This window comes from Prionailurus viverrinus, unplaced genomic scaffold, assembly GCF_022837055.1.
Source record: "Prionailurus viverrinus isolate Anna unplaced genomic scaffold, UM_Priviv_1.0 scaffold_39, whole genome shotgun sequence".
In the NCBI taxonomy this organism is placed as follows: Eukaryota; Metazoa; Chordata; class Mammalia; order Carnivora; family Felidae; genus Prionailurus; species Prionailurus viverrinus.
The window spans coordinates 3925037-5033853 of NW_025927607.1; the positions used below are offsets into that span (position 1 = coordinate 3925037).

Genomic DNA, 1108817 nt, shown 5'->3' on the forward strand with positions numbered 1-1108817 from the left:
CTGTGACTGATATGGACCAAACTCCCCACATGTAAACATTTCATTTATTTCCAAATTAGGATAATATATATATATATGTACATAAAATATGAAGACTGGGGATGCTGGGCAGCTCAGTCGGTCAAGCGTCCAACTTGGGCTCAGGTCACGATCTCTCGATTCGTGAGGTCGAGCCCCGCGTCGGGCTCTGTGCTGACAGCTCAGGGCCTGGAGCTGCTTGGGATTCTGTGTCTCCCTCTCTCCCTGCCCCTCCCCTGCTCACATTCTGCCTCTGTCTCTCTCTTTCGGAGATAAATAAACAGTGAAATATGAAGACTGAATTTTGGTTACAGAACAGGATGTAAGCACTTTACGCCCCAATGACGGGAAAGTAAACCAGGGCCGTAGGAGGAGGTCAGGGGACAGAGCCGTGCAGGGCGAGACAGTGCTGTGACTGCCGTATCGAGGGCAAAGAAATAAAAACGTCGTGCAAAGGGCTCGTGCTGTAACCGCTCCTTGTCACGAGGGTAAAAGGGGTGAGAACATATATAATCTCACTGGAGGGACGGAGCGGCAGGGAGCGAGGCCAGAGCGAGCTGATCAGAGCAAGACCGCACGCAGGACCGCCGTCACCGACGGGCTCCCTGGAGGGGGCTCCCTGGAGGCGGAAGCCCAGTGGACATTTCTGGACTCGTGGGGAGCGCCCTCGAGGACCACGTCTGCCCCCAGACCCCCTCCTGGCCTGTTGGTCTCCTGCTCGAAGGGACCGGGTGGAGGTTACGTCTCTGGGTGTAATGAGACTCCCCCGGAACCAAGCCCGGCAGACGACAAACCCAGCGTTGTGGGGACAGGGCATCACGCAGCCGGCCGCCGAGCAGGTGTTCTGGGTGCTGGGCGAGGCGGCCGGGCCCTGCAGCGCTCCGTCCCTCGCCGGCGGAGAGGACCAATGCTCACTGCCCGGGGCTGGCGGACCGGAGACCCCGGGGGGCCTTGCTGGCCGTAACCATGAGGGAAGGGTGTCCCCCCGCATTGTTCTGTGGGGTTGGGGGCCAAGGAACACTCTTCTGTCTCCCCTCCCCTGGTCTCCACCAGCCTGTGTCTGGGCGCCTCTCTGCCTCCAGCCCACACCCCGCGTCACCAGCGCGGCTCCCGCTCCTGGCAGCCACGGGTCACCTCCCCACCACACCCTTCGGCCGCGTCTTCACCTCTGACGGCCACGCTGCCTTTGTCAACCGCCTTCAAAGCTGCCCAGTGCTCCGTCCGCCCCGCCAAGCGCTCCCAGGGCTGCAGGGAACCGGGCAGGGGCCCCAGGCAGAGCCGGGCTTCCACGCGTGTGCGGAGGAAAGCACGGCTGAAAGCCAAACCCCGGGAGCCCGGGTGGGGGTGCCCTCCGCCCTCCCATTCACAGAGCTGGCAGGGGCCATCCGTCACACGCCAGCTGTGCCCACATTCTCTCCTCACCCACAGGGATCCCGGACTCGTGGACCTGCCCGTGTGCCCGCGTGGAGGGCCGCCTCAGGTGGGAGGCTGACCCGTGTGCGGGCACAGCACTGGCGAGGCCCCTGCCGGGGCCCTGGGCACCCCGCACGCCCCGGGACAGCCTCACCCCGCCACCCCAGGCCCCCCGGGCCCCCTCCCCGTCCGGTGCCCTGCTCCCCAGCAGCGGCCACACCTGAGGCAGACGCTCACTACACACGCATCAGGTGCCCACGGCTCTAAAGGCACCGGGGTCCCCGTGGAAATCGTTGTACGTGTTTAGAGCATGTCAGTGGAACCTGGTGTGGAAGGAGGGCCCTGCACGGCCTGCAGGGTCCCGGTCATCTGTGTCACAAAGCTCCTGCTCGGGGCTCAGAAACTGAAGCCACTTGACGTCACGGGCAGGTGCCATGAGGCGTGACAGCTGGGAGGCGGGGACCACCTGCGGGACGGGACCTGTGAATCGGTGGCCCCGAACAGCGGGAGCCGATCACGTTCCAACACCTTCATCCTGTGATGATGTTCTCAAGAACGTGACACTTCTTGGGGTGCCTGGAGGCTCAGTCAGTTAAGCATCTGACTTCGGCTCAGGTCACCATCTCACGGCTCCTGAGTTCGAGCCCCGCGTCGGGCTCCGTGCTGACAGCTCGGAGCCTGGAGCCTGTTTCGGATTCTGTGTCTCCTTCTCTCTCTGCCCCTCCCCTGCTCACACTGTCTCTCTCTCTCTCAAAAATAAAGAAACATTAAAAATTAAAAAAAAAAAAGAATGTGACACTTTTTTTCGTTTAGAAGAGGAAAGCAAAGTCGGGTAGAAGCTGAACATTATCAAGGCCTGGGAGGGGAGGCGGCAGGGCGCGCGCCGGCTGGTGTTTAACAAAAGAATTAGCGGGGAACTTGGGCCACGGAAGGGAAAGCACAGTTGGCCTCCTGAGTCCCTCTGTCACGGAAGGAGGACACTGAGGGCAGGACCCTGGACGCAGAGGAAACCAAGCTGGCGGCACATTCACAGTTTGCTTTTCCGTTCACGAGTGACAGCAACTGCTCTTTTCACGTGAAAAGATCTCATGTGCTTCACCAAAGAAGGTCACGAAGCGTCACCAGGCCAGGTGCGTCTTCCCTCTGGCCACCGACCTGCCGTCCGGGGTCCCCGTCCCCACCTGGACACGGAATGCTTCCATGAGGATCTCCGGAAGTGCGTGGGAAGGAACCTGCCGCCCGGGGCTCGCGCACCCCACGGGGGTCGGGGGGGGTGAAGGGGGCCGGGCGTCAGCGCTCGCGGGAGGGGGAAGCGGGGTGGCAACGACCCCCCACCGCGTCTGCACAGCTCTCCAGCAGCACAGGGTCTCGAGCGAGCGATGTGAAGAAAAATGATCACTCTCCCCTTTTAATGCTTTTGTGCTACTTTGGTAGCATCTTCCCCTGATTCCGAAAAGTGTTGACATCTTACTCGGGGTGTCTTGGGTTCCTGGGGCTGCCCTGACAAATTACCGCAGATTAGGTGGCTTCAAACAACAGAAACGTACTCTCTCACAGACTAAAGCTTTCCCCCCACAGAGGGGCATCGGCCTGGCACCCGTGAGACCCCCCCCCCCAGCATCGCTGCAAATGGTCTCGGCGCATCAGGAATCTGCACACGGGGTCCCCTGCTTCCCCCGAATTCACGGGAACGTCTGAGGCCCCACTCACGACATGTCACGTCTCTGCTAATCGGGCTTTCTGCGAACGTGGCAACGAGGAGCCTGACGGACGGCGTGGCAAGTGCGGAGTCTGGTCCGCCCGGAGCGCCGTTCTCCGCAGGACGGGCACGCAGAGGTCCATGATCCAGAACTGGGTCCCGGAGGGGCCGTGGCGGGTCAGGATCGGCAGCCCCACCCGCGCCCGGAGCTGCTCCGAGGGGTCACCCCCGTGCCCTGCGGGCTCCCCTGACCCAGGCCCTTCCTCGAAGGGGCGCCTGGGGTGCCTCACCTGGCCCACCGCCACGGGCGCTCCTGAGGGGGGCAGGGTCTGTGCCCCCGGCCCGTCCTCCGGTCTCGGGGCCTCCGTGAGGCCCCACGGTTCTGCGAATCCCGTTTTGAAAACCTTCATGTTTGCTCATCGTGGACTTTTTGCACTCAGTTTTTTAAAATACCGCGTTAAAATAGCGTTTCCCTTGGATCCCGAGGTTTTTGCTGACCCGTCATTGCTGCACTCGAGGTCGGCCCCTTACGCCTCCAGCCGTGGCTGTAACCGTGGCCCAGACGCTGCCTTACACCGAAAACCACGGCAACGAGGACGCGACAGATGGCACCAGGGTGCCGTTTCGCCACACGGAGGAGGGCGTGCGCGTGCGGGAAGACCTAGGCTTGGCCACGCTCGGTGGGTCCTCAGCTGTGACCTGCCCCTGGGGAGGCCGGACCTGCACGCGGCCAGGCGGGCGGAGGGCAGAGGGTCCCCCCTGCGCACTCAGGTGTGTGGACATGGGGCTCCCCAACGCGGCGGCGGCTCAGGGAGCACGAGGCCAGGGAGGGAGGGCAGGGCCGCGCCGGCTGGAGCGGCTGGATCCAGCTGTCAGGGGCCAGCTGTGAGAACCTCTCCCCAGCTCCGCTCTCGTGACCTCCCGGCGGAGCTCGAATCGGCCGTGACGGCACAGCGGGAGGACCGGACGTGGCCCTGGAGAGTGCCGCCAATCGGGGCCCGGGGGGACTGCTTCAGGGAGCACAGGGCTGGCCTCCCCCCGAGAGCCCTGGCCGCGGACACCCAGGTCGGGCACTCCGGAAGGGGGTGCAGGGGCAGGCCGGCAGGGAGGCGGCCGGGGAGGTCCGGTGGGGCCTCCTCCGAGGCGGGGAACAGTGACCTCACCAGGCGGCAGGCCAGGCAGACCCAGGACGCATAGGGTCGCCCGTCTCACCCGGGGGTGCCACCGTCAACAGCTCACAGGGCGGGGCTGAGCAGCCTGCCCAGGGCGACGTTCGCGGGTGGCCGAGGTGAACGTCTACACGGCAGGCGGAGAGGAAACTTCCAGACGCGTTCAGAGAGTAGCCCCCTCAGCCAGCTGAGAAGTCAGACTGGCACCAGACTTCTCATCGGCAACCCCGGATTCCAGAAGACAACGGACTAACTACCACCTGCCAAGTGCTGGAGGAAAATCATTCTGAACCTGGGGTTCCGAGTCCAGCCCAGCCAGCACACCGCACACATCGCATGAAAACTCTCCGCCTGGACGTGGGTTTTCTGCAAGATAAGGCCACCCGGGGGCCCATTTTCTATCATTTTAAAAGAGAGAATCATAATGCAGTACATAGCAACCCAGACCCCCACTAATTTCCCGAAATGAAATAAAACACGACAGAACCCCTAAGCTAGTGACAAATTATGTTTGAGTATAAAATGTTAGACGCACGTCCGCACCGTAAGCTCTCAGCCTGCCGGCGACACGTCGTTGCCAAGCCAACTGGGACGTACTCGGGTGCCAGCGACGTCCCCCTTATCCCTGTGCTGACGTTTGACACTCTGCCCAGTGTGGGCAATGTGACTCAAGTCTCTTGCCGCACATCTTTTGCTAAGACGTCATAATGCATTTTGAAGGTGGCACAGAAGCTTTCTCCCATATAAACAAGCATCAGCAGAAAACCGTGTTTTGGAAGACATGCGCGTTCTGTCACCTGGTGCTGAACTCCAAGCCGCGTCTGCCGGGAAACGCTGGCCAGAGAGAGAGTCTGGGAGGCACATCCTGGGTGGCAATCAAACAAGACGGACGACAAAGACATTTTTAGGAACGTGAGTTCTCAGAGAGTTTCTCCCCACGAACCGCACAGGGATGTGTTTTTATTATTACCAAGATCATTTACGTACCATAAACCCCCACGTCAACGCGCACAGTTTTCAAGGTCACACCCCCATCATCGCCCTAATTCCAGAATCTATTCGTCACCCGCAGCTGAAGCCCCACACCCGACAGCTGTCACTCACCAGGCCGTTCCCCCGGCCCCTGACAACCCCTGAACTGCTTTCCGTTTCTGCGGATTCCTCTTTTCTGGACATTTCGGATAAATGGAATCATACAAAGGTAGCCTCTTCTTCTTCCCTCAACATAACGTTTTCAACTGTCATCCGTGTTGGAGCGAACATCAGTGCCTTGTCCCTTTCCGTGGCTGAGGAATGGTCCATTGCACGGATATACATCTGCTGCTGGACAATGGGCTGTTCCTGGTTTCCACTTAGGGGTTTTTAGGGTCATGCTGCTGGGAACACTCCTGTGCACGCTCTGTGTGGTTGTATATGTCCAATTGTCCCAGCTATGTATCCAAGAATAGAATTTCTGGGTCATACGGTTTCTGAGGAGCTACCAGACTGTCTTCCAAAGGCGTTGCACCATTTTGTGTCCCTGCAGTGTGGACAAGGTTCCCAGTTTTTCCACATCCCCGACCACACGTAGTAGCTGACGTTTTGGCTCTCACCGTCCCGGTGGATGTGAAGTGGCATCTCGCTGTGTGGGTTTAATTTGCTTTCCTCAAACGACCGAAGAAGCTGAGACACTTCCCAGGCGCTCGGTGCCCATCCACACATCCTCCTTGCCGAAATGTCTATTCAGAGGCTTTGCCATTTCTAATTATGTTGCTGGTCTTTTGGTTGTTGAGCTGTGAGTGTGCCTAGTATATCCTAGACACTAGGCCCTTATCGGATATGTGATGTGCAAATATTTTCTCCCACTCTGTGGGTTGTCTTTTCACTTCCGTGACGGTGTCCTTTGACACATGTAAGTTTTTCACTGTGATGAAGTCTGATTTTTTTTTCTTTGCTTGTGCTAAGATTGTGTTCTCGAAAAATGACAGAGTCGAGTGCAACCACGAGGGATGAGATCCATGGCACAACAGGTGCCACCCGAGGGAGAGGAGGGGAAGGAGGGGAAGACGCCAAGACTGTAGCTGTGCGGCCATCCAGCAAGCGGCACTCGGGGCTGCAGGGAGCAGACACGGGCTCCAGGGGGAAGCATCATGGAGCAGGAGGGATTTCCAAGATTGGGTACCATCCTCGAAATTCTTAACTCACTGAATGTTTGGGGTTTGTTTTTTTTTTTTAGTGTATTTATTTATTTTGAGAGACAGACTGCAAGGGGGGAGGAGCAGAGAGAGGGAGATACAGAATCCAAAGCTGCTCCAGGCTCTGAGCTGTCAGCACAGAGCCCGACACGGGGCTTGAACTCATGAACTGTGAGACCGTGACCCGAGCCAAAGTCGGACACTTAACCGACTGAGCCACCCAGGCACCCCTACAAATCACTGAGTGTTAAGGACAGTGTGAGGGGAAAAAAGGCAACTAATAATTCTAGGAAAGCCAAAAAGCTAGACCAAGAGGGGAAATGATATCTTAACTCTGAAATAAAGACTTTTGGGCCTTAAGATAAACATCTACATAATCACAGTGAAGTAAACTGTATTGGTTTTTAAATTTTAGATTTTAAGCTTTTGGGTCAAGTAGAGAAGACTTAATTATGATTTCAGAACGGAATGCAAATGCCATCCACCTTGACAAGGTGTCATCTGTCAGACGACAGAGGCTGGGAGTGGGAAGGAGTGGGAAGAGCTGAAGTGCAGGGCAGGGGAGCTAAGATCGGCATCGTACGAAGTGAGAACTTGAGAAAAGGCCAGTGACGACTGGAGAAAAGATGGCCAATGAAAGAGCTGAGCACCAGGACATAAGGACACTGCCATCAGAGGGCACGAGGAGCTGAATTCTCTGCCGCCATCACACGGAGACAGCGGAAGATGGCAAATAAGACAACAGTGTGAGTCTATCATTCCCAATTCCAGGCATGTCATGGGGAAATCCAGGGCCAATCGCCAGGCAGACCAGAACCAGGAGTTCCAAGAGGAACAGTTGTCATCTGAGTGAATCACTGAATTCTACTCCTGAAACTAATATTACGCTGTATGTTAACTAACTGGAACGTAAGTAGAAACTTGAAACAAAAATGAACAAACAAACAAAAAGCTGTCCTCTCGGGAGCACAGCGAGGGGACATGTGATAAGGTGGTCCACTCTGCCCCCTGATACATCGTAACTATCACAATATGTCGGTTTGAGATGCGATTGTTACTTTTTCACAACACTAGGACTTTAACAGAAAAAAGCGGACGAAGAAAACAGAAAACTCGCAATGAAAGACACGCAAATTGGCATTAGACTGAGTTCTAAAGTCTCTTTAAATTCAGTATTAGTCAACGAATACAAACAGAAGAGCAAAATAGCATGTTTCGCCTGTCAGATCTGCCAAGACTTTTAGAAATGATAGCACTGGTGAGCTCGGGGTGAGACACGAACTCATATTTTGCCAACGAGGGGACAAATCAACACAGCATTTCTAAAAAGCAAGTTGGCAAGTGTATATGAAGAACCTTAAATGGCTTATATACTCTCCCAGAAATTCCATTTCCAGGAATTAATTTAAATAAATAAGGAGTTCAAAGATGTATGCACAAAGGTAATCGTCACATCACTGTATAAAATAACAAAATTCTATTACGATCTATCTGTGTATCATCAGCGTGAGTTAGACAACCGGGACGTATCTGGGAACTAACGTGTCTTCAAGCCACTAAATGGTACCAAAATGTGAATCAACGGAGGATGCTGAAGTAATTGTCTGGACAAGCACGATTCTGAATTATCTGTCATTTACGCTCCCAACTCCGTAAATGCGCTAACGCACACGCTCCTAGACATTCACAGAAATACCGTATCGTGGGTCACGGACCAGCCTTGGAAGCGGAGTTAAGCCTCCGTAGCACATGACATCTAGATCCCAGCAGCTTGCGACAGCCAAGAGTCATTTCTCAGTCGTGCCACGGGCCCAGCGTGGGTCAGCAGAGGGTCTGGTCTGCATCGCCGTCCTTGGCACCCAGCTCTGGAAAGCTCTCTCGTTCAGGAACGTGGCTAGTCTCGGAGCCCTGGGTTCTGACTTGTAAACATCTCTCAGAAGTGAACACCTTCCTTCTGCCCGTGTTCTGTTGACCAAGGAAGTCACGAGGCACGCTTTAATGGTGCCCTCAGTCTTCACATGGTCTCCTGCGATGCGGGATGTGCGGCCTGCAGGTGACAGAGATCACTGGGTGTGCCTGACGTGCGTTCTCCTCTTCTCCCTTGGTAACTAAGTGCCATCACCTAGCCCGTGGCCGCCCAGAATGAATACTAGGCTTCCCAGCTCCCTTGCGGCTGGCGTGGCCGTGTGACTGCGTTCTGTCCCAGGAGATGTGAGCACAAATGGGTGTGAATCGCCCAGAACATACCCTCCCAGACAAGGCGCGCCGTCCTGTCCCTCTCTCTCCTTCCTGCCTCTGAGCAAATGTGGCACTCACGTGAGCCTCAGACCACGCAGGTGGGGGGCAAGACGGAACCGGCTTAGCCCTGTCGCTGAGGAGTGGCCGTGTCCACACGGGGCCGCCCACCCGGAGGTGAGCCTCTGTCCTCTCTGGCGCCCTGCAACTTGCGGTCTTTGTTAGGGCCGCTAAATGTAAATTGGAATGACTTAAAATGGATGCATCAGGGGTCGTCTGATTCTTGGGCTTCTGCCCCAGGTTGGTTACACACCGGAACCTCAGCTGGCCCAGCACCGACCACTTGAGCCACTCCCAGAGCGAGCTTTTAAGACTGTCCTGTTTTTTTAGGACAAGCAGACTGACGGCAGGGGGCAAAGGGAGGGCTGGCCCCCAAGGGCGCCGGAGGCTGGACGAGCCCAGCGGGGTCCCTCTCCAACATCCGGCGTTGGCTGGGGGCAGGGAGCTCATCCTTCGTCAGGTGAGATAAGAAATTTTACCCACATGTTTACTCCAAGTCTTAGCAGACTTTGAGGGGATCTGTCACACGGCGCAGATAAGTTTTCAAGCCAATATAAAGAACCCGCGGATTTGAACGTATGTTACAGGTTTCCATCTACTGGGTTTCCCACGCTCACTGAAGCCCAGCCAGTTCCACGCTTGGCTGTGGGAGGTTCTTCGGGTGAGCGCCGGGCCCTCCTGACGCGAGCAGGTGTCCCGATGGCTTCTTCGCCGTCCCGCGACTAGGCGCCCCAGGCCCGCGCTGTGTAGAAGTAACTGTACTTCTCCAAAGTGTGCTAGTTCTGTTGTGTGGGAAATAATATCGGGGTGCCGTCACACAGCCCCTGTGGCGATGACAGCACCCCACTACCCTGGCGGCGGCGACTGCCCGCGACCGCTCCAAGCGTGTGCCCCACCCCCGGTCTCCACGCCTTCTCAGCATCCTTACCTACGCACTCAGCCTGCCCGCAGTGACCTGCCGGCTCCCTCTCAAACCGCACTCACTTCTTTCTTTAAAAAAAAATTTTTTTTTTAGGGGCGCCTGGGTGGCGCAGTCGGTTAAGCGTCCGACTTCAGCCAGGTCACGATCTCGCGGTCCGTGAGTTCGAGCCCCGCGTCGGGCTCTGGGCTGACGGCTCAGAGCCTGGAGCCTGTTTCCGATTCTGTGTCTCCCTCTCTCTCTGTCCCTCCCCCGTTCATGCTCTGTCTCTCTCTGTCCCAAAAATAAATAAACGTTGAAAAAAAAAATTTTTTTTTAATGTTTTACTTATTTTTGAGACAGAGAGAGACAGAGCGTGAGCAGGGGAGGGGCAGAGAGAGAGGGAGACACAGAATCCGAATTAGGCTCCGGGCTCCGAGCTTCGGCACAGAGCCCGACACGGGGCTCGAACCCATGAACTGTGAGATCATGACCTGAGCCGAAGTCGGACGCTCAACCGACTGAGTCCCCCAGGCGCCCCTGTTTCTTTAAATTTTAAATTTCGTCTTACTTTTCCCTTTTGTTTTTCCGAAGGCATCGTTTGCTGTGTTTATCACTCTCCTTTTTCTTCCAGTTGGGGCTTCGCCTCTGGGTGATTTTTTTCACCTTATTCCTAATTATCTCTTGAACTGTGTCACCCGGTTTCTGGGTGTTTCTCGCTGTGATGTATGTTGACCTTGTGTGTTCTGTCATCCTCCTAAAGTCCTCACGTGCATTTTTAAGCAATAGGCTGCAATTTGTATCTGTCTCATGGGAACGCCTCTCCGTGGGGTTTTCATTACCCGTGGGGTTATTATTCTCCTCTTTGTTAGAGTCACTTTCTCCTCTTGCTTTCTGACAGTGTTCACGGTGTGGTGGCCCCGCTCCGTCCTGCTCAGGGAGCCGTGCTGCCCGCCCGGAGGGCTGCTCTCAGAGCCCCTGGGGGCCACACCGCCCCAGGGTCTCAAGCCTTACCCTGGACCCCGTATACTTTCCCAGTGCAAGTGGGTCTGTGGGGGTCATGGTTGCAGGGGGTTGAACTGAGGCCCCCAAAATACACGAGCAGGTGCTCACTGCCAGAACCCAAGAGTGTGACCTCATTTGGAAAACGGATGTTTACAGACGTGATCAACCTAAGGGTCTAGAGACGAAATCATCTTGGATTTGGGGGGATGACAGGGGCCCTTGCAAGAGAAGCAGAGGGAGACCTGAGACACAGACACACACGGGGAGAGGCCACTCGAGGCCAGAGCCGGAGATCCACGGAAGCCATCACAACCCAGGGACGCCCGGGGCCACCTCACGACCCAGAGCCTCGGTTTCCCCATCTGCTAACTGAGAAAATGGAGAGCTTTAGTTTCACGAGAGTCTATAAGAATTAAAAGCGCGGGCAAGCGGAGGGCAAGGCACCTCCCGCCTGGCCGAGGCTCAAGTGACTTGGCTGTCACAGGCCAGCACGTTCCTGGCCCTGGGCCACAGAGGCAGGGGAAGGACCAGGGGCGCCCCAGGTGGCCTCGGAGGGGACAAGTGGCCCCAGCACTGTCACAGTCAAGCCGACAGACATCGAGATACCTGCGGCCTCACCCTTCCCTCCAGGGTGACCAGGGTCAGAATGGACGGCTGAGCCCCCCGGGCCGGTGCGGAGCCCTCAGTCTGAGAGCGGTGACCGGTGAGCCCTCCCCCAGGGAGGAGGCCGCCCTCCGTCGCCAGTGCGTCTGTGCACGTGCACGCGCGGGCGGCAGCTCACGCGGGTGGCCTGCGTGTCGGTGTTTACGGGCTGAACTCAACCGTCCGTCCTGGATGCATTGGGACGCGGCCAAGGGCGGCCCCTCGGTGAGACACAGCCCCTTCTCACCGCGTCACAGCCGAGGTGAAGATGGCCGTCGTAGCCCGGGGAGGGGGGGGAGCGTGAAATCCGTATACAGTCACCTGCCCTCAGGTCGTGCTCAGCACGGCCCTGGAGCCTGTGCCCACTCAGCAGTGACGGGTCATCCCCAGAGCGGGCATGGCGGGCCCAGTCTCTGGAAGAGGTCTCAGGCCGGGAGCTTGGGACCCCAGGTGGGGAGGGGCCCCTGGGCGGCCCTGGGACGCCGGGGTCCTCGGGAGCGGTCAGTGCCGCCTCTGGGCGGGGGCCTTCCGACTCGGCCGGATGCCGGCCCTGTCCCCTCGGCCTTTCCCCTCTGGCCCGCACCGCTCCCTGTGCCAGGGGCAGGGCCATGCCTGAGGAGGGTGCCGGCCCCGCAGAGTCAGGGCCATGCACAGGGCGAGTGGGACTGTGTGTGTGCAGGGTGGGGACCCACGCTCAAAGGCAGGAGTGACCTTTCAGCGCGGCCCGGCCCCAGCACGGAGGAGCCCTTCCCCCAGGGCGAGACCGGTGCCGGGGCAGCGGCACGACAGAGGGTGGGGCGCGGGATGTGGCGCCTCCGGGGACAGGGCAAGCACCCCCTTCGCAAGCCAGCCCCGGAAGGAGGGGGCCGAGCCCGAGAGCAGGTCCCCACCCCAGGCCGCCGCCCAGCCTGCCACAAGGGCCGAGCACGGGGCACAGCGGGCGGCGGCCCTGGGAGGGCCGCTGAGCCGGGTTAGAGACCAGGGACAGAAAATCGGGAGGAAGCCTGGGGAGGCCCGGCCTGGGCTTTGGGGGCCAGAGTTCCGTGACCCTGAGCCACACCCCAAGATCCTTGCAGGGTCCTATGAGGCCCAGCTCCTGCTGTCCCGGGTGACAGAGACACGGGGACGTGGACCAGGGCAAGAGCCTGCCAGCCCGTGCCAGCTGCCCCCCCCCCCATCGCGACACATCACCCCTCACGTCTGATTATTAACAACTCCGGACCCTGGGTTTGAAATTCACAGTCACGCTCACGGAACCTCCCCAAACACCCCTGAGGGGCACAGGCTTCTCCGGGAGCCGGGGCTGGGGTCTCCCACACAGGAGCTGAGTGAGGGTCCTGTCCTTGCCGGGCTCTGGGGAGACCTGGCAGGGTCCCTCCATCAGTCAGAATGTTCCAGGCTCTGGATCCACAGACCTTCTCTCCTCCCGGATGCAGCCCCCCAGCCCCGGGCCCCCCGGGCCGCCCAGGCCGGCGGTGCTCTGACCCTGGGACCCCGCCCCCACCCCCCATCCCGTGTGAGGCTGGATTCCGCATCGAGCTCCTGGTTCTGCAACGTGTGTCGAGGGTCAGCATTGCGGATGGGCACCCAGGGCCCGTGGAGAACTCGGAGCCGGGGTCAGGGTCCAGGACATCCCGGCGGGGGAGGGCGAGGTGATTCTTCAGCGAGAGGGGGGCATTAGGGGTGAGCAAACCAGGAACAAGCAGGTGGACCCTCCCTCTGTCTCGGCCGCCACCAGGAGGACATTCTTGTCACCTCTGCCTCTGGTCAACCCCACAGGCCCCCTTTCTGACTGGGGATGCTGTCACCTCCCCTGCACACGTGTCTTTATCGGTGCCAGGAAGACAGAGGGCGGAGAGTCAACATCCCCATGGGGACAGGGAGCTCCTTCTGCCGAGGAGAGGGCTCAGGACCTTGCGAGCGAGCGAGCCCTGGCTCCAGAACAGAGAGGACGCCAGTCTGGACAGAGGGGCGGGGAGGGCACCCGGTCCTCCCACAACCCTGCCCCCAGAGAGGGCTGGCCAGAAACCACCTTTACCCCAAACCCAGCTGGTGACAGGTGACCACAGGCCGGGCCCTGGTGCCGCTGAGCACGCCTCAGCCTCAGTCCCGGGGGGTCCCTGAAAGGTCCTGGCCCAGGGGAAGCTCAGTTTCCTGAGCTAGGGGGTGGCCTCGAGGTCTCCTTTCCCCCTGAGCTGACTCATCCCCAGTCCCAGCCCCCGCCCCACCTCATCACCCCATCACCCCGAGCAAGGGGTCTGGTCTTGTCTAGACCCCCGCCCTTGTCTAGACTCTGGTCTATAGACTCTGTCTATTTCTGGTCTCTCTGTGTTCTATTGCACTGGGCTATATTCTGTCTTTATGCCAATAGCACACCGTTTCAGTACAAACAAGTGTGAGTCTTCCAGATTCCTTCTTCTTTTTCAACATTGTTTTGGTTCTTCTAGGTCCCTTGAGATTCCACAAGAATTTTCTATTTCTGTGAAGAAGTCACTGTGATTTTGACAGAGGTCGCGTTAAACCTGAGGGCCGCTCGGGTTGTCCTGGCATTTCTACTATTTCCAGCCTTTCAGTCCATGGACGCGGCGTGGGTTCCCATTTATTTATGTCTTTGAAAAATGTCTTCCTGAAATGTGTTATAGTTTGTATCACACAAGTCTATCATTTTCTTGGTTGAGTTAATTTCTAAGTATGTGATTCTTTTTGATGCTATTATAAATGGAATCATTTCTGTGATTTCCTTTTCAGACTGTTCATTATGAGCATATAGAAATGATTTCCGTGCATTGACTGAGCATCAGTGTTACTTAGCTGAATTCGCTTATTGGCTCTAACAGGCGTTTTGTGGAGTCTTTTTGGGTTTTCTACAAGTAAAACCACTTCAACTGGGAAGAGAGATCTTTTTTCCTCTTCCTTTTCCATCTGGGTGCCTTTTATTCCTCACTCTTCTTGCCTACTTGCCAAAAGTAAACCTTTCAGCACTCTGTTAAACAGAAGTGGCAAAGATGGGCGTCTTTGACCTGCTCCTGATCTTAAGGGAAAAGCTTTCAGGTTTTCACCGTGGAGTGTGCTGTCTGGCGTGGGTTTCTCACACGTGGCTCTACCAAGTGGAGGCAGTTCCCTCCTACTCCTAGCTTGCTGACTGTCACATCATGAAAGGATGTTGAATTCTGTCGACTGCTTTTTCTGCATCAATGAAGATGAGTGTGTGACTTTTTCCTCTCCATCCCGTTAAGGTCGTGTATTGACTGACGACGTTTTGTATGCTGAACCATCCTTGCATTCCAGGAAATAAAACCTGCTTGGTTGTGGTATGTAGTCCTACCAACATGCCGTGGAATTCAGTTTGCTAGTGCTTTGTTGGGGGGTGTTTGCGTCAGTGTTCATACAGATATCGGGCTGTAGATTTCCTCTTTTGCGGTCTGTCTGCCTGGCTTTGGTATCAGGGTAACACTGGCCTCTCGTACAACAAGGATGTATTTATTCCCTCCTCTTCAGCTTTTTGGAAAAATTTAGGAAGGATTGATATTATTTCTTCTCTAAATGTTTGGCAGGAATCACCTGTGAAGCCACCAGGTTCAAGGCTTTTCTCTGTTGGGAGATTTTTTAATACTTATTCAATCTCCTCACTAGTTATAGGTCTACTTGGATTTTCTGTTTCTTCGTGATTTAGTTTTGATAGGTTTTGTGTTTCTAGGAATTTGTTATCCAATCTTCTGGTGTAGAGTTTTTCAGAGCACTCCTTCATAATCCCTTTTTCTTAAATTTTTTTAAACGTTTATTTATTTTTGAAGGAGAGAGAGACAGAGTGTGAGTGGGGGAAGGACAGAGAGAGAGGGAGACATAGAGTCCGAAGCAGGCTCCAGGCTCTGAGCTATCAGCACGGAGCCCGACGTGGGGCTCGAGCTCACAAACCACGAGAGCATGACCTGAGCCGAAGTCGGACGCTTCACCGACTGAGCCACCCAGGCGCCCCTCATAATCCCTTTTACTTCTGTGGAATCAGTAGTGGTTTCCCCATTTTCATTTTTGATTCAAGTCGTTGCCTTTTTCTTTTAGTCCATCTACCTAAAGTCCGGTTAACTTTTTTAATCTTTCCAAAACCCTAAGTTTTGATGTTCTCTATTTCCTCTATAATGTTTCTGTTCTCTATTTCACTTATCTCTGCCATAATCTTTATCACCTCCTTCCTTCTATTAGCTTTGGGGTTAGTTTGTTCTTCATTTCCTAGTCCCTTAAATTGTAAAGTTAGGTTGTTGATTTGAGATCTTTCTTGGTTTGTTTCCAGTTCTATTGAGATATAATTGGCACATAACATTATATTTTTAGTTTTACAAGATAATGATGGTATATATATAATTGTGTAACTAAACTGATTGTGGTTTATATATATATATGTATAAATATATATGTATGTATTTATATATATATATATATATATATTCAAATATAACCATATGATATTGTTAACTACAGTCACCGTGCTATACATAACATCCCCAGGACTTATTTATCTTATAAACTAGAAGTTTTTACTTTTTGACCACCGTCACCATTTTACCCACCCTCCACCTCCTGCCTCCGACAATAATCCATCTGTGCTCTGATTCTATAAATTCAGTTTTTTAGATTCTACATATAAGCGAGATCATACAGTATTCATCTATCTCTGTCTGACTTTCTACATTTGGCATAATGGCCTCGCGGTCCATCCATGGTTTAACAAATGGCAAGATTTTCTCCTTATTATTTCTTCTTCCTTATTTATTTTCTTCTGTTTATGGTTGAATGATATCTCAGCGCATGTGCATGTGTGCGTGGGGGGGTGACATTTTCTTTTTTCGTTCATCCATCGATAGACGGATGGTCTCCATATCTTGGCTATTGTAAAGAATGCTGAAATGAACACAGGGGTGGACATATCTCTTCAAGACGGAGATTTTGTTTCCTTCAGGTGTATACTGAGAAGTGGGATCGCTGGATCATGTGGCACTTCTATTTTTAATTGTTTGGGGAACCTGCAGACCGCTTTCCGTAGCGGCTGCACCGACTGACCTTCCTATCCTCAGTGCACAACACCTGGGTGCATTTGAGGATCAGGGGACCTCGCGGTGCCAAGATGCCCACAGCATCCTGCAACCCCCAAGCTACAAAGACGAGAATGCAGTGCATCCACTGCCCATACCTATCACGGCTGGCACAATAAGAGCTTCTATGAAGACGGACACACGTTAATCTCCAGAACCTATGAATGTGTGACTTCATATGGCAAAGGACTTTGCAGGTGTGACTAAGGTAAGGTTCTTGAGACGGGGAGATTATCCTGGGTTATCTGGGTGGGCCCAATGTCATCCCATGGTCCTTATTAGGGAGAGAGGGAGGTGGGAGGGTCAGAGTCAGAGAAACAGGCGTGAAAATGGAAGCAGAGGTGACAGAGAAGACGGAGGAAGGGCCACGAGCCACGGAACGTGGGCAGCCCCCCCGAGCCAGAAAAGGCAAGGACACAGACTCACCCTTAGAAACTTCCGAAGGAACACAGCCCTGGGACACCTTAATTTTAGGACTTCTGACCTCCAAACTGATAATACACGTGTGCTGTTTCAAGCCACCACCTTTTGGGCATTCAGACAGGACAGCAACAGGACGGTGACACGTGGTAGGTTTGCACGCAGGACACCTAAAGGTTGTGGCGGTGGTGGCGGTGAAAACGGGCGCAGGTGACGGTCGTGGTAACGGCTGGGGTTGGAACTGCACACTGTCTGTTGACTGCATTTCACAGAAGCAGGAGGCAGCCCGAGCTGGATGGCGCCGGAACCTTCCACATGCTTCCACATCAGAATGTGCAAACATTCTCACGGGCTCCCGGCGCTGACACATTTGTTTTAAATTATTTCTGTGAAAAGAACGTGGGGGCCGTGGCACGTTAATAGCAGCTTGCGACTGAGATCGTTTTAGTCAGTGCAGCCCCTTTGGGAAAAATGACTGTCAGCGGCACGAGGATGGCTCACAGAAGGCCTGAGCACACCCAGCTCCCCGCCCGCCGGTCTGTAGACAGGCCTTGTCATCGCCAGCCACCATTTGCAAGACACTATGTCAAGCGCCTCTCGTCGACGGTCGTGTGCGAACTGTTTGCATCTTGTTAGGATCTGATCCCGGGCTGGAGTTCTTTCTCCAGAGCCCTTGATGAAGACAAGCCACGTCTGTTCGACGTCAGTTGCTGTCTCTGCTGAAATCTGCTCATTCTGCGCCGAGCTGTCTCTCCCGCCACACGTCCGCCCGCCGCGGCTGCTCCTTTGTGGGCTGAGCGCCGGCGGGTCGCCAAGCGTGCTGGCGAGCCCGTCGCTCCGGGATGGGAAGCCAGAGGCTGGGAGGCTTCCCTGTGGCTCTGGGTGGTGAACGGGCCTGGCAGGGGAGACGCAGTTCCTCTGGGGCCGCGATGAGAAGCAGCTGAGGAGGTGCCCTCGCCGCCTTCGGTCGGCGCGGATGGTGGCGGCTAATCGTAGCCACCCGGGGGCGCCTGGGGGGCCCCAGTCGGGGAAGCGCCCGGCTCTCGATCTCGATCTCACCGTTGGCGAGTTCGAGCCCCGCGTCGGGCTCTGTGCTGACAGCGCGGCTCCTGCTTGGGATGCTGTCTCTCTCTCTCTCTCTCTCTCTCTCTGCCCCTCCCCCACTTGCACTCTCTCGCTTTCTCAAAAACACATAAATAAACTTAAAGAAAATGCGCCGATGAAAGACCTGTTTGGGGGGTTGGCCATCAGGCACCCCCAGCTCTTTACAGCAACGCTTTCTGTTCCTTGGGCCCTTCCCCCTCTGTACCTCTTTAAGAAGGACGCACAAATTGTGCCGGAAGCTGGTTTCCAGATGACTCCATGGGAGCAGACCGCACCCCTCAGGCAGGACTGTGGGCTGGGCTCCTTGGGGCCAATATCAGGAGCACCACCTGTAACGGACCCGTCCAAGGTGAGGTAGTGAGTCTGCCGACAAGGGAGGTGGGCAAGCAGAGGCCAGCTGCCCTCTCGGATCCTGGCGGGGGGGAGGGGGGCGGGGGGAGAGGTCAGCCAGCAGGACCCTTCAGCCCCTGTCCTGGGGTGGATGCATGCCACCCCTCCCCCCACCAGGGCCGAGGACCTCAGGCGTCGTCACGTTCACGACAGACGGCCGGTTGCCCAGACCCGACCGCACGAATCCTCCCCTGTCTGTGCCGCCGTTCGCCTACCGAGGCACGCGGACAGCATGGCTATCCAACCGGTCATTTTAATTCAGAACCTCACCTCTCTTGGGAGACTCACAGAAAAGACAGCAAAAACAGAAATGTTTGTCTTTTAAATCAAATATGTGTCCTTGCCTTATGACAGCTGACACAATTTGTAACCATTCTCGCAGTCCCCCAGCGTCCCAGCTCTCCCAGCCTCCTCCTCGGTGGCCGCTGGTGTGGCTGCACCTGACCCCCCCACCGCCCCGCCCCACCCAACCTTCCCGAGGCACCAGCAGCCCCGGGGCCCTGGTCGGCCTCCACTGTGGTCTGCGTGTTGCTAGAAGCGCTCCCACGTCCCGAGAAAACGGGGCTCCCAGAGCACCCCATCTTCCCCGGGGAGCCCGCAGGGCCTCGGCACAGGTCGGAGGTCACTGGAACCCCCGTGCGGCTCCGTGGGAGCTCGGAGGTCACTGAGCCTTGGAGCCGATCGGAATCTCCCTCCTGAGACATTTGGGAAGGTGGGGGGATGTCAGCATAAGACAGCCCAGTGTGGTGGGAGCCCAGATTTAAGGGGGTTTTGTAACTCAGCACCCCACATCCTGGGCCACACCTACGGGGGACAAGAAGCCCATCCTCCGAGCCACTGCGGTGGGTCCAAAATTGGGGGGCTGGAACTTTCCGTGCTGACTCAGAGGTCAAAGGTGACAAGGTTGGAAGAACTTCGAGGGAGCCAGCGGGAAGCTTGGCACTGAGGGCTGTGGAGAGACGCCAACAGTCGTCCTTGGACCTACTTTTGAATTCGACCTTAGGAAGGTTTCCCTCCCAGGGTGGGGGGTCCACTTTGGGGGAGGGTGCTGTATACACTGGGCAGATCTGACAGCCTCGATGGGCCGGCCTGGCTGGCCGTGCCCTCCATGGCCCCCCAATGCCATCGGCAGCGAGAAGACCCTGCCCGTGTTACCAGGTCTGCCTGCCCAGCCCCCGGGGAGAGAGCAGGCCGTTCCCCTCCCAGCCCGGAGAAGGGTCCTGTGGGTCTGCAGATTCCCACGCCCTCCCAGCCAGCCCTGCCTCCCTCCTGGGCCTCACCCTCCTGCGACCGGCTGGCAAATGCCTCCAGTCGATGTCAAAAGCCACCCCCTGCCCCCTTTCCCCAAACCTATCACACGTCTGTCAAATGCTCCGAGAGCTCAGAAGTGCTGAGCCCTAGGGACAGGCAGCACCGTCACGGAGGGGCAGCACCCGCTGGCCACCGGAGGCAGGGAGTGATGACAGCCAGGCTCTGGGGACACGGCAGCCCAGGGTAAGGGGGTGAGGTCCGGCCAGGCACAGCCAGCAACTCGCCCCCTCGGCACGCCTCCCTCTCGGGCTGCAGCCCACTCTTGGGTGCTCATTTCCAGCCTCGGAGCTGATGCCCACCTCCACCCCACCCCCACTCTCCTATCACCCCCACCACCCCCACCCACCCCCACCACACCCACGGGAGTGTCAATGCAGGGGGAGAGATGAAGCCCAGGAAAGCCCACCCCACGGATAACTCTCCACCAGGCGATCTGGAATTGACGGGCGAGGCAGGGCGGGGACAGAAAGGGGGCTTAATAACACTGTCCCAGGGAGCAGGGGGCGCTGGGGGGGTGCAGAGCAGGAATGGCGGACACGCCAGGTCGGGAACACACAGCAGCTGGGACGGCGGACTTGACGGATAGGCTTAATAACGGCAGGAATACGTCCGGTGAGGCGGGAGTTCGGGGCAAGCGGTGCCCCCCAGCGCGTCAGGGAGAGGGCTGGGGAAGGGACAGAGAAGGTCCGCGTCTGCAGAACAGGAGTCACAGAGGCAGAGAGAGAGAGAAACAGGAGTAAATATTTCAAGAGCTAGATGATGAGAATTCCTTCGTCTTCAGGAAGACGAGGTGTCAGATTCAAAGGGCAGGCAGAGGACCAGCTCGCTCGCGCTAAAAAGAAATGTAAGAACGTCAAGGACAAAGAAAGTTCTAGATGTTCTCAGAAAAGGTGGTTGACCTCCGAGAGGGCCGGTACCAGGTTATCAGGTTGCTCGACAAAACCCTGAGAACCAGAAACAACAAAGAGATGTTTTCAGAGGACTGAAGAAAATCAGCTTCGAACGTAGAATTTCAAGTTCAGCCAAACTTGTGGGTAACCTGCGGGGAAGCGACTTCCCAGACCCACGGAGCCCCAGGCTGACCCCACGCCTGCTCTGAGCGCCGTGCGGAAAGTGCTGACGAGGGAAGGGAATCGCACGGACACACAGACGGGCGGACGTTCTCGTGGGCGAATCCCCACGCAGCGCCCTGCGGTCCCGGCCCCGAGGACCACAAGACAGGGTGCCCACGGCAAGCTGGGATGACAGCTGCGGAGATGACGGGCCTCCGGCATTCCCGGGAAGACAGGACCCGTGAGAAGGCGAAAAGACTCCGACTATACCCAGGCAGTGTGAGACGCGCCAGAAATTTCTGGAAGGACGCTTAACCTCTCCAGCAAATTTAAAGATTAAATTACAGTGCCAGGGCATGCCCCCTGTTTACCAACACTGGGGACAGGTGAATACGGGTTTGAAGGCCAGCGTGGGGGAGGTGGGGGGTTGGAGGGCATGAGGTTTAATTAGTCCGCGGGGAGGGAGGGCGCTTTGGCCATAACATTAAGGTCTTTAAAGGGCACGTGCCCTTTACCCATCAACTCCAGTGTTAGGAACTTGTTATAAGCCATAACCCTACGGGTGGCCGGTCCTCTGCCCCGTTCGTGACATGAGCTCCCGGAAATGGCCGAGCCCCAGCAGGCGCCTTGTGGCCACCAACAGAGTGATGTTGGCGGAGAGCAGGCCGCAGGCAGCGTGTGCCGCAGTCCGTCCGCGTGCGTGCGCCTCTGGACGCGGTGAGCATGGAAGGTGGAGAGGGACACCCGGAGCCTCCGAGTGGGGGCGGCGACCGCATCAGGCCCGCAGCTGTGTCTGCCCCCTGTGCTCCTGTGTTCTCCGGGTGCTGTGAGCAAGTAGGACATTTGTAAGTGGGGGGACACGCCCTTCCTGTTAGAGGGAGATCTTCGCGGTGGCCTGGGGGCTGTCCCTGGCGGTCCCGGCAACGTTACAAGACCTCGCCACCCCCCAGGTCTGGGTTCCGTGCACGAGCACAGAACTTTCATCAGCACCATCCGAAGATGGCGAAGCGGGGCACAGAGGCGCCAGGTGACTTCCCAAAGCCACATAAAGTTAAGGACAAATCTGATGTCAAGCTTTCACACTCCCAGGTGGAGGCAAAGTCGTCTCCTCGGGTGAAGGACTTGGGGGGCCCCCAGGTAAAAGGTTTGTATCCAAAAATCAACCCCAAGTAGCTGGGAAGCCCTGTGTGGGAGGTCGGCCGGACGAAGCGCAGAACCCAGGTGAGCAGAGGGGGCCCCAGCCGGGTCCCGCCTCCCACCCCTTCCACCTCCCCCACCCGGCCTGCCCTCCCTGCCCGTCCCCAAAGCCCCACCACCTCCAAAGAACGGGAGCCTCTCCTCCAGGGCTCTGGGGGCCTTCGGAGACCCCACCCCCATCTTACAGCTTGTGGAGAGCCTGGGCCTGGCTGGGTGTGAAGCACCTGCTGAGTTGAGAACTTAGTCCCTTTGATCACCGGGGAGGGGGGTGCAAATAATGAGAAGCCAGGAGTCAACGTCTCCCCTGAGATCTGCCGGAGGAGGGGCCGTCCCGTCCACCTGTCCTCCTGGGAGGACCAGGGGGTCGCAGCCCCAGGCCTGTGGGTCTGGGTTTAATGTCCGAGCCACCGATGCCACCCTCTCTAGCCCTTCGAGGGGCCAGTGGCCTGGGGCAGTCACAGGGACAGGAGCAGCTGTCCCTCCAGCCCCCCCACTCCCAGCCTGTCACCGCCATCTGTCCCAGCAGCTGGGGGGCCACACCCCTGGCTATCCTGGGGGCAGGACCCTCATCTCTGGCACGACATTCAGGGATTGACCCTGATGGGGGACCCTGGCGTGACCTCGGGCCAACTCGGAGGTCCCGCCACGAATCTCCTGCTCAGGACTGCGTCGTCGGCCGTGCCCCACCCCGTGTCCCGCAGCCTGGGGGTCCTTGAGACCCCAGCCCCTCCCAGGTTCCCGAGGACAGCCCTGGACCTATCACGTAGCACATGCCCTGGATCGGATCCGGGTTCAGAGGTTTCCCCCAAGACAAGGCCGGGAAGGGGGACCCCGGAGACATCCAGGGTCCAGGTGGCAGCCCAGGGGACCAGTGAGCATGCCATTCTCAGGGGCTTCCAAGTGAAGTAACTCCTTCTTTTAAAACGCTGATTAGTAAGTGTTCACAGAGCCCTGCAGAGAGGGTCAAAAGGTGGGGTCCCCAGGACACCATGGGGTGTGCATGCTTAGGGTGCGCATGACTGTGTCGGGGGGGGGGGATGCTTGCCATTTTGAGGTTGGGCACGCCCTAGAACCCTCTGGCCTCTTGTGGAAAGTGAGACCTTATACTGCACTCCCCAGGGTGGCCTGGGTGGGGCCCCTTCGAGCCCCTCTGTCTCGTGCAAATTCGGCTGGGACCCTGCCCAGTGCGGGCCAGGCCCCAGTGTGGGGGGCGGGAGTGGGGCAAGGGGAGGGGGGGCATAGGCTAGAGGGGACTACCTTCCCCTGCCCCAGAGGGAATCACAGAAAACAGGCTGATTCCCCATATGTGTGGGGGGGATGGGAGACCTCCCTGGGCGGGGGTGGGGGGTCTGACCTGGGGTCCTTCATGCATCCATCCATCCATTTCCCCCCGTGTTTCCCAGAGCCTCAGCTGCACCTGGTTCTGTGTGGGGTGTAGGGGGTCTGGAGGTCACAGGGCAGGCGACAGAGAGAAGGCCGCTGGGTGAGAGCAGGTGGGTGATGGTGGGGCACTGAGCTCGCAGAGGCAGGCCGAGCGGAGCCCACTGGGGCCCTGGCCGGGGGGCGGGGCGGGGTCACGGCAGAGGCCCGAGGGGGAGCGACTCCAGGCGGGGCGCTGGGCAACAGGGTGACAGCTGGCTGAGGCCGGTGGGGGACGGGGCGGGTGGACGGCCTTCCGCAGTGTCCGGGGGAGGCCAGGGTGCTGGGGGAGGCGCTGGGAGCTCAGAGAAGTTCCCACGTCCCCACTCACGGGAGATGTCCCCAAGCCACGCTGTCACCAGTTTCAGTGGAAACGCGGAGGCGCCCCGTCCCAGAGAACGCCAGGTTTGCACAGGCTCGTGGTGCCGCCATTCAGCTCCATCAGGCGACTCAAAAGCGAGCACAGTCCCTGCCTTCGGGAGAGGTGACAGCCTGCCTCACAGGGCGGGAGAGGCTCCTGGGTGTATGTCGCTGTGGCCGGTTCCACGCCAACGGTGACTAGAAGTAAGACTCACCCCAGGATTAAAGGGAAGACCACACCCACCCGTGAAACTGGCTGACGGAGGCGTGGGGTGGAATTGGGGCTCCCGCCCCCCACGCCCCACCCACGTCCCGCGCTCACCCCTGCGTGTTGTCCAAGCGCGTGCACTTGTCCAAGCGTGTGCCCGGGCCCCTCCCACTTCACCACCCCCCCCCCCGGCCCGAGAAGGCCCCCCCGTCCCTTCCCAGCAGGGCTCACCCCCTGGCACCTGCTAACCAGAGGCTGTGGCCACTGCACAAGGTCAGGCAGGCAGGACCCCCGTTCCCTTTGCTCCAAATTATGACGGAAGTGCTTCCCCGCAGGACACAGCAGAGACAGCTACTTGCAAAACCTGGGAGAGCAGGGGAGGCGAGGACGAGCGGGGTCCCAGCCGGCGGCCTGCGGCCCCTGTTCCCTGGGGATTTACTTGCTGACTGGGGACCCAGCGGGGCCCCCAGGAGGGATTACGCCGGCAGACGGGGGGCGGGGGGGACAGCAAGGCCGCCCGCACTCACACGAGGCTGGTCCGATGGAGGAAACTTGAAGAAACCCCAGCACCACGGTTCCCCAACGAACGTGCCGATTTCTGAGGCCAACGGAGAGGTGTTTCTCCCAAGAACAGCCGTGCTTTGAGCTCAGACCGTGTCAGGAGTCACACAGCCGTCATGGCCAGCAACCGAGATCCCGCCACGCCGGGCACACGGCCACCTGACCGCTGGCTGTTTGAGGGGCAGCGGAGGCCTCGGTCCCCTCTCCCCCTGCCTGCCCCCCCAGTCTGGGCGTCCCCCACATGCCAAACGAAGCACTGTGGTCGGGGGCGGGGGGTGGGACAAGGGGGCAGTGGCGACCCGGCAGGTGTGGACGCCATGGCATGTGGGGGAGGGGTGCCCTGTCCAAGGTCACAGGGAAGGGGGGGCGGCACCTGGGAGCCGTGCTTCCAGCCCCCGAGACGCTGCTCTCCGGGCTTATCTTTCCGTGTAACCTTGGGGCTTAGAAGTAATTGGAAATTGATTTTCTTTTAGTTCGTGGTACTTAGATTTCAAAACGTTTGTTCTCAGGGTACAGCTGGGTCCTCCCAGCCAACCCCCCTCCAAGCCCCATCCCCAATCCCTGGCCAAAAGCGGATGCACAGTATGTCCTTGCTGGCAGCCATTAAATTCAGTTTCCAGACCCCGTGTCCCTGGTGAATGCTCATCGTGAAAAGCCCTGGCCAGCTCCCTCTGCTTTCAGAAAAAGCACCACAATCACGAATATCTGAGACGCAGCCCCGTGCCGTCCACACCGTTTACTAATTCAGGTACGTGCCCGGGGGTGGGGGGGGGGGGGTCAGATAGTGAGCTCTCGGTGCTTGGAGCTGTCAGCACCGTTGATGGTCCTTTTGTTGGACCCCCTCCTTCTGTCCGCGGCCAAACCCTCACTCTTCCCCTAGGGCAGCCCGGCTCCTGCCACCCGGGTGCCCTGTCTTTATCATCCCCTGGCCTGGCCGGGAGAGGCCACCACGGGGAGACGCATCACGCCGAGCGCGGCGGCGGCTCACGGGCCCCGCGGTGGGGACTCACCCGGACAGGCTGGCACGGCTGGCAGGTGGGGGGAGCAGCACCCCGCCCTGGGCCGCCTGCTCCCAGAGGCCTTGCCAGTAACCTTGGCTGGACCGGAGTCTCCGGCCGCGGCCATCCCTGCCCAGGCCAGCCCAGCCTCAGGACCCCAAGCTCCCTTGCCACCCCAAGACCACGTGTCCCCTCTCCTGCGCTCCGTGCCCACGAGGTCCTGGCAGGGGACACTGTTGGTAGATCCAGAGAACAGGGCTGATGTCACACTCCCGAGGCTCCGCGGGGCCCCTCCCTCCAACTTGCAGAGCAGGGCCAGGATCTCTAGCGAGCTGGCCCAGGGTTGGAACAGAAAGGCTTGGGCGGCCCTCCCGAGGCTCTGAGGTCCCCCAGCCTGCAACTGGCAGGACGTGGCTCCCGGGGAGGCTGCGAGGCGCCACTGTGGCCCCAATGCCCACCAGAATGTGCCCACTCTTCCGAGGATCAAGGGAACGGCAGTCCAGTTCGGAAAGTCACCAAGGCCACCGGCCCTCGCCCGGCCCTTGCCTCCGTTCTCCTGGGGAACTGGACAGAGCCTACTTGGAAAATCAGAGGAAGGGGACCCGGGCCCCCCAAGAAGGCCACTCCCCAGGCTCCTGCTTGCGTGCAGGGACGAAGGGCAGGGACGCGGAGACCGTGGGTCCACACAGCCGGTCCGGGGCCCAGCCGGAAAGGACCTCGGGGCCCTGCTGCCCCTCCCCCCATGGCTGTGGGCACACACTGCACCACGGGCGGCCTCCGTGACAACCGTCGGCCGTCTGGGCAGGGCAGGGGCCGGGGGAGGCCCCGAGCCTGGCGTCTCTGGGCAGCAATCCACAGCTTCACCGTATTATTTCGGGTCTGCGGGTTCGGGTTGGGCCGGAGCATAAAGGAGACTTTCTTGGCTGCGCTCTGGCTTCTGCTGGCTTCTCCTCCCCACCCTGTGGCTTGGACGGGCCCAGGACGGCACGGCTTCAGCGTAGCCCTGCCGAGGCTCCCCCTCGTCCTGCCAGGCCTGGGAGCGAGTCGGGCCCGGGGAGGCCTCGGGCGCCGCAGAGAGGGGCCTCCCCTCCCGGGGCCTCACCCTCCTTTGCTCAGCTTCCGGAGGCCACGCTGCGCTGCGAGGCTGCTTCGGCCTCTTAAAGGCTTATTCAAACCCTGAACGAGGAACTCAGGACCTGCTTGCGCCCGACACGACCCTCCAGACACAGAACCAGGCAGCGCTGACCCCAGGCCCAAGGACAGGCCTGTCGGCTCTGACCACGGCCGTCCTGAGGGCCAAGGCCTGGGACCACCCTGCCAGGAGAGCAGATCGGGCCCCCCCCCCCTGCCGATCTGAGCTCATTAGCCCCTCTCACTGCCCACTGCCACCCGGAACCCTGCTCCCCGCGAGCTGGCCACCCAGCCAGACTCTGGAGCCTTTACCACACGCCCCCGACGAGGTCCAGACGGGGATGGAGGACAGCCAGGACGCCCCCAGCGTGCCCAGCCAGGCAAACACAGCCACCTCGGCTGCCGAGGTCCTGGGAGGACGGTCAGGGTCCTTCGGCCTGAGCTCGGGGTCTCCTAAAGCAGAACCCAAGAAGCTCCTGAAATCCTGCGCCCCACAGAGGCGAGACCCCTCAGCGCCGGACATCGCCTCCCAGCCCCCACCCCTGGGCTTGCGCACAGGAACCAAACGCAGACGCTACCCCTCCTCCCCCGTCCTCAGGATGGGAGGAAAGTCTGGCGGCCCTGGCCTCGGGGAGAGATGGTCTTCACGTCTCTGTGGTGGAGGGGCTGCTTCCTCGCCCACGCCTCCCCAAGGCCACGGGGGTCCTCGAGGGTCTCCGAGCCTGCTTCGTGCACACTGGAGCCCCTGTGAGAAGCGTCCGGCCACCCGGCCACCCCAGCTTGGAGGCAGGACGTCCTGGGAGTCAGGCCTCGCTCGTGCGGGCCTGGGGGCCCCTGACGAAGGCCGCCCTGGCGCTCAGGCCCCGCAGGCTCACACAGCCCCCTGGGGGCTGCAGGCGGGGCCAGGAAGGGCCTTGGCCCGCAGGAAGGAGGGGCAGGACGGGCTGTGTGGAGACGGCCACTTGGTGAGTGCACACTGCACCTCAGAAGGAAGGGCTGGAGCCACGGACCCCTGTGGGGTCGTCCCTGAGAGGAGACCGGGGAGGGAACGGAAAACCGCTGCTGCTCACGTCCCAGAAGCAGCGGAGTCCAGAGGGGCGGAGTCTGTAGGGGGCAGGGGAGGGGCGTCTCGGGGCCGGAAACCGCCCCCAACACGCCCACGCACAGGCACGCACACCTAGGAGCACGCGGCGTGCCCCTACCTGCTCCCAGGCACGCGTGTGCGTGCACACACAGACGCATTCGCACGCGTGCGCGCATGCAGTGCAAACAGCTTGTTAAACTCTCTGGACGTTAAGTCACCAAGAAGACCCCGCAGCTGTGGCCTCTTCCAGGGCCGTCTTCTAGGCCGGGGGAGGGAGCTTCGGGAGCACAGGGCGAAGGGCCGTCAGCAGACATTTCATTTCCGCCCCGAGTCTGGCTCCTCAGTGCACCTCGTGCCCTCGGGCCTTGGGGGACCCCACGCCGCGGCAACGGGAGCCGTGGGCCCTGACGAAGGGGCACCTCCTGGGTTTGCCCCAGCTCCCAGCACCTCAACTCTGCTCGGAGCGCCATTGAGCCCTAACGGGAGTCTCGGGGAGCCCCTCAGCCACACCCTCCCTGGGCCCGGGACCGCCCCCCTGAGGGCACCGGGGAGGGGGGGAGGGGTGCATCCCAGCAGGAGACGCCCAGAGGCCTTGTGCTGTTTTCCACCCTCCGGAGCCCAGGTAGCCTGTCTCTGCCCTCTCCGGAGGGTCCTGCCTGCCTGGGACCTGGGTGGTTGGCTGCCACGGCGGGAACCCAGAGGAGGCAGGGTGGGCCGAGGGATGCCCACGAGTACGGGGCCGGCGTGCCCGGGGGGGGGGGGGGTGGGGGGGGTGGGGCTGGGCTTTGAGGCCTGGCCCCACCGTCCTCCGTAAGGCCGCACGCCCAGGGGTCCCCAGCCAGCTGGCTCCCCCTAGTCCCCTGCCTGAGGCATCCCGTGGTCACCCTGGGCCACAGTGGGCCCAGGCCCCTCGCTTTGGTGTGACCTTGCGGGTCTGTCCAGACAAGGTCTGAACACAGGAGTCTGATCTCTGTGTAACGAAGGGATGAATTAACGAGCAGTTCTCAGTTCTTTGTAGTGACCCCGGGTGTGTAAGGCAGGACGAGGGAGACAGGACTGGCTTTCCAGGGTCATCGACCCTGACCTCCTCCCCACAGGGACAGACAGAGAGTGGGAGAAGCTTCCACGACCCTCCCTGCCAGAAGGGCGTGGGCCCCGCTCCGGAGCATCCTGGGGAATGGGCTACGGGCTCCAAGCAGCCGGATGTGGCCCTCTGGGGGACCCAGCACGGGGCCAGTCGCCTCCACGCCGGGCACCTGGGCCCTCTGGGCACCTGGGCACCAGGCCCGCCTGGGCCGGGACCAGCCTCTCCTGAGACGGGACAGATGTGGGACCGGGGGGCTACCGTCCACACTCCCGAGCGGACTTCCAGGAGCTCCGGAGAAGGAGCACCAAGGCCAGGCTCCGCGCTCCCAGAATAGCCCCGGGCGCGGCCAGCGGCCAGGGATGGGCCGCTGACCTCAGCGCACAAGCATCCGTGCGAGCCCAGCTGTCTGCACGGCCACACCTGCTGGGCCTCGGTGGACGGCAAGAACAGCAGCTGGGCCACCCACCCACCGCAGAGGCAGCCGGCCGCGCCGAGCCCAGCTCTCCCCGGGTCCCAGCAAGGGCCCTCACCCTGCCTGCCCTACACTGCCCTTGGGCTGGACCTGGGCTACTCATCTGTAAGCCAGTTAGGCCTCAGATCGTCTGTCCCCCCATGAGGAGGGGTCTCCCCCCGAGAAGGGCTGTCCCCTCCTCCCTAGGAGGACTGTCACTCCCAAGGAGGGTTATCCCTCTGGGGAAGGGCTGTCCCCCGACCCCGGGAAGGGCTGTGCCCCTGAGGAGGGCCCACGGTCACGGAGGGAGTGGCCCTGCCCCCAGAGACAGAGAACCACCTTGTGTCCTTCCAGCTGGGGTCTCTGTGGGCTCAGGGGGATTTACCAAGCCTAAGTTCACAAAGCAAGTAAAGAATCTTCACGTCATTTCTATCCGCGATCGTGTTTTCCCCACAGTCTCGCCATGTACCTCGTGTGTGAAAGCAGGGGGCTCCGGGGACGGCTGGGAGTCCTGGCCCACTGCACCCCACACACGGAGCCCTCAGCTCTTGGGACACAGCCGCGCGGCCCGCCCTGCTTCCTTTGGGGTGACACCTGGGGGGGTGTCAATAGCCCAAAGAACAAGGGTGTCTGTTACCTGCGGCCTTCAAGTCCAGCCGAGGTCAGCCCTGGCACCGTCGGGCTGAGCAGGGGTGAGGCTCGGCTGTGGACAAGCGTCTTCTGGGACGCACGCCACCAACTGGGCAGACACCAGTCCCGCTCTCAGGGGCCTACACGGGCCGGGTGAACAGACAACAGAGCCCTGGAGCTCTGCTAAATGCAGGTGGGGTGTGACTGAGGGAACAACATTAGAGCAGAGACAAGAAGCAGGCAGAGGGTGTGTGTGTGTGTGTGCCAGGGAAGAAGCTCCTGACAGATGAACAGCTGTGCAAAGGCCCTGGGGCAGCATCATGCTTGGAGCATTCAAAGTCAGCAAAGACGTCAGCGTGGCCACAGATGAGAAAACCAGGCCACTGAAGGTGGGTGACGGCTGGGAGACATGGGGGGGGGGTGTGGACTGTGCTTCTCATTCTGATGGTAAAGCTGCTGGGGGTACCTACTGAGAAGCAGTCAAGCCAAGGACACATGCCAAAGACAAATGGCAGATTGCTGAAGCCAATGTGGGCGGGGGGGGGGGGAGCAAGGTCGACCCCAGGTTGGGCTGAGCGTTTCCTGGTTGGCGAACCGTCCTAATGACACCTGTCCAGAGAGCTGGCCTCGATCCTCCCACTGGCCTGGACCTCTGATCCTGGACTGTCCTCTGCCTGTAAGCTGTTTCTGGGCTAAGGCTGTCCCCACTTCTCTGGCTCTTTAGCAGGTAGTCTCTGCAGAAACTTCTGGAACCTACAGAAGCTGCCATCGGAGGAATTAGAAGGGTCTCCCTTCTCTGCCTGTCACCCCCATGAATCCTGGCCCAGAGGCAGCCGGAGGGTGTCCTGGGCAGGTCAGACTCACAGGCTCCGAGTGAGGCCGGGGACTGGCCCAGGCGGTGGTGCTGGGGGTCCCCTGGGCTAGCGACCCCAAGGGTTTCCTGTTGACTGCAGTGTGGAGGGGGGCAGGAAGGGCCTGGGGCAGGGAAACAAGGAACCTCTGTGCTCAGGACCAGGGAGAGTGGTTTGGGAGCCTCCTTGGGCCTTTGAAGTCCTGGGCGCACTCCCCCAGAGGTGGGGGACGGGCCCTGGGCAGGGGCAGCGGGGCAGGAGACGGGGGTGGGGGGGGAGAGTGGCGGAGCAGGAGGGCTGGAGGGGCCCCACAGAGCTGCCCCCAGCTCTGGACTCCCGGCAGGGACGCTGAGGCCTCCTCTTGGACGGATCCCCCCTCCTCTCGAACTGGGTCTCCTGCTCACTGGGCCTCGGGGGTCTGCACGCACTTCTCACAGCCAGCCCTCCACACACAAGCTTGCTCGCTCTCTCCCTGTCTCTCTCTCTCTCTCCTCTCTCTCTCTCTCTCTCTCTCTCAGCTCCTCAGCCAAAACTGCCCAGCCCAGCCCAGCGGGCATGTGCCCAGGGGCCGTGGGGACCCAGCCCAGACATCAGAGCTGCAGGGGGGCCCTCTGACCCACATTCCGTCACTCCCATCACTAGCTTCCCTTTTCTTATGTCGCCCCTCACCCCACACCGCTGCATATCCACACCGTGTCCTGGGCCAGCGTATCTCGTGTCTCACGGCGCAGCGAGGCACGAAGGACAGAGGCCTTGGAACAGGCGGGCCTGAGGGCACCCCCCCAGCCCAGGAAAGGAACATCCACATCCACCTGGGAAGTGGTGAGGTGGTGTGTTCGGCACCCGGGGACACAGGCACCTTTCACTCGCGTTGGAAACGCCCGACCTTGTCCCCTTGTAAACAAAGTATTCTAGTCCGTATATTCTCACGTTAGCGTTAGATGCATCATATGTCGAAAAGAACTCGTGGAACACATGTGTACATTTTAACAAAACAATAAACACCTGCCATGTGGCTTGAGAAATAGGACGGCTTAGCCGAAGGAGGCAGGAAGACATTTGCGGAGGTCCTTACACTCGGGGGGAAAGTTGCATGCTTATTTTTGCCAACCCCCGCCCCCGGGCCCTCCTGAGAGGGGCGAAGGCTGAGGGCCCCCTACACTCACCCCCACACACCCAGCTGCGCACACACTCACGCACACACTCGCACACACTCTGCCTGGGTGGTCAGAGCGGCCGGTGGCGTCCCGGGTGTAGACCCCACCGTCCTGTGGGAGCCTCGCTTGGCTCCCACCTCCAAGGCCTCGCGGCAAAGACACCCTGCGCCCCAGCTCCTGCCTCCAGGCCGCAACCACGGCCGCGCCTGGGGCAGCCCCCGCCCCCCATCCCCGGCCCCTGCAGGCTCCACGCCCTGGCCAGCCTGTCCGTGCCAGCCCGGGCTGCCCTGGCCCTCCTCCCTGGAGTGACTCTGGGCCCGAGGCTCCCGGCTGACGGCAAACCCAAGGCCATCGATGGCCCCACACCGTCCAGCGGTCTTCTGGAGACGGCCCGGCCCTGAGTGATGCCACACAGAAGCCGCTCCCCACAGTCCAGTAACCCTGTGCTCAGGCGTCTTTGGGAGAGCAGAGCCCCGGCCCGTCCCTGGAGCCGGAGAAGGAGGAGGGAGAGGAGGCCTGGCCCGGAGGGTCCCCTGGTGCCGGCCCAGCAGCGAGGCCAGCGGGGCCAGCACAGGCCGAGTCGCATTCCTGAGCAATGAGGCAGCGGCCTGGTTGTCGAAGGCTGTCATTGGGGGAGCCCACACTGGCGGCCGGCCAGCCCAGATGCAGGCATTCCTCCGGCTGAGCTGCCCTCGGGCACTCACACAGCCCCGCACCGGGCCCCTAAGGACTCAAGGACTCGGGGGGGGGGGGGGGGGGGGCCAGGGGCCCAGGGGGCCAGGACAAGAAACACCAGGCCCCTGGACATTGGGCACCGAGGAAGGTCTGGTGGTGGCCGTGAGCACGCAGCCTCACGCCCGACTGACTCAGTGGCCCGAGGAGGTCACAGCCAGGTCCCTCCTCCTCCTCCTCGGCCCCCAGGACCCCGAGATCCCCAGCTTTCTAGGTATGTGCTTCCCCTCCCCCATGACCCCAGCCCTGCCCAGAGACAACCCCCCGAACGGCTCTCCGAGGCTCCTTTCAAGGCAAAATACAATCCCTCCTGCTCTAGAGTGGACTTAAATCGCTTTATTCTATCGAAACATATTTAAATTCCCCATGAGACGTTGGCCAGCTCGGTGCCAGCACGCCACAGTGTGGCTGACGACACCGTCTGGGAAGTTCCCGTCCCGGGATCTGGGAATCCGACGTGCCCGTGCTGTCCCCTGCCCAGGAATGACGGCTCAGTGTCCCCCGCTCTCCTTGCGTCCCGTCCCGGAGACGCTGCGGTGGCCTCAGGCAGGGCGGGGCCGCGGGAGGCCGCGGGAGGCCTGCCATCTCAGCCACCTGGGGCGCGTCAGGGCCCGCGCACTCCGACCGGTCCTGGCTCCTCTGCACCCCGCTCTTCTGCCAGCCCGCGTCTCCGTTCCCTGGGGGCCGTGAGGGTCGTTTCCGCTTCCAGCTGTGAGGAACGAGGTGGCCACGCACGCACCCCGATCTCTGCAGGGTCAAGCTGGGAGCAAAGACGCCCGGTCAAGGGCCCCCGCCCTCCAGGGGACACAGCGTCACACCATCTCCCAAACCGTCACCCGTTTGCACCCGGTTGTGCAGGTCCCCGTGGCTTCCCTGTGCGGTCCCCACGGTCTCTTTACCCGCCTGGGGGCTGTCCCCTCCCTGATCTCGACGGGGCTGGGCTCGTCTTCACGAGGTCTGTGCCCTTCGGGCTTCCTCTGCGTGAGGTGCCTGTCCAGCCCCCCCTGGTTTCCTCCCTGCTATTTTGTAACTGCCTCGGGGGAGCTCCGTTTCCGTGTTGCAAATCTCTCTTCCCAGCCTCTGGCTTTTCCTCTTCGGGACCTGGGGTTTTCCTTCCCTGACTCACCAACTCCTTAGCGAGCCTTGGGGCCAGGTGGTAACTGGGACAGAACAGGGCATCCCCGCCCTCTGGGATCCACAAGGCGCGATGGGGCCAACCGGGTGCAGCTGCGAGGGGCCGTCCACCCACCTGCTGGGGCTCCACCTGCACTTGGGGGGGCAGGGGCGTCAGGCAGAGGAGGGGGCTGGTCAGCGATGTGCGCTCACCACCAGCACCGCTTCCAGGAAGGAGGAGAAACGCTTCCTTCCTTCCACTTGGGCCGCTCCTTCCTATCCTGTCCTCGGGGCGCAGAAGGAAGGAAGGCCTGCGAGGTGAGGGCTCTTGGAGGGCGCTTTGGGCCACACAGCTGGCCGCTGAGTCCTCGGCTGCCCGTGAAGCTCCTTAGGCCGGCAGCCGTCGGTGAGCAGCGCCCAGGCGGGTGGGGACGGCGGCATGGGCCCCGGAGGGGAAGGAAGCCCTCTCCCCAGACCACGCCGGGGCCCCGGCGGGCACAGTGCAGGCCCCTCTGCCCGACGGGAGGGCAGTGAGACGCGTTGATGACCGTGGCCTGCTCATTTCTACGCCTGGACAGAGAGCCCCAGGTCCCGACACCACCAACCGGCGGCCTCTCCCGGCCACGTACTCGGCTGCCCTCGAGGACGAGAACGCCAAGTCCCCTTCTCTGGAAGACAAAGACAGGCAGACAACAGGGACGGAGTCTGGGAGGAGGGATACCCCGGGGAGCGGATGGGGCAGAAGGAACCCCTGCCCAGCCCTGCGCACCCTGCTCCAGAAGCCCCTGCCCGGCCCCCCTGGCACACCCGGCCCGTGAGTGGACACTGAGGGGCCGGAGGGCCGTGTGGACGGCACAGCCTGGGAGGAGCCACCAGGGAGCACGGCCCCTCTGGGGGAGCTTAGCCTTTGTCAAAAGCCCCGGCCAGGGAGCCGAGCATCTCAACCCCGATTCAGCCCCGTGGTCCCTCAACGTCCCTGGCGTGACAGCAGGTTCCTGCCGGCTGGACACAGGGGTCCTGGCAGAGGTGCACCCCGGGCAGGGGTCATGGCGACGCCCCAGGGAGCTGAGCTGGCCCACAGCCGTGGGGGGAGATCCTGGGCCTCTCCTGGAGCACATGCAGATGCCCAGGCCCAGCGCCCCCGGACTCACGTGTGGACACAGGGACTGCCACCCGTGCTGCAGACACAGCAGAGGCTCTGGGTGGGGAGGGGCCTTCAGGAGGCAGAGTTCCGCCCGGCAACTACAGGTGATTGAAACAAAACAAGAGACTCCCTTGCGCTTGAATTTTGTCCAGAAAAACCCTTTGGGCACACAAAAATGTTAAAGATTTCACTAACGGTATTTAATGTAACTGAAAACACGCGTGCAAGCACATGAAACTTTACAATGTTACGAATGTTTTCACCTGTACAGTGTCTTTCTGCTCCGGTGGATACACGGTCCTCTCCAGCACCCACATGCTGTGTAAATAGAATCACACGGGGCGCCTGGGTGGCTCTGTCGGGTAAGCGTCCGACTTCAGCTCAGGTCATGATCTCACGATCTGTGGGTTCGAGCCCCGCGTCGGGCCGACTTCAACTCAGGTCATGATCTCACGATCTGTGGGTTCGAGCCCCGCGTCGGGCTCTGGGCTGACAGCTCGAGGCCTGGAGCCTGCTTCGGGTTCTGTGTGTCTCTCTCTCTCTGCCCTTTCCCTGCTCGTGCTCTGTCTCTCTCTGTCTCTCTCTCTCTCTCTCAAAAATAAACATTAAAAAAATTGAAACACAATTGCGTATCAGACCACAGCGAACATCTCGATAAGTTCTATAAAGTAATTGTCTATAAATGAAATCATATGAATGCATTATTTTGTTTCTCGCTTCTTCTCTATATGTCGTATTTTTGATTAACAGACTTTATTTTGTGAGCAGCCTTAGGTTCACAGCGAAACTGAACAGAATGTGCAGAGATTTCCCAGATGGCCCCCTGCCCCCCCCACACACAACGCTGGTCCCTTACCGACCTCGCACCACAGTGGGACACTGGCCACGATCCATGAACCTGCACTGACACGTCACAATCGCCCAAAGCCCGTCACTGACACGAGGGCTCACTCCGGCTGTTGGGCACTCTGTGGGTTCGGGCACAGGTGTAATGATGTGCATCCATCAGTGTGGCATCACTCAGGGTGGCCTCGCTGCCCTGGGAACCCTCCGGGCTCCGCCCGTTCATCCCTCCTCCTCCCTCCGCCCCTCATAAGCACTGATCACTGTACCATCTCTGCAATTCTGCCTTTTCCAGAAGGTCCCAGTTGGGATCACACAGCGTGTAGCCTTTTTGGGTTTACTTCTGTCACCGAGTAATCTGCATTCAAGTTCCCCGCCCCCGCCCCCCGTGTCTTCACGGTCTCTTTCTAGGGCCACGTAACCGCCATCCAGCTGCGCCCCCGTCCATTTACCTGTCCACCTGCTTCAGGACATCTTCGTTGCTCCACAGCCCGGGCAACGGTGGAGGAAGCCGCTGTCCTCGGTGCGCAGGGACGACTCGGTTTCCTAACGGGCGAAAGACGTGCAAAGGACCCCACCACGTGGTAAGTGAACACGTGAAGAACGCATCATCAGTCACGGTGGAAACGCACGCTTAAAACCACGATGGTGGCCAGGACGGTGAGACTAAAAGGGCTGACAGAATCAAGGGTTCCGGTCGATGCAGAGAGAGGGAGATTCCGCACAACTTTAGAAATCTGTCTGGCACTATCTTCCCAAGTTGGAATCCACGCAGCTCCTCTCCTAGAAACGCCTGGGCGTGTTCACCAGGAGACAAGCGCACGCGTGCAGGGGGCAGCGGCATCCATCTGGGCCGTGAGCTGGAAACACAAGCGTCCGAGCACAGTCGTACAGAGAAATAGTCCCAATGAGTCACGCGCAGAACACGGCAACAAAAACAGCACGCGCTTCTGCCGGTAATAACCGGGGTGAACTTCACAAAGACACTGTGCGCTGAGGAAGCCAGACACAAAGGGGGGTCGACGCTGTGTGTTTCCGCTGATGTAAAGTCCACACCCAGACAAAACTCCCTGATGGTAGTGGAAGGCAGAGGAGGGGCTCCCCTTGAGAGAGAGGGTCGCTGACGGAGGGGAGGAGAGGCCGGCCGATGTTCTGCGTCTTCGTCTGGATGGTGGTTTCGTGGGCGGGGCCCCTCCTCTAAATGCACCAAGCTGTACATTTACGATTGGCGAACTCTTCGGTGCCCACGTTCCTCTGCAGTGAAAAGGTTACTAAGAAGAAAACACCATGCCCATGAAAAGGTGCGCGCAGGCTTCGAAGTTGAGGGATAACCTGGTCCCTGCAGGCCCCGCTGCGTCCCACGAAGAGGTGCTTTGCTGCTGGGAGAGACGGGCTCTCAAGACACCCGCAGGACCCCACCCGCGGGGTCGCTGTGCACCTCCACGTCCAGTGCTCGCCGGCGTCCCTGGCCCTTTCCTCGGAGACACGACAGAGACGTGCGAGATTTCTCACGTGCTTCTCTGGGCTCTTAGAATCCAGAGTTCATATCCCCCGTCCAGCTAGACAGTGAAAGCCGACTTTGCCCTCTGAGGGGAGCCCGTCTCCAGCCCCAGGCGCTGGCGGACCCCGAGGTGAAGCCGCATGTGGTGGCTGCCAGCCCTTAGCACCTGCTGTCACAGCCCGGGGCCGCCCCCCACCCCCGCACTGCCCCGGCTGCCGCAGAGGACAAGGCCTCGGGCTGGGGCAAGGGCTGGGGAGCGGCCCGAAGGAGGTGGCCCAGGGCAGCCAGACTTCCTTCTCGGCCCGAGTGTCCCCAGGCCCGCCAAGCAGCAGGGGACAGTGCAGCCGGCCAGCGAGCCGGGGTCGGGAGAGGCTTGGTGGCCAGGAATGGGACTCCCTCAGAAAGTGTAAGTCGGGGAGCCTTGAAGGCAAGATGGCGGGAATGCCCACGGTCCCAGGAGAAGGCCCTGGAAATTCAGACAAGGCCCCTCCCCTGCCCCAGCAGGTTGCGCTAAACGCACTGTCTTTTTGTTCATTCTTTTTTCTTTCTCGTGTATCTGTCTCCTGTTAACTAGGAGTTCCTGTGGACAGAGATTGTCCAGTCACCATGGGCCCCACCAGCCGTGTTCCCTGGGGAGAGTCAGGGCACAAACGAGCCGCTGAACCTGCACGCTTAGCTTCAGCCCACACCTACATCACACCAGAGGCAGGGACGTGTCCTGAGAGCCCCCGGATGTGCCAGCTGGGTGGGCAGCCCCGTCCCGCCCCACACTGTCCACCCCCCCCCCACCCCCACACACACCACAGGACTGCAGCGCCAGAGGGGCGAGGCAGAACCGAATCTACCGTAACGTCTAGTAAATCAGCGAACTCGGTGGTCTGGTAAACGCTCAACAGCAGATACTCGGAAGGGCCAGGGCTGAACTGTAGCATTTGCTAACTTCCGTGATGCAAACGCAGCTGATTTCAGACCACTACCTGCGTTAGGTCACAAGGTAGGGGTGGGGGTGGGAGGGGAGGCCTCTCCAGCCCAAGCTGGCTCCACACCCTGGAGGTCTCGTGCCGGTTTGGGTGGTCTGCGACCCGCGAAGATATCATTTGTGGCACGTCCCTCCACTGGTCTTGACCCCCACCCCCCCTGGCTCCACCATGGGGAGGGGCTGGTTGAATCGACTCAACACCCGAGTCCCACCTTCCACAGACTCACACCTTCCACAGCTGCGTGGCCCTGAAGGTCCTCTGCCCTCTGCCCTCCTGTCCAACATCGCTTCCCCAAATCCACAGGCTCCAACCCACAAGCACACCCTGCTTTAGGAGGCATCCAGGACCTGGGCTGGGCTGGGCTGGGCCGGGCTGGGCTGGGCCGGGCTGGACTGGGCTGGACTGGGCTGAATTGGGCAGAGCTGGGCTGGGCTGGGCAAGGGTGGGCTAGACTGGGCTAAGATGGGCTGGGCTGGGCATGGCTAGCTAGAGCCGGGCAGGACTGGGCAGGACTGGGTTATGCTATGCTGTGCTGGACTGGGCTGGACTGGGCTGGATTGGGCATAGCTGGGCTGGGCTGGACTGGGCAGAGCTGGGCAGGGCTGGGCAAGGGCGGGCTAGACTGGGCTAAGCTGGGCTGGGCCGGGCATGGCTAGCTAGAGCCGGGCAGGACTGGGCAGGACTGGGCTGTGCTGGGCTGGGCTGGACTGGGCCAGGCTGGGCTGGACTGGGTTGGACTGGGCTGGGCTGGGCAGGGCTGGGTCCTGCCTCTGTACTCTGCTTGAGCTTCTGGGCTGGTAAGTTTGAAGGACGAGGCCAGCCTAGAGGACACCGCTGGCCATGCCCCTCCTTCCCTTCCTCTTGCTCTGAGGGCTGCCACGGTCTGTTCCCTGGGGCCCAGTGGTGGTGATGGGGCTGGGGGGGGAGGGACGCCACACTGCTCCCACCAGGTGCTGTGGGTGACGGGGCCAGCCCCGAGCCAAGAGGAGCAGGAAGTAGCCCCCAGGCCTGGTGGGAGAAGCAACAGAGGAGCTCTAGGAAGAGCAGGGGTGGGGGCATTTCTGGAAACAACTGCTGTGTGGTCCACACGTTCCCTAAGAGAAGCCAGAGGCGTGGTCCACACGTTGAATGATCGCATTTCTGTGAAATGTCCAGGGGAGACGTACAGAGACAGCGGACTGGTGCCTCCGAGCGGGGGAGGGGGTTGGGGGGGCGGGGGCAGGGCGGGACTGCCATCAGTTAGGGGGGTTTGTCTTTGGGCGGCAAAGATGTTCTGGAATCACACAGCGGTGAAGGTTGCACAGCTCTGAATACATTGAAAAGTCACTGAGTGGTACGCTTCACGCGAGCGAATTCCACCTCGGTAATGCTATCTTCTAGAATCCAAAACAACCAAATGTATGAGACGCTGCCCCAAAGCCGGACTCGCCACCTCGCGGGGTGCCGTCCAGCCGCCCCCGGGCTCGCTTCTGTCAGCGTCGCCCCGCTGGGGGAGCTGGGAGATGCGCGTGTTTGAAAAGAAAAATCAGGGAGTTCATCCTGATGTTTACAGTTCAGGGTCAACAGCACAGGGCTGTTAATTAACTTCTCTCCTGCCTGCGTCTTGTCTTTTGCACAAAACATCTTGGTTCCTAATCACCCAATTACCTCCTCCTCCGAGTGCTGCAGCAGAAACACAAATACCTGCACACCCATGATAGCTTCGGCGACAACATGGTACTTGTAACGGTTAAACTGCCCGCAGATTTCTGCGCAGCTCCGTTTTCCTTAGAATCACCAAAAGGTTAAAATCACAGGGGACTGTCATCCTGGCATTTCAATCAGAACAGTCCAGTTTCAATCGTATAGGAAACACGATAACGACCGTGATGGAACGACACCTGAATGTCACCTGCTTGTACATTTTGAGACCGGTGAATCACACACAGGACTTTAAAACAGTCGAGCCATGCTATCTCAGATGGCTGAATCGCAACTCTGGCCATCTCTGAGTCACCTTCAAGTGCTGAATCACGGCGTCCCCAGTCCCAGAGCCCCAGAAGTCTTCTCCACCGGAGAAAGCTCGTCCAGAGAACTCTGACCTGAGGCCACCCCACGCTCCTGCTGGCCGTGGCCCATCCACCCAGAAGGAGAGCCCTGAGGGACACCTCTTGACAAACGGTCATCCGGGTTCTTCTGCAGCTGCCGGGCCCCGGGCGCTGTGCCCACTCTGAACACAGGAGTCTTCATGGGGCCCAGGGGAGGATGGGGGAGGGCGTGTGCCCAGGAAGGCCTATGGCCTACGGGACTCAGGCCCCTTCCAGCAGGGCTCTGGCTGCTGCTGGCCAACCTCACCTCGACACCCTCACCCGGCCTGCTAACACGTCCTCCCCGGGAGGGAAGCAGCGTCCAAAGGCAGTCAGACCTACAGACCTTCCACAGACCAAGCCCCAGAGCGGCCAGCACCCCGTGCCCCGGACAACACCCAAGGACACGAGGGCCCCGGCCCCATCGACACGCGCACAGGAGCAAGGAGGCTGGCAGAGGGAATACCGCTGAGGATTTCAGAGCCAGGACTCGGAAGCCAGTGTCCCACGGGCCAGCTCAGCCCTGAGCAAGGCACCCAGAAGGATAGCCCCAGTGACCAAGCCTCCAACGAGGAATGTGGGTGTTCACCAAGCCTTGGGCAGGGGAAAAGCAGGACCCCCGGGGTCCTGGGTGGTCGGGGGGTGATCAGGAGGCCAGGCCACGCTGGACTCTATCCTGAGGGAGGCCCAGGTGCAGGGCTGACCACACTGGCATCTGGGGGGACCCGACTGGCTGCCACATGGAGGGAACCCCGGGGCAGGGACCAGCCTGGGGGCCGGGCAGTAAGTGGACAGAGATGACCAGGCCTTGAGGTAGGAGCTAGGTCTGGATGGGAGGAGGGCTTCACTGGGTCCGGGACCGGGAACAGCGTCTGGGGAGAGATCCCAGAAGCCACCAGACAGATGTGTGGGCAGGAGTGACTTGGGGGTCCTCGGTGTCAGGCTGTGCTAGAGGCCACGGGGGAGGGGTGGGCCCGCCCAGGAGAGGGGACCCCAAGGGACCAAGTGTGTCCTAGGGGTACCAGGGAGAGGTCCTCAGAGAATCCCCCACCTGCCAAGCGTGTGGGCCTCCGGGGTCCGCACTGCACATGTGACCGGCTTTGGGACTCCAGAGTTTCTGGTTTGCTCTAGAATCCACAGTGAGAAACCAAAGGCAGCTGAGGCAGGGCTGAGCTTCGGCCACAGACACTGGCTTCCACAGCCCCGGCGACTGGGAGCTTCACGCTGAGGGACCCCAACCCGGGTGTGCGGTCTTCTGACCCTCAGCACCACTTTGGGGACCCGTCACAGTGACCGGGACAGTTCACCGATGGGATCGTGCCATCCATCCCACAAGTTTCGCACATGGTGGTCAAGGGGACCCAGCGCCCGAGCCCCCCGGGGACTTGGGCAGCGGGCACATGGCTAAGGTGTCTGGTCAAGTGTCCCAGAGCAGCCGACCCCACGGTAGCCCTTGAAGGCAGGCTAAGTGAGGGTCCCGGTGGGGATACTGTGGGCTCGGTCCAGTCTCCCCTCCAGGACCAGGGGGCAGGACGGGGTTTCAGCAGGCAGTTCCTCCCAGCAGGGTGGTCTCCGTGTAAGAAGCCCTTCCCCAGCAGAGGCCACAATTGTTCCCTGCAGCCCTGTCCTCACCGGCCCATCTCTGCCCTGGAGACCAAGGAACCACAGAGGGACCAGGCTGCTCCCCCCACACACCTGTCCCTTCCCCTCCCCTCCCCTGCTCCCCTCCCAATGCGCCCTCCTCCCCTCACCCCAGCTCCCTCCAGTCGAGGCCCTGGATTCCAACACCTTGACCTCATCTGCTCCAGGGGGGGACTCACCCCCATCAAAGCAGGATTCCAGGTGAGGGTGTGGACTCCCAGCTACCCTGGTCCCAGGGGCCGGGGACCCAGAAAGTACCTGCATCTCGGGCCCCCCCTCAAGTACACGGGGGTGAGGGTGATGGGCTGTCCTCACAGAAAGGAACGTTCAAACACTGTGACGCAGGGGCGCCCAGACCCCGGAGCCCGGGAGGGGTGGCTGCAAAGTCCTTCAGGGGCAGGAGCCGAATGCAAGGTGACCCAGGCCCCCGGTTTCTGGCACGGCGGCTGTGGAGACGGGCGGTGCCAGCACGCCCCTCTGTCCTGCCCGCACAGTCCGGGGCTCTGGGCCTCTCTGCTCAGGCCCCTCCCCTCCCCCCCCAACCAGCCCCACCTGCTCCCTGCAGGGCCACTCAGCACTGGTCCTGGGCCCTTTCACCCCGGCCCCCCACCCCTCTGCCACTCTGACAGCCTCTCCCTGTTCCTGGCTTCACACCGAGGCTCCCACAACCCAGGCGCTGAGCTGGGGATTCCAGCCGGAGGACCTGTGTGCCCCATTTGAAGCCCTCACCCAGTGAGGAGGATTCCAGGGGAAGGCGTGGACTCTTTGAGCTTCCCTCCCGTGGCCCTGGCGCTGCCCCCAAATGCCCTGAGGTCACACAGCTACCAGGGGTTGGGGAGCAGGGCCCGCGGGTCACCCAGGCGGGCAGTGACAGTAAATTCTCAATCTGTGAGCTGGATTTCTGTCATTCCAGCAAGATCCTTTGTCCTGACCACTACAGAGGCTAACCGGGCACCGGCGAATATGCGAACACAGGGTTGTGCAGGACAGGGCCCCCCACCCCTGCTCCGGCCCACGCTCCCAGGCAAGCTGGGGGGGTTCCACGGCCTTAGCCAGGCCCCAGGTCAAATGTGCCGTGGCTCCCGACAGGGGGTTTGGGGTGAGTTTATAAAAGTGAAGATTTGGAGGGGGAGAAGTCTGGATTTCATCCAGGAGCAGCAGAGGGCATGGAGGGGTCTTCAGTGGGCTCAGACAATCGAGCCTGGGGCGCTGACACGTGGTCAGAGACAGTTCACAGACACTTCCTGCCCTGGGCGACAGACGGCACCAACGCAGCCAGCCTGGGATCTGGGGTCCTCGGACTTGCTGCCTCTGTCCCCAGGACTGAGGACCCCTGACCTTCCCCACCGTAGAGGAATGAGCTGAGCAAACCCCACCCAGCTGAACAGTGGGGGCCTCTCCCCGGGCTCAAGGGGGGGGGGCCCACCCCCTAGGATCAAAAGCGGGGTGGGGCCTCTGGCCTGTGGACACCACCTGCTCAGCCTTGTGGCCCAGGGCCTCACAAGACCTCAGGGGAGAGAGGGCTTGGGTCCCAGCCCCCCAGGCCTGGTGGGCCGAGCCCCAGGCAGGAGGCTCTGCCCCCTCCCCCAAGCTCCGTGGCTCCAGAGGCAGGGGCCGCCCCGGGAACAGCACACCCAGGGCCCAGCGAGGGAGGGCGGGGGGCCGGGGCAACAGCGATGCTACCTGGGCAGCTTCCTCCTAGGCTGGACCCTCCCTGCCCCCGCCCGGGCTGTCCCCCGCTTCCAGAACAGGCGCCCTCACTCCTCAGGCGCCCCTGCCCCGGCGCAGCGCGGCCCCTCCAGGAAACACAGGACCGGCCGGCCTCGACCTGGCCCCCAAGCACGGACTGGCGGGCAGATTTCACGAAGAAATTGGTTTGTCCTCTGATTCCTCTTTCTGCCCTACCTTCTGCCCGCAGTGAGCAAGCAGGCGGCCAGGGGGCTGAGACCTTTTACCCAGTCCTCACTGGCTGCGAGACCTGCTTTTTCCCACGCTCCAGCGGTCAGGCAGGAGGAGAAGAACGGGGCGGGGCCAGGACATGGGCGGGGCCAGATCGGGGTGGGGTCAGGGGTGGGCGGGGCCAGGGAGAAGCCTGGGGGGCCCGGGGCCAGGTGTCACAGACCCAGCCAGTGAGAAAGGGCCCCGCCCCCTGCCCTGCCCTGTGCCCGCGTCCAGACCGGCAGTCCAGGTGACAATACTTCCTACAGCCCCTCCCTGCCCAGCGGGTTCACAGGCCTGGGTCCTGCCCCGGGGGGGTACCCCGCCCTTGAGAGGTGCATCAGCTCAGGGTGGTCGGCAGAGCCCAGCACAAGGGCAGGTTGCTCAGCTGAGGCAGGACTGGGGGCACCCACTGGGAGGCCTGGGGGAGGGCTCGCGCCTGCCGGGCAGCCCCCTCCCCACCTGGGCATCCGGAAAGGTGACTCATCAGACCCCCGGGGAGGACTCAGCCAGTACCAGAGGGCCAGCAGAACCTCCCCCACCTACACCAGGGAAGGGACAGACGCCTGGGGAGACAAGCCACCCCCGCCTGAGGCCCAGGGGCCGCCCAAGTGGGGGCTCCCAGCACACAGGGGCCCTGCAGGGCAGCCGCGCCTCCGCGGGCTCCCGAGGAGGCCCGTCCCTGGTGAGAGCCCCTCGCTCGCCCTGCCCGTCCGGTCGGCAGTGACCAGAGAGGCTCAGCCCCCCTGCCCTCGGCCCGTGCCGTTTTCACTTCTTCCGAGTGAGCCCAGGAAATGCCTCCCAGCGTCCCTCCCTAACCCTTCTCTGCACATTTTGATGCACTTGGAGGACTCCAGCCTGCTGGCCTACATTCACTCCCTGAAGCCCCAGCTCCTGAGCAGCGTCTAAAAATAGGGTGTGACCAGCTGGATGCGGATGGGGCCTTGGCTCTGTCCGGCCAGCGCTCAGGCAGGAGGCCTCAGGGCTGCGGCTCGTCATCTGCCACCCGCAGAAGCAGAACAGAAGCGCCTCGTCAGGGTGAGGACTAGCAGGAAACACCCCCAAATACCCACACCACTTGTGTTCCCCGGCCTTGTTTCCAGATGTCTCACAGCGAGTCTGAATCACTGTCGTGATAGGCTGAACGTTGGGGACACAAAGACTGCCCGCCTTGCAAGGGCGCCTGCAGTGGCCCAGGGCGGAGTGGGGCCGAGCGGGGGGCGCCTGGCAGGGCTCGGTGCCCAGGGGGTTGTGTGGGGGGGGCCGCTCAGGGCGGGGAGCCAGCCCTGCCGAGGCAGACAGACGTCGCAGAACCCCCTGGGGCAGCTCCACAGGCACCCTGTGACACCTGGGGCAGGCAGGCCAGGTGGGCACCACCCCTCCCGTGTCCAAGTCCTCCTGCCAGGCCCTCCAGCCCAGGCCAGCACGTCTTCCTCAGTCCCCAGGGGACTCAGGCACCATTGATGGGGCCTCCGGAGGCCGTGAGCTGGGGAGGGTGCTGATCCGGGGGGGGGGGGGAGGGGGTCCGCGTAGGCCGTGGGAGAGAGCCATGCTGATGCCCGGGCCCAGAGTAGCCGCCTCCTTCCGATGCCCACCCTGTACAAGGCAGGGCAGCGGGAGGCCGAGCCCTGGCTGGAGCGGGGGTGGGGAGGCAGTCTTGCCCAGTGGCCCCTCGGGGCCTCCAGAGCCTCGGGAACGCTCTGGGCTGGGGACTTGGCCGAGAGGCCTTCTCCAGAGCCACAGTCAGCTGTGGGCAGAGGGGGCAGGCAGGGGCCGTAAGGAGAGCTGGGTTTGGTGTCAGGCCAGCTGGGGCGATGCCAGCTCATCACTTACCAGCTGAGTCACTCGGGGCAAGCACTCAACCTCTCTGAACCTCATCTGTGGGATGCGGCTGACATGCCTGCCCGCTTCCAGGATCTCATAGGGGCTGAAGGAGCCGCTTTGTGCAAAGCCCCACCCCCATAGCCACCAGGACTCCCCGGTGCCCTTCCCAGGCTGCGGCCACCCATCCCTGGGGTTCTGACTGCCCCCCCACACACCCAGCGCTGTGCGGGCACTTCCTGGGTGGTAACAGCAGCAATGGCATGCACTGTCACCGTGCCTCCGCCTACAGCACAGAACTCTGTCTGGAACAGCAAAGACTTTGCCCAGCCTCCCTGAGCTCCAGGGCCCCACGGGATGAAAGCAGAAGGTGCCCCGTAGGGCTTCCAAGAGAGCTCCTGGGGGAAGGCCAAGTCTGCTCAGAGAGTCCCCGCTGCCCTGGGCCTGTCCCTTTCCTCCCACCTGGAATACAGACGTGAAGGAGGGAGCCGCAGCGACCATTTTCACCCATGAGGCAGCCGTGGGTGTGGACGCTCCATGCTGAGCTTGGTGGAAGAGCAAGGAGAGAGCCTGGGCCCCTGATCTTGCAGGCGCCGTGTGGGCCCCCAACTTTGCTGAAGAAAACCAGCCCCGAAATGTCTTCAAGCCACGGCAGTCAGAGCTCTGTTACTGGCGACCACGGGCGGTGTCCAATGGAGGCGTCTGCTGAGAAGCCCTAACCCAAGGCACTGAACCCACCTCACTTGTGCACGTCAACCGCCACCCTAGAAGGTGGCTGTTACCAACCTCTTGGTCCAAGGAGGAGAGCGAAGTCAAAGAGGTCAGCCACCTCCCCGGGCACAGGAGAGGTGGCCAGAGCCTCAGACGCCCCGTCGCTCCACACGACGAGGCTGGGGGCCAGGCTGAGGAATGTGTGCCGCGTAGACAAGGGGACGACGGCGGGGTTCGCCTCTGGAGAGCCGGGGGCGACTCTAGGCCTGTGCCCGTGGGACCCCGACCGGAAGGTGTCCCCCCAGGAGACACCCTGGCTCTCGAAGCCCCATCAGCACGTGTGACCACACCTCGCACGCAGGCAGGGTGGCCCACGTGCTCCCCGGCCCCGTGGGGCACGGCTTCAGGCTGACGTGGGCGAGACGGGCGGGCGTGCCCGGCCAGGTGGGCGTCCTACCTCCTTCCTCTGATTGTAAAGAAGATACAGGACGTTTAGAAATGACAAAAAAGTCTCATCCCAGAGATCGCCATCAGTTCAGACGGAATATCCACGATGTTTCTAATTCAAAGCGACGCCGTGGTACGTTCCAGGCCGAAGGCCGGGCATCCCTGCCCGCGTGGTCTCCGCCCGTGGCCGCTCCCGTTGGCGACGTGAGGGTAAATCACCTGGGGAGAGTACGACCTTCCCGCAGGTGGCCGTGGGCGCTCCCCACGTCCCAGCGTCCCGCTGACGCGCTTGCTGGAACGCGGGCCTGTGTCACGTGGGGGTCCTCAAACCCAGCGTCTGGGTGTCCACCCCTCACTTTCACGCAGTGCTTTCGAAGTCCTTCTGGAAGTTCACAGGTGTTAGTTCACAAGTGACCACAAACACACGTGTGGAGACCTGGGGGCCGGGAAAGGAAAGGAGACGGACCCACCTCCCAGCCCTGAGACTCGGGGCGCGACGGGGGGGCGACACGGGGCATGATGGGGGGTGACATGGGGCATAGTGGGGGGGGCGACACAGGGCACAATGGGGGCTGACACGGGGCATAGTGGGGGGCGACACAGGAACCAACAGAGGGGGTGACACGGGGCACGATGGGAGGTGACATGGGGCGTGGTGGGGGGGTGACACGGGACACACGGGGGGGTGACACAGGGCACGATGGGGGGACACGGGGCACAGTGGGGGGTGACACAGGGCATGATGGGGGTGACACGGGACACAGTGAGGGTGACACGGGGCACGATGGGGGGGTGACATAGGGCACAATGGGAGGTGACATGGGGCACATTGGGGCGACATGGGGCACAGTGGGGGGTGACATGGGATACAGTGGGGGGTGACACGGGGCACGATGGGAGATGACATGGGGCGTGGTGGGGGGGGTGATATGGGACACAGCGGGGGGTGACACAGGGCACGATGGGGGGGACACGGGGCATGATGGGGGGTAACACGGGACACAGTAAGGGTGACACGGGGCACGATGGGGGGTGACATGGGGCATGATGGGAGGTGACATGGGGCATGGTGAGGGTGACACGGGACACAGTGGGGGGTGACATGGGGCACAATGGGAGGACACAGGGCATGATGGGAGGTGACATGGGGCGTGGTGAGGGTGACACGGGGCCCAGCAGGGGTGACATGGGGCACGATGGGGGGGTGACACGGGGCACGACGGGAGGTGACATGGGACGTGGTGAGGGGGTGACACGGGACACAGCGGGGGGTGACACAGGGCACGACAGGGGGGACACGGGGCCCAGCAGGGGTGACACGGGGCACGACGGGAGGTGACATGGGGCATGGTGGGGGGGTGACACAGGACACAGTGGGGGGTGACACAGGGTACAATGGGGGGGACATGGGGCACAGCGGGGGTGACACGGGGCACGATGGGGGGTGACATGAGGCACAGCAGGGGTGACAGCGGCCCCTCGCTCACACCCTGTGAAACACCCCACCCCAGCCAAGTGGATGAGGGTCAAGCCGGCTTCCTGCCTCACCAGGGGTCCTGGCCGCTGCACAGCCGAGGGGCGCAAGCCAACCACGTGGCCGCAGGGTCTTTCTCGGGGAAGGGGCTTCAAGAGCAGTCTCGGTCCCCAGAAGCCGGTCCAGAAGGCGAGGGGTGACCAGGCCGGCTCGGACAGCGACACCGGTGCCCACCAGCCGCTCGGGGGACAGTCCCTCCCAGCATCTGCTCGGAGGTGGAGTCCTTGACCCGGAGCCCGCGCCCGGGGTCTTCTCTGGGTCCCTGGGACACGTCAGGCTGTGTGGCCACCGAGACGGCTGGCCTCGTGGACTCGGAAGGAAGAGAAGGTCTAAGGGAAGCACCGGGGGCTCTGTCCCTTCAGGCAAGGCCAGGAGGGCACCCCAGCAGGAGCCGGAGACCCCCGACCCCAGGCCCCCCTCCCTGCCCACAGTCCACACGAGGCTTCCCTCCTCTGGCCCAGTTTCTCTCTCTGAGGACTGAGGGTGGTGGGTGGAGGGGTCGAGATCAAAGAAGAAAAGCGTGTGATCTGGAAGAGGGTCCCTTGCAGCGGCTGCACCCACGCCCCTGCCCTCAGGGCCCCACGGCCCGGGGGTGGGGCTGTCGTGCCTGCCCAGACAGGGCCCGGCCCAGCCAGGACCCAGGACGCAGACATCAAAGGAGCCAGGTTGTGGGCAAAGGGAGTCAGGCTGGAGCTTGAGGCCCTGCTTCTTTGCAAAGTTTGCCTGCTGCCAGCGACAGCGGCCGCCTCCGAGGAGGGGGGTGACCCTGCCCCAGGGAGCCAGCCCCCCAAGCACCACGCCCTCGTCCGAGCCCCTGTCCGGGCCCAGACGAGGCACACAGACCCTCTCCCGGGGTAGGGGCAGTATGTCACGCTCTCTCAGGAGCACGCGAGGGCTCAAAACCACGTGCTTTGGGGAGCGGCCAGGGAGACGGGGTGCCCGCCCGGGGGTGCCCCGGGGGTGCAGATGGGGGCGGTGTGTGCAGTCACACACACATGGCCTGTGCTCCAAGGGCCTTTGACAGCCCCGCCCACGGCCCCTCCCTGTGTAGACAGGACTTGAGACTGGGCCAGGGTCTCTGGGTGGGTGAGTCCCTTGGCCTTTGGCTGACTGCCCAGGACAGGGTCGCCCCTGCAATCGGGACGTCCTGTCTCATGCCTGGAGGGCAGGCCGGAGGCTCACACAGGTCCCTAGAGGCGCTGGGAGACTGGGGACCCCAGAGGGGCAGGGCACGGGGCAGCACCTCTGAGCCCCCGAGAGGCCCGGGTCGGGAGGCTGAACGTACGCCGACCTGCGGTCCGGCAATGTCACCCCCAGAGTGTCCCCTGCAGTGATGCTGGTGACGGTCTCTGAGGGTGACAGAATCACACCCCTGAGACAACCACATCCGAAGCCCCAGAACCTACAGCAAAGTCCCCTTAATGCAGAAAGGGCCTCTGCAGGCGGGGTCACCCTGCGTGTCCTGGGGGCCCAGCGTCATCACATGGGCCAGCGAAGGAGACGGGTCAACGGAAGCAGAGGTGGTGCAATGGGGCGACGCGCCACAGGGCGCGGGCGCCTCCAGAAGCTGGAGGCCCGGGGAGGGATTGTCCTCCAGAGTCTCTGGCCAGAGCCAGCCCTGCTGACACCTTCATTTTCGACCTCTGCCCTCCAGAGCTGTAAGAATAAAACTTCGTTGTTTCGAGCCATCGACTCAGGGCTGACCTGCCAGTGCAGCCACAGGAAACTCCAGGGGCCCGGACCCCAGACCCTTCTTACTCCACACCCCCCTGGCCCCCACCAACCGAGACCCTCCCCCCTTCTGGAACCTTCACACCCACCCGAGCCCACCCGAGCCCTCTCCTTTGTGACCTGTCCTCCTGCCCACCCTGGAGCCTCCTCACAGCCTCCCTGCGGGCCTCCCTGTTCACACAGCTGCCCCCAGGGTGGTCCACTGCCCTGTGTCGGCTCAGGATCCGGTCTCCGCCATGCCCTCCGCCAGCTCCCGGGAGAGGAGGAGGAGGGGGAGCCCCCCCCAGCCCCTGGTCCCCTCCGGACACCTGTTCTTACCCAGTGCACATGTCCCAGGGGGAGGGGAGGAGCCCAGGGGCAAATCCTCCCAGGGCAGAGCTTGGAGGGGCCCGGGGGCGGGGGGTCAGGGACACAGCCCCGGGAAGGTGCAATGACAGGCTGGGAGTGGCCTCTGAGCGTCTGGAGCAGAAGCACAGAGCAGATGAGTCCTCCATGATTTCCTCTGCTTCGTCATGAAATCCTTCCTCCAACGTGGAGCCTTGTGCGGCGCATCCTGGGCGCAGGAGCCGGGCTCTGACCTGAGATGATCTCTCCAGCCCCGTCTCAGAACTTTTCCCAACACACGCAGTCACAGAAAGCCTGAGTAACGGAATCGTGCGAGATGCCAAAACAATCCGACAGAGCCGAGACCCCGGCCTTCAGGAAAAGATTCCCGAAAGGTCGCCTTACTCTCCGATGCGATGGTTGGCCGTGAAACTGCTCTTTTCTGTCAGATCCTGTGGTTTGCGTCTCGAACAAGGTAACCTAGATCGCCACTGGCCACGCGCGCTAACGTTGGCTGTCCTGGCCACAGAACGGCCTGACGACCTGAGCACTCCTGAGACGCGTGGGCGACATGACCAGCGTGCACCGTTAACGTTCGGCCAGCCGCGCGAGACATTCCCCTCCTCCACATGGGACACGCTCCTTGCAAACAGGACCGCGCAGGAGTGTGGCGCACCCGGGAGCCGGGCCGCGGTCCCAGCCAGGGGACAGTGCCCCCCCACAGCTTGCTGGGACTCGTTAATGGCCGCCTTATTCGACCCGATGCGAATAAATGTGGAAAACTGGATAAAACGTGAAGTCTTTGGTCTTGTATGAAGCCAACATGATACTGATGGCAAAATTCAACAAATGTCATAGATAAAGATCGATTTCTTCTACGAAGATCCAGGCAAAAATCCCAAACGAAATACTAGCTAACCATAATTTTGCATCATGACCAAATACAAAATAATACATAGAAATCTATAGCTTTTATAAGTCGTAACAAATGGTGCAAGGACAAGCCATCATTCCACACAAGAAAGTGCCATCATTTAACACAGGAACAAAACTGAGAAAATCCCACGGGGCACCTGGGGGGCTCAGTCGGTTAAGCGTCCGGCTTCCGCTCAGGTCACGGTCTCACGGTTGGTGAGTTCCAGCCCCGCGTCGGGCTCTGTGCTGACGGCTCAGAGCCCGGAGCCTGCCTCGGATTCTGTGTCTCCCTCTCTCTGCCCCTCCCCTGCTCATACACTCTCTCTCTCTCTCACAAATAAATAAACATTATATATATATAAAAAAAAAGATTAGTTTGGACAAACGCACTGTGGTTATGTAACATGTTAGCACTGGAGGAAGGCAGGCGAAGGGTCTACAGAAACTCACCTCTCAGGCTCCAATTATTTCCAAATAAAGAGTCTTAAAAACCCAACAGAGGTGAGGGGTGGCTTATCTGGCTGTGTCCTTTCCGCATACTCCAGCACTGGGGTGGCGGGGGGTTGGTGCGGGGTGAGGCGGGGGGACTACGACACTAACCCTGCTGCCCCACCCACAGGAGACGACCCCCTGTGGCAGCGGTCGGCCTCCCCACATCTCCCGGTGTATGTATACGTGTCCTCTCGACGCCACCCCTCCGAGCCCCAGGGGACACAGTGGGCTGGGAGGGCGGAGCCTGGGGACCCCTTCCTTCTCCAGCCCAAGGACCCTCAGGCCCGTCCGTTTTGTAGATCAAGGTGGAGGTCTGTGTAAGTCACTCTTTTAATTGAGCATTTCCTGCTAAAAATAAAGCTTGCAAACCACTGACGGAGCCAGGCCTCGTCGACGCCCAGAAGGAGGCCCCACGGCCGAGGCAGGAAGAGTCCCAGCTGGTGGAGGACGAAGCCAGGGGAAGCCCAGGCGCTGCACAAGGCCCCCCTCCCACGCGGCTGCGGCTCCCGTCCTGCCCACCACGTGGGGACGGAGATGGCCTGTGCCGCAGGAGGGCTGGGACAGGGACTTGGCAGGGAGCCAAGCGTCCATCCCTGGCAGGCGGCCCCAGCTCTGTCATCAATCACCCAGGGTGGATGGAGCCTCACTGCTGAAAGATTCCAGAATGATCTGCCTCCACTGTTCCCTCAAGAAGGGAGGTGCCGGGCTCAGGGAGCCGGGGGCCTCCTCTTTCTCTGACCTGCAGCGATTCGGGTGGGTCTTTTCCCTGAGGCTGAGCTCCACACTCGCCCCCAGCTGTGCACCTGGGACCTCAGGAGGAGGGTTGGCTGGGGTGACCGCGGGGACGTGGGGGATGCTGTCTGCCTGCCGGCCGCAGTGGTGCAGAATTGGGCACTCGGCGGGCAGAGCTGGAAGACAGGCCGAGCCCACGCCAGGCAGGGGTGCAGGCGTGGAGCCCCCGGCACGCGTGCCCCCAGGGGTCTGCCCTCTCTTCCAGGGACCCCCGTGGAAGGTGGCCCTCAGAACTGGCCTCGGTGACGGCGGGCGAGCCTGCGCAGCGAGGAATTTGGCCTGGCCCTAACCAAGGTCTGCCCTCGGCGTCTGGGAGGTCCTCCCTCAAGCCTTGGGACATTCGGGCTGGTAGGGGCCCCAGGCACACCAAATCGTGACAGTGCGGGGGTCTTTGGGTCATGTGGTGTCAGTTAACTTCAGAAGAGGGCTGGAGACTGAGGTCAGCGACTTGGACAATCAGACTGAAGGATCAATTGTGCCTCCGCAATGGAGCCCCAGTACAGACTCGGGACGGGGGGCCCGGCGGCCACGCTCTGTGTACATGGGCCCACGTGGATGCCAGGAGGGCACCGCTGTGCTGACCCACGAGAGGGACGGGGAAGCGTCCTGTTCAGAGTTTGTGCTGGGCTCTGCCCTGCAGCCGTCCCCGCGGCTGCCCCGAAACCGTGAGAGTGACAGCTTGGGTGAGGTGTGTGCGTCTTCCTAGGGAGTCACAGGACTCGCGGGTGGTCTCGCGGGCCACAGATGTGTCACGGGTGTCAGAGTGAGGGGGTCTTGTGTGGACTGTCCCTTCCAGCTTGTATCAGGTGAACCCTGGGCAAGCCCCCGTCTTCACCGTCGCCTCCCAGAGCGGCTAGGGGAGCCCCAGACATCCGGGGGGCCGGGACCCTCGACTTGCTACCCTGGATGCAGAGGCCCGTGTTCCTGGGGGGGGGGGGCGGGGGAAGAAGAGGGCACTTGGGAGGACCTAAATGAGTGCTGGCCACAGCCCTCAGGGAATGGACTTTCTTGGCCGGAGCCAGGCGCGGGGCGGGCGGGCGCTGGGGTGGAGTCCGACCTGGGCCACCTCCCAGGGCCACGCTGCGGTCACCCTGGGGGCCCGGGCCACCGCTCCACCCCACCCAGCGGCCATCTGCACAGACCTCGAATTTCCAGCAGAACCAAAGGCTTTTTAGAGTTTGGGCAAAAATCTTGTGATTTTTTTTTTTTTTCCAAATAGTTTGGGCCTGGCAAGTCGCAAGCTGTGCTGTGCCAAGACTCCTTCCTCCTATAATTTAAAGAAGAAAAAACAACAAAAAACAAAACCGCTGTGCATTTCAAGGGGAACGTGGTCTGCGTGCCTCTGGTTCTACCACAGTCGTCAAACTCACGGTTTGGAGAGTCTATTCCGTGTCGAAATAGCCTCGCGGAGCCTCTTCCCCGGCTTTGCAATTTCCTATTTTATTTTACGGTCATCTGTCAACGAGGAGCTGCCCCCGCCAGCCCAGGCCGCAGGTGGCTGGGGGCCCTGCCAAGGACCCCTCCCCCGGGGCCGGACCCCAGCCTGCCAGGGGCTTCCGTGCTCAGAGGCCTGTCCGCCGCCCCGCCATCCTCCCCAGAGGTCAGGAATCCAGCGGCCGCTTGCCCGAGCCCCTCGGTGCCGCGACGGACACGGACCAGCGACACCACCCACGTACGTGAAGGCCTAAGGGGTCTCAGCTCAGTGTTTCGGGGGCACTTAGGGGAAGGGCTGCTCTGCCGTGGGGGGGGCTGAGGAGGCAGCATGAAGAAAGCCTCGGGGTCACGGCCAGTGCCCAACCTGAGTCCTGCCTCACGAGAAGTCCCCCGGAAAATGGGGTGAAGGGCGAAGGATAGACGACGGTCTCCTGCCTGAGCAGGTGCCGGGCAGGGGGCATCTGGAGGGGCCAAGAGCCCCGGCTGGGCTGTCGGGACAGGCGGGCTGGGGCCCCAAGATGCAGACCCCAGGTCGTGAGCTTCCAGGGCCCCTCCCTGAGCTCCCCCATCCCGCATTAGGGCATTTTCTGGGCCCACAGTGGAGGATGTGGCTGGCTCTTACAGGGCCAGTCTGCTGAGGGGCCCCACGCCCATGTCACGACAGGCCCTCAAGGCCTATTTCCGGGACCGGGAGCCAAGTATCCACAACTCTGAACAACGGTTTCTTCCTGGACTAAGGGTGAGCGTCCTTATATCCTCCGTGTGCCCCCCCCCCCCACCGTGGGTCTCCCCCCGCAGCAGAAGCCCGCCGGGCACACCGAGCCCCCAGAAGCTGTGCCTAAAGCAGCGCCCAGGTCTCAGGAGGGGTGGCCCTCTGTGTCCTCCAGCCGTGGGTGGCACTTAGATCCCCCCAGTACAATCTCCCAATGACCAACTATACGGAGACGCGGGAGGAGACACCACAGGCCCCGTGCATGACTTCCTCCCAAGAAGGTGGAGACCACCCCGCCCATTCCCCCACCAGGCCCCCCGAGGCAGGGTGGTGCTGTCCCGAGCTTGGGCGGTGCTTACTGAGCAGGTCACAGAGAGCCCAGAGGGAGGTCGGGAGGCTGCCGGCTCTAGAGAGAACTTGCTAGAATGTGGGACACACAACACCGGAAGCTGGCTACGGTAGGCCAGGCCGACAGGCGCCGTCGGTCACCCCCCGGTGGAACAGCAGCCGGAGCAAGACAGGGGACGGTGCCACTGATGCCCACGGGGTCCCTCCCACCCACGGACACCGTGACGGACACTTGCCCTGAGCCCGGGGCAGACCATCCACACAGCAGTCGGCCAGACCATCAGGACTGAAGGGCTCAGAGGCTGACCCTAGCAAACGACAGCCAGGATGGTGTCGAAGATGCTCGCGTTCCAAGTCAGGTAAATCCTGGAATGTGAGGGTAGCTCGGCGTCAGAGGACCTATGACTATCATTGACGGCAGTGAGAAGCCAGAAGGGACAAACGGCCCGCTCCTCACAACAGGTGTGGGAGAATCCCACCTCTTTCCCCGCTAAAACGTTCAAAGGAAACCTCTTAGCAAGGAAAGGAGAGTTCCCCAACTTGACGAGGATTTCTTCTAGAAACCTTCAGCCAACACCACGGTTAATGCCGAAGCTTCAAAAGGAAGGAAAAACAAGTATCTTCATGATGGTCAATGTTTAAAAATATTTCATCGTCTACCAACATTCTACTGGAGATGCCAGTCAAGATAATGATGTAGTTAAAAAGAAATAAAAGACATAAATATTTGGAAATTGAAAGATTAAGTTGTGGCTAATAGATAGTCAACTGAGATCCTGTTAGAATTCGTGAGATAAGTGGGGTGCCACGCTGGCTCGGTCCATAGAGCATGTAAGTCTTGATCTCAGGGTCGTGAGTTTGAGCCCCACAGTGGCACAGAGCCTACCTGGGGGGAAAAAAAGGAAAAAAAGAATCTAATCAGATTGTGAGGGAAAAAAATCAATCTTCAATAGTCACTAACTGTCCTGCACACAGCAACAACCAATGGAAATATATTGTCAAAAATACTGTTCCTAGCAGCCCAAAACTTCTAAAAATAAACCCAATAACTTAAAAGCCTAGACAATGAAAACTGGGGCGCCTGGGGGCTGAGTCAGTTAAGCATCCGACTTCGGCTCAGGTCATGATCTCACGGTTCGTGGGTTGGAGCCCCACGTCGGGCTCTGGGCTGACAGCTCAGCCCTGGAACCTGCTTCGGATTCTGTGTCTCCCTCTCTCTGCCGCCCCCCCACCTTGCTTGCGCTGTCTCTCTGCCTCTCAAAAATAAATAAACATTAAAAAATAAATAAATAAGAGCCTAGATGATGAAAATTATAAAACTTTACTGAAAAGCAATAAAAAATGAATAAAGGGAGAAATGTGAAATACAAAGAATTCTCAACTTTGAGGGGAAAGAAAGCAGTTCTAGAACTTTTCTACAGAATCAGGGCAATTCTCTTCTGCTGTTTATGGGATCTGACAGGCTGAACCCAACGTTCTTAGGATGGAGAACATTTGAATGAAGAGAGCCAAGAAACGTTCAGAACTAAGCAATACACGTCCTGTAAAACTAGCATTCACATCAGTGTGGTCTCAGCCCAGACAGAAACATACAAAGAAATCCAAGGATAAGGGCCCAGAAATAGACGCGCGTGTGTTGGATTGTGTATTTACTGGCATTTCATCAGCGGGGGAGGGGGAGGGAGAGCTTCAACCCAGATTTCCAGGCAAGAGCCTGATCTTTAATCCATAAAGAGCTCCTCAAAAATCAATACGAAAACAGCGAAGGTGAAAAATGGTGACGTGCCTGAATGCACGGGCCACCGGGAAACACAACAGAGGCCGTGAGTCTGTGAGAACACGCCTCGGGAAGCACACGCGCCCTCCCGAGACAGCACCTCTCGTCTCCAGGTAGCAAAGAACCACCACATCTGTGAACAGGTGCTGCCCTGACCCGGCGCCCTTGGAGGACAGCGTGGCCGCATCCGTGGAAACTATTGAAGCCCCCGTCCCACGTCTCAGCAAGACGTGTCTCTGAGCGTCTCTCCTATAGAACCTGTCACGTGTGCTCACACAAAGCCCTGGTGCGGTTTTAATGTCATTTTGTTTGAAACAACCACACTCTTGAGCAGAGGCGTGGTTCCACAGACGGAAAATGCAGCCGCTTTGCAGAAGACAGGCACTAGATTGAAAGTAACACAGGGGATCTTGTTACAGACGTGGAAAGACCGCTGGGACTTACAGTTCGGTTTACAAAAAGAAAGAAAGCTGCACAACAATGTACTCAATCAACCCGAACAGATGTGCCCACATAAGAACCCAGAGACGGTTCTAGACGGGCACGCCTGCAGTGTTAGCCTCCATCATTCTGGATGGAGGGTGTGATTTGAGAGTGTATACAGGGACTTTATTATTATTATTATTATTATTATTTTTCATATACTTCTGAACGTGGAGTTTCGTTTTAACGTCACATATACGTGAGTTACTAGGGTTTTGGGGTTTGGGTACCTTTAAGTTTCTGGGAAACTTCTGGTTTGTTGGTCACACAAACCAGATCTTGCCTGAGGGCAGCCGTCTTCAGCCACTTCGGCCTCCTCCTTCCCCAGCACCTCCACCGTCTCTGACAGGGGCTGCGGCGCATGGTCCCCCACCCCAAGGCGCGGCGAGCTGAGCCTCCTGACTGGACGGCCCCCTCGTGGGCTCAGATCAAGCGTGTTGACATGTAAGCCCCAGGGCTACAAGCCCTCCCACTAGCCCGTCCGCGTCCTGTCACCCCAGGGCCCGGGTCCACTCGGCACAGCAACTGCGCCTCGCTCTGGATGTTTCGAACCCCGGGAGCGGGACGTGGCCGGCATGGGAAGTCTCTGCGTGTTTTCCACACCGCAATTAAATTGCGATGCCCGATTCCTGACGGCTTGAAGGCGCAGCTGTAGAGTTGGCCATTCGTCCAGAATAGCTCCTTCTGGAAAATGTGCAGGCAGGGTGGGAAGGAGCCTGAGGCCAGACGAAGTGGCCCCCCGGGGGCTGGGGGGGGTCTTCCTGAGGCACCGAGAGGGGTCAGAAAACACACCGGCTGGTGACCCACTCTTCTGTTAGAGGCGGGACACGTTGTCTGAGTCCCACTAGAGCCTGGTTCTGAACCCGGCCCCGAGGGGCGCGTCCTGCCCGCACAGGAGAGGCTCCGGGACACCAGCCAACTGCGGTCTCCGTGGTAGGAACAAATCCTGGGGCAGGTCCGTCGGCCTGGACCGGGGCATATGGCAAATGTCCAGGTATGGTCACTCGGGTGCTAAGGTGGGGCTGAGTCAAGCCTGGGAGAAGGTGACTGTCCCCCCTGCCCCCTCCCCCGCTGACAGTTCCCGAGCCCAGGAGCCAGAGGTGGGGTCAGGGATAGGGGCTGGATGGACCGCAGCCACACACACACGTGGCCCTCCCCGTGCTGGTGGGCGACGCACTGAGTCGGTACGTGGAAGCTTCCACAGCAATTTGACGTCGTGAGGTTGTGGCTCTTGCACACCACAAAAGTGGCAATCCAGGGGTCGTGGATGGGACACTAAACACACAGCCCCTGGCCCTCGTCTCTGAGTTGGAGAAGCTCCACTTCCCCGGGGGGAACTTCCTCCCCCGACTCCGCCCCTCCCCTGGGGACCCTCTAGAGAGGCTCCTGCTCTCACTGCAGCCCCAGGCTTCCCAGGGACAAACTCCAGCGTCACCGTGACAAGTGTGGTCTGATCCGGGCCTGAAGTTAAAGTGAGGACACCCTAAGGCTGCTCCTTCCCCTGACTCTGGCGCCCCAGGCTGTGGGCCTTCTGGACGGCACTCGTCCGACCACAGCGAGAACGTCAGGGCCCCACAGGGCGTCAACATTTTAATCCAGTCGAGGGGCGCCTGGGTGGCTCTGTCGGTTAAGCGTCTGACTCTCGATTGCAGCTCAGGTCATGATCTCACGATTCGGGAGTTCAAGCCCCGAGTCAGGCTCCATGCTTGGGATTCTCTCTCTCTCTTTCTCTCTCTCTCTGCCCCTCCCCTGCTCGCTCTCTCCTCTCTCTCAAAATAAATAAATAAACTGGAAAGAAAAAAGAATTAATCCAATTTACACTTCCAAACAACCTGGTTTTCTTTTGCTCTGTTTTGTTATTGAGGTAAAATCCACAGAACATAAAACGAACCATTTGAAAACGTACCATTCAGCGCATTTAGCGCGTTCACAGTGTTGTGCCATCGACACCTCTGTCCGGCTGTGAACCATTTTCATCCCCCAAAAAGAAAGCCCTCGCCCATTAGCGGTTGCTCCTTGCTTCTCCCTCCCCCTCGCTCCTGGCCTCACTGATCTGCCTGTCTCCGTGGATTGCCTGTTCCGGACTTTTCCTGTAAGTGGAATCACACAATGCGGCTTTTGTGTCTGGTTTCTTTCATTGAGCATAACAATCTCAAGGTTCACCCCTGCCGCGGAGAGCGTCAGAACATCATTCCTTTTAGTGGCTGAATAATACTCCATTGTGGGGACGGACCCCACTTCACTTACCTTTGCTTTAGGCGACGGGCACTTGGGTCCTTTCCTCTTTGCGACCGCTGTGAATAAAGCTGCCGTGAACATTTGTGTACAAGTGTTTGTCTGGAGCCCTGGTTTCGGTTCTCTGGGTGTGTACGTAGGGGTGGAGAAGCTTCATCAAATGAGCATTCGACGTTTTACTCTTCAGGATCCACCAAACCGTTTTCCAGAGTGGCCGTCCCGTCCCGTCCCGTGCTCCCGCCAGCAGTGCCCAGGCGTTCCACGTTGTCCACATCCTGGCCAGCACTCGCTAGCTTCCCCCCCATTCTAGGCATCCTCGCGGGCATCTCAGCGTGGTTTTAAGTTGCGTTTCCCTCTTTTCACGTGCTTGTTGGCCATTTGCACGTTTTCTTGGGAAAAGTTCCTGTTCGGGTCCTCCGTCCATTCTTGACCTTTTGTTGCTGAGCTGTGAGAGTTCATTATATATCCTGACACGAGGTCTCTATCAGGGATATAATCCGCAGACGGCCTCTCCCGAGCGTGGGCCGTCTATACACTCTCTCGATGCCCGGAAGTTTTTAATGTCGACACAGTCCAATTTATCCAGTTTTTTCTTGACTGCCTGTGCCTTGGTGTCGTAGCCAAGAACCTCTCACCAAGTCCAAGGCGGTGAGGAGCCCCCCCAGCGTTTTCTTCTGAGACTTTCATAGTTTTGACTCCTTCCATGTGGGTCTTTGATCCACTCTGAGTTCATTTTTGTGTGCGGTGTGAGGTAGGGGCCCAGCACCATCTGTTGAAGGGCTTTTTGTCATTGAACGGTCTGGGCTCCCTTACTGGGAATCAGTTGGCCACCGACGTATTAGGGTTTATTTCCATCTTCCTGTGGGTCTGTAAACCTACAGACCAAGGTAAACCTTAGGCCAGCATCGTGCCGTTTTGACTTGTTGTGTAGCTACGCAGTAAGTTCTTAAATTGGGGAGTGTGAGTCCCTCAGTTCTCTTTGTTTGTATAAGATTATTTGGCTAATCAGGGAACAACCTTGTCTTCTGCCCATTTTCCCTGTAAGAAAATGGAGGCAGAGGCAGCAGGAGGCAGAGTGGCCTGCCAGGGTGGCCCAGCCGATCGCCAGCAGTCAGGCAGCAGCAAGGCGGGAGGGCAGGCAGGCCATGGGCCCTAAGGCGGGGAGGGGCACCGAATATGTAGGGTCAGGAGCACCTGCACGCATGGCCTCAGCCTGGTTCCACCCTCACTGGCTGACCCCGCCCCCGCTCCATGTGCCTCCTTGGAAGGCCCTCCACCTGCCACTGAGCCACCTGATCTGCCTGCAAGGCCAGCCCCCTGAGAGGTTCCCGGGCCGAGGCTTCGGGCACAGCGGGCCGGCACCCCCAGCTCCCTCCTCCGGCTCTGTCTCTCCCTGGCCAGACCAGGCTGAGGCCTCGCCTCAGGGGGCCCTCAAGAGGGGTGAGCTGCCCGTCTCTCCCCTTCCAGGGAACACCATTTCCAGACCCTCACGGAAGGGTGGGTGCTCAGACCCTCACGGAAGGGTGGGTGCCTCTAGGGAGGGGCCGCTCCACTTCCAGGGCCTGTCCCTCTCCAGCAAGGACCGGCCACGGCCCTGTCCTGCTCCCCTAGAACTGACCCAATGGACTGTGGTCACCAGCCTCTCCTCTGTCACTCAGTCCCTCAGCTCTGTGCCTCCTTCATCGTTGGCGATGTTCTTGCTGTGCTGTGGGGATGCACAGCTGCCCACGAGCAGTGCCAGGGACCTGAACCTTCCCTCGCCTTCGGCTGCACCCACCCGGCCAGCCCGTCCCCACGCCCTCCCCTGCCTCTGAGACCAGCAGCCAGCCCCCCCGTCTCGAGAAGACCAGCCCCTCCTCCTGCAGGCCTCCGGGGTCCCACTCCCCAGCTCAGCCCTGTTTCCCTGGGGTGGGGTCGCTGTTGTGGGCCATCAGATGTCCTCTCCCACGCAGCAGGATTTTGCTGCCGCACAGAGAAACACACAGGAGGACCTGGTGCTTCCCCTCAGCTGCCAGATCAGCCCCACCTGTCGGTGCCTGCCCCCCACGGCCCGCGTTGGGATCTGTCCCCATCTGCCAAGGTGGCGAGACCCTGCCCCTTGGACTCTGGCGGGTCCCCCCTGAGCAGAAGTGTCTTCCTTGCAGCCCCTGATTTCCTCCCCACACCCCAGCCCTGCTCTGCCCCAGCCAGCCTCATACAGTCCGGGCGGGTCTGAGTACCACGTGTCCGCACCGGGTCCGGACCGGACCCCGGACCCTGACCCAAGACGGGCCTGGAGCCTCCTTGGCCGGGTGCACAGACCCCCGCCCCTGCTCAGGAGCTGCCAACCAAGGCAGGATTTGTTTCTTCTTTAAAATGACAAGCGGAAACCAGGTTTCCAGCCTCGCGGTGGACCCCTGGTCACCACGGTGCCGGGGGGACAGGGCCCAGTGCGTGGGCAGCACCTGTCGTCAACCAGCTCATCCAGAAGTAAGTCCTGCACCGGGCACCTCGAGCTCATCTGCGCCCCGGAAACTGCTCTGTGTCTTGGGCACTGAGCACGCCCTGGGGACGGGCCGGTCCACACCTTGGGAAGGGCGACAGAGGGACAGTGGAAGGCCTCACCCAGCAGAGTGACTTCCCCGGGAGGTCTCAGGAGTCACATCTGCGTGCACACAAAGCCCTCAGCTCCGAGCCTCTTGAACTGGTAGGAACCTCTCAGGCCTGCCCTAAGATTAGAGGAAGGTTCTGGGGGTAGGCCGGCGACGTCCTGGGAGGGGGAAGAGTTTGGGTTAGTTTATTGGACGGGTCAGTTCAGCCGGGGGGGCAGGGAGTGGGCCAGGCCCGGACGCACAGCGGCTAAGGGCCCTCCTGCTCTGTCTGCTCCGCGGGCCAAGTCGCTGCGGCTTTTGACTGAAGTTGGCGTTGGAGCAGCCGGCCTGGCCACACAGACTGGAGAGGGAAAAGACTGAGAAGCCCAGGAGGGCAGGGGGGCAGGGAGGGGGGCAGGCCGAAGCCACGAGAGGGAGAGCAGGCAGCCGAGCAGGAACGCACCGAGCTCGCGGGGCTCCGGCGCCCAAGGGGGCTGCGCACGCGTTTCCGCGCACCGGGCCCCGGGAGCGCTTGGTCCCGACATGTCAGACTGTGCCTGGTGCTCTGTCTGGGCTTCCCCTTCCTCCAGGAGCCGGGCCAAGGAGCCAGAGAGAGCAAGGCAGCCCAGGGGAAACCACTCCCGGCCCCAGGCCAGAGCTGAGTGTGTGGGCCCCGTCCTCCAGCTGGGTGTGTGCTCAGACCTGGGAAAGCGCCCCCAGCAGCATCTCCTGGAGGTGCGGCCCGCAGCCCCGAGTGGGTGACCGAGCCTCGCACGGCTGCCCCGCCCCTGGCCTCGGATAAGAGAGGCATGCCCAGACCTCTGGCTGATCAAAGGGCTTGCTGAGCCGAGCACACTGCCAAGGAGCTTCTCCTTGAAGTCCACTGCCCCCAGCAGGGGTTTGGGGAGAGGCGGGGCTGGGCACGGCTGGGACCACCTTTGCAGAATAATGGCACCCACGTTTTCTGTGTCCTGCTAACTCCACCCGGCTCCGGCCCCGAGGGGCAGCCTGCCAGGCGTGGGGAGCAAGGGCGCCCTGTAGCTGAGACTCAGAGCCCAGCTGCTCTGGATTGGGAACCAGGCCTAGGCTGGTGGGGGGGAAGCTTCCAGAATCCCACTGAGCGTGCCGCAGAGCCAGACCGAGGCTGCGTTTCAGACACTCCATACTAGAGCAATCCCCGGGGGTGGTCTTGGGCCCAGGTTCTTTGTAGGACGAGAGAACAAACAGCTTATTGAGCTGACGTGAGAGACTCAAAGCGACTTCCCCAAGTGTCGCCATCAAGAGGCGGGGAGCCATTGTAAGTGGGTGCATCCTCAAGGCAGCAAAGGTCAGAGGGCAGCTCCCTTCCTGTCTCCATGGTTCTGCACAGCCACTCAGAGTCCACCAGCCGAGCTGCTGTCCATCGGAGACCCCGACTGCCGCTGCAGAGAGCCCAGCCTCGCTAAGCCCCTGCCTGGCCCGTGTCACACCCTCTCCGTCAGCCACGCCCTGTGGTGCCCACTTCCTCCACCTGGCTGCTGCCCAGGGGTCCCTAGCGCCCTCTGCTCTGCCCAGGGGTCCCTAGCGCCCTCTGCTCTCCCCGGGGCATCGTGACACTTCCCAGGGTCCCAGTAGGTCAGGGTGTCACAGCCCAGCCATCCCCGCCCAGTGGTCTCTGACTGCCAGCAGGACTGAGCCCTTATCGGGGGACACAGCTGGCGGTGACATTCTGAGCAGGCACACGTGAATGGAAGTGACTTTAATTGTTCAGTCTACTTGGAAACTCGCTTTTGGGGGTTGTCAAAAGTCATCACGAGATCCAACAGAAAAAGACCCCCGTTGCTCCCCGGTAGCCGGGGAGCTTCCATCTCTCCGGAGGAAGTGCAGGCCAGCAGCCCGTGGCCCTGAGTCCGAGGTCTGTCCTCTTCTGGGCCATCAGGGCCCCACATGCCGGGACTCCTCCTGGCCAGGGGCGGGAGGCGGGGGGCAGTGGGAGCCCGAGAAGCAGTGCCCTCCAGGACTCAGGTCTCTCTTCAAGAAGAGGAAACGGGGGGGGGGGCCCATGCGCTCCCCCCCAGCTGACTCTAAATGGTCCCTTTCTTCCCAGCTCCTCACTTGGTGCCCGGTGACTGTCACACACCCTGGCTCAGGACCATTTCCCTTCCCATGAGCACATGAACACCTTCTTCACTCCTGCCTTCCTCCCTGCCGTCATGCTTGTGGCCGGGCCAGCTCCCCAAGTCAGGAAAAGGGCCGGTCCCATCCCAGGGGCTGGGACAAGGGGCACAAACGGAGGACTCTGTCAGCCCCACACCCTCACCCCCGGAGCGCCCTGCGACGACCCCACCCGGCCCCCCTGCTGCTCCCACGCGACCGATGGCTGTCCCACGCGTGGGTGACAGCACGTAGGGGCGCGCAGGGTGAGGCTGGCCTGGCAGGCTCACGTGGTCCTCCCCAGCGTAACCCGGCCCTGCTCCTGCCCCTCCAGGCTGCTGGTGCCACGCCGTGCCCTGTCCTGGCCAACCGGCGTCCCTCATCCTGGGCTGTCCAGGCCCACGGCGGAGAGCAGGGCGGGCTCAGCAGAGGCAGCCTGTGTCTCAGGAGCAGGAGGTGTCGGCCGGCACCTGGAGCAGCTGCTCTGGGGCCTATGGCCCGGGTCGGAGTGCTCGTCCACACCCAGTACCCGTGTACACAGCCTGTAAAACGTAAGCACGCCCCGTGGCTGGGGGAGCAAGGAAGGCCCCGGGAACCGGACGACGCGAGAGAGAAGACGGAAAGGGAGGTGCAGCTGGCCCCCACATCTGGCAGCCTTCAGCAGAGCCACCTCCAGCGGCCACCATCTAGCCGTCCCAGGTCTGCTGCTGCCTCGCCAGCTGCCCTCTGCACGTGCCCTCCCGGCCCCTCGTCATCAAGGCTCTCCGGCAGGTACAGCCCCATCCAGAGGCACGAGGACCATCCCACTTGCTGACCCCCCGCCCTTGGCCATGTGCCGACCCCAAGGAGGGGCCCTCATCACAGCTCTTCTTGCCCCTGCGGGATGCTGGGGTGATTCGTTGACCTTGCAGGTGGGGGGACTGACCTTGCAGGTGGTGGGAAGGATTTCCCTATGGGATGGAGGAGCCCGGGCAGGGCGGCCCTGGAGACCTGAGCTGTGCACGCGGTGCGCGGACATTCCGGCCACACTGTTGTCTGAAGGCCCGGAAATGCACTGGACACTGACCCCACCCTGAGGAATTTCCCAGCGGTCGGATTAAGAGGTGGCAACAGCGATCACCATAACAACAAGACAGAGAGAGAGCCTCGGCGAGTTTAGGCCCGGGTCCAGGCTCTTGCCTGACCTGGAGACCAGAGGTGAGCTCCTACAGTGCCCAGTGCCCGGGCCGGTGTTCCTAACCCTATCGGGGGCTGCCTGCCAAGCCGGGCGGGCATGTGGTGTGGAGGGGGAGGTGTCCGGGCAGCTGTGCCAGGGGGAGACAAGAAGGAACAGGCCCGTGTGTCTGTGTGTGCCGTGCGGGGGTCCGTGAGTCACCGACATGATGAGGCAGCAGGTGCGTGGGGAGGGCAGGAGGTCTGCACACTCGGGTTGGGTCCCCGAAGCCTCCCTCTGGTACAATGACTCAGTGTCTCCGGGTGAAGGGAGCAGCCTTCTCTGGGAGGCAGGGCAGGAGACCCCAGGCCCCTTCTGGGGCTGCAGAGCCAACTGCTCCCGAGAGTCCCAAGGGAGGGAGGGCCCCCCACCCCCGCTCACAGCCCACACGGCTGACACCCTGCACACGCAGGCTACCGTTCCCTGCAGTGACGGGAGGCCACAGCCCTGAGGCTCTTGTTGCCACGTGGCAGTTACCTCGGGGCCTCTGCCAAGGGTACCGACTCGGTTGCCGTCCTCCCACTTCTCCCTGTTAGGTATGTGGGTTCATGGCCTGGGGGCCTGGGGGCCTTGGTGGTCTTTGAGGCCTTTGCCCCAGGGCAGCGGGGAGAGTGGAGGCCAGGGGAGGGGCGCAGCAGCTGGGTCGGAAAGGAACCGGAAGGCCTCCAGATACCAGCGCCCTCAGCTTCCTACCTCCCCTAACACTGACCCTCATCCCCACTCCCCTCTGCAGCTAGGGGCACTGCCGGCCCACCCACTCTGACCACCTCGCGTGCTGCCCCACCGGCCTCTCCCATCAAGCTCTCTGGCCTGCACGGCCCTGCTCACCCCCCAGCTACCTGACCTGTCGTTGGCCCCGAACTCATCCCTGCTCCGAGGTTACCCGCCACCGCCCAGTGACCCCAGCCTACAGAGACGTTCTGCTTGGGTCACATTGGATTCTCCAGGACCCACGCGGAGGAGACCAAAACCCGGCTGAGCATGTCCAATAACTAAGTCGTTGGCTGCCTCTCTACAGGGCTGAGAAAGGGTGGGGTCGGGCGTCCCAGCTAGTTTCCGGCGTACAGCCCCCCGCCCCGACCCTCCCCACCAAAATCTCAGGTGTGAGCCGGAGCCGTGGGACAGGCCACTGAGGTGGACGTGGGGGGGCGAGGGGCCGGGACGGCGGTGCAGGCCAGGAGGGGGACGGCGCGCAGAGGGGAAGGCGGCGCTGCGGGAGCGGACACGCGGGCGCGCCGCCAGGGTGCAGGGAGGCAGGGCGGGAGCGAGGGAGGCGAAGGTGGGAGGGATGCCGATTTCGGCTGGGGGGCGGGGAAGCCCCTGATAGGCGCACGGGAGGCGTGACGTCACGTCCGGCGGGGGAAGCCCTGCCTCAGCACCCCCGCCCCCGCCCCCACAGGTGGTGCCGCCGCGGCCGCCGCCGCCCCGGGCGCTGGGCGTGGGGGACCCGCCCTCGGGGACCCCGACGCGGCCCCGGCGCTCCCCGGTAGCCCCGCCCTCCCCACCCCCCCCTCCCCGCGAGCGCCCCGCAGCGCGGCGCGAGCCGGCGGCCCCAGGCCTCGGGAAGCCGGAGGAGCGCCCGGTGCGCCCCGCGCCGCGCCGCTCCCCGCCCCTGCTCGCCCCGCCCGCCCCGCGCGCCCCGCCCCTGCTCGCCCCGCCCCGCCCCCGCCCCGGCAGCCGAGGGGCCGGGCCGCCGGCAGGGGAGGCGCCGAGCCCGGACTGCGCGCTCGCCCGCCGCGCTCTGTGCCGCCCGACCGAGCGGCCGGACCTCGCGCCCCGCGCGCCCCGCGCCGCCGGCTTTTGTTGTCGCCGCCTTCTCGGCCGCCGCTGCCTGCGGACCGCGAGCCGCACGCGCCGGGACCTTGGCTCTGCCCTTCGCGGGTGGGGGCTGCGCGGCCCAGGCCGGGATCCGAGAGAGGCGCGGGCGGGCGGCCGGGCGGGCGGCCGGGGCGCCCCGGCCCCGCCATGGAGCTGCGGGCCCGAGGCTGGTGGCTGCTTTGCGCGGCCGCCGCGCTGGCCGCCTGCGCCCGCGGGGACCCTGCCAGCAAGAGCCGGAGCTGCAGCGAAGTCCGCCAGATCTACGGGGCCAAGGGCTTCAGCCTCAGCGACGTGCCCCAGGCGGAGATCTCGGGTAAGTGAGGGCGCGGCACCCGGGGCCCCGGACCCCGGCGCGCCCGGGTCCCTACTGCGCGCTCCTGCTCTCCCCTGCGTGCCCTGAGCCCGGAGCCGGCCGCCTGCGCCCCCGCCCGTCTGCACCCCCTCGGGCCCTCGCCCCCGAGTGCCGCCCGGGTCTCGTGCGCTCCTCTCGGCCGCCCCCCAGCCGCGAGCACGCACGCCGGCCCCTTCCCCGCGGAGCTGTGCTCGTGGGGCTGTGGCCCGGGCCGTCCCCGGCGGGGAGTCCTGCAGGGCCAGAGCTAGGACTGGGCGTCTTCGGCCATCGGCTCGGCCCAGCGCGGTGGCGGGGCGGGGGGTCCGAGCCCGGGGGCGCGCAGGGCTGACTGCGGGGCCGGCTGTCGGGGCGCAGCTGACGGCGGCCGCCGGCAAGGGACTCCCATTTGTCTGGTCGGGCCTCTCCGGGAGGCGCCGCGGGTCGGGCCTGGGGATTCCTTTGGGGTCCCCAGCAGCGGCAGCCTGGGTGGGTTCAATTACAAGTCCCCCATTCTTGGCGGGAGTGGGCCCCCGCGAGGTAGGGAGTCAGCCGTGCGCCTGGGGGTGGGGGCGAGGCGCTGACCTCTGCCACCTGGAGCCCGAAGCAAGGGCTCCTGCCTGGCGAACTTGGACTCGTGGCTCGCCGGCCTGGCACTCGGGGCCGCCTCTGGCGGGGAGTCGAGCTGCAGGTGGTCGGCGCTTTGGATCCCGCCCAGGGGCCGTTTCTTTTCTTTGTAAGAGCATCGACCCTCCCAGGCATCCTCAGCCCTGCAGCTGCCTGCAGTCCTGCCCACCCCCTCCCTGCCGGCCTCTGAGGAGCTTTGGAGGGTGGGGGGTGGAGTACAATGTCCTAAGGACCACCCAGACCCCCAGGCTCTTCACACTGCAACTGTGTGGGGAACCACACTAGGTCTGTGCAGGGCGCCTGGGACGCGGTGGGCAAGCTCAGAGCGGACTAGTTTCTTTTAGGGAAGGGATTTCTCCCAAACTAGGCGGAGAGCTGTTTGTAAGGGTTGTGCTCAGACGGTGACATGGGGGACAGGGAATGACCACAAATACAGGAATTCTGAGTGACAGAGGAGTGTATCCGTGTGCAGTCCATGGCCCTGCCTTGCTGGGGACTGGGAGGGAGGCAGCCGGGTTCTGGCCCCCTGGGCCCCGGGACGGTCAGACACACACAGGGCTGCCTTGAGAGACCCTTGGACGTACCTGCCCACCCGGCCACCAAGGCTCTGGAGAGGCCCCCTCTCAATACCCCAGAGCGGGCCTTCTGGCATCTCCCTCGGCTGAGAGTTCCTGTCTGTGTCAGGCCTGCCTCTCCGGCGGGCCGGGTTGGCGGGGCTCCCTGGCTGCACAGGGCCCTCTGCAGTTGGGCTCACCCTCTGCTCCACCACTGCCCCTCCTCCCACACAAACAGGAGAACTTTGGCCTGGGTGTCCCCAGCCTTCCCTCTGGATCCCACCCCAGACGCCCCCACTCAGCCCCCCGATGTCGGCTGGAAGCCTGTGCCTGTGCCTCTTCTCCGTGTACCCACTCCCGCTCGGCCACTGTGTCCTTAGGGGCCATCCTAAACTTGCTCAAACCCACAGGCCTCTGTCTTGGTGAGGCCAAGAGGCCAGGAGGCCGAGTTTGGGCAGTTGCCAAGGGGTGGGAGAGAATGGGGCAAACTGGGGAAGCTGGGGAAGGGCGGAGGCTGGGCTGGGGCCCAGCTCCTGTTCCCCTCGGGTTGGGGGAGGCAGTCGATCAGGGGCCCCGGACGATCAAAGTGCCTTGCAGTCTCTGTGTGTGATGGGTGGAGACGGGGTGCTGGCTGTCCGGCTGGGGCACAGTGGCTACCCAGCAGCTGTCCCAGCGTCGTGCTGGCCAGGGCTTGGGTGCCGCCCTCCTCCGGGCCTGGAATGCCAGGGGCCGCGCTCTCTGCCGGCGCCCCCTCTGCGGGCGCCCCTCAGCTCCTCCGTCCTAGCGCGAGGGCTTCTTCAGAGGGGCCACCTCCCTTCAGCCTGTGGCTGAAGCCCCCATGAGCGCTGGGACGTCGGAGGGCCCTGCAGGGCCCAGGCGCCCAGACGGTGCCAGCGCCACGTGGAGCAGAGGATACAGGGTGACCTCCCAGGGCAGCGGCGGGCCCGTCCCCTCCTGTTGCCGCGGGGCCTGGCCTCCGTGGACCAGGCGCCCCCTGGCGGCCTCACACGGCACGTGCCTCTGGGGAAACCCTGTCTGCTTCTCTCCTGCAGGCCTGGCGGCCAGACTTCTCTAGCGTGGGGACCTGGGGTCCCCGCCTGTGGAGAGCCTCCCCCCACCCCACTCAGCCGGCCCTGACCGGGTGGGGTGGTTGGAAAGCAGGGAGGTGTTTACGGCCTCTGCCCAAGGGACCTTAGAAATGACGGTGAGCTCGTGAGAGTGGGGAGCGTCAGGCCACATGAGGTTCCGGTTCGTGACTTCGTGTGATTCTTTTGGATGGCCGTGCCCGGCAGTTGGTGATGACTGTTGTCATTTTACAGGTGAGGAAGCGGGCCTGGGGAGGCAGCAGCCGGGTAAGGCCGTGGGGGCCACAAAGCCCAGGGAACCCTCCCGAAGGCCAGAAGGCCAGGGAAAGTGAGGGATCCCTCTGCCGGGAGCCAGTGCCGGGGACGTGCAGTGCCCCGTGCTGAATCACACATGCCCGCTGGAGCCCGCAGGCTTTCTGCCTCTGCCTGCGAGGTCGCTCCTGGCCCCCAGCTGTCTTCCCAGCACCTGCCTGGCTTCCTGGCACTCCAGTGACATGCCTTGTACTGCTCTGACCCTTCGCTGGGGTGCTGGGGACAGGGGCCACTCCTGTCACATCCGTGTTGTAGCCACAGAAGCTGGCCCCGTTCCCGGCACCAAGTAGGTCCTCGGTCCACATTGCTGGGGACGCACCTGTGTCCTGCTCCGTGCCAGGCCATGGAGGGTGGGCAGGGAGAGACAAAGGGCCTGGGCAGAGGAGGAGGGGTCTAGAGGTCCAGCGCTGGGGGTTGGAGGTCAGAGGGGGCCGTCAGTGCGGTGAGAACCGGTTGATGTCCCCTCTGGCCTGGGGTTGAGCCTACCTGCCGGCAAGGGGGGGGACAGCGTACCCTGGAGCTCACACCAAGGACCACCCCCCGGGCCCATCGGCAGAAACCGTTGCTTCCGTGTGCCGGCTCTGACCCCCGACGCCTGTTGGGTGGTGAGAGACTCTGGGGGAGGGTCCTCAGAAGCCCGCATCCCAGAAAGGGCTGTCCTGGCTGGACCCAGTATCTGTCCGTCACCTGTGGCCTGTAGGGCTCTCACAGGCCACAGGGCACACGGCCTGGCCCCAGACCACGGGGTTCTGTGTACCCTGCCCTGTTCAGAAGGCCAAAACACCCCGTGTGCCTGGCCCAGGTCCCCAAGTGGTCCTCAGCCCCTGGTTGTGCTGCGGCTCCGTCCCTCTGCCATTTGAGGACCTAGGGTTTCATCATCCCCAGCCTGAGACGACGGGGGGGGGGGGGGGGGGGAGGCGTGTGACCCGAGGGAGCCAGGACTCAACCGGGCCACCTGCATGATGCAACGGCCTGAGCCCCCTGCTGGACACGCTGAGGTGTTCCTGCGAGAGGAGCAACATCCTCCCTGGGCCTTACTTCAAATGTCAGTCCTGCTGCGCAAGCCTCCCGTGCCACGCGGCCCCTGGTTTTCACACACAACACTGGGAATGGTCACGACTGCCCCTGAAGGTGCCCGGGAAGGGATGTGCTGGCACCGTGACCGTGTGGCCGGCCCCGGCCCACGTTCTCCCCCTGCCCCTGCCCTGGGGTCTTTGCAGGCCCACGCAGACCCCTCGGGCAGTAGCGCCTTGAGAGCCCTTAACGTGACCCCGACTCGGTGCACATCTTTTCACGTTACTGTCTGTTTGATGCCTCGGGTGAGGAAGGGTTTTTGTAGACCTGCTTCACAGATGAGTAAACCGAGGCCCAGGGGAGCCACGTAACTTTGCTCAGCACGTGTAGCCCACGTGCAGCTCAAGCCGTGGACCCCAAAGCCTATGGCATTCGCTGCTGCCCAGTCCTGGGCTCCGAGTTTTCTGGAAGGCTTGGAGCCATCGCGGCCTGGAGGCCTGAGATAGGAACCCGAGGCCCAGGCCCTGGTGGTCCCCCCCGCCCCCACCTCCGCCGCCTTCTCCTGTGGGCTCTCCTGCGCCTGGCTTCCTTTCTAGGCCGGCTTAGAACATCTCTTAATTGGAACTCTTCCCGAGCCTTTGACCTGGCCTCCCTCCCTCCGTTGGGACAGGGCCGTGTATACACTGGCCTTCCTCATAGCTGGGCCTTGCCCTCTGCCTGCCCGCCCCCCCCCCCCCCATACCTATCTGGTGGCGGCCAGCTCTTCCACAGGCCTTGAGGGCTGTTGCTCCTGCCCGAGGAGGGCTGTTCCCAGGCACCAGGGGCATGAATCAGATGAGCCCCGGGTATACGCAGGATGGCCTGGCTGTGTGTTCCTGGCCATTGCAAGAAACCCCCGGCGTGTCCCCAGCACCGTGCTGGGCCAAGTCCCCCAGGACTCACGGACAAATGGTCCTCCAGGGGTGAGAGCCTAGGGGATGAGGCAGGTCGGCCTGGCTCTGTGCAGGCACTAATTAAGTCTGAGGTTGACAGACGGTGGCCCAGCCTCTTGGGAGAGGGACTGGGGACACATCGGCCAGGCAGCAGGCTGGGTTCGGAACCGGGAGGAGAGCCCGGTTGTGTGGGGGTGCCCATGCTCGTGTCAGGCCATCCACACCCACAGGCACGGGTGTCAGCCTGGCTGGCCCTGGACAGGAGAGGGCCTGCCCCGAGGCCGTTGGGAGTCGGGTCGGGCATGGGACCGGCCTCTGCCGTGCCCAGGCCTGGACGTGCCCAGGCAGCAGGAGCACCTCCCTTGTAAGCCAGACTCTTCTTTCCAAGACCTGCTTAGTTCAGGGTGATTTCAGACCAAGGCTCAGGGCCCCTGTCAGGCGCCTGGAGGACACTGGGCCCCGCTGTCCAGTGCAGCCCCTGCCTATCCAGCGTCTCTGCTGGGGGCCATCCCCGATCACATCTGACCATTAGCAGAGCCCTGTGGGCCCAGGTCACTGCCCACACTGGGGAGAAGACGAGAAGACTCCAGAGCGTGAGGCCTCCAGCCGGAGGCCACCCACCCCGGAGCCCGGCTCCTCGCTGCTAGGGCGGCTGGCAGTCTTTCTTGCTGGCGTTTGTCTAGGAACAGGCCCGGGCAGGTGCCCCTCGCTGCTGGAAGTCTCCTGGGGGCGGGGGTGGCACGGATGGGGATGCTTCCTCCCGCCCCAGGCCTCTCCCCACCTTCCCAGGTCGGGGCACATGGCGGCCAGGTGTGAGGTGAGGGCAGGCGTGGCCTCCCTGCTGGGGGGCAGGACCCAGGCCAAGCCTCCTCGACTGGCTTCAGACACTGACTTCAGACGGGCTGTGGATGCCGGGGAGGCTCTGGGTGGGGGGAGTGCAGGGGGAGTGCACACCTGCTCTCCCAGCAGGAGCCCTAGAATCCTGGGTGGGTTTAGGAGCCGCTGGGGTGGGGGGGGGGGGGGGCGGGCAGGCCGGCCTCGTCCCGTGCCCTCCTCTGCCTGTGGCCTCAGCGTCCTCTCCCGCCAGCTCCTAGCCGGGTCGTCTTCTGGTACACACACCCCCTCCTGCCAGGTGGGTCCTCCCCGTGCCCGCCCCTGGCACACGGCTGGCACCGGCCTGGCCGGGCGTCCCCCAAGCACCCACGCTCTGGGGCTTGCCCTGCTTCCCAGGGTTCTCCCCAAGTCTGGGCGGGCCTCGGCAGTAAATACTCCAAGCACCTCCCGTGTGCCAGGCCTGGGCCGGGTGCCGGGGGCGTGTCAGACGCACCCGCTGGGCAGCTTATGCAACAGAAGGTTACCGTGTGGCAGTTCTAAGGCCGAAAGTTCGGGATCAAGGTGTGCGGGGCTGGCTCCCTTGGGATCTGGGGGGCAGGACCCGTTCCAGGCCCTGCCGGCTTCCGGCAGCCGCTGGGGGTCCTTGGCCTTTTGGGCCTGAATGTCTCTGGCTTCATGTGGGTTGTCCACATGGGCTCATCTGCCTCCAGGTTTCACCTTAAAAAAGTAAGGACACCTATCAGATTAGGGGCCACCCAACTCCCGTGTGACCTCACCTTCACAGACCCCCTTCTCCAGTAAGGGCACCTCTGACCTCCTGGGGCCAGGACTGCAGCGTATGAATCAGGTGGCCCAGCCCATCTGCTCCCTGAGATGCTTTCCGTCTGGCCGCGGTGGTCCCGAGCCCTGCTGTTTCGCGACCGTGGCTCCTCGGGACAGGGTCATGCCTCCGCGTGTCCGCCACAGGCTCAGGAGCCCGGCACAGATGCGTACCGAGGCCCTGGTGACAGTGTGGAGGGGTCAGGCCCCTTCCCACCCACAAGCTTCTCCGGGCACGGCCCTGGTGTGGGTGGGCTCAGAGGTCGAGGCCCTGACCCCCGCCGGGTCCTTGAGTAGTCTCCAGGCCCCGGTGAGCCTCAACTTCCCCATCCCTGTCAGGGTGGGAGGGTCAGGGGCCACTCCTTCAGCGTTCGGGGCCTGCTGACTGCTGACCCGCCAACACATCCGGCTTGTGTCACGTCCCAGAAGCGGGGCGGGCGGTGAGGCGGCCTTAAGTCCTTCGTGGGGTTGGGGGGCACCTGGCTGGGATGGTACTCAGTGACACCAGTGTTCTTTCGACAGGCTCAAGGTCCCCACCTGAGGGGAGGGGGCCCAGCATTCGGGGCAGGTGCTGGAATATGCCTGGGGGAGGGAGGGGGGCCCAGAGGCCAGGAGGGGGCACGTGGTTTGGAGACGGGGAGGCAGAAGGTGGCAGACGGGCCACCGTGTGGCAGCTGTCCCCTGGTACGGTGGCCCAGCTGAGGAAGCTTGCTGCTCACTTGTGCTAAGTGCTCCCTGGGTCCTGGAGGCTTGGCTGGGTGACAGGGCAGCCCCGAGGGGCTCCATCAATCCCGCTCCCTTGCCATCTGTCCTGACCTCAGCCCCCGGAGGCCCAGGGCCCCGCCCACCGCCCCTGCTGCGTCTCACAGGGGAGACTGGCCGGTCCGAGCTGGGGACTGGCCCTGTCGGGTGGTGCTGGGTGAGGGCCAGCAGAGCACAGCACGGGGGCCTGCGCCGTGAGCCCCAGGGCCCCGCAGTGGACGCGAGGACCAGAAGAGAGGAGGAGAGCTGGCCGGCAGGGGGGCCTGCGGGAACCCCGCTCTGGGCCTCTCCCCGCCCCCCACTAGCACCTGCTGGGGACCGAGGCCCTGCTTCCTTTAGCCCCTCGCCCCGGCTGCCTCCAGTCTCTGGCTTGGAGGTGCTTCCATGGGTGTCTGCAGGGTGGGTCCGGCCACGTAGCGTGTGGATGAGGAAGCCGGGTCCCAGAAAGGGGTCCCCCGTGCTCAGAGGCCTGTCCCTTGAGGGGTTTCTCCAAATTGCCTCATTGCCTCGGTGTCCGGTGTGGGTACTGGGTAACAGTGCCCACCCTGGGAGGGGGCACTAGGGGGACGTTGTGTGTCCCTGTCCCATAGGCGCTGGGCATGTGGTCCAGAGTGCAAGGGGGAGGTCGGCGGTAGGACGGAGAGCTGGGGCTCGAGGCCCCGGAGCACCCACAGGCACGAGGAGAGCGGGGCCCGGGAAGGGGCCAGGAAACTCTCAGGCCCATGTGAGGCCCAGTTGAGGCCCTCGTGACACTCGACTGCAGGAGCGCCTGGCCAGCCGCCCCCGGGAGGGCCTCCTGAGGTCAGAGCCGGTGCTCCTGACGGCAGCAGATGTCCGAGCCCCACCGCCCTGCCCCTTGTGATGAGGAAGGGCTGGCCAGGCCGGGGCGAGGGTCTCCACCTCTCATCCACTGTGTGCTCACCCTCTGCCAGTTTCTGGAACACAGAGGTGAAAAGCCACGGTCTCCGTCTCCCAGAAGATCAAGGTCTAGTGAGGAACTCCCTTGGGGCCTTCAGACCGTCCTGGACTCAGCGGGCCAGAGCCTGCCTACACTGACTGTCCAAGCCTCGTCTGCACCCCAGCTGGTCGGTCCTAGGACAGTGGCAGTGCCACCAACACCTGGAGGGTGGACAGCCAGGCCCTGGACAGGTGCACCTGTCCTCTCTGGGGCTCCCTCCCCATCGGCACTGGAATCAGGGGGTTGGTGGCCCGTGCATACCTTCAGACAGTATCCCCAACACCGAGGACCCACTTTCTGAGCCTGCGAGCCCCATCCAGGCCCATCCCTGTGTCTAACGGCATCCTGCGTGCCTGGTGCCACATCGAACCATGTGGGCCCCCGTGGTGAGCCACGGGTGACAGCTGAGTGTGTCCTTAGGCTCCGGGGCCCCCGACTGCCTGTCCCTGGCTCTGGGGGCCAAGGGAGTATATCCCACCCACCTGTGACCATCTCCAGGCCCTGGGGACAGAGATGATGCCACCCACTGCCTGGGTTGGCTCATGATCACTCACATCTCGTTGTCATGGAGTGTGGGACACAGTGGACCGACAGAGTTATTTTAAAAGGATGAGGCTCTTAATTCCGCTCCGCCGTCCTGACCTCCTCCCCCGGCGTGGCACGGGCTGCCCGCACCACGGAGAGTCCTGGCATCTTGGCATCCTGCCCTCAAGTGACCCAGGGACTGGCACGTCCCCATCACTGCACATTTGGGGGGTTGGGGGACAGGTCAGACACACACAGCTAAAGCCCCATCCCCAGGGTCCGGTGTGGTTCCCAAGTAGGAGCTGTGCGCTGGGGGCATTTTCGGTCAGGGCCAGGGACCCTGTGAACTGCTGGGCACTCTTGAACAGCCAGGAGGTGGCTTCCAGAAATGCCGGTAGCGCCTCATGCGAAGCACCTTGAACCAAAGCTCTGGGCGGGGTGGGACCAGCGGCCGGGAGCACGGGGGAGGGGCCCCCTTCTGCGTTGGGGCCAGGATGGCCTCGCAGGGGTGGGTGGCGGAGTCGTCTCTGGAGGAGGGCGAACTGTGGCGGACCGACAGGTGTGAAGGCAGGGCGCGGGAGGCCGGGGTCCTCAGCTGGGGTGCATGGCGAGGCCCGGGGAAGGAATTCGGGCAATTGGCGAGCACGGCCGAGGAAGAAATCGCGTTTCTGTTTTTGCTAACCTCTAAGCGGACTTGAGCGTCTCCTGTTACTACGAACGAGGCAGCGGTGGCGTATCTGGGGCGTGGTTGCCGTGGACGCCGCCCGTGCACTCTGTCCCCTTTCGTTTGCAGCGGGTGGCCGGCAGTCCCTCTCACACTCTCCACGACCTTGACGTCTGGGCTGGTTCTAGACCTGCCGTCAGCTCACGCAGAGCGCGCTCCTAGGAGAGCGGGCGAGGCACCACGTCGCGCGTTCGCTGTGTGGGTTTCTGAGGACCGTTGCGCCTCGCCTGGCGTCCTTCGTGGTCCTCCGCGTGATTCCTCGACTCGTCAGCGCCCCGGGAAGGGGTCAGCGGGCCTCAGCAGACGGTCCAGTGGGGCCAGTGCTCCGGCCAGTGTGTGCACCCAGGAGGGCCTGCAGGGGCTGGGGGTGGGGCCGGGCCGCGGAGCAGGTGTGTCTACGGGCACCCGGAGGTGACGGGGACATTCAGAGGTGACAGTCTCTCCGCATCACTCAGTGGGTGTTACCTGAGCTCCTCCCGCCTGCTGGGGCTGTTCTCACGCTGAAACGCAGCCACCAGCGGAGCCAGTGGCACGAGGACAGGACGAGCGTCGGTCGTGTCCTGTGAGCTGTGGCTCTGCTGGCCACGGTGACCACGTGTTATGTAGGAAGTCGGAAGTAAAGAGAGCTAACACGTGAATCCAGACATGCGCGTGTTGAAGTGAGGTTTGCAGTCACACCGCCGCCCCCTCCCCCCCCCCCCCCCCCCCCCACCGCCAGGGCTGTAGAGCAAAGACCCTTCCCGACTGGGGTTCAAGTGCCAGCTCCACATTCACTCGCTGTGTGACCTTGGGCCAATTACTGAACCTCTCTGAGCCTCAGAGGGCTGTTCCATTAAATGGGGGTGGTAGCAGTGCCTGCTGCATGGAGTGTCCGTGGTCATCAGTGGGCCCGTGTGCACAGCCAGAGTCCATGCCGCGGGGCCTGCTGGGGACACGGGCCCTCCGTCTCCAGGTCCTGCCTTCCGGAGGCGCCGTGGGGGAGGGCCCCTGGTGGGAGGCCGAGCAGCCACACGGCCGGGGGTCAGAGATCTAGGCTGGAGGGGAGGATTCTCCCCTTGGTCAGTCACCCACTTCTGCTTACCGGCCAGTGCTGGGTGTGGCCTCCATGCTCCCGCCCGCTGGCCCTGGTCTCTGGTAGTTGAGCACTGCGGGAAGAGCTGGTCCGGGAGGACAGCCCTCGATGAGGGAGCACTCCCCCAGCGCTGCGGGAAGGTCTGGTCCTGGAGGACAGCCCTCGGTGAGGGAGCACTGCCCCAGCGCTGCGGGAAGAGCTGGTCCGGGAGGACAGCCCTGAAGAGGGAGCACTCCCCCAGCGCTGCGGGAAGAGCTGGTCCTGGAGGACAGCCCTCGGTGAGGGAGCACTGCCCCAGCCCTGCGGGAAGAGCTGGTCCTGGAGGACAGCCCTCGGTGAGGGAGCACTTCCCCAGCGCTGTGGGAAGAGCTGGTCCTGGAGGACAGCCCATGACGAGGGAGCACTCCCCTAGCACTGCGGGAAGAGCTGGTCCTGGAGGACAGCCCTCGGTGAGGGAGCACTGCCCCAGCGCTGCGGGAAGAGCTGGTCCTGGAGGACAGCCCTCGGTGAGGGAGCACTCCCTCAGCGCTGCGGGAAGAGCTGGTCCTGGAGGACCGCCCTCGGTGAGGGAGCACTCCCCCAGCGCTGCGGGAAGAGCTGGTCCTGGAGGACCGCCCTCGGTGAGGGAGCACTCCCCCAGCGCTGTGGGAAGAGCTGGCTCAGGCAGGCCCATCCGGGAGGACAGCCCTCGGTGAGGGAGCACTCCCCCAGCGCTGCGGGAAGAGCTGGTCCTGGAGGACAGCTCTCGGTGAGGGAGCACTGCCCCAGCATAGGGCCATGCCCACACCTAGGAAGGACTCCGTGTGGCCTTGGAGGGTGGCAGCTGGTGTTTACAAGACAGCCACAGATGGAGGCTCCAGGAGTAACCACAGATCCCGTGTAGAGGTTGGAGGGGGACAGGAGATGGTGCCGGAAGGACCCCCACACACCCTCAATCCGTAGCCGGGCCTGGGGTCTGGCAGCCTGCATCGGGGGGGGGGGGCCTCTCCTCGCCCGGGTCACGTGGGGCCTTATCAGCGTCCCCGTGGCCCCTCTCTGGGGACGGGGCTGGTTCCGTCCCCTTGACCATCTGCTCCAGGATTTCCCTGAGCGGGACCATGCCACCCCCCATCCAGAGCTGTGTGCCTGTGTGCCCTTCTGCCTGCTGGGCATGGCTGGACAAGGCCGGGGTCGAGACACTGGGTGCCTAGGGGAGCAGAATTCCCCACCTCCTGAGGGGCCTGGCCCTTCCCTGACCTGCTCCAGCTTCACCGGACCCTGAGAAACTGATCTGGAGAAGCCAGGGAATAGGATGGTCCCCAACATCCCCACCTGCTCCGCGAACCCAAACAAGATCAGGGCTCCACCTCTGGGGAGCCGGGCAGGCGGGCAAACGCTGAGCTCACGTGACCCTCTGTGTGCCCAGCGGGGCCTGGTGGGCGCTGCCTCCGGTGGAGGGTTGGCTGCTGGCAGGAGCGTCTAGGCAGGTGTCCCACCCCCCAGGTGGAGGTGGCCTGCTGGCCCTGGGGCTCCTGGCCACGGAGAGGATGGCGCAGGCCAACGGAAGTGGCCAGGCCTGGCTCAGCTTCCAGGAGAGGGGTCTCCTCTCCATACGCGGGACTTCCAAGCGGCTGGTGGGCCCCAGGTGCCACCGTGCTCTTATTTCCTCCCCTTCAGCGAAGACAGGGAGGCACACAAGCCAGTGGCGTTGGGCAGCAGACCTGAGACATTGAGCGAGTCACGGAAAGTCTCCCAGCCTCAGTCTGCCCGTCTGTAAGATGGGTACGATTCTATGTTCCTGTTACTCAGCCTGCTCTGAGGGGGTTGGGGCTGTGGGTCTGAGGACCTCAGCTGGGGTTGTGCCTCAGTGTTGCAGGGAGGGAGCTTGTGTGACTTCATTCAGGCTTCTGTCCACACCCCACGAAGGGCTGGAAATAAAACCGCAGTATATCTTCTTAAATTGGTAATCCAGATGGCGAAAAAGTTTGTAGTTTAGGTATGTCCTGAATATTTTAATTTAAAGTAAACCGGTGTAAGTTTTTGGTGAAAGTACGTGCTAGATGTTTAGCGTACGTACGTTGCAGATAGTGGGGGGCGGGGGGTCTTGCTTTTTTGGTGATAAAATACACATAAAAAGATTTAGCATTTTAGCCATTTTTGTGTACAGGTCAGGGTCATTAAGCACATACGCACCGTCCACACCATCCGTCTCCAGAATTTTCTCATCTTCCCCCACTGGACCTCTCTCCCCAGCGGACACGGACTCCCCAGCCCCGCCCTGGCCCCGGCGCCCACCTTCCGCTCTGTCACTGTGACTCTGACGACCGTGGGGGCCTCCGCGTACAGGGAGTCACACGGTATTTGTTGCTTCAAGTCTGGTTTCTTTCACTCCGCACGGCGTTGGCAAGGTCGGGTGCCTCCGCGTCGTAGCAGGTGTCGCACTTCGTTACTGGTTGAGGCTGCATAATATTCCGTCGTGTGGCTCTGCCACGTTTTGTGACCCACTTCTCGGTGGACGGACACGGGTGGTTTTCACCTTCGGCTGTTGTGAGGCAGCCGCTGTGCACAGGGGCGTGCGAGATTCTGTTCCAGTCCTTGCTTTCATTTCAGTTCCTTTGGGCCGGATACTCTTACGCTAAGAAATAATGCCGTTTTGCGGTCACTCACGGTGAGCTGTGTCCCGTCCAGATCTGCAGCCCCCTCCCCAGCTGTGCCTGCCAGCTGGGCTGGCGAGCCGGGTGGAGGTGCCTGGGCGGTAGGCGGCCCCTGAGTCAGCCGGTGGGGGGCGGGGGGCGGGGGGGGGGGGACCGTCCTCCCCAGGCAGCGGGCCGGCCGTCTGCAGCTTGCTGGGCGGCTGGGCGTGCCTGCCCCTGCCCTTGCTTCCGCGTCCCCGTCCTGCTCAGGACGCCCCCACCCCCACCCCGGGGCTGCCGTGGGGGGAGGTCTCGCAGTGGGAGAGGCGGGGGGAGCGGGAGGCCAGCACTGCTCAGCCACTTCCCGCCGAGTGACCGCGGGCGTTCATGTCAGCGCCTACACCGCCCGCCGCGGTGAGGGAAAGAGGGGCTGCTGTGCAGGTCGCGTCTAACACCTTGCACAGCGAGCAGCGAGTACTCCCATCTCCCGCGGAGGCCGCCGGGCCTCTGTGAGAACAAGGGCGCCCTTGTGGGGAGCAGACTCGCCCCGAAAACCCCCTCGTGGACGCTGCCCGCTGTCCTGCTGCCTGTGGGAGGGGTCGGGTCAGGAAGGTCTGAGGCCGCCACTCTGGGGCCGTGATGGCACGAAGCTGCGTTTCCTTGAATGCCGACACCAGACAAAGAGTCTCTCTGTGCGGTGTCTTCAGGCATATTTGTTTACTGACCCGGGTCCGGCTTGGGTGCTGGGCAGGGAGACAAGAGAAGGGAAGTGGAGTCCCCACCAGCAGGCAGAGTGGCCTTCCTGCTGCCAGGGAGGGTGGGCTGCCTGTGCTGAGTGGGTGTTGTGCCCCGGGGGGGGGGGGGGGCCTGGGAACGCTTCCTGGAGGGAGGCCTGAGTTGGCCTTGAAAGAGGGTGGGGCCAGGGGGAAGGGCGCTGGGACCCAGAGTTACTGCAAGTGGCAGGCCACAAGCTGGAGGGGGACTGAGGAGCTGGGATGCCAGGCCGATGGCGCCCGTGACTTTGGACATGGCTACCAGGCGTGGCGGGAAGTGGCTGGGTCAGGGGGGCGTCAGCCGAGCCCTCTGCCCCTTCCCATTCTGTCTTTTCAGCCCCAGGATTTATGGGGCCTGAGCTGAGACTGGGCCCGGGTCACCGTGAGCCCCCGTGGGCTCCCTCAGTTGGAGGGTCCTGCCCGATGTTCCAGCCCAGCTAGGAGTTGGTGCCCCCTTTGCCTGTGGGGGGGTCCCAGGGGGGAGGATGGGCAGACCTGAGGCGTGTCTTTGCGGGGAACACAGCAGAGAGGGTCCCTGAGCTGTACCCCCTCCTGCTGTTCCAGGTCGTTCCCTGTGGACACTGGAGAGGCCCCCTCAGCTGCCCCAGGCCCCAGGGGAGGGTGGATGGGAGGGCTGTGCAGAGCCTCAGGCATTCACGCCCCACCGATGCCCAGCCGGCTGGCATGCAGATGAGCCCAAGGGGGTGCTCTCCTCAGCTCAGCTTGGGCCAAGCTCGGCCTGATGGGAGAGATTCTGGGGAGCACTTACCCCTGGGCCCCAAGAGAGTGCTCCCTGCCCTGCAGCCGAGACCTGAGGTCTCAGGTGCAGCAGGCACAAACCCAGGGTCCTCTTTATCCCTGACTTGTTCTGAGGTCATGGAGTGAGCTGTGAACCCTGAAGCAACCCAGGGGAGGCCCATTGGAGAGGGCTCGGTCTCTTGGCCGGAGCTGTGGCCAGACTGATGAGGCCAGGCCCACTGCCTCACCGAGGCGCCCCCAAACCTGGTGCTCACTGGCAGGGTGGCCTGCCCAGGAGGTCCCGAGCAGGAACAGGGCGGCACAGAGAGCAGCCTTGTGGTTACCTGGTGAAACCCCCTTCTTCAGGAGTCTTAGGTGTTGTGGCCTTGGTGAGGGGTCTTTGATCAAGCGCTGCCTGCCAGGTAGGTCTCTCCAAGTGCAGGCTGGCCGCGAGGAGGGTGGCCTGAGTGGGTGGTTTTCTCCTGTGGGGTGGCAGCCAGGTGAGGCCAGGGCCAGGGCTCCAGGGAGTACAAGGTATTGGTGAGGGCTGTCCTGGTGTCCTGGGAGGGAAGGGAGAGACACCAGTGTGGGAGGGTGCCCGGGGAGCCTGTGGCCAGGTGGGGTTGGCCGATTCCCAGGGGAAGGAGATCAGCAGTTGGCACGCAGGCCCAGGTCGCCTAGCTGAGAGGCTGGAGGCCTGGAGGGGACAGGTAGCGGCTGTGGTGGCTTTGAGGGCCCCAGACAGCAGTGGGGGTCTGGTCGTCGTCAGCAGGAGAGGGGGTTCCCAGGTGGGGAGCTGCCGTTCCCCGTCCCCAGGAGAAACCCGACACCCCTATCCCCTCCCTGCCACCCCCGCCCCCCCAGCCTCAGGTCAGCATCCGGGATGGGCCCCCGCCCCCGGCTCCCGAGCGCGCTCCGGGCCTGCGCCTCGGGGCTGTGCTGCGGGGGGAGAGCGGAGGAGGGCCTGGGTCCCCGCCGGGAGAGGGGCCGGGCCGGAGGGGGCGCGGGGAGGCCGCCCGCGGGTTCCTGGGAGACGGGGCGGTGCCAGCGCGGCGGGGCGGGGGCTGCGGGAGGAGGCGCGTCCCCGCTGCCGGGAGCCGCGCCCTCGCCGTGCGCGCCAGTGCGGCCGCGGGGCTGCCGGGGCGGCGGTGGCCGCTGCTCCTCCCCGGCTCCTGGCCGCCTGCGCCGCCTCCGAGCCCTCCGGCCCCGTCCTGCTCCTCCGCCGGCCCCCGGCCGGGTCCCCAGGCGCCCCCCCTCCCACGCGCCCGCAGCCGGAGTCGCGCGCCACCCGGAGCGTCACCGCCACCGCAGCCTGGGACGCCGCCGCTGGAGCCGCCGCCGCCGCCGCGCAGGGTTCTCGGGGCCACGGCGCGGGTGGCGTCTGCGGGGCCGGGATCCAAGCTGGGCGACCCCGCCTGGGATCCAGCCAGCCGTCCACCCCAAGCCATCTCCATCTCCCCGGTCCCCCAGAGCCCCCGTCCCCAGGCTTGCCACCCCTCCCTTCACTCCCTCCGCCTCGCCTCCTCATCCCCACCCCTGTCCCCCCGTCACCTCCGCCTCGGCCCCATGTTCTGTCCGCCCTGCCTTGCGCTGCCCTCGCCCCCCACAGGCGCATCTTTGCTCCGCTTCTGCACCGCTTCGCAGCAGGTGCCCCAGCGTCCACCCCGTGGATCGTGGGTCCCCGTTCCCGCCGCACCCCATCGCCACCCCACCCCGTCCCCTCCTGCCGTTCCCCACCTCTCCCCTTCCCCGGGCCCCTCTCCGCCGGCAATCCCGCAGCGTCCAGCCACCCTCCCCACCCCCCACCCCCACCCCCACCCCCACCCCCTTCAGTGCCTCCCACCGCCTGCCGCAGCCCCCTTCCTGCAGCGAGCCCCCCTTCCTCTTCCGTCAGACCCGTCCCCTCCCCTTCGCCTGCCGCAGCCCCCGCGAGTCCCCGCTGCTGCCACCCCCTCCCCATGCCTGCCGCGCCCACTGCGGCAAGCCCCTTCCCCGCCAATCGCGTGGCCCTCCTCCCCCACGCCCGCCCCGCCTGCCGCAGCCCCCCGCGCGGCCCCCCTGCTCGCCGCCTCCCCGCCCGCCTGCCGCAGCCCCCGCAGCCCCTGGGCGCCCGCCGCGCCCACTGCACCAGCGCCCGGTCCCCTCCGCGCCAGGAGCACCGCCGCCGCATCTCCAGACCGCGCGCTGGCTCCCCGGCTCCCGCCCCGCGGCGCGCGTCCTGGCCCGCAGCGACTGGCGAGGGCACCGGGGCGCCCAGCCTTTGTTCCGCGGCCCCGGCGACGCAGCCCCTCACAGGCCTGGGGGGCCCACCCCTCCCACCCACCGAGCGAGGAGTTGTCCGCACCGATGCCCCTCGGTTTCGGGTCCCAGTGCCCGGCGGAGGCTCTGCGGCAGCACTGGCAGAGGGCCGCTTGGTGACGCTGTCATTTGCCTGAAACGGTGGGGGTGGGGTGGGAGGGGGCTTTGGGTGGTCGGTGAGGGGTAGGGAAGCAGGTTGGGTCGGAGGCAGGAGGGGTTATGGGTGGTGTTGGTGTGTACGGGGGAGTAGGAGGTCGTGGTTGAAATGTCCTTTGCAAGGTGCATCCGAGGCCACCCTTCCGGACGGACTCTAGGTGATCAAGTGTGACCCTCCAACAGGGGCTAGTCAGGGGCAGATGCTTCTGGGGGATGGGGGGCTGTTGAGAAAGGAAGGTCTGGAGCTCCGCTGTGGCCAGTGGCCAGGGAAGCTCCCTCTGTTGGCTCTGTGTCTCCCACCCCCAGTCGGCTGGTAGACTGGAGCTACAGAGGGTCCAGGAGCAGGAGTGGGTGGGGGCACTTGTCCAGGGGAAGGCCTTGGACAGCCGCTCACCCCCAGTCTGCCGGCAAAGCCCCGGGTGGGGTCCAGAATTGAGTAAAGGAGAGGGGTGGGGAAGCCGCCCCCTTCCTGCCCTTCCAGACCCGGGCCTCTCCCTTGCTGGGTTTTGGTGCCTGGAGCTGGGCACACGGCCCCACTTCAGCCCATCCAGGGAGGCTAGCGCAGGCTGATTGTCGACAGTGACTTAGAGTGATCTAGGGGTCGCTGGGCCAGGTGGTGCAGAGCATCGGGGCTGTTGCTTTAAAGACAGGTCAGGCAGATAGTCTGCATACTCCCGTGTGAGCACTAGAAGCTTCTGGAGACGTGGGCTTGGCATGGCGCCATCTTCCCTCTGCAGTCTCCTTGGGAGGGCTCTAGCGCCACCAGACACAGGTGGCTGCTGGGCTGGGCCTGGACACATGAGGTCCGTGTCCGGCATTGGAGCCGGTGACCACTGTTGGGAAGGGGGTCTTGGGCTAAAGCATCTGGGTGATAGTGCTGGTGGGGGTGGCTGCTGGGTGGGGAACACCATCCGGAGGCTGCTAAGACGGGATAGCTGGGACCAGCGCTCAGCAGGTGGCAAAAGGGTGTGAGCCTTAAAGATGTTGAAGTCGTAGACTGGTACGGGCTCAGTGAAGAGAAACCGGGGGTCTGGGGTGACCCCGAGAGATCTGAATCTGGAGGGAAAAGGTGGACCTCTGGTCTGCCACCCAGAAAGAGAAGCAGCTGCTGATGGGGTGAGGGGAGTGGGTGCAGTACTTTAACCTGAGGAGCAGGAAGGGAGGGAATCTGGGAATTCGGGGGCGGGGCCTAAGGGAAGGAGCCGCAGGGATGCAGGATGGGCGTACATCCCACCGTGAATCGGTGAACCGGACCTCCCTCCCGTTTCCCCAGAACCCCCGGGGATCGCCACAGGGAGGAAGTGTCCCACAGGCCAAGGGAAGTCCTGGATGTGGCCGGCCCGCTGTTGCAAAAACCGCAAAGGGACCGAGGGAGGAAGGAGGGACGGTCACCAGCCGGCCGGTGGAAGCGTCCTTGGGAAGAGGGGCCGGCGCCTGCCGGCGCGGGCGAGTCTTCGTTTCTCGGCAGGTGTTGAGGGGTGGGGGGGGTTCAGGGCCGGAGAGGTTCGAAGCGACAGGGTGCGATTCCATCAGTCTGACGTGCACACTGCCCGGGGTGGGGGGTCCCCTTCTCTCCCGCAGACCCCCGCCCGGCGCTTTGGCTCCGACCGGGAGGGGCAGGCCCGCTCTCCCGGAGGCGCGGGGGTGCGCTGCTGAGCCCGCCTCCGGCCGGCCGGCGTCCAGGGCCGTCGGACGATGTGCGGACCGGGCCGGGCCGGGCCAGGGTGGGCGGAGGGCGAGCGCCAGGCGCTGCAGCCCCTGCGTCTGCCCCGCGGCCGGCTCGCGGCTGCCTCGGCCCAGCCTGCCCGGGGCCTCAGGCCGGCGCCCGGGCTCTGGCTCCGTGTCTTCACTCCCGTGTGTCCGCGGAGGGAGGGAGGGCCGGGGGCTGTGCCGGGGCAGCCGGAACAGCGCAGGCCACCGGGCGGCTGGACGAGGTGGCCGGGCAGGGCTGGGGAGGCTGTGGGGACAGTGCCAGGGAGCCCACACAGCAGCTGCCCACCGCGGAGCTCCCTGCATCTCTCGGCGTCCCCCTCCTCTGCCCAGCCTCTCTGCTGTCTGCGTGAATGGCAGGCTCGGGGAGGGGGTCTGGGCCACCGGGAGACCGGGAGGGTTCAGGAGGGAGGGCAGCCGGCCAGGGATGCCGTCCACCCCCGCAGCCTGCAGATACTCAGGATTGGGAGGCCCCAGGCCCACCTGAAGCCCGGCTGGCACCTGCCCCCTGCCCCAGGCCACACCCCCGGTTCGCCCTCCCCACCCCCACCCCCCAGCACCACTGGGACCCCGGTGTGCAGAGGGCGCTTTCCGGGCCCCCACTGAGGAGGGGAACTCAGGTTTCTCCTGGTTGGGGCCCGGGGACCCCATGGAGAGGACCCTCATGTTGCTCAGCGTCCTGCCTCCTGCTGGCAAAGGCACCCGAGAGGGAAGCATGGTAGCTGTTGTCTGGCCCAGCCCTCCCTGCCTGGAGGCACCTGGGCATGCCACCCCTCAGGAGAAGGGGCACAGGGATGTTGGCGGGTGCCCCTCCCCCCCCCCAGGCCCGGGCTCCGACACTCAGCCCCAGCTGGTCCCCACAAGGCCCGGAAAGGTCTGGCTCACCCAGAGGGTCAGGCCTCAGGTCCCCAACGGCCACACACCCCCGCAGACCTGGGGCTCGCCTGGGGGTGGTCACAAGTGGTCCCCAGATCCAGTCTGTTACCCCGAGGTCAGCCCTGCCCCAAGATGGGGGCCCCAGCCCCCCTCAGACGGACATGCTAGCATCACCTCCAGGCCCTGGGAGAAGGGGCGGCGGTCCTCCAGGCATGCAGCCCCTGGGGGGAGCAGGTGTCTGAGACCAGACACTGTGTCTGAGTGCCCCCCCCCCCCCAGGCACCTGCGGCCCCTCCCACCGCACCTGCAGGCCTCGGCGGCGCCTGTCCTGCCAATGGGCACGGAGGCCAGACACGGCAGCAGATAAACACAGTCCAACATGGTGTGACCCGGTGGTCCCCAGAGGCAATTCGGGGCAATTCAGCCTCAGGATAATAACTTCTCTCTCCCCTCCACCCGAGGCCTCTACTAGAGGCTGCCTGCACCCAGGGCTGCTGATTCTCCCCCGCGGGTCACCTTGGAGCCACCCCCCAGCCCTCGGGACCCAGAGAACTCTGCCCAGGCCGCCACACCCCCACCCCACAACTGTGCACAGGATGACCCCGCCCCCACACAGCCCCACACAGCCCCTGCCCCCCTCCCCTGTCAGACCCTTGCTGCCCAGGGGGCCCCAGGAGGGACCGCTCCCACAGCTTAGAGGCACGAGGTATGGCCTGCAGGGTGGGGTAGGGATGGGTGGGGAGGGCGGGGAGGTGGCCCGGTGGGTGTGGAGGCCTGAAAGTGGGTAGCCTTGGCTTCTCACTGTGCAGCATGGACTGGACGGGAAACTAGTCTCTTTGAGCTCGGTGTCTCTGGTCTGTAAGGTGGGGTCACGGCACCCACCTCCGAACTGCTGTGATCGTAATACTGGGACCTGCGGCCAGCGCAGTATGCACAGCGGTATAACCACAGGGCTGTGTGACTTAGCACCTGTCCTTGACCCCAAGGTGGGAACACGGATAGTGGTGCTGCCCTGGAGCCAAGGGCCAAGGCCGTGGCATGAGGAGTGATGGGGGCTTTGGGGACGCAGCGGAAGGGACATCCGGAGACACCCGTGTGTCCTCTTGCCCCGCCCGCCCCCGGCAGATCTGTGTCCAGGCCGTGTCCTGGCTGGGTTAGGCTGCCCCCCACGTGCTCTGGCATGGTGCGGGGGTGGGGGGGGCGGGGGGGTAAGGAGGCTCTGGTTGTCGGGTCCTGCCCGTCAGCGACCCCTTCCTCCCTGCCCCTTCTCAGCCAGAGCCCAGGCAGGGGGCACCATGCAGGCCTGGAGGCTTACCCTGGGGAGCCTTGAGTCTGGGAGCCCACCCCTCCGCGCATACACAGGGCCCTGAGGCAGTTCCTTGCTGGGTCACATTTGTGACCTGAGCTGCTCCAGAGCCCCTGGGATGGCCCTCCTCACCTGCATGGTGGCAGCAGGGGGACTGAGGGGCCGGGGGGAACTCCGACATCCCTGCACCCTCACTTTATGACCAGCCCGGCTGCGTTTGTCCCAGACGGCCTGGAGGGTGGCCTGCAGAGGAAGCCCTGCTCCTGTGTCCCACGCTGGGGACTGCACCGCCTACCCCGGGACCCCCACTGGAGCTGTGCCCCTCCCAGGGTCCGCTGTTCATGCCCACCCTGCCCAGGAGACCCCGCCAAGCCCCAGGGCCAGTTCTCCTGGTCCCCAAAGCTGTGCCTGCCCCCGGACCCATGCTCCAGCAGCCTCCCCGCCCCTCCTCCCCTCACGCCGGCCCCTCCCCACAGGTGAGCACCTGCGGATCTGCCCCCAGGGCTACACCTGCTGCACCAGCCACATGGAGGAGAACCTGGCCAACCGCAGCCGGGCTGAACTGGAGACAGCCCTCCTGGACAGCGGCCGCGCCCTGCAGGCCACACTCACCACCCAGCTGCAGAACTTTGATGGTGAGCAGGCCACTGGGGTTTGGGGACCACCAGACGCTGACACGGTGGGGAGCTGGGCACGAGGGCACCTCTGCTGGTGAGGCAGGGTCACAGGATGGGTGGGGTTATTAGCGCTCTGAGGCTGGGAGCTGAGATTTGGGGTGTCCCGGTAGCAGAAAGCTGCCCACATGCAGGGGCCCAAGCAGGGGACCCGTGAGCGTGGGGTGGTCTGCAGGCGACTTTGTCCACCCCGTGGTGTGCACGGCAATACACGTGCACGTTTGGGGAGATCAGGCCCATCCCTCTGTCGGCCCTTCAGAGGGTCCCTCTTGCTCTCAAGGTGGCTCCTTATCACTAGAGGCAGGAACAGGCCTTGCACTGGCCACCAGGTGGCCCGGAGCCAGGAACCGCAGCGTGAGGGCCGAGCTCGGGGCGGGGCACTGAGGATGGGGCTTCGGAGGGCCGGGTCTGCGCTGCTGCGGGGGCAGGAGGAGTTTGGGGCCCCGGGCGTGGCCCTCACATCTCCGGGGCAGCTGCTGTGTGTGGCATTCATGGGTCTCACACCGGGAGTCTCACGCCATGTCTGGGCAGAGAGCGAATGCCCTGGACAGTGAAGAGTGGGCTGGCGTGACGTCGTCCACGGTGGCCACCCCAGGGGGACGGTGTGGGCGCTGGGGTGGGGGGCCCCCAGGAAGTGACCTCTGAGCTGAGATTGAAGCCTGAGGTCTGACTGGAGGGAGGAGGTGCCCCGGCAGAGCCCGAGCTGAGACAGGAGGGAGAGTGTGAGCCTGCAGCTGGCAGACAGCCCTGAGTGGCTTTGGGGCCCAGCCTGGAAACACCTGCAGCAGTGGCTGTCCTTGGGGGCCTGTGACCTCAGCCCCCCGCCTCCTTCCCACCATCCGACAGCCTGGCCAGGAGCTGCCCGGCTCCCACCTGGGGTGCTGCACAGGGTGTCCTGAGCTCTACAGCCCAGGGCCTTGGGTGGGGTAGATGTGGAGGAGTCTGAAAACCCCTGGGGGCCCAGGGTCCAGGGGCCTGTGCGGGGAGGGTGGCCACGGCTCTGGGGGCCGAGTCCGAGTGCAGGGGCCGTGTGGTTACAGACTGCACTCTTGCTGCTAAAGGGGGTGGGTGCTGTCCGGGACCCCGTTCTGGGCATACGGGGTGCAGGGTATCTCCCCCGAACCACGCCCACGCCCTGCCTCCCGGAAGGCTGCAGCACATCTGTCTGGGGCTCTGGGCAGGTCCCAAGGGCTACAGGAGATCCAACCCGGACCCTCAGGCAGGCCAGCTTCTGGCAGGCATGAGAGGGAGGGCCGGACACGGGGCTGGGGGGTGGGGGGGGGGGGTGGGGGCAACGCAGGGAGGAAAGAGCAGGAAGGGGGCGGCCCCACCTCCTGACTCAGAGGACCCTCCTGCCCCCCTTGCAGGTGATCCCAATGAGTCCCTGAGGGCACCCTGAGCCTGCCCCCAGCTCAGAAGTGTCCATTGGAGGCCCTGAGACCCGAGAGGGGACCCCCACCCAGGCTTTTGCACCCCAGGCCACGGGGGTGGGGGGGGAGGTCTTAGAAGTCCTAGGGGCATCGGGGGTCTGGGCCAGAGCCCCCTGAATCCCGGCCTGGCCTCCACAGCGAAGGGGGTGTGCGGGGGTGGGGTGGGGACAGGAGGCCCCGGGAGGCCTCACCACCCCCCCACCCCCAGGAGGCCTCACCGCACCCCCCCCCCCCCCCCCCACTGGCCCAGATCACTTCCAGCACCTGCTGAACGAGTCGGAGCGGGCGCTGCAGGACACCTTCCCCGGCGCCTTCGGGGAGCTGTACACGCAGAGCGCCAGGGCCTTCCGGGACCTGTACTCGGAGCTGCGCCTCTACTACCGCGGCGCAAACCTGCACCTGGAGGAGACGCTGGCCGAGTTCTGGGCCCGCCTGCTGGAGCGCCTCTTCAGGCAGCTGCACCCGCAGCTGCTGCTGCCCGACGACTACCTGGACTGTCTGGGCAAGCAGGCCGAGGCGCTGCGGCCCTTCGGGGAGGCCCCGCGCGAGCTGCGCCTGCGCGCCACCCGCGCCTTCGTGGCAGCTCGCGCCTTCGTGCAGGGCCTGGGCGTGGCCAGTGACGTGGTCCGGAAGGTGGCCCAGGTGCGCTTGGCGGCCCCCCCCCCTTCGGCCCCGCCCCCCGCTGCTTTGCATCTCGGCCCCGCCCCGTGCCCCCGGGGTCTCCTGGCCCGGCTCCCTGCCCCGCCTACAGCACGTCCCAATGTCCCGCGACTGAGATCCTGAGCTCCGGTGGGGGCAGCCGGGCGGTCCCATCCTCAGCCAGCCTGGGTCCCATGCGGGACCAGAAGGGAGAAGGTGTGGGGCTAGATGCCGAGTCGACGGCGGGGTCAGGGGCCGGGAGTCGAAAGGGCAACTGGCTCGGAGGCCAGAGCAGGCCGGGGCCTGAGGCCTCGAGGGCCAGCAGGCCCGGCCCCAAAGAGGCAGCTGGAGTCAGACCCCCTGGTGGCAAACCGGGGAGGGGGAGGGCATCGGCCTCCGAGCCACACAGCCCTGGGTGTGAGCCGCCTCTCTGCCTCCAGCTGGCGTCCTTTAGCGGGTCCTCCTCCCAGCCCTGAGCCTCAGTCCCCTCGTGCGCGTGGCACACAGACCTATTCACGCTCCCCCGTGAGGCTTGGTGACGGCAGTGTTCCAGGGAGTCGCTCACTAGGACGGTAGCAGTCATTAGGATGAGTGGTCCCACGACCCGTGGCCTGCTTGATCATCTGAGAAGAGAGGGGCTCCCCAAGAAGGGCCGGGGCCAGGCGGAGGTCCCACTGTGGGTGGGGCAGAACTGAGGCCTCCTGACTTCTGTCCAGAGCCTTCCAGCCCGGGGCCCCTTGGGGGGCTGGGCACGCCCAGCTGCGGGGCTGGGCTCAGGCTGCCTTGGCTCCGCAGGTGCCCCTGGGCCCGGAGTGCTCGAGGGCCGTCATGAAGCTGGTCTACTGCGCGCACTGCCTGGGGGTCCCCGGCGCCCGGCCCTGCCCTGATTACTGCCGCAATGTGCTCAAAGGCTGCCTGGCCAACCAGGCCGACCTCGACGCCGAGTGGAGGAACCTTCTGGGTGAGCCCTCGCTGCCACCACACGCCAGAGCAGAGCAGGGACAAAGCCAGTCCTGTCCTCGGGAGTGCCTGGCCAGAGGCCCTGGGAGGAGGGTGACCCGGGGTCAAGAGACAGGGAGGCCATTCTGAGTGCAGGCTGCTGCCTGGGATGGAGCCCTGCGGGGTCCTAGTTCCTCGCCCTTCCCCGCTGAGCAAGGGCCCCTTCACGCATACGTGCCCACATGAACGTGACCTAAGGCGGGCCACCGCATGCTGTGGGCCAGCCGGCCTGTGCACGTGCCGACACGTGGGGGCCCACACGCATCCACATCAATACATGTGAGCTGACGCTGCTGACGTCAGGTGGGCCAGCGTGCCCGCGCTCCGGCACCGGTAAGTCCTAACTGTGCTGACCCCGCAGGCTGACCCGTGTACACGCTCACATGTGCTGATGCGTGAGACTCACCCACACGTGTGAACTAGCACCCGCCCACGGTGGGCCAGTTCAGTATGTGCCAGCACACGTGAGCTTCCACACGCGTGTGCCCAACACGCGTGCATGCCGACACACAGGAACTAACACGTTCACCCACGGACCCCTGGCCGGCCGGCACGCGTGCGTATCAGCACACGCGTGAGCTCACGTGTGGACACGGCCTGGCTGGCGTGCATACTTACCAAATGCCCTCTGTGCGTGTGCCCACGCCTGTCCCAGACTCCATGGTGCTCATCACTGACAAGTTCTGGGGCCCGTCGGGTGCGGAAAGCGTCATCGGCAGTGTGCATTTGTGGCTCGCAGAAGCCATCAACGCCCTCCAGGACAACAGGGATACGCTCACAGCCAAGGTGCGGGCAGGAGGGTGCGGTGGGCGTGGAGTGGCATCCCGGATGTGGCCTCGTGCCCCCGCAGGACCCCTACGGTCTTCCCCCAGGTCATCCAGGGCTGTGGGAACCCCAAGGTGAACCCCCAGAGCTCTGGGCCTGAGCAGAAGCAGCGCCGGGGCAAGCTGGTGCTACAGGAGAGGCCCCCCACGGGCTCACTGGAGAAGCTGGTGAGCGGTCCTCAGCCCGCCGGGCCCTGGGTGGACAGGGGAGGGGAGGGGAGGGCAGGCCGAGCAGGGCGCCCCATGGCCTGACTCCCGCCCTGCAGGTCTCCGAGGCCAAGGCACAGCTCCGAGATGCCCAGGACTTCTGGATCAGCCTCCCGGGGATGCTGTGCAGCGAGAAGATGGCCATGAGCACCGCCAGTGACGACCGCTGCTGGAATGGCATGGCCAAGGGCCGGTAGGTGCTGCCGCCTGGCTGGCCACAGGCCGGCCCCCCTTCGCGCTCTCACCTGGGCCTGTGTGGCCTGCGGCACCAAGTGCTGTGTGCGCAGGGCCGTGCCCGACCCCAGACACACAGTAGGACACAGGAAACCCTCACCCGGGCCAGCTCCCGGCAGCGTGTACCGTGCTCTGTGTGCCCGCGCCCCGCGACTGTGGGCTCCCATCGGCCCCTGAAAGGCCACTGGGGGTCTCGAGCTTGCCAGCACCTGGACAGGAGAAGAGGGGTGTGGGAGGGCGTGCCAGGGTATTGCCCCTTGGCAGGGACCAGGCCGTGACCCAGGGCCTGCCCTTGGCCCGCAGGTACCTCCCGGAAGTGATGGGTGATGGCCTGGCCAATCAGATCAACAACCCTGAGGTGGAGGTGGACATCACCAAGCCCGACATGACGGTCCGCCAACAGATCATGCAGCTGAAGGTCATGACCAACCGGCTTCGCAGCGCCTACAACGGCAACGACGTGGACTTCCAGGACGCCAGTGCGGGCGGGGCCTTGGGGGCGGGGCTGGGGACGGGGGCGGGGCCCTGGGGGCGGGGCGGGGGGCGGGGCCGGGCCAGGGTGCCCTGGAGAGACCCTTCCAGCCCCCAGGCCCCCACGGTGGCAGGGAGATGCTGCTGCTGTCTGGACACAGACACCAAGCAGGCCCCACCCGTGTGTCCCCAAGCACAGCTGGGCCTGGCCAGGATGTCCATACGGACCCGGCAGGCCCCGGGCAGGTCGGGGAGCTCAGGGCGGAGCTGGCACTGGCACAGCCGACCGCGGGAGGCCCGTGTGGACGGTTGCTGTGCCCGGGGTCCCCTCACGGTGGGGCGGGCCTGCTGGAGCCTCCTCTCCTCCCCAGGTGACGACAGCAGTGGCTCGGGCAGCGGGGATAGCTGCCCCGACGACCTCTGTGGCCGGAGAGTCAGCAAGAAAAGCTCCAGCCCACGGACGACCCTGACCCACGCCCTCCCGGGCCTGTCAGAGCGGGAGGGCCAGAAGACCTCCGCCTCCGGCTGCCCCCGGCCCTGCGTGTCCCTAATGCTGCTCCTCTCCCTGGTCCTCTCGGCCGTCAGGCCCACGTGGCGGTAACCGCCGCAGGCCCCAGGGACCGAGGCCAAGAACTGACTTTGCCAAAACGCAAAACAGACGATATTTAATTCTGCTGGGCCTAGAGGCCCGGGGGCAGGACAGGGAGGGACAGTGAGGGGCCCCGGCTCTGGGACTGTGCTGGGGTGGGGCAGGGGGCCCTGGTCCTGCCGGCCACCCTGGCTTTTAATTTTGTATGAGGGCCTCAGGTCAGCCGGGAACAATGTCCCCAAAAGCCATGTATTTCAGGGACCTGGGGGATGCCGGTGGCCACCTCCCGCCTGCCTGCCCGCACCTCTCCCCCAGCTCCCCGAGCAGCGTCCCGCTGGAGAGTGCGAGCCTGTGCCTTCCTCTCCTGCCTCCTCCTGCCCAGAACTTCCGGGCTCCGTGTGTCAGAAAGCAAAGCCCACCCCTGGATGCCTAAGAATCCCTGGGAGGGCATCAGGGTTTCTGCCCTCCGGGGTCTAGCAGGGGCTTTGAGATTATGCATGAACCCTTCTGACTCAGCCAGGCCCCCGTGATGCCGTGCCCCCCCCCCCAACCCCGCCTCCCGAGGCCCTCAGCGTCAGGGCGACTTCTGACTGGGAAGGCACCCTTGCCGATGAGTCTGTCTGGACAAGGACTGGCTACGAGGGTCTGGGGCACACAGGTGGGCCTTATGGGCACGGCCTCGCCACTTCCAGGCCCCGCCCTTGGTTGACCTTCACGTGAGGCTGGGGGTGCCGGTCCTGGCCATCCCGGGAGAGCAGGCTGGGTGCCCCCTTCAAACACGGGCCCCACGCCTGCACGGGGACTTGTGGCCGCGTGCAGGAGCTGCCTGCCCGTGCTCTGCCTCTCACCGCCCCCAGGCCTGCGGCCCCCAGCTCGAGGTGGGGCAGGCAGGGCTGGAGGGGACACATGGCCACAGGATGCAGGGAGGCCAGTGAAACTTGAGCCCGGCCAGGAGGCCTGGCCCTTCCTGACCCCACCAGCTGCAGGGGGCCCGGGAGGGGGCTTTGACAGTTAAGGGCTTTTCCAAACTTACATACATTCACAGACGCTTTCCACCTGTTCACTCAGAGCTGCTTTTCAGCTACTCCCAGAGCTTGGAGGCACCTGGGCTTCCCGGACCTGGGCGCACCCCTGCTCACTCAGGCTGTCCGGGCCCCGGCCCCTGCCATCCTCCCTCCCTCCTGGGCCCTAGCTGCTGTGGGTCCTGGGGAGGGGGCTGGACCCTGCCAGAGAGGGGCTCAGGCAAGGGGACCCTCACGGGTCTGTCGGATGCTGAGCCCCGTGGCCGGGCACAGCAGTCCTAGCCAGCACCGGGACCCGACAAGGCCATTTCGAGCTGCTTTGCCTTGCGTCCTGCGCTGGTCAGGGCCCCCAGCCTGTGCCCCGCCGGGCAGCGCTCCCCCACGGGCACCCCCACCTCGTGATAACTCTGCTCCTGCCACCCCAGAGGGCTGGGCTTGGGGCCTCCTTCCCAGCAGGCAAAGGCCAGCTGGACTCTCGGGGGCTCTGGGGCAGCGGCCGCCCACGTGCCCGTATGGCAGCCTTGGCCGCGCGTGGGCGTCCCCACCCTGTGTGCCTCTCTGGAGGGGGCGGCCCCAGCACAGTTGCTGGCCAGGCCGTAGCCAGGCCTGCTGTGTCCCCCTGCACGGTGTCACCTGGCGTCACATGCTCTTGAGTCCTTGTACGAATAAAAGGTTGGAGAGCTCGTGTGGCTGTGGTGGCCCCATCCTGCCCAGCTCGGGGGTGAGCATGTGTCCATGGGCTGTGCACAGCAGACGTGACTCGGGGCGGCGTCTTGGGGGGTGGGGGAGGGCTTGGACACAGACCGCGCCGGGCGGCATAGCCCCCAGGCTGCAGGGTCCGCGTCTCGGCGGCCCGCCCTGTGCCCGCTCAGTGCCAGCCAGACGGAAGAGGCCTGGACCCACCTGCTGTCTGCTCCTTCCCTGCCCTGGACACGCATCCTGATGCGTGTCCCAGGAAGGTTCCAGCTCCCGCCAAGTGGGGACCAACTCTGTGAGGCCGGGCCTGGCTGGACATCCTGACGGTCCAGTCTGTTGCCACCTCACCAGACCGCACCAAGCGGAGTCCTGCATCATCGCTGGGGCACAGCTGCCGGGCCCCATCACCACCCCCACGGGGTGCCCTGCGACCCGGTACCACAGGCAGCGCGGGACCTCGTGACCAGCTCCTCGGCCAGAGCCTGGAGGCCAACACGGAAGCTGGAGCTGCCTTAAAGGGCCACTTTATTTGGGAACTGCGGCCACACTGGTGGGCCTGGCAGGCATTCAGCGCAGCCTCTCTGCCCCACGGGCCTGGAGTGCTGAGGAACCAGCGGCCCCCCCGGCCCAGGACTCTTAGCCGGGCAGTGCGTCCTGGGAGGGAAGACGCGGCCCCGGCGCGGAGTGGGGGGGGGGGGGGGGCCTCTCCAGGGCCTGCGGCTCCTCCATGGCCCCTGGGCCATACGCCGGCCTCCCCTACAGAGCAGAGGCTGTGGGCTCAGTCGCCGGCCTCCCAGGGGTCCCGGGGTGGCCCCTGGTCTAGCTCCTCCCAGGAGGTGAGGGTGGGGGCGAAGGCCTCCCTCCCTGAGGGGGCAGATGGGTCTCTCTAGACAGTCATTCGTGGCTGTACGTGGAATAGAAGCCTTTTAACCGGCGTGGTGGCTTCGGAGCCTCCGGCTTCTGGCTCGCCTCCTTGCCCAGATGCTTCGAGGTCTTCTGGAAGTTGGGTGTGCGCCCAGCCGGATGCGTTTTCCTTGCTGGGGAGAGAGGACCCAAGTGAGGTGGACGTCAGCACAGGACAGCTGACGGCGGGGGGGCAGGTGGGGAGGGTCCACCCCGCCCACAGCCGGCCAGGTGATGGTTGAGGAGAGGCCCCTCCCTGGCTCTTGGTCCCAATTCATTCCTCTGGGGAATCCAGGAAGCCACCGGCATCCGGACCAACCCCCACCCCCACCGCTGGCAGAGAGCGGCCAGCTGCTGCGTAGCCCCTCGTGGCGGCCCAGGCAGGCCAGAGTGGGGCTCTGCAGGGGACACACGGGGCACACGCTCTGCTCCCGTCCAGGTGACACCAGCCTTCCTTCACCTGGAGACAGAAGTCACATTTATAATCAAAGTGCTAGCTCTCTCGTTCAGAATAGAGAACAGATTCTCTCACCCCATACCCTAGTGAAAGTGGAAAGACAAACCAGGGGCTAGGTTCCTTCTGGAAACAAGCCAGGTGGCAAGTCACAAGTCGGAGCCGTCGAGAGTGCGGGCCGAGGCCAGGGCAGGTGCCGCGGCCTGTGAAGGGCGGCAGTGGTGGCTCTAAGCACATCCCTCCACCCCTCACGCGGCCCTGAGGCTGGGAGACATTTCTAGCTTACTCGCACTGCAGGGCCCCACCTGGGAAAGCAGAGAAACCAGCCAGCCAGGACCCTCTCGGGAACCTCAAAATACACAGCCACGTCGACCACTGTCCCAAGCGGGAGAAAATACTGGGAAATGTCTGGCGTTGAAATGTCACAGCCGCACGGTGGCTGGACTGCAATGACCCCCCCCACCCCCACCCCCCACTCCGCAGACACCTCAGGATGCTGGACGAGTCAAGGACATTTACAGAGTCAGGAGCCGTCTGAGGTCACCTGAGTGAGGGTCCCTGTAGGCCACACGGAGTGTGGGGGTGGGGCAGACACACAAATGCCCCTGGGGGGTGGGGGGGGGGGTGCTGGAGCCAACCCAGGGCAGCCTGGACACAGGAGCAGCAGCTCTCTGCTGGCCAGACGGGCCGAGAGAGCTGTGTTGCCAGGGCTCCGCCCAGAAACGGGGCTCCCTCTGATCACGGGAGAGGGAGTGACAAATGCCCCGTGATGGGAACTCAAATGAAAAACTGCAACATGCCAAGAACACCCAGCGCCCAGAGCCATAGCCTGAGAACACGGGTAAGAGGACAATTCGGTGTTGTGTGGCATCCCAGAGAAAGAGATGGAAATCGTCAGGTTAGAACACGTCCGTTGTTTAAAAGAAAACAAAAGACGGGAAAGCACCAACAGAAGCTGAGGTGGGGACCCCCCACAGCAGGCAGGACCCCACAGGAGGCTAGGGACCCCCCACAGGACCCCTGCGAAAGCAGGGAACCACCCACAAGAGGTAGGGACGCCCACAGGAGGTGAGGACCCCCCCCCCAGAAGGCAAGACTCTACAGGAGGCTAGGAACCCCCTACAGGAGGTAGAGACCTCCCCACAGGAGGCGGGCACCCCCCAGGAGGTGGGTTGGCAGTAATTCCAGGCCTCCAGGTGTGGGGGGGGGCTGAGCCCCCCCCCACCATAGAGATAAAGCCCCACTGCACCGGTCCCCTGGCTGTCAGCCTGAATGCAGCCCCCAGGCTACGGAAGACCTTGCGGTTTGAGTCCCTCAGGATGAAATTGTGGAAAAGGCGAGTCTGTAGGGAGGGAGCACACGAGCAGCTGCCAGGGGCTGGGGGAGAAGAGGGCACGAAATAAATGGTGCTGGGCCATGGACCAGCCACAAGGGGAAAGAGAAAACAGGGCCCCTACGTCACACTGGCAACAACAAATCTATCGGGAAGGAACACGGACAAAAATGTGGAAAGCGACGCTTCGGAACACGGGCAAGACAACAGGACAGCGTGAGCTAAGGGTGAAGCGACCTTTCCCAGACACGCAAAGATGAGGTGGCCGGCCGCGACCGGGTCAGCCTTCGGTCCTGCGCCAGAAAGACCAGACGCGGAAATGCAGGCCGTGGAATATGTAAGAAGCTTCTACCATCAAGGGAAAAGGCAATCGCGTAGAAAACGGTGGGCAAAGATACACACACACACACACACACACACAGAGCTAAATCACAGACAGGGGACTCCAAATGGCCAATAAATAATTGATAAATTGATAATAATAATAAATAAATAAAATAAAATAATTTAATAAATAAAATAAAATAAAATAATTCAATAAATAAAAATTGAATACATGTGAAAAGTCTCACAGTGGAAAGCAATCCCATGAGTCTGTTAGGGACGCAGGAATGAAAAGAGAACCTCACGAGGGAGAAGACGGAAGGCCTCACTGCACCTCGGCTCCCTTCTGGAAAAACCAGCCATCAGAGGAGCAGAGCTCCGTGTGGACGTCTGGGCCGGGGGGGGGGGGGGGGGGGGTGTCAGGGGCTCCTCTTGTTATTTTGTTGATTTTTTAAGATGTGCAGTGTTGAGCCAGGTCAGAGCCAGGTTTTGCAGAGCCTTGACACTTTGGGAAGGAGGGGCGGCTCTTTAAAATAAAAGGGCCCAAACCACAAACAAAACGAAGCTGGCCACCCTGGCCTGTGGTCAGTCTGCGGACACAGCCAGAGGAAGGGGACAGGAGCAGGTGCTGGTTTGCCAGGCTCCAAGGGACGGGGGGAGCGGTGCCTCCGCTCTGTGGCTGGGAAGGAACCCAGGCTCCCGGCCCTGGGTTTTCGGTGTCCTTCCCAGGATGCACCTGGCCACCCCAACACCATCTCTGCAGCAGTCACAGAACGCTGGATTCCGGGCGGAACCCTGACAAACACGGGTTCCAGGCCTTCTGTGTCCATCGCCTACATTCCGGACCGACCGTCCCTCTCCGTCCCGAGCTCATCTCTGGCCGCTCCCCTCTCAGGCTCCCCGAACCACCCCCGTTCCCGGCTTCCTGGGGGTCTCCTCCCAAGGCTCCCTTGACCTTACCCGGCCGCCCCTCGGGGCTCTGCTCACTCTCCCAAGAGCCCAGGTATGGAAGGCCTGGGGAGGGGGCGGTGGCGACGGGGCTGGTCCCTCCACCTCCCCAGCACTGGCCCTCCCACTGCACCTCTGCCCCTCCCCGCACCCTGAAGACCATCATCTTTGCCCGGCTCCATCGGCTCCCTTGATAAGTGAGGCCCAGCACCCCCCTGCACCCGTCCCCTGGTGCAGGGTCCCCTCCTGGACCCTACCTCCCCCAGAGCGCACCTGCTGCAGCCACCGTTTGCCCCCTGTCCTGCTGGCCAGCTCCCCAGCCTGAGCCTCCCTCCCTCACCCACTGTCCTCCTGACCGTCTCTTAAACCTGATCTGGGCTCTGCCACAGCCCAACTCCGTCTAGAGCCACAGGCGCCTCCAAGCTCGCCCTGAGGCCGCCATCTGGTCACCCTGTGACAACCCGCACCTCTGCTGTCCTGCCCCCACCTGCCCCACCTCGACTCCCAGTGCGGCCCGCCGGGGCTGGGGCAGGCCACCTGTTTCCCAGCCTGCGAGAGGACCCCAAGGGCCCAGGGGGGTGGCTGAGTAGAGCCTGGAGGGGCGGGAAGACGGAAGCAAGGGGCGGGGACGGGTGAGCACACACAAGCTGGAGGACCGGAGGGCGGGGCAGGTGGGCTAGCCCCGGACCGCTCTCAGCAAACTGGCCCCTCGAGAGCTGCCTGAGTCAGCTGCCTGTCAAGTCCAGCACTCTGCCTACTCAGCAAGCAGCCGTCTACGCACATCCACGCACAGAGACACGCACCCTCCACGGTCCAGCAGGGCAGGAGAAAGTCCCACGCTCCGGGCTCCCCCTCCCCAGTCCTGGGGGCAAGCCCTCTTCCCACGGCAGAGCCCTGAGACCACTCCCCGCCCCCAGCGCAAGCTCGTGTCCCGGTGATCGTCCATCACGGGCCACGTCCACCCCAAGGGCTCTGACACATCTCCCGTGAGCCACCGTGGGCACTCTCTGTGGCCCGGTTCCCACGGGTGCCCCCCACGTGCCGGGCATTTCTGTGCCGAGCTCTGCCCGTCCCACCAGGCCCTTCCCCTGAGCACCCGTCCCTCCCACGCCCACCGCCCGCTGGCCTCCACTCCTGCCCTCACGGCCCTGACGCTCAGCGGAGCCCCCAGACGGACTCCAGCCGGGCCTTCCAAGGCCGCCTCCTCCACGGTGTCTAGGTCCTCACGAGTCACCAGGCCCCGCACGCTGTCCCCGCTGACCGCACACCCCCACCACGTTCCTCCCACGCCCAGCAGCGCCCTGAAGCACAGAAGACCTGAGTGTTCCTCCCCTGTGTGACTTGGGCACGTGCACCTCTTCTCCGCCTTGAGCATGTGACTGACAGTCCCAGGGGTGCCAGACCCCCAATGACAAGAGGAGCCCACAAAGCAGGGGCCTCAAAGGTCCTCGGGCGCAGGCCAGCAGGGAGACAGGTGGTGGCTCGGCGCAGGGCCTGGCCTGGGTACAGGCCTCCTCCTCATCCTGGGACGTGCACGCTGCAGCAGGGCCTGAGTGACCAGAACTCCCACGTTCGCAGAGAGCCAAAGGGCGTGCACACTGCAGCCAGAGGAGAGGGGAGGCGGGTCCACCCACGGCAGCTGGGCCTCCGGGGCACCTCGTGCTCAGAGGGAAGCAGGTAGAGGGGCTCAGCGACATCACAGAACCTTCTGAGGAGGGAGCTGAACTCTGCAGGACCCCCCAGGACAGGCAACCAGGGGGGCCCCCTCCTCGCTCCACACTCTGGCAGTGTCCAGCTTCTACTTGAGGTGGAGCAGAAACAGCTCGGCCGCTGGTGGGGAAAGCCGACCGCAGGGACAGCGAAGGTCCGAGCTGTCCCTGAGAGTCAGAAGACCAGCCCGGCGGCCCCCGGCACTCAGGACGTGACGGGCGGCTGCTGGCTGGGACGCACCTGCTCTGGGAGGGGTCAGAGGACGCACTGCATGTCCACCGGGGCCAGCGTCTCCACAGCCCCCGCACGGAACTGGTACAGAGCCGGGGCCGAGCAGGCATGCCCCCGCCCCGCCCCGCCCATGCCTCGGTGCCCAGCAAAGAAGGGCGAGGTGAGAGGCGGCTGCTTCAGCATTTTCTGAAGACGGAAGGCACCGGATTCCTGATGAGCAGGATGTCTGGGTGACAGAGGCAGGCCTGAGCGTCGCCGGCGGTGGGGAGACTGGGCGAGGCGGGGGCGCCTCACACATACGTGAAAACACACACAGGCAGCACGGGGACTGGACAGACAGATGAATGGGTTAAGTGACATCCGGAGGCAAAGACTCAAGCTGGAGTGACTAACTTCAGTGTACCTTTCCGTAAGACGCATCTCCATCCTTTTAAGAAACTGGTGGTGGCAAACCTTTCCCGTCGACACAAGGCCGCCACGCTGCCAGCTCACGTGGGCCCCGGAGGGGATAAAGAGCGAGCCGCGGACACGAGAAAGGAACGAGATCCCCCGCTGGACCCTCCATTGGCACCCGCAGACCCTGCCACCAGCCCAGAGGCTGTTCCCGACAGGACGGGAAGCGGGAAAGCCCCAGTGCCAAGGGAGGTGGGCCTGTGCAGCGGCCGGCTGGGCCCGCCATCAGTGCGGCCGGGGTCCCCACCGGCTGGTGGCCTCACAGCGGCTGAGGTTCTCCCGGGAACACCGTTCCTGTCCCGGGGTCTGGCAGACACGGCGTATCTCCCACACGAGAGCTCTCCCTTTTAGAACAGACTCCCGGGGGCCAGGGATCCGGTTATCTTGTCCCCTACGATATTGAGGTGCCCATGGCCATCAGAGAGGAAGTGCTCAAGGCACAAGTCGACCCAGAAGAAGAGAGGACTCCACTGGGCAGCTGTCTGAGAACGGGAAAGGAGGAGCCACAGGGATGCTTGAAAGAGGGCAGGGCACTGGCAGGGGCGGGGAGGGGTCTCCGGAGCAGCCGTAAGGGGGACTGTGAGCGACGGGCGCAGGGAGCAAGCCAAGCAAAGGACTCTGACAGACGCCAAGTGGATGCGGGAGCAAGGCGGGGGGCCCTGTGGCTGCGCGGAGCCTCGGTGGCTGCAGGGACAGAGAGGAGGGAAGGGTCAGTGGGGGCAGGAGGTTCCGGAAGTGGCCTGATTGGGGCCAACTTTGAAGGCAGAGCTGAGCAGACTTGCCACAGGAGTGGGTGGGGAGAGAAAGGTCCGAGAGCAGCCGGGGTGACTCCTCTGCACAGGAAACTATGAAGCTGGGCCCGGAGGGCACATCCCCGCCTGGAGGCCCCCCCAGCACAGACGCCGCGCCTCCCAGTCACACCGGACCACCAGAACAGTTACACGAGGACAACAAGGCGCCTTCTGACCCGGCAGACCCCGTCCGCGTGCAGTTACGGCCGGCACCCGTCACAGGTAAACAGAAATGCCGCAGGGGCCTCAGCCTGGACAGTCCGGGACTCAGGCACCCTGGGCACGCAGGCTGGCAAGCAAAGGGTTCCCGGGGTCCCGTCATCACTCGGCCTCCGGGACAGTTCTTGCCGGGCGGCTCGCAGATCTTACACGACAATTCACTCTCGGCTGACTGGAAAATTACAGGTGAAACAGTAACGCGTGAAGATCGCTTGTCAAATCTGGGCCCTGTAACCTCTCCGTGTGGGGACGGCTTCCTAGACCTGCCACCAAACCCGACCCGGAAGGACCGGATTTGATGACAGAGTGAGAAACCCCGTGCAGCTAAACTCGAACTGGGAGAAGGTCGTCCGCACAAGAGGCCTCTCCCGAGGCAGGAAGGGCGAGCATCTCCAGTAACACGAGGAAAAGCCCAAACACAGGATCACGTGTGCAGAGGACTTCCCCGCGTACACGCGCTCCCTGGGAGGTGGGACATCGAACTTGCTGCCGACGCTTGCTAGGCACCGGGCGACCGGGCGTAGACTCGCTCACCAGCCTCAAAGCAGGCTAAGAGGAGGAGGCGCAAGACGAGAGCACTCCGAAAACCCGAAAACACCACCTCTGTGAACCGAGGCGGAGGGTGTGCGCGCAGCATTGCGCCACCGCTGAGCCCTGAAGCCCCGGGCGCCACAACTGCCTCCGCTCCCTCGCCGAAATGGTGCGACGCGCCTGGCGCATCAGAAAGGCAGGTCGAGGTCACAAAATGGGCCGTTTAATTAAAAACAAATGGAAGGACGCGTGAAAAAACCCGTGTGCGCACACGCGCAATGACAGATTAGAATACCAGGGTATCCTCGAGTAGTAAGACCAGGACGATTTCCAACGGTTTATTTTACTGTCGTTTCACGTTTGTTTTGTATTTGCTCCCTAAGGGGCAGAGAGAGAGGGAGACCGAATCCGAAGCAGGCTCCGGGCTCAAGCCGTCAGCACAGAGCCCCACGCAGGGCTCGAACTCAGGAGCCGTGAGATCAAGACCTGAGCGGAAGTCGGAAGCTTAACCGACTGAGCCCCCCAAGCGCCCCTGTTGCGTTCTTTTTTAAACAATAGGTGTATAAACACATGTATCATCACAATAAAAATCATCTTCATTTGGGGAAAATTATGTTGCAGAAAAACTTTTAATAGCTTAGAAAGATGTCTGTGGCTACATTTAGAACCTATCGACCGAGCCCCCACTTTCAGATACGTGGGGGGGGGGGGGTTGTGTGCCTCTCCGGCCCTTTCTCCTCCTGCCCAGGCGCCTTCCTCACCCCCTTACGGGAGCATCGCCTGGGAGCCCCCCGGCCAGCTTGCCACCAAGGAGCCCCAGCTCTGACAAGAGACCAAGGAAATCAGGCAAAACAACAGCCCCAGGCAGGGCTGCCTTGACCAGCCAAAAGCCGGCCTTGTTGGGGCCCCCACGCGGGCTCAGTGCCCCCCCTTTCCCAACCATTCCTCCCACCTGCCCGCCCCCTGCACACACCCACCTCCTAGTGCTCTGAGCAGTCACCCCCCAGTCCTCAGACCTCACTGCCCCTTTCCTCCCACCCCTCCAGGAAAGCAGACCCACCACCCACGGCCGAGCATCGCTGCAACCACGCCGACGACCCACAGGCACCCCCACGGTCACCTCCATCTCAGTCACAGGTGAATTCCACATGCACCGTGCCCTCTAGAGCGTGCCTGACCCACACAGACACTCAGCAAATGCACATGGAAGAAATGAACGCCCCGGACACCAGTAGGGAGCAGGGAGCCTGGAGTCTCTGAGCGGGAACCGAACCGATGGAGACCCAGGGCTGGGAGCCCCTGGAAAGGGGCCCCAAACATCCCCCTGGGCGCAGGAGCGACCTCCCCACAGTCATGTCTGGACTGCGCTCCAGCTGTGACCCTCATCCACCCAGCGTGCCCGTCTCCTGACAGACGCCGGGCAGGAACGGCCAGGGAGACCCTAGGGTAGGGGCGGAGCAAAGCAGAAGGGGTTAAAAACATCCCCAGTGGGGCCACTTTATTGCGAGGCCAGGAGGGACACATTGCCACGCACAGCCCCATGGGTGCAGACCGCCTGCGCCCCCCCCCCCCCCCCGCCAGCCACCGCACAGGGCTCTCCCGGGCCTTGGGCATCACGCCATTACTGAGATTCTTCTAGCAGGTGCGGTTCCTCCAGGTGGGCCTCTGGACCGGGAACTGGCAGGGAGCACGGATGTGAGGGCCCGGGCTGCCCCCGGGAGGCAGGGGCGCAGAAGGGCCACCCCCGGTGGGCCCTGCCAGCTGGCTATACCACCTGCGACACGGCGCTCCCCGCCGCACACGGGGTGACGAGAGCCCCCCCACCCCACCGTGCCACGCCTGGCTTCACGCTCACACACGTGTGGCACCCGTGGCAAGGACTGAGCGTGAGCCGTGATAGCTCTTCAGAGCGGGGCTTCCCAGCCCGGAGTCTGCACGCTTTGCCCAATCCAGGCGCACCCCACGGGAGCCCGCCAGTAAAATCCCCACTCTACCGCGGGTGAACGTGGAGGACGGAGAGTCAGAGCTCAGAGAGCCACGGACCCAAGGGTGGGGATCAGCCCGGCCTCTCTGTCCGACCACACCAAAGACAGGCTCCGAGAAAGGGCAGCCAACACCTGGCCCTCCCTCCGCCTGGTCAAGTGCCAGGGGACAACTCTGCACACAGCCGTGCTCGGCACTGGCACCCTCGGGGCCGTGGAGCCCCGGTGTGGCGTCGCCACCCACGAGCCCGTAGCTCCTCCTCAGGTCATCCCAAAGGAGGGGAGGCGGGGAGGGTGGGCTAGCAGGAAGCTTCCAGAAGCAGCGCCAAGGCCAAGTGCCCTGTGATCCAGGGAAACCAGTGCCCACCAGGGCCCCCACGTGTCCAGTGGAGCCCCCGTGTGGCCGGCAGAGCCCCCCGTGTGTCCAGAAGGATCCCCCCGCCGTCCACAAGAGCCCTCACGTGTCCAGCGGAGCCCCCACGTGCCCAGCAGAGCCCCACGCATCCAGCAACGCCCCTCACGTGTCCCATGGAGCCCCCGGATCACGTGCCAGTTCTGTGGCGCCCAGGCCACGCCCACCTCCGGGGAGCCACGGTCACATGACGCCCGGAGAAGGACCAGGTAGGCTCAATGTGTACACAACAGGCCCGTCTGGGAATCGTGGGAAGTGGCTTGAATCTGAGAGATTTCAGGGAATGACTGACCCCCTCGCTCAGCCACCCCACGGGCCGGTGCCCGTGTCCTCACACACGGCTGGCCCCATGCAGCCTGCCCGGCGGCCGGACTCACCGATGGCCAACAGGCTGCCACAGTCCCTCTTGTGGAAGTCACCCCAGGCCCTGGTCTTACAGGCCTTGCTACAGGTCAGGATCCCGTAGCAGCGGGTGCAGGGCACGAGGCGCACCCCGACGGAGCGGCCGCACTGGTGGCAGAACTTGAAGAAGGGGATCCTGCAAAGGAGCCACACGGGCAGTGGGGCAGGGCCCGCCGTCCGCGCCCGCCCGAGCCCGAGCCCCGGGACCTTCCCAGCCGTCCCCGCCGGAGCTGCCGTCCCCCTCACGGGATGGCCGCTCACATGCGGTCGGAAGACCCAAAGTCCCCGTCCAGGGATGGGGCCTGTCAGAGCGGGAAACACACCCTGCCGCCGGAAAGCCCGCCTCCAGGGCCCGGAGGAGACGATGCCGTGGCGTCAGAGACCCTGACGCGCCACAGCACGAGGGAAGCACACTCCCGCGGGCACCCCGTGCGACTGTGAGTGAGCCTGGCACCCCCACGCCGTCTGCCTCGGGAGCAAGGCCAGCCCCGGGGTGGACGCACCCCCGGCCTGTCCCCGCTCCTCATCCCCACCTCACCCAGCAGGCTTCACTGGGCAGGCACCTTCCAGGACGCCCACAGGGGTACGTCTATAAAGAGATCGTTCTGGAAAGGCCGGGTGGTTGCAGAGCCATGACCTCGAGGAGGAGCGGGTGGGGGAGGGGCTGGGAGGGACGCAGGGCGCAGGGCAGCACCAGCAGAGATGTCTCTGAGAAGCGGAGCCCAGGCTCAGACCCCCCACCGGGCCGCTCCAGGAGGGCACCCGTGACTCCAGCCACGGCCCGTGTTGCCCAGGGCTCAGACGCAGCAACGCCGTCCTGGGCAGGGGGTCAGGCCGGTCACACCGTCCGGCCCACCGCCACCCTCGGCCACTTACGGCTCCTGCTCCTCCAACTGGAGCTCCTTGGACAGGCTGGTGCTTTTCTGCTTCAGCCTGCGGTAGGGGGTCAGCTCCGCTGCACGGACAGAGAACCGTGTCAGTCCCCGCGGGCCCGCCTAGTCGCGCCGTGGTGCCCTCGGGTGTGAGGAGCTCTGAGCTGCCCACCTCAACCACCCTCCTGCCGGGAGACCACGCCCGGCACTGCAGGGAACTGGCTGGGGGACCCTAAGCCTTTCACAGCCCAAGGCAAGTCTGAGGAGACAGGGCGGAGCCTGGGGCCGTTGAGGAGTCCACGACCTCTGGGGAGGGGGGCTTCACCCCTCAGCCCCCCTCTGCTCCTGCATCCTTGGCCTCGCACCTGCAGCCTCCTGGCCACCCTGCCCCTCTGCCACCAGGCTCCTTTGCCCTTGGCCAGCCCACGATACTCTCCGGAGCGGACACTCCTGGCTCTGCCGTCTGGCAGCTGGCAACGGGACGCACCTGAGCCGGGGGGCCAGAGGCCGGTGAGCCCCCCTAGTTACTACCGGGGGTCCACTGCACCTCTCCGCCTTCCTCTCCTTACACGGCACATCAGTCCTCCCCAGGAAGGCCGCCTGACCTCTAATTAGGCAGGAACCCCACAGACACCTGCCGGCCACGAGAACAGAGAAGGTGGGGGCCCCCCTTCCTCCCCTGTCCCTCCCGCGCCCACCGGCAGCCAGGGCTGCACCCCAGCCGCTACGGGGGCTAGAGCGTGGGCCCGGGGAGCCAGCTCCATGACCGTGCACAGAGAGTCAAAGCCACTGTGGTGAACACCACGCGGCACCAGGAGAGGTGACGGCAAAGCCGAGCTGGACGCGGGATCTCGTGGTGCCGCAGCATCACGGCCACTCGTTTCAAAGGACACGGGCAGAGAAAAGAGAGCATCTCTTTGGTAGAGTGCTGGGGCTCTTTAACGGCTTCGGGGACATGCCCTCCACATTCCATCCAATTCACGCGTTCAAGTGCACGGTTTAATGGCCCTTAGCACATCCACAGGTGCGCAGCCATCGCCGTGACCAACTGTCCAACGTGCTCATCACTCCAAACTGGAGCCCTGCCCGATAACCACCACGCCGTGATTCTCCGGCCGTCCAGTCCCCGGCGGCCGCCGATCCACTCCGTCTCTGAGCACCTGCCCAGTTTGGACGTTTCACGTGAATGAGCTCATACAGTGTGTGTGTGTGTGGGGGGGGGGGTCTCTGGGGACCAGATTCTTCCGCTGAAAATAACGTTTTTGAGGCGCATACACGTAGCAGCACTTCACTCCTTTTTCCGGGTGAGTCACGTTCCATCATGTGGATGTGCCACAATTTGCTCGTCCATCCGTCAGTTGACGGATATTGGGGTCCTTTCCATCCTCTGACTTGGGTAAATGCTGCTGCTGTAGACAGCGGAGCACAAGTTTTGGGTGGACTCATGTTCTCCTTTCTCTCGCCTTTCTTCCTGGGAGTGGAGTCGCTGGGTCATACGGCGACTCCACGACTAACATTCGAGGGAAGCTGGACTGCTCTCCCAAGAGGCTACACCATGGTACGTTCCCACGAGCCCTGAACGAGGGCTTCCTCCACATCCTCGCCAACACGCGTTGCCTTTTGATTACAGTCCTCCCGGTGGGTGCGAAGGGATTCTCTCCGTGCGGTTTGATTTGTCCGTCACCAATGACTAATGACGTTGAGCATCTTTTCATGTGCCTCATGCCCATTTGTGTATCTTTCTTTGGAGAAATTTCTATTCATACTCTTTGTCCATTTAAAAAAAATTTTTTTTAATGTTTACTTTTGAGAGAGAGACAGAGGACAAGTGGGGGAGGACAGAGAGAGAGGGAGACACAGAATCCGGAGCAGGCTCCAGGCTCTGCGCTGTCCGCACAAAGCCCGACCCAGGGCTCGAACCCATGAACCACGAGATCATGACCTGAGCCAAAGTCGGATGCTTAACCGACTGAGCCACTCAGGTGCCCCATCCACTTCTTAATTCAGTTGTCTTTATTACGGAGATCTAAAATGTTTAAATTTACCCTACATACAAGTATATCTCCCACATTGTTGGTTGTCTTTTCATTTCCTTGATAGTGTCCTTTGAAACACAAAAGTTTTTAATTTTGATGAAATCCAATTTATCCATTTTTTTCTTTCATCACTTATGCTTTTGGTGTCATACCTAGGAATTCATTGCCAAGTCTGAGGATAGGTAGATTTGTCCCTGTGCTTTCTCTCTCTCTTTTTTTAAGTGTTTGTTTATTTTTGAGACACAGAGAGACAGAGCACGAGCAGGGGAGGGGCAGAGAGTGAGGAGACACAGAATCCGAAGCAGGCTCCAGGCTCCGGGCTGTCGGCACAGAGCCCGACGCGGGGTTCAAACTCACAAACCATGAGATCGTGACCTGAGCCGAAGTCGGACGCTTCACCGCCTGAGCCACCCAGGTGCCCCTGTCCCTATGTTTTCTTTGATGAGACTTGCAGTCTAAGCTCTCACATGTAGGTCTTCGATGCAAATTGAATTAAATTTGGTATATGGTGTGAGGTAGGGTCAAACTTCATTCTCTTGTGTCTGGATAACCAGCGGTCCCAGTACTACTTATTAAAAAGTCTGTTCTTACCCTCACTAAAAAGCCTTGGCACCCTTGCTGAAAATTAACGGACATACGCGTGGGCTTCCTTCCGGGATCTGTATCCCATCCATTGTTCCGTGTGTGCTTTGTGCACACTGTTTGTATTGTTTTGCAGTAAGTTTGTCATTTTGAATTTAGGAAGCGTGAGTCCTTCAACTGTGTTCTTTTCTTTCGAGATTGCTATAGCTATTCTGGGACCTTTGGAATTCCGTGTGAGTTTTTAAATTAGCTTCTCGGTTTGTACAAAGTAGACAATGGGATTCTGATACGGAGATGTCTTTCCATTTATCGAGGCCTCCTTTAATTTCAGTAATGTAGTGTTCAGAGTATAAGTTTTGCACTGCTTTTGTTAAGTGTATTAATAAGTATTTTATTCTTACTGATGTCGTAAATGAAACTGTTTTTTAAATCTCAGGCTGCAGGGGTCAGGCAGCCTGCGCACAGAGGTTGGGTGACTGGGACACAGGAGTCAATCTGTGTTGGGCCACAGAGGACAGGCCTTTCTGGGGCACAGAGATCAGGCCTTTCTGGGGCACAGAGGTCAGGCCTTTCTGGGGCACAGAGGTCAGGCCGTGCTGGGGCACAGAGGACAGGCCTTTCTGGGGCACAGAGGTCAGGCCGTGCTGGGGCACAGAGGACAGGCCTTTCTGGGGCACAGAGGTCAGGCCTTTCTGAGGCACAGAGGACAGGCCTTTCTGGGGCACAGAGGTCAGGCCTTTCTGGGGCACAGAGATCAGGCCTTTCTGGGGCACAGAGGTCAGGCCGTGCTGGGGCACAGAGGACAGGCCTTTCTGGGGCACAGAGGACAGGCCGTGCTGGGGCACAGAGGACAGGCCTTTCTGGGGCACAGAGGACAGGCCTTTCTGGGGCACAGAGGTCAGGGCTTTCTGGGGCACAGAGGACAGGCCGTGCTGGGGCACAGAGGACAGGCCTTTCTGGGGCACAGAGGTCAGGCCATGCTGGGGCACAGAGGACAGGCCTTTCTGGGGCACAGAGGACAGGCCTTTCTGAGGCACAGAGGACAGGCCTTTCTGGGGCACAGAGGTCAGGCCTTTCTGGGGCACAGAGGACAGGCCGTGCTGGGCACAGAGGTCAGGCCTTTCTGGGGCACAGAGGTCAGGCCGTGCTGGGGCACAGAGGTCAGGCCTTTCTGAGGCACAGAGGACAGGCCGTGCTGGGGCACAGAGGTCAGGCCTTTCTGGGGCACAGAGGTCAGGCCGTGCTGGGGCACAGAGGTCAGGCCTTTCTGGGGCACAGAGGTCAGGCCGTGCTGGGGCACAGAGGTCAGGCCTTTCTGAGGCACAGAGGACAGGCCTTTCTGGGGCACAGAGGACAGGCCGTGCTGGGCACAGAGGCCTGGTGGCCAGGGCAGCATATGGCCAGCAGCAGCTGCCATCCAGAGGGGAGCATCTCCTACCCAACTGCGGCCAGAGCAGCGACCTGTGCTGCTCCTGGCGGGTCACGACCCCAGCCCCTCGGTGACACGGGTACAAAGGCCACCATCCCGGGTATGTGACTCTATCCTTTCTGGGGACGCTCCGTCGCGCAGAGGAGACGTGGCTGGCCAGCCGGTGAGCTGAGGGGCCGGCCCCGCACTGCTCCCCACGCTCCGGGGAAGCAGGCTCGGCTCTCAGCTGATGGTTCTGCGCCCGCGCGGCCGTGCCCGCCGACACCCACCTCTTTTGCTCAGGTACAGCACCTTCGGGTCCCACTGGCTCTCCTTGGCGAAGACGGCGCGGCGCAGCTGGAAGCCCATGTGTTCCAGGATCTGCTTCCGGGCCAGGAGGACCTCCCGGTCCACCGGCGTCAGCGCGTAGAAAGGAGAGTGGGCGATCTTCCGGTCCTGCAGCCCAGCGCCAGGTTACCGCCCCCCTACCACAAGGCCCCAGCCCCCGCCCTGGCCGGCCACCACAGGAGGGGACACCCGCAGGGCCCCAGCCCCCGCCCTGGCCGGCCACCACGGGGGGGACACTGGCAGAGAGCACACGTCCTAACGGTGGGGGCAAAGCGGAACAGCGCTCAGAACGCTGGCGCACAGGCAGCCACACCAGCGGCCACGCCAGCAGGATGCACTGGGGGAGCCCACGTCTTCCCTTCCGGAAGGCCAGGGGTGGGCTTCCGTCAGGCATGAGGGGCCTGTGGCCCAGCCTTGCCCGAGAGCCTTCGACGGCCCCAGCTCCTCTACCCCTATCGCCAACAGGCGCGTAAAGCCGTACCTGGTAGAATCTGAAGTACCCGTAATCGACAGCCGTGCCCACAGCCACCTTGTCCCCCTGTGTGAGCGTCACAGGGTTCAGGATGTCAGCCCCGTGATCAATGAGCCGGTCAATCTGTGGAGAACAGAGCCTGTGTCACACGGGCACGGACGCCCCAGCCAGCAGAAAGCAGGATTCGGAACCAGGGTGCCCGGTGCTGTGACCCAGGTCACCTGAGGCTTCCGAGGCTCACTCGCTGGACGGCGGGAGGGTGGCCCCGAGGACAGGGTCCCAAGCAGGAGAGCAGGTGCCACCAGCAAGGAGGACTGTCGCTCACATTATCCAGGGGCCACCCTCCCGGGCGTGTGGAGAGTCAGCAGACGGACCGGAGAGACCTGCCGACCTCACGGCTAGGAAGTCAGCGCGGAGCACAGGCTGGGCCACCCCTCGGGGAGCCCCCCGGACACCCCATGTGGAGCCGCCGCAGGTCTGTAACTTGAGTCTGTTACCGTCCCGGTCCCCAGACTGGAAGCGACGGGAGAGCGAACGCCAGGCCGGTGCCGCTCACCACCCCATCCCGACGCGGCCCGGGCACGCAGTGACTGTGGGCGCGTGGGCGCACCTGTGCGAACGCAGTGCGTCCGTTCGTAGGCGTGCGTGAGGGACCTCTGGCGCCCACCACAGCAAGGTCTCAGGCTGGGGGACAGGCCTCCACGTTCCATTCATAGCGAATGGCACCCAACAGAGGTGCCCCCGCTCACGCCGAGGAGGGAGGGGGCGAGTTCTGTGAAGAGGTCTCGTGGCATTACAGTTTTGGCGCGGCATCTTAACAAAACCGCAAAACCACCGGGCCCAGTGCAGCCCAGTATGACCCGATGCGAACCGGGCCGTCATCGGCCGGCACCGCCCGTACCGCATATGGTCCACTTCCTAGCCGAGCGGGGCCGCCGGTCGGAGATGCGCAGCGGTCCCCAAACAGCCAGCAGAGCACAGTGCCGGCGGGTGGGAGGCCCCAAGCCTGCCCTCAAATGTGCTGACCGCATTCGCAGCCAGAACCAGAGGCACCAAAGGACTCTCTTGTTCCAGAGCCCTGACAGCCCCACGTTCCCCCACTGACGCATGCATTTAGCTGCGGACGCTGGGACCGGGGGGTGCCTTTCACTGGGGAAGCACAGAGAGGAAGCCACCCCTCTGCGTCTTCCCTGCTGCACCCGGGCTTTTCACACCTCACAGACACACCTTGTGGTCGCAAGGGCAAGAAGCTGGCTTAAAGGACTTGCTCAGGGGTCGAGGAGGAGGAAATGCAGTGGTTTCTAAAGCCGGCTGCAGACTCGGGTCAGGGCAGGAGAAGGTGAAGGATGCAGTTGCAACGTGGGCTGACCCAGAGGGGAAGGAAGGCCTGCCGATGGCAGTATTAAGTGAATAAATTTTAAGTAATTAAGTCATTGAAAACCCGACTGAGTTGGCTGATTTGGGGCCAGGGGCAAGAACCCACAGGGGTGTTGGGTCCCCTTGAGGCACCAGAGAGCAAGGCAGACATCAGAGGCTGAGGGGACCAGGGGAAGGCTCCGAGGTCAAAGCGGAGACAATTCAAGGGTGAAGAAAGAGAGTCCTTCCACCCGCCAAACAAATCACGGAAGCAGATAGCACAGTTGGGGCCAAGCGGAAATACCCAGCCCCGAATCCGGGACGCAGCACGGAGAGGCCCCAGAAGCACATCTGCAGGCATTTCCAGGTGCTCAGAGGACAATAATCTCGGGACAAAATAGGGTCCTCAAAATGGGATCTGGAAATAGGATCTCAAGAAAAGGAGTCTTACTTTTCCAAAGAAGACAGAGGGCCGACACAAGATGCCCCGCATCACTCATCGTCGGGGAAATACAAATCCAAACACCGGTCAGAGTGGCTAAAAGTAACAACCCAAGAAACAACGGGTGTCGGTAAGGATGCGGAGAGAGGGGAACCTCTTGTACTGTTGGTGGGAATGCAAACTGGTGCAGCCGCTCTGGAGAACGGTGAGGAGGGTCCTCAAGAAACTACCCAGCAATTGCACTAGTAGGTATTTACCCAAAGGATACAAAAATACTGATTCAAAGGGGTACATGCACCCCAGTGTGTACAGCGGCCCTATCAACAAGAGCCAAGCCAGGGAAAGAGCCCAAGTGTCCTTCGGCTAAATGAACAGATAAAGAGGGTGTGGTCGTATGCAACGGAACATTATTACTCGGCCATCAAGAAGGAAATCTTGCCTTTTGCAACAACGTAGACGGAACTGGAGGGTGTTACGCTAAACGACATAAGTCAGAGAAAAATAAACGTATGATTTCACTGATCTGTGGAATTTAAGCAGAATGGCGGGGCATATGGGAAGGGGGGAGAGAGGGAGAAAAACCACCAGAGACTCTCAAGGATAGAGAACGTGGGGTGGGGGCGGGGCCAGATGGGCGAGGGGCGTTGAGGAGGGCGCCTGTTGGAATGAGCCCTGGGCGTCGTATGCAAGGGATGAATCACCGAATTCCCCTCCCGAAGCCAATCTCATGCTGTACGTTAACTAGAATTCAAACGAAAATGTTCCAAAAGAAAGGAGAGGAGTCTTGGTTCTTTTTACATAAAGTTATGCCTCTGTCAAGTGCGACGGCCTCCAGAAAGTCAGGGTCTCGTATTCCGCCTCCGGCTTCCCCCTCTGGCACTCACAGCTCGCAGGGAACCACGCTGCGACCCTCGGTGGAGCTGGGGCAGGGAGGAGCCCACCGAGAGCCGCGCCACGAGGCTGTGGGGAGGGACTTCTCTGGGAAGGGCCGTGGAAGGCCCAGGGAGGGGAGGGGGGAGGCAGCAGGGGACGTGCCTCGGTGCCCGGCAGAACCAGCTGGCAAGGCAGGAAGGGACTCGGAGGGAACAGCGGGGCTTCCGGGACCTACAAAGCACAGAGTGCCTCCTGGTCACACTGAGCCCACCTAGAAGAACAGGGCCGACACCAACAAGCCATGTCCACGGCCCGGACACAGCACCCCGGGTCCCCGCCCAGGACACGGCCCCCCAGATGCCTTTCCGGCAGGTTCCTGACCAGGACCCCCGGCCGGTGCCCGCTCTGCATAGAAAGAAGGTCTACGATCCCGCAGCCCAGCCAGAGTGATGGCCCTCGACTTTCTTGAGTTAAGCCAGAGGACTTCTGTCTGGCCTGCTGAGCGGGTTTGTACTTCACATTTTTTAGGACGAGAGAACACAAAAGGCAAGAACTCTGTACTGTTTCTCAAGGATCTGAACATCACAGAGGAATGAAGGCTAGACCGAGGGTTCTGACACAGCCCCCCGGCCCTACACCCTAGGGCCTGCCGCCCTCCTCGGCCACCCCTACACCATCACGCCTCGCCCCTCACTTCTTACCAGGGCCAGCTTGCTGTCCATGCTCCTCTGGTGCTCATAGGTGAGGTCACAGGCGACACACAAGGCGTTGCCCAAGCCTCTGGTCAGCAGCAGGTTGGGGTCAGCTCCATGGGACAGAAGCTCCTTCACGATCTAGACACAGACAGGCTCGTGAGCCCCCGCCAGGTCCCCTCCCTCACATGTGGAGATCGTCCCGGAGTAAGGCTCCCACAGTTCTGAGCACAGAGACGGCCACACCTGGGCCTCACGAGGGCCCCGCCTGGGCACTTGCTGGGCCTCTCACTGCTGCCCGGCTCAGAGCGCAACGCTAGGGCATGGAGAGGGCATGCGGGGGCCCCCAGGAAGGGCTGCAACACACACCGGGGCAGCCCAGGCCTGGCACTTTCTCTGCACGCTGTCCGCTTGCTCCAAAGTGCTCCTGGCTCGTGTCCTGCTCTCCGGCCCAGGGGCCAGTGTGGCGCCTGGTGCACCTCCCGGAAGCCCTCGTCCCTGAAACCCGTGTGCCTTTGCCCTCCGGGCACTTGAGCCACTGCGCTCACCTGACCAGAGGCAGAGTGGGGCACATCTCACTCGCTCCCTGCCGGGTCCGCAGCCACTGGCCCGAGTGCCACCAGGAAGCCAGGAGTGAGAGCGGCTCGGCTGGACGTGACACACACCGTGGGGCTCTCTCAAGAGCTTCCTTGCCCCAGAGGGCAGCTCTCTACGCTTCCGCGCCCCGCCTACCCACCCAGGCACAGAGCAGGTGCACCAGCCCTCATCAACAACGCCTTCGTCTCCTCCGGGCCTCTGCTGACAGGTCACCTCCCCAGGGAAACCCTTCATCATTCTCTATCCCTTATCCAGCTGTTACTGTCTTCGTAGCGTTCATCACTGCCTGAAATGCTGTGACACACCGGATTGTGGTCTGTCTCCTACAACTAGGATACAGGATCCTTGAGAGCAAAGACCTTGTCATATCTGACACCTGATGCCTAGAATGGTGCCCGCCCGGCACACAGTGGGTGCTCAAAAATAACAGTGAAGTGAAAGGATGAACGGATGGATGGATGGATTATAGATCAAAGGAAGGGAGGGAAGGAAGGAAGGAAAGGAAGGGAGGGAGGGAGGCAAGATGGATGATGGATGCTTGGCGGATGGATGAGTGGGAGAGGGTGAGTAGATGGAGAGATGTGTAGACCAATGGGTGGGGGTAGGTGAATGGACGGACCGACAGGTGGATGGATTAATGGCGAACAGACACATTCTCGGCAGCAGCAGGAGATGGGCATTGGCCAAGGTGTCCTTCCCGGTGCACTGAGGAGTCAATGCCTGGGACACTGGGTCACCTTCCTTCCTATACCCTTCTCTGAGGAGCTCCATCCACTGGAGAGGGGATCCCCCACGCCCCTTACCCCGTGCCGTCTCCAAGCCACCACGACAACAGCAAATCCCAAAGACTGACCAGGGCGGGGGCCGCTGAGCGGCACAAACGTCGCAGGTGAACCGCCAGCGGGTTTGGAACATGCTCACCAGGTCGTTGCCACTGGCGATGGACAAGGAGAGCGGGGAGTGGCCGCTCCACAGCACGTTGGGGTTCGCTCTGTGGGAGAGGAGGAGCCGGACTATGTCCCTGGCACACTGGGTGAGGAGAAAGGCAGGACGGCAGGTCAGAGGTGCCCGGACTCCCAGGAGCACCGGACGTTGAGCATGAACTCAAACGCCACAAAATCAGGTCTGCCGCTTGGTTGCTATCTCCTCCACACCAGCACCTTGCCTCTTCCAAATCTGGGACGGATGAACGGACGGGGGGGTGGATCCTCGAACTGGGAAGGGGCTTTCCAAACACACATCGTTTCTGATGCAAAACTGGAAGGGCACGCGGCGCGCAAATTGCCCTGAAGCTTGTTTTCAGAGGAAGGGGAGAGTCGGGACCGCACGACCGTGGCGGCAGGGCTGGCCCGGCTCCAGGGCTCAGGGACCGCGCAGGGCAGCGCTTGAGAGGAGTGGCCCTTGCAGCTTCAACTCCCGAGTGAGCGCTCTTTAGGGCCCGACTCCCCCTGCAGGTGTGTGGACCCCGTGCACCGGCCGGGCCTCCCTCCAAGCGCACGCCCCTTCCCCCTCCCGCCCTGGCCAGGCCAAGCAGCTGCCAGCCCAAACCTGCTGAGGGGCTCTCCCTCCCCTCCTCCCCCCAGAACACTGCACGGCTGGACGGCGGCAGCCCCCACCTCTCAACAGGGGCGCGAAGCTGCCATCTGCCCTTGGCCTAGCGATGACCCAATGACCCTGGACCTAATGGTGACGGTGCCTCTACTGTCTCCCGGCTTTGTTTCCCCGTAAAGCTTCCAAATCTGTAATCAGTGCAAAGATGCAGGCGTGTGGGGTGGGAAGCTCTGTACTCACAGCCCAGGCCTGGCGCGCGCGGCCCGGGCCCGGGTCAGCCTGCCCTCCCGGGGCCCAGCCGTCTCTGCTCCTAGCGTGGGGTGCGGGCAGCCCTGAAGGCTCTGCTCAGCCCAGTGGCCGGAGCCCGCGGAGCACGGACCAGGGACGCCACGAAGCAGGGGGGGTCTGGGTGCCTCCCACCTCCGCTCCCTCGCCCCCCGCCCACCCTCACGCAGGCCCTCACTCCCTTGCAATAGGCAGCATGACTCATCACCACGCTGGGCGGGGGCAAACCACCCGTGCCACAGACCCGAGAAGCCGGCTGCGATTTTCACCTTGTGGCTGCGTAAACGGAGGCTCAGTTCACTACGTGCTCCGAGGCCTAGCGGCCCGGGCTGCACTGGCCACTACAGCACAGAGTGAGGTGTGGTTCCCGGCTCCCCCCACCCCCAGGCCCACCTCTCGGCCTCCTCTGAGAGGCTCCCGCGCCGGAGGGTCAAAGCCCAGGGCTCCGCAGGACAGGCCCAGCCTTGGGGTCCCGAGTCAGAGACGGTGACTGAGGGGGGCCGTGGGCTCGCTGCCCTGCCCCGCCCCCACCACACACAGACACACGGGCCCGCGTCCCCGAAGCACCACAGGCAGAGCCTGCTCACGCGTGCACACGGAGACACAAGCAGACCGGCCTACGAGGACGAGCTCGCACACGGAACGCACATGCACACGCCCACGTCCACGCACTCGCGCGTGCGCACGTTCAGATGCGCGTGCGCACACACACCACACACGCACGCCGCCCGGCCCCGGCTCACCTTGTAGCTGTCCTCACGCTCACAGGCCACGTGCAGGGCCGTCCTGCCCCCCTCATCCGGCACACACGTAGGCCTGCTGTGGTAGATGCTGGCCGGGCCCGCTTCATTGTTGAGCTTCAGGCTTGAAGGCAACAGGTCTAGCTGTGCAGACAGGGGGGACCAGCGCTGGCCCCGAGCCTCGCCCCCCCAGGGCCCAGACACTCAGCTCCCGCCCGGCCAGGCTGGGCCGGAGACCCGGCGGGTGCAGACTCACACGTAGACGGGTTCCCACAGGCCAGCAAGAGCATCCCTCCCCAGACCGTGGGGCCCAGCACCGTCCCGCGAAACCCTCTCGAGCGCGACAGTGCATCCCCCACGCGCCCCGGAGAGGGTCGGCGGGGCGCACACGCTGGGGCGGGCCCCGCTGGTTTTGGGGCACACGGAGCAGTAGCCAACCCCGTTCAGAGTAAGGCCAATAAAGGTACCACCGTGTGCAGGGGCACCTCCTGGGTCCCGCGGCACCCCCGCCCCCCGCGGCAGGACAGGGCACCTTGCTCGGCTTGTACACGTCATCCTCGTCGGCCACCCTGGCGTCCACGTCGGTGACAGTGTGCAGGAGCAGCTCCGTTATCCTGACGCCCTCCTCTCCGGGAAGGGCGGCTGCGATGTGCAGGGGGGTCAGGGCCCCCAGCTGCAGAGGCCACACGGGCAGGGGTGAGGCCGGGCTCCCAGGCGAGCAAAACCCCCAGGCTGAGAGCCCCGTCCAGGGTGGGAGCGCGGCCGCCCGCGCCACACCTCTCGGAGACCCCACAGCACCATCCGGGCCTCATCGTGACGTTCAGGACATCGAGGCCCGCCTGCACGGGACCACGGACACGCACCCTCCAATTCCATCTACCAGCCCTGCAGACGCAGAGGGGCCCTGGGGGCCAGCCTCACTACAGCCCGGCTGTCCCGCCCTTCCCGCAAGAAAGCCCCACCCTTCCTGCCGGGCCTCCACGGGATGGGTGCCACCGGTGGATGGTCACACGGCTCCTGACTCCGGTCCCCGCCCAGGCCTGTCCTTCTCTGCCCACAGCAACCCTCCAGCCACTCCTGGGAGAGCCACGGGCTGCTGGGCCGTGCTTGGTCGGGGTGGCCACACAGAGGCGCACACCCCGGGCCAGCCTGGAGGGAGCACAGCCGACTGCGGAAGAGAGCCCGGCCAGGAGCACGCAGCACAAGGGGGCGGAGGCACAGGGCCGTCCATGTCCCGCAACCGGAACCCGCAAAGCAGGGTCTCGGGGAAACAGGAGGCGCCCTTGGAGAAGAGTCGGGAGGACATCAGTCCACGGCGCACAGGCGCTCTCCTGGCACAGGCACTCTCCTCCTCCTCCCCCTACCATCCACCCCAACAGTTTACTAAAGCCCAATGCCCCCGAAGGAGGACTGTGTAAGTAACAGGCGCTTGACTGGGAACGAACGAAGGCAAGAATAAGTGAACGGATTCGGAGCCATGTCGAGAGGTTACGACCTTAGTTCCTAAGGCAGAGTTCAATCGGTAAACCTGAAAGATTATCACGAGGTTCCCTGGGTCTCCACGGACATGCCACTGTCCCGCACTCACGCTCCCAGATGCTCAGAAAAGAGGGGGTGCGCGGTCCGGCCGAGGGGCTGGCCACACGAGACCCGCCTGCCCCTGAACAGGGACACCGGGCGGCGGCTGAAGCCAAAAGAACCCGCCAGCCTTGGCCGCGCCGCACCCTCTGACCGCTCGCCTCACGGGCCCCCCGCCAGCCCGGCCCTGCCCCCTGGTCCCCACCCCCAGCCCGCGGGTCCTACCTCAGCCGGGAGCTGGATGTCGGTCCTGGCCCCGTTCTCCAGCAGCAGCCTCACCCCGGCCACGTCCCCAGCCTTCACGGCAAAAAAAAGGGCCTGCATGGGCACGCGGCACAGGTTGGGGTCCGCGCCTCGGTGCAGCAGCAGCTCGATGGTCAGCCACCTGGTTCTGCGTCTGAAAGGACCAGGGTGACACAGTCACAGGCTGGGGACAGGCACGGGACAGCACCCCAGTCCCAGTCGGGACCGACGCTCCCCGGTAAAGGGGGCTCGGGAGGGCGCTGAACGTGTGGCACCTGAGCCCCAGCATTCACGGCCTCTCCCGGAACCGCCCAGGACCCTGCCTCCCCGAGGCCACTGGCCCCCGCCCTGGACCAGGGCTGCTCCCGCCGTCGCCACACCTGAGCCGGCCCCCGCCGGGCTGGAGTCCAGACGCAGCCCCGTCCCACCCCAGTGTCCGGTGCTCACTCGGCCTTGCTCAGGTCATCCGCCACACGGGGCGTGAGGTGGGGACCAGCCCTCCCTCCTGGGGTGGCTGTAAGCGGATGACACAGAGCACCCAGCACACGTAGGGCACAACACTGTACCCAGACACGCAGGCACGCACGCCCACCCACAACACGCACACTGCACAGGGACACAAGTACCACACACACAGCACACACACGTACACACACGCACGTCACACACGACGTGCACGACCACACGTGTGCACACCACACACACGTGTATACATACACACGGGCACGTGCCACACACACAGAGAACACACGTACGCACATATACGCACACAGCACACTCGCACACACACACCCATACATGGCTACCACACGCATCCACATGCACACACGTATACACACACACTGGGCACATACGTGTGCGGGTATATAGGAGTGTACGTGGCTGTGCAGGTGCGGGTTGGGAGAGTGCGTGTCCGCGGGCGTGTGCAGGTGCATGTGAGTGTGTGCAGGTGTTCAGGTGTGTGTGGGGGGCACATGTATATGAGCACCTGCACCTTGAAAGCCACAGGGCACATCTCCTAGCCTCTCACTGCCACCGTTCCCCTAAGGTCACACCCAGGCCCCAACCCTGAGCCATGCACAGAATGCCCACGTTAAGACCCTGGAGGCAGCGCGCAGGACAGGCCCCACGCACCCCTGTAGGCTCGGGGGGTGTGGGACACACACCTCTGGAAACACCTCCTCCTGGTGGCCAGGGAGGTGATGCTGGCCCACCGAGCAGGAGATCCACCCGTAGAAGTGACCCTCGGCCCCGCCGCCCACACCCCGGCGACCTACTCCACCGCGGCCAGCGCCATCTTCCTCACGGTGCCCTTGTCGAAGCCGGTGGCACTGAAGCAGGGGGCCTTCAGCATGCTGCGGGCCTGGGCGCTCCTCTCCAGGAGGTCCCGGGACGGCCCGAAGGAGAAGTTGCGCACACAGACGGCGGACTCGAAGTCCGTCTCCTGGCTGCCCAGCGCGCACCTGTCCAGACTCCTCTCCGTGCCATCCGGACCCTTCTCCAGGTCACTGGAACTGTCCCACGGTGACAAGTCCTGCTTCCGAGGGCTGCTCCCCAGGTCGGGGGACTCCTGGGACAGCCGGGCACCCGGGGAGAGACGGTCCTCCTCGCTGCCCCACACGATGGACATCTGCTCCTGGCTGCCTGGGGTGGGCGCCAGGTCCTTGAAACAGATGGACTCCATGGCCATTTCAGAGAATGAGAAGGCAAGGTTGGGATTCACTGGCATATTTGGAGCTTCCTTTGGAAAGTACCAAAAGAGAGAGGGACAGAGAGAGAGAGAGAGAGAGAGAGAGAGAGAGAAAATTAGAAGAAAGGAAAGAAATCAGAGTGACAATCCTATGTAACCAATGAACCAGCCCTAAAGGCTGGCAGTGACCTTCAAGGCCTCTAGCTGACCATGCTAAAGCACTCTGCAAAAACCGAGAGAGGGAAGCACGCATCTCAGGGGCCTCACACAGAAACCTGAGCCACATGGCAGCCACCAGCCACACGTGGCACCCGAGCTTTCGGCGTGAGGCCCATCCCAAACCGGTGTGTGCGTGGCCAGAGAAAGAATGCAGACTGCCCTCCTGTCTTTACACTAATGACCCAATGAAACGGTAAATTGTGGAGACACCAGTGAAATAAAATGCGTCAAAATTAATTCCACCTGTTCCACCTCTTTTTACTGTGGTTCCTAGAGGCATCTGCGCGACACTCACAACCAGCAGCGCGGCTCACTACGGTCCTGCCCGCGGAGGCCGCCCCGCAAGCCCGATGCACAGCCTCTGCGTCCCCGGTGTGGTCCCGGGACCAGCAGCATCCTCGTGGCCAGGGATGCAGATCCTGGGCCCCGTCCCAGAGCCGGGAGGCAGGATCCCTGGCAGTGGGGCCCTACCCCCTGCGACCCACATCGGTGAAGGGCCAGATGGCAGACGGAGGCGGCTCCGTGGGCCGGGCCCTCTGCCGGGACGGTGCGCACAGGGTGCAGGTGGCGGAGGGGCACGCTGCCCACCCGGAGGCGGCCGGTGAGGCCCGGCACGGGAAAGCCACCCGGTTCCTTGGACTCGGGAAAGGGCGGGGAGCCTGCCCTGGGCTGGAAGAGAGAAATTCTTCTCAACCACGTGCGGTGTGTGAACTTGTTCGGGTCTCGATTCATTTATCCCCAGTCTAAAAGGAAGGTTACGCGGGAACCCGGGAAAATTGCCTGGGTGGGATCCCACAGGACTTAACAAAGTTTTCAGGTGAGATGCTAGTGTCTGCGGTGTGTTGAGAGGGAGACAGAAGAATGTGTCTTCAGCCGACGTCTCTGGCTGAAGCGAGCCGATGGGGAATCCACACTAAGATGAGCACAGCTGGCGGGGGAGGCGGGGGTGTGGACGTGGTGCGTGAGCCGCGTGCTGGCAGCTGCTTAGTCTCGGTGACGGGTCCACGCAAGCTCCCGCACATGCCGCTGTCTTCGCTTATAATGTGTGCGTGCCATGTTTTCCAGAATAAGAAGTTTCAAAGAAGAGGAGAGGAGCGATTTTTACCAGTGTTTTAAGCGTACAAATAAAACCCTTTCTGGGGCTCTCGCTGCCTTCACCAATAATGACTGAGGCTTCCCCTGCGGCCAGGGTCCCCCCGGAGGATGCTCTGGGCTTGGAGAGGCTGTGGCGACAAAGTCAGCCCCCGTCCCCAGAAGCCCCCGGCCGAGGGGCAACACAAGGACCGACACAGTCTCCCCCCGTCCCCGTTCCTATGATCACATTGAAACTGAAAGTTGGTCGTGACTCTGAGTTAACAACCTCTGACCAGGAAGGAGAGGGCACTCACAAGGCACACGTTAACACTGCTACGAAAACAAACCCTCCACCGCAGTCTTCCTGCAGGGATGTCGCCTCCCTCCTCCCAGCGACCACCCGCCCCCCCCGCCCCGCCTCCCGCACACGGGACCATCCAGGGCAGCAGGGCCTCCGGCGGGCTCCCCGCGTGCACCTGCTCACCACACACAATGGGGCCCCGGCCGGTGTGCCCCACCCGCCCTGGACTCTGATGACCTGGTGCGGCCACACGTCAAGAACCACAGGCCGGGGAGAGCCGGGGCCCTGGAGAGGCAGAGGTTCAGGGAGTGTCTGGCAGCTGAGGGAGGCTGTGCACCACGGGCACAGGCCGGGGTGCAGTAAGAGCCTTTCCCCGAGGAAGAGATTCAGGAGCCCGCGATGAGGTGAGGGAAGGACCCCACCAAGGGGACACTGTCCAGTGCCGTCCCCTCACCCACCCGGGAGGGGCCCCGACCACGCTCAGAGAAAGCCCCAGCCCCTCCGAAAGCTTTCTCGGCAGCTGTCAAGGCCGGGCGGCCTCGCGGGGCTGACAGTTAGGGTCCAGGGTCTCCTGAGGGGCGGAAGCGTGCCCCCTGCAGGCACTGCCCCTCAGGCCGGTGCTCAGAAGACAGACACCAGGGTGCCCTGTGCTGTAGGGAGCCAGCCCCTGGGCATCGCCCGCCCCGGGCTGGGAGGCCCCCAGTCCGCACTGGAACCAAGCGCCAAGAGATGCCACCGTGGCGACTGAGTGGTTCCTCAGTGAATGAGACACGGGACCTCCGTGTGATCAGCCATCCTATTGCTGGGCCTACACCCAAAACCACCGGGAGCAGCTCACACCAATGCCTGCCTGGGGAAGCTCCAGGCGACATTATTCACGATGGGCAAAGGCGGGCCTCACTCCTTCCCTCACTCCCCGACCCTGTGATTCCTTCCCTGAAGCCCGCAGGAGGGAGCCCCAACCACTGCGCATGGGGCTCACGTGGGACACACATCCCTAGATGTCATGCCGGCCCCGGCCCCCGCTCCGACTCCCCGCCCGCAGGCCTCAGTGTCTGCTCACCCCATCTGAACCTGACCTGTGCAAGGCGGGGGGAGGCGCACTGCTGGGTGGAGAGACGGACAGGCGGATAGTAGACGGGGCACAGTGCTGGGAGCCGCAGGGCCGCGGGGCTGACGTGGGACTTGGGCGCCATCCTCTCAGCGATGTTGGGCTTAAAGGACGTGGACGGGTAGTAGAGGAGGAAGCACATGCTGAGCGGCGTGAGGCCCTCGTCCGTGTACTTGTTCACGTCGGCCCCGCTGTCCAGCAGAAGGTTGACAATGTCAGTGTGACAGTGAACCTGGAGGGAGAAGGCCAGCCTCACAAGGACGGCAGGCATCCCGGCAAGGCCCCTGCTGGAGGACGGTAGCCCCACTGAGGGGAGGCGACCCGGCACTGGGACTCACGGTGGCCGCAGCGAGCACAGTGTAGCCCTTGGCATCGGCCACATCGGCGCTGGCGAGGTCATCCCTGAGGATCCGGTAGACCCAGTCGTAGTCCCCTTCCTCGGCCCGCAGGATCATCTCCTTGGAAAGCTGCTCCTTGGGCCCATGGTGCGCAAAGCCGCTCCGGTCCCCCTCCAAGATGGCACCCATGTTCCAGCTGGTGTGGGCCTTCTTGTTCCTGGAGACACAGCGGGGACCCTGGGCATCCCTGGTTCATCAGTCTCTCCATTTGTGCTGGGGAAGGGGTTCTCAAGGGAGGACCCTGGGCGGGAAGGAGGCCAGGGATACACATGGGTCCGGCACTCAGCACCAAGCACTCACATCCACTTCTCACTCACTCTGCTATTTGAGTAGAGAGTTTGCAAGTCCCATGGCCCATTCACCACCACGTACTTCAGCCTCCTGTGCACACATAACCTCCTTCATGGTCAAGAACCTATAGATTTATGGCAGCTTCTGTACCCAACACTTATCCACAATTACTGGCTCAGTTGATGTCTGAATGATGGATGGGTGGATGGGTGGATAGATGGAGGGATGGAGGGGTGGAGAGATGGATGGATGGATGGATGGATGGGTGGGTGGGTGGGTGGACAGAGGGGTAGATGGCTGGATGGGTGGATGGGCAGGTGAGTGGATGGATGGGTGGATACAGGGATGGGTGGATGGGTGGATGGGTGGAGGGGTGAAGGGGTGGAGGGAGGGATGAATGGATGGATGGGTGGGTGGGTGGGTGGGTGGATGGGTAGATGGAGGGGTGGGTAGATGGGTAGAGGGGTGAAGGGGTGGAGGGATGGAGGAGTGGATGGGTGGATGGAGCGGTGGGTGGATGGACAGATGGAGGGGTGGATGGGTGGGTGGGCGGGTGGATGGAGGGGCGGTACATGGATGGGTGGGTATATGAATGCATAAGTAACCACTTGTGCTTACAAAACCTGGATTCGAAAATACTCTAGTTATATCTGAGGACAAAGTTTAGTAAATGAAAACATTCTTAAAATTTTTAACTTAAAAAAATCAGTTTTCATCAGGTGGCTGCCTACTTTTCCGGGCTGGACTGGGTTGGTGCTGGGAGACCAACGGAGCACTCCGCGCCTTCCCAGACGTCGGGAAGCCAGAGGCCCAGCCCGCCCCCAGCCCGCCCCCAGCCGGCTCTCCCACCCTCGGCTCTCGGCTCAGACCTGCTCCCATACATCTCTTCGTGTGCACCTCGTGAGCCGACATGACCCACAGAGGCTGGAGCACGGGCTCCGACCTGCACAGAGCAAACACACGCAAGGTCTCAGAGCCAGGATTTGAACTCGGCTCCATCAACCCGGCTGACCCTATTCCACAGCTCCTCCCAAGGCTCTACACTCTTCTAGGGACCGCCCTCACTCCGTGCTCCCCAGCAACCTCCTGACCGCTCCTTCTCCCGAGAGCAGGTGAGCAGGATCCCGGGCCCCTGTGCAGACATCGATGCCCCAGCACCCGCCTGCACCTGCATGCTCGCAACCCCGGGCGTGTGTCCCGGCTCACCGGCCCCGCACGGCTCTCCCTCCCCCTTCGTCGTTGCACTGCCTCAAACAGGAGAAGCACCTTTACGTGAACCCAAGAAATAACCCCGCGAGTCACTCAGCCAGGGGCCAGAGGCCCCCCAGGAGCCCAGCCCCGAGCACGGGCCCGTCATGGGAGGGTAAGAAAGATGGGGCAAGTTACCTGTATTTGTAGGTTTGCTTCTGGATTTTGACCATCAGAGGGGTCTCATTTTTTATAAACCAGGGCTCTTCATCCTCAGCAAATGGAGGAATGTCATTAAGGAAGATTTGGGCGTCCAATTCTTTGCGGAAAGAGCAGGTCATGGGCAGGTGGCTGTTGTCGGTCGAGTAAATGTGCATTTCTGGAGGCAGAGTCAGGTCATCGTTCAGAAGAAACCGCTTATAGTCGTAGAAAAAGGGGTCCTGTCCCTCCGGCTGGTCCCAGTCCACCTTCTCCTCATCCGAGAGGCTGAGTCTAGCAGGAGAGTGAGTGAGGAAGCCCGAGTACTCGGGGTAGTTGTGGATGGAGAAACTGCGGGGAACCTCCGTGCACAGCTTGATGAGGTGCTCCCGGACCCACAGCCCGACGTCCTGCCTGCCGTCCGGGTAGGTCTCCACGCCCGGCCCAAACCGTTGGTCCGCTTTGTACAGCCCCTGCGAAACGAAAGTCACCAGGGCAAGAGACGTCGTTCAGCAGGGCCCTAAGCTTTGCAACCGTTTTCTCAAAATCAAAGAAAAACAAAATTCCAGGAGAAACGTCTTCATTCAGTCAACAAATACTTACGGAGGCCGAGTATGCACCCGGCATGGTGTCCCAGAGCAAACCAGTAAATATGGAATGCATTGGGGGAGAAAGGTGCTTCGGACCCGGGGTGGTCAGCAGTGGCCTTACCGGTAAGGTGGGGACATCACCGGGGGTCTCAAGGCGGAAGCGTGTCAGGGATACCACATGTGGGCTCATTTCAGGGAACCCCTTGTAGCAGTGACACTGTGGGCCCAGCCCAGCCACCCGGGGCAGCAGAGATGCGGGGCCCTGGGTCAGAGAGACTCCGGCAGGTGTGACCTGAGGAGACGGGCGGAGGGAGGGGGGAAAGGGAGCTAACCCCCCCGCTTCCCATGAACCCAGCAGAGTGCAGTGATTTCTGGGCCTCTCGAGGCCCTTCCGCTGGGTGGGGCGGTCTGTGCTGGGTGGGGGATGTGTGGCAAGGGGAGGGCCAAGAGGGCCTTGGATGAAAGGTAATGCTGGGCCCACAAAAAGGGACGGGAAGCTCGGAGAGGGGCCCGGCTTCCCAGGAGAGCTGGCTCTGAAGGGCATCTGGAGGTCACTGGGAGCCGCAGCGGGGCCCTCCGTGTCACTCCCTGGTGCCACGCCCTCGCCTGGGACCCTGGGACAGGGCCCCTATCTCAGAGCCCCGGGCTTGCAGACTTACTTGGGGTGTAAGTCTCTGAGCTACACAGTCCCCCACAAGAAGTTCACAGTCTAGAGCGGAGGAAAGAACATGCGAGGAACAGTAAGACACGCCAAGGAGGACTTCATTGTGCAAAGCAGCTGGGTGGGGACGGCAGAGGCACTTCCGGGAGAATCTGCCGAGTGGCAGCAGGGCACCGAGTGCCACCGCCGTCTGCGAAAGGGTCGGGGGCCGGGGGGAGGCGGTGCGCATTCATCCTGGCAGCGCCGGAGCGTCACCGAGGCGGCGGAAGCCACAGGATGGATGGGCCGAGAAGGAAGACTGCGGACGGGGCAAGGAAAGGGGGTGCAGGGAGGCAGGCGGTCGGAAAGGCAGCTGCTGGGGGTCTGTGCGGAGACCAAAGGCGTTCATGCCCCAAGAGCTGACCCAAGAGCTCCATTTCTAGGATTCTATCATAAGGACATAATCTCCTTAACATCGTAAGGAAACAATCCTAACGTGATCAAAGCTATAGTCACACATACGTTCACAACAGTACGTCTAGCAGCAAGCTCTTAATAACGCTAACGGTTACGTTACTAGTAAAATATAATGGCAGTAACGTCGACGGTTAAAGAAAGGAGAATGTGTCTCCAGGACGCTACACGCCACAGGCTTAAAAAATTGCCTTTGATATCATTTACTTTGTGACCAAACAATCCCCCTCTAGGAACGTATCCCGAAGATCACCGACAAAAGCGTGGAACCATTAACCGGCGAGACCGTCACCACGGCGCCCCTCGGCACCACAAAGGCCGGAGGAAAGTGCGCGTGTGGTTGGCCCTTCCCGAGCAGTGAGGAGGGGGTCTGGGCTGTCGGGAGGAAGGGTAACCACAGGCGGCCCAGGGAAGCGTGCAGGGTGCACGTCCCACTGCCTACGCCGGGAGGAACGTGTGCGCACGTGTGCTCCTGATGTGTAAATGCAAAGAGGAAGCTGTACAAACAATCCCCGGTGACGAGAGAGGTCTCCGGATAGAAACCGTGGAAGCTGGACTCCTGTGGGGGGACCCTGTTTGCTGGATTTGCCTTCAGAAAAATATCCGTTTTTTACTGAATTACCAAAGTAAATTAAAGCAAGATGGTAAAAATCAAATCCTAAACAATGAAAACAACACAAGTGAACCTAGCTCTACCTCCAGGCAGCACGGACGGACGGACAGTAGCTCACGTGACTGGATTCCACCTTCCCGGTGGGATGGGTCCCAGGGACAAAAGGCAGGAAAGGAGCCCTGAGTTGTTTCAGGAGCCACGGCGCTGGAGCTAATGCTACGCCGTCCTTCTGAAACCGTCATACATACTTCACGGGGGGAAATAAATCGGAAATTTGCTAACGTTAGAAACAAAGATTTTGAAGACTAATTGGAAAGACGTGCAAATACGACACCATGGCTGTTGAGTAAAAAGCCCCGTATTCCCAAACTGGAGCTGGAGACGTCCGTATGAACCGACGGTGTCTTTTCTCATTTAGAGAAAAAAAAAGAACAAATCTAGATCTGCTACTGAAAAAGCCTACCAATGAAAACCAGCCAACACGATAGTCATAAGCACCCAAACGGTGGTTTCTCCACACCGCGCCCCATCTAGGCACCAGGCCAGATCAACGGTCAATCCTGGGACCAGGGCAGGAAGTGTAGGGATGAGCTGGGGTCTCCTTGCCCCAACAAAAGGCAAGAAAACCACCAGCACCTGGTGGAGCTATGCCTACGGCAAGAACCAAACTAAAGCAAAAACCAAACTCCCCCGACCAAAGAGTGACAATTTGGGCATCCAAAAGCATAACAACCACAATGTACTGAGATACACCAAATAGACTAAAATCCGTGAGTTTCTACAGATCCGAAAAACAAACAAACAAAAAAAACCCGAGTAAGCTCCACCGATCGCCATTGAAGAGTGTTAGGTAGTCATCCACTTGTTACCCTGACAAGGGGCAAAAAAGGAAAAGATCAAGTGTCATTTCGCCTTCCCCATAAAACTACCTCAAAGTAACCAAACGGTTGATGAAGGCTGTCGTCGACAAAAGAACTCTAGTTAATAAATGAAGGAGGGATCGTAGATTTAGGGTGTCACCAACTTGCGCCCTCTAATGAAATGACGGTCCAGCGATCTTGTCCAAAATCGGTCCAGCGATATTGTCCAAAATCACCACAAGTAAGGTGAGGAGGCCGTCGGAACCGACGGACAAGGACTGCAGACACCGGCACCCACGGATCAGTCCCGACATCACATGAAGAGAGGCGGCCAGACACGTGTCTCCGAGTGTGGTTCTTAACACTCGGAGTGTTAGTGTTAAGTGTACTTAACAAAGGTACGAAAGCAGCAGTAGAGAAATGACAGTCTTCTCGACCGATGGCACCGGATCAGCCGGCCGCCTACAGGTGGAGGCGGGGGAGGGGAGGAGGCCCAGCCAACCGTTGTTTCACGTGCAGTGCAAACATTAACTCAGAACGGATCCCAGACCTAAATGTCAGAGCCAAAACCATGACATGCAGAAGAGAACACAGACGAAAATCTGAGGAAACTTGGATTAAGCTAAAATTGCATAACTAGGACGTAAAAAAGCAAGAACCAGGGAAAGAAAAATCGATAAGCCTACGAGTGGCTAAAATTAATTTTTTTTTCAACGTTTTTTATTTATTTTTGGGACAGAGAGAGACAGAGCATGAACGGGGGAAGGGCAGAGAGAGAGGGAGACACAGAATCAGAAACAGGCTCCAGGCTCCGAGCCATCAGCCCAGAGCCCGACACGGGGCTCGAACTCACGGACCGCGAGATCGTGACCTGGCTGAAGTCGGGCGCTTAACCGACTGCGCCACCCAGGCGCCCCTAAAATTAATTCTTTTAATGTTTATTTATTCTTGAGAGACAGAGATACAGCATGAGCAGAGGGGCAGAAAGAGAGGGAGACAGAATCCAAATCAGGCTTCAGACTGAGCTGTCAGCACAGCCCCGATGTGGGGCTCGAACCCACAAACCAAGAGATCATGACCTGAGCTGAAGTCAGATGCTTACCTGACTGAGCTGCCCAGGCGCCCCACGAGTGGCTGAAATGAAAATAATAGACAACGCCAAGTGCTGACAAAGGTGTGGAGCAACTACTACCTTTGTATTTGGTGGCTGAAATGGAAAACGGCACAACCACTTTGGAAAACCCTTCGGAGGTTTCTTACGAAACTTGCCATACACGTCACCTACGGCCAGCGATCCCAAATGAAAAGACAGTATTTACCCAAATGAAAAGACAGGCGTGTGTGCACATGAAGACTTGGAATCAAACATTTTTAGCAGTTTTACTCAAAATAACCAAAAACTTGAAAGAACTCAGACATGTAGCTATTGGCGAATCAGTAAAACACGTGTCTCGAATCCACACAACGGACTACTACCTCACCGCAAAAGAAACAAATTGCTGCCATATGCAAATACGCACGAATCTCAAAAGAATCACGCCCTAAGCCAGAGAAATCGAACATGCAGGAACACCCATTCCACTGATCTGAAACAACGGAAAAGGGGACGTTGTGATGAAAAGCGGAGCAGCGTCACCGAGAGCTGAGGGGGTGGGGCTGGAGATGGAGTCCAGCATATATTAGGGGCTCGGACGGGGTACAATGCTTGCACACGAACACGCACAGAAAACACCATATGTAAATGTTTACAGCAGCTTGATTCATAATCAACAAAAGCTGGAAACAAGCGTCTGTCAGCCGGGAATGGAGAACGGTGCTGTGCACTCGGAACAGTGCTCAGCGCTAAGGAAGGAGCTGCGGACTCACCACAAGGCAGATGAATCTTCAATACGATCGCTAAGTGAAGGGCACCAGCCTCAAAAGTCTACCTACTGTATCTCACTAGCCTGGTATTCTTGCAAAGGCAAATCATCTGCAAAGCGACTGGCCAGGGCTGGGGTGGGAGGAGAGACCGGTACCAAAGGGGCACCGGCAGGAGCGGAGAAGGAGCCGTCCTGTACATTGACGGCAGTAGTAGTCACTCACACAACTCCAGGCTCGTGAAAACCTTCACAGCTGCACACTCAAGGGGGTGGACTGTACCCTAAGTTACGCCGTCCAGAAATAAAAGGAGGGAAGGCAACTGTTTCTGCAAAACCAGGAATGTCCTCCACAAATAAAGACAAACTTCAAGACAATCTATGTGGAATGATCCAGCTTATGTATAAAAAAGTAAATATTACGGTGCATTTGCAGTTTAATCTAAAGGATACACAACTCCCTGCTCTGGAAAACGGGGTCACGAAGCATCCTGTCTTCTCATTCTTGTTTCTTTTCTTTTCACGAACCTTATTATTGGTACTGTTAACGATCTTTAAAAATAAGGAAGTTACCACTTGTTACACGAATAAACTTCCCCAGGAACTAAGTATCTTTCTGTCCAGTGGCCTGAGCACACAGAGCCCCGCCCGTCATCTGCATCAGGGGCGGCCCCGCCCCCTCCTCTGCACCCGGGGTGACCCTCCCCCCTCACCCCCAACTCCAGGGCGGCCTCACCTGTCACCCACATCTGGGGCAGCCTTGCCCCCTCACACCCCCACACCTCCCCCCACCAGGGGCGCCCCGCCCCCTCACCCTCCTCCACACTCACACACCCCTTGGTGGGGGGCCGCTCCTTCACCCTTCCTCACCCGCCCCCCCCAGGGTCTGCCCCACCTCCTCACCCCCTGGCGGCCCCTCCCCCTCCCCTGGTGGCCCCGCCCCTCACACCCCCGTGGCCCTGCCCCCTCACCTGCACCTGGGGTAGTCCTGCCCCCTCACCCCCACCCCACAGGCGGCCCCGCCCCCTCTCCCCTGTGGCCCCGCCCCCTCACCTGGAAGAGCCTGGTCTTCAGGTACATGGTGCCGTAGCCCTCTCGGTAGCTGAGGTAAAACATGCCAGTGAAGCTGGAGCCGTCGGGCCACTGGTAGGTGCCCAGCCCGTGGCGGTGGTCCCGGTAAAACTGCCCGCAGTACGACTGTGAAGAGCACTCGGTGACAGGCTGTGTCCGAGAAGCTGCTCCTGGCCACCCCCCACCCCGGCCTTCCAGGAAGCCCCCCAGGTGGAGGCAGCCCGCCAGGCTGGCAGTGAGGCGGACCACAGGGGCACCTGGCCACGGGGCCCCTTCAAGTTCGGGGGCCGAACGAGTCTATGGGAGACGTCACCTATGTCACACAGAGCAGGTGCCAGGCGGTCGGGCCCCGGTGGCCCCCGTGTCACCTGCCCTAGCTCCGGTAGGGGAATCTGGAGAGGTGCCAGAACGGCCACCACTGCGGAGCGACGCCTGGGTTTGGGCTGGAGCCCCGACCCGGGCTCAGCTCCACGCCTGCCTGGGTTTATAGGCAGCAGGCTGGCAGGGACGGGGGGGTGGGGGGGGGGGCACCAGCCTCGGGCTCACCCGTGCGGCCCCACGTGTGACCCCAGGGGCAAGCTATGGGCCTGCGCGGGAACACTGGTGCGGCTACACTGAGCCACGGACGCCGGCCTCCGCTCGTGGCCCAAGCCCCACAAATGCCGGTGGCGGGTCTGTGCCGGCCCGCCTCCCTGCTGGGGCCTCAGAGGGGTCAAACAATGTGACGCCCATTGCGAGCTCTTCCCATGCCAGCCAGCCGCAGGCCGGTCCTGCGACACTCAGAGACGGCTCTGTAGGAACGGGACCCCAGGTGTGGCTGCTTTCGTGCCCTCCTCTGTCCTCTGGTAACGGAGAGGACTCCCCGTGGGTCTGGTGGCTGACGGACCAGGCACCAGTGACCAGGTCTGTCCGACCAGACGACTCCCGAACCCCGGCCCCAGCCTCAATTTGGGTTTGGCCATAGGACCCATGCCCGGGGCCAGACCAGTGTCCCCAGGGCCCTTCCTCTCCCCCAGAAGCGTCAGGCGTAGCTCCCACAGGCTCACCAGATGGCGGAAGGTTAGTCTGGGCGCCAACACAGAGACGGGGAGAGAGGGGGCCCGACAAGGTCATCAGAGTCCCCGGACCAGCCAGGCCTCGGGCTGCGGAGCCCCGCTGATGGGCTTTCCCATCGTAAGAGCCAACAAAGGCCCTTTTCAGCGCTGCCTGGGTTGAACGTGGGCTCCGCCAGCGCTTCTGAAGAGAATGTCGAGCACGGGGACACGCGGAGCAGAGGGGCACGAGGCCAGGGGCTGCCTGCTCCTGCCAACACCTGCACCACTTCGTGGGGGAAAACGGGGTCCACCCGCCTCGAAAACAACTGTCTGTGTACGAGTGTCGGTCCGTACGCGGGAGAAGGCTCTCTGCCCCCCCCACCCCGGGAGAAAGCAGCATTGGAGGGAGGCCCTTCCACAGCCACCCCATCCATCCCCACCCCGGCACTCACACCACGAGCTGCGTCTGACCCGCCAGGGCTGATGTGCTCGGGCCATTAACGCGTGTAGGGTCACCGCTGGTGGGTGGCACACCCTCTCATCCCCCTGGCCTCTCCGGCCTGTGAGCTGTCTCGGCTGCACAAGCAGCTGCTCCGCCGACCCGGAGGTCCCGCCACCACACCCGTCCCCCGTGGTCTCCCTCACGGTGGAACCCGGGCTCCGCGGGACAGGCCGGCACGCCCAACCTCCCACAGCCACGAACGAGGGCACGGGACACCACGGCGTTGGGTAAAAGAAAGAAACTAGCCGAGGACTGGTTTCAGTGCCAGTCCCGGAGCCACGGGAGTCAGCGCTTGAACCACCAGTGTCACGGTGGCTTGCACGCAACACAGGCTTCGGCCCCGGCCTCCCGGTCGCCTGAGGTCCGGAGGCTCGTCTGAGCTTGAGGTGCGTTCTGGGAGAGGGATCGGCGGGGGTGCGGGGGAAGGTTCGCCCCTGCCTGCAGCTGCGCCTGCCCCCCCCCGCCCCTGCCGCTCCCAGGCTCCGGCCCGAGACCCCGGTTATCAGGCCGCCCTGCTCTCCTCTGGCAAGCACGCCATCCTCCACGCGCTGACACACCCAGCCCCGGCTGCTCTTCTGAGCCTGGACCCCACTGGGCCTGGATCTGAACGAAAGTACCCTACGGGGCCGTCTCCCCGGCTCGCAGTAGAACCCACGCTCTGGAAATCTCCCCACCGGACAAGCAGGCAGCCGCGGCTACAGGTGTCGGCCACGGTCGTGCCACAGGCCAGGCCGCTGTGCCCTCCCCCAGGCACCTGTGGAGCTCCCACAGGTCTCTGGGAGTCTCCACTGGGGTCCTGGACGCGGCCTACTGCGTGGGCTCTGGAGCCTGCTCCCATCTGATTGCTAAAAAGATCCTTCCCTTCTCTTTAACCCTAAATACGATGCAATTTCACCGACGTACATACAGCTCCATGCAGTAATTTGAAGTGTTTGAACAGTTGCCCAGAATGAGAATTTATCGTAAGTAACCCTTCCCAAGCCGCAGCCCGGGAACGCCCAGGCCAACTGCATGTGTGACCCTGGACATCTGTGAGAATGTTTCTCTCTGGAAGTTTCTGGAAGGTTTCTCTCTGGAAGGTAGAAAAGACACAAGCCCAGCACCCTTCCTGCTGGAGACGGGCAAGTCTGCCTCACACCCCTCTTAGAAGAAAAGAGACAGCCAGGCCCTGGCGGGGGACAGCCGCAGAAGCCACCTACCTCGCCCGTGGGCCAAGAGAATTCACCGTATCCCAGCTTCATGTCCAGCCCGAAGTCCCCTTGGTACACACAGCCGTCCTGCCACTCCTGCACGCCTCGGACCAGCTGGATGTAGGCCTCCTTCAGGTCCTGCTCCCTGGGGGGACCCTCGGACACCTCTTCCTCCTCCGGGGCCTCTAGGATGTCCCTAGGAAGGCGAAGCGAGGGGCGAGGAAGATCAATGCTGGAACCGGCCTGAGGGGGGGGACCACGTGCAGAGAACACACACCGTCTCGTCTCTTCCTCCAACAATCCCGAGGCAGACGCTCTTGCCACTCCCATTTTGCAGAGTGGGAAACTGAGGCACAGGCATGCAGTGACTGCCCAAGGTCACACAGGAAGTGTGCAACCCCGAGTCTCTAACATGGGTAAAGGGCTGCCGGTGTCCTGGAAGCTGATGGGTTCCAGCTCCAGCTGTTTGCGGGGCCAGCCTTGTGTCCACCAGCAGCCCAGAGTGCCGCGGCAGGGTCTTCCCCCCGGGGGCCGGCAGCCTGGCCCACAGCTGGGCAGGAGGCAGACACCTGGCAGGCACGCATGGACCAGTGGGTGGTCTGAACAAGGAGAGGGAGCTTTGGTCCAAGAGCAGCAGCCAGCTGCCCACTAAGAGACCACAGGGATGGGCGGGTGCACAGCAAGGGGCAGAAAATGTTCACGAGGGCGAGCTGGCTTCTTTTCTGCTCTTGCTAAGAGTACAAATCCTGACCTAAAGGGAGACCTACCCCCAGCCCCTGTCACACACACGGCCCCCCTCTCTGCCTCCCTCTCAACTTAAGAGCTCTCTGGGGATGCTGTATCTCGATGTCTCTGGTCTACAGACCTGTGCCACTGTCGGGCTGATGGTCTAGCTGGGCTGCTGAGAGCATGGAAACCCCCGGACCTTGAGCCCCCTCCACCAGCCAGCCCTCAAATGCCAGCCGTGAGTCACAGAGGCTTCACAAAGCTTTGCCCAAAGAAGGGATACAGCTGCTGTGAACACAAAAATCTCCATTTGCCACTTTGTTATGCATTTGAAGAAAGAAGCCAGGAAAAACAGATACACACATGCAACAATGAAAAAATCTGAGGGCTGCGCTTTGGTTTGTTTCTTCTTTGGCTTACCTGTGCTTATGGGTTGAATTGTGTTTCCCCCCAGCCCCCAACACACGAGCGCGCGTGCACACACACACGTACACACACACACACACACACACACACACACACACACACACTCCTACGTTAGAGCCTACATCCCAGGACTTTACCTGGGACTGCATTTACAAGGTAACCAAGTTAAAGGGAGGTCGTCAGTGGGGGCCTAGTCCAATGTGACTGTTGTACTATAACAAGGAAAAGAAGTTTGGACACAGAGGAACACACAGAGAGAAGATGATGTGTGGACACAGGGAGAAGACAGCCGTCTACAAGGCAAGGAGGGAGATCTGGAACAGATTCTCCCTCGCACCCTCGGAAGAAACCACCCTGCGCACACCTTGACCTTGGGCTCCAGCCTCCAGCCTGAAAGACAATACATCTCTATTGTTTAAGGCACCCTGTGGGTGGCACTTGGTCGCAGCCCCAGCAGACTAACATGCCACTTTTCTTGCTTTGCCACAGGGCACACACACTACATGCTTAATTTAAAAATTTAAAAAAAAAAAAACCTGTTTTTGAATTATTAAGAGGAAAAGGTAATGGACTATAAAAACATGAACAAATGGAAAATTTCCTCAAAAAGCCAAAGGAAATGATTTTGAAACAAAGCAAGAAAATTAACAACACAAGCAATCAGCCGTAAAGCCCACTGTTGAGTCATTGGAAACGCCCAGCTGGCTGGCCGGGTGAGCAGGGTGGCCATGTGGCTCTGCCACCAGGCAGGCTCCCTGTCCCCCTTGGGGGCTCAGAGACCTTTCTCCTCTGTAAAACGGGGACTCTATCAGTCCGCTCAGGCTATTGCAAAGTCCCACAGGCAGGGAGCTTGAGCCACAAACATCCATTCTCACGGTTCTGGAGGGGGACACTAGACATCTAAGGGTGCCTGCAGACTCGGTTCCCAGACAAGGCCAGGCTCCTAGTTCATAGATGGCACCTGTGTCCTCAAGTGGCAGAGAAAGAAAGTGTCGGCTTCTTCCTCTTCTTAGAAGGGCGCTAAGGTCATCATGGGGCCCCACGACTCTAAGCCTAATCACTCCCCAAAAGCCCCACCTCCAGGGCTGGGTGTGTCAGTGCGTGGAGGATGGCGTGCTTGCCAGAGAAGAGCAGGGCGGCCTGACAACCGGGGTCTCGGGCTGGAGCCTGGGGAGGGGCAGGGGGGACAGGGGCAGCTGCAGGCAGGGCAGAGCTTCTGAGCCCCCCACCCCTGAGCCAACAGACCTCGCGTGACGGTGACCGGGACAGGGGCCAGGACGGCTAGGGCCCGAGCCTGCGCTGAGCCTGTGGAGGAGCACCAGTCAGCAGGACGTTGGGGGTTAGGGCTTCAACACGAATTTCGGGAGTGTGAGTGGGGGAAGGGAGGCACAGTGCAGAGTCCACAACAGGGACAAGTACAGCGGGACTACAGGGTGGGTTTCACCAGATGCCACGGTTAGGCGGGGAGGGCAGCCTGCCCCTGGCCCAGAGTAGGCCTGGGAGGTGTGGGCTCTCGCTGTTAACACCATAGTGTGAAGCCGCCCAGCTTGGGAACCCTCGGGGCGAGGCTAGGCCAAGGCAGAGTGGCGGAGCTAGAAGGGAGTGCGGACATCTGGCGGCGGGGGAGGGGGGGGGGGGGGGGGATGAGGGGGTGCTCCAGCTACCCCGTGTTGTAATTTTCCTCAGTGGTTGCTGATACGACGCTCAGGTCTTCCTCTCTCTCCAGAGACTACTTTTTGAGGGTTAAAATAACTTTTAGGGGTTTTTAGCACCTGCCCCAACGCTGGATCCCAGCTAAGTCTGGTCCCCAGGGTGGGGCTGGGAACGCCCCCCCTCCCCGTAGGAGGGCCCCCACACCTTTTGGTAGAGAGCATCTCCAGGGTCCCCAGGAAGTCGGTGGCAGCAGGCTGGCCGCCCCTCCCTGCCAGCTGATTTTCAGAGACGTCATCATCTGGGACTTTATAATACAAGGCTGAGGGACACCCACTTTCCATGCCTCTCGCCTTCGAACCTGAAAGCAAAGCCAGGGACCCACATCCGCCCTCAGAGCTCCTGGCGGGCCCCAGGGACGTGCCCACAGCCCCACCCGCCTCAGAGAAACAAAGCCCCCCTCCCCTAACCCGATCGATGCCCCCATCCTGTTGGAAACTCCGCCAGCGTCCCTCCTGTGGGGGCAGGAACCACACATTAAAAGCCATCTGGGCCACCCTCCCACGACCTCCTTAGGGCCCTACGTTGGAGTCAATATTCCTCCCCGAACAGCAGGCGTCCCCTCCCCCCGGGTCTCTGATGCCAGCCCACGAGGGCGGCCGGACCAAGGGCAGGGAGACGGCCCTCACCCGACCTCACACAAGCACGTCGGCTCCCAAGTTTCCTGCCTGTCCCAGACGCGGGAGGACAGAGGGCCGGGCCCAGGGGGCGTCGGGACCACGCGCAGAGCCCCGGGACACGCGCCTTCCCGTCTCACCGCGCTCCCGCCGGGATCCCGACTGCGCCCCTGCCGCGGGCCGCACCGAGGGTCGGAGAGCTCACACCTACCGCACCCGGCCCGCCCAGGGCGGCGGCCAGCGCAGCGCAGCCCCACTCGCAAGTCTCGTCCGGCTCCGCGCAGCGCCGGGAGCCCCAGAGCGTCGGGTTTCCCTGGAGACCTGCCCACCGCCCCAGCGCCGGACGCTCCCTGCCTCCACCAATCCCCGCGCCCGGCCCCTCCCCAGACCACGCCCCGCCCCCGGGCGTCCTTGGCGGAACAGGGGGCGCCCCTCTGTGACCTCACAGGGCCCCCGCCTGCCCGCGGCCGCCGAGCCCCCCACGCCCCGGCGCTAGCGGGCCTTGTGCCTGAGCCCCGCGAGACGCGGGAACCCGGCCGCCTGTGTCCGCTACGGGCGCCGACCTCCACGTCCCGCAGAGGCCGGTGAGCCGGCTCTGGGCCAAGGTCTCAGGGAGAGCGTGGGGAGAGCACTGAGCCCCCTACGCCCCCCCCCCCGCCCCCCGGGAAGAGAGCGTGGTGGGGTGTGCCCGGGAGACACCTGCGGAAACCGAGGGACGATGGGGTTAATCGTCCACCGCCGCGCGCCAGGACGCAGTACAGCCAAGATCTCCTCAGGCTCCGCCGGACTCCAAAGCCGGTTTTTGGCCGTTCCGTGCAAGTTTGTGGAAGGCACGGAGCGGGAGCTCCTGGTCTGGTTCGGGACGAGCCGACAAAGGGGACTGAAGTCACGGAGAGAAAAAGGATTAGCTGTGGGGACCGAGGAGTCTCTAGGGAAGACTATGGAGAGAGGAGACCTGAATAGGGTTTCAGGGGATGCGCAGGAGTTCTCCAAAGAGCACAGAAAGCGCAGCCCAGGGAACTGGGCTAAATGTGCAGAGAGGCACAGTGGTGGGAACAGCACAAGGACTTTCTGCAAAGGAAGCAACTGGGGCCTCTAGGAGAGAGGGCGGGGCTCTCTGCAGGCGCAGGGCCTGGGGTTCAAAACCCAGACTGCCCCTTAGAAAGAGGGGAAAGAGACATGCAAAGAAGCCTAGCCGCCTCCCACACCCGCCCCCAGTGGCTAGATTCAGGCTAAGGCTCTGGGGTGCTTCCCCCACCCCTCTACCTCCCAATTCCCCTTCTCCCTTCATATCCACCTTGGTTCCTGGATCCCCCCTCTCTTTACTTCTTGTCCTTCACCTTCAGGTCCCCTCTCTCTGCCCTGCTCCCTCCAGCTGCAGCCTGGGCATTAGAGCACAAACCAAACTGTCTTTAAAATTCCTGTTATGAAAAGAGAAAGAAGTGATCAACTTCAAAATATCCTACAAACTTATCACACCGTACCATCTGTTGTAAGTTGAATGACATCCCCCCAAAAGATTAAATCCCAACTCCGGGTACAGGTGAATGACCTTATATGGAAATAGGGTCTTTGCAAATAATCGAGAGGTCATACTGGATTAGGGTATTCGCTAAACCAGATGACTAGTGTCCTTATAAGGAGACGGAGGCTTGGAAACCGCAAACCCAGGGAAAAATAAACTTGTTTTAAGCCATCTAGTTTGTGATACTCTGCTATAGATGAACCAAAATTGTGCCATGATTAATAAAACAAACCACAATATCAATGTATGCAGGGCTGCAGGACAGCTCTTCACTGCGGGACAGCTTTTCACCGAAACGGATCCCTGAAACACATCCCTGAATGACACTGGACATCAGAAAAACCTACTGGGGGCGCCTGCGTGGCTCAGTCAGTTAAGTGTCTGACTTTGGCTCAGGTCATGATCTCGAGGCTGGTGGGATAGAGCCCCACGTCAGGCTCTGTGCTGACAGCTCAGCACCTGGAGCTGCTTCGGATTCTGCGTCTCCCTCTCTCTCTGCCCCTACCTTGCTCGCACCCTGTCTCTCAAAAATAAACGTTTGAAACAATTGTTTAAAAAGGGGGAAAAAAACCTACGGAAGAAGTCTTCTTACATAGTAAATGTTGGGCAATAAATGATCTTAGTTTTTCAAAGTTACAGCGGTGAACCAGATGTTACTAAAAATAAAAAATAAATATGGGTGCATGAAGAAATGATGAAAAGGGCAGACAGCTTTATTTCATAGGAACCATGTTTTACAATTAAAGTGAAAGTAAGATACAGAAATTACAAAGAGCAATTAGGAAGCAGGTAAAAAAGGAACATAGAGCTTTCTAAAAGGCACATCAGGCGGCAATGCAATCATGCGTAGTTACTAAGCGTACTCGAAGCCAAGCAGCCTACCAACAAAACGACCGGGCGGCTACCGGACCGGACCCCAGTCCTGCGCACTACAGCACAGCTTGAGGAGAAGCCCACCTCCCGGAGCCCTGCTGCGGCCCTCCGGCCCTGCGGCCCCGGCCCGACCGGACCCGTTCTGGGCAGGTGCCCGCGTCTGTGAACCATACCCCCACCCCTCGCAGGGACAGGCGCCGCAGCGGTCGCAGCGTCGGGCAGTGTCGCAGGCCAGCTGACCGAAAACACCGCCCGCGCGCGAAGGATCGCAGCTCCTGAACCGCCGCGCCCCCCGGGGACCGCCCATTCATCCCAGAGTCCCGCCCCCGCCCACCCCACTGCGGCCAATCCCACTCGTCCTCCCAACCACGAGGCCAGCCAATGGCCGCCATCCCCACCCGCAGCCAATCGGGGAAGGAGCCACGCTCCGGCCGGCCAATAGGGAGGCAGCCAAGGCCCTGCGGGCGGGCCCCCGGGAGCCCTTTAGGACCCGGGGGTGCCCGGCGGTCCGCCCGGCCGCCCAAACTAGATCCGCGGGCCGGGTGCCCGAGCGCCGGTTATGGACCCGGGAGGACCCGTCCGCTGCGGGGCCCCCGGGGCCGCCTCGCCCGCGCCGCCACCGTTCGCGCGCATCGCCCCGTCACTTTTCCTCGGGAGTGCGCGCACCGCGGCCGCGCCAGAGCTGCTGGAGCGCGCGGGCGTCAGCCTGTGCGTCAACGTCTCGCGTCAGCAGCCCGGCCCGAGCGCGCCCGGCGTGGCCGAGCTGCGCGTGCCCGTGTTCGACGACCCGGCCGAGGACCTGCTGACGCACCTGGAGCCCACCTGCGCCGCCATGGAGGCCGCGGTGCGCGCCGGCGGCGCCTGCCTAGTCTACTGCAAGAACGGCCGCAGCCGTTCGGCCGCCGTGTGCACCGCCTACCTCATGCGGCACCGCGGCCTCAGCCTGGCGCAGGCCTTCCAGGTGGGGCGGGGCTCCCAGGAGGGGCCCCGGGTGGGACGGACCTGCCGGGTGGGGCGGGCCTTCCAGGTGGGGCGGGCCTTCCGGGTGGGGCTTCGGGGAGGACGGACTTGCCGGGTGGGGCGGGCCTTCCAGGTGGGGCGGGGCTCCCAGGAGGGGCGCCCGGGTGGGACGGACCTGCCCGGTGGGGCGGGCCTTCCAGGTGGGGCGGGGCTCCCAGGAGGGGCCCCCGGGTGGGACGGACCTGCCCGGTGGGGCGGGCCTTCCAGGTGGGCCGGGCCTTCCAGGTGCGGCGGGCCTCTGGGCGTTAGAGGTGCGGAGCACCTTTGGCGCCGCGTTCAACCTAACCTTCTTGTTCTCAGGCGGTGAAGAGCGCCCGCCCGGTGGCCGAGCCCAACCCGGGTTTTTGGGCTCAGCTTCAGAAGTACGAGGAGGTCCTGCAGTCCCTGTCCCGCCCGCCCGGGGAGCCCTCGGGACCGTGCTCCCGAACGAGAGAAGAGCTCCAGAATGAGCCCTAGTCCTACAACCCTTGGAGATGACCCGGCGCCCAAAGCAGGGCGCATGGACTTGAAGGTAGTTCAAGCGCTGCCTGGAGGATGATCTTCCTCCTCCCTTCCCTTCTTCCTCGTTGTCTACAGAGTTTACATTTCACCTTAAATGCAGATCTTGTGCCCTTTGACGGTACTGCAGGAGCGTATCCACTTAGGAAGGGACTGAGAGCATCCCTTCCTTAGGTTTATCAACAGGGCTTGGTCAGGAAAGTCAATACCACTTGAGGAATTTTAGGCAGGAAGGTATTTAATACAGAGAGCAAGGCCAGGGAGCCAAGGTCAGGAGATGGGAAGTACAGGAGTCCTGGAGACCCAACCCCCCACCCCCGCCCTGACTGCCTGCCACCTGTTAAGGCCACAGGGGCTTTTCCCAAACCTCATGCTGGTCCCATCTTGGAATCCGGCACGGGACCCAGACTTGTAGTTTCTACCATACACAGGCCAGGATGTGAGGCTGCGTGACAGCCCAGCACGGGCACCCTTGGGGCTCTGGGCGCCTGTGCCCACCTCCTGTCTTACAGCCTAACATCCTGCGGCCACCATCATCTCAAAGACGCACTGGCCACCTGTGCATCTGAGTGTGTTGATTTCCTCTTTTGGTTCAGACACCCCTCACCTGGTTCCTATGGCCTAAAGACTGTAGAAAATGAATCACCATAGGGCGCCTGCGTGACTTAGTTAAGCGTCTGACTCGTGGTTTCAGCTGAGGTCATGATCTCACAGCTTGTGAATTTGAGCCCCGTGTCAGGCTCTCTGCTGACAGTGTGGAGTCTGCTTGGGATTCTCTCTCTCCCTCTCTTTCTGCCCCTCCCCTGCTCACTCACTCTTTCTCCTCGCTCAGGATAAATAAACTTAAAAAAAATTAATCACCATCGACACTCCTTAAATAGGAAAGGGAAAGAAGAAAAAGGGGAAACTGGGTTATAACGCGAGTTACAAAGAATACAGTCCCTGGTAAATATACGCTACTGTATACATAATAAGGTAATTAATAAAACATCACAATCAGTTTTTAACTGATTTCCTCTTGCCGCTAGTCATTTCACGTTCCCTTTCTCCTCAGCCAGCACCTCGCTGGTCCTAGTCTTTCCCGGTGAGATGACTCACGCCTTCATTCCGAAGGGCCCTGAGTGGCCCTGCTTGTGTTACTGCTGTGGCAGCCATCACCTACCACACGAGCAGGATTACCGGACGCATCAGGAGAATGTCCTGAGCTCAGTGTCCTCCTCCCGGCAAGACAGGATCAGTGCCTCCACCCAGCAGAGCCACCCCTGATTTGCCCGCTGTGTCAGTGGCCCGGGGAGCCTGGAACAGCCAGCCGGTGTCCCAGCGCACCATCCAGGGGAACGTGCGTGTCCCTGGTGGAAACATGCCACCTGGGAACGGAACCCCTGACTCAGCAGAGCCCAAAGCTGTCCGATGGGAAGCTCACGCCGGGAGGCATGGAGATGGTTGTGAAAGGGGCTCCCTCCCCACCCCGCTTACACCTGCACCTGAGCTCTGACCCCCTGCGTTGGCCCCGGCTCAGCGCGTACACCACACCTGGTAGCTGGCGCCCAGCCCCTCTCCCCGTGGCTCTGCAGCTCCCTGCAGCCAAGCCGCTTTCTACCACCTTTATAAAGGGCTTGCCTGCTGCCGTGACTCCCTCCAAGCGCCTCGCGCCTCGTGTCGCCTTTCCGTCAACCCCTTGCCGTGAGGAAGCTGTGGCCACGTCTCCGCTTGGCAGGTGAGCTGAGCAGTTCGCCAGGACCTGCGCCCGGCTTCTTAGCCACCATGTCCATGGCACTTGTGATGGGACCCCCCCCCCCACGTCCATGTACCTCTCATGGGACACCCCCTGGCGGGCTGCCCTGGCTCCAGGTACCAAAGGTGCAAGAGCTGGGCCAGACTGAAAGACCTCTGTGGGTCCCGTCAGTGTTTTATCCCACCAGCTCTGTTTGAGAACCATCTCACTACGGCTCTTGGCAGAGGTCAGCTCTCCCGAGGACCTCCGCCTGCCTGCACATCCGCCTGGCAGGAGAGGCCGGGGACCTGCTCCCCTCCCTAGCATGCCACACTTGACCGGTGGTGCCCATCCGTGAGCATTAGGCTTGGAAGGCTGGGGCACAGGCAGGGCGTCAACTGCTTCAGCCCACCCAGGCCAGCCAGGACTTGATCAGCAGAAAACTAAAGTATGAAAGTTCCTGTGGGAGAAGCCCCAGCCTCTGGTGGCCCCAACTGGTACCTTCCTCTCCCTGGAGGCAGGGCAAGGAGAGAGAGCGGAGAGCTGCCTCCTGCTGCAGGGGAAGGGAGGGAGGACAGCCAGATGGGCTACAGGGAAGGGCCGTGGGGCCGTGCTGAAGGCTCTGTCCCCTGAAGGGCAGAGACAGGGTGGAGGGTGGGGACAGTGACAGCATCCCCATCTGTGGGCCTCACGGTCAGGAGGGGAACACTACTGCATAACACATGTGTCTGCTCTAAAACTGGCTTGTGTTGGTTCCTGACATAAATAGGGGGTAGCAGGTGCCCCCACTCTCCTCCCTCTCCTCCCTCCTTACCACCTCTCCTCCCTCCACCCTGTGTGCAGAACTCACCTTGGGGAGATGCCCAGGGCCCTCCAGCAGGGAAGGGATGAGATGTAACCGCTGCTCCCCCAAGTCCAGGGGACCAGGAGGGCAAGAAGCCCCTGATGGCTTCTGAGGGCACAGATGGTTGGTCGACCCGCCTGAGGGGGGGCTGGGGCAGGCTAGTGTGGGCACCCATGTGCAGTCCTGATGATGTCCTTCCAGCCCCGACCAACTGGCCTGGGGGAAGGGGCTCTGAGAAGCTCATAAAACTGGGAGTGCCATCTAAAACCCTCCACCCTTGGCACTTCAGGGCCACTGCCACCTGGGCGGGAACTCGGCCACCTGAACTTGGTGAGGACCAATCAGACCCCCGCTCTCCTCTCTCGAGTCTCAGACATAGGACTGACCTCCTCCTTCAGGTGGCTGTGTGAGCCCCGGGGCTCCTGGTGAGTTTGAGCCAGGTGCCCCAACAGGGAGGTTGTGTTACCCCTGCTAAGAGGACACATGGGGACCCGAGGACCCATGGGAAAATTAAAGCAACGTCTCAGTGCACATGCTCCACATCAGCGAACATGGGCCTCCTTCCCAGCCAACCATCCTTCCCCATCCCTCCCCCACCCCCAGGGAGGACGGTGGGCACCATCACATGGGTTACAGATGGGGACAGAGTCCAGAAGGGTTAAATATTACTCGGGGATGATGCCTTGGTCAGGAGCAACTTCCATCCCACACCACAACTGAGCAGAGAAAAGAAGTGTGTGAGGTTCCTGGATGTCCTCCCGGGCCAAAAAGCCCCTTCTCCCCAAAGATCTGAATTCTTACGTTCAGAGGGTGGCCCCTCACATTCCAAGGCTTCAAGATCCACCTGATGTTTGCTCACTGGGCATCTGCACCTCCTCACTGGTCTGCAGCCCTCTCCTCTGGATCCAGGCCGCGGGACAGGACCCTGCAAGGTGGCACGGGGGCAGACCAGATCCCTGTTACCGCCCCAACACCACCTCCTGAACAACAATCTCGTCTCCGGGGCCCTGCCGGCCCTCTAGGCAGCACTGTCCAACAGAACGAACATCTACTCCATCCAGTACGGTTGCCATTAGCCACACGCTACCCTACACACACTGGTTGGAGACCTTGAGCTATGGCTAGTGCCACGGAGGAATAAACTTAACACTTTGGCTAAATCTAAACAGCCACATGCGGCTACTGCTACCTTATATGACAGCACAGTCCTAAGGCCCCCAGGCTCCGCAACACAGACTACTGGCCTCACGATGGAGGGGGCGCGGGGGAGGGGTGTATACACTTCCAGGCTTTGCACCGGCAGAGACCGCACTAAGCAGCCACTACCCCTAGGAACCTGTCTCACGGCAGCCCTGAGAAGCCGCGAGAGAAGCGCACAGGGCTTGGGATGCCGCTTGGGATGCCAAGGGTACACCCAGGCCCCTGTGCGCCCCGGTCCCCCAATGCACAACACCCCCCTCCCCGGCTTGCTGGCCCGCCCCGCACCTAGTACCCATCCCCGCGCACGGTGTCCCCGGGCTCCCCGCATACAGCTCTCCCGGCTCCCCAGCCCCGCCTCGCGCACGGCGTCCCAACCCCTCACGCGTTGCCCCCCGGACCTGCACCCGGCGTCCCCGGCTCCCAGAGCCTCCGGCTCCCCGGCCCGGCCCCCGGAGGAGCGCCCCGGACCTCCGGTCCCCCTCGGCGCCCAGCTTCCTCGGCCGCCCCGCCCCGGTCCCGTGCGCACGGCGTCCCCGGCTCCCCGGGCCCGGCCCCGCGCACAGCGCCCCCGGCGGCGGCCGAGCGGAGCCCGAGCGGGGCGGTGCACGGCACGGGGCCGGGCCGGGCGGCTCCCGGCGCGACTTCCTGTTGTGCCCGCGCCCCGCCGCCACCGCCGCCGCCGCCGCCTCCGCCGCCGCCGCCCGGCGCCCCTCGCCCGCTCCCGGCGGCCCGCCGCGGCCGCCGCCCATGGATTTCACCTAGCGCGGGCGGCTATGGCGGCGCAGTGCTGCTGCTGCAAGGCGCCCGGCGCCGAGGCCGCGCCCGCCCGCCCGCCGCCGGAGCCGCCGCCCGCCCTGGACGTGGCCTCGGCCTCCAGCGCGCAGCTCTTCCGCCTCCGCCACCTGCAGCTGGGCCTGGAGCTGCGGCCCGAGGCGCGCGAGCTGGCCGGCTGCCTGGTGCTCGAGCTGTGCGCGCTGCGGCCCGCGCCCCGCGCGCTCGTGCTCGACGCGCACCCGGCCCTGCGCCTGCACTCGGCCGCCTTCCGCCGCGCCCCCGCCGCCGCCGCCGCCGAGCCGCCCTGCGCCTTCGCCTTCGCCGCAGCCGGGCCCGGGTCCGCGCCGCCGCCCCCGCTGCCCGCCTTCCCCGAGGCGCCCGGCGCCGAGCCCGACTGCTGCCCGCTGGCCTTCAGGGTGGACCCGTTCACCGACTACGGCTCCTCGCTCACCGTCACGCTGCCGCCCGAGCTGCAGGCGCACCAGCCCTTCCAGGTCATCCTGCGCTACACCTCGACCGACGCCCCCGCCGTGAGTCCGCCGGGGCTGTGGGCTGGTCTCAGGGCCGTCTCTGGGCGGCCTCTCCCCGCGCTGCCAGGTTAGAGGGCGTTAACCCGGGCTCTGCGCCTGGGGCACCTGCAGAGAGGGCACCTGCAGGGGTCCGTGGCCTCTGGCCTAGCACTGCTCCCCCTGGCCCTGGGGCCCCGTTCAGGTGCCCTCAGTGATTCCGAGTCTTAGGAGACTTGGGCTGAGCGAGAGTCCTGGTGCCGGCCCGGCGGGGGCAGGGGACTGCATGCCACCAAGGGAGGCCTCTCCCTTCAGTTGTGCAGAGATGGTCCCTGCTTGGGGACGAGGGCCGCCTCTGGTGGGAACAAGCCAAGCCATACATCTGCCGGAGCTTGGCACCAGGGCAGGCCAGTGGGTGGTGTCGGACGTGGAAGGGCCTCCGTGGGACCTGTGTCTTCAGAGGACTCGGGGGCACCTGATGTGTTCTCTGGAGGTGGCATGAGGGACAGGCCTGCCAGAGCGGAGACAGAGAGGGCCGGGTTGGCTCTGGTGCCCTGGGCCCCCCTGCGCGAGGATTGGTGGATGCTGCAGCCGGGTGGCCCCACAGGCACTTACAGAGGCTCTGCCGGGCTCTGGGCCCGGGACGCCCGCCGGCCCGAAGGCTCTGCCGAGAAGCCTGGGTGGCGCAGGTGGGGCGCCGTGTCTGCGGCACCCCTGCTCCGTGGTGAGGCTTCCAGGAAGGAGCAGGTCTTTCGTTCCCGCGGCACGCGGTTGGTTCCCTGGGTCCCCATGTGGACAACACACGCGTGACACCCCGCTCCCCCATGTACACCACACGCACGCGGCTCTGGGAGGCCCCGAGAGGTTCCGTCCGTCACTGCCCGCAGCTTGCAAAGGGACAGGTGGCGTAGCGGCATCAGGCCAGGAGCCACCAAGTTGACGTCAGGATGGGAAGAGCCCGGACCAGAGGCACACCTGCAGGCTTCCTGCCCGATTCCTGGGGGCCCTGAGCAGGCCCCGCCCCCACCTCCTCCCCTGAGCCCCCACCAGTGTGCTGGCCCCCCGCTGCCTGCTCAGCTAGGGTGGGGCTCTGACAGGTGGCAGACACGCTCCCAGCATGCAGTGAGAACGAAGGTGTGCTTCTCCCTGAACTTGTTCTGTGAGCTTGGAACCCTCGTGTCTGGTCCACTCAAGGCCATGAGTAGCAGAATGGTGGGGCCCGGACCCTCAGCAGGCTGCCAGCAAGAGTGGCCGTTGTCCCTGGGCTTTCTATGGGTGCTTGGAGCAGGGAGGGGCGCCATGGTCCCCACACAGACTGCGCAGCTGTGGGTGGGGTGACAGGGGCCTGGCACGTGAGCTGGATCGCTTGCAGAGCACACAGGGTTTGGCGTCTGACCTCAGGCACCCACTGTCCTGCGTGAAGGCCACGGGGCTCGGGGACCGTGCACAGAGTCCCCTTCTTTTCCTGGTTTGTTCTAGGACTCAGGCTTAAATCCCTAAACCCATCCCTGTGCCAGGTGAGGCTGTCGCTTCCTGGGAGGCCCTGTCCGTGGGTCCCCCCACCTCCAGAGTCAGTTTAGGGTGCTGCAGACTCTGGGATGTCTCTTGCGTCCCATTCCTGAATCCCACCCACCCTGTTAAGGACAGCTTTCTTCCTGCACTGTGATGTCTAGAGGCGTCACCAGCCCATCTGCAACTGTGCCTCTGCCCCTTGGACCTGGTGGCTCACCTCTGGGGCAGGGTCCCACCTGTCTGGGGGTCTGCCCCAGCCCCCCACTCCCAGGGAGGACTGTGGACCCCATTGGTCTCTGCTAGGCTAAGGGGAGACCAGTGTGGGGTGCGCCCTCTCTGGCTGGGCCCACGAGTGGACATGAGGAGTGGGAAATGGGGGTGGGGGTGGGGGGCTGAGCTGGGCGGAGCCTGAGGAGGACCACAGGGGAGGGAGGAGTCAGTGGAAGGGGAGGCTGTGGTGGTGGAGTAGGTGTGAGAGGGGAAAGTAAGGTTGAAGGGGGTCTGGGGGACCTTGGGAGCCGTCCCCAGCGTGGGCCAAGGGCCACCGGTCACACCGTCCACTGCAGAGTCTCCTTAATGCAGATTCCTGGGTCCTGGCCCCAGAAGGCTCTGGGGTGGGGCCTGGGAGTCTGCAGTGTTGAACAGGCTCCACAAACAGGCCTTGTGCACGTCGAGGGTCAGCAGAAAAAGAAGATGCCGCCACGGGCTGCCCATAGTGAGGGGACAGAGACAGAGCAGCCAGAGGGAAGTTTTAAAGACACCTGTGAACACTGGCCAGCGTCTGGCCGGGGCCGGGTAGGCGGCCCTGCCGGGTCTAGGGATCCACTTGGGTCTGGGGTCTGTGTGGTCTGCGGGGAAGGGAGGCCCCCCTGGATCTGGTGTCCACTGCTTCTGTGATTTCAGCATGAAACACCGTCAATGGCCGGCCAGCAGCCGCGGTGGCCCGCAGCTGTGGACTCCACCAATCCATCACTTGCAGAGGCTGTGGGGGGTTGGGGTCCTTTCGTAACTGCCCTGGGAGGACCCTTGTGCGCTTGGGCGCTGAAGCGGACGACGAACAACCCAGTTTGCTTCAGTGATCATGTGCTGACAGAGGGGAGCGTGTGAAGAACAGATTCAGGGGCCGCACACGTGCACCAGTGGCCCTCCTCGGGGCCACTCCTGTCCCGCCCGTCCTCTCCTGGCCCGGAGCCCATCCCCCCATGGGGTCCCTCCCGGAGAGGATAACCGCATTCCCAGGGGCGGCCCTGGGCTCAGGAGTTCCCTCCCAGTGTGTGGCTCATCGGGAAGCTCTGGTTTCCCCCCATTTGCACCTTCTTGGCTCCCTTTGCCGGCTGCCGGCCTGTGAGAATCTGGGCGTGCTTCAGACTGGGCGTCAGTTTCCCTCTGGAGGCTGGGAGGAGGAGCAGGGGCCAGGAGGCTCAATTCCCTGGGCTGGCTCCTGGACGCACGGCCTCCTACTGGCTCTGGTGACGTAGTAGAGGCCGCGCTCTGGGTCAGCTGCCCTGCCTGCCGGAGGCGCAGGCAAGCGACAGTGACCAGGAGTGGCTGTTGGCTCTGGAGGAGCCCAATGGGACCATCTCCCCCCAGCCCCCAGGCCCTCACTGTCTTCCTCTCTGGCCGCCGTCCCCAGAGGCCCAGGGCCGAGAAGCCTGAGTGGGACCACTGGTCAAGGGCCACTTCCCCGAGGCCCTGCTCTCCCCAGGAAACCTGCCCAGCTTCCCGGAAATAAGGCGTGGTTGGCAGAGGTGTCCCGGCCACCTGTCCGCATGATGCTTTCCGCGGGACAGGGACCCTCGTGCCTCGCCGGGAAGAGGGGCCGCGGCCCACTGTGACGGGGAGGGTGGCGCTGATGCCCTGCCCGCTGCCCGCCTGCAGATCTGGTGGCTGGACCCCGAGCTGACCTACGGCAACGCCAAGCCCTTCGTCTTCACCCAGGGCCACTCGGTGTGCAACCGCTCCTTCTTCCCCTGCTTCGACACGCCCGCCGTCAAGTGCACCTACTCGGCCGTCGTCAAGGTCAGCGTCCACCAGCCTGGCCCACCTCCTCGCCACCCTCCGAGAGGGAGCCCCAGCGCAGGGCGGCGGTGGGGGGGCAGCCTGACCGGGGTGCCCAGCGTAGCGTGGAGGCTCTCTGGGAGGAGAGGTGCCCGTCGGGGGCGGGGCTCCCCACCCCGGACACGGGATTCCCTGACCCACCTTGTGGACCCGCCATTGAAGACATGGGTTACCCTGACAGGGGGCGTGGGATTTCCCATCACGGACGTGGGGCGCCCTGCGGGGGGATGCGGGGTTCCCCATCAAGGCCATGGGGTGCCCTGATGGGTGGGGCTTCCTCGCACGCAGGCCCCGTCGGGGGTGCAGGTGCTGATGAGTGCCACGCAGAGCACGTACGTGGAGGAGGAGGGCGTCTACCGCTTTCACATGGAGCACCCTGTGCCCGCCTACCTCGTGGCCCTGGTGGCCGGGGACCTCCAGCCGGCAGACATCGGGCCTAGGTAGGGCCACCGCTTCCTGCAGCAGCAGCTGCTGCTGCCTGGGGCCCAGGCTGGGGGGAAATCCCGCCGTGGGCTGGACACGAGGCCCGCGTCCGTGGCTGCCCTGCCGAGGACCCCCACACCGTGGTTCCCACTGCTTCGCACTGCCAGGCTCCTCCTACCCCACCCTCCCCTGGCCCCGGCCAGAAGCCGGGGCTCTTCCCCTCCATAGTGTCCTCCTGCTGGGGCCACACCAGAGCCCGACACACCCTCGAGCCTGGGTGGGTTATCTGTACCCAGCAACAAGGGGAAGCGAGCCACCCCCTTGGCGTGTGGCTCGGCCGCTGCCGCGGGAAGGGCCTGCGTGGCGGCCCTCCCGTGAGGTGGGGTGGCGGGCAGCAGGCTGACTGCTCTTGGAGGCGTGGGTGGTATTTGAGCCCAGAAGGAGAGGGAAGGCCTGCGGGCGAGTGGGGTGGGGGCCGCTCGGCCTCTGCCCACCCTCTCCGCCCTGTATTAGGAGCCGCGTGTGGGCCGAGCCGTGCCTCCTGCCCACGGCTACCAGCAAGCTGTCGGGCGCAGTGGAGCAGTGGCTGAGCGCAGCCGAGCGGCTCTACGGGCCGTACATGTGGGGCAGGTATGTCCCGGGGCGCCCGGGAGCCCGGCGGGCTACACGGCGGGCGGGTCAGAGGGCAAGTCCTGCCTTCCCGAGGGGTGAATGAGGGCCTACGGGGAGGGTCCCCCGTCTGATGTCTGGGGGTAGAAGGCCCTCCGGGCCTCTCACGGTCACTCGCCCGCCCTCCCGCCCGGGGCAGGTACGACATTGTCTTCCTGCCGCCCTCCTTCCCCATCGTGGCCATGGAGAACCCCTGCCTCACCTTCATCATCTCCTCCATCCTGGAGAGTGACGAGTTCCTGGTCATCGACGTCATCCACGAGGTGGCCCACAGCTGGTTCGGCAACGCCGTCACCAACGCCACGTGGGAAGAGATGTGGTTGAGTGAGGGCCTGGCCACCTACGCCCAGCGCCGCATCACCACCGAGACCTACGGTACTGCCGCCGGCTGGCTGCGGGAAGGGTGGGGGGACGGTAGGAGCCCCACACGGCCAGGCCGGGGCCAGGGCCGTCCGGGGTACTGTGCAAGGGGCTGAGAGCCCAGCCCGGCCCCTGGGGTGCGCGGTCCCCTGCCGCGTGCGTGTCCGGCGGGCTGGTCTTGGGTTAGCCCCACGAGGCTCAGGGCGGGGAGCGGCCTCGAACCTGCCCGGGTGCTCAGGCTGGCCCTGCCCCCTCCCACCTCCACTGCCCTCCTGTCCCCGTCCAGGGGCTGCCTTCACCTGTCTGGAGACGGCCTTCCGCCTGGATGCCCTGCACAGGCAGATGAAGCTCCTCGGAGAGGACAGCCCGGTCAGCAAGCTGCAGGTCAAGCTGGAGCCAGGTACCCACTCCCTCCAGGTACCCGCTCCCGCCAGGCCCCGCTCCCGCCAAGTACCCACTTCTGCCAGGTACCCGCTCCCGCCAGGTACTCCCGCCAGGCCCTGCCCTGGGCCCTGCAGACGTCGCCCCGAAGGGCCTCACCACCCCTTGCTTCCTCTGGCTGTGGCGTCTCTGGCTGGATCCCTGCAAAGGCCAGGCTGGGTGCCCCCAGCCCTAGGAAGGCCTCCCCTAGGCTCCCTCAGCCTGCCGCCGCCTCTCACGGGCTCTGAGCGCTGGCCACCATGATGTGCGGGCCCTCGGTTTCCTCCAAGGCCCCGCGGGCAGGGCAGGCCCCATCGGCGAGCGCCCAGGGCTCTGGGGACGTGAGGGACAGGAGCTGTGAGCCCTTCCTGCTCCGCAGCGCCCGACCACCCCGGCCCCCTTTCCCGCCAGACGTAGGAGGGCCGGGACGCCGCCCAGAGCCAGGGCTCTTCCCCTTGCAGGAGTGAATCCCAGCCACCTGATGAACCTGTTTACATACGAGAAGGGCTACTGCTTCGTGTACTACCTGTCCCAGCTGTGTGGAGACCCCCAGCGCTTTGACGACTTTCTCCGAGTGAGCAGCCCTCTCCCCGGGACAGGCCCTGCCCTCCACCCGCCCTGAGCCCCTCCCCAGCTCCCGGGGCCGCTTTCTGTCCTGGAGGGCGGCGTGGAGTCAAGGGGGGGCCTGACGGCAGCGGTGCAGGGCACCGCCTCCTCCCTCCGGCTCCTCCCGGTCTCGGCCACTCGGCAAGGTCCACGTGGCCACACGGGTGCCTCTGCGCCCACCCCTGCGTTGGTGGAGGCTGGCGCGCCCCGCCCGCAGCCTTCCTGAGCCCTGCCCCACCTGCGCAGGCCTACGTGGAGAAGTACAAGTTCACCAGCGTGGTGGCCCAGGACCTGCTGGACTCCTTCCTGAGCTTCTTCCCAGAGCTGAAGGAGCAAAGTGTGGACTGCCGGGCAGGTGAGGCCACCGCCGGCCACATGTCCGCGTCCGGCTGGCCTTCAGCCCACCAGGGGCGCAGCGGGTGTGAGCGGGGGCGGGGGAGGGGAGGCTCTGCTGCAAAGGATGCCGCTCCTGCCTGGAGAAAGGCCCCCCCTGGGGTTCGTCCGCCCCCCCCGTCAGCCAACCCTGGCTGGATGGCACGGTCCTCAGGTTGGGACCCCGTGGCTGCAGAGAGGACAGTGTGTTTCCCAGCTTCGTGGGGCCCAGGAGGCTTCCCTGAGGAGGTAGCCCTTAGGTCAAGCAGGCTGAAAAGCCGGCACCTTGCGCAAAAGGCCTGGGGCATGATTGGCTGCGCAGAGGGAGGTTTGCCTCAGAGCTGCCTGAGGCCAGCTGGCCCACCTGTGCCTTACCCACAGAGGTGTCTCTGGGGCTCCGAGGGCTTGGGGCCAAAGGAGAGACTGGAGGTGTCGGACGTCTAGGGAGAGCCAAGATTTGCTAGAGAGCAATGAAGCGTGGCTGGGAGGCGTGGGCAGCGTGGCTTGGTTTCGGAAGGATTAATAAAAGCACTGAGGGCCTTTGGGGGTGGGGAACAGCAGCACATGTGCCCCCCCCCCAGCTGCCCCAGGCTTTAAAGCAGGTCGCCGCCCCACCCCCTGCTCCTCCGCCCCTCCCTGAGGCCCTTCGGTGCACCCGCCCCCCACCCCCCACACACACACCCCGGGCACTGAGGTTGGGTTTAAAGTGCCTCGCTGCTTTGTACCCATGAGAAGCATGGCGGTGTAGGGGCCCTCAGCCACCAGCTTCAGTCTTCAGGCCTCCCTGCGCTGCTTCACAGAAGCCCTTCCTGCAGCTCCAGGTGGCAGGCGCCAGAGCGGACCCCGGCCTCCCCTAACTGCCCCTGCCCTGGGGCTCCCAGGCCCCGGGACAGTCACACCCGGGGACGCTCTGAGAGTCCAGGGTCGCCGGGGCAAGCTGGCTTTGGGTGGGGACCCCAGGACGGCATCTCTCCGGCAGGGCTGGAGTTCGAGCGCTGGCTCAACGCCACGGGCCCCCCACTGGCCGAGCCGGACCTGTCCCAGGGCTCCAGCCTGACCCGGCCCGTGGAGGCCCTCTTCCAGCTGTGGACCGCGGAGCCTCTGGACCAGGCGGCCGCCTCTGCCAGTGCCATCGACATCTCCAAGTGGAGGACCTTCCAGACAGCGCTCTTCCTGGACCGGCTCCTGGATGGGTCCCCGCTGCCCCAGGGTAGGTCCTGCGGCTGCCAGGGTGGCTGGGGCGGAGTGTGCCTGCCCGGCCCTGACCTGCGTGTGGCCCGGCAGAGGTGGTGATGCGCCTGTCCAAGTGCTACTCGTCCCTGCTGGACTCCATGAACGCCGAGATCCGTATCCGCTGGCTGCAGATCGTCGTCCGCAACGACTACTACCCCGACCTCCACCGGGTCCGGCGGTTCCTCGAGAGCCAGGTATGGCCTCCCGCACCAGGCCCCGCCCCCACGGCTTCACCCAGCAGGCCGGGCATCTGGGAGGATGATGGATGGTGTCCAGGAGGAGGTGGGAGACACACGGCGTCTGGGTTGGCACTGGGGACACACACCAGATGGGAGGGGAGGCCGTGTCCTCCAGAGGTCAAAGCCGGGAGTAGAGTCTGGAGGTCTAGGCATACCGGGTTCTGTGCCCGTGGGCAGTCCAGCCCCCGGACTGTGGCCCCACGGGTATCCGAGGGTCCTGGGCTCCAGCCTCCCCGCCCCGCACACCTGTCCCCCTTCACTGCCCCTGAACCCAAGCTCCCTGGAGACGAGGCCTCTGCGGAAGGCCCGCAGCAGTGGGGGCTGAGAGGCCTCCGGCAGTGTGACCACAGGCCGGGGTGGCTGGGCTGGCAGGCTGGGCCAGGGAAGGCCCGGGGCCACAGTGTGCCGACCTCCCCAGATGTCCCGCATGTACACCATCCCGCTGTACGAGGACCTCTGCACCGGCGCCCTCAAGTCCTTCGCCCTGGAGGTGTTCTACCAGACCCAGGGCCGGCTTCACCCCAACCTGCGCAGGACCATCCAGCAGATCCTGTCCCAGGGCCTGGGCCCTGGCGCCGAGCCCAGCGCGGAACAAGGCGGTGCCGGAGCAGACTCGGAGGTGGACCCAGAAGCACCGGCCCTGCTGCTCGGGGACGAGGCCCCCGGTGCCGCCATTTCTCTCAGGGACGTCAACGTGTCTGCCTAGCCCTGACCTCCCAGACACCACGATTGTGCCTTCTGTAGCCCCGGGCCCGCCGTGACTGTGCCTCGCCTCTGGCCGTGAGCTCCCTCCTGCCGGCTCTGCCAGGGACCTCCTCACGGCCGGCGAGGCCCGTGGACCTGGTCCCCCAGCTCTCTTGCACTGCAGGCCCGGAGAGGCCAGCACACGCCATGCCTGTCTCAACACTGACCGCCGGGCACTGCCCCCGGGGTGACAGCCCCGCAGTCCCACGGCGACTGCCACACTGTGCCTTACGTCCGCCGGGAAGCCCGGGCCGCGCCGTCCTCACGGCGGGCCTCCTGCCCACGGAGTCCCGCACCCCGCTGCTGGGGTCGGCAGCCTCAGCCGGCCCCTGGCAGAGGACAAGGACACAGACATGCCCTTAGTGTAAGGCCAGGGGACACTGAGGAGAGGGTGGACCTCCCTGGGAAGGGGTCCCCAGAAAGCCTTAGCCCCTCAGGGAACACGGGGTCCCGGGCCCCAGGACAGTCTGTCTCGCGGCTGTAACACCCCACAGGGAAGAGGGCAGGTGGTGCTGGTGCTGGTACTCTTTCCCACCGTGAGGGAGAGGCCTGGGGGCCCTGCAGCCGGGTCACCGTGATCGTCCCATTAAACCTCCACTCTGCAAACAGCCCCCCGGCCTGTTCGTCCCAGCTCGTCTTCCGCGTGCACCTGGCCACCCTGGCCTGTGCTCGGGCAGGGGGCTGCTGATGGGGCGGAAGGGGCTTCCTTTGCACTCCAGCCACTCCTGGCTCTGCCCTCAGAGGCCCCGGATCCTGCCCTGCAGCCTGGGGTTCTGAGGACCAGCAGCAGGCCAGCCCCGCCCTCCCCGCCCAGGCCCTCGAACACCAAAGCGGAGGAGGCCGCTTGTCACCACCCTCCCTCTGGGCCTTTCTCAGGGGCGGCCCCCATCCCTAGCTGGAGTAAAGGCAGGGGTGCATGGTGGGGGCAAGTTTGATCTTGGATGGCCAAGGGCCAACAGCCACCGGCACCACCGTGGCAGACGCTACAGGTGCGAGTGGGGCTCAGAGAAGAAGGAGGTCGGGGACTCCACTTGGGTGTCCGCCACGGAGGGCGACTGGCTGAGCGGTGGAAGGGGGGTGTGACGCACCCGCTGAGGCCAAGGGCTGAGCCGGGTTCTGCTTACGATCGCCCACGGGCTCAGTCTCCTGCAGAGCCTCACGCCAGGCCCAGAAAGGACACGTCACCTGGGCCACAGGCCAGCCCCGGGCACAGAGCCGCACTCTGCACAGGGGGCTGGGACTTGAGAGGACTGCAGCGTCTCGCCCAGCCGCCAGGTCACCAGTATCCCGTGGACTTTTCTGCTCTCTAGACCCCTCTGCCCCGGGGGACGGCCCGGTCCCCACGCACCCAGCATCTCGGGTGGTCTCCATGAGCGTGGGTTTGTGCATCAGGGCTGAGTGGGGTTCCACTCAGCCCAGAAACCTGGGAACCGGAAGGCTGGTCACCCACCCTGCGGGGGACGGACAGGGCCACTGCAGCAACGTCCTTGCGGAAGGGAGAACACAGGAGGCGTCCGGCAGCCCCCGCCCCACAGCAATCCTGGTGCCCTGCAAGAGGCCTCGTCCTGGGCTCTCTGTGGCCCCTCAGGAGGATCCGTTCTCTTCCCAAACCAGGTGCCAACGAGAAGCCCTGTTGGGGCTGAGCTGCTCTCTCGGCCTCTTCCCTGCAAGAGGGGAGGTTAATTTCAAGTCTCTAGTCACACCCTTTTCAGTCCCGGGCTCTTGGTCTCATTGGCAGTTCGGCGCTCTCACGATGCCGGTCTTGCCGCGGACTTGCCCGCAGCTCCACGGCCACGGTGCCTTCCCGGATGCTGCCGGGTGCACTTTGCTCCCTGCCTGCCGCTCCACCTGCCCGCTCTCTCCTGACTTTGCAAAGCTCAGAAGCAACTCCCAGCTGTCACAGCTAGCAGGATGACGCCCATCTCCTTGATAATGTCCTTGTCACAGTCCTTGTCACAGTCCTGGCTCTGAGCGACCCTCTGGGGCGAGCCGGAGCACTCCCGGCCCCGTGAGGCCCTGCGTTCCTGGCCTTTCAACATTCCTTTCCCTCCCAGCTCGCAGCCCGGGCAACACTTTCTTGGCCCATCTCCTCCTTGTAGTCTCTTGCCCAACGCTGCCTGTGACCAACACATGCTGCCACTCTCCCACCAGGCTCTCGAGCACATCACACACCACCTGCCTTGTGAGTCACCCCGGCCGGGTGCTGACCGTGTTGTGCCAGCCACCATGGAACCCCACCTGCCAACGCTTCCACTTCCGGAGCGGCCCCGCCGGCCCCACGCCCACGGCACACATGTCCTGTGTTCTGATAGAATGGCACCCTCTTCTAGGGGCTGGTTTCTAGGCCACAAGCTAAGTCACACTCCAGCAACAAACACCCCTGAAATACCAACGTTTTCAACAAGGCGTGTTTCTCATTCAGCTACAGGCTGGCAGTTGGGTGGCCTTCCCGTCACCATCACTCCTCAGGGACCCACCCATGCTGACGAGGGAGAGGACATCTGGAGCACTCCAGGCACCTTGCCAGAGATACGGGAGAGCTGGGGAGGGGCTCACACTGGCCACTGCCACCACGTGCACGGAAGGGGGGGTGGCAAGTGGCAGTAGTGACCACACAGGGCTGGGGGCAGAACGCTGGGCAACAGCTGCATTTTTGGGACAGACAAGGGAGCAGCCAGGCTCCCCAGGTAGGAGGGTGAGGACCCGGGATGCGCAGAACAGCCAGGGCCAGAGGTGGGCTCCCCTCGGAGAACCAGCATCAACTGTGGAAGTGATCATCATGCACATGACCCCTAGGGCCACTGGGAGCAATAGGTTGGGGGGGGGGGGAGGGTCCTATTAGGAGCTTGTACTATTACTTTAGAAATGTTATCTAAAACATCACCTGAAAAGAATCCATCCCTCCGTCGCAGAGAGCGCAGTGGGCAAGGTCGGCCTGGTCTGGGGTGCTGGCGGTGTCCCCACTATAGCAATGCACCCCTGGGCTGTCGCCTCCTCCCTTTGGGATGTGCGAGGACCACGCAAGCTCAACACAGAGTGTCTCAAAGGAGTTGGACCCTTCGAGCTCTTAGAGGCGGAACCCACTCCTCTTGGAGAACTGACCGCGAGCCGGGCAAGGCAGAGCGGCCCTGTTCCAGCCTGGCCTGGGAAGGTTCCTTCCGCTGGAACCTTCGGGCCGGGGAACAGGAGAGACTTGGGCTTCTAGGGGCCGACGCCCACGCCACCCTGGACGTGCCCAAAGAAGCAGCCCGTATTTGTGGCCCCCGCTGACCACCCCCACAGCCCGGGGCCGTGACCCTCACTGACCACCCCCCTTAACCCGGAACCAGCCACACACTTTGCGTTTCCTCACCTAATCCCCACAACCACCCCGGGCCCTCTGTACCACAGGGTTTGTGGCCAAGAGCAGCCAGGAGAATCCTTGCCCAGGTGACTCCAGAGGGGTCCAGGCTCTGGGCCCCTGGACCTGCTGGGATGGTGGCCCGGGCCCCTGCCATCCCGCAGTGTTCTGAGGGCAGTTGGCTCTGGGACAAGCACGGTGGAGGCGGCCCCTGCAGGCTGGGGGACCTCGCCCTACGCCCTCCCTCATTTGGAGACTCCCGGAGAGAAAGACTTGCCCACAGGATCGGGACCTTAGGCCCCTCTCTGGCTGCTGGGGGTGGGAAACAGGGCCCACAGTTCTGTGGGCCAGAAACTGCCCTGCCATTCAGACCCGCCAGTGTAACTGAGAACGTGCCTGGCCCAAGTCCGCGTCAAGGCCGGTCCCTGAACAAAGACTGTTCTTTTGCTGGGAGTTCCAGGAGCTTCCTAAACCGGCAGGGCATGAAGCTAGTCCCTCCGATTCCACAGGGCCCGGGGCACCCTCCCTCTTTCTGACTCATGTGACTAGTCACCGAGCACCTTCAAAGAAACTAAATCTCCTCCATCGCAGGTTCAAACCCTGGGCCTCGGGCTCACTCTCCCACCCTAGCCTCGAGGACCTCCTCCTGAGCCCACTGCACAGGGCACGATCCCTTAAAGTGCCTGTGGACCACGCCAGGGCCCGGGCTCCCCAACTGCTCCTCCGTTTCCCGCACACGCCCCACTCTCATCTCACCCCTCGCCTCGGGGGGCTTAACGCTCGTCCGCACACTCTCTGACACTCCTTCCCTGGTGTATGGGCTGCACCGGGTGACTCGCTCCCAGCGAAAGGAGTGTTGTGGGAGCGATGGAGCAGGACACCTGAGCTGGGTCGTGAAACCCCGCAGCTTCCGCCCTCCTTTCCCTTGGGTCGCTTGCTCTGGGAGAACCCAGCCGCCATGATGTGAGGACACCCAAGTAGCTTCGTGAAGGTCCACACGAGGAACTGAGGCCTCCAGGCCCAGCCAACCTGCAGAGGACTTCGGTTCTGGCCAATATTTTGACCGCTATCTCCTCAGAGACCGTCAGCCAGAACCACCCACGGGAGCGGCTGCCGCATTCCTAATCCACAGAAACCGTGACATAATACATATCGTTTTAAGTTCCTAAGTTTTGGGGGCCATCGGACACACAGCAGTGGATAATTAACAGAGGTCTCTGCACAGGGTCAGTTATGCTTCAACAAAAGATCCGATTCAAAATTTACTCAAACAATAAAACTGCATTTACAACCTAGGACCAGAAATCCCAAAGTGGACCATTCTAGCACCAACAAGTTCAGGAGCTCAGGGACGTCACCAGGTCCTTCATCCTTCTGCTCTGGAGTCTCCGTAACGCTGGTCTTTGTCTTCCGGCTTGTCCCTTGTGGTCACCAGCTGGCCGCAGCAGTTTCTGTTCCCACATTCCCACACTCGGGCATCCAAGGCGGGTTACAGGAGAACATGCCATCGTGTGCCCTTGGGAAGCTTGGAGACAGCTCCAGCGTCCCCCCACAGGGCTGTTCCCCATGTCCCGTCGCCCTGAGTTGGGGCGCACACCCCTTTCTAACTTCTGACCCTGAGCCAGGGAGGGGTCCAGGCTCCCCGGATGACTTCAACAGCAAGTGAGCTGGCCTCCTGCTGGTGAGGCAGGGTCAGCCACACGGTGGATCCTGATGGGATGTGGCGCGTTGCCAGCCCAGGGCTGCAGCCTCGGCCCAGCTGTCACCAGCTGTCCCTTCCCCTGGGACACCTTGGCCTGCCCTCCCCCGCCCTGGGTGAAGTGTGGGCAGGACACTGGTTTTAATCTCTGTGTCCACACGAGAATGCAGTGCCTGGTTGTTGCCCGCTGACCAGAAGAGCTGCGGGGGTTCGAAGAGACAACCCCCAACCCCAGCTGCGAAGCCAGGGAACGTCCCTTGAAAAACAAGGACGGTCATCCAGGCACAAGTGTGAGCAAAGCCACGGAGCACAAACACTCCAGAGCAGTGATAACCCAGGGAGGGTGGAGGGGAGCAGGCAGGTTTCAGGTTCCACAGAACCCGTGAACACCCACAGGCTTGGGAAAGGAAATGGCTAGACGTGCGCCGTCCACGGGCTGGGAGGTGGTCAGCAGGGAGGCTGGTCCTGCCTGACGGCTGGGGGACCTTTACCTTCATTCTCCTGTAACCTCCAAACAGCACTGTGACATAGGGTGGCATTCCCACCTGACAGTGACAACCCCGAGGCCCACACTTCAAATAACTAACTGTCTGTCGTAGGGCCTGTGGTTGTGGGAACTGGGGGTCATGAACTAGCTGCCTCCAGAACACCTTCTTGTCACACCCCTCAGGCTGCCTCCAACTCCTATTAATACTCCAGGAGCCACAGACCCCACCCTGCACAGGGCTGCGGGTGGGCCCAAGCGGCAGAGGGGAACACGGGACACACGGGGTAACGGTGGTGTAGGAGCCGCGGCAGGCAGGCCTCAGACCATCTCAGTACTGGCCACTCACCTGTCACTCCGGGCCTGGGCTAATGCCTACCCAGCACCACCTGTCTCCGGGCCACTTCTCTGGGCACAGGCCCACCCCTGGACGATGACACATCTGTAGGAGGCCGCCTGCTCTCCAGGCCTCACGAGCCAGGGTGAGTGACACAGCAAAGGCCGCTACGTAGAGTCCACATCCTGGGCTGGCCTCGGTTCTGCCGCTAACCACCCCCATGTGTTACCTGGGGAGAGGAGTTGTCCGGCACCCTAGGGCAGGTAGGAACTCTGTCTCTTACTCCTTCAGGATCCCTACAAGAAGCAGAGCCTGGGGCCTTTACGGATTCCCTCCAGCTACGGCAGCCACCAGCCTGCCAAGGAGTCATTAGCATCTTCTGGGGGAGTTACTGCCACAGGGATGCTGAATGGTCATGCCATAGGTCCTAGCATCCCAGAGGCAGGTGTCGGGCTATGTAGTTTTCTTCTAGAACCGCAACAGGAATATCCGAGGCCCCCCCAAATAGCCTGGGGGGTAGGGCTAACACAATGTCACACTACCACCAGCAGCTGCCACTCATGCAGGCCCTTCTTGGTCTCTCAGAGGGAGTTGCTGCAGCTGTCAGAGGAACCTGGGGCAGAGGCTCCGGGACCAGGTTCGGTTTGTTCTCTAGCAGTAGGGACTTTCCAGGTCTGCAGAAGGGCTTCAATCTGACCACCGTTCATGTCCAGGGGGCTGGGTAAAAGTCTGGAATGCAAGATCTGACTAACCCCAGGAGGTGGCACAGAGCTGCCACGAGAAGGGCTCAGGCCGCCTTCTCCTCCCCGGCCCGACCCTCTGTGAAGGCGCCAGGCACAGTGAAGCAGGCTTGGAGGGGCAGGCAGACAACAAGCCTCTGGCCGCTCTCCCTCCTTCCCGGGAATGGGGAAGGACAGGCACCTGCAGCAAAGGTGAATGCTTAGGCAGGTCCCTAAATCGCGTCCTCGCCTCCCCGCAGCACCGAGCGGCCAGGAGCTATAACCGCACGTCCAGCAGGTCACTCACTGTCCAGCCCACCAGGACCAGATGCCCGGTCATCTGCCGCAGTCCCATCCCCTGTCCCGCTCAGGATCCAGCGCGTCCGATCCCAGACGGCCTCGAGACGGCCTCCTAGGCCCGGAGGACCCCCGTCCCCCCGCTCCACGGGCCGGCTCGGCCCCGGGAGCACACCACCACGGCCCACCGCTGCCTTCCCAAGCGAGCCGCGGCGCTCGCTTCCCGGATCCTTCCGCCAACAGGCGGCCCGACCTGCCGCCGAGCGCCGGGACGAGCGGCGCATTCTGGGAGGCGGTGCTGCGTTCTGGGATCTGTAGTCCGCGGCCCGGGCCTCGGCCCAAGAGGCCTCTCCGGTCCCTTAAGCCCCGAACGCCCGCGAGTCCAAGCGGCCCCGACGCCCCAGCCCGAGCTGCACCGGCCAGAGGACACGAAGCCCGTCAGCCTCCCGTGAGTCTCCGCCGGGCGAGTTCGCACACACCTCCCGGGGAAAGAAAAGTGCCGCACGGCGATGGCACGGTCTCGCGAGAGCCGAGCTCGGGAGCCACGCCCCCGAGGGTGGGATACTGGGAATCCGTTTGGACTTCCGCCGCTCGAGTGCGATTGGGCCGCTGTGTCACGTGGCCCGGCGGTTACCGCGGCGACCGGACGGGCGCGCGCCTGGCCTCGCCCACCTTCCGGGCTGTCAATGGGAGCCCCGAGCGCCCAGGATGCGGGCGCCGGCCAGGGAGCTGTTCCGAGACGCCGACTTCCCCGCCTCGGACTCCTCACTGTTTTCCAGCTTCTCCACGCCGCTGGCCCAGTTCCGGGAGGACATCACGTGGAGGAGGCCCCAGGTGCGGCCCCTGGCGCCGCTCTCGAGCCGAGGGCCGGGCCCCGGGCGCTGCCTCCCGCGCCGTGCGCGGCGGGAGGGGTGGCCGCGTCTGCCGCGTCTGTCCCAGAAACGGGGAGGGTGGTCCGTCGGGAGGGAGCCCCTCGTAGCTCCGTGCCAGGCCCGTCCCGTCCCGGCTGTGCGGGAGGACCAGCGCCTGGCCCGCGCCTGTGGGAACTTGGTTCCGGAGGAGGCTCGGGGCCCGGCGACAGGGCCCACAAACCCAGCCCCGCTTCTGCCCCGACGGGCGCCTGACCGCACTTAGCTTCTGGTGTGCACGGCCCTCCTGGCCGCCAGCGGGCCTGCCCCGTTACTTGTGTTTGCTGGTATCTGCTACGCCTGTGGTCTTCTGGAAGGGCCAGACTGAGCCTACGAAGCAAAGTTGTTTAGGGCTTCGTGCACCTGCATTTTCAGACGTAAACGCTTTAAGGTGGCAATTTGCGGGGATGCTCCGGCCCGGTGCTCTGTTGATAATCCTTAGAAACAGTGTATCTGCCCAGTAAGACTTCTCAGGTACGACCCTCCCCCGTCTGCACGGACACAGCCTGCATGGCTAGCAGCCCTCAAAGCCAGAGCAGCTTGGGTCTGGCGACTGAGGCATTTGGGCAACACGGAAAGTGCCCGTTTGGTGTGGAAGGACGGGAGGGCCAAAGCATGAAGAGCCTTACAGGCCATGCCAGTGGAATTCGGGTTAAAAATGGATTCTAGGCACCTTGGAAGGCCATTGGGGTTTTTAGCAGAGGAGCGATTTGAGTGGGTTTATGTTTGAAGAAGCTCACTTTTACTGCTGGCTGGGCGGTGGATTGACCCGGCAAGCAAGCAGGTGGCCATCTGAGTAGTGATGCTCCTGGTAGCATGGCCACCCCTAGGATGGCTTCAGAGTGGGTGGGTTTGAGAAGTACTTTGGAGGGGGATTAACAGGTTTCACTGACCAACCGGAAGTGGAGGGTGAGGATGAAGCCAAGCTCAGGAATGACTTCTAGACTTCGAGACTGAGCACCTGGGTGATGTGCTAGGCGACACGGGGAGGTGGGGGAGAGCTAGGGATGGAACTCTCGGGTTGGGTTTTGCTCTCTCAGGCGCAAACAGAGCTGTCAGAGGCAGGTGGGCATGAGAGTCGGGCACGCAGGAAGTTCTGGGCTAGAGGTTCCCTCCGGGAATGGGCACTGTCCCAGGGCTCAGGGCCCTGAAGAGTGTCTCAGGAGAAAGTGGGGCTGGAGAAGAAGAGAGGGCTTGGAACTGAGCCCTGAGGGACCCTCACACTTCCGAGGGTGTCCAAGCAGGTGCCCTGGCAGGTAGCCGCGAGAAGCAGCCGGCAGTGAGGGAAAAGGACAAGCGGGGACACGTGGAACCCTGGGAGCCAAGAGGGGACTGTGGGGAAGTGCAGGGGCTCAGCCACTGTTCTGATGCCTGCAGGTGCCAGGAAAGATGAGAACAGAGAGATGCCTGCTGGATTTGACCACACAGAGGTGACCGGCTCAGAGGCTAGAGGGGCCTATGCTGAGGGAGGAGGAAGTAATGAGCAGCTGTTTCAAGAAGTCTGCCAGTGAAGGGAAGCCTCAAGGGGAGCTAATGCAGGGGGGATGGTCTGTTAGGATGGGGGTTCTCTCTCTCCGTCTTCTGCTGGTGGGATTCTGCCTGTAGGGGTGAAAGGGGGGGGTCATGGGAGGAACCCAGGCTCCGAGGACAAGAGGGGGTCAGGTCAGGTTGCTTCTGATGAAGCTTCTGGCAAGGTCATCAGCTCAGAGGGGCGCAGGCAAGAGGGGGGCAGTGTAGAAGTGTAGAGAAGAGGGAATAAAGTAGTCCGGGGAGTGGGCAATTAAGCCTTGGAGAGAAGGGTTTCGGTTTCCAGCAGTATGGAGGACCCATTTGCGATCTGCCAGTGTGGACTTAAGTGAAACCATTTTCTAGGCCAACAGTTAGCTGTTTGGAGAAGGGGGACGTGGGATCCATCCCGAGCTGGGGTTTTGCCACTTAACAAAGGTAGACAGAGAAGAGGACCCTAGAACCTAAGCCAGATGGGATGATGTGAAGCCAGGAGGGCTGACAGATGGAGGCCGCGGAGGCCAGCTGCTTCCCCTCCCCTCTTGGGCAATGCGGATGACCAGAAAAGCTCCTCCCCAGCGCCTGTCGCCTAGATCCCGTGTTCTTCGTTTTAAAGACTAGCCTTCAGACGAGGTGAACTCTTTATTTCAGGAGATCTGTGCCACACCCCGGCTGTTTGCAGATAACCCACAGGAAGGACAGGTGAAGCAAGGGCTGCTGGGAGACTGCTGGCTCCTGTGCGCCTGTGCTGCCCTGCAGAAGAGCCGGCGCCTCCTGGACCAGGTACCTGCGTCCGAGCGTGTTTCTCTTCTGCTCTGTCTTCCTGTCTGCTGCGCACAGGAAGGAAGCGGGAGGCAAGGCAGCCGAACCTCCTGTTCTACGGGGCTCTGCTGAGGTCGCCCAGCATGGCTGGTGGAAAGGGAGGGCTCTGCTCACAGGCCCCAGGGGCTCCAAGGCACAGACACCGTGTCCCCCTCTCACCAGGGCTCCCCGGTGCTTTCTGCCCTGCTCTGCCCTCTGACACCCTTGGAGGGATGCACAGATGAGCAGGCCAGCCCAGAGTAGGAATGCCCCGGGTTTGGAGTAAGTTTTCCTAGCTGGTTGTTGTTGTTTTTTAAACAAGCTTTGAATGTAAATTGGCAAAAGGCGATTAAAATGGTGTCCGAGGCTGGGCGGCTAGCACAGGTGTAGGAGGGCTGCTCGGAGTGCTCCCCCAGGAGCACCACAGCTCTTTGTGTGGCTCGTCGCTAGAATGCTACTGATTAATGCAGCAAGGCTGACAGTGGTGACCCATCCAGAGCTCCTCCTGGGTCCCCAGGCCTTGCTAAGCACACCACAGTTGCTGGCATTTGTTCTCCGGGCCTCTCTGGCTTTGACCCCGGTTCATAAGTGAGAGCGCGAAAACCACTGCTTCCATGTTTGTGGCCGCTGAGGGGCAGAGCCAGGACCAGACAAGTGTGTCCGGGGCAAAGCCCACACCTGTGGGGTCCCAGCACCAGAGCCAGCAGTGGACGGGCTGGCCCGGATCCCGAGGCACCAGCCTCCAGCGGGGGGGTTGCTGTGCCCACGGTGACCTGCCGTCTGCCACCGGCTGTACTGAAAATTGGGTCGCTCGTGCCTGTAAAAGTCACGTTTGTTTTGGATTCAGGTCGAGTGCTTATTTGGGACAATAGGACATAATGGTTGGCTTTAAGCTTCTGGAGACACTCGGCTCCCTCAGTGTGGCCCCGAGATACGTACATTGAAAAGTCGGTTAGCTTTCCGTGGGGTGATTAGGTTTCCGCAGCCCGGCAGGGTCCCCTGGAACGGCTCTCATGAAGGTGCTTGGAGGGCGCTGCGTGCGTTGCCTCTCACGGTCTCTTTTTGCCTTTCCCTGTGCACGGTAGGTCATTCCTCCAGGACAGCCGAGCTGGCTCGACCCAACGTACCGCGGCTCCTTTACCTGTCGAGTTTGGCGGTTTGGACGCTGGGTGGAGGTGACCATAGATGACCGTCTGCCTTGTCTTGCAGGGAGACTCTGCTTCTCCCGGTGCCAGAGAGAGGATGTGTTCTGGCTTCCCTTACTGGAGAAGGTCTACGCCAAGTACGCGTGCCAGAGGCTGGAGGGTCGGGGTGGGCAGGGAGCCACAGCGGCCTGATTCCGCCCCCGGGAAGCACGCCCCCTGCTCTCCCTGGGCTGCAGTGTCCTCCTCCGTTCCAGGGACCTGACAGCCAGGCCGGCGTGGGGACTGACTTGTCCAGAGACAGAAACTCTGAGACTCGGCCCGTGGTTTGCCCCATCCCCGGCCCGCTCCCCCTTTCTCCGCACTCATCTCGAAGTCGGGCATGAAGGCATCGCCTCCAGAGGGAGAGGGTGTGCGTTTCCCTCCCCTGGAAATGGTGGGAGGTGGGAGGCCACCCAGGTCGCAATGCTTGTTTAGCCTGGTCCTGCCTGAGACCACGACCCTCACCCGGGGTCTGAATCGAAGAAGCCTCCTCTTAGGATGCACATATCAGCTTGCCCAAAGAGGCTGCACCGATAGGCCTTAGCCGTAAGGGAGCGAGGAAGGCCTGCAGTGATATTGGTGCGAGTGAGTCCCTGCATCCCCTGGCCAGTGTGGGGTTTGATCTCGAGAGGCAAGGAGCGGGTGTTGACAGGCTTGCGCCCCGCACCGCCTCGTGCTGATGTCTGCCCGGGAGGCGGCAGGGCATTGCTGGGCCGCTGCGCGTTGCAGCCTTTGAGGGTCAGGTGATGCCTGGACTTGATGAGAATGAGGCAGGAGTAAAGAGAAGCAATTGAAGTGGTGGGCGAGGTGATCTGGGGGTGTTGGGTGTGGGGATGGGAGGGGCAGGGTACCCGGGCCAGAGGCTCACTGGCTGCGGCTGTCTCCCCAGGGTCTATGGGTCCTATGAGCACCTGTGGGCCGGGCAGGTGGCGGATGCCCTGGTGGACCTCACTGGTGGCCTGGCGGAAAGGTGGAGCTTGAAGGACCTGGCGAGGACCGGCGGCCGACGGGACAGGCCTGGCGGCTCAGAGCACAGGACTTGTCGGCAGCTACTCAGCCTCAAGGACCGGTGCCTGATAAGCTGCTCGGTGCTCAGTCCCAGAGCAGGTGAGACGCAAGCGGGGGGGTGGGGGTGGGGGGCAGCGCGAGAGGCCCGCACACACGTGCGTCTTCTTCTTGCGGCCCCGTCAGGGCCGAGTGGAAAGCAAGACGTTTGTCCTTGAAAGCTGGTGTCTGGTGTGTGACTGTCCCCGCCACCCGTCCTTCTCTGGAGGGAGGTGTCCCTTGCGCCCCGACTCACCGCTAGGGTGAGGCCGGAGCCCTGCGGGCGGCCGCCGTGTGGAGACTTCGTAGGAGATGGGTGGCGGCAGCATCCGGGGCCGGCTGGCGACCTGGCGGAGTCAGCACTGAGGCTTCCGCCTTGGCGGTCCTCGCACTCGTCAGAGAAAGCTTGTTGAAAGGAAAACAACACGCAATCAGAGCTCCTTTGAGTTTTTCGCGGACTTTAGTAGGTCTTTCCCACCAACACGTGTGTGTTTTGCATTTTGCACCGTATGCCATTTTCTCAGGTGCCGTGTAGACTGTCAGTGTCAGTTCCGTTCGCAGATCTGCTGTGGTTTTGTTACTCTTTCCCTTAACGTCAGACCTGTAAGGTCTTTTCGGTTTCTCGCGTTATAGACGGCATTACTGAACGTGTTCGTGTTTGAGAGCGTCCAGGATGAACTTCACTATGAAAATCATAACGACCCCAGAATAGGGACATTGAAATAAATGGACACGTGTGGACAATTCAGTTGCCCGGCCTGTGCGTGAGGGCTGGGTCTGCCCCCCCGTGCGGGAAACGAGGGAAGCCCGCGGAAGCCTGTGCGTGACACAGCGTTAGAACCTTCCCTGAGTCTTGGCATCAGCTGCCCCCAGGGTGGGTGGGGTCAGTTCTTGGCGCTCCAGGCTTTGCAGAAGCCCCTAGGCAAAGAGGGGGCTGCGGGAGGTCATCGGGATCCCCCTGGAGCGTCTCAGGGCTGAGGACTGAGGCAGACCCCGAGAGTGGAGGCTATAATGCCGTCGTAAATAAAGCTTTTCGAGACATTCCTGGGGTTTCTTCTCCTTTCTGGACCGCCACCCCCCTTCCCAGGTTGGAGTCCTTCACTCTTCGGGCCCTCCTTTTGCATGTCTGTTTGTCCCAAGGGCTCTGGGCAGATGGGGTGGTTTCCTCTCTGGAGCCTCCGGTCCCCCCGCCCCACACCACGTGTTTCCTCCAGCAGTACCTGCTGTGCGATGCCGCCCGAGCCAGCCTCGCCGGGAGGTCACAGACCTGCCGCTGACAGTGCTGGTGGCGGCACCAGGGGCCCTGTGCCCCTTGTCAGTCGGCTGGCCGGCCGGCCGGCCATCCTCTCTCGTCCGCCCAGGCAAGGACCGAGCCACCGAGAAGGGAATGAGCTGCCGGGCCTGTGGCCGCGGAGCCAGAGTCCAGACCCGGGTCCTTCGCCGTGGCTCTGCCGTGGCGAAGGCCGCTCCTAAGCTCGCTTGTCCACAGGGTCGGGAAAGGAGCCCCACTGGTCCGTGGGGGATCTGGGTGCTGGTGTGGCCGCAGCAGGGTGGGCTGGAGCAGCCCGCGGGGAAGGAGACAGACCCATGGGTCTGCTCGGCTTGGGGACTCCCTGCCCACATCCCAGCTGTGTCTGTCCCAGGTGCCAGGGAGTTGGGGGAGTTTCATGCCTTCATTGTGTCGGATCTGCGAGAGCTCCGGGGGCGGACTGGCCAGGCCATCCTGCTGCTGCGCATTCAGAACCCCTGGGGCCGGCGGTGCTGGCAGGGGCCCTGGAGAGAGGGGTGAGTATGGGCGAGGCCAGAACTAGACTGCCGTCAGGCAGGCCGGGAGGGTGGGGCCCCGAGTGGCAACTCAGAGCTGTGTGTGTCACAACCGTGTGCGTCCCGGGCTCTGGTGCCGTGGCTCGTGGCAGACCGTTCGTAGCTGGTCAGGACGGTGCATGGTTGGTCTCCAGCAAGGCCCTCCTGGCACCACCTCTGGTCCCCTGAGTCCCCTGAGTGCTCGGCCCCAGACAACCTTAGGAGGCCGGTGTCGTGCATGGTGCCGGGACCAAGGCAACCCTAGACCCTGGGGTCCCGTCTCGAGGGTGCCCACGGAACGGTAGGTGCCCCATCGGGCTGCGGGTGACAGGGACATGTGAGTGCTCAGCTTTCTGACCTTCACTGGTGCTGGGAACCTGGATTGAATGAGGGTGCTGGACCCGCTCCCCATGGCCGGCCGTGGCCGGTCAGCAGATCCGACGCTTGCCCCCGAGCCCAGGCTGGTGGCAGCTCCACCCGAGTCGATCAAGCACATCTCTCGTTCACCTGCTCGAGGACACCGCTCTGGGGAGATGTGTCTAGAGACGGGGGCCCTCGGGGAAGGACAGAGGTGACTGCCTGCGGAAGGGCCAGCGTGGAGCCACCCGAGCTGGCAGGGCACAGGGCTCCTCGGTCAGTGTCGTCCGCTCTCGGATGAGAGGCCCCTCTGAAGTGCAGTGTCTTCCAGGGGCGAAGGGTGGAGCCGGGTGGACCCGGCGGATGAGGCTACACTGCTGTCCCAGCTGCAGGAAGGGGAGTTCTGGGTGGAAGAGGAGGAGTTCCTCCAGGAGTTTGATGAGGTCACCGTGGGCTTCCCGATCACGGAGGCTGGCCACCTACAGAGCCTCTACTCAGGTAAGGGGAGGCCCGCACGCTGGGGGAAGCCCGTACCCTGGGGGAGGCCCGCACGCTCACCCTGGGGGAGGCCTGGTGGGGTGGGGGGGGGGGGGCGGCAAGCCGCATGGGCTCTGCCTTCGGAAGTCAGGGCTGAGCGGAGCCCGCGTCCCTCTGGGGGCCCCTGGGCACCAGCCTGGCTACAGGCCCCAATCTACTTCCTTCAGTGCAGAGAGATGGTTCCACTTCCTCCCGTCCCTGGCAGCTCGAGGTGCTGGGAGACACGGGGCTCCCTCCTATAGGGTGCCGTGGCTGGTGTTGGTGAGAGGGGCAGGAAAGGCGGCGTGGGGGCCCTTTCCTGGAGCTGATGCTTGGTTCTCCGTCTAGAAAAGGAGCTGTGCCACACTCAGGAGCTACCCGGGGCCTGGGTCAAGGGGCAGTCTGCAGGAGGCTGTCGGAACAACAGCGGCTTTCCCAGCAACCCCAAATTCTGGCTGCGGGTCTCGGAACCAAGCGAGGTGTATGTTACCGTCCTGCAGAGACCCAGGGTGCGCACAGCACACTGGGCAGGCCGGGCTCGGGCACCGTTGAGGGACGACCGTGCCTCATGGACCCCGGCCAGCCTCCTGGGCAAGGACTACCAGGCCGTGGGCCTGCATATCTGGAAGGTAATTCTACCTTGGTCCCGGCTCCCTGCGCAGGGCCTAGGGGCGCTGGGACAAGAGTGACACCGGTGACCGCCAGGAGCCTCAGGTGTCCCCCGCCTACCCCAGGGTCATACACCAGCTGGCGCTCCCACAGACCCGGCCCCGCCTAACCCAGCCGGCATCCGTCAGACAAAGGGAAACGAAAAGAAAAGCAGCCGGGGGCGGAACCGGCCGGAGGGACCAGGGCACAGCCCTGTCTCGATCCCCCTCTGCTCTCCCCAGAGCGGGAGGGCTTGGAGGCTCACATCTGGGACAGGGCCACTGACCCCTGGGGCCGAGTGAGAGCCCTGGGTTGGTGGGCGCTTTGAGCCGTCCCCTGCCGTGCTGGGGCGGGGCCCACAGGTCCGGGCGGTTTCTTTGTGCTGGGTGAAGGCGGCAGGCCGGTCTCGGGACGTTGGCACGCGGGCCCCCTCTCTGCAGGTGGAGAAGCGGCGGGTCAGCCTGCCCAGGGTCCTGTCCACGCCCCCCGTGGCTGGCACTGTGTGCCACGCCTACGACCGGGAGGTCCACCTCCGCTGTGAACTCGGCCCCGGCTACTACCTGGCCGTCCCCAGCACCTTCCTGAAGGACGTGCCGGGGCAGTTTCTGCTCCGGGTCTTTTCCAGTGGGAGAGTCTCCCTCAGGTGAGAGGGGCAAGTGGGGTCTCCAGGCCGCGCTCCCTCGAGGGCCTCAGCGGAGGAAGGGGGAGCGGCCCGGGCAGCTTCCTGGCGGTCCGTGTGCGTCTGCGGCCCACGACAGCCGGGTCCTCCTGTGTGTCTCCCCCGGGCAGTGCCATCAAGCCGGCGACCGCGAGCCCTGCCTCTGGGGAGGCCCTGCCCGCAGGGGAGTGGGAGACCGTGCAGCTGCGGGGCTGTTGGAGAATCGGCCAGACGGCGGGGGGCAGCAGGAACTTCGCCTCCTACCCCACCAACCCTTGCTTCCCCCTCTCGGTCCCCGAGGGCGCAGGGCCCCGCTGCATCCGAATCACTCTGCGCCAACACTGCCGTGACAGCGAGTGCCACCCCATCGGCTTCCACGTCTTCCAGGCAAGCCCTTCCTGTCCCTGGGGGTAGGCGGGCACAGGGCGGCCCTCGGCGGGGCTGGTCCACACAGGCGGCCAGGCCGGACAGAGAGGCCCGGACGTGGTCACGTGGGCACAGCCAGGCTGGCTGGTCCCCTACGAGATCCGTTTCTGGGTTTCGTGAAGTCTGTAAATCACTGGGGTCATAGGTCAGCTTAGAACCCTGGCTCAGAACAAGCGTCACGAGGTCAGGTCTGCTCCCTAGAACCGTGCCTCCCGCCCAGGAGACCCGACGGCATGCCCCAGGAAAGGCGGTCCGCCAGGAGCCGTCCCGAAGCCATGACGCAGTTCATGGCACAGGTTCGCGGGGAAGAACAGGAAAGGGAGCCCACCCGCCCACAGAGCCGGCGTGAGGGCCTGGCAGACAGATGCCCCCGATCGCAGTTGCTCAGGTGATTCTCAGAGCAGAGAGCTGTCCCCCCGCGGGAGGAGAGGAGGCTGTGTTGAGGCCGGAGTAGGGCCAGCACGTCACAGACGCCACCCCACACCTCCCTCCGCCTCAGTCTGCCCGCCCTGTGTTGTAACGCAGCCGGGACAAGCCCAGCTGACCTGTAGTTGGAGGAAGGGGGACAAGTGCGGTGCCGGAGGTCAGGGGTCGTAAGCCCAGACTCCACGGGGATGAAGTGGCTCCCGGCTCACATTTGTGCCCCTGCTGGGGGCCCCGCTTCATGCTGGGTGCCGAGGAGGGCATGGGCCAGGAGGGCAGCCTGGAGCCGTGCCCCGGGTGCCGTCGTGGGGTGGGCACACAGAGCCCGGGGTGCAGATGATGTGAAGGAAGGGTGGGAATTTCTCTGGTTGAGAAGCTTCTGTACCCTTGGGAGGACACTGTGCTCCCCAAGAGCTGAGGGCTCATTCTGGAGCTTCGCTGCCCCCGGGCTGCCAGCCGGGGCACCTAGGAGTTTCGATACAAGTGCCAGTGCCAGGAGCCAGTCAGACGACCCTCAGGACAGAGGCCTGGGCAGTGGTGGTCGTGGCGGTCCCCCACGCCTGATGGGGCCGCCCGCCTGACAAGGGCGGTGGGGCCTCGGTGAGTGTGAGCCCAGCTTCTCCAGCTTGGTGGCCCTTCCTCCCTGGAAAAGGGAGTGTGACGTGGGAGACGTCACCGTGAGATCCGGGCAGACTGCACCGGGCGCCTCCCCACCCTGGACACCCCGGCCTCGGAAAGGGAGTGCGGTCCCGAGACTGGGAAGGACTTGGTGGCCGTGGCAGCCCAGCGGACAGCCCCGCCCCCCGACCCCGTCTGAGCCCACGCCTCCGCCAGGTTCCGGTGGATGGCGGGAGCCAGGGCGCGTCCCGCCTGCTGCTCCAGGACCCTCTGCTAAGCTGTGTGCCACACTGCTACGCCCAGGAAGTGAGCCGGCTCTGCCACCTGTCGGCGGGGACCTACAGGATTGTGCCCTCCACCTACCTGCCAGACACAGAAGGGGCCTTCACGGTGACCATCGCCACCAGAATAGACAGGTGGGGCTCCGGGGCTGGGGGTGGCCCTCGGTGTCTTAGTATTCACCTGCCTGTTCTCTCCCGCCTGCCCTGCTTGCCCCAGCGCTTGTCTGTCCCCGCAGAGCAGCAGCGGGCAGGGCGTGAGCCTTGGGACCCCTCCTTGCCTGGGAGTCTGGGGGGGAGCGTGGCTGCTCCCGAGCTGGGGGCCAGGAGGCCGACCGTGTCTTCTCTCCCGCAGGCGCTCCATTCACAGCCAGGAAAGGCTGGGGCAGCTTCTCCAGGAGGTACGTGTGGGGCCTAGGGCAGAGGGCCACCCCATTACTCTGCCTTGGGCCGCCTGGCGCCCTGGGGTCTGAATTACCCCAGCTTCCTCCCAGAGGCCAGGCTGCAGGCCAGGCTGTGCCCGGGGACACCGGCACACCGGTGTGTGAACATGGGGGCCACCAGGCAGAGCCCCTTAGCAACCGAGAGCCCGGGGCTGCAGTCCCAGCCCCTGGCAGTGCTGCTCGGAGGAGGGCGGCCCTGCCCAGACCTCGCCGTCTCTCGTCCTGCAGGCCTCCTTCATGGCAGTTATGAAAACCTAACTGGGTGACCCCCGTGTCGGCTCCGGTGACTGGGGGGTGAGAGGCCCCCTCCCACGGTGCCACCAGCCTCCATGCTGTGGCTCACAGCCCCGAGTCGGACGGCTGCACGTGCCCGCGGGTCCTGCAGGGAGGTGGCCGTGGGGCGAAGCAGGTGCCTCGGAAAAGCAAAAACCGCTGCATCGGGCGTCCTTGTTCCATGGCGCTGAGGCCGGAGAGCCTCCCAGAGACCCTCGGCGGCATCTGTCCCCGGCTCCGGAGAGAGCCTCACAGGGGACAAGAGCGTGTCGGGACAAATCTTGTTTAGAACTAGTTATCACGGCAGACGTTTTGGGGAAGAAACTTTATGAATAAACGTGAGTACTGAGCGGTTTGCGGAGCCTCATCTCGGGGAGCCGCAGGCCGAGTCCGCTCTCCCTGAGGAGCAGGGGAAGGCCCGGGCCCTGCGCTCCCTCGGGGCCCTGCTGGCCTGTGAGGCGGGCAGGCTGCTTGAGGACGCAGTGGGTGGTGGGAGCCTGGAGGGTCGTGGAGGGGCCGTGGGCACCCGCCCCGTGACAGGAGCAGGAGGGAGCAGCCCAGGGCAGCACCTTGGTGCCGGCCACGTCGTCCGCCCTGTCCCTGCTGAGCCTTACCCCGCCTGGGCGTCCGGAGGGACTCTCGGCCTCGGCCTCCCTTCCGTTTGGAGGTGCCAGATGCAGTCGTTTGCTCTTGACGTGGGAGGAGGCGTCCCAGGGGCCCCGGGCCTCTGACCGGTTGGACGCAGTCAGCCCTGGTCTCAGCCGGGCCTCTCTCCCCACCCCCGCTGCTTCCCTGACTGGCCAGCGCCGTGGCGTCGCCGTCCTCACCTTCCAAAGGAGGGCTGGGGGCCGCGACACAGGCCCGAGGAAGACCTCGCTGCCCCACGCCCCTTCACGTGTGAGCAAGACCCCTCGCGGTGACCAGTTCTCTGGGGTCGAGTGGAGGACGGAGGGGCTCCGGGATCTGGAGGTGCCACGGATGGAGAGGCAGCCTGGCAGAGGCGGCCAGACACCAGCCGGGCTTCCAGGACACGGCTGGGCCGGTGGGGCACGGGCCGTGGCCCCCGCACCAGAGGAGGCTCGCGCCCTCCTGGCCACCAGCCCCCTGGGCCTGCGCCAGCTTGTGGTTCCTTCGCATGGTTCCTTCGTGGGAGGCAGAGCTGAAGGAGACCTCGCCCCCAGGGCATCCTCAACAGGCAGGCAGGCCCGGCTGTCCTGGGCGTGGCCACCTCCCTCTGACCGAGTGAGCTCCAGAAGTAGCTTGTGTTCTCTGGGCTTCGATGTCCTTGCTGAACACGTGTCCGAGCCCTGGCCATACTCAGTGTGCCCCCATGTCTGCCCTGGAGTCCTTGGCCTGGAAGGGCCTGTGGGGTGGGCACCAGCGGGGCTCATTCTGCTGAGGACAAGAGTGACCGAAAGAGGGCTCTTACCCGCTCCCACCCCACAGGAGGACACGATGCACGGGCGACTTCCAGTCTCCGTCAGCCACCTGACGTTGGCCCCCCACCCAGCCCGGTGTGAGCTGGGGCTGCAGACCACAGACCCCACGGGGTCCGGGCCGGTGCGCTGCTGTCTCACCCGTCCTCTGTATTGACTTGAGCCCCGCCTCGGACCCGGCCTGTGGCCCCGGGGAGCTGGGCAGCAGCAACCAGCCACGCCCTGGAGGCCCGGTTCTGTGGACGGGCCGGTGGGGGACTACTTGGGTGAAGGGCCTCCCTCCTGCGTCCGGGGGCCCTGGCAGACCCCTGACGGGCAGGTCTGGGTGTGTGCATGTGGGAACGCCACCTTTTCAGGCCTTCCCAGCAGACTTTGCCCCACACCACCTGTTTGGTTTCTCGTTTCCACTTCCTGCTTGGGGCAGGTGGACCGTGCCTTCTCCGTGGGAGCCGTGTCCTACCCAGTCCTGGCCCTGGGTCTGTTCTCGTTGTCCTTGCCTGCCCTCCTTCCCCTGGGCCTGGGTCAGCTTTGGGGGCCGCAGGGGTCCTGGGGTGAGTATCAAGATCCTGGTGTCCTCAGAGCGGTAGTCAGGGAGAGGGCCTGGCTGGGTCTGGGCTTCCGGGGCGAGAGGAAGGACAGAGCTGGAGTGAACGGGACAGGGCCAGCCAGACGGGGCCAAGGTTCTCAGATGCTCCAGCCTCTTTCCTCTCTGTCTCTCTCTCCATTAATAATCATTTTTTTCTCACTCAGTGTCCCATGTCTGCATCATTTGGTTTTACTAGATTTTTTTTTCTCCTGTAATATTTAACAGATTTAAGCTAGATATGCTGCCTTTTGAAATGAATAGAAGAGTCATTTTTTCCTAGGGACACTTTGGGGGCTTTTTGGACCCCAACACAAGGCCTTGGACGTGGCTGCTCCATCAAGGAGAGGGTCGTTGCTGGTTTTGAGGATGAACTTTAAGGGGCAGGCTGGGCCTTCCAGCACCCAGGAGTACTCAACTCAGCGGCTCTGGGGCCCCGTCCCTCCCCAGGGGACCTCAGATGCAGGGCTCTGGCTGGGACCCTCTGGCTGTTCCTCTGGTTCCCAGCAAGCACAGGCTGTTTCTGCACAGACAGGACAGTCTGGCCTGGGAGCCGGCTCACTCAGCGTCCTGGGGAACTCAGACCATGGAGTTTTAGTCAGGACCGTGCTTATGCTTGGTTCCCTAAAGCACCTCCCCTCCAGGGCTGGAGCTCAGGCCATACACATCCTCAGCTGCCTGTCCCTTCACAAATCACCCAAGAGGGGAGGCTGATGGATCAGGAAACAGCTTTGGCTTGGACTGGGCTGGCTGCTCTATCAGGGGCCAGTCCTAGTCCCTTGTGGGTTCCTGGTGCCTGGGCAGGTGTGACGCTGGGGCACCATGACACGTGTGTGTGTGTGTGTGTGTGTGTGTGCGCGCGCGCCCGCGCGCGCGTGCGATCTGACTGATGTGGTCTCATCCCTCATCCCCCAAGGCCTATTGAGAAGACCCACCAGCACCAACACATCCCTCTCCACTACCCTGATCCCCTGTCCCTTCATTCTGAAGTCCCTCTGTGAGTGTGTGTGGGGTGCTATGGATGGGGCTCAGATGCCCAGTACCCTGCCCTTGAGGACTGTCTGCACACAGATCATCTGGACGGTACTGATGATGAGGGATAGATGATGCATTGATGTGTAGGGGTGGCCCTTGATCAGCCTGGGGTCAGCAGTGCAGGGCAAGCAGGGGCTGGCAGAGGAGTTGAGCAGCCTCAGGAAATGGAAAGAAGCTCTCTGTGCCTGCAGTGTGGCAAGTAGGCTGAGCAACTGTGGCAGGAGCTAAGGCTGGAAAAGTAGGTAAGGGTCTTGAGGTCCATTTAAGGAGCTTGGGTCTTACATCTTGGGTGGTAAGGAGCCACTACACAGTTTTTAAGCAGGACCTGATAGGTGTATATGTGACTTCTCTCTCTGGTCGAAGTCTCTAGATGGGGAGGGGACCAAATAGAAGGCTGTTGCAGACATCAAGAGACAGATGATGGTGTCCTGTCCAGAAGGGAGGTAGGAGAGGCAGAGAGAAGAGGTCACTGTTGAGGTACATTTAGAAAGCAAAAGCAGCAGAACATGATGCTTGATGTGTTTAATTAGATTGATCTCCTAGAGCAACATGAAGAGAATTGATACCTTCAAACCCATGAACATGGTATACCTGCCCATTTTTTGAGGTCTTCCTTAATTTCTCTCAGCAATATTGTGTGTCCTGGAGCATAGATATTTTGCACTTATTCTTACCTACTTTGTTTTCCAACACTTGCAAATGATATTGTATGTTAGGTTTCATTTTTCTAATTTTTTTTTTTGCTAGTATATAGGAATACATTTTTTGTACATTATTTTGTGTCCTATAGCCTTGTTAATTCACTTATTCATAGTTTGGGGGTTGGGTTGTTGTTTTTTGTTTGGTTTTGGTTTTGATTTGTAAATGTCTTAGGATTTTCTACATACAGAATTACGTCACATGTGAAAACAGAAAGCTCTGTTTCTTCCTTTCTTACCTGAATTCATTTTTTTTTCTTGCTTTATTTCTGGAGGCTCGGACCTCCAATACCATTTTGAGTAAAAGTGATGAGAGCCACTTTCCTTGTTCCTGATCACAGTAGGAAAGCACTCAGTCTTTCTCCATTAGGTATGATTTTTTTTTTTTTGTAGATGTTCTTTATCAGACTGAGGGAATTTCCCCCTATTCCTAGTTTTTGAGAGTTTCTATCAGAAACAGATGTTGAATTTTATCAAGTGATTTTCTTCCATTATATAAATGCAAGGAAGATCAGAGGAGATGACTATATAAATGTTCCCCTTTATTAATGTAGTCAATTATATTGGTTGGCATTGTGATGTTAAAACAAACCTTATATCCTCAGGATACTTGTGTGCAATGTATTATTTGTTTTATACATTGCTGGATTCAGTTAATATATTTTAAAGAATTTTTATATCTGTGTTCATACATGATATTGCTCTGTATTTTTGTTTTCTTGTAATATCTTTGTTCAGGTTTAGAATGAGGGTATACCTTGCTTTTGAAAATGAGTTTTAAGAAGTGTTCTCCGGGGCGTCTGGGTGGCGCAGTCGGTTAAGCGTCCGACTTCAGCCAGGTCACGATCTCGCGGTCCGTGAGTTCGAGCCCCACGTCGGGCTCTGGGCCGATGGCTGAGAGCCTGGAGCCTGTTTCCGATTCTGTGTCTCCCTCTCTCTGCCCCTCCCCCGTTCATGCTCTGTCTCTCTCTGTCCCAAAAATAAATAAACGTTGGAAAAAAAATTTTTTTTAAAAAAAAGAAGTGTTCTCCTTTATGTTCTGAAAGTGCTAAGGATTGATATTATTTTATTCTTAAATGTTTGGTAGAATTCACCAGTGACACCATCGGGGTTGGGGGTTTCTTTGTGGGAAAGTTTTAGATTATGAATTCAACAACTTTAATAAATATAGACTATTCAAATTTTCTATTTCTTGTACAAGTTTTGACAAGCTGTGACTTTTAAGAAATTTGTGCATTTCAGAGCACCTGAGTGACTCAGTTGATTTCACCTCAGGTCATGATCTCACCGTGAGTGGGACTGAGCCCCACATCAGACTCTGCACTGACAGGAGGGAACCTGCTTAGGATTCTCTCTCTCTCCTCTCGCTGCCCCTCTCCTGCTTTCTCTCTCTCTTAAAATAAATAAATACACTTAAGAAAATACATTTGTGCATTTCAACTGGGTTGTCAAATATATTTGCACGACATTATTAATGACGTTCTTTTATTATTCTAATGTTGGTAGGATCTGAATTGATGCTTTCTCTTTCATTTCTGATATTAGTAATTTGTGGGGTGTTTTTTACCTTGATCAGTGTAGCCCTAGGTTTATCAACTTCATTGATCTTCTCAAGAAAACCAACTTTCAGTTTATTGATTTTATCTGTTATTTTTGTATTATATTAAATTTCTACTTTTTTAATTTCCTTTCTTCTACTCACTTCATTTTAATTTGTTGTTTTTATCCTAGGTTCCCAAAGTGGAATCTTAGATCAATGATTTTAGGCCTTTTCTCTTTTCTAATATAAGCACTCAAAGCTGCACATTTTCCTCTAAACACGGCCTTAGCTTTGTCTCACAAATATTGGTAAATTGTGTTTTCATTGCCATTTAGTTCAACATATTTCCTAGTTTCCCTTTGATTATTTACTTGGCCCTTGAGTTAATTATGTTGTTTAAGTTCCATATATTTGGGCATTCTTCAGATATCCTATATCTTTTTGTTCTTTCTAATTGCATCATATTCAGAGAACATACTCTATATGACTTAATTCCTTTTAATTGTATTGAGACATAAGTTGTGGCCTAGTGTTTGGCCTATTTTAGAGAATGTTCATTGTGCACGTGAAAGGATTACATACTCCTTTTGGGCACACCGTTCTCGAAGTATCAGCTTGGACAAGCTGACTGTCGTTCAAGTCAGCTCTATCCTTATTCGTTTTCTCTCAGTTACGGAGAGAAGAGTGTCAGGATAACCCATTGCAGTTGTGGATTTTTCTATTTATCCTGCTAGTTCTGTTAATTCCCATATGTTGAACCTCCGAAATTAAGTAATACGCCTTTGGAACTGTTAGACATGCTTGATGAGTTGATCGTCTTATTGGTATGAAATGTCCCTTTTAATCTCTGGTAATATTCCCAGTATTGAAGTCAACTTTGATATTAATTTACTCATTCCAGCATTCTTGAGGTTAGCATTGGCGTTTTCTCTCTCCATTCTTTCATTTTACTTTTTTTTTTTTTAACTTTTAACCTAACTTTATATTGAAAGCGTGTGTTCTGGGCACCTGGGTGGCTCAGTCAGTTGAGTGTCTAACTCTTAATTTTGGCTTGGTTCTGATCTCACGGTTCGTGGGATCCAGCCCTGCATCAGATTCTGTGATGACAGCACTGAGTCTGCTTGGGATTCTCTCTCCTTCTCTCTCTGCCCCTCCCCTGCTCACATGTGAGCTGTCTCTCTTGAGCGCTCTCTCTCTGTCTCTTAAAAAAAAAAATAATAAAGTGTCATTCAGACAGTCTATTATCATCTTTTGCTTCTTTCATCCAGTTTGAAAATCTTTACCTTTTAATTGGAACAGCAGACCAATTACATTTAATGTAAGTGTTGATACAGTTGGGTTAAATCTACCCCCTGACATTTGTGTACTATTTATCTCAGCCGTTCTTTGTACCCGTTTCCTCCTTTCTTTGGGATCAAATGTTCTGTTTTGTATTCCATTTATCTCCTCTATTGGCTAATTTATTATAACTTTTTTTTTCAGTGGGTGATATTAGGTTTACAGTATGCATATTTAACTTATTGATGACTGATGGGATATAGAAGGGGGGGGAAGAAGGGAAGGGGAAATTGAGTATCAAGAATGGGAGTCAAATATCTGGCCTGGGAAGCAAGGCGGGGGGATCATTCTCTGAGATGGGGAACTTTGCAGGAAGATAGTGTTAGAGCAGGAGGTGAAGGGGGGTCCTGTCGGTTTTGAACAAGTTGCACTGGAGGTGCTTCCAGGGCATCCAAGGGAAGATGCCTGAGGGGCGGTTCCACGTGTGGTCCAGGAGTCTGGGCTGGAGCTGGCAGCTGGAGTCGGGCATTTGGTAATTGATGAACCAATGGCAGTGGGTGAATCTGCTTATGGAGAGTGCGTGATGGGGCAAGAAAAGGGTCCAGGGCCAAGCCCCATGCACTCCAACCTTGGGACAGAGGCGTGAGGGGAGAGTCCGGAGAGGAAGGAGCAGAGCCATCTAGCGTGCCACCTTGGAACCAAAGAAGGCGGCAGCTCCAGTTGCCCCTGGGGGGGCGCCGTGAGAGGGTTTCAGAGCTGGGGCAGGATGCAGGGGCGCTTGAAGGTCATTGGAAGCTCCGTTTCTTAATTTGTGAACGTGCACGTGGCTGTACATTTAAATCTATTCAATACTTTGTTAAAACACCGAACAATGAAGAACTCTGCCAAATGTCGCTGGGAGTCAAGACGGTGCCCGTGAGGTGCCTGCCGGGGTGCGGACTGCCCACGGTGGGGTCCGGACCCCAGTGTCTGAGCATCGCAGGGGTTTGAGGAGCTAGACTCTGAATGAGGACACCTCCTTCAGGAGGATCTGACCTGCGCCATCACACGGTCCTCCGGCAGGGCTTGGCAGACAGCTGGGACCACGGCGGAGGTCCGGTCTCTCATCTAGACTGCGCCTCTGGCTGCCACACGGGGTGGCTTTCCACAAGCCTGCAACGTGGCTTCCGGGAGTACAAGCCCCACCGTGGCGGGAGCTGGCCTGAAGAGGAGGCCGGACCCCACTCAGCTCAGCACATATGTGCTGGAGGAAGTTAAAGTGGACAGGTGGGCACGGGTGGGGCTGGCAAGGAGCAGCCTGCTATGGGTGGACTTGCAGGATGGGAAGGCAGGGAGGGGAGAGCAGAGGTGGGGTGCTCCAGGTGAGGGTGAGCAGATCTGAGAGCAGGGCCCATGAAACCGTGTGCATGTGCATGTGTGTGTGCGTGTGTGTGTGTGTGTGTGTGTGAGAGAGAGAGAGAGAGAGAGAGAGAGAGGTGCAAAATGAACAAACCTTTTGGAATCTCTAAAAGAAGAGTTTTGCTTGAACCCAAGTTAGAACAACTGCCCAGGAAACATGCCTTCGCAGGGAAGAAAGGCGTCTAGAGAATGAACGGTTTTACAGGGTTACATACTTTTCACATCTTGTAAAAGCTCCAAAGATTGGAGATCAGCTCGTAGCAGGAATCCTGAGTTTTACCATCGAGGGATGCGGGAGGTAGCAGCATCGGTCCATGTGTGAGGGACAAGATGGTTTTCCTGCAGGTACTTGTTCACAAGGCAGGTGCACAACATGGGCCACAAGCCAGGCTTTTTGGTTTGAACCAAAGCTTGATTTCTTTCTAAGAAGAAATCTAAAATGGCTTCGCTTGTATATCAGGCCTTTAAAGAGTTTGTCTCTCATCAAAACACACACATGGGGCACCTGGGTGGTGCAGGCGGTTAAGTGTCCGACTCCTGATCTCAGCCCAAGTCGTGATCTTACGGTCCGTGGGACCCACCCCATGTTGGGCTCTGTGCCGAGCATGGAGTCTGCTTGAGATTCTCTCTTGCCCTCTCTCTCGGCCCCACCCCTGCTCATGCACCCGTGCTCACCGTCTCAAAATAAATGAACATTTAAAAACAAAACAAAAAACCAACACAAAATTCTGGAAAGAGAATCTCGGACTCCAGATTTTTAGAATAAGCGAGTATCAAGTAAAAACTCAAGGCTTACTTCACGACTCCTTAATGCTTGGCTCTAACCCTGCCCTAACACAGTCCTAACCCTGACCCTGACTGCCCTCTGACCTCCCCCTCACTCCGGCCCTAAGCCCAACCTCAACCTTGGAGGGGCCCACTCTCCTCCCTCTCCCCAGTCCCCGTCACCCTCACACCCCGACCGTGCGCCCCCTCCCCACCTCTGTGGCCCTCCCGCCCCCCACGGCCCACCCGTGTCTGAGGGTCAGCTCAGCGCCCTCGCTGCTCCTTCCCTGGCCTTCGCCCCAGGTGCGTGCTGCATCCTCAAGTCTGCGCTGGGCAAGAGCCCGGGCTGGGCGTTCCGGTTCTCTCCTCTGCTCACCCCGGCACCCTCAGGCCAGTCCCTGCCCCACCTGGGCCTCAGTTTCCCACCTGGGCGGTGCAGGTTCGGAGCCGGGGCTGCGGAGGCTGGTGCCCAGGTGGGTGATGGAGGCAGCCCAGCGCCCCTCCGGACTCCCCTCCAGACTCTTGCCTTTGATGCCCTGCCCTGCAGAGCGGCCCCAGACCGGGGTTTGCTGCTTGCACCCCTAGGGCGTCACTTACTGTATCCCACGCCCTCTGTGGCTCTTGTCACAGGTGGCGAGTTCCAGGTGCTCCTTCAAGTTCAGGTGTGATGTTTGTTTTTGGCAAGCTACCCGACACATGAAGTGACAGGTCGTTTGTTTTTAAGTTTAAGTGCAAATTCATGGATTTAAGCGATTTTTTTTGAGTTCCAATTCATGGAAATGATCCTCCTATTGATATTCAGATCATCTTATCTTTGGCCAGTGGGAGCGAACTCGAGGTCACTCCTGAGTCCTCTAGACAGTGGCCAAGAGTCTGGATCTGCTTCGTTCTCTAGGGCGAAACACAATTCCAGGCTCATTTTATACATGTTCTGACCCAGGCCTGAGAGCGTCCGCTGCCTCGGGAGCCCCTCTTTCTCCTCAGGAGAAATGATACCTACAGACCAAAATCTGGATGTTTAGGGTGCTTGCGTTTAGGTCTTGTCAACGGACAGAATTAAGATACTAACTTTTCTTTTTAAGATAGAACACAGTACAAGGATACACTGATAGCTTTCACTCCAATTCAGAGCTACATACTTAAAAACTTCTGTTAACATTTATTTATTTTTGAGAGACGGAGACAGAGCGTGAGCAGGGGAGGGGCAGAGAGAGAGAGAGGGAGACACAGAATCCGAAGCAGGCTCCAGGCCCCGAGCCGTCAGCACAGAGCCCGACGCGGGGCTCAAACTCACAAACCGCGAGATCGTGACCCGAGCCGAAGTCGGACGCTCGACTGACTAAGCCACCCAGGTGCCCCTCGAGGTCTAGCTTCTATTCCTGGCTCCCTTCTCCTCCTCCCCACCTGTTCCTCATAGGTAATGATTTAATTGTAAACAAATTTTTTGGCTTTTCCTTCCATTTGTAAAATATAAGCTGTTGGTGTGCTATAATAAACGCGCATCAACACTATTTTTCGTTCTTCAATCGACCCTGGAGAAAACCACTGAGTAATGGATAGAAATATTTCTCCTTCCTTTTTTACGACTTCCTGGTGCCCCGTGGTGTGGACGGCAAGCATCTCATGCCTCCAGGGCTTGGCGGACAGACGTCCGGGTGGTTTCCAGGCCCCGCTTCACTACAGCACCGTGAGGGTAGACCGTCGAGTATCCTTTTCAGAACCCCACGGCTCTGTCGTGGGACAGATGCCCGGAAGTGTGGTCGCCGGGTCAAAGGGCAGGGCATCTCCAACGTTGCAGGATTGCCAGGCCCTCTCCACGGGGAAGATCAGTGGGCCGTATCTGACGATGTTCCCCGCCTTCAATCGCTGCCAAGTGCTCGGACTTAGCTCATCTGACGGGGGGGAAGCAGAATTGCCGTGCACTTTGAGTTCACGTTTCTCAGTTGATGAGTGCGCGGGCCCCTTTTAGATCTCCAGTGAGTCCTCTGCATCTCACATCTCCTTTTCTGTGAGTCTGTTCCTGTCTCTTGTTGGCATCTTGCCGACCTCCAAAGGCAGAGGTCCTGGGCGGAGACAAGGACAGGGGCTGACACAGAATGCTGGGCAGAGCGCTGCAGGGTGAGGGGGGGCTCCCTGCCCCGGCATCACCTGGCGCTGGTAAAGCGGGCGCTTCTTGGCCCGCCCCAGACAGACTGGCTCAGACGAGCCCAAGCCGGAGGCCATCTGCCCTTGGAGGAGGGGAGGCAGGGAAAAGCCCTCCAGACAAGCCGCTTTCAAGGGAGGTGGCCCTTCCCCGGATCGGCGGCCGGCGCTGCACCTTGACAGCTGACTCTCGGGCAGGGGTGAGCCGCTGCTCTCCGCCCATCTCAATCCTCAGCCTGGGGTCCACAGGCGTGGAGACCCCCCAGCCTCCCACCTGCGCGCCGGCAGCACTGACTGAAAGAGGAGCCATGCCCGGGAGGGTGGCCGCAGGGAGTGGGGAGGACTCCCCAGGCAGGGCAGGGAGCCCAGGGCCCATGTCGGTCGGGGGGGGGGGGGTGCAGGGAGACCGCAGCCCCAGGCGCGGAACCTGGGTGGTGGGGGCAGCCACCAGCCTTGCCTTCGGAGCCGTCTGGGGCTGAGAAAGGGGAAGGTGCCTGGGATGGCAGAGGAGCACATTGGGTCAGCACAAGCAGGAGGAGGCGGAGAGGAACCTGCAGCGTTCCACCACTCACCCCACCCCCGGGTCCCCCAGGGGCTCCTCGAGGAGCCAGCCCAGGAGGAGGGGAGCAAGAGCTGTCGGAGTGAGCAAGCTGTCCCGGGGAAGCTGGAGGCCGGCACCTGCCCAGGTCGCCGCTCTCCCCCATCCCCCACGCCCTGTGCGTGCAGTGGCCGGCCTGCCGATGGGGCACTTTTGTCATCTTCGAGTGTCCAGATGTCCCGAGGCATCTTCCACCTCGGGGCAAAAGATGCAGAGGTGGTGGGAGGTGCCCCGGGTCCCTGGTCCCTGCGTGTCCAAGGGCACAGGTCGGGGGAGGCTGCCCACCACTGCTGTTGAAGGAAGGGGTGGGGTAGGCAGGAGGACGGGCAGGGAGGGCGGCACCCACTGTGCTCCTCGCTGAGCCTGTGCATCTGTGAGGCTGTGGGGTGGGGGTGGGGGCAGGAGAGCAGCCTGCCTCGACCCCTGGGGACCCTGTGCCCATGCTGCCCAGCCAGTGACAGGCCCTAGGATGTCACCGGCGGGAGCAGCCCAGCCAAGGTCAGCAGACCTCAGGACCCCCTCAGGACCCCCCCAGGACTCTCTCAGGATCCCCCCAGGAACCCCTCAGGCCCTCAGGCCCCCCTGAGAACTCTCTCAAGATGCCCTCACATTCCCCAAGTTGCCACAGTGTCCCTTGTGCTGTGGTGCCTTCTCCTGTCTGACAAGGCCCCCTTCCCCTCCTTGCTTGGGCCAAATCTCTGTCCAGGAAGGGCTGTGGACGTGCTGTCTGAGCGCCCGACTTGGCCCTGACCCTCTGTCCCAGGGAGGCCGAGCAGAGGCGCTTCCTGGGCCCAGGGCCAAGGGTTGGGAAAGGGGCTCCAGGGGCAAATGTGGCTGAAGGCAGGGTCTGTCTGGGGCACGGAGGGTTCACAAGGGGACGCCAAGGAGAAACGCAGGGAACAAGACCAGGAGCACCGCGCCGGGCACAGCCAGGGCTGCCCGCCCAGGGCTCCGGGGTGCGCATCCCGGAGGCGGGGCCTCTGTCCGTGGGGTGTCGGCGCGTGCCCACTGGCCATCGGCAGCGCCAGAGGCCGGAGGCCGAGTTGCGTCCTGAGCGCCGGCTGTCCGGCCCAAGGCCCGTAAGGCTGTTCTGCCCCCCCAGATGTGCCTGCGGGTCCCTGGGAACAGGGTGGCCATCCTCTGGTGCCCCCTCACAGCCTGTCCCCGCAGGCCTGGGCCTGGGGTTTTGGCCAGAGGCCGGGGGGGGGGGGGGTGGGAGGCTCTTAACCTTGACCTTCCCTGCACCCCAGCCACTTCCTGTGGTACAGGGTGGATGCCAGAGGGAGCAGAGGGTGGGATGTCAAGGGGGCAGTGTGGCCAGGAAGGTGTCACCGCCCCCCCCCCCCCCACTTCCTCCCCCTGGGGAGTCGAGGCTTGTTTCTGAATGCCAAGGGAAGACCCCGGGCTGAGGACACTGGGAAAGAAGAAGCCCTCTTAATGGGAGACAGTGCCTGGGGGTGACCTAGGGACAGCCCCACGCGGTTCGAGAGTGTTAGCAAGTGACAGGGCCTCATTTTCCCAGGAGGCAGAGGGACCCTGGCTGCCAAGTGGAGGAGGGGCCCGAGGGGCCTGAGGAGGGGACAGGGCTGGAAGGGTCTGTGAAGAAGAGTGGGGGGGGGGGGCCCAAGGCCGGGCCCCCCAGCTGAGGAGGGGAGGGGGACTCGGGTGCGGGGGTGCTGGGGGCAGCTGACCCCTCCCGGGACCCCTCCAGCCCCTTGGCGTCCTCATCTGGCTCTGGGCCAGATGGGGGGAGGGGGAGGAGGTTCCCAGAGACAGTTGCTGGGGACAGGGGAACAGAAAGTGTCAGCGGTGGCAACGGCTTCCGTGCCAGAGGCCCGGCTGGTTCCACCCCCAGGTGCCTGGGGTTAGGCCGGGCAGGGGTGAGGCGCTGGCCTCCGGCACAGCATCCAAGGGGCTGCCGACAACTCGGGCGTGAGGATTAACCATGCTCTGGTGCCACGTTTTCGTACTCGGAGGCTGATGCGCAAACCCACCGAGCAAAGGGTGAGCGCGGCCGGTGAAGGCAGGCTGGGGGGCCTGGCGTGCCTCGGCTTCAGGCTCCAACGTGGGGGGACCGGGAGGTCGTGAAAGACCCACCTGACCCCCAGTGTGGCTCGGAAGGCGGCCCCCTGGCCAGCTTTCGGCTCTGCTTCTCGGGGCTCCGCTCAGGCTCCCCCGCCCCCCCACCCCCAAACCAGAGGAAAGGGCCGTGGCTCCGTGCAGTCAAGCCACGCCCCTGCCCACTGTCCGCCTGAGGCTCCCTTCCTGCTCCTCCTGCAGCTTGCTCCCTCCCTGCCCCTGGCCACCTCCTCCTAGAAGCCTCCGGTCCTGCCCTCTGTGAACCCCCAGGAGTCGGAGGCGATGTGAGTGCAGGGCCCCGCTCCTGGGGCGCCTGCCTCAGCGTTGTGCCCAGCGTGGTGCCCAGGCAGGGCCCAAGCGTGGGTGCAGAGGAGGGAGCAGACCAAGAGTAGACGGTCATTTTAGGTCAGAGTGGACGCACATTTTGGCTCAGGGAGTCGACCCTGGGCGGCCGCGTTGCCCAGTGTCCTCAGGATCCTTTGCCCTCTTCCTAGGTGAGGGTCCCGAATGCCCCCATTCTCAGCACTTGGTTTCCGCGTGACCCAGGTGGGCAGGGGCGCGCTTCCCACCCAAGGAGGGAAGCCCCCCGGAGGCAGGGGTTCAGCGTTTCCTGGGCCCGCCCCTCGGCCCCATCCAGCAGCCTCCTGCGGAGTGACTCAGACTCCCGGGCTCACTTCCCTTGGAGGCTCCCGGCTCTCAGCAGGGCAGTGACGTGTCATCTTGACATCAGCCGAGTGGCCCTTTTCCCTCCAACCCCAACCATTCGGAGGGGCGAGGGCCAGGAGGAAGGGGCAAGAAGGATCCACCACACGAGGATTGCCACGTGGGCTCTGTGCGTGCAAAGCAGGAGCGGGGACTGGGACCCCAGGCAGGGGTGGCGGCCAGGGGGTGCAGGTCCACTGAGCCCCAGTGCCCCGGCTGGTGGAGGCTCTCAGGGGCTCCGCGGTGGGTCTCGGGGCAGCGAGCGGGGCCTCGCAAGTGCTGCTTTGCGGAGGCCCGTCGCTATGGTTCGAGGCCGCCCGGCAGCCAGAGGACGGGCCTGGTCTGGCATCTGGAGCCTGCCCTGCGAGGTCAGGCCTCTTGAACCCGCGGGGTCCAGTGGGGCTTGAGGGGGAAAGGACCCGGCCCCAGCCCCGCACAGGGAGGGAGCTTGGCAGAGGGAAGCTTCCGACGCCCCAGCCCACCCGGGGCAGACGCTTTCTGAGTCGAGGCCACTACTGTTTAGAGGGTGCCCGTGAGCCAAGAATCCGGCTTCTTCCTCGGCATGCGTCGCCGGCTGGATTCTCCCTTCGAGGCCACCGCCGACTGGTTAAAACGCTTTAGGGAGGGGCGCCTGGGTGGGGCAGTCGGTTAAGCGTCCGACTTCAGCCAGGTCACGATCTCGCGGTCCGTGAGTTCGAGCCCCGCGTCGGGCTCTGGGCTGATGGCTCGGAGCCTGGAGCCTGTTTCTGATTCTGTGTCTCCCTCTCTCTCTGCCCCTCCCCCATTCATGCTCTGTCTCTCTCTGTCCCAAAAATAAATAAACGTTGAAAAAAAAAAATTAAAAAAAAAAAAAAAACAAAAAAAAACGCTTTAGGGAGGCCTCACTCCACACCAGGCACTGACGCGGCCGACAGCAGGCGGGTCCCAGCCACAGGCAAGAACTGAGTACACAGAAGAGCCCTTCTAATTCATGAGAAATTCTATAAGGAAAACCAGACGAACGGGGTGCTAGGAAGGGGTGGGGCCCCCAGAGAGGGGCAGAGAGGCGGGGGAGGAGGGGGAGGCAGGCTGGCTCTGGAGGGCTGTGCCTGGGGCTGCTGTGGTGGGGGAGGGGGCCCTGGTCACAGGGCCAGGAGGCCCGGCCCAGCCACTGCCTTCTGGGGGCCTCGGTTGCTGCCTCCGCCAATGAGCAGGGGCGGCGGTGATGGTTCGGCGCAGAGAAGCCGCAACGACGAGGAGTCGGGTCCCTGCCACACTGTGCGCGCCGCGCTGGGCTAAGTGGGAGGAAGACGCGAAGGCTCAAGGCTCGGCGTGAGCTCAGAGTGGGGAGGTCGCCCCAGGAGGCCCCTGGAGCAGGGCCGCCCGTGCGCGCAGAGCCGCAGGAAGTCGCCTGTCTGAGGAGCCTCTGTGCCCACACACGTCGGTGGGTCGCGGCGGGTGTGCCCTGGAGGGTGCCTGCGCGTGTGGCCTTCCCGCCAGGGGATGCTGGCCCTGGGGGCGGGGGACACCGACCTGCAGCCCCGGGGGGGCCCCGCCCCGGGAAAGGTCCCTCACTCTGCAGGGCGGATGGGTAGAGAGGCTGGGGTCAGAGGAGCGGTCTCGCTCTCTCTCGGGTTGTTTCTAGGACGCCCCGTCTCCGCAGACGTGTCTGGGGAGGCCATGCCACTCCCCGCTTCCCTTCCCAGAAACTACCCCGGCAGCCCTGAGCCGGCACAGGTGGTGGTCCCGGCACCTGCGCTCTGTCGTCCGCCAACCCTGCCACCTGCCTGCCTTAAGGTCCGGGGACGGTCGGCCAGGGCTGCCCCCACTTTCCCATCTGGAGCCGGGAAGCTTGGAGGTGAGGGGGTGATGGGGGGGTCTCAGAGGGAGTGAGCGTATGGTGGGGGGAGTCTCAGAGGCGGTGAGGAAATAATGGGGGGGTCTCGGAAGGGGTGGGGGTGTGATGGGGGTCTCTGAGGGGGTGGGGGTGTGATGCGGGTCTCTGAGGGGGTGGGGGTGTGATGCGGGTCTCTGAGGGGGTGGGGTGTGATGGGGTCTCGGAAGGGGTGGGGTGTGATGGGGGGGTCTCAGCGGGTGTGAGGGTATGATGGTCTCAGAGGGGGTGAGGCTGTGGTGGGGTCTCGGAAGGGTGAGGGGGGGAGCTCAGGGGAGCATCCTGCCAGAGGTGCTTTGTGAGGACGATGATCTGGAAAGGAGAGCCGCCCTCCATGCGTGTGGGGGGGCATCCGGCGTGGGCAACAAATGGGAAGCAACTTGGGGTCTCCTCCAGGGCCGGGACTCCCACCTCATTCGAGACCCTGAAACCCACTTCGTGGGCTGGGACCGGCGCTTGAGAAACTAGAACAGAAAATGTTTGCGCGCCGTATTCCCGCCGCGGGGATCTTGGCTCCGCGACGCTTCGGTCACCCACGCGCGTCCGTCCTGGATCCTGGAGTATTTCTTGCGCGGGGCCCCGGCTCCAGAGGCCTCTACGGTGCTCAGGCCCCAGGGTCTGCACCCCAGTCCCTTCCCCAGGTCCCGCTCAAGGCGTCTGTGGGGCCCCGGGGCCGTGGGGTGGGCCGGCCTCCCAGACCCGACCCCAGGCCCCTGTCGGGTCATTACAGAGGAGCCTCAGTGCAGAATCCAGGGCACCTTTCCACTGGCGTGAGGAGGCAGACTGATGGCACCATCAGGAAGGAAGCGGTACCCGGGAGGTGCCGCTCCCCTCCCCCCCCCCCCCCACCCCCCAGCAGGAAGCTCCCAGCCCGTGTCACTCAGCGCTCTGCGCTGGCCGTGCGGCAGTGGGGCCACTAGGACACTAGGACAGCGGGGGCCCTGCCCTGGACACAGGTCCCCACGCCAGGGCCAGACACAGGCAGGATATGCGGTGCCATCGGTGGCTTCCGGACGGCCCCGTGCCGCTTGGGCTGGACCCGCGACCTGACTTCCCCGGGCTTGTACAGGAGGCGCCCCAAGGACACAGATGCGGGCCCCCCGATCTGGCCAAGTGTTCAGGACCCCACCGGGTACCTTCAAAACCATGCCAAGCCCTGTCTGGGACGGTGAGGAGAGCTCGGGCCACACCGAGGCCAGCCTGTGAGTCATACTCCCAGACACCCAACCGCACGCAGCCCCGGGCATCTCATCCTGCCCCCCCCCCCCCCCGCCCAAGGTCAGCCGGAAGGGCAGCGACCGTTCGCCGCTGCTGGACCCGCCTCGGGTGGGGGGGGTCCCACGGCGGCACCGTGACTCTGTGGGGCCTTGAGGTACCTTCTCAGCAGGTTCTGAGGAATCTGGGCTGGTGGGGGGCCTTGACTGAGCCGCCGGGAAGCTCACACATGCTTGGGGGGGGGGGGAGCTGCGGCCGCGAGGGCGGGACAGGCAAGGAGGGAGGATCCCCGTGGTCAGTTCTGGTGGGCTCGGGGCCTGTGGAGCCTGGCTGGCTTGTGGTCTGAGGGGCCTCAGAACCTGGGTGTCACTCACAGAACAGAGAGAAGAGTGAGCAGACTCCTTAAAAACAACAAAAAAAGGAGAGCACCTCGTCAGGGGCGCGGAGAGCGGAAACCATGGTGAAGGCTCATAAAGCTCTGGTTGCTGGCAGGGCCGCCCTTTGCAAATTCCGGAGACAAAATGGGATGATTTGGTGGAATACTTCCGTTCGAGCTGAAATCTGTGCTCCCGCTTCCCTAAAGGACTGTGGTCTGGAGGTTCCCAGGGGGCCGCGGCTGAGGAAACGAGTCGCCCTCCCTCCCACCCGGCTGCAGGCACTAATGAACCTAACGGTTCTAGATATTTCTTCTCTTCCTGTGTGGGGAGGGCTCAAGGCAGTAGAGCTCGCCCAGGACCCGCCCTTCCTTACCACCCCAAGCGCAGGGAGCACCCCTCCCCCCAGGGCCTGGTGCTCCTGGGGGCGGGGAGGCCACGCCCACCCTGCCCCTCCAGGCCCTTCCAGCCGGGGGAAGTGAGGTGGGGGCTTGGTAGTGTGTTCCCTGTGCTAGGCACTGGCACACCGGTCACTCACACAAGTGCTCCATGACCCCACATGTGTGACACCAGAACCCCCTTGTGCTCGGGAGGCCAAGGCTCACCCGGCGCTCGGGTGAGTCCGGAGTCCAATCCCTACATCACAGGCCAGGCCCTGTGTGTCAGACCCGTGACCAGGTCCACCCCGGCCCTGGGGGACCGGTCCCAGCCCTCCTGGGCCCTGTCGTGGAGCTTGTCCAAGGGAGGGAGGGGACAGTATGGGTGGTGGAGGGTGAAGCCTTAACAGTGGCCTTGATGATGATGGAGCAGGGGACGCCCCAGTGCCACCCGGGGGCCTGTTCTGAACCGTGCGTCTGGACCTCTGACCACAGAGGGCTCAAGGGGCCCTTGCAAGTGGACCCCAGGGCACAGCACTGGGGTGGGCGGGCACTCGGAAGGTGGTGGTGCCCGGGGTGGCACGGGAGGGAGGGAGGGAGGGAGGGAGGGGGGACAAGGGTGTTCTGGGGTTTCCTGGGGGGCTGTCCTGAGCCGCAGCCCCGCTGCCTAAACGGCATGTCAGCACCCCTGCAGCCAGAGACTGGGTGGGGGGAGGGGGAGGGGGCAGTGGACGGCCCTCAGGTCTCTCCTTGGAGCCACCTGGAGAGTGGCAAGGGCTGGGGCCAGGCTGGCTGCCCTTCGGGCTCCCTGTCCTGAGAGCTGGCACCGTGGGGGGCCCTCAGGATTTGGGCGCTGGCCAGTGGAGACTGAGCCCCTGAGCCCCTCCCACCTTCCTGGCCATCCAGGAGATCTAGTCCCAGCCCTGGCCTGGCTCGCTGTGTGACCTTGAGCCCCCCTCAGGCCTCTGAAAGCCTCGGTTCCCCCACTCGTCCAGCGGGCAGGGGTGTGGCCTGGAGGGTGCTTCAGAGCCCCTGATGATTTCTAGGATTTTCTTTGGGAAGGTGAGTTTTGGGCTACTGGATGTAGCGGTGCGGGGGGGGGGGGGGGAGGTAGGGGGGGTGGCGCGCTCACCTCCTGCATCCCTGGCCAGAGGTGGGCGGGGCCTCGCTGGCCCCAGGGGCGCCCCTCCCCCCCGCCAGCCCTCCTCATCCCTGCTTCTCTCCTGCAGCTGCAGGACCATGAACGGTACCTGTCACTCCAGTGAGCCCACCTGGCCCTCCTGGGTCAAGAACATCGTGGACGCCTACGTGGGCCTGCTGCTGGCGCTGGGGCTGCTGCTCAACGGCCTGGCGCTGTGGGTGTTCCGCTGCCGCGTGCGGCGGTGGACGGAGACGCACATCTACGTGGCCAGCCTGGCCGTGGCCGACCTCTGCCTGCTCTGCGCCCTGCCCTTCTTCCTGCATTCCCTGAAGCAGAGAACCGAGGACACGCCGTTCTGCCAGCTCTCCCAGGGCGTCTACCCGACGAACGGGTACATGAGCATCAGCCTGGTGACGGCCGTCGCCGCGGACCGCTACGTGGCCCCGCCCTCCGCTCCCCGCGGCAGGCCGTGGCCGTGTGCGCGGCGCTCTGGGCGCTGGTGACGGGCTCGCTGGTGCTCCGGTGGGCCCTGGGGGCGCGGGAGGGCGGCTGCTGCTTCCTGGGCGTCTCCCGGCAGAGTCCAACACCACGGCCCTCTCCCCGCTGGCCGTGCTGCCTCTCTGCCCCCTGCAGGTGGTCGCTGCCCTGGGCCAGGGGCCGGCCGCCCACACGGACCAGGCAGAGGCCACCCGGAGGGCCACCCGCACGGTCTGGGCGAACCTGGTCGTGTTCGTGGCCTGCTTCCTGCCCTTACACGTGGTGCTGGCGGTGCGCGTGGCCGCGAGCCGCAGCGCCCCCACCCCCGCCCTCTGCTACGCCCTCTCCGTCACCAGCAAGCTCTCAGATGCCAACTGCTGCCTGGACGCCATCTGCTACTACTTCACGGCCAAGGAGTTCCAGGAGGAGGAGTCGGCACTGGCCTCCACGCCCACTGCCAAGGCCCACGGGAGCCGGGACTCTTTCTCTGTGACCCTGGCCTAGGACGCAAGTCGCGGGCATGCGGGCCAGGTCCCGGGCTCTCCGGGAGGTGCTGCCTGCTGGGGGCGCCCCGGCTCACCGTGGATGGGGGCAGGCTCCAGGGGGCCTGGCAGGGTGGCGACGACCCAGGCACGGACCCCGCGGTGGTGACGCGCCCATCCCCGGGGTGGAAGAGGGTGGGAGGACTGAGCGAGGCCAACCCCTGGGGCCCTGAGATCGGGCCAACACCTGCAGTGCCCAGGGTGTGGTACCCCGGGGTACTGGGGTGGACGCTTGCTCTGTGCCAGGAGGCCTCAGTGGCCAGCTTTCTGCGGCCAACCTACAGCGGTTGGAATAAAGCTGTTCCCCTGAACTTGTCAGGGCTGTGTGTGCGTGTGTGTGTGCGTGCACGCATGTGTGTGTGCCTTTGGACACGCGTGTGCTGTCCATACTCGGATGGTGGGAGGCAGGAGGGCCGGGGCGTCTTCCTAGACGGCCAGCCACTTGGGGGCTCTCCTTGGGTCCTCCCACCTGCTCCCACCCCGCAGCACGCCCAGCCATCTGGAGGGCCGGGGGCGGCGCTGCTCTCTCCCTTGCCGAGGCAGGGCCAGGGCCCCTCGACCCCTCGTAGGGGCTGCACAGCCAGCCGCAGCAGCCGCACTTGTGCTTCCTTCAGGGAAGCTGGTGGCCCTGCCTGGTGGCCCGGATACCCGCCCAGGCGGAAGTGTGGATGCCCAGCCTGGTGTGCGCTGTGCCCACCTCTCCTCTGCCTCCCTGCGTGGGACCCCGGGCATCCAGCCTCGAGCTGGAGCAGCCAGAGCCTTCCAGAGGCCGCCCAGGGTGCTGGTCTAAGCAGGGCTGGGCTTCAAACCCCACCCCACCTGCATCCCCGGGCACCAAACAGCCTCCCTGTCCTGTTCTTTCTTCCACGTGTGTGATCGGAGCCAGAATGGCAGCCGTGTCCTGGCCCCAGGGGCCTGCGGACTCAGGGGGCCCTGCCTTGCGAGGTTGGTGCTCAGGGAGGCCCCCACTTGGGTGGACCCGTGACCGGGAAGAGCCACACTCAGGGGGGCCCCGTGAAGCTTTACCACAATGCTGCCCGATCCTGCTGTCCGATCCTGGCCCCAGGGGTGCTGATCCTCCCCAGTCTACGGCTTGGAGAGGGGATGTGTGCACAACCTCTCCCTCCGGCCTCTCCTGGCTCCCAGCAAGTGGAGGCAGCTGGACTTTGCACGAAATTCCTGAAAGAACAAGAAATGGGGCAGAAGCAAAATCAGAGAGGTTAAGCATCCCCACAACTGACTTCTGAACCCTAATCACGGCCCACGCGCTCAGTATCCTACACCAGAGTCCAGCCTCTGGGCTGTGCCAGGCCAAGTGGAAGAACCTCTATCATGAATGTATGCACAGACCACCCCCAGCCCTGGCCCAGAGGGCTTAGGGGGCAGTCTGGCCATTGATGAGGATTGGGCTTGCCATTAATTAGCAAACGACCGGCATCTGAAAAAAAGCAGATTCACTCTGAGGCTGCATCATCAGGAGTATAGGGCCCAGAATGTGGGAGGACACAGTTCATTCTCCCTCCACTAGGATTACCCCTGGGGTATTTTATCTGGCCAGGGCACTGTTCTGTACCAGGCCTTGGTCACCCGGGAGAGGGTCTGGAGGGTTCAGGCTGCTGAGGGCTTGGCAACCCAGGCCAGCTGGCCACAGGCAGAGGAAGTATGAGCAGTCAGATAAAGTGAGGTGTGGCCCACGAAGTGGCAGCACCTGCAGTCCCCGAGAGGCAGATGGGTCTGGGTGGCTGCAGAGGACAGATCCCCAACGGGGAGGGACTCAGAGAACCTCCCAGGACTGGGCAGAATCTAAGTGTCCAATAACGTTCTTCTTCTTTTTTTTTTTTTTTAACTTTATTTATGTTGAGAGGAGAGAGAGAGAGAGCAGCGGAGGGGCAGAAAGACAGAGAGAGAATCCCAAGCGGGTTGTGCACTGTCGGCGCAGAGCCTGAGGTGGGGCTCCAACTCACAAACCAGGAGGCCGTGACCCAAGCTGAAACCGAGAGCCGGACACTTAACCGCCTGAGCCACCCAGGTGCCCCAAGTGCCGATAATTATCAGAGAGAAGGTGTCCCGGGAAGTCCATGCCCCTCGCTGGGGGTTCGAGCCCGGCTGCAGCCGGTCTCAGAAGGCAGTTTGGGGGGGCAGGCCGGCCATTAGTGGGTAGAGCCACGCTTTGTGTCCTGTTCTCCGGGGCCCCCTGCTGCTGTGCCTCGGAGGAAACTTTCCTAAGAGTAAGTGTCCGCGGTCAACGGGGCAGCGGGCGTCAACCAGACGCGGGGCCCTGCAGGGTCTGGGGAAGTGGGTGCCGGGCGGGGGGGGGGGGGCTGCCAGCCCCCAGGTCAGCCCCCCCCCGCGGCTGCAGTGCAGGGTTTGGGGCACCGCAGGGACCCCAGGGCTGCCCCTCCCAGCAGGGAGGGGGCGGCAGATCGCAGAGCTGAGCCAATGGGAAGGTCGGTACCGCAGGGAACTGCTGCCCACGAGTGACCTTTCGGACAAAGGCGCCCGGGGCTGGCACCCCGAAGTCCACAGGGGAGCACGCGTCGGCCTCCCCCTCGCGTGGGCACGCTGGCCTGCACCTGCCCCCGGCGGCGAGGTGTCTTTCAGCTCCTGCCACCCGGGAGGGTAAGGAGGAGGGCAGAAGTGACACTGACCACCGCGAGCCCCCCCTCCGGCAGGGGGGGACCTCACCTCGCCCGGCTTTCAGAGCCGCTGCCGTCCGCACGGGGCCGCGCCTGCCCCTGCCTCCTGGTCTGTGTGGCAGGCCGTCCCTCTCAGGGTCCCCTGGGCACCCGCCCCCACGTCACCCACCTCACAGCTTCACAGGGTGCCGTGTGCCCCAGATTCGCGGGAGTACGCGCCCCCTGCTTTCCTGAGCAGGGGGTGGGGGGAGGCAGCTTCCTCTGGCCTCTTTGTTCCTGCAGGCGGCCGGGCCAGGTCCTGGGACAGCAGACCCTGTGCCGGCCCCACCCCCCCACCCCCAAGAGCCCCTCACACCGGCCCTCTGGGGGAGCTGCTGGTGTGGCCAAGGTCGGGGCCGTGCTGGTGCTGGACAGGAATACACCCCTGCCTCAGGGTGGGTTCCAGAAGCCTCTCTGACACGGAGACTGGCACGCAGGGGTTTCTGTGGGAGTGCTCTTGGGAACCCCACCCAAAAAGGAGCTGGCCAAGTGGGATGGACGGAGGGAACAGCTTCCGTGCCCATGGGGAGCTCTGGAGTTGTGACCACACGGCTGACCATACAGGGCTACCGTGGGTGCACGGCCTCTGATGTGTCACTTGCTGAAGGTGATTCCGGAGGGGCCTCCGGCCGGCAAGACGAGCACCATGTGCCTCGGTCGTGACGCTCCCCCCCCCCCCACCAGAGCACCCCACAGCGTCCACTACAGCCTCCCACCCTGTCAGGCCAGGCGCCCGGACCCCTGGGCCGCATGGGTAGGGGCTCCTGGCCAAGGGCCTCTGGGTTCTCCAGCCCCGAACTCTGCAGGCTTCCTGCCCGGGGTCTCCCCACCCGGTGCCAATCATGGACGCACACAGGCAGGGGGCACCACCCTGCCAAAACGGGCCTGCCTGAAGCCCCATGCAGGCCGTCCCCCCGCCCCGTGTGAGAGGCACCCTCGGTCCCCGTCCAGCCCTGAGCTCCAGGCTGCTGCACAGGGGCCCAGAGCTGTGGTCTGGGTGTCACAAACCGCAGGCAGAAGCTGCAGGCCCCAGGCACACATGGACCAGAGAGGGGGCCGCCTACCTGCCAGCTGCACGGAGATGGGACCACACCCACTCGAGAGAGTACAAAAGCGTAACCACAGCCTTGGGGCTGGAGAGCAGTGAGCGGCCCAGCCGGAGTCTCCGAGGCCCCAGCCATCCCAGATGGGTGAGTCCACCCAGGCCCGGAAGCCCCCTGCTGTCCCCTCCGTGAGCCCCGTCCTGCCCTTGCCATGCGGGCCGCCACAAAGGGCTCCCGGGAGCAGGGCCTTGGGCCTCGTGCATCCCACCTGAGGACCACGCCTGGGCTCCAAGCCCAAGCAGGCGTTAGGGCAAGGGCTGAGGGGGCAGTTAGCTTCTGTGGACGGACAGTGAGGGGGGCCGTGGGGGCAGAGGTAGACAGGAGGAGGAGAGAGATAGGAGATGGGGGGGAGTGCAGGGGAAAGCTTTGGGGGGAGGGGAAAAGAGGGCCCCAAGGAGGAAGTGGATAGAGAGGAAGGGCAGAGTGGGGTGGCTGGGGTGAGGGAGACACACACACACAAGTAGGGAGCCTAACAAAGAGAAGAGTGGGGTCAGCCCAGGGCTCCCGATGCTCTCCTGATGGGCTGGGGGTGCTCCCTCTCTGCAGACCAGGACCCCCCGTGGCCCCTGCCAGGGGAGTCTGGGGTCCCGCTCCATGGGTCATGCGTTGAGGGACCTTGGACAGGGCCCCAGGCGGTGGGGGACGGCAACGTGGCAGAGGTCCCCGGCTGAGCTAAAGCCTCTGGTGGAGAAGCCCAGAGAGAAGCCCCCCAGAGTCCCCTTCGTGGCAGGGGCCACCGTCCACACCTAGGAATGCAGACCCTCTGGGCGGGGCAGGGAAGGCGGCCCCAGTGGAGCCCTTTGAGGTCAAGAGAGGGAGCCCCGGGGCTGGCACAGGAAGTAGGGGAAGAGATGAGGAGGGAGGGGGGAGGGGGGCAGCGGGAGGGAGGTGAAGGGGGAGGGGCGAGGCCACAGCAGCCTCTCCCTCCCTGCCCGCAGGTGAAGCTGGGGCGCCCGCCGCCGTCCCCGTCCCCGGGAACGGGAACGGCTCTGAGGGCTGCAGCACGGAGAGGAGCGTCCTGTCCCAGGAGGCCACCAGAGTCTCCATCTATGTCATCTTGGCGCTGGGGCTGCCGCTCAACGGCCTGGGGCTCTGGGTGTTCTGGTGCCGCCTGCGCAGGTGGACCGAGACCCGCGTCTACATGGCCAACCTGGTGGCGGCCGACTGCCTGCTGCTGCTGAGCCTGCCGGGAGTCCTGCACACGCTGGGCCAGGCGGCGGGGGCCCAGGAGGGCGTCCTGTGCAGGGTCGTGCAGAGCTTCTACTACGTCAACACCTACATGAGCATATGCCTCATCACGGCCATCGCCACCGACCGCTACGCCGCCCTGCGCTTCCCGCTGCGGTCTCGCGCCTGGCGCAGCCCCCGCCAGGCCGCCCTCACCTGCCTGGCCCTCTGGCTGCTGGTGTTCGGGGCCGTGGCCCTGCCGGCGTCCTGGCTGCGCGCGGGGGAGAGCTTCTGCTTCGGCCGGGGCCACACCCGGGGCCCCAGGACCCTGGCCTTCTCCCTGCTGCTCTTCCTCCTCCCGCTGCTGGTCCTCAGCTTCTGCTCCTGCCAGGTGCTCCGGCACCTGACCCGCCAGCGCGCGCGGTCACCGCCCCAGGACGCCGCCCACATCCTCAGAGCCCTGCACGTGGTGGCGGCCAACTTGGCCACCTTCCTGCTCTGTTTCCTCCCCCTGCACGTGGCCTTGCTGGCCATGCTGGTGGCCCGGTGGACGGACACGGCCTGCCCCACGCTCCAGGCGGTGGCTGCCTTCGTGCAGGTGACCTCCCGCGTCGCCAACGCCAACTGCTGCCTGGACGCCGTCAGCTACTATTTTGTGGCCAAAGAGTTCCAGGAAGAGGTGGGGGCCGTCCTCAGCACGTCCCGGCCTTTCCGGGGACGGATGCGGGGCGCTCCTACACGCGACCACCCTGACCGGGCCGTCCGGGCGTGGACGGATGAGGACAACAGCGCGGGAGAGGCCCCACGCGTGGCCCTGCAGCGCGTGGCGCGGGGAGCCCCGGGCCCCCCCAAGGCGACTCCTCCCCCCTCCGCGGCGTGCGGCAGAAGTAGCCTCACTGCGCACGTGTGACTTTGGATTTACGGTCCTGGGGACGTGGACTCACCCTCAGCAAATAGAATTTAGCCAAGGCATTAAAAAATTGCCACCCCACGGATCTCTTTTCCCAGACGGATGTCTCTTCCCAGCGCCTGGGCGGCCCCCTCGGCAAGCGCTGGGGAGGGCATTTCTGTCACCTATAGACGGTGATTAGAACCAAAATCTCTCAGAGGCGACCAGGTCTCTCCTCAGGCCGGTGACACCACTGCAGACAGAATCCAAGTACATCCCATGGGCCGCAGGACGTTCACAGAGACACGGCCACTAAACAAGCTTAAAGACACTCCTTTGTAAAAACCGTTCCGTGGGTTCTTACAGAGCATCGAAGAGGTCCCGTCCTGACCTTCGGGGATTCGGGGTGCTTCCCCGAGCCCCCGTTCTTCCGCACCCCTCAGGCCTCCCGGCACCGCTGGGGGCCTCCCACTCTGGGCCGGGCTCGTGGACACCCACAGGCTGAGCTGAGGGTTGGGGGGGTGCCTCTCTCCCCACAACGCTGAGGTTCTCAGGAGGTGTCCACCCTGCCGGGGCCCGAGGGCCCGGCTTGGAATGGACTTATGGGATCGGCACAAACACCTCCACTAGGAAGCCCGGGCAGGACACAGACCTGAGGGGCCCGTGCTGGAGGCTGGGGGCCCCAAACTGGGGCCGAGGAAGCAGAGGTGGGGGCTCCCGACAGCCTCAGGTGACTAGAGGGAGAATGGGAGCCCCGGACCCCTACCCCCGACACCTGCACCCTCAGACCTGTCTGCCTGGCAGGGCCCGCGGCCGCACAGGGGTATCTGTTCCTGCGGAATATGAGAGCAGCTGGGCCTCTGGGCTGGGCCCCAGGCCGGACCTGTCAGCCTGCGGCGCCACCACCTTCGAGCTGAGGCCAGGACCTGCACGGCCACCTGTCGGAGCACACTCAGGGCGGCGGTGAACGGAGGTCCCGGCTCGGCCAGGTGGCCTTCCCCTCCGAGTCCACGGCTGCAGTCCGGCCACCCTCTGCCCAGCGAGCCCACGTCCCACTCTGGGGAGGTGCGCGTGGGGGTCCAGAGAGGTGGGGGCTCTTGCTCGTTGGGGCTCAGGCTGTTGGCAAGCACGCGGGAGGCACGTGGGCTCACCCCCTTCCCCAGCACCCCCTTTAGGGCGCCTCCCCCCCAGGAGGAGTGCCCCGGAGTCAGCTTGCAGGACTGATCCCTTTGAGACCCAGGCCGTCCCAGCCTGGAGGCAGCGTTGGGGCACAGCAGGCTGAAGGGCCGCCACGGGGGACCGGACTCCTGGACACCTTGGGTGCTGCTTTCCGGGCCGAGCTCCGGTGTTGACCATCAGCAGCGTATATCAGGACCCGCCATGCGGCAGACACCCTCTAGGCGCTGAGCCCTGAGACGTGCACACGGGGAGCCTCACAGGCTCACGCGGAGGGGTGGGCAGGGGAAAGGCTGGGCCACGAAGGGCCTGGCAGGGGAGAGGCAGGCCTGGGACGGTGTTCGGGAGGCTTTGCTTCAGACCGGTGCGGCACCTCCTTGTGCTGCAAGTTGGGGGCTGGGCGGCAGGACCAGGACGTCAGTGGGGGCCCGGGAGGGGGGGGGGGGCAACGGTGAATGTTGACCAGGATGGGGGCTGGGACTGTGACGGGGCCAGGCCGTCAAGGGTGAGCTGGGGCGGCAATGGGGGTGCAGCGCTCTCGAGTGGTTTGGCTACGGGGGAAGAGAGCGGGCTGCCAGGAGTTAGGGTGACCCCGGGCAGGTGCGGAGGGGCACGAGGGCCAGGAGGAAGCAGGGGGCAGGCAAAGGCAGGGGACCCAGGCAGCCGGGAGGCAGAGGCGTGACCCTCTGCCCTCAGGTAGGTGCTGTGGGGAGAAGAGGGGGGCCGGGCCGCCCAAGGGGCCAGCTGTGTCCCCACTCACCTCAAGGACACGCCCCGCGCCGCGGGCACTGGCCGTGGCATCTTTTCCTCTCGCTCACCAGGGCCGAGTCCGCATCGTTGCCCCTGGCGCTGCTCCCTGGGCGACCTTGGGGCACCCCGGGCCGCGGGGGCGGAGCCGGAGAGGGGCCTTGCCGCCTGGCCCCGCCCACCCCGCCCCCGCCTCCCTCCCTCCCAGGCTGGTGGGTCGGCCGCGGTCCCTACAAAGGTTGATGCCGGCCGGCTGGTCCAACCCCGTTGTCTCCCTAAAGACGGCTCTGGGTTCCCGAAAAAAAGCAAGGGGCGGCCCCTGGCGCTGGGCACAGGGGGCAAAGATGGGAGAGACCCCCTCTCCCCACCCAGCTGCTCCAGGCAGGATTGAGGTTTTAGGTAATCTAGGGAGGGAATCCCCAATCGACGGGGACGCGCCAAAGTGCAAACAGGCCATGCGTGGTGGGGAGGGCCTGCCAGTTCCCGCGTCAGCACGGGGCAGGGGTCCGGGCGCTTCAGTCCTGTCCTGAGGTCCCCTGACCCTCCGGTGTCTCCTGGCTCCGGGGCTGTTCTTAAATCTGCTCCAGCTGCCGTATGGGAACACCACGGACTGCGCGGTCTTTATTTCTCATGGTTCTGAGGCTGGAAATCAGACATCAGGGGGGCGATAGGGTCGGGGTCCGGGGGAGGGCGTGCTCCCTGCTTCAGACACCTCCCGGGTCCTCACCTGGAGGGGCTAGGTGGCTCTGCGCCGTCTCTCTCCTAATCCCATCACGTCTGTAATTGGGATTTCGACCTATGAATGGGGGGAGGGGAGTGCACGTTCAGCAAGGAGTAAGTGTATCACCTAGACCATGCCTGGCGCGCAGTTGGCATCGCAGAGTGTTGGCACTCGCTTAGGGAATTCCACGCCCTCCCAGACAAGGTCCACTTGGGTAGTGAGGTGCCCGCCCCTGCCATTTCCCGGCGAGAAGCAAAACTGAAACCCAGGGTCCCTGCCCTCTGCCCGATTCCCGCCCAGCACACGCCCGGGAGCGCCGCGCCCCGCTGTTAACGTGAAAACTACAACCGCGGGTATTTTACCAGCCAGAAATGGTTACTTTGGGAAGAGCAGAGAATTGCAACCCAGGACCAGCGAGCTACAGCAAAACCATAGGCAAGTCCAGAAAACCAGCTGCACCCACCGTCCCCCGCCCCCGCAGATCTTTTCTAAGGAAAGCGACTGTTATAAACTAAAAGCCCATTGGAGTAAACTAGGCGCTGGTAGTGGCTTCTTATTGGCTGGGCTGTCTTTGGCTGTGACTGCCTCTCATTGGCTGGGCTGTTGCAGGGGAGGAGAAAACCTTCCTTCCTCCTGTGGACAGAGTAAAGTGGTGGCCAGCCACCTGCAAGGTCCCTCTCTTCCTCTGGCGACAGAAAAACTCTCTCAAGCGCTGCTATATGACGGAAGCCATTTTAGATTTCTTTCTAAGGCAGCATGAATCTATATTAACTTTATGTTTAAACCAAAAGCCCGATTTATGGCCCACCCGCCGTGCATATCTTACCCACCTGCTTTGTAAATGAGTAGCTTAAAGGAAAACCATCTTGTCCTGCACGTATGGATCGATGCTGCTACTCCGTTGCATTAATTATACTCATGACATTAATACTCATGATCCTGCCTACGCGCTAATCTATAATCTTTTTGAACTTTAACAAGAATATACCTCTGACGTATTGATTTGTGGCTCTTTATGCAAAAGGTATAGAACCCTGTAAAAACTGTTCACTCTCTGAAGCACTTTCTTCCCTGCGAAGTTCGTGTTTCCTGGGCAGCTGTCTTAATCTGGGTTTGAACAAAATCCTCTATTTTCCTCTTATATTAGTGTTCTTTCTGGTCAGCTTGCCTAGTCACCGGCTGGGTCTGCAATTGACAAACAGCGCTGGCCACGAGAGCTCCCCCTGCTGGCCTCCAGGCTCCATGCTAAACAAGGTTTCTTTCTACTTCCACACCCATCCCACCTCTTCCCATTTTTACCCCACAGCAGCTCCCTCCTTAGTCCCTCCCCCCCGCCCCCCAGCCTCTGGAACCTGCCTACCACTGCCCTGTTGGGCTCTGCCCAGGAGTCCAGGGTGCTGGGGCCCTCAGACACTGAGCTTGCACAGGACGGCCCATGGTCCAGCAGTTAAGAATATGGTCCTTGAGGGGCGCCTGGGTGGCGCAGTCGGTTAAGCGTCTGACTTCAGCTCAGGTCACGATCTCCCGGTTTGTGGGTTCGAGCCCCGCATCGGGCTCTGTGCCGACAGCTTGGAGCCTGGAGCCTGCTTCGGATTCTGTGTCTCCCTCGTTCTCTGCCCCTCCCCTGCTCACGCTCTGTCTCTCTCTCAAAAATAAACATTAAAAAAAAAAAAAAAAAAAAAGAATGTGGCCCTTGAACCTGGCTGCATGAGTGCAAATGCAGGGGGCATGCTTACCGGCCTGCTGCCCCCCTACCTCGGTGCTCTCCCACGTGGCCTGAGGACCCTCGGATCCAGGGGGTCACCCCTAACATTCGTGAGGTCCGGGACATGACTACAGGTGGAGACCCACATGCTAGTCTAAATATTTAAAGCTTATGTCTGTGCCTTTGGAGCCTGACCTTAGCTCCCGCCTCCGGTGCCCCCACCCCACCCCTGGCTGTAGGTCACAGGGCCGAGGAGCTGCCCTCTCTCCGGCCCGGACCTGGGAACCTGAGCCATAGCACCGTCTGTGGGACCAGGGCAGGACTCCCGGGGTGACTCCCGAGCGAGGGATAATGGAAGGCCTGCACGGGCACTCCCTCAGCCACTGCAGAACCTCTAGGACCGCCCCACACAGCTAGCAAGTGAGCAGATGGTGCTCTGAGAAACAGCCCCGGCCCTTGTTGGGACGCCCTGTGGGTCCGGCCACTGCAGGCTTTGGTCCCACTGTTTGTGCCATCGGGGTCAGTCCAAGAGGCTGGCCAGCTGGTCACCATCTCTCTGCCAAGATGCTGGGGTGGCCCTGCCTCAGACTTGGGGAAGCGTGGTCTGGCCTGGAGAGCCCCGGCGACGGCGCCGGCTTTGGGCTAGAAATGAGAGGCCGAACATGAGGGCGGGACGGCCACCCGTGACACGCAGTCAGGATTCCTTTGGTAACACATCCACCTGTATCAAGGCCGCAGCCAGAGACCAGGAAGATGCCATCAGCATCCCGCGTCGGTTTATCGCTTTCTGCAGTGAGGGCGGGGGGCCGCATCTCCAGAAAACGTGGGGCGAACAGAGGCCTCACGTTTGCGGGAGGATTTGGGCCTGTGGGAGTGACTGGACATCAAGAAGTGGTCCTCCACGGGGGCCGGGCGGGTGATACTGGGTCACGTTCGCAGGGGCCAAATATGCCTTTCTGTCTTGTTTTCAAGACAGAGACCCTTCTCGAATGCCGACCTTCTGTGGGACCACCCGCGGTGGCTGGGGACCACGATGGCTCAGCAGTGAAGCGGCTGCAGGGGAGAGCAGAGGTCTGTGACGTCACAGCTGCCCTTTGTCGGAATCTGCTTTTGCGGGAGGCCGCCCGGAGGCGGCATCCTCAGTGGGCCCAGAGCAGCCACGGCAGAGCCCTTGAACCAGACAGCCGCCCTGCAGGCAGCCGTCAGAAATGAAGCGCCCCTTTGTCCCGGCGTGGGCCGCAAAGCTGGTCCCGACCGGCCGTCAGCGTGCTTCTCTGCAAAGGCTCGGAGAATTGGTATTTTCAGTCTGCTGTGGGGCTCGCCAGCGGTGCCCGCGGGGGAGAGCAGCGCACGACGCCGTGCGGGCGAGGCAAGCAGGCAAGGTCACGTTCCAACAAAACTTTATTTATGAAAAGCGGCAGCAGGCTGCTTTTAGCTGGTTAGCCCGCCCCCGGTGTGCGTGCCCACAACCAGGGCGGTGGGCGTGGGCAGAGACGTGGGCGGCTTCCTCTGTCCCCCGTGCACGGCCGTTCTCCTCGATCTGTGCGCCGTGGGCTCTGCTGTAGCCCGGACCCCCCTGGGCTCACGAAGAAAAGGCAGGGGCTCCGCATTTGCTCAGGCAGCCCTGGAACAGAAGAATCCCGCGGGGCTCAGGTGCCCGGGAGCAGTGGCCCCTGTATGGCAGCACTGTGGGGCACGGAGCCGCGGGTCCCAGGGGCATCGAGGGGCCACCCGCTGGTGCCTGAGGGCGGCAGGTGTCCGGGGCGGGGGGTGGGGGGGGGTTAGTTTTCAGGTCCTGGTCTCAGGTGCCCGTGGTCTCCTACGTGCCGCGCGGTCCCTCCTCTCTCCCACCACAGGGAATATTGTAGCCGAGAGCCCACCGAGGTTCCTTTCCCAATGGGCTGGGTTTGTTGACAGAGTTAGAACCAGCTCAGTAGGAGTTTTTGATTCATTTAAGGTCCAGTTCGGTTTTCCAAAATTGAAGGTTGAGATAAAAACTTGAGGGAAATTTAAGTGTCAAAGGTGACCTTGGGGGGTGGAAATCTACCTTCGGAAGTATTTAAAGGAACAGCTGCTACGTGTAGGTCCGCGGGTTCCAAGCGCAATCACGGGCAGGATGGGTCATGAAGCAGCGGGAAAGACCAGCGTCCAGCTACAGGAAGGTAAGCTGGTCTGCCGTCCCAGGGAGCCGCCCCGGAGGGGGCAGCAGGGGTTGATGGGACGAACTGGGAGGTGGTGAGGGTTTTGTGACCTCTCTGCTTTGCGGGTCGTGGCCTCACACATATTACAGCTACTCCAACCGGGGGAGGAGCTAATAGCTAAGTGCTTGTGAGACCACGGCAGCTGGGAGTTCAGATCTGAGGGTCTGAGTGACACAGAAGCTCTCGCCAGTGGGACCTTACCGTGTCGTTTGTGGCTTAGGAGGTTCGTCTGGCCATACGGCTGTAAGGTGAGACGGGGCAGGCAGGCGGAGCCCGGGGGATGTCCCAAGGTGCCCGGAGGCAGCCGGACACGGGTAGAGTGCGGCCCCAGCGCTGCCGACTTCCAGCTCTGGATTTCAGGCCCAGCACGAGACGCCTGTGCCCCCATCCCCAGGCGACACCCTGGCGCACTTTGGTCATGTGTCGGGCAGGAGAAAAGGAGGAAGCAGGTGCGGGGAGGTGGGGGCAAATGAGTGGCAGCGGGAATAGGACGACCAGAAAGAGCCAGCAGGGACCTCCCCCCAGGTCCGGTGCCGTGGCCTCGGCAGGTGTTGGGAGCGTCCTCCGTGTCCAGATGTCATGGCCTTTTCCAGTGCCTTTTTGTTCCCTGAACACCCAGGCAGCAGCCCACACAGCACACAGGTGGGGGTCCCCGCCTCACAGCGTCTCCCGAGACGGGCACCTCCCGTCACATGACCGATTGCGGTGGGCCTCCTTCCAGGGGACCCGACTGCACAGGAGTTCAGCCTGCTGGGCAGAAACCGGCAGGTGAGTCCAGGTTTCCAAGGGAAATGAAGACTGAGCCTGAACGTAGTCCCCGTCGAGGGCAGGAGGGGCCTCCGCTGGCCCCTGACTGGGCTGCGGTTGAGCTCGGCAGCTGCTCGAGCCCCGAAGTGGCAGGGTGACCACTGCACTCGGGGAGCAAGTGCCCCCGGGTTTGTTCTGGGAGCAGAGGATCCAAGCAAGGCCTTCTCCGCTTCTGGTCACAAGGCCCACTGAGGGCGGGCGGCCACAGGCAGAGCACCACGCATCACAGGCCCGGACGAGTCTGGTTCTGATCAGCCCAACGGGTTCAGCAGAGGGGGCCCTATGGTTCCCGGAGGGGCCAGAGTCATTCCCTGTCACGTGCAGGCTCGAGGCGGGCCTCCGTGTGACACTGCGACCAGGGAGGAGATCGGAGACCCGTCCCCCTCAGGCCCGTCCTGCTCAGCCGACTGGGGCTCTAGCTGGACCATCTCAGGGACCCACATGGGTGGTTCCTGGGCACCGTCCAGGGCTGGACAGAGCTCCGCGCCCTCTGCGTGGACAAGCCCGCTCACCACTTCTGTGGGCCGTGGATTCCAGGTGGACGAAGTCCCCAAAGCCCCCACACGCACCTCATTCAGGGGCAGTCGTCCGTGTAGAGCTGGGAAGGAGGCCCGCCATCCCTCCAGGTGGTGTGGACGTTTGTCCCTGGCAGTGACGTGCTCTGACAGCGCTTTGAGGATTGAAGGACAGCTGGACGCCCACGGCCGGGTCCCACAGCAGCTCTCCCCAGCCTGACCACAGGGTGGTGGGGAGCTGAGGCCAGCACGATTGCCCAAGGCCAACCGTGCTTGTGTCCCCAGGCCCCACCCTGCCGAGTTCTAAACCGACCACATTCTGTTCCAAATGTCACTGGGGGTGGCCAGGCCATGGCTGAGGTCAGAGGGGGCCAGGGAGGGGGCGAAAGTGCCATTTGACCTCTTAGGTCTTTTCCAAACCAAACACCAGACCTGAGAGCAGGGAAGGGGGTCGGGGGTTCCTGGAAAATCCTTGTCACCTTTATAATCTGCCTGGGGCAGGCCCGGCTAAAGGGTGGCAGGTCTGACCTGTGACCTCTGCTCAGGGTCACCTGGGGCACTTGCCCTGGTGAGGTTCGGGCTGTCTCCCTGAAGAAGGCCCGGGGAGGTTGGCTGCAGGAGATCGAGCCCCACCCCGTGCCCTCGGGGTCACTGCTGGGCTCAGGTCCCCATGGGCCCATGGGCCCATCTCGTCTGTGGGAACCCCCAAAGTGAGCTCTGGGGAGCCGGGTCCCGAGACGCTGACCAGGGTCAGAGTGGGGCAGGGGGACCCTGGGTGAGGACGGGTTGCCCGTGGAGGAAAACTCACACGCGAGCAGGAGATCCTTGTCGGGACCTGGTTCCCGGGGCCGAGGTGGGGAGGCAGCCGCGTCCACAGGGCCGGCCTCCCGGAGCCGACACGCTCACACCGTGAGTGTTGAAGGAAACCACGACCTGTCGTAACGGTGTCCCCCAAACTCTTAACGTAAATTTAGTGAGTTGAACCCATCGGTCTCCTAACTAGAGCGAATCCACCTGTCCATCCACACCCAAGTTCCCGTTCGGGGCCCTGAGAGCCGGCCGCACCCCCACCCCGTCCTCCGGTCCAGGACCCGGGAAGGGACAGGGCGCTCGGAAATTCTCTGCCACGGAAGCTCGTGTACACGTCGCTGTCCCAGGGATGTCAGTCCTGTCCAGCGTCAACCTGAGCGATGGTCCCCTAACCACAGCAGTGACACCAAACGAGAGGAAATTGCTTTCTGCGAGAGAGCCCAAACAAATATCGCAGTTTCTGGATCAGTAGAAGAGACGTGTTGAATAGAGTGACGGGAATGTTCGATTTGCTCCGTCTAGAAATCACATGAGATGGGAGCCATTTACTAATAAGATTCACATGTGCGGAACGAACACATAAAACACTACCCTGAAATTATAATCTTATCAGTTCTCCACTTGAGGTGTTGGGTAATCACTTGATAACAACCATGAAACCAGAGAGAAAAAATTGCATTTATTTTAGGAGACCAAATCTGGCCGTGTCTGGGTTATTGCATTCGTTAGCAACAACGAAATACTGTAATGACACTTCCCACAGAGAGAATAACACTGAAGCACTTGTAAGAATTGTCTAAGCCCCCTGAAGCTGTAGAACATCGTCTGAGAATTATGATCTGAGAGGTTCCCACGTGAGCCATGAATGACCACTTAACAGCAGTAAAACCGAAAGAGAAAATCAAAGCTATTTCAGCAAAAAGAAAAGCGTCTGCCCGTAGACCTGCATCCTCAGAAGCAGGCTCACTGGAGGGTGGGGGCGATTCGGAGGGACTCCCTTCGGGCACCCCTTGGCGTGGGAGCCCCGTGCGCCGATTCCAGAACCTCCTGGAAGCAGGCCGGGAAGATCAGGGAGTGCAAGGTGGTTGCCCCATAAGGTGAAGGTTTGGATGGAAACTGGAAAGTGTCCGTGAGGGATTCGCATCTCACACCTGCTGCACCTGACCGTGCTGTGGGGACAGACGCCGTGCTGGCCGAGGGGCTCCTTCCCCATCTGCTGCAGTCAGCCAGAAGGCATGTCAACGCCCCCTTCGGCCGGCATCGAAATGGGGGCCAGTAAGTTGGCCCCAGCCCGAAGCGGCTAATATTTCGAAAGAGGGTGGGACACCCGGTGGGAGAAAGGGAGGGCCGCCGGACGCATGCGCTGTCAGAAGCTGGAGTGCGGGAGGACAGGTGCTCCCTGTGCTATAGCTCTGTGTGGGGCACAGACAATGGCAGAGGCCAGTGAGTGCCCCCCGGGGGCGACCACCGGGATACTGGAGCAGAAAATACCCAATTCGCGGGCTGTTTGGTTTTGACTGACGTCGCTTATGGCCAAAGGACCTGATCCTGAAACCCTAAATACTCGTAGCGTCCTGAGTGATGCCCGAGAAATCCTGCAGTGGGAGTTCGGTGACCAGAAGAGGCCTGGGACAGGGGGACATTTTATTATGTACTTTGCAGGCACACATGCCACTACGGGGGCGCAAAGAGGTACTCACGTCCGTGAGCAGGGAGCCCCCCCCCCCCCCGAGGAGCTGCCAGGGTCCACTGCCGCGTGCACGGTCCCCGACGTGCAGCTCTCGGCTGGCCCACCGAGGGCTGCCTGGCTGGTTGCTGGCTTGTTCCAAGCGGAACGGGCCGCGTCCTAGGCCACCACTCTGATCAAAGGCGGCACAAGTGAATCGGTTAGTGAACGGAACCGCGTGCCGTCGGCCCCTCTGTTGGGTTTTTACTGATGTACGGGTGGTGGCCGACGGGCTGGCCGTGTGATCGGGTGGACGGAAGTTGGAAACCCAGTCTGGGACAGAGATGGCCCCGTGCAAACCCCTGTGCATATTTAAGGGGAGTGTTTGAGCAGGACGTGTTGATTTCACAGGAAGAACTCCCTTCCGGGGTCAGAAGTGACCGGGATTGGCAGGTGAGTGTCTCAGCGCGGCCACCGCGTCCGCGAGATGGGTTGAAGGGGGGCACATGGAGCCGGGCCGGGTCTGCGCGTGCCCCTTCCGGCACCCTGGAGCCAGGCGTGCCCACACGAGCTGCTCCGTCCGCAGGAAGAGCGGGTCCGCACACAGCTGTGGGGCAGGCTCCCTGGCGGTGGCTCCGGAAGTGGGCGCGCAGCCGACAAGCTGGACCGACGCCCGGTGGCCCCAGGGGGCACGGTGGGTCCTGACCGACTGGGCACCGACTCTGGACAGGGCTCTACTTACCTGGTGCCCTGGGGACGCAGTGCTCAGAGCGCCGGGGGACAGGAGCAGAGGGCGTCACCGCCACCGGGATGGTGGAGTTCACCGCTTCAGGCCAAAGAGCGTACTCTTATCTTCCGAGTGGCGGTTTGACAGAGGCCTGGGACGGGCGGCTGAGACCCGGGTGGCGTGCAGTGTGCGAGCGCACACCAGGCCCCACAGGCCGCAGGGACGCTCCGGTTCTCTGGCAGATCGGGAGGAGGCAGAGAAGCGCACACGCGTCCTTCCGCAGGGGGTGGACTCTCGTGTCCCTGGAGGCCTGGTGCGCACGCGCTGGCCTGGTTTTCTTGCCCGGAAGTGTGTATCTGACACTGCGTAGCCGCGCCTCCTTCACCAGGGCCGGTGTTGGCGTGCTGGGTCTCCCCCCGTCCTCTTACCCTCCACCTGCCCGTGCGGTTACAGTTGATCTGAGTTTCTTAAAGACCGTGTGGATTAGAGCCAGGTTTTTATAGCCATTCTGCCAAGATCTTTCCATTGTGTATTTGAGCCACTCACATTTTCTGTAGGTGTTGATGTAATAGGGTTTAATCCTGCCGCATAAAAAACTATTGTTCGTTCTCTCTGGTTTTTGTCTGTCTTTTTTTTCTCCTCACAGATTTTGTTTTTTAGAGTAGTTTTAGGTTTATAGAAAGATCGAGAAGTGCAAATACTCCCCATATACTCCGAATCTACGATCTCCTTTGGCTAACGCCTCACCTCAGTACAGTCCGTTTGTTACAACCCACGAACCCATGTCAATTGTGTTCATTCATATAGTTTAGGTTTCTCTGATGTATGTTTCAGTTTGTATGTGTTTCTCTTCATTTTGCTTTAAGTTTGTTTATTGGAGTGAAAGAGAGAAAGCACGAGCAGGGGATGGGCAGAGAGAGAGAGAGAGAGAGAGAGAGAGAATCCCAAGCAGGCTCTGAGCTGCCAGGGCAGAGCCTGACACAGAACTTGATCCCATAAACTGTGAGATCGTGACCTGAGCTGAAATCCAGGGTCAGGTGCTCAACCGACTGAGCCCCCCAGACCCCAGTATGTGGCTTTTGTCTAATGTACTTTCTCCGTTGCAGTGCACCAGGCCAGAGATGACACTGTGTTTGATTGTCACGACTCCTCGGTCCTCTTGGCTGGACGGCCTCTCAGATTTCCCTTGTTTTTGATGACCTTGACCATTTTGAGGAGGACTGGCCAGGCATTTCGTAGGATGTCCCTCTATTAGAATTTACCTGACGTTTTTCCCTGTTAGATTGTGGGATTGTGGGTTTGGGGAGGAAGGCCAAGAGGTCAAGGCCATTCTCATCACGCCCTACCGAGCACGCATACTGTCGACGTGACGCGTCACAGCTGACGTTGACCTTGGCCACCTGCTGCAGGGGGTGGGTGTCAGGCTTCTCTGCCCCAATCTTCTCCGGTGTCCGTCCTGCCGTCTTCGGAGGGAAGGCGTTATGAGCAACCCACCCTGTGGGAGTGAGGAGATAGGATCCCTCCCAGAGAGCAGAGTATCCACGTCAGATGATGAAAGATCTGGAATTCTGTCTCCTTCTACCTCGTTGATTTGTTTACTCAATAGTTTCTGTATATCGGCACGGATTCAGGGGCACTTGCTTTATAGTTTGGGTCAGTAATTCAATATTATTATTATTTTTTGCTCAGATGGTCTTGGTGATGGGGGGCTCTTTGAGTTGGCCTCTGTATCCCTTTGACACGCTCCCATCCATGTGGGTGTTTGGGGGGCGCTCTCTAACTTCCTGGTGCTACCAGGCGCTCTGGGCTCACTCAGGCATGTCCTGTCCCCGCTCCAGATTCAGCCACGTCTCCACAGAGCCCTGGTCCCATCACTCTACCCCTTATAGGGGGCCCTGAGCAGAGCCCCCACCCCGCAGCTTGCCCCTGGCTGGGGGGCTCCCCCAATAGAAGCAGGGCCCCCCAGCGCCTTCCTCAGCTGCCCATTGGACCCTCTGGTCCACCCCAAATCTCTCTCCCGTGGCCCTGCCTCCCTAGAGGGTCCAAGGCAGAGGCGGGCACCACGTGATCAGAGTCAACGGGCAGTTGGTTCCCACAGGGGCTGTGAGGGCTCAGCCAGGGACGGAGGAAAGGGCCCCCAGCACGTTAGTGGCCTTTTCCCTAAGTGGCCGGCACAGGGACAGGAGCAGGTGCCCAGGCTGCTTCGTTAGAGCCAGTGCCTGCCAGGGGCCAGAGGAGCCCGGGGGCACAGGCCCTGAGGGACTCACCCCACATAGGCCAGCTGCTAGGGGGCCTTCCGGGCCCCTGCCCTGAACGTGCACATTTAAGTGAGCACGTCCACACACACAGACACAAACATGCAGAAACACATACATGTTCCATTTCGCACTCAAGGCGATTTCCTGCAGTGGCCACAGGTGGGGTGGGACACGGGAGCCCCTCCGGGTGAGCCAGCCCAGGCTGGGTGAGAAAACGTTTCACTTAGGAGAGTGTGGTCGGGCGAGGGGCCCCGGGGGATGGTGGGACAGGGACCCGACGCGCTGAGCCCCGCGAAGCGGCTGGCTCTGTGCTGGTCCTGCTGCGGAGGGCCTGGAGGCTCTGCACACGCCTCCAATTTGCAGAAGAGGAAATGAGTCAGCAGGGTGTAGCCAGTGCTCCCCGCGGGCTGACCACACTCAGCTCCCCGGAGTGGCCGTTGGCATTTCTTTTAGTCAAAACGATTGCTATCACTGAAGCTTCACACGAGCAGGCAGGGTCTCCCCTGGGCCTGCTGGACGCATAGCTCAGAAACGCTGGTCCGTGTTGCCAATATTTGCCGGGGTCAGCCACGTGCCTGTGACCTCTTCCTGCTTTTCCACCTCACAGCCTGGGCTGCCGACTTCATGAGCCGGAGGGGCTGCGGGCCTCTGACCGGCACCCTGAGCACTCTTATCCCCCGGGAGGCCAGCCCTGGCCCAGGAGGCACTTGCTCTCCAAATCTCTCTCCGCTCACCCACCGTTCCACCATTCAGGATTCACTCCTTTGACTAGATCACAGTCTCTCCACTGGCTCTAGAAAAGGTTACACTTTCAGGCACTGACACCGGACAGGTGTGGGCCCTGCTGGGAAGGACAGTCTGCTCAGGTGAAGCAGATACGAGGCTCCAGGCTTGGTGCCCGGGCTGAATCTAACCCCCTCGAGTGGGCAACTTCCTTGCCACCTGCAAGGCTGGCATAACAGGTGAGTGGGCTCCCCGGCTCTGTCCCTCTGAGAACCCAGGTTATTTCGGCCACGAGGAGTGATGCCCAGAAGTGGTGAGGAAAGGTCTCAGAGGCAGGGGACTCGGCAGGCACTCAGCACGAGGTGCCAGCTCTGTGGGAGGCCCTCTAGGTGTGACCCTTGGGTACTATGGTGCCCCCAGGCAAGAGCTGGATGCCTGGCTGTCCCCCTGAGCGGTCCGGGGTAGCTCTTCCTCCCCGCACCTCCCCCCACAACGGTGCCCTGCGGGCCCAGCCCAGAGCTGCACGCAGGGCTTGGGGCAGCAGCCGCCTGGGGGCCTGTGTGAAAGTCCCAGCCCTGCAGAGTCCGTGGGAGAGAGCGCAGGCTCTGGGGGGTTGGGGCCCGGACGGTGACCCAGCTGGGGCCAGGAGGAGCTGAGGGCCACCTGGGCTGTGGTTTGTCCCCTTGAAGCATGTGATGGATGCTCAGGAGCCCGCTGGGCCTCCCCCCAGCTGACGGGGACCGGCTTCCACCAGAGGGAGGCGGTCTGTCCCTTCCCTCGACAGCCCAGGCCTGTTCCCGGCCCTGCACTGCGGGAGGCGGGGTCAGGGTGTAGTGTCCTGTCCTAAGGCTCCGGAGTGATGGCCGGGCCGGGAGCAGGGTTTTGTCTGAATTCAGGGGCCCCGTCTTGGGGCCGGGCTCCTGTGGCTCAGCAGGAGCTGCCTGCCCTTCAAGCTCGCGGAGGCCTGGCTTTGTGCAGAGAAGCTGTGGTTTTTTTGGTTTTTTGTGTTTTTTTTTTTACCACTGTGGGGAGGAACACTGTTACCTGATATGGTTTGCGGTCCTCTTATGGGTGCGAGCCTGTTGCTCTGCACCGAGGTCCATTTCTATTCATGGTTTGCTTTTTTTCCCTGTTTTTTGAAAACAATGAAAAAAACATTTTTAATGTTCATTTATTTTTTTAGAGAGACACAGAGACAGAGTGCCAGCAGGGGAGGGGCAGAGAGAGAGGGAGACACAGAATCCCAAGCAGGCTCCAGGCTCCCAGCCGTGCCGGCCCGACACGGGGTCGAACTCACGAACCTCGAGATCGTGACCGACTGAGCCGCCCGGGCACCGCTAAAACTATTTTTTAAAGAGTTCTTTGCACATTAGTCTTCACCCTTTGTGACAAAGGTTGCCAACCCTTTCTCCCTAGTTTGCTATTTGTTATAGGTATCGATGCTCTTTATCGCTTCTGGATTTTCCGTCACGGTCAGAGAGATCTCCCCCGCTCCCAAGTGTAGAAAGAACGTCACCCCTGCTTTCACGTTTTTACAGTTAGGTCTCCGATGGCTTCGAGTCCCTTCTGGGAGTTCACTCCGGTGCGAGGCATAGAGTCAACCCTCCCCCACACGGCCCGGGCACCACTTACCGCGATGTCTGCCTTCTCCCCAGTGACGCTGGGGCCGCGCCCGTCAGATACTGAGTGTCCTTTGTACTTGGGCCTGGTTGTGGACAGTCATCTTTGTCCACTCGCCCGGAGCATGCGCTGTGACTGCGGAGGGTTTGAGCTGTGTTTGGCGACCTGGCCACAGTGCCACCGCCCGCACGTGTCTCCTGCGGCGTTTGCTTGGCTTTCTTGCTGGCTGGTTTTTTTTGTTTTGTTTTTTTTTTCAACGTTTATTTATTTTTGGGACAGAGAGAGACAGAGCATGAACGGGGGAGGGGCAGAGAGAGAGGGAGACACAGAATCGGAAACAGGCTCCAGGCTCTGAGCCATCAGCCCAGAGCCCGACGCGGGGCTCGAACTCCCGGACCGCGAGATCGTGACCTGGCTGAAGTCGGACGCGCAACCGACGGCGCCACCCAGGCGCCCCTCTTGCTGGCTGGTTTCATACTGATCTGGGAATCTGGCATCCAGCCTCAAAGCACTCTGGCGTTATTACTTGTTATTTTTATTACTATTATATATTTACGATTCTATATTATGTAATTTTATGCTAATGACTTTATTATTATTACTGTATCATCAACATGTATGTGTTAACTTGGGGGGAACTGACATCCTTAGGATGTTGGGATATCGTCTCTAAGAGCAAGGAATGACTTTCCGTGTTTTCAAGTCTTTCGGGAATTTAAAAAAATGTTCACTGGAACCAGGATTTACGCATTCCCTGTTAGATTTATTTCTAAGCTCTTTATAGCTTTGCTGTTACTGATATTTTTCTTCTCATTGTATGCTATGTGAAGCCTGTCGGATGCCTATTTTTTTTAAATTTTTTAAATGTTTATTTATTTTTAAGAGAGAGAGAGAGTGTGCATGAGCGGGGGAGGGGCAGGGAGAGAGGAGACACAGAATCCGAAGCAGGTTCCAAACTCTGAGCCATCAGCACAGAGCCCGATGCGGGGCTCGAGCTCGAGAACCGTGAGATCACAACCTGTGCTGAAGTCAGACGCTCAACCGACTGAGCCTCCCGGGCGGCCCTAGTGCCTGTTAATGTGACATTCCGCCACCGTCCTGAGGCTCTCCGTGCTTGTGACTGGTTTTGTGGTGCCTATTTCTTCCAGTGTCACTATCACGCTGTCTGCAGATAGGAATTGGTTTTCCTCTAACTGTTCCCTCCTGTCCGGTTTCATCCGATCGTATCTTAGCGGGAGCCGCGACTCCTCACTGTCTTTCTGACTCGGCCAGACGTGGTCTGTTCCCACCGAGTGGGGCGTCGGGTTGTGAGCGCGCCCTGTGCGCACGTAGGCGTGTACGCATGATTAAGAAATGACCCACCGCTTCCTAATGCGCTAGCATCTTTTAGAACAGGAAACAGATGTTATATTTTCTCAGAGGCCTTTTAAGTGTCGGTGGAGATAATCGTATGATTTTATTCCTAGATTGATTAACGAGGGGGATTATATTAAACAGTGGCCCAGTATGGAACCATTTTTGCATTCTTCGTGTTAAACTCGTCATCAACTTTTTGTAGTAATTTTTAAATTGCCTCCCACGTTAGTAATCAGTTCATCAGAGCTTCGTATGGAAATTATGAAAATTGTGTTCTTTCCATCAAGTGCAGTGTTCCTTAAATTTAAGTTACGCTTCCCAGCATGTGGGTGTTGCTTTATGACGTTGAAGTTTTCCAAAACAAAGACCCTAAACTCCCCAGGGAATTCTGATAATTTGCTGACATTACTTATTACAATGTGCACAGGTTTGCTTTTCCTGTACGAACTCACTGGTTACATTTACTACATGAGTGGGACGCCTGGGTGGTTCAGTCGATCGAGTGTCCCACTCTTGAGCTCATCTCAGGTCTTGATCTCAAGGCTGTGAGTTCAAGCCCCGCATTGGACTCCTTGCCGGATGTGGAACCTACTTAAAAAAAAAAATTTACTAAGTGAGCACCAGAAGCTTCGGTCCTGGAAGTATTTGTGCAGAGGCCACGTTCTATGGGGACAGACGTGCCAGCCAGCCTCTAACGTTGGGCCCCCCGAGGACCCTCTCCTCCTTCCTGGGGCTACAACCTCTGCTATCACCCCCGGCCCCCCGGCCCACAAAGACTCCCTTCAAAGGGAGCTGGACGGCCCCCCATCCTGGCACCAACCCTGTGTGCACCTGGTCCTCCTTCTGGAAGCTTCCATGTAGCCCCATCAAGCCTTCCAGAAGGCACACAGGGCTGGCCTCAGAGACCTGGGCCTGCTCACCCCTCCCGGAGCAGCCCCTCCGAGGAGGGGAGAGGGAGATGGGGCCCAGAGGGAGCAGCCTCACTGCCAGGCCAGGTGGAGAGCGGATGAAAAAGGGGCGAAGGGGCAGCCACGGGAATTGGGGGGGGGGGCGGAATTCTCCTTTCACTCTACCCGGCCACGAGGACCCGGGGGCGTGCCGCCCTGAGGGTCGGATGCTGGCGGATGGTGGGACCCGGACCCTGTGTCCAGCCCGCTCCCCTGCAGCCTCAGGCTCCGGCCGCCTTCCCCCACGTGGCCAGCAGGTCTCAGGGCGAGGAGGCTGCTCGGGCCTCCCGGGCGGTGGGTTCTGGGCAGCCAGGCACCACCTGTGGAATCTCTGCCCCAGCATCTTCTCAGGACCCCGTGACCCACCCTGGACCTCTTGCCTTTCCTCCTCGGTCTTCCCTTTGATCCTAATTCTGTGAAGAGGCAAGAGACGCCCTGTGGGAAGATGGAGGTGACGCAGACCAGCCTCCATGGCGTACGCCCTTCCTTGCCTGCCCTTCCAGAAGCCTCTGTCAGGCCAGGGAGACGGGCAGGTCTTAGGAATGGTTTATTGACGAAAGGTTTGGGGGGAGAAAGGGCTGCGGGTCCGGTCCCCCCTCGGCTCAGGGAGGCCCCAGAGTCCAGCCAGAGCCCCGGCCCTCCCCCCAGACCGTGCTGGCTCAGCAGGAGCCCGGCAGCGGCTGCCCCGCCCCACCCCGCCCAGGCTCCCGGCTTCTGCACCCCTCTGCAGGCGTCTGGGTGTCTCTAGGCCCCGGGGCCGGCTTCCCTCTAGGAGTTCGGTACTTGTTCTTCTGGCTGTACAACAGGTTCCTCTGGAACAGGCGAGGAAGGCGGCCATGATACAGCAGGACGGCCAGGACCATCCCTGCAAGAAACCAGGCGTCAGGCCACAGGGCCCAGTCGGCTCGTTGCAGCATGAGGCAGCCCGGGTGCTCACGCCGGGACCCTCAGTGCGACGGGGGCCCCGCAGGCCTGGGCCTGGGGGAGCCTGCGCACCTGCGTCAGGGAGCCAGCGCCCGGACCCTGGTCTGGCCCTTCCCACACCTCCCTCCCCTCCCCGCCCCCTGCGCCTACCCCTGGGAGACGTGCATGACCCATCGGGAACCGGGCTCACTTCTCGGCCAGGCTCCGGGGACCCGGGCCTGGTGTCGCCGGCACAAATGTCGAAGGCCACGTGCACAGCCTCTTTCTTCCCAGGGCCGCCTCCCAAGTGACCTGTCATCCCTGTGCATGGCTGTGTTGGGCGTGTAGGCAAGAGTGGAGGTGACAGCGAAGGAGGAGACGGGTGTGGGTGGGGCTGGGGCTGGGAAGTGCAGGGTGTGCTGAGGGCAGGGCCTGGCCCCTGGTTCCCAGGTTCTTCCCGGAACTCGTGGAGCAGAGAATCCTAAATTCTCACGTGGCCGCTAGGGTCATTGGGAAGGTAAGTGGGCCACGGCAGGACAGGGGAGCACATTTTCTTCAAGGGTACGTGAATCTTCTAAGGACTTACACAGGGAAGCCCCCTTGAGCCCGAGGACTGTTCTCAGGGGCACACGGCCCGTCCCCTGGGAGGCGGCGGGGGAGGAAGTCACAGGGAGGGCCGAGAGTTAGTGCCCTAACTGAAAACCCAGAAGTGGCTCTGCGAGCCCGTCATGTAGGGAAGGGGGAGGGGATAAGGAGACCCTCGCTGCCTTTGGAGGGGGGCGGGGATGCGGGCAGGGCAGGGACTGCTCCTCTTCCCGGTGCTTTCTGCGGACGGACCACATGCACCCGAGGCCGCGGTCAAGTGGAAAGTGAAGTCGCAAATAGGAACGATGGGAGTTCTCATGGCTCGTACAGCTGCCTGGGAGCCCCGGGGAGGCCGAGGCTGTGCTCCCCGAGAACACGCCCACCGTGTAGACAGAGAGAAGTGGAGGAAGCTTCCAGAGCTCCACTGGACCCCGCTTACCCGCCGGACAAGGTGTGGAGAGTGTGGTGAGGCCGAGGGGCCAAGGCCGGGTGCTGGAGAAGCGGTCCCTGCCTGGGCCCCGGGCTCAGGGTCCGTGAGGGCGCCCTGCAGGCGTGGGTGCGTCCCTCCTGCCCGCCCAGCACCCACGTCCACCACAAATGCTTTGCGTGGCAATCCCCAAGCCACTGTCCAGGCCTGGCCTTGCCTGCTGCCCACGGAGACTCCCAGGTGACCCCTCTGCCCTTACCTGTCAGGGGACCCAGCCAGTACACCTGCATGTACTCCAGCAGGGTGTGGCCCGAGCAGTGGAAGGTGGCCCAGGTGGCCAGGGCCGGGTTGAAGAAGGCGGACGTGAAGGGCCCAGCTGTGGGAGGAGGCACAGACCGTCCCCGTGGGGCCCTGCCTGCAGCCGCCTCTCCGGCCAGGAGAGGAGCCACCCCGGAAATCCCCACCGTGGTTCCCGGCACACAGGCTGGGGCTCAGCCTATCCTCGCCCCCCTGTACTGATGGGGACGTGGGCAGGAGGGCTACTCGGCCAAAGCCAAAGGTCCCGGATCAGGGAGCAGCTGGGACAAGACCTCCCCCACCCGACCCACCGCTCATCTCCCCCAGCTCTCTTCTCCTCTGTCCACCTGGGGGCACTTGTCCTTGAGAGAAAGGGAGACAGAGACAGAGAGATGGAGAGAGAGACAGAGACGGTGAGACAGGGAGACAGGCAGAGACAGAGACAGATGGTGGAGAAGGGTTGAGCCCAGTGAAGAAACAAGAGAAAGGGGAAGGGGCAGGGCAGATGAGGAGGGGCTGGGGAAAAAGCCAGCGTCCTTCAACCCCGGCCACGTCCACCGCTGCCAAAGAGCACCGGCCTCGTCCGGGCAGACCAGAGTGGGAAGCACTCTGCAGACCAGGATCTCCGGGAGGCGCCCTGGGTGGCGGCAGGGCCGACACAGGAGCTCCGGGCATCTCCCCCGGGCGGGACCCCAGGCAGTCCGGACGCACAGCCCTGCTCCTGGCAAGTCTCTGCTCACCCGTGCCTCAGTTTCCCCGCCTGTGCGCGGGCTCTGGCGGCGCCTTCCCGGGCACGTGACGTCTGTTCTGTACCAGACCCTGGATGGCGTCTCAGAAAGTCAGCCCTCTGGTTCTGTCCCTACCGGGCCCCGCCCGCCCCCGAGAGCAGACTTGGGGGAGCTGGGCCCTCAGGCCCTTCCAGGTGTAGCCCTAGCGCCCTGAGCAGGAGTGAGCCGCCGGCCACATGACCTGCACCCCACCCCCACAGCTCTGTTCCCCTGCCCGGGACAGCGGCCCTGTGAGGTCAGCAGTCCGGACATCCCACAGCTGACCTCAGCTCTCTGCTTGCACCACTGGTGGGAAGGGTGGCTGCGTGGGGGCCGGGAGAGGGGGGCGGTGCCAGGGAGCTTGGTCAGGAGGCCCGGGGCCCGAGGCGCGGGCGAGGATGGGAGGGGGGAGGCGCTGCCCTCCCTGGAGACATCTGGGGCTGAGTGGGGAGGGGGAGGGGGCGGGGGCAGACACGGCGGGACCTGGTGCTCTTGGACGGGGCGGCAGAGGACGCGCAGGGGCTTCCAGAGCGGGGCCTGGCCTGGGCCCTGAAGAAACCGCACTGGCTGCCCCTCCCCTCGCCCCAACCTGTCCCGGGAGCCGGCCTCCTGAGATGGCCAGGAGCGGCTGGGATGTGGAAGATCCAGCCAGAACGACGGCCCTGACGGGGGCCCAGGTCCACCCTGCCGCACCGGGTCCTGTCCAGCCGGCCGCCGTGCCACCACTGGGTTCCCGGGAAAGGGCGGTCGGCAGCTTCCGTGGGCCGGCGGCCCCCCTTGGCCGGCGGCCTCGCCCCCGGGTGTCCGCAGGTGCGGGTGGGCGCAGTGGCCACGCGGGTGCAGAGGCTCTGACGTGGCCCAGGGGAGAGGCAGCCCCGTCTCACCTGTGTGGGTCATGACGGTGGCCAGCAGGGCCACGGCCGGCACCCGGTAGGCAGGCAGGCTGTTCCGGAGGCGGAGGAGGGTCAGGTGCAAGAGGAAGGCGCCGGCGCCTTCCACGAGCGCGCCGTGGGACACGGGCGTGCGCAGGGGGGAGCTGCAGTGCGGGTCCAGGAGGTTCTGGAGGACGTGCAGGTCACAGAGCTCCCAGGCCCAGTACAGCCGGGTCAGGGCACAGGCCGCCCGCACACCCAGCCCCTGGGCCGCCAGCTTCAGCAGCGTGCGGGGCCCGGAGGCCTCGGCCAGGAGGAAGTCCTGCAGGGACACGGTGGGGTTGGCCGCGGCGCCGTCGCAGGTCGCCCCGTGAACCAGGAAGAGCAGGGTGAGCAGGGTGAGCAGCAGGTCGGGGCCGAAGCCCCCCGCCCAGGGGCCGAGCTCCGCCAACATCCGCATCTCCAGACAGCAGGCCCCCAGCTGGGCCGCGCCCACCGCCTCCCGGGCGAAGCTGGCGTAGGCGCCCGCCGGGAGCAGGGCCTTGCACGCCCTCCTGGCCGCCTGGCAGAGGACGAAGGTGGCGAAGAAGAAGGAGAGGGACACGTTCAGACCGGCCATCGGCCTGGGGGCCCCTAGAGGAGCAGGCCGAGCGGGGGACCCGAGCTGACGTGTCAGGGCTGGCGCGCCCTGAGCCCTGAGCCCCGAGGACGGGGCCGCTGTGGGAGAGTCCGCCTGGGCGGGCTGTCCCTGCGAACGCCACACCTGTGCCCTCACCTCCTCACCCCTGCCCCCCCCCCCCCCCCCACCTGCCGGCCCGGGAGCAGAACCACAGCGGACGCCCATAGGTCAGGCGTCCTCCCTGGGGCCTGAGGCACGCCTGGCCCCCTGCCCCCACTCGGCCAGCCGCGGGTGCTGGACGCAGCTTCAAAGCCTCCGTCGGAGCTCCGTGACTCACGGCCCGGGCCCTTGGCTCCGTGGGCACGGCCTGGCAGCTCCCTGCCCCTGTGCTGTGTCCCACCTGGGTGAGGGGCCCCGGCTCTGCCTGCACTGTGGGTCCCCTGGCCCCGGGTCCCCCTGCGAAGGCAGCTGCGTGCCGGGCCAGGTGTCCCCACACAAGCGAGGGAGGGAGCCGTGGGCGCTCCGGCCTGGCCGTTCCGGACTCCCCAGGAAGCTGACCCTGCAGAAGTCTGCCCGGCCCAGCATGCACTTTGCTTTTCCTGCCTAGCAGCCCAGACTCATAACGATGCATTTCCAAGAAGCCTGGCTGGCTGAGACGTTCAGGTGCTTCCTTCTGGACCCAAGATCACAATGACCTTGGAAGACTAGACCCGTTCCCCCTCGGTAAGCAGAGACTGCCTGTGAACGGCCCTCCTGGGGACAGGCTGTGGGGCCTGGCTCTCAAGCCCAGAGCAACCGGGGACTTTGGGACACCGGCCAGGCTTCAGAGACACGAGCTCGGAGGTCGTAGTCCCAGGGGCTTGAGGTCACCGACACGTCACAGTGACTGTAGTATGCCATCGACCTTGGGGAAGGGCAGACATTGAGCAGTTGCGTTGGGTCACTGACGGCGGCTGGATTCAGCGGCCAACCCCTGGTGGAGGGGTCATTCCAGGCAGAAGGAGATGGCCTGGCGCAGTGCGGAGACCGCTGGATGGGGAGCTTGCCGGGGGAGGGGTCTGCCAGGCTGGGGAGGGGCCTCTGGCCCTGAGCTCCTCCCTCAGGACTGGGAGGGGAGGGGGACAGAGGCTGGGAGGGGCGTGGCACTGGGGAGGGAGGAGCTTCGGGGGAAGGCCCAGGTCAAGGTCTCCTGGACATACCAGGCCCAAGGCAGTGGGCGCAGTGGGGCGGGGAGATCAGCGGGGCAGGTGGGCCAGTGGGAGATGGGCACCTCGTCCCCTTACCCCATGTCCCAACCCCCGTGCCCCGCAGATGGACAGACAGAGCCATGGAGATGGGCTCTGAGCACAGCAGGTGGGCTTTCCGCAAGGCAAAGGCCCCACCGTCCAGACACCGCTGGGGGTACGGGTGACGCCTCTGCCCCTCCTACCCTCACCCTGTGCCCACCTGGGGGTCCCCAAGGCCTGCAGCAGCACCTGACCCCTCTCTCTCACAAGCCTTCCCTATCCTGCTTCCCCCTGCCCCTCAAGAGAAGGCCGGCCACCGACTTCCTTCCAAGGAGTTCAGCTGAGCAAGACTACTGGAGAAAGGGCTGGGTATGACGTCACCCCCTGAGAGCACCTGACTTCTGGGGGACCGTGACTAAAGTCCTGGACGTGTCCCAAATGGCCCTGTCACCTGCAGCACTGCAGGGTTGCTCAGCAGGGCCCAGCTCTGGACCGCGGCCCCCTCTGGAGCAGGTGCACACATTCACAAGGAGGCCCAGCAGTAGCTCCGCCTCCTTGAGAACCAGCCTTCCTGCGGGGGTTGGGGGGGAGGGGTGCCCTCACCTCTGGCCCAGCCTCTGCCCCCCTGACCCTCCTTTTGTTTGTGTGGCTCCCGTCCAAGGGCTCCCCCCGCCCCCCTGGCAGCCTCCCTTTGCGTGGACGCAGGGGAGACTGACAGCTAGGAGGGGGGTCCAGAGCATGGGCGACAGATGCTGCCTTTCCTCTGGTTGTCCCAGTAGAGGATTTTGAGGTCCAGAACTTTCCTGGAGGTGGGGAAGGGGCCTGGGCCCCAGGGGGCAGGGGTGAGGTTAACCCCACAGGAGCTCTGCCTGCTGCTCCCCCTGGAAGGCAGACAACCGCCCAGACCCCAGCCCCAGGAAGGGGTGTGGGGGGCAAGGGGCCTGTTCTTTCCTTTAAGGTCCCGCCCTGTCAGAGGAGCGGGGAACAGGTGGAGCCCTGGAGTCCGTGAGCGGAGAAGCCGGAGCTCCCTCAGGGATCACGCAGAGACCCCCTTCCACCCTCCAACCCCCTGCTCCAACTGGGGCGGGGGGTGGGCCTGGCCCAGTCAGAACACACAGAAAGTGGTTTCAGACCCAGGAAGCAAGCACATCACCGAGAACACAAGCCTGGCTAATGCTCAGTGGCTATTCATGCTGAGCGATCAGCGGGAGTTCAATCTTTATTTTTGCTTAAGTTTAACTTTTATTTACTTATTTATATTTGTTTTTGAGAGACGGGGAGAGAGAAAAAGCGCGTACACGCATGCTCGCACAAGCACACACGGGAGGGACGGAGAGAGACAGAGAGGGAGAGAGAGAGAAAATCCCAAGCGGGCCCTGCTCTGTCAGCACAGAGCCCGACATGGGGCTCGATCCCAGGAACCGTGAGATCATATGATCATGTGAGCCGAGATGCTTAACCGCCTGAGCCACCCGGGCGCCCCATCATTTTAACGTTTGGATAAAACTTAAATAGAGCAAAGCACACGGTCTTGGGGCCAACTTGCACGCCGTGGGGCAGCGGGGTAAAGCCAGGGGACGGGCGACGATCACAGGTGCTCACTCCTCCGGTGTCAACGCGTTCTCTAGGACCACGGCACGCGACTGCAGCTGTGGTCACACTGCTGAGCCTGGCGGCCTCCCGAGGGGGTGTCGGGGGAGCTCGGGCCCTGTTGTGTCCGAGTCTGCTTCCTTTCAACTGCTGCTGACAGAGGACGTCCTGTCTCGCTCCCGGTCCTGAGGGTTCCCACTCCCATCTGCCCGTAGGGATGGCGTTAGCTGTGGGCTGCTGAGAGACGTGCCTTGTCAGGCTGAGGACGTGACCGTCCACGTAAAGGCTCAGGTAGCAACGGACGTTACGTTTGGTCAAACGCTTTTTCTGTGTCTGTGACTTTTCTAATTTTTCTGATTTTTCTGATTTTCAACCAGATTTTGGTTGGTTTAACGTGGTGAATCACACTGATCGGTCTTTGAGCCAACCCCGCATTCCCGAGGTTCGCCCCGCCCGATCACGAGGGATTATCCTTCTAGTTAGTAGATTCGGTTTGGCAAAACGTTACCGAAGATGCTCGTTTTCTATGTCGCTGAAAGACGCTGGTTTGCATTTCATTTTCTTGCGATATCATCGTGTGGCTTTGGTACCGGGTGAAGCTGACCGTACAGAAAAGCTTTGAGGCTGCCTGGGCACGTGGGTTATGCAGCCAGGTGCGGCCGGGTGCCGAGGCAAGCAGGCGGGTGCCCCCGTGACCATCGCCCCTCACACCCCTCCAGGCTCTCTTCCCCCCTGCCTCGCCGGTGTGGGAAGTGGGTGCTCTCCGGACAGTGCTGGACCTCTGACCCCAGGGGCCATTCTTGGCCGCATCGAACAGACTCAACACACAAGTAAGGCCACAGTGGACACCCGCGGGTCTGATGTTGCATAAGGAGCCACATTTATTTCTTAATTGGACAGATTCTTAAGTGCACACACACAGTACAGGAGCCTAGAGCCTAACACTCAGGTTTAGGACGTCAGGGAACTCGAGTCGTTACGTCGGGATGGTGGTTACAGTGCAGGGGCCAGGGTGTGCCACACAACCACATATGTACAAGCTATGGGGGGACGCGGGGGACGGCCAGCTGCGGGAAGCACCGGCCTGGAAGAAGCCATAGACTCTGTTGATCCCTGGGGGCACTTCCCCGGTCCCCGGGGTAAAAGGAAGGTGCCTTCCGGGGTCCCGCACCGGAGGGGGCGGACGGAGGACCAGCACTGCGATCCGCTGACGCCCGAACCACCAGCGACATTCAGGAACTCTCCCCGAGTGCTTCGCCGCGCCCGCCCGACAGGTGCGGAGGGGGCACCGGGACGGAGGGGGAGGCTGCCTCCCTGCAGCCACCCGGGGCGTGTGTGTGCGTGCGTGTGACCGGTGACCGAAACGTTGGCATCTTAGGGGCGATTACTCGGAACACGGAGGCCTTGGAACTTGGGAACATGTCAACACCCCCGAGGCACCAGCTGGGTCACACTGGAGCCTGGAGCCCAGCGCCCCCCTTCCTGGGACCACAGCGGATCAGCGGGGGGACTCCCCTCTCCCTGGAGGAGACAGAGAGCTTCTCTGGGTGAGGACGGCTATCCCTCAAAGCAAAGCAAGTGCCATCAGGTGTTAAAAAGAAAAACTCCCAGAGAGATGGCTTTCTGGATCTTTCTTCCCTCCCCACTTGGTGAGAAATCACAGCCACAGCCAGGCCTGACCTTCCTCTGGGAAACCGCAGCCTCCCTCGTCACAGATGTGAAGACTGGCCCAGTTTGCTAAGTGCCGTCCTCTCTGACGTGACACGTTGGGCAGCTTCTGGCAGGGCGGACAAGGGACCGGGTGTTCTGACTCGGATCTCTCTCCCCACCAACTCCGAGGGTCTGGCAGGGGACGGGGGGTCCACGTGGCCCACACCTGGCTCGCGGGCACGGGCACCAGGGCCAGAATCAAACGGTCCTGGGGGCACCTCCATGGCTGTGGAGGCTCCCGCGTATGGGGCGCGTCCCCCCTTCCCTCAGCCCCACGAGGCAGGTGCTCTGCAGGCTGGCTGGCCTCAGACCCCTGCGCCCCGGGTGCGGGGGCCTCAGAGCCTTCCCAGGCCGCGGCTCCAGGCTGGCTGACCTGGGTGGCCTGCGGCCCGGGCCCTGCACCTCCAGTCTCCCTGCGGGAAGGGGGGCTGTCGGGAACCAACTCATCTAGGAACCACGTCCTCCTTCCCTGGTCCCCTCCCTGCCCTCAAGGCCATCACAGGAGCCAGAATAAATGCTTGCTCTGGACTGTGCCATACCCCTGCCCTCTGCGTCTTGGCCCGGGAACATCCGGTCTCCGGACGTTTGCTCTCTGTCCAGGATGCGAGCCCTCCTCTGGGGGTCCCCAAAGAAGGCCGCTGGGTCCCCGCGTCCCACAGATGTGGTTTCCTCGGACGCGTTTTCTGCCGATGGAGCGATGCCATCAGTGGTGACTTCCGAGCACCGGGACGAGGGGAGCAGCGGGTGGAAGTGACCGCTGACGCACTGCCCAGACCAGCTACGGGAAAGGCGCGCTCACAGCCTCCAAGCGGCCCGGCGCGGCCGGCGGAACCAGACGCGGCTGCCGACGGCGCTCAGAGGGGGGAGCCCGTCCGCCTGGTCCCACGTCCGGGGCGAAGCTCAAGTTATGGGGGGGATAACTTTCCCAAAGGGAAGCCTCCAACCGAAACCTGGTCGCTTGGTGTGGGAGCCACGCCCACGCACCCCTAGAGGAAAGAGGCCGCGCACACCTCGGGCCTCAGGGCGCGGAACCCGTACAATATCCACAGGCCTCGTCAGTGCCGCTTGGGGACAGCCAGGCTGAGGGGGCCCCAGACCACTGGCCGGGGTGCGACAAGGTGATCTGAACCAAGTGGGAAAGGGGGTGTCACTGGGGTGCCCTGCAGGGTCTGGCGAAGGCAGTGGAAGGCACCAGAGAACGGCATGGACGCCCAGGTTCCGAGCGGAACCTGCTCGTGGCGGGACAGGGGTTTCTGGATCGGTTGCTGTTTTGACTGGAGTTAGAAAGAGGCCACGTGTGGCTGCGGGCAAGGGAACAGGTCACCGAAGACGCCCCCAGACCCCCGGGTTTCTCTGATGTGTTTGTGGCCCGGGTGTGGTGCCCGACCAGACTCCCAGCCCGGGGCAGGCTCTTGCCCCGGCGGCCGGGCCTGGGGCGTGCAGTCCCTGGGGGCACGGATCGGACACTGCAGCAACACAAGGGCAGCGCCCTCAGGTGCAGGAGAGGGGAGCCTCCTTGATGACGGGGGCCCCATTGCCGGCTGCCCTCCCCTGACCCCGTGGAATCTTCTCACTGGGACTCACAGACACTCCTCTCTCGGGGCAAAGGGGGGAAGCCACACACCTTCTTCCCGGGAACCACCTGGAGCTTGAGAAGCTGCACCCCCAGCCCCCCACCGCCCGGACCATCTCTCCCCCCGCCACCTGCACCCTGCCGGCCTGGACACACCACCCCTGCCGTCCCTGCCGGGAGAGCCCCACCGCCCAGGGGCCCATCTGCCTGGTCCCCCGTCGTGCCCACACGCTCCCGGGGAGAAGCTGCCGGCACTGCCCGCGGGGTCGCGTCTCGGCGGCTGCTGTCCGGGTGAGATGCGGATTCTACCTCCGGCTGGGAGGGTGCACACCACCCCCCTCGCGGCCTGGACCTCGGGCGCCGGGTCCCCTGATGCTCACACACACACACACACACACACACGCACCCCGGGTGGAAGGCCTCCCCCACGAGCCTGAGCTCGGGCCTGGGTGGACGTGCCCCCGTGGTGCCAACCAGGTGGTGCCCCGGCCTGCGCAGACGCCTCTTCACCATGGTCTTCCCTACGAGGCTTGGGGATGAGAGAGGGAACAAGCAGGGGACGGGGTCCATCCGAATCCTACGGGTCTATGTGAAGGCATTAGAAATAAATACTTATAAATAGAACACAGTCTTATAGTTAATTTCTGAGTGGCCTGTTTCGGTGTCACTAACTAATGTATATTAATTATAAGTCTGTCTATGCTTAAAAAAATATCAGAACGGCGGCGACGCCCCTGACTTGTGCCCTCCGGCCTCTGGCACCTCCCAGCCGCTCCCACCCGGGGCCCGCTCCGAAAGAAGACAGAACGTGGCCTCTGCTCGGGGCAGGATAGGTGTTGCGGTGCAGGCGCCCGGGCCAGAGGTGGCGCTCTGTGGGGCCCCGCGCAGCGTCCCCAACAGGGGACCGGCTGGCTGGCTGGCTGGTGGGGGCAGGCTGGGCGCGCGTGACATGACGGATGGTGACGAGGACTGGGGGCGGGGCTGGCCTGCTGGCTGTCGTGGGGGCGCGGGGGGCTCCGGCTCAGACCCTCATCTGGGCAGACCGCCGTCTGGACAGCTTGGACCTGCGGGAGGTGGAGACAAGCGGGGGTCGGGATGCTGGCCTCTTGGCGGCGGACGCCCCCTCTGCTTCCCTGCTCACCCGGAGACCCGGGCTCAGGAGTCGCCCACCTGCCTTCTGCAAGTCAGCGGTGCAGGAGGGGCAGGGGTCCCATCGCCAGGGCTCGCTGTGCCCAGGCCTGACCGTGAGTTGTGTTTGCAACCGCGTGAGGGCCTGCCCCCGGAAGCAAGTACATTTTGAACATCTCAGGGGCTCATATGCTTTACCAGCAGCAATGACACAAATTAGGCATTAACGTCCTCAAGAACGCGCCCGGGGGCGGTGCCCTCCCACCACCTGCAGGGGGAGCCGCGTACCGTATGGTCCCGGCCAGGAGGGGGTTGAATGCGTACAGCCAGTCATGCATGTCCTTGTCGCTGTTGGCCTGCAGCAGGATGCCGCGGTGCTCCGTGCACACGGCAAACGTGTTGGGTGTCTGCAAAGGCAGGGCTGCCGTGAGACGCGGCGCGAGGCCTCCGCCAGGTTGGCACGCGGCGGTCACCGTGGGGCACGGGTGGGGGCAGGGGAGGGGCGCCACCGGGACATCCCAGGGGTGAGGGAGCAGGAAAGAAGAACCCGCAGGGGACAACCACAGTGCACACGGCCCGGTCTGACCCACACGGGGGCGGCCCCCTCGCGGAAGGCTCTGCGGTTGGGGACACCCTGTGTCTTCTCCTGCCCCAGGGCTCCCTTGTGGCCTGCTCTGCGTGGTCCCCTGGGATGCGTCTACCCCTCCCGGGCCCAGGTTCCTTCCCCTGCGATTCTGACTCTGCTGCCGTGCCGGCCTCTCCTGCTGAGCCTGAGCCCTGGGTGGGGCAGGTGTGGGCGGCACGCCGAGTTCGTGCCCACCCCCCACCACAGGGCATCAGAAATCGGCCAGTGGGTGCTGTAGGAGTCTGGCAAAGCCAGGGTCACTGCTGGCTCGGAGAGGGGCAGGGCAGAGCCAGGGGACAGGAAGGCCGTGTTCCCAGGCCCACGACATGGCCGGCCCCGTGGGGCTCAGAGCCCCCGGCCCAGGGTGTCCCTGGGGAATGGGTCAGTGCTCGCCCCATCTGTGGACCACAGCCATGGCTGGCCGTCACCAGGACTAGGTGCCCCGTGGGAGGGCCGAGGGGGGACTCTGTGAGAGACGGGACGTGGGGACCTCGGCCTGGCAGCGAGTAGGAAACGGGCCTACGGGGGACGGGGCCCGGGGTCCGGCTCCCACCTCCCGCCGCCCTGCCGGGGGTTCGCCGGGCCTTGGCCAGCCCGGGACCCGCCCATCCCGTTTCCAAGGCTGTACCTTGAGCATGGCCTGCTGGTCCTCGCTGTACTCCACCTGGGCGGTGGACAGGTTGAGCACGAACCTCTCCACAGAGTCCTTGTCGCTGTTGTACATGTAGGCATACGGCCGCCGTACCACCACGAAGCGCTTGGCCCAGCCGGCCGTGTGTGGCTCCAAGAAGTGCAGGTAGCCCTTCTTGGAGACGATGGGGCTGCAGGAGGGACGCCCGCTGGCTCATGTGCTCCTGGCGGTCAGTGGGGGTCTCACGGTGGGGCCCACCACCCTCCACCAGGCCCGTGGCGGTACCGGCCGGGGCTCAGGGGCCATGGGGCACCCGGTAGAGCCCCAACCTGGGAGATCGGAGACCAGAACCGCCAACCTATTTCTGGGCCTCAGTTTCTCCAGCTGTGAGAAGGAGAAACTTTAAAAAAAAAAGCTGCAACCGCCTTCGCTGTCACGTGGGGTTCCGTGACCACAACCTGCGGAGGGTGGCGTTCTTGGGCCACAAGGGCCAGGCAGGCATCTGGCACAGAGGCCAAACTGATAACGCGCAGAGGCATTAAACCGTCTTTCTGCAGAGGTGCCCGCGAGGTCCCCGGCCCCCTCCTGCCCTTTTGCTGTCTGCTCCTTCTCTGCTCCTGCCCCAGGTCAGGGGTGGCCTGCCTGCCTGCCTCCCTAGTGTGGCGCTGTCCTGGGCCTGGGTCAGGGACAGAGCTGGCCGGGAGGTTTTAGAAGAGCCCCGGTTTGGGGCAGGGCACCCCCCACACACCTGACCCGGATCTCCTGGATGTCAGGAACCAGCAGGCGCGGGGGCTCTTTGTCCGCCTCCACGGCCCGAGCAGGGGATGGAAGCTTCTTCGAATCTGCCTCGGGCACAGACTCAGGTTCTGGGCTGGCCGGCCGGGAGCAGGGCTGCGGGGTCCTGGGGAAGCAAAGCGAAGCCTCTGCACCCCCGCAGGGAGAGTCCCCGCTGGGCCGGGGAGCCACGTGGGACCGGGCTTCCCCCCACACCCAGCCGGCCCCATGGGCACCTCCCAGGGTCGGCCCGGCCGCAGCCACAGCTGGAGCTCGGGGAGGGTCCGGCGTGGCCGCAAGACCCACCGCCCTTCTCCTGACACTTTCCGCTCCCCGCCCGTGTGAAAGCGGCCCCCTGTCTCTTCAGCTCCCCAGCTGAGCACAGGCCCGTCTCAGATGAGGCCCGGAGGGCTGGATGCCTTTTTATTTTAAGAAGAAAACGTGGATGCCTTGAGGGATTTAAAGTCTAAGGGACCGGGCGTAAGAGGTGCCGGTAAAGCTGAGCAGACACCAGCCATCAGCACGACGGCAGGCCCGTGGGTCTCCAGGCTACTGTGTTGCCGGCTTTCCTACTGACTATTGTTCGAGCACTTGCCCCCGAAAAGGGTTTGGCTTTTGTGCCGGTTTGACCCGTTCCCGGTTTTCGTCCCCGGTGCATTTTAAATCTACCCTTCAGCAGAAACCGGCCTCGGGAAAGTAACACAACCGGAGATGGGTGGGGGCCGCGCCAGCCAGGGCAGGGCGCGGGGCAGATCCCTTCCAGCTGGCCCTGCCCTAGATGCCTGCGGCCGTCCCTCGTGCCCGGCCACGCGCGTGCCACGTTCCCTGCACTGTGTGCCTGAGTCACGGCCGAGGTCATCGGTCGGTTCTCGGCACTGGAAGCTGCTCCCGGGGCCCGGAGCTCACTCACCTCGGATCGGCTGCTCCGTACCGCCCCTCCACCAGAGAGGGGCAGGTGGAGGAGGGTGTGAGCGTGGCTGCCCCCAGAGGGGACATGGATGGGTCCCGAAGCAGGGTGACAGACATCTCGGAGAGCTGTGGAGGACAGTGGGCCTTTGGCGGGGGGCTTGCAGAGTGGGGACACCCCTGCAGTGGCTAATTCCTATGCCTCTGCTCACCTTTTACCTCCATCTGGGGCACCCCCATTCCAACTGCAGGCCGGACCCTCTACCCAGCCCCCCTCGACCGGCCCCTAGCCCCTACACGCCCCTACACACGTCAAAGGTGACGACCAGCGATGGGCCGCAGACTGAGCAGAGGCTGCGCACGGCAGGTCCTGAATCAAGGGGGGTGGGGCAGCACGGGGACCACACTAGCTCTGGGGACCGGGATCCGTCCCCTGGTAGGGGAAGGATGGCCACAGGGACGGGGCCTGACCAGCCCAGGACAGAGGCAGCTGGGTGAGGGCCAGGCCGGGAGGCCCCTGTGCTCCACAGACCCCAGGCACAGGGAGACGGGGCCCTTGGCAATGACAGTATGTTTCTAAGAAAACCCTTATTTCCTTCTCTGGATACGACTGTGAGTTCTTCTTGGTGACAACAGCCCCGTGATGACCTGGGGGTGGCCCCTCTCTGCCCACCTTGCTCTCGCTGGCGCTGATGCACACGTGGCTGTGGGTGTACTCTCGGTTGAACGTGTGCGTGAGGAGGCGTAAGCACTGTTAGAGGAACAAATGCCCGGAGTCAGGAGGCCCCCGGACCCGGCTCCGCCCCAGGCACGGCCCCTGACGTGGGTGACTGTCCGGGGGCCCAGGCACCTCCACCCTCCGAGGTGACGGCTGAGCCGGGGAAGCCTCTCAGAGCAGGCTGGGGGCCGAGGGCAAAGACGGGGGGTGGGCAGCGCTGCCCACAGTCTAAGAGGCCTTCCCCGCGGCCCGTCAAGCGGCAGAAAGAGCCAGCTCCGGGCAGAGGGGGTAAGCTCCCCGTCAGCATAGGTATTCAAGGAAGCAGGTCACTGCTTGGGGGAGGAAGCTGTAAAAGGCTGACAAATTCCAGTGTGGGTGGGTGAGGGGTAGGCGAGGGGACTCCCGGGACCCCTCGTTCTCCCCGCTCCTGCTCTGACGGGACAGGGCTGAGTCACCCCCAGAGGGGCCGGGGTCACGGCAGCGCTGCCTGAGCCACCTTGACGGCCAGCTCCCGCTGTCTCTCGTTGGGAGCCTCCAGGGGGGACGGCCGGCCCTCGGCCGAGAGTGGGGACGAGGGGCCGGACGGGCCGTGGGAGCCGGAGTCCTCGCTGGAGGCGGGGGACGGCGCCTCGGGGCCAGGCCGCTGCGTGGTCTCCAGCTTCTCCCGCAGCAGCAGGTAGTGCCTGGTCTTCTCCACCTGCACGAGAGCCGGAGCGCAGCTCAGCCCCGGGGGCGCCCGGACCCACGAGCGCCCGCCGTTTCCCTGGGGCGCTGCCGGCACTCGGCCTTGAGCCCCAGCCCCGCAGCCGCCCTTCGAAGCAGCCAGCGAGCTGCCCTCCCCCCGCAGGTGTGCGGCTGCCCCGGGGTCGGCGGGGGGTGGAACTGATGGACACTCGAGCCCCCCCACCCCGCCGCCCGTGCGCCCTGCGGCCCGCAGTCCGCGCCCGATGAGCACAGGCGCACCTCCTGCAGGAGACTCAGCTTCTCCAGCTCCCACTGGTGGTCCAGGATGAGGCTGTCGCTCCGGGGCCTCCAGCCCGCCAGGTTCTCCTCGCCGCGGACGTAGGCCACAGACGTATCGAGCACGCGCCTCCGCCGCCGCTGCATCCCTGGAAAGGGGGCGCCGGTCTGGCCACATCCGCGCCCTGGCGCCAGGCCTTGGGCCCCCCGTGGGGACTTGTCCACGGAGGGAGGCCGGCCCCCCCGGGCAAGCCTCAGCCACAGGAAGTCATCCGGCACAGCGGCCGCTGGGCTCGCCCCCCGCGCTGCCTCTCCCCTCACGGTCCTCCGGCCTCTCAGAACAACTCCCGAAGTGCAAAGGTGAGCACGTGAGTCTCGAAAGTGAGGGCGCCCCAAAACGGCAGCTTAGCTGATGGACCCCGGGGAACCCTGGCTCCTAACCAAGTGCCCCCCCCCCCCCAGGCGCCTACCTGGGCTGCCGGCATCGGCCACATGGCACAGGCTGAGCTCGTACACGCCTGTCACGCGGTTGCTGCGGGGAGAGGGGAGGCGGGTGGCACCGGGCATGGCCAGGGCCGATCAAATGCGAAGCTGGCACCGGTCCTGCTGACAGCCCATGCTGGGTGGCCCTGCGCGGGGCCGCGGGGGCCCTGAGCTGCAGCCACGTGTGGGCGGTCCCCTTCCCAGACCCCTCCGGGCCCCCTCTCGCCAGGGACCACGATTTCGCCAAGTGCGCGCCACGAACCTTTGCACAGGGGGGAGCCAGGCTCGCAGGCGGTATCCCGTGCTCACTAGGTGACCCTGCGTGGCCGGGTTACAGCCAGCCCAAGGCCACTAAGTCCTGAGCCCCAGACTCTGTCCTCCTGGCTGTACCCAGGTGTCCCGCACACTGGGGTCCACGAGACGGTGTGGGGAGCCTCACCGAAGGTGAGCACAGGTGGCCTGCTGGTCTCTCCTCACTGCCGTGACACTCTCGTTCACCACCCCTCCCCGCCCCAGGAATGCAGGGACAGGTCAGAGAGCAAGAAGGGACGGCTGGGCCTGGGCCTGACACTCTCCTCCCTCGGGCACTGCCAGCCTCCAATGGCAAGAGGCCGTGTCCAGAATGCCCTCTCTCCAGTCGCAGCCCCAGGCCTGATGGCACGGCCCTGAGGTCCTACGGGGAAGCAGACCCAGGACCACCCACAGGAGGGCCGAAGGGCCAACCCCCCAGGCCTTCTCCTGCATGCCTGTGGGCAGACTCGGGCTCTCTCACACCCCTCAATGTGCCATCTGTGTCCCATGGCCTCCACTGACCCCAACATCAGGGGCAGGTGAAAGGCTCTGAATGCAGGAGGCTGGCTGGGACAGTGGCCAGTCTGCCTTCTGGTCTGGGCCCCCCTGAAGCCGGCGTGTCACTCGAGCCTCTGCCAGACACGCCAGCCGCTCCCTGTGCAGAGTCCGGTCTGTCCTCACCGGGACCAGAGTGCCGGACAGCAGACCCCCGGGCCGCCCCCCGAGGGCAGGCTCACCTCTCCGAGGCCCGCAGGCTCCCGCTGCCAAACAGGTTGCGGATGGAGCGTGAGGCGGGCAGCTTGGCATCCCGAGAGTAGAAGACCATGCAGAAGTCCTTGGTGATGACGGCTGGCTGGGTGCAGTTCTCCATCTGCAGTGGGGGGCAGGGGGGCTCAGGCGCAGGAGCACCCCGCGGCACCCGGGCCCCAGGCCCCCTTCTAACCTCCCGGGGCGCACAAGCCACTGACCGACAGCCCCAGACCTTCCTGGGTCTCTGCCCTGGCCCCCCACCCAGGTGCGAGCTCCCTGCACCCCTCCCCCCCCAGGAGACTTCCGGGAGAGAGCCAGGGCCCCGCCTCCCTGGGCCGCAGAGGGCTGGCGTTGGGGCCGGGGACCCCGAAGGTCCCAGACACAGGCCTCACCCTGTCAGGCCCCCGCCACCTTGCCACGGGATGGGGCAACACGCTCCCCAAAACACCTGTGAAGATCAAACCAGATCCTGGCTTCCCACCCACATTTTAACTCTAGATGACTTCCCGGGGCCCTGACACGCCGTTTCTCACACCGCTGCTTCTCTTGTTTTCCTGCAGCTCAACGGCAGGTGCCGGCAAGGCCGCTGTGGGCCGGGACTCACGGCGGCAGGGCCCAGCCAGGGCTTCCCCAGCAAACCGCCACCCCGAGAGGCAGTCGGGACGCTCCCTTCCCACAGCCGGAGCAATTGGGCTGGGAGGGGAGGTGGAGTGCCACCGTGCCACCAGCTGCCACCCTCCGGGCTGCCAGGTCCCCGCTGTTGCACCCAGCTGGCAACGCCCATGCTCCGGGCCACCCGCTGTGCTTGGCAGGGAAGGCACAGCGCAAGACCCTGGGGACGGGCTTGGGCAGGCTCTTGGTTCAGGCTGCCCGGAACATGGACGCAGGCCTCCCGCAACCCCGAGGTCAAAGCCACACTGGACATGGTGCTGGGAGGGGGAACGGCGCCATTAGAAGTACGTGGACTGAATAAGAACCTGACAAGTCCTCTGTCCGGGGCTACCCAGGGCCCCCACTGCCCCTTGGCAAGCATCTCAGACTTGGGGGGGCAGCGATTTGGGGGTGCACCCTTGGCACAGATTTCTCACCTCAATGTAAGCCGAGAGGGTCATGTAGATTTTCTCTCGGTACGGGGTGACCCGGTTCAGCAGCAGAGAGTTGTGCATGGAGCTGTCCCACGCGGCCTCAAACTGGTAAAAGGTCCTGGAAGGAAGCAGAGACAAGGTCAAATGTGGCAGCACACGGGCTGCGCTTGTGGGCTGGGGACATGCAGACGGACAGACACAGACAGAGAGACCTATGGGCCACCGGTCAGGAAGCCCGGGCGGCGGGCCGAGGGGAACAGTAGGTTCCTCCTTACTGGGGACCGGGCTGGGTGGGGGACTCCCCTGCGGACGGACAGATGGACGGACGGACGGGGCAGCCGCAGCGCAGACGCTGAGGCGGGGGCAGAGGGGGCAGGGAAGGGAGGGCAGGAGGCAAGCGGGCTGGGACACAGCAACAAAGGGAAAGAGGGAGGGAGAGGAGGGGAGGTGGGGGCAGACAGGGGTGAGAGACGCGGAGAGGGCAGAAGGGGGCCGCCCCTTCCTGCCCCGTCTGAGTAAGGAGGTCCCGACCTGCCCAGGTTTGCCAAAACCTTGTGTGGCCCATCTCCTCCCTTGGGGGAGGACACTTGGAGTGGAAGCGGGGTGGCCCGGGGCAGATGGCCTCGCCCCTGCCCCCCGCGGCCAGGCTCCTCTCGATTTAGCACAGAGCAGGTGGTGGGCCCTGCTCCCTGTCCCCGCCTCGAACCCAGAAAGATTGTGAGCAGAGCCGGAGGCCCGTGGCCCCTCTGAGGGCAGCCTAAGCCGCCCCTGGGAGGCGGGACATCACACTCCTCAGCGGCCTCCGCTCCGGGGCAGGGTTTCCTATTATAGGATAGCTCCTGTTTTCACCCACCCGGCAGAGCTCCTAAACTCTTGTCCGAGGCCGGGTGGGCATTCGAGGATCCTCTCTGAGGTGGTAAATTTGCCTCAGTCCACAGTGTGGCCACTCAGCCCCCAGCCTTGCCCCGTTTCCATCCAAGCATCCTCAAAGACACAGACCGCGGGCAGCGGCTCACGCCCTGGCCCCACCGGGCCCGCCCCCCCCCCCCCCCCCCCCCCCCCCCGCCCCACGAGGAGCCGGCCCGGCCCAGGGGCGCGGAGGGCGGCCAGGAGGAGCAAGGCCACGCCGGGGCGCGGACGGGCTCCCCGTGACACGCTCAGGGGCGTGGGGCAAAGCAGTGGGACGGGGCAGGGCCGCTGTCACACACGCGTCACCGAGGACAAAGACCCAGGGGAAGAGACGTGAGGACAGCGGGGTGACCGGAGAACTGGCAGAGAGCGCAGGGGAGACGTCGCAGGAGACAGGGGACTGAAAAGCGGAAGAGGGACGGACCAAGCCAGCGCGGAAGAGAAAAGTGAGCTGTACCTAGTGTCATTTCCAAACGAAACGCTAAAGGTGGAGGCAGCCAGGACACACACGTACACACAGAAGAGATGGACAAGTCAAAACGAGCACGGTCACACGGCCGGGTACAAGCTAACCGACAGTGAGCGGGTGTGTGTGCTGTCCCGCCGGCCGCCGAAGCGCCTCACGGGGCGGCGGGCGGGGCCCTCTCCGACCCCGGCCCCCCGCGTCTGCACTGAGAGCTTTGGGCCCACCCCAGCAGGACCAGGCGGGTACCCGTGGACCCGTGACCAAGACCTAAAGGGACACCCTCGGTCCCGGGGGCCCCCAGACGCCGCAGGCCCGCAGGCACGGCCCGTGGTCCACGGCAGCCTGGCCCAAACGCCCTCCGGACTGCCGGGCTCCGAATGCTCCCGCACGGCCACTCGACCCCGGGCCTTCGCCAGACATCTCTGTACCCTGCTTCCTGAACGGACCACCGGCAGGCACTGGGGCCCCATGGAGACGTGCTGCGGGCTGAACGAGCCAGGACAAGGTGCCGAGGGCGGGGCCCGGGGGTCATCATCCTTAGTCCTCGCCTCCTAGAGGCCCCGATGACACACCAGGGACGGCTAGCCTGGGGCCCCCACCCAAGTGGGCCAGCCAGCCCCAAACCCTCCAGCTTGGCCCACGGCCTCAGCTCGGTGCGGTCCCCTCTGTCCACCTGCCTCAAAAGTCGCTAAAGAACACCACCGGCTTCCGTTCCGCTGCGAGCGCTCCGGCCGTGTGGACCCAGCCTGCCCCCACCGCTGGCTCGAGATCGGGGACCAGCACGGGGACAGCGTGCACTCTCTGTGTGCCCCTTCCAGGGCAGGCTCCTACTCGGGCATCAGGAGCTGGGTCCCCGCCTCGTCCGGAGCCCCTCAGCCTCGGGCCGGACACTCCAGAGGAGCCAGAGCCAGCCCGGTCTGGCCAGCCAGAGACCCAGGGCTCAGCCAGGGGCCTGGCCCCAGGACCAGGTGGGCCATGCTAGAACTGGCTGGAGCCGCACGGAGAGACGGCACACCTCCAACAAGGCTTACCGAGGCCCCTCGAAGGTGCCCTTGGCCGGGAGGCCCTCCGTCAGGCTTTCGCCCTGATGAGACTCCAGTGACCAAGAATCCCTCCGAAAACCTGAACCTGTGGGTCTCACGTATGAGGTGACGGGGGGTGGGGACCCTCTTGGGCCCACGTCCACAGCCTAGGATGGCACCTTTCACCGCACCGTTCCCCAGGTGCCAAGATGGCCAGGGTCTGACCTGGCATAGCCAAGCTGCTGCCCGTAGCTGGCTCCAAACCACTGGTCAGCCCCCAGCCAGCCGTGGGTGCCAGACCCCGGAGCCCCAGGCAGGAAGGGTCCCCAACAACACTCCCGAGCCCCTGGAGCCTCTGCAGAGGGAGGTCCCGCCCAGATGACGGCAGGTGTGCTTGGGGTGCAGAGGGCGGTGGCCCCCCCGATGTGGGACCTAGACAGCCACGTAGGACACCAAGCCTGCAGGACGCAGCATGGTAACCGCTGATTGGTGCCCCCTTGATCAGGAAGCAGGAAACTAAGACCCGGAGAGCCAGAGAGGGAGCCGTAGTGAGCCAGGATGCCATGGGAGGCCGTGGGTACCATTCCGGACCCCCACTGGTGAACAGGCGCAGGACTCTGGAGATCTCTCTGGGCGTCAGGTCACCCCCAGAAGAGAGCCCCATTCCCCACAGCACCCCTCACTCTGCCCCACCCGACACCCAGCCAGTCCCTCAGATACAACTCCTGGGGGAACCGTGCAGCCCGGACGTGGGGTGTCCGGACCCGAAGCGGCAGCACCACTCGGGACGCTGCGCTGTCAGCAGTGCGGATTCTCAGGCCCCACCCCCAACCCACTGACCCACTGAGGCTGAAACACTGGGATGCGGCCACCTCGGGAGTGGAGCCCCTGAGCCCGCTCTGGCGCCTCCCCTTGGGCTGGGCCCACCCCACCAGCCCGCGGGCCCTCGGGATCCAGCCCGTTTGGGGAAACAGGCCAGAGCACGTGTCCCTCCTCCAGTGAGGTCCCACCCACGGCCCCAGTCCTCAGCCCTTCTCCGGGCCACCCCTGTGTAGAGAGAGCAGCGGGCAGGGCAAGGCTTGGCCCACGGCAGAGCCCTAGGGGTTCCCACGGGGCCCTCCCTCTGGAAGGAAAATGCCGCCCTGCACAGATCCTTCCGCAGCCGACTGCGGGGCTCAGGATCGAGGCGCCCCCTCCTCTGAGACATCCCTGGTCCGGTCCAGCAGCCTCCAGCCCTGTCTCAACACAGGGCAGCTCAAGCCGGGTGGGGCGGGGTCCCAGGCTGGGAGGTCGCTCGGCCGGCTCTCCTCTAGCCACGCACGAGAGTGGGGCCGCAGGGGCCCAGAAACGGGACCACCCCCAACTGAGTGCCGGGACGTGGAGCTTGATGCTCAAACAAGGGAGGACCCATGTGGGGAAAACCAAACACTCGCTTAAAAAGTTTGTGGACAGAGAAAACGTCATACGCTCTACAATGTTTTGTCCGTGTCGACTCTTGCTCAGAAAGTTTCAGCGGCTACACCGGCCAGGACAGGGGCAGGTGTCTCATCTCCCCTCGGATTGTGACACGGGAGCCCCCACGCCTGCCCTGCCCTGCCTAACCCAACGGGCTGTGCGCCCGCGCACGTCCCCGCGGGGCTCAGGTGGGGCCGGACTGCCAGGGTAGGGTAATCGGGAGGTCGGGGCTCCCAGCACACAGGCCTGGGCATTCCCGATGGCACTCTCGCGTGCCGGCTGCACGTGGCCTATTTAGACATCTAGACAACCGTGTTGTGACTTGCACCTGGCGCTTGTGACAAGTGTCTCAGCTGTGGCAGGTTAGTGGGCGGGCCAGGTGGGCATCCTGACGTGAACGGGTTTGTTGAGAATCTGAAAATTAAACCCATGCTCAAAGTTTCAGCAAGAAACTCATAGCGCTCTAGGAAGTCCGTTTCTAGAAGAGAATTACTCTCAAGAGTGGCCCTGGGGACAGCGAACCGACAGGCAGACTTCCAGGACGGAGCCCCCCGGACTGCAGCCGGGACAGCCCTCGTGTCCGGTGAGGAGCGGGACCCCAGCACCGTCACACAGCCAGGAGCAGGGCAACGGGCTTGAACCCCAGCCTCGGGGATTCTGCTGCACCTGACGCGACACATGTAAGGCTCAGCGGCCTCACCCACCGTGCCGTGCGAGGGTCCTTGGACCAGAAGGAAAAGGAGAAATGAGAGGATTAAGGGACTGAGGGGACGAGGAAGTGGGGAGGTGAGGGGGTGAGGGGGTGAGGGGGTGAAAGGATGAAGGCAGGGGGTGAGGGGATGAGGGGTGAGGACATAGGAGAGTGAGGGGCGAGGAAGTGAAGGGAGAAGGGGTGAGAGGATAAATGGTGAGGGGTGAGGGAGGAGGGGATGAGGCAATGAGAGGGTGAAGGGTGAGGAGGTGAGGGAATAAGAGGGTAAGGAGTGAGGAGGATAAGAGGGTGAGGGGCGAGGAGATAAGGCTGAGGGGTGAGGGGATGAGGGGTGAGGGGATAAGAGTGTAGGAGGTGAGGAGGTGAGGGGATAAGTGGTTGGGGGTGAGGCGTGAAGGGCGGGGGGAGAGGAGGTGAGGGGATGAGGGGTGAGGGAGAAGTGGTCAGGGGTGAGGGGTGAGGGGATGAGAGGTGAGGGGATGAGGGGTGAGGGGTAAGTGGCTGGGGGTGAGGGGTGAAGGGTGGGGGGTGAGGAGGTGAGGGGATGAGGGGTGAGGAATAAGTGGTCAGGGGTGAGGGGTGAGGGGATGAGGGGTGAGGGGTGAGGGATAAGTGGTCGGGGGTGAGGGGTGGGGTGGTGAGGGGATGAGAGGTGAGGGGTGAGGGGATGACGGGTGAGGGATAGTGGTCAGGGGTGGGGGGTGTGGGGTGAGGGGGTGAGGGATTGAGAGGTGATGGGAAGACGGGTGAGAGATAAGTGGTCAGGGTTGAGGGGTGAGGGGATGAGAGGTGAGGGGTGAGGGGAAGAGGGGTGAGGGGGAAGTGGTTGGGGATGACGGGTGAGGGGATGAGGGGATGCGGGGTGAGGATAAGTGGGTGGGGTGAGGGGTGAGGGGGTGAGTGGATGAGGGGATGAAGGGTGAGTGTTAGTGGTCAGGGGTGAGGGGTGAGGGGATGACGGGTGAGGGGTGAGTGGATGCGGGGTGAGGATAAGTGGGCGGGGTGAGGGGTGAGGGGGTGAGTGGATGAGGGGATGAAGGGTGAGTGTTAGTGGTCAGGGGTGAGGGGTGAGGGGATGACGGTAGGGGTGAGGGGATGTGGGGTGAGGATAAGTGGGCGGGGTGAGGGGTGAGGGGGTGAGTGGATGAGGGGATGAAGGGTGAGTGTTAGTGGTCAGGGGTGAGGGGTGAGGGGATGAAGGGTGAGTGTTAGTGGTCAGGGGTGAGGGGTGAGGGGATGACGGTGTGGGGTGAGGGGATGCGGGGTGAGGATAAGTGGGCGGCGTGAGGGGTGAGGGGGTGAGTGGATGAGGGGATGAAGGGTGAGTGTTAGTGGTCAGGGGTGAGGGGTGAGGGGATGACGGGTGAGGGGTGAGGGGATGTGGGGTGAGGATAAGTGGGCGGGGTGAGGGGTGAGGGGGTGAGTGGATGAGGGGATGAAGGGTGAGTGTTAGTGGTCAGGGGTGAGGGGTGAGGGGATGACGGGTGAGGGGTGAGTGGATGCGGGGTGAGGATAAGTGGGCAGGGTGAGGGGTGAGGGGGTGAGTGGATGAGGGGATGAAGGGTGAGTGTTAGTGGTCAGGGGTGAGGGGTGAGGGGATGACGGTAGGGGTGAGGGGATGTGGGGTGAGGATAAGTGGGCGGGGTGAGGGGTGAGGGGGTGAGTGGATGAGGGGATGAAGGGTGAGTGTTTTTGGTCAGGGGTGAGGGGTGAGGGGATGAAGGGTGAGTGTTAGTGGTCAGGGGTGAGGGGTGAGGGGATGACGGTGTGGGGTGAGGGGATGCGGGGTGAGGATAAGTGGGCGGCGTGAGGGGTGAGGGGGTGAGTGGATGAGGGGATGAAGGGTGAGTGTTAGTGGTCAGGGGTGAGGGGTGAGGGGATGACGGGTGAGGGGTGAGGGGATGGGGGGTGAGGATAAGTGGGCGGGGTGAGGGGTGAGGGGGTGAGTGGATGAGGGGATGAAGGGTGAGTGTTAGTGGTCAGGGGTGAGGGGTGAGGGGAAGAGGGGTGAGGGGGAAGTGGTTGGGGATGACGGGTGAGGGGATGAGGGGATGAGGGGTGAGGATAGTGGGCGGGGTGAGGGGTGAGGAGGTGAGTGGATGAGGGGATGAAGGGTGAGTGTTAGTGGTCAGGGGTGAGGGGTGAGGGGATGACGGTGAGGGGTGAGGGGATGCGGGGTGAGGATAAGTGGGCGGGGTGAGGGGTTAGGGGGTGAGTGGATGAGGGGATGAAGGGTGAGTGTTAGTGGTCAGGGGTGAGGGGTGAGGGGATGACGGTGAGGGGTGAGGGGATGCGGGGTGAGGATAAGTGGGCGGGGTGAGGGGTGAGGGGGTGAGTGGATGAGGGGATGAAGGGTGAGTGTTAGTGGTCAGGGGTGAGGGGTGAGGGGATGACGGTGTGGGGTGAGTGGATGCGGGGTGAGGATAAGTGGGCGGGGTGAGGGGTGAGGGGGTGAGTGGATGAGGGGATGAAGGGTGAGTGTTAGTGGTCAGGGTTGAGGGGTGAGGGGAAGAGGGGTGAGGGGGAAGTGGTTGGGGATGACGGGTGAGGGGATGAGGGGATGAGGGGTGAGGATAGTGGGCGGGGTGAGGGGTGAGGAGGTGAGTGGATGAGGGGATGAAGGGTGAGTGTTAGTGGTCAGGGGTGAGGGGATGATGGGTGAGGGGTGAGGGGATGCGGGGTGAGGATAAGTGGGCGGGGTGAGGGGTGAGGGGGTGAGTGGATGAGGGGATGAAGGGTAAGTGTTAGTGGTCAGGGGTGAGGGGTGAGGGGATGACGGTAGGGGTGAGGGGATGCGGGTGAGGGCTAAGCGGTCGGGGGTGAGGGATGGGGGACGAGCGTGACAGGTGACGGGTGACAAGCAGGAGACCCACAGGTGCAAAGCTGTGTGCAAGCCGCCCTGCCCAGAGCTTCACGTCGCAGCCCGTGTGTGTCCCGGCCATTCGGGCGGGGGCGAAATTATCCCCTTTCTAAGGGGGAAGGAGAACAAGGTTCCCGAAGGCTCTGCCACCTGTCCACACTCACTCGGCCAGAGGAGGGCACTGCCAGGCTGTCCCGGGTCCCCACCCCACGCCGCACACGTGGGACAAGACCCTCCCTCCGCCACCTCCCACGGTCCCGCCACCACGGTGGCTCCCTGCCCCGTAGAGCCGGGCCCTGCGGGGAAGGCACAAGTCCGAGTCTTGGGGCTCTGACCCCCATTTCGCTCTCAGTGCCCTAGGCCTCCTCTTATAGGCCAAGCCCACTGGGGCCAGTGAGCCCTCTTCTGGAACTGGGGGGACTGTGCTCCCCGCTCAGGTGCAGGGGTGAGGGTCTCATGACGCTGGGGGGCTAGCAAAGAAAGCCCTGCCGGAAAGGAAAACTGGTTCCCTTTCCTGGTGCCACACCTCCCCCTGGCCACGGGGCATTATCTCTCCCCAGAACCTTCTGGAAGGTCTGTGTCTGGGGGGCGGGCTGAGGACCGGCAAGCACCCCTCTATCCTACTGCACTGGCTGTGGCAGCTCAAACATGCACAAAACAGTCACGCCCCCTCGAGCCCTCACACCGACCGGCCTGGAGGTCTCCACTCGTCAAGGAAACAGCCCTTAACTTGGGTCCCGCCCAGGGGAGGAACCGGAGCCAGGGGCTCCCAGCCCAGAGCCTTCTGAGAGCAGCCACACGGCCTTAACCAGCCCGGCTCCCCGCCCGACCTCCTCCAGCGCATGGCCCAGAGAGACAGGTCCCTTCTGGCCGGCATGGCCGTGCCCCCTTTCCTGGGGCAGCCACTGCCACCCTAGTTCTCCCCTGACAGGGTCCCCAGAGGGCCCGCAGAAGGCTCTGGAAAAGATGGGTTCATCCAACAGGTGCGATGTTCGAGTGCGCCCCTAGGGTCACACCGGCGGGACCACAGCCTGCTGCCCTCCCTGGGGCCTAGGCTCCAAGTGCCCGGGTCACACTCACAGTGACCCTCACGGCCATGACTCAGTCCTGCCGTGCCCCCTGCCCCACCCTGGGGCTCCTTCCAGAAGAGGAGCAGGCACCACCCCTACCCGGCTCAAGCTACCATGCAGCCTCAAGGCTCAAACGTTTGCCGGGAGCCTTCCAACCGCTCACTTCGCCTTTCAAAACGGCTGTCCTGGGAGACCGCCACCACGGAGCTCTGACCACAATCCACAGGACCCGGAGGGAGACGACCTTGACCCTCTGCCCAGAACAGACTTGGGTCTCAGGGACAGGTCCTGATTAGGAACTCTGAGGCTGTCCGTGCCCAGGGCCTCACTGACCCTTGCACCCGGTGGGCACTGGCAGGGGCCCCACTCAACTCAGAGAGGGCATCCCCTGCCCGGGAACCCCTGCCTCCGGGGGGTTTGGACCTGGGGCCACCCGGGTGAGTCCCGAGACCTACTGGGCCCTTCCCAACTTCACCGCCCACCTACTTGCAAACGGTGTGTGGTGGCCAGCCTGGCCGGGCAACCGCCCAGCAGCGGAGGGTATGGCGCAGAGGTCCCTTGCAGGGCCGGTACCCGTCTGCCCTCCCGTCCCGGGCCCAGCGCCGGCCCCTCCTCCCCCTTTTCTCTTTCACCTTGCAGGGAGTGGGGCTGGTGCGGCCAGCCTGCATGCAGGGCGGGGGGGGGCACCGGCTCTTGCTCCGGCAGGGGTGGGTCAGCGCGGGGCGGGCAAGGCTCAGGGGTGGGGGGAGCAGGAGGCCAGCCAGTGTCTACGGAGGGGCGGGCGGGAAACTACGGATGCAGCCAAAATCAAGAGTACGGGAAGGAGCTCAGCCAAGAGGGAGGGAGGGGGTGGGAAGAGGAAGCAACAGAGAAAACCAAAAAAGTATTCCGAGGAAAGAAAACGAAAGAAAACGGAGAAACAGGAGGGAAAGGGGAGCGAGTGTAGAAGGGATCAAAAAGCCGAAATTAAAAGTCAGGGCTGTGGGTCTGGGGAAGGAGAGAGGCTGGAATAAAACCAAGGGGGCACAAATGATACCTAGGCATGTCCGAATCAAGAAACTGCCTGCAAAACACAAACAATCACAGGTTAGTGAGGGCGGCGGGGCAGGGCGGCGGGACAGCGGGCAGCGGGGCGGCAGGGCAGCGGCAGCGAGGGGAGGGGCAGCGGGAGAGCAGCCGTCTGCGGCAACAGGCCCACTCTGAGCAAAGCGTGGGGCCTTGCAGCGGAGGAGGCCGAGGTCGTGGCAAAGCATGAGGACAGCCCGAGCCCCTCGGCCCAAGCCAGGCCTGGGGTCTCTGAGCCCCAGCGTCTCCAGGGGGAGCAGGGCGCACCCAAGCGGCCCATCACAGGGCTCTGAGGACATCAGCCAGGGTTGGGGAAGAGGAAGATTCTCGGGAAGGGGCCCGCCGGCTTGGCCAGCGGAGCCTCGGGATGGCACCTGCCTTGGGCCGCCAGGTGAGGAGGGTCCCCAGGACTTTGCTGGGGGCAAAGCTCGGGGGTCAGAGCAGTCCTGGGGCTATACTGGCGTGGGCAGGAGCCAAGCCTGAGGCCCAAGCAGCTCTGGCAAGGTCTATGGTCCTGCCCCGTGGACGGGCCTTCCTCTACCTTTGGACCAGGGCTTTGACCTAAGACACAGGGCCAGTGGACCCCAGAGCTGCCCCGAGGCCAGCCTCACTTGCCACAGCTCCCAGGAGGCAGAACCAAAGCCCCATCAGTGACGGGTCCTCGGGCCTCTAGGGACAGGGGTGGACCTATTTAGCTACAGCCCTGCTGACCCGAGGTCCAGCCGGGAGCCACAGCCTCCTAAGCTACCCCGGGACGTAGCCCAGAGCCAAGGGCCCCTCGGCCAGGCTGGCGGGACGATGGAAAGACCCAGAAGCACGGTCCTCAGTGTAGAGAGACCGCGCAGGGAGGGAGGCCCAGAGGGAACATACCCACCCCCACTCGCTTGGTTTTGCCCCCACTCCATTTCTGCCCCCAAAGCTAGAAGTTGCCTGGGCAAAGGAAGGGTCAGAGGCCAGGCGGATGCTGAGGTCACTCAGCACGGCAGACAGACCCCTCCCCAATGGCACAGGCGGTCCCGGGGCACCCTCCCCTCTGGGGTCCCGGTCCCCACATCCCTGCAGGCGGCCCCGTGTGGCTGGGGATCAGGCCTCCTCTGACACATTCTCACGGCCACAGAGGGGCCCCCCAGCCTGCACATCATGAGAACCCCCTCGGCACTCTGCATCCCACTCCTCCCTCCCCTGGACGTGAGGGCAGTGGAGTTTCTTCTGGGAGGCTCCTGGGCAGGGCTAGAACGAGTCACAGCTGCCCCTCTGGGGGTCTTGGACTCCTAGCCCCCCAACTGCCCACACTGAGGGTGCTTCTCTTACAGCCAACTCCTTGGGGCGTCCATGATGAGCCCAGGCTCCGTCTGGACCCGGGAGTCAGGACAGGACGACTCCCTCAGGTCCTTTTACATTTACGGATCCCAGCCTTCGTTGCAAGCGTGGGGTCCCCTGTCCCCTCCGAGCACACCCAGCCCTCAAAGAAGTTTTTCCTGCAGACACTGTCACAGGAACCCGTGAGGACACCCAGAGTGTGAACTCCAAGGGTCAACTCTCAGCTTCTGCTTCTGGGCCAGGTCTAGCCCTCCGCAGCAGCCATCCAGCACTCTGGAACACCTCATCCTTCCCCCAAGTCCCTAGAAAGCAGCATCTCAGACACAGCCAAGCCCACGTCCCCGCCAACAGGGCAGCTCTCGGCAGTTAGGAGCTGCCCTCCCCCCGCCCCCCGCCCCGTCAGTCCTCAGATACCACCCCTCACCTCCCGCCCCCTCGCCTCCGGCAAGCCTCAACAAGGCTGGCTTGTGGGGGGCTGCTAAGGGTGTCCCTGGGGGCTTGCATACCCCGACCATTGTCCCAGATGTGGCGGGGCTGGGGCTGCCCGGGCTGCTGAGTCTTGGCCATTAACCACAAGCTCGGAAAGGAATAGCCCAGCGACAAGGAGCGCGTGCCAAATGGTGCCTGGCGGATCCAGGACCCCCAGCCCGAGGGACCCCGGCCAGAGCCCCAGACTCACCCACAGCAGTGTGGTCGGGGAGATTCAGGACCGCCTGTCTGCGCACCACCCCGTGTTGCCCCCCCCAAAACTCCTGAGGAGAGAACCCAGCTCACCAACCCCCGAGTCCCGCTGCCCCTCCACCAGGTGACCGAATGGACAGGCCGGACGAATGCGAGAGCCAGTGATGGGACAACGTGTAGACAAACACACCAAAGGACGTGGAGGCCACGAGCCTGCCCGTCCCGTACCTGTTCCGGAGGTGTCGGAAAGGAAGGCCCAAAAGTTTCGGGGCTGGACACGTACCGGACCCTACAAAGCCAGGTCGGCTGAGGGCACGCCCTGGGTCTTGACCTGGACCCTGTCTCCAGGGAGCTGGGAACAGAACCCATTGTCACCCCAAGGGGACTCACCGGTCGTCCTGGGCCGGGTGGATGTAGCCAGAGGAGAGGATGTTGAGAGACAAGATGTTGGGGTCGATCAGGGACTCGTCAGTTTCTGGTGTGTTTCGAATCCGACCTACGGGAAAGGCCATGGGCTCAGTCACCTCTCAGGATAACGGAAGGGGGTGCTGGGTCCCCGCCTGGGCGAGGGCTCTGGAACCGTGACACCGCATCAGGGAGCGGGTTCCCCACGTGCCCACAAGAGCGCCGGACAGGGAGCCCATGGCAAGGTCTGCTACCAGCCGGGGCGTGAGCGCCCTGTGGATCACTCCACCGTCGTTCCTCCCATAATTGGAGTTTTTCAGCTTAGACACTCTCAAGGTCTGTCTCTCTTGCACCCAACTGATAGATTCCAAACACTCGGCCTAGAATGTACAGGCTCTCGTTGGAAAAGAAAATCTTAGCAAGATAAGGAGAGATTTTCCCTTCAAGAAAGAAAGAAAGAGAGAGAAAGAGAGAAAGGAGGAAGGAAGAAAGGAAGGAAGGAAGGGAGGGAGGGAGGGAGGACACTATCTGGGCCACAGATCTCTCCCTGCAGGTCACATTTCCAACAGAAGCCTCTAAGCCGCCCACACTGGGGTGGTGGTCCTATCCGCTGCGAGTCAGGAATCCCGCTGGCGACCCCGTTAGTAATTTCCTGCCCTGGTAGCATTAGGTTGAATACTCTGCTTCTTCAGGGGACACACACGCACTACATTTTCTCCTTAAGCCCTGTGTGCCGCCCCCCACACAGAGGTGAGGCAGAGCCCGGGACCCGGCCCGGATTCTGTGTCTGTACACGCGGCAGCTGCTGGCCCCACTTCCTGGAACCTTCTTGCAACTGTTGGGCTCTGGGAGAAGGCAGGTGTGGGCTCCCCGAGAAGTGCTCTCCAGCATGTGCCCCCGTGGCTGGAGGTGGAGTGCCCCACGGCTCGGCTGCCGGAAGAAAGCTCGCCACAGTGCCAGCCTCATCCCTGCTCGGCCCCTGGAGCGCGTGCTTCTGCAGAGGTTCTCTGCCCCTTCCGAGCGTGGCCAGGTGCTCCGCCTGCAAGAGCGACGCCCCGGAGCCCATTCGCTCCCAGCCCGCTCGCCGGTCCGTGTGGTTTATGAAGCCCAGAGAGGCACAGCCCAAACACCCCAACATGGAGCGGGGGCCTTGGCGTTCACACCAGCATCTCCCCAGATCCTTTCACCAGCTCCCCTTCTCTGCCCACACACGGGACACACACTCCTGCCTGCATCCGGTCCACGCGCTGGCCGGGTGTCTGCTAACTCTTTAAGTCGATTCACTGTCCACGCCGGCCCTAAACGACATCTGAGATGAGGATTGGCTCGCCTGCTCCAGCCTTTCGCCGTGTGAGTGAAAAAAGATACGAGATGTCTAAAACGAAAGCATCTGTCCTGGGCCCCCAGAACCTCCTTGTCCACAGCTCTGTGCTTTCGGGCATAGCACGATGGGTCTCACGGTCATGTCCCCGCTCCTGCACCCTTGGAACCCCCTCTCCAAGCCCCAGGGACGGCACCCTGCAGCTGCTGCCCTTCTGGCCACAGAAATGCCCAGGATGGGGTTTCCAGAGCGATCCATCAATCCAGGAAGGGTAGGGGCGGACAGGTGTCCATGTCCTTGAATGAAAACTGGACAAAGTCTATAGCTCGGCCGAGAAACTCTTCCAGTAGACCAAAGAGTTCACAGCGTGAGGTCATGGAAGAAAACCGTCTAAGAGCCGTGGTGACCGCCAGGAGTTGAACTGTGTCCTCCCCCCAAAACGGTTGTGTTGAAGTCCTAACCTGCAGGACCTCAGAACGTGACTTTATTTCGTGACAGGGTCTCGGCAGGTACGATCAGTTGAGATGGGGTCACAATGGAGTAAGCAGGCCCGAATGTAGCTTCTTCTATAGGAAGAGGCCACGTGAAGTCGAAGCATTAAAGCCGGTGGGTCCCCAAGCCGAAGAGGGACAGACATTCCCCACCAACCTCCAGGAAGGGCTCTCCCCTACGGGCTTCAGAGGGGGCATGGCCACCTGCTGACACCCTCAGACTCAGGCCCCCAGGTCTACGGGAGGATCGTTTTCTGTTGTTTAAGCTGCCAGTCTGTGGTGCTGTGTCACGGCAGCCCTGGTGAGCTGACACGGTGATTGCATAGAAATTTGGAATCATCACCCTAGTCCGAGCTTTCCTTTCCTAGGCTCTTCAGAGAGGCACAGAGAGGTTAAGCGACTTAGCCAGAGTCACACGGCATCAGGGGCAGAGCTGTGGTTAGCAGTCAGCCGCCTGGCCGGGACGGTGGGGGGTGGAGAGGGTGGGGCCCTGTTGCTCCCAGCGGCCCAGCCCCTGCCCCCAAGGCAGCCCCCACCCGCCTCACTCACCCACGACGAGCTCTCGGACTTCCTTCCAGCGGATGTGGCTGCCCGTCTCGTGCAGCAGTGTCACGGTTATCCGTCTCTGGATACCCTGCCAGGCACCAGGAGAGAGGACATGGTCAGATCGTCTGGGGGTCACATGGGGCGGGGCAGGGACACGAGGCGGGCAGGGCCGGGGAGCGCTCCGCACCTGGTGGAGCAGGAAGGTCCCCATGCACGGCATCCCGCCGCGGTGGTCCACCACCGCAGGAATGTAACTAGAAGAGAGAGATGCGTGAGGCAAGGCCCCGCCCCACAGACACACGCAGCCCCCGCCCGAGGAGCCGAAGGGCCATGGCAGGGAAAGCAACCCCGCCTTCTGGCAGAGGTGAGGCGGTCCGGCCCGGAGCCCAGAGTGCCCCCGTGCACCACCTGGAGCCCTGCCGACCCCGGCAGGCGCTGGGACTCACTCGCCGTTGGCCTCCAGCTCACAGATCTCGAAGTAGACCAGCACGTCATACTTGCAGTGACAGGGCCCCGGGCAGGGCCGCGCGAGGGTGCTGAGCTTGGTGGCAGGCACTGGGGGAGGACGGGAGAGAGAGAGGCAGCCACTGATGGGAGACCTGACCTGCCACGTCCTGGGGGCGCACTCAGGAAGGAGGCCCGGGGCGGGGAACGCGTCCAGGGTAGCGTGGGCACCTCCCTCCCCCGGGGGTGGACTCAGGAGGGCTCCGTCTACCTGGCTTGGACAGCGGCATGACCCTCGGGAAATGGCGGCGTGAGGGCCTCAGGGGGCTGTGGAGGAAGAAGAGCCTCTGTGAGGCGGCTGCAGGTGGCGTCTCTGGGACCCTCCGGCTGGAGAGGGAGCCAAGGGCAGGAGGCTGACAGAGGGCGGTCACGGCACGGTCCGCTCCAAGCTTCCGCCTGACCCCTGCCTCCCAGGGCCTAGGAAAGGCCCCGGGCTCAGGCCCTCCAGCAGCCTGGATGGGGAAGGAGGGCCCCTGGGGACCCCAGACCTTGCCTGGGTGGCCCCACGAGTCCAGGAGAACGGGGCGAGAATGCTGGTTCTCCATCCAGGGGCCTCCAGGACAGAGCCTCCCCTGGCCCTCCCGAGGACAGACGAGGCTCCTGGGGCCACCCCCCCGGAACCAGTACCTCTCATGGCTTTTCTCTTCCTCTACCACCCGGGACGCCCCACTTAGCTCCGGGTCCCCCAGGACAGCTGAGAGGGGGGCAGAGGTGGCCAGAGGCTCGCATACCACAGAAGCCATGTGCCGTTCTCCCTGCGCCCAGGTGGGGGGGTGGGGACCACAGAAGGGACACCCTGGCCTACCCTCAGAGTCCCCCAGAGGTCACGTGGAATGAGGGAGACGGAAAGATATTCCCTCACTCAGTCTGGGGGCCAAGGACTCCGGGGGAAGGGACAGCTGGGCGGTGGAGTGGTGAGCAGGCAGCAGGAGCCGTCTCCCCGTGGGCCACCCAGGCTGTCCTCCCGCCCAACGCCCGCTTCCCCGGCCTGGGGACATGGCCCATGCCCGCAGGGGTCTGGGCCCAGACGGCAGTACTCTTTAAGAAACTTGCTTTAAGAAACATCCCTGAAGGGATGTCTCTGACTTGCTCTGGGTCCCGCTGACCTTGGGTAACCAGCCGCCCCATCATCAGGGAAAATGGGCATCTGAGGCCCATGGGTCCTGTAGCCGCCCTACCAGGCCTGTCTGGGGCAAGGCCGGCTTCGCTGGCTGGGAGGTGGAGAGGGCCCACGCCCTGCGGGGGCTGGATGAGGTCTGGGAAGGGGGCGCCTAGCCCCCCCAACGCAGGGCTGCTGACCTGAGCACGTCCTTGCAGAGCGGGGGGAACGGGTGCTGCTGGTAATGGCCGAAGACCTCGAACACGATGGGCTGGCTCTTAATGTACTCGATGAAGGACTTGGTCACCTCCACTGCGATCTGGTGGACGAGGAGAGCAGGCAGGAGGCCGTAGCCACGCCACAGTCAAGAGAGGGAAGGAAGGTTGCAGAGGTAAGCGCTCAGCCTCTGCGGAGAACCAGACTGGACACCGCGGCTGGGCCCGACCTCTGCCCACGAAGGGGCGACACTCCTCACCTGGTCCTTCCTGCCCCGCCTCCCCTCCCATCACACCCCCGAAGGCCGGACCCCCGAGAGTGCCCTTTCAGAACACCGGGCTGGCAAGGGGACGAAGGTCTGTGGCCCGGCCTGAGGCTTCCTGGGCCCTCGCCCACTCCCTGAGAGTTATGTGCCCCCCTCCCCCAATTCCTATGTTGCAGCCTGAATGCCCAGGACCCGTGGCTGGACATAGACTCTTCAGAGAGATAATCCCCAGTTCGAATGAGGGCATCAGGGCGGCCCTAATCCGGTATGCCTGTCCTCATGAAAAGCGGAAATGAGGACACAAAGACAGGCCCGGAGGGAGGGCTGTGTGAGAACACAGACAGAAGACCGCATCTATCCGCCCAGGAGAGGCCCGGCACGGAGTCCCCCTCACGGTCACTGAAGGAATGACCCGACCCACACTTGCATCTCGGGCTTCCGGCCTCCAAGGCCGAGAGGCAGGAACTTGGTTGTCAAGGCCGCCAGGGCGCGGGCTTTGCTCCGGAGCCCAGGAACGGAGGCTGCACACCCTCACCCCTGGCCCGGCCTCCCTGGCCGAGAAATCACTAGCTCCCTGCTGCCTGAGCGTCAGCACAGGCCGGTCCGTGGGGCCCTTCTGAGTGCGGGGCCTGTGACTGCTTGGGCCACACAGCTCGCACCCACAGGCCGCACCGCTCAGGGTCAAATCCACGCTCCTCGGCGGGCACCCGAGGCCTTGCCCCCCGGCGGCACTCATCATGGCCAAGTGGAGCGCATCTCCCCCTGCCACCCGGCTGGCTGGCCACATTCTCCTGCCTCACGGAGCCACTCCAGTCCGAGTCCCGCTCTTCCCCCAGCCAAGCTTGGGATGTGCCCCACCTGCAGCTTCCCTGACCTCTCCGATGCCCTCTGTGCGCCCTGCCTCTCTCTCTTCTTCCCCGGCAGCAGGCCGGCACCACATGGGGCACCCCGGACTCCTTGTGCTCCTATCTGCCCCCCGGCTTGCCCCTACCCCCAGGTAGCAGCCCACCGAGGCCTCGACTGTCTAGCAGCAGGCTCCACGGCCCTGCCTGGCACCAGAGGCCCCGTGCCCTCACACCCGGGCACCGCCAGCTCACGGCTGGGGCTCAGGACAGGGAGACGGTATGACGGAGAGTGACCACAGCTCGGCTCAGCTCTGGGGAGGCCCCGCAAAGCCAGAGACCCGGGAGGGGGGCAGAGGCGGGGGCGCTCAGGACGTACGTTCTGGACGTGGTAGAAGCCCAGCGGGGGGCCCCTCCCCGTGTTCTTGAGGGGCTCCGTGGAGAAGGCCTCGTCGTGGCGATGGATGAAGCTGCAGAGTTAAAGGAGATGCTCGGCGGGGTGCAGGAGACGGGACGGGGACCCATTCCCGGGGATTGGCGGGGGTCACTGGGGTGCTAGGCGCCCGCCCTGGTCCCCAGCCAGCAGGGGGCACGGGGCTCACTTGAACTGGCAGAAGATGTCTGCGTATTCAGCAGAGATGCTGGACGCCTGCAGGACTGTCACACGGAAGGTGAAGGTGCTGCCCAAGCGCAGGTGGTCCAGGGCGGCGTCCAGGGGCCCGTCCAGGGTGGCTTTCTCAGGGCTGTCTAGGAGGAGGCCTTCTGGAGGCATGGCTGCAGGGGGCCAAGGGCACAGCAACGTGGCAGCACCCCAGAGGCCTGGAGCCCAGCGTCAGGCGGGGAGCCCATGCGGTGTCCTCTCGTGGGAAGGTCTCACAGCCTCCCCGGCCACAGCGGGGGGGGGGCCGTGTCCCAGAGCCCCAGGCCCCGGGGCAGGTGCGGCAACCTACCTGAGCAGGTGTTGTTGTTGACCTCATCGGCCGAGGGCCCTGCCTCCGCACCCTGGCCCTGACCTTCCACGATGCGCAGCTCCTCCTGCGAGGTCCCGGAGCGGGACATCCCCACCACGGGGCAGGACTCGGACTGGAACTGAGTGGGTTGGGGGCCAGAGTCAGGGGGAGCCGGCTCCAGGTGAGGCCACTGTGGCCCACTGAGGGCCCCGGAGTCGGGTCAGGGCCTTTGTGGACCCGCGTTGCAGACCTGCCCCCGCCTAGACGGGCGCCCACCTCCCTCGGCCTCTCCTAGGCTGCGGTGGCCTGTGTTGGCTGCAGTGGGAAAGCGGGGGAGCAGTTCAGGCGGGGTGACGGGTGGCCAGGTGGGGGCAGGTTAGGAAAGAGCCAAAGAAGGAGAAGGAAGGAGCCTCCTGGCCTGTGAGCTAAGCCCGGTCTGGGGCCCTGAGCAGGACCCTCCCCCTCCTGCACCCAGGTGGAAAGGACCCTCCCCCTCCTGCACCTTTCCTCTGAGGGAGGACTGGGCGGGGGGCAGCCCGGCACCCGATGTCGAGACAGTGAGGAGGGGCCCTCTAGCTCTCAGTGGGATATTGGCGGAGAGCAAAGATGCTGGTGGAAACAGCATCCAGGAGAGCAAGCCCGAGGAGGGGACAAGGGGGGTGGGGCGGAGGCATCTCGGCGTCTGGGGGTGCACACCTGCTCTGTGTCCCGGCCCGCAGCTGAGGCCCAGGCAGGGAAAGCAGATACAGACCCCGGAGAGGCCGTGGCGAGGACAGAGACAGACCCAGTGGGTCAGGGCAAGTCAGACAGTGAGAGACAGGGGGACATGCCACGAGGCCTGGGGCTTGGAAGGAGAGGAAGGAACACAGGAGGCCCCGGGGCCCGCTGCACAGCTGCCCCCGGCGTTCGTGCTGGGCAGCCGGGCCAAACCCTTCACGGCACCTTTTCGAAATGCTGGTCGTCAAAGGAGATTTTGGCGGTTCCTGACTGTCGGACGCCAGAGCCGTAATCGGGGGCCTCTTCATCAGCTGAAATGGGGACAGAGCAGACAGTCGGGGCCCAGCTTGTCCCCCAGGGGGAAGTGGCAGGGCCAGGCGGGGTCGCCAGGTGGGGGGAAGGCACAGGAGCCGGAACAGACTCTGGCCCACACGGGGGGATCCCCAGTGCCGCCCACCGCAGCCCCAGAACAAGGAGGACGCGTCCCAGGCACACCGGTCACCCGCCTGTGCTGTCCTAGGACCCAGGCGGGGCCACATCCTCAGCACAGCCTCCTCTGATGGGGCCACAGCTCCGTGTTTTCAGAACCAGCCTTATGACCACCTCCTGTCTCCCTGAGTCCTGGCCACCCCCACCCTCCCCCAGACTCTGCTGCACCAGCAGAGCCGTACCGGGCAAGACCCCTCCGTGGGGTCCTCCTGATCTCGACTCCACCGTCATCCACCCAGACCCCAGGCAGCCCCCGCTCAGCTCCCACGCCTGCTCCCCACACGCCCCCCACTTGCCGTCCTTCATGGCGTCCTGTGCCTTCCCACTGTTTCCCAAGGGACACCCCCAGACCTGGCTTCCGTCAGCCTCCCCAACCCCAAATCCAGCCACCCCCCTGGGAGGCCTCCCAGATAATCCAGGGGCCCTGACCTCCTCTTCTGGGGCCCCCAGGGGGGCGGGGCAAAACCCTGCCGTGCTCTCTACCCCAGCTGCCCGAGGGCCCGGGGCCGGCCCCTCCACTCGGTGCTGAGGGGTCCTGCAAGCTGACGCTTGCAGGACAGGTGTGACTTCTGTGACCACCGGAGCTTTTCCAACTGGCACCTTCTCCATTGTAGCCACTAGACAGGGAATGTCAGGTGTGGCCCAAATACACACAGCGTCCGCCTATAAAGCAGGCCACTCTGTGGGACCAGCTGCATCGGGGCTCCCGCTGGTCACAAAGGGCCAAGGGCTCAGGGGGACAGAGCCCCTCCAAGATGACAGGGACAGGGTCCCCCTTGAGGAATGGCTGTGGCACTAGACGTCCCTAGAATCCCCGTCCTCTGTCCTTTCCCCTATTCAGGGTCCCCGGTGGATCTCGGCACCACAGTGACATGACTGGGAAGCGCTGTAAAGAGTATCTGGAAATTACAGGCTAGTGAGAATTTGACAAAAGAATCCTAAAGGTGTAACCAAAACCGCCTGAAGTGGCTCCAAGTGGGGTGGGGTGACTCGAGACCCTTTCAGTGGCTGGAGCATTCTGGAGCAGCCCAGCCCCACCTAGTCTGGGAGTTGCTCAGCGTTTCTGCATATTTTCTGCTTCATCATCTCCCCAGGCTGCGCAGGCTGCCAAGGCAGTGGGAGGAGACAGAAGGAGGCCACGGTGGAGGGGCTGGGGGCCCGAGGGCAGAGAAGGGAGCAACGGCCATTAGAGCACGAACACTAGGCCCTCTCTGGCCTGCAGCTTTCTGGTGGCTAAGCATGCCCACATCTGTGTTCTGGAACAATCTTTCGACACTCCTATTGGGTAGGGAGCTTCAAACGGGATGCCATTTACAGGGAAGCAAACCCAGACTCAAAGGCATTCTGTGGCTCTCCTGTCCCGGGACCCCGGCCGGGGGGGTGAGGGGAGGGCTCAGCGGCAAGAGGGTGTCCACCTCTGCAGGCCCACAGTGAGGGGGGGTGTGCACACCCTCTGGGGAGAAAGGCCAGCTCCAGGGAGGCCACGGGGCCCGCAAGCGGGGCACACCGGGGAGTCTGGAGAGAGGCTCTGAGGGCTGTCGTGGCCCCGGTCCGGGCTGCAGTCTGCACGCCTGTGCTGGGCTCAGAGACCGCCGGGGAGCGGCCGCTCCGCACCAGGCTGGGGTCTGGAGCCGGTCGGTCTCTGGGTCCACCTGGGGCTGTCTAATGGGAGGGAGGAGGGCCCCCGAACCGGAGCGGGTTCGGACAGCCCTGGGCTCGGCCCGCACAGTCTCCTAGGACCCCGGCCGACCTGACCCGGGAGCGTCTGGAAGGCCGGAGCGCAGAGCTGGGTGGCAGAGGCTTCTCCTGGAGCCAGCAGCCCGTGTGCCGGCCGGGAGCCGGAGACACAGAGGCGGCCGGTGGCGCTCCGGCCACTGCGTGGTGCCCACGGGGCCCTCCGCCCGGGCCGCCCCACACGCACCTGAAGTGGCCTGGACGGCCACGCGGAGGAAGCCCTTCACCTCTCCCTTCTCGCTGACGACGGCCACGCGGTGCACCAGGGGCACGGGGTACAGCAGGTTGCTCAGGTACACGAAGGCCCTGGGGGAAGCAGAGGCCAGAGGTCAGGGCCTCTCCGGCGTGCGCGCGGAGCGGCGCTGGCGGCAGCACGGCCCGGGCTCACGACACAACACTGCAAAGCAGAGCGAGGCGCAAGGCAGCCAGGGCAGCGAGCAGGCGGGACGGACACAGGGCTGTGCTGGGCGGGGGCGGGGGGGGGGGGGTCCACGGGCCGCGGAGGACACAGGAGGAGGAGGGCGTGCGCAGGGCGGGCAGAGAGGAAGCGCGGAGCGGGGCTGGCACGGGGCGGAGCCCGCGGGGCCATACCCGCTATCAGAGCTGAGGAGGGAGGTTTCAGCCTGCTTCAAGGAGGAGGAGGACCTGGGGACCCGGCCACGCCGAGCTAGGACCTCACACTGGCACTGATGCCCGGCATCCCCCTGCCTCCCGCCTCTTTCCCAGTGACCCCTGACCTCGGGGCCCCACAGAGGGCTCCTAAGGTGGAACACAACTCTCGGTTCCTTCTCGGACCCTTCGGGGAACATGGCGGGTGGGAGCGCACAGTGGCAGCCGACGGGGCAGCACCCCCGGCCCACAGGGCACCGCCACCCGCAGGCCGCCCAGAGCCCTTCACATCCCGAGCGGCTCTGCCGCGCAGCCAGCGAGTGGCAGGCCAGGCCGGCGAGGGGCCACGTCACCCAGGTGTCCACCGAATTCCCGGAGCTGGCCAATGCGCAGAGGTCGCACGGGCCGCCCGGACAGAGAGGACTCTGGGAAACCCATGCCACGCAGCTAGGTGTGCAGGCTGACGCGGAGCAAAATTCCTCCCTGGTCGGGGGCACCCGTCCCGAGGGGACACCTGACACAGGGAAGGCGGCCCACGTGGCCCATCTGGTGAGAACCCGCAGCTCCGCTCACACATCGGCGCAGGACCTGCCTCCCGCCCGGCCCTCCCCTTCCCTCCCGGCATGACCGGCATTGGGCCCAGCTCGGAGGTGCAGATTTCGATAGCCCCGGGCTTCCAGGGGGGATCTTGGGGCAGTGGGGGATCCCAGGGGAGGGGGAGAGCTTGGGCCAGGATGGGCAGGAGGTGTGGGGGAGCAGGTGTAGAGATGGGGCAAGGGAGTCCCAGGGCTTCAGCCGGGGAGAACACAGTGGGGACAGAAGTGAGAGCAATAGGGGAAGTGGGGGAGGGAGGGAGGGGAGGGAAGGTCACAGTCTGAAGGCCATGTGGGTGCTGGCACCCAGATGCACGGCCCAGGGCTGAGCTGGGAGGAGGAGGAGGGGGAGGAGGAGGAGGAGAGGTATCACCACATCCCCGACCCCTCTTAGCTTGCTTAGAGATCAGACACCACCCAGGCTGAGCCCCTTGGTCTCGCCCCACGCCTCATTTTCTGGAGGAGCCCCTGTGACCACGGGCGTGGGGAAGGGCTGTGCCCCAGGGGCCTGATTCCAGACCCCGGAGCCCCTCTCTTGTGTGGGCTCCAGATCTTGTCCCCCCCCACTCCTGCCGGACCTCTGCCTACAGAAGGTTAGAAACCTGAGCAGCGTCCTGGCTCTGCTCTCAAATGCGTCAGCTCTCCCTCAAACGTAGAGGTCCTCTGCGGAGGACCTGTCACCCAGCTGCTTCCCCCTCGGCCCCCACAGCAGCCAGACGGGGCCTGGGGTTCTGACCAGACTCGCACACACCCTCGATGCCAGCCAAGCTCCCGCCTCACCGTTAGCCCTACCGCCCAGCCACCCCCTCGGTCCCGGGGCAACCCCGGTGCTCTCCGCTCCCTTCACAAGTGAGGCCTGTCCTCCTCTCTGTTCCCAGCCCCCATGTCACATATCTCCTCAGAGCCATCTGTCCCAACCTGCAGGGGGGGCGGTCTCTGCCAAGTGTCTCTTGCTCCCTGGGCACCCCCCAGGCCAAGACAGGCACCAGCTGGAGGAGAGGGCTCACTGCCTCCCAGGGCCCGGACGTCCCGCTGGGGCAGGGGAAGCCCCTGATGGCTTTGTGGAGCCCTTCCCTTCGTCAGCAAGGTGCCCTCTCTGAGAATGCCCCAGGGGAGGGCTGTCCCAGGAGAACTCATCACTGAAAAGCATTTGTGTTGAGGACGGTGCAGGTAGGTCTGCCTGGCTGCGACAGGGGTGGGGGCTCTCCTGCCCCTGGCCACCCAGCAAGACGAGGCACGGAAGCTGTCGGCAAAAGCCAGCCATGGCCCTGGTCACAAAAGGAAACCGAGACTCAGAGAGCAGAAGCCCCTTGCTTCTGACAGGGTCTGGCCGGGGCTGGCTGGTGAGCCTCTCGCAGCACTCACTTCCGGACAGGGACAGTGCTGGGCTGCCCTCCCTGGGCCCCCGGAATCCTGGCCAAGGGCCTTTGCTTGAATTTGAGGGTGTGTGAAGGGGGCGGCCACGAAAAAAAGCAAAGCCTTGAGGTCCAGAGGGGGAAGCAGAGGGAGCCCGGAACTCAGGCTGCGGGAACATGTCCCGACCCTGCTCTGCCCCCTTGACTGGGCCCCCGTCTGGCCAGCCCACCACTCTGGACACAGCTAAGGGGACCAAGCAGGACAGCCCCCAGCTGCAGGGCCCTCAAGTCAGCCCCCACCCCATCTCCCAGCGCAGGGCCCACTGCAGAAAGCCCCGTGCTGGGAGGCAGAGAGGAGGCCCCCAGGGGCCCTGGGCACAGACGCGGGGGCCGCAGCCTGCCCACCCCCATCGATACTTGCCAAGGAACCAACGGGAGGGCCCTCAGAAGCGGAGGAGCACCTCCCACCGCGGGCCTGTGAGGGCACAGTGCCCGGCACCAGGGTCCTCAGCCACCATAGCCTCCGGGAAGGAGAGCTGAAGGCTGTTCCCACCCAGGCCACTTCAAAGCCAGGAGTGCCTTCCTAGAAGGCTCTGGGGACCATTCCACGGGGGCTGGCTCTGGGCTCCGGGGCCACCCAGAGTGCCGCTCACAGCACCCCAGAGGTGATCCCTACCCCCTTCTGAGCTCTCAGGGTCTGTGCCTGTAGCATCGTGCAGATTTGAGGTTTCCCACGCGCCGGCTGGGGCTGGGCCTCTCGTGTGCCCGAGGCCACAATCACCCCGTTGGTGGGTGGAAAAGTCGTGAAGCCATCCTGGGAGCCGTGCCTCCGAGCTCACGAGGGGCCAGCACTGACACAGCGGTGCCTCCACGGCCCCGGGCAGCACGTGGGTCCTCCTCACCCACGACGCGTCTCAGTTCAAGCACCTGCACCTTCCTCGCCTTAGAGCTGTCGGTACCCATCTCCCAGACCCAAAACTGAGGCACGAAGACAGAGGCGGAAGTGCCTCGGGCTGGGAGCTAAGGCCCCAGCTGGGGTTTAAACCCACAGGCTGGCTCCTAGCCCTACTGGGTAGACACCACCGTCCCGCTCACCAGCTCGATCGGTTAATTAAGTAGATCAACTTAGCATTTCCTGTCGGGGGCGAAAAAACATCCAAACACCCGTGGCATCAAAAACTGCCATTTCCAACTTCAAGCCATTAGACAAATGCAGCCTCGATGTGCTCCCCGGAGGCGGGGCTGCCCAGGGGTGGGGGCCTCGAGGTGCCCCCTGGTTGGAGGTGCAGGGCCACACAATGAGGTCGGCCGCGGGGGTCCACGGCCACCCCTCTGCCCCTCTCTGAGCTTCGTAACCCAGCAGTGGCTAAAGCACATGCACACAGTCCCCTGGGGCACCCAGCTGGGACGCTCCCAGAAGGCAAAAGAGCGCACGGTGCCGGCCGCTGGGCCCTCTCTCCTTCCTGCCGCCCCTAATCCCCGAGACCTAATCTTGACATGGTGATGGGCACGTCCGGCCAGAAGGGACCCCTGGGGCCCAGCAGCCACCACCTAGTGGCGGCACAGCCTGGAAGGTCTCCACAAGCCAGGGCTGGAAGAGCCCACGGCCCAGGCAGAGCCCACCCTGGCCGACAGAACCCCGGACGTGAGGGAATAGGACCCCGGTACAGACGCCGGCCTCCCCTCCACAGCCCTACACGCACCAGACGGCCCGACATCAGCGTCCGTCAGCAAAGGGGCCAGAACAGCCTCAGCACCGCCCGGCGGGCCCCGCCAGCCACGGTGCGCCGGCTGCACAGAGGGGCTCACGGCCTTGCTGGCCCGGGACACGGAGGGCCCCCAGCTGGGAGCCGAGGTACTGGCCGTGCCCCCCCAGGTGACACCATGCGGACGCACAGCAAGTCAGCATCCTCCCACGCAGAGCCTGGAACACTCCCCTCGGGCGGTCCCGCCTCACGCCGCCCCTGCCACCCGTCCCCGGGCCCGCCATCCCTGGCTGCCAGCCCCTCGCCCTCCTCTCTGGGGCTCCCTGCCCATCCAGCTACTGAAAGCGACGTTCCGGGCAGGGAGCATTCTTGGGGGAGGGGGGAACCAGAGCCCCCGGGGCCACTTTTGCTGCCTGGGTCAGCCCGTCCCACCTCCCTCCTTCACCTCGCACCCCAGACCACCAGAGGGAGAGGCCACTGGGGGGCTAACCCTGGCCGTGGGTGAGGAGCCCCCCAGGCTGGGGGGGGGGGCCCGTCCACAGGGGTGAGGGCACCTTGAAGCAGGCTGAAACCCGCCCGGAGAGAGAGGAGACGGCAGAGCGGCAGAGCCAGGGCTGAGTGCGGCGGGAGGGGAGGAGGCAGGGCTAAAACCACGAGGTTGGTGAGGTGCAGAGACGCATGCTGGGGCCAGGAAAGCCTTTCCAAAGGGAGACAAGAGTGGGTGCCCCAATTCTGCTTAAGCTTTGGAGAGAGAGAGCCAGCAGCTACCAGAAGGGTAAAAGGAAACCAAAGATGGGGTCCTTCTCAGGGCCTGGGCCTGCACAGCTGCTGCGCGGGAGAAGCCAATTCTTGCCACACCAAAAAGATCGGGACATTTCCAGATGAAGCCCTACACAGACCGCCCGCCGTAGGGGGGGCTGGCCTCTCGCTGACGACTTGGTTTGATTTGGTTGTTTGGTAACATCTCAGATCCACAGAAGGGGGAAAGTGTCGGAAGGACCCAGCTCTTTCTGGCTGAGACTGCAGAGCTCACACCCCGTTTCTCCCGGTGCCCTCGCTCCCCTGCGCCCTGAGCCCACGCCTACCTGACGCCGGAGCCGCCCAGGGCTTTCTAGAGGCCTGCGTGGAGCCGGCCCCGGGGCTACACCCCACTCTCAGCGGAGCGGGAGGCCCAGACCCAGGGCATCTCGGAGGGCGAGAGCCCACGTGTTTATGGAGCAGGCCAGCACGCCACACCCACGGAAAGCTAGTCGAAGGACTCCACGACATGCGCCGTGGGGAGCTGCTTCCTTCCAGGAGAAGCTGGTGGGCCTTCAGTCCCGCGTCTGCGCCCAAGGGCTCCTAGTGTGAACCCGTTATCTGGGGGCCAGCCTCGGCCTTCAGCTTCCAGTACTGGGGCTCCGAGGTCAAAACCTGCAGAAACTCCCATCGGCCTAGCCCACGAAAGCCGTCTCCGACTCAGAAAAGGCTGCTGTTGAAACCCTCTCGTGCTTTTTCTATACGTAAAATCAAAATGAACTGAGTGCCTTACTACAGCAGCTAAGTTTCTAGATCTTTCCTTCCTCTGCTTTGCCTCCATTCCATGGCAGTAAAAAACATGAATGGCAGCTGCATTTGCCCAATCTGCCTGTGGGGTCTGGGCTTCCCCGGGGCCTCCGCTCCACCTCCTGACCTCGGCCTCCCTCTTCCATCCAGAAAGTGTAACAAGCCCTCTCTGCCGAGGGCGCTTCCTCGAGGGCACAGGGCCACGTGTGCCCTCTCTCGCCGTGACAGCCGGGAGGTCAGGAGGAGCGAACCGTCCTTACTCTCAGATGGAGAGAGGCTCGGGGAGAGGCAGGGTCCACCTGGGCCCCGGCTTCAGAGGCAGACCCTCCCCTGCCAGCTCTTCCTCCCCCCCCCCCAACCCCACCCCCTGCCAGGCTGGCCTCCTTCTCCCAGCGGGGAGCTGTTGGTCAATAGCAGGTCAATAGCACCAGGAGGCGGAGGGAAGTGAGGCCGCTGCAGCCAGTGGTGGGTGCACAGACGCAAACCCCCACTCTCCCAAATGCCCCCCAGCGGCCCCGCTCGGGGACTCCTCCCGGGTTCCAGGGCCTGTCTGTAGACACAGCTCCACCACACAGCGCCGGACGGCCGTGCTCCGGGAGCACCACCTCTTCTGACACTGGGGCCCGACTCTCCCTGCTGGGCACACTCCAGGACGGCCAGGAGTCCTCTCGCTCCCTCACACCCTCTGCTCAGGGGTCACGCCCTGACGGCGGTCAAATTGTGCCCGCAGCAGTGCTCCTGCGCAAAAGAGCTGGTTCCTTCCCAGCATGCCGTCCTCGACCTCACCAACCTTCCTACTAAACTGAACAGGGGGGGCCGGTCGTAAAACGGGTCCCGGCCGTCGCACAGCGCGTGCTCCGGAAAGACGTCGTCCTGCAGATCCTCCTCCTCCTCCTCCTCCTCCTCCTCCTCCTCCTCCCCCACGCTCTGCTCCTCGGCAGGCTCGGTGGCGTCGGAGTCGGGGCTCGAGAAGGTGGGGGAGGGGGTGAGAGCAGCCATGCGCTCGCTCATGCATGTGTTGAGAAGAGGGTAGCTGTTGCAGCCAGAGATGACTGAACTGAGGTTAGTGCGACAAGACAGAGAGAAGTTAACACCAGCTACTCGCGGGGACGGACAGGGCGGGGGTGGGGCTTCTGTTTAAAACCAAAACCAAACACACAGACCATCAGGAATGCTGTTTTAAAAGACACGAGAACCAAAAGTGCATCCCGTCCCCAGGCTTGGAAAGAAACCACACGTGTGCTCAGGGGAAGGTCACCGAAAGTTCTGGAAAGTAGCCACTGGCGTGATCCTCGCCAGGTGTGGCTGAGGTCGTGTGAGGACCAGGTCACTCAGCCTGACCAAGCCACACATTCACACGCGGGGACACGTGCAACCCGGCGGCCACAGCCCCGCAGCAGGTGTAGGTGGTGATACTGAGACTCCCTCCCCTCCCCGGTCCCCAAATTACAGGGCCCACTGGTCTGTGGACAGGAGTGGCTGGGGCGGGGTGCCTCGGACCCAGGAAGGACGAGGTCAGGGACGTCAAGGTGGGAAAGGGCCTCTCGATGGCTCCCTCCTCATGTCAGGGCCAGGGCCCAGCCAGGGCGCTCGGCCTTAGGAGGACGCCCACTCCCTGCCCCTACCACCTTCTCTCTCTCTCTCTCTCTCTCTCTCTCTCTCTCAGCCCAGGGAAGGAAGGAGGCGCCCACCTGCCCACCAGCCGGAACCAGGGAAAGCGGTCGTAGAAGGGGTCTCCACCAGTCACCACGTTGTCACAGTCCTCGATGACACTGGAGGGCACCTCCGCGGCCCGGTCGTACATCTCCCGCATCAGGTCCAGGCGCTGCCTGCAGGGGAACAGGGATCACTGTGGGCCTGGGCGAGCGGCCGGCACGGCACACCTCTGCTGCTGGGGACAGCAGGCTCCACCCGGCTCCGGCCGCAGCTCAGCGTCATCCGGGGTTCGGCACGGTTTGCTGACAGGCCCCGCGCGGTCCTCGCAATCTGTCAACCGTGAGCAAGGAGACCTCCAGGCGAGCATGTGCTAAATACTCTCGATGCTGGCCCAGGGACACCACGTGATCTGTGCAGGCAGGATGGGCCGGGAACTGGAGGGGAAACGGAGAGGGCTCCGGCCAGAGCCACGGCGGGGACGCTCGGGGTGGGGGATCCCGTCACAGAGCCCTGAAAGCTCAAGGGAACAGACGGCAAATCGGTGACGGGATACAGAAACATGACACATTTCAAAAAGTATTATCCCCAGGAAAACCACCAAGTTGTGGAAGAATGGGAACGAAATCGTTTCCCGGTAGGGCTCAGCGGCGATAGGAACGGGCTCGTCCCCGCCACAGCGCGGCCCCGGGGAGGGTGGGGGGCCCTGAGCGTGCGCATCTACTCGCATGAATCGTACGAGAGCGCGTGCACCTGTGTGCGCGCGCGTGCGTGCCAGCGTGTGTGTGAGCGTGTGAGCGAGCCATGCGAGAGGAGGTGTGCGGGCGTCTGTGAGTGTGTGAGGGTGTGTGCGGGAGTGTCTGGGTAGGACTGTGTGTTTTTACAGCTTTCCTTCTCTGTATTTTAGGGTGTCGGGACATCTGTGGGGCCTTGCTGGCTGGGCCGGTCAGTTCCTGTAGACAGTGGATAAGTCCTGGGTGAGCCCACCTCTCACAAGGAAACCGAAACCACCCCCCACCCCTGCCACCCACCTGTCTGACTCGCGCCAAGCCAGCACCCCCTGCCTGAAATCACCCTAGAGCCAGGGACTCGGCAGCCAGGGGCAGGCTCTGTGCGCCAAAGCCCTCCAGAGAAATTCAAACCGGACGGTCCCAGCGGTCGGCCCTGCCCTGCCCAGGGCGTGAAGACCCGCACGGAGGCCGCGGACTCGCTTGCTCTGCTCCTGTCTCCCTCCTGTGGCCTGCGCTCCCTCCCGCCCACCCTGGCTCGGCCTACGTGCAGGGGCCTCACGTCTGGGGCACCTCGAGCAGCGCTTGTTCGACTCCCCTTGGACGGCATCGCCTGCGCCTCACTCAGTCCCCTTTCTCAGGTAAGAGCCACACGTGGGGACGAGCACGTGGGGAGGGTGCAGGCGGAACTGGAGGAAAGACGCCTCTCGCAGGACAGCTTCGCCCCCAGCCCAGCCCCCTCAGGCCCTCCCCCGGACCCTCGTCCCTGTCCTCCCCTGGGATCCCTACAGCCCCAGGGCGGAGAGGCTTGCAGCTGCCGAGCTCTTCTGAGGACATGTCCGCCCGGCGTGCCCTGCGGCCCCCCGCCCGCCTTCCTGCAGCACCGTCAACCTCATCCGCCCCTTCCTCCCTGGAAGCGCGGTGCACTTGACCGCTGCATCCGTGGGAGGAGAACGCCGATTCTACGCTAACGCTTTTGCCTTCTGACTGTAAAAGCAGCTCCAGCAGGAGGGAAGCGCAGGGACGCAGGAGCGCCGCGAACCCGCGCCCACCCCTGCCGCCCCCCCCTCGCGGCCTGCCCACCACACCTGAGCTTCTCCAGCGTCCAGTAGTGGGTGGCCCCGTTCTTCTGGTCCTGGACCTCCACGGCCACGATGGTGCGCGGGAAGGGGCGCGTCTCCCGCTCTTTGGCAGCCTCTGGGGGCAGCAGGTCCGGCGGCAGTGGGGAGTACAGCGTGTCCGTGAGGAGGACAAACTGGAACTGGACCTGTGGCGGCAGGAAGCGGCCGCCCGTCAGCCCCCCGGGGGTGTGCGAGCCGGGCCCCACCTCCGGGCTGCACGCCCCACAGGGTTCACCGGAACCTTCCACCGGCAGCCGGAGGGGAAGCTGCACTTGCACCCCGGCTGCTCCCGGAGCAGGGAGGGTGCGCATTCGCCTGGGTCCGTCCCCGGGCCTCCCTCGCTCTGCCCACGGCTGTACGGGGCCCGGGCTGTGGGCGGCGGGGTGGGGGCCCACCTTCTTCTTGAGCTCCACGCTGATGGCATTGGCCTCTTTGAGGAAGATGGCGTTGCCCCACAGCAGGTCCCGCAGAGACGTGAACTGGTACCACTTCCACTTCCGGAAGGCCCACAGCGCCAGCTCACACTCCCTCTCCGTCCACTGGACTGCGGGGACAGGCACGTGCGGTCGTCACGGAAATGCCACCTTACCCCACTCTGGCCCGGGGCCCCCACTTCTGCACTAACTGTCTCGGGCTCTTGGAGGGAAGGAAACCCACAGAAGGATCCGCCCCGGGGGCGGCCTGAAGCCTCCATGTGCCCCAGAGGGGCTGACCAGAACCGGACATTCTGAGAGTCAGAGAAGCCCAGCGGGGCTGGGGGCGGGGGGAGGGAACAGCATTGGGGCCACGTGCTCACAGGACAGGCAAGAGAGCACACTGACCTCCCACCCTGTCCCAGCTCACACACCTTTGTCTACTGTGTCCCCAAGAGAAAGGGAGCAGGGACACCAGGAGGGGCCCGTCCAGGCTCCCAGGCTCCGCCCCTCTCATCCAGGGCTCCTGCCCCGAGGGAAGATGATTCCAGGCAACAGGAGGCCAAGGTCACGTCTACGCAAGGGTGCTGACCAGAGGGGTCAAGCTGGACGCGCATCCTGTGCCTGACTCCACCCCATCTGCCCTGCCTGCGGGCCGCCCTCGTGCCCCACAGCAATGTGAGGTCCTCCCCCTGTCACAGGGGGGCTGCCCAAGCTGATGCTTGGAAAGGGGGTCCTGAGGTGAGGAGCGGTGACCTAGTCCTGGGAAAGAGCACCAGCCTGTGCAGGCAGGACACACGGCAGGGCGGACGAGCAGACACCACACCCTGCCCGCACCGTGCTCCCCACCACCTGGGCCATTCCTGCCATAACCTGCGTGCGCGAGCACACGCCTGTGTGAACACACTGCGCGAGCACACGCCTGCGCTTTCCGGCTGCCGCGCAGCCTCCCCCAAATCCTGCCTCCGTGGGTGCTTCCCGGGGACAAGGAGGCCTCGCTCCCTGAGGGGCGGGCCGGGGACCCCGAGGGCAAAGGTGCCGACCAGGCGCCTGGGGGCTCCTCGTGCCCGAGACCCCACCCAGCCCCGGCCCAGGCGCTGCCCCCCCCCCCCCCCCCCCCGAGCCTCTCACCCTCGTCCTCCGGCTCCTCGTCCTCCTCGTTCGCTTCAGAGAAGCACCTGGAGCCCATCTGCTTCTGCAGGGCCTCCAGCTTGCTCTCGTAGTCCTGGCCACGGAGGGAGGAGTGTGGGCCCACGTGGAGGCCGGGCCCCTTCACGCCCCGCCCCCGGGCCTGACCCCTTCAGGCTCCCCCACCCCCGGCCCGGCCCCTTCATGCACCCCCCTCCCGGCCCCCGCCCAGGCCGGGCCCCGCGGGCGGGCCGCCCTCACCAGCCTCTGCTGCTCCAGCAGGTAGGTGGCCTCCTCTCGCTCACGGCGGTACTGGTCCTCCAGCTCCTGGAGCCTGCGGGAGGGGGAGCGGGAGCGGGCGCCGGTGAGCGGGGGAGTGGGCGCGGCGAGGGGGTGGAAGGGGATGGAGCGCGGCAGGGGAAGAGGGGGCGCGGTGACCCGCAGCCTCGGGCCTCACCTCTGCTCCATCTCCTGCTTCATGTCGATGCCCTGCTTCTCCAGCAGCTCGCGCTGCGCGAAGGCCCAGTCCACGGGCTCAGCGGGCGTCTCTGCGCAGGGCGTGCGCTCGCGCTCCTGCCGTGCCTGCTCGGGGTGGTTGAACCGGAACACGTGGCTCTTCCCCATGATGATGCGGTTTCCTGGGGGACAGAAGCAAGGCCGGCCATCAGGGGGTAGCCCGTGGCCTTGGGGGTGGCCTCAAGGGGTCAGGGCGGGAAGTCGGGAAAAGTGGAGCGCGGGCAGGTCCCCCAGGCTGGCCCGCCCCAGGGAGGGCCACCACGAGCCACCCGGGTCGGCTCCGGACCAGCCAGCCACCTACCCCGTGGCCGGGACCTGACTCTCTCCCCAGACCCACCCCCTCACCACCCCCCCCCCCCCCCCCCCCCCGCCAATATACAGCAGCCAGTGATGTTTGCAAAACAGTCCTGGGGCTTTCTCCAACGTGCGGTCCTGTGCACAGCCCACACGTGTCACCCCCAGGCCAGCCTGGTCTCCTGCCCCCAGGCCCTGGCCCTGGCCACTCCTCCACACCTGTGGGCTGTGTGTGCCCCCACCCCCACCCTGCAGGATGCTGCAGCACGGGCTCACGGGCCCTTCCCCTCAGTACCCGCCTCGATGGAAGCAGGGCAGGGGCCAGGGCCCCCCGTCTGTATGTGCCCAGGGCCAGGGTCCCCCGGTCTGCAGGACCCTCCAGGCAGACACGTCCACCAGGGCTGTAGCACCCACCGTCTTGGACAGTCCTGCCTACAAGGGCTCTTTGGACAGCCTAGTTTCCTTCCGACTTAGGGCCCACGGAGCAGGCTCAGCTCCTCCCACACCAGCCCCTGGGGTGTCCTCCCTAAAGCCTCCCTCAGCTCATCCCCCACCACCTTGGCCAGCCACCCTCATTTAGTCACCCTCACTTGTCCTCCCTGCCCTGGGGCCCAGGTACCAGGAAGGAGACACCGAGCTGAGGCCTATCCTCCTGAGTGCGTGGACCCCAGGCCTAGTCCCGAAACTGCAGGGGAGAAAGAGACACCCGTCTCCGGGCCCTAGCCATACCGGACCGCAGGATGCTGGGCTCCGTGACTTTCTTGCCATTGACGTATGTGTCTGCCCCCTCACAGGGTTCCAAGGTCACCACGGCTACGTGACAGAGATGGGGAGGGCAGAGAGTGAGGGACTGTCATCCCGAGTGGCCATGCCCTCTGTCCGCATGCAGGGCTCGGCTCAACTGGCTACCCAGGTGTGGCCCGCATCGGGCCTCTCTCATCCCTGCTAGCTGCAAAGCCTGATGGCCGCCAGACAATACATCGGGTGGGCCCTGGAGAAGCCAGAGGAGGGCTGCACCCCATACAACAGGTGAGGGTGACGCCCGATGGGGAGGTGCCTCTGCCCCAGTCAGAGAACCAGGTGGGCACGGACGGGAAACAGTGGCTAGTGTGTCCCCAGGGGCCCCAGGGGTCCCAGAGCCCCCTAGAGCTTTGTGCCCATCCCAAAGAGGAGGGCAGGCTTTGGAGACAGAATTCCGTCCCCAACCCTGCTCAAGGCCATCGCCCTGAGGTGACTGGCAGGCAGGCTGGGGACACGGACAGATGGTCGCGCCACAGCCAACAGGAGAGTGCGGTGTAAAAATGGTCCTCCAGCCCGGATGGAGGTTCATTCCTCACGGCTCCCCATTCTCCTGTCCACGGAGACCCCCCGACCACTCGCGGCGTGGGGAGGGAGCTCCCGCGTCCACAGCCAAGCCCTCAGAACGCCGTTGTAATGGAAGGGCTTTGCCGGGACGGACCCAGGAGCGAGGGCTGACCCACGGCCCCGCTCAGGCCTGACGGTCAGTGGCGCCAGAGCAGAGGTGGGGACTGGAGGGCAGAGGTACCTTCGCTGCCGCCCCGGGAGTCGCTCCGGAAGACGCAGTGCTCCTCCTTGATGAAGTGCCCACTCAGGACGATGTCCTGCCGCCTCTCCGCATCCTCCCGGCCCACCCTGGGGAGGGGCGGGGGACGTCAGCACCGGCAGGACCCGGCGCACCCGTGCCGCCACCCGCTGGCCTGCCCGCGCATCCCCACAGGGATGCCCCGAGCGCCGCCCCGCCTGGGAGAGCCGCGCGGCCCCGGGGGGCCTTCGGCGCTGTCTCCAGCAGCCAGCACGGGGGACAGCGCTGCTGCAGCACACCCCAGGCTTGGCGGCCTCTCTGCCAGGGAGCCTGCCCCACCCTGACGCCCCCACCTGGTGGTCCCGTCCTTGATGTAATACAGGAGGCACTCGGACATCAGCGGGTCCTCATTCAGGTTGACGAGATGTGGTGTCTGGGGGGAAAGGAGGGTCACCTCTCCTGGGGAGGCGCCGGGGCCCAGCACCGACGCGCGCCTGACCTGTCCCTCCCCAGGCGCCAGACCGCACCAGCCTAGGCCTGGCCTCCTGGGGACGCAGTGTCCTCCCGGCCTGGCTCCCGTGAGGAGCCCAGGGAGCTCGGCACCAGGCAGTAGGCGCTTAGGGGAGCTGGGAACCTGGGGGTTCCGAGGGCTGTGGCGGGCCCTCAGATGTGCAGGGCGCAGGCCGGGTCCCTGCAGGGCCCACGGCACCAGGCTCTGGGTCTGTTGCTCCACTCTACGAGGGGGCTACAGGCCCTCAGTCCAACGGAAGCGCCCAGGAGCTGAGGTCCCAGTGGATCTGAGAGTCCAGAAGGATCAGGACACTGGCCGGGAGGGATCTGGCCTGGGGGCTTGGAGCACAGCTTGTAAAGGAAGTCCCTGCTGAGCCACCCAGCTCGGACCCGCTCTCCCGTCCACGGGCCTACCAAAGGCGACCAGCACCCGCCAGCTGCCCTGCCCTCCGCAACCTGCCTCCCTCCCAGGGCACCGCGGCCCTAGACATGCTTCCTGAGCTCAGGAACGCCACCCCTGACTGTGTCCCAGGCCAGGGTCCTGCAACATGGTGGAGGCTGGGACAGCTTCCTCGGTTTCCCGCTGGGCACCTTGGAACAAACCGCCTCCACTTTAAGCTATAAATCCCACGACGCACCACCAGCGCTCCTGTGCGGGGCTGTGAAGTCCTGGTCATCAGACACTGGGGACAGCGGTCCCCAACCGCCCCCTCTCCCAAGCAAGGGGAACGGTGCTCGCCCTGCAGGGCTGAGTAGGGGGGTCCAGCTGGCACGGGCACTTCCCCAGAGTCCCAGGAATGCTGCCCTTCTCAGAAGGAGGTGTCCTCGGCGGTCCCTAGGGCCATCCTCCCACTCCTGGGCAGCGCCCAGATCCGGGGCCACCAAGCAAAGGCACCAGGGTGCCAAGTGTCCCAAGAGCACCTGCTCCCACAGCCCCGGGGTACACCCCACCCTCCGGGAAGGGGCGAGTTTCCCCAGGAAAAACTCAAGGCCTCTCCAGAAGGCACATGAAGCAGGGTGTGACCTGCTTCTCAGCCTGCCCCGAGTCCTTGCAAGCACTCCCACCCCCGCCTCTGAGCCTCAGCACTGCTGCCCACCGCCCCCCCCCCCCCCACCAGCCTGGAGCGCACAAAGGCGGAAGAAGCCCGAGGAGCCTGTCCCTGTCCCCAAGGAGCGGACACCTGGCCGATGCACGCATCACACCGGCGTCCACACATCTCTTCCCACAGGGTCCCCGACGGCACCGTGGGGGCTCCATGTGTGTCTGGCTTTGGGCATTGGTGGCACAGAGCACCCGCCGTCCCAGACAGAGCCAGGGTGAGGGGCCAGCCACACAAAGATGCTCCCAGGAAGGCGGGCAGGAGCTTCCTCACTAACAAAGTATCGAGGGCAGGGCCCAGAGAGTCCGGAGCTGTGGTCAGAACACACGGCCACCACCTCCTTGGAGGCTCCCCGGCTTAGAACGTAGCTCCTGAGGGCTCGAGGCTCTGGCACTCTTTGGGGTGGGTGGGGGGCCTGGTCCGAGAATTATCAGAGACAACTTCTCCCCAAACGCTCGTGCTGTGCCCCACCTGAGCTACTGAGGAGGACAGTGCTCTGGAGGCCCCCTTGGTGACGGGGCCAGGTCCTGTGAGCGAGGTGGGCCCGGGCGGGAGAAGACTTGAGTGCCAGCTGGGATAGCCAGACCTGACTTTGGCTGAGCTCCGAGAGGGTGTCTCCCCCCACTGGGGAGGTGCGGCTGTGGGCGAGCGTGGCCCCCGGTGCCCGGACCTGTCCCCTCTCCTCCCAGAGGAGCTGACACCTCACAAAGGGCTGTGGGCCGCCCGGCCCTGTGCCAGTCAGGGCTGCGCGCCTACCTTTTTTGGAGAAAACACGCCCAAGGTGCCGCCGTCCTCCCTCATGGCCACGCCCATCTCGGCCAGCAGCGCTTCCCTGTGGGGACAGTGTCTGGGTCAGCTGGAGCCTCGAGGCCGCAGGGCCTGCCCGGCCCCCAACCGACCAGTCGGCCGTGGGCTCTGGCCACGCGGCCCAAGGCGGAGCCCGGGTGGCGTCCCATCCGGTCAGAGAGTTGAGGTGTCCGGCTGGGGGGACTGGTCTCCTGATCAGGGGTCAGGTCAGCGGGGCCACCGGTGACGGGGCAGGAGTCACCGGGCGGGAGGGCACGGCCCCCCCGGGAGCGGGGGCCCGGGCTGGAGCGCTGGGGCCCTCGGTTTCCCCGCCCCCCACCTCTCCATCCGGATGGCTTCCGTCCGCCGCAGCTTCTCCTCCCAGGTCTCGTTGAGCTCGGCTATGATCTTCTCCGTCTCCTGGGCAGCGGAAAAGAGCACAGGGAGGTGAGGGACCTGCGCCAGCAGCGGAGGCCAGGCGGAAGGGCACCGAGACCCCAATCCCCAGTCTGGTCAGGCGGCACAATGCCCGAAAGGTCAGGGTGAAGGGCCGAGGAGCTAACGTGGCCGAGGACACAAGTCTCTCCCGTGGACACAGCCAGACAGTGGAGGAAACGGCAAAATAAACCTGGAGGGAGAGAAACGCACACAGACGAGGACACTGAGAGACACACGGGGACCCTGGGAGACACACAGGGATACTGGGAGACAAGCAAGGATGCTGAGAGACACGTGGGGACACTGAGAGATACGCGGGGACCCTGAGAGACACCTGGGACATGGGGAAGCACACGGGGACCCTGAGAGACACATGGGGACCCTGAGAGACACGTGGGGACCCTGGGAGACACGTGGGGACCCTGGGAGACACGTGGGGACACTGGGAGACACATGGGGACACTGGGAGACAAGCAGGGATGCTGAGAGACACGTGGGGACACTGAGAGATACGCGGGGACCCTGAGAGACACGTGGGGACCCTGGGAGACACGTGGGGACACTGAGAGACACATGGGGACCCTGGGAGACACGTGGGGACACTGAGAGATACGCGGGGACCCTGAGAGATACCTGGGACATGGGGAAGCACACGGGGACCCTGAGAGACACGTGGGGACCCTGAGAGACACGTGGGGACCCTGAGAGACACGTGGGGACACTGAGAGATACCTGAGACATGGGGAAGCACACGGGGACCCTGAGAGACACGTGGGGACCCTGGGAGAAGAGACACGTGGGGACACTGAGAGACACATGGGGACCCTGAGAGACACGTGGGGACCCTGAGAGACACGTGGGGACCCTGGGAGACACATGGAGACGCTGGGGGACACTGAGAGACACGTGGGGACCCTGGGAGACACGTGGGGACCCTGGGAGACACACGGGGACCCTGGGAGACATGTGGGGACACTGAGAGATACCTGGGACACGGGAGACACACAGGGACCCTGGGAGACACATGGGGACCCTGGGAGACACGTGGGGACACTGAGAGACACATGGGGACCCTGGGAGACACGTGGGGACACTGAGAGACACGTGGGGACCCTGGGAGACACGTGGGGGCACTGAGAGACACAGGGGGACCCTGGGAGACACACGGGGGCACTGGGAGACACGCGGGGGCACTGGGAGACACACGGGGATACTGGGAGACACATGGGGACACTCAGAGACATGTGGGACCCTGGGAGACATGCGGGGACACTCAGAGACATTCAGGGACACTGCGAGACACATGCGGACACTGAGAAACTGATTCCAAGGCACAGGTGACCCTCAGCCGCTGCCAGGACAGGGGACGAGCACTTCCGACATCCGCACCAGCTCCCGGTTACCTTCCCAGCTGCCCCCCCGGTGGGCAGCCTGCCCCACCCGTGCCCCACGCCAGCCACGGTCCAGCCTCTGTCCAGCCTCCGTGCTTCTGTCTCCGAGGCCTGGACCCCCCCAGCCCCACACAGCCCGGCACCCCAGTCATCTGCTGACGGAACACCAATAAACGAAAAGGCAGCCCGCCCGCCGCTGGGCCGCTGCGGGCCAGGGGAACACTCCGAGCAGGTGTGAGCACAGAACCCCCAGGACCCGCGCCTGCCCTGCTCAGCAGGCGGGGACCCCTCGGTGCTGGGCGCCGGTGGGGGCACCGGGGGTGGGGCCCAGACTCCGTCTGCACCCATCCGTGCGGCCGCTCCGCCTCCGAGCCGGCCCACCCCGCGCCGTTAGCACGGCCGTGCCAGCGGGAGAGGTCCCGGGTCCGCCCCCCCCCCCCCCCCCGTCCCCGCCCCCCCGGGGGTGGCGTCCCTGCGGGCCGAGCCCTCACCTTCAGCCTCTCGATGGCCTCCTCGCTGCCTGGGGCGAACAGCATGCGCTCGTGCAGGCTGGACACGGAGGCGGCGCGGCTGGACAGGGCCGAGAGCGAGGACGAGGGGCTCATGCCCACCAGGGTGTTGGTCACTGTGGAGAGATTGTCAGGGGCTGGACTCAACTCCGCCCCGCCACGGTTACGGTTATTGTTCTCAAGGTCGGACACGTCTATGGGAGGAAGGGAAGGAGAGGGCGGGCAGACAGACGGGAGGGAGAGAAAAGAAAGACCAAGTTGGGAAAAAGCAAGAGGCAGGTGAAGAGAGGCAGGAAACAGACACGGCCGGCGGGTGCAGCCTGGGGCCCAGCGCCGCACAAGCCATGCAAGGCTGCCCACCACCTCCCCGCCAGGGCGCAGCCCCCCGGGCCCGCCCACCACCCCGGCACCCGCTTGAGCGCCTCTACCCTCTGCACCTGCCCGGCCCTGAGGCCCGTCTGCTTTCCCTGCGCCTGCTCCCAGGCCGCCCGGCGGCCTCTGTCCGGGAGCGGCCTCCCCGCACCCCCACCCCATCCGCCACCCTGTGCTGTCGCTGCCCTGCGGCCTTCCTACGCCCGGGGCCCCGACACCCGTCCTCATCCTCCCTGCCACGGGCGCCCACCCCTGGCACCCATCACCCGCCTGGTCGGCCATGCACCCCCCAGCTGCGGGGACTGCGCTGTGCTAACTGTCCAGCCCCACCGGGCACAGGAATCTGCCCCGAGAACACCCTGGAGGAGAGGTGAACTGGGAACCCCTAGGGAGCACGTTACTCCTGCACCCCGAAGAGCCTGCTCTGGGACCAGGGTCTCCTGGCACTGGGGTGCCCAGAGAGCCCGAGGCCCGGGATTTGAGCTAGGCCACCCCTGGTATGGGAGATGCCCAGAGCCCTCCTGGCAGAAGCAGACACACAGCAGAGCAGTGGCAAACATAGGACAGCACGGGGCACTGGGGCAACCGAGGGCACCCTGCGGCCCCTGGGTCGGGGAGGCACCAAACCACATGTCCATGCCACAGGGAGCCAGGCCCAAGGCCAGAAGGGCACACGGGCGCTTCCAGGGGAAGGTGTGTGCGGTGTGGTCTGGGGGAGGCCGGAGCTGGGAGCCAGGGGACAGGCCCCGGGCCTCGGCGGGCCCTCCAGCTCTCCCGGCCCTCCGGTGCCAGCTAACATTCCGAGCTTGCCAGGCCTCTGGCACTGCAGGGCGCTCGGACAGGCCGAGTTCAGTCACTTCCGGCCTGGCGGGGCCTCGACTGCACCAGGCCTCCCTGTGGCCTCAGTTTCCCACACAGACACGGGACTGAACCCGGAACGCAGGCTCACAAGGCAGCATGGCCTGCATCCACCTGGAGGGTGTCTGCGAACAAGACGGCTGTTGTCCCCAGCCCCTGAAAGAGGGGAAGGCAGAGGAGGGCTGGGCGGGCCCCTCCCCGCCGTGCTGCCCTACGCCCCGCCGAGCAGGCACAGAAGCGGGGATGCGGAGAGCAGTGAGGGGGATACACACATTTGGGTCCTCCGGGCACAGTGTTGGCTATGGGGAGGGGAGGCGTGGGGGAGGAGGAGAGACAGAGAAACAGAAGAACAGGTTTGTCTCCAGAGGGTCTGAGGCACGCCGGTCGCAGGCCGGGCATCCGACAGGGTGGCGGGGGTCTTCGGGGGACGCACGGAGACCGCTGCAACCCCCCGCGCCCACGGCATGCCCGTGTGGCTTCCGGGAAAAACGTCCGTGGCCTGCCTGGGCCAGCTCCAAACCCAAACCATGCAGTCCACCCGGGTCGAGGACAGAAACCCCAGCCTCCCGCCAGGGGGGCCTCGCACGGGGACTCAGTGCAGGGCTAGGATTCCGGTGGCAAGGCCACAAAGGCCGACTGACCGGTCCCGGCCGGGCCGCAGCCGGCGAGCGGGTGGCCGTCCCCAGGAGGGAGGCCACTCTGGCCTGGCTGCCCTGCCCAGGACAGGCGGGCACAGACACTCACTGTCGGTGATGTCCCCGAGACCCTGGGCGTACAGCAGGTCCCGCAGCCGGGTCACCTCGTCCTTCAGCTCACGGATCAGCTTGTTGTTGGGGTCCTCGTTGATGACGGCGTTACAGCGTATCTGTTTGGCCCGGTCGGCGTACCTGGACGGCCAAGGGAACTGTGGGCTGTGCCCGTGCCGGGCAGGCCCGAGGGCACCCGGAGCCCTGCCGGGGGCAGAGCCGTGGTGGGGAGGGCCTCAGTAGCGGGGACCCAGGGGCTGTGACACAGGGCAGGGGCTCATGCCACTTGGAGTCAGTGGGGCCACTGGCCAGAGACCCACAGGGGGCCTCACCTAACCCTGCCCCCTTTCGGGGGAACTGAGTCCCCAGGAGGAGCAGGGACAGGGTGGTATCTTCTCCCCGTGGCGGGGCCTTCACGTCTGGGCCTGTGGTCCCAGGGACGAGCGAGCAAGTCCCATTGCCGGGGTGGGGTGGGGGGGGGGACGGGGCCCACCTCCCTGGAGGACACACCTCAGCGTGCTCAGAGTCTCGTCGTAGTTGATGTCTGCAGGGCTCAGGGCCGCTACCATCGCGGTCCTGGAGTTCCCGCCTGCGGGAAGAAGGCCAGCTCGCGGGGGCTCCTCCCCCCACCCTCCTGCCCCTCCCCGCCTGCATGTACAGCTGGGGAGGCCAAGGCTCAGAGAGGTAAACTGCGTCACGGGCCAACTGTGGGAACGGGGGGGTCTGACTTCATCACCGCAGGGGGTACCTCGGTCATTTTTCTCCCGCAGAGTGCTTTGCTCGAATTTGGGTTTATTCTCAACCACCAGTCTTCCCTCCCCACACTGAAGAGAGGAGCATTTCCTCTCACGCTCAGGATAATTTCTTGAGAAAGTCAACGTTCATTTCAATTCAACTCCAGGTGCAATGATTTCTTTCACTTCTATCTTCCTCATTTGGAAGATTTTTCTCGGTATTTAAGGTCAGGTTCCCAGCCCGGGGCAGCGCGGAGCCCGGCATCAGGTAACACACTGCGCGAGGAAATGGATGTTCGACTTCAGTTCAGACGCCGAAGGATCACTCGCAGGCTCTGAGCGGAGCGGGGGCTGGGCCGTCGGCGCGGTCGGGTCAGCGGCCCGGGCAGCCCTCGGGACGGCTGCCTGTCCGTGCTCAGGGTTGGGACCGATGGCCCCTCCATTGTGACCTCAGGGACGCGTGTCCCGGGAGTCATGTGCCCAGGGTGTGGCCCCCACACAGACTGTGAGGTGACAGCCTAAAGGGCTCGGGCACCAGGCTGGGCTGTGGGGGGCTCCCCGTGTCCCCACCCTGGGGCCGGCCCCCGCCCTGTGGCAAAGGCCTCCTTCCTGGCCTCGGGTGAAGAAACGCATTCCTGGCACATACCATCCGCTCTCGGTGGGGCTCACCTGCCTCCCGGAGCGCCCAGGTGGCGCCCATCGCTAGTCTGAGCTGAGGAACAGCCAGACTGCTTCCGGGGTGCAGGGTCAGCCAGCCGGGAGGGACCCCCACACCACAGCCGTGAAGCTGAGGAAGGCTGTAGATCCCAGCTGCCTATGTTCACCGGGTCAGCCCGTGACTCAGTTTACCTTCCTGGGTGTCGGCCTCCCGAGCTGTAAACGTAGCCAGGGAGGACCCCCACGGTTGTTTTCGGGTTGAAGGGATCGGGATTGGGAACGTTCCAGTCTCCATCTCCCTCTCTGTCTCTCGGTGGCCCAGAACTCAGGGAGAAGGCGTGACGTGTGGCACCTCCCAAAAGCCCAGCAAGCAAGCAGGGCTCCCCAGAATCGCGGAGTCCCCGCGAGGGCGGGGGGTGGGGGGACGTGGTCCGGGTGTCACAGGCCTAAAGCGGGAGCAGCGGCACAGGCGTGTGTGTCCTGTGGCCCCGCGGGCCATGCTGCGTCCCCGCACTTGCTCCCCTCAGCCCTTCGCTGGCCACCAGCCCGGGCCCTCCGGAAGGACCCCCCAGGTCTGCCTCCACCTCAGCCCAGAAAGGGTGAGGGGCCTCCTGGTGGTTGGACGCCCCTCCCCAGGAGGGAGGGCGGGACGGCGGCCCAGGGTGGAAGTTAGAACCCGGGGGATAGGCGACCCCGAGAGGCCTCACCTAGGTTTTCCCGGAGCAGCCAGGTCAGCACGGAATCTCGGTAGGGAATGAAATCGGTCTTCTTCTTTTTCTTGTTCTGTGGGGGAGGAACATTCGAGGTGAAGCCTGAGCCCGCCAGAAGGGAAGGGAGCTGGCAGGGCAAAGCGCGGGGTCTGTGGGTGGGTCCCCCAAACCGAAGGCTGGTGTGGAAGGCGGGGCCGGGCCGGTTCTCAAGGCCTCTCCCCACCGGAACCCCAGGGTGCTGCCCCCGGGCGCCTGCACTCAGGGCTGGGAGCAGACTTGCCGGCACATCCCTCGGGTTCCTCCCTCGTCTGTCCCGTCGCGCGTCTGGGCCGCACAGCCCGACACGGCCGCGTGTCCTGCCTCTGCTCCGTCAGAAGGGCCGGTCTGAGCCCACCGCCCCCTCCTCGGGCCCCACCGTCAGTCCCGCTGACTAAACAGCAAAGGCCCCGCTGCTTTACGTGACAACGCGGGCCTCTGCCCACGCCCGTCGCTCACGTGTCTCCCTCACTGAACTCACCTTCCCTCCCCTGCCCTGCAGTCCAGGGCACAGGCCCCTTCTTCGGTAGCCGCTCCTGCCCCCGCCCGCCGGCCCCAGGACGAAGCGTCCTCCACACCCTCGCCTACTCCTGTGCCTCTTTCTTCCTCCATTCCGGCAGATAGAGGACATTCAGAAGCCGGACTCCGGCCACGCGACGGCCGCTGGGCACCGCGCCCCGCGGACACTGCTTACGGACTGACCGAGGGAGACCGCTGACCGCTCCCTGGGGACGCCGCTGATGGAACGAGGGAGTCCGCTGACCGAGGGCACCCGGTTACTTTCCACCGTCTCCTCGTTCATGCACACAGTTGCTTAAAAGTATCTGTTGAGCCCCTGCAGAGGCCACCGGACACGGCCCTGTCCCCCAGAGCCCTCCCGGGAGACGCACACGGGCGCCACCACGGGGGCTGTGCCTTTTCTCTAGACGCAGGCTCCTCCGTCGCTGTTCTTCAGGCTGATTTCCAAGAGGCGCTCCCCTAGATCTCAGAGGGCGCCTGGGGCGCCGGGGCGGCTCAGCCGGTTAAGCGTCCGACTTCGGCTCGGGTCACCATCTCACGGCTCCTGAGTTCGAGCCCCGTGTCGGGCTCCGTGCCGACAGCTCGGAGCCTGGAGCTGCTTCGGACTCTGTGTCTCCCTCTCCCTCTGCCCCTCCACCGCTCACGCTCTGTGTCTCTTTCCCTCAAAACCGAATACACATGAAAAAATCGTTTTTCACTGTGAAAGCTCTGGAGGCACGCGATCGGAGCCCGCAGGAAGGCCGCGCCGGCTTCGCGGAGAGCGGGTCTGAGGGCCCATCTCACAGCAGCTCGTCGGCACCCGGGGCCTTCTGTTCTCCTTCGAGACGTGACGGATGAAGACTGTATTTCTACCTCGTTTTTTGCTGATTTAATTCCCGAGGCCGAACCCTCTGCCACATTCGTCGCATTCCTCGTCCCCACGGTCAGCGCCCTCTGGGCACACGGGCCCTTCGGCAAGGACCCCCAGAGTCACCTTCGATTCCGCCGCCGCGCCCTCACCACGGCCCGCTCCGTCCGCCTGCAGCCCCCGATCGCTCCCGCTCCCGCATCTCCCGGAGCCACCCCTGCTCCCCCTTCTCCCCCGCCTTCCCGGCCTCCGTCATCTTGCGCCCGGATGTCCGCCTCGCCGACTTCCGTCCTCCCCGCGGCCGCGCCAGACCGCCCGTCCCCAGTCTCGTCTTCGCGCGGCGGCCTGAGCAGCGCGGGCCGGATTCGATCAGACTTCACGAGCCCCGCTCGAAGCCCGTCCGCTCGCCCCGTCGAGCCGCAGTCAACCGGCGCCTGACACGGACCCCCGGGCCTCACGTCGGACCCCCGCCCTCCGCTGGCTTCCTCGCCTCACGAGGACGTGTCCCCACGCCCCCCCCGCTCCGGGCCCCGGTCCTCAAAAACTTCCTCGCACGGTTCCTGCCCAAGTTTCCACCGCAGCCGCCGGGGTGCCTCGCCGATGACCTCACGGCCCCTCGCTCCTCTCTCCCACGGTGCCCCACGCGCTTGCGCACGACTCATCACACGGCTGGTGACACGGCTCCTCGTGTCGGCCCCTCTCCGCACGCTTCGACACGGTTCCTCGGAGCGCCCGCGTGCCGTTCCCGCTCGGCTCTTTATAGGCCCTAAGAGTGTGCCTCTCGCTCTCTCCCGTAGTTCCCGACGCTTTCTTCACACGGTTCCTCCCGGTTCCTCAGTCTGTCACACGTTTTCTCTCACGGTTCTTCCCAGTGCCCTCAGGTCCCACAGGGTCCCTCGCACAGTTCCGCGCAGTTCTCTCTCACGCGCTTCTCCACTAACGCCTCACAATTCCCCTCCTAAGTCACCACTTTTGCACACGCCATCCACACCACCACTCCCCACACGCTTCCTACGTGGCTCCTCACACGGTTCCTCACAGTCCTTCACACGGTTCCTCACGCTTCCCCACAGTTTCCCACACGGTTCCTCAGAGCTCCTCACGCCTCAGGCTGTCACACACACGCAGTCGCACAGTTGCTCACGTTCTCCACACAGCTCTTGCCCGGTTCCTCACACCATCCACGCAGCTCCTCACGGTTCTTTCACGGCGTTTCCCGCATTACTCCCCACTTCATACGCTTCCTCATGCAGGTTCCCTGGACAACTCCCCACACGGATCCCCAGAGGTTGCTCACGTGGTGCCTCTCACAGACCGCATTCCTCACACAGCCCTCTACGCGGCTCCTCAGAGATCCCTCACACCATCCCCACGCTGTTTCACACAAAGTCCCACGGTGGCTCACGCGGTCCACATACAGCTTCTCACAATTCTTCACATGTATTCACATGCAGTTCCCACAGATTTCCCGACACAGCACGTCCGACTCCCAGCACAATACCTCCCGCGGTTCCTCACGGTTCCTCCCACAGTTCTTCACACAGTTCCTCCCGCGGTTCTTCCCACGGTTCCTCACACGGTTCCTCACGTGGTTCCTCACACAGTTCCTCATGCGGTTCCTCACACAGTTCCTCATGCAGTTCTTCATAGTTCCTCCCGCGGTTCCTCACACGGTTCTTCCCATGGTTCCTCACACGGTTCCTCCCGCGGTTCCTCACACAGTTCCTCATGCGGTTCTTCATAGTTCCTCCGCGGTTCCTCACACGGTTCTTCCCACGGTTCCTCACACGGTTCCTCCCACGGTTCCTCACACGGTTCCTCACACAGTTCTTCACACAGTTCCTCCCACGGTTCCTCACACGGTTCTTCCCACGGTTCCTCACATGGTTCCTCCCGCGGTTCCTCCCGCAGTTCTTCACATGGTTCCTCCCACGGTTCCTCAAATGGTTCCTCACGCAGTTCCTCACGGTTCCTCCCACGGTTCCTCCCACGGTTCCTCCCACGGTTCCTCACGGTTCCTCCCGTGGTTCCTCACAGTTCCTTCTGCAGTTCCTCACACGTTTCCTCACCGTTCCTCACGGGGTTCCTCACGCGGTTCCTCACGTGGTTCCTCACACGGTTCCTCCCGCGGTTCCTCACACAGTTCCTCATGCGGTTCTTCATAGTTCCTCCGCGGTTCCTCACACGGTTCTTCCCACGGTTCCTCACACGGTTCCTCCCACGGTTCCTCACATGGTTCCTCACGCAGTTCTTCACACAGTTCCTCCCACGGTTCCTCACACGGTTCTTCCCACGGTTCCTCACATGGTTCCTCCCGCGGTTCCTCCCGCAGTTCTTCACACGGTTCCTCCCACGGTTCCTCAAATGGTTCCTCACGCAGTTCCTCACGGTTCCTCCCACGGTTCCTCCCATGGTTCTTCCCACGGTTCCTCACGGTTCCTCCCGTGGTTCCTCACAGTTCCTTCTGCAGTTCCTCACAAGTTTCCTCACCGTTCCTCACGGGGTTCCTCACGCGGTTCCTCACGTGGTTCCTCACACGGTTCCTCCCGCGGTTCCTCACACAGTTCCTCATGCGGTTCTTCATAGTTCCTCCGCGGTTCCTCACACGGTTCTTCCCACGGTTCCTCACACGGTTCCTCCCACGGTTCCTCACACGGTTCCTCACGCAGTTCTTCACACAGTTCCTCCCGCGGTTCCTCACACGGTTCTTCCCACAGTTCCTCACACGGTTCCTCACGTGGTTGCTCACGGTTCCTCCCGCGGTTCCTCACACAGTTCCTCATGCGGTTCTTCATAGTTCCTCCGCGGTTCCTCACACGGTTCTTCCCACGGTTCCTCACGGTTCCTCCCGCGGTTCCTCACGGTTCCTTCTGCAGTTCCTCACACGTTTCCTCACCGTTCCTCACGGGGTTCCTCACGCGGTTCCTCACACGGTTCCTCACACAGTTCTTCATGTGGTTCCTCACAGTTCCTCCTGCGGTTCCTCACACAGTTCCTCATGCGGTTCTTCATAGTTCCTCCCGCGGTTCCTCACACGGTTCTTCCCACGGTTCCTCACATGGTTCCTCCCCCGGTTCCTCCCGCAGTTCACACAGTTCCTCCCGTGGTTCCTCACACGGTTCCTCACGCGGTTCCTCACGGTTCCTCCCACGGTTCCTCATACGGTTCTTCCCACGGTTCCTCACGGTTCCTCCCGTGGTTCCTCACGGTTCCTTCTGCAGTTCCTCACATGTTTCCTCCCGGTTCCTCACGGGGTTCCTCACGCAGTTCCTCACACGGTTCCTCACACAGTTCTTCATGTGGTTCCTCACAGTTCTTCCCACGGTTCCTCACACAGTTCTTCCTACGGTTCCTCACACAGTTCCTTCAGCAGTTCCTCCTGCGGTTCCTCACACAGTTCCTCATGTGGTTCCTCACAGTTCCTCCCATGGTTCTTCACACGGTTCTTCCCGTGGTTCCTCACATGCTTCCTCACACAGTTCCTCCCGCGGTTCTTCACACGGTTCCTCCCGCGGTTCTTCACACGGTTCCTCCCATGGTTCCTCACAGTTCCTCTCGCGGTTCCTCACGGTTCCTTCTGCAGTTCCTCACACATTTCCTCACGGTTCCTCACAGGGTTCCTCACGCGTTTCCTCACACGGTTCCTCACGCAGTTCTTCACACGGTTCCTCCCGTGGTTCCTCGCAGTTCCTCCCGCGGTTCCTCGTGGTTCCTCCCACAGTTCTTCACACGGTTCCTCCCGCGGTTCCTCACGGTTCTTCCCGCGGTTCCTCACACAGTTCCTCATGCAGTTCCCCACAGTTCCTCCCACAGTTCCTCCTGCGGTTCCTCACACAGTTCCTCATGCAGTTCTTCATAGTTCCTCCCGCGGTTCCTCACACGGTTCCTCCCGCGGTTCCTCATGGTTCCTCCCGCGGTTCCTCACAGTTCCTCCCACGGTTCCTCCCGCGGTTCCTCATGCAGTTCTTCACACGGTTCCTCACGGTTCCTCGGCGGTTCCTCACACAGTTCCTCATGCAGTTCCTCACAGTTCCTCCCACGGTTCCTCACATGGTTCCTCCCATGGTTCCTCACACGGTTCCTCACGGTTCCTCCTGCAGTTCCTCCCGCGGTTCCTCACGGTTCCTCCCACAGTTCTTCACACGGTTCCTCCCACAGTTCCTCACAGTTCCTCCCGCAGTTCCTCATGGTTCCTTCTGCAGTTCCTCACACATCTCCTCACGGGGTTCCTCACGCGGTTCCTCACACAGTTCCTCACGGTTCCTCCTGCGGTTCCTCACACAGTTCCTCATGCGGTTCCTCACGGTTCCTCCCGCGGTTCTTCACACGGTTCTTCCCACGGTTCCTCACACGGTTCTTCCCACGGTTCCTCACACAGTTCCTTCAGTGGTTCCTCACGCGGTTCCTCACGGTTCCTCCCACGGTTCCTCATACGGTTCTTCCCACGGTTCCTCACATGGTTCCTCCCGCGGGTCTTCACACGGTTCTTCCCATGGTTCCTCACGGTTCCTCCCGCGGTTCCTCACAGTTCCTTCTGCAGTTCCTCACACGTTTCCTCACAGTTCCTCTCGCGGTTCCTCATACGGTTCTTCCCACGGTTCCTCACATGGTTCCTCACACGGTTCTTCCCACGGTTCCTCACACGGTTCTTCCCACGGTTCCTCACACAGTTCCTTCAGTGGTTCCTCACGCGGTTCCTCACGGTTCCTCCCACGGTTCCTCATATGGTTCTTCCCACGGTTCCTCACATGGTTCCTCCCGCGGGTCTTCACACAGTTCTTCACACGGTTCCTCACGGTTCCTCCCGCGGTTCCTCACGGTTCCTTCTGCAGTTCCTCACACGTTTCCTCACAGTTCCTCTCGCGGTTCCTCATACGGTTCTTCCCACGGTTCCTCACATGGTTCCTCCCACGGGTCCTCCCGCAGTTCTTCACACAGTTCTTCACACGGTTCCTCACGGTTCCTCCCGCGGTTCCTCACGGTTCCTTCTGCAGTTCCTCACACGTTTCCTCACAGTTCCTCTCGCGGTTCCTCATACGGTTCTTCCCACGGTTCCTCACATGGTTCCTCCCACGGGTCCTCCCGCAGTTCTTCACACGGTTCTTCCCACGGTTCCTCACGGTTCCTCCCGCGGTTCCTCACGGTTCCTTCTGCAGTTCCTCACACATTTCCTCACGGGGTTCCTCACGCGGTTCTTCACACGGTTCCTCCCGTGGTTCCTCCCGCGGTTCCTCACGCGGTTCCTCACAGTTCCTCACACGATCTTCACGTGGTTCCTCACAGTTTCCACACAGTCCCTCAGTTTCCTCGCATAGATATTGGTCCATTTAGCTCCCCACACCATTCTACACAGCTCTTCACACAGTCCACACATTTACGCATAGTTCTGCACGCAACTTCACACGCATTTTCTCAGCTACAGTTACACGTTTCCACACGATTTCAATTCTCTCCGGTCCCTGACACAGTCCACCACACGGTTCCGTAAGCGCCGTGCTCGTTTCCCACACTTCCTCACAGAGCTCCTCACACAGTCCTCCACACGGTATCTCACAGCTGCCACACAGTTCCTCACAATTCCCTCAGAAGTGCCTTCCTTGCCCCACCCCACCTCACGTACTTCCTCTCACGGTTCACCCTTCCACACACACTTCCCTTACCGTTCCTCACACAATCGTCCACACAGTTCCCCACAAATATTCACGCCGTTTCTGCAGTTAGTTCCTCTCAGATCCTCGCCTAGTTCCTCCCACGTTTCCTCACGGTTCCTACCACATGTCCTCACACAGTTCCTCGTGCTTCCTCACGTTTCCTCACACACGATTCCTACACAAGCCAACATTTTTCCCCTTTAGCACCTCACACTGGGCGTTCCAGCGACACGGCTGGCTCCTCCCCGCTCCTCATGTCTCAGCCTTAAAACTACGCGTAAAGCTTCCTTGGCCACCCCGACTAAAGGCCGTCTCACTTGTGCGTCACTCTCACGGCCCATCTTTTTCCTTTATGAAATGTATACCAATTCGTAATTTTTTTTTTCTGTGTCCACGTCTCTACCTCTCCGTCCCCCATTGTGCTGTGGCCCCGGAAGGGTTGTGTTGTCCTGGCACAGCGCCCAGCTCAGCGCTGGCTCGATGTGTCTGTCTGTGAGGTGCACAAATGAAGGAGCACTCTTACGACCGAGACCTTCACAGGAGAACCGGAGCTAAAGGGGCTCCTTGCTTCCGGCCCCCAGCCCTGCCCTGGAGGGAGATTCCTCCCCCCAGAACTGAAGAAAGCAGCTTACCTTGTTGGGCCCAGAGTCCTGGAAAAGAAAAGACAGAGTCTGAGGACCTGGGGCGAGCCTGGGGACACAAGGTGTGTGGGGAGGAGACTATGGCAGGCTCCAGAGAACAAAGGAGCAGGAGAGGCCTGAGCACGTGCCAGGGGTCCATCCTCCTCACCTGGCCACCGCTGGCCACCTGGGTCCCGACGGGCCAAACGACAGCGCGACCTCTCGGGTTCCTTCACCCCTAACAATCTCAGCAGGGTAGGGCCTCGTAAGATTCGTCCCTCTCTGAACAAAGGCCTGGGTGTCTTGAGTGGCCAATACTGGTAGGGAAACTGAGGTTCTGGGGAGTAACAGGGATCACTACCCCATCTGTAGCCTAGCGACACACACCCCTCACACCTTCGGGCTTTCCCTTGAACCCCGGGTCCTTGCCAGAGACAGGGCCCGGGGCAGGTATGACAGGCCCCCGGCATCCTCCACAGAAGGCAGGACAGGGAGCCACCTCCGCAATCCATCCCATCAGCCTAGTTCTAGAAACCCGAAGCTGGCTCACCATTTCCGCCAGAGCAGAGATGACCTTCCCCAGCGTGGTCAAGGACTTGTTGATGTTGGCTCCCTCCTGCGTGCAGAGAGGACAGGAAGCCTCATGAACCTCTTGCTCCAGCGTGATCCCATGGGGCCTGACCCGCGCGACGTTGGTCTGAGGCCACCGAGCCCTGCCCGTTAATCCCGGGGCTCCTTGGAGCACGGGAGGCTCTGGCGAGAAGCTGCTCAGAGGCCCACCCTGGCCAAGGGGGTGCAGCGCGCCCAGTGTTTGTCCTAGTCCCCCAGGAAGTCCTTAAAACACCTCACACGAGCCCCGCTGGTACAATTTCCAGGGCCCGCTCCCGTCCCCCAGGTAACGGCAGGGACCAAAGGGAGGCTGAAAATGAAAAGTCTCCTCCCCGACACCAAGGACCGCTTTGACCAGAGACTGTCCGCCCCGCAGCCTGGGTTCTGGCAGGAAAGCGCAGACACGGGTGGCCGGGGTCCTGTGAGGGCCCGCACGGGGCCCAGCCTTCCCGCCAGGGCCTCTGTCCTCCTTAACCACTAAGCCAGCGTGCTGGGCGCGGCCCTCTGGCTACTGGCCTCCTCCCACGCCCTCACCCTCGCCCCCTGCCCTCCCTGCCCGGGCTCGCCCCGGGTGGCGGTGCTCCCCAAGAGGGGCCCTCCCGCCCGGCCCACCCTGGAGCAGGCCAGGCTTGGAAGATGGGACCTGCCGGATGAGCGAGGCGTGGAGGGGCCCCGCTGCCGTCCACAGGCATGGTGGCCTGGCCCCTACCTTGAGCCGCGTGCCCTTGGCTCCCGTGGAGTCCGCCCGCTCACTCCCCGCCAGGTCCACCAGGCTGATTTTGCTCACCTGAAACGCAACGTGTCAAATGCAGGAGATGTTCAAGGCCGCTAGGGGGCGCCCTGCCCCCTCCGAGGCCTGAAGTGCACACTTGAGGGGCCGTGGCCAAGCCCTGCCTCGGGGGTCCGCCGGTCTCAGACCCCGCGGTTTCCCTCTATTCACAGCGCACCGGAGGCTCTGCCTGGGGTTCAAAGCCCACCTCCCCAAGAGGCCGCGTGCCCCTCACCCCTAACACTCGCGATGCTGCGGAGACGCTGCCCTCGGTGCGCGGGGCTCTCCACGTGCTCGCACGGAACCCCCACAGAGCTCCCCAGATGTGTCCTGCCCCCCTTTTCCACAGATGGGCTCATCATCCGCGGTGGGATCTGAACCCAGCTCTGGCTCCGTTCTCTCTGCCCACCCAGACCCTGCCGGGCCATCTCTGGGAGGATGGCACCAGGCTGAGAGGACCCTGGCGCGATCGGCGACGAAGTGTGGCAAACTTCCCCGGGACGTGCGGACCCTGGGGGGCTGCCTGCTGCCCGAGAGAGCACTGCCCACCAGGCGGCGGCCGAGGCGCCCCGGGGAGGAGGCCTGGACAGTGGGTCAGGGGAGGTGACGCAGAGAAAACCTGACCCCAAGGGACAGGGCCACCGATGGGCAGGAAGAGGCTCTGAGCCTGCCCTGCGGCCCCTTCCGGGGCATGGAGACCACGTGTCCAGATAAAGGTCCCAGGGGACCGTGCTCCTACCCGGGTTCCCTGAGAACGCCAAGGCGCGTGGGAAAGGCATCCGGAGCCGGGCGGTGGGCGGGGTGGCGCTCAGACCACAGCCTCTCCTTTGTGCTTGTGGATGCCGGGGCCCCCGCTCTCCTGCCAGTCGGTCACCGTCGTGACAGGCACTCACTCCACCCACGGCCCTCTGCTTCCAAGAGCCACCGGTATCCTCAGCGGTGCGGCCATGGGGACGCCCTTCCCCAGCCCCCACGGTCTCCACCAAAACCATCCGGCAGGAGGCAGACCCCGGGTCCACGGCCCCTCCACCGTCAGTCCCTTCTATGCCCAGACGGTGCCAAATACCGAGACGAGGTGGCCCCGCAGGCCGGCCAACTTCTCGGAGGCCCACGCTAAGCAGGGGGTGGTGAGGGCCCGGCGCCCAGGGTGAGGACGCTGTCCGAGCCTCGCGGGCCTCCTCGTCCTGCCCGATGGGACTGACCCGTGCCCCCGCCCAAATGGCCCGCCTCTGCCAAGGCCACGCTCACCTTCTCCGTGGTGATGTTGGTCTCCGCGTCGTGGCGCTTCTGGGTGAAGATGATGTTGAAGACAGCGTGGGAGCGGCTGCTGGTCTCATTCATGTTTGTGGCCGCCACGGTCCTGGGGGAACGGAAGCCACACGTGGTTACCTGTCGTCCTATGGTCGGGCAGGAGAGTCGCTGACGGTGCTAGCCAGCTGGACCAGGTCACGGGGCATCGGCTCTCCCAGGGCTCCCGGGGCTGCCCTACCCAGCCTGGTGGTGACCGCGTGTCCTGTCACAGCGCGAACGGGGCCCACGCCCTCCCGGCCACCAGCTCCAGCCTGGTACTCGGGAGCCGTGACAGGGGTCAGCAGAGCCCAGGAGCACTCACGAAATGGGGAGGGGGCCCTGTCGGGCCGAGATGTGGAAAGGCCCCCCGCCCAGGAGGGAAAGGAGGCGCCCACCTTCTGTCCCTTCGGTCCCCGTCTGGGCAGGGCCGGCAGCAGGCCCCTGGGGGACAGAGCCCAAGGCAACGCGAGGGGAGCTGCAGGGCTGGTCCCAGGGCTGCCGACCTGCCGGGACCTCAGGACGTGTCCCTGGTGGGGATTCGCTGTCTGACAGCCCACAGAAGGGACAGGCCTCACCAGAACCCTGCTCCTGCGGGGCTCTGACCCACGTGAGGTCGTTCACCGTGGGGGCGTCCCTGGGCGGCAGAGAAGGCGACCGTTTCCGTGAGCAGCCAGGCAGACCCCCCCGGGGCAGTGCCACCAGTGCCCGTGGCCAGCAGTGCCTTATGGCTGACCCTGCCCCCAGGCCCCCACCTACGCCCCCTGCAGAGCGGGCAGAACCTGGCCTCACAGCCTCCTGACCACTGGGCCCAACGGGGCAGCTGCCCACAGGGAAGGACCCCGGGGAGCCTCACAGATGATGCCAGTCCCCCCCAGGAGGAGCAGCCCCTGTGGAGGTGACAGGGTGGGGGTCTGGAGGCCCCTCCCAGGCTGGCCCTTCAGTGGCCTCAGGCCCACGGGGTCCACCCTCCACGGGGGTGCTGGACAGACCCCACGGGGAAACCGACAGGTGCCCCAGGAGCAGGCCTTCCTCAGGGAGACTCACAATGGCGGGGGGGGGGGGCGGCGTTTAGGGTAGAGAACTGGGGGAGGGCGAGCCCCCGGCATGCACCTGGCCTTGTTCCCTGAGTCCATGAGGTCCTGGATGTCATTGTAGGAGGTGACGGCCAGCTTGGAGAGGTCCTCCACATACGGCCCCATCAGCGGGTGCTCGCGCACACGCAGGTTGCCCTTGTTCTTGGGATTCAGGAGGTCACGGACGCGTTCACAGTAAATCTCCATGTAGCTGACCTGCAGGGCGGAGATGTACCATCAGGGCCCCCCAAGGTGGGGGTGCAGGGCCGTTACCGGGGACTCTTGGGATAGGGGTGTGGGGGCCACCTGCTGGCAGGGGGAGGCATGTGCGAATGCAGGGGTCAGGTGAGTGCGGTGAGTGCGCAGGAAGTCGGCCCACCTCCTGCTGGTCCCCCCCACCTGCGCTCATCCTGGGGCTCGTCCGACGTGGACACACCGCGGCCATGGCAGAGCCAGGTCCCGCGGCTCTGAGACATCCGTCCCCGCCCCTGGTCCGGAGCAACTACTCAGTGAGACCTGCTGAGCAGAGGACCGCCCCTCGCTCCCGTGCCCGGTGTGGGTGTCACATGCAGGAGGGAGGGACGAGCCAATGGCACAGACCAGTGGTGGGGACTTGCTTTAAAGCAGAAATGCACCGCTGTCCACGCCCGAGCCCCCCGCTGTGCTGGAAGAACGGACGCTCGGGGAGCCCTACCTCCACGGAGTAGGACATGTTGTCGTTGGTCGTGTCGTTGATGCGGGAGAACAGGTCTTCACAGAGCTATAGGGCCGAGGACACACCGTCAGGTGATGGGGACATGGGGCTGTTCCTGGAGCCCTGCCCCCGGGGTGCCGTGGGCAGCCTGAGCCCAGGCCAGTCGCCGCTCTCCGGGCCCCTCTTGCTCATCACAGTCCACCTCAAAGGCACTGAAAAGGCCTGCAGCCAAAGAGCGGCTGTCTTCTGCTTAAGTCATGGAGTCCCCTCGGACCATCTCTGATCCCTTCCTACGCTCTTCGGGCCGTCCTTGTCGCCACCGGGTGGGCTGGGGTCCCCCGTGCTACAGGCTACCCGGTGTTCTCTCCTGCCCTGACCAGGTCAAGCGCTGACCAGCTCAGATCCAGAAGCCTGCCCGGGGTCCCAGCAGCTCTGGGCCCCTGAGTCATCCATGTCTCAGCCTGCAGTTAACCAAAGGCCACCCCTTGTCCCGGGCGTCTCTCCCTGTCCGCCGCCAGCCTCCACAGCTCCCGGGGGAAGGGTCAGCGGGACAATGACTCTCCCGACTGCCCTGTCTTACGGATGTGACCCGGGGGGCACGGCCAGGGCTCTGCCCCTCAGCACCCCCCATCGCAGGGCCTGGGGCTCCAGCCTCTTCAGAGCAGGTCCGCCCCACGCCGCCCCTCCAGCCCTGCCCTCCTGCCTCGCAGTGTCCCTCCCCTCCTGGCCCCCTTCTCTCCAAGGCTGCTCCCCTGGGGCGCCCTGCCCGGCCCTTCCCCGCTGGGCTCCTGCAGCCCTGCCCGAGCTGCCCTCCCCCAGCCTCCCGCCCCAGCCCCGGGGCCCGCGTGCCTGCGGGATGATGCCCTGCTGGTCCTTCTCCTGCTTGCCCATCATGGTGTAGGACTTGCCGGCCCCCGTCTGCCCGTAGGCGAAGATGCACACGTTGTAGCCCTCGAAGGCGTGCTGCAGCATCTCCTCGCCGATGTCCCGGTACACCTGCTTCTGTGACGCGTACTTGATGTCCTCCGGCTGCAAGACAACAGGGAGCGAGGCTGTAGGAGGCCGGGTGCGCCCGAGCCTCAGCCCGCTGTGTTCTCCGAGCACCCGCCTCGCAGCCCGAGGCCTCCCGCTGGGGAGGGACGCCCGCCCCACGCCCCGGCGCGCAGACGCCCCGGAGAGGGGACCTAATCCTGCCTGGCGGGGTGCAGCTTCCTGAGGGAGGGGTTGGGAGGGGCTGGCGGGGCGGAAGGGCATCTCAGCAGAGGGAACTGCCTGTGTGAAGGCTCCGAGGCAGGAACATGGGACATAAGGCTCAAAATCAAGGCTGGGTTGGCAGCCTTGGGAATGAGAAGCGGTGGGGCTGGAGGCCCCGGGAGCCCACAGATCGGTGACGGCGGCCGGATGCTCTCCCAACAGAGGATTATTTAGGCAGGTCCAGGGCGTTACCATAACCATGCCTGTCACTGCTCAGGGTGACCTTTCAAGCACACGGGGACTTGAGGAGGTAGGCCCCTTCCCCGCCCCAGGCAGGTGCCGCTGGCCCCTTCCCCTGTCCCACCCTCATGTCCCAGGTCATGAGCTCAGAGAGGTTAAGGGACTGGTTAAGGCCCACACAGCAAGCATCCACACGACTGCGGCCCACCCCCCTGGATCCCAGCCCTGGGCTTACCGAGGTGTGTGACCAGTAGGAATAGTCGAAGCTGAAGCTTTTGGGTGTCTCCTTGGGCTGTTTGGGGTTAATGATGGCTGCGGAGGGGGCGGGGGGGGGGAACAGGCGTGGCAGTTAATGCTGTGCTGGGGGAGAGACGACCAGTATGTGGTCCATACCCACCAGAGAAGTACCCAGGGCAGGGAGGTGGGGTCCTCGGTGGCCTCTGGCCCCAGACAAGCCCCCCACAGTGGGATGGGGCCAGGGCTCCAATTCCAGGCAGACAAGCCACGTCTGCCCCTTTCCTCTGTCGGGTGGAGCCTGCAGCCCACCCCCACCGCTCGGTCCAGCCTCCCTCGCCGCCCACCCCTCTGGGTCTTACACATCCGCTCCGCGTACACGTGCCCTGGAAGCAGCCAGAAGGCCGGGCAGGCTGGGCAGCCCGGCACGGTCGTGCTCTGCTTCCTCCGGGCCCTGTCGTTCCCATGTGGCTCCCGTGTGCTGTGTGCGGCCCTGGCTGTCCCCGCCGGGGCACCCCATCACAGCCTCCACCGCCTGCTCCTCCCGGCCTGTGCCTGCAGGCTCCCTCCAGGCTCGCGCTCACGGGCCCCCCGGGGGCCGTCCTGTGCGCGCCCCGCCCCCGCAGCGGGCTGACCAGAGGCAGCCCTGGGAACGAGGCCACGAATGCGTGCTGGTGCCGTCACACACCAGCCGGTGCCTGCCACGCATCCCAGCGGCCCCCGGCCCGAGCCTGCTCTGCCCCCGTTGCCCCAGGCCTGCAAGAGGTGACTGCTCTGTGGCCAGGCAGGAGGCACTGAGGCCTCCACCCCCATTGAGCCACCCCGCCCGCTGCCTACCGGAGCACCGTCTGAACCTCTGAGGTCTGCGTTGACCTTGACGGAGGACTCTGGGGCCGGGGGTCTGTGCGGGCAGGCCCCGGGGCCCACTTGCTCTGGCTGACGGGCCTGCTCCCAGCACGGGCATCCCCTGAAGCCCTGTCCCCAGGGCTGACTTGGCCTTGGGACCCAGACCCCAGGTTTGAGGAGTTCCGGGAGATAACCAGCACCTTGGGGAAGCTAGCAGGAAGGAGCAGGTGACTGACCACCCCAGCGCTGTCCTCGGGGCCTCGAGGGGGTCACATCCCTGCTGCCTCCAGGAGCAAGGCCAAGGAGAGCAGGCTGTCCTGCTGTCCACTCCTGCTGGGACCTGGGGACACAGCCACCGGAACCCCGAGCGCAGATAATGCCAGCGCCGTGGAAACAACAATCACGGCACCCCCCCAGGCAAAGTCCGGGCTAGGACTTTTTTTTTTTTTTTTTTTTTTGTTCATCTCTGTTTATTTTTTTCAGAACAAAACTAAAAATCACCACTCAAAATATCTGAGGAGAGTGCTCAGCTCAATCACAGTTAAAAGCTTTATGTAATTTGCAGCCAGAGCATCATGGACTGGAGGTCAGAAAGGAGAGCTTCTGGCATTGCTCGGACAGGGCCTGGCAGCCTGAGACGGCCCTCTCTTGCCCTGTCAGCCCCACTACTGTCCTCTGTATGCTGCCACCCAGGGCGGCAGCCGGCCAGCCCGAGTCTGCTGAGGTGGATGGCATCCACACGTTAGAAGCCAGGGTCCCCTCTGCTCCTCACCTCCCTGCCTTGCAGGCCTGGCCCCCCTACCCTGCTCCCGAAACAGGCCCTGATCCCTATCCCGGGTCCTTGGACAGGCCCGCTCCCCAACCCTGCTCCCTGGGCAGACCCGTCCCCACCGCCTACCCCCTGCATGCCCAGACACAGCCGATTTCGCCGGAGAAACAGCTTCCTTTGCCAGGGTCTCGAGTTTCTCCTTGCCTGGGATTGAGGAGGGAGGAGGGAGGGGGGTCCTCGGGGGCTCGCCGAGCCGGGGACGGGCTCCCACCAAGCCTGGGGGGGCTGGGGCCCCTCCAACGAGCACACAGTACCGGGAGAGCTGCCTGGGGTGCACGCCTGCAAGGGACAGACATGTGTGGGGGGGGGCAGCTGGAACAGGGAAGGGACGGCCGGGAGGAAGCGGCGGAACGGAAGCCGTTCGTCTCCGTCTCAATGTCCCTGCGACCTCAGGCCCCACGAGCCAGCGTGTGCTGCTTGGGCCCCTTCCAGCCAAACACTGAAGACTTTTGTGAGCCTGCTGTCAAACCCTTGTAGCTCAAAACTAGCCGAGGGGAGAGTATTTACACCACGTAAATCAGGCGACAGGTGTGTGTGGGAGAGTGTGAGCGTGTAAGCGCGTGGGGGGGCGTGCAAGTGTGTGCATGTGAGAGCGTGTGAGCACGTGTGAGACGGCGTGTGAGAGTGTAGTGAGAGAGTGTGTGTGTGAGCGTGAGAGCGATGTGCACAAGCGAGCTGCCTTACCAGCAGCCCGCTGCCTCAAATGTGCAGGATTTAGGAGGCGGCCACCCTCACGGAGCGGGACCTCGGCGGGGCCTCGGGGAACAGTGAGTCCCACACCCGGCCGCTGGCATTCCTCGCGCACGGGACAGCCCCCTCCTCACCTTCTCCCGACAGACAAGGAGGCTCCGTGGCCATCTGATCTGGTTCACAGGCCCCTGTGCCCTGGCCAGCCCCGCTGCACCCCAGCCAGCCCCCTGCACCCCGGCCAACCCCCTGCACCCTGGCCAACCCCTGCACCCCGGCCAGCCCTGCTGCACCCCGGCCAACCCTGCTGCACCCGGCCAGCCCTACTGCACCCCGGCCAACCCCCTGCACCCCGGCCAACCCCCTGCACCCCGGCCAGCCCTGCTGCACCCCGGCCAACCCTGCTGCACCCGGCCAGCCCTACTGCACCCCAGCCAGCCCCCCTGCACCCCGGCCAGCCCTGCTGCCCCAGCCAGCCCCCTGCACCCTGGCCAACCCCCTGCACCCCGGCCAGCCCTGCTGCACTCGGCCATCCCCCTGCACCCTGGACAAACCCCTGCATCCCGGCCAGCCCCCTGCACCCTGGCTAGCCCCTCTGCACCCCATCACTGTGCCCTCTTGATTCTGCAAGGCACAGCCCTCATCCACATGTGCAAGGTCCGCCTCCCTGCTGGAACATCACCCCTGAGGGTGGTAAGAGCCTCTGTCCTGCCCCCCTAGGGCTCCGTGGGGAGAGTACTTGTTACTTGTTCCATGTAAATCGCCAGCAGGTAGGTGAGTGTGTATGTGCGTGTGTGACACAGAGAGAGAGAGAGAGAGAGAGAGAGAGAGAGAGAGAGAGGACACATGCCTGGAAGCTCGTGCCCAGCACACGCTTGCTGACAACATGAAGGGGCTCCCTGTCCACTTTCCTGCATGGCCACACGTGATGACAGGCCCTCACACAGACTCGGTTTCCCCGTCTGTGCCTCGGAAACGGTCCTCATCCCCGTGGGGACAGCAAACAAGGTCACCACTGTGACCCTGTGAGCGGAATGGCCATGGTGACCCTATCGGGTGGCAGGCATCCAGGAAAGAAGGCAGCTGTCCCAGGGCTCCTCCCTGACACCGCATCGGCCGTTCCTCCCATGAACAGGCCTGCAGCAGCACCACTGCCTCCTCAGCCACTGCCGAGTTCCCTTCGGTGGCCTTCTGTTTGGAGCCAAGAACATTCTAGAACAGTGATGGCAAATAGGGGCTGACTTAGATGAATTAGGTGTTTGCAACACCTGGGTCTGTGCACAGGGCTGCTGGTTGACAAAGGCCTTTGGGAGAAAGACCACTATGAGCAGAGGAGAAGGGTCCGGAATATTCCAGCGGACCATCCAGAATGGCGGTGCATTGCCTGATGCCCACCAGGACGAGCTCGCCAGCATCCAGGAGGAGGGCTGGAGGCAGGAAGGTCGGGCTGGGTGTGGGCCTGTGGGGCCTGGCAGGGCTGGGGGCAGGCCCTGGATGATCAGCCCTGCCATGGCCTTCTGCTCCAGAGGCAGTGTCCTGGGTGAACAGCGTCTTCCCCAAATTCACATCTACCTGGAACCCCAGAAAGTGACCTTTGGAAAAAAGGTCTTGGCAGATGTAATTAGTTAGATGAGATCATGCAGATTAGGGTGGGCCGTACATTCAGTGACCGGGGTCCTTATAAGAAGGGAAAGCACAGACAGACAAGCAGACACGTAGGGAAAAGGCCACGTGAGGACGGAGGCAAGCCCAGGCCCGCTGGCAGCCCCCACAGGCAGGAGACAGGCCAGGAACGGATGCTCGCAGAGCCTCAGAGGAAGCCGGCCCCATGGACAGCCTGATCTCACACTTCTGGTTTCTGGGAAAATAATTTCCATCCCAGCTTTTTTTTCCTGGGAAAATGAATTTTCCCACTGGTGCTGCAGAGGGTCCAGGAATGAAGGCCAGTCTGAAATGGACACAAGAGACGCTGAGATCCAGGCCCAGCCTCGCTTCGGGGCCCCAGGGGTACAGGGGCAGGGGTGGGGGGCCCCCAATCCTGAGGGTTCCTCTGTATAGCCGGGACTCAGAGAGAAGAGAGCAAACCCTTCCAGAAGTTTCAGTCTGTTCTTATGTAAAGCGGGGATGTGGGGGTACTCACAGGACCTCTGTACCCCTGAGTAACCTACACCAGACCTGCCACGTAGGCACAGAAGCATACGCTGCGTACGATTTGGTTGGCTCACAAAATTACTAGTTTTGGAATGTTCCAGTGAACAGTATTGTTCATCCAGGCAGTGAGTATGGGACGACAAATTAAGTTCGCCTCTAAATGCTTCTAATCTGCGCCTCACGATGGAGGTTCAAGGGGTACATTTAGGGACGTGGCATCTCCTGTGCACACCTAGTCTTGAGGTTCAAGAAATATGTCACATCCCTGACACTCACGGCCTGGCACCGGATGCCGTTGGGCAAATCCACGTACGGAGCTCACCGGATGTATCACTGGGGAGAGTGGCTCCCTGCTCAACACTTCTCTGCTGGCCCTCGAGGCCTCGCACAGCCTTACCCAGCGGAGCATCGTCCCCACACTTTCTCATAGGCCCCACAGACACTGGCAAGGTGGCCGCCCAAACCCCGCCTCCGTGGGTGCCCACCCCCCTGCGCAGCTCTGCCCCGGGGCGGCCGGGAATAAAGCCCGTCCTGCCCTCTGACCCCGCTCCTCAGACACGCTCTTCTGTGCTAAGGGCTGAAGGGCACTCTCCTTGCCTCTGGGTTTCCTCAGCCTTCACCCCCACTTCTGACCTGGCTTCTAGCACTTTCTATCAGTACCATCACTGCTTTGTTTTCTCTGAAAATGAAAATAGCTCCCAAAGCAAGTGTCCTGATTATCCATTCTTCTGACACTCCTCTCCCTCCCTGTCTGTTCTGTCTCTCTCTCTCTCTGTCTCTCAGGCCAGAGGTAGGTCAGAGTTTTCACCCCCCACGGCCCATCATCTCCTCCAGCCATTTGCTTCCGTGACACCCATCCCATCCTGTCCTAGACCACTCCCAAGTTCCAGGGGAGACAGGGGTCCGACTGTGATGTTTTGTTCTTTCTGTTTATTCTGCAGGCTCTTACAGGGTTTGGTTGCCTGTGAACCCCTCGGGCCAAGACCCTCAGCTACTGTCTAAGGTGGCGACTATGCTGGTCAGGCCTGGCCCAGGTGTGAGCAGGGACCCCCATAGTCATTCCCGGTGTCCTGGGTCATCCAACACTGACATGACAGACCCTGTCAGCAACTTGGGCCGGTGTCCACTGCCCACCCAGGGACAGAGCCCCTACTAGAGGTCGCAGTTCCCACCAGAGGCCACCATTCTCACCCAAGAGATCACAGTTCCCACCCAAGAGGTCACCTTCCCACCCTGGGTCATGGTTCTCACCAGGGGTCACGGTTCTCACCAGGGGTCACGGGTCCCACCAGGGGTCACGGTTCCCACCAGGGGTCGGGGTTCCCACCAGGGGTCACGGGTCCCACCAGGGGTCACGGTTCCCACCAGGGGTCACGGTTCCCACCAGGGGTCACGGTTCCCACCAGGGGTCGTGGTTCCCACCAGGGGTCACGGGTCCCACCAGGGGTCACGGTTCCCACCAGGGGTCACGGTTCCCACCAGGGGTCACGGTTCCCACCAGGGGTCGTGGTTCCCACCCAGGGGTCCCAGTTCTTGTGCAGCTCTTGGCTTCCCACCTCTAAGGTGAGAGTCACCCTCCTGAGCACCTTCTCTGGCCGCGAGGAAAGCAGGCCCCTGGACCGACCCTCAGCTCACACTGGGGAGACGCCGGATAGGCAGCCAGCCTCTGGGGACAATGACTCAGAGATGCATTCTCTAGGTCAGGGGGTCCCGGCGACCGGCCCCCGCCGCCTGTGGTGCCCCCTGCCCCCAGGCATCAGCGCCCTCCGCATTTCCACGTTCCCTCCCCACGTGTCCCGGACCACTTCCCCGGTAAACCCTTCCGAATCCTCCCGTCAGGGTCTGCTTCCAGGGACCGAGCGGAGGTGACTCGGTTCCTGAAAGCCGCGACAAAACCCGGGGGCCTCCACAATCTGCCCACACGGACGAAGGGACGTAGGGCACCACCTCCCGGCCCCTCCCCCTCCCACGGAGCCTAACGGGGCCCAGAACATTCCCAGAGACTCCCCAGTCCTCACTCCCTCCACACGCCCTCCACTCGGCCAGCCCCTCCCTCCAACCTGGTGGCTAACAGGCGGGGTAGGGTTACGTGGGGGTGCAGGGCACCCGAGGACGGGCGAGGCCTCCATCCACCCCACGACCTGAGGACGAGGCGCGGAGTGAGCAGCTGGCGTCGAGCACACAGGACAGCTTGTACCCCCGGAGCCCGCGGGTGACAGCTGCCGTAGCCGCTTGAGGGACCCCGGGGGCAAAGCGCCTGGCTGAGCCCTGAATTGTCGTACGTCAGCGGTTGTGGGGACAGGCTATCAGTCAGCGGGAGATATCAGCCAAACACGGCTGCAGTTTCCACGGGACCCTAGACAAGCCCCGCTAACCCACGGGTGGGAAGCAAGGGGCGGGGGGCCTTCCGGGTGGCTGGAGGTGGGGGGGTCTGGCAATGCTCTGCTCAGGCTGTGAGACCTCCGGGCTACGCGCTGTGCTCTGCCTGCAGGCGTCTGCACGCGTGCTGCCACTCAACACGAAAGTGCAAAGCAAAAGAGCAAAGGACAGTCTCAGAGAGAGTGCTCCCCGGACTCGGAGTGAGTGCTCCCCAGACTCGGAGTGAGTGCTCCCCGGACTCGGAGTGAGTGCTCCCCAGACTCGGAGTGAGTGCTCCCCTGGACTCCAGCAGCCTGCGTGTGCCCTAAAGAAACCCTTCGGGGCACATCTGAGCCTGAAACCATCATCTTATCTCTTACTGTCCACGTGTTGACTGCAGCCCTCCTATTTCTCAGGCGGTTTTGAGGCGACTTACAGCCACAAGGCCAAGGGACAGACAGAAATAAAAGAACGTGTCAATGGAGGGCAGCTGAAACATGATGAGAAACCAGTAACCTCGCGTACTGGGTTGGAAAGCGTGCCCCCAAATTCACGTCCACCCTGAGCCTCAGAACATGACCTTATTTGGAAAGAGGGCTGTTGAAGATGTAATTAGTCGTTACCATGAGATCAGACTGGATTAGGGTGGGTCCTAAATCCAGTGATCAGCGGGGTTTTGTCTTGGTCGGGCTTTTAGTTAAAATATAGTGTGATACCGGTTTCGGGAACAGAAATTCAGTGATTCGTCACTCACGTGGGATCCCCAGCGCTCATCCCAACAAGTGTCCTCCTTAATGCCCATCCCCCGCCCACCTCCCAGGCGATCCGTGCTCTCACGTGACGGTCACCTGAAGATGCCGGCTACAGGCCCAGATGGCCAGACCAGCAGAAGCCGCCTCCTCTAGGACCTCAGAGGCAGCACGGCCCTGTCAGTGCCTTGATCTCCGACACTGGCCTTCAGAACCGGGAGAGGACACATCTCTGTCACTTTAGCCTTCCCGCCCCGCTGGTGATTGGCCACTGCTGCCCCCAGGGAGCCAACACACCAGGTGGACAAGGAGGGAGGTGGGGGCCAGGGCGGCTGCTGTGTCTTGGGGGGGAGGCCCAGGACCCTTGGCCCTGAGCGCCCAGCAGCCGACGACAACGCCGTCACGACCCATACTCACTGGTGGTGCTTCCAGACATCTGGATGATGCACTTGGAGTCTCGGCTCATCTCCCTGGAATTGAAGGGGCGGACACGCACCGCCACCTTCACCGAGGCCCCGGCCATCTCTCCGGCCTTCGTTGGTCACCCTCAGCAGCTCTGGGAGCCCTGGTGAGGGCGGAGACACCTTGGGAGAAAGGGAGACACGAATTAGAAGCAATATCCAAAAGGCAGAACAGTGTTTCCAGTTGGGGACTGAACCTTCTCCCTTCCGAAATCCCCCTAAGTACCCACACCACAGGGGCCAGGAACTGGAGAGGGCGGCCACAGAAGCGAAACACCACACATCTTAGACAAGAAAGCAGACAGGATGAGTGGAGCCTGGATTAGCGAGCCTGGGAAATCCAGAGCCCAACAAGAAATAAGCCGATTCACGCGCAGGACCTGGAAAGACTCTAGGTGCCTCCGAAGGCTCGAGTCTGGGTGGGATCAAAGGCGGGTGTTTGTAGAAAATCAGCATTAAACCTGCTATGGGTTGACTTACGTCCCGTCAAAATTCCTGCGTTGAAGTCCTAAACCCCAGGACTTCAGAACGTGGCCTTATCTGGAGACGGGGCCCTTGCAGATGTTACTGGTTAAGATGAGGTCACACTGGAGTCGGATGAGCCCCCGACCCAATACAGAGTCCTTATAAAAAGACACAGAGACACAAGGAGAGCGCCATGTGGAGACAAAGGCAGAGATCGGGGCGATGCCTCCACAGGCTAAGGAACGGCAAAGGTGACAGCAAACACCAGGAGCCGGAAAGCCCAGAACAGTCTCCCTGACGGCCTCAGTAGGAACCAGCCCTGTTCACACCTGATCTCGGGTTTCCGGCCTCAGGACCGGGAGACAGTATGTCTCTGTTCTCTGAGCCACCGGTCTGTGGAACTTTGTTACAGCAGCTCGGGCAGGCCGGTGAGGACCCCTAGCCCCCCACCCTCCCCCTGCGGACATCCAGGACCCCGCCCTCCACCACCACCGGGCAGGAGGTCAGAGGCCCTGCCCGGCCCAGGGCGCCCGAGGGCCGGACGAGGGCAGGTGGGGAGCGCCCACTGGAGAGGGGCTGAACGAAGGCCACGGAAATGCCGGGCGGCGGGAACCCCGTGCAGGGCTCTCGTCTGGGGAAAGCAGCCAGGACCATACCCTCTGGCAAGAAACAGAGGCTAAAACAACCAGACAATGAACGCAACAGCAAGAGACAGTGCAGGGAACAGAAGGAAAGTATTTTCTTAATGCCTTGTAACTAATGTTCTCAGAAAGGAAAGCTACCAGGTCCACGAGCGAGGGGAGGACGCTATTTGTAAGAGGACCATTTAACGAATAAGGCAGTTCTTCGAAATGAAAACAGAAACTTTAAAAGTTGGAATTACCAATTTTCCATGAAAGGGGACGGACAGAATTTGAGGGTCAGTGAAAAGCAGCCACTGAAGAGATAATTCAAGCAAACCTCCCCGGACTGTCAGTCCCGTCTCCGAATTCAAAGGGCCTACCCACCCTGCCGGCCGTAAAACGTCACACACCAGGCAAATCGTGAAATTTCAGAACTTCAGGGTTAAAGGGAAGATTCCATAAGCTTCCAGAGGCACAACAGACCACAGAGGATGGAGAATCAGAGCGGTATCTGTATCTCCTCGGCCACATGGTGATGAAGAGATGCTTCCAAACTGCCGAGGAGAGGTGTCCTGCCACCAGTTCTAAACTCGGCCAACTGCCAGTCGAGTGCGAGAACGAAGACCCGGAAGACTGTGGAACATGCCGGGATCTGTGCTCCGGCAAGTGCGGGAGCGAACAGGGAACGTGAGGAAGACGCGGGTCCAGGCCCAGGGGATGGCGCAGGGGGTCCCAGGAGGACACTGGGGCTGCCTCGGGGGGACACCCCTGATGGGAGGGGACATCGGTGATGCCAGCGGGAGGGAGGCTAGGTCCGAGGCCAGGGAGAAGTGGCCGTCAGAGTGTCACAGGGTTTGACGAGAGCAGAGGAGGCGCGTGCGGAGCAGAGAAGGGTCCTTACTGGTCCTACCGCTGCAAACACAAAGTTCTAACTGAGGAACCGCACAGGAAATGCGGCAGGAAGGCGGGGATGGAGTTGTCGGGCCGGGGTTGGGGGGAGGGTCTCTGCTGGAGCGATGCTATGGGACAGCTGAACCTCCAGAGTAGCTAAACCCAGGGGCGCCCGGGGGGCTCCGTTGGTTAAGCCCCCGACTTCAGCTCAGGTCGTGATCTCACGGTTTTGGGGTTCGCGCCCCGTGTCGGGCTCTGTGCTGACAGCGCAGAGACTGCTTGGGATTCTCTTTCTCTCTCCCTCTCTCTCTGTCCCTCCCACACTCACACACTCTCTCGCGCTCAAAATAAATCAACATTAAAGGCAAAAAAAACAGATTAGCTAAACCCAGAAACCAAAGAAGTGGCCACCTGAGCGGACTTGAGAGACGGGGGAGCACACACCAGAGCCGGGAGCGGGGGGGGGGGGGGGGGCAAGCGGGGCCGTCCCTCTGTCCCTCTGTCCCTCCCGAGGAGCCTCAGCCCCGCTGCCTCGGGTGCCACGTCCACGTGTGCTACTTGGTGAGAAGTTTAGGAACCAACCAAAGGACGACAAGCAGGACAGACACGGTTGCTGGAGCCCCGGCGCCACCAGGCCTGCTCTGTGACGACCTCGGCGAGTGCGAGGCCGACCTTCACGTCCCTTTGGAGGTCAGCCTCACGCTCACGCCAAGGAAGCGGCTCCCCGAGGATGCAGGCCCGGGCTAGGCTCCCGCCAGCTGGACACGACAGTGTCTGGGCGCTGGAACTGGAAGCCCACAGGCCGGGGGCGGGCGAACAGTCTTTGCGGCAAGACCCGGGCGAGACGGGACAGGAGGAAGGAGGCCGAGGACGGGGCCGCAGGGGGAGCAGGCCTGTGCCTGCTGGGGGGCACACGACACCTCATCGTCCCCTGCGGGAGGCGGCCCCTGCGCATCCCCCTGCCCACCCTGCGTGCCCAGACTGAGGCTCCTGGAGGGAGCCCCGGAAGCGGGGCGGGCGCGGGTGGGCAGGACTCACGGCGGAGCACAGGCCGCCAGCCCTCCCTCCAGGCCTCGACGCCAGCGAGGCGCCCGTGAGCTTCCTCCAGACATCGGACTGTGCTCGACTCCCCGCGTGCCAAGGTCAGGGCAGGGGGGCAGAGAAAGAAGCCGCCTGGGGGACCCCGGGGAGGCCGGGGGCGGGGTGGGGGGAGGCACGCACAGGGGTGCGGGGACTGGCACAAGGGGACGATCCCATGATGCCGGGGCACACAGAGCCCCGAACCCCACCCGGTGGGGGGGAAGGGGTGAATATTCACAGGAATCACAAAGGTACAGCTTTGTTTTCCCTAAAGCCACAGCTGCCGGAGACCAGATGACTCACCGGCAAGCCTCCCGAGGCAGAGACAGGGGCCTGTGGAGTCGCACGTGTCCCCTCACGGCCAGTGGGCCCAGGGAAGCTGCCAGGGGGTCCCAGGAACAGAACCACCTTCAAGCATCTGTTTCCACAGAAAATGCTGCCAACCGGGTCTCTGAGGTGCTGTCTCTTGAGTGCCCCCAGCCACGGTCTCCCAGCCACAGTCCCCCAGCCCCGGATGCCAGGACAAGGCAGGGCCCGGAATGAAGAGGGCCGGGCAGCCACAGGCAGCAGCAGACATAGAGCCCCGGTGCCCTCAGACTCACGCTCCTGAGCCCTGGCCTCGCCCATCTGGCCAGGGACCCGGCGGGCACGCGGGCAGCGGGCACAGCCGTCGTGAGACACAGATGCTCTTTGAGCGGGAGCGGGACCCTTGGGTAGTCTGGGCCTTCGAGGCATCGAGGAGGGTCGTCAAGGTGTGCTTCAGAATCGAACAGGGTTCCAGGGTCTCCTCCCACACCCTACACCCTGGGGTTCTCGCTGGCAGCCGCAACCACGAGTATGGCCTCCACACCAGCAGGGAAGGAAACGATTCGCTCGAGAGCAGATCCAAAGGACGGGGCAGGCAGCCCTCGGCAACGAGACGGGGGTCTGCGTGTCGGCGTCATGGGCCACTGCGCACGGCTCGTGCCGAAGGCGCCCGGGGCATTCCCGAAGCCACATCGACGTCTGTTGATGAGGAGCAAATTGCGTCATAGACAATTAGGGGCAAAGCAGGGACCGGAGGACCCGGTCCAGGTCCTGCCTTTATCTCCGCTGCGTGACTTAACCCCTGGGCCTCGGTTTACCCACCTGTGAAACGACAGGCTGAGGCGGGTGGCCCCCAAAGTGAGTCGGAGTCTCGGGTCCCGGGCCCCTGAGGAAAGCTGGCAGAAAACTCCCTGCGGAACTCTGCTGCCGCCGTGGCCACGTGAAAGGCCGTCCCCACAGGGCGCTGCCGGGGCTGCCGGCCCGCGGCTGCGGCGGGCCACCGCAGGGGGGCTGGGGGCCCGAGGGACGGGCCCCTGGGGACACAGAGAGGGACAAGCTCGGGGCAGAGAGCTGGTGTTTACAGGAACGGCCAGAAGCGCCGGGAAACAACTCGGCCCCACCCGAAGAGGCGCTCGGGGCTTCAGCCGTCTGAAATGAACTCACAAGCCCGTTTAGCTGCGAACCCGCCGTCACTGGAGGCATCCAAGTAGAGCCAGGGCTCGGGGACAGGTCTTCAGACTCGCCCACACTGAGGCTCCACGAAATCCGCCCTCCCGGAAGGGGCACCTCCTGCCTCACCCTCCTCACCTGCGACTCCCACCCTCAGGAGAATCTGCCCCAAAGACCCCTTTCCAGCAAGGACCCAACCCCCGCCCGTGAGGACCTCTGGGGACCCAGGACCAAGAGCAGAGGGGGCCTGCGGCGGGTCCCGGGGCCTCTCGGGGGGGTCTCTCGGTGCAGGCGGAGGGGCGCCCCCCGGGGGCGGGGATCGGTGCAGGTTTCAGGCGACAAACTCCCAGGCCCTCTCAGGGCCAGGGCCTCGGCCCCTCGGAACTCCCCGGAACACGGAGCGGAACCCATCCCCTCAGGCAGCCTCAGCTCTTCCACAGGCTGCAGGGAGAGCAGGCAGCCCAGGGCAGCCGACCGCGGAGGGCCAGCAAGCGCAGGACGCGAGCAGGAGCCCAGGCGGACGGGGAGGAGCGGGGGTCTGGGCTCGCCCCGCCACACCCCGGCGCCCCTTACAGCCACAGCGTTTGTCCACACGGCCCGAGCGCCCCCAGTAATTTCCCCTTCCTCCTTCCGCGAGTGACCACCCAGGCAGGGACTGGAGGGACGTGCCTCCCTGACAATCTGCTTCCTCGTGCTGGAAAATCTCCGTGCCCTTGAAACGGGGAAAAGTCTTAGGACATTCCAGCCGGGGTGGGAAGAGCGAGACCAAGGTCACGAATTCCGGGGAGAATGTAAATTGGAACGACATTTCTAGCATTTACCAGCGTGCCTTGTGCCCTAAAAAAGGAGGCTGGGGGCCTGGGTGGCTCAGTCAGTGAAGCGTCCCACTCCTGGTTCGGCTCAGGTCATGATCTCGAGGTCTGTGGGTTTGAGCCCCATCGGGCTCCGCGCTGACAGTGCTTGGGACTCTGTCTCCCCCTCTGTCTCTCAAAATAAATAAATAAACATTAAAAAAGAGGCTATAGGGGCACCTGGGTGGCGCAGTCCGTTAAGCGTCCGACTCCAGCCAGGTCACGATCTCGCGGTCCGTGAGTTCGAGCCCCGCGTCGGGCTCTGGGCTGATGGCTCAGAGCCTGGAGCCTGTTTCCGATTCTGTGTCTCCCTCTCTCTCTGCCCCTCCCCCGTTCATGCTCTGTCTCTCTCTGTCCCAAAAATAAATAAAAGCTGAAAAAAAATTTTTTTTAATAAATAAATAAATAAATAAATAAATAAATAAATAAAAAAGAGGCTATATCTGTAGAGTAAGTAATGTTCTGCACCGATATAGGAAACCATTAGGAATGAGGAAAATATTTATGAGAGCAGATGTTCAATTCAATATTGCAAAATGTTCAGCTCTCCCCAAATTTAGCTACATTATTTCAGTGTGATTCCAATAAGCAAAATACTCCAACAGGATTTTCAGTGGCATGTTGCAAAAGTTCGAAAGACAGCTGTGGAAAATAAGGACAAAGGGCATATCCTACCAGGTATCAGAGTCGCTGTAAAGCTACAAGTTGCGAAGTCCAGTAATGACACAGGCACAGAGATCAACAGAAAAGACTAAGCCTGACCAGAGACAGACGATAAAACAGCATTTCAGGTAACTGGGTGAGGCTGGTATTGGAAGCATTGGCTCCCCCATATTAAAAAATAGAGCTAAAGGGGTGCCTGGGGGGCTCAGTCGGTTGAGCATCTGACTTCGGCTCAGGTCATGATCTCACCCTTCCCGAGCTGGAGCCCCGCGCCGGGCTCTGTGCCGACAGCTGGGAGCCTGGAGCCTGCTTCGGATTCTGTGTCTCCCTCTCTCTGCCCCTCCCCCACTCATGCTCGGTCTCTCTTACTCAAAAATAAATATTTTTAAAAATTAAAAAATAGAGCAAGAACTTTGCTTTTGAAAGCATTGCAAGAACGAAGACCACGCTTGTGGCTCTGGGGTAGAGACCGTGCATTAGCACGAAGCCCGGAAAGCAGAGCAGGCAGCAGAACGGCCGTCGGCACAGCAGTGCCCCTCCCGCCATGCCCAGCTAGAGAAGGTGGGTAAAATCTTACAATCTGTTGGAAGGAATCAAAGAGCTACTGAAACCACGCAGGCGAGGAGGCCAAGATTCCGGAGATGGGGGGCTGCCAGGGCAGGAGACAACATTCCAGCACTCTGCAGCACTTTCTCCTTAAATGCATTTGCATTCTGGGCACGGGGCAAGAGGCTGGGAATCTGGAGTCTTCCCAGGCAGAGGGCCGTTGCCGAGGGATGGAGAAACCCGCTGAGCTTTTGGTCAAAAGAAGCACACTTGAGAGCCCAAAATCCCAGGAGAAAGAAGGAGTGGGGAACTTCGCTTGGCCAGTTCAAGCCTTAAGACATGTGCCGAACTCTGAGGGGTGGAGTTTAAAATCTCAAGCAGAAAGCTTCTAAAAATCCACCAGGAGTGTTTTGCGGTCTCAGGTGTTAAGGAGACAGGGATTAGCATTCAGGATCCTCTTGGTGATCACACCACAGCCTGGTTTGAAAGCCCGGGGAAGCACACAGTCTAAAGGGAGGCCAGAGCCACAGGGAGGATTAACCTTACCCACACTGCAAGGCTTCCCTGACTCCGCTTAGTCTCTGCCTGAATCAGGGATGACTGTCTACTCGGCCCGTCTGGAAGGAAAGGAGCAAACCATCCAGAGCCTCTACAGTGTTTTAACGGGCAAGGTCTGACAATACATCCAAAGTCATAGGACATGAGAAAAGTCAGGACTATAGGATTCAAAACAAATTGGGGGGGGAAAGAAAGAAACATATCTACACATGATCCAGATCTAGGAGTTACCAAACAAGGACTCTAAAATGACCGCAACTTATATATTCAAAATAAAGAGAAAAGTACGGAGAAATTAAGTGGAAAAAAATGAAGAATTTTGCAAGAAGACTTGAGACGATAACAAAGAATTTCTAATGGGAATTCTAGAACTGAAAACACAATAACTGACATTAAGAGGTCAAGAGATTAGACACAGCTGAAGGCAGTGTTCATGAACTGGAGGACATGCCAGCAGAAATTACAGAACAGAGGAAAAAATGAACGGAAAATACAGAAAGTAGAGTCAGAGTGATACCGGACACAGTGAAGCAGCCTAACATGCGTGTAATTGGAATCGAAAAGGAGGAGAAATAGGAGAGAACCAATACTTAAAAAGGTAATGACGATTAACTGTCTAAAATTGCTGAAGCTGGGGTGCCTGGGTGGCTCACTCAGTTAAACACCTGACTACTGATTTTGGCTCAGGTCATGATCTCATGGTTCATGAATTCAAGCCCCACATTGAGCTCTGTCCTGACACCACAAAGCCAGCTTGGGACTCTCTTTCTCCATCTCTCTCTGCCTCTCCCCCCACCTCTCAAAACATAAACTTTAAAAAATATTTTAGGGGTGCCTGGGTGGCTCAGTCGGTTAAGCATCCGACTTCGGCTCAGGTCACGATCTCACGGTTTGTGAGTTCGAGCCCCGTGTCGGGCTCTGTGCTGACAGCTCGGAGCCTGGAGCCTGCTTCGGATTCTGTGTCTCCTCTCTCTGCCCCTCCCCAACGTGTGCTCTGTCTCTCTATGTCTCTCAAAAAATAAATAAATGTAAAAGTTAAAAAAATGTTTTAAAAAATACAAATAAATTGCTGAAGCAAGGGGCGCCCCGGTGGCTCAGTCGGTTGAGCATCTAACTCTTGATTTTGGCTCAGGTCATGATCTCACAGTTTGTGAGATCAAGCCTTGAATCGGGCTCTGTGCTGACAGCATGGAGCCTGCTTAGGATTCTCTCTCTCTCTCTCTCTCTCTCTCTCTCTGCCCCTCCCCTACTCACACACACACACTCTCAAAATAAATAAATAAATAAACAGTTTAAATACATATGTATGTGCATACATACACACAATTGCTGAAACAGATCAACCCACAGATTCAAGCAGCCTTGCAAAGGCAAAGCAGGATAAACACAAAGAAATCTACATGAAGGTGCATCATAATAAAACTGCTGAGTACCAAAAATGAAGAATCCTAAAAACAGCCAGGCAAAAAAAAAGAGACATATAACCTTTAAAGGGACGAAAACAAGCCTGACAAGTGACTTCTCCGCAGCAATGACGGAAGCCACGAGACAGGGCTCAGGCGTCAGCATTATCAGGTAAGCGGAAAAGCAGCAATTTATATTAGATTCTCGAGTATACGTGTTTCAACTGCTAAGGTAGTCATCAAAAGAGCAGAAAAAGAAACAATTTAGCAGCAAGAAAAAAACAGGAAAAAATGTAAATCCTTTTGTTAATCCAATAGAAGGCAACTAAGGAGGAAACACAGAACAACAGCAACAAAAGTTAGGCAAATGGAAAATGAAGACTTAAGACTGCAGACAAAAGCCCCATTAGTATAGACGAGATTTGTATGAAGTAAACACTCCCAGTAAAATGTAATTGTCGAAACAGACCTTTAAAGACTCTATGTTGTTGCCAAGAGACACCTTAAATAAAAAGACACAGAGAGGTTGAAAATAAAACAAAAAAATGTTTTGGTTTGCGTGTTCCATCAGCTACTGAGAAGGAAAAATATATATCGCACACATTCTTTTAAAGTGCATGCAACACGTACTAAAATTAGCTATATGCTAGCCATAAATCAAACTCTAACAGATTTCAGTTTAAAATTAAAATCAAGGGGCCCCTGGGTGGCTCAGTTAAGCATCCTGTTAAGCGTAACTGGGTGGACGGTTAAGCGTCCGACTTCGGCTCAGGTCATGATCTCACGGTCCGTGAGTTCGAGCCCCGCGTCGGGCTCTGTGCCGACAGCCCGGAGCCTGGAGCCTGCTTTGGATTCTGTGTCTCCCTCTCTCTCTGCCCCTCCCCGGCTTGTGCCCTCTCTGTCTCTCTCTCTCTCAAATATAAATAAACATTAAGAAAATAAATAAATAAATAAATAAATAAATAAATAAATAAATAAAATTATACTCACAAGGTGCATAAAACGGAACAAAACAAAACAACTTACAACATCCCCCAACTGCTTGGACGTGAAGCAGTACAATTCTAACTAACCCATGGGACAAACAAACAAACAAAACTCATCAGATATGAGAAACTATTTTGAACCGAACAACAGTGAGGATACAGCATATGAAAACTGTGGGATGCGGCTGAACCACAAGCCTGGGGTGGGGGGGTTCACACCGTCCCGGGGGTGGGGGGGCGCTTCGCTGTTCCCAAGCAGGTTCAGACCCCGGCGTCCCTCAGGGAGCTGCAGGTTTGCCAGGGGGGGACCTTCAGGAGAGTTTTCCTGGAGAAAGGCCCAGGTCTGTGGACCGGCCACGGAGCCTCTGATAGGGCAGGGGGCTGGAGATTCAAGAAAAACTCTACTAGGGAGGGGGCTGGACTCGGTCACTGAATCAGTCACTGGTGAGCACTGACTAAGTCACGGCCGAAGGGTTAGAAAGGTGGAAAGAGACAGAGAAGGAGCAGTGGAGAAGCCTTGGGAATCCAGCTGCCCCTTAAGCAGACTTCGGGCAGGTCCCCTTGAATGTCGCCCTCACTGCCACAGGCAGCTGGGTGCCCAGGTCCTGAGCCTTGTGGGGACACCACGGGTCGCTTCCCGGTTTCCCCTCGGCCTCCTTGGGGTCCAGCTTTCCTGAGTCTGCCGTCAGTCACCACGAGGGTTCGGCTTTTCATTTTCCAAAACGCGGTTACTGTGCCTTCTCTGGTCTTTCTTCCCGCCCGAAGAGTTTAGGTCTTTCTTGAGTTTACCTTTGCCCTTATTTTGGTGGCATTTCAAGAGGGAGAGAAGATAAATGGACGAATCTCACAAACATAACACCGAGAAAAGAGGACTCAAACACAAAAGGTACACACTTTATAATTCCACTTATGCAACTTCCAAACCAGGCAAACACCATTCAGCAGAATAAGCACATTATTTAGCACCGCGGAACGATGGAGCGACTGAGCACGACACAACAGCCGAGAGAGAGAGAGAGAGAGAGAGAGAGAGAGAGAGAGAGCTGATGGGGACAGGACAGAGACGGACACCTGCTGATTCCATAAACAGGTTTGGCGGCTGTATCTGACCCTTCTAGGCTGTGGTCACACTTACAGAATTTGTTTTAATTACCAAATGGCCCAGGCAAATAAGTAGATAAATAAACAGACGTCCTTTTGGTTGACAAACACCGGCATGTGCGAAGACAAAAACAGTTGGCTCATCAAAGTTAGTATTTCTAGGGGCGCCCGAATGGCTCAGTCGGCTGAACAACCGACTCTCCCCTGCTCTCACTCTCTCTCTAGAATAGAATAGAAAATTATAAATAGATAAATGATAGATAGATAGATAGATAGATGAATAAATAAAAGTCGTATTTCTCAATCAACAAGGAAAACAGGTGAATTTTTTCTGGGTTTTGCCTGCTGAATGGAGACTGGAGGGCGTGGCCTCAAACACACACAAAGTTGGAAGTGGAACCAAATCGTGTGACACGGAAGGCTGGGGAAAAGCCACCTGTCATCAAAGGGACCCAGGGGAATTACTGTGACACCTCTCAGCTCCCTGGGGTGGAAAAGCCAGTGTTTCCGAGACTCCGAGGTCACAGAACTGTCCTCGTGCAGGTTTGGGTCTCAGATCTGCGACCCCTGCATGATCAGTGAAACCCAAGTTTGAGAAGTGACCTCAGAGCGGGGCTCAGCCGCTACAGCACATCACAACCACAAGAACAAATCTCCTGAGAAACAGCTTAGCCCTCGGGGCGCCTGGGGCGGGGGGTGCTCAGCTGGTTAAGTGTCTTCGGCTCAGGTCATGATCTCACAGTCGGTGGGTTGAAGTCCTGCATTGGGCTCTGTGCTGACAGTTCGAAAGTCTGCTTCAGATCCTCTCTCTCTGCCCCTCCCCGACACTCACACGCAATCTCTCTCTCCCTCTCTCTCTCTCTCTCTCTCTCTCTCATAAATAAAGACTAAAAAATAATGATGATAAATAAAAGAAACAGCTTCCTCTTCTCGGGTCACCAGGATTCCCACAGATGAAGATCAGTCAAATGGATGCTCACAATTAAATATTACCCAAACGCCAGAGAAGCAATTCACCATGAGCAAGAGTTCTGGTGGGGGGTGGGGGTGGGCTGGGGGGTAGAAAAGGAAACAAAAAAAGAACCAGAATTAGATCTTCATCCTGGACTATCGAAGATTACAGATACTGGAACTGTCAGCCACAGATTATAAAATACGTGTGCCTAAAATGCTTAGAGAAATAAACAGGAATGGGAAATGATGGTGTAAAATATGGGGCCAAAACCGTGCAGAACTTTTAGAAATGAAAATGTAACCATTCAAATTTCAAAACTTAGCAGACATATTAATCAGCAAATTGAATGAAGCTGAGCAGAGAATTAATGAACTGGAAAACATATCAGAAAAAATTACTCAGAACGGTCCCAGAGAGACAACACGATGAAAACATAAAACCAAGGTTAAGAGTCATGCTCCACGAAAGAATTCATTAACTTATCGTGACGGGAATTTTCACGAATCCCTCACTCACCGACGGATCGAGCAGACATAATTAGCAAAGATGTAGAAAACCTGAACGTGATAATCACGAACTGATGAACACAGGTGCTGTCTTCCTCTGGAAAATGAGAGAAACGGTCCCTTTTCTGACACCCATGGAACATTTACAACATTTCACCACGTAGTAGGTCACAAAACAACTCCTAATAAATGTCAAAGACTCTGTGTCAAATGGATCGTGTAATTTGAACACAATTAAAAATCAATAAAAGATCATTAAAGACCTGTGTTTAGAAAACTTCAAAAGAGGGGCACTCAGGGGGCTCAGTCTGTTCATCGACCAACTCCTGATTTTGTCTCAGGTCGTGAGATAACATCCCACGTCTGGCTCTGTGCTAGGTGTGGAGACCGCTTGAGATTCTCTCTCCCTCCTCTTCTGCCCCTCCCCTGCTTGCACACACATCTGCATGCTCACGCTCTCTCTAAAGAAAAGAAAATAAAGTGAAAATAACTTAAAAAAAGAAAATTGAAAAATAAACTTCGGGATGGCTAATACACAAAAGAAGAAACTTCCGGCACTTCCACATCCAGCCACGATGGAAGCTACAAGGGTACCTTTAAACTCTCACTGTAAATAACAACCCAAAAACTGAACAAAATGTATGAAATTAACTGTTTTCAGACATTGTACAGCAGGCAGTGCACGGCTGTGATCACGGAGAGAAGGGAAACAGACAAGAGGAAACCTATAATCACTCCAAATCTGCCCAGAGGCAATTTCCAGATTTCAGGCTTTGGGAGGTAGGACCCAAGCAGCTTTCATGACTTGAGGAGATGGAGGCCAGAGTTTGGGTAGTTTGAAGCGGCTGGACGTCGTGGAGCAGAGTTCTGGAAAGGAAATAGCTGCTGGGTAGCAGAGGTTCCCTTGAGTCTTTGTAGAGAACTAGTCTGTCCCCATGTAGTCCAGGCAAAGAAGACACAGGTTCCCAAAGCTCACATAAAAGAAGGTATCTGTGCATCAACCAGCCAGAAGAGAGTCCTCTCGATCCCTCCCTCCCAGACATTCAGTAGAGACCCCAAAGAAATCATACTTCAGCAGCAGGCTTCACTGTCCCTGGAACGACATCTACTCTAGAGTAACTCTAGGAAAGCTTAAAACCAGGTCTCAAGGATCAAATTATCTCAAGTAATTTGCTGCCTGCCAAACTAAAGCCCAACATGCTTTCTAAGAAGAAGGCATAATTCAGACACTCCACGATGTAGAAATGTCTAGAATCTGATAAAAAAAATTATTATGCATGCCAAGAAGCAGGGAACGATGATCTGTAACCAGGAGAAAAACTACTCAGTGGGAACCTGAATTTTCCTATAACTATTAAAGAAGTTGATTCAATAGTTTAAAAATCTACCTACCAAAAAAACCCAGCAGACACAGACACTTTTTGCAAGTGAACCCCAACACACATTCAAAAACCTAGGTAATTCCAATCGTAATCAAACTCTTCAAGAGAACAGAAAAATGAGAGGCAGACAGAGGAAGGGAGATTATACTCACTCCCAACTCACTCACTGAGGCCAATATGACCTTAGCATCAAATTAGACAAAAGAAATTTGAGAAAAGAAGACCATAGACTGACCTCACTGATGAACATAGATACAAAAGTCTGAAACATTAGCAAGAGGGCCAAGCAGCAAATAAAACGGATAACGCGGTAGGTTTACTCCAAGAATACCGGTACGATAACATATATATGGTTTAACATAAGTACATCTATTAATAGAATTCACCACATAGCAGATTAAAGGAGAAAAAGCCAAATGATACTGAAAAAGCATTCAATAGTTTTCAAAATCTGTTTATGATAAAACTCTTGGCAATACGAGAATAAAAGAAATCTTTAATCTCATGATACGTATCTGCTAAAACCCTACCCAAACATCATACTTAATGCTAAAATATTAGGAACATTTCCTTTACATTCAAAAACAAGTTTGGGACGCCCATCACCTTCTATTTCACATGGAAGTGGTGGTTCTGGCCAGAGCGATAAGACATGAAAAAGAAATAACAATGACAAAATACAGATTGGAAAGAAGAAACCCAAATTGCCATCATTTACAGACCATTTGCTTATCCACACAGAAATCAAGAGGATCCACAGACAAATTATTTGAATTGGGGAAGGTACGGTAAAATTGCTAGAAACCAACCACACTGGAATATACTAGAGGCAAAGAGTTAAAGAGGTGTGTGTGTGTGTGTGTGTGTGTGTGTGTGTGTGTGTGTATCTCTTTTTTGAGAGAGAGAGAGAATCCCAAGTAGGCTCCATGCTTAGCGCAGGGCCCCACGTGGGGCTTGATCTCATGAGCATGAGATCATGACCTGAGCTGAAATCAAGAGTTGGATGCTTAACCGGCTGAGCCACCCTAGTGGCTAAAATATATTTTTAAGGTACCTTTGAAGAATAACCCAATTCCCTGTCTGCCCCTCTCTCTGCCCCTCCCCTGCTTGCTCACTTTCTCTCTCTCTCTCTCAAAATAAATAAACGTTAAAAAATTAAAAATAAAAATTGACCCAAAGCATATAGAACCTTGATAGTAATAAATATCACAAAAGATGTGCATAACTTTTATGAGGACGTTTTTAACCTTCACAAAAATTTTATAGAAAATCTAAATAAATGAAGACCTATAACTTGTTTGTGGAAAATTTTCAGTATCTTTTAAAAAACGTTTATTTTCACCCGAGTGAATCAAAAATTCACTGTAATTTCAAACGAAACCTCAAATACATTTTTTTCTGGAAAGTTGACAGACTCTTTCCAAAAATTTCTACGGAAGAGTGAGGCGCTGTGAATACCGAAAACCGTCTGAAGAAACACAAGAGGGTAGATGAGGACACGCCCTCCTGGTATGAAGATTTAATACAAAGCTATGGTGGTTAAGATGGCGTGGCTGGGACCAGGTGAGTCACCACCAGGGTAACAGAAGAGACCCAGAAACACACGTGCACAGACCCAGCCCTTCGGAGAGCGGACCAAGGGGGCTGTGCAGGTCAGCGGGGAAGGGAGGGATCCGGAAGCTGCATGGCTGACAAAACTGGCTGTGGACTGAACGGCCGTGTCCCCACATTCCTAACCCAAACCCTACCCCACGGGGTGGTATGGGGGAGGCAGTGGGAGGCGGTTAGGGTCAGATGAGTTGGTGAGGGTGGGCCGCACGTATGGGATTAGCGCCCTTATCAAAGTCCCAAGAGAGCCTGCTTCCGCTCTACGATGGGGTTGGCCAACTGCAACCCAGAGCGGGCGCTCGCCAGAACCTGGCCCTGCCGGCACCCTGACCTTGGACGTCCAGCCTCAGAAGTGTGAGAAATCACTGGGGTCTATGAGCCGCCCAGCCTGCCGTGTTCTGTTGCAGCGGCCCGGGGGGATGAAGACAACTGGCTGGCCATATGGAGAAACACAGAATTAGATTCCTTTTTTATACCAAATCCAATTCCACCCAGACTCAAGACCCGAACGTGAACAACAGTTTGGGGAGAAAACGAAGACGGGTGCTATCGCCACGTTCTCCTTTGAGGCTTCAACCCACAGAAGACTCCAGAAGGAAAAGCCCAGACATCGAGATACCATCGTGGGTGCAGAGACGCTCAGGCGCCCGGAGATGTCTTTAGCACATCTAATCACGCGGACTCGTGTGCAGAACATACAGACAACACACAAAAACCAAATAAACAAACAAAAAGGTCGAGAAAATAGCAACGAGATCTGAACAGGTCACTTACAGGACACGACACTCAACCACCACGGTAATCAAGAGCGTGGGCTCCAAACCACACCCCTCGGTCCCAGCGTTAAAGCATGTGGCAACACGAGCTGTTGTAAGGACAGGTCAAAGGGAACAGCACGGTCCTTAGAAACAACACGGGGAGACACATCCAGTACAGTCGCAGACTATGGGACCGGCCGCTCTGTGACCAGACGGGTACCCCAACACTGCAGTGTCTGCAGCAGAAAGGAGAAAGAGGAGGGAAGAGGGAGGGGATGGAGAGACTGGCTGTCCACCGACCGGAGACAGGACAGGTCACACCGCGGCTGTCCAGATGGGACCGAATGAAGCAGAGACACAGTCCCTGGGAATGTCATAAACAGCAAACGTCACTCAGACAGCCCGGCGGGACACGGACGGACGCCTGAGGGGATTCGGCCCATGCAGGGCTGCACACCCACGGGGGAGCCTCGGGGTCCATGACGCCGCTCTGAGCACGCGGAGGGCAGTCTGGGTGATGATGAGCCTTCAGGTCATGCCAGGAGTCTGACCATGGGTGCCGCCGAGGCTTTGATGTGGCCCTCCGGGTGGCGCCCTTTGATGTGGCGGCCGGCCCCAGAGCCCTGGCGAGGGTTGGGGGGCGGTCGCCCTCAGTGCCGGGGAACCGGGGAGCGTGCTGGAAAAGCTTTACCTCTGAAGTTGAGGGTGGACACGTGGCTGTTTGTGGACACGCTCTATATTCTTTTTCGTGAGCCCCATCACATAACAACAGTGTTTAACTTCTTTTTTTTTTTTAATTTTTTTTTCAACGTTTATTTATTTTTGGGACAGAGAGAGACAGAGCATGAACGGGGGAGGGGCAGAGAGAGAGGGAGACACAGAATCAGAAACAGGCTCCAGGCTCTGAGCCATCAGCCCAGAGCCCGACGCGGGGCTCGAACTCACGGACCGCGAGATCGTGACCTGGCTGAAGTCGGCCGCTTAACTGACTGCGCCACCCAGGCGCCCCAACAGTGTTTAACTTCTTTCGAGAAGTCTGGCCACGAAAGGGAGCAGGAAATCAGGGTGATGAGGCAGGGGGAGGAGCCAGCCCGTGACACCTACGGCAGGGGGCGGGGCTGCCGGCGGGGGAGGGGGGAGGGAGGGTGAAGGTGTGGGACTGGGGGGTCACTGCCGCAGACACGCCACAAGCTGGAGAGCAGGAAGAAGGCCAAGCTCCCCTCCCAGCGCCTGGTGAGGCGTCTGAGAGGACAAGGGAAGGCAGAAAGCGCGCCATGGTCCCTTTAGGGGTGGAGGGTCACGTGGCTGCAGGTGCTGCAGAGGGCGGCCGGGAGGGCGTGTGCAGGGGTGATGAGCAGGCCAGCCCGGGCTCAGAGCCGGGAGAACCACGCAGGTGCAAGGAGCATGCCAGAACCCAAGAGGAGCCCGAGGAACTGTTCCAGAGGGCCCCTGAGCCACGAGGGTCTGCCCCGTGGCCCGAAGAGGGCTGCCATCAGGGTCTGAGGGCGACAAGACCTGGGCTGCATCCGTGAGAAGTGGGGCAGAGAAGACAGTCAGCAGGAGAAGGACGAGAGGGGCCAGGCGACAGCAGGCACGCATGTGGACGAGGAAGTGACGATGGTCAGGACCACGGGGGAGGGAGACCCGGAGCCATGGGCCAAGGCCCCCGGGTTAGGAGGGGAGTTGAAATCCGTTCACTTGGTGAAAACACGCGGAGGACCCACCCGCGGACAGGTCACTGCGGACACAGAGGATGGGACCAGCCCCTCGAGGAGCTCACATCTGTTTCTCAGGGCCCTTGGAGTATTTCTCCAAGGAACAGGACAAAGGAACGGAGCAGGGGTGTGGGCAGCATGCGCAAGCAGAGGCCAAACCTCTGTGGAGAAACGGACAAGCAAAGGCTGCCCGAGGCCTGGGGCCGGCTCCTGCACACATCCGCACTGGGCGCCAAGGCCTCCCTGGCCGCTGTCCCCTCAGGCATCAGTCTGCCCACCCCCAGCCCAGCGGCACACCCTAGAGCACCACAGCAACGCAGCACCTCCTCCTGAAACACTGATATTTCCTGAAGAGTTTAAGAAAAGACAAAACTAGCTTTTCTTAGTATTACAACAGATACACATTGCAGTGCATGCCGGCCGGGCCCCTAGACCCCTCAGAAGGGTGAGGAGGACCCCCGGGCTGCACGAGCGCCAGGCATGGCCAGGGGTCACTCTGGAGGCCCCAGAGCACGCCAGTGAGTCACCCCAGTGGTGAAGGGCAGGGGAGAGGCATCACCCATGACCTCAGGCCCTCATACCTTTGTGGGAGGGGGCGGAGCCAGACACGGCCCGGAAGGGACTGGCACACAGCAGGGGCCTCGGGGGTTCTGGGCCCGTGGGCTCAAAGCAGCCAGTGGAGAGCAGGGGCAGGAAGTGAGGCTGGAGAAAGGGTCCTCAGTGTAAGTCTGCCTGTAGAACAGCCACATCAGTAAAACTTTCACCCCCTTCCCTGCCACCCACCCTCACAGAGGGCAGTGGCTGCCAACACTCTCAGGCACACAGCTGACGTTTCTTCTCACAGACATGGAAGGAAATGCCCGGTGAGAGTGAATGCTTCAGTGTGGATGCCAGCGCCCCACACTCCAGTATGAGGGAGCAGGACAGCTTGGATCCAGCTCCTAGCCCTTCAGACCAAAAGCAAAGGCTGCCAGTGGAGCCTCCACAGCCCACACCGAGTGCCAGTCGGAATCCCACTCAGACCTGGGGAAACCAGTGGCAGCACGCTCTACTACCCAGTCGGCTCCCCAACACAAACAGGCCCACGAGGACTTCCATGTACAAGAGAAGAGTAAAAAGTTTCAAAGGTAAAGACCAGAATAAACCAGCAGAAAACAAGAGATAAAGCACAGAATGGAAGCAAAAACAAGCAAATGAAAAAAAAAAAAAACCCTCAATGAATATACTCAGAACGTTTCAAGAAAATAGTACATTTCCAAAACAAGAACAGGATGCTGTGAAACAAGAACAGTTAGTAACAAGAAAGAAGGAGCTCTTAGAGATGGAAAAGGTAGGTGCTGAAATACACAATTTCAAGAACTTGCAAATGAAGTCCAAAACTGCCCAGAAAATAAGACCTAAAAAAGGAGACACGATATATGAAAGAAAAGAAAACAAGACGAGAAGACAATGCATAAAGTGGAGGAATAAAACAGGAAAAGAAAAGGGGTGGATCTTTGCTCGTAAGGAACTGGATGCAGCAGGCCATGAAGCCAATGTCGAGTGCTCTGAGCGGAATGTTTAGGGGAAACAAGTGCCACCAGACAAACCATGTACCCAGCGTGAGGACAGAGCAGAGACGCAGACACATGGCCAAAAACTCATCACCATTTTCAGGAAGTCACACAGGACAGGAAGCCAAAACCAGAGTAGCTCTGGGGTCCGAGAAACAGAGCCACTGACCCAGGGGATGTGGTGAGCAACAGGCAGGCTGGCACGTGGCAGGTTACAGACAGGAGGGAGACAGCAGGGAGGGGGCTCCAGGGGGTGTGGGAGCCAGGAAAGAGGGGACCTGGCAGGACAGAGTATGATTGAGGGCTGGGGAATAAGACGCTAGTGAAGAATGACCTGCCCAAGCATAGACCTCATGCAGAGGAGAGGGAGGCCCTAAGTTTCCTCCTCCACTCTGGGCCTGGCCGCCACATCACTGCTTATCCCGACACCTTTCAGGCACCAGGGCCTGTGTCCGTGCTGCGGCCCAAGCATCAGGAGCAGGCGGACAGTGAGGATCAGATGACACAAAGCAGATGACAACCCCCATGCCCAGCCCCACAGGGGCCCATCAGATGCCTGGTCTTCATGGACCCACAGCCCGTGGGCACTGATGGCCCAGCCCTGCCCCTCACCATCCTGGTGGAGCTGACGACAGCTGGGGAAGAACACTGATGCCCCCCTGAGCACTACTGGCTGGGCTAGACCTGAGAGGGGGGAGAGGACTCCCGACACCCCCCTAGGGCACTCCTGGGCACCAGCAGCCTCACTCTGAAGGCAGGAGAGGGGTCTGCAGGTGCAGTGGGGGCCATCCCCACCCCCTCCCCAGAGCTGCATTTCGGGAGCCTCACAGGACACCCAGAGCAGGGGGGCTCTTTCCTCAGGAAACACGGGGCCCTAAATGGGACCTGTGAAGGCACACAGAAAATCTGCACCTGAACAGGGCGGTGGCTGCCTTCTCTGGGCACACAGGAAATGGACCACTTGCGCTAAAACAACCAGCTCAACAAGAAAATAGCATTTACTGGACGCCTACTGTTTGTGAGGTGGGGTGGGTGGGGCACTGGGACAGAAGAGTGTGGTGGGGATGTGAGGGGACAGGTAGGGGTGGTGGGTGGGATGGTGGGGGTAGAGGATTGGGTTGGGGTTTTGGGGTTGGGGTATGTATGGAGGGGAAAGGTGGGGGTGGGTGGACTGAGGCAGTGGAGTGGGGGGTGGGAGGCGGGCCAGTGGGTGGGGCAGGGGTAGAGGGTTAGGTTGGGGGTGGAGGGGTGAGGTGGGTGGGAGTGAGGCAGTGGGGTGAGGGGTGGGGGGCAGGCTGGTAGGTGGGGTGGGGGTAGAAGGTTGGGGTGGGGGGTGGAGAGGTGGAGGGGTGGGGGGGTGGGAGTGAGGCAGTGGGGTGGGGGGGCAGGCCGGTGGGTGTGGTGGGGATAGAGGGCTGGGTTGGGGGGTGGAGGGGTGGGGTGGGTGGGAGTGAGGCAGTGGGGTGTGGGGGGGCAGGCCGGTGGGTGGGGTGGCTGGGAATGAGGCGGTGGGGTGGGGGGGCAGGCCGGTGGGTGGGGTGGGGGTAGAGGGTTGGGGTGGGGGGTGGAGGGTTGGGGTGGGTCGGAGTGAGGCAGTGGGTTGGGGGGGCAGGCCAGTGGGTGGGGTGGGGGTAGAGGGTTGGGGTGGGGGGTAGAAGGGTGGGGGGTGGGAGTGAGGCAGTGGGGTTGGGGGGGGCCGGTGGGTGGGGTGGGGGTAGAGGGTTGGGGTGGGGGGTGGAGTGGTGGGGGGGTGGAGTGAGGCAGTGGGGTGGGGGGGGCAGGCCGGTGGGTGGGGTGGGGGTAGAGGGCTGGGTTGGGGGGTGGAGGGGTGGGGTGGGTGGGAGTGAGGCATGGGGTGTGGGGGGGCAGGCCGGTGGGTGCGGTGGGTAGGAATGAGGCGGTGGGGTGGGGGGGCAGGCCGGTGGGTGGGGTGGGGGTAGAGGGCTGGGTTGGGGGGTGGAGGGGTGGGGTGGGTGGGAGTGAGGCAGTGGGGTGGGGGGGGCAGGCCGGTGGGTGTGGTGGGGGTAGAGGGCTGGGTTGGGGGGTGGAGGGGTGGGGTGGGTGGGAGTGAGTCAGTGGGGTGGGGGGTGGGGGGCAGGCCAGTGGGTGGGGTGGGGGTAGAGGGTTGGGGTGGGGGGTGGAGGGGTGGGGGGGTGGGAGTGAGGCAGTGGGGTGGGGGGGGCAGGCCGGTCGGTGGGGTGGGGGTAGAGGGCTGGGTTGGGGGGTGGAGTGGTGGGGGGGTGGAGTGAGGCAGTGGGGTGGGGGGGGCAGGCCGGTGGGTGGGGTGGGGGTAGAGGGTTGGGGTGGGGGGTGGAGTGGTGGGGGGGTGGAGTGAGGCAGTGGGGTGGGGGGGGCAGGCCGGTGGGTGGGGTGGGGGTAGAGGGCTGGGTTGGGGGGTGGAGGGGTGGGGTGGGTGGGAGTGAGGCATGGGGTGTGGGGGGGCAGGCCGGTGGGTGCGGTGGGTAGGAATGAGGCGGTGGGGTGGGGGGGCAGGCCGGTGGGTGGGGTGGGGGTAGAGGGTTGGTGTGGGGGGTGGAGGGGGGGGTGGGAGTGAGGCAGTGGGGTGGGGGGGGCAGGCCGGTGGGTGTGGTGGGGGTAGAGGGCTGGGTTGGGGGGTGGAGGGGTGGGGTGGGTGGGAGTGAGTCAGTGGGGTGGGGGGTGGGGGGCAGGCCAGTGGGTGGGGTGGGGGTAGAGGGTTGGGGTGGGGGGTGGAGGGGTGGGGGGGTGGGAGTGAGGCAGTGGGGTGGGGGGGGCAGGCCGGTGGGTGGGGTGGGGGTAGAGGGCTGGGTTGGGGGGTGGAGGGGTGGGGTGGGTGGGAGTGAGGCAGTGGGGTGGGGGGTGGGGGGCAGGCCAGTGGGTGGGGTGGGGGTAGAGGGTTGGGGTGGGGGGTGGAGGGGTGGGGGGTGGGAATGAGGCGGTGGGGTGGGGGGGCAGGCCGGTGGGTGGGGTGGGGGAGAGGGTTGGTGTGGGGGGTGAAGGGGGGGGTGGAAGTGAGGCAGTGGGGTGGGGGGGCAGGCCGGTGGGTGTGGTGGGGGTAGAGGGCTGGGTTGGTGGGTGGAGGGGTGGGGTGGGTGGGAGTGAGGCATGGGGTGTGGGGGGGCAGGCCGGTGGGTGTGGTGGGGGTAGAGGGCTGGGTTGGTGGGTGGAGGGGTGGGGTGGGTGGGAGTGAGGCATGGGGTGTGGGGGGGCAGGCCAGTGGGTGGGGTGGGGGTAGAGGGTTGGGGTGGGGGGTGGAGGGGTGGGGGGGTGGGAGTGAGGCAGTGGGGTGGGGGGGGCAGGCCGGTGGGTGGGGTGGGGGTAGAGGGCTGGGTTGGGGGGTGGAGGGGTGGGGTGGGTGGGAGTGAGGCAGTGGGGTGGGGGGTGGGGGGCAGGCCAGTGGGTGGGGTGGGGGTAGAGGGTTGGGGTGGGGGGTGGAGGGGTGGGGGGTGGGAATGAGGCGGTGGGGTGGGGGGGCAGGCCGGTGGGTGGGGTGGGGGAGAGGGTTGGTGTGGGGGGTGAAGGGGGGGGTGGAAGTGAGGCAGTGGGGTGGGGGGGCAGGCCGGTGGGTGTGGTGGGGGTAGAGGGCTGGGTTGGTGGGTGGAGGGGTGGGGTGGGTGGAAGTGAGGCAGTGGGGTGGGGGGGCAGGCCGGTGGGTGGGGTGGGGGTAGAGGGCTGGGTTGGGGGGTGGAGGGGTGGGGTGGGTGGGAGTGAGGCATGGGGTGTGGGGGGGCAGGCCGGTGGGTGCGGTGGGTAGGAATGAGGCGGTGGGGTGGGGGGGCAGGCCGGTGGGTGGGGTGGGGGTAGAGGGCTGGGTTGGGGGGTGGAGGGGTGGGGTGGGTGGGAGTGAGGCATGGGGTGTGGGGGGGCAGGCCGGTGGGTGCGGTGGGTAGGAATGAGGCGGTGGGGTGGGGGGGCAGGCCGGTGGGTGGGGTGGGGGTAGAGGGTTGGTGTGGGGGGTGGAGGGGGGGGTGGGAGTGAGGCAGTGGGGTGGGGGGGGCAGGCCGGTGGGTGTGGTGGGGGTAGAGGGCTGGGTTGGGGGGTGGAGGGGTGGGGTGGGTGGGAGTGAGTCAGTGGGGTGGGGGGTGGGGGGCAGGCCAGTGGGTGGGGTGGGGGTAGAGGGTTGGGGTGGGGGGTGGAGGGGTGGGGGGGTGGGAGTGAGGCAGTGGGGTGGGGGGGGCAGGCCGGTGGGTGGGGTGGGGGTAGAGGGCTGGGTTGGGGGGTGGAGGGGTGGGGTGGGTGGGAGTGAGGCAGTGGGGTGGGGGGTGGGGGGCAGGCCAGTGGGTGGGGTGGGGGTAGAGGGTTGGGGTGGGGGGTGGAGGGGTGGGGGGTGGGAATGAGGCGGTGGGGTGGGGGGGCAGGCCGGTGGGTGGGGTGGGGGAGAGGGTTGGTGTGGGGGGTGAAGGGGGGGGTGGAAGTGAGGCAGTGGGGTGGGGGGGCAGGCCGGTGGGTGTGGTGGGGGTAGAGGGCTGGGTTGGTGGGTGGAGGGGTGGGGTGGGTGGGAGTGAGGCATGGGGTGTGGGGGGGCAGGCCGGTGGGTGCGGTGGGTGGGAATGAGGCGGTGGGGTGGGGGTCAGGCCGGTGGGTGGGGTGGGCGTAGAGGGTTGGGGTGGGGGGTGGAGGTGTGGGGTGGGTGGGAGTGAGGCAGTGGGGTGGGGGTTGGGGGCAGGCCAGTGGGTGGGGTGGGGGTAGAGGGTTGGGGTGGGGGGTGGAGTGGTGGGGGGGTGGGAGTGAGGCAGTGGGGTGGGGGGGCAGGCCGGTGGGTGTGGTGGGGGTAGAGGGCTGGGTTGGGGGGTGGAGGGGTGGGGTGGGTGGGAGTGAGGCAGTGGGGTGGGGGGTGGGGGGAGGCCAGTGGGTGGGGTGGGGGTAGAGGGTTGGGGTGGGGGGTGGAGGGGTGGGGGGTGGGAGTGAGGCAGTGGGGTTGGGGGGGGCCGGTGGGTGGGGTGGGGGTAGAGGGTTGGGGTGGGGGGTGGAGGGGTGGGGTGGGTGGGAGTGAGGCAGTGGGTTGGGGGGGCAGGCCAGTGGGTGGGGTGGGGGTAGAGGGTTGGGGTGGGGGGTGGAGGAGTGGGGTGGTGGGAGTGAGGCAGTGGGGTGGGGGGTGGGGGTCAGGCCGGTGGGTGGGTGGGGGTAGAGGGTTGGGGTGGGGGGTGGAGGGTGGGGTGGGTCGGAGTGAGGCAGTGGGTTGGGGGGGCAGGCCAGTGGGTGGGGTGGGGGTAGAGGGTTGGGGTGGGGGGTGGAGGGGTGGGGGGTGGGAGTGAGGCAGTGGGGTTGGGGGGGGCCGGTGGGTGTGGTGGGGGTAGAGGGGTGGGGTGGGGGGTGGAGGGGTGGGGTGGGTGGGAGTGAGGCAGTGGGGTTGGGCGTGGGGCCGGTGGGTGTGGTGGGGGTAGAGGGGTGGGGTGGGGGGTGGAGGGGTGGGGTGGGTGGGAGTGAGGCAGTGGGGTTGGTGGGTAGGCCAGTGGGTGGGGTGGGGGTAGAGGGTTGGGGTGGGGGGTTGAGGGGTGTGGTGGTGGGAGTGAGGCAGTGGGGTGGGGGGTGGGGGTCAGGCCGGTGGGTGGGGTGGGGGTAGAGAGTTGGGGTGGGGGTGGAGGGGTGGGGTGGATGGGAGTGAGGCAGTGCGGTTGGGGGGGGCAGGCCGGTGGGTGGGGTGGGGGTAGAGGGTTGGAGTGGGGGGTGGAGGGTTGGGGTGGGGGTGGAGGGGTGGGGTGGGTGGGAGTGAGGCAGTGGGGTTGGGGGGGGGCCGGTGGGTGGGGTGGGCGTAGAGGGTTGGGGTGGGGGGTGGAGGGGTGGGGTGGTGGGAGTGAGGCAGTGGGGTGGGGGGTGGGGGTCAGGCCGGTGGATGGGGTGGGGGTAGAGGGTTGGGGTGGGGGCTGGAGGGGTGGGGGGTGGGAGTGAGGCAGTGGGGTGGGGGGTGGGGGTCAGGCCGGTGGGTGGGGTGGCGTAGAGGGTGGCAAGGAGGGCAGGAAGTCCTAAGAGCAGCCATCTCCGGGGTCAGGGAGCTGGGTGGGCTCTCAGGGCCCCCAGACAAGCCACAGGCCCATCAGGAGCCTTAGTCTCCAGATCTGAGAAACGGGAGAGCACCGCCCGAGTGGCTGGGGGCTAGGGAGCCCCCCATGAGGAGAGGCCCATGAGATGTGCAACGCAGTCTGCACCCACTAAATGCCTACTTCTCTCCCCTGACCCACCACCTACAGTGGGGGCTTGCAGCTGGCTTCAAGGTGGTGGCATGTGAGGGGGTCCAGGGACCTCCCGTGGAGGCTGGGTGGAAGGCTCCAGAGAAGAGAGAGGATTAGGCAGCAACGAAGACAAGCGAGGGCTGTGTGCGTGTGTGCACGTGTGCGCGTGTGAGAGGGGAGTGTGGGGGGGGGGTGAGTGTGCGAGAGTGAGACTGGAAGAGTGTGTGAGGCCGCGTGTGTGAGAGACAGTGAGAGGGTGAGGTTGGGTGTGTAAGTGTGTCTACGGGTGAATGTGAGCGTGCGTGTGTGAATATGTGTATGAGTGCGAGTAAGGCCGAAGCACGAGCGTATGTGAGTGAGTGTGCGTGGGGGTGTGTTGAGACTGAGCGTGTAAGGGACTGTTGTGTGCACAACCAGCCCAAGACCAGTGTGGAGCAGGCTGAGGAGTAAGAAGGAACAGGAGGCGAGGGTCCTGGCCAGCACCCCCACCCCCGACCCAGGGGGCCCTGGAACCCAGCAGGCGGGCAGTGCGGGCACTCTGCACCCCTGGGCTTCTGTCTGCATGGAGGAGGGGGGGGGGGCGGGCAGGGCTCAGGCAGCCAGACTGCGGGACCAGGATTAGCAGATTAAAGCCAGGCGGAGGAGGCTTATGAGAAGGCGACAGCCCCTCCTCTCAGATACCCAGCCACCCAGGCGGCAGGTAAGTCCTGCCCAGTGCCAGGGACGGCGCCCAGTGAGGCCTCACCAGCTAGCAAGGGGCTCCCAGGGGCTCGCATGACAAAGCCAGGGTGGGAGCTGGCCGGGGCGGGGGACGTGACCGTGGAGGCATACAGGAAGGGCTGGAGAGAAACCCAGACGGGTCAGAGGCTCAGCCTCAGCGGACCGTTGACTTGACCGTGCCCTCCACACTTCCAGTGCCCCCCGTGCAATGGCCCCTCACTGAGTTCCTGAGGCACCTGGGGCGGGGTGGGGGGTGGGGGAAGTGCCCAAAGCCAGAATCACGGTCCTGTTGGGAGTTAAACCGCAAACCTGCTAGGTCAGGTGGGGCAGTGAGTCACATGCCCACACCCCCGACCCTTACGCCCTGCCTGCCACCCCGGCCCTGCTGTGGGGTGAGACCCATCAGCTAATGGGACAGAACAGACCCACCTGCCTGGCTCTGCCCCTGAGCACCCCAGCCAAGCTGAGAGGTTTGGGGCAGGGTGTGGTCCAGCCCCAACCAGGCCCTGAGATGCTCCTGGGTCTGGGTGGGGAAAGGGAGGCAGTGGATGTGGGTGGGGATCCACTCCCTTGGGCCCAAGAACCCTAAATGGGGCGGTGCTCTAGGGAGCACTCGGGAGTGGGCAGGAGGACGACCGTGCGCTCATCCTGGGGGTCACTAGCGGCTGAGTGACCACTCTCAGAGGTACGGGGTCTCAGGCATGAAGGGCATGGTTCCCAAAGCTGGTAGTCCCTCCCCCCCCAGTCCCCAGTCCGGTGGTCCCAGGGCCCCATCTCGCTCTCCTTCCAAAGGACATGGTCAGCCCTGGGTCTGCAGTGGTGACTGAAGGGGGTCGAGGCAGAGTGGACGGGCCCCTGTGTCGGGTGGCATAAATTCTAGCTTTGTCCAGTCTCTGGCTGGCTGTGGCTGGCCCAGGGCAAGGCCCCAGGAGGGGCAGTCCGTGGGACACTCCAGTGTGGGAGAGGGGACAGGGCACACAGCAGACGTTCAGCAGGCCCTCGTCGCGCCCCCACCCCACTGGGACTCTTGGGTTCGGGGAGCCCTGACTAACCCAGTCTCTCTGTCCTGTGGACCACACCCCACAGAGGACACCCCTCCTGTCTTCAGATGCCGGCAGAAGGCGGGACAGAGCTGCTCACCGGGTCCCTATCTTGAACCCAGTGCCCTCCGCAGACCTAGCATCCGGGTAGAGGCTGACTCCCCCCGCCCACCCCCTCTGGGTCTCCCAGCCAGCGGCCTCCCTGCAAGCATCAGCCCATCTTGGATCTCGACCCCGGCCAAGAGCAGCCCTGGCGCCTGGCCCTGGCCCTCGCAGCATCCCTCACCCGCCCCTGCAGACGCTGCGCCCCGCTGCCGGCGCCGCGCCTGCCCACCCTCACCCCGCGGCCCCGGCCGAGGCGGGTGGCCAACCACACCTGCAAAATGGCCGCCGCAGGTGCGGTCCCAGCCCCCCCCCCCCCCCCGCCCGGCTCTGGACCCCAGAGCTGGCCTTCAAACCTGCAGCTGCCTTCTCGGGGCCGAGAGGCCAGGCATCCGGGCCAGGCTGCCCCCGGCAGAGCCCCTTTAGGCAGACAGACAGCAGGGCAGGGAGAGCGGGTCGGGTGTGACCGCTCCGCAGGAGCGGGCGCTCTGTCTTGCAGTCCTCCCCCGGGGTTGGGACCGGCCAGCCCTGCGCGGCAGGGACCTCCCCGCACCTCCTCCTCTCCGCAGCCGCAAGGTCCAATTCGATGCCCTAACGGGCCTCTGGTCCCAGCAAAGCGGGCGCGCCTCGGAGGGGGCCGCCTCTTGGGGAGGGGGCCACCGGTCGCTCGGGAAAAGTCCCTATTCCTGGAAACGAGGGCGCGCATCGGGTCCGCGCCGGGGCGACGTCGTGCCCGCGCCCAGCAGGCCCCATGACTTGGCATTCCCTCCCTCCCCTCCCCCCTACTCGGCCCTGCGGCCCGCTGTCCCCCCACCCCCACCCCGCCCACCCAGCGCCCCGGGGACCGCAGACCCTCGCTCGGCCCTGCGATGCCTCCGCCGCCCCTTCCCGAGCACACGGGCTGCGCCCCTGCTTTGCGGTGGGAGGAGGGAGGGGGAGCCGCAGCCTAAACGGGGAGTCCGGGGGTCCTCGCGTCCGCGCTGGTCCCTGTCACACGAGTCGGGCGGCCCCGCAGCCCCCTCCCTGCCCGCCGCCGGGCCACACCTGTTACTGGGGCGCCGGCTGCGTAGATACAGGCCTCATCCGCTGACGGCCCCTCCCAAGCCTTTCTAGAATGGAGCTGGGGTCTCTCCCGAAGAGGATGCGGCGGGGGGAGGATGAAGGGCACTCCCCCCCCCCCCAGGTGCGCACGAAGCGGGCCTCCCGCCGCAGCCCCCGCCCGTCCCGCCCCGCCCCGCCTGGTAGGCTCCGGGCTCCAGCACCCCCTCCCCCACCCCGGGGGCCCGGGCAGCTGCCCCGCGCCCCCGGCCGCGCGCTCTCCGCTTCGCCCCGGCCCGCCCTCCCCCGCGGTCTAGCCCGCGGGCCCCTCTCCAGGGAAGGACTAGGGCGGAAGCGACGGAGGGGGCGTCTCGAGAGGCCACCGGCGGCGCGCGCCCTCCCCTGGAGACCCCCGCCCCTCCCGGCGACGGTCCCGCCCCAGCAGGGGTCGCGGCGACGGGGCCTTTCCCGAGGGTCCGGCCGGGCCGCGACTGAAGGGCGGTCACCCCTGAATTTGCCCCATTGTTCTCCTCGGGGACGGGGAGCGTCGGGGGGAGAGCAGGGGCCGCGCGCGCGGTGCCGGCGGCGACAAGGACGCGGCTCGGGCTGGGGGGGGTGGGGGGGCGCAGCGCAGGCAGGTGCGGGCAGCGGGGCGCAGGGGCGAGGCCAGGCGGGCGGCCGCCTTACCTCTCCGGCGTCACTGGCGGCGGCCCGGCATGGGCGCGGGTCCCCGAGCGCGGAGCTGCTGCCGCTCCTGGGCTGCGCTGGGCGCTGTGACGGCGGCACCGCGTGACGGGCTGCGCGCCCCCGGCCCGGCCCGCCCCGCGCCCCTCCCGCCGCGCTGGTTGGCTGCGCGCGGCGCCCGAGCCCCAGCCGCCAGCTGGTTTGTCGCGCGGGGAGAGGGACGGGCGTCGCGGCCGCCTCGGGGAGGGGGGCTGGGACCGGAGGGGGCGGGGGGCCTGGAGCCGAGCTGTGACATCACCGCCGACACGACACCGCGGTCTGCTCGGTGGGAGACGTGGGGAACCGACCCCGGGCTCGAACGCGGCGCCCCCTCCGCCCGCGCAGTCCCCGCGCGCCACCCCCCCCTCCCCCCGCCGCGGGGGTGAGTGACCGGGCGGCGCCCTGCCCGCCCGCACTTGCCGCGGATCCCGCGCCGGGCCTTCCCCCAAGTGTGACCCCTTTCTAGTGAAATCTCCGCCTGCCCCCAGCCCCCCACCCGCGACGCTGGCAGCACGAGCGCCTGGTCGCAGAGAGAGGGACAAAGACTCGGTGGGGTCCCTGCCGCAGGGAGGGGCGGTGGGGGGCGGGGAGCGGACACCGACTCCGGCGTAACAGGTGAATTTTAATCGCGTCTGCAGGCGCGGTCCGGCACTGGAGGGGACCAGGGCGTCGCGCACAGCTCTTCTCGCAGGGATGATGCAACCGGCCGGCCGCCTCCCGCTTCTCCTCCCATCATGCCTTGGGTGGAGACCCCCACCCGCCGCCCGCCCCACTTCTCCAGGTCATCAGCCCCCACGGTCCTCGCACCCTGCCTCCGCAGCCTAACTTCCGTGGACCAGGTCACACGCTGCTGCCGGGCCACACGGGCAAACCCAGCCTGCGTCAACCCGTCCAGCGGCTTCCCAGGCCACCCAGACCGACTGGCCTCGCTGTTGCCACCGACCTCCACCGGCCACCCTAGGGGGTGGCACCTTTGACGGAGCCTCCAGCCGGCTCACCCACCGGAACTGCGGTGGGCGCGGTGACGTTATGCCTTCGCGGAAGCGGGGTGCTCAGCTCCCTTTCCAGCCCAGCTCCTGCCATCAGCTTTCTCTGCATCCCCGTGGCTCAGCCTCCCCCAGCGCCCAGCAGGTGCAGGACGCTGCCCTGAAGGTTTTAGTTAACCACTGAATCCCCACCCCACTCAGTGAGGGCTGGGGGGCTTCGCCTCGGTTTGCACCATCTGTGTGGCACATTCCTCCAGAGTAACAAGGTGCCCAGGTCCCTTTCCAGCCCAGCTCCTGGAATATGCATCCTGCCAAGGAGGCCACCCTCCCACCCCATCCCCCAAAGCCCCCCCCCCCAACTTTTCTTCTTTTCTTCTTTTATTTCATGGAACCACCTACATAAAAGAGAAATTCTTGTTTTTCCAAACTATCTGGGCGGGGCATGGGGGGGCTTTAGCATTTCCATTTTCATCATATTTATTGATCTGGTCAAGTTCTCTATTTCTTGAGCCAAATTTTACATGTTTCTAGGAATTAATCAATTTCGCTGAGCTTTTAAAATTACCGGCATATACTCATTCTTATGTCAATCGCTTCTCTAGTTATTTCTCCTTTTTAAATTCTGTACTTTGTTTACTTGCGTTTTTCTCTGTTAATATTTTCAAATATTTTCAAGGGACCAACTTTTTGTTTGGGCCGTCTTCTCATCTTTCCTCTTGTTTCACTCATTTCTGCCCTTGTTGATGATTTCCCTCCTTCCTGGTTCTCCGGGTCTGTATGTTGCTTCCGTCTTGAGCTAAGTGCTCAAACTCATTTATTTTTAAACCATCTAATTTTCTGACGGATATATTTAAAACTGCAAACTTCATTCTACAGCACAGCCTTATCAGGGCTCACAAATTTGGACATATGATGTTTCATTATCACTCAGATCTAAATATTTCTCTTTTTATTTTAATGTTTATTTATTTTGAGGGAGAGAGACAGAGCATGAGCAGAGGAGGGGCAGAGAGAGAGGGAGACACAGAATCCAAAGCAGGCTCCAGGCTCCCAGCTGTCAGCACAGAGCCCATCGCTCGGCTTGAACTCACAAACCGCAAGATCGTGACCTGAGCCGAAGTCGGACGCTTAACTGCCTGAGCTACCCGGGCACCGCAGATCTAAATATTTCTAATATCCCTGATGATCTCCTTTTAAACTCGTGGGTTATAAGCCCATGCCTTATTTAATAATGTTATTTACTTTCCAATAGCGTTTCTTGCTCGCTTGCTTCGGTATTTCTTTTATCGTAACTTTTTGTTACCAGTTTCTAATTTAATCGCGTTACCGCCTGAGAACAAAGCCTGTGTTCAGTCAAGATCCTGGCAGGAAGCAGATGGCACACTCCAATTAGGTAATGTGAGGAGTATTTGATAAAGGGACTGTTTACAAAGGTGTAGTTAGGAGAAGGGAAACCCCAGGACTGAGTGACACTGCAGTGACACTGTGGCCGACTGCAAGGGGTGGGAGGGAGGAGAGGGAGCAGCCCTGGCGGGAACAGAGGCCTTAGCTGAGCACTCATCAAGAGGGACCAGAGCAGCCAACCCCTGGCCCTGGACCCCACTCTCCTCCTCTCTGGACCTGGGAGTGCCCCCTCTGCCTGAGTCCAAGGGCAGCTGGAAGGCTGGGGCACCCACTGACGAGCACGGTTTCTTAGGACATGGCGCAGAGGGGACCTCGAAGCACAAGCCAAACATCGCAGCCCGCTGCATGGAATGTTGCCCCAGAAATTTATGGAGGCTTCTTCAGCTCCCAACACATGGTCCTTTTCTATAACTGTTCTACATGTGCTAAAAGGTTGTACTCTCTGTTTGATGGGTATAGACTTCCGTAGATATTTATGATTTTAAGGTTATTAATTATGATGTTCAGGATTTGGAGACGTCTAGTTTTTGTCTGCTTGAGCTATTAAATTTTTTTTTAATTAAAATCTCTAGTGACAATTGTTGAAATACCTATTTCTCCCTGCAGGTCTGGCAGATCTTGCGTGATGTACGTTGAGACTTATTCTCGGGTATTTAAATGATCCTGATGGACGTGCACTATTGTTCTGTGGCCCATTTCATCAGAATGCATGTGGTGTCCCATGTGGGTTTAAAAAAATTTTTTTGTCTTAAACTTGAAAGTCATATCCAGTTTCCTTTGGTTCATATCTGCCTGGCATGTCTTTTGCCAACATTTTATTCTAAGCTATTTGTATCTTTCTCTTTTTTAAAGTTTATTTATCTATTTTGAGAGGGGGGAGGGGAAGGGTCAGAGACAGATGGAGAGAGAGAATCCCACGCAGGCTCCTTGCCGTCCAACCCATGAACTGTGAGATCATGACCTGATCCAAACTCCAGAGTCGGATGCTCAGCCGACTGAGCCACCCATGTGCCCCTTGTATCTTTCTTTTTAAGTGTATCTCCTTTAAGCTACCCATTGTTAGCATTTTTAAATCTAATTAGGTTGTACCTTTTGGGGGGGGTTACCTTTTAATTGGAATTTTATCCACTTACATTTATAGTAATTAACTGTTATACTGAGATTTGGTTTGCCAGCTTATACAAAATTTTATTTATTGTATTTATTTTTTTCTATTTTTCATGGAGTATAGTGAATTTTCTTGTGCTTTATCCTTGGTCTTACTTTTATTCTTATGGCAATTGCCCTAAATTTAACACCATTTTTACTTACCCCATGAACCTCTGTAGTCACATATTGTCCCTAACATTCAAGTACCTCAGCTTGCCAAAGATTCTTTACTCCAGGGCCCTGATTGTCTAGGATTATGGTTCTGAGTTATTGTGGACATACTCTTTTTTTTTTCCTTTGGTCCTCACTTTTGTTTACAATAACTAACACTCATTCCCAGGAATGTGGGCATTGTTATTTTCCATACCTCTGGGAAGCCTCTCCTGCATTTATGTTGTTCATGAAATACACCGTATTTTTAACGTGGGTTTTGGGTGAAAAATATGTTGAAGCTTCAGGTTCCTGAGAAGACTTTTTCATACTTTCAATTGGGCTGGATACAAAACTCTAGGTGCAAAGCTTGTTTCCTTCAATTTGTATTTTTTTTTTAATGTTTATTTATTCTTGAGACAGGGAGACAGAGCGCAAGTGAGGGAAGGACAGAGAGAGAGGGAGACACAAAATCGGAAGCAGGCTCCGGGCTCCGAGCTGTCAGCACAGAGCCCGACGTGGGGCTCAAACTAACAAGCCGTGAGATCATGACCTGAGCCAAAGTCGGACGCTCATCTGATGGAGCCACCCAGGTGCCCTGTTTCCTCCAATTTTTAAAAAATATTCTTTCGTGGTCTCCTTGTATGCAGTTGAGACGTCCCATGTCCCCTGGGTTCTTGTTCCATGTTCTTTCTCTCAGGATGCTTCTAGAACTTCCTAAAGGTGTGGATTTTTCTGTGAGCCCCCCTTTTTAAAATGTATTTGCTTAATGTTTTTATTTTATTTTTTGAGAGAGAGAGCCAGAGCACAAGGCGGGGAGGGACAGAGAGAGAGAGAGAGAGGGAGACACAGAATCCGAAGCGGCCTCCGAGCTGACATGTCAGCACAGAGCCTGACACGGGGCTCGAACCCACGAGCCACGACATCATGACCTGAGCCAAAGTCAGACACTTACCCGACTGAGCCACCCAGGTGCCCCCCTGTGAGCCCTTTCAATCTGAGGTTGTTTATTTTTCTTTCATTCCAGAAAATTAATCTGTATGGTTTTTCAAATATTTTGACCTCTCTTGGTTTTAATATTTTTCTGACTTTGGGACTCCTAGCATCTGCATGCTGGCCCTCGCACCCTTTACATGCCCCTCCCCCCAGCAGCAAGACTGGACTGGCCGGCAGACCCCGCATGACTTAGCCCTGCAACTGCACCCTCCCCTGGGCTCTTTCAACCCACACCCTGATTGCCTTTCGTGGCCATTCTTGTGGGCTTCACTCTCCATCAGCTGTGTGACTCCAGACAAGGTCAGTCACCCCATGTCTGCCACCACTCCTCAAATGGGGTAAGAGTCTCCCAACCTCACAGGTGGGGCTGGGGGTTTGCATGTGAAATGCTGAGAGCAGGGCTGGGCACACAGTGAGCCCTGTGCAGACGACAGCTGTAACGGAGACACAAAAGGACTCCCGTGACAGCAAGGGACTTGCACAGTCCCCTCCACTCCACTCAGAAGTATCAGCCGCTGTAATTGCAAATGAGAGGAAAAAAAGCAAACGTATTAGAAAGGAAGAAACAAAATTATCATTCTTTTCAGATAAGGTGATTGTCGACCTAGAAAACTTTAGGGATGAGCGAAAAGCCACAGGAAACAGTAAGTTGGGGCGAGTAGGAAACATCATCACTGACAGGGCAACAGTTTTCCGAAAAGCAAGTGGGGTCACCAGTATAACCAGTTAGAGCCTGGAATTGAGGAGTCCAATCACAATAGCACTGAGAAATGTAAAACATCCAGAAACAACAAGAAACGTGCCAGTTTCTCATGGGTAAAGAAACTGCGTACAAAAATTAAAAATCCACTGAAAAGAGGTAAATTAATGGCAAAGCACAGCATACCCCCGGAAAGAAAGAGGCAATGTTGTAAAAGGCCCAGTTTTCCCTAGATTAAAAGGACGCATTTGATTCAGTCTTAGTTAAAATAGCGACAAAAATTCACCTGGAAAAAAAGGAACATACAAGACTAATCAGGAAATTTGTTTAAAAGGAGAGGAAGGAAGAGCATCTGCCCTGTTAGACGTTAAAACGGAAAGTTCCAAAATTCTAAATTCTGAAAGATATCAGATCAAAAGTTTAGGATACCCTTTTAAATGATTTGGGGAGAGTAGATGACTTGGTCCCTGGTACCGGCCACTGTGGGAGATCTATAACATTGAATACCGCCTGCCACGACATCAAGAAAAGCTTCTGGCAGAGTAAACATTTGTTGTAAAAAAAATGAAACTTTAGGAAATGAGAATGAAGCAGGATTGGACACATTCAATATCTTGGTGCGGACAAACGAGGACCCATGACTTGAAAGTGCTAGAAACCGACGGACCACGTGAAAACGGAGCGTCTACATGGCCCAAACATCATAAACGAAATTGAAAGACCAGCCCCATACTGAAAAAATACTTCAGAACATATGAAGATGAAGGGAATTTTCTAAAGCTACAAAAAGCCCGTGCGACCTAACAGCACAAAATGTAAACACCGGCAGAGAGATGGCCAGATACTGCGGAGGGACACTTGACAGGAAGACAATGGGTCAATAGCAAAGGTCATCACAGTTAAAGGGATGGAGATCAAAACAGGGAGATATTTTTTGACCTACTGAATTGTCCAAAACGTAAATGTCTGGTGATGTCCAGTGAGCAAGGGTGTGTGGAAAGGAGCCCCTCTACAACATGGTGGTGGCAGTGGCCGGGACAAGTATCATTATTTTTCTTCAGTTTGTCGAATTGTTTCCACGTTTAAAGTGCTCCTATCATTCTTTTTATTTTTGTTTAATTTTTAAAAAATTTTTAATGTTTGTTTATTTTTGAGAGAGAGAGACAGAGCATGAGCAGGGCAGGGGCAGAGAGAGAAGGAGGCACAGAATCCGAAGCAGGCTCCGGGCTCCGAGCTGTCGGCACAGAGCCCGACGCGGGGCTCGAACTCACAAGCCGTGAGATCATGACTTGAGCCGAAGTTGGACGCTTAACCAACTGAGCCACCCGGGGGGCCCCTACCCGCAAGTGGGGCTCAGATTCACCACCCCAAGATCGAGCATTGCATGCTCTACAAACTGAGCCAGGCAGGCGCCCCAAAGGTGCTCCTATCCTTGATTCAGGAAGGCTGTGGCTAGACATTCGCCTGCGGTATCTACGCGCAAAAATTTGCCCCCAAAACTGGAGATAATCTAGGTGTTTCCCGAAGGGGAGTGGTTCGTTGAATTGGGGGTATGTACAGGAGAGATTTTTCTGAAGCTACGAAAAACAATGAGTCCCAAATGATGTGCTGATGTGCAAAGATCACAAGGATGTTTGCTAAATTATTTCAAAGGGGCACAGAAGAGTGTGCATAACATTCACCTCCCTCTCTTGTATTCCTGAACGGAAGCGCCAGAACCGGGAGACGGTATTTGCCACGGCTGGGGCTGCTGCTGGGGAGAGGAGCGGAGAAGGCCTTCGCTTTTAAGCATGTTTATATAGCCTTTCTGTATGTGCAGTTTGAACTTGCTAGTCTTCTCTGGGTATACAGATACATTTTTTATTTCGGCGGCTCTAAGAGTAGAGGTTAAGACCCATTTTCACTTTTACCTTCTCGTTGTACCATTCTGAACTTACAGTAACAAATCCTACATTAGAAATCAGGTTTTTAAAATCCTGTCCGAGCTGTAGACAAAATGCTGTAGAGCTGAACAACCTGGAAAGACCCCCCCCAGTCACTCCAAACGTTAGGTTAACTCGTGACATCCTTCATGTGCAACTATTTTTGACCTACAAAAAAAATGGTCATTTCAAATGGTTTCACTTAATAAAAACGAATTGTGGAAAAATATATCGCAGGACTCAACACACACAAACCAAGCTTGCAAACAGAAAAGATAAACCGCCCAAGTGCCACCAACCCATGGTGTCGGCTCAGCCCGGCGGAGCCCCTCAGGACCAGCAGGGACTGTAATGTCTGCACAGCAGCTCGGAGGGTGCAGAGGGGACCTGAGGGAACAAAGTGGGGATGGGGTGCCGGCTACTTGGGAGAGCTTTGTGAGCACCAGGTCCCACTGGGGTCACCCTGGAGCAAAGTTGGGAAGAAAAGCAAAGCTCGAGGCTCCTGCCTGGCGGGGAAGGGAAGCCTAGGACTGTGGGCCCGCGCGCAACAGAAGCGCCAAGGCAGGGCGGTGGGGTCGGGAGAAATCGGGAAGCCGGGTTGGAGAAGCCTGTCACCTGTGCTTGAGAAAGGGCTCCTGAAATTCCGGAAGGAGGAGTGGAGAGACATGGAAACTATATTTGAAGAAATATTGGCTTCGCATTTTCCAGAACTGCAGATAGACAGAAATGCTCAGCGAGAAATCAACGTGATCCCGAATGAGAAAAATAAAACCAAACCTGCAGAACGCAGGACATCATCATCATCATCATCCAAAATAGAAGTCAGAGTGACAAGTTACCTGAAAAGAAGTGACAATTGGACCGTTTGGGGGAGGGGGGGAGGTGCTGGGACCGCTGTCGTCTGCCCAAATTACGGCGACCTTGGCTCTGGAGGTGGGGGGATGTCTAAGGGGACAGGTGCAATTCGGAAGATGCTGCGAGGCCTCTAACGCCCGCCAGCAGTCCGCAGTGTCCTCCCGGTGGATGGGCGGGGCCAGAACTCCCGACTCCTTTGCCCACTCGGGGACCTCCAGCCCCGGGTCTTTGGCGCCAGGGGCCCCGAGCCCCGCCCCTGGAGGCCCCGCCCAGTGCGGGCCTCGCCCCGAGGCGGCAGCGCCTGGTTGCCTAGGCAACCCCCCCCCCCCCCCCCCCCGCAGCCCGGTGCGGGGCCCTGCGCGCCCCCGGGGGACGCGGCTGCCAAGGCAACGGCGGGGCGTGTCTCCGGGCCAGGGAGCCGAGCGGGGCGCGCATCCCCGTGGACAGCGGCGCGTGTGCGGGGGCTGCTGGCCTTCGTGGGGCTCTCCTGCTGCGGGAGAACAGACCCCGCCCCGAAGGCGGGCCCGGGGCCGCGGGGCGGGGAGCTCTGTGGGCTGGAGCTGCATCGCCGTGGGGTTCCAGATCCAACGCTGGAAGGCGTTAGCTGCATTTTACAGATGAGGAAACTGAGGCCAACACGGGAAACCGAGGGAAGGACTTGCGCGGAGGCACTGCGCTCCTGTCGAGGCAGGACCCGCTGGCCTAGTGGGGACCCTTCTCTTCCCAACTTGCTCAGCGGCTCGGGCTGCGGGGGGGGGGGGGGGGGGGGGGGTTGCCTAGGCAGGTCAAGGCCCCAAGGGGCGCCTGCGTGGGACAGTTTCCCTGACCTGGAGCTTGGATCCTGTGGCCACACAGCTCCTCCACCTGGCGGAAGCCCCTTTGTCCATCTGGTCCTTGCTTATTCCCTCCAGGTGCCTGACCAACTGCCCCACTGCCCACTCCATGGTCACGCCTTCTCTTCAGCTTCTGCGGACTTCCTCTAAAGCTGACAATTCCTATCCTCCAAAGCCCTATTAGGATGCCTCCTCCATGCAGCCTTCCCGCCTCCGACACTGGATGGAACGTTCCCATGCCCCAGTTCTCATTCGTTCCATCCCCTGAGAGTCTGAGGCCCTTGTGTTTAAAGTGGGGATTGTACCCTTGTTTGGGTTTGGAGAAAAGTAAAACAAACGAGCCAACAGGGAGTGTAGTGTGTAAGCTGAGAACCAGGCTGTCTGGGCACGGACTCCCCAGGCTGGCAGGCCAGCACACGGGCAGAGCATTGAGGAACCTCCCAGAGCCGTGGACAGGTTTCCTCACTCTGTGGGGCCGCAGAGATGGGGTGGTGAGTGAACAGGAGCCACTGGTCTGGGTGCAGTGGAAGGAGGCCCGGCAGAGCCCCGGGCACTGGCCCAGCATAGGCAGTGGGGCTGGGGCCCAGGAGCTGAGCACAGACTCGAGTCCTAGGGCTGCGACTGTCCACCAGGCTGGTCTGAGGGCAGCCCGAGGCTGGGCATGTGGGAACGCCGAGGGGCAGCCCCCAGACACCTGTCCCTAATTCTCCCAGCACCTGCATCAGAATTTGCAAAGTGCTGACTTTTGAATAACGAGCTTGGTTTACTCCTGCTGTCTTGCATAGGGAGGCACAGTTGTCAGCCCCATTGTGCCCAGGAGGAAACCAAGGCTGAGAAACTTGAAAAGGCCCCTGAGGGTCGGGGTGCGTGAAGCCAGTGCCAGGCAGGCCCTTGGCTGAAAGCTCATTCCCAGACTCCAGGAGCTTCTCGGGGGCCAGAGCCCCAGGGGTTGAGGCAGCCCTTGGGGGATGGTAGGAAGCAGGTTTCGGGGTACCCAGTCCGGGCCTTAATTAATGGAGGCTCTGGTTCACAGCACCCTCCCAGCCAGCAGGGAGGAATCTGTATTTGGAAGAACACACCTGTCCCTTTGCAATACCTGCTCTCACTTTACTGCTGAATCACCCAGGAGGTAGGACCAACGTTATATTCCATTTTATGAAGGAGTGAGATGGCCTGAAGGAGACGGGCATTGCTGGGTGTCAGACTCGGAAGCCTGGAACCGTGGGTGGGACAGAGCAGAACCGGGTGGAGATTGGCAAGGTCCCAAGTGGACGGGCCCCTGAGCTTCTGGCCCGGGAGGCCCAGAGGGGCCCTGCACCGCGTGTGGACCGCTCTGCTGGGCTCTGTTTGCGGGCCAGATGCTGACTCAGTGTCTGGCTGGCAGCAGCTGGCAGCTGGGCTGAGCCAGAGCCCATTGTGGGGGGACCGTGTCCACAGAACGGCTGCTTCTGGGGGCTCCTCGTGTGACCAGACCAGAAGGAGGTCCCTAAAGGTCAATCGGAGTCCCCACCTGGAGCTCCCCTGTTCCTCCCCTGCACATCCACAAAGACCCTACAAGTTCTGAGCTGTGTCTGGGGCTTGCAGGGGGAGGGAACAGGAAGGGCTGTCCTTCTCTGTGTCCTTAAGATGCCGTCTGTTAGGTGGGGCTACATCAGGACGCCCCACTGCCCGCAAAGAGCTGAGCAGGGTTGGGGGGGGTGGGTGGGGAAGAAAGCAGACTGAGCGCTCCCGGAAAATTCCAGGACGGATTCTGCTGCTGGCAGGGAAAGCCGAGGGGGGGTGGGGAGGGGGTCGGGGGAGCAGCAGCCGGGCACTAGACAGAGCCTGGAGGTCAGAGGTCCCGTATGCAAAGAACATTCAGCACACCACCAGATGCTGCTGAGGGCTTGGGCCTGAGCAGTCTTAGTGAAGACAGGCCCTTCCACAGGAACTTATAGCGAGGCAGGGGACATCCTGTCACGGCCGTGCCTGGGGGTATGGAGGGTGGGGACCCCCTCCAGACCTGGCCCCTGCTTCCCCAGTCAGCCTCTGCCCGCTCTGTCCCCGGGGGCTGACCTCTCTGGGTCCTCTGACCTCCCTGGTTTCAGCCAGTGGAAGGGTCCAGCAGGAGATCAGAAGGCAGGAGGAGAGGGCGGGGGGCAGGTGCAGGGAGGTGTCCCTCGTCTCCGCCTTTTCAGAGCACCCCTAGTGGTTTGCCATGCTCGTTGAGGGCTTTGGACCCCCCACGGCCTACTCCAGGTTCCAGTACGGCCCCCGCCCTGTACCCTCCAGGACCGGCGAGGCTTCTCAGTGCCGCTGACACCTGGGACTCACCCCCAACTCAGGGGGCCCGTAGCCCTGCCCACGGTGACTGAATGCCCTTTGCAGACTCTGCGAGCCCGCTGACAGGACCCTCACCAAAGCCCATGAACACTGACATCATTTCAGTTAGGCCTCGAGCCCCACCCCCCTCAAACGTCAGTAAATTATTCACAGAAGAAGTTGTATAGGTCATCTTTTTCTGAGTCCAAGGTAATAAAAAAGAGAGCAAACCAGAAAAACACAGCCCAAGGAGAAAACATCAAGCACTTTGGAAATGAAAAATGTATTTGGCTAAAGGAGAAGACAGAAGTGAAATGGCACTCCAGGTAGGGGTGAAGGAGGGGGTCCTCATTGGTGTCAGTCCGATGCAGCCCCCGTGTTAAAAGAAGCAAATGAGGGGCGCCTGGGTGGCTCGTGAGTTGAGCGTCTGACTCTTGGTTTCTGCTCAGGTTCTGATCTCACGGTTCGTGAGTTCAAGCCCCATGTCAGGCTCTGCGCTGACAGCACGGAGCCGGCTTGGATTCGCTCTCTCGCCTTCTCTCTGTGCCCCTCCCCTGCTGGCACATGCTCCCTCTCTCTCTCTCCCTCTCTCTCTCTCTCTCTCCCTCTCTCTCCCTCCCTCTTTCTCTCTCTCTAAAGAAATAAACTTAAATAAAGGGACACAAACACAAGCCTTAAATGCTTTGATAAGAACTATTTTTAATGTTTATTTACTTTTGAGAGAGAGAGAATTTGCGCTGGCACGCGCAAGCAGGAAAAGGGGAGAGGGAGGGAGGGAATCCCAAGCAGGCTCCACGAAGCACAGAGCCCTGCTCCAGCTCAACCTCACGGGGCTCGATCCCACGAAGTGTGAAATCATGATCTGAGCAGAAGTCAAGGGTCTGACACTCAACCCACTGAGCCACCCAGGCCCCCCTGATAAGAATTCAAGAAGGACTGAAAATGATTGACTTATATTCAACCCCAGAATTCAGATGGTAAGTAACAACAACAAAGTTCAGCAGAGAGTTTTCAAGAGATAAGGTAAAACCTGGAGTTATGGAGGAGAAAATAAACAAAATCCAGACTCAGGGGGAAAAAAAAAAGGCTTAGTTATTTGAAAAGGAGAAAATGTAACTACACAACAAATGCACTTTAAATCTTTATATAAAAGGTGAAAATCTAAACAAATTGGTAATCTTTTTTTTTTTTTTAACCGCGGGGGAGGGTCGTGGATTTACACTGAAAACAAAGGAATGAACTTTCGTTCTTTTTATTTATTTATTTACTAATTTATCAATTTGGGGAGAGAGAGCACGTGTGTGCAGGGCAAGGACAGAGAGAGAGGGAGTGAGAATCCCAAGCAGACTCCTCACTATCAGCTCAGAGCCTGACTCAGGGCTTGATCCCACGGACCATGAGATCATGACCTGAGCCAAAATCAAGAGTCAGTCATTCAACCAACTGAGCCAACCAGGCGCCCCCCCCCCCCCCCCCCCCCGGCCGCCCAAATTGGTAATTTTCTAAGCAAGTGTTAATTACCAAGACTTTCTCACAGGAGCTAATAGACTGAATGTTTATGTCCTCCCGAAATCTGAATCCCCTGCGGGATGGTATTAGGAAAGGGCTTGGGGCAGGGCACCAGATCGTGAGGGCGGAAAACTGGAGCATAAGGTATCCAGACATCGTGAAGGACCAGCCCAGCAGATGTGGCCACATCAAAATCTGGAACTCGAATGTGACAGAATCAACCAGCAACACTTCAAGGACAAGAAATATCCAAAGTGTAGGAAATGTTTACAACGTCTGCAGAGGTGTTTGGCTTCTATTCCGCGAAGGTGTGAACAACTCCCGTCGTTTTATTAAAAAAAATTTTTTTTTAATGTTTATTTATTTTTGAGACAGAGAGAGACAGAACATGAATGGGGGAGGGGCAGAGAGAGAGGGAGACACAGACTCTGAAGCAGGCTCCAGGTTCTGAACCGTCAGCCCAGAGCCCGACGCGGGGCTCGAACTCACGCGAGATCACGCAAGATCTCGCGCGATCACGCAAGATCTCGCGCGATCACGCAAGATCTCGCGCGATCACGACCTGAGCCGAAGTCGGAAGCTCAACCGACTGAGCCACCCAGGCGCCCCTCCCCTGTCGTTTTAGATCACGAAGCTGCATCAGGCTCGTGTCCGGCTCGTGTCAGGCTCCGTGGCTGCAGCGGCCACCGCATGCACATCCCACAGGAGTCCGGCCGTCCTGCTCCTGTTCACGAGCGCGTGCAGCACCTGCTACTCTCGGGCCGCCAGGAGCCCCTTCCCCTCCCAGGCGCTCCCGTGGCCACGTCCCTGACACAGTTTTCGTACTCAGAGGTCGTTCGTTCACGTCCGTGTGTCTGGCTGTCAGGATCTTCCTGCCTGTGTGGCCCCCAAATCTGTGTTGTTTTGCACGTGATGATGTGCTTGTCGATCATTCGGGACGGACCCCTTCTGCACAGACAAAGCTGTGTGTGAAAGGCCTCCGACGCCCCTCTCCTCGGCACACGGGGCTCCCTCGGAGGGTCTTCTGCTCGCCTCAACCAAGACGACGCGGCGCCCAGGGTGCACAGGGTGTAATTCAGACGCGCGGCTCGGAAGATGACATTGCAGAATTGAAACTGGCAGCAGAAGTGACTGAAATTAAATCTTTTCTTAGATCTTGGCAGAAAGGAGGCTGACCTTGGAGGAAGGAGCTTGAGGATCAATTCCTTTCTCGTTGGTTATTCGAGAGGATGTGTGAAGGAGCCAGGAGGCCAGTCCCGACGACAGTGACGGTGCTGTTTGCTGAGCCTTCTCGGGGAGCTGGTGTGAGCGGACCGCACCCCGCATTGCTTGCCCGGGGATTCAGGCCTCCTTGGAAGTGGCCGGGGGCCCCACTCAGGTGCCTTCGCTGGGGGAACATGGGCAAAACGGTGGGGGCCATGTGGAGGGGCGTCCCGGGCCACGGTGGAGCAGAGACCAGGGTCCCCCCGGGGAGTTCAGGGCCCAGGGCGTGGCCTGTGCAGGCCCTGCTAGAGCAAGCTTCCTCTGCCAGGTATGCATGGGACGAGACCCCAGTGACCTCGGGGTCTGAGCCACATTCTGGGAACAAGGGGGGGAAAGAGGTAAGACCCAGAACACATCTAGAAGTGGTAGGAAGGGTTAGTGGAGCCCTCCCAACAGGGACGTGCTGTGCATGAGCCAGCACTCGGGCCCCGACTGCCTCCGGAGCTGCCTCTGCCTGGCTCCCTCCGCGGAGGCCCAGGGCCCTGGCCCAGCTGGAGCAGACGGGCCCAACTCCTGCGGAGACCCCAGCTGGAGCCCTGATGGCAAGCATGTACCTGAGAGTGGCCCAGAGCTTTCTTCCTCTGCATGGTCACCTGGGGCCGGGGACAAGGAGCCCTGCCGGTCACCACGAATGGAAGCCCACGGCGGCCCAGTGGCCCAGTAAAGCTCAGTCCAGGGGGGTGAACTGCTCCATGCCTCAGTTTCCTCATCTGTAAACAGAATAGCAGCAGACTTTCTTCCAGGGGATTCAAAGATTGGCTGAGTTCAGTTCTGTAAAATATAAGGACAGGACTACCACCCACCCACCGCCCGTGCTTCTAGAACACCCCGGAACCTACTTCCCACCTGGGCTTTTGGTTTCAACCCTTCCCAGATGGATGCAGCAGAAGAGGGGGGCCCGGTTCCCCCCAGAACTCTCTGTGACCCGCGCTTTTGGCCAGGCAGTGAGAACAGCTTCCTGTCAGGGGTCCCAACATCACCCCCACGTCTCCCCAGGCCTTGTCTGCAGCCTTCCTGCTTGCATCAGCGGTCACTGCCGCCGTGAGTCCCCGCAGGCTCCGGCCACAGAAGTCATTGTCTCTTTGCTCACACCCAGAGCACGGCCGGGCTCAAAATTCTTCGTGCAGGAAAGTGAGCATCCAGCTACCACCTGGGACCGACGTGCACCCACGCAGACCTTCCGCCCAGCTGGCACCCGTGCCCGCAGACCCCCAGGCTCGCCTCTGCCCCACCTGCATCAATCCCTCTACGCGGCTTTCTCCAAGCTCCCCGTGGGGCCTCAGTCTGGCCACTGGGTGTCGCTGTTTCCCGCGGGGCCAACGTGTGGTGTTCTCACCTCTGTCCGGTCCCCCAGTGGCTCCCTGGGCAAGGTGGGGTCCAAGCACAGGCTTTTGGAGTTGAATGACCTCTGACCCCAGACATACCCACTGAGAAGCCTGGTCTTCTCGGGCTCCCTGCTGAAATGCGGATTCTCGGGCCTACCCCAGTCTTCCGGAACCAGAAAGTCTGGGCATTCTGATACTCATGTTTGGGACACTGTGCCCTCCAGACACAGGAGGTTGCCCGGGAAGAGGCACCTCCCTTTCCTGGCCGACTCTCGAAGCACTTTCCTTGCTGTGATCTGTGACTGTCATAGGTAAAGTCCGTGATTCCGTGGGGCTCTCCGGAGAAACCACGCAGGGCCTCCCTCTGTTCCTGACTGTGCCCTGCTCCACGGGCCTGGCCCACTCTGCACCCCGCCTTTACAGCCCCGGTTAACCTTTCTCCCTGTCAGATCTTGTCTCAGACGTGCTCCTGCCAGAAAGTTTCCCGGCCGGTCGCTCCCACCCGGAGTGCGTGTGCTCGCTACCCTGGGTACTTCCCTGAGGCCGCAGGCCCTGCACCATCCGGGCTCGCGCCCTGCAGCAGCGAGGCCACTCGGCTCCAGCATCTTGTTCAGAATTGTTCATTCTCGTGTGGTTGACACACAGAAGGCACGTGAATGGTGCTAAATAAACAAAAATACGAACCGATGACGCAAAATCCCAGAACCTCTCCCAGAATGTTTCCGGAAGAAATGAGGCAGACGTCTGTCGCGTGGAGGACAGAAATGTGGGTCTGTTCACACGGTTGTGGGTGCTAAGGGAAAGCATTCAATTTCCCGAGGTTTAAAAAGTCAATTGCACATACTTGTTTGGGTCCCCAAGACCACCTGGCTCAGTGACTCACGGGGGCCCCCCGAGACATAGCACAGGCCGTGCTCCCAGCTGGGATTCACCACACAGAAATGGTAGGGCGCGCAGGAAGGGAGAAGTCGGGGGAGCAGGCCTGAGCTCCCGGGCGCCCTCCCTGTGCACTCACACAGGCCACCACCAGGTGCCTGTGAGAGACGCAGCGCCTGGGGTTTTAATCGGGGGCTGGGCACGGGGCCCCCTGGGCCTGGCGTAGATTCCGGGTGCCCGGGCGGAAGCGGGTGCTCAGCTCGAACCACGCCGCACAGACCGCACAGAAGTCAGGGGGCAGCGAGGTCCTCTCATCCACGAGTTCCAGCCGCGGGCCACCTGGCGGGTGGGCGTTCCCGAGGAGGGCAGCGGGGCCTGCTGGTCAACCCTTTCCTGGACACGATGTGTGGGTGCCCTGGGTCTGCCGTAACGGATGACCTCAAACGGGGAGGCTCAGACATGACAGTTTATTGTCTCTGTCCTGGAGGCCAGTGTAGGAGAGGTTCCTGCCCACGTACATCTTCCAGCGTCTCTGCTGCTGGCAGTCCGTGGCTTGTGGCCCCATCACTCCCATCTCTGCCTCCGTTGTCACATGGCCTCTTCTGTGTCTGTGCCCGAACGTCCCCCTCCTTGTGAGGACAGCAGCCATTGGATTGCAGTCCCCCCTACTCCAGTGTGGCCTCATCTTAACCTGATCACATCTGCAGTGACCCTGTTATAAGTCACATTCACCAGGACTAGCACATATATTTGGGGAGGACCCCATCCAATCTACGACAGCCAGAAACCACTGGGATCTGTTTCCCTGGCACCAGGGCAGAATTTTCCAGCAGTGGGAGTGGCAGCCTTGGTGCGGCACCGGGCAGTGGGGCCAGCCCCAGCGGCGTCCCCCGACTTTGGCCTGGATTCTGCTCATCTCAGACGGGAGAGTGCTGCTGGGTCGTCCTGACGTAGGCATATCTCTCAGGCTCATAGAAGCCTTAAATCCCTAAAAGTCTGAGTCCCGGAGCCAGAAGAGTGTGATGGGGGCCCAGAGGCTCTGTAGTAATTGGCACCCTGGTCTCCCCTGGTCCCTGTGGCCCTTGGTGCCTTCCCTGACTTATGGATGAGGACACTTGACGAGGACACTGATCAGGCTGCAGGTGACTGCAGATACCTGCCCGGGCCCCCCACCTCCAGGGGAGAGGGCCCGGCCCCTCCTCTCTGAGCCCCACCCTGAGCCTGTTCACAGCCCTGTGGCGGGGCCCCCAAGGGTCCTGAGGATGGGGCCGGGAGGCTTCTCTCTCTCAGAACCAGCAGTGGGTCCCCGGAGGGCACAGCTGGGCCCTACCCCTGCTCCCCCAACCTCACCCAGCTCGGTGCAGCCTGGGGAACAGACGAATCCATGAAATTCTAACTCCTGAGCCCTTCCAGAACTTAGAGGCTGTGCCCATACCCTCGGGGCACCCCATGCGTCCCCCTCCTTACCCTGGAAGGGGTGCTTCACCCAGCACGCTCAGGCTGACCAGGGGCAGCACGGAAAGTGGGTGGCGTTTTGGGGGGAAATCAGGGAGAGCCCGGGGTCCAGGGTGGGCAGAGCCTCGGAGGCGCAGAGAGATGGGGACGGGGGCGACCTGGGGAGCCGGAGCTCAGACAAGCGGGCAGCGGTGAGGACGCGGTGGGCTGCCCGGGAGAGGAGCCGCGGCCGCCGAATTTCCCGGCCTTCCCGGGCACAGGGCTGAAGCCCGTGGGCCGTCCCCACGTCTCAGCGCTGCCGCACGGGGCTGGGCTCCCGGGTCTGCCCTGCAGGTGCACGTCCTTCACTCTCGGACCCCTGTGTCCCGCACCCCAGGGCGCCCTGTGCCCCAGGGAGGCAGCTCAGCGGGGCGGCAGGGGGCACCGCCAGCAGACAGTCAAGACGGGCCTGTGGCGCCTCTTGCCACACAACTAAGCCATCACCCAGGGACACAGTGTCTTCTCAGGGGCCTCTCAGTGGGGCAGGCTCTGTATGACACATACTGGGCAGAGACCCCTCCGTCACGGCCCGAACCCCTGGGGCTGGACACTGCTGAGCTGAAAGCCGCACTTCACAGCAGGCGGCCCCTGCTGGGGACAGTCCTGCCCCTCGGGCTGAGACGGAGGTTTCAGGCCAATCCCTGCCCCCTCCTGGGACCCGGCGGGCTGTCTGTGGGAAGGTGAGCACAGGGCCTCTGATGGCCTTCCCTGGCCTGGGGTGTCCCAGCAGGCTGGCTCTAGCCGTAGTTTGAGAAACAGCATCTTGGAGACGCCGGGCAGGAGCGGGCGGCCGGCAGAGGGGAGCGGGCCTGTGTGGCCCACAGACCGGGTCACCATCCACCTCGAGCGCCGGGGGACAGACGGCACTTGCCCTGCCTTCCTCACGCAGCTCGGGGGCACGGCAGGCAGCAGACCCGTAGGCAAAAGCAGTCACCTGCACTTTTCACGTCCACTGTGGAAAAGCGGAGGTGGAAACACAGCATCACGGCGTCACGCTGTATCACGGCGTCAGCCGAGGGGCCCACGGCCGAATGGAGACGCGAGACCGCCTGGGCCGACCGGGAGCTGGCCAGGGAGGACCACCCAGGCGCCGGGGGGAGGACTCCACACCCCACCCAGGCCCTGGCTGACCGGCACACTCTCCGGGGTGGGTGCTGTCCTTGGTCTTGGGTGCCTCGCTTGGTCTGGTGTTGAGCTGAGGTCGAGGCGCACCTGGCCAGGTGGCCCTTATCTCCAGGGCTCCGGAGACAGAGGTCGGTTGCCTGGCCGGCTGCCGGTTGTCGTCACGGGCTCCCTCGGCTCCCAATGGGCTCTTGGCCTGAGGCGACGCCTCTCTGGATTGCAACAGCTCCCCCCTCCGCCCCCGTGTCGCTGGCACAGGGTTCCTTCCTGTTTGGGAACAACGCGCACACCCCCCCTGGCTTCCTGGCCTGTGCCCACCCACCCACCTGCCGGGTCGAACCGGCCAGTCCTCCCAGGCCCAGGCTTCCCCCTGCCTCCCACGTGCCGCACCGCACAAAGCGGGGTCCTTCCCCGGGGTGGGGCGGGCCGGACCGCGTGACCCGGCTGGCATGCGGCACACGGCTCGGTGGAAGGGCGTCCGGGGGACCCCACGCAGCTGAGATGACTCCCTGGACAGGAGGCTTGGCCACAGCCCAAGAGAAGAGCAAGCAGGGCTGAGCAAAGAAAGGGACAAGCATTCCAGGCAGAGGGAACAGCACGTGCCAAGGCACAGAGGCACGTGTTAGACTGGAGCGAAGGGGTGTGTGTGCCTGGAGGACACGGGGGGGGGGGGTGGTGGTGCAGCCCCCCAGCCGGGAGGGAAGGGGGCCCAGAGGAAGGGGTGCAGCCACCAAGGGAAAGAGCCAGGGCAGCTGCTGAGCCGAGGGTGCCCGGCCCCGGGGAGGGCATGCTGTCCTTGTTCTTAGCGGGCAGAAAGGCGCACGGTGCGGTGTGTCCTGTCTGACCAGCTCAGGGCAGAGGAAGGGTTCACCAGGGCCGGGCCGGGCTGACACCGCACCGTGACTCCCGGGGCCCAGGGCTACGCAGGCTCACCAGGCTGTGGTGGGGCAGGTGCCATGGTGGGGCAGGACCTGAGAATGCCGGCTCCATCAGGGGGTCTGCACACGTCCTCCTGACACGGGCCTCCAGCTGCGTAGACCCCCCACCTTTGTCCTTCGGCCCCTGCGTCCTCGCTGCCCTCCTGGCCCTGGGACCGGCACCCTTCCCCATTCTCGAGGCCCCCAGTGCTTCCCACTCCACTTGGCCTTCTCCTGGCAGCCCCCTGGGGTTCTCCCCTCTTCCAGGCTCTCGGCTCCCAGCACCCAGGACTCCTCTAGTCCCCACTCCTCCCCTACCTATTAGGGCTTCTACTTTTCCTCTTGCTGATACTACATCAGCTGGAGCAGCCAGACGGGTCCTGGTGGAGAGTGAGTGCTCTGGGAGAGGGGAAGGAGGGGAGGGAGGGAGGGAGGGAAGGAGGGAAGAGGGGAGGGAGAGGAGGGGAGGGGAGGGAGAGGAGGGAAGGGAGGGGCGAGAGAAGGAGGGAGAGAGAGAAGGAGGCAAAGGGGAGGGAGGGGAGGGAAGGAAGGAGGGAAGGGGAGAGGGAGGGGAGGGAGGGAAGGAGGGGAGGGAGAGAAGGAGGGAAGGGGGAGGGAGGAGGGAAAGAGGGAAGGAAGGAAGGAAGGGGAAGAAGGAGAGGGAGAGGAGAGGAGGGAAGGGGGAGGGAAAGGAGGGGAGGGGAGGGGGCAGGAGGAAAGAAGGAAGGAAGGAATGGAAGGAAGGAAGGAAGGAAGGTGGGAAGGAGGGAGGGAAGGAGAAGGAGAGGAGAGGAGGGGAGGGGGAGGAAAGGGAGAGGAGGGGAGGGGAGGGGAGGGGAGGGGGAGAGGGAGGGCCCACTGAGCTGGAGAAGTCCAGGCCAACTGTCATGGCGGGCATGCCCCGGGCCGGCTGGGACCGCACCTTCCCTGGGGCCACCCGGGCTGCTCTCTGCCCAGGGCGTGGAGCCTGCTCCTGCGCCTGCTTCCTCGCCCGTCGGATGGACAGACCACCATCGCTTCCGAAGGCTGTGGAGGTTCCCGGGTGCTCAGGCCCAGCCTGGCTCCGGCTCTCTGGGTCCCCGGGGCTCCCAGGATGCCAGACAAACCCAGACCCATCCACAAGAGCTGAAGGAAGGGACTTTGCCGGGCCGGGGATCGAGCCGGCACGGGGAGGTCGCGTGCCCGGCCCCAGGGGGAGGGTGCCGCCTCCTCGGTCGCTGTGAAGTCTCCTGCGGAAGCCCCGATGCTTCCGGTCCCCGGCGATCGAGGCCCACGGCGTCAGAGCCCTAAACACGGCAGGAATCCACGTGCTCCCACCAGGCCCCGTCGAAAACTATGCGAGGCATGGGTGCTGCTCAGGGAGCACCAGGTCGGGCTCCGGCCTTTCCTGGCTTCCCAGGGCACCTGGGGCTCCACTGCACGGGTGCCTCTGGCCCGGCTGGCCTGGCTCCCTTTCCCGCAAGTAGTCGAGCGTTGCATTTATTCCAACCACCTGTCGACTTAGCTAGCGGAGGACTCCCAGACAGATGTGCCCTTGGGTACGTGAGTGAACACCAAACGTCAGGGCCGTCGGGAGTGGAGAGGCCGAGGAGACCCTTATTTCTAAAAGGATCAGGAATGACTGTGCCCTCGGTGGGTATATGTGCGTGTGCGTGTGTGTGCGAGAGAGAGAGTGTGTGTGTCTATACAGATGGGGCATATATATTTTCCAAATTAAGCCTGTCCCTTAGGTCAGCAAACTGTGGTCCCTGGGCCAAATCTGGCCCACGATTCGTATTTGTAAATAAAGTTTTATTGGCACACAGCAACACCACTCTAGCCACTTTTGCACGGCCACAGCAGGATTGAGTGGCCGCAACACAGCCTAGAAGGCCTGCCAAGTCTGAAATATCCGCTCTCTGGTCCTTTAAGGAAAACTCGGGGGACCCCTGAGCCCAGCAGGATGCACTCGGCTGGGGCCGGGCATCATCCGACCGCTGAGGAGCTGGGAGGGGCCGGAGGGCAGAGGGCAGCTTGCCAAACTCTGTTTTTCATTGACCGGACTCTGAAGGAACCTCCCCCGACCGAGGGTTCAACACCCTGGCTGTCAGGCCCTGACATGCAGGAGAAGTGTCAATAAAGGGTCAGGTAACAGCGACAAACAACGAAAGGCAGAGAGGGTGCAGCGGGGGAGCCCATCGACCGGCCTCCGGACACCAGCTCGAGGCCAGCTGGGAAATGTTCCGAGCGCTGGCCAGGGCCAGTGCGACCCTGGGGCCCCAGGTGGCCGGTTGGGCACGGACCATGGCCACCGGCCAGCTGCTGGTGGCCCCTCCAGAGGCCCTGCTCAGGCCCCTGTCCATCCCTAACCGGCTGCTGCTGGGGCCGGGCCCTTCTAACCTGGCTCCGCGTGTCCTGGTGGCCGGGGGGAAGCAGATGATTGGGCACATGCACAAAGAGATGTTCCAGGTAGGCCACGTAGGTGGTGGCAGTGGGTGCCCTGAGTGTCCTCCTCAGGGGGGAGAGGTCAGAGGCGTAGGGTCTGACCTGCGTGCCCACGGCCCCCAGATAATGGATGATATCAAGCAAGGCATCCAGTACGTGTTCCAGACCAAGAACCCCCTCACCCTGGCCATCAGTGGCTCGGGGCACTGCGCCCTGGAGGCCGCCCTGTTCAACATCTTGGAACCAGGGGACCCCTTCCTGGTCGGGGTCAACGGCATCTGGGGGCAGCGGGCTGCGGACATCGGGGAGCGCATCGGTAAGAGACGGGGCAGAGGGCGGGGTGTGGGCCCTCGAGCCATCCTTCCTCAAGGCCTCCCACCTGCCTCCTGCCCGGCAGACCCACCGCACACGCCCCAGACGCCAACCGTGGCCCCTCCGCGGGTAAGTGCCCGTCCCCTTCACGCACCCACAGCCGCCAGGCCCGCTGCCGCCTCCTCCAAGTGGGCGCTGGGGTGCTGGAGAGACCCCCGTCTCCCAGTCGCCCAGAGCTTGAGGACAGCTGTTTCCAGAGCATGTGGGCAAGCCTCAGGTTTCCCCACAAACCCGAGACAGCCCCCGCAGCTCCCCAGGGTCCCCGGGCTTCACTTCTGCTCTGTGACAGGACAGGGTTCTGGAGGCTGACACCCCCTCCCAGGGTCTCAGGAACAGCCGCCTCTCAGGAGCGGCCAAGTAAACAGAGGCACCGACGAGGTGTTCACTTCCAGAGTAAAACTTTCTGAAGAGGGACTGAAATCAAGAGCAGGAGTGTGCAGCGGGTTTAATGATTGATCGTGGCCTTTGGAAACATCCTGCACGGTCAGCTCCACACATGGCCGCACTCGGTCCTGGTTAATGGACAGCCCCCCACCCCTCACCCGTCCCCTTCGGTTCACACGCCGGTTTTCAAGGGGAGGCGGCGTCGGGCAGAGGCCAGGGCCCCTAGCGGACCTCACAGGCTCCCCCGTTCCAGAGGCCCCGCCTGACCCCTGCGCACCCCGGGCGAGACCCTTCTTGGCCCCCACCCGCACCCCCGCCTTGGGCTCCCCCCTGAGGCTCGGTGGTCCCACGGCCTCCTTCCTTCTACACCGACTCTGGAGCCGCTGTGCAGGGGGGCGCAGGGGCCCGAGAGGGAGAGCGGGACGAAGGCCTACTTCCCAGAGCCTCACTCGTCCGTCCGTTGCTCCATCAGCCCATCACCGCACGCTGCTGAGGCGCGGCCCACCCACCAGGCCTTGTACAAATGCTTGTCTACTGGCCGAGGGAGGAGCCCGGCTGGGCTCGGGGAGGTTAGCCCGAGGCGGGGGCAGAGGAGCTGAGCCTGGTCGCTCTCATCCCGTGCACCCCCGGAGCCTCAGCTCCCTGAGCACACCCCACTTCCTCTTCCCTGCGGCCGCGGGCCGGGGCGGTCAGCACAGACCCCCGGTCTCCACACCGGGGTGGAGGGTGCTTACCTCTCACGCTGCCCCCGCCCCCAGGAGCCCGCGTGCACCCAATGATCAAGGACCCTGGAAACCACTACACTCTGCAAGAGTTGGAAGAGGTAGGGTGGGGCACGCTGGCCCTAGGGAGGGGAGGAGGCCGGCTGGCCAAGGGGGCTCGGGCTGGGAGACTGGGGCTGACCCTCAGCTCTCCCCGGAGCAGGGGACCGTGCACAGGAGGATCGTTCCAGTACTTAGGGGCTGGCGGGAAGCCTGATAGGGAGGCTGCCTGGCAGGGAAACTGAGTCAGGAGCCCGGTTCTGTGGGCTGGGCGAGAGGGGCTGAAGGCAGGAGGTGGGAGCAGGACGCCCTGACACTCAGGATGCCAGCCCTCCCCGTCGGGAAAGGTCCGTCCCAACCAGCCAAGACCCTGGGGACTCAGCTGACCTCACCGGGCCCCAACAGGACAAGGCAGGAGAGGCTGGGCCCATTCCGGCTCTGTCTCTGGTTGGGGGCGGGGGGAGTCCTTCTCCTCCCAGAACCAGCCCACCTCCCAGAGCCCAGACGCGGGCTCAGCACATGAGGCCCATCCAGTTTCCGCCGCCCAGATCTGTCCCATCCACGGGGAGGAAAGGAGTGTTAGGGGGGCAGATCCTGCCCTGCCCTCGCCAGGGAAAGTCTTTCTGGGAGGGGCTGGGGGGCCCACGGGGAGGCGCCCACCCCCTCTGGCTGTGCCCACAGCTGGCACATCCATCCCACTCAGGCCCTGGCCCAGCACAAGCCGGTGCTGCTGTTCCTGACCCAGGGGGAGTCCTCCAGCGGCGTTCTGCAGCCCCTGGATGGCTGCGGGGAGCTCTGCCACAGGTGAGCCTGGCCCAGGGGGCGGTGCCGGGGGGCGGAGTCAAGCACATCTCAGAGTCCGGCTGGGCGTGGGGGTGCAGGCAGGCCCCTCCGGGCCAGGGGGCAGCAGGGGAGACCCGGCTCCCCTATCTCCGTCACGCACAGTGAGATGCAGTCGGTCCCGGGGTCCTCCTCGCTCCGCACTGCGTCTGGGTGGGCTCCACCCAGCTGAGGGCAGGACCAGGAGTTCCCACCTCCACTACCCTCCTCCAGCCTCCCCACCGCGGCAAGGGGCGGGCCGGACCTCGGGTGTAGTCCAGTGGGATTCAGCTCTGGAGAGCTGACCGCAGGATGGGAGGAGGGAGCTCTCCGCAGCCAGGCAGGCTCACCCTGCCAGGACAGCCCGTCCCCCGGGGTCTTGTCCAGTAAACCAAGCCTGGGCTGGGACCCTCAGGACACCCCCCTGTCCCCTCCATGCCCAGCGTGGGATACTCTTTATGCTTCAAAAGAATTTTTTAAGTCACCTCGGTGCCCAACGTGGGACTCAAACTCATGACCCTGAGATTAAGAGCCACACATCTACTGCCTGGGCCAGCCAGGTGGCCCCATGCCTCTCTCGTTTCCTAAGAAAGTGTGGAGGTGGAAGAGAGTCAAAGTTTCCAGCTCAGCTGTTTCTGGACTCTGTCCCCTCTGGGCTCTGGATACACGGCCAACATGCTGTTGCCAGAGGGACCAGTCCCTGAGCCCTGGGCCCCACGCGGGCCTGTGGGCCTGAGTGCGCAGAGCCCCAGCCGCCCTAGGACCACACGCCGCCGGGGCGGGCCCTCGCGACTCCCAGACCCCCAGGACGGGCTCTGTGTGGGAACCAGGGCGGGCTGAGGGGCGGGTGTCAACGCCCGTCCACAGCAGGTCTCAACCTCCAGGAGGAGGCGCCCTGGGGGAGGCCAAAATTCCTCCACGCTTCCGTGCGGGCTTTCACGGCCCCTCCAGGAAGCCTCTCCTGCCTCACCGTCCTGCCCTGTGCCCCCAGGTACAACTGCCTGCTCCTGGTGGACTCGGTGGCATCCCTGTGCGGGACCCCCATCTACATGGACCAGCAAGGTAAGGCGTGTCCCCTGCACCCGGCCACCCTCCCCACCACTGCCCGGAGGCTGCAGAGGGCCCTGGGGGGGAAGACTCCTGAGGCAGTGCCTACAAGCCCGCGGGCAGCGCACCCGTCGGATTAGGACCCCAGGGGATGCTCGTCTCCTCGCCGAGGCAGGACCTGCCCATGGACTAGTCAATACCCCAGCGTCTCTGCGGACCCGATGCGGGGAGCAGGTGGAGAAGCTCCCCCAGAGTCTGGAGCCGCACTCAGAGCCCCTCAGGGCTGGATGGGAGAAGTGTCAGGGCCCCTGTCAGTCAGGCCGGGCCTCAGGGTCCCCACCGGCCTGTCACACGCAGCAAGCACTGTTTCCAGGGTCGCCTTGCCGGCCAGCCTGGAGAAGCCTTCCGGGCCCAGCATTTCCTCCCAGAAGAAAGTCCCGATCCACAGGGGGTGGGGCCTGGCCACAGCCACGCCTCCCCCGCTCCATCGGGCAAGCTTCTTCCAGAATCTTTTCTTATCAGGGCGCTCTGGGCCGTCAAAAGGGAGATTTCTGGGCTGGCCCTCAGAGCCTTGCTCCGAAAGGAAGGGCTCGGGGAGGGGACAGGGCTGTCCCCGGAATGCCCACACTGCTCCTCCCGGGCTGGCGGTCCCCGTGGTGCCAGGGAGGAGGCTCCAGCCCAGATCCCAGGTGACAGTGCAGCCCCGAGAAGCCAGGGTTGGAACCTGGGACGCCCTCCGCACCGTCCCTGTCCCTGCCTCCCCGTCCTCAGTGGAGGGTGTGGACCTCAGGGAAGTGTCGGCGAACGCCGCTCGCTCGGGGCGTTCGAGGCCCTTACCCGTCAGTTTCAGTTCGCAGGATTGAATTTGCGTGAATACGCCAGGCTCACCCTTTTCCTGTCAGTGGGCCTCTGGGCTCCTTCTGGGTTGACGCTTTCAGGAGTAAACTGCAGAGGGCGCTCCTGCACAGACAAGGCCGCTGGGGACGTGTGCACACAGCTCCCTCAGGCCCCGGCTGCAGGGCCTGCAAGGCGGTCGACGTGAACCCTGTGCTGTGCCAAGACCCTTCACAGCCACCTAGAGCGTAAATCTCAGGTGGTGACCTTGTCGGTTTTCGCGACGGTTCAGCGGCCGCCTGATGTGGCAAGAACACCTGTTTCGTCCTGTGTTCTGCCACACGCTCGCTCACAACACTGACGCCACGCATGGGTTCCTCCACCCGAGCCGACCGTAGGCGGGTGGCCTGCAATTTCACTCCATCTACGTGGAGAGGGCGTCACGTCGCATAGGTCAGGGTCTCACTCCTACAAGACCGTCCAGCCTGCTTCACACAGCACTTGTGCTGCAGGTCCCCAGGTTGCCCAAAACTTCTGTTCGACTTGCTGGGGTCTGGTCTGGGTGGGCACCCTCCCCACCCCCGCGATGATCCCACCCGGGGCGGAGCTTGGCCCCCAGGAGCACACGCCCCTCCTCTCCACAGGCATTGACGTTTTGTACTCTGGCTCCCAGAAGGTCCTGAACTCGCCTCCAGGGACCTCGCTCATCTCCTTCAGTGACAAGGCCAAGTGGGTGACTCCTGGGCCCCTGACCTAAGGTGGATGTGCAGTGAGGCCGGAAGGCCCCTGAAGCGGGAGGTCAGAGCAAGAGAGGGAGGGCTCAGGGGCTGTGCTCAGAGACACCTCTGGCCTGTCCATCACCCACCCTGGACAGGTGCCCACCCTGGACAGATGTGCCCAAGCTCTGAGTTCATAGGGCAGGGGGTAGCCAGGGCACGGTGAGGTCCCGGTGTGAGGCTGGTGGCCTGGCCAGTCTGGCCTCCAGAAGATTCTCCTCATGGAGCCTGGGCTTGTGTGTGAGGGTGCAGGGCCTGGCATTCTGGAAGTCCCCCAGCCTCGAGCCAAGGACTGGGGGTCCAGTGCCTGTCTGCCATGCCTCCACCCTTGGCTCAGCGCCCAGGAGCTGACGCACGAGCTGCTCGACGGGGCGGGTGTGGACCACCTTTGTCCAGCAGCCCCGGTGCCCCCGGTCCCCAGTGTCCAGCCCCTGAGCCAGGCCAGGCCGGGATGGGGGAGGGCCCAGGGATGCGGCACCGAGACAGTCTCGGATGGGGTCAGGGGTCGTCTGTGGCCGCCTGCGGGAAGGTCCAGGAAGCGGCTGGTGGTCTGAGTATGGAGCTCGGGTAGAGGCCCTGTCTGTCACGCCCGTCTGGAGAACAGGTGTATTTAAAGCTTCAAGATCGGCTGCATTCCTGGGGCCTGGGAGGAGAGGAGCCGAGGTCCCCAGCCATGCCTGGCCCCCCGAGGTGCAGCGGCTGGGAAGACACACACCCTACCTGGGCCTGAGCACAAACACAGGGGTCCTGGGGGCACCTGCCCCTCTGGCTCGCTTCCCCGGAGCAGGCTAGCCTGACGAGACCACCCCCAGGCGCTCCAGCCGGACAGGCGGGCACTCACGCAGCTCCTTCCTTCCCAGAAATAAGATTTACACTCGGAAGACGAAGCCCGTCTCCTTCTATCTGGACATGAAGTGGCTGGCCAACATCTGGGGCTGTGACGGCAAGCCCAGGATGTGAGGACCGCAGGGCCGGGGCCAGGGCCATATCTGGTGGCGGGGCGTGGCGGTGACCTCTCTCTACACCCAGCTTCTCGTCAGCTTTACACCCTGGGTTCGGGGCCCACGCCCCAGCTGTAGCCGCAGGACTCACCAGAGTCAGGCCATCGATGCCCCCACTCGGTTCGCCCACCCCTCCCTGGCCTGGGAGCTCAGGTCCAGCAGCAGAGCCCCTACCACCCTTGCCCCGGGCCCCGTCCTCCCAGACCCAGGGAACCTCTGGACGCTCCGGGCCTGGCCCTGAGACACCTTCCCATTCCTGGGCCTCGGCTTACCCGCCTCTCAAAAAGAGGGGCTCAGCCAGGGGCTCCTTGTGAAAAGGCTTTCGCTGTAACCCACACAGGGATTAGGGGACCAGGAAGTGTGCCCTACTCAGTGGGCACAGCAGCTTCTCGGAAAGGACAGGCTGGGTGGGGAGCCAGCCCTAGGCGATCGGGCCAGTGTCCCTGCCCTGAGCCTCGCCCTCCCCAGCCCTAGCTGCCTCTCCAGCTGAGTCCGTACCCCCAAGCCAGACAGCAGCCCCCTGGGAAGTGGCTAGACCCGTTGTCAGGGGGCCTGGCCACCCCCCACCCGGTGACACTGGACCAAGTCCCCTCCTGTCTTCCAGATACCATCACACGACCCCTGTCGTCAGCCTGTACAGCCTGAGAGAGAGTCTGGCCCTCATAGCGGAACAGGTGAGGGGAGTGGGGCGGAGAGCCGCGTGGAGCAGGGACTCGGCAGGTGCAGGACCCCTAGGGAAGCATTCTCAGCTCCCTGGAGTCTCCGTGCCAAGGCTGGTGGCCTCTCAGAGGCCCCTTCTCCTGACTCCCTCAAGCCCTTCTGAGGACACAGATGGGAGGGATTCTAAGTGCCGGGCGGTCTGCCGGGTGGGCCTGGCCTGCACCGAAGGAAGAACGGGTCCACGGAGCAGCAGAGAGAGGGGGCGTTGCAGCAGAGGGTGGGCTGCGTGCAGGAGCGCGGGGAGAGGGGTGGGAGGGCCGGCTGCGGGCAGAGGGGTCCTGGGGGGGGACAGAGCACTTTCCCGCAGCCCCCTCCAGCTCCTGGGGTGGGGCAGGGGCCAAGCGGGGACACGTGGGTGTGACCAGGAGAGTGTCTTTGTCCGGTGCAATGACCACGCTCTCGGGGCACAGAGTGTGTGGGCCCTGCGGGACAGAGGACAGGAGACACTGCCCCCAGCATAGCTGGGGTCATCCCGGTGTCTCCCGGGAAGCCTGCAGCCAGCAGCCCAGAGGCGGGAAGAGCGCCATGAGTGGCCGGCCTCCCCAGGAGGCTGCACGCTGTGTGGGCCTTGTGTGCCCTTCCGTGCCTGCTCATGGAGCCGGCACCCCAGGGCCCGGCCAGCAGGAGCTGAGGAGTCCCGTGAGCTGGGGGGGTCACCGGCACCCAGGCTGGCCGCGCACCATGGGGGCGTGTGGCTGAGAGGGGTGAGGACAGCGGATTGTGGGGTCCGTGCACGGGGAAGACGGGAGACAGGACAGCGTGTGACTCAGAAGCCCCTTTCTCTCCCCTGGCCAGCGTCCCACCTGCAGCAAGGTGATCCCACCTCACACCCTCCGGGGGCCACAAGGCTCCAACCCGTGGCTGGGCCCCCCACTTGCTCCCCCAGGCCCAGACTATTTCCACTGCCCCGAGGTGGCTCCAGGTCTGGCCCCTGGGGCAGAACCGGGGCCCCGAATCTGGGGACTCAGGGGTCTCTATGGGGATCAGAGTCCAGGCTAGGAGAGGAGCCCCTCCGTAGTCTGAAGCTGCCCCCCACTATGGATGAGACACAGTTTCCCCTCTCTCGCCACCGAAGGAGGGACCCCCCCTGCCCTCCCCTGCCCTGCCCACTGGGTGTCCTCTCCCCTCCCAGGGCCTGGAGAATAGCTGGCGGCAGCACCGGGAGGTGACAGCATATCTGCATGGGCGCCTGCAGGGGCTGGGCCTGCAGCTGTTCGTGAAGGATCCAGTAAGGAGGGCAGAGGGCAGGGGGCAGGGGGTGGGGGACAGGGGGTAGGGGGCAGAGGGCGGGGAGCAGGGGGTGGGTGGCAGGGGGCAGAGGGGTGGAGGGCAGAGAGCAGAGGGCAGGGGGCAGGAGGTAGGGGACAAGGGGTGGGGGGCAGGGGGTGGGTGGAAGGGGGTGGGGGCAGGGGGTGGGGGGGCAGGGGGTAGGGGATAGGGGGCAGGGGGGGTGGAAGGCAGAGACCAGGGGGCAGGGGGCGGGGGGCAGAGGGGTGGAGGGCAGAGAGCAGAGGGCAGGGGGCAGGAGGTGGGGGCCAAGGGTGGGGGGCAGGGAGCGGGTGGAAGGGGGTGGGGATGGGGGTGGGGGAACAAGGGGTGGGGGATAGGGGGCAGGGGGTGGAAGGCAGAGAGCAGGGGGCAGGGGGCAGGGGGCCGGGGGTAGAGGGGTGGAGGGCAGAGAGCAGAGGGTAGGGGGCAGGAGGTAGGGGACAAGGGGTGGGGGGCAGGGGGCGGGTGGAAGGGGGTGGGGGCGGGGGGTGGGGGGTAGGGGGTGGGAGATAGTGGGAGAGGGTGGAAGGCAGAGAGCAGAGGGTAGGGGGCAGGGGCAGGGGCAGGGTAGAGAGGGGAGAGGCAGAGGGTGTCGGGGAGGGAAGAGCTCCTACCCAGCCCCCTCTGAACGGACACAGAGTCCTGGGTCACCTGGGTGGTCATTTTCACTGTCACAGTGGCCTGGCCTCTGATCTTAGGATGCTTAGCTCAGTGACCCCACTCTCCCCGACAGCCTCCCCGCCTAAAGTAATGATGGGCGATCTCTGAGCCGGAAGATGCCCATGGCCACCGGAGCCCCGGCAGTCCAGCCAGGCGGGGGTGGAGGGCGGAGGGTCCGCTCGACTAGCCAGCCAGTCCAGGTTTCAGTAGGAAACAGGAGAGATGGTGACCCCCGTGTCTTTGGGCCCCTTCTGCCTCCCTCCGTGCCCTCCCCCATCTCTGCCCGCCCCTCTGGGGCCTGAGACCAGGGCTGGCCGGGCCAGGTCAGGTGGTGCTGGCCGTAGGCTGTCGTGGAGGAGGCTGAGTTGGGCCTGTCCCGCAGGCACTCCGGCTGCCCACTGTCACCACGGTGGCCGTGCCCGCTGGCTACGACTGGAGGGACATCGTCAACTATGTCATGGACCATTTTGACATCGAGATCACCGGCGGCCTTGGGCCCTCGATGGGGAAGGTAAGGGGCCAGCTGTTGCTCTGAGTGGCCAGGGGTGAGGGCTGGCCACGCCTGCCACGGAAGTTACATTCTCCACCCCCACATGGAGCGCCACATGCGCCAGGCCCAGGCCGAGGTCGGCGGTCATCGGTTCCCCAGGACGGCAGGGGCACCCATACGGGAACATCCTTCTCTGAACCCCAGGGGTTTTGCAGGGGGAGCCGGGCGAATGAATTCTCCTGCCCCCTTTCGCCCCCTCACCCTGGTGAGGTTGTGGGGTGTGGCCCCTCCAATTCCACCCAGAATGTCCTTCCCTCTGAGCGGGCAGACCAGGCTGAAGGCGCCAGGCCTGGGTCTGGCTGTGCCCACTGAGTGGGCGATTCTGAGTGACCTGTAACTGACCGTCATCCTGACCTTCCTTCTGGAGCTCTGTGCGTGCAGAGGGAAGAGAGCCACCCCTGCCTGGGTCTGGGAGGGAGGGGGGCTCCCTGTATAACTGGGGGAAGCTCTCGGAGCCGGGGTGGGGGGGGAGGGGACCTGGCTCTGCCTAGACCTCACTCAGGGCGGGGCTCACATCTGCCCCGGACCCTCCCCCACCCCTGCAGGTGCTTCGCATCGGCCTGCTGGGCTGCAACGCCACCCGGGAGAACGTGGACCGAGTGATCCAGGCCCTACAGGAGGCTCTGCAGCGCTGCTCCCGAAACAAGCTGTGACCTGGCTGCCTGTGTCCCGCCCTCCCGGAGGGGCCGCCGGAGGCACCAGGAGCAAACAGACTCTGCTGTCGGTCAGGGCCCCCGGGGGGCAGGAAGGCTGCCGTCCCTGGCCCAGGAAGTCCTTCTCCTTTCGAGCGGCACCTCCTGGAAGCAGACCATGTGGACTCGGGACCCACGGCACCTCCCAAATGAGCTGCAACCCCCACAGGCCCCTGGCAGGTGGAAACTCAATAAAGATCGTTGGTCATCTGTCCTCACTGTGTGTAGGGTGGGCGGCGGAAGAGTCTGGCCCCTGACTGTGCCCTCATGGGGGTTGCTTGGGGGCAGTTCCTTGCCTAGGGCCTCCCCAGGGCTGAAAACAGTGTGTAGGGGCCCTGTCACCATACACCCTGCCCCAGATCTCGCACTGCAAAATACCGCACCCCCACACCGCCAGGGCAACCCCCATGACCCACAGGGCTTATTACTCGTAACTTGTGATCAGAGTCACAGAGATTAAGGCACCAACATGACTGGAGCGCACAGCCAGGGCTTGACCTGGAAGACTGAAGGTCACGACGTAGGCACACGGGCTCCACGTGTGCTGAGAGTCTGGGGGCCTCAGATGCATATCCAAGCGTGGCCTCTGCACCCCGACCCCCTCCTGTTCTTGGCTTGGCCCCCTCTGGCCCTCTGGCCCTTAACTGCCCCCTTACTTGGGTTTTCTGCCCAGGCGCCCTTAGCTTCTCCTAAGACTTCCGGAACATGCAGCCTCGGCTCTACTCGATCACAGCTGCACCCGTGCCTCCACATCCTCACCGGTCCTAAGAGCCCCCGGAGGAGGGCCTCAAGCGGAGGTGGACACCCACAGCCCGTGACCTTGTGTAGGGCAGGGGTCGGCCTGGCTCGCCCCCCGTCACTCACCCAGGTGCCGGCCAGCACGGTTGAGTGCGCTGGGGTCGTGGGGGACGTCTGGAGGCCGCTGGGGTCACGGGGATGACCGGAGGCCGTCGCCCTGTGAGCTCACGGACACCAGGAGAGACGCACACGGGAGCTGAGGGGGCCGAGGGTCTGAATCCAGAAGTGGAAGGTGGGTGGAGGGAGGCTCTTCCAGAGAAGGCTGGACAGGGCCGTGTGGGCACCTTGGAGACGTGGCCTTTGTCCCGACAGCAGCCCTGTCCTGATTGGGTTTTTCCTGCAGCAGACATGGGGATGAGAAAGGAATCCCCATCCGGTGGCAGGTGCCCTGTGCCCCCAGCCGGTCAGTGCCCCCACCGGACTGTCAGCACAGACCAGCTTTGTAGGTGTTTGCGTGACATATTCCCCTATTGTGTCTGCTGCTTTCGTTTAACACTCTTGATGGTCACGCGTGTTGCCCTGGGGACGCGGGGACACTGTCTTCCTTGCTGGTGCTTTTCCCTTGTACGGATAGATCACAATCTATTTATCATCTGCTGTGAAGGGACCTTCCCGTTGGGGACTATTATGAATAAGGCTGTAATAGACTTTCCTACACATGGCCTTGCACAGACACACGTGTTCACTGCTCTTGGGAAGATAACTACGAGGGAATCATGGGGTCCCACCGTAACCCTTCAGCTTTATAAGACGCCACAAAACTCTCTGAAGTGCTCCTAACATTTTACATCTTCACCAGAAGCATCCGAGAGTCCCAGTCCCTCCACAGCCTCACCGATGTCTGGTGTTGTCTTGTCTAGTGGGTGTGACAGCGCACGTGATTTGGTTTTCATTTGCCTTTCGCCGATGACCGATGATATCGAGCATCTTTTCACGTGCAGACTGGCCACGTGTGAGTCTTCTTGTGAGACTTGTCGGCTCAAGCATTTGCTCTATGTCCTTGATTGTCCTCTTTTTATTGTCAATTTATGGTCGTTATTTTATAGATTTGGGATACTGCCGGAAGAGTGGTGAGCATTTTCTCCTTCCCCGCAGCTTACCATTTCATTTTCTTAATCGTGTCTTCCAAAGGGCAGGTCTTTTCCTTTGGTGAGCTCCTGCGGCTTCTCTCGTGGTCCGTGCTGTCGGGAACCTCTCCAGGACACCTTTGCTGACATTGATATCTTCATAGGAAGATTCTTCTGGAAACTTTGCGGTGTCAGCTTTTGTGTGGAGGGGTTCATGGTGGCACTTGATGTTAATTTTGTGCATGGATGGAAAAGAGCCAGGGTTTGCTTTTTTTCCACGCTGACGGCAGTTGTTCAAGCAACGATTGTTAAACAGACTCTCCTTTTCCCACCTGACTGGGCGGCCGCTTTGCCACTGACCATCAGAGCAGACCTGCTTCTGGCCTCTCCCCCGTGTCACGGCCGCCTCCCTGTCGCGTCTTTGCCTTCGGTAACGCAGCTTCGTGAGCCGTCTTGAAACCAATTAGTTCAAGTCTTCCGATCCTGCTCTCTCTTTTGAAAGATTGTTTTTCCTCTCCTAGATCCTTTGAATTTTCGTGTAAATTTGGAATCATCTCGTCTATTTTTTCAGCATAGCTTCCTGGAATTTTGATAGGAATTGCAGTAAATCTATGCATCAAGTTAAAGACAACAGAAATCATCAAAATATGAATTCCTTTCCATGAACATTGATTTGGGTCTTTTAAATTATACTCCGCAATGTTTCAGCGCAAGGGCTTCCATAGCCTTCGTTAGATCTATTCCTGGGTGTGTTAGTTTTGACTACCGTGAATGGTATTTTAAAACTTTTATGTCCAATTGTTTATTCTTAATGTATGCAAGTGCAGTTGATTTTTCTCTATTAAACTGTCTTCTAACCTTGCCAAATTCACAAGGTCTTTTGTGGATTCCTTTGGATTTTCTATGTAGGTGAGCAATGTATCTAGGCAAAAGACAGCTTTACTTCTTTTCCGATATCTGCGCCTTTTACTTCCTTCTCCCGCCTTGCTACATGGTGAGGACCCTGTAACACGTGGCTCGTGGTGGGCGACTCAGGTCCCAGAGTCACCTAGGGTCTCGTGGCCAGTGGCTCATTCTCCACCGGGGGCCCGGCACCGTGACGGACGCTGCGCTCTGAGTGGTTCTGTGCTCCAGATGGCGCACCCTTGCTCCCATGTTAGAGTTCTCAGAGATGCCGTGTGGTGTCCCCTTCTCCCAGGGGTACCCTCAGGGCAGTGGTCATATTGCAGCATGAAGAGCTCACCTGCGCCCCGGCCCCACTAAGAGCCTTCTGCATCACCTGACACAGGGACATTCCAAGTAAGATGCACACAACCTCCAAAATCGGTGAGGCCCACCTGGCATCGTCCTTGCTCATCACAGGAGGTGGGGCAAGGCATCAAAACTTCCGCTACTCCTTAGAGGCAATGTCTTGGCATGCCCAGACCCCCGAACCTCTCAAATCGCCAGCTATGAGACAGACCCTTGAGACTACCATTTCTCTTCCACCCTTTGGCATAAACGCATCTTACGAGGCCTCCAAAGCACTTGCCAGTCAATGCTCCCCAGGTCTTATTAGCATGATGTCATCAAAAGAGTGAGCCAGCAAGATACCCCACAGGCCCAGTCCAGATGACAAAGGTCCATGGGGCCTATATTGTGACACAGAGCAGGGAGGTCCACCTCAGCCTGGGGCAAGACTGGAAACATAACTTCTTGCCTCTTCCAAGTGAACACAATTGTTTCTAACTGCTCCCCCCCCCCCCCCCCCGACGGGGGCTGGAAAGAACTCATTCTACAGATCGGCCACCACGAAGCACATGCCACAGGCTGTGCGGTCCTGTTCTCCTAAATCCGTAACACTCAGCACCCAGCACAGCACCTTGGTTACAGGCTAAAACTTGGTTCAGTTGAAGGGATCTGCTGTTATTCATCATGATCCAACTGAGATAGAACATTCTAAATTCATTTGATTATTTAGACTTTATTTTCAGGGGCAGTTTGTAGACACACAGCAAAATGGAGAGGAAAGTACAGATTTCCCATAACCCCCTGCTCCCACACATGCACAGGCTCCTCGTCCCCAACAGCCCCCACCAGAGGGACCATGTGTTACAGGTGATGAACCCACGCAGACATGTCAACATCACCCAAAGCCCCTTACTCTCATCAGGGCTCACTCCTGGTGTTGTGCACTCTGTGGGTTTGGACAGACGCGTCATGATATGTATTCTTCAGTTTAGTACCACACGGAGTATTTGCACTGCCCTAAGAATCCTCTGTGCCTCACCTGGTCATCCCTCCCCCCTGGCAACCACTGATCTTTCCACTATCTTTTTCAGAACGTCAGAGTTGGAATCATACAGAATGTAGCCTTCTCAAATTAGCTTCTTACGTTTAGTACTAAGCTTTCGTTAAGTAGTAAGCAATAATTTAAGGTGCCCCCCTGACTTTTCATGGGTTGATGGCTCAGTTCTTTTCAGCACTGAGTAATCTCCCCTTGTCTGGACGGACCACTGTTTATCCATCACCTACTGAAGGACACCTGAGTGGCTTCCAAGTGTTGGCAATTACGAATGAAGTCACTGTAAAAATTCGTATGCAGGTTTTTGGGCAAACATGGGTTTTCAGCTCCTTTGGGTAAATACCAAGGAGTGCAATTGCTGGATCGGGCGGTAAAAGAGTGTTTAGTTTTCTAAGAAACCATCAGCCTGCATTCCTCCCGGCTCCTGATGTTCCATGTCCTCGCCAGCGTTCGATGCTGTCAATGTTCCAACGTCGGCACGTGGAGTTTCCTCCCAGTTGTTTTAATTTGCACTCACAGATCGAGTTGAGGAGAACAGACATCTTGACAACCTTGAGTCTTCCTATCCATGAACATGGGACATCCATTTATTTACCTCTTCTTTGATTTTGTTCATCAGAGTTTTGTCGTTTTCCTCATACGGATATTTTGCATATTTTGTTGGATTGATACCTAAGTGTCGCGGTTTTTTTGTTTTTTTGTGTGTGTTTTTTTTTTTTAATTTTTTTTTCAACGTTTTTATTTATTTTTGGGACAGAGAGAGACAGAGCATGAATGGGGGAGGGGCAGAGAGAGAGGGAGACACAGAATTGGAAACAGGCTCCAGGCTCCGAGCCATCAGCCCAGAGCCTGACGCGGGGCTTGAGCTCACGGACCGCGAGATCGTGACCTGGCTGAAGTCGGACGCTTAACCGACTGCGCCACCCAGGCGCCCCAGTGTCGCGGTTTTGATTCATCCGATTTTTGCTAAGGTTATACTGGTGAATTCGGGTCTTTCGGGGTAATGCTACGTTCTGCTATTGCCCCTGGGAGACAGTGTGTTTTGCTAGACTGTTTTGGCCATGAGAATAGATGTGTTTTTGAACTTTTCCCTTTGGCCTTCCCCACTATTGAGGCCCTTAGTTCTTCCAAGTACAGGCGCCCTGAGACACACTCAGACACTGAGGAAATGATCGCAGGGTGGGCCTGGACACTTTGTCCCCACTGTGAATCGGATTGGACCAAGGTCCTGTGTTCTTTTCTTTTTTTTTTTTTTTTCAAATAATTTATCGTCGAATCGGTTTCCATACAACAGCCAGTGCTCATCCCAGCAAGTGCCCTCCTCAGTGCCCATCACCCACTTACCCTTCTCCCCGACCCCCCATCCTCCTTCAGTTTGTTCTCAGTATTTAAGAGTCTCTTATGGTTTGCCTCCCTCCCTCTCTGTAACGTCAAGGTCCTGTGCTCTGACAGCCTCTACTCTCATGGCATTTTGTGTCCCCCTGTATTCGTGTCAGCTCAGGTCCCAAATCACACAGCCTTCAAAGGCCCTGGCATTTCCTCTCCTCTGTGTGTGGCGATTCTGGCACTCGGCGGGGGGCTGCTTTGCAGGAGGTTTGGGGAAAGTGTCGCTACACGCATCGCCGTGGGGTTGCAGGTCCCTCTACAGGAGCCAGGGTACCGGCTGTGGCTCAGACACTGGGGCATAAATAGCACTGAGAGGCAAAGAGGGTGGAGAGTGGACACTGTCTGCTAAGCGAGGGCACACGAAGGTCACGTGAGAGCTCAGCGGGGAAGGGGCTGCAGGTGGCCGTCATGGGCCGATGAGAGGGCGCGGGGTGGGGACACGGAACCCTGAGAACAGAAGGGAGGGTGGCGTCAGACGCCAGGAGATGCTACCTTGAATAAGACGGAAGATGCCCCACCTCGGCGGGACCAGCCCCTGTTGGCAGAGGGAGCCACAGGCGTCCCCTCTGCTGGCTTCAGTTTCCTTCCGTGTCTCCAGGGGAATATTCTCCACATAGATACATGGAAAGCGGCGGCTGCCGTCCCCACCGAGCCTACCCAGCGCGTTAATTTATTCAAGATCAGATATATAGTATTACATCACCATGGAGGAGCATGGGACTCAGGTCGGGACAAGCCCTCGAGCTCCAGGTCTCAGGCAGACGCTTGGCTCTGAGAGTCTGATGACATCACACAGACCCACACGCGTCTTGTGAAATACAAGGCGCCTTCGTCCCAGGCCCTGGGGAGACCAGGCCGCTGCTCCGGGGGACCTGCTGCCCGGCGCTCCCAGAGTCCCGGGAGGCCATCCCCCGGGCAGTCTGAGGTGGACGTCTCTACCCCCATCACCTGCCTCGGGGTGAAGCCCATTCCCTTCCCCAAGTGTCCCGGGTCCTCCACGGGGCCGTGCAGCCCGGCTGTGGGTGGTGAAGACCGAGCAAAGGCAAGGCCGCTCAGCAGTCCTTGCCGTCCAGGGTCTTGGTCTTCCGGAAGATGCTCTGCATGGCCGAGATCCGGTCCTCATCTTGGATGCTGAAGACCTGGAACTGCAGACGGGGCGGGGGACAGAGGGGTCACAGAGGCACCTCGGAGCCCATCGCAGGGTCCTGGACGCGGCGCGGGACAACACGTGCTCCTTGGCCACCAGGACTTCCTGCGTCTGGGTCTCTGCCTGCACGGTCCTCTTGACAGGTGGACCCACACAGGGCCCTCTCGCCCGGGGCTGGCGGGGGGGGGGGGGGGGGGCTCTTCCTCACACACAGGTGTCCCCGGATGGGCCCGACGCAGAGGAGGCCCCAGCAGGTGCTTGTGGAGGACGGGGCACGCACCAGCCCTCCTGCTGCCGTCCCCCGGGGCCCCACGTGTCCTGCAGGGAGACCGGGTTGGCTCTTTGGGGTGAGGGTGGGGGTTGGCCCTGGGGGAGAGGAGCGGGAGCGGGCTCTGCGGGAGCAGGGGAGGGGAGGGCCGAGCGAGCCGGCAGAACCTCGGAGACTCAAGGAGGTGCGGTCGGCAGAACAGCCGGGTGACCCCTGAACACCAGGCCGGACGCAGGATGCAAAGTCGGAGGACACGGCGTGGGCCTCCCGAGTCTCGGGAGGCGGCAGGAAACTGGCCCCGTGAGACCCAGGGACAGCCACACCCCTTCCTGAGGAACGGAGTCCAGCGTAGGCAGGCGGGGTTTGAGCACTTACCGGACGTGGGTTTGGGGGTGGTTCTGGCGGGCGACGGAGGCACATCCGGACACGCTACCCTGGGGCCCTGGGGCACCAGTGGGCAGGGTCGCTAGTGGCCTGTCTGACCTCCGGATGTCACGTCTGCCCCGGCCGGCTCTTGCCGACCGACGACCGGCCCGGCCGGCCTTCCTTCAGCTCCTGCCCGACCCCCCCCCCCCCCCCCCCCCCCCCCCCCCCCGGGGAGCGGGTCCCCCCCACCCCCGCGTGTCACCCCCGGCCATCTGAGACGCCCCTGCCACGCCCACCTTGTCCAGCAGGACATCAAAGTAGGCGGTGGCCCAGTAGGTAGGGTCGCTGGCAGGCAGCTGCAGGAGGGCCTTGACCCCGTTGCCGATGCGCGGCGGGGGGCCGCGGCCCAGGTGGGTCACGTGGAGGCGCAGGGACGCCTCGGGTTGGCTGGCGAAGCGCTCCACGCGCTGGTACAGGGCGTTGAGGTCCAGGCCGGCGTCGCTCAGCAGGTTCCGCTTGGGGTAGACGAAGTGTGGCAGGTTCCCGGTGGCCAGGCAGCAGAGCAGCACCACCAGCAGCCGGTACACGGCGCCCTGCAGCTCCGCCCAGTCCTCGGGCGCCGGGAAGAGCGCGGACGCCCACAGCAGCACCGTCTGCAGCGGGGCGGGGTACGCGGTCGGGCCCAGCCCCGCCCTCCCGGCCTCCCCTCCACCCGCGCCCCCGCCCACCTACTCGTGGCCCTCCCAGCCTCCCCTCCACCCGCGTCCCTGCCCACCTGCGGCCCTCGCGGCCCTCCCTCCACCCCCGCCCCTGCCCACCTACTCGTGGCCCTTCCCGCCTTCCCTCCACCCCCGCCCCCGTCCACCTACTCGTGGCCCTCCCCGCCTTCCCTCCACCCCCGCCCCTGCCCACCTGCGGCCCTCCTGGCCTTCCCTCCACCCCCGCCCCTGCCCACCTACTCGTGGCCCACCCGGCCCTCCCTCCACCCCCGCCCCTGCCCACCTACTCGTGGCCCTCCCAGCCTCCCCTCCACCCGCGTCCCTGCCCACCTGCGGCCCTCCCGGCCTTCCCTCCACCCCCGCCCCTGCCCACCTACTCGTGGCCCTCCGGCCCTCCCTCCACCCCCGCCCCTGCCCACCTACTTGTGGCCCTCCCCGCCTTCCCTCCACCCCCGCCCCTGCCCACCTACTCGTGGCCCTCCCCGCCTTCCCTCCACCCCCACACCTGCCCACCCCCCTGTGACCCACACCACCTTCCCACCACCTCCACTCCTGCCCACCCGCAGCCCATCACCCTTATGGAAGCTGTCCCCTGGTAGTCTCCTGACCCTTGCACCTCTCCCCCACACTCCATACCTCCCCCCAGAGGTCCCAGAGCGAGCCCCAGCCCCTCTCCACTTGTTGTCCCCATCCTGCCACCTCCCCAATTCCCCGAGGCACTGCCACTGAGTCCAGGCTTGGAGGGACCTTGGGGCCCCACCCTGGCTTCCCATCCGTGGTGCCCAGGACCCCTCTCAGGAGATTCTGAGGCTCTGCCCCTCCTCTGGCCCTTCCCATCGTGCCCTGCGCCCTGACTGCACTCTTGCTATACAGACCAGCCTGAGCCTGTGGCATCGTCCTGGCCCAGGTCTGCATCAAAGCCATAAGAGTGGACCTTCCTCCCCCTGTCCCTGAGCCCCCCAGCCAGGGCCCCTCCCCAGCCACAGTTGTGCCCTCCCACCAGCCCCCATCATCCCTGCTCACTATGGGGCTCAGGAGCCACAGTGGGCCAGACGCCAAGGGCCCTCTTAGAAGCTGCCGGCCCCTCGGGGGTGGGATGAGGGCCTGCAAGGGTGGGGAGCGGGTCAGACGGGCTCTCCTGTGCAGGCCAGGCCACCTCTCTGTTAACCCCCAGCTCCCATCACGGAGCAGCACTCGGCAGGCCTCCGCACCCCACCGCGGCTCGCTCCGGGCAGAGACCCCGCCCGCTTCCCCTTCCCGGTCTTGTGCCCCGGCTCTGGCCTTCCTTTGCTCTTCTCAGCCCCTGACGGTCACAGGGGCCGAGGAGGACACGGCTCCAGCCATGTCATAGCAGCCAGTGAGCAGCACAGGGCTCAGAGTGGGGACCCCCGGCCGGTAACATTCACGGCCACGGGGGCCAGTGTGCCCACAAGCCCCCTATGCGCACCTTCAGGTGACTGAAGTTCAGGCCGGGGCTCTGGCCGCCGTCGCGCCAGCTCTCGTGGTTGACCCGGTCCAGGATGGAGAGGCCGTCCAGACGGTGGCCCGGGAGGGAGCCCAGCGCACCGAGCAGCCTGGTGAGCAGGTAGTCAGTGGAGACCCTGGGGGCCGGGACAGCACACATACTCGGTCAGCATCGGGGCTCCGGCCAGCCGTCCAGGGACACGCTGCATCCCCAGAAAGGAAAGCCCCCAGCCGTGGCCTCCCCAGGATCAGGTCTTGAGCCCCACAGGATGGTCCAGGCCACGGCAGGGACTATGCCACTGCACTCGGCCCGGCCCAGCCCCACGAATATCATCCACTTCCAAGGATTAACTGTGAGAGCGACCCCTGCTTACTTCAGCCCCGGGCTGCATTCCCCGGGCGTGGGAGCCAGTGGGGCATCACCCTGGCCAAACCACAGCGGCCTTGCTGTTTAAGTCCTGTCAGAGCTGGATGGGGCTCAGTCCCCAGCCCTTCGTTCGGGGTCTCAAGGGGAGCTCAGCCTCTGCCCCACGTCCCCTACTCTGTCTTTCCTGCTCACGGACACCAACTCGGGGTCTCCCTTTGCCGGCCGGAGAGGGAGGGGAAGGGGCATCCGCACCTCCCCCAGCTCGCAGACTCCTGGGGTGGAGACGGCGGGGGGGGGGGGGGCGGCCACAGGGGCTGCTGGGGCTCTGGGGCCAGGCGGGGGCGGGGACACCACAGGTGGCGGTCTCCTGTCAGGAGGACCTGCCGTCTCCTAATGGGGAAGGGCCACAGGGACAGGAAATGCTAGCAAATTCCCAGTGCGATCGCATCCCCCACCTCACTGTGTGGACACCCGTCCCCACTGTCCCCGGAACCTGCGGGACCCTGGGTGAGTCACCCGGCCTCTGGTGTCCAGAGCCTTCTGCGTTTCTCTGAGTGTCCCCTCACAGCCCGCCCTGGCCCCCGGCTCGGGCGGCAGGGGGCACGGCTCCACCCTCCCCGCAGCTCCAAGAGGGGCAAAGCTGGCGGTGGGCAGTGATGACCCCACGTCCCCCAGAGATCCCAGGGACGTCAGCGCGGCACAGAAGCCTATGGGGCAGAGGCGGGGGGAGGGGGTCCCCGCAGACCTTCCTGCCCGGAGTGGGAAGAACAGTGGGGTGGCAGCCCCCTTCCCACCGGCTCCCCAGGACCCCACAGACCCCAGGACGCGTGTCCGACCTCCAGTGCTGGGCACTGGCTGGCACCAGGGCCGCTTCTTGGCTGATGATCCTTTTCAAGCTGCCTTCAGGGAACCCGCGCATCCACTGGGCCCTCTCCAGGGCGGGCACCCCGAGCTTTCTTCGCACCATGGGCACGATGTTGAACCGGATTGTTCGCCAGCCGCTAGACACGAGCAGGGACAGGTGGGACTCCTTCTCCTCCAGGCTGTCCGCGTTCAGAGAACCTGCAACAGCCCGCCGTGCCCTGGAACCCTCATCTCAGATGGCCCCCCGCGCCTCTGGGAAGGGGCTGGGCAGGTGAAGGACAGGGCCAGACCCGGGACGGCTCGGGGTTAACACACGTGACCCCAGAGGCCTGGTGTCGGGAGATGCGTGCCTGGTGCCCCGCGCCCAGGAGGGCCTGGATCCAAAGGCTGACAGTGGACACGCCTGGCTTCCACTCCACACCCTGGGTCCCCAGAGCCACACGCCAGATGGCGCATTCCAGTAAAGATGCTTCCCACTCCCGTCACCCCTCGGACCCAGCCCAGCACCCACACCCAGAGCCCAGAGCCCCCAGACCACCCAGGAGGGGACATTCCAAGGGTGACAGGGCTGGAGGCTGGCGAGGCGGAGACACTCGGGGATGACCCGGGGCCCTCTGGCCTTCCTCCTCAGCTGTCCCTTCCCCCCCAGTAAACAAATTAATACCACAGAGAGAGGAGGGGAGCTGAGCAGTGTGGGGGACACTCCTGTCACCGGCCCTTACCAACCCCAGCCAACACCAGACTCGGAGACGTCCCTCCTTCCCTCCCCCAGCACTGCCCAGTGAGGGTGCTGGTCAGGGGTCAGGGGACCAACCGTCTGAGAGCCATGTCCCAAAGGGAACCCCCAACGTGTGCCTTGAAAATAGGTCTCTGCAGGGACTGAGCACGGGGGGGGGGGGGGCTCCTCACGTCCTACAGCAGCACGCAGCCCGCCCTGGCCCACCCACGGCGTGGGGGTCTTGTAGGAAGGAGCCTGGGCCCCGTTATGCAGACCCCTCCCCCCAAACCCCTGTGGGGTATTCCAGGTCCTGGCCCTGCCACCGGACCACTCCATCGCCTACATGGGCCTCAGTTTCCCCATCGGTTACAGGAAGGAAGGAGCTCAGTGACCCCTGCCCCTTCCAATTCAGGGTTTGAGGCACTTGTCATCCAAAGCCACTACTGGTGGCTCCATTTCCCTACCTACCATTGGTCACACATTCTGTCCACGGAGGCGGCTTGGAGGGCGGCCAGCCACACCCGCAGCCTGTCCCAGCCACTCCCTGCCTCCGCCCCCAGCCCGGTCTCACCGGTTTGTTCCCAGGTGCGGGCAGCCTGAACCTTGTCACCTGGGGTTGCTCTGCTTCCCTTTTAAGGTAAGTGTCTGGGAACAATGCTTGGAATTTCCCTGCGTGCCCAGCTCGGTCGGCCCCTTGGGCGTGGCTCCCAGCCTCCTCTGCTTTCTCGGCCGGGCCGGGGACGGTGGGGACCTGGGAGTGGCAGCTCAGAGTGTGCCTGAAAGGCCCAGGGCTGGGCCATCCCAGCAGGCGGGGCAGACGGCCTGCAGGTGACAGGGCCAGGTGGGCATGGCCACCGTAGATCATGGAAGAAGACAGCAGTGGCCCTGCCAAGTCACCTGCGGTAATTGAAAGGTTCAGAAGATGACCAGAGAACATGTCCAAGGGGCCTGATGACAGGTTCCGGCTGCCCTGGGAGGGCTCTATCTATCGTCAGCTCTGAGAGGGTGGCCACCCGCCCGGGTCTCCAGGCAGGTCTGGAGAGGGGCCAGGGTTGGACGTCGCCCCTCTTGCTGTCGGGAGACCGTCCAGGAGCCTCTCTGAGCAGCCCGGGGCAGGCCACTGTCCCTGCGACGGGCTGACCGTCCATCCCCGTTCTCTGACGTTATGAAAGACACGAGGACCAGGCGGCTGCCACCACCATGGCCTGTTCCTTCCCAAGGGAAACGGGACTTCTGTTTGCGTCCCCACTTCTCTGCCAGGACAACCCGATGTATTTGCTCTGGCCCCCAGGAGGGTGCTCTGCTGTCCTGGGCCTGCACCCGCTGCACGCACGCACCCACGCAGTCTTCCCGCTCCGTGCACTGTGACCAGATGCCGGGAGCGGGGACGCCCGTCATGCTGAGCTGGAACTGATAACAGAACCACCTGCTCAGAACTATGGCAGGGACCGTCATCAAGCAGGTCAGCCGGAAACCCCGTGCCCCGGACTTAGCTTCTAGCTGTTCGTCAAGTAACATCCATTAACGTGTTACCGCCAAAGTCACCATGTGAAAATCAGGCAACGTGGAAATGGGTGACCCGCGTTCTTAGAAGTGTTTGGAACCAGAAAGGATCTCAGAGCGGGATCCCCCAGCCCGTGTGCCCTGACACCCACTGAGCCATCGCGTGTCTGTGCACACGCACGCAGATGCACACCCCCTGAGCCATCGCGAGTCTGTGCACACGCACGCACACACACACCTCAGCACACGCGTGTGCCCAGTGTCTCCCGCCTGCTACCTGGCGTGACGAGGCCCTGGTGTCTGCAGTGCACCACGGCCGCCACCAGAAGGTCCTTGAGGACGCGCAGGACCTTGCTGGGCGCGATGTGGCCGCGGCACCCGGCGCCACCCTCGGAGGAGACGCTGAGGACGTCATCGGCCATCCGCCGTTCCGGGCGGGCCCCTTCCCTGGAGACACCCAGGCGGCAGGGCGCAGGGCCGTCGCCCGCCTCGGCGGCCCCCACCTCCTCAATCAGCAGGGTGTCCGCGTCCACCCGCAGGGGCACCTCCACGTGCAGGGGCTCCTCCGAGGTGCGCAGGGCAAACTGGAAGGCCTCCAGGTCACGGGAGTAGTCCACGAGGAAGCGGGGGTCCAGGTGGTGCACGTGCTCCAGCACCGTGAGCAGCACGTTCTCCGCGCGCTGGAAGTCCTGCGCCCGCCGTGCCCCCCGCGAGCGGATGGCCTGCAGGTAGTGCTGCCACAGGGGCACCTGCACGGCCATGGCCGGGGCGGGTGTGGACGGGACGGGGGGAGGCACCGGCCGGGCGAGGAGCACTCTTCGGGCGGGCCGGCTTCCCCGAGAAGCAGGATTCCAGAGTGACGGGGGCTGCGGGCCTGACCCAGACCTTTGAAGCGAGGCTGAGTCAGTCACCGACAATTAGGAATGTCACCACCGCAGCCTTGGGCGGGGAGGCGGGGCCTGGTCACCACCCAGCCCCGGGCCTCCCTCCTGTCACGCTGACTCCGCCTCTTGGGCCCAAGGCACCTTCAGGCTGCCGACCGCCCTGGAGAAAAATCAGTCGGCACCGCCACTCGGGGTGTGGCCACCTCCCGCCCTGCTGTCCTGGAGGTGGGGACCCCGTTCCTGGCGCCCCCCACCCTCATGCCAGCAGCCGCAGGGTGTCTGTGGCATGCGGGCCTCCCTGCGAGCCTGGGGGAGGGCCGCGTGGCATCCCATCGCTCCGAAGAGAAAGGTGAGGCCCGGGAGGTGGCCTCCCCAGACCTCCTGCGTGGGAGGCAGCTGGAAATCAGCGCTGGGGCTGTGTTTCCACGGCGACCTGAGCAGCCCCCTCGGGCACCTGTGCCCCCCTGCGAGCTGGCGCCTCAGACGGCAGCCCGGGCCGCAGCCCGCTGTGGATCCTGCCTCCTCTCCCGTCAGGGCCACACGTCCAACCCCCCCGGCCGGCCCGAGGCCCTCAAGCTGCCTGGCCCCCAGCCCGCACCCACCTGGCTCTGCAGCAGGAGCGAGTCTGGCTCCAGGAGCCGTCTCCCGGCCCCTCCTCGCTGGGCGGAAAGCCTCGCCCTGCCGAACCCCTCCGGCGCCGTGCTGGGAGCGCTGCCCGGCCCGGCCCGTCTCCCCACTCGGGGCCGGGCAAGTCCCAACCAGCAGGGGGGGACCGCCCCCGCTGACCCTTGGCCCTGCTGGGCTGGCCCGGGACGCTGGGTGCCCCTGCCGGGGTGTCTGCAAACAGGGAACCTGGACGTAGCCCCCAGCAAGGTATCCTGGAGACGCTGCCCCGCAGCCCTCCAGCGGCGGCCTCGCCCCTACCCACACAGGGGCCTCAGACACCGGGTTGCTGCAGGCAGAGCCTGGAGCCAAGATGCTCACTTCCTGGTGCTCGGAAGCCCCGGTGACTGGCTCTCTCTTTCCGCACCTCCCCGGTCGGGGAGCTCACCACCTCACAGAGCAGCCCGTGGCACGGCCAAACAAGAGACCAATTTCCTGCCTTAAACCTGGCCCCATCCTGTCCTCTGGGGTTGCCCAGAGCACGTCCGTCCCTCTCCCAGGGCAGCTGCTGCCTGTCAAGGACCCAGACTCCCTTGGCCTGCCTCACACCCCACCTATCCCCCGTTCTGTTGCCCCCACACACTCTGCCCTGGCCCCTCCGTCTTCATGGGACTCTGACCTATGGGGCATTGCTGCAGAGGCGCTGGGAACTGCGGTCCTGACCCTGACCCTGGGCCACAGGGTCCTGTCTGTACCCTGGCTCCACCGTCTGTGACCCGATGATCCCATGTCCCTTCAGCTTCTTTTCACGGGAACCTCACGGCAATCCCGAATTCACCCGGGAGACCCTGAGGCCCCGTCTTCCAAAGTGCCCACTCTGGGGACGATGCCGCAGGGACCTTCCCCATCGGGGGCAACCCCCACGTTGTGCCCCCAACCCCCTGTCATCCGGGGAGCTCTCCTCCCTTGCCCCCTGCAGCCCCCTCTTCCGGACAGTGACACAGAAGCGCCCGAGGCCTGCGGCCCACGTTCCCCTCCTCCGCTGGTCAGCTGACCCTCTCTGCGCACCCCCATTCTACAGCCTCCGCACCTGCTCCTCGGTGCCCCACGGCAGCTCCGTGTCTGCCCCCGGACTGCCCACGGGCACCTCGCACCCCGTCCCCTGGGAGGGCAGAGGAGGGCAAAGACGCGGGCGCCACCCCGGCCCGCCGGGCAGAGTCTGACCACAGAAGGACCGGGACCGCCACCCTGCAGAGCCCAGGGCCAGCGTGGCGAGTGACCGGGAGGGCCGCAGACCCAGGCCTGGGCGGCCGGGCCACGGGGGGAGTTTGCCGGCTGGAGGATGTGCGGACCACCAGCACGTGTTTTTGCTTCTACCTCCCCGGAGAGCTCGGCTCAGGGCAAGCTCACAGATCCGTGTCTCGGGAGCTCCCAGAGGCGCTGCAGAAAGGGACCCGCCCCGAGCCCGTGAGGTGGGCCGCACGCTGCCTCGGCGTCGCGGGCTCATCTGGAGAGGTGGTCCCGGGCGGGTGCCACTCAAAGTCCATGCGTCGGTCTCCCGTGGCGGCGGTGACACATCACCACACACCGGGGCGCTGAGAACAACACGAGCCTGTTCTCTCCCGCTTCTGGGGCCAGGGGTCCCAGGTCAAGGTGTCGCCGGCCCCTGCGAGGCTCCCGCCTGCCTCTTCCAGCCCCGCCTGTGCCTGCGCGCCCACGCGGCCCTCTCCGTGTATCTCTGTCATCGCCCTCTGCCTCTGTCCTACAAGGACCCTTGGGAGGGCCGGCCCCGGCCGGCCTCACCGCACAAGCCTCAGCTCTGCTCACCCGGGACCCTCTCTGCCTGATCGTAGCAACGGGTTCCAGGCGCAGGGAAGCGGCCACTCTTCACACGCATCAGACCGTGTCCCGCGACTTCCTCCGGGAAGCCGCCTCGCGTGTCTTGCGCTCACCTGCCCCTCCGCTCAGACTCCCAGGCCCCCGTCCAGACCACGCTTGTCACGTCCCCGCACGCACGGCCCCGGGGGGCCCCCGGGACACACAAGCAGACGCTGCCTGAGCTGCCAGTGTGATCCCCCAAAACGGTCAGTGTTGCCCGTGGGGACCCCTCCCTCCGTGCACGGTGGCGGGCCTTTCCCTCACGGCCTCGTGGTCTGGCTGAGCCCACGTGCCCGGGGCACCCGGGCCAGAAGCCGCTGGCGCTCGGGAGGCACACGGAGCGGTCAGGCCTCAAGAGAGGACACGCTCGGGGGCCATTTGACACTCCGCGTGAGCCGCTGCCGGCCCGGCCTCAAAGCCGTCGCGGGGAGACGAGGAGGCCACACGGATGGGCCCCCGAGACGCCTTCACGCTCTGACGGTGACGGACGGCGACTCGAAACCGGCCACCCCTTCCACACGATGCCAAAACGAGCGGTCTGCACGTGGCTGGCGTCAGAGGGCCCCTCCCACACGTGGCTTCCGTCGGCTTTAGGCCGGAACAAGGCTCGCCAAGCTGGACGAACTGGAGCGCTGGCTCCCACGAGGGTCCCTGCAGCCCCACCGCCGCGGGCAGCCCCACCGTCCCAGGCAGTCCCACCGTCCCAACAAGCCCCACTGTCCCGGGCAGTCCTACTGTCACTGGCCATCCGGTCGTCACGGGCAGCCCCGTCACCGCCTAACTCTGGTATGTGGTGGCCCGAGGACACACAGGACACACAGTCAAGATGGACATAGTCTGACGTGCGTGTCTGACTGGCATTGGACGCGGCCGTGGGTGCTCGTGTGCTGCTTCTGTGGAATATTCGAGTGTGACAGGCCGTGTACGTGCGTCTGCCAAAACTGGCCCCCCTTCTCTCGTTCGCCCCTGGAAGGGTGAAGCAGCAGAGAAATGGGGGCCTTTGAAGAGCCACACTGGCTGCAGTCGCTGGCCCTTCCCAGCCACCTCCAGCCTCCGGTCCAGGGCTCGGCCTAGGCCTCCTCCTCTGCGGGGATTAGAGGCAGAAGGTCTGCAGGAAGCACAGAGGCCGGGAAGGCAGCCGGGGCGGGTCAGGGGAAGAGGGAGAGGAGGGCGGCGGGGCCAGCAGGGGAGAGGCCCTGGTCGCAGGAGGGAGGCCTGGGCTCCAGGGCTGGGGCTGCTCTGAAGCGGCCTCAGGGTGGGGACCGAAGGAGCTGGGTCCTCTGTGCCCGCCGACTGACCTGCCCCGTGGGGCGGCTGCCCCGGGGGAGGGGGAGAGACAAGCGGGAGCCGGCAAATTAAAAGTCACCGTGGGAGGGCGGAACACGTTCCTTCTGGCCGAAACCAGCCCAGGTCGCCGGGCCAGCAGGAGCTGACGAAAGTGTGGGGTCCGAGGGCCACAGAGCAGGAAGGAGGAGGGCTCAGAGAAGGCGCGGCCCCGCGAGCCTCAACATCGGGACCCTTGCCTGGCAGGGGGAGGGCTGGACAGCGGTGACACCCCCCCCAAGTAGGGGGTGCTCGTAAGGGAGGGAGCCAGGCCCCCGATGTGACCACAGCCAGCACCCCTGCCCGGGCTTGCCTCAGAGACTTCGCGGTGGGGGGGTGGGTGGGGTCGGAGTGAGAAGGGAGCTCTGCCCTCGGCTGCCCCTCGGCGCCCACACGACCTGCCGCATCCCTGTCACTGGGCGTCAGACTCCCCGCGGCCCGAGAACCAGCGATGCCTGGGGTTATTCTGCCCTTGTTTTCTGGTGATTCCTCAAAGGCATCGTCTGCTGGGTTGCAGGACGCGGGAGGTACAGAGCACAGGAGTCACATCACTGGCCCTTGTCCCCCCAGGTCCCAGGGGCTCTCCCCACCGACCGCCCCCCGCCCCCGGCACTGCCCAGGGGCCCCGCCCATCCCACCTGTGCCACTCCATCAGGCAGGGGACTGTGGGGCTACATGTGGGAGGTGACGGGGCACCTAACACCAGCAGTAATGGGGGAAGGGGGCGCTGGTCAGGAGGCAGCAGGCCCCCTCGAAGAAGGTGCACGCGGAAGGTGCCCGAGGTGGTGAGCTGGGTTGTGAGGGTTCATCTGTGTGGTGGGGGCTGCCCAGGGGGTGGCCCGAAAGGTGAGCCATCCAGGTGTTTGTGGACACTTGGGGTCACCCGAGGAGAAGCAGCTGTGTGGCCAGCCAGCACCGTCACCCGGAAGGCGGCCCCCCCCGGCCAGTGGCAGAAGCAACGGGGAGCGGACAGCTGAGCCCCGAGGCTTTCCAAGCGAGAAGGAGTCTGGGGGGGTCCACAGCCCAAGATGGGGGCCGGTGGGGGCCCGGCGGGAGAGGAGGGCTCCCAGGGTCTCAGTACAGGGGTGGGGAGAAGGGGTTGTGAGAAAGGAGGACCCCAGGCAGACGATCTCTCAGGCCTGAGGAGCATTGACGTGGGTCCCCTGTGGTCACGCAGGGCCCAGCTCTGTCTGTCCAGGGCCCAGGTGGTCAGCGCAGGGCCGGACGGGACTTCTCCCCGACCCTCCTCTAGACCACGGGCTCCACAGCACGTCTCAGACCAAAGAATCAACTGGATTCCCTTCCAGCTGTGGCAGAAGGGTCGCCCCCGGTGCTGCAGGCAGGGCTGAGTTCGGTTTGATTTGGTTTGATATCTTTCATGGTGATAAAAAGCATAACGTAAAATTTACCTTCCTAACAACTGTAAGTGCGTAACTCAGTGACATTAAGTGCATTTACATTGTTGCTATTGTCATATTGTTGTGCTACCAACGTCGCCCCCCCCCCCGTCTCCAGAACTCCTTCCCAAAGGGAAACTCTGTACTCCTCATCAAAAACTAACTCCCCACTCCCCCGAGCCCCCCGCCCCCCTGTTCTACTTTCTGCCTCTATGATTTTTTTTAAGACTTTAAGGTATCTCTACACCCAACACGGGGCTCGAACTCACAACCCCGAGATCCAGAGTCACAGGCACTCTACCGACTGAGCCCGCCGGGTATCCTTCTGTCTCTATGACCTTGACTGGTCTAGGGACCTCATATAAGTGGAGTTGGCCCTGTTGTGACCGGCTAATTTCACCAAACGTAACGTCCACAAGGTTCGGGTCGGTATTTCACGCCTTGTGGTTGAATAACACTCCGTTGGACGCACAGATCACACTTTGCTGCTCCGTCCATCGTCCGTGCGCACTTGGGCTGCTTCCTCCCGCTGGCTGTTGTGAGCCTGGGTGTCCAAATCTCCCTGGGACAACCCGCTTTCAATTCTTTTGGACACATACCCGCAAGCGGGACTGCTGGGTCCTACGGCAACGCCACGGCCAGCCGCGTGAGGGGCCGCCGAAGCATTCGCCGCAGCGGCCGGGCCCTTCTGCATTTCCACTCAGGGGATGAGCGTCCAGTTTCTCCGCACCCCTGACAACACTTGCCATTTCCTGGGGTCTGTGTTACAGGAGCCCTGATGATGCGTGTGGACCCCGCTGCGGTTTTGATTCGCGTTTCCTTTGCAATTAACGAGCATCTTTTCAGTTATCGGCCGTCCGTGCCTCTTCTTTGGAGAAAGGTCGATTCGGGCCTTTGCCCCCCTGTTGCTCAGCTGTAGGAGTTCTTTACAGATTGTGGACCTTCATTCCGACATCTGATACATGATTCCCAAATACTTCCCCCGACCCGAGGGTCACCTTTTTGCTCTCTCGATAGCTTCCTCTGATGCGCACGAGCGTGTCAGTGATCCGATTCACTTTTCTCCCCCGTGTTCTCCATGCTTTGGTGCGACACCCAAGAAATCGTGGCCACGGCGCTTTTCTCCTGTGCCTTCTCGTCAGGGCTCCGTGGTTGGGTCCTCTGACGAGTCCTCAGCACGACTAAGCCCGGCCGCCCCAGCTCCCAGGTGCGCAGGGCCTGCCCACGGCGGCCTTCTCCGGCAATCGTGTGAACAGACGCCTGCAGGGTGGGTTCCGCCCCAGGGAACCTCTCAAGACTCGCTCCCAGGCTGCCCCTGCCACGGCCAGGGCTGACCGGCGCCCCTGTGGTCCTCTGAGGGTGGACTGGATGCCGAGAGAGGCCCCACGAGCTGGCCCGAGAGGGAAGGATGACGCGTCTCTCCCACAGCACGTGTGCCCGGGGGCCCGCTTGGGGACGCCCAGAGCCTCACCCAGGCGCGGACCCAGATGTGAGCCTCCCGGTGGCCCCTCAGATCCCACCTGTCTGCTACAGGCCTCCACCTCTGTCGCATGGGCAGAGGGGGCAGACGCACAGACAGCGACCGGTCGGCCTCGGCACCAGGCAGCAGCCCCGGGCGGCCCCCGAGCCGGGCCCAGAGCAGGGCCGACGGCCTGCTTTCCTGTCCGCACCTGCAGGGGACACGCCCGCTAGAGGCCTCGAACCCCGGTCAGCTGAGCTGAGCCTGTCAGTGGGAGTGGCTGCTTTCCTGAGCGATCACCCGCCCTCCCGACATGCGGTCACTGAGGACGGTCGGCTCGGCGGGGGGCGGGGGGGGTCACTGAGGAGCACAGATGCAGAGCCAGTCAGGTCCTAGAGCCGGTGGGTGGGACGGAGGCCCCGAGGGGCTGGACGGCGGCACCCCATTCCTTTACGGTCTCCTGCCCTCTTCCCCGGGGTTGCCCTGCGTGTGACCCGCCTCGGGAGGATGTGTCAGGGCCACGTGTCCCATCCACGGCAGGCTCAGCTGACCCGCCCTGGTCCTGTCTGTCACAGCCTGTACAAGAGACGCGGATGAAAGGCAGGCGTGGCCTTGACACCAGGAAGCCAGTACTGTCATGCGAGCTTTGAGGTCCCTTCCCCTCTCGGGAGGGTCTGAATCAGGCGTGGCAAATTCCGGTGCCCCTGGGGCCAGTGGCAGACAGACAGAGGTGAGGCCATCTTCTTGCCCTGGGTCAGGACCAGCCGTGAGCCTCCCTGAGCCCGCCCGGCCCACCTGGCCCACAGAGATGCCGCCTGCATGGTAAGGACCTTACGTCACACCCTCTGTTCATTCCAGAAAATTTTGTGGGGGCCATGCCCAGGTCCAAGGCTGAGCCCCGTCCTGAGGGCTCTCCTTCTTGTCCATCGACGGCCCGGGACCAGGAGCCACAAGCAAGGACACCAGGCAGTGAGGCCTTGGGGTTACGCACGGGGCCTGTGGGAGCCTCAAAGGGGCTGGGCTTCCCCCTGAAGGAAAGGGTACAGGTGTGGGGGTGAAGGCCGGAATGTGCTAAGCTTCTCCACAGGGCCTTAAGGGCTTAAGGGGAGAACAGGCTGAGTGAATGCTGGGGTGGGGTCAGGGCAAGAGGCGCCTGGAAGGATGCCCCACCCACCGGAGGCACCACCTTTCCTGGTTTCTGGCAAGTGATCACAGACGGTGTCGCCGGCCTCCACGGCCTCCTCGCCACCCGGCCGTCACACGGATGCCCCGACGGAGTTCCCCAGGCAGGAGCTCTCACCGGAAGCAGGCCATGCCCTCTGTGCCCCCAGAGCCCATCTGGCTGGGGTCAGATGAGGCCCAGCCCCTGTGCCCCACCAAGGACGCCTGTCTCACACCTCTCTCAAGTCCTGGGGCTCAGACCCCAGGGGTGCTGTAGACGGCCTTGGGTGCCGGGAGGTGCCCAGGCCACAGCACGGGTCCCCTGGGCTCCGAGTCTGTATCTCGGCTTCGTGTTTTCAGTGCACTGACCTGTGCACGGAGCCTCCTGACAGGCCTGGACGCCCAGTGAGGCGATGTCCCGCCTGAGAGCCAGTCCTGTCCCTGCATGGAGCACCCCTCCTGGGGGGGCCAGGACAGAGCACAGGTGTCTCTCAGGGACAGGTGCCTTTGCGCACCAGTGGCCCTGTCTTGAACGTCTATTCTGAGGAGAGAGCCTGGGCCCCTAGCATCCCTCAGCAGTGCTGGTGACAGATACGCTCCCTGACCACCAGGGACTTCTGGCCTTGCCTGGCAGGCTGCCCCAGAGGAGCCCACCCCCGGGGCCCCCACACTGGCCTCCTCTTGTTAGAGGGGCGGTCAGTCCTGGCTGCCAAGCCCACCTCCAGGGACTCCACTGGGAGAGGTCCACTTAGAGCGAGGACTCGGGGGGGGGCGGGGGACGCGGGTGTGACCGGATCCCCAGACCAGACTCAGTCCAGAGGCCCCAGGAGGCCCAGGCTAGATGGGCACAGGTCTGTGTTTGTCCTTCCCCTTGCCTTGCCCCGGGGGCTGGGTCCCACCACCCCAATGGGTGAGCTGCGAGTGTCCTGGTCAGTCCCTTATGTGGCTCTGGGAAGCTTTCAGTGACCGAGGATTGTGCCAACTATGGGAGGAATCCCCGTGGGGCAGATTACCCTAAGAGGGCTCCAGAGGGAGGTCAGATTCTGGAAGGCCAGTCCAGGTACGAGGTAAGGGCGATGGGGGTCTCCTGGGGTCCTTAGACAGGTGGTTTCTCCTCTCCAGCCCTCAGCCTGTCCACCTGCTGGACACGATCCGACTACTGACCTCTACAGTCTTTTCTAGATGTTAGGGAAAAAATGGGGTTTGTTTGTTTATGATTGTCCATCGGGAGGAACCAGTGGCCCACATGCCACCTTCCCCTGACGTGCGGCCCCCAAGTGCACAGCGCCTCCTGCGGAGAAGGCTGGGGCCCTTCCCCGCGGCTGCGGGAGGGGGTCCGGGGCAGAGGCCAGCCCCTGTCCGGGCGTGGTCGCGCAGGTGGACAGCTTCACCCAGGGCGCCTCCAGGTCTCCAGGAAACCGCTTCCAGACAACAGCGTTCTTTAGTCCCCATGGCAACAGGGCCTGCGCTCCTGTTTCCAGGGAAACAAAATCCTCAGCGTCGCGGTTGCCACAGCAACGTCCTCGGGCTTCCTCGGCCACTCGGTCGCCAGCCCAGAGGGGCAGCTGGGCACCTTGGACGGAGGAGCCAGGTGTCGTGCCGGCGTGGGGCTGGTGCACTGACGCAGGTCCTGGCCCGGCCCGGGTCCCGGCCGGAGACTCACCTGGCCGCCAAGCCCCGGCTTTCTCGGAGTCCTGCCCTCCCACTCGAGATGAGCTCTCCCTCCAGCGAGCCTGGCCACGGGGGTGCCACCGCAGAGCGGTCCCCACTGGGGCTGGACACCGTGATCCAGGTCAGTGGGGTGCCCGCCCTCCAGCACCCTCCCGGGAGGAGGCCCTGAGGGCACCTTGGGAGGGTGCACGGAGAGGCCACACCTCCCCCGCTCCCCACTTGAGGGCTCACGTGGTCAGCACGAGCCTGCGTACACACGCGTGCACACGCGTGCACGCACACACACGTGCAGCCGCGGCTCAGGAGAGGAGGCTGGGGGGAGACTGACCTGGGCAGAGGGAGACCCGAGCCCAGCCCCCAGCCTCCCCATCCGTGCCGGCACGAGCTCAGGCCGCCAGCCCTCTTCTCTGAGCCTCAGGCTTGCAGCCTGCACGCTGGGGACGGGGACGGCCAGGGCAACCGTCCACGCTATCGTTCTGGGACCTCGTGCACTGCTTTCTTTGTGGCCAAGTGGGGGATCCGCCACTGGTGGGTGGCTGCGGCCCGTCCCCGGTTCCGGGAGCTCCCCGGGTGCTTTTCACCAGAGCACCACCTGCATACCGGCAGCAGCTATGGTGGCTGAGAGCGTCCCCAGGCCTCTCTCTCCCTCACTCCCTGCCCCCCAGAGCCAAGCCACTGCCTGGCCCCACTAGGTGCCTGCTACTGCCATCACCTGACTCTGGCCACCACAGCCGGGCGGTCCCCACCCTGAGTGAGCCCTGGGGGACCCCAGTGAACCTCGGTGCCCCAGCTGACTCACAGTTGTCTATGAACCCAGTTCTTAGAATCTCAGACTGCGCTGCAGGGGGTTGACACAGCCTGATATAAACAGCACAGGTCGCCGGAGAAGAGTAATCGCCCACAGTTGGTGCCAGGTGGTTAAATATCACGATGGAGGCACCTTACACCCACGCCCACGCGCACACGCGCACACACGGGTGCCCACACGGGACAGGTCAGGATGCGGCAGGAGAGTGAATCAGGTGATGCCAACCACGCAAAACAAGGTGGCCCTGGGTGGGTGACTGTCTCCGTCCAGCTCCCAAAGGGTCTCAGTTCCCTGGATGGAGAGAAGGATAGAGGCAGGAAGGAAAGGCTTGCACGCTACAGTTCTCAAGACCCGTTCATCCAGGCACCCCACAGGATCCCCCTATCAGCCTGGGAGGATTCTATCACCCCCTTTGGATTCCAGGAAAACGGAGGCTTGAGGGTTGAAGCACGTCGCTATGGTTACAGGCAGTTCGAGGGAGAGACGCAGGCTGGTGCCATTGTCTGGCAGCGGGCACAGGTGCTTGGCAGACACGGCTGCCCCCAAACCCCTGCGGGAAACTGTCTTCTGAAAGCCACAAGGAGGCCCAGCCAAGGTCCGCTCTGCCCGCCCGGCCAACACCTGTTATTTGCATCGTGGTGATGGGGATCTTGGTGCCACTGCCCTGGGGGTGAGCAGGCAGGCGGGCGCCAAGAGACGTCCAGATAGGGCTGTCCAGACGGGGAGGCAGGCCGGAAGGATCCTCCAGGCCCTGGCTGCAGACAGGGAAACTGAGGGCCCTGGGAAAGGTGTGGCTGGGGGGTGGGGGCCTCTTGTGACCAGGCCTGAATGTGCTCCCCACACCCCCTGCAGCCTCTGCGGAGCATCCCAGAGCAGCCCGCCCCTGCCCTCCCGCTCAGAGCTGGGCCCCCAGGGGGAGGGTCCAGACCCAGTGCGGATGGAGAGGGGTGGCACGGGAGAGCCTGGGTGGTGGGTGCCAGAGGGCTGTGATCCTAGACTCAGTCCCCTGAAGAGCTACCAGATTGGCCAGACCATGTGCCTTCTGGGTTCAGGATTGTGTTGTGTTGCGTTGCGTTGCGTTGCATTGTGTTGTTGTGCTGTGTTGTTTTCTTTTCTGAGCAGCAGGCAAAACTTTATTAGATGACAGGATCAGAAAGGAAGAACAGTATGGAAGCTCCGTTTGCAGGGGGGGCGGGGCATTCGGAAGTGAATGTCCCAGTTTAGGTTTCGATCAATGGTAGTTTTCCAGGAATTTGTCTGCGGTACCCAGACTTCCAAATTTACTGACAAAAGTCCTTGCGATATCTTCTTGCTGTCATTTTGATGTCTGAGGACGTGAAGTGGGGCGGCCGCCGGCCCCGACGTGGAGGCGTTTGAGGCCAGGGCTTCGTGTGTGACACCCGGGAGGTCCGGACGGGCCACCCTGAAGTGATTCCCCTCCTCCTTTCCGGATCCCAGCCACCTGTCGATCCTTCTTAGGCTGCTTCTGTCTGTTTCATTAACGTCGACATCTGCTGTTCCTTTGCTTTCCAGCTCTTTGGGTTTGTTGCTCAGCTAGTTGTTTGAGATGTGTACTTAGCTCGTGGATTTGCAGCCTTCTGTTGAGTTTTTTTTTTTAACTTTTAAAACAAACGTGTTAAAATAGATACATACATATATACACATAAAGTTTACCATTTTAACCATGTTCAAGTGTGCAGTTCAGTGGCACCGAGCACATTCACCCTGCTGTGCAACCGCCATCTCCAGAACTTTCTCGGCTTCTCAGACTGAACCTCTGTCCCCAGAAACACTGACCCCCAAGCCCTGCCCGTGCCCCTGACGCCCACCCTTCCAGTCTCTGCCTCTGTGACTTGGGCCATTCTCGGGCCCTCACAGAAGTGGAGTCCTACGGCACCCCTCCCTCTGTGCGGGTCTGTTTCACGCACAACGTCCTCCGGGTTCGGCCGTGTTGAAGCCGGTGTCAGAACGGCCTTGCCTTTTAAGGCGGAGTCACCGTCCGCTGTGCGGACGGACCACGTGGTGTTTATCTATTCCTAGGTTCATGGACAGTCAGGTTGTCTCCACCTTTGGGCAGCCGTGAATGCGCTGCCCTGAAGACTGACGTGCGCACCTGTTTCGGTGCCCGCCGTCCCTTCTTGTGGAGATGCGCTCGGAGGAGTTGCTGCTGGGCCGCATGTGACTCCCTGTTTAACGGGAGGAAACACCGTGCTATTCTCCACAGCGGCTGCACCATTTCACATTCCCACTTGCATTTTTTTTAACGTTTTATTTATTTTCAAGAGATAGAGCACCAGCAGGGGAGGGACAGAGAGAGGGGGAGACGCAGAATCTAAAGCAGGCTCCAGGCTCCCAGCTGCCGACGCAGAGCCCAACGCGGGCTCGAACTCGTGAACCACGAGACCACGACCTGAGCCAAAGTCGGACACTTAACCGACTGAGCCACCCAGGTGCCCCTCACGTTCCCACTTTCTTTTTCTTCTTTTTTTAAAGGATGCTTTTCATTCTAAACAATGTGTTAGCGGCATCCCATAAACTTTGGTATAATAGTTTTCACTGTTACCCAGTTCAAGCTGTTTCCTAATTTCCATTGCAATTTCTTATGCTATCCATGGCTTATGTAGAGGTGGAAATACCCTGATTTCCAAATACGTAGAGATTTTCAAATTCTTTTCTGCACCTCCTTTGACTACATTGTGCGCAGAGGTATTGTTTTGAACGTCTTAGCGTGGAGAAGCCTCTCGGCATCCAAGCGGAGATAGTGGGAGCTCAGTGGCCTCGGGGGAGGGCTCCATGCTGGAAATGGACATTCAGAGTTGTTGGCATGCGGGTAACCGGTGAGCGCACACAGAAAAGGAGTTGGAGCACCCCCACACTGAAAGGCCAGAGAGGCAAGAAGGAACCAGCTAAGGAGACCAAGATGGACGGCCCATGAGGCGAGAACAACTGGGAGGAGTGATGTCAGGAGAAGCGTTTCAGGGAGGACATGGTGACCCACATGTTGCCGACAGATCAAGGAACACGGAGACCATGGACCACTGGGTTTAGCAACACGGAGGTCGTGGATGATCTTGGTTGCAAGGGGCACGTAGAAGCAACAGTTTTCTTACAGAGAGGTGTCGATTAAAACAGTTTGTATCAGTAAGAATGGTCTGAGAGAGAGAGAAAAACCACTGATACGTAAGAGAGAAGGAAGGATTGCTGGAGCAGTGTGTTAGGCACGTGTGAGAAGATGGGGGGATGGGTGGGGTTGGCTGGGACCGATGGGCTGGGGAGGGGTGAGGTGGGATGGGGTGAGGACGGGAGGGGTGGGATGGGTGGGGGAAGGGTGGGAGGGGGCAGGAGGGGACGGGGTAAGAGTCGATGGGGCGATGGGGTGGGATCGGGTGGGATATGACGGGACGAGTGGATAGTTGGCCAACTTTTTTCTCCAAAGGGCCAGATAATTAATATTTTAGGCTTTGCAAACCATAAAGTTTCTGTAGCAACTCCTCAGCTCTGTTGTTGGAGCACGAAGGCAGCCACGGACAATATGGAAACGAATGGATTATTCTCCAACAAAACTTTATTTACGAACAAGCGGCAGGCCACGTTTGGCCCACGAGCTACAGCTCGCTGAACTGCGGATTAGAGGATTCGTGGGCCGGTGGGTGGAGGGACTGTTTGAGGCTGGTGGGTGCGTGGCCGTGGGTGGATAGGTGGCAGATTGGAGAATGGCTGGAAGGACATTGCCCACGAAGGGTGGGGAAGACAGTAGATCCCATATTCTAGGAACTGGCCTTTGAGAGGAAAAACATCACAGGATTTGTTTTTCCCCTCGGGACGAGCAATTGCGTGCGTGTAGAAACGCGCAGGCGTCCGTCCTAAGCGTGCGGCTTGACCGAGCCCTCCGCTGGGCTCAGAAGTCCCCCCACCGACACGGGTTAGCCTCGCCTGTTTATACAGGTGGAACCGCGTGTGTTGGTGTGTGTGCTTGTGCACCAGCACACTCTGTGCACCACCATGTCTTCACCCAGAATGCAGCACGCGCTTACAGCTTGCTCCTTCTTTTGTTCCATAGGATCGCATGGTGTGAATATACCGCGCTTTTCTTCCATTCTTTCTCAACGGCCACTTGAGTAGTTTCCGCTTTGGCCTAGTAAGAGCGGCACTGCCGCGAACATTCTGGCACGTATCTTCGGGGCCCTGTGTATACGTTTCCATCCGTGGAAATGCTAGGTCACGGGTTTGCACGTGGTCAGCTTTAGTGGATACCGCCGAATGACTCCAAAGAGGTCGCACCGATTTATCACGTGGCACGTGGGAGGGGCTAGTCGCCATACGTCCTGGCCCACGCCCGGCACTCTTGTCATTCTCCTATTTAGCTGTTACGGTGAAGGTGTAGAGCCACTGCACTGTGCTTTCACTCATCGTTTACCTGGTAACCAGTGAAGCTAAGTACATTTCTGCATATCTAGGGACCCCCTCGATAGCTTCTTTTGTGAGGTGTGTGCTCTAAAAGCTTGCCCATTTTTCCGTTGAGGTACCCTCTCTTTAAGTTATTAAGAAAACCTTTTAATTATTAAAGAGATAATTATCATTAAAATAATTAGTATGAAAATAATTTCATTATTATTAATCGTTGAGAAAGAGCGAGCACGAGAAGGGGGGAGAGGGGCAGAGGGAGGGAGAGAGAGAATATTAAGCAGGCTGCACACTCAGCATGGACCCCAAGGTGGGGCTCGATCCCACGACCCTGGGAGCGTGGCCCGAGCCCAAACGAAGAGCCGGACTTTTAACCGACTGAGCCACCCAGGTGCCCCGCTTTTAATTGTTGATGGGAATTTGTGTAATCTGAAAATGAGTCTCTCTGGAATACATTCAGCGCAAATATCTCCTTTTCACTCTTGTAACGGCATCTCCTAATGAGCAGAAGATCATAATTTCGATATAGCACGATTTTCCAGTTTTTTCTCTTCCGCGTTAGTGCTTCTTGTGTGCTGTTTAAGAAACACACTTTGCCTCCTCCAAAGTCACAAAGATGTCCTTCTCGGCTTTCTTTTCATAGCTTTTTTGTTATACCTTCAGGCTGAAACCTTCAATCGATCTTTGGAACCGATCTTTGCGTACGGTGGGAGCTGGAGATCGGTGCACGTTTCCTTCCACGTGAACACCCGGGGGCCTCCCCCACCCCCATTATTGAAAAGCCCACCGTCTCGCCCCTGCACAGCCTGCGTCACCTTCGTCGCAAACGAGCTGCGGGTGCGTGTCCGTGCGTGTGTCCGTGCGTGTGCGTGGATGTGTGGACGCGCTTTCCGAGTTCATGACCTCTTCCACCGGTCAGTTTGTCCTCATTCCAGCTCCACACTGTCAGAGTCACCGTGGGTTTGTCACGTGTCTTCATTCCGGGGGCACACGCCCTCTCTCTAGTCTCGTTCTCCCCGGCTGCCTTCGTACTTCTGACTCTTCATCTCCAAGTGGATTTTAGAATCAGTGTGTCAGTTTCTACACGATGAAAACTCTGCTGGGACTGGACTCGGGTTCCACTGAACCTACACAGTAATTGGAGGAGAACTGACCTCTTCACAATCTTGAGGCTTCCAGTAAATGAACACCACCCATTTCTTCGTTTAAGTTTTCTTTCTCTTGCTTCTTTTAATTTTCTTTAACGTTTACTTATTTTTTGAGAGACAGAGACAGAGCATGAGCTGGGGAGGGGACAGAGAGAGAGGGGGAGTCACAGATTCCCAAGCAGGCTCCAGGCTCCGAGCTGTCAGCACAGAGCCCGACGCGGGGCTTGAACTCATGAACCACAAGATATGACCTGAGCCGAAGTCGGATGCTTAACCGACTGAGCCACCCAGGCGCCCCTAAGTTTTCTTTTCCAATTTTGCTCAGTGTAGTTGTCGATGAAAAGGTCTCGCACGCGTTTCGTTATTACGTTTACCTGTAGATATTCGACGTGCCGGGATGCTACTGTCGCTGTGCATATGGGAACGGCGGGAGAGGCCCTGTGTCCAAGGCTCCTCAGATCTCCAGCCCACAAAGCCACAAAGAACTCTGTCAGCTCCTCTTCCCCCTGAGACAGCCCTGCCCCCAGCCCAGGAGGACCAGAGCCCACCCCCAGGGGTCTCACCTCCCCCCAACCTCAGCCCACCTCCCTGACCTCCCTGGTTGCTTGCCTCACCCACTGATGCCCCACTGTGGCCGGCTGCCGCCAAGAGGGAGTGCTGGCTCGCGGCACCCCCGCGTCCTTCCCGCAAGGGCAAACTCCGCACCCCTGGATTTTAACTTGTTGAAGATAGTTTCTCCACCCACAGGCTTTGTGGGGCCCCGGGACCCCCCCAGGGCACGGGAAACACTTGTGGCAGAATCTCCCAACAAAGAGCGGAGGGGGCGCGGTGGAGGGAAGGTGCTGTCGGGAGGTCCAGGAAGCGAGGTGGGCACAGCGATGGAGTCGGGCCACAGCCTCCGAGCAGAGGGGGCCAGTGTGGTCTCCTAATTCTGGTGCCGGCTCGGTGTCCTCATCTGTATGATGCGGTGAGACAGACGGTCTCTGGGGCTCCCCGGAACCTGAGAGGGCCCACCCACAGGTCGGGAGCTGGGATGGTTCCAGAGCACCATGGTGTGGCAAGGCCAGTCACTTACCAGGAGCCGAGCCCTGTGCTGTCCCCAAGCAGACCAGGGACAGCGGCACCGGCCCATCTCCAAATCGTCCATCCGTTCGCCCTGACACAGCCAAGGCCACAGCGGGCCTGGTCAGATCAGCCAGCTGGGCCAGTCAGATGGGCCACAGGTCCTCATTCAGAAACACCGCTTTCCCCACCGCCACCCTAGGGGTCAGGGGGACTGTGGCTCCCCATCCCTCAAGGGGGCATTCAAGGCCTTCGTGGCTTCCTCTCCTGCCTTGTTCCCCAGCCCCTCACAGACTCTGAGAAGCCACCCCGCTGCCTCTGCCTGCGCCCTTCCCTCCGCCAGGACACCTGACCCGGGCTCCCTCTGGCTGCTGGACTCTTACTGATTCCCCAAGGTCCAGCTCACCTGCCACCTCCTCCAGAAGTCGGTGTGGGCACGGGGGGCACAGGAACCATAACACCAACAGGCTCCTTGCCCTTCCCAGAGCTCTTTGATATGAGTCATTTTGTCCTTAGTGATTCATACCTTGGGCTGGGCTTTCAGTCATTCCTGTATTGCCCTGTGTCTGGTCGATGCGAAGCATTGATCGCGCTGGGGGCTCGGGGCGGGGGCACGGAGAGGAATGATAGGTCCTGCCCCTCACTCCCAAATGCCTCGTTCAACGCCTGGCCTGGATCTCCCACTTACTATGAGTTGAGGACCAAAGTGCCAGCCATAGGAAGCATGCCCCTGCTCCTGGGGTGACGCCCGGGGCCCTAGAGGGCTCAGACGCACAGACATCTGAACCGAGCGGGGCTAAGACACAGCACGTCAGGGGCCAGGTGTTAGCCCAGACACAGAGAAGCTCTTTTTCCTATGGAAATGGAGCCTGGCAGGCCAGCGCCCTGGCCAGGGCTCCCCCCGCAGCAGGCCAAGCCACGGAAACATGGCAAGCAGACGTCCGGTAGCTGGACTTGGCTGCAGGCTCTGTCCTCAGACGTGTTCTTCAAGCTGTGCCCGCTCCTGGCGAGGGCCAGCGCCCGCCACCTACGGATGCAGGAAGGCCTGTGGGAGTGCCCGGTGCGGAGAGGCTTGGGGCCGCGCGGGCGTTGGGAAGGTGCTGGGACCCACGGGCTCAGGGCCTGAGCGTGAATGACCTTGAGCGGGCCCCCAGCTTCCTCACGTGGTGGAGGCGAGACGCTGGCCTCTCAGGGCACGGTCAGGGGCGCACACACGTCTGCTAGGAAATCCTCAGGGGTGACCGCCCAGCCCCGCCTCACTGGTGCGGGCTCACCGCTGTCACTTACCTCTCCGCGGGTGGGTGCCCGGCCCTGCACCCTTCCCCTCCCCTGCAGCCCAGCCTCCTGCACAGCCCCCCGGCGGCCACACGGCGGCACTGTGGGAGCTCGGCCGCCAGACCCCCGGGGCTGGCCAGTCCACCGTGCACAGGGGCCCGGCCGGCTCCTGCACTCCAGCTGGTCACTCGGCCTGCTCCTGCCCCGGGAGGCTGCGGCCTGAGACCCGGTTGAGTTGGGAGCTTCCACTGGACGCTGTCTCTCCCAGGGTGACGTTAATCCGCGCTTCTGGTGCCACTGGGCTCGTTGAACCCACCCTGGTCCATCCAAGGGTCTCCCTGACTTGGGTCTGGGGGAGCCTCATCTTCTTCCATCTAGAAGACGCCGGGTTCCTCTTGCGAATCCTTCCTTCTCTCCCCCTGGGTGACAGGCTGTCTGTCTGCCCATGCCCCCTAGCAGCCTGGACGTTCAGAGGGAGCCACTCGGGGACTTTCTGATGCTGGTCACCAGCAAGAGGAAGTGATGAAATTGCTGTGTGATTTCCATTTCTGACCTACAACACCCTCTGCCCTCCCCAGCCTCCTCCTGACCCACAGACTCCACACCCCACCCTCACAGAACTGTAGCCCCCCCGGGGCTCTGGGATGCCCCCTCCCATTTCCCAGATGAGGACCCGAGGCCGTTGACGCCCAGGGTCACGCGGTGCACCGGCTGTGGGAGAACAGGGACCCATTCTCCTAACGGGGAGTCCTGCTCTGATCCAGGGGTGGGGGTAGATAGGTGAGCGCACGGTTCCCCCGTCCACACAGCCACAACGGGGAGGGTGACAGTGATGAAGCGGTGACTGCCCACCTTAGGGCCGAGATCTGCTCCCATGGGCGGTGCCATGCAGGGGCTGTGACCTTGCAGCGGCCCTTAGCCAAGGCTGAGCAGAGCAGGGCACTGGAGGCAGGAGGAAAGGACACGGCTGGGTTCAACTACGAGTCTGAGGTCTTCTGTTGACCAGTGTCCAGCCCTCCGACGGGCTGAGAGTCCCGGGGCGGGAGGCAGGCTTCTGGAAGTCTCCCTGTGCACTGGCCGGACACGCGGACGTCCACCCCCACCCCCACCCCAGGGCCCTGCCACAAACGGCCGGCCAGGAAGGAGGGCCCCTCCGGCCCGCAGAGGAGGCCACCCGCGGGGACCTGCAGGGCCGCAGGTGGCGGCCAGGGGCTGCAGACAGGAAGGTCTTGCGGCGGGAAGGGAGGACCTCTCCGGGCCAGACTCAGGCCGGCCGGGAACGGGCAGCGGGCGCCGGTGTCCAGCCCGCGCGTCCCGAGGCCCCGAGAAGCACCCGGGCTGGAGACCAGGCCTCTCCTCCCGGCCCCGCCCCCTCCCCTTCCCCTCCCCTGCCGCGCCCGCCCCCTCCCTGCCTCCCCCCCTTCCCTTCCCCCTGCTGGGCCTGCCCCTTTCCCTCCCTAGGTTTCCACGGGGGCGGGGCTGCCCCCCCACCCCAGGCCCCTCCCCTCCACGCGCCCCCCGCCGCGCCCCCTCCGCTCCAGCTGGGCCTCGGCCCATCGCCGGCACCCGGCCACAGCTGGAACCCATTACGCCCCCAGCGCCTCTCGGGACGTCTCGGCTAATAAGTGACCCTCTGTGAATGTTAGGAATGAGTCAAGTTTATGCCTCGCTGCTGCCTTCCCGTTAGCGGGTGGCGCCTCGGATGCCCGAGGGAGCGGGGGAGGGCGGGGGAGGGCGAAGGGGCAGAGTCGTTCCTGGCCTCGGAGGGAGAGCTTCCTGGAGTTCATGCTCCTTGCGGGGGGGGGGGCGGGGGCGGGTCTCGCTACCCCGCTGAGCCTCAGTTTCCCCGCGTGCAAATAAAGGCTTCAGGGCAGACAACGGCTGAGCCCTTTGGCCGGCCGCCTTTCCTCCCAGGAGGACAGGAGGGGCCGTTGATGGTCTTGGCACCCTTTCCTTGCTTGGCCCGGAACGGGAAGCAGGCACATCGTCCCCTGCCCCCAAGGCAGGCTTCTCACCTCCCACCCAGAGCAATACTGGAGGGGGTCATCTGGAGGCAATGGTGGGTAAGGGGGCCTCCCCCAAGACCCCCCAGCTGACTCAGATTCAAACACCCCTGAGAAGTAAGGCTCCAGCCTGAAGAAGGGCTGGGCCCCGGGTGAACCAGAAGTGGGGCCCTCACTCCAGCCAGAGGGCGTGGAGGTCAGTCCCCGGCATTTGCTCAGTGGCTGCCCAGCAACTGGGCTGCTGTTGGGGATCAGAGCGGGGACTTACCAGGTGTCACTCCGGAGCCCGGGTCTTGGGGTGACTCTTGGCAACCTGGTCTTGATTGAAGAGGCCTCGTGTCTGGGGAGAATTTGAGGTCGTGTGTGCAGAAGAGACCAGACTCTGATCTCAGGAAGAAGAAACGTGAGGGTTGTGGGGGGGAATGTACCAGGGCAGCGGGCTGGGCAGGTCAGGGGTGCACCCAGGAAGCCCTCCAGCCGGGCCCTGAGGTTCAGAGCCAGGTAGACAAGTCTGAACATGCAGAAGGTCTTCAGGGAGAGCTGGGGGGAGCTCAGAGGAGGGAGGGGACAGGCGGAAGGAGGCTGCTTGGTGGTCATTCACCAGGACCCCGGGCTGGGAGGGAGAGCTGGGGAGTCATGGGGCCAGGAGCAGGGGTCCTGGGAAGCTGGAGGAAGGATGAGTCTGGGCACACGGTGATGAGTTCGAGAGGCCTGGGAATGGGGCAGGGAGTGATAGGAGGACCTGGTTGGCAGCCCTGGAGAGTCGTGGGGAGCAGACATCTGTCTCCAGAACTCCTGGGAAGCATCCGGTGACCTTGTCACATCAAGGCCTCTCAGTCCACAGTGAAGTGCTGTTTCACAGGCCCCTGAACATCCTTCCCATGGGCGGTGCCACAATTAGACATGGCAAGAAGGGCACCCCCAGGCCCTCCCGCAGCTCTGCCCACCTCACGATGCAACGAATCCCCAGGGCCGAGGCAGTGTGCCAGCTCAGAGCCCAAGACCTCCCAACACCAGCCTCTGGGCATCCAGGACCCTGGGATTTCCTGCCCACTGCCAGGCCTCTTCAGACCTCTCCCACGGCAGTCAGCGGCTCTGGACTGGCCGGGGGGAAGGCCGTCCTCACTACCCTCCCACAGCCCACCCTGCCCTCTCCCAGGGCCCACCCGCGCCCTTCCCGGTGGGCAGGGTGAAGCCCCAGGCAGCTGGCCATGCCCTAAAGGGAGGTGGGTGGGTGGTCTCAGGTCCTTACCAGTCCTCCCAGCAACCCAGGCCGTGAAGGTGGAGACTGTGTGGGCAGCTGGGTGGGTCGTTGTGTCCCGTGGGCCAGAGCAAGGGCGCCTGCCTGCCAGCGCCCTGCAGAGGCCCACTGGGGACACCCAGCCCTGCCCTCACAGAGGGGGAGCAGGGCCAGAGGGCAGCGCACAGTGGCCACCGAGGCCAGGTGCTGTCCTGGTCACCGGTGCTCAGGGCACTACCAGGACAGGCAGGTGCCCTCCCACCTTACAGGTAGAGAAACCAGGGCGTGTGCTCTGGATGACAGCCTCACCCAGGCCTCTCCGGGGCACTTTGCTGCCGCCCTGGGGGAGCTCTGCGGTAGCCCCCACTAACTCCGCTGGGCGCGTGGGGCTATTTGGCGGCTGTCCAGGAAACTGCCAGCCCCCGGTGTCTCTCTGGACGGCTGTTTTTCAGAGGCTGGAGGACACCGTCTTGAGTCCCATGGCCAGCAGAGAAGACCGGGCACTGACCGTGCGTGGGGAAGGCTGGCCGGCTTTGCCCACCCCTGTGCCCGCCCGAATCCGTGAGATCGTAGCTGGCAGTCTGAGGGACGAACCACACCAAGGTGACGGGAGGTGGTAGGGGTGACGGTGGGGGTGGGGGTGGGCACCGGGGGAGCCACAGAGCCCTGAGCTGGAGGCTGGCTCGGTGTACCGAGCCCCCGCTCAGCTGGCCCCTCCCGGCCTGTCATCATCTTCCAGTGCGATGGGGCACAGAGCCACACCCTCCCACGGGGTCAGCCACGGGGGTCGTGTGTCCCCGCCCACCGTGTGTTTTACGGCTAGCCCGCAAGGACTGTCCGGTGCTGCATGTGTGTTTGTGGCACATTCGCGACCGCCAGTCTGGACCTCGTCCGTATTTGTTCTTCATTAGATGAGTGAAAATCCTGAAGGCTGACACTCGGGAGGCGCAGGTGCTGAGCAGCCCCGCCCCCGACCTCTGCTCACCCAGCCCGAGGGCCCCCTAGGGCCAGCGCTGTGCAGGAACTGGCTCCGGGCTGGGTCCCCGTGTCACGGCCGCCCAACTGGCCAGGCCACTTGGCCCTAGCTAGTGCTTGTGACTCCCTCATGTGTGGGTCCCAAGACCCCTCGCCATTGTGAGGGTCTGTCCTGCCCCCCGAGGGAACCAGTGGTTCACCGGGTATATGTTAAGGAAAAGGGAACTCCACGGTGCACTTAGAAAAGCAACTTCCTACTCGGATGAGATCCGGTTACCCCGGATCAGCAGTTCTCACTGCTTCACAGGGCGTGCGGGGACCCGCTGTGCAGGCCTCGCCCATGCCCTCGCTTTAATTGGTTCGGGGCTGTACTGGGGTCAAAGGTAGGAGGTCAGTAGCACGCCCACCAACAGGAGAGGGAGGGAGGCCTCGAGCATGAAGTCCACGTCCCCCACACCGGGGTCTCCCGGGTCAGAACTGGGACCCCTGCTGGAAGATGGGGGCAGGCCAGCAGTGGGAGCCCAGTGGCCGGCCCACAGCCCCACCGTGGAGACAGTGCGCCGTGGCTGAGCAGGTGGGGGGGCCCCGGTCCGGCCCCCCTGGCTGACCCTGGGGCCGCACCTGCGCAGGGCTGCAGGAGCCGCCGGCCGTGTCAGCAGGGGTGCGGGAGGAGAACGAGCGTCTGCAGGAGGAGCTGTCCAGGCTGGGGGAGCTGCTGGCCCAGGCAGACGCAGAGCAGGACGAACTGGCCGGCAGGTACCACGCGGCCAGTGCGCGGGTAAGTGCGTGGCAGACGGAGGTGGCAGACTGGCCTGTGGTGAGGCGGTCACCTGTCGGGACTGGCGGCCAGACTGGTGGGACACAGTCTCGGGACACAGAAGGACAGTTCGTCGGCCATGGACACAAACGGCAGACGGGAAAACAGGCTGGAGGCGGGAGGGCGAGAATAGGAGGGGCGTCCAGGCCCCGCTGCGCCCGGAAGTCCCCCCTAGATCTCACAGCCCGGCTGAGGACATTGACTCGTGCCCTGGCCACCTGGGAGATTTGTGGGGGCAGCCTGGTCAGTCCTGAGCCCTCAGCCCCGGCACCTCACCTTTGGGGTCTGCTGACGAACTGGCCCCAACGCTCAGACAGAGCTTCTAGAGAATTGGCTCGCCCCCCGCCCCACCTCTGCCTTTTCCTGACAGCCGAGGCCAGCCGAGGTCATACCTGTGACCCCCTGGGTCCTCCACCTTGGTCCCCTGGGCATCCACAATGCCTTCGGCCACAGCAAGAGACCATTTGGTTATAAGGTGTGGAGGTGGGGAGGGCCCCCTATTGTGTGGACGGGGAAACCGAGGCGGCTAGGTGAAGAAACTTGCCAGGCCAGACCCTCCTTCCGGTGTCTGCGGCTTCTGAGGCAGGACTGGGCTAGGGATGCTCCGTGGGGGGGGGCTCAGAGCCCCTGGCATGTCTGGCTCGGCCCCCACCCCTGCAGTTTTCGGAGTCCTCCTTGCCCTATAGATGACCCCACTTTCCAGATGTGGAAACTGAGGCTCAGAGCAGGCCAGAGTTGCCCAGGGCCGTGCTGCCAGTGTTGGAGCTGAGACCTGAACCAGGGTCCCGCCCTTTCTCCAGCACGACCAGTGACCGGTGCCAACTGCCCAAGGGCCCCGGGCTGGCCTCGTGTCCTCCGGGGTGCCCGGGGCTACCAGAAATAGGCAGCATCCGCAGCCCCCGGACTGAACACCTGCTCGCACTGCTGCCCCCACCCCTAGCGAGGCCCTCAGGGCAGGACCACGAGGGCCCCCCTCGCCCCCCATCAGGGCCAGGAGTACATCAGTGAGCTCGCCTGCCCTCCCTGGCGGTCTGTGGCCTCGGCCCAGTCGTGGGGGTGGGGGGCCTTCCTAGCACAGGGTGGGGAGATGTTGGGAACCAGTGGTGGGAATAGAAGCCAGAAGTCCTGCGGACAGATTAGTAAGCCTCATGAGTCAGAACTGAACTCCCAGACCCCGCAGCTCGGCGGACATGTCAGGCTCCCGCAGGCATCTCAGCCTCCCCTTGGGCAGGCGCCAGCAGGGGCCAGGCCCCCCTCCGTGTTACCCCCAAGCAGATGGCGGGGTGGGGTGGGGGTCAGGGGGGAGGTGGGACTGCTTGGTGGGCATCTCCATCCCAGCTGGCATCCCCACAGCCCCTGCCCCGGCCTCGTGGCTCCGCTGGGCTCTCCGGCCCACCCTCCCTCGTCCTACTGGTGGCCTCCAGGCTCTCCCGGCCTTCCCGTAGCTCGGCCCCCCACCAGCCAGCCTGCTCGGCCCGACGGCCCCTCCCCGGACACCCCCAGTGTGCTCCGGGTCAGCACATCTAGGGGCAGCCCCCAGCACCTCCTGTTTCCCTTTGGAGCTCTAGGGTCCCCGTGTGCTCAGGCTCCAGCAGGGAGCCAAGAAGGATGCAGACTCTGGGCAGGCCTGGTCCAGCTTAGAGGACTCCCCTCCCCACCAGGCCGCTCAGGGTGGGCGTGGTCCCTGCCACGTGCCAGAGGAGGCACTGGGAACACATTCCAGCACAGGTGGTGGGCACGGCTGGAGGGGCGGGACCCCACACGCACTCTCTCTTAGGGGGGCGACCCCAGGCCTGCTCTGCAATTCAGCCATGCTGCCTGCCCTTTATGAACCGGGCCCCGAGGCCCCCTCCTCAGCCAGCCACGGGCCCTGGGCACGTGGTCAGGGTGTGAACGCCCGCCCATGGGACCCACTGTGTGGGGGGGCCTGAGCTTCAGCAGACCCAGCCGTACCTGGACCCCAACCCCGCTGGGGCCCGAGGGGAGCCCTCTCTGCCACCTGTGGGAGGGTTCGGTGCCACAGCCGCCCTGCCTGCTGGCGAGGCGGGTCACGATCGCTCTCCAGCTACAGGCCCGTCTAGAGACTACCGAGGCTCGGCTTCGGAGGTCGGAGCTGGAGCATAGCGCGGACCTGGAGGAGGCCCTGGGCCGTCTGGAGGCCGCTGAGCAGAGGTGAGCTGGGTGGATGCGGCAGCCGGGGCCACAGGGAACTCGGCCATCACCCCCAGAGGCGGCAGACCCCGCTGTGCCTTGGGGCTGTTGGCCAGTCTCTTCCCAGAGTGACTCCAGGTCAAATTTGCCCGTGGGAGTTGGCCACAGGCTTGGGGTGGACAGGGCAGGGTGGGCAGAGGACCAGCCTGCCGTGGGCCTCGGGCGTAGGGTGCAGGCCCCCCGGGTCTGAGGGTCCCCCGGCCCTGCTCCCCCACGTCTGCCTCCTCTCGGCCCCGCCGCCTGCCGAGGCTGCCACTCTGGCCAGTACTGCTGACGGGTCCCCTGAGCTGACCATGGCCCGTGGTTGGCACAGCCAGTCCTGGGGTCCCTGGGGGTGCTGCCCTCAACCCCACCCTTCTTCACACTCTGGCCCTGACTCCCAGGCCCCTTAGGTGCCAAGCCACTCTGACGTCATGGTCAGGGGCTCTTCCGTTCACTGTTGGCAAGCATGGGTCATGGCCCAGCACCCCCAGGGGTAACCTCAGCCCTCCAGAGGTGGCCCCCGAACCCCCAGGCTCCAGGACACCATCCCTGGAAAGGGAGAACATGTCTCCACACTGCAGGGAGGGCAGCCAGCGGGGCTGAGCCCCTGAGCACGGCTGCGTCTCCAGACCTGGGGGAGGTTAGGACACGTGTGGACTACTTCCCGTTACTTGCTTTGTCCTCGGGGACTCTGGAAAAAGAAGGAAAGTGCTGGGAAGCATTTGGAAAACCAGTTTTCCAAAAACAGCGGCGGGGGCGGAGGGGGGAGGTAATAACCCAGGAGGAGGGTGATGCCTGAGTTGCAAAGAGGAACAGAGAAGGTCTTTTCTGTGGCCCCGAAGCCTGGCTGGGAGGGCTGGCTCTTGGATACTGGCTCCACCCAGCTCGGCTGCTTTCGGTGGAGAAAGGCCTCCACGGTAACAGGGGGGCTGCCGCCTTCAGGGGATGGGGGGGGGGGCGTGCCTGACTCCCTCTCTGCATTGCCCTGCCCCTCCCCCCCAGGCCCGTCCCTCAGCTCCAGCGCTGCCCCTCTGAGCAGTCTGTCTGAGGGCTCCCCTCGGCACGAGGGACGGAGACGGCCGAGGTGGCACGGTTGTGGACGTGGCCAGGAGAGTCCGTGTTGCGGGGGAGGGAGAGCAGGCATCCCAGAGAAGGAGGAGGGGGCCAGGGTGGCACTCAGAAATTGGCCCCAGTTGGGGGAGCCATCGGGGACTCACTGCAGGTGGCCCGTGCTGCTTGGGAGCGGTTGCGGCCTTCGGGCCTGAGCCGGGTCGGCTGGGTCTCAGGGAGCCTTTCTAGAAGCCCCGGGCCGTGGCCGAGCTGCTGTGGTGTCTGCCCGTCCAGGAGCACGGGGCTCTCCCAGGTGAACACCCTTCTGCGGGAACAGCTGGGGCACATGAAGAAGGCCAACGACAGGCTGGCCGAGGAGCTGGCCAGGACGACGGACGGCGTACTCCATCTTCGGGGCCAGCTGGAGCTGACGGAGGCGCGGCGCCGGGCGGAGACGCAGGTGCTTTGCCCGCTCCTGCCCGTCGGCAGGGGACGCCTGACCTGGTGCTTTGGCTGGCGGTAGGGGGTGGGCAGTGGGGACCGGGACAGGGTGCATTGGCTCCCGCTGTGGTTCCCCTCCCCCCGCCGGGGGCAAGGCCGCTGGCCTCCTGCCGCACCATGTTCGGCCTTCGGCTGGGCCCCCAAGGTCTACTTTGTGGGGGACGCTAGGGTACGGAGACCCTTCCTTGGGAACAGGCGAGCAGGACCCCAAGAGCAGGCTTGGAAAGTAGAACAAGGTCACAGGGCCGCGTCCTGCCCCATTTTTGAGAGAGGCGGTCTCCGTGGCCGACTCCTTGCCGCATCCTGACTGCAAGGGCGGGGGCCACACCGTTGCTCCCAGCCCGTGGCCAGGGCCAGCAGGGCCCCCTGCTGTGACCTTGCCCCCTGTCAGTTTTCTGGATCCCTACGTCCTTCCGGGGGCTCAGGGCATAGTGCTCCAGGCACAGCCTCAGCCGGTGGTCACCAATGGCAAGACCCCTGGCGGGAGCCGGGCAGATGCCTGACACAGATGATGCCCGCCCCCCCAGGTCTCCCCACAATAGGCTGGTGAGCACCGAGTGAAAAGAGGCCTTCGTGCGCTGATGTGTCACCGGACCCGGGCCCTGGAAAGGGGCATGGCCGGGGGCAAGGCAGGCCTCTGTAGCTGCAGCCATCCCTGAAGGGGCGCAGGTGTCCCCACGGCCTTCCGCCTGTCCTCTGCGGGCACCGCTGGCAGGATTCCTCCCAGACGCTGCCTGGAAAACAGCCTCCTCCAGGGAAAGGAGGCCGAGATGGCCCCTGTGGGCCTGGGCCTCAGGCCGACCCTACAGAGACATCCCTCCGCAAGCCCCGCGGTCACTGCACCTCCCACCGGGGAGCAGGTGGGGGGCCCCTGTGCCCAGCCCTCTGTGGCTGCTGTTGCCATCAGAGGCTGGGGGTGCCCCCTGCTGCACACAAGGGGAGGGCGCCAGGCGGGCCGCCCCAGGCGTAACCAAGGGTGTGTGTCACTCAGAGGGCCATGTCCATCATCACATCACAGAGGAGGAGCTGATGGCAGGACCCCCCCCCCCCCGCCCCCGTGAGGCAGGGGGCGTGTTCGAGGCAGCCCCTCCTCCTCTCACTGCGGGCTTGTGACCGCTGAGTGGAAACAAGGCCCCTGGATGCCGGGTCTCAAGTCGGGTTCGTCGAGGGTCTTTATCTCCCCCTCCTCCTCGTCCTTGAAAGGACGTCCCGCTGGTCAGCGGGGGTTTTCTCCCAGTGCTTTAAAGACCCTTTGTCTCTGTCCTCTTCCGTCGCCGCCGCCCAGCGCTCAGCTCCAGGCGCCTGTGACTCCGTTGGACTCCTCGCACAGGCGATCTGTCCTCTCCCCTGGCTGCTGGAAGATCCTGCTCTGACTTTGCTGTTCTGCAGTTTTGACTAGCGTGTGTCTATGTGCAGCTTTCTTTTTGTTTATCCCGCCTCGGATTCACCAGGGTTGTGTCTTCTGTTATTTTTGGAAAGTAGCGCTTCCCCCTCTGAGCCCTGCCTGTGCTCACGCTCTCTCCTCCCCCACTTGGTGGCTCCGCCCGCAGCCATCTGAACCTTCGCGTCTGCTTTATCTGTGTCACCCTGGCTGATATTCTAGATATTTCTTCAGATATACCTACCTGGTCAGTAACTTTGTCTTCGGCGTCCAATTTCTGTTAAACCTGCCTGCTTCGCTTAAATCCCAAATACCGTTTTTCATCTTTAAGGATTCTGGTTGATTCTCTTCCAAATATCTTACACTTAACTCATGGTCAAGCTCCCGGTTTACTTGCTGATGCAAATTAGTTATGTTCCAAGCTGTGCCTGATGTTCTGACGTCCAAGTTCCTTAAGGTTAGTGCTGTTTCCTTGTGTCTTTAGTGATTTAAAAAAAAAATTTCTTAAACCAAAAGCTGCTTATTTTTCTCGCAACTTTGTGAAAGTTCTTCGAAACCTAGAGTGGATGCGGCATCTTCCAGAAAGGATTTCCGTTCACTTCTGACAAGTACCCGGGGCTCTAACAGTCTTTGGACCTGTTAGAATTGAAGCAAATTTTCAACCTGGGTTTTTTTTAAACCGCCCAGGTTATGTGAATTCAGGTGGCATAAAGGCTGATGTGTGTCTTACCATTCAGGCTGCTGTCACAGAACACCACAGACCGGGGGTTGGAGAGGGGTGCTATGTTACGCTAACGTTTATCTCTCACGGTTCTGGAAGCAGGAAGGCCACGATCAAGGTGTGGGACTGTTCAGTGTGTGATGCTCCCCGGGTCGGAGATAGCACCTTCTCCCCATAACCACACACGGTGGAGGGGGCGAGGGAGCGCTCTGGGGCCCTTGTATAAGGGCACTAGCTCCATCATGAGGGTGGAGCCTGAAAGCCCCACCTCCAAATACAGTCCCACCGGGGATCAGGTTTCCACATAGGATTTCAGGGGACGCAAACATTCTGTGTCCCCTGTGCCTTCTCACAGTGCCTTGTGGGCAGGGCTGTGAGCACGCGTGAGTGCGGACGTGTGCACCTGTGTGTCCTGCTCAGTCAGCTCCGGCACACCCTCCAGAGAGATCTCACTCGCGAGTGTGGGCAGACCCCACCCCTGGATGGGCCCCACGCTTTCCTCTGCATCCCGAGCCCCTGTGGTCAAGGAGGCACGTTCCAGTTGCTCGGTTTGGCAAGAGGCTGGCTGCCGATGTTCCTCTCAAGTTCCTGACCTCGCCGGTTTCTGGCCTCAGTGCTCCCTAGCGTGTGGGTCAGGGGTCCCTGCCCGAGTGCTCCCTAGCACGTGGGCCAGCCCAGCCTGCACTCAGGGAGCTGTGAAGCCTGGAATCTGATGTAGCTAATCGCTGTTATTGGACAGGCCCGTCCAGGCATCTGGTACTGCAAGGCATGTCTGATCCCTGCTCTTTGCTGATCACAGTGGGGTTTGGGAGGTGCGGTGCAAGTGCACAGAGGACCCCGGCCCCGGGCACCAAGGGGCTTTCCCTACAGAAGGCATACAGGGCTTGGGGGGGGGGGGACCTCAGCTGTGGGGTCAGGACAGGGGTTGCAGCAGAGGCTCTGTGAAGGTTGGAGAGCGTGTGGGTCTTGAGAGCTGGGAAAGGTGAGGTCGCTCTGTGTCAGGAAGCAGCCGGGCTGCGCTGTGACAGGCAGGGGACAGAGGAGTGTGGGAAAGCACTGGGCATGCGGTGAGCCCTCTGGGGGTCCCGGAAGTCAGCACTCAGGACGCAGCCCAGGGACCAGGGACAGGGAAGGTGGCATGGAGACTCGGGACGCCGGGGCTCCAGCTCAGTTCTCTGAAAGGCTGGTGCCACTGGCCACACATGGCTCTGCCCCGTTCCCGCCTCCACTCTCCCCTCTTCCCCCGCCGCCCCACAGTCCTGCTGTAGCCTCCTGCTCCGCCATGACTCCCCATTCACTCTGCCCCGTCTTAGCGGGCGGCTTCCCCACTGCCTCGCCATGCGCTCTGAGTGGTAGAGGCTTCTGTGTCCCTGGACGTGTTGGGGCCCCCCTAGAGTGACAGCTGCTGTGCTGGTGCTGGAGGAAGGGGGGAAACCTGGCCTCCCCGCCCCCCCCCTCATGCTGGGAGTGGGGTGGCTGCTGAGGGTCGCCAAGTACCTCCCACCCCGGCGGGGAGACCAGGCTGGGTGAGTCCCAGGTCGGGGCAGGAGCTGGATGCGGCCCCCTCCCCAGGTCCACGAGGTGGGGGAGTGAGCACTGTCCCCTGGAGCAGGGGATCTGCACCTTTTGGGAAGACGAGCCCCTGGGAAAAGGGGCTGCAGAGCCACAGGTGACACGGGTGTGCTCCCCACAGAGGATCCGGGAGAGGCGGTGTGGAGAGGCCGGTGGGGTTGCAGGCTGCACTCGCCTCGCACGCCTGAGCAGACTCAGGCCTCTTGCTCGCAGATCCGGCGCACACGCTCGGGGGGGTCCCAGGACTTCCTCCTCCTGTGGAGACAGGTCACCGCACTCCGCGTACAGCTGGCCGAGCTGCGCACAACCGCGGAGAGGTAACGCCATAGGGTCCACCGGGCGGTGGGGGAGATGGGGCGTCCGGACTCGTCTGGACCTCGCACTGGCCCCACAGGTGCGGTGAACAGGCAGGAGGGGCGGGTGGCGGGGGGAGAAGCAAGAATGGGCAGACCGAGATGGACAAGGGTGCAGGGGAGAGAGGACAGCGGGGCAGGCCAGCCGGGGGGCCGCCGCAGAGGGGGGAGCTTCAGGGGCCCTGGGATCCCTCCGGCACCTCACACAGGTCTGACCTGGGAGCCTCGAGGTACAAGACCGCACCCCCATTCGCACAGGGGGAGGCTGAGGGTCAGAGGGCCGGCGTCCTGATGGAGGCGGACAGCCCGCCCGGTCTGGCCTGGCCCGGCCCCTGCTCGCCCTCCCTGGCTGTGACGAGGGGACAGTGCACACCTGGCGGTGGGGGCTTCTCCTGAGGATGGCCGGGGAGGGGGCTGCCGTGGTAGAGGGCGGGCCGATGTGACCGGATCCTGCCCTCCCCCCGGACGGTCCCGAGGCTCAGCAGGGGGTGCTGCTCTGGCCTCCCAGGGCTCTCACCGACATGCGCGCGGAGATGGCCAGGACAGCCGGGCGCCTGCAAACGGCCTGCCTGGCCCTGGGCTCCAGGCTGCGGCTGGCGGCCAGCAGTGCGGCGGGCGCCCTGGAGCAGCGGCTGCGGGACCAGGTGCGGGAGACGCTGCAGCTGCAGGGCCGCTGGGACGCGGAGAAGGTGGCGCTCCAGGCCAGGTGGGTGCTGGGGGCCCGAGGGTGGACGGAGGCGGGGGAAGGGCCGCCCCGCCCTGTCCTGTCTCCCGGGCGGCTGCCGGTTCTGAGACTCAGGCCCGTGGCCCGTGCACAGCTTTGCCTCCTGATCTGCACCCAGCATCCTGCTTCTCCCACCCTGCTGGCAGCCCAGGGACGGTCCCCAGGTCACTGGGCTCACGCGACCCTAACCCACCCCCCCCCCCCCCCCCCGAGGCCAAGGTACAGCTCCCGACATCCGAGGGCTTCCGTGAACACTGCAGCGGGCATGTCTCTGCTGTTCCCAGAAGGGAAACTTTCAGGCCTAAGAGCACCTTCCTGCAAAGGGGGGACGCCTGTTTGAGACAGACCATTTAAGAAGCTGAGGCAGGGGGAGGTGGAGTCTGTGAGGAAGCACAGAAGGTTCTGGACACAGAACCCACGTCTGCAGCTCAGAAATCTCTTGAGAGCAGCTTCAGCAGGAAATGGGGGGGCAGCTCCCTGGGGAGGCCTCACCTACCGGCCCCAGGGCACAGTTCCACAGAACCGAGGGGTCTGGGGCTCCCTTGGCTACAAACACCTGCCAGGCTGAGGGGAAGAAAGCTGTCCCGCCCTCAGGGGGTGAGTTGAGTGAAACGAACCCTAACTAGCCCCAAAGGAGCATGATTGCAGGGCCCGGGGATGCCAGATGGCCCAGCTCAGCCTGCAGGGGCAGCTCCGCCGGGCCTGAGCGGAACACCCCAGGACTACAGGAAGGGAGACCCCGGGGCCACAGGAGGTGAGAGCCAGGGGGCCACAGGAAGGGAGACCCCAGGGCCAAGGCAGTGAGAGCCAGGGGCCACAGGAAGGGAGACCCCAGGGCCACAGGAAGTGAGAGCCATGGGCCACAGGAAGGGAGACCCCGGGGCCACAGGAAAGGAGACTCCGGGGCCACAGGAAGTGAGAGCCAGGGGGCCACAGGAAGTGAGAGCCAGGGGCCACAGGAGGTGAGAGCCAGGGGCCACAAGAGGTGAGAGCCAGGGGGCCACAGGAAGGGAGACCCCGGGGCCACAGGAAGTGAGAGCCAGAGGCCACAGGAAGGGAGACCCCGGGGCCACAGGAAAGGAGACTTCGGGGCCACAGGAAGTGAGAGCCAGGGGCCACAGGAGGTGAGAGCCAGGGGGCCACAGGAAGAGAGACCCCAGGGCCAAGGCAGTGAGAGCCAGGGGCCACAGGAAGGGAGACCCCAGGGCCACAGGAAGTGAGAGCCACGGGCCACAGGGAGACCCCGGGGCCACAGGAAGTGAGAGCCACGGGCCACAGGAGGTGAGAGCCAGGGGGCCACAGGAAGGGAGACTCCGGGGCCACAGGAAGTGAGAGCCAGGGGCCACAGGAAGGGAGACCCCGGGGCCACAGGAAGTGAGAGCCAGGGGGCCACAGGAAGGGAGACTCCGGGGCCACAGGAAGTGAGAGCCAGGGGCCACAGGAGGTGAGAGCCAGGGGCCACAGGAGGTGAGAGCCAGGGGCCACAAGAGGTGAGAGCCAGGGGGCCACAGGAAGGGAGACCCCGGGGCCAAGGAAGTGAGAGCCAGGGGCCACAGGAAGGGAGACCCCGGGGCCACAGGAAAGGAGACTCCGGGGCCACAGGAAGTGAGAGCCAGGGGCCACAGGAGGTGAGAGCCAGGGGGCCACAGGAAGGGAGACCCCAGGGCCAAGGCAGTGAGAGCCAGGGGCCACAGGAAGGGAGACTCCAGGGCCATAGGAAGTGAGAGCCACGGGCCACAGGAAGGGAGACCCCAGGGCCACAGGAAAGGAGACTCCGGGGCCACAGGAAGTGAGAGCCAGGGGCCACAGGAGGTGAGAGCCAGGGGCCACAGGAGGTGAGAGCCAGGGGGCCACAGGAAGGGAGACCCCGGGGCCAAGGAAGTGAGAGCCAGGGGCCACAGGAGGTGAGAGCCAGGGGCCACAGGAAGTGAGACCTCGGGGCCACAGGAAGTGAGACCCCGGGGCCACAGGAAGTGAGAGCCAGGGGCCACAGGGAGACTCCAGGGCCCCAGGAAGTGAGAGCCACGGGCCACAGGAAGGGAGACCCCAGGGCCACAGGAAAGGAGAGCCGGGGGCCACAGCGGGGAGTCCCAGGGGCCACAGAGGGGAGACCCAGGTCTTTGAGAAGAAGGTGGCTCCCGGGAAGGAAGGGACAATAACGTCACCTGCAGTTAGACTTACAGCACTGGACGTGATCCAGGCAGAGGAAGCCGCTGGGCCAAGGGCCCAGAAGTGGCTGCTTGCATCTGTTGTCCCCTATGGACAGGGTCAAGGCCTCAGGAAGCCACTGGCCATGAAGCTGGAGGGCAGAGCCAGGGTCAGGGTGAGGGTCTTGAATGCTGAACTCTCATTCTGCACTTGGCTCCAGAGACAGTGGGGGCCACCGAAGGCTCTAGAGCAGAAGAGAAGCGTCTGATCAGACAAGGGACTAAGGCCCACTCAGACAGAGGCGGCCACAGCACAGGAGGGATCTGGACACCGCCTGGACATCTTCGGGGCCCACGTATGCTCTGGGCTTTGTTCTCTGCTCTGACAACCCCTCCCCCCAACGCCCGACTCTTCTCCAGACTCTCTGAGCAGACGCTGCTGGTGGAGAAGCTCACAGAACAAAACTCGAAGAAGGAGAGAACCATCTCTTCCCTCAAAATGGATGTCCAGAAACTGGTGCGTGGGGCTGAGAAGAGGCAGGTGCAGGGCGGGGGTCCACCTGCCGGCCCCGCTGAGGAGTCTGCTCTGGCCGCAGGACTCCCGGCGCAGCGGAGGCCAGCGGGCAGCGGACACTCTGGAGGACCAAGTTGAAGCCCTACAGCGTGTCTTGAAGAGCATCACAGAGGTGCTGGCCCATCTTGGTCCTTCCCGCGGTAAAGCAGAGCATGAACCGTAGGATCCCGATGGTCCCAGCTGAGCCCTGACGTCCTGATCTGGAAGGTCCCCATGTGGCCACAGCCCTGAGCTCTCTCCCCTCCGTCCCTTCCTCTCTGAACCCTGAAGGTGGCCCAGGAAGATGCAGGGTGCCCGGAGCGGGCGTGCAGCGGCGGTCCCGAAGCTCAGGAGGCACAGGGCCAAGTGCGGAGGCCCGGGAGCTCTGTGTCCCCCCACCGCGGGGTGTCCCCACCGCGGGCCCACGCCCTGGACGCCCTGCACCCCGCACTGCAGGCTGTGCACGCGGCTATCGAGAGGTGGCGGCTGCTGGAGCAGGTGGGCGGCCTCAGTCCACAGGGGCCCCGGAGGCGAAGCAGTGGCCTCGTCTCCACCAGGCGCAGCTTTGAAACCCAGGCCGGAAGTGCCATTACAGGGCCTGCTGGTGGCTCGCCCTGGGGCCACAGGAAGGGGGACCTGGGTGCCCCAGACGGGAGCCAGGGGTCTTTGAGAGGAAGGGTCTCCGCGTGGCCTGCCCCCAAGCCCTACAGTCCCAGGGAGGGGGTCCGCATCTTAAGTGCATCTTTTCTGGGGGAGTCTGTGGTCAAGGACTACGCAGGCCAGAGTGACTCACGCCGCACCCCCTCCTCGGGGCAGGAGCTGCGCCTGCAGCTGGGGTCCTCCCAGGCGGTGGCAGCCAGGCTCCAGGAGCAGCTGTCGGAGGCCCAGCGGGAGCTGCAGGCCGCAAGGAGGCTCCTACAGGAGCGGGCGCAGGAGCAGGTGCGGGAGCCCGAGGACCTCCTGCGTGAGCTGGAGGCGCAGAGCCGCGAGGCACAGCGCTGCAGGGCGTCCAGCGAGCTCTTGCAAAGGTGACCGGAGGGCTGAGCCCTTGTGCGGGGACAAGGCCAGGCCAAGGGAGGTGGCCTTGCCAGGAGCAGTTTCTGTCCTGGGGATGGCACCCTCTTTGTGGCCTGTGGGCAGGCCTTATGGGGGAAGGGACCTCCCCGGGGAGGCCCCTCTCTGCGTGGCCTGACTGCCCTCAGTGCTGAGACAGGAGTTCTGAGGAAAACAGAGCCCCAGCCCTCCTCCAGAGGCGCCCAGGGAAAGACCAGCAGAGGAGCTGGCCTGGTGGGGGCATGGCACCACAGGGGGCTGTGGAGGGCTCCCTGGAGGGTGGACGCCTTCCCAGGGGCAGATGGGAGCAGAGGTGGGATCGCAAAACCACGAGAGCAGGGTGAGGTTGATGTGGGCCATCACTCTGACGAGCAGAGTGCCGTGGGGCCCTGGGGGCGTTTAGCAGGGGCACGGCCTTCTAAACCCATGGCTTGGAAGGGCTGGTCTGGCTGCTGGCGGCCAAGCTGCAGCATCTGGGGACAGGTGGGCAGGCCAGGGTGGGGCCCCCTGTGTAGGGAGGAGGAGGGGCCGGATCCAAGGGGCACTCGGGAAATGGAAGCTTCAGGGGCGAGGGCCCGAGGGGGAGCAACTAAGATTCAGATTCCCGGATGATGGGTGGCAGCGGAGAGGGCTCAGGGATGGGTCAGTCAGCGAGCACAGCTTTGCACAGGTGCTAGATCTCAAGGGCCTGGGGCCCCCGTCAGGGCGAGGTGAACAGGACAAGCCGATGTGGAATTTGGGGAGATACCAGGCAGAGGAGGGGACCCTTCCTTCCAGCTGAGTTCTGCTAGGACTAGCTGAGCTTGGACTGTGGTGGCTGAGGGCTGAGCACAGGACGTACCAGGCAGCAAGACCCCTGATTGCTTTCGGGCCCGCACAACCTCCAGGAGGGGACAGGCCCCTCCAGGAGGGGAAGGCTGGCTGGGGCTGGGGACGCTTGGGTCTCTCTCGCTCCCCACCTCGCTTCCCCAGGCTGCTGCCCTGAGCGGCCCCCGGGGTCAGGTGCCCACCTTGCCCTGTCCGTGCTCCTGGCACCCGGCCAAGGCTTGACTATGCCCAGTGAGGGTCCCTCGGCTCCCCTGCCCTGGACCCATGTCCTGGGGCTGCCCCAACCTCTGCCTCCCCTGCTCCCAGAGAGAAAAGGGCTCTGGAAACGGCGGTGGAGGAGATGAGAGGGAAGGCGGCCTGTGCAGACGCAGAGAAGCAGAGGCTGGAAGCCGAGAACACGGAGCTGCACAGGAGCCTCCTGCTGTGGGCGGAACAGAAGGAAGAGCTGGTGCAGCAGGGCAAGAGGGGCCGCCGGGAGCTGGAGACCAGGTGGGCGGGGCCGCGGAGAGCTGGAGACCAGGTGGGCGGGGCCGCGGGGAGCTGGAGACCAGGTGGGCGGGGCCGCGGAGAGCTGGAGACCAGGTGGGCGGGGCCTCGGGGAGCTGGGGACCAGGTGGGCGGGGCCGCGGAGAGCTGGAGACCAGGTGGGCGGGGCCTCGGGGAGCTGGAGACCAGGTGGGCTGGGGCGGGTGAGGGGGGGCGCATCACGCCCCTCAGCCTCAGTGTCCCCCACCACCAACAGGGCCACCCCTTTCCCAGGCTCATCTACAGGAGAGGGGGTGCCTGATGGGACGGCAGGGGCAAAGTGTTCTCCAGACTCCTCCAGGCTGGGCCATCACCCCACACCCACACACCTGCCCCCATGTCCTGCCCCAGGCGCACTCCCCACCCCTCCGGGGCAGATCTACCACCCTGGGCCCAGCAGAGATGGGTGCCATGAGCCATGCGTGCACACGCACACACACTCCTCACCCTGGGTGTCAGGGTATGGACCAAGAACACCACCGCACCCCCAGCCCTGAAGCAGGACCCACGAACCCCCTGGCCCTGCAGGGGCTCCTGGGCTGCGAGGGAGCTGCAGGTCATCACCCCGCCCATTGCGCCCCCTCCATCTTGCCCTGAAGTGACCTCACACTCTCTGCCCTCTGGTTTCTGGACCTCAGTCAAGGGCGCCTGGAGCAGCTGGAGGAGAAGGTCTCAGGGCTCAAGAAGGAGCTGGTGTCCGCCCAGGAGGCGCTGAACTCGGCCCGGCTGCAGAGGGACGTTCTGGAGAGCGAGAGGGAGGGTCTGCACAGAGCCCTGGCCCGGGTACACTTCCATGCCTGGCCCTCTGCCACCATCCAATGGGGCCCACCTCCCCCCACTCACTTGTCTCCTCCGGCTCCTGCGCCCTCAGTCCATCCCCAGAGTTCCCAAAGCCCCCCGGGGTGGGGGGTGGGGCTCCTGGGCCTCCAGGCAGTGGGCACCGGCCTACCCTCCCTGACCCCTAGCCACACCCGCCTCTCTGTGCCCTCTCCCTTGGTCACCCTGCCACCTCTCCTGGATGCAGCCTGACTACCCAGGGGCCCATCGTGTGTGTCAGAGGCCCCCCCACCCTGCCCCACCCAGAGCTTCGGCTCGCATGCCTCCCTCCACAACGCGGGGCTCGCTCCCTCCCCAGCACCGACAGCTCTGACGTCGTCGGGGTGACAGCCGCCCTCCCCCCCCCCCCGCCCCCCCCCCCCCCCCAACCCCAGGCCGAGTCCAGCAACACTGACCTGGAGCTGCTGGTGACCCGGCTGAAGTCGGAGGGTGTGGAGCAAAGGGACTCCCTGGCCAAGATGGCCGCCCTGACGGAGGGGCTGGCTCGGGACAAAGGCGCCCTGGGCCACCAGGTCCTGCAGGTGAGGCGAGGGGCCCGGGCTGGCCGTGTGGCTGAGCCCAGGTCCCCCTGGCGACCCCGCGTCTCCACTCCTCCATTCCTGCGCGGAGAGCGGGTGTGGGGGAGAGGACCAGGGGCACAGGGGTGCCTGCCAGGCCCGCGGGACGGAGGGTGTGCGTGGCGCGTGGCGCACGGGCCTGGACGCGGACCCCTCCCTGTCCCCACCCGCGGCAGCTGGAGCAGGAGCGGGAGCAGCTGCGGGAGCGGCAGAAGGCTCTGGAGCAGGAGCGGGCGGGTGCCCTGGAGCGGCTGGCGCGGGCGGAGCAGCAGCTGGGGCCGGTGCAGCAGGCCTGCGGGCGCCTGGAGGAGCGGCTGCAGGGGCGGGAGGCCGCCTTAGAGCGCCAGAGGGCCCGGCTGCAGGAGCAGGTGGGCCAGGTGAGGCGTCCGCGGGGCTGCCCCTGCCCCTCTGGGGTGTGGAGGGTCACGGGGCACCTGGGACTTCCGGCTGCAAAGCTAACAGACTTGGCCAGACTCAAAGCCGGCGTGGAAGAGGGCTCCCCGGAGGTGGTGGCAGCGGTGGCGGAAGGGGGGGGGGGGGTTGGTAGAGGGTAGAGACGGGGGATGGGGGGGAGGGGAGCTGCAGAGGACGCTTACATAGGGCCTGCCCTGGCCCCTGGTTTCCACACGCTTGGGGGTCAAGGGCTTCACGGCTTCCCTCTTTGTATCGTTTCTCTCCTCCCGGACCACGTCCCCACTTGCCGTGGGCTCGTTCACCGACGCGGCATTCTCGGACCTTCTGTGGACGCCAGGCTCTGGCCCAGCACGGGCTCCGGGGAGCGCCACTGAGCGGGGTTGCTTTCTTCTAGTCCCAGCGTGTTGCCCCGCGTGGAGCCCTGTGCTGGCAGCCTTGTGCCCCGGCGGCATTCAGACCGCATGTCCCCTGCCTCCCCTGGGACTCGGCTCGGCCTCCCTCAGTGTCTCAGGTTCTGTCCCATCTCTTCCGGTCGGTCGCCGGTTCCCCCTTCTTTCACTGAAGTGTGATTTACACTCAGGGAGCCAGTGCACGGTTCAGCGAGTTGTGACGGTTGTGTGCATCGTGTGGCAAGCCCCCAGGAGACGTGGACGGTCTCCCCTGGCCCTGGGGTCAGCACCGTCCCAGGCAGCCTCTGCTCTGACGTGCCCCCGCCCCCCGCAGCCTCCCACACTGGCTTCACCTGTGGCAGAACCGCAGGTTTTGTGTCCACCTTCTCTCTCAAGGGGATGTCTTTGCAAGTTCTGGCATTGTTAGGTGTATCAAGCTGGGGGGGTGGGGGCGGCTAACAGCACCGTAATATTCCTTTGTACAAATAAACCACATTCACTCACCCATTTACTTGCTGCTGGACATTTGGGTTGTTTCCAGTTTGGGGCTGTAATGGACAAGACTGCTGTGAACATTGGTGCACAAGTTATGTACACACTTGGGAGTGAAATTGTCTGGTGCTAGGTGTGCATTGAACTTAATAAGAAACAGCTGAACAACTTCCAAAGCGATTGTATTACTTTATTCTACTGCCAGCAGCACAGTGTGGGGGGGGGACGAGGGGGTTCCAGGTGCTCCTCAGACTTGTCAACGTTTGGCATCATCAGTTTTTGCTTTTTAGCTATTCTGTGTGTGTGAAGCTAGGTACCGTTGTGGTTTTAATTCTCATTTCCTGGATAACAAATGATGTTGAGCACATTTTCATATGCTTATTGGAAATTTGTATACCTTATTTTGTCAAGTGTCTGTTCGAGTCTTTTGCCCATTTTTTAGTGTGTGTGTGTGTGTGTGTGTGTGTGTGTGTGTGTGTGTTTTGGCTCCGGACATATAGGAAGTCTTCACATATCCTGAACACGAGTACTCTGTCAGATGGATGTACTTAGAAGAGTTTACTCGAGTTCGTGACTTGCCTATGCATTTTCTTAGTGCTGTTTTTGATGGACAGAAAATTTTAACTTTGGCGAAATCCAACTTGCCAAGTTTTAAAAAAATGTATGCCTAGTATTTTCTAGGTGCTGCTGACACATTTCTGTGTAGGACAAGGAGAAGAAAAGACCCTCCGGTGTTTTCACCTGGTTCTTACATGTAGGTCTGTGATCACTTCATGTTGATTTTTCCGTATGGCAGTGGCTCTGAAAGTGTGTTCCCTAGACCAGCGGCATCAGCATCACCCGGGAACTAGATAGAAATGCAGATTCGTAAAATTCCCCACTCAGAACCTACTGAATCAGTCAGTTAAGCGTCCAACTTCAGCTCAGGTCACGATCTCACAGTTTGTGAGTTCAGGCCCCACATCGGCCTGCTTCAGATTCTGTGTTTCCTTTTCTCTCTGCCTCTTCCCTCCTCAAGCTCTGTCTCTCTCTCTCAAAAATAAATAAACATTAAAAAAAATTTTTTTTTAATTTTTTTTTCAACGTTTATTTATTTTTGGGACAGAGAGAGACAGAGCATGAACGGGGGAGGGGCAGAGAGAGAGGGAGACACAGAATCGGAAGCAGGCTCCAGGCTCTGAGCCATCAGCCCAGAGCCCGACGCGGGGCTCGAACTCCCGGACCGCGAGATCGTGACCTGGCTGAAGTCGGACGCGCAACCGACTGCGCCACCCAGGCGCCCCAAAAAAATTTTTTTAAAACCCCAACCGAATCAGAAACGCCAGGATGGGTGGCAGAAATCTGGATTTTCAGAAACCCTCCAGGTGATTCTGATGCATACAAAAGTGTGAGGACCGCAGGTATGTCGTGTGAAGTAGGCATTGAAGTCTGTTATTTTTCAGATGAATATCCAATTGTTCCAGCACCAGTTTTTACAGACTGTCCTTTCTCCCTTCAATTACCTGAGTAATTACCTGACTTGTTGAAAGTAAACCGATCATATATATGTGTGTATGTGCACAGATCAGATTGTCGATCGGTACAAATCAATCTGTTCCTTCTTTCCCCAAAACCACCCTGTCTTGGTTACTGTAGCTTTTCAGTAAGTCTGGAAATTAAGCAGTGTGACTCCTCCAATCTTATTCTTCCTTTTCAAATGGTTTTCACTGCTCTAATTTTTTTACATATCCATACATTTCAGAATCAGCTTGTGAATTTTTGTCCCCCGCAAAACCCTCCTAGGTCCTTGATTGGGATTGTGTTGACTCCATAGGTCAGTTTTAGAAGACTGGACACCTTCACGACATTGAGGTGTCCATCCACGAAAATGTGGAATATCTCTCTTTCTTTACTTAGTTCTCTCAGCTGTGTTTTGTGCTCAGTGTAGGGGGTCTTGCACACATTTGATTACATTAATTCTTGAGCTTGATATTGTGAATTGCCTTGTTGTTTTAATTTTATTTTTCTGGTGTTCATTACTAGTGTATGGGATACAGTCTCATCTAGGAACTTTAAGTCATGCGACCTTGACAAAGTCACTCACGAGTGCCAGGCTGTTACATGCTCATAATCATGGCATTTGTGGATAGCCAAAAAAAGAATAGTTTTACTTTCTTTCTGATCTTGGTGACTTTTATTTCTTTTTCTCTTGATGCACTGACTAAAGAGCCACAGCACAAAGTTGAAAAGAAATGGTGAGAGAGGCCATGTTTTCACCGATCCCAGTCATGGTGAAGGAATTCAGTCTTTCACCATCATGGATGATGTTCTCTGTAGGCTTTTCACGGAGCCCCCTTATTACACTAAGGATGTTCCCTTTCATTTCTAGTGTGATGACAGGATTGTTTTTTTAATCTTAGATGAGTTTTGAATTTTTTTAACATTTTTTTAAAATACTTATTCATTTTTGAGAAAGAGAGAGACAGACAGAGAATCCAAAGCAGACTCCAGACTCTGAGCGGTCAGCACAGAGCCCGACGTGGGGCTCAAGCCCACGAACCATGAGATCATGACCCGAGCTGAAGTTGGAGGCCCAACTGACTGAGCCACCAAGGTGCCCTGAATCTTGAATTCCTTTAACTGCTTTTATTTTATAAAGTGATAATATCATTGTTCTCGTCATTCTGTTAATGTGGTGGATTATAGGGGCTCATGTTTTTAATGTCACAACAACCTTGCATACCTGAGATAAAGGCTACTTGGCCATAAGTTAATAGCCTTTTTATATATTTTTGGATTCAGTTTAATAACATTTTGTGAAGGATTTTTGCATTGATATTCACGAGGACTATTCGTCTGTGATTTTCTTTTCTCATAGTGTTTTTCTCAGTTTTGGAACCAGGGACTCATAAAAGAAGTTGGGAAATTTATTTACCTCTTGAACGTGTTTTGACATTGGTGTTGTTTCTTCCCTAAATGTTAGTAGAATTTGCTAGTGAAGTCATTTCAGTCTGACATTTCCCTTGTGAGAAAAGTTTTGATAAGGAATTCAAGTTCTGAGACAAATGTAGCATTCCTTTGCTCTCCGTACCTTCACTACCGTGCGGTTCAAGCTATCTTCTCATTCCCCGTGTGACTTCTCTTTTGGCCTGTGGCTTATTGATGTACATTGCCTAACTCCCAAACACGGGGATTTTCCTGTGTTTGGAAATACCTACTTGTTACCCATTTCTAATATAATTCCGTTGTGGTCAGAAAACATACTCCATGTTATTTGAATAGATCTAAAGGTACTGAGGCACGTTTTATGGCCCATCGTATCTTGTTGAGCATCCCATGCTCATGTGAGAAGGGTGTGCACCATGCCACTGGTGGATGGAGAGTCTGTGAATATCAGTTAGGTCAAGTATTCTTTAAAACTTCCATGTCCTCACTGTTTTGGGGTTTGTTTGTTTGTCTTATATGTTTTACTTGGCTGGTTGTTTTTGTCCCCTTGTTTTAATCATTAGTGCTGGAAGGGCATTAAAATCTCCATCTATGATTGTAGGATTGTCTATTTCAGGCTTTAGTCCTGTCCATTTTTGCCTCATGTTTTGAATTCCTATTATTAGGTGTATACACATTAAGTAGTTCATGTCTTCATGATGCGTTAACTTTTCATTGTTATAAAACATTCCCTCTTATCTCTTTTTCTAGATACCTACTTTTTGTGATACTGATTTAGCCATACCAGTTTTGTCGTGCTAAGCATTTTCATTGTATATGTTTCCATACGTTTACTTTCAATTTGTCAGTTTCTGTGTATTTAAATTGTCTTTCTTATAAAAAGCATATTATTGGGTCTTGCTTTTATTGTTACTCTGACAGTCTCTACCAATTAGTTGGAGTGATTGTACCATTTACATTTAGTGTAACCATTGATATGTTGGGTTGAAACATCTTTGTATTTGTTTTCTTGGTATTTGTTTTCTATTTGTCTCATTAAAAAAAAAACATTTTACTTTCCTCCCTTCTGGCCTTTTTTGAGTTAGTTACGTATTTATGTAGAATTGCATTTTGTGTTGTCTGTTGATGTTTCTAAGCTATAGTTCTTTTCCTTATTATTTTAGTAATCACTCTAAAATTATGATATGCATTGTTCATATTTAAATAACATTTTACTACTTCAAAAACAATTTAAGACCCTCCCAGCAATGTATTACATTTACCCCTCTCATCCTTTGTGCTCTTCACGCTATGTATTTTGTTTCTACATGTGCTATTGTAAACCCTACCATATATTATTAAATTTTTTGCTTTAAACAGTCACACACACACACACACACAAACATACACACACACACACACACACACACACACGCACTCCAGTTATCTGGCAAAATTCTTTATCTGCATAGGTATATTAAGTGTAATCTTTTTCAAGTCTTTTTCTGATAACTCCATCATCTAGATCCCCTAATGGCTCTCTTTCTATTATCTTTCATCTCTTGGCTTTCAGTCATTTGTCTTGCCTGCTGAGATCCATAATAGAATATATTGAATAAGACTTTATGTTTTTGTAGGGATAACTTGAGGCTCTGAATGATACCAACTTTTTCCAGAGGGAATTTGTTTTGATCTTGGGAAATCAAAGCAGGGGCAGATCAGTTTTATCTAGTCCTGGATCAAGCTGGTTTGTAACTGGGGTTCAGTCTTTTGTGAGGAGCAATCTATTTCCCATGCACCCCAGAGTATAACATAGCTCTCCTGTCTCCTAGCTGGAAGTGTGGGGTGTTGACCAGGGCCTCCATCTTTTGGTGAGCCCTAACTGCAGATTTTGTTTCTCAGTTCTGTAAGACTGCCCGAAGTTCTACCTGACTTCTCAGACTCTCACCTGCCATTTCTCATTCACATTCATGGTCCCTTGACCCTGTACTTCTTGGGAGTTATTTAAAAAAAAAAAGGCAATAAAAAAAACCAATATAGAATCTGAGTCTCCCCTCCTTTCTGATGTTTTCTGTTTTCTCCTTTCAAACCCCAGCTGCTTTGGTAGCTTTGAATGACACGTTAGGTCTCCCTGATCTTATAAGCCCATTGAAACCATAAGCCAAGTTCCCAGACTTTTAGCCAAGGCTTTATGCATGGCTGCTAAGGCTCTGGGCCTTGCACGACTTGGGATCTGGAGAATATCTCAAGGAAGCTATGTGATGAAGCGCTGGGCTCAGCTGGATACATGTCTTCTTGGTTCTTGGCTACTTGGCATCTCTTATGCCCTCAGTTATATTAGACATACATCGTATAGATTTTCTATCTGTTCCAGGTGGGAGGGTGGGTCTTTAACAACCTCCCTCATCATTACAGAAGCAGGAAGTTCTGGTCTTTATGTTTGAAGAATATTTTTACCGGCCATGGAATACTAGGATGGCCATTATTTCCTTCAGCATTTTGATGAATTAATCCACCATCTTCTGACTTTCATTGTTGCTGTTTAGAAGTCAAATGTCAGTCTTACTGTTGCTCATTTTAAGGCAATGTGTGTTTTCCCCTGATTGTAAAAGATATATTTCTTCATCTTTGGTATTCAGAAACTTTAGTATACTCTATGTGCTGTTTTCTTTGTACTTATCCTATTGGAGGATTGTGGCTCATTTTAAATCTGTGGCTTGATGTATTTTATTAGATTTAGGAAATTCTTGTGCAGTGTCTGTTCAAATATTCTCTCTCCTTTCCTTCTGTGACTCTAATTGTACATATGTTGGACCTTTTTACCTTGTCTTATAAGTCTATTACACTCTCTTCTGTGTTCTTCCTCCTTTTTTCTCTTCATGATTCAGTCTGAACACATTCTTTTGTCTATCTTCCAGATTATTAGTTCTCTTTTCCATCTAAGCTGGCATTGAACTCATACATTTATTAATTTTGCTTATTGTATTTTTAAATTATATCGTTTATATTTAGTTTCTAGTTCTGTTGTGAAGTTCTGCATCTTGCCATCCATCATCTTGAACACTTAGTCACAGCTATTTTAAACTCCGTGTCTGACAACTCCAATATCTGGGTACCCAAGGGGTCAGGGAGGCATCCGTGTTTATATTATTACTTTTTTTTACTGCCATATCATCCTATCTCCTGATATGCCTGGTAATGTTGATTAAATGCTAAATATCTTAGGTTAAAAAAAACTGTAGAAATAACTTGGGGATCTTGATGACACTGTCCTTCTTGCTCTGGTCCTGGCAAGAAGTGAAGGTAGATGATCACCATAGTCCCTGGTTGAAGGGATTCAAACCGAGCTTCAGATTTTATGAGAGATGGTCTACTTCCGATTCACCACCACTACCAGGGTGAAGTCCTGCAGCAAATACAACTCAGAGCTGCAGTGTTTGGTAGGGCCCCTCTGCTAGGATGGCTCTGAGCTTGAGTTTTTTGTTCCCCTAAGGCCAGAGTGCTGTCAGAAGCTCTCCTTGGCTTCTCAACTTCTCAGCCAAAACTTTTAAATCAGCAAATTCTGAGCAGAGAAGAGATACCTCGTTCCTCTGTGTCCCTTCCTCTGAGGTCCCAGCTGCCTCGGCAGCTCTCAGAAGCTCTGTGCAGATTCCTGTGTTATGTTCCATCCAGGTTCCTGTGATGCTCTTGATGGAAGTGTCGGTCTGCAGCAACCAGGTCCCCCGCCACTTTCTATGGCCATCAATGTGTGATGTTTCCTGCCCCCTGGACCCTTGTGGGCTGACCCGGGTTGCCATTTAGATTGGCAGCTGGCTCCTCCTTGGGAGTGCTCGGTTCAGGGACGCCTCCATCGTGGCTACAGGCACCGGGGCCCCTCTGCTGTGAACACACACGTACTTCTGAGGTCCAATCTGTCTTATGCCCACCTTCTTCCCCACCCTTCCCTCCTTGCCATTCTGCACAAAATCGCTTCTTTTCCCTGAGAGGGCCCCCCTCACCCTCCCACTCCCTGCTGGACTGTCCCTTCCCCCTCCTCTAGGTCACATGCAAGAAGCAGGCTCTGGAGGAGCAGCTCGCCCAGAGCCTGCAGGACCGGGAGGCCCAGCGGGACACGCTGCAGAGGACCCTGCAGGAGAAGGAGGCTCTGTCTGAGGAGCGGGCCCAGCTGCTGGCCAAGCAGGAGGCCCTGGAGAGGCAGGTCCGGCTCACGGCTGAGGAGGCGGCCGAGCTCAGGTACCTGGGGCCCTACCAGCAGGTTCTGTCCACACGGCCTTGCCCTCGAAGAGCCCGCAGTGCTCTCACTCGCGACTGTAGGGCAGGGCAATGTTATGTCTACATGGGAGAGAGGCTGTGAATGAAGGGCAGACACAGAGCCTGGCTGAGAGGAGCATCTAGAAGAATTGAATCCAGTGAGAGTCCTGGGATGGCCTTCCTGAGAGAGGTGGCCACACTGGCCAGATAGCAAGTGCCAGAAACCCAGTCCAGACCGGCAGAAGGAAGGCATGGGATGCCCTGCTCAAGGAATCTAAGTTCAGGATACACATGGCTTCAGGCAAGGCTGGATCCAGGTGCTCCCACAGTGCTGTCAGAATCCTGCCTCTCCCTGCTCAGTGCTACTTAACTCAGGAGACTTTGTTCTCAGGCAGAGTCAGGGTGCGAGATGGCAAATGGTCAGTGGCCACCCCAGGCTCCCTCCTCCAGCAGACACAGTGTCCTCCTCACCCCAAAAACCCAAAAGCTGCTGCCATTGGCCATATTGAGCCATTTGATATCCCTGAACCGGTCCTGGGAGTCGTAAGGCTCAAACTGGCAGGCTGGGGTCACACGCCCATCCCTGAAGCCAGGCACAGTGTCAACCCCAGGGAACCATGAGGCTGAGGGCAGGGCCAGAGCGAGCTTCAAAAATCAGCAGGGGCCACTTCCAGAAGACGTGAAATAGGCACTTGTAGGTGAGAATGGGGGTGCCCTTCAGGCTGTCACCTGGTAAGCTGAGCTGGTCCCATGGCCTCTGCACCAATCCAAAAGCTGGTTGCTTTCTGTCACCAAACTTGTGGGCTCTCTTGGGAACATCTAAGTATTTTTGTAGAAAAGGTTTCCTCCTGGAACTCCAGAACCTGGGGGTCACCAGAACCCTTGAGTCCCAGGTCCTTGAACATCCTCACAGACAAACCTCTTTTGCAAATGAAAGTTCGCACAGAAACAGGAACAGAAAACCTAACAAAGGCCTGCTCCGGGTCAGCAGGAGCAGAGGGTCCCTGCCTGTCGCCCCCTTCCAGGCCCCACGGGTGCTCAGACAAGCAGGGGTTGGAGGGCCCCTGTCACCTGTCAGTATTTGCTGCCCAGATCACGGGCAGAGGCTGGGCAGAGGCCGTGGCAACCCAGGGTCCTCCCCGTAGGCTCTGCCCCGATCACTGGGCAGCCCTGTGGCCCCAGACAGTCACCTGCTCATTAAACAGCACTTTACAGTGACCGGTCTGAGCTTCCGGTGACGAGGCTGCTGGGGGCTTGTCCTGAAATCACATATGCTGGGACAGGGTGCCGCCTAGCTCCCACGGTAGGTGTCTGGCTGGCTCCGTGGGCCGGAGGGTCTGGCCACTGCGGTTTTAATGAGCTCCCGGGTAACGTTGATAACCACCAGGTGCGAGAAGTCCTGCGGCAGCTCTTTGCCTCTCCGTGGCGGGCTGATGACAGAGGACCCCGGGTTTCAAGCCCCTCCAGCCCCCACACCCAGGCCCTGACCAGGCTGCAGCGCTGGGGACGCATGCCCAGTTGAGGGGTTGCTGGCTCGCTCGGCACCCGGAGAGGTGGATGGAGGGTGTCTGCATCCTGCCTGCGCCCTCGCTGGTCACGCCGGGCCTCTGCTCCAGGAGGCTGAGGTGCTCTCGGGCTCCCAAGGAAGGAGAGATCAGACACACCCTCAGATTCCCAGGCTCTGGGGCGAAAGAACATTCTGGTGTCTGAGCGGCAGAGACTGCCTCTCCCAGAGGGGACCAGGCTGCTGTCTGGGAGGAGGTGGGTTCGAGGTGTCGGGGAGGGCATCCGAGGCAGCCCCCGCTGCCGTCTGTTCACACAGAAGCGGGGAGCAGGGAACGTGGGGTGCTTACTAGGATGGGGACTGGAAGGGGGCACTGGGGACATCGGAGGAGTGAAGTTTCTGGGCTCTGCAGGCAAGAGCGAGCCCTGGACGGTGTCGACACGCCCAGCCCCCCCACCAAGGTGGCAGCAGTGAGCAGGGTCCCCCGGGGCCCACGGCCCTCCCCGACCCATCGATTTGTGTGGGGATGTGTGTCTGCCGTTTGTGTGCTCACGTGAGTATTTTTGTGTGTCTGTGGTGTGTGCACGTGTGCTGTTTGGTTGGCAGGTGTTTTCACCGTAAAACACCTCGCGTGGGGCCAAGCACAGTATCGGTTACAACGTGCTCGCTGGCTGGTCGACGACCGGTGGGCTGATTGGTTGTCTTCTGACAACTCCTTCAAGCCACTTCACCCCCCTCCCCGGGAATGAACGCTGCTCTGAGTTGCAGGTATTTTCCGGACATTTGTGTCTGCGTGCACAGAGACACCGCGGCAGCTTTTGTACGCGGTGGACGCTGGGCGTGCCCTTCCGCTCTGACACGTTGCTTCTCAGAGATCAGAGAAGAGAGTTTCCTCGTCCTCGATAACAACTCACTAGATGCACCGTTATTTCTAGAACATTCTGCCACTTATCAGCATGGAAGCCACGTCCAGTTAGTGCGTGATATAAGACTGCAGTGAGCATCCTTGTACGTGTGTAGTTGGTTCATGTGTATTTCTAAAGAACCGACACTTGGGAGTGGAATCGCTGGCTCAAAGATAGGCACGCTTTAAATCTTGAAGTTCCCTAGCCTCCCCTCCACAAAGAAAATGGTCCTCGCACCCTTGCCAACATTGAATATAAACATTATTTAAAGTTGTGTCAATCTGGTGCGTGGTCAATGACACCACACGGTTGTCATTTGAATCTCCTTGAGTACCAGTAGGGTGAGCAAACTTTATATGTTCATTCCCCCTTTGCGTTTTCTTGTGAATAACAGTCATTTATCTCATTTTTCTGTAGGATCAGCTGACCTTCTGTCATTGATTCGTAGGAGCTCTTTGCATATGATGGATATTAACTCTTTGTCCCTTGTCTTTTAAGTTGGTTTGTGAAATCTTTCTGCATAAGCCCCCAACCCCTTTACGTGTACTCAGATCTGCTGGCCTCTTTATTTTTGTCTTCTCGGTTTTGTGTTTTGCTTACAAACTTTATAAAATACCTTTCTCTATTTTTTCTACAGTTTTTATAGTTCTGAGTTGTTTATTTGTTGTTGTGCTTTGTTTTGTTTTGTTTTTTATTTAGCTTTTTAATCCACCTGAAAGATTATTTTGTGCAGGGCCTAATTTGGTTTTAGAGATTTCAAAGGGATGATGGGCCATGCCTGGCTGGCTCTTGGTAGATCCCACGACTCTTGATCCAAGGGTCGTGAGGTTAAGCCCACATTCAGCGTGGAGCCTACCTAAAAAAAAAAAAGAGTTAAAAAAAAAAAGGAATGAGATGTTCATTCTGTTTATCTTCTGATTGATGAGCCCAGCCTCGGTGGGCACTGTTCCGTTATCTAGCTAAAGGCCTCTGCACCGTCCCTCATCAGCAGGACCGCCTGGGTGACCTGCTCCACTGTCTGATGACTCTGCAGGGCTGAGAGGGACTCTCTGGAGAGAAGCCTCTTTGAGACCCAGCAGCTGGTGATGCAGCTCCAGGCACAGCGGGAGCAGCTGGAGGGACAGGCCCGGAGCATGCGGCTCGCTCGGCAGGCCCTGCAAGGTGCTCCTCGGGCAGGCTCTCTCTGCTCCTCTCTCCCCTCAGTGGAGCTCAGTCCCCAGATGTGCTGCTCACACTCCCCAGCCCCCTGAAGGGGCATGAACACAGGCCTGGAGCTCACGTGGCTGATCGGGTCATGCCACTGTTGTCTAGGAGGGCCGGCCACCTGCACATCCTGCTCTCAGTGCCGGGCCCAGGCGCAGAACTGGGCTGCGGCCACAGGGTCAGCATGGTGGCTCCCTACCCAGCTCCCGTGCTCCCTTCCCAGGCCCCGTGCTCCCTGCCCAGTGCCCCTGCCTTGTGTGGGCCTGGCCAGAGCCAATACAAGGTGACAATTAGGACATACACTGCAGTGGGGCATGGAGTGCATTGTCCCACTGGCTCTGGCAGCCTCCTCAAAGCAGGTGGCTGTCACCCCATGGGGCCATCACTCCACAGGGAGTCTGTGAGGGCCACAGGGGTTCCATGCTGTGGGGGCCCTGTGGCCGGTCCCTGATGCCTCTGTCACTTCACAGTGGAAATGCAGCAGCTGAGAAGTGCCTGGGAGGTCCAGGAGACAAAGCTGCAGTGGGACGTGGGGAGGCTTCAGCGGCAGGTGGCACAGCAGGAGCGGGACTTGCAGCTGGCCCTGGAGAGCCAGGCGCTGGCCCACCACGAGGACCTGGCTCGGCTCCAGAGGGAGAAGGTCTGCTTCTGTTGGGCCGCTGCTGCGTGGTCACTTCCCAGGAGACTGCCATGTCCCAAAAGCCCGCAGACACATGGGGGAGGGAGCTTAGGAGACCAGCCAGGCGAGAGGTGCCCCAGCCATACCGGGGCCGCACCCGGAGGACTCGAATAGTTCACGTGGGTGGTCCAGGGCCTGGAGCATTGTGCAGGGTGGGGGGGGTCTTCTCCCCCACAGAAGGGGCCAGACCTCGGGTTGGCTGGCCTGGCTGCAGTCTGAGGGCCGGTAGCCGGAGGGAGCTCCCTCCTCCCGCTACGCTGTCCCACTGGCCACAGGCCCCTGCGAGGTCTTGTTTAACATGTTACACATCTTCTGAATGTGGGGGCTGGGAGAGGTATATGGGCCACTACATAGGGATGGCAGGTGGTGAGACCCAGCTCTTGCTTTAAAGTCATTGTGTGAGACAAAGGGTGTTTAGCTGACTGGAGTGGCCATTCCTGGGGTCCTGTCCTGTCCTGACGTCCCATGAACCGGGTCTCACTCAGGACTACAGGTACCTGCTGGCCTCACGTGTCCTGACTTACGCAGTCTTCATAGCCTGTTCCTTTGCATTGGCCCAGGAGTCCCTGAGTCTGTCTCTGACAGAGGAGAAGGAAGTGGCAGCTCACCGGTTGGAACAGGAGAAGAAGCTGGTAGCAAAGAATGCGGCCAAGAGGGAGGCTCTGAAGGAGGAAATTCAGAGCCTAAAGCATGAGCGGGATGAGAGTCTCCTCCAATTGGAAAATGAGATGCAAGAGGTGATGGGGGACTGTCAGGCAGTGGGGGACCCTCACATTCCACCTCACCATGCTTTCTCTGACCCACAAAGAGGGCTGACCTTTCCAGATCACTGCTATTGAAGCTTCAGTCTTCACAGCAGTCCCAGTCGACAGACATCCACCCACCTACTTATCCATTCATCCATCCATCCACCCACCAATCCATTTATCCATCCATTCATCCACCAGCCCACCCATTCACCAATCCATCCATCCACCAATCCATCCACCAATCCATCCATCCACTAATCCATCCACCAATCCATCCATCCACCAATCCATCCATCCATTCACCAATCCATCCATCCATCCACCCATCCATCCATCCATCCATCCATCCACCAATCCATCCATCCACCAATCCATCCACCAATCCATCCATCCACTAATCCATCCATCAATCCATCCATCCATCCATCCATCCATCCATCCACCAATCCATCCATCCATCCATCCATCCATCCATCCATCCACCAATCCATCCATCCACTAATCCATCCACCAATCCATCCATCCACCAATCCATCCATCCATTCACAAATCCATCCATCCATCCACCCATCCATCCATCCATCCATCCATCCATCCATCCACCAATCCATCCACCAATCCATCCATCCACTAATCCATCCACCAATCCATCCATCCACCGATCCATCCATCCATCCATCCATCCATCCACCAATCCATCCATCCATCCATCCACCTGTCCATCCATCCATCCACCAATCCATCCATCCATCCATCCATCCATCCATCCATCCACCAATCCATCCACCAATCCATCCACCAATCCATCCATCCACCAATCCATCCACCAATCCATCCATCCATCCATCCATCCATCCACCAATCCATCCATCCACCAATCCATCCATCCATCCATCCCTCCATCCATCCATCCATCCATCCATCCATCCATCTATCCACCAATCCATCCATCCACCAATCCATCCACCAATCCATCCATCCACCAATCCATCCACCAACCCATCCACCCATCCACCCATCCATCCATCCATCCATCCCTCCATGCACTTGACTGTCCCTCCATTTGTCATCATCAATCCATGTATTTGAATATCCATCCTTCTATGTATACACTTAGCTCTCCTCCCACATACATGGCCGTCTATCCACATACCCGATTTCCCATTCACACACCTAACCATACATCTATCCATCAATTTCCTTAAGCATCCATCAATGATCCATGCACTCAACCATTCATGCATTCATATGACCATCCATCTATGCAACCACTCACTTGACCATCTGTCCATCCATTCACTTAAACATCCTTCCCTCCATCCACACACTCAGCTGTCCATCCATATCCACCATCCATCTCTGTGTCTGACCATCCATCCACCTGATCATCCAGCCAGTGTGTAGAGAACTGAGCACGGCCATGGAAGCTGGACCAATGCAGACAGAGTAAAAAGGCCCCACTGACCCGACTTGGAACAAGGGCTGCCTCTGGAGCGATGCCCCTCCCTGAGCAGGGATGTGGAATCAAGAACACAATACGTCCTGGCAGAGGCTTTAGCACCCAGCATTCTGCTGCAGCCTCCCCTTGTGGAGGCCCCCTGACCCTCACAAGCATGCCCCCCCCCCCACCAAATCCTGCCAGGCCCTGTCACTGAAAGAAGAAGAGAGGAGGCTGCTGAGGGAAGAACTCTTCAGAGCCATGCAGGAGCTGGGACAGGTGCGGCAGGAGGCCCAGAGCCAACAAAAGCAAGCCGAGGTGAGCCCTGTGTGCCCAAGCCAGACACTGGGTACCCAGCCTGGCCACCTGCATTGCCCAGCAGGCTCAGGCAGACCCTCAGATGCACCCCCTTCCTTCCTGGTCCCAGGGACACAGCTCTCTCTACCCTCTAGGGAATGTCCAGGTCTCCTGCTGGGAGGGGGCACTGTCTTAATGGCAAGGAAAGGCCCAGTGAACCAAAGCCAGCTGGGGGGTGGGGGCTTCCAAGAGCCAGTCCCTACTCGCCAGCAGTGGGCCTGGCCAGAAAGGGGCCAGAGAGGAGGGCCTGGGGCCGCAGGTGAGCCAGCAGCAGAGGCGGGCAGGACCCAGCCCTGTGCCCCGCCCAGCCCCATGTACATCCAGGCTTGCCTGTCTGTGCACTTGAGATGCACTTGGCAAAACGGAACTGCAGGAAATGTGCGTGAGGCCTCTTGGGGCTGGCTCATTAGAGACGTGCGTCCAAAGGAGAAACCAAACTGGGAAAGGCCAGCACTGTGCCTGAGGCAGACCCTCGCTGGAAAGGACACCACAGAGAGTCTCCAGCTGAGCCAGGAGAAAGGCATCCCCGAGGGACGAGGGACAGGAGAGACCCCCCGTGGGTAGCCGCCCACAGGTACACTGAGGCTGCCTCAGGCAACGAGCTGGGGCGACCTGGGGCTCCAGACTCCATCCGGAGCCCGTGTCCAGGGAACAGGGCAAGCAGCGACCCTGGGGACCCTGTGTCCCCACCCCATGTGTGGAGCTGGGCCCCCACTGCTGTCTCCAGTGGGGGAGGCTCAGCCTATTATGAAATGCAGTGCAGTCCCACCAGTGTAGGCAAGGTGGGGATGACCCCTGCCCCCGCAGGGGGAGGTGGCCAGAGCTAGGTGAAAGGACCACGGTGAGCTCAGGGGAGGGCTGTCTGCAGCAGGGTCAGGACCCCAGGGGCGGGCACTGAGCAGAGGCAGGCAGGGAGCAGCCCAGAGGCCCACGGGGCGTTTCTCGCACCCCGCAGACTGCAGGGGGCCAGCGTGGTCCAGGGCAAGGCCAGGCCAGCACCTTGTCCCTTCTGCCTCCTGCCTGTGTCCTTCCAGCTCCTGTCACCTTCGTTTTTATTCTAGGAGACCCTTTTTCACCCTTGTCCCTGGTGTGTCCCAGCCCCAAGGTCAAAGGGTGAGATGCTCCCCTGGTGCTGAGTGAATGACTCAGCGAGTCAGGGAACGAGCGAGTGGACAGAACACCGGCTGCAGTGCCCGGCCCAGAACTGGTGTCGGAGCAGGAGCCACTGTCTCAGCGTCACTGACTCTGCACCTGCTCGAGCAGCAGCGGGCACTGAGAGGGCTGCCCGGCGGGGGCAGATGCAGAGCCAGCGAGCCAGCGGGGCCTTAGGGAGGCAGGGACACGCAGTCCTGTCCCAGGGGCACAGTCAGCAGGAAAGGGGGCTGCGGTTAGGAGCCGGCTGCCTTCCACCCCCTCCCCCCGCACCACCAGACAGGGTCACTCTGAGCACCGCCACCCGGAGGGGCTCCCGGCACCCAGAAAAGTCTTGTCCAAGAGCCCCTCTCCCTGGAGCCCCCGCCCTGCTCTGTCACGGGCTGGCCGGTGCTTCCGTGGGCACAGCTGGGAGGCGTGGGGTTGCCCACGGGGTGGTGCCCTCCTTCCTCCCATTCCCACCGAGCTGCCCCGCCCATCCCACTCTCGTCAGGGAACCAGGGACCGCCCCCCCCAGACCCTGGGAGCTGACCCCCCAACTCAGAGGGGCTGGTCGGGAGCCTTCCCCCTCTGTGCTGGCTGAGTCTCCACCTGGACTGGGGATAGCCGGCCAGCCAGCGGGTGGGCACTTCAGCGAGCTCGTTAAGGGTCGTTTTGCCCCCTTGGCAAGGAACGTGGAAATTAAAACCCACTGAGGACGGAAGGAGAGGAGAAATGCCTGCCGAGGAAAACCAGTTGTGGGGTGATGTGAGAAAAGCCCCCTGGCAGGTGGAGGGGCTCCTGGGCTGTATCCTGTCACCCACAGCCTCCGCAGGGCCTTCCTAGCCAGGCCGCCACAGCAACGCTGGGTCCGCCCCGAGGGCACGGCCAAACGGGCCACCCAGGGTGATACCTGTCAGTGCAGGAGGACGGGAGGGGCAAGGGGAGGAGGCACCAGTGAGGCTCCTTCACCAAGAGCAGGAGGCCAGGCCTCAGAGGGCCCCAGCCCACTAGCGCCCTGGGGCAGCGGCCTACAGAATCTGGGTGGGCGGGGGTGGGGCTCCAGTGCGGGGGCACCAGCACAGGCACCTGTGCCTCCCTGGGACACGAAGCCGGCTCCACTCCCCCCCTGCCATGGGGGCCTAGACCACCCTGGGGCCAAGGCAGAGGCGAGGGGGAGCGTCCGGGCCGGGAAGCCAGGCGGGCCTCGGGCCCCAGGTGAGCAGGCGGCGTCCTTGTTCGTGGACAAGGAAAGCTTGGGCACTGCTTCCTAGCCTGGGGCCCAGGGGACCCCTCCTCCTCCAAGTGCCCACCGGGTAGTGCTGGAGAGGAGGGTCCGGGAGAGCAGAGCCAGGCCAAGCTGAGTCCGATGAATGTCTGTGCTGCCTGAGTGTCTCTGCAGGGGGGCCTCCATCTGGGGGGGGGGGGGTCTAGGCTGAGCCCCGTGGCCCCGTTCCAGGCATGTCTGTGGGTGCTCGCATGTTTAGGCTGGCAGGGACCGTGGGCATCCCCGAATGCCACCTGCCTATTTGAAAGTTCGGAAACCAAGGGCCAGACTGACTGAGGGGCTCCTGTGTTCGCCTGGACTCGGGGATAGGACTGTCCTGGGACCCACCTCCCCCCTTCCCTGCCACCACCGTGTCTTCTGAGCTGGGGTCCACCTTTCTGGCCCTCCACTGATGGGCAGGGTCCCAGAGAGGGGGACTAGAGGCACGCCTCGGAAGGGTGAGCCCCCCGTGCACTGACCGCAGTGGACGTCCCAGACTATAGGACCGCGGGACCCGGGCTGCCTCTCCCATGCCCACGTCCTGGGCACGAATGCAGAACACACTGCCCAGCTGAGGGGGTCTCGAAGTCAGCCTCCTCTGAGGGCAGGGCCTGTCTCGTTCGCCAAGTGGCTGTTCTTGGCCCCTCAGCTGAACGGCCCAACAGCAACATTTTAGGCTTGAAAGAGGTCAGCGCCTGAGTCCCTGACTGGGTCCCCGCCCCCAAGCTGCCCTGGCCTGGTGGCCTGGAGACCCCAAAGGAAAGGCATGGGGGAAAGGGCCAGCCCCTCCGCGCGGGGAGACCCGCCCCCATCGCCACGTCCCCTCGGGGCCAGCAGCGGTGGCACGGGCAGTGGGCGGCATGGGAAGGCTGGCCCGGGGCTCTGCTCTGCCCGCCTTGTGCGGCCCGAGCGAGCCTCCGCCCGGCTCCGGGACAGCAGATGGCTGCCGCTCAAGCCTCGGGCTGCCCCTGGATGCCGCGGCCAGCTTGCCGCTCTCTCCAGGCCACCGTCAGCGCCACGGCTGCGGAGCTGAAGGCCCTGCAGGCCCAGTTCGAGGACGCCATCTCGGCCCATCAGAGAGAGGCCGCGGCTCTGAGAGACAGTCTCCGGGAGATGGCGGCAGAGAGAAGCAACGCCGGGAGAGAAGTGAGGGGGTGCCAGGGGAGGGGTGCCGGGAGAAGGGGGGAGAGGTGCCGGGGAGGGGGAGGGGTGCCCGGAGACCCATCCATCCCACCAGCCCTGGGCAGAGCCTGCGTGCGGTGGGTCAGGCCAGGCTCTGCCCACATGCAGCACGACGCACGGAGCCCAGGGGACTGGGCACTGGGTGGGGTGGAGCTGCCCTGGGGGTGCCCGGGGTGGGGGGGGAGTAGAGGGGCAGAGGTGTGGGGAGTTTGTGGTGTTTCCGGGGCCGACCGTGCGTGGACCCGGCCGCGGCCTCAAGGCTGCCGCAGGGGCCCCCAGGAGCCACGGGCCGGTGTCCTGCGGTGGGGGAGAGTCTCGGGCAGGGCAGGCCAGGCCAGGCTGCGGCCCAGCAGGCAAGCAAGACTGGGGAGGTGTTCCTGAGGGAGACATGACAGCACCTGGGGAGCCTGGGAGAGGGGAGGGCAGGAGGGCACAGGGATCTGGGCCGGGGGAGGGTGAGCCTGCGCCCAGGTGGGGCCGTGAGGACTGGGGGACCCGTGCCCTCCCCGGGCCAGGCGCCGAGGCCGGCAGGCAGCGCGCTGACCCAGAGCTCCGGGGGGGGGGGGGGGGGCACAAGCAGGCACCGGCTGCTGAGGCAGCAGCAGAGAGAGGGGGGCTCCTCAACCCTCCCCCGGCGCCCCCAGGGGCAGGCCCCGTGCTGGAGGGAGAGGGAGGGAGAGAGCATGATTTAACATGACAAGCTGTTTACTTTGGCCCCCAAAGAGAAAGGTCTCCTTTCAACAGATTTCAAAGTCAGGCCCGGTCAGCGACCACACGGGGAAGTGAAATGAGATTTTAAAACTGGGGGCTGCAGGGGAGGGGCCAGGAGACTGGGGGCACATTTGTTCTGGAGAGGTGAAAGAGGAGAGAGCACAGGCCTCCCGAGGAGCTCAGGTTCCCAGAGAGGGGCCCCCGGAAAGGAGAGGGGGCCCCCGGGAAGGAGAGGGGCCCCAAAAAGGAGAAGGAACCCCAGAAAGGGGAGGGAACCCCCAGAAAGGAGAGGGAACCCCTACAAAGGAAAGGGCCCCAGGAAGGAGAGGGGGGCCCCAGGAAGGAGAGGGGAGTCCTGGAAAGGAGAGGAAACCCCCGGCAAGGAGAGGGGCCCCCAAGAGGAGAGGGAACCCCAGAAAGGGGAGGGAACCCCCAGAAAGGAAAGGGGGCCCCCGGGAAGGAGAGGAAACCCCTAGAAAGGAAAGGGCCCCAGGAAGGAGAGGGGGCCCCCGGGAAGGAGAGGGGAGTCCTGGAAAGGAGAGGAAACCCCCGGCAAGGAGAGGGGCCCCCAAGAGGAGAGGGAACCCCAGAAAGGGGAGGGAACCCCCAGAAAGGAGAGGGGCCCCAGCAAGCAGTGGGGGAGCAGGAGGCTGAGGCAGGGGCAGGAGGAGCAAGCCGGGAACAGCAGCACCGAAGAGCCTCCCAGGCGCCAGGCTGGCCCGGTCGCCATGGAAACCATAACGTTTTCACAGCCTTTAAACTGAAGGAACGTCCAGGCTTCTCTCGGCGCTGCCTGGAGTCCACACGTGTGTGCCTGCACACACACGTGAACCCACTGCACCGTTCACACCCCTGCCCACACGTGCACACGCATGCACACAAGTGACAGCGTACCTGTGCATGCGCCCACACACACCCACCTGCGGACACGACACTCCCAGGGAAACCCGCGGACGCCACAAAGCACGCACAAATGTGCGACAAGTAATGCACACAGCCCTACATGCACTTACACGCACATGCGTCATGCGTGTGTGTGGGCACACGGGCACGCGTGTCCCTGCACGCGCGTGTACAGGTGCACACGCCACACTCACACACGTCGCTTGCAGACACGCACGCTGACCACACATGCGTGTGCTCGCACGCACGGGCGAGAGCCCCTTACGGCCCCTCCCCTGCCTTCCCTCAGGCGGTGCAGAGCCCTGGAACCACCTCCCTGCAGGAGATTTCAAAAGATGCTGTTTATACAATTTCTAGTAAAGAAATAATTATTATAATCACATTAAGTGATTTGGCTGTAAAACTCCTGTAAAGAGGATGGCTGTTCTCATGGGGCAGAGGGAAGCGGGTGGGGGTGCAGGGGTGAGGGGGGCCCTTCTCCAGCTTTGTTGTGCTCGTTTTCATCTCCTCTGCCCTGGGAAATGAAAACAGTTCCTTTCATGATGGATAGGGCCCTTTGCTGGTCCTTGACCTTCTCGGTGGATTTTTGCTGAGCTCGGCGGAAACTGCCCTGCACGGTCGTGGCTCCCATATGTGGGGGGTGGAAGGGGAGTGGGGCGGGGGGGGGGGCTCAGGCCCTTCCCAAAAACTGAACAATAACAGCAGGCGGACACGGGAGCCAGGCTGGCCAGGGGCCTGGACAATGTCCCGCTGAAACGGCCAGCAAAGTGGGGTTTGCTCTTGGCAAACCAGCGCCTTGACATGGCTCAGAGTTTTTGCGGCTTCCCCTCTGTCGGCACGCCGCCGGCCCCCTCCACCTCCTCTCCACCTCCTCCTCGGGACACCCGAGCCTGAACGGAGCCCTCTCTAGAGTGCTCCGGTCAGGGCTGGAGCGCAGGCCTGGGAGGCGGGAGACCAGAGGTCCCGGCCGAGCCTGGAGATCTCCCTCACCAAAGTGCGGGCGCTGGGAGGTGGGCCGCCCCTGCCCTGGGTCTGCACTCGCCTCCAGACCCTCCCTCCAAGGGTCGAGGGGGAGGTGGTGCTGGGGCGAGGAGTGAGGAGGACCCCCGACCCCACCCTGACCCAGCTCTGGCCCCCGCTCAGGCCCTGAGCCTCACACAACCACAGAACCCGCAAGCCCTGCCTGGAAGCCCCCAGAGGGCGTGGGGGTCCCGCTGTAGGGAGGACGGCGTGACGGGTGTCCCATTCTGGGCCTGGAACGCATCTGGTAGGGGCAGGGCACAGGACTCACACCTACAGCCTCTCCCCGTCCTCGGGTCAGCTTTTCAGAGCTCTCAAAGCGGCCGGAGTCCGGGCTGCTGAGCCCTGAGACCAGGGTGGCCCCCACTGGCTCCAGAGCCTGCCCAGCCGGGGGCCTCTGCTGCCCCCCACCCGTTGGGTTTAGGGTGTCCCTGCTTCTGCGGGGCACTCTGTCCAGGGCCCTGGTGACAGTGAGACCTGCCGCCCAAGCAAACTGGACAGCCTGGCCCGAGCTGGCCTTCGTGCTGCCAGAGAATTCTGAGGGCACCATCGCCCAGAGACCCACCCTCCCCTGCCTCCCACGTGATAGGGAGATGAGGGCCGCGGAGCAGGCGTCTCGAGCCAGGGCCACCTGCACGGCTACCCGCCCCAGGGCGGGCAGCGGCCCCAGTGCCACGGCATCACTGAAGGCCAGCCGGCAGCAGCAGGGGCGGGGGGCCGTCAAGCGGAGGCATCTGGACCCGGGAGGGGGCAGTACGGATGTGGGGGCACAGCCAGGCGCCACGCTGTCCCTGCTGTCTGGCAAGCAGCGTCCCCGGGGGCCAGGGAGGGAGCAAGGGCCCAGGGCCAGCAGGGCCAGACCATCACCTCCCCGGTTCCTCCCAGCCCTCGTGAGGCACCCTGCACCCCCAGGTGGGCAGAGCCAGGTTGTCTGCGTTTCTCTCAAGCACCTGGGCACACGGGGCTGGGGGCACCTGGGCGCTGCCGGACCAGAGCCAGAGGCCGATCGGCAGCTCCTACCCGTCCCCCCCCCCACCTGCCCGTGGCGCCCCGGCCCCCAGCGGCCCCGACAGCCTCGTGCCCCTTCCCCAGGCGGAGGGGCTGCGGGCACAGCTGGACGAGGCCCGGGAGGCACTGGCCGTGCTGCGCGGGGAGCTGCAGGGCAGCGAGGAGAGCCGCGAGGGGCTTCGCAGGGAGGCCCAGGAGGCCCGCCGGGCGCTGGGCGAGGAGGCCCGCGAGAAGGCTGTGCTGCAGAGCTCCAACACCGAGCTGCGGGCCGCTCTCCGCAGGGCCGAGCAGGACAAGGCCAGGTATGAGCCCGTGCGGCATCCGTCAGGGGGCCTTCCCGGCCCCGAAATCCACCGGAGGGGCAAAGTGTGCGGGACGCGGGGTGTTCTACTGAGGCGGGCCAGAGGATGGTGGGTGGGCTCACCAAGCTCACGGCGCCAGCTGTCCATCAGAAGGCTCTACGGTGCCCGCACACGAGCGGGGGCCTGTCCCTGCCCTCGGAGCATTCCCGTCCAGCGGGCCACACAAGCCCCAAGTGGTGGGCAAGAGACGGCCAAGGGCTGGGGAGTGGAGGGAGGAAGAGAGGCCTGTTCCAGGACTCTGGGAGGCCCCCTGTGGGAGGGACCGGGAGGCCGGGACCGCAGGCCTCGCAGAGGGGCACTAGAGGTGCGGGCCTGGTGGACGCCGGGTCTCTGGGAGTGTGGCCGGAGCACGGAGTAGGGTGGAGGGAAGGTCTAGAGACGTGGAGAGGGCAGATCCGGCTGGGCACCCGGACCTAGTATGCCCGAGGGGACCGGCCCCAGGCAGCCCCAAGGAGGCTGGGCTCTGGGACACCGGAGAGCCGAGATACGGGGGAGGCATCCGGCCGGAGTGAGGTGGGCGGCGGGAAGGTCTCTGTGGGACCTGCTGGAGCCCCAGCCTGTGACACTCTGCTCAGTTTTCAGAGGTCCAAGGAAGAAAGGGAACAGAAGGTGCTGGTCCTGGAGGAGGCACGAGCAGCGGCCCAGAAGGAGGCCTGTGAGCTGCGGGCCAGCCTACGGGAGGTGCGGCAGGCTCGCGCCGACGCCTGCCGGGAGCTCCAGGAGCTGGGCACACAGGTGAGGGCAGCCGTCCTGGAGCCCCACCCCCGCAGAGATGTCCCCTCCCCGCTCTGTCCGGCTCCCCCAGGTGCCTCCAGGGCACCCACTGGACCGCGGAGCCCGAGCTCCAAGACATGGCCTCGCTGTCTGTGCCTTTGGAACATTCTGTCCCCACACTTGCAGCCTCAGCTGGAGGGCCCTGCTCAGACTCGTGGGGCTCCCGGCTGGGTCTGCCCCATGGGGTACGGATGACAAGCCTCAAGATTAATGGCTGAAAACGACCACTTGGACGCCCGTGGCCCCTGAGATCAGGAATGCGGCGAGGGCACAGAGGGGCGCCTTGGCTCTGCCCGACGGTGCATGCGCCAAGAACTCCACGGCGGGGGGCCTGATGGCAGGGCTGGGCTCACCGGCAGGCGGCCTTGCTCGCGGGGCCGGTGGCCGTACCGGCCGCCGGCTGGGCACCTCCCGGCCCGGCTGCCTCGGGGCTCGGAGACCACCTGCACGGCTTCGTCCATCTGCCTCGGTCTCCAGAGTCAAGGGCCACTCACACCGAGTTCACTCGGTGTCGGGACCGCTCAGAGGAGGGGCCTAGATACCCCTCCAGGCGGGAGGCCGGTCCAAACATCCGCAGCCGTTGTGAGTGGGCCGTGAGTGGGCCTCTGCAGCCTGGGAGTGGGCCGTGAGGTGCACGGGGAAGAGAAACCCGGGGTCCAGTGCTCCCTCCAGGACAGGCGTGTGCTGCACCGCCCTCCCTCCTCCCTCCCCCACCACCGACCCCCCGTGAGGAAGGTCTAGCGCCTTCCTTTTCAGATGAGGACATCGAGGCACAGAGACATGTGGCGGACCAGGGTCCCCGAGGGTGACAGCCAGCGAGGGGCCCAGCCCGCTCCTTGCCCACGGGGTGTCCTGGCCTCAGACAAAAACGGCTTCAGGAGTCCATCAGCTACAAGGGCGTGGTCTCGGAGGGCACCCCCACCACCCACATCCCCCATCGCCCAGAACTGGGCTTGGCCAGAGTGGGGGGCGGCACTGCCCAGGAGGAAGGCTCCCTCCCCAGCACGTGTGAGCAGAGGCAGGGGCCCAGGAGGGGCCCGGCCACCCCCTCGGTGCCACCCCACACTCGCAGGTGAACATGCTGCGGGCTGAGAACCGGAGAAAGAACGTGGGGGCTGGGAGCCACCAGGGCCGAGGGACAGGGGTGCTGACTGAACGAATGCAGGCAAAGCGGGGACCCCCCGCATCTCCGAAGGTTCTCGTGTTTTAGAAAGGGACAGTCTCGCCCAGGGGACGCGAGAGTTCTGAGCCAGGGGACAGGCAAGAGCCCCCAAATGCCCAATCGTCAAAGAGCCTCTGGATTCAGAGTGACACCTACACCCACGCCTGCGCGTGTGTTCCCACAGCCCGGCCCGCGTGGGACCCCCTGGTCCGGACCCAAAATCACGCACACGGCGGCTGCACCGAGCCCCCACCATGCGCAGAGAACGCGGACTCTCTTCCCACGACCTATGTGACCCCTGTGTGACCTCACGGCTCCTCACTTCTACCCGTGAATGGGGTCGTTAACACTGTGGCCGCCCGGAGAGGAAATGGGGTGGGGCCCGGCCCTGCCCCCTGTGCCAGGGCTTACGGTCTGGCAGAGGCTCTGTGGCCTCAAGCCGGGAGCCTGGCTGCCTCCCCCAAGCCTGTCACTGCCCTAGGGGTGACGTGACCCTGTCTATTCCGTCATTCACTCACAGGTATTTAGGGGGCACCTTGTGTGAGCGGAGGCCCCATCCCAGGGGCTAAGGGGCACAGGTCAGGCTGTGACCAGGGTCTGCAGAGGCAGACAAGGTGGCCTCAGTGGAGACGACGGGACGGGTGGCTACAGAGGGGCAGGAGGTCAGGTAGGGTCCCTCCGCACCCAGGCCAGGCCGCCAGAGAAGAGAGGGGCCTGGGACCCAGCAGACACGAGGGGTGAGCGTGGAAGGGTAGAAAGAGTGACCCAGGTACGAGAGGCCCAGGACCGGCCTCCCAGAGGCCAGGCCTCTCCTCTCGGCCCACAGGTGCTGTGTGCCGGGGAGGCTGGTTTACCCCCGTGCCACCCCGCGGAAGCCCGTGGTGTTGCATCAGGCCCCCTGAGGCTCCCCGGCCCTGGTCTCAGGACGATGCTGACCCAGCCTCTGCTACCACAGGCCAAGAGCAGCCACAGACAGGCGTGGGGCTGGCTCGAGGCAGCCGGTCCCCTGCCACAGGAGGGGACAGCCTAGGGCCAACAGCTGGCTGGGGGGTTCACGAGTCTGCCAGGATGCGCTCTGTGGTCCTGAGGTGCCCCTCTCCACCTGGGCTCAGGGGCCCCCACGGCCAAACACGGGCTGGGAGGCAGGTCCGAGGTGCCCCTGGCCGTGACATGCCAAGCAGGGAGTGAGGACAAGAGGCCTGCGGGTGAGGCGCGGAGGGCAGGTGGCTCTGGGACAACGGGCTTCTACGTGAGCCCTCATGACCCTCCCACAGGTCCTGAGGCTGCGGCGGGAGCTGGAAGAGGCGGAGGCTGGGGCTGAGGCCCGAAAGCAGCAGCTGGAGGAGGGCCTCTGCCAGAGCCGGGGGGCCGAGCGGACCCTCCGGGCCGAGCTGCACATGGTCACCGGGAAGCTGCAGCAGGCCGGTAGCGTGGCCGACGGCCTCCAGGCTCGCCTGGACGAGGCCGGCCGCCGGCTCCACGGCCTGGAAGGGGAGCTGGCCCGGGCTGAAGGTGCCAGGCGGCACGCGGAGGCCCAGCTGGGCCGGCTGTGGTCCACCCTGTGCCACGGCCTGGGGCTGTGGGGACGAGGCCCCTCAGGCTCCCCCGAGTGGCCCGGCTTCCCCAGTACAGGTCAGTGTCCTCAGTGGCTTCGGGTAGGCTCCTGTCCCGGCTCTGGCACCCACCCAGGACGCCCCCTCCCCTCCCTGGGCCTCACGACCCACACAGTGAGGGGCCTGGACCCCGTGCCCCTGCAAGCTCCCTGGGGGTGGGGACAAGCAGAGAAAGGGGGGGCAGGGCACCTGCATGCCTGTCACCAAGTCCCCACCACGTCCCCACCACATCCCCTCCGCTGCCACTGTCCTGCAGGCTCAGAGAGCATCCAGAGCGCCGGCCCCCCGACCAGGTCCGGCTCACCACTCCGATGGCCCTCACCGGCACCTGGGGACCCCTGCCCAGATGTGGACGTGGCCTCTGTGCGAGACGCCCTGACGGACTTTGTGCAGAAACTGCGGGTTGCCCAGAGGGAACGGGTAAGGGGGCGGAGAGGACATGCCCCGGGGGCCCCCAGAAACACGGAGATGCTGCCCGTCACTCTGCTGTCCATCTGTCCATCCACCCCAGATCCGCTGAGGCCCTGGCGGGCCCTGGGGTCACCGGGCGCCTCAGCGCTCAGACTGTCCTTTGTTGGGCGTGACAGATAGCAACAAACACCACAGTCCCTCAAAACTCAGCTGCCGCCCCAACGGCTCAGGGCCTCCTCCCTTACTCCCAATTAGCAGCAGAGGCCCTGGCGCCAGGCGCCACTCTGATGCCCACCGGGGTCCAGGTCAGCGTGCCCGAGCCCCTCAAACCTCCAGCCGGACACCTCGGCCCCCACTCACCCACCGGGCTGCCCCCTGACCTGGGTCCTTCCGCCCAGGACGACTGGCACCTCCAGGTGGTGAGCCTGAGCGGCCGGCTGAGCGAGGCAGAGCGCGAGCGTGCCCAAGCCCAGAGCCGCGCGGCACGGCTGCAGGAGGCACTGGCAGAGGCGGAGGAAGGTGACCCCCTTCCCTCGCCCCGTCCCCGAACACCGCTGACAGGGCCACATCGCCACCTCCCGGGCTTCCCCCCAAGCGCCCCACCCTGGCGGCCGGGAGGGTGCAGTCCTGGAAGCTGCTCGGGGGTGGGCCAGCGTGTCCCCCGGGTGTGCCCGGCCCTCTCACAGTAGCTCCCCGTCACCAGGGGGTGCGGTCCAGAGACCTTGCAGGGTCCGCAGACCCTCCTCCCACCACGCTGACCTCCCGGAACCCGATTCCACAGCCATGAGGCCCATCTCTCCGTCAGGTCTCCGACCCCTGTCACCACCGAGAGCGCCCCTGGCCTGCTGGTCGCCCCGTTGCATCACGTGTCCTCCTCCCTCCGTTAGTGGGTCTGCCCAGGAGGTGTCTGGAAGGAGGAAAGAACCTGGGAGAGAAGGAGCAGACAGAGGGAGCCAGGACCCCAGACCCGCCCCCAGGGACCCTCAAGTGGCAGGGAATTGTCAGACGGGCGGTCGGGGGGGGAGGGGGGCTCCAGCCCCCACCGTCTAGCTCCCAGTCACTTAGCCAGCCTGTGAAATGGGCAGGGGCGACCCCCATGTGGCGGCCGCACTGACCTTGGGAGCCAGGCAAGCAAGCACCCTGCTCGCCCCGCAGCCCGGCGCCAGGCGGAGAGTGCGAGGCGCAGGGCCCAGGCAGCGCGCGCCCTGCAGGAGGAGGCGCTCCGGAGCCTGGAGGAGCAGCACCGGGCTGGCAGGCGGGCGGCCAGCTGGGAGAAGCGGAGGCTCCAGGTGGGGCACGCAGCTGGCGGGGACCTGGGGACGGCGGGGGGGGGGGGGGGGCGGGGTGAGGGGGTGGCTTCTGGGGGGGCGGAGGTTTGGGGTCCCCATGGGCAGAAGCACAACTGGGCTGGAGCAGGTGGCCTCGAGGGACGTGGTGGCCCCACAGCGCTCATCGGGGGCACCCCCTGGCAGAGCTGCCTTGGAGGTGGTCCCAGCCCTTATTTGACAGATTAGGAAAACTGAGCCTTAGGGAGCGTCCTGCAAGACAGAGCTGGCGAGGCCCGGAGCCAGGGGCAGACCCCCAGGGCAGGAGGGGCGGGCCGCGCCCATTTGACGTGCGTTCACGTGTGTGTGTTCCGTGCGTGCTTGAAAATAAGGCTTTCCGTTTGCAGGGTACACATTTTGAAAAGAATGTATTAAGTCAACCTTTACAACCATGTCAGTCACATACTCCAGGTTGGATCTGTCTCTCTCGTTTATGAAAACCGGGCGTGAAGTGCTGAATTTTGCCATCAGGGTGGGGGCAGGGAGGGCAATCCCTCCTTTCGTCTGTAAGGGTCTTTGGTTTATACACTTCTAGGACACGTTCTTCACAATTTGAAGCGTCTTGGCCGCTCTGCCTCTTACCAGCCTAGAGCTCCCGGTGCCTGTTCTGTGCCATTTGTCCTGAGTCTGCTGTGCCTGACACGTGCAGTGGCCACCCCCCATCCCCAGGTCCCGGCCCTGCGCTCCGGCTCTGTATGTTTTCGGTCACCATTTATTTCATCCGCCTGGCCTTGGTTTCAAGCCCACCTCGGAGCGTGTGCCTTTTCCAAAGGAATTTATCCCGCTTACAAGTTTTGCAATAATTTATTTGCTCTGGTTTTCTTTGGTTGCTGACAGGATCCTTGCTGATTTAATGCTTCCTCACGACTTCCATGCCAGCCTTTTATTTCAGGGTTATTTGCTCCCCCTGCCCCCTTCCATGGCGGTGGGAGTGTGGCAACAGTGAGCACGGCAGCCGACGTGTCACCGCGCTGTGCACAGGGGACGCCTCTGGCTCCCGCCCCTCCCCCCGCAAGGGCTCTGCACCTGTGTCCAGGGGCTCTCCCCTGGGCCCCTCCCTTGCTCCAGATGGCCCTGCCTCCACCTTTCTTCTGAGTGCCCGGCGGGGGTCTATGAAGCCCCTGCTCCTGAATTGGAACCCCTCCTCCTGTCTGCAGGAGGCTCTGTACTCACAGCAGCCCACACTGTGTTCCTTTCCGACCGCAGCCATTGCCGCAGACTGATGACTGAACCCCAGGCGGCGTGAGCTGCCAGCCCCACGGGGGGGGGGGGGTCCCCGCCTGGCACAGCGGGGGGCTCTTGGCAGGGAGTGGGGAGCTGCTTCCTTACCTGAGGCAGACTCTTCGCAGCCCATTTCCTGGCTGAGGAGCCAGCGGCTTCTGGGGGCTTCTCCGGCTCCCGGCTTGGGCCTTCCCATCGGCTCTCCCGACAGCGCGGCGGCGACGGCAGGACCCCCACACGGCCCCCTTCCCACTCGAACCCCACGGCCGCTGCTCTGCCGCCAGCCCGCCGGGCCCGTGGGAGTCACCAGGCCCACCCGGGTCATCCCCTTTTGGTTAACTCAGAGCCACTGAGGAGCCACCTTAATCACATCTGCAACAGGCCCTAACGTGGTCACAGGGTGACCCTGGGGTAATCCTGAGGCTGCGGGGCACAGGCCAGGTCAGAACTCTGCCCGCCACACCCGGTGTCAGCAGTGGGCCCAGCAGGTCGGTGGGGACGCGGTGAGCGAGGCTCACGACCCATCTCCCCGGGAGGGGCCTGTTTCTACTCGGACTTCTTTTCTTGTTTGCCCCGTGACCCCAGGCTCAGACAGTTCCAGAAAGGTAATGTCTAGGTGGTTTGAATCGTTCCTTCCAGAGAGGAAGCCAGAAGGTCCGTTTATCTTGGAAATTCAAAAACGTTCCCCAAATGTGGACTTGTTCCCTCTGTTATCTTAGCCTGTGCATTATCTCCACTTGCAGAGTCGAATCTGTCTTCGGTCGATGCACGTTATTTCCACCTAAAAACCACCGCTTCTCCCCCACCCTCTTCCCACTCTTTTGTCCTGAAATTCACTGCAGCCCAGCCTTGCTCTCTGGGCCTTTTCCTCCTTGTTCATCTTGAATGTCACCTCTTGTCACTGGCTCCCTGCCACGTCCCAGAGAACTTCGGGTCTTTAGGTTAGTTCATCTGACTGCCGTGGCTAATCTAGTCCGTGTCCTCATGCCTGGATTGGTCCTTGTGGGGTTTGGGGGGGTTTGTTTTGGTTTTTTTGAGAGAGAGTGCTTGCAAGTGCGGGGACGGGGGCAGAGGGGGACAGAGAGAGAGAGAGAGAGAGAGAGAGAGAGAGAGAGAATCCCAAGCAGGCTCCACGACCGGTGCAGAGCCTGATGCAGGGCTGGATCCCACAACCCCGGGATCATGACCTGAGCTGAAATCGGGAGTCGGACACTCACCCGACTGAGCCACCCAGGCACCCCGGTCCTTGTGTTTTTAATCTCGATTGTTCCCACTCTGGCTCCCCTTCATGAGAGCGTCAGTGAACCTTTCCTGACACCTGTTTCCATTTCTTGCAATAACTCTGTTCTCTTTTAACTCAATACCCTCAGATCTGATCCCTCGGACTGACTTTGTCTCTTGAACCACAGTTGATTGCTGCTGTCGAGATTTTCTTCCTCTGCACGTCTTCAAAGAAGGGGGTCTGGTCTTGTTCAAAGTCAGGAGTGGAGAGAAACCCACCTGGGACTTCACATGTCCCTGTCCAGATACTTCAGGCCCAGAGTGAAAGGCAGAGAGAAAGGGGGAGCCATGGGGACCCACGGGGACCTTGGGGGCTGTGGGGAGCGGGCAGGGCAGCAGGGGCAGCATGGGCGGCACCGGGGACAGGGAGGGTGAAGGCCCTGTTCTCAGGGGCACGGCTGGCTGTGGTGGCTGTGGTGGCTGGGGTCCCCTCCTCTCCAGCACTTGCCTGCCAGGGGACTGGGGGCCTTCGGGACCTCGTCCTTATTAGCCTGCCCTCCAGGCCCCAGCCCAGGCCCCGAGTCAGCGTCCCCAAGGTTCTGTGAGGTTTCCACACATGGGTGCAGAAGGCTCTTCTGGATGTTGTTCAAACCTTCTCTACCCCTGTTCGTTTTCCTGCTTGATTAAGAATTTCCTCAACTTTTAGCAAAGTCTACGTGCTAAAATCTATCCGTTGTTCTTAGAACTCTAGCGATTCTCCTATTTTTAGGCCACTTGGTTCTGTGTGCCTCTACCTCGCGGGAACCCCCAAAATCTCTGATCTCCAGGCCTGAGGAAGGTCTTTCCCAATTTTTAAATGTTTACTTATTTATTTTGAAAGAGAGAGTGTGTGAAGGGGGGAGGGGCAGGGAGAGAGGGAGACGGAGGATCCAAAGCAGGCTCTGCACTGTCAGCACAGAGCCCCGACGTGGGGGTCGAATCCAGAAACCGTCATGACCTGACTGAAGTCGATGCTCGACCGACCGAGCCACCCAGGCGCCCCTTACCCAGTGTTTTAACCTGTCGGCCGTTGAGGTGGGCACCCGAGAGGGGGATTCAGATGCACCTAAGGCGCAGAGGCCCCAGGCCCTTTTGACCAACAGCAAATCCCAGCTGCAGCGTTTGCAGCCAGAGGGGCCCGGGTCGCGTGGCCACACTCCCCACCGCCCACGCCCCCACCGTCCGTCACGTGGCCCAGCCGCCAGCCTGTGCTAGAGCGAGGTCTGCGTCTGACACGGCTGCTTTCACTTTCATGGCTGGGTTTTCCCCCCGGTTCACATGAGCCAATGTGTTTGTCAAGAGAAAGTCAATTAAAAACATATTTTCCTAATTAAATGGTAGGCTGTGCTATGCAAACAGTAAGATTCTTGTTTGAGAGCAAATCCCTCCCCGTTTCCAGGGCCACCCTGGGAATTCGAGAGATCAACAGGGCAGAACCGAGCGCAGAGCGCTGGGACACGCGCCCAACACCGCACCCGGGGGTCCTCAGAGCAAGCAGGGGTGCGGGCCCACACACGCCCCCAGGGAGAAGGGGTGTCCCCCCCATCAGAGCCAGGTCACAGCCTGCCAGGCATCCGACCTGCCCCAGCCCCCCAGGGCCCTGCACACGCCCTCTTCTCCTGAGCGCGCTCCTCCGGGCCCCAAACAGCGTCAGTCAGGTTCCAGAAGCAAAGCCGGGAGCCGCTCGGCCTCGTGGACTGGCAGGCCGTGCCGTGCGGGTCGGCGGGCCCACCCAAGCCTGGAGCGGACGCCCGCCGTTAGTGACGACCGTCTGCATCTGTACCCCCTCAGGGCGCCGCACTTGCCAGACTTTGGGCGCAAAGATTCTTTTATCCTCATGCGGTCAATTGGTGAGCTTCCGCCGCCACCTGCGAGACACGGAGCGGCCGAGGTCAGGTTCCCGAGACGCCAGGGACTTGCCCGCAGACGCTCCGCACCTCACTCCATACGCCACCTCACTGCCTCTCCCCTGCTCCTCCCGCGGCGATGCGGGGGCCGCCGGGGGCCGCCTCTCCCCTTGGGGCGGCTGTTGTCGTCTGGACCTCCGTCCACCTTGTATTTTTAAACGCCAAGGACCCGCACACGCTATTTGACATTCTATTACACATGTAGCTAGGTCTCTGGTTGGACCCGTTTTGTACCTGAGGCTCTATCTTATTTATACCTGTGGCTGTGTCTGTTTCTTGGCCTCGAAGCTTTCTAGCTGCTTCTCTTAATCTGACTTGCCAACAGTGCCCCTGTTTGACCGGTCTTTTCAAAAGAACCAACTTGACCTCTTCTCGCATTTTTGCCCACAACGATTCATTCCAGCTCATATTAACATCCTCTCTTGTGTTTTTGTAATTTCCCTCATTTCTTAAGCTGAGTAAGTGATGTATTTATGTCTGAGTTTCCTCCCTCAATAGAGCGTTCCGCGTGATCACAGTTTCCTTCCTTGTGGGCCCGTGTGCACCACGGGTTTCTGACATGAATTCCTTTTCTTTTTACCACTTTTCTAAGAGTTTCAGTTTTTACTTCTCAAAAGAATGATGACACATCTGTCTCTCTTTTGGTTGCCGTGTCCGGTCGCACTGCTGAGGGGGTGAGGCTCAAGGGCCGTTAGGAGCTTTGGATTAGCTTCCGGACAGATCTGCGTTTATGGTCCTGCTTTGTAGGTTGTCGGTTGTTTGCTCTCTTGGTTTGGTTTTGTCTGTTTGTTTATGGTATGTTTGGAGGGAAACTGGGCAACGTTTACAGGGAAGAATGAACGTTTGAGATTTTTAAAGGAAAACAATAGTTGAAAAACAATAGTGAAACTGACGATAAGGCTCGGCCGGTCAGAGCGGAGCGAGAGGCAGGCAGGCAGCGCGGAGTCCAGAGGTGTCTGCCATCGGGCCCTGGGCTCCTGTGCAGGCCGGGTCCCCTCTACGTCTGAGCGCTTCCTGGTGCCGGTGTTTTCCTGGGCCGGGCCCCGGGGGGATCTGGGCTCCGAGGCTCCCAGAGGGCAGGACCGTGTGCCCAGCTTCCTGCAGCTACCTGGACCCTCCAACCGAACCTGGGTTTGCGAGGCTTGCTTGCCCAGCATCAGGACTCGGAACTAACGCGACACCAGAAACGACAATAACCGAGTGGTGCACCGGCTGACCTTCCTAAAGGGTGCACCGTTCATTACGGTTCGTTTGAATTCCAGAAAAGTTGAGTCATTACAAGAGGAGCACAATCCTTCACAGACGTGGTTTGGACCTCTTTAAAATACCGTGAAATATTTAAGCCATATTTGAAGGAAACCTCTGCTTTTCTGCTGGAAACGTGCACAAGCAGAAAACAGTAGGTTTCAAGTGTGCAGGGGAGGGTGAGTCACTGGCTTTAGGCACAGGCGCGGTCCCCACTGTCCGTTTCCCAAGTGCTCGGGCGTCAGACAAAGAGGAGGGTGTCCAGGGTCAGCCCAGCAGCCCCGCCCCCAGGCAGGCACTCCCCTCCCTCCTCTGAATCAGCCTCCGCCACAAGCAGGGCAAGTTCACGCCAGCATTTGTGACAACCGAGTGAGCGAGCGAACCGATGGGAAGGCCTTGCAGACACACACGCGGGACACGGCCGCGTGAGCGCTCCTGGCTGGCCCGGGACCCTGTGGCTGCAGGGCTGGCACCCGCGTGGCTCATCAGGGGGTCCCTGCGCCTTCCGGCCTTCCCTCTCTGGCTCCGTGCCCAGTCTCCCTCTTCCTGAACGAGCACCCCACTCGCCTGTCTGCAGCCCTGTCTCCCCTCCCCCAGCCAGGCTGCTGGGAACAGCTGCCCCCCTCCAACCTCCGCCCCACCTCCCCCCACCTTCACACACGTGCAAAGGTCACAAGCAACATTTGGTCCCATCCAAAGGGTCCCTTATGGGTCTGTGTCTGCCTGACCTCTTGGGACATTCCACACGGGGGACCAGCCTCTCCCTCCCTCTGGTCTCTGCCTCCTCCCCTCTGCTTTCACATCTCCTTGGCCCAGGACCTGTTCCCTCCCCCTCTCCCCTCTCCCCAGGACAGCCCTCCCCTCCCTGGGCCATCAGAGCCCTAGGCCTCCAGAGCCACCTGGTTCTGTGACACTGGCCCCACATCCAGTGACTCCTGGGAGGCTCCTCAAGACTGAACTCTGAACCTTCACCCCCAAAGGCGCCCCCTTCCCATCTTGGTAAGTGGGTCCTGGACCACCCAGCAGTACAGGCCCGGGAGCCCTTGGGACACCAGCGGCTCTTCAGCCCCCACGTGACACCCCCAGCCGTCTCTAGAGTCAAGTCATGTTCTTCAACTTCTCGCCCCCTTGAGTCCAAGTTACCACGGGCTCCCGCGTGGACAACTGTGGGACTCCCAGACTCCCCCAGCGCCACACCTCTGCCTTCCCGCTCAGCCCCCAAAGCACTACAGGTGTGACTCCTGATTTTCTGGAGCCTTCCCGCTCAGCCCCCAAAGCACTACAGGTGTGACTCCTGATTTTCTGGAGTCTGAGGTACCAGAAGGCACAGGCCACCTCCCCCACGGAACACTCAGGAAGATTCAAATGCAGGAGACTGGCCTGGCACGGCGGGCAGGACGGCGGCTTTGCCGGGCAGACTCGAGGAGGCTTGGGTGTGTTTGTTTGCTCACAAGAGCTCTCCAGGCCCTCTGTGTGCCCGCCCTGGGGCCCAAGAGACACAACGGCGTTGTTCTGGGGACGGCTCCGAGCAGGGGGTGACAGGGACGATGGCTAACGGACGGCCAAGCGGTGCTGCAGGGAACCCAGTGCCGCGGGGCCAGGGGGCCACGGGGCCAAGAGGACATCGGGCAGAGCTCAGGCAAGGGGCAGCAAGAGGCTCTCACTCGAGAGTGAGCAGGGTGGGCGGGTTTGACGAGTGGCCATGTTCCCTCCTCAGTTTTCATCCTGAGGGCAGTGGGGAGCCACTGCGGGCTCAGAGCAACCACACGGCCCAACTCAATGTACGGACTGAGACGCGTGGTCGGCCACCCCGTGGAGCATGCCTGGAGACAGCGAAGCGAAGGCGTCACGGGCGCCCAGGCAAACGATGACGGTCCGGGCAGGCTGAAGCCAGAGGGGCCAAGGACTGGGCAGGGTGGGTGAGTGGGTGTCGGGGGAGGGGAAAGGGCCACGTACCGGGGCTCAGTTTGAGCCCGATGTGTCCAGGGTGCCCGTGGGGCAGGGAGTAGTGTCCTAGGACAGATGCTTCTGTGCACATAGCAGGGTCAGAAGTGCTGACGGGGGCGTGGGGGGGGGGGGGCGACGACACACGGGGGCAGATCTCAGAGGCAGAAGGGGGACACACAGGCTGAGCCCACCAGGCTCGGTGAGCTGGGGAGGACTACCGTAGACCGTTACAAGGGCTGGAAGCCCTGGAGGGATGCCACGTATCTTCTGAGGCCACCCCGGCCACGGCAGAGAGCCCGCCCACTGCAGAGGCGCCCTTCCCACCACGGCTCCAAGGGAACTCCAAGCGCACGGGTACTCGACCTGTTCTTGCCTTTTGACAACACAGCGACCCGCAGCACCGTCCAGGCAGATGCCCTGTGCTCCTGCCCCTGGAGCACACCCCAGGCCGTGTTTCCAGGAGACCTCACGATCCTTTCCGCAGGAGCAAGTGGACGCACTGCACGGGGCCCTGGATGAGAGCAGAAGGCACAGCCAGGCCCTGGCCCAGAGGGGGACGCGGCTGGAGGCGCAGGTCGCCTGCCTGGGGCGCAGATGCCAGGAGGCAGAGGGCACGTTGGAGCCCGCGCAGGTGAGGGGCCCCAGAGGGCAGGGCCCCGCATTCCCTTTACAGAATCATCGTCCCCCCCGGCAGGAAAGGAGATGCCGGAGGCGAGCGTTCACACCTGGAGCCCCAGATGCCCAGACACCACAGCGGACAGACGGGGAAACTGAGGCGGGAGGGAGTCAGAGGCCCGAGGCCTCTCCCCGGGTTTCCGGCTGCACAGCACGCGCCCCTAGGACGGAGGGCCGGCCGTGGACGCGCAGCTCAGGGGAAGAGAGCGGGTGAGCCGTGGGCCAGGCGGTGCTCAGCGCTCAGCGGCAACAGCGCAGGGGAGGCGCTTCCCGCGGGAGGAGACGCCGCGCGCCGGCGGGACCGCCTGCAGGGGGAGCTCGCGGCGCTGCGCGCAGGGGTGGTGGGCGGGCCTTGGCCGCAGGGGCCGGCGGTGGGGGCGGGGGTCCGTGGAGGGGCGGGTGGAGGCGGGGAAAAGGGAGCGTCCCGTGGGGGTCCAAGCTGGGCCAGGCTGCCGGAGGCGCCTCTCTGGGTGGGCACCTGTTCTGCACCTGCCCACCCCTCTCCAAGCTCAGGGCCGCCCTGCAGACCTCCGTAACCCCATGCCTGGTGGTGACGCCCCCGCTACTTTTCCTCTCCTCTCGTATGGCACCCCGGGGCCAGAGCAAATCGCCCGGCTTTGTCCCCAGTGTCTGGGCCACAGCCCTGCATGGAGCTGTGTGGCCTGGCACACGGCCTACCCCGGGAGCCCCAGATTCTGCCGTCCACGTTGGAAATGACCCCAGGCCCGGGGTCGTGCCCTACAGACAGGACCAGGGCAACAGCTGGGGAATGCACAGGCCTACACAGTGGGAGACCAGGAAGGCTCAAGGGGAGAAGCCGATCTAGTCAGCCCAGCAGTCTCCACACAGGGCAGGGTGCGCGACAGGGCCCCAACTAAAGCCCTGGAACAAAGGCAGACGGCGACGTCCGGGGCAAGGCAGGGCAGCGAGCCGGCCCCCAGTGTGCACACAGAATGGGGAGGCAGTGAGGCCGAGGGGCCCACTGGCCAGTAATTCTGTGAGTGGATCCAGTCTCCGTGTAAGAAACAGGTCGAAGTGGAGCTATTCGGGTTGAAATTAGGGGTGGGGGTCACCAGAGCATCTTCCTGGGGCCCAGGTTGACTGAGGAGGAGGAAACTGGGGCCCGGAGAAAGGGAACCAGGCGGAACATCACCCAGGCCCCACGCCCACTCGTGGCTCTGTGGGTCCACCCGGCGGGTGCCTGCTGTGGGGGGGGGGTCCTTCCCCCTCACATCACCCGAGACGGACGGGGCTGTGTGGCAGACCCACCCGGCTGCCTGTGACGGAGTTACACCCTCACAGCCCCCTCTGGGGGCAGACAGGATGGGGACTCGAGCAGGGAATACGGAGGAATCAGGCCATAGGGGAGGGTGGGGACAGCCTTTGCCGGGCTGATGACCTGGCGTCTGAGGCACCTGACCCTTCGCGTTCCATGACCCCATCTACAAAGTGAGGAAAGCAAGAGTCCTGGCGTTGACAGGGGTGCCAAGGGCCTCGGCCACGGTCCCCAGGGTAGGGTGGGCTTCCTAAGGCTTCACGGGGATGAGGATACAGAGGTGTCCTGCTGGCCTAATGGCCTGGTTCTCGTGACCGAGAACCTCCATGAGCATGCCTGGGCCCCATCTGGGCAGAAACCCTCGTGGCCTGTCCCCTAGAATAGTGGCCTGAAGCACTCAGTGGGCACAGAGGAGGAGCACGGGGACACGGCCCTGCCGGCTCAAGCCCTTGCCGCTGCAGCGCTGGCCTGGGCAGAGGTGTGGGAGGCGTGTGCCAACGGGGGCTCATCTGCACACGCGGAACAGGGGACCGGGCCCCGAGGGGGGGCATTTGTTATGGCTGCCCGAGGCAGCAGCACCCAGCCAGAGTCTCCCAGGGGACGGTGGGGAGGGTCCATGTTAAACGACATGGCCTCACAGATCTGTAGGGGCCGCCTCAGGTCCAGGAGACCCCTGAGCCGGCCACTGCACACCCCTGCTCACCCAGACCTGCGGACCAGCTTTACGCGGGGCAGGCTGGGCTGGGCGGTGCGGCCCGAGGGCAGAAGGGCCAGGGGACCGTACAGGCCAGGCTTGGCCTCACCGGAACCGAGTCGTTGCCCGTGGAATGGATGACAAGACGGCGGGTGTCCAGAACTCGCAAACTTTGGAGGACAGAGGGGCTGGCGCAGCACATGGGCACCAGCAAGGAGTGGAAGAAAGACAGAGGCCACCAGCCACAGCAGGAGCGGGACAGAGGGTGCGGAGCTGTGCCACAAACCAGGAGCAGCGGGGTCCCTCTGGGAGCGACGTCTGCCTTCGAAGGCCTCCCCGCGCCCAGCTGGCCCCCAGCCTCTCTGACAAGGAGGGCCGGCTGCAGTGCCCGCGGACCGGTAGGCCCGAAGAAGAGCAGTGAGGCCCCACCAGGCGAGGGCGCTGCTGGGCCTGGACCCTCCAGCACAGAGTCTGCCCAAGCACGTGTGAACAGCTGTCCCAGGGCAGGCCCTGGCCACCAGACCACACTGCCCAGCTGACGTGGACTCGGGGACAAGTGGGTTTTCCAGAGGGGAGTGGCCAGGTCAGCGGGGTGGCAGTCAGGGGCAGGGCCCCTGGGAACCGGATGCAGGCACAGGGGCCAGCAGGTCAGGACAGTCACTGAAAGCCACTGGACAGCTTGTCCATGCAGGGCCACCTGCCCTCCCAGGAAGGTGGGTCGGCCCACCCTTACGGTCACGGTCACGGGAGTCCTGCTTCTCCTGAAAGGCGGGCACGACACCGAGCTGCTGAGCGGGGGGAGCCGAGGCCTCTAGGGCCTCTCCCGGCAGCACGGGCCTGGCCGCGGTGGCATTGCCCAGGGCCGCGGAGCCAGTTGTGGGTCCCTGCAGCCCAGGTCGGGGAGGGGAGGAACAGCTAATGAGTTCCAGGAGGTCAGCTGTGAGGGGCCCCCAAAGCCATAAACCCTTTATTGGTGTCTCAGGAGGGGAAACCCGGATGTGGCCGTTTATTTATTTTGGACTTCACTTTTCTCTTCCCTTTTTAACATGCACTTCCAGGAGTGTGACTGGATTTTTAGACAAACAGGACCTTCCTTCTTCAGTGGAAGCGGATCGTTGTTTTCCGCACCCCTGAAGAAGAAAGAAGTCCGTATTTTTGTAAGCCGTTCTCCTGTCACTGACCGAATGACTTTACCAGCAAGACAGAGCCGCCACGTCTCCGGGCCTCTGTGACACCAGCCCCGAGAGGCCTTGGGCACAGGGCAAGAAGACACCGAACGGAGGAGTGGCCAGGGGCCCCATCCGCCCCCCGCTGGGCACAGGGACTGGCTCGGAGCCAGCAGGACCCACCAGGCAGGCGGGCAGAGCAGGGTAGTGGAGGGGGCCCCGTCTGGAGAGCCCCAACTGCTGACAGGCCCCAGCGCCCACCCATGGGCTTCCAGAAGGAGATTGTCCGCATCCAGCACCCACGAGGCATGACCTGGGGTGTCCGTGCCTTCCTCCAAAAGGATCACCCACAAGGGACAAAAGGAGGCCCGCCAGACTTCCCCTTGAAAATGTTTGCTCTCTCAGTCCCCTGCCGTTAGCCCCCTGCTCTGTGACCAGCATGCCGGAGAAGGCCACCAAGAAGGGGGCTCTGTTGGGGGCAGCTTGCAGCCCCCTGAAGACAGATGGTGGGGACATAGGCTTGTTGGGCCTGGGTCACAGTGGGCAGGGCCCTGAGCGCAGGGGGTCGGGGCTCCATGAGGCCAGGGCAATGCTGGGAGGGCCCCTGGGCGGCAGGCCCTGGAGGCCACCCCCGAAGATGGAAGCATCCCCCTCCCCCACTGGCCTGAAGCAGGCTGGCACCGGGAGCCCGTGCTCCTCCTTCAGCCCGCTCCCTGGCCGCGGGGCCCTCCCCCTACCCAGCCTGCTCTCAGGGGACCCAGAGCCCTTTCCAGAACCTCCTTTCCAGAGGGGAAGACTGGCCTGGCCCCGCCTCCCCCCACCCCCACCGCCAGAGGGCCTCTACAGACTCCGACCCCTGGGCTCTTACAGACGGAGCAGGAGGCGCTGAGGACAGAAGGGGACACGGCAAGGAGGGGGGCCCGGGAGGAGCAAGTTGCCCCTGCCCGTGGGCAGCCTGCACCAGGAAGGCGACAGGGCGCCGAGGCACCACCAGCGGCGGCAGGTCAGCTGGGCCAGCCTCGGGGGTGCACCCAGGGGCGGGGAGTGTCCGGTGGGTCTCACGCCGCACAGCCCACGCGGAGGCGCCCACACAGCCGGGAAGGACGGGGTGGACCGCTCCCACACCGACCGACGCGGAGACCCAGCCCCAGACGACAGTGGGGTCTACCAGGCTCACACCGCAAGGGGCAGGCAGAGGTGGAACCAGGGCCCAGGGCTCTGTGGGCCCCTCCTGGTTCCCCTCCCCAGGCCCCGCGGGAGTGGCCACACGGCCGAGGGGGCTTGTGCAGAACAGAGCACGACGGGGAGGAGTGTGGGAGGCGCGGGGTCAGGCAGGCCTGTGGGCAAGTCCAGGGGCCGCTCCTGTGTGTTTGGGGGGCATCTCCCCTCCCACCGCTGGCCAGACCCCTACCTCCACACAAGGACTTGGCAAGAGGGGCAGGGGCGAGAGTGAGTCTGTGACGCCCACGCGAACCCCCCCACCCCCACCCGACGCCTCCCCCAGTCCAGCCAAGCAGAAACTGGGATGCCAGTAAAACAGCTGTGAGGCCTAGCCTGGAGGCCCGTGGGTGGGGCTCCGGGCCAGACAAGGCCCAGGGGCTGAATGTGCTCGAACCCCTGGTCGGCCTGCCAGTCTTGGGCCGGGGCCCGTGCCCAGCAGAGGGCAGAGGAGCCAGCTGGGGGCTGGAGGAAGGAATAGTAGCCCTAGGGGGAGGGCTGGACGCCCTACCCTGGACTCTGTGCAGCTCTCAGGTCGGCGGGCAGCAGGGAGGAGCCCAGGTTCTCACCTCGGGCCCGGAGAGCGGAGCAGTCCCAGGCACAGGCCCAGCGGTCGGGAGCTGGCCACAGGCCCGGCTGCAGGCTGTGCAGGCCCTGGAGAGCCGGCGGCAGAGCCACCGGTAGCGGCGGCGGCCGAAGTTCCCGGAGGAGGAAGTGGGGCCTGGACCTCAGTGCCCCAGGCAGAGGGAGGGGTGGGGAGGGACGGGCACCCTGTAGCAGCACACCGCAGGGGTGCCTGCCTGGCCTCTGCCTGAAATCCTGCAGCAGGGGGCTCCCAGCCACCCCCAGGGGCTCTCACACTCCATCCAACCACCCCCACCACACACCGAGGGGCAGAGCGAGTGTTCTGAGACAGGCCACCAGCCGCTCTGTGCCTCCATCGCTGGGCCCCTAGGAGGAAGGTGAGGACAGTTCTTGGGCCGCAGGTAAAGTGTCCAACTGCACCTAGCACATGGCGGTCGGAGCAGAGGTGACCCCCGCACCTGTCTGTCAGAGTCAGGAAGGGAGAACAGTGGTGTACGTGGGGACAAGGCAGTGACGAAACATGGTGGTGCCCCTCCCCCCCCGGCACCCCCGCCCCCCCCCCCACATGAACGCACACCTGCTGGGGCTCACCCTCGGGCTCCTGGGGGCCATCTGGTCCAAACTCTCATTTTATAGCTGAAACCCAGAAGGGTAAAGTGACCACCCGGTGTCACCCCCAAGTTAGTGTCCCTAACCCACCAAGCCACATTTGCCAAATTTATAAGCCGAGCAGCATGCATTTCCTTATCACTCCGAGTGTGTTCACAGCCTGAATGGAAGGGGGTCCATCCACTGCGGGTGTGCAGTGGCCTCAGTCCATAGGACCCCTGGGATGGGTGTCCCTGAAGAGCATGGCTCCACATACCCCCATGTGACAGCCAGCAAGTCCCCTGCCTGCCTGATGTCTCTCTCCCAGGCACCTGCCTCTCCTCAGGACCCCCAGAGCTCTCCACAACCACGGCCTGGGGGCCCTGGCTACAGGCCCTGCCCGCCCCCCGCCACCGCCCCACCCACCTGAGCTCCTGCCCTGTCCCCAGGTGGCCAGTCTGAAGAAGCAGCCGGACCAGGAAGCACCTCAGCATCAACAGGCCCGCCTCGGCCAGGCCTTGCGGGCCAAGAAGTAAGCCCTGCTTGCCCAAGCCCCCAGGGTGGCCCGACGGCCACAGCGCCGACCCGACAGCGCGTCAGAGCCGCCCCGGGGAAAACGGACGTCTCACGCTGCTCAGAGGACTGTGGTGCCACGGCCCACAGCCCACCACGCCTCCCCCGGGGTCCTATACCAGCAGGCGCCCCGCGTTTCCACAGAGCACCGAGCTCCCCCCCGGCCCTTGGGACCTCCGCCTCTGCGCACCCTGGACCGGCCTCCAGGACACTCCTCGCAGGCGCCGCCCTGCCCCTGGCCCGCACCCGGCCTGGCACTCTGTCTCCACTTGGGACGCACTGATCTGGCCAGACCCTGGTCACCAGGCCCATCAGGCCGGCTCCCGCGGCCACAGGCTGCGTTCCATGCCTTCAGCTCTATAAACATGGGAAACACGTGGAAAATATTTCCACCAACTAGAGCCAAAAACATAATGTCCTGCGAGGCCCAGCACCACTTCCCTACGTCCAGAGGCCGCGGAACCTTCTGTATGCAGGAAGTGCAGGTCCGTCACAGTGGCAGGTGGCTGGAAATGACTCAGAATCAAGTCCCTGTGACTCTCCGGCCACGGGAAGCACTGGCCGTGAGAGCTGAAGCTGTTACAGAATCCCCCACTTTTCCAGCCTATAAACTCTGGGAAAATTCCTGGGGGAACCGGCCCCAGTTGCTAGGGAGACCGAGGTGGCCATCTCGGGCCTCTGTGGGGTTCACCTGTCAGCATTTTTACTCATGTCCCCCATGAACGTCGGCCAGAGTGATTTGTTTTCCTCCCCAAAGGGCCTCCCCTGTTTTGCAAGCGGCACGTTTACGATCCGCGGGGCACCGGCCAGCCCGGTAAATTCCTGCGTGCACAGGTGCTGGCTGCCCTCCAGGACTCCTGGGGGCGGGCAGGGCCGAGAGCACACAGCCCACCTCGCTGCCGTCCCTGCACCTTGCTGCCCGAATGTGCGATCGCCGTATGTCTGTCTCAAGATCGATCCGGGGCTTAAAATAGGCCACCCTGTCAAGACCTTGCTTTCCGCTTGAACTTAGCAATGTGTTCCCACAGACGGGTTTCATTCCGCCCTCAACTCAGCCTGCTCACCGGTGGCTGTGTGGCTCTGAAGCCCAGCCCGGGCTCGGAGGGAAGCGCCGGGTGACCCACTGGCAGTGGCTGCCTTGGGCCCGGGAGGCCGTACTGGTGCTATCTGCGGCCCGATCCGTGCCACCGGTGGAGGCTAGCGGGCAGGTGCACCCCTACTTCAGAAGCGTGCTCTGCCAAATGGGAGAGGCTGGGGCCCTGACAGGGGACGCGTGGCCCTCGGGGCCTGGCTTTTAGTAGACAGACGCCCCCCAGCAGAAGGACCCCAGGGCCGGGCCGGGCGGGGGTGTGAGGAGGGAGGAACAAGCAGCTGGAGACCCGAGTCTGTGCGTGTCTGCGGCACCCGCTGGCGTCGTAGGTGCTCCCAGCACAGAAGAAGCAAGTGCACGCTCACGGGTGCAAGAGGAAAGTGTATCTCAGATGCGGAAGGGGTCGGGTGGCTTCCCATTAGTAAAATGAAAGCCCCCATGTTTTGAGCAACATCCTGGTGACTTGGTGTTTTCCTTGTCCCCGGCTGCACACGCGGGACTTTCACAGCACCTGTGAGACCTCTCGATTTTTGTACGTTAATAGTTCAACCCATGTAGGAGATGCTAGTTTTTACTTACTCAACATAAAGTCACACACTTAGGAAAAAGAGGATTTTTCTAGTGGAAATAAACTGGTGTTTCCTTGAGCATCTCCAGCACAAGGGCCTGTGCGTCTGACAACTACCCCGGAACCTGGAGGAGCCTGGCTCTGTCCTCCCAACAGCGCCCTGGGACACCTGTTGACGGGGGACTTCACGGGGGCTTCCCTGACCGGGCTTCCACGAGGTCTTGCTTCTGGACCAAGGCCACGAGGCAGTCCGCAAGAGGTAAGAGTCAAACCCAGAGGCCAGCGAGGCTGCAGGCACAGCGTCCTGCCGGCTGGAGGACAGAGACGGACTGGGGGCGCTGAGCAGGGTGGGTCCCAGTGCCTGGGGTGCTGGAACCCTGCCGGGCATCCACCTGTCCTCACACGCACCACCCGCCCCACACTCCCGGAGGTGAGGTCAAGGCAGGAGGGCCTGGGGCGGGGCCAGGCCGAGAGTCCAGGCTGTACTGCTGCCCATGCCCTCCCTGTGGCCCGAGGGGAAAGGCTCACGGCTTCTTCCTTGACCACCCCGCACGGAGGCCTCCAGCCTGTAAGAGGCCCAGCAGCCCCCACATCAGTTTGGGACTCGTCAGCCTTGGAGGAATCCTAGCTCCGCCCCTTCCAGCTGTGTGGTTCCGGACAGGCTCTCTAGCCTCAGTTTCCTCATCTGTGAAATGGGCGAGCCCACCCCCGAGGGGCACAGTGAGCCCTCTATGAGGTATCGCCCACACTGACACCGGGCCCATCGTGAACCCTCAGCGACAGGGGTGGGGGCACCATCATCACCCTGTAGCCACTGCAGGTGGGTGTACAAAGGAGGAGAGCAGGGATGCCACAGAGAAAGGGCCCCCCGGGAGCCCAGGGAAGGCCGTGATTCCCACCAGACAGACGAGGCGGCGGAGGGAGAAAGAACACCCTGAGGACACGGGCCCCAGCCCCCTGCAGCACCCCAGCTCTCGAGGGAGGCAGGGGCTTCACCTGGGCCACAGCTGGAGCAGGAAATGGGCCAGCTGGAACCAGGGTCACTGATATTCCGGCTTCTAAAACATTAATTTGTTCAAATAACTGCAAATAAAAACTGTGACGACGAAACCTATGAAAAAGAAACCCGCCACCGCCCGTACTCCGTGACAGCAGATCCTCGGGTAAAATTGGAACATTCCCGATGGTTGGGGGCTGCTGCACGTGCCACGCTGAATACTCTTCTGAAAAACTTTTACTTGACGTTTTATCATGAGGCTTTTCCCCACGTCATGAAAAAATGCCACAGAAGCTTGATTTTATCAGCTGCCAAACCTCTCAGCAAAGGGTCATGCGGGGGCCACCTGAGAGCCCTTCTGTCGCACCTGTCCCTGGCGCTTGTGGAACACTCAGGAAGCCAAGCCGAGTCTCTGCCCTGTGCCCTGGGGGACAGCGGCGGGGCGGGGGCCGGGTGGGGGCGGGGAGGGGCGGGGGGGTGGGGGAGGCTGCCCGTGGACGGCAGAAGGCGTCGTTCCTCACCCAAACCACGGAGAGAGGCCCAACCTGAGCTCACCCGTAACCATCTTTGGCCTCTCCCTGCAGATTCTCCAGCTCGAAGGGTTTCTAATTCCTCTCTAGTTTTTTCAAAGAAGAAAGCAGCAGTGAACTTCCCAGGAAGTAAACGTTGAACCCTATTCTGATCATTTCTCTCCGATAGATAGCAGGACACCCGTCAGGTGTCCACGTGTGGGGGGGCTCCCTGCAGGCTGTGCCCCCTTGCTGCACACTGGGGGGGCGGAGCCGAGTGGGCCCAGGACCCAAGGACCGTCCCTTCCGCTCATCCTGAACCAGGCGTTCCCACCTGTGACAAGACCCCGTCCAGCCTCACAGTGAAACAACCAGGTAGGGTGGGCTTTCGCAAGGGCGCAACCCAGCCTGAGCCTCGGGCCCTGTAACTTCCTAGCCTTGCTCCTGGGGCAGGTGAGGGTTACCTGGGGCAGGGGCTTCTGGCTGCTCTGGGGAGATCTGTGCCCAGCTAGCTGCCTCTGGAGAGAAAGCGGTGGGAGGCACAGCCAGCCGGGCCCTCTAGGGCCCCGGCCGGAGCCCTGCTCAGGGAGCCCCACCCAGCCCTGTAGGGACAAGCCCACCAGGCCAGGTGCGCTGTGGGGAAGGACGCACCACCTTGCCCCAACAGAGCCCCAAGTCCTGGGGTGTCCCGAGGTCGGCTCCAGGGCTCCCCCATCTAAATTGCACACATACTCAGGCCCTAAACTAAATGTCACAGGCCTGTTGGGGAGGCTCAGGTTTCCTGGCCGCAGAACATGAGCTTGCTTGATAAAACGATTTTGGTGTTGATAAATGTGGACTTTCTGTGGCAGAGACAAAGGCGCCCTTGAGTCCAGAGGGGAACCTAAAACGGCACATTGCTGAAAAGTATTTCCTGATAATATTTTTAGCACCTGAAAAAAAAAACACACACTTTTTTCCTCTTTTTTGCTGCCTGTGGAGGTGTGTGTGTGTGTGTGTGTGTGTGTGTGTGTGTTTGAAATGTAATGCCCAGCAGTGGTGGGGCCTCATGTTAACCCCCAGTCTCCCAGACCAGGCTGCAAATAGGCAGCAAGGCCTGGGCCCCAGGTAAGCGTGGCCTCACTGGGGCCGTGACGGAAGAGTCGGCCTGTGGCTGGCTCCAGCCTAGACCCACAAGCACCTGCCATCCAGGGTGGGGCCCAGGCCTGAGCACCTCACAGATCCACCCAGGGGATTCAGTTGAGTGCCCTGGTTGGGACCCCCTGTCTAGGCCAACCACTCCCACCATGTCTAGAGAAACAGCCCTTCTCTGGGGCAGCCCTACTCCCTACAAGCCCCCAGGTGGACCCATAACCTAGCCCAGACATGGGCCTTTACTAGGATCCCTTGGGGCAGAAGGTCAGCAGTGAAGAGGGGCACATAGGAATGTGTGCAGTGTTGTATGTGGGGGCACATGTGACCGAGTGTGGGTGTGGAAGTGTGAGTGTTGTCTCCATGTGTGAGCATGCACATGGAAATGGGAGTGTGTGTGTGAGTGGGGATGTGCATGTGTAAGTGGAGGGGAGCAAGCGGGGACGTGCCCCTCCTCCCCAGGGTCCTGCTGACAACACCGTGAAGATTCTGTTCCCAGCACAGCCCCGTAATTCCATGTCCTCTCTGACCTTTCCTAGAGACGGGAGGCCTTGACCTTTCTTGTCCTTCCCTGGAACCACACGGTTGTCCTGCCATCCAGGGTCCTCTGAGGCAGGAGCCCGGCCCCAGGGCTGGCCTTCTCGCAGTTGAGCACAGGGGAACCAGAGAGAAGTTGAAGGGGAACCTCTCTCGGGCCAGTGCCCCACAGGGGCTGCCTCCTTGAACGACGAGGCCACCAGGATACTGGCCGAACGGGACCTGTGTAAACCTTTGGCCCCCAGAGTCACACTCAGAGGACCTTTCCACTACTTCCTAAAAGTCACATTTACTATTTCTTGCTGACCACAGAGCAACACCTGTTCACTGAAGACGTTTTAGGACACACAGAAAAAACACGGAGCCCAACGTAAAAGCGCCCAGAAACTCAGTGGCAGCTGCTGCTATCGTGCTGGCTGTTTCTGCTGATCTCTGACGGGAACACCGCTGTCTTCAGGGGCTCCGGGCTGGGCCTGCACTCACACATCCCCTAACACCAGGATTCTGAGAGCAAGGGGGGTGGGGGAGGGCCTCAACCCCAGGAGTCAGGCCCTGCACCTGGGGAGGGACCAGGTGTGCGGTCAGTGGTCTCAGAGACGGGAGAAGCGCTGGGATGGCCACAGCTGGGGATACGGAATCTGAATTTGGGCTCTGGAGGCCCTACTGCGGTCCGCCAGGCCCACTAACATCCGTCCACTTGCCCCCCCCCCCCCCCCCCCCAGTCCAAGAGGACCAGCCTTCCCTTAGAGCCCTCCTCACCCTGGAGTCTGCTAGAGACTCTCTTGCTGTGAAGTTCCCTGAGGGTCCTGAACCCATCAGAAAACCTCCCGGGGGATTTCTCCCTGATGGGTCAGTGCAGGATGCAAACACCTGTTTAGTGCCCTGAATTCCCCCAGGCCAAGGGTCCTCACATAAAATCAGACCAGGAGCACCCCCCCCCCAACAAGTGTCCACAGGCTCAGATCTTGGGGAGCAACACGGGGCTGGCCCCTGGCCACTTCCATAAGGGTATCCAAGGCACTGCTAAGCCAGGGTGGCCCCGACCGAGGACACTCTGCGGTAGAGCAGCGACCCAAGCCCAACATCTCAGGCAGGCAGGCCTTAGGGTCTGTCTCAGAACTGCGCCGTGAGCAAGGCGCCTCCTCTGGGCTCGCTCCAGTCTGGCAGCTGGGAGCCCACGGAAGAGGAGGACGGTCCCAGCCGCAGGAGCGCGCCCGCGAAGCGCTCACCTCGCCAAAGCCTGGGCCAGGGAGCTCCTCCCCGCCGTCGCGGGGCGGCCCCAGGCGCGCAGCGAGCGCCCTCGCCCTCCCGCGGGGCCTGGCGCTTTAAGAGCGGCCTTATTTGCATGGCCCCGCCCAGGCCCCGCCCAGGCCCGGGGACCGCCCGGCCGGGTATTTAAGCCGCGGCCCCTGGGGCGGGGCCGGCCCTGAACGCGGTCCCGCCCGGCGCCTTCCTTCGCGGAGCGGCGACCCGAGCGCGGCCCGGCCGAGCGCGCGGGAGCTCCCCGACGGCGCGCCGCGCCTCCCGCACCGCACCCGGCCCCGCCGGCTCCGGCCCCACAGGGACCGCGAGGCCCCTCGGTCCCCGCTCTGTCCCCGCTGCGTCCGGCTCGGTCCCGCTCCGTCCCCGCTGCGCCCCCCCCCCCCCCGCTCTGTCCCCACTGCGCCCCACTCTGCCTCCACTGCGTCCCCGCTCCGTCCCCGCTCGGTTCCGGCAGTGTCCCCGCTCTGTCCCCCGCTCGGTCCCCGCAGTGTCCTGCTGCGTCCCGCCCGCCGATCCCCGGCGATGCTGCGCGGCGCCGCCTGGGCGCTGCTCCTGGCCGCCGCCCTGGGGCTCGGGGTGCGCGGGGTGCGCGGCGCGGTGGCCCTCGCCGACTTCTACCCGTTCGGCACGGAGCGCGGCGACGCTGTCACCCCCAAGCAGGACGACGGCGGCTCGGGGCTGCAGCCGCTCTCCGTGCCCTTCCCGTTCTTCGGCGCCGAGCACTCCGGACTCTACGTGAGTAACCTCGGGCCGCGGGGGCGCCGGGGCGGGCGCTGCGCCCCCGCCGCTGCCCGCCGCCCCGACTCGCGCCGCCGCCGCCAGCAACTTGGCACCGCGGCGGCCAGAGGTGGAATGAGGACAGCGCTTCCTCCCTGCGGCGGCCAAGGCCGGACAGCGGCCCGCGGGAGAGGCGGGCGGGGGTGGGGTTCGAGCTGCGGCCCGGCCACCTGGGCGAGCGGAGCGCGGGCCCGGCCTCACCCGCCCCCGGGACTTGGGCAGCGTCCGCCCAGCCATTGGCCCCCCGCAGAGTCCTGGCCCCGTCCTGGTCCCAGACGTCAGTGTGACGGCAGCCACGTGCTCCCTGGGGCCTCAGTCTCCCGAGCGGGGCACCTGGCCTGTTGAGTTCCGCACCTGGCCAGCCCCGCCCCGCCCTCCTTGACGCCCGAGGCCCACTGGCCGCAGGCTGGGACCCCTGGCCAGGTAGTCAGGGCAGGGCCTGCTTCTGGGCAGAAGCCCCCCTGGGTGTGGCAGCAGCTGGGCGGAGTGTCCCCTCCGAGCCTTTCCCTCCCTTTCTCCCTTCCTCCTGAGTCCAGGAGCCACTCACTCAGGCCAGTGCCTCCCGAACGGGACTCCCAGAGGGAGCTCTGGGGCCAGGCACTCAGGACAGCAGGAGTCCTCAGGGCGAGGGGCAAGGGTGAGGGTTCTGTGTCTGGCGCTCCCGGTGTGGGAGCCATTTGTGGGCCACGGAGGGAATGAAACGTGATGGCTCGTCACCGCATTGCTCTGTGGGTGGGCCACTGGGCACCTGCCGTCCCCTGAATAGAAAAGAGTTAGGCCGGCCGGATGCACTGTTACCTCTACAACCGCCGCCCCAACCACGACCTCAGCCACTTTCAACTCCATCCACTGCCACTTCCACCACCTGTCCTGCCATCGACCCGCCCCAGCACCCCCCGCTGGGCCACCACCTCCCCCTTCACCACTGTCACCCACTCCATCGGCCCCTCCTGACATGACCAGCACCCTCCCCACCACCTTCAAGGCCACCCGCACCACCACTCCCATCTTTTGCACTATTGACACCCTCACCGGGCCCTGTCCGAGCGGCCACCACCAGCCCCTCCACCACCGTGGCCACCGTCATGTGCTCTCTCCCCCGGCGACCACGGCACTCCCCATGCCGATGCGGGAAGCTTCCGCACCTTGGCAGCAGCATTTGGTGACGTGACAGTGGTAGGAGGGGGCCGCCGTCCTCTCTGTAGGCCAGGACTGACTTCCAGAAGTGCGTCGTGGACAGCGCAGAGCTGTGCTCAGGGTCTGCAGGGGCCGGAGCAGCTTGGAAATGGGAAAACTCACGCTGGCACCATTTGAACAGAACACCGTCAAAATGCTCCTAAAGCATCTGGGCCAGGCTCAGCTTTCCCCCTCACAGTCACGGGTGAAAATATTCTGAAGACGGTTGACCTTCTTAATAGCCTCACCAAAAACATCTACTCTTAGCAAAACAACTGGGAGAAATGGTTCTAAAGTGGAAAGATCTACTAGGAAAACAAACAGTTTCATCAGAAATGAACATTATGGCCGCTAACAAAACATATATCTCCGTGAGAGCTTTTTCCGGAAACAAAGATAATACTGGAAAAACAAGTGTCCATGTGGACATAAGTAGCCACGCTGTGCCTTCTCTTCCTTCAGCGAGAAAGACCGTGGGATTCCAGAGGGTGCCATGCCCGGACAGCTTGCCTGATGGCACCGGGAGGGCGCGGGGGTCCCGCACGAGCAGGCCGGTGGGTGGCTCCGATTAAAGCTAAGTGAGAGAAGGGAAGGTGTTTATTCCAAAGCAGGTGATCTGGCCAGTGCCTCCCATGCCTACCTGGTGGCTACGCCTGGATATCAGCGGGCAGATGGGGAAACGGAGGCTCAGAATGCAGATTCAGGGGCCTTTAGACCACCCTGTCCAGCTGCCTCCTTAGCATCCCACCTCAAACTTAGCAGGACCCAGACAGAGGTCCTGCTTCCTCCCTAGGGCCACCGTAGCCTTTTGATGCCTCCTTCCTTTCCCTTGTCCCCTCCTTGTTGGAGACTTAGAAATACATCCCACTCCTCAGCGCCTGCATGGCCACAGCCCTGGGCAGGGCCACCGTTCCCACCCGCCTGGATGCATGTAGGTGCCTCCTCGCTGGCCTTTGTCTCCCGGTCCTGCCCCTCGAGCCTGTGCATCAGGCGGCTGAAGCAGCATGACCAAATGTGAATGAGATCCTGGCTCTCCTTCCAGCCCTTACCTGCTCCTGGCCCTGAGGCTGGGTGGTCTGGCCCCCTTGTCCCCACCACACCCTCCAGCTCTGTCTCCTGTGCTGGCCCCTGACCCCACCTCAGTCGTTGCCATTTGGTGTCCACTTCCTGCGTGTGGACGTGTGCCCTGCGAGCCACGGAGGTATGACCTCACAGTACATATGTCCATATGTCTACGTTTACACCTTATGGCAGCCGGCTGTGGACACAGGCCCTTGCACATGTGTCTATGCACACAGCTCACTCGTTTCCTGGCTCTGTCCACTGAGGGAGAGCGACGCTGCGACACCCCCGTAGTGCCAAGCACTCCTGGTGCTCAGATCCTGCTTGCCAAACACCAGTTCTCCCTGGAAGGAACCAGACTCTCTGGAGATGATGGAGCCCTGGCAGGGAAAGTGCAAAATGCGCCTGGAAATCAGTCACACGCAGGAGGAAGAAGAATGGCTGGGATGTGTCCAGAGGACACAGAGGCCATCAAACAGGCTCCCTGGCCATACGGGGGGGGGGGGGGGGGGGGAGTGGCAATCTGAGCATTAAAATAATGGTAGCAATAGGTTTTAAGCCTTTGGATAAAGGGGGAGCCAGTGAGCTCGCACTGGTAAAAGGAAGTAAACGATTAAGTGTGTAAATGGGAGGAAGTAGTGTGGACGGCCTCACATCAACCTCTAGCTTCCCGACCTGGGTCCTGCGTGTGCGCTTCCAGGAGAGAGCATTCTTGTCTGCCCTTCACTCTCCAACAGCTCAGGAAACATTGCATAGAGACAAACGGACAGAGGGGGGAGAGCGAGTGTACGGGGCAAATCCGAGCAGTGGGAGCGTGTGGATTAAGAGTGGGAGGACATTCCTGGCTGCGACCTTGCAGTAATGCTGTCAGCTTGACTTTACGTCAAAACTGAGCGAATGCCTCCTGGTGAGAACACCCTTGTGTCTGTGCCCAGAGCACCTGGCCACACACCTGGCCAGCCCCACTGGGAGGCAAGCCTGGCCAGCTGGGAATGAGTCCGGGGTCCCCACTCCTTAGCTCTCGGTGACCGTATGAACTTTGGAGCTAGAAGCGACCAGCTCGCCAAGCCCTGTCCTTCCAGACAACTCACCATGGAAACCTCGGGCACTCCTTCGCCAGTGACTTGTTCCCTTGTTCATTTATTCATTCACTCATTCATTCATTCCAAAACCTTGACTGAGCCCTTGCTCGGAATCAAGGAGTCCAGATGCACTAACAGCAGTGTTTTGGTTTTAGTATTACCACCATCCTTGTCTATTTTGTTCACCGCGCTATCTTGGCTTCCGGAAGAGCTAGCTTCTAGAAGCTTCTAGGTCAATGTTGTTGTTCATCTTCTGATCAGTGGGACGGTACAGGCATAATCCCACCATCCAAAAACAACACTTCTAACATTTTGGTGAAATTCTTCTTGATCTGTTTGCAAGCATACCTAGGGTCCCACGAGACAAACCTGGGGCTCCCATTTCGTGCAAGTTTCTATTTTGCATATTTCTTTTGGTACTTTAGGCTGTGAGCATTTTCCATGCCTTAAATTGATAGAAACATGCTTTTAGGCGACAGTGTAATATTCCTTCCTGTGGCTGCATCATAATTATTTAAGTCAACTGCTCTGTTGACTGTTGCCCCTGTGGCTGGTTTCGGTGTCTCCCATGAATTGACGGTGCGCTGGTGCGCGTGCACCCTATACATGCCTTGTTACGGGTCTCTCGTCCTTTCCTCACAATAAATTCCCCCAAGTGGGCTGACTGCGTCCGAAGGAATGTCTCCTTACTGCCCCGGCCATTCAGAAGGGCATCCTCTTCGACACCTTCCTCTGCTGGGTCAGGTGGCCTCCTCACCTGGCCTGGCTCAGCCTGGGGGCAACTGCTCCGCCACCACCACCCCCCCCCCCACCTCCCTCAGCTCCAGCAGCCATGAGGAGCTGTGTGCACCTGCAGGGCACGACCCCAGCATGTGGTGCTGCCGGTCGCCAGGGGGCATGGTAGAAATGTAGATCCCCGGGCCCTCCCAGAGGGTCCGATTCCAGAGGCTTGCATGGGCCCGACTCCACATTTTGACCAGGGGTTCCAGGCCCAGCCTTAGGGCCTCAACATCCAAAAACTGGTTCTTTACAAAGTGGGGCAAGTTGTTCATTAAACACCTACTGTGTGCTTAGCCACTGCCCTGCTCCCCAGGCCCAAGGGGACTCAATAGGTCCAGAAGTCTGAGCCGCACAGGCCGAGTGCGGGAAGGAGGAGTGAGAACAGGACGGGGTCCAGGCTCGGGTCCCTGACCCCAGCCCCTCCACACCGGGGGGCAGCCCAGGACCACACTGTCCCCTGAGCTGGCCTCGGGGTGGACCAAAGCCAAACGCAGTCCCTCGAGCCTTGCTGGCTACTCTGGGCAGAGGGGGCATGGGCAGAGGCAGCTTCAGAAGCTTGCTGGGGATGGGGTCTGGGGTGGAGCTGGGGTCCCGAAGGAGCAACTATTGTCCCTAGAAGTGAGTGTGAGTGGAGGGCAGGGACACACCAGCTGCATCTCCAGCTGTGGTGGCTGCAGGATGACAGTGGACCCCATGGTGGTCACAGAGATGCAGGGTGGCCCAGGGGTGCAGGGTGTCCAAAAGGAGGGCCCCGGTATCTGAGGAGTCGACCAGGCTGAAAGGCAACATGGTCTCCAGAGAGACGGGGAGGCAGCGGCTCAGGCTAGTAATGGATGCCAAGGGAGGGCAAGGGTGCCCAGATGCTGTGGGACTGTATTCCACGGGGAGGCGTGTCCAGGAGCCACTGGGGAGCTGGGCTCTTGCCCTGGGGGGGCACCTGGTCCTGGTGTACCAGAGGAGAGGCGGGGGGAGGCTTTGCCGGGGAGGGGGAGGCGGGAGCTGCCATCTACACAAGGATAAAGGAGGGACAGGTGCTGGGACACCCGGAGAGGCAGCCTCTGTTGGTGGGGGAACAAGGGCCTGGACTGTGGGGTCCCCCAGGAGACCAGAGGGTGGCCACAGGGCGGCCCTGGAGGAGGACAGAGGAAAGGGAGAACACGGCAGGAAGCCCAGTCCCGGGGGCCCGAGATCCAGGCAGGCTGGGCCTGTGGGGGCAGAAGGGACTACTCCTCCAACACCAAACTCTGCTGTCCCAGCCTCGGGGGGGGGACTCCCTCCTGCCCCAGTTCTGGTGGGGGCGCTTCCCCCGGAAGTGGGCCCTGGGGCCGCTCCCTTGAGTCTGCCTGTTTGCCGAGGCTCAGCCCGGGGCGGGCCTCCCCTCCTTCCTGGGTTGGGCGTGCGGCAAGTTCTGGGTCTCCGGGGCTCAGACCTGACCTTGCCCGGGAGCCCCAGGGGCCCTGCCCACTTGCTGCCCTGCAAGCCGGACTCCAGCCCCCAACTGTGCCGTGGGAGGAATCCTAATTACCCAGAAAGCTGCCAGGAAATAAAAAACATGCCTACATTTTTCAAAACAAGCTTATAAAAGGCCTCAGGGGCTTTATTGTTTTATTTTTGGCAGAGAAGTCAAAGCAGGAACCAAGGCCCCGCCCGTTTGGATCTGATGTTTGCAGAGCAGGGGTGCTATGGCCTCGGGGGTCCCTGGCTCCCCTCCAGGCCTGCCTGGCCCGCTCAGAGCAGCCCCTCCACCCAGCAAGGGTGGCACTGGCGAGCCCTGAAACTCCCGGCTCAGGGACCCGCCAAACACACGTCACATACTTTGGGCTGCAGGTCGCCTCCGAGAGGCTCTCCAGGACATTTCCGCTCTTTCCTGGTTTTATCCAAGTCGGAAATGCCACCGGTGCTGTCCTTCTGTGCTTCTCAACAGGCGGCATTGGGGGGGGGGAGGGGGAGAGGGGGCTGGTCCTGCAGAAAAGGCATGGGCGCCCTCTGGCCAGCCCCCACACCGCACTGCACACCCAGGCACACACACACGCTCATGTGCATATACACACTCGTACACACTCATCACCTACACACAGCCACACACTCATGCACGTACACACACATGCTCATATGCATATACACGCTCATACACTCATCACATACACGCTCATATATGTACACACTCATACACACATATGCACACTCATTATATACACACTGTCATCATACACAATCACAATACACACTCATAAATATGCAAACACTCATGCACATGTACAGTCATACACACACTCATCTCATATACATCCTCGTACACACATACACGCTCATTCATACATACACACACTCATACACACATATACACAATTACACACTCATACACATCCATACACACGTACATATTGATACACATGTACACACAGGTACACACTCATATACACAATCACCACACGCCCTCACACACACACTCATACACATACAGACTCATCACATACACATTCATACATATACACACTCATACACACTTGTACACATACACTCACACATACTCATACATGCTCACGTACATGCACACACTCTTGTACATGTATACACATACATATTCATACACACAAGCACATTCTTACACATACATATACTCATATACATACACACTCACACACATCATATATACACACACATACACACTCATCACATACATATGATCACCCATTCACCCTCATAAACGTACACACCCTCATACACACACACTCATACACAATGTACGCAGTCATATGCACGCTCATCACATACACACACACTTATCACATGCACACACACATACACACATTCATCACATACACATTCACACATGTACACATATATACTCATACATACACACTTATACACACACTCATACACACACACACTCACACACACAATACACGCATGCACACAGACACATGCCCTTCCCCCAGGTCAGAGAGGGGCCTCTCCACCCCAGGGCCACCTTGCAGTTCACAGAGTCACTGCAGTTTCCTGTTACATGTGGCTTCGGGGCCTCCCTAAGAGCGACCACCAGCAATTGCTTCCCTAGGACCATCAGCCAGCTCAGAGGGGATTGGAACACCCCCTCCGCTGACTGACCGCAGGCCTCCTGCACCTGCCTGGGACAGGAGAGCGCAGGGGGATGGCGTGGAGGGTGCAACTGCCAGTCACCCACCCCTGCACTCGGTTCTGTGCTCCACGCAGGCCTCACAAGGTAGCCCGTGCGCAAGTCCCACCCAGTGCTGGGACCCCCAGTGGCAGCCTTGTTCTCAGCAGCAGGTGCCTGGACACCAGAGAGACAGCCGCTGTGTGGGAGAGGAGAACTGACCCCAAGGCCTGGCTTAGGGACACCACAGGGTGGCCGCAGGGAGGCCTGGCTGGTGGGGTCTGCAGGGAGGGGCTGGGAGCAACAGGTCCTGCAGACCAGTGCAAGCAGGTCCCCTGTCCCCACTGCTCCTGGGGTCTCCCTGTGTCTCTGTGAGAGTGCCAGTGAGCTGGGCAGTCCCCTCATCTGGCCCCAGATCCTCATGGCCAGCCAGTCGGCGGTGGCCGTTCCAGGCCCCGGGCTCCAGCAAACACTCAGGCCCGTGGCCACGTTTCTGGGGATTCAGTGGCTCGATAGTGCTGGTGGGTCCCCCTTCTCTAAGTCACAGGTGCAGATCAGACCTAAATGATTCATCTAGGACATTCACGTGGTGCCAGGGGGGCATCTGAGGGGGAGTCTGGGCCTAATCCTTTCTCCTCAGTTTCCATGTCTGCATCGCATGTTTCATAAAGTACTACTGCACGTAGAAAAATAATAATAAAATTGGAATTTTGTGGGAAGCGGCATTTGCCCCACCCTGGAGGAGGGGGCGGACCCCGGTGTGGGGTGGAAAGCGGCGGCCACACGGCTCCCCGCACCCCTCAGCTCCCTGCTCCAGTTCCGCCACACCCAGCCCTCTGGTCCAGCTTGCCCACTCCCCAAACCCTCACCGGAAGAGGAGACGCTCTCATCTGGGTAAAGGAAGGCCGACAAGGTTCCTGTCCAGGTGACAGCGCCTGCCAGCAGCCCGCTTGCTCGGCCCCTGGGCCCCCACCGCCCTCTCGGCTGTGGTCCTGGCCCGGCCCTGCCCTGGCAGGGAAACAGGGCCGGCTTGTTCTGCCTCCTTCCTGGACCCCTGGGCTCCAGGCCCACACCCGGGGGGTGGGGGGGAGGCGGGCAGCGTCAGTGTGGGACGGGGGCACACACCACACACACCTGGGGGCTGGACTTGGACTTCAAAGACAGGAGGAAACTCAGTGGTCTGTCTGTAGGAGCCACAGTGGGGAGCAGACCAGCTAAGGGATGCAGGGAGGGAGGTGCAGGCCAGTCCCACCCCGGCAGGTGGCCCATAGCTGCCTGCAGCTCCAACCCGACCCAGGGTCCCCCGTGCCTGCTGCAGTGGCCTCTGTCCCATCCACAGTCACCTTGCCCACCTGTGACTTCTCACCCTTAGCTCTCTTCCTAAACGCGTGTGCCACAAAGGCACAGATGCAGTGCAAGCCCCTAGCCCCGGCCCCTCGGGGCGATGCCCTCACCCTCCTCCCCCCCCCCCACCATGCACCCCTAAGACCGTGTGCAGACTCGGTCTGACGGAGGCACGCGGAGCCCGTTCTCTTGCACCCGTCTCCTTTGCTCCAAACCGTGCGGACGTTCGCCCACCCACGTTTGGCGCGGCGTCTTGGTTTGTCACTGCCGATAATTACGTGAAGAGATCACAAGTGGTTTATCTGCTGCACCGTGGGGGACATTTGGGGTTCCTACTTTTAGACTATTTTTAACAAGGCTGTTTATGAAACTCTGGAACATGTACCCGGGTGTCCGTCCACAAGGGCACGTCTCACACGAGAGCGAGAGCGTTGAGCCGGGGGACGCGCCTGTCTTCAGCTTCATTAGATGTGGCGGCGACAGGCGTCCCCACCGCATGACACCCTAGCCGACGCTTTTACCCATCTGGCAGTCGTGCACTGGTGCGTTAATGCGGTTTGAATTTCCTTTCTCTTCCACGAGGCTGAACGCATCTTGTGCGTGTTCACCGACTGTTGGAGTTCCTCATCTGTAAAGTCCTTCCCCTCTTTTCTACACAGTTGCCTTTTTCCTGTTGATTTGGGGGAGTGCTTGACAAACCCAGGTCCCAAGTATCGTAAATCTCTCCTCCCATTCTGCGCCTTATTTCACCCTCGTTAATGGCGTCTTCGGGTGAGTAGACGTTCTTAATTTTAATGTAATAAAATGTGTCCAGGTTTCTTTTTATGGTTAGAAGTTTTTGTGCCGGATTTTAAAAACCACCCTCAGCAGTCAGGAATATGTTCTCCGACAGTGTTATTGCCGGATTGTTTTGTTGCTCACACGGAGGCGGCTAACGCACCTGGAGCTGGGCTCCGTGTGTGGCACGAGATCGAAGGTACACAGGTTCCCATCTTACAAAAGAGGAACCACCCTGTCCCCCTTCCCAGGGCTCCACCGCGCCCCCTCTGTCCAAACGGATTGTCCTGCGTGTGGGGTTGCCTCCTGGCTCTCTGTCCCTGAGCCAGCATCGCCAGGTTACCGCGGTGTTGTGGGAGACCTCAGTGTCTGTCACAGCAAGCACCTGCCTCGTTCTTGAGAGAGTCATGGTCACTCTTGGCGTCGCATTTTCATTCACAGTTTAGAATTGGCTTATCAAGTCACACGAACACACACATACTCGCTGGGATTTTTTGACACTGCCTTGAGTATATAAATCCGCGTGGGAGAACTGGTATCTTTACGGTATTCAGTCATACGGTTCAGGAACACGGTGTGCTTTTATATTGATTTAGGTTGTCGTGAATGTTTTCAATCCAGTTTTAGAAGCGATTGCGGACAAGTCTTGTGCATCTCCCGTTTAACTTATTCTTAAGCACTTTATATTTTTACTAGTGTCAATGCTGCATTTTCTTTCATTTCTTTTCTGCTTATTGCTGGTATGTAGAACCACAGTTGACTTTTTTACATTTTCTAATTTTATATCTAACAACCGAACCGAGCCTCTTATCAGTTTTACTAAACTATTTGGGGATTCTTTCAGATTTTCTCCAACCATGTTCGTATCCTACACAACTCATAGCAACTGTGTTCCTCCCTGTCTGATCTCTTTACTTTTTGATTCCTTTTTTTTTTTTTTTTTTTTTGCCTTGCTGTGTTGGCTCGGGTCTCCAATGTGGAAATGGTGTTAGAAGGCTCCTTGTCTCGTTCCCAGTCTCAGAAACCAAGTCTGTATGTCACCACTAAACATGATGTTCGTTCTTGTTTATTGTGAAGACACTCTTTATCGGATGAAGGGTGTTCTCTTACGTTCCTCGTGTTCTGAGAAGTTTGATCACAGATGGATGCTGACTTTATTAACTGCCGTCTCTATACCTAGTAAGGTGATTATAGGACTTTCTCCCTTACTCCGCTAAGTGGATCATTTAACTTACTTAAATTAGTTGGTTTTCTAATGTAAAGCCTAGCTTGTACTCCTCACAAAAATCCAACTTGCTAATGATGAACTGTTTATCCTATTCATACATCACTGGATTCAGTTTGCTAATTTATTGAAGATTTTGGCAACGTTTTCGGTGCGTGGAACTGGCCTGGTTGCTGTTCCTGCACGAACTGGCCCTGTTAATCTCAGTGTCATGATCGTGCCCGTTTCATGAAGTGATTCTTCTGTTTAGAAGGGCGGGTGTGTTTCTGGAGTTACCCCCTACATGTCAGCTGGAACTGACTGGGGCTGCCGTCTGGAGCAAGCTTTCCTGGGAGAAAGTTTTGTGCCGATTCAAATTTCTTTAGCGATTATATTTTTAAAAGTTTTCTATTTCTCCTCGCATTCGGTAGGTTGTGTTTTTCTAGGAAAATTTCCATTTTATGTACAATTTCAAGGTTGTTAACGTGAAGTTGTCAAGGCCTAGGATTTGCTGTGCCCTCCTTACTGGCTCATGTTAGCCTGTTTCAGATTGGGGGGTGGGGGGGACGCTGGCAGGACCCTAGACTCCTGGGTCAGAAGCACAGACCCATGGTGCAGCGGGCAGCACAGAGCAGTCATCCGCATCGGGGTCCCTTGCTCCCCGAGTCCCACGGGGCAACACAGGGGTCTAGGTACATGCTCCCCCCACTGTGGGTTTGTGTCACGGCCAAGAAACACTGAGCTTGGGGAAGCCTGCCCTCTGTGCACAAGGGAGACACTTCATCCCTCAAGCTGATCTCTGCAAACACAACCCCGAGCCGCAGCCCGGGGACGGCAGACGGAGCCTCGCGTTCTTGGCATACCCAACAAAAACACGAAGGCGCTGAGGACCCATGGCAGATTGCCTCTCTCCACAGTCCGCCTCCTCGGCCCCACACGTTCTTGGCCCAACTCAGATTTTCACATGAGTCTGCCATTCCAACAGTCAATCTGATCAGTCGGACCACAGAGGCCGGGACCGACTCTGTGTGATTTGCCTCATGACGCATTTCCCGCGGGCTGCCCCCCACGGGGCTCCCAGCAGCAGCGTGAAGCCCTGCGGTGTGGACTGCACCTCGCCGCCGGGTTGCAGGTGCAGCCGGCTGTGCGTGAGTCCCGGAGAGGCTGGCAGTCCCTGGCCTGAGGCCAGGCTACTCCCCCTTACGACCCACACGAGGAGCTCGGACCGCTGACCTCTGGTGCTACCACCATAATTACAGGGGCAGCAAATGGGCCAAATAGGTGATTCCCCTTAGGGCGACCAATCTCATCCTGCTTTACCAGAACCTTCCAGGTCTCGGCACTGGAAGGCCCAGGAACCCCCTCGGTCTCAGGCCGATGGGGCACGGTTGGCCCCCTCATCTCCACCCTTGTGGAGGGACATTCCGTGGCTCACCCTCCCCCGAGGGGCACAGGCCACTATAGTTTGGGATCTGATGCTAACCTGATCTGGATCTCTGCCTGAGGTCTGTGGGCCGTGTCCCCAGGCTCCTGTGGCCTTGCTCGCCACACACGACATAACCCAAGGCCAAGTGTGAACTTGTGTCTGAAGGGCCCAGACGAGGTCGTATGACATGTGTGGTAGCCCGTGAGAGACAGGGGCCCACGTTGGGAGTCAGGCCCAGCAGAATAGTTGTGACTGGCTATGTCCACTGTTTCTGCTGCAAGCAGGGGTGCAAACCCAGCACAGGTCGCGGTGCTCCCTGCCTTGCCAGGTGCCGGATCCAGGGGGAAAGAATCGTCACTGCTTCTGACCCCCGAGCCCCCAGGCCTGAGGTGGCCCCTGCCGGTGCCCAGGTGGGTCTCCGCCTGCACGGTGTGCCCATCTCAGTATCTCGTGCCTTCTCTCCACCCATCGCCTGCTCGCACACAGACCTTCCACCTGCAGGCTTTAGGAGAAAAAAAGCAATGGGGGCATCTGAGTGAAATTTATATAGACTCATCACACCCCTACTTCGGCCCCCGTGGACCACCACAGATGACAGTGAGTGGGTACGCAACCAAGTGACCTGTGTCTCCAGGACCTAGGGACGTGTTGGTCCACCAAGAAAATCCAGGTGGCTGCACCAGAGTTCAGTTTGAACCCCGAGGCCCCTCGCGGCCCCCAGGGGCTGGCCTGGCCTGCTATTGGTAGGGGGAGCTGCACCATCGTGCCCAGGAGCAGTGCGGGCGTAGGCCCCAATTTTCAAAATAGGCCCGCACAACCCCATATCAGTCTCCTCCCTTTTGTCCCGGTCATTACCCAAGGGCAACCAAGAGGAAGCAAATCCTGGCGGGGGACGGCCACATTCAGTGAGCAAGCTGCCCAGACCAGGGCCACGGGGTGTCAGGGGCGGAGGTCTTTGGGGTGGGGTCTGGGGAGGCTGATCCAGAGCTCGGCAAGGCCCGATGCCAGTGGATGGTGGGAAGCATAGAATGGTCCCTGGACAGTTCTGCTGCTCAGTGGCCTGTGACACAGAGGGAGCATCTCTGTCGGGCACAAATGGCCCAGGAAGTTGACAGTGATGTGGCCGGAGCAGGTGGTTGGGCTGCCACAGCAGCATTGTCCCCTAGATGCTGGGCCTGGGGGCCCACGGTCCTTCTCGGCAAGATGGAAAGTGGGCCAGCTTCCGTGGGGACAAACCCGGTGTGTGGGAGGGGCTTCTGCACCAGCAACACAGAGGCCTTTCCTTTCACTGGGTCCCTGCCGTGGCCGTGGTGCCATTTCCGGTATAAGGAGGCATCCCGGGGGCAGTGTCGGCCGGCGAGAGGCCTCCATCGGCAGCTTGGTCCCCATCAGCGCCATCAGAGAACACTCCTCCCTGCGGACCCCTCTGAGAGTGACCCAGACTGAATCCAGTGGCCGCACCGTGCGCGCACGTTAGCAGGCCCCAAAGGTGGGCGTCTTTCGTCTGCCGGGCCGGGCCCTTCCGAGCAGCAGGCCCGATGACAGATGGCAGGCTTTCTCAGCGGAGGGCCACGAGCGAGTATGTGGGGCTTTCGGGCCGAAGGGCTCTGTCTGGACACTGAACTCTGAGCGGCCATAGGCGGAGTGGGGGTGAGCGGCGCCCCGGCGTTCTGGCAGAGCTTTGTTTACAAGACCAGTCTAGGGTCTGCAAAGGGCAGCCTAGGGACTGGCCCATCGTCTGTTTGCGGATGGCCTGTGAGCTAAGAATGCTGTTTATATTTTTAAAGGGCTATAAAAACAAAAGCACAGAACAAAGAAAAATATGTGATAGAGACCGTATGTGGTCCACAAAGCCAAACAACGTTTACTATCTGGCCCTTCGCGGAACAGCGTGCTGACCCCCAGCTAGACCATTTGCAGCAACTCAAAGGTCAGTAAAAATCTGGCGTGCCTGGTCAAGAGTCCCTCCTCAGCCAGGGTGACCGCGTCCGATCCCACCCGAAGCACCGGCCGACCTTCCCACAGGCCGCCCTGCCAGAGCTGGGGCTCCGGGGCGGTTCCCCAGGCTGCTGCCCCCCAGGGGACACCATCGGGCCCCAGCTCGGCCAGAGCAGCGGCAAGCCAGGCAGGCTTTCTGGGGACCCTGGGTGACTCGAGGGCCCACTGAGCCAGCACCTTTGCTTTGGGCACCGGCCTGAAGGACGAGGTCCCCCAGGGGTAGCTGCCATTTTTTCACGTAAAACCGAGATGCCTTAGCCTCTGTGCAATTTCCCCTTGGCCGCCCAGCCCGTCGGGCCCTTCCCGAGCTCGTGGGCACGTTCAGAGTCATGAGCCCCCATGGGTCACCTTGGCTTCTGCAAGCTCCCAGCTGGGCCCTGCCTCGGGCAGGGGGAGCTGCTGCATGGAAGCGCCTCTTGGGCCCGCAATGCCCGGACTCCACCAGTTTCTGCACAAGAGCCTGCAGACAGGGCTCTGCGGTGTCCTCTTATCTCCCAACTACAGTGGCCCCTGAAAGGAGAAGCCCCAACCCTTCCCGGCGGAACGGCAGGCAGCAACTACACACTTAGACACAGAGGCCGTGGGACTTGAATCCCGGCCATGGGGTTCCCTTAAGCTTCCTGTCTCCACTGCAAGTTTGTCTTCCCCTGAGTCAGAGGCCCATGCTCTGCCTCTAGAAGCCCGGTGGGCGGGTGGGGGGTGGGGAGGGGGTGGCGTGCACAGGGGAAGCTGCTCGCTTGTGTGGCCTTTAGCTTCGGGTGATGCCCAAGCCCCAACCCCTGCCCGCCTCCCTCCCTTCCTCCCTCCTTCCTTCCACTTTATTGAGATATACTTCACATACCCTACCTTTCACCCTCTTACAATGCAATGGGTTTTCATAGATTTCAAGTATTTGTTCGTCCATCACCACAATTTTAGAGCATTCTCCTTACCTCCAAAAGAAACCCTGACCCCGCGCTTGTCACTCTCCAGCCCCTCAGTTCTGCCCTGACCTAGGCAATCACAAATCTACTTTCGGTTTCTATTGATTTGCCTCTTCCATACATTTCATAGAAGGGGAATCATACAGTTTAGTTTGTCTGGCTTCTTTCACTTAACATAATGTTGACAAAGTTCATTCGTGTTGTGGCAAGGGTCGGTATTTCATTCCTTTTTATGGCCAAATAATATTCCATTTATCTTTATCCATTCATTAGTTGATGGATACGTGCGTTGGCTCCACTGTTTGGCTATTGTGAATAATGCTGTTACGAACATTTGCGTATAGATTTCTGTGTAGATGTGTTCTCGGTTCTCCTGGATATACATGGATGTATACCTGGCATGGAATTGTTGACGTGCGTAGTTATGTTATGTTTAACCATCTGAGGAACTGCCAGACTCTTCCAAAGTGGCTGTACTATTTTACATTCCACTGACAGTGTATGAGGGTTCCAATTTCTTTACACCCTCACCAACACTTGTTACTGTCTCTTTGTTTTCGTTACGGCCATCCTAGTGGGTGTGCAGTGCTGTCCCATTGTGGTTTTGACTTGCATTTCCCTGATGGTTAATGATGCTGAGCATCTTTCACACTATTTGTGTACCTTCTTTGAAGAAATGCCTATTCACTATTCAAGTCCTTTGCCCATTTTTTATTGTGTTGTCTTTTTTCTAAGACTTTATTTTTTTCAGAAGAATTTGAAATTCACAGCAAAATTGAGAGGAAGATAGAGATTTCCCATATATACTCTGCCTCCACACATGCACAGCCTCCCCATTATTAACATCCCCACCCCAGTGCTAGCTTTGTTATAACTGATGAACCTACACTAATACATCCCAGAGTTGTAAAAGTATAAGTCCTTCCCCTCTCTGAAGTCTCCTGCCATATGTGGCTTTTTCCTTAAAGCAGCTGAAGTCAGGATAGAGGAGGAAGCAAGGATCCAGGGACACAGCAGAAGACAGTGACTCTGCACCAATAAGCAAGGCTTTGCAGTTGTCACTCACGCAGGTCAACCAAATGGACTTCCAATGTTTCGGGTCCCCTCAAAATTCTAAATCCTTAAAAAAAAATTCTCTAAATCCTCATTGTTAAAACCATTTATCTCAGCTTTGGGAATCTTTACTCAGTCATCAGGGCCCTTCTGCTTTTTCATTGGGGCGTTAGAGGGTTGCTACCCCGTTGTCATGGTAACATCCAAAGTTCTGATCGGATGGCTTATTTCAAGCCTAGCTCTCACTGCTCTGCTTTATTACAGGTAAGACAGTGGGCACTCTCACTTTCCACCCCCGACTCACACTACACGTCACTTGTGGAGAACACTATCTGCTGGGATCCTGGGGTATCTTCTCAGTTTCTCTCGTCCCAGTCCACGGAGGCCCTTGTCCACCCTCTTCCAGAAAGTCAGTTCTCTGTTATGCTAACATGCTTCCTCCTTTATTTCTTCTTAACCCAGTTCTTTAGAAATTTTTTTCGTTTCATCTAAAAATTTAAATGTATTGTTATTATAAAGGTATTTACAGTATCTTCTTGTTATCTTTTTTGAGAGTGTCCGAGTATGAAGGCATATTTTCTTTTTCAGTCCTGATACTGGCCATCAGTACCTTTTTTTTTACTTAACCAATTCCAACAGAAGTTTATCTATTTTGCTGGTAGTTGAAACAAACCAAATTTTGGCCTTGTTGGTTCTCTTTTTCAGTGTTTGTTTTCTAGTTTATTAACTTGTGCTCTTAATTGTTTGTTTTTCTCTTCCCCTGTTTTGTTGTTGTTGTCGTTTCTTTCCTGTATGTGGATTATTTACTAAATTTTTGGTTTCTTCACTAAGTATACACACTGAGATAAGCATGCAAGGGTATAAATTCCCCTTTTAAGTTTGCTGGCACCTCACCCTCATGAGCCTTTTTTTTATTTAAAAAAATTTTTTTTAATGTTTATTTATTTTTGAGAGAGAGACAGAGCACGAGCGGGGGAGGAACAAAGAGAGAGGAAGACACAGAATCCGAAACAGGCTCCAGGCTCTGAGCTGTCAGCACAGAGCGCAACGTGGGGCTCGAACTCACAAACCGCGAGATCATGACCTGAGCCAGAGCTGAAGCCGAAGCTCAGCCGACTGAGCCGCCCAGGCGCCCCACACCCTCACGGGTTTTTTCTAAATAGCACTTTTGTTATCTTTTGCTCCCAAGTTATTTATAACTATATTTCTTAATTTCCATACACATAGAAATTTCCTACCTTTTGGGGGTTAATATTTTGAGTGTAATTGCGCTGTGGCCAGAGAACAAACTATTTTTTGCAATCACTTGAAATTTGTTGGCACTTGCTATGTGATCAGTATATAGTAAATTTTTAAAAAGATATTTGTATTATCTATTAGGTCACTTACTATTTTCATTGCTCAAATCTTCCGTATTCTGCCAGATAATTTTGTCTGCCTAGTCCATTTTGCTAAGGAATGTATGTTGAAATGTTCCACAGTGGTTATGAATTGACCTATTTCCTTTTGTCAGTTTTTCACTTATGTGATAACTAACGTTGTTATTAGGCATGTAAAAATGCAAACTTGTTATATCTTCCTTTATTATCAAGAAGTGGCCCTTTTGGTTTCTAGCTATACTTTTTGCCTTATGGTCTATACCAGGTTTCCTTTGGTTAGCATTTGGATAGTATGTATTTTAACCGGAACATCTAATTCATTTTTATTTAAAGTGTTGCTGACGGAGCTGGGTTCAATCTAAGATCTTCTGTGCTGTCTGTCCCACTTGCTTTATATTTCCTTCTCTCTCCTTTCTTGCCATCTTATACATCAAGTATTTTAATCATTCAGTCACATCCCCTCTATCGGTTAGGATGATATACACTGTTTCTATTCTTTTGGTGATTATCCTAGATAGTACCATATTCATTTTTACTTACCAATATTCACTAATAAGTGAATGCCTTTACCCTTCTGGAAAATACAGTGACCTTCAAACACTTACGTATTCTCCCAATTTATAAGCTATTATCATTAATCTTAATTCTACAGATTTTTTTTCACACAACTACACAAAGCTTTATTTATATTATTTCTTTATATGGTCAATGTTCATTTAGATTTATTCTCATGCCTTCTGGTTTAATCTGTTTTGGCTGCTATGATAAAAATGCCACAGACTGGGCAGTTTAAATTCTTTTAAATGTCTTTTTGTGAGAGAGAGCTAGAGCATGAGGAGGGGGAGAGACAGAGAGAGAGGGAGATACAGAATCTGAAGCAGGCTCCAGGCTCCGAGCCGTCAGCACAAAGCCCGACCCGAGGCTTGAACCTGCAGACAGTGAAATCATGACCTGAGCTGAAGTCGGACGCTTAACTGACTGAGCCCCCCCCAGGCGCCCCTAGACTGGGTAGTTTAAACAACAAACACTATTTCTCACAGTTCTGAAGGCTGAGAAGTCAAGATCAAGGGGCTGGAAGATTTAGTGTCTGGTGAGGACCCACTTCCTGGTTAATAGACAGCATCTTCTCATCGTGTCCTCACATGTCAGAAAAACAGAGACAGCTCTTTGGGGTCTCTTTTATAAGGACACTAATCTCCTTCATGGGGGATCCACCCTCATACCTAGTCTCCTCCAACAGGCCTCACCTTCTAACACCATCACAGTGGGGGCCAGGTTTCAACATAAGAATTTGGGGGAGATACAGACATTCAGTTCATAGCACCTTCTTTCACCTTCTTTGCCCTTTTCCCCTCCTTGCATCTCTGACTTTACATTTCCCTTTGACTTGGCTTTGTTTATGTGGGTCTGCTATTTAGTTCCTACTTATTTATTATTTATTTATTTCAATTATCTTTCTTTTGCCTTCAGTAATGAAGGATATTTTATCTGGGTATAAAACTGCAAGCAGATTATTTTCTTCCAGCGTATTCAAGACACAATCCCACCATTTTCTAGTCCCCATTGTTGCTTATGAGAAATCAGCTGCCACTCTATGGGAAAGACCCTTGATGATAATTCACATATTTCTACTTTTATAACTGTCTCCTTATCGTTGATGTGCATTTACAGTAGTCATTTGTTGTTGCTATATTTTAATTCTTCCAGCTAGGGAATCACTGGGATTATTGAATATGTGGCCTGATGTCTTTCATCAGTTCTGGAAATTCTCAGCCATTGCCTTTATATACCTCCTTACCGTCTGGTGCTCCAAAGCATACCTGTATTTGACCATCCTCCTGCTTCACATAAATCTTCTTTTCTTTTCTCTACTCTCCATGTCTTTGTCTCCGTTCTAAATTCCAGATGGTTTCTTCTGACCTGTATTCTAGGTCCAGCTCACTAATTCTTCCTTTAATTGTGCTCTTAAATTATCTATTTAAATCTGCTCTTAAATTATCTACTTAGTTCTTAATTTGTTATTTACTTAGTTTTAGTCCTAGAATTTCTATTTAGTTCTTTAAAATGGTTTATTAAAAAGAGAATTTCCATTCCTGATTATTTTTTTTGTCCCAGACTTTGCTTTAGTCAATTTTTTATATTGTGGACAATACACATAATATAAAACTTAGCATCTTGACCTTTTTTTTTTTAACATTTATTTATTTTTGAGAAGAGAGAGACAGAGCATGAGCAGGGGAGGAAAGAGAAAGATGGAGACACAGAATCTGAAACAGGCTCCAGGCTCTGAGCTGTCAGCACAGAGCCTGACGCGGGGCTCGAACTCATGGACTGCGAGATCATGACCTGAGCTGAAGTCGGATGCTTAACTGACTGAGCCAGCCAGGTGCCCCTACATCTTGACCATTCTTAAGTGTACAGTTCAGTGGTATTAAGGACATGTTGTTCAGTCATCACTACCTTCACCTCCAGACTCTTTTCATTTTATAAAACTGAAATTCTGTCTCCACTAGACACGCCCCCACCCCCGTCTCCTCCAGCCCCTGGACACCCCCATTCTATTTTCTATGAATGTGACTACTCTAGATCCCTCATATAAGTGAAATCACAGCATTTGTCTCTTTGTGACTGGCTTATTTCATTGAGCGTAAGGTCCTCAAAGCTCATCCATTTTGTAGCACATGTCAGAATTTCCTTCCTTTTTAAGACTGAATCATATTCCATCATACGGATGGACCACATTGGCTTATTCATCCATGCATTGGTGAACCTTGGGTTGCTTCCACCTTTGGGCTGTCGTGCAGAATGCTGCTATGAACACGGGTGTACAAAGATCTCCTGAAGACCCTGCTTTCAATTATTTTTGAGTACCGTTGTGGATGAATTGTGTCCCACCCAAAATTCTTATGTTGAATTCCTACCCCCCAAGGTGATTGTACTTGGAGATAGAGCCTTCAGGAAGGTAAATTGAGGTTGTATGGGTAGGGCCCCAATCTGATAATAAGAGGGACAGACACCAGAGAGCTCTCTCCCTTCTCGTGTGCACACAGAGGAAAGGCAGTGTGGAGACACAGTAAGGAGGGAGCCATCTACGAGCCAGGAAGAGGAGCCTCACTAGAAACCAATTCTGATGACACCTTCATCTCGGATGTCTAGCTCCAGAACTACAAGAAAACAAATTTCTGTCGTTCAAGCCACTCAGTCTGGTATTTTGTTATGGCAGCCACAGCCGACTAATACAGATATATACCCAGAAGTAGAATTTCCGGATCATATGGTATATCTATTTGCAATTTTTTGAGAAACTGCCAACTGTTCTCCACAGCGACTGTGCCATTTTACATTTCTGTCAGCAGTGCACAAGGGTTCCAGCTTTTCCGTGTCCCTGACCACACTTGTTCTTTTCTAGGTTTTTTGATGGGAACCATGCTAATGGGTGTGAGGTGTTAGCTCATTGTGGCTTAGGTTTGCATTTCCCTAACGATAGTTATGTTGAGCATCTTTTCATGGGATTATTGGCCATTGGTAGATCTTCTCTGGAGACAGGTTTATTGAAGTCTTATGCCCATTTTTTAATCAGGTTGTTTGCATTTGCTGTTGTTACTGAGTTGTAGGAGCTCTCCATATGTTTAAGATATTAAGCCTTTATTAGATACATGATTCGCAAATATTTTCTCCCATTCTGTGGGTTGCCTTTTCATTCTGCTGATAGAAACAAATATTTTTAATTTTGATGAACTCCAGTTTGTCTGTTTTTTTTTTCTTTTGTGGCCAGTGCCTTTGGTGTCATATCCAAGAAATCATTACCAAAGCCAATGCTGTGATGCTTTTATCCTATGTTTTCTTCTGACCTTTATATGTTTAGCCCTCATGGTTAGGTCTTTGATCCATTTTAAGTTAATTTTTGTATCTGGGGTGAGGTAAGAGTCCAACTTTATTCTTTTGCATGTGGACGTCCAGTAGTCCCAGCTCCATTTGTTGAAAAGACTGCCCTTTCTGTTGCCCCTCTTGATGAAAATCATTTGCCAATATATGTGAGGGCTTATTTCTGGGCTCTATATTTTCTTCTATTTGTCTACATTTCTGTCTTTAAGTCAAGACCTGTTTTGACTGCTACAGCTTTGCAGTCCGTTTTGAAAGCAGAAAGTATAAGTCCTCCAACTTCGTTCTTTTTTCAAGATTGTTTTGGCCATTCTCTTGAAGAAATTTAAAGCTTGCACTTGGAACACAGTAAACTTAGTCACTTTATAGTCTCTGGTCTGATAATTCTGATATCCAATGTTTCTTGCATTTCTGCTGATTCTTGTGAGTGGTACCTTGTTTCCTTATGTGCCCAATTATCTTTGTGACCTGGGTTTTGTACTTGAACAATTATTTACAGGACTAGCTTGAGGCCTAAGGTGATGCCAGCTTCCACCAGAGAGGGTTTTCTTTGCTTCTGGAACCTCAGGATGCTATCCATTGGGAACCAAGAATCTGAGCCTTGATCCGAGTCCCAGTTCGAGGGGCCCTGGATCGCTTGGGTGAGGGGACGGCAGAGCGTGAGGCCGCATGAGGACTGTGTACTTCAAGTTCACCCAGCTTAGTGTGGGGGCTTACCCCCAACCCCGAGTGAGCGCCGAGCTTTGACGCCTCTCTCTCCGTTCCTCCACGAGGCTGCAAAACTTTAGGTCTTGTTTGCAGCCACTGCTCCTCAGTGTGCAGGTGCCCTCACTTGGGCGGGAAGGAGCTTTGAGAGCCGGGCTCGCCTTCGGTCCCTCCCTGTCCTCAATTTGGAATCCAAGCCCTGAAATACTTCACTTGCTCGATCGCTCTCGGTGCCTTTAAGAAGAGAGCTGTGCTTCTCTGGGTTACCGGGCCACCCTCACCTAAAGGGCAAGTCCAGAGTCTTTTCTGAAAGCATAGTTCTGACCACGATCTTCCCAGGAGCAAATCCTGACAGTCTAGGGCCCAGCTCTGTGCTCACTAACTCGTTCCAGGCTGCCAGCATCCCGGGGGCAATAACTAGTGTTATCCCCATGTCACAGGTGAAAACCCAGAGCACAGAGAGGTGAAGGCTGAACTGCCTCCTGGTTGCACAGCTAACTGCACTGGGACCAGTTGCGTCTTACCGCACAGATGCTGCCTGCCGCCCCCCACCCCCCCTTCTACTCAGGAGCCTTCTGCAGCTCCCTACTGTCTGGAGTCCTGAGCACAGACCTTCCCCACCAACCAGACATCCAGGCCTTTCCGGCCTCCCCTCAGCCCACCTCACGTGGCTCCAGCTCACCTGTCCGGACCTGCATCCAAGGCTGGCAGCCTACGGCGCCTCCCAAGGTGCCTGGTTAGAGTGGGACCCAGGACCCTGAGCGCCCCAATTGCCCAAGGCCAGGGCCCACAGCGGGAGCTCCCTGACCCCACAGCAGCAACCCAGGTCTGGGCGCCGTGCGGCGCATCAGGTAGAGCAAACAGGTCAGAGCCTGCGCCTGAACGCGCAGCCTGTCCGCAAGGGGATGGGACGGGCCGAGGGGTCCCATATCAGGGACCAGGAACTGTCAGGCCGTCCTAGGGATGCCCGTTTCAAGGCCGGCTCCCCCTTGGAGGGCGCCTGGCGGGTGAGGCAGGGGAGGCCGCCGGGCCCACCCACCTGTCCCCAGGTGCCCACTGGCCCCCCATCTGGCTTCCTGACAGGTGAACAATAACGGAGTCGTCTCCTTCCTGAAGGAGGTCTCTCAGTTCACCCCCGCGGCCTTCCCCATCGCCAAGGACCGCTGCGTGGTGGCAGCCTTCTGGGCAGACGTGGACAATCGGCGTGCAGGTGACGTGTACTACAGGGAGGCCACGGACCCTGCCACGCTGAGCAGAGCCACAGAGGATGTCAGGCGCTACTTCCCCGAGCTCCAGGACTTCTCCGCCACCTGGGTCTTCATAGCCACCTGGCACCGTGTGACCTTCTTTGGAGGCAGCTCCTCTTCCCCCGTGAGTTTTCTGTCCTGGGGGAGGGAGGACGTCGGTCTGGGGTCCAGGCTCTCCCTCCAGGGACCCTGCCTTGCTGAGGTGGGTCAGATATAATCACTGGTGCACGGCCGAGAGGGGAAAACTGGGCTCAGGGATGGAAGTTACTCTCCCAGGGTCGCAGAGTCAGGTTGGAGGAGGGCAGAGCCCTGACCTTCCCCAGCCCCCAGCCCCCTGGAACCCATCTGCCTCTAGGAAAATGCCAAATGCCCCAATACAGGAGTTCACACGCTAGGGAGATACCGATCATGTGTTAGAAGAGTCTCCTCTTGGAATGGTTTGAAACTCAACAGGTTATGCGGGAAGTTTATTCTGTTTTATCCTTTATTCTGTGATAATGCCAGACGACGAAGGCACTGGGGACCCGTGTCTCCTATGCGGCACATTCTAGACGCCAAGGGCCGAGAAGCACTCAGCCAGCACAGCCCGTGGGACTGCTGTGCCAGGCAGAAGGTGGCAGCTTAGCCACAGGAGGCTCTGGGGCTCGAGGGATGGGAAGGCTCAGAGCAGCCCCGAGGGATAGATGCGTCTGCACAGTGGACCGCAGGGGACAGGCACGGGCACAGCAGTCAAGGGCAGGGCCTGGTTTCCCGTCTCACACACACACACACACACACACACACACACACACACGAGTGGGTGGGCAGAGGGTGGGAACAGGTGAGGTCTTCACTCGGCGTGGCGGTGCGGGGTCCCCAGTAGTGGCGGCTCGGGAACACAGCGCAGGTGGAGAGCGCTGGCCGAGTTCTCCAGCAGCGGGGGGACCGAGCACGCCCGGAGCGAGACAGCCGCTGAGCGACACAGCCGCTGAGCGACTGCGGTGCTCGCTTCTTAAAAGGAGGACAGTCAACAGGGAAAGATGGGCTTTTTCTGTAAATATTACTACGGATGAGCGTTCACGCTGGTGAACTTCATTCATGCGGAGCCCACTCATCTTTCGCTAAGTTTTACTTGTTTTTTCTTATCACCAATTTGTAAGAAAAACATCTGTGTAACAAAAAGAAAAAAAGAACCAGAGATTCCACCACCAAGAGGTAACTCCCAGTAAACACTTCCTACTGTATACTGACACCCACTTGAAGAAATAAATAGAGCCACAGAGAACACGCCGTTTTGTGGTTTTGTTCGCTCAACAGCGTCCGCCTTCCCCACGGCATCGCGGAAACCGTGATGTCACCTGTGCCCTCTGTTTCCTGAGCCCCTCCTGTGTTGCCAGAGGAACCCTTACTGCTCTCCGGTGTCCGGGCCCCGGGGTGCGAATGTCTGGGCAACACAAGAGTTCTTATAAGGGCTCAGAGTTCTGAGTTTGGGCTGGGAGCGGGGCCGGGCGCTGGCGGACCCGGAAAGCCCTCCTCTGGGAACAGGCCGCGTGACAGGAAGGGAGGAAGGGACGTAAGCCCCACGCCCGGCCTCGCTCTCCTTGCACGCCAGCTCGCTTGCTCAGCAGCTCGCGGCGAAGCCCCGCCGCTGGCCTTGCTGGCCCTAGTCTCGCCCTCCGTCCCCCCTCGGCTTTCCCGCCTTCGAGGCCGCGGCGTCCTGGTCGTATTAGCTCCAGGTCTGCCATCCCGAAGGGGAGCACCCGGTCTCCCTCTTGCTCATTCTTACGGAAGTAAGAAGATGGACCATATGATGCCGTGTCGGGCGGCACCTGTGCCCCGAGGCGGGCACCGCGCGGCCCCGCTAGACCGGGGACCGTCTCCCGGCACGAGGCTCCAGCAGGGAGGCCGCTGCCCGCAGAGCTCTGACGCGCCTCTCGGACTCGTGGCCTCAGACAGGCGAGTGAGCCACGTGTGGCCACGCGGTCTCCCCGGGCCCAGCGGGACGCCCGTGGCTCCCCTCCCTCGCCAGCGCCACGGGCAAACGGGGAAGGCCTTTTCCAGGGCTGGCGAATCCGTTCAGTGTGACCGGGCGGTCGCGCTCTGCTGTAACGCATCTGCTCACGCGACCCTTGCCAATCCTGTCACCTTTCTCGTCTTTTTCTTGCTGGCCCGTACAAGTTGTGCTTGAATTAAAGGCACCCACAGTTTCGCCGGCCACCTATGTTGCAGAAACATCTTCCACTTTGCTGTTTGCTATTCAGTGTGATCTTACGGCACTTTTTATACCCAGAAGTTTCTGTAGCCAAACATACAAATCTCCTTTCTGGCTTTCACAGTCGACAGACGTTATGCTTCAAGTCCTTCCCCGACGCAGCTCTGCAGACTCGAGTGCCCATATTTTCCTCTAGGGCTTTGATGGTTCCATCCATGACCTTACTTGACGTGGGCTTTATTAAAGTGACAAAGATGTAAAGCTCTAACTTTATCCTCTTTCAGAGAGTTTCCTACGAGTCCCGAGATGACTTTTTAAACAGCCCCCCTCCCTGCCCGATCTGAGATAGCATCTCCTATACATGCTACTCAAGCATAGTTTCATGGAAGAGAATTCCATGAAAAACAAGAATTACTAAGACCACTTTTTCTTGTTTCCTTTTTTTATCTCCCTCCCGCCCCCCCTTTACGTTTTTTTGTTTCACACAAGGCAGTGGTGCGGATCTGGCCCAGTCAACGCTCACCCTTGTGCCCCAGCCACCACAGGGCGCAGCGTCTGCTCCTGGCGTCCGTGGGCCCTCGTGACCCCTCGGTGTGTCTCACTCACCAGGCGACAGATATTGGGGGTCTGGCCCGTGCCGGGGCCTCAGACGCTGGGGACACGGTGGAGGACGGGGACGAGGCCGTCAGCTTGACGGCAGATGGCTGACCATCCAGTCGGGAACACAGCCGGTGGATGATGACAGTGCGCGAAGGGATGCCGGAGGGGGGCAGGGCCTTGCGGCGTGGACACTGGGGTGCAGAGCCCTGTTCAGACCTCCCTCCTCGGCAGGTCAACACGTTCCAGACTGTGCTCATCACTGACGGCAAGTTCTCCTTCACCATCTTCAACTACGAGTCTATCACGTGGACCACAGGCACACACGCCAGCAGCGGGGGTGACACCACTGGCCTGGGAGGGATCGCGGCCCAGGTAGGGGCCCGGCTCCCCACCGCCACGCCTGTCACAGCTGACAAGGCGGGCGGACCCTCCCTGCACACAGCCAGTACCGTGAAGAGGCCAGTGGTCCTCCGTGCACTGACTGTCCCGGGGGCTGGCCCATGGCCCACAGAACTGTGGCCGGCAGGAAGTCTTAAGTGTGGAGGGCGTGGTCAAGTGCAAGTCCCCAAGGCCAGCCAGTGCTCCTGCACTGTGTGAAGGCCCCCACCTCCTCCCGGGCCACCTACTTTCTCCTGAGCTCACACTTGCCCCTGGCCCCTGGTCCTTATGGGAGCTGAGACTCCAAGGGAGTGAGCCCCGCAGGTGTGTGTGTGGGGAGCACGCCAGTGCTCAAGGTTGGTGGCTGGAGGGACTGTCGGCTGGGGTCAGGATCTGGCTGGGAGGTTGCTGATCGGGACAAGGACAACATGGGGGGTGGCAGGGGTACCCCTAAACCTGTAAAGCTCTAAGGTTACAAAGCTGCCTTCCACGTGATCTGTTTGACCCTGGCCACTGGGGGGGGGGGGGGCGGGAGGTGTTATGTGGGTCTCAGCAGCTTCAGGGGGACCTGGGGACCCAACCGGCGCCTGCCCCCCACTCTCCCCACCCCAGGCTGGCTTCAATGCGGGTGACGGGCGGCGCTACTTCAGCATCCCCGGCTCGCGCACCGCGGACATGGTCGAGGTGGAGACCACCACCAACGTGGGCGTGCCCGGGCGCTGGGCGTTCAGAATCGATGATGCCCAGGTGCGCGTGGGGGGCTGCGGCCATACAAGTAAGAGGATGGAAACAGCGGCTCAGGGCTGTGGGGGCTGGGGTGGCTCGGGGAGTCGGTGGGGGGTGACAGGAGGGGACCGGAGCAGGGAGGAAGGGATTGGGATGCTGGGGACAGGGAGGAGGGGGCAAGAAGAAGGGGGCTGGAGGCTTGACGGAGGAAGGACAGGATGGGAGAGGGGGCGGGGAGGACGAGGCCGGATGAAGGGGGTGCTGGACGCTGGGGACAAGCAGGCAGCTGGAGGGCATGGCTTTGCCCACCCCCTCCCCCAGCCAGGAACCTGGGCTGGTACCGGCTCGCCCCTTGAGCCCCAGCTTTTCCTGGGGAGGCTTTCCTATTCCTGCTCTGGGCGCCGCATGGGGGAATATGCCGGAGACCACGGGGAAGCCGGGGTCGCCCGTCCTGGGTCCAGGAGCTGGCACTCTCCCCTCATTCTCCCCCAGCCTGTGTCCTGGGCTGGGGAGCGGCACCTGTCCCCAGGATCGCCTGGAAGGCAGGCGCCCTTTTCACTCATCTCCCCATGTTTGCCAAGGACTTGATGCTTGGTGGGATTTGCTGCCTGTTTCACACCCCCCCCCACATCTGCCTGACCAGAGGGATCTCCCCGACACCCAGGGGGCCTTCAGGCAATGACCACGCATCAGACGGGGCGGGTGGCGGGTAGGGTCCATCTTAGGGCAGACAGTCGGGACTGGCCGAGGAAGGATTTGTCCCAGCCCCTTCCCCTGTGTGGCGCTGGCCGAGGTGCAGACTTTCCTGGAACGTGCTTAGAAATGGAGAGGGTGTGTAAATGATTGATGTGGCCACTCTGAGGGGAGGACTAACCACAGGCCTGCAAAGGCTGAGGCCACAATGACGCCCACGTGGGGACCGCCTTCGAGGACTCACCTCCCACCCACAAGGAGACCGAGGCCACAGAGAGGACCCTCTTCCCACTTCTCCCAACCCCGTAGCTCGGCGAGCGAACCCAGCGCGGGTGGATCCCACCCAGACCTTCCAGGGCAACAGGCGCGCACTTTGCAGGGACGGGGGCAGGAGCCGGGGAGGGCGGGTGTGCACCCCCGCGGGCAGGAAGACTCACCAAGGCCTGAGGATGGTGCCCCGGTGAGAGATGCCTGGGGAGGCCGAGCCCACCCACTCACTGGAGCACCAAATAGGCCCCAGCCAGAGCCTGAGCTCAGAGGATGGGGAACCCACAGGCCAGGGAGCCCAGGAGCCAATAATTTTGCCCTTTCCCCAAAGAGGCAAGCGGGGCACCCAAGACCGCAAGCCCTCCTGCAGCCCCAGGGCGGGCCAGGCCAAGCCCGCGGCCTGCTCTGCCCATCTGGGCTCTGGGCGGTGGTGTTTCAGGGGTGGGGACACCGCTGCGCCTCTGATGGCAGGGAGGTCTGTTGCTTGTCGCCCGCCAGTAGCCAGGGGCTTAGGCTGTGGTTAGGGATCAAAGTACGGGTGCAGGTGTGGGCTGCCGTGAGCGGTGCGGCGTGGACGCGAGTGTGGGAGCAGGTGTGAGAGCAGGCGTGTGTCTAGCTGTGGCCAGGCCCATGCTCCCCACCAAGGCTGCAGGCTGTGACCCTGAGAAATGATCTTCAGAAGAGGGTCTGGCCAGTCCCTCGGGGATCCTTTTCCCACGGTGACGTGCTTCTCTCCACGATCCCAGGCTCCTGGGGGAGTAGACGGAGGAGGCAGGGCTGGGCCTTCCAAACTAGAGTGCACAGAGGCCCACGGGAGCCCCCTTGCTTCCCCGCGGCCACGCTGCGGGCCCAGGAGAGGGAGCCCGTGCGTGTCAGTCCGGGTTGCCTACACACGGCCGTGCCGGGACGGGAGGGTCAGTTCACACGCGAGAGGCAGCGCCTCCACCGTTGGAAGGCTCACTCCTGAGGAAGGCCGGTCCAGAAACGGCTGGTGGACACAGCCACCACGCAACGGCCGGCAGAGTGACAGCGTGACCGAGTGAACGGAGGAGGGCTACGGGTGGGGGGCGGGGGCCGTCCGAAAGATACCCTCAGCTCTGACGGTGTTCTGGGCCACGAGGTCCTTCCGGGAGTGTCCCCGCTTGCTCTCCTTCATACCACGCCGGATCTCCCGGGGCCCTCCTAGTAACAGGAGATCCGAGACCTGGGGATGCTCTCGTTACCTGCAAGCTGTGCTTCTTCATCGCAGATTTCAGTGGCCCTACTTCTCCAGAGGGGTACGGCCCCCTGAGCTGAGCTCTGTGGGCTGCGCGTCCTGCGAGGCCCAGGCATGGGGTTGGGTGGCCCTCGGGGACCGCTGGAGACCCCCTGGCCAGGAGGCCATGATGTGCGAAACCCTGACTTCAACAGCCCTGAGTGTGGCCCTCCTGTTTCACGCGGGGAGACCCGGAGGGCAGCTGGGCGTGCGTTTCCGTAACTATCAGGGGCGGCCCTGGGAGCAGACTGCATCCCCTCAGAAAGGCCCGAGGGACCCCCGCCCACCGCCTCTGGCTCCCACAGGGGTGGGTCCCCCTCGTCCACACCTGCAGACGTCCTTCTCATCAGGCTCACTCATGCCCGCACACCTTCCTGTGTCGCTAGGCACCCTTGGGTCTTGAACCTTGTTAGTTCCTCAGACAAGTTGATGCATTAAAGACATAGGAAGTGCTGTGGGTTTAAAGGATTCTGGGAAAGCCTGGCCTCCAGGGAAAGCCAGAGTCACAGCGTAGGAATCTAAATGTCAGCAGGACAGACGGCAGGTGCACTGGGCACCCTGGGAGACCTGGGAAGTGAATCGTGGATGCTGGGTGGCCAGCAGACCACCGGCGATCCTTCAGAGACGGGCCCTTTGGGTCAGGGGAGGGAAGGGACGGCTCGGCTCCCTCCTGTGTCCACAGCCTCCGTGTGCCTGGCCCTGCGTCCCTGCCTCAACGGCGGCAAGTGCATTGACGACTGCATCACGGGCAACCCCTCCTACAGCTGCTCCTGCCTCTCAGGCTTCACCGGGAGGCGGTGTCACCTGGGTGAGTTGGCACTGCAGCACAGCCAGGGGCCCCAAGAGCCCAAGGTCAGGGTGTCTGTCCCCACAGTGTGGGCGATGGAGGGGGACCACACAGAGGCTCCCTGACAGAGAGCATGGCAGGCGGGGCGACGGCTGCCCCGTCTGAGCCGACCCCCCCCGCCCCGAAGCGAGGCCGGGAGGGCGTCCGGGCAGAGTCTCCCCAACCCGGCTTCGTCCACTGAGGCCCCAGCCGGCCCTGTTTTTCAGATGTTAACGAATGTGCTTCCCATCCATGTCAGAACGGCGGGACCTGCACACACGGCATCAACAGCTTCAGCTGCCGATGCCCAGCCGGCTTCGGGGGGCCCACCTGTGAGACAGGTGAGAGGAACGCCAGCGGCTGCAGGGCACCCCGAGTGGTCCTGCCCGGCCAGGGACACGTGGTCAGCCCGGCGGGGGCACCGGGTCGGCATCCGCGGAGGGCTCGGCGGTAGACTCGGGCAGCCCCGAGGCTCGTGGGGGCAGGGGCGGAGACTCGAGAGGCAAATCCAGAGCGCCCCCTGGGCCCTGGTGCGCACACCAGGGATGACACGTTGGAGCAGTCGGTGCCCGGTTCCAGCCGGGCCACAGGGCCTGCACGAGGGCCGCCCCAGGTGCTACGGGCCATCACTTGCCTCTCAGCTCTGGACTGGCTTGGGGCGGATGTGGGGGCTCCTGAGGTCGGCCAGGCCAGCTGTGGGGTGCAGAAGGGCACAACCCCCCACCCTCTTCCTCTCTGTACCCCCAGGACCCCAAACGCCAACAGCCCCCAACAGAAGGGGAGGCCCCGGGTCTCACAGGCGAGGGTTGGGGTCCTTCTTGAGACCTCCTGTTGCCGCACCCCACCTGCCTCCCTCCTTCCAAACACCACCCCCTGCCCTTCCTCCGGCACCTCTCTGGGGTCCCTTCACCCTGGCCCTTTGCCTACCTGGTGCCGGAAGGGGGGCCCCCACTTCCACCCCCAGTCTCACTGTGGGAAGCTGCTAGGGGAGCCCAAGAAAAAGAGCCTCTTAAGATCAAAGCACCGTGATCCCTAACGCCCCTGGGCTGGACCACACACCCATTCCCCTATAGAAGAAGACCCATTTTTCAGGGAGACTTATAGCCACAAGGAATGTTTCAAGGTCTGTGACTCCAGTGCACATACACGTGTCTGGGCCCAGGGAGGCCCCTCGGAGGGCCTGGGGCTGGAGCCGGTGGCCCCGTGCCTCAGATTCCTCACGGCCAAGACGGTGACACCGACGAGTCCCAGGTCCCCACCGACGCTCGCTGGTCTCAGGACCCACCTCAGCCACCAGGGCACACGACAGCAGGGACACCCAGCAGCGTCCAGACAGGGACACCTGTGCTGTTCACCATGAGCCTCCCCTCCCCACGGGTGCCCAGCCCTGCTCTCTGGTGGAGTCAGGGTCCGGGAGACGGGGGTCACCTGGTGCCGTCAGCCGGCAGAGCCCCTCCACACCGCCGTCTCCTTCCTCCCACTGTCCCCCACGAGGCCCGGGAGGGCCACGTGCTCCCGATGCGTTTGGCGCCCACACTGAGTCGTTTGGGGAATGCGCTGTCATCAGGACATGTGTCATGGCTGAGGGGAGGCAGTGTCCCCCCACCCCCGGCTCAGCCACCAGAGCTCAGGGGCCAGCAGCCACCAGGGAGTCTGAGAGGCCAGCACGCTGGGTGGAGGTGGCCAGGAACAGGCGCCACCTCGGCTCACCCCCACCTGGTGGGGGCTGACAGCCTCTGCGCCCAGCCCTGCGGCAAGACATGCCTCCCACCACCCCCCCCCCCCACCCCTTCCCCTAAGGGCCGTTCTCCCTGCCCGCTGCACCCCTTCAAGGCTCTGGCCCAGAGGATTCCCTCCAGCCAGTGCCCCAGAATCCCACTCGGTGCTGGCAACTGAGAAGAACAACCGCAGGGAGGGTGGAACCTGGGCCCAGTCACCCCTGCGCCCCCCCACCAGCGCGCACAGCCTCCTTCCACCCCAGATCTGCTGCCACAACCCCGGCGCGGACGAGCTCGAGGCCGATGGGTGGGGACCGTCCGGGCCAGGCCCCCCACAGCCAACACCCTCCAGAGCCGCCTGCAGAGTGGGGCTCCACGGGACTCCCCCCCGCCCCCGCGGCCACAGCGAGGGGTCCGACACCTTCCCCCCTCTGCGCGTGCAGCACTGTCTCCATGTGACACCAGAGAGTGTGAGAACGGCGGCCGGTGCCAGGCGGAGAGCGGCTCGGCGGTGTGCCTGTGCCAGGCCGGCTACACGGGCACGGCCTGCGAGACGGGTGAGTGGCCTGCCCGGGGGAAGGGAGAGGCTCCCGCCCGGCCAGACCAGGTGCCGGGGAGCCAAAGGCTGGCTCGAGCAAGCTCCCACCTCCTCTGCCCGCAGATGTGGACGAATGTGCCTCGGGCCCGTGCCTGAACGGAGGCTCGTGTGTGGACCTCGTGGGGAATTTCACCTGCCTGTGCTCAGAGCCGTTCGAGGGACCTCGCTGCGAGACAGGTAAGGGCACGTGCCCACAGCGCCCGGGCCCCACAGCGACGGCGGTCCAGCGCGGGCACCCGGCCCCTTTACCTCACTGTCCAGATCGGCTCCACTGCGGTCTGGGGTGGGGAGGGTCACCTCCCCAGCCTGCCTGTGCCAGCCTGTCCCCAGAGCTGCCGTTGTGGCCCCGACTCTGCCGCCCACGTGCCGTGCGGGGTCCTCTCCAGTCCCCGTGTCCATCTGTAACATGCAGGGAAAGACGGCCACACCCTCAAGGCCCCTCCTCCAGCTCAGGAGATTCTTGGCTTTTTCACCTCCTTCTTTCCGACTCCAGACCGCTCACCGTGCAAGGGAATGGGCGACGGGAGTCAGAAAGAAAACTGATCTTTACTACATGCGATGAATTTGCTGGTTTCTATTTCCCATTGTTTTAAATGCTGATTACGACTGAGTAGATCAATGTAAAAAACAACCAGATTTCACAACCCACAGAATACATCCAGGCTGTCAGCGTCTGACATTGCTCTGACCTCCAAAGGTCTTGCTCGGCCACTGTGCCAACGAGAGCAGTGTGCACGGCATGGGCAGCTGCTCCCCAGGGGGCCCAAGACAAGCTTGTCAGGTTTCCTTGGAGTCTAAAAACTTAAGAAGGAAATGACATTTTGCCCACAAGTAAGATGTAGGTGGATGCTCTGCCTTCCATCAGTCTTTGGTCAGACGGCCACACATAGGACGGGCCACGTCCTGAGGACAGGGTGAGGCTCTGCAGTGCAGAGGGGAGGAGGGGAGGGCAGCAATCTTATCTGTCTGGTTGCTTAAAATCACTGTGAGGGGTCACAGCTCACCTTGCCCAGATTATTATCTAAACATCTGTGTATCTAACTAAACTCATGTCAGAAAACAGATTAATGATTTTAAAAGATTTCGCAAAGAAACCACATTCGGTATGGGAAGAATAACGCAAATACAAGCAAATAACAAGGAAGGACAGAACCGACACCTCCACCCCTAATGTACGCTCATCAGTCGCGCTGCAAGATGCCAGCCGTGACGTCCTAATCAGATTCAACAGGAAGGTGACCAAAAGGTGGAGGTAATTTTAAAAAACAGTACCCACTCTTCTGCTTCTGGCCAAGGGAATTTCCCTCACCGTCCACGGCTGGAAAACCGGACAAGATACACGAAACAACTATTTTTGGCCTCTGGACAACAGACGTCCTGGGACTGTTCCCCTGCGAGGAGGGACTGAAGTGCAGTACACCCCACGACTGCCCCGAGTCTGCCTGCAGGAAGGGATCCAGGCTCCAGCGGTTCCCGGAGTCTCGGAGTCTCGGAGACTGGGACTCGAGTTTGGTGGTTGCAGTTTGTGGGGAGAATTCCACAAGGGACGGAGCTACTAAGCAGGAGGTTGGAGGAGATGTGAGAAGCAGCTCTGAGGATGAGCAGAGGGGACCCCGACTCTGCTCAGCACAGTCCAGGTGGGGTGAGGTCCACAGGCCGGGAAGGAACCCCCGGAAGTGTGAGTCAGACAATCCTTGGAACTCCACAAGACTCAGAACAACCCGCTTCTCTACAGCCAGGGTGCAGAGGGCTCTTCACAGCCAGGGCCAACGCTAAGGAGGGTCGTCGGTGGGGATCATCTTGCTGGTGTGGATACATAGATGCTAGAGTAAAGGCTAATCTGACCTGTCCTAAGAAACACTGAAAGAAAGTCTGAAAGGCTCAAACCAATCACAAGTAGTTTAACCACATGCCAGAATCAAATCCTATACTCCTTAAAGGAATGTAACAGAATCCAGGACGCCAAGATGCCCAGCCAAAAACTACCAGGCAGACTAAGCATCAAGGATATATGACCCCCAGGCTCAGTCGGTTGAGCCTCTGACTTCGGTTCAGGTCAGGATCTGTCAGCAAAAACAGAGAATTCAGCACCGGCGTATCTGATCTATAAGAAATGGGTTTTTTTTTTAAGTCTATTTATTTATTTTGAAAGAGGTGGGGAGGGGCAGAGAAGGGGAGAGAGGTCCGGGGGAAGAGAGAGAATCCCAAGTGGGCTCTGCGGGGTCAGCATGGAGCCCGACCCAGGGCTCAAACTCATGAACCGCAAGATCATGACCCGAGCCGAAACCAAGAGTCAGATGTTTAAGCGACTGAGCCACGTAGGCACCCTGCCTGACACCCATTTTAAAAAATAAAGTTTTATTGGAACACAGCCATGCCCATTCATTCATGTATGTCTATGGCTGGCTGCTTTTGCATTACACTGGCAAGTTGAGTATCTGTGGTCGCATGGCTCTTAAAGCCAAAAATACTAGTATCTGGTGCTTCACAGGAAAAGCTTGCACACTCTGCCTTAAGCTATTAAGGTCATACATTTATTTCTATAAATGCTACAAAGCCCAAAACATACTTTTATTTTTTGTGTTAAAATTATCTTTGAAGAGATTAAAAAGAAGAGAAGTATTTTACAATTATACCTTGGAGATACTGTGGGTTCAGTTCCAGACCACTATAATAACATGGATATGGCAATAAAGGGAGTCAAATGAATTTTCTGGTTTCCCAGTGCCTATAAAAGTTATGTTAACATTACACTGCAGTCTATTAAGTGTGTAACAGCATCACATCTAAGAAAATATACACACCTTGATTAAAAACTACTTTGCTAGGGGTGCCTGGGGGGTTCAGTCGGTTAAGCATCTGACTTTGGCTCAGGTCACGATCTCGCAGTTTGTGGGTTCGAGCCCCACGTCGGGCTCTGTGCTGACAGCTCAGAGCCTGGAGCCTGCTTCGGATTATTTGTCTCCCCCTCTCTGTCTCTCCCCTGCTCACGCTCTGTCTCTCTCTCTCAAAAATAAACATTAAAAATATTTTTTAAAAAACCTACTTTGCTAAAAAATGGTAACCATCATCTGAGCTTTTAGTGAGTTATAAGCACTGATCACAGATCACCATAACAAATATAATCGCAATTTAAAATTTTGAAATACCGCAAACTTACCAAAACGTGGCACAGAGACGTCAAGTGAACAAATGCGATCAGAAAAATGGCCCCAGGGACTTGCTTGGTGCAGGGTTGCTACAAACCTTCAATTTGTAAAGAACACAGTATCAGCGAAGCCCAGTAAAACGAGGTATGCTTGTACATTTACCCACATAGTTAGCGTTTCCAGATCCCTTCATTCATTTGTGTAGATCCGGATGTTCATCTGGTACCATTTTTCTTTAGTCTAAGGAATTTCCTTTAACATTTCTGCCTGTGCAGACCCTGCTTGGGATTCTCTCTCTCTCCCTCTCTCTCTGCCTCTCCCCCCTCAAAATAAATAAACTTAAAAAAAATAAATAAATAAAACAGTGGTGGAAATAAAACGGAATCCTAAAAATACTCAATCCAGAAGGCAGGAAAAGAAGAAAAAAAAAGGAGTAAGAAATACATGGAACGAGTCACAACCACCAGCACGATGGCAGGTTTGATCATACTGCTAGTCTGTTAACACGTGACATGGGTACACACACCACTTAAAAAGCAGATGTTGTAAAACTGAATCGAAAAGCAAGACCCGACTAGATGCTGTCTACAAGAAACCTACTATAAATATAAAGACACAGATAATTTGAAAGTAGTGGAGTGGGTTTCTGGTTTGGGGTAAGATGGAGTAAGCATGCTGTGCCCTGTTTCTCCCACTGGATGCAGCCATAAATCCTGGACAGAATGCATGGAGTAGCTCTCTGAGGACTCGGAAAAATAAATAGTAGCAGGTGGACTGGGGAAGAGGACCAAGCTTCGAAGCACCACAGAACCAGCGGTGAATTTACCATTTTTTTCCTCTGGTGCCTCCCCTGCCTGGACTCAAAGCATCTCCCAGGCCACAAGTGAGCATCAGATGGACAGAAAGAGCTCCAGGAGTAGCCACTAGTCGGGCACGAGAAGCAGGGCCAACAACGGCAGCAATGGGCGGGGGCGGGGGTCCCTCAGGGGTCCAAACTGACAGGAGGAAACTTCCTCTCCACCTGGAGGTCCTATGACTCCACAAGGATGGGCAACTTCCATTGCTTTTCTTTTTCTCTGTCCACCCACCACTTGGCCCAGACTTGAGAGCGCACTCACAGGATGGAAGTAGCAGAATGGGGTCAGTAAAAGCCCAGATTTCTTGCCAGAGGACTCAGGGGTCGCCCCAGAGCACTGGGAACTATGGGGAGATTGCAGAGAGGGGGATCTGGGTTCAGCAACCCCATAATCACTTCTGAATTCCAGAGCGCCTTAAGTTGGGCAATCCGATCGAAAATGTTAAAAACAATACCATTTATAATAGCTTCTCCCAAATTGAAAGACTTAGGCATAAATCTGACAAAACACGTACAGGACTTGTATGCTGAACACCACAAAATTCTGGTGAGAGAAACTGACGATCTAAGGAAATGGAGGGACATCCCATGTTCATGGATTGGGAGACTCAACATAGTAAATATGTCAGTCCTCCCCAAGGTGATCTATAGATTTAACATGATTCCAACCAAAGTCTCAGCAGAGTTTTGTAGCTATGCATAAGCTGGTCCTAAAATTTATATGAAAAGACAAAGGAATTAAGACAGCCAAAACAATTTTGGAAAAGAATAAATGTTGAAGAATCACACTACCTAGTGTTGAGACTTAACTACAAAGCTACAGTGATTAAGACCCTGTGGTATTGGCAAAGGGATTGACACATACATCCCTGGAATGGAAGACAGGATCCAGAAGAAGACCCACACATATATGGCCAAGTTTTTTAAAAGGTATGAAAGCAATTCAGTGGAGAAAGGATTATCTTTTCAACACACGGTATCGGAACAATTAGACATTCTTGTGCAAAAAATGAACTTCAGCTTCAACCTCACACCTTATACAAGATTAGGTCAGAATGAATCATAGACCTGAATGGAAAACCTGAAACCATTATATTCCTAGAAGAAAACATAGGACAAAAATCTCTGTGACCTAGGGTTAGATGAAGGTTCTTAGGTAAGACAGCAAAAGCGTATCCCAGCAGAGAAAGACAGAAACAGTGGTCTTCATCAGAATGAAACACACTTCTCTGTGAAAGACACGGTCCAGAGAATGAGGAGACAAGCTGCATGCTTCAAGAAGTCCTGTCTGACAAAGGAGTGGTGTCTGGAACACATAAAGAACTCTCCATGCTCAACTGTGACCAAACAGCCAACCAATCACAAAATGGGCAAAAGACCTGAACAAGACATTTAACCATAAAGGATGCCCAGAAGGCAAAGAAGCACATGAACAAACGTGGTGATCTGTCATTATCATTAGCCATTGGCGAATTGCAAATTAAAGCCACGATGAGGTACCACCACAAAGCTATGAGAATGGCTACGAGAAGAAGTGCTGACTGGTGAGGACACAGAACTATAGGAACTCCTGCGTATGTTGGGTGGTGATGCCAAATGGTTTAGCCACTGTGGAAACAGCCTCGCAGTGTTTCATAAAGTTAAACGTGCACTTATAATATGACCCAGCAATCCCATTCCTAGCTATTAACCCTAAAGAAATAACAACTATGTTCACACAAAATACACAAATGTTCATAGCGTGTCTATTTATAATCACAAAAACCTAGGAATCCAAATGTCCTTCCCCGTTCATGGAATACATGATTGCTGATCATACAACTGAGACAGATCTTGGAGGCCTGATGCTGAGTGAAAGATGCCAGTCTCAAAAGATCACATACTGTTCATACGTAATCTTCCACTTCTCTCATTCTTAGACAAAACTGTGGTGATGAACAGATCAGTAGTTGCCAGGGGCTCAGGAAGGGAGGGAGTCTGTGACCCTGAAAAGATAGAACAAGGAAGCACTTGAGATGACGGAGTGCTCAGTGTCCTCATTGTGGTGGGGGCAACACAGATCTGTACGTGTGTTAAAAGTCTACGTCGAGCAAAAGCCAATTGTACCATATGTTACTAAAAAGATAAATTCTGAACCACATGAAGAAATCAAACATCTAAACAACGAAAAGGAACAGGTTGGCAAACACTGATCGAGAGAAGCTGGAGTGGCTATCTTCATATCAAACAGATTAAACTCTAGAGTAAGGAATACTGCCGGAGACAGATGGCTCTTTTATGCCAAAGGTGTCAACCCATCAAAAAGGCAGAGCATCTGTAATGTACTTGCACCCGTGAACGCTGAACACGTATCAGGACAAAGGAAGCGAAAGCAAGGAGAAATAGATCCATAACTACCGGGGTGGCTCCAATACGCCACTCTCAGTGATTCACAGAAATCAGTATGGACCTCAAAGATGTGAATAGCACCGTCGGACCACCTGACCTAAGTGACATTTACAAACCCCCACATCCTTTCCAAGTGCTCATGGAGCACTCACTATGACAGACCATCCCGTAGGACACAAAATAAACCCCACCCCATAATCCAGCAATCGCACTACTACGTATTTGCCCAAAGGATACAAAAATGCTGATTGGAAGGGGCACATGTACCCCAATGTTTATAGCGGCACTATCAACAATATCCAAGCTATGGAGAGAGCCCAAATGTCCATCGACTGATGACTAGGTAAAGAAGATATGGTATATGTAGACAATGGAATATTACTTAGCCATCAAAAAGAAGGAAATCTTGCCATTTGCAAAGACATGGATGGAGCAAGAGTGTATTGCGTTAAGTGAAATAAGTCAATCAGAGAAAGACAAATACCAAGTGATTTCACTCATCTGGAATTTAAGAAACAAAACAGATGAATGTACAGGAAGAGGGGGGGAAGAGAAGAGAGGGAAACAAACCACAACAGACTCTTAACGATAGAGAACAAACTGAGGGCTGATGGAAGGAGATGGGTGGGGAGTGGGCTAGATGGCAGATGGGTACTAAGGAGGGCACTTGAATAAGCACTGGGTGTCGTATGCAAGGGATGAATCACTAGGTTCTACTCCCGAAACAAATATTGCACTGCTTGTCAACTAAAATTGAAACAAAAATTAAAAAAAAATAAAGTTCAGTCAGTTGGAAAGGACTGTGTTCTCTGATTACAGTAGTTAAACTAGAAATCAACAAAAACTGTATGTGGAAAATCCCAACCATGTTACTAGCAGAAATGTGTGATTAGAAACATTTGTTTAGAGCCTCTGGCCTTAGCTGTGCACACCATGGGGCGCTTACTCTTGCTTCCCCTTCTGCTCCCCACAGAGGGGGCTCAGACGGTGACAGGCAGCTAGAAAGCAGTTTCCGGAAAGCGAGCCTCAGACTCAAATCCCACTTGCACTGAGACCTGAGCGCTGTGGGGCCCCAGCAAGGAGGCCCTTGGCCTCACTCCCCACCCCACCCCACCCCGCCCCGTGCTCTCCGTGTGGCCTCTGGTGACCTCTGTCTTTCTTGCAGGAAGCCACCCAGTGCCCGACCCCTGCCTCTCAGCCCCTTGCCAGAACGGGGGCACCTGTGTGGATGCAGAGGAGGGCTACGTGTGCGAATGCCCCCAGGGCTTCACTGGCCTCGACTGCAGGGAGAGTGAGTCTGGGCTGGGGCTGCCGGGGCTGTGGTTCAGGGCAAGGTCCTCCTGTGGTAGTGTATGCAGGGAGTCAGGTAAGTGTGCATGCAAACACCCACGAGGGGGTGGGGGGAGGGAAAGAGAGAGAGGGGGGGAGAGAGAGAGAGAGAGAGAGAGAGAGAGAGAGAGAGAGTACACAGCAGCACTCATGGGAACAGGGGAGGGTCAGGCGTAGGAGGGGGTCAGGAGCAGGAGCGGGTCAGGCGCAGGGGAGGGTCAGGAGCAGGGGGAGTCAAGTGCAGGGGTGGGTCAGGCTTAGGAGAGAGTCAGTTGCCCAGGTGTGTCAGGCGCAGGAGGGAGTTAGGTGCAGGAGAGGGTCAGGCTCAGGGGAGGGTGAGGTGCAGGGGAGGGGGGAGGGTCAAGAGCAGGAGGGAGTCAGGCACAGGGGAGGGTCAGGCTTAGGAGAGAGTCAGGTGCACAGGTGTTGTCAGGTGCAGGGGAGGCTCAGGCGCAGGAGGGAGGCAGGTGCAGGGGAGGCCTCTGCCTTCCTGCACTCCCACATCGGAGGCTTTTCCCTCCCTTCGTCTACGGCAGGAACCCCTGAGCACTGTGGATGCCGCAATGGTGGCAGATGCCTAGAGGCCAACACCACCCTCTGCCAGTGTCCCCCAGGGTTCTTTGGGCTCCTCTGTGAATTTGGTAAGTGCCCAGGGCTGTGGCGGGGGCACCCTTTCCGCCTTGCCCCTAAAAGTCCCCCAAACCGGAGGATAGGTGGTGGCTTGGGTCTGGGCCCACAGCATAGACCCAGACCCTTAACCAGGGGTCCCGTGATCCCCCGCTCCCACCCCAGGGTGTGGGGCTGGCCACCTGCTCCTTCCCGAGGACTCCAAGTCCCCAGGGAAACACACGGGCCTCTTCCTTCCCTGCAGAAGTCACAGCCACGCCCTGCAACATGAACACGCAGTGCCCGGATGGGGGCTACTGCATGGAGTACGGGGGAAGCTACCTCTGCGTCTGCCACACTGACCACAACGTCAGCCACTGTGAGCTGGGGGCGGGGCTAGCGGCACGGGGGGGGGGGGGGGGGGCGGTGTTAGGAGGAGGAGTGGGGGCACAGCAAGCGGAGGCCGGGGCTTCCCTACAGGCCACCAGAGGCCCTGTGTGTGACGCCACCCCCTACCGTGTCACAGCTGGACACAGAAGTTCACAGCTGGAAAGTCATGTCTAGATGCTTGCGAGCTCTTCCCTGAGCCCCTGGCTCGGCTATGAAAATCCTTCACACGAGCCGAAGTCAGTATGTGTGATTAAATACTTACTCCTGTGTATGTGTTGGTATACGGAGAAGTCATGGCTGACGTACGTAACGTATAATTACACGTGATGACGATGGTGGTGCTCGTACAGAAACATCTACGTACCACAACTCTTCCTAGCTCATACAAGAGGTAGGATGAATTCTGGAAAATTTGAGAATAAAAGAATTTCCAGGGAAGGGCCTTAGAGGCTGGTGTAAAGAATTAAGACCCCCCACCCCACAATCCCACAAATTGTGTATTTTAAGTGGCCTCGGTTCCAGCTGGGAAGTCAGGGTGACCACCCTCTGTCCCCCCAGCACTGCCATCACCCTGTGACTCGGACCCCTGCTTCAACGGAGGCTCCTGTGACGCCCACGAGGACTCCTACACTTGCGAGTGCCCCCGAGGGTTCCATGGCAGGCACTGCGAGAAAGGTGGGGAGGGCAGGGATAGGAGGGCAGGGGAGGGGTGGGAGGACAGGAGATAGGTGGGTGGGGGAGGGGCCGGAGGGCAGGGGATAGGAGGGCGGGGGAGGGGCCGGAGGGCAGGGGATAGGAGGGCGGGGGAGGGGCCGGAGGGCAGGACATGGCACAGAGGCCCTGCTCACCCTGAATCATCTTGGTCACTCACGCTCAGTGTTTCATGCCAGCACCATCTCCCCACCCAAGTGTTGCTTATTTGGTTCGTAGTTCTACTCTGTGGCCTGCTGGCCACTCCCTTGGTTTTCCTCGGAATAGGCTTCATTTCCTGCTCAGCATTTTTTGAATGGATTTTAGAATCCTTGATTTTTCAATTTAATTAGGACTTTATTAAATCTAACTGAACCTGGGAAATGTCAACATACAGCCACTTAAGAGCGCATAAGAACACATAAGAGTTGTCTAAGAACGTGGTGGGTGGGACACCTGGGTGGCTCAGTCGGTTGAGTGTGGGACTCTTGATTTCGGCTCAGGCCATGAGATCACGGTTCATGAGTTCAAGCCCCATGTTGGGCTCTGTGCTGGCGGCACGGAGCCTGCTTGGGATCCTCTCTGGCCCTCTCCCCTGCTCGTTCTCTCTCTCCCTCACAATCAACAAACACAAAAGAACGTGGCAGGCATCGCTGTCCTCACCCGTGCCCAACCTGGACCGTCCTTTCCGTGCAGGCAGAAGCCAAGCTCAGGGCTGTACAGCGGCACCCCTCGGTCAGAGCCGGGCCGGCCCGGGGCCTCTGTCCCGGTGCTCAGTGCTTGGGCCACACACAGCCCTCTAGGCCTCCTGCTGCCCTCAACTGTCCGAACAGAGGCCTCGGTGGCTTTACCTGGAAGTCTCTTCCGCTCCCAAGGGGGCCCCGAGGGCAGAGCGCCCTTGCCACTCTGACCCAGGGAGCCCCCACAGCTTTGGCCACCCCGTAGGAGGAGGAGGGAATTTCCAAAGAGAAGCCCCCGGGCTCGGCCCTCTGCACGTGCAGTTGAGGTCCTGTGCCTTTGACAAAGGCGCCCCAAGGTGGGGTTGCGGGGTGGCTGCTCTCAGGGGTGGGTGGCTGGAATCTGGGCATGCAGCCTGTGAGGCCGGGCAAGGTGTGGGGTGGTGGGGAGAGAAGGGCTGAGTGCGGCGGGCAGGCCCCCTTCCTGCTGCACACTTTTCCCAAAAAAGTGAAGGAAGCTGAGGCTCTAACTCCTCCCGGGGCCTGCGAAGGTGCCATTCCTCAGGGTGGAGAGACCGACGTGCCATTCGATTCACATCTATAAATCGTGGACGCCTCGAGCGCAGGCATGGGCACGTGAGCCCCTCGGGGCCCTGGGAAGCTGTTGGGACCCAGAGAACATGCGTCCGTGCCGGAACAGGCACAGAAAACAAAAACCAAAATGGACTGCTGTGATTCAGGCCTATCTCAAGAAGTGAGAAAGGTTCCAAATACGCAAGCAAAACTTACACCTAGAGGAACTAGAAAAGGAGGAGCAAATAAAGCCCACAGCCAGCAGAAGAAGGGAAATACTAAAGATTAGAGCAGAAGTAAACGATATAGAAACAAACAAAACAGTAGAACAGATCAATGAAACCAAGAGCTGGTTCTCTGAAAGAATAAACAAAGTTAATAAACCCCTGTCCAGACTGGACCCAAATAGATAAAATCATGAATGAAAGGGGAGAGATTACAACCAACACCACAGAAATACAAACAATTAGAAAAGAATACTATGAAAAATGATATGCCAACAAACTGGGCAATCTGGAAGAAATGGACAAATTCCTAGAAACTCACAACTACTAAAACTCAAACAAGAAGAAATGGAATATTTGAACAGGCCCATAACCAGCAAAGAAATTGAATCTATAATCAAAAATCTCCAAACAAACAAACAAAAAATCTCCGAACAAACAAAACTCCTGGGCTAGATGGCTTCCCAGGGAATTTTACTGGACATTTAAAGTATTTTAATGTGTATTTATTTTTGAGAGGGAGAAGGAGACACAGAATCTGAAGCAGGCTCCAGGCTCTGAGCTGTCAGCACAGAGCCAGACACGGGCTCAAACCCACAAACCACGAGATCATGACCTGAGCCGAAGTCGGACACTTAACCAACTGACCCACCCAGCCGTCCCACTAACAGACACTTAAAGAAGAATTAATACCTACTCTTCACAAACTGTTCCAAAAAATACAAATGGAAGGAAAGCCTCCAAACTCATTCCACGAAGCCAGTATTACCTTGATTGCAAAACCAAAGACTCCACTAAAAAGGAGAATTATAGGCCAATATTTCTGATGACGATGGATGCAAAAATTCTCAACAAGATACTGGCAAACTGAATTTAACAGTACATTAAAAGAATTATTCACCATGATCAAATGGGATTTATTCCTGGGCTGCAGCGTTGGTGCAATATCTACAAATATCATGTTGGTGCAACATGATACACCACGTTAATAAAAGAAAGGGTAAGAACCCTATGATCCTGTCAATAGATGCAGAAAAAGCATCTGACAAAACAGCCTCCATTCTTGATAAAAACTCTCAACAAAGTAGGGAGAAAAGGAATATACCTCAAACACCATAAAGGCCACATACAAAAGACGCACAGATAATATCATCCTCGGTGGGGAACAACTGAGAGCCTTTCCCCTACCGCCAGGAACAAGACAGGGTTGTCCAGTCTCACCATTACTATTTAACATTGTACTGGAAAGCTTCGCCTCAGCAATCAGACAACAGAAAGAAACAAAAGGCATCCAAATCAGCAAGGAAGAAATCAAACTTTCACTATTTTGCAGATGACATGACACTCTATGTAGAAAACTCGAAAGACTATCAAAAAATTGCTAGAACTAATACATGAATTCAGCAAAGCTGCAGGATATAAAATCGACAGAGATTGGTTGCATTTCTATACACCAATTAGCAAAGCAGCAGAAAAAGAAATCATGAACTTGATCCTATTTATAATTGCACCAAAACCAATTAGACACATAGGAGTAAACCTAACCGAGAAGGTAAAAGATCCATACCCTGAAAACTATAGGACACTTATGAAAGGAATTGAAGAAGACACAAAGAAATGGGAAAGTATTCCATGCTTATGGATTAGAAGAACAAACATTGTTAAAATGTCTATACTACCCAAAGCAATCTACACATTTAATGCAATCCCTGTCAAAATACCCTCAGCATTTTTTGCAGAGCTAGAACAAACAATCCTAAAATTTGCATGGAACCAAAAGAGCCGAATAGGCAAAGCAATTCTGAAAAAGAAAAACAAAACTAGAAGCATTATAATTGCTGTATTACAAAGCTGTAGTCATCAAGACAGTATGGTACTGACATAAAAACAGACACACAGATCAACGGAACAGAGTATGGATCCACAACTGTATGGTTAACTCATCTTCGACAAAGCAGGAAAGAATATCCAATGGGAAAAAGACAGTCTCTTCAACAAATGGTGTTGGGAAAACTGGACAGTGACACACGGAAGAATGAAACCGGACCACTTTTTTACACCATACACAAAAATAAATTCAAAGTGGATGAAAGACCTAAATGTGAGACAGAAAACCATCAAAATCCTAGAGGAGAACACAGGCAGCAACCTCTTTGACCTTGGCCAGAGCAAGTTCTTGCTAGGCACATCACCAGAGGCAAGGGAAACAAAAGGAAACATGAACTGTTGGAACCTGGTCAAGATAAAAAGCTTCTGCACAGCAAAGGAAACACTCAACAAAACTAAAAGGCAGCCTGTGGAATGGGGGAATATATTTACAAATGACATATCTGATAAAGGGTTAATATCCAAAATCTATAAAGAACTTCAAACTCAACACCCAAAAAACAACCCAGTTAAGAAATGGGCAGGGGCGCCTGGGTGGCGCAGTCGGTTAAACGTCCGACTTCAGCCAGGTCACGATCTCTCGGTCCAGGAGTTCGAGCCCCGAGTCAGGCTCTGGGCTGATGGCTCAGAGCCTGGAGCCTGTTTCCGATTCTGTGTCTCCCTCTCTCTCTGCCCCTCCCCCGTTCATGCTCTGTCCCTCTCTGTCCCAAAAATAAATAAACGTTGAAAAAAAAAATGTATAAAAAAAAAAAAAAAAAGAAATGGGCAGAAGACATGAACAGACACTTTCCCAAAGAAGACATCCGGATGGCCAACAGACACGTGAAAAGATGCTCAACATCACTCATCGTCAGGGAAATACAAATCAAAACCACAATGAGATACCACCTCACACCTGTAAGAAGGGCTAAAATTAACAACACAAAAAACAACAGGTGTTGGTGAGGATGCAGCGAAAGGGAAACCCTCTTGCACTGCTGGTGGGAACGCAAACTGGTGCAGCCACTCTGGAAAACAATGTGGAGTTCCTCAAAAAACTAAAACTAGAACTACCCTACAACCTAGCAATTACACTATTAGGTACTTACCCAAAGGATACACGAATACGAATTTGAAGGGGTGCATGCACCCCAGTGTTTTACAGCAGCATTATCAACATTAGCCAATAGAAAGAATCGAACTATAGAAAGAATGCAAATGTCCATTGACAAACGGATGAAGAACATGTGATATATATACACATACACAATAGAACGTTACCCAGCCATCAAAAAGAATGAAATCTTGCCCTTTGCAACAATGTGGATGGATCTAGATGGTATTATGCTAAGTGAAATAAGTCAATCAGAGAAAGACAAATATCATATGCTTTCAATCCTATGTGGAATTTTAGAAACAGATGAACACAGGGGAAGTGGGGGGAAGAGAAAAGAGGGAAATGAACCATAAGAGACCCTTTTTTTTTGCAATATAATTTATTGTCAAATTGGCTAGCATACAGCGTGTAAAGTGTGCTCTTGGTTTTTGGAGTAGATTCCCGTGGTTCATCGCTTACATACAACACCCAGTGCTCATCCCAACAAGTGCCCCCCTCGATGCCCATCACCCATCTCCCCTCTCCCCCACCCCCCCATCCACCCTCAGTCTGTTGTCTGTATTTAAGAGTCAACCATAAGAGACTCTTAACGATAGAGAACAGACTGAGGGTTATGGAGGAGGGGGGTGGGGGGAGGGGCTAGATGGCTGATGGGCATTAGGAGACCACTTGGGATGAGTCCTGGATGTGGTACAAAGGGATGAATCACTGAATTCTCCTCATGAAACCAATATTGCACTGTACCTTAACTAACTAAAATTTAAATTAAAAAAAAAAAGAAATTAAAAAAAAATGGACTGCTGTGGATCCCAGTGTCGTATCAGCTGCAACCGGGCTCCTTGCTGGCTGTCACTCACCTGCCGTGCAGGAAGCAGGGCTGCAGTGTCTGCTGCACTGTGGGGCCAGGTCTCCACCAGGAAGGGCCCAGTGGGCCCCAGAACCTGGGCAGAGAGAGAGGAAGGGTGGGCAGGGGGCCCCCAAGGGCCTGGGCCTTCTGGGCCCCTGGGGCCCGCAGGCCAAGAAGAGGTGAGCAGGGTATCATGGGTGCCGCAGGGCTGGAGGCTGACCCCTGTGCACCCACTTCTGTGTGTGTGTGTGTCTCTCTCTCTCCCCCACCCCACGCAGCCCGGCCACGCCTGTGCAGCTCGGGGCCCTGCCGGAACGGGGGCACGTGCAAGGAGGCAGGCAGCGAATACCACTGCAGCTGCCCCTACCGCTTCACCGGGAGGCACTGCGAGATCGGTGCGCTCCTGCCAGCTGGAGTCAGCCTGGAAGGGCTGGGGGGGCCCAAGGCCCACCAGCTCTGGGGTGTGGGAGGGGCAGGGGAGGGGCGCTGGGCGGTGGGTGCAGGACACCCGACACCCGACTCTGATGGGGCCCCTTTGTTTCCAGGGAAGCCAGACTCATGTGCCTCGGGCCCCTGTCACAATGGCGGCACCTGCTTTCACTACATCGGCAAATACAAGTGCGACTGTCCCCCAGGCTTCTCCGGGCGGCACTGCGAGATAGGTAAGGTGGGTAGAGGCCAGCGGGCCAGGGCACCTGGGGCAGCATGTCCTCCCAGTGGGCAGGGGTGGCCCCGCTCTGGAGGAGTGGGAGGCAGAGCTCCCGTGGAGCCTAGAGGCCGTCGGGGAGGTCCCAGTGATGGTGACCCCTTGTGTCCTTGCAGCCCCGTCCCCCTGCTTCCGGAGCCCCTGCTCGAACGGGGGTACCTGTGAGGACCTAGGCACAGACTTCTCCTGCCGCTGCCGAGCAGGGTACATGGGACGCCGGTGCCAGGCGGGTGAGAGGGCTGGGGGTTGGGGTGGAGGGACGGGATCTCTTCCTAATCCCGAAAGAGCAGAGGAGGGGAGGGGGAAGAAGGAAAATCCGACGGGCAGCCAGCCCTGGAAGTCAAGGCACTTCCACCCGGAAGGGCTGTGCAGGGAGAAGGGTCCTAGGCCCTGTGGCCCAGCGGGGCAGAGGGCAGAGTGGCGGGGCAGAGGGCAGAGGGGAGGGGAGAAGGGTCCCAGGCCCTGAGGCCCGGTGGGGCAGAGGCCAAAGCCGGCGGAGAGGCCTCCGGCAGACGAATCTCAGTGCAGGACAGGGCCGCTGTGTCCTTACAGAGGTGGACTGCGGCCCCCCAGAGGAGGTGAAGCATGCCACGCTGCGTTTTAACGGCACTCGGCTGGGCTCGGTGGCCCTGTACAAGTGTGACCACGGCTACAGCCTGAGCTCCCCCAACCACCTCCGAGTCTGCCAGCCACAGGGCGTCTGGAGCGAACCTCCACAGTGCCACGGTGATCCGCAGGCCCTCCGGGGCAGGGTGGGCGGGTGGGTGGGCTCAACCGGTGAGGTCCACAACCCTCTCATCGGGGCCACCCAGAGGAGCACAGGAGCCACAGCTCTGACCCTGGTCCTCCCCTTCCTCCCTGCAAAGTCAGGTCACGACCCTGGTGGAGGCGCTGATGACTGTTCACTAAGGGCCTCCCTGTCCTCAGAGCGAGGTGTCCAACTCATATGCCTACTGTGCAGATGAAGCAGCTCAGACCAGGAGGTGGCCCCAGGGCAGGGTTCTCAAGGGGCAGATGGGGGATTCAGGGCCTATCTCCTGCCTCTGGCCCTGGCCTCCCCCCTGGAAGCAGACCCTCCTTTGAACAAGGCCCCCAGGACACCCACAGCTGTTGGAGGAGGTCCGCTCCAGACAGCGTCACCTCCAGGCTCCCAGAGTGCGCCAGGTGCATGGCCTGGGGCGGCCCCCGTCTACCTGACGCTCCTGCAGGCATGGGGTCACTTACACAACTGCATGTGTATTCCACTGCATCCCTAACTCCGTCCATCAGAAAATCTGTGTGATGTTAACACATCTTCACAAAGCAAGGAATTTTAAACAAAGTAGCTCAGGGACCATGACAGCACCCAGAGATGGGGCGGGGGGGGGGGGGGGGGGCGGGGGCGGCACACAGTGCCGCTCTCTCCCAGCACTCTGCAAAGCCCATGCCGTGCGACCCCACACAGGTGAAGAATTCTGGAGGATGGATGGGGCTGCCTAGCCCCACGTGTCTATGCTTTCCTCCTATCCTTCCAAGCGCACGGGGCTGGTGGTTACTGTCTGGGAGAACACCCCTCTCCAACAATAACAGCAATAAAGTCCAGACAACAAATATTTAGGAGCAAAAGAAAGAAGGTGGACGAGCATAGAAATAGGCATGGCAGATATACAGAAGAGAACATGGCCACTGGTCGTAAAAAAACAGGGTCGATAAATCATTTTTCACAAAAGAAAGTGGAAAAAAGAAGACTGAAGAACCCTAATAGTTGAAACAACAGTCACAATTTACAAATGGATACAGATGAAGTTAATGAGTTGATAGGTCCATTTGAGGAATTTTCCCCCAGAGGAGCAGGGAGGCGTGTGTAGATCAGAGAGAAAATGCAGGCGCTGTGGAGGGTGGAAGCAGATGTGCCAGCACTGAGGCAGCGGGAGTGCAAGATGAGAGAAAAATAAAAACGCAAGGAAACGTTTGACCAACTGTGGAGCTCAGTTTCCAGAATGACAGGTGAGCCCCACGGCCTGACGGGCCTGGAACATCAAACAGGAGAAAAGAGGAACATTAGCGCATTACAGCCAAATTTAAGATTATCAGAGACAAACAGAAAAAATCCTTAAAATAATGACTACGTGAGCAAGCATGATGGGCTGGCATCAGGGGTCGCAGATGCAGGGCAAGTGCTCGGCACCCGCCAGTTCTCCCCCACGGCACTTTTACGAAGTGCACGGGAAGCCAGGAGCTGGTCTGGAAAGCAAAGAGAGATCTCATACTCTCCCAAGGCTGAGGTCTCCAGTCTAGCCGGAGGGGAGGCCTGTCCCAACCCTCAAGCATCTAAAGCCAATCGGGGACTGGCACTAACGAGCACAGTGCACCAGGCCCAGCCCAGCTCACTTCCTGATGATATCAGAGATCAGCTCCTCAGCCTAGCTGCCCAGCGCAGAGTGGAGCAAGCCCATGCTTGGTACAGGGGTAGGTATTTTCTGCTTCGGGCTCTCTGGTCTTGTACACAGTATGTGTAAGAAGCAAGAGATTATGACATATCATCTCAAGAAGAAACAGGCCTGCGGATGACCCACACGTCTGCGTTAGCAGCAAGGACTTTAAAAAAGCCATTATAAATACGTTCAAGAGAAGCAAAAGAGTGAGAGAACAGCACATTTGAGCAGAATAAAGAAAACTTCTCAAAGTAACAAAATTAAAAGTGCAACATCTAAAGTGAAGACTGATTGGATACGCTCACCCATAGGATGGATACAACGGAAGAAAATCACGGACCTCAAGGACAAGTCAACAAAATGATTAAAACTAAAGATCAGAGGAAAAAATGAACTGTGAATTACTTATGAGTGAATTTTCAGCATTTTTTAATGCTTATCTATTTTTGAGAGAGACAAGAGCACGAGCAGGGGAGGGGCAGAGAGAGGGAGACACGGATTCTGAAGCAGCTCCAGGCTCCAGCTGTCAGCACAGAGCCCGGCGCGGGGCTCGAACTCATGAACCCCACGATCATGACCTGAGCCGAAGTCAGACGCTTAACTGACTGAGCCACCAATAAATGGTGCCCCCAATAAATGAATTTTTAAAAAAACAACAGAGCATAAGAAATCTCTGATTTGGAAATATCGAGCAAACAGGCACACAATTGGGAGTCCCAGAAAGAGAGGGCAGAAGAGGCAAAAGATATATTTGAAGAGAGAATGACTGAGTATTTTCTAAAAATGAAGAAATATGTCGACCCACAAATCCAAGAAGCTCAGCAAATACCACAAGATAAATATTGACATAAATAAACTTAAGACCTAAAAATTTTTATCTAGTCAAATTATTCAAATGTGAGGGCATAATAAAAAATATCCTCTTACAAAAACAGCTTCAGAGGCTGACCAAAAAAGAGTATTGGGGGGTGGGGGGGTAGTTATTCAAATAGTAAGATAAACCTAGAATATTCTGTAAGCAATAGGAGAAGGGAGAATTATCACATACTATAGTAAAGTCTGTCACTATCTAAAAGGAGATAGAAAAAAAAGAAGAAAAAAGTGACAGCTAAGATCATGATAGAAAAAATACAAGTCAATACGAATGAGCTAAATTTGCCATGTAAGAGATTGCCAGATCTTTTACAGAACAAAACGAAACAAGCTATACTTTCGTAGATGAGACACTCCTAAATCAGAAGAACAACAAAAAAGTACAAGTATGGAAAAAATGTCACGTAAATACACATACAGAAATAAAGCTGGTTTAGTTACACTACTATCAGCCACAATAGACTGTCAGACGGAAAGCATCATTAAGAACGAGAGGGTCTCCTCCCATAATTGGTTCAATTCACCAAGAAGATCGTTATAAACATTCCAGCGTCTAATGCAATAGTCTCAATACATACAAAGCAGACATTAACAGACTGCGCGAGGAAACTGACAGATTTACCTCAACACTGGGAAATCTTGAACCACCTCCCTCAATTAGTTCGGGTTAAGAAGCCAAAAAAACAATAAGCAAAAAGAAGATCTGAATAATACAGCTAACAATTTGAACTAATTCATTCCCTGAACACACAGAAAATATTATGTTACTAAGAAGAAGAAGAAGATAAATTTTAAATCTCCATGTTTAGATATTTTTAGAGATACTTTGAACTAACTTATCGGTAGAGGAAATGTGGACAGTTACAAATTTTAAGTGCATATTAACGATCATTTTCTATACAGAAACTTGTGTGATGTAGCAAAAGCAGTGCTTCGGGGGAAATGTACAGCTTTATTTTTTTTAAGATTTTATTTTTAAGTAATCTCTACACCCAGTGTGGGGGCTCAAACCCACAACCCCAAGATCAAGAGGTACACACTCTACTGACTGAGCCAGCCAGGCACCCCTAGAAATTTACAGCTTTAAATCCACAATAAGAAAAGTTCAAAAATTAATGAATTAAATGTCTGAGTTTAGAAGTTAGGAAAAGGACAACAAATGATGCAAACAAAGTAGAAAGAAAAAGGTAACACAAGAGCCATAATTAACGAAACATAAGTCAAAAGTACAGAGAACACCAAAATCAGTTCTTTGAAAAGCCTATGAAAATGGACAAACTTCGATCAACTGATCAAGAAAAACAAAGAGCACAAATAAAAATCCTTATAAATGAAAAAAATTACATAGCCACAGATATAACAGAGATTAAAAAGATAATGAGAATGCTATCAACCAGTCTATACAAATAAATTTGAAACCTTAGCGGAAATGGACATAGTCACAGAAAAATATAACTTACCAAAAAGGACTCAAGGAAATGTAGAAAGCCTACATAATTCTATAAAGGTCTAAAGGTATTGAAGCAGCAGTTAAAGCATTTTCCCACAAAGAAACTCCAGGACCAAACAATGTTATAGGTAAATTCTACCAAATTGCCAACCAACAGATCACTGCATCATTATATAGGCTCTCTGGAGAGTAGAATATAAAGCGTATGTGCCGACCTGTTCTATGAGGCCAGTATAATCTCGTTGCCAACACCAGATATGGACAGTGGGAAAAAGTAAGCCATGAGTCTGTTAAACATATGGACATAGATGCAGAAACTCGATGGTCTATGAAGACTATACATGCCATTATCAAGCTGGGTTGTTGCCATGAATAGTTCGATATTAGGAAAACCTGCTCTATTAGCCAACTGAAGGAGAAAAAGCATGTAAGTATCGAAATAAGTGCATAATAAACATTTGGCAAAATTTATACCCATTCATGAAATAAATTCTTACCAAATAAGGAATCAAAATGTACTTCCTTACCAGATAAAAATAATACACACACACACACACACACACACACACACACACACACACACACACCTGCAGTGCCATGTGGTATAAAATATATAGGATTTACTGGAGGAAAAGCTTAAAAGAGAGAAGGAGCAGAATCCACACAACGCCCAAAGTGTGCATCATCCCACAGAGAGGTGTGCTTAGGCTGGGCACAGCCAGACTGGTCACACTGTGTGTAGCCAAGCTATAAGACTTCACACCTTACAGAGGAAGGACTACAGGTTACATCGAGAGAGCTGTGGAACAATGACTGTCCTGACCCTTGTTATACAGAGGTAGGATCTGGACTTCAAAAGCTGTGCTTCTGGTGATCTGACTCAAACACACTGAGCGGCCAACAGGGGGAAGGAAATTAGCTTCTGAAGCAGTTTTACTATGCTTCTCCTCAAACCCCAAGTAAACATTATCCTAAATAGACATTCCTCTTAAAATTGGGGACAAGGATGCCCACTGTCACTAAGCCTCATCAAAATTATATTTCAAGTATTAGCCAGTGCAATAAAGAAAAAGAAACTAAAGTCATGAGAATACTAAATAGGGAGGTAAAATGTCAGTATTTGTAGCTGATAAGGTTGTCTTTAACCTGCAGGCAAACCACTGAAAATGACAGGAAACGTAGTATGTTTAGTGGATATAGATTATTATAACACAATTACATTTTAATATCTCAACAATCGAAAATGTAATTATAAAAAAACCTACGCAGAGAAAACCAATGAAACTGAAAGGTGGTTCCTTGAAAGGCTCGATAAAATTGACAAACCTCTAGCTATACTGATCAAGAAATAAAAACGAAAAATTAGCAATATCAGAATTAAAGAAGTGTCATCACTTAGGATCCTACCAGCATTTAAAGGACAACAAAGAGATATTGTGAACGACAGTAGGCCAATGTACCTGGCAAGGGAAAGAAAAGGGACTACCTTGAAAGACACAAATTACTAGAAATGACAGAAAAGTAAATTAAAAATACGAATAGCTCTGTATCTACTAAAGAAATTTAATTCATAATTTAAAACCTTTCTGCAAGAAAATGGCAAGACTGGATTGCTTCATAGATGAATTCTAACAAACACTGAAGGAAAGAATAATACTAACCCTACACAAGCTTTTTTAGAAAACACAGGAGAAAGAGTACTTCTCGATTCATTTTGTGAGACCAGTATTGCCTTGATACAAAAGCAGACAGAAAGGTTATTTTAAAAAATGAAATCAGAGACTAATATTCCTTACCAACATGAGCATAAATATCTTAACAAAGTATTACTAAATCAAACCCAGTGTTACATAAAAAGTATGATATATCATGACCAAGTGGGAGTTATCTCAAGAACACAGGTTGGCTTAATACTTGAAAAATGTAATTCACCATATTAGGATAGGAAGAAGAAAACCATATAGTCATTTCAACAGAAGCAGAAAAGTCATTTCAAAATATTCAACTACTGTTTAAGACTCTTACTAAGCTAAGAGCGGAAGGGAAGATCTCTAACCTGATGAGGGCATCCATGAAACACCAACTGCTAACAACGGACTTCACGGTGGGAGACATCTGGCTGCAATCAGTAACAAGGCAACTGTGTCCGTCTCACCAATTCCTTCCAGCATTGCCCAAGAGTTCCCAGACGGTGCCACAGCCAAGGAAAGGAAATAAAAGTCACATCTACTGGAAAGGAAGGGGACATGATCATGCACATAGGAAATCCTAAGAAATTCTACAAAAGAAGCTATAGAACAAATAAGCAAATTCAAGTGGGTCACAGGACACAGGACGACATTACAGAACCTTGATATTTTCATATTCTGGCAGTGAACACTTGGAAAATAAAATAAAATGAACAATATTGTGTGTAACAGCACCAAAAACATGATACATTTTTACATGTGTGAAATGAATTGTAGACATAAATGTAAAAGCTAAAACTATAAACTTCTAAAAGAGCATTGGAGACCGTCTTCTTGACAGCAGGAGTAAAATGGTTATGCGTTTGGAAAAATATTACATTGTCCCCTGCTTTTCACCACACACAAGAATTCATTCCAGATTAAGGACTTAAATGTTTTTCTAAAACTATAAAATTTTATGTGGAAAGTATAGGTATCTTTTGGCCTTGGGATTAGGAAAGTTTTCTTAAGCCACAAAAAAGCACTATCAAAGGGGCACCTGGGTGGCACAGTCAGTTGAGTGTCTGACTTTGACTCAGGTCATGATCTTGCGGTCTGTGAGTTCGAGCCCCGCATTGGGCTCTGTGCTGACAGCTCGGAGCCTGAAGCCTGCTTCGGATTCTGTGTCTCCCTCGCTCTCTCTCTCTCTCTCTCTCTCTCTCTCTCTCTCGCTCTCTGCCCCTCCCCCACTCATGCTCTGTCTCTCTCTCTCTCTCTCTCTCTCTCTCTCTGTCAAAAATAAATAAACATTGAAAAAAAGCACTATCAAAGAAAAAAATGGACAAATTTGACTATATAAATATGAATTTAAAATCATCAGCCCTAAGGAAGAAAGTGAAATATAAGCGACAAAGCGGGAAAAGATGTATTTATATAAAACTGGTTTCAAGAATATATAAAGAACTCTGTGAATGAATAAGAAAAGAATGATCAACCCAATAGGGAAACTGGCAAAACACCCGAGTAAGCCCTTCATGGAAGAGGAGATACTGACAGCCAACAAAAACAAGAAGTATTAGTAATCAGTGAGCGGCACATCAAAAGCTCACGGAGGCAGTTGACAAACCTAAGAAGCCATCTGCTGGTGAAAACGTGGATGGGCAGGATTTCCTAGCAACGGCTGGAGGGAGTGTAAGTCGGGGGAACACTTTGAAAAGGGTCTAACAGTCTGCCTGTCCAGCTGACCATGCGTATAAGCTGTGTGCCCGTGATTCCACCTGTAGGCTTAGCACACTTATACCAGGAGCTAGGAAAGGAAAAAAAAAAAACAGAAGCAGGTTTCTATCATAACAAAAAGTCCACAACCAACCCAAAGGCCCAGCAAACGACACCGGACAAAGTATGGTGTGGTCACACCACGGATCCCACCGCAGCCCCCACGTTCACGCAGCAGAAAGCAGAGACCCCGGAGATGCGGAGGCCCCTCACGCCTTCCAAGAGAAGAGTCCCTATACCCCAGTATCTTATCAGTAAAGTTCATATGTAGCACAAACAAACCATACATGTTTAGGTGATTCACAAAAATCGAAACACGGAAGAGGTAACGAGATCGTGGCCCTGAAAATTCCATCCCCGGGGGTGGGGAGGGGCACGTGCCGGTGAGCCGGTGGACATTGTAGCTCCCAGGAGTCGTTACTTACTCATCTGCACTTTGAGCAGGAACAGTAAACTTTTAGATGTTGAAAATTTTGAATTCGGAAGTACACTTCCCAGTTTAAAAGAAAAAGTGAGCCTGTGGCAAATACTTCAAAGGGAGGGCCCCGTCCCCATCGCGCGGGTTTCATATGGGATTGCTGTGTATCGAATGAACAAGATTGGGCCTGGCCACCCGAGAGCCACTGGGGTGAAGTCCCACACCACCTCTGCGAGCCCTCGGGTCATCATGCGCGCCCGCTGTCCCCGGGGCCTGCTGCCGCTGCTTCCTCTCCAGGGTGTCCCCCCCGCCCTGCCTGGTTTCTGGCCTCTCCGGGCACTGAGAGGTGCTGGAGACTTCTGTCTGTCTCCTCGAACAAAGGATGGATTTATGTCCATCTTATTCGGCTTCAAGCCACTGCCTCCAATCACAACACTGCTTTATTCTTGGGGGTCTCCCCTGGTGCCCGTGCACCTGGGCGCCCCTCCCTCGGAAGCTGGTAGAGCTGCACGGGGGCTCCTGCCAGGTACCTGTGCGTCTGCAGCACAGGGCGCAAAGGAGCCCACTGTGAGCTGAGTAAGACTGCGGGGCACAGCTCCAGCCCCTCCTGCCCAGGCTGCCGGGCCCACCACTGCCGGCCCTCGGACCCCTGCCTCTCCGACTTCTAGAAAGACAGAGGTTTACAAACATCTCTGCCTCCACCTCCCCAGGGAGACGGACAGCGCAGCTGAACAAGCTGACCTTGACCTCCTCTCGCAGCCCCTCCTTCTGCAGCCTCCGCCTCAGGGGTGGAGGAGGTGGGGTGGAGAGAGTCACATCCTGACCACCCCTGGTCCTGTGCTCCAAGCCAGCAGAGGGAGGGGAGAGGCCTTTGGGGTACACTGACGGGCGAGCCCTGTGCCCTCCACACCTAGGTAGGACTCTGACACCGCCCCAGGGAGGGCCGGGCCCAGGATGCCTCCGGGCCCCTGAGAAGCCTGGAAGGGAAATGCTGGAGTGACCTGGGGGTGAGCCTTTGCTGGGCAGACAGCGGAGAGGGTGGGTGTCAGGCTGAAGCCGCAGGGCACACGTGGAACCCTGGGTGTGGTGGAGGCCCGTGTGGAGCCCGTGCAGGGCTGTGTCATCCCGTGCAGGGCCCATGTAGGGCCACGCAGCCTCCTATCCTGTCTCTGCAGAGACAGACAAGTGCCCCTGTCTCTGCAGAGACAGATGAGTGCCAAATGCGGCCTTGCAGAAATGGAGGCTCCTGCAGGGACCTCCCGGGGGCCTTTGTCTGCCAGTGCCCCGCAGGCTTCACTGGAGTCCACTGCGAGACAGGTAGGGGCTGCGCTTGGGTGGGTCCCCTGAGCGGCTGGGCCCTCACCCACGATCGCGATGCCCCGGACACCCCGGGCAAACCTGTTTTCGACAAGCCTAGACCCTGGACCGCTGAGAGGGCAGAGGGAAGGGGCTGGGGCCCATGGCCCAGCTGGACAGGCCCCCTGGTGGGAGGGACCCCAGGGCTGAGGGGGGTTTGCCCAGCCCCCCCACCTGGCATCTCTCCTCCGTTCCCCTTCCCTTCTTCCCGCTGTCCTCTCCTCCCTCCCCCAGACACCCCCTTGCGGCTCTGGCCGACTCTCTGGGTATTCTCCAGAGGTGGATGCCTGCGACTCCAGCCCCTGCCAGCACGGAGGCCGGTGTGAGAACGGTGGCGGGGCCTACCTGTGCGCCTGCCCAGAGGGCTTCTTCGGCTACCACTGCGAGACAGGTAGGGAGGTGGGGGCAGGTCCCTGCTCCCTCTCCAGCGGCCCCAGCTCCCCCCGGGAGGCTCGGGCTGGCCCCTCGTCCAGCCTGGACGGGCGGAGCTCACCACAGCCCCAGAGTCCTCACGGACGGCTCCTTACGGCTGGAGACGCTCCCCACCTTTTCCCCCTTCATAGGACTTGCCACTGTCTGGAGCCGCCTCCTCGATAATAGCCCCAACTTGCTGACCTCAGCTCTCCTCCTGGGATGGGTGTGTCCTGGGGGCACATCCTGGCCTATCCTGTTCTAGGCCCCAAGCCAGGCCCGGCCGGCGGCACCGCACTGTGTAGGGTGCACGCTGCAGGGCAGCGAGGGCTGTGCTGGGGATGAGGTGTGCCATCCACGCACTGCAGGGCGGCGGTGGGGAGGGGGCCCGGGCGGAAGCATGGCGGGACCGTTTGCGGCCAGGGGATCTCACCGCGCAGGCTTGGGGTGGGCAGGGGCACACCCGGAAGAGCAAGGTTAGTGGCTGTGACGGTGATAAGGGGACACGTTGGTTGTTTGCCATTGTTTTCCTGAGGCTCCACTGGGAACCTGCTGACCCCGGCCCTGGCCTGGGAAGCCCAGGTCCGCTCGGTGCCCGAAGCCCTGGCGCAGAGGGAGGCTGCAGAGGGCTGGGGCCCTTGGATGCCCGGCTGCCAGCTGCCCCCCCAGGAGGGGCCAGCACCGCGCTCGCCCCCGAGTCACCGCCTGCCAGCCCACCTTGGCTTGGAGCAGCAGTGGGACAGCCCGGCTCAGGAGGAAAGACACACTTGCCCAGCCCCTCAGTGGGACCTCCAGCAAGCCCCGCAATCCCCATCAGACAATGTCCCCTCCTTCACTTCCTAAATCCCTGCCTGTGATGGTACCAGCCACCTCCACCCCACAAACACACCCACACAGGAAGGACAAGGGTCCCGCTGGCGGAGCTGCTAAAACCCCAGTGTTCACCAATACTTTCCCTCTCCCAGTGAGCGACCCCTGCTTCTCCAGCCCCTGTGGGGGCCGCGGCTACTGCCTGGCCAGCAACGGGTCCCACAGCTGCACCTGCAAAGTGGGCTACACGGGCAAGGATTGCGCCAAAGGTGAGGTGGCAGAGGCACCAGTGTGGGGGGCGGGGCCTCCCTCACCCCTCAGAGGGCACAGGCGCCCCCGGGGACAGGCCACAGTGCTGAGCGGCCCCCCAGAGCAGAGTGTCTAGGCAGCTGCTCACCCGGGCTCTGCCCAAGAAGCAGGGAGGGTTATAAAAATACTCCGGGAGGCAAAAATGCAGTCGCGGGTGCGCACGCACCTGAGACCTGGGAGGCACTGGCCAGAGGCTGAGAGAAGAGGTCCATCGCAGGCGACAGGAGCTGGCTCCCCACCCCCGGCAGCTGCCCCACCTCCACCCCCCAGGGTGGCAGGCCCAAGAGCCACCAGGTGAGGTATCTGACTGGGGGCCAGGGCTTCCGTGGCCGACGGCTGACCACCCCCTTCCCTTGTTCTCCACCGAAACCCTGAAGAGCTCTTCCCGCCAACGGCCCTCAAGGTGGAGCGGGTGGAGGAGAGTGGGGTGTCCATCTCCTGGCGCCCGCCTGAAGGCCAGGCCGCCAGGCAGATGCTTGACGGCTACGCGGTCACCTACGCCTCCTCGGACGGTGCCTACCGCCGCACAGATTTCGTGGACCGGAGCCGCTCCTCGCACCAGCTCCGGGCCCTGGCAGCCGGCAGAGCCTACAACATCTCCGTGTTCTCCGTCAAGCGCAACGCCAACAACAAGAATGACATCAGCAGGCCGGTGCTGCTCCTCACCCGCACACGTGAGTGCCCGCCTGGACGTGCCTGCTGCCACCTGGAGAGGCACACTGGCCAGGCACCCCGAGGCACCACGGGCACCCTTAACCTGTTCCCTGGGCAGTGGCTAACAGAGATAAGAGCCGATGGCTTAGAAGTGAGGCTAGGGGAGAAGTGGGGGTCTCCCTGAGAAGGCACCTGTGACGAGCCAGCGCATGTTGGGGCGTCCGGGAGGCCACCCCAACATGCTGAGGGGGGAGACGGCAGCTCGGAGGGGCCGGGGAGGGAGCCTGCTGGTGGCGGGTCTAGAGAAGGGGGGTGGGGCAGAGAGGGTGCCTCTAGTGCTGTTGCAGAGTAGCTGGAAACCTAGCCCAGGGAGACCTCAGGGCCTTAACTGGCTTGCCTGTTTCTGGGCTCTACGGGGGAGGAGCCAATGGTGGGCAGGGGCCAGGGGACCCTGGGGACTTTGGAAGGGGGTGCTGGAGGCTGGAGGGAGGAGTACGGATCAGGCCGCCACGCCAGGTGCTGGCACAGGTCAAAGCAGGCGGGCGGGGCCAGCCACAGGAGCGCCGTGAGGCCAGACAGCCATGGCCCACCGGCGGGGACTCGGGCTGGGTAAGGAGGGAGGTGAGGACGCTCAGAGGCCTGGAGAGGAACTTAGCGGGAGAAGGGAGGGTGCCCTAACATCACCTGCCAGCCCGAGCCAGACACTAACCCTGAGGACATTGAGGGCGAAGTGAGAGATGAGATAAGAAACTCAGGACAGGTGTGTCGTGGGAAAGCACAGCCAAGAGGCACCTACAGCGAACTTGGGCAGCCGGAGGCCGAGCGAGCTTGCGGGGTGGAGTGGGCTCAGCCTGAGCTTGGCTTCAGGAAGAAGTGGCACCCTCCCCCTCCCCCATCAGAGCGGGGTCTCCCCAGGAGATCACGGTGGGCAGAGCCAGCACTGCCCGCCAGACCGGGCACCGCACCTGCCCAGGGAGCCAAGGGCTCCCCTCCCAGCTCCCGTGCTGAACCCAGACCCTCCCCTGCGGCAGCCCAGAGCTTTCCCGGCTTCTATGCCCGCTGGCCCAAGCGTCACCCAAACGTTCACTGTCAGTGACCAAATCAGACAGACACAGGGGAAGGGGATTCCCAGGGTCCGTGCATGTCCAAACGTGTCTAAATAGGCGAGACTGCAGGCCTCTGGTGGAGCTGACTGCACCGCCCACCCCAGGCTGGAGTCCGGGGCCTGACTTCCCCTAGTCCCACTGTGGCCAAGGGGTGCACTCAGCAAGCCCAGGTGGGCCCGCACCTCACTTGGGCCACCTCTGTGACCCCCAGCACACTTCCTGAGCCTTGTCTCATTGTCTCAAGCCCCTGCCCTCCCCTGGAGACGAGGAGGTGCCAGCATCAGCTGAGGGGCCCATTGCCCCCCAGGACCCCGCCCCGTTGAGGGCCTCGAGGTCACCAACGTGACAGCCAGCACCATCTCAGTGCGGTGGGCTCTGCACAGGATCCGTCACGCAACGGTCAGCGGCGTTCGTGTGTCCATCCGGCATCCCGAGGCCCAGGAGGACCAGTCCACCGATATGGACAAGAGCGTGGACAAGTTCACGTTCGGGTGAGAGTACAGGGCCGGCCTTCCCTTCCCTCGGGGCCCCAGAGCTTCCTCCTCTCTCCCTCTGTGTCCTTACCCTGCCATTCCCCAGCTGCCCAGCCTGCCGTGAGAAGCAGGGATGTGTGTGTGTGCGCTCCCCCCGCCCCGGGTCCCCCAGGCTCCTGCCCGCCCTGCCTCGTCATCACGGGGCTGCAGAGACTCTCGAAAACTCTGGGAGGTGCTGCCTCCCGCACAGGTAAGGAGGGAGACTGGGCCGCCTGGAGGGCAGCACGGCCTGAGTCACACAGGCCCCTCCCCTGAAAGGGAGACGCAGGGCACCCCTGCGGTTGCTTTACATTTTTATGCTGTTTAAACAATATGGTCAAACCTTAAACTGGGCACAGAACCATCTTATGCTGAATGATTACAAATCAGATGCAAACGGAATTACAAACTAGCTCCGAGCGGCTGAGGACTGGAGTGTGCTCGGACAGCCCGCAGCGAAGGCTCACACTCCACGGCCTTAGCCCCCAGCGGCCCCGCGGGCCTTCACCAGCCAGAGGGGCTTCCGAGACCTGCTGGGGATGGTGATGGAAGACAGGAGGGTGGGAAGGAAGACTAGCTGGCGGCGGCCTGGGGTCCCTGTGCCTGCAGCGTGCACACAGCTCTGGTAGAGGACAGGCCCACCTAACTGCCCACACCCGACAGCAGCGGGCCACGTCGCCAGATCAGCAGCATCCTGCCCAGAGCAGCCACAGGCCACGGCCATGGGGAGGGCTGTCCGGAAGGCAGGCGCTGCAGGGGTCGGGGCAGGAGAGCCAGGCACAGCGCTCGGTCCCCTCTGCACCACCGAGCTGTGTTGCTTCTAGTTTGCGGACTTTCCAACACCGTATTTTCCATGCCTGCTATGCCGGAGACAAGACTCTGCTCTCTTTGTCTCTTAAGTGTTGCTGTGACCTTTCTTGATGTACATCCTGCCCACTTCCGAAGAACAGTGTCACAAAAACACACGTGGGGCCCCGGGTGGGCACTTGGTGAGTCAGGGTCCCCAAGACCACCCAGCTCGGTGAGTCACTGGGGGCCCCCCCGAGACTCAGCACAGGCCGCGCTCCTGGCTGGGATTCACCACACAGAAATGGTAGGGTGCGCAGGAAGGGAGAAGTCGGGGGAGCAGGCCTGAGCTCCCGGGCGCCCTCCCTGTGCACTCACACAGGCCACAACCAGGTGCCTGTGAGAGACGCAGCGCCCGGGGTTTTAATCGGGGGCTGGGCACGGGGCCCCCTGGGCCTGGCGTAGATTCCGGGTGCCCGGGCGGAAGCGGGTGCTCAGCTCGAACCACGCCGCACAGACCGCACAGACGTCAGGGGGCAGCGAGGTCCTCTCATCCACGAGTTCCAGCCGCGGGCCACCTGGCGGGCGGGCGTTCCCGAGGAGGGCAGTGGGGCCTGCTGGTCAACCCTTTCTGCACAATGACCTCCAAGGGCCCTCCCTTTTCTGGCCTCTCCTGTCTGAACACCAGCCTGGGCACTACAGCCGCCGCAGGCAGGCGTGGGCTCTTCTCGACCCTTGCCCTGTTCTAGACAGACAGACCAGGGAGGAGCTCCCACCTGAGGAGCACACAGGTCTCAGCCCACAAATCTGGTCCTTGTGGAGGCCCCCCGGGCCACCTGCAGGACCACTCACACCTCTTCCCCCACCTGTGTGGGAGGAGTCACAGTCTGTAATGGAGTCTCTCCCCCTCCCCTCCCCTCCCGCAGGGCCCTGCTGCCAGGAAGGAGATACACCATCCACGTGACTGCCCTCAGTGGGCTCGGGGGACAGGAGCCTCCCACCGAGAGTCTGGCCTCGGCCCCGCTGCACGTGTGGACGCGTGAGTACAGTGGCATGAGCTCAGCTCTTAAGGGAACTTTGCCAGCCATCACCTCCCTCCAGCCCCAGTCCTACCAAAGTGGCCCTGGTGCCCCAGAGGTCTCTTCCCCTCCAGTGCCAGGGAAGGTGGCCTCCCCAGGAAGCCCCCTGCTTGCGCATTCAGCCGGCACCCGGATGCTCCTGGGCTCCTACCGGATGGGAGTCACAAGCCAAAGGCCAGAGGGGCACACCGGTGAATGCACACGCTGTCCACTCCTGATCTCCATGGTGTCTCACGGGCAGGAGACCTGGCCCTCACCAGCCCTCCCAGCCCAACGTGTGGGAGGGGGCTAGAGTGCCGTGCGGTCCACGCACAAGGGGACCAGTGAACACGGGGGATGCCTGGTGAGGACGGAAGGTCTGGGCGGGGCCTTGCCCAGCGAGGAGGCATATGGATGGCCCGTGGGGCAAGGGTGATCACAGGCTCAAGTCCTGGCACTGACCCTGAGGCTGGGACCCTGGCCCATTCCCTGTCTAGCCCAGCCCCTCTTATGTGTCCCAGGAGAAGGTGCATATGGCCAGGCTTAGGGGATCAAAAGGAGGACACGCTGACAGGCTGCGCAGGCATGGGGGCCTCCGTGGGTGCACCGGGCAGCATTCTGGGGTGCATCTCGGGCAGGAGGACATGCTGCTACAGACACCCCTCCACACCATCCTTCAGGACCATAAGGTTGTCCGTAATGACCAGACTTGGCTTCGCACGAGGCTTCGGCAATCCATGTCAGATCTGTAAACGTGGCGGTGGCAGGAGACCCCGCCGGCCCCCGTCACCTCCCTCCCCTGCTCTGTGCCTATCAGGGCCCCTGCCACCAGCAAACCTGACCGCCGCCAGAGTCACGGCCACCTCTGCCCACGTGGTCTGGGACACCCCCACTCCAAGTACCTTGCTGGAGGCATACGTCATCAACGTGACCACCAGCCAGAGCACCAAAAGCCGCTACGTGCCCAACGGAAGGCTGACGTCCTACACGGTGAGGGACCTGCTGCCAGGGCGGCGGTACCAGCTCTCGGTGACAGCCGTGCAGAGTGCAGAGGGCGACCAACTGCACAGTGAGCCTGCTCACCTCTACATCATCACCTGTGAGTGCAGCCCTACCAGGGCTAGGGGGAGGGGACAGCCACACACACAAGGCCCCGTGGTCTGCTCAGGACCCGTGGGGCCATGGTGAGTGCAGCCTGGCCCCTGGTGCTCCCTGTGGGCCACCAGCAGGGCAGCGGCCTGGGCTGCCATCCCTGGGGAGTGGCGTCCTGGCCCAGGAGACGACGGCTCAGCCCCAGGACCCTCTCCCAGCACAGACCACAACTGACCCACGGACATCAGACAGACAACCTCAAAACAGGACTGTGTTAACGCAGGAGAATTGGGGGCGTGAAAATCGGTGGGGGAGGAAGGACTTGTGTGCGGTTGGCACAAGGTCAGTACACTAGGAATTTGGAGACACAAGCATCTTGCTCCTCACCTTGTCCCCGGGGCGTGGCCATGCAGCCAGGCCTCACCCGTGAGGAGCCGATGGACAGAAGCATGGGAGAGAGAGAGGCCCAGGATGGCCACAGGAAGGGGAGCCTAGGGGAGGCCCAGACAGATGGACGGTGGGAAGAGCTCAGGAACGCAGAGTCTCAGAGAGGCCACATGGAGGACGTGGCCCGCAGGTCACCCAGGTCCCTCACAGCCCTGCTCACGTTCTCAAGCTGTAGGAAGACCGTGCATCCGGACAGGTGCTGCAGTGAGGGCAACGAAGGGAGAAGAAAGAACAGTGGGGTGGACGGTGGCTGAGGCAGAACAGAGCCCCAGAGAGCAGACACGCGGGCACCACGCAGGAGGTGGACGCTTGCTCCGAGAGGTTCAGACCCAGCACGGCTGCATGCACCTGCCCAAGGGAGGGCTGAAGGGCACAGTCAGGCGACAAGGACCCACGGAGGCGCCCGGTCCTCCCGCTCTGGGCGTGTGCAGGGTGGGGGGCCTCGCTGAGGTGTCCCGTCAGGTCTGAGTGGCTGGCCGTGCCCTGCAGAGCGAGAGCCTGGGCCCAAGGTGGGCCAGGACAGCTTGTCCCGCGAGCCCTGGGATGGGAAGCGGGTGGAGGCGGGGGTGGGCACGGACAGGGCCCAGGGCTTCTCGGAAAGCCGTGAGCCTGCCGCGAGATCTCGGGCATGCACACGCCCCTCTTCAGTCCTCCCCCTCCGAGGGGCCGGGAGGGTCAGGCTTTGTGCAGCCACCCGCTCCTCCCACCCACCTGCAGCCCCAAGGGACGGCGCTGACAGACGCTGGCACAGGGAGGGACTCCATCCGCGGGTGCTCAGAAACAGACCGCCCCCCGTGCGCCTGCCGGAGCACCTGCTCAGTGACCGTGACGCCCCCGAAGCTCAGACCCCGGCCCCCAGGTGCAACCTCAGCCGCCCCCACCCGGAGCGCGTGGCCCCAGCCACAAGCCCCACAGTGGTGACGCTTGGTGACTCCCTTGGCAGGTTCTCGGAGCTTGTGGACGGCAGAGGGCGAGTGAGTGCCAAGTTTAGTGGCTCGCCTGGCAAATCGGTCACCGTGAGATCACGTGAGTGCCTCAGCCAGCCCCTGTAGCCTCACTGCCACCTCATCCGGCCCTTGTCCCCAGCACCCTGAGAGCTTAAGGACAACCCTCCCCACCCAACCCCCAACCCGGACACCTGACGCCACCTTCAGCAGGGACCTGGCACAAGGCCAGGCCCTCACACCTGCACAGGCTCACAGGAGCCTTCCTGACCCGGAGCCGAAGTGCAGGTTGCTGGCAGGGCTCGGGGGCACAAGTCGGTCTGAGGCACAGAAGCTGGCCTTGCTTCAGGAGTCCCCGCGTGGCTTGCGACACTAAGCAGGAGAGGGCGACGCCATCTAACTCGTTGCTGCTCCCAGCACACCAGCCTCGCCTGGGGGCTTCTAGAAGTGCAGGGCCCCACCCAGAGCTGTGCAGCTGGAGTCTTTTAACAAGGAGCCAGGTGACGGCAGGCACATCAGTCAGCAGACTGCACCTCTCCGCCACAGTAAGAGATCGTGTCCCGTGTTCCAGGCAGAGCCTTGGGTTCAGATCCTGCTCGGCCTGGATGGGTGGGATCACCCGTGGCAGGCCGGCAGGCCTCTCTGTAGGGCCCCAGCAGCACAGGGCATGGGCGAGGGGCCCCGATGGCCTGGCCCCTTCTCACGTGCTTCAGCAGGAGCAGGTGGCCAGGAATCTGTCTGCAACAGGTCCTCCCCAAGACTGTGGCACAGCAGGCCAGGAGCCACACGCCCACTGGCTGCCCTGCCCCGAAGGCCCTCAGGACGCTGTAAACCAGGGCCCGTCCTCATGGATTCCCTAGCAGAGAACCTGATTACCAGCTTAGTGAGGATTTTCAACCAACACAGACATTCCTGGGCCAGGGAACAAAAGGGAGAGTGATGAGCGGATGGTGTCGCAGCCCTGGCGGCCAGCAGAGGAGCAGCCGAACGGCTCGCCGCACACAGCGACCAGGAGCAGGAAGGGCCCGGGCAGGTGTCTGGGCAGCTGCGCAGGCTGGGCTGCGTCTGGACACCCTCCTAAAGCCATTAAGCACACAGGCAGAGACCCCTCAGAAAAGCAGACTTGCACACAGGGGTGGCCACGTACCAGGTCCGCCTGAAGGTGGGTGGGGGTGGAGAAGGCACCACAGCCCTCCAGAAGCAGGGGTGGAGAGAGAAGAGAGCAGAATTTGACCACAGGAAGGACAGCACAGCATCAGCCACCTGGAGGGATGGGGCCACCGGGTTGGATAGGACATTCGGCCCAGCCTCAGGCCACCGGTGACCCTCACCAAAGCAGCTGTGAGGTTCAGCAGGACGGGGAGGAAAGCTCTCCTGATGGAGGGAGTGCAGGGGCCCGTGGGACTCTGCCCAAGTGGGGGAGGGGGCAGCAGGGAAGTGGGCACCGAGCGCTCACCACGGCCATCCCTGCACCCTGAGGGAGAGAAGCAGCTCAAGGACACCCAAGAACAATCCTGGGCACGAGGCAGCAGGCTGTGTGGTCAGCACGCCGGGGCGTTCTCGTTTCTCCTAGAACCCACGGCTCTGGCGCAGCTCGAGAACACGGAGGAGGCCCCCAAGCAGGCGCCTGAGCAGGTCGGCCTGGCCCTCCAGCTCCCTGAACGCAGCAGCGACAAGGACACGGAAAGTAAGTCGGCAGGAGTGGACTTTCAGAGCGGACCACCTTAGGGGGCCTTAGGGCCGGAGGTGAGGAGGGGGCCGCCCACAGGGAAGAAGCGGGAGACACAGAGCTGCCCAAGGAGCAGCCAAACACCCCGTCCTGGAAAGGGTGGGCGAAGCTCACCACACGGGCCGCGGCGCCCACATCTCTGTGTACAGAGAACAGGCTGGGAGCGCACTCACCCAAAGGACCCAGGCCTGCCCTGGAGGGACAGCCCCTTCCCCCACCAACAGAAAGCACAGCCAGCCCTTGCTTCTCCAGAGGACCGTGCTGAGCAGGGTGCAGAAGTCCCGGAGGGGCAGCCGGGACAGCTCCGAGACACACGTCCGTCACCCAAACTCAGACCCCGGCCCCACCCTTCCTCCTTGCTCTAACCCCTGGGGCTGGGTCCCTCTGGGGACCGTTCCTGCAGGACCCAGCGGCCCTTTCTCCCAAGTCACACCACAGGCCCAGGCTGGGCCCTCCCACCAACCAGACCCCAAGGAAGGCGGGAACGGTGAGCCAAGTGCCCGAGGTGCCGCCTCCGAGGGCGCGTCTCGCCTGCAGGCCTGCCCCGGGTGACCCAAGGACACCCGCACACATCAAGGGCATCTGCACCAGAGGGTGTGTGTGCCTGGAGTTGCCCTCAGCCCGAGGAGCCCCGAGAGGGTGGTCTGCATGACCCCATTAGTTGAGGTGGGTGCAGAGTAAAGTAAAAATTATGTTGCTGTTGTTTTGTAAGTGACATAAGCACCCGTGTCATCAGAGGGTCTGTGTTAGTCAGCCCTTTTCAATACGAGGCGCTGCGTTTCATAAAACTCTGGAACCAGAGAGACGTGAATTACCGCTCCTTCTCAAGGCGGGGGTTCAAGCTGGCCCCGGACGTCACTGCAATCTGCAGTGTTTGCTAAGGAGAGCCATGCAGGCAGGCGGGGGAGGGGCAAAAGGAGGTTTCAGGTGATCAACAGGAAAAAAAAGTCATTCACATCCCCGAGGTGTGTGCAAAGTTAATTGTGGCTTTTGGTTCCTGTTACACCTATTTGGGGACCATGACAGCCCCTTTTATTTAGTTTAATAAGTTACCTTTTGCTAAGATAATGAGTGACCTTTAGATGTGGCACCCGACCCGTGAACTAGAACACGAACAGTAACCTGTATCTCGCTGTTGTACTGCCAGCCAACCATGCCCCTGGACTCCGTGTTAAGTCCCTTTGCTCTGCTGCAGGGTGGGCGGTGGGGAGGGGGCCTCACACATACCCACGTTTGCCTCAACAGCTGAGGTTTTTTAGGTACAAGGTGTCTGCCGTGCACATCCTCCCGGACCGTCAGTAAGGTCGGTCAGAGCTGTCGTTCGTGGCCACAGCTCATTCACGCACGAGTGAATTCGCCGCAGCCTTGTGCACTCTTTGCCCAGAGGGCACCTGGGTCGTGTTGGGCTGTCACTGGCAGCGTCACTATCAAGTTCCTACATGTATCCCCTGGCACACGGGCAAGAGTAGAAATGCTGGGCTTGGGATGTGTGAAAGCCCAAGTCACTCAAGAGTGCGAACCTGTTTTCTGAGTGGGGACGTGAGTTCATACTCCCTCCAGCTATGATCAAGAGTGTGGTTAAGCCAGTCTCTCTAAAACTGATCTGGCAGGGTTTCCAGATTCTGCCAGTGGAATGGGGATGAAGCACACCCCTTGGGATCTGGATTTGTGTCTTGAATGCAGATACGGTCAAGCGTCTTTTCATTGGTCTTGACCAAAGGCTCTGGGTCCACTGCTCTGTTCCACTGTTTTGCCTTCCTGAAGCCAACACCACGATTTTAATGGCGCTATCTTTGGTAAGACATGCTATCCCTCAGGGCCCACCCACTCACTCCGACCTTCAGTGTTGGCTGTTCTTGGTCTTCTGTCTTTCTATAAAAGTTTATAACCAGGGGCACTTGGGTGGCTCAGCAGGTTGAGCGCCAGACTTGGGCTCAGGTCATGATCTCATGGTTTGTGGGTTCGAGCCCCGTGTCGGGCTTTGTGCCGAAAGCTCAGGGCCTGGAGCCTGCTTCAGTTTCTATGTCTCCCTCTCTCTCTCTGCCCCTCCCCTGCTCGTGCTCTGTCTCTGTCTCTGTCTCTCTCTCTCTCCAAAATAAATAAACATTAAAAAAAATTTTTTTAAGTTTATAACCATCTTGTGGAGTCCCACAAAGCACTTGGGATTTGGCCCTACATGCCTGAAAATGCTCTTAGTAGCTGTCACATTTGAAAGACAATTTGAGTGGGTATAAAATTCGAGGTTCAAAGGTTGTCTACCTTTCAGTTCTTCAAACATTAGTCCCCTGTCATCTGTCCAGCACTGCTGTCAATGGGTGTCAATCTTATTCCTGTTTCCTTGTAGGGTATCTGCTCATTTTCTCCGGAAGCTCTTAGACTTTTCTTTCTCAAGGAAATGAGGATCCCCAGAGAGCCCTAGACACCCAAAGACTACAATTAACACTCTTGATTGGTGTTTCCTCACCAGGCAGCTCTCTGGGTTAGGGGTGCACCTTTGAGCTCCCAGGGAAAGTTCATGGAGAGGAGGAGGATCCCCAAGATCATAACCTGCCCCTACAGAGGTCTGGAGTGGCCACGGAGGCTAGTCAAATTCTTCCTGTTTCCTCCAAATTCTCACCCCAGCAGGATTTGGGGGTTCTCCCGGTTTTATCCCCTGCATACCAGAGACAGGCAGGCAGTCTCCATCCTCGGGTGACAGCAGCAAGGGCAGAACTTACACCTCTTTACTCTGTGACTTATCATCACGTAGGAGCCTCCCACTGCCACCACCCCGGAGTACAGCCATACCCATTCCCCACCCCGTTCAAAACAGCCACCTCTGTTAAAGGGTGCGTGGGTCACAATAAACTCGGGATTCAGTGGGCTGACTTCACAAGATGAGGCTACAGTGGGCAGTGCCCTGGTGAAAATCCCACTGCTGCATGAACTGCAGGCTTAGGGCCTCAGCTGCCCAAGAGTGGAGCGAACATCAGTCAGTCTCTGCAGCCTGGTGTCCCGATCACAAAGGGTGAGGGTAGCTGGCAGAGGCTCACGGGCTCCGCACGGGCCTGCGCACTGCCATGTCCCGTAAGCTTGCCATAAAATATCTATGGACATGGTGTATAGAGTCTAAATTCCATATGGAATTGGAAGGGACCCGGAATAACAAACGCTATCTTCAAAAAGCAGAAAGACCCATACACCCCGTTGTCAAAACTTACCACAGAGCAACGGTAATAGGTCAGTGTGATACTGGCACAAGGACAGGCTTATAACCAGCAGAACAGAACTGAAAGCCAAGAAAGAAACCCATACGTCTGTGGTCAACTGACTTCAACGGGGAGGCCAAGACCATTCAATGGGGGAAAGAACAGCTCTCGACACGTGGGAGCTGGGAACCCTGGACGTCCACGTGCAGAAGAATGAAGTCAGACCTCAACTTCACACCATACACAAAATTAACCCAACAGACCAACTACTTAAATCTAAGAGCAAAAACTGTAAAACTCTCAGGAAAAAACACAGGGGTAAATCTTCATGACCTTGGATTTGGCAAAAGACTTTAGATAGACACCAACAGCCTGAGCAACAAAAGAAAAAAAGGCAGATTGGACTCATCAAAATATAAAGCTTTTTGTGCTTCAAAGGACGTTATCAGGGAGAAGACAGCCCAGAGAATGAGAGACAGTATCTGCAAACATATACCTGAAAGGCATTTGTATCCAAACTATATAAAGAATAACTTTGCCTGAATAAAGATAACCCTAGTAAGAAACAGACAAAAGGATCTAAACACTTATTTCTAGAAGGAAGATACGCAAATGGCCAAGAAGCCCATGAAAAGATGTTTGGCATCATTAGGCATCAGGGAAACGCTAGTCAAAACCAGTGAGATGCCACCTCACACCTGCAGGATGGCTAGAACGAAAAGATGACAATGAGCACCGGTGAGGATGTGGAGAAACTGCTGGTGGGCACGTAGAGTGGTGCAGCATGACGGGGGAAGGCAGGTGCAGCACGGGGCGGGGTGGGGGGGGAGGGGAGGACAGGTGCAGTGCGTTGGGGGAAGGCAGGGGCAGCAAGTTGAGGGAAGACAGGTGCAGCATGGTGGGGCTGGGGGGAACACAGCCCGGCAGTTCCTCAAAGAGCTGAGCAGAATTATATGACCCAGAAAATTCCACCACTCCTAGGTATGTACCCAAGAGAAATGAAAACAGATGCCCACACAGGGACTTGTGCACGAATGCTCATAAGAACATCATTCACCATCCCCAAAAGATGGAAACAACCTAAATGTCTACCAACTGGCGAACGGATACACGGAATGTGGTCCACACAGTGGAACGTGATTCAGCCATAAAAGGGAATGAAGAAGTACTGGCACAGGCTACGACATAGGTAGACCTTGAAAACATCATACAAGTAAAAGGATGGTGTCACAGCAGACTCTGTATAATATGGTTCCACTCACACGAAAGTCCGGAATAGGGAACTCCACCGTGAAAGCGGAGTCAGTGGCTGCCCGGGACTGGGGGTGCAAGGAGAGGCGAGTAGAGGGGGTGACTGCCTGGGGATACCAGCGTAGCGTGGGGGATGACAGCTAAGGGATGTGGGGTTTCTTTCTGAAATGACAAAAACACTCTAAAATTGACTGTCGTGACGGATGCACCTATCTCTGAATATGCTAAAAACTAATAAACTACACACTTAAAATGGGTGAACCGTAGGGTTTTTAAATTATATCTCAATAAAGCTATTATTAAAACGTAACGTGTAGACCAGTGTGTTCAGTACCTCTTTTGTGTAGAAAAGTGGGGAAGGGATATATGAACACACCCATTTTCTTATATTTAAAAAGAAATAAAGCTAACAAAAATGGCTGTATGAGGAAGGAAAAAAGAACAAGGAAGCAAAGGGATGGTGGTGGATGCAGACTTCCCTGAATGTATCTTTATAGTTTTTATTTTAGAAAGAAGAAAGTGTTTTTTTCCCAAATGACACACAGAAAAAGCAACACCTAAAAACTGAAAACAAACTGAAATAAATAAACCTATTTACCATGTTGATGGCATAACCAGACCGGAAAAAAGTATCATTTCAAGTGATTTTAAAAACAGCCTTCTGACTGTTCATTCCAAGAAGGATATATTTAATAAGAAGAATTCTTATTATGAGAAGAATTGAGAGAAATTTCAAGCTGTACTCAATGATCTCAATGTCAGTAGACACAGTGGTACTATTTAGAATTGTTACACGTACACCGTGGGATAACGAAAATAATTATGTCAATGCCACCAAGATTTGCAGTGTAGACAGATACAATATAAAATCAAAGAAGTAAAATCCCTGTGTTTCCCTTCTTAACTAAATATTGATATAAACTCACAATTTGTTTACTTTTATTTTTAAATCTAAGTTCCTAGTTTCGTCCACTGAAAAGGCCTGAAGCACTGACACCCCAGGAGCAGTGAGCACCTCGGCCGCCCAGACTGTGGGCTCTAGACGCCACCCTCCGATTAAAGGAACCAGGGGTCTTTGGAGAAGCGGCTGATTCCAAGACTGAAGCAGAATATGGACAAAATATACCCAGGACACACTTGTAAAACAAGCAAGCTTTCAAAGACAACTGGGGTTTTATCTCCTGAGCACAAGAACAGACCTGAAAGGCTCCCGCAGGCAGAGGACGGATAACCGGGGCATCTGGATAACCGAAGACTCATGGCAGCTGCAGACTGAGTCCCATCAAATACAGAAGCATCCCTGAGTGGACGACGGCACCGAGAGCAAGCACCATGTGCTGGTCCCTTTTAGAGCCGGCTGGGGACCAATGCTTACTCTGCAAGTGTACAAATAAAGGGCAGGAATGAAGCATCTGTCTGGCCTGGCCTATGTGGACTGTAGTTCAGGGTGACCAGGTAGTGGGCAAGGGAAAGCAGGTCCTCACAGGAGGCCTTCCAGCCAAGGAAGGCCGAAGAGTTACAGTTGGGGTTAGATGCGGCCCTAGTGAGATCACGGAACTGGGACTCGAGATCTCCTGACGCTCAAGCCGTCAGGTGCAGAGCCTATCAGAACTTTCTCCTGGATTAATCAGGCTGCCGATGCTGAAGCAGTGATCAATCCCCACATCGCTAAAACTGGAGACAGAGACATCACACGCCTCCTGGAGTAGCGAAGGGGGAAGGGGGAAGGGGGAAGCAGTCCTGCAAAGACCACTTGAAACCGAACCCTATCAAGCCCTCTCTCTGACGATCAGTTTACAGGAAATGTGGGGATCGGAGATGAGTTCGTGCCACAAGAAAGCAATAAGTAAAGTCCAGGAGGGAGATTCTACGGGACAAATGACCTGGTTTCTTTAATAAATGCAGATGGGGGAAAGACGAAAAGTTACAGATTAAAAGAGAGATACATCAAACTAAGGCAGTGTGTCCTTAGGACTCCTAATTAGATCAGACCAGCTGGAAATGACATTTTTAAGATGATCACGGAAAACCTGAACAAGGACTGCGATTTCTTACAGTACTAAGGAGCTACTGCTGATTTCGCAGAAATAGCGTTGTGCTTACGTAAAAATTTATAAAAATCTGTACCTATCAGACACCTGCTATATTTATAGGTGAAATGGTTTCTGTGAACTGCTTCAAAATTCTTCAGTGAGAAATGGGAATAGATTAAATGAGATGGGCAAGATACCAAAGATCCCTGAAGCTGAGCGATGGCTCATGGGGCTCTTCATACTCGACATTTTATAGATGTCTAAGTTTTCAACAATAAAACTTTCTTGTGAAAGCTGACGGCTCACCTTTAGCTCACCAGGAAAGGCAAGAAGACGAGTCCCGGAGCAGAGTCAGGGGAGGAAGGAGGAAGTGGCGTAGATACAGTGAGGAATGAGAACCGGCCAGCACAGAGCCCCCAAGGGCCAGGAGGGCCCGAGGGAGGTGTGAGGCCTGCGGTCAGCACCCAGCCGCGAGGAGGTCTTGAGAAGGGGGCGTGGGGGGAGATGCAGAGGGGACGGGCCTTCTGCTACTGGAAGTGGTGGTTGTGCACAGTTCTCCCTCTTTCGTGTTCCTCAATTTCTTAAGTTAAAAAGGAAAACGACAGGTATCTTGACAAAGCTAAAGAAAAAGAAAACAAAAGACAGGTCTAAGGGGAAAAGCCGGGCCTGGCCCTCCCGGGCAGCAGCACGGACACCCTCCGCCTCCAGCCGCCAGCAGTGCGGTGAGGATGCAGGGGAAGACACTGGCATGGAGGCCTGCAGAGGGCTGGCTGGGGACTCGGGGACAGGCACTGGAGGACAAGGAGGGGGCTCCAAGTGCAGGGTGGCAGCGGCGGGGACCGCAGGCCGGAGCGGGGCTGGAGTGTCTCTGTACTGCGGGCCCCAGGGTCATCCCCCTCCCTGGAGGTGCAGGGTCAGGGACGAGCACACTGAGGCCAACCTTCCCACCTCTGCTCTCGGACCGCTTGACAGCGGACCACCCCCAGGGCCCAGGAGCGCTGCGGACGGCAGGAGGCAGCCACGGGGCAATGTTGGCAGCCCTTCCTCTGGGGTCCCGGCAACTAACTGCTCATGGCTTGTTCGCAGACACTCCTGGGAACTGTTCAGAAAACCCCTGTCAGAACGGAGGCACCTGCGTGCCAGGTGTGGATACCCACAGCTGTGACTGCAGCCCAGGGTTCAAAGGCAGACGCTGTGAGCTGGGTAAGTCGGGGGCCGCTCCCTCCTGTGGGGACCCAGGCCTCAAATCACCTGTCACAGCCGACTGTGACGGGAACCCTGGGCCCAGGGTGGGCTTGCCACAAGGACCTCCGACCTCCAGGTGCCAGGACGGGGGCCCAGCTTTGGTGCCCCAGACTCCGGTGCCCAGGTAGGGATATTGAGGCGCAGTGAGTTCCGAAGCACCAGGGTGAGGGGTGCTGCCCAGAGAACGGGGGAGGCTGGGGACAGTCAGAAAGCAAGGGACATGGAGCATCCCCAGAGCCAGACATGGTAGCAGGAGGGAGAAGAGCCACAGGCCTCCCCCACTAAGAAGAATCTAGGACTGAAGGTGGGGGGGGGGGGGGGGGGGTGGGGCGTGGACCAAGTCTCCACAGCAGCTGCTCACCCCCGTGGCCGGGCAGAGCCGACAACCTGGGGCTGCCAGGGGCAGGGCAACCCCGCACTTGTGGGAGGGGTGCGACCTCAGTGCCAAGCCTCGGCCCTCTCCCTCCCTCTGCGCCGGCAGCCTGCACCAAGGTGCCGCAGCCCTGCACCAGGCTCTTCTCCGAGACCAAGGCCGTGCCCGTCTGGGAAGGAGGAGCCTGCCACCACGTGTAAGTTTCTCTCCTGCTCTCACCACATTTGTGGAAAGTTCCCGGCTTCCAGAAGTGCTTTCACAAAGCCCAGCTCACCCACCCTTAGAAGCCCCGAGGAGCTCTGGGGGTCGAGGTCACACAGGGGCTTGCACCCATTCCCTCCACGTAACACATCAGGAAGCTGAAGCAGACGGATGAATAGCTTGTCGAGTCCGTGCAGGGAACCCTGGTCCCCTGGCTCCTGACCCCTCGGACCTTCCTCTCCCGCACCCTTGAGTGGCATCACCCCCCCCCCCCCCCCCGCCTCACTGGACGGCAGGGCAACATGTACATCGATGTCAGGAAATGACGTCCCCTCCTCTCTGCCTCCGAGCCCCCAGGAAAGATAAACAACCGCACAGGAGAACGCAGGTCTCCATCCTGCCATTAGGTCATGACGTTCACGCCTTGGCTTCCTCATCTGTAAAATGGGTTGCAGAGGGAGAGCTGGCCTGGCTCATCTCACAGGACCTTTCTTGCTAACACCCTGTGGCCCTTTGGGTCATACTTACAATGCATTTGGTTAACAAACACACTCGGCACATGCCCGTGAGCAGAACTGGCCAAAGTCCTGCCCTCGCGATCCTTCCACTTTCGACGAGACAGGACACCAGCAGCAGGAGCATGTTATGCAGGGCTGGGGAAAAGATGAACAGGTGGGGCCAGGAGAGCCAGGGTTGGGGGACGGGGAGGGGCCGGCTGCAGCATCACACAGGGTGTCAGGGGAAGCCTCGTGGAAACACGACATTGAACAGACACGGAGGGGGTGAGGGATACCTGAGGGGAGAACATTCCAGAAAGTCAAAATATCAGTCGCCAAGGCCCTAAGCCAGGAACATGTCTGCCTGTCTGAGGACCGGCAAGGAGGCCAGTGGGGCTGGAGGGGAGCCAGGGGAAGTGGTGGTCAGGTGGGCCAGCAGGAACCCAGCAGGGTTCTGGAGGCCCTTGGAAGGACACTGGCATGTGTTCGGAAACGGGGAGCTACTGAGGATGCTGAGCAGAGGAGTGACCTGTTTGGTTACGTGTCTAAAGATCGCTCTGGATGGGACGCGGGAAGGCCAGGTAGGTTTGCTCTGAACGTGGACAGGAAGCCAGGCCTCGCACACGGCAGGAGCGTACAGGGGTGCTGAGCTGCACTGGCGCCCGTGGATCCACGTGCGCAGACCGTGTGAGTTTGGTTCTGTGGAGCGGCAGCCCTAACCTGCAGCGTCCCCCACCTTCCAACTGAGCCAGAGACGCCAGTGCCTGCTAGGCCCACCCACCTGTCGACAGCTCTCCGTCCTCTCACCTTAACCACGTGCCTGGACGTGACTGTCTCGTGTTCAGCACGTGGGGGTCTTGCTTTACATCCAGTCTGACGCCTCTGGTTTTTACTGGGGTGTCTGCACCATCTACATGTTGCCGTGATGACCGGCGTGACTGGGTTTAAATCCACCATATTGCTGTGCGTTTTCTATTTGTCCCATCTGATCGCTGTTCCTTCCTCTCTCTTTTCCTGCCTACATTTGGACCAGTTACTTCCTAGGATTCTGTTTTACCACTGCGGTTGGTTTACTGGTAATACTTGTTCGGTCGAATGTTCCGTGGTGACGATGCCTACGGGATCCACAATATGCATTTTCAACTCAGCACAACATACCTTTAACTGCTGCCACACAAGCTCAGTTGATGGAAGGCTCCCGCTACGGCAGGCTCACTTCCCCTCAGGCCGTCAACGACCGTAGCCGGTCGCTTTACTGCCACAGTCTGAACCATACAGTACGGTGTGCCGGCTCTCAAAGGACAGTTACCTTTTTAAAACCTGTTGAGAGTCAAGTCTCTTGTTCTCCCTTCCGTGTTCATCCCCAGCGCCTGGTATTCCTTCCTACAGACCTAAGACGCCCTCGGGCACCGTTTGCCTGAACAACTTCCTGTGGCCCCTCTTACAGTGCAGGTCTGCTGGCGATGAACTGTCTCTGCTTTTGTCTGGAAAGGGTTTACCTCACCTTCGTTTTTGAAGGATGTATTTGCTGAATATCGAATTCCTGGCTGACAGTTGTGTTTTTCCTTCTGGCGCTTTACAGTGGCCCCTCCTTGTCTTGTGACCTGCGTGGTCTCAGGAAGACTGCACTGATTTTTTTTTTTTTAATGCTTATTTATTTTTGAGACAGAGAGACAGAACTCAAGTGGGAGAGGGCACACAAAGAGAGAGAGACAGAGACAGAATCTGAAGCAGCTCCAGGCTCTGGGCTGTCTGCACAGAGCCCAACACGGGGCTCGAACTCACAAACCAGGGGATCGTGACCTGAGCCGAAGTCGGACATTTACCAGACTGAGCCACCCAGGCGCCCCAGGCTGCCCTCACTCTTCTCCCCCAGTGTGACGGGACCCCCCCCCCCCAACCCACCATGGCTGCTCTTATTCTCTTCTACTGTCTCTGGGAAACTTGAGTGTGCTGCATTTGGACGTGCTCGTGTACATGGTTTTGCTCTCAGGAGTTTGTCGGGCTCCTTGGATCTCTGGGGTTCGGGCCCTTATTCTTCAGGTGTTCTTACCGTCCCTCCATTTCTCTCCTGTCCCGTGACTCCAATCGTGCAGGTGTTAGACTGACATAGGCCCTTCAGCTCCCCAAGGTGCTTTTCATCATTCCCAGCCTTTCTTCTAGTTCGCTGTAGATCGATTCCACAGCTGTGCCTTTGAGTTCCATCATCTTTCCTTCTGCACGGTCTCACCTGCCATCAATCGCACTCACTCAGCAAAATCTTCACTTCGTCATCTCTGGAAATGCAATCCAGTCTTTTCACATGTCTTTCCTCTCCATCCTCACTGCCTCTGTTTTCCTTCAGATCACAGAACATATGGGAGCAAATCTGTGACACGTTTTATGGTCCTTGTCTGGTCTTCCTGCCATTGCGCTCCCGTCTGAGTGTCTTTCTATTCAATTATTGTTTGCTGTTCACGGGTCACATTTTCTTGATACTTTGTATGAGTCTTTGACTGTCTTGTAATTTTTTGTTGGATGCTGGACATTGTGAACTTTATGTTACTGAGTGCTAAGTTTTTTGTGTGTGTATTTCCAAGAACCTGTAGTTATGTTCTACAAGGCAGCTGATTTTAGTTTGATCTTTTTGAAGGCTGTTTTAGGGTGATTTGTGTTCATTTTCCCTCCTTCTAAACCATGGTCTTTCTGGAGCTTCTAGTTTATGGATAGAAGATTGCTCTAGCTCAGTTGTTCAGCTTCTCGGTAGTTCCCCCTGCCCAGCCTCAGGGGACTCTACCACACGTGTGCACAGCTTAATTTTCAAAGGGACCCTTCTCCAGGCTTCAGCTCGTCTTCTACATAGCTCCCTCCTCCCCAGTGCTCTGCCCCACAGACCACAGCTGCCTCTACCTCCTCAATTCTCACCTCTGTTCCCTCAACTCAGTGTCAACCACTGCTTGGCTCCCGCGCGCCTCCCTCCCCCCCCAACTGCCACCACCCTGCAGTGCACCACCCCCCCCACCGCCACCCTTCAGTGCAGTCCAAAACATGCCTCCAGACTGAATTCAGGGGTTACAGGGCTCATTTTCATGTGTCCCTTGTCTCAAGGACCACAGTCTTGCACTGTATGTTTTCTAACATCTGAAAACTGCTGCTTACATTTGGTCCAGTTCTCCGGCTGTTCATATTGGGGGGTTCACTCCAGATCTTGTTACTCCCTGATGGCCACAAGTGTGAGACTTAACCAAAGGCTTTAAGTCCCAAGGGCTCTCCTACACTGAACATGAGTTGGAGGTCTGCCCATCACACTCCCTGGATCTCCCTTTCCAACAGCTCTGACATTTGAGAGCTTTAACAACAAACACTTTCCTGTTCATTATTGTCTACCAATCTGTGAGAGGTAACACAAATAATTCCCGTTTCACACAAAACTGAGGCCTAAGTTCCAGACACACACTCCAAGTAGACTAGTTAATAAATGGGAGGCGGGGCCGGAGTCTACACTGTCCGTGACAAGCACCTGCATCTTCAAGGCTCTCAAACTTCTCCAAGAACTGCCCCTAAGACAGAAAAGTCGTACTGTATCAAGGCTTCAGCAAAACACGTGCTTGAAATTTCTCCTCTCATGTCTTAATATCATTATTTTGCCCACATTTCTCAAAATGCACATTTAAAATGGGTGTATCTTATGTAAATTATGCCTCAGGGCAGTCAATTTTTTTTAATTATATGACTTTTATGCTGGACATTTTATTACATCCACGTGGGATAAAGTTTTATTTAGAAAATAATGACCTGTCCCTCGAACACGTTGCACGGTCACTGCGGGCCCGTGAAGCCTGGGTGAGGCAGCTGGGCGACATCCTGCTCTCGTTTCTGGCTTCACAGAACTTTCTTGTGACACAGGTATAAGAGAGTCTACAAGGTGCACCAGGACATCTGCTTCAAAGAGAGCTGTGAAAGCACGAGCGGCAAGAAAACCCCGAACAGGTGCCATCTCAGGGAGGAGGCCCACACAGTGTTCTGCGTATAGTTCGCAGGGTAACGGGGCAAAGGCGGCCCTGGGGACAGAGCGCTGTGGGCTGCCACAGGCCCGTGGGCTGAGCCAGGCTGTCTCGTGTGTTTGTCCAAATGTCCAGCCCCGTATGGACACTCCACTTAGAAACTGTGTGCACATACGTGTGCACCTGAACACGCACAGACTGGTCAAGCCAGGCATGGTGGGTGCGGGGGAGACCACACAGTGGGTGCTGGGGGTCACACGGTGGGTGCTTAGAGGGTCTCTGGTTATGCATGTTCACACAGTACCTGTGGTTCACACAGTACCTGTGAATTGGGAAGCAGGAGACATCACTGACAGGTGCACATATGTAACTGCAAATATAGTAACTCTCTACTTTTTATTTACTCACAGCCAGGTTCTTTCCCCAAAGGGCCCCAGGGACTCACAGGAGTTATTACATAATGTACTGCCCGAGTACATTATATGCTTTCCAAACAGAAGAGTCCTCACCCCAGTCGCTCCGACAGACCAACCAGTAACCACACACCTTAGCTTTTGCATTACTGACTGTCAGGGAAAGACCGCAGTGTGCAATTCGACACCTGCTTGGCCAAATATGTGCCTGTCCCTTCCACTCTCCTCCTCCTCCCCGTGACTCACAGCCGGTCAAGTGGGTGCACAGACACTAAAATGCTAGTCTCTGCATCAGTGCCTCGCTAACGGTGTTCCCCAAAATGGAATATACCTGAGCCAAAGAAGGGACCCCAGCAGGCAGCCTGGGCTCCAGGTACACAGTTTCTTTTCTGTTAAACCGCCTTTTTCTATTTCAGGAAACAAAGTAACAACAGTCCGACACTGAAGAAATCTTAGGTACAGGTATGTTTCCCACCACGGCTGGGTGGCTGGTGGAGCCGCTGGGAGGTCGGAGGGGCTGGCCCGGCAGGCGGGCTCCGGGAGGGCTGCCATCTCCTCGGGGCCCAGCTGTACCCTGTTACAAACCCCCAGACCAGGGGGTTCAGAACTCTCTGAGGGGGCTACAACGGGAGAGAAAAAAACAAATACCCAAGGCCTCCGAATACACATAAACCTGGCAGAGATGCACCTGGGGGTGAGCACGAGTCTCACTCTACCTCAAGCAAATGGAGAAACCCCTCCCAGCCCCCCAGCAGCAGCAGTAGCAGGGGGCAGGACTGACGGGGGCTGCCGTGAGGGGTGGCGGCAGGTGGGGAGCTGGGAAGGGAGGGTGGTCAGAGGGGCCTGGGGAGACGCAGACCCAGGGGCGCAGGGGTTCGAGGGAGGGCTCCCAGACTCCACGAATGGCGATACGTTGAAAGAAAAAATGGGGTGAGGGACCTTGATCACGTAACTTTGGGGAAGTCCTGACGACTCCCTCACTGGGCAATTCCCAATGGACGCAGAAATCCTGAGCATTCGGAATCCTGGAACGAAAGAAACTCTCTAGCCCTATTCTTGTTTGATGTGGCATTTCCCAAACTCCCCTGGAAACTCCACGCCACCCGGCTTACTCACCACCCATAAACTCTGTCCAAGTCTTCCTAACAGGGACATATCGGGTTGAACCACGAAGACCCGTCTACAGCCCAGAATCAGTCCCACGCTGAGCGTCACCGGGAATAAGGTGGCACACCCCCCCCACCCCCACCCCCACCCCCACCCAGGGCAGCTCACTCCTCCTGCTCCATAAATGAGCCTCCCGAGCCCATCCTCCTGGTGTTGAGAGGAAAGTGAGGCACCTCAGGGAACAGGCAGCTTCAGCACAGGCTATACCGTCTTACGGACTAAGGAGATGAAGGAGGAATGTTTCTCAGAGCCTTTCCAAACAAGCAGAAGCAAAAGAGCCTCGCAGGGGAGGCGCCACCACAGGAAGCGTGTCCACCCCAGCCAAGCGGGGAAAGCCGAGGCTGGGGTCCGCACAGCGCGGCCTTGGCAGCCGTCCCCGGGCCGACTTCTCAAAAAGCCTCTGCGTTCAGCTCGTCTACCCAAAGGCATCATTCCCCTCCCATTTCATACCCCACAGACACACAATGCAACACACGCCCCACGGCTCGCGAGCAATTTGCTACCAGGACAAGAACCCACAAGTATAGCTTGGGTCTGAAACCTTTGTATCACAATAAGTCACCTGAAAGAATAATACCTTTCTCTAAAACTCAACAAGTCCATTAGTATAAGAACAAATCAGAAACCCTCAATTAACTCCCAGATCATCAAATACTAGCTTCCAGGACACCCATTCTTCAAACAATGGAGAAAACACCACCAACAGGAGTTCATTTCAATCCAGAGCAACAAGGGACAGCCTGTGTCTTCAGAGCCAAAATCCAAGGGCATCGCCTAACGCCTAACGGAAGGGAGCAGCCGGCGGCCCGCGGTGCCGCCCGAACACCCCTACCGCGGGGTCGTGCAGCCAGAGCTCCTCGGCACACCTGCCCTCCCCCTGCTGAGTGATGGAGAGCTCAGCGAGGCTCTGATGCGACAGGAACACGGGGCCACCTGGGGGCGGGGACCGAGCACCGCTAAGGGAACAGGAAGCTGCGTTTTAAAGAGGTATGGCTATCACTCTCCTCACGCCCCGTTCTCTTTCTCCTTCAAAGGATTCAGGACGTCCTTGTTACACTCCATCAACCTCGCGAGCTTCCAGAGCCCAGAAAGACGGGGCTAAAAGTGGACTGAGACGGGCGCCTGAGACATCAGGTCCTGGCTAGCGCCCGAACCCTCTGCAGCTTCCCTCCCCCGCCCCTACCGAGACAGACGGCCAAGGCCACTCCAGGGACGCCCTCTGGGCTGAGTCACCTCCAGGCTCCGCAACGCTTCTAGCAGGCCGTGCTGTAAGCCCGGCTGCTGTTTCCTACGGGGACAGGCCAGGCATCGGCCCGGGTAAGCGAGGCAGCCAGCCAGGAAGGCTCCTGCGACATCCAGACACCCGCTCTGGGACTCCGAGGTCGGGGGGCAGTTCTCCCCCGGAGACCTCACAGTCACGCTGAGGACGAGCCGCTCTCAAGCCCGCCAGGCAGAGGCGGCGGCGCCAGGAAGGGGCCGCGATGAGGCGCCACCGCGAGGGAAGCCGAGGGCTGGGTGCCCAGCGGACCCTCCTCCACCATCGCCCCCGCTCGTCTGCTGCAGGCGCGACCCGGCACCCGGTCCGGCAGATTGGAAAGAGAAAGTACAATAAATACAAAGATGGGGTTTACACACTTCCAGCCTCCAACCCGTTCCCAAACAGTGACTATTTTTGGCTCCGTGGACCAGACGGTCTCCGCGGCAACGACTCAGCTCCGCGTTCACAGCAGCGCTGCCACAGACGTGTGACCGGACGGGTGTGGCTGTGTTCCGGTAAGACCTCATCTACCCACTTGGCTAAGCCCCGCTCGATCGGGTCACCCAGGCCTCAGCCTCGCGCAGAGAAAGCCATGCCCCGATGACGCACCTCGGCAGCAAAGACCCCGGAGCTGCACGGAAGCCCCGCGCGAGCCCCCCAACTCGGGAAGCCGAGGGGGTACCCACGGCGCACAGCAGGGGCTCCTTCCTCCTCTCAGGGCCGGGTGCCACAGAGACCCGATCACGCCGGAGATGCTCAGCCCGTGCCTTGAGCGACACTGCTGTAGGCAGTCGGCTCGCGGCTGTTCACACACTTCGTCTCTGCAAGCAGGGGGCCGCGCAGCCTCGCCACATATGCCTTCCAGAGTCTTCTACCAGCAGTCTTCTCCCTGGGGAGGCCAAAAGCAAGCAAGCCAACCCACCTCGAGTCGCGTACATTTTAGGAGCAGACCCAACATGAACTCGAGCCCCTGGGCGCCTCCCACACTGCCCCAAGTCAGCATTCCAGCACAGAGAGGGCTCCTTCCCGTCATCTTTTCTAAAAACACTTTTTTGAAGAGTTAGAGTACATTTTAGGCTTTTTGTTTTCATTAAAATTTTGTGTGCATATGTCTGTGTATTATGCGATTTGTCCTTTTCAGAAAGGAAAGACGGTCATTTCAAGAGCGTCCCCAGTGACCCAGGCCCGCCTGGAGAAGACGGGGGAGCTCATTGCGGGCTCCGGCACTGGGGCAGTGAGAGGAGACCACGTACAGACACGCGTACTGCTGACTTCTGCTGCGTCCCTGGGACCTGTCGCTGTGTGCCTACGGAAAGCTACAGCATCACCAGCAAGTGGCGAGATCAAGCGATATCACTGGAAAAGTAGATGAAACTTTCTACTGCGATGCTAATGACCTCAAGCCCCTCAGCCGTGAGGCGAACACTAGCGTGTTTCAGTTTTTAACTCAGAAACGTTGGTTTCTACAAGAAACAGTCTACTGAATCCTGAGCTTGGTGCCGTCTTATGAGGAACTCGTCGTGATGTTTTACAAATCTAGTAAGTCTAGTAAAAACACCTCCTGATGCTAAAGGAACCACAACTCATCCTGGACACATTCTAAATGAGACACTGCTCTTTTCACACAGTGCCTTCCAAAACTGTAGCGTCTTCCTCGAACATACGCTCAAACTCCACCTGAAGAAATGAGGAAATCAGAAAACTATCAGGTGCGTAGAAATGTATTTCTGCATCAAAATGCAAGGAGCAATCATGAACTGCCAGGTTAGCCATTCCAGTCATAGAAATTTGTAATTCTACTTAGTCCCCCGACTGGACACAAGAGCCCATCTGAGGGAGAGTACTGGTCACTCGGACGCCACAAAACAGGAAAGTGACAACGCCAGCAGAGGGAAATGCTCTCGGTTTCACATAACCTTGCCCACGGCCGAGAACCCAGTGAGGACAAACCCTTCCTCCCGCCGCCGCACGTGGGCTGCCACAGAAGCAACCCCTCCGCCATCCTGCTGCTCTCCCTCCGGCAAACCCAGGGCCAGCCACCTCCAGCAGCTGCCTTGGCAGGGACGCTCCCGCCGGCCAGCTACTGCCACGACACTGGCCTCCGACACCACACAGGGACTCACTGAGCTACTTTCCTTCCACCGAACGTGGCTCTGTGTGGTCACGCTCACACGTGAGCCCGGAGAAAACACAAGTACCTTGGTGCCGAGTCCCCACAGCAAACAGAGCTCAGACTACAAGAACATTCCAGTGCACGGGGGAACGGAACGCCAACACGCAGCTACTGACTTTTCTCTTAAATACAAGAAATGTAACAAACATAAGCCTGCTTACAATCCACCGGACCAGGCTTTAGAGCTGCTCCTTGGCCACGACCCCGCTGACACCCCAGCTGGATGGTTCTGCAGTGAGGCCGTCACGGGCCTGGCAGGATGTTGAACAGCAGCGCTCGCCTCCACTAGATCCCAACAGCGCCCTCCCTTGGTCCTAACCACCGAGACGTTCTCAGACGCTGCCAGACGTTCCCTGGGGTTGAGATCGCCACAGGTGGGAACCGCTGCCCCACAGGATTCCTGCACAGTCTCTGCTGGAAAAATGAGGCCGAGCACCAGAACTTTCACATGGTTGTTAAAATGCTGCCAAGACCTGGATTTTGGTTGCATCACCAAAAACGTCTTCTGCGTCACCAACCCCGTGCCGGCTCCCCCGAAGGGAGGGACACCAGGACGTTCTGAGGTGCACCAGCCCTCCCTCGCGGAGCCCAGACCATCAGGGCCGGGCCTCTACCTCAGAGATGACTTCTATCACATTCCGCTCTTTAAATCACCCCTGAGGCCCACCGGGTTCCCCGAGGGGACTCCCAGCACCATGCTGTCGTGGGGCCCCCTGAAGGAGACCAGGTCCCGCCCCGCCAAAGACCCCGTGTGACTCCTCTTCTCCTCTGGTCTCAGGAGCCACTGTGTGAAACGGGCGATAGGGAGATGACATCAGACCGCCCCAGCCCCTTCCCGTTCTGGCGCACTCCAGGCCACATTCCTGTGGCCGCCAGAGCCTTCGGGCCTGGATGTGGCCCACCGGCCGGGAGCTCGGCCTCGCAGGGAAGCCAACTTTCCTGAGAGGTCAGAGCCAGGGCCTCGTCCTCACAGACATAGAGAGCAGCCCCCCAACCCTCCAATGGCATCAAGAAGCTGTGCGAGTTGAAAACACACATCACTAACAACTCCCTTTACGCTGCCGGATGCTGAATGCAGCTAGGAAGCAATATGTGTGGATGGAAAACACAAGTGTTTCCGTGGGAAACCGGCTACTTGTTTTCATAGAATAAAGTGCTGTGATGTACAAAAGCCTCCCTGCCTGCTCATAATTGTATCTTTATCACTGGAAGGAAATATATAATGACTCGAACCAGAGGGAGGAACCCCATTCCCCACAATCATGGAATCATCACCCACGTATGTAACAGAGAAAAAAACAAAACCGGATGTTGAGATACTCAGTCCCCCTGAGTTTAACAGCTCAGAGTAACTCTCATTCAGGATGGAACAGGGCCCTCCCCACAGAGATCCGACGACAGATCAAAGTAATGCAACTCCTTCTTAGTCTGACCTGCTTCTCAGGTGATTTATAACAATGTTTTCACTAGAAGACCAGTTTTAGAAGGAAAAATAACCTGAGAAGATCCAAGTGAAGCTCTCAAGAGCTCTGAGAAAATTAAAACATTCTTGGATATCTATGGGCTCTTCACTCCTGTCCTTCCATCACTCCTCCTCCTCTTCCTCCTCCTCCTCTTCCTCGTCCAGACTTAAGCTTTTATGGTCAGGCATGGGGCTCTCGGACTTCTCTTCCTCCTCCCGAGCAAAGAGCTTCTTAAAAACTTCAAACTCCTCAGCAGAAGAACAGGCTGTCCTGGCCAGAAACTCAGCTTCTGACACTCTGAGGATGTCCTTGAGTAAAGGATTGGGGACCTGGGTCTGGCCCTTCTTATCAGGGGTTTGGTACCGTCCTAGGCGCTCGAGGAACACATGTCTCTGCTTGATCTTGGTGATGGAATACTGCAGCAAGTCGGTCCTCACCACGTCCGCGTGCTTAACCCCCATCCTGAAATAGGCATACTGGAGACACAGACACAGTTAGGAGGCCCAGGCGCAGTGACTTACAACCGGCCCTTCTACGGTCCATAATCGCCTCAAGCTGTCCAAACGCACTCACAGAGGGCCACCCAACTAACAGTGGCAGGACACTCCGTGACACCCGGCAATTGTGTGACGGCTGAGTTTTCAAAACATTTTCAAATTCATATTGAGAAAAATTTAGCAGAAAATAAAGGGACAAGGGAGATAAATTCAGTTCTGTTTTTCTCAGGGAAAAAACCCTGAGTATGGAAAGAACAGGCAAAAAATTCAGAACACATCTAACAATTTGACCTAAGTTGTCATAATTGTTACCCAAAAGTTGGGACAACTGTCACAACTACACTTCTAAAATCAACATGCAGAATAGGTCCTAAAGAAAGGAAGATTTTCAGCTCTTTTTAAATTAGCTATTTCAAGCAGAGGCTCCGTTTGGCCCCAAGAGTGAGACTGGGTGACCCCCCATCAATGGCAGAAAAACTGCAGAACAGGTCCTACATAAAGGGGTGAAAGACCAGAGGCCGATTCTCTCTGGCTCCTGCAAGGAGGATCTAAGCCCCTCACCTCATCCATTCACCCTCAGGGCGCCTGAGGCCTCCCTCGGTGGAGCGGCCCCTCCCTACAGCTGAAGCACTGGCTGTCCCTTCCCGAACCCCCGACCAGGCACCCTCACCTGGAACTTGTACTCCAGTTCACCGGGGTCCTCCTGAAGAACATACGGGCACCTGTGCAAAATCCTGGTCACCTGCTGTACCGTGAAAAGACATTTCTCCTTGAGAACTCCGACAATGCTGTCGATGTCCCTCTGGTGCATGGTGAAGATTTCAGGGCAGCAGAGAAGCACCGTCTTGAGTTTCCCTGCAGAACATAAAAAAGGGCAAGTGCATAATTTCAGGATAGTCCAGAAAACCAAGGGCTCGCTACACCCAAGCCAGCATTCAAAACACGGACCAGGGTGCTCTCCTCCACGAGTGACAGCGTCCGCTGCCTGCCCAGGAGCACCAGAACGACACAGCTCCTCACCGACTCTCTCTCACTTCTGAGACTCACCAACCTTCCCTCCCTGATAGAAAGAGGGGGCCTCTTGCTGGCCTCCCGACTGAAAGCCACTAACCTCACATTCTCGGCTTCCTCCTCTTGCCCCCTTCCTCTGAAGAACTTCACAGTGGGGGAGTGGGGGGTTAGTGTACCTGGGTGGCTCATTTGGCTGAGTGTCTGACTCTTGATTTTGGCTCAGGTCATGATCCTATGAGATACAGCCCCACGTCGGGCTCTGTGCTGAGCGTGGAGCCTGCTTCAGATTCTTTCCCTCTGCCCCTCCCCTGCCCATGCACAATCTCTCTCCAAAATTAAAAGAAAAAAAAAACTTCACAGGGGATTTACGGAAAGATGAGACAGTAAGATGAGACAGTAGTTTTCCCCACACTGGGGCTTTGGATTGATGTTTCCTTCCATAATAAAATAGAAGCACTGACAAGCAACGTTCCTAAGATCTGGGAGCCTAAACTCAATGAAAAGGACTTCCATGATAATAATTAATGTAATAGTAAGAATACTCATGATGTGTAGCCATGAACACTGATGTCCTAGTTAGTGAAGTGACCATATATTATATCCAAATTAGGGCAATTCTGAGTGAAAGAGGCCCTATTAACAAATGCATTAGGGTAACTGGTAACTGAGATCACCCTACGCAAACTGGGGCATATGGTCTTTTTTTTCTTTTCTTTGACGGGGGAGGAGTGGGGAGGGGCAGATAGAGAGGAAGAACATCTTTTTTTTTAATATTTAAAGTTTATTTATTTTGAGAGAGAGAAAGAGAAAAAGGAGGGAGGGGCAGAGAGGGACAGAAAGAGAGAGAGAGAGAGAGAGAGAGAGAGAGAGAGAGAGAGAATCTCAAGCAGGCTCCAAGCTGTCAGCACAGAGCCCGACGTGGGGTTCAAACTCACAAACCACGAGATCATGACCTGAGCTAAAGGTGGACACTTAACCGACTGAACCATCCAGGCACCTCTGAGCTTTGTAATTTATAATCATCACATATAAAGTGTTAAGTTTAGCCTTTTAGATTATACCACAACAGGTAATCCAGTAAGAGAAACAGAGAAGACTACCTTCTTCCTTATCTTCTAGAGGAGGTCCGTAGAGATCCTCTGAAATAGTAGATCCCTAAACCTTCTGTCGCCCTCAACAATATATTACCAGTAACAGTCAAAAATGAAAAAAAAGAACAGTGGCCCTCCGCTGGTCAAAGTAGGTAAAGATCCTTGGAGACGCTCATGGACCCCTAACCCCCTTCTCCTAAAGGCCCATAAAGAGATCCAAGGAAATTCAAGAATCCTTGGGGCACCTGGGTGGCTCAGTCAGTTAAGTGTCCAACCTCAGTTCAGGTCATGGTCTCGAGGTCTGTGACTTCGAGCCCTGTGTCAGGCTCTGTGCTGACAGTTGGGAGCCTAGAGCCTGCTTCCGATTCTGTGTCTTCCTCTTTCTCTGCACCTCCCCTGCTTGCGCTCTGTCTCTTTCTCACTCTCTCTAAAATAAATAAACAAAAAAAAAAAAAAGAGAGAGAGAAAGGAATTCTAGAATCCTTGAGGTGTGAATCCTGTTGGGGACAGGGGAGGGGGTGGGGGACGTGGTGGAGGGAACAGTCACTCCTCAGTTTCCTAGGAGTTTGGGAAGATCTCGTCTTCCACAGCAAATCAAGACACCTTGTTGGAATGCACGTCTTTACCGGGGCCTCTGTAAGCCTTTGGCTCTACGTCATACAGACACAAAGCACTAAGACCACTTCACGTTCAACATCAAAAATGCCGTATACACACATGTATCGGTATCACATACTGACGTCTATCTGCTGGGCGTGAGCATGTAGTACGTGCTCTAGATGCCAGGGGCCCCACAGTGAGCACACCAGACAAGAGTCCTGGCCTGTCCCCCCTTCCCTCCGGCAGTGCCATCCACAGAGGTCACTCCTCTTTCTCACCTCCGAACCAAATCACGTGTTACTCTCAAGGACGTTCCCCAGGAGCCCCCCTAGTCCATCCCACCTGGGCTACTCGTCCCCCAACCCCGAGTCCTCGGCGTCGTCCACGAAATCAGCACTTCCTGTACCTTCTCCAAGCCCAAGCTTCCGCAGGTAACTGGAGCGCTTCCTCATCTGCATTATAGGCAGCTTCAGCAGCTCAGGGCTTTTCTCTAGGGCCACATACACAGGCTCTGGGTTCAAACCCAGGAGTATTAATTCTGAAATGATGTCCAGCAACTGCTGGGGGGGCACACTTGGCCACATACTGAGCAATTCATTAACGTGGAAGTCACTGAAACCCATGTCCAGGAGGGCACTGATGACGTGCTCCCGCTCTAAGAACCCTCCAGCCACAGGAGTCCTCTGCTTCTCAAGGGGGTCCGGGGTGAGATCTGTCCTGCACTCTGGTTCCCGCACATACTTTCTGGGTTCCACGCAGGATACCTTCCGGAGGCCCCCTCCATTGGAGGCTGTGGTCAGTAGACACAGCAACGATGCAGACGTCCTTTTCTGTTCTCCGAGAGGAGTCTGCCTAGCAACATGCGCCCAGATGAGGGGGATCAGGCGGTGCCAGTCAAAGACCTACGAGACAGAGTACCAGTGGGGAATAAATTCGTCACTACCCCAATGTAACAGACATCACAGGGCTCCTGAGCCAGGTTACCTAGTGCCTCGGTCCCACATAAGCACAGCAGCCTTTGTAAGCAATCTGCAGAATCGTATCTGAACCTAAAAAAGCCTGCAGAGAAGGAAGTTCACATACAGAGAGCAGAGTACTGCGAGGGCACAGAGGTCAGAGAGCCAAGCAAGTGTCCGCCGGCTTTTGTCGGCTTTTGTCACTGTAACTGAGGGGGCAGGGAGGAACAGAACTAGAAAGGGTGTCTGTGCGTGGGGTACTTTTGCTCTACCCCTAAGGTTCAGTGCTGGGGGGGGGGGGGGTGTGCAAATTTAACTGAAAACAGACGAACAGGAAGATAAAAACTAAAGTTCATTCCTAGGCATGGAACTGCTCACAGAAGGGGTAGCTTTCTATACGGTAACATTAGGGCCTAACTTAAGGAGGAGGCAGCGTCTATGGGAAGAACAAATGGGGGATAAGCAAGTTTGTAACAATGTTTGCTCACGCAGATGCAAGTGGTCTCTCTTTTTCTTCTTGGCCATAAAACTACCCAGGAGAGAAAAACATGAAGCCTGTGTTACCAGTGAGATGAGGGAATCTCCCAGAAACCCTTCTGCAGCTGCTGTATCCTAAATACAATAGTTGAAAACAACTTCCGTGCCACCCCTGGGGGTCTGAGTTGGCGTCCACACCTCAAAGATGTGGACCTCACACTAGTGTGCAGATTCATCGACCTAAGTCCACTCCGCAGAATCAGCCTGACGGCCAAGGGGCACACACACAACTCCCGCCCGCCTCGAACGGCCCCGCGGTGCGGGCCCACGCGAGGCAGATCCCGCGGTCGCCGCCCGCGCACTCAACACCCTCCCCACCCCGACCCGCAGCGCTCGGCCCCGGATCCCACCCCGCGCGACAGCGCGCCGCGGCCCACGCGGGGCACCGGCCCCCGAGTAAGGCTCCACCCGGCGGCGGCTCGTCTGCGACCGCGCGGGTCCCCGGCACCCGGCGCCACCTCACCTGCCTGCCGAGCGCCGCCATAGCGCCGAGGCGGCAGCGACCCTGGCGCCGGAAACCGGCCCGCACAGGTCCGCGCTTCCGCCCTCGCGAGCCCTCCCTTCCGCCCTCCCCCTGGCAAGCGCGGGCGCGCGAGAGGCGCGTTCCGCCGCCAAGGTCCCCAGTCCCGCGGCCTGCCCTGCTCTAGCGGGGACGCCCGGTCGTGCGGACACGGAGCCCCGGTGTCTTTCAGGGCATCCTCCGCCCTCCCGAGCCCCGAGCCTTCGTTTGTACGAGCTTCCTCTTTTTTTAGCTAGCACTGGCTTCTGGACTGAGAAGGGCTTGGAGCACCTGCTCCGTGCCCGGCACCGGGCTGGGCGCCGCCACAGGTCATGTGACGAAGGACGTTGTCAAAGAGAAGGTTGTAATCTGTGTAGAACCAAAGCATTGGTTGTTTTTCTTGTTTTTTTTTTTTTTTTACTCCAGTTTTCTTGCAAAACTACCCAAGTGTCGGCCTCTCAGGATAAAGTAATGCTTTTACACCCAAAGCCTAAGAAAATCCCCGTGTGCTGCCGCCACTCCCTGGAGGGAATCAGTCAACGAGCCCCGACAGGTAATCCGGCTGGAGAGATAAAGTCGTGGGCGAGATGCAGGCCTCGCTCTAGGAAGCCAACAGCATCTTCAGTCCTCTGAAAATGCCGCTCTCTGGAATCGCACCGGGAACACAGAGAGAAAGATCTGCCAGCCTGTCTCAGCCTCAGCCTCTCTCTGCAAAGAACGCTCTCAAAACGTCGGACCTCCTACTGCCATCCAGAAGGAGGAGTTCTATTTTTCCTCAGAAGTAACAGTCCTTGGAGAGCTAGGACTTTTCCCTCTTAGCCCATTGCACCCGGGTCTGAAAAGAACATTCTGTAACCTCTTACGTGTTGTAAGTATCATGTCTACTACAAGGAAAAACGTGGGGTTTTTTTTCACTTCTGGAAAAGAGTTATCAAGAAACTCATTCGAACTCAGAAGAGTAAACATCACTTTTTATTACACACTTTAAAAAAAATACACACCTAAAAACCAGGCCTTTGTGGTCCTTGATGGGGGAGGGCGTGTCCCCCTCCCCCTGTCAGTCTCTGGTGACAGCAGGGACTCAGGCAGCACTTTGTAAAGGAAGGGGGATAGCAATATCCCATATCCCCACAGTTGAGAACGAACCACTGCTCTCTGGGTGTCCCAAGATACTGGAAGACAGTTGAGTGCTCCCTAATGAGCCCAGGGCTTCACCAGAGCTGTGTGACCCCCGAGCATCTTCCGGAGGGCAAGGCAGAGGAACCGCCAACCTGCAGAAAGGGGTGACGTGCTGGAAGAAGGGGGGGGGGCCGCGGGGCTTTTCGTTTTCTTCTCACCATCTTAGCAAAGAGAAGAATGAAAGAGTTCCCTCTTACTCCCAACCACCCCCTCCCCTCCAACACAGATAAAAAAGAAAGGCTGCTTTTCACGTGCTCCGTGAGCATCTGGATTCCGCTCCGGAGGGGGATGGGTCGGAGCCATCGGAGTGTGTGAGAGACAGCCCGGCCTGTGAACCAGAAGGGAAGTAAGACGGGCTGGACGCCCCGGCCGAGGTGGGGCCTGGGCTGGACGCAGGCTGTCTGGGGAGTGCTGGCAGGGCGTCTGGGTGGACAGCAGGGCCCAGGTGGGCTGCAGTGCTGGGGGGGGGGGGGGGGAGAGGGGAGAAAGAAGTGCTTGAGCATCAGTGCCCACCCGGCCTCCTTAGACTGAGCAAGCTGCAGGGCTCCCGGCTCACCCGGGGGAGGCCCCCCCAAACTGACAGAGGCTGAGCCCCTCTCCAGCTGCAGCAAGTGGGCGTGCACAGACATAAAAATAAGGAAAGGAAACGCTTCCCACACTGGCGTTGTGGAAGAATTCAGACAGTCCAAGTCAGGATAACTGTTTACTACAAAATTGCTTTAATTTGGAAAATGTTCAAGAAAATAAGTTAATGAAATAGTCTGGTCAGTTGCTAACCAGTTCTACAAACTCCACACATCCGATGGGCGCTTGTCCAGTCAGAGGAGACAAAAACACATGTGTATATACAAAAGCAGAAAGACTAAAAACTTTACGCCTTTCCGAAGTCCACAAGTGAAAGCCCTTTAACAGTACAAACTCAACCCGGCACTAGAATGCTTTCCCGAGGTCATGACAAAAGTGAATTCCAAGTCTATTTATAAACCTAAAATCTTACAGCATCACTGGCTTTTGTTCTAGCATTTTTTTAATGCTAGAGAGCTTTTAGCATTTTGCACGTGAGCTTTTAGAACGTGAACTGGGCCTAGTTCTTGAGAGTTTACTTTCTCTGAATGGAAGAGGCCCGAAAACAATTCAGTCCCCCAGAGTGATACAGAGGAGCAGGGAGCTGGTGTCCGCTCAGCAGGGGCCGCCCCTAGGGCCCAAGGCCCCGCATGGCTCTGGGGCCACTTCCCTCGCGCACCTGCTCTCCATCTCCAGACTCAGCGCCGACAGACCTCCACTTTCTGAAGAAAGAAGAAGACATTGTATCATTCACACAAGATTCTAAGACACTTGCTTCTCGCTGGGAGAATCCCTAGCCGCAGAGACATCAGGGGCCTTCAGAACCGGCCTGGCTCTGCCCGAGTCCCGGCCCCTGCCGAGCTGCTGCGCGGATTCTAAGCCGGGGGCCGGCAGCACCAGCTTGGTCCACCCGCTTTGAGCACTGGTGACCAGATGCGCCGGCTGCTGCCCAGCTGTGCAGCCAGAAGCCTTATCTGAAGAGCCAGGGCTCCTGGGTCCCCTCAGAGCATCCCACTCCCACCATCTGCAGCCTTACCCTTTCCTTTAGCTGGCTCAGGCCACCACCAGCCCTTTGCCCCCAATCCTTCTGTGGGCGCCTCCTTGTCAGGGCCTCCCCTGGGTGCTCACCCACCTTCTAAGGCCCCGGTGGTGTTCAGGGGCCTCTGGAACAGAATCAAGCTCCACTTTCTCCGCAGGTGACAAACCAGCTACAAGGCCTGACATTTGTGTCCAGGACAGCGTGGAGGAGGGGTCGTCCTCCTCAGACCCAGGAAGGCAGCCCTGCCTTCCTGGCACAGCGGCCGTGCCTCTCACCTGGCTTGTTCACTCGACACACCTCATCCCAGGTGTAGTCAGCAAGGTTCACAGGCTGTGTCACCCAGGGGTCCGTCACCAGCTTCTCCAAGGTGGTGCGCTGCTCGGGGATAGGCTGCAGCAGCCCAGACACGAGGTGCATGAGATCTGGGGACAGAGAGACCCACCCCACGCGTGTGGGTGGATCCAGGCCGGGCTCAAGTAGAATGTGTCTCAAAACTACAGACAGGGCCTGGCTGTGCCTGCCATGAGCACCTCTGAGCCCCGGAACCTCCACTTCTGACAAGAACCTGGGGTCCCTGGCACACGGGCCCAGCCACGCCCCAGACAGGCTGCAGGAGACGCTTGTCCCTCGGAAATGGAAGCACGGAGCTCAGGGTCCCGCCTCGCTCACCTAACCACTGTGCGGAGCTTCGTAAACTCGACCTGTTCTTGGGGCTCTGGCTGTGCAGAGCTTTGAACGACACAGGGTTTGTGGGATAAGAGGAGAGGGACATGGCCAGAGCAAGCCCTGCGTTGTCCCCCCCCAAAGGAAGCACAGGCTCTGGGAAGAGCCCCAGCCTTGGGTCTGGATTTGGGCCCCATTTCCTGTAAGAACATGGGGTCCCCTCAACCAGGGCTACTCTGAGCCTCACCATCCCAGAGGGTATCCTGAGAACCTGGTGAGTGAGCGTGTGGAATAGGCGTTGTGGGTGGAACAGAATGTGCTGCGAGCGGCGTGGTTCGTGGGAATCCGGGACTTCAGCAGAGCTCTAAAGATCCTCCTCCAGGCTGTTAGGGACTCAGTGTCCCCACACCTCCCCCCCATCCCTGTCCCCCACTGGGACAGTGTCAGGAGGTGGAGCCCTCGGGAGGTGACGGGGGCGGGGGGTGTTAGATGACGTCTTTCATTTGAGTGTGCGGCCCTGTGAGAGGGTCAGTGTCCTCGCAAGAAGAGAGACCGAGCGTGGTGTGTGGGTACTCTCTCTCATCGGGAACCGAACCCGCGGGCACCCTGATCTTGGCCTCTCGGCCTCCAGACAGAAATAGATGTCTGTCTGTCGTGTAAGCCCCAATCCGTGGCGTGTTTTCGTGGCGGTGCTGACACTGGCTTCCAACCCAAGCAGAGTTAGGCTGGACCCCAAGCTGGTTCCAAACGGACTCTGTGCACGAGATGTTCATGCTCGTCACCCCGCCACTTGTAAGGATAAACGAGTGCCGTAGAGTCACAGGATGCCAAGCCTGGAAGGGACCCCGGAGCCCACGGGCCAGCAGTGCCCGTGAAACTCTTACCAGCCCCCTCCCTGGGGCTCCTCCGCTTGGGGTGCCAAAGGGGCCGACTCTAGGCACAGGAAGTCATTTCCAGGCCACTGAGCCCACTGGTCCTTCCCCCAAATGCACACCATCCCCTCTCCCCCCCCGTGGCCCCGACAGGAGCCGGAGGTGCGACAGAAACCCGCAGGCTTCCCAACAGCTGCTAGGGGGCCGAGTCCCACCATTGCCCCCAAGTGATGAATGTCTGACCCCAGTGCTGACCTTACAGTCACTGCCACAGCCAGGTTCCCAGGCTGCTAGCGTCTGTCTCAGAAGCGGGCCCCCCGGGACCCAAGGGGGATTCTCCTGCACATAATGTTATCATGACGGTTTAGTCATGGGTGGTCACGTTACCCTTCTGTCCACACCGGCATTAGAGGCACAGAAAGAGCAATGAGGTCGTCAGCACGGACAAAGGGGCGCTGTGCCCGAGGCAGGGGACTGAGCCGTCTCCGCGGCACCTGCGGCGCAGGCTCACCTTCTGACACCAGGTATGGCGGGTGGATCACGGCCTCCATGGTCTCCTCCAGCTCGCAGAAAGGGTTCTCCTCAAAGATCAGCGTGTACAGCGTGACCCCCAGTGACCACATCTCCAGCTCGGGCCCCTTGTACCTGCAAGGAGGTGGCGGCCACATTCGGGGCACGCCCGGGCTCAGCCCAGAGCCACAGGCCCGCCCCACAGGACGCCCCCGGCGCGTCCTGCAGCCCTCCTCAACTACGCCCTCAACTCTGGCTCCAGCCACGCGCTGAGGAGGGAGAGAAAAGCAAACCTTCGTGCTCAGGCAGCTGAGAGATGCCCACTGCCAAACAGGAGGGTGTGCGGCATGTGAGGGTGGAGCACCTCCTGATGGGAGGGCTTCCTGGAGGAGGTGCAGAGAAGGCACAGCAGAGTAGAGGCTCTAAGCTGCACGGGAGCAGGAGGAGGGCCAAGGTAACAGCAGCGACCCAGAGGAGGGGGCGGGGGGGGGGGGGAGGGGGTGGAACAGGGATAGTGCTTTGTCGCCATGTTTCATCATCGTAAGGACCTAACCTGGCTTCCACTCGTGGGCACCTGTGAGATGCCAACACTCCGCCAGGCATTTTATGGGACCCTGCCCTAAGCCCCACAGCTGGCCCGAGAAGCAGCGCCTCCACGTGACACAGAAGGTGGGGAGCTACCGCTGAGCTGGCCCCAGAGCCACGTGGTCACGGGGGTCTGGCACTCGGGGGCGGTCCGGCCCGGAGAACAGAGACGGAGTCAGTCACACAACGTGGCTGAGAGACACTGGTGAGCGGTAAGAGGGTCCAGGATGTCAGGGCTCAGGAGAGCGAGCTGGGGGGCCCTGGACGCTGACAGGTGCCGGGAGGACAGACCTCAGGCAAGTGCGGGGTGAGAGACTGCACAAGCCAGAGCGAGGAAAGCAGGTTCGACACTTTTTGTTTTGTGTTGTTTTGCAAAGAAAGATTTCAAGAATACTGGAGACTGAAGACAAAAGTCCAACGGGGTACCACAGGTGGCAGCGAACGTTTTCTGTAAAGGGCCAAACACAAACGTTTTCGGCTTGTGGGCCACCCAGCCTCTGTCGCCGGCACGACACTCTGCCACAGCAGCGTGAAAGCTGCCACAGACACTGCATAAGCAATAAAAGTCTACGTATAAAACCCAGTGGCGGGCCGGTTTGGCGGAGAAGGATACAGAGACAATGAGGAAGGAAGCAGAGTTCCTCAGGACGGGATCTAGAATCAGAGCTCAGCAAACCCCTGGTGAGGTGAGATGGGGGAGCACGCAGGAGGGCGCCCGCAGGCCAGAGAGGAGGGCGCAGGGACGGTGCAGGGCCGGGGCTCCCGGAGAAGGCGGGATCGCCCTCGGGCGGGCACTGAGGTGCGGCACCACCCTGCGCTTCCCTGTGGGAGCTTCCCAGCCCGGGTGCAGGGGGTGGGGTGGGGGGCAGACAAACCACAGAGCACATGCCGTGATCCCACGGACAGGACGCGCAGCCCCCCGCTACAACTCTGACGACCTGGTGGCCACCACAGGACAAGACAGCAGCCAAGAGCACGCTTGGGGGCACCAGGTGCTCAAATTACATCCTCAGAGAAACTCCAAGGCCCTCTTAGACTATCCCCCTTCAATCTTCCCTCCCGTCTGGTGGCTCTGAGTGTGCCGGATGACAGGGGAAGGGCTTAGTGAGCACTGGCTGGAGCCCCCTGTGGCCCGCAGGCTCCGGGGCAGGAGCAGGAGGCCTGGCCAGGCCCCAGGCCACTCGGTCCTCTGCACCAGTACGTCCCATTGCTCGATCCCCAACAGTGGTTACTAGAATAGCTGTTATTCCTGTCGTCACAAGGAATAAACCCAACTGAGGAGAGACCCTCTTCATTCTTATGCTTATCTTGATCTTTCGTGTTTTCTAGAACTCCAGACCTACACACAAGTTGAGAAAAGACCACAACAGACCCTGCAGCCACCGCCCAGCATCCCGTAACCAGCCTTACTTTGCCTGCCTGCCCCCCGACCACAAAACGCTCGTAATCAGTCGGCGGCCCTGTCACCAAGAGGCGCAAACTGAAACAGTTTCCCACCTAAACTCCCGCGGGTGGCAGGGCCCCGACGGAAGGCGCGAGGCCGGGCTGCCGCGCAGCACGTACGTACGGGTTTCCCAGGAGCACCTCGGGCGCACAGTACTCGATGGTCCCACAGAACGTGTGAAACAGCCTGCCCTTCTCCAGGTAGGCAGCCGAGCCGAAGTCGATCAGCTTGATGGTAAAGTCCTCCGCGATCACGATGTTCTCGTCCTTGATGTCCCGGTGAATGATGCTCTTGGAGCGCAGGTAGGCCACTGCCGACACCAGCTGCAATCGGGGCCACAGGGACTTTTTAGAAAAGCAAGTCAAGTAAAACATGCATTTAAAATAAGGATTAACCGCAAAGAAAGAAACAGTAACGAAGCTAAGAGCCTATTGTCTGGTTTATCACGCGTGGGTGACAAGAAAGAAGGCTGGATGCTGCAGACGCCGCCCAGCTCAGCATAGGCAAAGCAGGTCCAGGTGGGGTGCTTGGCGTGGCCGGCCTGTCCCACCGCTGGCAGGAGCACCAGCACCTGATTCTTCTTTAAAATTTCGGAGCACCTGGGCGGCTCAGCTGGTTAAGCGTCCGACTTCGGCTCAGGTCATGATCTCACAGTTCATGAGTTCGAGCCCCACGTCGGACTCTGCGCTGACAACTCAGAACCTGGAGCCTGCTTCAGATACTGTGTGTGTGTCTCTCTCTCTCTGCCCCTCCCCCAGTTGTGCTCTGTTCTCTCTCTCTCTCAAAAATAAATGTTAAAAAAAATTAAAAAGCAGGCGCCTGGGTAGCTCAGTCAGTTGAGCATCTGACTTCGGCTCAGGTCATGATCTCACAGCTCATGAGCTCGAGCCCTGCATCGGGCTCTGTGCTGACAGCTCGGAGCCTGGAGCCTGCTTCTGATTCTGTGTCTCCTTCTCTCTCTGCCCCTCCCCCACTCGTGCTCTGTTTCTCAGGCTCTCAAAAATAAAATATAAAAACGTTAAAAAAAGTTAAAAAAAATAAATGAAAAAAATAAAATTTCATTATTATTATTTGTGATAAGGACACTCAACATAAGATCTACACTAAGCCAATTTCTGAGTCTGCACTACAGTATTATTAGCTATGAAACAGGACTTAGTCATCTTGTGTAGCTGACACTTTGTGCCCCCACCAGACAAACACTGATTCTCAAGTTCTCTCCACGCTGAGAAGCCTTCCCAGCAGACATTCACTCACCCCTCAATACACATCGTGACAATCTCAGGAGGAAAGACAGACCACAAGCAGAAGCTACAAAGACGCACGGTGGGCACCTTACTGAGGGTGGTCTGGGCGTTCAACGGGAGGAGGCCCTGGAGAAAGACGGAGTCTGACACCGTCGGTTCACGGGGAAGGAAAGGACCCCGCCCAGAGTTCACGCAGTGCATGGGGGCAGAGCTGGGAGCGGAGGCCAAGTCTCCAAAGTCCTACTTCTGGGCTCTAGCAGCTTCTCAGAGAGCAGCACCGAGCATCAGCCACACTGTGTGGGGCTCTCACGGAGGCAGACGTAAAGTCAGTCCACTGGAAGTGGGCTTCGTTCCAACAGGCCTCATGCAATAGTTCCTGCTCTGAAAGGGTACAGTTGTGACAATATACTGTAGGTCCTCCCTCCCCCTCGCCGCATAGGAGAGCTGGCCGCTGAGTGGGCCCTTGGTGGATTTGGAGCTGAGAAGCAATTCACTGATAACTGGCACTCTACATACATACGCTAATATATAATGGTATTTCTCTATAAAATCATGAATCCATACGCACGTACGTATGTAGCACTTACACATGTAAATTCACAGAAGGGCTATAGATACTTCTTGAAAAATTATAAAGTAGAGGACACTATATTTGCCTATGTCAGTTGCCCCAGAATTAACAGAGAGACACCAGCTATTAACAAGTGACTCCTGTTGTCATAGGGCTGCCTGCCATGAAGATCTCAAAAACAAATCTTCGCTATGCGTTAAGGTAGATGGGTATGTAATCTTGCAAAACAGGAAGAGGGAAAAGGGGGACGACGGTCTTTGAGCGGAATCATGATGCCTGAAATTTATAAGTAGGTGCCTGAGAAAGTTAATTTCAGAAATCCAATAGCTTCTGGGATTTTATAGCTCTGGGTACAAAATGTCAATTTATGGAAGCTGTCGTGAGAAATTAAGTCATCACCAGGAAACAATCAGAGAGCAAACCTGGGACTTGTTCACTCCCCTCTGCCCCCGGCCTTCCAGATTATTTCTCCACTCTTTCCAGGGTGCTTGGAACAGTCTAAAATGAAATCACCACCGTCTCCTCAAAACAAGAATTACTGTCTCCTCTCCACCCCCTCCCCAACCTCTCAATCTCCCAGCATGCCTTTCTATTTCGCTGATCAGTCTCCTGTTCCAATAAAAGAATGAACGGACAAGATCAATACGTAAACAGATATAAAGAGACCAAAACGAACACTGCAAAATGAGATTGCTAGAATCTCAACCTTTACTGATTACTTTAACTGACTGGACAGCTACTATTTACCGAGCATTTACAATGTGCGGGACACCGTGCCGCCCAAGTGCCTTAGAGGCTCTGATCTAACCCTCCTAGCCTTCCCGCGCCAGCACTATCATGATCCCTGCTGCACAGCTTAGCAATGGTTTCCTGCTGGGAGACGAGGATTCATATCAGAGGCACAGGCCTCAAACCTTAATCCAACAGCTTTGCTGGCCAAGTTTTGCAATTGGCGTGGGTACTGTAGGAATATTTCTGGCTAAGTTTGCAATTGGCACGGGTGCTGCAGGAATATAAATAAGCTTCCATCTCCGAACGGTCCAGGACGGCATCTGGCCTCCAATGTATATCTTATTGTGTATCTTACTCCGTCAAATCCAAAACCTAAAGGCTAGACCCCAGCTTGTGAGAGAAGTGCGTGTGAAGCCACATCTGCGCGGCCTCAGAGCCCCGCGCCCAAGCCCGTCACCTCCCCAGCACGGCGCCAGCCTGCTCACCTGTCGGAAGATGTAGCTCGCCAGGGGCTCGTCCAGGCCGGGGTGGCGGTCGATGAACGCAAAGAGGTCCAGGCCGGAGCCGTGCTTCTCCATCACCAGCTGAAAGAACTCTTGGTTTTCAAATACGTCCACCACCTGCAAAAACACAAAGTCAGGTCTGGGCCTGCCGAGACACCTTCAAGACCACGTATTTAAGAGCTTCTCCCACAAGCAACATCGGGACACCGCTAAGTGAGAAACAGCACTCCACCTTGATGATGTTGGCGTGCTCCACCCTGGACAGAATCGCAATCTCCAAAGTAACTTTTCCAAGTTTGGGATCCTCAATCCAACAATCCTCCAACACCTTCTCCTTCTTAATAAACTTCACCACCACCTGCGAGGAAGACAGAGGGGAGAAGTGGCCGCCAGCGTGCCTCCGCGTCCCCTCGGGCCTGGTGCCCACTGCTGCATCGCAGTGCAGGGGAGGGTAACCTCCACGCGTACCTCCCCTGAATCCAGGGACGGGAGAGAGGAACCTAGTAGTGACCCCCGCCCGGCACGAGGAACACACAGGCACACCAGCAGCTGGCCAGCAGGGCTGAGGACACCTGCCCACTCAAAGTGGATGCGAGGGCATGATGGAGGGGCCGGGAGCTGAGGAGCCACAGCCTGGGCCAGAGAACTTGCAGCAGGTGCCCCTCAGAGGCCCCAGCACCCCCATTTCTCAAGTGAGGACGGGTGCCCTGACCCAGGAGACGAACGAGGAGGCCTGAGGACTGGGAACACAAAGGCCACCACTCACATCAGCTGGAGCCCAGTGGAGTCCAGCAAGCCTGACGGACACGGGCCAACACAAGAGAAACAGCATCACTGCCCAGGACGGTGGCAAAGGTCACGGGGAGGAGACGAGCACTGTGCCGGTGAGGGCCGGGCGCGTGGCCGAGGGGCCAAGTGGGGAGCAGAGACGGCCGGCGGGAGACCCCACAAGATGGCCCCCGAGCCCCACCTCACCGGCTCATCGGCTGCGGGGGGCACGGCCAACACACAGCGTGCCCAGTGCGCCGGGCGAGCAGGGAAGCAGGTAGGGAGGCTCCCCGAGAAGGGACAGCTGAGGGGACCCGCCAGAGGGGCAGCGAGCGGGAGGGGAACACGCAGAGGCAGGAGGAACAGCAAGGAGCACGTGGAGCACCCGGTCAGCCCTCACGTGACCTCGAGGAAAAGGTGACGGGTTAGTGCTGGCCATCAATGGTGACAAGTGGTCACATCCTAAGGATCCTGTGGAGAGAGGGCCCCGTGATTCGATAGGCTGGAGGAGACACGCGAGGGAAGGCAAGAAAACGAGGGAAGCAAGGCTGAAGCCCTGTGCACCCAGGGGCACGGCCAGCGGGGGCGGGGGGGCACGCAGAGGCTGTGGCCGGCCCACCACAGGGTTCGAGCACACCAGCAGGAAGCCTGCTGCCACAGGCTGCAACACACGCCTGAGAGGGGGTTCAGGGGAAAGTACAGAGCGAGAAAGAAGGAAAAGAAAGAATTAACAGAACAAAAGAATACATTCTCTTAAGGTAAAGAAAGCTTTAAACGTTTAGATCAAAGCCTCACCAAGCATCAAGCAAGAATAAACAACACACGTGCGCGCGTGCACACGCACACACACACACACACACGCAGAAATACATCCTGGTGAAACGTATGAAGTCCAAAGATTAAAAGAAAAAATTCCGGGGGTGCCTGGGTAGCTCCGTTAAGCATCTGACTCTTGGTTTCAGCTCAGGCCATGATCTAAGTTCAAGCCCCACGTCGGGCTCTGTGCTGTCGGGCTCTGTGCCGACAGGCTCCGGCACGGAGCCTGCTTGGGATTCTCTCTCCCTCCCTCTCTGCCCCTCTCCTGCTCGCTCACGTGCTCTTTCTCTCTCTCTCAAAATAAGTAAACTTCAAAGAGAATTTTTGAGTTAATTTAAAAAATCAGAAAGGAAAAACATCAGATGGCTCTTCAAATAAATGCTAGATGACAGCAGACGTGGGCTCACACGTTCGGAGAGGAATAGGGAGGGCGCATCGCCACTGAAATGGAAGGGAAACAAATCAGAAAACACGTAAGAACTCAAAGAGTCCTTCCTAGGAAATCAGTAACGCACATTCCAGCAAAAGAAAACTAGGCACAAGAAAGAGAAGAGACTGGGGGCGCCTGGGTGGCGCAGTCGGTTGAGCGTCCGACTTCAGCCAGGTCACGATCTCGCGGTCCGGGAGTTCGAGCCCCGCGTCGGGCTCTGGGCTGACGGCTCGGAGCCTGGAGCCTGTTTCGGATTCTGTGTCTCCCTCTCTCTCTGCCCCTCCCCCATTCATGCTCTGTCTCTCTCTGTCCCAAAAATAAATAAATGTTGGAAAAAAAATTAAAAAAAATAAAATAAAATAAAATAAAATAAAAAAGAAAGAGAAGAGACTGGATATAGAAATGACACCAATTTAAGAAAAGGAGGACAGGGTTTGCACACGGAAAACCACGGCCTGCGGCTGAAAGAAACATGCAGGTCTGAACACGCGGAGAGACACTGCGCGTCCTGGGTCGCCAGAGCCACCGTGTCGGGATGGCAGTCCTCCCATCCTGTCCCGTGGACTGAACTGCAGAGCAGCGCTTGGCCCTCGAACGGGCCCCTCACCCGTGCAGGGCTGTTTTCGGATTGGCTGCTTTCCCTCATCGTTTGCCGGCCTAGTAATATTTAGGCTGACATCTGTGTTCTGAAAGGTGAAACTACTCATGTGTTTCTTTTCAAACCAGGAGAAGGACTCTCGGCAGCTTCTTTCCTCTTCCTTTAGGCAGAGCGGTCCAAAGAAAGCCCTGTGGTCTGCCGGGTCACTGACCCAACCAAGAGCGAGACCCGCCTCACAAGGACTAGACGATGAAGCCCCTGCAAACACAGGTGGCAAGAGCGTCCCGCGCCACCACCAACCGCTCTGCAGGGGCCTTGTCACTCAGTAATGGCTCCACGAGACACCTCCAATCCGATAAGCTAGAAATACAGCACAATTAACTCCCAGAAGGTACAAGAAGACAAGTTCAAAGAAAACAAAACAAGTATCTGGTTAACAAAACAGACACCTCTTTGGCGAGTCTCGCAAAGGTGAGAGAGGGCAAACACAAGAACTAGGATGGCCGAGCGAGCAGACGCAGCTGCACGTCACCTGCACACGGATTTGCACACAGAAAACCACGGCCTGCGGCTGAAAGAAACATGCAGGTCTGAACAGGCGGAGAGACACCGTGCCGACACGAAAGCGCTAACTCCACAGGCCTCGCGTCACGCTGATGTCAGAACAGGGATGGAATACAAATGAAAAAGAATCCCAAGTGGCACTATCAGCAAGCCAAATTCAGCCACGCGGTAAGAGAATATTGCAACAGAACCAAGGGCTGATTCTGGAAAACGCAAGCTGATCGGTGTTACTGACCAGAGAAACCAAGGGTGAGATCGTGTCGGCCACTCACTACCAGACAGAACTCAGCAGTCGTTCTTCAAGCCAAGTCTCAGCGAGCTGCAAACAAATGAAACACCCTCCCCAGAAGGATCCATCGAGAAGGGAACGGAGCGGCCGCGATGGCAGGGACGCGGCAAGCGGCAGCCTCTCCTGAGCCGCTCACCTGGAGCTCTGGGGGACCCACGAAAACACGTCAGGACCGCAAGGGCCTCGCACAGACACACGACGTGTCAACCCCAACATGTGCCGGTAACAGCCAACGGGTCAAAGGACCCCGAGTACACGGTCTCCCAGAAACCAGTAGGTGGCACGGGGACACCTGGGCAGTGTCACGGTGTTCACAGGGACAGGCAGGACGGTCACCATGTCGATTCCCTCAAATCACAAAACGCTGGGCAGCTACACCCGCAGTCTCAACAGGATGTGGGAGGAGGGCCAGCGAGGCCTCGGCTCAGGTGGACGAGGAATAAGTAAGAATGGCCACGCCCACTGAGACCACAGAAGGAAGCCTGGCGTGTCCCAACCTGAAAATCAATAGACATCAGCCCCCGAGGGAGAGGCACGTGAGAAGCCCACATGGCCCCGAAGCGGCGGGCAGGATGGCCAAGGGGGGAACGTGTGTGCTGCCTCGGGTGCCCTCCGGGCCAGCCGGCGTGCTCAGTGCTTTCCACGGAGGATGCCTCCTGCCCCGTGCCACATCACTGAGGCCACGGACGCACCGGAGCGGCCCCGTTGCTGCGCACGGCCCAGGAGCCACAGTACCTCCTTATTCTCCTCTCTGTCCACCGCGGTCCACACGAAGCCGAAGGCCCCGCTGCCCAGTGGGCTCAGCGTGCTGTACTTGCGGGAGTACGCGCCCTCGCAGGCGGCCAGCCCCTCCACCTCCAGAGCCGTCGGAGGCTCCTCAAACCAGGGCTTGCTCCTGAGCATCTGTGAATGAAACGGGACGCCCGAGGGGCCACGTGTGACCAGCAGCAGGCAGGCTCACGTCATCTGGTCCCCTGTCCCCCCTCCTCCCGTGTCCTGGGGGTACCTGGCCTGAGAAGTGCCCTCCCGGTTAGCCCAGAGGGGCGCACACACCCGAGCGTGTTTATACCCCGCCCTGCACATGGGGCAAACTCAGGTCTAAGATTCCACGTCTGGCTTCCGACTTACCCACGAACTTAGAAGACAGGCCCAAAAAGGCACAACTGGACCTCCCTCCCGTCGCAGAGGAAGCAGAGAGAAAGAGAGAAAAGCCAGGCAGCACCGGTTCCCACACCACGCGGCGGGCGCAAGGTGGGAGCTGACCGCAGACACCCACCTCCCCTGTGCTGGGTCCAGAAAGCTCGCACATGGAGTGGCTGGAGCTGGGCAGGCTGGCCAGGAGCAGGCGGGTCCGCGCGGCCGAGTCCTCGTGGCTGCGTAGCAGGTCTTTCACGAGCCAGCAGCAGAACAGGGTCGCGGAGCCCTGGAGCTCCACCCGCTTCACCTCAAACTGCACACCTGGAGGGGAGGGAGGGTCACCACGACAGCTCCACCGTGCACCGGGCGGGGCGGGCAGGGGCACCCACACTCGGAGGACGGGGGAAGCCTGGAGACAGCTGCCAGGAATGTGAGCGGCCTCAGTGGAACGCGTACGTGCCTATGGCGGTTCCTGCAACCACACGTGCGCGTACGTACAAAGCCCACATGGTTTGGATACACGTCTGTGCATTTTTACACGGCCTCCAAGGTACACGCCAAAACAAACGGGGTCATCTTGGGGGAGGCACTTACAGGTGGCTTTATTTTCTTTTTGTTTGTGTTTTCTAGTACATCTACAGATAACACGTATCACTCGTAGAACCTTTTTAAGGTTAGGGAAGAAGCCTTAGTAATCGACACTGTGAAGTCAGCAGTAAGGAAACGACTGGTGAAAATGATGTGGATCTGCTAAGAAATCAGGAGATGATGCGCTAAGAAATCACGAACCTAATCGACTCCCAGGGGCAAGCGAAGGGGCCCGACAAGAACATTGCCTCCTAGCCCACAGCGCGTCAGGCGCCAGAGCCCCAGCGGCACACGCGGGGCCGCAGAGCACCTCGCTGCCCAGGGTGACCGTGGGGGTCGGGGCCGGCAGAACCCGTCCCCTGGTGCACGGAGCAGCTCCCAGGGAGGGACCGCAGGCTCCACCCTTCCCTACCACGTGCACCCGTCACCCTACTTTTCAAGAGATAAGCTCTCACTGCAGACCCTTCAGCGCATCATTTCTGCCCAAACTATTCAGGGGGTGCAGCCACGTCGGACTCCGGGACGAGGAAGTCCCTGCACCGGCCATGCTGTGCTCCCACAGCAGCCACCCGCCACATACTCAGCCACGAGCCGTCCCGGTGGTAACAGCTGCCGGAATAGGTGCCCTCCTGGATCTCATGCTGCAGAGGGGCCCCGGGCATCGCCGGGCTGTCCCCTTTCACAGGCGTGGAGGTGACCTGGAAGCTCAGCCTGGGCTCCTCCAACGGGCACACCTCCACGGAGCCAGCTCCCGGCGTGGGAAGGACGCAGGTTGGGTTCTCTCTGCCACTCACTTTGTAGGGTCCTGAGGACACCACACGGGTCTCCGAGGGCTCGGCCGGGCCGCGCCCCAGACAGCTCTCGCGAGGCTGAACTTCACCAAGATGCAAGCAGGTGCCCGTCAGGAGCAACAGCTCTCTGTCGTCCAGAACTTGTGACCCGGGCCCGTGCGGACCACTCAGGTCTGCGTCAGAGCCCGCCAGCGAAGGAGAGGCCATCTCCACAAGCTCCGACGCGGTACAGGAACGGTTCGAGAACGTTCGGTCTGTCCGTTCACCGAAAAAGAGTTCCTTGAGATTCCAGGAAAATGAATTCCCATCGGCCTCCCGGGCCTGCACCGCATCCAGGACCCCGGGGAGGTCTGTGGCCAGTGCGTAGTAAGCCGCGGAGCTGCCCACACGGCTGCGCGGGCCTCCACCTCCCGGGTCACACAGCGACACAGGGGCAGAGAATAGGGGGTGCTCTGTGTAAGAGACGCCCGGTGGCCCCACGACGCTCCACTTGGACAGCTGCTCCTTAATTAGGCAAGTCTGCAGCTCATCTAGGTCACTCTCCCCTGCCCACGGCTCATCTAGCACAGGCTTCCAGAATGAGGGTGGCGCTGCCCTGGGGGGGCTTCCGGGCTGCGTGTTCTGCTCACCCCCATACCTGGGGTAGCACGGCAGGAGGCGCTGTCCCGCCGGCTGGCCTGCAGCATGGGGCACGGGCATGACAGAACCAGCCCGATGGTTTGAACCACTGGCACTGCTCACACCTGCCCCCTCCAGCTCTGCCTCCTGGTGCGGGCCACACACCCCAGGGTTTCTGCTCCCACCCTCTGCTGGAGCCGGGCCTTCAGAGTCTTCACGTGAAGCAAACGTCCACGTGTCCCTGGGGCCAGACCCACTTTTTCCCTCAAGGTCCCGTATGAGGCTCTCTGGGGCTGCACGCTCCTCCTTCTCCAAGACAGTGTCCTGCTGGGCCTCGGGTAAGGACCACTGGCTATGCGCTGGCGGGCATCCTTCTGGGAGGTTCCGCTGGTCCTTGGACAATGAGTATTCCTGGGTTGTCGGGCTCCTTTCCAGGGTGTTCTGCTGGTCCTTGGACAATGACTTTTCTCTGAGGGCTGCCAGGCTTCCTTCTGGAGTGTTCTGCTGCTGGCCCTCAGGAAATAACCACTTACTGAAGGCTAGTGAGCTTCCTTCTGGGATGTTTCGCTGGTCCTCAGGCAAGGACTGTTCCTGGCATGGTGGGCATCCTTCTGGGATGTTCCTCTGGTCCTCAGGCAATGAGTATTCCTGGGATGGTGAGCATCCTTCTGGGATGTTCCGCCGGTCCTCAGGCAGTGACTGTTCCTGGGATGGTGGGCATCCTTCTGGGATGTTCCGCCGGTCCTCAGGCAGTGACTGTTCCTGGGATGGTGGGCATCCTTCTGGGATGTTCTGCTGGTCCTTGGGCGATGACCGTTCCTGGGCTGGCAGGCTTCCTTCTGGGATGCTGTCCCCTCTGAGGATTGTAACACGGATGATGTAATTACTTAAGAGCCACAGAAGAAGCAAAAGTAAAGACCACACGGATCCTCCTCTATTAAAGACAAGTATAATGCAGTCGCCACCATAAGCTATGAGCAGCTCATGTATTCTCTAGATAAATCCTCATTTAACAATGATTTAGCAAAGACAGCCCTGAACACCCAGGACGCTACGTTCAGGGCTCCGGTCAGCATCGTCGCTTCGCGGGGAGGGAGCCTCCCTGTAGCCGGGCAGCCCTGTACGATGTTGACCTGTGATCGGCTACAAATGCTATCAGATGTCACAGCCAAAGACAGACAGCTCTGAGAGGCTGGCACAAGGAGGGGCCGTGAGAGCAGGGCCTCACAGGGGTGGGAAGAGCTGGGACACAAGCCCAGGAACTTCGCACGGAGGCCACCGAGGGAGGGGCCGCCTCCAGGCAGGGGGGCGGTCACAGAGCCAAAGGCCCCAGGTGAGGACCCCCGCCCCCACAGCTGGCCCGGCCACCGTGGCCCCACGTGACAGATGACGCTGAGCTCCTGCCCGGGGCCAGCCGAAGCCTGACGCCAGCACCAAGATGCACAGAAGGTGGCCGTGGCCAGCCTCGCCGGGGCGTGTGCGCCGGTGATCTGGCAAGCATCACCACAGAGGTTTGTAAAGAGGCCCGGGTTAGGAAGGAACCAACACAAGAGGGCAGGTCCCACAGAGGAGGGAACCGTGAGTGGGGTTCTGGGAACAGCAGCAGTTTTCTGGGGAAAACGAGGGCACGGGCAAGGGTGTGTGGAGGCCAGGCAAAAATCATCTGCGTCTCTGGCTGTATCTCTCTATCTCTGTCCATTCACCCAGGTCAAGAGACCAGCCTGCAGCTGGCCCCCAGGAACCGGCACGTCGTCTGCAAGGTCCAAAAAGGAGGCAGACGGTCTCAATCCCCTTTCTAAGCAGTGCGGGCACCCTCGGAGGGCACGCAGGGTCAGGCCCCAGGGCAGGGTAGGGCACCCTCCCGTGTGGGCACGCGGGGCGAGGCCAGGGGCAGCACTGTGCCCGCGTCCCACCACCACAGCTCCCAGCAGCCAGGTTTCATAGTGTCACTGCGTTCCAGCCAGGGTAAACCGAGGAAGTGACAAGGAGGCTTCCGGGGGAGCCTTTAAGTACAGAGAGGCTCCCGTCCCCCTCCCACCTCCCCTCCACCCCGCTGCCCCAGCTGGCACACGGCAGGGCCCGCACCAGTGCCTCCGGGTGGTTCACGCAGGGTCAGAGGCTGGTCTCCAACACAACAATCCACGTGGCTGTGTTAGCAACTGCCTCCGGGGCTCCTGGGAGAGCTGGGAGAATGAGGAGCAGGCACGACCCTCGGTCCCCAGGCACCGAACACTCCCAAAGTCATGCTGCAAACCTGCCCTCCCACTTCCCAGTCTCACCGTGTTTGCTGATTTAGCCCATTTTCTGCTACAAAGTATTTCTTAGGGATGATCCTTAGCATTCCTTTTGCAATGCTTATTTATGGAGTGAGTGATGAGTGACTGAGGGAGCGATGAAGGGGTGAATGACAGAGTGAATGAAGGAGGGAGGGAAGGAAGGAAGGAGAGAAGGAAGGAGGAAGGGAGGGAGGGAGGGAGGAGGGAAGGAGGAAGGGAGGGAGGAAGGATGGAAGGAGGGAGGGAGGGAGAAAGGAGGGAGGAAGGAAGGAGGAAGGGAAGGAGGGAAGGAGGGAGAGAGGAGGGTGGGAGGGAGGGAGGGAGAAAGGAAGGGAGGAAGGAAGGAAGGAGACGAGGGAAGGAAGGAGGGAGTGAGGGAGGGAGGGAGGAAGGAGAGAGGAAGGAAGGAAGGAAGGAGTGAAGAAAGGAGGGAGGGAGAGAGGAAGGAGGGAGGGAAGGAGGGAAGGAGGGAGGGGGAAAAGGGAGGGAGGAAGGAAGGAAGGAGAGAAGGAGGGAAGGAAGGAGGGAGGGAGGGAGGGAGGAAGGAGGGAGGGAGGGAGGAGGGAAGGAGGAAGGGAGGGAGGAAGGATGGAAGGAGGGAGGGAGGGAGAAAGGAGGGAGGAAGGAAGGAGGAAGGGAAGGAGGGAAGGAGGGAGAGAGGAGGGTGGGAGGGAGGGAGGGAGAAAGGAAGGGAGGAAGGAAGGAAGGAGAGGAGGGAAGGAAGGAGGGAGTGAGGGAGGGAGGGAGGAAGGAGAGAGGAAGGGAGGAAGGAAGGAGTGAAGAAAGGAGGGAGGGAGAGAGGAAGGAGGGAGGGAAGGAGGGAAGGAGGGAGGGGGAAAAGGGAGGGAGGAAGGAAGGAAGGAGAGAAGGAGGGAAGGAAGGAGGGAGGGAGGGAGGGAGGAAGGAGGGAGGGAGGGAGGAGGGAAGGAGGAAGGGAGGGAGGAAGGATGGAAGGAGGGAGGGAGGGAGAAAGGAGGGAGGAAGGAAGGAGGAAGGGAAGGAGGGAAGGAGGGAGAGAGGAGGGTGGGAGGGAGGGAGGGAGAAAGGAAGGGAGGAAGGAAGGAAGGAGAGGAGGGAAGGAAGGAGGGAGTGAGGGAGGGAGGGAGGAAGGAGAGAGGAAGGGAGGAAGGAAGGAGTGAAGAAAGGAGGGAGGGAGAGAGGAAGGAGGGAGGGAAGGAGGGAAGGAGGGAGGGGGAAAAGGGAGGGAGGAAGGAAGGAAGGAGAGAAGGAGGGAAGGAAGGAGGGAGGGAGGGAGGAAGGAAGGAGGGAGGGAGGGAGGGAGGAAGGAGAGAGGAAGGGAGGAGGGAAGGAGTGAAGGAAGGAGGGAGGGAGGGAGGAAGGAGGGAGGGAAGGAAGGAAGGAAGGAAGGAAGGAAGGAAGGAAGGAGGGAAGGAAAGAGGGAAGGAAGGAAGGAAGGAGGGAAGGAAGGTGGGAAGGAGGGAGGGAAGGCGGGAAGGAGGGAGGGAAGGAGGGAGGGAGGGAGGAAGGAGGGATGGAAGGAAGGAAGGAAGGGGGGAGGGAAGGAAGGAGGGAGGGAGGGCAGGAGGGAAGGAAGGAAGGGGGGAGGGAAGGAAGGAAGGGGGAGGGAAGGAAGGAAGGAAGGGGGAGGGAGGGAAGGAGGGAGAGAGGGAGAAGGGAGGAAGGGAGGGAGGAAGGAAGGAAGGAAGGAGTGAAGAAAGGAGGGAAGGAGTGAAGGAAGGAGGGAGGGAGGAAGGAGGGAGGGAAGGAGGGAGGAAGGAAGGAGGGAGTGAGGGAGGAAGGAAGGAGTGAAGAAAGGAAGGAAGGAAGAAGGAAGGAGGGAGGGCAGAAGGAGGGTAGGAGGGAGGGAGGGAAGGAGGGAGGGAAGGAGGGAAGGAGGGAGGGAGGAAGGAGGGAGGGAAGGAGGGAAGGAGGGAGGGAGGAAGGAGGAAGGAGGGAGGGAGGAAGGAGAGAGGGAGGAAGGAAGGAGAGAGGGAGGGAGGGAGGAAGGAGGAGGGAGGAAGGAGGGAGGGAGGGAAGGCAGGAGGCAGGGAGGGAGGGAGGAAGGAGGGAGGAAGGAGGGAGGGAAGGCAGGAGGGAAGGAAGGAAGGAGGGAGGGAAGGAAGGAAGGAGGGAGGGAGGGAGGGAAGGAAGGAAGGAAGGAAGGAAGGAAGGAAGGAAGGAAGGAGGAGGGAAGCAAGCAAGCAAGCCAGGGGCAGTGACAAGGACAAGCACACCTACAGGGCCTCTAGGAGGGACGTCGGTCTAGCACTACAACTTGAGCTCAGCACATCCAACCCGAGAGAAGCGTCGGAAGCGGCTCCCTGGCGGGACTTCCTTGTCGCACAACCTCGTCCCAGAAAATGGAGCGTGCGGGGCCCAGACGGGAGCTTGGGGCAGAGCAGATGAGAGCCACCGCCAGGGTCCCCCACCCCGGGACTCGCAGGCCAGGAGCCCAGCGGCTTGTAGCAGCGACCACCCCTGGGGCCAGGGGGTCACGCCTCAGGCGGCCCCGCCGGGGGAGGGTCCCCCCGTCCACAGATGGGCACGTGGCACAGAGACCATCCAAAGCGGACCCCAGAGCGAAGTAGCGGAAAGCCAGGGAATGCAAGCCAACGGCAGGAAAGCAGCGAAACCGCAGAGCTCCACGGGAGGTGACGCGTGGAAAGGGCTCGGACGCACACGTCTCACACACACACGTCCAGCACGACACGCACGGGGTGACCCGGTCTGTGCCACAGGGGCAAGAGCGGCTGCCCACGAGCACCCGCGGACGCGGAGGACACGCTAGGAAGGTGCCCCGCTCCGAGGACGGGGACGTGGCGGGGCAGCCCCAACGGCTGACGGCGGCTCCCGCGGGGAGAAAACTAGTTGAGAAACTCCAAAACGCTGTGTACCGTGGGACCACGATAACTAAGCAGGGATGACCGGTGAGTTTCTCTCTGCCTTTCTACATTTTCCACGTGTTCTAATGTGGACTTGACCACTCTACATACAGTATTTCGTTATTTAAAAGAGAGCAGACGCAAATGGTTTTTTAAATGAGGAAATCCTGCTATGTTAACTCCCCGGAACCCCACCCACACAACGGGGCTGGGTCTCAAGGCCACCACCGGGGACCACGCCGGGGACCACGCCCAACGGCAGACTCCGGTGCTCGAGCAAGCACTCGGTGGCCAGGAGCTAGCGCCACCGCTGCTGCGGGCACCTGTCTCCCCGCAGCAGCACGCTCCTCGACCGCGCCCGCCCAGCGCCACCCCACCCCACCTCCAGGGGACTCACCGCAGAACAGGCGGAGGCGGGAGGGCAGGAGGGAGGTGGCCTCCGGGGTCTGCCTGGCCCCCGGTCCCTGCGAAGGCTTCTCGGCTTCCCGCTACCTCTAGGGTCTCGCCTCGTGGCAGCTCGTGGTCTCCGACAAGCGAGCCGTCAACCCTGGAATCTGGCAGCAACAGAACAGACCGTTTCCCACCTGCTGACCGAGTCTCCCCCCACGGGACTCGTGAGCAGGGGGGGCCCCGACCTGATCTCGGAAGCCGTGGCGAGCCTTCGTCCGCAGCGTGTCCCGGGCCACCCCTTCGCCACTCCGCAGGTGCCCAGTCGGGGCCAGCGGCCCCCACTCTCCCTGCTGCGGTGTCCCAGGCCCTGCCCTCAGCCGGCAGGATCCCACCACCACCACCCCCGGGGCTGCAGCGCGTCCCTCCATCTGCCGAGAGCCCCCCCGAGGGCTCTGCTCTGACTCCAGGTAAAAGCCCAAATCCGTACTGTGACCCCCACGGCCCTGCGGCCCGCCTCCTGACGCTCCGCCCAGGGCCTCTGGCCCCCGTCCCTGGAACGCCACTCCTGCCTCCTTCAGTGCTTCACCAAAAGCCACCATCCCAAGGGTCCCTCCCAGGCTCACGGACCCCGAGACTGTACGTCCTCCCCCTGCCTCGCTCTTCCTCCTGAGGGCTGGTCACCTACGCGTCAAGCCTATACTTGCGTGTCACAGCCTCCCCACCAGCTCCCCGGCCCGGTGCCTGTCCACCCACATAGGGCTGAGCACACAGCAGGGGGGGTGGGAGCAGGCGGGCTGTCCCTGTAAATGGCCGTCTGGTTCGGGGCCGTGGGGAAGAAGCCCGGCCCCCGGCGGTGGAGGTGGACGGGCCGGCCCCGTCTTTCCAGTGGACATTCGGACAACAGCCGGCAAAAGCAAGCATCCCCACGTGCCCAGAAATGCCACTTCCGAGAGTTCATCCTGAGGAGGCACAGGGAGAGGGGCAGAAGCGACCCCCGCCCCCTGACCTTCCACAGAGAACGTGCGTTAGACACACCCACAGGAGAGACGGTGGAATGGTGGGAAAGGGAAGACTCGGAACTAGCGACGGAGAAAAGAAACTGAAAAAGGGCCGTCTGTGTAGACAGAACGCAGATGCGACGGAGGAAGCCGGCGTGGGAACAGTGGAGACCCCAGCAGAGCCAGCAGCCCGACAAAGCACCTCGTGAAACAAAATGCCACGAGGTCACCTCCAGTGCCTGGAAAGCAACCCTCAGGGCACGCACCCCACTCCCAGCCTCGGGTCCGAGCCACGCGCTGCAGAAACCCCCGCTGGGGTTCAGCGCCCAGAACACAGAGCGCTGCCCCACGACACAGCGGCTCCCACGTGGCCCCTCCACTCCCTTGGTGACTGTGTTAAACCCCCGTATGTGAGCGCTCAGACAGCAAGTCGGGCCACAGGCGGCAGCACGGGGACAACGTGTTCCAAGGTACCCTGAGCCTGCCCCGTGCGCACGGCATCACTACCACGCCACCCTCCGAGAGGGCCACGGAGCCCTGGACACATGCGGCCGCCTGACGCCTGCTGCTCCCCAGCAGCCCTCTCGTTTCATTTCCGGTGTCCCCTCCCACGGGACGTCAGAGACCAGGGAACGTGAGGACCGCACCCTGTCAGCGGGCAGTGAGGGAGCGGGTACTTGCAGAGTGGGGCCCTGTGGGCTGGGAGCAGAACGGGCGCAGCTGCTCCTCGCTCCCTGTCAACGGAAAGGTGAGCGCTGAGGAGGCTGCCGGGCGGTCTTGTGCTCTGTGGTCCCTGCTCCTGGTGCCCCGAAGCCAGAGAGGAGCCCTGCCAGGGCGGGAGCCGTGCTCCCAGCCTGTCCTCACACACCACGGCACCTAAGATGTTCACGTCTTGGGGACTTGGGATATTTGCTGAAATAATACTAAACGCTAAACTAAAAGTACAGAGGAGAAACACAATGAGCAAATAGGCCTAGAACTACTTAACTTAGGGGTTAACGCGATAGGCTACGTTAACACTGTCGTAGGCTATGTGAGGCTCCACAGATCTACTCGTAAAACACCACCAACAAGCTACCCCCGGGACCCTCTCTACGCTCACGGCTGTCAGACTCACGACACGTCCCATCCCCTGGGAACACAGAAGGCCCGCGACAGACAGGGTCTCCACGAATGCCACTCGCTTACACTCTCCATCCCGCCCAGCACGCCCGTGCCCCCTCCCTCCGAGGTGTAGAGCTGTGTGTGGCTGGGCAGCCACGGACGCACCTGGGAGGAAGAGGCTGGGCCGACCCTTGGCCTCGCCGGCCGGGTCCCAGCCCTGGTGGGGGTCCACAGCACTCTCCCCAGGCTCACTCTGGTTGCCAACGTCCAAGCAGTTGGTCAGGTTTGGCCGTGGTAAGGAACTGTCATATGCGAGCTCCATGTAGTCGTAGAAACCGGGAATCAGAAAAGTGATATTCTAGAAAAGAAACCATGACATTTCAGATCTGGTGAGGATCCACCCTGACCCACGGGGCCGGCGCACCATCCGGTCTGCAGACAAAATGAACGCGACGCGAGCACATCTCCGGGCAAGGTGAGCAAAGACCCCAGGTCGTATTCCTTTCAACAGACCCACAAAGCCCCTCTGACACTCAACATGGAATTCGTGACTTTTCCTCCCTTTTCTTACGAAAAAACAAAATCAACAACTGAAGCTACCAATACCAACACCTCCATGTCTCCCGGGCAGATGTTTGCCCCATGTTTTCCTTAGGCATGAAAGCCACGTGTGCAAATCTCACGTGTGCAAACGTGGCTCTCGGGGAGCGACGGGTGCCCAGGATAAGACAAAGGACCTGGGGCGCCTCTGCTGTGCTGGCCAGCGCCTCAGCATGAGGGTCCCAGGCCCCGGAGCTGCAAGGACACGTGCCCTCTCTGAACCCGTGTGCGCCCCCTACTCACAGCCGTGTGAATCCGGAACACGGTCTAATCCAGAGGCAGGTCCATCCACCCCACACGCGGTCCCTACAAAGACGGGACGCCCTCGATGTTCCTGCGGGAACCCCTGGTCCAGAACTCACACTGACTGTGTTTTCATTAACTTCAAACTAAGTTTACCTTCGTTTGGCTAAGTTTCAGCTCACTTGCTCCTGATATTTCTAACTAGAAAACAAAGAGGGACCTGTGTTTGGACCTTGTCACTGGGTCTGAGGATGACAAGAGGGAACAACGTTCCCTTCCTCTGCGGCAGCGCCCTCCGTGAAGGGCTGCAGGCACCCAGGGGCTGAGCCGGCCGGGCGCACCGGCACAGTGGCCACTCGACGTCAAAAGCGATGCGCCAGCCGGCAGCCTCTCCCTCCCCCGTGACCCTCCTCCCACTGAGCAGAGGGCCCGTGTCCCCTTTCCAGGACGCAGGAGGACCCTGGGACCACGTGAGGAGCATGCTGTGGCTGCCTGAGATGCTCACCCGCCCTTGGAGCCCGGCCACCACACGACACACAGGGGCTCTCGACACCAGCCCCAGCCACGGACCCGGGCAGCCAGACCCACGGGTAGGCGCGCCTGGGGACGACGCCAGCCCCGGATGGCACTGCATCAAAGAGAACAGGCCATCCCGCCGAGCCCAGCCCAAAGGGCCCATCTGTGACCTAAATATGAGATCGTCATGTTTTAGGCACCAAGCTCACAATGGTTTGCAGCAACAGATACAGACTCTCAGCACGGTCTTAGATAGAAACTGGCAGTTGGCATCCCAGCTGGGCCTGGCTCTTGGTGTGTGGAGATTTCCGCCTCCCCGTGTTCAAGAAATTCAGAGAAAGCTCCATCCAAGGAAGAAGTTCATAAACACTTTCCTCTGACTCTGACCGCACAACAGACCCCCCCAAGATGGCCCCCAAGGCACAGGAGGTGAGACAAGCCCCGAGCTCCACGCGCAGAGAAAATCCCCACAGGTGGGACACACGCTCTGCTCGGGACAGGTCTCAGGGTGACAGCCCCTCCCTCTCCCAGGGCAGCACCTCGAGACAGCCCAGGGGGTCACGGAGGGCTCGGCGCGGGGTCCGGAGAAATGAGTGCAGACAGGGAGCGCGCCGCCCGGCACCCCCCAGGGGCGGCCAGGGGGCCGGCCCAGCAGACAGGGAGGCACGGGGCCTGCGGCAAGCACAGGTCCGCACTGTGCAAATGGGCCGGCCCCCTGCAGGGGCACGCAGGCCGGCCACCCACGCAAGGCCCACCTTGCCCAGGAGCTCCGTCTTCCCGTAACCGAACAGCATCAGGGCAAAGCTGTGGTTGATGCCATAGATGGTCCCGTCGGGCAGGAGGGTGATGAGGCCGCTGATGGTGGAGAACACCCAGACCGACGCCGAGTAACCCCGCTCAGGCGCTGCCCTGCCGTCTTCCACCACCTCGCTTCTGGGCTCGGATTTCAGTTTTAAGCTCAGAGGGAAGGTGGTGCCATCTTTGGCCCTCCCGACAGACCTCTGAATCTTGAGATTCTGGAAGGAACACGCACCACTGAGCTGACAGCAGCATCGCACCCAGCCCCAGCTTTGAGTCTTTGTAGCTTGAGAAGTGAACCCACCCACGTGTGCTGGGGAGCACCCCCAAACATCACACTCCCCACACCGGCCCTCCTTCCCTGAGCTCCCCGCACCCCGCCTTTGCCCCAGGGAAAGCGGAAGCTGGCCAGGAGCTGTGACCGGGGGCGAGGGCACCCCAGCACGGCGGCCGCTCACCACTCCAGAAAGGCCCGAGGGCAGCAGACACCAGGGCAACCAAGACGCGCGCGAGGGCTGGCGTCTGGGAGGGAGGGCCAGCGTTCCTCCCCGCTCTCCGCCTCGGACGCCAGTATCCCCAGGGGGCCCCCTCTGCGGACGGCCCCACCCCTCACTCCGTCCCCCATCCCTCGGCCTGAGGGGCAGTGGCTCCCTGCTGTTGCTGACTACTGGGTGGCCACGCCCCATCTGCCTCGTCGGCACCTCCATCACCCACGAGAGCACATCCTTGCTTTACGTTTCCCTTCTTGAAGACTTGGAATGTATCCAGTTTCAAGTAAACCTCGGCCAAGGCAGCGTCCTCACCAGGGGCTTTGAGACTGTGCACCCTTTCAGGTTTCAAGATGAGGCCCAGGCTTTCGTGCCCACCCCTCGCCCTATCCCGGCCACCCCTTCGAGGGGCCACCTGGGAGCCAGAAGATGTGAAGGGGCCCACGTCGTGGGCACCCCCCTGAACGCAGGAGGGGAGCTTCACTCAGCAGCACTGCACCCTCAACAGGGTCGGGACTCCACACGCCAGGCTCCCTGTGCCAAGGCCGCAGGCCGGGCGCCAGGTCCCAGGGGGCCCCACAAGGAATGAGGGGTGCAGCACCTGTCTCCACTCGCTGCCGGGGAGTCGGGGACTCTAGTTCGAGACTCTTTCAAACGTGCCTTCTAGAACATACTTCTCTTGGATGCGTGCCTGCGTTCAGACTGAGCAGGTGCGGACACGCGAGCTCCCAGCGGGGCTGGGCCAACAGGCGCCCCCCCACCCCCCGGCCTTGGGGCAGGGGAGAGGACACAGAGACAATAAGGACTAGGGATGGGGGCAGGGGGTTCCCATCGAGCTGGAAAGCTGAAAAATAGCCGATGACTGCTCAGGGCGTTCGGCTCGTGGCCTGAGGCCAGCCGGAGAACCAACGAGCGCCTTTGGGTGGCCTGAAACCACCTGCGAGTGCCTTTGGGTGGCCTGAAACCATCTCTGATTTCTTACAGCGGCAGGGGTGACTTTAGGCAAAAATCAACCGTCCAGTCTGATCCTGCGGGTCACTGGGGGTGACATGAGGTGAACTCACTGCAGTGTGGGTCACTGGTGTGGAGGCTGCACACTAGTAGGAAACGGGGCTCCTGGGAACTGGGAGGATTCGGTCGGCATCAGGACCTCCCCCCGACCCCAGACCGCCACTGACCCCAAAGCTGCCGGCCCTCCCCCATCTGACTGCCATCCTGCCTTGAGGGGACACCTGCCATCAGCCCGTTCTCCCTGTCCCTCAAGACCCCAGACCTGTCAGTAAAGAGAGGCAGCAGGCGTTCCCTACCCCAGGCTCCAGGGAGAGGACCGAGGGGACAGGGCAGTCAGTTGGAGAGCCACACGGGCCCTGACCGGGTCAAGGCTTCTGAGCCCAGAGAGCAACAGGGGAACGGGTGCCACTGAGCACAGGTCCCAGCCTGTGTGGCCAGGTCACAGATTCCAGTCCGGGAGATGAACGGTCACCAGTCACTGGATAGACAGACTCCCTGCGGCGGCCAGAGGTCCCCGGGGTCCTACCTGTGGGACGAGCTCGCCGGGCGGAGGCAGCTGCACAGAAGGGATGAGGTCTGCCATGTGCTGCCCGAGCACCTCCTCCCCGGACGCGTACCCGTACAGGAGAGGGAAGAGGCTGTCGCACGACGTTATGGTTCCCTAGGACGAAATACCAGCATTTTTAAACCTTAGGATAAAACTCCTGGCACCTCAGCTTCAAGCTCCACCAAACGCCAAGTCTCGAGCTTGAAAGTTCGCACCGCGCGCGGCAGAAGTGTGTGAGGCGCGCACAAACACTCCTGAGGCCCAAATTCCTGACTTCTCGAGATATTCCGCAGAAGCCGGCACAAACCACACCCACAGCTCACAGCCCAGGGCTGTGTACCACACGCGGTGCGGAAACAGTCCTGTGAGTGGTTCTGATTATATCCCAGTAGTACACATGAGGAAACTGAGGCACAGGGAGATTGGATTCCTTGCCCAAGTGCACACAGTGGGGGTGCAGCGGGGCCTCCCACAAGCCCCAAAGGCACACAGCAGGCCACAAGGTGAGCCGGAGCCCCGGGAGCAGCGCCACAGGGTCAGGTTACGTGCAGCTGAGACGCCGCGGGCACACTCACATCGCTCTGGAAAGCGACCCAGGCCGAGATGCGCTCCACGGGCTCCAGCATGACCACACAGCAGAGGCTGCGTTCCCGCTTCACCTTCTTCATCCACACAGAAACTGGAACCTTCTCCCCACTGCGGCTCACGATGTCCACCTGTGGGGACAGACGGGCCTGCACCTGGCCCTCCCTGGACCCCAGGCCCGTGGACGTCTGCGGCCTCTGCTCACCTGCCCCACATCTCAGAAATGAACCAAAGTATAAACAAGGTTTTGGACACTTAACCTAACAGTCTCTGAGCCAACGTTCTATGGGAAGAGAAGGGTTTTTGGCAGCTTCGTTCAACACCGCAGGGGAAACAGCATCCGTAACTTCTCGAGGAAACAGACACCAATGTGTGGTGAACATGCCAACTTTTTCTTCACGACAGCCAGGTGGCCTTTCAGAAGTAGCGGACCACAACTCACTCCCCTCGGTGCCCGGGGCCAAGGGCTCAGCATCTAACACGCAGTTCAACCCGTCAACCGCCAGCTGATGCACCACACGGGGAGGACCGAAGCCCCCGGGAAACCTTGCCAGCCCCGCCAACGAACACCGACACACAGAGCTGGAGATTTAGGGGTGGGGACCCTGAGACGAGAGCATCCGCACCGCATCCTGCAGGCCCGCAAACCGCTGACTGGCCTCCTCCCCCATCAGGTGGTACCGCCCTCACGCCAGCCCAGCTGTCCCCCGCACCAGCACCGAGCGGGGGACGGCCGGTGACCGGCCGTGTTTGTACGGCCCCGGCGGCACACGCCGGGCACTCACCACCGTGCCAAACACAACAGCAGCGTGGCCGTCAGCCTCCACATGCTCTTCGCTGAGGGCCTTCACCACGTCGGAATCAGGCTTCAGGAAGAACTGCGTGAGCTTCTGGCCGATCAGGTCACGGCTGCTGTACCCCAGGAGCTGGCAAGCCTTGTCGTTGGCGACCAGGATCTGGGGGGTCACGGAGAGGAGAGGGCACGAGCATCACCGGCGGCGCCTCTAACCCCCGGGAACAGCAGACGAGGCGGCATGGTCCAGCGCCCTCCTCCCAGTGTCCTGCCCTGGCAGTTCACAGCAGTGACGCCTTGGTCCTCGGGGGCCTTGGCCACAGAGGGGGACACAAGAAATGGCAGCGCCACGACCGGGCGCCTCACGTCATCAAGACTACGTGGACGGGTGGGGACTTAGGCCATACTCCTGCCCACCGAACGATTTCAGTTCTCTGTGCCCGAGCGCTCTGCTCTCACGCTGGGAATGCGTTCTCGCTCTCGGGCGGCCAGTGCCTTAGACAGCACGAGCGCGCGCCTTGCCCCCTCCCTGGGATCTCCACCTTGGTGAGAGGACTGTTTGGTGTGGCTGAGTCTTGTTTATGTCGCTTCTGCAACTACACAGGTGAAACCCAACGCTTTTCTGATCGCACTGAACGCAAACGCCTCTGTTTGAGGCCACGGGCTGAAGACACGGGCTACACGCTCATGGCAGGGTCACAAACCGAAGCAAATACCTCTGTGGTCTTGGCGTCCATGGTGAAAACAGCCTTGTTCGGGTTGGACACGGGGGCCGGGAGGAGGGGCGTGGACCGCCCCGAAGACAAGCCCCGCAGCAGGGAACAGCAGGACGCGCCCCCCAGGGACCCGGCCGCGTCCGACCGCTCCGGTGCGGCCAGGCAGTGCGGCTTGCTCGCGCACATATTCTGGGCAGCCAGCGAGGACAGACAGTAGGAGCTCCATCTGCCTTCTGGAAACAGAAAGAAAGGAAGCCTTGGACCTGCCAGGAGCGCACTCCTCAAACACACCGCCACACACAGCCCCTGCTCTCAGTTCCTGCCAAAGGCTCCAAGGGCTGGTTTGCACCCCAGGGTGCGTCTCAAACGTCCCCAGAGCCCAACAGAACAACACCTGGGTGTGTCTAGCCATGCGGAGTCGCACCTATGGGGAGCAGGCCCAGCCTCAGTGATTCTGTGTAAACACACTCTGAGGTCCCTTTCCACCCAGCCCCCCAAGGGGTGCCCTCCTGGGTCTGTCCTGACACCCCTCGATCCCAGAAAGTCTCCCAAATCCAAGAGCTGCCTGGCTGTCCCGGCCCCTTCCTCCCTCCCTCATTCATTGGTCAGGTTCACTCACGACCCCTCCAGAAAACCCCCTCCCGGTAACAGGTCCGGTGGCTCCCAAGATGCTCAACCCCGTGGCCAGTTCTCAGGGCTCACCCACCCCCACCATCAGCAGCCCTGGGCCAGGGGGCAGCTCTCCAGCTCTTAAACCTCTGCCCTTGGCAGAGCTCCCTCCCCCCTCCACCTGCCTAAGCTCTCATCACCCTGGAACCCTGGGGATCAAGCTCACCGCCTCCGCTCCCGTCCCAGCCACTCCTTGGTGGCTTTAAATACACTCCACCTAGGAATGGGCTGCGAGGCCCCTGCTTACACCCCTGCCCCGCCTCTCCTTTCCCATCTCAGTAAATGTCAGCTCCATCCTTCAAACGGCTCAAAAACCAGGCGAAGACAAGTCTTCCCCCCTTTCCCCTCCTTAGCTCACGGGCCCACCCCAGACCATTCTAGGAGCCTGGAAACTGCACGGCCCAGAGCCTCGGCCCTCCTCTTCCAGGCTGCCCCAGGCCCGGCCTGACCTCCTTACAGCACCAGACAGGCGCTGTGGCCCCAGCTCCGCCCCCTGCTCCCCAAGCAGACACCCACCCATGCTCCCTCCCGAGGCCGAGGGCGAGGGCGGCTACCTGCCTGCCTCACAGACCTGCCCAGCCCACCCCACAGAACCTCCAGCCCTCACCTGGAGGACCTAGCCTCTGCTCCCCTCTGAACAGCCCCACCCTGTGACTCCAGGCCAGCATGTGAGCCCTCTTCTTGGGCTCCAGCCCTCCTCCTCCGTGGGACTGTTCCTCACCTCCACCTTTCCTCCAGCACCAGCCCTTCTGTCAACCTAACAGGCTCCCCGTGTCCTAGCCCCGGGCTGCAGGCATGCACCTCTGTCTCCCAAAGCACCCCCTCCGACAACGAGCCCCTCGGGGGTGTCTGGGCTCTGGAGGCACCAGTTAACTTGGGGAAACATGAGCGAGTGGGTAGCAGGTGCCTCGACCTCCTGCCCCCTCCCCCCACCACACCGGGCACCACCTTCTGCACTGGAAAGCTAGCTGCCCTCAGGCCTGTGTTACTCGTCTGTACCTGGGAAGAAAGCACGAGCCTGCAGCCCAGCAGCTGGGAAATATTTACCGAACTAAAGCCGCAAAACTGTATCTTACTTGCAAGGCAGCCCAGCCCAGGGTCGCGCTCACACACACTCCGCAGGACAGGCTCATGCCTAAGAATCACGGCGGCGCAGGAGAGGCTTCAGCCAGCACCGCCGCCCGCACACAGAGGGCGTCCTCTCAGCAAGAAGAGAGAGAGTGGCCAGAGCCCAGAGCGCCTCCTCGCCTGCGTTTTCGACACCGCCACCCACGATGCCCAGAAGGGGCGGGTACCGGAGAGGGCCATCCTGCTCTGGCACAGCTTCGCCAGCCCATTCCTTCTGCTCAGGTGTCTGTGCGCCGAGGACGAGGACCTGCGGGGCTCGGAGGTGGTCCGCACGGCAGGGCTCTCGGCGGGGCCTCCGCCATCCATCGGGGAGCTGGCAGGCCAGGAGAACAACTGGAAAACAAAGCGAACGCCATCAGCATCTGCAGCACAAGAACCAAGAGGCAACTGATCCCCCCGCGAGGCTGAGAGCAGCTCTGCCCCACGGCCTCCCCCAGCTTACAACGCGAGCCCAGAAGGACCGAAGTCCTGCTAAGAGAAGACCTTTGGGAGAAACGCGGGGGAAGAGATGGGAAAGAAAGAAGAAAATGAGGAGAGAGCAGAGCAGGCCAGGAGGGACCTCCAAGGAAGGCCCAGGCTGCAGCGGCACACCGACTACAGATGGCCCCAGGCGAAGGGCGTTCCCGACGACAGGAGCACCTGCCAGCGTGTGGGGCTCTGTGTGGCCCCAGCTTTCCCCAAATCCACTGCATCTGACCAGCCACACCCAGAATCATCCATGGGGCTTCCAACAAAATAGCAACGCAAAGCCAACATACAGACTCTGGAGATGGGCCTGGCACCAGACATTTGTGTTGTTAACTTCTTATTTTTAAATACTTGCAAGCAGTTGTAAGGAAAGCAAATACAGAAACATCTCCTGCGTCCTTCACCATTTCCTCCAATGGTGACATCTTGCAGAACCACTGTCTGGAGGTCCAGGCCAGGGTATGTGGAACCTGCTTCCAAGACCCTCGTGGGCCTCTCCCCCCACCAGTGCTCCCTCGTGGGCACACACAGGCCCAAGGACCGGCTGAGGGGCTTCCTTTCCAAGGAAGACCAGGCTTCAATAAGCAGGCGGGGGTGCCCCACAGGATGGACCTGCTATGGAAAGGGAAGGCAGTTGCCCTCCCCCACCACCACATTGCAGCTCCAAACTCCAAGGAGGCCCCGCCCACCTGTTCTATTCTGGCTTGAAGGCCTTCATGAAGATTCACCACCAGGAGAGGAGGGCAGTGACTTTCACAGTTAACGGCTTTGAGCCCAATCTATAATTTTGCATACAGTGGTAACAGCATGGGATCTCCAGTATGTTCACGTTCCAGGCCCCTCAGGTGTTAGGGCCCGGCCAATGCTCACCTCAGCTGCCAGCTCCTGAGCACGGTGGGGCAGGGGCCCCCTAGATAGACAGAAAACTGAAGGCCCTCCTATCACCAGCATGGAAGGCTGCTGACATCAAAACATGCCAGCGAGCCACAGAAATGGAGGTCGGGACAGCAGAGGAACAAAAAAGACTACAAAACAATTTCACAAACAGACCGATGTTGTGATTGATGTCGGCACCCGGTGAAGATCGGTGGGGGGTGAACGCTGCTCCCGGCACAGCCCCCTGGCCTGCCAGCATCAGCCCCTTCTGTGCACAATGTGAGCAACGATAATGCACAACTCTCAGCACGCTTGTGACGACCCAAGGGTCTCAGCTGCTACCGCGAATTAGAAATGCCTAATAGCCTTGAGCTGTCAGTTTGGGAGTTGGCGTAATTAGGGGCAAAGTGGCACCTCTATGACTTGCCGTGTACAAAAACTAGTTCCAGGTGAATTTAAAAACAAAACATAAAAGTTCTAGGGAAAAAAAAAAGATGAAGCATACAGTGGCCTGGGTAACTTGAGCGGGCCCTGTATCCCAGACCAGCTAGAGCTCATTAAGAATATTGGTGCTGCGGCATCTCAGAGCTACCCAGAAAGACACGACCTTTGAAATATGCACATGAGCTGTACAGAACTGTAAGCAGGCCACCCTAATGAGGCAGGGGCTCCCCGAAAGGACGCCAGGGCCCCAACAAGGGACAGTGTGGCCCTAGCTCAGGAGCCTGGGCCCTGGCAAAAGCAATCTTCCTGATTGCTTCCAAGATCAAGAACAAGAAAATACATTCTCTTCCAACAAAAAAGACAGGGAAACAGGTACCTTCGGTGAGAGTCTACAGAAGAATCAAACAGATCCAGACCCACAAGAACATCAGATGTTAGAAGTACCCAGGTATATGTTTAAAACGTAAAAGATGTGAGTCAAAAAGTGAGAACAAGAGTTTCTCAAAAATAACTACATACTGAAAGAATCGATTTCAGCATTATACAAATGAAGATATAATTTAAAAACTTTCCCACAAAGATCTCTAAGCCCAGATGGCTTCACTGGTGAATTCTATCAAACGTTTAAGAAGGAAATAACAATACTATACGAACTCCTCCAGAAATTAAAAACTAGTGGAGCACATCCAGCCCAGTGTTTGAGAGCAGCATTACCCTGATACCAAAACTGGACAAAAACACCGATAGAAAAGGAAACCACAGGGACACCTGGGTGCCTCAGTCGGGTGAGTGTCTGACTTTGGCTCAGGTCATGATCTCACGGTCCATGGGTTCGAGCCCCATGTGGGGCTCTGTGCTGACAGCTCAGAGCCTGCAGCCTGCTTTGGATTCTGTGTCTACTTCTCTCTGTGTCCCTCCCTGGCCTGTGTGTACTCGCACGCTCGCTCTCTCTCTCTCTCTCTCATTCTAAAATAAATAAATATTTAAAAAAAAAAAAAAAAAAAAAAAAGGAAAGGAAACCACAGACCCAAAACTATTGTGAACAAAGATGCAAAAATCCTCAACAAAGTGTTAGCAAATCCACCAGGCAATAAGTAGAAAGGAGAATACGTGACAATCAGGCAGCGTTTATCACAGGAACAAAAGGCCAGTTTAACATTTGGAAATCAGTCAGTGTAATTCATCATATCAACAGGCTAAAAAAAGAAAAAAAAAAAAAAGGAAGAAAAATCACACAATCATATCATATCAACAGATGTTGAAAAAGCATTTGACAAAATCTAACACCCCTTTATGGGAAAAAACACTCAACAGTTAGGAGTTGAGAATGTCCTCTACCTGATCCAGAGCATACATGAAGAACCCATAGCTAGCGATATGCTTGCCTTCCAAGGTCAGGAGCAGGGTAAAAACGTCCATTCTAGCCTCTTCTCCGGCGCTGTCCTGGAGGTCACAGCCAGGACACAATGGCAGAAAAAGAAATAAAAGGCACATATACTGGAAAGCAGAGCATAAAGCTGTCTCGATTCACAGAGGACATGAGAACATACATAGAAAATCCTAAGGATTCATAAAACTAATAACCTGATTATTTTGAAAGAGGGTGGAGGATGTAGGTTTTCAATGGACACTTCACCAAGGGAGGCACATGAATCACAAAGAAGCACATGAGAAAAACATTCACCATCATTAGTTACCAGGGAAATGCAAGTGAAGCCCTTAAGGAGCTACCATACACAAGCACCAGGCACTAGCACAGACAGGCCCCGCCTGTAGGGGCAGCAGACCAAGCAGGGGCTGTGGGGGACCAGGGGTGGGAAGGGCAGGGGTGGACTCAGAGCACAAAGGGGATTCTGAGGGTGACGGAAAGGCCCTCAGACTCAACTGTGGCTGTGACTGTGAGGTTGGGTAAGCCTCCCGACACTCCTGAACTATGTACTTAACGTCAGCACGTTTTATTGTCTGTAAACTATCTCAATAAAGTTAATTTTTAATGTCATTGGAGGAGTAAGACAGGCAGGAGCTGGCCACACGCCAAATGCGCAAAGCGGTGTCCGGGATGTGAAAGACTTAACTTGTCAAAGTCAAAACACTAGGCTTTTAGAAGACAATTAGAAAGACCGTCTGTAAGTTTTGGGCAAGGAGAGTTTTCTTCAACAAGACACAAAAAGCTCTACCTGCAACATAAGATTGAAAATTTAGCATTAAAGTTGAGAATACCTGTTCACATACATACACACACATATAGACACACACACACACACACACACACACACACACACACACCCCCCAAATGATAGAAATAAACCACAGGTTGGGAGAAGATATTTGCCACACATATATCACCAGAAAATATCCAGTATAGTTTAAAAGGTCAATCATTTAAAATTTACAAAATTCTAGGGCACCTGGGTGGCTCAGTCAATTAAGCGTCCGACTTCGGCTCAGGCCATGATCTCATGGTTCGTGAGTTCGAGTCCCAAGTCCGGCTCTGTGCTGACAGCTCAGAGCCTGCTTCAGATTCTGTGTCTCCCTCTCTCTCTGCCCCTCCTCCCCTCCCAAAAATAAACATTTTTTAAAAATTTACAAAATTCTAAAAGACACACCCAGTTCTATAGAAAAATGAAAACAAGGATTTCATTCAACAAGAAGAGGAAGCCCTAATGGCCAATAAACCTATAACAAAAGGTTTAAGCATAATCATGACATTTTATAAGCATAATCATGACAATTGTACACCGACTACATCAGCAAAACGTAATAATTCTAACATAGAGATGCTGTCCTCTGAGAGCACACGACCTGGCTTCATCAACCTTCAAACGCTCCTGTTTTCACAGGTTTAACTCAAATGCCAACCAGAAACACCTGCAAGTCCAGCCCTATGTTTTCAGGATCATTTTTCTGGGTTTTGCTTTGTCCTCTGTACCTGCTCTGAGCAGAAGATACAGGAAGTTGAACCAGAGAGCACCTGACGGTGTCTAAGAGTAATTCCATTGCTGTTGCTAGTTTTGATTTCAGAAGGCGTGAGTGCCCCCCTCCACCCCGGACCCCCGAGACCAAACAGAAGCAAGAAGAGATTTGCAGGGAGCTTCTGGGAAAGTACCCTTTGCTCTTATGGGTGAACCGTTGGAAACAACCATCTTTCTCCCACTAGAACACAAGCTGGGAAGCAAACAGCTCCAACTGATCCCACCACTGCTGTGCAACCAGGTGCAGAACCGGCCTCAGGGAGAAGCCAACATGATGGAGAGCAAAGCAGCGGATGGCAAGGATGGCATTCTGAGCCACTGGATAAATCCACCCTAAAATCCTCCTTCCTCTGGACTTCAGGTTTGGGGCCAATAACTACCCGGAGCCTTTCCAAGACCATCTGTGTCTCTCCCCTGGAGGCATCCTAGAGAATATCTAGGGTGACAGCCGCTGCGATGGCGGGGAGGGAAGCAAAAGGCACTTCCCGGACCTGAAAGGGCAATAAAGGCTTCCTGGAGGAGGCACCAGCAGAGCTGAGCACTGAAAACTGGGATGAAGAAGCCTTCCAGGCAGACAGAGGCACCTTAAGACAAAGATTCCCACAGTACCCCGGGGAGTTTGGGACACAGGAAAGTGGGTGGAGATGGCCTGGAAAAGTCAGGCATAACTCCCAGTGCTTCCTAAGCCTGCCCAAGCAGTCTGGACTTCTTACCAAAGATTGTCTACGCTTGGGAGTAACATGACCAGATTGGCAGTTTACACACATCACTCCAGGAGCAAAGGAGGTGGGGGATGGTGGGGAGGCAAGTAATACAGGCAAGAAATACAAGGTCTTACATTAAAGCAGTGGCAGAAAGAACACAGGAGCCCCCAAATATATAAAACAATTACTCACAAACATAAGCAACCTTATTGATAAGAATGTGGTAATTGCAGGGGATTTTAACACTCCACTTACAAAAATGGATAGATCATCTAGACACACAGTCAATAAAGAAACAAGGGCCCTGAATGATACATTGGATCAGATGGACTTGACAGATATATTTAGAACTCTGCACCCCAAAGCAACAGAATATACCTTCTTCTCGAGTGCACATGGAACATTCTCCAAGATAGATCACATACTGGGTCACAAAACAGCCCTTCATAAGTATACGAGAATTGAAATCATACCATGCATACTTTCAGACCACAATGCTATGAAGCTTGAAATCAACCACAGGAAAAAGTCTGGAAAACCTCCAAAAGCATGGAGGTTAAAGAACACCCTACTAAAGAATGAGTCGGTCAACCAGGCAATTAGAGAAGAAATTAAAAAATATATGGAAACAAACGAAAATGAAAATACAACAATCCAAACGTTTTGGGATGCAGTGAAGGCAGTCCTGAGAGGAAAATACATTGCAATCCAGGCCTATCTCAAGAAACAAGAAAAATCCCAAATACAAAATCTAACAGCACACCTAAAGGAAATAGAAGCAGAACAGCACAGACAGCCCAAACCCAGCAGAAGAAGAGAAATAATAAAGATCAGAGCAGAAATAAACAATATAGAATCTAAAAAAACTGTAGAGCAGATCAACGAAACCAAGAGTTGGTTTTTTGAAAAAATAAACAAAATTGATAAACCTCTAGCCAGGCTTCTCAAAAAGAAAAGGGAGATGACCCAAATAGATAAAATCATGAATGAAAATGGAATCATTACAACCAATCCCTCAGAGATACAAGCAATTATCAGGGAATACTATGAAAAATTATATGCCAACAAACTAGACAACCTGGAAGAAATGGACAAATTCCTAAACAGCCACACGCTTCCAAAACTCAATTAGGAGGAAATAGAAAGCTTGAACAGACCCATAACCAGCAAAGAAATTGAATCAGTCATCAAAAATCTCCCAACAAATAAGAGTCAAGGACCAGATGGCTTCCCAGGGGAGTTCTACCAGACGTTTAAAGCAGAGATAATACCTATCCTTCTCAAGCTATTCCAAAAAATAGAAAGGGAAGGAAAACTTCCAGACTCATTCTATGAAGCCGGTATTACTTTGATTCCTAAACCAGACAGAGACCCATTAAAAAAAGAGAACTACAGGCCAGTATCCCTGATGAATATGGATGCAAAAATTCTCAATAAGATACTAGCAAATCGAATTCAACAACATATAAAAAGAATTATTCACCATGATCAAGTGGGATTCATTCCTGGGATGCAGGGCTGGTTCAACATTAGCAAATCAACCAATGTGATACATCACATTAATAAAAGAAAAGAACCATATGATCCTGTCAATCGATGCAGAAAAGGCCTTTGACAAAATTCAGCAACTTCCTTAAAAAAACCCTCGAGAAAGTCGGGATAGAAGGAACATACTTGAACATCATAAAAGCCATTTATGAAAAGCCCACAGCTAACATCATCCTCAATGGGGAAAAACTGAGAGCTTTTTCCCTGAGATCAGGAACACGACAGGGATGTCCACTCTCACCGCTGTTGTTAAACATAGTCTTGAGAGTTCTAGCATCAGCAATCAGACAACAAAAGGAAATCAAAGGCATCAAAATTGGCAAAGATGAAATCAAGCTTTCACTTTTTGCAGATGACATGATATTATACATGGAAAATCCGATAGACTCCACCAAAAGTCTGCTAGAACTGATACATGAATTTAGCAAAGTTGCAGGATACAAAATCAATGTACAGAAATCAGTTGCATTCTTATACACTAATAATGAAGCAACAGAAAGACAAATAAAGAAACTGATCCCATTCACAATTGCACCAAGAAGCATAAAATACCTAGGGATAAATCTAACCAAAGATGTAAAAGATCTGTATGCTGAAAACTATAGAAAGCCTATGAAGGAAATTGAAGAAGATATAAAGAAATGGAAAAACATTCCATGCTCATGGATTGGAAGAATAAATATTGTCAAAATGTCAATACTACCCAAAGCTATCTACACATTCAATGCAATCCCAATCAAAATTGTACCAGCATTCTTCTCGAAACTAGAACAAGCAATCCTAAAATTCATATGGAACCACAAAAGGCCCCTAATAGCCAAAGTAATTTTGAAGAAGAAGACCAAAGCAGGAGGCATCACAATCGCAGACTTTAGCCTCTACTACAAAGCTGTCATCATCAAGACAGCATGGTATTGGCACCAAAACAGACACATAGACCAATGGAATAGAATAGAAACCCCAGAACTAATACCCACAAATGTATGGCCAACTAATCTTTGACAAAGCAGGAAAGAACATCCAATGGAAAAAAGACAGTCTCTTTAACAAATGGTGCTGAGGGAACTGGACAGCAACATGCAGAAGATTGAAACTAGACCACTTTCTCACACCATTCACAAAAATAAACTCAAAATGGATAAAGGACCTGAATGTGAGACAGGAAACCATCAAAACCCTAGAGGAGAAAGCAGGAAAAGACCTCTCTGACCTCAGCCGTAGCAATTTCTTACTTGACACATCCCCAAAGGCAAGGGAATTAAAAGCAAAAATGAACTACTGGGACCTTATGAAGATAAAAAGCTTCTGCACAGCAAAGGAAACACACAACAAAACTGAAAGGCGACCAACGGAATGGGAAAAGATATTCGCAAATGACATATCGGACAAAGGGCTAGTATCCAAAATCTATAAAGAGCTCACCAAACTCCACACCCGAAAAACAAATAACCCAGTGAAGAAATGGGCAGAAAACAAGAACAGACACTTCTTTAAAGAAGACATCCGGATGGCCAACAGGCACACGAAAAGATGCTCAACGTCGCTCCTCATCAGGGAAATACAAATCAAAACCACACTCAGATATCACCTCACGCCAGTCAGAGTGGCCAAAATGAACAAATCAGGAGACTATAGATGCTGGAGAGGATGTGGAGAAACGGGAACCCTCTTTCACTGTTGGTGGGAATGCAAACTGGTACAGCCACTCTGGAAAACAGTGTGGAGTTTCCTCAAAAAATTAAAAATATACCTACCCTATGACCCAGCAATTGCACTGCTAGGAATTTACCCAAGGGATACAGGAGTGCTGATGCATAGGGGCACTTGTACCCCAATGTTTATAGCAGCACTCTCAACAATAGCCAAATTATGGAAAGAGCCTAAATGTCCATCAACTGATGAATGGATAAAGAAATTGTGGTTTATATACACAATGGAGTACTACGTGGCAATGAGAAAGAATGAAATATGGCCATTTGTAGCAACGTGGATGGAACTGGAGAGTGTTATGCTAAGTGAAATAAGCCATACAGAGAAAGACAGATACCATATGTTTTCACTCTTATGTGGATCCTGAAAAACTTAACAGAAACCCATGGGGGAGGGGAAGGAAAAAAAAAAAAAAAGAGGTTAGAGTGGGAGAGAGCCAAAGCATAAGAGACTCTTAAAAACTGAGAACAAACTGAGGGTTGATGGGGGGTGGAAGGGAGGGGAGGGTGGGTGATGGGTATTGAGGAGGGCACTTTGGGGACGGGCACTGGGTGTTGTATGGAAACCAATTTGACAATAAATTTCATATATTGAAAAAAAAATAAAGCTGCATATGTAAAGTGAAAAAATAAAAAAATTAAAAAAAATAAAATAAAGCAGTGGCAGAAAGATGGAGACAGGAACACACAGACAAAACTTGGCACAGAACTGACCTAGATACACTGGGTGATGAGCACAGAAGGAAAGGCATCAAGACGGCATCCCAAGTTTCCCGCTCAGGCCGCTGCCATGCTCTGGGAAAAGAAAAGCCGGTGAAGACAAGGTTCGGGATAAAGCCAGGTTTGTATGCGACACCCAAATGGAGATGGGGGAAGCAGTGGGCGTTCATGCCACAAATACCCGCTGGCAGGCACTGTTCTCGACGCTGGAGAGCAGCCGAGAGCAGGAGGCGGCCCCTGTTCTCCCGGACTCGCCATCCAGAAGGGGGAACAGGCAACACGAGGTAAACAAAACACTCGCGGCCAACTCCGGGGTGGACGGCGCGCCGGTGGGGTTAGGCCCCGGCCGGGTCCCAGGGCCCTAGGGCCCCAGGGCGCCGCAAACGGCGGCAAGGCGGCAGCGGGCCACCACCAGCCGCAGCCACGCGAAGGGGACGCAGGGCTCGGATGCGGCTCGTCCACGGGCCGCGCCAGGAGCCAGCGGGTCGCGGGCCGGCTCTCTCCAGTGCAGGCATCTCACCTGGGGCCTGCCAGGGTCTCCCAGCCAAGTTCGCTTCACCCGCCGGGAAAGAGCGCATCCTCGCCTCCGGCCCCACCGGCCAATCGCAGAACGACTCGTGCCGATTGACAGGCCCTACGAGCCAACCACGAGTGCTTGTGGGCGGGACTCGGCGGGCTTGCGCGGGGAAGCCGGCGCTAACGGTTGCTAGGGACGCACCGGACTCCCTTTACGGCGCCTCGGAGGAGCCAAAAAAGACGGCGCCTCCGCCCGCGGGGTCTGACCGACACCGTTTCCTCGGGTCTCCGAATCCGGAAGGGTGAGCAGTGCGCAGCTCGCCTCTCTGCGGCCTCGGAGGTGGGGGGCGCGGGTGGGATACCTCACGGGCCACGCACGCCCGAGGGGCCGAGGGACCGAGGGACCGACAGAGGCTGCGTCTCACGGTGGGCTGGGTCGACGTCCTGGACCCCCGAGAGGCTGTCCCCGCACCTGCGGGTGGAGCTGTCCCCCGGTGCTCGGGCCCCGGCCCCTGGCCTCGGCTCCGACTCCGGCACGAGAGCGGGCGCCCTGCGCTGAGCGTTAACTGGAGGCCATCCCTTCACACGGACTAAATCCGCGCGGCGACATCGGGACGAAATTGGCCACTGTACAGACGCAACCTCTGAGCCCCGGAGGGGCCGGCACGCCCTCGACTGGCCCGCACTTTGCAGCCCCACGCAGAGACCCTCGATGAGCCCCAAGCATTTCCCAGATTCTTCTCTCCGCTCGCCTGCAGCCACGGTTCCGTGCATGAGGCCCCGACCGCCCCTGTCTTCTTCCCCGCTCCTCGCCTCCAGAAGCCTCCGGTGCGCTCTCAGATTACCTGTCCCTGGGAGGTGAGGCTGGCTACTCCTGGGGCTGAGGCCCGCATGGCCTCGCGAGTGGACTACAACTCCCATGAGGCGCGGAGGCTGCGCAGGCGCGTCGGAGGTTCAAACCTGGGGTGGGATTCCATTGGCTGAGCAGCACTGAGTCGGGAGCCCTGATTGGCTGCGGGGCCTGAGGCGACAGATTCCGGAAAGGGGAAGAGCAGCCAACATGGCGGCGGAACGCGGCGCGGGCCAGCAACAGTCGCAGGAGATGATGGAGGGTGAGTGGCTGCGTGGGGCGGCGGCCCAAGGGCCCCGCGGGCGGGGAGGCAGCGGCCCGCGCCGGTCCTGCCTGAGAAAAACGGGACTTCCCGCCTCTAGCCGTGGCCTGGGCTCCGCCGCGCGCCCTGACAGCTGCCAGCCGGCTCCGCGGGGCAGGGGCGGCCCGGGACCCCGGGACCCCGGGCCGAGACTGCGGCAGTCAGGAAGGCGCTGGCGGCCAGGAGGCGCCGTACCCACGGCCGGTGGGAGGGGAGAGCGGCGGCGCAGTAGAGTGGGTGGGGACTGACGACACGGTGGTTCGACAGCCCCGGCGTCCACCAGCTGGCGGGAGCCTCGTACCGAACCTCTCTCTGAGCCTGGCCCATGGGGTCGGTCCCTTGGGCAGCTACCTGGAAAAGTAAGGCGCACGGCCCCATGGGACCTGCCCCAGTCGGCTCGTGAGTGAACGTGGTGGAGGTGGAGAAGAGTCCTCTCTTAAGCAAATGTGTTGTGGGGAACGGGTGGCAAGGAGCCGAGAGGTTGAGTTCTGCAGAGGGGATGCCTGGTTTAAAAACTATTCTAGTTCCAAAAAGACTAAATTCAACTCTTTAGCTTTGTTGACAAAAATCACATGCATATTGTGTGTGCATATAGTTGTATACACACAGCAGTTGGAGAGTCAGTCATGTTTTCCTAGTGCTTATATGCTTTGGGCTCTGCTGGTTTGGAGGGGAAGTGGGGATGAGGTCCGAGCTCCAGAAGAGCAGCTACTGTCTGATGTGTAAACTAGTAGGTAAGAAGGGAGGCGGGGTGCGAAGAGGAGCTGGCCTGTTTGGAGTGATGGCTGCCCAGCCAAAGCCACCTCTGAGCTGAGCCTTGACAGATAACTACAAATCACCAGGTTGGGGAAAGATCAAAGATCATTTCAGGAGAGAGAAAGACAAAGGCAAAGAGCTGTGAAAAGAATGCGGTCTGCCTGGAAGAAAATTTGACCAAGAATAACAGTCCTGTTGGAGGAGGGTGGCAAGAGAGGGTCATGGTGGACCTTGGTGAAGGGTCTTGGATCCTTTTAAGCAAGAAAGTGCCTCTTCCTGTCTGCTCTCCTCGACTCCCCGCGTCCCAGTCCACTCCTTCCTCTTCAACTGTTTCCATGTCTTGGTAAAAGGAAAATACAAAACCTAGGTGATCCTCTCTCTCCCACTCCCAGCCATCCAATTAATCAGTTCTGGTGACTCTATATCCTTAGTATCTCTTAAGTCTTCAGTACCTCTTCCGTTCCCTCTGCCAAGACTTTGAACCACCCCATTTCCCAGTGTCCCAAAGTCGCCTTATATTCTGATCTACTGTCCCATGCTCCAGACCCTCTGCTGCCTTCAGGATAGAGTCCCAGGTTTCATTAGCTAGGTCCCTGCCACCCTGGTCTCAGCCACGCCACCCCATCTCCCAGTAGAACTTGCTCTCCCTTCGCCATGACCACAGAGTGCCCTGTGCCTGGTGATCACTAGTTTACTTAGTGTTGACTGCGTGTCACACACATGCTGACTGCTGCTTTTGTGCCTTTTCAACTTTAGCCCTGACAGCGCCTCTGGTAAATGGGTCCTAAACTAGCCTTCTACAGATGAGGAGAGTGAGGCTGGAAAAGGAGAGAGCCTGCCAACGCTATGTCTCTAAGGGCAAATTGAAATCTCAGCTGGAGCCAGAAACATTCCAGAAACTTGGAGTCAAAGATCAGATTTGGATTTTAGAATCAAGTCAGATTCTCTGGCAATGCAGAATGGATTCGAAAGAGCCAGAAAAGCCGCCGAGAGACCAGTCGGGAGGCCTGGCAGTTGCCAGGGTGGGGAAGAAGGAATGGATTTGGAGGTTTGGGAGCTGGATTTCGTAAGGACTTGGTTTTATCCAGCAGTCCTCTCCTGGGTGCTGTTTTCCTAGGCCCAGGAGGAGACAGAAAGGAGAAGTAGAACTCCTGTCCTCAAAGAGCACACCCCTCTGTGGATAAGCCGTAGGCAGGAAAGAAAATGCTTTCAGTATGGTTGATAGCTCCCAGTAATTCATTAGTGTTTCAGCTCTTCCAGATTCCAAGACAGGTCATGGAAAATGTTAGGAGAAAGGAAAATGATGTGACAGCCTCCCCAAAGAATTTTTATCAGTCTGCTATACTTAGTCATTGCCTTATTTATTAATTCAAAAAATATTTATTTACCAGCCTTTCAAAACTCTCGGCTGGTATCACTGTGTGCTGGTGTTTGGCATCAGTGACCTCTATGTGGGGCAGTTGGCACTACTGGCTGTCTTCTCCTTTGTCATTACAGCCCCCCCCCCCCCTCCCGCCCACAGTCTGATTTGAGTTAGTCTTGATTTCTTTCAGAACGTGGGCCTGTGACGGGGCTGGTTTTCTTGGCCAAATGGATAGTGGAGCGTGGATGAAGGTATGTGGTGGGAGGGTCACACGGTCCCCTGTACACGGATGTCCAGGCTGAAAGTGAGCCGCGCAGGAGGTACTTCATTGCGTCGCTGTCAGTACGTTCGGTCACAGATGACCCAGGGCCTTCAGAACACCTGGTAATTCTTGAGTCTTCTCGAGGGCAGGAACAGTATGTTACTCATCTTCGGACCCCTGTGTCCTCCCTGCTCTGCCTTCCCCCACTCAAGTTGTCCCCACCTCTGTGCGCTGCAGGTGGCGCCCAAGAAATGGAATACAGGGGTTTGTCGAACTGAATTCACCGAACGATTCTGAATGAAGTCTTTTTGAGTTACAGCTGGATGTCAGTCTATTCTGTGTTCTTCAGAAAGTCACATAAAGCGGCTGTGAATTCTTACTGATGTGTGTGCATTCAGTTGACAGGCGAGTCGAATCTGAAGAGTCTGGCGATGAAGAGGGGAAGAAGCAGAGCGGCGGTATAGTGGCAGACCTCAGCGAGCACAGCCTGAAGGACGGAGAGGAGCAGGGGGAGGAAGACCCAGAAGGTACCAGGCCGAGTTAAGAGCCTTTCACTCACTAAGGGCGGGAGGCGGGTGGGTGCGGCCATGTTGCACGCGATCCACCCAACACCCACCCCACGGTGGGTGTTGGGGAGGCAAGGGCGGCGGGAGGACTGCTGTGCGAGAGGGGTTCGTTTGGCGAGCTCTCATTCCGCTGATGCGGCGTTGGAGGCCCTCTGGGGGCTGGTGGCCGTGTGCTCTGGGGGCGTGCGCCCTCTGTGGTACTCCCTTAGTGAGCTGACTTGTGGACGGCATCCGCAGGCAGGATGCATCTCTTTGGAATTGCACCGAAGGCAAACACGACTACTAATGTTACTGGTGCCAGCGTGGCATCTGGAGCAGGATCAGAAAATCGCGTTATTAACTGTATATTCGGAAAGCGAGATGTGAAACAAATATTTTGGCTGATGATGCTTTTGTTTCCTATCGTAGTAACATACACTAATTTCAGAATAGCACTCTTAGTATTTTGGAGAAGTCGTTTGAGTCCTGCTTCACCATACTTCCAGGCAGGAATTGACTCCTAAGATACCTAGATGTTTGAAAAATTGTCTTAGGTGGAAACTATCTCCATAGCCTCCTATTGTTTTAGTGATTAACAGCAACAGAATTAACTTACAGATGAGAAAAGTAAATTCTCAGTCCATAATGGGTGGTTTTTCACCCTACCAACCATGATCTTTGGTTAGAAAATAGATTTACATTGAAAAGAAGTGAGACAGGGGCGCCCGGGTGGCTCAGTCGGTTGAGCGTCCAACTTCGGCTCTGGTATGATCTCAGATCGTGAGTTCAAGCCCCGCGTCGGGCTCTGTGCTGACAGCTCAGAGCCCGGAGCCTGCTTCGGATTCTGTGTCTCCCTTGCTCTCTGCCCCTCGCCTGTTCGCACCCTGTCGCTCTCTCCCAAGACTACGTAAGCATTTAAAAAAAAAAAAAAAGAAGAAAAAAAGAAGTGAGACAGAGCATAGGAGCAGACAGAAAGATGTCCAAGGTATGTTATTAGGTGAGAGTAGCAAACTACAAAACAGTATGCACGTTAAAATTTTATTGTTAAGGGGCGCCTGGGTGGCGCAGTCGGTTGAGCGTCCGACTTCAGCCAGGTCACGATCTCGCGGTCCGTGAGTTCGAGCCCCGCATCAGGCTCTGGGCTGATGGCTCAGAGCCTGGAGCCTGTTTCCGATTCTGTGTCTCCCTCTCTCTCTGCCCCTCGCCTGTTCATGCTCTGTCTCTCTCTGTCCCAAAAAATAAACGTTGAAAAAAAAATTAAAAAAAAAAAATTTTATTGTTAAAAATATTAGTAATATGTAAGTTTTAACGTACTTAACAGAGAAAACACATCAAGTTTCAGTTGAGGGTCTCCGAACAGCAGGTGTGAGAGGGTCTTGTACTTTCTGCGTTTTCTAGATTTATATACAACGTGTGGACTTCTAAGGTGTTAATAGTCATGTACTACCCTTATGATAACAAGAAAACACAAATTTATAAGAAAACAAGACTAATTTTTAAAATAACATTGTGCTCTGTGCCAGTGAGGATGATTGGTAACTATGGCAACCTAATTTTAAGGCAAAAGGAGATTACCATGAAAGTATCAGCCACGTTTACTTTGGAATGCCAGAGTCGATATTCTGGAAGTGATGTGGGTGGAATACGTACACGGGAGTGATGGAAGAGAGCTTTCGTTACCGTCTTAACTGAGTCACAGACGACCGAGAGAGTGGGAGCGTCGCCTGCCCTCGGCGTCTGAACACCTGGCGCTCGTGGAGAACCGGAGAGGCGGTGGGGCCCTGTCATGGGGCTCCTCTCCCTGGGTGGTGAGACCTGCTCCCTGTGGCCTGCCCAAGGGCTCATGGTGACAGAGTAGAGGAGCTGGACTTGAGCGCAGCTTGTCAAATCCAGAGTTCCTTCCTCCAGACCGCTGGCTGATTAGAAGCGCTCTGGGAATATACATTTTTATAAGTCCTTAAGAGAAACCAGGACTCACTCCCACTTGTATTTGTCTAAGTGCTAAGTTCAAATAAAACAAATTCAAACATGTCGACTGTTACCTTTCACTTATTTTCCCTAGCTTCTTTTTTTTTTTTTTTTTTTTTTTCAAAAGATCAATAAATACATGGTACATTTGGGAAAACATTCTAGGCTGGCGACTGTTTCAGAGGTTAAGCTGATGTTTTGAGGGGCCTGCCCTATGTGCTGGATGGACAGACAGAAGCACTTTACGCTGTGTGAGCACCTGTCCTGAGGAGAGCCTGGGCCCGGTTTCCACCCACGGGCCCTGCTCCATTGTCTGCACCTGCCCTGGACTCTCCTGGCGCCCTGCCTTGGACACTGGGTGGCCTGGACACCTGCCTTCATTGCAGCCTCCTGAGTTCGTGGACACTGCATTTGTGCTGCCGTGGGCTGAGGGGTAATTTGGCTATTTCTCTTGGTTTTGCCCAACTCCTTTTACTTCGTTCCTAGGTTGGTTGATATCCTCTAAAGTTACAGCAAATGACTCTGGCTCCAGTTGCCCCCTGTGCTGCTGTCTTTTCTCACGTTCTGCTCTGCCACACCCTGCACTGAGGTGACATACGCACCATCTCCCCCAGCAAGCGGGCTCGGCCTGCGGAGGACACCGCGAGGCTCTGCTTCGTCCTGCCCTCGGAGCACGCCACCGCTTTGACCGAGGGGTCTGCGCGGGCTGCGGGCTACGACCTACGACCTGTGCAGTGCCCGTGATTATACAGTACCACCTGTGGAGAAAACCCTTGTGGAAACACTCTTGCTTCCGGGTGCCGTGGAAGGGTAGCTCGCCATTCTGGCTTAGCTGCGAAGCACTTCGTAGATGTAGAAGCTGGCGTCACGGGTGAAGATTGTAGAGGAAACGTGGCTGTTGTATGATTTAATTTTGGCAAAGAAAAGTTCAAAGTCAAAAAGGGTGATTGGATTGCACGGCTCATTTGTGAATGGATTTTTTTATCCAGACATAGAGGAAGTTCAGGTTTTGGATGACTCTGAAAGGAGTTGAAGACGTTTGAGTTCTACTGGGAAGAATTAAAATTTGTGCTAAGAATAGAAAATGAAAAAACATTTTCTTTTTTTACAGAGTTTTTGCTAAAAGTGAAAAAAAAACTCTAGTAAATGACAAACCATACTAAACGACATACTTTTGAACTGGCCGTTGTGGATTGTTGTGGAACAGGCACAGTTAGGAATCTGAACTCAGCCGGTGCCAGCCGGTGCTTACGCTGCTGGGTCCGGTCCGAGTGGCGTGCACCTCTCTGCTGCCTCCAGTCAAGGGGCCAGACTGAGCAGCAGACGGACCTCGGCCTTGGTCCTTGGGAGGCCTGAGGGCTACAGCCGTGAGCCACCACAGAAGCCAGCACAGCTCCCCCGCAGGGCAGAGGCGGCGGTAGGAGCCGGGCAGGACAGCACTGGGAACGACCGATTTGCGGGAGATCTGGGAGAGCGGAGGTTACACACTCCCACAGGAGTGTCACAGCCAGGCGGCCCAGTTTCTTCGACCAAAAATTGCAAGAGCAGAAAGGGACATTAGAGAAATGTCATCCAGTCACAATATATGCCCTTATTCAGATCCTAATAAAAGCAGACGGGGCGGGGGGGAGGGGAATGGGGGGAATCATGAGACAATTGATGAAATCAAAGAACGACTGTTACTTTTTTAAAGCATCGAATCTTTTCAGACACGCATGCTATTGCAGTTCAGAGGAAATGAAGAGGGCTTCTTGGGGCTCTCCTCGGGCACCGGGGTGGGCTGGCCTTCTGCTGGGCCGGGCCCCCAGTGGGGGAAAAGTGTGTTTCCCTTGTTAGGGCTCTCCGGTCCGTCTGTTGAGCTGTGCTCTGTTGTGTTTTCCTCTTGGCAGACAAGCGTTTAGAGATACCAGGCCACTTTCCAAAGCAGTAAAAGGCACATCCTAGCACACCTGACATGCCCAGCATGATCCATATTCAGATGGTCTGACATGTGGCCACAGACGAGAAAGGAAAGGTCAGGGAAGAGCAGGCTGCTGCCAGCTGTGCAGTTCTGGGCAGCCACCACCCCCACCCCCGTCCCCCCGCCACCGTCCTCCCTGCAAGCAGCTTCAGACTACATTTCTTTCCCTGGCAAGTTCACTGGCACAGATGGAAATTTGGAGACTTTTGCCAGTCACCTAATTCAGGAAAGTCAGAATGCTTGAATGGTGACCATTATCGGAACTGGTGTTAAGCCGGCCACACCATCCAGGGCCCCCCGCACCACCCATTGGCGTCTCCTCTGCACTGATTCAGCTCTGTGAGCCAGGCAGCCTGAGTCCCAGCTCCACTGACATTCGGGCTCTGAATGGGCTTTTTTCCTTATTTTTCTAGAAGGACAAGAGCTGCCCGTGGATATGGAAACCATTAACCTGGACAGAGATGCAGAGGTAATGCCACCTGCTGGAGCCAGCCTCAGGGGGCCTGGTGACGGACCACTCTGGCCGTCAGGGTATCTTCTATGGAGGTGCTGGATTAGTAAGTGATTACCCTAGGCGAGGTCGTCTGAGTCCCCTTGGTTGGGTCAGATTCTTTCTGTCCTTGTTTTTAATACCCACGACTGAAACCCATTTCTGTGTGACCAGAGGGCTGGGCAGCAGACAAAACGCCCTTGACTCCTAAATGCCACCAGTGGGTCAGGTGACGACTTCGTAAGTCGTGGGGGTCCTGGCCATCCCGGCATCTGAAACACACTGAGCGTCAACAGCTCAGTGTGCAGGGACCGCCAGGGAGGGCAGACTCATCACAGCTCCTGCCCACGGGTCTGTTGCGGGGTGAGAGAGGGGCTTTGCGTACTGCTCATTGTTTTGTAAAACTGCTGAGGAATGTCTCACGGTGCTCCTGCGTTGGTTGCCGTGGCCGGTCCGCTGCAGGCTCACCAGCCCTTCCTTGCCCGCCCCTCCGCCCGCCAGGCCGGCCTCCTTTGGTCCTAGTCCAGGACACGGGTCTTCAGGCGGCTGAGCCGGATTTCTTCTCCGTTTCAGGACGTTGATCTGAACCACTACCGCATTGGGAAAATCGAGGGATTTGAGGTGCTGAAGAAAGTAAAGGTATGAGGGGCTCTGTCCTTTGTCTCCTGGGGACACACGCACCCGGAGCCTGTCCTACCCGAGGGACACAGGCACGTGCGTCACTGAGACTCGGTTCTGCAGAAGGGCTAGCCTCTGTCCAGAACTGACATCAGCACTTGTATCCTAAGCGTGGCCAGGTTTACAGAGGCCGATGGGCTCTTCCTGATGCCTGGCAGTGGTCCAGGGCAGGGCCTGCCTGCCATTCAGCACACCCCAGCCTGTGTAGTCCTCAGCTCATTTCAGTTAAGTTTGTTCAAATTCAAGCCCTCTAGAGGCTGGCCAATGCAATCCCTGGCCAACGACCCCCTCACCGAGGAGGTGCACTCCATGCGGGGCCTGCCTCCAGCCTCCCTTTGGGTATCTGCCCATCCTCTCCAAGGTGGGCACATTTCTAGAAAACAACAGAAGGATGAAAACCGCATTCCCTGTCCCACGGAAGGTTTGTCCTGTAACACAGTTGGCACTTCCTCGTGACCTCCCTGCTGCCTATGTCACCTGTCCTTTTTCATCCCTCAGAGTCTCTGCCTCCGTCAAAATTTAATTAAATGCATTGAAAATCTGGAGGAGTTACAGAGTCTTCGAGAGCTGGACCTTTATGACAACCAAATCAAGAAGATTGAGAATCTGGAGGCGCTAACACAGTTGGAGTGAGTCATGAGTCCAGGGGACAGCTGAGGGGCCTGTCCAGTCTCCCCAGAACTGCCCTGGGCCCGGCGCTCAGTCCTGGAGGGCCACCTTTGCCACAGGGTCCCACCCAGCGCCTGTCTCCATGGGTGGCGTTGGCTTGCCCACAGTCCCAACCTGCAGGTTAAACCTTTGATTGCGGACTCCAGGCCGGTCCATCTAGGGGCCGGCGCGATTGCTGCCGTCGGGGCGCCTGGAGAGTCGGGGTGGGCCGCTGGGTGGTGCCTGGCCCACCGGGTGGGGCGGTGCCTTTAGGTTGGTTGCATTCAGAGCTCTGTTCCACCTGTTCTTATTAAAAAATTAACGCTTTGCTTGTCCCAGGATTCTAGATATTTCTTTTAATCTGCTGAGGAACATTGAAGGAGTCGACAAGCTGACACGACTGAAGAAGCTCTTCCTGGTTAACAACAAAATCAGTAAAATCGAGAACATAAGCAGCTTACACCAGCTGCAGATGCTGGAGCTGGGGTCCAACCGCATCCGGGTAGGTGTGGGGTGCGGCTGGCGGTGGCAGTTTCGAGATGTGTGTTTGGCTGTGGGTTTCATACCATATGATTTTATTTTCCAGGAGAAAAGTGCCAACTTCAGGTCAGTGTTCACAAGAGCGTGCGCTCACACCACTCGGTCTGGCCCTTCTGTGCGTGTCTCTCACTTGCTCTGCATCCAGGTCACGACCTAACCTTAGCAAAGCGTCCCTGTGACGTTCTGCCCCAGGTGAACGGGTCAGCCCCAAACACTTTGCTTTTGAGTTGCTGAGGCTGTGTTCTTTGGTGGGCCTCTCTGAGGTGACAGTGCCCCAAGCACAGCAGAGTGGTGGCTTGCAGTGACCTGACCTCCACACGGGGGCCGTAGGAGGCACATCGCACCTTCGGGTGCTTGGCCGGCCCATCCTCCCTGGACAGCCGCGTACCAGCGGAGCACGCCCCATGGCAGCCTAACATCGCGCCATTTACCAGGCCCTGACCTCTGGGAGCACTGGGCAGAGCAGGCAGGAGACGCTTTGGGAAAACGGTCTGGGGTGCTATAGGAGCAGTCCTTTACCCACCTGACTCATGGGTGCTGGGCACTGCCCGTGGTGGGAGCCACAGATGGGGTCACAGAAGGAATGACATGGTGGGGGGGGGGGGGCCTGCCAGCAGAGAAGGGGAAGGGTCACCAGGACGTGATGAGGGTACCTGCCAGCCAGAAGACCCCTCAGTGCTCACCCCACATCCCAGTGAAGCCATGCTACCGAGCCCGGGGCTTCCCACTGGCCTTGTTGAGCAACTAAGAGCCGGTGTTTCCAAGCACTTCTTCACCTGCCTCTGTGTTGGGAGTAGCCCTGTGCCTGGCTTTGTGTCTACGGCACACTGTGATCCATCCCACTTGGCCCTGGAGAGCTGGGTAGGATGCAAACCAAGGAGGGCCTCTTGTGACGGTTGTTAGCAGGGACATGGCCCACATATCAGAGCACCATGTTTAAAACTAAAGAGTGGCCCAGACGTCAGCCCTTTATATCAAGTATATCTCTGTAGAATGTTTGTAGGCAGCACGGTGGCCCAGGAGCCAGGAGCAGCTGGCAGGATCCTCCTGCTCTGTGCAGGCAGGAGCAGCTAAGGATCCATCCCCCCTCATAAGCACCCCCTAAGCCCCCCAAGTCCCGCTGTGAGGTGCAAGGGGGGGTGCGGTCTGCACCCACTGCTCATTCAGTGTCTACGGGAAAAGCTGGCAGTGAACTCAGGAGGAGGGAAACTGGTCCAGGCAGTCAGTGCTTGCTAGAATGCCTGCTCTCCGCAGGGCCCTGGAATTTACAGTGAATAGAGGAGCACAGGATGCTGGCAAGGGGGGAGGGTTGTGGAAACTGAGGCAGGGGACAGAAAGCCATGGAACAGAGGCGCCTGCTCTCAGGAATCCTGGGTGGCATCCCAAGGTCAGAGCTGCTTCTGGGGAGACCTAAGCTCTTGGAATGCATCGTAAGGAACCCTACGTGGGATGACAATAACCTATTGACTCAACTTCAGCACTGAGAGGGACTTGAGAAATGTCCTCATCTGTGGGTTTTAAACTATGTCCCCTGACCTTGAGCTCTGGGGGTGGGGGGCACCCAGGAGACAAGGCCTTGGACTAGCCACCTTTTCGCATTCTGTACTTTCAAGTGAGACTTCATGGGAGAATTTCCCGAGTGGATAAGTAAATTGCCCACGTCCCAGGGCTCAAGTCCAGATAGCTGCATCTCCTCTCCCGGCACCTTTCCCTCTCCAGTCTCGCTGGTCAGCCACACAGTGCTAACTGCTTCTCTGTCTTTTTCGTAGGCAATTGAAAATATTGACACGTTAACCAGTTTGGAGAGTTTGTTTTTGGGGAAGAACAAGATCACTAAACTTCAGAACCTGGACGCACTTACCAACCTGACGGTCCTCAGTATGCAGGTACTGACCCACCTTTGCTCCCATCTGGCCAAGCCCCGGCCGGCGCACCGCTGCCGAACAGCCTTCACCTTTGTCTGCCACCACGTCCGGGATCGACACCACTTTTACCACCAGTGAGCAACCGAAATGTTAGGTTTCAGAGACTTAGACGTACGTGTGTGTTATATGCACACACAGCTAAAAGTTCCCTCCCTGGGCGGTCTCTAGCCAAGGGGGCTTCTTGAGAAGGCTGCGTGTGCATGCTCTCAAGCCTCCTGGAGTGTCGGGCTCAGCGGTGGGAGCACTCCTTGCACACCCGCACAGAGAGCACAGCCCTGGGAGGGACTGGCAAGCACGCCCAGGTTCAGGTTCAGGCTGCCTCTTCTGCTGGAAGCGAATGAGTGGAACCGGCCCCTCGAGGTGAGGTGCAGGAGGGCATTCTGGCTGCGGCAGGTCCACCAAAACCACCTGTGCCTTTTGTGAAGCAGACATTCTGCAGGCTCTTAAAAAAGGAGGGCCTGGTACGTGAATTTGAGTTACAGTATGTCCTGAAAGAAATGAAAAGTGATTCATTTTACAGCATTCGGTATATTTGACATTTTTGGATTACTGAATTAACTGGGGTAGGCCTTCCCCGGGCACACCTAAAAGAGTGAATTCCTCGCCTAAAAGCCCCCAGCCTTCACACACGCATTGTAGCCAGTGCAACAGCCTCAAAATTTTGATCTCTCTCTCTATGTGAGTTCCCACCCAGCGCGCTTGAAGTGTCAGCTCCTCAAGAGGAGAGCCCTCCTTTCCTAAAAGCCGTTTTTTCCATACCCTCCGTGCTATCCTGATGGTTGTTGCTCTCCCTGTCACAGAGCAACCGGCTGACCAAGATGGAAGGTCTGCAGAGCCTGGTGAACCTTCGAGAGCTGTACCTGAGCCACAATGGCATCGAGGTCATCGAGGGCCTGGAGAACAATGTAAGACATCCGCTGGTCCGGGGCGGTATGGGCATGGGGACCGGGCAGCCGCCAGCCTAGGCCTGGTCGGAAGAAGACTCGCTGCCTCGAGGGGCTCGTGGTAGAGACCTTCCCAAGTCTGAAAACAGAGAGCTCCGTCTTCACACTAGCACGTGCATAAAACACACACAGTGCTCCCCCTCCCCTTGGGGGAGCACGGAGCTGGTGCTGCATGCCGTGCGCACCATACAGTCACCAGCGGCACCGCAGCCATTTGGGAAGAATTTTGGAACACAGACCCTGCGCGTTCCTAGGTGCCCCGTGCTGCAGAGGGCTGGCAGGTGCTGGCTGCCGTCTCTCCCCCTCCATTCTGGCCGCCATTCTCCGTGGCAGCAGCCTTTCGGCACACGGGGGCCACGGGGGCCTCCAGGTCTCAGCTGCTCTGAGCTGAGCTCCTGCGCGTTTCCTGCTCCTCCCTGCTTTTCACCAGCCCTCGTGAGGGTAGGGAGGGCCTGTCCGCCTCCCACGGACGGCCCCGTTCTCACTCAGCACAGGACAGCCTTAGATGCGCTGAGCGGGGAGGCGGGCCAGCGCTGGCCCTGGCCCTTTTCAGCTGCCTGCGGGCAAGCCTGCTTTTCCTCACTGCGATACTCAAGACAAATAAAATACTTTTTCTCATTCAGTTTTACTGAGCTTTTTTTTTTTTTTCTGTTTTATTTTTAGCAAAGGTAACCATATTGGTCACTTTTGTTACCGTAAACACAGCGTTTCAATCTTAGTAAAGGCTCCGTTGGCCTCAGCCCCTGGGCCTGGTCACTGTTAGTAACATCTTAGAGGGAACGCCACATTCTGAATTTCCTTTTACCAAATTTTAGACAAGGCAGAATGGGCCTCTGGTAAGTTTAGTTGTCTTCCTCCGCCTTGCAGTCAAATTCAGAGTTTACCAACCTGGCGTGTAAACCGGCTGTACGCTCAGGCAGCGCAGGGTGGTAGCTGGAGGCCCGGTTCCGAGACGTGGGACTGTGTGCGGAGGCCATGGCGTCAGAGCTGGCAGGGTGTGCCCACCCCGCACGATGACCAGCCTGCGGGGCCCGCGATCGTGGAGAGCTGGGGGTCTCCCCAACTCCCAGGTCTCCCCAGGGTGGGGGAAGTGTGTCTGCAACAGGGCCGACAGAGTGGCAGGTCCCTGGGCCAGCAGGAGAGGAGCTAGAGCTTAGAATTTTACCAGCAGGAGTGGGCACTGTGGTCAGGGTTGAACTCCAGATCATTCTTGGGCCTCTGCAAGAAAACAGAAAAAAAAAAAAAGGTTGTGGTTTTGAAGGTAATTATGTGATTAGAATATTTATCAAGGTCCAGTGTGACAGTCTGCTCGGGCTTTGTTCAGTTGGAGGTCAAATACTCGTCTATATTTTCTCTCTCAGTTTATCTGGAAGTTATTTTTGTTGTGGGAAGTAAAGAATTGAGTGTATGTTTTTCCCAAATGGCAAATCCCCCGTCCCAGCACCACAGACGCCTTGCCCAGCATTCGGGCGCTCCCCGACCTCTGTGTCTGCTCCTGGGCGCTGGGTTTTCGGGCGCTGGCGACCTCTCACCCGCTGCTCTCTGGCGCCGTGACCGCGGCACTGTGTGTGGCCCCGTGTGCTGTGCTCGCTCCCACCCTGCCCGGTTCCTCTCTTTATTTTTTTATTTTTTTAAGTAGCTCTCACCGGTTTGCTTTTGGATGAGCTTTCAAAACACTGTCCAGCTCCCCAGAAAAAACAAGACAGTGTCGAGCACATAACTGAGTCCCTGCGCCAGTGCTGTGCACCGTGATGCCCCTGGTGCTACGCCCTTGGACGGGGCCCGCGCCGTCATCGGCCTGTCGTGTGTCTCCTCGTGTGCACCCCGTGACACCGAGCACTGCAGGATGGGGTCAGAGGGCCAGAGACCACCGCCGTGGAGGACCCGGCCCTCTTCTGCCGAGTTCTCCTAAGTCCCCGCTTGCTGCGGTCCCACCAACCGCCCCCCGGCTCCCATAGGCAGGAGCCTCCTGGCACACTGCAGTCGCGAGGCAGTCTGAGCACACACGATGTGCCCAACACAAGCTACTCAGAGGAGCTGCTCATCTGCGTGCCCGTGCCCAGCTTGCATGTGACCTGACGTGGCACCACGTAGCTTCCTGGAAACTGACTGGCCAGTGCTCTTACTGGGTGACGTGGGTGCGGGATGGGCGGCGGGCCCTCGAGGAATCCGAGACCAGGACCAGAGCGCTTCTGAGTCAGCACCGCCGCTGGCTGGGGGCTTCTGTGTGTGTTCGTGGATTTCTTTTTATTTTATTGAGACGGTTTTTAACCTTCCCTTAAAACTTGGGAGGACCAGGACTCGGAATCCCATGAATACAGTAGAAAATGTAGGAAGGAATCCACAGTGAGAAATGGGCAGACAAGAAGGGAATGGACTTCTTTGGGCGGCTGTGAACCAACTTCTAAATGTTTCCTTTTTGATTTTAGAAAAACTTCGCCAACTGGTTTGATTCCACATACCTCAGCAAGCGGCGGGAGCTTTAACAGGCTTCGTTTTTACTACAATGTTATTCAACTCTGTTAAATCTTTAAACCCTGAACTTCAAAAAAATATTACTCAGGCTTAGCTCATATGTGTTAGAAAAACCGTATCTGCTGGGCATTCTTAGGATAGAGGATTGTGGGGTACACGCTAAAGCAGATGTTGTTGAAAACAAAAATACCGTTCTGAGGACTCCTTTTGATATATCGTGCGTGTCCTCAACAGAAACTAAATAGATGTTGCTACAGCGGTTACCCCTTCTTCGGGGTCCACACCAGATGCCCCCGTGCAGCCTCCCGGAGCCCCAGGCCTCCCCTGCTTCTAGGGAGGTGTCACTCTGCTCTTCCTAGGACTACACAGCCCACCGGGACACCGATCCTTGTAGACGGGAGTCTGGGAGCCTGTGGCGGAGACTGTCAGATGCCAGTGTTAACGGGGGCTCTGCCGAGGTGGTGGTGAGGGTCTGTGTGCGAGTGGAACGGTTGGGCCGCAGGGAGTGGCAGGTGACCCCATCCTGTTAGCCTGCCCCTGTTCCTCGAGGGTAGGGAGGGCGGCTCGCCCCACGGCCGTGAGCACGGCGCCCGACAGCATGTGTGTGGTCACACGGTCATTATTGAACTGAGGTAATCCAGGAACAATCTTATTTCCTTATTTTAGAACAAACTCACGATGTTGGACATTGCATCAAACAGAATCAAAAAGATTGAAAACGTCAGCCATCTGACGGAGCTGCAGGAATTCTGGGTAAGTGGAACGACCGCCGGGATCGGTTCTGCTTCCGCCGAAGTGGCGCCACCGAGCGTAGCACTGAGTGCGCGCGGAGCGCCAGCCCCGGGCGCCTCCTACGCCGTGAGGTGGGGGGCGCTGTCGCAGAGTTTACTCTTGGCTGTGTGCGCCGGCATCACCCAGGAGCGGAACTCGGGCCCCACGTCCTCCCAGACGCACAGACGCGGGCGTTTTCACAGATTCTGGGGATCGCAGCGCACAAGAAGATGTGAGAGGCCCGGGTCTGTAGGGTGAGAGTGGCCTGTGACCGAGAGCTTTCCAGACCCGTCCCGGGAGCTAGTGCGTTCAGTGCAGATAGACCGCAGCAGCACGGGAGAAGCCGGAAGGCTCTCTGCACTCAGTCCTCCCGGGCTCTGCCTCGTGTTTTCTGAGGCCAACAGGTGTGGGTTGGGGAGTGGTATCCCAGAGCCGGGAGGAAGAAGTAGGAAGGGAAACAGCACGTCGCAGGTCCTAACTTCTTGACTCCTCTAAAGCGTTGCACGACGGTCACCGAGCTGAGGGCCACAGTGTCGGGATTCTGTGGCGTGCTCTCCTGACGTGTGTGCGCTGCCTGTCCCCGGGCTGGGGGCCCGTGCGCGGATCGTGGCACACGTTTCACCCTGAGATCCTTTGAAGCGAGCGTTGTCCTGGGTGTGCTCAGCTGACCAGGCCGTGTGTGCGTGGAGTCTGAGACATGACTCTTCCTTCCATAGCCGTGCTGCTGACCCTGCTTACGTCATCTTAAAAACTCCTCCAAGTTTCCCGACAACACGGGTAGCCTGCTGTGAAAACGACCTTTGCCCCTTACCGATAGCGCTGGGTCTTGGGTCGTGTCAGGTTGTGGTGCCAGAGCAAATCTGGGGAGACCAGAACCAGAAGTAGAAAGGTGGGAAAAGGGTGTCAGGCTGGAGGCACCGGTGAGCTGCCACGAGCCTGGTGGGTGTAGCGTGCAGCCCACCCCCGAAGGAAGGTGAGGCTGCGGATAGGCTGGTTGGATCAGAGCAAAGAGTTCTGGCTCTGGAGAGGCGGGGGAACCACACAGAGAAACCAAACAACCAAATGAGTCCAGTGGCCGGGGACCTGGGTGACAGGGAAAGGGCTCCTGGCAGAACGTTTCAGGAGGTTTGGGAAACCAGCTGATACTGAAGCAGTGTTTCTGAAATGTGCGATTGCTTCTACATGCCCTGCCAAGGGACAAGAGCATGGGACACGGGGTGCTGAGACCACAGGCAGAGGCCAGCTGGGCGCCCTGGCCATCGGGAAGGCAGGCAGGCAGGCTGGCACTTGCTGGAAGGTGGATAGTGCCCTGCCCTGTAACACACAAAGCAGATGAAGACAGTCAAATGAGGCAGAGCCTACAGTGCTTGATGGTGTCCAGACTGCTTCCTCTTCTGATCTGCTGATCATAGCAACCCTGCGAAGCAGGCGGTATTATGCCATTTTACCACTGAGGAGTTGCATTTCAGGAAGGGAGGTTGCAAACTGGGAGCTCTCAAACTCTGCTGTGCTCCTATCACATGTAGGGTTTGCTTAGCTATGAGCTGGTCTCTGAGAGAGAAATAGGAAGCCAGGCTTAATAAAATTTTCATCACCCAAATCCTGTGTTTATTGATGTTCTGCTTGTCCTGCCAGTTACTGAGAGAAAGATGTTGGAATATCCCAAACATAACCGTGGGTTTGCTTTCTCCGTTCGGTTCACCGGCTTTTGCTCCTTGTATCTTTAAGGTTTTTATTGGCTGCATACACATTTAGGGTTATAGTGTCTTCTTGAGGCATTGTCTTTTCATCATATGGAATGTCCCTTTTCCGCGCTGCCCTCTTTGTTCTTGTCCTGAATTCTACCTCCCGTGTTAATCTGGCCGTTCTATCTTTCTCCTGTTACTGTTTCCATGGGTATCTTTCTCCATCCATTTACTCAACCTCTGTCTTCATGATAGGTAAAATACGTCTCTCGTAGACAGCACGTCGGTTTTGCTTTTTTATCCAGTCTGACCATCTCTGCCTTTTAAGGGCAGTATTTACCCTGCTCACGTTTAGTACAATTACATTCACTTACACTTTGTGCAGTGGTTGGGTTTAGGTCTGCCATCTTGCTATTCGGTTTTTATTTGTCCCATGTGTTCTTTGTTCCTTTTTTTCTCTTTTCTTGCCTTCTTTTTGGGTTAGAAAAACATTATTTTTGGTAGTCTATTTTATTTTCACTATTGACGCAATTTGCTTGTATCTGTATGCTGTATTTTAGGAATCACAAAATATATTTTCAGTTTATCACAGTCTGCCTTCGAATGATGTGTCACGTCACAAATAATGTAAGTCCCTTACAGGAGTGTGCTTCCATTCCTCTCCAACAGCTGACATTGCCCTACGTTTTACTTTTCAGAGATGTAAGCCCCGTGACGTGTTGCTGTATCGGTTATCTTTTAAGGAAATTTAACAACAAAATCCACTTATTTTACCATTTCTGGCATTTTTTCGTTATTTTATGTGGTTTCCGTTGTGCCATTTCCCTTCCACCTGAAGAATTTTAATAATTTTTTATCGTGCGGCCTGTTGTAAACCGATTGTTTCAGCTTCGATCTGTCTGGAAAAGTCTCTTTATTTGGTTTCATTTTTGAAGCATGGGATTACAGCTCCACAATTCTAGTTTGCCAGTTTGGGGGGTTTGTCTACAGCACTTCATACGTGTCCCATTGTGCTCCAGCCTGCACCGTTCCTGATGAGAAACTGTTAGTCCTTCTCGCCCCTTCTGTGTGACATGTCTCTCTCCCTCCAGCTGCTTTTTTTTTATATATAATTTTTTTAGTGTTTATTTTTGAGAGAGAGAGACAGACAGCGTGAGTGGGGGAGGGGCGGAGAGAGCGAGGGAGACACGGAATCCGAAGCAGGCTTCAGGCTCCGAGCTGTCGGCACAGAGCCCGACATGGGGCTTGAACCCACGAACCGTGAGATCATAACCTGAGCTGAAGTCGGATGTTCAACCGACTGAGCCCCCCAGGCACCCCTGTCTCCCTCCAGCTGCTTGTTTATGTTCTATCGTCACTTTTGTTTCTTGCAACTTGAAGGTCACGTGCTGTTGAGCTTTGGGGATCTGTGAATTTATAGTTTTCAAAATCAGATGCAGCAAACTTCTGAAAATAATCTCCTCCAAAATTTATTCTGCTCCCCTTCCCCCAGTTTCTTCCTAAAACTCCAATTATGCATATGTTGTCCAGTGCTTGGTCACTGGGTCACTGGCTTTTATGTTGTGTGCTTGCGTTTGTATGATTTCTGTTCCTATGTCTGTAAGGTCATGATCGTCTGCGATGCTCATATGCTGTTAAGCTCTTGGAGTCAGTTTTTTAGCTCAGATGTTATATTTTTCAACTCTAAAAAAAAGTTTGGTTCTCTTTTTATAGATTCCGTTTCTCTCCTTAATGTTTGTGTTTCCCTTGAAGCCTTGCTTTTTCACGTGGCTAGTAATTTTTGTATTAGATGCTGGCCATTAGGATGTTAAGTTATTGGGGCACCTGGCTGGCTCAGTCAGTAGAGCATGCAATTCTTGGTCTCAGGGCTGTGAGTTCAAGCCCCACACTAGGTACAGAGATTACTTAAAAATAAAATCTTTTTTTAAAAAGATGTGAAGTTATTGACTCTGGATTTTTTTTTTTTTTTTTTTTTTTTTTTTTTCTTTCCTTTAAAGCGTATTGGCCTGTATATCTGGCAGACAGTGAACCTGATCCTTTTGAGGCTCACTTTCAGCTTTATCAGCGTGAATCTACGAAGCCTGTCCTCTAAGGCTACTCTGCTCTGTTTCTAGGCTGTGACCCTTCTTGGGTCTCTAGTGAATGCCCTGGGCGTCTAACGAGGTCTCTGCCTCTGGTTGGTGACGGCGCAAACATGTCCTTTCCGTGCATGAGCTCTGGCCTTGCCCAGTTCATTGCTTCTGGCGCCTCGTGGCTTCTATGCTGTGGCCGGTCCTGTAATTTCACGCCACCATCCACACTCAGTTGTCAGTCCAAGATTCAAGGGGACACTGGGTGCCCTTCTGGAGCTTTTTTCCTATACAGCTCGCTCCTCTCCAGAAATCCCAGCTGCCTCTGCCTTCCCAAACCAGATTCACTGTCTCAACTCACTGTGGCCTCCAGGCTCTACTTGGGTTCCCCGGTGGTCCACAGCGTGCCTGCAGACAGAAGGCCAGAGGCACACAGAGCTCACCTCCCTCGTTTCCCTGCTCTCTGGAGTCACTGTCCCGTGTCACCTGTTGTCCAGTGTACGCAAACAGCAGTTTCATGTTACTTGTCCTGTCTTCCAGTGTACGACAGAAAAGTGGAGTCCCGCTCCAGTCCTTCCCTCGCTTGAAGTGGAGGTCCTGTGACTTCATGTAATTTTTCACTTTTCTCTCTCACTCCTCCACGGCACACCGTGAGCTTCGCGGGGCAGAGGAGTCTCTCTGTTTTGCTCAGTGTTGCCTCACCAACCCCTAGAACAGTGCCTGGCACACGCTCGGTTGAATGAGAGGCAGGAATTTAGGAGAGGAAGCTTGGGTAGCTGGGTGGAGACCAGCTGTGGATAACATTGAAAATGACCCCGTGCAGGTACGTGAGCTGAGGGTCACTGTATTAAAAACGGCTCCTAGAGGGGCGCCATTTGAAAACGGGAGGTGGGGAACAGAGCACGAATAGGCATGTCACAGAATAAGAAGTAACAGTTGCTCGTAGGTGCATAAAGCGTTTCCTACTTATTAATTTTTAGAATACACTGAAACAGTGAGATGTGGTGTTTTGATGGTCGGGTTGACAAAGCCTTTGCTAGAATGAGGCGTGCATTGTGGCGAGCACTCCCTTGGGCGCCGGCGGGACTCTGGTTGACACGTGTTCTGTGGGGCATTCAGAGCCTTGGAACTTTCACATCTAAGACCTAACAAAATGATGAGAAAGTCAAAGATTATGTACAAAAATACACAGACATCAGGATTTGGGTTTGTTGGGTTTTTTTTACGTTGGAAATAGCTTTGTTGTACTTTCTAACGATAGAAGTATTTCTGTTCGTTGTAAAAAAGAAAAAGATCAGATTACAAAGAAGAACGAGAAATCTGTTTTTTCCTTGGTTTTCAGCGTTTAGCGTCAGTTTAGAAAAGGTCATAAACCCAAAACTTATAAAAACAATTGTCCAGGGGCGCCTGGGTGGCACAGTCGGTTAAGCGTCCGACTTCAGCCAGGTCACGATCTCGCGGTCCGTGAGTTCGAGCCCCGCGTCGGGCTCTGGGCTGATGGCTCGGAGCCTGGAGCCTGTTTCCGATTCTGTCTCCCTCTCTCTCTCTGCCCCTCCCCCGTTCATGCTCTGTCTCTCTCTGTCCCAAAAATAAATAACAAAAAAAAAAAAAAAAAAATTGTCCAGATTTTCTTCTGAAACTTTAAATTTGTATCATTCATATGTTCTCTCCAACTTAGGGAGTAATAAATTATGATATGGCCACACGATGAAATATGCTACTATAAAGCAAGGCTTTCAAATGACGTTTGTAAAGGGGATTTAATTACAGGAAAATGCTCATAATGTTGATGGGAAAAAAGGAAGGTGCCAAGTATTGGGGGCAGATCCGGGTGTTGGTGAACGCAGTACACGTGGACGCGCGCACACAGAGAAAGGCCAGAGGAACGTGGGCAGAAACGAGAAGCCCTGCTCTCTGGATTGCACACATACAGCGGTTTCCTTTTTCTCTCTCTACTCTGCGGCTCCTCCAAGTTTTCCATGGTGAGCACGTATGTCTCTCGCGATTGAAAACCAAAGCATGGAAAAGTACATTCGAAGAGAAGCAGAGGTGAAGCTGACGCCAGTGCCTCCCGCCAAGATCGGCTCTGCGGCTCCCAGAGAAGGCCGAAGAAGACAGAACAGAACATTAACGGCGGTCATCCTTTTGTGGCGAGACCGCGCATGATTTTTATCTTTTTCTTTTCCTCCCTTGCTGTATTTCCCACTCCTCGGCAATGAACATTTTTATCTCGGGAGGAAAAAGAGAAGGAGGTGTATTTCCACGCATGCCTGTCAGCAGGGGCCGAGCAGGTGAGCCACGTGGCCGCCTTGTGTGCTCCATACTGGTGGGAGTGCAGGGGCCAGTGGAGGCCAGCGGAGGCCGAGACCCTTCTCCTGCTGCCCCACAGGTGACTGAGGCCACGTGAGCAGACCTGGCAGGTCGCGGCGGGGTGAGAAAGAAGGGAGTGAGTTCCAAATGAAACATCGATGGTGAGTCAGCAGAAACTGGTCCCCAGCTGAGGGAAAGGCGAAGGTCACAGGCAGGGAGATGTGTGGGGCCGAGCAAGAAGGCAGCAGTTGAGCTGGGAGCTGTCTAGATAGCCTCCCCTTCACCAGATCATCCCGGCTCCCAGAAGTCGGCGTGGACGAGCCCAGATACGTAGCGTGCTGCGCAGAAGTTAGTGCGTGCGTGTGTAAAGTGTATAAATCAGAGCGGGTATACGTGTCCCTCCTTTCTGCAGAGAGAAACCCCAGAAGCATCAACCTGCAGAAACGGTCGCCCGTGGGGCCCGAGGGGAAGGTGGAGGGTGTAACAGCAGACCGTGTCTTCTCCAAACACATCATTTTGCAGAGTTTTGGTTTTTGAAAATGCTTTATGCATTTTTTTAAACATTTTTAATTTACAATTCTAAGTGGACTGAAACAAACGACTCGATATTTCAAATTCCTACAATAACGACACAGAAGACAGTGACGCAGGAAAGACTTCTCTGACCATACGGCCTTTGGGAGCTGCATCCCAAGCACAGAAAGAACTCCTAAAGGATCTTGAATGTCCCTTGGTGGTTTTATTAGTGATAATATTGGTGTTATGATTTTGAAACTATTTTAAATATGTTACAGGATAAATATACTAATGTGAGTAGGATCCTTCCGAATACTCCACATACAAGAAAATAGGCACAAATACAAAGTCACACTAGTGTGGCCTGTCGTGTTGGATTTGGATCTGGGGCCAGGTTTAGGCATGGAGGAAAGGCCGTCAGTCTTCCCATCTCGCACAAACAGCTATCACATGGGCAGGCATAGGGAGTAGCTGTTTCCAGACCATGGGCTCGGGGCGACCACCGTGTCCACACCGCGGCCCTCAGCCAAGGGTGCTCGCCACACACAGGTGGGCCCAGACACAGAGCTGCGGTTTCCCCAAGCAAAGGAAGCAGAAATCGGAGCTAGGGCTCCCGGGGCTGAAATTTTCAGGGCAGCCTCGCAGCGGGGCGATGGCCACACGGAGACAAAGCCAGAGAAGTCAGCCTGAGGATCCCTCAGCCGAAGAATAAGCTGCACATGGGCAGCAGGCCTGGCAGAGGACAGCTGAGGACGTCAGGCCGGGCGGAGATTCCGGATGCCATGCAGCGTGTGGAGGCACCGCATTCCAACCTGCCAGGGCGGGACGGCTGTGCCCGACACCCCAGAAAGCGCATCGACAGCCCAGCACAGCCACACGTCAGAGGCACATGCAGCACTCTCCCGGAGCCTGCGACCAGGCCTTCACAGGACCAGGAGGCTTCGCAGAACACCGCTCTTTAGAGGAGGACAGCAAAACGCAGGCTGCAAGAAGTGTGGCATCCACAGCAGCCAGTGTGCAGAGAGGCAGGAAAGTGCCACCCAGAACAAGGAGAAAACATCCATAGAAACCACAGGAGATGACCCATGATGTGTCCCCCTCGCTGAGGTCCTGGCATTCGTGCCCATGTGACCCCTGCCCACAAGTGTGTGTGGGCCTTACCAACTCATTTCCAACAAAACATGGCAGAGGCCACAGGAGCCCACCCCTGTGCTTGGGCTATGAAGAGGCTGCCCTCGGGCCCAGGGACTCTGTCTGGCTCTCCCTCTTGAATCCGTACCTGAATACGAAGTAACAGACACCTCTTCTGACGCCAGCAGCACACAAGGCACACGTCCCCTTTCTTGAAATGCCCTGCAGATTGTCCACAAATAGGTGGTTGTGATATTCTACCAGTCACTTACAAGATGCACCTTGAGAATTCTTCCCCACCTCTGTTTTTAAGATGTCACTGAGTTTACGGGAAATTAAATGTAAATCTTCTATATAAATATCAGCCACAAAAAACCATCGTAATGGGAAATACATCCTGTGAAGTTAGGGTCTCAAAAACCACAAGCAGTCTGCTGGGAAGATGTCAAGCAGGGAGACCGTCAAAAGCAGAATTCCAGTCGTGGACTCAGGCCACCTCATCACCGGATGCTAAAATCACTGAAGAGCTGGATGTCTGCCGTGTGCCGCCCCACGTAGAATTTGCTAAATGCAAAGGGCAACTTCATCCATATGACCAAATTTACCATCCCTGACAGCAACAGCCTGATGCTGTGTCCCCCCGCCCCCCATGTGAGTCATCTATAAAACGTACTTGCCAAAAATGTTTATTTGCTCTAACCAAGCATTCAGACCTAACTTTGAGTTTACAGGAAACACGGGGGCTAGGAGAACATGCTAGGTGACACCAAAAGAGAGCCAGAGGGTACATCCGAACGAGGGGCATTCCACAGGAAAGTTAACTGAGTTTCTTCACAAAGTCAATTTCATTTAACAGAAGAAAAAAAAAATGTGAGTTGAAGGTGGGAAATGTTCTAGATTAAGAGACTAGAAGTTGTACCTTCTGGGGAGATATTCTCTAAGGGTCACACCCCACCCTGTTCCTTTACGCCCCGGTTGTAAAGAACGTAACGGGGAACAGGAGGTGCCGTGTTTTCCCTCAGTGAGTATAACATCTTTGCCCCGGCCTGGGCTCAGGAGACTCTGAACTGTGTGTGGAAACAATACAAGGGAATGGTTTTGCGCTCCATTTTGGAAACATGAAGATAAGACTCTAAAAGTTATCTGTATCCAAGACATCATTCCAGTGTTCCAGTGGGGAGGAGTGAAATCTCCAGTTCCGCACTGATGGGATCCTGGAGGAAACTGGCCTGAGGCCGACTGGATCACCCGAAATGCTGAAATCTGGACTTTATAGAGATAGTCTCCCCCCCAGAACTGGCGGCACGCTGGTGTCCGCGGGCACCGTGACGTGCAGGACGGCAAGCGTGCGGTGGGCAGATAGGAGAAAACGTGTTTTGAACCAGAAGAGGACCGGGCGCTGTGCGGCCGCCTGTGCCAGAGCTGACAGCCTGAGTCCACCACTGTGATGTTATGAAAAGGTTTTTAAGCAGACTATGTTGCAAAAAACCTTATTTCTTCTAAAGAATGCTGTACTGCTACTTTTATTTTGCTGTGTTAAGGTCAGAGCGTAGGTACGTGTGTGCACCGTTTCGGTGGCTGTCCACTTTGGCGGTGGATGGACTGCTTCCCCGGCACTTCTAATCGTGCCCACTTTGCATTTGGCCGTGTGAGCGGCTCACGGGTGGGGAGATTTATGCTTCATCGAATAACACTTGAGAATGCGTCCTGAAGGAGCTGTTCTCCAGCGTCCCCTCCAGGGGATGCACCACTCAGGCCGACGGCAGAGCACCTTCTCAGTGTCCGGGGCCTCTTGCAGGTTTCCGTCCCTTCGCGGGGCCGAGACCTGGGTTTTGGAAACCTAGACTTTCCGAAGCAGGTGGCACCCTCGGCCCACAAGAAGTCATGTGAAAAGAGCGTTCCTCGCCCAAGTAGGTCTGGGAGTGCGCGGGCTCACGGGGAATTAGTGCAGACGTTCTGGCCGTGGCTGCCGAGCGGGTAGTGGACTGGCTCCAGCCATGAGCAAGCACAAGATGTGGTTTGGCTCTACTCGGGCGGAGCACGAGGCTGTGGCCCCGGGGAGGCGTGGCAACTGTGGAGCGAAGAACAGGACCCGTGGTCAAAGTTTATGGCAAGACAAGGCATAAGGCACTGCAGAGGGGGTAGCCGTGCAGAGAAGGGGCCCAGCACACCGTGGCCGAGGCCCGAGCCGTCTGGGCCCAAGGCCGCCCCACTCAAGGCTCACGCGGTGGCAAAGCGGGGGTGCAGTGCCCACGTAGAGAGAGCTTGCCAACACCATCAGCATCCGGGCCAGACTCCACAGAGGCCGTTCCTGACAGAAGGACCCCAGGCTCAGATTCGACCTACCGCAGACCCACCCTAAATAAAGCCGAAATCAAGCTCAAACTATCTCCAGAGGTGGTGTTTGGAGGTCAGTCCCCACCGAGTCGGAGGGACCCTGACAAAGAGTGAAACCGGGTTCACGCACGTCATGCTGATCAGCTGGTATTAGAACAAAAAATCCATTCTCTTCAAAGAATCCAGTGTCGATAGCACGTTATCCACAATGTCTAGCGTTTGGTCTAAAATCACAGATCTGTAAATAGGAAAATATGATCTGTGCTTAAAAAGAAGTTGTCACAAGAAACCAAACCCTTGGTGCCAATTAACTCTGGGCCTGGAGGGGGGTTGTGGTGTCTCGTTCTCATGCCCGCCTCCAGACGGTGCTTCCTTCTCCCTAAAGACCTCCCGCCACGCAGCCTGGTGTGCTCACTCCACCCCGGGGGCCTCTCCCCTCCCTTCCTTGAAGATGTCAGGACTCGCCCCCACCCAGCACTGCCCCTGCCACGCGCGGTCCTTGCTGCTCTCCGAGTCCGTGTCGGTGTCCCAGGGGCCTGGCGCCTCCTCACCCCCCCGAAAGTCACGGTTGCTGACACCCCCCCTGACGGACCCCGAGCCCTGTGGCTGCCAGCTCCGCGCAGTCCGCTCCATCCGCCGGCATTCCCATCTGCTTGCTGCCCCATCGAGACCATCACCAGGGACCCTGGCCCCCTCTCCGTCTCTCGCCTTCTTAGGTGCTCACCCCCACACCACTCCTACATCAGGAGGCTGCTATCGTCACCCCCTTCTGCTCGACCGGCTCACCCTGCAGAAGGTGTTAACTTCGCCTCGGCTGGGCCCGCCATGCTCCCCGCAGTGCCTTCCTGCCTTTTGAGCCAAGCTTAGCCCATCTTCTCCGGGTCAGGTTCCTCCGCCCTCACCGGACGTCCTTGCGTGGAGAGAAACTCACTCTCGGCCCCCCATCACGGCAGATGTAGGCGGTTCTCTGCGGCCACCTCCTCTTCGTTCAAGGACACCCACCAGTGACGCCCCTGCCCCAGCCCGTAAAAGCGTTTCCACCCGTGCACAGACAGGCTGCAGCCTCTCCTGTCCTGAAGGCTGCCCTCTCTCCTTGACCATGACCCCCTCCCCCCAACCCACCCCCCTCCGCCATCCCTGCCCTCCTTTGCAGGCAGCCTGCTCGGGAGACCTCTCGTCTGGCTGGCTGTCACTCACCTCCACCCTCCACCCTGGGACTCACTCAGCAGCAAGCTCTCCCCGTGGCCTAGGACGGGCACGCACCCCCCAGCCACGGTGTGGCCCACCAGCCAAGATGGTCTAGCGGTCGGGGCCTGTGCTACACCTGGCGTGTTGGAAGCTTCCCTCCACCAGCAGACATGTGGCTGGATTCAGTGTCCCTCGCACCCCTCACTCTACGCTGGAGTGCCTGCCCGGGGTCCCGTCTTGGGCCTTCTCTCTGCCTAATGAGCCTCTCCAGTCCAAGTACCCCCGTCTGCTCCCAGCACCCATATTTATATTCCCAGCCCGAGTCTGTCCTGGGCTCCGGATTTGCAGCAACAACTGTGTGCCCAGCGCAGGACGTCATTGGCTGACTACCCACCCCCAAACCCAGCAGCACGTCCTGAGCCCGTGAGCCTCCCTCCCCAAGCTGTCCTTCCTCCATTTTGTTCAACAGCCTCCCAGTTCTTCGGGCCAAAAATCTCAGAATCTTCCTTTGTTTCTCCTTTCACACATCACATGCAAGACGACGCCTTCCCTCCCCCTTCCACCCAGAATCCAGCCTCTCTGCACCTCTGCTGTCAACACCGTGCCACAAAGCCACCATCATCCCTGACCGGCACTATTAACACCACTTTCTAATGTGCAGCACTCTCCACACGACCGTGACCAGATTCAAGTCCACAACCCTTCCAGGGCCGCCATCTCAGTCCTTCAAAGTCCCCACCGCCACGCCCATGTCATGTCGCTGCCGAACCCCAGCTCCTAGAACAGAGCCTGGTATGTGAGAGGTTCTCACGCATTCGCCCAGATGCTGAGCCACCGTGTCAGTGTTTCAGACCCAAAGGCCAGGCAGTGTCCCAGAATTCCATGCCGACTAACGTGCTCTTGGCTCGCAGCGCTTGAACTCCCCTGGCGCTCCTGCCGAGGGGCCACAGGTGGGTTCCTGGAAAGGCTCCGCCTCCTTCCCATTGCGTGCGCGTGGGTCGCTCCTCTGTACGCAGAGGTGAAGATGAAAGGGGCCACGCTGTCGCCTCCACCCACCCCGGCTCCCGCTGCAGGTTCACAGAGGACGGACCTGCCCCTGCCCTTCGGGAGGAGCGCACCTGCCCTCGGCCTGTGTGCGCTTGGAACTGGGGGGGTCAGACCAGCAGGCCGTGAGGCTGGTGTGGCACCCCCCTGTTAGTGATGCCTACGCTCCCAGCGGCTTTCCGGCTGGCGCCTCGTTTAAGCTTGGTCATCCGGGCCACCCGGCTGGCTCAGTCGGTGGAGCATGCGACTCTTGATCTCGGGGTCACGAGTGTGAGCCCCACATGGGCTGCAGAGATCACTTAAATAAAAATAAAACTTTACAGTTCCTGTCATCCAAACCCTCCAATGACCTGCTGGAGTCAGGTTGCCCTGCTTGTCAGAGCCAGCTGTGCCTCGCCCCGGCGCCACGGTCTGGGACGTGGCATGGGTAGCGTAAGATCGGCCACGGCGGGGCGTTTACACCACAGAATCTGGCGGACACTACCCATCAGGGCTCTTTGAAATCTCTTGGAGCTGGTTGCTGAGGGCGCCTGCAGGACCGCCCGGCCTCCGCCCTCGCCTCCGCACCCCCCGGGGCGGATGGCTGTATCTAGCCTTCAGAGACTGTCCCGCCATCTGTGTTCACGTGGTCCTCTGCCAGATTCTTGGGGAACTGGCAGAAGCCAGGGTGGCTCACCCTCTGAGCCTCCTGTCTCGCCCCCCACGGAGGAGCCACCACCATCCACAGGACAGGTGTGGACTGAGCGTCATAAGCACGTGCCGTGACGGGCACTCTAAATCCAGAGGCCCACCATGCCCTCGTCTTGACGGTGGCTCAAAGAGCGAATTCTCCCTGGCTCTGGCGGGTCCTGTCCAGGTGGGCCTTGGCAGGATCAGGAGGGTGAAATCTAACCTGCTTTGAGCCTGTAACTCAGACTTCTGAGCCCCTCCTCCAGGTTCATATCCTGGGGCCATCATGTCAGCCATGCAAGGTGAGCGGTGGCCGGGCATTTACGTCACAGACCCCAGCAAGGGGCATCCCAGTGGGACAAGCCAGAGGCAACTTCGGGGACAGATGGACGTTTAGTCAGCGTGGCTGCTGCCCTGCTGACCATGTCACAGGCAGAGCGTGCCGTCAGGCCATGGGGATGACTGAATGGGTCTGAAACAGAAACCGAACCTACTGTGACAGGTTGCCAGGAGATGGGGCGGGGTTGTCCTCGGTGTTGCTCTGATCGTTTCTCCGCTGATGTTAACTTGGATTAGCCCCTTTCGTGGTGATGTGGCCCAAGTCCTGGGCATGAGCAAGGGCATTTCCCTTGGGACACTGCTGGAAGGTGGCCGGGCGGTACCGAGCGGTGACAGGGTTCCATGAGGGCACCAGGAAGACTTAATACCAAGTCACACTGTCTTCAGAGTGGGGAGGACGGGAGCGCGTCTGTGGCCTCGTGCCCAGGTGTGGGGTGGGAGGCTCGGGCCCTTCAGTCCTACAAGCTTTTCTAACGCACGTGTGTGTGTGTGTGTGTGTGTGTGTGTGTGTGTGTCCTCCAGATGAACGACAATCTCCTCGAGAGCTGGAGCGACCTCGACGAGCTGAAGGCAGCCAAGAGCCTGGAGACGGTGTACCTGGAGCGGAACCCCCTGCAGAAGGACCCCCAGTACAGGCGGAAGATCATGCTGGCCCTGCCCACCGTGCGGCAGATCGACGCCACCTTCGTCCGGTTCTGAGTCCTCCCGGCTCCTCGCCTGGGCCCTCTCTTCACAAGAACTTCCCAGCCACGGTTTTTATCTGCCCGTTGCTCCTCGAGCCATCACTCTCAACAGTCACAAACCCAATGGCAATAAAAAGGCACTGAGTGATAACTGCCGTGTGTGACGCCCGCGCCGCTCCGGGATGCCGCCACGCGGTGTTCTAGTTAGACGGTCATGGTCCCACCTGTGGTGTTCCCGCCACATCAGTCTCCTCCTTCCTCTCCGGGAGGTCTCGGCCCTCATGAGAAGGGCGGGCCGGTGGGTATGGGGGCGCTGCCCAGGGTGGGGGCACTCGGTGGCCGGCCTGGCCTCCAAAGCTGTTTGGTCTTAAACACCAGGTGATGCCTCAGTTTTTCTAATTGCATGTATTTAAAAAACAAAACTGGGCACAGGATGGCTCAGCCCTGCGTGCTGCAACCCTCCCGGCTCCTAGATGGTCGCAGCCATGCACCAGGCCCCTGCTGACCGCTGCCCGGGCTTGCCCTGCCGACCCAACCTCAGCTCTTCGGGGCCCGGACCGCCCGCAAGAGGAGACGCTTCCCACACGCACGGCTGCCCGTGCCGCTGGCAGTGCGGACCCGCCCAAGTCTCTGTTCAAGACTTCCTCCAAAGAGCCCACCTCCTGGCAGATTCTGACATCACTTCCCGGTCTTTCCCTGTCATGTTGGCTTGTTTTTTAGAAAATTTACGTCAACACTCATCCAGGGTCTCTCGGGGTCTCAGATTTCCCTTCTGCAGAAAGAGCACTGAATCATGGTCACCATGGTCCCTTCTCCAAGGTTCTAGAGCTGCCCTGTCCGGTATGGGGGCCACTTGCCATCACGTGTGGTTGCTTCAACATAAACTTAAATTTGTTAAAATGAAATAAAGGATTCAGTTCCTCAGTTGCACGTGGCACATTCCAGGTGCTCAGTAGCCACGTCTCACTAGGGGGACCCGTTCCCGTCGTCACAGAGAGTTCTGGAAGGTCCTGCTCTAGATCCTGATGAGTAGCCTGCACAGGCCACTCTTGAGAGCCAGGGAGCAGGTCAGAGGTCTGCGAGCGACCAGGTGACCCCTGCCAACATTTGTGGACCTGCCAGTTGTTGGCCTGAAGTTTAAGGTCACGTCTAGTTCCCAACTCACCTTCACCAGGATGAATCGTGTGGCCTGTCCCTGTGAGTGCCTGCCCACTGGAAGCAAATTTCCGGGAAGGGGTCGGGAGGGCGCGGCCCCAGAAAGGGTCTTCAGATTACAGCCCTAGAAGTAAGAAGAAAGACAGTCTAGACACAAGCATCCGGGACTTGACTGCCACTGCTGGGAGCATTATTCACAGGCATCATCCACCCAAATACAACACCGTCAGATGAACCACAGAACGGTGGAGGTGTCATTCCGGAGCAGCAGGCCACACCCGGCGGGACCTTCATTCATGAGCACACAGCTGACAAAGAGCCCTCTGTGACGCAGAGACCGCATTCTGGCCCGGGCACGAGACGCGCCCCGAAAAGTGGGCCATGTGAACCACGAGGTCACCGCTTTTTAATCTGGGAGCTAGAGCGTCGCGGGTAGCGGCAGACGGCACATGTGTTCACCATGGCGTGGAAGAAAAGGAGCAATCGTTTATAAACACGTGCATGGGGAGCCATGTGGTGAAAGTCGCTGCCAACAGGATAGGTTTGTCCTCATGGGTAGGAAAAGAAACCCAGAGAGCCTCGGGCAAACAGGACAATAAGGAGGTAAGCATTCAGCCTCTGGTGTGGATGAGGTGGGGACACGTGCCCAGAGCCAGTCCCAGTCCCACTAACATCCGGCCTCTGTGCTTTAACAGACCCAGGAAATGTACAGGGGGGAAGCGGGGGAAGGGGGGGAAGGGTGTGCAGAACCGGCAGTCCCAGACCAAGCGCCACTTGAATATTTGAGAAGCTCATTAAACTTAAGATCCACACTGAACCGTGAAACTTTGGACAAGGGTCGAGGGAGGCAGCTTCCTGCCGGATCCTAAAAGCTACAGACCAGGCTGGTGGGGTCCCGGCCCCAGACGGTGCCGAGAAGCATTGCTGTGTACAGGACGCCCCCTGCGTGGCCCGGGGTCAGAAACCTCGGAGTGACCGGGAAAACGGGTGGCGGGACGAAGTGCGGGAACCCCTCTGTGAGCCGCAGTGGAGGGGAGCATTGATGGCCGCAGCGCAGCCACAGACACGGTTTGGATGGGTTCGTCTACGCAAAAATAACATCCCTGTAGAGCACGGAACACCACGGGTAGACCACAGACAGCAGGTGAAGAGACATGCTCCCAGTGTTTACAACTGGCAGAGGCCTGATCAAAGAGCCCACTAGAAACCCGCCGAAGGCGACAGCAGGCAATCCAGGGAAGCCAGAGGGCCCGGCGACCACCCCCGGCGCGCCGGTCTTCGGAGAGGCACACACGGGATGGGCCGCTGCTGTGCCCCTACCCAAAATTAGCCGGGTCGAAAGCTCCCGGCGTGGGGTGTCCAGGAGGGCACCGCACGTGGGCCCCGGGCGCAGTGCCGTCACGGCCCAGGCAGAGGGACCCCAGAGGCACCCTGAACCTCAGAAGCGCACCCAGGCCGGGTCTTTGGCTACGGTAAAGGTTCTTCGGCCGGAACAGCTCGCGGCGCCCGCTGGGCAACCCCGAGGAGGCTGCGGCCCCGGAAACCACGTGTGCGTGAAGGAGCGCCGTGCGGGGGCGCGCGCGCAGGCAGGACGGCCTGCGGGGGCGCACGCGGACTGGAGGGCTCTCAGACGCGGAGGGAAGGGCGGGAACAGCCGGGAATGAGGCGCAGCCGGGGACCCCGCCTCCTCGCGCACGTGGTCCGAAACAACCCCAAGCAAAGACACCTACTAGGAGGCAAGTTTGGAGCGAGAGGGAGGGAGGTGAGGAGACGGCACAGACACCGGCAGACGTGGCCATACTGCTGACCCGACGTGGGGGGGGGGGGGGGGGGGGGAGCGTGGCTGCAGGGAAGAGAGGCGACCGTGCGCGTGCGCACTCGACGCCTCCGCCCCTGTCCGTCGGCCTTCCCTCTTTCAGGTGCTTGGGATCATACAGCGGTGAGCCAGACGACCCTTTGTTTCTTCTCGTAAGATTTTTAAAAACCCGCCCTTGGGAACTTCCCGGGGAGCCGGCGTAGGTTAAACAGCAACCGGAAGACAATTGTAAGGTTAGAAGGTGACTCCACGTTTGGGAGAAACGCGCCTTTGGCCAGGCTCCCTGGTGGCAGGGATGGGGTGACCTCGCTGAGGGGCAGAACCGGGCCAGAGCCACACTGGGGGGTGGGGGGAAGCAGGCCGAGGGGGCAGCAGAGAGGAGGAGGCAGAGCGGAGGGAGGGGAGAGTGAAGCCTCGGGCAGAGCATTCCGGAACCCCAGCCCCCCGGGCTCGGGGTGCTTGGCGGGAAGAGCCTGGATGGGGAGTAAGCTCTGGCAGGACCCCAGCCGGCTGCAAGGGAGAGGCACAGAGGGAGGGGGAAGCAGGGAGGGGCAGGGGAGGTACCCTGAGGTCAGGGAGGGGCAGGGCAGGGGGACGGGCGGACAGACACCCTGGACGCAAGGGTGGCGTCCTACTGCAGCAGGAGGCGAGCAGAGAGGGTGGTGGCCACCTGGGGGAGGGGGTGCTTGCTCCGTGCAGAGGGAATGTTTGGGAGAGAGGTGGAATCCGGGAAGGCTCTTGAGGGGCAGGGATGAGTCCTGGAGGAGACAGAAGGGTCCTGGGGAGCAAGAGAGGGTCCTGGGGGACAGGGGGGGAGTCCTGGGGAGGAGAGAAGGGTTCTGAGGGCAGGGGTGAGTCCTCGGGGGGCCAGGAGAGGGTCCTGGGGGCAGGTATGAGTCCTGGGGGAGGGGGGCAAGAGAGGGTCCTGGGGGTCAAGAGAGGGTCCTGGGGTCAGGAGTGAGTCCTGGGGACAAAAGAGGGTCCTGGGGGACAGGGGGGGAGTCCTGGGGAGGAGAGAAGGGTTCTGGGGGCAGGGGTGAGTCCTCGGGGGGCCAGGAGAGGGTCCTGGGGGCAGGTATGAGTCCTGGGGAGCAAGAGAGGGTCCTGGGGGACAGGGGGGAAGTCCTGGGGAGGAGAGAAGGGTTCTGGGGGCAAGGGTGAGTCCTGGGGGCAAGGATGAGTCCTGGACGGCAGGGGTTGAGTGAGCGGATAACACATAGGATACAGGAAGACTGCGAACCATTCGTGGCCCACCCCTCAGACTGTGTGCAGGACGGGTGACTGAGGACAGAAGAGGCACCCAGCTGGCAGTCACTCCAAGGGCCATCAGCCCAGTGATTTTGTTCAGAGCAGCAGTGTGCCCACCCCAGGGAGGAGGCACATTGGGTTGTAAACCAGCTGTCAGATCTGCTCCCTTTCCAGGCTGCCCCACGGCGGTGGCGGGGGGTGGGGGGGGGTGGAGGGGCTGGGACTCGTGCTTAGCCGGTGGCACCTGCCGTCTGGAGGGGACGGACAGGTGCAGGTGGCACAGGCTGGAGTCTGGGCCTGCAGGTGCCCCACCTCCCTGTTCTTGTGAGGTGACGAAGATCCTTTTTCAGCCACAGTGGGAGGTCTTTTCCCCCTGCTTCCACCGATGTATCTCTAAACGTTCAACAGATGAATATAAAGGTTACAGTCGGAAAAGGCCAGCGTGCAGTGTGGCAGATCTGGGCCCTGGGCTCTTCCTGGCACCTGGGACCCAACAAAACACCTGTGCTCGTTGCTTGCTTGCTTTTTTCTTCTTCTTCTTAATCTTTGAAAACTGCCTGAATAATGCAACTTGGAAAAATGTCAAACCATGAAACGTCGTGTAAAGTAAAAATCTAAGCTTCCCGCTCTTGAAGGTGTCCTGCGTGCATGTGTCCCTCCAGGGCTCCAGCCGTGGGGCGCGGTGGTCCCCCGCGACCTGTCCCCGCTGCCCTCCTCAGGTAGACATCCCTGAGGCCACCAAGAGCAGAGAGCCGGGAGCCCCTGACAGCTGGCCTCCTCCTGGGATGCTCCTCTGCAGTGTCTGGCCGGAGCACAGGGCAAAGTTGTCTCCGGCTGGGAAAACTCTGGGCCACACCAGACAGAGGCCCTGGGGGCTCAAGCCGAGCTCCCCACCCCCCCGGGTGTTCCTCCTGTCTCCGCCTGCCTCACCCCTTTCCTGGGCTCTGGGGCATCCCATCTCGGCGTCTGTGTGGGAAGCGCTTGACCCTCAGGCTCAGGGGGTCCCAGCTGTGGCTGGGCCCTGCCTGTGGGAGCTTGACCTGCTGAGCAGGGTCTCCCTGGGAGCAGAGTGGGGGTCAGAGATGCAGCCAGGACGAGGGTGCGACTCGGGGGTTTCAACAGGTGTCTGGTGAGGAGGGCTGAGCGGGATCCTGGGAGAAAGGCCCAGAGCAGAGAGGACCCAGGGGGGGCCCGGGGCCCTCCTCCCTGCACCAAAGTGGGCCCTGAGCTGACGTGGTAGCCTGAGGCCACACCCAGGAAGTGGCAGAACGGGCTCTACCACCTGGGTCCCCCCATGTCCCACACGGGCACCCTGCCAGGCAGAGACGACAGCCCACATCTGTGGCCACCCCCGCCGGATGCCACCTCTCCCTAATGTCCCACAGCAACGGCCCGACAGCTGACATGGGCCCTGGCGTCCCTGAGTACAAAGGGGAGCACAGTGGCATTTGCATGTGCGCTGGGTGAGGGCCCTAGGAAAATAGGCTGCCTCTGTTTGCAGACTCAGAGCCCCACACCCCCTCTTCAAACAAAGGCAGATCCCATTCCAGGAGCTGGGGGGGGTTGGGGGGGGGAACTTGCCCCAGCCACTCTGCTTCCGGGCCCATTTGCCAGGCGAGGGGAGGACATGTGAGTGGCCATCGCCCACCCCCACGCCGGGCAGGGTCCCTCCCAGTTCTCTGCCTACGGGACTGGCCCGGACTCAGCTGCCCAGACCAGGCTTGTGCTGAAAAGCTGGCCATGACCTCGGAGGCCTCTTCTGGAAGCCGCCGTCCCAGGTGGGAGCCTTTTCTGATGCAAGGGCCATGGGGAGGAGGGGGGAGAGGGACTCCAGGGAGGCTGGGTGAGCACCCCCGGGCCATCAGGGCTCCAAATGCCCTGAACTACGGGTTAAGCTCCAAGGTCCCCCTGCTACCCAGAGGCCTGCCCGGGCCTCGGGGGTGAGAAGAGCCAAGGCTCGGTGTGGCTCTGAGCAGGGCGCCTCCAATCGGAGGGACAGCCAGTGGAGCCACCACGGAGGAGGTCACTGCTGTGGCCTCATCCCCCGTCCTCTCTGCACCGAGCGCTCACCACAGTGGGGAAGGCTTCCAGTTGGCTTAAGATCCCTGAGACTTCTCCTCCAGGAGGGCCTCGTGGCCCACACTGTCACAATGCCAGGCCCTGGCTCAGGGCCGTCTGGCACCTCAAAGACTCCGGGCTGCGGGCTCACACCTCCGCCTCCCCCAGGTTATGTGGCCTAGACGAGCTCTCCCCAAAGCCCCCCGCGGCGTCTCCACCTCAGCCCTCCCCGCCTCCGTGGGCCTGGTGGTGGCCGTCAGTGCCTCACCTGCGCTGGGGCGGATGGCTGGCCCCACTCAAAACCACCCCTTCTGGGCCACAGGGTTCCTCTTGCTCTTTGCCAACCTGTCAACTGGGAGAGTGGCATCTGTCCTCCCCACGGAGGGGTCCTGAGGCCAGGTGGGGAACACACAGGGTCAGCGTGGCCGGGCCAGCCTCCCCAACGGGTCCAGGGCCCTCCCCACCCCACCCCACCCCCGCCACTGGGAGGAGCTGAGGCCTCGAGTCTATTAAAGGGTATCACCCACTCCTCTTGCTGGGGAGCAGCGCTGAGCCCACCCCACTGGGCCTCCACCTGCCCCCACCACCCCGGGCATTGCTGGGAGGGAGGGAGGCACACGCTGGACAGGTGCACAGATGGACAGCTGCTGGGCCAGGCCCCTGCCCCCTCCCTCCTCCTCCCTGGTCGGCCCCTGGGGAACCTGCCTGTGCTCTCAGGAGGGACAGTGCAGCCTGGCGCCGGCCCTGGCTCCTGCCCCAGCCTGTGCCCTTGCCTGTGAAGTGGGTTCACGTGGGCTGCGCAGTGGTATGGGGCCGAGCCTCATGTGCCCGCTCTGCCCCGTCCCCACCCGGTGCTGTGAGGTGCAGGAGTGGGATGCTGCGGAGACAGTCCCCGGAGGAGGACAGTACCGTCCTGATCGACGTGGCCCCCGAGGCCGAGAAGGGCCACACTTACGGGAGCACAGCCCCCACCTCAGAGGTAAACCTCGAGAGGCAGCGTCCTGCGTCCCCTCCCTGGGACCCAGGCCCGCGGTCCGCTGTAGATTTAGGAGGTCTCTCCCTGCCTGGGCCTGAGCCCCCAGCCCCTGGTTGGACTCAAGGACCCTGAAGACAGTGGCTGCAGCCGGAGCCCCGAGCCTGTGGGCAGACGCGGCACCCACAGCCCGCCTCGACGCCCGGACCTCCTGCGCCCTCGAGCTGCCCCAGTGCTCGCGGTCAGGTCACCGGTCCTCGGGGATGTGCAGACGACCCGGGGGACGGGCTGGGTGCAGGCTGGGCTCGGGCTGGACTGGGCCGGGACTCAGCAGCGGGAAGGACAGCGAGAGGGAAGCATCAGGCATCCGCAGGTAAACCAGAGACGCTACTGAAAATGCCGTGGAGTGCGCCCCATCCGCTCGGATGTACACGCAGCGTTGGGGAGCAGCCTGGAAGCAGGCACGCTCCCGACAGCCCTTGCCCCACGGCAGGGTCGAGGACAGCAGCTGTGTCCACGCTGTTTTGTCACCTAAAAATGTAGACTGGGCACATCGAAGGTTATCAGTGCTCGCTCTGGCGGGGGGGGGGGGGGAGTGGCTTGTGGGTGCGTGTGGCAGCACGTCTGCACGTGAGGATGGTCAGAACTCAGAAGTGACCCTGGAGGAGCCACAGCGGCCGAGGGCAGACGCGCTTTAGAGTTCAGGTCGGGTCAGCATTACTGTTAGCGCAGGGTTCAGCGTCAGCGAAGGTTACGTTCTGCTGGATCCCAGGCTAAGGTTAAGCTTGCGGTCAGTCAAGGTCGATGATTAGGGTAGAGGACGGGGTCTCCTGGGGCTAGTGAGTGTAGATGCCTCTTACCAAGGGCTCTGGTCCCCGGCAACTTCGAGAAACCCAAGCTGATTCCACTCTCTGGGTGCCATGACTGCCTCTGGGCGATGCACAGAGCACTTCCAGCCCCCGGAGGCCCTCGGTCACGGGCACCCCTGGGTCGTGCCCAGGTCACCTACAAGCCTGACCGTTGCCCACAGCCCAGCCAGGTGCTTGGAGGCCCGTGTGGTCTGCGGGAGGCTGGAGGGGATGTGGGGCTGGCCTCCCCGGCTGGACGTGCCAGCGCCTGTGAGCCCCTCTGCCCACACTCGGTGGCTGCATTCTCGCTCGTCCTCCTGTGTCCCAGAGGAGGATGGTGCAGGGGGTGGGGGGGTGGCGAAGTGCGGAGCAGTTGTCAGATGCTGCCATCTCTCTTCCTTTCCTTCCAGCCGAGTGGACACCGGGAGGCCGCCGGCAGGGTGGGGAGCCCCTCCAAGCCCCGAGTAGGTGAGCCCCTCCCAGTGTCTGCCAGCTGTGCCCGCGTTGGTCCTGGGGGTGGGGAGGCAGACGGGATGCCCACGGGTGGTGGCAGGTCACCGTCCTCAGCAACCAGGCCGCCCCTCCCTCGCCCGGCACTGTCTCCTGAGCCGACTCAGTGCCAGCCGCCGTGCCGGGGGTGCGGGGAGGGCCTCGTGGTGAGCAGAGCACAGCCAGGGAGATGGTAGGGAAGTGGAGGGAGTCCTCCCTGAAGGGGGGCGGGCTGAGAGGCTCTGGAGGGCCGGGGGGGAGGGGGGCGGCCCGCCTCTCTCCTGCTCTGGCCTCAAGACAAACGCAGACTGTCTCCTGTAGCCCACACCTTTTCTAACCTCAAAGTCCATTAAGCTCCACTTATCCTCACCCCCCGCCCCCACGGTACCACCTGCCCTGGGCCCAGAGTGCCGACCACCCCCTGCCTGGGCTCCTCGCTCTCCCTGCGGCCACCTCGCTCTCCCTGCGGCCCAGAAAGTAGACACCCACCAGGACAGCTATTATTAAAAATAATAAAATAAAACAGAAAATAACCAGCATCGGCAAGGATGTGAGGAGATTGGAACCCAGTGCACAGCTGGAGGGAAGGTGAATGTACAGCCGCCGTGGGAAACGGTGTGGTGGTTCCTAAAAATTAAACCAAGAGATACCATGCGCCTGGGGGCCTCGGTGGGTTGAGCAACTGACTCTTGGTTTCAGCTCAGGTCGTGATCTCACAGCTGGTTGGATCGAGCCCCGTGTCGGGCTCTGTGCTGACGGTGCGGAGCCTGCTTGGGATTCTCTCCCTCCCTCTTGCTCTGCCCCTCCCCCGCTCATTCTCTCTCTTCTCTCTCTCTCTCAAAAGAAATAGATAAACTTTAATAAAAATTGAAAGAAAAAAAGAAATACCATATAATCCAGCAATCCGACTTCTGTGTGTATCCCCGAAAGAATTGATGGCGGGTGTTTTGCTTGTTCTCCCTTAGTGGCTTTTGTGAGGACCACAGCAACAGTGGCCATTCGTGCACAAGGTTTCACGTGGATGTGCTTGATTTTCTTGGCCATGTACACTTGAGCAGAATCACAAAGTCAGATAGTAACTCAACATTAAACTTTTTTTTAGTGTTTATATATTTGAGAGAGAGAGAGAGAGAGAGAGCACATGCACGAGCAGGGGAAGGGGCAGAGAGAGAGGGGGACGCAGAATCGGAAGTAGGCTCTGGGCTCTGAGATGTCAGCACAGAGCCCGACGTGGGGCTCGAACCCACGAACTGCGAGATCATGACCTGAGCTGAAGTCGGACACTCAACCGACTGAGCCACCCAGGCGCTTCAAAGTTGAACATTTTTGGGAAACCACCAAACTATTTTCCAGAGTAACTACCACCTTACAAAGCACAGCAGTTGTGCGACATCCATCCTAACCTGCCTGTTGTCTATCTGTGTGCCGACTGCCCTAGTGAGGATGAAATGGCATCTATCTCGTTGTTTTGACTGGAAAGTCCCTAAGGGCTGATGCTATTGAGCATCACTTCATGGCCTTATTGGCCGTTTACACACCTTCTTTAGAAAAATGTCTATTCAAAACCATTGCCCATTTTTAAATTGGGCTATTTGTCTTTTTAATGTTGAGTTAGAAAAGTTCTCCCTTGCCAGATATATGATTTCTAATATTTTCTCCCATTCTGTGGGGTATTTTTCACTTTCCTGGTGATGCTCCTGAAGCATATGTGTTTTTAATTTTGATGAAGTCCAATTTATTAGTATTCTCTCTTATCGCTATGCTTTTGGTGTCATGTCTAAGACATCGTCACCTAAACCAGGTCATGAAGATGTACCACTGTTTCCTCATCAGGGCTCTATCATTTTGGTTCTTATACTTAGGTCCACCATCTTTCTCTGGTTGTCATAACTGCACCTTGTATATGGTGTGAGGTAAGGGACCAAAATCATTCTTTTCAATCTAGGTATCCACTTGTCCCAGCACCATTTGCGGAAAACACTTTTTTTCCTATTGAATTGTAATGTCCCCTTTGTAAAAAATGGATTGACCATAAATATGTGGGTTTTTCAGAATCTCAAATATACCCATTCATCTATACGTCTGTCCGTATACTGGTACCACACTGTCTTGGTTGTTCTAGCTTCATAGACAGTTTTGAAGTCAAAAAGTGTGAGCCCGACAGCTTTGTTCTTCTTTTTCAACATCGTTTTGTTCATTCGGGGTCTCCTCTTATTTCCAAATAAATTTTAATCTTGTCAATTTCTGCAAGAAAAAAAAACCAATAATAGTAAGCCAGCTAGGATTTTGATAAGGATTGTGTTGACTCTGTAGATTAACTTTGGGAGTGCCGCCATCATGATAATATTAATCTTCTGATTCATGCACATGGACTGTCTTTGCATTTATTTGCTCTTTAATTCGCTTCAACAATATTTGGTGGCTTTCAATGTCTAAATCTCGCACGTCTTTTGTTACATGTGTTTGTAAGTATTTTGTGTTTGGTGCTGTTCTACACGGAAGTGGTCTTCCTCATTTCATTCTTAGCTGGTTTATTGCTAGTGTATTGCAACCCAGTTGATTTCCATGTGTTGATCTTGCATCCTGGAACTTTGCCAAACCTGTTATTAGTTCTACTAGTTTGGGACTTTGGATTTCCTGTATACAAGATTGTGTCGTCTCTACATAGAGACAGTTGCGCGCTCATATTTTCCTGTGTGTTTCCATTTGGGTTCCCTCCCTGCACGTCAGCACTTCCGTCCAAGATGATCTTGTGCAGACGGGAGGATTTCCTTCAGTAATTTAGAGCAGGTGTGCTGGAACTAAGTCTCTGATTTGTGCTGTTGCAGAACGTTTTCAGGAGCCTTCGTTTCTGAAGGACATTTCCGCTGGATCAGGAATTCTGGCGTGTGGCATCTGTCCCTCAGCAGGTCAAAGATGCCATCCCATTGTCTCTTTGTTCCTGTCGAGAGATCGAGTGTATGTATCACTCTTGTCCCCCTGAAAAACAGTGTGTTCTCTTTACTCTTGCTGCTTGTAAGATTCATCTTTATCCTTAGTTTGCAGCAGAGGTACGCTGTATCTTGATTTTCCTAAGCGTAGCTGCTTTATCCTGTTTGGGAATCGCTTTGGAGTCAGTTCTTTCATCAGATCTGGAAATTCTTGACCGTTCTTCTTCGAAGACTGCTGCTCTCCTACCCTCTCCTGGTCCTCGGCTTGCAGCGCATTGGGCCTTTTGACCGGGACCCCACCCTTCAGCTACCATGTTCCATTCTTTCCGTCCTTTTTACTCTGAGTTCAGTTGGGATGTTTTCTGTCCTTGCTGAAGGACCGGTCTGTCCTTCAGTCTGCCAGAGCTGTCTTCCGTTGTGTCAGGTGCTGCGGCATGCTGTCCTCGAACGTCTACTTGATTCCTTTTCACAGATCCGGAGTCCCCCTTGAAGTAATTCCACTCTCCGACCATTGCCCATCCTGGACTCCTTTCTCGGCTTTACCTCCATCCCTGTTCCTCCTCTCGGCCCTGTTCTGCGAGTTCCACCATGTGGCTCATCTCCGGGTCTGTTTTCTGCTGATTTTATCAACTCTGCCCCCCTCCGCTGCGCCCCTTGACTCCTGTGGTGGAGTCCTGGCTCCTGGGGTAGGACCCGGAGTGTCACCTGGAAAGCCAGGGCCCCCACCCGCTGCCCCCATTCTGCCGCTGGAGCCCCAGCGCCGTGCCTCCTCTGGGGTCTCTGTGCACCAGCAGCTCCGGAGCCACAGGGCTCTGTCCTCTCTGTCCTCTCCACGTGACACCCCTCGGGCCCCAGGCCCCCCTCCGCAGCCCCCACTTCTGACCTCCCTCACCGCTCAGCAATGCCTCTTGGGCTCTGTTGCCCCACCCCGCAGTTTCGAAACAGCTCTTAGGGAGAACCCCCAAGTGAGTCTGGGCTCACCCCTGTGCTCCCCTACTCTCAGATCTCAGAGGCCTTAGCCCTGCACCCGCGGCTGTCTGGTGCCAGAAAAGCAGGGGCTTCCCACATCGTGTCCAGCCTTTACAGTCTCTGTGGCCGGGAGGGAATTCTGTGATGGCTTACACGGGAAGTCCTTAAAGCCCCCTGTGGGGGGTTGGGACTTCCCTGCGGGAGTGGGAGCCACACAGGGATCTCAGGGGCAGACCCCAGCCCGTCTCCAGCCCGTCCCACCAGCCGGCGCCCCCAGTGCTCCCAGCCCTGGGCGGGACCAGAGCGAGGGCCCAGAGGGAGACACCCAGGAGCAGGGCGAGTGTCCGAGAGCTCGGGTCCCACTTCCCACTTGGAGCCTGGGTGTTCTGGCCGGAATGCCAGCCCTGCCTCCGTCCCTGTGGTTTCTGGCAGACTTCGTCCTCGTTTGGGAGGAAGACCTGAGGCTGGGTCGGCAGCAGGGTGGCGCCGGCCGGGACGAGACAGACACGCGCGGTGCCTGGAGGGAGACCTTTCTGGATAACCTCCGCGCCGCTGGGCTACACGTGGACCAGGTACTTGGGGTCCGTTCTGGGCACTGCATCCGTTCAGTGATCCACCACCTTCCCGACAAAGCCCGAGGGCGTGGGGTCCAGAGCCCTGGGACGAAGCAAGAGCCCAGTTCCTGCTGGGAGCCCGGCCCCTGTGCCAGCCCCCTGTGCCTATGGGACCCCTAGCACAGGCCGGCCCAGCACCTGCCCCGGTCCCGCCCCACGCTCGCTCGTGAGCCAGAGCCCATCAGACCCACCGGTCTGACCCACCTCCACTGAACCGTCCCGGTGTCACACTTGTGATGATGACTGTGTGTTTCTAGAACTGAGCAGCTTAAAGCAGCCCCTCCCTCACTGTGTCCTCTGTGCCGGTGACCCCACTTAGACCTCCTCCAGCAGTGGCAGGGCACCCTCTCGTCGTCTAGTCCCCGAACCCTGGCTGGGCTCGCTGCACGTGTGTCCTCCTCCCTCTGCCGTCCCCAGGAACGGACTCGGCCATCAGGTGCCCTCTCCCCGCCCAGAGCAAAGCAGCCCTGAATTTTACATTAATCACATTTTCGTGTGTTGCTCATCATGTTAGCTCCAACTTTATGTTGCAAACAGTACGGCTTGGTTTTGTTTGAACTTGATGGAACGGACTCGGGCTTGGTGTAACCCCTCCTGACACCATGCTTGTGAGCTACACCCATGTACTCGCTGTGGGGCTGCTGCCCTTGCCCAGAGAACCCCCGCGTGAATGTGCCCCCACTTACCTCTCCGTTCCTGTGGGAGGACGTGTCGGATTTGCTGACCTTCCCCACCCCTGAGGCCCCTCCAGAGGGCTGTAGCTGTTGGCAAACATACCCACAGCGGGATGGTGGGGGGACAGAAACAACACCCGCTCCCCTTTGAGTTTGGATCCACCTGACAGTCTGGTGAGTGGGGATGAAACGTGTCCCCCCCCCCCCCATCTTGGAGAAAGCTTTGGCTCATGGGTGTGGCCACATGAGATGGCAAAACCTTCACCCAGAATGGGTGGTCTTACCTTCTAGTGGAGGTCACCGGAGGACAGTCGTAGTGGGGATCACAGGAGGACAGCCACAGGGGACAGCAGTGGGCGGCTGCCCCACCACGGTGACTGACGTGCCCCGAGTCTTCAGTCTAAGTGGCAGCTCCCAGAGCACAGCACAGCCAGCCGGTCGCCCGAAGCACCGCCGAGCCCATCCGGCCCCGGGTGTGTCTGCTCCAGTGGGCCCTGGGCGGGGGCTGGCCATTGGCATTCAGGGAACCCTAAAGGCTGTGACGCAGGGTGGGCTGAGAGCACCTGAACTAGGCAAGGTTCTGGAAACCAGGCCCCAGACCGTGTGCACTGGACCGGGGTGCCCCAAGTCCCCTCTCAGAGACCCAAGAGGGCCTGCGACGTGTCTCCACATGTGCGTATGCATATGACAGTCACGCGCACGCACTAAACACGTGTGCACACATGTGCATGCGTAACATAGAGGCCCAGCGGCCCGTCAAAGGACAAGACCATCGTTCAGTCTCTGCAAACCAAAAGCTGACTCTATTGCCTGCTGGCGTCAGGAGAGTGGGGCGGGTCAGCCACAGTCTCTGGACGAGGCAGGCTTTGGGGAAGGGTGTGTTTGGTCCTGCCAGTCCCAGGGGGCGTGGCTGGTGCAGGCTGGGTGCCGTCCCTCCGTGGCCGCTGGGCTGGTTGCTGAATGGGGGCGGTCACTGCCCGGTCAGCTTTCGGAGGCACATTCAACAGGCAAGTTGTCATTTATGGAACAGACTAAAAAACCGGTGCTGGTTACTTGTTACCATGGCTACAGGAGCATCTGTCTTTCCCAGGAGTGTAAGTGGACACACGTGCACGCACTCCAAGCGTGCACACACACGCATAGGTGCACACGCCCCTCAGGCTCTCATGGAGCCCTTGGTCTCCGCAGCGTGCTGTCCAGGGTGAGAACGGAGCAGTGCAGTACATCCTCCTCAGGGCCCCCTGGGCCGTGCTCTGCTACTACGCCGAGGACCTGCGTCTGAAGCTGCCCCTGCAGGTGCCCGGGTGTGCCCGGGGCGGGGGGAGGGGGTCCTCCACAAGTGAAGGTCACTCATGATTGCGCCCTCATACCACGGCCAATACCAACACCCCTGGAGGCTCCTGCTCGGTGTCCGCGAGGGTCCCTCCCACCCCCATCACTGTGCCCCAAGAAGCCTTGGTGGGCAGAGAGGGTCGAGGTACCGGGCTCGGGGGGTAGGGAGTGTGCATAGGAGCCAAGGCTCTGAACTGGCCACCTGGACTCCTCCAGGCCCAGACCCCAGAGCCCCCCCCCCACCAGAAACCACCCACTGGGGGCCAGCCCCAGCCTGGGGGACACGGGGCGAGGGGCAGCACTTTCCAGGTGACCTCCGGATGATATGCCTGGGGGCTGCTCCCGCTGCCCACCATGGCCCAAGGCCCAGAGAGCGCCGGGGGCTGGCCCGGTCAATCCCCGCAGGCTCCAGAGCCAGGGGAGGGCGGGCAGGCTCCCTCTGCCCACTTTCTAAACCCACGCACCCCCACCCCACACGTGGTGCCCGCCTCTGCGTCCGAATCCGCTCAGGAGTGCAACCGTGCCCTCCAGGAGCTGCCCAACCAGGCCTCCAACTGGTCGGCGGGCCTGCTGGCGTGGCTGGGGCTCCCCAACATCCTGCTGGAGGACGTGCCCGACGTGCCCCCTGAGTATTACTCCTGCCCGTTCAAAGTGAGCAAGCTGTCAAGGTGAGACAAACGTCCCCCAAACCCGCTGGGCGCTTAGGTCCGTTTCCCTCTCAGCTATTGGTCTGTGGTGGGTGGGCAGGTCCCTGCTCTGCACGGTCTTCAGGGCTCAGGCTCCTTGCTTCTGAGGCAGAGACAGGAGGCGCTGTCTCGGCTCGGGAGGCGCTGTCCGAATGCATGGGACAGCCAAGCCGCACGACCACCCCAGCCACGGAAGAGGGGAGTGTCCAGGGGCGGTGGGGACCCCTGTCGGTGACCAGCACGGAAGCTTCGCAGGTGGTCTTCCTGCCCGTGCCGAGCTCACCTCCTTTCAGGGGGAAGCCAGCAGTTCTGGGGCTTCCCAGGATTCCGGGGGCCCAGGGAGGGCCCCTGGCCGATCGTCCATCCGCACAGGCCACCACCAGGCACCACCCACGAGGCCATTGACCCCCTGCTTAGAGTCTCAGGGGGAGCGTGGAAGGCTACGGGGCTCCTTGGTGAGCCTGGTGCTCCCACACGGGCTGTCGGGGGGTGCTTCCGTGCTGTCGGGGACCCGGCTGTGACCTCCTGCCCCCAGACTGGAAAAGGCAAAGCAGGAGTCGATTGTGCTCCCAGGTTAGGGGTTGTCTTCCCAGCTGCGGGATGAGGCTGTGCGTGTGCGCCCGTGTGCACCATGTGTACTCGTGTGCGTCCCGTGTCATGTGCCCGTGTGTGCTCTCCTGCATGTGCGCAGGTTCTCGAGTTCTGCCCTTTTCCTGCGCCCTCAGGTTCCTCGGGAGTGACAACCAAGAAAACTTCTTTACCAGCACCGAGCGGCACCAGATTGTGAGTGTATGGCTGTGGGCCTCAGACCTCCCGGCCCCGAGCCGGGAACAGAGGGGAGCCGAGCCGTGGACGCAGGAAGACTGTCCCGTGACCGGGGCTACCCCCCACCTCACGGCACAGCGGGGGCCCCGCTCGGCACCCCTCGGGGCCCCCAGGACCCTGAATGGACGCCACAACTGTGGCTTGCGGGGCAGACGGCCAGAGGCACCAGGCCCGGGGGAGGGGTGGTGGTGGTGTGGGTCCTGCTGGCTGGTGAGGAGGGGCCGAGGGCCAGAGCACCGGCACAGCCACAGCACCCCCGACAGATGCCCTCCAGGAGACCTGTTCCGGTGGCCTGTGGTGGGGAAGACGCCAGGACAGGCCTGCCCCGCGAGTCCCCCGCTGACCACCAAAGAGCAGGAGGCCATGTGGGCTGCCCGGGGGCCAGGGGCGGTGCCCACCCCTGACACAGGCACCCGGGTGGAGGCTGTGACCCTGAGTTGGGGCCTGGGTTCAGATCCAGACTGGACTCCTGTGATTCCAGTGACTGTGGCCAAAGTAAAGTGGGGCGTCGGGGACGGTGGTGTGTGTGAGCCAGCCACGTGCGGAAGAGCTGGACCCACAAAGTCTCGTCACTGCTTGTCGGCAGAGGGCTCGGCCGGGGATCAGCGGGCCGGGATGGTCCTGCCCTGCTGGCACGTGACAGGTAACCGACACTGTTCCCACCACCCCTAGCTGTTTGCGATCCTGGCCAAGACACCATATGGCCACGAGAAGAAAGGCCTGTGCGGGATCGACCAGCTGCTGGCGGAGGGTGTCTTTAGCGCGGCCTTCCCCCTGCATGATGTGAGACCAGGGGCTTGATGGGGTGGGGTGGGGCCCTGGCCTGGGCATTAGGGTGGGTTCCTGGTTGAGGAGGACCGCCGGGTCCTGCCGTCCACCTCCGGGCATGTGGGGCTAGGCAGCTGTGGTCAGACGGGCGGCCCGGGCCACGCTTGCCACGCGACAGGGCCACACGAGGGCCTGTCTGAGGCTGTGGTGGCCGGATGCCACCCTCCTTGCCATGTGACAGGCCCAGTAGCCCTCCCTCCCTGGACAGCTTCGGTCTCGGGGAAGACGGGGAGGTCTTCTGTGCCCCTCTCGAAGCCAGGTAAACTAGGGCGGTACCAGGGAGTGGCACCTGTTGGCCTGACCAGGGTCCTGGCAAAATGTCCACCATGTAGGTCTGGAAGCTGTTGTCTGCCCGGCCCCCTGCGCAGTACCCACCTCGAGTCCTCAGAGCTGCACAAAGAGGGTGGGGCCTGCAGGGCTAGGGCGGGCCGGTACCCACAGCTGTGTGACCGTGGGGACTGTCCCTCCTCCCCAGACGCTGCCTAGGGGTACATAAGGCAACGGGCGGGATGGCGAGTGCCGCCTGGCTCTGGGAGGCACTGCCTTTCCACAGGCACAGCCGGCCCCACTTGCCCCGTGGTTGCTGTGGGCTGCACGTCTCTGGGTGGCAGGAGCCCCTACCCAGACATGCCTCCTGGTGTCTTCCAGACCCTTCCCTGCCCTGGCCCCAGGCCCCAGGCGCCCTGGCTGAGGGGCTCAACGCAGACAGCCCTTCCTCAGAGGCCTTCTTGGCCCCCTGGCCCCCCCCCCACCCCTCTGTCCTTCCTCAGGCAGCCCTCCTGAGCCCCACACCTACGACAGTGCCCGGCCGGCCGGCCTGGGTCTCCCCACCCGACAGCTTCTTGTCCACAGGGCCCGTTCAGGACGCCCCCAGAGGGCCCTCAGGCCCCGGGCCTCACGCAAAGGCAGGTTCTGTTCCGGTACTGGGCTCGCTGGAGCCAGTGGAACAAATACCAGCCTCTGGGCCACGTGCGCAGATACTTCGGGGAGAAGGTGGCCTTCTACTTCGCCTGGCTTGGTGAGTCCTGCCCCCCGGGAGAGCCACGCTGGCGCCTCCTGGGGACACCCTTCCCGACCCCCAGCCTTACCTGCCCCGCGACCACCAGCCCCAGTAATATTCCTGTGGCTCTTCTGGGCCCTGACGCCCCAGCAAGGGACCAGGAACACCCCTCCGCAGGTAGGGCCCTCCTGACTCAGCCCCCAGTGTCCCCAGCCCACCAGATGCGGCCCCCGAGGCCCTGGGCCGCTCCAGGAACTCCCGACCAGCTGAGGTCACCCCTGCCTGGGGTCCAGGGCCAGCCACCCTCTTAACACCTGCAGGCAGACTGGCACCTCTGGGACGACCTTCTCCCCTGGGCAGCCGGGGGTCCTCTGCCCCCTCACAGGCTCACCCCCATGAGCATGGCCCTCTCCCCACTGTTCTGTGCCCCAAAACTTCTGAAGTCCTTTCTCATCCCTAAACACAGTACCCGTGCCCTCCAGCCCCAGGCATGGGCAGCCCTTCAGTCGTGCGTGCATGCGTCTGTTCAGGCCTCAAGCCACGCTGGGGATGCTGTGCAGCACGCAGGGACTCTGCTCTCATGGAAGGCACCAGCCATGGGTGACACAGAAGGAGAGGCCACCCACAGCCTCTGTGGCCCCAGAGAGGGCTGGGAGGGTGGAAGGGCGCGCCAGGCCCAGGCATGCAGCCCAAGGCATAGCATGTGTGCGAGGACCCCGTGGGGGCCGGGGGGAGCGGGGGCCATGGGACAGCAAAGCCAGGTTGGAGGGCCGCAGACGGCATGAAGACAGGGTCTTCATCTGGGTTCCAGACAGGCCGGCCTTCTACGGAAGTCCCTCTGCCCGTGCAGGATGGGGCTGGAGGCAGACCCATGGGAGACAGTGGGGTGACCGCTTGAGGGATTGGGGGTAACAGGAATCTGGCCACGGTGGGTGGGCTGAGGCAGAGGGAGGCATCCAGAACGGACCGCCATCGGCCTCCCAGGGTGGAGCGCAGTGAGCGGTGTGCTTCCCACGATGGGGACGCCCATCCCAGGCATGGTGCTTGGAGACCGATTGGACTCGGGAAAGGGGTGTCCAGGAGGTGTCGCCACACTGGGCTGGGGCTCTGGGGGAGTCAAGTGCCGAGGCCAGGAGCGGGGGGCTCTGCTCAGAGCTGCCGGCAGAAGGTCTGACTCTGCTGGCGGAGCGTGGGTTCCCCAGGGACAAGTGTGGCTGTGCAGACCCCACCCACTGCTTCGCTCTGCGCTGGGTACACGGGCCCACTCGGGGCACCGATGGCGGACTCCCAGGGTCCCTCCGCCCAGTCCCGGAGGGCCAACTCCAGTGTTGCCCCGCAGGGTTCTACACAGGCTGGCTCCTGCCGGCAGCGGCAGTGGGCACTCTGGTGTTCCTGGCGGGCTGTTTCCTGGTGTTCTCAGACATACCCACGTAAGTGTCATCTCCCAGCCCCCGAGCCTTGCCCTGTGTCTCCTGAGGCGGGCGTGTGGTCCAGGGACCCACAGGTGCCAGGCCCTGTGCAGAGCTGGGGATGGAGGTGAGCACTGAGCATAACCATGCCCTCCTGTCGTAGAGGACACCGTGGACCTGGCTGGAAGGCTGACAGGTGCACGGGTGTGCTCCCAGACCGACACAGGTGCACGGGTGTGCTCCTGGATTAATTTTATTGGTACTTACCCTCGCTTCTTATAATAGTATAAGCTTTTCTTATCAATAAATGGCCTTAGGTTTTACTTCATTATGGAGCTAAAATTTCAAAAAGTTATCACAAAAATTATCATTGCATAGGAGCACCTGGATGGCTCAGTTGGTTAAGCATCCAGCTTTGGCTCAGGTCACGATCTCGCAGTTCATGGGTTCAAACCCCGCATCAGGCTCTGTGCTGACAGCTCGGAGCCTGGAGCCTGCTTCGGTTTCTGTGTCTCCCTCGCTCTTTGCCCCTCCCCTGCTTACTCTGTCTCAAAAATAAACGTTAAACATATTTTTAAAAATTTGCATTGCATAGGGGCGCCTGGGTGGCGCAGTCGGTTAAGCGTCCAACTTGAGCCAGGTCACGATCTCGCGGTCCGTGAGTTCGAGCCCCGCGTCAGGCTCTGGGCTGATGGCTCAGAGCCTGGAGCCTGTTTCCGATTCTGTGTCTCCCTCTCGCTCTGCCCCTCCCCCGTTCACGCTCTGTCTCTCTCTGTCCCAAAAATAAATAAACGTTGAAAAAAAATTTTTTTTTTAAATTTGCATTGCATATATCTTAAAGCAATTTTTTATTATTTTTTAATGTTTACTTTTGAGGGGGGATGGGGTAGCGGCACAGAGAGGGGAACCGAGGATCCAAAGGGGGCTCCGTGCTGACAGCACAGAGCTCAACACGGGGCTCAGACCCACGAACCGTGAGATCGTGACCTGAGCCAAAGTGGGACGCTTATCCGACTGAACCACCCAGGCGCCCCTTAAAGCTGCTTTTTAAAGAAACGCTGAGGCCTGGCAAAGGCAGCTGGGGGGAGGCAGAGGGCAAGGGGTGGGGCTGGCGTGAGCCTGCTCCCCTAGGGCTCCTGCAGCCTGTCCTTGTGCCCGGAAGGCAGGAGTTGTGTAGCAGCACCGATCACTTTGAGATGTGCCCGCTCTGCCTGGACTGCCCCTTCTGGCTGCTCTCCAGTGCCTGCACCCTGGTCCAGGTACGAGGGTGACGGGGGAGGGGAGGGTCCCGCCTGTCGGTAACACCAGCTCTGGTACCGTTGAAGGCAGGCCCACTGTGGCAACGCTCCAGCTGGAGCCGTGCCAGCTTTAGCTGCGTTGTGTTGTTGTGCATAAGTAGCCAAGGTCGCCTGGAAGACTCCCCAAGGCAGACAAACCCTGAAACTTTTGGGGCACAGACAGCCCGAGTGGGAGGCGGGAGGAGGGAGGCTCCTTGGGTCCCGGACCCTGTCCGCCCACACGTCAGCACCGCGCACCGCCTGGGCACGTGGGCTTTTCCACGGGGACGGCGGCCCTGTGGCCTTGCCTGCACGCCGCCCACATTGGACCGGGCGCCCTGGTGCCCAGGATGGACCCGCAGACCAGACACACTTTTGGTACACCCCCGGGACCCCGTCGGAATCAGCTTCCTAGGGCTGCTGGCACAGGTGATCATGCTGAGGGGCTTAAAACACCAGAACTGTTTTCTCACAGCTCTGGGGGCCCCAAGTCCGAGACCAGCGGCCGCAGGGTTTGGTTTCTTCTGGGGCGTCTGCTCCACGGCCCTCTCCTAGTGTGTGGGGCTGCAGGAGTCTTCGGTGTTGGTTGGCTTGCGTCCCCCAACCTCTGTCCCCGTCTTTCCTATTTCCCCTTCTTTTCTAAAGCTGTCACTGTCCCGAGTGCTCCCACCCAGAGGTCCTTACCTTAACTATATGCGCGAAGGCCCTCATTCCAAATGAGGTTACGATCCGTGGTTCCAGGGGGACGTCACAGTTCAACCTATCACCATCCGCCCTCTGGCCCCCAAAACTTCACATCCATCCCGTGTGCCAAATACGCTCGCCCCAACCCAACGTCCCCCAAAGTCTCAGCCCGTGGCAGCGTAGAGGCGGAGTGGGACGTCCCGCGTCCCATTCCCTGAATCGCGGCGATCAGGGGCCACCCCGGGGCGACGCCCTCCCCGTCCGTGGGCCTGCGCGCGGAGACAAGCAGGGCGACGGGCAGGCACAGGAGAGGTGTTGCCTTCCAAAAGGGAGCACTCGGCGGGACGCAGGGCCCACGGGTCCCACGCGAGTCACAGCCGCGCCCGCCCGCGCCCGCAGGCCGGCCGGCTCTTCGACCACGGCGGCACCGTGTTCTTCAGCGTGTTCATGGCGCTGTGGGCCGTGCTGCTGCTTGAGCACTGGAAGCGCCAGAGCGCCACGCTGGCCTACCGCTGGGGCTGCTCGGACTACGAGGACATCGAGGTGGGTGCCCGGGACCGGGCCGCGCCTCCCCACGCGCGCGGGCCGCTGCTGAACGCGGGCTCCCTTCCAGGAGAGGCCACGGCCCCAGTTCGCCGCCTCGGCCCCCACGACGGCCCCGAACCCCGTCACCGGGGAGGACGAGCCCTACTTCCCGGAGAGGAGCCGCATACGCCGCGTGCTGGCCGGCTCCACGGTGGTCGTGATGATGGTGAGGGAGCCCCTGCCACCCTGCCCTCCCCTCCCCATCGTGAGCCCTGTGGGGCACCTTTCGTCACTCCTTCTCCCCTTGAGGCTGGGAGCCCGAGGCTTCCTCTGGGACCCACGAGACTCTCACGGCTCCCAGAAGGCCCCAGAAGGCCTTTGTGTGCCCGGGCTCCAGACAGGGGACCACGCCCGGGGCCACGCTCGGGGGTCCAGGCTGTAGGAGGCGGTGTGTGCCAGGTGGGGGCTCTGGGAAGGTTTCCCGTGGACGCGGGCCTGGGGCAGCCTTCAAGCGTGGGGGGAGCATCCAGCACGGGGGGCCCACCCACCCCTGCTCTCCAGCCAGAGGGGCTTCCAGACAGGACCACCTCCCTCTCCCTCCCCTTCCAAGACATTAGCAATCCCCAACGTTCGGTTGCTGAGGGCGCAGGGTGGGGGTAGGAGGGACGGCTCCGTAGCATCGAGGGCCCAGAGCGACGCACGGCGGCCTCTGGCCATCCACGTGGTGCCCACCCTCCATTCTGAATGACCTTCCTCCGCACCCTCCCCCTCTGCCCCCCAACTAGGACGGGCGGGGACCACAGCCAGCTCTAGAGGGCCCTGCAGTGCCAGGCCGCCGCACGGGGGCTCACGCACTTGCCTTGCCCCACAGGTGGCCGTGGTGGTCGTGTGCCTTGTGTCCATCATCCTGTACCGGGCCATCATGGCCATCCTCGTATCCAGGTCCAACAACACCCTCCTCGCAGCCTGGGTGAGCCTCCACCGCCCGCTCCCGCTCGGTGGGGTGGAAGGCTCTGGACCGCCCCTCCCGCGCTCCACTCTGACCCGCCAGCTCCCCTCAGGCCTCGCGCATCGCCAGCTTCACGGGGTCGGTGGTGAACCTGGTCTTCATCCTCGTCCTCTCCAAGATCTACGTGGCCCTGGCCCACATCCTGACGAGATGGGGTGAGTGGCCAAGGACGCCGGGCGCTGACCCTGGGACCCGCCCGGCCCTGCCGGCCAGAACTCGACTTTCTGTCCTACCTATGGGCCCTTCTGTCTGAGCGAGGCACCGACGGGGCATGTGGGACCCTGCCCAGGGGCCTCACACATAGCACTGAGTGGGGCCTCCGTGGGCGGAGAACGGGAGACCCTCACAGCCGAGCTACCCCTCCGGGGCCCGGGACATACCCAGCCCCCTCCACTTTCCTGAGCCCCTTCCCTCTGCTCTGCCCTTCCTGCCACTCTCTCCGTCCCCTCTGCCAGCCTCTCTCCTCCTTTCCCTGACCCCCAGCTCCTCAGGACAAACGCTGATGAACCAGTCTGTCCGTTCCACACAAACTGCTTACCTGTTACCAGCCTGGTCTAAGAGAGGGACAGAGGACTCACCTGGGGACGGTGGTGTGGGGACAGCAGTGGGCAGGTGTCCAAGGAGAGGCTCCAGGTGTGGGGACAGCAGGGACGGGCTCTGTTGCCCCGAGTGTTTCTGCAACAGCAGGCTTCGTGCGTCCCCCTCTTCCAGCCACGGGTGTCCCCCTCGATTAACATTGTGTGTCCCCAGCCCCGGACACCTCCTCCGCCCAGCCCCCAGGCTCTCTTCTGTCGCTCCAACCCCTTGTGCCCACCTGTGCGCACCGTGGTAACTCAGCGTCGGTGCCACCTCCCTTCCCTTCCCCCAGCTCCTCCTCTACCAATGCAATGTTTTTAAGTGACTTTGAAAATAGAAATTTAGGAGTGCCACACTCCACCCCATTCTCGAGTGAGTTTCCTTAAAACATCCGGCAATGCGACCTTCTCCTCCCTCCCTGGCTGGCCTCACGTGGGGGACTGAGCGAGGCCTCCCCCCACTGTGCCGCAGAAATGCACCGCACGCAGACCAAGTTCGAGGACGCCTTCACCCTCAAGGTGTTCATCTTCCAGTTTGTCAACTTCTACTCCTCCCCCATCTACATCGCCTTCTTCAAGGGCAGGTCAGCACCGCTCCCTCCACTCTACCCTCCTGTTCCCCCCGGCGGGCACTGGGACGCTGTCCAGACGCCCAGGGAAGGGGGCTGTTGGCACAGGAGCCGAGGGTGGGACCGGGGCCAGTCCTGGCCTCGGGCCTCTGAGCAGACTCGGCTTCGGGCCCACCTGGTGTTCCTCCTGTCAGGCGGGCGAGGGGGCAGCAGCCCCTCCTCACTCATGGCCTCCGGGCCCCAATTCTCCTCCAGGTTTGTGGGACACCCGGGCAACTATCACACCTTATTCGGGGTCCGCAACGAGGAGGTGAGTGTGTGGGGAGGCCAGCACCCGCCAACGGAGGCGGAGACCCTGGGGCGCGCCTCCTGAGTCTCCAGGGCCTCGGACCTTCCCGCCCCGCACGACCCCGCACCCCTTGCACGCCTAGTCACAGGTCCTGCTCGTGCCTCCTGTTCCCGTGTGGCTCGGTGCACACCTGAGCCGGGTTCCAGCCCTGGTGAAGGACCCGAACCACCGCGGGGGAGCGGGGGTGCAGGGGCTGGACACCCTCAGGGGCTCGGTGCCCGTGGCCAGGGCGGCCCTGGCTTCTCGCCGCGGCCAGCCCCAACCCCATTAGCACAGGCTGCTGCGAGAGCCAGGCGTGAACCTGGTGGACGTGGAAGTGGGTTTGGTGCAGGATGAAGCATCGCTATAGTGTGGGGTCCCCCAAGCAGACCCCAAGATAAAAACTCAGGTGCAAGCAATTGTTGTGGGCGTTACCCCAGCCGGCATGTGAGGGGTGGGGGCGGGGCAGGAGAAGGGAGCGTGCCTGCATTTGAGGGAGGGGTCACTGCTATGAGCCCCCGGGTGCGACTCTGTCCTGGACCTTCTGGGACATTGGAGGAAATCTCCAAATGGTCCTCGTGCATCTGGTTCCTCACCTGGGCAAGGCCAAGCACGCCCGAGCCCAGAGGTTAGGGCAGCATGAGGGGCGTGCCTGGGACGGTCCACAGGTAGCTTCCGAGCTGGGGCAGGGGACACGGGTGGGGGTCTGATAGCTCCTGCGGAGCTCATCACCTAAAAGACCCGCTTCTCCTTTCTGAGAAAAAGAGGGTCTCCTTCCTTCCCCCAGGTTTGGGCTGTGACCCAACCCAAGAGCTGACTGCAAAGTTGCCGCCTCTGAGGGACACCCTCCATTTTCCATGGGATGGGAGGAGCTTCCTAGGGACAGGCAGCGGGGACCCCGACCTGGGGGCACGACTGTGCACGACACGCCCTATCAGTGAAGCAGCATTCAGTTGTCAGTGGGAAAAGTTCCCAACTCAAACTGGCTTAAGCAAAACAGGGAGTGCCACTGGCTCTGGTACCGAACACATTCAGGGCCCCGTGGGCTCAGGTATGGCTGGATCCAGGTGTCTAACCAGTGCCGAGCTGCTTTCCCCATCACTGGTGTGCACTCAGGCAGGTTCTCCTTACCTGGTGGGGGAGACCCTGCAGTTGGCCTGACACCCTCGAGCTCAGTACCCCTGTGCCGCCTCAGGAGCCCCCGTAGGAGCCCCGGCCCAACTCTCACTTGACTCGGGTCACCGATTCGTGGGGCCTACATCTTGAGTCCTCCCTGGAGGCACAGGTTAGGGTCAGCCCCACATAACCCACCTTTGTGTGGGTCCCCAAAGGAAAGCTGGGGTGCTACAGGGCAGCACCCCCATCACCTCTATGCACAGTCTGCCAGCTGGATCTGGGGGAGACTGGGGGGTGGTTGCATGAGGTCGAGGAGAGGGAGGGACAGTCTCTGCAGTCCTGGGTGTGCTGTGGCATGTCTGAAAGGGAGGGGACGGCGTGGGAGGGGACGCCTTCGAGGCACAGAGAAGGGTGGCGGAGATGAGGCCGGTCCCTCCCAGAGCTAACCTGAAGCCTTGCTGCTGTAGTGTGCGGCCGGAGGCTGCCTCATCGAGCTGGCACAGGAGCTCCTGGTCATCATGGTGGGCAAGCAGATCATCAACAACGCGCAGGAGATTCTCGTCCCGTGAGCCATCCCACCCTGCCCTGGGCAGCAGCCAGGGGCCGTGGGATTTGGGAGCGTCTGGGAGAGCAGCCCCTGGCCCAGCCCCAGCCCGGAAGAAGAGGTGGAGAAGGCGGGTCCAGGCCCCGCCGGACCTCGATGCCTCATCTGCAAGGGAGGGGGAGGGTGTGCCCCAGCCACCCGCCCCGTGTGGTGTGTGGTTGCCGGGCAGGCTCACGAAGGCCTCTGGCCCTGGGCCGGCTCTGGGGTGGCGGGGAGGCCTGGGTTCCCCGGCCCTGCCCCACCCGTGCTGGCCCATCAGGTGTGCAGCCCACTCTAGCTGGGCCGGGGCATTCTTGAGCATCCCCAGCCTCAAGGCCAGCACCAGAGGGAGCAGCGAGAGGCCCCAGGCTTCAGGTGCCCTGACCAGGGACGACTGGGGTTCCATCTCCCCGGTGCCACCCCACTGGCACCACCGTGGCCCTCCTCAAGGCAGCGGGGTGCCCCTCCCAGGCTGGAGCCGACCTGGACACCCTCCCGTCGGCCCCTGCACACCTGATCTTCCCCCACTAGCTGACTCCCCTTAGCTGTGGGACCGTGACCAATCCACACCCCCCACACCCCTGGGTGTGGCCTTGCTTCTCTGGGCAGTTGGTGCCCTGAAGCTGAATGTGAGATTACGAGGGCAGCGTGTACCTCGGTGCCTGGCGGGGACAGGAGCTGGACACCTGACAGTGTGGCAAAGCAACAGACACACCCGCCCCCCCTCCCCGAATATGATAGAGCGACGCACACGTTTGCCCCCACTGGCACCGCGGTGTCCTTTGCCCCCTCCCGACCTTGACTTAGCGCTCAGAACCTCTCTGCAGTTCCCCAGGGCGCTGTGGGGTGGGGGGTGGGGGCGGTCGGCGGGGTGGAGGGGGAGATGTAGATGCTCTCAGCCAGTGAGTTCCACAAGATCTTCACCCCTGCCCTCCCTATGGCCCAGGCCCTCCTCCCCCTGCTGCCCCTCACCCACAGAGCAAGTGTGGCCAGGCCTGGGAGAACAAGGGCCATTTTCCTGGATGTCTCCTCCTCTAGGAAGCTACAGGGCTGGTGGCAGAAGTTCCGGCTGCGCTCCAAGAAGAGGAAGGCGGGGGCTTCTGAGGCGGTTGGCCAGGCACCTTGGGAGGCCGACTACGAGCTTCTGCCCTGTGAGGGTCTGTTCGACGAGTACCTCGAAATGGGTAGGAGCCATGTTAGCGGCCACGGCCACGGCCTCGGCCGGCACCGGGGACTTGGGGGGGGGGAGGGGCAGCCATACCCCGAGAGGGGCTCCAGCCTGTGTTCCTCTGGGTACATCTACCTTGAAAGATGATGTGGACGTGGGGACAGAGGGTCCCTGGTGGAGCTGGGCCTGCAAAGGTTCCGGAAGGGAGATCGTGGGGTTTGGAGAGGGGAGATCTTGAAGAAGGATGGCCGAGGGTGGGAAGGGACGGTGCCCTGGGCACGGGGGTTCAGAAGAGGGCCTGGGGGGCAGTGGGTGGGGTGCTCCTCAATCTCCCCCAACCCTGGGAAGCATGGGCCAGGGCACATGGAGGGAGTGAGGAGAGGTGCACAAGAGACCCGGCCCTGGGGGCGGGAGGTGGTGGGCTCGAGGAGTTGATTTTCTCGAGAGCTTCTCGACGCCCACACTCTTCACTGGACCCTCAACTGTGCCCTAGCCAGGTGGTGCCCATGCCTGCGGCTCATTCCCCACGTGGGGTGGAGCGCTTTCGGAGGGCAGGGGCTGTGTCTACTATGGGCAGCGGTCCCCTGCCCGTCCAGGGTCTTACCCAGAGACAAGGGAGGGGAAGCCATCACGGCACACTCCTACTCTAAAGCACTGCATCTGAACCCAACACATTGAGGTCTCCGGAAGCAGTGGTGACGTCGTTCTTTGCATATAAAAGGGAGCAGGACAGTTCTTGGAGAGTCGTGCCTTTTCATAGCACGTGAGTGGGGTCGATGGACCTCATGTGTCCCTATTTCACTGGACAACAGGAAATGGGACCCAATGCTCTCCTTCAGGATTTCACATGAGACCCAGGAACCCCTTTCAGGAAGCTATGGGTGGGGGTGGGGGTTGCACCCGGCTGGCTCAGTCTGTGGACCGGTGACTCTTGATCTTGTGAGTTCGAGCCCCGGGTTGGATGTTGAGATTACTGAAAAATAAAAAACCTAAAAACAACAAAAGCCACTCCCTAAAGCTCCCCCCTCCATAGGGGTGAATGGTGAAGTCGGCTCTGAAATCGGAAATGTTTCTGTTTCCATCGCTGCACGAGCCCCCAGGGTGTCTGAGCACCCAGGTTGGAGAGTTCCAGAGTCCCTGACCTCAGAGAGCCAGGGGAGGCCCAAGCTCGGCCAGAAACGCCTGCAGCGCTGTGGGAGCCGTCAGGGGAGAATTCCCGGGGGCGGGGGCTCTGCCGCTGAGTCTCAGATGAGCCGAGCAAGAACAGCAGGTGTCCCCAGAGCCTCCGGAGAGGAGGGCCTGCGAAGGGCTGGCGGGCGGGCAGGGGCACCCACTGGTGGCAGGCGCGGGTGGCTCTGCTCACCGGCCTCAGCGGGCGGACAGGGCTCACACAGTGCGGGCCGGGGGCCCTCGCCCACAGTGCTGCAGTTCGGCTTCGTCACCATCTTCGTGGCCGCGTGTCCGCTCGCGCCGCTCTTCGCGCTGCTCAACAACTGGGTGGAGATCCGCCTGGACGCGCGCAAGTTCGTCTGCGAGCACCGGCGCCCGGTGGCCGAGCGCGCGCAGGACATCGGCATCTGGTCCCACATCCTGGCTGGCATCGCGCACCTGGCGGTCGTCAGCAACGTGAGCGCGCGGGCGGGGCGGGGCGGGGCGGGGCGGGGGCGCCGGGGCCGCGCGGACGGGCCCGCGCTGACCAGCCGCCCCGCGCCCAGGCCTTCCTGCTGGCCTTCTCGTCCGACTTCCTGCCGCGCGCCTACTACCGGTGGACCCGCGCCCCCGACCTGCGCGGCTTCGTCAACTTCACGCTGGCGCGCGCGCCGCCCGCCTTCGCCTCCGCGCACAACCGCACTTGCAGGTGGGGCCGGGGGCGGGGCCGGGGAGCCGGTGGGGGCGGGGCCCGGAGGCGCAGACCAGCGTCGGGGGGGCGGGGGCGGGGACTGGGGGAGGGGGGAGGAGGGAGGGGTGGGGAGGAGGTGAGAGCGCAGGCCGGCGTCTGGGGACGCGGCGACCCAGGCCGCGGACTTGGTAGGCAACACTGGGCCCCTGGGGAGGCTCCTGTTCCTTCCATTGCCATTCCCTTCATGGGCATAGGTTTAGTTCCCGTCTCTGTTTCTTCTCGGTTTTGGCAATTTCATTTGCAGAAAACTGTATTCCAGCTACTTATTTTATTTTTGTTATTTTTTAAAATGTTTATTATCTCTGAGAGAGAGAGAGGCAGAGCGCGAGCGGGGGAGGGAGGATGCAGAATTCGAATGGGGCTCCAGGCTCTAAGCTGTCCGCACAGAGCCCGATGCCGGGTTGGAACTCATGAACCGCAAGGTCATGACCCGAGGCGAGGTTGGCACTTAACCGTGAGCCACCTAGGGGTCCCTATTCCAACTGCTTTTAAAAACAGAATGACACAAACTTGTTCATAGTATTCTACGATGATTTGCTTAAGCTCTGTTTTGGTAGTTATCTCATTTTCTTTCCAGATAGTTTTCTTTCCTCTTAAAAAGTCAATCTTCTGAACTTGACATCATAGCTCATTTGCTTTCAGTCTTTCATTAAAAAAATTTTTTTAATGTTTATTTATTTTTGAGAGAGAGAGAGACAGAGCATGAGCGGGGGAGGAGCAGAGAGAGGGGGAGACACAGAATCTGAAACAGGCTCCAGGCTCTGAGCGGTCAGCACAGAGCCTGATGCGGGGCTTGAACCCACGAACCGTGAGATCATGACCTGAGCTGAAGTCGGCCGCTTAACCAGCTAAGCCACCCAAGCGCCCTTTTCTGTCTTTCATTTTAATAAACGTATTTATGTCTATAAGTTTACTTGACCCTCCCCCTTAAAAGCCTCATTTCGTTGATAATACCTGTCCCTTCACTTCTGAATCTCTTAACTGCAGTTGTTATCCCCCTACTTATCTATGAATTATTGAGAAAAGTTCTCCAGTGTGGAGGTTTGGTTTTTTTTTTTTTTTTTCCTTCTACTTATAAAAAACCATTCTGGTTTAACTGCTTGGTGATCAGAGAACCTGAAGAGTCCATATGATACAAATCTCTTAACATGTGTTTTCCTTTATGATCTGCTCACTTGATTTTTGCTGGTTCAAGTGAACTTGAATCTTGTATTATCTGTTTTAAAGTAAGACTGTCTATAAACCTCTGAGGTAAGGCTTCTTAACTTTCTTGTTTGGATTTTTTCTGCACCCCCCACCTCGCTGCGTTATCAGATTCTGATACAGGCGAAGTGAAAATCTTTCCAGGAATGTAGAGTTATCAGTTTCTTCATGTGGTTCTGTCACATCTTGCTTCATGTTATCGTGAGGTTCTTAGTTGCAGAAGTTCTTATTTGTGATCTCTTCTTAGTGGATACTTAACTTTTTCCATTCATTTTTTTTTCCCTTTTTCTTCTTCTCTTGCTTTCTGGTGGATGACTAGAATTTTTTTTCTTTATGCTCATTTAGAACTGATGGTGTATATTTTTATTCTTTGAGAGATTATCCTTACATTTTTAGCGTACATTCTTAACTACATAAACTTTCCTATCAGACTAAAGGAATTCACATGCTTTATCGCCTATTTAGCACCCACCACTCCATCTTGTTGTTATACAGAGTTTTAGTAGTAAAAAATAAAAACATTTCTAGTCATTTGTTAATCATGTCTATATGGTACGTTTTGGTAGCTTCTGTGGCTACAGGGGTTTCTTGCGCTTTGCCTTCCCTCTGAATTCACTTTCATTCTTGCAGAAGTACATCCTTGACTAGCGCTTTCAGGAATGGTGTGTAGTTGGCAAACCCTTTTGTATGTTGCCTTTTATATCGGAAAATCTCTCTTTGTCCTTCCAATACCAGGTATACAGTTCTCCATTGAGCTATCTTCCCTTAGCTCTTTGGGACTATTACTCTCTTGTGGAAAGCTCTGGTAAGCATAGAAGGTTTCCCTCATCTTCCTTGACTTGTGTTACTAATAGGTCTCTGCCATCGTAGAGTTTACGTAAAAGTTTCTCACTGGAAATCAGTTACGTGCTTTTGATCTGAAAGGTGATGTCTTTCTTTAGTTCTGGAAACCTCTCCATTTCGGTTTCTTTTTTTTTTTCTTCTTTTAATGTTTATTTTTGAGAGAGAGAAAAGTGTGAGCAGTGGAGGGACAGAGAGAGAGGGAGACACAGGATCCGGAGCAGGCTCCAGGCTCCGAGCTGTCAGCACAGAGCCCAGTGCGGGGTTCAAACTCATGAACCGCGAAACCATGACCTGAGCTGATCAGACATTTAACCGACTGAGCCACCCAGGCGCCCCATGGAAACCTCTCCATTTCATTTTTCAAACAGAGCTGCTCTAACTTTGCATCCATTCTCCGCTTCTGGAACTGCTATGTTGGAGCACCTCTGTTCTCCCTTCACGTCCCAAGGGCACCGATACATTTTGCAATCTTTTGGCTCTCTGTGTTGCGTTCAGGGTGACTTCATATAATCGTCTCCAAGTTCCCAGTCTTTCTTCTGTTGTGTCTAGTTAGGCCACTTATAGTTTATTACATGCATTGAGGATTTTTCCTTCAGTAACTTTTTTTAACGTTCAAGAATTGTTTCTTTTTCTACAAAGTTGGCCCTAATACTGCTTTCCATGGAGGGTAGCATGGCAGTTTATGTCAAAATGGAATGCCGAATCTAACCGGAAATACAGGAAGTTGTCAAAGGATGACAAGACGACAAATTGGAAATAGCAAGCAAAACTTAACATCAGCTTATTCTAGTCAGGGAGAGCCATGCCGGACAGGTGTCTGGGCACAGCTGACTGATCTCCGAATCGCAGGTTTTCACAGTGTTGACGAGGTTGACATCACCGGCGGAAGCAGATTCATCATATTATCACATCCATGACATTGACAGGGCATTTGCCACTCTGGGGCCCGGTGCAGGCTGTAGGGAATGGGACAATCCAGCCCATCCATCCCTTTGGAACCCCGGAACCCCAAGAATTAAAGCCGAAGGCACTGTTTAGTACCGTTTAGGAACATTCCCTCCTCCAGGCACTCTCAGGCAAGCCAGGCCCAGAACTACACGATCAGGGAAGGAAAAAGTAGAGAAGCTAAGAAGGGCCCCTGCCAGCTCCTCAGCTGACCCTCAGCCCCAGCTCCCCACACTGAGTTCCGTGTCTCCTGCAGGTATCAGGCTTTCAGGGAAGATGATGGGCAGTATTCTCCAACGTACTGGAATCTTCTGGCCATCCGCCTGGCCTTCGTCATAGTGTTTGAGGTTAGCCAAGTTCCTAGTTCCCGTTGGCTCCCCCGACTGGCTCTCTTGGCCTTAGCAGGACACCCACCCCTCCCCCAGGATGCTTTGCCTAATCCCACCATGTGGGGGGTGTGTGTGCGTGTGCGTGTGTGTGTCGGTGGGGGTAGGGGTGGGGAGGTGTGCAACCAAGCCACTACCCGGTCACGGGGCCACTCTCCTGTGCACTGTCGTTTCCTCGTCTTGAAAACTTTGTCAACCCCTGCCTGGCCGAGGTTGTGTGGATACTGAACTGCTCTGGGCACTGCTGGGTCCGGGGAGGCTCCACAGGCCGCGAGACCTGGGGCAGGTCTCCGTAGCGGTGGCTTCTGCCTCCAGGGCTTTCCTTTCCTGCACCTGCTCCTCTCCAGCTCAGCTCACACCTGGGGAGCGGGTGTGCGCCCCTGGCCCCATTAAGGCCACTGCGGGCGTCTGTCTTATCGAGGGGTGGGCGCCCTCCCACTGCTCGTACTATGTCCTGCCCCCAGCATGTGGTGTTCTCCATCGGCCGGATCCTCGACCTCCTGGTACCCGACATTCCTGAGTCCGTGGAGGTCAAGGTGAAGCGAGAGTACTACCTCGCCAAGCAGGCGCTGGCTGAGAATGAGGTGAGCCCTGCTGCCCCCCGCTTTACCTTCCCTCATCCACCGGCGGCACGGTGCCCGGCCGAGCACTCTACCCTGGCCTGTGACAGGGCAGCCAGTCCAATCACCCCTCCTGTACCCTTCCCTGGAGACAGGCTCTCTCTGGAACAAACGGAGCAAAGGACAACTACTCCCAGAGCTCAGAGAGGAGTTTGGGCCCACAGCCTACACTGCCAGGAGGTGGCCAGGCCTCACAAGTCCCTTCTCCCTGAGGTCACGGGGGTCACCCCAAGCCAGCAGTCCCACCTGGAGGTGAGGGACTCTGCTGCCCCGGAGATGTCAAAGGCTCACTGCCCTCAGAGGCCACAGCCCACCTTCTGCCCCTTCTTGGCCCAGAGCTGTGGTGCCCTCGGTGACCCTGGGCCTCTGCTCATGAGCCCTAGCCCCTCAGGTGCCGGCTGCCGCCCCCCCAACCCCCTGCCCGCAGCAGCACCTGGAGCTTCCCTGCCACCTCCCTCCCAGCCCCCAGGGCAGGTGGCCCCGCACCAGAGATGCTGGCCCCGACGCTGTGGCTCAGGGCCCTCCCCGCCCCCAGCTCTCTGCACGCGGGGCACAGCTCTATCTCCCATGTGCCACCGGGAGAATCGCACTGGAGACTAGAACTATCTATGGGTCTCTAGTTACCAGTCAAAAGCACGTTGAAGACACCCCTGGTTCCACAGGACCGAGAACCGACATGCCGCGTGATAAAACGAGTTCTAGCACACTACATCTGGTTTTGGGTTTTATTTTAGAATTTATAAAATTCCAGTGTCATCCATATTCATAAGCCTTTACACATGTTTGCATATAATCTCCAGATTCCAAAATTAAGGCCAAGGGACGGATCATAGCTATGGAAACACATAATATGGAAGACATTCAACAAAGGAAATGGACACGCACACCCCACCCTGCCCAGGGCTGCCCCAGCAGCAGGGGCGGCCACAGGAGACCAGGCCTGGGCAGGGCCACCAACAGTCTTTACCAGCAACAACCAAAAACAGAGCACGCCAGATCCCAAACACAGTTCAGGGGGAGGGGGGATTCGGATCTACAACGTTTAGCGATAAATGCAGATGTGCAAAAACTTGTGAAAATTTAAAATTTACGTTTGGGGAAGGGCGGGGGACGTCGAAGGATGCCGTAGAAAGGATGCAGGGCAAAGAGGGCTGGGCAGACGCCGAGGGAGCCAGAGGGGCAGGCAGAGGGAAACAAGACGGCCCACGGGAAAGGCTCCAAACCTCATGCAGGTGGAGAGGCGGAGGGGCCCGCCCTTCCCAATCAGGCTCCCCGAGAGGGGAGGGGGTGCCTCCCCTTCCTCCGTCTCCTCACAGGCCTACTCCGGGGACACCCAGGCCGCCTGCTCAGGTGGGTGCTCCCTCCTACCCCCGTGGCTCGCTCCCACAGACGGGCACGCTGGAGGCCGCCGTGGCAGACGGAAAGCTGGCAGGGGCAGCCGAAGGTACACTTGGGTCGAGCAACCCTCAGTCTACTTAGAATTTCAGAGTCTGGAGATGACCGGGCTTGGGCTACCGAGTGGAGAGTGAAGGACGGGGGTGCAGGGGCGGCGCAGGGTGTGCGCCAGACGCGAGCTGGCCCCCAGGAACTCCAGTATCCCGGGTGGGGTGACCCGACAGGGCCCCATCACCTCCGTGCGGGCAGAGGCAGAGATGGGGAGGCCAGGGGGCCGACACAAAGGGCCATCCTCGTTCCCTCACGATGCGACACGCGGGCGCCTCTGTACCGCCCGGGGCCACCTCTCCTCTCCAGAGCTGACCTTCAACAGTCCGCTGGGGGGCAGGGCGGGTTGTGGTCGGGCCAAGGCCCGTGGTCCGACACCCACAGTCACCCAGCACACACCTGAGAAAGAGCGGACCCTCCCTCACCAGCACCGGGTCCTCCGGTCCAGGCCGAGCGACCACCTCTCTCTGCCCCAGGACCACGATGCCTGCCTCTCTGAGACAGCTCCCGGGGGCTCACACGCAGCATCCCAGCGTGCCTCAGAGGACAGCCCGGCTGAGCCCCGGCACCGGCTTCCCGCCCCCAGGGCTGCAGCAGACACGCCACCACCAGAAACATCTACGCCGAGAGGCTGAGCGCCAGGGTGGCACCACCCTAAGCACGAGAGCAGCCACACTGGCTCTGAGGTAGAAAGGAGGACGCTGCACACCTGGCCTGGGGCGAGGGGGCCACAGAGGAGCGGCTAGTCTCTACTGCCACTCTGCGGCCCGCCCCTCTCCCTGTCCCCACGTCTCTCAGGCCACACCGGGCCACCACGACAGCCACGGCTGGCCCAGACGGAGACGCGCGGCCCTGCCTTTGGGGTCTGCTCACCACGCTTGGGGGCGGAGACGCTTGGGTGCTTTCGGACCCCAACACACGTGAGGCCGAGACAGCCCAAGAACCCAGTCACCCTGCTGCCTCTCGGTCCCCTCTGGCTCCGCCACGGCTCTCCTTTGGGCCCAGGCGCTCCCAGTGTGCAAGCCGGGTCTCCCTCACCACCCTGTCTGTGGTCTGGGCCAAGTGGGCTTTATGGCAGCTGGAAGGCGGACTGCATTCTGGAAGGAGGGTCTGGATGGCAGGCAAAGGGAGGAAAGGAGGTGGGAAAGGAAGAGGGCAAACATTTTGGCTTTTATAAAGTCAAGGAAATTTATTTCCTGAGGTCATGACACAGGAAGTAGACTCCGCCACAGCTGTGGAGCTCTCCTAGCGGAGGCCGGAGCCTTACGGACATGCTGGATGAGCCGGGACGCTGACGGGGAAATGTCCAATTACCTCGGTTAGTGTTCACGACAGTGGAGAGCCGTCCCAGAGCGAAGGTGTCAGGGAGCAGATCCTGAGCGCACGCGGGGTGCTGGCGCGCCTGGCTTCGCTGCGAGACCTCGGGGAGGGGGAAGCGTCAGCAATTTATAGAGGCTCCAGCCGCCGGGTCAGATTGAGACAAACCATGTGTTGGTGGGGTTTGGGTCAGCAGGCTGGAGAGATTTCTGCTTTTCGGTCATTATCGCTTGGGGCCCCATGGCAGGGTCTTGGGGGCCACCTGAGCCCCAAAACTGGGAAATTCTTCCGAGCTGCTCATGTCAGGAGCCTGTAGGGGGGAGAGGGCACAGCCTCAGTAAGAGGTCCCGCGTGAGCCGCTTCCCAGCGAGAGGCGAGTGCCGGGGGCGCCCCCACCTCCAATGGCGGGCCTAGCAGTGTCTGACCTTCTCGCTGCTGCTGGCGGTCCAGGGAGCGTCCCGTACCACAAAGCCCTTGGATGGCGCCCTGGACTCCTCGTGGGCTGGCGGCTTCATGTACACCTGCAACGCCTCGCTGTCGACCACGTCAGCCAGCTGTGGGCACAGGTGGGGGCGTCAGCCTGCAGCAGGCACACACGACGACCACGCTTGCCTGGTCTCAAGTGTTTAGGGCTCGCTTAGGGGGACACCCTGCAACCGGCGTGCCTCTGGGAGCGGACGCACATACATGGCCTGGCTGCTGCCCCAGGCCGGTTAGTGGCAGGCAGGGTGCCCCAGGCACAGGCCTGCTGCCCACCCACGACTCACGTATTCCTCCTCTAGGTTGAGAATGTGGTCGATGGCCTCCTCCACGTTCTCTGGGAGCCCCGTCACAGTGACGCAGTTGGGATCTGGGGCCCCACTCTGCGGGAAACGAATGTCCACCTGGAAAGACAGCACACGCGGCCGCTGAGGTGTCTGAGGACACTCCATCTGGAGTCTCTGGACCAAAGGGTCATGGTCATGTGTGGCTGAGAATGGTGGACCTCTAGGGAAGTCTTCCCAAATTAACCTTGTGTCGGGAGCCAAGGTCCTGTATGTCAGAGCTAACACATCACGACGGTACAGGACCGTGCCGCACCGAGGAAACGCCGTCTCCTCCCGGCCAGTGTGGGACGCTGACCGACGGTGTCGCGCGTACGCAGCTGGGACCTCCACATGACCTCAGCAACTCAGGGACGGGCACCAGAGCGTCAGAAGTCTCCCGTTCCAGACCCCAAGGGCGGTCAGCAGCCGAGGCAGGAGACCCGTGGTCCCAGGCGCTCACTCCCCCGACAGCGTGGGACCACACCCCCCGCTGCACCCACCATGCTTCCAGGACTACACGGCACCCTTCGTGGTGGGGCTGGGGACCCACCTTGAATTCATCCATTATTTTGCGGATGGCTTTTCCACGGGCACCAATGATGCGGGCGTGAACACGGTGGTCCAGCGGGACGTCCTCAGAAACCATCTGTTCAAGCTCACCCACGATTTTCAATATAGCGTCCCGGGCGGCTTCTGTATTCTTTTCATACCCTGTGATGGTTATTTGGTCCTGGGGCTAAGAAAGGAGAGCGCAGTCAGAAGAGGGGATGCCCCTAGAGACCCCAGGCTGGGAGCCTCAAGCCAGCAGATGCGGCTCCACGAGGCGGCAAGAGGCAGTGCTGGCGGAGTGAGGCAGGCCTCAGCTTGAGGGGAAACACTGACCCGCTCAGGAGAGAAAGAAGACGGGGGAGACCGCCAGAAGCTGATTTAAAACAGGTCAATGATGCCCATTAGCTCCTGCACCCCCGCCTCCCCCCAGACGTGTACGGGAAAAGAAAGGACACGCGGCCACAGAGACGGCTGCAGGCGAGGAGGGTGCTGCGTCAGGGACCACACAGGGCACGGGGAAGGTCACCTCGGGCCCTGCACCTGGAGGCGGCTCGCTGGAGACAGACCCGCCTGGAGAGAAGGGGCGGGACACTGCGGCTGCACCGCACAGCCCCAGCACGCCCCTGCGCAGGACTTCCCTCCCACAGCACACGTGGACGGGTGACAGCACCACGCGTGCACAGTGCGAGCAGCGCCAACACAGGACTCAAAGCGAAACGACGACAAAAAAGAAGAAAAAAAATCACACACGTAAGCCGTATTCTTTAAGACAAAGGAAAAGTTACACCCACGAAAGAATGGAACAACAGAAAAGGACCAGAGAACAAAAACACCTGGAAACAAAGGAGCGGACACTTCGAGATCTACCCAGAAGGGAAAGAGGCCAGAATGAGCCAGGCGGAAGCAGAGCAGCAGCAGGCCCCACGGTGGCAGTGGAGGGGTGGGGGGCGGCGGGCTGTGCCTAGAACCCGCCTGGCGGAGTCCAGAACCCGCCAGCAGCCGCGAGCGCTGTGCCGAATGCAGACACAGAACAGACTGCAAACGGAAGCATAATTCTCACAGGAAAATGCTGTGTATCAAAATCACATGGCCACCCAATCCTACTTGGCTCTGAAACACTAGCCCGAGTGGTTTGAACCCTAAACGATGACTAAAAAAGTCACGTTTCCTTGGGAAAATTAAAGAAAATAGAAGGTAGTGAAGGTGCGGAGTTTAAAGGAGCTCAATTCTCAGGATTCAACATCAAAAATTAAAGTTAAAGGGACGCCTGGCTGGCTCGGTCAGCAGAGCAGGCAACTCTTGACCTCAGGGTCATGAGTTCAAGCCCCACGTTGGGCATAGAACTCACTGAAACAGAACAAAAATCACAAGTTAGCGTAAGAAAGATCAGGAGCATAAACATGTTTGTTAGAAACGCAGCGGGAACAGAAGGATGCACCCAGGGAAGGTCAGGACCAGGCAGGAGGCGCAGAGGAGAGGTGGGGGCTCCAGAGGGAGCCCTGCAGGCCCGCCTGCCTTTCTGAACTCAGGTTAAGTGCGTGGCTTATAGACTCGGGCTGAGCAGAGGAGGAAGGTGCAGAAACAGGCAGTCTGCCACAGCACGGGAACACGGGGCTGAAAAGGCCAGAGTCTGCAGAGGCATGTTGGGATTTGCTGACCAGAAGGTTCTAGAGAACCATTTCTGGGTGCCTGGCTGTGTACCATGGCCAGAGACGCAGGCAGAGACCAAGGCTCCCACAGTGGGCAGTGCTATGCTGGAAGGGGGCCCTGATGGGAGCGGAGAGGAAGACGGGCTGGGGTGTGATAGGCAGGGGGAGGGTGCCCTCTGAAGGACCGCACCTGTGGGTACAGATGCGAAGAAGGACTCAGCCGGAGCCAAAGCTTGCCTACCACGAACAACCAGGCGGGCGTGGGAGAAATGTTCCGCACTCACGCGGCAGCCAAGCACAGGGAGACCTCGCCCAGCTGGCACAGACCGAGATGGGGCCCCGACGCCCAAGGCAAACTCAGACCCTCAGAGACCTGCCCCTCTGCGCTCCACCCTCCCCGCCCTCCTGGGCAGGCCCTACGCTTGCCCGCTCACGGCTCCCAGGTCAGGGTGAGGGTACGAGAGTCCACCTGCCCCAAAGCGTTCCAGCCACAGAGTCTGACCCGAGCAGGCATTCTTACCTGGTTCCCGTCATCCTTATCGGGAAACTGGATGTTCACGTCATGTTCCAAGCGGATCTGAGTAATCACTGCCCCTTTCCTCCCAATAATTTTGGGATGGTATTTGGGGTCCACAGTGACGCTCAGCTTAAAGCTCCTTAAAGCCTGCAGGTGAGACAAGGGTGGAGTTCGGGCTTGACCTTCACCACGTGCAGCCACATGTCAACCCCACTCTGTCCTCGACCCCAAAGATCTCCTCAGTGACAAAAACAAGATACACTTTCCCGTTAGCCTCTGTGCACTGCCAGCTGGAGGGCTGACCCGGAACGAGTGTGCACACCCCTCCCAAGAGCATCGTTCAGGCGCTGACAAGACTGGCACCGTGCGTGGTGGGCTCTGAGCTGGCTCTCCAGTGAATTTCATGGGGACGTGATGAGGAAGCATGAACACGTCCTGGGGTCTTTAAAGCCTGGGGTATGAAAGCAGGCCAGAAGGAAGAGGGGGCACGAGAGTGCTGAAGGACGGCCGGCCTGGGACATCTACGGCCAGAGGCTAGACCACAGGAACCAGGCTCCAGAGGTCTGCGGACCCTTCGCATCAAGACTCCAGAAAGTCCTCCTCCTCATGGGAAGCCCGTTCCCTACAGAATCTCTAGCAGGGCTTCAGAGCCTGTAACCCCCAGCCTTGCCGTGGGCTTAGGAAGCCCTTCGAATGCCAGCTCTCCAAAGCCGGGAGATGGGTCCCCAAACCTACTCAAAGCAGGACAGCTCCGGAGAGAAGGTCCGCATGGGCCTGCTGACACCCACCCTGGACCACACCACTCACATTCGGGGTTCTTTTCCAGCAATAGCTCCCAGGCCTCTCCAACCTTATACCTTACCTATCGGGTTGGAGACACCACACGTGGCAGGGTTACTTTGAAAAAAAAAAGTGCTAATTAATGGGAAATCTAACTCTGCCCCTGTTACACTGAAGAGAAAAGTGCCATGCTCATAACGCTGTCTGATGGAAGGCTCCCCGGGTGGCCAGGTCCCCCTGCAGCCATGTGGCTGAACCGCCTGCAGTGTGGCCGGGGACCGTGGCTCTGGAGGACACCCCTGTGGGCCCGGCTGACACCCACTCGGTCCTCCTGCTCAGCCTGCAGCTCCTTCACTCGCTCCAGCAGCCCAGCCTTGGCCCGGTCCAGATTCGCGGCGAGGCCAGTGATGGCGATGACGTCAGACTGTAGTTCTGGTGCCGGCACGTGGATGTTCACCTGCAGGGGACACAGATCTGATACAGGCGGGGGTCCCGCACAAGAACCGGGGACGGAGCACTGCTACGGGGCACGACCAGGATGAGGCGCACTGCCGAGGGGCTGAGCCGCCAGGGGCCCATAGGAGGGGGGCTCGCTCCCAACACTGGCTCCTGGGGAAAGACTGCAAATCCCAGTACCTCAAACTCATCCATCATCTTCCGGATCCCGCTCCCCTTCTGCCCGATGATGTACCGGTGAAGGTCAAAGGGGACCTCCACTTCGATGGTGACGGGAACCAGTGCCTGCAGAGAAGACAGGGTCAGGCCTGAGAGCAGCTGGCAGGGAGCCAGTGACCCTGTGAGAATTACAGGGCGCTTCCTGGAGCCTTCTATGATGTTCTGCCTCAACTGAGAACTTCACCCAGACTTTTAACTCAACAGAAAACACAGGAAGAGAATCCAGAATCCAGTTTTAAGGTTAACGCCACCACAGCAAACTTTCTGGCCCTCACCCCAAGCCTATGCCCTTAACCGTGGCAAACCTCTTACAGAAACAAAACAAATCCAGGAAAAACAGAGCAACTGGAGAGAGACCGGTGGGGCTCAGGGACAGAAGCTGGCCTCACTGACATCAGGAACAGACTGTAGCCAAGCCTGTGTGGGTTGCTGGGTTAACAGCGGGGGACATGGGCTCCCCTGCTCTCTCTCTACGCTAGCCCCTGACCACCTCTCCACAACCCCTTCACTTCCACATTCCACTGTTTTTAAGCACCACCTGACACATGACCTGTTTCTGCTTCTTGTCTGTCCACTCCACCTAAGCACTAATCTGCACACCGTGGAACACAGCATTTAGAGCAGCGCCCAACAGGGAGGTGGCTCTCAGGTAGGTGCCCCCCACACAAAAGACTCCTCCTCACAGACCTGAGATGGCAGTGGTTATCACTAGGCCACAGAGGCTACAGATCACGTTGACCCTGCTGTCACTGAAACCTGCCGGTTCCGCATACTTGCCCAGCCCCCAGTGCCGGGCTCTGTGCCCGGGTCCGGTCCAGCACAGCCCGAGGTGCAAGCCAAGGTGCTTGGGGCAGCCCCACCGGGACGAGGTCCAGTCACACACTGCACAAGGGCACACCCACCTCGAGGGCTTCCTTGGCGGCCTCGCACTTTTCCTTCCGGCCAGAGATGATGATGATGTCACATCTCCTTGGGGAGCCAGGGTCGGCGTCTTTGGTGTCCCTCCCGTCTCCAGCATCGTCACCGTTCTCCTGGACTTGCGGCTCCACGCTGTGAACTGGGGAGAAGGGCAGGACAGCTCAGAGTCCTGGCGGGAGAGGCAGGGCAGACCGGCGCCAGCCTGGCTCGCAGCCTGGCCTGGGTGGCAACAAAGGCCCCACAGTGAGGCCGGGAGTGGAGCGCTCTTCCTCGGAGGCTGGAACGTGATGCCCGGTGAGCCCAAAGGGTACGGAGCCTAGAAACTGAGCCACGATGCTGGGACACGGCAGCGAGAGGGACGAGGGAAGCCTCCAGCGGCCTCGTATGTCAGGAGGCAGGCAAGCCTCAAGAGTGAAGGGACACGAACACAGGAGTGGGCTGGCGGGGGACAAGTGTGGACCCAACACAAAAGCAAGGTTCGCGGAGTGGGATGGAACCCAGGAGTCTGTACGACATGAACGCGAGCAAGCGAGTGAGCATCAGGCAGGGCAGTGCCGCACAGACCAGGGTAAGAGGTGGATGCTGCAGAACTGCCGGCACCGGAAAGATGTGACCATCGACCACGAATTCAGCACCAGTACACGGAACGCCAGCTCCGCGGATTCTGGGGGATGTGCCAGTTATCTCTAATGACGTTAAGAAAACATCCTTATTCTTAGGAAGTAGCCACTACAGACAAAGGACGGGTCTGAAAATTACACTCCAATGTCTCAGAAACAACAACTGTGTGTGCATAGGAGAGGAGGTGCAAAACAAAAGAGACTGAATTTCAATAATGAACATATAAAATACGTCTTTATCAGGTACGATGTTCCTTCAAATATACTCCAAACAGCCCATGTTCTAAGGAAACAAGAGCTTCAATGGCCACGAGAAGCTCCAGAGAGGACAGAGATGGGCGGCAGTGGCGGGGGGGGGGGGGGGGGGGGGGAGGACCCAGGAGGCTGCAGGGTCGGTCATCGACCAGACGAGACCAGAGACAGCACAGTGGGCTGCAACCTAGCTGGGAGCCTGGCGTGACCAAGTGAGGTCTGAGACACAGGCAGGATGCTGCTCCCACTGACCCCACAAGCCAGTCACCTCCTGGCTGCCTAACCACCCTGCCCTGCTCCCGGGACACAGGCAGGACCAAGTGACAAGCAGGACATGGAGCTGGGGGAGGAGTGTCACAGAAGGGCAGCCAGTGGCCACCTTTACTGGAGCCGCCTGCCTCACAAGGGACAAGACCCGCCAGGTAGGGGTGCTTGGGGGAGAGGCAGCTGCAGTGGACAGAGTGGGAGCAGCCCGTCACACACATCACTTGGGAATCTGTAAGTAGCCTCAGAACCAAACCCCTGCATCAGAGGCCGCAGCTGCTTTGCCGTCCCTGGCCTTGTCACCCTGCCCGAAGGCCACCTGGTCACCCTGGGACCCGGGTGTTCCAGCAGCACGCCAGCACTGACACACGAGGCAGCACACGTGATGGCCACCTGACGCCCACCCTCCGTAGGGGAGGTCCATTCACACACCCCCTGGCTCCCCACTCAGCACAGAGCTCACCGCTGAGACCCACCTGGGTTCTCCTCTCTGTCTGGGAATTTAATCTGAACGTTATAGTCCCGAGTAATCTGCTGGATTCTAGAACCTTTGGGGCCCATGACAGATCGATGGAACTTCTGGGGTATGGCACACTCTATGGTCACCTGGGCTTCCTGGGGGGGGGGGGGGGTGGGCAGGGGGACACAGCAAGAAAGAAAAAAATAAAGGCAAAGGTTAACTGCTTAGGCTCGACGCGTATTTTCACCAGCTTCCGCTCAATCCTCTACAGAAACCCCCAAATGCACAGATGCACGCCCCCCCCCCACCCCTTTTCCAAGTGCTCAAAGTCCAACAGGGTGGACAGAGGGAGGGTGGGGGCAGGACTGACAGGGAGGCCTCTTCCTGAGACATCTCCCAGTGACTAAGTACTGATGACCTGTCTGTACAAAACGGCACCAGCACTCACTGCTGCCCAGAGCTCGTGTGACCATCTCCTGTCTCCATGCACAGAGCCCCCGCCCCGAGCACAAAGCACGCGGCACTGTTAGCCACTGTCCCTGTAGGGTGACTGCACTAGCCAGGTGATATTCAAATGCTGTGGCTGTGACTCTGTGAGGAGGCATCAGGTTTAATGGTCAGGACAGTACTTCCAAGGCCCCAGCAGGGGAGGGCTGGGAGGAGCCCTGGAGGGGGGGATGAGGCTCTCTAAGGGCTGGTTGAGAAAACCCCACAAGTTTCCATGTGGATTCGCTGACACGCCCTCCCCTGCCATCTCTTTTCTTCCCGTTGGGAAGGAGAGGCAGAGAGAAGGAAGCCGGTTCCTCATACAGATTTCATTTCATAACGTGTTTTTAAAAGCTGCTGCTCAAGGGCAGTGTCCTGCCAAGAGTAAAGCCAGAGAGGCTGAGAGTCCAAGACTGAGAACCAAAGAGCCCCAGCCTGACTGGAGCCCTGCCACCCTCCCAGGCACCTACCAGGTCCTCGATGATCTCCTGAATGCGCTTCTTGGCCGCCTCCACACAGTCCTTGGCGCCCTTGAGGGTGACCTTATCACTCTGCGTGCCAGAACGTGGGAAGCTAACCATCACCCCACCATACTCTTCAGCAATCTCCCGCAAGACCTGGCCTCGCCGGATGACAAAATGGCGGTGGTGCTTGGGGTCCACCAGCATGCAGTCCTCCACCACGTTATCCTGCAGCATTGGAGGAAAGGAAAGGGACAGGACTCGTGTCAACCACGCCAACAGGATGGACAACCAAGGGGCAGCTCCCACTGGGCCTTACCAGGTTCTGAATAAGGGCCTCCAGCTCCTTCTGTGCCTCCCTGACAGCATCCTCCTTCCCAATGATGGTGATCAGGTCCTGATCCTTGTCCTCAGCCGTAGGGAATATGATACGGGCTCCAGTGTTGTCGCGCACCTTGCGTATTTTGCCACCCCCTTTGCCAATGAGGAACTTGTGGTATTCCGGCTTGGCGCGGATGTCAACAGTGAAACTCTTGGTTTGCTGTGGAAAGCAACCGCAGATACATTGGTCTGACGCTACTTGCCTGGTCCCCTGGGCAAGTGAGAAAGAGGGCCTAGAGAACAACAGCGTGGGGCTAATCGAGCCTCACGGAAACTAATGGATGGACTCCCAGACGGGAAGTACTTACATGCCATCTACCATGGCCACAGACACTCAGATAGCCAAGAGCATGTGGATTGAGAGCCCCAGTCCTGCTGCTTCCCCAAACTGACCGAACCCCCGCCAGTGCTCTCCATCTACAGAGGGGACTTGGTGAGTGTGGCCTCGGGGTGCTAGGCAAGTAGGAGGCAACTGCACAGCAAGTAAGCCCACAGCACTCCCGGTCCTCCCAAGTCGAGCAGAATGCTCCCTGTCTAGGCTTTTACCTGCTCTCGCCACAGGGGAGCCCTTCCCAACAGGAAGGCCCCATCTCAATCTCGGAAAGACCGAAGCCAACCAAGGCCCTAGTCTGACACCAAGAAGCCAGGGCTCAGCAAAAGCCCCGACACGACGACCTTGTTGAGGATTCATCTGGAGCACACACTCTGCCTGGCTGACTCAGACCCATACAATGCTTCCCCCTTCTTCCTTGCATCCTGAAACCTGGCTCACAGGCATGAAGAAACACAAGAGGGGGGAAAAAAAAGAGGGTCTACCAGCATGCTAAACAGAGTAACAAACAAGTGAATTTTGTTATCTTTTAAATGCTGGTTTCACAAAACACCCCTGAGAAAATCTTCTACTCTTCAGACAACGACATTGGCAAATAGCACCATTATTAAAAAACCTATGAGCAGGGGTGCCTGGGTGGCTCCGTCAGTTAAGCATCCAACTCACTGTTCGTGAGTTCAAGCCCCACGTCGTGCTCTGTGCAGACAGCTCAGCTCCTGGAACCTGCTTCAGATTCTGTGTCTCCCCACTCTCTGCCCCTCCTACCTCCACCTGCACTCTGTCTCTCAAAAATAAACCAACGTTCAAAAAAAAAAGCTAATGAGCAGATGAGCCCAGCTTAGCAACATGATAAAAGATGACACACTTAAACCAGTGGGGTCACCCAAAAACACAAGGTCGGTTAAACATTAAAACAAACAAAAAACAACCACTAGGGGCACATGGGTGGCTCAGTGGGTTAAGCATTGACTCTTGATTTTGGCTACAGTAGTGACCTCACAGTTCATGAGCTCAAGCCCTGTGTGGGGCTTTCCACTGACAGTACAAAGCCTGCTTGGGATTCTCTCTCCCTCTCTCACTGTTTCCTCTCCCCCCAAATAAATAAACACTAAAAAAAAAAAAAAAAAAAAAAAAAAAGCAAAAAGCTAACCAAAAAAATCTAATACATATGCTTAAAAAACGAAAAACCATGCTACCATGTCAACAGAGGCAGAAAAATCTTCCTACAAAACCCAACACCTGTTCCCGCAACAACTCTGAGCAAATCGGTAACAGACGGGAACTTCCTCAACCTGATAAAGAGCAACTTTGGAAGACAATGTAACTCCCACTTCATGGTGAAGGACTGAGCACTTTCCCCAAAGGCTGCCAACAAGGCAAGGCTGTCTGCCCTCCCCACTGCTACGCAACGCCATACTGGAGGCCCGCGTGGCGCATAGGACAAGACCTACGGGCGTACAGATCAGAAAGAAACCCAACTGTCTACGCAAAGACAACATGTTCTACACATAAAACTCACAAAAAAAGCTACTAATACTAGTAACTGAACTTTAAAGCAGATGCACAAAACAAAGCCACTACAAAAAAAAAAAAAAACATATTTCAATACATGACACTAGCTGGAATTTGACACTGATTTAATTAACAACAATGCTACAAAGCAAAATAGTGAGGATATGAATTGAACAAAACACGAAGGAGAACCACATGCTGGACATAACAAAACACCAATTAAAAATCAAAGACTTAAAACAGACTGGAAGACTGAATTCCCGGGAGGTCAGTTCTCCCCAATTTGGTCTACAGATTCAACACAGTCTCAGTCAAAATCTAAGCAGGATTTTCCCCTAGAAATTGGTAAGCAGTTTCCAAATGCAGAATGGCAAAGATCTAGAACAGCTAAAGTGGTTCTACAAAAGCACAAAGCTAAAGGGCTCTCCCAGCCCCCCCGACCCTATGGTGTCACTGAGATGCACAGAGTCCAGCAACAGACCCACACGTGGGTTTTGACAAAGGGGCAAAGGTGATTCAATGCAGAGTTTAAGGTGATGGCCAAAACATTTTCACTGCAGTGGTGGTCATGTCAGTGTGTGTATGCTCGTCAAAACTCAGAAAAGTGGATTTTATGGTCTATGAATCCTACTTTAAAAAGCCAATACGCCAAGCCGCAACTTTTCTACATCGTACAGGTAGGCATTCGACCTGCCAAGGCCCTTCGTTCAGCAATGGCAAAATCAGAGACATAAAGGTGTAATGAAGCAGTTTTCTGACCTGCCACAAAAACAGGGCAAGGATTTCTAGCAAGGGACAGACACGGCACCATCACTCCTGGGCGTGGGGCTCACCTTCTCCTCTGCCAGGTGCAGGAGCTGCTTCTTGGCCTTCTCCACATCCGAGGCCGGGCCCCTGATGACAACTGTGTCACTCCCCGAGCCCTCCACAGGGAAGTGGATGTGCACCCCGCCGCACTCCTCCATGATGGAGCGGATCAGGCGGCCCTTCGTGCCGATGAGGGAGTTGTGCAGCCTGGCGGGGATGGAGACCTCCACTTCGGCAATGTTGGCCTGGAATCACACACAGTCCGTGAGGTGTGGGACACAGGACGGCACGCCCGCCGCCCAGGGACCCGGAGCCTGTGTGCATGAGTGGGTACATGAATATGGGTGTGGGATGGGGCGGGGGCAGTGGCTCACACAATGTGGAAGGGAAGCCTCCGGGTTACACCGTCAAAACAGTGCTTTCCTCCTTTGGTTCTCTTGGTGCCCAAGCAGAGATACACCGATATCCCCGCGGGTCAGCACCTATCCTGCCTCTAGTCAAGGTGACACAAGGACCAGGTTTACCTCCCACAAGGACACAATGGTGTTCAAGACACTGGAGACAGGGAGGAAGGAAGGTGAGCCTGCTGACTGCCCCCTGGCCAAGTCCCAGCGTCAAGGACACAGGGTCGACAGGTCAGAGCCTGAGGGGAGGGAGCAGCGTGGAGGCAGAAGCCCCCGTGAACTGGACATTGCTCCCATACTGACGTGCGGAGGGAAATGGCCGAGGCTTGGGAAAGAGCCCCGGATCACTAGAGGGAGCAAACCACAGCACACAGCACTGTCCACATGCCAGGACGTGGGCACAGGAAGGCCTCACTTCAGTAGTGGGAAGTAACGCCCCAGACTAGGCACTGCTGTGACGCCACCTCATGTGTCTCAAGAGCAAGTCCACAAAGGAGCAAAGTATTTCAAAGCGCCTTAACGAAGCTGAAAGACACTTACAGGAATGCAAAACTATCCAGCATCCACCAAAGGAAACCTCCTAACTTCTGGCATCCAATGAAAAAATAGCAGATAAGCAAAGAAACCGGAGAAAACTACCTCACTGAGAAAAGCACAGACAACAGCCCAGAAATGACACAGACACTAGAACCAGTGGGTTGAGGGGCGCCCGGGTGGTTCCGCTGAGCATCCCGCTGTGGATTTCAGCTCAGGTCGTGACTTCACAGTCCTGATATCGAGTCCCACATTGGGCTCCACGCTGGGCAGTGGAGCCTGCCTGGGATTCTCGCTCTCTCCCTCTGCATCCACACCTCAGATTAAAAAAAAAAAACCATAGAAAAAAGAAGAACCAGAGGAGACCGATAACACTACAACAGGCATTTTCACGACCCTGCATATGGTCAAAAAGGCAAAGAAAGACTGAAGGTGTCAATGTAAAACCTCCAATATTCCAACTGAACCCCTACAGGTGAAAATGTCCAAAATGACAAATACACTAGGTGGGATACAGACAGATTACACACTGCAGAAAATTAATAAATTTAAAGAAACTAATGGAGGAAAAAACACCACTTCACCTTTCCACTCAAATAAATAGCGTACCAATGAACCATAGGACAATCTGGCTGCCTATCACCAGGTAACTGGAGTCCCTGAAGGGGAGGACAGAAAAAAAATATTCAGAAATAGTGACCCCAATTTTTCCAAATTTGATGACAATGCTAAACTCACGTATCCAAGAAAGCTCAATGAACTCCAAGACACGCGAGGAAAAGGACCCCCAGACATGTCGTATGTCGCTCAAAGCCTACGAGACACTCCTAAAAACAAGAGTCAAAGAACGTGTGTGGAGGAGCAAAGTAAAGGAGGACCTCAGACGTGTCCTCACAGACACTGTGGGAGGTGCCAAAACAGAGTCAGGTGCAGAAAGAAAACCTCCAAGCCAAGGTTGCAGAGCCCCCGGAGGCCCACCCTGCCACTGGGGCAGCCTCCTGGAAAGACGGGCTGGCACTTTCTTACAAAACTAAACACGTTCTTGCCACATGACCCACGTTAATACTAAGGGAAAGAAGCCAATGTGCAAACAAGAAGGTGCCGCGGGGCCACAACGCAGACCAGGGAGGCCGGGCAGCAGCGCTGGGACGCGGGATTCTCAGCACCTCCAGCGACACTGCCATAGCACGAAGTGACCCGGAGGAAGCGCACGTGGAACGTGTGCCCGGACAACTCTGAAACAACCACTAAAGTAAAAACTATAATATCCAGTAAGCCATAAAGGGAGATCAAAGGAAAAACAAAGTTCTATTAAATCCAAAAGCAGGCAGAAAAAGAGGACAAAGACGGGACACACAGAGAACAAGTTCAAGGCGGTGGACTGAAACGGAACCGCACAGAACAATCACATCAGGGGTGACCAAGGGCTGTGGAGGGCCAAAGGAACTTGTTTATGGGGACAGTTTGTTTGGGAAGATGGAAAGTTCTGGAGACTCATGGTGGTCATGGCTGCACAACAAGTGTGAATGCACTTAATGTCCTGGGGCTGTACACTAAGATGGCAAATCTTGTTTACATGAATTTTAACAGAATTTTAAAATTAAAAAAATTCACATTTCCTCACACTTACTAAAAATATGGATTAAAACATGGATTAAAACAGGATATCTACAATTACTAATGTAATTAGGTACAATTAAAAGGCAGAGATGGTCAAATTGAGTAAAAAAAAAAAAAAAGCAAACTGCTTAAGAGAAACCTACTTTAACGAGAAAAAGATTTCAGAGCAAAGACTACTACCAGGGTAAAGGAAGATGATCCTAGAATGACACAAATTACAGGCATCAGGAATGCAAAAGAGACCACCACAGTGAAAACACACTATGGGAATACTATGCAAAATTCTACACTAAAAAATTTGACGACTTATTAGATAAAAAACCCCTTCAAAGAAAAACTACAGGTCTCAGACCAACAGGAAAATCATCAGTGCATACAATGACAGTATTGCGCGGCCATTAAACAAAACAAGGTGCTGACACAGAGCAACACGGATGCTCGCTCGAGGTGAGAGCAGCTGGAGATGGGGGAGCAGACGCCAGGATTTCTTTTAGACAAAGATGCAGGAAACCCACTCTAATCCCCTGTGGCCGAAAGCAGATCAAGGGGATGGCCAGGCAGAGTAGGGGGCGGGGGCTGGCACGAAAGAGGGAGGGACTGAAAAGGAGCAGGAGGACATTTCTGGGGTGCCGGACACGCTCGGCATCCTGACTACGGAAAGGATTCCATGGATGTACACGTGTCATAACTCACCAAAGCGCACACTTTAAACATGCAGTTTTTTACACGTTAACTTTTCAGAAATTGAAAAAAATTATTGTACTGCCTTCACGACCTGATTTCCAAGCACTCAAGTCCAGTGCTACCGCTCAGACCAGCGGGGCACACCGCCACAGCCAGGCGGCGGGTGGCCGCTCGGAGGCCAGCACTGCTGCGGGGAGGGCCGGCCTGCCTGACCCCGCGTGCCTGAACAGCAGGCTAGCGCCGTGGGGGCTGCTGAGACAGGACCACAGGGAGCCTGGCTAGCGTCCTGTCACAAAACACCCCATTACCAGGTCTTTCTGGATGGACAGGATGCGGCTCCGGGCAGCCTCACAGTTGGCTCGCTTGCCTGTGATGACAATGGTCTCTGAATTGCTATTCTCTGCTGGAAGGTCGATCTTTGTGTTGCTTTCTTCTCGGATCTACAAGCAGATGGGACACCATGAAAAGCGGACGTCCCAGTTGAGACAGCTGGAGCCCAGGGCTGGAAAGGAAGGCTCCCTCCTTCAAAGCTCAGCCGGAATGGCAGAGGGCTCTGGGGGTAGGCTGAGGAGAGCCAAGGTTCAGGGGACAAACTGGCTGGTCACCTTTTTAATGTTTGCGCCTCCTTTCCCAATGATGTTCTTGTGAAATTGTTTGAAGATCGGAACAGAAATTGAGTAACTATTTTCCACCTTAGAGACAAAAGGAGTGGCACAATTAGCCAGCATACTGGAGTGAGGTATCCCATCATCCATGAAAGAGTATGAAATGACAGGTCTCATTATGGGAAAACACACACTTGGATCCTCCTGGTCTCCGGCTATCTGACCTCTGACCTTCAGAGGCTTGTCACAAGAATGGGGGATAACTTACTCAGCAATTAGCTAACTGGGCAAACCACAGTTAACTGATGCAAAGCCACCTTTATAAAAAGTGGCTCGCAATACAACCTGCCATCTGTTCGATGCAAGTTCCACAATCCAGAAGCAACGGAGTGTGCCAAGTGTCCTCAACCGACACTCTGGGTACGAGGGGGTTCTGGCCACCTCCAGGACCAGAGCTGGCCGAGGGCCAGTGGAGACCAGGACACCAGGCTGGGAGAAGTAAGCCCAGAGCACACCTCAAGGTGACACACAGACCCTGCCACTCTTGGGAACCCCACCACTCCAGGGCAGCGTGAATGTGCTCAGGGCTGGGAGAGCCCCCGTCAGTGATTGAGGCAGCTGTCCGCTTGGTCCAAGCCCCGTGAAGGACCACAGAAAGCATGAGCCCACCTGGAGTCCTCCCGTCAATAACGACCCTCGGCACTTTCCAAACTACCTGTTCCCATTCCAGCTCTCAAGAAGGTAACAAATCAGTAACTGACTCCCCACACTATCTGCGTACATCCCGCTCCTTACCAGATGGCACACGTTATCTAGATACCCCAAGACCCCTCCAGGACACAAGGAACCTGGCACCCCACTTTAATTCCACGCAACACTGAGGCCCTAACAATTTCTGCCAGTCTAAGCACACGGGGTTACCAGGGACGGCATCACTATGGAGACGGCAGACCAATCCAGGGTCCAAGTGTGCTCTCCAAGCAGAGGTACTGATGGGACAAGTCCCCCAGGCCTCTCCACCACCGGTAACATTGTATCACAACCAAGGAGGGAAAACACCCCTACCAGGTCTGCCACCATCTTCTGCATGTATTTGGTGCATTTTTCCACCTCATTCTTGGGCCCTCTGAGTTGGACGATATCACTCTTTTGTGCTGGGTCTGGAAAGTTGATGATAACCTGGGACAAATCACCACAAATGCAAGTTCAGTTATTGGTAATGACCGGATTCCACAACAGTGCCAATCAATCCCTCCTAGAGGACTCAAGAATGCCTCTGGGAAACCCTTACCTCTGGGAATTTGTCACGAATTTCACGGATCCGTTCACCCTTCTGGCCAATGATGGTGCGATGGAATCTCTGCTCAATGATCAGATCCTTGGTACGCTCGTTTTCCTAAAAACACGGTTTGAGGAGATGATGTTAACAGCAGGAGGCCCCCCGGGGGCCTGGGGAGCTCCACACAGCCTCGTAGCACCACAGGGAGTCGGCAGCCAGCAGAGTGCCCTGGAGAGGACACCCACTCTCTCTAAAAACATGGGCTGAGTGTCATTTTCCTGAATGAAGTACGATTCCACAGCAGAGTTCAGGATCCCTCAACCAGAAGTGCCAGTGCAGTGGCCTCAATCCATGGGGATGAGAACAAGAGACCATGAGGCACAACGCCCTGCAGGCAGTGATCCTTCCAGAACACAGTGTGGTTCAACCACTGCCACACGTGGATAATTAAGAAAGGTTCAACACCAGGCAATAAACCTGCATGGTTCTGGTTCTCACCTACCCCAGCATCTCACTAAAACACCAAAGAATACAAAAGAATAAACAGAGGTAGGATAAAGAAAAAATACTAGCAGCTAACCATTCAAAATCTTGGGGGAGATTCTGGATCAGACTGGCACCAGGCTGACAGAGAAACACGGGTTCAGTAATCCCACAGAAGTACCAGATACCCCAGACCAAGGGACCCCCCCCCCCCCCCCCACCCCGGGCAACAAGAGAGCTGGCTGAGTAAGGGAAGAGCTGGAACCCTCTGCTGAGCTGTGAGCTCAGGGATGGCCAGAGAATGGCAGGAGGCCGCATGTGTCGGCTTGCAGCTGAGGAAAAGGAAAGGCCTACTGCCCAAAGGGGGCCTTGAGGGCAGGCTCCAGGCCTGGGCACCAGAGCCAGGAAGTGACAGGGTGAAACCGACATGCAGCTCACTCCCTATCCCGATGAGGCACGCACACTGCCCTGCCCGAGGCTTCCTGACGTTCTGCACGTGTTTACGCTGAACCGTAAACTCTCACTCAGCACGTGCCTCCTCTGGATACTGAAAGGCATCCCAGTGACGCTTCTGTGCAGCCCAAACCAACAATCACAGCTGCATGGCTATCTGCCTACGAATCACACAATCAAGATAGACACACCAGCGCTGACAGCTTAGACAGGGGAATGCAGAACTTCAGTCTGGCAGCAGGAACAAGCCCCGCCAACCTTTAGAGTTGCAGATAACCACACAGCAGGAATTTTCAACCTTGGCTGCACATGGGAGTCACCTGGGTGCTTCTAAGAATCCAGAAAATCCATCACAGTCCCTGGAGTCAGTACTCAAAGCATCCCAGACTCCGGGGTTTCCCCAAGGCCAAAAGCCCTGCTGCAGAGCCCCAGTGCCTCCAGCACAGCACCTGGGCCCCTGCAGGTCAGAGCCACTCCTAAATGGAGCGAGTCCCATTCTCCAGGACCACACATGAAAACAGAGGCACAGAGGGTACCCTGCAGAGTCACCCAGCAGGCACAGGCGCACCCCTCCCCAGCAGGGCCTGGTCGTAGGTCTCACCATCCGAGAGGCAAGCTCCAGCAGCTCCCGCTTGGCCTGCTGCACACCCTGCGGGTCCCCCTCGATACGGATCAGGTTGCTCTTCTCACTGTCAGGAGGGATGCGCACGGACACCTTGTACTGGTCTTTGATTCTGTTTACTTAATAATACAACAAGAAACACGTTTTAGACTCAGAATCTATTATGTTCCACTAGTGATTAACCACCTAGCAGAACAGGACTAAAGCCCCCACTCACTGGTCACCCAACAAGTAAAGGGGGTGATTAAGCCTTCAGTGCAAGACTCTCCATTCTCTCAAATGTGTTGGGTATGGTCTTTACCTAGACGGACCATGCAGGTGTCACCCTGAGGATGTCACGTGACGGACAGCTGGGGCCTCTCAGTGGATGAGGTTTCCCTGGCCTGGGCTATGGCTGGGGCTTTAGAATACTTAAAAGATCCCAGGGGTTTCTAAGGTGGAAGCAAGTTTGGGAACCGAACCACTGTGTTCTCACGTCATAAAATTACTCTCAAAAAAACAAAAATAACCGAAGGGCACCTCCCAATGACCACCTGAGGGCTCCACGGAGGTCAGGCTGCTGCCCAGAGAGACCCCACCATCAGCTGGGATCCAAATCAAGACTTCACTTCTTTGCCAAACAAGTTGAGTTGAAAACCCTCTGTCATCTTCTTTGAACAGAGACCCAAGCCCCCACACCCTGGAGAGACCTTATCCCAAGAAACAAGGCCTGCATTTTGCCCAAGCTCCTTAGGGGTCACAGAGGAGGGCTGTGAGCACACACAGAGGCAGCCAGGACATGTGCTATTCCAGGGTGAAACCACGTAGGACAACCAGAGCCAAGGACTCAGAAGCCAGGTGGGAGGTTTCAGATCGTGAAAGAAAAGGAGGGGAGAAACAGAAGCAGAAAGCGAAGAGAATTAACCTGAACCGCACTGGGGGCCCCACACTCCTGGGGAGCAGACACCGGCAATTTGTGTCAGAGCTACGAGTTCTTACGTTAAGACACCCCCGAGTTCATCCACACACACACAAACAAATCGAGTTACAGCGTGCGCGAGGCTTCGGCAGTATGTGCAAGGAAGCTCCATCAGGAGGTGTTCTGTGTCTGTGGACTCTCGCTGGTGTTTAAAATACCCCAGAACACAAGACTGACACCAAACACGGCACAGCTGACGAGCTCACGTTACTATGAACAAAAACTGGACCGTATCAGGCAAAAACCAAAGAGGACACACTCACAGGGCATCCTGTCTACACGGCTGGGGTCCCTACAACCTAGGGATGGACCCAGGCTGGGATGTGTGCTGCCCTCTCACCTCCTACTACAGAGGAAACATAGGGACAAGGAAAGCACTGTAATGTGTTGGGTGGCCTCACACTAAACCAGGCCAAGGAGTGGGTTTTAGAAAACATCCTTCATTTGGGCACAGCCCTCACTCAACACACTTCTGAGGAACCACACTTGCGCTCCTGATCAGACAGAGCTCACCTGGGCTGCCGTGATATCGCTTGCCCAAAAGAACCCCTCCCTGTGCCCGTGAGCCCAGACATTTCCTGCTCCTTGGGGAGCCCTGCTAGGCACCCATTCGGTAGTGACTAGAAAACCAGTGATGTTACCCCATCAGGCTCGGCAGTCCTTCACCGTGACCTCCGACCAGGATGGTCATGGTTACCTCCAGACCAACCACAGCCCGAGGAGAAGAGGAGTTCGAAGCTGTGTGACCCAGCCTCAACCCCAGCACCACCCCCGGCGCCATCAGCCGCACTCACTGTTGGCCCCGCTCTTCCCGATGAGGTGCCTGTGGAACTTGTGGTCCACGTTGATCTCCACATAGTCCATCCGGGTAATCTGCAGGAGGAGCACAGAATGGGTCCGGAGACAAACTCTTGAGGCCACGGGATGAGCCACAGTCTCAGACACCAGCAAGAACCAAAGTCCAAAAGCCGGTAGCTTTTGCCATGTTTTGTCACTCTACTGTCGGGCATTGTTCCAAGACTGTCCTTCCGGCCCACTTTAAAGACCCTTCTTCAAAACAAAGTCTCCTCCATCCATGAACCTCCTGGACTTGGCCAGGTTCTAACCGCTTCAGAACCTGTTACTCGCCCTGGGCTACCCCTGGGTAGCCAGGCCCACCCACGTGATGTCTGACTGGCAAGCGAGGACATTCCAACCACGGCCCTACTTCACCAGCACCCACAATGTGCAGGGGGGCACCTTACCAGGTCTTTGACCATGGCTTCAATCTGTTCCTGGGCCACGTTTACATCCTCTGTGGGGCCTTCCAGAGTGATCTTGTCCTCACCTTCTGTGAACTCGATGTGAACCTACCACATCAAAACGAGGAAAGAGATGGCCAAGACGGCACGGCACAGCGGCAGTGCCCTGAGAACCTGCGAGTGCTTTCCTGAGGCAGCGGCCAACCCCACCTGCTTCATATAAACGCATGTCCAGAGACACCACAGGCGGCTGAAGAGGGCAGCTGGGGGACACCCATTATCTCGGTACTACCGTGATCTAATCATCTTTGCTTCAGTAAATGTGGGAACTGTAAAATCCTCCACAATATGCCTACCACCCAAACCACAGACCTAGAGCCCCTCAACACCACTTTCCCCACTGTTTCGCTGTGGCGCTTTCCCTGTTACAGGCCTACTCCTCTTCGCTTACACAAAGAATGAGACATGAGACAAGTACTGGGGCACCTGGGTGACTCAGTCGGTTGAGTGTCCGACTTCAGCTCAGGTCATGATCTCACGGCTCTTCAGTTCGAGCCCCGCGTGGGGCTCTGTGCTGACAGCTCGGAGCCTGGAACCTGCTTCGGATTCTGGGTCTCCCTCTCTCTCTGCCCCTCGCCCACTACATTCTGTCTGTTTCTCTCTCTCAAAAATAAACATTAAAAACATTTTTTTAAAAAAGTCAAACAATGAGGACAAGCTTTAGGGAGGAAATCTGAGCCCATGGAGAGCTGCCTGAAGGTGGTCCACAGGCAAGGCCAGCCCTGTCCCCGCTTACGACACATCAGGCAAGAAGGCAATGTGTGACAAGGGCGTTAAGGGAGAGTGGCCCCAGGAAGCAGCTGCATTTGTGTGAACCAGGACCCTGAGCCTAAGGGAAACATGAAGAAGTCAACTGGAAACCCGCTGTGAGTCGGAGGGGGGTACGAAGGATGTGCTCCCGCGCAAGTCAGCCGGGGTAAGTCCACGGGGAGCTGTGGTCCCCTCCGGAAGACCAGGAAGACGTCAAGGACGGAAGTGTAAAGCATGAAAAGGCTGTAACACCGCACTTCAAACAAACGGCGCACGTGTGCTCTTCCAAATTTACAGACATAACCACCGTGAAGTTACTACGCCCTAATACATGAGATCTTTCCTAAGGTATCCACGACACCTAACAATACACACAGCTTCTGATTAAAAAGATCAAAAGAATGACAGATACATTAAAAACTTTATTATGTTCTTCCTCAGCCACCCATGTAAACGGACTGTCACAAACAGCAACTGACTTTTAAAAACCGTGCCACAGTCTTCAGAGGCATGCCCAGGATAAACAACAAATGTCAGCAACGGGATGACAAGATCAAAAACTCAGAACGAACACATCCGCAAGGCCCCCTCACCTTAGGCATCTGCTGAGTGATCTTGGCCAGGTTCTGCCCTTTCTTGCCAATGATGAATCGGTGAAGCCAGGAAGGAGCGGAGACGGACGATACCGTAAAACTGTTGGCCTAGGAAACCAGGGGGCAGAGCAGCGGGTTTGCGGGGGCCAGCTCACGCGTGTTCATGCTCGCCAGAGCCAGGCGTGCGCTCCCCCGACGCGGTCCCTGCACCCAGCGCCCAGTGTCGTATGCGGCAGTTACCTTGGCATAGACTTCAGTCAGCGCCTGCCCCAGCTTTTCAGGCTCGCCTCGAAGTATCACAGTCTCGGAGATGCTGTCTGAGGGTGGGATCTCCACAGACACGCCTGTTCTTTCCAGGATCTCCTGTAAGGAATTGCCCTTGGGCCCGATGACATACTTGTGCTGGGACTTCTTTACCTCCACAGCGATGGTTGTGGTCTTCTTTTTCTAAGAGCACCATGAGGGAGTCAGAAGGGAGGACTCAGGAGGAATAGGTGGGAACAGAACACTGTCATCAAAGAAGGGGGGAGCAAGATGCAGAGCCTTACATACTCGTGAGCCCTCTCAAGTGAAGACGGGGACCAGCCAACCCCCAGAACCTCCTCTGATCAAGGGCTGGGTTTCGTCCTCACAAGAATCACCTAAGAATTTAACTACTCAAGCCCAGACTGAAAAGTGCAAGTCCATGAGGTGAGGGCCCCAAGTCCTCCCCCTACCTCAAGGAGTGAGTATGGGGACTCCATGACGGGGACTCACAGCAGACAGCTAGCTCCAACATTTGACTGGATCTGGGTGCTACATCCAGCCCAGACGTCTAGCTCCAAGCTCTGTCTACTCTTTCCCTGCCCAACAGCTCCACCTGCTAACTAACTGGAAACTGAACTCATCTGGGCACAAGAGGGTAAGAGGCAGGGGCTAGACTTCAGCCACACCTCCAGATGACAGTCCCCACACTCTCTGCCCAACCACTACCTTCTCCTCATAAATCTTCTTGATGCGAGCCACAGCCTGGGCCAACTGCTCCTTCTCTCCAGTGAAGACAATTTCTGTCCGGTTGACGCTGGGTGGGGGGATGTTGATGCGCGTCCCTGTCTCCTGCATGATCTCACCAACAAGTCGGTTATAAGGCCCAGCGATGAAGGGGTGGAATGCCTTCTCCACTTCCAGCCTCTCGACAGCACGTTTGTCCTGGAAAGGACAGAACAGAACCATGAAGGCACAGCTCTTGGGCTGAGGCCAATGCACACACACCAAGCCCTCACCTGGCCCCACCTGCTCAGCGGAGATGAGCAAGACTTCATGGCGAGCTTTCTCGATTCCTTCTTTGGTACCGGTGATCCTGATCTGATTGCTGGCGTCATCTGGGCGTGGGATCTGGATTTTGGTTGCAGTTTTGAGCTCTAAGTCTTGCAGTTTCTCTCCATTTTTGCCAATAACAAAGCGATGGTGTTCTTTGGGAATGGCAACAGTTGCTGAGGCCTGTAAGAGGAAGAGAGGCAGAGAAAACAATAGTATTTGTAGGTCCTGAAAAAGCATTATTTCTCCACGATATTCTTTCTCTCCGCCTGAAACGCCATTCTTGTCTGCCAGTGCCAGCCCATCCTTCAGAACACTCCCAGGTTAAATAAACATCATGCTCTTGGGGACGCTTACCCTGACCCCAAGGCTAGGAAAAGTCCAAGTGCAATACACCCCCCCAGGACCCCATGACACATGCTCTGCTGTCATAGTTAGTCAGAGGTACTGATTTGTTCAACAGCTTCTCGACGCAATGAGCCACCACGAGAACAGGAATATTTAAGAATGCTGTCTCGTTCTCCACTTCCATGACTGTCAACACCATCCTGGGACATGGTAGGAAAGCAGGTACATAACTGACTAACCACATTAATTTTTGCTTCTGGAATACTAAGCTATTTTTATTTTCAGACATAAGACCTATATCCCTAATAAACTCTTTTTCCTCTCTTTTACAACCAGTTAAAACAGACGACTTGTCTGAGAAAATAAAATAGAAATAGTCCAAAGCCTTCATCCAATGAGTCCAACTGCTAGAAATCAAGCAGGTTCCTGAAGTCCCAAAGAGCCAGGAGGACACAGGCTCCCAGTCTTTCCAACTCTGTGCAGCAAGTAGGCACTAAGACGACTTAAAAAAGAAAAGTGTTAAAGCTCTCAACACTGGTGTAGCAGAAACTCCCGTATCAGCCACTTTCCCCTTCCCCCAAAATACCGTCTTATAGCAGACTACCTGACGTTCAAAACAAAAACGTCATAGAGACCATATAACAGGACCTCACTTCCCAACCAGCACAGAAAAAGACCACCAGCTTGTTACACGTTCTGATCAGCTCACGTTTGCTCCAAAAATGGATCAATGAGGAAATTACAGTTTATGTATATGTATATTATTATTATTATATTATTATTATTAAATTATTATTAAACTTTTTAAATTTTTTAAAATTTTTAGATGTTTAAATTATTAAACATATTATTATTATACATATATTATATGTATATGTATATATTACAGTTACGTAATATGTAATTAGTTTATGTACAGAATTACAGTTTATGTAATTCATCATACCACTGACGTGTCATGACGTTGACGTAAGAAGAAAAATCAAACGATCACCTCCAGAAAATTTAAATCTATTTATGATTTAAAATGTGCAAGAACATGAACATCAATGGATGTGTTACTCCTGTAACATGACAAAAGGCATGCACCCTACTCAGCCTGTACTTAACGGGAGGTACCCACTGAGGTCTGCCCCCCCTAACCCCCCCTGTGTGCAGGGGGTCACCACAAAAGGAAACCCAAGGAAGCAAAGCAGGCACAAAGATGAGACAGGGAAGAGGCACGGGCCTGTGCCTTCCGGAGCCCCGGGAAACTACGACTTTGTTAAACGTCTAAGGTCTATAACAGGGAGAAGAGCAGCACCAAAGCAGCTTTATCTTATGCTAACAGCAACTGGTTAGAAGACAGAATGCAAAAGAATGGCCATTTCTGACAGGCCAAAAAAAAAAAAAAGACTAAGTAGACACAACCCAACATAAGAGGTGGGGTCCCTGCACTAGAACTCACAGGACGGGGGCGCCCGGGCGGCACAGTCGTTAAGCATCTGACTCAGGCTCAGGTCATGACCTCACGGTTCATGAGTCCGAGTCCCGCGACAGGTGAGCCCCACTTCTCTCTCTCCCTTTCTGCCCCTCCCTCACTTGTGCCCTCTTTCAAAAAAAAAAAAAAAAAAAAAAAAAATCACAAAACACTCCCTTAAAGCTCTAATGCAATCTTGAGCAAAAGGTAGATCATAAAGTTTTGCATGGCAGAACGAAAGAGAAAGGCACAAGGAAAATCCTGAAAGAGGACAGTACGGGAAGGGTACCAGTAACTGTACTGAATATAAATAATATAAAACCGCTACCCTTAAAACAGAATATTAGCACACAGAAAGACAGACCAACAGGTCAGAACTGAAAACCCACAAACGGAAACAAGTTAATACGGAAACGTAGGACTTCATAAAAACAGCCACTCAAATCGCTGGGAAAAAACTCTTTTAAAACTGGTGCCGACAACCTAAGGCCATATGGAGAAGGATGAAACTGGATGTGTCCCTCCCCCTGCTGGTAAGAAATTCCAAACATCCAGAACAAAAAGGGAAGAACACCCTTCCAGGCACCAGGAAAAGAGGAAATTTCTCATAACCAGAAGTGAAACAGTTTCCCAGTGAGGACTCAAAATAACAACAGTAATGAACATGACTACACTTGAATAACCCGTCACACAGCAAAACACACCAAGGTCAAAAAACAAATGGCCAACGAGGAAGCATTATTCATAAGGTGTATTACTGGTGCAGGTTTTTAAATTTTTTTTTTTTAACGTTTATTTATTTTTGAGAGACAGAACATGAGCAGGGAAGGGGCAGAGAGAGAGAGGGAAACACAGAATCCGAAACAGGCTCCAGGCTCTGAGCTGTCAGCACAGAGCCCGACGCCAGGCTCGAACTCATGAAACGAACCATGAGATCACAACCTGAGCCCAAGTCAGACACTCAACCGACTGAGCCACCCAGGTGCCCCTCTGGGGCAGGTTTTAAGAGCCCTAATACACTGAGCAAGGTAGACTCTTTAACTTGACAGTGAAGGCCAAAGAACAAAGAGCACACAGAGCAAATGCAAAGTCTGTATTAAACAGACACTCAATCCTGAGCGCCTGGGTGGCTGAGTTGGTTTAGTGTCAAACTCTTAATTTCGGCTCAGGTCATGATCTCCGGGTCGGTCGTAAGATGGAGCCCCATGTCAGGCTCTGCACTGACAGTGTGGAGGCTGCTTAAGATTCTCTCTCTCCCCTCCCCCACTCACACTTTCTTTCAGAAAAGTAAATAAAACAATTCTGCTCATCTGAAAAATCCAAATTAAAAGTACACTCAGCTACTTTCCAGAATGCCAAAAGCCCAAGCATCTGACAGGCGGGGCAAGCCTGTGGGGGGGGGGCCCCGGGTGCAGCGGGGGGCCAGGGCTTGGCTGCTACAGAGAAATTAAGTATGCACTGCCCTCAGACCAGCCCAGACCAGCCACCTCACTGCTAGGAAACTCATCTTCGGACAGACAGGGTAAAACAGGAAATCCCATATGTACAAGGTCTTTAACCAGACACACTTATAACAGAAGTCAGGGAGGCACCCAAATGCCCATCAACAGGAATGCCTGAACAACTTCCAGCACACGCACAGAGCACCACGCACCCAAGTAAGAAAGGAGAGCCACTGTTTGCTGATACATATACATCTCCAAAAAATACGCAGGAAAAAACAGGATGTAGGGCAAGGTTTATTACAGCAAGTTACCTTCTGCTTCTATTCTCAAACCCAAACAAGGGAAGGATAAATCAAAGACTAAGAATGGTCACCTGGCAGGGGAGGGAGACTGGGGGGGGGGGGGGGGGGCTGCGGAAGCTGTCTCTGACAGAATCTTATCACACAGCTCTGACTCTGTCCCAACCTAACTGTATCTCAGGATGAGAGCATGAACTCCTTCAAGCAATTTTAAGACTCCATCACCTCTCATCTTAATTAGAACTACCAGTTTGCACTCATGCAACTTCCTAATAAAAAGGCACAGAAGGGCACCTGGGTGGCTCAGAGAGTTAATCGTTTGGCATCGCCTCAGGTCAGGATCTCGCGGTTCGTAGGTTTGAGCCCTGCGTCGGACTTTGTGCTGAGAGCTCAGAGCCTGGAGTCTGCTTCGGATTCTGTGTGTCTCTCTCTCTGTCCCTGCCCCCTCATGCTGTCTCTTCCCCTCTCTCAAAAGTAAACTTCAAAAACAATTAAAAAAAAAAAAAAAGGCACAGAGTTCCTGGATGAACAGTTGACTTTACGTCTGTGGCTACAGTTGGCCTGCACGTCTCTGTGTTCGAAATCAGGGCATGATGGACACGAATGATCACTCCAGAAGGCGGCAGGAGGCCAAACCGAAGGGGGTCCCACTGTCCAAAGGTGATGCAAACTTCACCATAAAGGACTAAATCAACACGTCAAAAGTTCATAATGACAGTGAGAAGATTCCCGGGTCCCCTGTGAAGATGCCAGGGTGCCAACGTAGTCTGAACACTGACTCAACGGGTGGCAGAGGAAAGTTCTTCACAAGAAGACCAAGTTAATGGGGAGGGAGTTAGAAAACTGCCATCTGCACTCAACTGAATTTAAGCCGTCTGCAGATGATAACATTACTAAGCAAAAGATCAGGAACTTTATTAATGGATGGATTTGCTGAAAACTGGAGTCTAGTCTTGGAATCAATAACAACCACACAGGACCACCCACAAGTTTCCTTGCCAAACAAGTTGAACATCAAAGTAACCAGCCCCTAGATCTAACCCCCAGTTTACAGGAAGTAACAGTGGACGGTGGGACAAAGCAAACACCTGCTTATCCCAGAAAATCAAAGGCACCAAGAAGAGGAGGGGAGGGCACTACTGAGGAATCAGAGGGCATGAGCACAAGACACCCAGCAGGCAGGCCTGGTGTGGATGCCGATTTGAACTCCAAAGACAACTGGAGATAATTAATGTAAGAAGTCCACAGACTGGGCTTAGTATGTATATATTATGAAATTACTATTACTTTTAGGGGTACCTGAGCAGCTCAGTCCCTCAAGTGTCAGAATCTTGACCTCAGCTCAGGTCACGATCTCAGTTTGTGGGATCAAGCTCCACATCAGGCTCTGCTCCAACAGCACGGAACCTGCTTGGGATTCTCTCTCTCCCTCTCCCACGCACACTCATGCGCTTTCACTCCGTCTCTCAAAATAAGTAACAAACTTAAAAATTACTGTTAACTTTAATGAGTAACAGCCTGGTAAATTATACTTTTAAAAAGGTGGGGGGTAGATTACAGATGAATGTATCTGGGATCCGCTTTAAAGTAAAGAGAGGTGTAGGGGGAGTGGAGTGGGTCAGGTCTTCTCCCGCCCAGTGCTCACTCACAAAATACTCAAATATTCACTGACCAGTAAACAGCAAGTCTGAGAACTGATTACATGTCAGCAGCAAGGTGAAGTGCTGCCTGTGTTTCGGGACTTTGGTCCCTGAAGCTAGTGGAGAGTTAGTGACTTTCCCATGGCCCACAGGACGGGGTGAGTGAGAGTGTGGACAGCACAGGGCAGTTCCCCTCCTCCCTGCTAAGTCCCTGCTCTTGCCCCACAGCCCCTCATCTTTTAGCCACAACATTCTAGAGCCAGCTCCCCCAGGAGTTTGCAGAAGATCAGTGGCAGGTGGGGAGAACCCCCATTTCTTTTTTTCTCTTTAAAGACTATATTTTTAAGTAATCTCTACAACCAATGTGGGGCTCGAAATTATAACCTGAGATCAAGAATTGGATGCTCTTCCAACCGAGCCAGCCAGGTGCTCCAGGCTGCCCCCCCCCCTCAACCCTTTTGTTAGAGTGAGAGACATTGAGAGATTGAAAGAGAGTGAGAGAGAGAGAGAGAGAGAGAGAGACAGACAGACAGACAGTGTGAGCAGGGGGCAGGGGCAGAGGGAGAGAGGGAGAATCCCAAGCAGGCTCCACACTCAGCATAGAGCCTGATGCGGACCTCAATCTCATGAACCTCGAATCATGACCTGAGCCAAAATCATAAGTCAGACGCTCACCGAGCCACCCAGGCAGGCACCAACAGAACCCCCATTTCTTTTTTTTTTTTAATTTTTTTTTAAAGTTTATTTATTTTTGACAGAGACAGAGTGTGAGCATGAGCTGGGGAGAGGCAGAAAGAGAGAGGGAGACACAGAATCTGAAGCAGGCTCCAGGCTGTCAGCACAAAGCCCAACATGGGGCTCGAACTCACGAACTGTGAGATCGTGACCTGGGCTGAAGTCGGACACTTAACCGACTGAGCCACCCAGGAGCCCCTCTTTTTTTTTTTTTTTTTAAAGTTTATTTGTTGTGAGAGAGACAAAGAGAGCATGAGTAGGGGAGTGGTAGAGAGAGAATCCCAAGCAGGCTCCGTGCTGCCTGTGCAGAGTCTGATATGATGTGGGACTTGAACCCACAAAGCTGTGAGATCATGACCTGAGCCAAAACCAAGAGTCGGACGTTTAATAGACTGAGTCACCCAGGTACCCCAGGACCTCCATTTCTAAGTAAACCCACCTAACGCTGTCTCTGTCACAAGACATTTTAATTTTAATAAGATTCTCTGCATTGACCTTCACCTTTAAGTGACACCGCTAATAGAGAAACAAAAGGTATCATAGATTTATTTATTGTAACAGTTCTCCCCAATCAATTCCAAGTAGTGGTATCAGACTACTAAGAACTATGGAACAGGTTCAAAACAACATCCGAACTTGTAACCTCCCAAGTTCAGGACCCAGAAACGTGTATTTAACCAGCAATGCACAGACCCTCGAGCCAGGCCCTGGGAATGAGTGCCCTGTGGTGGTGTCTGCACTACACCATCCAGTGAGCCCAGCTTCTCCAAGTGTCTCCACCCTCGGGACAAGCCTTTACCTTTCAGTCCATTAGGTCAAATAGCAAAAACAGTAGGTGTCCCACTTCTATCCCCGATTTAGTGGTTTTTCAAATAAAAATGCCAGGAGGCTCCACATGTTGCTTCCCCAGTGGGGGAAGGGTCTGACGAAGCCAAAGCCGTATCTGCAGGAGCCAGCGGCACGGTCCAGGGCACACCTGCTCAGGAGAACTCATCTGGGGACCCACCTGAGTCTGCAGTCTAGCAACAATGTCCTTCCGGGCTTTCATGACAGCATCCAGCTTCCCCGACACCATGATGGAGAGACCCTGGTCTTTGGCGAGAGACAGCTCCAGATGGGCGCCGGTCCTCTGCATGATCTCCAAGCAGATTTTTGCTTGTTCACCTTCTCCAAACTGGTTCATGTCCTTGTATTTTCTCTCCTCCAGGGGCACATGGAACACCTGCTCAGGAAAAGACAAAAAAGGGAAGGTAAAGAGATCAGGAGACGGAGAACACTTAGGTGCGTAGGCACCGAATACAGAGTCAAGAGCCTGAGTCCGCAGACTCCTAAGTATCCCGCCTCCTCCCCTCCCTTGCTCTACAGCCAGAGAGGGGGTGCCGCAGAAAGCACCTCAGGGCAGGAGGCCGCCCTCCACTGAAGACAACTATACCCCGATACAAATGGACAGCAAGGAAGCACCAGGTAAGAGCGCAGTGAAGGAAACACACAGGGAGGTAAGAGGGGCTGAGGGACAAGGAGACAGAGAAAAGCCATACTCAGAGGGGAGAGGGAGCAAAAGGGAGAGGGCGATAAAAAGGGGGCACATCAGGGAGCAGCGTGAGCACGAGGGGGTGTTGTCCAAGCAGGAGAAAGGAAGCCACCGGATCCCCCAGCCCACTCTGCAGCAAGATCAGGGCAACGAAGGGTTCGGGCAGAGGTAGGCACGTGGACTGATGACTCAGGACGCTCCGGCTGCTGGACGGAGAAGGCACTGAGCAGAGGCAAGAGTGGAAGTGGAAGGAACCAAAATGACTCTTGGTTTTGGGCCTGAACCCGAGTAAAACATGGTGCATTTAGTAAGATTGGGAAGACTGGGGAGACACCAGGCCTGTGTCAGATAGCTGCCGGAAAGGTGGAAAGACCCAGGATGCAGTCGGTTAGGAGGTTCAGGCTCAGGGGACTTCTTGGCACATGGGTGGCAGGTAATCAACAAGCACGATCCGACAAGAGTTCACATGGGAGACGGGGTTCACCTCACCAATGTCCCAGGTCAGGAGAGCAGAGAGATGGACTAGTGAGATCAAAGAAAGCCACGGAAATGGGTGTCCCGGAGTCAAAAGGAGAAGACTTGCTTTGACATGGGGGGACAGAAGGCAGAACAGACAGACAAGTTCCTGTTGGAGCTGGTGATGTGGAAAGCCACTTTCAGCAGTTAGGAGCAGAGACTGGATTGCAGCAGAGACTGAAGAGCCAAGGGACCCGCTCCTTCTGAGCGCCAGGGCTACGCGGTGGGCGTGAGGACAGCTGCCCCAGCAGTGGGGAATGATCTACCCTGAAAACCGCCCTCCCCCCCCCCCCCCCCCACCGGCATGCCCAAAGCATTCCCATTTCTGTGTGTTCAAAACCCACTCCCTCAGGTGCTACCACTTCCTACCTGGAATGGCAGAGGAAGAAAGAACGGAGTTTCTACCTGAGTGATGACGGAAGCTTTGATGGGCCGGATCTTGTTACTCCAGGCGCCAGCAGGCTCCTGGGCGTTTTCCAAGCAAGCCGATTTCTCAGGGAGTGGAGGGAAGGCATCTTTGTAGGTTGGAGGGTCGCTCTCCTCTTCTGAATTTAAAGTAGCAACTGGACCAGCCGACACAGATTAAAAGGAAGCACACCACTTTCAACATTAGACGAAAAAGACACTTGGAGAGTTTTAATGTCAAAATAAATCAATAAAAGAGAGCAACAAAACATTAATTGTGAGTGACACTCCACCCCCATCTCTTCATTTAGTGACGGTAAAGGGCCCTGTGAGCTCACCAGGCCCAGCACCCTCAGGTTCAGCATGTGGCCTGGAGGGGCCAACCCCGACAGCAGGTGCCTTACTCCTCCCTGAGTGGGGTGAGCCCCGTGAAAACAGGCCTTACCACAAAGAATTTGAGCCCAAGAGTCTTCTAATCCTTGCTTACAGAATCACAACTATGACAACGCCTGGCACATAATCAACCCTTAAATATGCAGAACAGAATAATGTCAGTGCCCACTCAGCACTGCCCTCGAGACCCGCCTCCGCGGCAGACCCCGGCCGATCTCCCACTGTGCTGACAATGACTTGTGCAGGAGCTGCCGTCTCTGACCACCCCCTCCCAACTGCACAGGAGCCAACAAGCCTGGTGGAAACCGGGCCCCGGAGCATTCATCACCTCCATCCCCCACAGAGCCCTAATCATTCACGGTTTTTTTGTCCCATTCACCAGAGCTCCGTGAAAGCAGGAGCGGGGCTGTTCTGGATCCCCCCCGAGTGCCTCGGCAATGGTAGCGCCCCGCAAAAACCACTGTGAATGGATGTGCACACAGAGCAGGGAGATGACCTTTGGAATGAGACAGGCCTACGTGCCACTCCGGGCTCACCACTTCTGGCCACGTGGCTGTGCTATCCCAGGACGCCAAAAAGCCTCCGTGCTGACAAGCAGCCGGGTCCTGTCAGTGCCTGGCGTCCCTCATCTAGAGAGGGAAACAACCCTACGGGGCAGCTGGATGGCGCGTGGCAGTGCTTGGGTCTCCACTGCCCTAGCAATAAATGAGCACTCGAAACACGGCCAGTGGGACTTACAAAGTGAAATTTTAATTAAACTTAAGAACTGATAGTTGATTCAGTTATTAGAAAACGTTGAAAGTTGAGAACAGGCTGGAATAGAAAACCCTACTCTCTCACCTGAAAATTTTATAGAATCTGCATACAGATGAAGGATTATAAACGAGAATTTAGCATTCAAATTAAATTATCCTGTTTATGCAAATACACACCAGATCTTGAAGGATTTTAGCTCAACACAACTGGGAAACAGCAATTCTGAAAAAGAATCCCGTTAATTCCCAGTGACCACAATCACTGGCTTTCCAGAAAGCGGTCCACAGTTTGAGAGTTTCTGTATCCAGAAATACTGGCAGAAAGATCTGACAAAGATGCCGAAGGAGCGACGTCTCAGGGTGAAGGAGAAAGGCACAAAAGGGGCCGTCACCTTTGATCTGCTGAGGAACCAGCCCACTTCGGTGTTCAGCAAAGCTCTCTTGGGTCAAAACTGCAACGGAGCTCATGGTTGATCTCGCGCCCGCGCACAATCCGATGGGTGAGCCACTGAAGCAGGAAGGAGGGAGTCAGAGAGAAGAAAGTCAAGGCACAGCGAGACCGTTAAGCTTCGCGTTTCGGCCAAGGGTTTAATTGTTTCACCGGCAAACCACACCATTCTCCTCACAACCTGTGAGGTACCAGGACACTCAAACTTTCACCAAGTGATGAAAGGCAAAACGCAAGGGAAGGAGGGTCCGTGGACAACTCTCCCCTCCAAGTTTAGCCGCTAAGTGAGGAGGCGGAGGCTCCAACTGAGCGCTCCAGTCCCATGAAGCCCAGGGGCGGCAAAAGCCTACAGACCGACACCTAGACAGCCATCCTAACATCTGCCTCAGATATTCCGGGGGTTGGTTCACCCGCATGCCTCCTAATGCTCAAGAGATCACGTGACAGCTGCTACCAAAAGCCAATCAAACAGCGTCTGCAGGGATCTCAGGCACCACGGGCACTACAGGCAAGGCCCAGGGCACCCTACAGCTCGGCGATGCGGTCTGGTCCACGGTGGGGGATGGGGTGGGGATGGGGAGCAGCTTCTTTCACTGGAACAGCAAGAAGCAGGATGGGCAAGTGCCTCTGACAGGTGGGGGCTGGGGATTCTTTGAAGTCCTGTGTCTCAGGGGTCACAGGGGACCCGCAGGTATAGAGTTCCTCAGTCCAGGGAAAGAACCATGCAGTCTCTGCCTCCAGACCTGCTGCCCGAGCACCCCGTACTCAGCGGGACTCCAGGGCTCTGAAAGCCACAGACCCTTATTTGGAAAAGGGGGCTCTTTCAGCACGGAAGCCGTGGTGTTTGCTTCCCCCTTTCAACTCGAGGCGAGCTCCACGCTGCTGTGAGAATGAAGAACCCACTTTTTTCACACAATTACGCACCTATCTGTATGCACCACTGTGGCAAAAAAGTAGTAAGAGAGCCAACTGATGTAAAAAAGTGAAGTTTTTGTGTCATTCTCACAACTCAGAACTCTTCCTAAATCCAAGAAAATTAAGCTCTACATTCCTAAAGAGAACACAACCCAAATTCAGACGATCCTGACTAAACACAAAACTTGAACACAGTCGTGGAAGCCAGACGACACACCTGCAGGGCACACGTGCATGCCGCCGGAGTCGCGATGTGGAGCCACAAGTCTCTCTGAACCACTAGAAACGTGTGCGCGCGCGGCTCTGGGACGGGAAACCTTTGGAAAAGATGGTCAAACTTACCAGCAAAGCGGTCAGTAGCCAGAGAGTCCGTCCCGAGGCCGCCTCTGTCAGCCTGCCAGTTTTTGCTGGTGTGGGACAGGAAGGGAGCGGGAGCGAGAAGAAAACCAGAGAGAAGTTACTTATCTGTATCCTACAACCCAGATCCTTTTACCTCCTAAACAGAAAAGGGCACGACATCATCTACACTTCGGTATTACTACCAACATTTAGACAAGTTTTTCGGGGAAAAAAGGGGAAGCTCTCTGCCCTTAGGCTATCAGTTTCAAACAAAACCTATTACAGTAAAATGTAAACCATCTAGAACTTTTAGGGGGCAATTTTTCCCTGGACCGGAGTGAGCCCTTAACACCGAAACTTTTCAATTGACCCATTTTGAAGTAAAATCCTTACAAACTTGATGGTCTGTTCTCTTGCGTGGTTGACGAATTTCTCCTGCACCCCTCTTAATCTCTGACTGCTAACCCAGGAGGAAAAACATTCTGTGACACAAAACGGAATGGGGACCTCGGGGGGCTCCTCCTGAGCATCTCGGGGTGAACGAGAGCTGCTGTCTTCATGAGCTCGCTGTGCCTTGTGGTTACTCTGTTCCCGTTGTTATCCTGTAAAAGTCCTTTGGTCCCTTCTAATCCACTGGGGATTTAGAAACCAGGCCATAAAATAGCAGGGTTGGAAGGGACCCTCAAAGGCCATCTGGGGAGGACCGAGAACCACTCTGTGAAGTAAGAGGGTGTGGGTCACCTTGCCTTAGGGACTTTGGGAGAGTGAGGCTGCCAGGTAGGTTACCTGCCACTTTACGCAAACCAGCACACACACAGGGACAAGGTGCGAGAAGGTGGACTTTCCAACAAAGGTTGGGTATGTGTCTGAGATGGGAGAATCGACAGCAATGATAACATCATCCTGCTACCTAACTGTAGAATAACATCCCCAAATTCTTGCCTGTGATACGTTTAATTCAGGAGTTAGGAAGACAATTCATGGCAATCAGGGGTGCACCAACAGACTCAGGTCTCATTGTCCAGCGGCATTTCAGAAATTAAAACAGAAACAAACAAAACAAAACACAAAACAAACAACAACTCTAAATGCAAGGCTTCGGTCACACGGGGCAAGTGCCACAAGCCAGAGGCCAGAGCCTCTCTGGGGCCCCAGTCCCACCAGATCCTGGTGTGCACCCTAAGGCAGAGGGAGAAAAGTGGAGACAAACTGGCCAAGACAATTTTATTTAAGAACCTGTCTCCAATAATTCTAACCCGCAAGTCCTACTGAAGACTAAGGCTCTTCCATTAAATCAAAGTACCAGAGCAGCACGTTCACATGTTGATTTTGACAAGGTGCAGGGAGTGAGCACTCCTTGCAATCGCACATGTCTGGCCAGGGCACACCTAGCTAGTCCAGACACAAGATGGAGGTGCTCGAAGTCAAAGCACCGACAGCGAAGCCAGGACCCAGGCATCCACCCTGCCTTTGTCGCTCAGAACTCCCACGTGGGTTGCACCTGCCCTTTTACCTGCCAACCTTGCATCTCAACAGCCTCCCTCCCACTCCAGGTCACGAGGAGTCCCTGTTACTTCCTAAAACCCTCAGACACCCCCCTAGTAACTCAGGTTCCCCACACGATCGGCTAGACCCACACCCTCTTCTCTGTGCACCTACTGACCGGTCCTCTTGCCTTCCTTGACAGGACAAATCTTCCGTGCCTGGTGAAAGCCACACAGCAACCCTGCAAGGTACAGTCACTGTCCATATCCCCTCCAGGCACAGGTCTGTGACAAGCAATTCCCACTCCGCACCTGGAGTCACGTTAGAGGACGAATTCCTGAAGGTCCCTTCTGAGATAACTCGCACACCTTTCAAAAATCCATTCAAGCTCGCTCTTCCATGGGACCTTGTAGCGCGAGAAACACAAGAAAGGATCGCACACCTACTGACGTGCCAGAGTGAGAGCCTGTCCCAGAGCCTCTGACACCCCCACGTGCACACGGGCCCCCGGGGCAACAGAAGGACAAGTGGATCTCCAGAAAACTCCAGACTTGTTTGACAGGATACACTGGGACTCGTCTCCAGATTTCCAATGGTAGTTTATCACAGCTGGAAATGAATGGATCACAACCAACAACAGAGTTAACATCTGGGGTTTTGATATCCTCAGATAAGATGGCTTTTTTTTTTTTAAATAAACTTCTCAAAACCCTGTCTTAAGGATCCATTTTAAGCACATACCTGATGACCCTTCTCTTAAGGCTCTGCTCTAAGATTTTATAAAAGGCTGATCTCAGCCCTCCTAACGTGCTCTCAGCATGACAGTCTACCTGCCTCCACGTCTACAAATCAGCACCAGAGAGACTGTCCCCCACAGCTCTATGCCCGCCCCAGCCTGCTCCCCGCAAGCCCTCACTCTGCCTTCACGGACAACACACAGCAAGAGGACTCCCACTCCAGAGTCCTTGGACGACCGCACAGTGACCACTGCTATCTTAAGTGCGCAGGAGCCCTGACACAAGCCCCACCATCAAGGAGTACAGGCCAAACACATGCTATCGCAGGTCCTCGACTGATGTACTAACACTACTCAAATCAGGCTTGAAAGGGACCTTCAGCAACCTTTGAATACCACCGGACAGGCCCCCGCACTGCCTTCCAAAGGAGCCTCGCCCCACCTCTACACAGCTATCAGAACAGCGTGCCGTATACAGTGGCAAGATCCACAACTTTATTCCCCCTTCTCGCCACAGAGAACAAGCCCGCTCTTTTCTGCAAGATCGCTTCAGACTCGTGGAGCGGTCTCCTCCGGGTTTTCCCCAGATCGCCCCGGACCCTACATCATTTTGCTTGTTCTCAACTACTTTTCCTGCAGGAAGCATTCAGATCCACTTAACGCAAATCTTCAACTATTCTCACCCTGGACTTTAACTCTTGTTTCCCAGAGTTTAAGTGTCCACAGGGGGGAAAAAGGCACCTCTCAAAATACAACTGTGCAGCAGCAGAGCTAGAACCAAAGGAAAGGGGACAGACAGAAGCAGAGAGAGAGAGAGAGTGTGTCCTCCGTGGCAGGGAGCTGCAAGCACTCCTGACTGCTGCGTGGGAGAAACACAGTCACAACGTCCGTGGTTCACATCTGGAACCCGGTCCTAACAAATACACCACAGAAAGTCTTTAAAGAGAGAATTTTACTTCCTTTGCTTCTGGACAAGTACATGTGCACTCCCTTGTGACCTTGTCAATTACATTTCCCCAGCGAGAAGTCTATGCAGGGAGAACTCCCGAGGAACAGAACAGAGAGGCACGTCCGGGCCACCTAACAAGCTCCTGCTTCACGCGCCAAGACAGGACTGAATGTGCTTGGTACTAAACACCCGCAGTGCAAACTCAGACTTCTTTCCTCTTCTTCCAAGATTAAAACTATTTACTTTTATGCCTACAGTAAGCCTACAAGGAAAACCAATTTTTTCTCCAACATACTTCTCAAGACCCACACGCCGAACTTGAGAACAAAAACGCGCTCCCCACGGGCCAAAAGTTCGAACGAGGGCCAGGTGAGCGGCTCCCCCAAGTTCTGAAGTCGGCACCCGTCCCGCAGGAGGAACTTTCGCAGATGCCACCTCAGCAGGCCCTCCCACAGGCCACGCGAGCCCGCGGGCGGGGACAGGCTTAAAGGGGCAGTAACGCGCTCGGCCTCCCCGCCTTTCATCCAAATTCGGTATTTTTCCGTAATGCACTTTTCGTGCGCCGACCCTGGGGTGCGTCCAAGTTGCACTGCAGCCCCCCAGGGCAGCAGACCCACCCGACCACGTAGGCAGGCAGCAGGTGAAGGTGCGGCTAGGCCTGCACGGGGCCCTACCGCCCTGCTGGCCCCAACCCTGCCCTTCGGGACCCGCGCTGCACCCCCAGCCCGGCAAGCCTCCCCCCAACCCGAGCCGGGGGAGGGGAGCGCGGGGGGTGGTGGGAGGGGTCAACTCAGCGGCCGGACGCCCACGTCAGCGGCCCGGGCCCAGGTCGGCCTCCCCTCCCCCACCCTGGGCTAGGGGGCTGGGGGGGGGGGGAGTGGGCGGCACGGAGAGAGAGGGACTTCGTGGGGGCGGGCGCCGCAGAAGGCGAGGGTTGGGGGTGGGGTGGGCGCGGGCCGGCATCGCGGACTCGGGAAAGTTTCTCACTCTTCCCAAGCCGGCGCTGCGGCCCATGCGCAGTGGTGACACGTAGCCGCCCCCCGGGCCGGGCCGAGCGGCGGAAGGGGAGGGGGCGCCCGGGAAAAGGAGGGGGCGCCCGGTTGGCGGCGGGGGAACGGGGGAGGCGGCCGCGGCCCCTCCCCCGCCCGGCGCTCCACGTCGGCAGCCCGCGCCCCGCCCGCCCCGCGCCCCAACTTCCCCGCGCCGCCGACCCCCACCCCTGCTCGCGCCCGGCCCACCCTCCCCCCGCGCCCCGGCCCGCGCTCACTCCTTGGGGTCGGCCCGTCCGTCCCGCCGTCCGCTCGCCGCCGCCGCCGCCGCCGCCGCCGCGGAGTAGCCGGCCGCGCTCCGAGGCCGGCGCCCGGGCCCCCGCGGCTATATAGGGCGGCGGCTCCAATCCCGCCGAGACACGTCAGGCGGCGGCCGCCCCGCCCCGTCCCGCCCCCCCCGCCGCCGCCGCCGCCGCCGCCGCCGCGCCCACGCCCCGCCCCCGCCGCCCCCCGTGGGGTCCCCACTCGCGGCCCCAGTCCCGCCGCGCAAGGCCGAGCAGCCTGCAGACCGGGCTCAACTCCGAAAGAGCTCTGCGGCCCTTGAGGCGGGGGTGAAAGGGGGTCGGAGAGTTGAGAAATGCATCTGCCCACCCCACCCCCCACGACCGGCCAGCCGAGCCGCTCCAGAAGCGAGGTCACTAGCAATACTGCCTCCCCACCCAAGAATAAAACAAGGGACCTCGAAAGGCACCCCAAGGGAAACTGTTGCCCGCCGCCCCCGCCCCCGCCCCCAGCATTTACAACTCCCCACTCTGTCCTAACCAAACTCCATGCAAACACGGCCGGCCTGGCCCCAAAGTTCGGGCACAAACTTTCCTTCCCTCTCACTGCCAGGTGGTTCAGTTCCTTGCATCCCTACTCTATTCCCTGGCTACCAGTTAAATCCCCTTCACTGAAATTGGTAAGAATGGGTGTGCCTACTATGCGCAACCCTAGATCCAGCAGGAGAGAAGATCCCTGCCCTCAGGCAGACTTCCACCCTAGAGGGGGAGAATGGCAGGTCAGGTTTGCACTGTTTTAAATCAAGGGTACAGGTCTCCTGCAGGAGTTTGTATATATTAGTTTATATCTCTGATGGAAATGTCAGGAACAGATTCCTGCATCAATTATGGAAGCGCACCACAGATACCTGGGGCCACAGGGGGCAAGAGGCAGGGAGGGACATATGAGGGATTGTGGGGACAGCCAGGTGGGCTTAAACAGGAACCAGGTCAGCACAGCCTATAGTTCTGGTACAGGTGTTGCTTAGGTTCCGAGGATGACTTAGAGTTTTGAGTGGCAGGTTTGACCAGATGTACTTTTTGAGTAGAATGCAGTCAAAGTATGTGTTGGGGGGCTGGGCTACTGCAGTGGTTCAGTCTGAAGATGACACCAGCTTTCCACTATGGTTGGCAAGGGTACATGAACTAGGTGGCCAAATTTGGAAGGCAGCACCAAGAAGTCCCTCATTGATTGGAGGCAGAGCACAACAGCGGTTAAGAATGGCAGGGAGGTTCTTGGCTGCCCTCGCAGAGATGAGGAGACTGAAGGAAGACTTGAATGGAGAGGGGGAGTGTGCTGCAAAAACTCACAATGGAGATGTGATGTGTGAGATGCCCACTGGTTGGTCAAGTAGGCAAAACTGTACATACAAGCTGAAGGCTAGGGAAGAAGCCAAGCCCAGCCCAGACACCGGGAACCCTTTAAGACATCACTGGGGGAGAGAAAACCATGGAAGGCAGACAAAAATCCACCACTTGGAGCCAAGGACTCACTGCCAAAGCAGTACCCAAAGTCCCTAGAATAGGACATGGACAGGTGCCATGGCCTTAGACTTGGGAGAAGCTCTTAAGCACCAAGCAATTCTGTAGCGTCCCTTTCTACATTATTAGCGTTTGTAAGGTAGGCCTTCTGTCCAGACCAATCAACCAGCAACTCAGACAAGTGTGTTGTGCTGTTGTTTTGCTTTGAAGTCTCAGGACTGGGTTGGGGGCGGGGGGGGGGGGGGGGTAAAGGGGGAAAACAGGAGGGATTCGTGAGCAGCTGGTAGGTCCACTGTCCAGGAACTGCCAGTGAAGCTTGGAAGTCACCACAGACAGAAGCTCATACAGTAGCTGGTGACTGGAAGGCCTTGAAAGAAGTTTAAAAGCATACAGTTAACAAAAAAATATTACATAATACAATGTTGAATTTGTGCTACAAACCATCCCAGGGTGCTTCTTTGCTGATAATTATGACCAGCTTTTCTTCCCAGCAAGCTTCAGTGTATTGAAACTAAGTTTGTAGAGGCAAATTTTGAGAGGGTTGCGTCCAGCTACAGTCACGCCGGATCATGTGTGAACCCCCTATGGCTACATCAAGAAGTGAACATCAGTCTGTGACATTTGGGTTTTCAGCCCTCAAAGGGACATGGGAGATGTGGGCCAGTTCAAGGTAAAAAGAACAGAACTCTACCCTCCCACCCACTTAGAGCCATGATCCCCAAAAGGACTAACTCTTCAGCAGGAGGTAGGGCATGGGGGTGGGGTGGGGGGGGGGGGGGGACAAGCCCACCAGCACAGATCCTTTCCAATCAGCTTGTATGAGAGGTGGGAACTCCCACTGAGCAGTAGCAACCATGAATAAAAGGCTCAGGGCTCAAATCCTTATAACCCCATTTTTCCAAGACCCCCTAGTCCAAACCTAGAAATCAGCAAATCAGAAACCAGTCTCACTCAGCAGAAAAACCTCATACCAGGCTACAAAGGATATCCACAAATCTACCCACACTGTAGAGAGGCTCTAAGTCCAAAATTCAAAAAGTAATAAGACTGAAATTGGAGTGGACTCAAGAACTTCAGATGACAGAACTATCCGATTGAGACTGTAAAAAAACAAACAAAAAACAACAAAAAACCCTAAAGTGATTAGAGATGTAAGACATAAAGATGGCTTAAAAAAAAATCAAGAAATAGAATAAATGAAGGAGATTAAGAACTGTAGATAAGAGGATGTGGAAGTCCAACATCTGTCCAATAGAAGTTTTTTTTTTTTTTTTTGGATCTTTATTTATTTTTGAGAGAGAGAAAGACAGCGTATGAGCAGGGGAGGAGCAGAGGGAGAGGGAGACTCAGAATCTGAAGCAGGCTCCAGGCTCTGAGCTGTCAGCACAGAGCCAGACGCGGGGCTTGAACTGTGAGATCATGACCTGAGCCGAAGTTGGACACAACTGACTGAGCCACCCAGGTGCCCCATAGAAGTTCTGAAAGAAACAATTATAAAGAACAGGGCAATACTGAAAAAATAGCAGAGAATATTCTAGAATGCAAAGACACCCATCCAACCCCCATGTAAGAGAACAGGTAGCTAGCAGCACCATTTAATCCACACTGAAATGCACTACAGTGAAACCTCAGACCACAAAGACAAGAGTAGAACCTATAAGCAACTAGTGACAAGACAGGTTATCTAGAGGAACACCACAAAAGAGCACACTGCCCACCAGGAGACAATGAAATAAGACCTGAAAACTATGCTGAAGGAGGCACCTTCATTTCATTTCAGGACAAGAATGAAAGAGACACATGTAGACGAAGAGAAAGCCATTACTATTAGTGGATAAAGTGCTGGAATAACGATTTGAGAACATATTCTAGCAAGAAGAGTATGAAAGCAGGAGGGAATGCTGGGAAAGAAACCAGTACCTAGCCAAAGTGAAACAAGCACTGACCATATACTAATAACAACAATACAATGTGGAAGAAATGAAAACACAAAATTCAATTAAAATTGTAAGCAGCAGTAAGACAGGAGGTAGAAGGAGGAAACTGAAGTTGCTGTATTTCAAGATTATTTGAGAAGAGGTCAGAGATACTAATTTTAGCCCTTGTTGAATAAATGATACAAACTTAAAGACAATCTAGTAAATGCACAATTTTTAACTTTCAAACCAAAAACCAAACTCTGATCCAAACAGAAGTTACCGGCAATGTTCTAGACCTTGAATTAGGTGGTAGGTACAGAGGTAGTCATTACAATATACGTGATTGCCAGTTACATACTTTGTATCAATATTATCAACTAAAAGAGAGGAAAAAAGAAAGCAGAATAGGAAGCAGAAGAAGTAAAAGACAAGCAACGAAAAAGCAAGACAAAGGAAGCACAAAATATGATGGAAGAATCGAACCCAAACATGGTAAAAATGTAATATGAATACAAAATCCAGCTATAAGCTACCTAAGCGACCTAAACCATGTGGACCAGAGGCTGAATAAAGGGTGGTTGAATACTCCCAGCAAATTCTAACTTGACGAAACCTGTGCTAGCCATACTAACTAAAATAGGCTGTAGGATAAGAAGCACTATTAAGGTCAGGAATAAAAAATCCCAATCAATTGATTATACATGTATCTAAAAACACAGCTACAAAATATATACAGTAAAAGCAGGAAGGTTACTAGAAGCTGACGTATGGAGGATTTACAGAGGAAGACAGACTCACTCTTTTGGTAATACAGATTATGAAGATTAAAAATGTATAGATAATTACAATAATGCAGTTAATAAACATACTTTATTGGAAAAAATTTCAACAATTTTCCCAATTATTAGAAAGAACATGTTCTTTTCAATCATAATGGAACTTTTATAAAAACTGGCCAGCAGCTAAGGCAAAACAAAAACAAATGGCGAAGAATTAATAGCGCAACCAACATTCTCTGACTACGACGCAATCGATTAGAGACAACTTAAAATTTTAAGAAGCCTAGAAATTTAAAAGCTTTCTTCCAAATAACTCATGGGACAAAGAAGAAATCTGAAAATATTTAGAACTGAACAATAAGCAGTTATATATCCAAACTTGTGGAATCAAGCCAGAGTGTTGCTTGGAGACAAGTTTATAGTCATAAGCCATCATACTAGTGAAGAGAAAAAAGTTAAAATTTAATCATCCTCTCCTGAAATCAGAAGAATAGAAAACCTAAAGAAAGTTGAAATAAATACAGTTAAGAAATTAATGAAATAAAAGACATACAAGGGAGAGAATAAATACAACTTCCAGCTGAGTCTTGAAAAAAAACAGACCAAAAAAAAAAAAAAAAGACATGGAAAAGAATAAGAACAAGTATAAACAGCCAATACTAAGAACTCAAGGAGGCTGAAACTATAGCCACGGCACAGACTCTGAAAAATCACAGAAGAACTCTACAGAAGTCTGCAGAGTTCAAAAACTTGAACACACATGCACACACGTACACCTTGAAAAACAGACTAAACAGGCAACTTCCAGAAAAACAAGTCACCCAAATTGAGTCTGTTAGAAACGGGAAGTTCACACAACCAATTCTCCCCCAATTTTCAAAGAAACAAATATAAAAACCTCAACACAGAGGCAGGCCCAGATGCTTTTTTTTGTAAGGAAACCCTGAGAAATTACCTTCCCAACTCAACTCACAAAGCTAGGGGACTTTAATACTTTCCCAGACAAGGCTAACATGAATGTATGAATTTTGTCTACTTAATAATCTAGCAAATTGATCTAGAAAGTCAAAACAAATAATATATAATGAGAATGTCAATTTTATTCCAATAATGCAAGGTGCTGCAGTATCAAAAAGATGAAGTAATTCACCATGTTATTACACCAGGGCAAGAATGATTTTATCCCCTCAAAACATTCCAATAAAGAATCTGATAGAACTTGCCCATTCCTGATAAAAAGGAGGAATACAAGGGCACTTCCTTAACCAGATGCTAGTTCTGGTGTCTACCAGATGCCCTCATTAGAATCATTCACTTCAGGATCATGACAACAACAGGTTGAAACGGAGCACTTTCTCTGTGCAAATCTACACTTGAGATCCTAGTTAGGGCAGGAAGGCAAGAAAAAGAAACATATGAGAACCGTAAACAACAAACTGCAGTGCTCACAGGCAGTACAACTAAGTACAAGATCCAGGAGGATCTACAGACACACTATTAGAACTAAAAGTTTTCTGGAAATAAGATCAGTACACAAAATCGATTATGCTCCAAAACATCAGCACCAAACATCAGCAATAAGTCTAGTAAGAAAATAGTAAAATTTGTAGACAATATTCTAAAAACCTCTGTCAAAATACAGAAAATACCTAACTAAATGGAGAAATGCCACATTTACCTATGTAGGAAGACTCAGTTGCAAAGACTGTCCTTCTCCCCTAGTCAGACTGGAAACTCAGTGCGAGTGCAACTTGTACCTTAAAAGGGGTGTGCTGTGTGTGTGGAGTTTTGCAACTAGATTGTATGCAATTTTTATTTAGACAACAGTATTTCTACATACCATTTTTATAATACTGTATTTCTGTAAATAATTTTTAAGCTACTTACATATGCAATTGTATTTATGCAACAAATCTTCTACAAAAGATCAAAGGCCACGAACAGCCGATTACTGCTCAGAGATTTGACAGCTACAGTACTTCAGACAGTGTGGTGTTCGTGCAGGGACAGACACAGAGAACAATGACATAGACAAGAGGCACCGAGCCTGGCCACCTTAACAGACAGCCATCACTTTTATCAGAGATGGCCTTGTGGATGAACTGACGATTGATGCCCCTGGGAAAACTGGTTATCTAGATGAGGAAAAAGCATAGGCCCTTACTTTATATACCACTCGCAAGGCCAACTAAGACCAAAGATGCAAATACCATGGGACACAACCCTACTGTCAGACTTCTACTTATGGAAAAAAGCTCTCCCACGTGAGTAAAAGGAAGTGTATGCAAGGATGTTGGTCATCACAGCACACTGTTAGCAACAGCCAACAATTCTGAACGACCTGTCAATGGATAAACACAGATAAACAAACTAAGGTGCATAATGTAGACTACTTACCCTCTTCGCTTTCACTAATTACCTGACAGGACTCAGTGAGGTGGGCCGTGCTGATCAGGGTCAGGAAGAATAGTGGATGTCCTTGGAGTGGACATCTCCAAGGCTGTGGGAGCCGCTCAGGTTTGGTAACTTGTTCAGAGGCCCCGCAGTCCTGTAAGAAGTTGGCACTAAGGGGCGGGAGTGTTCACAGTCTGCTCTCCCATAATGAGTGTGGTAGGTGGGCCAGGGCAAAGAAGAGTATGTTCTCATCCCCCTCGAGAGCTGAAATATACTAAAAAAAATCCTTGTACGATGAAGCTTATTCATGCTCGGCTATAAACTGCAGTGTCAAGTTGACTGTAGCATATTCTAATAACACATCAAAACTAGGTTCCTTTCTTTGGCTCGGAAATAATCTTTATTACGATAAGTACATTCAACTTGGCAGCCTTGTTTCCCTAAAATCAAGTAGTCCAAGTTCAGACGACAGAGAAATACATAGCCACCATCCACGCTTTCCACTGCCCCCCTTCGTTCTCTCCCCACTAAATGCATCGGTGTCCTTTCTTTTCAGGAAGTGACAGAGAGGGTAACAATTGTCTTCAATGACAGTGGCACCAGATTTCATGTATTTCTCTTTAACCTACGTTTTAACTAAGTCATAATGGGCACCCACAGTGCAAACAGACTGTATAAAGAACACCAAGCTTGTTGTCAGGACGGAAGTTCAGCATCTTGCTCAGATCCTATTTGGGTCACCTTGACAAGTTGTTTAAGCTCTCAACATTTGCAAGTTTCCCATTTATAAACCTGAGGCCTTTGTAAATTGCTGAAAAGATCAAGAAAGATAAACTCCCCTACAATAGGTATCTCACTGTATGGGAATATCCGCATTTAATTTCACTAAATGAAATCTACTACATTAATTTTATGAATACTGAAATGATCGGCATTTTTTTAAGTTTGTTTACTTATTTTGACAGAGAGAGCGAGCGTGCACACACAGGGGAGGGACAGAGAGAGAGAGGGAAGGAGAGAGTCCCAAGCAGGTTCTGCGCCCAGCGTGGAGCCCTACGCAGGGCTCGATGTCACAACTGTGAGATCATAACCTAAGCCGAAATCAAGAGTCAGACACTTAACCGACACAGCAACCCAGGTGCCCCACCAGCATATCTTTATACAGATGAGTAAAGAGTAGCACTTATTTAGAGTCTAATTTAAGAACATGTGTCAGATAAGCACACCTTATAACTCTTTAAAAAGCGGATGGGACAGGGGTGCCTGGGTAGCTTAGTCAGTTAAGCATCTGGACTCGATTTCGGCTCAGATCATGGTCTCACGGTTTGGGAGATCAAGCACCACGTCAGGTTCTGTGCTAATAGCACGGAGCTTGCTTGGGATTCTCTCTCAACCTCTCTCTCTCTCTCTCTCTGCCCCTCCCCTGCTCGTGCATGCGCGCACACACACGCTCTCTCTCAGAATAAACAAACATTTAAAAAAAAAGCGGACGGGACAAATGTTAGGTTCAAAAGAGTAAGTTAATGGACTTCCATAGAAATGAAATGAAAACTACTACTCTTTAGAGCCATGCTGGCCAGCATATACCGGTGACACGTGGCTACTGACACTTGAGACGTGGCTAGTTCAAACTGGTAAGCCCTCTACACCTCAAATACACCCTGGATTTGGGAGACTTCGTGTGAAAAACGTAAAACACTTTACTGATAATGTTCTATCGATTACATGAGGAAACAATGTTTTGGAGTGGGTTAAACAAAATACATTATTGACTTGATTTCACTTGTTTCTTTTTTGCATTTTTAAGGTGGACAACAGAAAACTTTAAATCCTACGTGAGACTCTTACTTGAATTACAGTGCTATAGAGCTGGCTTTCCAAACCAAAGCAGAAATGTAATCTGACAAAAAGTTTTTTCTTGTTAATAAACTTTATATCAGCCTTTTTAAAAAAGTCCCTAATCAATTTACTACAAATTTCTTGTTTAAAATAAATAGATGAGGGGAAGGAACACAAAATGGGTACTATGTCGCGTCTCCACGGCCACAAGTGCCCTGGGGTGTGTGGCACAGGGGGCGCTCTCAAGGACTTCCAGGGAAGACGTGACCAAGTTTAGTTCACGGCATCTCTTCTAAGGACTCCAAAAACCCATTAACAACCAAAAAAAGAGCAAAAGATACAACCATCTTTTACAGAAATGCAGAAAACTTTGATTTGCACAAAAGAAAATGCAAGTTCAAAGTAAGAAAAGATGCTACATTACGCCTCTCAGTTTGGCAAAAATGGAGTTTCATGAGTGTCGGAAAAGGTACAGGAAACTGCTATGGCTGGAGGAGTAACTGATGGAATCTCTTTGGAGAGCAATTTGATTATATATTGTAACTTAAAATACGAATATTCTTTGACCCCGCAATTCCTACTTAGAATTTCTCCCACATATGCTCACATACGTGATAAAAAACAAATGTACTATAGCATTTCTGCAGGAGCAAAAGATTGGACATTGGTGTTCTTTCTATTAGCAAGGGGCTGCATAAACAGATGATGGCAGGGCCCAAACTCTACTCTAACTAACCTGCTGAGTGAGCCAGTCCCCACCGACCAGAAGACAGAGGAACGGACCACCCTCCATGCACTGACGGCCTCCAGCATGCCCTGAAATCCAGCCCCCACCTGGGATGGTGTATGCTTGCTCCCAAAGCTGTTTATGCCAGTCTTGACTGTTAACGTACGTAACCACATAATTTAAAAATAATACAATAAGGAAAGAAGAGTGAAATGGTTCTACGGATATTCAACTTATCACACTGAAGTTCTCAATGAGGGCAGGTTGCTTTGAAGAATTATGTCAGTTAGGCGAACAGTTCTTAAAAACCTCAAGGAATGTGATATTCTAATTGCCCTGTGTCTTAAGTTCTTGATCCACTTAAAAGAAACTGATGCTGTATGTCCTAGGTAACACATTGTTTGGTTTTTATAGACAGAGATTATGTAGTATCCAGTCAGCAGACCCTCGGATACTAGGTTGCAGCCCTGCAACCAATGATGGGGGAATGGGGTGGGGGTGGTGGGGAGGGACGCGCCCGGATGGCTCAGTCAGCATCTATGTGACTCTTAATTTCAGCTCCGGTCATGATCTCAGTTCGTGAGTTTGAGCCCCATGTTGGGCTCTGCACAGACAGCTGCAGAGCCTGCTTGGGATTGTCTCCCTCTCTCTCTGCTGTCCCCCAGTCTCTCTCTCTCAAAAATAAATACACATTTAAAAAAACAAAGACTGGTGAATGAATAAGTGTCCTTCCCTCAACCGTAGGACCAGTGTCCGAGTCAACTCCGGAGAAAGGGGTAGCTCTGTATCCTATTGCTACGTAGCCAGCAGTGCCATAGACAGAAACATGCTTGTATGTACATAAAATACCCACGAGCTACTTCTAGGGTAGCCGAGCCACCGAGGAGAACAGGGAGCACAGAGCCAGGCACCAGGACACACGAGCATCAGAGCTGGAAGAGAGGAAGAGGGGACGATACTTACTGACTTGAAAAAGGAGCCATTTTATGAAGTTGGGAGGTGAGCACACGTAAAAAGAGCACATATTTCTTTTAACACTTACCCAAAAAAGGTGCATTTTAAAAGGTTTAGAAATGATGGATGCACATATGCTAAGTGCTCATGTGGATTACCTGCAGGAGAAGCCTAGTTCTGTATCAGATGATGCTCCTTACTTTTTCCACAAAGACACTTCCATTTGGAGAGGGAAATAAAGAGGTATTATTAAGTAGCATTAGCTACCACAAATCAGTGAAAGACAGAGTCACAAGAATTATTTTCTTTGCTGTTTTATTAGACCGTGCTATCAGCAAGAAATCTGAAGTAAGACTTTTCTGTTGTTCACTTCCTTGTGAGGGACTGCTGACTGCAGAGAGAGGAGGCCTTACACGAACTTATTAAAGGCCCCGGCAACTGGAAGATACCCAAGCCGGTCTTTACATATTCGAAGAGCAGGATAGAAGGGGTGAGTTCTGCCCAGCTCCCAGCACACACAGCTAGGAAAAGTGAGGGACAGGGAGAGACTGCAGAGACACGTCTCCCCTGGGCAGACAGAAAACCGCCCCTGAGAGTGAGCACAGTCACTGGAGCAGGCACGCCCGCCATGTGGCAACCGCTTGCTCAGACAGACCCCTCTTGAGGGTCGCCCCCATGTCTAAAACTCTTCGTTTCATTACAGGAACCAAGTACTTCCAGGTGGAAATGCATCCAGTGACCGTTGGGTCATTCGTGTCTCCGAATGCCACAGGTTTCACAGTGGTGACAGACTGGGGACCACGGCAAGCACCTCAAGGTAATGGTGGTTCTGGGAAGAGGACAGTAAGGGCATGACAGCGATGGAATGCCTATAGAGGAGGGCTCTGGCAGTATTCCCCCTCAGTCCTACGATTAAAAAAAATACTTTTGATCTTCTGCCTAGAAAACCCTTAAAACTATAAGAAACAAAATAATTACAATTTGACCAAAGGCAACAATTTATACTTGAAAGACGTTTATTCTTCCTACAATCTACATAGAAAAGGTCTATGAGCGGGGCGCCTGGGTGGCTCAGTCGGTTAAGCGGCTGACTTCGGCTCAGGTCATGATCTCACGGTCCGTGAGTTTGAGCCCCGCGTCGGGCTCTGTGCTGACAGCTCGGAGCCTGGAGCCTGTTTCGGATTCTGTGTCTCCCTCTCTCTGATCCTCCCCCGTTCATGCTCTGTCTCTCTCTGTCTCAAAAATAAATAAACGTTAAAAAAAAAAAGAAAAGGTCTATGAGCTAGAATGAACTTAGGTCATCTCTATACAACACTATGCTAGAGTAGAGATACCAAGTTAGCTAAAGCCATGGGTAAAATACCTAAACTGGAGCCAGTCCTATCCAAATGGAAATGTAATGCTTCTCCACAAGGAAACAAGTATCAGAAAAAGCAAGCTTTTGGATTCTCTCCTGTTTAGGGTATTAAGCCCTGGTGGACACTCAACGTAGACATGTCGCACCTCTTCACTTGGCCTGTTTTCTCACTTGTCAAATGAGGAGGTGGGACTCCATTATCTCTTCCAGTACCGTCTTTCTGAGTCTGCTCTAGGGAGCAAACCTCACTTTTAGATTTAAAGAATTCCTGGCATAGCTGTCGCCCTAAAGAATTCAACGTAAAGGTGCACTAATACAAGTCCAATGCACAGAACAAAGCAGATACATCTTACTCTGTCCTGAGTCAGACACCTGATATCCTGGACTCCGAGCAGGCCACCATACCGTAAGGGCCTCTGGGGAGCAGGAACTGAGACATTTCACCTGTTGAGAAAGAATGGTACGCAGGGCAAGAGCAAACTATTAACCCCGCTACTAGAAAATCAGCACCAACCAAAGAGGGATGTAGGGTAAAGACACAGGGAGTCAAGGGTAAGAAGCAGTAGGGCAGATCAGCATGGTGGCGCCAGACTAGAGAAAACCGAGGCCAACTCCAAGTGGACACTAAGCAGCTATCTGGAATGGACTCTACCTACTGTGTGAAGGAAGGATTACACAGAAGGGCGGCAGCAGAAACAGTAAGAAATAAAAAGGTAACAAAGTCTGGAAATGACCAAAACTTCCATTAAGGAGGAGGCTGACTAAACAAATCATGCTATATCCATGCCATGAAATAACATGCAGCATATAAGGCACGGGAGAGGTTTCCCACACTAGTATACGTGATCTCCAGGGTTTACGGTTAATAACAAAGGCAACAGAGGACAGCAAGCAGGTATAGAGAGTATGCTGCCTTCCTCTAAGAAAGAATCAGAAATACTGCCTCTATACACACACACTTGCGTGTGCGCACACGCACATAGCATATACTTATCTGTTCATGTTTTTAAAAAGAGAGGATGGAAGGAAACAATGTCCATAGAAGGGAGGGGAAAGGGATGGAGGCCGAATTCATCTGAATATAGCACAATTCATAGGTTTTTTTAGTCAGACAAATCAGAGACATACAAACTCTAGAAATAAAGTATGTCCTTCTTGATGCCGGTTACACGGATAGGCTCAGTGAGTAATAATTCATTACGTTCCTCTTCTCTGTCGGACTCGCCTACCCTTTTGCTATAGCTTGCACGTCTGCGATTGTAATTCTGTTATTCTTCAACAAAATCCATTTTTAACATGCTGCTTTATTTTTATGGTTAACACAACACAGTGGCAGTGAGCATCCCTACCTAGCATATGGACTGTGGCATCCAAACACCACATGCCACTAAAAGGAGCCAGGGCTCCTCAGAAAAACCTCAGGTCTGCTAAAGAATATGGACAAGGTGGGACACCTTGCTGTGACAGAAAGGAAGCAGTTACAGACTCACAGGGTCACATCCAAAGAACACAGAGCCAACTTGGGGAAATAACACGAGCTTCAAAAAATGGCTTTAATGGGTTGACACACAACTATATACATACCCATAAGTTTATGAGACTAGAAGAAAAAAAGCCACAAAAATGCTCTGTCACGTTGGAAGGTGCTAGTCCTGGTGCACACTAAACAGCGATAAAGACGAGAAGGAACTGTACTACAGAGTAACCAGAACTGAGATGGGAAACCTTCTTTATAAGAGAATGCTAATAAATGCAGAAATAGAAAAATCTTCATTTTGCACTTGCCAATTATAGGCTAAATCACTGTCCCCCAAGATACCCAAGTCATTACTCCTGAAGCCTGTGAATGTCACAGATGAATTAGGTTAAGAGCACTGAGATGGGGGGTAGGGGGGAGTACCTTGCATTGCACAGGTGGGACCTAAGTGTAATCACAAGCATCCTCAAAATCGTGTACTTTAACCGAGTCTCTCCTACAAGCCTGCAGAAGGAGACCCTGACGACACCACGACTTACCCCAGTGAGACGGACTTCAGCCGAGTCTGTGGTAATTTGTTACAGCAGCAAAAGGAAACTAATACGCCAATGAAATAATAATGGACACAAGCAAAAAGGCAGTTAAGCCCATTAGATCCCTGGTTGGTAAAGAACATAAAGGAATCAGCCTGCTGACACGGTAACCACTGATCAATTTTAACATCACAAATGACCGACGTGATGCCTCCTGGTATAATGCAATATGGTCCACAGCACAGTGTAGGGTATACTCTTGACACCTCTCCTCCCTCCCACTTCACCCCTCCTCCAGGGGGGCATCAAACCCGAAACAAATTAAGCATCTAGACATAGCCACTGGTTTATGGGAAATATGAGGGTCACAGAAACATACCACATACCACGATAGAATCAACCAAATCCAGAATATGGGAAATTCCACAGCACAAATGGCCCTGTTGCTTTTGTAAATAAATGGCGTTAAAAAATATAAGAAAATTGTGATATATTTTAAAAGAGACAAAAGAGGCACCAACGAAATGCAGTGTGTGGAGAGACCTTCTTTAGGTTTTGATTCAAACCAACCCTAATATGACATTTGGAGAAAACCAAACACAATAGATACTGGATGATATTAACAACGTACAGCTAATTTTGCCAGCTATGACTTCTTGAAGCCCTCCTCTACTAAAGATACATGCCAAAGTATTTATTTACAAGTAACACAAAATCTGAGATTTGCTTTAAAATAAAATACTCAAGGGGTGCCTGGGTGGCTCAGCCAGTTAAGCATCCGACTTCAGCTCAGGTCATGATCTTACAGTTCATGAGTTCAAGCCCCATGTCGGGCTCTGTGCTGACAGCACAGAGCCTGGAGCCTGCTTTGGATTCTTCATCTCCCTCTCTCTGTCTCTCTTCTGCTTGCTTTTGTGCGTGTTCTCTTTCTCTCTCTCTCAAAAATGAATAAACATTAAAAAAAAATTTTAATGAAATAAAATACTCAAAACTAAAAATGTTTTGGGGGGCGGGGGCAGAGGAAAACAAACCAAAAATGGCAAAACGTGACAATTGTTAAAGTTGGTTTATAGGTGGGGCGCCTCGGTGGCTCAGTTGGTTCAGTGTCTGACTCTTGGTTTTCAGCTCAGGTCATAATCTTGTGGTTTGTGGGTTCGAGCCCCACATCCAACAGTACAGAGCCTGGTTGGGATTCTCTCTCCCCCTCTCTCTCTGCCCCTCCCCCACTCATGTTTTTTCCCTCCCTCTCTCTCAAAATAAATAAACTTTAAAAAGATGCTGCCAAAGCTGTACTCAGAGGGTGAATCAAACGTATAAGTTTTATTATAAGGAAAAATGAAGATAAATGAGCTAAGTATTCAAGTCAAATGTTAAGAGAAAATCAAAGAAAGTAGAAAAAATAAAAGAAGAACTGGTGAGATAGAAAACAAAAACAAGAAATAACTGACCTGATCAATCAAAACCAAAACCAGTTTTTCTGAAAATAGCAATGAAAGAGCAATTAACTCCTGCTAGTCTTACAAAGAAAAGAACACACAGAGAATACAATGTCACAATGATACAATACTATCCTTGCTTGGTTTTGAAATAAGAACCATTACAAACGGCAGTAATTATGTCTTCTGGTAGCTCCCAAGGAAGTAAGAGCTTCTTTGCCCCATGGGGCCCCAACAAATTTATTTTTGTATCTCACTGGCATTAATTGGGTTCTAAGCCCACCAGGGGACCAATAACCATAGTCAAGGGACCAAGGGGATAGGATATGTCTATTAGCTGTGGCCAATCAGGGTCCACCCACGCAGCTGGGCCCTTTCATCCAAAACACACAGTTTGTACGTGGTGAAAAGGGTGGCCCCCAGAGGCAAATCAAGGCACTGTTTGCTTCCCCAATCAATGAGTGGGTGCTGCAGAGAAAAGATCTTAACTACAAACCAGTTTACAAACATAAAAAGTTGTCAACAAAACACCAAACCAATAAATCCAGCACTTAGTTTATAAAATAAGACATCATGACTAAGTAGGGTCTGTTCTAGGGATTCAGTAAGGATTCAATGTCAGGAAATGTATGCATCTCAAATTTATAGCTAAAAAGAGAACATATATACATGTACGTACACATATACATACATACATACACACACACACACACACACACACACACACATGACCTGATAGAGGGCCATTTAAAAAATGCTCAAAAGAATGTGGAAATTCAGTGTCTGTTCCTTGTTTCCTATTGAATTTAACATCAGCAATAGAAGGAAAAGGCTATATGAAGAATATTTCCAAGAGATAAAATATATCATGTTTGTGTAAAAAGTATCCAAATGGCAAGGATGTCTACTATTGTCACAGAGTGTCAAATATGCAACCTAAGTAGACGTAATTAAGCAGAGACAAATGTCATTATTTGCAGATGACCATCTTAGAAGTCCCCTCTATTATAACAAAAAGCTAGGAAAACTAAAGGAAAGTTTAGTACATCAGCCATACAAAGCACACACAAGCACACACACAACACACGCTAAAGGCCCATATCACGGAGATGATGCCAGGTTTCAGTCCAAGAGACTTCTCACAAAGATGTCTGTCCCCTCCAAGTTCATCTACACCCTCAAGGAGATGCCCAGTAACATCTGTGGTAGGCTGAAAACGGCCCCCCCCAGAGGCACCAGCTCCTAATAGGTGGAACGCAAATGTTAACTTATTTGGAAAAAACAGTCTTTCCAAATTAAGTTAAAGATCTTAAGGAGGCTGCCCTGGATTATCTGGGCAGGTGCTAAATGCCACTGTTAAGTGCCCTTATAAAAGAGCAGCAGAGAGACCCCACACAGAAAAGGGAGCTGTAAGAGGACAGAGGCAGAAACTGGAGTGATGTGGCCATAAGCCAAGGAGTGTAGAGGCAGGCACCAAAAACCACATGAGGCAGAGAACAGCTTCTCCCCCAGAGCCCACAGAGGGTGTGTGCGGCCCTGCCAGATTTCCGATTTCTCACCTCCGTAACTGTGAGAGAGTAAATTTGTGTTGTTTGAAGCTACTAAATTTATGGCAATTTATTAGGGCATCCCTAAGAAACTAACCCAACATCCCAGGAGCTTTTTTTTTTTTTTTTTTTTTTTTACTGTAAAAAAAGTTCCCAAATCCACCTAAAATCTGCCTAGATTATTTGGCCTCAAAAGAAGAAAAAAAAAAAAAAAAAGAGTTGAGATTCAAAGACTAGCAAAACACATGACAAAGCAATAGTAACTAGTACTTGGTGTTGGTTAAGAAAGAGGGAAAAGTATGAATGAAACAGTCTCATGAGTACTATGAGTTTACCACTTGATACAAGTGCCCCTCCAAATTAGTAAGGAAGGATAGCAACAGACAGAAGTGGGCCAATAACAAATTTCCATTTTGGAAAAATATAAAAATTGGTCTCTATCTCATGCTATACACCAAAATAAATTCCAACTGCATTAGAGATCTGAAAGTAAAAAATCAAGCCTTAGGGAGTTAGAAGATTGAGGAGAAAAGCCAGTGGTTTGGGGGCGCAAAAGTCTACCGAGGATACAGACCGTAGACACCATCAAGGAAGGTATTGACTCATTTGACCCTCGTAAGAGGTTAAGAATTTTATATAGCACAGATCATCTACTAGAGAAGTTAGGATACAAGTAAGAGTTCTCTGTTTGGCAAACATCTCAACAAGCTAGGATGTGATCACACAGTTCATAGAAAAGTAATACAAACCACACATAAACAGGAATGGACGTTCATCTTCACTCAGCCCTTTATGAGATCAACAAACATGAATAAAAGTGGTGCAATTTTGGGGGCCGCCTGGTGGCTAAGTCGGTTGAGCATCTGACTCTTGATCTCAGCTCAGGTCTTGATCTCAGGGTCATGAGTTCAAGCCCCCTGCTGGGCTCCACACTAGCCATGAAGCCTACTTAAAAAAAAAAAAAAAAAAAAAAAGTGGTACAATTTTTCAAATGGTGAGGATAAACAGGCTACTTGACTATTGGGGATGTGTAAAACCAGAAGGCAATTTAAAAACACATCATGAAGTAACAGACACACAATCCAATTCAGCAATCACACTTCAAAGAAGCCACTCTCCAGAAGCACCTGCAGAAGAACGCAGAAGGCATAGGTGTAACACACAGAAGAAAACTCACAGAAGCTCCGTCAAAGGCAAAGAACTAGAAAGAACACAAGTTCGCATAGATGAGCAAGTGGTAACTACACGGTGACATGTCCAAACCACAGTAGGCACGGTCTCAAACAATGAAATGACGGTTCAGGTAATGACCTGGAGAGAGCAAAAACAGTATATAGGGCTTTATTTTTTAAAAATAGACTATGGGCTTCCCTGTAAGAGGGTGTCCACATCACTGGTGTTTTCACAGCCCAGGTGAAGTGGCAGGCCACTTCCATGGGGTGGGAACGTTGCAGAGGCTGAGTGAGGTGAAGAGGGCAGAAGACATCCGTGCAGGAGATTGGTTAACACACAGGGTTGACTACTCAAATAAGCAAATACATTAAGGGATACCGGAATCAAGGAGTATCATCGTTGGAAAAGACAGCTACCAATTTAAAAGGGAGAAACTGGAATGAACACCAACATATCTGATCGGAGTTGGAAGTACTGGAATGAACTCATGTGTTTCAACAGAGAGAAAAACTCATGTTTTACAATTGAGAGATAAAAGTAGACATGACTGTGTCATAAACACACACGTGTGCATATGGGTACCTGTGTATACATGTGTGTGTGTGTGCGCGCGCGCACACACACACACACACACACACACATTCTGTGGCTCTCTCCACCGAGAGGACCTGGGCCAGTAATACTTCAACAACCACCTACCTGGTGCCCAGACTCTGCTTCTCTTAGTACCACTTGCCATAAAAGGAGGTGTCTTTGAAGAGAAAGGCTGATTCCAGGTCCAGGGAAGGGAAGGGAAGGTACGTGAAGAGCCCAGAGTGTCTTGCTGTACCAAAAAGTAAGAGTTTCTAAACAAATATGGGGGAAGCTTCAGAAGGACACAGGAGCCAGCTTTAAGGGGGGCACTCTCCAGTCAATATGAACATTACCGTAAGTAAGGATAAAGGTTGATAATGTAAGTAAAATGGGCAACGGTTAGCCTATATCAATACAGACACATGACCTAAATGAAGATTTGACAGGAACGAATATTTAGCTTCGTAAGTAGCTCCCCAGCATGTACTTATTAATGACACAGACTCCACAATGGAGAATCTGGCAGACACCACCTTAATCAGCAATCAAAGTGAGCACCACTGATAATGGGACAAACTGAACCTGTGTGCCATCTGACAGAATGCAGAGAAAACCCAGAATTCCTTCTGTGCTATTCCAGCCAAAATAACAAAGCCTGAATCCAATCAAAATGTAATACACACTGAGGGACATTCTACAAAATAAGTGTCTGTACTCATTAAAGGATGAGACCAAGAAAGCCAAGGCAAGGTGGAATAAATAGTCCTGTTTGTTGGTTTTTGTTTTTTTTATGCTTGTTTTATTTACTTTGAGAGAGAGAGTGCGAGCAGGGGAGGGGCAGGTGGGAGAGAATCCCAAGCAGGCTCCACACTGTCAGCACAGAGCCCCGACCGACGCAGGCTTGATCCCACAAACCGTGAGATCATGACCTGAGCCAAAGTCAAGAGTCGGACGCTTAACTGACAGCCACCCAGGAGCCCCATAAATGTTTCAGTTTGAAGACCACAGAGACCCAGCAATGAAATGTTATTGTGTGCTTCTGAGTGGATTCTTCTGGTGAAATGTGAATGGGTCTGAAGGTAGCAAAGCATTCTTGTTAACATCCTGATTTTGATGGTTGTATTGTGGTTAAGGAGGAAGAGTATCTTATTTGTGGGAAACACCCCAAAATATCCAAGGGTGATGAGGATTCATGTGCCCAATTTACTCTCAAATGGTTAAGAAAGTGTTTTCTACCAGTCTTACAATTCCTCTGTAAGATAGTTAAAAAAAATTAAACATACTTTTTAAATATCTTTTTTAAATTAAATTTTATTTTTTGTGAGAGCACTCACGGGGCCTCGTGGGGGACAGGCAGAGAGAGAGGGAGAGAATCCCAAGCAGGCTCCAACCCACGACCCTGAGAGCATGACCTGAGCCGAAATCAGGAGTCAGATGCTTGACTGAGCCAGTCAGGTGCCCCTAGAACTACTTCTTAATTTAAAAATAAATAAATAGGGGGGCGCCTGGGTGGCTTGGTCGGTTAAGTGTCCGACTTCGGCTCAGGTCATGATCTCACAGTCCGTGAGTTCGAGCCCCACGTCAGGCTCTGTGCTGACAGCTCAGAGCCTGGAGCCTGTTTCAGGTTCTGTGTCTCCCTCTCTCTGACCCTCTCCCATTCATGCTCTGTCTCTCTCTGTCTCAAAAATAAATAAAGGTTAAAAAAAAAAATGATGTAGTCTAGGGGCGCCTGGGTGGCTCAGTCGGTTAAGCGTCAGACTCTTCATTTTGGCTTGGGTCACGATCTCACGGTTCGGGAGTTGGTTTGGGAGTTCGCTGGGCTCTGCGCTGCCAGCGCAGAGCCTGCTTGGGATTCTCTCTCTCCACCCCTACCCCACTCACGCAGGCGCATGCGCTCTCTCTCTCGCTCACTCTCTCAAAATAAATAAGTAAAATGAAAAAAATAAAAAATAAAATTCTTACCAAATAAGGGCTAACCAGGCTACAGCCTTCAATAAAGCCACATGCCCGAATGATAGCAGACAATCACTATACAAGTCAACTCCAGTGACCTCAGATGGAAGGGAAAGACCCACAGACCACACTGAATCCTTCACACGCATTTCCTCCTTGGGGATTTAGTCCTAAAACTACCAGCACAACCTGAAACCAACAAGACTGCACTGGAAAGAAATGGAAAGGCTGGAGGTTTACACACACAGTCGCCGGCTCAGCAGCATCTCCAGCATGAAGCATACCTGAAACCCCAACCACCCCAGAACAAGGTGAGGCTGACCTAGCAAAGGCCACATGTCTTTCACGGATCAAAGGCTTCTACCCACGCTTCTACAAATTGACTGCTGACTCTCCCGGAGCAACACCATCTTTTTCTCTCTGTTCGCCCAAGCTTTCAGAAAAGAATCGCCCTTACCGATCTCAAGGGGACATGGTGATCATCTTCAGCACCTGTATAAACTAAGGAGGGGCCCCGAAAGCCCCGAGCGCGACGGGTCCCTCTGGCTGCAGCTGGCTCTTGTCTGCACGTCCCAGACGCTGCTGCGCTGAGCACCGGGAGCCAAGGGGCCCCGCGCACAGGCAGCCTGGCAGCACTGCTGAGCTCACTGGCGGGCGACAAAGGCAACACAGAACTTTGGTCTCATGGGCTGGCGAGTCAGCGCCGAGCATAAGCAAGTGTATCAAAATAGAAGCCTTGTTTCAAAAGAAAAAAATTGTATTCTTAAAACTGATCTCACAAACACTGCTTTAAGCTGGTACTTCAGGACCACCTAGCTAATATTCTATTTACCAGAAAAAGTCAAAACAGCACACATAATTCAGCAATTCCATTTGAAAGGTAGTTCTAAATGAGCTAAGTAGCAATAAAATCAGAAAGCACGCCACACAAGAGTGTAGAGCAGCACATACTTGTGATTTTGTGCACAACAGCTGGCAAGTGCCCGGAGCCCACACTTGTCCTCACCGGATGCCCGACGTCCAGGAGTCAGTACACTGTCTCCACCAGGAAGAACACAAAGACAAAAGTGAGCGTCAAGTCCCAAGCAGACACGCTCCAGCCCCTTCTCTAAGTCATGGGCACCATCAATAACATGGTTCACAACTGTCAGAACGGCACAACAGAAAGGTGGAAAGGTTCACGCAGGGCTAGCTTTTCCTCTTATGTTATTTTTTAATTATAAAACTAAAGAAAGTTAAACAGAGGGCCAAAAGTTTTCAACCCTAGATACTAAGGAACCAGAAACCGCACATCTGACACTGAGGGGTCGGCCCTGGGAAATGAGAACACTTCTCAGCAAGTCACTCACCTCAACCAGATCTCAAAAACAGCAACAAAAAAAAATGCCAAATACCTGACCCCCTTTCCGAAATGATTTCTTCTAGCTCTCTCCGTCTGGTGTTGTTCCTTTTCCTTCCTACCTTTACTTGTTCCGAGAGGTCTGGTCCTTTCAGGGTGTCGTCTCTAGCCTAGCCACTTCCCCTAAGGCTGTTTGTGGAGGCCAGCTCTCTCTGGAGCCTCCAGATGCAAACCTCCTGGGAGGCCGGGCACGGTTGCCACGCAGGTAGCTGCCATCAAGGCACCTGCACGCAGGCTGCTCCCCCTCTCCCAGGAACCATACGCACCCAGAGGCTTGCAGGGTGCCTCAGAACCAGGGATTAGAGGAACTCGGCCCCCTCGATGGAGTCACTGGCCCACAGCGCCTTCCCTCCCAGCCCCATTTACTGAACTGCAGCCACACAGGGCCAGTGACGCACAAAGGCCTGACACACCATACCACCAGCAAGTTCCCACAGCAGAACCTCCCTTGAAGGGCAAAACCATTTCCACAACACTTTCTGCGTGTGGCAAATGACAATACTTGCTAAATGCACCAGGCTCAAGTTATCTCCCCTCGCCAGAAAGAAACCAAAAGTAGCACTGGTCCAGCCTGCACTGTATCTAGAAGCTTTAAGCACTGCCATCATCAACCTTGCTGGTTGATGGCGCGTCCTGCTCCTGAGTGGGGGGAGAGAGCTGAGCAGTGTTCACAGGGTCCCCTCTCACCCAACACAGCAAGGCCAAGAATTACGGCTCTGCTTCATAAATGTGGTCCCCAGCGCCATCCACATGCCCAAGGTGAGATGCTAGAAGGTTCGCACAAAGAAATGAATGCTGATAAAGACACAGTCTAGAAGACGAGCACAAGGAGACAGCTTTATGCCAGAACACCAGGCCAAGCAGCAGCTGGCCCCTAAACGGTGTGCTACACGGAGAAGGCACATGCTCTGAATGCTCTTGGATCACAACAGTTTGTTAATCCGAGCACATCCAAACCTCAGGAAAAAGTTACTCCACGGTCGGCTGAGGCCACAAATTCAACAGCAGCTTGAAGAACACAAGAGCAACACGATGGGACCTGGCCTTTAGACTGGCTTATTGCTCTGTCCAGCATACCCCTGAGTCTAGAAAGCTATTCTGGAATTCAGCAGCCCACTGTAATTCACCAAAAGTTAGCAAAAGACAAGTGTTCAGCATATTCCCATTTTAGTAATCAACGCTGTCCTGCCTATTCATTCCCTCACAGCACACACAGGTCATCTGCCACAACCCCGTTACTCTGCTGTGTCACAGGGATCCAAAACAAGCAAAAGCCTACCGATGGCTTATCCTATAATGCAGACAGGGATGGGGCAGGTACAACCAAGAGAGGACTTACTCCACGAGGCCTGCACATCCACCAGATGATGTCAGGGAGCCGGTGGTGCTGGGTTGCCGTAACAGGACGGAAACACCAGACCAGAAGGAGTTCAGAGAAGAAAGCGGACCCCGTACAGCGGCCACAATGGACGGACAGCAGCTGTCTACAGGTTACCGCAGAGATGGGCCCTGCACGACTGCGCACTCTAGGAGTGGAACTTCCATTTCCCTCCACTTCCTTACCTGAAACTTGCTGATGGATATGTACTTGGTGAAAAATTAATCTTTGATGATTGAACCAAAGAAAGAGATTCAAAAGTCTAAGGGGTGCAAGACAATTTTAGTATTTATTTCAGAGTAGACCATCTATCTTGCTGCAAAGGCTTGGACGGCCCCACTCTTGGGCTAGAAAAGAGTGTGTGGATAGGATACTGCCTTCTCCACCCCAAGCTTTGGAGGAGCCCTAGAGACAGCAAGGAAACACCAGATAAACAGGTCAAGGCTGAATGTTTACACGTGTCGAACTTCTAAAACTGGCGTCAAAGACAAGGATGGAACAATTACGGATCTTGATTGGGCCCTGTCTCCATTCCTGTAAAAAGGAGCTGCTCTCAATGGTGGTACCACTGTGAGGATTGAGTCAGCCCATACGTAGTGCTCCACCAGAGCGCACACAATAGGCTCCGTGAGGACGGTCTATTACCACCACCCTCTTGGAGATCTGTGATGTGAGGGCTCCAACAGTACGGGCAACGCAGCCTTAAACCAGCCACTCGTGCAAGGAGCTTCGTCCCGGCAGCCTCCACTCTTAACTGGAAAATGGAGCCTATGACAGCTACAGCCCAGAACCCTTCTAAGGACTAACCCTGCAAAGCAGGCCTTCTCAACCTCAGCCCTGCTGACCTCATCCGACAATTCTTTGTCACGGGCTGTCCTAGGCACTGTAGGATGCCTAGCACCTCTGGCCTTTAACCACTAGATGCCAGTAGCACCCGAGTCACGACAACCAAAAGTCTCCAGACACTGCCAGATGTTCTCTGGGGGCCAAAATCACCTGGTTGAACCACTGCTGGAAATAAAGGGCACGGGGCCTGTTGCGTAGGAATCAGCAAATAAAAGCTTTACTAGGCAAAGCTTTTCCTATCACTTGTGCATCCTTGAAATGGATCACAGAATGTGCTACGTGGGTGACTAACAGCTCCAAGTGCCGTCCTTCCAAACTTGAAAACTCAGTTTCTGACAAACTAAGTTAGTTGATCAAGTGTTCTGTGCTATCAGAAGGGTAATAACAACAAAATCTCAGATCCAGCTTTCTTCTCTTTAAAAAGAAGGAGCTAAAGTCCTATAGGTCAAGAAACACCCTGAGTCACAAGGGTGATTAAGAATGGGCCCTAGGGGCACCTGGGTGGCTCAGGTGGTTAGGCGGTTAAGCACCAGACTCTTGGTTTCAGCTCAGGTCATAATCTCAGTTTCACGAGTTCAAGCCCTACGTCTGGCTCTGCGCTGGCAGCACAGAAACTGCTCGGGATTCTGTCTCTCCCTCTCTGCCCCTCTCCTACTTGCTCTCTCAAAATAAGTAAATAAACTTAGGGGCAGCTGGGTGGCTCAGTCGGTTGAGTGTCCGACTTCAGCTCAGGCCATGATCTCATGGTTTGGGAGTTCAAGCACTGCATCAGGCTCTGTGCTGACAGCTCGGAGCCTGGAGCCTGCTTCAAGTTCTGTGCCCCCCTCTCTCTCTGCTCCTTCCTCAGCTTGTGCTCTCTCTCTCTTGAAAATACATGGGGCGCCTGGGTGGCGCAGTTGGTTAAGCGTCCGACTTCAGCCAGGTCACGATCTCGCGGTCCGGGAGTTCGAGCCCCGCGTCGGGCTCTGGGCTGATGGCTCAGAGCCTGGAGCCTGTTTCCGATTCTGTGTCTCCCTCTCTCTCTGCCCCTCCCCTGTTCATGCTCTGTCTCTCTCTGTCCCAAAAATAAATAAACGTTGAAAAAAAAAATTAAAAAAAAAAAAAAAAAAAAGAAAATACAAACATTTTTAAAATTTTTTGAAAAATAAACTTAACAAAAAAAAAGAAAAAAAAGACTGGGCTCCAAACTGAAGTCCAGGCCTCCTGACTCCTAGTCCGGTGAGGACCACCTCCCTCACTTTACAAATGTCTCAACACCGTCCAGTCTGGCAGAAAGAACAAAGGCCTCACAACCTATACTAACGGACAAGCACTGCTGTTACGTCTCACAAGGTCCACCTTCAGCAATGTCTAAAAATATCAATTCATACAAATAAAAGGAAAACCTGAAAGAGTTTTCAGAAAACACTTATTTGTAAAAAAAAATTCATACAGATTGCCGAACGGTACCTGCTAACTAAATACTGGCTCCCTACTCTCCTTGCTCCAGATGAGGCCTGCTATTCCCATAGCAGGTGGGGTCTCAGGGTGCAGCTCAGCCTCCTGAGAAGCTCCTACACCCATGACAGACCCTGGGATAGGGTGGGCAGGGGCCAGAAGGCCACATTAATACTGGTTTTATTACCACTATAGCGAGCCTGCTGCAGTGCTGGTCTACCAAGGAAAAGGACTTTCATCATAAAAAGACTGTAGAACATGGGGGCACCTGGGTGGCTCTGTCAGTTAAGCAATCGACTCTTGACATTGGCTCAAGTCATGATCTCGTGGTCACGGACTGGGCCCCATGTCAGGCCCTGTGCTGAGCGTGGAACCCACTTGGGATTCTCACACTCTCTCTGCCCCCCCCCCCCCTTGCTCGTGCTTTCTTTCTCACTCTCAAATGAAATAAACATTAAAAAAAATTGTAAAACACAACTACAATAAGACAACATAAAAACTGGCAATTTCTCCTGATTCTTGTCTAAGAAATATCTCCAAAATTGTTTTATCTAAGGGTTTTTCTTGGATATGTAATACATGATTTAAATAAAAATATGATCATAGTATACGCATTGTTTTACCACTTGGTACACTTAATTCCATTTAAAATGCATCATGGCTGTCTTTCCAAATTTTACGTGCAAATTTCCCATTTATTAATAACTGCACGTTGAATGAAAACAGAAATTCTCTACTGATACTGCATGCTTTGTGTATGTATCTGATTACAAACACTGCTGGAAAACATATTCTCTGCTCACTAGAGCCAGCAACTCTACACACAGGAAAAATTCACACAAATTCAATGATAAGACTAGAGGGGGGTACATGGATAGTCATTATAGAGGCAAAATTACCCTCCCAATGAGCTAAAGTATTTATACCCCACAACACCTGAGTACACATGCCCCCCTCACACTTGATAACTAAAATGGTCATGTTTACTTCTTCCAACTTCTAGGTGAAATATGCATTCAATGTCAATTCTCTGACATGAGCAAAACTGAAATCTTTCTTTGCTTCCCGGCCATTTCAATTTCTTGACTGTGAAGACTGACCTTTTTCACCTCTTCTTTTCTGCTAGGGCATTTCAGCACACATGTAAGACAAAGGAAAACCCACATGTAGGCTACAAAGGAGTAGTAAAGAACAGAAGAATTACAAATGTAAGTGAAATTCATGTTGTAAGCTAAAAGTAACATTGCTGATGGACACCCAGGAAGAAAAATGATCAGAAAATACTATTTAAAAAGGGCTTTTTTTTTTTTTTTTTTTTTTTTTTTTGCCTTTCACACCCTGGTTAAAGGCTGCGATTTTCCCCTGGAAAGGGAACTAGAATCTTTGGAATGGGGCTACCCGTTACAATGGCAGGTGAGGCACCATTCTGAAGACACAGAAGTTAAGTTCATCTGTAGTTACTGCAAAGATTGTAGTCTTCTCCCAAACTTGGCTCCCTGGACACAGGCGAGAGGCAGGAAGGTATTTTTGTGGAAAATCTGGAGAGACAGAAGGAAGCTCAAAGAGTGCTGCAAGGAAATGGCCCAGCCAGTGCCTCTGCAGTGAATGCCACAGCTGGCAAACCCCACCTACTGCCACATGAGCACAGGGAAAATATCACCAGATACCACGGAAAGGCTTTGATACGAAAACCAAAACCTCAAACAAAAAGCAGCCTGAAGTAAACTGTGACTTCGGCAAAAGAAAACCTTAACTCAGAAATGTCCTCAGAGAGATAAGGGGAGGTACAACAGCTATGAAACAAAACAAGGGTGTCAGAAGACACAGCGAGTAAGAGAACGTTCCTAGAGAAATAAAGTGAGAACTCAACAGCACGTTCAGAATAAAGCTGAGAATATATTCCAGAAAGAAGGTGGACAACCTGAGCAAAACCAGAGTGTCAGTCCAGAAGGTACGATAGTCTAATTCTACAGAGAGAAAGTGAATGGGAACAAATCAAAGCAATAAATCAAGAAAAATGCCCAGAGTTAAAGAACAGGAGTTTCCAAATAAAGGAACCTAAAGTAAGGCAAGACATTAGATGAAAACTGACTCCAAGGGACATTGCTGCACTGGGTGTTTTGAACTTCAGAGAGAAAATCCACTAAGCTTCAGAGAAGAAATAGCCACACATGAAGACCGAGGAATCAGAATGGCTGAAGCCTTCAGTAATAACCCTGGAAGTTAGAAGATGGAGCAAAATGGTGTCCAACTCTCACTCAGATACATGGGTAGAAATAAAGCACTTTTCAAACACACGTGTTCTCAAAACATTCTCTCTCATGCGTCTGTTCCCAGACAACTTCTTGAGGAAGTGCTTCATCAAAATGAGAGAGTAGTAAGTCAAGAGAGATGGAGACATGGGTTCCAGGAAACCAAGGACCCAACGCAAGTGGGTGGTGAGATCTTCAGGAAGATCCCAGCAGATGGGAGCCTGGGGGAGATTTATTCAAAAGGAGATTAATGATATATTGAATTTCACCAGATAAAAAAAGACTCCATTCTTTCTCTTTTTTTTAAATTTTTTAACATTTATTTATTTTTGAGACAGAGCTTGAGCGGGGGAGGGGCAGAGAGAGAGAGAGAGGGAGACACAGAATGCAAAGCAAAGCGGGCTCCAGGCTCTGAGCTGTCAGCACAGAGCCCGAGGTGGGGCTTGAACTTGTGAACCATGAGATGATGACCTGAGCTAAAGTTGGCCACTTAACTAACTGAGCCACCCAGGAGCCCCCAAAAAGACTCCACTTCTTGAAAGAAATTTAGACAACTGTTGAATTTGGGGTTAAATTTTAATAACATACAGAAAACTAAACACACAAAAAACAAGACTCACAAGAACTTCAGGGAAAACAAAACCTGATCCAGGAAAGGAAAAGCAATCCCATCACACCAGTTGCCTAGCTGTGAATGGCACTATGGAGTAAAAACTCAAACACTTAATACTGGACTAACCAAACTAACGGTGCATGTGCTTTAGGCAGCCGTGTATTTACACAGAGAAGGCAGAGCAGTGAAAGAAAGCTAGAAACTTCGTATCCATTGAGTCAAGTAAGGAGACAAGGTGTGCAACAGGAGAGAAGAGAGCAATAATTGAGCAGGCGAACACGTGCTGTTTAGAGTCAGAGGCAAAGACCAAAGAAACCCACCAAGAGATGGACGTGTATGCTCTGCAGGAGAGGAGACACGACTGGGGAAGGAGATTCATAGTGTCTTCGTACAAGCCTTTCTACGTTTATTTCTCCGTTTTTTTTCCCTTAACACTTATTTACTTTGGGGAGAGCAGGTGAGGGGCAGAGATGGGGGACAGAGGATCCAAAGGAGGCTCTGTGCTGACAGGCTGACAGCAGCGAGCCCAATGTGGGGCTTGAACTCACCAACTGCGGGATGATGACCTGGGCTGAAGTCAGACACTCAACCAACTGAGCCACCCAGGGGCCCTATTTCTCCTTCTTGAAACTACTTGAAGGTATAACCTTGATTGAAATAAAATTCATTTTTAACTTTAAAATTCATGAATGCCAATAAAAAGTATCAAGGCGGAGTACACACAATGTATTGTTACCAAATTAATGGCAAGCATCAAAATGACTAACACAACATGATGCCCAGACATGTCTGGAACAACACGTCTGGCTCATCTCTGGCAGTATTCGAGGAACTTTAGTATGCCTGGCAGAACAGCCTACTAGGGCCATTGCTTCTAAAATGTCTCTGATTTTAGCACTATAAAACAACAACAAAAACACACAAAAAACAAACTTACTTTAGCCCAAACTAACTTGTGTCATCAATTTTTAAAATGTCATACCGATGAAAAGAGTTTGGTTTTTTTGGTTTTCAAATGTGAAATGTTGTGGTGTTTTCATAACTTAAGGGAAAAAGCATTTTGACTCACTGATGCTTTCTGGCTGTTTTTCCACTTGGCCAAAAACTTTTCCAATATGCATGCCGGACTTCTTGCTACCGTAATGTGGCAACTGAGAACTCAGCTGTGTGCTGTGTTTCTTCCAGGAGCTTGGTTATTTTTTAATAGGAAAGGGATGAGTCTAGCCCTGTGAGATGGACGTATGCTGAATGGGCCTTATCAAATGTAAGTACCACTTGGTACTTCAAAAAATGTGTTCTCTGCTCAAACCCTTTCGGTAAATAAACAAGTTTCAGATGGGAAGCATTAATGGAGAACCTATCTCATCCACTTGTCACTAAAGCTCATATAAATCATCCAGGTGGACAATGTAATCACTTGAAATCCTGTCCAAGTTACAGTGCCCTAGATTGGGCTGACTGAAGGGCATAAAGTCCTTTACAACAGGCCCTCGGGCAAGCCCTCTACCACTTGAGATGTTATTAGCAGCATGCCAAATTCTCAACCTCTTGCCCATTTGTGCCACCAGCTATGGCTGTCACGCATCCCCTTGGCATAAGCTAGTCTTCCTATTTAGAACACCTCATCTTGGAAAAACTCTCATCCCCTAAACCCAGCTCAAGAACGACATTCTTTGCAAAAAGTTTCCAACAGTAACTACCGCCTCCTCCTTCGCATCTCTGTATCTTATATGTATTTCTACTACTGCACTTAAAACTCTGTAACCTAGTTACTTTACAAGTGAATCCCCCATACTAGACCATAAGCTGCTTAAGGAAAAGAAAAAAAAAGTCTATATCCTCTTTATCTTTATGACCCTAGAACGCTTAAAAGTATCTGGCACACAATTCCCAATAAACGCTTTTGAATTGAAGTGCTGAAGAAGTGAAGTCATGAGGCCGAACCAGTAGCCCTAAACAAGAAAAACAAAGGAAAAGAAACACATAAAACTCGATGACCCAAGTTCTCCCATCAGGCTGCCGAGAGGCGGAGCTTGGCCAATGAGAAAGGGCCCTGTGCAGAGATCCAGCTGGGGTTGGCCCCAGAGGTGCCCAGGAACGTGGGCTGATGGCACCTTAGGAGCGCTCTCCTTAAACTCACTGTACATTTCTCCAAGTGAGGCTAACCTGATTAGAGAAAATCAGGTAAGCCCATCAACAGTGCTTGGCACACAGAATTTCTAATGGAAGTTAGCGTAGGAAAGGAAGTTTAATCCTCGCTGTAAATTATTTATCTGGCTTTTGAATGTTGTCCCTCAAGACTTGAAGGGGTGTGCTCCATTTTTCCCTAGCGTAAAAGTCTCATGATAGGCTGATGGTTGATGTTTCAGACCCAGAGAACTGGGAGTTCAAGCGATGGAAGGCTTTTTTAACCAAATATCTTTTCAACTATTTTAAAACACCGCTTCCAAGTACCTTGATATTAAACGTACTTAACAAGGTTAGCTTGGGGGTGCTTATTTGTATCAAAATCGTTAAACTTGAAGACGAGGTTTCATTCAATGTTTCAATACCCCAGGTTTGGCTCCATCCATGAACGCTACAGTTATTCTGTAGGACAGCACTACCAGCTGCTTCAGACAAAAATCCTACTTGTGACGTGCCCTGTCGTAACAGGACCTCAAAGGGGCACCTGGGTGGCTCAGGCGGTTAAGCGTCCAACTTCGGCCCAACTCATGATCTCACGGTTCGTGAGTTCAAGCCCCGCGTCAGGCTCTGAGTGCTAACAGCTCGGAACCTGGAGCCTGCTTCAGATTCTGTGTCTCCCTCTCTCACTCTGGCCCTCCCCAGCTCATGCTCGCACTCCGTCTCTGTCAAAAATAAGTAAACTTAAAAAAAAAAAAGTCAACAGGGCCGTGAAACCAAAGTCAAAACTGAAGGACAAGTCACCCTGTTCCTGGAGATTCCACTCACCTACATCCCCGCAGAAGTTTCATCTGATCATAAATATTGTTTTGTAAACAATACACGGGGAGGTTTTCTCTTTGGATGCACACGGCGTGCAAACCCTCCTACAAAGTCTGACTCTCTCATTTTCCGAGTCGATGGTAGAGAACACTTAGCAAGTGCCTAACATGCCCTGTCGGTATCCCCCAGCGTCCCCAACACTGTGCCGTAGCCCATCAGAGTGTCAGCAACTGAGCTTGCGTTCGGTCGGGGTCTTGAAGATAGGCGCCCTGTGCGAAGGCACTTGGGTCCGACAGCTGTGGGCCTGCAGGCCGCCGACGGGGAGAAAGGACACCCGGGCCGACGCGGCCCGGGCCGGGCGGGTCGCCCTCCCGTCCCCGAGCCGCGTGGCCGCAGTGGGCTTGGGGACGCGCCCCAGGTCTCACCTCGCGACCAGACAAGTAGACCGCGAGGGGCCGTGCCCGCCCCTCCCTCCCCCCGGGCGCAGGCCCCAGCACGGGCGCACGAAGGCCACGTCCCCGGGGACGGGCGCCCAACTCGATGGTCCGCGCACAGGCCCGCCGGCCCACGTGACCCGCAGCAGCCAATGGAGGCGAGGCCCCGGCACCACCGAGACGACGGCGGCCCGGGGCTAGACCAGCCCCACTCGGCCGCTCTCAGTATCCTCCGCTGTCCCGCTCTGCTGCTCCCAGCTCGGTGCTGCCGCCATCTTCCCGGAGGAGAGGGCCAGAGGCGAAGGCTCCCGCCCCGTGGTCGCTCCGCAGTCTTACTATGACCTGCCCTATCCCCGTCCGCCTCTCTTCTCCTCAGCAGCCACTTAGCTCCTTGTAAAGAGATGCCCTTCACCCCACTCTAGGTACTCACAAGGCAAAGACTCACATTACCTCTTCCACTTTATCAGCGTAAGGAAACCAAGCTCATAAGGTAGGAACTGTGGCGAAACAGGGACAAGCCGCCATCTTGGTAAAGGAGAAGAGGCTACGCTTGACCTCCCCCCCCACCCCCAGCCTCTATATGGCCAACCGCCGTGGGAGGGGCACGGCGCCTGCGCAGAGGCGGAAAACGCGGATGGGCCTGCGCCTGCGCACTCGGAAGCCGGCGAGTGGGGGTGGGGAGGGAGGCCAGGTCGCGCCAGGGCGAGGACAGCGTTGACAAGGGAGCAGGGAGCGGGTCGGCGTGATGACGCCATCCGCGCACGGGGCGGGGAAGGGCGGGGCGCGGGCGGACGTCGGGCACTGGGCGGGTCCGCGGCGCGGTCGGTTACTGCTGTTCTTTGGCTTCTCCGCGGTGAGTGTCTTGCCGTGGGTTCCGCGGTCGCAGGGGCGTGAGCTGTGGGCCGATGCAGAAGCGGTGGGGGTCCGCTCGGGGCGGCGGTCGACCGGCTCCGGGGGCGCTCGGGCGGGCGGCTTTTTGGGTGTGGGGGAGGGGCGGCAGGATCGGTGTGCCTGACCCTCCTCGACGCTCCCGGACTTTCCGCGAGCCCTCCCCGCCCCTTCCTCACCTTCCCCGGTTCTCCTACTCCTCGGGATCCCGGGCCCTCCCCCACCCCGCCCACCCGGGGTCCCCGGCCCTCCCCCACCCTGCCCGCCCCGGGGTCCCCGGCCCTCCCTGGCCCTCCTCGGGCCCTCGCGGCGGGAGGTGTCCGGAAGAACCCGAGCGACCCCTTGCGCATCCTGTGCCGAGTACGTGGACCACGCTGATAATGGGCCTGGGGCGCTGGCGGTCGTGGTTGGGGAGGGAAAGTCCGGGCTGCCGCCTGCGGGGCGGGTTTTGTCGTGCGGCTCTCCCGTTGTCCACCCCGCCGTCCTCTAGCCGAGAGTAAGCCTCAACAAGTCCTCGTTGTCTTGTTAAGTTTCCAGGCTCTTCCTGGCCGCCGATTAGAGCTGGGGCGAGGAGGAGGAGGTCCCGGCCCTGTGCACAGCCAAATCCGGAAGGATGGAGGTGGGGAGGGGCCGCCATTCCCATGAAAGCCTGAGATGCGGCGACCTGTGGCTGCCGTTGCTCTCAGTAAAAGCTCAGCTGGGATGGCCGCAGGACTCACAAGACCTGGCCGCCTTTCTACCTTTCTGGACTCATTTTTATCAGCACCAGCCCCACCTTCTCTGTCCTCCCCCTTCCACAGACGCCTGACCCAGCGCCTTGAACTTTCCGTTCAAACTGTTGGGTCTTTGTCACCTTTGTTCTTGGCCCAAACCCTTCTTTTTGCTTGAAACCCGGTTACCTCCCCACCTTCTGCTCTGTTGTTAGAGATTCGGCCCAGAGTCGATTTCCTCTGGCTGGGTTAGGTTTGCGGCCGTCAGCCTTTACTCTCTGTGGTAGCTTTCTACCGGATTGTTGGTCTTTTGAGGGGCAGGAGATGTGTGAGTCTTGTCACCCTTACCCGTTGTCTAGCACGATGACCAGCACATAGGAAGTTCTCAAGTGTTTCTTGAACGACTCAAATCGTAATATCTCAAAAGAAGTCTAATGTTCTAAAATAGTCTTGCCATCTTAGTGATACGTGATAGCGTAGGGGTCACGAAAGCTGTTTCCCAGGGCTTGTAATTTGAGGTCCCATTGTTTTCGGTTTTGGTAGCTCCCACTCGGACTTTCTTTGTACCAGCCAGTACCCTGACTCACAATGTGCGCTGCTCCGTCACGTCCTGGCAACATACGGCTGTGAAGGTGATCCTGATGTTTTTTCCTGTTTTCCACTTTGATCTCTCGCCCGACACAGAAGCCCAGTGTAAAGAACAAGGGCTTCTCCATCAGATCGTATTTGCATTCTGACTGCTTTTGAGCTAGCGGGGTGACCCAGGGAAATGGCGAGGGAAGGAAGGACCACCCTCTGTTGTCATTCCTAAGTGTGATTCGGGTCTTTTTAAATTTCAAAAGCAGAAAATGCTTTAAAAATTTTTTTTAATGTTTTCCCCCACAGAGATGGGAACGTCATAACTCATTTGGCAGTGCAATTGGGTTGAAGCCATTTTATATTCTGTGTTTGTACCACTTTATGCTAACGGTCATATATGCCACTATAGAAAATACGTTTGACTGTGGAATGTGCTGCCCTAGAGGCCGTTGAGGATGTTGTGTTGTATACTATACAAGTACCTTCCTCCAATCCAAAGAATCTGAATGCCGAACATTCCAAGAGTTCTGGATACGAGATTATGGATATTTGGAGTCCTATACTGCAGGGTCATTTTGTGGATTGGGGTAATGTATGCAAATATAAGAATAACATGTCTGTGGTTGGCAGTTATGGACAGTCCACTAGTACAAATACCACTAGCAAAAAAAAAAAAATGTACGTTTATTGCCAAGAATCCATTTTTATCCGTCTGTTTTTCATCTTTTGTTTTGGAAAAGTTGATTTGTTCTATGTGAATTGGGATGGGAGTATTGTTCTGTGGAAGCCATGTTCAACAACAACAAAAAAAAATGTTTATTAAACAATTGCTAGCCTCTAGAATGAGCACAACCTGAAAGAATAAAATTTTCATTTGACCACATTGAGTTTAGGAGAGCCAATGGCCTGCACTCAGTGTTTAAATTAATCACAGTGGTTGGCATCCCGTGTTCTGGTTCTTCAAAAGTTCAACATTCCTCCGGGCGCCTGGGTGGCGCAGTTGGTTAAGCGTCCGACTTCAGCCAGATCACGATCTCGCGGTCCATGGGTTCGAGCCCCGCATCAGGCTCTGGGCTAATGGCTCAGAGCCTGGAGCCTGTTTCTGATTCTGTGTCTCCCTCTCTCTCTGCCCCTCCCCTGTTCATGCTCTGTCTCTCTCTGTCCCAAAAATAAATAAACGTTGAAAAAAAATTAAAAAAAAAAAAAAGTTCAACATTCCTCTTTCAACTTTCATTTTACATTAGTTAGTTCTAACCTGTATTGTTAGAAGATCACAGTGGATTCAAATTATATTTCAGGGAAAAAAAAAACAATATGGAAGAAATAGGATATGACAAGAAAAACTTGATAAAGAATTCACAGCCTGTTCCAATAATGGTTTTCTCCGTTTCCCAAACTCGTGCATCCATGTAGCTCTTACATACCAGGAAACCGATAGGAGCAGTGAAAGTCCCCCTTTTCTCCTATGGGACATCCTCAGTCCTGCTCCACCGGGTAGCAAGGTAAGGTAAACACAGGTGGGCTCGAGGTACAGCATCTTCAGGGTGCTTGCTGAATGAAGTTGTTGAGAACCCAGGCTTCAGTGAGGTGAAGCGGGTCTGTGGGAGATCAGGGGAGACCTCCGTGATAGTCGTTTGTGCTACTGGGTTGGTTTGAAGTAAGATACATGTGATAGCCTATAAGGCAAGTGCTCACTCTTTTCCACCCTCGGGCACTTATTCTTTTATGTGAACTGAAGCTCATTTTATCCAGTCCTTTAGCGAAAAAGCCACATTAGAATTCCACTTGGGGTTGGACCACATTTATATACTAATTTGGGAGAAATAGAAATGATTTGATTCACATAGGGTCTGTTTTCTTTTTTCTAAGTTTGTTCTTACGTGTTTGGTTGCTTTTTGTTTTAATTCTGTTGTAAATGGCATTTCTCCCCTGTTTCCATTTCTTTATCTTCATAACTAGAATGGAGAGAGATTATTTATTTTATATTTGCCTTATATCTAGCTACCTTACTAAATTGTTATTTTAGAATTTTTGGACCATCTATGTTTTCTGTGTAGTCTTAGCAGTGAAAAAGGTTTTCTCATTTTGTTGTTTCACTGAATTCTCACTAAACTTGTCAAAGTGTAGTAGTATTCAGTAACCGTGGTGAGATTGCAATATGAAGATCTTAACTTGGATCTTAAAGGAACAACCAGAAACTGAGACAATCAGAAATAGGAGTGCTGATTGGATATTATATTCAAAATTTGTTCGTTTTCCTTAATAATATTTGTCATTTTAAAAAGTCCTTATTGTTAGAAATAAGGGATTCATAATCAAGGATGATGACAGTGGCAGAGGGGATATTTGAAACATTGAATTGATCATTGCTGAAGCTGGATGATGGGTGGTACATGGGGATTTTGTTCCGTTGTGTAAGTTTGGAATTTCTAGTAAGTATTTTAAAACAATTATGGTGGTAATGAACATCCCTGCCTAATTAGTGATTGTAATTTAAATAGATTTAGTATTCTGTTGTTGAGAGAATAATATTTGACATTAATGTTTGGAAACACCCTGGATTATATTTAAGCAGTTTCCCTTAGAGTTTTTATTAGAGTTTGTTGCTGAATTTTATCATATGACTTTTCAGCATCTATTCATATGTGATTATCTCCTTTAGTTTGTTGTAACAGCTTTATGTAGGTAGATGCTTTGGGTATATTTCTGGAACCTAATTGCTAGCAAATATTTCATTGAGAATGTTTGCATTTATATTCATGAGTGAGATTGACATACCACTGTCTAGCCAGCTTGCTTTCTTAGGTATCTCTCTGGGTTTGTGGTTGAAGTTGTAGTGTCCTCATAAAATAAATTGGGAGTGCTGTCCCTGTTTCTGTAGTGGCTTAAGTGACATGGGTGTCGGATAGAACTCAGCTCTAATTCTGTCTGGTTTTGGTCCCACCCCCGCCTCCTTTTTTTTCTTTTAATGTTTATTTATTTTAAGAGAGGAGAGAGCGTGTAAGCAGGGGAGATGCAAAGAGAGAATCTCAATCTGACTCCATTGCTGGCACAGAGCCAGAGGCAGGCTCCATCCCACAAACTAGGAGACCATGACCTGAGCTGAGATCAAGAGTCAGATGCTTAACCACCACCCAGGCTCCCTAGCATAGTAAAATTTCTGAGGAAAAAAAGAGACCCAGTCGCTTAACGGACTGAGCTGCCCAGGGGACGCGCTCCCCCTACCCCCCCCCCCCCCCGGTTTTCATTGGTATGTTTTATTCAGCTATTCAATACTATTAGTCAGATTTTCCAGTTCTTGGTTGCGTTTTGGTAATTTATAGTGTCTAGGAAATCATCCATTTCTTTCGGGTTTTCAGATTTGTGACCATCTTTTTTTAAAATTATTATTATTATTTATTTATTTATTTATTTTTGGGAAACAGAGAGAGAGTGGGAGAGGGGCACACAGAGGGAGACACAGAATCTGAAGCAGGCTCCAGGCTCTGAGCTGTCAGCACAGAACCTGACGCGGGACCCGAACCCACGAAGTGCTGGATCATGACCTGAAGTTGGACACTCAACCAACTGAGCCACCCAGGCGCCCCAGATTTGTGACCATCTTGATACATGTCTCCTGAGTCTGTGATTATAGCTGTTTTTCCATATTTGCTTTTCTTTTTTCCTTAATTTTGACTTGTGGGGAATTTATTTCAAAGAACTAGCTTTTGGATCTGTTTATCTTCTATTGAGTTATTTCATTCGTTTCTTCATATTGTGAGAATTGAATTTATTTTCAGTGTTCTTTAATGAAAATATCTGAAACCCAAATTCTCACTTGAACCGGTAGAGCTTTTACTGTGTCCCATAGATCTTGCTTTTGTCTTCCCATTGCTTTCTGGATAGCTTGTGGTTTTGCTTTTGTTACCCTCATTGATCCAAGGGTTATCCAGGATTGTCCCAAATAATTGGGAGTTGTATTTTATCTTTTTTCCCCTAGTTTTAGCAGGTCAGAAGTTGAGAACATAAATTGTAAAAATATTTTTTAAAGTTTAAATTTTCTCTATAGTAACATGATAATTTTTAAATTTTTTCTTTCACTGCTTTTCTTCTATTACCTCAAGATTCTCCATATCAATTCTAATTTATTGGCTGTATTACTCAATCCTCTGCCCTTGCTCATACTATGTTTACTGAATCTGTACCATTCTGAGGGGCGCTATTAAAGTCTCCCACTTGTCTTTTATTTTTACCAAGTCACCTGGTATTTTTCTTAGGCTTTCCTTGTGTGTTTATCTGTTGTAATGATTTGCACGTGCAAGTTTAGGAATGTTGTATTTTCTCCATCCTTTTATGATCATGATTACATTTTAATCTTAAATCTCACCCGGGGTTAATACCAGTAATGTCTGTCCTGCTCTCTGTGTTTGGCTAGGCTGGTATGTTTCAGCCTGTCCCTTTGTTTTCAGCATTTTTGCTACTTTAAGAATGTTCTTCCACTTAATGATTGATTTTATTACTTTTTCTTTTTCCACAATTTTGCTAGCTTGATCAAGTTGCTATTCCATATTTTTCTCTTAATTTGGAAGTTCCACTATAATTTGTCTTTAATGGTTACTTTTTCTTTTATAGTCACTTAATTTCTATATTTGAAAAAAAGACTAAAGCTCCTTCTTCTGCTGGGACCATCTGTATTCCATCTGACCCCTCACTTCCCCTTTGGAATGTTTTACTTCTGTGTTCTCACTCTTGCCCTCAACTCTTAAGTAGTTTCATACTAATTCTATATTATTAATACAATTTTCCTAGGATGTCCCTTTCCATTCAGGACACCTTAATTCATTCCAGATAGTTTGTTAATGTATGGACCCTGCTCTTTGTTCTTCTCAGGAAAATATTCTATTGTTATTCTTTTTCTCCCTCTATTCCTTTTTTACTGACAAGAACTCTTATTGATTGCCAACGGGGCACGTGGGTGGCTCAGTCAGTTAAGCATCCCACTTCGGCTCAGGTCATGATGTCACGGTTCATGGGTTCAGGCCCCACATCAGGCTCTGCAATGACATAGGGGAGCCTGCTTGGGATTCTCTCCCTCTTTCTCTCTGTCCCTCCCCTGCTCACGCTTTCTGTCTCTCTCAAGATACATAAATAAGCTTAAAAAAAAAAAAAGGTTAAAATAAAAACAAGGTGGATTGCCTAGATTGTTTCTCCAAGACTATCTTTTAAATCATGATTTCCTTCTCTGTGTTTTTGCCCTTGCATTAAGTTTTCTAATATTTGATCTTCCAAGGTGAATCGCAGCTGTGACCGTTTGTTCAGTTGACTTACCAAAGTCTGAGTTTGAAAATCATGTTTTAAGTAGTATACTTGCATCTTTATCGTAGCGTTACTGTTTTTTTGGTTCACGTTATTGCCTTCCTCTTCCTGCAGCTTGCCTGTGGAGCTCTTCTCGGAGACAGGGAGTTGGGGTCACTTATCATCTTACTCCTGGGGTCCTCACACTCAGGGACTCTGTTCTCCAAGCTTTTCCAGGATGCACTATATTCGTTTCCTTGCCAGAAGGTTCTTCAGAATTCACTTCCTGCTTTTGTTCTTCCTAACTTTCCTACTTTCCTTTAAGTTTACTTTAACTCCACCACCTAGGCTTGGAGCTATCCACTCCTCCTCAATCACTGCCCTTCCCTTTTAGCCCAGGCCTTACCTCATACTCCCTTCTGAGCCATAGAAGCAACAAGCGGTTTACAGACTGCGTGTGAGTTCCCAACTCTCCTCTGCCTCCGTTCTTGTTCCAGTGGGACACATGAGGGTAAGGCTTCCCATGGGCCACTAAGAACAAGAACGAAGACTGTAAACTTACCTTCTGTGAAATAATACAAATCCTACTGCGGTTGGCCTTTGTTAACCAAACTGTGCATGGGGGTGCAGGAGCCTCACGTCTTCAGAGGTGGTTGGGAACATTTCCATTCAGAAGGGAAACAGTGTGCAGTTTTCAGGAATGTTAAGGTTTGGGGGATGGGGAAGCAAGAACACGAAGGGCATAAGTTTCTAAGCTCCAGAGGGAATCAAATCTGACCTCATTCATATCTTTTGACCTTGCTACCAAAGACTGTTAGCCGACAGACTCCATGTTCCCCAAAATTTCAAGTCTTCTAAAATTCGTATTAAATTCCAACTATCTCTAAAACTATTGTCATGTTCTTCAAACACTCCAATGCCTTCAGCCCTTTTTCCTTTAATTATAAATGTTGCTCTGAGTGCCCCATTGTCTAAAACTAGTTGTCAAGAGCTCAGAGAACCTCCCAGCAGCAGACATCGCTCTATAAGTATGCTTTCCTTGTTGAAAGGTTTCGAAGAGGGAAAGGAAATTATAGAATTCCAGAGGTCATGAGATTTTGTCTTTTTCTCTTGTTGTGTCCCTGGTGCTTAGCATATAATCAGTACTAGAAAAACGTTTAGACTTTGTTGGAAATAAGGAACGTCTATATGTGTACATACGTGTATGTGGTTGACTTAATTGACCTAATTTTTATATCAAAGTTTTAATGAGATGATAATTTTCTCATTTCTGTAATTTGATGCAATTAACAAGTAAAACAGGAACTGTTGATGCTTTAGGTGTTAAGTCTGTGTACATGTCAATTCATACTAAAATGTGTGTGTGTACATGCATATATGTATATGTGGGTTTTTTTCTTAACAGATTGAGAAAACTTCACTGAAGATGTCTAAGGTAAGAGATCACACTTTTTAATTTTTTTTTCATTTTATGTGGTTTTTTCTTTATTTTTTTGGGGGGGGGGGGAAGAGCGCATACACACTAGCTGGGGAGGGTTAGAGAGAGAGCTGTCAGCACACAGCCCCTCGCAGGGCTCAAACTCACAAGCCATGAGATCATGACCTGAACCAAAGTCAGATGCTTAACCAACCGAGCCACCCAGGCACCCCCATGTGACTCATTTTTAATATGACTGATATATTTGATTTGTTGAGCCAGTGTGTAATTTAATTGACATTCTAAAAACTTTGAACTTTATTTTTTTAGATTTCCAATTTGTTTCTCAGTACATCAGTAACAATCCATTTAGCCTCCTTTACATCATTTTCAGCACACCAATCAAATAATAATTTAAAATTCTAATCATATTTCATCATGAAACTTACAGCATTCTTAGACTTGATAAATTGGCTTATATCAGCTCTTGCAGATTAGCCCAGAGCCCTGAAGTAAATTAGTTTTGAAAGACATGCTGAGAAAAGCAGAACTTGTGGTTAAAATTGCAAGATTATTACTTTCCTTTGCCTTTTATTTTTGAATGTTTCAGTGTTTATTACTGATGCATAATTACCTTACTAATTTGTACTTTTTATGCAAGTATGAGTCGGGAACACTGATGAGCAAAAAACCAAATAAAAATTAACCATAATTTCATCACCTAGAAATAACCACTAGTAACATTTTATGAATATTTTTACATCTGCGCACGTGTGCATATGAATATACGTTTCCAAAATCCTAAAGGAAAAATACTATCTTATGTCTTGGCTGTCAAAATTAATAAAGCAGTTGGTGTATCCTTTTTTGATTTCCTCACATTTTTAGTATGCTATGCCTAGATTCTATAGCTTTGATATACTTTATGGCATCTCCGGTTTATTCCACCTGTCCAGGAATATTGATGCCTTGTTGTCCTCAGCTGTGATTCATTTTTCATTCCTAGTCTTCTCTTTGATCTTTGAAGCCCGATGCTCACATCCCACCCCTAAATGGCCTGCCTCACCCTTGATGGCACTGTTGCATAGAGCTGGGAATAAACAGGAGACACGGCTTGTTCCTGAACACTGTTCACAAATGCATCACACCTGATACCTAGAAGGATTGGCTTTTAGAAACTATTCTTCTGCTAAGTTTGTTCTGTGAAACCACTTTCAGTTGTGGCATTACTTTGTAAGTTTGACTGATTTTCCTGCATGTAATAATAGTAGATCGGTTTATCTTTTTAAAAGTGTTAAGTGAATACAATCAGTTTTCTGATACAGGTGATTTTTTTACAAAAATGTGGATTTGTTTGTGTATTTTTTTTAATTTGTGGGAACTAATAATACCTATGTTTGTCACAGGTTTGATTATATCTTAAAAGCAACTAATAAGGTGTTTTTTTGTTTTTTTTGTTTTGTTTTGTTTTGTTTTTGTAAAATCTTATTTTAGCAACAACCAACTCAGTTTATAAATCCAGAAACTCCTGGCTACGTTGGATTTGCAAACCTTCCCAATCAAGTTCACCGAAAATCAGTGAAAAAAGGTTTTGAGTTCACACTAATGGTGGTCGGTAAGAAATTAACCTTTATACCTTTGAGCTTATTAAATATGCAGGTGTTTCCTCTTCTCAACTTTAGGGTATAATTGTGTGACCTATAAAGTCAAAGGGAATATTCCTTTGTTGTCAGAATCAAATAACTGGGGAATTTGAAAAAGATTCTTTAGGAAATTTTTCTGAAGAGTAAAATCTTAATATTTCTGTCGTTTCCTTATTTGTATGTGGTGGAAGTATTCACTCATTATGCCAGTGAGCCTCCAGAATGGCCCCAGTGATCCTTGCCTCCTGGAATTTGTGATACTTTCTAGCCCCTTCCTACATTGAGTAGGACTTAACCCGTGTAGCCAGTAGAACATGGCAGCAATGAAGGTGTGTGACTTTAAGACTGGGTCATAAAAGACATTGCAGCTTGCCCCCTATCTTTTTTTGAGTCACTCTGGGGGATGCCATCCACCATGTTGGAAGGACCCTTCAGCAGCCTTATAGAGAAGTCTCACAAGGCAAGGAGCTGAGGGCCACCAGTCGCTGTGTGTAAGCTGTCCGAGACCTTCCCTAACAAAGTTATAAACAAGCTTTGAAGGATCAAGCTGGGTGAAAAATTAGCTGCTTGTCAGGACAAAACCCATCATTCATTAAAGATGGAAATCAAAATCCAGTGTACAGTGTAATATTTACACTTGCCATCATCCAGTAAAAAGTTGTAAATGCAAAGAAGCAAAACAGTGTGGCACGTAACCAAGAGAAAAATCAGGTAATAGAAACAGATCCAGCAATGATAGAGATGATAGAATTAGCGAACAAGACCTTTTACTATTTTAACTGTGCTCCTGCTACCTAAAGGAGAACATCAATATAAGAAGGAAATAGAAGATAACCAAAAGAACTTACATGGAACTTTCAGAGATTAAATTTTTTTCTGACAGAGCTAACAGCAAAGTATATACTGCCGAAGAGAAAGGGCAATAGAAAGCATCCAGACACCAAGTAGAATAAATAAGAAAAGCACACCAGGGCACACAATAAACAGTTGGTGAAAGCACTGATAAGAAGGAAAATCTTATAAGCAGGTGGGGGGCGGGGAACAAGCACATTACATGCAGAAGGTCAAAGGTGGAAAGGACCACTGACTTATCAGATATGAGCCGTATGCAGTGATAGTTTAAAGTACTGAAAGAATAAAACCATCAGCTTAGAATTCTGAATTAATCAAAAATTACCTCGAAAAATGGAGATTTAGAGAAAGATGAAATATAAACATTTTTAAGTAAAAGCTGAGAATTTGTCACTGTCAGATCTACACCAAAAGAAAGATTAAACTGGGTTCTTCAGGTTGACGGAAAAGGTAGAGCACTGGAAATGGCAAGTGTGTTGGTAAATGTAAAACACTTTTCTTGGTTTTTCATTTCTGTCGAACATAGTTTTAAAGCCAAGTTAACAGTGTTTAACATGGAGTAAGATGAATGAGGGCAGCACAGGACGGGAGGGTGCTGAGCTGATGTTACATAAGGGAGGGCTGCTGCGTTAGTGGTGTGTGTTATCAACTCCAGAGCGGCCACTAGGAAAGTCAAACAAGGGTTTGACTCAAAGCCAATAGTTTTGATAAAATAGAATACAGAACCCTGTTCAATCCAGAAAGCAGCAAAGAAACAAGAGATGAGACAAATGGAAAGAGGGCAACACCCTAGCAGAAGGGGCATAGCCGTGACTGGGACAAGAAGTCAGAGGGAGAGAGTATGAGCCTGAAGGACCAGAATGGAAAATCATCATGCAAAGCCCAACCATAAGAAACCCAAAGCAGCTGTATTGATACGAGACAGAGTAGACTTTGTGTCTACTACCTGGATATTCCCAGAGATAAAGAAGTATGTATCCTAATGATGCAGGGATGAGTTCAAAACAACATCATTTTAAACGTATGTGCACCTAGGGGCGCCTGGGTGGCTCAGTCGGTTGAGCGGCTGACTTCGGCTCGGGTCATGATCTCATGGTCCGTGGGTTCGAGCCCCGTGTCAGGCTCTGTGCTGACAGCTCAAAGCCTGGAGCCTGCTTTGGATTCTGTGTCTCCCTCTCTCTCTGCCCCTCCCCCACTCATGCTCTGTCTCTCTTACTCTCAAAAATGAATAAATGTTAAAAAACAAATTTAAAAAAATAAATGTATGTGCACCTAATGATGGAGCTTCATAATGCACGATGCAGAATCTGCAAGAGAGAGAAATCTGAAGGTTGATCCAACTGATGTCGAGAGCACTGTGCTGAGAAACCCCACGGTATACATTCTTTTCAAGTGCACATGGAGGATTCACCATAGATACTCTTGTGAGAATATTTTAGTAGGCCAACATTACCCTGTAGTCAATGATGAGAAAGTATAGACAATTCATGAGCGTAGACACAGACATCTCAATAAAATTTTAGCAAGTCCAGCAATACATAAAAATGCTTAATACATTAAGTTCTACTATAATGCAGTATACACGTGTTCCTTAAAAATCACCATGCTGTGGGGCACCTGGGTGGCTCAGCCAGTTGAGCGTCCAGCTTTGGCTCAGGTCACGATCTCACAGTTCATGGGTTCGAGCCCCGCCTCAGGCTCTGTGCTGACAGCTCAGAGCCTGGAGCCTGCTTAGGTCTCTGTGTCTCCCTCTCTGTCTGCTCCTCTCCCCACTCATGCTCTGTCTCTCTCCTTCAAAAATAAATAAAAACATTTAAAAAAATATCACCATGCTCTGCAGTAATACACTTGAAGCCATAGGGTTCTGGAGAAAATACAGGCACAAAAGTTCCCTCAGGGACCTATTAGGAAGAAGTGAGGAACATAATAAAAATGGTTTTTACGTGTTAAATGGTTTTACACTTGTTAACTGGTTAAAATAATCATACTATACTGAATACGGGCACTATAGCTTGACCAGTCTCTGAAGTTTGTCAAAGTGGGTGTCGGGAAATGGTGGATGGGAAGCTGTGTCAGGAGAGGTGAGTGGGGATGGTCCACGATAACTGTTGAACAGAGGTCACTGGTGCTGAGGGGTGCACATTATTGAAAATGTTCTTTCATGGCTTGATTCTACTGGATACAGTTTTTGACGTTCACCTAGTTTGTCACCGGTGAAATCACACGAGCAGATACAATGCTTGTATTATGTTGAAGTTGTTTCCTAGTATATCAATTGTGTTGGAACAAATTCTCACCTTCAAGGCATCTGTTAATGGCAAAGCTGTCTATACATCCTAATGAATGGGGTTTACCTCAGGAGCACATGGGTTTTGGGGGGAGGGGCTTTTGTGTTTTTATTTGTTTATTTGTCGAGAGAGCATGGGGGAGCAGGGGAAGAAGCAGAGGGAAAGAGTGAGAGAATCTCCACGACCTTGAGATCACTACCTGAGGCAAAATCAAGAGGCCAAAATCAAGTGACTCTTAACCAACTGAGCCACCCAGGCGCCACCCCTTGGGAGTGCATGATTTAACATTAGAAAATTAATCTGTGTGGTTCTAAAGGGGAAATTTATGCTGTCGTCTAAAACATGCAGTCGCAACAATTCAAACCCATTAAAGATTTTAAAACTTTGTAAACTAAAAAAACAAGGAAATTTTCTAAAACCTTCTTAATTGCAAGTGAAATGATTTGTGTATGTTAAAAATTATAAGGAATCCCAAAACTACTATGTTTAATAAGTAAATTTTATCAAGTTGCAGGTTCTTTTTTTGATGTTTTATTTATTTTTGAGAGAGATAGAGTACAGAATCCAAAGCAGGCTCTAGGCTCTGAGCTGTCAGCACAGAGCCCGACACAGGACTCAAACTCGTGAACCACGAGATCATGGCCTGAGCTGAATTTGGACGCTTAACTGACTGAGCCACCCAGGTGCCTCCACCAACAAATAATTTTAAAATGAACTTGAAAAGACTGTCAAAAACAATGGTAACAAAAAACTTTTATTTAATGTATGTTTGTTTATTTTTGAGACGGAGGGAGACAGAGCATGAGCGGGGGAGGGGCAGAGAGAGAGGGAGACACAGAATCTGAAACAGGCTCCAGGCTCTGAGCTGTCAGCACAGAGCCCGACACAGGGCTCAAACCCACGAACCGTGAGATCATGACCTGAGCCGAAGTCGGACACTTAACCAACTGAGCCACCCAGGCACCCCAACAAGAAACATTTTAAAAGACAGTACCATCCATAGTAATATAAGAAATGCACCATGCTTAGGCTAACTTAGCGGAATGGGTGCAGGACCTTCACTGACACCATGGCAGCACTGCTGAGAGAAAGACAAGCTGTGAGACCTGCCAGTGCTCTGGGTGTGACCGTGCACACCGTGCCCGTGACTCTGCCCCTAGAGTGACCCATCGAGTCAGCACATTGCCAGAGTCACACCAGGCTTTTTAAAATAGAAATGAACAATCTGGTTCTAAAGTGTGAATGTAAGTGCAGAGGGCCTAGAACAGACAGAACCATTTAGAGGGCCTGTACTATCTGATTTCAAGCCTTCCCAATAGGAACCATGACAGCGTGGTGAGGGTGGAACTCCAGATCAACTGAAAATACCAGCCCGAAGACCCGTGTACACATGATCAACTGATTCATGACAAGGGTGCCAAGGTGACACAGAGGGGGAGAGGTTAGCCATTTACAAACAGCGTTGTACCAAGTGCATGGTCGTGTGGTGGGCAGTGAACGTGAACCTTCCTTCACACCGTACAACACACTTAACTCCAAGTGGGTTGTTGGCTTAACTGTAAAGCTGTAAGAAGTCTAGAAGAAAATGAGCAAGAAAATTTTCATGACTTGGAGTAAGCAGATTGCTTAGGACGTGAATAACACTAATCACAAAATAAATGAAAAGTTGCACTTTGTTAAAAATTCTCTTCAGAAAACAACAAGAGAAGGTCATAAACTTGAGAAAGCGTTCACAGCACCACGTGCAACGTAGGACTCCTATCCGGAACATAAACCCGAACAGCTCAGAAAGAAGATAGGCTACCCAGTTACAGAAAGGGCCACGAGATTGGGACAGACATTTCATAGGAGATCCTGAATGGCCAGGACCCATGGGATCCCACCACACGCTCACTGGAATGGCTGAAATTTGCAAAAAGTCCGGTAGTCCAAGTGTTGGCGAGGATGTGGAGACGCACCTCTCCTAGTGGCTAGTGACAGTGTAAAGTGAGAACAACCACTTTGGAAACAGTTCGGTGCTTTCTTAGCTGTTACTCCCTGTGTAACTAGACCGTCCGCTCTTAGGCAGATACACAGGAGAAATGATAGCATGACCACAGAGCCTGCGCCTGGATGTTCACAGCTGCTCTCCCTGCAGTGGCCCAAACCGGATGTAACACAGGTGTAGCCAGCAAGAGGGTGATCAACATGTCATGATGTGTCCACGTGAGAAAAGGAAACGGACTGCTGATGGATGACGTGACGTGGATGAACCTCCAGAGCTAATTGTGCTGAGCCAAAATAGCCAGATAAAAGAAGGCATGTTGTATGATCCCATGTTTGTGAAGTTCTAGAATAATCAAAACCAGTCTGTAGAGACAGAAAGCAGATTGGTGTATGCATATAATGACACGAGAGGGGTAGAGCTGACTCTGACTTAGGCAAAGGAGCTCTCACGGTATGGAGATCCTTTCTATCTTGAGTTTATTTATCTGAGTGTGTACTTGGTCAGACTAATCCGTCAGTACAGTTCAAATGAGTGCACTTAACTGTTGAACTGAGGTGTATGTGAGTTACACCTCAGTAAAGTGGGTTTCAAATAAAGCAAGTAGTAAGGGAATTAAAGGTGAGACGGGTAGTGAATAACACCTAGAAACGTAACCACGAGAACCCTCAACTTTTAAATTGTACCTGTTAGAAGCACGAGAAAAATGATACACAGGTATCCCCTGCTTTCTGAAAGTTCCTGGCACGCCGCTTTTATGAAAGGCCTGTAGTAGTGCCTGTTTTCAGTAATAAAAGACCAGCAAGAGCTCAGCAGGTTTTGCAGCAAGCCATTGCAGAGGCAGCACGCCCACCGAGCCTCCTCCCTCCTCCCGAAGCGTTTCGGTGTCCAGCTGCCAGAGCTGTCTGAGAGCATCTGGACTTTATCTCGACTGATTTTGTGCACCTGTTATGATGTGTTCTAAGGTATCAGAAAGGCTGAGAGGTGAATTTTTTTTTTTTTTTTTTTTTTTTTTAAGCTAGGAGTGTCAAAAAATGTTTCCATCTAAGTGAGTGGTATAATGCTTTTTTGCTTTCTACCATTTGGGCTTAGGAACAGTCTACTTTCGGGTAGAGGGAGAACCTGTATCAGGAAAAGGCCAGTGCACCCACCTTGTAAGTCAGACGCTATTGAAAAAGGTGTTTTCAGAATTGCAGATAACATCTAAGGGAATAAGAAATTTCATAAAATCATATATGCAAGTGAAAAACTACAAATGTTTGGGCAGCAATCTGGAAGAAACTTAAAAATCACAAATAAGTTCTTTAAAGACGTCACAGATCAAAGCCCAGTAGCAGGTTGCTCGTGAGGGAACGTGGTGCCTGTGCTGCTGAAGTCTGGCCAAATGGTGATAGTTGGTGATAGTTCATATCCAGTTTCCAGCCTCCCCACGAGTATTGGGGGTGGTGGGTCTGTTCACAAGAAAAGCAAAATTAAAAATAGAAAGCCTATTGTCAAATACATATATTGCCTGGTAGAAAGTCCGAAGAATGGATAGTGTGACCAAATTCACAAGAGGGTTACAGAATGAACACTTCCGAAGACTTCGGAACTAAGCTAAGAGAACGAATCCTTGTAGGTTCACGCGTCCTGAAAATGCACACTTGTGTCCTGGTGGACTCGTTCATGAGGGCACATGCACCTGGGACCTTGGCCACTCTGAGCCGGGCCTGCTTGCGCATCCTCACCCCGTGAAATGGCTTGGCTCTGGGCAAAAAAGGGATCACTTAGAGTGCTGCCCTTCGGGGCCCTCCCAGGTGGCCCTGGCTGCAGGGTGTTTGAGAAAGCAAGCGCTTTCTTGTGTTGGTTAAAATTGAAAAGTAAATGTGAGGAGGACACCCTCCACCCAGGTTAGGAGCTTTTTGTTTCCTAGCATTCCTGGCTTGGCCTAAGTTTTGTGGGGGGATGGGAGGGTTTGCCTAGGTTTTAATTGGAAGCTTCTGGGATCTCTGGGACCCTGAGCCTGATGGGATTTCAGGATGCTGTAAACCCAAGCTCCCTTTCCTCCTGTGCATATTCTTCATGTGGCGGCGCCCCCTTGTGCCTGGTGCTGTGTATCTCGATTGGTGAGAACGTAAGCCGTTTTGTAAACCCGGAGTACCTCCCATCCCAGTCAGCTTCTGCTGTCGTCACTGGTGCAGGACAACTACATAGGGTTGCTCAGCCCCGTGCATTTTATGCTGTGAGATACGCACTCCAGGGCCTCTTGAGCTCTTGTGTCTCCCATGTATAGGTGCCTGAGAAACGCCTCTGGGACAGAGATAACTGGTGAACGAGAAATCACAAAGCTAGCCACTCCCAGAGATTCGGCCCAACAGCAGTATCATGTTCTGAGTTTATGAGTTAATTACTTGTAGGTGCTGCCTGAAAGCCATTCCAAGGGAAGATGCTTCCACCCTTAAAGTGAAGATTTGTAATTCAGAATCAGACATTGGAATGTTGCGCTTTTTTTTTTTTTCTTTTAAAGAAGGTGTCTCTACTCAGACACCTCTGCTGAGATGTCTTCTGAGCCCCATTCCCTTTCAGCTTCATTACCCACAGCTGTCACCACTTCATTGGTGGCAAAGTAACCTTGCTCGTTTGTCGTCTCCCCCACTGGACTGCCAGTCTGCACGGGAGCAGGAATTTAGCTGTCCAGCACGTGGAGCTGTGCCAGGCACACAAAAAGACTGAGCACTCGCTTACTGGCAAGATCTCTTCGTTTTGTGATAAAGACGTAAACTGCTGGGCAGTTTGTTAAAAGGATAATTTGGTGGCATATTTTTATGCTCTTTTATTTGGACATGTTCAGTGTGTAATTCTGGTTTTGTCCTCTTGGTGGTCCTTTCCACATATGAAAATCGCCATCCAATTAAAGCGCAGTCCTGATTTTATATGTCTACTCATTTCAAATTTACTCTTGTACTTCATTTTACCGGAAATAATTTTCAAAACAGATGTGTGCTCCTTTCACGTGCTGCGCAGGACTTAGCAGAGGGAGGTTCAGACCAAGATGCCCAGGAGATAGTCAGGCACCGAGTTCAGAAGCACTTCTCCACACGGAATGTAGCCTTAGCTGATAACAGCTACAGTGAAATGATGGCGTCTGTGCATGCTTCCTTAAGATGTAATATTTCATTTTGTGTGTGGGGGGGGGAACGCCTGGGTAGCTTAGTAGATTAAGCTCTGACTCGATTTCAGTTCAGGTCATGATCTCACGGATGATCAGATCGAGCCCCGTGTTGGGCTCTGTGCGAATAGCACAGAGCCTGTTTGGGATTCTCTCTCCGTCTGTCTATGAATGACCCTTCCCTGCTCGCACTCTCTTTCTCTCAAAAAAATAATAAACATTTCTAAAAGATATTTCATTTGTGGTGTTTTGCATCCTTGAAGTTAAGTTGCAGATGCTCAGAATACAAACGTTACTTAACTCAAGAGTGTTCAGAATTCAGGTATTACGGTAGTTGAAGAGCATTGTTAACTCATTATATATTTGAATGAGTATGTGTTTCTCTTAATTGGTCATGTCACACTCAACAGTGTTGCATGGGCAGGCTGTCTGACCTGAGGCAGCTGCCGGGCCAGTGTTGGGGCACAGAATGTATGTAAAACAGGAAAGGGAGGAGGTGGTCTGCCCCTGCCTTGGCGACAGGAGGAAGAAATGCAGACTGTGACGCAGCCTTGGGCATGTGTTCTGGTTCAGGTTCCCACAGCTTGGCGAGCCATAGTGCACTTGACATTGGTAGATCGGTTTCCTGAAAATTGGGAACTTTAATAATTACCAAAACTCATTACTGAAAACCTTTGCATTCTATTTATCAAAAAATAAAGACCCGCCTCTAAAAGTCCGTCATATACATTTGTGAAGAACTAAGGGTATGTTTCTGATCTCACCATGTGGGAATTCTGGAGACTCAGAGACCTTGATTCCAATCAAGGCCCTGCTCTGGACAGGTCTCTGAGCAAACGCGACTTAGTAACCTTCGAGCACCCATTTCCCCATCAATGAAGTGGGGAGAGTCGTACCAGATTGGTAGTGGTCACATGGAGTGCAGAGAATGGGGTTTGTGAGGGTTTAACCTAGTGCCAGCCCGCACGTAAACGCAGGAGATGAACCGTGTCTTACAGGTCAAGTCATGACAATGTTTTCATTCTCATCTAAAGGTGAATCGGGTCTAGGAAAATCGACTCTCATAAACAGCCTGTTCCTGACCGATCTCTACCCAGAAAGAATCATACCTGGAGCCGCAGGTACAGAAGCCCCCGCAGGACTGTTAAGTGTCGTGCTACACGAGAGCTGCTGAGAGCACATAATTGGTGTTTTTGCCTCAGCTTGAAACACAAGGACAAGCGTTCTTTCGGTCGGGAAAGGTGCTGACCTGCAGCCCTTGAGTCTTGGTCGTAGACTCGGCATTTGTCCACGGGTCCATCGCCTCCGAGTTTGTTTTCCTTTATGGTAAAGTAGAGGGAATAGTTTCTGCCTGTATTCTGTGTTTGACGGGAGGGCAGGGGGACGGTGTTTCCTCATGTGAGAGTTCTGTAAGTGGCTGACTGCCACGGGTGTAGGCATCTGCCTGCGCCTGCTGTGTGAGCAAAGGTCATAATTTTCAGTGTTGGCATTTTAACTTTTCCGAGCTGCCGTTTCATCTTCGCTTCCAGGTCTCCCTCGCCAACTTGGGGGTTATTTTTACACAGTTCTTGTGTTAGCTCAGAAAACCTTCCTCTAGGAAAGGTATTGAGGTTCATTTGTATTTTAATAAGAAGGTAACAGGTCGTTTCTCCTCTTGTGAACTGGGTCGGTTTTTAGGTACATCCTCTCCTTAAGTTTGTTTCTTTTTTTAGAGAAAATTGAAAGAACTGTCCAGATCGAGGCTTCGACCGTGGAGATTGAAGAGCGAGGGGTCAAGCTGCGCCTGACAGTGGTGGACACACCCGGCTACGGGGACGCCATCAACTGCAGGGATTGGTACGCTCCTCGGGGACACGGGGTCCTGGAGGTGCTATGGTTACTCTAACGTATTCAGGTTTCATAGCGTTAATGAGTGATGACTAGGCTTGAGGTAGCTGTGTGTAATAATACAGTGAAACAGTTTACAAGTGTGCCGATTATAACATTTGAAGTGAGGAATTTCAGAGACAAGGAGTATTTTTTCTGGAAGAGCCAACCATCCATCAAATCCTAGTATAAATGAAACTTCTTGATCTGAATCAACCCTGGCCAGTGGGGAAGATTGTGGTCTAGCCCTTTCCCTTAGCGACTCGGTCCTTGACATCATGAGCAAAACTAAGGAAAGCTACAAGCAGAAGAGCAGTCTGTCCCTGCGCTGCGCAGAGAGCACCACGTTCGTGGTAGAGACTGTAATTTCTTACGTCATCAATGGACAGCATCAACTTGCCAGCGTCTGATGAGGGAAGGGAAGGAAGGGGAAGGGTCTCCCGTCTCCTTTCTTTGGGAGTCGCTCCCTTCTCTCCCTGCTCTTTGGTTCACACTTTCACACGCCTGTCCCCACCGTGTGTTCTGCTGCTGCCCCTCTGCCCTCTGCACAGTTACAGTCCTTGCGAGAGCTGGCGGCCCTCTGTCTACTCAGTCACCTCAGGTGCTTTCATTCACTTTGTGTGTTTGTTTTAAATGTTTATTGAGAGGGTGCGCATACATGCACGCCGGTAGGGGAGGGGCAGAGAGAAAGGGAGAGCGAGAATCCCAAGCAGGCTCCTCGATGTCAGCACAGAGCCCGACACGGGGTTCAGTCTCATGAACTGTGAGGTCATGACCTGAGCCAAGGTCAGGAGTTGGACTCTTGGGGTGCCTAGGTAGTTCAGTCTGTTAGATGTCGAGTTCTTGATTTCGGCTCGGGCCAGACTCCCAATGGAGCCTGCTTGGGATTCTCTCTCTCCTCTCTTTGCCGCTCCCCACCTCCCATTGGGGTGTGCATGTGTGCTCTCTCTCTCTCTCAAAATAGACATTAAAAAAAAAAACAACCGGATGCTTAACTGAGCCACCCAGGCACCCACCTCGGGTGCTTTTACTTATTCCCTTTGGGCCTTTAAGCCCCCCGTGGTTGGGGGAGATTATGCTTGGCACACTTTCCAAAAACATCCATCTTGCCAAACATAGGAGTGAGTTTTCCGTCCCCATCTTATAAGTGATTGTCAAATTGTATTTGGTGTGGAGGCAGGGGACAGAAAAAGCCTGCGTCTTTGAACTTTGGGACTGCCTGCCTTTGGAATCCGATAGTCAGTATTTGTGTTTCTCACAGTTTTAAGACCATCATCGCCTACATCGATGAGCAGTTCGAACGGTACCTGCATGACGAGAGCGGCTTGAACAGGCGGCACATCGTTGACAACAGGGTGCACTGCTGCTTTTACTTCATCTCCCCTTTCGGCCACGGGTATGTGGGCCACTGGCCGCAGAAGCCAAGTGTGCTAGAGTCTCGTCTTTACTCTGTGGGCTGATCGTTGCCCCCAGTTGCACATTTTAGTACAAGAATTGAGATAATTTTGAGAGAACAAAAATGTGTGATCTCCCTGCCCGTCCCCTAAATGCGTGGCACCGTCTCACTCCTCGCAGACTGAAGCCCTTAGATGTTGCATTTATGAAGGCGATACACAACAAGGTGAACATCGTGCCTGTCATTGCCAAAGCCGACACCCTCACGCTGAAGGAGCGGGAGCGCTTGAAGAAAAGGGTGAGTGTATTTTACTCAGGGTAGCTGAAGGCCAGGTGCCTCGGAAAGAGAGTGGAGGGGTGTCCTGAGATGTGGGGGAGCACGTAGGGAGGCTGGTGGTTTTTTGAAAAACACCTAACGGTTGTAGATTTTTAGTATTTTGACGAAGATGTCAAGTTCTTATTCTTTGTAATTCACCTCAGATGAAAATACTGTCCATGAGTAGAAGGGACGCCATGTGTTACGAGAGTGGGATGAGTCTGGAAGTGTGATCATCTCTGTGAAGTTTTGTTATTTTTTCTAAACATTTTATTGCAGCCAATTCATTTAGGAATGTATTTCAGTTGTAATCGTTTGGTACCATAAACGTTTCAAGGGCTTGTGTTTTGGCCATTTAGAGGTTGCCTTGAACTTGTCCATCTTCCAGCCTGTGTGACTCTCACCGCCCAGCAGCCCTATGCTGGTCATTGGTCTCTGGTGTGTCTTTGTTGATTCTTTCGTATATATTTTTTAATTACTTGTCTTTTTATTCAAATGCGCATTAAGAAAGTCCAAGTTTACGAGCGCCCGGGTGGCTTGGTTAAGCCTCCAACTTTAGCTCAGGTCATGATCTCACTGTTCATGGGTTCAAGCCCCAAGGTGGGCCCTGTGCTGACGGCTCTGAGCCTGCAGCCTGCTTCAGATTTCTGTCTCCCTCTCTCTCTGCCCCTCCCACCTTGTGCTCCGTCTCTCTCTCTCTCTCTCTCTCTCTCTCTCTCTGTCTCTGAAAAATACACATTAAAAAAAGTTTCAATTGCTAAAAGAAAGTCCAAGTTCATATGCTAAATTCTATAAATAAAAGTTCTCTGAATTATCCATAAAAGCAGTTGTTGTTTACAGTGACATACCTATTTTTCCAGAACATAGTTTACCTATGTTTTTGTTTTTACAGAATGGGATCATCACGTACATATTATTCTGCCGTTTTCACTTTCTAAGAATACCCAGCACACACAGAAAACACTCCCCCGCATCCTTACTCAGCTTAGAGCAACACACACACACACACACACACACACACACTCTCAGGAGCATTCCCGGCACAAACTCTCTCTTCAGTGTGTTTCTTGGCTTCCCACCCCCACCCCTCTATTCCTGGCGTCAGGGATCTTTGCTTAGCTCACTTGTGTGTTCCAAAAGTTTAGAACAGTAGCTGGCACATTGTAGGCACCTGTCTGTCTTCTGACAATTGTAGAAGTCAGATACATTCTTGGAAAGGAAATCGATTGGCTTTTAAAGCTACAAAAGATAGCTGAATTTCCCTCAAAACAAATGTGTAACGACTCACATTCTCAAAGCAGCATGTGTGCATGCTCCACCCCTGCCAGAACTGTCCTAGATCCGGCACCAGGTTTTCTAAAGTGTCTCCCATCTGAGAAATGGGAAGCGGTGTCTAGTTTCCGCGAGTGTTTTCCACAAGTGTCTGGTTGCTGATGCGAGTATGTATCCTGGTGCCTGATGCCTGTTAGTGTGCTCTCTGAGGTTTTTAGAGCCTGTGTTGCGTTTTTAGTGCCTTTTTATTAATTAACGGATATTCTTGTGTTTTTGGACCTAGTCTGATTTTTGTGTTTTCACATTTTTCTTGATGTCTTCTGTCATGGCAGAATTCTTCAATTGTATGGACTGTGTCAGCCTTTTCCTTCATTGTCTCAGTGCCTGCCAGCCTTTTAGGAAATATCCAGGCCTTTGGAAGAGCCCCTGAAAGCTTAGGCATGCTTTTGCTTGACAGTATGTGTTTTAGTAATGCTCACTTAAGGAAACGCCACCTTTTATAATAGGCGTGTTACATTGGATTTCAGAGAGGTGGGGGAACCAGGGTCAGGGTTAGAATGTTTTGTACACCCATCTCTAATCCTGGGCCCAGAACTCTTAGGGCTTGATTTCCAAGTCTGAAATGAATTGAAACCTTTTTTTGCTCTTTTCTCTTTCATCTTGGGCCTTTGTAATCCCTTCTCTTTATCTGGTTTCTTCCCTGTGCCTCCTGCTGTACTCCCGCTCCCTCATCTAAAAGAGCCTCTGGCAGATCTGCTTTAGTCCTACCCTTCCTTCGTCTCTAACTAGCTCCACTTCATCCAGCAGCAGGTCTCCTGTCTAGGGTCTGGCTGCAGACCCTCCACCAGCCTTGGGCCTCCCCAGTGGGTTGGCCGTGCTCTCGGGAGACTGGGTCTTTCTGCCTGCTTTACCACCTATCTTCCAAGCCACGAATGTCAGCATTGCTTAGTATTGTTTAGATCGTGTCATCTCCTGTGGCTTCTGCTTTTCGTTTCAGAGAATCTTTTTCACATGAACTATGTGTGTAAACAGGAGATAGCCGCGCCACCCCCCACCCCCACCCCACCCCCCCACCCCCCCGCCATCCCGGTCCTGAGCTGGTTACCCAGCTTCCCTGGCTCCACCTGCACCCCCATCTTTGGTGTGGCTGCCCAGACAGGGAAATGTGTGACTGCCTTTGATTCATCACTTTCTTCCTCTTTGCCGGTTGGAAATCGCCCATTGACTGCATTTTGTCAACTCGGTTCTCGTCCTTGTCTCGTAAGCCTTGTCCTGATGGGGCAGCAGGGATGGATGATGGGCAGGAAAGAGGAACAGATGGAGGAGGTTCTTGCTCACTGCTGGGCTTCTCCCACCAGTGAGATGGTTCCTCTGCTTCCTCTAGGAGGGAGGGCTCTGAAAGCACAGATGGTCCAGTTGGAAGGGGAAGGATGTTGGAAGGAGGGAGAAAGACCTCTTTGCGAGGCCTGAATTAGTGCAGACAACACGTTAAGTCCCACGATCTTTGATCCTTTAATCGTAAAGGCCCCAGAGTTCCCGTTAAGAACCACCAATGCCAGAGCAGGGTTCAAAGCAGGGATATTTCTGCCCACTCGGCGGAGGCGAAGCTCCAGCCTGCCCGTATCTGCTGGCGCTCCCTGCACAGAAGGCGCTTGGGGGCTGGGCGCGGGCTGGCCAGCGGGTGCGCAGCTGCTTCCTTCATCTCCAGCCCAGGTTTTCGTGCCCTCTGGGCCACTCTCCCGCTTGCTCAATTGGTTGGAGTGTGTGGTTCTATGGCTGCCACTTTTTGCCTCTTGAAGAAAACCCAGAACCCAGCTTGGCTTCCAGGGAACTCTCCACTTGGTAACTCCAGTTATTCTTCTGTCTTCCCCAACCTGGAAGCTGACTTCCTGGCCACCCTGGGTTTCGTGGTCCCTAGAGGCCCCTCCCTCCCTCCAGCCCTCACACCTGCCGACTCTTCGGGCAATGCTTGTGGCTCTTCTGGGGCCCGCGGCGTCTGGGTGTGCCACTCCCTGGGTACGTGTCATTCCTGAAGCTGGTTGTAGTGTGTTTCCTGTCAGCTGCCGTGCTGGAGTGATTGTCTGCCTGCTGCTCTGTGCCCTGAAAGGAGCGGCATGCTGTTGTTGTCATCCCTGGGCAGAGGGGGTCCCCTCAACATGCAAGCACGAGGCCTTTCTTAACAGGAAATCGCTTGGCAGTCAGTGATCAGCTTGATTCTGTGTTGGCATCTGGATAGTTCTGTTTACTGGGGGGTTTGGGGGGTTTATCTGGTTTGGTTGGTTGGTTTTTTTGAGAGAGAGGAGAACACGAGCAGGGGAAGGGGAAGAGTGGGAGAGAGACTCTCAAGCGGGTTCCGTGCTGTCAGCACAGAGCCCAATGTGGGGCTCAATCCCACGAACCAGGATCATAACCTGAGCTGAAATCCACACTTAACCAACTAAGCCCCCCAGGTGCCCCAGGCACCCCTGTCTTTAATATGAGTTGTTTGGTAAAATTGCTCCTGTCTTTGTCATTTTTCCAGATTCTGGATGAAATTGAGGAACATAATATCAAAATCTATCACTTACCCGATGCAGAATCCGATGAAGATGAGGATTTTAAAGAGCAGACTAGACTTCTCAAGGTAAGAACACCTCTCCAGGTGCCCAACACGAGTCACTCCTGCTCTGTCATGAGCACCCTGGAAGGAGTTGGCAAAGGGCCACATCCAGGATGGCTGACCTTTGAGAGATTCATAGTGTTTTGCTTTAAATATATTTTGATACAGCTGCCACCTGAGGTTTAGAAATCTTATTGCGGGTTTAATATGTTTCCATCTAATTTGTCCCGTGTGGAAAACACCTGTCCTTCTGAGTAAGATGTGCTACACCGTTAGCTCTCCGAGGAGATCTTGCAGTAAGCCGCAGTGTGCTCCGTCTGTGCCCGTGTTCGTGTGCTCACGGCGAGAATTGGGCTTCCCGGTGGGGCCCCGGTCTACCTCATGTGTCTCTCTCTAGGCCAGTATCCCATTCTCCGTGGTCGGGTCCAATCAGTTGATTGAAGCCAAGGGCAAGAAGGTCAGAGGCCGTCTCTACCCGTGGGGCGTTGTGGAGGTGGAGAACCCGGAGCACAATGACTTTCTGAAGCTGCGGACGATGCTCATGTAAGACACCCGTGCGTTCCCGTTGGCAGTGCCTATAGCAGGAAGCAGAGCTTTTTGACCACAGGGTGTGCGTGTGGCCTCGCAGACAGCTGCTGGCGCCACAGGTATTAGGTGGTGGGGCCGCTGCACCTGTTATGGAAGGCCCTCACCGGGAGCTCTCTGTGGTTCTACAGAACCAACCTCTCCCACTCGAGGCCTGTGCCTTAGCACCCTCTCCTTTCTCATCAGCCAGCTCTCTTGACGCTGAAAGCAGACTGGTCCTAAACTGCGGCCTGGCCGCGTCCGAACACCTGCTCTGGGCACAAAGGCTCAGGCGCTGCAGGATGGCAGGCAGCCTCCCTTCCCGCCCTGGGGCCACCGGGAGGGTCCTCAGTGCGCTCTCAGCACCTCCCACAGGCCTGGCTACAGCAACACACGTTTTTCCTCTGAGAAGTAGAGTTCGCATTTAGTGACATACATGCACGTGCTATTGCTCTTGGATCAGGCTCAAAGGAAGAGTGTTCCTAAAATCTAGAATGTCTTTAATTAGAAGAATTCAAAGAACAGATGAGGTACATTTTGAGTAACTAAAAATTGATGTACGTGCTCATCGACGTGTGTCTTGGTTGAGCAATTTTTAATAAACAGAAAAAGCACCAAAACTAGAATTAGAACGACGCCACAAGCTTTCTCAGGCATCATTTAGGTCGCTCAGGATGGGTCCTTGTGGTCATGCTGCTGTTTGCTGGCAGCTTCCTGCGTGCTTCTTAGAGTGACGGAGAGCCCGCCACCCTCTGCTGTCACTGGTCCCCTTCTCTAGACTCTAAGCAGCAGACAAGAATGCCTCATTGTCACTCGTTCCTGGCAGTTTATGTATTTGAAAGAGCCGAGCCAAAAAAATGATGAGTGTTTTCTGAGATGATTAGAAGATGCAAAGTGCTATCTCTAGTTTTTCCAAAATATTAATACTTTGTTTTATGGTCTTGCTGATAGCTCACACTGACCAACTCTTTAAGCTTGAGAAGTCAGGAATAGTCGAAAGAGAGAAAACAAAAAGTACGTTGTGTTTCAGACATTGTTTACCTGAAAGGCTCTGCTAAAATCTCTGCCTCTGTGCACCGGTGACAGTCTCATGCAGAGGTGGGCAGTGCCTGGGGGAGGCATCCCACGGAAGGGCCTCTGTACCTGACCCTGTGCTGTGTGCTTGTGCGCCCTTGCTCGTGGTAGGGAGGAGAGAGAGGCCTCTGTAGCTTCCTTCCTGTATCCAAAGCTCCAGCAACTTCATGTACGATTTAGAAGTAGCAAGTGGGGTTTTAGTTTCTCCGTGCAGATGGCTCCGCACTCAGCCGGCCTTGCTGTGCCCTTTTCTCCTCCAGCACCCACATGCAGGATCTCCAGGAGGTGACCCAGGACCTGCATTATGAAAACTTCCGTTCCGAGAGGCTCAAAAGAGGTGGCAGGTTGTTACCCCCAATTTATACTGTCCTTCTGCCCATACTGCGTCACAGAGTCCCACTGGCCCCCCTTCCACCTGTCCTACTCTGTCTTCCTAACTCTAAGCAACATGATTTGGTTTCCTACTCAGAAGCTCTTTCCAGGTACCCGTTGCTCATGTCACTGTGTCGTGCTTTGTTTAATCTGTCCAAGGTAGCTTTAATCATCTGCATGCAAAGAACAGCTTTAGTTGGAAAGGCCAGCGACTGGTCTCAAGAACATCACTCTGTCAGTGAGGACAGACTTCACGTGATGTTACGAAGCACAGCTCCCCAGGTGGGGTGAGCAGCAGCCCGGCTCCTCAGTGACACAGGCGGCTGCCCTCACCTTTCCTGTTTCACCATCGTAGTGGGTTTTTACTCAAGGTCTGTGTGTTGTGACCTGATTTGTGTCTGGTCACATCACATCTCTGCCCAGTTTAGCTATCAAAGTAGTGACCTTCATCACTTACAAAAAGAGTTTTCTGTACAGTAGTTGCTCCCACATACCTGAGCCACAGGAGCACGTTCCAGTGCCCCCAGCAGATGCCTGGCTGCGGATGGTGCCAAATATTCTACCCATGCACCTGTTTCCTGTATGTACGTGTCTGCGATAAAGTTTAATCTATAAATCGGATGCAGTGAGGGAGTAACAACAACAGTAATACGGTGCCACAGTTACAGCCACGTACTCTAATCAGAGTACACGAACGAGCTTCCTGCCCTGCTCTCACCACGCCCCTTGTGATGCTGTGAGATGCTAGGATGCCCATGTGATGGATGAGGTGAGGTGGGGGGAATACCTGGACGGTGTGTCGGAGCCCTGGGCTGCTGCTGACCTGACGCTTGAGAGGGTCGCCTGCCTTCGGATGACAGCCGACCACGGTCCACTGAAACCGCAGATAAGGGGGAGACTGCCATGTTGTAGTTTATTTTAAAGTACTCACATTCTTGACATCTGGTGGGTTTGTGTGTGTATACAGGGTATATGTTAAGGTCTGCTTTATCATGTTATTTGTTTGGGGACCAGACATAAAGACGGGTTTTAGAAGCCACAAGAACATCCCACTGTGAGTGAGCCAGGCATGAGTTCACGAAGGTCCTCATCGCTCAGAGGGCCTCCCTCACCGGCATCTTCTGTGTGTGTGCTCAGGCCCTGCTCCCTCCCTTTTTTAAGTGAACTTGTTATGGTCTATGTCCGTAAAGAGCTTACCTTAAAAAAGAGTATTCTCCTGATAATGTCTCATATTCCTTGAGTAAGTAAAGACCAGAGTGTCCCAGCCCTGCTTGGAGTTAGGAAAGTTTCTTGAATTTACCATTTCACGATGTGCATTTTTCCAACATTGTCTTCTTACCTGTTTATGTCGTTAATCAGAAAAATAACGCATGTGGGTAATTTTAGATAGATAACATTTCTCAAAAACATAAAGTGAAATTTTACTTTGGACATTTGTCATCAGAAATAACCAGCTAAATTAGTTGCAATGTGATAAATTGTAATTTCGTTCAACTCTTAGAAAAGTGGACAATGAGGACATGAATAAAGACCAGATCCTGCTGGAGAAGGAAGCTGAGGTAAGTAGAAAAGGGTTCCTGTTAAGTCTAAAGGCCTATAGCGTGCATCCGTACATCATTACAGTTTTCTTTCCTTACTCTCTTAAGGGATACATCATAGGTCACTAATTTATTTTATTACATGTACATCGGTATGTGTTGTAGATTAGTGCTTTACACGTGTTACCGTCTGATCTCCAGTAGCAATTTAGTGGGAAAAATTGGGGAATAGTGCGAATTTAGTGACTTTAGTTACTAAGGCTTATTAGCAAATTTGATAATTTAGTAATATTCAAAATTTAGTAGCTTTCCTATACCTGGACAATAACCAGTTGAAAATATAATCAAAGAGACTGCCGTTTACAACCATTAACAAAAACTTAAGAAGAAATACGTAGGACTCCTACAGAAAAGAAACTAGAAAACTCTACCGAGAACAGTTTTCAAAGTGTAAATGGACACAGCTGGAAATAGGTCTGAAATTTAAACAAGTGTCTGTGGTAAAGGTGGGTTCTGTTAGGGCTGTGGAATTCAAGCATATCCAGGAAATCCTCAAACAGGCAAGCCTTTTCGAAACAAAATTAAACTCACTTCTTTGGCTCTAATAATTCAGTATGGATTAAAATACTTAAATGTTAAAAAATGACTACAAGGTACCTGGAGAAAATTTAGGTAGATACTTTATAATGCTTGCCTGGAGGCCTTTCTAAACCAGTGGAGACCGTAATGATGAAATTTGATGAGGGTGGCAGGGAAGGCCCACTCAGCACTGGAACAGCTAGGGCCTTGCTGCCTTCCAGAAGAGCCCAGTCCTACTCCCCACCCTGAAGTGGCAGCCTCTTTCCCACCCTCTAGATTAAAGAATATCTCCTCTTGCCTTTACCGAATTCTCGTGTTTATTGATCGTTTCTGTTTCTTGCTTGAATTGCATATTATCATTTGCTTGGTTTTCTATTGAGTTGTTGGTTCTTTTACTGATCTGTGGGAGTTCTTTGTAAATTCTCTATAATGTTTTGGGAAAGCATGGAGGTTGAAGTTTTAGGAATCACGAGAACCCCTCTAAAGAATGTCCAGGGAGAACGGACCTGGAGAAGCAATAATCTGTCTGCCCATCCTTGCCCACAGCTCCGCCGCATGCAGGAGATGATCGCCAGGATGCAGGCGCAGATGCAAATGCAGCTGCAGGGCGGGGACGGTGACGGTGGGGCCCACGGGCACCACGTGTAAGGTAACAGTGAAGCCTAGAAGACACGTGTGGTTCCAGACACCTCAACCTAAATGTAATGGCAGGCACCTCCTCCTTAAGTCTTTCTAACGTTTTGCGTGTTGAAGCTCTGTCTTTAACTTTATTACCGACCTTAAAGGAGACAGTGTGGCCTCTGAAAGATGGAACCTTCTCCCCTGCCAATGTAGAAAAGATTTTCCATATTTTCTGAGCTGATAAACGTGATTAACGAAAATAAGTTAAATATTTTAAAATAAGCTTTGCAAGGGGGCCCTGGGTGGCTTAGTCAGTTGGGCATCCAGCTTCGGCTCAGGTCATGATCTCACAGTTCATGGATCCAAGCTCCACGTCGGGCTCTGTACTGACAGCTCAGAGCCTGGAGCTGCTTTGCATACTGTGTCTCCCTCTCTCTCTCTGCACCCCCCCCCCCCACTCACACTCAGTGTCAAAAATAAATAAAGCGTTAAAAAAAATTTTTTTAATAACCTTTACTAGTCATACAATTGGAAATTTATTGCAGTTGAAAACATTTCTTCAAAGAGAATTTCAAAGTGTTATTAAAAACAGTTTTTGCAAACCAAAGGTAAAGGTGACGTGAAAAGGTGAATTATACCAGGTAGGCCAGGGGTTCCTTGATCCAGACTGCTGATCCCACCGCAGCCCTGCTCCGCCCCGTGGTAATCAGTGAATCTCGTAGATGTCTAGCCCGGTGTGCGCTCGCCTCCCTGTTTGAAGGGAATCTGCAGACAGCAGGGACCCAGGACCAGGAAAGGGCAAATGTTCCCCTGTATTCTGTGGACAGGTGTCTGTGGAACTGCTGTCATCACCTCCCAGAGGAAGGAGGGAGAGGTTAAGTCAAATACAGGCCCGAGGAGGAAGCAGCTATGTGGGTGTCAGGCAGAGGCTCCATGGAAGAGAGATGCTTAGAGCTGGCACAGGTCTGGGGGTGCTGCAAGTACAGAGTCCATTACAGGTGGGGCCTGATTGCAGAGGCAGGAGAGTGTTGATGACAAGAGGGAGATGATGTGGGGACATAAGTGAGCTGAAGCTTAACTGACATAGGGCAGGATTGATGAGACAGAAAGCGAGGAACCTGGAGGCTGGGAGGAGTCTACCCACTGTCAGGAGTCCACCGTGGCAGTCGCACGCGTGATAGAGGAGGCCCTGCAGCCTCACCCTGGGAGCATTGGCCACCAAAACAAAGCCCTGCCCTTGCGGCTTGTGGGGCAAGGTTTCAGTTGTGAAGCAAACAGATACACCTGTTTGGTGTCCCCGGTTACTGGAACGGGAGTGTCCACATATCCCCACTTGGGGTTGAACGGCAGCCCAGAGTTGGTTGTCGACACCTCCTGGCAGTCGCGAGGCCGTGTGCTGAGTCTGCGCTGCACTGCCGTGGACGCCGATCGCGTGCCAGGGTTTCCAGTGATTTGCCTGTGCGCCTCTCACTGGGGAGATGTCAGCACCGCCCAAGCTTGGGAGGCTGATTGTGCGTGAGCGAGCAGGTTTGGTGCCTGATGGGGAAGTGCTGGGGAATTAGCAGGAAACAGGACTTCTGATGGGGAGGGCTCATTTGAGGCAGGAGGGAGTGACCGATGTTTGCTCATTTTCTCTGATTTTCCTGCTTTTCTTTTAAAAACTTTAATTATGAAATCAGGAAAATTCTACTTTAGGTGTATGCAGCCACTTTATATTTTTGTATACTTTTCAGTTTGGTGGTAACTCCCAAGTTCCCAAGAGCCTCATCAATGCTGTTTTGATTTAGTTAACTCTGGTCACGTGAGCCAGCCTTCTGCTCAATTTGTGCCCTTTGTGATACAGAAAATAATGTGGTTGATGATCCTAGCAGGAGCATCGCACTGCTTCCATCTAAACATGTTGTGTTTTGTTTTTCCAGAAAACACATTGCAAGATGAAGAAAACATTCCGCATGAGTAACACAGCTGCGTGTTTCCTACAGATTATTGGCGGGGTGCCCGTCCACATTTTACAGCACCTGTGCCTGAGAATTTAATTTTTTTTTTAAACTTTTGATGTTTTGTATGAAGTACTTTTAACATTTGTAATTTTGTTGCTCTGTTATACTTCATATTTTGTGAGGTGAACCTTTCATTTTTATCTCTCTTCCACCTTAACTAACCACTAATGTTGGAACTGATTTCCGGGGTCAGTTAGAATGTGTAGTTAACAATGAATTTCTTTGGTTTGGCTGGCCTAACTGACTAATGGTTGAGGAGCACTCTTGATTCATTTCTAGAACATTCAGATCGAGCCAGCAGTGTTCCTGGGTGGTGGCAACGTAGACCCAGCAAGTGATCTGGAAAGATGAGCTGGCCTGCAGTAGGGCATTTACAACACCTAAAAGCAGTGTTGCTGCTGTAATTCGATACTGTTCATTCATCTGCACATTCACCTTTCCACCACTTGAAACAATAGAATTATCGAATGTGACATGTGCATACTCAGCTCCTTTAAAAACAGGCCATTAGGAGCAAATTTTAAGAATTCTCTGGATTCTGATGCTACATTTTTTAAACTGCTCTGCAGAGAACCTGCCACAAGCCACGTTTTGTAGTGTTCTTCACTGATACTGGTTTATACTCTGCTGTGGACAGAAGGTGTCCATGAACTCCAGTTTTCATATTACAGTGATGACTCTTAACGCACACATAGCCAATAAACGATTTTTACTCAACTAACATAAAAAGTTACTTTTTAAGGAAAATTAGTAAGTTGATACATTTAGAAACCAACTTTTTTATATTTTTGTACTGCACTTTAATGTGTTTTCTGTAACTGCAAGTAAGATCTGCCTGAGCAGTGGAAATCGGGGTCCTCTGGTGGGTAGGCCTCTGAACCCCCAGACCTGTCATGGGCCCTGAGGCTCATGGCCCCATGAAGCCTCAGTGCCTACCAGGTTTTCTTGATTTGGCTTTTCTTTTGTTTCCTTGAAGTTTTTTTAATGGTTTTCTGAAAGCCAAATAGCAGATCTTTTTTTTTTTTTTAATGTGCAGACTGTTGTCCATTTTCAGCCACTGTCATTTCCATCATTCTGTGTAATACCAATTTCCCCATGTACCGAGTAAGACTGAAAGACATTTCAGATGTGCACCACGATCTGACTGGTAGATGCCACCAGTCCGGTCCGTTTTCTGTGCTCTGCGGCCTTGGCCCTTCCATTCCCTCCTAGTGTGTCCCCCTGTCATGTGCTCCGAGGGGCGCCGATGCTCCCGGCATGCTGTTTTCAACATTTATACTGACATTGGGAAAGCAGTTCCCAGAAAGAGAGGGTGGAAGGAGACCTGGAGGGGGCAGGTGTGGCTTCAGTGTTTTCATTTTGCTGTAACAACAGGGGTTAAGATGCAGAAATCGCTTCCTCTGAGTAGGAGAAGAGTTTTTGTTTTGGCCAGACACAATATGGTGACATGGTCAAAATATATTCACTCCAAAGGTGTATTATGGAAAATAATCGGGTGTTGTCAACAACTTTGCCTTTTCACTGTCACTTAATGGTGAGTAGCCACAAGCTGTTAGGTTTAGGCACGTTGTACCGAGTTTTTACCAGGGGAAAGTGCTCTAAAGAGCGCTCCGTGCAAGGCCAATTGTTTGGGTTATTTTGGCATGAACTACACTAGTGAAAGCTGTTTAAAGGGTGGAGCTGGGGGCACATGTGCAAGTGGTCAGTGCAAGCCCTGTGTCTGCTTGAGTAAGACTACTAGGGCCAGCTGCCATCCCATAAGGCTTCTGCGGGGGCAGGTGGACCTACATTGTCTCCCCTCTAAATCCCCTTTTGTTGTGCTGCCCAATTCTAAATAAATACTTTCACTATAGATAATTGCTTTTACTAAGAGATAGTCTTTACCTATAGAAGTGTATTTTGAAAACTTATTTTACATAGCAGTTTTGTATCCATTGAAACTAACCTTTTATCAATAAAGCACTATTGTTTGGCTATGAAGTGAATAGTTATTTTTGGTTCTTTATGAAGGTGTAATGTCTTCTGGGAAAGGTTCAAAGCCCTACAAAACATCTGTGTACAAAATCAGGAAGAATTATTTGCACCAGTAATATCAGTACCTACCTTTTGTATTGGCGATCCCAGCCCGAGGGAAAGAGCCATAAAGACTAAGAAGGAAGGAATTATGGGTGACCTGCTCACCTACCTATAGTGAGTGTATGCTAAAAATCAGCACTATTACGGGGTGGCTGGGGGGCTCGATCAGTTCAACATCCAACTTCAGTTCAGGTCATGATCTCACGGTTCATGAGTTCAAGGCCCGCATCAGTTCAAGGCCTGAGTTCATGAGTTCAAGGCCTGGAGCCTGCTTCAGATTCTTGTGTCTCCCTCTCTGCCCCTCCCCCACTCGTGCGCGCTCTCTCTCTCTCTCTCTCTCTCTCTCAAAAATAAATAAATGTTAATAAAAATAAAAGTCAGCACTATTAGGAGTCCAGTGGTGCCTGGACTAGATCTAGGAAATCATTTCTGTTCTAAATATCTGTGAGAAGAGATGGATAAGGAACACACGGCCACTTACAGAGGAAACTTTGAACCTGAACTGCAGGCCTGATCTGGGTGGCTGGATGCTCTTTGCTGCCTCCACCACTGACCACCCAAGGACCTTTAGTGCTTCCTGAACCACCTGCACAGACCCCAGGGTAGAAGATACACCATCTCCACTTCCTTCCCTCAGGTCAGCCTGTACGCTCCTGTTTGGCGCTAGTAGAGGCCCTGCAGCCTCCGGGGAGTCACCCATCCCCCACTTGCCCTGCGGCCAGTCCTGAGACATGTGCCACCCTGGGGGCAGTGAGGACAGTTCTCTGGACTCCAATTTTGGTGCTGGGGGCCGGTTAGAGGAAAGGCCTCAAGGGAGTGGTGGGAGACATGGGGCCAGGAGGTGGAGGGGCCGCTCCCTACAGAGCTGTCTGGATGGCCTGCCAAGCTGGGTCTCTGCGGAGCCTCAGACCCTGAGGCTGCCCTGTGGGGAGCATCAGTTCCTCGAACCTCTAGGAAACCTGAGGGGTCTGGCTAAGCTCAGGAGGTGAAACACTGTGGGGGTGGGGGGTCCCCTTGAGAACGAACCCAAGTTGATCCTACCTTTATCTCCTTGACAGCAGCTGGTGGCACTCCTGGTCTGCCCCAGGAGGGCGGGTGTCAGGACCTGGTGCTGAGGGCAAGTTGGGTAGGGCTTGAAGGATGCGTAGGAGTTCACTGAACCCCTAGAAGAAGGGGTGTGTGCACCTAGTGGTCGCGGGCCTGGGAGACCCAAGACGTACTGTCACATTTCCATTCCCGAGTGGTAGTCGCGAAGCTAAAGGGGGAACCACAAGGCTGAGAGGACGTGGGCCGCCTTCCCTTGCCCACCGCAGCACATCACTGTTCAGCAGTCAGTGCCCTTAGGCCATGGTCCGGGTAGCCCCAGGAGGAATGCAGGCGGGCTGGGCTGGAGCCGGGAGGAGAGGAGCCGCGCCCAGAACCGCCCCCGACCCGGCGAGCCGCCGGGGCCCAGCCGCGGGTTCAGAGCCCCGCCCCAGGCTGAGGCCCGCCTGCCGAGCCGAGCCCGCCCCCCAGGACCGAGCACCGTCCGCCTAGGCGAATCTCCGCTGATTTGCATTCGACTCCGCCTGTCGATTTAGCTCCGCCTCCTCACCGTTCGTTCACCAATCAGAACTCTGTGCCGCACTTCCAGGCCGCGGGCCGTGGAGGCCCCGCCCCAAAGGTCCGCAGCCCAATCGACGGCGCGTCCGCGGAGGCGGGGGCGGGCCCCAGCGGGGCTCGCGGCGCGGGGCGGGGCGTGCGCCGTGGAGGCGGCTGGCTGGCAGTCTGGCGCGGCGGTCGCGAGCGGGCGGAGCTGCCGAGACCTGGAGTCCGCTACGGACGACGGCGCGGGCCGGGCCGGCGGGTGAGGACGCAGGGCCGCGAGCACAAGGGCCCGCGGGCGGGCGGGGCCGCGGTTTCGCGGGCGAGGGCAGGGAGCCGAGGCCGAGCTGGCGCTGAGGCCCGCGGCGGCCCGGCGCCTCAGAGCCGCCTCAGGACGGCGGTCCACCAGCGGAGTCAAGCCCGGGCTCGGGAGGCCTTCCAGGGCGGCGGGCCCCGCGCGAGGAGGCCCCGAGGGTGCGGAGCCTGCCCGCTGGCGGCCTGGACGCGGGAGGCCCGGGGGCGGGCCGCGGAGGTCCCGCGTGGGGGCCCGGGGGCGGGCCGGAGAGGGTTTGCGTAAAGACCCGGGGAAGGTCCCGCGTGGGGACCCAGGGACCCTGGGGAGAGCCTTGCGTGGAGGCCCTGGAGGTGGCCCAGGGAGCGTCTCGCGTGGAGGCCCGCGCAGAGCCACAGGTGGAAGCTCATGCTGGTTGTGACCACACCCTTCTTGGCCTTTAAATGGTATCCTAAAGGTGGTTAACTAGGTGTCGGGTGTTCATGCTTTTAGTCCACTAAGGTTTAGAAACGTTCCCCAAGGCCTTGGGAAGGCATCTAAAGGAAAACTGGGGCCCGGATACGGCCCAGCGTATCGCGCCAGCACTTTTTCCACTTGTGCTGGTGTCCACAGCCTCCAGGGGCCTTTGGTGTGCTGGTCAGGAATGGCTGCGGAGAACAGAAATTTACTCTTGTGCTGAAGGAAATAACGCCAGTACGTCCTATAAAGAGCCGATGGGAAGATTTAAGACCCAGGGCTAAGTCTTTAAAGGGTGGTTTTTCTTTCTTCGTTTGTTTTGTTTCCATGAGATGGGTTTGGTCGGACCCCTGTGGAAACGTTTGATAACCATCTGGTGGCATTGGGTTCGGGTGTTGGTTGTGTGTAGACGAGGTACCAGCAGACAACTCGGATTTTCTCTCTGCCAGAGAGACTGTCGAAGACACTGAGGCAGGCAGACAGGCATGGAGTAACTTTACTCGTAGCTCAAATGTAATTTTAATTTCCCGCATCTGCGGTTTGTTGAGATTCGTGCGAGCCCCTGTGCGCGAAGAGAATTTGGTGCGAAGAGTCGTGAAGTGCTCCGGGCTGGTCGTCGTACTTGGTTCTCTCAAACCCCGAGGTGGAGACGTGGCCAGGTCGCACAGCCCCATCTGGAAGTGGAGAGACCGGTTTAGGATCACACCCTGGCCGTGCGTCTTCCGAGCTTTGTTGCAGCTTCTCTCCTGCGAGTGTGCCCTGAGCCGTTTGGACTAGATGCTGCTGCATGCAGTTCCCTCAACTGGGGAGGTTTGCTGGCTCATTTACATGATGGTCATCCTTTCCTAGGTTTCCAGGGTCCTTCTGCACTAAGTCATTCCCCAGTTTATGTGATCTATTCATTTGTCTTTGCTCCTTATCGATAAAAGGGGGTGAAAACTTAGCTACCCCACATGGTTGTTGTGACACCGAAGTGTCTGTATATACATGGGCCATGTGTGAGATGTCTGGCACACAGCAGGCGCTTAAGTGACGTCAGCCATTATACTATCAGGTGGAAGAATAATCTGAGTAGAGAGTAGAGCGAGGTAGGCAGTATTTTTTTTAATTTTTTGTCAATGTTGTATTTATTATTTTGAGAGATAGGGAGCAAGTGGAGGTGGGGCAGAGAGAGAGAGGGAGACACAGAATCCAAGCAGGCTCCAGGCTCGGAGCTGTCCACGCAGAGCTCAACACGGTGCTCGGACCCATGAACCGTGAGATCGTGACCTGGGCCGAAGTCGGGCACTTATCCCACTGAGCCACCCAGGCGCCCCGAGAAGTAGGCAGTATTTAAGCAGAGTTATACTGCCTTGGGGGGAAAGATAGGAACCGATTGGCAAGGCAAAGATGGACACGTGGGTAATCCCTTCTGTCCACACACTGGCCTCTGGTCACCTTGGCACCCCCTCTGTAGTCAGACAGTAACTTACTGCTGCTTACCTGTTCCGTTTTGTTCCTGTTTTTCCTTCACCCACTTTCTCATCAGCTCACCAGCTGCCCCTTTCACTCGGTGGGTGGCCAGCCTCCTACACGCAGCAGTGGCAGTAGGCATTCAGGGAAGCCCCACTGTAAAGTTGAGTGTTGATCTGAGGGCTCTTGCGTCGTGGTCTGAAATCTGGGTGTCCACAGGGTCACTGGACTATAGTATGTTTGTCCACTCCAGGTTTTACCTTGGCAACAGGGAGTCAAAGAAGTGAGGATTACACAGAACTTAATATGGTAAAGCCCACTCTTGTGGGTTTCTGGGATTGGTTACTTTGGTGGTGATTCTATAAATCGGTTTGATCTTTTTGGGGAGCAGTTAGCGGTATGTGCTAAAGATTTTCATTTTGTGATCCCAGTTCTGAAAACCAACCCTGATACACAAATCCTGCATGTCGGGATGGTACAGTTCTCCACAGCTAGTGAGCTGTGAATCCTGGGAATTGTCTGGGAATCCTGACAAAATGCGAACCTTCTCTCCAGACAAAATGTGAACCTTTGATTTATGGAAATCGGTTCAAAAACATGCCTTCACTAAAAAGGTGGAACCATGGGTACGTAGCAATTATACTGTTGTAAAAATATGTGAAGACGTGGACCAGGATGGAAAGGGATGTTAGGGATCTATGTAGTTTTATTTTAGGGTCATGGGATTATTTCTACCCTGCCAAACTGGTGTTTTAGTTTATAGCCTTTTTAAGAAACAGAAAGGTACTGTAACGTTGTAGGATGCAGTGATGACTCTCCCAGCTGCAGAGCAGAAGGAGACCTAAGATTGCATCCAGACCTCTCGGTAGGCCCACAAGATCCCTCAGGGCCCAGCCCCTTGCGGGCATCCTCAGGACCCCACACCTACCCGCATTGTTCTTTGTCCTGACCCCTGCAGGGCCCCTGCCCTGACTTCTCCCAGGAAGCCTCTCTGAGTCAGGCAAGCACCCTCTTCCTAGGTTTACCTTGTACTTTCTGCTCCTGGTTACTGTTGTGGAGAGGTGGTACTGGCCACTTACAGAGCTTTTATTTTATTTTTTTTTAATGTAAATTAGTGAAGTGATCTACAGTCAACTGGAATATAATCATACCACAATTTATTTACTTATTTTTTTAAAGTGTATTTATTTGGGGGCGCCTGGGTGGCTCAGTCAGTTAAGCATCCGACCTCAGCTTAAGTTATGATCTCGTGGTTTGTGGGTTCGAGCCCCATGTCAGGCTCGATGCTGACAACTCGGAGCCTGGAGCCTGCTTCAGATTCTGTCTCCTTCTCTCTCTGTCCCTCCCCCGCTCGCACTTTGTCCGTCTCCTCTGTCTCTGTCTCTGTCTCTCTCTCTCTCTCTGTTTCAAAAACAAAACATTAACAAATTTTACAAAAATAAAATAAAGCGTAGTTATTCTGTGAGAGTGCGCACATGAGCAGGGGAGGGGCAGAGAGAGGGAGAGAGAGAATTCCAAGCAGGCTTCATGAGATCACGACCTGAGCCAATACCAAGAGTCAGATGCTTAACCAACTGAGCCACCCAGGCGCCCCCAGAGTTCTCTTTCGATCTTGTGGGCCTGTGCTTGGCCTGCAGGGTCACGTAAACCAAGAGGAGATAATCCACTGTGGAATCAGGGTAGGGTTGGTGCCACTTGAGGAACTGAACAACCACCAGCAAGTCACTAACCTTTCTGAGCCTGAGTTCCTCGATCTATGTGATGGGGATTGTGAGGATTAAATAAGATGATGTGGGCCTAGCAGTGGCCATCCCTTGGGACACTGTGGCGTTGGAGTGTGTTCCAGAACCTTCTTTTGGCCTGATGCAGATGCCCTCCTGCGGAGGGCTTCTCCCTCTCTTGCAGACACCAAATTCCTGTCTGCCAGCCTTGCTTTACTTTTTCTGTGGTGCCCACCACCATTTAACACACCATCTTCTCCTGCTGTAATAGGGAGGGGCTGTCTCATAAACTCCCATGTCCTTATAGGGACACCTGGGGGACTCAGTCAGTTGAGTGTCCAACTTCAACTTAGGTCATGATCTTGAGCTCTGAGAGTTTGAGCCCCACATCGGGCTCTGTGCTGATACCTAAGAGCCCGGAGCCTGCTTTGGATTCTGTCTCCTCTGTCTGTGCCCCACACCCACTCACGCTCTGTCTCTCTCTCAAAAATAAATTAACATTAAAAATAAAAAACTTAAAAAAAAACTCCCATGTTCTTACAGACTTAGATTCTCTTGATACTGAGCACGTGCTCAGTACGTTTGAATAAATCAAATTTCAAATTTCATTTGGGGCAAGGGCAGATGCCAAGTTTTATGTGGCCTGAAGCTTATACATACAATTTGGGAGAGGGAGCCTTTCTAAGAAAACGAATACAATGTTGTAAATAATTAATTGGAAAGTGAATATTTATGTAGAATAAGAAAAAGGTACAGATTCAAAAAAGCTGAGAATAACATCACTAAATGGCATATTTGTTCAAAAGTAGCATATGTGTTTTTTAATTGTCTCTTCATGTGATAGAGAATAGAAAGAACTCAATGATCCCTCTCACACAAGTGATCAAAAATATTTATCGATAGGATGCATAAAACATGGTTACACCTATGGACAGTATATGTTTGCTGTTTCTAGTACAGCTATAGGTGTGTGTCTCAGAAAAGCAGGAGTTCTGATAAATTCAATTCTGTACAATTCCATTCAAAAAGTAAAAAAATAGGGGCGCCTGGGTGGCGCAGTCGGTTAAGCGTCCGACTTCAGCCAGGTCACGATCTCGCGGTCCGTGAGTTCGAGCCCCGCGTCAGGCTCTGGGCTGATGGCTCAGAGCCTGGAGCCTGTTTCCGATTCTGTGTCTCCCTCTCTCTCTGCCCCTCCCCCGTTCATGCTCTGTCTCTCTCTGTCCCAAAAATAAATAAACGTTGAAAAAAAAAAAAAAAGTAAAAAAATAATCTGTGCTATGTTGATAGACCTACTACATTAACACTTATTTTTCTGACAAGCAAGAACGTCAGTTTTATCTACTTACAGTTTAACATGTGTGACGATAATTTTCCCACAGGTGAGCATCTGGCTCCCCTTATTTCAAACCTCGTTTCTTTCCCATAGCCCATGCACCGCCAGTGCTGGGCACCATCAGATGTGTACAGATGGCCTCGGGCCCCCAGCCCTGCACCTTTGTCTCATGTGCCCCTGGTGGGCAGGCGTAGTGGGTGACGCCAGTGTTCCCAGAAACCCTACCTGCACTGAGATGGCAGGTGGTAAGTGTACAAGAAGTAACTGCAAACATACACGTATCCCACCAAATCCAAGCTAAATGTGTCTCCAGCTCCTTGTGCCCTGAGCTGCATCCCCAAAATGCCAGCAGCCCCTACTGAGCTGCCTGACGTAAAAGGAACAAGGTTGTAGTGGAAAGCGGCAGCAGCCTAAGTTGATTGCAATCAGAATGTGCTCTGTGAATTTTACAGAAGGCTACAACCATAGGCGCACTTTGCATAGGGCCTGTCCTAGGACCTTGGAAGGGGCCAGTGCATGTGGGGGGGGCCAAACCAGAGGCAGAACAGCTTTAGAGGTATCAGGCTTTTGCAAGGGCAGTTGTGTCCCTGTGCTTGATGCCAGATAACACGATAGAGGCACGAGGGTTGAGGGTGCTCAGCGCACCTTCTAGCACCCAGTGGAAGTGTGTTTGAGAAGGAAGAAGCAACACTAGGGAATTTTACAAGTTGTTTCAATTACTAGGCTTTAGTAACTCTTGCCTCCTTCATAATGAAAGCCCTAAACGCTTTTTTTTTTTTTTTAATTTTTTTTCAACGTTTATTTATTTTTTTGGGACAGAGAGAGACAGAGCATGAACGGGGGAGGGGCAGAGAGAGAGGGAGACACAGAATCGGAAACAGGCTCCAGGCTCTGAGCCATCAGCCCAGAGCCTGACGCGGGGCTCGAACTCACGGACCGCGAGATCGTGACCTGGCTGAAGTCGGACGCTTAACCGACTGCGCCACCCAGGCGCCCCCCTAAATGCTTTTGATAGTAGTTGATAAGATGCATGTTGGGGGAACAAGTCTCAGTACCTGAACAAGAAATCGATTCCAGGGAGTGCTTAAAGATATTTTTATTTCAGGGGCACCTGGGTGGCCCAGTCAGTGAAGCATCCATCCGACTCCTGATTTCAGCTCAGGTCATGATCTCATGATTCATAGGATCAAGCCCCACATCTGGCTCTGCACTGACAGTGCAGAGCCTGCTTGGGATTCTCTCTCTCTCCCCTCTCTCTCTCTCTCTGCCCCCCCTCCCAAAAATAAATAAACTTTATTATTTTTTTTAATTTTACTGAACTGTTTTAGAAGAACAAGTACACTTCCTAGACTAGAGATAATAGCTATTGCATCTTTCTCTTGGAAGGTGAGCAGTGACATACCATAGGTACCCCTACCACTTAAGACTCCTAAAGCAGGTAGTACTTGTGCAGTAATCTGCAGAAAAGCCATCTCATTTAAAAGTAATGTATACATATCACTGGAGGCAATTTGAAAATTTAGAACGTTGGAAAAAGAAATAAAAATCAACCTTATTTCTCTCCCAAAGATAACCACCATAACCATTTTTAAAATGCATGGATATCAAGTCTGGCTCCTGGACAATGGACTAAGCATGCTCCACCCTGGCTCTCCCACTGCCTGTGGCTATAAAGCCTGGACAGCTGCAGGGAACTGGTGTTTGAGGACTCTGACAAGTCAATGGTGACAGGAGGATTGGGAACAAAGGCCAGAATTTGAAGAACTACTGCACCAGTAAAGAGTTTCCTATTTTTCCTCCAGTATTCCGCAGCCTGGTCTCAGAGTATCTGAAACCCAGAGGTGGGCACCAGATGCAAACAGAAAGTGCTGTAGGAGAGAATGGGAGAAAGCTGCTGGTTTCCTCCCCTCTCCCCTGTCCGCCAGTCAGGCTGTGGTTCTGGAACCTGCAGACACCTAAAACTCTGAGGGAGTCCAGAAACCCCCATTGCTGTTTTCTCCCAGGCAAGGGTGCAGGCACAGGAAGTGCACAGCGGAGCCAGTAACTAAAGCCCCAGGTTTCTGGCTGAAGGACTGAGAAGGGGAGCTCCAGGCAGCTGGAAAGTATACCAGGGAGACTTGGGAGAGGGAAGAGTTCAAGAAAGTGACCCCTGAAATTGCTTTGAACTTATGGCCTCAACGCTGAGCTGGGCACGTATGAGTCTGACCCCGAAGAACTTGCCAGAGGCTTTGGGAACTCAACTAAGAGGTAAGCCACGGCCTGGGAACCAAGCTGGCCTCTGGATGATGGTACACAAGGAGGATGGAGCCTCTGAACATGGAACTGACGCTGAGACCACAGCCTGCGGCCTGATCCCAAGCAGACCTGTGTCTACTAAAGCAGAAATACCCCAAGTGCACACAGTATTAAAAATGGCCACAATCCGGGGCTCCAAAAGTCCACAATCCTATCCAAAATTACATAGCATACACAGAATCGGGAAAATATCCCCTCAGAAGACACAAGACAGGCACAAACCAAGGTGATACGAATGTTGCAGGTCTCCGACAGAGACTTTGGCAGAATTTTGGCTCCCGTGACCTTCACCTCCTGATGTTACTTCTAGGAATATGCGATGGTACAGCAGCTCAGTGCCAGCAAGGACAGGGGTCTCAGTTCTCTACCCAGACAGCTGAGCGGGCCTGGAAATGCATTCTTCCGTCTCAGACCCCACACCAGCTGTCCCCTTGTGCAGACCTTGTGAGACCTTCAGCAGAGTGCTCTGCGGGTGTACATTGTACCCAGACTTCAGATCCACAGAGACTGACACAATAAAAGGCTCTTATTTAAGCTGCTCAACTGTTAAAGGCTGCGATAAAAAGCTGAAACGCACTTGAAAACAACTGTTACTAAAATGTCCTGAGAAGCAAGGGTATTCTTGAAACAAATGGAAAGGTAGAAAGTGAACTTAAAAAAAAAGATGTAAAGGAAAAACAAGTAGGAATTTTAGAACTGAAAATACAATAACTGACGTAAAATGGAGTTACAGAGTTAACAAATGACAGTGAACGTATGATGCATGGATGTGCAATATTTTAAACGCTTATTTATTTATTTTGAGAGAGAGGGGAAATCCCAAGCAGGCTCCGTGCTCAGTGCAGAGTCCAAGGCAGGGCTCGAATCCACAAACCATGAGATCACAACCTGAGCCAATCAAGAGTTGGATACTCAACTGACTGAGCCACCCAAGCGCCCCTAGATGTACAATTTTTAAAGTCAAATTGTTTTGTCCTTTAAACTTGAAGAATTTGCATTATATTGTGTTGGACTGGGAGTCAGGACACTGGGCCTTAGTCCTGTCTACGCAGGTTGGATCTGTGGCCTTCAGCAAGCGGCTCCATTCTCAGGCTGCTGTTTCCTATGGAAAATAAGGGGCTGGGCCAGCATTTCATGGTGTACACACACTCGCCCTCTCACCTGTGAACTGTTCCAGCGGTTTTCTGGATCCTTAATGTACGCTGAAAATTGTCGCCAGATCTGTTGTTTGTTCTTTCATTTGTTCTTTTTTTTTAACTCGTAGAAAATTCCAAACATCCACAAAAGTGCATATATCAAAAACAGCTCCAATGATTAACATATGGGCAATAATTTGGGGTTTTTTGGGGGGGGAGGGACTATTATCTTCTTGACCCCCACCTCAGTGGATTATTTTAATGTAAATCCTAGGTATTATTCCACTATCCAAAAATAGTTATGTATCTCTAAGAGATAGGGTGTCTTCCACCTTCGTATATACACAATACCATTAAAACATCTAGGAAATTAGTGGTACTTGTTAAATCACCTAATTTGAAGGAAGTGCTCAGATTTCCCTGATTGTTCCACAAATACTTGATTCAGGATTCAAAGAAGGTCCATGGGGAGCATTTGACAGATAATATCTTTTAACAGTGTCTATCACCTTCCTCCCACCCCGTTGCTTGCTTGCTTGCCTGCCTGCTTGCTTGCTTGCTTGCTTGGTTTTTTTCTTTGCCATTTATTGAAGAAATGAGATTGTTTTTCTTGTAGAATATGCCACATTGTGGTTTTACTCGTAGTCTTTAATCTTTAGGATGTTATTTCACTAGTGATGGGTAATGAGGTTACTGAGTTTGAAAGTCACTTGAAGTAATTCCTTTTGTAGTTTAGCTGCTGTCTGAATGTACAGTGAGGATCATTTATTTCATTTTTGAGTTTGGGGGCTTTTCTAAAACACTGATTTCATTTTGCTTTCTAAGTATGTAAAACATTCGGGAGGTTCCCAAGTCAACCCATGGAAACCTTGTGCACTGGAAGAAGAGGTTTCCAGTGCTGTATTCCCGGTGCATTCCATCCCATGGGCAGCCACTGTCAGTACGTTTGGGTTTGTCCTTCCATTGTTGTTTGAAGACAAGCAAATGCACATGTTTCTATTCCAACTCTCTTGTTCATGCTAGAGAACCATAAAGACCTTGCTTTTGTCCGTGAAGACTTTGGTGTTAAATTGGGCAGCTTCATACCAAAGGAAAAAAGGGTGGAGAATCAACCTTTTGATTGGAGGAGGTGGGTGTGTTTGTGCCACCAGTACACGTGCCCATGCATGCGGATGCCCTGCCTGCCCTCCATCTGGCCAGCTGTTTCTTGTCAGCTCTTTGAGGCGTTGCCTTACGGCGCATGTTCTGACATTTTTCTCTCTGATTCCTTATACCGATTGAATTGTTTAGTTGCTTGTTCTAAAAAAAATACTAGTCATACTTATTAGGGAATAAATGGGCCTACCTCTTGCTGTGCTGTAGTGAAGAGGTGATATAGTCCAGGGCCCAGGAGCCAGGTGAGGACTCCATCTGAACATTGTCAGCAACGAGCGTTCTTGCCAGCGCTGTCGTATACGCTCTAGGTGTGTTAGAAAGATGTCGTCGAAGTGAGTGCCATGTTCTGCTTCCTTAATTGGTCAGTATACACTTAGGTTTTATGATCCTCCTGAAAGAGGCAACCAAGGAGGGTGGAAGAGGCAACCAAGGAGATCTTTTGCGTAACAGAATTTTTAAGCAATTCCCTTTATTGTGGACCATGACCAGTGGGTGCTTTTGTCTGGGGAGCCATGTGCTCATTTTCCAGTAGACAGCAAGGCGGCTTAGTGGCCAGGTCCAGGCCGGGCTTAGGTCCTGGCCCAGTCATTTCTGAGTTATGTGTTCTGTGGCAGACTTTTTTTTTTTTTTTAATAGGCTTTATGTTTTAGAGCAGTGTTGAGTTCACATCAAAGTCAAGTTGCGTACAGAGATATCCAAATGCCCTGTCCCTCTTATGCCTTTCCCACCATCAGCCCCCGCCCCCCCCCCCCACACACACACAGAGTAGCACATCTGCTACAACCCGCATTGACATGTCATCACCCAAAGCTTGGATAGACTTTTTGTTTATTTTGAGGAAGAGAGGGCACAAGTGGGGGAGGGGCACAGAAAGAGACAGAGAATCCTAAGCAGGCTCCACGCTGTCAACACAGAGCCGGATGCAGGGCTCAATCTCACAAACTATGAGATCTGATCAGTTGGACACTTAACTGACTAAGCCACTCAGGCGCCCAAATGGACAGACTTTTGAGCTGAATTTTTCCAACTTTGAGATAGAAATATATCACAAGGTGGTTTTTAAAGTTTTTCTCAGAATTCTCTCTCTCTCTTTCTCCCCCATCTCCCACTCGCTTGTTGTCTCTCTGTCTCTCTCAAAATGAAAATTAAAAAAATTTTAGGGGTGCCTGGGTGACTCAGTTAGTTAAGCAGCCGACTTCAGCTCAGGTCATGATCTCACAATTTGTGAGTTTGAGCCCCACGTCGGGCTCTGTGCTGACAACTCAGAGCCTGGAGCCTGCTTTGGATTCTGTTTCCATCTCTCTCTGCCCCTCCCCTACTCATGCGCGCGCGTTCTCTCTCTCTCTCTCTCTCTCTCTCTCTCTCTCTCTCTCTCTCTCAAAAATAAATTAAAAAAACATTAAAAAAATTTTTTATTAAATGAAAATATGTAGGTAGGAACGGAGTTTTCTAGTAGGTAGTGCTAAACGTCAGTAGTGGAAATTGTGTCCAGCTACCAGAAATATTTTTAGGAATGAAATCTGCAGAGCATTTCATTCATGGAGGAGGATGACAAAATCTGGAGCCCGTGTAGGGCCTTGGTTCTTCACACCACTGCTTCCCTCTGGATTTCTGGGAGGCTCTCTGGAAGCAGGAGAAGTGAGCAGGGGCTAACATCTAACATTTAGGGCTCCCAGGACCGAAGAACAGCTCACGTGGCCTTGCTGTGTTTCTCATCTGTCTTGCATACTCTTGCCCTTTAAATGTTTATTTAGAAGCACACAAGGCAAAACAAAGTAATTTCTGTTAGGTCGTAATTGATGTAAAACAGATTCATTCAGCACATACGTTTTTCCTTTCGTTTTCTCCCGCGGTCAGCTGGAGGAGGCAGTGGGCGGGGCATGTGACTGCTGAAAGAGTGGCCTCGCGTTTCTGCAGGGGTCCGGTTACGCCGTTCGTTCTGGGGCAGATGGGTAGTCTCTGAGGGCAGCATCGGGGTTCTGTACCCGTTTTCTGTTAAGTTCCTCATTTTCTAAGATTTCTTAAACTTTGAAGCCAAGTAAATATTAAACGTGTAATTTATGCCACATACCGTTATGTGATAGCAACTGTATTTTTCTTTAGAACATAAGCAGTAGGGTACTTCGGGGCCATTTCCTCAATGACCTTCCACAACAAGAGTGTCTGATGACCCCGAGTCTTAGCTTAAGCTACATTGAGGTCTTTGGACTAGATGAAAATAACTGGGATGTCCATTTGCTGCTCAAAAGGCATGCAGACCTGCACAGATCTCTTGTGGACCAAGAAGTGGTCTTTTGTTCTTAGAAAAGATGAAATAATGTTAAAAGTAATGCTGTTTTTAATTTATTTATTATATAAATAAAGATCTAGAAAAACCACATAAATCGAGTACATGGCTTAATGATTATAAAGTGAACATGGTCTAACCAAGTGACGTAACCATGCTGACCATGCCAGAGGGCCCTTCTGAAACCTTATCCTGGAGACAGAAGCCCTCCCACCAAGATGGACCACTGCGAGTTTTCTAGTACGAATCTCCTTGCACACTCTTCTTACAGCGTGCCCACCCTGATGTGCCCCTCAGCACACTGGGGGTGAGTCTTGCCTGTTTTGTTTTAGAAGTATGTGTCTAGACAGGACTCTCTTATTATAATGAGTAGAAGATAATCTGAAGAAATTTTTTCCATCTAAAATTATTAAGAAAAAAATCTATATCAGGAAACCCTGGGTGGCTTAATCAGTTAAGCGTCCGACTTCAGCTCAGGTCATAATCTCACAGCTCGTGAGTTTGAGCCCCACATTGGGCTCTGTGCTGACAGCTCAGAGCCTGGAAGCCTGCTTCAGATTCTGTGTCCCTCTGTTGCTCTGCCCTTCTCCTGTTCCTGCTCTGTCTCTCTCTCTCTCTCCCCACCTCTCTCTCTCTCAAGAATAAACATTTAAAAAATTTAAAAAAGAAAAAGTCTACATGAGAATATATAATGGAATAAATAGGTGACTTGTTAAAATATGTTTTGGTTGTACAGAAATTTTCAGAACAGTAGCTTAAAAAGGGAAGGATCACTTTGGTGCCCAGGATTAAACGGCCCATAGTTTCTCAGAAGGACCTGCTCTCAGTGCCTCAGGGTCAGTAAATGCTGTGAACTAACCAAGAACTTGTTCTCCTCTGTGTGCACATTAGAGACGCCTTACAGGTGGTGTCTTCTTTGTTCACATCCCATCAATTTTGCATTAACTACTCACATCGGTGAAATTGAAAAAGCTCATCCTTCTGGTTCTCAGAATCTCATCCCACATTTAATATTAGTGGCATGAATATTAGTGATTTTCCAGTGTTTTCTGTTTGTGACCATAGTCTGTCTTTCGCTGCTCAGGCCTGTATGGTGCATTGCCTGACGAGGCAGTTCATGTTCCTTGATGACACTGCTGTGAATTAAATAAATACTTAGCAAACATTCACAGTAAGAATTTAGTTCCTGCTGTCAGGGTGCATACAACCCGGAGAGGGGATTCGAATATGGTGGGTAACTGCTAACCTGAACCAGACCTGTGCCTGTCCACGAGAGGCAGCCCGTCCTTGTGCAAGAGTGGGGGCGGGAGGTGTATTTGGCAAAGTGACACCACCTTGTCACTTTGCTCATACCGTTCTTGGTTCACTGTCCCGGGAGGTTTTAGCTTTCTTGTGCTTTGCCTGCTTGTTGGACAGATCACACGTGTGTGGAAGTTCTTGCCCACGTGGGCTGGAGACCTTGTCTTTGCTGGGGAGGGTTTAAGTGTGTGGTAGAGGTGGCTCAGCGGGTGACTGAGAAGTTTTTAAACTTAATTCAAGAGACAAAACATTCATGAAATGGTTCTTCTTGATAACAAAGTAAGCATGGAACGGATGAAAGGGCCAGGGGAGCCAACAGTTAGGTTGGCACATGAGGGAATGGACCGGAAATTTAGATTAATTCTCTAAGAAATTTACCACACATTAGTAGAATGCTTGTCAGAGGTAAGGGAGTGAGGTAGTTTTCCCAGCAGCTCCACTCTTTCTTTTTTTAATTTACTTTTTTATTTTTTTAAATTCACATCCTAATTAGTTAGCATCTAGTGCAACAATGATTTCACGAGTAGATTCCTTAGTGCCCCTTCCCCATTGAGCCCATCCCCCCTCCCACAACCCCTCCAGTAACCCTGTTTGTTCTCCGTATTTAAGAGTCTCTTCTGTTTTGTCCCTCTCCGTTTTTATATTATTCTTGCTTCCCTTCCCTTATGTTCATCTGTTCTGTGTCTTAAAGTCCTCATATGAGTGAAGCCATATGATTTTTGTCTTTCTCTGACTGACTAATTTCACTTAGCATAATACCCTCTAGTTCCATCCACGTAGTTGCAAATGGCAAGATTTCATTCTTTTTGATTACAGAGTAGAACTTCATTGTATATATATACCACATCTTCTTTATCCATTCATCCATCGATGGACATTTGGGCTCTTTCCATACTTTGGCTCTTGTCAGTAGTGCTGCTATAAACATGGGGGTGCCTGTGTCCCTTCGAAACAGCACACCTGTATCCTGTGGATAAATGCCTAGTAGTGCAATTGCTGGGTCATAGGGTAGTTCTATTTTTAGTTTTTTGAGGAACCTCCATTCTGTTTTCCAGAGTGTCTGTACCAGCTTGCATTCCCATCTGCTCTTTCTTAAGCGTCTCGAATTTGTTTTTTGTCATACTATGCTTCACTGATCAAGATTTTTCTTTAAGTTGACTTTCAAACATAAATACACATATTTAAGAAGTAAATTTGTCATAAATAGAGAGTAGCTAGATTAATACAAAGGAAAGCAAGCTGGTATTATTAGATTCTAGCTGATACTCAGCCTCTTCTTTCTTTGTAAAAACAATGACGTGATTGGGGCGCCTGGGTGGCGCAGTCGGTTAAGCGTCCGACTTCAGCCAGGTCACGATCTCACGGTCCGTGAGTTCAAGCCCCGCGTCAGGCTCTGGGCTGATGGCTCAGAGCCTGGAGCCTGTTTCCGATTCTGTGTCTCCCTCTCTCTCTGCCCCTACCCCGTTCATGCTCTCTCTCTCTCTGTCCCAAAAATAAATAAACATTGAAAAAAAAAATTAAAAAAAAAAAAATGACGTGATTAACCCTATTCAGCTTTCTAGCTTGAAGCTAGAGAAGTTTCCATGGCATGCCATGGAGGACTGGAAAGGGCGGAGGGCATCGCTTGTGTGCTGGTGTCTGCTTAGCGGGCAGCGGGTGCAAGAACATCGTGAGAACAGGTAAGTGGTGCTGGGAACGGCCTGGCCTGGGGCCAGTGCCCCTCACATCAGGCACACAGCCCTCATGTTACTCTGATGGCCTCCATCCAGCCTGGTAAGACACCACTTACAAAACTGGGAAGCCTGAACCCGGCCCAGACCAACCTGGGCTGTCCTCACCTGGCTGTCCTCACCCAGCACAGGGAGTGGCCTACTGAATGGTGCCCGTCGTGCACTGCACTTGCTGTGTGGCAGCTGCTCCTCTTTGCTGAAATGTACCATCTGGCATTTAACAGTGTACCATCAGCACAGCAACTCTCTGGGCTGCTGGAGCCCAGAGGATGTACCGGGGGACTCCAGGCGGCCAGACGAAGGCACAGGCCACTGTTGGATGAGGTCTTGTGAGTTACATGAGAGGATGCATTGCCTGGCTTGCAGAAGCACCAGGAAATAGTGTCTTTGTGAACAGTACTTGTTATTTTGTGATCCACCGATCCATGTATGAGTAGAAGGTAATCTTGTTTAACTCTTTGCTTTAATGTAACTTAAGACACCTAGAAGTTGCAAAATTAGAGCAGAGAATTCCTGGGCACCTGATTTTTTTAAATATCTAAATAACTTTGGGGGCGCCTGAGTGGCTCAGTCGGTTGAGCATCCGACTTCGGCTCAGGTCATGATCTCACGGTTCATGAGTTCCAGCCCCACGTCAGGTTCTGGGCTGACAGCTCAGAGCCTGGAGCCCACTTCAGATTCTGTGTCTCCCTCCGTCTGCCCCTCCGCTGCTTGCACTCTGTCTCTCACATTGTCTCAAAAATAAACAAACATTAAATGACTTTCAATGACTCTTTGGGGTTTTTTGTTTTGTTTTAGAGTGCTCTTCATTCTTAGCTGATGAAGAATGGGGGAGATAGAAGGAACATACAGAGTCTTGCACACTCCAGGGACACGCTTGGGCGCCCAGACCCCAGGGGGAGTGAGCACCCTCGAACCTGGGCAGAACCTCTTGGCAACCGCAGCACGGGCATCAGCCAGAACACAGGAGAAGCACCTTCACCTCCGAGTGAAGCTGCTGGACAACAGCATGGAAATATTTGACATTGAGGTAAGTAGTGATATTTGGAGGCATATTTCCTTATACTTTCTAAAAGTCAAGTATGATGAACCACATTCCATTTTGCTGATCAGACTTGGCCTATTTATCAAGCTGACCAAGGGTGGTGTTGGTAACACTAAGATCCTTGGAAACAGTGATTCTGAGTTTCTCCTTTTATTTGAAAAGTGATATTCTCCTGTCTTTCCTTTGAAATTCTGATACAACATGGCCCTTCTGTTCTTCAGAGAGGCTGGCTGACTGCTGTGGAGCACGGACTGGACCCATCCAGATCTGCCCACTGTGTGTCAGCTCCTCTCTGAAACATGGCGGTGATTGTAGTCCCCTCTTCTCAGGGGCTGTGGCAAGGACGCGTGGAAAGAGCCTGGCACACAGGTGGTGGTGCACAGTAACATTCAATTTGTTTTTCTGTATCAACAGATACAGAAAACATAATAACGTTTTTATTTTGAAAATTTCCTAACAATAGATTGCACTGATAATGTTGGCAAAAACAAGTGAATATAGCAAAAATGTGTAAATGTATCATATAAGTGTATGTGTGTATATATGTATCTAATCAATACTTTTTAGACCCACATAATACTTTAGAAAACACTGATTTTCTAAATGGTGTTAGAATGAGTGTGCTTTTTAAAATTATTTATTTTATATGTAATGCACAAAGATAGTCTCTCTTCTCTAATTTTTTCATAATGGTTTAAAGTAATATCTTTAGAAGTTTTTTCTGCTCTTAATGTCACAAAAGGAAGGACAAGAGAATGAATTTAAACTTTAGCAGGAGGCTTATTTGTGCTTAGAGATTTCTGTCAAGAAGTCAGGATGCTACACAGAAACTAAGATTACTGAGCTGGGGGCCAGGCTGTGATGACCCTAGAGGAAACTTCTTGGGGGCTCTGGTGGTGCCTAATTCAGAACGCATTGCATGGGAAGGGGAGGAGGGAGTGAGGGAGGGGGTCAGTGGTGGGGAGCTGGAGGTCAGGGCTGTACCCCAGTCCTCTTGCCTGGGGTCCCAGGCACACCAGCCTCTCTTGCCTCTCCTGCTTGAGTGTTTGATGGTAAGCGTCTAGTGCATAGATTCATAGTATCTGAATTCAGAGGACCCCGAACACTCCTTTTAAGGTCTTACCTGAGGAGGAAATTGAGTAGCATTTCATCAGGGCAGTAGTAATTGAAACTGGTAGGACCTGTCTGTCCAGCTTCCCAGGTCACTCCCGTGTTGCCAGAGGCAGCCTTTGCTGGGAAGGTAGTCCGAAACAGGCTACCTTTGAATGCTGGAGAGCTAGAGGCTGGCTGTGGGCTCTCTTTGGCAGCATTTCCCAGCCCCGCATGGTGCTCTTTGATGAGTCACCTGCAGGAAATGGGTTAAAGGTGTGCAGGGCTAGCTGGACTCCCAGATCTTTTCCAGCCAGTGCTCTCGAGAGTTCCACCGTTTAGCCGTCTTCTGATAGACACACCCACTATGGTCTAGGCTTATAACGCTCTCAGAATGTTCAAAAGAAAGAACGGAGGGGAGGGGAGGGGAGGAGAGGAGAGAAAAGAACACAAAGAACTGAGCTATTCAGAGCTTACTTTCAGAGCATCTTTTTTTATCCTGCCTAATAGTCTTTATCAACTAAAACTAGGCCCAAAAAAGAAGAAAGCACATATTTATTGTGGAGTCATAAATAACACATAGCCCTTCTCTGATATACACGCCATTGCTAAGTGTCTGGATTGCTTTATTCGTCAGCATTCAGAAGTGGCATTTTGTAAAGGTTTCACCATATTTAGAACTTGTCAGAGTTGAGTAGGTTGAGATTATTGTGTTGGGGAGGAAGAATTTTCTCTGCCCTTCCAGATCTGTTTGGTTAGACCAAGAATCAGATTGACATGAGACAGATCAACCGGCAAACATCCAACTTAATAGCATATGTATAGGGAATCCACAGAGATGGAAATTCCTAACACAGGCAGCACGATGCTTATATGAGCTCAGGAGGGGGGTTGGGCCTGGGACAGGAAGGGGAGAGGAGATGTCTGGGAATAGGGGTTGACTGTCGTGCAGATAAGTGTCTCAGGTGAAGAGTCTTTGTTAATAGTTCTCTTCCTGGTGCAGACAGTTAGTTGGGGGGGGCGGGGGGAGCGGGCGGTGAAGAGCTTTTCCTGAATCTGCTGGGTTTTTATTGCTTTTAACTCAAAATAGTGTTCATGCCACAGTGGCCCATCTTGGGGAGGCCTGCCCTTGGCCCCTATAGTTGCTTCTGTTCATCAGATGGAATCATCATCTTCACTTCCCTGCAGGTTGATATTTTGGTAAGCCTGTCGGAGTCACCAGAAATTGCAGAATCACATTGCTGCCACATACCCCGAGTTGGATGGAGTACTTTTTGAATGATGTTACCCACTAACGCATGCCTTTTAGGAGGAGTTAGAATTCAGTATATTTTTTTGCATCATTTGTATTCAGCTTCCAGGTACCCTGTCCTCTACAGCCCTGTCAGTGGATTTTGTTAAGTAACAGACCACTCTAAAACCTTGTAACCTCAAACAGTAAATATCAAATGTTTCCTGCATGTTTGAGCGTTGGCTTGGGAGGGTCTTCTGGTCTGGGCCGGCCTGGAGGGCCTACCATGTCTGGCACCCCAGCTAGAACCTCTTCCCACCCTCCAGGGAGCTAGCTTCAACTTATTTGCACCGTGATGGAAATGTTCTCAAGAGTGGAAGCTGCCAGGTCCCTGGATGCTTGGGGTTCATGTGCTGTAACGCCTACCAAGTTTAACTGATCAAAGCAAGCCACCAGGCAAGCCCAGATTCAAGCAGGGAAGAGTGGGGAGCAGTAGAGCTACCTCGTAGCGGGAGTGCCAAGGAATTTGTGACCATTTTATTTGGTATACCACAACGGCTGTTGCCAGTGGATCAGGAATGCATCTCTGGAAAGATGACTGTCTCTGTGAAGTTCTAGTATCTCCCATCAGTGGGCTGGTCTCGTTTGCCGGGCGACATGCTTTGTGGGGCCTGCCCCAGAGCAAGCCACGTGGCCTTGCTTCCCCCATACCCCTCTGTGAGATTCTGGTCCAAGAACACAGGCTTGTCCTGATCCATTCTCCCCAGTGTCTCCCATGAGCCATGGCTCCAAAGATGTAAAAGATCCAGAGACGGAGGCTGGTCGCCCCTGGGGCCCCATCACTGATCCACCACTGTTGTTCCTTGACCGCTGGTGACCAAACTGACGTGAGTTCCCTCCTTGGTGAGTCACACATAGAAACTCCACCAGGTGAGTTAGCACACGAAGAAAACTTTATTTGCAGCAGAGAAGGAGATCACGGGAAATAACTTCCAAAGCCGTGACCCTCGAGCAAGGGTGGCTGGGTTCCTTTCATTTAGGGTTAGGATGGAATATTCAGAAAGGGGAGCCTCGTCATCCCGTGGAGAGGCGGGCACGCGGTCACACACGGGCCTTAAGGAAACCTTCCGCGTACACACACGCTGTGTGTTGTAGAAATGAGGCTTGGGCTCTTCCTTGGATGGAGGATGGAACGTGGTAATTAGGTGAGGGTAACTGTCGGCGGCTCCGTGGGTCACTCCGTGGTCCGTCTGCGCAGGCGTGAGTCGGGGGTTGAGCTCACACTGGTCTGGGTGGTCTGGGCGGTCTGGACCCCCAGAGCTCTTCGCCCAGACTGTCGTTACTGCTTGGGGGAAGTTTGAGTTTCCTCCACGGGATGCTTTACCTGTCGGGTCTTGTGCCTGAATGAGGAGATGAGGGGGAAGGAAGGGCTTCGGGAAGAATGGGGGATGAAGGTCGGGGGGACAAGCGGGTGGCAGTAGAGCTCAGGTCTCAGGGTCCTGCAGGTGACACTCGTTCCGCCACCCTCTGCCCTTTATATCTGAGCTAGGAGACACAGGTTGTTGTCTGGGATGGCGCACACTCGTGGTATGGGCAGCAGGCCCACAGTGCACAGATACCCCCGGCTGGGTCTTTGTTGGCAGCACAGAAGGAAGGTCTTAGTGAAGCCACCCCCTGCCCCAGAGCTTGTCTGAGGTCTCTCTCCTCCTGGAAGGCAAGTCCCAGAGACAAGGTTTTGTCTGAGGCTCTGCCGAGTTATTGGTGTGGCACCGTGCTGGCTCGGTAAATACGTGTTGAATGAAGGCAATCAAAACATAGATTGGGTTAACATCCTTTCTTCAAGAGTGTCCTGAATTCTCCCCTAGAGCAGTTTTCTGACCCCAGATTCGAGCGCGTGTGTGTTTGGGGGTGGGGGGGGAGGGACACGGCCACTGGCTCCTGCACACAGGGAGTTTGAATCACTGGCATTGTGTAGAATCCCTAGTTGACGTTGAAGGGACCTTTTTAATTTAGGGAAAATTTTGACTTTTAGTTATTTTTGAAATGCTTCTATGTTGTTCAGTGAAAATACAGAGTAGCTCAGCCCGAAGACCTCCCTGTTGGGGTTCACGTCTCTTCCCGAGCAGTGTGTGCTGTTTCGTGTCTGTCTTAGTAAGTAAGATGGCATTGGCCATCCTCGTTACAGTTTCTTTTTTTTTTTTTTTTCAACGTTTTTTATTTATTTTTGGGACAGAGAGAGACAGAGCATGAACGGGGGAGGGGCAGAGAGAGAGGGAGACACAGAATCGGAAACAGGCTCCAGGCTCTGAGCCATCAGCCCAGAGCCCGACGCGGGGCTCGAACTCACGGACCGCGAGATCATGACCTGGCTGAAGTCGGACGCTTAACCGACTGCGCCACCCAGGCGCCCCTCGTTACAGTTTCTTAAGAAAGGCGAGCTCTGCAGGCCCCCAGTTGTATCTCTTTCTCCGCTCTCCCTGGGTGTGCGGACGCACTGCGTGTCACGTTGCTGTGTTGACCGCCGCGGTGACAGCCCATGTTTCCAGCACTCCAACTGCCGAGGAGGAGCTGGGGGGCTCGCTGGGTGTGGGGAAACTTTGTTCCGGCCCCTTCTAGGGCTGGATCACGTGAGCTTGTCCAGTGCTTGTTGCCCGCGAGTCCAGAGGGCTTACAGCCAGAAGCCAGGGTCTGCTCTCGTCCAGACAGGTTTTAGTGGCGTCGATGGTAAAGTCTTCAACAGCCTCGTTGAAGTAAAGTTCACGTCCCACACAAGTCACCCATTTGAAGTGTGCGCTTCCACGAGGCTTAGTGTGTTCCCAGACGGGCAGCTGCAGCGGTCAATTTGAAAACATCTTCGCCGCCTCAGGAAGAAACCTCACAGCTTTTAGCTGCCACTTCGCTGCCCTCGTCTCCTCTCGCTTCAGCTGTAAGCGGACAGTAGTCTGCGTCCCTCCTCCATAGACCGCACTGTTCTGGACATTTCCTGTGAGTGGGACTACGTGTGTTCTTTTGTGACTGGCTTCTTTTCCTGAGCATCACGTTTCAGAGGTTTGTACATGTGTAGAATGTGTCAGCACTGCTTGCTTTTCTGTGCCCGAATAATGCTGTGTATGGATAGACCACATTTTGTTTATCACTCGGCAGCTGACGGACACTCCACCTTTAGCTGTTAGGAATCGTACTGCTGTGAATATTCATGTGCAGGGTTTTGTGTGGACGTGTGTGTTTCTCTTGAGTGTGTACCCAGGAGTGGAATTGCTGGGTCACATGGTAACTATTAGAGGAACTGCCACACCATTTTCCAGAGTGGCTGGCTGGGTCTGGGGCTCACCCACCAGCAGTGTGTGGGCCTCCAGTCTGTCCGTGTCCTCCCCTGCACCTGTATTACCTGGTCTCCGAGTTCTAGTCATCCTGGGGGGTGTTAGGTGGTAGCTCATTATGGTTTGAGGTGAAATTCTAGAAGTTTATTTTGAATGGTTATTTTTAATGGTTAAAGAAGGGAAAGTTTTGAGCCAAAAACATGAGAACTGTACCAGTAGACAGTTATCTCCAGAGTGGTTCCTTGGGTAGGTTTTGGGTACTTATGAAGTTAACCCTCTTGCAGAGCCCTGGTACACATATGGAATGAACATTTTTTCTGTTTGTTTTTAAAGTTTATTTATTTTGAGAGAGAGAGAGAGAGAGAGAGAGAGAGAGAGAGAGAGAGAGAGAGAGAATATGAATATCCCAAGCAGGCTCCAAGCTATTAGTGCAGAGCCCGGCATGGGGGCTTGATCCCAGGGACTGTGAACCACGAAATCATGACCCGAGCCAAAATCAAGAGTCAGACGTTCAACCGACTGAGCCACCCAGGTGCCCCCAGAATGAACGTTTCTACATTGCAAGGTTGTGAGGACCACCAAGAAAGCACAGCTGAGGGCTGGCCACAGTGTCCCTGAGATGAAGCTGGCGAAGAGTGGACGCTGACTTGGAAGATCTGTAAAACATTTTAAAGTTCCCTTTAGAGTTGTCTTGTAAATTTAAAGAACTAAGGACTGATACACTGTATTTTTAAATCAGTTATTTCTCTCACTTAATTCATTTATAAGTAACCACTACTTTGATTACCCTTGTCCATATAAATCGTTCGCTGCCCGCAACGTATACTTACCAGGACTTTGTAAGATAGGAGGTGAGATAACACTTTGTGGCTCTTTCTTCTGATGACTAATGAAGATAAGATACTTTCTGTACAGAAGGCACTTATCTAGTGGTTCCGGGAAAGGAGAGCAGCCTGCACAACGGAGTCTGGGGAGCCATCTGTCTAGGCTTCCGTCATGTCTCATTTTAAGTGACATTTGACATCTATTGATGGGGGTTTTAGCTATGCGAAGGTCAGTCAGTGGCCGGTTTTTTGATCTAGTAAAGTCTTGATTTATTTTCAGTGAGTTAAATGAATTTTGTGGTTTTGAAAATAGAAATCTGGCCTCAGCTCTAGAAGGTCTTTTTTTTTTTTTTTTCTGAGCCATAAAAGAAACCATCTGGAAGCCATGTGTCAGCTTGTCTTGTCCTGTGTGCAAAGTCACAGAGTAGAAATGCTTTCAGCTCCACACCACGTTAAGCGTGGAAAGTATCTGAGTGTTGGTGCGCTAGAGGGAGAGGCCTTCTGCTAGACTTCAGGGCAAGATTTCTAAAACAGATATTCTTCTAACTGATAATTCACCACCAGGTTTAGGAACTGATGTGAATTTTAGCTTTTCTGTTATCTGGAAGCTAATAGTGTGGAAAAGGTGATATTTAGTGATTAAAAGAACAATCTGGGGTGTAGTTTGGGTGTGTGAGACCTCACCCACAGAAGTGAATGTTCCGTGCCTTTGCTGGCAACTGGGGAGCAAGTTCTAATGAATATGAGGTTTCTTGATTATTGTTAATCTGTTTGCTCACATTCCCCTTTTCTTTATCATACTCAGAATTTTTGGAGGAGGCTTACTTTTTTTAAAAATTGGAAAAGCTTTAGTTTAAATATGTGACAAGTTGGAGGACAGTGTCTCAGTCCTGAAGTTCCGTGCTAGTTGCTATTCCAGTAAAAAGTTAATGTTTTCCTCTGGCCAGGAAGAAATAGTCAAAATTCCAGAAAGTATCGTAGCCAGATGTTTGTCATTGCTCCCACATGAACATCCTAAATATGGCAAATAAACCTCCTTAGAACTTATTCTGGTCTGATCTCAGAAGAAAAAGTCAGTAATTCAGCATCTGAATTTGGAGATAATATAGGCTTTATACAAAAGCTCTTATGTATTTCGAGTATATACAGCTATTATAGGACTCTGTCCTAGCCTCAGAACCCTGTTATTTTGTCTGAGAAAGCTGATCTGTTTCTTTGACCATGATGCCCAGGAATGTGGCCAGGTGGTACAGGGCAGAGATGTGGATGTTTTTATCCTCAGTGACTGAGACGTGTCATCAAAGCTGCTGGTGCCGGCTCCCCCCGCCAACCCTAATGCGCGTGTATGCACACAGCTCGAGGTCAGCATACACAGTCTGTTGGATGTGATGTCGACGGAGGAGAAGCTAGACCAGCAAATGGAAAAGAAAAGGGAACTGTTGTCCTCCTGATCTTTGTACCGGTGAGAGTCCCATCACCACGGTTACGTAACAGAGAGTGACCGAGATCTCTCAGTGTCTTGACAGAGGGTCACCTGGACGTGGAATGCCACTTCTTGGGCACCTCAGTTCTGGCAGTTGGCAGTTTTATATCCTATCTGCAGCAGCCCCAGCAGGATCTGGGAATGAGACGGAATGAGCCCCCAGGTGACACAGGTAGCAGCTAACCTCTCCAGCTGGGAGCCTGCTCTCGTGACCACCCCCGTGCTGTCTCCAGAAACCTTGTGCTCTCTCTCTTTTTTTTTTTAATTTTTTAAACGTTTTTATTCATTTTTTGAGACACAGAAACGGTGCAAGCAGTGGAGGGGCAGAGAGAGAGAGAGAGGGAGGGAGACAGCAAGACAGAATCCGAAGCAGAATCTCGAACTCACGAACCATGAGATCATGCCCTGAGCAGAAGTCAGACGCTTAAACTGACTGAGCCACCAAGGAGCGCCACCCTGCCCCGTGCTCTCGTCTTACCCCAGTGATACTCTCATTTCTCATCCCGAATGGTTCTGCTTTGGCTTGTTCCTAGAAGGCTGAGGAGCTGAACATATACCTAATTTACTGACTTGGCCTTTGACCCATGGCTCCCTTCAGTTCTTTTCACCTCGTCCCCAAAATTTCAGATGCCTGCATTCTTGGCCCACCTCCCCACAAGCAGGTGACCCACTTGAGGGTGATGCTTGCCTGATGAGCTCTTCTTTGGGGCCCCCTTGCGCAGCATTCTTGGTCCCCCTTTCCTCGGCCAGCTTCTTTCTCTCTGTCCCTAAAGAATCACCACACAGGGGCACCTGGGGCCTCAGTCAGTGGAGTGTCGGACTTCAGCTCAAGTCGTGATCTCAGTTTGTAAGTTCAAGCCCCACGTCGGGCTCTGTCCTGACAGCTACGAGCCTGGAGCTGCTTCAGATTCTGCGTCTCCCTCTCCGTCTGCCCCTCCCCTGCTCCTGTTCTCTCTCTCTCTCAAAAATAAATAAACGTTAAAAAAAAATTTTTTTTTAATGAATTGGTTAGTCCCTGCAAGGGGCAGCCTTTAAAAAAGAAAAAAAATCACCACACAGGGCAAGTGAGAACCAAGTTTTAAATCTCAACCCTAGGCCTCTTGACGGCGTATAGAAGTGCCTTGTTCCAGGTCTGGGGACAGCTTTGATCAGGTGACCCATCCGGAACTGTGGGATGACATGGTCCATGTCTCCTCCCACTGGGGCCATGTGGGTTGCAGTTGAGGGCAGTTCCCAGAGGCCAGAAAGGCCCAAAGTCCTCCAGTGCAGGCCTTCCCTCGGCTGCCCTGCTAGTCCCTGTTGCCCTGGGCTCAGCACAGTGTTTTCTGGATGCACTAGAATTCAGTCTTGTTCTGTTGGGAACACTGAGGTTGTATATGTTGTCGTGGGGACGCGTGTGGGTTTCTCGAGGGTGTGTTCCTAGCATAGACTTTGTGGTTGTGAGATGTGCCCATTCTGGCCCTGCCCAGGTCATGCAGGACGGCTCTGCCAGCCGGTTCTCCTGTCATACGTTCCCTTCCTGGCATATGTGCCCCCGGCCCCCGCTCCTGGCATACGTGCTCCCCGGACTGTGTGCCTCTCTCCCCTCCTGTCGAGCTGTCCCCTCCTCCTCTGTGGAGGACTCTTGCCCTCTCTTACCCTCCAGTTCCATCCTCCTGCCACCGGCTTGACAGGAGGGACTTGTCCCTCCTTCCTGCTGCTACAGCCTCCAGGGGCCTCGGGACCGAACCGCAGACTTGGCTTACAGGGTATTGTTGGCAGGGGTCTCAGGTGATTCTGGGCAGGACCAGGGCCTGTGGCTTTAAGAAGAGTTGGTGTGTTCTGGAACGTGTACCCTCCCCACCTGATTCCAACCTTTGTGCCCTTTTCTCCTGGCCCTGTCCTTCATTCATTCATTCGTTCGTTCGTTCTTCATTCACCCACCCACCCATCTATCACTGAACAAGATTCAAAAACCCTCTTCTCTGTACCAAGAAGGTCCAATGTTGTTTTCACAGCCAACTTGGAATGTCTTCCTGTGGAGCATTTCTAGAGCACACCAGCCCCACGGTTCATTATCAGTGTTAATGGTCACTTCCAGATCCAGAAAGAAACCAAGATTCTCCAGAAAACTAATTGTAGACTTACAATTTTCTCTTTTTTCAAAGAGAGCATTCTGCTTTTTTACTTCTTGTATTTTTTAAGTGTATTTTTTTTTTTTTTTTTTTTTTAGTAATTTCTACCCACAACATGGAGCTCAAACTCACAATACCAATGTTAAGAGTTGCACACTCTTCCAACTGAGCCAGCCAGGCACCCCTGCATTTTCACTTCTGTAGAGTGTTTTGTACATTTTTTATTACTCTCACACGATGACATGCTCACTGGGGTCAGTGTCCACAGAGAAGCTGTGCTCTGGCGAGGTCCCTCTCGCTTCTCTGCTGCTTGCTGAACTGACTGTGGCTGCAAGACCAACCAGGATGTCACTTGGGGTTCCTGATGCTCCTGGTTTTAGATGGAACTCATCTGCAAAGTAATTCAGTTTCTGTCATACAAATAATTCGTTGTAGAGAAATAGAAAAATTTAAGTGATCCATGACCAAAGATAACTACCCAGAGGGAACAGCCATTCACATTTTTCTGAATATCTTTCTTTTACTTTTTACCTACCACATATATTAAATAAAATTGGAATCAGATTTACATGCATTTTTGTAGTCTATTTTTAAATTTAATGCACTGTGAATATTTTTCTGTGTAATTACTCTTTAAAAAGTTTTTAATGGCTACAAAGTTTTCTGCTTTCACTTTCTCTATAAGTCTTTATACACATTCTTGATTGTTTCCTTTAGATAAATATGTACAGTGGCAGTCCTACACCAGAGGGTGTTACGCATTTTTGTGAGGCTGGGACAGGTGCAGTGAAATCACTCTCCTCCGCACCCCCAGTAGTGCTCACCAGCGCCTGCTTCTCCCCCTTCGGCAATGTTTCTTACAAGATTTTTTTTTTTTTTTTTTTTTTTGCTATTTCTTTCTTTCTTTTTTAAATATTTAGTTAGTATATAGTACAACAATGATTTCAGGAGTAGTTTCCTCAACGCACCAGACCCACTTAGCCCATCCCCCCTCCCACAACCCCTCCAGCAACCCTCAGTTTGTTCTCTATATTTAAGAGTCTCTTGGGGCGCCTGGGTGGCGCAGTCGGTTAAGCATCCGACTTCAGCCAGGTCACGATCTCGCGGTCCGTGAGTTCGAGCCCCGCGTCAGGCTCTGGGCTGATGGCTCGGAGCCTGGAGCCTGTTTCCGATTCTGTGTCTCCCTCTCTCTCTCTGCCTCTCCCCCGTTCATGCTCTGTCTCTCTCTGTCCCAAAAATAAATAAACGTTGAAAAAAAAAAAAATTTAAAAAAAAAAAAAAAGAGTCTCTTATGTTTTGTCCCCCTCCCTGTTTTTATATTATTTTTTCTTCCCTTCCCTTGTGTTCATCTGTGTCTTAAAGTCGTCGTATGTGTGAGATCATATGATAATTGTCTTTCTCTGACTAACCAATTTCGCCTAGCATAAATACCCTCCAGTTCCATCCACGTAGTTGCAAATGGCAAGATTTCATTCTTTTTGATTGCTGAGTAATACTCCATTGTATATATATACCACATCTTCTTTATCCATTCATCCATCGATGGACATTTGGGCTCTTTCTGTGCTTTGGCTCTTGTCGATAGTGCTGCTATAAACATGGGGGTGCATGTGCCCCTTCAAAACAGCACTCCTGTATCCTTTGGGTAAATACCTAGTAGTGCAATTGCTGGGTCATAGGGTAGTTCTATTTTTAATTTTTTTTTTTTAATTTTTTTTTTCAACGTTTATTTTTGGGACAGAGAGAGACAGAGCATGAACGGGGGAGGGGCAGAGAGAGAGGGAGACACAGAATCTGAAACAGGCTCCAGGCTCTGAGCCATCAGCCCAGAGCCTGACGCGGGGCTTGAACTCACGGACCGCGAGATCGTGACCTGGCTGAAGTCGGACGCTTAACCTACTGCGCCACCCAGGCGCCCCGTATTTTTAATTTTTTAAGAAACCTTCATACTGCTTTCCAGAGTGACAGCACCAGTTTGCATTCCCTTCTTATAAAAATTTTTAATAAAATCTCCAGTTTAATGGGCAGGAGCCTGGGGCGCCTGGGTGGCTCAGTCGGTTACACATCTGACTTCGGCTCAGGTCACGATCTCACGGTCCGTGAGTTCGAGCCCCACGTCGGGCTCTGGGCTGATGGCTCAGAGCCTGGAGCCTGCTTCCGATTCTGTGTCTCCCTCTCTCTCTGCCCCTCCCCCGTTCATGCTCTGTCTCTCTCTGTCTCAAAAATAAATAAACGTTAAAAAAAAAATTTAAAAAAAATGGGCAGGAGCCTGTTTTTTTATAAAACTTCTGGTTTTTTGTTTTGTGGGTCTAGGGAGGATTTTTCTGGTGTTTGATCTGCATCATTTGTTTTGTTGTTTTTTTTTTTTATTGTGGTAAAATACATGCAACAAAAATGTAGCATCTTAGCCACCTTTTTTATGTTTTTAAATTTATTTTTGAGAAAGGGAGCACATGAATGTGGGGGAGGGGAGCAGAGAGAAAATCCCAAGCAGACTCTGAGCTGTCAGCGTAGAGCCTGACGCCGGGCTCAAACCCACAAACTATGAGAACATGACCTGAGCCAAAATCAAGAGTCAGACAATCAACTGAGCCACCCAGGCGCCCCTTAGCCACCTTTAAGGGCACACGGCTCAGGGGCCTTAAATACATTCACGCCGCAGCACGGCCATCACTGCCGTCCTCTGTGCAGCCCTTTTCTTCTTGTAAAACTGAAACTCTGTCCCCGTGAGACACTGACTCTCCGTCCCCCATCCCCAGCCCCTGGCGCCCACCCTTCTGCTCTCTGTCCCTGTGAATCTGACGACTCTGCGTGTCTTCTCGTGACTGGCTTGATCACGGAGCATAATGTCCTCGGGGCTCCGCCATGTGGAAGCAGGCGTTAGAATTTGCTTCCTTTTTAAGGCTGAACAATATTCCATCGTGCAGGTGGACCACACCGTGCTCCTCCGTTCATCTGTCAGTGGTGCTTCCATATTTCAGCTGTTGGGGATAACGGTGCTCTGGACGCGGGGGTGCAAACACCTCACAGAGACCCTGCTCTCACTTCCTTGGAGTGTACACCCAGCAGTAGAATTGCTGGATCGTGTGGTAATTCTGTTTTTAACTTTTGAGGAATCCCCGGGCTGTTTTCCACATTGGCTGCACCAATTCACATTCCCACCCACAGTGGGATGAGGGTCCCATTTCCTCACATCCTCTCCAACACTTGTTTTCTGTTATTTTGATAGCAGCCATCCTAATGGGTGTGAGGTGGTGTCTCATTGTGATTCTTGTTTGCATCTTCCTAGTGATTAGTGATGTCACACATCTTTTCACGTGTCTATTGGACGTTGGTAGATCTCTTATGGAGGAATGTATACTCAAGTCCTGTGCCCCTTTTTAAATCAAGTTGTTTGGAGTTTGTTGATGAGTTTTAAGAGTTCTCTATATATCCTGGATATTAATCCCTATATCAGATACATGATTTGCAAATATTTCTACATTGTATTTGAAGTTTAGAAAAAAATAGGAGGTTAAGAGTTAGGGAAATAGCATATACATTGTATTTAAAGTTTAAAAAAAGAGATGGAAACAAGAAGGAATGCTGGAGACTTCACAGAAGTGACATCTACAGTGACGAAAAGGACAGGAAATGGTGGAAATCACACATGAGAATTTGAGACCTAGGAAACAGACTGTCAGTGTGGGTTGAGCTGTGCTTACTGACCCAGAGGCCCATAGGGGCTGCCTTTGTTCAGCTGGTGTGTTTCCTCAGCACCTGCCAGGCACCCTCGTGGAAGCCGGAAGTGCATAGGTCAGCAGGATGGACAGTGAGCTCAGCCTTCTCGGTGCTTGTTCTGCAGCAGGAGTTTGACAATGACCACGGTGAAACACAGAACACTTAGTGCTCGGGAGAGAGACAAAACGGGAAGGGGACAGGAATGTGGGGTTTGCACTCTGAGATAGCAAGGGAGCGGGGCTCAGACCTCTCTGCTCAGGAAGACTGTTCAGGGTGGTTGGAACAGTGGCCTGGAGGTGCAGGCAGAAATGCCCCAAGGGCATGATGACTGGACCAGAGCCAGGTCAGGGCTGGTGTGGAGAGGAGGAGCAGGACAGTGCTGACCATCAGTTTCGTCCTGGAAGGATTTTGAAGCAGGAGCCTACAGGATTTGCTGTGCAGAAGATGTTGGCCCAGAAACCGAAGAGCCAAGGTGATGCCAGCTTGGGCCTCAGATAGGGGTCATGAGGAGAGCTGCTTTGGGAGGACGGTCGGGAGCTGTTTGGGGACACAAGGAGCCTGAAGTGATCCTCAGCATCTGAGTGGAGGGTCCTTGCCGTGTCCTTTAGTGACCTGCACTCTCATACACAAGGGCAAGGACAGCCATTGCTGTGACCTTCCCGAGATGCCAGTATTGCCCTTGTGTGGTGCTGTGATTGCGTTCATACTGGTTCATGTCAAAGGACGAGTGTCACAAGTGTCATGCTGTGGGCCAGGGAGGCAACTTTTTAAAACTATCCTCAGTCTTTGACTCCTGGTTGCAGTAATTATGGGGCTTTTATTTTTAGAGATTTTGACTAGTCATTAAAGAGAAACATGAAAACATCTGTTGGTGCTTCCAAACTGCTGTTGTTGGAATGCTGTGGAATGTTCTTGTGCACACGTGTTATGCTTTTATGTGTATAATTGTATAGTTTATATAACACAGCTTCATTTTGCCACAGTGGCAGAGAGGATCCCAGCCCTTATTCAAGAGCTTTTTCTGATGATGGTGAAAAAAGAAATATTTTCTTCCTTAATCCACAATCTTAAACACCTGCCTGGAACTAATAACCTTCTCAAAAGCTTCAGTTTAGACTTCTGTGAAATAAGTCCATTGATAAACTGTCTTTCTGAAATAAGTCTCATGTTCCTGATTATGAAAAATACGTTCTTAGTTTTCTGTACTTAAATATTCATAATGTTTCTTCATATCATCATAACTTTACTTTTTAAATTTGTTTCTCACTAATATGTGGCAGTATGCTTTTGGCAGGGGAGCATGTATTGGTATTTGAAACTGGTAAAGTCAGATTTTTTTTTTTTTTTTCAACATTTGTTCATTTTTGGGACAGAGAGAGACAGAGCATGAACGGGGGAGGGGCAGAGAGAGAGGGAGACACAGAATCGGAAGCAGGCTCCAAGCTCTGAGCCATCAGCCCAGAGCCTGACGCGGGGCTCGAACTCACGGACCGCGAGATCGTGACCTGGCTGAAGTCGGACGCTTAACCGACTGCGCCACCCAGGCGCCCCAAAGTCAGATTTTTATAGCAGAAGAAAAACCAGTTTTTTCCTATTAAAGTAATTTTTGTTAAGACAACTCAGAATCACCTGAAGGCTCTGGACGTTGCTGTTCTCCTGGAAAATATGCTGAAAGATACATGTTAAAAATACATAGTGGGGCACCTAGGTGACTTAGTTAAGCGTCCGACTTCAGCTTGGGTCATGATCTCATGGTTTGTGGGTTCGAGCCCCACATCAGGCTCTGTGCTGACAGCTCAGAGCCTGGAGCCCGCTTCAGATTGTGTCTCCCTGTCTCCATGCCCCTCCCCCCCCCTCAAAAATAAATAAAGATTAAAAAATTTGTTTTTAAATACATAGTGAGCTCTTTCAAATCAAACTTCTGTTGAATCAAGAACATTCAGCGCGGATGTGAGGGCGATCTGGCTGCGACATCTGTCACCCCATTGATCGCCAGGGTTGATTCGGCTGATCTGGCTGGCTAGGCGGGTGTCCCCTTCCTCCCTCACCGCTCCATGTGCGTCCCTCCCGAAGCTGCGCGCTCGGTCGAAGAGGACGACCTTCCCCGATAGAGGAGGACCGTTCTTCGGTCAAGGGTATACGAGTAGCTGCGCTCCCCTGCTAGAACCTCCAAACAAGCTCTCAAGGTCCATTTGTAGGAGAACGTAGGGTAGTCAAGCTTCCAAGACTCCAGACACATCCAAATAAAAAAAAAAAAAAAAAAAGAACATTCAGCGCTGTAGTTGCTTGCTTTTGGCTTTAATTTACATCAATCTTCCATCTTTTAAAACCACACAAAATAATAAAAATATGACCTAAATGTCATTATGAATGCAAATTGTAATATGAAATGAAATTATAAATTAGGTATAAGTAGCAACATCATAAAAATTGAACTTGTTAGTGTATTAACATAAAAAATAAAATAGGTACGGGGCGCCTGGGTGGCTCAGTTGGTTAAGTGTCTGACTTCGGCTCAGGTCATGATCTCACACTCTATGAGTTTGAGCCCCACATCTGTGCTGACAGCTCAGAGCCTGGAGCCTGCTTTGGATTCTGTGTCTCCCTCACTCTCTCAGCTCCTTCCCCGCTTGTACACTCTCTCACAAAAATAAATAAACTTAAAAAAAATAAAAATAAAAATAGGTACCTTGAGAGAGGACAGACTCTTGCTGAGAACACAGGCTTTACAGTGGGTCAGTTTTTTTCTTACTGGATTTAAATGTGGAGACAAGTAAGAGCACTAGAGAAAGTAAATTGTTTTTGGAACGTTGTTTCCATAAAGTTCTGGAAAAACAAAATTTCCTATTGCTGTAGATTTTCTGCAGTTTAGAAATTAATGCTGTTATTGTTAATTATTCAAGTCAGTTGGGTTTATAAAATAATAACATTTTGTGTGCTTTTTTGTGTTGTCTTTTTGTTTTGCATTTTCTGCCCCAGGAAGTTTCAGTATGTATTTTTTTAATTATGAAATTGATACACGCTCACAGTAAAAAATTCAGTCAATATAAAAGAGTACAGAGGGAAAAAAATGTCTTACTCTTTTACACCCCAAAATAGCCTCTTTGATGTTTTGGTCATATTATCTGTTTAATTCTTCCTGACCATTTTCAGTCTTGTTTATGCACTTATGTGCACACACACACATCATCCATAATATCACTTCTGTCCATGTGATTACTTTAGCACTGAGGAAGTAAATTAGCCATTGGTAATGTGTTCATGTCTATTCCTCATCTCCTGTAATTGTTGTTTTATGAATGTTGACACTAGATTCACTTGTACAGAGATATTCACGGTTATAGCTTGACGAGGACGGCACTGTTTTCCTTTTATAAAATGTCCTCTTTCTTTTGTTCTAGTGCCTTTTTGGCCTAAATGCAACTGTGTATTCTCTAAGTTCAGGTTTCCCTTGCTTTTCTGTTGTTGTTGTTGCTGTTGTTGTTGTTTACAGTATGCCTGGTACACTCATTGCATAGTTTTATTTTTCAATCTTTCTGAATCATTTGCTTTAGATGTCCTAACCTAATGGCCAACATTAAGTATTTACCATATTCTGAGTGCTGTTCTAAAGTGCTTTGCAGGATGTGTTAATTAATTTCATCCTCACCGTTTGCATTATAATTAGTTTTATACTTAAGAAAACTGAGGTAAAGAGGTTTCTTAAAACTTATTACTATGGGACGCCTGGGTGGCTCAGTTGGTTAAGCAGCCGACTTTGGCTCAGGTCATGATCTCACGGTCCGTGAGTTCGAGCCCCGCGTCAGGCTCTGTGCTGCCAGCTCAGAGCCTGGAGCCTGTTTCAGATTCTGTGTCTCCCTCTCTCTGACCCTCCCCTGTTCATGCTCTGTCTCTCCCTGTCTCAAAAATAAATAAAGTGTTAAAAAAAATTAAAAAAAAAAACTTACTACTAGAATTTCTAGCCAGGACAATTGGGGAAAATAGAAAAAGAAGAAGAAAATTTTTTAAAAAGGCATCCAGGTTGGAAAGGAAGAAGTGAAACGATCTCTGTTTACAGATGACATTGTCATAATATGCAAAATCCTAAGGAATCTACCTCAAAAAACCCAAACAAAAAACTATTAGAACTAATAAACAGATTCAGCAGGGTTGCAGGATACAAGATCAACATACAAAGATCTTGGGGCACCTGGGTGGCTCAGTCGGTTAAGCGTCCGACTTCGGCTCAGGTCATGATCTCGTGGTTCGTGAGTTCAAGCCCCGTGTCAGGGTCTGTGCTGACCAGTCAGAGCCTGGAGCCTGCTTCAGATTCTCTGTCTCCTCTCTCTGCCCCTGCTCATAATCTGTCTCCATCTCTCTCAAAAAAATAAAACATTAAAAAAAATTTTTAATGTATAAAGATCACTTGTATTTCTTTATAATAGTAATGAACAATTCCAAAATAAAATTAAGAAAACACTTTAATTTACACATCAAAAAAAATACTTGGGAATAAATTTAACAAGAGAACCTCAAAACTTCTACACTCTCTGGTTATCAACTACTAATTTCTTAAAGAAGAACTCTGTTATAACCCATAAAAAGAGAGTTTTAAAAATCTAATTAGTGACCCGGAGATTTTGAATTAAGCTTTTTTTTTTTTTTTTTTTTTTTTTTTTTGGGACAGAGAGAGACAGAGCATGAACGGGGGAGGGGCAGAGAGAGAGGGAGACACAGAATCGGAAACAGGCTCCAGGCTCCGAGCCATCAGCCCAGAGCCCCACGCGGGGCTCGAACTCCCGGACCGCGAGATCGTGACCTGGCTGAAGTCGGACGCTTAACCGACTGCGCCACCCAGGCGCCCCATAAGCTTTTTTTTTTTAATTGAAGTATGCTTGACATACAATATTACATTAGTTCCAGGTGTTTAATTAAACTTTTTAGGGAGTGTCTGGATGTCTTGGTCAGTTGAGCATCTGACTTGATTTTGGCTCAGGTCATGATCCCAGGGTCATGAGATTGAGCCCCACGGCCAGCTTCACACAGCATAGAGCCTGCTTAAGATTCTCTCTCTCTCCCTTTGTCCCTCTCTCCAACTCGCTGTCTCTCTAAAATAGAATAGGGGCGCCTGGGTGGCACAGTCGGTTAAGCGTCCGACTTCAGCCAGGTCATGATCTCGCGGTCCCGGAGTTCAAGCCCCGCGTCAGGCTCTGGGCTGACGGCTCAGAGCCTGGAGCCTGTTTCCGATTCTGTGTCTCCCTCTGTCTCTCTGCCCCTCCCCCGTTCATGCTCTGTCTCTCTCTGTCCCCAAAATAAATAAACGTTGAAAAAAAAAATTTTTTAATAGAATAAAATAAAAAGATTTAAAAAAAAAAAAAAAAAACTTTTTAGGAAAGAAGAATCCAAAGAGAATAACCCAGAGAGGCTTTTTCTCCTTCCCAGTATAATTATCAAAATAATTACAAATTCATGAGCCCAACAAAATTCTAATTAAAACACAGTCCACTGATTTGTTTATAGGGTCTAATTATCCTTCCTTTACATTGTCCATCTATTTTCCTATGTTTTAGAACTTAAATTACAGTTGTAGAGTATTTATGTTGAATCCAGCTGCAAAATTATTTACTTGTTTTTACATTGCAGTTTTTTCTAAAAACTAAACATGGTAATACATGTAAAGTCCTAAAATAATTGAATCACTGTTCCTATCTGTATTTACATTTGGCCTGTCTACTAGAAGTACTGATAAATGAGATAGAACCAAATTTTATATTTTCTCTGGAAACCTATATTAATTAGAAAAAAAACCCTACATACTACTAAAAACAAATCCAATAAATCTCACTCTATATTTATGAAAAACATGATTTTTAAAGAGAAATTTTAAACACTAGAACCAAATGTCAAGACACTGAGATTTTTTTTCTTCAACAAATACTTAAAGATTAAAGGCAAAGATTGGGCTAAGTGAACATATATTATTCATTTCCATTTTAGGATGGTGTTTGCCAAAATATAATAAATACTCATTAGCAACTTTTGCTGATGCTTCTAGCAAAAGACAGTAAAATGAAACCTAGAGCTCAGCTGTGGAAGTCCAGGAATTTTGCTTTGCATGTTATCACTCCACTTCATCATGCCATGTTCAGGACAGCCCAGATTCCAGTGATCATGAGACCCCGTAAAACAGAATTCCAAACACAGATATTACGAGCTCCAGTGAAACTATTACTTTTTTTTTTTTTTAATTGTGCACTGAAAACTGTAAAGCAGGACGCCTGGGTGGCTCAGTTGGTTGAACGTCCAACTTCAGCTCAGGTCATGATCTCACAGCTCATGAATTCAATTCCCACATTTGGCTCTCTGGTGTCAGCACACAGCCTGCTTCAGATACTCTGCCTCCGCCCCCTCAATCCCTCCCCAGTTCATCTGTCTCTCTATACCAAAATAAATAAATAAACTTTAAAAAAAAAAAAACAACAACGTAAAACTGTTGCAAGAAACTAAAGAATAGCTAAGAAAAGACATCCCATGTTCGTGTATCAGAAGACTTACCATTAATGGGGTACCTGGGTGGCTCAGTTAAGCGTCAACTTCAGCTGAAGTCATGATCTCATGGTTCGTGAGTTTGAGCCTCATGTTGGTCTCTGTGTGGACAGCTCAGAGCCTGGAGCCTGCTTCAGATTCAGTGTCTCCCTCTTCTCTCTGCCCCTCCCCTGCTCACACTCTGTCTCTCTCAAAAATAAATAAGCATTAAAAAATAATAATAATAAAAGGAGACTTACCATTATTAAGATGGCAATACTCCTCAGTTGATCTACAGATTTAATGTGATCCCCATCAAAATCCCAGTGGGCTTTTTTTGCAGAAATTAACAAGCTGATTTTTAAATTTTATGTTTAATTTTACCTAGGGGTGGGTGCCTAGGTAGTTTAGTCGGTTGAGCGTCCAACTCTTGATTTCAGCTCGGGTCATGATCTCACAGTCGCAGGATTGAGTCCCACATCTGGCTCTGCCCTCACAGCATGGAGCCTGCTTGGGATTCTCTCTCTGCTCCTCCCCACTCACACTTGCTCTCTCTCAAAATAAATAAACATTTAAAATAAAATTTTATATGGAAATGCAAGGGAACTAAAATAGCTAAAAATAATTTTGAAAAAGAATAAAGTTGAAGTACTCACACTTCAAAACTTACTATAATGCTATAGTAATCAAATCATAGTGGTACTGATGTAAAGATAGACATAGATATCAGTGGAATAGAATTGAAAGTCAAGAAGTAAGTCCTTATGTTTATGGTCAGTTGAAGAAAATACCCTAAAAAAAGTGCTAAGCCAGTTCAACAGAGAACAAATGGTCTTCCACAAATGGATGAGAATGAAGCTGAACCCTACCTAACACCACACACAAAAACCAACTCGAAGTGGATTAGTGACCTAAGTGTTGAGTTAAAACTATAAAACTCTTAGAGGAAAACCTAGGAGTAAATTTTCATGACCTTAGGTTAAACAGTGGTTTCTTAGGTATGGTACCAAAACCAGAAATGACAAAAGAGAAAAATGGATAAATTGGACTTTATTAAAACAAAACAAAAAATGTGCTAGAAATAATACTATTGAGAAAGTAAAAAGAATGAAGAAAATATTTATAAATTCTGTATCTGAAAAATAGTTTAAAATGACTTACAACTCAATAATGAAAAGACGACCCAAGTTCAGATATTGCCCAAGGTCACACAAGTAGAAAACAGGTGCAGAGGAACTGTCACCCAGCTGATCCTTTTTCTCAGGATAGATGTTACTGTCTTCTCTAGAGCTCTTGTATCTCTTCTTTCTGCTCTTAATTTACAGAGGCAGTTGCTCCATGAACTTTTCTTTTTCAGTTCAAATTTCAGTCACAGCTTCATGTGCTAAGAGGCAACATTTTTCAACTGAGTGTTCATCTTACATTTGTTTTGTATTTTGTTTCTTTTCTCCTTTTATCTTGAGTATCTTTGAATATTTGCAACGATTTTAATTTGACTTCTCATCTTTGGGGCAGATAAGTTGTTCGTGGATGGCTATCTTCAGGAGGTCTTGTATGCGTGGCTGGTTATAGCCTAGCTGAAATTTGAAATTTATCCAGCGACCTGAGGTTTGTATGTAAGTTAGCTTTGCCTTTACTTCTTCTTCGCCTGTGGTTGTGGGGGGTGGGGCAGGGGAGAGTGGGTCTCACAGTGTCTCCCTTGTGCAGCTCACATACAACTTCTTGTTTGGCTCTGGCTCCTGTGCAGCTCTGCTCCTGATGCCTCTTGCCCCTCGTTTCTGCAAATGACGGATTTGAGTTTTACTCCCCAGGTTCTGTCTTTCACTGTTGATCTGTATTCTTTGAGGCTTCTCCTGAAATTTGCTTCCTGGCATCTAGTTTGAGCCACCCCTATACGCCAGCACCCTCTGGCTCTGTGGCTAGTGACACTCCTCCCCCTAAGGTTTTTGGGTTTTTGTTTTTTTTTTTTAATTTTTTTTTAATTTACATCCACATTAGTTAGCATGTAGTGCAACAATGATTTCAGGAGTAGATTCCTTAGTGCCCCTTACCCATATAGCCCATCCCCCCTCCCACAACCCCTCCAGTAACCCTCAGTTTGTTCTCCGTATTTATGAGTCACTTCTGTTTTGTCCCCCTCCCTGTTTTTATATTATTTTTGTTTCTCTTCCATACCCCTAAGGTTTTTGATTCAGGGTTTAGCAATTTTCCTGAAAATGGAGTTTACATTTTTGTTTGTTATTTTCTTTTTTGATTTTGAACGATTCTAGCAAGAGATTGAGGAAATGACAACTCAGACTACGGTCTTCAAGAGGCAAGCCACCGGATTGTCTGTAGCACCACCCACACCCCCTGTACCCTTTACCGTCTCCATCCTGAAATCCTTCTCACACACATTTCTGAATCCAAACTCTTCTCTCCTTACTTCTATCTGCAGAAGTTTGCCTCTGTTTTTCATGCCATCGGTTCAGATTCATACTTGATTCATACTGTGATTCAGGCCTCCTGAGTTGAGGTTTAATTTCTGGAGTGCTCTTTTCATGTCCCCTTTAAGTCATTAGTTGCTTCTCTTTTCCCCAGAGTCTCCTCATTTCATGAATGCAGTGGCCTGTTACATTGGCCTTTGGGAGGACCTTAATTTTTTTTACTGCGGTTTCTTTGGTGTACCCCACTCTTTCTGTTCACTGGGGTCAGTTCCTCTGCTTTTCAGGCTGATCCCTCTGTTTCAGGAATTTCCTTCTCTGTGTCTGCTCATTCTTGGTCGCCCGTGTGTTTTTGCAAGTGAGGCTCCAGACTGCTCCTATTGGCTTCGTTGGCCTTTGCAGTGGCCACAGGTTGATTTTTCCCAGGCAAGCTTCCTTTCCAAAAATGACAGTTGCCTGGCTGCAGGGCCACGGGAGTAGTCAAGATCCTGGCTGGGTGAGTGGGTAGGGCACGCTGACAGACAGGTTTCCTCTCTGTGTATGCGTTTTCACAAGTACAAGTAAGAACAGGCAAGCCGCCCAGAGCCCTTCTGTTGACGAGGAAAAAAGAAAGGAATTACCTGTGAGGCCGACTGCTTTGAGAGATCTACTGCCAACCTAAGATGCTCTCCCTTTCCTTTGCTTTTTCCCTGATGCTAAGGTAAAGACAAGGAATTAGGGGGGGGAGGGGGGGCGGGGAAGAGTAGGTTGATTGCCCAACTTCTAAAACTTACCAGAAATAACAAGTTGCTTCTTTGGCTGCTGGTCTATAACTTACTGTGTACATATGTGGTGGGGAAACCACGAGTGTCACAAAACTGGGCCTCATTCACTTGGCATGTATCCTTTTGGAGGCGCCCTGGCTCTGGCGTGAGGAGACTTTAACGGTCCTTCCGCGCAACGGCAGAGTCTTTTACATCTATCCCCTTCTGTGCTCACGTCTCAGCCCCTCTGTGCACTCCACCAGTTCCTCTGTTATGAAGCTTGTTACTGACTGTGTATTCTCAGGCAGAAACCTACCTTCCCTCATTGATGAGAGCCGCTTGAAGGCACAGTGTTTTCTTTTCCTGACGAATTGGGAACAAGCAGAGCAGGCACCCACGCGAGCCCCCCGTAGTTATTACTCTCGCACTGGTAAGCATCACCTGGCCCTGCCAAGCCTGTGCGCCAGGACATACAGCTTGAGCTTGGACAGATTACAGGAGGGCCGCTATAGATGCGACATTTTTCTCCTCAGTTACAGAACTCTTCCTTCCAAGTTCCAGATAGATGTGCCAACTGTCAGCATTTTCCAGGGTCTCCCTGTTGACGTATTCAGGGTCCCAGCCAGGATCTTGGCCACTCCCACGGCCCTGCGACCGGGCAACTGTCATTTTTGGAGACAAAATACATCAGGGAAGCCTGGGTGGTTCGGTCAGCTAAGCGTCTGACTCTTGATCTCGGCTCAGGTCATGATCTCACGGTTCGTGAGCTGGAGCCCCGCATCGGGCTCTGCACTGACAGCAAGGAGCCTGCTTGGGATTCTCCCTCCCTCTCTCGCTGCCCCTCCCCCCTCGATAAGTAAATAAACATATATATATATATATATATATATATGCCAGTAATTTGAACTGGGAAATGTAATAGGAGTGATTATTAAGTAGTATAAGGATTAACTACTAAGGGGAGGAGAGAATGCTGAAGAATACAGAACCGGAAATGCAGTAAAGAGCGGCCAACACAAACTTGGAAGAGGTCTCCTTCTCTAGGGTCAAGGTTCAGACCTACAGTTGGTGGAGATATTTGCTAAGGTGCCACGGGAACAGGCTGGCAGGCAGGAAACTGCCCCCTGGCAGGACTGGAGTAGAAGAGGGGAGACCCAGGAGGGCACAGCCATGGGATCTCCTGCACACAGTGGGCAGGGAAGCTATGGACTGGCCATAGCTGCACAAAATCCCACAGCCCCAGAAACAGGGAGAGAAACTCCTTCTTCTCATAGTATCCCTGGCACCCTTTCCTGACAAGGCAGCTTGTAAAAGAGAAATATCTACAGGGACCTGCCCCCGTGTCACAAAGCAAGGCAAAGAAGGGTAGATTTGGAGAAAATAGCAGTAAATGAATACCTGGCTCACCCGTGTTAACAGGTTCAAATTTGGTCATTTTAAGTTGTCCTGTTTCCTTGAGTAATTCAGGAGAAACCATTGTAGAAAGAGCTAAGGTAGCAGTGGCTCCATTGATAAGTCAGCTCTCGCGTTATGTCCGTGTCTTACGGTAGAGATAATTTACGTGCAAGGTGATCTCCTCAGTCTAAGAACACTGAATGCGTGGGGATACATTTCTCCTTCCAGGACATAGGATCCCCTCTCTGATCAGCAGAAGTGTCAGTTCCATCTTTCGGCGCTCAGATTTAACACAAGTCCTTGTGGCTTCCCATGCAGTTTGGAGGAGTTCTCTGGTGCACAGCATTTTAGGGAGATGTGAGAACCTAAGACTTGAAAGTGTGCCAGAGTGGGAATGAAATGCCTATCAAAAATGTTGGTGACCTTTCAAAGAATCTAGAATGAATGTAGCTACAGTTTCCTGTGAGCACTCAAGATTATATTCATTGTACAACATAATATTATAAAAGGAAATTTGACATTGATGTAATTATTAGACAAGAAAAATTTTTAAGTAATGAAACAGTAGAGATATGAGTTGTATAATAGGAGTAGGCATCTGGATAGATAGATGGAGGAGTTATAATTTGGCAAATGAACTGTAAATGGGCATGTGAAACAAGTTGAAGGACTAAATCAAGCTTTTTCCAGAATTTTCCCACAGTGCTTAAGACAAAGAATAAAGAAGTACTTTGTGAGCTGAGGTTTTGTAGCCCATTTCCATCCAGACAAAATCTTTAATGGTACTTTTGTCTATGCAAATTTCTAACAATATGCTTTATGTCTAAGCTTGGAGAAGAACTTGAATACTGTGGCCAACTGGAAGATGGGAACACCAAACAGAATTTTTGGTTTTTAATCTATATTTTGTATGTTACATTTTTAATGCTGTTTCTTCTCCAGTCTAGTGTTTGAAACACAGTTCTAATTTGGGTGGCTGCTTGCCTCAGTGGGAAATGGGCTATGAAGACCATTTTTCTTCCATTGTGAGTATCTGTCCATGATGCCAGTGTTTTCAGTGTCTGTAGAGCCTAGCCCCTTACGTAGTTCAGAGAGAGTCTGGTTTCCTTTGCTACTTCGGGAATATGCAGTGGGCATGGGTCCTGTAGTCCACCTGATGGTGCATTTCTGGATTTTTAGGAGCAGATGATGCTCACACCAAGCTTTATTGCTTTGCCTCTCCATGATTCATGTTGAATTAATATTTGTGTATGGTGTGAGGTAGGAGTCGATGTTCATCTTTTTTCCCATATGGTCATTCACTTCCCTTGGCTCCAGTTGTTGAAAAGACCACCCTTCCTACACTGAATTACACTAGTGTCTTTTCTTTAAGTTAAATGAATGTGCGTATAGGGGTCTCTCTCTGGGCTCTTGCACACTCCACAGGTCGGTTTTTGCACCAATAGCATACTGTCTTAATTGCTGCTTTAGAATAAGTCTTTTTTTTTTTTTAAGTTTTTATTTGTTTTGAGATGGGGAGAGAGAGAGCAGCAGGGGAGAGAGAGAGCGCGAGCGAGCAGCAGGGGTGAGAGAGAGACTCCCAAGCAGGCTCCATGCTGTCAGCACAGAGGCCAACACAGGGCTCGATCCCATAAGCCACAAACTGCGAGATCATGACCTGAGCAGAAATCAGACACCTGACTGACTCTGCCACCGAGGTGCCCCAGAATAAGTCTTGATATCTGGCAATGTAAGTCCTCCAACTTTCCTCTTCTCTAAAGTTGTCTTCACTTTCCAGGCTTTGGTATTTATATTGTTTTTTAATCTGCTTTATCAATTTCTTTTTTTTTTCTTTAATGCTTATTTATTTTTGAGAGAGATAGAAAAGTCGGGGAGGAGCAGAGAGAGGGAGACACAGAATCCGAAGCAGGCTCCAGGCTCCGAGCTATCAGCACAGAGCCTGATGCTGGGCTTGAACCCACGAACTGTGATATCATGACTTTAGCCGAAGTCAGACACCCAACCAACTGAGCCACTCAGGTGCCTTAAAAATTAACACCTTGTGATGTGAGCTATAATGTTTTCTCCCTGAGTGTTTTTGGCTTTATAGTAGTTTCGTTTTGTTTTCCTTTCCTTTTTCCTTTCGCCTTTCCCCTTTCGCCTTTCCCCTTTCCCTGATTGTATTTTTTAAGTAAGCTCTCTGCCCAGCATGGAGTCACATGCTCCCCCAAAGGAGCTGGCCTCCACAGCAGTTTCATCTCGTGCAGACGTTTCTTGTTTGATGTCCCAGTTTCTCAAGCCCCTCTTACAGCTCTTAGCTTCTGGAGTGTCCTGACCATGGCCTTCTCTCCACCCAGAGTATGAAACAAAACGGTCTCATTGCCAGGACCTTGATGGGTGCATGTTTTTGTGTTTAGGTATTTTACTCATCTTGAAATTATTACGTGAGGTAAGGGTACAACCTTATTTTTTCCAGATGGATACTAAGTAGTTTTTATTGAGTAATCTGCTTTCCTCCCACTGATTGACTTGAAACATCACTTTTATCAGACACTCCAATACCTTATATATCTGGGTATATTTCTTCACCTCCTAATCTGTTCTATTTAGTTTGTGTAGACATGTACCAGTACCAAACATTTTAATTACTGTGGTTTGAATGTCTGCTAAGGCTAGTCCTCCCCTATTTTTCTTTTTCATTGGCATGCTTGCACTTAAAAAAAAAAAAAAAATACCAGCTGTAGAATGAGTCTATCAGGTCCATCAAAGAATCCTTTTGCTCTTTTATTAGGACCATGTGGAATCCGTGGCTTACTTCAGTGAGCAATGACACCCCTTTGGAGGCGTTCGTGTGCCCTGCACCTCTCCACGCTCCTTCTGTGTCCCCCTTTCTGTCTCATCGCAGTGGTTTTAAATTTTCTCCATGAAGCTTTCTTTTGTTAAGCTTACTCCAAAATACTTCAGCTCTTTCGTGACTGTTACAAATGTGGTTGATTCCTTCCTTTCTGTCCTGAGGATGGTGGCTAATTGTGTATAGGGGAACGCAGCTTAGACGCATGTATGGTATTTTTCCCCCATCACCTGACTCAGTTCCACCTCTTCATGATTTTCTGGTTGATGTTCTCAGGTTTTCCAAGTGAATTATCGTTTCTACAAACAATGATCGTTTTGCTTCCTTTCTGATTTTTTACGTCTCATTTCTTTCTGTTTTGATGTCAGTGTCACATAGTAGCTATTTAGTGTACTGCTGAGAGTGGCCTCCTCCTCTTGTTCAAGAATCACTTTCTTCCTGTTCTATGGGCACCTGGGTGGCAGCTGACTCGATTTCAGCTCAGGTCATGATCTCAGGTCTGTAAGTTTGAGCCCCATGTCAAGGTCTGTGCTGACAGCTCAGAGCCTGGAGCCTGCTTCAAATTCTGTGTTTCCCTCTCTCTCTGCCCCTCCCCTGCTCATGCTCTGCCACTCTCTGTCTCTGAAAAATAAAATAAACATTTAGGGGCACCTGGGTGACTCAGTCGGGTTTAAGCATCCGACTTGGGCTCAGGTCACGATCTTGCGGTCCGTGAGTTCGAGCCCCGCGTCAGGCTCTGTGCTGACTGCTCAGAGCCTGGAGCCTGTTTCAGATTCTGTGTCTCCCTCTCTCTCTCTGACCCTCCCCCGTTCATGCTCTGTCTCTCTCTGTCTCAAAAATAAATAAACTTTAAAAAAAATAGAATAAAAAATAAAAATAAAATAAACATTTAAAAAAAAGAGTACATTTATCTTGATGATTACTCAGAAATGTATGGAATTGTTGAATCCTTACATTGTACAGCTGAGAATAATATAATGACACTATATGTTAATTATACTTCAATTGCAAAAATAAAGGAAACTAGAAAAATACCAAAAAAAAGATGAAATATGGCCCCTGCAAAAGAAAAAAAAAAAAAAGAGAGAGAGAGAGAGCGCAGGGGAGAGGCATAGAGAGAGGGAGACATAGAATGCAAAGCAGGCTCCAGGCTCTGAGCTGTCAGCACAGAGCCTGACGCGGGGCTTGAACTCACGGACCTGAGATCATGACCGGAGCTGAAGTTGGACGTTTAACCGACTGAGCCACCCCCAGGTGTCCCAACATTAAAATTATTACTTATTATTTTTTTGCTGAACATAGGATAGTTGACTTGCAAAACTTTTTTACTTTGGTAAAATTTACTCCAATACAGGAGCTAAACACACATATATATACACGTATGCATATGTGTGTACGGATATATGTGTATCCATGTGTGTGTCCATACATATGTATGTATATGCGTGTACATTAGTACAGAAACCTGTGTAATGAAGTGCAGTTTTATGCCCAGATTTAAAAACCCTGTTCTGGATTTGGACGCTGGTGCATCACGGATGTGTGCCTGTGTGTCTGCACACTTGATACATGTTGGCAGCCCTCGGTTCGGCAGGCCTCCTGGGACAAGCCAGGGCTTCACTGCCCGTGGGTGGAGGGCTTGGATGGGGCTGTTAATCCCACCATCGCCCCTTACCGCGTGGGGTGACCAGGCAGTTGAGAAGGGAGAGGGGAGGACTGGAGCAGCAGAGCAGCTGTGGACGTTCTGGGCCTGTCAGTGGCGCATCTGCCACATTGCTGGGCCTCGAGATTCAAGATGGATGATGCAGTCTCTGACCCTGTAGTAGTAGGAATGCACCCAAACAAGTCAATGTGGGAACGACAGCGCCATAAGCACCGTGCTGGAGAGAAGCGCCAAGAGATGTGGCGGTCACGTGGAGCCAAACGCAATGAAGGGGACCTTCCCCATGAGGCAACTAACTCACCGGGTTCTCAAGGGTCTGCTCGAGGCCGCCAGAGGGAGAGGGGGTCTCCCTGTGAGGGAGCAGCCAGGTGTCCAAGTCGCCCCCGAATGGGCAAGGCCAGGCCTTGTGGGGCCCATGCGCACACACCTTTGGGGCCTTCCTCGTCCTCCTGTGGAGCCCCCCACCCCGCAACAGCCCTGCAGTCCTGGGGGAGGGGACACAGCTGTGGGAGAGCTTCCTGGGGAGGAGTGCTGAGTGTGAGAGGAGTTGCAGCAGACCGCATGATTTCTGACCAGCTCACCACTGAGGGCATTGGGCCGCACGTCAGGCTGCAGAGCCTGTCGTGGGTGCGTTCTCCCAACAGCACGGCCGGCACTCGAGCCCTCACCATGATCCTTGTCGGACGTGATCTTCTGGTACTTCGTCCAGAACGTTTGCTCTTCCCTTCTCTACGGATGGCGTTGTCTGCACCCCTTTGCGGCTGTGACTCGCTGCGTGCCGCTTTGTCACCACAGAGGGCGGCTATTTCCGTCTTCCCATAAGAATGCTCGCTTTACAGGCGTCTGTGGGGCTCAGGCGGTTCAGCTGCTGACTCTTGATTTCGGCTCAGGTCATGATCCCACGGTTCGTGAGTTCGAGCCCCTGCATCAGGCTCTGCACAGAGCCTGCCTAGGATTCTGTCTCCCCCTCTCTCTCGGCCCCTCCCCCACTTGCGCTCTCTTTCTCTTTCTCTCAAAATAAACTTGAAAAGAGGGGCACCTGGGTGGCTCAGTCAGTTAAGCGTCCGACTTCGGCTCAGGTCACGATCTCACTGTCTATGAGTTCAAGCCCCGCGTCGGGCTCTGTGCTGACCTGTCAGAACCTGGAGCCTGTTTCCGATTCTGTGTCTCCCTCTCTCTCTGACCCTCTCCTGTTCATGCTCTGTCTCTCCCTGTCTCAAAAATAAATAAAACGTTAAAAAAAAATTTTTTTTTTAAAAAAGAGAAAAGAGTGCTCACATTAGGAGCACAGCCACTTCTTGGGCACACAGTAAGAAAGTCCAGTGTTTAAACTCACGGAAACTACCGTCCTGGGGAGCCATGGAGGTTTGCCTCTCCTCCCCCTGCAGATGTTATCTTTGCAGTGCGAAAATGACATGCCCGCTGATGAAAACTGAGACATCGCAGAAGTTAGAAAATAAGGTAAAAGTGAAGGCCCTGGTCCCTGTCCCCACCCCCATTCAGTCCAGAATGGTGATTTCCTCTCAGGATGGAGCCTTCCAGACTTGCTTCAGTTAAGGTAAATGCAGCATGCACATTTTATGAAGTGGGCTTCTGTCATGTACACTGGATAGGAAGGGAACCCTTTTTTCTTCATGACTGAACTGTAGTCTTGGACTTCATTCCACGCTGGTACAGAGTCCTAAGGGCTGTGACAACGGAGGTACCGTTGTTCGTGTCATCAGTTCTCTGTTGGGTTTGTCCTTGCATCTTTAGCTCTGTGCAGTTGTGTGAGAATATCTGTAGGAGAAAGTTCTAGAAGGGGAATTGCTGGAGCCAAGGTGTATGTGTACACTTTAAGTTTTGGAGGTGTTTTCAGATTCTCCCGGAGGATGGGACGAACTGGAGTTCTCCCAGTAGTGCGCGGACATGGCTGCCTTCCCCCAGCCGCACTACCCCATGCTCCCAGTCCTCTGAGATGGGCAAGAAGTGGTGTCTCACTGTTTTATTTCATTATTAGAGGGTTTGAGTACGTTTCTATGTGCCTAAAAGCCATTTGTATTTCTTTACCCAATTCATGAGAGCAATGTGAGAGAGAAATCACTTGTTTTAGTATGATTCTGGATGGTAACTTTGTTCGCTGTTTCTCTGTTCAGAAGTTTTTCACCTTTAATTAATCGAGTCTGTCTGTCTTTGTGTGGTACTTAGGAACACTTTACTTAACCCCAAAACTGGAGAAATATTTTCCTGCTTTGTTCTGTTCTTTAGTCCATAGGAGTTTATTTTTGTGGCCAGTGCAGACCAGGGAGCTAACTTCACGTTTCTTCTGAATGGAGGGCCGATCGTCCCACCTCTAGTCTGAGCAGTGCGAGGTCTCCTCGCTAATGTTATTACCAAATAATCAAGCATTCACTGGGGTCTCGGGCAAACATGGAGTATGAGACCCACCTCTGTAGTAAATACCAAGTTGATAAAGTGTTCAGTGAGGCTGAGAATGGGTTCTGTCATCTAACGTTGCCAAGAAAAATAGCTAAAGATGCACCTGAGAAGGTAAGAGTGAAGGGGTTGTCTGGCTTCGCTTTGGTGTCCGTTTCTGAGCACTAAGAGCCTTAGAGGAAGGCAGAGTGAAGCAAGGAGTTAGGAGGATGGATTGTACGTGCGGAAGCCACATCTTGCCACGCTGTTTCACGAACCCGGGTTGTTGGAAGGCACCTCATTCTCCTGTGCTCCCCTCCCTGCCTCTCACAGCCTAAGCGCGATGGCCAGACGCTGCTGACTCAGGTGTGGAGGCGCCTGAACCTGACGGAGTGTGACTACTTCGGGCTGGAGTTTCAGCACCCCCGGGCCTACTGGGTACGTGCTCTTGCCTCACTCTTGCAGACGGGCTGTGGGTACGTGGTGGGTGCTGGCGATGCACGTGGCCATGGCAAGCCTCGGAGGACCTGTGGCAGCAATGGGAGCATGGAACCTGATCACAGGGCTGTTACTGGGGCTGTCCCGTGGAAATACGGAGTACACGTGCCTGTTAGCTAGGCTGAGTTCCCATCCTCCCTGAATTTGTTCTCCCTGCCAGTACGTGTGCCAAGGAGATCCAGAAACTCCCTCTAGTACATCTGTTTGGTGATCATTTTTAGCAAACTGTGCTACTAAATTGTTTATCCTTTTTGTTACTTGATAGATGAGCCTTAGAAAGTATGGAGCTTTGATATTTACAGGTGGGACTGTTTTAAAACCCAAAATCAACCTGTTCGTTCAATAAGTATGTCAACGTTAGAGTTCCATCCACCCCTTCGTGTAGTGGTGCTCTTGCCATTGTTGTTTACAACTGCAGCATGCACCACATAGTTGTTTGGCCTTAACAGATGCCCCCCCTCCAAAATAATTATTGGTACCTGTTCTGTGCATAGCAACAGCAGCGTGCTGTGGCCTCGTGGTGGGGTCCCATTCAGTGTGGCATCTTGGCCTCCTGCCACACTTCTCGAAGCAGGTGCTCCTATACCTCTCCCAGGTGTCTTTTTTTTTTTTTTTTAATATTTATTTATTTTTGAGAGAGAGAGAGAGAGAGAGAGAATATTAGCAGGAGAGGGGCAGAGAGAGTTGGAGACACAGAATCCAAAGCAGATTCCAGGCTCTGAGCTGTCAGCACAGAGCCCAACACAGGGCTCGAACTCACAGACCGTGAGATCATGACCCAGGCTGAAGTCAGACATTCAACTGACTGAGCCACCCAGACACCCCACTCCCAGGTGTTTTATCAGCATTAGACTGGTGTGTGAGCGGAGAACCAAAATAGGCCCGCCTTAAATATCTCTCCTAATTATAAACAGTTCTGTATTTTGTAACATACTTATTAAATAGAGAAATCATTGAACACATCTGATCTCTTTTCTTAAATTCTCTTTAGATTTGGCTCGAACCTATGAAGCCCATCACTAGGCAAATACGGAGTAAGTCCTTTTTTTAAAGTCTTTAAAAATTCTGTTCATTTTAGATGCTTTCGTTCTTGACTGTTCAAATTGAAGGTATGTTCAGATGTGCATTGTCACTGGATAGCAGCAAGGTGATCGACAACAGTACTTGAACTTGAAAGTCATTTCACTACTTAGTCTTATCCTATGTTAGCTGGGGGTGGGCAGTAATTTAACTCACTTCAGTCTCAGGTGTGGCAGTAACAGGATATGTTCTTTGATAGCACTTTAATTTTGGACCAATATGCAAAGACACATATCGTACGATTTCATTCATATGTGGAATTTAAGAAACAAAACAGATGAACATATGGGAGGGGAAAGGAGAGAGGGGAAACAAACCACAAGAGACTCTTAATGACAGAGAACAAACTGAGGGCTGATGGAGGGAAGTGGGTGGGGGACGGGTATTAAGGAGGGCACTTGTGATGAGCACTGGGTGTCATATGTCAGTGATGAATCACTGGGTTCTACTCTGGAAACCAATACTACCCTGTATGTTAACTAATTTGAATTTAAACAAAAAAATAAGAAGGCAGTTTCTCTCTGAGTTATGAAAAGACATTGAGGTTCAATTAGCATTTGTAATTTTTTTTAACAATTTTTTTTTCTAGAGAGAACATGCATGACTGGGGAGAGGGGTAGAGAGAGAAGGAGAGAATCTTAAGCAGGCTCCATGCTCCACACAGAGCCCAACACAGGGCTCGATCCCAGGCCTGTGGTCGTGACCCAAGCCAAAATCAAGAGTTAGATGCTCAACCGACTGAGCCACTCAGGCACCCCCCTTTTTTTTTAAACAATTTTTAAAATTTTATTTTTTTTGATGTTTTTTTTCTGAGTATAGTTGACACAGTTTACATTTTTAATAAAATAGTTCATACTATTTTGTAATTTTAAACATTATTTTTGTTAGTCTCTATTCAATTTGTTAAACTGAGGCACATAGTGATGCCTCTTAATAATTATGTAACGCACAGGGTCCTTTCTAGGGGTCCAGATTCACCTGCAACGTTTTTAGTCCCGAATGGGAGAGAAGGGCGTGCACCAGTAGCTTCATCAGTCACTGGTGACGTCAGGCCGTGTGGGGCATCATCACATTTAGCAAAACAGCTCCTATTTCCTTTTTGGTGAAAATTACATGGGTGTGTTACTATAAAATTTCAGTAAAGCTAAGATACTCAGATGAGCTAATAATACCTTGTGCTTTTTCTTTACAGCAGTCATATTGTTCTGGTTCAGTATAGTTAGCGATGGTGACATTTTTCTTTCACTAAAGTGTACAAAGATCTCAAAAAATAGTGGGATTGACCTAATATTTGTGAAGCTTAAAATGTTTCTTTTCATAGGGCCAAAGAACGCATTGCTTCGTCTAGCAGTCAAATTTTTCCCACCTGATCCGGGTCAGTTGCAGGAAGAATATACAAGGTAAAGAGCCCCTACTAAGCCACAGCTGCTGTCAGCGGGATCTAGAATTCACCTGTATCTCCAGCAGCGCCTGGCTCATCAAGTGCTCAGGCTCTATTCAAAGAATGAATGAATACATCTTCATTCACCTAAAAGGTGAACAGTATACACATAAAAGGTGTGGTCAGTGTCTAGTATTAAAAGAAGCATTTAACTCTTGCACAAACACAAATGCCAGTGGAGCTTGGAAGAGTGTTTATAGTGCAAACTGGGGACAAAGGTGGGGGGACTAACACGTGTTATTGTGCTGTTGAACTGATAGCCTCCTGCTGGCACAGATTTACGCATGTGCATAAAGTTGTCAGGAGCCTAGCCCGTATGCCCAAAATACTCTCAAGTGGGAGAAGTGTTGAGTTTGAGAGTCCTTATGAATATATGAGCAGAAGTATTTTAGGTGATTTCTTTTGTTATCACTCTCTCGAATTCGAGATTGATTCTTCATAGAAATGATTTGAAGAAAATGTTTACAGTTGCTTCATCTGGCCACAGATTATGGAATTTATTTTCCTTGTGTTTTATGTACCAATTCAAAACCCAAGATCAGATATAAGATAAAAGAGAACTGTGATATCATTGTGGTGGTACCAGCCTTTCTGAGCAAAAAAATGTATTTATACCTGCATCATGGGCATCTTATGAATCTCTCTTTAGAAGGTTCTTACAGAACTGTGTAACATCACAGAATCCCAGGTTGTCAGCTGCAGGGAGATGTAGAGATCCCATTAGCCCAGCCGCTCACTTTGTGGGTAAGGAAACAACCCCAAGGGCAGCAAAAAGTGTTGTTATGAGTGAATACAGAGCTCATCTTCTTAGCATATTAAGTACCTGGCGTTTCCCAAAAAAGTCCTCTTTGAGGGAATAACAGGTAACGGAAGATGTTACCTAACTGGGTCCAAGCCAACTTTATGCAGAAGGTGCTTCTTTTATTTATTAAAAAAAAAAAAAAAGCAGTTTATTAGAAAAGAAGAAAATCTTCAGAATGCAGCTACATGGAATAACAAGCAAATGTTCCCCTTCACTCCCTGCCCACTGCACTGTCCCCAGAAGTAGTTACACTTGAGGAGTGTCTTCCAGACGAATTCACAGCAAATGTATAAATGGAGCCAGGTCTTTAAAGAAATGGTAATTCACAAAGCAGTATCACACTATGCGCCCAGAACTGTGGGTTGGATGGCTTGTTTGGTCTTGTTTCGTTATCCACGTGTCCGTCTTTGTGCATATAGTGCATGTGCCTGTATCTGCTTTACTAAATTATTCTTATATTAGTGCATACTTAGATCATTTCCAATTTTTCTCTGCTATATTGCTGCAAACAAACAGCCTTGCCCACACATCTTTGTAAGCTCTAGAAAATATCTCTCCTGAAAAGTTTCATAAAAGTGAAATTGCTAAGTTAAAGGGTAGCCACATTTAAAATTTAAGAGAATACAGTAAATTTTAACAGCTCACTCAGGTATAAATGGCAGCAAGGGCAGAGAGAGTTTGTCTTGTCCATCGTAGCTCCAGCTCCAGAAATAGTACCTGGAACATGGTACAAGCTCAGTGATCATTTGTCGGTGGAATAGATGTGCATATGAGCATATTAATACTGCCTTCTCTAGTTACATTCAGGAGTGCCTGTTTCTCAGATCCTAGCCAAGGCTGAATATCATCTATCTGTCTCAAACTTCCATAGCCACATTTTAAGCTCTATCTGAATTGGATGTTGCTGATTCTTTCACAACAGAGCCATTAAGTGCAGTTGTGTGTGTGACAGAAGTGACCTGAACTTGTGAGCTTGCCCTTGAAGGTGCGGTAGGGTCCGGGAGGCGAGCATCTGAGTGCTCTCGTGTGTGCGGTGACTCTGCCCACAGAGCTGCCGCCTGCGACTTCGCCTCTTTGTCACTGTCTGCTCTGGTGTCCCTGGTCACCGCTGTTTACGGGTGCTGTCCTGCGACGGAGATGCGGGGGGGTCTGCTCTAGAGCCTTCGGAGCTGACATTTGTGCTGTTTGAACTCCCTTCTAGGTACTTGTTTGCCTTGCAACTTAAGAGAGACCTCCTGGAGGAGCGTCTGCCCTGTGCGGACACCACGGCGGCCCTTCTGGCATCCCACCTTCTGCAGTGTGAGTGTCCCCAGCCGCGGGCGGAGGCGCATACGGTGTCCTAGGTGCACGGCCCTCAGGACCGCCAGCACCTGATGTACCTGCACAGTTAATGAATGTGATGAAAGAACAGGCCTTTGATTTGAGTATTTTCTCCAATAAGCTGAAGATTAACATCTACAGAGTGGAAGTCCTTGAGGCAGACAGTCTCCACCAAGAAAGGAAGGCTCCAGGCCAAGAGCTGCAGCCACACGAATCCTTTCCGAACGTCTCTCCTTTGTGTCTTCCCGCATTTTCCCTATAAATGTCTTGCGTCTGGGAGCCAAGTGGCAGCCCTGACCCTCAGCACCCCTGGAAAGAGACCTCCTTGGGGTGACCGTCACAGCCCCTCTGGTGATAAGTCAGTCATCAAACCCTGAGGGAAAAGAACACATTTCTCAGTATGTCACACAGCAAGAGGTAGCTCAGAAGAGCGGGAAAATTGATATTGTAGGAAGAGGTTCCGAAAAACGGGTGTGTGTCTTGCTGGGGCTTTACAAAGCCCCCGCCGACAGGGTAGGACGAAGGAAATGCTGCTTCTGGACTAGAGTCCCTGACACAGAAGTGATGTTTCTGAAATTTGAGCACAGAAAGTAGAATGGAGAAAGTGTGGGGGGTCATGGGAATGGCTAAGTACGGGGGTTGATTTGTGGTTTGCCGGGTCCCCTCCCCTCCCCCACACACACCTTGCACAAATAGCAAATTGCATCCCTAGGGGCCTTGCTGTCACTTGTTGATATAAGTTTTCAAAGTGACTTCGTTGTTTTTTATTGGGTTTGAGGTCTTCTCAGAGAGACAGCTGGCTTTCCGGTGCCAGTGTGGTGTGATAACCTGTCGAGCCGTCGCCCTGCCCTTGGACGTGCGCTGCATCCAGTGCGGGAACCTGCAGAGACAGGGCCACCCGCTGCAGCGTGACTCTGAGCCAGGACGTCTGGCTGTAGGAGACGTGACAGAGCAGCTGCTGACAGCATGGTGGGGTCTGAGGCTCGGATACCGCAGCAGACCCGGGGCCCGCCTGCTCGGGGGCTGTGCCCTGCTCATGGGCGGCCGTGTCTTATGTGGACACAGCACACCCTCAAGTGTGGCACAGTGCAAGCGACGTTTCTGTGAACTTGAGATGGTCTCAAAACAAAAAAGATGTATATTGTTTAAGATTATTGGGCTTTAACTACAATTCTTGAAACATCAGTGGCCTCTCAAGCTTCATGAAATTAGAAAGAGACATTGTTTCTCAAGAATTTGAGAGACCCTGAAGGAAAAAATGATTTCAAATACATTGTCCTGAAACAAACAAGATACGTATTCCTGGTCACAACAGTCTTGAGACTACAGACAAATAAAGCGAGGTTTAAAACACAGAAAACTCAGGATAAACTGGCGACTGAGTGTCAGCCTCCCTGGGGTCACTCACCAGCATCTTTGTTCTTCAAAACTCAGGAAAAAACTTCTTTACCTGCCTTTATATTTGCCTTTAGTAGCTTAAGATGTGTGGGAAAGTAAAATACAAAATCTTGTTCATAAAATAAAAATATTTATATATTCTTTTGTTACAGATTTAGGATAATTTTTTTTCTTTTAATTCATGCATTTGCATGTACAAATGCTTGTATTTTTCTTTATTTGAGAATTAGAATTACTGACTGTTGTTCTCTCACTTCAGCTGAAATAGGAGATTATGATGAAACCCTGGATCGAGAGCACCTTAAAGTGAATGAGTACCTGCCCAGTCAGGAGCGTTCTCTTGAGAAGATTCTAGAATTCCACCGGAAGCACACGTGAGTCTGTCAGAGTCAGCCGCTGGCACCCTGTCCCTACACTATAATGATGAAATAGTGTATTTAAGTAACGGGAGCCACCACTAAGGCTTCTGCAAACCTGACTAAAGTGACCGCCATCCACTCCCTGGGAGGGCACAGTCTCACTGCTTTAGAAAGGCCGGAAGGGACGTCAGGGCCCTGGTAAGAGTGACCAGAGGGCAGAGCGTCAGGGGCAGCCATGGGGTCCCACCACATGCATGACACTCTTAATGGTGTGAAGCGTGTGGTAGCCCGCCGAGCAGCAGGCGGCCCTCCTGTGAGGTGGGGTAGGGCTGGCGGGCCTGCTCTTTGACTGGCTTGATGCTGGTACGTCCTTTCAGGTTGAAGAGAGGTGCAGGAGGGAGGGCCAGGGCCGAGGGCCTGGGGGGAGTTAGCTGTGATGTTGAACTCCCCAAAAGGAGAGTGGACAGGAGAGAAGCCTTGCCCTTGAGAAGGTGGACCAAGATGCTCACCTGGAGGACCTTACCCCGGCAAGACTGTGTGCTTCTCATGCATTTGGCCACTCACGGCACTTGGGGAGCTCCTCTTGTGTGCCTGGCATCGGGACGGGCACTGGATACACGAGTATATTGTTGTGCACTCTGGTGTGCAAGCTGAGGGCAGACAGAGCGGCCAGGGTGAGAAGGGTGAGTGGCCGGGCTGCTTGGGCCAGCAGGCATCTCTAAGGAATTGGCCACGTAGGGTTGGTGAAGGGGGAGTGCCAGGCGAAGGCAGCAGCCTGGGAGGGTCCAGGAGACCCAGCATGGTGCCCGCAGTTGCACCTGAATTTCTGGCTTGGCTGGTGGGGCGAGTAATAGTGCCCGCTGCTCACAGGAGGCTGTGTGACTCCACTGTCATGGTAAGACCAAGCAAAGGCCCCAGCCCCCTCTCGGTGCACGGTTGGGGGCACCTCTCAGTGTCAGGGTTCAGCACACTGGGGCAGAGGAACAAAGGGTCATCTCCCAGCGCCAGTCCCCAGGGAGGTGATCGCCTGTTTGGGATTTGTTCCTGGAGTTGGCGTGGGGCACTACAGGGTCAAGGGTCCCACCAAGGCATCGGTGCCAGCAGGTGGATGGGTCTGGGATGCGGGCAGAGTGTTGTCAACACGTAAGGCACATCAAGCTGTGCAGGTCACCCAGGGAAGAGAGGGTAGACACAGATGGGAGAGCAGGGCCCAGGACAGCCTCCTGAAGACTGGCCTTGAAGGGAGGAGTGAGAAAGGGGCTCCGCCAGAGGCCATGAGAACAAGGCAGGGTGTGTGGGGGTCTCAGGCTCTGAGGGACGGGTACATCAGGAAAGGGTTGAGGCTCCCCACCGGGCCTGGTGAGTGTGGACACAGGCATGTGTGTCAGGTGATGGAATGGTGCAGGTCTATGAGCAGTCACTTTGAGAGCCACGTGGGAGGGCGCCTGTGCTCACATGTTCATGAGCTTGCACGTGTGTGCGTGTTTGTGCGTCTTAGGGGTGTGTCTCAAGGTGGCTGCTTTAAAAATTCGTGAAAGGGGCGCCTGGGTGGCGCAGTCGGTTAAGCGTCCGACTTCAGCCAGGTCACGATCTCGCGGTCCGGGAGTTCGAGCCCCGCGTCGGGCTCTGGGCTGATGGCTCAGAGCCTGGAGCCTGTTTCCGATTCTGTGTCTCCCTCTCTCTCTCTGCCCCTCCCCCGTTCATGCTCTGTCTCTCTCTGTCCCAAAAATAAATAAACGTTGAAAAAAAAAAATTAAAAAAAAAAATTCGTGAAAGCCAGTTAAAGAGAAATCAGGTGATGTGCTTGACACAGGACTAAACCTGGGTTCTTTCCAACAGAGTGCCGCCATCCCTGAGCTCAGCTGTCTCTTGGCTCTCATGATCTTTTTCTTTTCTTTCTGTCAGATATTTAGGGGGCGCCTGGGTGGCTCAGTTGGTTAAGCATCCAACTTTGGCTCAATGCATAATCTCATGGTTTGGGTCCTGGGTTGGAGCCCCGCATCGGGCTCTGTGCTGACAGCTTGGAGCCTGGATCCTGCTTCAGATTCTGTATCTCCCTCTCTCTCTGCCCCTCCCCCACTCTCTTGCACACATGCTTGCTTGCTCTCTCGCGCTCTCTCTCTCTCAAAAATAAACATTAAGATATCTATTGTTCAGTAATCTCTACACGCAAGGTGGGATTCGAACTCATAACCCTAAGGTCAAGAGTTGCACACTCCTCTGAGCCAGCCAGGTGCCCCTCTCGTAGTTCTGATGTGCTAACTTTGTCCTCCACAGTCATCAGATATTTACTGCACTTTTATTTCTTTTAATCATTTTTTATGTAGGATTTTTAGAGACGATGTGGTACTTTCATTTTAATCAAGATCTAGTTCTTACATAGTTATTTATAATCATCTTCCTCGACCCACTGGAAACACCCTTGTAATCACCCTTCAAGAGGATATTGAAGGAGTGGTTTTTTTTACTTTTATCACAGTTCTTTTGGATCTTTGACATTGAAGAAAAAACATTTGAAAACTGGTGTCTTAGTCCTTCGCGGCTGCTATGACAGAACACCCCGAGCCAGGCAGCGTGGGGACCACAGACTGTGATTTCCCACACTTCTGGAGTTGGGGGTCAGACACGGAGGCACTGGTAGATGCGGGTGTGGTGAGGGCCTGCTTCCTGCGGCACGGATGGCATCTTCTCGCACATCCTCATGGGGCGGGAGGGGCCAAGAGCTCCCCGGAGCTTCTGTTAGGGCATTCTTACTCGTGAGTCCCCCACCCAGGCCCTCCCAAAGACCCCCCTCCAAATACCATCACCCCAGAGGTTAGGCTGAAGCATCTGAATTTTGGAGGACACAGACATTCACTCTGGAACGTTCCACCCTCCACAGTTCATGTCCTTCTCACATGCAAAATACATTCATTCCACCCCAACAGCCCAAAAGCCTTCACTGCTCTAACACCAACACTAAATCCTCTGATTCCATGGCCTTACCTGAATCTCATCTTGATGAGATCTGGCTGAGACTCCAGGTATGGTTTGCCTGAGGCACAGTCTCCTCTAGCTGTAAAACCAAAGTACTGTGGTAGGGGATAGGCGCAGGGTGCACATTTCCCCCTCAAAGGGAGGGACTAGAAGGAAGAAAAGGGTGACGGGTCTCAGGCAAGTCCAGAACCTAGTGGAGCAAATGACATAAACCTTAAGGCTCAGGAATAATCCTCTTTGGCTCTGTGCCCTGCCCTCCAGGCCTACCATACTCCTCAAGTATACCCTCCTGCGGCTCCAGGCAGCCGTGGCCTTGGAAACCTGAGCAAGGGCCAGTTGTGTTCCCAACCCCCACGCTCTTCCACCGTGGCCTGTGATGGGAGAGGCGGCCCTGATCCAGATTGCCTTTGGGATCCTCCTTCCCCCGTCCTGATTTCCATTGCGGTGGCCGGTCCATACTGACCTCCTGCTCAGCCTCTTAGCCACACCTCGGTGTTCTTGTTTTCTGCAATATGGGCAGGCTGAGCACTTTCCACGTCTTAAAATTCTGCTTCCTTTTTGCTTAAACTTCCATGTCTCGGGCATCTCTCTCCTCCTGCATTGCTATCAGCAGTCAGAGGAGCCCAGCCATACCTTCATCACTTTGCTTAGAAATCTCTTCGGCCACGGGTGCCAGGAGGGCTTGCTCAGTTAAGCATCCCACTCGATTTCGGCTCAGGTCATGATCTCATTGTTCTTGAGATCGCGCCTGCATCAGGCTCTCCACAAAACACTAGGACACGAATGTAACTCAGCCAGGTGTTGGGCCACTTTATAAAAAGGATCGCCTTTTCTCCTACTTCCAATGACATATTCCTCACTTCTGAGACCTCACCAGAATGATCTTTACCACCCTCGTGTCTACCAAATTTTGTTCACGAAGGCTTAGGGCTTCTCTGAGAAGAAAGGCTTTTTCTCTGCTCTCTTTTCCTTCTTAGCCCTTACCAGAATCTCCCTTAGCATCCCTAACCCTAGCCTCCCCTCAGAACTCCTCCAGCTTCCGCCCAGTGCCCCATTCCAAAACAGAAGCATTGGGACACCATGGAAAACGGTTGTCACACCCTGGGTGTTCCTGCTTGATGATGATTTATCAAATATAAGCTGACAGTCGGGTGTCCATATCAGACTCAGAGAATAGAAGTTTTAGTCTAAGAATAGAAACTGTGGGAAGGGCTGTTCCTTAAAGATCCAGAAGCTCAGACATGTGGGAGTGAGAGGAAGGGTTGTTGATGGAGAACCTCACATGCAGGGCTCAGGCCTTGTGTAGGGGTTCTCCTAACCAGGACCCTGTCTGTCCCCTTCGCCCAGCTGTGCCCTCCCTGAGCGGCAGCCTCCTGCAGGCTGGTCAGTGTGACATGGGCCATGGTCCCTGCCCAGGTCACTGCCCTGGGAGCAGGACTGTGGACTGTGCACTTGGGAAACATGGTTTTATTCCGTTTCATAATTTTATCCTTATAAAAGTATACTCTCTCGGTTAGAATTGTACATTACGAAAACGGTTTTTTTAAGTATGAAATGGGTTTCATGAGATACCGGTGTTATCTGTGGTTTCCCTGCGTTTCGTACCTGTCTCTGCGTACAGTGTTTGCATGTCACCTCCTCAGTATTAAGAACAAATTACAAGGCTGAGCACCTCAGCTCATTTTGTGCATACAAAGAAAACATTCTACCCATCAGGAAGTGGATCACAGGATAAAAGGAAATGGACAGTTTCTTTGGCCTGTGTGTGCTCTGCTGCACTTCTAGTGGGTAAATACACTCACAAAAGCAATCCATTCTCTAAAAAAGCCTCCTGTGTAGGTTTGTTTCATTCTGCTTTGTTTTCCTGATCAGTTTTGTTACACACCTTGGCTCTTTTAGAAATCAAGTTGTTTTCAGTGCTGTGATCATGCCGTCCTTTGTCATAGGGGCCAGACGCCTGCTGAGTCGGATTTCCAGGTGCTCGAAATTGCCCGAAAGTTGGAAATGTATGGCATCCGTTTTCACGCCGCTTCTGACAGGGAGGGGGCCAAAATTAACCTGGCCGTTTCCCACATGGGTGTCCTCGTGTTCCAGGTAGGGAGAGGGCAGGGGTGTGCGAGGACTGGGTGGGGGCTGATTTTACACGTATTGGTAAATTTTCGTTCTGATGCTGAAGGTCTTGGACTGGTCGGAGGAACCTAGCGTGCCTGTCTCATCCCGCGGAGCACTTCTTTCCCTGTCCTTGCTGTCACAGAGCCCTCTGCCCCCCAGGGCACACAGTCAAATGGCACCATTCTAATGCTGAGCCACAGTTCATGTCCATAGAACCTTCAACAGAAACACTGGCTCTTCCACGCTTCAGGCATGGACCTGCTGCAGGTCTGGGTGTGCCGCTCTGTGAGGTGTCATTTCAGTACATGAAATAGACTGGAAAGTATCAGAGTCTGTTGCACGTGATAAGCGTCAGTACAGCCTTCAGGAACTCGTGTATTAGTTATGTATGGATATGTAATTAGTGACATAAAATGGCCGCTAAGTTCTGCCTGCAGTCACACATGTGTGTGCTTGGGTTTTTGCTGTGGAAGCATCCGAAGCAGAGGAACGCAGACCCTTTGTGCCTGGACATGGTGGAGGGCTCCCTGCATCCTCTCACTCGGGCTCAGTGGCCCAGGTGCATGCAGCCGACCTGCAGAGACCTGCTCATTGCTGACCGCCATGGAAGGTTGCATCCTGGGAGTCCAGGGCTGCATCCTGGGACTCCAGGGAGTCCACTCTGTGGGCTCTTTTATTTTTTTTAAGTTTATTTATTTATTTTGAGGGGGTGGGTGGAGAGACAGAGAGAGAGAATCCCAAGCAGGCTCTGCACTGCCAGCACAGAGCCTGCCCGACGAGGGGCTTGATCTCATGAACCGTGAGATCATGATCTGAGCCGAAATCAAGAGTCAGACACAACCAACTGAGCCACCCAGGCTCCCCATCTGTGGGCTCTTGTTAACCTGTCTTTGCCTAAAATGGCTTGTCTAGTCCAGGCCTCTGTAGTCAAGCTACACTTGCTTTCTTTCCCTTTCCTTTTTTAACCTAGCCATCAAATTTCAATTGCCTACTGGGAAAAAAATTAATTTGTAAACAGAACGCTAATTGTGTTATATCGTACACTGACTGACAGGCAATGATCGTGTCAGGCACACCCAATGAGTTGGTGGACCCATGGCCTCCCACACCTGCTCACTCAGATGACAGTTCTACCATCATGCGTGATGAAAATCACATCCATCCAAATCCAGCCAGTGTCATTTTCCAGAAAAGGATAACTACTTTGTAACTGGAAGAAGTTAAAACCAGAAATTAGAGTCTTCAAATTAACCACGTTAGATGGAATTCACTATTACTCTCTCAATTGTTGATGCAGGGGCACCCTGTGGTGACAGGCCTGCGTCCCTACTCCAGCCCACAGAGAGCCTCCTCTTTTAAAGACTTTCATTTGGAAATACTTTCAAACTTAGAGAAAAACTGTAAAGAATTAGAACAGCACATTGAGCCCCCACTTGCCCTTTGCCCAGATTGACGCGCCCCAGCATTTCTCACCTGTGCTTTATGGTTTGTGCTTCCCCCAGCACACATTCTCCTCCCCCGACTCTCTACATGCACACGCACATGTGCACCTGCAGATGGTTTTTCCGAAGCATTTGAGAGTGAGTTGTAGACTTGAGGGCCCTTGACCACTGAAGGCACATATTTCTAACAAGAAAGGGCTCCCTTACCCTCCTCACTGACGCAGCTGATCCACTGTTCATTTTCTGGTCTTGTCAGCCGGCAGCGTCCTCACAGCTGCTGTTCTCCCCAGGATGGGACCCAGTCGAGGACCAGATGCAGCACTTAGCGATCGTGCCTGCAGTGTCCTTTAAGCTGGAACATTTATTTTTTTCTTTATCTTTTACCGCCTTGACAGTATTGAAGAGCACAGTCCTTTTTCTCTTTAATAGGATGTTCTTGACTTGTGGTTTGTCATCTGTTTTCCTGGGATTAGGTTCAGGGGACACATTCCCAGCTGGACCCCTACCCGGGTGTCGTCACGTCCTTCTCAGGGGGTCACGACAGAGACGCCACCTGGCCTCACTGGTGGTGTGAATCTTCATCGCTGCTTTCTGGTTATTAGCTATCAGTTACTATAGTTACTAGTTTTTCTCTTTCAACTAATAAGCAATCTGTGGAGAGGCATGTTAAGACCACTCAGTTATCCTGTTTCCCTCCAGATCTCACACCCACTGAACCAGATGGTCACAGGCTCCCGCAGTCCTGGGCCTCACTTTCAAACTCAGATAACCAGGGATCGAAATCCTCTCCGTTCAGAAGAAACAGAACCTATGCCAGGGACGGAAGAGGAGAAACAAAGCCCATAGAATCCTCAGAGAGGACCCCACCTTTTGTCTGTCCCATGGGCAAGACACAGAAAATTGCTTTATGCTGGGTGATGCTTATGAGGAATAGGAATCCGAATGTACAGTTTTCATCTTGTTATGTGAAATTCTAGTCTAGTCATTTATAACAGTAAAACACTGGTAATTCATCAGGAGGCTGGTGCATCCATACTGTGGAGTATCAGGCAACTGCACAGGAACGTAGAGGCTTCCTGTGTCGTGGCACGTGGGACGTTCTGTCGGACGCCCTGTCCCTGTTGCGTGAGCAAAGACTCAACAGGTGTGTGTGGGGTTTGCTGCTGCCCGTGGGGAAAAAGGAGAATTACACCCCATTTATGCCATAGAAGAACCAGGTGGTATTCGTGGCCACGGGGAAGGCAGCTGTGGGTTCCGGGAGCCAGTGAGGGGGCTTTTCCCTGTGGACACATTCTGGTGCCTGCGAGTTTGAACCTTGTTGACGTGTTACTGTCTTACGCTTTCCGGAACGCCCTGCAGAAGTCAGAGAGGACCTTCATCTCTGAAACACGAGCAGTGTCCAGTCTCAGGGACACACGGAGAACAGGAGCGCCTGCAGGTCTGAGATGCGGTGGCAGAGAGGGCGGTGTTGGCGGGATGGGACTGGAAGATGAAAGTGAGGCAGAATCTCCACCAGGAGGCTTTGACTGAAGGTGGAGGAGGGGAGCGAAAATTCAGGGAACAGCTCAGGAGGCCCAGCACCCACCACCCAGGAAGCCCAAAGCAGCAGAGGGAGCCTTTAAGAAATTACCTGGGAAAAATATCCAGAACCGAATGCACAAATTTCCACGTTAGAACCATCTACACGTTCCTCGTATAACCCACGAGGAAAGATCACCACAGAACACACTGGCGTGAAATGTCATAGTAGGGGATGGGACCAGAGAGCTTCCAGGAGGAGAGACCAGGAAGCGTGTCAGACTCGTCAGGGGCAATACTGGAAGCCACAAGACGACCGGGCAGGCGGTCGTGCAGAACACAAAAGTCAGTCAGTTCCCACCCAAGGGCCTGTGCCCCGTCCAGCAGGACTTCCCAGGACTTCCGTGCAGAGAAAATAAGAGGGTTTTCCAGACACGCAGTTTTGCAAAGGGGTGAGTGCTGAGCACCCCTTAAAGGACAAAAGAGACCAGGATGGGGGGGGGGGGGGGGAGGCTCACGCTGGGGTCCGGGGCCCGGAAAGCACCTGCCAGCGCGCAGGCAGCGGGGAGAAAATTGTCTCGTGGATCAGACCCATCGAAGAGTTTAAATTCCGCATGGATGGTTTAGGCTGAATTGGTGATGGGAACATAGAGAATTGAGTAAATGAAAAGAGGCACTCAGTAAGTCAAGAAAAAGGAAAGGAGCAAAATATAGTTAGAATTCACCATAGCTCAGCCTGTGAGCCGTACTCACGTGATCAATAGTATGGAAACCAAATTTAAAATTCAGCGGCCATCGAGGGGTGCGGGAGGGCTCAGAGGCCAGGTCTCCCACAGGCACCCCGGGCGGGCATCAGAGCTGCTGGGGAGGGTGGGGGGGTTTCTGTCCCAGCAGGAGTGCTTGAGCGTGGGGCCCACAATGCCTGGGTTCTGTCTCAGGCCCTGCCTGACGTTTCTGATTACACCGTGGGTCATTGCATACAAATCCGTGTGAGAGCAGTGCTGCCGGCTGCCCAGGTTTAAAAGTTAGAAAGTCTCTGCTCTCTTTCTCACTCTTTCTCTAAATAAATAAACTTTAAAAGCGGGGAGGGCTTCTCGGTGGCTCAGTCAGTTAAGTGTCCCACTCTTGGTTTCGGCTCAGGTCATTATCTCACAGTTGGTGGGATCGAGCCTCAAGTCTGGCTCTGCGTGCGCGGACAGCGCAGAACCTGCTTGGGATTCTCTCCTCCCTCGCTGCCCCCTCCTGCTTACTCACGTGCACGCACACTCTCTGTGTGTAAATATACTTTAAAAAATAATAATAGTAATTTGTAGGAGAGCCGTATCAAAAACCTCAACTTTTCCTAAAACAGGCAGATTTGTATGTTTAGTGTTGACATACTAATTCAGAGTCATTCCAAATATAATTGTAAAGTATCAAGTGGGTTGTTGTGCTATCTGGTAAGTTTGTAATTTAAACATTTCTCTGTTTCCGGGCGTTTGAGTGGCACGGTCGGTTGAGCATCCAACTTCAGCTCAGGTCATGATCTCACAGTTTGTGAGTTCAAGCCCCACGCTGGGCTCTGTGCTGACAGAGGTCCTCCCTGCCCCACCTTCCCTCTCCGCTCCTCCCCTGGTTGTGTTCTTTTTCAAAAATCTATATTAAAAAATAAAAAATCTTGGGGCGCCTGGGTGGCGCAGTCGGTTAAGCGTCAGACTTCAGCCAGGTCACGATCTCGCGGTCCGGGAGTTCGAGCCCCGCGTCAGGCTCTGGGCTGATGGCTCAGAGCCTGGAGCCTGTTTCCGATTCTGTGTCTCCCTCTCTCTCTGTCCCTCCCCCGTTCATGCTCTGTCTCTCTCTGTCCCAAAAATAAATAAACGTTGAAAAAAAAAAAAATAAAAAAAAATAAAAAATCTTCTCTTTTCATGAAAAAATGTGTGTGTCTGTCTGGATTATAAACGTGTCTGAGTGTGCATCTCTTGGATTTCAGGGCACCACCAAAATTAACACTTTTAACTGGTCCAGAGTCCGAAAACTCAGCTTCAAGAGGAAAAGGTTTCTCATCAAACTGCACCCAGAGGTCCGTGTAAGTACGATTTGGAGCACTTTCTAAATTTTAAGAAAATTTATTCTGCTAGAATATTGACTTTTCAAATTATAAAGCACTTTGGCTCCATGCACACAAGAGTTTAAGGATGGGATCTGGAATTGTGCGGAAGGGCTTCTGGGTAACCTGCCCTGTAGGGCTGCCGCTGAGGATGGGTCAGCGTTCTGGGCAGGGACCACTCACACAGCTCTTCCCAGCTGGCTTTCGGGTTTAGCCGGGTCTGGGGTGAGAGAGAGAAGCTCCCAGGGGCTGCTGAGAACAGTCTGTTTATTGAGCCTCTTTGTTCTCTAGGTTAGGAGGCTGTGGTCTGAAGGCCTACGGCACATTAGCATTAGAGCTTCTGTCACAAGTAAGCTGAGGGACGTTCCCAGTATTCTCCTGTCTCTTTGATTCAGAAATTGACCTTTTGCATGCTCTAAATGGAGAAGTCTTGATTTTCAGAAAATAAGTACTCCTTTCATTTGAGATTGTCTGTCAATAAAGTAATAATTACATATGAATTTCCTGAAATGGGTAAAGATGGAAAAAAGTAAATGTCTCTATAAGTGTGATAGTTAGGGAAAATCCAGTCCTTGAAACGATTCGAAGATGTCCACATTGGTACGTTCCCAGTGTACAAAGGAGGTTAGGAAATGAGAGTAGATTAGCCGAACGCTGCGGTTGAGGCTTAAGAGGCTGTGTCAGCGAAGACTGGCTTCCAGCGGTGGGAGATTTAGGCCCTGAACCAGCTGAGAAGAAGGCTCTACTTAAGCTTTTAAAAGGCACTTGATTAGCAAGAGCTTTTGTCCAACAGCAGGTTCCTGGGCTGCCTGGCTGTTTCCTTTCTGTAGAAGCCAGGAAGGAGGGCTTGTTTCTTACTCAAGTATCTGCTGTAGGGATGGGAGGGAAGGATAAGGGATGCTGAAAACATACACAAAATCAGGTAAAGGGCTGCCGTTTTCTCCGTGAGTGAAAGAAAGGGTTCTGGGGCTGTTGGGACAAGTTGGAAAGAGGAGCGTCCCTGCCCAGTGTGCTGGAGCCACAGCGTGACACTCCATCAAGGCTCAGGGCTGCGGCTGCACCTGCCCATGGCAGTTACAGCTTGTATCCGTCAGCACTTAGATTTTAAAGACAGAATACAGGAGTCTGGGTAGGATAGTCTTTCTGGAAGATAATTTAGAAATATGTCACGAGGTTCAAAAATGTGCATTGTGGGGGCGCCTGGCTGGCTCAGTCGGAAGAGCATGTGACTCTTGTTCTCGAGGTCATGACTTTGAGCCCCGTGTTGGATGTAGAGATTACATAAGTAAATAAATAATTTTTTTTTAATATGCATTGTTTTAAGCTCAGTGTAACAATTCTAGGAACCTATCCTGAGGAGTAGCTATGAGAGAAGGCAGTAGTTTCTTCAAGGCGATGTGTGTGAGGACATCCAGCACATCCCAAAACTCCGCAGGCAACAGCATATAAATAATTGCCTCACAGACAAAATGCCCTGGTTTGCTGGGTGGGATGTGTCGCAAGGATACACTTATAAATGTTAGCAGTTGTGCGATCGTGGGTGACTGTATTTTTCTGGTAATTTCTACAGTGAAATTTCTTCTCAAATATAAATGACACCAGAAGTCTTTGTAGATAATTCAGAATAAAAATCTTCCTGAGTTTTTTAAGTTTATTTATTTATTTTAAATTTTTATTTTTGAGAGAGAGAATGTGCCCGTGAGCAGGGGAGGGGCAGAGAGAGAGGGAGACACAGAATCCGAAGCACACTCCAGGCTCCGAGCCGTCAGCACAGAGCCTGATGCGGGGCTTGAACTCCCGAACCATGAAATCATGACCTGAGCCAAGGTTGGACACTTAACCAACGGAGCCACCCAGGCGCCCCAAGTTTATTTTGAGCAGGAGTGTGTGCACATGCACTCGCACTTGAGCACTTGAGGGGCAGAGAGGCAGGGAGAGAGAGTCCCGTGCCGTCAGCGCAGAGCCCAGCTCGGGACTCTGTTTCATGAACCGTGACATCATGACCTGAGCCAAAATCAAGGGTCAGACGCTCAACCCATGGAGTCACCCAGGTCTCCCAAAAATATCTTCCTAATTTTTAACTTTGAATAAAAAGCCTGTTGCCTGAATACTGCCTAAATTTTCTTCTTGAATTAGTTACTTGAACCTTTGTGTTTTGTTTCTAGGGACCTTACCAGGACACACTGGAATTCTTGTTGGGTAGTAGAGACGGCTGTAAGAACTTCTGGAAGATCTGTGTGGAGTATCACACCTTCTTCAGACTCTTTGATCAACCTCAGCCCAGAGCTAAAGCTGTCTTCTTCAGCAGGGGCTCCTCCTTCAGATACAGGTGGGGCCACACCACGTGTCGGTGGGGCTCTGGCGGCTTTTAGGACTGAGAGTATGCATGTCCCTGGTCAGCAGGCAAGCACTGTGAAATGGTTCAGAGAATTACATGCAGAACACAGCTACTGTGAAACTGGAGGGAGCAAACCCAGTAAGATAGTGGAAAAAACAGTTGTGATAAAAACTGTGCAAAATCGGTTATGCTTATCACAAACAACTTTACAATGTCTCTGGGAACTTAGAGGGCTGGCACGTGCTATTTCGCCTTCCTGGAAAATTAATGCTGTGAATTGCTGCCGATTCTTTCCTTTAAAATCTGAACTTTTATTCACAGTGGAAGGACTCAGAAGCAGCTGGTGGATTATGTCCGAGACAGTGGGGTGAAGAGGGTTCCCTATGAGAGGTGAGCACCATGGTCTTTGCGATGGAGAGTATGTGCTTTTAAAGTTAATATTTTACATAGTTTTAACCTTTACGTAGTCACCTCAAGTACGTAAACATGTATTTTGACACTGGAGTTCTCTTTCTTTTATTTTTTTTAAATAATGGATTAATATCTGTCTATAGTTACTCTGCGCAGATACGGACAATTACTTTTTAGCCTCTAATCTGTATAGCGTATCTTATATATAATGTTTTTATATAGTATGCTTAACTTTGAATCTGAAAATGCATGGGTTTTTTGCATGTGGAATTTTTCTTCAGCGTGAGGGGATAATTTTACCTCTTCTGCGACATCTGTTTTATCTGAATTCCTGCTTTTGGTCACTGCCTGTTTCTAGCCAGGTGCCTGTGGCATGTTATCAGAACCTTAGCCCTGTTCTTACGTGCACTCTTCCTCGGGGCACGGCTGCCCTCAGAACAGGTGCCGGGAGAGGCAGGCTCGGTGGCTCACAGATTGTTCTCTGTTTGCAGAAGACACAGCAAGACTCGGATGTCTATTCGTGCTCTGACTGCAGACTTGCCAAGACAGGTTAGTCCTTCCGGTTGAAACATACGTGATATTATCACCCGTACTCTTTTGCAGAGTCACCTGGCAGTGTTGTAACAGGACTCTTAGAATCAGTCCTGTTGTTTACATGGCACTCCCAGCCCGGGGGCTGTTTGCAGAAAAGGAGTCCTAAGTAAGGAAAAGCTTTGTGCATTGAGACGCACCACGATGGTATTGTAACGCTGCCTGTGCTAGGTGACTCACTAGCACGGTTTTGGTTTCAGGTGTGCCCATTCGATGGGGAGTACCCGGGAACCGCCACAAGTCCCGGGGCAGGAGAGCGGTGTGCGGCCTGGGACACACGCACAATGTGTTGGCAAGGGGAGCTAGCAGGTTGCGGAGCAGCCTGTGTGATGCATCTAAAGTGACAGATGCACAGAGAGGACAGGCTAGAGGCACAAACCTAAGTGTCCCGTGTCGTCTCTGGGTGGCAGGGTTCCAGGCAAGTTCTACTACTTGCCTATCAGGAAGCTCAGCTTGCTTGTCAGGAAAACAGACACTGAATGTTACCTTTATAAAAGCGTGAAACTGTAAAATGCCAGCTTAGGGTGCTAATTTACTTAAACTATATTCACAGAGTGAGATTTTTTTTGCTAATATGTTAAGGGTGAAAAGCAGGAAACAAATTTATATCCGTGTTTGGCGTGATTACTACTATACTAAGCATGGGCATAGCCAGAGGCAGTGCAAATGCTTCACGGAAAGACATTTGACCACAGAATCCAAAATGTGATAGCAGAGCCGGCGTGAGGGGACGTGGCTGGTCCTGTGCTTCCCCTGTGCTTGACTAGAGTGTTCCTGTCTGCAGGCTCACAGGTCAGCTTCCACATATGTACTGTATGTAGACTCTTGCTCTCTTCATGTGATGCTGTCACTGTCTCCTCGTGCAGCTCTGTAGTTTCACATTTAGAAGTTTTTATTCCCGTTCGATGTTAGTCTTTGTTGACAGTTGGTCATTTATATTGTTATAGTATTTCCAGAAGCTGCACTTGTACCTCATGGATCAAAGCTCGTGTTTCCCAAACTTTGTTTAATTGGATCTTTTAAATAAAAACTTTCCTTAACTCTTCTAGGTATGTTTCACATTTAGGAATTTTTTGCTAAATCAATGGATATTGAAAGACTTCTGTTTAAACAAAGTTAAAATTTATGAATCGTTTCTTTTTTTTAATTTTTTTTAAAGTTTATTTACTTTGAGAGAAAGAGAGCACACAAGCACAGGAGGGGCAAAGAGAGAGAGAGGCAGAGAATCCCAGACAGGCTTTGCACTGTCAGCACAGAGCCCAGTGTAGGGGCCGATCCCATGAACCGCGGGATCACGATCAGACCTGAGATAAAGAATCGGAAGCTTAACTGACTAAACCACTCAGGTGCCCCTGAATAGTTTGAAATAGTATGAATGGGGGCACCTGACTGGCTCAGTCAGAAGAGCGTGTGACTCTTGATCTCAAGGTTGTGAATTCAAGTCCCACATTGGAGCTGCAGCCTACATTAAAAATGAATGAATAAAATCGTATGAATAAGGGTGCCTGGGTGGCTCAGTTGATTGAGCATCCAGTACAACTCTTGATTTCAGCTCAGGTCATGATCTCAGGTTTGAGGGTTTTGAGGCCAGAATCAGGCTCCATGCTGACAGTGTAGAGGCTGCTTGAGATCCTCTCTCTCCCTCTCTCTCTGCCCCTCCCCCCTCGTGCTCTCTTTCCCTGTCTCAAAATAAACATTAAAAAGATAATACGAATAGTCTAAAAATTACATTTAAACTCTCAGTTCTGATACTGTCTTTTAAAAGCCACAAGAGCATGTTGAGTACAGTTGGATGATTGAAAAAGCGATGGGATGGACACCTGTGAGAGACTGACCCGTGGACTGAAAGCTACCATTTTCTTTCTGGTCGGTCACCGCTGTGGCTTCTGCCGCTGCGCTCATATCGCATGCCGCTCCTTGCGCAGAAAATCATTCAGGACTGTCTGGTGCTACCTTGGTCTAACCACCCTCTTGACGATGTTGTGTGTGTCTACGTCATCTGAAGTGTCCTGGAGGCGTGACTGTCTTGTGGCACGTGAGCGGTGACGGAAGGAGAAGAGAGGGCTCGCCCCGTCTCCTTGCGTGTGGGACTGTGAGTGAGGACAGGGTCCTCCTGCCCCTGAGCAGCTGCTCACGCGAGCTGGGGGCGACGCCAGTGCTTCCAGAAGGCCCCGGGGTTCCTGTGCTGCCGGCGCTGGCAGAGGCCCCGGCCGTGCGTGCCCGTGTGAATGTACTACCGACGCGCTTCATCAGTGCCTGGCCGTGACCTCCGAGGAATGAGCGTCATGTGCAGCCGTGTGTGTCGCCTTATTGGTGCTTTGGTTTGGAGTCTCGTTAGCTGAATGGAGTGGCTCACGCCCTCTGTCCTCTGCCCCGGAAACGATGAGTATCCAGCACGCTCTCCTGCAACCTCAGGGTGGCACGGGACACTCTTACAGCACAAGAGAAAAAAATGAAACTGTAAGGGGTTTTAAACAGACGATCCTGGGTCCTTCTGAAATCCTATCTGCGTTTACAAATCTTCAGTTCTAATGGGGAAAGTCTGGTCAGTCGCACTTCTTAGTAGAGGCAGACGTACGAGCTTGGGTCCGTTAGCTTTGCAGCTTTCCAATGATGATTTGTAATCTTATGTGCGCCTCTTTTCTTCTCTTCATCTGTGACCCGCAGAGCGTCTCCTTCACCGAGGGCCTGAGGACCTCTGCGTCCCCGTCTTCAGCAGACACCTCCTCCTATTCCGTTCCTACCTCCCCTCTGGCCCTGCGAGGCCTGCCTGATTTCAGAGACAGCAGTGGCTCCCTCACCGAGCCCCAGGCTCCCGACACCAAGAGGCCAGCCGCACAGAGGAGCAGCACAGCAGCGGCCGACGGCAACACCAGACGGGCCCAGTCCCCCGGGCCCCCTGCACCGCAGCCTTGTCAAGGTGTTGGGTTTTGTCACGTTGTGAGGAGTTGCAGCCCCAGTCGCCCCGTGGGGCGGAGTCACGACACCGCCACAGACCCAGATGCAGGGGGTGCTGGCGGGGAGCGTAGAGCTGCTGGTAAAAGTGACCGCGGGGGTGGCGGTGGCTTGACCGTGGGTTTGTCCCCCACCGAGGGGGAGCACCCACACGGCCGGCAGGGCAGTGGTGGTGGGGGGGGGCCTCTTTTCACATTGACAAATGCCCGGCTGCAGGTGTCTGAGGAGTTCATAGACGATGACCCGGCAGACATCTCTTTCTTTGCTGGAGGCTCGGAGGCATTTTCCTTCCCCTACTGTGCATTGGCCCCGCAGGCCCCTCCCTGTGGTCACCCCAGCTCCACCCCCTCCAGCCCAGACAGGTACCCCCCGGGGGTCATACACATGCACGTAGAGCACGGTTTTGAATTTGAGGGAGAGGATGGCTTTGGTGGCAGCGTGCACCCCTCAGACACCTCAGAGCTGTTTGAGGTGAAGGCACAAGCCAGCCTGATGCAGAGCCTGCTGAGCGCCTCGGAGACCAGCTCGCTGAGGAACAACCAGTCTGAGAACAGCTCCCTCAGCAACCTGCCGCTTCACAGCGGCCTGTCTGTGCGCACTCCCAGCTCGGCCAATCAGTCCGAGGCCAGCTCCATGGCCAACTTCCCGGCCTGCTCGGTCCGCTCCGAGGCCAGCTCAGCCTTCCAGCTCTCAGACATTATCGACCAGTTAGAGCAGCTCAGCTACCCGCCCACCACCGCTGAGGACTCCAGCAGCACAGACACGGATTCGTGGGGCGCCGAGGCCGGGGCCCCATTAGACATGAGCCTTTTTTTCAGCAACCCTTTTGCACAGACAGGTGGAGAGAGAGTCCTTTTTGATCTGCAGACCATAAAGAATTTGACTCCAGGAGAGCGGGTAGATAAACACCCTTCCTGAGCAGCCCTGGGCCCCCTTGCAGGGTCACCCCCCACCCGCTCAGTGTGGTGAGAGCTCAGACTGGTGGCTTTACACCTAGGCAGCGAGTCTGTGTTCGAGGCTAGATGTTCTTCTTTTTCTAGTTTTCTGCTTAGTCTGTTCTGAATATCAAAGGATTAAAACTTTTGCTTAGAATGGTATGTTAAAAGGCGTAAAGTAGATGAGTATTTCCACCTAGAGGCTGATGAGTCAGTCTTCGCAGCTTTATCTCTGGCATACGCGTTGACTCAGCGAGAAACTGGCGCCCCACTTTTGGAACGGTACGCGGTTCTGGTCCACGTTGGTCTCTACTGCAGTGTGCATTGTGCCTGGTGCTTCTTTTTTAAGATGAAGCTTGCTGCCTGAGCTTCATCAGGACGGCAGTCTGGTGGGATTTGTCCAGGCCCCGCACAGAATTTCCGGTAAGCCCCGCAGAACCCAGCTCCTGGGAAAGGCCCTGGAGGCCGAGGCCCCCTGCCTGCCCAGCCCTGCAGCTGCACGTGGCGGGGTCCCTGGCCCTGCGGCAGCGCTCTCTGCGCCAAGGGCATTGTCTACTGACTTTAGATCCAGAAATGGTGCTGTGTTTAGATAGTGGGCTTGCAGAAGTTTGGTTTAAAATGCAATGTAAGTTTGAACTGCTCTCTTCCATCTGGCTCAATCGGGATATAAAATACTTGGTTGCAGAAAAAGCAGAACTGGACACACCGATCCGCCTGAAAGTTCAAGTGCGTAAGCTCTCACCAGAGCTCTCTGCTTCACACCGATGGGGGGGCTGTTCACTAAAAAGCGGCAGCACCCAGGAGCTCCACACACGTCAAGGGCTGAGATGTTCACTCTTCGTTCGGGAGTGTCATTTCCTTCAGGCCGGGTTGCGTGTGGTACGTGGGCGCCAGCCGTTTCTAGTAGTGTCTGTTTCTGAGGCAGATGGAATGGCCACGGGAATGGACAGCCTGAGGTGGCCATGCCCACCGGACGGGCACACTCGGAGGTGCCTTGGTCTGCGCCACCGTGAAGCCCGGGCTGCTGCCCACTTCACAGATCGGACTTTCGTAGCTTATCCTTTCTGGTCTTACCTAGTAGAGACAGGCCGTGTTAAAGGCCGTGCTTCTTAAACGTCCCTTGGTAACTGCAGGCCTCCCGTCTGTCCCTGTGTGCGGATGGCGGACCCTCCGCCTGGCGGGTACGTGTGCACACGCCCAGCAGCCAGCGGCCTCTCGCCAGCGGCCGTCTTTGTCATCCGCATTCACCGGATTACCAGCAGAGGCTTTTTGCCAAATGTGTTGATTTTCCATTTCTGTACCTGCCTTAAACCTGCGGCACCATCTCATCACTGTGGCCTGCAGGTCCTTCTCGCTTATCCTATCCCTTGTTCCTGAGACCTGGCCTGTGTCCAGCGTGGAGGCAGTCTGGTGCAGTGTCGTTCGTGTTGGCTGACCAGTACCTGTGAAGAGACGGTGTGAGCGAGGGAGAAGGTGGTAGGGTTGCACAGGTAGGAACCACAAGTTAGAATAGCATGTTCCAGACACTTTGTCTTTCCCTTGGGGTCACTCAGACACAAACCCTGCCTGTGTCTGTGCGGCGAGGAGTTAATCTGTATTCCATGGAAAATGCTTTTCCTGGGCTGTAGTCGTCATGAGGGCTGCCTCTCTCCTAGTGAAAGTGCCTGGCATTGGGCTCAGCGAACCTGAGTTGTCCTGTTTCGGGTGCCTAGGCAGCAGGCCCCACGTGGGTGGGTTGGAGCCAGCCAGGGCGGGTGGGGGAGGTCCTCATCACACCACCCTTGTCCTGCAGATTCCGAGTAAAGGCTGTTCTCCGACAGCTTCTACCAGGCCTTCCTGTAAAGGCGTTCTGTTTCCCCGGTGAGCCTTCATTTTCTAGAGTTGATTTTTTAGCTTTTTATTTAGAATGTTTTCAAAATACACAAAAGCAGAAAAGGGAGTAGACATACCCCCGTTGCCACCCCATTCAGCGTTACCAGAGTCCGACCGTGCCTGTGCCGTCTGCCCCTTTTCCTTCTCCGCGTTTGGTGCTCTAATATTTTCTTGTGGGCCCTGACATGCCGATGCCTTTCCTCAGAATGTCTACGTGCATCTCTGAAACGTGACCCCCCTTCTCTCATGGGGCCACAGACAGTCATGCAAACTTAATAACCCCGTGGTATCCTCAATAACCCTGTGGTATCCTCCAGTACCAGGGATGTACTTGAATTTGCCCTGGTGCCTGAAGGGCCTGTTAATACCTGATTTGTTCAGATCCGGCTCTAAACACACTCTGCTCAACACATGTGGCAGTGACCGCTCTTCCACCTTCTCTCGTTGACAAGACCCACTTCGTGCCAGTGACTTGTAGAAGGAGCCAGGCCCCTGGTCCTGGCTCGCACCCCTGCCTATGCCGTCACCTGTCTGCCCTTCCCCTGATTCTCTGGGGGCTGAGCCCCGAGACGTGCGGACCGCTGAGCACGCGCCCTCACCCACCAGCCCTCGTCCCGCAGCCCCACGAGGCTGGCACTTCTGTGCCATCAGCACGTGGGGCAGCACGGCTGAGAAACGAGCCCGGTCCCAGACACTCTGTGGACACCACTGGGACAGCTGTTACGTTCAGATTCAGGTTTAGCTTTTTGGCAAGATCTGGAGAAATGTATAAGAGCTTTTCTCTTCCAGAGTGTTCATACTATGTTTAGGTTGGCAGGTCTCCCTTTCTAGTGAAGTCAGTGACTTGGAAACCAGTCGTGGCTCTCCTTGGAGGCGCCTGCCATTCACATCTCCACCAACCCCGTTTGCTTCCGGGTGGGTCGTAACCCCCACACATAGGGAGTTCTTTAGAAACCCGGGGAAGGGGAGCCCGAAGGACGCTTCCTGCTACAAATTATGTCCTTTCTGCTTGTAGCAGATAGTTCAGGCAGTGGCCTTGTTCTGTTCTCTTAGTAAGAGATGCTTTACCACAAATGTCAAAATATCTGGAGCAGTTCGGATTGAGCGTCAGTACTTCCTGAAGCATCGTTGGGTCGTTCTTTTGTTTGTTTATGACCATTGATCACGATCGTCTTTTCTCTGGAAGCCCTCATGTGCACGAGGCCGTCTTGGGAGGGCGGTCCCTTATTCCCGGATCACAGGATCTGATCTGGACGTTCGTACCTGAGTGAGCTGTGCAGAGTTGTAACGAGCACTTCTTATGTCAGTGGCCACTTTGCTGAGAGTGTGTAGTTGAAAAGTGCCTGCAGTGTAAACGGTTTTCTCCTTTTATGTGCTGCCTGCCTTGGCCAGATGCAGGCCTGACCTCCCACGGGAGTGTTGGGGCCATAGACAGTGCCTGTTACCTCCATGAAGTCCACCTCTGAGATACACCTGCTTGAGGCAGAATATTTATTTATATTAGTTATCAAGTCTATTTTTGTATTTAAGTTTCCAAAGTCCAGTATTTTACATACACCAATATATGAGTATCTAAAGTCTAATAGTAAAGTTTCAGGTTAGCAAGATTGACCGCACTCAAATAGGCAATGGTGTGTACTGTGTAACTTTATGAGTCGCTAGGTCTGGTTGTGTGCCTTCTCTGTGTTCCAAGGGAATTCCCTGAGTATGGAGTTAGGTCAGGATCCCCTTTTCCAGTTAACAAAGTGTGTTGTGTCATTGACACACGATATTACGTTAGTGTCAGTTGTACAACAGTGATTGGACAAGTCTGGGCATCGGGTGTGCTTGCTGTGAGGGTGGCCGCCATCTGTCACCACACAACCTCATCACAGTACCTTGTGTGTGACAACACACATTTTAGAAATAGCAGTAATGGTAGATGGATGGACAATAAAAATAGGACATCAAAAAGCTTACAGGGAAACCTGTACATCTGTTCATCATAGTTGTTTGCAGAGTCCTTTCTAACTGGGTCCTGTGTGGACATACGTGGATTTTCAGTGACGATCTCCTCCACCTGCCGCCCCACATGAGTCACCACGAGCGCCCCTCGTGTCGTGGCTGCAATCACGTAGGACCCACCTGGCACGTGGGCCATCTCCCCACGAGCCATGTGTTTGTGTGACATTTGATGTCAGTGCCTGTGTCTTCAAGGTACCATTCCCTCCTGGTTCACGGAACATCAAAAAAGAAATCCATTTCTAGAACAGTTACTTCACAGACAAAAATGTTAACCTTCTCCAGGCGCGTACAGTTGAGAATTGAGAATTTCAGTGTGTGTTCTCAAGGCATGGAGTCACGCTGCCAGGGTTTTTCTTTGGCCCTTGTCCTGAAGTTACAGAGCTTGTCACAGCTGGCTGGAGTGCAGGTGGCCTGGTTGGCCCCTCTGTGAGGTCTGGTGGCTGTGCTGTGAGGTCCCAAAGTGCTATCATTGGCCTAAAAACATCTACTTTCCTCTAGGAAATGCAGAGGAAAGGAACCGGTACTTCCTGACGCACTTAATTTATTCATTCTCTAAAGAAAACACGGATGTTGCCTCCTTTGTGGTACTTAACAGAATTTGTTTTCCACTGAAATTGCCATTTATAAATTCACAGATATGTACTAATTCAGAACTTAATTGTTTATTCAATAAAATAAGGAAATATTTACTATGAACTTTTAAATGGGATTTTTAGCTTCCTTTCCCTCTCCTTTTTTTATAGTTTTGGTTTATATATGTTAAAGATGGTCTCGCGTATTAAACGAATCTCCGGAACAGCTACATCTTGTTTCTACAACCTCTTCACTGGCGCCTCTTTCACTTCGTAGGCTTCTGAGCAGCGAATAGGCACCTTGGCGGGCTTGCTTCAGGTGTGGACAGGCGGCCCTCTGGAAGGCCAGCAGGGGAGGTTGCCGTGCACTTTCGCGGGGGTCACTCTGTCTCGGGGCCTGACGGGTACGGCCAGCGTGCAGGCGGACTTGGGGGGCCATGGCCTGCTGCTCGGGGCCCCGCACCGCACCTCTCGGGTGGTGCTGTCTGCAGCTTTGGGGACAAACACGTGGTCCTTAGGCTTAGACTGCACGCAAAACACCTGCTGCTGGCTTCTTAATTCTGAAGGTGAGAACGTTGTGCCTTTTCTTCCCCGAGTCAGCTGGAACCCTGTGAAGTCCCCGACCCAAAGCGCAGCAGCTACACAGAGTCTGAACTTGAGTTTCCCCTCTGGCCAACACGAGTTCTTGCTGCCCCCACGGAGCCGCCCGCCCCTGTGCAGCCCCCCCCCCCCCCCCCCCCGCTGGGTCCTGGAGCTTGGCAGATGCTGCTCTCACCTCTCCCTCCTGGTGCTCTGAGCAACACGGGCCCCTGGGAGCGGCTGTCGGTCTCCTCCCTGGGGCTTCGAGGTGCCTGGCGCCTGGTGTGGCCGGAACCGGGGGGCCGTGGCAGCAGCAGCAGCCTTCTAGAAAAGCACCTTGGCACACACCCCACAACCCGCGTGGGTGGTCTCTTCCCCACTCAGAGGGTTGGTGTGCCACAGGAAGTCCTTCCCTCCCGCGACACGTGGGTCCCCACGAGGTGTGTTATTAACAAATCCAGATTTCAAGAAACTGCTCAAAGCTTTCTCTTTTCCATCTCATCTCTAGGATGACTGGTTAGAAGGGTGAAAACCTTCTGACTTTTATTGCTGAATTATGTCAATCTCGGTTACATTTGTTTCCTAACAACATCACATACAGGCTTTTTTGTGGGTTTTTTGTTTTTGTTTTTTTTTAATAGTTGGTTGTGGGTACCTTGTCCCCGATGCTGCAGTGGGTTCAGAAGACCCGTGTCCTCCGTTAGAACCCAGATGCAGGGCACCCTGGACCACACACAAGAGACCTCACCCCTGCAGACGCCCAAAATGTGACTGTGTTGTAGGCCACAATACCTGTTTTCCTTAACAGGGAAAGAGTCCTGTTTATTTAGAACAAAAGAAAAGATTGACAATGCACGATGGCGTCTCCCTCTTCCCTTCAGGTCACCACAGCCACATCCACACCCTGAGGTCCCCCTGTGCCAGGCACCGGCCCACAGCCTTGTGGGTGAGCACCACAGTGCCGTGGAAAGGTACGGCACAAGTCAGCCCTCCTCTGCCGTTTGGCGGTAACACGGCGGGCGACGAGCTGGTGTTTGTGCCCCACGCGCCCGCATTTTCCTTCCACTCTTATTTTTGAGCCAGATTTTGTGTAAAAGTGACCCCCGACATCCTAGTCCAAAAGCAGAGCCAGAAGTAGTTTTCTGGTAACTTGTGATGCTCACATTTACCTGAATTCTCTGTACAGTTTAGCCTTTTCCATTTATGGAATTAATGATCCATTTTTCAAACGAAAGGAGTTTCTAGATCTTACTTTCTTGCTATCATATTAACCTTCAGACTTGACCTTGTATTTTCCAAACCGAACCTTGATTCTTCTTCCACCTTAGGCAGAATTTTCAAGAGAGTTCATTACAGGGTTTTGAAAAAGAATTTAAAGGTACGAAATGAAAATAAGCCTAAATTTTGCTCTGTGCTGTTATCTCTCCCCAGCTAGTTAGATGGATAAGGTGAAGATGATCACAGAAGTGTAATACTGTGCTTTTTAAAATGACATTTCAAAAATTACAAGATAAATAGTTAGAAATTTTTGGAAATAAAGAACATCACCTATCAGAGTTGCTTCCTGTTGGCAGTTTGAAATGTTTTAAATGTGTGTTTTCGAAGATAATCAAACCTTGTACGTTGGCCCTTTGAGTGCAGAGCTGTCTTGAACACTGGGTGGACAGCGTGGAGCCACTCCAGCAGGAATGAGGTGCTCAGTAGAACATAGCTATCATTTTTGTCTATCAATTTCAAATAATTTGATGCTGGAAATGGAAGAATTTCTGAAAATTCCTCATGCACAAGTAGAAGAATTGGTCATTCTTTTTTTTTTTTTTTTCTTTTTAAAGTTTATTTTGAGAGTGTGTGAGCCGGGGAAGGGCAGAGAAAGAGAATCCAAGCAGGCTGTGCTGATAGCACAGACGTGGGGCTCGAACTCGCAAACCGTAAAGTCATGACCCGAGCCGAAACCAAGAGTTGGACGTTTAACCAGCTGAGCCACCAGGTGTCCCAGAACCGGTCATTCTTGATGCTGTGGTGACACAGTAGAGCACCACCTTTGTGTCTGAGTAGATCAGTGGTAGGGACCCTGTCACTCAGAATAGTACTCTCGCGGTTTTTCCGTAGAGGACCTCGGACACGGGAGTCTGTTTTCACAAATATTGAAGACTCTTTCCGTGTCCGTTAAGACTAAATGTGTTCCGTGGTATCTGAAACGACGGCTTAGCATTTTAAAAATCCCTCAGACCTGCATCCTGGTATGTCAGCGATGACAGGGTTTGCTATGGCAGGGAGCTTCTAACGTGAGTGCCCTTGCGCGCTGTCAACACAGGGTCCAGAGCAGCAGGCCGTGGGCACCACTGGCTTCTGTCACTCCGGAAGAACACACCACAGAGCCACAGCCCACGCCTGTGTTCTCCGTGTGCAGTGTACGCGTTGGTGACCTCAGATGCAGTACTAAGGCTGACCCACACAGGATAGGGCATGGAGCCGTGGCGCCCACTCCAGCAGCCTCCAGCAGCAGTGTAGACGGGTTCCATGCTCACTGCCACTTGCTTGAAAAAGTGTCTCCTAACAGATTTGCTTTGTCGCGTAGGATCTGCGTTCACATAATTTGAAGTAGGTATGACTTGTTTCGATGTAGCTGACAGATTTAATAAAAACAGGTGATTAATAGCAGTTTGTGGTACTTTTTAATCTATTCACTAAATTGTGAGGTGATGACTTTTGTCAAGTAAGTGTCCACAGTGATAATATCAAATGACGGCTTGTACCCTCCCTGGAACCACAATGCTTTATTCCAAATGAGCGGTCCGTCCTGGAAGAGTGGTTCCTCTCACAAGTTCATCAGAAGGGCCGTGTATTGGAAGCCGCATTCTCTAGTTTGATGGCCCGACCAGCCCGACCCCCCGGGTCATGGCACCCATCTATGACACTTCAGGGAGGACCACCTCCTCCAACGTCACCTTCTGCTGTTTAAACATGAAGTCAAGTTCACAGTGACTTTTGGGAAACCGTCCACTATGACCTTGTGGTAGGACCACCCATCTTTGAGGGAGGCGCTGCGCAGGGCATGGGGCGGGGTGGGGGGCAGAGCGGAGCAGTGGACTTACCTTATTTTCATAACCAATGAGTATGAAATATCTCAGTTCTCACACTTTGAACAGTACAGTTGTGAAAAATAAGGTATGTTGCTAGGAGCTTCTAGACTTTTTTGTGAATTCTCCTGTGTGTAAAAGTATCTCCCGACACAGTTCTGAGCTTGCTTGAGACAAAAAGGGTTTTGGATAGGAGTCCTAAAATAGCTCATCTTTGGAAACACCGCTTTCCCTCGTAGGGGTCCTCCGCACCACAGGGGCCGGCAGAGCCCTCGACCCCATCTGACCCCTTCAGAAGCGACTAGGCTCCTGCACATGGGTAGGGCACGAAGGAAGCCCATGTGATTTCAAGGTTGCTTTAGCATGTTTTAAATGTGTAATAAAAGCAAATTCTAATTTGTTTAAATTGATGTGGAATAAAAGCACATTCTGATTTGATTAATAATTTCATGCTCTTAACAGCGTCCAGGTTTTCTCGGTCAGTGAATGTTTGCTTGAGTTTTCACTCTCCGTCGTGGTGAGAGGCCCACAGGAAAGTTCTGCCCTCATAGCATTGGTAGCTCCCCTCCAAGGCGGGATCCCCTCCCTGGGCGAGACCCCGCCAGCACCAGCAGCCTTCCAGAACTCCACCTTTGTCAATGTGAAAATCAAGCCTGCCGGCCGCGCCCCAGGGCTCCCTGGTGCCATGCTCACCCGGCCCTCCGAGCAGCCCTCTGCACTAACCTGCCTGCACACGTGCATGTTTGAGGTCAAATAAGCCAAGGTTTGGTTTTATTAGCTGGTCACTATAGGTGACTGCTTTTGAAGTCTCTGTCTACGGTGTAAGAGGATCTCGCTTTGAAGCCAATGGTGGATGGGCTGAGGTGGGGTGGGGAGGCACCAGGGGTCCTGGCCAAGTCACTTAGGTGCCCGCATTCCGTAAGCCCACTTAGCCACAGTCAGGAGTAATGGTAGCATGAGAGCTAAACGCCCATTTGTAAGCCTGAGGTAAATTTCAATTATAAATAGCTTCTAAACTGGTTCGATTTCTTACATACAACTCTGCTTTAAAGATACCTTCAAAAGTTGCCATTCAGTAGTTGACTGATTTCCCATAGAAAAACATTAGAAATAACCCTTTCAGACTTGAAGGTCTCTTGATAACAGAATTCCTGTATTGCAAAATGTGGGATGGGGCATGCCTCGTCAGCCCTCTTAGGACTCGGCCACGCTTTGGCCTCTGCCCAGTTCCAAGCAAACCCTGTTTTAAGAAGAAAAATAGTAGTAGTTACTGTTGTGGTATGAATCTAGAAAACCAATATAAAATCCTTGTTAATAAAAAATTCAAGGAAGTAGAAAACAGTATGATGAGTACATGATCCAGTTTTTTTAACGATTAAGTGAGGAGTGCGACCTTAAAGCACACTTCTGTTTTTCAGATTCGTTAGCACCTTCCGTCTAAGCTCCGCAATCTGCCTTCCATTAATGTGCGCACAGAAGCGCCCTACTCAGGGTGTGCCTTCTGCTTCGCAGGCCTTGTGCTGCTTATTCTCATCACAGCTGCATCTTGTCTAGAACCGAGAAAAAACCCCAGAAACTCAGAGCCCTGGGGTGTCTGAACTACCTGTAGGTTGGTCTCTGAAATTGGGTCGACCGGCCACCAACCTGTGTTCGTTTCGCTTTCTGTCATATTGAGAATTGCACCTGATAGAGGCTTTGTTTCCATGCCTCCCAGAAGGTGCCCGGTGGTAGCGTTAGGCTAATGTTGGCTAAAACACGGTAAGAACTGTGGTGTCTGGCCGACGTGGCGGCCCTTTCTCATTTCTTGCTCCATCCCCCGCCCCATTCAATTCCAGGCCTTTCCGTGGACAGTCCTCAGCCTTCTCCCTCCACCCGGAAGAGCCCGCTGAGCCTGAGCCCTGCATCTCAGGTGACTCTGGGCCCAGCTGAACAGGGCTTGTTCCCCCTCCTGAGCCCTGTCCTTAGCGACGCTGGCGGAGCCAGGATGGACGGCGAGGAGGAGCCAAAACACAAGGTGGGCGCCGCCCCAGCAAGAGGCTAGCTGCTGGTGGGCCTGGTTTGCAGGGAAGCCTGGGGGGCCCAGGGCGAGCTCTGTCCCAGGGGGCTGGCTCGCCCAGTGAAATCTGTCCCTAGAGCTGCACGTCACTGGGGACTCTTCGGCCACCTTTGCGCACAGGCAGGCTTTCTTATTCATTGAATGGCCGTTCCTGGCACCTGTGGGCTTCAAGTGGGGATGTGGTGGGAATGGTAGGGCCCTGGGGGACTTCTCAGCCTCCTGCCCCCCCTCCCTTGTTGGGCACTCTCTCAAACGATCGGGTAATTGGGAGGGTGACCAGGAACCCCCATCTTTTTGGTCTCGTGGATGAGTGGGTTCTGAAGGAGTGACCGGATGGGGTGGGGTCCACACGAGGGGGCGTGATAGCACAGGAGGAGGGTTGTGTGGGGTTTGCGGTGGAAAGTTGAGGGGATGCCCACAGGTTTCTCTTTGCCCTCAGGGACAGGAGGCCGGCAGGTCGGAGAGCCCCAACTCGAGGATGAGGCATTGGCCAGAGGCAGTGGCACCTGTTGCGTGGCCACCCCCACCCTCCTGGCCTGTGCCTCCCCCCCCCAACCCAAGCAGCACCATAGACCAGGTGGTCCTGGCCAGGCAGCTCTCTGGGCGGGCACACAAGGGAGGACAAAGGGGCCAGGCAGCTGGAGGCTTGGGGAAGAGAGTGGTTGAAATAACGGGCGGTGGACTGTGGTGGCCCAGAGGGCACCTGTCCCCCTGTTTAGGGTCCCCGAGGAGCAAGCTGGAAGGAAGCCAGGCTCACCTGGGCTGCCAGTAGGTGGGACCCTGCCTCACAGGTGCCTGTCACGTGGGAGGGCTGTCGTGGAGAACACCTTGTCAGGCCGTGGGTTTCATCCTGAAGTTGTGCCGAGGGATGCCATGCATGGGATGCGGGAGATTCCCCGAGAAGTGGGGTCGACCAGTCGGAGGCCTGGCGAGGCCTCAGCACACACTCCTTCCCGGGGCCCCTGTCAGAGAGAGCAGGTCCTGAACCGGAAGACGGGATGTGCCGTTGGGCGCCTGGCAAGGGCAGGGATCCCAGGACCCCGGCCCCGGGGGCAGGGCTCACAGTCCCCGCCCCTCAGGCCTCTGTTCACATTGGGCTGCCTGGCAGAGGTCACTCTGGTCCCTCGAACCCGGTTTGGCAGCAAGACTGTTGGCTTGGGGTGTTTTTATTTATTGATTTTGCAAACCTAACAATTATCTGTTTAGCTCACTGTTGCTTTGGTGCATAAACAGAACGGCTGGAAAGCTGCATAAAAAACTAAATTTTGTTTTGTTACTCTTCCGCACTACAAAAATAGTCATCCTTTAGGTGGTTCTGTAGGGAGACTTGCGAGGGTCACCGGCCGGATTCCCAGTGGGTGGCTGTGGCCTTCCCATCCAGACCAGGCCTCAGAGATGGAACCTGGGAGCCCCACCACAGGCTCACAGAGCCATGTCTGGGCCCTGCACCTGGGGACCCCAGGCCCTGCCCCACAGCTCCCCTGCCTCCTCTCCTGTCCCTGGGCACTTTCCTCAGTGCTGCCCACGGCCAGCCCACAGGCCGGCGCTAAGACACATGGGCCACAGACCCAGGAGGACTCCCTGGCAGGGCCTCAGCAGTGGCTAAGCGCTGGGAGGGGCTTCTGCGTTTGCCTCTGACTGCCGGACTCCCCCTCCGTGGGGAGCAACCCACCCACTTGTTTCCTGGTGTCCCTCCTCCCCAGTGTGTCCCACTTAACTGGCTGTTTCTCCCCCTTTCCAATAGAAATCCTTGAGGACTGACAGTATTCGGGAGGGACGAAGACTGAGGTGCTTTGTGGGGCACTCCCTGCCTGGGGCTCTTGGGCTGCTTCCTGTGAGGACAGGTGGCAGGGCTGGGCAGAAAGTACACTCCTCCCGGGGTGGTGCCGTCCCAGCCCCACCGATCTGCAGCCAGGCTGGCCGGGCTTTTGCTCCCCTGGGAGTTTCCCTAAGAGGTTTTTCACTGCGTTGGAAACCTGCGGACCACCCTCGGTACACAGGCAGGCTGTCCGTCAGCCGCTCCTGACTGCCACACCCCTGTGTCCCGCCACCAACTGGTGGCGCCTGTGACGTGATGGTGAGCTAATCAGTGACACTGCCGTGGCTGTGTTTCTGAGCATTTCTCGGTGGGTACTTTCATCCCCCACAGAAGAGGAGTCGGTCTGGAACCTTAGGGTGACCCTGCTTCTGCAGGATCGCACTCAGGGCTAAGGCACTGCTTGGGACCCCACGCAAAGGAAATGTGGGTAGGAAGCCAGCTTGCCTGCCCTGGATCCCCCACCCAGAACCCCCGGGCCGACAGCGTGCAGGTGGAGATGTCCAGGATCAGGGACACTTGGCCGCGTGGGAGTGGTCAGAGGCTGCAGACCGGGAACGTGGGCCTCCGCCTCGGCTCTGGCCCCCAAGAGCTTGCTGGGCACTTCGAGCTCAGGTGGAGATGGGGTGTGTCAAAGAGACTGGACTGAATCAGGGTTTGGAAAGTCATGTTTCAATAGCACAAAGCCCAGAAAGAATTGAAGAGCCACAAAGGTTGCCACTCTGCAGGGAGGGGGTCTGGAGCTCTAGGAACAAGGGGTGGGCACTCCAAGGAGATGCTGCTGGGACCCCGGTGTTGTGTGACCGCAGAGCAGGCTCACCGGGGCTGCTGGGACAGAGCAGCTGTTGACTATTTGGAAAGAGTGGGCCGCGGGGAGTAGTCCCTGTGGGTGGAGAGGTCACGGCCAAATCGGTGGTCTCCGGGGCACACAGGAGGCATGAGACTGTGTTGCCACCGTGGGAACATGGCAACCTCTGGTCAACTTCACCTGGGGGCGGGGGCACAGGGAGGAGAGGGAGGGGCCCCCAAATAGCAGCCTCTAGCCCAGCCTCCCCTGTCAGCTTCTCGCCGGCGTCGAAAGCCCATCCCAGACTCGTGCAAACCCGACTCCTCACCTTCCTCCCCAAACCTGTCACCTCGGGGATGGCAGCTTTGTCCCTGGGCCTGGACCCAAAATTACAGTCAGCTTTGTCTCCTCTGTCCCTTGGACCTCCACCCACACCAGAACGTGACCAGGAGACTCTTTCCGGGTCCTGCTGCTCCCCTCCCTACTACCGACGGAGCCTTCTGCCGGGCCCCAGCCCCCCATGCTGCTCTTGGTGCGGCATCCGAGCCCCTCCCAATGAGCTCCAGTAGGCCCCAGAGAGGCCCTGCCTCCCCCACCAGTAACCAGCTCACCTGTCTCTTGCCCGTCCCCCCCATCCTTGACCTCCAGCTGGTCTCCCACTACCCGACCCCCTGTCTCTGCCGGCAGGGGCTGCGGCCGCCCCACACCTCCGGCCTCCACCCTCCCCGCTCTGCCCTTCCTCCCACTGCTGTCGCTCCAGCGCGGGGGCCTCTACTCCTGGGGGAGTCCCCGGTGCCCGTGTGCCGTTGGTATGTGCTCTGTAGGTGTTTGCTTGGTGGCCTCAGGGACAGCCAGCCCTAGAGAAGTCCTCGGCCGGCTGGGGGAGCTACAGGGGAGCGTGCAGGGATAGAACAGAGCAGGGTATCAGCCAGGTGGGACAGGACGGAGGAGGGACCTTCGAGCCGGACCTTGACAGAGGCGGCTACCTGAGGTGCTCATGGCGTGGAGGAGCCCCGCAGGGCTGAGCAGGGCCACCCACGTGGGGCATGCGGCCTGTCCTTTGCTGGCCTGCCGAGAGCTGGGTGTGGTGTGGCCCAGGTTCCCAGGGGGGCCTGCGGCAGCCCTTCCTGCTCCCGAGGGTCGGGTCCCCTCCCTGCTGATTTGGCTGCCGGCACCCTAGAGTCAGGCAGAGGCCGTGACGACGGAGAATTCGGAGCTCCAGGGCGGGGTCATCTCTGGCCCTGCACTCAAAGCGTGTTAGCCGGCCTGGTGCTCTGACACTGGGCACAGTGAGAATGTTTGGCAACTTTAATGACTTTTTTGTGAGTTCAGCTTAATCGTTTCTAGTCACATACATGCGTGTATACGGACACATGTATCTGTTAACCAGCTACACCCCTGGCAGCGATACCAGAACAATAATTTCGTTACAAAACCAGTAATAAGCTTCAGAACATGTTGATGTTTGAACAGTGATTTTTTTTTTCTCCCTCCAAAAAAATAACATAAAATGGGAAAAACATGTGAAGGAGATCCATCTGGGCTTATGTTTGGACTCACAAGTAAATCCCTTCAGGAATTACAGATGAAAAGCGCACAATGATGTCAGCTTGGGCAGAAGAAAGCAAGAGCTGTGAGCGTGGGCGACGTGGCCGACAGACACACGCTCACACTGTCTGTGCCTCTTGCAGAGCATGGCAGCAGAGGAGGCCTATTTCATAGTGAAGGAGATTCTCGCTACAGAACGAACATACCTGAAGGATTTAGAAGTTCTCACTGTGGTATGAGACCTAAATCCTTTGTTACTTTGTCTTCTTTAATATAATCGACACCAGAAATAGAGCATCTGTCCTGAGAAGTAGCTCTTGGCCACCATGAGATGTGCATGTTTATGTTCTATTAAACATGTTTGCCTTCAAGCCTGTCTAAGAATAGAGTCAGAATAGTGAGTCCAAGTTTTTTTGTAAAACTAGTATCCATTTGAAGCTTTTCACCCAGAACTGTTTTCGTATGTTGCGAAAATTGGGTGATCAGCCAAGAGGATAGCTGTAGCACCGATTTGAACACTGGGGAATCCGGGATCGGTGCCGTGTGTGCTATGGCTACAGACCATCGGGGGCGAGGTTCCTCGGTCACCCTGAGCTCTTCCTGCAGTGGTTCCGCAGTGCGGTGGTCAAGGAGGACGCCATGCCTGCAGAGCTGATGACCCTGCTCTTCTCCAACATAGACCCCATCTACGAGTTCCACAGAGGCTTCCTGCGCGAGGTGGAGCAGAGGCTGGCACTCTGGTAACACCCTGCACGCGTGGGCGGCCCCTGCCCTGGACCCCCACACGGCCAGCTCCGCCGATGTAGCTACATCACTGCCCTCAGGAAATTCCCAGCTTCCGAAACGAACTCGCAAGAACCATTGTTTGGTCGAAGCATATGTTTAGAACTTGTGGGAGGGGTAGACCTGTAACAACAGCCACTTTTATTCTTCCTTTTCCGTAAGAGAGAATGAAGTAAAGGTAGATCCACTTGTTTGCCTCATTACCGTCTTCTGTCAAATACGGGCCTCCCACCTTGAAGCATCTCACTGCCATTCTAAGACTAGGACAGCCAGGCACACTAGCGTCAAAGTACAGCTCGCAAGTTTTAACAAGGTTTTGACCGTACTTGTCCATCTCTGTCCACTCCAGGGAAGGGTCTTCCAGTGCCCATTCCACAGGCGGCCATCAACGAATCGGGGACATCCTGCTCAGGAACATGCATCAGTTAAAGGTACCACGTGTTGGTGTGATAACTCCATACCTAGCAAATGACAGTGCGCCCTCAGCGTTGCCCTCAGAGCAGCAGTTATCCCCTCAACACAGCTTTCCCCTCGGGGAAGCTTTCCCCTCAGGACAGCGTTCACATCAGGACAGTTTTGTAGGCAGGACATGTTTCTCCCCGGGGCAGTTTTCCCCTCAAGACAGCATTCCACTCAGGACAGCATTCCCTTCAGTTCTCTTCAGGACAGTGTTCATCCAAGAATAGCTCCCCTCAGGATAGCGTACCCCTAAGGATTTGCCCCAGGGCCGTTTTCCCCACAAGACAGCATTCACCTGAGAACACTGTTCACCTCAGGATACGATTCCCCTAGAACATGGTTCACCCCAGGTCAGTATTCCACTCAGGACAGATTTCCCTTCAGGTGAGTTTTCTCCTCAGGACAGCATTCACCTCAGCACAGTTTTCCTCTCAGGACAGACTCCCTTAGAATAGCTTTCCCTTAGGACTGCATTAGCCACAGAGCAGCATTCTCCTGTAAAGAGCATATGCCTCATGACAGTGTTCCCCTCAGGACAGCACTCGCCTGAGGCAGTTTTCCCCTCAGGATTGTGTTCCCATCAGGACAGTGTTTGCCCCAGGGCAGTTTTCCCCTCAGGACCAGACTGCATTCCCCTCAGGACAGCATTCCCCTCAGGACTGGACAGCGTTCCCCTCAGGACAGCCTTCCCCTCAGGACCGGACTGCATTCCCCTCAGGACAGCGTTCCCCTCAGGACTGGACAGCGTTCCCCTCAGGACAGCCTTCCCCTCAGGACCGGACTGCATTCCCCTCAGGACAGCGTTCCCCTCAGGACTGGACTGCATTCCCCTCAGGACAGCTTTACCCTCAGGACTGGAAGGCATTCCCCTCAGGACAGCATTCCCCTCAGGACTGGACAGTGTTCCCCTCAGGACAGCCTTCCCCTCAGGACTGGACTGCATTCCCCTCAGGACAGCTTTACCCTCAGGACTGGAAGGCATTCCCCTCAGGACAGCATTCCCCTCAGGACTGGACTGCATTCCCCTCAGGACAGCATTCCCCTCAGGACTGGACAGTGTTCCCCTCAGGACAGCCTTCCCCTCAGGACTGGACTGCATTCCCCTCAGGACAGCTTTACCCTCAGGACTGGACAGCGTTCCCCTCAGGACAGCCTTCCCCTCAGGACCGGACTGCATTCCCCTCAGGACAGCGTTCCCCTCAGGACTGGACAGCGTTCCCCTCAGGACAGCCTTCCCCTCAGGACCGGACTGCATTCCCCTCAGGACAGCGTTCCCCTCAGGACTGGACTGCATTCCCCTCAGGACAGCTTTACCCTCAGGACTGGAAGGCATTCCCCTCAGGACAGCATTCCCCTCAGGACTGGACAGTGTTCCCCTCAGGACAGCCTTCCCCTCAGGACTGGACTGCATTCCCCTCAGGACAGCTTTACCCTCAGGACTGGAAGGCATTCCCCTCAGGACAGCATTCCCCTCAGGACTGGACTGCATTCCCCTCAGGACAGCATTCCCCTCAGGACTGGACAGTGTTCCCCTCAGGACAGCCTTCCCCTCAGGACTGGACTGCATTCCCCTCAGGACAGCTTTACCCTCAGGACCGGACTGCATTCCCCTCAGGACAGCATTCCCCTCAGGACTGGACAGTGTTCCCCTCAGGACAGCCTTCCCCTCAGGACTGGACTGCATTCCCCTCAGGACAGCATTCCCCTCAGGACTGGACAGTGTTCTCCTCAGGACAGCCTTCCCCTCAGGACTGGACTGCATTCCCCTCAGGACAGCCTTCCCCTCAGGACTGGAAGGCATTCCCCTCAGGACAGCATTCCCCTCAGGACTGGACAGTGTTCCCCTCAGGACAGCCTTCCCCTCAGGACTGGACTGCATTCCCCTCAGGACAGCATTCCCCTCAGGACTGGACAGTGTTCTCCTCAGGACAGCCTTCCCCTCAGGACTGGACTGCATTCCCCTCAGGACAGCCTTCCCCTCAGGACTGGAAGGCATTCCCCTCAGGACAGCATTCCCCTCAGGACTGGACAGTGTTCCCCTCAGGACAGCCTTCCCCTCAGGACTGGACTGCATTCCCCTCAGGACAGCTTTACCCTCAGGACTGGAAGGCATTCCCCTCAGGACAGCGTTCCCCTCAGGACTGGACAGTGTTCTCCTCAGGACAGCCTTCCTCTCAGGACAGCGTTCCCCTCAGGACTGGACAGTGTTCCCCTCAGGACAGCCTTCCCCTCAGGACTGGACTGCATTCCCCTCAGGACAGCGTTCCCCTCAGGACTGGACAGCGTTCCCCTCAGGACAGCATTCCCCTCAGGACAGCGTTCCCCTCAGGACTGGACAGCGTTCCCCTCAGGACAGCATTCCCCTCAGGACTGGACTGCATTCCCCTCAGGACAGCATTCCCCTCAGGACTGGACTGCATTCCCCTCAGGACAGCGTTCCCCTCAGGACTGGACAGTGTTCCCCTCAGGACAGCCTTCCCCTCAGGACTGGACTGCATTCCCCTCAGGACAGCATTCCCCTCAGGACTGGACTGCATTCCCCTCAGGACAGCATTCCCCTCAGGACTGGACAGTGTTCCCCTCAGGACAGCCTTCCCCTCAGGACTGGACTGCATTCCCCTCAGGACAGCATTCCCCTCAGGACCGGACTGCATTCCCCTCAGGACAGCATTCCCCTCAGGACTGGACTGCATTCCCCTCAGGACAGCATTCCCCTCAGGACTGGACTGCATTCCCCTCAGGACAGCGTTCCCCTCAGGACTGGACAGTGTTCCCCTCAGGACAGCCTTCCCCTCAGGACTGGACTGCATTCCCCTCAGGACAGCGTTCCCCTCAGGACTGGACTGCATTCCCCTCAGGACAGCATTCCCCTCAGGACTGGACAGTGTTCCCCTCAGGACAGCTTTACCCTCAGGACTGGACTGCATTCCCCTCAGGACAGCATTCCCCTCAGGACTGGACAGTGTTCCCCTCAGGACAGCCTTCCCCTCAGGACTGGACTGCATTCCCCTCAGGACAGCGTTCCCCTCAGGACTGGACAGCGTTCCCCTCAGGACAGCATTCCCCTCAGGACTGGACTGCATTCCCCTCAGGACAGCGTTCCCCTCAGGACTGGACAGTGTTCCCCTCAGGACAGCCTTCCCCTCAGGACTGGACTGCATTCCCCTCAGGACAGCGTTCCCCTCAGGACTGGACAGTGTTCCCCTCAGGACAGCATTCCCCTCAGGACTGGACTGCATTCCCCTCAGGACAGCATTCCCCTCAGGACTGGACAGCGTTCCCCTCAGGACAGCCTTCCCCTCAGGACCGGACTGCATTCCCCTCAGGACAGCGTTCCCCTCAGGACTGGACAGCGTTCCCCTCAGGACAGCCTTCCCCTCAGGACTGGACTGCATTCCCCTCAGGACAGCCTTCCCCTCAGGACTGGACTGCATTCCCCTCAGGACAGCGTTCCCCTCAGGACAGCTTTACCCTCAGGACTGGACTGCATTCCCCTCAGGACAGCGTTCCCCTCAGGACTGGACAGTGTTCCTATCAGGACAGCCTTCCCCTCAGGACCAGACTGCATTCCCCTCAGGACAGCGTTCCCCTCAGGACTGGACAGTGTTCTCCTCAGGACAGCCTTCCTCTCAGGACAGCGTTCCCCTCAGGACTGGACAGTGTTCCTATCAGGACAGCATTCCTCTCAGAACCAGACTGCATTCCCCTCAGGACAGCGTTCCCCTCAGGACTGGACAGTGTTCTCCTCAGGACAGCCTTCCTCTCAGGATAGTGTTTGCCTCAGGACAGAATTCACCTCAGGTCATTTATCCCCTCAGGACAGCTCTTTCCAGGGGAGTTTTCTCCTCAGGATAGTGTTCACCTCAGAGTTTTCCCTCAGAAAGCATCCACCTCAGGACAGTTTTCCCCTCAGGTCATTTTTCCCCTCCCAGCAGTGTTCCCCTCAGGGCAGCATTTTGCTCAGGACAAAGTTTTCTTCATAGTAGCCTTTCCTTCTGGGCAGTTTTTACCTTAGAATGACACAAAAGTCAGGATGAAATTCCCTTCAGATCAGGGTTCTCAGGTCACCATTCCCTTCAGGATAGCTTTTCCCTCAGGGCTGCAAAACCTCGGGATGCCTGGGTTGCCCAGTCAGTTATAAGTCAACTCTTGGTTTCAGCTCAGGTCATGATCTTGAGGTTTCATGAGTTCGAGCACCGGGTCAGGCTCTGTGCTGGCAGCACAAAGCCTTCTTGGGATTCGGTCCCTCTCTGTCCCTCCCCCACTCGCACTGTTTCTGTCCCTCTCAAAATAAATACACTTAAAATTTTTTTTTACTTCATTTTTTTAAAGTTTTTTTTAATGTTTATTTTTGAGAGAGAGAAAGAGAGAGCAAGCACGAGTGGGGAGGGGCAGAGAGACAGAGAGGGAGACACAGAAGCAGGCTGCAGACTCCAAGCTGTCAGCACAGAGCCTGACACGGGGCTTGAACTCACGAACCGCGAGATCATGACCTGAATGAAAGACGCTCAACCAACTGAGCCACCGGGTGCCCCTAAAAATTTTTTTGAAAAAAGGCTGCAGACCCTAAAGACAGGGTCCCCTTAGTGCAGCTTCCTCTTCAGGGCATCAGGACATCATTCTCCTCAGACACCCTTCCCCTAAGGACAGCATTGCCCTTAGAGCAGTGTTCCCTCGGGACAGCATGAGAGGGAATAGCGTGCTGAGGGCTGGCGCTCCCGATGCCTGCTGATCCATGATCCACAGTTGACCCGTATAGTTGTCGCTGTCCTTGCTGAGCTCACCAGCTGCAGTAGGATGTGCAGGACGTGTCTAGGCTGGCAGTGGGTCTTTGCACACAGGTCTGCTGGCTTATAGTTCAGGTTTTTTCCCTCAGACGTGTTAGAGCTCCCTGAGGGGAATGTGCCACGGGAAATACCGAGCGACTCTGGGGAGCGAGGTCAGCGACGTGGCAGAAGCAGCACGTCTTCTCATCAGGACCAGTTGTCACCGGTGTGGAAAACAATGGGGCCAGCCGTGCTTTCGCTGTTCAGGGGTCTCACTCTGGCTAAACACACCTGGGGCAGGTGCCCCACCCACATGCTCATCGTGGAGCAGCCCTGCAGCGTCCTGCCCGGGGACTCAAACCCACTGGTACTGCTCTGGGCTTCCGAGCCCTCATGGCCCCTCGCAGGGCTGGCCGCCGCCTCCATCCCAGGCCCGTCCTGCCTTCCAGCCAGTCCAGCCAGACTCCTGACATATCGTAGGCCCCACTCCTAGAAGCCTGGGGGGCCCACAGACCCCTCAGTTCTGTCTTCAGAGCGCCCTGCTCGGAGCCCCTTCTCTTACCCTGAGACTTGTTTGGTTTTCTGAGCCAGGTAGCAAATCCGTCATTTCTATCCCAAAAGCACTCGCACAAATTTAAAATCAAAACACACACGAATCTGCTCGAGGTTATCGTACCACAGACGTTATGTGTAACATTAGTAAAACGAACTGATTTAACATTGAAACCTTCTAGAAGGTAGAGAGGGACTGGCTGGGATTATCTGTATAATACTCAGAATCCATACACGTGTGCTTTGATTTGTGCTGTAAGAATATTAGGAGTGATCATTCCCACTCCAACAAGTGGCTCGAACACCCGCTCTGCTCTGCGCGTGGCTGGGACCTACGGCCTCTTCGGGGCTGAGGGCAGAGGGGGCCTGGTCTGTTTCCCTGCCGCCCAGCACCACTGTGTCGTGTGACGCAGGTTACGGCCCTCTCAGCCCCAGCCCTTCCTCTGTAAAGTGGGGCTAACACCCCGTGTCCCCTCACCACACTCCCGTCTGAGTGCCGTCTGGTCGCACGCGCACCGGCCGTTCTTTTCTGTCTTGCCCCACTGAGATTTCCGGCTGACCAGGCTGTCCACGCGGGCCCCCCTCTCCCGCCCTCCTAACCTAAGGCCCTCCCTTTTATGCCCCAACAGGAGTTCACCAGCTACTTCCAAAGGCACGATGAAGTCCTGACGGAACTGGAAAAGGCCACCAAACGCTTTAAGAAGCTGGAGACGGTGTACAAAGAGTTTGAGCTCCAGAAAGTCTGCTACTTGCCCCTGAATGCGTTCCTGCTGAAGCCCATCCAGCGGCTGGTGCACTACCGCCTGCTGCTGAGCCGGCTGTGCGGCCGCTATGAGCCCGGGCACCATGACTACGCGGACTGCCGTGGTGAGTGTGGGCCGGACAGGCGGGAGCCGGTGTGGCCCAGAGCCGGTGTGGACGGGTGCCAGAGGCCCGGCTACAGGGCAGCATGCTGGCTTTCTTACTGGGAACTGGGGAGCGCGTGGCTTCCCCCCTGGGAGGGCTGGTCTGGCCGCAGCTGCCGGAGAGGTGGGTGCCTGTCCTTTAGCTCTGCCACTCCAGGGCAGGGATCTTCTCTGCACGTCTGCGCAGTGCAGGGAAGGACTCCGATCGCCTCGCAAAGTCACAGTGGCCTTCTGCTGTGGGGGGATCCCCCCCCACCCACCCAAGTCCACTGCCGGTAGAGAGCAGCAGAAAGCTGACCCTTTCTGGCCTTGAAGCCTTGGCTCTAAAAGTCAAGCATTTGAGCCAGCATGGCCCATCAGAAGCTTCTGATATTAATGAGCTTGGTCATTTTTATTTGTGTTAAGGGGACAAAGGAGCATAGACCCAGAGCTTTTAAGCCTACAGACGACCTCTAGTTGTGCGCTTCTGGTGCCAGCCTTTGTGCGAGTCCCCTACCGTCATTGGAAGATGAAAGATTATTTAGCTGGTCCCCACCTAGTCCCGAAGGGAGTAAATAAGATACTTTCTAATGTGTCATAGGACACTGACATCTCCCTTCCTCTTCATTCCAAAAGCAAGGGCTTTCTGCTCGATAAAAGGACAAAATTGTGGGAAACCCTCGCAAGCACATTTAGGGCGATACAAGTACGGAGCGTTTATAAAAGTCCGTTGGCCGTGGGGCGGGCGGTGCCGGCAGCGGAGGCCCGGGCTCCGGGACACGGCAGGGAGGCCAGTGCAAGCGGAGGGGGTGGGGCCCGCTCGCTACCACCGGCTTCCCACTTGGTGGAACCCATCCCCGGGCTGATGCACGAGAGGGCTGGGGTTTTGCTGATGCAAAAACCCAGCAAGGTTGCGTGTCTGAACGTGCTGTGTAAATTGGTAACATGACACAGTGTTGATAACCCGACAGCCTGGATGGGTTTGCCTCAGAGCCTGGCCATCTCTGGAGCACTGGGAAAGCCATGGACGAAACACATGCTTAGCTGACAGCAGCGGTCGGGGCCCCTTCCCACCTGTTCCCCGACCTGCAGGGCTTCCTCGAACCTGTTGGGCGAAAGGGGATCCCTTTAGGTTGAGGCTCGCGTTGTGTTTTTTTATTTTTATTTTGTTAATGTTTATTTATTTTTGAGAGAGAGAGAGAGAGACACACACAGAGTGTGAGCAGGAGAGGATCAGAGACAGGGGGGCACAGAATGCAAAGCAGGCTCCAGGCTCCGAGCTGTCGGCACAGAGCCCGACGCGGGGCTCGAACTCACAGACCGCGAGATCATGACCCGAGCTGATGTCAGGCGTTTAACCGACCGAGCCACCCGGGAGCCCCTTGTGTTGTTATTTTATCTTTCGTTCAGTAAGGGTTTCCTGAGGGCGCTGCCTGGCACTGGCTCGGGGCCACTCGTGTGTGTCTGATCCCTCGACATCACTGTGATTCTGTGGAGACTCAGGCACAGGTGGGCCTGGGGACATCAGTTTGGCAGTAGGTCAGACACGTGTCCCCAGCTTCCACAGCCAACAAAGGTGCAGTGCGAGCCCACGTTCCGGCCCTGTGCTCCATGCACACAAGGCGTCTGAGAGCGAGGGACACCGGCGAGGCAGCCCGCGGTGCACCGGCAGGGCAAAGCAAGCATCCGTGTGCCCCCGCGTCCAGACTCAACGGGAGCCCTGCAGCACAGCAAGGCCGGATGCCGCAGGCGCTCAGGGGCGTGCACCGTCCCTGGGGCTCTCCCAGCGGTTCCTCCCGAGGAGTGGCTCATCAAAGCGCGTGCTTTCTTATCCGATTTGATCCTCTTAAAGCTGTGAGGCAGGGGTGGGCACCCCGCTGGGAGCAACCGACCTGCAGGGGCGGAGCTGAGGGTGCAGACAGCTCCCGCTGTGCCTCTTGGGCGCACCAGGCAGTGGCCAGGCTGTCAGCGGAGGTTCTGGCGGGAGGGTGGAAGCTTCTCTGAGCCGTCCCCAAAAGGAAACAAAATGTGGCCACTCTGCTCTGGCCAAGCGGCTGCTCCCGGTGTGGCCTGCTCAGGGCTGCGTGGTGAAGGCCACCCTCCGTGGCTGCTTTTGTGCTTTGTCTGAATGAGTTTCCCGTCCTGATGATAAACCTTCATATCTGTGCTGGAACTACAAGATTGGCACGTGTTTCTCGATTGAAGGAGAAAAAGGACAAAGGTTGTGAAGATGCGAATTATTCACCTTTCAACTACAGTAGCTAGTTCTCCGTAAAAAACAAATACGGCTGTGCCCAGAACGGCAATTATTCACAAAGACCATCTTCCCGTTTTCCAAGCCGGAGCGTTAGCTAGTCAGTGGTTTGGACGGAACAGGTCCAAATTTCGAGGCATCTGCAGGGACCCCCACGTGCTGTCCCTGGCAGCTGCAAACCATGGACGGCAGTCCCGTGAGGAGTTGGGAGTAGAATGTTCCTTGGGTTAAAACTGCCTTTTAAAATGCCAGTTCCTGTTGCAGAGGTGTGGGTGGAGGGTTCCTTCCATGCCCACCTTCCCCGGTGCCTGTACTAAGGGGTCTCTCCTCACAGATGCCCTCCAGGCCATCACAGAGGTGACCTCCACACTCCAGCACAGCCTTGCCCGGCTGGAAAACCTCCAGAAGCTGACAGAGCTGCAGCGGGACTTGATCGGCATAGAGAATCTCATCACTCCCGGCAGGGTGAGTGACTTCGAGGAAGTTTTTTGAGATGGTCACCTAATTGTTTGGTTTTTAGCCAGTGTAGTTCACAATACATTGTTGTGTTAGCTTCGTGTGTGCAATACAGTGATGGTTCTGTGCTCCTCACGGTGAGTGGGCTCTCAATCCCCCTCACCTGTTTTACCCATCTGCCCACCCACCTCCCCTCTGGGAACTACCAGTGTGTTCTCTATAGGTAAGAGTCTTTGCCGGGGGGGGGGGGGGGGGGGGGCGGGGGTTGTCTCCTTTTTTTTTCATTTGTTTCTTAAATTCTACGTACGAGTGAGATCATATGGTATTTATCATTCTCTGACTTCTTTCGCTTAGCATGATATTCTCTAGATCCATCCACGTGTTTGCAAATGGCAAGATTTCATTCTTTTTTATGGCTGAGTAATACCCCATCTTATCTATACACCACGTCTTCTTTATCCATTCATCAGTCGGTGGACTTGGGTTGCTTTTATATCTGGGCTATTGTAGATGATGCGGTAGTGAACTTAGAAGTGCGGATATCTTTTCAAATAGTGTTTCCATATTCTTTGGGTAAATAACCATAGTGGAATTACTGGCTCGTAGGGGAGTTCTATTTTTAATTTTTTGAGGAACCTCCACACTGTTCTCCAGAGTGGCTGCACCAGTTTGCACTCCCACCAGCAGTGCACGAGGGTTCCCGTTTCTCCACATCCTCATCAACACCTATTGTTTCTTGTGTTTTTAAGTCATTCCAACAGGTGTGAGGTAGTATCTTGTGGTTTCCATTTGCACTTCCCTAGTGATGAGTGACATTGAGCATCTTTTCATGTGTCTGTTGGCCATGAGGATGTCTTTGGAGAAATTTCTGTTCATACCTTGGATTATTTTTTCATATTGAGTTGTGTAAGTTTTTATATATTTTCGATACTAATCCTTTCTCAGATATGTCATTTGCAAATATGTTCTCCCATTCAGTAGATTGCCTTTTTGTTTTGCTGTTTCCTTTGCTATGCAAAAACTTATTTTGATGTAGTCCTAATAGTTTAGTTTTGCTTATGTTTCCCTTGCCTCAAGAGAGATATCTAGAAAGATGTTGCTAAGGCCCATGTCAGAGAAATTATTCTGAAGTTACCTCTTCTAGGATTTGTATGGTTTCAGGCCTCACATTTAGGTCTTTAGTCCATTTCAAACTTATTTTTGTGTATGGTGTGAGAAAGTAGTCCAGTTTTCCCGGCACTGTTTGTTGAAGAGACCGTCTTTTCCCCACTGTATATCCTTGCACCTTTTGTCAAAGGTTAATGGCCATATGATCATGGGTTTATCTCTGGGCTCTATTCTGCTCCACTGCTCTATGTGTCTGTGTTTGTGCCGGTACCACACTGTTTTGATGACTCCCTCTTTGTGGTACGTCTTGACATCTGGGATTGTGATGCCTCCAACCTTGTTCTTTTTCACTTCATTGCGTGTAATTGAGACCTGGGTCACATACCGCAGAATTCATCTTTCCAAAGTGTACAGTCCAGTGGTCTTTAGGGTGTCCACAAGGTTGTGCAATCAGCATCGCTAATTCTAGAACATTTTCATCCCCCGGGAAAGAAACCCCGCACCTGTTAGCCACTCCCCTCCCCCGTCCCCAATCCACGGCAGCTACTAATCCACTTTCCGTGCATTTGCCTCTTCTGGACGTTTCCTCTAAGTGGAATCACTGTGTGGCCTTTGCGTCTGGCTTCTTTCGCTGAGCATCATGCTTCCGGGTTCATGTTGTAGCACGTCAGGGCCTCACTCGCTTTTGTGGCTGTAAATTCTGTTCTCTGCATACAGCACGCTCTCTGTATCCGTTCATCTGCTGGTGGACTCTTGGGCTGCTCCCCCTAACGGGGACCGTGAGCAACGCTGCTGTGAACGTCTGTCCCTGCCACGCAGGTCCATCTGTGAACACGTGTCCAGTTCTCCTGGGTAGACACTTAGGGGTGGATCTGCTGGGTTGTATGGGAACTGGGTTTAACCTTTTGAGAAACTGCCAGTTTTCCAAAGTCTTTCAGAGTTACCGGACAGCTTTACGTTCCCACCAGGGGTGTGTTGGGATTCCGGTTTCTCTGTGCCCTGTCCCTGTGAGTCTAGGCATCGGGCTGCTACACAGGGTGTCTCACCGGGGTCACGATTTGCGTTTCTCACACAGCGGATGCCAAGGTTTTTGTTGTGTGTTTGTCGGCCGTTTGTGTGCCTTCTTTGGCAAAATGCCACTTCGGATCCTTTTCTCCACCCGGGTCGTCTTTTGGCTGTTGAGTTGCGAGATTCTTTATCTGTTCTGGATACCAGACACTTACCAGAATAGGATTTGCAAAGATGCCCTCCCATTCTGTGGGGTGTTTTTTCACTTTCTCGATGGTATCACAACACAGAAGGTGTTGGGTTTTGTTTTTAGGGATTTCTTAAATTTTTTTATTTATTTTTTTAAAATGGTTTTTAATGTTTATTTACTTTTGAGAGAGAGTGACTGTGAGTGGGGGAGGGGCAGAGAGAGGGAGACACAGAATCCAAACGGGGCTCCAAGCTCCAAGCTGTCAGCACAGAGCCCGACACAGGGCTCGAACTCACGGACTGTGAGATCACGACCTGAGTGGGAGTTGGATGCTTGACCGACTGAGCTACCCGGGCGCCCCCAGAGATTTTTGATTTTCACGAAATCCAATTTACCTATTCTCTCTTGGGTTGCTCGTGCTTTAGGTGTCACAGCTGAGACATCACTGCCCAGTCCACAGTGTGAAAATATACATCTGTGTTTTCTTCTAGAAGCTTTCTGTGTTTCAGCTCTTATATTTGTTAATGTTTATTTATTTTTGAGAGAGTGCATGAGCAGGGGAGGTTACAGACAGAGGATCCAAAGTGGACTCCATGTTGACAGCAGATGGCCCGACGTGGGCTCCAACTCACGAACAGTGAGATCATGTCCTGAGCCAAAGTCAACCAACTGAGCTACCCAGGCTCCCCTCAGCTCTTATATTTAGATTTGATCCATTTTTAGTTCATTTTTATGTGTGGTGTGAGGTAAGGGTCCCACTCCATTCTTTCCCACGTGGACATCTACTGTTCCCAGCACCATTTGTTGAACTGTCCATAGACACAGATATGCAGGTTTCTTTTTGAACCCTAGTTCCCTTCCATGGGTCTACATGTCTCCTGGCTGCTTGCTCCTTGCTTCGCCACTAATGCTTTTTGCTTTGAACTTAGTACTGTCAACCTAAGAAGACCTTTTTAAGGGTTGCATGGGGGATGTGTCTCATCTTAACACAAATTAGATTGTGGTGTGTAAGTCATGTGTCCGTGTTCGCCTTGTTAGAAGGTATGGAGAATGTGGGGTCACAAAGAAAAGAAATGAGTTACACTAAAATGTATAGGAAGGGGGAGCCTGGGTGGGTCAGTCTGTTGAGCGTCCAACTTTGGCTCAGGTCATGATCTCGCGGTTCCTGAGTTCGAGCCCCGCATCCGGTTCTGTGCTGACAGCTCAGAGCTTGGAGCCTGCTTCGGATTCTGTGTCTCCCCCTCTCTCGGCCCCTCCCCTGCTCGAGCACTGTTTCTCTCTCTCTCTTTCTCAAAAGTAAATAAAACATTAAAAATTTTTTTATGTACAGGAAGGTTCTGACCTCCTGGAGTCAGGGCTTTGGTTGGTACCCAGACAGCTCTGTGTCCTTTCTCTCCTTGCCACGTGGCTGAGGGTTGCGGCTGGCTGTGAGCTCCTGGAGGTCAGTAGGGCTCTCAATACAGGCTGTTTCTCTCGGTGCTCCACTCAATGGGTTATCAGTGGTGGCCCAGGGGACCGTCACTACAGGGACTGGAAAACCGGGCGGGGTCTCTGTGTGGCCCGGCAAGTTGCTCCACGTCTGGGGCCACAGGGGACTGATGGCAGCTGCTTGGCTCAGCGCCTGGCATGAAGTGGCTGGTCTGCAAACACTTGCTGCCATAGTTGTTTTTAGCCCAAACCTCTAACGTCTTCATGACTCAGGGCTCCTGGTCTCCCTGCTTGCTTAAATGCTCATGTCAGAGACAGAAGCCACACGAGAGACGTGAGCAGAGGAGTTTAAGAGCCAGGGTTATTAACTAGGAAGAAAGTTGATAATGAGGTACCAGAGGGCCAGCAGGGCCCTGTCGAAGAGGCAGGACGCAAGTGCCACCCGGGGCGAGCCTGCAGCGCCGCAGGCAGTGTTTGAGGGAAGGGCAGCCACGGACCTGGGACACACTCCCCGGAGAAGGGGCTGCTGCCCTGCGGCTCCCCGGGGCAGAGGGGGAGGAGCCGGCTGTGTGAAGGGAGGAGCCCTGCAAACAGGACTGGGGGCCGCAGGAAGGGGCTGGGCTCCCCGCTCACCCTCAGCCGAAGAAGAGTGAGAAGAGTGCGTGCGGCTGGGCAGGTGGGTCCGCAGGGGTTCCGCGAAGTCCTCCGTTTTACGCCCTCACTTGGTCCATTCGAGGGCCGGGGTCTCTGGCGAGTGCTCAGGGTGTGAAGCTCACGCTCCTGCTTCTCTGAAAGGAATGACAGATGGCAGCAGAATGTCTGGAAATTGTCCAAACCGGAATTCTTCGGAATTACCAGGACCGACCCTTCCCGCCATTGGTGTGGGCAGTCAGGCCTGTGTGGACGCCCGAGGGCCTGGGAAGTGCTGCTTCCGGGGCAGGTGGGGAAGTGTGAGGGTGTGCCCGGGTCCTGGTGGTGCCATGAGGCCCTGGCGGCAGAGGCCGCACCCTCTCCTCCTCGGTGGAGGGACAGCCCAGGACGAGTGTGGGCGGCTCCCACCAGGGCCTCATTCCTTTGGGGTGGAAAAGCCTGCGTGGTTTGGGGAATCATTTCTGCAAATGCCAGTGCCCAGGTGGCAGCTGACACTAATTACCTGTGAACATTTGGTGGGAACCAGCTGTCCCTTCCTCCCTCCCATTCTCAGGCTGCTCTGGCCGACTTTTTCCTCAAAGCTGAACTCCAGTATCTCTGTGTCTGAACCTTCCAGAAGCTTCCCCTCAACAAGAACAGTGCCCTTTGCATTCCATGAAGGCTCTCGGCATAGCTGGCCGGTGGCGAGACGGGGCTGCAGGTGTTCAGCAGACAGTCTGGGGACCGACTTGGATGCCAAGGGAGGCAGGCGAGGGAGGGGGGAGGGGAAGGGAAGAGGTCGGAAAAGCATGGAGCGTCCTGGGTAGGAGGGCACTGTCGAAGGGTCGGACGGGGGCCTGTGAGTGGCTCATCCAGACGGGCTCAGAGAAGTATAAATGGTGACATCACCTGGCCCTCAGCCCCGCCAGCACACCACCTGCAGAGGTGGCCTTCGGCACAAATAGGACCTCATCTCTCTCTTTTAGGAGTTCATCCGCGAGGGCTGCCTTCACAAGCTCACCAAGAAAGGTCTGCAGCAGAGAATGTTCTTTCTGGTAGGTGGGGTGGGTGTGGTTGTGTCCGGTGAGCCAGTGCTGAGGCCCAGGCAAGCAGCCCCAAGTCAGACAGGAGCCCGCCTAGGACGGCACAAAACACTCGCAGCGAGGCGCCTGCCTCATTCTGTGTCCTGGGAGCCTGCCTGCAAGGCCATCAGAAAACCAGAAGATAGAAAAGTCCACATTCCCGTTGCTGCAGGAATGTTCTGCTGAGAGCTGGCTTTGCCTCAGAGAGGCCCTCCCGGCGGGTCCCCTTGATCGGCTCCCTTCCTCCTGCCACTTAGGAGACCCCAGCCTGAGCCACCCTGGCTGAGCCTGACCGGAGGACCAGCCAGAAGTCCCCACCGCCTCCAGCTGGCGGGCACTGGGCATGCGGGCCTAAGAGATCTGCTGCCTCATGTGGTTACCAGCTCGTCAAAATAATCGTGTGACTGAAAAAAAAAATTCCTTTTTTGCCCCAAATCTCCAGCAAGCTGAGCAAATTTGATAACCACATAAAGGCCCCAGGCGCCGAAGTTGGTCTATTAAGACATTGAAACCTGTCGCTTGCTTTTAAGCTTCACGTAATAAAGCCTGTCGTCTTCAGTTCTCAGATATGCTGCTCTACACAAGCAAAGGGGTCACCGGTACCAGCCACTTCCGGATCCGGGGCCTCCTTCCTCTCCGTGGCATGCTGGTGAGTGCCAGGCACCGCGCCGGTGGTCGTTACTATCCCTCCTCACGCTCCAGCCCACCTGCCGTTCCCCTGGGGGCCTGTCCTTCCTTGGACGGCACAATGGGAGACCCCAGTTGGCTGCTCAGGGAATGGGGCCGACCCAGCTCTTGAAAAAAAAAACCCCGATCCCCTTTCACTGCTCTTGTGCTCATCCCTTCTCACATGGGCCGTTCTCCTCACGTCGTCTGATCGTTCCTAGTTCTGTCACACGTGCACATGCGCACACAGCTTCAAAACCGGAAGACAGCACCACCAACAAGTCGTCAGGCTGTAGCTGGGGGCTGGGCTCGGGCCTTCCCTCCATGTTCTAGGACCTGGCCACAGGAAACGTCGCACCCCGTCTGTGCGCCGCCGTAGCGGGCCTGGGCCGCCGGTGACCCTGTTGCACAGCGTGCTCTCTGTCCACGCCACACACCGGTCAGCATGTCTGTGTCCCCTCAGCACAGGCTCAGCCAGACACTTCAGTGTGGTCTCTGACGAGCCCTTCGTTTTGACGTGACCCAGTTCCCCAGCCTTACCTTTTGTGGTCGGTGCTGTTCGTGGTCTGACGACCCTGCGTGAAGGTCTCAGAGAGGCTCACGCACACACATCGACTCACTGTCCACTCGCCCTTGAGCGTAAACCTGCACTCAGCCTGGACCCCGTCTTTGGGAACAGTCAAGATGGCTGGCCAGGTTCGGGTGTTTGCCACAGAGCTGTGCTGTTGGTCCAGAACAGGCCACACTGCAGTTGAGCGTCTCTCCTGCAGCCCCGCCAGCCTCCCGTCCAGGTGCCCACGGGTGGGGGCTCAGACACCACTCTGCTACACTTGCCTGGTCTGCCTCAATTTCCCCACCCTTCTTCAAGGGTGTTTTCCCCTTCCCGGCCCTCCGTGTTCCTGGGCACTGTGCCTCCTTCCACTGGGCACCCGAGCCTGTAACATTTGGTGGTTTTCCCCACCCTCGGCAAAACGGGGCCTGTCCGAACACAGTCCTCTGCCCTCGCTGGAAGCAGACCCCATCTGTTCTAAAGTGTATTTTTTTTTTAATTTTTTTTTAACATTTATTTATTTTTGAGACAGAGAGAGAGACAGAGCATGAATGAGGGAGGGGCAGAGAGAGAGGGAGACACAGAATCGGAAGCAGGCTCCAGGCTCTGAGCCATCAGCCCAGAGCCCGACGCGGGGCTCGAACTCACGGACCGCGAGATCATGACCTGAGCTGAAGTCGGACGCTTAACCGACTGAGCCACCCAGGCGCCCCTAAAGTGTATATTTTTTAATTATACTTTCATTATAGAAAAAAATGGAAAATATAAAAATCTCTCATAACTTCGCCACCAAGTAACACGCACTGTTGGCATTTTGCAACGTGCCCTTCAGGCTTCGTCTGTACGGGAACATTTCTGTGGGTGGCACGGCGCAATCACCTACAAGCTCTTCTGTAACTCGTTTGTTCTTGCTCAGCGCTTCATCCCTAACGTCTCCCGTGCTTGTAATAGGTGGGCTCCGTGCACATTTAACGGAGACGGGCAGTGGACTGGGAGGCCAGACTCTGGCTTTCTGAACTGTTTCCCGACATTGGACATTCTGGCTCCATTTAGTTTTTCGAAATTAGAAATAACCCCGTTGGATTTTGTTCTTTCTACACATCTCTACGCCCGGCACGTGTTGTTCGAGCCTTGGGCACACTCGTTTTTCTGGCTCCGAATATCAGCGCCACATCACTGCCGGAGCATACGCACGACCCGGCCTCCCACTAAGTGCATCCGAGCCTCTTTCCACGGCGTCGGGGGGCACTGGGCACTCACCCCTCATCCTTCGCAGTCCGGCCGGTGGCGCAGCTTTTGGACGGTCGTGGAGGCTGACGGAGTCCGTGTCTCCTAGAGTCTGGGGCCTCCCCGAGGAGACACGCGGGTGTCTGCTGCCACGGTCTCTGTCGGTCTGTTGGCTCTTCGTACACATTTGTGCCGCATTTTATAGACGCCACCCGCTCGCGGAGGCCACGGATCCCTTCCGCAGCTGGCAAGTCCTGTTTGTCTCGCCTGCGGTTTGGTGTGATCTGGTAGAATTGAAAGTCCACTGGACAGTGATCGTGTCTTCCTCCTGGGACGGCACCTGGCACAGAGGTCCCAACAAATCCTTGCTGAAGGAGGGAATTCAGACATTTTTATAGTCAGATCAGTTCATCTTTTCCATCAGGGCTCCCATCCTTAGTGCGGGCTCAGGAAGTCCTTCCCTGTGCCAAGATCACACCGGCGCCTTTTTGTTCTTCTGATACATTCAGTTTCCTTAAGTCTCCCTCACAAACTGCCTGAACGTGTTTCCTTGCGGGCCACCAGATGGGGACGTGCCACGTCCCCCCTTGCACGCAGCTTCCTTTGTCGAACCTGTTTCTCTCTGACCTCCAAGGCTGCCCTCGTCATGGAAACACTGTGGCCTTCACACTTGGGGTGCCTGCTGGGCCTCCCGTCTCATTTCTCCGGGCCAGCCTCAGTTCACACTGTTCTGTCATGTGGGGGGGGGTTGCTGTGTTGGGAAGCTCCACCCCTTATTCGTCCTCCTTTTTAAAAAGTTCTTTGCTACTTTCAAGTATTTAATTCTTCCAGATAAACTGAGGAATCATTTGGACAAATTCCTTCCAAAAACAGCACCGGGATTTCTAGTTCAATGGCATTACATTTACGTGCTGACTTACAGGGAGACGAACATCGTGACCTTCTCTTGCTGGCCACTGCTCACACTTTCAGATCTTTTGTGTCCTGAGTGAGGCTTGGTGGTTGGCATCGCATGGGCCCCCACACAGGGAAGCCGTCTCTTCGGGGGTGGTCTGCAACCGGGTGGTCTCGGGGAACAGACAGCCGGCCTCATCCTGAATGCAGAGGGAAGGGTGACAGGTCTTGGCTTCAGAAAGAGAACCTGTGTCATGTTTACGGCTTCCTCCTGTTTCCACGTGAGAGACATCAGAAGTCACACGTTGGATTTTAGCTGAGGTGTATGTGGCATTGCAGAAATGACCGCCCTCCTCCCGACAGGGAGACCTCTGCTGGCCGGCTTCCCAGCGTCAAAGCACCGTTGCATCCCGGGAGCACCCTTCCTCGGTCACAGGGCAATTTTTTGTCTGTGCTTTGGGTTTGATTGGACAGTATTTTATTTGGGAGTTACTTCAGTGAGTCACTTAGAACTGTGAGCAGTCCGTTAGGTTTTTCTCTGAAGCTAACTTTGTCAGGTTTTGGTACCAGGTTTATAAAGCAAACTGTCCATTTCCCTTTTTGATAATGAAAATGCTCAACATTTTTTCCTGTGCTTGACTTTCAGCTAATAGTGCTGGACCCACCGGTGAGTAGTTCGGTGCCCTGCGGCCCACAGCTCGCCCACCTGGGTGGCAGGTGCCGTGGCCTGGGGATCCCCATGCCCCCTGTAGCCCCTGGTAGTCAGCAGAGATTTGCCCAGCACAGGGCTTCCGAGGCACCTGTGTTGTGCTGCAGGCGCGGGCTCTGCCGGCCCCGGGCTCACTCCACACGCCCGCCTCTTCTCCCGCCACAGGTAGAAGAGGGCGAGAGCGGGCGGTCTGTTCCACACTGTTTCACCATTTGTGCAGCTCAGAAAACAGTCGTGGTGGCAGCCAGGTAAGAATGTTCCACCGTGCACCCAGCGGCCCAGGGCGGTGGGGTGGGGCGGGGGAGTGCTTCCCTGGCACGAGCGAGGTCGTTGTGGGGCGCGTGCCCCCTGGAGCCCTGCTTCAGTTATGTGACCGGAGAGCAGGTTCTCCTGTGGTGGGAAGCGAGTGACCTTTGAGAATGTCCCCACGGAGCGGCCACGGTGCTGTTGAGCTGCCTCGACCAGGGGCAGCCCACGTGGTTAGTGGCACTTAGGTGCCCTCAAGTCGGGGAGGGGCCCGGCCTCCACCTGCTCCCACGGCCGAGCCACTTCCCCCAAATCACCCCAGTGTGAAGGAGGCCTGAGCTCAAAGGTGAGCAGGTGGCTCACTGCCCTGTAGGGGCCGGGGGTCCCCGGCCCCTTCCAGAGGGGAGGCGTTTCTCCTCCCGGGCGGGCGCCTGGCTCTGGGCTTCCACCCCGTCGTCATCGCGTCACGGCTGCCGTCAGAGAGCACAGGACACTTAATGCCCCACCAGGAAGCCGTGGCAGCTTATTCATGAACCAGGAACGGGTCTGGTATTTCAGCGGCAGAGACTTGAAAGTTCTGGTTTCGGGAATAAGGTGTCCCTGGAGAAGCCCCCCTCCAGGCCCTTCACCTCCCAGGGGGGTGCGGCCCTCGGACCTTCAGTCAGAGAAGCCGGCACAGCAGGGAGCCCCTGGTGGCCTGGGTCCTGTGATCCGGGCGCTGAGCCTCGGCCCTCCCCCACCAGCACCCGCCTGGAAAAGGAGAAGTGGATATGTGACCTGAACACTGCCATCGACGTGGCCAAGAGCGGGGGTGACCCGTCCCTGGTGCTGCCGGGTAGCGTGCTCTGCGCTCCTCCCTGCAGTGAGTTCCGGCCGGGACGCCCCCTCGGGGACCCTGCTGCACCTAAGCTTCCCTACAGATCCCTTTTCTCGGTCACAGGCCTCCTGCCGGCCCACAGGCTCTCCCTCCACAGAGAACGGTCCAGGCACCCCGAACACCAGGGGAGAGGTTGGGGAGGGGCGCGGGGAGGGGCCACGAGCTCTCCTGGCAGAAGCGCCGCGTGACTGCTCTCCGCCCATTGCTGACCCGGGCTGCAGGCTTCCCTCGTCCCCCAGTCCAGAGCACTGGACCAAAAGCACCCCCCACCCCCGCCCTACTCGCCCCATGCTCCCGTTTCCCTCTGAGCAGAGGGCCGACTCCTTCCCCAGGGTCCTCTGAGGAGGTCTCTCCGGAGCAAGAGTCCGAAGACACTCATGGCGTCCACGGGTCCCTGGAGGGGCAGGGCCAGCACCGGGCCAACACCACAGTGCACGTGTGCTGGTACCGGAACACCAGCGTCTCCAGAGCCGACCAGAGCGCGGCCGTCGAGGTACGGCGGCCCCAAGCGCCCTCTGCTTGCGCTGGCTACAGGGGAGGAGGGCTGGACCGGGCAGAGCAGGGGGCCACCAGGCTGCGGGCTGACCGTGACCATCAGGGCTTGTGCAGGCCCACGAGATTAGTTCCGTGTGGGAGGATCCGGGCGGACGGCGTCCCTGGGGTTCTCCGGAAAGGGCGGTCTCATGGGGGCTGCCGCCTCCCCTCCCACCTCCTTCACCCGGAGCGGCCACTTCACGCTCCAGCCCTTCGGCCCCCAGGCCGCCTCCCATTCGCTGTGGGTTTTGGGCTCCTGTCGTACCTGAGGCAAACCAAGTGAGGAAGCCGTCAGAGCCCCGGGCTCCCCCGTCAACTGGGGCCCGAAAGGTAGGGCCCACAGAAAGGGCAGAGCACCGCCAGCACGCCAGGCCCCACGAGCCCGGGGCGAGGAGTGCGGGCTGAAGGCCCGCACGGTGACGGCGTCCCTGCAGGGCCCTCGTGAGCACAGTCAGGGTTACAAGGGAGAGGCGGGGCCACTGGCCACAGGGGCCATCCTGGGTCAGGACGCCACGCTCAGGGCCAGGCCGTCTCGTTGGGACTGTGCTAACTTGGCTCCACGTGGCCTGTCACAGCATCGGGTTTATGAGGGTCATGGCTGGGGAGGTTATGAACAGGGAAAAGAAACTTCGCGTCCTTCAACTCAGCGCCTGGGACCTCACCCCCCACATCTGTAAACATCCTTGTCAGACTATGAACAGACTGACGACCCAGAGCCCTGGCGAAGGAAGCTGCCGCTCAGGAAAGTGTAGTCAAGGCCACAGCCAAGAAAGCCCTCGGGGGCCGATGCGCGCTTCGGGGTAGCAGGTGCTGCTCCGGGACAGAGTCCCAGGACCCTAACCGGTACCGGTGTCTTTCTTTCCCATAGAACCAGCTTTCAGGGTATCTGCTGAGAAAATTCAAAAACAGTAACGGCTGGCAGAAGCTCTGGGTGGTTTTCACCAACTTCTGTTTGTTCTTCTACAAAACTCATCAGGTAAAGGTGCTGGACGGAGCCGGGGCGGGGAGGCGGCCGTGCCCTTGGCGCTGGCAGACAGCGGCCCCTGCTCCTGGCACAGGAGAGCACGGCCTCCCGGCTCCTCCGCCCGCGCCCACGGGGCATTCAGTCCCGACAGGGAGAGCGGGTTGGGCGGTGGTCGGGGGGGCGCACCCGCCGAGCCACGTGCCACCTTGCAGGACGACTACCCCCTGGCCAGCCTCCCGCTGCTGGGCTACAGTGTCAGCGTCCCCAAGGAGGCCGACTGCGTCCACAAGGAGCACGTCTTCAAGCTCCAGTTCAAGTCCCACGTCTACTTCTTCCGGGCTGAGAGCAAGTACACGTTTGAGAGGTAATCCTGTGGCAGGCGGCCACGGTCGGCCGCTGTCCCCGCGGGTCTCCTGTTGTTACAGAGGGTGCCGGAGGCAGGCGCTCTGAGCCCTGGAGAGAAGGGCTGGGTGCCGCCTCCAGAAGGGCTGGCTGGCCCGTTCGCTCCGTGCCCGGGGTTACCCCTGGGGAGTTATTTGAGCACAAGGCCACTGGTGTGACCAGGGCACACCCTGAAACCCGAGCGAGCATCTTGGGAGCTTCTGACGGCCCAGCCTCTTCTCCAGGTGGATGGAGGTGATCGAGAGAGCCAGCAGCTCACCCGGGAGGGCCAGGCGCCCCGAGGACGAGGCGTGAAGCCCGCCCTGCCCGAGGAGGGCAGAACCAAGGAGCAGAGCAGGGTCAGCACATCCCCCGTGACGGCGGGTCCCGTCTTCCCAACGGCGCAGGGGTGGCTGTGGTCTCCTCGGGTCCCCGGCGTAGGATAGGTGGGGTAGGACAGCGTGGGGACGCCTCACAGTGACCTCTGGGAGGGTCGTCATCCCGAGACCCAGTGGGCACCGGGAAGGACACACAAGTAAAAAGGCGGGCCCGGCTCAGGGATGGTGGCCGCACCCCACGCTCCCCTGCCCTCTCCTCTTCCAGAGCAGCGCCCCGCCGAGGACCGGCCCGGAACAGGAACCAGGGTGGGCCCTACAGCTGCACGCCAGGTGACACGTGTCCACGCAAGTCCAGCAGAAGCCACTCTGGAGCCCGCCCCACAGACCTCTGGAGGAGAGGACACCAACATTCCCACCTGGCCCCGGGAGGGCAAGGGCCTAGAGTTTCTCGGTTCCCCCAGGGTTTCCTCACAAATCAAAGTAAATGGACACGGGCTCTGTTACTCTGTCCATGCAAACATGCGTGCGGTCCAAGATAAAGAGTTTCTCCCCTGCTCTCCTGCCAGCGGGCCACAGGGTCACCCTGTGCCATGATAAGGACCCAGAAGCCAGAACCGGGGCCCCCGCCCACCACCAGCATCTGTCCGATTCAGGTTTTTATTGAAAGTGGCCCGAGCCTCTCGATGTTCTATGAAAACTAACACCTTAACCTCAGAACATTTAGGGAAGCAAGAAGTTCAGTTTCTTTTAAAAAAAAAAAAAAAAGTCCTGGCTGAAACGAGTCTTTGGGAGACACGGTAACGTGACACGAAGCAAACCTGGGCCCGGCGCGGCCTCGGTGGACCCCAGGCAGGGGAGGAGGAGGCAGGGCTGCCCCGACAGTCTCTGCTCCTCGTGCCACATGGTCGCCTGTCGGTGCTCCGCTGCCAGGAGGGGACGTGGAAGAGGGACCCTCTGCGCGGGTGGGGGGCGGTGACCCGGCAGTGAGGCCCACGTGGCCACGACAGCACAGGGGGCTCCGCACAAAGACCCTTCTCCCCACTTCTCAAGCAGCAGCGCCTTCAGCGGGATGACGTCAGGTGGTTTCTGTTGTGGGAAAACCTGCGGAGCGGGGGAGACGCGGTCACTCCCGGCCAGGAGGGGCACGGCCCCGGACAGGGTGGGGGCTCCGGGATGCCGAGGGAGGGGGCGGCCCGCGTTCTGACCCGAGCCTCGGAGCACAGCCCGCCGGGGGCCGCGAGGGCCGCAGCCTCTCCTCGCAGGCCCCGAGGCTCCAGAGGAGAGAAAAAGAGAAGCCGACGCAGACAAGGCCGGTGCCCCGGGCCTCACCTCTGCACCCGTTCCACCAGGTGTGCCATCAGCTTGTCCGAGATGCCAGGGCAGGACTCCTCGGCCAGGCTGAAGGCGTTCTCGAGCTCCTCCAGCGCCCCCACGCCTCCGCCACTCTGCCTGTGCTTCTCCTTGAGCTGTGGAGAGACCACCGGGAGCCTGACCGGAACTGCCGACCCCGGGGCCCTCGGCTCTGACGCTCCCACAAGGAAGCTCCCGCGGAAGGCTTCCCGGCCCTTCGCTGTGACCTGCGTTTGCGGGACCCCAGCTGTCGGTCCACCGCAGAGCTAGGGTGGGCCGGGTCCCCCGGGGTTCCTCGGATTGCTGCTTAGGCCAAACCCGGGGCTCCCGCAAAGACAGATGCTGCCCCACCCCCACGCCTGAGGGAATCTCCCAACTCCGTTCTCGAGAGGGGTCTCTACTGGCCTGTCACCGTCACGCTACAGTGGGCCAGGCTAACCACGTGGCTTCCTCCCAAGGGTCACAGAAACCCGGTGCCTCAGGCCCCGCAAACTTGAGAGAACAGCCCAGAAACCCCCCCAGTGCACAGCACAGCCAGATCAAGGCATCCTGACCCTGGGCCCCACCACCACCGGGGGCTGTGAGAACCAGATGGAGGCATCACCGCCCTGGGGATTAGAAGCAGGTCACCCGGGTCCCCTGCCACACCCCTCACAGAAACTACAAGGGTGCCTCCTAGCACACCCTGTCCGGCGGCCTCCACCTCAGGCCCTGTCCACAGAACCAGGCCCCACAGGGGGGCCCCGACCACCTGGATGAGGCTGTGCTCCGCCCCCCCCAACCTCCCCACACACACGCCATCACACACGGTGCAGGGGCTCCAGCAGCCCAGAGCCCCACCCCTCCACTCTACACATTCCCAGCGGCCCAGGGCGCTACAGCCCCGGCCCTCCTGTGACACTGGCCGCCTCCCTCCCCAGCGTGGGGACGTGTCCCAGCTGAGCCCAAGCTCCTGGTCCATGGCCCGACAGTACCGCTCTTGCCACCTGCTCCTCCCCAACCTCCTCCCCTGCGTATCAGGCCCCTCCAGGTGGGAGCTCTCCCGCCTCTACCCATTGCCCCCCAGCGGATACCCAAGGGCCCGCTTGCCTCAGGAAGGCTCTCAGCACCCCGTTCCTCCCTCTCTGGGCCTGCGGTGGGAACTGGGCCCCTGACCTACTGCCAGCCCCAAGTCCAGGGTGTGGGGGTCCCTGGGGTGCTATCGGCCCCCCACTGGTAGGTGACATGCAGGGTCGCATGGCCCTTGAGGCCTCCCTGCCCTGGGCCCGACATCCAGCACTGAGAACTGAACCTCCCAGGCTCTGTCTCAACAGATGACCATCCCATGCGTTGGCAGTTCAAAATAAAAGTCACAGGAGTTTTCGATCAAAGCCATCCTGAGACCCCAAACCACCACAGCAGGGGGAGAACTCGGGGAGGTCACATTAAAGTACTTTCTCCCGGCCGCTTCTGCTTTGCTCAGAAAGCCTGGTCCCCAGGTCCAGGTCCAACCACAATGGGCTTCAAGGGGCCCAGAAGCCCCACACACGGGGGGGGGGGGGGGGGCTGGCCAGCACACCTCCTGATAAACCTCAAGGTCACAACGTGGGGACAGCATGTGCAGGGAAGCACGATAGCCTCCTGCCCCAGGGGACCCCCTGACCTGGCCCTTACCTCTCCAAAGACAGGCCGGACCAGCGTGGACAGGCACTGGGACCTCGGCTGCCTCTTGGCGGGCTCCGCAGACTGCCAAGTCAAAGCCCCGGCAGGGTGATGAGAGCGAGTGTGCCCCAGGGTCAGGCGTGCCCCGCCCCCCTCCCAGCTTTCTGACCTCCTTAAAAGGTGCAGCCCGTGAGGTGTCCAGGCCTGGGTGCCTGCCCCCCACCCCCCAGCCAGGTCAGACCTTCTGGGAGCCGTGCAGGGCTGTGCCCTTGTGCACCTTGCTGTGGGGGCTCGGCCGGATGGTGGGGGGGAACGTCCAGAGGGGGCCCTGCTCTCCATCCTCAGCGTCTCCGTCACTACGGTGGAAGGTGAGAAGGGTCGTGAGGAGCATGGGGGCTGGATTTGGGGGTCCCAAGGCCCACACCTGCCCTTAGTCTCCCCATTGATTTTGGAGGCAACCTCATGGCCCTAAATGTCGAGTAGGCCCGCCCTGGGGCCCTAGGGGCCCACTGACCCCCCACCCCCACCCCCGCCACGGCACAAGGCCCACGGCCATCAGGGGGCGTGACCCCCGGAAGGGCCCTTACATGTCGGAGTCCTCGGAGCTGGACTCCTCGCCGTGCCCCTCCGACTTCCAGCGCTTGTAGCGGTCAATGAGCTCAGTGAGGAAGGAGGTCTTCTTGGTGTAGCGGGTGATGAACTTGTGCTTCAGCAGCTCCTTGGCAGTGGGCCGCTGCCGAAGGAAGGGCACAGGTCAGCGGACGCCAGGGACGGCTGAGCTCTGCCTTTACGCTCCCGGAGCTCACGGCTCCCCCCGGGGACCAGAGGGACGAGGCCACCAGCAGGCTGGGGTGGAACACATCCCCTCCACACCAGGTAAACACCCGCCACGAGCTCCCCCAGACCTCAGCCCCTGGCCAGGGCCCGCTCTGGATCAGGAGGCGCTCGGGGCTGGGCGAGGCTGGGCGCAAGGAAGGGGCCTCAGGCCCCGTCCCCTCCCACGGGGCCGTTCTCTGGGGCCCGGTCCCAGAGCCGCCCCTACCGCCTTCAGCCGCTCAGGCCTCCTCCTGGCCCATCCCACAGAGCAAGGGCCCCAGCGGCCAGGGTGAGACAGGCCTTACGAATCGGGGGTCTTTGTTGAGGCAGGCTTCCACAAACTCCTTGAAAGGCTTGCTGTGGTGGCCCTCCAGGGTGGGCGGGCTATTCTTGGGAATCAGGAACAAGACACGCATGGGGTGGAGGTCAGAGTTCGGAGGCTCGCCCTTGGCCAGCTCGATGGCCGTGATGCCCAACGACCAGATGTCAGCCTGGACAGAGACCCATACAGGACTGTTGCCGCCGGGGGGGGCCCCAAGCCACGCGGCGGCCCCCCTGCCGCCCGCCGCGCCCACCTTGAAGTCGTAGGCCGACTGCTTGATGACCTCGGGTGCCATCCAGAAGGGGGTGCCCACAAACGTGTTCCTCTTGATCTGTGTGTCTGTGAGCTGCCCCGCCACACCAAAGTCGGCCAGCTTCACGTCACCCTGCTCTGAGAGCAGCACGTTGGCGGCTGCTCGACACAGGACGGTAGGGGGTCACCCTCAGCGCCGCGCAGGGCCCCTCCCCCTGCACACAGCTGCCTGAGGAAGCACAGGGCTACCTGGGGACGCCAGCAGGTCTGGCTCAGGGACCTTAGCTCTCCTCGGCACCCGGCAGGCCAGGCACCCAGGACCACGTGCACAGCCGGGGGGTGGCTGCGGGAGGGGCCCGCCTGGGCACGAGGTCCAGGCCTTCCCAGAGTGTGCCTTGTATGACAAACCCCAAGAACAGAGCCGCCGCCCTTTTCTCCCGAACGGCAAAGCAGGCAGAGGTGACTCTGGCCCTCGCCCTCACACCCCCGGCTGCCCTTGGCAGGGCCGGCTCCCACGGTGGGGCCGCTGGAGCACACACTGGGCGCTCAGGAGACCACGAGCAAAAATCCACACGTCTGCATTAATCAGGTCCCTTCCGACCCGAGGAGCAGAGGTGGGGTCCCCACCGTACGGGCACGACATACTCGGAAAGTTCTGTTACTGGCAGCGTCTTCAGGAACAGAGCAAGACGGCACCGCTCGGCGTCGGACGGACCAAGGGAGTTCAGGCCAGAAGCGCCGAACTACAAGGGTCCCCACATCCCAGACCCCCCAGCACCGCCAGCCGCACACCCCTCGCAGCGACCTCCACCTCGCACCCTGGCGCTTCTAGGGTCTGCAGGGGACGGGGACGAGGGACAGGGGCCGCGCCCCCGGGGACCTTTGATGTCTCGGTGGATCTTGCGCTCCGAGTGCAAGTAGTCCAAGCCCTTCAGGATCTCCCGCAGGATGGTGGCGATGTACGTCTCCTCCAGGGGCCCGGGTTTCAGCTGCAGGCAGAGAAGGGACGGCAGGGCCTCAGGCACCCCCACCAGGGGCCTCCACCAGGGGACAAGTGGACTTCAGATGCTGAGTCAGGTGGGAGTGGGGGAGGCTCTCTCCAGACGGCATCTACCGTTCTCTCCGCTGGCGTGAAGGGGGTCCCGGCCACTGCCGAGCCCACGTACCTGGGGGCGCTGACCCGCCCACACCCCACCAGCCCAGAACCCCTGGGAAACCAGTGGAAATGGACCCCAGTTCACTTCTGGGCTGAGAAGGCTCTTAGCACGCACCACACCGAAGCAGCCAAGGACCGGAGGCCCACAGGAGCCGGGGGTCCTCAGGCAGTGGGTCCAGGGCTGCTGCCCCAAGCCCCACAGCCACCTCCTGTGTCCACTCCTGCCCACGACAAGCCGCCCACTGCCGCAGCCTATGCCTCACCAGGTCCAATGCGGAGCCTCCGCCCAGATACTCCATGATGATCCACAGCTTCGTGCCCTGGGCCCAGAGAAACGCCCGTGAGCTCAAGGCCACGGCCCCAAGACACACACACACTCCCCGGCAGGGGAGACTCAGGCCTCCAGCCCTCAGGAACCCTCAGGGACCGACCCTCAGGGACCCACCGCAAAAAGGCCCCAGGGGCCCCTATCCAGCCCCCCTCCTGTCACAGCCCTGATGTGTGTGTGTGTAGATGGACCCAGTGCTCAGGCCGGTGGCCAGGTCCCCCATGCCAGTACCCCAACGGGAACCAGGCTGCAGGCATGACGTGTCCAGCCGGCACTTGGCCTGCGGGCACCTGCACCCAGGCGGCCCCTTGGGCGGGCCCCCAAGGCAGAGCGGGAGATGGGCTCAAAGACGCTGTGCCGTGGGGCTGCCCTGGCCTGGGAAGACGGCACAGCCAGGAAGTGAGACACCACGGCCACTTCAGAGCCAACTAGGTCGCATTCATGTCCTACATGCCTACCTGGCCCTCGGGACTGTAGTTTCTTGAGTGCCCTCATCCTTCAGACCCGGCCTGTCCCCACCGTCCCCATGTGGGGGCAGACCCAGCCCGGGCCTCCCGAGCAGGTACAGGGACTTTCTGCCTCTCTGGAGGCAGCCTGGGTGGGGGGCGGCGGTCACGGGCATCTATCCAAGCGCAGGCCTGGCATGGAGCGAGCCCCCACCCCACAGGCACCTTCAGGTAGGAGCCGAAGTAGCGGGTGATGTAGGGACTGTCACACTGGCTGAGCACAGTGATTTCCTGCTGGATGTCCTCGATCTCATCCTCGGCCTCCTCCAGGTCGATGATCTTGATGGCCACCACCTCCTTGGTGCGGTTGTCGATGCCCTTGTACACCTCCCCAAAGGAGCCCTTGCCGATACGGTCGAGCTTGGTGAAGAGCTCCTCGGGGTCCACGCGTGAGTGCTGTAGAGACACGGAGCAGGCAGACTGAGGGTGACCCTACTGGAGGAGGTGGCAATCCCCAAAATGAGGAGCTAGGGAGCCCACCCACATTTTTTTTTTTAAGTTTACGCTTTTTAAATAATCTCTACACCCACTGTGGGACTTGAACTCACAACCCCAAGATCAAGAGTCGCGGTCTTCTGACTGAGCCAGCCAGGCACCGCTCTCCTTGCTGCTTTTACCTCTTTGTTCAGGAAACCTAAACGTACCCTCCCCACAAAGGAGCACAGAGGCCCCCGCAGCAGCCAAGGGACCAGGCTGTGGAGCAGGTGGAGAGACGGTGAAGGTCATGCCCTACCTGCCCACACCCCACACATGGACACGTGGGGAGGGCCAAGTGAGGCACAAGGACAAGTTTAAAGGGGATACGTGGGTAGGAAATGGGGATTTGGGGGCAGCGAGGCTATCCCATAGGATAGCGGGGACAATGGGGACAGCACCGATGCAGTCTCGCGGACCAGGGGCCTAGTTCGCAAGAACGTACCCATGCTGCCTCTTCGTTTGTAACAAACACACCCCAGCTAGACTCGGGGGCGGGGGAGGGAGGTACCGGCGCGCTCGGTTCCCCGGACGCCCCCCTGAAGTCCTCCTGAGCAAGAGTCTATGGCATCAGCCGGTTCTCCCTGCACACCTGGGAGCCACACCCCCCGGAAATGGCTTCCCTTCTGGTCCCCAAATCAGTCCTCAAGACAGCTCCACCCTCACACCGCGGGGAGTTGAAAACTGATGCTGTCTTGGATGCTTAACCCTGGATATTCAAGTACCACGCAAAACCAGCGCACTGTCCTGTCCTCGGACTTCAATTCAAAGCCTGAAAATGAGCGCCCAGAGGTCTGAGCACCAGGGCGCGGCCGGCAGAGGGGCGCCCGCCCGCCCGCCCGCCCGCCCGCGGGCGGACACTCACACGCCTGACACTGACCTTCCACACGTCAGGGGCTGAGATGGCGCTCAGCCTTCGGGGGGCTGCCCGAAGGAGGCAACACCCCTGTGCACGTGGCCCCCCGGGCTCCCGAGAACAGCACTCTCTTGGGAACGCCAAGCCACTGTGTCCTCAGAGAGCCAGCAGCAGTCCACACAGCCCCAGAGTGACACAGGGGGCCAGGAGGGTGGGAGCCTAGCGTCTTGTCCAGGCAGAGGCAGAAAGGGTTTTCCAAGGCCCCGAGACTCAGATGCACCAGGAGGCGCCTCCCGGCACAGAGGCCGCTGCCACAGCCCCAGCACCACCGGCAACAGAGCATCTTGGTGCCGGGTACACGAGGGAGAAAAGTACGGCTTCCCGTGCCTCATCGGCCCGAGGGACGGCCCATCCTGCGGTGGGTGGGCGCCCCCGGTCCCGAACAGAGCCCTCCACGCATGGACTCGGCACACACACGGAGCCCACCTTGGGCTCACCCCCAGCAAAGCTCCACGTCGGGCCTGACCGGCTCCAGACAGAGACTACGCGTCAACAGAAACTGCTAATCAGCCGCCTTCCCGAGGTGTGCGACCGGGAGGGAGGGGGCAGCACGCAGGCCCACAGGTGAGCAGCCCTGATTCCGAGCACCCGGAGAGCCGGGACAGCAGGGGCCGTCGGGTGCCAGGAGCCCCGCAGGACAGCAGATGGAGCGGGGCCTGGCCGGGACCAAGGGGCAGAGCAGCACTTCAGCACAGTCCCCACAGACGGGCCGGGCCGGGCCGGGCTCCACCCACACGCTGGCCCAGCTGGTTCAGGAACGTGGCCCTCCTCGCTTCCTCACCAGAACCAGCAGCCCAGTCCCCAAGCCAGTGCATGTAGAGGACAAGGCGCAGCGGGTGCACGCGGTCAAGTTACCACCGAGCCCCCAAGCCAAGGCTGAAGGCTTCAGCAGGATACAGAGCTGAGCGCCACTCGGGTCCCTCGGGCCCAACCACCGGGCATCTCCATTCCTGCCGCGCGTGTCAAGAAAACCAGGACAGGTTAGGCATGTGGCCGCGAGTTGCAGCCACTCGGCTGTGTTCGGGAGGGGGGTGGCGCGGATCACGTGGCCAGAACCCACCCCCACCCGAAAGAAAGGCCCGGCAGGGCGCCTGCACCATCCCGCCAACCCCCCGCCCCACACGCGACCCCACACGCGACCCCACACGCGACCGGCCGGCGGCCGGACAAGAACACCTTCCTGCCGGAGGGCCTTCTCCGCGAGCGGGTGGGGGACCTCGCTGTTCCCTGGCTGCCGCGGTGGGGCATGGTCTGGGACACGGCCCCTCCCGGACCTGCTCCTTCCGCATCGGCCCAAACAGCACCTTCCCAGAGGCTCTTGCCATCGACTCAACCGCCACCGCCTATTCGGTGCCGGGGGCGGCGGTCCACCAGACCGCCAGCCTGTCCCCTGCCCCAGAAGGGCTGGCACAGCCCTGCAGGACACCCCACGACGGCTGTCCAGTAACTCCAGTCCAGCTGGTGCCCTGACCTCGTGTCCTCTGTCGCCGAAGAGAGTCCCTCCCCTAAGGCGCCCTGAGAGAAGAGCTGGAGGAGGTGGGACGGACAGCAGGCAGCGCCAATCAGCGGGTCCCCTCCCACCCTCAGGCAATTGCTGGCAACACGTCCTCCTGCTCTGCTCCCCTCAGCCCTGCTGAGAACACCGCGGCCCTCTCCACGCAGGGCCAGCAACCCAACAAGGGAAACCCCCAGACGGGGCACTCAGACCCCCACTGCCCGGGAGAACACGGTGGACCCTAAGCCAGAGTTCCTGGCTTGGCGAGGAAGGCGGGGAGCCCCAACCCCCGACTCTCATACTCCTTGAGTCCCCCCCGACTGCAGGCCAGTCAACTCAGCAGACAGTGTGACACGTGCACGCGCCTGGCTGCGACCCTGACGCTACAAGAATGTCACAGGGCCCACCTGTTCCCAGCCCCGCCGGGAGAAGGAAAGGCAAGTAGCTCCTGGGTCTGGGGGCCTCGGGCTGCTTTTCCAGGCGATGCTGTAACAGCTCAAAAGCTCGACTGGCTCTGGGGGTTGACACCCTTGTCCTCCAGCCCCGAGGCTGCCAGGTCTGTGGCCGCTGCCTGGCAGCGTGTCTGCCGTTAATGTCACCTCACGAAATGAGGGGAGCGAAGCCATCCCCACCCACCACACCACAGGCGGCAGCACAGGAACAAGCGGGGGGGGGGGGGGGGAGATGGGGAGGGCAGGAGGGCAGGCTGTGGGGGAGCACAGCCTACTGCCCCAAGCAGGGACTGCCCCACGGGGCCACAGTGACAACTGTCTCAAGAGAAAATGATACACTGACAGGCTCCCTGCCACCGGCCTCTGGAAGGACAAAGGGGGCTTCGTTCCTGAGGGGTCCCTTCTCCCCGTCTGATCTGGACGCCGAGGGCCGACACGAAGCACCGACCGCACACGGGGACGGGGGCCGCTCAGGGCTCCGATTTCCGGGAGCCACGGGAACTACTCCCACAGCTTTTTTCCCTTCCTGTATTCTAAGAGGGAAAAGAACGGTAAAGGGTATTTCTGATTCATTGGGAGAAACCTCGAAGCCGTGACGACAGACACATCCTGCCATCGGACTGCAGGACGGTTGGGAGCGTCACCCCAGGTAGACTTGGATTCGAAGCCTCGATCTGCCACTTTCTAGCCAACTAACATCTCTAAGCACCGACTTTTTAAACCCAGGGTGACGACGGCACCTGTGTGGTGAGGCTGAGGGGAACCACGAGGCTACACACGCAAAAGGCTTAGCGCACAGAGACTGGCGGCAAGTGCTCTATAAACGTTTACTGAACGAGTAAATGTCACCCAGACAAAGTGTTTTGTCTTTTTCCAAATCAGTTCTCTCTTTCTAACCCGCACCTTTCTAACGGCCTCTCAAGTTTGACAATGAATGTCAAAGCCCTTCACACATGGGTTTGGGGCTTCCTGCGCACTTGGAGCTGCAGCCGTGGAACTTACAAGGTGAGCTTCCATACAGTCACTTCACGATCACCCGGCTTGGTTCTCCGGTGCTTTCTCTGCAGCTTCTGTCACTCACCAGCAGCAGGATGGGGGGCGGGGCGGGGTAAGGCAAGGGAGGCTCTTTCTGGGTGCAAAATGTACCCTGCGGCTCTTGAAAATAAGCTCGAGGCCGAGTTTTCTCTGCGCACCAGTAATGTGACTTACCAGACAGAAATGTCAAAGCCTAGAGAGGAATCTGCCAGCCCCATTCGGCATCAACCAGCGAGGCCCGGTTCCCATCTGTGGCCACAGCTGGTGCAGGACGCGCTGCTCGATGGGAGCCCCACAGGCTCCCCTGTCCACACCTTCCCGGGGCAGATGCCAGCGGAGGGGGGCTAACGGGCCATCCCATCACCCTGCAGCAGCCAGCCCACTGAGGACACGACCCCACCGCCAGCACCTAGGAAAAGTCTCCTTCGTGCTGCCTCCATCGCCCTTGTTTTGAGACAACAAAACGGGGAGGGGAACCAACCACAAGCCCCCACGCTGGCTGCCGCCACCACGTCCCAGCACCAGCAGCCGGCCCTGGAGCCGGGCAGACTCCGGCCGGATGTGGGGGGGGGGGGTCCCCCAGAGCCGGCCGGTGACGCCGCAAAGTGGTTCGGGTGGGGAAGCACAAGAACCTTGCAGGCAGGCACTTCCGGCCCAGGTGACGCGCTCCTAGAGCAGTCTTCCCAAGAAACCCCGACAGAAACACACTGGGGCCCTCAGCTCTCCCGACACACCAAGTCACCCGAGGCGGCTTCATCGCGCCCCCAGGGAGGGGACCCCCAGCCTCTGCCACAGCCCGGCATGCCCCCGGCCCGGCCCCGGGGACCCCGCAAACGCAGCCACCCAGGTTCCCAGACAAACCCACCGGCGCCGCCCGGCCCCGCTCTGCTCCCAAGGTCAGCCTCCGCACACCCTCCACTCCTGCGCGGGGCGCGGGGCGGGGGGGAACCTTCTATTCTGAGAAGTCTGCGCGCATCTGCCCCCCAAAACCCCGCACCAGCCGCCCCGAGGCAGCAGCCCCTCTGCACTGCCCCCTCCTCGGGGTCCCCGGAGGAGCGGGGTCCTCAGCGGGCGGCTCTCCTGAAAGCCCAGGCGCCGTTCAGGTGACACGCTCGTGGGTGAAATAAACGTCTTCCCGGGACGTGGCGGTCGGCGCTCCCACGTGCGGGGGCGGGGCAGGCACGCTGCCGCACACCCCCCATCCCGGAACCAGCCTTACCTGGTTGGCGAAGCCCCTGAGGTGAGCCATGTCTGCGATGCCCTCAGACCATCGGCTGCAACCCCACGAGGCCCCTAGATCCCGCCTCGAGGCTCTGGAAGCCGGCTCCCTCGCTTCAGTCAACTGGAAGGACAGCAGGCGCGCTCGATGCTGGTGCTGCTCGGGGTACACGGGGCTCCCCGGGGCCAGGCGCCCCCACCCGTCTCGTTCCTTGATGGCCTCACCAAGCGGGGCCCCCGTCTTAGCCTCTCCCGCCCGCGCTCCGGCCTTCGACCCTCCACCGCTACTCCCCCCCCCGCCGCCCAGGGCCGGGTCCCCGAGCCCCTTCGCGCCCCTCACACCCCCCCGCCCCAGCGCGGAGCCCCGCCCCCAGCGCCCTACCCCACCCCGAACCCCACCTCCAGCGTCCTCTCCCCCCTCCCCGCGCCCTGCCCCCACCGCCAAGCCCCGCCCCCAGTTCCCTCAGCGCCCTCCGCTCGCCCCACGGTCCGTAACTGCCCGACACCCCCCACCGCCCGGCCCCCTCCCCAACCGCCGCAGGCGCGGGCCCACCCGGCAGCGCGCCCACCTCCGGGGGGCTCCATCCCGGCCTCCCCCGGCCCGCTCCTCAGTGCCCACGAAGGCTCCCACCCGCAGCCTCCTCTCGCCCGGGGAACGCCCGGACCTCCAGCCCGCGAAAGAGCGGCAGTGGCGGCGGCGACCGGAGAAAGCCCAGCGGCGGCGACGGCGAGGGCGGTGCGCGGTGTCGTGGCCCGGCGCGGGGCTCTCTGGGACACCGAGTCCCGCCGCTCGCTCCGCGCTCGGGTGCCCGCCGGCTCTGGACTACAAGTCCCGGCAAGCCACGGGGCAGGGCGGTGTCGCGGGGCTCGCCGGGACTCGGAGTCGGGCTTCCTGAGCGGCTCTACACTACGTCTCCCAGCAGGCCGCGGGCCGGGCCGGGGCGGGGCCGGGGCCGGGGCCGGGGCCAGGAGGGGGTCCTGCGGCCGGGGGTTGGGGGGGCCCTTGGGCATGCGTCCTCCCACCCGTGGACTCGCTCCCCTTCCCGCCCACCCCGTCCCCGTCTGCCTCCTCAATTACCCCCGCCATCCCCTCTCCGTCCTCCCTCCCAGTCCCGTCCATCCCCCTCCGGCCTTCCTCTCCCCTCCCCTCCTCTCTTCCCCTCTCTATCCTCCCTCCTGGTGGTCCCTTCCACCCACCTCCCCGCTCTCTGCTCTCCCTCCTCCCTCCTCCCCTCCGCCTTGGAGGGCTTTCGCCGATGCCCTGTGCATCAGTGCAGCAACTCAAGTAACCGTGGAGGGTGGGATGGAGAAACAAAATGTGATGTAGCAAAGCCGTGGAATACTAGTCAGCCTGAAAAAAGACATTCTGACAGCTGCGACAACATGGATGAACCTGGAGGGCATTATGCCGCGTAACAGAAGCCAGATACAGAAGACCAATTATTTCATGGGTCCACATACGTGGAGTCCCTAGAGGGGGTAGATTTACGCAGAGTAGACGGTGGGTGCCAGGGTCCGGGGGAGGGGAAATGGGGGGAGTTACTGTTTAATCGACACAGAGTCTGTCTCACAAAATAAAGAGTTCTGGAGATTGAGGGCACAACAATGCTAATGTACTTACAACTTTTAAGATGGTAAATTTTATGTGTTATGTCACAATTTAAAGTAAATAAAATACAATAAAATAGAAAAGGAATTACGTTCTGACACGTGTTACAACATGAACTTTTAAAAGCATCATGCAGGGGCTCCTGGATGGCTGGTCAGTTAAGCATCCCAATCTTGATGAGGTCAAGTCCAAGTTCTGTGTTGGGTGGTGTGTTCAAGTCCCAAGTCCACACCCAGCATGGAGCCTATTTAAAATAAAACAAACAACAACAAACACATTACGCACGGGACATACGCCGGTCACAAGAGGCAAATACTGCATGATTGCACTTACCTAAGGCATGGAGAATAGGCCAATTCAAAAGACAAAGTCAAATACAGGTTTCCAGGGGCTGAGGAGGGGAACAGGGAATCATCACTTAAGAGGGACAGAGTTTCTGTTTGGGGTGATTTTTTAAAAGTCCTGGAAATAGTGGTGATGATTACACAACATCGTGAATTTGTTAATCCCACTGAATTGTACACTGTATAGTTTATGTTATGTGTATTTAATTTTTTAAAGTTTATTTTTGAGAGAGAGAGAGACAGCGCAAGTGGGGGAGGAGCAGAGACAGAGGGAGACAGAGAATCCCGAGCAGGCTCCACCCTGTCAGTATGGAGCCCTATGCAGGGCTTGAACTCAGGAAACTGAGATCGTGACCTGAGTTGAAACCAAGAGTCATACGCTTAACTGACTGAGCCATCCAGGCGCCCCTACGTTACGTGTATTTTAACGCAAAGAAAGAAAAGCAGTGATAAAGTGAATGTCAACAAATTTTTTAAATTTTGCTTTCAGAAAGATACTGTTGAGAGAAGGAAAAGACATGCTACGAGGCTGGGGGAAAAAAACTGCAAAGCACGTATCCAAATACATACATACATACATACGGATGTACGGACATGAAATATGTATTTATACTATACACATACTATACAACGTATATACACAGAGCTCTCCAAACTCAACGGTTAGAAAACAACCCAATTAAAAAAAATTGAGAACAGACTTGAATAGACACTTCATTAAAGGGGGTGGTGAGGAGCACCCGGGTGGCTCAGTCGGTTGGGCGTCCAACTCTTGACTTCGGCTCAGGTCATGATCTCATGGTTCGTGGGTTGGAACCCTGAGTTGGGCTCTACACTGACAGCGCAGACCCTACTTAGGGTTCTCTGTCTCTCTCTCTGTCTCTCTCTCTCTCTCTGCCCCTCCCCTGCTCATTCTATCTCATAAATAAATACATAATTAATTAAGACGGGTGAATGGCAGTAGCACGTGAACAGATGCTTTACATCATCAACTCTCAGGGAAATGCAAACAAAACCATAGCGAGGTACTGTCTACATGCCTGTTAGAATGGCTAAAATACAAGGTACTGATAATAGGGAGTTTCCAGTTCTGGCACTGAAAGTCCCACATCCCTGGAAACCCCTCTGCCTGAGGCAGAGCTGAACAGTTGGTCATTCAGGAGGAGGATGAAAACCCGGAACGCTCATAACATCCTACACGGTGCGAATGCAAAATGGCCCCACCGCTCTGGACAACAACTGGATGGTTGCTTCTCTCTCTAGGCCTCTCCCAGCCTGCGTGGCCTTGAATGATCCCACTGGCCCAGTGCCCCGGGCTCTGGGTCAGAGTTCTGCGGGGGGGCCCCCTGTTCTGGGGCCCCAGGGGTGGGACAAGGCGGGCCAGAAGCTTCTGCTCTAACGTGCGTGCTCTCCTGGCCAATGTCAGGGTCAAATGGGCTCATCTCGGGAGGGCTGCAGAAGCTCACGCCGTCCAAAGGGGCAGGGGCAGTGTTGGGCGGGGGAGGCACCAGAACCGCCCCCTGGGTGGGAGGGGACTGAGCGGTCTGGGGGCTTCACCTTGCCCCTGGTAGTAGGTCCCAGAGGGGAATCCCCAGGCTTCTCAGACCCTAAACCAGGCAAGGATGAGAGGGTGCAGAGTTCACGGCGGGGGGGGGGGGGGGGCGGGGGGGGGAGGGGGAGGGGCGGGGGGGAGGGCCTCACCGCCCCTCCTTGGGACCCAGGCTGCCGTGGGAGGAGGGTGTGGATGGCTGAGCCGGCCCCTAGGGGCTCCCGTGTCATCCAGAGGCGCCCATCAGCCTGGATCCCGGAGTCCAGGGGTTCAAGAGAATGGAGAAGGGGAGGGTGTTCCCCGGGCCGAGGACAATGCCTCCCACTGGTGACTGTGGACGGGAGGCAGCACTCAGGCAGTGGGTGTCACAGGGCCACAGGGGTGTCCTGGGATGCCTGGGCAACCGAGAGACTGCAGGGAGAGTACCCCGCAGGGGCAGATGGCATGGCCGCCGGGCTTGGGTGTAGGATGGAACCCGCGTGGGGAGCACCCAGTTCCACACAGGCCCTGGGCTCCCTGGGCTCCCCGGGCTCCCTGAGCTCTGCGCCTCCGCCTTCGATCCCGCTCTCCGCCCACCAGGCTCTGCGCCTTCAAGTGCGACCCCAAGGAAGCCTCACTTTCCGGCCGTGACCTGGCACCCACTGCCACCACCAGGAAAGCCACTGAGAAGGGCAGGAGTGTCCTGTCCACGCCCGTCTGTGGACAAGGCCGACGGCTCCTGGAGGGCGGTGGAGGATTCCGGCCGTGGGACGGAAGAGATGCCACGGACACATGCTCAGGGATGGCGTTAAGTGAAAAACCAGTTTAAAAATTTTTTTTTAATGTTTACTTATTTTTGAGAGAGAGACAGAGCGGGAGCCGGGGAAGGGCAGAGAGAGAGGGAGACACAGAACCCGAAGCAGCTCCAGGCTCCGAGCCGTCAGCACAGAACCGGCCGCGGGGCTCGAACCCACAGACCGCAAGAAGTCCGACGCTTAGCCGACTGAGCTACCCCGGCGCTGCGAAAAACCAGGTTTTAGAACTACACGCTAATTGTGTATACACATGGGGACTATTTTGAACTGACAGGATATGGGGACTGGACGCAGCCATGTGGATCTTAAGTCTTATTTTATTTGCTATCCTAACTTTCCAGGTCCAGTAGACTTCAGTGATCAGATTTTACTCTGGTATTCAGAAAAACAGGCTTATCTGTGTCTGCTGGCTGACTTTGAAATCTCAGAACAACGAGGATTGTTTCAAAACAACACATTCAAGGCCTCAGGATCTCAGGAAGGAGGTTTAGGTGGAAGAAAACTCACTCCCCTCAGGGCAAAAACAAACAAACAAACAAACAAACAAAACACCAAGTCTGGACTAGAGGTAAAGGGCCCACGACGACGACACGGCTCAGGTGACTTCCTGGGCCTGCCCGGACCTGCTCCCTGGCCCACTAGGCGGCAGGGTGGGAGCCCTGGCTGGCCCTGGGGAGGTGACGGCCCCCAACCGCAGCCTCGAGGATCCTCAGGCTCTCCGGGGTCGAGGTCTCCTCCACCCTCACAGACAGCAAATCTTCACCTTCTAAGACTGACTTGAAGTTCCGGAAACATTCAAACCCAGTTTGGTGAAGACTGGTGCAATCAGGTGCCTCCGCATTAGCCAGCAGCCTCTGCCTCCCGCCCAGCTTCCCGGTCACCAGCAGCCAGCACAGCCTGTCTAGACACACCCTGGGTCGTGTCAGGCTCCGGACCAAATAAGTGCTGCTTTGCCCAGTGCCCACCGGGCAAGCTCAGACTCGGATGGGTTCGGATCCTGGCAGTGGGGTTGGGGGGCGGGCGGGGGGGGGGGGGGGGGACAATGCTGTCCCGCATAATATTACCCAGGTGCAGAGCTTTAAAAAACGCCCCCTCCTGCTGATCCAGCAACACCACCTCCAGGCATCAGCACTGAGGAAATCGAGAGGCGCGGGGGCACCGGGGGGGTGAGTCAGCTAAGCGTCTGGCTCGTGATCTCGGCTCAGGTCATGATCTCACGGTTCATGGGATGGAGCCCCGCATCGGGCTCTGCACAGACAGCAAGGAGCCTGCTTGGGGTTCTCCCTCCCTCTATTCTCCCTCCCTCTCTCGCTGCCCCTCTCGCGCACACGCGCACACATGCTCACACACGCTCTCTCTCTCTCTCTCAAAATAAATAAATATTAAAAAAATAGGCACGATTTAGCTCAAAGGTGGGAAAGTGGAAACACCGCAAATACCCAGTGATACTAACAGTTGAATAATACTTCCATATATCCTTGGGATGCGGTGCGGTCATCCAACTGCTGTTGCTAAGACACCATAATGACAGGAAAGTGTTCCCAAGGCAAGTGGGAAAATAGAAAAACTGCTCCTGTTGCAACCCAGCCCCCCTCCCCCCTCCTCCCCTCCCCTCTCTCTCTTCCTTCTTCCCTGTTGGATAGAAATAAACGTATTGAACGTTTACAGTGCTCACTTGCCTGTGAGCCAGATTATGAATCTTTCCTGCAAATTCTTTAATTTTTTCTGTACTTTTCAGAGTTTATCAATGGCCATGTATTACTTATAGACTAGGTTTCCCCTGGCGGAGGGCAGCAGCTCGGCTCCCAAAGTGCTCCGCAAGCTCTCCCTGGGCTCCCTGAGCCTAAACAGAGGCGAGCTCACAACCAGAAGCGCCAGGCACGCGCCTTTCCCACGGCTGCTCTAACAAGATGCCACAAACCGAATGGCTTCAGACAACGCAGGTATTTATTTGATGGTTCTGGAAGAAAAAGTCTGACAGGGGTCTCACTGGGCTACAGTCAAGGCATTATCAGGGCTGTTTCCTTCTGGAGGCTCCAGGGCGAACCCGTTTCCTCGCTTTTTCCAGCTTCTAGAAGCCACCCGCAGCCCTTGGCTCATGCTCCCTCCCCCATCTGCAAAGCCAGCCTCTCTCTGACCCTGCTTCTCCCAGACCCTGTTACGGATCTCCTCTCTAGGCCGACCCTCCTTGGTCCCAGTTACAAGGACTCTTGTGATGATACCGGGCTCATCTAGACAATGCAGGGGGACCTCCCCCCTCAAGATCTTCAATCCAACCCCACCTACGAAGTCACTTTTGCCACGTGAGGCAGCTCACGCGCAGGGATTAGGCAGAGCACATCTTTGGAACTGATCACTCGGCACGCCAAGCACGGACAGCGCACACAGTCTCACACACGCACACACTCAGACACATACGCAGACACACACAGAGACAGACACACACATACTCGGACACAGACACACACAGACACTCAGGCAGATACAGACAGGCAGGCAGGGGCAAACACAGACCCGCAACCACTCAGACCACATGCATGTGCAGAGACACACAGTAGGCAAAATTTCCCCAAAAGTGAAGAGAAATGTGGGTTTTCAGGTTAGAAGAGGAAATAAAGTCTTGACCTAACACGTTGTAGTAAGTTTTAGAATTCTAAGGATAAAAACAAGTCTTAAAAACCGAGAGGGTTGGGGCGCCTGGGTGGCTCAGTCGGTTAGGCGTCCGACTTCGGCTCAGGTCATGATCTCACAGTTCGTGGGTTCGAGCCCCGTGTCGGGCTCTGTGTTGACAGCTCGGAGTCTAGAGCCTGTTTCAGGTTCTGTGTCTCCCTCTCTCTGCCCCTCCCCTGCTCACGCTCTGTGTCTCTCTGTCTCTCAATAATAAATGTTAAAAAATTAAAAAAAAAAAAAAAAAAGCTGAGAGGATTGAATGGCATCACCCAGAGAGACATGTTGAGACACGGCCCTGTCCCTGTGAATGGAACCTTGTTTGGACAGGGAGTCCTTGCAGAGGACGTCAAGTTCAGATGAGGTCATGCTGGAGTAGGGGCCTCTGGACGGGAAGATTTGGACACAAACACACAGGGAGAGGGCAACACAGTGAGGACAGAGGCAAGGACAGACCCTCCCCGAGAGCCTCCGAGGGAGCCAGCTCTGCCCATACCTGGGGTTCTGGCCTCCTGGCCTCCAGACTGTGAAAGAGCCTGTCTACTGTTCTAGGTCAGGTTTGTGCTGCTTTGTTAGGAGCCCCGGGAGATTAATGAAGATTAATAAAGGAGAGGAGGAAGGGACGGAGCAGGGAAGAAGATTACGGGAGGGAGGACGATGGAAATGCACAGAGACCATGGAGTGCTGTCTACTTGTATTCCGAGTGGAGTCACAGGCATCTTCAAACACACAGGGACCCAGGAGTCGGAAAGAAGGATCGGACAGCGTCGCCCAGAACAACGATAAAGAGGCACAGGACACAAGTAGCAGAATTGCACAGAGGTCAGCGAAACGTGTTGGGAAGTCAGCATAAGTGTTGACTGTACCGCTGGAAAGCAGGCAACCCCAATCCCAGTTTAAAATGGCTCAACAGCAGGGCGCCTGAGTGGCTCAGTCGGTTAAGCGTCTGACTTCGGCTCAGGTCATGATCTCACAGTTTGTGAGTTGGAGCCCCGCGAGGGGCTCCATGCTGTCAGTTCAGAGCCTGGAACCTGCTTCAGATTCTGTGTCTCCTTCTCTCTCCGCCCCTTCCCCGCTCCCGCTCTGTCTCTCTCTGTCTCTCAAAAAATGAATAAACGTTAAAAAAAAAAAAAAAGGCTCATCAGTCACATCTCCTCCCCACGCCCTTCTAAAATGGCAGTGAAAGAACTGTACAATAGGGAAAACCTTCAAAAACAAAGAGAACTGCAGAGAAGGCAACAGTAGGTGAGAGATTTGACTGCTTTCCACCACACTGTAATGCAAAGAAAGATGGAAGGTGGTGTGTGACTCGGCACACGTAGCTGTCAGCTCCGGGCAGTGACTCCCAGTAAGGAGCAGCCCTTGAATCACAGCCCCTGGCGGCAGCCAAGTTGTCTCTCTCCAGCAGGCACCCTGTGCCCCCTGGCTCCTCCCTGCAGCCCCGCCCACACACATTGGCTCCTCCCTTCAGCCCCGCCCACACACGTTGGCTCCTCCCTGCAGCCCCGCCCACAAACATTGGCTCCTCCCTGCAGCTCCGCCCCCACACACTCCTGTTCCTGCTGCGTTCCAGGAGTCAGGGGGAGGGGCAGCCTTCTCTGGGGCAGAGCCTGTGACCGAGTCAGGAGGCAGAAGCGCGTCCTGGCTCTTCAAGCTTCTGCTCACTCATGGCCCTCGTCACCCTACTCACGTTTCATAGGCCGAGGCAAGTCTCGTGGCCCCACCAGACATCTGGGGTCCAGGGCCTGTACCCACCCCGACGCACACAGGCAGGGACTGTGAAATCGATGGAGATCACGCTGACCCCGAGGATGTCTGAGTGTCACAGCCCAGTCCCTGCCAGGGAAGGCAGCAGGGCCTGACCCCCACGTCCCTCACCCACGTCCCGCAGCCAGACTGGGTGGCCTTGTCCAAGCATCCTGCCCCCAGGATTTGTCCTCGGGAAGAAACTGGGTCTGAGGCATTCCAGCTGTGGGAATGTCGAGGGCGGTGAGGCCCAGGGGAGGGGTGTCAAGGAGCGGCTGTCTCCTAGCCTGCAGACCCTGATTCCCTTCACGAGCGCTGCTCCGGGATGCTGCCAGAAAGACAGGGTGTGCCCCGCTCACCCTAAGCAGGAGACCTGACGAACCTTCTCAGGAGAAGCCAGACTGCCCAGGAAAAGGACCTCGTGTTAGGGTTCCCAGGAGAGAAGCAGGCCAGCTACCAGACTTGGTTGGACACCCACAAGGAGCTGCTGGACCTCCCTGTCCACGTGGAAGGACAGCCAAGGAGCACCTCCCTCACGAAAGGGGAGGACTAAATCATACAGAAGTGTGGGGGGAGAGGGGGCAAAATAAGAGGCCTCTTGCCAAAAAGTCCCTTAAAGTTATAATCCTCAGAAAGAGAAGATACTGTGTCCATAACACCGAGAACAGGAAACTTAGTTAAGGCAATGATCAAAGAATAAGAAAGAAGCATTGGAATAGAAATGCATGAAGATAAAATTAAGGAACTCTTCCAGAAGCCAGAACCAAAGACACAGAGATGGAGCAGAGAATATGGACGGGGGCGGGGGAGGGGACACTGGGAAGCTGGTGCCGGCCCCAGGCCATTGGCATCACCTGCACAGGGGTGAGACCCACGCACCTGGGGGAAGAACGCAGAGGGGGGCCTCCAGGACAGGACAACGGACAGATGCACTTGGAACAATGACTGATAACGATGACAGGACCACAAAGTGTCCATCAACTGTTCGTACCAGGCACACAGAAGCAGTAGGAGGGGAGGCAGTCCTTAACTCCAGGCAGGGAAGCCTGTGAATCAGAATGGCTGCTTACAAGCCATGTCCAAGGTGAACCTGTGATGTGACCATATTGGGGAAATGGAAGGCAGGGGCGAGGGGTGAGCCCGGGAAGGCCCTGTACCTCTCCTGGGGGAATCCCCGCCAAGCTCTGAGGTCAGAGAACACTATAGGATCGGTGTGGCCTGGGTTTCTTCACATGAATCCATCAGACTGATCCAGAATGTTGTTTTCCTGATGATGTCCCTGGGGAATGGCAGGCTGGACCAGCGACGAGGGGCCCCAGAGCTCTGGGTTATCTTCCTCTGGGGCAAGATTGGAAACGACTGGAACTGGGCAGTCACAGACCAAGAGTGTGCACTGCAGGGCCACCACCGGGACGCCAGGGCTGTGAGCATGGCTCTGCCCTGTGGCACAGACACAAACCTCACCCAGTCCCAGAGAGTGAAAACGGGAAGGTAGAGCAGCCAGGAAGTAGGTGTGGGGCTGGGGGGCTGATTCCTCACCTTCCAAGGCAGCAAGTGAGTGGGCACATCTCTGACAGAGAACCCAGAGCTGCCCAGAGGCGTGCCTTGTAGTGAGGGTTGGAGATGGTGTGTCTGGGGAGGAGGCCCCAGGGACAGCTGCTTTTCACCGAAAATCTCGTAAAGCTACTGAGTTCTTTAAATCATGGACGTGCATGATTTTCGTTGAAGTGCACAATAAATGCAAAAAGAATGCATGAAAGTCGAATTCACCGTGCCAGATGTGAACACATACATGAAGTAGCTAGGAGCATGAGGAACTGAGGCAGGGCCTGTCCACGGTGAGTCCAGACTTGGACTCAGGTTCAGCTTTGAGTTTCAAAGTCCTGGAAAACACCAGCCTCTTCGGCAGGAAGTGTTGGACAAACCTCCAGCCCAGGTTGGAGAAGACCAAGAAAAAGAACATCTTTCTTACTAACATCCACAAAACAGGCGCTTTTTGTTAGAGAGAGAATCTCTCTCTCTCTTTAAAGTTTATTTCTTTATTTTGAGAGAGAAAAGCCACGAGTCAGGGAGAGGCAGAGAGAGAGGAAGAGAGAGAGAATCCCAAGCAGGCTACTGGCTGTCAGTGCTTGAGCCCATGGTGGGGCTCGAATCCATGAACCATGAGATCATGACCTGAGCAGAAGTCAGACGCTCAACTGACTGAGCCACCCAGGGGCCCCACAAAACTGGATTTTAAACACCACCAGAAGGGCAGGAACAGAGCCTGGCAGCAGGGGTAAGACAGCGGGGTGGGCGGCCCTGCCCCAACAAAGGCCCCAGGGAAGGGCGGCAGCCTGGGGGAGCGGGCAGATATTTGCAACATTTATATAAAACAGACAAAAGATTAATACCCAGGATATACAAAGAATATGGACAAGCCAAGGAGAACAAATAAATACCCGAAGGAAAAGGGCTGATTCTGTGCCTGGGAAATTACAAGAGCCCGGATGGCTCACAGCTGGTGCAAAGTTGCTCAGTTCTGTCGGCAGCGGGCACATTAACTGGGCTCTTCACCTGGCTGCTCGACAATGTTTGCATTTAAAAAAAAATTTTTTTTAATTTTTTTTTTCAACGTTTATTTATTTTTGGGACAGAGAGAGACAGAGCATGAACGGGGGAGGGGCAGAGCGAGAGGGAGACACAGAATCGGAAACAGGCTCCAGGCTCCGAGCCATCAGCCCAGAGCCCGACGCGGGGCTCGAACTCACGGAGTGCGAGATCGCGACCTGGCTGAAGTCGGACGCTTAACCGACTGCGCCACCCAGGCGCCCCTTAAAAATTTTTTTATGTTTATTCATTTTGGAGACAGGGAGAGAGAGAGAGGGAAAGAGAGAGCGCACGAGCAGGGGAGGGGCAGAGAGGGGGAGACACAGGATCTGAAGCAAGCGCCAGGCTCTGAGCTGTCAGCACAGAGCCAGACGCCAGGCTCGAACCCTCCAACAGTGAGATCATGACCTGAGCGGAAGTCGGATGCCTAACTGACTGAGCCAGCCAGGTGCCCCCAAATACTTTACAATTAAGCAGCGGAGGGGCTGGCAGAGGGGCGACGGGCCCTGCGGGCGGATGCAGCTGGTCCGGCTGAGCCCGCCGCCCCGAGGCCGCCTCCCAAGGCTGGAGCCCACCCTTCCATTTGTGCAGTGGGGGAGGGGGCACAGGGTCAGGCATGTAGACCCCCCACCCCCGTCTCTGCCCCCTGGGTGCTTATCCAGCACTTACCCCAGTGTATACAAAACCCTTCTGTCCGGGCTTTGATCCTTTCGGAAGAAGAATGAGCTACTAGAGAAAAACAGGGAGGGGCCAGAGCAGGGCTCACAGCCTCCCCAGGCCTCAGCCCCAGGAAGCTTCCAGGTGCCGCCTCTGTCCCACAAGCCCTCCTATTACTGCAGCATCGCTATGGAAGAGCCGGAGTGGACGCCCACCCGGGCAGCTTCTGCCCACGCGGCCTTCCTGAAGGGGTAGTGAGGGTCACCTGCCCTGGGGTACCACCTGGGGGCCCCGCCCACACCACGGCTCCGCCCCGCAGGGCTACGTGGGGCCCCGCCCACATTACGGTTCCTCCCTGCACCGCGCTCCCCTGCTTTGTCCCTGGGGTGGGGTGGGGTGGGGTGGGGAGACGGGCCCGGGGAACCAGCCCCTTCAGACCTCGCTCAGCACCCCCAAGGGCCCCTCCTGGGGTGTTCCCATCTGGCAGCAGGGCAGGAACCTCATCCCAGAGCCTGGGCCAAGCCACAAGGGTCTGCAGGTTGATGTCCACGTGACCACCTTATCGGCTTCTGCCTCTGGGACTCTTTAAACGTCTCCAGGGTTCACGGATGCTGTGCATTTCTGGTCGGGATCCTCTGGCTCCTTCTCTGCTCCAGTTCCACCAGCCTGGCTTGGTGCAGTGGCCCCGTGTGCGGAACCCCCTGCAGAGAGGCTGGTGCCTGGGGGGCCATTTCCCCTCGTCTGTCTTTTCCGAGGCTCCGACCTCCTTCCGGTAGGTCAGGTACATCAGTTCGTTTCCTGTCAGAGAACCTTGAGGGTATCCCATCACCACCCGCGAGGTGCACATCCTGGACCTCAAGAGAAAAGGGGCAAGAACGCCTTGGAGTAAACAGAAGCCCTAACAACAGAGCTCCGGGGGATCCGCCGACAGGGATGGAGGGCCAGAGTCGCAGCACCCCCCACTCTCGGCTCAGTCCACACGGGTGCTCCGCACAGACCTCTGCCCCTGCGTCCAGGAGGAGCAAAGCACCCGATGAACACCTGAGCCAGAGGAGGAGGGGAGCCCTGAGGTTCCCGGAAGGACGGTGCGCCGTGCCCGGTAGAACATACACAAAGTGATACTCAATAAGGATATCTACCGTCAGTGAGGCTTTGGACTTCCGAGAGGGCAGACTCGGGTATGTGAGCGGCAGGCTGTGTCACACCTCTCGGGGACTCCGCCTCGTGTCCTCCTGGTCCACCTTGTCCTGGGCTACCCCTGTAGGGACCTGCTTTGCACAGAGGTTGTGAGAGTGAGGAAGACTGTAACGGGAGTGGCGGGAGAGTCAGGATCCAGGAGTGGGCATCTCTGATGAAATGTTACGTGAGCAGAGCCGTGAAGATAATAGAGAAGAAGGCACAGCAAGTGCAAAGGCCCTGAGGCACAAGTGTGCCGGGTGGTTTTGATGATCTACAAGGAGATGGGTGGCCGGAGCTGAGAGCAAGGCAGAGGGAGGGGAGAGGAAGCCTCGGAGGTCGGGGAGGGTAAAAGCAGGTGCCGGGGTGCCGGGCACTAATGAAAATGGTTGGGTTTGAAAAGGCACTCCCCACGCACAGCGTAGCCTAGAGAGGTGTGGCTGAGAGGCAGGCATTCAGGAAGAGAGGGGCGCTGGCCTGAGTCAGGGTGCTTACAGCAACGGAGGCAGAAGCAGCTCCCTTAGGGTGTCTTCTGAAAGGAGAATGAAGAGGCTTGGTGAAGCCCCACCCCACCCATGGGTCATGGGTCCCCGGACGGCGGGCACGTGTCCCCAGCCTGCACACAGGAGGAGTTCAGCAACGACTCAATGCAACATGCAGGCCCCCACCTTAGACGAGCAGCCCCATGATGCCCTGGGAGGCCTGGACGGGGCCCAGAAGATCAGAGTCCCACAGGACCCTCGCGTGGCCTTCGCGGCCACAGCCAGTCCTGCCCACGAGGCCTCACGTGAGCCCCACGTACGCAGCCCTGTGCAGCCACTTCCATGCCCATCCACACGCCCGTGACCGTCCACATCCTTGCAGACTCCAGCTGCTCAGTCTCCTCCAGGGCCGGGCTCGGGGAGAGGCCCACACAGGCTCTGTGGGTGGCCGTGCTAGTGTAGACAGGGGTTTCTGGAGGCCTGGGCATTGGCTCTGCGGGACAGGACAGTGGCCTGTGTGCCTTCCCCGTTGCATGGCTATAGGGGACCAGGCAGGGACCCTGGTCCATGTCTGTGCTAGTATGACCACTCACCTTTCAAACCTGGCATCACTAGGTTGTGGACCCCCTGCTCCCCAAATCGTGACCCCCACAAAGGCCTTGAGCAGGATCTTATGGAAAGCCAGGCTCCCTCTCCAGGTCATGAGCTCCACCCCTATCCTTGCTACCTGGTGGCACTGGCAGGCCCCTGCACCCCATCCAGGGCCACGTATATAGTCAGACCTGACACCGTGGCACCTTCCCTGTCTCCAGCCACAGCTGGTTCAGGGAGGGGCCTGTGACAAAAGCTGCTGGCCCCAGGGCATCCTGGAAAGACCGGGTTTTTTCCCTCTGGGAAAGCCTGCGTGGCCGAGGTGGGTGCAGTCACTCAGGGACGGCCCGCCTGAGAGTGAAGCCACCACGAAGGAGCACAGACAGACCCACGGGCGGAAGGAGAGCCTCCTTCAGGATCCAGCCGTGCCTGAAACCAGTGGACCCCTCCCCGGACATTTTAGTCACACGAACCAAAAGCCCCCCTATGCTCAGGCCAGTCTGGGGCCGCAGAAGGCTCCTTGCCAACCAGGCACCAAGGTCCACACTTGGTCAACACCAGGGCAGACAGAGGGTCAGAAGCAATACGTTCTCCAGAGGCAGAGAATCGGGGCTGAAGGTGACGGCGGAGTGTCGGAGCACTCATGGGGAACTGCGACCAGGACCGGGTGGACAAGGCCAGCTTCCTCCAGGCCTCGAGGGACAAGAAGGCCTCAACTAATTCCAGCATGATCCAGCCTTTTTAAAAAAAGATTTTTTTTTTTAACATTTATTCATTTTTGAGAGACAGAGAGAGACAGAGCATGAGCAGGGAAGGGGCAGAGAGAGAGAGGGAGACACAGAATCCGAAGCAGGCTCCAGGCTCCGAGCCGTCAGCACAGAGGCCGACGTGGGGCTCGAACTCACGGACCGCGAGATCATGACTTCAGCCGAAGTCGGACGCTCAACCGACTCAGCCACCCAGGTGCCTCCAGGAGCCAGCCTTTTTAAGGTCTGGATAAGGGTTTGTGCTCTAACCACTCAGGACTGCTTTAACCTTCTCCCCTAGGGGCGCCTGGGTGGCTCAGTCGGTTGGGCGTCCGACTTCGGCTCAGGTCATGATCTCGCGGTCCGTGAGTTGGAGCCCCACGTCGGGCTCTGTGCTGACGGCTCGGAGCCTGGAGCCTGCTTCGGATTCTGTGTCTCCCTCTCTCTCTGACCTTCCCCCATTCATGCTATCTCTCTCTGTCTCAAAAATGAATAAACGTTAAAAAAAAAATAAAAAAAAAACCCAAAACCTTCTCTCTTAATAAGCCTTTGGGGGCATTTCCAGTCCCTCACTGTTATCAATATTCTGTACTGAACATCCTGAGACATGGCTTTGATCTGCTATAACAGGTCCATGGAGGAGTCCACTGGTTTCAGGCACGGCTGGATCCAGGCACGGCATCTCCTGGACTGAAGGGACTGTGCTAAACATAGGCATCGATCAGTTATGTGCAGTGATTTGTCACTTCCACGTGGGGGCCTAGCAAGTCTTTCTGCACCCATCCATGCTCCCCAGGAGGAAGGAAGCAGAGAATGGGATCTCACGTCCTATAGGAGGCTGTGAGTGGGGCCGAAAGTTGCCTGAGGCCACGTGGGGGGAAGGTGGCAGGAGGGGGCATCCCTGTCTCCTGTGTGCAGACACAGGTTTTCCCTCCGCCAGAAGTACATTCCAGGGGCCCCAGGGGTGGACTCCAAAGTTCTGTGCATCTGATTATGCACAGTCTTGCGGAGATACCGTGGGTAAATCCCTTTCCATTCTGAGCATCCATATTCCATATTCCCATCTTTAAAACACAGGGAGGTCCCAAACCTGAGTGCTCTGCAGAAATGCCAGGGCAGACTCTGTCCTGACACTCCAGACCCTACACTGAAGAGGTCATCAAAATGCACACTCACATTCGAGAGCCCCGTAGCTTTTCTATGTGACAAGCAAGTTTTTACGTGGATTCACTAGTCTAGGCCTCTTGACAACCACACAAGGTAGGTAACTGTTCTATAGATGGAGAAGCCAAGGCAGCAGAGGTTCGATAGCTTTCCTCGATTCTTGTAATGTTCTTTTTTTTTTTTAACTTTTTTTTTTTTTTTAACATTTATTTATTTTTGGGACAGACAGAGACAGAGCATGAACGGGGGAGGGGCAGAGAGAGAGGGAGACACAGAATCGGAAACAGGCTCCAGGCTCTGAGCCATCAGCCCAGAGCCCGACGCGGGGCTCAAACTCACGGACCGCGAGATCGTGACCTGGCTGAAGTCGGACGCTCAACCGACTGCGCCACCCAGGCGCCCCTCTTGTAATGTTCTATGTACGTTTGGGTATCAATGCTTTGTTGGCCTTGCAAAATGAGGTGGGAAGTATTTGCTCACTTTTTAGTCTCGGGAAAGGTTTGTGTAAGGTTGGTGATATTTCCTCAACTGTTTAGAGGAATTCCCCCAATGAAACCATCTGAATTAAAAAAAAAAAAAATGGGGCACCTGGCTCAGTCAGTAAAGCATCCCACTTCAGCTCCGGTTATGATCTCATGGTTCATGAGCTCAAGCCCCTCATGGGGCTCTGTGCTGCCATCACAGAGCCTGCTTGGGATGCTATCTGTCCCTTTCTCTACCTCTCCCTCAGTTGTGCTCTCTCTCAATAATAAATAAATAAATAAATAAATAAATAAATAAATAAACAAACTAACTAACAAACAAACAAACAAAAAAGAAACCATCTGAATTAGATTTTCTTTTGGGGAATATTTTAAATTATGGATTAATTTTATTTAATTGGTATAGGACTATCCAGATTTTCTATTTCTTCTAATGTCAGTTTTGGTAAATTGTGTTTCATTTAAATTTCAAATTTACTGTCTTGGAGTTGTTCATACTATTCTCTTATCATCCCTTTTTTTTTTTTAAAGATTTTATTTTAAAGTAATTTCTACACCCATGTGGGGCTCAAACCCTGAGAGCAAGAGTTGTGTGATCCACTGACTGAGCCAGCCAGGGTCCCCTTATTATCCTTTTAATGTTTGTAGTATCTGGTTATGTCCTCTTTTTCATTCCTGATACTGGAATTTCTGTTTTCTTTTTCTTACCCAACATTTCCAGGGGTTTATCAATTCTATTAATCTCTTCAAAGAACCAACTGTTGGCTTTGTTGATTTTCTCTAATTTTGCTTTATTTCATTAATTTTTGCCATAGTTTTTGTTATTTCCTCTCACCTCTGGGTTTAATTTGTTGTTCTTTTACTAGCTTCTTGACTTGGAACTTAGAGCATTAATTTTCCACCTTTCTCCTAAAGCTACAAGTTTTCCTCCAAGCACTGCTGTACCTGCGCCCCTCAGTGTTTGACAGGTCATATTTTCACTTCAAAATATTTTACAGTTTCCCTTGTGATTTACCATTAGATCCTTAATTATCTAGAAGTGTAAGGTTTAAATACCAAGCACTTGGAGGCTTTCTCATTGTTTTGTTGACATTGAGTTTTAATTTAATTCAAAGAGGACACACTTGCATGGTTTCAATCCTTTGAAGTTTGTTGAGGTTTTATGGCCCAGGATGTGGTCTATTTTGATTAACATTCCATGTGCACGTGTTAGAAACATGTATTCTACAGCTATTGGATGACGTGCCCTATGTATGTGAGTTAGGGCAGGTTGGTTAATCTTGTTGTTTGAACTGTGTCGTGTTGGTTCAAGGATAGAGGAATTGACCAGTGGGACGTAAGAGCATCTAGAACAGGTCATCACATACACCATTACTTGATTTATGATGGGGGCTCTTGTCCAAATCAAGAGGAAAAGGATGGTCTTTTCAGGAAATGATGTTGGGTCAACTGGATATTCATATGAAAATACAAAAAAGAGCTCTGTCTGGTCCCTAGGATGCCCTTCACAAGAACTGATCTGTGATCCACCGATGTCACCGGTAAAACATTTATGCTATGAAAAGGAAACGTAGGAGACTATCCTAATGAAAAAACATCAACCTTACGAGAAAAGACAGGGGCGCCTGGATGGCTCCTTGGGTTAAGCGTCTCACCCTTTGGTGAGTTCCACCCCCGCATCAGGCTCTGCACTGAAAGGGAGGAGCCAGGAGCCTGCTTGGGATTCTCTCTCTCTCTCTCTCTCTCTCTCTCTCTGTCCCTCCCCCCCTCACGCTCTGTCTCTCCCAAGATAAACAAAGTTAAAAACATTTTTTTAATTAAAAAAAAGAGAGGGAAAGACAAATTGGACTTGGCTGAGAATCACTCCAGTTCCTTGTAAGCAACAGCAACCCCCCGCCCACCCCCCCAGCGCCACAAGATTTTTGTAGGGTCTTCAATGCGCTACGCGGCCAAGCGTCTATCTACAGCGCAAGGCCACGTGTCAGCCCAGGGGCACGTCCCCGGGGCACATGGAGAACGTCTGGGAACCAGTAAGAAAACGCACTGGGTGCGAAGCCAGGGGCCCGCGCGGGGGCCGCAGCTCCAGGTCCTGCCCGGTGGCGCCGGTGGCGGCGAACTCGCTCGGTCCTCCTTAAGCCGGGAGGCGGCGGGGAGGCCGGGCCGCGGCTCCGCCCCGGGGGCTGCCTTTTCCTTAGAAGGCGAAGCCCCAAGCCTCGCCTCTCGCCGGCGGAGAGCCGCGCCGTGCGCCCCCGCGAGCGCGGACCTGCGGGGCGAGGGGCGGGCGCGCGTCCCCGCCGCTGCGGGGGGAAGGACCGAGGCCGGCGGGGCCCGCGGCCCGCAGACGCTGAGGCCAGAGCCCCCTCCCCGGCCCCGCGCCCGCGCCATGCCGCGGGGGAGGTGAGCGGGGCGACGGCCGGGGACGGGCGCGGGGGACGCCGCGTCTCCGAGGCGGGGCCCCAGGGGCGCATCGCCACCTCGCAGCGGTCCTTCTGGCGCGGGCACCCTGGGGAGCCTTGTGATGGAACCCGGAATCTCAAAGAGCGTGGCACCGTGATTTCAAAGATTTGTCCCTCCCCCCTTCACCAGAACGAACGGCCCCTCGCGGCGGGCCGCGCCCCTCCAACCCCTCCCCGCTGCGCCCCCTCCCCGCGCGCCCCCTCCCCGCGCGCCCTCCCCGCCGCCGGCCAGGCCGGGGCGCTGAGCCGGGCTCCCCGCAGGTGCCGCGCCCCTGGCCCGCGTCCCCGCCATGGAGGTGCTGCGGCGCTCCTCGGTCTTCGCCGCCGAGATCATGGACGCCTTTGACCGCTCGCCCACCGACAAGGAGCTGGTGGCCCAGGCCAAGGCGCTCGGCCGGGAGTTCGTGCATGCGCGACTGCTGCGCGCCGGCCTCGCCTGGAACGCGCCCGAACGCGCCGCTCCCGCCCCCGGAGGCCGCCTGGCGGAGGTGTGCGCGGTGCTGCTGCGCCTGGGTGAGTGCGGGCCGGGGCGGGCGGGTGCCCGGGAGAAGCCCCCCGCTGCTGGCCCGAGGGGTGTCTCGGGGGCGACCCCCGTTGCTGGGCCGAGGGTGCCCGGGAGAAGCCCCCCAATTCTGGGCCGAGGGGGTGCCCCGGGGGAGACCCCCGTTGCTAGGCCAAGGGGTGTCCGGGAGAAGCCCCCCGCTGCTAGGCCGAAGTTTCCCTTGGGGGCGGACAGGGGGCGGGCCGGGAGGGGAGGAGGAGGAGGGCAGGAATAGCCTTGCTTCGCTAGACGGGCCCACCCACACTCCCCTCTTTAGCCCCTGGGCTCTCCGGCCCACCCGCCGCAGAGCTCCCCGGCATGCCAGCTCCGCCCAGATCTGAGACATTCTGTTCGCAAAGACTAGAAATCTCTGGGAAACAACAGTGTTTTGGTGGCTAAACTTCCAGAGTGACCCTTGTACTGAGCTGGGCACAGAAATCCTTTGTGGGACCACGTGTCCCGATGTTTGTTTTGGAAAGTAGGTCTTTGGGGCTGCTGCCTGAAATCCCCGCTGCTCTTTCCCCTTGATGTGGAGGCCTGGTAGGGCTCCCTGCAAAAGAGGCTCAGAGGCTCAGAGCCACCAAGGGGCCAGCCCGTGTGTATAGACACCTGGGGGCACTTATGGGGGGGGGGTGCGGTCACACGCAGCCCAGTAACTGTTTCCACCTTCTCCAGGGTCTACACCCCAGAGGGGGACCAGCCCAGCTGATTCAGTGTACTTCCCCCAGGGACTGAGCTCGCTTACTGGTTGCTGGCGGTGGGCACATGGGCAGGGGATGGAGGCCTGATGGTGCGGCTCTGCGCGCAGAGTGTGGGTCCAGGCTCGCGGGGAAGTGCTGTGTGAGAGGACGCTGCCTCTTCTCCGGCTGACACCGGTGTCTGCTTGTCCCTGTTTTGTGTGGACTCAGAGCAGAGCTGTGTAGACCTGGGGTGTGGGGAGACACACAGATTCCCTGGGGCGTCAGACAAGGCTGCCAGGAAGGGTGGTAGCCCTCCGCGGCCTCAGGGGAGGGGAGAGCCAGTGGGGTTTGGGGAACCAGGCAGGGGTCCAGAGGGCCTAGACTCCCATGAGGTCGGCCACCCACAAGCCGTTTCTTCAGCTGGCCTGTGGGGATGACACTGGTGGAGCATTCTAGAGGGCCCTGGAGAAGGTGGTTCCTTGGCCTCCCTGGGGGAGCCAGAAGGAAGTCTTGCCTCCGTCCTGGCCTGCCCTGCAGCCCCCCAACCTCCAGCCTCTGTCTCCTTGTCTGTGAGCGGGAGCTGGGCGCTGCCTCTGCCCTGGGCCCAGAGTGCCTATTGTCTGAACTTGTCTGAAGAACTTTGCTTCGGCCTCTCCCAGTCTGACCAGGCTGGTTCCTGTGCCCTCAGTCCTCTGTGTCCCATCCTGAGAGCCCCGGCATTTCCGGCCTGGGCTTGGGTGCCCAGCACCAGCCATCTCAGGAGCAGGGCCTTCGAGGCCCTTCCCCGGCACCAGGCTATGTCCGGTGGCTGGGACTCAGCCCTGCCGGGTGAAATCCGGAGGGAGGAGATGGCCTGGCCCCCCAGGGTGCTCTTCTTCTTGTCCGTTTGCTGCGTTCTGCTCTTGGTGCCGCTCCGCACTAGCCCCTTCACGGCCGGCGCTGCCTCCCTGCCCCCCAGCACGCCCCTCAGCCCCTCCTCGGCACAGACGCCTAGCTCCCGGGGCAACGGCACACAGGAAGAAGAATGGGTCGCGTCCCCGTGGTCAGTGTCTTGGGGCCGGCCCCCAGCGGCCCTGAGGTCTGTGTGGGAACGGCCAGGCCGGCCCTGGGGATTTCCATGCCACCTCCTCCAGCTGCCCGCCAGCCTCGCCGGTTTGTGCTCTGCATCTAGATCTTAGTTCATTAGACGGAGTGCAGCTGGCCTCGGGAATGACGCAGACACCCCTGTGGCTCCGTGCTGGCCAGTCCCCGGCATTTCCCCGTTGGCCTTGGCTGCAGAAGTGCCTGGGCTGGGGGACACCGGTCGGAGGGCCGTGCGGGATTCCCAGCGCGTCACTGCCAGGGGCGCCGCAGCGAGCGCAGGCCGCGGGCAGGGCTGCTGAGAGGGCATTTTCTCTGCCCAACGTGGCCGCCCGTCCAGACACACCCGCTTGGCACCAGGAGCCCAGGTTTGAGCCTGGGCGGTGTCGGCGGCTTGGGGCAATGGCTCAGCTTCTCGGTTCACAGAGCAGGGCCTGAGCGAGGATGCCCCTCGGAGGCGGCAGCCAGGGGCCCACCTGCGTGGGGTCGTTGGCACAGCCCCTGCCCGTGTCGGGCTCTGGCTGCCTGCCCAGTCCGCCTGCCGCCCGGGCAGCTCACTGTGAGCCATGAGTCACCCATCAGGCACGGCCCTTGTTCCTCCTTGGGATTCCCACCACACCGGCCCAGCAGGCTTGGCCCTGGGTGGGAGTGGGGGGGGGCTGGCTTGTCGGAGGGGCGGGACGCGGAGGTGGGTCTGGGGGTTCCCAGGGTACCTCCTTGGTCTCCTGTTCCCAGGGGCCGTGGTGGGGCCAAGTCAGGGTGGGAATTTGACGGGCTGAATCCAGTCGGGGATCAGGCATGTTCGGTGCCAGCTGCAGGCCGTGAGGAGTGGGCTGGTCCCAGGCCCGTGTGACGGTTGGGACTAGGGTCGTGCAGGCACGGACCACCTCTGACCCCGCTGTGTGACTGCACAGGAGATGAGCTGGAGCTGATCCGGCCCAGTATCTACCGCAACGTGGCTCGTCAGCTGAACATCTCCCTGCAGTCTGAGACAGTGGTGACCGACGCCTTCCTGGCCGTGGCAGCACAGATCTTCTCCGCAGGTAGGCCTGGGTGCCCCCTCCCCGAGGGCGCCCACAGGGCTGGGGTGGGCCGGGGGGCAGGGCCTTCAGCACTGGGGCCTGCAGGAAGCGGCCCCCACAGCCCTGGAGCCGCCTGGTGGTCACGTGTACTTTCTTGCTGCACAAAAGAGCCCAGAACCTTGACTCGAACGGTGACGTGCAGTGCCTCCCCCGGTTGTGAGGACGGTGGGCCTGCTGGGCAGCTGGTGCCAGGCCTCTACGAGGCTCTGACTGGGCATCGGCTGGGGTGGCAGTGACCTGAAGTCTCGTCTGGGCCGCGTGTCCCAGATTGCCAGTCGGTGCTGGCCGTTGACTTAGAGGGGGGGCAGCGTGTCCTGCGTGTGGCCTGTGGGCTTCTCACGGCGTGGTACCGGGTCCCCAAGGGGAGTGTCCCCAGCATCCCGGATGGGACTGCCAGGCTCTCGGGATGCAGCCTCTGCAGGTACGGTGTCACTCTGCCGGATCGTGTTGGTCAGAGGCTCCTTGCGGGGCGGCCCCACATGGAGGGAAGATCCATGAGGGCAGGAGCCCCGGAGCAGAGGCTCCCTGGGCAGTCTCTGGGGAAGAGCACCACACCTGTCTCAGCTGGCCGACCCGCACTCCCCTGGGCGTCTCCTGATGCCCCAACTGTGCGCAGGTGACGTGTGCTCCTGCCACCTCCTCTCTGTGCCCTCACCTCTGAGTTCAGCTCCTGCTGCTACCCCCAGACTCACTGGAGGCGATGGGGCTCGTCCCCCTAAACCTTCTCCTGTCCCCATGTCCTCTCCTTGGAACCCTGCTGGGCTCCCTGCCGTCCACGGACCTCATATCCCCACCTGTGACACCACGTCCTGTCCTGGCACCCACACTCTGTGAGTCCGTCCCTGTATCTTTGTATAACAGGTGCCAGGCTGTGCGTCTAGGTAACCAGAGCCCCAGCCCCAACCAGCACCTCCTGCCTCAGCACATCCCGTGGGTATTTCCCTGGCACCGGGGCCAGGGGACAGCCTGCCCTGGCCCTCGGCGGGGGAAAGCTTGGGGGCCTGGGAGCCAGAGTGTTCCAGAGGCTGCATCCCAGCTGGAGTGGGGAGTGAGGTGAGCGGTCATGTGGCTAGTGGAGAGGGCCACCCTCCCTCTGGGGCTTTCTGGAAGGCATTCCACTGCAGGAGGAAGGGCCCCAGGCAGCAGGGAGGCCTCGCACCCTCCTCTGGGAGGCGGTCCTGGCTCTGTTGCTGACCAGCTATGTGACCTTGGCCTGGGTTTCCTCATCCATGGGATGGTGGGGACAGCAGCAGAGCAGGGCTTTAGGGTGGAGGCTGCGGGGGGAGCCACGGTCCCCACCACCCGCAGATGCAGCCCACACCCTGCAGGGAAAAGAGATAAAGCAGAGGGCTGCTTCATCCCATCAGAGATGAACCCCTAGCCCAGCTGACCCCACCCTCTGGGGTGACCACACGTCAACTTCCGGTATCCTCCCCCAAGGAGGCTCTACCAGCTCCTGGTGGGCATAGGCTTCCCTCAGTTGTGGCCAGTGCGGTGGGGATGCAGGACAGCCAGGGATGGCCAGGGACATGGGACGGCCAGGGACACAGGACAGCTAGGAACGCGGGACAGCCAGGGACATGGGACGGCTAGGAACGCGGGACAGCCAGGGACACGGGACGGCCAGGGACACAGGACAGCCAGGGACGCAGGACGGCCAGGGACATGGGACAGCCAACCGTAGAATGTAGCTTCCTCCAGGGCCACCACCAGGTCAGCACTGACCTCCCAGATAGGAGTCAGTAAGGCTAGGACGTCATGAGGCAGGTGCCTGGATGGGCTGGTGGGAGGGCCAATTTCCTTCAGAATGTTCTAACTGTCCTGACCTGGGGTGGGGCGGGGGGGGGGGGTGGAGGGCGGTGCTGGGCTGTGGCAACCTGCCGGGGTGGGCTGGGAGGGCACGTTGTGGAGAAGGAAGAAGGAAGCAGGTGGGGCCCAGGAAGGAGGTGGGGCCCAGGGGAGATCCTGGGCTGAGGATCCCCCTCCCCCTCCCTGGGCTCCTGTGTCCTGGGCCTGATGGCTGGCGCGTGGGTGGCCGCCTGTGTCTGACTCCAGGCTGGCGGGCGGCTGGTTTATGAGCCGAGGTCTGGCTTTAAAAGGAAGGCTTATCTCTGAGAATGCGGCTCTGCTCTGCTGCTGGCTGTGGGTCTGAGCGGGAAGGCTGGGCTAGGCTCCTGGGTGGTGGCTGCTATGTGGGCAGGGGACAGGGGACAGAGGGACCACTCCACCTGCCCAGCCTTGCTCAGGGAGGTGTTCGGAACGACTGGGACCACGAGGACAGGGGAGGGGCAGGGAAGAACGGGCACAGAAGCCCCGAGGCTCGATCCGCTTGCAGAGGTCAGTTAGTCTTGTGGTTTTCACCGGAGACTGGGGCGGAATATACCCCCTCATGTTCAAGCACGTTCGGCCCTGGCCCCTGCCGGCCCCATCCCCTTCTGGGGGCAGCCTCCACACCTGACCCGCCCCTGTGGGCTCTGCGGCAGCTGCCCCTCATCGGCTGCGGTTCCGTGACCTGCAACTGGTTTCTTAGCTTCTCTGAACCTCAGAGCCACCTGAAAAGAGCAGGGCTGCACGGAGGTGGGGTTGCAGGGCTGGCCCTCTGCTGCTGCCTGGCTCTCCGGCCACCCCCTCACCAGCTGTGGGTGCGCCTCTCACCACCCCGCTTGCCGCCCAAGGCTTCCCCTTGGTCCCTGGTCCATCCTACGTCTCAGGTCCTTAGACCCTTTCGCCACTGGGTCGGCCCCAGCCGTGAGGTCCAGCCTTGAGGTGCTCGCCAGCCCCGTCCGTCTTCCCGCGGCCCTTCCTTGCTCACACGGACCCTCCCGCTGCACCTCGCACCCCCTCCTCCCCTTGGCAGGCCCCCGTGGGGTGCAGGCCCAGTCAGGGCTGTGGCCCCGGATGCGGCAGCTTGAGGACTACAGGGCAGGACCTGTGGAGGCATCCCCTGGGTGGCCGTGCCTCTGTCCCTGCCCTTTGTCTGCTCAGCTCCCTTCAGGGGAAAAACTGGTTTTTCTCTCCCTGGTTAGAAGTTGGCAGGGTTTTCAGTTTTTTCTTCTTAGGACGAGAGCAAAATATTTTACCACAAAGAGATCAGAAAATAGAAAAGATAACCAACTCTTAGAAAACAGTACTAAAAAGACCACCCAACCTAAAAGAAGCGAAGAATCTGAGTAGACGCTTTTCCAAGGAAGATGTACAGATGGCCCGTGAAAAGTGCTCTCATCAGCCAACCAGGGAAGAGCCACCACCGCGAGGCCCCAGCGCCCGCCCACCAGGATGGCTGGGATCAGAGGCAGGTGCACACGCCACGGTGGGGACGTGAACAGTCGAAACCTCATTAGCTGCTGGTGGGGCCCCAGTGTGGCTCGGCTGCCGTGGAAGACGGTCGGCCTCTCTAGCGGTTTAACTCAAGTGGCGTTACCGCGGGGCACACCGGTCCTGCTCCTGGGCGTCCACCCGTGAAAAATGGAAGCACACGTCTACGCAGACGTTCAGAGCAGTGCTGTTCACAGGCAACCCAGACGTTCATCATCTGATGGATGGATGAGCAGAACGTGGTCTCTTTGCGCAGGGGAATGTCATTCGGCCACAGAAAGGGAGACATGCTGACAGGTACCACGTGGATGAACCTTGGGGACGTTGTGCCCGGTGCAAGCAGCCAGACGCAGAACGGAGTGTCGTGTGTGAGCCCTTCCACAGGGAACACCTACAGGAGGGAGATCTGCCAAGGCAGAAGACGGGTCTGTGTGCAGGGGTGGGGAAGGGGCCTGACTGCCTGTGGTGAGGGCGTCCTTTGGGGGCATGAAAATGTGTTAGGGCGAGACAGAGGCGGTGAGTGCATTAAGTGCCACTGTAATTTAGGGTAACTTATTACCATCCCTGGCTTTTCTCTCCAGACCTGAAAATACAGCCATCACATGGAGCTCGCCACAGTGAGCACCTGTCTCCACGTGGGGCACCACAGAACGTGGTGTTCACCTCCTGCATCCCGTGGCAGTCACTCCGACCCTCGCGTGTCAGTCCCTTCACCTGCGTCCCGGCAGGGAGGGGGGCCTGTCAGGTGCCAAGGGCACCACGTGAGCGGGACGGGCATAGGGGGGAGTGCTATCACCACGAGCTGGCACCCTCAGGGCCTGGCCTGTGGAGCTGGGGAGCACTGCCGGCAGCAGGGAAGAGGCGGGAAGAGCACACGCGGGGCCGGGGTGGTGGGAATGGGGCCTAGAGGGGGGTGGGGGCTCACATGAGATTTCAGACTTGGATTTATTTTTAAGTCATCTCTACACCCAGTGCGGGGCTCGAACTCACACCCCTGAGCTCAAGAGTCACAGGCTCCACAGGCTGGGAGCTGGCCACGGGGCCCCGTAACTTGAATTTCTTTAGAAAGAGATGCAAAGTAACAGTAATGGGAGGTTTTTACGCAGGGGAATGATGTGGTCCGATTTATGGGGTTTAAAATTTTTCTCTTTATTGAGATGAAACTTACAGAACAATGAACCGTTGTAAAGCGTACAATCGAGTGGCCGTTAGTGCATTCACAGTGCGTGCAACTAACACCTCTGTTTTCATCGCCCAGGACACCTGGAGCCCCTTGAGCGCCCCCTCCCCGCCCCTCCCCCGGCCCCCAGCAACTGCCGACCTGCGTCTGTCTCCACGGATTTACCTGTTCTGGACGTTGTGCGTAACAGATTCATACAGCGTATGCGGCCTCTTGAGTCTGTGGCTTCCCCTGAGCGCCGTGTTTCCGAGGCTCCCCGACGCCCCATCCCTTTTCGTGGCTGTCGTGTTCCCTGGCACGGACGGACCACAGTTTGCGCTTCCGCTCACAGTTGATGGCTCTTTTGTCGCTTCCACCTTTTGGCGATTGTGAGCAGGGGTGCCGCGAACACGGCCGAGCAAGGGTGGGTGGGAGCCGGTCTATGCACCGGCTGCTCCGCGAAGGTGCGTTGACCCGGCAGCACCACCATCCGCAGATGCCTCGTCCTCAGGCTAATTCCTGCCGTGATGGTGGCTGTCTTTCCCGTCAGGGTGACAAGGTGCAGACTCACCTGGATTTAATCTGACAGGGGCGCTGGGGTGGCTCAGTCGGTAGAATGTGCAGCTCTTGATCTTGGAGTCATGAGCTCAAGCTCTGTGTTGGGGCTAGAGCTTACTTTAAAAATGAATAAATAAAGGGGCGCCTGGGGGGCTCAGTCGGTTAAGCGTCCGACTCTTGATTTCGGCTCAGGTCACGGTCTCACGGTTCATGAGCTCGACCCCCGCATCAGGCTCTGTGCTGACGGTGCGGAGCCTGCTTGGGATTCTCTCTCTCTTCCTCTCTTTCTTCCCCTCCCCCACTCACGCTTTCTTTCTCTTTCCAAAATAAACAAGTAAACTTAAAAAGACGAAAGAGGAGAGTCGATAATGTACTCACATGTACTCGCTAGACCAGAGTAATTGTAGTTTTCTGCTGTTTGTGAAGAATCTTTACTTGTAGAGGGGCCCCTCGTGTTGGGAGGCTGGAGGGCTGTGACTCTCGTAGCCTGGCAGGGAGGCGGGCATGGTATCCGGGCCTTGGTTTCTGGGACCCCGGGGCCCTCCCGTTTGCTTCCTGACTGGTCCAATCCATGCCATGGGTCAGAAGTTTGCTGGGTGCACAAGTCTGAAGCTGTCAGAGTTTCCAGCCTGGGGTATCTACCTGGTCCTTGGCTTTAGGGGCTATATCCTGTGACTCTGCACAGAGCACACCCTCTCCTCAGCTTCCAGAGTCACTGTTCAGACCTGTTCAGTGTTATAATAAATCTGGACAGGGGACACACTAGATCCCAAGGGATGATCTGTCTGGCCATTGTTTTATTTTTCCCCTGGGTCGTATGACGCTTCCTCGGTTATGTCCAGGTAACCATAATCCTTCCCTGCTACAATCTGTTTTAAAGATTCTTCGACATATTCTATGTTTTCTCATGGTATCTTTTATAATTGATATTTTAATGAGCACGAGGAAATTTTGGTACAAAGAGGAATGGCTAATAATTATAATTACAATGACAACGGTAATACAGCCACAGAAAATAAAGTGCCCCCCACATGTTACAGCAGTGCTCTTCCAAGTGCTTTGTGTTCGTTAGTCGGAGAATTAAGGACGGTGGGTTCGGGGAGGAGGAAGATTAAGAGAGGTGAGAAAGAGGGGAGGCTGGGTGGCTCAGCTGCTTAAGCATTCGACTCCTGACAGCCGCTCAGGTTGTGATCTCCCGGTCATGAGATCAAGACGCACGTCGGGCTCTGCATTGACAGCGTGGAGCCTGCTTGAGATTCTCAATCTCTCTCTCTCTCTCTCTCTCTCTCTGCCCCTCCCCCCCAAAATAAATAAACTTAAAAACAATAAAGTTTTAATCTGACAGATTGCAATCTATATCTTGTTTTCATTGGCCTTTCTGTGGTTATTTGTGAGGTGGGCATTTTTCAGATGTTTCATGTATTTGTATCTTTTCTTCCGTGAAGCAGCTGTTTATTCTGCGTTCATACTTTTGAAAGGTTTCTCTTTGTTCTGGCTGAGTTGTAAACTCTCTTTATACATTAAGGAAGCCCACACCCTAGAATTTCGGGCATTCTTTCTCAGACTCCGTTCATCGGCCTTTTCCTCCCGGGCGGCCCCATCTTGGTGCCACTGCTCAGGAGCTCTGTGGTCTGGGGAGGGTCACCCCCCTCGCGGGCCTCAGCTTCTTCGTGTAGGGAACGTCCGGTGCCTTCACACCGCCATTCGGGAGACCGGACGCGCCCGGGGCAGGTGTGGCTTGACGCCACTTACTGGACACAGCGTGCAGCTCCAGGTCACTTGGCCACCCGTGCCCCTGGCCTCCGTTTCCTCCTCACTGAACTGCCTTGCTGTCTTAACGCCTCCTCCGGCAGACGGTGGGCCGTGCGAGGTTGTCCCGGGCGCTGGCACAGGTGTGCGGGCGGATAACGGGGGCTTCGAGAATCTCCACCTGAGAACTGCCCGTGAGGGTGGCAGGACTGACCTGTGATGGAGGGCGGCTGGGGCTCGTGCCTGGCGGTCAGCTGGCAGGGCGCCCGTCCAGGTGGGGTGGAGGCTGGCGCCCTGGGTGCCCACCCCAGTCATCAGTGGGAGGATGGCAGGGGGCGTGGCTCAGAGAGGCCCTTCCTGCGACCCCGAGGGCTGGACTGGAGCCAGGGTTTGGGTGGTCTTCTGCTGACCGGCGTCTGTCTCTCTCCCTGCAGGCATCACGTGGGGCAAGGTGGTGTCCCTGTACTCAGTGGCTGCGGGGCTGGCCGTAGACTGTGTGCGGCAGGCCCAGCCCGCCATGGTCCACGCTATCGTCGACTGCCTCGGGGAGTTCGTGCGCAAGACCCTGGCGCCCTGGCTGCGGAGGCGCGGCGGATGGGTGAGGGGCACCTGAGGTCCCGGGAAGGGGTTGCTGGGTGGGGCAGGGGTGAGGCCCAGCTCCCTCCAAGGCCGGAGCCTCCCCCCACCTCTAGGGCTAAGAGGTGTTAGCCCTGCTGTCCGGGAGTCCCCCGCAGGGCAGAAGCTGGTTTGCAGCCGTGACCCCTCTGTCCAGGAGAGGTGGGGCACATCGGCCCAGCCCGCAGGGATGCGTGCAGGCGTCCTTCCCATCAGTCCCCGCGCCCCAGCCGCCCGCCCAGCCCTGGCCAGGCTCCCACAGGAGATCTCAGTCTTCTCCTCTGTAAAACGGATGGCGGGCAAGGGTGTGCGAGGCCGGCTGTGGATGGCAGAGCTCAGCCCTCCGCCAAGGTCGGAGCCGAAGGCCGAGGTCGGGCGGTTCTGGGGCCGGAGGCTCATCTGAAGTTGGCGCTGTGGGAGGCAGGCGGAGGGACACCGCCTCCAGGGTGACTTGTGGCTGTGGGTGTCCCTCAGCAGGGACCCAGGGGCCTCTGTCCCTCCTGCTTCCTCTCCGTGGAGCCAGCAAGGCCGTGACCACCACGGTCCAAGTCTGGACTGTAGAGAAAATACTTCATTTCTTAGCAGGAATAGGAAGAAATAGTGGCCGTTCCCTGGGGTTCTGGAAAGCTGTGTCCACTCCTGTTCGAAGGGAGAGTCTGAAGCTGGGTTTGGCGTTTCCTGGCACCCCAGGCTCCACAGGGCCAAGGCAGAAGGAGGCCGGGGGTTGCGGGGACGTGGCTGCAGGTAGTGGCCACGGGGCTGGCGGTGGAGTCCTCACGTGGGCACCGCAGGCTTCTCCCATCGGCTGGCCGCTCCCTGCCTCCACCTACATCCTCCCTTCGCTTCTCGTGGCCGGGTCGGCCCCACGCGGGTCTTCCGTCCGGAGTGGACCACGGGCCTTCCCTAACGGCCTCGCGCACCCCCTCGTGGGTGTCGGCGGACATCCGTGTGAGGTGCCCTGCCCTCTAACTGTGCCCTCTTCCCTCCCAGACCGATGTCCTCAAGTGTGTGGTCAGCACCGAGCCCGGCTTCCGCTCACACTGGCTGGTGGCCGCACTCTGCAGCTTCGGCCGCTTCCTGAAGGCCGCCTTCTTCGTGCTGTTGCCAGAGAGATGAGCCGCTGGCTCGGGCAGAGGCCGAAGCCAGGCTCTCCGAACCAGGAGACCCCCGGCCCTCGAAAGCGCCAACGTCCTCCCCAACCAGGCTGGGAACGCTCCGATCCTCAGAGCCCCGCCTCAGTGCCGGAGGCCCTGCCCTGAGCCCCTTGTCCACAGACCCTGGCCCTCTAGAAGGGGAAGCAGGGGGGCCTCCCTGGCCTGGAGCTGGGTTTCAGTGCTTTCCCTTGGAACCCCTCCCTGTCCTCTTCCATCTGGAGCCATGAAGCCAGGGTCACCATCCAGGTCCCAAAGGAAGGGGGCTGAGAACGCCAGGCTGTCACTTGATGCCCGGGTCCCGTCCGTGAAGGGTGACCACGTCAGGACGTGAGCTGGGCCGTGGGCCCTGCACATTCAGTCGGAAGGAGACCCTGGCCTGGCCAAGGCTGGAGGAGCTGTGGGGTCTTACTGACCTTGTAAACAGGGCATAGAGCTCATGTGCTGGTTGCTTAATCCATTTCTGGAGGGAGCGCGTGTCCCCCTCCCATGGTAGGGAGGCTGTGTTGGGACCGGGGGTGTGGGCTCCAAGCTGGCACGCCTGACCTGAGAGCACAGGAGCCTGTGAACAAGAAGGCTGGTGTGTGTGTGTTCAGTCCCAATAAAGTTTCATGGCAACGGAGGTGACCCATCTGCTTTCTTGGTGCCTCTGCCCTGCCCTGCCGCCCAGGGACGGGACAGGAGGCAGGTGAGAAAACACAAGTGTGGAAGCATCCCAGCACGCTCCCTGATTAGGGCGGCCTCTGCTGCCACGCACCGTGACAGAGAGCTCCACACGGACACATTCGTGCATGCACGGCGTCACGGGCACACACGCACACGCACCAGGAACAAATGCTCAGCGGTCCCGCCCTGCATGACTCCTCAGTCCAGCCCGGCCGTTCTCCTCCCCTTGCTTTGCCGACCGAGGCCTCCGTGCCCCTTCCCGGGCTCCCCCTGGGCCCAGAGGCCTGGCTGCTGTGTGTCCACCTCAGGGCCGGCTCCGGGCAGTCCGTACCCCCGGCTTTCTGGTGAACGGACATTCTCCCCATGGGGGCCCGACTCCTGCTCAGGCCACAGGCACACGGTGCTGGATTCTGCCACTCAGTCTCCCTTGGTCTGGGTTTCCCTTTCTGTACAACGTATGGCCGAGCCAGAGGAAGGCTGAAGTCAGCTGGCCGGGCCCTCCCATCCAGCCTCCCAGGGAAGCGGCACAGGGTGGGAGTCGGCTGGCTGTAAGGATGCTGCTTCCTCCAAGCCCTGCCTGCCCTCCTCTCGCCCTGGTGCCCGAGACGGGGGCAGGCGATGCCGGTCAGGTCTTCGTTGCCTGCTGGGCCTGCCCCAGCTTCCTCCCTCACCCCCTGGACCCAATCCTGGGGCAGGCTGGCAGCACAGGACAGCAGCAGGGTCCGAAACCGCAGGGAGATCAGACGGGGGCTGTCTTCACACACCTGTTACAGGACGCAGTAGGAGAGAGGCTCTGTTTCCAACAGCAACAAATAGATGAGACTCCTCTGCATGAACCCAACAGTGAGAGAGCCTGTGTGCGGAAGGCTCGTGTGCCTTCAAGACCCCACACGGACTTGAGCAGACGGAGGCACCATGTTCCGGAGAGGAAATCCACCCACAAAGAAGACAATTCTTCATAAGCAAATTTACAAATTTAATGCATCCTTGTAGACATATCAGAATGGCATTTTTTTTTCTAGATTTAAACAAGCTGATTAAAAAAATTTGTTTAAGGTTTTATTTTTGAGAGACAGAGACAGAGCACGAGCAGGGGAGGGGCAAAGAGAGAGAGGGAGACACAGAATCCCAAGCAGGCTCCAGGCTCCGCGCCATCAGCATAGAGACCGACGCGGGGCTTGAACTCACGAACCGTGAGATCGTGACCTGAGCCAAAGTCAGATGCTTAAACCGACTGAGCCACCCAGGCGCCCCCGAACAAGCTAATTTTAATGGGAGGAAATTTTCTTAAAAAGCAAAAGTAGGGGCGCCTGGGTAGCTCGGTTGAGCGTCCAACTTTAGCTCAGGTCATGATCTCATGGTTCGTGGATTCAAGCCCCACGTCGGGCTCTGTGCTGACGGCTCGGAGCCTGGAGCCTGCTTGGGTTTCTGTGTCTCCCTCTCTCTCTGCCCCTCCCCTGCTCGTGCTCGGTCTCTCTCTCAAAAAGAAATAAAATGTTAAAAAATTCTAAAAATGAAAAAAAGTACAGCCAGAATGAATCTTTTTTTTTTTTAATTTTTTTTTAAATGTTTATTTTTGAGACAGAGACAGAGCATGAACGGGGGAGGGGCAGAGAGAGAGAGGGAGACACAGAATCGGAAGCGGGCTCCAGGCTCTGAGCCATCAGCCCAGAGCCCGACGCGGCGCTCGAACTCACGGACCGCGAGATCGTGACCTGGCTGAAGTCGGACGCTTAACTGACTGAGCCACCCAGGCGCCCCCAGAATGAATCTTAAAAAGGAGAAAGGTGAGGGAGAAGCCCGCCTGTAGCTGAGCCCGGTGTGGCGTCTGTCACGGAACCGCGAGCACGAGGCCAAGTGCAGGCAGGCAGTCCGGGGGACCTGGGACAGCCAGAGCCAGACCCCAGTGCCTGCAGAACTGAGTCCGCGAGTAAGGTGGGGGAAGAGACGAGATGGGGCCCGAGGTCACAATATACACGGGGACAAATTCCAAGTGGATCAAAGACCTAAGTGAAAAACGTGAAATAAGTACTGGAAGAAATGGGTAATTTTCTCCGTAACTGGGGAACAGACAAAACCTTCCTAAGTAAGATGTACAATTCAGGAACGATGAAAGACAAAATGCATAGTGGATAAAAAGGCATTTAACATTTTCAAAAATACTTGTAACTTGAGACAGAAAAGAGTAGTGGGCGCCAGGGCTAGGGGTCGGGGGACGGGAGTGACCATCACGTGGTCGGGGGCTTCCTTCCGGGACGACAAGGATGGTTTGGGAGAGGGCAGAGGTCACGGTTGCCCAGGAGGATGAAGGTACCAAATGCCGCCAAACCGTACTTTAGTTACTGGTTAAAATGGCGAACTTTATGTCATAACAGTGTGTTTTCCGTCAATAAAAAAACTGTAACTGAACGTTCATGTCAGGATTAATATTCCAAATTCAAGAGTGCATCAGCTACAAAAACCCAGAAGAAAAAAATAAAATGAGAGAAATGCAAACCCCAGCTAGCCCAGCTCCCGTTCCCTGACGAGCGCCCGGCTGGTGGGGCAGGCGGCCTCCCACAGCCGTGGGGGTGGAGGGCACAGCCGCCAGGGGTCGGGTCCCCTGTGCCGCTGGCCTTGGGCTGGCAGCCCCCCTCCTGGACGTCCCGCCTGCGTGCGCCGGCGGAAACCCAAAGCGGCAGGTTACTGGTGGGGACATCGTTAGGCCCGCCGAAGACCGGAAGCGGGGTGGGCGTCCGGCGGGAGGGGACCCGCTTGGTGAGCCGTGGCCTGGCTGCCCCAGAAGCACCTGCAGCTGCGGGCGGGCAAGTGGGCCCTATTTTACGGTCCTGGCAATAAAGTCACGTCGGGGGTTTTGCGTAAGCAGAGCCACCTTGCGGAGTCAATCAGAGAGTTACGCAGGGAGCTCGTGTGGCGAGCCGGTGCCGGAAGCACCAGGGAAACCGAGGAGTCCAGTTCGACTGTATCTGGACTCGCTCTCTCTGCTGGGAAGGGGCAAAACCAAAAGGAAAAACTGCAGACGTCAGGCTCCGTCCGTTGTCACAGTGTTACTCCTCTGAAAACGCTATGTACCTGGAGACTAAAGCAACTAATATTGCAAAGAACCAAGATTTTTCACCTTAGAAGGGGTAAGATCAAAGAGTTTAGGTGAAAAGTTCTCCGCTCCTAGAGAGCGAACTGGAGACGGCACGGATGCTACGCCTTTCCCCGTAAACACGAATGTGAGTCCCCTGTGCTGAGGCGGCCACGGGGAAGGTGCCGACTGCGTGGCGACCTCAAACGGGCCACGGCGGTGCCGAGATCATGAAGTGTAACTCCATTTCTGGCTCTGCCCACGCAGGCGGGAAGCAGGGCAGTGGGCCTGCGGCCTCTGAGCACCCCGCCACCAGAGCGGAGGCCACGGGACACAGCTGTGCGCTCTGGCCTCTGAGCACCTCCTGCCACCTTTGACCTCCCACCCGCGACCTCCTGTCCTCTGAGCACCTCCCGCCCCCTTTGGCCCGAATCACAGGTTCCGGGCAGCAGGAGGAGCAGAGGAGCCTTGGGTGTGGGCCTCCACTCGAGGTTCTAGGGCTTTCTGGCGCAAATGGCGGCCGGCTTTCTGCTGGGAAGTTACTACAGGGCGAGCAGGCTCAGCCTGCTGCACGCGGAAGGAGTTTCTTCCTGACAATTCATCCGCCAGCGCAGGAGTGGCTGCTGTTGGGGTGCCTGGCCGGATCAGTCGGGGCAGCGTGCGACTCATCCCAGGGCCGATATTTTGTTTTTTAAATGTTTATTTTGAGAGAGAGAGAGGGAGAGAGAGAGCGAGCGAGCGCGCACGTGCACGGTGGAGGGGCAGAAGGGGAGAAAGGGATTCCCGAGCAGGCTGCGCTGTCAGTGCAGACCCCGACTCGGGGCTTGGTCTCACGAACCGCGAGATCATGACCTGAGCTGAAATCAAGAGTCGGATGCTTAACCGACGGAGCCCCCCAGGTGCCCCTTGGGTTGATATCTGGAGCCCCGTGCTAGGCACAGACATTACTTAAAATAAAGCAGTTAGTGGGGAGGCCTGTCCCTCCCGCCTCTGAATGCCTCTCTCCGGGTCTCTGACAAGCCTTTCCGTTCCTCCCTCTCTCCCATCTGCCGCTCACGCCACGGCTCCAGGAAGAGAACAGTGTGAGGTCCGTGCAGCTCTCTGACTGTCATGTAGCCAGTCCTTCAAGAGAGGGGGTCAGGTGTCCCGGGGACCACGCTCTGGCCCTAGTGGTGGCAGGACTTGTCCCTCTCCTCCCAGCCCTGCCCTGGGGGCTGTAGAAGAGCCTGGGGATTTAGTGGTCCAGATGGCTGGAGCTACAGGGGCCAGGGAGTGGGCAGGCAGCATGTCCGTGGGGTGTTCCCCACTCCCAACAGCTCCCACCCCTCCTGCCTGACGGCGGTGCCGAGGGGGCCCCTGCGATAGGAAGCGAGTGGTCCTCCGCCGCCCATCCCCACTCCAGAGACTACAACGCCAGACAGAATGCCTCCTGCCGTGGTGCTTCCCCATCCATGATCTCGTGCATTTCCCCTACGATCTCCTTCTCAGACAGGCTACTCTGTCCATGGCACTGACTGGCCTTTTAGACCAGGGCCTCTGAGAGCCTTGTAGGAGGGGACGAGGATGTGGAGGGGAAATGTCAGGCCTGAGCCGGCGGGTAGGTCGCGGGCGGCTGGGTTGAGCGCAGAGAGGCCTGGAGGTGGTCGGCAGCTCTGCGATACGGACTATGGATGGCTCTGTGCCTCCGCCACCCCAGGCTGTCAGAATAGGAGTTTCCAGGCTCTTCTGAAGACGCTGTCTCCTTGGAAATGCCCCAGAAATTTCCATAGTCTCCTCAGTTTCCCAGGAGAGCCTGGAATCCCTGCCTTTCCTTCTCCTGTTTGTGTGGGTGGTGGCAGGGCCGCCGGGGAATGTGGCGGGAGGCGCCCCGTTGACACCCGCAGGACTCTCAGCCTCCCCCTCTGACGGCTGCAACTGGTTTTCCTTTCTGTCCACCCAGCACTGCAGGCACGAACAAGTCACAGAAGGGGAAGGAGGGAGGCAGGCATGGCGTCCAAGGTGGGCATCCGCTGGGATCTCTGATCTACCCGGGAGCTGACTCCTCAGCTCCTACCTGGGGTCTCCCTGACCCACAGATGCCCCCGAACACACGCAGAAGGCAGGAGTCGCAGGACCCGGGTCCTACCCGCTGTCAGCAGCCGCAATTGCTCCATGCCGCTCAGCTCCAGTCGGGTGGGAAGGGTCGGAGGGAGCGGAGCCCCTCTTCCCATCAGGACACTGCTGACCGGTTTGCAGTTTTGGCTCCTCTATTTTGTTAAATACAAAATATGCCAGACCCGATAAAATACAATGGCTCTGTGAAAAAGGAAAAAGAAAAGTGCCCGGCTGCTGGGAGGAGCATGCCTGCTGATCGGGGGACTGTGAGTTCAAGCCCCGTGTTGGCGTGGAGATGACGTAAATGTATAAATAAAGAAACGACCACAGTGGTAAGGCGGCCAGTCTGCAGCGCTGACCGTGGGGCTGGCTCAGGAAGAGATTCCCCCATGGTGGCGGACTCCCCGGTGAGAGATGGGGTCAGCCCCCCACCACTGGGGCCTCTTAATTTTAGCATCAGCAAAGGGCGGCAGTTGGACAGGTGACTGCCGGAGTGGCGACAGAAGTTCTGGGCATACACAGTCCAGTGAGAACTTCCATCCACGGGGACAGAAGGGACGGAGGAACAAGACAGACACACCCCCAGTTCAGCCTGGGGAACACCTTCCGGGCTTAGGGACCCCGTTCCCAAACAGCACGGGGGAGGGACCAGACCGTGCCGGATGTTTGCTTCTGGTCCTGGGCTCCGAGCTCACCCCGCAAGCAGCTCTGGGCGGGAGGGCCGCGGGTGGAGGCCGCCCTGCCGGCTTCCGGGGCCTCCGGTGCTAAAGTCCCAATGTTTGTTTTCCCCAAAGCCCAGATGCTGAAATCCTAACCAGAGGGGCTCTGCTACTTCCCCCTAGACTTTGGAGGGTGAAGTGGCCCGGAGTCTCGGCAGAGACCCACGCCCCACGCGGGTGGAGCCGCTGGTGTGATTCCAGCCGCAGAGACCCCAGAGAAGTGCATATAATCTACGCGGCACAGCCGCGTAATCCCACAGGAGCGCGTCCCAGGGAGCCGCGTGTGGGCTGCGTCCAGCAAAGCTGGGAAGGCAGGGCCTCCACCCTGCGGGCCTCCGGGCAGGCCCGGAGCCAAAGAGCGGGCCTCTGCCGCCTTCGGGTTTTGGCCCTGCCGGGGAGCGTCCACGCCGTCCCTGTCCTGCCATGTTCGGGAAGCACCTCAACTGTCTGGTTTCACACGCAGCTAGAGGGGACTTCACCTCAGGATGACTTCATACGAGTCTCCTGCCCTGGATTTACTTGGCCTGCAGCAACCTCCCTGGCCCCTTGGTACCTGGGTCACCAGTCCTGGTCCCTCCTGAGCTCCTAGGTACTGGCCACCTCACCTGGTGCCGCCTTTGTCCCCAAGCCCGGGGTGGGGGGGTGGGCGAGGCTTGGTCCTCCTCTCCCTGGGGCTGGGGCACCACCTCCCTTCACGTGGGCCCCACTTCAGGGCTGGGCTTTTAAGGTGGGGTGTCAGGAAGAAGCAAACGGTTTGTTTTGCTTTGATTCGCACACTAAAGCAGTTGGTGGAAACGCCGGGAATTTGTTTAAAAATACTCCAGCGAAAAGAAGGGAGAAGGGACGAAGCCCTGGGAGGGGGACGGCTGGGTGGCTGGGAGACTGCACAACACACACAGAAATGAGAGCAGCGGTCCGCACAGAACGGCGGGGGGTGTGAGGGACTCACGGCCGCGGGAAGGCCCTTCACCTGTGCAGATGGGGCCCCGAGACCGTCAGCTCTAAAGTCATAAAGTAACTGATCCCCTTTGTGATGCGTTGGTCGTCGGCTTATCACCGGCTCCCCCACTGAAGATTTATAGGTATTTTAGATCTTGCCAAAACTACCAGAAGAAAAGGTGAGGGAACACGAGAGTCACTCCTTAATTTTTTAGGGAAAAGACTGGAAAACAAGCAGCCACCGGCAGATGGAAGAAACGCACAGTCTACACGAGAGACAATATTCAAAATGCTCCGTCATAAAAATAAAGGCCTTTTATTTGGTTTTTCTACGCCGTTACAGGAACACGTGGCAACACGCGGGAGCCCACGGAGACCTGCGGCCACACCCACACCTGCTGCGGGCGTCCACGGGGAAGCCGAAGGGTCACAACACACGCTCGGGGTCACGGGGTCACCTTCTTGTAGGTGACGTGAAGATGCTGAGTCATGGGCTGGGTAGTGGTTGCCATGGAGACCGTCTGTTCGAGTTTGCCGTCAGAATTCAGCCGGAATTTTCGGGTGATCTGAGCAGGACAAAACAAACGCAAACCCCTTAGTTCCGTCTTCCAAGGGCGACCCTGCCACAGGCCAAGCGTGTGGCACAGGCCGCAACTTGCCGCCTCCGTCGTCAGGGGCCCGTGGGCCTCGTGGTGTCCCCGCCAGCAGGTGGGGGGCGTGGGGGGGGTGGACACGGGGCCCACAGCCGCCACAGGGCGTGCCGGGGTCAAGGCGTCCTGACCTCTGCTCCGGCCCCCCCCTCTGCCCCTGGGCTGTCCCCAAAGACCAACAGGCAAGCGTGGGGCTTGGTCTCACCCCAGCCTACTTAGAAGCCAGCCATCCTTCTCTTTCCTGCTTTGTCACTGTTCACTTTCACGCCCACGACTCGAACTGACGTAACACGCGTTCTCGGAAAGCTCAGTACGAGCACTTTTGGAACCACGAATTAGAACAAAGTATGGCGGCCGGTGAGAAAATGCTACCCGTCTGGAACGTTTGCCCGAGAGCGTGGAACACGCAACGGCTGAGACACAACCCCGTGGCCGGGACCTTCCGGGTGTTCCGGACGCGCCGGGGGCCGCAAACGTACGAAATAGGACCTTTGCCGCAGGCCGCAGCCAACCGCTCTGTAACTGACCACCCGGCTCCGAAAAACCAGAAAAGCCGCATTTCAGAAAGTCCACTTAAAGGCATCAGGGAACCACTCCGAAGCCGGGACAAAGGTGCCGGAGAGAGGGCGTGTGGAGACCCAGCTCGGGGCGGCCCTTCACCCGAGTCGTGTGCCTGCCGTGAGCGGCTGCCTGGACCCCGAGGGGACGGCAGCTCCGATTCGTGGCGCGGTGCTGCGTGGAGCACTCTGCAATTCCACGCCCGCCGAGGAGGAGAGGCTGTGGAAGCACCGCGGACTTTGGGCTGCCCCCAGCACCGAGAGTTAACCGGCTACGGGACAGGGAAGGCCAGCTTCGAAGCGACTCAGCCTGCAACGGGCGGGGTCCGCCCCACAACACCCCCGGTGGGAGACAGCCCCACACAGAGCCTCATGGCACCTGAGGTTTCCACACACAGGGTCTAGAGTCCGAGAGGGAAGGAGAGAAGAACTGGCTTAGCAAAGGAGGTAAGAGCAGGACCGGCACCCCGGGGTGGGGGTGGGGTGCCGATACCGCCCCGGTCAGGAGACCACACGGTATTCCCTGCGGACAATTTCAGCGGAGAATCGGATGTGCCAGAAAGAATAAGGTGGAAGGAAGTTCTGTAACTGCAAAATGTGATGATGAAAATTAAAGCCCCCAAGGTGGACTTGGCAGAAGAGTCGCAGCTGGAAAGCGGCTGGTAGAAAACGCCCGCTGGACCGTGAGGACAGACGGACGGACGGACGGAAAGTCACAGCTCACACGTGTGGCGGAAACCCCAGCACACAGGACAGAACGACACGGCCAGATGTGAGCAGGTCGCAGCTGTAAGACTCGCATGCAAAGTGCATCCGGGCCTAACACTGGCTGCCCCGGGAGAGCTGGAGCCCCCGGGGCAGGGGCAGGGGCAGGGGCAGGGCGGGCGCCAGGACACAGCGGGACGGCACCACAGAGAAATGACAGAACCGCCACCCAAGGTGTTCTCTTCAAAACTGGAGGCGAAATAAAGACGTCTTTGGACAAAAGAAACTCCACAGATTTCGTATCCCCTTAAACAGAAGACCAGAGGGCCCCCCGCACGGAGAAGCAGGGGCAAACGAAGGGCAGGGCGAGAGCAGGCACGTGGGTGGCCACGTGCAGCGAGGCGTGGGAGCGCGCGAGTGGGGAAACTGAGGCAGCAGCGCGCTTTGCTTCTGTGAACGGGGGAGCGTGGGAAGGGGCTGACCCACGTCCGGCTCATGGGAGGGGTACGAAAAATGCCTCAGATGGCGATGTGTTTGAAAATACCTTCCCTATATTCGAGTCACACGCCGCTGTGTCAGACACGGTTTCCTTCTGGTCTCCCAGACTCTAACTTGTGACTGAAGGGCGCCAGCCGCGGGAGGCGTCCAGTGAACGAAGCTCCCGGGCTCCCTTTTAGCCAAAGGTATTGGTATGTTCTAAGGCGGGACACACACCTGCTCCCCGCAAAGGATGTTCATCTCTGTCTTCGAGTACGAGGAAAGATTTCCGAGGTCACCTGTGAGGAAATCTCTGACTCCTGCTAAAGTGACAGGAAACACTCGTATTTCCTTGTGAGAAGAAAAAAGATTCCTTTTGCCGTCATTCAGAAAAAGAGTGGTGGAAGATAAAAAGCAAAGTAAAAAGACGACAGGGCAAGGGGAGACGCACGGAGTCCGCGTCCCATATCCCGCAACTCGGAATGTGTCCCCAGCGTCAGCAGCTGCCGCCCGGGGGTGCTGGCCACGCAGTCCCAGGCTGCACCCAGGCTCCAGCGCTGGAGCTTGGGAACCTCGCCCATCTGCAAAGTTCCCCCGGTGGCGGTCACCACAGGGCAGACAACAACACTCGGGAGGCCGGGAGAGCACAAGAGGCAGGCACGGGGGAGCGGAGCACCCAGAACAGGACACACAGACAGATACACAACCGGGGGGCCTCATGTGGCACGTAAGCTTCGTCTCACCGTGTCAGCGTCTGTAATTCTACGAGATTTCTTCTGGAATTTCATTTAAAAATAAACAAGGCTTGGGGCACCTGGGTGGCTCAGTCGGTTAAGCGTCCGACTTCAGCTCGGGTCATGATCTCGTGGTCAGTGTGTTCGAGCCCTGCGTCGGGCTCTGTGCCGACAGCTCGGAGCCTGGAGCTGCTTTGGATTCTGTGTCTCCGTCTCTCTCTGCCCCTCCCCTGCTCATGCTCTGTGTCTCTGTCTCTCAAAAAAAATTAAAAAAAAAAAAAAAAATAAGGCTGGCTTTAACCTTTGAGACCACTTCTCAGGGGACACAGGTGGAGACATGTGGTCTTGCGGTGCCCTCGGCTGAGTGCCCGGGACCACGCTGCACAGGGATGTGCAGGTGAGGCACTGCCTTGTGACATCTAACACCTGAGGACAACTGGCCTTTTCTGAACGGCTGTCTCTGCATGGCTGGAGGGGCTTCTGGAAATACCACACGGCCCCCCGCAGCCCGCCTCACGGTGCAGTGATCCAAGTGTGGCCTCCCCTCACCTCTGCCTCTTCGTGCCAAACCTGCGACGGCCATCCTATTCCAGCGTAAGCAGCGTGGCGACGGGCAGCAGGCGAGCAGGAGACAGGAGGCAGGCCTGGGGAGCACAGCCCGACCGCCAGTCCAGGAAGGATGCGGGGCTGGGGAGCGAGGGGCCACCCTGCGCCCACCGCCCCCAGAGCACACTCACTGGGCTCTGGTCAGGTCGGGCACCTCCGGCACGTGCCGTGTGGCCTCCGGAGTGCTGTCAGCCTGTCGCGGAGATGACAGCGGTCACAGCGGAGCACTCGGAGCCAAAGCCAGCAACGGTAGCACCAGCGCACAGGCCCCGAGAGTCGCCCGTCAGGTTCCTTTGGAACTGGAGGCCCTCGGAGGACGTTTCTCGTCCCCCCCCTACTGCCAGTCGCTGGAAAGATGTAAAGTCGAGGCAGGCCGCACGCTGCCTTGCTCGGTGGTTCCCACGGCCTCTGCCCGTAGATAGCAATCTGGTAAGCTCGCTCAGAGTAATTCCGTGTTCATCCCAAGTCGGCCACGACAGCGAAGGCATCATCGAAGGCCCATCTGGGCCACAGACAGATCCTCATTTGAGGAACGGGAGGCTGGAAGGAGCCGCTAGCTTCGACAGCTTCAAAGGGGAGCCGGTCCAGGCGGCCCGGTGATCGCAGACAGCACGCTCAGACCGCGGGGAGCCCGGCTCCCGCGCACACAGCCGGGCCGAGGGCCCACGAGCCTCTGGAGGTGCAGAAGAGTCCCTCTTGACAAACGCCAGTTGTTCTCTTAGCCGAGGGTGCCCATCTTCCCTAGACTGCGCCCACCGCAGGGAAGCGCGCTGCGGCGGGAGGCGCGCTGTGAGAATTTCTTGATGTCTTAATGCTTTCTAAAAGCATGTTTTTCCTTGTTTTGTTCAGTAGAGAAAAGGTGGAAAAGGAAATTCAGGAGGAAGATGGCTTTCACTGTGTGTTAGTTCCTAAAACAAAGAAATCAGGAAGCCACAGTGGTTACCGTGCTCGCCGTGGAGCAGGTTTGAGGTGGAGGTGTGGCAGAGGCTGCGGAGGTGACAGGGGCCGAGCTTCACAGCCGCGGGAATCCCGGCGAGCCGACAGCTACCCTTCAGCCAGGCCTGTCGTCATTCCTCGGTGGCCTGCCGCCAGTCGCCAGTCCGCATGACCGAGAATCCAAGCACACGCACGCTCGCCCCCAGCGCCCCCAGCTTGCTGAGACACACGACACTGTGTAGGTGCACAAGTGTGGACTGGACACAGGTGTCTCTGGTGCTAGCTGACCCCCATCACCTCACACACTTACTTTCTGCGTACGGGGTGTGCGATCTGTGAGATCTACTGTATACAACACGGTAGAAACTGCCGACACCATGCTGGGCATCACGTCCCCACGACTCACTCCTCTTCTAACTGGACGCCTGTGCCCTTGACCTACAACCTGCCATCCCTCCGCCCCTAGGCAACAACCAGCAGTGTTTCTTTTCCTGCCTTATTTTACTTTAGCACGATCCCCTCGGGGTTTTATCCATGTGGCAGATGACAGGATTTAATTCATTTTAAAATTCTCACGTTCCTCGTGCGCGTGTGTGTGGGTGCACATCGCACACATACTCGCTCTACCCGTCGGTGCACACGAAGGCTGCTTCCGTGTCTCCGTGAACGGGTGAGGAGTTCACAGTGGGTCCGGGGGGCAGTATCTGTCTCACGGCCGTAGACACGCAGCTGCTCCACGACTGTAACCAGACCCCTGCCCTGCTGCTCGCGGGCGACAAGGAGAGGGGGTTGCCGGAGTGGGCCGAGGGGGAGGTGAGGGAGAGAGGAAGCCAGGAAGAGAGGTCACTTTGAGAGAAGGCACAAAGACAGAAAGATGAAAAACTCACTTAATAGCTTAAGTGGAGACAGAAGAGAGACTTGGTGAAATTGAAAATGGGTCGATAAAAATATCCAAATTGGGGGCGCCCGGCTGGCTCAGTGGGAGCGTGTGACTCTCGATCTCCGGGTTGGTAGTTCGAACACCATGTTGGGGGTAGAGATTTCTTAAAAATACAATCTTTAGGGGCACCCGGACGGCTCAGTCGGTTGAGCGTCCAGCTCTTGATTGTAGCTCAGGCCACGATCTCGCCGTTTGTGAGTTCGAGCCCCGAGCAGGACTCTGCCGACGGCGTGGAGTCCGCTTGGGATTCTCTCTCTCCCTCTCTCTGCACCTCCCCTACTTCTGCACGTGTGTGCTCTTTCTCAAAAATACGTGAACTTTAAGAATAAAACAAAATCTTAAAATTTTTTAAACACTTATTTGTTTTCGAGAGAGACAGTGTGTGTGAGCGAGCGGGGGAGGGGCAGAGAGAGAGGGAAACACAGAATCCGAAACAGGCTCCAGGCTCCGAGCTGTCAGCACAGAGCCCGACATGGGGCTCAAACCACCAACCGTGAGATCATGACCTGGGCCGAAGTCGGACGTTTAACCGACTGAGCCACCCGGGAGCCCCAGTACAACTTTTAAAATATCCAAACTGAGTAATATGGAGAAAACAGACTGAAGAATGAACAGCCTCGGGGACGTGTGGCACAAGATTAAATGGCTTGACATACGTTTAACAGCAGTTCCGAGGGGAAAACAGGAATAACTGAGCAGGAGAACAGTTGAAGAAATGATGTCTGAAAATCCCCAAATATGAAAAACTCGATCTTACAGTCCCCAGAGTTCCAGGAGACCAGCCCAGGCCCACAGGAGACCTGAAGGGCCGGCACCCCTTTCCCCACTTCTTTTCCTTTTCCCCTTTGGGGAACCACACATCAGCGACTCGGACAAACCAGGGCATATACGGGGAGGTCAGAGTGTGCCTGCACACGCCCAGGGAAGGGCTCAGTAAAGACCTGAGGAGACCTTCAGTTTACGTCTTGGGTGGTTCCTGCGCACAGGCAGTCTACACCAAAACCAAAAACAAACAAATAAAAAAGCCATCCCAAAACAGTAAACATAAATAAAGGGATGCCCATCCCACGTTCATGGATTAGACGACTCAGTATCAGTAAGATATCAATACTGCCCAGGGATCTACAAAACTAACGAAATCCCTATCAAAACCCCAACAATATGTTTTGTAGAAACAGAAAAATCCATCCTAAGAGTCACATGGAATTCTCAGGGACCCGGAATAGCCAAAAAAATCCCGAAAAGGAAGAACAAAACTGGAAGACATACACCTCTTGATTTCACAATAGCGCGGCACTGGCATACAGACAGACATACAGACGATGCACCAGAACAGAGGCCTCAGAAACAAGCCCTCACATACGCGGTCAATTTTCAACGCAGCCGCCAAGACCACTCTATGTGGGAAGGACGGTCTTTGTAACAAATAGCGCTGGGAAAACTGGACGTCCACACGCGGAAGAACGAGGCTGGACGCTTCCCTAGCCCCACACACAAAAACTAACTCAAAGCGAGTCAGAGACTTCAGTGTCACAGCTAAAACAATAAAACCCTTAGAAGAAAACAGCACAAACGCGTCACTGCGCGGGACTTGGCGATGTTTGGATGTGACTCTGAATGCAGAGCCAACAACAGAAAAAACAGACAAACCGTAATTCATGAAAATTACAAATCTGTATGCGTCCAAAGACACCAAACAGTAAAAACAACTCGCGCAACGAGAGAAACATCGGCCGGTCGCGTCTCTGGTAACAGAAGTCCGGCTGCCGCCCCAACAGCTCGAGCAGCCGGAGGGTGAGGACGTGGAGGAGGGGGCCTCCCGCACAGCCGCCGTGGGGCTCGGCGTGGGCTTCCTCACAAAACCAGAAACGGGACTGCCGCGCGACCCCGCCAGCCCGCTTTCGGGTCCACGCTCAGAAGAACCGAAAGCGGCGTCCTGCAGATGTCTGTGCACCCACGGTAACCGCATTCCAGCCGCTACAAGGTGCAGGCGGCCCTGGCGTCCGCCACGGATGAACGGATGAGCAAAATGTACCACATACACACAACAGAGTAGTACTCGGCCCGAAGAAGGAAGTTCGGCAATATCCACAACACGCACGAACCCTGGGCACGTTGCGCTACGTACAATAAGCCAGTAACAAGAGACACACGGGGTGTGACTCTGCTTGGACGAGGTCCCTGGAGTCGTCGGGCTCATAGCGCACCGAGTGGGACACGGGGCACCAGGGGCTGTAGGGGGAGACAATGGGGAGTCGTGACTCACGGGGCATAGAGCTTCAGTCTTAGGAAACCCAAGTGTCCTGGGGATGCGCGGTGGTGATGGCTGCTCGACTGCACGAATATACTTAACACCACGGACGCACGTCCGTAAACACAGGTAGGATGCGGGGCGCCCGGGTGGCTCAGTCAGTTAAATGTCTGACTCTCGATTTTGGCTCAGGTCGTGATCTCACGGTTTGTGGGATCGAGCCCTGTGTCGGGCTCTGTGCTGACAGTGTGGAGCCTGCTTGGGATTCTCTACCCATCCCCGCTGCCCCTCCCGTGCTGGCGTGCGCATGTGCACTCTCTCTCTCTCTCTCTCTCTCAAACAAATACATAAATGTGAGACAACTACTTGAAAAACGGTCAAGGGGCGCCTGGGTGGCGCAGTCGGTTGAGCGTCCGACTTCAGCCGGGTCACGATCTCACGGTCCGTGAGTTCGAGCCCCGCGTCGGGCTCTGGGCCGATGGCTCGGAGCCTGGAGCCTGTTTCCGATTCTGTGTCTCCCTCTCTCTCTGCCCCTCCCCCGTTCATGCTCTGTCTCTCTCTGTCCCAAAAATAAATAAAAACGTTGAAAAAAAAAATTAAAAAAAAAAAAAAAAAGAAAAACGGTCAAGATGCTAAAGTTTGTTACATGTATTTCACCCCACAGTTAAAAAAAAAGAAAAAAAAAGAAAAAACAAAGTTCGGGAGTGAAATGGTCCCAAGAGACTTGCTGAGCACAGACTATGCTGCGAGAAGGGCCACTGACGTGGCTCTTGAGGATGGAGGGAGACGATCCCGCTGGAGACGCAGGGCCGCAGGAAGGAGAGGAGAGCAGCACACAGAGAAAAGCAGTGGGTGATGAGAAGAGGGTACCGTTTCCCCTCACTGTAATTTCCCTGCAAATCAACTATTTAAAGCAAAAAGAACAGTACCGTGAAGATTTATGGTGTGTGTGTGTGTGTGTGTGTACTTTTGACATCAATGTTTACACAGACATGTTACGGGTGTGACGACACCGTACAGAAGAAACGGTCAGCGGGACTGCAGAGCGGGAAGAAGGAGGAAGCATCAGCTGTGAAGTCGGATTATCCACAACCAGTGTGAAGGGGCAAATGTCACGGTAGCCTCCGAGCAACCATTAAAAAAACGAGGGAGACACAGTTGAGAAGCTAACAGCCATAGAAACGATGAGACCTCGTCATTTGTGACCACGTGGGTGGGCCTAGCATGAGTGAAACAGATCAGCCAAAGGAAGACAGAAACCATAGAATTTTACTTATATGTGTTATCTAAAAAACGAAATAAGCAAAAAAAGCAGGAAGAGACCCATAAATGCAGAGAACGCCCTGGTGGTTGCCAGAGGGGAGGGGCGGGGCTGGAGAGACGGGCGCAGGGGAGAGGGAGGGCCAGGCTTCCCGATTATGGGGCGAAGGAGTCCCGGTGCGGGAGGCCCAGCGCGGGGACCGCAGCCAGTGGCGCTGGAGGAGCGCCGCGCGGTGACAGCCGGGAGCTCCGCTCGTGGGAGCACGGCGTCCTGCCCACGCCGTCCGGTCACCGCGTTGTACACCTGAGAGTGACGTGACGTCTTGTGTCAACTGTATTTCAATAAGAAAAAGCGGGGCGGGGGGGCACCTGGGTGGCTCAGTGAACCCTCTGACTCTTGGTTTCAGTTCAGGTCATGATCTCGTGGTTCGTGGGTTACAGCCTGTGTTGGGCTCTGCACAGGCCATGCGGAGCCTGCTTGGGATTCTCTCTCTGGCCCCCCCTCACTCTCTCTCTCTAAAAAATAAATAAATAAACAAACATAAAAAAAACCCTAACAGAATACGACAGAATGCCAAATATATTTAACCCAAGAGAATGCAGTAAAGGAACAAAAACAAGAAAGCACAAAAAAACAAATCAAGGTGGCGGTCTTACACCAACCATACTAGTAATATTGTTCTTAAATATAAGTGGACTCAACATTGCAGTTAAAGCATAGAGTTTTTTGACAAAAAAAGCAAGCCTACAAGAGATGTACTCTGAATGCAGACAAAGAGGTTCAATGCAGAAAGGTAGGAAGACAGACACGGCACATAGACAACCACCACCGGAGAGCAGGTATGGTTGTGTTACTCTCCAACTTCAAGGTACAAACAAGTTACCATGGGTAACATGTCATAAACATGAAATATCATATGTATGCATTTAATAACAGAGCTTCAAAGTTGTGAAGCAAAAGCAGGCGGAAGTAAAGGAGAGAATTAGCCTCAATCATTGTTGGAGAGTTTAACACCTGTCTGCAATCAGATAGAACCAGACTCCCTCCCCCAAAAAGTCCAGTTGTATGCTAGAAATCTGAATGACGCCATCAAGCGACCTGACCTAACAGTGTCAGGTCCGCTGCACCCCACAACTGTCGACTTCTTACTCATCTGGACTGTGTATGGTATATTCACCAAGTTATAGCACACATTGTGGCATAAAGTAACTCTAAGAACACGTTCTCTGGGCTTTACAGAGTTGAATTAGAAGTCACTAGCAATACGATAAGTAGAAAATCCTTAAATATATGGAAAGTAGTAGCATACCTTCCAAATAATCCAGTTCCAAGAAGAAAGTCACTAGAGAAAATATTTTGAGCTAGGAGGTCGTAAGAACACACTCTACTAGTAGCTGCGGGAGGCAGCTGAAGCAGGGCTTACAGGAAAATTCATAGTTTTAAGTGTTACAAACTAAAAATGGGCTAGATATCAATGATGCAAGCTTCCCATTTAAGAAATCAAAAAACAGGGGCGCCTGGGTGGCGCAGTCGGTTAAGCGTCCGACTTCAGCCAGGTCACGATCTTGCGGTCCGTGAGTTCGAGCCCCGCATCAGGCTCTGGGCTGATGGCTCAGAGCCTGGAGCCTGTTTCCGATGCTGTGTCTCCCTCTCTCTCTGCCCCTCCCCCATTCATGCTCTGTCTCTCTCTGTCCCAAAAATAAATAAAAACATTGAAAAAAAATTTAAAAAAAAAAAAAAAGAAAAGAAATCAAAAAACAGGAGGAAATTAAACTCAGGATGATTAGAATAAAAAATAATATGAAGCAAAACTTCTCCAATTTATGTACTTAAGCAACACAAAAATTCAGCAATAACTAAAAATGATAAATCATTACAATCAGGTGGGGTTTACCTGAAGGATATAAGGTTGGTTCAACATCTGAAAAACTGTTCCTATAATGAATCACGCTAAGAGAATAATATAGCAGGGGCGCCTGGGTGGCTTGGTTAAGTGTCTGACTTTAGCTCAGGTCATGATCATGCGGTTCGTGGGTTCGAGCCCTGAGTCTGTGCTGACAGCTCAGAAACAGGAGTCTGCTTCAGATTCTGTGTCTCCCTCTCTCTCTGTTCCTCCCCCACTCGTGCTCTGTCTCTCTTTCTCAAAAATAAATAAACATTAAGGAAAAAAAAAAACAACAAAAAAACATCAATTCCAAAATCATAAACCTTAAAGTGAAACAGAAAACCATAAAAATTCTTGGAGAAAATGCAAGTTACTCACCTCTGCTGCCTGGCTTGGGCAAAACAACTTACGAAAGGGCATTAAAAGGACAAACCGTAAAAGACAAGACTGGTAACAGAAGGTGAAAAGTAAGACACTTTGTTAACGAAACGAAAAGCTAAGTCATCAGCTGGAACGCTGTTACCGTTCAACGTGCAGACCTTGCGTCCAGAACGCGTAACCTTCAGAGCTGGGCGACAGGGGCACAGGATGCGGGCACTGGCTTCACAGATGAGAAACGGGCACCAGGAGGGTGCGACCCCGTCAGGCATCCGGGGGTGTGTTTATCAGCACAGGGAATGCCGTCCGCAGCCACTCGAGGACCAGTGCCGCAGAGAGGGTGGCCCGGGGACCGTGGTGCGGTCGCGCTGGGCACCAGTAAGCCTGGCGCTCGCCACGGGACCGGGCGGTGGCAGGCCGAGGTCGTCACCCGAGAAGTGAAACCACGTGTCTGCGTGCAGGAGCACACAGGCGCTCGTGACGGCCCAGAGCTGGAAACAAACCAACCCACGTCCGTCAAAGAGAGCAGACAAAGCTGTGACAGACGTGCCCTGGGCATCAGAACACCCAAGCTTCTGCTACGAGCAATAGCAGGAACGAATCTCACAAGTGTTTCCCTGAACGAAAGGAGTAAATACTGGATGGTTCCATTCATAAGGGGTCCCAGAAGTCGCACACCTAGTCTGTGGCAACAGAAATCTGGCCCTGGTGGAGGGGCAGGGGCTGGGGGCCGGGCTATTATGGTCTTGACTTACGGGCATGGACACCTCAAGTGTATGTGCTAATTCTACGTAACTATACTTCAAAAGAGTTGATTTTTTTTAAGTAAAAAAAAAAAAAAAAATTCTAGTAATCTCTAATAATTAAAACACAGCGGACTGGCCCAGGGTGGACAGGCAGGGCGCCTGGACGGGGAGGGGGGTGGCAGACAGGCAGGTTGCCTGGACGGGGAGGGCGACGCAGGCCTTTCCGGCTGGGGCTGGGACAGCGAGCCTTTTATCTGCACGAAAGTCTAGGTGCGTTGATGAGCTGAAGGGGAGGTTTTAAGTCAAGCTGTAATGCTTCCGGAAAAAAATACATAGAATACGTATTTTCTGACAGTGTTCAGGGAAGACCGCTTAATTAAGAAACACCAAAACCAATCCAGAAAGGAGAGCCTGGGAAATTGAACCACATATAATTAAAGTTTAGTAAGAGGAGGAAGTGATACAGACAGGAACGGATACTGGCACCACAAGTAACTGACAAGGAGCTTATATCCAAATTATATGGGGACGAAGAAATTATATGGGGATGAAGCCGGCGGGACAGACACAGTGGACGCGGGTCAGAGGGCCGGGTCAGGACGGCCCAAAAGGAGGGACCAAGCAGGCAGGGATGGACACTGCTCAGCCTCACTGGCCGTCAGAGCAGCCTGACCGCACAAGTCAGCACCTCAGGACGCAGGCAGTTTCTGGAAGGCAGGGCCTCTCTGATCCTCAGTGTCAGATGAGGGCAGGGGCTAGACCCACTGTCTCAGAGCCGTGTGGACAGTGTGGAGTCCTGAACGACCAAACACAGATGGCAAGTAACAGAGAAGGGTGAGGACGGGGTTGGGCTTCAGTAGCAGACAGGCAGGGACCTGTCCCGACACCTGCCACTCCCAGGGGTCTGCAGAAGCCAGGCGTTCCGCCTGCCAGCTGCTGGGAGGACAGACACATACTTCCAGTCCCCGCTCCCCTCCCTTCTTCTGGCCCCAAGTGTGAGCTTCTCACTTCCAGGTTCTGTCCATGTCGAGCCAGCGGGGAGGCCAACCCCGGCACCCACCAGCCTTCGGTCGGCCGGGTCACTCTGCGGGGCTGAGCTTTCCTCTGGCCCTGCCCCCACAGGCTTCACCTCACCTCCTCTGTCCTGCAGAGAGGGGCTCCTCTGTTTCCTAAAGCCCAAAGTCAGTTCTCCAGCAAAAATAAAGCTCCCCCCACCTCCATAAAACCCTGATAAAATAAGTAACCTCTGGCAAGTACCGGCAAGAAAAAGAGAAAACGGTCATACGCAAAAGATCAGAGATGTAAGGTGGACACAGAATGGCAGAGAGAGACCAGTAAGTGTCACTTCTTCCTCAAACTTGAAAACCTAGAAGGGCACCTTTCCCGGGAACCGTGAGGGGAGGCTGCCAACGGAGCAACGAGGGAGAGGGTCGGGCAAGCAGGGAGGGAAGCAGGGGCCGCCCAGGCTGGGCCCAGACGCTGTCCCCTGGACACCCACCAGGAACAGGCAATTTCCATGGGGCTCCCTCCTTGTCAGGGAACGGAAACCACTAAAAAGCTCCCAGCTCACTCTGTGAAAAACTGATACCCAAATGGATAATAATTCCTGAAAATCACGCAAGTAGGAGCTACCCCTCAAAAAGCAGGCACGCCTCAACACTTAGAAGTTATTATTCTGATTCACCGCGTCAACAGCTTCAATGAGAAAAAACACAGAATCCTCCCAAAAGAGGCTGCAAAAGCATTTGATGAAACTCAAAACCCCTTCCTGAATATAATTCTTACCACAGTAAAAACACAGTAGAAACAGGATGTCCTTACCCGACCAGCCCGCGAGCCCCTCACGGGGTGAGCGCCAACACACGTCTCTGCTCGGTCAGGGTTGTGCCCAAGAACCAGCTGTCAGACGTGACAGACACGTCCCAGTTCAGCACAGGTGGACAGAAACCAGAGCCCTCCCACCACCAACAGCAATCAGAAGGCGAAGCCACATGCCGTCGGTACAGCCACGAACGCTAGAGAGGACCACGACGTCACCTGCCATGAAATGTCCAACACCTACATAATTATAAAGATTATAAAGAAAGAAACTTGGTGCCCCCTAAAGAGCGCAAACTAGACCTGAAACCATGGCAACACAGCCCCGAGCCGCTGTGTGCCGCTGCAGACGAGGAGGCCGCTTCTCCCGGGATTCATTCGTGCACTTGTGCAGCCCAGCACATACGGCTCATGCAGAAGAGGAAGTGCTGAAGAATTCACCAAGGAAACTTAGAGAAAAGAGTATCGGGAACCTACGTTATTGAACAATTTTAAATTACTATCAGTGAGGAGGCGGACAGACGGACACTTCCTCTCCCATCTGTGGGACGGGTCCGAGCCAGGCAGGACACTTCAGGTCTGTGGGGCACTGGTCACCACGTGTCTGTACACGGCATCATGGGAAAACAAACCTGGGACGGACTAGGGTCTGAGTGTGAAAAGCTACAAGAGCGCGGGGAAGGGAGGGATGCTTGGATACTTTGATCATCTGAGCAGAAACACCTCCCGGAGCCAGAACGCAAATCCAGACGCCATGGAGGGAAAGACCCCTGAAGGGAGCGACAGGAAAGCTCACAACAGGTGGTGGAGCGCAGGACAAGCCAAACTACCACGTGCCACCAAATGGGGACTGTGTCACATAAGCAGCAGACACGGGGGTACCAGCCACGCACACAGAAAGCTCCCGTAAATGACAACGCACACAACACAGGCAAGGACCGCGAACATCAAGTATGAGAGGAGACGTGGGGACGCTCCCTGCATCCACGAGTTCAACGTAAACACAGCCGAGATGCCGTCTTTGATCCATCAGACTTGCGAGGGCCAGTAAGTCTGCGAGCAGCGCTGATGAAGGAGCAGCGAGCCGGGTGCCCTCACGCAATGCTGGTGGGAACGCAGTGGTCAAGAAAAGCAATTTAATGGAATCTGTCACAATTTAAAATGTGCCTCTGACCCAGCAATTCAATCGGGAGAAATCTCGCCAAAGCGGACAGCACAAACGCAGAAGGATGTGTGTGCCAGAAAAACGGCAAACCCGAGGCCCCCGCCCACTGGCCAGGGACCAGGGGTCTGAATGGTGGCACACCCCCACGTGGCATGAGAAAGCACGGGCAGACAGGCTCGGTCAAGCAGAAAGGCAGACTTTAGGCGAAGGGATGGGCCGTGACCCTGGCCCAAGGGTGTGATGGTGGCGAGGGCACCCGCGAGGGGACTGCGGTGTGGACTCACCTGCTCCACGTGGGGCTCCTTGGCGAAGGAGATCCTGGCGACGGAGTGGGACGTGATGCATAGCTCCTGCCCGTTCACCTCGCCCTCCTCCACCTCCACGATGCCTGTGGGACCGCCAGTCCTCAGTGTCCCGCCCGCGGCTTCCTACGCCGCTGCTCCCACCACCGGCCTTTGCACCCCAGGCTTCAACAGGTCTGAACTTTGAAGCCATCGAGGCAACGACCTGTCCCCCTGGCCAGCACAGAGACTCCCAGGCGTCGAGGGGGGAAGACTCACGGGTCGTCTTATAGCCAGGGTGGGGGGGGGGGGTGGTGTCTGTGGAGGGTCATTCTCTCCGGGGGTGCCCTGACCCCGGCCCTGCCCTCGGCCCCATGAAAAAGGCCAGGAGGCATCCCCCTCCCGGCCGTTCGCTGCCCCCCGACCTCCAGCTCACTACTGCCTTGGGCAGGCCCACCCCAAGTCGGGCTGGTTCTGACTGTCCACCTGCTTCTAGGAAGTGAGCCTCACTTGGACCAGTGAGCAAGGTTAAAGGTCAAGCAGGTGTGATTTGAGTAATTTCCAATTAATCAACCCTGTGAGCTATCTTAGGGTGGCCTGGCACTGGGGGCAGTGCGGACTTCCAGAGAACCTCGGGCCACGTGTGGGCCTCCTGGTCTGGTTCCCTCCACGCAGCCCCAGCCTACAGGAAACACCCGTGTGCAGCTCAGGGGAAAAGGGGACCCGCAGCCCCTGCCACCAGCTCCCTCCCGCCAGCCCCACTGGGCCTGTCCGAAGGCCTGATGCTTCCCAGAGGTCACTTGCAGAGTGGCAGGCGGGACGCAGATGCCACCTCTGGCGCTGGCCACCCCTCTACTGGCATGCGGGCAGGGGGCGGGCCGTCCAGGGACAGTACCTGTGTTCTGGGCGCTGACGAAGGCCACCTTGTTGGTGTCGGGCTTGAGGCGGATGAAGCCACACTCCCTGTGCATGGGCTTGTGCGTGTCCGGGTGGAAGGCGTTGAACCTAGCGGGCAGGAGGGTGAAGGCCCAGGTAGCGGATACCCCCGAGACAGGGCCAGGCTGCGTGCACGTGCCCGTCTCACTGTATGAAGCCCCCACCCACCAAATGTAAAATAAACAGCTTCTTGTTCATGTGGAAAATGCAGAGACACATAAAAGACACAGCCCAAGAGACACGAGAGACCACGTGTGTGGCCCGGCTGCCAGGCCGGTCAGGACTTTCTGTCTCCAACCCAGAAGCCGCTCCTCCAGGTGCCACCCGCCCTCGCTCTTGTCTGTGTCCCCATCTTCCCGACCATCACGACTGACAGTGACCTTGATGACAGAAACTCGGTCTCCATAGTTTAGGCACACGCCTCCCGCAAGGCCCCTCCGTGCTTTTCGGTCCCACGCACCCCACGAGCACAGTCAAATCCCACCCTCACCCCAGGCTTTACCTCTTGGGAGCTATTATCATGCTCGGGGGTCCCACCAACCCCCACATAAGACACAGCAGGCACGAAGTCAGGGTGCTGACAGAGGACCTCAAAGGCCGTGCGCTTGGCTGTGTGGCACGAATCTGAGAACCACAATACTAACCGCTTCTCTGAGACCTCACACGGCTCAGCTCAGGGGGGAATTCTGGGAAAGGCATGTTCGTCATTTTATTCTCAGTGACACGGGGGTGGCTGGTCTCCATACAGGACCGCGGCAGGCACAGGGAACTTAACTGAGTGCCGGCACCACTGATGGTGTGTTTGCATCAACACGCCTGAGGCTTTGTGGTCGGCCGCGCGTCTTCAGAAACGTGACCACGAGAAAGCACCTCGTTACCCACTGTGCGACCAGATTCGGGGCAGGGAGAGGGCGCGTCTCCGAAATACAACCAAGTTAGTTTGTGTCTTCCCACCCGGCGCCCGCCGCTCTGTCCCCGGCCCGGACCTGCTCTTGCACGCGGTCGGGGGCACACTTACGAGAAGTTCAGCACGGGCTGGCCCACGTGGGAGATGTACACCTCCTCCAGGTACCGGAAGGGCTGCAGCGTCGGGAAGGTGCCGGCTCCCGGCGGGTCGGACAGCCAGGTGCCCAGCATCCAGGACAGCGGCTCCACCACTGGGTTCATCGTGGGGGGCTCTGAGGACAGAGGGAAGAGGCGGTCAGTGGGCTCCGTGTCCACGCTCGGTGAGGGAGCACGCCCTCGTGCAGACAGCAGAGCTGGTGCCTCCATGAACGCGTCAAGCCGGGGAGAGACAGCAAATGTCATCTTGTCAGACGCAGCTCCCACACGGGGGAGACAGCAAGAGGGCCTGGGGGTGGGCGGGGCTGAGGCCAAGTCCAAGGAAGACAGGACCCGCGGAGGAGGGCTGCCCTGCACCAGGCTGGCGGCAAGAAGTGGGAGCAGCTGTGGGTGGAAAACGGCGGGTCGCCCCTCCACCGTGGGAGCCCGCCCGGGCAGACTCAGGTGGCCGGGGAGGGGTGGGGCCGCTCCTTCCCCCAGCTGGCCGGCTCCTCCCGGCCTCTGCAGATGGCCTGTGGACAGCTGGGAGTGAGCATGGCCATAAGACTTTCGTAGTTAGACGACAAGAGAAGAGTGAAGTCGGGACTTCGGCTACCACCTATGGTGGAGACCAGGAATAAAAGCTTCATAGTCAAAGGTCTGGAGCGGGACAGAGCAGACAAACACCCTGCTCACAGGGACACCGGTGTCCCGAGGGAGGAGAGCAGTCCACCAAGAAATAAGAAAAGGATGCTGAATGTGTGGCAAAAGAGGCGACAAGCCGAAAGGGGGTGGGGCTGTGTGGCATTTGAGCTTGAAACTTCGAGGGCGGAGGACGGCTCCCTGAGACGCGTGCAGAGGCCGCGGTGGGAGAGGGCCTGTGGCCGCTCCGGGACACGGAGGCTTCCCCAGGGCCAGCCGGGCCAGATCCTGGAGGACCCTGGGGAGGTCTGAGTGGGAGACGCGGGGGCAGCACGTGCCTGGTGGCGGAAGAGGGCGGCCTGGGCCCCGTGTCGCCGGTGGAAAGGGCCAGATCCCAGGGCTGCCCTGCAGGGAGAGCCAGCTGCACACACTGATGTCTGGGATGCAGGGCTGGCGAGCAGCGCCCGAGGTTCAAGGCATCAGGGAGACAAGGGGAGAGCAAAGCTCGGATGGTTTGGGCCTGCGGTTCTCAGAATAAACAGAAATCGCTGTTTTTCAGCCAGCCAGCCAGCCAGCCAGCCAGCCAGCCAGCCAGCCACAGCCTATGAGATGCTCTCTGTCCAGTGGACCCTGTGTCGCGTCCAGGGCAGCACTTGGAGCCGCTGTCCAGGCCCCACCTGCTGGTCCAGTCCCCTCTGAGTGAGAGCAGTGCCCGCCTGGGCTGGTGAGCGTGGCCCTTCCCCTGGGCACATAGCCTAGGGTGGCGGTGGTGGAACTGCAGCCAGGCCCCGTGGGCCTGGGATGAGGGGGAGGGAGACAGACAGGGAAGGACCCAGAGACGGAGGGAGGCAGATGGACAGACACAGAGACAGGGAAGGACCCAGAGACAGGGGAAGGACAGACAGAGAGACAGACCGGGAAGGACCCAGAGACGGAGGCAGACAGACGGACAGACACAGAGAGACAAACATGGAAGGACCCAGAGACGGGGGAAGACAGAAGGACAGAGACAGACCGGGAAGGACCCAGAGACTGGGGAAGGACAGACAGACACAGATAGAGACAGACAGGAAGGACCCAGAGATGGAGGGAGACAGATGGACAGACAGAGAGACAGGGAAGGACCCAGAGATGGGGAAAGACAGACGGACAGACAGAGAGAGCTGGGTTATGCTCTTTCTTGCCTCAAAATCTCTCTGGGGATCTCTCTGAGGGAACAGGGTTGGTAGGTGAGCATTATCACCTCTTTCAGAAAGGAATAAAAAACGACAACAGAGATAATTGAAAACCCTTTCCCTGGCCTTGGCTCTCAGGGAAGTCAGGTCACAGACACAACCCACGGCCACCAAAATGCGCAGGAGGGCTGTGTGGGGGCTGGGGTGGCCCTGGGACCCTGCCCGTGTTCACAAGCAGCAGGAAAGGAGCCGGGCCCCTGGCGGGTGCCACTGACCTTCAGGGACACAGGACCCCCCGCCCCCCCGCTTCATGAGCACCCTGCATTCCCGTCAGACTGTGCCAACCGCGAGAGCCTGAGAGTGGACGTGGGGCCTAGAGCCCGAAGACTGAAGGAGCACTGACCCCCACCAGGGCCCAGAGGAGGCTGTCAGTGTAGGCTCTGCACACAAGTCTGCACGCACGGGTCTGTACCCAGTCTGCGCACACGGCTCTGTGCCCACGGGTCTGTACACGCGGCTCTGCGTGCCCACTCTGTGCACACGGCTCTGTGGGCGGTGAAGCAAGCACCTCCAGGAAGAAATGCAAGAATGTGGGAGAGAAGTGGCAGGAGAGCAGGAGAGGTGAAACTCCAGCAGAAAGAAGTCGGGAGAGACGCATCAAGAAGCTGGGAGTGGAGGTGGACGAGGACAGCATGGGACTCACGGCAGACGCGCTACAGAGGACAACGAGAAGAGTAAAACGAAAACAAAGTCAAGAGGTTTGGAGACTTGGGCTGGGGGCGTGTGCAACGTGCAGCCTGTGCAAAGACAGGTGGGGGGCGAGGGTGGGGGAGGGGGAGAGACTATGGCGGGGGCGGGGGAAGGGGGAGGGGGAGGGGGGAGGGGGAGAGGGGAGGGGGGACCTGGGCCGGCGCGAGTCCCACGGCTGGGTGTCCTCCTGTGAGAGGACGACACGCGTCCGCGTGGCTGCTGTTCACAGCTGCTGGATGCGGAAACCTCCCAGCGGCTTCCGGCTGACGAGTGGGTGAGCACGACGTGGCAGAGCCAGACGGAGGAACAGTATCCGTCATAAAAAGGAATGAAGAGGGGACCTGGGGGCTCAGTCCGTTAAGCGTCTGACTCTTGATTTCAGCTCAGGTCACGATCTCATGATTCGTGGGACAGAGCCCCACGTCGGGCTCTGCAGTGACAGCACAGGGCCTGCTTGGGAATCAATCAACCAATCACACACTCTCTCTCTCTCTCTCTCTCTCCCTCCCTCCATCCCTCCCTTTGCCCCCTCCTGCGCGTGCGTGCTCTCTCTCGTAAATAAACTTAAAAGGACTGAAGCACTGACAAATGCTACCACGTGGATGAACCAAGAAAAAGACCACGCACCCTGATTCCACTCATATGAAACGTGACAACAGGTGAGCCCGCAGAGGCCCAGAGCGGACCAACGGTTCCTCCACAGCAGCGTCCGGCAGATGCTAGTGCCACACTTACAAGATGCACGGGGAGAGTGAGCGTCACGGATTTTGTAGCTGCCACAGGTGTGTCTGACACAGCCGCTCACGGCCCCACGTGGACATCTGGAGGCGCTGGTCCACTGAGATGTGCTTTAAGGCTAAGACACACACGGATTTCAAAAACTCAGCACAAAAAGGACTTCAGACATCTCAGTAACTTTTAGGTTCCGATGGTTATGTACTGAAATAACGTTTCAGATAATATTGGGTTAAATAAAATATAGCATTAAAGTTCACTTCACCTGTTTCTCTTTACCTTTTTATTTTTAAGCAGGTTCCAGGCCAATCATGGGACTTGAACTCCCAACCCTGAGATCAAGAGTCGTACGCTCACTGACTGAGCCAGCCAGGCGGCCCTCTCTTTACCTTCTCAGTGTGCTACAGGACAATTTCAAACCATGTCCGAGCTCACGCTGTGCTCCTGTTGGACGGCGCCGTGATGGATGGTCTCTACAGTAACACTCAGGGATCTCTGCTACAGCGCATTCTGAGGACACCACCAAAGGACAGCCTTCGCCAGGCAGCCACAGGGAAGTGACAGCAAAGGGATTCCCAGAAAGTCACGGAAGCGTTCCCCAGGAGAACTGGTCCCAGGCGGTGGCCGCCCTGACCATGCCCGAGGTCTACCCCCGAGTGGCGACGTCACGGAGGCAGGCAAGCCAAACACAGACCAAGTGGGGAAGGTTTTACTCTAAAAACATACGCCAAGGTACAATATAAAAAATAAGGCAGAGCTAAAGCCACACGTACTGGAACTCACCTATGAAAAGGAAAAGGTTTTCACACTGGATCACAGAGCAAGACCTTCGACTCTTGCTGCAAAGGAGAGATTCACCAGACAGAATCACTCAGAAAGGCATTTCAGAGCCAGGCAAAGGCGGGCCCAAGGGAAAGCTGGCATCGTGCTCCCGTGGTGAGGGAACATGAACTTCCACCCAAGACGCGTTAGAACAGACAGAGCACGGCTCTCCAGAGCGCTCAGGGTCCCGGTCCCGGCGAAGACCGCGCGGTCAGGAAGACGCAGGCGACCAGCGGCAGCTGTGACAAAGCAGAAACTACTGACGACACACAGATGCTCACAGGAAGAAACCAGCAGGAACCGTGGTTCGCGTGGGTCCGAGAGAACAGCACGGCACGGAGGGCTCGCTCCACACGACTAGAGAGCTAGTTCTGAGCGCGCGACGCTGTGCTCCGCGCCCGAGACTGCAGAATCTCCTCTCCAAGCCTCACGAAAACTGACCTCGTAAATGGTCAGAAAGTAAAGAGAGTCCCCACCATGTCGTCCGACCACAGTGCAGCAAGGCTATGAAAACATGATCAGATTTCCCTGAAAAATGTCATGCCACAAAAGAGACCATGTACGCAATCTGCGTTTCTATCTGCATGAAATTCTAGAATAGGTAAATGGGTGTGGGGTGGGGGCTAGGGCAGGAGGGCGTGGAGATCCGGGGATTCTGGATGATGGCGTCACATAGGAGTCACGGAGGGACACCCAAGGGCTGTTTTACTTACATTAACTGTACCTCAGTGAAAACATTCAGATTTGAAACTTCCGCAAAGCAAACAAACATGAAAAGAAAAAACAATCCGAGCCTGGGAACACCTTCCCAGGACCTGTTTACTGTCACCACAGCACAGGTTCATGAGTGGCCAGGTGACTCCAACCTCAGCTGGCACTTCAGGGGGCAGCCTAGCCTCCCAGGGCCTCTGGTCTGTGCTGGCCGACTGCTGCCCACAGGGAGACAGCCTTCTCTTGCAGATTGTTTTGGTGTTTTAAGAAAATCTAGAACTACTGACCTGGGGGTAAAATACCCCAATTTCTGAAGATGCGTTTGAATGACAACTGCAGCTTACAGTGTGAGTCAGTGGTCAGGGCCCGGGCATGTGGACATCCTCCCGACACCCCTGCAGGGGCCCGGGGGTCTGCTGGGCCTCCTCCCCCCGCAGGTGCTGGCCCTGGAACCACTGAAGGTGATTCTCGGAGGATCTGGGGACTTTCTGTGTCAGCCCTCACTTGCCAGTAGGCAAGAGAGGTGTCTGCACAAGCAATTCCGACAAAGTGACACCAGAAGGGGGGGGGGGGGAGAGGGAGTGAGAGAGGGAGGGAGGGAGGGAGGGGGAGGGGGGAGACAAGACAGGAACAGCACACAGGTGGAAAAGGTGCTCCGAGACCTTGTGAAGGGTGGGGGACGGGGGATTGTGACCGCCCACCCAGCTAATGCAGGCAGACGCAGGCGGAGCCTGGCCCATCCCAGCAGCCCTGGACTGCACCCTCTCTACCTCTGGGGTGCTGATGCAGGGCCTTGGGACAAGACAGCAGCACCCCAGGTGGTCTGCTAGCACGGGTCTGGCCCGTTCCCTCTTTCCTTGGTGACGACGACTGCAGGCCAGAGCGCAGGTGCTGTGCTGTGGGGGCTCGGGCAGGGGACAGGGGACCGGGGGGAGGGGCTGGAGTGGGTGACTACGGCTGGTGAGGTGACACAGAGGGACAGCCTGCCCAGGGTGGGGACCAGGGAGGTGGGCTGAGGGGACTCATAATGGAAGCCTGGAGGACAGAATCGCTGGAACCACAAAACGGGAAGAGGGGCTTAAGAGGTGATGTGGGCCAGGAAGAGTGGAGGAGAACAGGGATAGGTGGGCGGGTGCGGGTCAGGGGGAAAGTCCAGCAGGGGCCGGTGTCCCAGGCTGGCAGCCTGGAGGGGGATCGGGGCCAAGGGTGGACATCACCCCAGGACAGGTCAAAACCCCCAGAGGGGTGGGGCGCCTGGGTGGCGCAGTCGGTTGAGCGTCCGACTTCAGCCAGGTCACGATCTTGTGGCCTGTGAGTTCGAGCCCCGCGTCGGGCTCTGGGCTGATGGCTCAGAGCCTGGAGCCTGTTTCTGATTCTGTGTCTCCCTCTCTCTCTGCCCTTCCCCCGTTCATGCTCTGTCTCTCTCTGTCCCAAAAATAAATAAACGTCGGAAAAAAAAAAAAATTAAAAAAAAAAAAAACAAACAAACCCCAGAGGGGTGGGCTCAGCAGGGTCACAGCACCGGGACCCGGGGTGAGAGGGTGTCTTCAGGAGAGCAAGTGGGAGAGACAGCTGAGGGTCTAACTTCTGCCTCTAACCAGTTCTGTGTAAACCCGTTCAGTGGGCTTTGCAGCGGCAGGAGGGTGCACAGTAGGTCACACAGAGCCTCCATACAGGAGGCTCAGCAAGCCCTTGGGGAGACAAGACGCACTCAGACACCAGTGGTTTCTGAGGCCCACAGAAGTCGCCTGATGGACCTGCAGAAGCTCCTCTGACGCGTCACATTCAAGTGGAAGGAAGCAGTGTTTCTTTGGCAACGCAAAGTTTCTGGAATGACTCTTCAAAGAAACACCATTTTGAGCAGCAAAAGTTAGAACCTGCGTGGAAGGTGCGTTCCATTAAGTCAATGTCAGGAGACTCTGGGTCGCCTCGCCCAGGGTCCACGACCAGCACGCACGTCCACCAAACCTCCAGCCCCAGGAGGCGTGGGATTCTGCCACGGAGAACCTAACTGCTCTGAATTAGGTTCTTCAAGCGTAGTTCTCCTGGCTTCCTGGCAAGTTGCTCTCGGCTGTGACGAATTTTAATCGAGTAAGGATGGCGGGGCAGGCACTAACCTGCCGGTGGTGGGCAGGGGGATTCCATGCCTCCTGCCAGGTCTAGTGCCCCCGGACGCCGCCCCCCAGCACGGGGTGAGCCAGGTCCTCGGCACCTGCACCCCTGCCCACGGCCCTGCCGCCACCGTGTCTCCTCCTGTTTTCAATGAAGCGGTGCAGGGGACGACCAACAGGGCAATTCTAAGATCCAAATGTCAAGTTACGTGAAATATGTCAAAATCCATCCAATCGCATCCTTCAGACTGGTGTCTTTCACTCCATGTAAATCATACTTCGTTAGAAAAATGAAAGTAAGATAAACTTGAAAGTCAAACAAATGAGCATAAGAAGTAAGGGACTTAAGCCTATTTGCCACTTTCTACCTCTTCAAGTAAATCAGACAGGCTTTTAGTTTCATTTTTTTCTTCTTTTATTAAAACCTCAACCGAAATGCAAAAACAAAAATTTAAATCTTCTCCAAGAAATTTAAATTTTCGTTTGTTGGCCCAAGACAGCAAAAGCAGGCTTACCCATCACTAAGTTTTCTGAACTCCAGACACCGTCAAGGTTCTTCAAGGTTGTTCTCTGCCAACTGACGGAAACGTTTGCACCTGGTTACTAACAGCTTGGCAGGAAGGGAGTGCCAAGCCGAAGAGTGCATTCTGGGAAGTGTAGTTCCAGCCGGGAGAGGACAAGGACACCCGAAGGTGACCGAACTGGGATCTGGGAGGAGATCATTCCGGGGCTTAGGAAGGTGGGACCTGCCAGGGAGTGAGGAGTGGGGCCTCGGCCCTGCACTGCCTCCCCCAGGGGCCACGGAGGGAACCCATCCCTCCAACGGGGAAGCGGGCGGAGCCAGGCACATGGCAGAAGCTGTTTCTGTAAGTCACCCTGGAAACTCCTGATGCGTCCCTTGCATCTATCTCCCAGCGGGCCGGTGGACCCTCATCTTGGCTCTGACACGGGTGCTCGAGACTGCTGTGCCTCCTGGCAAAGGTGTCAGCAGACGGGCCCAGGACCCCAGCGACAGGAAACAAGCAGACACGCTCGCTGGGGACGGACGCCTTCCTGGCGCCTCCCACCCTCCCTCTGCTTTGTGTTAGCAGACGGCAGTGTTTCCGACACCGGCTGCAAAGCTCGAGAGAGAGAGGGCCCAGGCCGCCGTCGCCTGGCTGGCGCTGGCCGTCCCGGCGGAGCAGACACTGTCCTGGCCCCGTGACCGCTCGTACCGCACCTGCCCGGCGCCTCAGGGGAAGCTGTTCTTTTGAGATGGTGGCAAGGCCCTCACTTTATGACCCGTCAGATGAAAAGGTGTTCGCGCACACAGGGAAAAAAGAAAGGACAGGAAATAGGGCAAACGTTCCTGTAAAATACAGAAAGACACAAAAGGAGACCAAGTAGTTATTATTTGCGAGTATTATGGTTGATTACCTAGTTAACTCCAAAGCCTCAACTGAAAAACTATTAGAGTAAGTGACTTTGATAAGATGGTTTGTTTTTAAAGTTAGCTTTCCTACATATTAACAATAACCAAATAACAGAGGAGGGAGATTCACGGTTCAACTCTGACCCGTAAAGAGCTTAGAAGCCCTATTTCCTGTCTTTACAACAAGAAAAACATGGAACGAACTGAAAATCAGTGACTGCCTGGACCCATCAGAAGTGAGGTCCCAGTCTCCCAGAACTTGAAGGGACATGCTCACCCGGGGCAGATGTGAGCTGACAGGGACGCTGGATGACAACTGGGCAAGAGGCTGGAGCTGAACGCAGACGAGCAGGAGACAGTTTCCTGGGGGCCCCACGCTCCCTCGGGTCTCATTTCCAGGAACCCACCAAATTCTCACTGTGAGAAGCCAAGGAAAAAAATCCCCTGGTCTCTCTCTGGCACTGGAAGGGGAGAGAAAGTTCTGACCGGAGCTCAGAGCATGCTCCAAAGGAAAGGGCTGTTGTGCAGTGCAGATGTCACCTGAGCTTTACTCTGCTGGGGACGGCTTCCCCCACGAGCTCCTACGGCCTCCCCCCTGCCGCCCCCACTCCAAGAGGACAAGAACGGGAAGGTCACAGCCCAGAAACACAGGCCACAGAAGAGGAACCCCACAAAAAGCTGACTGCAGAGTGTCCCCCTCCGCCACGCCCTCCTCAGGGCTCCAGCAGGTGAGGGGATCAGAGCAGAAAAAGCCGCAGATGCAGGGGCTGGGAGGGAGTCCGGCAGACAAGCCCCAGGACCACAGTGGAGACGAAGCGTAAAGACAGCAGAGGAATCTGAGCCTGATGCAGGAGAGATCAGACACAACCCACCTGCCAGGCAGGCCAACTTGGCGGCTCAGGTTCCATTACCATGGCCACCTTTTAGAACGATTATAAGCCATGCTAAAGGCAAGAAAAAATTCAGTCTGAAGAGACAACATCGGAACCTGACTCCGATAAGGCAGAGGTTCTGGAATCCTGAGACTCGGAATTTAAAATAACTATGATCCATCTGCTCAGGTTCTAGCAGAAAGAGCAGACAGCGTGCATGAACTGAGCTCTGTAAGTGGAGAGGAAGCTAACAAGGGTCCGAAGGAAAGGCTGCACATCCAAACCAGCGCGAGACAGGCGAAACCTGGGGTGCCTGAGGTCCAGGAGAGAGCCAGCGAGCTCGAAGGCAGGCAGCAGAGACGTTCCACAGTGAGATGCAGAGAGCGGAATGCACACAATACTGGGGGGTTGGGGACAATTACAAAAGATATGTGCATGCATCATGGCAATGACAGCCAGAGGACAGAGGGAGAAAGTAGGAGAAATACATGAAGTAGTAGCTGAGAAGTTTTCAAAATTAATGACAGACACCAAACCACAGACCCAGGAAGCTCAGAGGACACCAATCACAACAAATACCAAAAACCCTACACCTGCGCATTTCATATTCAAACTGCAGAAAACCAAAGATGGAGAGTCTTGAAAGAAGCCAGAGCAAAGAACTCTTACCTAGAGAACAAAATGGGAAGAATCACAGAGGGCATCTTGTGCAGGCAACAAGAGTAGAATTCCATGCCCAGAGACACTGTCCTTCAAACACAACACTCTACGTTAGTTGGGATTAAAATGAAAACTTAAAAGGCCCCTGGAGGGCTCAGTCAGTTGAGCCTCTGACTCTTGATCTTGGCTCAGATCATGCTCTCACAGTTCGTGGGTTCAAGCCCCACATCGGGCTCTGTGCTGCTGGCGCAGAGCCTGCTTGGGATTTGGTCTGTCCTTCTCACTGCCCCTCCCCCACTCTCTCTGGAATGCATGCACTCTCTCTGGAAATGAATAAAATGGAAACATAAGAAGAAAAAAAAAAGAAAAGAAAAAGAAACTGTCCGTCAAAAGTAAAAAAGAACTGGGGTGCCTGGGTGGCTCAGTAGGTTAAGCGTCCGACTTTAGCTCGGGTCACGATCTCACAGTCTATGGGTTTGAGCCCCCCATCAGCCTCTGTGCTGACAGCCCGGAGCCCGGAGTCTGCTTTGGATTCTGTGTCTCCCTCTCTCTCTGCCCCTCCCCCGACTTTTCTGTTTTTCTCTCTAAAAAATAAATAAACATTAAAAAATTAAAAAACAAAAAAAAAAACAAAAAAAAACCAAAACACTGATTTCTGGGTGCCTGGATGGCTCAGTTGGTTAAGCGTCCGACTTCGGCTCAGGTCATGATCTCAAGGTTCGTGAGTTTGAGCCCCACGTCGGGCTCTGTGCCAATAGCTCAGAGCCTGGAGCCTGCTTGGGATTCTGTGTCTCCCTCTCTCTCTGTCTCTCCCTGGCTCACACTCTGTCTCCCTCCCTCTCTAAACAAACAAACAAACAAACAAACAAACAAAAACTAAAAAAAAGTAAAGAAGAACTAAAGACAAAAACTGGAGGGGATTCCTTGGTAGACATGCCCTATAAGAAATATTAGTTCTTCAGGGAGAACGATGAAACAGGTTGGAAACCTGAGTCTGTACAGACAAGAGCACTGGGGAAGGAATATGTGAAAGATAAAATCTTTCCTTTTTCTTAATTCACCCAACAGATGAATGTGTTCAGATTAATGGTAGTGAGCCCAGCACACGTGCAAGTGAAACAGAGTCCCGGTTTTATAAGGGATGACACGGGGGTGACGGGGACATCCAGGTCTCAGGCGCCTGCGCTACCGGGGACGCGGCAATGTGTGAAAGTGGATGTACTTGAGTTGTAAACGTGGGGCGAAAACCCCAGGGCCCCCACGAACAGAGGTGCAGCGAGAAGTCAAGTCAGTGTGCTGAGGAAGGGACACAATGAAATCACACAAAATGCTCAATCAAGGCCAGAGAAGGTGGAAAAGGGGAGAACAGAAATGGGAAGCAGTCACAAATTTGAGCACTTAGTCCCACTGCAACAATTATCACTTCAAATGTGAACGGGAGGGAGAAGACAGTCAGGAGACTAGAAAACACCCAACTATATGTTGTCCATAAGAAACCCACTTTAAGTATAAAGATAGACCAAAGGAAAGGGACAGAGAAACATCTATCCCACTGACACAAATCAACAGGAAGCTGGAGGAGCAATGCTAACTTCAGAACAAAACAGACGTTAGGATCAGAAAAATTATCAGCAACGACAAAGAGGAACGTTACATAATAACAAAGGAGTCAATACTCTAAAAGGACATAATAATCCCTAATGTCTATGTTCCTAACAAGGGAGCATTCAAACACACGAGACAAACGGACAGATCTGTAACAAGAAACACACAAATCCACGGTTACAGTTGGAGGCTTTGACACTCCTCTGTCAGAAATGCACACATCCGGCAGCAGAAAATCAGGAAGGACTTGGCCAAACTCAAGGGCGGCATCAATCAGCTGGATGGAAGTGACGTCCGTACGCTACCGAGCTAGGTAATGTCACATGTCGGTCTGATGCAGCTAAGAGACGCCCAGAAAGCTGGTAAGACATTACTCGTGTGTGTGCCTGCGAGGGTGTTTAGGGAAGATAGGAGCCTGTGAACTGAGTAAAGTGGAGGGCCCTCCCCTAGGTGGGTGGGCACTGAAGGCTTGAATAGAGCAAAAAGGCAGAGGAAAGGTGACTTTGCGGTTAGAGCTGGGAGGTCTGCGATCCTGGGACATCAGTGCTGGTCCAGGACTCATGCCCTCCCGCCGCCCCTCCATCCCCCAACAATTCTCAGGCTTTTGGACAGGGACTAGACTATGCCTTCAGCCTTCCTGGTTCTCCAATTTTGTCATTCTTAACCACGGGAGCCAATTCCTGTGATAAATTTCCTGTCGTGTACGCGTATGTATACATCCTGCTGGTTCTGTTTCTCTGGAGAACCCTAACAGGTCAGCGTGAGGCTAGGTTAGGATGCTGCTTCATCCAACAACAGCAGAACACTTAATCTTCTCCAGCTCACATGGAACATTCACCAAGACAGACCACATTCTTGACCATAAAACATAACAAATTTAACAGAGTAGAAATCATACAAAGTATGCTCTGAGACCACAATGGAATTAAACTGGAAATCAGGAACAGCAGTGTAGTTGAAAAATCCCCAAATATTTGTAGATTAAACAAGACACTTCTAAGTAACAGGTGAGTCAAGAAGGAGGCCTCAAGAGAAATAAAAAAATATTCGAAGTAAATAGAATGAAAAATATACCTTATCAAATTTTGTGCAGTGCAGTAAACGCAATCTTTAGAGGCAAATTTATGGCACTGAGTGAGTACATTAGACAAGAAGAAAGATCTAAAATTGATAATCTAAGTGTTCACCTTAGGGAAGTAGGAAGAGAAGAACAATTAAGTTGTTGAAAGCAAGCAGAAAAAAAAGAGACACCGATGAAATTGAAAACAGGAAAATAAAGACAACAAACAATAAAATCAACAACATCAAAGGTTTTTTAGAGGATCCATAACACGGATAAACATCTAGCCCAGTTAACTAAGAACAGAGAGACAGAAAGAGAAGACATAAAATGTCAATATTATAAATAAAAGAGGGCCATCACTACCAGTCCTGTGAACATGAAAAGGTCAATCAGGGTTACTATGAAAAACGCTATGCCCACAGATTTGGTAACTCAGGTGAAATGGATGCATTTCTGGAAAGACACATACTGCCAAAATTCACCAAGGGAACTAATAATCTGAATAGGCCTACATCCATCAAAGAAACTGAATCGATAATTAATGACCTTCCGAAACAAAGCCCCAGGCCTACATGGGCTTATCAGTGAATTCCACCACAGAATTCAGGAAACAGTTAATACCAGTTGTCTACAATCTCTTACAGAAGGTAGAAGCAGAGTGTCAACTTATTCTGTGAGGTGAGCCCTACCCTGACACCAACACCAGACAAAGACATACAAGAAAGGAAACTACAGATGGGTATCTCTCATGAACAGAGACACAAAAATTTTTAACAAGCATTTAGTAAACTGAATCCAAAAATATAAATAAATGAGTTATTCACCATGATAACACCCAACACCCATTCCTGATAAAAGTTCTATTCAATAATCTAGGAACAAATATTATTATTAGGAATAATAAACAACATCGTTAACAAGACCCTACAGCTAACATCATGCTTAATGGTGGGAAAACAAAAGCTTTCCTACTAAGCTCAGCACCACTCACAGTCAGCATTGCACTAGAAGTCCTACTTGATGTAATAAAAAAAAAGAAAATAAAAGGTATACAGATTGGGACAGAAAAAAAACAACACAAAAACAAAACAACCATCTGTGTTTGCAGATGACATTGACTGTCCATGTAGAAAAGCCCAGAGAACTCACAAAAAACTCCAGGAATTAGTAAGCAGCAAGGTTGCAGGATACAAGGTCAACATGCAAAGGTCAATTGTTCCCTACACACCAGCAGAAACAAAACAAAACAGAAACCCACAAAAAACCTGGAATATGAAACTTTGATGAAAGAAATAAAAGATCTAAATAAACGGGTTGATACACAGGAAGACTCAGTATTGTTAAGATGTCAATTCTTCCCATATTGATCTACAGATTCAACACAATCCCAATATCAAAATCCCGGCAAGCTATTTTGTGGAAATCGACCAGCTGATTCTCAAGCCAAAAGACCCAGAATGGCCAACACAATACTCATGGAAAAGAATAAAGCTGGAGAACTCGCAGTCCTGTTTCAAGACTCACTAAAAGCTACAGTAACCACTACAGCACGGGACTGACAGAACAACAGGTACACAGATCAAGTGACACAACAGGGTCCAGAGACAGATTCACACACAGGGGCGCCTGGCTGGCTCAGTCAGAAGAGCACGTGACTCTTGATCTCAGGGTAGTGAGTTCAAGTCCCATGTTGGGTGTAGAAATTACTCAAATAAATAAATATTAGGGATGCCTGTGTGGTTCAGTTGGTTAAGCGTCCGACTTCGGCTCGGGTCATGATCTCACGGTTCATGGGTTTGAGCCCCACGTCAGACTCTGTGCCGACAGCTTGGAGCCCGGAACCTGCTTCAGATTCTGTGTCTCCCTCTCTCTCTGCCCCTCCCCCACTTGCACTCTGTCACTCTCCCAAAAATAAACGTTAAAAAAAAATAAGATTCACACAAATTCATGAATCTGATTTTCGACAAAAGAGCAAAGGCAACTATATGGAGAAGAGTCTTCTTGACAAACAGTGCTGGGACTGGACATCCATGTAATCAGAGATAAATGGACACACATCCTCTGTTCATGTGAGGCTTAATGTTGTCACAGTGTTGATATTACTCAAAGTTGCAGATTCAATGCAATCCCGATGGACATCCCAAGGACACTGCCTGTAGACAGAATTCACGCGGAATCTCAGGGACCCAGAACAGCGAAGAAAACAATCCTGGAGGAGAACAAAACTGGAGGAATCAGTTCCTGATTTCCGCACTTACTACGAAGCCACAGTAATAAAAACAGTGTGGTATTAGCATAAAAACAGACGTAGAAACCAATGCAACGTAGAGCATCCAGAAACAAACCCTTGTTTGTATATGGTCAACTGATTTTGACAAGGTGCCACGACCATTCAATGGAGAAAGAACGTTATCAACAAATGGTGCTGGGAAAACTGGACGTCCTCATGCAAAAGAATGAAGTTGGATCCTTACACCATAAACAAAAACTCACTCAACGTAGATCAAGGATCTAAAACAGTAAAACTCTTAGAAGAAAACAGCACAAAAGCTTCACGACCATGGACTTGGCAATGATTTCCTGGATAGGACACTAAAGGCACATGTAATGAAAGAAATAGACAAATATGACTTCGTGAAAATAAAATTGTACATCAAAAGGCACTATGCATAGAATAAAACGGTGCCCCAAAGAATAGGAGAAGATATTTGCAAATCATACTTCTGATCAGAGATTGAGGTCCCCAATGTACAGAGAAGTCTTCAAACTCAGCAGTGGGAAGACAACCAACCAGACTCAAAAATGGGCAAACGAGGCTCTTCTCCCAAGATACACACAAGTGGCCACTGAGCACAGGACAAGATGCTCATCACTGATCACCACTGATCACCAGGGAAATGCCGATGCGAACCACGACAAGGGCCCACCTCACACGCCCTAGGACGGCGGGAATCAAGAAAACAGAAGACAGCAAGCGATGGCGAGAATGCGGAGTCTGGAGGCCATGCTCCGTGGGTGGGAATGCACACTGTTAAAGCCGGTGTCGAAAACAGTACTGGAGCGCCTCGAAAAAATTAAACGCAAAATACCCCGTGATCCAGCGATTCCACTTCTGGGTGTATGCCGAAAAGAAGTGGAAGTAGGGTCTCGAAGAGAGATTCGCTCACAGCAGCATCACTCTCGACAGTGAAACCGTGGAAGCAACCCACGTCTCCTGACAGATGAACGGATGAGCAAAATACAGTGCGTCTGCGCAGGGCAACGGGATGGTTCCGCTGGCATCAAATTCTGCCACACGCCACAACGTATCCGCGTCACGTTCGGCGCAACATGCCAGATTCCTCTTCCAGGAGGCGCTGGGAGCCGACAACATCACACAGCAGACATCGGAACGGCGGGGAGGGGAGACAGGACCGTTACGCTTTCACACGTGTCAAGCTTCAGATTAACGTGAGTTCTGGGGGATGGATAGTGGTGGCTGCACGACCAGGAGAACGCGTTTAACGCCCCTGAACTCCACACCTAAAAGCGGTAAATCGCTGCTATGTACGTATGCATTTTTAAGTTGATTTATTTGAGAGAGAGAGAGAGAACAAGCAGGTGAGGGGCAGAGAGAGGGAGAGAGAGAGAGTCCCAAACAGGTTCTGTGCGGTCTGCGCGGAGCCCAGCTGTGACATCGCGACCTGAGCCTAAGTCAGGGGTCCAACGCTCGAGCCACTGAGCTACCAGGCGGCCCTTGTTGTGGACATTCTAAGTCAGTGCAAAAAAAAAGGTGAGACGATGCGCTACTGAGCCACAGAGAGGAGCCTGAAGCACACGTACCGCTGAGTGAGGGAGGCCACCCTGAAAAAGCTGTGCCTGCGATTCCACGGCATCCGTGTACTCCAACCACGGAACACTCTGGAAAAACCCACACTACAGAAACACCAGGAAGGCCGGTGGTGCCAGGGCTGGGAAGTGATGGGGTGACCACGAGAAGAGCAGGGATGCTGAGGGACACGACTCTTCTGCGCGGCACCGCACAGGATCACCGCGGGCACCCACTTGTCAAAATCCAAGGGGTGTCTGGGCGGCTCAGGGCCCACTCGGGCCATGATCTGATGGTCTGTGAATTTGGGCCCCGTGTCGGGCTCTGTGCTGACAGTACAGAGCCTGCTTGGGATTCTCTCTCTCTTCCCGTCTCTCTGCCCCTCCCTGACTCCTGCTTTCCCTCTCAAAATTAGAAAAAAAAAAAAAAAGAAAGAAAAAAATCCAAGTACAAGATAGTAAACCTCTATGGGAAGATGGCTGGTAACGATGTATCGATGTCAGTTCCCAACTGGTAAGGACGAACAGCTGGGCTCACAGAAGTCCTCCTGGAGGCTAGAAACAGCAGTGGGAGGCGGGTGGAGGAGGGAGAAAGTCCTCCCTGCGGACACGGACACCCCGTGAGAAGGCCAATCAGCACCCGCCTCCTGGAGGGCTCTGAACCCAGAACCTGCAGACCCCTGGCCCAGCTGCCCCGCTGGAGGTAATCTGCCCAAAAATAAAGGGCTTGCCTGGCTAAAGACATTGGGCGGAATAAATACGCGTATGCCTCTTCGACATAAAATCCCTAAGAAGTTTCCTTCGTTGACCAACAAACTCACGACAGCCTGGGAGGGAAACCATTAAGAGAGAAGACATTTTGAGTGGGGGGCTCCAGGCACGTCTCCTTGGAGACGAAGCCAGGGTGCCCGCTGTCCCTCCCACTGCCACCCCCCAACACCTCCCGCACCCTCCCCTCCCCTGCCAACCAGCGACCAGCCCCACCCCCCAGGGAGCACTGGGCAGAGGCGCTGGGACACCCTGTCCACCAGCCCCCTCTCCGGGCACCTCCCCAGGGCCCAGCACACTCCTTCCTGGCCCCCACGACTCCTGCTCTGCATCCCACCCACGGGCAGCACGGACACCTGCTTGCTGACCCCCACTTCACAAACACAACTCTCCCCTGGAGCCACGTTCCCCGGGGTTTCTGCCCACAGTCCACTCCTTCACGGCCAACCCTCTTAAAGTGCCCCAGTGCTGCCTTTCACCCGCTCTAGACCGACCCGGCAGTGTTCCCACTGCTCCAAGGACACCGCGGTCACCAGTGACCCCATGTGGCTGAGCCCAGCCATCTTTTCCCCACTCTGATCAGAGCTGGGTCCAGCCCAGCTGCTTACCCTCATCTCCCCCCTGGGCTGTCGTGACTCCACGCTCCCTCCTTCACTCTCCCTTTCCGGGGCCCTCTTTGGCCCTCTTCAGCCGCATCTCCGCAAACAGCCGGCTCCCGGGCCGGGCCTGCCTCCTTCCCCCTCCCCAGCTACAGCTTCTCCAGGAAACCCCATTCAATCGTGGCTTTAAATACCCCTGACCTCATCCTGACACCACACGCACACACACGCACACACACGCACACACGGGCAGCTCTGAGAGAATGGATGGTTTCCTGGCATCAGCATTTCAAACTCAACCCCTCTCAAAATCTTACGAGGGTAGGACTTACAAAAACACCATTAACTCTTTCTGGAAAGGAAGCAAACGACAAACGGTGGTGAGTGAAGTGACCCACCAACCGTGTGCCTGCACCTCATTACGGCCCCTAGGCCCCTGGACAGGAGACCTGAGTACGGGAGTAGAGGACACACACAGTCCGGGCGGGCGGGGGAGGGGGACGGGACAGAAGCGTGGAGGCGCTGGGCTGTGGAACCCAGCAGCCCAAGCTCTAAGCACCACAGGAAGATGGGCTTCAACAGTTAGCTTCGAAAGCCGAGAGACATCCACCAGAAGCACAGAAAAAGAAACGAAAAAGCCTAACAAATTAAAACATAAACGACAGGCACAGATTCCAACTTATCAATAATCACAATTATAAATGGATTACTCTAAAGGAAGGAAAGACAGGGTGCCTGGGTGGCTCAGTCAGCTCAGGGCGCGATCTCATGGTTCGTGGGTTCGAGCCTCATGTCAGGCTCTGTGCTGACAGCTCAGAGCCTGGAGGCTGCTCCAGATTCTGTGGCTCTCTGCCCCTCCCCAACTTGCACTCTCACTCCCTCTCTCTCAAAGATAAATGAACGTTTAAAAAAATTTATTAAAAAAATGCAAACACTCTCAGATTGGGTTAAAATATAGCTAAAAGATAGAGGAATATAAAAAGCTTTCAAAGGTAAGCAGGTAAAGAATACTCCAATTGGGACAGAAAGGGGCATTCCGTGGTGGTAACAGTCAGGACCACTTGGGCGTCTCACACAGGGCCGCGGGACGCATGGCAGCACCAAGCAGATGCCCAGGAAGGATGGGCACGTCACCCTTCTGTCCCCGAGATAAGGGATTCGGTGAGTCAGGACACAGACCTGTTAACAAGCCACACGGAGGCTCAGTGAGACAGAGAGCCATGGAACCAACAAGTGGGGAGGATACATTCATTCTTCTCAAACCACAGCGAAACAGTCACGACAACAAGCTGCATATTAAGCCACAACGAAATCCTGAAAGGGGCCAAAAACCAAATATGACCTTAAAGCAATAAAGTTTAAAAATAATCACAACAAAGGGGAGGAGGTTGAGGGCTGGGAGAAACGGGGAGGGGATCGACAGGACACTCGTTCTGATGCGCGGAGAAAGTACACGATTAGGGAACCACTGCCCCGTGCATCTGAAACTTGTGCAACCCTGTATGTCAGCTACGCTGGAATTAAAAACACACATTTTGAAAGAAAGAAATGGAATATTTAAAACCACCAAAAAAAAAAAAAACAAAAAACAACCCTACAACAAAATTAGCTCCCCTCCCCCAACTTGAAAAATGTCAACGCCCTTCTAAATAACTCAAAGAGGGAACACAGACTGAAATTAGAAACTATTTAGAAACGACCAGCGATGAGAGCTGCAAGAGACAAATCCTCTCGCGCCAATGGGACGGACACACCTCCACCTGCAGGCATCCGGAAACACCCTCTTCCCCCCAAGAGCCAGAACCACCAAGAAAACCAAGTAACAGTGGAGAAAGCAGAAAGAAGTGAGGATTAATGAAGCGGAAACAAGGCGGCCTTGCTCAATGGAGCAAAGGAAAGACCCGAAACAGTGACGGCCCCTGGGAGTCTGGCCAGGAGGAGAAGGTACCGTAAAGTAGTGAGCGGGTCTACCTCCACCAGTAAGCACATCGCTGACCCTCAGCTGGGGCTGTCCCTCCCCCAGCGTGCACTTTGCACAGGATGGGGCTGTTTTCTTGCTTTGGTTTCATATTGTGCGCGGCTGCTGCCCTGGGATCCAGGATGTCCCAGCCCGTCACGTTAGGAGCCTCTTCCCAAAGAAGTGTTCGTTACGCCCAGGAAGACAAATATTGATCCAGATCACATGAACAACAAGTAGGAAAATGTTTTCCATGTATACTTAACAGGTAAAATACGTAACACTCAAAATGTAGAGAATATCTAGAAAGCAGTTTTTTACAAGTACTAAGTAGAAAGGTAAGGTGAAAAGTAGAAACATAGCTGAGAAGCTTACAAAATATATATCCCACCTGCCTGTACCTATAGGTTGAAAGACACGTATGTGACAACACAGACGATAATCTAAAATATCATGCAGGAAATTTTAACAAGGACCAGAAGTCAGAGATAAGTGAGAAATAGGATTTTTCACCACTTCTGAAGCCCCCTTATTTCCGTAGCATCTTAATTTTTATAAGACAGAATATATTCTACTTGAATAGACGTTTAAATTTTTTTTTTAATGTTTATTTACTTTTGAGAGAGAGAGAGCGAGCAGGGGAGGGGCAGAGAGAGAGGGAGACACAGAATCCGAAGCAGCCCCAGGCCCTGAGCGGTCAGCACAGAGCCCGACACCGGGCTCGAACTCATGGACCGTGAGATCATGACCTGAGCCAAAGTCGGCTGCTTAACCGACTGAGCCACCCAGGCGCCCCTAAGGTTTTTTATTTATTTATTTATTTTTTTTCAACGTTTATTTATTTTTTGGGACAGAGAGAGACAGAGCATGAACGGGCGAGGGGCAGAGAGAGAGGGAGACACAGAATCGGAAACAGGCTCCAGGCTCTGAGCCATCAGCCCAGAGCCCGACGCGGGGCTCGAACTCACAGACCGCGAGATCGTGACCTGGCTGAAGTCGGACGCTTAACCGACTGCGCCACCCAGGCGCCCCAGGTTTTTTATTTTGAAAGAAAGCACGAGCAGGCGCACTAAAGTAACTTGGCGTTCAAAACGATTTAACTTCAAGGATATTCCTCAAAACACTAATGGAAAGAAACTCCCCACGATTTTAAGAGTCTCCTACCGCTTTTCCAACAGCTTGCTGAGCCTACTGCACTCACGTCAAGAGGTCAACTCGTCTGGAACCGTGGTTCGTGTGAGGGGTGCAGGAGCGGATGCCCCACCCCCACCCCCGGCCGGCGGGAAGCCACGCACTGGGGGTTCTGGCTCCCCCAGCAGACGGCACAGGCCTCCCTTCCCATTGGCCGAACCCTTGGAGCCACAGACGCCCTTCGGGTGCCCTGGCGCGAGGCAGGGTCCTAACCCGGCTCTCCGTCTCCCAGGGCAGCTCCGATCGAGGCCTCCTCCCGAGACGCGCGGGTGCCCGGGGCCCGGCGGCCACGCGGCGAGAACCCCCTCCCACGGCCGGGCGGCGCGGGGGCCGCGAGGCCGGTACTGACCGCGGCTCAGGGGCAGCAGGCTGCTCAGGTAGGGGAAGCTCGCTCTCCGCAGCTCGTCCAGCTTCTCCTGCAGCTTGCGCACCTGGCTGTCGGAGCGGCTGACGCGCTGCCGCAGGGTCTTCAGCTCGCCGTTCTTCTTCTCCACCTGCTCCCGCAGGCAGCACACCTGGCTCTTGTTCTGGCGGGACGAGAAACAGTAGGAGTGCAGCGAGTCGATGAGCCTGCAGGCCCCCGACGCCGACAGGATGACCTCGTTGATGGACATGGGGCTGGCGTCACTGTGCTCGCTCTGCACGGCTTCCGCCGCCGGCTTCGGGGTGACGTCCGTCGGAGGGGCGGAGGGGCTCTGGGAGGGCTTCTGAGGCGTCGCCGTGAGCGACGAACTCGGGGGGCTCTGGGCCAAGCCCTTGTCGGGCCCCAGGCTGGTCCCGCTGCAGCCGGGCTCCACGTCTCTCTTCGGCCTCTTTCGGTCAACGGGCTCTCGGGGCACAGACGCCCTCTCGCGCGCGTGCTTGGAGGAGAAACTGTAAGAATGAAGTGAGCCAATGAACTTGCAGGCCCCAGACCCTGGCGGGGTAAAGTCATCCACGGAAATGCCGCTCTTGTCCACCAGGCCTCCGTCGGGCGCGGCGGCGCTCTCACCGCCGGCGTCTACTGCAGACGCCTCTGCTTCGCCCTGACCGCTGGCGGCGGCGGCCGAGCCATCGGCCGGAGTTCCTGCTGGGGCCTGCGGCGCCCGCTCCCGACCGGCGGCTTCCTGGGCGGCCCCGGGGGCGGTCTCACCCTGCGGCGCGGCCTGCTTCACCTTCCGGGCCCCGGGCTTGGCCATTGGGTTTGCACCTGAGGACGACGACGCACCTGCGGCTCCTTTTCCGTCCGCCCCGCTCGCGTGTCCCCTCAGGCCCCCCGAGGCCTTTCTGGTGTCCTTCCTCCTCGTGCGGCCATGGCCTCCGGTGCTCCTCTTCTTCTCAGGCAGGTGGAAGATGGAGGGGACGGCCGTGGGCTTGAGCAGGCGATGCTGGTCCTCCAGCCTCTTGGAGAAGCTGTCTTTGGTGAAATGTTCACTGCAGAGAAAAGAGTACTTGGTGGGGGTCCAGTTGTCCCTCTGAACAGCTTTTAACCACTGGATCAGACGCTTTGAGTCCTTCAAGGGGAACCTGCAGGAAGAATGACAGAGAATTAGAAAAAAAGAGCTAAACGTCTCCTCCTAAATTTATCAATCACGAAAGCAAAACAAGTGGTTTTGCAAATACCCAATGCCGCGTTGACTTTACTCATTTAAAACTTAAGTAAAAACGTAAGGGACACCTTCTGCTCGTAAGTGATTGTGAGATAGAAGCCAGCCAGCCTCCCCACCTGCCCACAAGGAGCTCACGGTTTGTAGGGCAGAGAACGAAGGTAACTCCTCCCAGGCTGTGGTGAATGTCCCGTAGGGACACAGAATGCTCGGAGAGATCGCACAGGAGGGCGTCCGACTACAGGAAAGGCTTGGGGAAGCCCTGGGAATAGTTCCTAGAAACGCACAGCACAACTGCCCTCCTGGTGTGCCTCGGAGGCAGGATGCCAGGTGCGAAAACAGGGACGGCTGGTCTCCTAGTTAGGGGCCAGGTCAGGCGCTGGCCAGCAAGGGGTCAGGAGAGCATCCCAGACGGTCTGCCTGATGCCCGACCCTCACAGCTAGAGCTGTGACTCCAGCAACTGAGGATAATTCAAAGCTGCAGTCCTGGGTTTCTACTACATTTCCATGGCCGGAGCGAAAGTGTCTTTTAAAAAGCAACTAACTCCTAGAAAACACTAAAACACTTAGCAGTCGTTTCTTCTCATTGTTAGACAAGATCCCTATTTACAAAAGTCGGACCAAACTCTGCCCTGGGGGTGGGGTGGGTGGTTCCTCCCAAGGGCCATCTCTGCCCCACCTGAGGCCACTGTGGACCAGGACCAGGGCCAGGCAGATACTAACGCGCCCCAGGAAGTCCCATGCAACGCGACCTTCCACACTTCCTCAATGCTTTGTGAGCCCATTTCCCCAAGACCCTGGTCCCCGTCGTACCCTTTGCCCTTACCAGCGAAGACCACTATGGATGCCGGCCAAGAGAAGCGACTCTGCACTGATTTGCCTCATCTGTGAAAGCAGTATCAAAACTTTCCGGACACAGGGTCTGAGCAAAACTCCAGAAAGCACGATGGCTGACCTCTAAAACAATCTGCTATCAGCTCTTTTGATAGATTGTAACAACTGAAGAAAACAAACCCCTGAGAACTCCCAACGAAACTACCGGCAACCAACGGGATTCAAGTTTTTAAAACAGGAAACACAAGTGTCTGCGCGGAGGCTTTCCAGGGAGCGAGTCGAGGGGCTGAGAGCGGCCCATTTCCAGAATCCCTCAGAGAGGGGGGCCAGGCCCGGCCAGGAAGAAGCGGCCAGGAGCGCCGGGTCCAAGAGTGGGCCGGGGAAGCCCCCCCTGTGAACAGCGGGCCTCGCCCTGCTGGTGCGCAGGATGCAGCCAGCACGACTGTCCAGGGACGCACCTGAGCGCGGCAGGGCCACCTCTCGGCGCGACCGCCGGGACCCTGCTGCTGGCAGAGCGTGTGGCAGCGCGTGTCAGTCCTCGAGGCACAACTTGCATCTGCTCGGCCCCAGTCCTGATCACTCGCCTCAAGGCAGGGTCCCTCGCGATCGAAAGAGCACAAAAGTCACAGCAAACGCAAGAGGACAACTAAGCTAAGAGCGTCTCCAGGACACACTGTCTGGAAACCGGCGGGGCCAGCCCGAATCAATGGAGCGCAGGGTGGCCGCGGGGCGGAGGTGAGAGAGGGTGGTGGCGGCCGTAAGGTGGGCGCCGGGCGGCCTCCACGTCGGCGTGGGGTAGGTGCCCGGTGGCGGAAGGGCGAAAGGCCGGTGGCCGCAGAGCGGCCGCCGGTGGGCGCCGGGGTGGCCGCGGTGGCCCGAGACGCCCGGCCCAGAGACGGCGGCCCGGGCCAAGGTCACACAGCGCCCCGCGCTGACTCACTCGCGGGACCGGCCCCGAGGCCCGGCGCACCGAGGGCCGCCCGCCTCGGGCCGGCACGCGCGGCCTCAGTTTCCCCGCGGTGCCGGGCCGGGCCGGGCCGGGCCGGGCGGGGGCGTGGCCGGCCGGGCCGCGCGGGCGGCCGGCCGGGCGGTGGCGGGCGGGGCCCCGTTACCTGTGGAAGGAGACGGCGCGCTTCTCCCCCTTGCCCTGCCGGTTGGAGCAGTTCGCGGCCGCGCAGCAGATCACCATCTCGGGCCTCAGGCCGCCGCGCCGCCGCCAGGCTCCGGCCCTCGCCTCGCCGCGCCGCGAGCGGGACCGCCCCGAGGGGAGGGCGCGCGGCGACACGGCTGCGGGACGTGGGAGCCGGCCCCCGCGGCTCCCGTACGGCAAGATGGCGGCGCGCGCCCGGCCGCCCGGCCGCCCGGCCCCCAGGCCGGGCCTCGGCGTGCCAGGGTTCCCCAGCACCAGGCGGGGCGCAGCCCGAGGCTCCAGGCGTCGAGGGTGGGCGGGGGCGCCCCGGGCCGGTGGCCCCGTACGGCAGCATGGCGCGCCGGCCGGTCCGTACGGCAAGATGGCCGCGCCGGCGGCCCGGGCGCACGGCGGGCTGACGCGCCCCCCCACCCCGGGGTCCCGCCGCCCGCCCGCGTCTGCTTCCGCCAGCCCAACGGGTCGCTGCCGAGGTCCCCGGAGCGAACGGCGCAGGCCGCCAGGGAGCCGAGCGCGCGGGCCCAGCCCTCGGCTTTGGGCCCCGCCGTACGCCAAGATGGCGGACGTGCAATTCCACCCTCACTTCCGGCCCCGCCCGCTCCCGCTAGGCCCGGATTGGCCCCGGCAGCGGCCCGTCGCGTCGCGCTGCGGAACCGTCGGAGCGACGCCGCTCTCAGTCGGCGGCCGGAGAGGGAAGATGGACGCAGGTGAGGGCCCGAGCGGGCGCTGGGCTACCCGCGGGCGGCGCTCTCCTGGCCCCTCGGCCGCCGGGGTGTCGCCCGGCCTCGGCGGGCGTGAGGGCTGGGCGCGGGGCCGCGGGGCGGAGCTGGCCTTCACGCGGAGCGGGGCGGGGACGGCGTCCGTGGGAAGGCCGGCGCGGATGTGACAGCGGGTGTTTGCGTGTCTCGGCGCCTTCTCGGTCCCGCCCGGGCGCCCGGCGACAGGCCCAAGGCCAGCTCGGACGAGAAGGGGCGGCGTGGCGTCCCAGACGGGACACCGCCTCGGTGTCGGGCGCTTGCTGGGGGTCGGGCGGAGCTGGCTCTAGAAACTGCGGCCGGAGAATGCCTTGTCTTCCCCCACCCGCTCCCCATGCCCGGGGAATTAAGAAGTGGAGGAGACTCTTGAACTCTCTGGAGGCCAGAAACATACTCACGGCACGCGCTTCTTCTTCTTTTTCTTCTTCTTCTTCTTTTTTAAATTCAGTGACCAGTAGATCATGCCAGCTTTCTTTCCGTGGTTGAAGAGAGCACCTGAATTCATCTCATCATAACTTAACTTCTTGGGGTCCTAATGCAAAGTATGTGGCCGAGCGGGAGGGTGTGTGTATTATCCGTGTGTACACGTACATGTGCGAATATCCGCATATGTGGTGTTTTGGTCTGTCTCATCGTGCTTCTGTTCAGAGGAGAGACCGTCCCTTCATTTTTGCTGGCAAGCTATTTTGGGTCTTTGTTCAGTAGCCTTGAAAGCATTTCCAGGGCAGTCTTAGCGTTTTCGTTCATTATAGGGAGTGATTGGCCTTCAAGCACCGCTCCCCTCCCCCACCTGGTTTCATCCCACCTGGTTTCATCCCACCTGTCATCCTGGATAGCATTGTTTGCTCTGTCTTTCTTCTGGCAATGGCAACAAAAACTTACTGAAATCTCAGTTTGGAAATGAATGCAAACGTGTATGGCCAGTATTTCAATGATTTGTAGCATCTTGTCCTTTAAATGTGTTGGGGAGGCTCAGTTAAGCCTGCGACTTCAGCTCAGGTCATGATCTCAGGGTTGTGGGTTCGAGCCCCGTGTCAGGCTCTGTGCTTCTGTGCTGACAGCTCGGAGCCTGGAGCCTGCTTTGGATTGTGTGTCTTCCTCTCTCTGCCCCTCCGTCGCTCGTGCGCGCGCTCTCTCTCTCTCTCTCTCTGTCTCAAGAATAAATAAAAACATTAAAAAAAAATAATAAACGCGTTAAGTTGTGGTGGAGACTGTTGCCCAGATTCCCAAAAGAGCAGGTTAAAGAGGTTATTTTTTGTGAGGTTTGTTTTAAAAAGAAGTGTCAGAGAGTGTTTTACTGTTTGCTGGGGGCAGGGGGCACAGGGTGGAGAAAGGAATAGAATTATTTATCCACTTTCTTGAAGTTAGCCCTGCCCAGAAACTGTAGACCTTTGACATGGGAGAGTTGGTTAAGGGGGAAAACATGGTTTAATGCTGGTTGTATTGCCATGCACGTGAAAATCAGCAGGTTAAAGTTAGGGGTAGCCACGTGGTGGTTCCCTGAAGTCATCTCCAGGGAAAACACCAAAGCTGTTTCAAAGTACCAGAAGGTGTTCGCATTTGAGGGCCTCTGTTGATGCTGATAAAAGTACGTGTGGTATCTGTAAGCTGCAGTGGAGGGTTTTTTTCCTGATGTGATGTTGTGCATCCTTTTAGGGATGATTAACGACCCAGTCTCCCCTGATCCCTGGAGTCCTTACGGATTCTGCCTTCTTTGACCAAATCTTACGCAATTCCTGGTGGTTCTGTTTTTACAGTGATCCATTTGATAAACTACATTTATTGTTGAGTGAGAGGTTTGTGTTGGGCATTGTTCTAGGCCCTGGCTAGCGAAGTGAACAGAATAGACAAAAGCCATGTGGCTCACGTGGGAGCGGGATGTGGGCCAGGAGGGTTGGAGTCATGGGCAGGGTGTCTCTGCAGACAGAGGTAAGTTTTAACTGAGACCCAAAAGCAGCGTAGGAGGAAGGGCAGGTGGCCCAGTGTGGCCGGGGTGCAGCAGGTGGGATGAGAGCTTAGGAGCTGAAGGCAGAGAGACGAATTGGGCCCAGGCACAGGACTGGGCTGTTTATTCTAAGCAAGTTGGTGACTCTTTGGGAGGTTTTGAGTGGAGGAGTACCGTGACGGGAAATGTGTTGCACACACTCACTCTGGCTCTTCCGTCCGGGAATGCTGCTCGTGCTGAGAGGGGCAAGGGCAGAAGCCAGGAGGCCGGTAGGGAGGCTCCAGTAGGGACGCTCTGCTAGGGACACTCTGGTTGGGAGCCTGTTGCAAGGAAGCCCAGCGGACCTTACTTAGTTGGGTCAAATTCTGGATGTGTTGGAGGCTTGAGACAACAGGACCGTCTGTGGGTTGGAGGTGATGGGCGGTAGGACGGGACGAGAGGAAGGAGTCGAAGGTGGCGCTGAGGTTTGTGGCCTGAGCTGAGAAGCTGCTGGGGAGGACCTTGGGAGTGGTGCCGGTGGGGAAGCTGTTGGGAGTTTGGCTTTGTACGTGTTGACTATTGTTCGACATCTGCTTTGCGACGTCCGGGGAGGTTTGGGTCCCCGGCCTGGAGCTGAGGGCGTGGGCCTGGACTAGAGGTTCAAGTGTGTGGGAAGCCACTTTGGAGGAGTTGCTGATGGTCTGAAGAGAAGGAAAAAGAAGGGGCCTAGGAGGGGTGCCCAGGGCTGCCGGCCGGGGCATAGGGGTCCAGAAGGCGGCAGGCTGGCTGCGGGCCCGTCGTGTTCTCCCCTGAGCCCCCAGCACTTGTGTCAAGACACGCTCTGGGTTCAGGGAACCGACCGGTGCCAGCGGTTAGAGAGCTGCACCGCCCGTCCCCTAAGGACAGAGCCGGCACCTTGTGCGCGCAGGCCTTCGCGCTGCGTCTGGTGCGTGGCTGGTAATTGAAGCAGAGCTTGAATCTGTGACACTTTCCCACTCTGCACTGCAAGGACTTCGGTTTGGAGAGTTTGCCACGTAAAGCTAGCCTGTTGTACACGAAGGTGTAAACGGCGAGAAGGGGCTGCTGATCCCTGCGGGGCAGCAGGGTTCAGAGTGGCCTTCTGTCTGGTGTGCTCATGAGCGCGTTATTTTCTAGTTCTTGGTGTCGCTAACGTTCCGGGTACTTTTCCTGTCTCTTCCTTCTATTCAGAATTGAACTGCCAACATCTTCATGTAAACTATTTGGGATTTTAGAAAGTAACCACTTGCAAACCTGCTATTTTAAACAGACATTTTCTGGGGTGCCTGGGTGGCTCAGTCGGTCGAGCATCCGACTCTTGGTTTGGGCTCAGGTTGTGATCTTACAGTTCATGGGTTTGAGCCCCATATCAGGCTCTGTGGTAACAGCGTGGAGTCTGCTTGAGACTGTCTCCCTCTCTCTCTGCCCCTCCTCTGCTTTCTCACTCTCTCTGTCTCTAAAATTAAAAATTAAACGGGGCGCCTGGGTGGCTCAGTCGGTTAAGCGTCCGACTTCGGCTCGGGTCACGATCTCGCGGTCCGTGGGTTCGAGGCCCGCGTCGGGCTCTGGGCTGATGGCTTAGAGCCTGGAGTCCGCTTCCGATTCTGTGTCTCCCTCTCTTTTTGCCCCTCCCCCGTTCATACTCTGTCTCTGTCTCAAAAATAAATAAAACGTTAAAAAAAATTTTTTTTTAATTAAAAAAAAAGATTTAACTGTAAACATTTTTTTTTTAATGTTTATTTTTAAGAGCCTTTGAGAGAGATGGAGAGGCAGAACACAAGCGGGGAAGGAGCAGAGAGAGAGGGAGACAGAATCCGAAGCAGCTCCAGGCTCCGAGCTGTCAGCACAGAGCCTGATGTGGGACTCGAACTCACGAACCATGAGATCATGACCTGAGCTGAAGTCGGGGCTGAGCCGCCCAGGTGCTGCTTAGCGTAAACATTTTTAAAGGAAAGGGAGAACGCTTCTTTTGATTTTGTTTATAAAACGTGATCTCTCAGAAGCTGTAGGTATTTTGGGGAAATGTCTTTGAAACGTGATGCTTTATAATAAGTTTGAAAGGAGCTAGTGGTGCGTGTATTTTGTATTTCTCCCTGGTTGGGTTACAGTGTGATTGGTACTAAGCGGAGAGAAATTGGTGACATTCGTTGAGCACAGTTCCCTATTTTTCTGTCAAATTAATAACATAAATCAGAACATTTCTTTCCTGATGGAATTAGCATGCTATTAAAGGTTTTTCTGCTCCTTCTTCCGGATGTGATCAGGGAGGAAAATGTGGAAAATCAAGTGTCTGGGACTCAGGTGACCAACTGAAGGCAAGTGCCTCTGAAGGAGCCCCTTTCTCACGGCGAATGGCACCTGTCAGCCCTTCTCGTCCTGCGCGTCACCTTAGTGGGGGTTAGTCATTTCCTGGGAGTCGGGAGACTGGCGGTCTTTTCGGGATTTGACCCTTTTTAACGTGGAAGGTATGTGAACTGCTTCACACAGGATTGAGATCACACGGGATGGTGATGAAATTAGATAAAGGGCGCATCAATTTGCCGCAGCCTCTCTGGGAAGGAGGCAGAGGCCGCCGGCCGGTGTGAGCGGAGTTGGTAGACGAGTGGCCTCCCGTGTCGGCCACTTTGTTCAGGCGTTGCGAGCTGAGTTTTAAAGGAGGAAAGTGCTGGTTTGTCTATTGAACTGTTTTCTGAACGGGTGTCCTGTAACATTTTCCGTTCTGCAGGGTCATTAATATGTGTTTTGACCAAATTAACACGAACGGCAAAAGTGTTCTCTGAGGGGAAGGGAGATTCAGTTCCATCCCATGAAATGTGAGGTCCAAGAGGATATGAAAGAGAGGAAGAGGGGGTGCTGAAAACCACGGCTGGGTGCCGCACATGTTGCTGGGACCTGGCACCAGCCTGTGTCCCCACCCGCCCTGGACGGAGCCAGTGGCTGTGTCCCTACTCCGTGGTCAGGGGACCCGGGCGTGCATCCTGCAGCCAGCAGGTGGGCTCTCTGTGCCCAGAACCAAATCTTCCAGCAGCTACAAAGTTGAACTTCGGACGTGCATGGATTTAGGAAAACATTGTCTTTGTTGGAGAGTACAATCTGGAAGGGCCAGGAGCTTGCTGGTATGGTCCAGGCGCCGTGAGGGTGCCGGGCTGTGGGGACACCAGGCGGGTCCCATCCTCCGGGGCAGGGGGGGTTGCCGGGCAGGACTCTGGTGGCCGCACGGGGACCAGGGGTCCTTCGGTTGCGTTCCTGGGCTGAACTGCCGCAGGTCCATGGGACTCGTCGCAGTGGCTGGCATCTGCGCTCTGAGCACGGCCCTGCGTCTGTGAGGGAGGTTTGGGCCTTAGATGCAGTTTCGTGCTCCTGCGGGTCGTGTTCCAGGCCAGCTTCCTGCTCACATGGCCCTGGGGGCCACAACTCAGTTACAGAGCGTGGGGGCTTCTTGTTCCTGGCTGTGGCATTGCCAGCGTGGCCGGCTCGGTCGCTCTCAGGGGACCCACCCTGAACCTCGCTTCCTGTCGCCCCTTGTGGCACAGAGCCTTTCAGGTTTCCTCCTCACACCGTCCCTGTTTTGCCGATGAGAGGACCAAGGCAGAGAAAGGTCACCACCAAGTGAGGGTGAGCCTTCTGGTTCCACACGGCGGGGAGTGTGTTCGACAGGCAGTGTCCCCCAGGACCGGGAGGTGACCATGGTCCCTGTCCGAGGACGCCGCGGTGCGCTGGGGGCAGCGTGTCTGCAGCTGGTTCCAGAGGCGGATGGGATGTGACTTGCACCCCCCCCGGGGCGGTCACTGGAGGGGCAGGGGCAGGAGAAACAGTGGTGTGAGGGGACATGGGGAACAGGGGCACGGCAGCGCTCTCTGGGGACCCGCAGATAACGTGTGCCCTCGCTTCAAGGCTCCTGCTGACCTGGCAAGAGCCGGGGTCACTCCCTGGTGTAGTTCATTCCCTTCAAGTGTCTGGCTCCTCGCTTGCTTTTGGCTGGGGCAGTAAAGGATCTGAGGGCATGCAACCCATAATTTTGTTAGCTCTGGGACGAAATTTGGTGACCGGTGTTAAAGGAACGCCTCTTACTCCTTTCCCTCTGAAGTTGGCGTGGTTGCCTATAAACTTTGCTAGTAAACCTAAGAAGTACCCCTGCTTTGCGTTTTGCCACCTCATTGATGAAAACCTCTCAACTTCAGAGGGGCCCCGGCTTTCACGCGGAGTGGCGGCCTTTGACGTGTGCCGCACCCCTGACGCGGTGCACGGGGGAGATGCCGCCCAGAGTACTCGGTAGCTCTCAGGGTTGTCAGAGACCCCTTCACCCAAGTCACCCGTAGTTGAAGGCTGCGGCCGTAGGAGGACCTCAGACGTTAGTAGGGCAGGATGAGAGTGTGGTCCTGTGGTGGGGTCGCTTGAGACCAGACAAGCTGTTTGCCTCCTTTCTCCTTGAGAATAGCTGAGTGTCCGCGTGGGTTACGGCCCAGAGGTCCTGATGAGAGAGAGAGAGGTAACAGGCATGGCGGTGTTTACAGCCCCGTGAGAAGGTGGAACGCGAGTCCGTTCCCGCATAGCGTTTGCAGTTGTGTGCAGAGACCAGAATTGTCCCTAACAAAGGAGGGGGAGGTAGCCTTGGGCTGGGGCTCTTCCTCACGGTGGAAGCGTGGGCAAGTCACACGCACCGAGCGGGGCCCCTGCATGTGCCCGAAGCCCAGCGAGTGACGCCCCGGTGCCTGCGTGCTGCTCAGGCGCTCTGGGCGGCGAGGCTTCTCTGGAAGCGCAAGACTGTTCTGATGCCATCCGATTTGGGGTGGGAAAAAAAGGCAGGGCTGGGTCTGGGTTCCTGACAGCCAGGGGATTCTTTAAGTAGCCAGCACGGGGTCTTCTGTTGCTGTGGATGTCTCTGTTGGCGGAGCACTGGCGGCCAGCCCCGTGTCGGGCATTAGCGCGCCTCCAGCGCAGCCTCGCCTCGTGGGGGGAGTACAGTTGCGCGCCTTTGAGCCTGCAGGTCTGCGTCCTCGTCCTCGATATTAGTGATGCCAGCTGACCTCGGAGCCCTTCAGTCTGCCAGCTTCTGTGTGAGCGCCTCGCGGGGAGGATTTCACGGACACTTTGCAGTCACACTGCGAGAGCATCCTGTTACTTTCCCCCCTACCCCCCCCCCCCCCCCATATTATGGGCAAGGAAATTGCTACACCAGGAGGTCAAGGAGCCCAAAGAACTTAGAAGCTGTGAGTGCCTGAGCTGGGATTTGAACCCCCACTGCCAGCGCCACACCCCCGACACCCCCAGGGGATCGCACACAGCACAGACCGATAGGCTGGGACGTTCACGCAGGAAACCGGGCGCTTGAGCGCTCAGGGCATGGACATCTGTGCAGCGGGACACCGTGAGACTGGTAGACATTTGCTGGAGCTCTGTGTCTGTGTGGACTGACCACGTTGTTGTCCAGAACCAAGAGGAGGAAATCAGGGGTGTGGTGTAGTTCCTTTGTGGGTCCACACGTAGACTTCTGGAAGGAGATTCACCGCTGGGTGTGAAGCTGCACATGATTTTTTATAATATTTTTGTAGTCTTGGGGTTTTAAAAATCAATATATCGTTGTTACCAAAAGGTAGGGCTGTTGTCAAAAAGTAAATTCAGATGCGGGAGAAACTATTATGATAGATTTTCCAAAGATTTTGGGGAAGCTGCAGGTGAAGGGTACAAGTGACTAGGTGCCACTGAGGCTTGGGAGCTAGCAGATGAGAGCTGTGCATTTTTGTTCCATGAGGAGCAGCCACAGAGTTGGGGGGCCCGGGACCTACTGTGCACCTTGCCTCGCGGGTGTCCGTCTGTGCTCTGCCGGGTCTGCAGACTGTGTGCACAGGGTTTCCTCAGCCGGGTCCAAGGACAGAGAGGGACCCTGGGCCTCTCTAGTTTCTTAGCTGAAGCAACACGCTATTAAGTGGTGCTCAGGACTTGCTAGCTCCACACACGGCAACCTCCTTAGCAGGTGGGAGCCGGTGGCCTTGTTCTCAGAGCGTCAGTGAAGTGGAAACAGCTTGCAGGGGCCTCTGGGTCCTTTTCTGGGAGTCTGTGTCCCGCCCTCTGCATCTGGCTTCGTCGTCCAGGAGCTTGTTTTCTTGCCCCTGAAGTGCCTGCCTTCACCCACGGCATCTGGACACATGCTCCTAGGGGACATTTACTCCACCGTCTGTTCAGTCTGCAGGCCCCCGTGTGCACTGAGATGCCAGGGCTACTTTTGTCCTGTAGGTTTAAATTTAAAACAAGTACTTAATGGGGCACCTGAGTCTAGATTTTGGCTCAGGTCATGGCCTCAGCACGGGACCAAGCCCAGCATTGGGCTCCACGCTGAATGTGTAGCCTGCTTGGGATTCTCTCTCCCCCTCTGTCTCTCTCACTCTCTGTGTCTCTCTCTCGGAAAAAAAACAAAAAAACAAAAAAACACACAAAAAAAGACAAAAAACTCTTAGAAAAAAAAAAAAGAATTAAGTTCTTCCCTGCCCTGGGCCTAGCCCAGTGGGCCTCACCTACGTGTCTGCTGGAAGGTGAGGCTCAGGCCGGGAGGGGGGCGGGGGGGGGGGGCAGATAGCTGGCACGACCCTGCGGAGATGCGGAATTCCACCTAGCTCCTTATACAGAAATGCTAGAGATTGTCTCTGATGCTGTTCTCTGGAATCATAAAAATGGGATCACTGTGTGTTTGGTTTCAATAGCTACTCTGACCTACGACACTCTTCGATTTGCCGAATTTGAAGATTTCCCGGAGACCTCAGAGCCTGTGTGGATACTGGGTAGAAAATACAGCATTTCCACAGGTATCAGCCATGGTGAGGCCTGCTGTGCTCACGGGGCTCAGTCTACAAAAAGCGTTTTGTGGTAATAATAGTTACCTGCTAAGTTTCTGTGACACGTGATCTACCAAGTTAAGGCTGTGTTTTCTTCTTTTAAATAATCCCTAGAAAAGGATGAGATCTTGTCCGACGTGGCGTCCAGACTTTGGTTTACATACAGGAAAAACTTCCCAGCCATTGGTAAGTGCTCTGCCTGTTACAACCTGTGACAATACGTACGTCGTATGAGGAGGGAAACTTGACAGTTAACCTCAGGAGGCCAGTTATTTGTCACTTCGTTTTAACTGTTGTAGCAACCTGAACTAAATATAAGCCGGCTGAGGGCTCGCGCCTGGTGTGGCAGAGTCAGGGGCCAAAGCCAGGACTCCTGATTCTTCCGAGGGCAGGGATTGTCGGTGTGCAAGTCAAGGTTTCTTCCTGGGACCTGAGATCCGGATAATGAGTCACAACCGGCATTTAAAAATGCAGAACAGAAGGGGACACGAATTGGTGTGTTACCATAGCGCACAGCGTGTCAATCCAGGAGGATCTAGTTTGTGTGTCTGAGTGTTGTCCCGTGCCGTGGTGGTGACAGTTTGCTTCCTGCTGTGGGGCCAGCATGTGTGGAAGCCATTGCCCTGTATCCGACACTTTTTAAAATTTTTTTGAAGTTTATTTATTTTGAGAGAGAGAGGGAGGGAGGGAGGGAGGGAGGGAGGGAGGGAGACAGACAGAGAGAGAATATCCCAAGCAGGCTCCATTCTGTCAGCGCAGAGCCCAACACGGGGCTCAGTCCCATGAACCATGACCTCATGACCTGAGCCAAAGTCCGACGTTTTACCAACTGAACCACCCAGGCGCCCCCCTCACCCCCGCCCCCGTCACCTTTTCCGATGTGTTCCACACTTAGCCGTGGGAGAGCTGAGGGGCAGCGTGCATACATATGTAGCACGACCGTACGTCCCACTGAGAGTGACCCTTCGTCGTCGGGACCCTGAGGGTGGACAGGTTGGGCACCAGGGCTCGGCCTGGCCTTTGCCGTTTGGAGAACCCGACACTGGAGGTGGTGGGGCACCGGAAGGCCAACGGGTGGCTGGTCTCAGGCCCCTCACCCAGACGCGGTTTCCTGCGTCCCTGGAGTGAGGTGTGTGTGGCCGAGCCATGGTGCCTGTCGGGGAGCGTTGCAGAGTGCGGACCCGAGGCCTGTGCCACCACACACCACTGTCTGATGAGCCCTGTCGGCTGCGCCCTGGGATTGAGGCGGGGTGGGGGTGCCTGGCGGTGCTGGCAGGACCCCGCTGTCCTGCGGGTCTGCGGTCTGGGCACAGAAGGACAGGCCGAGAGGAGCCTTGTGCGGTTTGGTGAAGTCATCGAGAAGGACGCGGCCTGCCTGTGAGGGCCACCATGGTCTCTTTCCTGCCCTGGCTACGCGGAGAGGATTGGTCTGTCTGGGGCGCTGCGCTCTGAAAGCCCAAGAGGCTTCGTGGGAGGGGCTGTGCGAGGCTCTGAGGTGACCTGGGCGGGGACAGTGGAGCCAGCTGGGGCGACCCTGGCATCCCTGCTCCTCCAGCACCTGCCTGTGGAATTGCGGGTGGATAGGACGTACAGGTGTCTCCTGGCGTGCCAGGGCCCATCCCAGAGGGCACTCAGAGCTGCGCTGCCTGGTGGCCACACCCTCTGTGCCCCGGGGCGGGCCCGCTGCCAGGGCACGGGGTTGTTGCTGACCCCCCGGTTCTGCTCCTGCCCTGCGGCCGACGTGCCCCTGCCCACTCTCGCAGCACCTGCGTCTCTGCCCTTCTGGGGCTCGGAAAATGGCTCCTGATTCAGCTTCAGGTTTCCTAGATTACTCACGAGGCTTCCTCTTTTCATGTGTTCCACACACTCTTAATTCTCTGCGACTGACTCGTTCACATATTTCACCCATCTTGAGAGGATGGCGGGGTGCGTCACTGCCCACTAAATGTGCCCTTGGCATGAGCAGGCTCTAAATGGCCTGTCACCTAGGGTGCAGCTGAGGTGGCGTCCGGGCCTCCCGCCGGTGGCCTCCTGGCCCACCGGGCCCTCTGACAGCGAGGCCTGTCTGTCTGTCTGCCCTGCCAGGGGGGACCGGCCCCACCTCGGACACAGGCTGGGGCTGTATGCTGCGGTGTGGACAGATGATCTTTGCCCAGGCCCTGGTGTGCCGGCATTTAGGCCGAGGTGAGTCATGGCGCAGGGATGGCAGCATTCTCAGCAAAGGGGACTGTGGGGTGAGGTCACCCAGAGTGATCACTGGTGGAGCAGAAACTGGGGTTCAGGGTTTTCTTGAGTGGTGACCCCCTGGGTTTCGTCAGCTCGAAAAAGTGACTGTAAAGGATACTGATGAGCGTTTGTCTTTCAAAAACTCTTTATAAAGTCACTGAAACCACGTCTATCTTCTGCGTGGATTTGTTCCGGTGGGTTAGCTCATACGTATTCGGAAGCTTGGAGAATTTGTTAACGTCAGGAAGGTTCAGGGAAGGGTATCCTCTGTGGCTTGGGTGTTCTAGAAGCGTAAAGGCCTCTCTCTGCTATTTGGGTACCGCTGACCTCTGCGTGTCTCCGGTAGATTGGCGGTGGACGCAGCGGAAGAGGCAGCCGGACGGCTACTTCAGCGTGCTCAACGCGTTCATCGACAGAAAGGACAGTTACTACTCCATTCACCAGATAGGTGGGAGGCTGCGGATGTGCGGGGTCCCCCGAGAGCCGCTCTGCTGTGGGGTGTGCGAGGCGTGAGGCTGTATGTAGGTCACTCCGGCCCATAACCGGCGGGGCTGTGAAAGCCGGACCCTGCCCCCGAGGGTTCGTCCCGCTCTGCGCCCTTCGCGGGGTCCAAGTGCTCCTTGTGTTGATTCGTGTTCTCCCGCGGGGCAGGGGAGAGGCAGAGCTCTGAGAGACCCGGCCCTCCTGCTCCTCACCGAGGGGCTGGGGTCCTGGCTCGTAGTGAAGGGCAGCCCTGGCGTGGCCTCCGCGCCTCTCGCGAGGAAGCGTCCTGGTGTGCGTGGGGAGGGCCCGCTGGAGGCCAGGGTGGGAGCACCCGTGCGGGCTTCCTGTGGAGCGTTGCTGCTGCCGCTTCGGGGGGGTGGGGGGGTGGGGGGGAGGGCTGCGGTGCCCGTCACTCATCCCGTCTTGTTTCCTGCAGCACAAATGGGAGTCGGCGAGGGCAAGTCCATCGGCCAGTGGTACGGGCCCAACACGGTCGCCCAGGTGCTCAAGTACGTGCCAAGCTCTGCCCCTCCCGTGTCCTGGGGTGTAGTGGAGCGCGAGACTCCGCTGAGTCTCGCTTGCTGAAGGCCGTGGGGGGGGTCTTCCCCTTTTCCCCTCACGGGCGGCTGCACCAAGTGGTCTCCTGTGTGGAATTTCTGTTTCCCGATAAATGAACATCTTCACCCGGATGGTGCACTTTGGGTGGGGCCCGTGTGTGTCACCCGGACCACCCACTGGTGCTTTCTGAGGGTCTGGGAGGTTGACGCTGGTCTGGAGCGACGGCAGTGTGGCGTGGGCACCGTGGGGCTCTGCCCCTTCCTGGGGCCCCGTGTCTGCAGCTGCGGCTTTCCCTCCACGTCCTGACTCGTGCACGTGCTGCCCACCCCCTGGGCTCTTCCCAGGCTCCTCGCTCAGCGGGTCTGAACCGGCCCTTGTCCTTCAGCCCCAAGCCCGCTCCTCCTCGTTGCGGCGACGGGCTGCCAGCTCCGCCCGGCTGCCCTGGTCGCGTTTCCTGGGTTGGAGGAACCCAGGTGCTGCCTTCTCTCGCACGTCCGCCTCCTAGCTGAGCCCCGAGCCCGCCCGCCATCTGTGTTCTTCCCCAGCCCCCCATTTGCTCAGCCCCCACCACATGCCCTCAAGGGCCCTGGGCCCAGCCCCGCATGCCTCGGGAGCCTAGTCTGCGGACGGTCAGTCTCCCTGCATGGTGCGTGCGCGTGGTCGGTCTGTGTGGCCCGTGTGCCTGGCCTGTTTGTGCGGTCAGCGTGTGTGGTCTGTACGTGACTCTGCTGGTGTGCTCCGTGCGTACGGTCTGTCTTTGTGGTCCGCGGTGCACGTGGCCCGTGTGTGCCGTGGCTGTGTGGTCCGCGTGAGTGTGGTGTGCTGTCTGTGTGGTGTGCGTGCTTTGCAGGTGTTCTCTGCGTGGCCTGTGTGTGTGGTCTGTGCGGTGTGCTGGTTGGCGTGGGTGCTCTCCACGTGCTCTGCGTGTCTGGACACGGGGTCTGTCCGTGGGCTCTGCATGTGGACTCTCCCTGTCTCAGCTGTTCCCTCGCTCCGCGTCCCCGCTGCTGCTCTGAAGAGCTCCTTCGAGGTTGCTGTCAGTCTAGTGGTTAGAGCTGAAGGCCAGGTTTGGGTCCTCTGTTTACTCTGCTGTCCAGCAGGTGGCCCTCGATGCAGGTGTTCTCTCTTGGAAACCCTGGGCCGCACGGTCACGCTCTCTGGTCCCTGTCGATGCCTCCATTGCGGCCGCTTCGCCCCATCGGGGAGCACCGCAGGGCCGGCCTGGGCCCTTGGCCGCTCTCTCCCTGTCAGCACCGGCCTCAGCTGCTGTGTGCACGCAGCCGGCTCCCAGAGCCACGTGCCCAGCCTCCAGGCCCAGGTCCACACGCTTCCTCAGCATCACCCCTTAGGTGTCTGAGGGGCAGGTCAACCTAACAGCCAGAACCCAAAGCCGGCCCCCCCTGCCCCCCCTCCCCAGCCTGTTCCTCTACAGGGAACGGCAGTGCTGTCCTTCCTTCCAGAACTCAGGCCAACAACTGAGATCCTGCCAGACTCTTTCTCGGCATACCCCGTCCCAGTGTGTCCAGACTCTAACCAGGGGTCACTGCTTCCCTGTCCTTACCCTGGCCCAAGCCCTGTCTTTTGCCTCCTCCTTGGTCTTCCTTTTCTCTCTGTCATTCTCGAGTCTCTGTGGAAATAGCAGTAGGTGACGCTTTCACAAAGTGCAAGTTGACCACCTCCCCCTTCTCTGCTCGGAACCGTCCTGGGGCTTCCCAGCTGAGTCCAGGGAAAGCGGTGAGCACACGCGGGGCCCTGCCTCCACTGCCCACCCTGTGCTCGCTCCCAGGCACTCTGCACCTGCCCTGGAAGTGCCCCCACTGCTGCTCCGTGCTTCTCCACGGCGCCTGCTGCCCACACGCTTCTTCGGAACGTCAGCCTCACGAGGGGTTGCTCTGTGTCTTGTGCGTCCGTGGGTTTCGGGCCCGCACCTGGCCCTCGGCAGACGTGAGAGGGAGGCAGCCAGTGGCGTGTTGCACACGCTCCCCCGGCCTCTACTCTGGCCTCCCATCGGGAGCGGCTCTGTATGGCTGCCCCGTGCCTTCCACGTGCGTCCCCAGACACACCAGATCCTCCCTGTCACCTGGGCGGCCCCTCCCCGTCACCCAGCACCCAGGGTGCACTCGCCCGCCTTCCTGCTGCACCTTCGGTTGCTCTCTGGGTTTCTTCAGAATCTTGTCTTTGGCCTCGGTTCTTTTCCGCGGCTGTTCGCAGTTGTGAAACCAGATGTCTGTGGGAGGACCCGAGTGCTGGTCAGTCCGGCACTTTTGGAGCTGCGTGTGCAGGTGCTGGGAGAAGCGGGGTGCTGGGCCCGCCTGGGTCGGCCACACCCCCGGTGCCTGAGGCGGGGCTTGCGCCCCAGTTCCCTTTCCACGTGTAGCTGGGTCAGGAGGTGATGCCGTGCAGGGCTCTGGCGCGGGGACTGTGTCCGCAGGTGGAGGCTGCGGGTGATGGAGGGTGCGCTGGGCCCAGGTGGGAACAAGCGGGCCGCAGCCTCGGCCTTCCTCCCGCCTGCGGTGCTGACCATCTCGGTCGTCATCTTTCTCATTCGCAGAAACCGCTAGAGCATTTGACGCTCTTTCCTTCACCTGCCCCGCACAAGTGAGATGTCTTTGATCGTGAAGGCTTACTGGTGTGTTCTCCCCTTTTCCGTCAGGAAGCTTGCTGTCTTCGACACGTGGAGCGCCTTGGCAGTCCACGTAGCGATGGACAACACGGTGGTGATGGAGGACATCAGTAAGTGAATGGGCGTGCGGGGCTGTGGCTGGTGGGCCTCGGGGGCGGCTCCCTGGCCCACGCTGGGCGCCCCCCCCCTCCCCCCGCCTGGCGTGCAGGTCGGCGCCCCACGCGCAGGCCAGGGGACCCCTTGTTCTCTTTCAGCACACACCAGGCTCGGGGGAGGGCCTGGATTCTCTGTAGAGCTGGGTTGGGTCCCTTAGTGCCCCGTGCTGTTTTGTGTCCTCGTTGCAAGTGAAGCGTTCCGGTGTGCTGGGTCAGTCCCTCGCGGGCATCCGTGCGCCGCAAGGAAAGGCAGGAATGGCTTTCTGCTGCGCCGTCTCGGGCCAGCGTGCAGCAGGAAAGGGGAGCGTAGCTCTGTCCCTCCCTCTGGAAGGATCCACGGGAAACCTGGAGGCGTCCAGGCATGCTGAAGTGGTAGTCCAGGAGGAAAACGGCTCCATCTGGCAGATAGCCTCTAGAGAGTGAGTTTTGAATTTGGAGTTGACATCCTCTCGTGCTACCAAGCCGACAAAACTCTTTCGAACGTCTTAGTTTTTTCCTCGGGAACGCCTTTTCCCCACGGTTTCCCAGCCCTCCCTCCCTCCGGTCTTGTTGAAGATTGTCACGTAAGAAAGAGCCTTGTGAGCCAGCTGATCTGCGGGAGGAGGTCTTGTGCTGTGACAGCGGGTGGGGGGCCCCCGCCACAAGCGCACCTGGGCCCGAGGCACCGCTGCTCCCCGCCGCCGACTGACCCTTCTCCTCTTCAGCCGGGGGACGGCGTCCGTGAGGTGTCGGGGGAGCCAGGGTCGGGCCTCCAGCAGGCAGCGGCCCTCTGCCCGGCCCGCCCTCCCAGCTCACCGACCCTGTGTCCCCTGAGGGCTGGCCTACCGGGGCCCCCACAGAAGGACATGTATCTTTTCCCTCTGCCTTCTCCTCGCAGTCTGTTTCTAGAAATGTCTGTGACACGTTGGAAACTGTGGAAACGCACAGAGAATGAGGGAAACGACACTTGGTTTTCCCACTTGGAAATGGTTCCTGTTGGCGGATAGACGGCCCCTCCCAGTGTGTGTCTCGTTTTCTGAGAGCAGTCCTTACAGGCGTCAACAGCGGCCTCTTCCGTCAGTGAAACGTCACAACCATCTGTTGTCTGTTCACTTCCCAATACACATCAGGGTTTTTTTGGCCCCGTTGTTGGGGGAACCGCTTACCTCAGGGTCTACCCAGTCAGCCTCCCAACCTGCCCTCAGACGAGCGAGGCTGGCTCCCTGGTGCGGTGCCAGGAGGGGTGAGGGACGGGCTGCTGTCCGGAACCTCCATTCCTCGGTGGGGAGGGTGCTGGCTGGCGCCTGGAGGAGACTCAGCCACGTGGCTGGACGCTGGCTCCCGGCTCTCAGGGTCTCAGGTTGCCCGCGGCAGCGCTGCTGGAGACGAGGTGCGGATCCGGGGTTTGTCTGAGGACGACATGGGTCTGTTCTGGGGAGGGTTCCTAAGCGGGGTGAGTGTGGCCGCCCGGCCGTGATCAGGGCCCCGTGGTCCTCCCCTCCTGAGTCAGAAGCGCTGTATGCTGGTCACGGGGACGACTGAGGAAGGACAGCATCAGAACCCAACCCACAGGACACTGGGGCTGAAGAAGTGCAGAGACCTGAGGGGTGAGGGGTGCGTGGAGTAGACGGAGGTGCTTCCCAATGGCTGTGCTGATGCTTTTGGTTTTAGGAGCCCCAGGGGAGGCCCCGTGGGCTGCAGCAAAGGCCTGAGGGCAGCCTCTTTGTAGTCATGGGGGCTGAGGTCGTGGGCACAGGAGGGAAAGCTCTGATTCAGCAAAGCAAGTGGTGGAGAACCAGCAGTGGCCGAGCAAGGGCCGACCTAGTTTTCAGAGCCGCTTCGGGAGTGGTCGGCCGGAAGCACCCCAGGTGTGCAGGGTCAGCCGGAAGCACCCCCAGAGCCCCTCCCCAGGGAAAGCGCGGGCTTCCCACCTTCCCTCCTCTTCAGGGGAAGTGTGCTGGGCGAGGGGAGGCCTTGCTGGTTGGGATGTCCCCACCCACCTGCCCACCCTCCTTGGGGGGCCGGCCAGGACACCCAGAGCAGCCTCTGCCCCTGCCAGCGCTTGCCGTCAGTGGGTTTAGACCCTCGTGAACAAGCAGACAGTGGGAAGTCTCTGGATCTGGGGAATTACAGATTGACAAAGACAATCTGGTGTTGCGCACGAATGAAGGAAAACTAAACTCGAGCGCACCGGAGAAAGCATGTGGCGGAAAGACCCTGGTGGCAGAGATAAAACAGAGGTGGCTGTGGATAGAATTTTCAGGAGGCAAGGACAGGTGACCGTGAAGGAACGGGAGGAAAGCTTCCCTGCTCCAGAGCAGGTGTTATCTGTAGAACCGGAGACCTCCGACTTTTTAACCAAGAGTTGTTCAGATATGCGTGTTCCTGGTGACACTTCCAAGCTGCAGAGATAAAGAGACACTTTTATAAGCACCCAATTGACGATGATAAGAAGCTGCCTTTGAAGAAAGGTGATCCTGCTGGCCTGGCTGTCCCCCTTCTGCCACAGGAGATGCTGGCGGAGACAGGTCGGCATTCCGAGGCAGTGGCCTGGCTTGTGAGCTGGGGGCCCAGGCAGCGTTCGGCTGTTGTCACTGATAGAAACACAGGGGGCTTTTACATGGTAAGGATGTTAGAGCGGCACGACAGAATTGCCAGCGGGTGCCTGGTACAAACGAAAACCCGTTGTTCGTCAACAGCAGGACGTTTGCAGTGTTTGGGCCACATGCAGCCTTGGTGGGTCCCCAGAGTGCAGCAGTGACAGGCCCTGCTCCCGTCCTCTCTTGAGCCCATCCACGTGAGATTCTGTGCTAGTGATGAAGATGCAGTGAACCAGGAAAGTGTCACAGAACAGTAAACAGACTAGGTGACAGGTTGAATATACAGAACATGGGGTCACGGAGCGGCCCGATCACACCGTAAGAGAGGTTAGCGGATACACATTAAACTCTAGATTCTGGCCACAGAACATACCTTTTTGGAGTGTCCATGTGTACAAACTAATGGAGACTAAATAGAAGACACGATACTACCTAGAAATTTGAAACCGGCCTTAGCTTTTGGATCAAAAGAAGTGAAGTTTTCAGGCTCCGTATCAGAATCTGATGCATTCTAAACTCAGGAAGAGCCTGTATCTGCGGTACTGCTTGCCAGATACTAAAAAGTGAAAACACACGAAGCGAGCATATACTCAAGAAGTTAGGGAAAGAACAACAAAATTAGCTGAAGAAATCCAGGAAGAGTGGTATTAATAAAGACCAATTGATGATTAATGATTTAAAAGAAGGAATTGTAGAACTAATAAATTCTGGAGCTGGCTTTTTCAAAATAGCAATAACACATCACCAGGTAACTTTATCAAGAGAAAACAGGAAGGGGCACGTGTGTGGCTCTGTTTCGTCATGACCTGACTTTGGCTCAGGTCATGATCTCAAGGTTCACGAGTTCGAGCCCCACGTTGAACTCAGTGCTGTGAGCGCAGAGCCTGCCAGATCTTCTGTCCGTCCTTCCTTCCTTCCTTCCTTCCTTCCTTCCTTCCTTCCTTCCTTCCTCTTTCTGCCGCTCCCCCACTTGCAGTCTCTGTAAAATAAATGTTAAAAAAAGAAAATGGGAAAAGCCCAGAAATCTGCTTTCAGAAATTAGATGGTAAGATTCTGACATCAGTTCTGTTACGTGGGCTTGCACCCCCCACACCAAGCAGTTCTGCGACACCAGCTGGTTGTAACTATGCTACGTTGTAACCCAGTTGGACACTGAGCTGAGGCAGCGTCAGACCCTGTGGGCCGAGGGCTCGGTTCCACAAGACGATGCCCCTCCAGACCCCAGCGCCAAGACCAGCTTGTGGCCTGTGCTTCTGGGCTGTAGATGGGAGGTTCTGACCACCCCTTCTTCGGGTTCGGTGAACTTGCTTGAGCGTCTCTCAGAACTCACTTAGTAGATTCCCGGAGTGTTGGAAGGGACGCAGCTCAGGAACAGCCGGCTGGAAGGGGTGTGGAGCCTCCGTGCCCTCTCCGGGAGCACCACTCTGCCCAAATCTCCACGCGCTCACCCACCCAGAAGCTCACCGAACCCGGTCCTTTTGGGTCTCTACACAGGCTTTGTTACACAGGCACGGCTGATGGAATCATTGGCCGTTGGGGATCGATTCCGCCCCAGCCCCTCTCCCCAGAGGTCAGGTGTGGGACTGGAAGTTCCAGCCCACCCGTAGAAGCTTTGGGGAAGTCACCTCATTCGTACAAGGAAAGACACCTGTGTGGGCCTCATCACTTAGGAAAATTAAAGGGTTTTAGGAGCTCTGCTGGAAAACCAAATACGTGTTTCTTACAATAAATCGCAATATTAAACAAGGATTAGCCAGAGATGAAAAGAAAGTTGAATCCCTTCCTCACCCGTTCTTTCATCTTCCAAGTATGTATTTTTAAAGTAAGACAGCATGAGCACCAGCAGGGGAGGGGCAGAGAGGGAGGGAAAAAGTCCCAAGCAGGCTCCCTCTGCGTTCAGTGCAGAGTCCCTGGGATCATGACCTGAGCCGAAGTCAAGAATCGGACGCTTAACCGACTGAGCCACCCGACGGCCCAACTACGCGTTTTGAGAAATTCCAATCCCGGGTTCGTTCAGCCATCAACCTCCCTCCTGCATCCCCAGTCGGGGTGCTCTGACACAGCCACTTTCCCGCCGCTCCGCAGCCCTGGCCTGTGGTCCGGGGGCCTCGCGGTCTCCTCTGATCTGACGGTTTGCCCCCTTGGTTTATTTTCCTGGGTTTTCATAGCACTGACCTGTTGAAGAACCCGGGCCGGTTTGGTACAGCGCCCCACACTCAGTGTATTTGCTTCCTCGCACTCGGATCTGAGTAAACGTTTGCCCACGAGCAGACCCCGGGGCCGCCGGTAGAGCGCCGCCGGGGAGGTTCTGCCCAGCAGCGGTGCCTCCTGAGGGCACCTGCTTGGCCGCGTCTCTGCTTCTGCGATCGCTGAGATCTGAGGGTGATGCAGAGTGTGCTCTGAGGATTTTTGCCTGGACCGGTGGCTCTGTAACCGTCCTTCCTCCACGTTCCCCGGCCGGCTCACTGGCTGGCCTTCTCGAGAAGAGCCCTCTCTGCCTTCCTTCTCCTCATTTAACTGAGCCACCCAGGTGCCCCTTTCTCCTTATTTCGATTTGGAAACGTTGTGAGTCACTGGACTTGTGGATTCTCTTTTTATTCAGCGGGTTATGCATTACACGTTATGGTCCTTACTCATTGTTCCAAGTACGGTGAGTGGACACCCCTTCAGGTTCTTGCTGTTTCCTGACGTGCTCTGTCATCGTCATCGTCCAGTCCTCCATTTGGGCGTTAACTAGATTCAGGCTCATCTTGCACTCTCTCCACCCCAGGCCTGGGGTCGGTGGTTTCCCTGAGGAGCCCCGGTTCCGTGTAGTGGGGAAAGGTGTTCAGAAACCACGGACCGGGTGCTGCTGGAGCATCCCCGTCCACACGACCAGCCAGCCCCCTTGTTAGCACGTCGGTTAGGGATCACCAGCAGGTGTAGACGGCAGATAGCAGCGTTCGTGAGGGAGGGAAAGCATCTCGTTGCTGAGGGGCCCCGTGCCTCCACGGAGCCGTCGTCGCTGGGCGCACGGCTGTGTTTGCTTGTACGGTTTCACGGGACACTTTACTTCACAGTAACAACTGTCTATCGGACGTGCATAGAAAACGTTTGATTCTGTTTTTTTCTCTGTGGGTGGCAGGATTAATCGTCGTATTTTCCAAGTTTGAATTGTGTTTAAGCCCTTGGCTTTTTGTCCCCTTTTCCTAAGACCAGATGATTGTGTACCTGTTTTTGTCGGGTTACCGTCCGCCTGCCCCTGTTCGGCCCTTGAAAGCCCGTCTCCATCTTTCAGGAAGGTTGTGCAGGGGCGGTCTTCCGTGCGCGGGGGCCGCCGCGCTTCCTGCGGATCCCGGCCGGCACTGTAACGGCTTCCCCGCGGGAGCCGAGGTCAGCAACAGGCTGGCACCGTGGAGACCCCTGGTGCTTCTCATCCCCCTGCGCCTGGGGCTCACGGACATCAACGAGGCCTACGTGGAGACTCTGAAGGTGGGTGGGGGCCGGCGTCTTCTCGCCCACCAGCAGGGGGCTCGAGATGCCGCTTGTTGCTAAAGCCCTGCTGTCGTGGCCATGCTGGCACCCTGTGGACTGCTGGCCCCGCTCCCGGCAGTCCTGACCGCCTCTCCACTGGCCGCTGCGCCTCTGCTCCCCCAGCCTCCGGTCTCCGCCAGCACCCAGCCTCGGGGCACCGCTCCCCCCAACCCCCTCCCCACGCCTGTCTGCCCTGTGCACGGGCCACCGAGCCCAGTCCGTACCTCCTCCCTGCGCCCGCGTCCCCCTTCCGCAGGCCCACTGCCCCCACGGAACTTCCCCGGACGCGACCGCGGATTCCTTCGTGGCAAAGCTCTGTGGGACCACGTCTGCCGGCTCTCCTTCCCGCGTCCCGCCCTCGGGCCTGGGGCCGGCAGGGAAGGGGGCTGCCCCCTGGACACACAGGCTGGCGGTCGCGTGGCTTGTGCTGCCGCACAGCATGCTGAGCCGCCCCGCCTCCCCTGTGTCCTGCAGCACTGCTTCATGATGCCCCAGTCCCTGGGCGTGATCGGAGGCAAGCCCAACAGCGCCCATTACTTCATCGGCTACGTCGGTGAGTGGTGGGTGTGCGGGATGCTCAGGCGGGCCCGAAGCTGAGGAAGAGGGGGCAGGCTGCACGTCCTTAGGGCGTCGGCTCGAGCCGGGTGTCCCGTTCCCGCGGGTGGTCTGTGTCCCCTCTTGGCCGGTGCCGACCTCCCCAGTGGGCTGGTTCCCGCCCCGTCTGCAGCCACCGGCTCTCCCGGCCTGATACACCCAGCCTGGTGGGTCTCGGTGCAGCGGGTCTGAAATGGGACCCCGGGCTGCTCCCCGTCTGCTGACTTCTGTCCTCTGACGCAGGCGAGGAGCTCATCTACCTGGACCCGCACACGACGCAGCCCGCGGTGGAGTTTGCGGACAGCTGCTTCATCCCGGACGAGAGCTTCCACTGCCAGCACCCTCCGAGCAGGATGGGCGTCAGGGAGCTCGACCCGTCCATTGCCGTGGTGCGCCCCCACCCCGTCCCGCCTTCTTCGGCCACGTGGGCTGGAGTTCTGAGTCGTCCTGTGCTCAGTCCCGCTGTTTTAGAATGGAAGTTTCGGAAAGGCTTCAGATTCTCGTGATTTTTTTTTTCCCCAACGTGTTGGTTTAGAATGCAAAGGGCACAAAAGGGTTAACGGTGTCCATGAGCTACTCACACCCGCCAGAGGCCGTCATCCTGCGTGGCCCTGCGCGTCCCTCACGGCCTCGGTGTGAGCCAGAGCGCAGTGAGAGTGAGTGAGCCCCTGTAACACAGCGGCGGCAGCGGCGGCCTGCCCAGCCCACTGCCCTGCACCACCTCTGTGGGCTTTTTGGGTTGACTTTCAAGTTTCTGGACTTCTGTGCCTGTGAGATCGTCCTTAAGAATCAGTTTCCTTCTCTCTTGATTCCAAGGCTGGGATCTGGGGTGGTGATTTCTCTGAACTTGCGTGCCCTCAAAATGTACTTGATGGGGAGCGAGGCCCAAGATGCCTGCAAGTAATGATGTCCCTCGGGGGGCGATTGAGTCACAGATGAGGCAGATCGGTCCTGAAACAGACACCTGGACGCAGGGTCTGTGGGTCTTGTGTCATGTCCCGAGGTTGGTGGCCCCGGGGAGGATGCCTGAGGGTGGCGGGACGTGGCTGGAGCGTGGAGGGTTGAGTTCCCGTCTGGCTAGCGCGAAGTACGCAGCTGCGTGAAGTGCTCGGTACCCGAGCCACCTGGACAGCCAGCTCCGTGGACGCCGTGTCCTTGCCTGATAGGAAGGGTGCTGCACGTGGGCTCCTTAGGAGAAACTAGACCGTTTCCCTGCAGGGTGCTGCCCGTGCTCCTGTTCGTGGTAAAAACCTGTGATTCTGCTGGCGCCTGGAGTTTCTCGTAACTCGTCAGCAGGGTTGGCGCTCTGTGCACGTGGCTGTAACAGTGCGCCGTCCTCACTGGCTCCGTGGGACCCAGGGCTCCCCGCGTCGAGGTGCCGCTGGGCGGGGGAGGCCCACTTGGGCCGCACGTGGTGGGTCCCAGGGGCCTTTGCTGCCGGCCAGGCCGTTAAAATGTGCACGGCCTCTGTGTCTGGTCAGTTGGGGCAGAGCCTCCAGAGGAGGGTGGACGCCACTTCGCGGTCCACACAGCGTCTGAGCGGGCCCCGCTCTCGCACCTTGCCGCGTGCTGCTCACCATTGTTTCTCTTGCAGGGGTTTTTCTGTCAGACCGAGGAGGACTTTGACGACTGGTGCCAGCGCGTCAGAAAGGTGGGTAGCGGGTCCCCCGCCTGCGGGGCAGGGGGGAAGGCCGTCTCCGGTCTGGGGTCCCACCTTGCAGCGTGCCGTGGCCCTCGCGTGGTCGTGGCTGTGGCGTCGGCCTCGGACCTTGCTCGTGTGCCTCGGTTTCTGGCTCGCCGCTGTCGTGTCGGTGAAGGGAGGCGGTAAGTGGGATTTGCCCCCGAGGCTGCTCGCCAGCCTCACGCTTGCCGCCCCCCATGTGGCCGGAGACCTGATGACACGTGGATGCCCGAGGGGCGGCGGCACCTGCCTCAGCAGAGGGTCGAGAGCCTCTTGTACGGAGGCTGCCGCCCCTTTCTTGTCCCCAGTTCCCTCTGCCTGGTGAGCGGGGGCGCTGGGGCCGTCTCTGACGGCCGGCCGTGTCTGCTGACAGCTGTCGCTGCTCGGGGGCGCCCTGCCCATGTTCGAGCTTGTGGAACAGCAGCCTTCCCACCTGGCCTGCCCCGACGTCCTGAACCTGTCCTTAGGTGAGTGTGGGGGGCCGGGGGGCCACGGGGCCACGTGTCAGGTGCGCCGTCCTGTGGTCTGTGTGACGTTCTGTCCCCGTCTCTCTGCTTCTCCGGTTGCCTTTGGCCTTTAAGATTTGTATGACCCCAGATGTGACCGCTTGTGTGTGTGGGACCAGGGGTGCTGCCCGGCAGCCCGTCCCCTGCCCCAAGCGGGCTGTCCCTCGCCTCATGCGCAGTGCCCGGGGGTGCTCACGCGGCCCCTGGGTTTCGTCAGAGCCAGGACACGCTGTGTCTCCGAGACGGCACGGCGCCAGCTCTGGGATGGCAGGCCGCAGCTGGATGCCCGTTTCCTGCTGCTCACGGGCTCTAGGCCCAGGCCACCTCCCTCGCTCAGGCCCTCCGCGTCTCCGATGTCAGTCAGCCTGCAGCATACCGAAAACCCGGCCTCGGCAGGAAGGCCGGGAGCACATCCGGTTCCTGAAGCCGTCTGTCTCCGTGACGATGACGGGGCTCGTGTCCTTGTCCCTCTGAGAAGATCCTGGTGGCTGATGACGGAGTCCACTGACAGAACCCAGAAGGGAGTGCTGCCCGCCCCCCCCCCCCCAACCCCGGGACGGGAATCCCTGCCCACCCAGCCCCCAGCCTCTCTCTCTGCTCCAACGAGAAGCATGTTCTCCTCAGATGAGCCTCAGGGACTCTCTGGCCCGCCCTCCCCTGGTTGAGGCTCCGGGCCGGCCGAGACCCGCAGCGGCCCGGTGTCCTCTGGGCTGCTGCACCCAGGGCAAACCAGCCAGAGGCAGGGTGTGGCGGGCCGTGCGCACACAGGCGTTGGTCGCTTCGTCCCCACGCCCCAGGTGTCCCATGCCAGGCACCTGATGAGGCGTTGGCTCGTTTCTCCTAGATTCTTCTGACGTAGAGCGACTGGAAAGATTCTTTGACTCAGAAGATGAAGACTTTGAAATCCTGTCTCTTTGAAAATCCCGGAGCTGCGGGACGGTTTCCACTGGCCCTCACTGGGGGCACCTTCGAGAGCCCAGACCCACCCTGGGGCGCTTGGTGCCGCCGCATTTCATCCATCCAGCCTGCCCGTCCGCTGAGCGCCCGCGCCCCGTGCCGCCTCTGCCCTCACACGGAGCCCCCCCGTGAGCCCTGCTGCTGCTCCGGCCCAGAGGGTCTGTCTGGGCGACAAGGCGCAAGCCAGGAGCCACCGAGGGAAGCCCAGCGCGGCCGGGCCGGGAGCCCCCGAGAGCAGGGCCCGTCACACTCGCGAGAGCTCTCCCTGCCACACTGCCGGCCCCGCGCTGGTGCGTCGCCTCTGCCTTGCTTCCTCCTGGGCGCTCGGTTCTGGGTTTGCTTTGGAATTAAAATCCTGTTTGAAGTCACAAGGACGTGAATTTCTGTCCTGTCCGCCTCGGAAGACCTGCAGGGCAGGCGTGTGCGGCGGGACGCCTGTGGACTCAGCCTCGGCCCCTGCCTGCTCCGCGGCCTCCGCCCTGCCACCGTGCTTTCTCAAGGGCTACCTCGGGGGGAAACCGGGCCGGAAGAGTCAACGGCAAGGCTTCTCCTTGATTTGGGAGGAAAAGTAGCAGAGTGGTGGGGCGTGGTGGAAATCCAAAGATGTCACCGTGCATGTGACTCGCTAGGACAGGGACACGCCTCGGAGCTGCAGGTCACGCCCGAGTGGGGCGTGCCTTCCTCACGTCTCCTCTGTGGGTCCTGGCGTCGAAGACACCCCCCCCTCCCCCCGCCATGCTGCTGCTTTCCCGTCGCCGGCTTCCCCTGGGTCGGATCTGGGTCGGGGGGTGGGGAGAGGGCTGCCCTGGGGCCCCCAGGCCCTTCCTCCGGCTCCCTGTCCTTCTCGGGGTTGCCTCGTGGTGAGGTTTTAGGTGGTTTGGGGCCAGAGGGTAAAGCCTAAGGCTTGATGGTGCGAGACTGGCGCCCCATCCTTCTGCACCAGTTGGAGACGTCTCCAGACCCTTCTCGGCTCTAACGTCAGCACCTGTAGCCTTCAGCCCCCATGTTCCGGGCTCAGACTGCGCCGGGCCCGCCGGGGCTTGCCAGGACGTGTCGCCAGGGCTCCGTGTCCCTGCTCGTGTGGGCCGTCTGTCCTGCACCCCATCCGTGAGGTAGAGCCTGGGGAGCCGGGAGGGCTGGCTGCAACCCTCTGGACCACACATGTGCCGCCGCTGCCGCGGGCTGGGGGCGCGGGGCGCTGCCGCAGCCCTGCCATCGGTACGAACCGGGGGCGCGGGCGATGGCCTGACCCACGGGGAGCTTTGTTTTGTGTGTTTTGAAAAAGGCTTACTGAAGAAAATGTTCATTCCTCGTAGCGTAGTTTGCAATTCTTAATGGCAAATAATAACCGTTTCAGTAGAAAACACTTTGTTGTCTGTGTCTTGATTTCTACTGGAGGTCTAGGTGCTGTGATGAGAGCATTTCCTGGGCTCACGATGCCACAGAAAGATCCTCGGGGTGGGGCTCTGGTGGCCGCCAGGTGTGGGCAGCTCTCGTCCCTAGAGCGGCGCACGAGGAGCCCGTCCTGCCCCCACCAGCTCGTGGGCTGTGATGCTGCCCTCGGCCTCGTGGTCCCCAGAGTGAAAGACAAGGAACTCGATTTTAGGACGATGCACAGCGGCTCCTCCTTCGACAAGAGAGGCTGTGGAGAGTGTCTGGCGCGTGGTGTTAAGCCTTGGTTTGATTCTTAATGTTTATTTTTGAGAGAGAGACAGTGTGAGTGGGGGAGGAGCAGAGAGAGACGGAGACACAGACTCTGAAGCAGCTCCAGGCTCTGAGCTGTCAGCACAGAGCCTGATGTGGGGCTTGAACTCAAAAACGGCAATGCAAGATCATGACCTGAGCCGAAGTCGGCCGCTTAACCGACTGAGCCACCCAGGCGCCCCATCCTTGGTTTGATTTCTGAAAGCAGTGTTGTCCTTCCAGGTGGGCTGAGCCCACTGGCCTTGTCGGGTCACCTCGGCACGAGTCACACAGCGCCCCCACCTGCCATCCACGGCAGCTGCCAGGGGACGAAGGCAGACAAAAGCTCCCCAGGTGAGGAAGTCCGGGAGCCTGCGCCACGTCCTCTAGGGGACACCCGGAGTAGCTTGAGCTGGAACAGTCGAAGCAGCAGCCACCTTCTTCCCAGGGGCCCCGAGAAGGCTTCTGCAAGGCTGCTTCTGGCTGGAGGCCCGGGCCCATGCTGGCCCACCTCCTCCCATCTCCCAGAAGCCACCTGTGCTCCCCGGGGTGGGGCCCTCCCTCCATCCTGAGTGCCAGCGAGGGCGCGCCCTCTGAGCCCTCCTGCTGCCGCCCACTCCCCTGACCAGGACTGCCGCCTCCCCACCAGAGACCCTGTGACAGCACCGTGGGCTTTCTCCGGTCCCCTTGCCATGCGGGTGCCCCACCCAGCGCCTGACAGTCGTCTTTAGGGAGAGACCGGAAGCCACCGGAGAGAAGGGTGCTCTGGACCCTGTCCCCCCCTACCCACCCCTCCTTGGTCAGGCCTGCCCCTGCCACCTGGCCAGATGTTTGAAGACCCACCGCATTTCCTGGAGAAAGTTGGAATCTGTCAGACCATTTCTGCCTCACTCCAGCCCTTCTCTTCCCGAATTCCTGTCCACCTCCAACCCCACCACGGCCGGCGCTGAGCAGGTGGCTCCCCACGGCTTGAGTTCTAGCCTGGGGTGCAGCTGTCTGCAGCTGAGAGGTCGCCTCAGCCGCCATTGTGGCCTGGGTGTTCTGGGCACAGCCTCCGCCCACCACCCACTCCGCCTGCCGACAGTCCCCACCTCTCACTAGGTGTCAGTCACCCTGGCCTGCCCCACGGCAACGGGAGGCACATGGGATGCTGGTTTGGGAGCTTCTTAAGTCTACTATTACTTATTTTGAGAGAAAGTGTGCATGTGCAAGCAAGTTGGGGAGGGGCAGAGAGAGAGGGAGAGGGAGAGGGAGGGAGACAGAGGGAGAGAGAGGGAATCCCAACCAGGCTCCATGCTGTCAGCACAGAGCCCAACACAGGGCTCGATCCCACCAACTGTGCGATGATGGCCAAAACCAAGAGTTGGATGCTCAACGGACTGACCACCCAGGGGCCCCCGGTTGGGGGGGGGGGCAGTGACTGTTTTCATCACAGGGCATGAGGCCTCGATTCTGTCAAAGAGCACAAAGGCAGCTAACGATGGTGAGGCCAGGCCAGGCCACCACTGGGGGGCGCGGGGGGACACCCGGCACTCCACAGTCTATCCCTGTTCCCAACAGCTGTTACCCAATGGTGACCTCAAGGGTGCGGCGCGGTCTGAGTGGACAGAACCAGCACCTTCTGATGGACAGAGGCCTGAGGCTGACACCGTGCTGTCCCCAGGCCCCTCAGCAAGCAAAGGACACAGAACCCATCATTTCCTCCGTCCCCTTTGAGATGCCCCCTGAGGACCAGGACGCAGGGCCCGGCTGCCTTGGGCACGTCCGGGCCTGCGCCCCCGGCCCGGGGACCACAGACAAGAACCCAGACAAGCACGACCCTGCCCAGCACAGGCAAGTGTGGCCCTGAGCGCTGCCGCTGCGCAGGACCCTTGAGGCCACCGGCAGGTGCTGCCCAGGGTCCTCTCCTCACCTCTTACAACGTAGTGGTCACCCAGATACCACACCTCGGCCGCAGTCCCTCTGGATGGGGGCCCCCGCTGCACTGCCCTCAGCCCCGATTCTCTTCGTGCCCTCAGACCACGCACAGCAGCTTACGACGGGCCGGCACGCAGGTGCTCAGGGCCCAGCGGCGGCTGCCGGCAACGCCGGGCAGGAATCCCGAAGGCCCGGCCGGGGCTGGCCCGCTACGACCGCCTCTCCCTCACGCCCACGGCTGCTAAGGAGACGACTGCCCCGCAGGACGTTCCCCAAATCATTTTTATTAGTTCCTAGAAAAGATTCAGGAGAGTTTCAGCTGACTGCCGTTTCAATGACACCGCGCGGATGCGGTCCCTCCGGAAGAGAAAACAGTAATTTACCGGGCTCTCGGGGTAAAAGCGGGCGGAGGAAGCCTGCGCGCACGGGGTCTCCGCGCCCCGCCACCTCACAACGGGCTGGCCTGCGGCTGCCGGCGCTGGTCCACGCATGCGCACGGCGTCGGGTCGTCCACCTCCCCAGCAGCTCCGCCCCGAGGGGCCACCGACGAGGGGCGCTGCGCGTCTACTTCCACAGCTCCCCCAGCGGCCTCTGCGTGACGGCCCGGATGGTGTCCACGGAGAGGGCGTGGATCTCCTTGTGGACATCTTCGATGCTTTTGGAGGCATCGACCATCTGTTCCCACAGGGGAGGCAGGGAGAGAGAGGACGGTTAATCCGGAGGGGCACCCCACGCCGCCGGGGTCCTTCACCCTCCCCTCTGACCTCTGGTCGTGGCTTTGCTCGTGTCCTGAGGACCAAGGCGTCCCGCACTCCTCCCGTGGCCCCGACACAGGAGAAACACCCAGTCCTGCTCCCCATCAGCCCCCTCCCCTCGCCTCCCCACCCCGACCAGTCCAGCTCAGAGCACGCACAGGGATTGCAGGGCCCGCCCGGCCGCAGCCCTGCCCGGTCGCTGAGCGGAACTCGGGCAAGTTCTGCAAGAAGTCAGGCCTGGGGAGACGGTTTTGTCCTGACACAGCCGGGCTCCTGGGAGCACAGACCCACTCGGCTGTGGAACGATTTCGTGAGGTCTGGTTGCAGGAGTCGGAATGACCTCCTACACAGCCCGAGAGCCCACACCGGTGACACCCTCCTGAAGGCCTTCCAGACTGCATTCTGCACCCTGCATGCCAGGTGTGAACTGGCATACGGGCATGTCTCACACACGTATGAGCTCGCACACGGGTGTACCCCCCCATACATGTAAACACACACAGGTGTACCACACATGTATAAACACACACGGGAAAACCGCACACGTGTACCACACACACACACATACACACACTGTATAAACTCACACATGGCATATCGCACAGAAACTTCTACATCTCTAGTCCTCTGAGGGCCTGGGAACAGCACAGCACCAACAAGCGCCCTGGGTCCCTGGACACGGATCTAGAAATACCTTTCGCCACAAAAAGCAACCAGGGACACCTGGGGAGGCAACCGATTCTAGAGCTGGGCTGGAAAAATACAGGACAAATCCAGAAAATGTTCACGTGCTGGGGAGCAGAAGTGTAACAGGAGCCGTGGGGAGGGGGGTCCCGCGGGCCAGGCCTCGGTGGAACAGACTGCTGGTGGTAAAGCAGGGAAACACGGGTCTGTTCAGATACAGACGTAAAGGTGAACTGAAAACGTGATGAGCGATGAGACTCTGGTGGTTTTGAAGAATCTCATCACAAAACACGCATTAGTTACAGACGGAGAGTCCCCTCGCAGTGGGGCCCGGCAAGCACCCTGGAGGTGAACGTCACCGGTACGCGCACAGTGGGACATCGCTCAGCCGAAGGGCGGAAGGAGCTCCCGCCGTATGCAGGGACACAGGTGAGCCCAGGGGGTGGCAGGCTAAGTGAAGTAAGCCAGAGACAGACACCGTATGATTTCACGTGTACGTGGAATCTAAACAAACAAACAAAAAGCAGGAAGAGACGCATAAATGCAAAGATCGCACTGGTGGTTGCCAGAGGGGAAGGGGTGGGGGGTGCAGGGGAGAGGGAGGGCCAGGCTTCTGGTTACGGGGTGGAGTCACGATGTGGAAGGCCCAGCCTGGGGACCACAGCCAGTGGCACATGCGGGTCCCATCACTGTGGTGCACACTAACCTTAACAGTGTGTGTCAGCTACACTTCAGTATAAATGCCCGACAAAGCAAGCATCACCAGAAATGGGACAAGCCGAAACCCCACATGACATGGCAGGGTGCACTGGGAAGCCGACAGCCCGCTAATGCTACCCTGCCAGAAACGCACGACCTGAATCCAGTCGTGGGCAAACAGGAGAGGCCATCTGAGACTCACTACCACAACTGCTGTGAAACTTCCGAAGTGTCAGAGTCATGAAAGTCACAGGCTAAGGCCAGACACGTGACTGTACACGGAGTCATTTTTTAAAAAGGACGTGAGTGGGAACCCGAATGGGGGGTAACCCAAATGGGCCTGGGGACCCAATGGTGTTAAGTCCCAAATCTGACAGTACATGGCAGGGGGCAGGTGTTGGGTACAAATTCATTCTCGAATGGTCCTTGGAGAGAGTTTTATATACTATACTTGCAAGTTGTAACTTCTTGTTATTTGCTTAAAAACTTCTCAAAAATAATGCTAAAAACGTTAATTTTCAGATAAACAAAAGCTGAGAATTCTATGCCAGGAGACCCACCCTACAGGGAACATTACAGAATGTTCTTAAGACTAAAGGAGGGGCGCCTGGGTGGCTCAGTCGGTTAAGCGTCCGACTTTGGCTCGGGTCATGATCTCACGGTCCGTGAGTTCAGGCCCCGCGTCGGGCTCTGTGTTGACAGCTTGGAGCCTGGGGCCTGCTTCGGATTCTGTGTCTCCCTCTCTCTCTGCCCCTCCCCTGCTCGTGCTCTGTCTCTCTCTGTCTCAAAAATAAATAAAAACATTAAAAAAAAAAAAAAAAAGACTAAAGGAAGCGACACAAGATGAAAACTCAGGAGGTCGGGAAGGACAAGGGCACCAGCGCTGGTCGGTAGGAAATGGTTTCCTCTCCACTCACATTCCTGATCGCAGACATTTCTGTCTTATTCCTTGCAGATTCTGAAAAGTGTTCTAAATTCAGAATAACTTAAACCATGTAGAACTGATTGACAAAAGAAAAACAGAAATGGAACAGAACTTTGGAATTTCTGCATCCGATATAATCAATCAGTATAAAAATGAGTTTAAAAGCTTATTGATATTAAACAAACTTAAAAGGGATTTTATCTGGAGCTTCCATTTGTAGAAAGAAACACGCTGCTCACACCCCCAGCTCTGACGCGGGCACGTTGAACAGAAATGGAATGGTGTCCCCTGCTTTGCAAAAGTCTGTGTCAAAGACCGATGTTAGTACCTGTTTCGCTAACCAAAAGAAACCAACAAGGATTTTTGCTTTACTGGAAAGGGCGGAAAGGGCGCTCAGCGTTGGTTTTACAGCAAGGAGGCCCGCTGGGCTCTTTCCCCGGGACGGCCCTCCATGTCCCTGCGCCCTGCCGCCAGAGCTCTGTGTCTGCGAGTGTCTGGACTTCACATTCATGGGTTATGGGCACTCGTTAGCAAGATGGGTCACAAGGGCCTAGGAGAGGTGATTTTCTGGGTCTGGGAACATTCAGAAATGTTCCATATAAATTAACGCTAATCGCTTCTTTGCTTTAAGCCACTTTCCCTTACTGCCAGTCTCACAGGAACGCTGTCCTTGCACAGCAGGAGAAAGCACCCTGACAAGAGAGGCAGAATTCTGTGTGGGGGACAGGATGAGGCCACAGACAGGCAGCTCGAGGGAGCAGCATGAACCAGAGAAGACGGCCGAACTGGGAGCCAAAGCACTGGGAGCCAAAGCGACTCCCTTAGACCTCCCACAGCACAGCAGGGATGCAGCCCCTCTCAGCAGTGGAGCTTGTTGATGGTAAAGAAAACCAACATTCTCCTTCCCAGGGCAGCCTCTGAGCACACAGGGATAAGGGTGGGCCCGGGGAGCAGTGGGGAAGGGGCCGCTTTGGTGTCCACGGGGAGGGGGAAATGGGCCAGGTGAACGGGAGCGGTGCACTGAGGTGGAGGGAGCAGGGCTGAGGGGCACCAGGCCTAGGTAGACAGGGGCTGAGCTGCATGGGTGTGAGCCTGCGGGTGAGAGGAGGACATCCTCACAAGAGGAAAGGAAGAAAGGCCCCTTCCGGGGCTGGAACTGCTGGGACAGGGCTCGGAGGGAGCAAAGGACTCCCAGGTGTGGAGGCAGAACAGAGGGCCGCGCCCAAACCTGCCAGCTAGGACTTTCGAGATCAGAGGTGGAACAGACACAGCAAGCCAGAGTGCTACTCTGAGGTTACAAATGGAAGGCGGGGGTGCCCGAGTGGCTCGTCGGTTGAGGGTCTGACATTTGGCTCCGGCCCAGGTCATGATCTCACGGTTCGTGGGATAGTCTCACGATGAGGCCGGCGCCGACAGTGAGGAGCCTGCTGGGGATGCTGTCTCCCCTTTCTCTCTGCCCCTCCCCTGCTCGTGCTGTCTTTCAAAATAAATAACCTTAGGGGCGCCCGGGTGGCTCGGTCAGGTCAGTTAAGCATTTGACTTCGGCTCAGGTCATGATCTCGCAGTTTGTACGTTCGAGCCCCACGTCGGGCTCTGTGCTGACAGCTCAGAGCCTAGAGCCTGCTTCGGATTCTGTGTCTCCCTTTCTCTCTGCCTCTCCCCTGAGTGCACTTTCTCTCCCTCTCAAAAATAATCATTAAAAAACAAAAATTAAAACAAAACCCAGAATAAAAAAAAAAAAGGCGAAGCGAGGTGTGACTTGTGGGTGGCATGATGCCAGCAGAGGAGCCCTGACCACACGGGACTGCACTCTGGGAGCTGCCATCTAGTAAACTCTCCCTGACTCACCCGCCAGGCACCAAATTCCCTAGTTGTGCACAACCCACAAAGGACCAGGGTCTGCTGTGCACAGAAGCCCTGGAGGAGCCCCAGGCCCGCCAGGTGTCTCGGCTCAGCAGCAGGACTGAGGTGCTTTCTGGTGGCGACACGGGGAGACACCCTCACCTTCCAGTTCAGAGTCTTATCCGCCATCAGCTGATGGAAGCGACGCAGCGCCCGCTCCTGGAAGTTCCCATTCTCATAGCGTTCACGGCCAAACTCTCCCCGGGTGGCGGCCTCTGCCAGCCGTAACTGAAGGAACACCACGAGGTCCGGCTTCGGGAGGCCCACGTCCGGCTGCTTGCACCAGTCCAGGGAAAAATTCTGGCGACAGAGAACCCAACAGTTAGAGAAAGAAGCCATGATGGGGTCGAATTTTTGGTTTAAAAATTCCTAACAAAGGGGGAAAAACAAGCTAACGTGTGTCTGAGACAGCAAAGGGATCTCACTTCAAGTACGGCCCTGAAAGGGATTCTGATTCAATCTATGTGTGAAAACACAAGACCAATCAAGCAGTTCCCGAAAGAACTGGCGCCTGAGCACGTGACTGAATGATGGCGTCAGGAAAGGGCTCCTCTTTGCTAAGGTGACATTATGTTAGTGAGAAGTTATTTTGGGATGTGAACTGAAATGTTCACCAAGGAGCTAGTGACGTGCCCGGTGGGTCAGCTCAGAGACCAGAAGGTTCTGAGGCAGGCGATGGTGCTAGTGGTTATCGTCTTCTCTGCTGGTGCTTATGTGAACATTTCTAAATAAAAAGCAGAACGAACGGGCAGCACGGTCACTGCCGTGGTCCCCGTAGAACGACAAGTACATGGCACTGGGGGGAGGGGGGGGCGGTGGGGAGGAAAATTAATAGAAAACACCCAGACACCCACCATGGAATGGAGGCGCTAATATGCTATCCGAGCAACACAGAGTTCCGACAACAATCTGGGTGCTCTTCCTCCCGATAAAGAGCCACTTAACCCAGCAAAGAGAGGGACCCTAGCAGTCCTAGAAGGCATTTTATGAACACACGGAGTCTGTACCTGCCACGGTCACACTGGGGGCCAGGAGACACTCACCTCCTTGGCACTGGTGAAGGCGACACCAGAAAATGCGTATCTGTCAACAACGAGGGTGATGCCTTGGCTCAACTTCTTCTTAATTAATGGCCTAAAAAACAGAGTGCTTCTGAACCACGGTCCTGGCTTCACAGGTCCAGAGAATATAACTCACCAGTTCAGAAACCCATGCAATGAAGGGATTACTGGGCAGTGATTTGTAACTTTATTTTTGTTCAGAAAAGATCTGGATCTTCGCTTTAAAAAAAATCTTTTATGTTTATTTATTTACTTAAAAAAATTTTTTTTAACGTTTATTTATTTTTGAGACAGAGAGAGACAGAGCATGAAGAGGGGAGGGGCGGAGAGAGAGGGAGACACAGAATCTGAAACAGGCTCCAGGCTCCGAGCTGTCAGCACAGAGCCCGACGCAGGGCTCGAACTCACGGACCGTGAGATCATGACCTGAGCCGAAGTCAGACACTTAACCGACTGAGCCACCCAGGCGCCCCATGTTTATTTATTTTTGATAGAACACAGAGTGGGGAGAAGAGAGAGAGGGAGACACAGAACCCGAAGCAGGCTCCAGGCTCTGAGCTGTCAGCACAGAGCCTGACACGGGGCTTGAACCCATAGACCTTGAGATCACGACCTGAGCTGAAGTTGGTCGCCCAACCGACTGAGCCACCCAGGCACTCCTGGATCTTCTCTTTAGAAGATGCCACAGGGGCGTTCCCGGCAAAGCCCAACGTAGAAAAGACAAGTCCACTAAAGCACCACAGACACAAGTGATAAAGACAGATGAGCAAAGGGAGGCTTGGGGCTGTCTGGGTGGGGGTGCAGAGGGGCCAGGCTGCCCTGCTGAAAAGAACCCAGGAGGGCAAAGGAGCAGATGAGGCCAGGAGGAGATACGATGACGCTTGTGGCCTTGAGCCTGAAGGATGAGGACGAGGATGGACAGGTGGCCAAGGGTGTCCTTGACTGGATGATGGCTAGTCAGCCCCCAGCCCTGAGATCTCAGGTAGACAGGCACAGAAGGGAGTAGAAAATGGCTAAATTGCTATGGGAAGTAAAAGAAATCCCTAATTTCCAGGAATGAATTCCTGCATGGAGTGGGAAGGTGCCCCTGGAGGACTGGTGGGTTTTGGCAAAGAGACGGGGAAGGAAGTGCAGGGCACTTCCCTTCTGTGAGGGCAGTGCCACCCAGTCTGTGCCCCCGGACTGTACAGAAGCCAGAAGACAAGTATCTCTGGGAACCAGCAATTGAGTCCATTAAGAAGCAGAGCAAAAAGATGGACAATTAAAGGGCTGGAGGAAATCAGCAGTTTCTTCACAGAAGTGCTTCAGAACAGCTCAGGTTAACCGGGCACTCATTCCCAGGCCTGCCGCCCAGCTGTACTTGATCCTCACCTGGATCTACAAGAGGGGCCACCGCGGCCACGATGCTGATGAGGCAGCTGTGGCTGAGAGGGGCTGCGCGGGACCACGGTCACACAACTGGTGGGCAATGGTGCCAGATGTGAACCCGGCATCTGACCGGTCACCCAAGGACTTTCACATCTGACTGAGCAAATGGTAGTGGCTGGAATGACCTGAAGGAGGAGTGGTGCCACATGCAGACCTGTGTGCCAGGGACAAGATCACTCACCAGGAAGTGGAGTCAGCATTATTTTTCATTTCTAAGTGGACCTATTTTTCTACAGAGCCACAAAAAGCAAAGTCAGACCAATTATGTCCATGAATTCCAGATGTATTAAAGTTTATAAAAATGATCTCACTTTCTTCTAATACTTGGAGTGGGAAGACCTTTCCAAGTTAAGACACAGATGATCCAGAAGAAAGCAGCGTAGGCTTGCTCATAAGGGGGGACAGCGCAAAGCCGTCAGCAGGCATCTAGCTGCATCTACTGTGGAGTAGCCTTTCTGAAAAGCTCCCCAGAGCGACAGGGAGGTCAGAGCTCTGCAGGCCAGAATTAGGAAGCAAGTTAGGAGGGGTTTGTATGGGAGGATCCCATTTATTTATGTTAGAAAACAAAACAAGGCCAACAACACAGGTGTATGTAAATGGAAACAAAAGCACCTAAAAGCATACCCCACAGGCACTGTGTAAAAGTTACACCTTGAGGGAAGAGGCTGAGTAAGAGGAGGCAAAACGAAAGGGGCGGGAGAAGGTAAACTGTGAACTTCAGTTACTAATGTGTCAACATCAGTTCACCCACTGTAACAAGTTAACTCGCTGATCTAACCAATAACATGAGAAATGGAGGAGGGGGTAGGGACAGGGGTATGGAGGAACTGACCTTTTCACCAGCTTTTCTGTATACCTAAACCTAGCCTAAATGATGTCTATTAATAACAGAAAGGTGGCAGGGCAGGAGGAAGGAAAAGCACTAATCAGTGCTCTTTGGGAACTATGGAGCTCTAAGACCTCGGGTCACGGGGGACGAGCCTGACACTTTTAAAAGTGTCATTACTGGCGTTCCTGCCAACACCCTTCAGAATCAAGAGCTGCCGTTCACCCAGGCTCAAGAAGGAAGCACCACACCAGGAAGGGGCGGCACAAAGGTTGTTTTTACACTTGCTCCCAGCGGTTCGCGGAGAAAAGCAGGTGCACCGAGTGATCTTCCACCTCGCTCTTCTTTTCCAAGTAGGAACTCAGAAGTTTGCCAATTTCAGTTGATCTTTCTAAAAAAAGAGAAGAGGGGGTGACACAAAAGTGAGGACAGACTCTCCACCTGAAGTAGAATATAGCTGGGGCTGAGCTTCCGGTGCCACACTCAAGTCGAACTTTGTTTTATGGTACCACGTGTGTACACAGGGTCACACCTCCCCCTGAAGCCAAAGGAGCTTCCCTGAGAAAGGGCAGCAGCGTGCACACACGATGGGGGGAGAAATGCTTTAAGAAAAGGAAATGAGGGCACAAAGTAGTTATCTCGAAAGAAGTATTCGTAAGATTTGCAGACTGATTAGAACGGTATTCAAAAAAGCATTTTACGCTCATTTCCCTACCCGTTTCGTAGGCCTTAAGGTGTTTTTGGATAACGTAAGCACTGACGAAAAATTTTCGTAAGCACTTTGGAGATCAAAAGTTTTACCTTACAAACTAAAAATATCCCATACCGCCCCTCCCCCCCCCCCCCCCCCCCCGAGAGCAAACAGCTATCCAGAAAACCAAAAGCAGACACTGGGGTACGGACTACACATCAGCGCCAGGACACTGCCGGGGGTGACAGATAGGGTCGTCACCTCGCGACACCAGTCTCCTGAGTGTACGACCGCGTCACGACCCCGCTTTAGAGAGGGCCGCCGGGTCGTACGTCCACTACAGACCCACGGAGCCGCACAAACACCAGACCGAGCGGGACCGCGCACCGTCCGCCCCGCCGGCGCCACACCCACCCGGGAAGCGGAGCAGCTCGGCACGGTGGCCCGAGGCGCACAGCGTGGCCACCAGCTTGCGGCTCTGCGTGCTCTTTCCCGCGCGATCCACGCCCTCCAGCACGATGAGGGCTCCGCGCCGGCCCGCCATCGCGGCGCCTTCCCGCCACCCGCCGCGGTCCCGGGCCGCCCCGCCTTTCAGAGCGCCCATTGGCGGGCGTCCGCGGCGCGCGCTGTGATTGGCTGAAAGGGGCGCGGTCGCAGTGCGCTCTGGGAAGAACCGGTAGCCGCGGCGCGTGGCGGGCCTGCTGAAATATCTGCGTCAGCGGAGCGCGGCCCGCGCGCGCTCTGGGATTGACTAAGGTGGGCCGTCTTCACTGCCGCACGCTGGGATTGGCTGCTGGCCCGGGGGTGGGGCGAAGGCGCTCTGGTCGGACACTGCCCCTTCCGGCGGAGTCCCAGTCTCCCGGCCCTGGCTGCGGCCGCTGTGGCCCAGGGCTGCGGGCCGTGCCGCGGACGGACTGAGCTGTCCCGTGGCGGCCGTGTAGTTCCGCGACAGTCGCGGGGAAGCGGTGGCGTTGTCGCTGTTCCTGAGGCCCGGGGTGCGCTTCAGAAGACACAGGCGGGCTCTCGGGAGAGGGACGGGGGCAGCTGTTCCGCCGCCTTGTGCCCGACTCCTGCCGTGGGGCGACGGCAAGGGTGGGGGGGTAGCTTCAGGGTGGAGAGGAGCTCCTGGCGTCCGGAAAGCGCTCTCTCCTGTGTGTTGTTGTCATGTTAGGGACACCCGGGCCGTTTGGGGTGCTTCAGGTGAGACTGTGCTCCTGGGGAGTCCGCCGGCCTTGCCTGGTGAGGGCGCTGTACCACCGTCGGGATCCCGCCCTCGCCACCTGCTCGCTTGCCGGGGGTCCTGCCCAGGTGCCGTCACATGGGGAGCAGGACACAGAAGCTCGGGTGGTAATCAGCTGGGGGCCACGTTTCCCGGAATAGCCTCCATAACTGGATTAGAGATTGAGGATCGGAGGCAGTTGCAGGTAGAATTTTCTAGCGAGCCTTCTGGAGCACAGGCTTCCCTGCTGCAGCCCAGGAGACTGCCGAGGCTTCCCCGCACCACCCACGTCCTCGGTCGCGATCTCCCTGACTTTTCCCCCCAGGTCTTCGGGTTTGTACAAGACCCTGATGCCGCTCTTACCCAAGACACCTGGAATAACTTTATGTTTCCCCAGCTGACCTTTCCCTGATTTGGTTTTCGGTTCTGGAAAAGGTGATAGATTATATCATCATTCCAAATCGTTTGCCTCATTCCTCGATGTCGATCTTCAGCGTATGACTTCCAACGCTGCTGTAATCAGAGATGACACGCACACTCTGAGGCAGAAGCTTTAAAAGCTGGTGTGTGGTTCATCCATCCCCTCTTTGCCCCCGGTGCCAAAAGAGTTTTTGCATGGTTATGAGTCTTTGTTCGTGCTGATCCCAGAGAGCAGGCCTGCAGCCCCTGCAGCTGATGGCACGGCAGGAGTTAAGCCAGCGGGATTCCCTGTCCCTGATCCTGGGATCCCTTGTTACTGCAGCATGGCCTAGGAGGAGCTCACTGATACAAAGGCTGGTGCTTAATGTTCGGGGTGGGGAAGTAGCATCCATTTGTTTGGTGTCTCCTTTTCTAAAATGTCCATCTCCTTGCCTTCGAAAGTGTGAAAAGGATTAGAGTGGGGACGAGAACCTTCGCGGGGTCGGCAGGGCCCAGGGTAGCCTTGTGCCACGTCTGCAGGATGAGCTCACCAGGCTGCCGGGGAGGAACGTGAATGCAGGGACTTCCTGGCTGCCGGCGGAAATGGAGGAGCCTGGCTGTTGAGGGTCTTGTGTGCCGGGTGCTGGTGGGGGTGCCCTTTTGACTGCAGACACGGCTAACCTGGCACAAGCACGGTGATGTTGTTAAGATACAGCAAACGGTTTTGCTTCCATCGCTAAGAACATGTCACTCCTCTCAAATATCAGGATGACTCTAACTGCCCGTGTCAGAATCCCAGCCTCACTGTGGCTGAAATCACCAGGATGTTTCATTATCTCATATAACTCGAAGTTCAGAGTTAGGCAGCTGAGAACTGCTTCCTTTGCTAGGTGATGTTGAAGGCCAGGTCCACATTTTAGTTCTACTTTTCCCTCATGGTCACAGGGTGACTTCCGCCTCTTCTTGCATCCAGTGCTGATCTCATAGCCCTGCGGTGGGCAGAGGGGCACCATTGGCTCTGGACATCGGTCTCCTTTCTGCTCTGCCATGGTGGGGGAGTCAGGTCTCGGGCCTGATTTTCAGCATGGTCTGTCCTGAAGCAGTGAGTCCTCTTCCCCAGACCATGGAGGCCTTGTAGGTGGGCACAGGTCATCCACTTCATGGACGACGTTATGCACTTCCGGGTCTAAGTGTGCTTGGAGACAGAGGTGAGATAACATGGGTTGTAAGTTGAGAGTTGGTGACACTGGCTGATGGGCACACAGAGCTTCTTAGGTCCTCTCTACTCTTAATGTGTTTGCGATTGTCCATTAAAAAACAAAAAGACTTGGGGAGCCTGGCTGGCTCACAGTTGGTGGAGTGTGCGACTTGATCTCAGGGTTGTGAGTTCGAGCCCTACATTGGGTGTAGAGGTTACTTAAAAATAAAACCTTAAAAAAAAATCACTAAAACCCTTTTACTGTTGCCTTCTCAGGTGTGTTGTACCTTCCACCTCGCAGGATTGTGTCAGACACTGGTGCTGTGGAGCAAAGACCCTCTCACTGTGTTAGCTCGGCTACCATATCGAAACACCACAGACCGGGAGGCTCAGATGGCACCAGTCTTTCTACCACAGGTGTGGAGAGAGATCTCTGGCATCTCTTCCTCCTCTTAATTACTTTTCCAAATACAGTCACACTGTGGGGTAGGAGTCATCCTATGAGTTTGGGGGGATATTCGGTCCATGGCACTCACCTACTTCCAGAAGACTGCTGGGCACATCAGTGCCTTACCAGACTCTTTTTCCCAGCCCCACTTGCAGTTAGGTGTGGCCAGGTAACTGCCAATTAAATGTGAGTAGGGGGGGCACCTGGGTGGCTCAGTTGGTTAAGCGTCTGATTTTGGCCCAGGTCATGAGCTCACAGTTCGTGAGTGTTGTCAACAAGAGCCTGCTTCAGATCCTTGGTCCCTCTCTCTCTGCCTCCCCCCCAAATAAACATTTAAAAAATAAATAAATGTGAGTAGATACGGTGTGTGCTCCTTGAGACAGCAAACAGTGCTCTCCCTTTGCCCACTGCTCCCTCTTGTTGCAACCCAGCCTTGCCTCTGCTGATGATGACAAAGCTCCCTGGGGGAGACACCATGCTTGGAGGAATCTGGGCCCCTGAGTGACCCCAGGGAGCATGGTTGTCACATCCTGGACTCTACATTGGGACTGTTACATAAGAAATAAAATTCTGTCTTTTCCAAGCCAGTGGATCTTGGTAGGGTTTCTTTATGTCAGAGTAGCTTACTCTTGCCCAAAATGCCCCCCGACTGTTTCTCAATTAGGGGACATTTTGATGGTCACAACTTGGGAAAGTGCTATCTAGTGAGTAGAAGCCAGGGATGCTGTTAAGCATCCTACAGGGCACAGCACAGCCCCCCTCCCCACCCCCACCTCCACAGCAAAGAGTTTTCTGGCCCAAGGTGTCAACAGTGCTGAGATTGAGAAACCTGCTCTTAAGTACGTTGCAGTAACAGTAGACAGTAAGGGAGTCATCTCTGATAGTTTCTAAAACAGGGTCTCTGTAAGAGAATTCATCAGTTTTATCACGTGAACGAAAGAAGACAAATGGTTATCTGGAAGAAGTTACTTTTTTTTTAATTCTTAAGAGAGAGACGGAGCATGAGCAGGGGAGGGGCAGAGAGAGAGGGAGACACAGAATCTGAAGCAGGCTCCAGGCTGTGAGCTGTTCGCACAGACCCTGACGCCAGGCTCGAACTCTTGAAACACGAGATCATGGCCAAAAAGTGTAGAAACATGCTTGGTGGAGTGTCAGTTGGTATTATTTTCCCTTGGGCAATTCATTTAGAAGTATCAACACTTAGAACATGCAATCGTTTTTGAGCTAGCAATTCCATTTCTAAGAATTTATCCTAAAGGGCTAATAGGACAGTGTGTAAATTAGAGCTGTCCACAACCATTGCTACTCCTCCCATTGAGAGGTGTGTTTAATTCCCTTCCCCTCAAATCGGAGTTGGCCCCAACAATTTGACCAATAAAATGTAGTGAGGTGTTTTGGGACTTCCAAGGGGCATTCGCAAGTATTGCAGCTTCTACGGAGGCCTGGAGATCTCGGGAAGCCCTGCATGGCCATGTGCGAAGTACTACCACGTGGGACAGCTATGCTGGAGAGGTCCTAGGTAAGTGCCCTGGTCCATAATGCCAGTTGAATGCCACCTTCCAGCCATCCCAGTGATCTCTACAGTCTCCCATAGAAAAAAGAATCCCCTGCTTGAGCCCTGCTGCAGTGTGTGACTCATAAAAATTATAAGTGATAATAAAATGGTTCCTTTAAGCCACTGTTTTCAGGTAGTTTATTATGCAGGAATAAATAACTGGAACACACAGATACATACAGCCATATGAATAAATGTTCAACAGGGCATTATTTATGGTAATGAAAAATTGAAAACAATCAAAATATTAAACATCTATTGTTAAAATGTGGTACACCAATGAAAATATAGCTAGTCAACAAAATGAAGTAGAATTGAGTAAAACACGGCCAGATGTTTGCAAAGAGTATTAAGTTAGAGATGTAAATAGTAGAAAAATGGATAGTATGATTCACCAATAAGAAAACCAACAGCCCAATTTAAAAAATGGGCAAAATTTATGAACGGACACCTCACAAAGGAAGATCTACAGATGGCAAATATATGTGTGAACAAGTGCTCAAAATCATGTCATTAGGGAATTGCAAAAAAACAAAGAACTATTTCTACACACCTGTTAGAATGGCCCAAATCTGGAACACTTATGACACCAGGTGCTAGTGACGATACGGGGCAACAGGAACTCTCATTCATTGCTGATGGAAATGCAAAATGATACGACCACTTTGGAAGACAGTTTGGTAGTTTCTACAAACGTAGACAATCTTACACTTCTTTGTATTTAACAAAAGGAATTGAAAACATGTCCACACAAAAACCTGTATACAAGTGATTATACTATGGGAATGCAAACTGGTGCAGCCACTATGGAAAACAGTATGGAGTTTCCTCAAAAAATTAAAAATAGAACTATCCTATGACCCAGCAATTGCACTACTAGACTGAAATCTTGCCATTTGCAACTACATGGATGAAACTAGAGGGTATTATGGTAAGCGAAATTAGAGAAAGACAAATATCATATGACTTCACTCATATGAGGACTTTGAGAGACAAAAAAGATGAACATAAGGGAAGGGAAGCAAAAAAAAACTATATAAAAACAGGGATGGGGACAAAACAAGAGACTCTTAAATATGGAGAACAAACAGAGGGTTACTGGAGGGGTTGTGGGAGGGGGGATGGGCTAAATGGGTAAGGGGCATTAAGGAATCTACTTCTGAAACCATTGTTGCACCATGTGCTAACTTGGATGTAAATTTTAAAAAAATGACTATACTAGCTTTATTCATAATTTCCAAAACTTGGAAGCAACCAAGATCTCTTTCAGTAGGTGAATGGGTAAACTATGGTACACCCAGACAATGAAATATTACTCAGCGTTAAGAAATGAGCTGTCAAATCACAAAAAAAGCATGGAGGTGGGGCACATGTGTGGCTCGGTCAGTTAAGCATCTGAATTCAGCTCAGGTCATGATCTCACGTTTCCTGAGTTCGAGCCCCACGTCAGGCTCTGTGCTGACAGCTCGGAGCCTGGAGCCTGCTTACGATTCTGTGTCTCCCTCTTTCTCTGCCCGGCCCCCACTTGAGATCTGTTTCTGTCTCTGTCAAAAATAAACAAACATTAAAAAAAAAAGCATGGAAGAAACTTAAATGCATGTTGCTAAGTGAAATAAGCCAATCTGAAAAGGCTACATACTGTGTGATTCCAACTATATGACATTTTGGGAAAGGGAAAACTATGCAGTAAGATCAGTGTTTGCTAGGGATTATGGGGAGTGGGGAGAGAGCTGGAAAGGTGGAGCACAGGATTTTTAGGGCAGAGAAACAATTCTGTATATTATACACATCATACATTTGTCAAAACCTATGGAATGTTCAATAGAGTGAACCCTAATGTTAACTATGGACTTTAATAGTAATGTATCAATATTATTTAATTTTTTTAAAAGTTTATTTTTGAGAGAGAGAGAGAGAGAGAGAGAGAGAGAGAATCTGAAGTGAGCCCTGCACCGTCAGCACAGAGCCTGACTGGGGGCTTGAACTCAGGAACCATGAAATCATGACCTGAGCTGAAGTCTGACACTTAAGGGACTGAGCCACCCAGGCGCCCCTCATCAGTTATAATAAATGTACCACAGTAATGCAAATTATATCAGGGCTGTGTGTACACCCACGTGTATGTGTTTAAGGATAAAAGGTATATAGGAACTTTTGTCAATTTTTCTGTAAACTTAAAACTACTCTAAAAGATAAAGTCTATTTAGTTAAAAAAAAAAACAACAAAAAACCAACCATGGCCATTTAAAACAAAAAAGGTCGGTAGTGGGGCGCCTGGGTGGCTCAGTCAGTTAAGCATCCAACTTTGGCTCAGGTCATGATCTTGCGGTCGGTCAGTGGGTTCAGGCCCCACGTCCGGCTCTGTGCTGACAGCTCAGAGCCTGGAGCCTGTTTCCGATTCTGTGTCTCCCTCTCTCTCTGACCCTCCCCCGTTCATGATCTGTCTCTTTCTGTCTCAAAAATAAATAAACATTAAAAAAAAAAAAAAAAGGTCGGTAGTGTCCAATTACGTGCATTTTTTCATCAAGCACAGAAAGGGGACCAGAAGGGATGCACCCAACCTGATGACATTCGGATTCAAAGGTGAATACGACAGAGATCTGTACCCTTAGGAGGTGGGGAAACTCGAAATTCCTGTACGACTTGAATTTTTTCAGCAAACGTAACAAATGGAAATTCGTTAGTGTTTGACAGGTTTAGGGGGGAGTCACGAGGGGGCTACATGTTTATACACGCATCCCGAATAACGAAACTCCCCTGGTCAGGGTGTGCTAACTTGCGGGAGGGCACCCTGGAAACTCCGGGGCCCGGGCCCCTTCTCCCCAGCACAGCGGCCGACGTGGCGAGCCCGCGCTCTACCTGCACGTGCGTCGCCCACCGCCCTGCCGGACGCTGGCGACACCGCGCGCGCTCGCCGTACCACACTCGTCACACCCGACCCGCACCTGTTATGCGCCGGCGCTGCCGCCAGGCGGGGGACGGGGGCCCGGGGGTCCGGGGCCGCGCGGACAGGTGCGGGCGTCCAGGGTGCGCGGCGCCTCCGACCCCGCCTCCGGGCCGGGTCCCCTGCCCCGCCCCGCGCCAGGCCAAAACCTGCTCCCGCGCGGCGCCGCGCGCAGCCTGCCGACCGGAAGCCAGGGGGCGTGCCCAGATGGCACCCCCGCCCCCTACGCGAGGGCCAATCAACACCCGAGGCTCATTAATAGTGAACGCGCCGGCCCCGCCTCCGCCCCTCGCGGCACCGCCCGCCCGCGCAGACCTAGAGCGCGGCCGCGGACGAAGATGGCGACCGCCATGTACTTGGAGCACTACCTGGACAGTAAGCGTCCCTCGCGGCCCCCGAGCCCGGCGCCCGCACAGGGTACCCCCCTCACGGTTCCCCACGGACACCAGGCGCTGCGTGCGGACCCCGAGGACTCGTGGGGGTGGCGAGGGCAGTCCGGAGGCGGCGGGGGTGGCGGGGGCGCGCGCGGGGCGGGGCGGGGCCGTAAGGAGATGCGCGCGGGGGGCGCGGCGCAGGGTCCCACCGTCACGGCCGCGCCAATTCCAGGTGCGTCACGGGGGGGCGGGGCCGGTTGGCGTGGGGCGTGGCTTGCGTGTCACGGTCCCGCCCCTCCCATGCTAGGCCCCGCCCCTGCCCTCAGCCGCGTACCGCCCTCGCGGCCCTCAGTCTCTCTTGGGAGAGGCCTAGCTCAGGGCCCTGCTCCGCCCTTCCCGACCCCCCTCCGCTGTCTTGGCCCCGTCCCCCGCCCCGTCCCCGCTCCCACCCAGTTGACTGGCGCGGGTGGTTGAGCCCTGAGCCCGTATCCCCTCGGACGCTGGACCGAGCCTGGGCGGGGGGTGGGCGGGATTCCGGCCGTGTTTCTGTGCCTGCTCGTGCAGTGACCTGGGAGTTGGGGGAGACGATACTGGCTGGAGAGTGTCCTCGGGTGCCTGTGTTTCTGCGTGGCCGGGGACGGAGGAGGGGGACTCGCAGGTGTTCAGGGCAGTGATCGGCACCACGGGCAGACGTCTGTGAGGCGCTTCCTGCAGGCGTCGTTCTGTCCACATGTAGCACAGGTTGGAGCTTCCTAAGAACTCCTGAGTAGATGGTTATTTCCCTCATTTCACAGATGGGGAAATGCAGGCTGCAGAGGCTAAGTAGCTTGTCAAGGTCATGCACTCTTGCTGATCTGGCTCTGGCTAGGGGATGGCCTGGCGGGAGGGGGTGGGCGGGGCTGGTGGAGGGGAGCTGGAGAGCTGTGTTGCAGTGGGAATATACGCGGTCCCTGGTACCTGGCTGCTTGGGAACCCGACCTGCAGCTCTAGCAGGAGCAGTTGGAAGTGAACCGCTGCTCTGGGGGAGACGGTGGGGACCTCCCAAGCCAAGCGTGAGCGATGGCGGGCGGGGGGCGGTGTCCTAGGTGGGAGAGCACCCTGGAGGGGAGGAGGCTCTTCCCTGCAGCACTCATTACAGAACCACGATGAACTCATCTGCTGAACCCATCTGCTGGGGCTTGCTCTTCTCTGTCCTGGTACCTTCCCAGTGGGCCCCATTTGGAGGGTTTGAGGATCGTGAGTTCCATCATGCTCTGGGCACCTGTGTGAAAGCTCAGGATGGACATGCCTACTTGCTTGTGTGCCAGGGAAGCAGACTCTGTCCTCCTCCTGGAACTTACTTTCACATGGGGCAGACAGATTTTTTTAAAAGCTCACAGCCGAAGAAGGGCCATGAAGGACCCCAGCAGGTTGCTAGAGCACTGAGGTGGCACTGTCCTGCAGAGCCCAGGGTAGGACAGAGCGGGGAGGTCCATGGGAGGGTGTGGTGAGCCTAGAGGCTGTGGAGGGAGTTTGTGCCATTGTCTGGCTGAGCCGGGCAGCATTAAGCAGCAGCTTTGTAAAGACCGGATTTAGCCCTACAACAATCACTGTCAGCTGAAGACAGTGGAGGGGGTTAGGACTGAGCATGGGAGCCAGTTAGGGGCCTGTTGAGGCCATGCAGGCAGGCTGGAAGGTTGTCCTGGAGTAGGAGGATTGCAGTGCAGAGGGGAAAGCAGTGTGGGGTGGGGTCCTCCACCCACGCTATTCAGCATGGTCTGTTTAACTTGGAAGTAATTAAACAAGCGAATGAAGAGCTCAGTGCCTCGGTTGTAGTAGCAGCCCTTCAGGTGCCCAGCAGCCCCGTGGTCAGTGCCTGATGTCTTGTGTAGCCCGGAGAGACCATATCCATCCTTGCTTGATGTTCTACCCCGTGAATGGGTTTTCACAGTCAATCGGGGGGGGAAGATCAAAGAGACCCCAGGGTTTCGGTCTTACTCACTGTGGTGAGGTATTGAGAGGGGAGGAGTGACTGGGGGGTGTGGGGTGGACAGTCACACGGGCCACTTCCCCACCTCTGCTCGCAGCTCCAGGATAAGTCCCTCTAATTTCTCCAGCTTCCAACAACATCTGAAGCCTGTGAGTCTGTTATCAGTGTTTGGTACCCGTTCCCCAAAAGATACCTTAATCCTTTTCCTCCCCAAATCCTAACAGAAACAGGAAACGACATGAGCTTATTTTTTGTAGATTTTAGGTATAAAGTCTGGAAGGCAGATTTTGTCCTGCTCCCGAGAAGTACATGTCTCTGTGTTTCAGGTATCGAGAACCTTCCTTGTGAGCTGCAGAGGAACTTCCAGCTCATGAGAGAGCTGGACCAGAGGACGGAAGGTGGGTCCAGGCCTTACAGTACAGCCGGTGGTGTGCTCTGACAGTTGGGGAGAGGGGGCTCCAAGATACTGGGGTGGCACTGGTCTCCCAGGGGACCCAAGACAGTGGGGCTGCAGCCTAGCCTTAAACTTTGGGCATTGTGTGGTGTCTTATGGAGTGTGCTGACACTTTAAAATTAGACTTGGGGCGCCTGGGGGGGGGGGCTCAGTCGGTCAAGCATCTGACTTTGGCTCAGGTCATGATCTCATGGCTTGTGAGTTCAAGCCCCTCATCAGGCTCTGTGCTAACAACTCAGAGTCTGGAGCTGCTTTGGATTCTGTGTCTTCCTCTCTCTGCCCCTCCCTCACTCACGCTTTGTCTCTCTCGAATATAAATAAAACATTAAAAAAATTATACTTAGTTTCTTGGGTTTTAACATACCTTCACGTAACACTTTTTTAAGTTAATTTATTTATTTAGAGAGAGCATGTGGGCGACTGGGGGAAGGGCAGAGAGAGAGAGACAGGGAGAGAGAGAATCCCAAGCAGGCTCTGCACTGTCAGCATGGAGCCTGATGCAAGGGTTGAACTCACAAATTGAGATTATGACCTGAGCCGAAATCAAGATTCAGTTGCTTAATTGACTGAGCCACCCAGGTGTCCCTTCATGTATCATTTTTATGACCATCATCTGTCTCTTGCAATCAGAATGTTTGTCATCTTTCTTTTCCTTTAAAAGACTTTATGTTTTTCGGGGCACTTGGGCGGCTCGGTCAGTTGAATGTCCGACTTTGGCTCAGGTCATCATCTCATGGTTCGAGTGAGCCCTGCATCGGCCTCTGCTGTCAGCGCAGATCCTCTGTCTCCCTCTCCCTGCCCTTCCCGCCTCTCCCAAAAATAAAATAAAACATTAAAAAAATTATTTTTTGTTTTTAAACTGTGTGTATTTAGTTTAAAAAGAGCACTTTCTGATGTTCTGGTGTTTAACTCCCTGTTTCTAAACATCATGTTTTTGCTATTTCTTACTTATCTCCCTTTTGCTTTGGGGTTTATTCTGTTACTGTGGAATATGAAGGTTTGCTTCCCCAGTTGCACCTGCCCAGCTCCTGCACCGCCCCCGCCCACCCAGCCACCTCCTGGTGTAGTGGGTTAGAATCTGAACCTGCAGTACAACAGGGATGCTGTTACCTTCAGGACTCTTGACTGGGTGGTTTGCAGCTGGGCCATGTTACATGCTGTGCTTGTGTGACCTGTTTTGAATAACTTCTGTTTTTCTGGGAGTTCATAATTGCTTTGTTTTCCACACTTCATACATGTTCCACATTTTCCGTGTGTCTGTTACACTAGGTTATCTGCCATTTCTGAGTTTGCTCTCCAAACGCAGCCTTTTCCCCTGGGGCTTCCTGTCCTGCAGGCTATACCTGGGCTGGTTGTTTCTAGGCCTGCTGCACAGGCTCTGCCTCTGCTCATCTTCAATGCAGGACCCTGAATGCTTTGTTGTAAACATTCTCTTTCTTGATCTGCTCCCTTGTTTTATTGCAGCCTTTCCTCCAGTAGTTTCCTGGAAAAGGGTACACGGGAAGGTAGATTTCTTATGATGTTATATGTCTGAAAATGTGTTCGTTCTGGTCTCCTGTTTGATGAACGGTTTGGCTGGGTATAGAATTCCATATTGACCATCTTTTCCCTCAGAATGTGGAAGGCACTGCTGCCTTGTCTCCCAGCTTCCACATTGCCCTTGAGAAATGTGATGCTGTTTGGATTCCTCATCCTTTATATATGTGGTCTTTTTCCTGTTTAGCAGCTTCTGCTGCTGCTTTGTCCTTGAGGTTTTGTGTTTTGTGGCAACATACTTGGGTATGGGTGATTTTTCATTCATTGTGCCTGGCACAGTTTTGTAAGATCAGGATAGCTGTGGTTTTTTACTGAGGTACAGTCTCCCTACTAGCAAATACAGAGACTTTTTTTATTGCGAAATATGGCATTTACATCCAGGAATGAGCATATGTTTAGAAATTGTCTAACAAATACCAACTTACGAACCTCTGCCTAGATGGAGCAATGAAGCCTCTGGAGCCTGGGGCACGTGTAACCCTGCTGAGCATGCTACCCCTCCCCCCAAGGGGCTGGCACCCTGAGCTTTCCTCCTGCAACAGTAGGTTTCTCACCTCGCTAAACCGGAGATTTCAGAGTTGTATCAGTCCACCCCTAATTATCAGTGGAATCTCACGGTATGTTGTTCTCTGTGTCTGGCTTTTCTTTTTTTTTTTTTAATTTTTAAAAAATGTTTATTTATTTTTGAGAGAGATAGAGCATGAACAGAGAGAGGGAGACACGGAATCTGGAGCAGGCTCCAGGCTCTGAGCTGTCAGCACAGAAGCCGGATGCAGGGCTGGAACCACGAGCTGTGAGATCATGACCTGAGCCAAAGTTAGACACTTAACCAACTGAGCCACCCAGGTGCCCCTGTGTCTGGCTTTTCTTGCTCAGTGCCACCTTTTGTGGGATTAATACACATTGCTATGGGTGACAGCTGTGCTATTTGGTGCTGGGTAGCATTCCATGTGATTGGGCCACAGTTTATTGATCCGTCTTACTATAGATCGCACATTTGCCTTGTTTCCTGTTTTCTGCATTTATGGGTGTTTTCCCATATGGATCCTAAATCTTTCGGGTGTGGACTTGAGGGCAGTAGGCAGGTTGTGGCTGAATGAGCACATAATTTGTTACTCGGGGGCGTTGAGAGTCGGTGGGGCCGGTATGTGTGCTCACCTGGACCACGATTGTGCCTGGTTGTGCGCTGTAACTTCCTGGGTACGCTGCCCTGGCTGTGGCGTCTGTTCCCCCCCCCCCCCCCCCCCCCCCCCCCCCCGCGCCAGGCTCCCTGCAGAAGGCCGTGCCCACTGTGCTCCTACCAGCAGTAATTCGGAGTTCGGTCAGCCACCGTCACTGGAACCGGCACTGCTGGGCTTGTTCTGGACCCCCCTGCGGGGACTAGCTTCTCCCCCATTTCCCCATCAGATAAGAAGGCAGAGATCGACATCCTGGCTGCGGAGTATATCTCCACGGTGAAGACGCTTTCTCCAGACCAGCGTGTGGAGCACCTGCAGAAGATCCAGAGCGCCTACAGCAAGTGTAAGGAGTACAGTGATGATAAGGTGCAGCTGGCCATGCAGACCTATGAGATGGTGAGGAGGGGTGGGCCCTGCCCTGTTCTGCGGGAAGAGGGGGTGGCGGGGGGGGGGGGGGTGCTGCCCTGTCTGCCGGAAGGCACCCTCTGGGTGCCCCGACAAGTCCTTCTTGTGGACTGTGGCACGTGGCATTGGCTGAGTGTTGCGAGCCCGCTGGCTCCTTGTCAAGTCTTGGCAGCGTCTGTAGGTCTCTTCTGTGGGGCCAGGTAACTGTCTCATCCCCGAGCTTTGACCCCATTGCCCTCTCTCTCTTCTTTCTACTGTCTTGGTCTAAATACCTAAGGCATCGGAGGCATTTTCTGTGAGAACCTGTACTCTGAAATCTGTACGTTCTTCAGATTTTTATGTCTTCGCCCCCATTCCATTGCGTTTCACAGCCCCGTGTCTCATTACTGTCTGCCTTCACGGTTTTCCTGAGTGGCAGTTACTCTGTTGAGGTGTCAAAGCATGTGGGGACAAAGACCCCCACATAAACTGGGATGGCGGGCCTTGTTCTATAGCACTCTGTTAATTGAAGACTCAACTGAATCCAAGAATGTACGTCCTGGTTGATTTCCAGTGTGTTTGTGATTACTGAGATGTCCTGCTTCCATTTTTAAATGACTTGCGAGCATCCTTTTCTGTAGGTGGATAAACACATTCGAAGGCTCGATGCAGACCTGGCACGCTTCGAAGCAGACCTGAAGGACAAGATGGAGGGCAGTGACTTTGAAAGCTCCGGAGGACGAGGGTTAAAAAGCAAGTCTGTTAATTTTTCTTCATTTTGTTACCGTTACGTACGGAGTTTTGAAGAGTTTTGTCTGATAAATGTATTAGGAACATTATGGTAAATATCACGTTTGAGTAAATCTTGTCCTGCTTCAGTGAATTCTGTGCAGATAATTGGGGTGTTTATGGTCTTTCAGAAGGTCGAGGTCAGAAAGAAAAAAGAGGCTCCCGAGGTCGTGGCAGGAGGACCTCAGAAGAAGACACTCCAAAGAAAAAGAAGCATAAAGGAGGGTGAGAGGCTCTTTTCCTTGTCTCTTTCTCCCCAGAGGTTACTTAGCGCTAGTATTTACTTAGCATCTAGGAGCACCAGTGGCCGCTAACAGCGAGGAGGCGCTCCCTGCGTGCCCGCTGTGGGTGCGGTTCCACCTGCGCTCGGCAGCCTGACGGGGCTCCTGGGGAGAGTGACCGGCCGAGGTTTTACAGCTGGTGTGCGGGGAGCCGGGTTCGCACAGGGCGGTGTGACTCCAAAACCCACGCTCTGAGCCCCTGTGTGTCCTGCCTTTTGAGTGACACTATAACATTTACCGACATTTCAGGCTGAGCCACACTTCAGCTAAATATATAGCTGTTCGTTGTTTTATGTATAAATATATATTTTGGATATATTCATCATTAAGTTGCATGACTGTATTTATTAAACAGATGTGTCATTTACCTTGAATTTCAGCATATTTCATTTAAAGCTTTCTCCCACCTGCTCCCCCCACCCCCCTCGCTCTTGTATTGCTTCACAGAAGTGACATTTAGACTCAGAGAAAACGGTAGAGAGCTGAGTAGCTTCTGGGGAGATGGTTCTGACGGTTACGGGGAGATCTCAGGACAGTCCATTCTTGACAAAAAACGGGAGAAGTTTTGGTTCTGTTTAAACTTTTAAGAAACACCCTGAATACCATCTTGCAGTAAATAAATGCAGAAGAAGCAGGTAGTTTAACGAATTCCTCTGAGGCACATCCTGGTCAGTGATTGACCTCAGCCAAAAGTGCTTTCATGGCTCTGTGGAAGCCGTAACCTCCTCCCTCTGCCCCGGGGACCTACGACCCAGACTTACGTGGTGTTTGTTTCCATTCTTTGTAGTTCTGTCCCGTGTGTGTGTTCCTGGATGCTATAGTTTAACCTTATTTTTTTCCCTTTTATTTATTTGTTTATATTATTGTTTGTTTATTTTTGAGAGAGAGAGAGAGAGAGAGAGAGAGAGCGCGCGCGCGCGCGCAAATGGGGGAGGGGCAGAGAGAGAGGGAGACACAGAATCCGAAACAGGCTCCAGGCGCTGAGCTGTCAGCACAGAGCCCAGTGCGGAGCTTGAACCCATGAACTGCAAGATCATGACTTTGAGCCAAAGTCGGACACTTAACTGCCTGAGCCACCCAGGCACCCTTTTATTTTTTTCTCTTTTAAGTTAACTTTATTAAGGAATGGTTTACATACAATAAAATACTTTAAGTTTACAGTTTACTGCTGTTTTCACTTTCAAGTTATGGAACTCTTCAACCTTTCTATTTCTTCTTGAGTCGGTTTTGGTAATCTGTGTCTTTCAAGGAATTGGTTGTTTCATATAAGTTGTCAGATTTATTGATATCACGTTGGTCATAATACTACATGATTATCTTTTTGTTGTAGGATTTTGTACTGATGATTCCTCTTTCAGACCTAATATTGATAATTCATGTCTTCTCTCATTTTGTCTTGATCTTTTCAGAGAATTAGCTTTTGGTTTCATTGACTTTTTTTTTTTTTTTTAATGTTTTATTTATTTATTTTGGGAGAGGGTGCAAGCGAGGGAGGGGTGGAGAGAGAGGAGGAGAGAGAATCCCAAGCAGGCTCTGTGACGTCAGTGCAGAGCCTGATGCGGGACTTGATCTCACAAAGCATGAGATCATGACCTGAGCCAAAATCAAGAATTGGATGTTTGTGCCATCCAGGTGCTTCACGGTTTCATCGGTTTTTATATTTTCTCTGTTGTTTGTTTTCTTTGTCATTGATTTCCGCTTGTATTTTTATTTTTTCTTTCCTGCTATTTGGATTTACTTTTCTTTTTCTGGCTTTTTAAGCTGGAAGTAACTAAGATCAGTGATTTTCATATTTTCCTTTTCTAATATAAGCACTTAAAGCTATAGTTTTTTTTTAAACTATTAAGTCTAATTACTGTTAGCATGTCCCACAAATTTAGGTATATTTTATTTTTATTTCCTTCAAAATATTTTAAAATTTCCTCTGATTTTTCTTTGACTTATATTTTATGTAGAAGTATGTTTTCAGCTTCCAAGTAATTTGGGATTTTCCAGGTAACTTTGTGATTTCAGTTTCTAATATTTCTGCTGTCATCAGAGAACGCTGTATAATTGAAATTCTCTGAAGTCGATGAAGACTTGTATTATGGTTTATGGTCCGGTCTTGCTGTACATTCCATATGCCCTTGAGAAGAATATCGTGTTTTCTGTTGGTGGCGGCATGTTCTGTAGCTGTTAGTCGGATAACTTGGTTGGGAGTCCTGTTGGTCTTCTGTGTCCTTCCTGACACTCTGTTTACTCACTTGATGAATTACGGAGACAAACATCTTACAGTCTCTAACTCAAGCTGTGGATTTTTCTGTTTCTTCTGTCAGCTTTGCTTCACATATTTTGAAAGTCTGTTATTTGTTGGTACATATGCATTTAGTTTTTTCTAAAAATAACTGACTCTTCATTGTTATGAAATTTCCTCCTTTTTCCCTTGTAATATTCTTTGTTTTGAAGTCTACGTGGTCTGATATTATGATAGTTATTCCATTTGTCTTATGATGAGTTTTCGCATGGTGTATCTTTTTCCTTTTTCATTCTTTTACTTTCAACACATTTATGCTTTTGTATTTATTTTTTATTTTATTCTTTTTAACTTTTTTTAACTTTTTATTTATTTTTGAAATAGAGTGTGAGTGGAAGAGGAGCAGAGAGAGGGAGACACAGAATCTGAAGCAGACTCCAGGTTCTGAGCTGTCAGCACAGAGCCTGATGCAGGGCTCGAACTCACAAACCGTGAGATCATGACCTGAGCCGAAGTCGGACGCTTAACCGGCTGAGCCACCCGGGCGCCCCTATGCTTTTGTATTTAGAGTGGGTTTATTTTTTTAAGTTTATTTATTTATTTTGAGAGAGAGCACGAACAGGGGAGGGAGGGAGGGAGGGAGGGAGGGAGGGAGAGAGAGAGAGAGAGAGAGAGAGAGAGAGAGAGAGAATCCCAAGCAGGTTTTGCACCATCAACACAGAGTACAACACAGGGCTTGATTGCATGAACTATGAGATCGTGACCTGAGCAGAAATGAAGAGTTGGACACTCCACTGACTGAGCCACCCAGGCGCCCCTCAAGTGGGTTTCCTGAAGGCAGCGAAGTTGAGTCTCGCTTTTTTTTTTTATCTAGTCTGACAGTGTCTCCCTTTTCACTGCAATGTTTAGAGTACTCAGATTTAGCGTCATTACCCATATGATTGGATTTGAACTTACCTTCTGCTGGTAGTTGTCCGCTTGTGCGTCTCTTAGTTTAGTGTCTTCTTTTAGATTAATCATGTATTAGAAAATTTTATTTTAAAATCTTTATCTATTTTTGAGAGAGAGAGACAGAGTGCGAGTGGAGGAGGAATAGAGGGAGAGGGAGATGCAGAATCCAAAGCAGGCTCCAGGCTCTGAGCCATCAGCACAGAGCCGCACGCGGGGCCTGAACTCATGAACTGTGAGATCATGACCTGAGCCGAAGTTGGACGCTCAACCGACTGAGCCACCCAGGCGCTCCGTATGTATTTTTTTGAGTACATGTTTTGGTATTCTGTTTTAAGGACTGTTCTAGTGTGTCTTCCCTGTTCATTGACTTACCACAGTGGACTTCTAATGATATTACCCTGTTTTGTGTGTAATGTAAGAACCCACACGACTTTTTTTTCCTCGTGCCTTCTGTGCCATCGTCAAAAGTTCTGCTTCTACACGTGATAATTTGCCTCACAACATATTGTTATTATTTTAGGTCTAAACCACTGATTATGTTAAACAGACGATAAAACACGAGGAAGGGTTTTATTGTCACTCCATGTACGTACCGTTTCCGCTGCCTGTATTTCTTTACGGACGTGAGGATTTCCCTCTGCTGTCATCTCTCTCCTGCTAAAGAACTGCCTTCAACGTTGTTCTACACTGTGGGTCTGCTGAGGCTGAGGTGTTTCCTCAAAATTTTCTTGTCTGGAAATGTCTGTTTTATCTCTTTTTTTTAAAGGATATTTCTGTTGGACTCAGAATTTTAGTTGACTTTTCCCAGCACTAAAGATATTTCCTTCCCTGGTATCCTCTATCTTGCACGGATTCTGACGAGAAAGGCTTTTCTTTGATCTTCTGAATGTACGTGGCTTTATTTGTTTTTGCTGCTTCTAAGATATCCATTCGGCAATTTGATTTTTAACAACCTAATTATGATCTGTCCCGGTGTGGATCTTTTGTATATATTTGGCTTAGACCTCATTGAGAACTTCTTAGAACTATTGGTTTGTAGTTTGTATGAAATTGGGAAAATTTTCAGACGTTCTTCAGACAGTTCTGCTTCCCTTTTGGCTTTTTGTGGACCTTCAATTACATGTATGCTGGCATGATATTTTCCGGCAGTTCACTGAGGCTCCGCTCGTTTGTTGCTGTCGGTGGTGGTGGTTTTTTTTTCTCAACGTTTTTCTTCCTGTGCTTCTGTTTGGATAGTTTCTATTACTTTGTCTTCAGGTCTTCTTCCTTAGTGTCTAGCTTAATCTTCTTTTAGTGAATCTTTCATTTAAGAGATTTTTTTTAAAGAAGTTCTATTTATACTGTATTTACTTAAGTACTATTCAACGGTTCCCTTATTACATTTATGTTTTCCTTTCTCCTTGAGCATACACATTTATGATAGCTTTCTGAAAGATCTTCTTTTCTGATTCTGTCATTTCCAGGGGTGTTTTCTTTCTTTTTTTAAAAACCTATTTATTGGGACACCTGGGTGCTCAGTTGGTTGCGTGTCTGACTCTTGATTTCAGCTCAGGTCATGCTCTCAGGGTTGTGGGATAGAGCCCCGTGTTGGGCTCCGTGCTGAGAGTAGAGCTTGCTTGAGGTTCTCTCTCTCTCTCCTCTGCCCTTCTCTTCTCATGCTCTTTCTCTCTAAAATGAAAAAAGAAAAGAAAAGCATGCTAAAAAACCCCCAATTTATTAAGGCACGAGTGAGGTACAAAAAGCTGTCCATGCGTAATGCGTAGTCTGTTTCTGACTAATTTTTCTCCTGGTTGAAGTCACATTTTCCTACTTCTTCACACATCTAGTGATTTTATGGGATGATGGACAATGTGAACGTGTGTTGTTGAGTGTCCAGATTTTGTTGTCTTCGTTCAACAGGTATTGAATTTATTTTCGAATTTTTTGGTCAGTAGTTTAATTACCTGCGGATCAACTTGATCCTTTGCAGGCACATGTTTAACCTTTGTAAAAAAAAAAAAAAAAAAATCCGTTTTTCTTAATGTTTATTTGTTTATTTTATTTGAGAGACACGGAGTGCGAGCAGGGGAGGGGCAGAGAGAGAGGGAGACACAGAATCCGAAACAGGCTCCAGGCACAGAGCCTGATGCGGGGCTTGAACCCATGAACCGTGAGATCATGACCTGAACCCAAGTCGGACGCTTAACCGACTGAGCCACTCAGGTGCTCCAAAAACCCTCTCTTCTTAAAGGGCTAGATGGTAAACATTTTAAGCTTATAGGCCGTGTTGTCTTTGCTGTGACCACTCAGTTCTGCTATTTTATATCAAAAGCATCCACAGAAAATATGTGGCTGTGTTTCAATAAAACTTTATTTACAGAAACAGACCACCAACGCCTAGGTTAGGGTAGCCTTACTGTAGGGTTGGTTAAGCTGTACTGCTAAGGTATAGCCCTTCTGCGTTCTCTTCCGAATGCTGTTTGTGTTTAGCGAGGCCTCTCCTTGCTGGCCGCGTGGAGCGAGTGTGACGAGCCTGTGTGTGAGCTCTGGCGAGTTCGGCTCCCAGCCGCCCTGCACCCTCTTCCAGGACTCAGGGACTCTCACCTGTGCACAGCTTAGTTTTTTGCTGAAAACTTAAAGGGGTCCCTCTGCAGATTTTGGGAGCACATTCTCTTACTTCCTCCTTTCTAGCAACCTGCCACCAAATGCCAGCAGCCCTGCCCTCCTGGAACTTTGGTTTTTCCCTCAGTTCTAGACCTCCATGCTGCGTTTGGTTTTCGTCTCGGTGGACTGGAGTGTGGGAAGTGCCTCCAGCAGGAAGCCGACACGATTGCAGGGCTCGCCTCGGTTACCTTCTCTCGGGCCGCCGTCCTGTGCTGCCCGCGGTCAGCGTCTGAAGAGCTGTCGCGTGTTTCGTCCGGTTTTCTCCCTGTTCACGGTGGGGGGCACGTTTGGTGCCTGTTGTTATATCCTGGTCAGAAACGGAAGGTTTTTTCTTTTCTCCTTTAGACGAGCCCTGTAGTCTCTCTCACGCGTCAGTTTTTCTCCGTCCCTTTCTTTTCTTCACAGCTTTCCTTCTGCGGAGCCCAGACTGTGTGACTCCCGGCGTTTCCTGGAGTCTAGATCTCGCTGACAGATGTCAGTACATCCTCTCTCAGCATCATCATGGGGGGTCTCCTCCCATGCTCGGTGGATTTGTTCCATCTGTGACCGGGGGCGCTTTCACGTGTGCTCCCGCTTGCGCCAGCGTTCTGGAGGTCTGGTGGGGCACCTGAGGCTGGGCCGAAAACACGGCCCGCAGACGGGATCGAAAGGGCCCGGGCCTTGGTGGGTCTCCTTCGACTGGCTGACATATGAGCGGTCAGGCCGAGTCAGTTCCGGGTGGATGAGACCCGCAGCAGGACGTCTCGTACGTGGCGTTCTCCATTCTCGAACACCCTTTGGTTCCTTTTTGTACAGATTTTAGTTCCTCTTTGGAGAGTCTCCTTGTTTGCAGTCACATTATTATTGCAGTCACATTATTATTCAGATTTTCTTTGTAACAGCTGCTTCAAGCCCTTGTCTGCTCATTTGCACGTCGGGTCATTTGTGGCTCTGCTTCTATTAGCTTTTTCGTGATTTTCACTCACATTTTCCTGCTCTTTTTCCCGTCCTGTAGTTTTTTTTGTTGTCTGTCTGACTTTAGGTATAAGAGGAACCCGGAGGGTGAGATTTCTGCCATTCCCCAGAAGGAGTTCATTTTGCTCTCAGTCCAGGCAAATGGAGCAGGCTGGAGGCCGGCGGCCACTCTACCTGGGCCCTGTCCCCTGTCCCCTCTGATGTCAAAGGTCTCACGATGGAAGACCCCCTCACCCCCCAGTTCTCAGTGGGGGACCCAGGGTTTATTTCCCCCTCCTGAAAGGCGCCTGTGTGGCTAGTCCGCGCCCTGGCTTTCCTTTCTTGTCTCCTGCCTGTGTTGTTCCTGGGGTTGGTGGAGGTGTGGAGGACGGGCCGCTGTACAGAGGTGGGCCCCTCCCCCGAGAATATGGCTCAGCGCTCAGCCTTTCTGCCGCTCTGCCGCTCTGCAGCCTCTGTGCCGCCCCCAGGTTCAGCAAATGACTGTGGGGTCACGGCTGCCCCACATATAGAGCTCTCACGTATCGGTGGCCGTGCCGGCTCTGTGTGGCCCCCAGAGGGCGGGCAGCCCTCCGCTAAGCCCGGGACACAGATGGCCTGCCCACTTGGCCACTGCCCTTCCCTTGGCCTTAGGGCGTCTGGGCCTTGTCACGCCACAGCTTTCTGGTGTCTGGAAAATGTGGTTTTAGCAACTTGTTGGGTTTGGTTTTTTGACTCGTGGCGGCAGGGCTCCGAGTCTTCCTGCTCCACGCTGCTCAGAACCGAAAGGCGTGGTGGCCTTTTCTGGAGACAGCAGGCACTCTCGTTGGCCGCCTCCCCACGGGTCCCTCACAGGGAACGAGGCGCCAGCTCTCAGGCGCGGTTAGAGCTTCCCTGGCGGGGGTACACCTGCCTGTGCCGCAGACCTCACGGTGACGCACGAGTCTCGCCGCCACCTGTGTGGACACACTTGAGATGGCTGGGCGCGTGGCTTTTCCCTCGGCAGAGCCGTGACGGCGTGTGCGTTGCTGACCGCCGTCTGATGGCGTCGAGGAGGCGGGTAGCTGGCCCTTTGTGCTGGGCTGGCTGCAGAGGAGGAGCGGGGCACGTCGGGTGGCGACATGTGCAGAGCGCCTGGGCGGGTCCGGCCAGGCCCGGCCCGTCTGTGCGAATCCCTTCTCGGGCCCCCGAGCAGCACTGTACGGAGGTCAGGACGGGCCACGGGGGCCGCTGACGTGAGGGGTGTGTGAGGGGCACCGGGCCTGCCCTGAAGTCTGGCTCTGATTCGTGCTTGGAAAGCACATCGGGCAGTTGGCGGTTTAGGCACGGGAGGGGGGATCCCTGGCAGTGCCTGGTGAGGGATGGCTGCGATGTCCCGGGAAATCGGCTCGGAGGACACTTGTTGTGCCCAGTAGTGTTGGAGTGAGGTGGCCAGCACGGCCGATACGGGGTCTCCAGCCTGCCTGACAGGTGGGAAAGACCTCCTGGCAGCCCTTCACCCGCCCACCCCAGAGCCCCCTCAGGTGAGACCGGAGAGGAGGTGCCCAGGGGCGATCCCAGGCCTCCTCGCCGGTTGGGTGGCGCCCTTGAGCCTGGGGGACAGGTGCTCAGGTCAGATGTCAGCTCGCGGTGTGAGAGCTCAGTCCAGCTTCGCAAGCAGAACGCACAGGGCCGCCGAAGTGCGGTCGGCACACGGAAGGCGCGTGCCCTGGGGCATTTGGGGGTGACCCCACCGCAGGTTGGCACCGGTCCTCCAGGTGAGTCTCGGGGAGGAAACCCCACCGATCCAGCAGGGGGTGAGACACGGTGTCAGAGGCCAGCTTGAGAAATCGATGTTTGGCGGAAAACAGAGGAAACCACGTCCTAGTCTGGAGAGTTGCCTGAAACGTTTTGAAAGCATGTGGACGGGACACCTTTTTGTGATGCACATGGATTTCGGATAAACAGAGAAAGTCCTGCCTGTTCCCAGAGACAGAGAGCAGGTCACTTACAAAGAGAAGAGGCTTAGACAGGCCTTGGGGCCCTCACGGGCAGCACTGCCTCCAGCGAGCAGCACTCAGGCCAGAGGCGGCACTGGCAAAGAGGACACTGTCGCTGGGGGGGTGGGGGTGGGCTGGTAGGGAGGACAGCGCCGTGGGGGGGCCGGTAGGGAGGACAGCGCCGTGGGGGGGGTGGTAGGGAGGACAGCGTTATGGGGGGGGCGGTAGGGAGGACCGCGCCGTGGGGGGGCCGGTAGGGAGGACAGTGCTATCTGCAGGGGGCAGTGTGGCGTGCACAGCTGGCTCTGGGTATCTGATGGCAGAGGCACAGTGTGTCCTTAGACGGGCAGTATGGGACAAAGGGGTTGGTGGTTGCCTTCGGGAACCGGACTCTTGGTCGGCGTGTGGAAACGTGGTCTGCCACGGCTTCGCGGCATCCCTGTCACCAAGTTCCTGGTGTGAACTTGCGGTGTTTCCGTAGCAGATATACCCCTGAGTCACATGTGTGTTCTTGATTCTGCAGGGTGAGATAGGGAAGATTGCCTTTCTGTGCTAGTAGGAGCGTACTGTCCACACTGCCCCGTAGCTGGTAGGTTTGTTTGAAAGCTGCCGAAACACGTAGAAGCCTGAACCCCCAGCCCTCCCTGCTCTGAGGCAGGTGAACGCTTGCTCCGGCTCTCACATCTGCTTGGCCGCAGAGCTGTGGGCCGCTGACACGGAGGGGAGCACAGGCCAGCCAGACCCTGGCCGGGGGTGCTGTGGGGAGTGGGGGGGAAAGGCCCCAGCCGGCATGGAGGGGAGCACGGGCCGGCCGGACTCTGGCCAGGGGTGCTGTGGGGAGTGGGGGGGGATAGGCCCCAGCTGGCATGGAGGGGAGCACGGGCCGGCCGGACTCTGGCCAGGGGTGCTGTGGGGAGTGGGGGGGATAGGCCCCAGCTGACACAGAGGGGAGCACGGGCCAGCTGGACTCTGGCCGGTGGTGGGGGGAGTTGTGGGGAGTGAGGGGGATAGGCCCCAGCTGACACAGAGGGGAGCACGGACAGGCCGGACTCTGGCTGGGCCACTGGTTAGTGACCAAGGGGGGCTGCGGAAGGTGGGGGGCGACAGGCCCGCTTCAGGGGGGTGGGCAGTTGACAGCGGCACATGGTCAGAAGCGGCCCCACTGGGGGGTGGGCAGTAGGGGGCTGGAGGGGCTCCCTAGACCTACTGCTCCAGGGATGGGAAGGGCAGCTGGTGGTTTGTAGGTTTTGGGGTGAAGGTGCTGTGAGCATGTGTGGGGTGGAGGACTGGCACCAGGTGTGCTGGGTTGGGTTGGGGTCCAGGATTCTCAGGTGTCGTCAGCTGGTGGCTGGTGAGTAGGGGTGTTTGCCTGCCCCCAGGGGAGAGGGCCCCTGAGAGGCTGGGGATGGGGGGACTTGGGGCGGGGTGGGCGGGGAGCCCAGGGAGCAGGTTGGAGGCAGGAGACAGGGATGGATTCACGACCCCAGAGTGGGTAGTAAGTGCGTCCCCTCACGCCCTCTGGGGTGCCTTTGTGCCCCATCTTGTCTGGTACGAAGGGGCCGGTCCCTTCTCCCCCCACACCTGCTGCTCACTGCTGTGGTTTCCCCGCAGGTCTGAGTTCACCGACACCATCTTGTCCGTGCACCCCTCTGACGTGCTGGACATGCCCGTGGACCCAAATGAGCCCACCTACTGCCTGTGCCACCAGGTGTCCTACGGGGAGATGATAGGCTGTGACAACCCGGACGTGAGTGTGGGCGCCATGCACGGGCCTCGGGCAGGGCCCTGCACCTAGGGCAGGGGGTGTGGGGGTGCGGGGGGGGGGGGGGCACATGGAGTCCTGACTGCAGCTCTCCCCTCTACCTTGCAGTGTCCTATCGAGTGGTTTCACTTCGCCTGCGTGGATCTGACCACGAAACCCAAAGGAAAATGGTCAGTATGGGCTCTGCTCGGCCTCTCCCTGCCTGTGGGGCGTCATGAGTGCTGCCCCCACCAGGCCCAGGCTGTGGCCACGGGCAGTCCGCGGGTCCTGCTTCCTGGGGCTGAGCTGGTAGAGGGACATCTGCGCCCCTCGCCTGGGTCCGGTCTCTCAGGATGTTTGCATGGTGCTCCCCTATTTTTGTTAAGCTTCTAAGGAACAGCTATTCGGAAGCTTTTGATTGAGGTAGAAACTGTGAAACGAGTTCTTTCCCGGGGAGATTTGGGGAAAGACAAAGAGCACAAGCATTAAATCCGAACCTGGGTGAGGCCGGTGACCTGCCTTGGGGCTTGTGTTCACCTGGGGAGGGGTGCAGGGTGCGGGGGCAGCTTCTGTCCCTGGTCCGTGTGCCCGCTGGTGGCTTCGGTGTCGTTCCCGAGAGTTAATTTAAGGAAAAAGCGGGTTTTATTTACCCGTGGGTGAAGTGGGTATCAGTTCTAAAATGCAGGCTCGGAGATTGTCCTCCGTGTTCGCGTGTATGTGGATGGGGGGTGGTGACAGACCCCTGAAGGACAGGCTGTGCTGTCCCCAGGGCTCAGTGGGCAGTGGCTGAGGGGGTGCTCACGTGCCTGGCCCCATGTGCGTCCCGGCCCCGGGTCGCCTCAGGAAGTCTGAGCAGTGACTGCGCAGCCCTTGACCGTGCTCTGCAGCTGGGGCACGGGCACCCGGGTGGGGAGCTGCGGGCCTCATGCTGGGGCGGGGGGCAGGGACACGTGATTCGGGTTCCAGTGTGGGTTTGAGTTGTTGGTGGAACTTCCGGGTGGAAGAGTCAGTGGGCATTGGAAGACGGTTTTGCCTCTTGGGAGGGTCGAGCTGCAGGGGGTCTGTGCCCCGTGGGCAGAGGCGGGGAGGCAGGGTGGGGCTCCCCCCTGTTGTCTAACTCAGGGTTTCTCTGGGGTCTTTCCAGAATCACAAACTGTTCAGGCTTCTTCCCTATTAAGTGAGATTTGTTCTGACATGCTCTTGCGGCACGAGCCTGTGTGAGTGCATTTGCCGCTGGAGCCTTGCTTCCTCGGGGGCAGGGCCGGGGGCGCGCTCAGTGCTCGCTCACTGGCACAGACCTGACACTGGGGAACGGGGCAGCCGGGGGCCTGGGGGGGCACAGTCACGTGCATCGGGAGCAGCTGGAAGGACCCCTGGTGTCACTGACAGCTGCCGTGGTCCAGGCGTGACCAGGAGCGGCCCCCGGTGTCTGAGGCACTGAGCCTGCCTGCCCAGGGTCCCCGGGGAGCACTTGCCAACCATGCGGGTTCCAGGGCCCTCTCGGCCTGCCCCACCTGCTGGAGCGCGCTGGTTCATCCTCCACTGCACTTGGTCTGCTGATGTGACTGTGGGTGTCGCCTCCACTTTGGTCCCCGGTGGCCACGTTGTCTCACAGGGAGGGCCAAGAAACTGGGTCAAGAGGCGTATTCGTTCGTACAGACAGTCTTGCTCGTTGACTCGTTTCTGTCACCTTGGAAACACACGCTGGCCACAGCGACTTGCTGGGGGTCTCCCCTTGCCGGGGCGTCCGGTGGGAGAGCCGTGTGCTCTCTGCCGGCGTGGTTTCGGTGACACGGCCACCGTCCCTGGAGACCTGGGGGGCGGGGTGGGCCTCCTCACGCACAGGGCCGATCACCGTGCCTCTCTCCTCAGGTTCTGTCCAAGGTGCGTTCAGGAGAGGAGGAGGAGGAAGTGAGGCTGCTACCTGGGCTGGAAGAGCGAGTTAATGTATTCCTTCCTTCGTGTTGCAATATTTTCTCTTCATTTTAAAACTACCTTGTTTTGAATGATACTTAACAACTCAGTGGCCAGTTGTAAGTCTGGGTATTTCCTGAGACAAGCAAGAATCCACCTGAGCCCTGTTTGCACGAGGAGCGATCTCACAGGGACTTGCCACAGTGACTTCATTCTCGAGACTTCTCGTATGGGGCCCGGCCCCGGGCACGGCAGGTGCACCGAGTGGCCGAGCCTTCCGTGGGCCGGTGCGGTGGGGACCTTCCCACCCTGCTGCACTGCCGTCGCTCTGCAGCTGGGGTGTGAGCCTGTGTGGTCCGACCGTCCCGGTGCCACCGCAGCACATCTGTCCCCGCAAGGCGTGTGCCCGGAAGCTGGTGAGGCGTTGCTGGAAGGCGTCCTCCGTGTCTCGGTGACCTGCCTGGGACGGTGGGGCTGTCCCTGGAGCGGGAGGGCCCCGCTGCACTGTGCGCTGCCTTGTTCGTCTGGACTCCCAGTTCCCTCCGTGAGGGCTTTACCTGCTGGAGTGAACGGCCCGTCATCAGCAGGCGGGCTGTCGTTGCCGTGAGCCGCCCGTGAGACGCCTGACCGACGGCTGGTGTGCCGTTGCTCTGGGAACCCCTGATGTTTTACTGTGAAGCTGGAACTGTCGTAACAGCGCGAAGATGGCAGTCTGCGTGCACGTGAGGCGAGTCCGGTCTGGCGAGGCCCGGCTGATTTTAAACCTGCCGTGTTGCACACTGGTAAGCAGCTCACGTCAGAGGGGACCACGGTTACGTGAGGCTACCTGTGAGTCTGCGCCGCGGCGGTTCTGGAATGAGGCTGGGAAACCGGAGCGCGTTTTCCCTTCAGTCTGCACTTACCAAACCAGTTTTGAACCGTCGTTCTGGTAACAGTTGGGGGAAGTCGCGTACCTCCGGTTGAGGTCCGTCTGTGGTGGTGTGCGTCATGACTTCTGGGAGCATCTGTGGACCCCGAGACCCCTCAGCACCCACTTAGAGGGCTCCGAGGAGCCCCGAAGGGAGAGCCGGTCTCTGTCCTGGAGGCATGAGAAGAAACGCAGGAGGCAGGGTCGAGATGGGAAGTTCCTAGGTGAATAGGAGTCTCCTCTTTATCAGGAGGCCTTCTGGAACAGTGCCCCGCTTCCTCCGATGGCTTGTTCACTGCACGTGTCCTCCTGTTTCTAGTATGTCAGCAAGGCCAGGAGATGCCACGTAGAGAATCTCGGGGAGCCGTGTCATGCACGGGCCGCCTCGCGCCAGCTCAGCTCGTTGTCCCTAGATGAGCGCTGACTGTTAGCTTTGACGTCAGAGGGCAGTGAGTGTCCAGCCGGGACCCGCGTCCGTGGTTCTCGGAGGGTGAGCCCACAGCAGATGCGCCGTCCTGTGTCCTTCCTGGAGCAGGCCGAGTGGCGGGACTTGCTTCCAGGCGACTGCAGGTGGGGTCGGCTCGGCATGTGCGCCTGGGCTGCGTGGGGAGGGTAGGGGGTCGCCGGGCCTGACAGGCTTTCCCAGAACCGATGCCTTCCTGCTTCTCCGAAAGAAGGGGTGGGGGCTTCGGGTTGAGCACCGGCCCGCACGAGCCCCTCAGTCTGCACTGCAGCCAAAACCGAGGCTCGTCTGTATTTAGGAACTTAGCTTTTTGTTAACACAGGTGTTTAAAGATTGTGGGGAATAAATTGTGGAAAATTGTCTGCTTCACTCTTTTACCAGTTTTTGTGGAGAGGGTAGGTAAGTACAGTGAGTTTGTGGTGATTCTTTGGAAGCTAGTTTAATATTTGCACTGCCTCTCAGAACACTCGCGGCCGCTGCCATCGCGGAAAGACGGGTGACCGTGCACATAGGCCGATGGCTGGTTAGGTACACTCGATGCCTGGTTTCCGGGGCCTCGAGCATGACAGGAGAGATGGCCGACTTCCATATGAAGCTTATGTGTAAAGTCTGATGGCGTCTCTGCTGTCACCTCTTCTCTTTAGGTTTCTGTCCCTGCCTGTTTCTGGTGTTTACTTTTGTCAGTTACATTGATATCTCCAAAATAACACACGTTTAGCTTTGGAGAAAACAGAGGACATGAGTGGATTAGGAAGATTCCCTGGAATGCTGTTTGGGTCAAGACCGATCGGTTGTCCTTCCCAACTGTGAACAACACTCTGCAAGTCAGAACGACACTCGACAGCAGCGCTTTGCTTGGGGAAGAATGTTCTGCCACCTGGCGTGGCCCTGGTCCTGAGGACTGCTTGCTGCTTGAGGCCAGCCGCCTTCATCCTGGGGTGATTCCTACCAGACCCCGTCTGCCCCCCAGGCGCTGGATCAGACCCAGAGGGGGCTGCAGAGCCCTGTTCCTTGGGTTGAGGGGGTCCAGGCTGGGCCCAGCGGTCCCTCTTGCAGCTGTATCTGAGCCAAGGGTGTGGGCCCTCCGCGGCCGCGGGGTTTCCGTGTAAGGGAAGGAGTACCTTGTTTGAGGAGAATCTGCACGTTCCTCATTCTCAGTGCTAGATTATCAGTCAGCAGCTCGACAGACAGCCTCTCATTTTCCCACAGGAGGACACATGCTGCACTTATAAACTGAACCCCAACCCTCCCCCCCCCCCCCCGCCCCCCGCCCCCGCCATCTGTGGCTGCGCTGGTGGAGCTGCTGGCTGGGGTGAGCGTTTCCACTGCACAGGCTGGGGCCCTGGGCGAGTGGATATGAAATGGGACTGGCCAGGGTCACGGGAGCCTGGTGGCTTCGAGTCTTCCCAGGGCAGCAAATGCTGAAGACACAGCCACAGGAATGCTGGCGGTTTGCTGGGCTGCGTGGGGACACTGGGCAGCTGGCAGTTTGCTGGGCTGTGGACGACACTGGGCAGCTGGGTGCCAGTCCTGTCCCCGGGCGGCCGCGCGGCTCTCTGCCTCATGACTTGTGGCTGGCAGCCCTTGGCAGGGAAGGCTTCGAGTTGTCACGCTGTCCGAACAGCAGCCGCCCCCCCCCCCCCCCGCCCCGCCGTGTGGCCGGAGCCTGAATAGACACTTAATCATGGGCCTTGGAGACTGAAGGTTTTCCTCAATTGCTAGTGAGCCGTGGCTGGTCTTCGCTACCTGTGCTGAGAGGAATTTTAAAACAGGAAGCCTAAGAAAAACGTTCTCATTCAGGAGAGAAGTCTATGAAGTTTCTTTCTTTCTACAAATGTATTTTGTGGTGTTCACTTTGACCACATTTCATCCAAAAAGATGATGCAGCTTTAACATGAATGTTACATTTTATTTTCAAGGAATTATCTATGTCCCCTTTGTAAAGGAAAGATAATATTGTAAATCTTTTTATTAAATAATGTAAAGATGTATATCTGTATTTTTGGATCATGTTATAGATTATGGATATATTGTTTAATAAATAAAGTATTTTTTGGAATAAACGTTTGAGGATGAGTCATTCCAGGAAATGTGAAAACTTCTACATTGTGGCCAGAGATGGTAAGTGTATTCTCCGGGAATTTTTTTTTTTTTTGAGAGAGATAACACAAATGGGGGGAGGGGGGCAGAGAGAGAAAGAGAGAGAGAGAGAGAGAGAGAGAGAGAGAGAGAGAGAGAGAGAGAAAGAGAGAGAGAATCCCAAGCAGAGTCCCTGCTGTCAATGCAGAGCCTGATGCAGGGCTCGAGCTCACGAACTATGAGATCATGACATGAGCCAAAGCTGGACGCTCAACCGACTGAGCCACCCAGGCACCCCTCCGTAGAATTTTAAAGGGATAGGCAGTGAATGGGAGCAGAGGAGTTTCCCTGACCACGGGCCTGGGCAGGACCCTGGGCCTCAGCTGTTACGTGGTGTCAGAAGCTGATCCCTAAGCTCACAAGAAATGTCAGTGTAGAATACCTGGAGTGGCTATTTCATAGAAGCATAAAGCACTTTCTCTGGAACAGAAGGCTTGCCCTTGAGATCTGCATAGATGTCAAGACCCCTTTGGGAACTAAATAGTTCTTAGGACATTTCCTTGAGAAGAGTTAATGGTCAGGGCACCGAAACCCAGCTTGGTCACCATGATGGAGAGGCACAGCCTCTCAGCACACCCAGAGTCCTTGCTTGAGGGGAGCATGAGATTCTGGAGGAAGGGCCTGGAATGCTGCCACGTGCATGGATTTCCTTTGGGCACTCCTAAAGGAACCTGCAGCCACCTGTTGTGGTGACTGCCTAGGAGAAGGGAACACCAGTGTTTTTGGGTGGGGGTGGTAATCTTCACTGGCTCTGAATTGTTACTAAGTCTCAGAGGTCCGGGAGGGCTACCTTGATCAAGTGGTGACACTTGTCTGAGTGGGTCCACAGATCCCTGTGATTATCGTCCCAGGACCTGAATGTGCCATGCAAAGAGACTTGAGAACTGGCAGGACTCCCACACGGATTCCACACTGACCTTGGAGCAAGGGCCGTCATGGTAGGGACGGGCAGGTGGAAGTCTCTGGAACGTCGTCTCCCTGGTCAGGACGGCAATCCAAAGGCAGAATGCATCCTCGATGAGAGGGTGCAGTGGTGGTGTCCTTAGCACACCTGTAAGGAGGCGGGCAGGTTGTAAGGAGTATGGTTGATTGAAGACACAGGTGGTGCACCCAGATGCGGCATTGCTGCCGCTGCCCTCTCGGCGCGTGGCATGCCGTCACTGACCTGGCATGTGCTTGTTCTCTGCCAGTTTGCAAGGCCATCAGGATCCACTCTATGTGGCAAAGCCAGCTGTGCACCTTAGGGTTCTGTGAACACCCGCCCTACAGCCACGTGGGCCGGACGTCTTCGTGATCTTACCCTTCCCCAGAACATGCCGCCGTCTGCTCTGCCACTGGCATATGGAATTGGATGAGCCCGACAACCAGTGGAGATGCCTCAGTAGGATGGCTGGGAGCCAGGGGGGTGCGTGGGGGATGAGCCCCACCCTGGTACCAGGTACTGTGTCAGGAAGGCAGAAGCCATTTTAGTGACGGTGACGGGACGATGGTTGCAGGAGGCGGCTACCACTCCTAAGTCTGGGGGTTTCTGGGGTTGGCAGCTTGGAGGAGGGGCACTGATTAGGACTCAGAGCCCTGAGGAGGGCGGGCTGCTCGGCTGGCGGGTAAGATGTTTGGGAAGGGGTGCCCTGCTGAGCCGGGACTCCTGTCCCAGGACAGGGTCTTGCTCAGCTGGCCTGGCCACCCCTGAGGGAATTTGGTGAGGCTGGGACCTGGCGCCAGGCTGCTGGAGTGATGCTGCAGGGAGTATCCATCAGGCCAGGAGCTTCCTCTTCCTCCCCCCCACTGCCATTGTCTTTCTCAGGTGCCCTGGCCTAACAGGCCCCACAGACCAGTGGTCAAAGGGCATGTCAGAGCTGGGTGGCAGGCAGAAACCTGGAGGGGTTGTAAGAGGCAGCCGCCAGGCCAGGCTGCCACCACTTCCCTGCCTGGGTGTGGTTTTCCGGTCCCCCAGCCCCAGTGCGGTCCCTCCGAGGTCGCCTCACTTGAGTCCCAGGCCTGGTCCTTTGTTCAGGAAAATGTTCAGGCTGTGTGTGCGCAGGCAGCTTTCTGAGCTTCTTGGGTTCTGCCTGTAATGCGTGTCCAACTTGCAGAAGTGTCTGCCCTCTGGCTGGAGGTGCGGTAGGGGCAGGGCGTTGGGCGCTTGGGAGCCAGAATTCCCTGGGGGTGGGGGTGGGATGCAGAGACTTGGGATCAGAGTTCCCTGGGGGGAGCCAGAGACTTGGGGGGCAGAGTTCTCTGGGGGGAGTCAGAGACTTGGCGGGGGGGGGGGGGGCAGAGTTCCCTGGGGGGCAGTTTCCTGGGGGGAGCCAGAGACCCCTGAGGGGGCAGAGCTCCTGGGGGGAACCAGAGACCCCTGGGGGGGGGCAGAGCTCCCTTGGGGGGAACCAGAGACTCCTGGGGGGGCAGACTTTCCTGGTGGGAGTCAGAGACCCCTGATGGGGGGCAGAGTTCCCTGGGGAGAGCCAGAGACCCCTGTGGGGGGGGGGGGCAGAGTTCCCTGGGGGGAAACCAGAGATCCCTGGGAGGGGCAGAGTTCCCTGAGGGGGAACTAGAGACCCCTGGCGGAAGGCAGAGTTCCCTGGAGGGTGCCCTGCAGTAGGAAGAGAGAAGGGACAGTCAGGGCGGGCCGCGGTAAGACCTGGCCTTGGGAAGGGGTGGGAGGGTGTGGGGGGAGCCCTGCAAGGCGTGCCGAACGCGGTTCAAAGCCTTCTGCCCGCGATGCGCAGAGGACCCGGGCACGCACCCCGGTGCACCGCAGGCCTGGGGGCAGGGCTTGGAGGGCGCCCTTCTCGCGGGAGGCGGGGCCTAGAAGACGCGGGGGCGGGGCCCAGGGCGGGATCGGAGGGACGCCGGTGCGCAGGCTCAGTCGGCCGTGGCTCTGGCGGCGCAAGGCCTGCGGCGGCGGTGGCGGCACCGGCGGGACGGGGACGTGGACGTGAGTGCGTGCGCGCGGCCGCCGGGGGTCTGTGGCTGAAGGGCCGCGAGTCGGGGCGGCGGGCTGGGGGCGTCGCGCGCCGAGGCCGTTCTCGAGTGCGAGCCCGCCGGGTTACGTGCCGTCACGTGGGTGCGCGGGCCCGACTCCCGGCCGCGGCTCTAGCCCGCGCGCTCGTTCTTCGGCCCTTGGCGGTGGCGCGTGTGCGGCGGGGAGGCTCGGAGAGGCGCGCTCATCTTCCCCAGGTCGCACTGCGCTGGTGAACCCCGCGGGCAGCGCTGGCACGCGCGCCGGTTCAGGTTGTCTGAGCTCCAGAAGAGGGGCGCGTCCCCGTCCCCTGTCCCCTCGCCTGGGTAGGTCTGGGGGCTCCCTGTACACGTCGAAAGTCGCCTGCAGCTCGGCGGGCAGCCGGAGAAGCTTCCCTACCCCGCCCTTTCCTTTGCTACACTTTTTACACTTGGTAACGTACACGTACGACATAAAACGTACCATTCCAACCATTGTCAGTTGTACTCAGTGGCTTTTCGTGTCTTCAGTCCTGGTTTAGTCCTGAAGGGCGAGGGGGCCAAAAGACAGCTTTGTGACGGCAAATGTCAGACTGTCAGGGTGGCGCAGCTGGCTCCCAGCCAGGTGTGCAGCTCAGGGAATCCCGAGAGGGGGGTCCTGCAGGAAAACAGCCCGGGTCAGGATCGAGGGCAGCGCCCCTGCTCTCGGACCGCCGACCCCCTGGACAGCAGGTCTGTTCCTGGGCCTGGCCCGGACTTGGACGCCTCCGGCTCCTCTCCGGGCAGGTGCTTGCCTCTTCCCAGGTCCTAGTGTTTCAGAGTCACAGGTCCCATCCCTTGCTTTTGTAGGGCAAGGGCGATGGCACCCCATCTGGTGCAGCCTGGGGGGCGCTTCTGGCGGCAGGCGGCGAGCACTCTGGGAGCCTCTGTGCAGTACAGGACATGGGCAGGGGCGTCCAGGATCCCCAGGCTGGGCAGCCCGTGGGGAGCCACGGCCACCAGCCCCCGGGTCTACAGAAGTGGCTTTTCCACGTCCCCCCGGGCCCCGGAGGTGATGCTGACCCGGGAGCGCTACCCTGTGAGGCGGCTGCCATTCTCCGTGGTGTCTGGGGAAGACCTGGCAGCCTTTGAACGCATCGTCCCCGGCAGGGTCATCACAGACCCAGAGGTGCTGGAGGCTTCAAATGTGGACTGGCTTCGAACCGTCCGAGGTGAGTGAGGGTCTGTGCACACGGTGTCCCTCAGGGGGACGGCGGTGTGCGCTAGCAGTGAGAGGGGAGACGATAGCACTGAGCTCCGGGTAGAGGACCACGGGGTGACTGTCACATATACCTTCTTTTTTTTTAATTTTTTTAATTTTTTTTTACTTTTTGAGAGAGAGAGAGAGACCGAGCACGAACAGGGGAAGGGGCAGAGAGAGAGGGGGACACAGAATCCGAAGCAGGCTCCAGGCTCCGAGCTGTCAGCACAGAGCCCGACGCGGGGCTTGAACCCGCAAACCGTGAGATCATGACGTGAGCTGAAGTCGGACCCTTAACCACCTAAGACACGCAGGTGCCCCCACGTAGCCTTTCTTACACTGAAGAAAAGCTGTATTGTGGTTTTAAAGTGTTCTGAGAACAAAATTCATAGAGGTTTATTGGTGGTATGTGACATCTGTGAATAAAAGCAGTGTCCCCTGGCTGCTCTGAGGGGGGTGTGCCGGTCCCTGCAGCTGCCCTAACAGCCACACACTGGGCGGTTTACAACAGGATGTAGTCTGTCTGATCAAGGCGTGGGCAGGGCCGTGCTCCCTCCAGAGGCCCTGGCGCAGGCTCCTTTCTGCCTTGTCCAGCTCCTGGTGGCCCCGGGCGTCCCTGGGTTGTGACGGCTTCCGTGGGTCTCCGGCTCCATCCTCACGTGGCTTCTCCCCGTGTGTGTCTGTGTCTCAGGTCTCCCTCTGCTTCTCTTGTAAGGACCCCTGTCATCCCCCCAAATCCAGGATGATTTCGTCTCTAGATCCTTGGTCTAATTATGTGTGCAAACACCCTTATCCAGATGAGGTCAGGTGCACAGGTTCTGAGGGACAGGACGTGGACACTCTGCCCCTGGCATGTTGCTGGGACAAGGTGTGGGGCTGCTGTTTGGCCACCCCTGCCTCCCTCCTCTCACCACACCTGTCCGCACCAGCACACGCCTGGGCACCTGCTTGGTGGTTCTCGTCCGTCCAGACCCAGCACACCCTTCCCACGAGAAAGAATTTGTAAGTCTCTTCTCTCCTGAAATGTTTTCAGCGGTAACGTAACCCGTCTACTCAGACAATGATCAAAACCCATCACGACGTCCTTGCTGTAGTATTGAAGAGACCTAGGAGACAACCAGTTTACAATGAAGTAATGTATTTGTTTATAGTTTTTTATTTTTTCAAATGTTCGTTTATTTTTGAGACACACACACACACACACACACACACACACACACACAGCATGAGTAGGGACGGGGCAGAGAGAAAGGGAGACACAGAATCCGAAGCAGGCTCTAGGCTCTGAGCTGTCAGCACAGAGCCTATCTTGGGGCTCAAACTCACGAACCGTGAGATCACGACCTGAGCTGAAGTCTGACACCCAAGTGACTGAGCCCCCCAGGTGCCCTATGAAGTAATGTATTGATTTCTGCTGTGTTGGTTTGATCTCTCCTCTTTCATTCTTGATTTTATGTATTTGGGTCCTTTCCCTTTTTGATCAAACTGGCTAGTGATTTATCAATTTTGTTAATTCTTTCAAAGAACCAGCTTCTGGTTTCATTGATCTGTTCTTCTGGGTTTTTTTGTTTGTTTGTTTGTTTGTTTGTTTGGGGGGTTTAGATAGCATTGATTTCTGCCCTAACCTTTATTATTTCCTGTCTTCTGCTGGTTTGGGGTTTTATTTGCTGCTCTTTTTCCAGCTCTTTAAGGCGTAAGGTTAGGTTGTGTATCTTTCTTCCTTCTTTAGGAAGGCCTGGGTTGCTATATACCGAAGTAATGTATTTAAATAAGTAATGCCTGGATGGGCTGGGCAGCCCTGTCTGCAGGCTGGACCTGGACTTAACCCCTGCAAGGGCTGTGCTATTGGTGGGAAGAACTCTGAGGAGGGTCCACAGCAGCTGGGAAATGCTGTGCGTCTTGAACTGGTGCGTGGTCTTGAGCGAGTGGGATTAGGGTGTGGGCTCAGGCAACGTAGGCGGCTCCTGTGAGGAGGCCGGAGACACAAGAAGTCCTTGGCCTGTTCTTTACGGGCCAAGCGCCTGAGAGTGGCAGGGCTCCCAGCCCCACCCTGCCTGCTAAGTGGGGACCCCACAGGGCTGACGTGGCCCCACCGAGAGCCCCTCACCCGCACAGGGTCTGCAGGCTCACGTGCACTGCTCCTGGAAGCAGGACAGAGTGCTGTCCACCCCGGGCTCAGCTGGGCCGGGCCCCCGTCCTGGCTTGGCACCGCTGCCTGGCTGGCCCTTGGCCAGATGGACCTGAGCTCCACTGCCCGTAAACGGGGGATGGGCTCCCACCTTGGAGGTAAGAACCCAGTGTGCTTGGTGCTCGAGGCTTGGGGTGTCTTCCTTCCGGACCTCCAGAGCGGGTGGAAGCGGTGCCTGGGATGGAGACCATGTGCCTCCCCAACCTGGGCAAGGGCGGGCTGTCCCCTGGAGGCCCTTCCTAGGGGCCTCACGCTGGACGGCCTGTCCGTCTGCAAGGCTGCACATGGTGTGTGCCTGCGTGGGGGACCCCCCGCTGCTGAGACCCTGACCCGGGAGGCTGGCACTGCAGCCAGCCCACCTCCGAGCGTCCACACGGTGGGTGTCCGCTGAAATAGTTTGTTGAATTTTTCTCGAAATAGCCCTTGACGTGGCTTTCTTTGGGGGAGAAAGCAGCTCTAAACTAAACTACACTTTAACATTTTAATCTTGGAGTTGTGTAGAAGATACAGCCAGTAAATGCTGATTAGGGCTTCGTGATTCTTTTTTAAAGGTTTATTTATTGTGAGAGAGAGCATGCACGCAGGGGAGGGGTCGGGGGGAGAGGGAGAGAGAGAGAGTCCCAAGCAGGTTCCACGGTGTCAGTGCAGAGCCCAATGCAGGGCTCGAATCCGTGACGGTGAGATCATGATCTGAGCTGAAATCAAGAGCTGGACACTTAACTGACTGAACCACCCCGGCACCCCAGAGCTTCATAATTTTTTAAAGCATAGTCTTTATTTGAAATGGAAGCTGTCATTAAATATCTCGCCCAAACATTAGGTCACTTGCTCAGAGGTGAACCCCAGAGATTTAGTGAGCGCCTCACCGAGTGCGGGTCTGGGGGTCCCAAATGTGAAGACGTACAGGAGGCTGACCTGAGGGACAGGGGCACGAATGGGGTGGGCTGCACGCCAGGTGGCCGTGAGGGCCCGGGAGGCCAGCACAGGCGGTTTTCTCGGGGCTTCGGGAAGCCACCTGCAAGGGTGTTCCGGGGCCGGAATTGCCAGTGCAAAGCCCTCGGCAAGGCCACGCTTGGCGTGTTTGTGGGGTCGTGAGATCTGTGTGCAGCTGCAGTGGGTTGGGGAGGGGAGGGGAGGTCAGAGAGCAAGGGGCTAAGTTGTCGAGACCTCTAGGGCCGTGTGGGTCCTGGCTTCTCCCCCGAGCCGATGGGGAGCTACTAGGAGGCCCTAGGAAGAGAGGGGCCCGTGGCCTGACCGTGGCTGCCGCGTGGGGCACAGGCTTCCACGGCCCAGTCAGGGAAGCCCGGAGGACAGCGTGAGTCTTCGAGGGGCCGTCAGGAGAGATGGGCTCGGGTGCCAGGTGTGCGTGTGGAAAGAAGAGTCCCGGGTTTGCTGATGGCCAGCTGGGAGCCCTTGGGGCCATGTCTGTTGTGGGGCAGTTGGGAGCCCTGGGGTCTGTCTGCTGTGGTGGGTGACGTGCGTTCGCGGAGGGCGGTCTCCCACACCCGGGAGGGGCCGTGGGTCAGGCGGGTGCCTTCCGTCCCGCAAGCCCGGTGGCATCCAGAGTGCGGGAGAGGAGCCAGCTTCTGCCGGGGAGTCGGGATGGTGGAAGGAGAAGGTGGCAGGAAGGCTCAGAAGCCGCAGGAAACGGCTGCCCCAGCGAGAACTTGGGCCGACCGTGGCTCTCCGCTGGGTGAGGGCGCTGCTGGCAGACGGCGGGCTGGATGCTGTGCTGCCCTGACCCGTGTGCGGCTTTTGTTGGCTTGGGCAGTTCTGGGGCCTCTTCCACTCAGACACCCTTTCCTGCAGTCCTGGGCCATGTCCCCAGCCGTGTCTTTGATGATTTTCTGTTCTCTCTGTGGGTGCCTGCTGTTGACATATTAGAGCATTTCCTCTCCCGTTAGGAGGTAAATGTCCTGAGAGCGGGACATCTTGCCTGTTTTCATTCTCCGTGCCCTCAGCAGGCCCCGACACACAGGGTGGGCACACAGACACCGTTGGGATCCCTGCAGTAGGTGACTGAAGCCTGCAGGGTCTTCACGGGTGACCAGGGTCCCTGGACTGTGCTGTCCCAAAGGATCAGGGCTGGGGGGCAGACATGGTTTGTTTGATGACAACCGAATGAGAAGGGGCTTTCAGAATCCCGGACGTGACCCCGGCACAGAGGATGCCAAGACGGCAGCCCCACGGATCTGGCGTCGACGAGGGCCTTCGCTGAGCTCAGCCGGTTGTGGCTCTCAACGGACGGAGGGACTTGCAGACGTGCAGGCTGAACAGCTAAACGGAGCGAAAAAGCACACGCATCTTACAGATACAGAGCTCACGGCCTTGGTGGATGAGACTAGCATGTTATGAAGGTGTAGGAACCATGTGTCTTCTCCAATTCAAGGAGGTAACTCACAACAATGAGCTGCTAGAGAAACAGAAAATAGAAAAAAGAATGAAAGAATTAGAACAGAAAAGAATCCTCCCTGAGCGGAGTGTGAAGGAAGCTGAGGACAGCGTCTGGGAGGTGCTGATGGCACGGAGGGCCCAGGTGGAAGGCTCTGGGGAAGCTTGCTACCCCCTCCCGTTGCCGGCACGGGCAGAGGGGCCCACATGGGGAAACACCCTCTCTTCTGCCCTGATGGGCACTTATTTGGATGATTTGGTAATCCTGTGTTTCCTCCATCACCCTGATCCCCTTTCGGATCCTGGCTCTGCCCGCCACCCCTGCTCAGGGCACTCTTCTCCCCGGGGTGGGGGTGGAGTGTTGAGTCACAAACTCCCTGGAGGGGGACAGTGGCAGCCCGGCGGGTAGGGGAGCTCTGCCTGAGCCTACTACTAGTTATGCTGGTTGGACCAAGGAAAGGTGTCTGTTCCCCGCCCACTCTGCTTCCTCCAGCCCAAGGATGAGAGCGGATGGCCAGAAGGGCCGAGGGTTTCAGCCTCTACTCCTCCCTGTCCTATCGCCTCCAGAGCTTTGGCTCTGTTCCCTCTGCAGCAAAGCCTTTCCTGCTTTCCCCCTTTCTGTGCCTCTCAGTGAAGCCCTCAACCCGTGAGTCTCCACACAGATGAGGAAGAGAGGAGACGGGGACACAGCTGAATTTAAGTGAACCTTGGTGGCAGTCTGCCTGAAGATGCCTTCCTGGGTTCCTCCCACACGTTCCAAGAGAAAACGCGGAAATAAGCCAGCAGCATCTCCATGGCTGCCTCCCTCTGGCCTGTGTCATCAGGTGGTCCCGCAATCCCAGGGTCTCCTGGAGCCTTGGGGCAGTGGTGTGCCGGAGCTGGCCTGTCCTGGCTCTGGACAGCCAGTTATCAAACAGTTGTTAGAGGGGCATCTGGGTGGCTCAGTCGGTTAAGCATCCAACTCTTGATCTCAGCTCAGGTCCTCATCTCAGGGTTGAGAGGTCATGCCCTGTGTTTGCTCCACACTAGGCATGAGGCCTACTTAAAAAAAACTCATAGAATTTTGTTGCAGACCAGTTGTAAAACACAGCCATTACTAAAAATTAAGTTACATAGATATATAATTAAATTACGTTTAAAACAAGGATAATAAAGGGTGCCTGGGGGGCTCAGTCGGTTGAGCATCTGACTTCGGCTTGGGTCATGATCTCACGGCTTGTTAGTTCGAGCCCCACGTCGGGCTCTGTGCTGACAGCTCGGAGCCTGGAGCCTGCTTTGGATTCTGTGTCTCCCTCTCTCTCTGCCCCTCCCTTGCTCGAGCTCTGTCAGCCCCTCTCTCAAAAATAAAACATTAAAATAAAATAATAAAATAAAATAAAATAAAATAAAATAAAATAAAATAAAATAAAATAAAATAAAATAAAATAAATAAAATAATAAAATAAAATATAAATAAAATAAAATATAAATAAAATAAAATAAAATAAAATAAAATAATACAAGGATAATAAATATTCAGAACTTACTTTTTCCTGGGGCTCCTGGGTGGCTCCGTCAGTTGAGCGTCCTCTTGACTTCGGCTCAGGTCGTGATCCCAGGGTTGTGGGACTGAGCCCCTCGTCTGGCTCCATGCCGAATGAGGAGCCTGCTTGGGATTCTCTCCCCCTCTGCCCCTCTCCCCTATGTGTGCCTGAGTTCCCTCAAGAAAACAAAAGAAACAAACAAAACCCAAAAAACTTACTCCTTCCTAAAAAAAAAAGGAGTAAGGTAAAAACTACAGCCAGATGGTGAGGCTCCGTGAAAAGTCACTGATGGGAGGATCCCGTGTGAAGCGTGCCTCCTGCCTTTCTGAAGCCCCCTCGCCTACTTCCGTACTTTTAACAAAGCCAAAGGGGCAGAGAGGAGCTTGACCATCTGGGGGAGGCAGTGGTCAGGAACACCGATGGGCTGGTCTGGAGGGGCTCCTGCCGCCACATCTGGGCGTCAGACCAGTCATGGCAGCAGAGGGCTGGTGTGTAAGCTGGTGCATCCAGTAAGAGCCCACGAGGCCCCACGGATATGATCGAATAAGTATGTGAGAGGGAAGGGCAGCCCCTCTGTGGGTGGAAAGTCAGCTAATAATGGCAGGTGGAGGGATGGACGAGGGATAGACTGAGCCTCTTGTGGCAGACCGTCCCCGAGCTCGCACTGGCGGTGGAGGTGTGGGCAGCGATGGGAGACTTGGAGTCTCAAGTGTCTCCACACAAGAGAGTTACAGTTAGGGAATCACGAGCCTGGCGGGCGCCCCTTGCCCTGGGTCCGGGCCTGGACGTGGATGCTGGGGTCTCCCCCACCCCCCTGCGGGCTGAGATGGGACCCATTTTTGACACCCCGCTCTCGTTCTTGAGGTCTGTGGGCTTGTTGGTAACGGTGCCCCTGCGGGTCACCCCCCCAGAGGAGTGTCGCTCGGAGGGTACACTGACACTGCCCTCCGTGTGTGACGTGCTCCTTGGCGTTGCAGGGAGCAGTGTGCTGCTGCTGAGGCCGCGGACGACAGAGGAGGTGTCCCACATCCTCAGGTATGGAGCCCGCCCCGGGCAGGGGCCTCACCCGCGGACTGGAGCTGACTGGGGCGGGGGGGTGGGGGGGGCGCGGTTGCGGACATCAGGCGGCGGATTGGCCTTGCCGTGCAAACGGTGTTCTTTGATGGCTTTATGTCAGTAAACCGTCATGTCTGTTCTAGAACAGTTGGAAAACATAGACAACCATAAAGGAAAATATTGCAAAAGCAACCAGTGTTTTCCCTCCAGAAGTAACCGCTGATGACATTCTGTTTCATCTGCCCTGGTGTGGTTTCTGACTGTTACTGCGTTGTATCTGTGATGTGACGCCTTCTCCCTCTGCCCCGTTTGGCCGTGTCCGCACCTGTTTCTAGATGCTAATTATTCTCCCACGCCGGTTTTTGAGGTTGGAGTGTAATTGACGTGCAGTGTCCTGTTGGCCTGTGGGGGATGACACCGTGGTTTGATAGTTTTACCCGTTAGCAGGTGGTCTCGTGACTACGTGTGGTCCCCATAAGGTCCCTGCAGCGTTCCTGACTTCCCGTGGGTGCCTCCTTCCCGGGACCGATGTACGTTATAACCGTGACCTTGTGCCTCTGCATCTGCGCCCCCCCAGCTGGCAGCCTTCTGTCCTCCGTGGGCCTGTTTCTGTTCGTTTGGTTTTCTGGGTTCCACATGTGAGATCATACAGTGTTTGCCTTCCTGCGTCTGACTCACTTCGCGTCGTGCCCCCAGCGCGGACTCTTCCACGCCACGTCCAGTGCGTGAGGGGGTGCACCTCACAGTTCTCTGCAGCTCACTGGCCTCCCGGAGCTGCCAGAGAGCATGCAGCGGGGCCGTGCACCTTTACACTCACGTAACTGCGGCTTCGGAATGGCCTCCGTGAGTGCACGTGGGCCCACGCACACTCACCGTCAGCCCACCGCGGGGGGCTCTCCACCTGCCAGGGCGGCCCACGTGATGTGCGTGCGCGGACTGCCTCCCGCGGGCAGGTGCGCTCCTGCAAAGCCACACCCTTGTGGGCCCTCCGCTTGCTTAGGCCTTTGCGGAGTTGGAGCCTGGCCGTGGATGAAGTGCCACAGTGACGTGGACGTGTGTGGAGCGTGGTGGGGTGGGGGGGAAGGAGCCCGGGGGCTGGGAACTGAGTGGCTCTTGGGGAGCAGCAGGGGTGCAGCTGGCACTGGCGCTTTGTTCGAAGAGGGGCGCCCTCGCATGCCACCCTGTCTGGCATCTGGGAAAGTGCCAGCCTCAGGCTCCGTGCAGTCTGTGACAGACACGGGCCTCCTCAGACTCGTCCCACGTGGGGACCCAGGAGGCTCCCCCATCTGGGCCGCGGCCAACAAGAGAGGGTACGGAAGCAAGGTTTAGTGGCCTCACAGCCGGGTGTTGGCCTGCGTGCTGTCCTGCAGGGATGACGCTGTGCGTGACGGGGGGCCCTGATGCCCCCTGTGCATGTCTCAGGCACTGTCACGAGAGGAACCTGGCCGTGAACCCGCAGGGGGGAAACACAGGCATGGTGGGGGGCAGCGTGCCCGTCTTCGATGAGGTCATCTTGTCCACCGCCCTGATGAACCAGGTCATCAGCTTCCACGACATGTCCGGTAAGCCTACCCTGCCCGGGGTGCCTTGATTGCTGGCCTGCGGCGGGGCCCCGGGGGCCCCCGCTCTGTGCACCTGGCCCTCTGGGTGTGTGTGTGCCCTGGGGAATCATTCAGCTGGTCACTCGGGGGCCTGTGCTGGGGGTTCGTGGTGAAGGGGAGGGCTGTGAGTCCCTGTGACCCTGGCATTTTTCTGGCCAAGATGGCCCTGTCTGCCCTTGTGGATGCGGTGCCCCGTCTGAGGCACAAGCCAGCGTGCAGACCCTTCCCGCCCAGCGGCCCCAGTGGCCCGGTGGCTTGTCTGTCCAGCAGGACTCATCTGTGGTGGGGGCCCTGGGCACAGCACCTGTCCTGCTCCCTGCCGGCAGCACCCAAAGCACAAACTGTCGTCAGGTTCGTCACATGTCCCTGGTGGGGGTCCCCTGCCAGCCAGGGACCCCCTCCTGAGAGCACTGCTCTCTCTTGTCCCTCCCACACGAGGGTGAGCATACATGAGGGTTTTCTTCTCTGGTTTGGGGGGACATACACCTTTTCCTTGCCTGGATTCTGTGGGGGGACGGCTCCCGGGTGGCTGACCCCTGTGGGCCCCCCCCCCCCCCCGCCATGAGTCCTTGCTCCTGCGGGGCCGGGAGCCCCCCCCCACCCCGAGTTACCTCCTCCCGCCTGGCAGGGACCCTGGTGTGCCAGGCGGGCTGTGTCCTGGAGGATCTCAGCCGTCACGTGGAGGAGAGGGGCTTCATCATGCCCCTGGACCTGGGGGCCAAGGGCAGCTGCCACATCGGGGGAAATGTGGCCACCAATGCAGGCGGCCTGCGGTTTCTGCGCTACGGCTCACTTCATGGGACCGTCCTAGGCCTGGAAGCGGTGAGCTGGGGGGCGCCGTCCGCCGTCCTGTGTCCCCCCGGCCCTCCTGGCCGTCTCCCAGCACGGACTGTGCTCCCCTGTGAGGTCCGCGGGAGCTCCGTCCTGGCTGGGCTGCTGGGCCGCTCTGCAGGTTGCAGGGACAGCTGGGGTGGTGCAGGGTGAGGTCGAGACACGGGGGGGGGGGGGGGTGGGCCCGATGCCACCTCAGCTGCACCTGGCTGCGCCCCCTTCTCTGCCTCCCTCGGGGGTCTGCTGGCTTTGGGGGAATGAGTCTTTCCTTCAGCCTGATTAAGTAACGCTGGGCCCCGCGTTCCCGAACACTCCGGGGTGTGGTGGGGCCCGTGCCTGGCTCTGCTTTCTGAGGTAGTGCTGGGCTGCAGCAACCCACCCCCCCCCCCCCCCCGGCCCCACCGAGCATTGTGGTGGGAGGGGAGGGGCACCTGCTGGGACCGAGGGCTGAGCCTGCTTCTTTCGCCCATTAGGTTCTCGCGGATGGCACGGTCCTGAACTGCCTGAGCACCCTGCGGAAGGACAACACGGGCTACGATCTGAAGCAGCTCTTCATCGGGTCCGAGGGCACGCTGGGGGTCATCACGGCCGTGTCCATCTTGTGTCCGCCCAAGCCCAGGGCTGTGAGCGTGGCTTTCCTCGGTAGGTGGGCCGGCCGCCGGCTCAGAGCCGCACCTCCTCCGGCTGCCCTGCCCTTGGTGCAGGGGTGGGGGCCCTTCGGGAGGCCGCTCCTGCCTCTCCCAGCTTCGCTCTCTGTTCCCAGAGGGGTCAGGACCTGGCCTTCTTGGTTCCCAGAGCAAGGTCTGGAGCGGACCCTGTCCTGTCTTGGTGCAGAACACACTTTATTCTGTAACACAACTGGGGCTTTGCTCGTCTCTTCCATCTGTTTGGTCCGCTGTTTAAGTAGCTTATGCTGGAAGATGCTGGGGGAGATCGTGTCATTTCTTGTGTGTTCATTACTGTGGCGGAATCAGTCACGCCTGTGGGGACGCACCGCCTGCCCTGTCGCTGCTCGTCCCCGTCGGCTCGCAGCATGCCTCCTACGTCGGGCCTTCCACCTGGGACACACTCCTCGTGACGCGTCCTCTGTCCCCCGCTGTGTCTGCAGTGACTTCGTCCCCCCCCCCCCCCCGTGACGACACTGTCACTGGTCCACAAGCACGTTGGGTTTGTTTTTGTTCCTCCTGTCGAGCATCACTGCGTGGCCTGTGGCTCGTGCTGGTGGTCACGGGGAGGCCTGCTGCCCTCCGCCACTGTGGCTTCCGGGGACTCTGGCGCTCTGTTCTGTGGTCACTTTAAAGGTCTTCTTTTTGTCTTTGGTCTTCTGTGATTTGGGGCGCGTTGTGTGTAGGTCTCGTGAGCTTCCTGCACCTGTGGCTTGATGTCTCACCAGTTCTAGAAGATTCCTGTCTTCCTGTCCCTCAGGGCTGTCACTGAACCCATGACACAACTTTCCAGTGTGTGCTCTCGCTCTGCCGTGTTTTCCACCCTTTCACAATCCTGTCACGTCTGGGCAGTCTCTTCCCGTCTGATCTCCATTTATGAGCGCTCCCGTCGCGGTGCTCCATGTGCTGCCGAACCCCCACGTGCCCTGTCGTCCCCGCCGTGGCACCTCCATGTGCTCCTTGGATGTGTGCAGAGCAGGCACCTGCCAGCCTCGCGCTGTGCAGGACATACTTCCCCGCCCCCCGCAGACTCTCCCTGCCTCACCTCTGAAAGGCCGCGTGCATCCCACCCCTCCTGTCGCAGGGTCGCCTCCAGCCGCCGGCGGGTGAGCTACCCGGGCCTGTGCTGGGCCTGGCTGTGTCTTGAAGCCCCAGATGAATTCCCCACGGAAAGCCGAGTGCTGGTTGTGGGAAGAGAGCTACAACGAAGCCGTTCCCAACCACTAGCCCTGCGTTCTCATTACGTCTCGGCCCCTCTGCTTCCCACCACCTTCCCGAGGCTGCCCAGCTCGCCCAGCGCCCTCCCCTGGGGTTGGGGTCGGCGCGGCCACGGTAAGGGGGGACGGGGTGGGTGTCGGGGGCCGTGGGCTCTGGGGCCTGAGGCTCTGACCCTTTGCAGGTTGTCCGGGCTTCTCTGAGGTCCTGCAGACCTTCAGCACCTGCAAGGGGCTGCTGGGTGAGATCCTGTCCGCGTACGAGTTCATGGATGCCGAGTGCATGTGGCTGGTCACGCGTCACCTTCGCCTCGCCAGCCCGGTGCAAGGTACTGATCCCAGCTGGTGGGCGGCACCCCCTCCGGGCCCTGGGTCGCAGGGGAGGCTCGCAGGCCATCAGTCCTGCCCACAACCTGGGAAGGTGTGGCAGGAACCTGGACAGGTCGGTGTGTTCGTGGCCCTGGCGTCGCCACAACTGGCTGAGTGCAGAATTCCTTTATGCGCGTTTTAAATGAGCCCCCAGTGCGGGTCCCGTCGGTGCTGCCTGTTGTGCCAGAGCGCCGGGGCCTTTGAGAACCCAGGTGCACTCGTCAGAAACACTTCTCTTCGACTCAGAGGAGTATCTGTCCGTGACAGATCCCAGCCGGTTCATTCCAGACCAGCACACAGGACGCCGATATCACGTTGCAGAAAGTGTCTGTGCCTCGGAACCTGTAGATCCTGGTATTTTCACCTCTGAGATCTGCCCTAACAGATGGTGGCACTGCAAGGCCGCAGGGCTGGTTCTGGCGAGGGCCCTCGTCCTGGCTTGCAGGCGGCCCGGAGCTCTGTGCTCACGTGGCCTTTCCTGGTGGTGGTGGTGGTGGTGGTGGGGTTCCTGGTGCCCCTCCCTCTTCTTACGAGGGCACCAGCCCTGTGGGGTCAGGGCCCCACTCTTATGACCTAAGTTAGCTTTAATTACCTCCCAAAAGGCCCCGTCTCTAAATATAGTCATGTTGGGGGTGGGTTAGGGCTTCACTGTGGGAATTTGGGGGACACAACTTAGTTCAGAATAGTCATAAATATGGAAAGATCTTTATGCTCTAAATTTTAAAAGTTCATCAATTAACGATTTAATTTTGAGAGAGAGAGAGGGCACGCATGGAGGGGCCAGGAAGCAGGGAGAGAATCCCAAGCAAGCCCCATGTTGTTAGCGCAGAGCCTGATGCAGGGCTTAAACCCATGAACCTTGAGATCATGACCTGAGCCAGAGTTGGACGCTCAACCGACTGAGCCACCGAGGGGCCCCTAAGACTCCTTTCATAATCATGTTTTACTTTTGTAATTGGAAAAGGAGCCAATAGAAATGTAAAAGCTCTCCGTGTTTTCTATGACGTGTGAGAAATTTAAGAGCAGAATGTGCATTTCAGCGTGGAAAAAGCCACTTTCTGGAAAACACTGTTCTGTTTACAGTAGGACCAACTTGTCGTGTTTTCCTGGAAGGGACAATGTAGTACTGAAAGAAAAGGCGGTTCAGTGAGTTTATTTGTGATTTCAACAGGTGTAAAGATAAACTTACAGTAGCCTTGAAAAAACAAGCTTAACGTTTTCTTATAGTTACTAACGTACCTTTTTTTAAACTTCAAAAAAGATATCTTGGGTAAAAGGTATGCGTTTTTCTTTTTTGAGAGAGAGAGATCATGGGTGTGTATATACAGGGAAGAGGGGCAGAGGGAGAGGGAGAGAGAGAATCTCAACCAGGCTCCGTGCGGAGTGTGGAACCTGATGTGGGGCTTGACCCCATGACTCTGGGAACATGACCTGAGTTGAAATTAAGGCTCCACTGAGCCCCCTACCCAAGTGCCCCTAGTGTGCATTTTTTGCACGAACTGCTGAGCATTGCGGGCACAGTGGGCCACATGGGCATGGGGGTCTCCCCACCGTGTGTGGTTTTGTAAGAGGGGCCCCATCCAGGCGCCAGTGCTGAGGGTTTCATGGTGTCATGTGGTAGTTCATGTGTTTCTGGGGAGCGTGGTCTCTCTTCCAGTGAAAGACCTGTTTTTTGTTTATTTTATTTTATGATTATTTTTACAAGTTTATTGTTTTTTTTTAAAATATTTTTTTTTCAACGTTTATTTATTTTTGGGACAGAGCGAGACAGAGCATGAACTGGGGAGGGGCAGAGAGAGACACACAGAATCGGAAACAGGCTCCAGGCTCTGAGCCATCAGCCCAGAGCCTGACACGGGGCTTGAACTCACGGACCGCGAGATCGTGACCTGGCTGAAGTCGGACGCTTAACCGACTGCGCCACCCAGGCACCCCAGAAGTTTATTGTTTTTAGTGATCTCTACACCCAGCGTGGATTGAGCTCAACCCCACGATCCAGAGTCACGTGCTCCTTGACTGAGCCCCCCCAGGCGCCCCATGAAAGACCTGTTTTTATTTATTTTTTAATAATTTTTTTAATGTTTATTTTTTTGAGAGAGGGAGAGAGTGCAAGCAGGGGAGGGGCAGAGAGAGAGGGAGGCACAGAATCCCAAGCAGCTCCAGGTCCTGAGCTGTCAGCACAGATCCTGATGTGGGGCTCGAACCCATGAGCTGTGAGATCGTGACCCAAACTGAAGTGGGACACTTACCCGACTTGCCCCCCAGGCACCCCGAAGGACCTATTTCTAAACTGAGCAGAGGCTTCCTGCTGTGTGAGCTGCCTGCCCGATGGCCCCACAGGGCTGTCGGAGATGCTCAGCCCAGGCCCATCCTGACTGTCTGTCTGCCGGCCTCGCCTCTGCTCATCCTGCTTTCTGTGCCTTCCAGAGAGTCCTTTCTATGTTCTGATCGAGACCTCAGGCTCCAGAGCAGGCCATGATGCTGAGAAGCTGAATGACTTCCTGGAGCAGGTGCTGAGCTCCGGCCTGGTGACGGATGGGACCGTGGCCACAGACCACATGAAAGTCAAGGTGCGTGTGCCGCTGGCCCCTCCCTGCTTCTGTCGTGCTGAACTGGTGCAGGACGTCTGCACGGTGCCGTGTGTCCGGCTCAGGGTGTGCGCTGTCCGGATGTGGGCAGGTGTCCCTCGCTCTCTGGAAGCACACTTTTGGGTCTTTGTCTTTATCAGTCGTATTCTGTGTTATTTTATTTTATTTTTTAAATGTTTTATTTATTTTTGAAAGAGCACAAGTGGAGGAGGGACAGAGAGAGGAGGACAGAGGATCTGAAGCAGGCTCTGTGCTGACAGCAGCGAGGCCGATGTGGGGCTTGAACTCGTGAATCGTGAGATCATGACCTGAGCTGAAGTTGGACACTCAGCAGACTGAGCCACTCAGGTGTCCCTATCATCAGTATCTTAAACAAAAGCAGAAAGCTGGGGCACCTGGGTGGCTCAGTCGGGTTGAAAGTCTGACTTCGGCTCAGGGCACCATCTCCTGGTTCGTGAGTTCGAGCCCCGCGTTGGGTTCTGTGCTGACAGCTCGGAGCCTGGAGCCTGCTTCAGACTCTGTGTCGCCCTCTCTCTCTGCCCCTCCCCTACACCTTCTCTCTCTCTCTGTCTCACAAAAATAAATAAACATTAAAAAAAAAAAGGCAGAAAGAGCTGCCGGGGGACATGGGAAGGTGTGCCTGGAACTGAGCCAGTCTCAAGGGCTACATTTTCCTAGGAGAGGGCATTGACGTTGCCACCAGAGATCATTCGGCTCTGAGGCCAAAGGAGGGAGAAGGAAGCCACGGCTGTGGGAGCCATCGTCACCGTTACCGTCACTGCGGGACTGGGGTGCTGTGTGCCGTCCTCCCCAGTTTGTGCTCCGTGGTCCCTGGGGCGCTGTGTGGGAGCAGCCGCGGGAGCCGGGTGGTGGGAGGGCTGGGGCTGCCCAGGGGCGGGGGCAGAGGCCGTGCGGGTGAGTGGGGCGGGTCTCAGGCTGGCCCTTATGGTCTGCTCAGTGGGTTCCTTTCTCCGCCTTATCGCTGAACCTTTCTCTTCAGTTATTTGTATGTTTAGCAAAGGGGTCAGACCTTGTCAGTGCCTCAGCCCCTCTCCTGACGAAGGGTCTCAGGGCACTTGACCGTCTTCCCGCCTCTATGGCCCCATCGTCTCCACTGGGTGATGTCATCACTGAGGGAGACCCAGGCAGGGGCGTCCTGTGCTTCCCCCGCAGTGTCACGCAGCCAGCGCCAGCGCAGGAAACGTGGGCCAATCCTTCAGTCTCCGGATCGGCTCAGTGCTGTTCTCTGCCTGCCGACAGGCATAGCTATTTCTTTTCCGGTGTTTCCACGCCCTTACTTCTTCCTGAATGCAGTGTCCGTCCGTGGTGGGAGTGCAGGGCCCGGGGGCCTTGAGAACAGAGGCTCCCACCCTGTCCTGCACACGCGGGCATTTCTGCTCCGCCGACCGAGGCTTGAGCAGCGGGAGGACAGCGGGAAAGTCAGTGCTCCCTGCTTCTGCTCAGAGCGAGTCCCGAGAGCCGGCCGCTGGGGTGGGGTCACCGCCGCTTGTCCTGTGGGGGCAGCGGCCACGGGGCTGCCACGTGTGCCCACACCGGTCCCTGCCCCGTCTGGACTGCTGGCTTCACAGCTGTGTTCTCAAATGGAGGAGCTGGGCAGTGCCGGGTGGGCAGGGCACGACACGGGGGGGGTGGGGGGGACATCCACACAGGGGCATTTGAGCAAAGATAGGACAGAGGCAGGAGCCGTCCTCCAGGGCCCCGAAGCGGGGTGGGCAGGGTGGGCAGGGTGGGCAGGCGGCGGCGGGGGGGAGGGCAGGTCTGTGGCCACGGAAGGGTGTGGTGGGTGTGAATGGAGGAGCCCGTGGGCAGCCGGACTGCCCTGCAGTGCTCCAGCTCGCGGTCCAGCAGCATAGCGGGCTGTGTGGAGTCATTGCCGGGTTCTGTGCGTGTGAGGCAGGTGGTGGTGGGAGCTGCTGAGGGTCGGAGGCAGAGTGACCTCGGAGTGACCCCTAACGCCGATGACAGAATTGGGGAGGCCGGGACACTGTCTGGTGGCGAGGGGTCCACGGGAGTGAGGGGTTGTTGTTCTTCCTTTGGGGGCGGTCCTGGCACTGTGATCATGTGAAAAAGCCATGGCACGAGTCCTTACTTGTAGAAATTTTGCCATGACGCTTCCTGGATCCGGGGGACATGTGGGGGGCAGGACAGCGACCACCCTGCATCCGAGCGATGGCCTGCTTGGCGCTGTCTGTCCTCTGCTCGGCGCTGTCTGTCCTCTGCTCCATCGTGAGGACTTCAGGTGTCCCTGGTGACAGGTCAGCAAGCCTAGGCAGTGACCCGTGGATGGATTTATCTGGAAGGGCAGTGATGTGATGGGTCCCCCACAGCCCGCATATCCCTGTGGCCCTGTCCCCTCCGTCTGCAGGGTCTTCCCTGTCCCAACCCTGCCTTCACTTGGCTCCTTGCCTGCCGGTAGCCCCAACCAGCTCCCACCCTGTCACCTGCAGTGTCCTTGAGCGAGCCATGGCCACGTTCTGGGGCCCCATCTGGTACTGGCTCTTGGATCAAATCCCTGTGCCTATCACCACAAGAACGCTTCCGTCACCCGGAAAGCTCCCTCATGACTGTCCCAGTCCCCCCAGGCCCCAGCGTTTTGACTGCCATCAGCATAGACACCCTTCGCGGCAGCCCTTGACTCTGCCTGTTTTCTGTCCATCCTAGGCGCTGTGGGCCCTCAGGGAGAGGATCTCGGAGGCGCTGAGCCGGGATGGCTACGTGTACAAGTACGACCTCTCCCTGCCCACCGAGAGGCTCTACGACCTTGTGACTGACCTGCGCGCGCGCCTCGGCCCGCGGGCCAAGCACGTGGTGGGCTACGGCCACCTGGGTGAGCTGCGCCGGGGTCAGCAGTGACGGGGGAACCTGGGACCTGGGAGAACCCTAATTGTCTTCATGGATCTTTGGGTATTTTGGAAAGGACCTGGTTTGTGGTTCGGAGGCAGGGCACGTGGTGCCGGCTGGTGGCCCCAGAGTGCGCGGGGCGGGGGGTAGGTTGTCCAGCGTTGAGGATGGTGAGAATGGCCAGGGGCTGGGGGCAGCCACCACCCACACCCCCGTGGCGCTGTCTGCGTGGCTCAGACTCTCCCTCGTGAAGGAGAGGACCCGAGAGCATGATGACCTCGCAGTGGGGACCATTTCTTCATCAGGACGCAGATGTGTAAACCACAGGAGGGGGTGCTGCTAACTCGGACCACTCTCTGGTTTGTCAGACCACTGAACGGGAACGCTGGCGGGCAAAGGCACGGGGCTCGCACACCTAGCGTTCAGGGAGGAAGCCTGGAGGAAGCCCTGTCTGCGCGGTGGGCTCCCAAAGGGGGGCTGGGGGACGGGCACGGAGGGCATCTTCACCTAGGGCCGGGGGCAAGGACGTGCAGCTGGAGCCCCCGGGCCAGAGCCCGCTCCTCGAGGGGCACTGACAGCGGCTCCTGCTGCCGACGGAGATGGCGTCACGGCCAGAGGTGGAGTCGGGCCCCCACTCTGTGAGTCGATGGGGGGTGTTGAATTTGTGGAAAACTGCTTCTGTGTCTGCGGATGCAACCCGGGCATGTTTTCCTGTGGTCGTGGGGTGGTGCACCCTAGACCCTCTCCTGCAGGGGGGCTGTGACCCGCGGGTGAGCCCGGCTCGGCCCGGCCCTCTGCGCCCTGCGTGGTCCACGTGCCTCTGTTCTGCACGGGGTTCTTCCGGTGGCCTTCCAGGCCTGGCCATCCTGTAAGGTCCCTTCGCTGTGTCCGAGCTGGGCGTTGGCCTCTCCCTCTGGGCCCAGCGGGGTCTGAGTGGTTGGCGTTACCGCCTCCTTGACTGTCCCCTGGGAGCTGACAGCGAAGTTTCAGGGCCGGAGGCGTATTGTGTTTTAGGCGGCGGGGGGCTGAGCACGGACCCGTGTCCTTACCAGCCGTGGGGCCGTCCTGGCTGAGTGCTCTTGCCAAGTTTGCTTTCTGGGAGTTTGTCCGTTTCTTGTAAATCTCGGCCGTGTTGGCACAAAGTTGTTGATCCCGCTCCTGCTCCTCTGTCGGGTCGGCCCTCGCGGGTGTCCCCGGTTTCCGTCCCGATGGGGTTTCCTCTTTGCCTCCTCCCTCTTGTTTCTCACGCTTGTCGGTCCTACCGCGTCCTCCTTTGATCCTTTCCGCTGCACCTCGTTTTCTCTTTTTTTCTGTTGTTACCTTTATTCCCTCCTTCCCTTCTCCACTGAGCCTGCCCAGCGGCTCTTCTGACTGTAAGTCAAGTACTCTGCCTGATTTTCAGCCTTTTTTCTTTTCTAGCATAAGTATTTAGGTTTCTCTCTGCACACCAGTCTCGCGGACCCCAGGGGTGACTGTCTTAAGTAGTGTCTCTGTGTGTGGTCCTGTCAGACTCCACGTGATGTCTGAGGGTCCGTGAGGCCAGCACCTGCTCACGCCGGCCCAGGAGCCCCGGCGTCTGTGTGCTTGGCCAGGAGGGTGCGCCAGGGAGCCAGAGTTGGGCGCTTTGTGCCGCCTGCTGGGCATCTGGGCTCCTGGCTCCGCTGCTGCCCGCCGGCCCTCCTCGCCCTCTCCTGCCCTTTGGTTTCTGGGCTGCCTGCCGTCCTGACCTCCGCCCCAGGCTCCGGGGAGTGGACAGGGCAGAGGGTGAGGCCGGCCCCACTCAGCTCTGAGAGCCTCCTCTGTGGACGCTGGCCAGCCTCCCTCGTACTTTCTGATTCCCGTTCTCTTTTCTCTGACCCATCAGTTAGGCAGAAATGTGTTTGTAAATTCCCAAACGTACAAGAGTTTTCTAGCTGTTGTTAAAATTTCTGACTTGTTGTTTGTTGCATAGAAGCCTGCGAGCCTGGTCACACCGTGTGTGCCCCTCGGGTAGTGGCCCGGTTTCCTGACATTTCCCGAGTCCTCGTGGAGAGCGTGTTCTCCGTGGTCAGGGGGCCAGTGTTTGTGCACACAGACCTGCTGTGTGAGCGCTGGGTCGTGCCTGGGTGCTGCGTACTGAGCGGGGGTTAGAAAGCCTCACAGCGGCCGCAGGCTCTGTCACTCTGTGAGTGGTGAAGATGGAGGGAGGTCACATCGGTCATTCTGGTAGGTGGGCTCTTTTGTCACCTGGTAGGTGGGCTCTTTGGGCCCCGGAATCGCTCTGTCCTGGGAGCCTGCCTTGACTGATACTGTGCAGTGACACAGGCTTCCTTGCATTTAGTTGTTTTCCTGACACGATGTGTTTCTTCCCAGGACTTTCGACCGTTTTCCATCCTTATGGCTTAGACGTGTCTAGTAGATGACAAGGAGTTGGGGCTTCTTTGTTACACGGTTTGCCACTTGTTGTTTTATTTTATTTTATTTTGTTTATTATTATTATTATTATTTTGTTTTTCAATGCTGAAAACCTTGTGGGTTTATTTTTATTTTTTATTTTATTTTTAAAATTTTTGTTTATTTTACTATTTATTTTTTAATATAACTTATTGTCAAGTTGGGTAATATACAGTGTTTACAGGGTGCTCTTGGTTTTGGGGGTTGATTCTCATGGTTCATTGCTTACATACAACACCCAGTGCTCATCCCAAGAGGTGCCTCCTCAATGCCCATCACCCACCCTCCCCTCTCCCCCACCCCCCATCCACTTTCAGTTTGTTCTCTGTATTTTAGAGTCTCTTATGTTTCGCCTCCCTCCCTCTCTGTATCTATTTTTTTCCCTTCCCCTCCCCCATGGTCTTCTGTTCAGTTTCTCAAGATCCACATATGAGTGAAAACGTACGATGTCTGTCCTTCTCTGACTGACTTATTTCACTTAGCATGATATCTTCCAGTTCCATCCACGTTGCTGCAAATGGCCAGATTTCATTCTTTCTCATTGCCAAGTAGTATTCCATTGTATATATAAACCACAATTTCTTTATCCATTCATCACTTGATGGACATTTAGGCACTTTCCATAATTTGGCTATTGTTGAGAGTGCTGCTATAAACATTGGGGTACAAGTGCCCCTATGCATCAGCACTCCTGTATCCCTTGGGTAAATTCCTAGCAGTGCTATTGCTGGGTCATAGGGTAGATCTAGTTTTAATTTTTGGAGGAACCTCCATACTGTTTTCCAGAGTGGCTGCACCAGCTTGCATTTCCACCAACAATGCAAAAGAGATCCTCTTTCTCTGCATCCTTGCCAACATCTGTTTTGCCCGAGTTGTTAATTTTAGCCACCCTGACTGGTGTGAGGTGGTATCTCAGTGTGGCTTTGATTTGTATTTCCCTGATGATGAGTGGTGTTGAACATCTTTTTATGTGTCTGTTGGCCATCTGGATGTCTTCTTTGGAGAAGTGTCTATTCAGGTCTTCTGCCCATTTCTTCACTGGATTATTTGTTTTTCGGGTGTGGAGTTTGATAAGTTCTTTATAGATTTTGGATACCTACCCTTTATCTGATATGTCATTTACAAATATCTTTTCCCATTTCATCGGTGGCCTTTTAGTTTTGTTGATTGTTTCCTTTGCTGTGCAGAAGCTTTTTATCTTGGTGAGGTCCCAATAGATCATGTTTGCTTTTGTTTCCGTTGCCTCTGGAGACATGTTGAGTAAGAAATTGCTGCGGCAGAGGTCAAACAGGTTGTTGCCTGTTTTCTCCTCTAGGGTTTTGATAGGTCTCATCTAGACTTTAGTCCCTACTACGAAGTTGTAATCATCAAGACGGTATGGTACTGGCACAAAAACAGACACATAGATCAATGGAACAGAATAGAGAACCCAGAATTGGACCCACAGATGTGTGGCCAACTAATCTTTGACAAAGCAGGAAAGAGTTATCCAGTGAAATGAAGACAGTCTCTTCAGCAAGTGGTGCCGGGAAAACTGGACAGCGTCATGCAGAAGAATGAACCTGGACCACTTTCTGACACGAGACACACAAATAAACGTTCGTTGCTTTTAAACTCGAGCATGTTGTTTACTCCATGGAGGGGAGAGAAAGCGTAGCTGTCCCCTCTGCCCTCCTAGGTTCTTGGGCTGGGCCTGAACGTTAGACCATGCAGGTTCACTGGCTTTGCATCGGGCCTACGCCAGGGAGGCTCAGTGGTGAGTGGCTCAGGCGGTTAGAACCGGGGCTTATGCAGCATCGTGACAAAGGATACTGCGTCTTTAGAGAGGTCCCAGGCAAGGCAGGCGACTTTGGGCTTCTGACGGCAAAGTGCGGGGACGTGGGTGTGCACACCAGGCACTGGAGGGACGGTGGGCTCGCCGCGCAGACCCCTGCGGTCCGGCTGGCCGGTCAGGGCCCACGGCCGCCCGGGGCTTGGCTCTCCTTTCCGGGGGCGGGAGCGACACCCTGGCCTGTGTGTGTCTTTTTCTCAGCAGACGGGGAGGGCAGAGAGCTTTTCTTGGATCTGCTCGTTCTCAGATTTCTTCGGCTCAGAGTGGCCCTTCTGCTGCCGTCACTCACGTTGCTGGAGCCGCTGGGCTCCGGGACTCCCACTCTTACTGTGGGCCTCCCGTCCTGCGTTTCTCTTCTCTAACTTACTGCCTTCTCTTGCCTACTCTGTTTCCTCGTTTGAACCTGTCCCATTTATAAATTAGGGAATCGTGTGTGTGTGTCTGTTCTCTGTACCAGCCTCAGATGCCACGTGCATCCTTAGCTTATCGGAGTTTGAAGTTGATCAGTGTCATCATTCTCCTCCTTCTAAACACGATGGAGTGGTTAATTCTGTGTCGATGTGGCTAGGCTGCGGCCAAACACCAGCCCCAATGTCACCGTGAAGGTGTTTTTTGGATAATGTTAATATTTAAATCAGCAGTAAGCAGAGCAGATTACTCTCCGTAATGTGGCTGGGCCCCATCTAATCAGTTGAGGGCCTTGGAGAGACTGAGGTCCCCAGAGGAGGAGGGACTTCTGCCTCCACACCGCCTTTGGACCCAAGCTGCCTGCTGGCCCGCCCCGCCAGGCCCCTCAGTTGTGTGACCCCCTCCCTTCAGACCTTGCTCCCCATCTGTATGTGGGCCCACACCCTGTCAGCTCTGCTTCTCCGAGATCCCCGACTGACACGGTGCAAGGACCTTGAGACCCGTGACTTTCATTGTCATTGTCCTCTTCTGGTTCACGCACAGTTTCTTGGGATCTATTTCAGTTTTCTTTTCTGAGAAAAGAGATGATGTTATCTCGTGTGCTCCGTGTTTGTCCGGGCTCAGCCGGCCTGCGGTCCTTCTTCAGTCTTGTGTCACAGCCTCTCCCCGAATCTCAGTCCACTAGTGTGGGGCAGTAGGTGACAGAACATCACAGATTGTATTTGCCTGACAACGTATTGATTTTGTTGTGAAGGTCTTTTCCAGTGGACTCACACACCCGCGTCTGGTTGACGGCTCCGTCCTGTCTGCAGGGTGAAGGCGTCCTGCCATCTGTGACTCGCGTGTTGTTGCAAAGTCAGCTCCCCGTGAGAATGCTGCCCTCCCCCCACAAAGGGAGTCTGTTGTATTCTCTTTCCCTTTGTCTTTGGGGTGCTTTGGGGTCATTGGTCTGTCTGGGTGAACGTTTGCACGTCCTGCCTGCAGTCTTTTGGGCTCTGGTTTTAGAAATTGCACTCCCCTTCTCTCTTCACATCTGACTCCCTGTGTCCCCCGGTCTCCTGGCTCTGACTCCTCTGTGTCCCCCCCCCATGTCCCCCGGTGTCCCCGGGCTGCAGCCTGTGGTCCCCGTGTCTCTCCTGCTGTTCCCGGCTCTGACTTCCCCATGTCCCCCAATCTCCCGGCCCTGTCTCCCCCGTGTCCCCCCGTGTCCCCTGCTGTCCCCATCTCTGACCGGTGCTGCATCAAGCTCCCATGTTTGATTCACGTTCTCATTAACCTCTTGCCGTGAGTCGTGTGCCTTGAAGCCGTTCATTGACTGTTATGTTTCAGTGATTCGTAGTTTCTGTTTCTAGAAAATTGACTTAGATATTTAAGAACTTCGCCTGGTCAGTGTTTTATACTCTTTATCTCTTACTTTTTATCTCTTTATGCTTTTTTATCTCTTACTCTTAACATATGACACGTTTGTGTTCAGTTTCTGGAAGTTACAGTGTCAGAAGTCTGTGCCTTGTTCTCTGCTGGCTCCTGCTCATGGTGGTTGCTTCCTTGTGTGCAGGTCATTTTTGTTGTGGGCTCCTGTATTTAGGGCTTTGTGGGAATTATTTGGGTGACTTCCTTGTGCAGGGAGAAGGAGTGGGGGTGGGGACCCAGGTCCCCGAGCTGGAACCTCTTTAATCTTCGCGTTCTTAGCTCAAGGTCCGCGGGAGCACTGAGGTGGTGTGAATTCTGGCTGTGGCTGAGCATACCCGGGCAGTGTGCATGGACCGGCTTTCCCGGGCAGCTCCCTGGTGGGGCTCTGGTGCCTTTGCCCTGAGTGCGTCCGTGGGACCACTTTGGTGGGAGAGGGTACCTGCTCTGCTCCCTACCCCTGACAGACCCGGAGGGAGGGAGGTGGGGCGTGAGAAGCTCTGGGTCATCGGCAGCCCCGCCCCCTGTGCCCCCTGTGCTGCCTGGGGTTTGCTGCTCTAGCCTCTAGGGGCCCCTCCTGCTGGCGCCCCGGCTCCCTGTGTCTCAGGGTGGGCGGCAACCCTCCCTGGGCCCCACGCACCGTCTGCTCTGCTCGGCCCTTTCCACCTTCCTGACCTCCGAGTCTGGGACGGGGGCCTCCTGTTCTGCGCATCTGCGGTAGCTCCCATGCTGGCTTTGCATGGCAGTCACACCAGCAAATGAACGTTTACCTCCTGGGTGAGGGCCTCATGGCGGGCAAGTCCGCCTCCCTCCTGCCTCTGGGCGCTGGCGGCTGCTCTGTGTTGTCCCTTTCCTCCCCTCAGCCCCACGGAGGTGGGCGCACCAGGCTCTCCTCCGGCCAGACTGCAGCCCCCTCTCCTGCCCCCATTGTCTCGGGTTAATCCTGTGTCTCGTCGTTGCTTTGGGACCCCTGACGGGGGTGCGTGTGGGCAGAGGCAGAGCCAGGGCGCATCTGGATGTCTCAGTGAGGCCAGAGAGTGCTGGGCCCCAGCAGACCTGAGGGGGAAGCTGGGAGCCAGGACTTTGTGGCGGGCGTTGGCTGGGCGGGGATGGGGCTTTCCTGGCACCATGGGAGAGGTGGGTCTGGGGACCGCCATGGGTGCTCTCACCAGTTGGACAGGTGGTCAGTGACTCTTGGCTGGGAGCCCTCAGAGAGGGCCACGAGGACAGAGGGGAGGACTCAGAGAGACCTCCCAGAAGACAGGAGCGGTCACCAGCAGGCCACTTCTGTCACTGCAGGTCAGCGGCCAGTGGCGTAAGGGCAGGAAGCGGGCGTGAGGGCAGGGGCAGGACTGGGGGTACCGAGGAAGGGGTCTCAGCCTGCCCTGCCTGACCCAGAGCCCCTGTCCTTGCAGGGGATGGGAACCTGCACCTCAACGTGACGTCAGAGGCCTTCAGCCCTTCGGTGCTGGGCGCCCTGGAGCCCTATGTGTACGAGTGGACGGCCGAGCAGCGGGGCAGCGTCAGCGCAGAGCACGGCCTGGGCTTCAAGAAGAGGGGTGTCCTCGGCTACAGCAAGCCGCCCGAGGCCCTGCGGCTCATGCAGCAGCTCAAGGCCCTCTTGGACCCCAAGGGCATCCTGAACCCCTACAAGACACTACCTGCCCAGGCCTGACGGGGCCCGCTGGGGCCAGTGGGAGACATGGGAGGGGCCTTGGTCCTGTTCTGGTCTTGCTGTCCTGGTCGAAGTGGGCCTGCAGGGCTGGCTGGGGGCGGGTCCCTCCCGGCTGTGCTGCTGAGCCTCTGTGCAGACGCCCTCCAGCCCTCTGCAGGTTGGGAGACGGCCTCCTGCTGCACGTGCCGGGTAGGCCGGTGGGCGAGCAGTTCTGCCCACTCCGGAGACCGGCTGCAGCCGTGGGAGGTGACGTGGGTGGTCCTGTCCCCCATGTGGCGTGAGCCCCCGGCAGAGGTGATGAGCTCTGTGTGGGGTCCGTCCCGGGTCACCAGGGTCACCTTTGAGCCAGAGTGACAGGGATGGTCTCCACCCTGGAAGGCATCGTTCCTCCATTTTCTGGAAGGTCTGTGCATTGGCAAGACCGTTGTCAGAGGTCAGCCATTAGTTTTTCGTCTCGGTGGTTTGCTGTGATGTGTCTGGTCTTCTGCATCAAAGGTCGGTGAGGCCAGGGGCCAGGCCCGGGCACACTGCTTCCGCGGCCCTGGCCTGCTAGTTGCTGTTGCCCTGGGGCCTCCTGGGGCTGTGGAGGTCTGAGGTTGGGTATGTTTTCGCTTTCTGGCCATCATGAACTTCCGGTAAAAATGGGAATTAATCACGACACTCTCCTTGTTTCTTTTACTGGAAAATAATCTCATAAAGGCTGCGGTGAGGTGCCTCTGTGTGCCCTGTTCCCTAAGTGCTGGAACATGGGGGCCGACAGAGTGACCCCAGGCCTGACCCCTTCCCCTGTCCTCATCGCTCTGAGTAACCTAAGACCCCACCTCCTGGGCCCATGGGCTTGGCCTCACGTGGGTTTCCTAAGTTGTCAGACGGAATCAGTTCATGTTAGTGACATACAGTGAGGGCTTTGTGGCTCCAAAATGACTTTCAGGGATGGTCGTATGACCAAGCGGCTTCACTGTGAGAATTAAAATAATGCACGAAAGGGACGCCTGGGTGGCTCAGTCGGTTGGGTGTCCGACTTTGGCTCAGGTCATGATCTCACAGTCCATGAATTCGAGCCCCGTGTCGGGCTCTGTGCTGACAGCTCAGAGCCTGGAGCCTGCTTCGGATTCTGTGTCTCCCTCTCTCTCTGCTCCTCCCCTGTTCATGCTCTCTCTCTGTCTCAAAAGTAAATAAAAACACTTAAAAAAAATTAAAAAATAATGCACGAAATATGAAAAGGCTTAAGATTTTAGGTGTTTTCTGCTAGTGTAGGGGTGGGGCTTTGAGAAGTGGCCCAATGACTGGGGGTCATAGGGAGCAGGTGACAGGAGGAACCTCCCTGTCCCTGAGGATGAGCTGGCCCTCAGATGTCAGAATGGGAAGTGCTGCACCTTTGGCCCCGTGGTTCACTCGTGGGGCCCGCCCTGCACAATTCACAATCCACAGACAGGCCTCTGCACACACGGTGCACACATGCATACATGTGGGCACACACATACACAGGCACCCACCTCCTGGTGGGTGGCCCACCTCCTCTGTCCCCAACTGCTCCCGCCTGCTCTCTGCCAGGATTGATTGGCTTACGTATTTATTTTTTATTTAAGTTTATTTTTGAGAAAGCAGGGGAGAGACAGAGAGGGAGGGAGAGAATCCCAGGCAGGCTCCCCACTCTCAGTTTAGAGCCTATGTGGGGCTTGAACCCACGAACCATGAGACCATGACCTGAACCGAAACCAGGAGTCAGACATTTAACTGACTGAGCCCCCCAGGTGGCCCACCTGCCAGGATTTAAGACGAGAGTTCCCTTCCGCACCGGTGGCCTCTCCTGGGTTCTGGTGCCTGACCGGGCCTGGCGCCCTGGGCCACTCCAACTGTCGAGTTACCCCTCCTGCCCTGCCAGCCCCAAGAGCCAGCCCTGACCCTGTGGCCGTGGCCACCGTCCCATGCCCCTGGCTGGGTGCCCACGGGCAGCCGAGGCTTCCACCACACAGGACAGATCCCATGGGTGCTTGATGGCATGACGGAGCTGGCCCTGCTCTGTCCCCACCCGTCCGGGGTCAGCTGGTAGACCTGCTCAGGTCATGGTCTCACAGTTCTTGGGCTCAGCCTTCGACCCTCTGCAGCCAGGTGTGCAGCTGGCACGTTTCTCCCTGTTTCTGGGCTGGAGGCTGGGGCTGCTTTGCCTGGCAGCCTGGGTGGGGGAGGTGGCAGGGACCGGGCTGCAGGAGAGAGGCCTGTGCTAGGCATTTCCTGCCCGTGTTACCCAGTGGCTGTGGGCACGACGAGCATGAGGCCTGGTGCCCGCCGGCCACCAGGCACCCGCTCCGGGAGCTCAGAGAGCAGGTACGGGACACTCAATGCTGTTCACCTCTCGACTGTTTGACAGTAGGGGCTGGCTGGTGTGTCTCACGGACGCCCCCTCCAGCTTTCCTCTGTGTTGTCTTAAGGCTGATGGTGTCTTAGAGTCCGCGGAACACAACACAGCCTGCAAAGCGGGACGTGGGACAGGGGGCTTGCTGGTGCAAACCCGTGTTTATGGTGGTAAATGTGTGCTCCACCAGACGGGTTCCTGAATCTTTGCACACCCAGCAGGGACGTGATGAAGCCCTGTCCCGCCTGGGTGGATGACATGTGTCTCAAGGTGACAAGGACCTGTGCTGTCTGGACAGGACCCCAGACCCCAGGGGAGCCGGTCATGTGCCTTCACGCCTGCGGGGAGCAACCTCTCCGGCGGCCACCGGCCACCGTGAAGACCGGTGGGGCGCACAGCAGGGCACGGTGGATTCCATGCTGTCCTGCCCCGCGTGGCGATGTGGTCACACTAAACATTATGTGAGAAGAGGCAGGAGGCCGGGCTGTCGGGAGTGTCAGCAGCACAAAGCCTGTCTGCAGACAGGACGGCTCCTCCTGGGACGGGGCCACAGCAGGTGGGGCTCCTGCCGAGGATAATCTCCCAGCATGCCTGGGGTGGTGAGGGGTGTCTTTTGTATTTGGATTAGGAAAAGCTTGTGATTTTCACCTCAAAACCTCTACACTGGTGCAACGAGAGAAGTGGTTATTCAAGAGGGACCAGGACCTCTCACTGCTCATGGCTGATGGCCACCAAGGGCCCCATCTGGAGGGGCCCCAGGGAGCGCAGGAAGGGCCTGAGCTGCTGGGTGAGGGAGAGAGGGAGTGGGCCTGGGGGTCTCCACCCAGGGAGCTGCTTGTCAGAATGGTGGGGAGCCAGGGGGCTGCCTGCCCCTCAACTCCAGGGACGTGGCTGGGGCCTGGGCAGCCTTCCCCAGGCCTGCAGGGAGCAGAGCCCTCCTCGGGGAGAGCTGGCTTCCTGACTGTGGACCCCAGGGGCTCAGATGAAGAGTTTGGGGGCCATGTGGCCCTCAGGCCCCCACGTGTCCGTCAGGATGCTGACCCTGTGCAGAGGAGGAGGTGACAGGCTGTTGCACAATATGCCTGGCCTCTGACCTCAACCCTCTGACGAGGACAGTGCTTACCCTGGACGCAGTCCCAGGTCCAGCCCCGTCTCCTCCCTGACCCCCAGAGGGACAGGGGATCTACTTGGCCAGTCTCACCAGCCCTGCTGCTGCCAAGCCATCCTAGGCTTTGAGGTCCTTTGGACCTCAGGGGTCTGGGGAGAGCAGGCTGGGTCTTGTCCTGCCAAAGGTTCAGGCCCCAAAGGCCACGTGGGTGGTGGGGACACAGCCTGGCCCCCCGGGGCGGTGAGGAGGAACATGCTGGCTGGACCTCCCTGGCAGGCTTGCGCTGACCATGGCCCTCGGGGGAGGCCTCCAGCGAGCATTGGGCTTATCCTGACACCTGCCCTGGGGGGACAGCCAGAGTCAGGGCGAAGTTTCTGGAATAGCTCCTCTGCAGGGGTGCATTAAGAAGGAACTATCTAGGGGCGCCTGGGTGGTGCAGTCGGTTAAGCATCCGACTTCAGCCAGGTCACGATCTCGCGGTCCGTGAGTTCGAGCCCCGCGTCGGGCTCTGGGCTGATGGCTCAGAGCCTGGAGCCTGTTTCCAATTCTGTGTCTCCCTCTCTCTCTGCCCCTCGCCCGTTCATGCTCTGTCTCTCTCTGTCCCAAAAATAAATAAACGTTGAAAAAAAAAACTTTAAAAAAAAAAAAAGAAGGAACTATCTGGGTAGTCTGTTTCCGGGCTCCCCTCCCTGCTGGCTCTGGTCCGTGGCTGTGCAAATAGGTGTTCTTTGGAGCAGTGGCCCAGTCAGGCCGTGTCCCTCCGTTTCTGGGCGGAACGTGCGGTGCCCAGAGCCACCTTCTGGGTTCTGTGGCCGTGGGCCCGTGGGCCGGCAAGGGAAATGGGTTGCAGAGGTTCTGAGGTGGACGGGCAGCAGGGCTGGCCTCAGAAGCAGAGAACTGGTGGCGGGGGTGCTTGGGTGACAATACCCTTGCCCTCGGGTCTGGAGATGCTCCTGACTCAGGCTCGGAGGGCCTGCTCCGTGGACACTGGCAGGAGGCTGGTCAGCAGGCTGAGGTCCTGGCCCCGAGCCCCCTGTCTGGGCTGGCAAAGAGGGTGTGGTCCATCCATCTCCCCGAGTTCCCAGAGCACGTGCTCAGCACAGAAGCAGGAGCCACGGCCACGGCCACGCTGCTGGAGGTGGAGCCCTGCACGATGGTTCCTGCCGTGGAGCAGGCCTGCAGGGCAGGGTGGGCAGGGGTCCTCTGGCCAGGCAGCCTGGAGGTAACCTCCGGGCCCTCTGGGTGTGGGGCCCTTATCCTCTCCCAGCCTTCCCTTGAGTCCTCTTTGTGAGTAGGCGGGAGCCACAGACCCTGCTCTCTAGGGGCCCCGGGCCAGGCCCCATGCGTCACACATGGTTCCTTCCTCCGGTCCCTGGGGCTGGGGCCATCACTGCCGCAGTGTCCCCTTGCTTTGTCCCCTTCTGCTCCCCCAGCCCGAGTCCGAACTGGGTGGTTCAGTGAAGGGCCCTGAGCCTCCCACCTCAGCCCACTCTGCCTGCCTTGATTCAGGGAGCTGGGACCCCAACTGGATGGGGTGCCCTGGGCCCCACCATCTGTAAGTGCAGGGATCGTGGACGTGACTCCCAGACTTCCGGGTGACGACGTCCGAGGTTTAGGCGGTGGGGTGGAAAGGGAGTGTTCCCCTTAGAGGTGAAGCAAGGAGGCCCCCCATGACCCATTGGAGGGAGGGATGTGGAGGCTGCAGGGTGTGTCCAGGTGGGGGATTTGTCCACCACATGCCATCAGAGTCATGACCTTGGGTTACAGGCATAGGTGAGCGGGGGAGGGAGGCAGTGGGGCATCTGGGCCCCATTGGCAGCTGGATAGGCAGCGGGCTGTGCCGTCCAGCCAAGCATCTCTGATGCCGGCGATGCCAGCCTGAGCATCTCTGGGGGCCCACATCCGTGTGGCCCTCTGGGCCTCCTCTGTACAGCCTCGGTGGGTGACACGGTGCTCCTCTGTCCTGGGCCCTCCTCAGGATGGACACTGGGCCTGGGGGCTGCATCGCAGGCGAGGGGTGGCAGGCCCCCCACTCTGAGACTGGGCATCCTCAGTCCTGCCTGTGGGGTCACCCGGCCACAGGGCAGAGGGCACAGGGAGACGTCTGCCCCACAAGGGGGCCTCTGTGGGGGCTGGACAGGAAGCCCACCACCTAGATCGGGGCCTCCTGGTCTACCTGACCTCTGGGCCTCAGAGGGTCAAAGAAAGGGATCGTGGTCCAGGATCAGCCAGCTCTCCTGCGTTCACAGCCTCCTGATGCAGCTGTGGGGCGGGGTCGTGCCCTGGTGCTGTCCCCTCCCTGCCCTGTGTCCCCAGGTGGCCTTGTCTGTGGCAGCTCTCGAGGGCGTCTCCTCTCCCAGAGCCCCGCTGACCTCAGCAGCTCAGAGTTGATTTTGCTTCACCCTCCCGATGGCGTGGCCAGTCCTTGCCCTGTCCTCCTCGGCTCAGCTGCACCTGACAGCCAGCCCCCCATCCTTCATTCTCCTCCCACCCCTGTCGAGTCTTTGCTTCCCTCCCTCTCTGTGGCCTCCCAGCCCCTGGTGGGCAGGCCTTGCCCTGCACCCCTCAGGGCCCTCCTGGGGTTCGTGGCTTAGACTCCAAGTGCCTCCAGCTGTATCACCCCTGGATCCAGCGTCCCTGGGCTCTGCCACCCGGAGCCCAGCCCCAGTCACTGCTCCAGTCACTGCCCGAGCCCAGCTGCCCGGAGCCTGGTCCCAGTCACTGGGCCAGCTGGGCCAGGTCTTTAGGACTGGCAGCTTTGTGGTTTCTCTGGTCACTCAGGGTGCTTCTCATGGGGCTTGGCACAGTGACCTCATCAGCAAGTGTCAGAGAATCTGGCCTTGCGAGGGGCAGCCGCTGTGCCCCCCGGGCGGTGGTGAGGCTTAGGGTTACAGAAGCAGTAGATCAGGAGGAAGAGAAATGTTCACAGAGCCTGAAGGTCCCAGCAGGTGGGGAAGAGTGGTCTGGGCACTGAGATGTTCCCATGTGCGGCTCTTCGCACCCCCACCCCTGTGCTGGAGTGTCCTGGCCCTGTGTCCATGCTGGGGCGCCTTTCCATCTGCGAGTGGACAGACAGCTGCCCTCAGGCAGCCACAAAGTTTCTTTCCCCAATGGGGGCCTGGGGCCCTGCCAGCTTGGATGAGTGGCACTCTGCAGCTGTAGCCGTGGCTCTTTGCCTGGTTTACCTGCCCCACTGTGGCTCTTCCTGGACAGCGGGCCCAGGGAGGGGTGACCCCAGGGAAGCAGAGGAGACCCTGCACTGGGGGACGGCTGGGCATCTCTGGACCAGGCTCAGTGACCAGAGCACACCTTTCCCTGGGCTCCCTGGTGTGGGGAGGGGGCTGAGGGAGGAGTGCCCACAGTCTGTCCGGGGCCTGGGGCCCTCCGTGAGGCCACGGTGGGGGGGGGGGGTCACGGGCTGTCTTGTCCCCATCCAGTGACATCTGTCACCTGGGCTGGGGCTGGGGGCGTTGCACAGGATATCCCACTGATCACTCCTACTCCCTGCGTGGGCTGTGGTTTTGCAGTGGCCCCACGCCCTTCCCAATGACCCTGGGCTTGGCCACATGGCTCCGCTGGTCAGTGAGATGGGAGGGGCTGGGTTGCAATGGGGGTGGGGGGGGTGTGAGGTGTGCCCTGGCCTCCTGGGGTCCTCCGGGAAGAGATCCTGCTGGGGCCCAGGACAAACCCCCCGCCCGAAGCAGCAGGGTGGGCAGACAGCCCCTGGGGCCCATGAGCTCGAGCACAGCCCTTGCTGGGGAGCTGCCGAGTTTCAGGGGGTGTTTGACACACATCGGCAAGTTGGAAGTGGAAGGCTATATTGTCTGTGTTTCTTCTGCCTTTTTCGCTTCACCCCCCCCCCCCCCCCCGCCTTGGTGGAAATGACATACTGGGTGCTTGGCTCCCGCTCCCCCACGTGATGCGTCCTCCTGGAGCTCCGTGGGCGGTGGACACTGGCCTCATCCTCCCCACCCACTTTAGTCCAGGGCTGTTCTGGGGGTGAGACTCCCTGCCCTCTGAGCCGCAGCCCCTGGGAGCTCCTGTGTGACCGCTGAGCATGGTGGGGAGGTACTCCCGCGGGCACCAGGGGGCGTGGGAATGTCCTGAGCCCGGCCCCCGCCCACGGCACCCCTCTCCTCCTCCAGGCCCCCGGCCCACCCACCTTATTTCTGTCCTGTGGCACCCACCATGCCAGCCACCGGCCAGGGCAGGGAGGCCGCTGGCCAGCCCGGACCAATCTGGGGACCAGGACTCAGTCCCCAGATTGTGTCTGGGGACCAGTCACAGAAAGGGGGCCGTGTGGGAAGGTGGGTCACGGGCCTGGCTCCGATGCTCAGCCCCTCCCTCGCTGGCCAGCAAGCCCCGGAGCGCCACCTCGTGTGCTGTTATGGGGGATTTGTCCTTTTCTTATGGACTTGACACTCGGTTGAGCACTGCAGACGTTTCCCCTGGTCTGTTTGTCTTTGAAGCTTATTTATTTACTTCCTGGATGAAGAGACAAATTTGCATGCGGTTAAATCCAGTATTTCTCTCTTGCACTCCAAGGTCCCCATTCCGCAGTTGTTTCCATCCCAAGACGTAAAAGCCAGTCGGCTTTCTCCTGGTATAAAGCAAGCTTTGAAGGAGTAGAAGGAGGAAAACCGGTCTTGAATTTGATCCCCTGCTTCCCAGATCCACCCCGAGAGGGTTCGCGGACCCTCAGCCTCCACCTTGTCCACTTCATTCTCAGCCCTGAGTCCAGAGGCCCTTGAAGGTGCCTATGGCTCCCTGGCGACCCGGGGCCGAGGGACCCCTGGGCACGGGGCCGGGTGAGCAGGTGGGAGCCCTGGGGGGCTGGCCTGGCGGGGAGGCCCACGGAAGGAGCCCTAGGCTCCCTGCGCCAGCTGGGCCCCAGGGAAAAGTCCGGTTCTTTCTGAGAACTGAACCTTAAGCTCTTCCGACTTGGGCTGCAGGGCGTGGCCTCGCACCTGAGCCAGGTCAGCTCCCGTGGGAGTAAAGTTCACACTCTGCACGTACCGCACCCTGCCCGGTGTCTGTGCCCAGGGGCTAACGGCTGGCCTCCCTCCGCCTGGACCGCCACCTGCCCACCGTCATTGCGTGGGCCCCAGCCAGCATGCTGTCCCCGCCAGGTGGCATGCAGAGGTGAGTTGGGGTGCGCTGGGGTCGGCACAGAGACATAAAACACGTCTCTAGTCCCTGCATATTCCAGGGACTGGCAGAAATGAGCTGTTCTGTGTTTGTCTTTAGAAGGAAGTCACTATATTTGGGGCTATTTCTCAAGAATAACTGCCCTGAACTCACTCTTCATTTCAGGCCGTGAGTGACCCCTCCCTGTCTTCCCAGGCCCAGCGCTGGTCCCGGCCTCTGTGGGGACGTGGGGCTCGGGGCCAAGGGGATGACGGTTTGGTGTCTGGAGTGAAGGCCTGGGTGGGCGGCTGCTGGGGGTCTGGGACCTCCTGGCTTTGTCCTTGTCCCCCCCTTCCCATGGCCAGGCCCCTGTGTGCAGCAGGAACTTCCTGGCGTTGGGGGAGTTCCAGCCTGAGCCTCGGACACTCCAGGGCCAGATATCTGCATGTATGTTTTAGGGTGCTCGCTGGAGGGTCTGAGGCACTTAGAGCAAGGCCCCCTCAGGTGCAGGTGCCCAGCCCTGCCAGCTCAGGGTAGTAAGTGCTATGTTTCCCTTTGTATAAACAGAGGGAGTTGTGTTTTTTTTGACAGTTCAGGTTCGGAGGGGGGATGGGTGTGTCTGGAAATGCTTTGCATTTTCATTCTCTGTCTCATCCCACACGCTTTGGGGAAACGCCAGTGCCTCTGGGCGCTCTCCCCATGGGCCCTGGACGTGGGCATGACCAACTCTTTCCTCGGGTGAGGACAGCGGGTCCCCAGGGGCCAGCTGACACACGGAAGGTCCGGGTGTCCCCCTCTCCGTGGAGGTGGATGTGGTCACCACCCTGAGGAGGAAGCATGAAGTGGGGACGTCACTCTATCAGCCGGAGGCCAAGCCCAGGTCCCACTGGCTGCCCGGCCTCTGGCGCACAGGGAAGGCGAGGGGCCCCAGGGGGAGCCTCCCGGAGCAGGATGCCTGGGGGGACAGCAGGGCAGTGTGTTGTGGTTCCAGGTGGCCGTCCTGGCACAGGTTTGGGCGGCGGCTGTGCTGGGTGTCCCAGGCTTACGGGTCCACTCAGAGCCCCGGGAGGAAGGGGCTGCCTGGGTCACTCGGACACGCTCGCTCACTGTCTTCACAGCCTTCGACTTGTTTGCTTTCCTCGGATTGTGCACATGTCCAGAGGCCCCTCTCTGTTCGGCCAGCAGGCTTGGCTGGTTGACGGGTAAACTGAGCCATGGCCCTGGGGACAGAGGGACAGTCCCAGGCAGGCTTGCCTGGCGAGGTACCCTGTGGCCCTGGGCACAGGGAGGGGATAAACCCTGGGCAAACTTGGCTGGGCGGGTGCCCAGGGGCCCTGGTGGTCGGAGGAGCCGTCTCGAGCAGAGACATGATCTTCCCCTCCAGGGGGGCTTGTGGTCTCAGCGAGTGGACTGTGATGGGTTAAGGCACAGACCCTCCTCTTTGGGGCACCCTCTGGCTTGGGTGGCATCCCTAGCGGGGACCCCGGCCCCAGGTGGCACAATCTGCCTGGCAGCTGTTGGGGTGAAAGCCCAGATCTTCCAGGTCCTGCCTCAGAGTTGCTTGGGGTGGGGGGTGCTCCTGCAAACCTGCGTTTCTGGTTTGAGGCCCAGCTCTGTTTCTGGGGATTGAGTATCCCCTGGAGTGCCGAACCTCCGGTCCTGCCTGTGGGGTGTGTGTGTGTGTGTGTGTGTGTCCCCGTAGGGGGGCTGTGTGACCCTGTGGGGGTTGACCTCGCAGGAGGCTGTGGCTCCAGGTCTTGGGGCCAGTTCTGAGAGTGAGGGGGACGATGCAGGGGGACCTGGGAATAGTCTGCTGGTACCCACCTGTGGTGGCCGCGAAGGGGGGAATGGAGAGGGTCAGTGGAGCCGGGGGGAGGGTGCAGCACCTCCTCACCGTGTCCAGAGCGTGCCGCCCCCAGTGTGTGGTCAGGTGGGGTTCACTCTGTCAGGAGTCACCGGTGCTTTTGGGAAAAGCCTGGCTTATGCCCCAAAGCTGTTGTGGAGCCCTACGGTCTGTCGCCACGTGGTCCGTGTGCTGGCCTGTCTGCAGCCGTCACCCTGACCGAGCGCTGGGTGGGTGTTCTCTGAGCTGGCTGCCGGGCAAGACAAGGTGTCCTCTCCAGGTGTGGCCTCCTGCTGGAGGGCTGGGGACGGTGGCCCTCACGGGTTCCCAGTCCACTAGTGGACCAAGGAATAAACCAACTGGAAGATGCTGTTCTCAGGGTGAGTCAGGCCCACACCTTCCAGAAGGCACTGTTTGGTGTGGGACTGTGCGGCTTTGTGATGGGGCCACCGTGACCTCTGTGGCTGGTGCCCTGCTGGGCTGTCTGTCCTGGCCTCCAGGCCCGGTCCCGAGCAGGGGTGGGTTGGGAGGAGGGTCATGTCCTCCCTACACCTGGCCATGGGAGTGGCTTGGCTCCCAGCCTCCTGGTCTGGCACCCCTTGAGGGCCAGGCCATGTCTGCCCCAGGGCTTCTCAGAGCCACAGAAACTTCTGGGAGGGACAAACCGGGAGTGCTTTGCGAATTGTCTCGTATTTTCCCAGCATTATGGGCCGCTGGTGCCCTCTGGAGCAGCCATCCGGGAGACACATTTGGCCTCTGCAGTGAAGGTGGTGACCGCCAGCCCTCCCAGGGTCACACCTGGTGGTCGCCCACCCTGCAGGGTCCTGGAGAGCAGGGCTGCAGCCCCACCACCTCCACGGTGCCCCAGTGGATGTGGGCTCGGGTGGCCAGCACAGGAGGCCACCTCTCCCCTGGAGGCCATCCTGGGAGCTCTGGAGGGACCAGGAGGTGAATGCCCTGCCCACCCGCTGCTCCTCCCGTTCCCCCCCCCCCCCCCCCCCCCCGCCCCCGGGACCCTGGGAGGATCTCACGCCTCTGCTGGTGGGGATGGGCAGTGCCTGCCCTGGGCCACTGAGGCGGCAGGGCTCCTGGGTCTTGCCCCCTGCGGGGCCCCCAAGGCAGACTCTGGGTCCCTGGGGAGGGGGTACTGCAGTGGGGGTGGGGCCTTCACGCACCCCCCCCCCCCCTCCCCGAGGACGGAATGTGCAGGCCAGGGTGGGCGAGGCTCCAGCTGTGTGACTGGATGGCCTGTCACGGAGCGGCGTTCTAGTGGCCGGCCCGATGGGCTCTGGGCGTGAGGAGCTGGGACGCTCAGGCTGAGGACGGCTCGGGCACCAGGCCCTGCTGCGGCAAGGTTGCTGGGCCAGGGCGTGTGCCGTCCTTGTCAACGGGCGATGGACAGGGCGTGGAGGGGCCGGGGGCCGTGCTGTCGTGGGGAGGGGCTCCCCGGGGGCTCCTTGGCCTCAGAGCGCCGGGGAGGGAGTCAGGACAGCACCCGGCTGAGGCGGAGGGGCCGAGTGCCCACCTCCCCACGGCGAAGGTGACCCAGGTGCAGCACCAGCGCCCAGGACACACTTCATGCGTTGCTCTGCAAACAGGTGTCGAAACAACCCAGGCCACCCTCTCAGGTGTTTTCTGGTCTGGTCTGTCCTGCTCAATGTTTATTTTAGTCTACTCAGTTTGTTCTTTTTCTCCCCTACATCGGTCTTATTTTATTCTGTGTCTGTTCAGTCCTGCTCTCTCTCTCTATCCTAACCCATCCTAACCCGTCCCGTCCCATCCCGTCCCATCTGTGGCCATGTTTCTCTGTCACGTCTTGCGGATGGTTACAACGTGGCCTTCTTTTCTTCTTCTAGAAGAAGCCCTTGGGTGGAGGGTGGCCCATATTATTCGGGAGATGTTGGGTTTGGGTGTCTGGCAGCCCATCCCTGTTTCTTCTTGGTTCTTCTTTGTATGGATGGCTCTGTGCTCTACCCACCCTGGCGTTGATGGTGTCTTCAGCATAGGAAGCTGTGCTGACCTGGGAGACCTGGGGTGGCCCTGCCCCCCCGGCCTTGTGCTGGTGCCGCTCCCAGGGGCAGCAGAGACCAGCCTTTCAGGCAAGTGCTTGGCTGTGGGCAGGGAGCCCTGAGTAACATCCATCCTGTCCTTGGCCCCCACTGATGAGATGCTCCGACTGTACCTGATGCCCTCAGCTTGTCCTTGTACCTACAGTGGTACAAGGGGCTCAGTGAGGGCCAGGTGAAAGATGACGGATGCACCACGAGCAGGGATTTGGCAGGGGGGGCGGCTTTGTGTGACAACCTTGGATCCTACATGCGAGCCCTGGGTTGGAGCCCCAGATGGGCTGAGGGAGAAGGTGTTCTAAGGCAGCCCATTGGGTCCGGAGGCCCAGAGGACAGACGGAGGGCTTTGTAACACTTGACGGTTGTGTGTACAGGTGAGGGGGGAGGGTGCTGGGTCTTTCCAGCCCGTTCTCCTGCTTCCCTCGGGCCGTGGGACCACTGAGATGGAACAGAGAGTGTGGCCGGGCAGGTGGCTGGGTGTAGCCCGGGGCCTCCTGTGCATTCTGTGGGGCTGAAAGTCAGCTCCCCGGATTAGGGTCAGTCCTGTTTTTTCTAGATTTCGGCTGAAACTGGCTGACTACTGGATGACCATCAGGCATTTGGCTCTATGTCCTTCTTCAGTCCCACTGAGGCGAGTGTGTGTTTATAAGGAACTGGTCAGCTGGAACAGCAGGTGTGGGTGTGTGTGGGTGTGTATATGTGTGTAGGTGTGTGTGGGGGTGTGTGGGGTGTGGGGGAGGGTGGGAACGAGTAATCCGGATATAAAAAACCCATTTCTGTCAGTCCCCCTGTGAGTCTCCCTCATAGTAAGCAAGCTCGCCAGACCAGAAGCTCCTGAACTTGAGGTGGGATGTGCCAATACTGTTTTTATCCATGATTTGAGTCTTGTGTTGGTTCTTACCCACATGCCTGGGACTTCTCCCTGAGGGACCTGGGAGCAGACCCACCTGGGGCTCAGGGGCCTGGGGCCTTGAGCTCTCCCACGGATGCCCCCCGGGACTAGACCAGGGCCACGTCTGGCAGACGGCACTGGCTCTCGGGCCTCTGCTGCAGGGGTTCTGGTACCGCTTGCTGGGACTCTGTGGCCTCTAAGAGCAAAGCCTGACCGAGAGCCTGCTGGCCCCCCGGATGCCACGGGACACCAGCCTTTCATGTTCCCGAGGCGGGCAGCAGGCCCACCACCTGGATGCTGGGCACTGAGCCCCACCCCAGGCATTCCGAGGCAGGAAGGTTGAGACCCTGGGAGTTGTCCTGTGAGCAGCCCAGGCCAAGCCCCCAAGGCAAGGGAGGTCCACAGAGACCTTTGTGCCTGAGCGGCAGGCACTGGGGGGGGGGGGGGGGGGGGGGGATGTAGGAAGCCCCTTTCAGCTAAGGCACTTGGGAGCACTGTCACGTGGTAATCATTTCCAGCTATATTTATTTGTTCCCACAATTACTGGCTTTCAAAAAAGTTTTTTTTGGCATCTGAACACTTTGAAAATATTTTAAAATAGGTTTTTCTATCACTTTAAACAGTTTTATTGGCACGTAATTCACATAGCAAACAATTCACCCATTTAACGTCGTGCAGCCACTGGGCTCTCCGTAGAGAACGCACGTCTGTGTGTCAGACACACAGGCCACAGAGGGGCTCCCGGCTCCCCATCTGGCGCTTGGCAGCAAATCCCGCCCACCCGCGGCCCTGAGGGTGGGCCACCTGGCACCCTGGCGGCTCCAGAACCGTGACCCGGCGGCCCCCGTGGGCGTTTGGGCCACAGGTTCTTTTGGCAAAAGAAGAGCCTCTCTTGAGAAGCACACGGATTTCTCTGAGGACTGTTTGTTCTAGTCGGACAGCTGTGAAAAACAGGCCAGTTCTTGTCGCCTCAAGGCCAAAGGGGAGAATTTCGAACAGATGGTCAGCGTGTGACAGAGCTTCATTCAGCTCCTCTGCAAGGGACCAGCAAACACACCGTGTTTGCAGAAGGGAGTTTATGTGGCGGCACAGTGGGGTCTGTGAGATCGCGAGGGTAGAGACCAGCCTGGGTAGTATCCCGTGTGGGCCTTGCCCAGTGGGCGTTAGGGTGTATATGGGCTGTAAAACCACTGTGGTTTCATCCGCACTCAGGTACGAGGGCAACCCCCCCGCCCCCGGGAAGGCCTCACGGGTTCCAGAGAAATGGCATGACTGCTGTGCAGGAACCCCAGGACCCTGGAGCCCTGGGACCACAGTGAGGCCTTCTAGAGCTGGGAAAGCTTGTCGCTTCTTTTGTGGGAAGGGGACAGGGTATGCCAAGAAATGGTCAGCACTGGTGTGTGCGCAGCGTGGATGGAGCCAACGAGTAATGATGGGCTACTCTAATTCGGCCGTCTCCCGTGAGACCACACTCCTGTGCGGGAAAGGGGATGCAAGAGGCAGCAGGAGGAGGTTTGTTCAAAAAGCTGCAGTCTTGAATCACAGCGGACCTGTCAGTGTGAGCTTGTGAGCGATTCTGCCTCGACATGTGCTGTTCTAGCTTTGTTGCCCCTGAAACTACGACCTTCCCTGAGCAGTGAGCACCCCAGCCCCCAGATTATGGTCCCTAAAGACCGTCCCTACCAGTGGGACCAGGGTTTCTTGGAGATGGGGCTGGCTCCAGGCCCAGGCCAGGAGGCGAGCAGGACAGGGCTGGAGTGTCCTGTGTCCCAGCCAGCATGGATGCAGCACCAGGGGCACCAGGCTTCTGGAATAAACAGTGGCGCCCAGTAAATGGGCAGCATGGGAGAGAGACTGGAAGTGACAGCCACGATGTACAAAGAATGTTCTAGTGATAAGCACCCAGAAATGGGACTTGGACGAATGTTTCATTTCCAGTGGCAAGAAAAACTAGCAAATCAAAATAAATACAACGGGAGGCACAGGACCGACGTCATGGAGACAGCCAGAATGTGTTGAGAGCATCCAGGTTGACCGTCTGATTGAAGGGTACAGACCTTGGACATGCAGACGGAGGACGGACGGACACAGTGCTTCCCGTGGCGTGGCAGCGTTGTAACGATGTCCCTCTTTCCAAACTTGCACCAACGCCCCCCCCCCCCGCCATCTCCCTTCCTGGGCTTCCGGTGTCCCCCAAGTTCTGCCCTGTCCACTGAGGGCTCCGCTGGGCACCTCTCCGCTCTTGACCCCGGCCGTGTCCTCCCCTTGGAGTCCCCACCCCTCTCCATCTGGGAGGTCACTGATGCGTTTCTTCCCTGTCTGTTCCCTGGCTGGGCCACAGCGATGGCTCTGTGGGCGGGGACAGCGTGGCCCTCTGGTTAACGCAGCTCTGGGTCACAGGCCTCTTTTGCATCCTAGCGTGGGGCCCTGGGCGAGGCTTGTGACTTCCCTCTGCCCAGTGGCTACCAGGGATGACCCATGGGGACACCACGGGGTAGAGCGCGTCGGGTGCTGGGATAAGGGGACCCGTGGTGACTACAGGACGAGTTGCTGGTCACAACCTGGCTGGGCAAAGGCTCTGTGCATTTTAATCCAGAGGTCCCAGGAGGCGGTGCCAGTCAGGACACCAGTCAGGACACCAGTGACAGGGAGGGAGGGACAGCCTTGGGCTCTCCACACCTGCCACATTTAAATGTCGCCTGTTTGGAATTTATTCTCATCCGTGGGGTGAGGGAAATCCGGCATAAGCCTTTTCCAGAGCTAGCTAGCCAGCTGCTCACGCCATCCACCGCTGCCTCCCTCGCTTCCCTCCCTGGAAAGCTCCCTCACCCCCCACCCCTCCCCTGGGCTCCTGTCCTGCACTAACACCAAGGAGCTTCAGAGAGAGTGGTTTTCTATGCCTTGCAGTGGAGACCCCGTGTCCCTTATAATTACTGCTTAGAATGTCCCTGGCTATTACTGTATGACTTGCTTCCCTTGGAACTCTAGAATTGACTTATTATTAAAGATTCTCTTCTGGGAATTATGTTAAACTTTGAGCGTGTTTGATGCAGAAATCTGGTCACCTCCTTTGTCCCAGGATGGGGGTGTGCCGGCCACTGCCGAGCGGGGGTGAGGGCCTCCTCTTTGCTCCTGTTTCAGCCTCGGGGCCAGGGGGCCCTGACTGGTGGGCCACGCGTGGATATAGCCACTTCTCCGAGGAGTGCAGTGCCCCCCACCCCCCCCGCCCCTGTTCCCAGCTTGTCACACCCCTGTGTACCCTGTGGAGCCTTATGTGAAAGCCCCAGTCTGAGCAGGAAGTTCCTCCCTATGTGCTCTCCAGATGCTAAGCTCTTTGAGTCCAGATGTGGCACCCAGTTCCCTCATAACCTGTGAGCTGACCTCCTTCAAGGCCGAGGGCCCACACGGCAGAGCACCCTCCCCCCGCGCCCCCTCTGGCCACCGCCACGCCCTCCGCTTCCCCTGCTCAGAGGCCTTTTGGGTACCGGCTACCCCTCCAGGGAGCCCCTGGGACAGTCTGCCGACCCAGGCACAACCTGTTGGGGACACTCAGGCCCCCCAGTTAGGCTCCAGGAAGAGACCTCCTCTGTCTTTTTCCTTTCAAGCCCAGGGAAGTATGAGGCTCAGCCTCTGAGCACAGGTCTTGTCCAAGGGGAGGCCTGGGGAGCTAGTTCCCTTGTGTATAGGGAAGCAGGTGGGTGGGGAGGGCACTCTGGGGGAAGGCTGAGGAGCTGGGAACAGCCTGGAAGGATGGCTGTGAAATCTTCCCGGCCACATCTGCAGACAGGGGCCAGGCAGCCGCCTGTCCTGGAGTCGAGGATCTGGGCTGGGCGGCTCCTCCCGGCTCGCCCCTCTTGGAGTTCAGAGTCCCAAGATTTGTGCTGTCGTTGGCAAAGCCCAGGAGGGGACACTGGGGTCCTCTCTCCGACAGGTCAGGGCACGGAGCTAATCTAGTCAACCACCACTAAATCACGTGTGTCTCCCATCAGACGGCCGGGCCACAGGCCGGGTGTGACGGGCAGAGCTCGGAAGAGGCTGCAGCCCCTCTTGGTGGCTCTGAAAGGACCCTGACTCCGGCTGTCTCGGGTGGAAGAAGAGACCCCGGCCTCTCCCTGCCTTAGCTCCTGTCTGCAGGGTGCCGTCCCCGTCGAGTGAGGAGGTCCAGGCTGTTTTCGGCTGTGCAGACACAGCGGGACAGCTTGCTATCAACTGCGGCTGAAAATACCTCGATGCAAATGGACAGTTTTAGTGCACAGGGGCTGAAAGCACTAACAGGCACCAGACAGGCATTTATCGGTCTGATGTCAGGAACATAATTGCAGACCAGGGCCCAGTGAGGCCCTGAAGACGGTTTTCCCGCCACGTTGTGGCATGCCTACGGGTGGCCGGCTGCAGCTCTGTGTCTGAGGCCACCTGGGTCGCGAATTCTGTATGCAGAACCTGACGTCAAGTGCTGTCACCTGAGTGCTGCGGTGAACAGAGGCCTGACTTCCGGGTGGCTCTGGGCCACCTTGCTGCTGGCCTGGCCACCTGGGTCCTGGGCCACTAGCCAGGTCACGTGTGAGGCAGCCTCTTGTATTTCTTCCAGAGATGTGTCTGCCTCCGAGGGCAAGCCCAGCTCGGGCCCAGGCTGCAGCCCACCGTTCCCAGAGATTTACAGAAATATAGCCGTATAGACACCCACCACCTTCTCCCTGTCCCCCCACTACAGAGGCTATAAACACTGAGTAATGCTTTCTCAGCAACCCCTTGCAGCTGGAGGTGACCATGTGACTGAATTTTGGCCAACAAGGTGGAGGTGGAATTTTGCTAAGGGCTTTAAGAAGGCGTCTGCCTCTATCATGGCTGGCCCTGCCCCTTCTCCCTTCTTGCTGATCCAAATGTTGATGTGATGTCTGGAGCTTGGCAGCCATCTTGTGACCATGAGGCTACAAGCCGGGAGAGGGAGAGATGTCCACATCCTCAATGTGGTGGGGCTAAGTCTGCCAGAAGCAGCAGCCTCCCCTCTCCAGACTTCTGGATTGGTGAGGAGAATCCACCATTGTTTTCTGACTGGGGCGCTAAGTTACATGGCATTTTTATCCTGATGTGCAGATGTGTGGCACAGCCCCAGCAATTCCGGACTCCTTTTCCAGCCACGGGCTGGCATCTCTGCTTGGGTGTCCCAGGACATTTCATATGCAACAGATTTGCTCCCCCCACCTTCCAAACGTGCCCCTGCCCCGATGCTCTCTCTCTCCTCCCTCCCACGCTGCTCTTCTCTTGTGGGGCCCCTCCCCTCCCCCAGTGGTGGAAAATCAGGACGTCCCACCTCTCAGACCCTCTCTTGATGCGCCCGTGGGAGTGTGAGCTCAGGGGTCTATGGCAGGCCAGACTCCCAAGGATCCCTGTCAAGGACTCATCAGCTGGCCCCTCTCGCTGCCCCCCTCCCCAGCTTCTCCTGGCTTCTGAGCAGCAGAAGGGTGCAGTACGGGGCCAAGAGGGGGTAGACTTTGATGATTCAGGCCCTTCCTGGGTCTCAGCCCCCACCCCAGAGGCCCCATGGGGTGGGCGCAGGTAGGTACTCGATAGGAGCTGATACACGGATGACAGGGGTGGGGGGTGGAGGGGGTGGTGCCGGCCCCTCCCATGCCCCTGAGGGGGGCTGAAGGGCTCGCTCTGCCCCACAGGTGCTTCCAGGCCATTCTCCTTCTGGCCCTGATCGTGTTCCTGCTGGCTGGCTTCCTGCACAGGGACATCAGGCTGTTCGAACCGTGAGTTCTGTGTTGGGTGCCCCATGGTTCGGACACTGCCCCCTCCCAGAGTCGTGCCTGAGACCCCAGGCTGTCCACCTCTGGGTGGCATCCAGCAATGGCTGGTGACCATTCCTTTCAGGGATCCTATAGCCCTCTGGAGCCCTCCCAGTGTCTCCTGTGGACAGTGAGCTGCCCAGCCTCTGGGGAGGGCTCGGGGAGGACGGGGGCGGGCCTGGGTGTCGGGCAGAGCCGCTGTGTGCAGAGGGTGACCAGGTGCTGGGAGGCAGGGCCAGAGCCCGCGGTAGGTCTGGGACGGCCAGGCCCCTGTTCCCCTGCCTGCCTGCCAGTGGTTCGTGCTCTGTGACGCCAGGTCTTCAGGGGTGGTCACCCAGGTCCAGGGCTGGCCACTGGGAGGTCTTGTGGCTCCGGGCCTCTTCTCCCTGACCCTACCACCTCTGGTTGGATCTCCCCAAGGGGCACCCAAGCTGCCCGGGTCTCTGCTGGCTCCCGCATTGTACCCAGGGCTGGCACAGCTTCTGGATCCCGTCCGCCCCCCTCCCCCACTATCCTGGGTTATTCTTACCCGTCACGCACTTGGGCACAGAAGGTGCCCGCTCTCCAGGCTGGAGTCACAGCTGGGAGGTGCTGTCGTGGGATCACGAGAGAGGCCACCAGTGTCCACTCTGGCCCTGCAGTCAGGCTGGCCGGTCCAGGCATGAAGGGCCAGCCAAGAAATGCTGGATGTGGTGTCCAGTCCGCAGGGCCAGAGCCATGCTGGGTGCCCTGAGAACCAAACAAAGTTGGGAGGCAAAAGAAAGGGTGCCAGGGCCTGGGGACTGAGCTGTGGGATGTGGGGGGACAGATGATGTGCCACTTAGGGAGCAGTCAGGCCCGTGCCAGTGGGCCCTCTGGGGTTGCAGGGTTGGGGTCTCTGGTGGGTGGGGGGCACAGGTTTTGGTGTTACCGTAGGGAAAGTGTGGGTTAGGGGATCTTGGGTTAGGGAAAGCTCGGTGGTGGATGGTCTGAGGGTCTCCAGGTTGTGGGGTTGGGGGTCTCTCTGGGCGGGGGGGGGGGGTGTCCGTGGGCCCTCCCTGGTTGACATTGGCTATGCTCTCCCCCCAGCCTGCTCTGGGGCCAGGCCGAGGGGCCACCCGTTATCAACGTCATGTTCCTCAAGACGCACAAGACCGCCAGCAGCACGGTGCTCAACATCCTCTTCCGCTTTGCGGAGACGCACAACCTGTCGGTGGCGCTACCCGCCGGCTCTCGCTTTCACCTGGGCTACCCCTGGCTCTTCCTGGCGCGCTACGTGGAGGGCCTGGAGTCCCCCGGCCCGCAGCGGCATTTCAACATCATGTGCAACCACCTGAGGTTCAACCTGCCGGAGGTGCGAGGCGTGTGGAGGAGGGCAGAGGTGCAGGGGGTGAGACGCAGCTCCAGGCACTTTGTGGCTTTGAGGTGTGACCATGGGGTGGGGGGTGGGGGTGGCCTGGACGCTGGAGAGACCAAGGCTCTGAGTGTGCGTGCGTGCAGACCTCGCCGGAGCCTCGCACGGGGCCGGACGAGGCCTGCCACACACCTTGCTCCCCTCCCCTGCTGACGGGTGCCTGCAATTGCTTTTGGAGTCGGATGTGGGCACCCTCGTGGCCTGCCGCCCTCTCCATCTGCGTCTCTGGACTCCCACTCTTGGTCCCCAAACCCATCGACCTCTCCCTCCGCAGGACCTTTGCACATGCTGCCCCCTTTTGAGGGGGCACTCTTCATAGCTCCTCCTCCTCCGGGTATTTAAATTTTTTTTCTTAAGGTTTATCTTTGAGAGAGAGGGAGAGAGAAAGGCAGAGTGTGAGCAGGGGAGGGGCAGAGAGACAGGGAGACACAGAATCGGAAGCAGGTTCTAGGCTCCCAGCTGTCAGCACAGAGCCCCACGTGGGGCTCCAACTCAGGAGCCATGAGATCATGGCCTGAGCCGAAGTCGGACGCTCAACCCACTGAGCCACCCAGGCACCCCTCGGATCTCCGTTTAAAGGTCGTCACTTCCTCCCGCCAGCTTCCCTGACCTGCTTTCAGAAGGCTTAGCAGGGGGGGACAAGGAGGGTGGGGGGGGACAAGGAGAGGGGGCGGGGCCCCCGTCGAGGTCTTTCGGATCCTTCTGGACAACGGCGGCGGAGGGTGCGGGCAGGGGAGCGAGGCGGCCCCGGGTGCCCCGGCAGAGGAGTCACCAGCCCTTCCCGTCATGTCTCCAAACAGGTGCAGAAGGTCATGCCCGAAGACACTTTCTACTTCTCCATCCTCAGAAACCCCGTCTTCCAGCTGGAGTCCGCCTTCGCGTACTACAAGAAAGACGTGCCCGCCTTCCGGGCGGCGGGCAGCCTGGACGCCTTCCTGGCCGCCCCGCGCACCTACTACCACCGCGGCGCGGGCCTGCGCAACGCCCCCGCCCGGAACGGCATGTGGTTCGACCTGGGCTTCGACAACGACGCGCCGGCCGACGAGGCGTACGTGCGCGCGCGCCTCGCCGACGTGGAGCGGCGCTTCCAGCTGGTGCTCATCGCCGAGCACTTGGACGAGTCCCTGGTGCTGCTGCGCCACCTGCTGCGCTGGCGGCTGGACGACGTGGTGGCCTTCCCGCTCAACTCGCGCAGCCGGCGCAGCGTCGCCGGCCTGTCGCCCGAGGCCCGCGCGCGTGCCCGGCGCTGGTGCGCCCTCGACTGGCGCCTCTACGAGCACTTCAACCGCACCCTGTGGGCCCGCGTGGGCGCCGAGCTGGGCCCGCGGCGCCTGCGCTCCGAGGTGGCACGGCTGCGGGCGCGGCGGCGGGAGCTGGCGGCGCGGTGCCTGCAGGACGGCGAGGCCAAGGCCGGGTCGCAGATCACCGACCGCCGGCTGCGCCCCTACCAGTCGGGCGTGGCCGACATCATGGGCTACAACCTCCGGCGGGACCTGGACAACCAGACGCGGCAGATGTGCCTGAGGATGGTGACGCCCGAGCTCCAGTACATGGCCCACCTGTACGCCCGCCAGTTCCCGGGGAAGCCCCCCAAGAACATCCCCCTCCTGGAGGAATAGAGGGATGGGGTCGGGCCCCCCGTGTGACTGCAGCCCCCTCCTGCCATGGCGGGGAGGCTGTGGCCCCAGTTCATGCGGGGGCGGGGAGCTCCGCAGCAGCCCCTCTTTAGGGTGAAGACCCCTGTGAAGGCGCCCACCCGGGATCCATCCATTGGAGGGGCCTTTTCGGTGAGGGCCCCGATCTCGGACAGTAGGGACACCTAGTCTGAGGGCATGAACCTGTTCAACAGAATACGCTCACGTGTTTAATTAGACGTCAGTGCACCATCCCAGGAAGGAACACACACGGACACGCGGCCCATCAGAGCGCATGCCAGCACTGCCGGTGGAAGGATCCACTGGACACGTGAACCATCAGAAGAACTGGAACTCAGAGAACCCAGAGGGGCTTGGGCAGCAGGGCCATGGGTCCCCGAGGGAGCCCAGAGTGGCTCCCTGAACTTGCCGGTCACAGAGACACTTGTGCCGCACCCACAGGCGGCACTTGGATAACAGGCCCAGGAAACTGGTATGAGGCAGCGAGTCTGGAATGTTCAGCTTCCCATCTCTTTGGCTGTATGAGGTTTCTGTCCAGCTGAAGAATGGCTTTAGGTTGAGAAATGTTCCAACTGTGTATAAGACGCATGGTTTGGCCGGAGCACAAGGGGGGGGGGGGGTTAGTCCTGCAGCTCCCTGTTGGGACAGCCCCCCGGAGTGTCTGCCGGAGGAGCCCCCACGGCTGGTGGCACCCTCCCTTGTGCCGGAGACCCCCTCGGATGCAGCGCCAGAGGGGGGTGGCTTCCAGGCACCCCTGTTTGCCACCCGTGGGGAGGGACTAAGGACCCCCTGCCTAGCAGGACAGGATCCCTGGCTGCCCCGGGGCCCAGTGCTTAGGGCGGGGTGCACACTGGAACCGGATGCCCCGTGTCCCGAGAGAAGCGGGGTGCCTGGGGCAGCCAAGAACCAGAACTGCTCTCACACGCTCAGCCGGGAGGCTCAGCCTGGCCTGTCTGCCGGGTGCCCGGGGTCTTCTTCCTTCCACGCCAGGGTCCTCGGCCCGAAGTCCCCAGTTGCCTGGCCGGGAGTGGGGGGGGGGGGGCGGGCAACCTGGGGAGGGGGCGTGGCCGCACTTTTCAGGGGGTCAGCATTTCGCAGAGACACCCAGCCATCAGAACAGGCAGCAACTACCTTGGACATCAATTTAATGGGAAATTTAAGAATAATGAATCTTCAGTGAGATTAGAGGACATATTGCAGAGATTTTTGAGAGTAAAACAGGGTATCAGAAACTGAAAACCTGACTTCCCCAAAACTGCACAGAGACAGTAAAGACCAGAATGGACACTGCAGAGAGCCAGGGGCGGTGGGGACCGTGGAGGGACGTCCTGGGGGAACGGAAGGGAGACCAGATGCAGGTTAGGCAGCACATGGGTAACAGTCCCAGAAGGGAGAGTGAGGGATTTATAGGTAAGAAACTATAGCCACACAAAGAAACGAAAATATCACCCCCATTTGAAGACAGACTCAAATTGGGTGCCCTGGGCGTCAGACAGCCTCCACCAGTTGGCTTGGGCCAGCGTGCCCGTCCAGGGTGAGGACAGACATGCCTCGTCTTGTCCCCGGTGCCAGGACCACAGAAGGGGGTCTGTTCTCAGCACGCCCATCAAGAACACAAAGTTATAGTAGGAATTCAATGAGGTTTGCTTTTGCCTTTGAGGTTGGCAGGAATGTAAACTGGTTCTGTCTCTTTGGAAGGAAATTCGGGAGTATTTATTACAAGGTAAAGTGCATGTGGTCTGTAACAAAAAAACACAGAAAACCATCTGCTCAGGAAATCCATTCAAAAGGGATATTTAAAATGCTTGGGTCTGCAGCCAATAAAAGTGGGGAGCACAGAGCCAGGCAGAAAATCCCTTTGGGAGGGGGATTTCAACGCCTTTATGATGCTAGGGTCAGGGTGGGGGCAGGGGGGCAGTGATGGCCGGCTGTGGGCTGATTTTTCAGGAGAAGATGGAAATACAGGTTTTCATGTAAAATCTCCATGTTTTGTTAAAAACCTGCTGGCGTCTCACTAAAACATTATGGGGTCAGGGAGGATGGGTGACCAGGTGGAGGGATTAAGAGGCACAAACGTCCAGTTAGGGAATAAATAGCAATGAGGGTGAGAGGCACAGCACAGAATGCAGTCAGTCCTGTGATAATGTTGTTTGCAGGCGGGCGTGAGCATTTTGTGATGCATATAATTGTGTCCCAACCTGAAGCTAATATAGTGTCATATGTCAACTACACTTCAATAAAAAAAAAAAAAACAAAAACAAAAACACACCAGAAAACAAAACAAAACCCATAGATCTCTTGTTCTGTTTCTAGAGGAAAGATCATTGTCACACATGAAAAACAGCTGGTTTTCAGATGATTACACGTGAAAAATTATGAATGGCTTACTTAGAAAATCTCTATGAATAAAAGTTTTCCAAACGGTAAATTATTTTCTAAGCACTCCTTGGTATTGTTAAAAAAATAAAAACAACCCATAAAGTACCCAAATCCCGAATCCTTACGCAGAGGGAAGGAGGCCTGTCCAAGAGTCTCCTCCTTCCAAGGCCCCAGTGGGTATCGAGGTTAGACGGCCCTGCTGAACGTGGGCACTTTGCCCACGTGACTCGGAGGCTCCGTGGGGGGCCCATCAGACTGCATCAGGCCCAGACTTGGGGGACACGGGGAGCGAGATGGTGTGAGTGGAGCCCTGAGAGGTGGGGAGGCTGTGCCGACTCCTTCCCCGTCTTCCTGTTCCTTCCACGGCAGATCTTTGGGCTTCCGTCTGGGCGCAGGCTGCCGGCTAGGGACATCCTTGCTGCCCAGTGGCCTGGCCGGCATCGGGGTCGCCTCCCACCCGCTCCCCAGGTGCCCCCCCGGGGACCCGAACAGTCCCGGCAGGTTCATCATCCCTACGTGGACATCTTATGATGTCATAATTTCCCCAGAGCTCGGTTTCCCTTCCAAGTCCTGTTGTAACACCTGACGTGAGTTCCCTCCTTGGTGAGTCACACATAGAAACTCCACCAGGTGAGTTAGCACACGAAGAAAACTTTATTTGCAGCAGAGAAGGAGATCACGGGAAATAACTTCCAAAGCCGTGACCCTCGAGCAAGGGTGGCTGGGTTCCTTTCATTTAGGGTTAGGATGGAATATTCAGAAAGGGGAGCCTCGTCATCCCGTGGAGAGGTGGGCACGCGGTGACACATGGGCCTTAAGGAAACCTTCCGCTTACACACACGCTGTGTGTTGTAGAAATGAGGCTTGGGCTCTTCCTTGGATGGAGGATGGAACGTGGTAATTAGGTGAGGGTAACTGTCGGCGGCTCCGTGGGTCACTCCGTGGTCCATCTGCGCAGGCGTGAGTCGGGGGTTGAGCTCACACTGGTCTGGGTGGTCTGGGCGGTCTGGGCCCCCAGAGCTCTTCGCCCAGACTGTCGTTACTGCTTGGGGGAAGCTTGAGTTTCCTCCACGGGATGCTTTACCTGTCGGGTCTTGTGCCTGAATGAGGAGATGAGGGGGAAGGAAGGTCTTCGGGAAGAATGGGGGATGAAGGTCGGGGGGACAAGCGGGTGGCAGTAGAGCTCAGGTCTCGGGCTCCTGCAGGTGACACCATGTCAGAGGGAGGGGCAGGGGATGGAGTGTCTGAGGAGCCCTCAGAGGGTCTCCTGAGCAGGACGGCCCCAAGGCCTTTCCACGGACGGGCTGGGGTGCTGAGGGCTCCCCTGGAGCCCCGGCCCGGGCAGCGGCCCCCCGGGAAGTGGGCCCTCGTGGAAGGGGCCAGCGTGGCAAGGTGGCTGGGCTAGGAAGGGGGTGGGGTGCTGGCCCACCGGGCCTGAGCTGGCTCCCCAGCATGGACGCGGGGCTGGGGTCCGGTGAGAGCCAGAGGGCCCGGCACCCCCGGGGCGGTGTGGGGGTCACGGTGTGTGGCCGGGGGTCTGAGCGCTCACTCGGCTACGCACGGCAGGTGTCTCTGGCGAGGCTTGCGGGCAGCGGATATCAGGGTCCAGCTCAGAGGTCCGCCGTGGCCCTTTGCTGGAGGGTGAGCCCCTACACTCCAGGGTGGAGAGAGCTGAGCAGCAGAGAGGAATGCCGTGTGGCCCTGTCTCGACGCCGGGCCCCTCCCCGGGGTGCCCTTCTAAACCTCCACCCGCTCTCCTGGCTGCACAGGCTTTAGTCACACAGCTGGCGGGAGGGTCCTGGGTCCTGGGTCCTGACGCGGCCCTGGGATCCAGCCAGCTCCCGGCCCCCGCCCACACAGCGGGCCGGTCTCTGTCTCTGCGCTGCTCAGGGGCTCGGAGAAGCAGGCTCTCCTGTTGCTGCCCCACAGCCAGCTCTTCAGCCTCCCTGCGGTGCCCGGTGAGTCCCCTCCCTGCTCACCCGCACCCCAGCCCCGAGGGCCAGAAACGGCGCTCCGTTCTCCCCGGCGGCCCTTCTCTGGGCAGAGGGCAGTGGGTGCCTGGATTGGGTGCCGTCCAGCCAGAGGTTCCGCATGGATGCCTCCCCCCCCCCCCCCCCCCCCCCCCGCCGTGGGATGAGGTCCTGGCCCAAGTGACAGGTGTGCCGAAGGGCCCCAGGGGTAGATTTAGAGGTTGGGTGATGCAGACAGGGTGCAGGGGCTCAACGCCAGGGGCACCGTCCCAGCCTGCAGGATCCGACGGGCGTGTAGGCCACACTCCACCAGGCACAGGGTTTGTAATTGAGTCCTTGCCCCTGACAGGGCACAGGACAGGCAGGTTAGACCGGATTCCCATCCGGCAAGGCAGTGACGGAACTAAGAGGGCCCCTCTGTCCGCTTGTCCGCAAAGCCCGTCCCTCCTCATGCTGTCTTCGTGTGTGTGTGCATTTAAGTGCCCTGCAGCAGGCCGGGATCCTGGTCCAAGGGACAGGAGACGTGCTGGTCCGGAGGGCTGTCCTGAGTGCTCCAGGGAGCCCAGACAGGATGTCGGGACACAGCCGTCCTATCCTGGTCAAGCAGACCCCTGCTACCTGCTCATCTGGGAGCCCCCGGGGCCCTGCTCTTCCTCTTCGCTTGAGGGGGTCTCCCTGGGACTTTGGGGCTCTGCCGAAACCCGCGGCTTGGCCTAGACAAGGACGGCGCCGAAGGCCCGGCGGCCCTGCCCTGCTCTGTGCAGCCAGCAGCGTGAGCCGCTGGTCTGGGGAACCTCCGTTTCTCCTGCTCTGTCCGCAGGGTGGGGGTGGGGTGGGCCCGGAGCCTCTGCCTTCCCCGACACCAGCCCAGGTGGTCTCAGGGCCTGTGGAGTGAGCCAAGTGGAGAGAATGTCCCCTTGTGTCCATTCAGCCTTTGGGGACACGTGGCATGTGCACCTGCTTCCTGCTTGGGGACAACTGCCCCTTGGATGCAAACTGGGGGCAGGCCAGGGGCTTCCAGCACACAGGAAGCTGCTCTCAGAGCCCCAGAGGCTGTGGTGGGGGGGGGGCGGGCAGTGGGGTGGGCCTGCGTGCCGCCCACGAGAGCCTTTCGGGAGCAGGTGGCCCTGGGCTGAGGTGGACTGAGGCGGACATGTCTATCTGTTTGGGGGACCTCAGGAGAGGAGGCCGAGCCAGTGGCAAGGCCTCCCATGTGTCCCGGCGAGGCCGCTCCTGCGGCGGGTGCTCGTTCCCGTGACCGGTCACCCCTCTGCATCCTGTCTCCTCAGACACGCACTGGCCGTGCCTGTGTGTGGGGGGCTTGATCTGCCGAGAGGGGTACTCTGAGCGTGACGTGGGGTGTTTCGCTCTCTCCCGCCTCCCTGCCTCGCCCTCCCCTCAGTGCCCTCAGGTGCCAGTTACCTCCCGGTGCCTGGCGGTGGGCCTCTGGCTGCTCCAAGTTCGGCGTGTGGCACCCCTGCCCCTATTGCCTGCGGCCCCCTGGGCCTCTCTGCTCACTCACTCCCGTCCCTGCGGTGGAGGGGGGGGTGGGGGAGGGGGGGCTGGGCCAGCCCTCGTTTGCCTTGTGCAAGTCAGAGAAAGAGGCCTCCACGTGCACCCCAAATGTGAGCCTCCCTTGGGAGCACACTCCTAGGAGGGGGGCTGCCTCCAGAAAGTCTGCCCTAGGCCACTCTCTGTCACCTGCTTGTGGGCCAGGGGGGCCGGGTGTCCAGCCAAGGTTTTGGGGGTTGGGGCTGTGAGGGGCATGGGGCCCAGGGGCAGGGGCAGGTGGGGCCGGGGTTGTGGAAGAGAGGCCTGGACTGCAGTGGGGAGGGTCTCCTCTCTCCTTGCTGAATCTCCCCCCCTCCTGCCGGGGCCCCCCTGGTGCCTGGAATGCTGCCTCCCCTCCGTCCCTTCCCCCCCCCCCTTAGCCTTCCACTCTGGGAAGCCCCCAAGCACACCACCCCCTCCCCAACCTGGCTTCAGCTTGTGGGGTCCAGCTGGGGGGGGTCAGACACTGGGAGTGGGTACCTTCCTCTCATCACTGTGAGGTCCAGCTGTGGGGGGCCTGGACACTGGGGTGTGTACCTTCCTCCCTTGAGGCACACGTGGGAGCCATTTGGGGCATCTTGTGGGGGGTGTCTCTGCTGGACCTCCTCATGACCCCAGCTTTGCTCAGGAGCCCGAGGGACTGGTCCCCGGCACCCATAGGTGGCCTGCTAGGGACTTGGAATTCAGGCCCCTTCTCTGCAGGAGCCCCACTGGCGCCCCTCACCCCTTCTTGGTTTCAGCAGGCCCCCCCCCCTGTCTCCTGGCCACTCCCAAGAGCCCCCTGACCCCCAGGTCTGAGCAGGGTGGTGGCAGCAGCTGGGGCACCTTCCCCGAGAAGCCTGCGGCCGTGGGTGTGGGACGCAAGCTCCTTCTGTCTCCGAGGCTCCTTCCTGCGTGGTGAGTGTGCGCACCGGTGTCCGCACCTGTGCCGCCTGCCCGGCTCTCCCTGTCTCATTTTTGGGGTCTAGCGCGTCTGTACCTGTGTCTCTCTGTGCTTGTGTGGCTCCCGTGCTCGTGGGGTCTCTACTGGGGGAAACCGAACCCCTGCGTGTCCCACACGTTGGGCCCGGATTGTCCACTTGGCCAGCCTCCTGCCTGGGCACGGGGCGGGCAGTAGGGGCACTCCGGCCGGGGCCCCCGCTTCCGACACCGAGCAGGCAGCTCCCGCTCGGGGGGACCCGGTTGAGAGGAGGAAGGGCCGACTGCAGACGTTTGGGGGTGCAGTGGCAAGGAAGGAGGGGTGGGCAGGGACGGCCGTGGACGTGGGGTGAGGAGCCCGGGACAGGGCGGTCTCCGAGGAGGAGGGGCACAGGGAGGCGCGCGGGTGGGTGGGGGCGTCCGCACCCGCAGAGCCCCCTCCCCCATCCAGGCGCACAGGAGGAGAGCGCGCCAGCCCCGCCCGCTGACCCCGGGGGCCCGGGGGGGGGGGGGGCGGGGGTGTCCCCGCAGAGCATGGGGGCCCCGCGCGTCCCCGAGCGGACAGTGCTCTTCCAGCGCGAGAGGAGCGGCCTGACGTACCGCGTGCCCGCGCTGCTGCCCGTGCCCCCCGCGCCCACCCTGCTGGCCTTCGCGGAGCAGCGGCTCAGCCCCGACGACGCGCACGCGCACCGGCTGGTGCAGAGACGGGGCACGCTGGCGGGGGGCTCCGTGCGGGTGAGTGGCCGGGCGCGCCCCGCGGGCAGGGCCGGGGCGGGCCGCCGCCGCGCGCGGGTAAACTGAGGCCGCCCCCCCCCCCTCCGGCAGTGGGGCGCCGCGCGCGTGCTGGGGACGGCCGCCCTGGAGGAGCACCGGTCCATGAACCCCTGCCCCGTGCACGACGCGCGCACAGCCACCGTCTTCCTCTTCTTCATCGCTGTGCGGGGCCGCACCCCCGAGGCCGCGCAGATCGCCGCGGGCAGGAACGCCGCGCGCCTCTGCTGCGTGACCAGCCGGGACGCGGGGCGCAGCTGGGGCGCCGCCCGGGACCTCACGGAGGAGGCGGTGGGCGGCGCCGAGCAGGGTAGGCGGGGAGGGGTTCGCTCGGGGTGGGGTCCGCTCGGCTGGGTCTGCGCGGGGAGGGGGCCTGCAGAGCGGCGGGGTCTCACCAGGAGACGGGAGGGGGGCTCTGCACTGCGGGGGCGGGGGAAGGGTCCCTCTGCAGGTCACGTGGCTGCCTACTCCCCCACACCGTTTCTTGGGACTGACCCCCCCCCTCGCCCCTCCGAACCCCTCAGTCCCGTGAATGGGTGTTGGTCACCCCCACCTCCTGGCGACAGGAACAGGCTCATCTAACCAAGCCCCTCTCGCTCTGAGCGCTGAGACCCCTCCTTCTTAGCACCCGGACCCCGGGGGGGGGGGGGCGGGGGGGGGGGGCGGTGTTGTCCAGCCCAGGGCCAGGCAGGTGGCCTGACCCTAAAGCTTTTCCTCCACTCCTGCTGCCCCCTCCCCGAGGGCCATACCACCCACTGCCCCCCGAGGCGACCCCAACCTTGGTGTGGCGACACTGGCCCAGGGGCCACGCTGATCCTTGTAGGTGGGAGCTGAGCTGAGGGGATGTGGCTTTGGGACCTGGCCAGGACACATGGAGCTGCTCCGAAGAGCTCTCTGTTCCTGTGGACCCTACCCCATGCGACCCAGGCCCAGGGCCTGACCCCACCCTGAAGGTCCTTGTACCCCTTCTGCCCTTGGCTGCCCCTCTGTCTGGGCAGGGCTCACGTTGAGCACTGCAGTGGCTGCCCCCCCCAGGCCCAGGGACTAGCTACCTGCTGCCGCCCGGAGAGCCTGGCAGAGCCACCTGCCTGGGCTCCCTGCTCCCGCTAGTGGCGAAGAGAGGCTTGTCCAGCCCTGGGGGATTTGGAGTGGGCGGCAGGAGTGTGGGTGGGGGTGCAGTCCCCCATTTCCTCATGAGCTGTCCCCACATCTGAGGCACTGGCTCCAGATCGTCCCTGACCCCCAGGGCGGTGGCGTCTGGCTTCGGCCAAGGCTGCCTCCCAGCTCGGATGATCAGCAGTCCCTCTTCTGCAGACTGGGCCACATTTGCCGTGGGCCCGGGCCACGGCATCCAGCTGCGCTCAGGCCGCCTGCTGGTGCCTGCCTACACGTACCACGTAGACCGGCGGGAGTGCTTTGGCAAGATCTGCAGGACCAGCCCGCATGCCTTCACCTTCTACAGTGACGACCACGGTCGCACCTGGCGCCACGGAGGCCTGGTGCCCAACCTTCGCTCGGGCGAGTGCCAGCTGGCCGCGGTGGACAGCGGGCAGGCCGGCCACATCCTGTACTGCAACGCCCGGAGCCCCCTGGGGAGCCGCGTGCAGGCGCTCAGTGCGGACGAGGGCACCTCCTTCCTGCCCGGGGAGCTGGTGCCCGCCCTGGCCGAGACCGCCCGGGGCTGCCAGGGCAGCGTCCTTGGCTTCCCTGCCCCCCTCTTTAGCAGGCTGAGGAATGGTAGATGGCCAGTGGGTGCCGGGAGCCACTCCTATTCTCCACACCTCTGTCTTGGAGTCCAGGAACCCTCAGAGGAGGGTACTGGAGACACCCAAGGGGCCCAGGGGCCCAGTGGGATGGAGGGATGGAGGGACAGCCCCGAAGAGCCTGGCCTGGGGCCTGGGCTCAGTGGGATCATGGCGGCCTGGACCTCGAAGGTCCCCGGCCCCCTGCTACCCTGTCTCAGAGCCCCACCTGGCTGCTGTATTCCCACCCGGTGGGGCGCAGGGCTCGGCTCCATATGGGAATCTATCTGAGCCGGTCCCCCCTGGATCCCCACAGCTGGACGGAGCCCTGGGTGATCTATGAGGGGCCCAGCGGCTACTCTGATCTGGCATCCGTCGGGCCAACTGTCAAGGGAGCCCTGACCTTTGCTTGTCTGTTTGAGAGTGGGGCCAGGGTCTCCTACGAGGAGATCTCCTTCTGCATGTTCTCCCTTGGTGAGGTCCTGCAGAACCTGCCGCCGGGCCCCAAGCCACCCGGCCTCGGGGACAAGCGTCTGGAGCGCTGCCGGCCTTCCTGACGGGCTCTCTGGTCCGACCCATTTGTACATACCTCATAGTATGCTTTGAAATAAGAAACAAAAGTGGGCAGACTTCTAGGAGACATAGATCCACAGTTACAGTAGAAAATTGTAGATACAAGTCTCAATGACTGACAGAGTGAGCAGACAAAATCAGGCTGCACACAGAAGCTTTGGCCAACTTGCCCAAGAAGCTTCACTCAGTGGACACACGCACAGCACTGCACAGAACAGAATCTACAGTCTGTTGGAGTACACGTAGGTGTGAAAACTGACATTATATTGGATTATGAAGTCAAGTCTCTAGAAGACTTCAAAGGATTGAAAAGTACAGTGAAATTGAGCTGGAAATGAAAACAAAAGGAAACTTAAAATCTTCCTTGTGGGGGCACCTGGGCGGCTCAGTCAGTTCAGCATCCGACTCTTGATTCCGGCTCAGGTCGTGATCTCGGGGTTCCTGGGACCGAGCCCTGCGTTGGGCTCCGCGCTGCGCTTGGAATTCTGTCCCTCCCTCTCCCTCTACCCCTTCCTCGCTTCTCTGTGTCTCTCAAAAAAAAAAACTTTTTTTTTCCAATCTTGTGTCTGGAAATTGAGAAACACAATTCTGAATTACCCCTGGTTCAAAGATGCTACAGTGAAAATGGAAAAAGACGTTGAAGTTAATTGTGTGAGTGCTGCAGGCGATCTGTGAGTTGAGCTGAGCCAGGTGGGTCCCGTGGGGGCGGGGGGGGGGAGGCGCCTGATGCCAGCACCTGAGAAAGTGGCAGTAAGGGAAGTCCCAGGAAGCAGCAGAACCAGAGGGACAGGAGACTTCAGACACCAGAGGGAATGGCCAGGGCCAGAGCTGGGTTTTTAGAAAGCTAGTAAAACTGATAACCCCCTCGAGGGGCTGGTCCTAAAAGACACAAAACCCACAAATCCAATATCAGGAACGAGATGGGACACACGAGGAGGGCCCTACAGATGTTCACAGGTTTCAAGAAGATGCTAGGAACCATTTACATGAATGGACAATTCCTGGAAAAATACAACTTACTAAAGACGAAATAGCCTGAAAAATCCTATTAAAGAAGTTAATCTGGAATTTAAAATCTCCACACACTGGGGCACCTGGGTGGCTCAGTAGGTTGATTGTCTGACTTCGGCTCAGGTGATGATCTCGCGGTTAGTGGGTTCGAGCCCCGCGACGGTTTCTGTGCTGACAGCCCAGAGCCTGGAGCCTGCCTCAGATTCGGTGTCTCCCTCTCTCTCTCTGCCCCTCCCCTGCTCGCACTCTGTCTCTCTCTCAAAAATAAATAAAACATTAAAAAAATAATAAAAAATAAAAAAAAATATGTGCATTCTAGGAAAACTGCAGGAGTACATGGCTTTCCCCGTGAATTCCGCCAAACATTTCAGGACACCTGCTGGTTTATCGATAGTTTCGCTTTGCAAGAAATTGCCCAGCCTGTTTTCCAAAGTGGCCGCAGCTCGTCTTTGGTGAGGTGTCTGTTTAGAGCCTTCGCCCCTTTTTTAACTGTGCTGTTTGCCTTCTCATTGGGCGTTTTAAGACTTGTTTGCATGCTTTGGCAAGTGAGCATATGGCAAGTGAGCATATTGCCCCCATGGGGAAGACCCAAGCAAAACAAAGAGCAGGACGCGATTAGCCGATCAGCGCGGCGGGTCCGGTAGGCTGACAGCGCCGCCTGCTGGCGAGGGGTGGAGCATCAGGAGCGTTCTCCTGCCGCGGGCGGGGCGGCCACGTGGGAAGACAGCGTCACCGTCTCTTACAAAACTGAACAAACTCTTGCCGTAGGATCCAGCAATTGTGTTCCTTGGTATTTATCCAAATGAGTTGAAAACCCATGTCTACACAAAAATCTGCACATGGTGTTTATAGCGGCTTTATTCAGAATTGCCAAACCTTGGAAGAAATCAATGTCCTTGAGGAGGTGAACGGACAAACTGGTCTATCCAGACAGCGGGAGATCACTCAGCGCCAAAAAGCAACGCGCTATCGAGCTGTGAAAATACATGGAGGAACCGCGAAGATGCGTCACTAAGTGAAAGAAGCCAGTGTGACAGGGTTACGTACTGTGCGATTCCATATGACATCCTGGAGAAGGCGGACCTTGGAAGACAGTGAAAAGATGGGTGGCTGTGGGAGGAGAGGGGTGTGTGTGGGGCACGGAAGGTTCTTGGGGCAGTGAGGGCAGCGAGTGCCATACTATAATGGTAGGTACATGTCACTGTACATCTGTCCAAACCCACAGAGTGCACATCACCACGAGTGAGCCCTGATGTGAGGTACCAGATCACTGCTGGTTCATCAGTTAGGACAGATGTGCCCCACCAGTGGGGGATGCTAACCTCGGGGACACTGTGTGTGCGGGGGGCATGGGGGTGGCGTACTGAGACTTAACTGCTCAGTTCTGTAAACCTAAAACCGCTTTAAAATATATCTACTAATTTGGGCGCTTGGGTGGCTCAGTCGGTTGAGCATCCGACTTTGGCTCAGGTCGTGAGCTCACAGTTTGTGAGTTCGAACCCTGCGTCGGGCTCTGTGCTGACAGCTCGGAGCCTGGAGCTGCTTCGGAGTCTGTGTCTCCCTCGCTCTCTGCCCCTCCCCCGCATGTGCTCTGTCGCTGTCTCCGTCTCTCCCAAGAATAAATAAACATTAAAACAAAATATGTCTACTAATTTTAAAAAAGTATAGCCATAAACACTCTGACAGTAAGAAAAGAGAAAGAAGAAAGTGCCTGACAATGGTTGTATAATCTTGAGAGCATCCAAGTGGCCAGTGGACTCGTGACAATGTCATCAGCCTCACTGTGAGCCAGTCAGCTCAGGAGCCTCAGACATGGGCCCCCATCATTGGGTGGG

At 57.5% G+C, this 1108817-nt stretch overlaps 32 protein-coding genes and 4 long non-coding RNA genes across 132 annotated transcripts; 24 read left to right on the forward strand and 12 right to left on the reverse strand.

The window, feature by feature from the left end:
- Nucleotides 1-773: 773 nt before the first annotated feature.
- Nucleotides 774-32212, forward strand: LOC125158873 (collagen alpha-1(III) chain-like). The gene is made up of 11 exons (XM_047846374.1): nucleotides 774-978; nucleotides 1101-1356; nucleotides 1447-1498; nucleotides 3253-3307; nucleotides 3670-3810; nucleotides 10568-10709; nucleotides 12750-12929; nucleotides 25303-25457; nucleotides 26537-27516; nucleotides 28733-28962; nucleotides 32056-32212. Exons 1-11 carry the CDS (start codon nucleotides 774-776, stop codon nucleotides 32210-32212), a joined length of 2553 nt encoding a protein of 850 aa, XP_047702330.1.
- A 34952-nt stretch (nucleotides 32213-67164) lies between these two features.
- On the forward strand, nucleotides 67165-96046 carry GPC1 (glypican 1). Its single transcript, XM_047846565.1, has 9 exons — nucleotides 67165-67572; nucleotides 88751-88909; nucleotides 90629-91020; nucleotides 91813-91978; nucleotides 92672-92802; nucleotides 92889-93008; nucleotides 93107-93240; nucleotides 93585-93760; nucleotides 94124-96046. Exons 1-9 carry the CDS (start codon nucleotides 67407-67409, stop codon nucleotides 94351-94353), a joined length of 1674 nt encoding a protein of 557 aa, XP_047702521.1. The 5' UTR covers nucleotides 67165-67406; the 3' UTR covers nucleotides 94354-96046.
- Nucleotides 79923-90778, reverse strand: LOC125158920 (translation initiation factor IF-2-like). 7 transcript variants are annotated; one of them, XM_047846569.1, is made up of 4 exons: nucleotides 88407-88640; nucleotides 84252-87881; nucleotides 82273-82488; nucleotides 79923-81160 (listed from the first exon to the last, which is right to left on the reverse strand). In XM_047846569.1, the coding sequence occupies exon 2, from the start codon at nucleotides 86807-86809 to the stop codon at nucleotides 85391-85393; it is 1419 nt and encodes a 472-aa protein (XP_047702525.1). In that variant the 5' UTR covers nucleotides 86810-87881; nucleotides 88407-88640; the 3' UTR covers nucleotides 79923-81160; nucleotides 82273-82488; nucleotides 84252-85390. The 7 variants fall into 7 exon arrangements, 6 of the variants coding, with proteins under 6 accessions (XP_047702525.1, XP_047702522.1, XP_047702527.1 ...); XM_047846566.1 differs by having other exon boundaries at nucleotides 84252-87189; nucleotides 87273-88640; XM_047846571.1 differs by having other exon boundaries at nucleotides 84252-85438; nucleotides 85775-88640.
- A 533-nt stretch (nucleotides 96047-96579) lies between the features above and the next one.
- Nucleotides 96580-147093, reverse strand: ANKMY1 (ankyrin repeat and MYND domain containing 1). 21 transcript variants are annotated; one of them, XM_047846449.1, is made up of 19 exons: nucleotides 142927-142941; nucleotides 140309-140991; nucleotides 139140-139293; nucleotides 136140-136326; nucleotides 133387-133530; nucleotides 127298-127770; nucleotides 125561-125777; nucleotides 125191-125454; nucleotides 122105-122568; nucleotides 120810-120981; nucleotides 119539-119679; nucleotides 119010-119150; nucleotides 117352-117459; nucleotides 115843-115974; nucleotides 112480-112593; nucleotides 111941-112106; nucleotides 107629-107707; nucleotides 106728-106888; nucleotides 96581-97096 (listed from the first exon to the last, which is right to left on the reverse strand). In XM_047846449.1, exons 3-19 carry the CDS (start codon nucleotides 139274-139276, stop codon nucleotides 96954-96956), a joined length of 3243 nt encoding a protein of 1080 aa, XP_047702405.1. In that variant the 5' UTR covers nucleotides 139277-139293; nucleotides 140309-140991; nucleotides 142927-142941; the 3' UTR covers nucleotides 96581-96953. The 21 variants fall into 21 exon arrangements, 20 of the variants coding, with proteins under 20 accessions (XP_047702407.1, XP_047702418.1, XP_047702405.1 ...); XM_047846448.1 differs by lacking the exon at nucleotides 142927-142941 and adding an exon at nucleotides 142819-142894; XM_047846447.1 differs by lacking the exon at nucleotides 142927-142941 and adding an exon at nucleotides 142819-142859 and having other exon boundaries at nucleotides 140309-141030.
- Nucleotides 142394-144536, forward strand: DUSP28 (dual specificity phosphatase 28). The gene is made up of 2 exons (XM_047846467.1): nucleotides 142394-142968; nucleotides 143328-144536. Exons 1-2 carry the CDS (start codon nucleotides 142567-142569, stop codon nucleotides 143481-143483), a joined length of 558 nt encoding a protein of 185 aa, XP_047702423.1. The 5' UTR covers nucleotides 142394-142566; the 3' UTR covers nucleotides 143484-144536.
- An 860-nt stretch (nucleotides 147094-147953) lies between the features above and the next one.
- RNPEPL1 (arginyl aminopeptidase like 1) lies at nucleotides 147954-157807 on the forward strand. Its single transcript, XM_047846611.1, has 11 exons — nucleotides 147954-148587; nucleotides 151954-152094; nucleotides 152422-152573; nucleotides 153070-153186; nucleotides 153365-153600; nucleotides 153872-153985; nucleotides 154467-154579; nucleotides 154858-154966; nucleotides 155963-156193; nucleotides 156268-156410; nucleotides 156874-157807. Exons 1-11 carry the CDS (start codon nucleotides 148057-148059, stop codon nucleotides 157159-157161), a joined length of 2175 nt encoding a protein of 724 aa, XP_047702567.1. The 5' UTR covers nucleotides 147954-148056; the 3' UTR covers nucleotides 157162-157807.
- Nucleotides 157808-164584: 6777 nt separating this feature from the next.
- Nucleotides 164585-180627, forward strand: CAPN10 (calpain 10). 4 transcript variants are annotated; one of them, XM_047846550.1, is made up of 13 exons: nucleotides 164585-164909; nucleotides 166361-166413; nucleotides 167141-167272; nucleotides 168376-168572; nucleotides 169364-169581; nucleotides 171162-171303; nucleotides 172010-172176; nucleotides 172543-172823; nucleotides 173283-173485; nucleotides 173632-173887; nucleotides 175184-175383; nucleotides 175601-175646; nucleotides 175917-180627. In XM_047846550.1, the coding sequence occupies exons 1-13, from the start codon at nucleotides 164585-164587 to the stop codon at nucleotides 175944-175946; spliced, it is 2250 nt and encodes a 749-aa protein (XP_047702506.1). In that variant the 3' UTR covers nucleotides 175947-180627. The 4 variants fall into 4 exon arrangements, 3 of the variants coding, with proteins under 3 accessions (XP_047702506.1, XP_047702507.1, XP_047702508.1); XM_047846552.1 differs by lacking the exon at nucleotides 164585-164909 and adding an exon at nucleotides 165008-165457; XM_047846551.1 differs by lacking the exon at nucleotides 166361-166413 and having other exon boundaries at nucleotides 164701-164909.
- An 11644-nt stretch (nucleotides 180628-192271) lies between these two features.
- On the forward strand, nucleotides 192272-196581 carry LOC125158944 (G-protein coupled receptor 35-like). Its single transcript, XM_047846625.1, is given in 4 exon segments — nucleotides 192272-193290; nucleotides 195284-195636; nucleotides 195639-195769; nucleotides 195772-196581. Coding segments are annotated over 4 exon segments (1002 nt in total). The 5' UTR covers nucleotides 192272-193177; the 3' UTR covers nucleotides 196177-196581.
- A 3430-nt stretch (nucleotides 196582-200011) lies between these two features.
- Nucleotides 200012-208014, forward strand: LOC125158945 (G-protein coupled receptor 35-like). 4 transcript variants are annotated; one of them, XR_007149589.1, is made up of 3 exons: nucleotides 200012-200079; nucleotides 200931-203113; nucleotides 207370-208014. XR_007149589.1 is itself a non-coding variant. In XM_047846626.1 (2 exons), exons 1-2 carry the CDS (start codon nucleotides 200076-200078, stop codon nucleotides 202067-202069), a joined length of 1143 nt encoding a protein of 380 aa, XP_047702582.1. In that variant the 5' UTR covers nucleotides 200012-200075; the 3' UTR covers nucleotides 202070-206266. The 4 variants fall into 4 exon arrangements, 1 of the variants encoding a protein (XP_047702582.1); XR_007149588.1 differs by having other exon boundaries at nucleotides 207374-208014; XR_007149590.1 differs by having other exon boundaries at nucleotides 200931-202755; nucleotides 207370-207399.
- Nucleotides 208015-209719: 1705 nt separating this feature from the next.
- Nucleotides 209720-225128, reverse strand: LOC125158874 (uncharacterized). The gene is made up of 8 exons (XM_047846375.1): nucleotides 224898-225128; nucleotides 223891-224440; nucleotides 222202-222318; nucleotides 220722-220892; nucleotides 220394-220462; nucleotides 219912-220063; nucleotides 214470-214586; nucleotides 209720-210136 (listed from the first exon to the last, which is right to left on the reverse strand). Exons 1-8 carry the CDS (start codon nucleotides 225126-225128, stop codon nucleotides 209720-209722), a joined length of 1824 nt encoding a protein of 607 aa, XP_047702331.1.
- Nucleotides 225129-231233: 6105 nt separating this feature from the next.
- Nucleotides 231234-332935, reverse strand: KIF1A (kinesin family member 1A). 5 transcript variants are annotated; one of them, XM_047846564.1, is made up of 49 exons: nucleotides 332815-332935; nucleotides 303915-304081; nucleotides 295879-295955; nucleotides 295059-295238; nucleotides 294210-294275; nucleotides 293553-293731; nucleotides 292401-292512; nucleotides 291093-291170; nucleotides 290325-290390; nucleotides 289787-289804; nucleotides 282099-282174; nucleotides 280511-280589; nucleotides 279999-280141; nucleotides 278007-278140; nucleotides 276027-276106; nucleotides 275657-275732; nucleotides 273644-273723; nucleotides 273294-273400; nucleotides 272477-272560; nucleotides 271395-271575; nucleotides 271199-271271; nucleotides 270941-271034; nucleotides 269792-269940; nucleotides 269364-269542; nucleotides 267586-267723; nucleotides 266685-266927; nucleotides 260274-260392; nucleotides 258089-258174; nucleotides 257147-257285; nucleotides 256799-256970; nucleotides 256576-256666; nucleotides 255074-255192; nucleotides 253986-254041; nucleotides 253717-253825; nucleotides 253458-253524; nucleotides 253274-253358; nucleotides 250898-251003; nucleotides 248478-248504; nucleotides 238951-239065; nucleotides 237850-237983; nucleotides 236809-236870; nucleotides 236342-236487; nucleotides 235875-236075; nucleotides 235334-235411; nucleotides 234665-234789; nucleotides 233729-233881; nucleotides 232978-233170; nucleotides 232013-232131; nucleotides 231234-231660 (listed from the first exon to the last, which is right to left on the reverse strand). In XM_047846564.1, the coding sequence occupies exons 2-49, from the start codon at nucleotides 304018-304020 to the stop codon at nucleotides 231618-231620; spliced, it is 5343 nt and encodes a 1780-aa protein (XP_047702520.1). In that variant the 5' UTR covers nucleotides 304021-304081; nucleotides 332815-332935; the 3' UTR covers nucleotides 231234-231617. The 5 variants fall into 5 exon arrangements, with proteins under 5 accessions (XP_047702520.1, XP_047702515.1, XP_047702516.1 ...); XM_047846559.1 differs by lacking the exon at nucleotides 266685-266927; XM_047846560.1 differs by lacking the exons at nucleotides 248478-248504; nucleotides 266685-266927.
- A 21826-nt stretch (nucleotides 332936-354761) lies between these two features.
- Nucleotides 354762-365171, forward strand: AGXT (alanine--glyoxylate aminotransferase). The gene is made up of 11 exons (XM_047846558.1): nucleotides 354762-355100; nucleotides 355200-355392; nucleotides 356591-356655; nucleotides 357297-357397; nucleotides 358404-358474; nucleotides 359938-360022; nucleotides 360930-361025; nucleotides 361675-361744; nucleotides 362923-363018; nucleotides 364102-364230; nucleotides 364815-365171. The coding sequence occupies exons 1-11, from the start codon at nucleotides 354870-354872 to the stop codon at nucleotides 364920-364922; spliced, it is 1245 nt and encodes a 414-aa protein (XP_047702514.1). The 5' UTR covers nucleotides 354762-354869; the 3' UTR covers nucleotides 364923-365171.
- Nucleotides 365172-371114: 5943 nt separating this feature from the next.
- Nucleotides 371115-387880, reverse strand: MAB21L4 (mab-21 like 4). Of its 7 annotated transcripts, XM_047846609.1 has the most exons (7): nucleotides 379399-379760; nucleotides 378190-378956; nucleotides 375664-375889; nucleotides 374444-374597; nucleotides 372574-372930; nucleotides 372287-372353; nucleotides 371115-371641 (listed from the first exon to the last, which is right to left on the reverse strand). In XM_047846609.1, exons 2-7 carry the CDS (start codon nucleotides 378671-378673, stop codon nucleotides 371616-371618), a joined length of 1314 nt encoding a protein of 437 aa, XP_047702565.1. In that variant the 5' UTR covers nucleotides 378674-378956; nucleotides 379399-379760; the 3' UTR covers nucleotides 371115-371615. The 7 variants fall into 7 exon arrangements, with proteins under 7 accessions (XP_047702565.1, XP_047702561.1, XP_047702559.1 ...); XM_047846605.1 differs by having other exon boundaries at nucleotides 371115-372353; nucleotides 378190-378797; nucleotides 379399-379764; XM_047846603.1 differs by having other exon boundaries at nucleotides 371115-372353; nucleotides 379399-379764.
- On the forward strand, nucleotides 372872-374561 carry LOC125158936 (uncharacterized). Its single transcript, XR_007149583.1, has 3 exons — nucleotides 372872-372945; nucleotides 373870-373903; nucleotides 374450-374561. It is a non-coding gene; the product is annotated as an uncharacterized LOC125158936 (long non-coding RNA).
- An 8692-nt stretch (nucleotides 387881-396572) lies between the features above and the next one.
- CROCC2 (ciliary rootlet coiled-coil, rootletin family member 2) lies at nucleotides 396573-459487 on the forward strand. The gene is given in 37 exon segments (XM_047846377.1): nucleotides 396573-396807; nucleotides 397046-397214; nucleotides 397442-397504; nucleotides 397795-397975; nucleotides 400681-400831; nucleotides 401833-401981; nucleotides 404086-404192; nucleotides 405558-405723; nucleotides 409652-409755; nucleotides 410300-410497; nucleotides 413083-413179; nucleotides 413259-413348; nucleotides 413507-414243; nucleotides 415403-415585; nucleotides 416260-416404; nucleotides 416833-416979; nucleotides 417192-417392; nucleotides 425254-425447; nucleotides 428908-429035; nucleotides 429548-429717; nucleotides 430317-430493; nucleotides 432148-432261; nucleotides 435701-435844; nucleotides 439607-439824; nucleotides 440460-440619; nucleotides 443095-443452; nucleotides 443690-443853; nucleotides 444243-444363; nucleotides 445000-445133; nucleotides 453234-453634; nucleotides 453938-454079; nucleotides 455080-455178; nucleotides 455684-455792; nucleotides 457348-458009; nucleotides 458061-458492; nucleotides 458604-458740; nucleotides 459298-459487. Coding segments are annotated over 37 exon segments (7377 nt in total).
- A 6306-nt stretch (nucleotides 459488-465793) lies between these two features.
- SNED1 (sushi, nidogen and EGF like domains 1) lies at nucleotides 465794-560067 on the forward strand. 13 transcript variants are annotated; one of them, XM_047846422.1, is made up of 31 exons: nucleotides 465794-466354; nucleotides 489386-489673; nucleotides 492572-492712; nucleotides 493331-493493; nucleotides 496342-496467; nucleotides 496713-496826; nucleotides 498647-498760; nucleotides 498865-498978; nucleotides 506360-506485; nucleotides 507060-507164; nucleotides 507395-507508; nucleotides 508078-508194; nucleotides 513792-513908; nucleotides 514059-514175; nucleotides 514336-514449; nucleotides 514772-514945; nucleotides 524021-524134; nucleotides 524451-524564; nucleotides 525550-525663; nucleotides 526081-526377; nucleotides 527771-527954; nucleotides 529688-529800; nucleotides 530637-530918; nucleotides 532076-532217; nucleotides 532302-532384; nucleotides 533876-533989; nucleotides 541590-541706; nucleotides 542230-542317; nucleotides 546705-546788; nucleotides 547632-547677; nucleotides 558894-560067. In XM_047846422.1, exons 1-30 carry the CDS (start codon nucleotides 466142-466144, stop codon nucleotides 547669-547671), a joined length of 4143 nt encoding a protein of 1380 aa, XP_047702378.1. In that variant the 5' UTR covers nucleotides 465794-466141; the 3' UTR covers nucleotides 547672-547677; nucleotides 558894-560067. The 13 variants fall into 13 exon arrangements, with proteins under 13 accessions (XP_047702378.1, XP_047702376.1, XP_047702377.1 ...); XM_047846420.1 differs by lacking the exon at nucleotides 558894-560067 and adding an exon at nucleotides 548220-552986; XM_047846421.1 differs by lacking the exon at nucleotides 558894-560067 and adding an exon at nucleotides 549041-552986.
- On the reverse strand, nucleotides 553237-558524 carry MTERF4 (mitochondrial transcription termination factor 4). The gene is made up of 4 exons (XM_047846436.1): nucleotides 558432-558524; nucleotides 556882-557377; nucleotides 554444-554628; nucleotides 553237-553752 (listed from the first exon to the last, which is right to left on the reverse strand). Exons 1-4 carry the CDS (start codon nucleotides 558450-558452, stop codon nucleotides 553399-553401), a joined length of 1056 nt encoding a protein of 351 aa, XP_047702392.1. The 5' UTR covers nucleotides 558453-558524; the 3' UTR covers nucleotides 553237-553398.
- A 275-nt stretch (nucleotides 560068-560342) lies between the features above and the next one.
- On the reverse strand, nucleotides 560343-601557 carry PASK (PAS domain containing serine/threonine kinase). Of its 5 annotated transcripts, none has more exons than XM_047846415.1 (19): nucleotides 601483-601557; nucleotides 600116-600196; nucleotides 590848-591013; nucleotides 588884-589116; nucleotides 588160-588330; nucleotides 587365-587505; nucleotides 586769-586903; nucleotides 584701-584961; nucleotides 582752-582944; nucleotides 580492-580648; nucleotides 574147-575831; nucleotides 573118-573299; nucleotides 572577-572744; nucleotides 568609-568734; nucleotides 568359-568493; nucleotides 565447-565646; nucleotides 563296-563429; nucleotides 561525-561671; nucleotides 560343-560932 (listed from the first exon to the last, which is right to left on the reverse strand). In XM_047846415.1, the coding sequence occupies exons 3-19, from the start codon at nucleotides 590984-590986 to the stop codon at nucleotides 560826-560828; spliced, it is 4314 nt and encodes a 1437-aa protein (XP_047702371.1). In that variant the 5' UTR covers nucleotides 590987-591013; nucleotides 600116-600196; nucleotides 601483-601557; the 3' UTR covers nucleotides 560343-560825. The 5 variants fall into 5 exon arrangements, 4 of the variants coding, with proteins under 4 accessions (XP_047702371.1, XP_047702373.1, XP_047702370.1 ...); XM_047846417.1 differs by lacking the exon at nucleotides 601483-601557 and adding an exon at nucleotides 600840-600861; XM_047846414.1 differs by lacking the exon at nucleotides 601483-601557 and adding an exon at nucleotides 600642-600799.
- Nucleotides 601525-631235, forward strand: PPP1R7 (protein phosphatase 1 regulatory subunit 7). 3 transcript variants are annotated; one of them, XM_047846434.1, is made up of 11 exons: nucleotides 601702-601749; nucleotides 604098-604158; nucleotides 604568-604696; nucleotides 609056-609111; nucleotides 609706-609771; nucleotides 610309-610439; nucleotides 610798-610960; nucleotides 612768-612884; nucleotides 613724-613828; nucleotides 617009-617095; nucleotides 630924-631235. In XM_047846434.1, exons 4-11 carry the CDS (start codon nucleotides 609079-609081, stop codon nucleotides 631098-631100), a joined length of 879 nt encoding a protein of 292 aa, XP_047702390.1. In that variant the 5' UTR covers nucleotides 601702-601749; nucleotides 604098-604158; nucleotides 604568-604696; nucleotides 609056-609078; the 3' UTR covers nucleotides 631101-631235. The 3 variants fall into 3 exon arrangements, with proteins under 3 accessions (XP_047702388.1, XP_047702389.1, XP_047702390.1); XM_047846432.1 differs by lacking the exon at nucleotides 604098-604158 and having other exon boundaries at nucleotides 601525-601749; nucleotides 604568-604708; XM_047846433.1 differs by lacking the exon at nucleotides 604098-604158 and having other exon boundaries at nucleotides 601530-601749.
- Nucleotides 604740-606745, forward strand: LOC125158894 (uncharacterized). Its single transcript, XR_007149570.1, has 2 exons — nucleotides 604740-605699; nucleotides 606275-606745. It is a non-coding gene; the product is annotated as an uncharacterized LOC125158894 (long non-coding RNA).
- Nucleotides 631236-638228: 6993 nt separating the features above from the next.
- On the forward strand, nucleotides 638229-665344 carry ANO7 (anoctamin 7). Its single transcript, XM_047846556.1, has 24 exons — nucleotides 638229-638340; nucleotides 639593-639650; nucleotides 640391-640393; nucleotides 644003-644142; nucleotides 646047-646154; nucleotides 646722-646858; nucleotides 647602-647659; nucleotides 648374-648484; nucleotides 649382-649547; nucleotides 650869-650959; nucleotides 652101-652197; nucleotides 653299-653442; nucleotides 653513-653650; nucleotides 654296-654394; nucleotides 654486-654588; nucleotides 655481-655592; nucleotides 655833-655887; nucleotides 657489-657586; nucleotides 658643-658788; nucleotides 660193-660398; nucleotides 660488-660630; nucleotides 663920-664010; nucleotides 664514-664633; nucleotides 664765-665344. Exons 1-24 carry the CDS (start codon nucleotides 638236-638238, stop codon nucleotides 664879-664881), a joined length of 2646 nt encoding a protein of 881 aa, XP_047702512.1. The 5' UTR covers nucleotides 638229-638235; the 3' UTR covers nucleotides 664882-665344.
- Nucleotides 665345-667274: 1930 nt separating this feature from the next.
- On the reverse strand, nucleotides 667275-738212 carry HDLBP (high density lipoprotein binding protein). Of its 2 annotated transcripts, none has more exons than XM_047846537.1 (28): nucleotides 738085-738212; nucleotides 701711-701775; nucleotides 700398-700513; nucleotides 698858-699015; nucleotides 697412-697627; nucleotides 690456-690662; nucleotides 690156-690371; nucleotides 689424-689630; nucleotides 689184-689291; nucleotides 687784-687888; nucleotides 687334-687412; nucleotides 685561-685700; nucleotides 684036-684140; nucleotides 683810-683923; nucleotides 682745-682831; nucleotides 682448-682579; nucleotides 678924-679142; nucleotides 676186-676407; nucleotides 675876-676094; nucleotides 674936-675074; nucleotides 673308-673462; nucleotides 672367-672471; nucleotides 672053-672187; nucleotides 670954-671097; nucleotides 668786-668971; nucleotides 668197-668313; nucleotides 667855-667983; nucleotides 667275-667739 (listed from the first exon to the last, which is right to left on the reverse strand). In XM_047846537.1, exons 3-28 carry the CDS (start codon nucleotides 700471-700473, stop codon nucleotides 667653-667655), a joined length of 3807 nt encoding a protein of 1268 aa, XP_047702493.1. In that variant the 5' UTR covers nucleotides 700474-700513; nucleotides 701711-701775; nucleotides 738085-738212; the 3' UTR covers nucleotides 667275-667652. The 2 variants fall into 2 exon arrangements, with proteins under 2 accessions (XP_047702493.1, XP_047702492.1); XM_047846536.1 differs by lacking the exon at nucleotides 738085-738212 and adding an exon at nucleotides 706145-706218.
- On the forward strand, nucleotides 737882-772593 carry SEPTIN2 (septin 2). Of its 4 annotated transcripts, XM_047846541.1 has the most exons (14): nucleotides 738463-738487; nucleotides 739776-739864; nucleotides 746491-746520; nucleotides 747997-748117; nucleotides 757452-757538; nucleotides 758130-758253; nucleotides 759545-759679; nucleotides 759859-759976; nucleotides 763788-763889; nucleotides 764263-764408; nucleotides 765764-765847; nucleotides 767377-767434; nucleotides 768539-768641; nucleotides 770533-772593. In XM_047846541.1, the coding sequence occupies exons 3-13, from the start codon at nucleotides 746512-746514 to the stop codon at nucleotides 768638-768640; spliced, it is 1086 nt and encodes a 361-aa protein (XP_047702497.1). In that variant the 5' UTR covers nucleotides 738463-738487; nucleotides 739776-739864; nucleotides 746491-746511; the 3' UTR covers nucleotide 768641; nucleotides 770533-772593. The 4 variants fall into 4 exon arrangements, with proteins under 4 accessions (XP_047702496.1, XP_047702494.1, XP_047702497.1 ...); XM_047846540.1 differs by lacking the exons at nucleotides 738463-738487; nucleotides 739776-739864 and adding an exon at nucleotides 737882-738124; XM_047846538.1 differs by lacking the exon at nucleotides 739776-739864 and having other exon boundaries at nucleotides 738387-738487.
- A 1829-nt stretch (nucleotides 772594-774422) lies between these two features.
- Nucleotides 774423-884516, forward strand: FARP2 (FERM, ARH/RhoGEF and pleckstrin domain protein 2). 12 transcript variants are annotated; one of them, XM_047846591.1, is made up of 28 exons: nucleotides 774423-774535; nucleotides 790228-790459; nucleotides 822541-822645; nucleotides 823697-823739; nucleotides 825107-825185; nucleotides 827230-827327; nucleotides 829006-829120; nucleotides 834028-834175; nucleotides 839123-839218; nucleotides 841405-841568; nucleotides 841899-841967; nucleotides 842480-842537; nucleotides 845247-845499; nucleotides 856412-856590; nucleotides 860927-861016; nucleotides 861390-861523; nucleotides 861916-861997; nucleotides 867973-868210; nucleotides 870816-870946; nucleotides 876287-876355; nucleotides 876942-877031; nucleotides 880366-880386; nucleotides 880594-880676; nucleotides 881418-881536; nucleotides 881884-882044; nucleotides 882954-883061; nucleotides 883262-883413; nucleotides 884034-884516. In XM_047846591.1, exons 2-28 carry the CDS (start codon nucleotides 790256-790258, stop codon nucleotides 884305-884307), a joined length of 3363 nt encoding a protein of 1120 aa, XP_047702547.1. In that variant the 5' UTR covers nucleotides 774423-774535; nucleotides 790228-790255; the 3' UTR covers nucleotides 884308-884516. The 12 variants fall into 12 exon arrangements, 10 of the variants coding, with proteins under 10 accessions (XP_047702547.1, XP_047702546.1, XP_047702551.1 ...); XM_047846590.1 differs by adding an exon at nucleotides 883676-883789 and having other exon boundaries at nucleotides 880366-880676; nucleotides 884034-884174; XM_047846595.1 differs by lacking the exon at nucleotides 880366-880386 and adding an exon at nucleotides 883676-883789 and having other exon boundaries at nucleotides 884034-884174.
- STK25 (serine/threonine kinase 25) lies at nucleotides 884412-896492 on the reverse strand. The gene is given in 14 exon segments (XM_047846598.1): nucleotides 884412-884869; nucleotides 885098-885234; nucleotides 886772-886843; nucleotides 887001-887035; nucleotides 887038-887081; nucleotides 887083-887115; nucleotides 887347-887492; nucleotides 887881-888066; nucleotides 888151-888308; nucleotides 889030-889138; nucleotides 889569-889625; nucleotides 890305-890535; nucleotides 895731-895853; nucleotides 896361-896492. Coding segments are annotated over 13 exon segments (1278 nt in total). The 5' UTR covers nucleotides 895761-895853; nucleotides 896361-896492; the 3' UTR covers nucleotides 884412-884829.
- Nucleotides 895768-900795, forward strand: LOC125158876 (formin-like protein 5). Its single transcript, XM_047846378.1, has 3 exons — nucleotides 895768-896465; nucleotides 899811-899959; nucleotides 900668-900795. The coding sequence occupies exons 1-3, from the start codon at nucleotides 895768-895770 to the stop codon at nucleotides 900793-900795; spliced, it is 975 nt and encodes a 324-aa protein (XP_047702334.1).
- A 13727-nt stretch (nucleotides 900796-914522) lies between these two features.
- On the forward strand, nucleotides 914523-927333 carry BOK (BCL2 family apoptosis regulator BOK). Of its 3 annotated transcripts, XM_047846620.1 has the most exons (5): nucleotides 914526-914722; nucleotides 915043-915294; nucleotides 917997-918125; nucleotides 925380-925543; nucleotides 926551-927333. In XM_047846620.1, the coding sequence occupies exons 2-5, from the start codon at nucleotides 915072-915074 to the stop codon at nucleotides 926674-926676; spliced, it is 642 nt and encodes a 213-aa protein (XP_047702576.1). In that variant the 5' UTR covers nucleotides 914526-914722; nucleotides 915043-915071; the 3' UTR covers nucleotides 926677-927333. The 3 variants fall into 3 exon arrangements, with proteins under 3 accessions (XP_047702578.1, XP_047702576.1, XP_047702577.1); XM_047846622.1 differs by lacking the exons at nucleotides 925380-925543; nucleotides 926551-927333 and adding an exon at nucleotides 922738-923344 and having other exon boundaries at nucleotides 914523-914722; XM_047846621.1 differs by having other exon boundaries at nucleotides 914526-915294.
- Nucleotides 927334-934485: 7152 nt separating this feature from the next.
- THAP4 (THAP domain containing 4) lies at nucleotides 934486-976180 on the reverse strand. Of its 2 annotated transcripts, none has more exons than XM_047846616.1 (6): nucleotides 975981-976180; nucleotides 972798-973954; nucleotides 951547-951706; nucleotides 950488-950597; nucleotides 949596-949699; nucleotides 934486-934768 (listed from the first exon to the last, which is right to left on the reverse strand). In XM_047846616.1, exons 1-6 carry the CDS (start codon nucleotides 976055-976057, stop codon nucleotides 934649-934651), a joined length of 1728 nt encoding a protein of 575 aa, XP_047702572.1. In that variant the 5' UTR covers nucleotides 976058-976180; the 3' UTR covers nucleotides 934486-934648. The 2 variants fall into 2 exon arrangements, with proteins under 2 accessions (XP_047702572.1, XP_047702571.1); XM_047846615.1 differs by lacking the exon at nucleotides 975981-976180 and adding an exon at nucleotides 975327-975596.
- Nucleotides 976181-976184: 4 nt separating this feature from the next.
- ATG4B (autophagy related 4B cysteine peptidase) lies at nucleotides 976185-1002783 on the forward strand. Of its 5 annotated transcripts, none has more exons than XM_047846617.1 (13): nucleotides 976185-976722; nucleotides 985411-985524; nucleotides 985657-985728; nucleotides 987628-987726; nucleotides 988115-988216; nucleotides 988688-988760; nucleotides 991463-991542; nucleotides 997444-997637; nucleotides 998154-998232; nucleotides 998517-998662; nucleotides 999868-999924; nucleotides 1000328-1000421; nucleotides 1001305-1002783. In XM_047846617.1, exons 1-13 carry the CDS (start codon nucleotides 976200-976202, stop codon nucleotides 1001376-1001378), a joined length of 1707 nt encoding a protein of 568 aa, XP_047702573.1. In that variant the 5' UTR covers nucleotides 976185-976199; the 3' UTR covers nucleotides 1001379-1002783. The 5 variants fall into 5 exon arrangements, 2 of the variants coding, with proteins under 2 accessions (XP_047702573.1, XP_047702575.1); XM_047846619.1 differs by having other exon boundaries at nucleotides 985411-985512; XR_007149585.1 differs by having other exon boundaries at nucleotides 999868-1000421; nucleotides 1001305-1001359.
- A 2498-nt stretch (nucleotides 1002784-1005281) lies between these two features.
- Nucleotides 1005282-1014581, reverse strand: DTYMK (deoxythymidylate kinase). 2 transcript variants are annotated; one of them, XM_047846578.1, is made up of 5 exons: nucleotides 1014403-1014581; nucleotides 1013580-1013688; nucleotides 1011026-1011116; nucleotides 1010085-1010282; nucleotides 1005282-1005692 (listed from the first exon to the last, which is right to left on the reverse strand). In XM_047846578.1, exons 1-5 carry the CDS (start codon nucleotides 1014530-1014532, stop codon nucleotides 1005582-1005584), a joined length of 639 nt encoding a protein of 212 aa, XP_047702534.1. In that variant the 5' UTR covers nucleotides 1014533-1014581; the 3' UTR covers nucleotides 1005282-1005581. The 2 variants fall into 2 exon arrangements, with proteins under 2 accessions (XP_047702534.1, XP_047702535.1); XM_047846579.1 differs by lacking the exons at nucleotides 1013580-1013688; nucleotides 1014403-1014581 and adding an exon at nucleotides 1012415-1013546.
- LOC125158925 (uncharacterized) lies at nucleotides 1006105-1007755 on the forward strand. Its single transcript, XR_007149578.1, has 3 exons — nucleotides 1006105-1006192; nucleotides 1006756-1006885; nucleotides 1007678-1007755. It is a non-coding gene; the product is annotated as an uncharacterized LOC125158925 (long non-coding RNA).
- Nucleotides 1014582-1021833: 7252 nt separating the features above from the next.
- ING5 (inhibitor of growth family member 5) lies at nucleotides 1021834-1044497 on the forward strand. 4 transcript variants are annotated; one of them, XM_047846401.1, is made up of 8 exons: nucleotides 1021834-1022126; nucleotides 1024421-1024492; nucleotides 1027492-1027658; nucleotides 1028288-1028399; nucleotides 1028567-1028660; nucleotides 1039064-1039199; nucleotides 1039323-1039384; nucleotides 1041066-1044497. In XM_047846401.1, the coding sequence occupies exons 1-8, from the start codon at nucleotides 1022090-1022092 to the stop codon at nucleotides 1041106-1041108; spliced, it is 723 nt and encodes a 240-aa protein (XP_047702357.1). In that variant the 5' UTR covers nucleotides 1021834-1022089; the 3' UTR covers nucleotides 1041109-1044497. The 4 variants fall into 4 exon arrangements, with proteins under 4 accessions (XP_047702357.1, XP_047702359.1, XP_047702358.1 ...); XM_047846403.1 differs by lacking the exon at nucleotides 1021834-1022126 and adding an exon at nucleotides 1022211-1022866; XM_047846402.1 differs by lacking the exon at nucleotides 1021834-1022126 and adding an exon at nucleotides 1024225-1024243.
- On the reverse strand, nucleotides 1044143-1046835 carry LOC125158885 (uncharacterized). Of its 2 annotated transcripts, none has more exons than XR_007149567.1 (3): nucleotides 1045782-1046835; nucleotides 1045534-1045667; nucleotides 1044143-1044223 (listed from the first exon to the last, which is right to left on the reverse strand). It is a non-coding gene; the product is annotated as an uncharacterized LOC125158885 (long non-coding RNA). The 2 variants fall into 2 exon arrangements; XR_007149566.1 differs by having other exon boundaries at nucleotides 1044143-1044228.
- Nucleotides 1046836-1047455: 620 nt separating this feature from the next.
- Nucleotides 1047456-1074496, forward strand: D2HGDH (D-2-hydroxyglutarate dehydrogenase). Of its 7 annotated transcripts, none has more exons than XM_047846394.1 (11): nucleotides 1047456-1047554; nucleotides 1048406-1048767; nucleotides 1055876-1055933; nucleotides 1057377-1057516; nucleotides 1058184-1058377; nucleotides 1058860-1059028; nucleotides 1060451-1060594; nucleotides 1060902-1060988; nucleotides 1063062-1063204; nucleotides 1065905-1066070; nucleotides 1073579-1074496. In XM_047846394.1, the coding sequence occupies exons 2-11, from the start codon at nucleotides 1048416-1048418 to the stop codon at nucleotides 1073836-1073838; spliced, it is 1713 nt and encodes a 570-aa protein (XP_047702350.1). In that variant the 5' UTR covers nucleotides 1047456-1047554; nucleotides 1048406-1048415; the 3' UTR covers nucleotides 1073839-1074496. The 7 variants fall into 7 exon arrangements, 6 of the variants coding, with proteins under 6 accessions (XP_047702350.1, XP_047702355.1, XP_047702349.1 ...); XM_047846399.1 differs by having other exon boundaries at nucleotides 1047490-1047554; nucleotides 1048706-1048767; nucleotides 1057325-1057516; XR_007149565.1 differs by lacking the exons at nucleotides 1047456-1047554; nucleotides 1073579-1074496 and adding exons at nucleotides 1047578-1047904; nucleotides 1063901-1064013 and having other exon boundaries at nucleotides 1065905-1066043.
- Nucleotides 1074497-1090956: 16460 nt separating this feature from the next.
- On the forward strand, nucleotides 1090957-1097083 carry GAL3ST2 (galactose-3-O-sulfotransferase 2). Of its 4 annotated transcripts, none has more exons than XM_047846381.1 (4): nucleotides 1090957-1092786; nucleotides 1092900-1092983; nucleotides 1094088-1094388; nucleotides 1095213-1097083. In XM_047846381.1, the coding sequence occupies exons 1-4, from the start codon at nucleotides 1092122-1092124 to the stop codon at nucleotides 1096029-1096031; spliced, it is 1869 nt and encodes a 622-aa protein (XP_047702337.1). In that variant the 5' UTR covers nucleotides 1090957-1092121; the 3' UTR covers nucleotides 1096032-1097083. The 4 variants fall into 4 exon arrangements, with proteins under 4 accessions (XP_047702337.1, XP_047702338.1, XP_047702339.1 ...); XM_047846382.1 differs by having other exon boundaries at nucleotides 1094088-1094352; XM_047846383.1 differs by having other exon boundaries at nucleotides 1090957-1092983.
- Nucleotides 1097084-1103419: 6336 nt separating this feature from the next.
- NEU4 (neuraminidase 4) lies at nucleotides 1103420-1105955 on the forward strand. The gene is given in 4 exon segments (XM_047846614.1): nucleotides 1103420-1103620; nucleotides 1103711-1103966; nucleotides 1104971-1105594; nucleotides 1105597-1105955. Coding segments are annotated over 4 exon segments (1440 nt in total).
- The last annotated feature ends 2862 nt before the right edge of the window (nucleotides 1105956-1108817 follow it).

Coding starts and splice junctions, on each gene's coding strand:
- LOC125158873 (XM_047846374.1), top strand. CDS start 774: ATGAGACTCCCCCGGAACCAAGCCCGGCAGACGACAAACCCAGCGTTG. Junction 1,499..3,252: donor CGCGTGGAGGGCCGCCTCAG/GTGGGAGGCTGA, acceptor CGTTCTCCGCAG/GACGGGCACGCAGAGGTCCA. Junction 28,963..32,055: donor TCTCCTGAGACGGGACAGAT/GTGGGACCGGGG, acceptor CGGCCCCTGCAG/GCTCCACGCCCTGGCCAGCC.
- GPC1 (XM_047846565.1), top strand. CDS start 67,407: ATGGAGCTGCGGGCCCGAGGCTGGTGGCTGCTTTGCGCGGCCGCCGCG. Junction 67,573..88,750: donor GCCCCAGGCGGAGATCTCGG/GTAAGTGAGGGC, acceptor CCCTCCCCACAG/GTGAGCACCTGCGGATCTGC. Junction 92,803..92,888: donor GGGATACGCTCACAGCCAAG/GTGCGGGCAGGA, acceptor GTCTTCCCCCAG/GTCATCCAGGGCTGTGGGAA.
- CAPN10 (XM_047846550.1), top strand. CDS start 164,585: ATGGCACGGTCTCGCGAGAGCCGAGCTCGGGAGCCACGCCCCCGAGGG. Junction 172,824..173,282: donor TGGGCCTGCATATCTGGAAG/GTAATTCTACCT, acceptor CCCTCTCTGCAG/GTGGAGAAGCGGCGGGTCAG. Junction 175,384..175,600: donor ATCGCCACCAGAATAGACAG/GTGGGGCTCCGG, acceptor TCTCTCCCGCAG/GCGCTCCATTCACAGCCAGG.
- DUSP28 (XM_047846467.1), top strand. CDS start 142,567: ATGGACCCGGGAGGACCCGTCCGCTGCGGGGCCCCCGGGGCCGCCTCG. Junction 142,969..143,327: donor GCCTGGCGCAGGCCTTCCAG/GTGGGGCGGGGC, acceptor TCTTGTTCTCAG/GCGGTGAAGAGCGCCCGCCC.
- LOC125158874 (XM_047846375.1), bottom strand. CDS start 225,128: ATGCATCGTTATGAGTCTGGGCTGCTAGGCAGGAAAAGCAAAGTGCAT. Junction 220,893..222,201: donor CTGGCTGGGTCCCCTGACAG/GTAAGGGCAGAG, acceptor GGTTTCTTGCAG/GGATGGTCCTGGCCGTCCTG. Junction 210,137..214,469: donor GTCGACAGTATGCGTGCTCG/GTAGGGCGTGAT, acceptor CCCTGTGGTCAG/GCTGGGGAGAGCTGCTGTGG.
- ANKMY1 (XM_047846451.1), bottom strand. CDS start 139,276: ATGGAAAGTGGGTGTCCCTCAGCCTTGTATTATAAAGTCCCAGATGAT. Junction 125,778..127,297: donor AAGCAAACCTACAAATACAG/GTAACTTGCCCC, acceptor CTGTGTCTCCAG/GAACAAGAAGGCCCACACCA. Junction 125,455..125,560: donor CTGTGCTCGCTGCGGCCACC/GTGAGTCCCAGT, acceptor TTCTCCCTCCAG/GTTCACTGTCACACTGACAT.
- KIF1A (XM_047846564.1), bottom strand. CDS start 304,020: ATGGCCGGGGCCTCGGTGAAGGTGGCGGTGCGTGTCCGCCCCTTCAAT. Junction 271,272..271,394: donor AAGCAGGAGATGGAGCAGAG/GTGAGGCCCGAG, acceptor CCCCTCCCGCAG/GCTCCAGGAGCTGGAGGACC. Junction 258,175..260,273: donor GGCCGTCCAGGCCACTTCAG/GTGCGTGTGGGG, acceptor TCCCCATTTCAG/CTGATGAAGAGGCCCCCGAT.
- ATG4B (XM_047846617.1), top strand. CDS start 976,200: ATGGCGGCGCGCGCCCGGCCGCCCGGCCGCCCGGCCCCCAGGCCGGGC. Junction 991,543..997,443: donor GGTGGTGATGGAGGACATCA/GTAAGTGAATGG, acceptor TCCATCTTTCAG/GAAGGTTGTGCAGGGGCGGT. Junction 997,638..998,153: donor CCTACGTGGAGACTCTGAAG/GTGGGTGGGGGC, acceptor TGTGTCCTGCAG/CACTGCTTCATGATGCCCCA.
- AGXT (XM_047846558.1), top strand. CDS start 354,870: ATGTTCCGAGCGCTGGCCAGGGCCAGTGCGACCCTGGGGCCCCAGGTG. Junction 361,745..362,922: donor TGGCCCTCATAGCGGAACAG/GTGAGGGGAGTG, acceptor CTCCCCTCCCAG/GGCCTGGAGAATAGCTGGCG. Junction 364,231..364,814: donor TTGGGCCCTCGATGGGGAAG/GTAAGGGGCCAG, acceptor CCACCCCTGCAG/GTGCTTCGCATCGGCCTGCT.
- FARP2 (XM_047846587.1), top strand. CDS start 790,256: ATGGGGGAGATAGAAGGAACATACAGAGTCTTGCACACTCCAGGGACA. Junction 861,017..861,389: donor ATTTAGAAGTTCTCACTGTG/GTATGAGACCTA, acceptor CTCTTCCTGCAG/TGGTTCCGCAGTGCGGTGGT. Junction 881,537..881,883: donor GCTCTGCGCTCCTCCCTGCA/GTGAGTTCCGGC, acceptor CTCCTTCCCCAG/GGTCCTCTGAGGAGGTCTCT.
- ANO7 (XM_047846556.1), top strand. CDS start 638,236: ATGCTGCGGAGACAGTCCCCGGAGGAGGACAGTACCGTCCTGATCGAC. Junction 646,155..646,721: donor GTCTGAAGCTGCCCCTGCAG/GTGCCCGGGTGT, acceptor CGTGCCCTCCAG/GAGCTGCCCAACCAGGCCTC. Junction 664,011..664,513: donor CCTTCGTCATAGTGTTTGAG/GTTAGCCAAGTT, acceptor TCCTGCCCCCAG/CATGTGGTGTTCTCCATCGG.
- SEPTIN2 (XM_047846539.1), top strand. Junction 759,977..763,787: donor GGGAGCGCTTGAAGAAAAGG/GTGAGTGTATTT, acceptor TCATTTTTCCAG/ATTCTGGATGAAATTGAGGA. Junction 764,409..765,763: donor AAGCTGCGGACGATGCTCAT/GTAAGACACCCG, acceptor TTTCTCCTCCAG/CACCCACATGCAGGATCTCC.
- GAL3ST2 (XM_047846381.1), top strand. CDS start 1,092,122: ATGTCTGGAGCTTGGCAGCCATCTTGTGACCATGAGGCTACAAGCCGG. Junction 1,092,984..1,094,087: donor GACATCAGGCTGTTCGAACC/GTGAGTTCTGTG, acceptor CTCTCCCCCCAG/CCTGCTCTGGGGCCAGGCCG. Junction 1,094,389..1,095,212: donor GGAGGGCAGAGGTGCAGGGG/GTGAGACGCAGC, acceptor GTCTCCAAACAG/GTGCAGAAGGTCATGCCCGA.
- RNPEPL1 (XM_047846611.1), top strand. CDS start 148,057: ATGGCGGCGCAGTGCTGCTGCTGCAAGGCGCCCGGCGCCGAGGCCGCG. Junction 154,580..154,857: donor GCTTTGACGACTTTCTCCGA/GTGAGCAGCCCT, acceptor CCACCTGCGCAG/GCCTACGTGGAGAAGTACAA. Junction 156,194..156,267: donor TGGGTCCCCGCTGCCCCAGG/GTAGGTCCTGCG, acceptor GTGGCCCGGCAG/AGGTGGTGATGCGCCTGTCC.
- D2HGDH (XM_047846394.1), top strand. CDS start 1,048,416: ATGGCACCCCATCTGGTGCAGCCTGGGGGGCGCTTCTGGCGGCAGGCG. Junction 1,058,378..1,058,859: donor CCGTCCTAGGCCTGGAAGCG/GTGAGCTGGGGG, acceptor TTCGCCCATTAG/GTTCTCGCGGATGGCACGGT. Junction 1,063,205..1,065,904: donor CAGACCACATGAAAGTCAAG/GTGCGTGTGCCG, acceptor TGTCCATCCTAG/GCGCTGTGGGCCCTCAGGGA.
- LOC125158920 (XM_047846569.1), bottom strand. CDS start 86,809: ATGCTTCCCTCTCGGGTGCCTTTGCCAGCAGGAGGCAGGACGCTGAGC.
- THAP4 (XM_047846615.1), bottom strand. CDS start 975,424: ATGCAAGTTGTGCCTCGAGGACTGACACGCGCTGCCACACGCTCTGCC. Junction 973,955..975,326: donor GGTGGCCCTGCCGCGCTCAG/GTGCGTCCCTGG, acceptor TTCTTCCTGCAG/GTTCCCCTTGAAGGACTCAA. Junction 934,769..949,595: donor AGGAGCCCCACGTGGAGCAG/GTGAGTCCACAC, acceptor TGTCCTGCTCAG/ATCACCCGAAAATTCCGGCT.
- ING5 (XM_047846400.1), top strand. CDS start 1,024,333: ATGAGCTTATTTTTTGTAGATTTTAGGTATAAAGTCTGGAAGGCAGAT. Junction 1,027,659..1,028,287: donor CCATGCAGACCTATGAGATG/GTGAGGAGGGGT, acceptor CCTTTTCTGTAG/GTGGATAAACACATTCGAAG. Junction 1,039,200..1,039,322: donor TAGGCTGTGACAACCCGGAC/GTGAGTGTGGGC, acceptor TCTACCTTGCAG/TGTCCTATCGAGTGGTTTCA.
- PASK (XM_047846415.1), bottom strand. CDS start 590,986: ATGGATGGCGGAGGCCCCGCCGAGAGCCCTGCCGTGCGGACCACCTCC. Junction 584,962..586,768: donor CCGGCGAGCTCGTCCCACAG/GTAGGACCCCGG, acceptor TGTTCCTTCCAG/AATCTCAAGATTCAGAGGTC. Junction 563,430..565,446: donor GAGGTGCTCCTGGGAAACCC/GTACGTACGTGC, acceptor ACCTCCTTGCAG/GTACAAGGGGCCCGAGCTGG.
- PPP1R7 (XM_047846432.1), top strand. CDS start 601,698: ATGGCGGCGGAACGCGGCGCGGGCCAGCAACAGTCGCAGGAGATGATG. Junction 609,772..610,308: donor AGGTGCTGAAGAAAGTAAAG/GTATGAGGGGCT, acceptor TTCATCCCTCAG/AGTCTCTGCCTCCGTCAAAA. Junction 617,096..630,923: donor CGGAGCTGCAGGAATTCTGG/GTAAGTGGAACG, acceptor TGTGTCCTCCAG/ATGAACGACAATCTCCTCGA.
- MTERF4 (XM_047846436.1), bottom strand. CDS start 558,452: ATGGCGGCGCTCGGCAGGCAG. Junction 557,378..558,431: donor TGGCGGCGCTCGGCAGGCAG/GTGAGGTGGCGC, acceptor TCTGTCTCGTAG/GTCTTTGACTGGCACCGCCT. Junction 554,629..556,881: donor GAAGCTTGGGCTTGGAGAAG/GTACAGGAAGTG, acceptor TATGTTCTGCAG/GGAAACTCAAGACGGTGCTT.
- BOK (XM_047846621.1), top strand. CDS start 915,072: ATGGAGGTGCTGCGGCGCTCCTCGGTCTTCGCCGCCGAGATCATGGAC. Junction 918,126..925,379: donor AGCACAGATCTTCTCCGCAG/GTAGGCCTGGGT, acceptor CTCTCCCTGCAG/GCATCACGTGGGGCAAGGTG. Junction 925,544..926,550: donor TGCGGAGGCGCGGCGGATGG/GTGAGGGGCACC, acceptor CTTCCCTCCCAG/ACCGATGTCCTCAAGTGTGT.
- LOC125158876 (XM_047846378.1), top strand. CDS start 895,768: ATGCCCTCAGACCATCGGCTGCAACCCCACGAGGCCCCTAGATCCCGC. Junction 896,466..899,810: donor CGGCGGCGACGGCGAGGGCG/GTGCGCGGTGTC, acceptor TCCGCCCACCAG/GCTCTGCGCCTTCAAGTGCG. Junction 899,960..900,667: donor CCGACGGCTCCTGGAGGGCG/GTGGAGGATTCC, acceptor CTGGCCCACTAG/GCGGCAGGGTGGGAGCCCTG.
- SNED1 (XM_047846422.1), top strand. CDS start 466,142: ATGCTGCGCGGCGCCGCCTGGGCGCTGCTCCTGGCCGCCGCCCTGGGG. Junction 514,176..514,335: donor CGGGCGGCACTGCGAGATAG/GTAAGGTGGGTA, acceptor GTGTCCTTGCAG/CCCCGTCCCCCTGCTTCCGG. Junction 526,378..527,770: donor GCTGCTCCTCACCCGCACAC/GTGAGTGCCCGC, acceptor ATTGCCCCCCAG/GACCCCGCCCCGTTGAGGGC.
- MAB21L4 (XM_047846605.1), bottom strand. CDS start 378,673: ATGGCCGTGCAGGTGCCCCTGTGGCAGCACTACCTGCAGGCCATCCGC. Junction 374,598..375,663: donor GCCAGTGCCCAGCACTGGAG/GTCGGACACGCG, acceptor CCCGGCCCCCAG/GGTCTCCACTGACTACCTGC. Junction 372,354..372,573: donor TTGATGTCCTGCTGGACAAG/GTGGGCGTGGCA, acceptor CTGGTGCCCCAG/GGCCCCAGGGTAGCGTGTCC.
- DTYMK (XM_047846578.1), bottom strand. CDS start 1,014,532: ATGGCGGGCCGGCGCGGAGCCCTCATCGTGCTGGAGGGCGTGGATCGC. Junction 1,010,283..1,011,025: donor CCTTCACCAGTGCCAAGGAG/GTGAGTGTCTCC, acceptor CTCTGTCGCCAG/AATTTTTCCCTGGACTGGTG. Junction 1,005,693..1,010,084: donor ATAAGACTCTGAACTGGAAG/GTGAGGGTGTCT, acceptor CTGTGGGAACAG/ATGGTCGATGCCTCCAAAAG.
- HDLBP (XM_047846537.1), bottom strand. CDS start 700,473: ATGAGCTCCGTTGCAGTTTTGACCCAAGAGAGCTTTGCTGAACACCGA. Junction 699,016..700,397: donor GGTTCCTCAGCAGATCAAAG/GTGACGGCCCCT, acceptor CGGCTGGTCCAG/TTGCTACTTTAAATTCAGAA. Junction 668,314..668,785: donor AAATAATGGATGAATTCAAG/GTGGGTCCCCAG, acceptor CTGTCTTTCCAG/GTGGACATTCGTTTCCCGCA.